This window comes from Scyliorhinus canicula, chromosome 13 (genome assembly GCF_902713615.1).
Source record: "Scyliorhinus canicula chromosome 13, sScyCan1.1, whole genome shotgun sequence".
Taxonomy (NCBI): domain Eukaryota; kingdom Metazoa; phylum Chordata; class Chondrichthyes; order Carcharhiniformes; family Scyliorhinidae; genus Scyliorhinus; species Scyliorhinus canicula.
This window is the reverse complement of record NC_052158.1, coordinates 146259159-147167728: the sequence shown is the minus strand read 5'-3', so window position 1 is coordinate 147167728 and position 908570 is coordinate 146259159. Positions and strand designations below refer to the sequence as shown.

Below are 908570 nucleotides of genomic sequence, written 5' to 3'. Positions count from 1 at the left end.
ATGCATGGGCATTGCTAGCTACCAACCATTCTCTCCATTCTATTGGTTTCATACGTGCGATGTCATGTAAAGCAGCCTTAACAAGCTTACAACTGATATATTTGAATATGTGACCAGTATCAACAGTTCAATCAACATGTTTTACTGTTAAGTCACCATATCTACACATCTGGAAGCAGTGGAAGAATTGCACCAATCTCATAGTGTCTTGGTATATGGAAGCACATAAAGGCAATCTTTACTGTTCGTTCTTGGTTATTCTGAGGAATTAAAACACAGTCATTTTGTGTGGGATTGGAGTCTCGTGTAGGCCTGACCAGGCAAGGGTGATGGATCACGTCCTTGAAGGACACCTATGAACCACTTGGAGTTTTACTAGATTTATTGAACTCATTTGCCCCAATTTGTTGGGTGGGATTATGAGCCCACAACATCTCATTTGCTCAAATTATAAATTAGCCACAGGTCTACCTCACCTCTTATGCCTGAATGTATGAAATAAACCTCTACAGTACAGGGTTCCATGATTCGCATGGGTACAATGATTCTATGTCTATAAGGTGGGATGATTCTATAGGGCGTCATGATTCTATAGGGTTCCATGTTTCTATATCTATGGGTGCATGATTCAATAGGGATCCAGGGTGCTTTGAATCACTTAATATTTCACGCTATATTTCACACAATGCTCAATTTTAAGTTTTAAATTAGATCTTCACTCAACCTCATCTTCGTCCTGTTTACTTGTTGACATTTGAAGCAACACAAATAATTTCCAAAGAACTGCAGGTTGTCATTATTGAATTATACTATGCTACGACGTTGAGCCTATTATGTACAGTACTGTCTTTTATATGGTGCGGTATTGAGTTATAGATTTATGTAGTATAGTATTCATTATTGTGATACATATTAAATGTTGTTGTTAATATAAAATCATTGTTCTCGTTATAGGGCAACAATCAAGCTAAAGCCAAACGTGGCAATAAATTGAGGTGTTTCCAAATGGCACACTGTCCATTCAGAAAATAAAGGTTCAGGACCGCCGGACAGTACCTCTGCACAGCCGCGAACCCACACGGCTCAGAACAACTTCTGTTACTCTGTCTGTGGTGTCTTACCCTTCCAAGATACTGGAGCCTCGAATGAAGGACATCACAGTCCATGCTGGTTACCCAGTGGAGATGAAGTGCCGATCTCAGGGAAGGCCAGCCCCAACGATCTCTTGGATCCTCTCCAACAGGACCATGGTGAGAAACAGCAGCCCATTTAAGGGAGAGTCTCGGTATCCGCTGATGGCACCCTCAGGATTTAAAGCAGTTAACTGTGTACGATCGAGGGAATTATAGGTGTGTGGCCCAGTAATCCAGCTGGGATTGACACAGTCACAGTGAGGATGCAGGTGGTCGCTCAGCCCCCAGCTATCCTGGAAGCAAGGCACCAGAGCATAAAAGGGCAAGTAGGGCAGAACATCAGAATGGCCTGCACTGCAATGGGGACACCTCCACCCACAGTCACTGGACGCTCTTTGACGGCACCGAAATCAAACCTTTGCAGTTCGTCAACACAAATTATTTGCCTTTACCAATGGAACTCTTTATGTCAAATCCTTAACTCCATCTGACAGCGGGAATTACGAATGTATAGCTACAAGTTCGACTGGATCGGAGAGGAGAGTTGTCAGCTTAGTGGTGGAACGTAAACAGGAGATCCCGAAGATTGTTTCCATTTCTTCGAGTAACATCAAAGTGAACTATGGAGATAAACTACAGCTTCACTGCTCAGCTACAGGCGAACCAAAACCCAAAATCATCTGGAGATTGCCTTCCAAGTTAGTCGTGGACCAATGGCACGGGTAAGATGTCCCTGTTTACTTTCCCTTATTGGCTGATTTCCTTTCAAGCTGCTCTTTGCAGCAATTTTAAACTCACTCGCCACGTAGGGAACTCAAATTGGATTGCAGATTTTACACCTCTGGCAGTTGGACCCTCCATTGAAATCCTTAGATGGCTGGAAAGTAAACATTTCAGGTTCTAGACGGTGGGCGAACTTTAAAAAACCACCCGTTCCTTAATTCCCGTTTGCACTTTGTTATGATCACAGCTGGTGTTACTACTGGAGGGGACGAATCCAGAATGGAACCCTAGCTCAACAGATCATGGGCTGGATTCTCCATCCCATGAAGCCCGGATCACATTCCCCAATGGGATGGCAAATTGGGTGGCGGGGGGGGGGGATCAGGATTGACGCCGGGCGCCGACCGAGTGCCAATGGGGGGATGTAAATGAATGACAATGGGTTTAGCGGGCCCGGTACCCTGTGCTCTGGCCCTCCGTGATTCTCCAGTCCCCTGCACCCAGAATCACTTGGGCGTGGATCACTTGTGGTCTCAACCAGCATGGCCCTGGCGTGAAGGACCTCGCAGTGGACCAAGGGGGCAACTCCCATAAGATATTACCCCCTTGGCACACCCCGAGGCCCACCATGCCCGGGCCACGCTGATAAAGACAGTCTGAGCCAATCTGAAGGCAACGCCAACCCCCACAATGCACTGCCTGCTCACCCCCTCCGCTATCAGACTCCACACCACCCGCAGGGAACCCTGTAATTGGGAGAGGGTCCCTGTAATAGTGGCAGGGGGATGGGAACCGATGCAGGAAGTTGGAAGGTAGTAAACAGGGACAGAAACAAAAGGCTGTAAGGAGGAAAGTGTAAGGCAGAGAAGCCATAGTCAAAAATCAAAAAGGGCGACAGTACAAGGTACAGTGACTGAGGAGAGCTCAGTGAATAGACCCAGTAATACTAATAGGAATAAAACAGGAAGTAAAAACATAAATGGTAAGCGATACGGCAGGTTGTTACACGAAGATATGGGTTCAACGACAAGGAAAATTAGGAGAAAAGTTAAGAGGAAAATAACTTAGGAGAGGTTACAGATCAAGGTGTTAAGATTCAAAACAGAGGTAAAAAAGCCAACATAAGTGTACTTTACTTGAATGCCCGTAGTATTCGGAATAAGGTAAATGAGTTGATGGCATAAATCATCGTGGATGACTATGATTTAGTGGCCATTACTGAAACATGGTTCAAGGATGGTCACGACTGGGAGTTAAATATCCAAGGGTATCAAACTATTCGGAAGGACAGAGTGGATGGTAAAGGAGGCGGTGTAGCTCTGTTATTTAAGGATGACATCCGGGCAATAGTAAGGGATGACAACAATGCATGGAGGATAAGGTTGAATGCATTTGGGTGGAAGTCAGGAATAGTAAGGTGAAAAAGTCACTGATAGGAGTAGCTAAGACCACCAAATAGTAATATTATGGCGGGGCAGGCAATAAACAAAGAAATAACTGATGCATGTAGAAATGGTACAGCAGTTATCATGGGGGATTTTAATCTACATGTCAATTGGTTTAATCAGGTTGGTCAAGGCAGCCTTGAGGAGGAGTTTATAGAATGTATCCGCGATAGTTTCCTAGAACAGTATATAATGGAACCTACGAGGGAACATGCGGTCCTAGATCTGGTCCTGTGTTATGAGACAGGATTGATTAATGATCTCATAGTTAGGGATCCTCTCGGAAGGAGCGATCACAATATGGTGGAATTTAAAATACAGATGGAGAGTGAAAAGGTAAAATCAAACACTAGTGTTTTGTGCTTCCCTCTTTCTCCTGTCCATCCTTTTTGTTGGTATAAACCTTTGCTGAGCACTGTGAAACATCGCTTGGAAGGTTCTCCACTGTTCCTCAACTGTTCCACCATAAAGTCTTTGCTCCCAGTCTACCTTAGCTAGTTCTTCTCTCATCCCATTGTAATCTCCTTTGTTTAAAGACAAAACACTAATGTTTCATTTTACCTTATCACCCTCCATCTGTATTTAAATTCCACCATAGTGTGATCACTCCGTCCAAGAGGAGCCCTAACTATGAGATCATGAATCAATCCTGTCTCATTACACAGGACAGATCTAGGAACCGCTTGTTCCCTCATAGGTTCATTACATACTGTTCTAAGACTGACTAAGATAGATTATGAGAGCAAACTTTGCTCAGAATATAAAAACAGATAGTAAATGTTTCTCCAAATATATAAACAAAAAGAGTGGCTGAGGTAATATTGGTCCTTTAGAGGATTAGATGGGAGATTTAATAATGGGAGATGAGGAAATGGCTGAGGAACTGAACAGATTTTTTGGGTCAGTCTTCACAGTGAAGACACAATTAACATGACAGCGACTGATAGAAAATGAGGGCTATGACAGGTGAGGACCTTGAGATGATTGTTGTTATCACTAAGGAGGGAGTGAGTGGGCAAGCTAATGGGGCTAAAGGTAGACAAGTCTCCTGGCCCTGATGGAATGCATCCCAGAGTGAACAGAAGAGATGGCTAGGGAAATTGCATCTGCCAGAACCCGAGCCCATTCACTTAACCTATCCAAATCCCTCTGCAGACTTCCAGTATCCTCTGCACTTTTTGCTTTACCACTCATCTTAGTCTCATCTGCAAACTTGGACACATTGCCCTTGGGTCCCCAACTCCAAATCATCTATGTAAATTGTGAACAATTGTAGGCCCAACACGGATCCCTGAGGGACACCACTAGCTACTGATTGCCAGCCAGAGAAACACCCATTAATCCCCACTCTTTGCTTTCTATTAATTAACCATCCTCTATCCATGCTACTACTTTACCCTTAATGCCATGCATCTTTATCTTATGCAGCAACCTTTTGTGTGGCACCTTGTCAAAGTCTTTCTGGAAATCCAGATATACCACATCCATTGGCTCCCCGTTATCTACTGCACTGGTAATGTCCTCAAAAAATTCCACTAAATTAGTTAGGCACCACCTGCCCTTTATGAACCCATGTTGCGTCTGCCCAATGGAACAATTTCCATTCAGATGCCTCCCTATTTCTTCCTTGATGATAGATTCCAGCATCTTCTCTACTACCGAAATTAAGCTCACTGGCCTATAATTACCCGCTTTCTGCCTACCTCCTTTTTTAAACAGTGGAGTCACGTTTGCTAATTTCCAATCCACCAGGACCACCCCAGAGTCGAGTGAATTTTGGTAAATTATCACTAGTGCATTTTCAATTTCCCTAGCCATCTCTTTTAGCACTCTGGGATGCATTCCATCAGGGCCAGGAGACTTCTCTACCTTTAGCCCCATTAACTTCACCATCACTACCTCCTTGGTGATAACAATCATCTCAAGGTCCTCACCTGTCATAGCCTCATTTCTATCAGTCACTGGCATGTTATTTGTGTCTTCCACTGTGAAGACCGACCCAAAAAACCTGTTCAGTTCCTCAGCCATTCCCTCATCTCCCATTATTAGATCTCCCTTCTCATCCTCTAAAGCACCAATATTTACCTTAGCCACTCTTTTTTATATATTTGTAGAAACTTTTACTATCTGTTTTTATATTCTGAGCAAGTTTACTCTCATAATCTATCTTACTCTTCTTTATAGCTTTTTTAGGAGCTTTCTGTTGCCCCCCTAAAGATTTCCCAGCCCTCTAGTCTCCCACTAATCTTTGCCACTTTGTATACTTTTTCCTTCAATTTGAACTCTCCCTTATTTCCTTAGATATCCATGGTCGATTTCCCTCTTTCTACCGTCCTTCCTTTTTGTTGGTATAAACCTTTGCTGAGCACTGTGAAACATTGCTTGGAAGGTTCTCCACTGTTCCTCAACTGTTCCACCATAAAAGTCTTTGCTCCCAGTCTACCTTAGCTAGTTCTTCTCTCATCCCATTGTAATCTCCTTTGTTTAAAGACAAAACACTAATGTTTCATTTTACCTTATCACCCTCCATCTGTATTTTAAATTCCACCATATTGTGATCACTCCTTCCAAGAGGATCCCTAACTATGAGATCATGAATCAATCCTGTCTCATTACACAGGACAAGATCTAGGACCGCTTGTTCTCTCATAGGTTCCATTACATACTGTTCTAAGACTGACTAAGATAGATTATGAGAGCAAACTTGCTCAGAATATAAAAACAGATAGTAAATGTTTCTCCAAATATATAAACAAAAAAGAGTGGCTGAGGTAAATATTGGTCCTTTAGAGGATGAGATGGGAGATTTAATAATGGGAGATGAGGAAATGGCTGAGGAACTGAACAGATTTTTTGGGTCGGTCTTCACAGTGGAAGACACAAGTAACATGCCAGCGACTGATAGAAATGAGGCTATGACAGGTGAGGACCTTGAGATGATTGTTGTTATCACTAAGGAGGGAGCGATGGGCAAGCTAATGGGGCTAAAGGTAGACAAGTCTCCTGGCCCTGATGGAATGCATCCCAGAGTGCCAGAAGAGATGGCTAGGGAAATTGCAAATGCATTAGTGATAATTTACCGAAATTCACTAGACTCTGGGGTGGTCCCGGTGGATTGGAAATTAGCAAATGTGACACCACTGTTTAAAAAAGGAGGTAGGCAGAAAGCGGGTAATTATAGGCCAGTGAGCTTAACTTCAGTAGTAGGGAAGATGCTGGAATCTATCATCAAGGAAGAAATAACGAGGCATCTGGATGGAAATTGTCCCATTGGGCAGACACAGCATGGGTTCATAAAGAGCAGGTTGTGTCTAACTAATTTAGTGGGATGTTTTGAGGACATTACCAGTGCAGTAGATAACGGGGAGCAAATTGATGTGGTATATCTGGATTTCAGAAAGCTTTTGACAAGGTGCCACACAAAATGTTGCTGCATAAGATAAAGATGCATGGCATTAAGGGTAAAGTAGTAGCATGGATAGAGGATTGGTTAATTAAAAGAAAGCAAAGAGTGGGGTTAATGGGTGTTTCTCTGGTTGGCAATCAGTAGCTAATGGTGTCCCTCAGGGATCAGTGTTGGGCCCACAATTGTTCACAATTTACATAGATGATTTGGAGTTGAGGACCAAATGCAATGTGTCCAAGTTTGCAGACGACACTAAGATGAGTGGTAAAGCGAAAAGTGCAGAGGATACCGGAAGTCTGCAGAGGGATTTGGATAGGTTAAGTGAATGGGCTAGGGTCTGGCAGATGGAATACGATGTTGACAAATGTGAGGTTATCCATTTTGGTAGGAATAACAGCAAAAGGAATGATTATTTAAATGATAAAATATTAAAACATGCTGCTGTGCAGAGAGACCTGGGTGTGCTGGTGCATGAGTCGCAAAAAGTTGGTTTACAGGTGCAACAGGTGATTAAGAAGGCAAATGGAATTTTGTCCTTCATTGCTAGAGGGATGGAGTTTAAGACTAGGGAGGTTATGCTACAATTGTATAAGGTGTTAGTGAGGCCACACCTGGAGTATTGTGTTTAGTTTTGGTCTCCTTACTTGAGAAAGGACGTACTGGCACTGGAGGGTGTGCAGAGGAGATTCACTAGGTTAATCCCAGAGCTGAAGGGGTTGGATTATGAGGAGAGGTTGAGTAGACTGGGACTGTACTTGTTGGAAATTAGAGGATGCGGGGGAGGGGGGGGGCTCTTGTAGAAATATATATAATTATGAAGGGAATAGATAGGATAGATGCGGGCAGGTTGTTTCCACTGGCGGGTGAAAGCAGAACTAGGGGGCATAGCCTCAAAATAAGGGGAAGTAGATTTAGGACTGAGCTTAGGAGGAACTTCTTCACCCAAAGGGTTGTGAATCTATGGAATTCCCTGCCCAATGAAGCAGTTGAGGCTCCTTCATTCAATGTTTTTAAGATAAAGATAGAAAGTTGTTTGACGAATAAATGGATTAAGGGTTATGGTGTTCAGGCCGGAAAGTGGAGCTGAGTCCACAAAAGATTAGCCATGATCTCATTGAATGACGGAGCAGGCTTGAGGGGCCAGACGGCCTAGCCCTGTTCCTCGTTCTTATGTTCTTTATGACCCCCCCACCCCTGTTATAGGGGTACCGTTCTCCTCCTCCTCAGGGGCCCATGTAATAAGGGGACCCCGCAAGGAACATCATGAATAGGGAGACCTGCCCCGGGATCCCCTAATGGAAGGAACACTCCCCAAGGACCCCCTAACTAGAGGGTCCCCTCCACAGGGACCTCCTAACTAAATGGATCCCCAAAGAGACCTCCTAATTGAAGCGCCCAGCCCACAGAGACCCCCTGACTAAAGGAACCCCCAAAGGCTCCCCCGGATGAGAGGCCCCCCCCCCCCCCCCCACCCACAGCTCCCCCCTCCCACAGCCCTCCTACCCCAGAAAACAGACCCCTGTCTGGAAGCTAGAGTGTTGTCCAGACAGGGGCAGTGCAAAGAATTACCATGCTAAATTGTTGCCTAGCGTCCAAACGTTAGATGGGGTTACCACAATAGGGTGGGGGTTGGGGGTGGCCTAGGTAGCAGAGGGTCAGTGCAGGCACCCAGGGCAAAATGGCCACCTTCTGTGTAGTTATTCTATGATTCTATGGAGGAATAGAGTCACTGGATTGCTAATTAGTCTCAACAACAGGAAAAAAAAAATACGCTTATGTGAAATGTTCGCTTATGATACAATACTTTTTTTTAATATTTAGAGCACCCAATTATTTTTTTTCCAATTAAGGGGAAATTTAGTGTGGCCAATCCACATACCCTCCACATCTTTGTGTTGTGGGGGTGAAACCCACGCAGACACAGGGAGAATGCATAAACCCCACATGGACAGTGACCCAGAGCCGGGATTCGAACCAGGGTCCTCAGCGCCGCAGTGCCAGTGCTAACCACTGCGCCTCATGCTGCCCCTATGATACAATCCTTTGTTACAAATGTACACAGTTTCAAGGCTAACACCCCATTCTGAAACCAATGGTCGATCAACCGATCTTCCGTGGATTTCTCTGCCAATCCCACCCAGATGGTTGTCACATGAGGGCTTCCCGAGCTCCACTTCCAAAAAGACACATTTTAAAACAATACTTCCAATCAGCTGTTTTGCATTAAAAATCCACTCCATGTTTTCCAACTACCTTTTCAAACAAAGCTTCCACGACACTTTTTAACAAGGAATCCATCTCCGGGTTTCCCACCTCTCCGTTCAGGTTTCCTTTATCTTTCTGCTTTTACTAAACCTGGGTACTCAGTACCAACAGGATTGTACTGCTTCAAACACTGGAAATGAGGACACCAAACCCTAGGATTGCTTTAGATAAATGGCTTGTCTGTAGCCAGCCTCATCAGCTCTTCTCTTCCAAGGCCTGAATTTGACTGCCATGAGCAGTATCCTGCTCCAAAGGCAGCTCCTCTCTGATCCTTTTTACTTCAAAATTCCTGGAGCTACATTTCCACTCCCTGGTTTCTAGAACTAACTGCCCTTTAGTTCCCCTGGAGCTTGTTTTCATACACCCTACTCCATCGTAAGGATTTTCTGCTTCTAGCAGGTGGTGAGAGCTGCCTTCTCTGTCACTCCCTCACCATCTGCTATAAATCCAGCAAAAACTACATTTAAAAAGCCTTCTGACCCTAAAGATAGGTTGCTGAGCAACTACGTTATACTTCTCCCAGCTTGCTTAGTTTTTACGCCGTAACCCTTTCTAAGGACAACGAAAGCAACAGTTTCATCTGAAATCAAAAGGCCCCCAAATTCCAACACCTTTGTATGGCATGAATCTAACTATAGGTTTAGCCTTCCTTACACAGAAACATTACATTACACCACTTAAACCTATATCTTATTTCTAATATTTGACAATACAAATAAAGCTCACCTAAAACTACCTCTGTGTTCCCGACAACTGGCCCGCTGCCATTACCCCTGCCGAAAGCTTGCCTGACCAGAAGTGAACGGAATGGATACACTATGCGGGATTGTACGTCAGCGGGATCCTCCGCTTGACCGGCAGCACACACACCCCTCCGGGTTTCCCAACAGTGTGGGATGGCCATAATGGTACGGAGGAACTTGCTGGGGGCGGAGGGGGCGCGGAGCTGGAAAACGGGGCTGGGGGATGGAGAATCTCGCCCAATAAGAATGATTTTGAAAGCTCTACATCAAATAGTGACTCCATGAACTATGACAAGATGAATGTGCTTTTGCTGAGAAATACTTCGAGTCGATGACAAATTTTAGGCACAGTTTCCTAAGAGAATCGTATTAATTATTTTTTAATATAAATTTTGAGCACCCAATTATATTTTTTCCAATCAAGGGGCAATTTAGCGTGGCCAATCTTCCTAACCTGCACCTGTTTGGGTTGTGGGTGTGAAACCCACACAGACACGGGGAGAATGTGCAAACTCCACACGGACAGTGACCCGGGGGCGGGATCGAACCCGGGTCCTCAGCGTCACAGGGACCAGTGCTAACCAGTGCTAAAATGAAAAATGTATCAAGATAAGAAAAATGAAAAGTTAAACAGCAAGTTCCCACAAACAGCAATGTGCTACTGACCAGCCAACCTGTTTTCATAATGTTGATTGAGAGAAAAATATTGGCCAGACATCAAGCAGTACTCTTTATCAAAACATCCTACAAGATCTTTCACAGAAGGCCAAAAGACGTAGGAGAAGGCCATTCAGCCCATCAAGTTAGCTCCACTATTCAATGAGATCATGACTGACCTGAAATAATAATCCTCAACTTCACTTTCCCGCCTTGTCCCCATAACCCTCGGTTCCCTTACTGATTAAAAATCTGTCTTTCTCAGCCTTGAACATACCTAACAACCCAGTCTCTACAGCTCTCTGCGGTAAAGAATTCCACAGATTCACCAATTTCTGAAAGGATTCCTCCTCATCTCTGTGTTAAATGGGCGATCTCTTACTGTGAGATTGTGCCCTCGCTTCCTAGATTCTCCCACAAGGGGACACAACCTCTCCGCATCAACCCTGTCAAGTCCCCTGAGAATCCTATATTTCACCATAAGGCTGCCTCTCACTCTTCTTAACTCGAATGAGTAGAGTCCCAACCTACTCAACCTCTCCTCATAAGACCCGAGATCAACTTAATGAACCTTTTGTGGACCTGCCTCCAATGTCAGTATATCTTTCCTTTGATAAGGAGACCAAACTCTTCACAGTATTCTTGATGCGAGGACAAATGACGTTCCAGGTTGTCCTCTTACATGAAAGATGGCACCTTCAATAGTGCTGCATTTATTGGCAAACTTGTAAATAGGGCGAGAGCCAATTGCTCACCATGCAATCCTAAAACTGAAATAGAATGCATCAAAGACATCCTGTGGGATAAAAGCTACCCCTGATCAGATCATCACTCACTGTATGTCATGAATGTGCCTAAGACTGTCTCTTTCAACTCTGAAAAGAGTCCAGTCTGCCTAAGATTATAATAATAATAATCTTTATTATTAGTAGAAGTAGGCTTACATTAACATTGCCATGAAGTTACTGTGATAATCCCCTAGTCGCCACACACCGACGCCTGCTCGGGTACACAGAGGGAGAATTCAAAATGTCCAATTCACCTAACAGCACGTCTTTCTGGACTTGTGGGAGGAAACCGGAGCACCCGGAGGAAACCCACACAGATACGGGGAGAACGTGCAGACTCCACACAGACAGTGACCCAAGTGGGAATCGAACCCGGGACCCTGGCACTATGAAGCAACAGTGCTAACCACTTTGCTACCATGCCACCGAGAAAAAACGCTTCATCCGTTGGTGTGACCGTACTTTGTCCCTGGGTGGAATCAAAACAGCAACATTTCGGTTAACAGCCGAACGTGCTAACCGATTGCGCCACAGAAATGACAACTGTTACCAATGCCAACAAATCAGCACCCTCTTCTGATATAGTATAAACGTTGTTCCCCCTGACATTGGTATTCTTGAGAATGGCCGGATGAGTGCGAGATGAAAAGCTTAGACAGACTGTCTGTTTTCAGCAATACTCAAGTTCTGCACGACCAAACGACTGAATGAACATTTGGTAAACTTAAACTCTGTGAGAATCTGTCTGTCACAGATGTTTAAATACTTACAAGTAAATACCATCAGAGCGCTCTCCTGAGCTGCAGTCAGATCTAACGCAGTGTCAAAGGTCTTGGCCGTTCACTGTCTGTGCTTTGCAAAGGACAGGAGACAGAACTGTTACTCCTGTGGGGAATTTCGGAAAATAGCTCATGGAGGCTTTGTGGATCCGGAGACAAACCGACAATGTTGGATATTAAATTTGAATTCAGTGATAATTAACAAATAACGGGACAATATTTATTTCAAATATATAGGCAATAGCTTCAAAGGACCCACAATCTGGTTTTCAATTCAAAAAAAAAATTACTGTTGCCAGAATGAGTTGGTGAACATTTAAGATGTTCATATATCATCCCTCGACTGCCAGTTTAATGCAAGTGTTTTTTTAAGCAGGTTAAGGTCACCAGTAAAATATCAGACAGAGCAGAGCCACGCAAGCACGTTGAGTGTCTGCCTGTTAATAAAGTCCAGAGGAATTCCTAGCTTCTGATGTAAATATACTGTCCACTTGGCAGCAGTTACAAGTCTATTACAATCTTTTCAAAACTACCACTTTTGAGTTTTAACTGTGATCGAAACACCCGCAGAGAAATGAATCAATTTTCATTGATCGGTGCGACACTTTAGTGTTACCAGGCGGTGTGCCAAGGTGTGGTAGTTTGCAGGTTGATCGCCGTGATGCCATACAAAGTATTATGACCCCTGACCAGACCCCAATGGTGGCTGGGATACTGAACCAATACCCCAATGTTTTAATTCATATGAATGTCTGTGCAGAAAGATTCGCTGCAGGAGTGATTGCATGAAGAAATAGGGCTTTGGTATTTTTCAAACAAAATTTTATTATGCATGCAACATTAAACTTTTTAACTTCACATCTGAAAAGAACAGCTTACAATTAAACCTTAAACATCACAACTCAATTACCCATTAAACAAAAAAAAAAGAAACAGACAGCTTTCAATCTATCTTACTATGGGAGAATTGTGGACTCAGCATCAGGCAGGTCAGAATGCACCTCCTCTCTCCAACATTTCTCCACAAACCAAAACTGCCCCTCTCAAGATTGTCACAATGTCTGTCTGCACTCCTTGGCTCCACCCACAATGACCTCATCTCCCCATGCTGAAAAGCAAATGATCTCTGTAGGCTGCAAAGCGCCGGGACTTTCCCATTCAAATCACAGTCCGTTAGCCCAGACTGAAAATCATATTCCTTTGTCAATTTTGCCCGCTGGCTGCGAAAAGCACCCAGGCCCTGCAAACAAGAATTATTTTAAACAAACATGACCACTGCAGTCAAACACACTTTAACCCCAGGCTTTTAACCCTTAAATTCCCCAATACTGAGAATCCAATATTCGTAATGTCATCTCGTCGTCACAAAAGCGAGTTTTTAATTGTTACTAGGCCATTCTCCCCTGTAGTCCCAGAATAGATATAGGGCGCGATTCTCTGCTGCCCACGACGGGTCAGAGAATAGTGGGAGGGCCTTCCCGACATTTTTCCCGACCTCCCGCTATTCTCCCCCCCCCCCCGCCCCCAACGGCTGCCCCACGACACGAATCGCTGCTCGTTTTTTTACGGCGAACAGCGGTTCTCCCCAGGCCGATGGGCCGAGTTCCCAGGCCTTTACGGCCATTTTCACGAACGCAAACACACCTGTTCTCACCGTTCGTGAAAACGGCCGCAAAGTGCCGTCCCAGACAACCATGGCACCGATTGGCACGGCCGCCAAGGGTGGCATGGGCCTGCGATCGGTGGGCACCGATCGTGGGCAGCGGGTCCAATACCCGCGCACTATTTGTTCTTCCGCCGCCCCGCAGGATCAGTCCGCGGGGCAGCTGAGGGGCATGACAGCCCGCGCATGCGCGGGTTTGACGCATATGCGTGATGACGTCATCCGCGCATGCGCGGGTTGGAGCCGTCCAACATGCACGGCTGACGTCATCGTGCACGTCAGCCACCATGACAGTCGCTAAGCCCGCGATGCCGTGCTTCACGGGGCCGCGCTGCTAGCCCCGCCCGGGGGGGAGAATCGGGTCCCGGGAGGGGGCGTGGAGGCTCCCGTGAAACACGGCCAGTTTCACGGCAGCCTTTACGACTCTCCGCATTTGCGGAGAATCGCGCCCATAGAATCCCTGCAGTGCAGAAGGAGGCCATTTGGCCCATCGAGTCTGCACTGACCCTCTAAAAGAGCACCCCACCTCGGCCCACTCCCCACCCTATCCCCGTAACCCCACCTACCCTGCCATCTTTGGACACTAAGCGGCAATTTTAACATGGCCTATCCACATATCCTGCACATCTTTGGACTGTGGGAGGAAACCAGAAAACACGCAGACGCGTGGAGAAAATGCAACCTCAACACAGACAGTCACTCAGGGCCAGAATTGAACCCAAGTCCCTGATGCTGTGAGGCAGCAGTGCTAAGAACCGTGCCACTGTGCTGCCCCGTAAGCTGGATATTTCTTCCAAAAGAGAGCGAGAGAGAGCAGAAAACACCAAAAAGAAAATGGCAAGCTCAGCCTGAACTTCAGCAAATCTAACAGCTGGATCAGAAATGACTGCCCACTCAAAGACGTGAATAGGTTACCTATTTGCCATCACATACTCCCACCTGCATTCACTGTGCATGTCTGAGAGCGGAGTGGGGGGGGGGAGCAGCCGTGTCTCTAAAAGCAGGAAAGAAACATTGCATTAAAACTGTTCACATCTCCTTTCTCCAGCGTCAGGTTCATACAACGTCGCAGAACCTCTTTGCCAAAGGCCTCCCAGTGTCAATGATTCTTGCAATGAATGTCAAAATGAAATAAATCGACAATGTCATAAAGTGTTAACTACAGAATGTACTTTTCTGCAATTAATCAGCGACAGCAACAAATGACTTTATTGTGCGAGGGCCTGTTAAGGACTTTGTAAAATATATGTGGCAGCATAAATTAGTCTTATGAATGGCAGCTATGGAATGGGCATGGTTACCACAGTGACTCATTCCAGCATTAGACGTACTGAAGTTTGCAAGTCGTAATGTCCGTGACAGGTTTGGCTCATTGGACTTATCTCCCCAGAGCACAATGTTCACCCCAGAACAACCCTAAAACACATTTTAAAACAAAGCTTAAGTGTGCCTCTAGTTGACTAACCTTGGCAGTGAAGTGAAACGGTGCTTTATGAATTTAGTGCAGTGTGATACTGAAACGTTGTTTAGTCTCCTTCACTGGTTTAGGAGCTCCACTGAGAATATTGGAGAGATTAGGGTGGCTAACCCAATTATTTTCATTTGAGCCTCCGCCAAAGCACAGGATGGCCCATCCATCTCATTTAGTAGTTTCAGAACTACACCATGTAGTCACACATGGCAGCTGCAATTTAATCCAAGTAAGTGTGATATGATGCGCTTGGAGGGATTGACGTAGAGAGGACGTATAATTAATGTTTTAAAGTATTTTTATTCAACATTTTCAATTTTATACATAACTGTGGAACAATAGCAAACACCCCAAAATCATCCCCGAAATGCCCCCATAACAAAAACAAATCCCAACATAAAAAGCCCCCCCCACCCAACCCCTCCTCCCCCCTACACCCCTCCCCCCTCCCTAGCAACCAACGGTGACCAGCTCCTTGAAGTACAGAATAAACGGCTGCCATCTCCGCTAGAACCCCTCCATTGCCCCCCTCACGGTGTACTTGACTTTCTCGAAGTATAAAAACTCCATATCAACCCCCAGTCACACTGAAAGCACTGGGCGGAGAAGCTGACCCCCATCCCATCAGCTCCCACCTTCGAGCAGTCAGTGAGGCAAAAGCCAGAACATCAGCCCCCAACCCCATCTGCAATTCCGGCAGGTCCACAAGAGGCAGTAGAATCTAAATGGTACATTTTAAAGAGCAGAGGGATCTAACAGTGGGTATTCACAGGTCGCTAAAGGATCTGCTGTAATATGCCTTAAGCATGGCATTGTGAGAAGGAAAGTGTGTCAAGCTGCCCAGAATTAGTTTCACTTTTGCTTTTGAGAAGAGCACAGCACGCACAGTTCTGCTGCTGTGTCTTCAATTCTCCTTTCCATTAATAAATGTTCTCCCGAGATTAGAGTTCATAAATTAATTCACAATGTGTTCACCCAATCCCTTATGAGTGACGGGTGCCTTTCTATCATTTTAAAAACACAACATGGTGAGCAGCAGTGGTCGAAGAGCCTGGCGGTAATATTACTTACAAGTGCAGCATGGCAAAAAACCTTAGATCGTGCCACACGACATGACGCAACTCTTAACGGCCTTGTCAAAGTGCAACAAGTTTGCAGTGTCGGAGATTATTGAAATCAAAGAGTGGGGACTGCACAGAAGAGATTTGAAGACCAGGATAATTCTCAAGTAGAGAGCTGGCGAGCAGATGGATCTGTCGTGATGAGATTTCAGTGCATGACCTGTTGGTTCCGTGAGTGGGACAGTGTGTTGAGACGATCAGCTTCGAGTAAGCTCAGGCAGGAAAGCCGAGCGACCAGGGTGTGGGTCGGGTCGGTGACAAGTGAGGGAGAGTGAAAAAAAAATCAAGACATCATGAAATTGGGCTGGAGAATGTTGTGATTATAACAGGTAGTTTCGGGAGTTGCTAAGCAATAAAGTAAATAAAACAAGCAGGAAGGCCAAAGATTCATTGTCAAAATGTCCACAAAATGCCCCAGCCTGAACTGAGATGCAGCTGACCCACTTCCAAAATTCCGATTGTTTAGACAGGGTACAGATTTATGATTTCTTGATTCAGAAGTGTCTGAACCAGACAAACGAGCGATAAAAATTTGGCAATCAATTGGGAATGAAGGTTTAAACAGGCGCAACATGTCATGATTAACAGTCGAAGAGCTAATGGATTCCAGAAAGAGATGGATGACATTGGAAGACTAGTTCAGAATCAGGTTAAACTTCTGTATTCATTGACAAGAGTTGATGGCACTTAAACAACAACCTCCAGAATCCAGAGAGCACTTCGTCATCAGATGCAGAGAAAAGGGTACATATTGATATTTCAAATGCAGAACTAGCATTGAGTTGGTCATTGTATCCACTAGCATAGACATATTTCAGAAAGATCTGCTCGACAAGCCCAAATATATAGCATCGAAGAGCTTCACAAGAGTGAACGTATGTAATAATAATCGTTATTGTCACAAGCAGGCTTATATTAACACTGCAATGAAGTTACTGTGAAAAGCCCCTAGTCGCCACACTCCGGTGCCTGTTCGGGTACACAGAAGGAGAATTCAGAATGTCCAAATTTCAGTACTTGTGGGAGGAAACCGGAGCACCTGAAGGAAACTCACGCAGACACAGGGAGAACGTGCTGATTCCGAACAGAGACCCAAGCCGGGAATTGAACCTGGGACCCTGGTGCTGTGCAGCAACAGTGCTAACCACTGTGCTGCCGTGCCGCCCGACAAAGTAATCCACGCAGGTCCAGGCAAATTCTTGGTGTACTCACCAGAGCACCTCCACCCAACTAGACATGGGGCAGGTGTGGGCTACTGAATGCACCAAGGAAATATCCAGCTTTCCAGCAATTATGCAAAGCATGCAGCAAAAAGGGCCATTGGCAACAACAGTGCACTAGAGCGAAGGCTGACGCAGCTACAAAGAGCTGTGCACTGATCCAAGCAGACCGCACACAACAAGTGTCTTCAAGCAGCAAGGACGACCATCTGGTATCCTGTCAGAAATATATACATGAGGTGATTGACAAACGAAAACATGACGGTGATGTGCACGATGAGATGAAGAGTGGTGGACACATGTCTCACACTGTCAATCTTGTGGAAAACGTATCGGTGCAGTCACACCATCCATGGCGTTTGCCAAGTTCAAATAACCTGGCCTAAGAAAGCTGGTGACCATTCATTATTGGCCAAGATTAGCAAAAGGGCCAATTTCGATGTCCTACCCCTGCGATTTCTCAAAGACATGTATTCACAGGCTTGGACGACCATGGCAAAACCTATTACTGAGCAAGTTTCAGCATGCAATGATTCACTCATTCCATGCACCGATCCTTGGTCCTGGTGTGCAAATCCAATCAATTCTGCTGGGTGCCAGAGATGTTCTACAGCATGGAGACTAAAGGCCCAGCAAGCGCAGGTCCACCAACATGCTGTGAACTCGCACAAGTGACAATCCACAGAATCAGCCAGGTACCACAAGGCAGATCAACCTCAGAAATGACTCCCATCACCTCAGTTCACGACCTAACATCAAAATATTCAGACTTGTTTTGCCGGAACTGGTAGTTTCAAGGGAGCTGCAACATTACGCCTGCAGGAGAGTGTACGTCTGTCAACTGATCTGGTATATTCTGCACAATAAACCAGTCAGCAGCTTCAAGAAGAAGCATAGATCCGACACTGCAAAAATTGTGGAAACCCACCATTGAAGGATGGCCTGATTCAGTTCAATGGCGGGGATTCTCCTGCAATCGGCGGGGCGGCCGTACCGGCGCCAAAGAGTGGCATGAACCACTCCGGCGTCGGGCCACCCGGAAGGTGTGGAATCCTCTGCACTTCCGGGGGCTAGGCCAGCGCTGGAGGAGTTGGCACCACGCCAACCGGTGGCGAAGGGCCTCCGCCGGCCGATGCGAGTTGACGCATCCGCAGGACCGCCAACGTGTTCTGGTGCATGCGCAGAACCGCTGCCGTGTTTCCTGCGCATGCGCAGGGGGTTTCTTCTCTGCCCCGGCCATCGTGGAGCCTTACAGAGGCCAACATGGAGGGCAAGAGTGCCCCCATGGCACAGGCCCGCCCGCCGATCGGTGGACCCCGATTGCGGGCCAGGCCACCATTTTAGCCTTACTGGGATGAAATAGGCCTTCACTGGCGAGTCACGTTTAACAGCAGGCAGGTCATCATACCGATATCTTTGTGACCTGATATTCTGCAATAAATTCATCACTCACACATGGGCATAAACCGGATGAAAAAGACTCACAAGGGAGACAATCAATTGACCAAATATGAACAATGACACGGAAGTTGTTGTCAAGAAGTATGAGGCATGTGAAGAGCAAATGTGAAGGCGACGCACTGATTCCACATTCCTGCCCATCTATGGTCCAAAATCACATTCAACCTCTTTCATGTCCCTGGCACTGACTTTATCGTCGACTACTTTCCCAACTACGCCATTTTTCAACAATCGCACAATACAAAGAGACATAGAAAATAGGAGTAGGAGGAGGCCATTCGGCCCTTTGAGCCTTCTTCGCCATTCATTATGATCATGGCTAATCATCCAACTTGATCGTCTGATCCTGCCTGTTGCGCAGTTTATTCTTATCATCAAGCACAATTGTCGCACACTGAGTAATATTTTCAATTTATTTGGTGTGCCTGGGGAGATCATTAAGAAACAGTCAGCAATTTATTGGTATGCCATGTCAGGCTATTTGTGAGAGGCGGAATATTGATCACACTACTTCTTCTCCTCAATACCATAGATTTAATGACCTAATTGAACTAATTACTCTCATGGTGGAATCCTTAATTCCCAAATATAGGCAGATGAAGCAGGATCTACACATTGCAATGTTACATCTGAGAAGGATACCTTTAAGTGCACTATTCCATCATCAGTGGAGCACATATCTGGCAGAGCAGAGCTAAAAGTTTGCCTGTTCTTACCCATTCTGCTCTCTCAGAAACGACACAACAACCTTTAAAACTGAGGGAGAGAAAATGGTCAAAGCGCATAAAAATGCGGGTACCATGTTGCCAAGTTGGGACAACAAGTTTGCATCCCGGATCCCACAGTAGCTACATGACAGCCAGCTGAGGTGAGAAGGATTTGTTCAGACCCAAGGTCCTATGAAGGCATTACACAAAAAGGTGTGCGGGGGAGCAGTAAACAAGGACCAATCAGGTCCATTCCAACTCCTCAACCACTGTACAGTCCGATGGCATCTGGGACAAAATCCCAAATGCAACCGGAAACAGCAGCCAAGAATAACACTCACAGCAATTCGAGAAACCTCCAGACAAAGTCACCATCACAAAACAGAAACAGGGAAATTGATAATGGGGAATAAAGAAATGGCTGGCCAATTAAGTACATACTTTGGTTCTGTCTTCACAAAGGAGGGCAAAAATAACATACCAGGAATGTTGAGGAACACAGGATTTACTGAGAGAGAGGAACTGAAGGAAATCAGTATTTGTAGGGAAATTATGTTGGGAAATTAATGGGATTGAAGGCCATTAAAGCCCCAGGGCCTGATAATCTACATCGCAGGGTACTTAAGGAAGTGGCCCTAGAAATAGTGGATGCATTGGTGGTCATCTTCCAGGATTCTATAGACTCTGGAACAGTTCATGCAGATTTGAGGTAGTTAATGTAACACCACTATTTAAAAAACGAAGCAGAGAGAAAACGGGGAATTATAGATCAGTCAGCCCAATGTTGGTAGTGGGGAAAATTGTAGAGTCCATTAAAAGATTGAATAGCCAAGCACATGGAAAACAATGGCAGGATCGGTCAGAGTCAGCATGGATATATGAAAAGGAAATCATGCTTGACAAATATACTGGAATTCTTTGAGACTGTAACTAGTGGAGTTAATGAGGGGGAGCCAGTGGATGTGGTATATTTGAACAAGGTCCCACACAAGAGGCAGCATGTAAAATTAAAGCACGTGGGATTGGGGGTAGTGTATCAATTGGAAAGATAACTGGTTTACAGACAGAAAACAAAGAGTAGGAATAAAGGGGTATTTTTCCAAATGACAGCCAGTGACTAATGGGTTACTGCATGGATCAGTGCTGGGACCCCAGCTATTCACAATATATGTTAATAATTTTGTTGAGGCAACTAAATGTAATGTCTCCAAATTTGCAGATGACACAAAGCTGGGTGGGAGGGTGAGCTGTGAGGAGGATGCAGAGATGCTTGAGTGAGTGGGCAAATATATGGCATATTCAGTGTAATGTGGATAAATGTGAGATTTTCCACTTTGGTAGCAAAAACAGGAAGGCAGATTATTATCTGAATGGCTATGAATTGAGAGAGGAATGTGCAATGAGACCTGGGTGTCCTCATACACCAGTCGCTAAAAGTAAGCTTTATAACCCAATAGTACCCTACGAGGTGGAAACATTAAACTTTCCGTGAAACTTGCAGGACACGAGTTCCCCCATTAAGGGGGCGGGAGACCTGTAAACAATGTATAGTTGTGTGGTTTATGAAGCCAGGTAGTTAGGCACTGGCGAGGCAGATCCATTTGGGATCGGCAGTGTAATATGTATAATAGTTATTGTGTATGAACTCTTATTCTTGGCCAGTCCCTCAGTATCAAGGTTATCTTGCTTCCAATCCGGGGACGTGGGTTCTCCGATGGCTGAATAGTCCGGTCCTGGATCCGCAGATCTGCCTCGGGTTGGGCAGGTGGTGCTTGATGAGGTGGGTGGGTGGGACGCTCTGGATTCTGTGCCCTCCTTCCGCTTGGCCTCTGCGTGCTCCATCCTACGATGCTCGAGGTGATTGGCACATTCACAGATGCTTTTTCTCCATCTCGGAGTAGATCACTTGTTTTTTTTTATTAGAACATGCAGTGCAGAAGGAGGCCATTCGGCCCATCGAGTCTGCACCGACCCACTTAAGCCCTCACTACCACCCTATCCCCGTAACCCAATAACCCCTCCTAAATTTTTTGGACACTAAGAGCAATTTTAGTGTGGCCAATCCACCTAACCTGCGCGGATTTGGACTGTGGGAGGAAACCGGAGAACGTGCAGACTCCGCACAGACAGTGACCCAGCAGGGAATCGAACCTGGGACCCTGGCGCTGTGAAGCCACAGTGCTAACCATTGCGCTACCATGCCGCCCAAAAGAGGTTTTGGGGATCTTGTGTCGGGTATGCGGGTAATGTGACCATAGCAGCTTTGGTCTCCTTTTCTGAGGAAGGATGTTCTTGCTACGGAGGGAGTGCAGCGAAGATTTACCATACTGATTCCTGGGATGGCAGGACTGACAGATGAGGAGAGTTTGAGTCAGATAGGAGGTTCTACCACCTCCCCAAAATTTACAAATAGGCGCGTCAGCCTCCTGAGTGTCTATCGCGAATCCGGCCCCGTTTCTCTTTCGAATCGACGATCGTGTTCTATGTGGCTCCGGTGCTAGTGTCCTCCAATGGTCACTGAATTGGACCGGATGTGGCACCAGTTTTGCTGGTAAAGGGTCCTGCCCTAACCGGGTATGTTTTATCGAAGCAGTTAGATGTAGCACGTAGGATATGGAGGGAAAGCAGGAATAGGCTATTGAGATGGATGATCAGCCATGATCATAATGAATGGTGGAGCAGGCTCGAAGGGCCGAATGGCCTCCTCCTGCTCTTATTTTCCATATTTTAGACCTCTAATCTCTAACTCAAATGAAATCACCATAGTCCCCCAACACCATAGGCTGTTCGCTGCTTTCAGAGAGAGAGAAAGAGAGAGCTGACTCGTGCTGATTTAACCTCAGGCGAATCACAAGGTTGAGGAAGCAGGGCCATCATGGTGAGCTCAGCCAGTATGGGAATCGAACCGGCCCTGTTGATGTCCCTCTGCATCATGAACTAGCCGGCCATCCATCTGAGCTAACCCACCTCCCAAAAATGATCGAACTATTCTGATATTGAAACCATTTAAAGAAGATATTTTACTGAATGAACTAGATTTTAAAAAATATTCTGTGAGGAAAACCATCGACATTCTTTGTTATTTTCAGGTCCAGTGCGTCAGATAAGATGGGCCAAAGGGGTGGGGGGGTGGGGGGGTGGGGGGGGGGGGCACAGTGCCTCACAGCGTCAGGGCCCCAGGTTCAATTCCAGCCTTGGGTCACTGTCTGTGCGGAGTCTGCAAGTTCTCCCCGTGTTTCTTGTGGGTTTCCTCCGGGTGCTCCGGTTTCCTCCCACAGTCCAAAGATGTGCAGGTTAGGTGGATTGGCCATGATAAATTACTCCTTAGGGTCCAGGGATGAGCAGGTTAAGATATGGGGTTACAGGGATAGGGGGGAGGGGGGGGGGGGGTGGGAGTGGACATGGGTAGCACTGTTGTGCTTCCTTGGTTGTAGCGTCAACATCTGTGGACCAGGACAGCTTGTTGGTGATGTGCACAGCTAGGAATTTGAAGCTGTCAACCATCTCCACCTTGGCACCATTGATGCCAACAGGGGTGTGTACGATACTTTGCTCCCTGAAGTCGATGGCCAGCTCCTTAGTTTGGCTGACATTGAGATTGTTGCCACTAGGTTCTCTATCTCCCTCCTGTACTCTGATCCATCGTTGTTTGAGATCCGATCCACTACAGTCACATCATGAGCAAACTTGTAGATGGAGTTGGAGCCAGGTTTTGCCATACAGTCGTGCCCCCTTAGTCGGGAGCTAAGTATGCAGCCATGCGGGGTCCCGGTATTGAGGACTATTGTGGAGGAGGTATTGTTTATCCTCACTGATTATTTTACTACCTGTAATTTAATGGCACTATGTAAATGCACCAGGTTTTTAATTTAAAGTTTATTTCAGCATTTTCCTTTCACAATTTCTCCCCTTCCCTGTTTGCTTGTCAGACTTTGATTGTGTCGTCTTCTTTTCAGGATGGCAAGCCGTGTGCTGGTGTTACCGAACGGGACCTTGTCGATTGAATCGATGACGGGGAGAGACGCCGGGGACTACCTGTGCATCGCCCGAAACGCGGCTGGAGGAGACGCGATGTCACTGCGGATCGATGTGTCCATGAAGCCGGCACTGATCGAGCACAAGCAGTCCACCCACCACCGGTACGTGTCGTACGGGGCGGATCTTCGGGTGGACTGCAAGGCCTCCGGCTCCCCCGAGCCCCGAGTTTCCTGGATGCTGCCCGACGGGACGCTAGTGGGAAAGGCGCTGCAGACCACCGGCGGCAGGACTCGCAGGTACGTCGTGTTTGGCAATGGGACCCTCTACTACAGCAAAGTGGGAATGGCCGAGGAGGGGGATTACACCTGTCACGCACAGAACACGCTGGGCAAGGACCAGATGAAAGTACACGTGACGGTGGTGACAGCGGCGCCGCGCATTGAGGGACCCCGCCAGAGATCCCTGAGGGTGGAGAGCGGAGACAGCGGCATGTTTCACTGCCAGGCCACGGGGCAGCCGCCACCGAGGATACTGTGGATGCTGCCAACAAACGAAATCCTCTCCTTCTCCAAAAACAGGTACAGCCTGCATCCCAATGGCTCGATGGCCATCAGGAACGCCCGCCTCTCCGACGCTGGCGAGTACAGGTGCATCGCCCGCAACCCGGGCGGGGACGATACCGACCTCTTCCACCTGGACGTGGCCGCGAAGCCGCCCCTCATCAACGGCCGGCGCGGGAACAGGACGGTGGTGCGGGACACCGCCATGAGGCACAGCAGGAAGCTGATCGACTGCCTGGCTGAGGGTAACCCCAGGCCGAGGGTGGCGTGGATCACTCCGGACAACAGCGTGCTGGACACCCCCTACCACGGCAGCAGGATCGCGGTCCACCCGAATGGCACGCTGGAGATCCGCAACGTCAGGGCGTCCGACGGGGCCCAGTTCATCTGCGTAGCCCGCAACCGAGGTGGGGAGGCCACCCTGGTGGTCATCCTGGAGGTGACCCGGAGGCCGAGGAGGCCCATGTTTGCCAACCCGCTCAACGAGAAAGTCATCGCTAGCGCAGCGGCCGCCGTTGCCACCCTGAACTGCTCGGCCGATGGCCACCCGCCCCCAGAGATGATATGGACCCTTCCCAATGGCACACGACTGACAGGCACGCTCAGGGCGGGCCGTTACCAAATAAACAACGACGGCACCTTTCGAATTCACAGCCCAACCGCGCAGGATGCAGGAAAATACCGATGTGCAGCTAAAAATGAAATGGGATATATAGAGAAACTCATCATCGTGGACATTGGAGAGAAGCCCACCATACACAACCGACCACTTGGGTTAATACGAAGTATGAGCGGGGATACACTGTACCTCCATTGCGCCGCTAGTGGCAGCCCAACGCCAAAAATCATTTGGACTGCACCGAGCGGTAAGGTGCTCGACCGACCTCAAATAAACGCAAAGTATATCCTGTTTGAAAATGGGACTTTGAACATTCGGGAAACAGGCTTACAGGACAGGGGCAACTACGTTTGCAAAGCGCACAACGTTGCTGGCGTGGCCTCGGTCTCGGTATCGGTGGCGGTCATTGCCTACCCGCCTCGGATAACCAATGGACCGCCCAAATCCGTGTACGCCATGGCCGGCTCTCCCGTCCAGCTCAACTGCATGGCAATCGGAATTCCCAGGCCGGAGATTGTGTGGGAGCTGCCCAACCACACGTTGCTTTCCACTTACAGCAAGGGGCGCCCCACCGGAAGCGAACTCTTGCACCCGCAGGGAACACTGGTGATCCAAAGGCTATCGGCAAAGGATTCTGGGACATTCAAGTGCACGGCCAAGAACAAACTTGGCAGTGACTCCCGAATAACATATATTCAGGTCATATGAAATGACTGCTCTTCATAAGATGAAGTCTTGTATTTGTCTATTCTTATATTCATTTTTGAATATATATATATATAATATATATATCTATATATTTTTTACAGAGATTATTATTATACTTGTGCGTTGAAGATTTCTGTGGACTGATTTATTTCAGACAAGAAGAAAATATTTTATTTCCCTGATGTTAAAAAGATCTCCGAGACTATGCTTCTATGATGGTTGGGGTCAAGGGTATTTCTTCGTTTTTATCTCACTCTGCTTTCAGGAAACTGATGGGACTTGAAGAAATGCTGGTTTTACAGCCTTTCCACTTCCAATCTCCACTGAAATCAGGTGAGAGCAATTCTACTTCCAAATTTGTTCGTTCACAGGATCTGGATGACGTTGGTCCTGCCGGATATGTTGCCTCAGACCGATTGATAAACTCAGCCATTTCGGTGTGCGGTTCAGAGTTAACCACATGGCTGTGGATCCAGCATCGCCATCACTGAGATTAGCTCAATCATCAAATTTAAATTCCGCCCCAGCTGCCGAGGTGAGATTTGAAACCGGGTCGCCCTTTGTGGGCCTCTGAATGACTGGTCCATGACAGTGCCATCAGCTTCCACCTAAATAATATTAGACAGGGTGTAAAACCAATGATACACGTGATCCCATTAGATTCTCAACAGAGAACTTAGATTAAAATTCACCCCACAGAGACCGCACAGAAGTGGGAACTCCCCACACTCTTAAATATAATAAGAATAATTTTTATTGTCACAAGTAGGCTTACATTAACACTGCAATGAAGTTACTGTGAAAAGCCCCTAGTCGCCACACTCCGCTGTTCTGGTACACTGAGGGAGAATTCAGAATGTCCCATTCACCTTACAAGCACGTCTTTCAGAACTTGTGGGAGGAAACCGGAGCACCCGGAGGAAACCCACACAGACATGGGGAGAACGTGCACACGCCGCACAGACAGTGACCCAAGCCGGGAATCGAACCTGAGACCCTGGTGCTGTGAAGCAACAGTGCTGACCACTTTGCAAGCGGTGCTACCTTTAATTCATTTTGTGAAGTTAATTCCTCTAATAAACACCAGGTTTCCAGGTTGTAGAGAGTGGTAATTTCGAATATACTGAAATATTTCATGTAATAATTTATTCTGTGCTTCTTTGACGTTTGACCCTGAATTCTCACCCTGTGATCAAGGCTTTGTCCCGTCGGTTTAAACGATAGGGCAAAGTTCGACATCAAGCGAATGTGTGAAATATTAACATCCTTCTCACATCTCACACAGGAAGACAAAATTCTCGCCGTGACACGCTGCCACAGTATTCAACTGCTTTGATTTCTTGCCGAGTTCATTTGCTTTTCTCCCACCATTTATCACACAACATGACAAATCAAGAATTGCCAAAGGTCGGGTGTAATATAATTGCTCATCTCTTGCTGCTTTTGAAAAACGGATAATAAAATATTTTGTAAGGAAAATATAGCTGACATTATCTGGTGCTGTGATTAAATGTCGGATACGTTCTGCACTGACTTTGAGCTTATGTTAACTGGTGAGCACCCGCTCCCTCTCTGGATTCTCTACAAATGTGCCCAATCTTAAAAGGTTTCTCTAAAGCAGACAGCTTTGCCGTCAAGGACAGAGGACAGATCAAGTATATCACAAGTGACTTTTAAAACATTGTTTTGGAGCTCCGAGCACTGTTAGCAAGGCATGTTTTAGTTGTTGCATTAAGTGGTGGTTGGTGTCCCAAGTCACACCGCAGTGCCCTAAGTTACAGCAAAGTGTGAAATACATTGTTGTTCTGGTGGTTTCAAAATGGCAACGCAAATCAAAATGATGGCACGCTCATGTTTTGATATGAGAGAGAAAGATTTATGGAGTGTGTATTAATTGATGCTATTCCCCCACCCCCCACAAGCAATATTCAGAAGGTTAGGTGGTTTGGCCACACTAAATTGCCCCTTAATTGGAATAAAAGTAATTGGATACTCTAAATTTATATTTAAAAAAGAAGTAACGGTCTGCCTGATCATGTATATTTAAAGGTGGAAAATACCTCATCCAATATATTTTCTGCTCCTTGACCCATAGCAATGCTAACAAAAGTGACACATGTGTGTTCATGGTATTGAGTGTTGCTGGGGCAGCATATGGTATAATATTACAGCATAGAAGAAGACCATTCTGCCCATTGTGCCTCTGCTAGCTCTTTGAGAAAGCGGTCGTGCTTAGTCCCACACAACACCTTTTGTCCATAACCCTGTAAATCCTTAATCCTGGCATTCCTGTCCAACTGCCTTTAAAATCATTCATGGAATCACCGGCACACGTTGAGTTGGTCAAATGGCCTGTTTTTATGTTGTCCTCTGTACAAGTTTCCACCAGCTTTTCAAGTAGGGTATTCCAAATCTCAACAATTCTCGGAGAGAAAAAAAAAACCTGGTACATTTTTTGACGATGACTTTAAATCTGTGACGTTTAGTTCTCACCGGTCACTGATCTCACAGGGTTGCAGTTTCTCAGGCACGGACTCTCATGGCCTACAGTGGGGAATATTAAAACATCACAGCTAAAGAGCACTCGAATACAGAGTGATCAATTGCACATGAACTATTTATCAATAGCTTCCCTGTTATTGGTGGGACTCTTTCGGACAGGACCCAAGAAAATGCCCAAAATATTTTTGAATGTGTAGAAATTGGGCGAATAACTGTGTCAGCTGTTTTTACCCTTAGCTCATCCTGTGCAATGGACTTTGTTTGCATTGTGTATGAATGTTCGATACTGCTGCTTTTTCTTTAATGCACCATCTATTCACTGCTTGGTCCGTACCTGGAGAACGCCACCACCTGGAATTTGCCCTCCAAGTCACTCACCACCCTGACGTGAAAATATATTGGCCGCTCGTTCACTGTCGCTGGGGCAACATCCTGGAACTCCCTTCCAAACAGCACTGTGGGTGTACCTACACCTTAGGGACTGCGGCGGTTCAAGAAGGCAACTCACCACCACCTTCTGAAGGGCCACTAGGGATGGGCAATAAATGCTGGCCTAACCAGCGATGCCCACATCCCATAAATGAATTAAAAATTAGGAATATTTTTCAATTCATTGGTATCATTTTGTTTCTGATTTTTGATCACTGGGATGGGCGGTGTTAATATTAATACAATAAGACGTGTATTAGACCTTATTAATGTACCAGGAATTATATCAGAATGTACAAAACAACACTGCAACCCATTTGGATACTTAGTGGTAACTTGTGAAATCATAGATTGAAACAGCGCACATTTTTCCACCATGCCGATGCCAAATCTTTGGAAGAGCTATCCAATTAGTTATTTCCCCCTAGCGCTACATATGTTTCTCCTGCAAGTATTTCGCCAAATCCCTTCTGAAAATTATTATTAAATTTGCTTCTACCACCCTTACAAGCAGTGCCATCCAGATCATAAAAAACCTTTTTGCCTCTGGTTCTTCATGATTTTTGAACACCTCTTTCAAACCTGCCCTGAGCCTTCTCTGCTCTCAGGAGAACAATCCCAGCCTCCCTTGTCTCTCCACATAGCTGAAGTGCTGCGTCACTGGTTGCATTTTGATGAATCTCCTCTGCACCGTCTCTAATTCCTTGACACCTTTCCTGAAGTCTGGTGCTCAGAATTAGATAATAATATTCCAGCTCTGTCATAATGACTGATGCAGACAGGTTTAGCATAGTGTCTGATCTTTTGTATCCTATGTACAAGCCAGGGATCCCAGAAGCTTTTTTTAACAGACTCCTCATCTTGTCATCTTCGAAGATATGTGAAAGAGCATAAACTCAGAAATTTGAGTTAAAGTACCATAGCCGGACATTTCCGCCTCTTCATGCCAGCGGGATGTTCCGTTCATGTCAATGCATGTCAATCACTGGTTTTCTTGTGGAAGGGGTACATAATAATAATGATAATAATAAGAATCTTTATTGTCACAAGTAGGCTTACATTAACACTGCAATGAAGTTACTGTGAAAAGCCCCCCAGTCGCCACATTCCGCCGCCTGTTTGGGTACACAGAGGGAGAATTCAGAATGTCCAAATTACCTAACAGCATGTCTTTTGGGACTTGTGGGAGGAAACCGGAGCACCCGGAGGAAACCCACGCAGACACGGGGAGAACGTGCAGACTCCACACAGACAGCGACCCAAGCCAGGAATCAAACCTGGGACCCTGGTGCTGTGAAGCAACATTGCTAACCACTGTGCTACCATGCCACTCACTGTGCTACCATACTGCCCACATATACAGATTTAATACTGAATTTTCCAGGTCAACTGCTCTTTAAGCAACATTAACGGAGCGACATGCAATTTGACCTATTAGGGAGGTGTTTGCTACTTATCAATACACTGACACCGTCATGTAGACATCAACAACCATGATGTCAGCGGACCTCTGGTGATATTGTGCAAGAGCAAGACAGATGAGAGGGGGCTTTGGAAGGGTCTTTATTTTTGATCCCTTTTACCCGCTTTCCCGAGGGATTTTGGTTTCCAAACCCAGTTAGTTGATTTGATGGACTTTCCCCCGACGGAGACTTGTCAAAAACATTGAGGAAGAAGCTCAATGCCAAGAAAGCCCAGAAGGGTAGCCCGTCAAAAAAACCTGAAGGAGGGAAGATGGTGGCCGCACCCATTACGTTAGACACACTGGCTGTCGTGCTGTCACAGGATTCAGAAAAATTCGGCAAACAGATGGACAGGCAGTTTGCGTGGCAGGGCAGGAAGATAAAGTAATCATTTAAAAGCACCGTTGAGGCTTTGGGCCCAATTCGTGAACAGCTCAGATAGGCTTCGAATGTGGTGAAAGCACAAGGTGAGACGTTGAACGGGTGTGGAGGAGGCCATGTCGCAGCAGGAGAGTGATTTGCCTGGTTGGAAACAGAGCTGCTGCTCAAGGTGGAGAGCAATAAAGGCCTGAGGTTAAAAGTGGAAGATATTGAGAACAGGTCGAGGTGGTTGAACCTCAGGTTGGTGGGGTTGCCGGAGGGAGTTGAGGGCCCGAATCTGACCGAGTGTTTCTCGGTGATGTTCTCACGGCTGGTGGGAGGGGATGATATCCGGAGTTGGATAGAGCTGATCAGGCCCTCTGGCATAAACCAAGGCTGAATGAGGCACCACGGGCGGTGAACATCTGCTACCAAAGGAAGGAGAGGGTCTTGGAGTGGACGGAAAGGAACTGTAATATTGACTGGTACAGGCACATGGTGCAGATATATCAGGGCTTTGGGACTGAGCTAGCGAAGAGGCTTCAACAAGGCGATCGTGGCGTTTTACAGCAAGAGTGTGTGATTCGGGGCGGCATACCCGGCACAACCGTGGGTTACAACAGACTCAAAAGATTAATTTTTTGACATGCCAGAGCTGGAGGAGGCCTTTATCAGAAAGAAGAAACTGGGACCAGCCCAAGGACTGTTTTGGACTCTGTGTATGCAGGGTGATGTTTTGCACAGTGTAATTCTGCTTCTTTTTATTACGTTTTGGGGTTCATGTCCACAGATCTCTGAAGGTTGCCACTCAAGTGGATAGAGCCGTGAAGAAGGCTTATAGTGTGTTAGCGCTTATTAACAGGGGGCTTGAGTTTAAGAGCCACGGGGTTATGCTGCAACTATACATGACCCTGGTGAGACCACATTTGGAGTATTGTGTACAGTTCTGGTCACCTCATTATAGGAAGGATGTGGAAAGGGTGCAAAGGAGATTTACCAGGATGCTGCCTGGTTTGCAGGATAGGTCTTATGAGGAAAGGTTGAGGGAGTTAAGGCTTTTCGCTTTGGAGCAGAGGAGGATAAGAGGCGACTTAATAGAGGTATATAAGATGATGAGGGGGATAGATAGAGTGGACGTTCAGAGACTATTTCCTCGGGTGGATGTAGCTGTTACAAGGGGGGCATAACTATAAGGTTCGGGGTGGGAGATATAGGAACGATGTCCGAGGTAGGTTCTTTATTCAGAGAGTGGTTAGGGTGTGGAATGGACTGCCTGCTGTGATAGTGGAGTCGGACACTTTAGGAACTTTCAAGAGGTTATTGGATAGGCACATGGAGCACACCGGAATGACAGGGAGTGGGATAGCTTGATCTTGGTTTCGGACAATGCTCGGCACAACATCGAGGGCTGAAGGACCTGTTCTGTGCTGTACTGTTCTATGTTTTGTTCTCTTGAATGATGAGCTATAAGATGGGGGGTTTGACATGTTTCTTGGAGGGGAGAGAAGCTTGTTAATGTTGGAGTTTGGGCATGTTAGCGTGGGGGGGCTGCGGGGAGAGTGGGTCAGGAGGAATTGGGTGATTGTTTTTAGGGGGGTATTGAAGAGGGCCCCTGGGTGGGGGAGCCATCTTTGCTAGCGGGAAGGAGAAGGGGTGGCTAGTGAACGGGTGTGGAGTGGAGGGAGAGGCTGTGTCCCGTTGGGTCAGATTAGGTGGGGCATAATGGTTTAGTTTGTTTGTTGGGTGGGGAGACAAGGTTGGTTGTGGTGGCAGGGTGTCTGGGAGCCTGGAAGGGGAGGGAGAGGACAAAGGACAGGGAAGGGAAGGGGGATGGGAGAACTAACAGTGACCAGGGGATTCTCTTTGTCTCACCCTAAAAGTGGGTCTGGAAGCTATTTTAGGTGAGTCTGGGACCCAGGAATTTGTTCAGGTGTATTACATCATGGTGGGGATGGCTGACACGAGGAGGAGGAGGGGTGAGAGACCCCCAGCAAGGTTAGTCACTTGGAACGTGCGGGGCCTGAGGGTGGGGCCTGTGATGAGGGCTTGTGAAGGGGGCCGATGTGTCGCTCCTACAAGAAACCCACCTGCGGGTGTGGGACCGGACCAGGTTGCACAAGGCCTGGGTGAGCCAGGTCATTCACTCAGGGTTTGCCAGAAGGCCCCAGGCGGGGGTGGGTGGAGAGGGGGGGGGGGCGATTCTGGTTAGCAAAAGGGTTCATTTCCAGACAGGGACGAGTTCTGGCCGATCAGTGAGATTGTTACATGATGATTACAGGTATACTGGAGGAGAAGGCCGTGGTCCTAGTGAACATGTAAGCCCTGATTTGGGACAATGTCAAGTTTATGGGGTGGTTGTTGGCTGCAATATCAGAGTTAGATACACACCAATTGATTTTAAGGGGGGATTTTAACTACGTGTTGGATCCGAAGTTGGACTGACCCAGGCCGAGGTCGCTGGCTCCTTCAGAGAAATGGTGAAGGTGTTAGCCACATTCATGGAGGAGACAGGAAGGGCGTGCCCTTGGCAGTTTACACACCCTGGGGGGGAGAGGGGTTTTCGCACTTTTCCCTGGTACATAAGGTGTACTCGAGGATTGAATTTTCTTCTCATGAGTAGTACCCTGCGCCCTGGGATAAAAAGAGCTGAGTATTCGGCGGTGGTTATTTCTGACCACCGGCCAGCCTGGATCCTCCTGGACATCCTCTTCATCCTGCTGGTCAGATGAGGTCTACTGTTCTTCCATCTCCTCCAGAATGTTGGCCCTCTGTTGCACAATACTGTGCATGATGCAGCACCACAATGCTCGAGACCCTCCTGGGGCTACATTGGAGACCTTTTTAGGATGCCGATGCATCGTTCGATGAGGCTCCAGATTGCTGAGTGAGCATTTGTATAACTCCTCTCTATTTCCTCTCTATCTCAGCCTGGGCCCCTGCACACACATATCATCGCCATGACTTCAGTGGTAACCCTTATCAGGAGCCAACCCCTCTTCCGAGGGAACACTTTGAAAGTGCCGGGAACCTCAGAATGCGCAGACGTGTACGATGTGCAGCTGGTGGTTGCACAGCAACTGCACATTCAGGAATTGGTTAATGGCATCCCCTGATGAACTGGTACTCAGAAAGTGACATGCCAACCATCAATCACACCCTGGACTTGGGACATGCCAGCGAAGGCAGCGAATCCTGCTTCCCAGGCTTCCTGGTGGGCCTGGTCCTGGTGAAGCTGATATAGGCCGCTACCCGGTCTCATGGAGCATCTGTTACAACACGGGTGCAGCTGTGTGCGGACGTTTGCAAAATCCCAGATAGGTCCTCCTTCACACCTCCTCCTCTGCCTATTGAACAGCCAATGCACACAGCTGGCCCCTGCTCTTCTGGGGAAGGCTCTTCTTGTGCAGGGTGCTCGCTGAGCTGGCCTTGCTCCTCCAGTGTCCGTGTGCCCACAACGGCAGCAGCGACCCGGTAGATAGCGAGCACAGCCGGCTATACTCTGAAACCCATGTCTCTGCGGAGGCGTGGGGGAGAGGTTCTGAGGGACAGGGATTGTTAGCAAGGTGACAATTCCCTTGACCATCCAAAGTCACCAGGTTACATGGTGACCCTGGGTTGTACTGCTGTGCCACTCTCGACATGTTCCCCACCCCCATTCTTCACATGGTCTTTTCAATATGTCCCCATCAGTGAGTGGCACCAGGCCTGTGATGTGGGGATTTTCTATCCTCAGTATCCTGGCTGGGAGATTTGCCAGTATGTTTCGGGTGGGTTTAAACTAATTTGCCAGGGGGGTGAGAATCAGGACAGTAAGCCAGCAAGTGTAGAGACTGGGGATGAGCATGGTACCAGGGCCAGGCTGGCTAAAAGGAAGGGCAGGCTGGGGGAGCTCGAACGCAGTGGGACTGGAGGTCTGGAGCACATCTGCTTCACTGCACGGAGTATAACAGGGAAGACAGATGAACTTAAAGCCTTGATTCACGCACGGAACTTGGGTGTGGTTGTTGTAATGGAGACTTGGTTAAAAAAGGGACAGGACTGGCAGCTAAATATTTCAGGATATAGGTGTTTTAGGTGAGACAAGGAGGAAGGTAAAAGAGGTGGGACTGTTGCAATACTGGTTAGAGAACATATTACAGCTGGACAGAGGGAGGACACCATGGAAGAATCAAGTAATGAGGCACTGTGGGTAGAACTGAGAAACAGGAAGGGGCAGTCACTATGATGGGGTGTACTACAGGCCTCCCATCAGCCCACGGGAAGTTGAAGAACAGGTATGTAAGCAGATTCTGGATAGATGTAGAAATAAGAGGGTTCTTGCAGTGGGAGATTTAAATTTTCCTCATGTTGACTGGAAATCCCTTAGGGCTAGGGGTCTGGATGGTGAGGAATTCGTTAAGTGTGTCCAAGAAGGTTTTTTTGGAACATGTGGATAGTCTGACTAGAGCGGGGGCTATATTGGATCCAGTACTATGGAACGAGTCCGGCCAGGACATCAGTGTGAGACCATGTAGCGAACAGTGACCACAATTCCATAAGCTTTCGGATATTCATGGGAAAGGACAAGTGTTGTCCTAAGTGTTGTGCTAAATTGGGGTAAGACTAACTACAATCAGATTAGGCAGGATTTGTAACTAGAGAAAGAGTCGGTCCACTCAAGGACAAAGGAGAGAAATTATCTGTAGAACGAAAGGAAGTAGGTGAGATCCTTAATGAGTCATTTGCATTGATATTCACAAAGAAGAGGGACACGTTGATTGGTGGTGTCTCAGAGGGATATGTAAACACTTTAGAACAGGTCGTTATTACGAGGGAGGAAGTGCTAGGTGTGTTAAAAAGTATTAAGGTAGACAAATCCCAAGGGCCAGATGGCATCAATCACAGATTACTGAGGGAGACAAGAGATGAAATTTATGGGCCTCTGACAGTAATCTTTGTGTCCTCATTGGCCACATGTGAGATCCCAGAGGATTGGAGGACAGCCAATGTTGTACTGTTATTTAAGAACAGCTGCAAGGATAATCCTGGTAATTATTGGCCAGTGGGCTGGACGTCAGTTTTAGTGAAATTGTTGGAAAAGATTCTCAGAGATAGAGGCTGGATTCTCCGATTCCGAGGCTATGTCGACACGCCGGCATGGGAACATTGGCGTTTTACAATGAAAACTTCAGCGTAAAACAGCCACCGATCCTCCGTTTGGCTGGGGGCTAGCAGCCAAGCAACGTGGACCACCCGGCTCTAGGTGCCGATACGGCTCGGAGAATTGCGGTGGCCGTGCACGCACACGGCGGCGGCCTGCAGCAGCGGCACCGTGCAACATGGCGCGCCGCTCGTGGACCCCAGCCTGCAAAATAGTGCCCCCCTTTGGCTGGCTTGCGTGCCCCAGGACCACCCCCCCTCCAACAGTGCCCCAGCCCCTGAAAAAGTCCCCCCTGCGACTGGAGAATCCCGACCAGGACCAATGCACATTTGCACGTGAATGGTGGTATTAGCGACAGACAGCATGGTTTTGTACGAGGGAGGTCATGTCTCACTAATTTAATTTGAGTTTTTTGAGGAGATTACAAAAATGATTGATGATGGAAGGCTTGTGGATGTTGTCTGCATGGACTTTAGTAAAGTATTTGATAAGGTCCAACATGGCAGGTTGATGCAAAAGATTAAATCACATGGGGTCAGGAGTGAACTAGCTGGATGGATCCAGAACTGGCTTGGCCATAGAAGACAGAGGGTAGCAGTGGAAGGGTGTTTTTCCGAATGGAGGTCTGTAACTAGTGGTGTTCCACAGGGACCTCTGCTCCTTATGTAGCTGGTCTGATTGGCAAGTTTGCAGGTGATACTAAGATTGCAGGAGTTGCGGATAGTGATGAAGATTGTCATCTGGCCCTTGGGATTTGTCTACCTTGATACATTTTAACACACCCAACACTTCATTCCTCGTAATAACGACCTGTTCTAAAGTGTTTACACATCCCTCTGAGACACCACAGGTGGAAATTGGTGGTAAAGAAAGCATATGGCATGCTTGCTTTCATAGGTCGCGGCATCGAGTATGTAAGCTCGAAAATTATTTTACAGTTATATAGAACGTTGGTTAGGCCACATTTGAAATACTGTGTCCAGAAACACTACCAGAAGGATGTGGTGGCTTTGGAGAGAGTACAGAAAAGGTTTACCAGGATGTTGCCTGGTATGGAGGGTATTAGCTATGAGGAGAGATTGAATAAACTGGTATTGTTCTCCCTTGAGAGACGGAGGCTGAGGGGCAACCTGATAGAAGTTTCTAAGATTATTCAGGGTATAGATAGGCTGAACAGTTGGAGACTATTTCCCAGGGCAGAATTGAAAACAATAAGGGGGAACAAGTTCAAGGTGAGGGGGGAAAAGTTCAGTGGAGATGTGCGGGGAAAGCTTTTTACACAGAGGGTGCTGATGACCTGGGATGCACTGCCAAGTGTGGTGATTGAGGCAGATACGTTAGCGACCTTTAAGATTTATCTGGATAGGCACATGAACAGACGGGGTATAGAAGGATACAGGAAGTTGATCTAGATAGGACACATGACTGGTGGAGGGCCGAAGGGCCTGTTCCTGTGCTGTATTGTACTTTGTTTGTTCTTTGTATCACCTGTCCCAGTCAACAGGGGTACCTTGGCTGCTACAACCCATGTCAGTGTTAAGCTCTGTGGCCCCTGTCCTATTTCATCCAGTGGGGTTTACTATGGGTCTCCTCACTGGGTGGGCTGTGTGTTATCCTGCCAGCAAGGTGGCAACTGGTGTGCGGTGGAGACGGTCAACGTGTGCTGCCAGCCACCTCAATGCTTAGAGGCTTGTGTGCGGACAGGTCTTACAGATGGGGGCGAGCGAGGCAAGTTTACGTCAGCTACAGTGTGCTGTGGAGCCTGGGTTTTACACACAGGTTGTAGCAGGGAGCAGGGCAGAATTCCTGGCCACGGGCAGGATGGATGGGAGACTTGCTCCCACCTCCCAAATGACTTTTGTTTTCTTATTATTATTTTGATGGGATGTGGGCACCCCTGGCAAGGTCGACATTTGTTGCCCATCACTAATTGCCCTCGAGCCGAGTGGTACGCTCGACCATTTCAGGGGGCAATTAAGAGTCAACCACATTGCTGTCAGTCTGGAGTCACATGTAGGCCAGAGGAAGGATGACAGATTTCCTTCCCTCAAGGACATTAATGAACCGTATGTTTTTTAAAAAATGATCCTTTCATGGTCACCGTTACTGAGACTAGTTTTAAGTTCCAGATTTTATTTACTGAGTTAGAATTCCACCATCTGCCATTTGAACTGAAGCTCCTAAAGCATTAGTCCTGGGTCTCTGATTTGCTAGTCCAGCAACATTAGCACTCCACCACCGTCTCTCCTGAACATTAGGACCAGGAGTTAAAGAAGGTAAGTAAAAGATGCTTTTTGTTCAGGGCGGGAAGAAACAAAGATAGACATTAGACTGTAAAATTAAACTTTCAAAAATCAAATTGATAGAGATTAGAAGAAAAATAGAGATGACGGCACAGGTTGAATTAATGTTTACTGTATATTGAGTTAAAATGGCATATTTAGTGTTTATGCCAGTAGTGTTATTATTACAGTAATAGCTGCTCCAAATGTTGAAGTCATCTTATTACCATAACATTATTGTTACAATATGTGAACTGCAAACAAACAGTCCAAGGAGCCAAGAATTTCCCCGGGGCTTTTTGAAGGTAGGGTGCCTAAAACAATGCATGGGGAAAAAAATGCTTGTTAAATGGGCGGTGGCCTGAGGGAATGCTGTTACATGGACTATGAGTAATCTTCCATTGCACTAAATAGGTAAATTGCTTACAGACAAAAGTCATTTTCCTGGCTCGCAATGCTTTTGAGAAATTTGACAGTTCCCCGATAGGTGACCAACCTTCGCGAAGAGCTGGCTGTGAGTGAGAAAGGGTAGTGTGAGTGAGAACACATCATAGTTATTGTATTAGTGTAGAGATTAGTGGTAGGTGAGCGTAGATTGTATATTTATGTCAATTGTTTATTATATAGAAGAGGTTGAAATCAATTAAGTAGTGTAAACAAATCTTTAGCTTTGTTTAATACAAAAGATAGTTGTGGTCTTTGTGAACATTACACCAACCATCCTAGAATCTGAACCACAAAGAACACCACATGGTACCAGGAGTCTGTTTCTAAAAATAAGCAATTAGTTTAGATAGTATAACTTTAAGAAAATCAGAAAAACTGTCATGCCGCCTACACCGATTGAAAAATCTGCACAAACAATGGATCGTAAGATGGAAGGTCTGAAAAAAACAGAAAACTTCAGGACGACTGGGTAAACTATGTCAAAATTGGAAATTTCTCAAACAACAGTTTAAAGTTTTTTTTTTATCTGCCTCCACGCTAGAAAATGCTTCCGATCAGAGCAAAATCGCGCTTCTTCTTAATTTGGCTGGACCTCAGGAATTAGAGCAGTTCAACTCATTTGAATTTGCAGAAGGTCAGGATAGAAAAAAGTATAATACGGTGCTGGAAAAATTTGATGCTCACTACAAAAAACAAGTGTGAATGAGACATACGAGCGCTATATATTTAAAATAAGAGCGTGGTTGTCTAACGTCTCCGTTGCTGATTCAGCACTTCGCAATCAAATCGTCTTTAGAATTAATGAACATTGCGAGAATAATCGCTGGGACAACTGATTTTTGCGCTAGATGAAGCAATTAACAGGTTGTAAAGCCAGTGAACAAGCAACCTTTGACTATGCGGAGTTCAGGGCAAACGAAAAGGCACAAAGTCAGGAAACGTGGCCGCGCCTTTAATGCTGTGGCACAGCACAGAAACTGTACACAACGGCTGGCGGCCATGTTGAAAGTGACATCACGAGCGTGATGACGTGCAGACGCTGCGGCCACACCCACAGTGAAAAGAAATGTCCGTCAAAAGGCAAACGATGTTCCAAAAGTTACAAATAAATCACATTGCAGCACATGCCGTTCTGAACAGCCTGAATAGCTAATAAATGTAAAAGATTGTACAATGATTAAAGGAAGATTCAGACACAAAATTACAAGAAACTCAAAAATACACACCAATTTCCCCCCTTCTTTTTCTTTTCTCCATTTTTTGGAACAAAACAGTCACAGAAACAAGTGCCCTTCATAACAATATCCAAAGTTTCTGTGAACTAGCCCCTCTTTTTGTGTGAAACAGTCTGACAATTGATAGCTACTGTTGACCCATTTAATTTTTGCTATTTCCCCCTCTGTCCAACATCTGCTTCAAACTTGCAACTTTTCATTGATACTTCTTGTCGAGTGCACATTTTCCAACAGAGAATTATGTGAATGTGACAGTCAATAGGTATATTACCCAAATCCCCTAATCCCCAAATTTGTCAATATCCGAGATATATAAAAGGCCATATCCACTGCCTCTACAAGGCTTAACATCTCAGCAGCCAAAGTGCTTTTGACCACTCTCCTCATTTTCTTTGTTTCCCACACAAGAGGGCAACATTTGCCATTGTTCCCCAAAAGGAAAATTATAAAACCTCCTGTGCCTGAAACCCCATCACATAAATCTGCATAGGACGCATCACTATAAACTATGAGTTTCAAGTGCCTAAGGTCACCTAAAACCTCAATCAATCAATTCTTCAAAATGTTGGTTATTTTGGGCCACGTTTGCCACATCTTCTGGAGTGCAGTTTTTAAAGTTAGAAGATTGTTTTTTCTTTCATAGCACTCTTCAAGGGTTAAGGTGTTTTGAAACCGAATAGAGGCAGGTGTCATTCAAGAAATCATCTCTGATATACCCATCAGCAGAAACATCTGGTCAAAAATTTGTGAACAAAGCAAAGTCTTTGGCAGAGTTCAGGAATGTCTCCCAATACGGGAGGCCATGTGTCAGCGCTCCAAGTTTGCTTCCTAAAAGTTATGGACCTGAAATTCCTGGAGGGCTGCTGCACAGTTGGACGTGCAAGGGAACAAGACGTGCAGCCTTTATCCCAACCAAAATACCAGTGATTGGGTTACTTGCTCGAAAGACCCAGCCATTGACGGTTCTTTATGTGCATTCATCCTGCAGAGGCCCAAAGCTTCAACTCTGCTACTTTGAGGGTGGTCTGATCTTGAGAAAGATGTAAGAAATGCTCACTGCCCATCACTACCACACCAGCTTCAGTGAGCCGAGACGACAGACCTGACATTGTTTAATTAATAGAGTATGCAGGCAATGTGACAGGATAAAGAGATGCAGAAATATCTTTGCTGCTCTGACACCGGGAAATGTACAATCATGGTGCAGAATTAACGCTCAGACTGGGCTATGTTACATGGCACTTAACACTGTCACATAGGGCGGCACGTGGCGTAGTGGTTAGCACTGCAGCCTACAGCACTGAGGGCCCGGGTTCGAATTCCAGCCCTGGGTCACTGTCCGTGTGGAGTTTGCACATTCTCCATGTGTCTGCGTGGGTTTCACCCCTACAACCCAAAGATGTTTAAGTTAGGTGGATTGGCCACACTAAATTGCCCCTTACTTGGAAAAAATAATAATTGTGTTCCCTAAATTAAAAAAAAACACTATCACATTATCATAAATGTAAGAACTCTTGGGGGGGGGGGGGGGTGCGGTTTCCCCCTCCCTCCCACGTTGTCCCTTTTAAGTCTCTCCGGCCTTTTCTTCTCTCCCCCCCCCCCTCCCCCGGGTTGCACATTCCTATGGTTCCCCCTCTGTCTTTATTTTTCTTTTTCCTCTCCTTTTTCTTTCTATCTTTCCCGTTTCCCAATCTTATTCGTTGTTGCTGACCTCGAACAGGTTTGAATGGTCGGGGTAAGAAAGAAAGGGGGGGGAGGAAGGGGAGAGAAAGGTGGGGAAACACTGCCCCAAAAAACGACCTGGGGGAGGGGGCAGGGAGGAAAGGGCTGGAGTATGTATGGGAGGGGCCACACGACGAGCCAGAGGGCGGCAGAATGTAAATACGGGAAATTAAGGGAAGGATAAGACAAACCTTTCTGTATAATATATTAAATAAACACGGCCAACAATGTACATAACTGTTTATAAATTTTGAAAATGCCAATGAAAAGATTTTAAAAAAAAATAAATGTAAGAACTACAAGGGTTAATGAAATATCTGAATTAGCCACTAGAGGGAGCTAGAGTTCCAAGTATATAAGACATTGATGATAAGCCTTGGGTGGGGAAGGGGGAAGAGAAGTGAAGGAGATAGCTAGAGTACAGACTAAAGGAAAGATAGTGCGAGTGCGAGCAGATCATAGTTTATAATTGTGTAGAGATTAGTAGTAGATGAGTGTAGATTACATGTTAATTATCAACTGTGTAATATTTAGGAGTAAGTGTAGAATCAAATTAAGTAATGTTAAGTAAATAAACTTATAGCTTTGTTCAAGTTCAACCTAATTTGTGGTCTGTGTGAACACTACGCCAACCATCATGAATTTAGCAACACAAAGAACAGCACAAACACCATATTGCAAAGTCATGGGGAAGCTTCCGTGTATCAGAACATACCCCTACCTGTATTATTCATGTAACATACGCAAGTAGGTTTTAGGCAGTTGGTGTTGCAGACAAACTGCCTGTTACAGAAACTGCAGGATTTGAATTTCCTTTGAATCAGTGTGAGGCAGACTCACAACAGCAGAGTTACATCTGGGCTGCAGCTGACTATCTTCCTCACATGGCCATGGTAAGCCCCTTTCAATCCAGTTGGTGTTTGTTTTCTTTCACCACTTACAGGCATCTGACATCCCACGTTAAACCATACGAATGGAATTAATGCTATCACATCATAAACTAAAGTCGATTTTGCTTTCAAGTTTATTGCAGAAAGAATATTAGGCTCAGTTTTTTAAATTAATTCAAGCGATGTGAGCATCGGTGGCTAAGCCAGCATTCATTGCCCATTGTTACGTACCCTTGAGAAGGGGTAGTTGGTGAGCCACTTTCTTGAACCACTGCAGACCATGTGGTGCAGGCACACCCACAGCGCGCCTCAGGATTCTAATTCTCCTTTTACCATTATGACACAACTATAATTGAGTGGTTGACTCACCACAGCAATCGATCTCCATCGATTAATCGACAATAAACCCAGATGCCAGGCGTTGAAAACACCGGGTGGTGGAGAGCTTTCTCTACTCCAAACACAGACCTACCTTATCTCCTGCCTCCTAAAAGGGTTAGACTTTCCAATCCCGCCTACCCAGGGACTAGATCTTCCTGCCCGAGGTCAACGGACCTTTTAATGGTCCAATAGGATGTCCGTCCCACCTGCGACAACTTCCATGGTGGGTGGGATCAGAACATTTACACCATACCCTCTGCTGGTATGGCGCGGCCAAAGATAAATGAACAAACATGTCAAACACAAGGCAAGAAACCATTTGCTCTGATGTTAATTGTTGGTTTATTAGATTTCAAGTTGCAATCATTATCTTTATCCGTCATTGTAGCTCATCAATCCGAACGTAACATATAAATACCAAACTCAACCACGCACAACAGAGCTGCTTCAGAGGTACCGTACAATAATATCATTATTATCATAGGGGAAAAATAGTTTTATTATTTAACAAACTTTTCTTCTTCTTCTTAAAAAGTGCTCATGTAAAATTACAAATCTAGGCAAAATTGACAGTTTAAATGAACAGCTTTGCCACAACTTCAAGAGGCACGCGCCACTGAAAAGCGCAAAGCGTCTGCGGCCACAGTTCTGTAGACAGCCTTTCATATCCTAGTCAAACTCATTCAAATAAACCATTATTTTGGTCCAGTGCATCATTAGGAAGTCTTTGCGAACAAATAAATAAATTCCATTTATAGTAGAACATCCCGTTGTTGTAGATCTGCTAAAAGCACCAAAATTGACTTTTAGCAAAAACCAAAAAAAAAGAAAAGAGAAATAAATTCCAGCAGCTTTTTACAGGACCTACAAGATCCAAAAAACACGTCTCATTGTAAAACTTCAATTCATTTTGCTTGTTAAATAAAATAATCTACTCTCACTTTACATTATTTATTCACATCAGCTACATCACAGGGCGGGGTGGGGGGGGAAGCATGTGTCAAAATAATGTTTTAAAAAACCCATAAAAATAATAACAAAAGAAAATAATGTTGGGACAAACAATTAACAAAAAACCCCCACAGGGAGCTTGGTCAGGTACATTGGTCTTCATTGTTCTCCAGGGACTATCTGGTCTGTGCTTCGTTCCAGGGTTCAGTAATGGGGTGGATGGCTGTATGGGTTCGAGGGCTGTTGCGGCTGATTACCTGGCAGAAGATCAAGGTCACACAAGCATCACAATTGGTAACGTACTTAAGAGAAAAGCACAGGAACGTCAGCAGTTTGTCGATGAGAGAGCTCAGCACAACAGTAAATGACATTTCTACTGGCGAGAGAGAGAACCTGGGAGAGTAGTTCCAAGACAATAACCTTATCAAGAGATTTGGACTGCAGTGCGATCTGCGATGAAGAAGGGGAAATCGCGGATCATGGGGACAAGGTGGGAAGTGGAGTTTAGGATTATGGGTCATGGTCTCACTGGATGGCGGAGCAGGGCCGGATGGCCTACTTCTGCTCCGACGTCTCATGGGAAAATAAATAAGAGGATGAAGAGGGTGGGGTGAGGAAGGGACAAAAGAAGGGAAGGCAGGGGAGGGGAAAAACAGAAGGCAATATTGCTTGAGGAACGCGAGGAGAAGATTGAAGTTGACTGGTTGGCTTTGTTTGATTGAAGCTGAATACATTTTGTTCAGGGTGTAGCGTACATTTAGAATTCAGTTTTCAACGTGGGTAATTGCTGCCCAGTCTCCCTTCTGGTCAGTGTCATGAATTGTGTTGGAAGGCAGGAGGATTGCTTTGATGCCAAATAAGTGTTGCATGTAATTTGGTTTCTTAATGATTTCTGGGTACTAATTGCAAAATGCTCCAGTATGCACTACCCACCTCTGCCGGCCACCCCAACACTGGCCCCTGCATTACAGCCGCAGTATTGATATGGCGAGTTCAGTTCAGTTTCCAAAAGTAGTTTTCTGGCCCAAGGTAACCCCCAAGGATATCTTCTCTTCACCTTCTCTACTTTAAAGAGAACAGTCCCAGGTTCTGCCTTCTCTATCTAACTGAAGTCCCTTATCCCTGGAACGATTCTCACAGAATCATAGAATCCCTACAGTGCACAAGGAGGCCATTCAGCCATCAAGTGTGAAAGAGCACCCTACCCAGAACCAACCCCCCTGCCCTGTCACCATAACCCCACTTAACCTCCACATATTTTGGATACCAAGGGGAAATTTATCATGGCTAATCCACCATCTGCACATCTTTGAACTGTGGGAAGAAAGCGGAGCACCCGGAGGAAACCCACGCAGACACGGGGAGAACGTGCAAACTCCACACAGACAAGGTCGGAATTGAACCTGGGTCCCTGACGCTGAGAGGCAACAGATTCTACGAAACCTTTTTGATATCTTCTTCAAAGTCTTGATATGCTTCCTAAAGTGTGGTGGCCAGAATTAAACAATATTCTCTCGCTGAGGCCTAAGCAGACATTTAGAAAATCTTGCCTTTATTTAGAAAGCCAAGAATCCCACCTGCATCTATTCTCAACTTGTCCTCTTCCCTTCAGCAATTTCTGTATGTCCTCTCGTTCCTGAACCTCTTTTAAAATGTAGGGGGAGATAGTGGTGCAGTGGTAATGTCATTGGACCTGTAATCTAGAGGCCCAGGTTAATGCCCTGGGGACATGGACATGAGTTCAAATCCCACCAAGATGGGATTTAAGTCACCAGTATGGCTGATGGAACTTAAATTCAATTAATTGATCAAATCTGGAATTGAAAGCTAGTCGAAGTAATGGTGACCATGAAACTATTGTTGATTGCTGTTAAAAAAAAAACATTTGCCGATTGCCCTTTAGGAGGGCAGCATGGTAGCATTGTGGATAGCACAATCGCTTCACAACTCCAGGATCCCAGGTTCGATTCCGGCTTGGGTCACTGTCTGTGCGGAGTCTGCACATCCTCCCGTGTGTGCGTGGGTTTCCTCCGGGTGCTCCGGTTTCCTCCCACAGTCCAAAGATGTGCAGGTTAGGTGGATTGGCCATGATAAATTGCCCTTAGTGTCCACAATTGCCCTTAGTGTTGGGTGGGGTTACTGGGTTATGGTGATAGGGTGGAGGTGTTGACCTTGGGTAGGGTGCTCTTTCCAAGAGCCGGTGCAGACTCAATGGGCTGAATGGCCTCCTTCTGCACTGTAAATTCTATGTTCTATGTTATCTAGTCTGGCCTGAAGGCTCTTAACTGGACTCTAAATGGCTTTGCAGACTATTCAGTTGCATCAAACCTTTACAGGCACAACCAACCTTGCAAAATCATCCTTACAAACATCTGGGGGCTTGTGCCAAAATTGGGAGAGCTGTCCCCCAGACTAGTCAAAGCAACAGCCTGACATAGTCATACTCACAGATTTGCACATTACTCACAGAATCACACCTTACAGACAATGTCCCAGACCTGTCCCCAAAAGCAGGAAAAATCTAACCTGGCCATTTACCACCTCATCAGTCCACTCCCAATCATCAACAAAGTGATGGAAGGTGGCACCGACAACGCTATCAAGCAGTGTTTACACAACAATAACTTGCTGATTTAAGCTCAGTTTGGTTTCTGCCACAGACACTCAGCTCCTGATCTAATTACATCCTTGGTCCAAAGGTAAAAGAACTGAACTCCAGAGGGCTGGTGAGAGTGACTGCCCCTTGACATCAAGGCAGCATTTGACTGAGTATGGCATCATGGAGCCCTAGCAAAACTGGAACTGGAGTCAATGGGAATCAGAAGTTAATTCCCTGCTTGGAGTCATACCTGGCACTCGTTGTGCTTATTGGTGGCTAATCAACTCAGTCCCAGGACATCACTGCAGGAGAGGCTGGGGGGAGGGGCTGGGGGGAGGGGCAGGGGGGGGGGGAGGGGCAGGGGGGGGGGAGGGGTAGGGGGGGGAGGGGCTGGGGGGAGGGGCTGGGGGGAGGGGTGGGGGGAGGGGAGGGGCGGGGGGGGGGGTCCTAAGCATCTTGAGCTGCTTAATCAATAACCTTCTTTCCAGAGGTCAGACGTGGGGCTATTTGCTGATGACTGCACAATGCTCAACACCATTTGCGACTCCTCAGATACTGAAGGAGTCCATGCCCAAAGACCTGGCCAACATTCAGGATTAGGCTGATAAGTGGTAAGTGACAATCGTGCCACATAAGTGCCAGGCAATGACCATCTCTAACAAGAGAGGTTCTGACAATCTCTCCTTGACATTCAATAGCTTTGACATCAGTATCAACCTGCGGAGAGGTGGAGGGGGGGCTTACCACTGACCAGAAACTGAACTGGACCAGACATATACATTCTGTGTCTACAAAAGCTGGTCAGATGTTGGGGATTTTGAGGAGAGTAACTCACCTCCTGACTCCCCAAAGCCTGTCAACTATCCACAAGGCACAAGGTAGGAGTGTGACGGAATACTTTGCACTTGCTTGGATGAGTTCAGCTCCAACAACACTCAAAACCATCTAGGACTAAGTAGCCCACTTGAGCGACATCCCTTCCACCACCTTCAACATCCACTTCCTCCACCACTGATGCACAGTAGCTGCAGTGTTACCATCTACAAGATGCACTGCAGCAACTCACCAAGGCTCTGTCAACAACATTTTCCAACCCTGTGACCTCTAACATCGAGAGGGGCACCAACCCTGTGACCTCTACCACCAAGAACGGCAGCAACCCTGTGCCCTCTACCACTGAGAATGGCACCAACCCTGTGACCTCTACCACCAAGAACAGCAGCAACCCTGTGCCCTCTACCACTGAGAATGGCACCAACCCTGTGACCTCTACCACCGAGAACGGCAGCAACCCTGTGCCCTCTACCACCAAGAACGGCAGCAACCCTGTGCCCTCTACCACTGAGAATGGCACCAACCCTGTGACCTCTACCACCAAGAACGGCAGCAACCCTGTGCCCTCTACCACTGAGAATGGCACCAACCCTGTGACCTCTACTACCAAGAACAGCACCAAATCTGTGACCTCTACCACTGAGAACGGCATCAACCCTGTGACCTCTACCACCAAGAACAGCAGCAACCCTGTGACCTCTACCACCGAGAACGGCAAGGGCAGCAGATGCATGGGGACACCACCACCTGCACATTCCCCTCCAAACCGCACACCATCCTGACTTGCAACTATGCCACTGACGCCTTTCTCAACATGTCTGCCTCCATCTACAATCTTGTGATTCCGACCCTCCGCCCATTTTGATCTTTCCCACGGCGCATCCTCTGCACTTTTACCTTCTTGGCTCAATTTGCCAGCATGATACTGGCTGCTTGAGTTCCTGCCCTATCTTTTACTCACTTCAATCCGTTTCCCCTCTTGAACTCCAGTGGTCCACTCTCTCAGTTCCAAAGCCCAGCAGAAACATAATCTGATCATGTGTCCCTGTTGTGAGGGTAACAATTAAGATGGGGATTGGCCCACTGGCCCTCTCCAACTACTTCCATTTCTGTTGCATGTTTTGTGTTTCTCTTTCTGACGAATACATTCACAATGCAGCCTGATGTTAGGGGGAACAATCATCCAGCATTTGAAATCTCACTTGAATTTGGTACCTACTGGAGAGCTGTTTTTGTAGCTGTCGAACCAGAGCCGCTGTCTGTTGTTGCTGTTGGGTCTGTTGCATACCCTGCCTGGAAAACTGGGATGAGGAAAAAGAAACACATTATCGGTACTTAATCTGTCCATTGCTCCAGTTCCCTCAACGGTTATGACTGTAATGGTCGGCCTGTAAGTGGGAGAGCTTACCCACCAGAGAGGTTCACTTTCATTGAGCGAAGGCGACGCACAAATGCCACTTTTATTTCCTAAGCACTGCGGGTGATTTTTCACCTCATTGCTCTTCATCTCCCCTCCCACAACGTTAAAGGCACTTTTGGGATATGCAGGCTGCGTCTGGGTGTATCCATCACATTTCTACCTCTTCCGCTCAGAGGAAGTCGAAACGTTAATGCTCATTTCTCTCCACAGACGCTGCCAGACCTGCTGAGTTTTTCTAGTATTGTAGTTTTATTTATTATTATTAATCTAGTCTGTCTGTTTTAATTTGCATAACACTGCAGCAACAGCTTGAATATATATAGTCCCCTCTGAAGATTCGAAAATCAACGCCCCCCCCACACCACAAAATGTAAAGTTTTAAATCTCTGCCAACAATGTTCTACCTGGGGGAATGGATCACCACAGCTACAACTGTTTCTTTCACAGCTCGAGAGTTCAAATGGCATTGCAAGAATAAAAATCTCCTCTGTTGAAAAGGTACTTACTTACGCTGTGACGTAGCAGCCCTAACTTTCAGCAATGAGCTTAATGGGTAATTACCACTTTAATGTAGCAATTTCTTGGGACACATGGGGAGGTTGAGAAGGGGCTGATGGGGATAACAAAAGAGTGACGCACATCATCCAGCAACTTGCAGCAATTTTCACCTTCTAGCCTTATCGCTAAGTTGACGATAAAGAAGGACATGAACTTTAAACTCAGCATTAATTTTGGCCAGCAGATTCTGGTCCAAAGCTTTGAACTTTGTCCAAATGTATGAAACGCACATTACAATATAAATAATAATAATTGCTTATTGTCACAAGTAGGCTTCAATGAAGTTACTGTAAGAAGTCTTACAACACCAGGTTAAATTCCAACAGGGTTATTTGGAATCACTAGCTTTCGGAGCGCAGCTCCTTCATCAGCTACGCTTCAAAGCTAGTGATTCCAAATAAACCCTGTTGGACGTTAAGCTGGTGTTGTAAGACTTCTTACTGTGCTCATCCCAGTCCAACGCCGGCATCTCCACATCAATATTATTACATGCTGGGGATAACATCTTCAACAGAACTGGCTACATTGAGCAGGAAAACATGCGCCTTTTTGTCTTATCTCAAACAAAAAGTCATGTTTCATCTGTCTTTTGAGAAGATTAAAAGGCGATTTGGAGAGAGATTTATATCTATTCTCGACTCCTCTCCTGTAATCTCGGTGCGGTGCAGCACAGTCTGTCACCCGGTGTGTGCAATGTGCATTCTGCAACTGTGAAGTGTTACGTGATCTACAAAGTCATAGTCATAGAGTTTTACAGCATAGTCTGAGGCCCTTTGGTCCATCATGTCTGTACCACCCATCAAGCACCTATCTCCCCCAATCCCATTCTCCAGAACTTGGTCTGTAGCCTTGTACGCTCTGACATTTCAAGTGCTCATCTAGATGCTTCTTAAATGCTGTGAGGGTTCCCACCTCTAACACCCTATCAGGCATTGAGTTCCAAATTCCAACCACCCTCTGGGTGAAAAGGACTTTCCTCACATCTCCTCTAAATCTCCTGCCCCTTACCTTAAATCTCTGCCCCCTGGTTATTGACCCCTCCGCGAAGGGGAAAAGTTCCTTCTTATCCTAATATACAAAGTCTGATGAAGGTAAAGGAAAATCACTTGAATGGAACAATCTGCAATCTTATTTGCTCAACTATCCAATTATACTTAATGCCTCAATGAAACAAGCTTCAGTAGCAACAAGGAGGCAGAGCCATGCTATCAAAGTGTAGAATATAATAGTAGAGAGAAGGCCATTCAGATTATTGTCTGGACTTGCTCTCGGAAAATAAAAAACCTCATTTAGGGTGACAACATCATAGCTGATGAGGCATGACCAAATACCAATCAGTCAAAGAGCAAGTAAATGCCTGGTCTGTTTTATTAGCACAAATGTCAAAGGGAGGAAGTGGAACATCTGACTGGACAGGATCATGAAACAAGTTCAACCAAATAACTCTCGAGTAACACTGAAAAAAATAAACATGCTGTCGAAGCTTTCACCTTGCACTCATCAGGACAGATAGAAGAATACCAAATTTTAAAGAGCAGAAACAATTCATATTGCATGAGAAAAAAGGGTGTTGATGGGTTGGCAAGTTGACTCTGATTGAAGGGCGGCATGCGGCGCAGTGGTTAGCACTGGGACCGCGGCACTGAGGACACGGGTTCGAATCCCGGCACTGGGTCACTGTCCGTGTGGAGTTTGTGCATTCTCCCCATGTCTGCATGGGTTTCACCCCCACAACCCAAAGATGTGCAGGTTAGGTGTATTGGCCATGCTAAATTGCCCCTTAATTGGGAAAAAAAAATAATTGGGTAGTCTAAATTTTTTTTTAAAAAGTTGACTGATTGGTCGAGGTGCTGCTGTTAAGAATGCACCGGAGAATTATTGTCCCCCCTGTTTTCGCTTAATTGAAAGAAAGTGAATGCCTGGACACGTTCAGTCAATTCTACTTTTTTCAGCAATACTCAAATTCAAGCAAATTCCAACAAACAAGGTACAGCTGAACAGAAGGCTGACTGTGAACGTTGTAATGTCAAGAATATTGCTGGCTACCACTGAACTGGTTCCAGCACTATATAATTGGCAAGGCTTTACAGCGGAAACCTTTCATTTTATGGTTGCAGGTCAGGTGAAGGAAACTATTGTCTTTCAGGCTCAAGATTGTTCAGCAAACTTCAATCAGCTGGTTATAGCACCGTTACTTTGAAAAAGAAGAGAGTGTGGATTAGCAATCCTTATCCAATTGATGAGCCAACCACTAGAAAGAGAGGGACTAGGGCACTGAACCAACCTAGAATGGTGAAGGAAAGCGGGAGGGAGGAGTGAAAGGAGATCCAGAGAGCCAAAGACAATGTTGATGCTCGGCAGGGTTGAGGGTTGAAGCTTGTGAGAGTTGGAGGGTGTTGGGAGCGGGCTGGAGGAAGAAATTGGAAGAAAAATAGTCTGGACGAAGATGGAGAAAGCTTGTTAATGAGCGAAAAAAAATACTGTGCTGGAATTTATTTAAAACTCTAGTTAAATTTTATCATATTCACTATTTACTGGAGAGATTAATAATTTGGGGTTCAGACTGTGAGATCTAAGCTGCCAATTGCAAGAAGGCCAAGGGCACAATCTACCAGGGGCTTGTTCTCAGGCAGGAACTCCACAAGTGTTATCTCTCAGGATCTGTAAAGACAATGTAAGATCTTCTACCACTTGTTCTGGTGCCAGCGTGTATGGAGATAACGGAAGGGAGGTGAGAATCACATAGAGCTGTTTGTCTATTGTAGCCTCCACACCTCGAAAGGAGCCATTAAATAGCAGGGGTACTCAACAGGGAGGGTGATTGATAGGCACAAGCCAAATAACGGACCACCGATACTTATAATTATAAGACAACATATACATGCCTTTGACTGATTGGATATTATAATTAAGTAAACGTTACTTGTAATTGGTTAATTGTTCTCATATACTGTGCATGCTGTAAACCTAATCGATAGCAATGATTGGACATAGATAACTAGTAACAAATGTTTTGTATGTGCTACTTTCTTGTAACTGAATCTGAAGCATAACTTTCTGCACAATCCTTCAATCAGAGCTCTCTGGCATACCAACTTGGAGTGCCATTAGCCGGTGCTATATCTCACAATAAAGGCCTCGTTTGTAACTCTTTATCTGGTTTCTCGTGAGCAGGAGAGTGAAGCACGCTACAGCCGAATAGCTATTATTCCCCCCCCCCCCCCCCAGCGCTGCCCTCCGGGTAAAGGGACACAATTCTTCCACCTTTCCCGCAACAGCAAAATGGTACTGTTTTCAATCAGGAACATTCTCTTCTTAATACCCAAATCAGCTTTTTCTCCACTGCTCATTGCCTCAGTGAGGGTGAGGAGAAAGGATTGTAGCAACATGGCAGCTCAATCACCAACACCAAGCTCTCCCTGCGTCCTTCAGTCACAACTCTGGCAATAACAATCCATGATGTGGAGATGCCAGCGTTGGACTGGGGGAGCACAGTAAGAAATCTTACAACACCAGGTTAAAGTCCAACAGATTTGGTTCAAATTACTAGCTTTCGGAGCGCACCTTCCTCACCTGGTGTTGTAAGACTTCTTACAATAACAATACAGACCACCTCAGATGGGGAGGGATGGGGTACAAACCAGAAGCATACAGATAATTCAATTGTTGTTTCAGGCAAAATTAATGTCTCACTGACTGTGATTCCAGCCTTATTGTTTCTCACTATTCAACCAACCAGGTCCCTTTTCCCCACCCAAGTGGAAGGAACTAATCTACGCAACACTATACATAAGCTTATGAAAGCTTTTATCCCCCGGTTTTATCCCCAGCCAGACCATCGAATGCGAGCCGATCTGTGCTGTAAATAATTAACTCAGCGTTTCCAGGACAGTAAAATAATAAGTGAATGCTGAAGGCAATCACAAGATGAAACAGAGCCAAGGAATCTTGCTGCAAAGGGTGGAAACTGTACAAGGCCCTCAGCACAATTACTGATGATGTTAGTCTTAGAACCACAGAATGATACAACTCAGGAGGCCACTCAGCCTATTTTGAAAGCTATCCAATTAATCCCATTGCACTATTCTTTCCCCAAAGCCTTGCAAATTTTAATCCTCGTCAAGTATTTTTCTGGTTCCCTTTCGAACCTACTCCATTGCCCTTTGATGTGTTGGGTACTCTGGATCCATGGGGACTGCGTTTACCTCAGCAGTAACACAGACAGGCTACCAACACTTGTAATAGTACAATACTATTTTATTAAGCTAGAAACTGTTCAACATACTTTCACTGTGGGTCGACACTATGTTAGATTAAACTAAAGACCTATACCTATCCTAACCAGTCTATGCACTCAGCACGGTAAAGATCTGTGCTGCAAGCTGTAAGCTCTGTCCTTCAAAGAGGCTGCATCCCGAATGAGCGGGAAAACTGATGACCTCTGTCTTTATAGTGAGTGTGCTCTAACTGGTGATTGGCTGCGGTGTTGTGTTGATTGGTCTTGCTGTGTGTCAATCAGTGTGTGTGTCTGCACCATGATATACTGGTGTATATTATGACAACCTTGTTCAACAATTAAAAAATAAAGGGGGGGGCATTTCCCAGCCGCTCTCGCCAGTGGTATTTTCCTGTCCCGCCAATGGTGAACCCCTGCCGTGGGTTTTCCGATGGCAGATGGGATGGATTCAATGGGCTACCCCACTGACCGCCAATGGCAGGCTGAGTCTCGCTGCTGAGAAACCCCCCCCCCCCTCCCCCCACTCCCCCACACCCAAGATCTTCACCTTGCGCAGGTTTTTTTGCCGTTAACCTTAAGTCATCGTCACCTCCTCTGTCATTAGAAACAGTCTCTCCTCATTTATTCCATCTGACTCTTCTAGATCTTGAATGCATCTCCCCTTAAACTTCGCTGTTCTAAGGGGAAGAGCCCACTTTCTCTCCACATAAACTTCTCTTCAAAAAACTTAAGAATCATGGAATCCCTACAGTCCAGAAGGCGGCCATTTGGCCATTGAGTCTGCACCGACCCTCCGAAAGAGCACCCTATCTAGGCCCACCGGTAACCCCACCTAACCTTTTGGACACTAAGCGGCAATTTAGCATGGCCAATTCACCTAATCACACTAAATCTGTGCTGAGCTAGCCCTGCTCAATAACTACACTCCCAAGGCTTTACATTGAAGTATTACATTACTCGGAGATCTATTTTTAAATTGAGTTTCAGTCAGAAGAGTACCAAACATTTAGAGACTGCATTAACATCATAAATCTTAAAAAAAAATATTTTTTTATAAAAATGAAGATTTTAACAGCGAAGTTTAAGGGGAGATGCATAGATCTAGAAGAGTATAGAACAGGGGAAGATAGAAATAGTAATGTTCATATCATAAAATCTTTGATGCCATTGTTTTCTGTCAACTATACATGTAGAAACCAAAATGTTCATTATAAACACTTAATCTTAAAACAAATGAAAATGTCATGCAAGTTCACAATTTCCATTCTATTTGATAATTGCATTTTGGTGGTGTCTGGAATTTACTGCCCAGGGTCATGGTGGAGGCAGAGACCCTAAACTTTTAAAAAGTACCTAGATCTGCACCTTCAAAATGCTGTCAGCTACAGGGCTATGGACTGGGTCTGGGTGCAGGAAGGTGGGATTGGGCACCTGGGCTTCCTTGGGCTGGCATGGAGAAGATGGGCCAAATGGCCTCCTTCTGTGCTGTAACCTTTCTATGGTGCTATGGTGTTCTTCAGCAGTGTCTGATGCTTCTTGACCACCAGTTTTAGCGAAGGGTCGGTCCAGAAAGAGGGTGATAGAGAATGAAGAACAAGGCTTAGCATGTGCTACATAGCGGAGGCTGGGGTTTTGCAGCCCCCACCCCAAACCCCTCGCCAAACTCCGGTAAGTTTCCCATGGCCAATGCAGCGAGCTATTGGCCGCTGGCATGATCTTGCTCTCCTGCCAAAATCTACAGGTTTTTACTTGGCTCACCTGCCCTGCTTTCGGGGAACCCGTCATGGTGGATTTGACTCTGGCAAAATGTGAAGGACCTACCGATGAGATGGACCAGAAAATCTCACCCATTGTCTGTGATTTAAGGGAACCCATGAGGGCTGCGATTCCATAATTAATAGAGGAAGAGCAGCTAGGCATGAGAAATATCACACAGACTGGACCTGGCTGTTCTTTTCCTGCTTTTATTTCCTCATGCTACCCCCTCCAGGGTAAACTTTGTATGCCACAGGTTTGTAAACTGGGATCCGTGAAATCCCAGGTTTACTTTCTGTTCATCTGGACGCAGACATGCCAGGGCATGTTCAGATTTCTGGCTCTGATGAAATAACAACACATTTTCTACTTCTGTAGAACTTACTTTGTGCAACAACATTTTCCATTGGGTATCTGACACCGTCCCAATCACAGAAGGTCTATGACAACTCGCAGGGCTTCTCCAACAGTGTCCAATGCTTCAAAGCGGGTACTGAGAAATGAGTTAATTATTTTCAGCAGGGGCCTCATGAGTAACGATTGACAACCTCTGTTTTCAACCACATTGTCAACTGACGACAAACCTGGTTTGGTACCTCTGCAGGGAGCTCAGAGTACCTGTGGAGGATGTAAAGCTCCACCCAGCAGAGGTTAAGCAATGGAAACAAGAGTTCTGCCCCGATCAAACCGGAAATGTAGCTGTTGGACTCAGGACATTAACTGCAGCCTAAATGCAGCTGAGGATAGACGTGACGAGAGATTTTCAGATAGAATGGGAAGGAAGACAGTGAAAACTGCACTTAAAAAGAAATTGGGCAGGATTTTCCCTGCTCCCTGTCGCATGTTCCACAACGGCGGACCAATTGTCGCGGGGTTTCCGTTATTTGCATCATTTGTTGCCGGGGGAACTCGTGACAGGTGGGGGAGGGGGGAGGGATTGCTGTCGGTGGGACCGAAATATCCTGCCACCGGGGATCACCGGAAAATCTCGCCCACGATCTCCTTCTGAAACATCCCAGGCTATAATCCAATTGGGAAAAACAACAACGCTCCAATGAAAGAGTTTCCTCAACTATTTTTTTCCAATAACTCTTCACACAATGGGCTTTGATAGTTGTTGGGAGTAAACATGCCACTAAAACATTCTGTCGAACATATCCAACGTTGTTAAAAGGGAATTTAAACTTCACACCAAGATTATCATAGAATTTACAGTGCAGAAGGAGGCCATTCGGCCCATCGAGTCTGCACCGGCTCTTGGAAAGAGCACCCTACCCAAGGTCAACACCTCCACCCTATCCCCATAACCCAGTAACCCCACCCAACACTAAGGGCAATTTTGGACACTAAGGGGCAATTTAGCATGGCCAATCCACCTAACCTGCACATCTTTGGACTGTGGGAGGAAACCGGAGCACCCGGAGGAAACCCACGCACACACGGGGAGGATGTGCAGACTCCGCACAGACAGTGACCCAAGCCGGAATCGAACCTGGGACCCTGGAGCTGTGAAGCAATTGTGCCATCCACAATGCTACCGATGCTATACTAATTTGGAGATGTCCCGTGGGAAAGTGGACCGGGTCATTTGCTTTGGATTTTTCTTGTGGGTCAGCCCTACCCGTGAATGGCAACCCTGCTCCACCCTCTTAAATTCCCTCAAAACCACCCATCTCACCACATTCAACTCCAGCTTGAAGGTTCTTCTTAAAATCCACCACTTGGTCAGCACATTCTAAGACTCAGCCTTCATTGCAACCTGGCCATGCCTCGGTAAAGCATCTTGGGAGATTCTTTGTTAATATGCCATTGTATGAATACATGTTGTTGTGGTTGTAATGAGTTAGGGTCGCAGTAGGCTGCCTCGTAAATAGAATAAAATCTTGCCAAATGTGTGGCTCATTAGAGCAAAAAAACATGTGGAGCACTGAGATGCGAATTAATACAATCACCTCATCTGGCCAGGCACATGATCAGACAGGACAAGGAGCTGGACACTCAGGCCCTGGAGCCATTCAGTTACATCACAGATAATCTATACCTCAATTGCAATCACCTGGCTTAACTCCATCTCTTTTAATATTCTGACTGAACAATCCTAGTCTTGAAAATTTGAACTGACGCTCGGTATCCACAGATGTTTGCGGCAGAAAACTCCATATTCCTTTGTGTGAAAACATATGCCGTGATTTTGATCCTGCTTTTGCCGTGAGCCCGAACGACGACGTGGGCGCAAAATATCAGGCGAGTCAGGCAACGAGAATCTCGCCGGCGAGATCTTTTTTTCCAATTCTCCCAGCCCCGCCCACCCCACCGCTGACGCACTGAGGTTCCCTCCCATAAAGGTCAGAGACCTCATTTAAATAAATTATCATCTAATTAAAGGCCGTATGTTCCCCCACTTTGGGATGTCCCCCCTCGCCGACGTGACATCACATGGGCGAGTTTTACAACAGGTTGTGAGCAAACTGGAACTGTGCAGAGGGAAGGCTCAGATTAATATAGCCCCAGGTGCGCGAGGGGTGGGGGGGGGGGGGGGGCGGGGGGGTGAAGGAATGAACAGGCAGTGCCTGGGGGCAGTGCCAAGTGGGCCCCTCTGGGGAACTCGGCTTGGGGGGAGGGGGGTTCCCCTTATCCATGGGGGCGGTTCCCCTTGTGCGTGTTGTGGGGGCTTTTTCTATCAGAGATCGGGGCGCCCTTTCAAAAATGTGCACCAGTCTTGGGGTTCCCGCCTCTGTAGTGACGGTGTGGGCTATGTCTGAAGATTTATTCTGCACAGTAGGCCTCACAATGTGGTGAGAGAATCCAGCTGTGCTCACCGGTTTTCTCGCCTCGGCCAGAACACGAAAATTTTGCCCGCGGTGTCTGATGTCACTGCTGAATGACGTTTCTTTAATTTTAAGATCATTCTTGTCCCCCCCCCTCCACCAGAGGAAATAATTTCTCTGTATTTACACCTGATTTTTTTAACATAGCTACTTTGATCTGATAACCCCTTAAATTTCTAAACTCAAAGGAATGCACCTGTCTTATAATTTTTGCATCTCAGCCCCTATATCATTCTTAAATCATTATGCAAATGCTATAATCGAGATCAACCATGTGCTTTGGGAAAAGTTAATTCTTCTTATTGTGCCATGCCCCTGGCAAAGTGGACTGAGCAGTATTCTGACAGAATGCTCATTGGTTTCTTGTCTGTTACATCATTAGGTTCCAAGACATGCCCATGTGACTTTGCCACGGGGATGAACAGCTAAGAAGCAAAGGATAAATAGAAAGCTAATTGCAGTGATGTTGGGTTTTAGCCTGTGTTTCGGATTGGCACTGAGAATTCATGTGAGAGGGAAACAAGCAAGCTTCTCTCCAAATGGAAGAGTTTTCGCTTTGACGTTTTCGAATATATCTTTGTGGTGAAGCAGTAAAACGGCCAGAGTCCACTCTCTCACCTCTGCCATCTGTAGCAGGATGGTTTGTAACGTCTTCACTTTAGAGAGCCGGAATGTGTCCCGTTATTGGATGATGTGATGGGACTAAAGAACGAGAGGGAAGAACAGCTACTTGAAGTGTCCACAACACTCGGCACACTTGCCACGGTGTAAGTTATTCCTTTGCAATTGATTCTTAGGATAGTGGCAAATTAATTCAGCATAGGCGGTTGTCCAGGATAAGATGGTGTAAGTGGTGGATGCTGCACAGAGTGACTGGTGTGAGTGGTGGCTATGACTCTGTGCAGAATGCAGTCCCTGAGTGTAGTGGACACAATCCCCACCATATCACCAAAGAATGTAGTGGCAATTGGTACATCAAATGGGATAACACAGCAAGTACATTTCCACCCTAGCCTTTATTTCACCCGAGGCAAAAATATTTAAGCATCCACTTACCAGTGCTTGCTGTGATTGTGCGGCCTGTATCCCAAGTGCCTGCTGACTTTGTTGTTGCTGTTGTTGTTCCTGCTGCTGCTGTATCTGCAACCAGAGAGGGCAGAATGTTGGATGCGACGGTGATGCAGAATTTTACACCACGGCCCATCTTGCTCTCCAGAAGAGTATCTTCCTAGTCCCACTTCCTTTACTCCAACAATCACAGAAACTCTCAAAGTTTCTTACTTTATTTCACAAACCTTTTCACAACTGTGTATGTATGGATTTGACACCAGATTAAACAGGTAGAATTACACTATTCAAAAAAATGTATTTATTTGTTGACAGGATGTGGAGGTCGCCGGCTTGACCAGAATTTATTGCCCTTCGCCTACAGCCTTTCAGAAGCTGGGGGTGAGCCGCCTTCTTGAACCGCTGCAGTCCATGTGGTGTATGTACACCCACAGTGCTGTTAGGGAGGGAGTTCCAGCATTTCTACCCAGCGACAGGAAGGAACAGCAATATATTTCCAAGTCAGGATGGTGAGTGACTTGCGGGGTGGGGGGGGGGGGGGGGGGGGACTTGCAGCTGATGGTGTTCCCAGGTGTCCTTCTAGGTGGTAGAGGTTATGGGTTTGGAAGGCACTGTTGAAGGAGCTTTGGTACCAATAGAGTGCACAGCATAAAAACAGGCCATTGAGCCCAACCAGACTGGAAATATAACAGTGTTTTATCATAGAATTTACAGTACAGAAGGAGGCCATTCAGCCCATCGAGTCTGCACCGGCTCTTGGAAAGAGCACCCTACCCAAGGTTAACACCTCCACCCTATCCCCATAATCCAGTAACCACACCCTACACGAAGAGCAATTTTGGACACTAAGGACAATTTATCATGGCCAATCCACCTAACCTGCACATCTTTGGACTGTGGGAGGAAACCGGAGCACCCGGAGGAAACCCACGCACACACGGGGAGGATGTGCAGACTCCGCACAGACAGTGACCCAAGCCGGAATCGAACCTGGGACCCTGGAGCTGTGAAGCGATTGTGCTATCCACAATGCTACCATGCATTTAAACCAGTGGGGAGGAACGGTAATTATAAAATAAACAAACAGCATAGAATTGAGTCACAATGTAACTGGGAAATTTAAAGAAAGTTAAAAGTGACAATAGAGTTAGCAAGAATTACATTGTCTAGAGAATGAATTGGACCAGTCATATAAATACTGTGGCTACAAGAACAGGTCAGAAGTTGGGAATCTTATAGCGAGTAACTCACCTTGTGACTCCCCAAAGCCTGTCCACCATCTACAAGGCACAAGTCAGGAGTCTGATGGAATACTCCCCACTTGCCTGGAAGAGTTCAGCTCCAACAACACTCAAGAAGCTCAACATCATCCAGGACGAAGCAGCACACTTGATATACATGCCATCCACCACCTTCAATATGCATTCCCTCACCCACCAACACACAGTGGCAGCAGAGTGTACCATCCATAAGTTGCAATGCAGCAAGTCATCAAGGCTCCTTCAACAGCACCTTCCAAAGCTGCAACCGCTACCATCGAGGAGGACAAGGGCAACAGATGCATTGGAACATCACCATGTTCAAATTCCCCTCCCCTTCCACTCGCCATTCTGATTTGGAATTATAATGCCGCTGGGTAAAAATCCTGGAGCCCCATCCCTAACATCTTTGCGGGCGTACTGACACAACGTGGCCTACAGCGGTTCAAGAAGATGGCTCACCATCTTAAGGGTGGCGTTAAATGATGGCCCAGCCAGCGACACCCTCATCCCATGAAAGAAATAAAAAAAGGAGACAATGCTAAAAACTTTGACAAAATGATAAGTGGTACGTAACACAAGAGTAAATGAAAGTGAATAACAATTAAGTTCTCAAAATACTGATGTTATTCTGGATATAAGTCCTGTGGGCAACTCAGGAACTAGTAATTCTCACTTTAGCTGCAACGTGGCCTTGTACACTATCCAAATAGTGGGCTGGTACTTACACAGTTCATGCAAACTGAATTGTGTCTTCCCCCTCCCATCGCAACCACTTAGCTGAGAGTAGGAATAAGTGAGAAGGTCATAACCTACTGCATGCTGCTGTATTCCCTCTGAAATATGACTCTAATTAAATAGGAGAACCTCTGCTCTTCCTCTCCTCAGTAAAATAAAGTAAAGTTAACTAAACGTGATGGAGAAAGAGACTGGATGCTCAGGTTTCACCATTGCAGAAAGGTGTCATTTCACTTGGTCCACCTGGGTCCTCTGACTGGCTCATGACCCTTTGTAGCTTCACAATCCTAACAGCTACTATACCTAATACTATCCTGCCCTTATCGCCAATCTTACAAACCTCTGACATCTCTGCATTCTTCCAATTCTGAAGGTTCACTAGGATGCTGCCAGGTCTGGAGGGGTTTAGCGATGAGGAGAGGTTGGATAAAGTCGGATTGTTTCTGTTGGAAAGACGGGGGCTGAGGGGAGACCTGATTGAGCTCTACACAATTACAAGAGGTATCGACATGGTGAATAGTCAGAAGCTCCCCCCCCCCCCCCCCCCCCCCCCCAGAGTGGGACTCAATTACAAGGGGGCACAGGTTCAAGGGGGAATGTTTAGGGGGGGATGTGTGGGGAATGTTTTTCACACAGAGGGTGGTGGGTGCCTGGAACGCGTTGCCAGTGGAGGTGGTGGAGGCAGGCAAGGTAGCAACATTTGAAATGAAAATAAAAATTGCTTATTGTCACGAGTAGGCTTCAATTAAGTTACTGTGAAAAGCCCCTAGTCGCCACATTCCGGCGCCTGTTCGGGGAGGCTGGTACAGGAATTGAACCGTGCTGCTGGCCTGCTTTAAAAGCCAGCAATTAAGCCCAGTGTGCTAAACCATGCACCTTGATAAACACATGAACAGGCGGGGAGTGAAGGGTACAGATCGTTTGGGCAATAAGTATTAGGTCAAAATAAGGAATCAGTATCAGCACAGGCTTGGTGGGCCGAAGGGCCTGTTCCTGTGCTGTCATGTTCTTTGGCCTCTTGTACATCCATGATTTCCTGTGCTCCATCACTGGAGGCTGTCCCTAAACTCTGGAACCCCCTCACTTAATCTCCCCTACTCACTGTCTTTAACTTTCCTCTTTAAAGCTTCCTTTTTGTCCAGGTTTTGGTCATCCGCCCGAATATAACTCATGTAGCTCAGTGTAAAATTTTGTTAGATATGGGATAGATGCTATCAGACAGTGCAAATCTAACGAGGATTGAATTTTGGCCCAAGCAGCAACGCTCGCATCCTGTGAAAGAATTAAAAATAAATTCAATCCTCGTCAGGTTTGCAACGATGGGCAGTACTGCTCTGCAAAGAACTGATTCTGGCGGTAAAGCAAAACCTACTGGCAGCCATACAATGGTGAACCTGGCTGAGTCGGGGACAGGTTCTCCACAGAATAGACAATGTGGTTATTCCCTTTAAAGCTGATTTTACCGGAGGAAAAGGTCAACTTCCTCCACATCATAGAGTTTACAGTGCAGGAGGCCATTCTGCCCATTGAGTCGGCACCGGGCCTTGAAAAGGGCATCCTACCCAAACCCACACCTCCACCCAATCCCCGTAATCTCACTAACCTTTTTGGAAACTAAGGGCAATTTAGCATGGCCAATCCACCCAACCTGCACATCTTTGGACTGTGGGAGGAAACCAGAGCACCCGGAGGAAACCCACGCAGACACGGGGAGAACGTGCAGACTCCGCACAGACAGTGTGAAGCAACAGAGTTGTGAAGCAACTGTGCTAACCACTGTGCTACCGTGCCGCCAATTTCACATGAGCAGGTAAAACAGTGCAGAATATTTTTCTTTCCAGTGCTTGGAACGTGACTGAGGGAAGAAGGTTTTTGGATTGAAAGGACTCCTTCTCCAAATAGTGTTTCCTAAAAAGTAACACAGCATGAATGAGCAACTCTAAGTGGAGTTGGCGGAAGACAACAGTTATCGCGGCTTGTTCGTCACTGCTTGGGATGTACACCTTTCAGGACTTGAGAAAATCCTGCAGCTACAATTTTAACTTCAGCTGCCTTGCACAATATGGCAGATGGTAGGTAAGCTTTTGAAATCAATGGAGAGTTTAATCATGTTTGAAAGTGAGCGAGTTTGATTAAATTGGGAGCATGTGGTGCTATATTGAACTGTACAAAATCATTTGCCAAACATATGTTAGTAATTACCCCTTCGGATGGTATGAACCTGTGAAATAAGATCACTCAAAGTAGAATGCACATTATGACATACAGGTATTTGGAGATGCTAAAAAATAATTTAGAAGAGGAAAAATACATAAGCGAATTGTCAGCGTGGATTTCAAAAATGAAAATCTGGCTTGGCCAAACTTACCGAACATTTTCATGAGATAACAGAGAGGGGGGAGGTTGTTTTGTGGCGCAGTGGGTCGCGTCCCTGCCTCTGAGCCAGAATCTCTGGGTTCAAATCCCACCCCAGGACTTGATGACCATGGAAGGTGTGTTCCTAACCCGGCCAAAACAGATTGAGTGGCAACCTGTAAACCCTTCTAACATGCCAATGCTTCGCAGTGTGAGTGGGAGAGACACCTGATCAGCCACGCTTGATGTGGAGTGCTGCCCCCTCTCTCATAGCCTTCTAAGACAGGCTGGTCACCTATACCAGGGATAATTAGAACAAAGAACAAAGAAAAGTACAGCACAGGAACAGGCCCTTCGGCCCTCCAAGCCTGCGTCGACCATGCTGCCCGTCTAAACTAAAACCTTCTACACTTCCGGGGTCCGTATCCCTCTGTTCCCATCCTATTCATGTAATTGTCAAGATGCCCCTTAAACGTCACTATCGTCCCTGCTTCCACCACCTCCTCCGGCAGCGAGTTCCAGGCACCCACTACCCTCTGTGTAAAAAAACTTGCCTTGTACATCTCCTCTAAACCTTGCCCCTCGCAGCTTAAACCTATGCCCCCTAGTAATTGACCCCTCTAGCCTGGGAAAAAGTCTCTGACTATCCACTCTGTCTATGCCCCTCATAATTTTGTAGACCTCTATCAGGTCGCCTGTCAACCTCCGTTGTTCCAGTGAGAACAAACCGAGTTCATTCAACCGCCCCTCATAGCTAATGCCCTCCATACCAGGCAACATCCTGGTAAATCTCTTCTGCACCCTCTCTAAAGCCTCCACATCCATCTGGTAATCTGGCAACCAGAATTGAACACTATACACCAAGTGTGGCCTAACTAAGGTTCTATACAGCTGCAGCATGACTTGCCAATTTTTATGCGCAATGCCCTGGCCAATTAGTGATGTAAACAGACTAAAGTCTGCCTTAGTGCACCCCTAGGGGCGGTAGGGGGATAGGAATTGGAACAGTGAGGGTAGGTACTGATAATGCAGTAGATGTAATTTATCTGGACTTTCAAAGGCCTTCCATAAGGTACCACTCAACTAAAGAATAAGATCAGAGAATGTTGAGTGAGGAAACATACGGCAGGACTGGGTCTTGAGCTGGCTTCAAGACCGAAAGCAGAATGTGAGAGTAAAGGGTAGTTCTTCAGAGTGTCAGAAGATGGAAAATGGTGTTCCACAAGGGTCAGTGCTGAGACCACTGTTTGTTTACAATTTGAATTCATGATTTGGCCTTTGGGAATCAGTAAAAAAAACAATTCTAACTTTGCGAGTGACACCAAATTTAGGGGGTGAGGGAGGAGTCAATACTGAGGAGGAGGGCAACAAATTACAGGAGAATATTCACAAACTTGCAGAGTGGGCAAATAATAGGCTAATGAAGTTTACCACAGGTAAATGCGAGGTAGTACAATTTGGTCGGACGAATAGGGAGGTCACTTATTAAGAGGATGGGGTAGAGGAATAAAGGGATCTCGGAGTACAAATACACCAATCACTAAAAGTGGCACTTTGGTTAGGAAGGCCATTTAAAAAAAAAGAAAACTAAGCAGTAGGCTTGATTCCGAGAGGGTTAGAATTGAAAAGTAAGGTTATTCTGAACCTCCAATTTACTCCTGTTAGAACAAAGAACAACAAAGAACAAAGAAAAGTACAGCACAGGAACCGGCCCTTCGGCCCTCCAAGCCCGTGCTGACCATGCTTCCCGACTAAACTACAATCTTCTACACTTCCTGGGTTCGTATCCCTCTATTCCCATCCTATTCATGTATTTATCAAGAAAAGAACAAAGAGTACACTCGCACATTAAAAGAGTAGGATGTGTGGTTCTGGTCGCCAGATTGTAAAAAGATCATAGCAGACGCTGCAGATAAACCTTACCGGGATGATGTGAGAAATGGCTGGGTGCACATATCAAGAAAGGAGTAATAGGCTGGGTCTCTTAAAGAAATGAAGGCTGAGGGGTAACCTAACAGAGGCCTTTAAACATTTAAAAAGGTTTTAATAGAATGGTTACAGGGGTAATGCTTCCTCTTATGGGGAACAGCATAACTTGAGACCATCAATATACGATAGTCACCAAGAAATCCAATAGGGAATTCAGAAAAAAACGCCTTCGCTTAAAGTGCGACGAGAATGTTGAACGCTATCACAGGGAATGGTTGAAGTGAACAGGGAATAGCGGGAAACAAGACAAGCTTACGAGGGAGAATTTAGAACAAGGGGTCATTTTATGCAAATAAGGGTTCACTCATTTAAGACAGAGGTGAGGATAATTCTTTTCCTCTCAGAGCGACACGAATCTCTGGAACTCTCTTCCTCAAAAGGCAGTGGAAGCAGAATCTGTGAATGTTTTTAAGGAAGTGTTAGATAGATTCTCGGGTGAATGGCTATTGGGGTGTGGGAAGAATGTGGGATTGAAGTTACATTCGGTTGAGCCACGATCTTATTGAATGGTGGAGCAGGCTCGAGGGGCCTAGTGGCCTATTCCTGCTCCTAATTTATACGTTCATATGCATACTATGCTGGTAGGTTTAGATGAGAGAAGGCTGGAATGAAGTCTAAACACCAAACATTGCTAGGTTGGACAGAATGGCCTGTTTCTGTCCCGCATAAGCTGCATGAAACAAAGTAAACTTTCTTCTGATGGTGGCAAGAGAAGCGGGTGGGTGGGAACAAATAAATGTACCCTAATTTTCCCATGTGTATCATTGTCATTTAATATCTGGAGGGAAATGAGTAAGTTAAATAGAGATTACAACAAAATGTGCACAGCCTGTCTGAAGAAAAGGGCCATGATGAGACCATCAATTCACGAGACACGTGCTTTAAGATATGAACAGTGGTTTTAATCTACTTATAACAGAGCCAGCCTGTAACACGATGAACCCTGGATGAACTGGTCGGCTGGCTCTGGGCATCGATCTTTATACAGCAGTCCAGGGGGAGGAGCCGTGGGCGGAGCCAAGGGTGGAGCCCTGTACAAACTCCTATGCATTCCCAGTGCTACTCCCCCTAGTGGTCGGGCAACGCAACTGCGCTTACAATAATATGGTATCATATATATTACAGTGTGAATTACATTCACCACAGGCCAGTTGGAAAAAGATGTTGTAGCTTTTACGATGAATGAATGGCTTTTGTTGCACCGGAACAGGCTGACAATCCTAACGCAGTAAGGACTTTCAAATCGCTTGCACGACTTGTGTTGGCAAGGCAGGATTGAACCTTACGCAAGACCAATTCCCACCTGTAGGAGACGCTGCTGTCGAAGTTGTTGCTGTCGTTGTCTCATCTGCTCCTGTGAAAGTTGGACTGAACCAAGGTTTGCATGCGGGCCTGGCGTCATATGATCAAGTCCAGCTGCCATCAAAGTGCTCTGCTGCAAAGGTTGGTGGGTGAGCCTACGCCAGAAAATAATGCAGATCTGATGATTAGTGCATGTATTGCAATAAATGATCGGAGCACAGACCTACTTGCTAGGTTCTGCCACAGTAAGCAGATCAGCGCAAAGAGATGAATGCACTGGAGGTCATGTTTGTGAATTACACAACAATTGGGTGCTACATGGGGTAATTTTAGCCTAACTCTGGGTAGGAAACCAGTGAGATTCTGTGGAACGCAAATACTTCACCCTGTACATTGACTTCAACAAAGAATAACAGTGGGCAGAAAGTCATGCTGGTGCTGTACCTTATCTCATTAGTTTTCTTAGCTTCCTCTACACAGAGACCAGAGGAATGGTCACCCTAATATTAGGGGTAACTACATTACAGAGTAATCCAGCATTGTCAAGCCAATCAGCATCAATTTATAACAAAACTGAGCATAAAAATAAAGCAGAATGTTCATCTGCAATGCTGTTCTCCGAAACGTAACTAAGGATGCATCAACCAGGATGACTATTTTCATCTCCCTTTAAATGGCAATTGTGTGTCTACCAAAAAAGTGCAATGCAGATGACGTGCAACTCACTAAAGTGGGGTGGATGGAGTTTTCTTCTGTCCACTGAAGCTCCACTTCAGTTGACAATTGAGTGCTACCTGTGATTGCCTGGTCTCAGTCACAAAGGTTTCCCCGTGTGAGAACGAAGGGACAGAAGGGAAAGAATAGTGACAGTCAGCATGAGCCATTGTCATGCACCTCCTCTTGATGGATTTTGTAGTTGAGTATTAAGGATGACAAAACCAAGGCGGGTAGAGGGAGTTAAGATACAGATCAGCCACGATTGAACTCAGAGCTGGATCAGCCTCGAGGGGCTGAATGGCCTCGTTTTATTCACATGTCAATTGCAATAACTTGTTTAAAAACAACATCAGCAAAATCCTGCAAGGTGAAGCTGAGATCAGATTCAAAACCAATTGTATGAAGCAAATGGGAGTTTTGGGGAGGTGGAAGAAAATTATGAAATAAATCACAAGAATGCTGATTAGCAATTAACTTCAGAAACATAACAGTCAGTCACAGATCTCACTTCCATATTGCTGTGGGGAAAGGTAGATTGTTCCTGAATCGATGGCACTAACTGATCATTTCTGGCCACTTACCGTTGAGTGCCCTGAAGGTTTGGTGGGTAGGGAGAGGCTTGCTGGTGAATATAACCACTCGGCTGCTGCTGCATTTGCCTGATCCGGTCGACGAGAGCTGGGTTAGAGTGAGCAGCCTGGTATGGCCTGGCACTGTAGCTGGGCGACAGCATGCCATTTCCAGCCTGCTGTTGCAAAGGCATCTGAGTACTGTACGCTGTGTATCCATGGGGCAGAGCCTACACAAAAGGACCAAGGGGAGACAAGAGTGTCACTCGCTCCAATACAAAGCCGAGACAATCCACTTGCGAAAGATAGAAGGGCAGTTTTTCATGTGGACAAACAAACTTGTTTTTCGTGCCTCAAATTCTCCCCCCCCCCCCCCCCCCTCCCCCCGCCACAACAGTCCTTCTCCTGTAACATTCTGTAGACGCAGGCCACTCCCAAGGTGGCAACTCACCCAATTAGCATTGCATCATGCGAGAGTCCAGGCAGTGAGTGAGTGAGTGAGTGAGTGGTGGGCACGAATCAACCAAACAGACCGCTGGGGCTTTGGCAGCAGTGTCGTTACTGGACTACAATCCAGAGGCTTGGACCAAATGATCCAGAGATGCAAGTTCAAAATCCAGCTTGGCAGCTGGGGGAATTGGAATTCAGTTAATTTAATAAAGTTGGAATTAAAAAAAAAAGCTAGACACAGTTTTGGTGACGATGAAACTACCAGATAACCCAAGTGATTTTGGCGAGGTCGACACTGGTGTCCCTGAAGAAGGTGATCTGCCATCATTATCCTGCCTGGCCTATCAGTGGCTCCAGACCCACAGCAATGTGGTATATGTCATGATATACACCAGTATATCATGGTGCAGACACACACATGGACCAATCAACATGTACAAACACCACAGCCAATCACCAGTTAGAATACACACACTATGAAGGCAGAGGGCACCACGGTTCCCGCTCATTCTGGGTGCTGCCTCTGAGTGCAACAAGAACTCATCCAGCCCAGCACAGACTCACACCATGTGCTGAGAGAATCAACTGGTTCAGACAAGGCTTAGGTCTCTAGTTTAAGTTTACATCATTTAGACCCACAGACATTGTGTGTTAGTTAGTTAGAAGTAGTTAATAAAATTGAGTTGAACCTTCATCAGTGTTGGAAGTGTCTGTTCGTCTCTCAAGTCTACACTAGCCAACACTTCAGTTGATTCTTGATTGTCTTCTAAAATGGCCTTGCGAGCCTTTGTTGCACAGGGAAGGGGCTGGTTTAGCTCACTCAGCTAAATCACTGGTTTTTAAAGCAGGCCAGCAGCACGGTTCGATTCCCGTACCAGCCTCCCCGGACAGGCGCCGGAATGTGGCGACTAGGGGCTTTTCACAGTAACTTCATTGAAGCCTACTCGTGACAATAAGCAATTTTCATTTCATTTTTCAAATAGGCAAAAATGACGGCCTAGCCAGCAACGTTCACACCCCATGAATGAATTTTAATAAAGGACGAACCAGGTTCACATATGCACGCTTCACAGCAGTGTTGGCTGGACAATTATCAGGACTGAGAATTCTGCCGGATTTTTTGAGTCATCCGAGTTTCTACAGCACAGAAAGAGGCCGTTCGGCCCAGTATGTCTGTGCTTCAAGCACCGATCTATTCTAATCCCATTTTCCAGCACTCGGTCTGTAGCCTTGTACGCTCTGGCATTTCAAATGCTCATCTAAATGCTTTTTAAATGTTGTGAGGGTTCCCACCTCCACCATCCTTTCAGGCAACGAGTTCCAGATTCCCACCATATTTTCCTTAATACCTCCTATTTTGTTTTCCTTAAAAGAACTTGAGGGATCAAAAACAAAGAAAGAGTGAAAAGGCATAAATAAATGAATGGGTTTTTTCAAACAAGCCGGACAGACTGGAGTTGTGGCTCCTCCAATCCCACTGGGGAGAGGGTGGCGGGGGGGCGAGGGATTGAGAATGCGAGACTAAAGCCAGACGGTTCTGTGGAGGCGGAGAGTCGAAGAAGGAAAGAAAGAAAGAGACAGTAAACAGGAGGAAAGAGCTGTTGTAATTCCTGACCTGTAACACTGACATGGAGTTATTAAAGATATATTCTGTTCTTTATGCCGAACATTGTTTGGAACAAGAAGCAGACCCCGGTATCTGGCTCGTGTGGGTTTTCACAGATATGCCAGACCCAGCAACCCGTAAAGTTTCCATTTCCTTTTATTAAAACGCTTGCTCAAAGTCAGTGTAAAATAATACAGTGCTATTCCCATCAGAATGGGAAATTTGACTTGTGTGCAGACTCAGAACCAGAAATAGCTTTTAAATTGCATAAAGATTGGTTGATAAATCACTGCTTCTCTGTAATAGTCTGCGAAATAAAACCCAGCATCGCTTTAGTTTATTGTTTTGCTAAGAGCACCGACGGTGATTGGGGCAAGTGGCGAACACAGTCCAAATACTTGTATTTGATTCATTCACGGGATGTGAGCGTTGCTGAGGAGATCAGCATTGACTGACCATCCCTAATCTACCCCGACAAGGTGGCTGTCTGCAGTGAACCGCTGCGGTCCGTCTGGTGTAGGTACACCCACAGTGCTGCTAGGGAGGGACTGCTAGGATTTCGAGCCTGTGACAGTGAATGAACGGCCGATATATTTTCAAGTTAAGATGGTTTGTGACCTGGTTTGGGGGGTGGGGGTGGGGGGGGGGGGGGGGGGGGGGGGGGGGGGGGGGAGGGGAGAGAGAGAGACTTGTTGGTGGGTGCCGCTCCCGTGCAGCTGCTGCCTTTATTTTTCTAGATGGTAGCATCGTGGGTTTGGAAGCGGCCGTCGAACAAGCCTTGGTGAGTTTCTGCCATGCTTCTTGTAGATGGTACACACTGCTGCCACTGAGCACCGGTGGTAGAGGACAGGGTGGATTGGGTGGCAATGAAGCAGGCTGTCTTCTCCCCAATTTCTGTGCATGGCGTAACCTTTGCCCAAACAGTGTAATTTTGCATGCAGAATTGCGGAAATAATGAAAATGTTGGCTTGAAAATGGATTTAATTTTTTTTTAAAATGCTTTCACTAACCTATATGGAGAGTTGGTGGCGGGGGCGGGGCGAGGGGGGGGGGGGGGGTGTTGGTATTGCAAAGATGCATAAACAGGTTCAGCATATAGATGAATAAAAATGACATCAATTCGGACAGAAAGAGAAAGTGTTTTCAATCTTCCACTAACTATTTTAGTGAAAGATTCTGGGGCCTGTAATACTTTTAAGGAAATTCTCCATTGATTTACAAAAAGCTTAAAAAGGTCCCAATACGTAACTGGCTAAAGTTATGGGGCTGGATTCTCCCAAGATGGGACTATGTCCCCACGCCGGCGGAAAAACGCTGACGGTTCACTCCCGAGTTTCCGATAAAAACGATCAGATAATTCACTCAGGAACCCAAAGCTGATTCGCGCAGCTTTAGCTGTGGATACGGGCCCCCGCACTTCTGGTTTCAAGTCCGTGCCATGGCGGACCCGGACCGCAGAGGCAGCTGCAGAAAGTAGGCCTTCCCCGATCGGCTGACCAGCCCGATCTGTTTCTCAGCCGCCGATAAGGCCAACTCCCCCGGTGCCTGATCCCCCCCCCCCTCACCAGGGTGGCCTTGGACTGAGCCGCAGCTGCCACACGACCTTCCCGAACGGCACTAAGTGGTTAGAACCACGCCGTCGGGAACTCGGCCGGTTGGGAGCGGAGGATCGCTCGGTGGGCTCTGGCAATGTCCTCCCAACCCCACAGAGTACTCCAGGAACACGCCGATTATCGGGTCCCGGAGAATTGCCGGACTGGCGCCGGGCCCGATTTTGGCGTGAAAATGTATTTTCCGCCCCCGCGCCAAACGTGATTTCGGCGCAGGGGTGCAGGGAATCCAGCTCACGCTATTCACTATATACCGACTCTTATGGGTAAATAGGTTACTCATTGTAGTAATCAAAGATGAAGGTTTAGACAGATTTATTCTAAACTCAAAAGTATAGCCGCACCCACGGTGCACAACACAAGCGCGGAACTAACGCGGCACCTCGTCCGGTTCTGGGACGGCATTTAAAGGGCTCGGTGTCGAGTCCCAGCTGGGTGGGCTTCTGCCCATTACCATGGGAACGCGTACCCTACAAGCCCCACGGGGCGATCGATGAGCTTTTCCCCATTCTCCTCAGGAGGGCTATCACACCTGGCTATGATAAAAATCATCCTGCACTGAAGTAGGCCAATCGACGCGCCATGTCTATGTTGGCTCTTTGAAGGAGTCCAATTAGTCCCACTGCTCCTTCCCCCTAGCCATGCAGAGTTTGTCCTTTTGCAAATATGTATCCAATTTTCTTTTGAAAGGAAGAGGTTGGGGCTACCTGGCCAACATTCCTGAGTTTCCATGTGGAAATTCACTGACATTACCACCACGTCACCGTCTCTCCGGATGGTGTGTGTTGAGTTAGGCGCTCGGAGCCAGGCAGCGGCTTAGGAACAACTGGATGGTCATAATCAATTTTAGGCACCATCCCCCCCACTGGTGTTTCAAAAGTCCACGTGTAAAGTAGGGCGCAATAATTTTCTGGCGGACAATGTCTACGAGTAATGATGTTTTATAGAAGAGCCTACAGAAGGGATGAATTAGGGCAGGATGTTTCAGCCAGGCCCATTCCTTCTACTATTGACTTTACCATGAAATTAATCAGCTGAGGAAATGTTCTATAGTCTTACTCTGTTTGTCCCCTTCAATGCTCTCGCCTCACGTAGATTGAGGGAAATTCCAGAATTCAGAACTGAGCTCACATCTAACAAGTTGAACGTATTTTAACAAAGCATCCAAAGATAGAGGATTGACTATCAAATTGTAATAGCTCCACTCTCCAACCCCACCACCATAACCCCCCACATTCCCTCCGACCTGCCGGTTAATGCACTGCCCCATTTTAGCTTTTATACAGAACAGATCAGAAGGCCCCATTTGATTCCTCGGGCTTATTTATTTTCTATCACGGAATGTGGGCGTCACTTTTGTTGCCCATCCCTAATTTCCCTTTAATTGAGTAGTTTGCTTGGCCATTTCAGAGGGCAGGTGAGAGTGAACCACATGGCTGTTATCTGACGTCTGGAGTAGGTCAGAATAGCAGATTTCCCTCCCTGAAGAGCATTATCGTGCTTATCACAATCGACAATAGTTGTCATGGTCACCATTACGGAGATTAGCTTTCAATTCCAGATTTATTAACTGAAGTTAAATTCCACCAGCTTCCGTGATGGGGTTTGAACACCCGTCCCCAAAACATTAGCCTGGTCTCTGGATTACATTGACATTACCACCGTGTCACCATCTGTGAGTTAGTTGCTTTGCCAGGTGGAAGCGAAAAAAATGGTCTCTTCATACCTGCATAAAAAGGATGGTCCTCCTCTGAATTGTTAGCCAAAGATTCTTGCTGCATATGGACGACTGGTAAGAGTAGGATTGGACAATTGGTGAGAGTAGCATTGGACTCAAGTGCAATGTCTTCTGCAAGGAATAGCCAACTATAACAAGACACGGTCAGCGGCGCAGTGGTGCACGCCAGTAATTTGGAAAAACCGTCCCGTCAGCATCTAGAAATCCCTGTGACATGGATTTCCCGTTTCACACCATTAGCTTGAATCTGGCGCCAAGTCAAGGGCGTCCAGAAACGGTGATGCCATTAAGCGGGGTAAGGACCCAATCAAATTTAAGTGTTCTCAGAGACAGCAAACCAGGATGAAAAATTAACTGATGATCACCCCTTTTAATTAAAGGGCAAAATAACTGATAGGGACAGAAGTTGAACTATCATAACAATTTGAAAAAAAATTAAAAAGTGATTTTTAAAAAACCATAATTAAGAAAATTGACATTCCAAGAATTATAAAATTAGTTTTACAGGGAACGCAAATTTGTTCAGCAATAATTTTGAGATTAGCATGCCATTAAAAAAAGTTACACCTCAAACATTGGACTTTTCAAAGTGTTTTTACTTTAAGACAAGTTCCCATCAGTTCAGTGATTGTAATTGATTGCATTCGGGGGGGAAGTCAACAGGACATGGCAAGAAGAAGTGTGGAATCACTCTCGGCAGCTTCTGAATTTCATGTTTAGCCACGCATGTGCGGACTCCAGGAGTCACTTTCAGAGCAGTAATGAGGGTGAACACTGACAGCTTTGCCGACAATTGCACTGCCAAACCTGGGCTGTGACTTGGTCTCAGACATGAAGAGTGGCCCTTCATCTAAAATACTGACGAACCGCATTCATGGACCTAGAAGTAATGGAATTTCACAGCACAGACAGACCATTTGGCCCAAAAGGTTCATTCTCCGCACCATCCGTCTCTCACCTATCGCACCCTTACAACAACCCACAATCCCAGCCAGACAGGCAGGATTAGAAACACTGGAAGTGGGGACTGGGACGATAGGGGACAGATTTTTAATATGGTCAGATAGACCAATGATTTTACAACAAAATTTGGACCACTCCTTAAGAATCACAGCAGGCACCAGAACATAGATCATACAGTGCAGAAGGAGGCCATTCGGCCCATCGGGTCTGCACCGACCCACTAACCACCACCTCTTTCCTTATCAGATTTATTTAATGTTCGATTTAAATGTAGAGAAGATACATTTGTTAAATTGCATTAAAAAGATAACTCTAACCCTTAACAGCTGGAACAAATGTGATGCTGGCTCTTGCTGGTAAACAGGTCATTTGGGCTCATTATTCTGTGAGCACTCTAATGAACACGAGAGCAGAATGTTTCCATCTAAAGTTAAGGCGGGACATTGGGGCAAATATTAATTCGCTCGAGAGCCGGCCGGATTCTCTTGCAGATAGAAGAAAGGATAGAGGGATAATGGTGAAAAAAGGGGGGGGTGGGGGGTGGGTGGGTTGGATCCATAGAGAATGGGCGGTTTTGACACTCTCTCGACAGTACTGCAACAATTCTGCTCCCTAAAATGCCTACCTGTGCTTGCTGCATACCCGGGTACTGGGGAAGCTGGGCAGGTCGGACCTGCTGGGCATAAAGACCGCTTTGGTCAACTGGCTGGCCCTGAAAAAGAACCAAATCAGAAGGTTAAAGGTCGATGGAGTGTGATCGGCTGGTCATCGCCTCACACTGAACAGGCTGGAATGCAACACTGCGCAGAAAATAAACATCCTACTCATTGATTTTTTTTTCTGGACTGCTAGCTCAGAGCAGTAATCTCTCTGGAGGAAAGGACATGCGGTAACAGAATTAAAACAAAGAGAAATGTCACAACCATTCCATATATGGGGAGGGGGGGGGGGGGGGAATAAGACAATTCCTTTGTCCCATTCATCTGCCAAGATGCTTTTGTCACAAACCTCCAACATTTGAAAAATGTTTAGTGATTAACAGATGGCCCAAATATCCTTGATTTACTTCCCTTCCGTGCACAGAGAAATCCAGGAGGCCATGTTTCCGGTTTGTATCCAGTCAGCTTTATAGAACCACTGGACTTCCAAGTATTTTATTTTTACGTTTTGTTGTCGGGAAAAGTTGAAGCTTCAATTAATAAAAATCAAATGCTTCATCCAAGTTTGACAAATATTTTTTCCTGCACCTCCCTGAGGAACAGTTATCTACAAACTTCTCCTCCCCCACAATCTGATCACTTCAGACAAGGTTTCTCCTCTTCTGCTGCCAACAAAAGAAGCACACTTTCTGAGGAAGACAACCTTTCAACTTGAAAACTTAGCAACCACTTAAAAAGAAGCATTTCGCACTGTGTAAATCTGTCGGGAGCAGAATATTATTTCCTGCAATTGGAGTCACTTTGGCGAGGCATTCTCTCCAAGGGTCAATATCAAAGACAGATCGACATGGTGTAACGTTCCTGAATGAGCCTAGCTGGGATACAATCTGGGATAAAGGGCTGTCGACAGGCCTACAGCGCCCTGCCCAATAGGCCATTCTTCCTCTTTGTGAGCACTGCCTATTATTATCATGGAAAGCATCACACTGATACTGTTCCCACCCAATGTGTCACCTGCACCCCCCACGGAGGCCATTTGTCGCCCCCATTACTTTGCCCCAAGATAAACTAACTATGCACAGATTGGGGATCCAATTGGAGGTTCGGCCAAGTTCACCAGTTACACAGCAGGAGAAACCTTTAATGGCTCGGATATTGAGAACCAAGGGCTGATTGTTGGGTAGGCTTGTGCAGGGGTCGTGTTGTGCGATTATTACGAACTCGAAGGGATTTCTTTTTGCCTGTATGCAAACTGCCTGGTTACCTACATGAATGCAGTGTGCAGCCAAGTGCTGAATGCATCACAGTGTGATGTCATGCTCGAGCAGTACTCCCGGTCCATGCTGGCCTGCACTTCTGAAAGGCAGCTTGCACTTGACAAACAGGAGGTGCATTGGGGGCAGCACGGTAGCATAGTGGTTAGCACAAATGCTTCACAGCTCCAGGGTCCCAGGTTCGATTCCCGGCTTGGATCACTGTCTGTGCGGAGTCTGCACGTTCTCCCCCCGTGTGTGTGTGGGTTTCCTCCGGGTGCTCCGGTGTCCTCCCACAGTCCAAAGATGTGTAGGTTAGGTGGATTGGCCATGCTAAATTGCCCTTAGTGTTGGGTGGGGTTGCTGGGTTATGGGGAGAGGGTGGCGGTGTGGACTTGGGTAGGGTGCTCTTTCCAAGAGCTGGTGCAGACTCGATGGGCTGAATGGCCTCCTTCTGCACTGTAAATTCTATGATTCTGGCAAAAGTAGAGGATGGAAGCGGACGTGAAAGAGTTTCTGAGCAGGAAGAGCAACGGGGCAGCAGAGCCTGAGAGCTGGTTCCCAGTGCTGGAGGCCTTTATGCAGGAGGGGGAAAGGAAGGAAAAGGTATTGGCCAGGAGAGCCTGGAACTAGCAATTCAAAGAGAATGGGAGCTGATTGCCAGCAGGTCAATGCTAGGAGTCTGGCTCTGAGGGCAATGCTGAAGAAAGCACAATGAACTCATGCTGGGGGTCAAGGTCACTTCAAATGCCACCAACACATTGCTCAATGCACCACACCCCTCGTCACTCACCCGTCGGCTATCTCGAGCATTCTTGACTCATGGCTAGCATTCATACACTCCACATCACCCTCACACACTTAGCAGTGCGGCAGCCTCTCACAGCCACCAAGCAACATCCTTCCCCAGCCTCCTGATATGGTGACTGAAGGCACAGCCCTCATGACCTCCAGATTAGGAAGGGTACAGCAGACCACCATGAACTTGGAAACACGCTCTGCCAAATACTGGAGGGTGTTATAAGCAATGGAAGCGTTGGAGCTCATAGTAGTCTATTCCGTGACGTTCCTGGTCACAGCACCGTTCTCTATGCCGGTGCATCAACTACATATGTTTAGGTGCTGGAAGGTGTCATTAGTTACGTATAGCAGGTATTCCTTGTTGTCAAGGACTGGTTCTATGAGGTGGCACAGGATGATGGCTGGGTGACCCTTGCCAAGAGATCAGGCACTCAGAAACACCGTGGTCAATTTCACACCATCTGCATGTTGAGGGAGTGGAAACTTTGCAGTTCTGGTACACCTCAGGGAGATGAGGTGCCCACACAACCACGTGTAAGCAGTCAAGTTTCCTGCACCACTGGGTAGCCCACTACAGTGGTACTACCACATTCCCCCTCCTCCTGATTCACTGTGCAAAGAGAGGAGATGGTAAAGCCCCATTTTCCTTGTGGTCAAGACCTTCATGACCTCGTGGATACAACGATGGATGGCGAACTGTTGGTGATGTTGCAAGTTGCAGCCTAGAAGGTTTGATGGGTGCATAAAATGAGGATCGTGGTGACGGGCAGCATCATGGGCACCCTGTTCTACTGCTGCAGGCCCGGCTTGAGCAGGTGGCAGGTTCAAGTGGCCACTTCCCTCGTGAAGTGTAATGTCCACAGACCACGGCTCCTGGCTGAGGTGGAGGGCTCTCTGAATTGCCTGGAACATTCAACTTTCTATCAAGAGTCCTCCTCCTCCCTCCTTTCTGAACCGTTTCCCTTCTGCTGCATCTGTTCCACCTCCCAGCCATGCCAGGACCAAAAGGGAACTGCAACTGTAGCCCCTAAGGCTGAGAGCAGGTATGCTACTCAGAGTCCTTTCAAATCCTTCTAAAGCTTCAGGAGCACTCCCTTCCGACTAAAAGGGCTTCTGCCCATTCCTCCAATAACAGTAATGATACTTCTTTGTAAACACAATTATTTGTCTGCTTATTTGACCCTATCATTAGCTGCTGGCAAGCACACAGAGTGCACAGTGGTTAAGAGATAGGAAATCTCTAACTGGTGGTTGCTTGTCTCAGTCTTATTGTCAGCTCTTTATAATTACAGAGAGCGACTTGCATGCAATGCTGAAATTTGAGCGAGGCAACTGTATTGATGACGAAAGAGCCAGGGTCGGAGGGGAGGGCAAGACGTTGTAAATGTTTGGTGCAGCAGGTTAGCCCGTTATTGCAGTTTCACCTTTGGGACTTTGGTTAGGCCACAGCTAGAGTACTGTGTGCAGTTCTGGAATTCACATTATAGGAATGATGTGACAGCCACTGGAAAGGATATCGAGGATATTTACCAAGTTGCTGCTTGGGCTGGAGGGTTTTAGTTGTCACGAGATTGGATAGACTGGGGTTGCTTTCCTTGGAGCACAGGACATGTTTGAGATGAATAAAATTATGAAGGGCATAGATAGAGTAGACAGGAAGAAACTTTTACCCTCGGTGAAGGGATCAATGACTTCAGGGGGAATAGACTTAAGGGAAGAGGCAAGAGATTCAGCGGGGATGTGAGGAAAACCCTTTTCACCCAGAGGGTGGTGGGAGTCTGGAACTCACTGCCTGAAACGGTAGTGGAAGCAGAGACCCTCATAACATTTAAGAAATATTTAAATGTGTACTTGTGATGTCAGGGCCTACAAGGTTATGGGCCAAGAGCTGGGAAATGGGATTAGAATACTTGTGGTTGTTTTTGACTGGCGCAGATGTGTTAGACCGAGGGACCTATTCTGTGCCGTAGATCGCTATGACTTTGTGACCTTGGCTGGTTTACCTGCTCATGGATCTACATTTACTGCTTCCTCAGTGCCAGCATGGAGGAATATCCTGGTAGGTTTAACATAGTTTTAATGAGAGCTAGTCCACAGCATAGAACTGCGGGAATTGAGGGGCTGTTTAGCACATGGCTAAATCGCTGGCTTTGAAAGCAGACCATGCAGGTCATCAGCACGGTTCGATTCCCGTAACAGCCTCCCCGAACAGGCGCCGGAATGTGGCGACTAGGGGCTTTTCACAGTAACTTCATTTGAAGCCTACTTGTGACAATAAGCGATTTTCATTTCATTTCATTCATGTAGTTCTACTCTAATGATAGGGAATAAAGGAATACAGGGAACAAACAGGAAAGTGGAGTTGAAGCCAAGATTATCCATGATCGTATTGAATGGTGACGCAGACTCGACAAGCAGTATGGTCGACTCCGGCTCCTATTTCTTCTGTTCTGTATTTGAACATCCTCAGAGATGACATTAGTATCCTATTGGAATGCATACCCTCACCCAATCTTTTTGGAGAGAGAATTCCTCCATGCTTTCACAAACTTTCATCTGATCCGATTTAATGCAAGTCAACATGGACTTGGTAATCATGTCTGGTTGTCGCTATGTGCCTTCGGTTTCCCCAATATGATTAACTAAATTCTTCAATAGAATGGATTCCGGAGCACAAAGAAGAATGCTTACCATCATTCTTTCCTCTGTAGTATGGCAATCCTTTCCATAACACCTGTGCTGGAGATTACATAGAATTTAGATTACATAGAATTTACAGTGCAGAAGGAGGCCATTCGGCCCATCGAGTCTGCACCGGCTCCTGGAAAGAGCACCATACCCAAGGTTAACACTTCCACCCTATCCCCATAACCCAGTAACCCCACCCAACACTAAGGGCAATTTTGGACACTAAGGGCAATTTATCATGGCCAATCCACCTAACTTGCACATCTTTGTACTGTGGGAGGAAACCGGAGCACCTGGAGGAAACCCACGCACAGACGGGGAGGAAACCCACGCACACACGGGGAGGATGTGCAGACTCCGCACAGACAGTGACCCAAGCCAGAATCGAACCTGGGACCCTGGAGCTGTGAAGCGATTGTGCTATCCACAATGCTACTGTGCTGCAGATGTATCTGCAAATACTATACAAACACTATACCCTGTATGCTTCACCCAATGTCTATGTTTTTGTATTTACATTGTGTATTTATCGTATGTCCTATGTTTTTCATGTATGGAACGATCTGCCTGGCCTGTACGCGGAACAATACTTTTCACTGTACCTCGGTACACGTGTCAATAAATCTAAATCTGAATACAAGAAGAGACGGCCTGTTTCCACTTGCCAGTAACACCAGTCTAGGCCCATCTTAGCATCAAGGAACATCTGATACTGAAGCCTCTAACGTAGCGTTTCCACCCATTTGGAGCTGTATGGGACAGTGTGGTTTTCAGCAGACCGAGTGGAAATTTTTTTAATGCAAAACAGGCAACAGACGTCTGTTCCATTTAAAAAGAACATGAATTCAGTTTTTCCCATTCAGGTTTTGGTTTCCTGGTGTGGAGACACTACTGAACATGCATCAGGAGCAAAGCAAACAAATATGCAAGAGGCATATGTTTTAGTTTGGACTTAATAATGGACTGAATCCCTTCTTTACACATTATGAAAGCAAGTGACAAGGGCATTCAGTAGAGTTCATACCTCTGCTACTCTCTATTCACTCAACATAATTACAATTGCGCAACTCTTCCTTGAGGATTTTCTCTGCCTGGCTGATGCTCTGTAATTACCAAGCTTGAAAAAAAAAAAATTATTAAGAGCTTCCATCTTGCTGAGGAGCTTTCAGGCCAATCCACATCCAACAACCTGCTCTGAAAACTCTGCTCACATTTTGACAGCTGCGACAAATTCTTCCGCGGCAGCTGAGACAATCCACCACATTCTAAAACACGCAACATTCTAAATAAAACAACCCACAACATTGCTTTTAAATAATTCAACGCACCCTATCTCCAAATTTAACAGATCCTTTAAAACAAAATTCCAGGATCCAGATCAAGTTCCGTATCTTCACCAAAAAATAATAAATTTCCTTCGGCCCCCATCCTCCAGACCACATTTTGTTGAAATCTGTGCAAACTAACAAACAGGGGGCAAATGTAGTGGTGAAGGGAACAAAGGGACAATTTTTGGCTTACACCCCCCCGCTGCCCGCCATCTGCACTGGTGCATAAAGGTGTCATCAGTGTCAGCCATGCCTTTAGATGGTATCGTTCTTGCCTAGGTCAAAGGTTTGTGGATTCCAGTTCCCACCCCAGGGACTAGGTTGATAATTCAATGTGTGACTGTGGGAGCACCATCCCTTGGTTGTGACGTTAAAACTGAAGCCCTTATCATCCTTTCAAGTGGACATTTAAAACCTCTGTGGGAAGGGGAGCTTAAATCGGTGTCCGAGTCAATATTCGGTCCACAAGAAATATCGCTAAAACAGATAATCTGGTCACGATGGCATTGTTGTTTGTGGGCTCTTGCTCTGCAGAAATTAGTTGCCGCACCTCTTTATTAGTAAAATACTTCGTTGACGTTACAATAGGACATCCTGAGGTCACAAAAGATACCATACAAATAGCCTCTTTCCTTTTATGGAGTGGTACCATCTCCGTTGGCTCTTCACTCCTTCGCTCAGACAAGATCACCATCATTGTTCTCCATTGCACATATAATATTTTTATTATAAGAGCATGGGGAAAATCTATCACCCGATGCTGTGCAAACACGGTGCATAAAGACTGTGGTAGAGTTGGGAGTAAATGGGTGAATGGCCAAGTCTTGCCTCTTTCACCCTACAATCTTCTTGCGCTTTTGTAAGTCAACTCCATTTGAACAGTCCAACTGTTTACGTCAAACCACAGACATCGTCACAGATTCATCCCCCAATGGTCGTGGACTGGCTGGAACAGGGTAATGATCTTCCAATGGAAATACTCAGCAGGTCAGGCAGCCTCTCTGGAGAGAAATAAAACTGTCATGTCAGGTCAATGACCTTTCAGCAGTTCTAAGAAAAATCATTGTCCAGAAAACATTAACTCTGTTTCTCTCTCCACAGATGCTGCCCGACCTTTTGAGTATTTGCAACACTGTTTTTATTTCAGATTTCCAGCATCCACAGTAATTATTTTTTTTTTAAAAAACATTTCAAAAATTTCACTGGATATTTTTTCAACAGGAAATATCCCCCTCCCGCCCAATTTGCGTCCTCTCTTTCCAGAGCCAATGCACCGTGTCATTTGCTTTACGCTGTTGCCCAAAGATTGGCCCCAATGAGTGAAGCAAGGATGTTTAAGTGCAAAATGGGACAATGGAATCAAGTATGCGACTTACCAAATGAAGACAGGCTGGGCTTCGTACAACACGCATATGTTGTCTTCAGCTCAGTCCTCTCAACACAAATGTCCAGCTAATACAGTGAGGAAGGTCTGGCAAGGGACTCAGCAGCAGAAGGACAGTTAGTCTTTAGATGCTCCAAAATGAATGGGTGAAAAATGTTTGCCCAGCATGCAACTTGCATTTTGGTCTCTCGGTGCAGTTAGTCAGTTGTGAACATAAAACAAGTGGTTACTTCCTGAACGGCAGGGTAGACAGACAAGACAAATCAGACGATCACCACTTACAGAAAACTTCAAACAAAAAGCTGCCACTATGGTTGGACCCGGACCACAAACATCTTGCGTGGCAGATAAGTGGTTAGAGCGCTACTACTGACTTGTCAGGGCTTTATTTTAAAGCGATAGTTTCTCAAAAAGTGCCTTTTTGCTTTAAGCTCCACCCAAGCAGGGAGCATCTTGTGTGCAAACAGCCAGAATGGAAATTGTTTGCATGCATCTAATTAATAAGTATATTTAATAATGCAACTCAGTTTATTAATCTACTTGAGAAGTGTGCGACATGAAAGGAAATTGTACATGCCCACAAAATTTCAGATTGGGACAATATCCATTGCAAAATTGTCCAAGAGGTACCCCAATCTTTAAAATGTCATTATTCATTGTTCCAAAGAGGAAATTCAGCAATTTTCTCCCCTCCTTTCCTAAAGGCACTGCCTTATTGTGGGGTACAGTCCCACATGTTCAGGTTACAACCCCCCGCCCCTCCCCGATATCCTACCGTCATGGTCAGTTTCATGTGTGTAGCCAGATAATTAGATAGATCTCATCTTCCTGCGCTGGTGTATAAAACTGGTGCTGGCAACTAGTTGCACATCTCTCTCAATTCCCCTTTTCATTGCTGACAAACCGCCAACTTGCCATGACCCATTTAGCATTGTCACACAAAGTCAAAATCGCTCGGGATTTGTTTGGGAACGGCTCATCACGGCCAAATTCAACCCTATAATAGCTGACATTTTCACGCATGCTCTTTTTCAGTTGGATCACCGGAAAGCAGTCAACCCCACCCAACAACCCCCCCCCCCCCCCCCCCCCCCCCCCCCCCCCCCATCCACCCGCCACATTAGGATATCAGTCAGGTTAGCCTAACCCTTTGAGTCCAAAACAAATTGTTAGCCAAATTGTTACTGATACTCAGACTCCAGGTAAGCCACAAGGCATCCAATGACTTAAAAACAAAGGGGCAAAGAACGGAGCAGTAACAGAAGATTTATTGCAGACTCCTTTTGTTTGTAATTCCCAGTTAATAACTTGTGAACATTTTTTTTCCAGTTGAACATAATAAATAATTCACTTTTTTCTGGCACAGGTTAGCATTCTAATATTAATGTGAGCATACTTCAGTCCTCCACGGTATTTCCCAGCCCATGGGATTGGAAAGCAGTAAGCTCCGACAAGCACAATTTACTCCAAACGTAATAAGATTTTCGCAAATTTTGCACATAACCAAATCATATCGGGCATTGAGAAAGCGGCGAGGGGGGCGACGCAAACAAAGCTTTCATTCCTCCAAGTCCTTTTCCTTTTGAGCCCAACGTAAAACAAAAAGGACAAAGATTTCTTTTTAAACTTTGGCAGGAATTCCCACTTTGAGAAAAGGTGGGTATTTTCATGCAGCTTTTGGTTTGAAGTTAAAAAAAATAAAACCTTTGCAACATTAAGAAAGGGATTAGATGTAAAGAGAGAGATAGACAAAGCAGGAAAGGGAAAGTCAGTTGTTGGGTTACCATAATGCTGAAATTGTTATAGCCTTCTTGGAGAGATACAGCAGGGTTACAGATCTCCTAAAGAGAAAAGGGAAGGGGCAAGAAATGGCAGAGAGATCAATGGGAGAGATTAAACAGAGAGAGCTATTTGTTCAGAGGGTTGGTTAACATCAAAAGCACAATCTGCATTCACATTTACCAGCAAAGTTACAGCAATTGTATACACAGCAAGAAATGGGAGAAACAATTGATTCATTGTATTTAATTCACACTCTGACAAGTTATGGCTTGTGAATTTTGCAACACCAATACTTATTTTAAAAGATCTCAATTGGACTGTGCAGTGAAATCTAATTTGCAACTGAACTAATCCCTGAAAGGAAATATACGTATTTGAGCCCGATACACAGTTGAGGAGCCCCTTTCTCTCTCTCCACCTTTGAAGCTGGATGTGCTGCCGTGCACCCCGGCAGTTTGCCTAAAGTTGCCATTACTTCTGTGGGAACTTGGACATTGAATGCCAGACGCTTGTAGGCTCTCCGGAGCTAAACCCCTGTTACAGTTTCATTTCCAGCAGAGACCATAGTTGACTATCGTGAGTGGAAACTTTATCGGCATTTTCCTCCCTGAGGCCACCAGTTGTGTTGAGGTGAGTCGGCGGTGGGGGCGGCATGGTAGCACAGTAGTTAGCTCTGTTGCTTCACAGCTCTAGGGACCCGGGTTCGAATCTCGGCTTGGGTCACTGTCTGTGTGGAGTCGGCACAGTCTCTTCATGTCTGCATGGGTTTCCTCCGGGCGCTCCAGTTTCCTCCCACAGTCCAAAGATGTGCGGGTTAGGTGAATTGGTCACGCTATATTGCCCCATAGTGTCCAAAGATTAGATGAATTTGGTGGGTTACGGGGATCGGTGGAGGTGTGGGCTTAGGTAGGGTGCTCTTTCAGGGACTGGTGTAGACCCGATTGGCTGAATTACTTCCTTCTGCACTGTAAATTCTATGTCTATGATAGTAGTGACCACCTGGAACCTTGCTGTTCTGCATGGACTCTGTAGGACAACAGGACAGTTGCCAGTGGTATTTAGGAATAACAGCAAATGGGATTATTATTTAAATGATAAAATATTAAAACAATCTCCTGTGCAGAGAGACCTGGGTGTGCTAGTGCATGAGTCGCAAAAAGTTGGTTTGCAGGTGCAACAGGTGATTAAGAAAGCAAATGGAATGTTGTCCTTCATTGCTAGAGGGATGGAGTTTAAGACTAGGGAGGTTATGCTGCAATTGTATAAGGTGTTAGTGAGGCCACACCTGGAGTATTGTGTTCAGTTTTGGTCTACTTACTTGAGAAAGGACGTACTGGCGTTGGAGGGTGTGTAGAGGAGATTCACTAGGTTAATCCCAGATCTGAAGGGGTTGGATTACGAGGAGAGGTTGAGTAGACTGGGACTGTACTCGTTGGAATTTAGAAGGATGAGGGGGGATCTTATAGAAACATATAAAATTATGAAGGGAATAGATAGGATAGATGCGGGCAGGTTGTTTCCACTGGCGGGTGAAAGCAGAACTAGGGGGCATAGCCTCAAAATAAGGGGAAGTAGATTTAGGACTGAGTTTAGGAGGAACTTCTTCACCCAAAGGGTTGTGAATCTATGGAATTCCTTGCCCAGTGAAGCAGTAGAGGCTCCCTCATTAAATGTTTTTAAGATAAAGATAGATAGTTTTTTGAAGAATAAAGGGATTAAGGGTTATGGTGTTCGGGCCGGAAAGTGGAGCCGAGTCCACAAAAGATCAGCCATGATCTCATTGAATGGTGGAGCAGGCTCGAGGGGCCAGATGGCCTACTCCTGCTCCTAGTTCTTATTCCAGGTCCAATTAAAAATTAATTTTACATGGTCTCTTACTTCTTCACGTAACATTTTTAATGCGTTAAACAAAACACCCAATAGTACGAACAATTTTCATTCGATCAGAAGTAGATCATTCCGCCTCCTGAGCCTGTTCCACTAATTAGATCACGACAGGTCCGCATCTCAACTCCATTTACCCACCTTGATCCCGTAACCTGCAATACGCTTTCTCAACAAAGAAAATCACCATTCTTTGTGTGAGGAAGTGCTTCCTGACATCACCACTGAATGGCCTGCTCTAATGTGCAGGTTAAGCTGCCTCCTCCAGCACAGGAAGTGACATCATATCCTCCCATGTCCCGCTCTATTTAATTATTTGAAGGAATTTGCAACTCCAAAAGAGGCGGGCACCCCGAGTACAAAGGCTTGTAGCCGAAGCCAGTTTGACCCACCCCATTGCTGCTCCCATTTCTTGCCATGTTTTATCAAAGCATGGATCAGTGATTTCATTCGTCCTTCAGGTATCTCAAGCTGGGTAAGGCTCCCAAGTGTTTCTGGACCCAAAATGTAACACATCCAAGAGGCAACAAGAGGAACACAAGAGCATGTAAACCCAGTACTTTGGCTGGAGGGCAACAATTCCCCAAAGTGTGGTGAAGGCGGCTTTGCGAACCCACAATATTTCAAGTTCCGGAAAATTCTGATGGATGATTTGCACTTTCAAACAGGATTTTAAAAAAATAATGTATTAAACTCGTCAAGAGTAGTTGCCGAGCTGCAACTGAAACGATTCGCAGTGAAAGCAATTTCAATGAGTAAAGCACCCCAAAAACACAAGACTTGCAATAGAAGCTAATTTGTGCCACCCACTGATTCTGTCACCTCAGTGTATAAATCATTCAAGTGTAAAGGCAAATTACTGCGGATGCTGGAAGCTGAAGCGAAAACAGAAAATGCTGGAAAGTCTCGGCAGGTCTGACAGCATCTGTGGAGAGGGAACGCAGCCAACGTTGCGAGACTGGATGACTGTTTGTCTCAGCTCCTCTGAAGTGGCATAAGGTTACAGATTCAATCATCCAACGTGACCTTTCACAGGTTTCACGTTAAGATTTTGGCTCAATGTTATTTTCCACTCATGATGGTGGCCTTGCCTTCCAGATGAGGTGTTAAACAAGGACTCTCTCACGTGCGCAGGAGAATGCAAAGGTTTGCTGGGCATCATATTAGGAGGAGCAGGGAACTTTCCTGGTATTCCAGCCAACATTGCATCCCTTAGCCAATACCAGCAAGAACAGATTTGCCCTTTTGTGGGTCAAGCAGAATCTTGTGGAGAGAAACAGGAGTTAACATTTCAGTCAACGGTTCCGATCAAAGGACTTTCACCTGAAATGTTGACTCCATTTCTCTCTCTGCAGCTTCCATTGGACCTGCTGACTACTTGCAGCATTTTCTGTTCCCATTTCAGACTTTCAGTATACGCAGTTACTTTGTTTTTCTATGCTGTTTGTGTAACCTTACTGTGCGAAGATTGACTGTTCAATTTGCCTACTTTACACAATTACATTTCAATAGGCATTTCATGGATTGTAAAACATTTAAGGCTATCCTTAGGATACGATGAAGTAGTATATGCATGGACATCTTTCCTTAAAGAGATATCACGGTGGTTAGCACTGCTGCCTCAAAACGCCACGGACCCGGGTTCAATTCCAGCCTATGTGTACAGTTTGCACTTTCTCCCCGTGTCTGCATGGGTTTTGTCCAGGTGCTCCGGTTTCCTCCCACAGTCCAAAGATATGCAGGTTTGGTGGATTGACCATGCCAAATTGCCCCTTAATGTCCAAAGATGTGCAGGTTAAGTGCAATTACGGGAGATAAAGCGGGGGAATGGGCCCAAGTAGACTGCTCTTTGGAATGGTCGGTGCAGACTCGATGGGCCAAAGGGCCTCCTTCTGCACTGTAGGGATTCCATAGATTTCTATCATGAACCAAGGCTGCAACTGACACAGCGGAGGAAAAGGATAACACAATTGTGCACAATGACACGTCGGCCTCAGTGAGAATATAGCAGAGAATAGCAAAAGAACACAGCCGGCTGCTGCATTAACACTGCATCTAAACACCGTTCTCTTGGATGAATGTAGACCTTTCAGGTGATCATCTCCAGTGGTAAAGCATGCCCAGTTCCATAGGGAAGAACCTGAACCATGGGCCAGCGTTCTGAGCCCCAATTCTCCCCAATGACAGGTTATGGTTTTGTTTTCCTTGCTTGCTGTATTTAGCTGGAAAGCATCACTGGGGTGAAGCAAAGCATTTGGCCACTAGCGCACTCCCATCGATTGTCTGTTAAATTATCCACATAATTGGACTGAATTCCCTTGCCACGTTGAGTCTAACGTAGCAGGGACAACAATCAGCTTTGCCAACTGAGATCTACAGCAAATGTAACTTGACGGTGCAAGGGTGTGGCACAAATAAATATTATTCCAAACAGATGATGACTAACACTCAACCTAGACCTTTGAAACTCTTTCAACATTTGTTTCAGAAAAAAAATCTCTGAAACAGTGGTTCCAAATTTAACTGTACTGCATCCCAACCATAAACTTTACAATCTGGTTATGGCAATAGTTTCAAAATGTTTATTTGTCTACAGAATCCATCTGGTTGTATTTTTACTTCATCACACATGCTAATATAATGTGGAACAGTCTTCACAAGACAGTGCAGATTGTGGCAATATTTTAGATGGACTAATGTGGAGGGTGCATCAGACCCTCCCCCCTCCTTTCCAAGTGACATGAGAGTTTTGGCGAAAGTGCTTGCTATAGATACCTCTCTTGCCTCAGTTGGGGCCGCTACATATTATCAGCATCTTTTGCCTGCACCCGAAACTTGATGTAGGTTCTTCTTTCCTTTCTGTAGCAGCCAACAATGAATGTTTAATCAAAAAACAGAGCCCATCAACTGATATTCAACACTCGCACCGAGTGGAAAAGACACTGGGTGGTTAAACCTGTGGCCAATCTGTAAAGCACGGATGATGCTACTCTCGAGATCAACCCAAATCTGTGGCCTGTCATCACATCTAGGCATCTTCATCTGCACCAACCAGCTTACAATAGAAGGACAGACTTGCGGACTTGCACCGTGGGGAAGAGCAAAACTAGAGTCCATCAATATTGGATAGTCACCAAGAGAATTCGGAAGAAACTATTTTTCCCTGAGTGGCAAGAATGTGGAATCACTTGTTACCACTGCGACTTGTTGAGGCAAGGATAATGGGTGGCAGCTAAAGGGAGCAGGAACAAGAGGGTTACGCTGATAGTTAGATTAGGAAAGGTAGGAGGAGACTTGAATTCTCCCCATGTCTGTGTGTTTCCTCTGGGTGCTCTGGTTTCCTCCCACAGTTCAAAGATGTGCAGGTTAGATGGATTGGCCAAGCTAAATTGCCCTTCAGTGTCCAAAGATTAGGTGGGGTTGGGGTTACAGGGATGGGGCAGGGCAGTGGGCCTGGGTAGTATGTTCTTTCGCAGGGTCGGTGCGGAGTCGAAGGGCCGAGTGGCCTCTTTTTGCACTGCAAGGATTCTATGATAAATTCTATGATTAAGACCAACATGGACTGATTGGGCCAAATGGCCTGTTTCTGTGTTGTATATTCCATAGTACATCCACACGTGAAGCCCAGCTTTAGCAGCAATGAAGGCTTCAGTATTAAATATCAACCTCCCTCCCATGATGGGCAAGAGGCTCGTTGCTGGAGGGTGGAGGCAGAAAGTTAAAAGTGACTACAAAATTGGGAGTGTCTTCCCAAACAGCTATGTACGTCCAAGTGCCTCACTGTGCAGAGGCTGTACACTCCATTTTTAAAATATTCATTCATGGGATGTGCGTGTTGCTGCATAGGCTAGCATTTATTACCCATCTCTAATTGCCCTAGAAAAGGAGGTGGTGAGCTGCCTTCTTGAACTGCTGCAGTGCCCGTATTGTAGGTACGCCCACACTGCTGTTAGGGAGGGAGTTCCAGGATTTTGACCCAGCGACAGTGAAGAAACGGCAATATATGAGTCAGGATGGTGAGCGACTTGGATGGGAACTTGTAGGTGATGGTGTTCCCAGGTATCTGCTGCCCTTGGCCACTGAAGTGGCAGAGTTTACAGTTTGGAAAGTGCTGTAGAAAGAAGTTGCTCGAGAAAGCGGGTGGCGGAAGACAGGGAGCCGGGAACCTCTGTAATTTGCTGCCTGATATACAGCTGCAGAGATAAGCCAGTACAGGAGGACGCAGCCAGAGATCATGGGGAAGGGGTGATTGGCATTCAATGGAGATAGACCACGATCGTGACAGGAATGAGAGCAAGGTCACCATCAGCAGAGGGTAGGCCAGGCCTATGGGTTGTTTTAGAATGAGAGAAGCAACTGGGAATCACTTGCTGGGAATGCTGGATAAGACACAATATGGAGCCAGAAGTTGCCGGCTTTCCTTCACCATTGCTGTGGATCTGGAGTCTCATGTAGGCCAGGCCAGGTGAGGACTGCCGATTTCCCTCACTTAAGGACATTAGTGAACCAGATGGCTCTTGTACGACAATCAACAATGGTTTCATGGTTATCGTTAGACTATTAATTCCAGGTATTTATTGGATACAATTTGCACCATCTGCCGTGGCAGGATTCGAACCCCAGAGTCTCTGGGTCACTGCCTCCACATACTGCAGGAAACCTGTATGTGCACAGTGCACTAAACTGTGCCCTCTCACTTTGTCACACAGTCAGAGGCCCGTAACTTCCTCAGAGTGGCAATCACAGGTAGCTTGCCACTCTGGAGGGACGTTCCCTTGTTGGGATGAATTGCATAGCCTTCGCCAATTTCTAGTCAGTTTGAGTCAAATCTATCGCTAATTGGCATTAATACCACATTAAGGCAGAAAATGTGGAGTCAGGTTGTGGTAAATTATTGAGGTTGGAACTGGGAAGAATGCGGCAGCCCTGTAACTAGGTGACCTCGGCTGAAGCCTGAAATGGAAACGGTTTCAATTCCCAATCACTAACATCTAACATATTTCACCTTGTTTTTACTGTTTGTGCTCCTCCATGTTCAAGAGCACATATGGAGAGAAAGGGGCCTTGTTCTTTCCCAGCCTTACTTCCCACCATCAAGGCTGATAGGATTAATCACCCCCAACCCCTACCATGTGTTAATTCACTATGGTACCTTGAGTACCTTGGTGAATTAGATCCAAATACAATGCAACAAATTTAAGCTGTAGTTTTATCTTCATATTGGGACTATTTGACTCTCATTAATCAAAATGGTCTCCCAATTGGCCTTTATGCACTATACTTTAATACAAGCCAAACGAAACATCACAAGAGGTTATAAGGAGGTCAGATGAACTATGGATCTTGTTCTTAGTTGTTTTTGACCACCAGAGATCCATAAACTAATATTCAAATCAAGAGGGAAATAACCAATTATTTTCAACAATGATTTCCCCTGGTCAGGCAGACGACGCAATTGGCAGAATGCAAAAGTAAAGTTAAAATGTAAACCCAAATTTAAGGTCAATACAACAATAAGAACTTAAACTTATACAGAACCTTAAAAGAGAATTGCAAGGTGGTTCACAGGAGCATAATCAAACTAAATATGACACCGAGTTCGTTGGGAGATATTGGAGACGATTGAACGGTCACGCTGAGCCCGAAAAGCAGCTCATGGTGACGTAATGTGGCCGGTAAATGATGGGAGACCCCCACCCCTGAGATCTACACAGCTCGCCACGCCTCGTGAGGTCTCACGCGGCCTCGCTAATTGTGGGTGGGATCGCTTTTTGGCAAATCTTCATATTAGAGGGAGACTGAGATGAGGAGGAATTTATTTTCTCAGAAAGTCTTTGGAACTCCTTTCCACAGGCAGCTCGGGGGGGGGGGGGGGGGGGGGGGGGGCAGAGACCTTGGGCTGAATTCTCCGTTTCTGAGGCTAAGTGGAGAGGATCTGCGATGTTTTACGTGTAAAAGATCGGTGCCGCCCCCTCACCGATCCTGTGACTGGTGAAGTGCCAGCAGTCACGCCGCGTAAAACTCCCGGCCGCCACAAAATAAACAGCCTGAGAATGACCGGGTCCATGACTGCACGTGGGCACGGCGATGACCTGTAGAAAGCGTGCCGTAAAACATGGCGCCGGCCATGCACGGATCCAACCTGTCAGATAGTGTCCCCCTGGCCACCCCCCCACCAGTCCTCACGGAAGCCCTCCGGCCAGCAGCACGGCTGTGGCACACTGGACACAGTACGCAGCCTCCACGCCGGGTTCCCGCAATACTGAGACCACACGTGTCCCGCGCTATCGGGAACTCGGCCCATCGGGGGCGAAACATTGGGGGGGGGGGGGCCTCAGGTGACGTGCAGAGGCCGTCCCAATGGTGTGCGGCACGTGCCATGAGGACCGTTTTGGAGGGGGCAGAGCATAGGAAACCTGCATCAAACAGGCGACGCCTCTGATTTCGGCGTGAAATGGGATTCTCCTCCCCATCGCCAATTACAAAACTGGCATCGTGGAACGGAGAATCCCACCCCTTGTGTGTATTTAAGGCTGAGATAGATTGATCAGTAAGAAAATCGAGGAAAGGGCAAGAAAGTGGACGGGAGGAATGTCGGATCAGCCATTATCCTATTGAATGGTGGAACAGGATTGAGAGGCCGAAAAGCCTACTCTTATTCCTTTTTCTTATGGTCTATATATAGCCCATCCCGCCAACAATTTTGGTTTTAAAAGATCCAGATACAAGAAATTAGAGAGAAAAATGACCCCGCCCCTCCATAGAACACCCCCCAGGGGGCCGTGCCTGTTATGACCCCCATTCCACTCTTTAATGATAGGGTAAAACAGGATTCATTCACAGCAGCTTGAGGGACTACATTGTGCAGCTGGTGTAAAAAAGTGAAATCTGGTCCAAACTGGTTCATTTTATACATTTGGAAGCTAATATGGATATCTCTTTGGTTTAAATTTGGGTATTAAGCCTCAGACATAGAACATAGAATAGTACAGGCCCTTCAGCCCACGATGTTTGCCGACCATTTACCCTAATCTAAGATCAACCTAACCTGCATCCCTTCAATTTACTGCTGTCCGTGTGCCTTTCCAAGAGTTGCTTAAATGTCCCAAATGACTCTGACTCCACCACCTCTGCTGGCTGTGCATTCCATGCACCCACCGCTCTCTGTAAAGAACCTACCTCTGAAATCTCCCCTATAAATTCCTCCAATCACCTTAAAATTATGTCCCCTCATGACAGCCATTTCCGACCTGGGGAAAAGTCTCTGGCTATCCAATCTACCCATGCCTCTCATCACCTTGTACCCCTCTATCAAGACACCTCTCTTCCTTCTTTGCTCCACTGAGAAATATGACACCGAGTGACGGAAGGAGAAGTTGAAGTCACCCATGATAACAACTCTGTTACTTCTGCACCTTTCCAAGATCTACCGCCCAGTCTTTTTCACTATCTCTCTGCTGCTATTAAGTGGGGGGGGTCTCTAGATAACTCCCAATAAAGTGACTGCTCCTTTCTTGTTTCTGACTTCCACCCAGAATGACCGGGTCCATGACTGCACGTGCGCACGGCGATGACCTGTAGAAAGCGTGCCGTAAAACATGGCGCCGGCCATGCACGGATCCAACCGGTCAGATAGTGTCCACTGACTCAGTAGACAAACCCTCCTCAACTCCCTCCTTTTCTGCAGCTGTGGTGCACTAATTAACAATGTCACTCCCCCTCCTCTTTTACCTCCCTCCCTATTCTTCTGAAAACACTTAAACTCCAGAACATCCTGCCCCTGTGAAATCCATGTGTCCGTAATGGCCACAACATCATTGTTCCAAGCACTGATCCATGCTCAAAGTTATTCTCCCTTATTCCTGGCACTCCTTGCATTGAAACAGACACACTTTAACCCATTCCACTGAGTGCAACTTTGCCCTATCAACTGTCTATCCTTCCTCACAGGCTCGCTGCATACTATTTCTGCCTGTTCAACAGCTACCCTATCCTCTGATCCATAGCTCTGGTTCCCATCCCCTGTCAAACTAGTTTAATCCCTCCCGAAGAGCTCTAGCCAACCTTCCACCCAGGATATTGGTGCCCCTCCAGTTTAAGTGCAATCTATCCTTCATGTACAGGTCCCACCTTCCCCAGAAGATATCCCAATGATCCACATATCTGAGGCCTTCCCTCCCACACCAGCCCTGTAGCCACGTGTTCAGCTGCACTCGCTCTTTGTTCCTTGCCTCACTTGCACGTGGCACCGGTAGCAATCCTGAGATTACTACTCTGCTTGTCCTGCTCTTTAGATTCCAACCTAACCTCTTAAAATCACTTTTTAGATCCTCATCCCTTTTCTTAGATATTTTGTTGGTGCCTATTCTCCTGGTTGCTCCCCCTCCCCCTAAGAATCCTGTAGACTCGATCTGAGACATCCCTGGCCCTGGCACCCGGGAGTAAGATATCTTCCTGGAGTCTCATTCACGACCACAGAATCTCCTATCCATTTGCCTAACCATTGAGCCTCCTATCACTATTGCTTTTCTATTCTCCCCCCTTCCCTTCTGAGCCGCAGAGCTAGACTCAGTGCCAGACCTGGCCGCTAGGACCTTTCCCCAGTAGGTCATCCCCACCAACAGTATCCAAAACGGTATGCTTTACAGTTCATTAGTGAGGAATTAAGTGATGATTTTACAGGTTCCTCAGAATATATATGGTGTGATGCTAAGATCCAGCATTCTTACAGCCATTCCACCATCACCTCCTGACCCCTGCTCCCCCCATCCCATATAATGTATCTAACCAGTTAGCAACTATGGATGTTGGATGGCACAGTGGTTAGCACTGTTGCCTTCTGGCGAGATCGAATTGTGCATGTGTAGTTTGCACACTCTCCTGTCTCACCCCTCAACCCAAAGATGTGCAGGGTACGTGGATTGGCCAGGCTAAATTGCTCCATAATTGGAAAAGTTTAAAAATACATCTCAGGATGTACTTTAAACGGGTTTAACAGAACTCTGTGTACAAAAGTGACCAAACTATCAGAAACAGTATCAGCGACATATATAGCTCAACAAACATCACATCGGATGTCAAATCACAAAATAATGGTACAGAGAGTAAGGTGGATGATTATAATGTGTTAATCAGTCACCTACACTCTGCATTTTCGCTCTTTAATAAGTCTTGTCCAGGCATCTATCCCAGGAAATAAATCCCATTGTCAGCAGGGAGGCACCAAACCACAATGTTCCTGGAAAGAGCCTGCCTGATTTATGGAGCAAAGGCAGACATGTGGTGAGACCTCTTTTCAGGTATGGTCTCTTTGAATGGCGCAACAGGCTCGAGGGGTTCAATGCCCTCCTCGTGTTCTTTGGCATTACAGCTGGACTTCATGGGCTTCATTTTTAAAAACAGGAGCATCACTCTGTTTTGCAAAAGTTTTTCTAAAGCTAGTCACTGATCCTGATGTTCCTGTGCCCCGAGGCAGGAAATTGTTAAGGACAGTCAACCCCTCCAGCCTGTCTCGCCATTCAGGTTGGCCTTTGCTGATCTCTATCTCAAATCCATTTACTCGCTTCGATCCGACAAATTTAGCAAACAAAAATCTAGTCACTTTGCGTTTTGCAGGTGCCTCCCACCATCGAGAGCATTTCAGTGGGAAGAGGGTTCCAGGTTTCCTCCTGGCCGAATTGACGATGGAGGGGGAAATCTGGGATTGTCAGTGTCTGCCTCTTGGATGTTTACACCTGGAGTCAGGATTTTTCAGTGACTGTGCCACTGGCATGGAAGCATTAGCGACAAAATTAGGAGCGTTCATAAGGCTAGAGCAGGAATCCGCTGAGCGCTGTCACCTCGCCCGCGACAGAGACGCACCTGTTGGAACGGCCGGGCCTGGGCCTGCTGGCGCAGGATCCGCTGCTGTTGTTGCTGCTGCAAGAGCTTCATCTGCAGCAACTGCTGCTGGGGAGAGATGGTGGGCATCGAGGGAGGCTGCATCATGGAGCCAGAGCGTCGCTGCAGCATATTCGTCAGGGCCTGCTTGGTGTTCGTCGGTGTGAACTGACCTGTCGGATCCAACCTGGGTCCTCCTGAAAACAGAGAAGAAGCAGGGAAGGGAACAATCAGCCTGGCCATTGTGTTTAAACATTCAGATTTCCATTCGGACCCCTTTTCACGCCCTTTCTGTTTGCCAGGATCAATGGTGGAGACAATTCTTTCTCCGAGGTCTCCTGGTTTTAAGCAACCATTTGCAGAGATGCAAATATAAAGGACCCTGTTTGAGGGGCTTCCTGCCCCCATGCTGGCAACATTCCAACATTACTTCTGGCTTTAACATTGGGCACCAAGATGGTTTCCTAACTGTTGCCTGGTACCTTATGTTCTGCTGTTATTGGAAGGCTAATTGAAATTTGTGCTCTAGTGCAAAGAAATGGGACTCAAAGTCACTGAGGGGCCACGGAGTCTCCGAGCCTCCAGGCCGAAATCGCTCTCGGTGAGGGGGCGGAGAATGGGCATCGAACCCAAGATCGGGTCCAACGCCCCTCCCGCGATTCTCCGGTCCACCAATCGCACGCGGTCGACGCAGCGCCGGTCTGGAGCTATTGAAAGAGGCCCCCACGGCGATTGACCAATTGCAGTTGGCCGAGTTCCCGCCGGCGTGGTCCTCTCATGGTTCCACCCGGCGGGCACTCGGCGTGAAGGCTGTGAACTCAGTCCACGGCCGCCCTGGTAGGGGAAGTGGGGGGGGGGAAATAATTCACCAGGGGGGGTGGGGAGGCCTCCAGGCTACCGATCGGTGGCCATTGATCGTCAAGCACGTGCGATCTGGGGTGGGGGCCTATCTTCTTGGTGCCGTCCCACGGTGGGGCGGCCGACACAGGCCACCGCCGTACGCGGACCCCCGACCGGAAGTGCAGGACCCCGTATCGGCAGCCGGAGCTACGAGGAGCACTCCGGGGCCTTGCTAACCCCCTGCAAATCGCAGAATCACCCTGCACTTTCTCCAGGTAAGTCCAAAGTGATTAATGCTCATTTTCCCGTGGGGACGTAGCCCCATTATTGGAGAATCCCGCCCAATATTTGAAAATTCACCCTCAGGTTTTGGGCAACACTACCAAGGCTGGTGTTTATTTGCCAGCCCTAGTTGCCCAGAGGTGGCAGTGCTGAGCTACCTTCTTGAACCCTTGCAGTACATGTCATGCTGTCATTTTACGTTTGTCGCTATTTCTCTCGATCTCATGAAATCTGCAAACTTTCTCAGCCACTCCACAGGACAGGAAGGGGGTCAAACAACGGGGTCAAGACAGCAAGTTTCCATCCCTCAAGGGCATTACTGAACCAGTTTTGTTTTTTACGGCAATCTAATACTATATATTTTAAACTCCCATTAATGCATACATAATTAATAACAATTAAAAACCTGGCGAAATTAATGATAATTTGACAGCTTCTTTGTCAGTGCTGGATTAGTAAAACCAGCTTTCTATCCCCAGATTTAACAAATAAATAAGAATCTGAAATTTTTAGTGTTGAAACATAAAGCTGAAGCACTGCGCTCCCTAGTTTGCCCTCAAATAACATTCACTTTATGTTATGCGTTCCTTTCCATTTGGAATAAATTTGTGTCAACGGAATTCCAAACCCTCAGCTGGGATCGTATTCCAGTCCGGATCTGAGAGACGAAAAGTCAAACTGGCATACGGATGGCTTGTTATTACAGCAGGCTGAAACAAATCTCTTTTATTTTGTTTTGTGCCAGGTTATGATGGCTGAACTATTTCATGCCCCATGAATATGTACTGGTATTAAGGGGGGGGGGAACCCATCTTTATAGCGTGTTTGTCAAACAGTGTGCAATCCGTTACTGATTCCCAGAATAAAATGACCATCGCTGACGTAAAGGGAGCATCTATTCCACATTGCAGTAGGGTAGTGTGGAACATGTTTGTCCTTGCTAACTTTCCAAACTTGTACAAGGATCTGATCCAGTGAATATTATCCCTGTTGATGAAGCGAAGGGGCTACCTGCTTACACGCCTCCACATTTCAAGGTAGGTTCATGTGAGGAACGTCAATTTAACTCAATTGACTCCAAAAACCTGCACTACTATATTGTGTATCTTTTAAGTGGAAGGTTTTTAATGTCTCCACAACACTAGCCAGAACCTGATGGGGGTTATTTTAGGGTACCCAATCTTCCAGCATTCCCCAGAAGTGAAAGATTAACCTCCTTGAGACTGCTACAAGCACCCCAGGACAGTGAGAGCGTCTAAAAAGTTAGTGGCTAAAGCTTGATCACTTAAAGGATGATATTCAGAATTAATAACAGGGAACAAGGAAATGGAAGAAACTTTGAACAAATATTTTGTACCTGCCTCCATAATGGAAGACAGTAAAGCACACAATAAACAATCTTTATAATATTAATCTTTATTAGTGTCACAAGTAGGCTCACATTAACACTGCAATGAAGTTAAGGGAGGGAGGAACTTAGAACTGCAGAAAAAGTACCAGGCAAACTAATGGGAATAAAGGTCTGATAGTCTTGAAAGTCTGCACTCTTGTGGCCATGGTGATAGTGGATGATAGTGGTTGCAATCTTCCAAGATTCCCTAGATTCTGGAAAGGTCTCAGCAATTTGGGAAACTGTAAATGCAACACCTCTATTCGAGAAAGGAGGGGGATAGTGTTACAATCCCAGTTGATGTTACACTGGACACGTCAGATCCCAGGATGGAACCTGGCTAAAAATCCTAACTTTTTTTTTGTTTAGAGATGTGGATAATGAGTCACAGGACTGCTGATTAACTTTTAACAAAAGAACAAAATATTTATTAAACAAGAAAAGACTAACTATAATACACTACTACTTCACTCCAGATAGGTACGGTATTGTAAGGATAACATAAGTTTAAAAATCTGCCTTTAAAACCAATGTTTTCATAAGTACACAGTTCATGTAAACTGATAAGCAAACTGTGGTCAGACACACCACACTCTGAAACCAAGCCAATGCAACTTCTGTTTTCCAAATCGCTGAGACCTTTCCAGAATCTAGGGAATCTTGGAAGGTTGCAGCCAATGCATCCAATGCCAACTAGTCTCGCTGGAACTCACATGAGGAACACACTTTGGAATCTTCTCCCACAGACTTTCTCCCACAGAAGGCTTTCTCTTGGACAGCTTCACCAAGAATCCAACTCCAGGAGTTCAACCTCTCCTTTTGGTACTCCTCTGCCCTGGATTACCACATGCATTCAAGCTTCCATGCAATCTTCCAGGTACCCAGCCATTCCAACAGTACACCACTGCTTCACAGGCTGTATTAAGATATCACCAAACGTTTGATCAATACAGATTTCTAGCTTCTCACCTTGCCAACTTTAAATATTGTTCCGATAATTTTCTCTTTATTTCAGAGCCCTTTCTCTGCTTTTTACTTTAACTTTGTTCTATAGGGAAATCTGCTCTCTGCAGTTCCCTTGTCCTTGTGTCCTGTGTCTGGCACTAGCTTATAACTAACTCAAAAGTTCTTTCTGGCCCAGGATAGCCCCTGGTTGCCAAGCAACAGTCTAGTTTTTCTGTAAACCCTATTTGAGTCCATGTTGTAAACCCTTAATGGCTTATTATCATTAACTCTTTCAAATACAGAAAGATTAAACTTACTTAAAACTATATCTTGTGCGGGATTCTCCGACCCCCCCGCCTGGTCGGAGAATCGTCGGGGTGCGGCGTGAATCCCGCCCCCGGCAGTCGCTGAATTCTCCGGCACCGGAGATTTGGCGGGGGCGGGAATCGCGCTGCGCCGGTTGGTGGACGTTCGCAGCTCCCCCACCCCCTGACGATTCTCCGAAGTCCCGCTGGTTCTCTGCCAGTCCCACCGACGTAGATTAGACTAGGTCCCTTACCGGCAGGACCTGGTGGTGCGGGCGGGCTCCGGGGTCCTGAGGGGGCCCCGGGGGGGGGTGCCTCCACGATGGCCTGGCCTGCGATCAGGGCACTCTGATCCGTGGGCGGGCCTGTACCGTGGGGGGGGGGCACTCTTTTCCTACGCGTCGGCGGTGTCAGCCTCCGCGATGGCCGACGGGTAGGTGAACCCCCCCCTGCGCATGATGACGTCAGCAGCCACTGACGCTCCCGCGCATGCTCAGACCCGTGCCAGCCAGCGGAGTCCCTTCGGACCCGGCTGGCGTGGCGCCAAAAGCCTTCCATGCCAGCCGGCGGTGCGTAAATCACTCCGGCGCCGGCCTAGCCCCTGAAGGTGCGGAGGATTCCGCACTTTTGGGGTGGGCCGACGCCAGAGTGGTTTACACCACTCCGTCCCGCCAGGTACGGGAAAATCCTGCCCCTTATTTCTAATGGTCACAAATACAGATTATTTAAAACTACCTCGGTTTCCTGACAGCAGAAAGCAACAAACTTTAGGCCAGTTACCCTGACATCTATTTTGGGAAAATTAAGGAATTCAATTCCGGATTCTCAAACTATAGGAGAGTCAAGACCAGGAATATGCAGGGAAGTAGAGACAGGGAGAGAGACAGAGAGAGAGTGAGAGAGACAGACAGGGAGCAAGAGACAGACATGAAGCGAGAGAGGAGACAGGGCGTGAAAGAGAGACAGGGAGCGAGAGAGAGAGAGACAGACAGACAGGGAACAAAAGAAGAGACAGGGTGTGAGAGAGAGACAGGGAGCGAGGGAGAGAGACAGACAGACAGACAGGGAGCGAAAGAAGAGACAGGGCACGAGAGAGAGAGACAGACAGACAGGGAGCGAAAGAAGAGACAGGGCGTGAGAGAGAGACAGGGAGCGAGGGAGAGAGACAGACAGACAGGGAGCGAAAGAAGAGACAGGGCATGAGAGAGAGACAGGGCGTGAGACAGAGACAGGGCACGAGAGAGAGAGACAGACAGACAGGGAGCGAAAGAAGAGACAGGGCGTGAGAGAGAGACAGGGAGCGAGGAAGAGGGAGAGAGAGAGACAGACAGAGAGTGAGTGACAGGGAGCAAGTGAGAGGGAAAGACATGAAGGCACCATCGGAGGATACTGCCAGGAATCCCTCTGGGAAGTTTCATTACGGGAGTTCCCCTTATCCATGTAGAGTGGGGGGTGGCCCTTCTGCACGTGGGGGGGGAGGTGGGGGTTTGGCGTTCTGCACGTGTGGGTATATTGTCCAAACGGGGGTTTCCCATGACCGTGGGGAGGTTTAGTGTCCATGAGGGGGTGGGGTGCCTTTTATTTAAATTGAAGATCGTTGTTCCATTTTAAGACGGTGCCCCGATCTTGAGATTCTCAGTGGCACCGGCTTTCTTAAGCCCCGCCCCTCCAGCTGATTGAGTGAATCTCGCTTCCCTTTGAAACCACAGAGCGCTGTCCAAAACACCGAGAAAAGCCGGCTGGGCAGTCTGAGTGTTTGGTACTGGTCTTCTCGTCTGAGCAAACACTGTGCATTTTTGAGACGATTCCTGTCAGAGACTGAGAGAGACAGAGGGGGGCATTTTACCCACCCCTGCGGTGTGTTTCTCGGTGGTCTGCTATTGGCCAGTGCAGGGTTCTTCTGATCCTACGGCTGTCAATGGGATTTTCCATTGAACTGACCGCCCCCCTCAGCCGTTGGGAAACCTGTGCGGGGGGTGGGCTAGAAGATCCCGCTGAGGAGAGTGGGCAGAACCCCCCCCCCCCCTCCCCCCCACCAAGAGTGTGAGACATTGAAAAACAGGGAGGAAGACAGATTATCCGGTCCTTCTCATGTTATTTGTGGGAGCTTGCTGTGTATAAATTGGCTGCCTCGTTTCCTACATTACCCCAGTGCCCATACCTCAAAAGTTCTTCACTAGCTGTGAAGAAGTCTGGAATGTCCTGTGACTCCATGAATGTAAACTTTATTTTCTTTGTATGAATGACCAACGGGGCACGTTTACAACACTGGGATTTCACATAGCCATTGCATTTGCAACAGTTGGTTTTGTTTATGACCAGCAGGACCGTTACATCAGAAACAGCCTGAGAGAAACTATTTCAATCTGTCATCAACAACCACAACTCACACTTATAGAGGTGCCCTGCACATTGCAAACCATCGCAAGCTGCTTAACATCAGCATCACCAACAAAAACATTCCTGGCACCGAGCCACAGAATGAGCTATCCGGGCAGGTGACCAAACGTCTGGTCAAAGCTGTAAGTTTTAAGGTGCATCGTAAAGGAAAAGGGAAAGGTAGAAAGGTTGAGGGAAGGATCCCAGCGTGCAAAGCCCACGCGGCCGCAAGCATGACTGCCAATGGTGAGGCAATTAAAGTCATGGATACGCAAGATGCCAGAATTGGAGGAGCGCGGAGATACTGGAGGATTGTTGGGGTGGATGAAGTGACTTAGATACATTAAAGTCCGTGCCTCTGCATTTACCTGGCGGAAGTGGCTGGTTTTGAAAATAGAATCCTGTCTGCTGTGGCTGGCCCATGAGACTGTAGCCCCACGAGGGTGAGGCCTGGGGATGGGGCATCATCTGTGAAGACATGGGCGTGTAATTTGGAGGCACTCTGTAAGCACTGTTTTGTTGATAGTCCTGTAATAAACAGAGATTCTCGAGTTAATAATGCTGACCACAAGATCACAGACCTGCCTGATGATGCACGATAAAATGGGTGGTCATGGATTTACAATACACAGCAAATTCCTGTTCTGATAAAACATAAAACATAAAAATGTAAGCGATCTGCAGTGAGCACATCATTTTTTTTTATTCGTTCATGATTTATTGCCCATCCCTAATTGCCATTGAGGGGCAGTTAAGAGTCACATTGTGGTGGGTCTGGAGTCACATATTGGCCAAACCAGGCAAGAACAGCAAATGTCGTTCCCTAAAGGACATTAGTGAACCAGATGTGTTCAATGGCAATGGTTTCATGGTCATCATTAGACTTTTAATTCCAGATTTATATTGAATTCAAATATCATCATCTGCAGTGACGGGATTTGAACCTGGGTCCCCAGATCATTATCCTAGGTTTCTGGTTTACTGATCCAGTGACAATACCACTATGCCACCACCTCACCTGTAGAAGACCAAACAGAAAACGCAATGTTGGATGAAGGAATAGAGAGTTGTTGTCGTTTGTTGATGGCACTAAGTTAGGAGGCACAGAGAGATGGGAGGATTAGGTAGATTAGGTAAATGGGAACAGACAGGTCCAAAGGGTAGTGAGTGGGAAAAATAGTAGCTGATAAAAACTCAAATTTGGGAAAGTATGAAGTCACGCACACTGGAATTGAGACAGAAAACAAATTGAATATTTTCTTAACGGTAGGAGACTACAAAATGTGGAGGAGCAAAGGAATTTGGGTGCCCAGGTACATGAATCACTAGCCCACAGGTACAAAATAAATATTTCAATGGAATGTTGGCCTTTACCTCAAGGGGGCTAGAATACAAAAGGGGAGAAGCCACACGTGGACTACTGTGTACAGTACTGTGTACTGAGAAGGGATGCACTGGAAGTGGTGCAGAAGAGATTCACTAGGTTAATTCCGGAGTTGAGAGGATTGGCTTATGAGGAGAGACTAAGGAGACTGGGACTATACTCATTGGAATTTCAGAAAATGAGGGAGGATCGGATAGAAACATGTAAAATTATGAAGGTTTAGTTAAGATAGAAGGAAGGTTGTTTTCACTGGAGGGTGCAACTAGAACTAAGAAGCCTAGCCTCAGAATAAGGGGGAGCAGATTTAGGACTGAGTTGAGGAAGAACTTCTTCACCCAATGGGTTGTGAATCTGTGGAATTCCCTGGCCAGTGATCCAGTTGAGGCTACCGTGTTGGATGTTTTTAAGGCAAAGATAGATCGATTGTTTGAACAGTAAAGGAATTCAGGGTTATAGTGAGCGGGCAGGTAAATGGAGCTGAGTCTACAAAAAGATCAGCCATGATCTTATTGAATGGCGGAGCAGGTCCGTGGGCCCAGATGGCCAACTCCTGCTCCTATTTCTTATGAGATATTTGGACAGAGCCTTGGACAGATCCTATCTGGAATTACATATTTGGGGACTGCACCTTAGAAAGGATGTACTCGTCTTGGAGAAGCTGCAACACATATTGGGTTGGTGGTTGGTGGGTTGGCGGGTTAGGTGGATTGGCCATGCTGAATTGCCCGTAGTGTCCGAAAAAGTAAGGTGGGGGTTGTTGGATTACGGGTATACAGTGGATACGTGGGTTTGAGTGGGGTGATCATTCCTCGGCACAACATCGAGGGCCGAAGGGCCTGTTCTGTGCTGCACTGTTCTATGTTCTATGTACATATACACTCCAACAGTACTGAGGTTTCACGGCTCAAGTTATGAAAACAGGTTGCATAAGCGTGGCTTTTATTCCCTTGAATTTGGAAAACCGGTGGTGATTTTACTGAGGTATTTACAATGGGCAGACACAGAGAAGCTTTATCCCCCTGATGGAGGAGTTCAAAGCAGGAGAGAGAGGATGATCGAAAAACTAGAGTTGGTCCAATCTGGAGTGACATTCGGAAAAAAGGCAGTTTTCCCACACAGAAGAAGAGTAGAAAATTGGAATTCTCGCCTCTAAAGGACTGCAGATTCTGGGTCAAATAAAACTTTCAAAATGGAATCATAGAATTTACACTGCAGGCGGCCATTCAGTCCATTGAGTCTGCACTGGCCCTTGGAAAGGGCACCCTAATTAAGCCCACACCTCCACCCTATCCCCATAACCTTTTTTGGACACGAAGGGCAATTTAACATGGTCAATCCACCTAACCTGCCCATCTTTGGGCTGTGGGAGGAAACCGGAGCACCTGCAGGAAACCCACGCAGACACGGGGAGAACGCGCAGGCTCCACACAGACAGTGACCCAAGCCGGGAATCGAACCTGCGACCCTGGAGCTGTGAAGCAACTGTGCTAACATGCCGCTAATGAATAAGGAACATTGGAATAGTAGAAGGCCATTCAAACACTTGAGCACAATCCGCCATGACGTTAGATCAATGGCATTTGTATCTCAACTCCATCTACCCACCTTGGCTCCACAGCCCTCAATTACCCTTACCAAACAAAAATCTGCATGATTAAGGGGATGCTGAGATTTATCTTAAAGCACCATATGCGCAGACCGAAAGGAATGGGTATGGATTTACAAACCCATCCTTACTTCTGTTCTTGACGCTGAAGATTTTGGCTTCCTTTTTCTGCTCTTGGTTTTTTTCTCCTCTTCCTGAGTGCTCTTGTTCTGATCAGCAATTTCAATCGGCTTCTTCTCAGAATCCAGAGAGACGGGTGTGGGGGGCTCCTCTTCATCTTCTGGAGGGAGTGGTAAAGGCTCCAGGTAGTAGCTTCTTGGCTTTGGTTTGGGATGCGTGTGATACAAGAGAAGATGATGTTGATCTTCATACTTGATGACCTTCCGATCCACACGCACTGTACCAAACCAGGCCCAGGAAAGGGGAGCTGGATTCTTGTGCCCCTCAAATAAATCCCAAGGGTTGACCTTCTGTTTTGTAGATACCTGGAGACCCTGGAACACAGAGCACGGGTTGCCATTTAGATTACGACATGAAGCAATATCAGTTAAAAGGCAACTGGACAATACTTATATAGACACAGTGAAAACATGCTCTGAAATGGTGGGATGTAGATTTGGAATTACTGTTACCAATATGTGGACATCTATTCTACAACCTGAAACGTCCTTATATACAAAGTTCTTCCTATAATAATAATTGCTTATTGTCACAAGTAGGCTTCAATGAAGTTACTGTGAAAAGACCCTAGTCGCCACATTCCGGCGCCTGTTTAGGGAGGTCGGTGCAGGAATTGAACCCGCGCTGCTGGCATTGTTCTGCATTACAAGCCAGCTATTTAGCCCAGTGTGCCAAACCAGCCCCTTCCTTGTGCCGTCACGGAGAGACACGAATCCAGAGTTTTGCATCAATGGTGAAGCCATTTACTTTTAATACCTTAGCAGGTTCACACATTGACCCATACAGGAAAATCTGTGGTTCAATCCTTGTGATTGATACGTTCGCAGACGTCAGCACAGATTCTACAATTAGCCTGTGCGTTCCTGGACTGAAAAGTGAAAAGAGGTCAGCCAAACTAGGAACTTGAGGTAAATGGAAAGCACTTTGAGATGTGATCAACTGAACTCTTGTGTGCCAGGAAACTTTTATTTGTTCCCTCGCAGGTGTGGTCGTCGCTGGCTGGGTCAGCGTTTATTGCCCATCCCTCATTGCCCATGAATTGATTGGCTTGCTAGGCTGTTTCAGAGAGCAGTTAAGAGTCAAGCACATTGCCGGGGGGGGGGGAGGGGGGGGAGTCTGGAGTCACATGTAGGCCAGACCTGGTGAGGATGGCGGATTTCTTTCCCCTGAAAGGGACCAAATGGGCTTTTGGGACAATCGTTTCATGGTCACCATTACGGAGACTAGCTTTTTGATTCCAGATTTTATTAATTTAATTTAAATTCCACCAGCTGCCATGGTGGGATTTGAACCCGTGTCACCGGAGCATTAGCCAGGGCCTCAGGATTACTCGCCCAGTGACAATCTCACAACACCACCACCTTCCCAAAATGCAGAGTCCAGTAGATATATCGTTTTTATTATTTGTAAACTGAAATTCCTAAGTGCTGTGCTCGGACTGCAAGTGTGGATCTTCAGGGAAGGATGATGGTAATACTCTCCCACAGTGAATTTCCCCACAATACTCACTATCAAGGCTCAAACATGGGTCAGGTACTGGAGGACGCCCGACCTCTAGCTAACTGTGCTGCTGGGCAAGGAACTAATACGAAATGCAGAATGCAGCAGACCATTAATTTTAACTCAATAACAAGGAGATATGCATATTGCAACCCATTGTAATTATTTGCATACTGAAATGTCCAGAATTGTGCAATCCTTTCATTATTTTATCCTTTAATTTTGGTTTAACCATTGTCAATAACTTGTCGCGAACTACGATTGCTTCTTTTATTTGTATCATCACAATTCAGCACCTGTCACCATGGTGAGTTTCAATAAACCAATTCTCTCACTCGATCAATCCTCAGAATATGAAGAAAGAAGAAAAGTAGAGTCAATAGACAGGAAAATCAATTTTAAAGACTCTTAGGTAGAGTATTTCGCCTTGCAATGTGTAGACGTTAAGTTGTACAGCTGGTCTTTATTTTATTGTGACTATGTCCTTACCCACAGTTTCTTCCTGCCCATGTTGCCAGAGAGGCAAGCTCAGAAGTTCTTTTCGGTGATACATGTCCAGTGCTGTAAATTTGGCACCACCAGGGCTGAGAATGTGCGAGATTTTGGGATTTTCCCAGATTCTGCATAACCGACCAGGCGTGCGGTTCAAAGTAACGTGTTTTGTTAACACGCACCAGGCTCACTCACAGAGTTCAATACATCAAGGCTTTCATCCAGTTCTCATGCAATCCCCGTCTCCAGTTCACAGCTTGTGTCTGATATTTTACATTTTTGAGGGTGTGCTTGTTGCCAATCAGAATCAGAGGGGGCAAGCAATGGTAGGATCCTCGTGCTCCCAGCTGGAACCAATCCAGAATGGGCCCAACCTGCACCACGTTACAAAACACGCCCGGTTACTCAACTTGATTGACTCAAATTAATTGATTATTAGCTTCTTCTGCACGAGCATTTTTCAAGCAGACAAAAACTAGCACACAAAGGCTCAAACAGTGAAGGTCTCAACTCTCAACATGTCCGGTTTGCGGGCAGTGCCAGTTTTCAGGTGGGCAGGTTTGAAGTGTCCTACCTGCGGCAGGGTAGGCCTTCCTGTGACTGCCCCTTTGATGTAGACATGAATCCAATTTAAAATAAACAAATTAAATAATGGAGTTAGGAATTCCACCTGAAGGGTAGGATTGTCCGGCTGACCTGGTCCTGCCGACGGCGATCCCCCCCCCCCCCCCCCCCCACCCCCCCCCCCCACTGTGGAGTCCCTGGTGGCAGAGAGTGCGAACAACGGGAGAATCCCGTAAACAGCGGCGGGTCTGGAAGATCCCACCACCGACCAATGGCAGGCCGACTCGGTTGCCACAAAGCACGCCGCCATGGGGAGGTATTCCCACCCATAGTGTTAGACCAATATCAATGTCATTGTGGCCAAGATACCAAGATAGGAAAGGAAGGCTATTGACGTGAAACATTGACTCCGTTTCTCACTCCGCAGATCCTGCCTGACCTGCCGAGTATTTCCAGCATTTACGTTTTCATTTATATAGTACCTTTCCCAAGGTCAGACCATCCCAATGATTTTCAGCCAATCACGTACTTTTTGATGTGTAGCCACGGTTGTAATGTGGAAGATGTGGCAGGAAATTTGGGCACACGAGATCCCACAAACAAGAATGTGATAATGACCAGAAAATCTGTTTTAGGCACATTCATTGAGGGCTAAGAGCTGGTCAGGACACTGGGGAAAAAAATCGACTGAGCTTTGAAAAATTGTGGCACGAGAAGAGAGGTTTCAGAGTGGAGATGCCATTGTATCAGTAGCATTCTTTAATACAGTAGTTCTCAAACTGGAATCCAGCAATTCCTGGGGGCACGGCAAAGACCTTCCAAGGGTCCACAACGTAGGTCCAGCTCACAGGGGACTATGGTCAAGAATGCTGCTTCTTCTCTCCCAGGTCTCCTGCTCTCTCTCTGGGCTCCTACTATCTACATGCCTCTGCTCTCTTGCTAGAGGACTTCCCAATGGCTCCTGATCCCCCACCGCTTTCTTCATGCTTTTCCGATGTTCCAGCTCTCTCTGTTCATACACCATAGGTAGTCTCTGTTAGGGGCAGGCACATCTCACTGATATCTCAAGGTAAATACCTGTTTCCCTTAAAATGAACTCTTAAATGTTATTTTAATGCAGCACTTCATTTCATAGGTATTATACAATATTATAATTTAGAGGGTCTGCAATTACTACTCCGTTTGAAAAGGTTTGAGAACCACGGTTTCAAAAAAGGTGAGAAAGAGCAGCATTATGTTGGGTCAAGCTCAGTGCTCAGCTCTTACCACACAATACCTGCCTGCTTTTTGTCTATCGAATCAAATCCTGCAATTTTGTTGCCTTTTGTGTCAATCAAAGATCCCATTGGCTCACAAGTAATGACGTCGCAGGTTTGCTTTGGTAACGGCAGCAGCTGACGCACTTTGTCGATGCTTTCTGAATGTTTATCACCAAGTTCTTTCTGACAGAAAAAGAAGAATAAACAAAATCGTATTAGGTGCCGTAATGTGTCACTCTGGGAACGATTGGGGAAGGTCTTTCACATAACTTTAACTGAGATGGGGAGGGGACGGGCTGACCAGCAGTCCCCTCAAAGTGCTGTTATTCTCCACAAAGACTTGAGAATTTTTTTTTAGAACGACCTTTAGCCTTTTGGCTAAGACCACGTATCAGCTCCAGCCCGAGATCAGGTGTATAATGCTGGTCCGTGTCAGCTTGGATCTAAGTAAGTCTCCTTTGTGGGAACCATGTCTTGGATTTGTTTGAATTTGAATTGGGTTTTTTTTGGAGCAAACAAGGAGATGGATTCAGGGCTTCCCCTGTCCACTCTGCACATTGGCTTTGTTGTAACTGAGAACGGAGTACATTTAAAAACAAACATCCTTAACCTGCAGTTCAGATCATGTCCGGTTCAAGGTTATGGAATGAGTGTGTATATGGAGGCAAACATATGATCTGCATCTTACTAATGGCAGAAGCTCGCTCTCAGATAGGGTTGAGCTGATATCAGGATATCTAGCTTGCCACCACAAGGAGACTTTCGTGTAACGTAACCTTTGAAGTAGACTGAGCCCGTAAAACATTAAACTTACAGGACAGAGGGACTGGTGAGATAGAAATCAAAATTCAAACATGGCGCCTTAAACCCGTGAGCTGAAAAGAAGATGGAAAGTTTAAACATTCTTTGCTGCTATAAGGGCTCCACACATCTGAATTCAGCACACAGTACAGTCACGCTAGGCGGTAGGTTCCGCTTTTGGGTTGGGATGGGTAGTCAGATGAAAGCGAACATCGAATGCAGGTTGGCTGGAAAACAAAGGGCGGCAGTGAGAAAGAAAGTTTTACATGGGGCTGAAGGTCAACATCCGGGGGTTTGATCAGTCTGAAACCACAAATAAGATCATCTACTAACATAAAACAGCATAGTTCATTATCTGATTGACGCACTCAAAATGAAGTTCGGGAAATAATTGAGTTTTGGTCAGAACGGTTTCTGTGAGGTGGTGGGTCACATGGAGTTCCAAGTTGCTACAGCGACATTCACTTTTACAAGCATGTTATAATCTGGAGCTATGGACAGGGATGGTAGAGCCTCCAACATTCTTTCCATCACATGGCTGACTAGAAATCTCTCCCACTCTCACTGCCTGCATTTGGCATGAGTTGGAAGAATTTGTCAATCTGTTTTAGCCGCATTATGAACATACTTTCCTGGCGGCATGTGGCACAGTGGTTAGCACTGGGATTGAGGCGCTGGGGACCCGGGTTCGAATCCCGCCCCTGGGTCACTGTCCATGTGGAGTTTGTACATTGTCCTCATGTCTGCGTGGGTTTTACCCCCACAACCCAAAGATGTGCTGGGCAGGTGAATTGACCATGCTAAATTGCCCCTTAGGTGGAAAAGAAAAATTGGGTACTCTAAATTTAGAAGAAAATGAACACACCTTCCTTGGCCATCATGTCCTGGAGTGGGACTCAAACTTGGAGCTTCTAGCATATAGCCAGGGATGACACCTACTGTTACTACAGGATCTTGCCATCTTCTCCTTACGTTCACCTCATTGACACATCAGAATATAGGCACATTTTATCAATCTGTCTTTGGAAAAACCGAAGCAACATGGGCAAAAGACTCGGGTGAAAAGGGAACATTACGTTGTTACGACATCCTGGATCAGTTCCAGTCCCACATGCCCTGGAGTCCCAGCATAAGTGAATTAACTAATAATTTGTAAATAGTTTCTGAGATCTTTGATCCTTGACTGCTCCAATGACTTACAGGCACCAGGTTTGGGAGTGAAATACAAAAAAACTATTAATTTATAACAAGAGTGATAAGACGTGCAATAATTATAACAGAATATCGGCCAGCTAACCTATTATTCCCATTTTTGTGCTGTCTCACCCTCTGCCCAAACACACACATAGTGGAAAGGGGCGCAACAATAGGGATTTAAATGGAAGAAAGGGAGATGAGTCCTAGTTGCTGATATTGAAGTTATTGTAGCCAGCTATCTTTCCTGGATGTGGAGTGTCGAAACCGCCAGTTGGGTTTCTTACAAAACTCTTCTGGCTGGAACATTCAGGCGGGACTCTCAGGCTGCGGGATCCCCTCTGGGAAGTCTCTTTCACTTTTCTTAACCTGGGCCTTCACACAGAAGATCGACCTCACGTCGCTCTAATTCTTATCTGTTTCCCATTCCAGCAGACTGACCAACAGCTTGTTTCAGATAAACAAAGGATCAGCAAAGCAGCTCCTTTTAAAAAATGAAAGTCCATCTTAAAGGTACAGGTCCCAATAATTATCCATGTACAAACACATAAAAGCCAAAATAACAGAAAATAAAGGAAACACACAAGAAAACCAATGTTGAAAGAAAACAAACCTTACAATGGTTCAGGACCCAGGTTTTACTCTGAAGCAAGTAAATGGATATAAGGCAGCATGAGTCACTTCACAAAAACCCAAGATGCTCAGACTGTTTGCAGGTGTGACTGACACCACGGAATGCTGTTTGTCTGAGTAATGAGATCACACAATTCAGGCCCTTAAATAATGCATCATGATAACTGAATTATTTTATACGGGCAATACGTGACTTTGGGATATTGGTTGGTTGACGTACAGATCTCCTGTCAATTTTCCTCCTGTCCATACTGCTCTTCTGCTTCTCAATGCTCAATCATGGTTCCCTTCAGCATATGGAGCATTTGTGAGCGATGAATGGTGATGTTATTAAATTGACAGAAATGAAAGGATAGTTGTCAAAATGATCATACACTTTTCATTCACGTCTTTGGCAAAATGCACCCTGGCTAAATAGAACTGGTGATCTGCACAGGATTTAAGTGTTTGCAAACCACTTGAACAAATCGGGATAAACACAAGAATATTTTGGAAACACTCAGCAAGCCAGGCAGTATCTGTGGGGAGGAGCAGTCAATATTTCAGATCGTGATGACCTCTCGCCATTCTGATCAAAGGTTATCTCTACCTGAAGTGTCAACCCTGCTTCTCTATCCAGGTGTTGCCTGACTCGCTGGGTACTTTTGTTTTTATTTCAGATCTCCAACACCCACGGTATTTTGCTTTTTCACGAGTGAAGCTTTGACAAATCAGTAACTTAAGGCAGTGCATTTGGAATGTGTAGGACAGGACAGGATGGTTGGCCGCACACCTACACTGTGGTAAGGCGGCAATCTCAGCACTGAACCAGCAAGTCAGAAGGCAGCAAGTGGAGAATGGGAAAGGCCGATCAAAGCCAGTCCTTCCAGATCAGAGACGCCAAGAACACGGTTCCAAAGAAGGCATCGGCAGCATCCAAGCAATGGGTCCCCGACACATGCGCAGCTGGAGTAGAGGGGGTTATGGCAAAAAAAGAAATGCCACATGTGCTTTCAAATGTCATATTTCCATTACTCAACTGTTGAAAATGTGAAACTGAATAAAAGTTTAAAGATCACTTAGCAACTTTAGAAATTACTGGAGTGTACACATGGTCTTTGTAGCCAGACACACATCTGGAAGAACCATATACAGACAACTGATGCTCATACAGTTACACTGAAATCAGGTACCTTGGGGGCAGTCCAAAAATGTGTTGAATAGGAATCTGTAAGCGCTGCCCAAAAGTTCTCTAAATGTTCCGCACTTTAATTTGGCCAGTGTAGTACATTTTGCGCCAATTTTGTGGAATGTTCTGTGCTTACTGGAAACTAGGCTGAAATGGCCAAATGTATTACATTCAGTATATTAACAGCTGCTAGAAATTGAAACTGTTGGTACTGAATCTTATCTATTTTGGATTTGAACTCTAAAGTTCTAGGACAGATTGATATGGTGGCACATTTTGCTGACAGTATTTGCTGGTGGGATTTATAACAACACAGTCAATGAGTGCTCTTCAACACAATGTGATGACCCACTGACTGGGAAAAGCTTATATTTTCTTTTGGGCGATGCACCTTTATCATAGAATCTTTGTCACGGAGACAGGTTCTTCGGCCCAAACTGGTCCATGCCAAACAAAAAGACTAACCCTATTTGCCTGCATTTAGCCCATATCCCTCTGAACCTTTCCTATCCATGTATCTGTCCAAATGCCTTTTAAATGGTGTCAATGTCCCTGCCTCAACCACTTCCTCTGGCATCTCATTCCACCTACCTACCACCCTCTGTGTAAAAAAAAGTTGCTTCTCGAGTTCCCATTAATTCTTTCCCTCTTAACTTAAACCTATGCCCTCTAGTTCTCGATTCCCCAACCCTGGGGATCACCTCTCAGTCTGCTATACTCCAAAGAAAAATGTCCCAGCCTGTCCAATCTCTCCCTATAACTCAGTCCCTCGAGTCTTGGCAATATCCTTGTAAATCTCTTCTGCACTCTCTCCAGTTTAATAACATCTTTCCTGGAGCAAGGCGACCAGAACTGAATGCAATACTCCAGGTGCGGCCTCACCAACGTCCTGTGCAACTGCAACATAACTTCCCAATCTCTATACTCAATGCCCTGACTGATGAAGGCCAGCATGCCAAAAGCCTTCTTCACTACCCTATCTACCTGTGACTCCACTTTTAGGGAACCGTGCACCTGAACGCCAAGGTTCCTCTGTTCCACAATACTCAACAAGGTCCTCCCATTCACCATTAAGATCCCATCTGGATTTGACTTTCCAAAATGCAACACCTTACATTTATCTGTATTGAACTCCATTTGCCTTTTCTCGGCCACTTCAACTGATCAAAATCCTCCTGCAATTTTTCAATAATCTTCCTCACTGTCTACAATACCACCTAGTTTAGTGTCATCTACAAACTTACTGATCATGCCTTGTACATTCTCATCCAAATCATTAATATAGATAACAAACAGCAATGGGCCCATCACTGACCCGAGACACACCACTTGTCACAGACCTCCAGTCCGACAAGTATCCGACCATTACCCTCTGCTTTCTACCATCAAGCCAATTGTATATCCAATTTGCCAGCTCTCCCTGGATTCCATGTAATCTAAATTTCCAGAGCATCCTACCATGTGGAATTTTGTCAAAGGCCTTACTGAAGTCCAAATAGACTATGGCTACCACTCTGCCCTCATCAACCTTCCTGGTCACTTCATCAAATAACTCTAACAACTTCGTAAGGCTTAATCTCCCATGCACAAAGCCGTGCTGATTACTCCGAAATCAAACCCTGTCTTTCCAAATGCCTGCATATCTTATCCCTCAGAATCCTCCCGAGTAACGTACCCAACACAGATGTTAGGCTTACCGGTCTATAATCCCCAGGTTTTTCTTTAGCAGCCCTTCTTAAATAAGGCACAACATTTGCTACCCTCCAGTCTCCTGATACCTCACCCATGGATAACGATGATGCAAATATCTCAGCCAGGCTCCCACAATTTCTTCTCTTGACTCGCAGTGTTCTTGAATATCCCTGGTCAGGGTGAGGAAATTTATCCACCTTCATATCTTTTAATACGCCATCACTTCCTCTACTTTAATGCAAACTATCCCAAATATATTGTCACTAACCTTCCCAGGTTCCCAAGTCTTCATGTCTTTCTCCACGGTAAACACAGAGGCGAAAAATTCATTGAGAACCTCGCCCAACCCCTGCGGTTGCACAGAGCTGTTTAGCACACTGGGCTAAATCGCTGGCTTTGAAGCAGACCAAGGCAGGCCAGCAGCACAGTTCGATTCCCGTAACAGCCTCCCCGAACAGGCGCCGGAATGTGGCGACTAGGGGCTTTTCACAGTAACTTCATAGAAGCCTACTCGTGACAATAAGCAATTTTCATTTCATTTTTCATATCTATGTCCACTTTGGTCGTTGAGGGGTTGTATTCTCTCCCAAGTTATTTGTTTTCCTTCAATAAAGAATCTTAAAGAATCCCTTTGGATTTACCTTAATCCTTTCGGTCAAAGCTACCTCATGTCCCCTTTTTGCCCTCCGAATTTCCTTCGAGTATATTCCTGTATCCTTGTACATCTCCAGGGAATCCTTTGATTCCAGCTGCTTGTACCTGAGCCTTGCTTCCTTCTTTTTCCTGGCCAAAATCCCAATATGTTTAGTCATCCAGGGTTCCCTACTCCTAACAGCCTTGCCCTTCGCCCTAACAGGAACATATTATTATTATTATTATATAGACCCTGAACTGCTATTTCATTTTTAAAGGCCTCCCACTTGCCGAAGGTCTCTTTGCTCTCAAACAAGCAACTCCAATCAGCCCTTGCAGGCTCCTGTCTCATTCCATCAAAACAAGCCTTGCCCCAATTTAGAACTTGCACCTGTGGACCAGTTTTGTCCCTTTCCATAATTATTTTAAAATTAATAGAACTAAAGTGGTCCCAAAGTGGTCCCTCACCATCACCTCAGTCACTTACCCTGCCCTATTTCCCAAGAGTGGGTCACATTTTGCCCTTTCCCGAATAGGACTCTCCGCATGAAATGAAAAATGAAAATCGCTTATTGTCACGAGTAGGCTTCAATGAAGTTACTGTGAAAATCCCCTAGTCGCCATATTCCGGAGCCTGTCAGGGGAGGCCGCTATGGGAACATACTGTTTGAGGAAACTTTCCTGAACACACGTAACAAATTCCACCTCATCTAAGCCCTTAACACTATGGCAGTCCCAGTCTATGTTGGAAAATTAAAATCCCCTATTATGACAACTGTGTTACTCCTGCAAGACTCCCCAATCTCCCTACATGTTTGTTCTTCTAATTCCCGTTGACTATTTGGGGGTCTATAGTGTGTTGTTCCTTGTGTCTTAATAAAGCTCGTAGTCTCAAAGTTGGAGTAGATGCTTTATTGTGAGTTTGTTCTGTCTTCAGTGCTTAACTTACAGCTACCTCAATGCTGCTTGTCTGTGTCTTGCTACCAGTTCTCCCTTCTGTGAAGTGTGTCCTCACTTCCTGTTCCTCTGTATTTATAGCTCTCCCGTGCTCTCTCTAGTGGTTGCTCAGTTGCATTGCATCTACACAGATCTACAATCACCACATCCCCCCTTTTTCTTTACATATTTTCTGTACATGGTTAAAGAAAATTGTACAGAACAGTTAGATTACTTACTATATGTGTATCTATACAAGTGATGGTGCTATTGCATATTTTACAAAGCCAATTTATATTTATGAGTCCAATTTTAATAACAACATTTATGAGTCCAAACTTGATGAATTTGTTAATTGAGTTTTTTCTTTTTCGTTGTTGACGTGGTGATATTGATATTGCAACTCCGTTGTGAATGTTGTCGGTGTTCTTGTTATTTTAAGTAACCAATACGTCATCCTGAGGTGTTTGAATGGTCGAACCACTGATGTTGACTGACATGGACTTTTTTCTGTGCTTGTGGTATCGATTTAGTGTGTCATCTGCCTTGAAAGCTGGTGTGCTTGCTTGTTCTGGAGCAGATGTGAGTTTGTGAGATTCGTTGTCATCCCATGGCATGTTTGTAGTCGTCATTGTTTTGCAGTGTGCTGTGGCATTGTCCTTCATGTGCGGAGTTGTACCATTTTGTACATGTCGTAGTTTAATTGTTGTTGTTTCTGTCTTTGTTGTTTTCATTGTCATTCTTGTTGCTGTTTTTGTCATTTCTGTCTTTGTTGTTTTCATTGTTGTTCTTGTTGTTTTTGTCGTTTCTGACTTGGTTCTTGTCATGCTTGTTGTTGTCTTTGTTATGCTTCTTGTTGTTTTTGTTGTTCTTCTTGTAGTTTTTGTGGTTGCTGTTATTCTTGTTTCTGCAGTGCTTCTTGTGATTTTTGTTGTTCTTGTCGCGCTTCATGTTGCTTTTGTTCTTGCTGTTGTTGTTCTTGTTTCTACTCTGCTTCTTGTGGTTGTTGTTTTTCTTATTGTGCTCAATGAGTGTCCCGTGTGGATAATTTGAGTCATTATCACAGTTATTGGTGCGAGTGTCCTTCGTGGAATCTGTTACATTGAACGTTTCGTCTAGAGAATGGTGAGAATGATCTGATGTTGCATTGATGCTGGTGACATCAGTCATTTGTTGTGGATTTGATTCCTCTTCTTTGCTTCCTTTGTACTCCTCTTCTGAGTCATTTGTGGTGGATTTAATTCCTTTTCTTTGCTTTCTTGGTGCTCCTCTTCTGGAGTCAAATTCTTCATGATTTCATTTTCTTGTTGGTCTTTGTACTCTTTTGGATTCATTTGTGGTGGATTTAATTCCTCTTCTTTTCTTTCTTGGTGCTCCTCTTCTGGAGTCAAATTCTTCACGATTTCAATTGACGTGGTCTCTCTGGACTCTTGGTGCTCCTCTTCTGGAGTCAGAATCTTCACGATTTCTATTGATGTGGTCTCTCTGGACTCTTGGTGCTCCTCTTCTGGAGTTAAAATCTTCATGGTTTCTATTGACGTGGTCTCTCTGGATTCTTGGGTGGTCCTACTCTGTGCTTCTGTACAGACGAGCTGGGAACTGTCAGTCTCGCTGTGATCCTGCACCTCCTGTATGTCGAGTGTGATCACTTTGTCACTGTTTTCGCATGCAGTGGGTAGATGTACATTGTCTTCTTCTTGATCATGTGAGCTTGGTAGACTTTCATAGTCTGCTTGCGGTTGCTCAGAGATGGTGGGTCGACGTTCATGGTCTTGTTCATGCATGGTGTTCGCCAGGGAGTGTTTGCTTGCTTCCATTTTGAGAGTCTTTCAACGAGCTGTCTGTGGAGGCTCGCATCACTCTCTTTGTGGAATCTTTCATCACTCTCACTGTGGAGTCTTTCTGTGCTCTCTGTGTGGCGTTGTCTTCGTCTTGGGTATTGCTGTCATCCAATGTATCGACGATCTGCCATGGCACCATGGTGTTGGATTCATCTACCACGAGTAGAGTCGTGTTGAGCTTTGCGACCGTGTTGCTGATGCTGTGATCAGCATATCCGAATAACTCAGCTATGTCTGAGTAGTATTGTTCGAAAAACAAATCATCTTTTTTTGTTTCAGATTTGGTATCGTTTTCTTCATCTTTTTTGTTTCAGAATTGTTTTTGTTCTCTTCACTTTGGGTGGTGCAAACTGCTTGTTCCAGGGTGTTGTGAGAGTTATTGTCAACTGCTGGTGTAAGATCAGGCGTTTTTCTGTCTTTCGAGGTAAAAAAAAAATGGGTTTTACAGCTTTAGGTATCTTGTTTTTAATTTGCGGGCATTTCCCTTTTAAGTGGGCGCGGTCCGGGTTCTCAGACGTCATGACGCTCGTGACGTCATGCGTAGGATACGCTTGCGCATGCGCACATCGGTCTTCCTTTACTGTGCGGTTTTGTGTCCACTGCGCATGCCGAATGGTGCACTCGTTCCTTTCAACTGGGAATGCGCGTAACGATCCGCGACCAAAACTTTTTTTAACTGCGCATGCGCGTCTTGCACATGCACAGAACGCAAAACGGCTGATTGTAACTGCGCACGCGCGGCTTCTGTTTCCTGCGCGGCTTCTGTTTCCTGCGCATGCGCAGACACAGATTTTTGTCCTTTGTTGGCCCAAGACTGTATAATTGCTCAGACGCCATTTTAAAGCGGATTTCAGCGTCTTTTCTTTCTGAAAAGTTTAAGTTACCTTTTCCTTTCGATCTGAACTGGATTTCAGCATTTTGGCTTTGTGAAAAATTCAAGTTACTTCTTCCTTTTGATCTCAACTGGATTTCAGCCTTTGGTCTATGTGAGAAGTTCAAGTTCCTTTTTCCTTTTGATCTGAACAGGATTTCAGCGTTTTGTCTTTGTGAAAAGTTCATGTTACTTTTTCCTTTCGATCTGGACTTTTCACTCGCGATTTCTAGACTGAACCCTTTCTGTTCTGATAGTGATTGGTTGAGTTTTGCATCACTCAGTCCCTGTGCAGTTTGGCCTCTGAGCATACAGTGCTGTTCAAATTCCATACAGTACTCTTCAAATTTTTTTACTATTATGACTGTTCTGGGGATCCAATTTGGTGAGTAGGCCATCTTCGAAATCGGGCAGTCAATCCGAGGGCACTGCGGCCGCTGTCCCAGTGCGCAGGCGACGGGGGAACCTCCGGGAGAGGGTGGGAAACGGTCCCGGTCAGGGGAGTTGGTCACCATCGGTGGGGGTGGGGAGGCACGTCTGGACTGAGCAGTGGGGGTGGGGGGGGAAAATCGGGTTGCCCACTGCCAGCAGGTCCAGGATGCCATCCCCCCAGATAACTTATACCCATAACAGAGGTGACTCCAGCTGCTGCCCGTCTGTCCCACTAAACACCTCGTGGCAGAACCCCATCCATGACAATATGGTGAAGATCACGTTAACTCCCACTGACCGTGGCGGCCGCTGGCTGTACAGATGAAGGCTATTGTTAATGGTGAATTGGCAAATAGCGTGAGCACCTCACAGCTCCCAAGTGGCTGCAGGTTTTGAGTGCTCTCCACTCCTTGCTTTGGGCTGCAAAACTGCTTGAAAACCTGCAGCGGAATTCTCCTCCAACAGGTTTCCTGACGGCGTGGGGTGGCCACAATGGGGAACCCCGTTGACCGGCTGCGGGAACAGAGAATCTCGCTGCCAGCTGGGGGGAGGGGGGAGGGGTCGGCGGACTGAAAAACAAGTCTGGCGGACCGGAGAATCTAGCCTTAGTGTTTTGTATGTTGCAGCCGTTTCTGCTTCTGAAGCCTGGAATAAGGAAAAGAAAAGCTGCGAACAAGCCTACTACCAGTGTGAAGAAGGGGAAGAGGCTGCTTTCTCACCCCTCTGCTACACTCTGTGTTAATATGGCTTTCAGGAGGGCTGCACGGTGGCACAGTGCTGCCTCACAGCGCTGAGGACCCGGGTTCGAATCCCAGCCCTGGGTCACTGTCCGTGTAGAGTTTGCACATTCTCCCTGTGTCTGCGTGGGTTTTGCCCCCAAAACCCAAATGATGTGCAGGTTAGGTGGATTGGCCACGCTAAATTGCCCCTTAATTGGAAAAAATAATTGGGTACTCTAAATTTATAATTAAAAAAAATGGCTTTCAGGCGTAGCCACCTAGGGTGGCCACGTCCCGATTACAAAATGGACACTTGCAGAGAATGAAGGGAAAATTGGACAATGCTAAGAAAGCAAGCAGGTGCATGGTTTGTCTGTGGATTGGAGTTTGCAGCTCCCAGACAAGGCCGATACTGCAAAGCCATTAGCATACTAATGAGCTATCTCCGGGGACAAAAGAGAAACATTTAAGCAAACGGTGAGTGGAGTCAGTGAGGTGCATGAATCATCATCAGAAAAGGTCAGCAAAGTGGGTGATTATTTGCTCATCAGTGACGCCTACATCCTGTGAAATAAGTTTTTAAAAATGCAAGCTTTCAGGGTGAAGAATCAATCTATATTCCCAACGTCAGAAAGAATAGATGAAAGGCAAGTAAAACGCAAGCAATTATGCAGATTGTACAGAATCTGTCTATCATTATGCCACCATCTAACACAAAAATTAAAGCATTAAATCTCTTCTTGTGCCATGCAGCATTGCTCACTACCTCCAGAATCTTTGCTGCCTCATTATGCCAGCCATCATTTGGCAAGTGGTATTGGCACCAATACGACCACAGTCAGAGAATGAGAGAGTACCATATATCTTCAAGTATAAGATAATCTCACCTACTTTCCAGACTAAAAAAGACAATGACCCATGCAGATGATGTTCTTCAAATCATGGCAACTTCCCCGAGATGGGGCACTGAATTCACCATTCTGGAGAGTTGACGCCGGCATCAAAACGGTATAGTTTAACTTCTGAAAATCCTGGATTAAAGGGACATGAATTCACAGCCCTGCAGGGGGCTAGCAGGGACCAGGAGTAAATCTCGCAGCTTTTGCTGCAGATATGGGCCCCCCCGCACGTCCGGGTCGGAGGCTGCGCATGCGCATCGCGCCGACCTCCAGCATCCGCGTCGTGCCTGCAGAGGTAGACCCACAAAGGAGACCCTCCCGATCGGCCGCGTGCCCGACCCTCAACCCCCACACAATCATTCCCCGGCCACCTATAAGGCCCCCCCCCCCCCCCCCCCCCGCCCCCGCCCCGGCCTGCCCCTGACCAGGGCAGCCGCGGACCGAGTCCCTAGCTGCCACGCTAGTATCCGGACTGGCAGGACCAGGTTAGGTCTATGCCGTCGGGGCTTTGGCTGGTGAGGGGCGGTGGATGTCGGAGTGGGCCTCTGGCAATGGCCCTAGGCGGCGCAGTGTACTCTCCGCCGACGCTAATTTTCAGTGCCCGGAGAATCGGCGAACCGGTGCAGGTCCCAATTTCTGTGTCAAACTGGATTCTCTGCCCCCACGCCGGTTGTGATTTCGGCGCTAGGGTGCGGAGAATCCAGCCCTAAAACTTTGAGTTTAAGGTAGACTGCGTGCTGCCACCACTACACACAAGGAAGAGAGCCTGGGAGTGGGAGGTGTAAATGCAGAAGAAAAGAAAGGTGAAAACAAGGAAAGAGAGCTGAAAAAAGGAAAGAGAGATGAAAAGAATGGAACAAAAGACTGATAACCTGCTGGTAAGCCGGGCATTTGCCATTCCAAGGATATGGTAGCTGTAGGATATTGAAAACCTTGTAAATCCTGCTTCCTTGCCTAGCTCAGGGTCTCTGAAGCAAATGAAACTGCACGATTTCCACCCTGATGTGAATACCCCACAAGTCAGGTATTGAAGTGGTCCAGGGCTGCTCTGGAGCTGCACTTATTTACTCAGTTACAGAGTGAACCTGCTTCCTATCACATCCACGCTACCTGGTCCGGAATGTCAAACAAAACCTCACTTCATCGTACTCGTGAGACATCCAGGATTGTGGTTTGTGGGCAAAGTCAAATTGCATCATGTTCCGATGTACATGAGCACTGATTGTACTAACCAAGTACTTCCTCAAATGGGGATTATTGAGAAGAACACCCAGGTCACTTAAGGAACCATCTTCCTGCTTCAAAGTCCAAGCAGTACTATGCATGCAGAAGAATATCTGTAAGGGATGGATCACACACCCCCCACCCAAGAGCTGCTTGCTATTTGACATCTGGTGAGGTACGATGGCCTGGCATTACTTCACCAACAAAGCTGTAGGTCTGCAGCACGCGAGGATGGCACCTCTGCCACCAGTTAGCCAGGAGCAGAGAATATCAAAGCTCAGCTCAGTCAGTTGGCCAAGAACCTAAAACAAAATCTTGCAGTTCTCTGGGAACACCCGTAAATCAAACGACACATTGATAAACCAACAAAGGACAAAATAAAAGAGCATACAGTAGACAATTATACTGGCATGTACTGTCCGGACCAAGTAAGTCTAAGGTGCTAAATGTTTATTGATTAGAAACATTCTTTCTGGTATGGTGGCGCAGTGGTTAGCTCTACTGCCTCATGGCACTGAGGACCCAGATTCGATCCTGGCCCCGGGTCACTTTCCGTGTGCAGTTTGCACATTCTCCCCGTGTCTGCATGGGTCTCACCCCCACAACCCAAGGATGCGCAGGATAGTTGGATTGGTCACGCTAAATTGCCCCTTAATTGGTAAAAAGAATTGATATTCTAAATTTAAAAAAAAATTCTTCATATATATTCATATTTACAGATATAAATTGAAAAGGTAAATAAGTAAAGTCACCATAGTCCTAGATGACCATAGGCTGCTTTCCCATTTGAGAGGGAGAGCTGAATGGTGGTGATTTAACCTGAGGATCACCACATTTGGGTTTCCTCCGGGTGCTCCGGTTTCCTCCCACAGTCCAAAGATGTGCAGGTTAGGTGGATTGGCCACGATAAATTGCCCTTAATTGTCCAAAAAAGGATGGGAGGGGTTACTGGGGATAGGGTGGAGGCATGGGCTTAAGTTGGATGCACTTTCCAAGAGCCGGTGCAGACTTGATGGGCCGAATGGCCTCCTTCTGCACTGTTGCTATGATTCTACGCTTCACCTCAGGCGAGGTGCAAGGTTGAAAAGGTGAGGCCTTCACGAATAACCTCGGGGCCGGTTTAGCTCAAAGCTAACAGCGCGGGTTCAATTCCCATACTGGCTGAGGTTATTCAGGTTGTTGGTGGCACACCATGGGTGGAATTCTCCGCTCCCACGATAAATCAGGAAGGCCGTCGTGAACTCGGCCGAGTTTCAGGACGGCCTCGGAGGCCGCTCCTCGCACCTTATTCACCCCCACCCGGGGGGCTAGGAGCGGCGCTCCGTAACTCTCGGCCACTGGGCCTTGACGCTTGCATCAAGGTGACGCGCCGAGAATGATGCGACGGCGGCGCCTAAGTGACGTCAGCCGTGCATGCGCAGGTTGGCCGGCTCCAACCCGCGCATGCGCGGCTGATGTCATGACGGCTGATGGCTCTAACCCACGCATGCGCAGTTGCCGTCTTCCCCTCCGCTGACCCGCAAGACGTGGCGGCTTGATCTCGTGGGGCGTCGGAGTGGAAAGAGTGCGTCACTTGGAGACGCCGGCCCAACAATCGGTGGGCACCGACTGCGTTCCAGTCTCCTCCCGAGCATGGCCGTGGTGCTCACTCCTCTCTCCGCCCCCCACAAGCTTCAAACGAGCATTTGGCGCCCATGTTCACGACGGCAGCGACCAGGTGCGGTTGCCGCCGTCGTGAACCGGTCGGGAACGGCAGGCCGCTTGGCCCATGCGGGCCGGAGAATCGCCGGTCACCATGAAAAACGGCGAGCGCCGATTCTTCCGAACGGGGGGGCGGCATGTCGTGAGTCGTCCGGCCCTCCCGCAATTCTCCCACCTGGCGTGGGGAGCAGAGAATCGCTCCCCATGCATCTGCTGCAATTAAAGGTGTTGAAACACAATCATTTCAGGCTCCTTCCCCTGGTCTGGGGAACTGGAAATTTACAAGCACCCACAAATAATAACATTGGTTAACTTATTGTGAACACCACCAATGGGTCAGGGGAGGTGGAGATGGGGGTTGGAGGGGTTGCAGGCAACCTTATCATAAAGATAAGCAAAACTGAAGATCAAATATTGCAGTAAAGAGTCACCAAGATGATGGAAGTATTTGAAATAAACCACCTTGAAACATTTCAATTACACAAGAACCCAGATGTTCTAACAGAGATCATTGACCTGAAACATCAATTTTGTTTCTCTCCGCACAAAGGCTGAATATTTTAGCATTTTCTGTTTTTGCTTCAGATTACCAGCTTCTGCTGTATTTTGCTTTAGGACCAAGAATAACCAAGTTTGACTCACCTTTAGTTTCTTCACTAAATTCATATAGGCTCGCTTGTTTTCTTCTGATCCTCCTTGGGAGGCACTGGATAGATCTGATGCCAGGGTCCCGTTGATTAAGACTCCCAGCATGTCTAGCACGGTGGTGAAGAGTTCACTGAGAAAACCAAAGAGAAATATCATATTGACTGTGAACAATTTTAACTGGACTGCGTCCATAACAAATATTGCTAATTCTTCACCGAAAATAAAAACTGCATCATTGCTCTTGACGGACTGATACTTAGTCTTGGGCTGCAGTATGGATTTTATTAGCTCCCATTGGCAAAATGCGACAGAGTCAAGGAAAAAGTCAGAAACCTTCATTCAGATAATCAATCTCAGTTTCACTTTTGGTACTGCAAAAATTAAAAGGCAACAGGGGAGGATGACACAAAGAATCCAAAGGGCTATAGACACGGGGGGGGGGGGGGGGGGGCATAGGCACAGAGGGGTATAGACACAGAGGGGTATAGACACAGAGGGGTATAGACACAGAGGGGTATAGACACAGAGGGGTATAGACACAGAGGGGTATAGACACAGAGGGGTATAGACACAGAGGGGTATAGACACAGAGGGGTATAGACACAGAGGGTATAGACACAGAGGGTATAGACACAGAGGGTATAGACACAGGGGTATAGACACAGAGGGTATAGACACAGAGGGTATAGACACAGAGGGTATAGACACAGAGGGTATAGACACAGAGGGGTATAGACACAGAGGGGTATAGACACAGAGGGTATAGACACAGAGGGTATAGACACAGAGGGTATAGACACAGAGGGTATAGACACAGGGGTATAGACACAGAGGGTATAGACACAGAGGGTATAGACACAGAGGGTATGACACAGAGGAGTATAGACACAGAGGGGTATAGACACAGAGGGGTATAGACACAGAGGGGTATAGACACAGAGGGTTATAGACACAGAGGGGTATAGACACAGAGGGGTATAGACACAGAGGGGTATAGACACAGAGGGGTATAGACACAGAGGGGTATAGACACAGAGGGGTATAGACACAGAGGGGTATAGACACAGAGGGATATAGACACAGAGGGATATAGACACAGAGGGATATAGACACAGAGGGATATAGACACAGAGGGGTATAGACACAGAGGGGTATAGACACAGGGGTATAGACACAGGGGTATAGACACAGGGGTATAGACACAGGGGTATAGACACAGGGGTATAGACACAGGGGTATAGACACAGGGGTATAGACACAGGGGGTATAGACACAGAGAGGTATAGACACAGCGAGTATAGACACAGAGAGTATAGACACAGAGAATATAGACACAAAGGGGTACAGACACAAAGGGGTACAGACACAGAGGGGAAGAGACTCAGAGGGGTATAGACACAGAGGGGTATAGACACAGAGGGGTATAGACACAGAGGGGTATAGACACAGAGGGGTATAGACACAGAGGGTATAGACACAGAGGGTATAGACACAGAGGGTATAGACACAGAGGGTATAGACACAGAGGGTATAGACACAGGGGTTGGTAGGAAGAATAAAGGAGCTGAAGATTATTTAAATGGGGGAAGACTGCAGAAAACTGCAGAAAACTTCAGGATTTAGGGGTTCATGTGCATAAATCAAAAAAGCTGGCATGCATGTTTTTCAGGCAATTGGGAACGGCAAATGTTGGCCTTTATTTCAAAGTAAATAAAGTATAAAAATAGGAAAGTCCTGCTAAAACTATACAAGACACTAGTTAGGCCACACCTGGAATATTGGGAATGGTTTTATCATAGAATTTACAGTACAGGAGGCCATTCGGCCCATCGAGTCTGCTCTTGGAAAGAGCGTCCTACCCAGGGTCAACACCTCCACCCTATCCCCATAACCCAGTAACCCCACCCAACACTAAGGGAAATTTTGGACACTAAGGGCAATTTATCATGGCCAATCCACCTAACCTGCAAATCTTTGGACTGTGGGAGGAAACCAAAGCACCCGGTGGAAACCCACGCACACACGGGGAGAACGTGCAGACTCCACACAGACAATGACCCAAGCCGGAATCGAACCTGGGACCCTGGAGCTGTGAAGCGATTGTGCTATCCACAATGCTACCCATTTGGTCCCCTTATCCAACTGTTATGGGCCAGGGTTTAGACAACCCCAAAGTGTATCATGAAATTCACCTGACCTACAACCCCTCTGTGTCTATGCCCCTCTGTGTCTATGCCCCTCTGTGTCCATACCCCTCTGTGCCTATGCCCCTCTGTGCCTATGCCCCTCTGTGGTATGGGGAGCACACGGCCCACTGTACAGGTGTGGTACAGCAGAAATGGAAAAGTATTTTTAAAGCAAAACAATGTTTATTCTATGAACTCAAGTTAAATTTTTAAAAACATAGTGAACATCTTAGCAACCATTAATTCAAATACAACCCCCAAAGAATACAACACGAAGTAAACCTTAAGCTGTCCTTTTAACATCTATAAGACTGTTTTAAAAAACCTTCAAACAGAAGCACATCAGGTTAAAGTCACTACTGAGAGCAGTTATTAGTTTTAAATCATGAAAGGATCGATTTACAGTTTTTAGATTAGAGTGAGAGAGAGAGAGAGAGAGAGACAAATACCCCTCCTGGCTGTGACTGCAGCTGTCCAGCTCTGAAAACGAAACTAAAACACACCCTGCAGCATTCAGCCTAAAACGAAAGTAAACACCTGACAGGCAGCACAGCTCCACCCACTCTCTGACACCACTGATAAACACCCATTTCTTAAAGGAACATTTCTTAAACACGAATTTCTTAAAGGTACTCTCACATGACACAACGAAAGATATACTGGTGTTGGAGTCAGTACAGAGAAGCTTCACAAGGTTGATCCCATGTGTGGGGGAAATTTTTCATGAGGACAGGTTGAGTAGGTTGGGCCTGTACTCATTGGAATTTAGAATAACGGGAGGTGGCCTTATTGAGACATAGAGGATTCTCGGCGGGCTTGAAAAGGTAGATACTGAGAGGATGTCTCCTCCTGTGGGAGTCTAAGACCAGAGGACATAATTTCAGAGAAAGGGGTCATACATTTAAGACAGAGATGAGGATGAATTTCTTCTCTCAGAGAGTAGTGACTCGGTGGAATTCTTTACTGGAGAAGGTTGTAGAGGTTGGGTCGTTCAGTAAGTTCAAGGCAGAGACAGACAGATTTATAATCAGTAAGTGAATTAATTTATGGGTTATGGGCATAAGGTGGAAAGTGGAGTTGAGGATTATATCAGGGCAGCCATGATCTTATTGAATGGTGGAGCAGAATTGATGGGTTGAATGGCCTACTTCTGCTCGTATGTCTTATGATTTTAAATTGTCAGTGAGAAGTGGGAGGTTTTTTTTCCCAAGCGTCAATGCAACTTTAATGCAAAACTTCTGTTTTTCCAGCGTTCCCAATGATTTTCCACTGATACAATGGCAGACCGTTGGACCAAGGACAGCTCTCCCGAAAATTCAACCCCAACGATTTATCACTAAACTTCAAATCTAGGTGCTCGTGTCTATGAAGAACCATGTTGTGAATTCATTAGCACCTCTTCATTATTCCGAAATATTGGTGAATCAAATAAATAATATGCAAAGAGAAATTTAATAATTTTGATTGGGGCAATTTATAACCTTTATTCCTTTTTAATCTACGGCCCTGCTACTGCACATTTCTCTGTTCTCAGTTTGTTCAGCTTCAGAACACTGGGCATCAATATAGCTCCTTCTCTTCTTCTATAGTCAACAGAACATTATCGGAATGGCCATAAGTTAGGAGAGAGGAATGTGCATCATCACTAAAGGCAAGCATGCAGTTACAGCAAGCAGAAAAGGCGGCAAATGGTATGCTGGGCTTCATAATGAGAGAATTCGAGTCTTGCTGCAATAATAATAATATTAATAATCGCTTATTGTCACAAGGAGGCTTCAATGAAGTTACTGTGAAAAGGCCCTAGTCGCCACATTCCGGCGCCTGCTCGGGGAGGCCGGTACGGGAATTGAACCCGCGTTGCTGACATTCTTCAACATTACAAGTCAGCATTTTAGCCCACTGTGCTAAACCAGCCCCTGTACAGGGCCTTGGTAAGGCCACACCTGGAATATTGTGTGCAGTTTTGGTCTCCTTATCTGAGGAAGGATGTTCTTGCTCTAGAGGAAGCGCAGCGAAGGTTTACCAGACTGATTGCTCGGATGACGGGACTGACATACGAAGATAGATTGAATCAGTTCAGATTGTATTCGCTCAGGCGGCATGGTTAGCACTGCTGCCTCACAGCACCGAGGACCCGGGGTCGATCCCGGCCCCGTGTCACTGTCGTGCGGAGTTTACACAGTCGTCCACTGTTTGCGTGGGTCTCACCCCCACAGCCCAAAGATGTGTACGGTAGCTGAATTGGCTACGCTAAATTGCCCCTTAATTGGAAAAAATAATTGCGCACTCGAAATTTTAAAAAAAGGATTGTATTCGCTGGAGTTCAGAAGAATGAGGGGCAATCTCATAGAAACTTATAAAATTCTGACAGGACTAGACAGGGTAGATGCAGGAAGGCTGTTCCCGATGGTGGGTGTTTACAGAGCCAGGGGTCACAGTCAGAGGGGTACACCATTTAGGACAGTGTTCAGGAGAAATTTCTTGACCCAGAGAGTGGTCGGCCTGTGGAATTTGTTACCACAGGAAGTAGTTGAGGCCAAAACATTGCGGGCTGGATTCTTCCACCCCATCCCCCGCAAGATCGCCACCGGCGAGACGCAGACAATGGAAAAGTCCATTGACCTTGGACGGGATTCGCCGGATGCTGGGCAGGCCGGAGAATCCCACACTGTATGTTTTCAAGAAGCAGTTAGATATCGCACTTAGGGCAACGGAGATCAAAGGTTATGGGGGGGGGGGAGAGCGGGATTAGGCTATTGAGTTGGATGATTGGCCATGATCATAATGAATGGCAGAGCAGGCTTGGAGGGCCGAATGGCCTCCCCGTGCTCCTATTTTCTGTGTTTTTATGAAAGCAAGAGATGTAGGATATAGGGTGAATACAAAATGCAAAGTGCTAAATTTTAAGATCTCCAACGAGACGACAGAAGCTAAAGTTTTAACTGTGGCTCCTCTTTTAATTTGCGTGATGCAGGCTGGCAAAGTCCAATCAACAAATTACTGCCCCAGCATTTTCCCTCATTACAGGTATAAGGTGGTCAGAGGGTCTGCCGAAAATGGTATATAAAAAGGAGGAAAATGGGAAAACAGTAAATAGTAGTATCATAGAGCTTGATGTAGAGCATACACACAAAGGCCCAAAATGTTTCCTTTGGTGCTGAAAAGTTCTCCGACCCGACACAATGCATGGGAATTTTGACTCCCTGCCCCCACCCCATGTTTTCCAGCGCGGAGCCGGCTAGTCATTGACTGCCAGAAGAATCTTCCTGTCTTGCTGCCGTCAATGGGTTTCCCCACTGTTCAAAGCCTCCGGGGGGGGGGGGGGGGGGGGGGGGGGGGTTTATATCATGCCCGTTATCTTCTTCAGGTTACACGACAGTGGACGTGTGAACATTTTTCAAAACTCAGCAAAACTTTCCTCAAAAATGTTCGACTTGTCTATACATTCAATCTCAATATAAATTCCCATGTGATTTATTCAGATTGTTCAGCACTTATCCTCTGCCTCATTATTAATTAAAAAAAATATTTACTTGTTCGTCTGCACGTCAACAGTTCCTGAGGTAATTATCTGAAGAAGTAATACAGCCCAATCTGTCGTCCATTGGGTGCTGCGCTGGACAGTGTCAAACATCCCACCAACCTGGAAAGGTAGATGCAAAAACAGTTACCCACAAGGACGAAATACATTATGTACAATCAATCCCATTAAATATCAATTCTTTCCAAAATGAAAAGTTAGCTGAGCAGGCCAACAAATTTTTATTTAAATATTTGAATGCAATGAGTCAAGGGACTATTTTAAAACCGTGATTGAACAGAAGAGGGTTGAGAAATTCTCTCGCGATCGAATTCCGTCAGATTTGGGGAGGCCTCTTGTACATTCACCAGAATCGATGTTACGAATGGGATGTCTGCCATCTTTGCCAGAGCACACACCGATTTGGCTCGGCATTGCCCAGGCCAGACCTTGCCTGCATAATATACCAGATTGCCAAATACAGAATAATTCCCCCTACAGAATTAGTGACATTTTGTTTTAACCCTTTTCAACCGGCCTGTGAAAGAGATTGGAAAATTAGTGCCAATTGGCAAAATATTTGCACGTTGTCACCAGTCTGCTAACTCCAGCAATGAAGAAGTAACAAAGTGGGGAAAGAAGCAAGCACCTGCTCTCATGAAGAAAACTCTTCCTCTTGAGTGGGGCCGACTTCCAGGAAGATTGTTAGGCAAAGAAAACAGAATATAAACTAGTGGTGCCATGGGAGGTCAAGCTTTATAATGTTTAGATGAAGCTCACTTTACATTTCAGAAGTTCAGTCATACTTTTGGGCTCTTTGCCCTGTTTATATTGTGCACCTCTTCCATAATACTGGAACAAGAGCTTTTAGCACGTTGTGGGTTAGATTTGACTCTTCACCCTAGACTATGTTTACAGAGGCCAAATCCAAGGAAACCGCACAATTGGCAGTATCTTTATTGGCCACCTGAGATGCAGCTATCTCCAGAAATACTCTCATAAAACGTAGGAACAGAAGTAGGCTATTCAGCCCATCGATTCTGTTCTGCCATTCAACGGGGCAGGACTGCTCTGATACAATAATCCTCAGCTCCACTTTCCCGCCTTATACTCCTAGCCCTTGATTCTGATTAAAAATCAGATTAAAATACTGATTAAAAATCTGTCTATCTCAGCCTTGAACATGCTTAACGACCCAGCCTCTACAGCCCTCTGCGGTAAAGAATCACACAGATTCACTCCCCTCTGAGAGAAGAAATTCTTCCTCATCTCTGTCTTAAATGGGCAACCCCTCGGAGATTGTGCCCTCTGCTCCTAGACTCTCTCACATGGGGAAACAACCTCAGCATCTACCCTGTCAAACCACCTGAGAATCCTATAATATACCTACACCTTCAACGTAATGACAAAAATTGAGTCAAACCCGGTGAAGCTTGTGTCCGATATCATGGTTTTTTGCCTTGGCGAAATCTCCCTCTTCAAACTAAAACACAAGCAGGAACATGATAGGAACAGGAAGAGGCCCTACAGTGGCTTGAGCTTGCTCCGTCATTCAATAAAATCAAGACTGACCTTCAGCCACAAGTCCACTCTCCCACCCGATCCTCATATCCTTTTATTCCCTTTGTGTTCAAAAATATCTGTTAACCTGTCTTGAATATACTCAATGACTGAGCGTGCACAGCCCTCTGGGGTAGAGAATTCCAAAGAACTTGAGTGAAGAAATTTCTCAACAGCTTCCTGAATGACGGAAGCTTGGCTCTGGGACTCTGTCCCTTGGTTCTAGACCCTCCAGCCAGGGTGGAGTCTCTCAGCATTAACCTCGTCCAGCCTATATTACGCTTTTCAATGAGGTCAGCCATCAGTCTGCTGAACGCTAGAGAAGATTAGCCCATTCTGCTCAATCCCAGAAAATAACTACTGAACCATCATTGCACACAGCTGAAGGGCATTAAAATTCAACAGGGTACTCCAGGCGTATTCTCACCAAAGCCGAATATAATTACAACAAGAATTCCTTTCCCCTATACTCCAACCCTTTGCTATAAAGGCTAACAGACTTGCCTTCCCGATGGCTGGCAGCTTGACAAACCTTCCACACTATTGCCGTACTTCCTTAACACGGCTGCTGGAAATGCAAGGTATCTCGCCCACTCCAGCTCTATAATTGAAAGGCTGTGAGACATTCGCTGCTTAGGTTCATTTTGTATCTGGGACACGGCAGGTGAGCACCTGGAGGTTGACATTAGCTCCCCTCTCCCATCTCTCAAGGTGCCAGAAACATCACACGTTGCGCTCTCTTAGAGTGGCAGAAGAGAGATGGCAAAATGCACAATTCCACCAACACCATGCAACGTGGGGCCAGGGTAACTGTGCACAGGGTTGACCACTGCTGCCCCATGCTTACTCACTTTGATGTGGAGGCCGGTAAAGACTTAATTATCTGTGAAGGCTCACATACAAAGTATCGCCTTGCGTCATTGACTTTGTCTATATATGTGGTTGTGGAACCCACCTCTTCATTCACCTTAGGGGAGGAGCTGCGCTCCAAAAGCTAGTGATTCGAAACAAACCTGTTGGACTTTAAACTTGGTGTTGTGAGACTTCTTACTGTCCTCACTTTGAGGAACAGCTTCCTGTTTTTAAAAGAAATATGTTTGAAGCGAGCCACGCCGCTCTCTCACCAGATTCAAACGCAGCTGCAGAGCTTCGTGCATCATCTGTCGGGCTTTTATGTCATCCTGGTAACGTTCTTCCCGCCAGTTACTCAAAATCTGGGAACATTGTGTGGAAGAGTGGGTTTTAACAGCTGACAAAAAAGCATTAACCTCAATCCATTCTCTTTTACCAATGATCTTGAGATTTGAAACCAGTCTGCGAACATAATTTGTTCCAGATTGTTCAAATCGGATAAAAATTGTCTTTCTCTAGTTTTACAGCAGAGGAAGTTTTAAGATACTATTTGCATATTTCTGTCAATCCAGAATACAGCAATGCTGACAATACAAGGTCATATCTACTGTAATATGTCCAGAACTTGAGAACATACCATTCAAACTGGGTGAAAATTCCACTTTTAGAATGTATTTTACTAAGGTCATTTCTCACCCTTTTGGCGAAGATTAAGTGTAGGATCAAGCCCAATATCAGGTGTAAATGTCTGTTGGATGTCATCTTGGATCTACTTTGGGTTGGATTCTCCATTTGGAAGACTTTGTTCTCCCGCCACAGCTAAATTGCTTCTGGTTTACACTGGCGCTACGAGCAAAACCCAGAAGTGATTCACCGTCCCTTGCCATGCAAATTTATGCATGGCGGAGACAGCGAGGGATTCGGTTGCGAATCCTGCTATCGGGCTGCCATTGTGAGCGGGCGGCCCAATACCTACCTAGGTTTCAAAAAAATCTTTTTTTAATTCATTCATGGGATGTGGACGTCACAGGCTATACCATCATTTATTTCCCCTCCCTAATTGCCCTTGATCTGCAAGGTTTCTGTTCATTTCAAAGAGAAATAACTTTTAGTAGGCTGTAATTGACAGCTTCCAGACAGCCAGATGTCAGGTTAAAGATTAAGTTAAATATTGGACTGGTTTGGGGTGTTAATCTATCAATTTCATCCACCAGAGGAAACAAGATCACCAACCGGCCAGTAGGACAATAGTCATTCAGTAAATTTGACAGTTCAAGGATTAGCTACATGGGTTTCATTGTATCATGTTGTAGATTACCAAACCTCCAGATTCAATAAAGAGAATTCAAAGCACACCCGTGCTCGCCCCCACAGGCAATATACTGGAATGCCTGTTGCATCATCAATGCCGCTAGCTTCGGCTGCTTGAATTTCATAAGCTGCACAGCTCAATCCCTCATTGGCAAATCAATTTAGAGTTCAATTCAATGAAGCCCACTGTCAAAGTATACTGCATAGTTTAGCTGGTTTAGCTCACTGGCCTGAACCATGGCTGGTTTAGCTCACTGGGCTAAATCGCTGGCTTTTAAAGCAGGCCAGCAGCACGGTTCGATTCCTGTGCCAGCCTCCCCGGACAGGCACCAGAATGTGGTGACTAGGGGCTTTTCACAGTAACTTCATTGAAGCCTACTTGTGACAATAAGCGATTTTCATAGTTCATGAACTATCCAACTTTCTTCATCCTCAAGAGCTACACTGGCCCCAGTGCCACGCCACGTATCTGCCGATTCCCTTTCCGAGATCTGATTACCTGGTTGATCTGATTTTGTAAGGAGGTCAGCAGGCCTTCTCTCTGCTCATCCTGCCCCTTTAGGCAAGTGAGGACCAAGGACAGGAATGGCTGTTGGCTCAACAGTGACATGCTGCAGACAAGAAAAAAAAGTGACAGATAGGGGGTTAATCACGATACAAACAGGCAGAAGAGAGATATATATCTGAGGTTGGGTGCAGCTCGTATAGTCTGACTTGTTTCAATTGTGTGAAATTTGGCGTTCTTGCATTAATCCTGACCAATGTAAGATAAAAATCTTCAGCAGCTTATCGCTCTTCTCAGCAACATTCAGGTTCTGTACTAACGAGTTACTACAAGACACAGACCTTATCACTGATTCAAACACAGTTCCCACTAAAATGCATAGTCCAGTTCACCATGTAAAGACTCACTGAAATGAAACATGGACCTGGGAGACAATGGGCTGAATTCTCCCGGTCCAGTGGAAGGGGTGTGGGAGGAAAATACTATCAACTCACGTCGGGTCAGCACTGCGACATGGCTGACGGCAGCAGGTATCCACTTAGGGCACACCGTGGGGCAATTAGTCCCTCTTGTGCAGCTGGGCTACAATTTTGCCCATCACATACAGCTCCCTCCGCCGTGGCAGGAGCCCAGTAATGCAGCAGAAGTGGCTGCACAACAGGAAGTCCAGACACGTGAGGCCTTTTGTTAATTTGCCTGCAGTCAATCACAATGCTCAGGTCTCCCCAAGCAGAAGGCCCGTCATTGAGGCCAATTCATGGTGATGGATGTCCCCCGCTGAGGTAGCTCTTGCTGCCATGGCAGCTGCTGCACTCATATTGAAGGGGTCGCCAGGGTGTCACTGCGGCACCTGTTGCTGGCCGCTCAGCAGTGAATTTGCCCAGCCGTGGGCCATGCTGAATCTAACCCCATCTGGGAGGTAGCTTCCCCAGCTGGATCAGGAACCAACTGGGAAATCCCAGCCTGATGAATCTCGAAAAGGAATCTCAAATATTGAAACTTCGATGGAATGTTGAGCAGCTGCTTTGGGGCGAAGGTTAGGTGTTCTGTGATAGCAATGAGCACAGTGTCTCGTGCATGCAACAGTCATGTAGCCTGAAATAATATAGCTTCAGATAATCAAGTGCATGTCCAGAAATAGCTTAGGGCTGCAGATTATAACAGAAACAGCAGAAGTCAAATGGTGTTAATTCCAGAATTATGAGACATTTCCTTTGTACGCTACTCTACATCCTCACCACATGGAACTCTGCAACATCCAAATTGTTGCTTTTAAGAACAATTTAAAAGATTTGTTTTTTTACACTTATTCCTGAAGTTAAGTCCCCCTTTGTGGCCTTGTACTCACTCTCCCTCTGTACCATTCTGCTGGACAGTGGGGGGAATCTATGTGTTGAGCCAGAGGAAATGGACGAGCTATTAAGTGAGTACTTTGCATCAGTGTTCACTAAAAAAAGAGACTTTGTGGATGATAATTCTTGGGTAGGGTGTGTGGACAGTCTGGATCATGTTAACTGGTTTAGCAGACTGGCCTAAATAGCTGGCTTGTAATGCAGAACAAGGCAGCAGCGCGGGTTCAATTCCCGTACCGGCCTCCCCGAACAGGCGCCGGAATGTGGCGGCTAGGGGCTTTTCATAGTAACATCATTGACAATAAGCGATTATTAAAAAAGTTATTAAAACATCGAAAAGGAGGAAGTATTGGGTCTTTTAAAATATATTAAGGTAGATAAATCTCCTGGGCCGGATAGGATTTACCCCAGGATACTGAGGGACGCAAGGGAGGAAATTACTGGGGACTTGACTGACATCTTTGTATCCTCATTGGCCACAGGTGAGATCCCAGAGGACTGGGGAATAGCTAATGTGGTACCGCTGTTTAAGAAAGCAGGGATAATCCTGGAATCTATAGGCTGGTGAGCCTCATGTGAGTTGCAGGTAAATTATTGGAGAGAATTCTCAGGGACAGGATTTATACCCATTTGGAAACAAATGGGACTCATAGACAGCATGGTTTTGTGAAGGGGAGGTTCTTGCCTCACTAACTTGATCGGGTTTTTTGAGGAGGTGACAAAGATGATTGATGAGGGGAGGGCGGTGGATGGTGTTTACATGGACCTCAGTAAAACCTTTGACAAGGTGCCTCGTGGTAGACTGGTACAAAAGGTGAAGTCACACGGGATCAGAGGTGATGTGGTAAGATGGATACATAACTGACTCGGTCACAGAAGGCAAAGGGTAGCAGTAGAGGGGTGTTTTTCTGAATGGAAGGTTGTGACTAGTGGTGTTCCACAGGGATCTGTGCTTGGGCCTCTGTTGTTTGTAGTGTACATAAACGATTTGGAGGAAAATGTAGCCGGTTTGATCAGTAAGTTTGCGGATGACACCAAGGTTGGTGGAGTGGCAGATAGTGTTGAGGATTGTAAGAAGATACAGCGGGACATAGATAGGTTGGAGACTTGGGCAGAGAAATGGCAAATGGAGTTTAACCCAGACAAATGTGAGGTAATGCATTTTGGTAGGTCTAACATAGAGGGGAAATATACCATAAATGGCAAAACTCTTAGAAATGTAGAAAGTCAGAGAGATCTGGGCGTGCATATCCACAGATCTTGAAGGTGGCAACACAAGTAGACAAGGTAGTCAAGAAAGCATACGGAATGCTTGCCTTCATTGGACGGGGCATTGAGGAGTATAAAAACTGGCAAGTCATGCCTCAGATGTATAGAACCTTGGTAAGGCCGAACTTGGAATATTGTGCCCAATTCTGGTCGCCACACTACCAGAAGGATGTGGAGGCTTTGGAGAGGGTGCAGAGGAGGTTTACCAGGATGTTGCCTGGTCTAGAAGGTGTTAGCTGTGTGGAGAGGCTGAATAGACTCGGACTGTTTTCATTCGAAAGACAGAGGCTGGGGGGGGTGACCTAATATAGGTCTACAAGATAATGGGGGGCATGGATAGAGCAGCAGGCACTCTTTCCCAGGGTGGAGGGATCAATCACCAGGGGGCATAAATTTAAGGTCCATGGGGCAATGTTTAGAGGAAACGTGCGAGGCAGGTTTTTTACAGAGAGGTGGTGAGTGCCTCGAGCGCATTGCCTGGGGAGGTTATGGGAGCGGACACAATAACGGCGTTGAAAAGGCATCTTGACAAACACATGGATAGAATGGGTATAGAGAGATACAGCACAAGGAAGTGCTGAAGTTTTTGGCAAAGGTTGGTATCATGACCGGTGCAGGTTTGGAGGGCCGAAGGGCCTGTTCCTGTGCTCTACTGTTCTTTGTTCTTTTGCCGTGGACCTCACCAAGTTCTGTGTTCCTGTTCTTTCAGCCTAGAGCTGCTTTGGATCCGTCCTCCGGAACTCCCTCCCTAAATCCCTTTACACACGGTGATCACCTGTTATCATAGAATTATTTTAATCATAGAATTTACAGTGCAGAAGGAGGCCATTCAGCCCATCGAGTCTGCACCAGCTCTTGGAAAGAGCACCCTACCCAAGGTCAACACCTCCACCCTATCCCCATAACCCAGTAACCCCACCCAACACTAAGGCCAATTTTGGACACTAAGGGCAATTTATCTTGGCCAATCCACCTAACCTGCAAATCTTTGGACTGTGGGAGGAATCCGGAGCACCCGGAGGAAACCCACGCACACACGGGGAGGATGTGCAGACTCCGCACAGACAGTGACCCAAGCCGGAATCGAACCGGGGATCCTGGAGCTGTGAAGCAATTGTGCTATCCACAATGCTACTGTGCTGCCCTATCAAGTCTGTTCGGCACATTGAAAGGAAACTGTTCAGACTGCTACACTATTTAGCCCTGTTTAACTCTCCCCCGCTGCAAGTCAAACTTGCCAGGCCACCAAACCCCTCTCACTTCCATTGGGATGGTGACTGAGACCATTTAGACAGAGGAGAAAGATTTATTCTGTGCTTTTAAACAATTTCTTGTGCATTGTGGCGGGTTGCACTGCAGCTGGGGCAGTTGCCTCAGCCGTCCCATTTGAGGTGCACAAATAAAGATAGAGGAACGAAACAGAGGACTTTCATGGTCTGTTCTTTTCTGAAATGATTAACAGTGTGGTCGAGTGTCTTGGGTTACAGGAAGATATAGATGGGATGGTCAAATGGACAGTTAACTGACAGATTACATTTAACCCTGAAAAGTGTGAGGTGATACACTTTGGAAGGAGAAATTTGACAAGGAAGAATTCAATGAATGGGGGATGACATGGTGGTTAGCACTGCTACCTCACAGTGCTCGGGACCCGGGCTCGATACCGGCTCTGGGTCACTGTCCATGTGGAGTTTGCACATTCTCCCTGTGTCAGCGTGGGTCTCACCCCCACAACCCAAAGATGTGCAGGCTAGGTGAATTGGCCAGGCTAAATTGCCCCTTAATTGTAAAGAAAATAATTGGATACTTAAATTTAAAAAAAAAAATTCAATAAATGGCCTGACACTGGGAAGTTCCGAGGAACAAAGGGACCTTGGCATGCTTGTCCATAAATTTCTGAATGCGGGAGGGCAGGTTAATAGGGTGGTGAAAAAGACATATGGGACATTTGCCTTTATCAATCGATGCATAGATTACAAAAGGAGGGAGGTTATGTTGGAGCTGTATAGAAGTTTGGTGAGGGTACAGCTGGAGTACTGTGTGCAGTTCTGGTCGCCACATTATAAGAAGGACGTGATTGCACTGGAGGGGGTGCAGAGGAGATTCACCAGGATGTTGCCTAGGATGGAACATTTAAGTTAGGAAGCAAGGTTGGTAAGGCTTGGGTTGCTTTCGTTGGAGCAGAGAAAATTGACATGCAACCTGATCAAGGTGTGAAAGATTATGAAGGGCATGGACAGGGTGGGTTGGAACAGCTGTTCCCTTAGTCGAAGGGTCAGTCACAAGGGAACACAAGTTCAATGTGAAGGCAAGAGGTTTAGGGGAGGTTTACCCAGAGGGTGGTGACAGTCTGGAATGCACTACCTGGGAGGATGGTCGAGGCGGGTTGTCTCACACCCTTTAAAAAGTAACTGGATGAGCACTGAAGGGCAACTAGGGATAGGCAATAAATGCTGTCCTAACCAGCGAGGCCCACAGCCCGTAAATGAATATTTAAAAAACTTGCCAAGTCATAACATTCAGGGTTATGGCAAATGGGATTATGTAGCTAGGCCAGGTGTTTTTCACATGTTTGGTGCAGACTCGATGGGCCGAAGGGCATCTTCTGCACCGTGTGATTCTGTGAACGAAACGGAGGATTTTCATGGTCTTTTCTTTATTTAAATGAAGTTTTGCTCAAAATATTTTTGATTACAATGGGAATAATGGCCTGTCTACTGTCCTGGTTCTCTTTGTTTAGTCCTGAGTGATGATTGCCTTACCTTTTCTGCTTTTGCCGGTCTCTTTCCTTTTTAGACGATGACCCCAAGTGTTGACCCTTCTCGAGCTCTTCCCCAGCTGCCTTCAGCACGCGACCCTGAACGGATGTGGGCAGTTTTGCAATCAGCGGTGCCACTAGCCAATCTCCTTTCCTCTCTGAACAGCTGAATGAAAGCCACACAAACACACACACACAAACAAACACACACGCACACACATAAAGAAACCCATCAAATGGCCATCGGAGCACATTCCAATTACCCTCTTGTTTATTGCAAACCTATTCAAGCGACGTTAATTCATTTCAGCTCAATTAAAATTGTGGCCTTTGGCAAGCCCAGTGTCCAAAAATGCAGAAGAGAATATTCATTATGCACCGGGGACTTCGAAGGAAGATTGACAAAGTGTTTGGGGGAGGGTAGCAGAGGGAAGAAAACAATTTGAAATACTAAACAGAAACCTTCTGGAAATACACAACAGGCCTATCAGTACCTGGAAAGAGGGAAGATAAGTTAATCAAGAGTAAGGAAGATGCAAGGTGCGCTATCGATTCAAACGCTAGCCTGACCCTACACTTTACCGTTGCTGAGAAACTGGGTCCTTTTAAATTCCTTTTCATTTTATGACACAACAGCCTCAGTTATGACAAATCTCTTCAAAGAAACACCACTTTTATTACAACCACAGACTGCAAAGAGTAGGAATAGCTGGCAGCGAAATGAGAGCTGTAAATTAGTCTCATGTGCCGGGTAATGCTGAGCAAACTACATGGGGTTCACAATGGTTTACTGTATAGTATAATGCATACCGAGCTCGACACCAGAGCTCCATCACTATAATCAGATCATTGCTAACCATGGCTGTGTTTGAATTGCCTCTCGTCAGGCAGAAATAAGGCGATACAATCTGCATTAGATCATCAGCTTGATAAATCCCAAAGTGCTTCACGCGGGTTACTTTGTGACTGGGGAACATAAAATCCAGCCATATGACACTATGTTCTACTACAACAGCTCCCACAGTCAAACACCCTGCCAACATTCTTGGTTAAGCTCACATAGCAAGAGTGGTCAGAGTCCGACTGGTGGCTGCAGAATTGATCCTGGGCGGAATTCTCCGCAAGGCCCGACGCCGTTGTGAAACCCCCCACCACCCCCGGGGGCTAGGAGGGTCGTGCCGTAAATCTCGGCCGTGGGGCCTTGTCACTGGCGTCAAGGCCCAGCGCGCCGAGAATGACGCGGCCGGCGCGCCTAATGACGTCAGCCGCGCATGCGCAGGTTGGCCGGCTCCAACCCGCGCAAGCGCGGCTGACGTCACGACGGCTGTTGGCTCAAACCCACACATGCGCAGTTGCCGTCTTCCCCTCCGCTGCCCCGCAAGACGTGGCGGCTTGATCTTGCGGGGCGGCGGGGGGGGGAAAGAGTGCGTCCCTTTGAGACGCCGGCCCGACGATCGGTGGGCACCGATTGCGGGCCAGTCCCCTCCCAAGCACGATCGTGGTGCTCACTCCCCTCTCACAGTGGTTAGTACTGCCGCTTCACAGTACCAGGTACCCGGGTTCAATTCTGGCCCCGGGTGACTGTATGTGTGGAGTTTGCACTTTCTCCTCGCATCTGGGTGGGTTTCCTCCGGGTGCGCCGGTTTCCTCCCACAGCCCATAGATGTGCAGGTTAGGTGGATTGGCCGTGCTAAATTGCCCCTTAGTCTCCGAAGGTTTGATGTGGTTATGGGGATACAGGGATGGGGCAGTGTGGTAGGGTGGGCTTTCAGAGGGTCAGTGTAAACTCAATGGGCCGAATGGCCTCCTTCTATGGGGATCTATGATTCTATTGAAATCTCTTTTAAGTGGCACCGCTACTCAAACTCTACCCTTTAGTCAGACAAGTTTAAATGAAGAGTTGAGCACTCACTTATCAAATGTGAGAGCATGAAGTACTGGAGTTGGCCAATACAGGAGTTGCTAAATGCCAACTTTCTACTGCCAGTTAGTCTCTCAAGCAATTTCTTCAAGTTCCTACCCTTCCAGTAACTACAGGTGTAGAATTTATAGTGCAGAAGGAGGCCATAGGGCCCATCGAGTCTGCACAGGCCCTTGGAAAGAGCATCCCACTTAAGCCCCACGCCTCTACCCCTATCCCCGTAACTGAGTAACCCCACCTAATCTTATTTTTTGGACTCTAAGGGCAATTTATCATGGCCAATCCACCTAACCTGCACATTTTTGGGCTGTGGGAGGAAACCGGAGCACCCAGAGGAAACCCACGCAGACACGGGAAGAATGTGCAGACTCGGCACAGGTAGTGACCCAAGCCGGGAATCGCACCTGGGACCCTGGCGGCTGTGAAGCAACCGTGCTAACCATTGTGCTACCGTGCTGCCCCTAGTCACTATCTTTCCATTGTATCGAGCTGCATCCTGGTATGTCATAGATACATACTGTTTACAGCATGGAAACAGGCCCTTCGGCCCAGCTTGTCCATGCCACCCAGTTTCTATCAGTAAGCTAGTCCCACTTGCCCGCATTTGGCCCATATCCCTCTATACCCACCCTGCCCGTGTAACTGTCTAACTGTTTTTAAAAGGAAAACATTGTACCCGCCTCTACCACTGCCTCTGGCAGCCTGTTACAGATGCTCACCACCCTGTGTGTGAAGAAATTTCCCCTCTGGTCTCTTTTGTATTCTCCCCTCTCACCTTAAATCTATGCCCTCTAGTTCTAGACTCCTCTACCTTTGGGAAAAGATCTCGACTATCTATCTCATCTATGCCCCTAATTATTTTATAGACCTCTATAAGATCATCCTTAAGTTATGTCATCATAACCAAAACACAGAACAATCGTCAGGTTCTTGACATGTATCATTAAGCATCTATCATTTAATTCTGTTCACAGTATAGACGAAGCCTTGCTTTACCTGAGGAATGTTTTCTTGCCATTCTGCCTTGGGTTGCTGTTTCCATTGTTGCAGTTATTGCTCGGGTTAAACAGCCCAATTCCCGCTGTCACAACACTGCTGTTCAGCTCAGCAGATTGCTGGAAGACCTCAATGGTGGCTTTGGCAATATTTTCCAACAACGTGTTCATCTCAGCAATCGACGCAGGGCCCTGACGAAAAGATCACCATTCAGGAGGGCAACAAGGCTGGAAAGACACACCTCAAGGACAATGTGGATCACCTTTCGGATGTCAAAACGCAATGGATGGCCCATGTAGGAAATGGATCGGCCGTGGGGGTTTAGGGGCTGGTTTAGCACACTGGGCTAAATCGTTGGCTTTGAAAGCAGACCATGCAGGCCAGCAGCACGGTTCGATTCCCGTAACAGCCTCCCCGAACAGGCGCCGGAATGTGGCGACTAGGGGCTTTTCACAGTAACTTCATTTGAAGCCTACTCGTGACAATAAGCGATTTTCATTTTTTTCATCTTTTTAACATAGGCAAATCCAAATGCATTTCCCTGTTAGAATGAAAGGTGTTTTGCCTTCCCCTTCTCCCACTGCAGAAGCAACCGGTGACCCTCACAGTAACATTTTACTGCACAGAGGAGGTAGAAACAGGGCAATTAGGGATAGGGAATAAGTGCTGGCCTAGCCAGTGACGGCCACATTCTACGAACAAATAAGAAACAGATCACCCAATTTCAATTTCTCCTGTTATTATAGGGGCTGGTTTAGCACAGGACAGGGCTAAATCGCTGGCTTTGAAAGCAGACCAAGGCAGGCCAGCAACACGGTTCAATTCCCGTACCAGCCTCACCGAACAGGCGCCGGAATGTGGCGACTAGGGACTTTTCACAGTAACTTCATTTGAAGCCTATTTGTGACAATAAGCGATTTTCATTTCATTTCAATTACCAAAATAATCTATAATATATTGAAAGCCTTACATACATTGCACATTTCTCATCAACTTTCATGTTTTAGCCATTAAACTCTGGCCTGTGCAGCGTCAGTTGTTCTCAAACTCTTTTCCAGAGAGCTCCACACTTCCACCGCATTTTGGGTACAGACGTGTTTCCCAACTTCTCTGCTGTGTGGGCTGACTATTTTCACTACCAAAACTTGGATAACCAGGTTGTGAAGGATAGAATACTGCAGCCTAATTTTTAATCACTTCCAACCTTTTATTTAGAGACAAACATTGCACATGGTGCACATTCCACAAGAACAGCCCCTTTCAGCCTGCTCATTTGGCTGCACCAGATATATATATATATTTAAATATATATGTTTATAAAATACATAATATAAAACACACGTATATCTATTTAGGCGAGATACCCTAAATTAATCCATGTCAGCTGAATAAAATTAGCACCCATAGAAATAGCATGGCCAATCCACCCTTCCTGCACATCTTTGGACTGTGGGGGAAAACGGAACACACAGAGAACAAACACAGGGAGAAAGCGCAAATTCCACACAGTCACCCAAGGCTGGATTTGAACCCGGGTCACTGGCCCAGTGAGGCAGCAGTGCTAACCACTGTGCCGCCCTAATGTACATACAATTATTGGTTATGTTCCCCTGTCCTAGGCAGCGATGTTCTGGCTCCGTCGCAGTGACTTTTCCCACTGCATGCCGTTCAAACGTCGAGTGACGTTGGCAGGATCTGAACTCTCGGCGGGAGTGGCCTTAAAACTCCGGACCGAGACTCCGCCCAGCAAAACAAGTTGCTCTCTATCTACCCTAGCAATTCCTTTCAAAATCCTACAAACCCCAATGAAATATCAAGATACGACTTATCTGTTCAAAACCCATCAGTCTGGAGGAGGAGGAGGTGTGTTATACTCACAGGCTCCTTCATACACTGCTTGATCATTAGCTGGAGCTCCAACCATGACTGTCTCAGTGTCCACTGGTCCAAATTCTAAACAGAATCAAAGGCAGGGATGAAAAACAGTTGCATGGATCAACTTTGTTTCTTTATTTTTATTCAATATCTTCAATAACGTTTCCCTCAAACATTGGTAAAAAAATACAGGAAACACTTGTAATTTTTTTTTTAAAGTGCTCTATAGTATGATAAATATATGGCTTGGTGTTGCGTTCAGCCCACAGTTGCCCTAAATTTATCTTCCATCTGCACTGAGTTAATTGTTCCTAGAGTAATTGGAATCATATTTAGCGTTGGTGCCCTTTCCATAGCACACACATTACAAATTGGTAGCTCCCCAATCATTTCAGAAACCTAACTTTCTTTTGAAATATGATTGTTTCTGTAAAATATTTTCACCACCAGGTGAACAGGATGAGCAGTCCTTTGACCCAGAATTTTTCAAATGTTACTTTGTACAAGCACAGATTTAAGACAAAGCTATATCATATTGAGCAATTCTCTGCAATAACTCATTTGTTCTGTCACACGTACGAATATTAGAAGAACAGATGATGACTTAACCCAAAGTGATTGGTTGACAAAGTAATCTTTCAATGTTAATTTTTCCAGACCTGCATATTAGAAATATATGGGGCGGGATTGTGTGATCCTGAGGAAAAGTGCTGACGGCATCAACATGGCCTCAGGATCAGCAATTCTGGCCCCTACAGTGGGCCAGCACGGCACTGGAGTGGACCACGCTGCGCAGTGGCACCGGCGCTAACGCGCGCATGTGCAGTGGCTCCCTTCTCCGCGCCGGCCCCGACGCAACATGGCGTAGTGCTACAGGGGCCAGCGCGGAACAAAGGAGGCCCCCAGCCAGAGAGGCCGGCCTGCCGATCGGTGGGCTCCGATCGCGGGCCAGGCCACATCAGAGGCCCCGACCCACAGTTGGACCCCTCCCTCCCCCCCTCCACAGGCTGCCCCCTGGACCGTTCCACGCCGATATCCCGCCGGTTCAGAGCAGGTGTGAACAGCGCCGGCGGGACTCGTTTTTTTACGATGGTCACTCAGCCCATCCCAGGCAGAGAATCGCTGGGGGGGGCGCGCCGATTTTCCACTCTGCGGAGAATCGCGCTTGGCGTCAGGATGGCATGGTGCGATTCGCGCCGGTCACAGGGATTCTCCGGCCCGGCCCTGGACTGAGAGAATCCTTCCCATGAATCCGGACATTCTACTTTCATTTCAGCCGGCCGGCGGGAATCTCTTTTCCCATCGGTAGCTTAAGGCCACACCTCCACCCTATCCCCATAACTCAGTAACCCCACTTCTTTGAGCATTGGATGCAGTGCCCCCAAGAGGTCTTGCTCTGGTTGGTCCATTTGATTTCTCCAACTATTTTTAAACTTTGCGCATTCGAACCGGTGTTTCCCAGTCATGTAGCAGCTGCCAGCTTTGTGGACCCCTGGAGAATCCCAGTTTGGTAGTCCCTGCTTTGTGTTATCAGTGAGCTGAACAACCCTATTAAAAAAACAAGTATGAAGCCATCTGACCCAAGAGGTAAATCTTGCCATGTGTTCGCCCCTCTTACCTGTAGGATGTGCTTGACATGTTGACGCTGAGGACTCTCTCCTTCCACACATTCTTTAAGGCCATGCGGATAACAGATAAGCTGCAGGAGTTGCCTTGCCTGTTTGTTAGAGAGTACTGGGTCTAGTATTAGATCTTTATCGGTACACAGTCTCTCAGGCTCCTTTAGGCAATGCTCCCCTACCCACTCCTGGCAAGAGTAGAATGAAAAACAGAATGTCAAACACAAATTGCATTAACTTGTAAAGAAAGAGAACACGAGTCCTACTGACCTATTCTCCATTTGGTATGATCCCAGCTGATGTTACTACTGGACGGGAAGGTCCCAGAATGGAACCCTGGCTCAAATGACCTAACATTTGCTTTTCTTTCAGAAAATATGAATGAATAGGACTGCCCATTAGCTTTTAGCAACAGGAAAAAAATGATTATTAAACATGAAAAGTTTGACCATAATAAAATATTCCTTTACTACCACTTATTTTCACAGATGCACGCAGATTTTGAGGATGACACAGATTACAAAATACATCTAACACTATAATGTTCTCAGCAAATACACAATCCCTGTAAACCAACAGGTTAACTGTGGTCAAACACACTCCACCCTGAAACAGATGCCACCAATCAATGATCTGTGGATTTCTCCTCAAATACCCCCCAGTTATCAAACAAATGTTTCCAAACACCACTCTAAAAAAGACCCGGCTTAGAATCTTCTTCCAAATGGTGCTTTCATTCAGCTGTTTTCAGGAAGGATCCTCTTCCAGGATTTCAAACTCTCCTTTTCAGTATTTCTTGTCATGAATTGTCACGTACAGTCACACTTTCACACGATCTCTCAGGCACGCCCATAAAACCCTATTGCTTCACAGGCTGGAGGTAACCAACCAGAGGATCACTTCGGATATCCGGCTTCTCACTAGCCAATCTCACCAGGTCTGCACTTTTCAGCTCCCTCTTTAACTTCAATGAGCAGTACCTTGTTCAAATTCCAGTTCCTTTCAAGCTTCTTGGGAGCTCTCTTTTAATTCCCTGTTTTTTAAAGAACTAGTTGTTCTTTTGTTTCTGGGGATTAGTTTTCTTCTTGGTCCTTCACTGTCCTGCTTCCGCTTCAGGCAGAGCTGCGAGGGCTGTTTCCTCTCTAGCCGCTAAGCTCAACCTGCCTTGGGCCCAGGTAAAACTAAACTCAGAAGGTCTTTCTAACTTAAAGGTAATCCGTGATTACTAAGTAACAGCTTTCTTCACACTTGTTTACTTTTCCTTTCGTAAATTGCCAAAGCATATTAAGCCAAATTAAACCAAAGCCCCCAAACATGCAAATATCTTTCTCTGACAATTTTAACCCTTTCTTAAACTGCAACACTAAATTAAACTCACTTGAATCCATACCAGATTTCTAATATCCAACAATACAAACATAGATTGGAAATGCTATCAAAAGGGCAGCACAGTGGCACAGTGGTTAGCATTGCTGCCTACGGTGCTGGGGACCCGGGTTCGATCCCAGCCCCAGGTCACTGTCCGTGTGAAGTTTGCACATTCTCCCTGCGTCTGCGTTGGTCTGAGCCCTGCAACCTAAAAAGATGTGCAGTGTAGGTGGATTGGCCATGCTAAATTGCCTCTCAATTGGAAAAAAATATAATTGGGCACTAATTGTGAGGCTTTCAAATATTTCTTTTTCCAGTTTTCTGCGGTTCAGTGTAGTGAGGTCCTTTATAATTCTGCCTCTATTCTGTTCATCAGGTTTTTGATCTGCATCACAAGTGGTTTCAACTATTGGTCTCGTGCCCACTTTAATTTTCAAAACATCGCTTGTGTGCTGAAAGACCCTCAGCGAGAAAGAGAGGCACATGTCACACAGCCAACCTATACCACTCCCCCATCACAGCCAAATTCTATTCCTGTCCCATCGCACAGCCAAACCCTATCTGACATGTCAGCATAGCCAATTCCTCCCTATCCCACAGCCAAGCTCTATCCCTCCCCATCACACAGCCAACCCCTACCCCTGACCTGTCACACAACCAAACCCTCCCCCTCCGCCAAAGTGCAACCAAGCTCTATTCCTGCTCCGTGCATGGTTAACCCGGACCCCGACCTGTCACACAGCCAAACCCTAACGCTGTTCTGTCACACAACAAACCTCCACCCCATCCTCATCACACAGCCAACCTCTTCCCCTGACCTGTCCCATATCCAAATCCTGCCCCTGCCTCATTACCCAGGCAACCCCTACCTTCTTTCTTCCACACCCTGTATCCTAGCGCCGGCTCTAAAACTACCAGGTTGGTGTCAAACCCATCTGGTTTAGTGGTGTCCTTGAGGAAAGGACGAGGTCTGGCCTTTTTGTGACTCCAGTCCCACACCAATGAGGTTGACTCATAACTACCCCACGAAAGGGAAGAGTAAGTTACTCAGTTGTCAAGGCTGCAGGTCTCAAGCATCATTCCAAAAAGCAAATTCAGAAAAATAACAAGGACAACAGACACATGGAAACACCCCCACCCCTAAATTCCCCTTCGAGCCAAACACTATCAGACTCGGAAACCTGTCTCCGTTCTTTCACTGTCAGTGGGTCAAAATCCAGGAACTACTTCCCTAACAGCACCATGGGTGTACCTACACCACACAGACTTCAGTGGTTTATGAAGGAAGCTCGCCACCAACTTCTCAAGGGATTAGGAATGGACAATAAATGCTGGTCAAGCCAGCGACCCCCTCATCCTCAGGAATTCAGTGAAAAAAGAACAGGTATGAGCAGAAAATTCCGGCTTTACATACGAATGCGAATAGTGCATCTCGCACATAATGAAATCTCCAATGGTACTTCTAAGGACCATCATAAATCAAAATATGACAGGGGATATTAGGTCAGATGACCAAAAGGCTGATCAAGGAGACAGGTGGAACCATTTCAACTGTGCATGCGCAAGGGGCCAGAATTGGAGAAGTGCAGTTCTCAGAGGGTGAAGCGGCTGGAGGAAATTACAGAGCTAGGGAGGGGCAATGCCATAGATGGAAAACGAGGATGAGAATTTTAATGGCAAGGGAATGCTTGATTGGGAAGGCACAGTAGCACAGTGGTTAGCACTGTTGCTTCACAACGCAGGGTTCGATTCCTGGCTTGGCTCACTGTCTGTGCAGAGTCTGCACGTTCTCCCGGTGTCTGCATGGGTTTCCTCTGGGTGCTCTGGTTTCCTTCCACAAGTCCCGAAAGACGTGCTGCTAGGTAATTTGGACATTCTGAATTCTCCCTATGTGTACCCGAACAGGCGCCGGAATGTGGCGACTAGGGGATTTTCACAGTAACTTCAGTGCAGTGTTAATGTCAGCCTACTTGTGACAATAAAGATTTCTATATCTATCTTACATCTTAAATGTAGTTTTTTTAAAAATTCCTATCCAACCCAGGAAAGGGTTTATAGGGGAATGGGACTAAGGGTGAATCAAGACACGAACAGCAGAGTTCTGATTACCTCAATCCAAGCTTGAGTGGATAAAAAAATTAATCAATGAACGTACACTCGAATCCACAGATTATTACTGCAAGTCTCTTGATTACTAATCTGCTGACATAACTACTATTGTACCCTGCCGTACCATGAGGGCAAATCAAATCTCAATGCAAAGCAGGAAAACAGATTTTTTTTTCAATGAAGGAACAGTTTATTTGAGCAAGGATTTTTCACAAATGAATTCAGGAACATTTCCAAAAAGATTAGGATTTGGTGGGGAACGATACCAGTGTTTGGAGTCTGTGGGAAGACAGGAATGGGAAAGTAAACAAATTCTGTCTCCAGACTGCTATTAAATCGACCGACACAGCAGCTTCCTGAACCAGATTATGCTCCAGGCCCCGGCAAGGGGTGCTGTGAAGGGTTGTTACGTTCTCAGTTGATGTTATAACTGGTCGGGAAGATCCCAGATTGGAACCCTGGCTCTAAAGTACCGTAACTTTTACTTTCCTTTCGAAAACGTGCAGGAACAGAGTCACAGGACCGCTAATTATTTTTAACAAGAAGAAAAAAAAACATGTAACATGAAAAGTTTGATTACGACCCACTACTCCTTTACTCCCCCTCCCACCCCGCGCTGTTGGACTCGGACCGCAGACCGACATCGACAATTTAGAGCCCCCCCCCCCCGGGATGGCGCGCGCACGCGGATCCGAGCCGCCCGATTGCTGCCCCGCTCACCATGAGGCCACCCCCGGTGCTCGATCCACCCACCACCCGAGGTTCCTGATTGGCAATTCGTGGTTAGAACCACGCCTCAGGAACAGCCAGTTTGGCCCGAAGAATCTCTGGGGGCGGGGCCTCTGTCAATGGCCCCCCAGCCACTCCGCGTAATCCTTGTGCGAGTGATTCTCCGGGAATCGCGGGTGCAGCACCGGCTCCCGCTTAAAGATTGATTTTGGCACGTGGCTGCGGAGAACTCCGCCCATTATCTTCCCAGTGTCCTATCTCCGACTGCAAATAAATTCAGCTAACTAAATTCAAAAACCCTTTCTACCTTTAAAGGGCCCCAGTTGCTGAGCAACAACTTAATGTTTCTTCCAGCCTTTAGTTACGCTTGGCGCCGTAACCTCTCTAAGCACAATAGAAGAACCTATAAACACCTTTGTCCTACATGGATCTAACTGTAGTTTTACCCTTCCTTACACAGGAACACTAAAGTAAACCCACTTAAAATTATACCTTATTTCTAATCTTTACCAATACAAATCCCTTAAAACTATAAGACCATAAGACATAGGAGCAGAATTAGGCCCCTCGAACCACTGAGTCTGTTCCACCATTCAATCAGGGCTGATATTTTTCTCATCCCCATTCTCCTGCCTTCTCCCCACATCCCCTGATGCCTGTATTAATTAAGACCCTATCTATCTCTGTCTTAAAGCCATTCAGTGATTTGGCCTCCACAACCTTATGCGCAAAGAGTTCCACAGATTCACCACCCTCTGGCTGAAGAAATTCCTCCTCATCTCTGTTTTAAAGGATCATCCCTTTAGTCTGAGATGGTATCCTCTGGTTCTAGTTTTTCCTACAAGTGGAAACATCCTCTCCACATCCCTCTATCTGTGCCTCGCAGTATCCTGTAAGTTTCAATAAGACCCCCCTTCATCCTTTTAAAATCCAACGTGTACAGACCCAGAGTCCTCAACCGTTCCTCATATGACAAGCTCTTAATTCCAGGGATCATTCTTGTGAACCTCCTCTGGATCCTCTCCAAGGCCAGCACACTCTTTCTTAGATACGGGGCCCAAAACTGCTCACAATGCTCCAAAAGGGGTTGCACCAGAATCTTATGCAGCCTCAGAAGTACTTCCCTGGTCTTGTCCTTCTGTTTGTACAAACTACCTTTGTTTGCTTAACAAAGGAAAGTCACAAATACGTCTGAGGTGGGAGAATGGTTGGGTTGGTGATGAGAGTGGGGGAATTGGATTAGGCTCACTTCCTAATTTCAGATTCAGACGTGGCATGAAAGGGAGCTTTCGGCCTAATTTATGTGGAATTACTGCAGGCTGGAGGGAGAGCTGAGCACGGAAAAGGAATTACAATTTGAGTGGGGCAAATAGAAAATACAGCCAAAGAGAAATTTTTAACTAGACCCTTGAAGGCATTAGAGCCTCAACTACTTAAAATACTGGCTTCCCACCACAGCAGGCTTGACACAGATTGCTGAACAATGCGGGAGCGTAGCACTTACGTGTAAAACACGGACCCGAACACCAGCTCCCACCACCACCCTATCATCCCTCCCATCCCCCTCCCTTTACATTACAGGCACCAGATTCAGGGGAATGAGGACAATCACAGTTCTAAAATTACACTAGTTTTGAAAGTTGAGAGTCAACAAGCATTGGCTTTATTCTTGACAGGCACAAAGCAAACCAAGTGAAGAATTTGTCGGTCTCCCAATCCCCTTCTGCTCAACCAGGTCAGCAAATTGCATCGGATGGGCAGGAGAGAAACTGACTAGCAATTTAATTGCAACTGTTGAAAAACGTAAGAAAATCCTAGAACCCCCCCCCCCCCCTCCTAAACAGCACAACAGAAGTGGCAACAGTTCGAGAAGGCGGCTCATCACCACCTTCTCAAGGGTTTCTACAGATGGACAATAAAGGGTGGCACAGTGGTTAGTGCTGTTGCTTCACAGCGCCAGGATCCTGTCACGTTATGCTTCTTTATGTAGCATAAGCTGCTTCCTTGATGTATGCTCTGACAAAGGAAGGTTCAGACTTGGAGATAGGTTTAACACATTTATTGAACAGTTAACAATTCTCCTACTTGAGATCGACTCTCCTGCTAATTTTGCTATAGTAGCTCAGTCTAACTAACCAGTCTGCTCTAAGTGTCGCCTATGGAAAAGAGAAAGAGCATGTGTGCCCTGTCCTTTTATATGGGTTGCCCCCTTGTGGTAGTGTCACCTCTGGGTGTCTTGACTGCCCATTGGTCATGTCCTATCTTACTGACCTATTGGTTGAATGTCTGTGTATCATGATGTCTCTGGTGCTCCCTCTAGTGTTTATTTAGTCCTAGTGTATCTACATTAACCCCTTGTTGTTGTGTTTGTTGTGGTTTTCGTAGGTTTTGTTGTTGTGTTTGTTGCGCTCAATGACCACACCGAGTGGAGAATTCGAGCCCTTCACAAAGTTACTTGTGTCAGTGCCCTTTGTGGCATCTGCTGTTTCATTGAGCATGCCGTCTCTGATTCCTCGATGCTCCCCGTCTGGAGTCATGTCCGGTTGACTTGAATCATCTTTGGCTTGTCGATGCTCCCCATCTGGAGTCAAAACTTACAGGAATGCATTTTCTTGTGGAGAGGCTCGAGTGGATGAGGTTTGAATTAACGTGGTGTCACTGGAGTCACTAGTAGCCTCACTTTGATTGTCGAGTGCCTCTGTACACACTAGCGGAGAACAGTCAGTCTCGCTGTCATGCCGCACACCTTGTATGGGAATTGTGAAGCCTTTGTCACTTGTCGCACATACAGTGGGTAGACCTTCAGTGTCTTCTTGTCAGTTAGATGAGCTGGGTAGACTGTCAGAGTGTTCTTCTTGCGGCGCAAATAATCTGGCTCGACTGTCATAGTCTTTGTGTTGTTCACGTGAGTGTGGTAGACTGTCATAGACATCTTGCTGTGCACTTGAGGGTGGCAGACTTGCATCGTCTGCTGCTGGTTGCTCAGATAAGGTTGCTAGTCCTTCATGGTCTTGTTCATGCAAGGACTGCGCTCTGGAGTCTTGTGTTGCTTCCATCGTGGAGTCTGTCAATGAGCTCGCTGTGGAGGCTTGTATTGCTCTCTCTGCAGAGTCTGGCATTGTTCCCTGTGTGGAGTAATGCTGTGGTCTCGCTGTGGAGTCCGCCATCGCTTTCTGTGCAGAGTCAGGGACTGTTTGTGGTGCGTGGACCACCCTCTGTGCGGAGTCGGGGTCTCTTCGTGGTGCGTGGACCACTGCTGTGGCGTCAGGCCACTCTCTGTGGGCTTGTACCGCTCTCTGTCTCTTGGTGTCAGACCGTTCTCCGTGGGCTTGTACCGCTCTCTGTCTCTTGGTGTCAGACCGTTCTCCGTGGGCTTGTACCGCTCTCTGTCTCTTGGTGTCAGACCGCTCTCCGTGGGCTTGTATCGCTCTCTGTCTCTTGGCGTCAGGCCGCAGCAGAATCCTGTACTTCTGGGTTAGGATGTCGTCCGTGCTGGGCTGAGGATCGTCAAATCCGAAGAACTCGTCCATGTCTGTGTCGGTTTCTTCACTGTGCAACACATCTCGTTGCGGTTCGGATTTGGGACCGAGGTCGCCACGTCCAATGATGAAATCATCTTCTGAGTTGCAGTCTTCACGGACCATATCATCACTTTTAGTGTCGGAGCTGTCATTGTGCTCGCGATGTCCAAAGAAATAATCAACGTCTGAGTCGTAGTCTTCAAGGACCAAATCATTTCTTTGGGCGGTGCTCACTGCTTGTTGCAGGATTCTGCGGAGGTTACTTCCAGCTACGGATCGATGTTCAGGCATTGTGCTATCGTTCCAGGTGAAAGAATTGTGTTTTCCTGGTTTATACTTTCGAATAGATCGATTTTCCTTTACTTTGCGCTCTTTGCGCAACTGTGCATGTGCAGCTCCTTTCGTTAGATGGCTGCCAATCAAAACTGCCGTTTTCTGCATTTGCAGGCCTATCTTAGCCTCGTGGTGAGTATTGGCGCCTCATTTACCGTTCTCGCTTGTGTCTTCCTCGCAGTATTCTTCAAACTTGTCCAGGACTGTCTGCAAGTCTCTGTTGTCTTGGCCTTTTGAGTATTTGAAGGTCTTGAAGATTTCTGCTGCACTTGCACCCGCAATGGTGAGCAGAAGCTTTATTTTCTCTGCATCCGCCACGCCATCTAGGTCGGACGCTACCAGGTAGATCTCGAATCTCTGCCTGAATGCACGCCAGTTTGCACTGAGATTGCCGTGGTACCTAAGCTGCTGAGCAACCGGAATCTCGAACATCTTGCCTCGGTGCTGTTGCTGGTAGTCACGGATCTTGAGTTGAACTATGTAGATTCAACAGGGTACTACTAGTACCATGATGTGTTATGCTTCCTCATGTAGCATGTGCTGCTTCCTTGATGTATGCTCTGACAAAGGAAGCTTCAGACTTGGAGATAGGTTCATCACATTTATTGAACAGTTAACAATTCTCCTACTTGAGTTCAACTCTCCTGCTAATCTTGCTGTAGTAACTCAGTCTAACTAACCAGTTTGCTCTAAGTGTCGCCTATGGAAAAGAGAAAGAGCATGTGTGCCCGGTCCTTTTATATGGGTTGCCCCCTTGTGATAGTGTCACTTCTGGGTGTCTTGACTGCCCATTGGTCATGTCCTATCTTACTGACCTATTGGTTGAATGTCTGTGTGTCATGATGTCTCTGGTGCGCCATCTAGTGTTTATTTAGTCCTAGTGTATCTACATTAACCCCTTGTGTATTTACAGTGATGCATATCATCACAGATCCCAGGTTCGATTCCCAGCTTGGGTCACTGTCTGTGCAGAGTCTGCATGTTCTCCCCTAGTCTGTTTGGGCTTCTTCCCACAAGAGCCGAAAGACATGCTGTTAGGTAATTTGGACATTCTGAATTCTCCCTCAGTGTACCCAAACCAGCGCCAGAGTGTTTGGGTACACTGTAACGTCATTGCAACGTTGATGTAAGCCTACTTGTGACAATAATGAAGATTATTAAGACTTCCTTCCGATTGACATCTATATCATAAGAGTAAGTAACAAAATATATAATCATTGCCAAAATCCAGGCGTGAAATTTAGGCCGCCAGATTTTATGGTCCTGTGTAAGTCACAGGGCATAACAGCGCAGAGAAAAAGGACCTTCGGCCATTAAGCACCTAACTATTCTAATGCCATTTTCCAGCACTTGGTCCGTAGTCATGCATGCTGTCGCATTTCAAGTGCTCATCGAAATGCTTCTCAAGGATTGTGAGCAACTTTTGACTTTTGAAGACTCCGCATGCGCCACAATGTTGCTGCAGAATTCCACCCCGGAGAGAGGCAAGACGGTAACAAATGTCTTTCTAATGCACCATATTTCTGAGTAAAGATTCTACTGCAAGGCAACTTTACCTAGTTCTATTCTGGAAGAGCCCAATGCTGGAAAAACTCAGGTTCATCGAAATGTAGTAACTACAAAAGGTAATATTCATGGTTTGGAAGCTGTTAGTTTCGAAAGCAATATTTCCAGGCATTAAATACATATTGCCAGTTTTTCTTGTATTCTGAAGACTTTGTCATCACAAGAGATCTTCAAAATGATGGTTAACACTTTATTGACTAGGTTTTATCACTTGTACAATAAATTATTTTCTCAGTGTCAATTCTTACCTGCTGACAGATGGTCCTAAGCACAAACCTGGCATATTCACTCAGGTTGGCCGTTTCTATGGAAACAGTGCGCTTGATTGATTTGGGGTTTTTGGTGGAAGTCAGAACATCGTCTTCAGTGATGTCATCGAGGATACTGATGGGAGCCAGCAGACTGGTCACAGTGAAGTCATCAGTGTTGGAGGAATTAACATTATTGCTGCCCAATTCAGCATCACCTAGACATGAGCACAACACAGTCATTTGTATTCAACCCCACCCTGTAAAACCTTTCGACAGGGTGAGATCCCTTCTGTCGTAATCTCTTCCTGAAGTTACCATCTGCGGCTGGGCTGCAGGTGCATAGGCCGCAAGCTCACTGATGCCTCACTCAAACAGCCACTCGCCAGATGGGGAAGGTTCGGCTGCAAGTGCTGGCAGAATGTGGCACTTGGATGGGCTCAATTCTGTGATTGCATGATCCATCCAAACACTTTCGTCCAAGAGCCATGGGAGAATGATGTGGAGCATAGACCCAGCTCAATTTATGACTCTTTATAGTGCTGGGGTGTTGAAGCATCTTAACTGCTGGTCTGGCCGAGTTAAGCTGAAGACCAGGGATAGAACCTGGAACCTCTGTTCTGTGTGCCAGCCAGGATCACAGTATTCAACATGTTGCCTTAGCCAATTAATCTTACTTGGTGTAAAACTCTTTCAATCTAAATCTTTTAAAATATTCTAGATTGATAAAGCTCCCTTCATTTGACGTATCTTACCTAGCATCAGAATTGCCTTCAGAACTGCAAACACAGCCCCCACTTCTATACTGGTATGTGCGGCAGCTAAAAGATGGCGGTCACAGGATGAGCGTATTCCAGGAGCAGATTTACCTGTTGTAAGAAATAAAGACCTTGAAGAAATGTTTTTTTTTAAAGAACTATTACTTTGCACGCTCTCTGAAAAATACATAAACAAGGCCCAGGAGCCAGGGATCAGACATGATAAATAGAAAGGTGACAAAGATTGGCAGCACTGCAGCATTGTGGATAGCACAATCGCTTCACAGCTCCAGGGTCCCAGGTTCGATTCCGGCTTGGGTCACTGTCTGTGCGGAGTCTGCACATCCTCCCCGTGTGTGCGTGGGTTTCCTCCGGGTGCTCCGGTTTCCTCCCACAGTCCGAAGATGTGCGGGTTAGGTGGATTGGCCATGATAAATTGCCCTTAGTCTCCAAAATTGGCCTTAGTGTTGGGTGGGGTTACTGGGTTATGGGGATAGGGTGGAGTTGTTGACCTTGGGTAGGGTGCTCTTTCCAAGAGCCGGTGCAGCCTCCTTCTGCACTGTAAATTCTATGATTCTATGATTGCACTCCCCACATTTAAGACTCCGCTAACATTCCTGAACTGATAGCAGGAAGTCTACTGGCATCCTGGGTACTACCTTTATCTCGCTAATGACCCTCAGCATGAGGCAAACTACAAAGTGACCTCGAGCTTGGCAATGGACAGCAGGGAGGTCTGGCATCTTGGCTGCCTGTCCTGTATAAGTCAGAAAGGTCCAAACAAATGACTGACATAGCGTCAACAACCAGCCCCCAGAAATAAATGATATTATCGAGTGCTCGGAGACAGTGGGCAGTTCTTCCCAAGGTGGCAATGCTAGTCAGGCAGCTGCCTTCTTCACAAGGAAGATAGAGCAGGAAAGATGGAGGAAGACTGAGGGAAGCGATGGCCAGCGTTTCGACTGGAGAGTAGAATTCTGCTATCACAAGCTACTGAGATCAATGCATTCTGTGCCAACCATCCGTTTGTTATCTGGGACCAGCGAACCACTCTCAGCTTTTCCTGTCTTTCACTATGTATGATATCTAAACTATATCATTTTCAATAAACCATCTTAAAATTACTTAAACATATTTGACCATCTAACTCAAGTATCATGGCTCCCAAACCCAAAACCTTACACTGTGAACAGCAAAAGGGTTTAATCGCACAATTCCAGTTACATTGAAGCAACGTTAAAATGTCACTCTCAAGTACGATGGTGCTTTAACAGTATCGTATACATTTTTAGTTGATGCGGCCCAATACTGAGACAAATAGAGAATTGTAAAGAGTATTAAACTCACTGGCCCCATCTTCATTTCACAGGAAGTTGTTAAGATTCGCAACGCACTGCCTAAAAGGCTGGTGGAATTCAGATTGAACTGCAACTTCCAAAAGGGAACTTGATAAATGCTTGAAGGGAAAATTTTGCCGGGCTATGGGGATAAACTAGAGGAATGGGACTGACTGCACAGCCCTTTCAAAGAGCTGGCGTCTATGAGATGAACTGCTGATGTTAATCGTACTGTTATGATGAAGCCTCTTCCCTACATAGAAAGAAAGGGAGTGAAGTTTAATCATCCTGAGCCATCCTTGCCCATCTTTTAGCGGATGCACATTGACAGAAGCAGGAAGCAATCACTAGGGTATTTACTATGAACAATGGACTAGGAGCAGGAGTAGGCCATTCGGCCCCTCAAGCCTGCTCCACTATTCAATAAGATCCTTCCTTAACTGAGCAACTAATATTGTACATAGTACTCCAGATGTGATCTTATCACCGGTGTCCTGTACAATTGAAGCATTACCTCCCTACCTTTGTATTAAATTCCCCGAGGAACTTAAACCGGGAGAATTATGTGCAGCCATACTTTAAAATATTTAAAGGTTCTGCTTCCACTACCTTTTGAAGAAGAGGATTCCAGAGACTCACAACCCTCAAGAGAGAAATATGCTCCTTATCTCGGTCTTAAATGAGTGACCCTTATTTTTAAACAGTGACCCCTGGTTTCAGATTCTCTGACAAAAGGAAACATCCTCGCCACATCCATCCTGTCAGTACCCCTCAGGATCTTAAAGATTTCGCTGAAATCACCTCTAGTGGATACAAACCTAACCTCTCCAACCTTTCTTCATAAGGCAACATTCTATTCCTCGTATCCTTCTCCGAACTGCTTCTAACGCATTCGCATCCTTCCTTAAATAAGGAGACCAACACTGTACACAATACTCCAGATGTGGTCTCACCAATGCCCTGTACAACGGAAGCATAACCTCCCTACTTTCGTGATCAATTCTCCTGACAATAAATGGAAATATTCTATTAGCTTTCCTGATTATCGCCGTACCGATATATTACCCCACATTGCTTATCATTCCATTCATCTGCCTTCCCCCATCACCTCAATAACTCAGCTTACCTTGAAGTTCAGTTCTGTGTGTGTGTGTGTGTGTGTGTGTGTGTGGGGGGGGGCGGGGGGGGGGGGGGGGGGGGGGGGGGGGGGGTTGTTCTGTTTATTATCAATGCTCAACATTGAATTTGAAATGTCGTGTGCACGATTCGCCAAAAAAAAAAATTCATTAATGTACACATACTTTACTGATGTTAGTCTATCCAACTGTGAAATTGGTCAATGGGTCAACCCTCTTAGTAATTTGGATAAAGACAGCTTTTTCCTCATACCAAAACTTAAAAAGGGGAACAAGGCCATCAGCAGAAACTTACCATTAGTCTGGGGGAAAGGGCTGACTTGTGGTGTTCTGAACAAGTGCAGCAAAAGTCTGCATGTCATCCTGGCTCCGGGTTCTGCATCTGGATCACCGCATGCTGCAGGAAACATAGACTCAAAGAGGTTATAAATATCTCACAGGAAAAATAATCAGCTTTCAACACCAAAGACAGCAGTTTTCCTCTGCCCCTCTTGCACAAACCTCCAAGTTGGAAAACATTTCTTGGCATACAAACTAAACAGACTTCAAACTCCCCTTGGTCAATGCAGCTTGTGCAAGCAATACATGAATAAGTTCATAAGAAAAATGAGTGGACATCGATACTCACCAACTATTTGAGTTTTAAATAGAATAATATTTTCACCAAAAATGTCTTCAATAGCCGATGGATAATAAAGTATCAAATGATAGCTCGGCAAGGGCGGCATGGTGGCGCAGTGGTTGGCACTGCTGCCTCACGGCGCCGAGTACCCAGCTTCGATCCCGGCTCTGGGTCACTGTCCATGTGGACTTTGTACATTCGCCCCATGTCTGCGTGGGTCCCACCCCCACAACCCAAAAAGATGTTGCAGGGTAGGTCGATTTGCCACGCTAAATTGGAACTTCATCGGAAAAAATATAATTGGGTACTCAAAAATTTGTTTTTTTAAAAATGATAGCTTGGTAGCTCTTTTCTGAGTCAGGAGGTTGTAGGTTATGCAGTTGACACTCCAATGCAACTCTGAGAGCCCACTGCTTTGGTACGAGATGGATAGAGAGATTTTTGGTCTCTCAGGGAATTAAGGAACACGGGGAATGAACATGGAAGTGGAGTTGAAGCCTTACATAGAACATACAGTGCAGAAGGAGGCCATTTGGCCCATCCAGTCTGCACCAACCCACTTAAGCCCTCTCTTCCACTCGATCCCCGTAACCCAATAACCCCTCCTAACCTTTTTGGTCACTCAGGGCAATTTATCATGGCCAATCCACCTAACCTGCACGTCTTTGGACTGTGGGAGGAAACCGGAACACCCGGAGGAAACACATGCAGACACGGGGAGAATGTGCAGACTCCGCACAGACAGTGGATCCAGCGGGGAATCGAACCTGGGACCCTGACGCTGTGAAGCCACAGTGCTATCCACTTGTGCTACCGCGTGCCCTTACATCATCCTTGAGCATATTGACAGGTCTCGACAGGTCTACCCCTCCACCTATTTCATGTGTGTCCTTTGAATAGGTCATGGAACAGATGCTTGGTTTGACATCTTAAGTGGATGTAAAAATTCCATAAAAGGGCAGGGAAGTCCCCCAGCAGGCTTCCTTCAATCTCACTTTACTGCTGCTTGTGGGATCTTCCTGTGTACAGATCAGATTTTGTGTTTTTCCAACATAACAAATCACTTCAGAACAATTCATTTTACTCTAATTCATTGAAACTCAGCAGTGTTTAAGATTGAAATGTTTAGGCAGATAGATGAATCCAAGTTGTTATTTGAGTACTGCAACAAGTGCTCGAGAGCAAGTTTGGACTAAGGCATGGCGAGAGTCATTAGAACCTACAAAAACCTAACGCAATGTGTGATTTCCCTTTTCAGTCCCATCATCAAGCTGTTAACGTTCCCATAGAATCTACAGCATCCTGTAGGTCCTGTTGACTACCAGGGAGAACCGTTGTGGTTTGCTCATCATGATGACCAGAACTCTCCCACATGTCATTTCTAACTCCCCCCAACATTATTAGTCCTCAACTTTCTTTGAAGGGAAGCACAGTGGCACAGTGGTTAGCATTGCAGCCTCACGGCGCCATGGTCCCAGGTTCGATCCCGGCTCTAGGTCACTGTCCATGTGGAGTTTGCAAATTCTCCCTGTGTTTGCGTGAGTTTCGCACCCACATCCCAAAGATGTGCAGGGTAGGTGGATTGGTCAGGTAAATTGCCCCTTAATTGGAAAAAAATGAATTGGGTACTCGAAATTTCTAAAAAAAAAAAAAAACTTTATTTGAAGGCCTCTTTTTCTTGACGTCAGGTTTTATTTTCTATCCCTCAATATTTCTACAAGGTTCTCTCTTATCCATTTCCTTTGCAGGGTGAAGAGTGCCTGTTTTTCTCAACAATCCTCACAATTCAGCTGTGCGACAACTATGAATCAGTCTTCTCCACCCTTCCCTTCCCCCTTACTCCCCCCACACACCACCCGCACCCCTACCCAAAAAAAAGCACATTTCTGTTTTCTTGATGATCAGAAGAGATCACGGGCGCGATTCTCCAAGCTACGCGCCAGTCCAAGAATCACCGCAACCGCGCCATGTCACCAGCGCACGATTCTCCGAGGTGCGGAGAATAGGCTCCATTTGCGCGGGCGCGTTTGACGCAGCACCGTCCGCGGGCTGCTGGAATCGGCAGTGCTGCTGATTCTCCGGCCCGGATGGGCCAAGCGGCCGCGCAGAAAAAGCAGAGTCCCGCCGGTGGCATTCACCCCTGGTCGTTGCCGGTGGGAACTCTGCGCGAACGGTTGGGGGGCTGCCTGTGGGTCAGGGAAAAGTGCTCCTTCACCGGGGGGGCCACCGATGGGTGGGTTGGCACGGTGCATGTTTGGTACCGGGAACGGAGGCTGGAGCGGGGTGAACCGCTCCAGCGCCGTGCTGGCCCCCTGTGGGAGCCAGAATCGGTCATCCCCGCACCCGTTTGCCGCCGTCGTGAAACATTACGGCGTTCACGACGGCGCGAACATTTAGTCTCCATTTCGGAGAATCGCGCCCTTAATCTCCAATTTGGAGAATCGCTCCCCCACCCCCCACAAAACTCAAGGTTAGCGGGTTCTTCTAATTTTGTACGGTCCGAGGAGCCTCTTAAAATCTGATTCAGTTAAAAGACTCATTTCATTTGAGACATGGGCTGGGATTCTCCCCTACCCGGCGGGTAGCTGCGGGTCAGTGGCTGCTGACGTCATACCGGCGCATGCGCAAGGGAGGGGGGTCTCTTCTGCTTCCGCCATGGTGAAGACCATGACGAAGGAGGAAGAAAAAGAGTGCCCCCACGGCACAGGCCCGCCCAGCGATCGGTGGGCCTCGATTGTGGGCCAGGCCACCGTGGGGGCACCCCCGGGGTCAAATCACCCCGCGACCCCCCCCCCCAGGACCCCGGCGCCCGCCCGCGCCGTCAATCCCGCCGGTCAGGTAGGTTGTTTGATTCACGCCGGCGGGAGAGCCTTGTCAGCGGCGTGACTGCGGCTCATCGCGTGCCGGAGAATCGCCGCGGGGGCCTCGCCGACTGGCGCGGCTCGATTCCCGCCCCTGCCGAATCTCGGGTGCCAGAGAATTCGGGACACAGCGGGGCGGGATTGAAGCCGGCCCTGGGCGATTCTCCGACCCGGCGGGGGGTCGGAGAATCCCGCCCATGGTTTTGAATCACGCCGAAATCAACGAGGCAGAAGTCTCCACTCTCTGGGCTGGTTTGGCACGCTGGGCTAAATCATTGGCTTTATTAAAGCAGACCAAGCTCTGCCCACAGCAGAGCTGCTAATTTAGTGGCTGTTGCAAATTTGGTGTGGTAAGTGGAAACGTGGCACTGGTGCAGTGTGGGGGAGGGGTTGCTTTTCGCAGTTTGGGTTGAGGCACATTCAGATGGCAATTTCTCTTGTTGCTATGCAGACTGTTACAAATGTGCGTGGTGAATATTTGGTGTGTTTGCAGTTCCAAACAAAGTTATAAAGGCTGCCGAAGCTAGCCAGAAACTACTAAACAATAGATGTCAAGCCCAGGTTCGGTCAAAGATGCATTTGAGGAAAGTCTTAAAGGAGGAGATGGAGGTGACGATTAAATTAGAGAGTAAGGGGTCTAGATGGTTGAAGCATAACCACCAAAAGTTGAATAAAGAGTAGGATTGGTGGGATTAGGGTGAGAGGAAGGGATAAAAGTCTGAGGAACGGGAAGATTGAGATGGGCGGGATGTGGTGAAATGATGACTATGGGGAGAGATTTTTAGATATCTAGCCATGGAAGAATTTAAACAAAAGGCCACGGCTCCAGGGATCCGGGTTCAATTCTGACCTCGGGTGACTGTCTATGTGGAGTTTGCACATTCTTCCTGTGTCGTCTGAGTTTCTTCCGGGTGCCCCGGTTTCCTCCCACAGTCTAAACATATGCAGGTAGGTGGATTGGCCATGCTAAATTTCGCTCAGCGTACAAAAGTTAGGTGGGGTTACTGGGTTGCGGGTATGGGGTGGTGGTGTGGGCTTGGGTGGGATGCTCTTTCCAAGGGCAGGTGCAGATTCGATGGGCTGAATAGCCTTCTTCGATACTATAAATTCTATGATTCTGTCATTTCAATTACAGATTTATTTGTCAAATTTAAATTCCGTGGTGGGATTTGAAACTGTGATCCCAGATCCTTAGCCTGAGCCTCTGGGTTAGGAGCCCAGTCATATCACCTCTGTGCCACCACCATCCCCAATGGAGTGTGGAGAATAGGAGGGCAGGCAGGAAAGCACTGGGATAATGGAAACGCAGAATACTGCAGATGCAGGAAATCTGAAATAAAAACAGGATACGCTGGCGATACTCAGCAGGTTGGACAGGTGGAGAGAGAAACTGAATTTCTGGTTTGTGACCTTTCATCAGAGGGTAAATAGGTTTAGAGTAAGGGGTGGGTCACAGTTAGGTGGAGGTAGAGGTGGTGGCAAGTGTTACGTTCCGGTGCTTAGCCCGTAGGAATCACGCACGAGAGAATGTCTAGTTCTTGACGCGTTAAATGTTGATTGTAAAACAATTACGTGGGTCAGATAAACATGAGAAAAATATCCAAAACTACTAACTAGAATAAATTATCCAAGAGCTAATACAAATACTTTTTTTTTTTTTTAAATTTAGACTACCCAATTCATTTTCTCCAATTAAGGGACAATTTAGTGTGGCCAATCCACCTACCCTGCACATCTTTGGGTTGTGGAGGTGAAACCCACGCAAACACGGGGAGAATGTGCAAACTCCACACGGACAGTGATCCAGAGCCGGGCTCGAACCTGGGACCTCAGCGCCGTGAAGCAACAATGCTAACCACTATGCAACCGTGCTGCCCTCAAGCTACTACAAATATGACTATCCACTACAGCGACTATCTCCAGATTGCCTGAGGTAACAGTGTCACGTGGTTGTTCTCTCCTGCCACCTGCTGGTTGGAGGTTGCATACATTACTATTTACATGATCACAGCAGGTCATGTTATGCCCATGGACGTTGGAAGTGAGGAAGATGATGTGGAGTCAGGAATTCCAGTCAGGATCAAACAGGAGACAGAGATTGCTGATTTGACAGATAAATGACTCAGGAAGGAGAAGCTATTGTTTGTTGTCGGTGGTGATTGTGCCCAGTGTGTAGCCAAAGAAAACCATAAACATCATCCAAGATGGGGCCCAGCAGCCTGGCAGCACTGAAGTCATTGTGAGGCGATTGTAGAGAGGTAGAGTCAGATGTCACCATGGGGCTGAACATGGATAAGCAAAGGGGGAGGGAGTGGGGGCATTGGCATGGGAGGCCAATGGTCCTTAGGGAACCACACACCATGGGCTTAAGAATGTTGGCCCCACTGTTGAGGCTGAGAAGAGGAAGCTGCACCACCTACCTGAGTGCACTCAAAATGGGGAAATGTTTTCCCCACTCCCTCACTTTGCGAAGCACAAAACATCATGAAACTGAGTCATAGAATTTACAGTGCAGAAGGAGGCCATTCGGCCCATTGAGTCGGCACCAGCTCCTGGAACGAGCACCCCATTGAAACCCACACCTCCACCCTATGCTTGTAAACCTGTAACCTTACCTAAGGGCAATTTAGCATGGCCAATCCACCTAATCTGCACATCTTTGGACTGTGGGACCCAGAGAACCCAGAGGAAACCCACACAGACACGCGGAGAACGTGCAGACTCCTCACAGACAGTGACCCAAGCCGGGAATCAAACCTGGGACCCTGAAGCTATGAAGCAGATGTGCTAACCACTGTGCTACCGTGCCGCCCCACATGTAGGGTGGGAAATGAAGAGTGGGGTGCAACGATACGGTCAGACCTCCTTACCTGCTGCTAGAAGCGAGGGGAGTGCCACGTGCTGAACCACATCCTCCAGCGAGAAACACTGACGTGCAATCAGGACGGCGATAAATGTAGCCAAAGAGTCATGGAAAGAGAGATCACTCACCTACCAGGAGATTAAAAAGGAAGTAAAACAGCAACCAGTGACTTGCAAAAATGAACACATACATTGTTAATGATAGGGCGTGTTTAGGTAAAGATCCCAACAACATTTCTTGATGACGGGAGGATGGAAAAGAGGGAGAGAATAACTCCTTTTTGCAAGCGGGTTTCCAAATGTGTCATGCTAATTTGTTAGGACTCCTCAGCTGTCCCATCGTCTACCTGCACTCGCACTGATGTCAACCACAACACATGTTAGGGTAGCTCAGTGTCTACACCTCCATTCTGGTTTGCTCCCCCTCCCTGACTTCTCTGCTCAGCATTTTCTCACAGCACCACCGTTGAATGAGAGAGAACCCGATGTATGAACAGTGGCAGACATCAAGACTTGTTCATCACTTCTTCGAAAATCGACTTCAGAATGCTAATAAAATTTCTGTAAGTCGCAAGGACCTAATTTACATTTTAAAAGAAACTTAAAAGTAAATTCACTCCTATTCTTTTACGGGAGGGGAGTGTCGCTGGCTGGGGCAGCATGTGTTGTCCATCTCGAATTGCCCTGGAGAAGGTAGCGGTGAGCTGCTTTCCTGAGCTGCTGGTGTAGGTACACCCACCGTGATGGTAGGAAGGGAGTTCCAGCTTTTTGACCCAGTGACAGTGAAGGAACAGTGACATGGTTCTCAGCCAGGATGGTGTGTGGCTTCGAGAGGAATTTCTAAGTGCGGTCGTTCCCACATGCCTTCTGCCCTTGCCCTGCTAGGCGCTGAAGGTGGCTGATTTGGGAGATGCCCGTCAGCACGGCACACACTGCTACCATTATGCACAGGTAGTGGACGCAGTGAGTGTTTAAGGTGATGGCTGAGGTGCTGATCACAAAATACGGAGGCTTTGTCCTTCCTAGAAATTGAATATGCAGAAATGAATAATAGTGTGACTCAATATCAGGAACATTGCTGTGGAAGCAAGTTCCACTATCACAGGGTCATTTCCTATTGTTTATTTATGTTCAATGAAAAAAGTCAGTGAGTGTAAAGTGCATTGTCACCCCTTGAATTTTTTGTTCCCATCATCGAATGGAAGTAAATATAGCCTTTGTGGGCAGCACGGTGGCCTAGTGGTTAGCACAACCGCCTCACGGCGCTGAGGTCCCAGGTTCGATCCCGGCTCTGGGTCACTGTCCGTGTGGAGTTTGCACATTCTCCCCGTGTCTGCGTGGGTTTCGCCCCCACAACCCAAAAATGTGCAGTGTAGGTGGATTGGCCACGCTAAATTGCCCCTTAATTGGAAAAAATAATTGGGTAATCTAAATTTATAAAAAAAAAAAAAAAAAATTATAGCCTTTGTGAATTGTTCAGAAATGCTGAAGATCAAATTAATTCCATATAATTAAATGTCAATGTTGGTTTTGAAGCAATCACTAAAGGGAAGGAGCTGATTTATTGGAAGAGATCCACAGTTCCTGATGCAGTTTCAACTATCCATAAAATCCATAGAATCCCGACATTGCAGAAGGAGGCCATTCACCTCATCGAGTCTGTACCAGCCCTCCGAAAGAGTACCCTACGTAGGCGCACTCCCCGCCCTATCCCCAGAAGCAGTCCTCACCTTCAAATCTTTGGGCTCTAATTTAGCATGGCCAATCCACCTAACCTGCATATCTTTGCAACTGTGGGAAGAAACCGAAGCATCCGGAGGAAACCCACGCACACAAGGGGAGAACGTGCAAACTCCACACAGACAGTCAACAAGGAACAAAGACAAAGAAAATTACAGCACAGGAACAGGCCCTTCGGCCCTCCCAGCCTGCGCCGATCCAGATCCTTTATCTAAACCTGTCGCCTATTTTCCAAGGATCTACTTCCCTCTGTTCCCCGCCCGTTCATATATCTGTCTAGATGCATCCAAAGCGGGAATAAATCCAGGTCCCTGGGGTTGTGAGGCAGCAATGCTAACCACTGTACCACCGTGCCACCCATAACTACCTTATGCACTGTGTGCTAATTGAGCTGCCTCAATTAACAGGACCCAGTGGCATCTGTTCTGCTAGAATGTCACCTGAAAACAGAGAGATTAACGCAATGTGAACTTACATCGACACTGCAGAGCAGATCATTGAATCCCCAGACATGGTTTGAGGAGCAGCAAAGAGCCTTCAGAACACCAAGCCATTCAGAACTTAGTACAGTGCAGCATGCTGTCAGCTCAGCACAGAGATTAGCTATATCATTGATTCTGTAAAACAGAAGACAGCAAAAAAACAGAAAAAGGATGTTAGAGTTATTTGGTACAGATATTTTTATTGAGATAGTTAGAAAATAATTTTCCCTTTTAAGATACTAAAATAACTCATTTTACATTTTAAATGATAAGGAAATTATCAATACCTTTACCTCAGGAACATTTATGGGCGTATCAGAATGCCATAAGATATAGGAGCAGAATTAGGCCATTCGGCCCATCGAGTCTGCTCTGACATTCGATCATGGCTGATATGTTCCTTCTCCCTGTAACCCCTGATCCCCTTATTAATCAGGATATCCCCTAATTAATCAAGAACACCAGTTCTATGTTTAGATGCACATAGAATCTCTACAGTGCAGAAGGGGGCCATTCGAGCCATCAAGCTTGAGGTGCTGTTACCTACAGGGCTGTAGACCAAGATGCTTTGTAGCACATAAGAACATACTAAATGGAGAGGAGAGCTAATAAGGCAAAGGATTATGCTCTGAATGATGGGACCCTGGAAGGTACTAAAGATCGGAGCAGTGAAGGTTGTGGTGAAACTTGGTAGTGATCTTCAAAATTATAAATTATCCGACAGGTAAATTAGAAGAAAATGTTTCGACTTGCAAGGGAATCACAAATCAGAGGACACTTAGGCATCAGGTAATTGGCAAAAGAACCACTGATGAGATGAGATGAGAAGTATTATTTCTATGCTACAAGTCAGCCTGAAAGCGTGGCGGAGCAGATTTATGAAAAACATGCAAAAGAAAATTACAGATGTACTTGGAAAGGAAAAAAATCCAGGGCTATGGGGAAAAATTAGGTGAGCAGGCCCAACTGGATAATTCTTTCAACCTACTGGCTGGCACAGGCATCATGGGCTGAATGGTCTCCTTCTCGCCTGTGCGCTTCTGCGATTATTAGGCTGAGTCAGTTTGAACATCAGCACATGCTGCTAATTTAATCTGGAGCATTAACGAGGTGGGACGATGGTGCATGGTTTTCAACAAGCTTTGCCGCCCAGAACCTGGGTTAACTGCTGTGTGATGTGGAACATTTATGCATCAGATTTTGCACCGATTACTAGTTCCAAAGTTAAGAAAAAAATCTTTACTCATTAAATATCCACTAACATGTCGCAAACAATCGCAGAGGTCTCAGAAGGCAGTGACAAACTGGCCCATCTTACTCCCGACAGGGCAATCCAAAGCCAATCCCACTGTCCCAGGTACTTTGCCCAAAGCACGTTAAACACTGTCAGCATGGTAACTGGTTTCAGAGCTTTCAAATCTACTGCATAGAAAAGGCATTTCCATTAGTCCGGTTTGAATCAAGGGCCCCGGCAACGGAAAGGGTGTGTGCGCTACGTAAATGCGCCATTCCGCTCCCCCTTTTATTAGGTTCTCACATCACCTTGGTGACCTCTACCTGTCAGTGTCCTGATGTCCCATGCACACGTTCATGAGTGCATTGCACACAAAGCTGTAGCGGTTGGCTGCATTATCGCTCAGGATCTTCCCCAGCATGGAGTAGTTGACGTTGTGAGCCGAAGGGTTCTCAATGAAATCCAACATGAAGTCTGGATCCCACAGCAGGTTGGAGTTGGAGGGCTGCACGTTGCTATAAATGGTCTGCTTAACCTTTGAACAGGCGCTACTGAGGATAAGAAAACACATCTCATTACATTAACGTTACACATGTGGATAGGTCGATATTCCAATACGAGCTACCGCCACGCACTGCCTGAAAATTGCTACAAGCATTTAGTACTGAAACCATACAGTAGGAAATGGGCAAAGAAAGAAAAAGTTGAGATTTTTAACGCCCTTTGGTGGAACTTAAATCCATGAACAAACAGAATGGCTTGTCATGGGGGGGAGGAAACAGAGCAGCAGCAAATAAACTTATTTTGAGGTGCTTAAAAGTTGAACAAATTACTCTTCCCCAATTGGACCTGGAGAGGCCTCAAGAGTGGTCCATGGCTTTGAATGGAACAAGAGAAAACTCTTTAGTTCATCCTCTCGATTGCTCACTCAATTCATATGGGCTTCAGTGTCAAATAGCAAAGCAAGGACCAAGCAAGAAAGTTATCTCACTGGGACGGCTGGGAGAGCGGATTCAAGGTTTTCAGCACAGGCTTGACTCTTGTGATGGCTGGCTCAGAGGTTTCCATTAAACGGCACTTTCACCAGCAGGATTCTCAGGAAACCCTGCAGCCCTAGATGGGAGAATTTAGTGATGCTGGTGCTACATGGAAACTATGACTGGTTGAGATGCTTTCTGGTACCAATTCAAATATATTTGAAATCGAGCTCCGACAAATCTCAAAGAAGGTGATCTTAACCCGGGTCTTGGTGTAAAACATTGAATTGGCTGCCCATTTTACACTCTCTTCAATGGAGGTCTTGGTCAAAAGGGGCATTAAATATCTTCTGCTTCAAACCATCACCCAAAAGTTAACATTAAGAACCCATGTGGACACTGTTTCTATACAGCATTCACTTGTGACTAGAAATTATGTTTTGGCATCCAATTATGCACAGCACATGGCCAAGGATCTGTCAGGTTATTTCCATTTGGGATCAGAATTTGTTTCTGATTAATTTTATTTCAGGTGGCTTTTTTTTGAACTATGAGCTTGTATAATCATGTCATTTAACTATTTAATTTTACCCACAATTTCAGGACAAATGCATTGCACGTGATTTCAAATTGCTGGCATCATTATGCATCTCTCACATATGTCAGACTGCACCTTAGCTTTAAATTTGTTCAACCTTTTACGAAACTGCATATCTCTCCCACTGACTTTAGTGTTCAACTTAGTACATGATGCATTAACATTTCATGCAAATTTATTGAAAGATTTTTGGCGTTGTTTGTTTGAATCACAAGACAGGCTTAAGGCAAACCCAATTTGCAATGTAGGGAGAGAAGGACATTGCTTTCTGTTATGCTTTGGCAGGCAGGCCACGTCAGCATCTTTCCTCCAGTTACTGGCCACCTCACTGGTTAATCTGCTCGGGGTTCTTCAAGGTTACCGGCAAGGCAACAACCCCAGAGTCCCTATTCAACTTTTCTTGGTGACCATCTTATATTGTCAGCCTAGTTATGCGCTTCCCCAAAACAGGCAACAATCGCTCTCTATCCACTCTATCAAAACATTTCATAATTTTGAAGGTCTATTAGGTCATCCCTCAGCCATCTTTTTCCCTGAGACGCAGCCTAACCACCTTTTCCTGATATGCGCACACACTCATTTCTGGTATCACCGGTCTTCTCTGCACCTTGTCCTGTATTCTAATATGGCAAGAACTGCACACTCTGGTCTAGACAAGGTTCAAAACAGGTTGAGCATAACTTCCCTGCTTTTCATTTCTACCCCTATTGAAATAAAACCTAGTGATTTATTTGTTTCTTTTGCCGTCTTGATAACTTCTGGTGCAAGTTTGAAATTGATGTATTTCTACTCCAAGATCACTTAGTTCCTCTATCCATCCTATTCTTTCAAGTAACAAGTGACACAAGTGACATAGCCTCAAAATAAGGGAAAGTAGATTTAGGACTGAGTTTAGGAGGAACTTCTTCACCCAAAAGGTTGTGAATCTATGGAATTCCTTGCCCAGTGAAGCAGTTGAGGCTCCTTCATTAAATGTTTTTAAGGTAAAGGTAGATAGTTTTTTGAAGAATAAAGGGATTAAGGGTTATGGTGTTCGGGCCGGAAAGTGGAGCTGAGTCCACAAAAGATCAGCCATGATCACATTGAATGGCGGAGCAGGCCCGAGGGGCCAGATGGCCTACTCCTGCTCCTAGTTCTTATGTTCTTATGTCCTCCCAAAATGTGCAACCTCAACCTCACATTTATCTGTGTTAAACTTCATCTGCCACTTATTTGCCCAATCTGAAAGTTTATTAATGTTGCCCCATAGTTTTTGCACACCTCCTCAGCATTGACAACACCATCATCGAGCAACCCCTATCCCCACAAATTTCATGTCATCCATAAATTTAGAAATAGTGTTTGTGATTCCAAATAGAAACAACAATCAGAAAAAAAAATCCTGCCGTAACCTTTATGTGTGCAACACCTAACGACCAGAGGAAATTGCTCCTAATCTCTGTGGCACAGATATGCCAAGGCATTCTTATGGGATGCTCATCATTCCCGATATTAGTGATATTACAGAGAATAACTTCACTTATGAACGCAGAAAATAATTTTGTCAATGTCAAATTATGTCACTGAAGGAGCAGGAACATGCCATTACCCTTACTTCATCTTACCTTGATCGTTTTAATCTCATGAAAACACTGCTGGTCTGGTTGCGGGCTGGGTCTCTCCACGCTGCGCCCAACAAGGGTCCCACCAAAGAGGGATTCCCACTCCCACTTGCTGGCACCAGACCTCTTGTGATTGTCACCTCCCTTCCTGGCTGCCTCGCGAGGTCTGTCTGACTGGCCCTGGTGAAACTGCCCTGACTCATCTTTGAACCTGGCCTCTATTGCTGCTCTTTGTTTGAGACTGCAGCAGTCCCAGTAGTGACCACAGCTCCCAGTAGCACTGCTGGAACTGGAGAGCTGCCGGACATTGATTGATTAGCAGCTCTCGGAGGCGGGGAATTTTCCGACATGGCGGAAGTCACAACAGCCAAGGGGCTACAAAAGTCACTTGTGTCCCTCGCGCGGGTTCACGGCCAACCATTCAGCCACAGATCGGGAACCACTGGCTCTTCAAAAACCTTTAGTCCATGTCTGCGGGGTAACAAACTACAGCTTCTCTTCTAAGTACTTTTTTTAAAAATGAGATATGGAAAGAGGGGGAATTATATTGAAACATCTGTATGATTGAACACAATGCTCAGTAAGCATCAGTTTATATTTACTCTGTTCAAGTCCTTATTCTTTTAATTAAATGTAAAATAAATAAAGTGACTTGAAAAATAAACTTTCAGGGCGGAACAGTGGCGCGGTGTTTAGCACTGCTGCCTCATGCCGCTGAGGATCCGGGTTTGATCCCAGCCCCGGGTCACTGTCCGTGTGGAGTTTGCACATTCTCCCCGTGTCTGAGCGGGTCTCACTCCCACAACCCAAAGATGTGCAGGATAGGTGGATTAGCCATGTTAAATTGCCCCTTAATTGGGGAAAAAATAGATACATTTTCAGTTCATTTGTTCAATCCCCTCCAGTAAGTGTTGTAAATTTTGAAATGCTCCTTAATTCAATATTGCAATTACAGCGGGTACAAAGCTAACTGTGACAAATCACGTCATAAAGTATCGCTAGTTTGACGAAAAAATTAGGAGATCCGTGTTACATTCTGTATGGTAATTAACGTCTACTAAATGTCTGAAATGCTGGTACTTTCACATAATAATACACGGCAAAAGTGGACACAGTACATGTGACAGGAGGTAACGTGCCAAAGTTAATATTTTCTTCTCAGCAAATAGGGCAATTTAAATCCCTACAGGGAGGAAGTGAGGCTCCGCTTCCTTTTTCTTTATCCCACTTTTAAATAAACACACATCCTTTTCCAGATGTATTATCCCGAGTGATTTTGTCTTTTGCTGCAAATGTGATCATGAGAAAAGGCAATTTATTGGTGGATGTTCCCAAAAGCAAAGGGAGTTTGAGGGAACAACTGGCGTATAACTACATTGAAACTACATTGCTTCTTTCTCTTCACTCTGGAATTTTGCTTCTCACGGCACAGCGGATGCTCGCCACACAGGCTGCAGCGGTTCGGGAAGACAGATCACCACCACCAACGTCTGAAGGGCAATCGGGGATGGCCCATAAGTGCTGGCCCAGCCAGCGACAGCCACAACATGTGAAAGAAAAATGTTTTTCTGCACGGACGTCACAGGGCTGCAAAGGAGTGAGGTAGCGGCAAACAGACCAGACTGAAAGGTCAGGGGAAATGAAAGCTCTCTCTCTCTCCCTTCCATTATTGTGCATCAAAACAATGGCAGGTTTGGGGTGACCCCAGAGGCGGGAAAGGTGGTGGGCGCCCCAGGGGCGAGAAAGGTGGTGGGCGCCCCAGGGGCGAGAAAGGTGGTGGGCGCCCACCCCACCTCAAAGATAAAACAAAACAGCAGAATAATAATCTTCAATATTTAATTATTAAAACTCAAACAAATTTCAAACGTAAGAAAGCTTGTGTTTTTAAAATGTGAACTATTTTGTGAAAGTGTCTTCTTACTCGCTGGGCCTAAGCTCTGCTTAAATAAAAATTGTCCATGGTGTGAGCTGCAAGTTGCCGCTAAATATCAAAGTTCCCCCTCAGCCTGTTCAGCCCCACAATAGAGGGGCAGTGCACCAATGTTCAGGAACATTCCTCCAATCGCTGGTATGACCTCCCTCCTCCACTAACTGATCTTCCAATTGTGATCCTGTACTGCATGGGGTCACTTGAAGGTGCACACCAGAGTTTCTGACCCATGGATTGGGAAGCCCTGCCTTGGGGTGTTGCAGAAGGTGGACAATAAGAGGTTAGAACTTTCTTACTTCACCGTGGTGAAAGGACTTGAGTGATCAGAAACCCTGCCTGCATCCAGGATCTTAAGATGTTCAAGCCCAACATAATTCAAAAAACTATAAGAAAAGTTGACCTCACAATGTGGAAGGCTGGTATCTCAATGAACTGTAACCTGGAGATATAGGCCAGAGATTCATATCTGGATTCCTTGATGCTGATCTCGGTGTGATTTCTCAGATGAAAGATGAATGCAAAATATGCTTGCCCCCACAATGGAAAAGGGCAGGGGAGAAGAAATGAGTGAGAGAGAGAGAGAAAAAATTATAGGGGTTAAAGAGTGAGCGGGGAGGGGGGGGGGGGGAGAGCAAGGTGGAAATGAGCAAGGGGAAAGAGCTTGGGAAGGAAAGGGCAAGGGGGGGAAACAGCGAGGGGAGGAAACAGCGAGGGGAGGAAACAGCGAGGGGAGGAAACAGCGATGTGGAAGAAACAGCGAGGGGAGGAAACAGCGAGGGGAGGAAACAGCGAGGCGAGGAAACAGCGAGGGGAGGAAACAGCGAGGCGAGGAAACAGCGAGGGGAGGAAACAGCGAGGGGAGGAAACAGCGAGGGGAGGAAACAGCGAGGGGAGGAAACAGCGAGGGGAGGAAACAGCGAGGGGAGGAAACAGCGAGGGGAGGAAACAGCGATGTGGAGGAAACAGCGAGGGGAGGAAACAGCGAGGGGAGGAAACAGCGAGGGGAGGAAACAGCGAGGGGAGGAAACAGCGAGGGGAGGAAACAGCGTGGGGAGGAAACAGCGTGGGGAGGAAACAGCGAGGGGAGGAAACAGCGAGGGGAGGAAACAGCGAGGGGACGAAACAGCGATGTGGAAGAAACAGCGCGGGGAGGAAACAGCGAGGGGAGGAAACAGCGAGGGGAGGAAACAGCGAGGGGAGGAAACAGCGAGGGGAGGAAACAGCGAGGGGAGGAAACAGCGAGGGGAGGAAACAGCGAGGGGACGAAACAGCGATGTGGAAGAAACAGCGCGGGGAGGAAACAGCGAGGGGAGGAAACAGCGAGGGGAGGAAACAGCGAGGGGAGGAAACAGCGAGGGGAGGAAACAGCGAGGGGAGGAAACAGCGAGGGGAGGAAACAGCGAGGGGACGAAACAGCGATGTGGAAGAAACAGCGCGGGGAGGAAACAGCGAGGGGAGGAAACAGCGAGGGGAGGAAACAGCGTGGGGAGGAAACAGCGAGGGGAGGAAAGAGCGAGGGGGGGAAACAGCAATGTGGAAGAAACAGCGCGGGGAGGAAACAGCGAGGGGAGGAAACAGCGAGGGGAGGAAACAGTGAGGGGAGAAAAGAGAGAATTGGGGGAAAGAGCGAATGAGGGAAAATACAAGTGGGGGAAAGGTGCGAGTGGGGGTAAAGAATGAATGGAGGCGAAAGAGTGTGTGGGGGGGGTAGGCAAGCAGAGGGAAAAAAACAAGAGAGGAAAAGAGCGAGAAAGGAAAAACAAGAATGAAAGTTAGAGGAGGTAACGTGACGGAGGGGAAAAGCGAGAGAGGTGGAAGTGAGAGAGGGGAGCATGAGAGAGGGGTCGTAAGAGAGGGAGGAGTAAGAGAAAGCAGTGGGGGGGGGGAGAGGGTCTAGAGGGAGATAGGAGGGGGATAGGGAATGTGGAGAGGGAGAGGGGAGGGATTGTGATCCTTAGCAGACAGTTCACCCTAGATCATTCCCCTAATCTTGTTTGTAGTAGTCAATTCCAAAATAGCAGAGGGAGATTTCTGGCTCCCTTCAGACAACATCTGGTGTGCAAATAACTAGATGGCGGTAACGTAAAAAAAGACTTAAAACAATCGGGATGCAAGCTTGCTTTCAAAGGCAGAACTAAAGGTCTTAGGAGAATGAGAAATATGACCTGTGGGAACAAGAGAACTGCAGAGCATTGTTTTGAAACTGTTTCGAAGTCACACTGTCCCGAGTTGTGCTGGCCTCATGTCTCCAATCCAAAATGTTAGACGGGAGTCCGCAGACTTGCATTAATACACACAGCTTGAAAATACACACTACCACAACACGAGAATATCACAGCTGCAACATGTTGCTTGAACATTTTCAGAAGATTCCCTAGAATTTCTGGGTCCACCAGAAAAGGAAAGATGGGAAATTTGGATGTCCCAATCAGAGCCGATGGAGAGAGGCTTCAATTAGCACATTAATGGTGATCAATTCATTGTGATTCTTCACAAAGGTGTGCCACAGACCAGGGACCCTTTTAAAATTAATCACAAAGGGTTATGATTAACTGTTTGTCGAAGGAGGGTTTTCTTTTAAGGGCAGCACGGTAGCACAGTGGTTAGCATTTTGGCTTCACAGCGCCAGGGTCCCAGGTTCGATTCCCTGCTGTGTCACTGTCTGTGCGGAGTCTGCACGTTCTTCCCGTGTCTGCGTGGGTTTCCTCCGGGTGCTCCGGTTTCCTCCCACAGTCCAAAGACGTGCAGGTTAGGTGGATTGGCCATGCTAAATTGCCCTTAGTGTCCAAAAAGGTTAGATGGGGTTATTGGGTTAAGGGGATAGGGGGGGAAATGAGGGCTTAAGTGGGTCAGTGCAGACTCAATGGGCCGAATGACCTCCTTCTGCACTGTATGTTCATACAGTGCAGAAGGACGTCATTCGGCCCATTGAGTCTGCGCCGACCCACTTAAGCCCTCACTTCCCCCCTATCCCCTTAACCCAATAACCCCTACTAACCTTTTAGGACACTAAGGGCAATTTAACATCTAACAGGTGGGAGAAAGAAAGCAAGGTTTGCATTGATATAGCATCCTCCACCATCTCAGGGTATCTGAAAGCTCTCTCTACAGTCAATGGGTAAAGGAAGTACCCATCTTTGGTTGATTGTGACCCAATGATGCACAACCAATAGAGGAATTCTGTACATATACAGATACTTGCTAACACAGGACTTGAATATTACTAAAAAGAGAGACGTGTTGGCCGTACCACCCAATGATTGGCTGACTGAATGAAATTGCATGTTTCCTTAGTTGTTTGTAATAGGTGGAGCACAGGCTGCACTCAGCCAGCTCGCACTTGCAAAATCCATTCCAAAACATCTATTGTTAGATATGATTCCACGATGGTGCAGCACACACTGAACAATCCTGAGTGCGCTAATAGCTATACTAACACCGAACATAAAAAGAATAAAGTTGAGATTTTAACATGGCTCATTTGTGCTTGCTGGAAGTGACAGACATTCGTACCCAGGGACATTTTCTCTGTAAACAAGGAATATGTTTAAGCGTTGAACCTTTGTTGAATTACTCGGAAGTTTGGGAACCCTGTAATTCTCCTTCAATTTCAATGATAGCGCCTCAGCCCATTAAAGTCAACTTGGCAACCACTCAGCATTCTTTTCTACTGTGGTATAAACTGTGGTGAGCGTTTGAGCAAGATGGCACTGGAGCATGGTGACTCTCTGCGAGCTTTCCCCCACAGATTCTCTTCCTAAACCTCTTATAACCGTATTAATCTTCCAAAATGTCTCCGTTTCTTCTCTATAGTTGTAGCACTATATTCCGTATGCTTTACCCGATGTCTGGGTCTGTGTCTATGTATTGTGTATTTATCGTAATTCCTGTATTTTTTCATGTATGGAACGATCTGCCTGGACTGTACGCAGAACAATACTTTTCACTCTTGTTTCAAGTCCAAAGGGCCATCTGGACTTGAAACGTTCGCTCTTTTCTCTCCCTACAGATGCTGCCAGGCCTGCTGAGATTTTCCTGCATTTTCTTTTTGTTTTCAGATTCCAGCATCCTCAGTAATTTGCTTTTATTTCAATACTTTTCACTGTACCTCGGTACACGTGACAAGAAATGGGAATGGAAATCAAATCAAATTTGACATCCTTGCATTTGTCCAGATGAGTGCATGCCGAAAAGCTTTGGCAACATGTCTCTCGATTCTCAGCAATATTCAAACTCGATACTTGGTGAAGTGGAGGTGAAAATCCTGTTACTGGCGCTCAATTCCTCCCAAATCCTTCACGAGATTCACTCTTTAAACAATCAGCACAGCTCAAATAAGGCAAGAGTTCTCAAGTTCCACTATTCTCAGGAAGGCAGACAGCATTGTCAGAGACCCCTCCCACCCAGGCGTTGCCTTCTTCCTGACCCGTCCATCAGGCAGAAGATACAGAAGTCTGAAGACCCGCACATCCAGACATAGGAACAGCTTCTTCCCCACAGCTACTAGACTCCTCAACGACTCCCCCTCGGACTGATCTGTCCCCTGTAAGAACACCATTCACGACGCCCTATGCTGCTCTGGTATTGCTTGTTTGGCCCTTGTTCCGCACTGTAAGCAATCACTATTTGTTGATGTATCATTTGTCAATGTACTGTGACGATTATTCTTTTGTCTAATATGTACGTACTGTGTACGTTCCCTTGGCTGCAGAAAAATACTTTTCACTGCACTGTGGTATATGTGACAATAAATATCAATCAATCAATCTTTAAATATATCAACACCCCTATTTATGTGCACATGCCTTCAATGAAAATCACTTCTATTAAGATTCCATTTGTATTAACTTTGGAACAGAAAACTCTATCAATTAAAAACAGCCATTATTTGGACATTACAACCAGGCTGCCATGCCTCTCTGTTTTGTTTATTCAGCGACTTGAGGCGATGCCTGGTTCTGTATAAGTATTGACTGAGGAAACGTTTTCTTACGTCTGAAGAGATCAGCCAGTTGCCCCAGAAAGGAAAGTTTTTGGGTTCTGGAGGTCAAGTACTCACCTGAAAAGATCACCAAACTTGCTTCTTAAGTGACTGCACGATACATAAAGATCATACAGGTAGGCCAGAATGCATCTTTCGGGAGAGGAGCATTCTGAAGGATTGACAACATGCTTTACTACCCCACATAGCCTGCAAGAGAGAGGATACAGAAAGGAAGTTGGGAGGATCAGACAGCAGAATGAAAGAAACAGACTGTTCAGGTATCCTGACTTTACCGAACAGCCAATAACTACAGACTTGAGGGCTTCAATCAGTGGCAGTTTTGCCCAGTATAATTGAATTTTCCAGTATAACTGGGGGCTGGTTTAGCTCACTTGGCTGGATAGCTAGTTTGTGATGCAGAGCAAGGCCAACAGTGTGGGTTCAATCCTGTACCGGCTGTGGTTATTCATGAAGGCCCCGCCTTCTCAACCTTGCCCCTCGCCTGAGGTGTGGCGACCCTCAGGTTAAATCACCAGCAGTCAGCGCTTTCCTTCAAAGGAGAAGCAGCCTATGGTCATCTAGGACTATGGCGATTTTATATATTAAAACTTGCTGACTGTTGTCCAGGAAACCCCCATCTGTATAGAACGCGGCCATCTATAAGAATAGACTCAAAGGCAAACAGTGAGTGACTTTGAACTTCATCGCAATGTCATACAAGGTGTCAGAAATGGTACCATACCCTGATCTGAAGTGTTCATGCACAAAATTGTATCTCCCACCATATGTATCAGTGACTGTCTTACAATTCCCAAGGCTGGGCTCTCAAACAGGCTGTTTCTACACTCAGCGTTGATTGTTTGGTGTGCTATACCACCAAGTAACATGACACCTTTGATTAATGAAACATCCAAATGCTCATCACTTTCAGGAGAAAACTGGGAAGAGATAGAAAACTGGGTAGCAATTGGGAGTAGGGTTAGTGGATGTGGCCAAAGGGGGTGGTCAAAGGGGTTGCATTCCGAGGAGATTTTGATGGAAAGGGGGGGGGGGGGCTAATCTTTTAGGGGAGAGAGGTTTAAGGAAGAGAATTCCAGAGCACAGGGGCATGAGGTAACTCAAGAAGTAGCCACCGAGAATGAGGGAAGACACATAAAATCTGAGAGTCAGAAGGGTGTGGAGTACGTGAGATGCAATGTAGGACCAGAGGAGGGCAGAGCGGGGCAGCGAAGAATTTGTAAATCGGGGTAAGATTCTTGAAATTGATGTGTTGGGAGACGGTGAAACTGATGATAACTAGTGAGGACAAATGAGCAGAGCTAGGGAAGCAAGACGTGAAAATAGTTCTGGACAAGTCAAGGCTTTTAGTATTGTCTGGAGGCCAGTGCAGAAGAATAGGTAATGCAGATTCTAACAATGAAGCAGAGACCGTTTGAGTGAGGAACCGGATTGTCGAGAACCAAAAAGGTCATGCCATTGTTTTAACTGTAAATAAGCTAGAATGTAATGCAACTAACAATCCACTGCTATACAAACAATACAGAAACAATTGAGGAGTCCAGAGTGATAGCATGGGTGTCAGAAGCATATAAATTAAGAACAGAATGGAAGAGTGTTTAGGGTACATCAGCCAAGCCACTGATGACAACTTTCACACAAAACCATGGGCGATGGGTGTCATGGAGGAGAACATTGAAGTAAGCTGGATTGGTGGGCTCTGTCAAAGGTCACAAAGAGCTAACGCACCATCGACAGAATCACATAGGATGTCATGTCGACCTGGCTGATCATCTTGATGTGGCCTGTGGTAGAAGCAAACGACTCAAACAGGATGTGGAAAGAGAGTTGCCAGGGAATCAGCAGGCAATGGCACATTGGAGGATTCAAAGCAGCAGGTTAGGAGTGCAGCAATCAGCAAGAACACAAAGGTCCAACAACTGTCTAAATTATGCACAGTTACATTTAATGGCATCAGAGGTTATATAAAGCATCGGGTAGATGTAATCCTAATGGAAGGCCTTGGAAATGTCCCAGTGTATGATGTACTGTGTTTGGGTGTTAATTCATGCTCAGTAATGGTCTGATCAGTAATGCACAAACCCAGTTATAATGAACTAAACCTCACCATGGCCGTGGATGTAACTTTACCGTGAGTCAGCAAAAGCTTGGAATTATCAAAGTTCAAGCACCACTCCTCACCCTTCAAACACTTGTGCCGTCTGGTCAGGGTTGAGCACGAGGCAAGAATGGTAGCGTCGTAGAACGGCCACAATGCACAGGCACAGTCCCGTGGTGTAGCTCCCAGCCAGGCTCGAGGATTTCAACAACAACTCTGCTTCCACCACACTTAATTCGTTGAGCAACTGAGGAGGTTGGATGAAACACACAAGATCAGGTCATTAGCACAGGCGAAAGGTTTGTCAATTCATTGGTTGGGCCTCGAGCTGGAGTACCGCGTCCAATTCTGGACATCACACTCCAGAAAGGGAAGCAGAGCGCCGGAGAGGGTGTGGAGGCAATTTACTAGAATGGAACCAGGGATGAGGGGCCCGGGTTATGTGGAGAGACGACAGAAGTTGGGATTGTTCTCCTGCAATCAGAGTAAGGAAAGGGAGGGATTCAGCGGAGAGGTTCAAATTCGTTAGGGGGGATTTTGATAGTGTAAATAAGGAGGAACTAGTTCCACCACCAGAAGGATCAGTAATCAGAGGACATTGATTTAAGATGATTAGCAAAAGCATCAGCCGGGGGGGGCAGATGAGGAGAATTTTTTTTATGCAACAGGGCACGATAATCTGGAATGTCCACAACCTCAAAAGGTGGCTAAAGCAGTTCCAGCAGTGACTGACTTGTACATGTACATGAAAAGGAGTACAATGCCCAGGGAGAGGGACTAATTGGGTAGCTCTTTCTTGAACCAGCACAGGGACGAAGGGCTGAATGGCCTCTTTCTGTGCACATGATTCTATAAACTGGATGCGAGAGAGTAGAAAGTAATTATTTCTGGTGATTTAATGATTTTTCATTGTTGACTGATATTCCAGCAATAGTTATTTGTGCCACTTATTCACACATGCCAAAGGGAGACAGATTTGATGGACAGTTCCACACATTTAAAGCGGATTTAAACCTCCGCAGCTGTGGTGACGGGACAATTGGCCTAGTTCGGGCAGAGAAAGGAATAAAACAGAATCCTTCAGGACTTTCACTACTTTCCGCTGCTCGGCAACCTGCTGGAAACTCCGTCGGTAGAAAAGCCTGACAGGGTCGGGATTTCGTTTGGTTGCTCTGTCCTGCGCTGTTGACACTGAACATCAAAGGCCCCCATATTTGCAAAGCCCACTTGATGCTGCAGGTCTGCTGGGGTGTGGGGGGCTGGTACCCAGAAAAAGTCACTTCCTTCAGGAGAGAAAAGGGGAATGAGGAAAGTGGAGGGAACCTAACGGAGAAAGATGTGATCTTGCTCCAAAGCGATAAGGTGACCAAAAACGAAAGGAAAGATTGAGATGAAAATGAGAACCTTATTGCCTCCAGCACCTACTCAGGTTTTCCCTCATCGACCCGCTTTACAAAGTGAAACAGCTGAGTCGTCAAAGATGTGCAGAAACTACAAATATATAAATAGACCCTGTTTAGGATATGAGCTCACAATAATATAAATCTTGAATTGGTATGTATCCATTAGGCGAGCCAGCAGTTCAGGAAAATTCAACATTCTGCCATCTGAACAACATGCTTTCTGCTTTCTGGGAAAGTAACATGGTGGTTACCCATTTACAATGGGGAGCAGCTCATTTTTAGTTGGATTGATAAGAATAAACCAATAAAGAAAAAAAGCATCAAGTGGGCTTTCATGACCTCAGCACATCCCAAAATGCTTTACAGCCAAGCAAGTAAATTAGAAGCGTTGTCACTGTTGTAATATGGGGGGATAAAGGGGCACTCAATTTGTACACAGCAAGCTCCCACAAACAGCAGCGTGACAATGACCAGAAAGCTTGCTTTCAGCGACACTGATTGAGGGATAATTATTGGCCAGGCCGTCTCTGCTCTTCTCTGATGCAGTACTGTGCGGTCTTTTCCATCTACCTGCGAGGGCAGATGGGGCCTCAGTTTAACGCCACACCCAAAGGATGATGCATCAGGGCTGTGGTGCGAAGGAAAGTATTGCACTGGGTTTCACGGGAGCGAATGGCAGCCACAACAGGGCGAACCTCCATTTTAGCGCCAGTATGTTCAGCTCTTCAGCTTAAATCACGAGAGATGTGCATGCCAAATTAACACCACTTCTCACTAAAAAACGTCTCACAGCTATAGTTGGAGAGAGCATTTCCAAATCCTGGGCCCTCTGAGCTGAAATAAAAGAGAGGAAAAGGGGAATCTACTGAGCCAGTAATTCTGTGAAGGCTAACAAGTGGCTGAGGGCATGTTTGATCACAGCTGTTCACAGTCTGGAGAGCTCATATCCTCAACCACCATGTTAAAGTTCAAGCATCTAATAACTTTGTCCCAAGCCCTTGGTTTATTGTTGGAGTGCTCCAGAACACAGCACATTATGACAGTCTTACCTGGATAGCAAAGTCAATAAGACCATTGAGATTAAGGGCGCACTCCATCATGTCAAAGATGAGCTGGATGTGGTGTGCCAAAGGCAGATGGTATGAAGTTCCTGAGGCAAAGCTGGTGATTTGTTCCAGGACATTACTGGAAATCTGGAAGGAGATTTAAAATGAATGCTTTTTTGTTCCTCCCACCAAGTGTAAAGTTGCATTTCCAGTACGTAAGATTAGTGGTACAGCTCAAAATCCTTCCAGATTGTTTATACAGCAGGGACCTCTGACTCCAACAGTAGGATGCACAAGAACTTTCTGACTGTAATCCAGCCATTGGAACACTACATGAAAGGTTTCTGCAAAACTGTTTTGAGTATAGACAGCAGCGATGGCCAACTGAAGGCTATTCAAAGAGGTCAAGCAGCCAAGCTTTCACTGGAGCCAGCTGCTTTATTTCATTTTAATAGCCACATATCAAATAAGTTACATCAGTATTAAATAAAAATGTTACATCTCCCATTATCTCATCTATATTACGTGGCTTCTGCTGCCAGAGCAGGGAGGAGTTTTGCTGTTCCCGCAGGCGCACATATCCATATGCATGCAGATCCGTGAAGTGATAGCTCAACCACAAGAACCAGAGTTACTTAAAGGAGCACCCATCTATTATTTTCACAAGAGTACTCTGAGGTAGGCGGTTAATGTGCCCATGATATCAGAAATAAAGAGACTGGGCAGCACGGTGGCGCAGTGGTTAGCACTGCTGCCCAGCGGCACCGGGGTCCCAGGTTCGATCCCGGCTCTGGGTTACTGTCCGTGTGGAGTTTGCACATTCTCCCCGTGTTTGCGTGGGTTTCGCCCCCACAACCCAAAGATATGCAGGGTAGGTGGGCCATGCTAAATTGCCCCTTAATTGGAAAAAATGAATTGGGTACTCTAAATTTATACAAAGATAAAAAAAAGAAATAAAGAGACAAATACACTGGGGAGCCCAATGACATCTCTCAAGATATAGTTTCATGTAAAGAGGCAAGTCCACACGAATACGTTTCCCTCCATCAGCAACTATGGCCACCATTATTAACAAATTTTCTGCAGAAACATGGGGTTGGATTCTTCTACCCCGCCCGCCGCAAGAACGCCACGGGCTAGACGCGGACAATGGAGAAGTCCATTGACCTCGGGCAAGATTCTCCAATCGTCGGGCGGACGCGGCCGGAGAATCCCGCCCTTAGAAGATTTGGATTTTGTTTCGGATTTGGATACATTTGTGTGCAACTGTGCCCAGTGCGTCAATGGAACTGTAACAAGGGCTTATACTAAAGCTTCTTTTGAAATAAAATACCATTTGGATTCCAAGATTGAAAAATATGTTCACAAACACAGATTGAAATGCTTTTAGCTGTCTACATTTAATCTGGACTTTTAAAGATTTTTCTGTGGGAATGCTGCATATTAGTATAATGTAAACAGCAATTCAAAAATTAAGTACAGGCACTGCGAAATGCAGTAGATGCAAATTCCTTCAGACTCACTTGTGTCCAGGAATTTAAAGAGATAAAAACAAAATAGTCAGGGCGGGACAAGGAACATTAAAAGGACTAGTCTTAAGATTTTTGTACCTGCACAGAAGGAGCATTCGAAATTAAAATGGATGAATTAGTTGCGCAGATAGATGTAAAGGGATATGACACGGGGGATTACGGTAACATGGCTCCAAGGTGACCAAGGATGGGAACTAAACATTGATGGCTATTCAGTTTTTAGGAAGGAAAAGATGGAAAGGAAAGATGGTGAAGTTGCATTGTTGATTAAACAAGATTTTGATACACTATTGAGGAAAGATATTAGCACAGATGATGTGGGATCAGTATGGGTTGAGTTAAGAAACAATAATGGGCAAAAATCATTCATAAGGGTGGGTATACAGACCACCAAACTGTAGTGGCAATGTCGGGTTGAGCATTAGACCCAAATTCAGTGATGCATGTGATAAAAGGACATCTGTGATTATGGGTGACTTAAATCTGCATAAAGATTGGCTGTGTCAAATTAGTCACAGTACAACAGAGGAGGGATTTCTGGAGTGTATGCGGGATGGTTCACTGGAACAATACTTTGAGGAACCAACAAGGGAACAGGCCATGTTGGAGTGGATGTTGTGTGATGACAAATAATTAGTTGGCAGTCTTGTTGTGAGAAACCCCTTGGGGATGAGTGACCATAATTTATAGAATTCTAAATCAAGGTGGATAGTGAGATAGTTGATTCTGAGTCCTGAATCTCAATGAAGGTAACAATGAAGGTATGAGGCATGAGCCGGCGATGACGGACTGGGAAACGTTATTGAAAGGAAGGACAATGGGAGGCAATGGTAGGCATTCAAGGAATGAATAGCTGAACTCCAAAAGTTGTTTATTCTTATTTGGCACAAGAGTAGAAAGAGAACTGTGGCCAAACCATGGCTTACAAGGGAAATTAGTAGTATAGGTAGTTTTAGGTAGTAGTATAGGTAGTATTCGAAGACGAGGCATACAAATTAGCAACAAAAAGCAATAAACCGGAGGATTGGGAACGATTTAAACTTCATTAAAGGCAGACCAAGGAATCGAGTAAGGGGAAAGTACAATATGAAAGTAAGTAACATAAAAACTGACTGTAAAAGTTTCTATTGGTATATAAAACCTAATATAGGCCTCTTACAGTCAGAAACGGAGGAATTCATAATGGGGTACACAGAAATGGCTGAGGAACTAAATTCATACTTTGCTTCTGTCTTCACAAAGGAAGACATGAATGATGTACTGGAAGTTCTGTGAAACATAAGTTTTAGTGAGAAACTGAAGGAAATTAGTATTAGTAGAGAAATAGTTTGGGGGTAATTAATGGGATTGAAGCCGGATAAATTTCCAGGGTCTGATCATCTTCATCCCAGAGTACTTAAGGAAGAGGCCCTAGAAATAGTATATCCATTGATGGTCATGCTCCAAAATTCTTTTGACTCTGGAATGGATCCTACAGATTGGAGAGTTGTTAATATAACCCCGCTATTCAAGGAGGGAGGCAGAGAGAAAACAGGGAACTATAGACGTCGGTAGCAAGGAAGATGCTAGAGCCCATTATCAAGGATTGCTTAGCACAGCATTTGGAAAGCAGTGGAATAATCAGAGAAAGTCAGCATGGATTTACAAAAGGGAAACCATGCTTGACAAATTGACGAGAATTTTTTGAAGATGCAACTAGTTGACCAGGGAGAACCGGTTCATGAGATTTATTTAGACTTTCAGAAAGCTTTCAACAAGGTCTCACAAAGCAGGTTACTATGTAAAGTTAAAGCACATGGGAGTGTGGGTAGTGTCTTGAGATGTCCTTATCCTTTTCTAGTTATAAAGTGGCAGGGACTGTTTGGGTTGCAGGATTGAAGGTTGGTTTGCAGGATTTGTTTCTTGGGGTCGGTTTGCAGGATTGAAGGAGCTGGGAGCGAAGTACGGGCTGGAGCAGGGGGAAATATTTAGATACATGCAGGTCAGGACTTTGCCAGAAGGGAGATACAGAGCTTCCCAGTAGAGCCGGCTTCCACATTGCTGGAGGAGGTGCTGACGACAGGGGGAATGGAGAAGGGGGTAAGTATTGGTGGTTTACGGGGCTATTTTAGAAGAGGAGAAGGCACCGCTGGAAGAGATAAAGGCAAAGCGGGAGGAAGAGTTGCGGAAGGGTATGGAGGAGGGATTCTGGTGTGAGGTGCTCCGGATGGTGAACACCTTCACCTCCTGTGTGAGGTTGGGGCTGATACAGCTGAAGGTGGTATGTAGAGCACACCTTACAAGGGCGAGGATGAGGCAGCTCTTTGAGGGGGTAGAAGATGTGTGTGAAGGTTGCGTGGTGGGCCCCGCAAACCATGTTCATATGATTTGGTCCTGTCCAAAGCTGGAGGATTACTGAAAGGAGGTTTTTAGGGTAATCTCTAAAATGGTGCATGTGAAACTGGCCCCGGGCCCTCGGGAGCCATATTCGGAGTGTCACCAGCTGGGGATGGAAACGGGCACGGAGGCAGATGTTGTAGCCTTCATCTCGTTGATCAGCCAAAGGCGGATCCTGTTAGGGTGGAGATCGACCTCTCCACCCTGTGTCCTGGCGTGGCGGGGGGGCCTGCTGGAAATTTTGAATTTTGAGAAGGTAAAATTTGAACTGAGGGGAAGGATGGAGGGATTCTACAATTCCTGGGCGTTAATCATTGTGCACTTTTGAGATTTGATTACATTGAATATTAGGGGGGGATTGGGAGATTAGGGGAGAGGGGAATGTATGTGTTCATGGTGACTATGGGTGATTCCTGATTCCTTTTGGTCATTTGTTTATGTTAATGTTTGGGGGCTAATGTTTGGGTGTTTGGTGGGAGGATGGGATTGTTGTTATTGATATGGGGATTGCCATTGCATTCGTTACTGATTATTGTTTATTGGTGTGGTGCAAATCTGGGAGAAAATGTGGAAAAGGAGAAGAATAAAGTGGCAGGGACTGTACTGCGAGAGTCAAAGCCATTCAAATGGAAACCTACATTGATCAATCTGCTTGAATTGGGTGATCCCACGTTTAGAAAATGGGGGCTAACTTCAGTTATTCTTCAAGCCGCGACAACTGATAAGGGCCGGTAGGCACTATTTAGAGGCATTTAGGCCAATAGTTATCAGCACTGAACCACATTTTAGAAAGATGCAAAAAGCATACCGAATCTCTCCGAAATAGCCAGCCTGCTAAATGTGTTCATAATCGTATTCAGTGCAAATAGCCAAATGGCTAAAGTGCCATTTGCCCAAAGAAAAGGTCATAGAATCTTATTGCACAGGGTGCCATTCAGCCCATTGTGCATGAAAGAGCTACTCAATTAGTCCCACTCTCCTGCCCCATCTCCAGAGACCTGCAATGTTATGCTGCGATATGAAATGAAAATCACTTATTGTCACAAGTAGGCTTCAAATTAAGTTACTGTGAAAAGCCCCTAGTCGCCACATTCCGGCGCCTGTTCGGGGAGGCTGGTATGGGAATTGAACCCGTGCTGCTGGCCTGCCTTGGTCCGCTTTCAAAGCCAGCGATTTAACCCAGTGTGCTAAACCAGCCCCTAGATATGTACCCAAAGATGTGCAGATTAGGTGAATTGGCCATGCTAAATTGTCCCTTAGTGCCCAAAGATGTGTAGGTTAGAGTGTTCTTTCGGAGGGTCTGTGCATACTCGGTGGGTTGAATTACCTCCTTCTGCAGTGTAAGGATTCTATAATTCTACCGAAGCAGCAGGGACTGTATTCCATATACACCTTCGACAAGATTGTGTGGATAGAGGAGATAAGGCTTTCAATAAAGTTATAATGAGCCAGGAATCCCAACTTCCTTATCCGTCAGTAAGTCCGGTCTTGGTAAAAGGCGACTGCAAATTTGTCGACTTGTAGTTTTGGTTTGTAACATTCAATTTGGATCCAGATTTTCTATTCCAGTGGCCCAGGACTGAAAGAACGATGGGGGGGTTTCCATCCGAATTATTGATGAGTGCTCCAAGAATAATCTAGGCCTACTTCACTAATTGTGCCAAATGGACCTCACGTGGGTGAAAATTCCAGAAATCAGAAATATTTTAAGGCTGACCAATACTCATTAAGAGATATTTGATGGAGATGTCAAAAATCATGAACTGGCAGGAGAAAGTTGATAGGGAGAAACTGTTCCCTCTCTTTAAAGGGGCGAGAATGAGAGGGCACAGGTTGAAAGTGATTTGCAAAAGAATTAAAAGCAATGCAAGAAAAAGCTTTTTCACACAGCGAGTGGTCTGGAATGCACTGGCTGGAAGTGTGGTGGAGGAAGGTATATTCGAGGCATTCAAGAGAGCATCAGATGATTACTTGAATGGCAATAATGTGCAGGGTTATGGGGAAAAGGCAGGGCAATAACACAAAGTCATAGTGCCCTTTTGCTGTCGCAAACACGATGGGCCGAATGGCCCCTTCCACATTGTAATGATTCTGAGAAGAGAACAAAATTATGACGCTGATTTAGCTCAGTGGGCTTGACAGTTGGTTTGTGATGCAGAACAAGGCCAGCAACATGGGTTCAATTCCTGTACCAGCTTACCCCAACAGGCGCTGGAATGTGGCGACTAGGGGCTTTTCACTTAATACTTGCGACAATAAACGGTTATTATTGAATAATGGGGCCTGTGTAAACAGAGTCAATGAAACCTTACTGGCGCTCTTGGCAAACCTGCTGCTGTTAATGGTACAGTATTAATGCATCAGTGAGAATGGAACAGCATCTCCGTACCTGGGACGTCACCTGATGTTGGTCGAAATAGGACAATTGTTGAAGTTTGGCAAAAATAGTCTCCAGGGTTAGGGGGGCTTCCTGTTTGGTCCTCTTCGATTTTTGTCCCTCATCACCAGCTGCACAAACAGGGGACAATGACAGCAAAACAGCACATTAATCAAACAAGTTCCTTAAACGCTGCAAGGTGCCATACAGAGGATGAAATTGACCGCTGCTAACATCAGTAAAACGGGACTCACTGGTTTCTGCTGTACTTTTCTTGTTCAGTATTTTCAGAATATCTTTGATAATCTTTTTCAGCTGGTGCCGGGCTTCGTCCCTCTGCTTCCCCACTCCGTACAGAAGAATCATTCGCTGATTGCATTCGTGACTTGAAGTCTCATCCTGTGATTAATAAGTACGGCTTGTTAACTAAATCCTTACAACATTGCTGGTAAGAAGTCTTACAACACCAGGTTAAAGTCCAACATGTTTGTTTCAAACACTAGCTTTCGGAGCACTGCTCCTTCCTCAGGAGAATTACATTGCTGGCAACTTAATGTTGGCAATAAACTTCCACTGCTTAGAATATTTCCATGAAAGTTTTTTTTCTGTGCAACAGTCAGTAATCCATCGACTGTAAACCAGTTAAGAAAGTGAGCAAATCGTTCTCCATGACTACAAAAGTCAATGTCTAAAAATGGGAGGATGCTGCTGGGATGTGATTGTTAACCAGACAGATTTGATGGCTGTAATAAGGTAGAATATTGGGGTTGGTCAGCAATCTCTCCCAATTTTCCCATGCACTGTAACACAGTAAGAACAACAAACACAGGTATATTTAAAATGAAGAGGGACCCATCTTTCCTCTGGCATATCAGAGGCCTCCCCTTTGCGTTTCAAGACTGAAGCCACTCTATCAAGGTTAGAGTTCAGTATGAAATGCCTTGAGGATAGGGTGCTCTGTGCCCACACTATCCCTGGATGTCGGGTCCTTAATTTCCGCTGTGTCCTTTATGAAGACAGAGAGTTGTGGCCAGATGGGTCAAGCAGGAAGGGAAAAGAACACAAAAAACTGTATCGTCTGAATTCACAACTATTAGCTCGAAGTCAGGCAATCTGGAAAAAAAGGGTCACATGCCCTATCTTCTTGCTCCATGAGAACTTTCCTTCACAGGAGCAAGGAAAAGATTATACAGGCTATGGAAAAAGAGGAGAGTGGAATTATTTGGATTGTTCTACCAAAGAGCTGGCAGAGGCACTGTGGGCCAAATGACCTCTTTCTGTGCTGTATCATTCTCTGATTCTACTACGAGGACTGGATAAAATACATCAAATTAAAGTTCCTACCTTTACAAGAGGAAAGAAGAGTTTTGACAATTTTATTTTAATCATGCTTTGTGATCTTTTCCTGTCATGTGGGTGTTGCTAGCACGGCCAGCACTGATTACCCAATTCTTAACTGATCTAGTGTCTTTAGGCCTTAATCTTGAACTGCTGTAGTCTGTATTTGACTGTATTGTGCAGTACAGTTTTGATTTTTTTAAAAAAGGATACCGCTTCTCTTCAACAAATCCCAGTTCACTTTGTGAAACAGACAGAAATAGAGTGAATAGGTCTCTGCGAATGCTGTGTCAACAAAATATCCAGCTGCACCAGTGTAGGATTCAGACAATTACCAGCAGGTTAAGCGAGAGTAAAAGCTGTCCTCCTCTGACATATCACCACTCCAAATTCTGAAGTTAACATTTCCAGTTGAGCTACCATTTGACTGGTGTTGAGCCCTAGGCCAAGGCCTTAGATACGTATACACAGTGAAGCCACTCAAAGATAAGCCCGCAATGTTCAGCTTTCAAAACCATAGAACCTACAGGGCGGAAGGAGGCCATTCGGCCCATCGAGTCTGCACCCGGCCCTTGGAAAGAGCAGCCCATGCCTCCACCAATCCCTGTAACCCAGTAACCCCACCTAACCTTTTGGACACTAAAGGGCAATTTAGCGTGGCCAATCCACCTAACCTGCACTTCTTTGGACAGTGTGGGGGGTGGGGGGGGGAGGAGAGAAACCGGAGCACCCGGAGGAAACCCACGCAGACACGGGGAGAAAGTGCAAACTCCACACAGACAGTCACCCGAGGCCCGAATTGAACCTGGGACCCTGGAGCTGTGAGGCTGCAGTGCTAAACACTGTGCCGCCAACAAAATGATCAGCAACAAAATGACGTGAGGTGGGATTTTCTGCCTCTCCCCCCCCCCCCCCCACCTTGCACCATGCTGTGTTTTGCGGTGAGTCCACCAGTCCCGCCAATGTCAACCTCCACTGCTGATGAATCTGGGGGGGTGGGGGAGGAGAGTTGCTGGTACCGGAAGATCCCGCTGGCAGGAATGCCCGGAAAATCGTGCCCATCATCTTTTGACATTATACAGATACTAAACTTCCCAGGGTATACAGAAGAGGGAGAAAATAGAAGCACTTTTCATTGATGCCACCCCAGCCTTTAGCAGTAAATCTACAACACGGAAACAGGCCATTCGGCCCAACTGATCCATGCGGGTATTTATACTGCAAATGAGCAGTCCCCTCCCAGCGCTCTTCATCTGGCCCTATCAGCACAACCTCGTATTTCTTTCTTCCTCACGTACTTTTCCCTTCAGTGCATCCATGATATTCACCTCAACTGCTCCTTGTGATAGTGTGTTCCGCATTCTAACCACTCTCTGGGTGGTGGAAGCAGGGACGATAGTGACATTTAAGGGGCATATTGACAAATATATGAATATGATGGGAATAGAGGGATACGGACCCAGGAAGTGTAGAAGATTTTAATTTGGACGGGCAGCATGGTCGGCACAGGCTTGGAGGACCGAAGGGCCTGTTCCTGTGCTGTACTTTTCTTTGTTCATATGCATAATTATATCCCCCTCCCCCCCCCACCAACCCATGTACAAAGATCTTCCCTGCGTCTATCCTATCAAACCCTATTTAAATGCCTCAATTCAGAGATGACACCAACACTCAGATCCTTCACGCTGGTGTTGTTGACAGTCAGACCCATCACACATTTTGGTCAATAGAAATAGCTTTTTGGCTATTTTGGGTGAGTTGAACTGCATTCTGATGAGCAAATATAAACAAAGATGACACTGTTGGTGGGCATGTTATCGCCTACTCATTTGCATGATGAATACTTGAACATGAAATGAAATGAAAATTGCTTATTGTCACGAGTTGGCTTCAATGAAGTTACTGTGAAAAGCCCCAAGTCGCCACATTCCGGCGCCTGTTCGGGAAGGCTGGTACGGGAATCGAACCGTGCTGCTGGCCTGCTTTAAAAGCCAGCGATTTAGCCCAGTGTGCTAAACTTTGGTGCTGTTAAAGAGTTGCATTCTATTTCCTTCGCCTTTTCACAGGACTGGGAAAATGAATTATGACCCTAGCAACTATAATCAAGAGGTATATGTAACTGTTTAAAAACTGTCATGAGGAATAACAAAAGCTGAAAAAGTTATCATGCGAGTCACAGCTGATATTACTGATATTGGGTGCGATCTAACAAATGTTTCTAAGTGTCATTTGTGGCGGGTTTTGCTGGGAGTTTCCCACCAGCTCTGCCAGCGAGTTCCCCACCCCTGTCTAACCACACTTGGATTGGAGTGGATTAGTTTATTGTCACGTGTACTGAGGTACAGTGAAAAGAATTTTTCTGCAAGCAGCTCAACAGGTCATTAAGTACATAGGAAGAAAAGGGATTAAAAGAAAATACATAATAGGGCCACATAAGGTACACAATGTAACTACATAAACACTGGCATCGGATGAAGCATACAGGGTGTAGTGTTAATGAGGTCAGTCAATAAGAGGGTCATTTAGGAGTCTGGTAACAGTGGGGAAGAAGCTGTTTTTGAGTCTGTTCGTGCGTGTTCTCAGACCGATGTATCTCCTGCCCGATGGAAAATGTTGGAAGAGTGAGTAAGCTGGGTGGGAGGCGTCTTTGATTATGCAATTAGTCACTTCTTTGGGATCTGGGGAGTTTCTCACTGGGTTTGACCACACATAGAATTATTTGCATCACTGGAGAGCTGAACTCACTGGCCAGACTGGTTCCCCAGAGATTGCCCCGCCATCTTTAAGTGAGCTTGTGCGTCCCCCACACATGGGCAATGTCAACTACCACACATATGGGCATTATTCCACACACCACTCCCAAGTGACAACGTCCTTGGGCCCCTCTCTCTTCAGACCACCTCCACACCCCTTTACAGGCCCTCCCACTTCCCAGCCCCCCACCCTTCAATACCTGGGCACCTGGGCACCCTTGCCACACTGCCAACCTAGCAATGCTCCTGTCGGCTTTGCAGTGTAACCTGAACACCTTTGCAGTGCCAGGATGGCAGTGCCAAGGTGCTAGCCTGGCAGTGCTGAGGTGCCACATTCCAGGGGAAGGGCCACGGGTCATCCTGTCCTGTGCCTGACCACCCAAGGGCCTGCGACCAATACTGAACAGCGTCCGGCTGGGGCCATCCTGGGGAGGCCGGTAGATTCCGGGTGAGCTCGCTTTAGTATGTTTAAAACTTTAATAGCTTTAAAAAGGCTTGTTCACAGCCACTGTGGGTGGGATCCTGATTTTGACACCTCGCGAGATCTGGTAGAGGATCTCGCCCAGAGTACTTGCTGCCAGGAAGGCTTCACCCGGCATCAACCGGCTGTGTCGCGCTTCCGGTCAAGCACAACGCGGTCGGTAGATTGCAGCCATTGTGAATTTGAAGAAGTGATTTTGTCATTCTGCACTGAACCTTCCGTAATTCTCCGGATGTATTTCCACGTGTGGTAGTGAGCGGGAGCTGTCGTGATCTTCCCAGTACTCGGCCCGGCGAGGCCGGCAATGCAATTCAACATTAATTGGTCCACTTAACGAAGCCTCACGTGCTTCTCGTAGCAAATGAAGACTCACCAGCTGATTCGTCGGGACCCCCACTAACAAGGTGGAGCGCACTTAAGCTGCACTTGCTCAGCCAACCCCAGCCAGCTCGCAATAATGGCGGCAAGGGGACCAGTCCCAACAAAGGAGATTACAAGGGGATGAGAGAAGAACTAGCTAAGGTAGACTGGGAGCTAAGACTTTATGGTGGAACAGTTGAGGAACAGTGGAGAACCTTCCAAGCGATTTTTCACAGTGCTCAGCAAAGGTTTATACCAACAAAAAGGAAGGATGGAAGAAAGAGGGAAAATCGACCGTGGATATCTAAGGAAATAAGGGAGAGTATCAAATTGAAGGAAAAAGCATATAAAGTGGCAAAGATTGCTGGGAGATTAGAGGACTGGGAAATCTTTAGGGGGCAACAGAAAGCTACTAAAAAAGCTATAAAGAAGAGTAAGATAGAGTATGAGAGTAAACTTGCTCAGAATATAAAAACAGACAGTAAAAGTTTTTACAAATATATAAGACAAAAAAGAGTGGCTAAGGTAAATATTGGTCCTTTAGAGGATGAGAAGGGAGTTTTAATAATGGGAAATGAGGAAATGGCTGAGGAACTGAACAGGTTTTTTGGGTCGGTCTTCACAGTGGAAGACACAAATAACATGCCAGCGACTGATAGAAATGAGGCTATGACAGGTGAGGACCTTGAGAGGATTGTTATCACTAAGGAGGGAGTGATGGGCAAGCTAATGGGGCTAAAGGTAGACAAGTCTCCTGGCCCTGATGGAATGCATCCCAGAGTGCTAAAAGAGATGGCTAGGGAAATTGCAGATGCACTAGTGATAATTTACCGAAATTCACTAGACTCTGGGGTGGTCCCGGTGGATTGGAAATTAGCAAACGTGACGCCACTGTTTAAAAAAGGAGGTAGGCAGAAAGCAGGAAATTATAGGCCAGTGAGTTTAACTTCGGTAATAGGGAAGATGCTGGAATCTATCATCAAGGAAGAAATTGCGAGGCATCTGGATAGAAATTGTCCCATTGGGCAGACGCAGCATGGGTTCGTTAAAGGCAGGTCATGCCTAACTAATTTAGTGGAATTTTTTGAGGACATTACCAGTGCAGTAGATAACGGGGAGCCGATGGATGTGGTATATCTGGATTTCCAGAAAGCCTTTGACAAGGTGCCACACAAAAGGTTGCTGCATAAGATAAAGATGCATGGCATTAAGGGTAAAGTAGTAGCATGGATAGAGGATTGGTTAATTAATAGAAAGCAAAGAGTTGGGATAAATGGGTGTTTCTCTGGTTGGCAATCAGTAGCTAGTGGTGTCCCTCAGGGATCCGTGTTGGGCCCACAATTGTTCACAATTTACATTGATGATTTGGAGTTGGGGACCAAGGGCAATGTGTCCAAGTTTGCAGATGACACTAAGATGAGTGGTAAAGCGAAAAGTGCAGAGGATACTGGAAGTCTGCAGAGGGATTTGGATAGGTTAAGTGAATGGGCTCGGGTCTGGCAGATGGAATACAATGTTGACAAATGTGAGGTTATCCATTTTGGTAGGAATAACAGCAAACGGGATTATTATTTAAACGATAAAATATTAAAGCATGCCGCTGTTCAGAGAGACTTGGGTGTGCTAGTGCATGAGTCACAGAAGGTTGGTTTACAAGTGCAACAGGTGATTAAGAAGGCAAATGGAATTTTGTCCTTCATTGCTAGAGGGATGGAGTTTAAGACTAGGGAGGTTATGTTGCAATTGTATAAGGTGTTAGTGCGGCCACACCTGGAGTATTGTGTTCAGTTTTGGTCTCCTTACTTGAGAAAGGACGTACTGGCGCTGGAGGGTGTGCAGAGGAGATTCACTAGGTTAATCCCAGAGCTGAAGGGGTTGGATTATGAGGAGAGGTTGAGTAGACTGGGACTGTACTCGTTGAAATTTAGAAGGATGAGGGGGGATCTTATAGAAACATTTAAAATTATGAAGGGAATAGATAGGATAGATGCGGGCAGGTTGTTTCCACTGGCGGGTGACAGCAGAACTAGAGGGCATAGCCTCAAAATAAGGGGAAGTAGATTTAGGACTGAGTTTAGGAGGAACTTCTTCACCCAAAGGGTTGTGAATCTATGGAATTCCTTGCCCAGTGAAGCAGTTGAGGCTCCTTCATTACATGTTTTTAAGGTAAAGATAGATAGTTTTTTGAAGAATAAAGGGATTAAGGGTTATGGTGTTCGGGCCGGAAAGTGGAGCTGAGTCCACAAAAGATCAGCCATGATCTAATTGAATGGCGGAGCAGGCTCGAGGGGCCAGATGGCCTACTCCTGCTCCTAGTTCTTATGTTCTTATGTTCTTATTCAGGGACGCTGACCTAGAGAGGCTCCTGGACGCAGTGGAGGCCAGGTGGGATGTCCTGTTCCCCCGAGGGTCTTGGATTGTCAGCTACAAGGCAGCCAGTGCTATCTGGGATGAGGTGGCGGCAGCTGTAAGCTCGGGGAGTGTGATAAGGAGGGACGACCTCCAGTGCCGGAAAAAGGTCAACGACCTGCACCGGGCAGCACAAGCAAGTAGACACCAGCCCACCTTCCCCCCCCCCCCATCTGCTGGGAGCATGCAGCCCCCAACGCCTCATGCGACCCCCAGCCCTTCATCAACCCCCCTTCAACCTCCCCCCCTGCCCCCACAATGCCTCCTTCACAACCTCTCTCCCTTCACTGTGAACCACGCGTGTGGCTAACGACTCCCTCTCTATATCTCCTCAGGAAAAGCTCTACCATCATCATCGGTAGAGGGCCCAGACTGGTGGAGCGATGCCGGACATAAGAATCCTCACCTCCTTTGAGGAGCGCACCCTGGAGGTAATTGAGGTGGCCAACGACAGATCGGTCAGCCATTCGGAGGCTGGTGGACGCCCCAGTGCTAAGGAACCACTGGGCTCCATCCGGAGGACCTGTCAAACGTGAGCTGTTATTGCCTTATTGACTGACCCATCCCTCCCACTGACCGCATGTCCATTCTCCCGCAGTTCCTCCAGCCGACGATGCCGGCCCATCGCGGGCGGCACCCTCTCCTGACTCCAGGGAGAACACCTCAGAGGAGAGCTCCGAGGATGCAGCTGTAGTTGTGGCACAGCTGTCATCTTCACTCTCCACCAGCACAGGTACACCCACCTTGGTGGGACATGTTTGTTGACATGTTGTGCTGGGGCGCAATCTGCTGAGCATCACATGGCTGGTGATGCACATCAGGTGGAGGCAGGAACCCCCTCGTGAGACAGCAGTCTGAGGTGTGCTGGAATCCAGGACCCAGCTGGGTCCCAACATGACGCTGAGTCTGTGGTACAGAGGGAGGTACCCGGAGCTGATGTAGACGATAGGAACCAACCTGGTCATTCAGGGGGAGATGTCAGCATCAGTCCAGCAGATCCATAGCCGAGGCCAACACTGCCAGGATGGCGGCCGCAGTGGAGAGTCTGGAGCACGATGTCGGCACCATAAGTGATGGTGTCCAAGGCGCCGCGCAGTCGGTGGCGGCCATGGCCGAGGGTCTCAGCAGAATGTCCGACTAGCTGGGGGATGTGACCCAGTACCAGACCGACATTGATGAGGTTCTGCAGGAGACTGCCCGCTCTCAGATGGGAATGGCAGAGGGGCTGCGGACCTGGTCCCAGTCGCAGGTGGGCATGGCTGAGGAACTGCGGAGCATATCCCAGTCACCGAGGAGCATCGACACGGTGGACGGCATTGTAGCACAGTGGTTAGCACAGTTGTTTCACAGCTCCAGGGTCCCAGTTTCGATTCCCGGCTTGCGTCGCTGTCTGTGTGGAGTGTGCATGTTCTTGCACAGTCCAAACACCTGCGGGTTAGGGAGATTGGCCATGCTAAATTGCCCTTAGTGTCCAAAAAGGATAGGTGGGATTACTGTGATAAGGGGGATGGGATGGAGGTGTGGGCTTTGGTGTGGTGCTCTTTCCAAGGGCCATGCAGATTCGATGGGCCGAATGGCCTCCTTCTGCACTGTAACTATGATTCTATGACACCATGGTGCAGACTATGGGGAACCGCCAGGGCTAGGAGAGCCAGATGATGCAGGGACAGCAGGGGCTCAAACCAGCTGCCCCTCCATTCCAAGGTGGACCCCAGAGCCCTAAGGGCACTGATTAGGAGAAGGGGGCGCAGGGTGCCAACCTGCACCCATCGCATGGAGCAGGGATATTGGCCACCAGCTGTTCCGATTCCCACCCCTTTGATGAGACAGAATCTCGGGTCAGCACACGGGACAGGGCAACACAGCTGTCCATGTGCCACTGACACGTGAGCCGGGGCCTCCGGCCCGAGAGCCCCCAGACGACGCCCGCCAGGGGCTCGGATGCCGTGGGATGAGGTAAGCAGCTGGCTTCCACATACACCCTGGCTCACTCTGTAGTTGTTCATCAGTGGAAAGAGGCGGAGTGTGAGTGCCTTGTGCCTTTTATAGTGAGATACCACCCCTGAGTGTCCTGCCTGCTTATTGGTCATGTCCTGGTCTCTATGTTCATTAACTGCCTGTCTGTATATCATTATCTGCATGTCTGCATATCATGACAGAAGTCATTGCCTCAATTTTAATTCGATAGTGTGTGTGGTTGGGGCTTGACTGACCAGTTTAAACTGATGTGTATCTGAAAGTTATTTATTCGTGGTACATCTGTCAGAGCACAGAGAGGCCTGGGCAAGTGAATTCCAGCAGAGTGAAAACGTTTAAAGTGGAATTGGAGGAGAGTGGGAGTGCAGTGTTAGATATTGGGTGAGTAGTATTGAAAGATCACTTTTTAATCCAACTGAAATGTAACCGTTTTGTTTCCACTTTAAAACAGCAAGCCCATTGGGAATTAACTTGTTAATCAACTGGATGGTCACTGAGTAAGTGCTAACTATATATTGGCTGGGAATTTGCTGCCAGAATGACAGACAGTTTAATGGTCCCTCTTCCCACCCTCCGGATAGTAAACAATGCTTGGCGAGGAAAAGAGATACCTGGTGAATTGCAAGGCACTTCAGGTTGCACAGTTTCAGGGTTAGCTTTGTGAAAACAGTAGATCACCCTCAAGCTCCCAATGAGTTTCATGAAGTCGAGGCATTTTCACCGATTAAATTTGCTGTAGAAAGTTAAGGCTGCGATTTGATGAAGTATATTTTAATGAGGAGATAGATGCACATTCTTACAATTCCAATCAACTTCCTCCAGGGTGGTGTGTTCAATTGTTCGATGTTCAATCACGTGCGTCTGTCCACTACTCCACTGTGGGTCAAGCCTGAGGGTGTGGTCATCATTAACTGAAACCAGGCTGAAAGCATTTAGGCTGCAGACATCTTCAAGCATTTTGATGAAAGCTCAAGTTGTGAGGGCCTGCCTCTTTGCACTGTCCCATGCCTGATGTGAAATGGTGCTCCTCATACTGTGCAAAATTGCCTCTGACCAAGGGAGTGAGGTGTCTATGGCCATTCGTAGACTCCAACTGACTGCCGCAGCATATTCACGCACAAACTGGCTTGAGTGCTGTCTCTCCATTTCTCCGAAGCACTGACGAGCAAAATGGTGAACAATATACCGGCTCCAATTGATATTTAAGTGCTCTTGAGAAATGCCTCGGGCCAAAGAAAAATGTGATGATCAAGCAATGCACATTTCACTGGAGATGCCAGGAAAATGGCAAGTCCATAAATCATAGGTGGCAGCAGTGTGCCCCTTGACTCTGCACCGACCCTCTGACAGAGCACCCCACCGAGGTCCACTCCCTCATCTTATCCCTGTAACCCCCGTGACTGTGGAAGGAAATCAGAACACCCAGAGGAAACCCACGCAGATACAGGGAGAACGTGCAAACTCCACACACACACCTCCAAGGCCGGAATTGAACATGGCGCTGTGAGGCAGCAGTGCCAACCACCATGCCACCATGGCAAATTGGATCCAAAATTGGATTAGTGGCAGGCCGCAGAGGGCGATTGTTGAAGGCTGTTTTTGTGATTGGAAGCCCAAGTCTAGTGGTATTGCGCAGGGATTCGGTGCTGGGTCCTGTGCTGTTTGTCGTGTATACAAATGATCTGGAAGTGAAAGTAAGTGGTATGATCGGTAAATTGGTGTGGTAAATAGTGAAAAAGAAAGCCTTAGGTTACAGCACGATACAGGCAGGCTGGTTAGATGGATGAACAGTGGCAAAGGGCAGCACGGTAGCACAGTGGGTAGCACTGTTGCTTCATAGCTCCAGGGTTCCAGGTTCGATTCCCGGCTTGGGTCACTGTCTGTGTGGAATCCGCATGTTCTACCCGTGTCTGCGTGGGTTTCCTCCGGGTGCTCCGGTTTCCTCCAAAAAGTCCCGGAAGACGTGCTGTTAGGTCATTTGGACATTCTGAATTCTCCCTCTGTGTACCCCGAACAGGCGCCGGAGTGTGGCGACTAGGGGATTTTCACAGTAACTTCATTGCAGTGTCAATGTAAGCCTACTTGTGACAATAATAAAGATTATTATTGTTAAATGGAATTTAACCCTGAAATGTGCGAGGTGATGCATTTTGGGAGGACTAACGTGGCAAGGGAATACACAATGAAAGGTAGATCATTGGGAAGTACAGAGGAACCTCGGGGTGAATGTCCAAAGATCCCTGAAGGCAGCAGGACAGTAGATAAGATTGTTACAAAGGCCTATGGGATACATGCCTTTATTAATCGAGGCACAGAAGACAAGAGCAAGAAGGTTATGCTGGAACTGCATAAGGAGCTGGTTACGTCACAGCTGGAGTACTGTGTGCAGTTCTGGTCACTATAGGGAGGAAGTGATTGTACTCAAGGGGGTGTAGAGGAGATTCATCAGGATGTTGCCTGGGCTGGAGCATTTCAGCTATGACCTGGGATTGGATAGTCTGGGGTTATTTTCTTGAATGTAGGGAAGGCTAAGAGGAATACTTGATTGAGATGTACAAGATCATGAGGGACATAGACAGGGTAGATAGGAATAAATCCTTCCGCTCAGTAGAGGGTGTTTTGTTATGCTCTTGATGTAGCATAAGCTGCTTCCTTGATGTACACTCTGACAAAGGAAGGTTCAGACTTGGAGATAGCTTTAACACGTTTATTAAACTGTTAACAATTCTCCTACTTGGATTCGACTCTCCTGTTAATCCTGCTATAGCTACTCAGACTGACGGACCAGTCTGCTACAATCCAGGTGGAGGGTGTGATGTGTTTCCCTGTGTACTCACTGAGAGTCTCCACTGGAAAGAGGAAGATCATGTGTGATGTGTCCTTTTATATGGGTTGGTGTAATGCCCTCCTGTGGTAGTGTCACCTCTGTGTGTATCGTGAATGCCCATTGGTCGTGTCCTATCTTACTGACCTTTTGGTTGACTGTCTGTGTGTCATGTCTCTGGTGCTCCCTCCAGTGTCTATCTAGTCTACGTGTATTTACATTAGCCCCTTGTGTATTTACAGTGATGCGTATCACCACAGAAGGGTCAATAACCAAGGGCCATAGATTTAATGTCAGAGGTAGAAGATTTAGGGGGGATTTGAGGAAATGTTGTTGCACCCAGAGGGCGGTGGGAATCTGGACCTCACTGCCTGAGAGGGTGGTAGAGGTGGGAACCCTCAACACATTTCTGCAGTGTTCAGATGAGCACTTGGAGTGCCGCAGCATCGCAGCAAGCAAGACTATGGACCAAATGCTGGAAAATGGGATTCGGTAGATAGGTGCTTGATGGACAGCATGGACACGATGGGATGAAGGGCCTCTTCCCGTGCTATAAAGCTCTGTGACTCTATAACAAACATCAGTGCTCACTCGTTAGAGATTCGATTTTCTCCAGTACAGAGTGACAGCAATCTACAGTAAAACTTTCACAAAACAATGTCAAAGCAATGCCCCCACTTCCTATCCTGTACAACATGATAGTATTGCCATCATTCTTTGGAACTAACAATCACAAATTTAACTTCAGGTACTTAGAGATGAGCTCCTGCAGAAAGATGCACATGGGTGTTGTGTTATGCTGCTTTGGATAACACCGGCTGCTACTTGATGCAGTCTTAACTAAAGGATGCTCCAGACTCTGAAATGAGTTCAACTGTTTATTGAATTATTAACACAGTTCTCAAATGAGTTTGACTCTCTGCTAATCTAACTGCAGTAACTCCATCTAACTGTACCAGCTTGCTCTAAGCCACGTGCTGGGGTGTGATGCTGCTGATCAACACTGTCTAACTCTCTAGATGTCTGTCTGTGGAAAGAGCTAGGGTGTGAGTGCCTCATCCCTTTTATAGTTTTTAGGTCATGCCCCCTTGTGGTGATGCCACCTCTGAGTGTCCTGACTGCCCATTGGCTTGTCCTATTCTGAGCGTTCATTGGTTGCATGTTTGCATATTATGACATCTCCCTCTCTTTTTTTTAGATGCATATACATGTGAATGTGTCTGTCTAATGTGACTGACTGAGGAATACAGAGCAGAACAAACAAAACAAATGCTCATAAGTCCAGTCTCTGAAGCTTGTGTCTGATCCTCGTCGACTGCTGGAGAGGTGGTGGAGGGGATGATGGTGTCTTGACAGGCGAGTGGGAGGCACGACTGGTGGCCTCGTGGTTCGAGGTGTCTGGAGGTGGCAATTAGACATGCGGAAATGGCGGGGAAAGTGATTGTGGGCAAGCAACTTATTGCAGTGCCCTTCAATTCCTTCGCGCAATGGAGCCATCAGCCATACGTGTGACATAGGATCTGGGCGCGGCCTGTCGAACAACGACAACCGGAGCAGACCACCCACCATCCGGTATCTTGATCCTGACCATATCTGCCGGGGATGGCACGTCCAGTCGGTGGCATGTGCAGCATAGCCCTGCTTCTGGCTGTCACGAAGCTGCTGCTTCTTCTGCAGCACAGGGAGGTGATCAAGGTTGGGCAGGTGTATGGCTGGAAGCATCGTCCGCAGGTCCCTGTTCATCAGCAGTTGAGCTGGCGACATGTCAGTGGACAAGGGAGTCGCCCGGTATGTAAGTAGTGCAAGGTGTATGTCGGAAGTGGAGTACGAGGCCTTGCGGATGAGCTGCTTAACGATATGCACCCCTTTTGCGACTTTGCCATTGGACTGCGGATAGTGTGGACTGGAGGTGACATGCCTGAAGTTGTAGCTCTTGGCAAACATGGACCATTCTTGACTGTGGAAGCACGGGCCCTTGTCGCTGATGACTGTGTTCGGGATGCCATGCTGTGAGAATGTTTCTTTACACGCTTTGATGACGGTCCGTGAGGTGAGGTCTGGCAGCTTCAGCACCTCAGGATAATTCGAAAAGTAATGATTAAGATATAGTCGCGACCAATCGCGTGGAATAGGTCAATGCCAACCTTGGACCACGGATAGGCCTCTCAGTCATCTGGTGGAAACATCTCCTTGCTCTGCGCTGGTTGGAACCTCTGACAGGTTTCGCAGTTCAGGAGCATGTCTGTGATGTCCTGGTTGATGCCGGGCCAGTAGACAGCTTGCCGGGCCCTGTGTCTGCACTTTTCTACGCCCAGGTGTCCCTCATGAATCTGCCGCAGCGCCATGCTCTGGAGACGTAGCGGGATGACTATCCTGTCCAGCTTGAGCAGGATGCCATCGATCAGCGTCAGGTCATCCTTGACATCGTAGAATTGAGGGCACTGCCCTTTCTGCCGGCCATTGTTGAGGTTGTGGATGACTCGCTGCAACAGGGGGTCTTTGGCCAAATCTTCTCGGATGAGAACGGTCTTCTCATCTGTTGCCGGGAGAGTGCTCGCACTCAGTTGTATCTGCAATTCAATGTGCAGGATGATCTCCAGTGGTTCACTGGGTGAGGTGACGGAGTGGGACAATGCATCGGCGATGATGAGCTCCTTGCCAGGTGTGTGCACCAAACTGAAATCATACCGCCGGAGTTTGAGCAGAATTCTCTGCAAACGAGGTGTCATGTCGTTCAGGTCCTTTTGGATGATGTGGACCAGAGGCCTATGATCCGTCTCAACAGTAAATGTTGACAAGCCGTAGACATAATCATGAAATTTGAGGATGCCGGTGAGAAGACCTAAACACTCCTTCTCAATCTGCGCATATTGGTCTCAGTGGGTGTCATTGCCCGTGATGCGTATGTGATTGGTACCCTGGATGACGTGTCGTCTCTTTGAAGCAACACCGCCCCAATACCATCCTGACTCTCATTTGTGGGTATCTTAGTCTCTCAGTCTAGGTCAAAGAATGGAAGGACAGGTGCAGTGGTGAGCTTGGCTTTCAGCTCCAGCTACTCTGTTTGATGCTCCGCCTTGTACTCAAAGGCGGTTGATTGTTTTCACCAGGTTGCGTAGGGCCATGGTGTGTGTGGCCAAATTCGGGATGAACTTGCAAGGAAATTGAGCATTCCCAGGAAGCGCAGTACTGCCTTCTTGTCCTCGGGGTCTTTCATTGCCTCGTTGGCGCACACCGTGTTGCGAAATCTGATCACCAGGAACTTCAGCGGGATGTCCCAAAACAGCACTTGGACCTGTTTAGCTTGAGGCCATGTTCTTGTATGCGTCAGAATACTTTCTTGAATCGTGACACATGTTCCTCTGGGGTTGTGGACCAGATTATGATATCGTCAACGTAGACACAAACCCCTTCTATTCCCTCCATCATCTGTTCCATGATGTGATGGAAAATCTCTGATGCCAAGATGATGCCAAATGGCATTCGGATGTAGCAGAATCTGCCAAAAGGCGTGTTGAAGGTGCAGAGCCTTCTGCTGGATTCTTCAAGTTGGATTTGCCAAAATCCTTGGGATGCGTCCAATTTTGTGAAGAAATGCGCATGTGTCGTCTCACTCGTGATTTCTTCCCTCTTCGGGATGGGGTAATGTTCCCACATAATGTTTTTGTGTAGATCCTTGGGGTCAATGCAGATGCGTAGGTCCCCGAAGGCTTCTTTACGCACACCATCGAGCTGACCCAGTCGGTTGGTTCAGTGACCTTGGAGATGATGCCTTTTTGTTGTAGACTCGTGAGGTCTGCCTTCAGGTGCTCTCTCAGTGGAGCAAGGACAAGTCGTGGTGCATGGACCACTGGCTTGGCATCAGGCCGCAGTGGAATCTTGTACTCGTACGGCAGCTTGCCCATCCCGCTAAATGCATCTGGGTACTCGGTTAGGATGTCGTCGATGTCATAATATCCACTCATGTATATAATGAGATGCAGACAGGCAGTGATTGACACATAGGATGACCAATGAACACATAACACAGAACAACCAATCACCAGACATGACACCACCGCTACAAAGCTCACGGGGCATTAAGACTCACGCTATTTTTGGGACCCAGACACAGTCAGAGTGCACAAGTCAGTGGACATTATTGCCATGTGGTAGCTAGTAGGTCTGATCGAGCCAGTAAGAGGTGGTCAGTAGGATTAGTAAAGTGTCAACCCACAGCTGAACATGTGCAGCCGTTCATAGTTTAAATAAAACCGTGTTGGATCATCTCCGGTGTTAGACGTTTGTTTCTAGCTTCCCTGCATCCAGTTGCAGTCAACGTCAAACCAACCTGCCTAACACATCAGTTGATGCTGGCCTGAAGATCCAAATGGGGCTACGTTATGGTGTAGACCCTTTGAATGAGGTTCAGTTGCTTGCAGGCATGCACCTAGCAGGGACGCCCTGTCTGGTTTAACAATCTCGAAGCGTAAGCTTGCTTGTGTGTGTAGGCTGGACACGTGCAGATGGCAGGACCCCAGTGCTTTGATTGTGTTTCCATTGTAGTCCAGGTGTGTACAGGCAGCTGGAAGGATTGTGGGGGGCTGCTTGATTCTCTTGAAGTCCACCTGCAAAATCAGATTGGCGGAGGCACCTGTGTCCAGTTTGAACTGGATGGGGCAGTGGTTGACCTTTATCACTGCATGCCATTCGTCGGCGGAATCCACGGCCAGGATTGATTAGACTCGCGATGTGCCCAGTGTGGCGAATTCGCACTTGGTAATAATGCCCACTCGGCAAGTGTTGTCCAGGTTTTCATCACCTGGATCTGTTGCACTGCCTGGATCAGAGTCCAGCATTCGGTGTTGCACACGTCTGATGCGCCGCTGTCGGAATTGGGAGCGCTGGCTCCTGACTGGTGGTGCAGATCTGCACAGGGCTGCATAATGGTTTGGTTTCCCACAGTTTAAACAGATTTGCCTCTTGCAGGGCAGTTTTTTAAAAAATGTGCGGTGCCGCAGTTCGCACACGCCATGACGTCGGCGTCATGACTCTCAGTGCATCGTTGCGTATGCGCGGTGCGGTTCGCGGACGTCTGCACCTGCGCAGTGCATTTTTCCGGCCGTTTCGTGTTCCGATCGCGTTTCACATGCTCGGACCCCGGGAAGAGCGCGCAAAATGGCCGCTTTCGTCTAACTGGAGGTGCTGCATCCGGGAGATGGCTTGAAGCCTCGTGGGAGGCTCGTTTTTTACTTTCTACTGTTTTGTACTGTGAATAGCAATTTTTAGAGTGCTCACGCACAGTACACATTTCAGTCGCGACTGGCAGGGTCATGTGCTTGATTTTCAACAATTGTTCTCGCAGAGGATCAGAGTGGACTCCAAAAATAATTTGGTCTCTGATCATGGAGTCAGTGAAATCACCGAAGTTGCAGGATTGCGCTAGCAGTCTGAGGTTAGTTAGATAGGAGTTGAAGAACAAAGAAAAGTACAGCACAGGAACAGGCCCTTCGGCCCTCCACGCCCATGCCGACCAAACTGCCCAACTAAACTACAATCTTCGACACTTCCTAGGTCCGTATCCCTCTATTCCCATCCTATTCATGTATTTGTCAAGATGCCCCTTAAATGTCACTATCGTCCCTGCTTCCACCACCTCCTCTGGCAGCGAGTTCCAGGCACCCACTACCCTCTGTGCAAAAAACTTGCCTCTAAACCTTGCCCCTCACACCTTAAACCTACGCCCCCTAGTAATTGACCCCTCTACCCTGGGGAAAAGCCTCTGACGATCCACTCCAAACAGCAACATGTATTGCATCTTCCTCATGAAGAACATCTATGTGTCGTTAAGATGAAAACAATGATCCAGTGAAGCAGTGCGGTGGTCAGCAATAGATCACCGCAAACATGAGTGGGCAGCACGATAGCACAAGTGGTTAGCACTGGGATAGGGTGGAAGTGAGGGCTTAAGTGGGTCAGTGCAGACTCGATGGGCCGAATGGCCTCCTTCTGCATTGTATTTTTTTTTTTAAATGACAAACTGTGTAGCTTGTGCACTCAGTGCAATATCTGCTAAACTGTGTACCGCAACTCGAGAACCAACCCCACGGCCAACAAAACCATGACAACAGCTCCAAATATATACTTTTGGATAAGTGCAAGCAGCCCTTGGCAATCAATGTTTTGTGTTTGTTGTTCACGATCTACATGGGAAATGGCTGGAAATCAACACAACAAATTCATCACGGCTGCTCTGATTGTTGATATTCCAGATGGGTGGTTTACAAAATGGGGTTTGGCAGGACTAACGATGGACAGCAGTTTGTTTCCAGTCAGTCCGAGCAAGTTACAGAATTGACCACCACCTGACACTGAGCAAGTAGGATCGAGCGATTTGACAGGGTGATCAAAGACAATCAGAGCTAGTATGCCAGAGGGGGAAACGTTTGAAAAATCTACTCGTGTCCTAATTTTCACATATCAACCCACCTCCCTCATGGAGACCCGAAAGACACTGGTCAATATGGTGGGTTGTAACATTGGCATGCCGCTGATCATCCTTAAGCCATCACCATCAAACAAGAAGAAATCGCGATACGACAGGGTAACGCAAAAGCATGCTTTGACAAGCAAATACACGCAAGTTGGACACTGGATTCACACCAAATGGTGAAATTGTGACCACAGACTTGCATCATCTGTATCAGAAGCAAAAGCAGATCCAGCAGTTGCTCCGTCCGACACTTATCTGTGGGCTAGCCACACAAAGTGTTGCAGGATGCTTGATTGCGAGTAGACCAGGATATTATGAGGACAGGGCTTATGAGAACACATTTCCTTTTCTGATGTGCAACCAGGATGTTCATCATCCAAACACAACCTCAAATGTGTCTGCCTGAACGCCATCGTTAGTGACCTTCATATCTCAAAGCCTATTTCTGGACGTAGAAAAAATGGGCACTCGGGGTTTTAAAAAAATTACCCAACGTACATTTGTTTGATGATTCTGATGGTTTAATTTAAAATAAGGCCCATCAGTTATGGTGCGAGGAGGGGAATTTGTGGGGGCAGGGAGGCAGGGGTAGATGTTATGTTCAGTGTTTCAGTCTGAGTGCGAAAAAAAAATGAAAATCGCTTATTGTCACGAGTAGACTTCAATGAAGTTACTGTGAAAAGCCCCTAGTCGCCACATTCCGGCGCCTGTTCGGGGAGGCTGTTACGGGAATCGAACCGTGCTGCTGGCCTGCTTGGTCTGCTTTCAAAGCCAGCGATTTAGCCCAGTGTGCTAAACAGCCCCTGAACAGTCGGCTGTTCCCAGTGTGCCATGTGCTATCAGTTAAACAGAAACCACGCCTTAAGCATGAAGCTTCAGAATATTTGAAGCATTTTCATAAACGTTCATGTAGCAACTGATGAGTGTCCTCGCTACACATCTCTGACCCATCAACCTATGATCCCGCCCTGCCACACTGCCTATCAATGAAAGGCAGCTTTGACCAATGCCGAGATAAGACGTCGTCACTCAGTAATTGAACAAATGTTCTGTTCCTAAGTCAATGTGCAGAGCGGACAGGGCATGCCCTTAATCCATCTCATTGCTTGCTCCAAAAAACAATTCGAATTGAATCCAATTCATTGTCCTCACAAAGAGGCATTCAAGATCCAAGCTGACAAGTACATGCATTACACCTGATCTCAGGCATGATCCCATGCTTGATCTTAGCCAAATAGCCAATTAATTTAGAGTGTTAAAACATATCGAGACCTTGAGAGACATGACGAGGTGCAGTATAAGTGGCACACATGTATTTTCCTGCATCTCACAGTATAGGTAATCGCACAGAAGACGTGCTAATATTTATGGCAGTGCGAGAAGTGGTCTTCTCACTCGAAGCCTGACCAACAACAAAATGGGTTTTTGTGGCAGGAAGCAATAGACAGCACAGAACAACACAGAAATATGTTTCACAGCCTGTTTAATATCGAGTACAACTGAAGAAAACCTCAGGCGTATTTTTGGATGTGATTTCGCAACAGAACGATGAAGTATCTGTGTTATACTTAATCAATTCCCAAATAATGGCACGAGCACGGCTCTGTGCAGGAAAACACACAAAAGTCATTTCTTGTGGTTTTTCAAATTTGCTTTAAATATATTTTGGTTAAGTGAAAGCATCTCCATTTCATGTGACAGCACCAGTGATGCATCGTTTGATGTGGGCTTCAGCAGTCCACCATTCACAATGTTCCAAAAATCTTCCCAGCGTCTTATGCCGAATCAGCATAATTCAATAATACATGTTGATGCCTTTGAAAGTCTCAAGGTGCAAATGCTGGTCAAATCTCAATGCAGAAGGCCAAATTAATTTATTTCGGACCATCTCAAATGCAATTAAGTTGGCACGATACTGCCTTATTTCATATTTTGAGATGCCACCTAATGTGATCAGTACGAGAATAGTATGTTGTCCATCTAATTTACCCTGTGACATTACTCCCCCCCGACCACCCCCCCTGACCTCCCACCTCCCCCCACCACCCCCCCCCCACCACCACCACACACCCACGAGACAGAAAGCTATAGCACGATCGAAGTGCAGTACTGAAGAAGTTGTCGGAGGCACTTTTTTCAAATGCAAAAGATATCGATAACAGAGGCAAGTAGAGACTAGCTGCTTTGCATCAGCATGCCACACCCTGAGCACACTATCACCTCCACCCATATGACCCCATTGGGTGACTGAGCTCTCAACGCACTTGCCTGACAACTTACTCGCTCTTTATTTGAGCATTGTCCCATCGCTGAGTCTTCGCTGCTTTTCTGCTCAGTCACCACGCTGAGATTTCAACACTTTGCGATGCTGTGGCTTTGTGGAGGACTGACCAAAACGGCATAGGTCTTATTTCTCACGCCATAGGACTGTTCGCCCTATTGTGCTGTATTGAACCTTGCTGCCAGGCTAAACATTCTGCTGTTTAGAAGGAACCACTGTTGTGCATTCTGTAGTCTGGGTTATAATATCAATGCACCATTCGTTTATAAGGGATTGTGCAAACACACTTTGGATTAATTTATTGAGCGGGTTTTTCCACCTGGCAGTGTGTTTTGCAGTGGTGGTGGCTGCCCGCCAATTGTTTTTAAATTTAGAATACCCAATTAATTTTTTTCCAATTAATGGGCAATTTAACGTGTCCAATCCACCTGCCCTGCACATCTTTGGGTTGTGGGGGCGGAACCCACGCAAACACGGGGAGAATGTGCAAACTCCATACGGACAGTGACCCAGAGCCGGGATCGAACCTGGGACCTCAGCGCCGTGAGGCTGCAGGGCGAACCCAATGTGCCACCGTGCTGCCCTGCTGCCCGCCATTGACCAGCGGCGCTACCGTCAACGGGATTTCCCGTTGTTCGGACATTCTACTGACTGCCAGGGCACCCATAGCGGGGGCCCACCATTGCCGGAACTGGGCAATCCTGCTGGTGGGAAAGCCCAGCAGATCCCACCTGTTTATTCTAAAATAACGTGAACATATACAGATGGATAGTAAGCTCGAGGACAGCAGGGCTGAGTCCTGCTCCAGGCTGAGGTGAACTGAGGCTCTCCTGACACACTTGCCTTAAAGTGACGGCATGCCGTCGCCACCCTTTAGAAGTTTAAAGACACACACTTGCACCCGCGACCAGTGCCCTGCCAACCATGCAATTTCTCAGTGCAAAATAAAAATGGGCCAAGTTAACAGAAAAAAAGCTCTTGGAAATTCGACAGTTGTCAAAATACATCTTTAATCCTCGCAGCTACATCTGGCTGCAATCTGTTTTCTTCATCTGAGCCCTTACACCCACACATAGCTTTGTATCATTTGTGAGCTTCCAGACACTTTCACATTTCATCCAAGTTATTGTGAAAGATGATAAACAGCAAGAGCCCGAACGCTGATCCCTGTAGAACGTGAATCCCCACACAGAATCGCTAACGTTAACAGCATTCTGCCTCTGAAAATGCAGCCAGTTCCAAAACTGCCGCTATCTGCTTGTTCATGGGGAGGTTAAAGGAACAACTGCACTACTTGAAGAGGAGCAGGTGAACATTCCTGTTCCCCTGAATAATAATACTGCATTTTCTCATTACCCGTTACCTGCTCCATCTGTCGCAAGACTGTTCCAGACAGGGTACAGACAGTAGAATGGTTCCTCTTTTTCCACCTCTCGTCTGACTGAAGCCAGACATGTTTTAAAATAAAAGTGCTGAGTGCTGAAACTCTCAGGAAGGGACAAATGAGGTTTCTTGCACATTTTTTAAAAAAGGGATCAATGTTTAATACTCAATACCTGAAATGCGTATGCAACAGCATTCACACTGTCTGATAAACACACAAGCATACACCTCTGTGAGTACACACATACACACTCACGTCACACAGTCTCACAGACACACACACTCAAGGGCACACTCTCATGGACACATACACACACTCTCACGGACACACTCACGGACACACACACTCACAGAGACACACTCACGGACACACACTCACAGAGACACACTCACGGACACACACACTCACAGAAACAGGCTCACGGACACACACTCACAGAGACACACTCACGGACACACACACTCACAGAGACACACTCACAGAGACACACACACTCACAGAAACAGGCTCACGGACACACACACTCACAGAGACATACTCACGGACACACACACTCACAGAGACACACTCACGGACACACACACTCTCAGGGACACACACTCTCAGGGACACACCCACTCTCATGGACACACCCACTCTCATGGACACAGGAGGAGGCGATTACAACACTGAAGGCTTTTGATTCCCTTTGTGGTTCACTGAACAAGTAGAGGTTAGTTAGAGGTTGAAGAAGGTGGAATTGCAGTGGCTCATCACGTGCAGTAGCAAGTTTCTCTGGCTTCACTTTAGTCAAGGTGTCGTCAAAAACATAAAGTAAAAGCCTGGTTTGGTTCCTGAAATAGGCGGATAAAAGCTAGCCTAAATTCTCTGCCTCTTGATGAATTTTAGACAGGTTCCAGATCCTTTGATGGTCTGGAATTCCTCTTCCTTCTTTCTGTCTCTCGCCTCAAAATGCTAGCAGCCTGGTTTCTGTCAGGTGACCATGGTATCTGTTTCTCATTGGCCTTACAAATGGTCTCTGATGCCTTTGTTAATGACATACAATGACGTTCAAGTTTCATTCATTTCCATATCTTTCTGTTAGAATAGACTCTTCCTGCATCCATTTTTAGGAATTCCACCCCAAAGACAAGAAATTTGCAAGCCCATTATGAAAGAGTTTCTGTAACTATTGGAAAATGGCTGCCCTTAGTCCACAGGAAGGATTTGTTGCATTTTAATGCCTTCTCAATGATATGCCCCAAAAGGTTGCTTGAATCGAAAGGTCAGCTATCTTCCAGCGCCTTACGCAGTTCCAAATATATTGAGAAGAGGAAAGGGCCGCCCAACTCATCAACTCCATTTTGTTTCAAAAGCAGTGTCCATCCTCCATTTTGTTTTACAAGAGTCCTCTCCACCCTTACATCCACCTTTGACACCCCCACTAACAGTCAAGTCTTATAATAATAAAAATCTTTCTTGTCACAAGTAGATTTACATTACACATCAATGAAGTTACTGTGAAAAACCGCCAGTCGCCACATTCCAGAGCATGTTCGGGTACACAGAGGGAGAATTCAAAATGTCCAAATTGCCTAACAGTACGTCTTTCGAGACTTGTGGGAGGAAACCGGAGCACCCGGAGGAAACCCACGCAGACACGGGGAGAACATGCAGACTCCGCATGGACAGTGAAACCAAGCCAGGAATCGAACATGGGACCCTAGAGCTGTGAAGCAGCAGTGCTACCCACTGTGCTACCATGCTGCCCTTTATTCCATTCCATCCTAGTCGATTCTGTCAGTAAGTCTGGGCCCTAATTTAGTTCCTTCAACTCAGAGGGCTCAGGTCTGAGAACATCTGCAAATGGTTTAGCCATCCTTCATTCGGTCTGCCCAGATCATATCAAATGTTATTGGCCCATGCTCTCCTTTGGCAAAATCAGAATCGCCCTGGAGAGCCGAACGAACCCGTTCAACTGCTTTCCTTCACTTTTTTGTGAATACCCAATTCCTGCCTATCCACCCTCATCGATCACCAACAAGTAGGAGGAGCTCACTTCTTTGTGAGGTCACAGCTGGGTTACATGCGCAGCACAGCACCCGATCAAGGTCGAGCTCTTTCACAATCCCGTTAGTGAGCTCGGCAACAATTCCGGTAAAACAGCAGCGTTTGCCGGGCATCCGGAAAAGTCTACAGCTTCGATTTCCCAACATCCAATCAGATGCTAGCTTTTTGGGGTCAGAGAGTTCAGGAGACAGTGGTACATCTTAAAATGAAAGCACTGCTTCCTGCTACTGCTACAAAGGCAGGGATTCATTCACTCACACATTAGATTCCTTTCCCCAAAGCACATAAATGTGAGCCAGTAGTTTATTTTTTAATTGCTAGGTTTTTGAAAATTTCACTAATGTGTGGAGGGATTTGGGCAGCACGGTAGCACAGTGGTCAGCACAGTTGCATCACAGCTCCAGGGTCCCAGGTTCGATTCCCAGCTTGGGTCATTGTCTGTGCGGAGTTTGCACTTTCTCCCCGTGTCTGCGTGGGTTTCCTCCGGGTGCTTCGGTTTCCTCCCACCGCCTAAAGACGTGCAGGGTAGGTGGACTGGCCATGCTAAATTGCCCTTAGTGTCCAAAAAGGTTAGGTGGGGTCACAGGGATAGGGTGGAGGCTTAAGTCGGGTGCTCTTTCCAAGGGCCGGTGCAGACTCGATGGGCCGAGTGGCCTCCTTCTGCACTATAAATTCTATGAAAGAGACAAGGGAATTGGAGGGGACAGGAGAGTCACAGAACGTAGTCTTAGTAATAATTTCAGAATTAAAAAGTAAAGATAGGAAACCTTTCTTCTGAGTTACACAATCGAAGTAAAAAAGCAGAACTGCAACTCATGAGGCAATAGGCCATTGCCTCCAAGTGACCAAAATAAAAAACAACTCCTCAGATGGATGAAGAACTGCTTCCCGAACAGTTCGAGTTAAAGAGACGCCACGCTTTGTTTTGCCACAAAAAGGTCAGACAGCCCGACACCTTGGACATCCTCATCAAACAGAAGCATCAGACTGGGGCAAGGCAGGTAACAAATTCAAATCTTTACCTTCAGAAACCCAAGAAATTATATGCAAGATTTAATCAAATGTGCACATTGATAGCATAGTTTTCTGGATTAAACAATGCAGACAGAGGGCAGCACGGTGGCACAGTGGTTAGCACTGCTGTTTCACGGTGCCAAGGTCCCAGGTTCGATCCCGGCTGTGGGTCACTGTCTGTGTGGAGTTTGCACATTCTCCCCGTGTTTGCATGGGTTTCACCCCCACAACCCAAAGATGTGGGGGATTGGCCACACTAAACTGCCACTTAATTGAAAAAAAAATGAATTGGGTACTCTAAATTTATTAAAAAAAACAATGCAGACAGTGGTAAAGGGGTGGTTAAAATGAGCAATCGCTAAGGTACCAATCATTAATTACAATAATTTTATATTGTTTTGATATACGGTTGAATACGTATCCTTCCTGCTTTTTGAACAAAGGTTATATATATTTGTAGAAGCCATTAACTTGAATTTCTACTGAGTTTCAGCAATGTACAAGAACAACCGGTAACCCTGAATTGAATAAACTTCAGAAATAATAAGATCCTTCAATATTGGTATAATTATTTTAGTAAAATTTCCATAAAGAAATGAAATGAAAATCACTTATTGTCACGAGTAGGCTTCAATGAAGTTACCTCCTGCCCACCTTCCCTACCAACAAACTGCTCTGGCATGTTTCCTGTACGAAAGGCAAACTTTATACTCAACGCAAGTTGTTTCAAAAAGGTTAGGACAGAAAACCACTGAGTAACAAAATAAATTCATCAAGGTTATAGGTTTACACTTTCTGTTATCATGTAATCCGAATGAAAATACGTAATGCAGTGTAACAACAAAATCATCACAATAGGGCAGCATGCTGGCACAGTGGTTATAATTGCTGCCTCACAGCACCAGGGACCCGGGTTCGATTCCGGTTTTGGGTGACTGTGTGGAATTTGTACATTCCCCCCGTCTCCGCGTTGGTTTCGTCAGGGGTGCTCCGGTTTCCTCCCACAGTCCAAAGATGCGCACGTCAGGTGGATCAGCTATGATAAATTACCCCTTAGTGTCCAGGGATGTGCAGGTTAGGGGGTTATGAGTTTAGGGCGGGGTGGATGGGTGAGTGGACCTGGGTAGAGTGCTCTTTTGGAGGGTCGGTACAAACTCGATTGGCCAAATGGTCTCCTTCTGCACTGTAAGGATTCTGTGATTACATCAGTCCGCTGATATTGTATAATAAAAGGCATAAAATTCCGTTTCCTCTCACTCCCATCTGCACTCTGGTGTGGATGTATAAGATTCCATGCCACTATTTTGAAGACGAGTAGGGAAGTGTTCCCAGTGTCTTTGTCAATATTAGTCCCACAACCAACATCACTAAAAATCAGATGATCAGGTTATTGTTATATTGTGGGTTGTGGGAGCTTGCTGTATATACATTGGCTGCTGTGTTTTTTGCATAAGAACAGTGACTCCGCTTCAAATACTACATCATTGGCTGTGGGGTGAACTGGGATGGTGAAAGGTGCAAATGAATGTTGTTTCTTTCTAAGACAAGAAGCAGGCACATTTTTCTGCCTGATGTCTGGGAAATTTGACCCAACCAAAACGCACATGGTTGCTATGCATATCTCACTGCTGTTATGTACTCCACTGAATCGTGCTACATAAATCTCACCAACACCTGTCAATCATCCAGGAGCGATCCAACTTAAACCCTGTCAAGACTGAAGGTGCAGGAGATCAACAAGTCTCAAGGACTGGCGAGAGGAAAGGGACACCACTTCATTATATTCCAAAGATCTAAAAAAATTACTATCGGACTTTTAATTTACCACGTCTGGAATCCGCTGTCGCTGTTCAGCCCCATCCTGCTTTTGGGCAGAAGGTACACATTTTGGTGCCCTTTCAAACCCTTTTGTTCAACTGTAAAGTCTACCAAATTAGTAAAGCAGGACATGTGTGTGCCGAAATTATCAAACGGTGCAGAATCTGCAGATGCGAAGCATGGTAGTGAGCACCTGAAAGCTTCCATAGACATTTCCTCTCGACACTTTTGACAATTCTGACAGCAGTTAATTTTGACAGGTCTGTCAACAATTCTCAGAGCTTGAGAGTTAATATGTTTATACCCTTTTCATGCACACTCATGCCTAATTTTAACAATTCCAAAGGGCACCTGACCTTCCACAAAGGTGTCCTCGGACTACATTCAAATCTCCTTGAGCATTCCTTGGGTATCCAAAAGACTGCACCAAGTTCAGACTTGCTCCTACCAGGTCTAAACTGCACAGTTTGTGTTTCCAGCAGCCAGGTGACCAAGATCACACAGGAGTTGAGACAGGTAAAGATATCGGCATGAGCGAATCCTAGCAACCCAATTCTACCCCCTTCCCCCAGCAGAATGGTAGGTGCCGTTTTCGGGGTGGGATTATTGGATTCAGGCCTATTTCGCCGTTCTTTTTCGTGGTAAAAATCAGGGCCAAAATGCTTGTTTTTAAGTGTCTAACTACCAATTTTGAAACTAGGAATAAAGGAAACGTTTCAGGGCACTGATTCAAACAGTTACTCAGAAGTTTCCACATTTTTCTTTGTCAGTCAACGGGACATATTAGTCAACCGTGCCCAGTTATGGGAAAAAATAGACGTTACAAATACCTAATCGCCAATGTTTCTTCAAGTTGGCGATTGTGAAAGAATACTGAAAAACAGGGATATCTCAATATAAGTCTGCATTAAAAAAGTTACCTGAATCTAAGCAAACTTGTACAATTTGTGGGAACTGTGCCTGTCCTTTCAAAATCAATGTCAGCATTAAGATTAGAAAAATACAGTCCCATGGCTCTCTTCATCATCAGAGCTAGCTGTCAGTTTGGTTAAATATATGTTGTGCCATAGCTATATAATAGTCGAACTCCATTTCTTCAGGTGGAATCCAGGACTGGTTGTAATCCAGGGCAGGATATGTTGAACATGAAACACTGCAGCTTAAATCCCTCACACTGCGTTTTCTTTTTAATTTTGCTGGTTTAGAAATGGCTTTGAACGAAACGGAGAGCTTCTCCAACTATTCGAACACCACAGTGGAAGGCAAGTGTGCGCCAGGCCGTGAAATTAGCCAGGTGATTTTCTCCGTGCTCTATACGGTCCTCTTCACTGCCGGCCTCCTGATGAACAGCCTAGCCAGCTGGGTGTTCTTTCAAATACCGAGCAAGTCAAATTTCATCGTGTACCTGAAGAACACAGTCATGGCTGACCTCCTGATGACGCTGACATTTCCGTTCAAAATAGCGATCGGGTCAAGCTTCAGAACGCCCGGACTTCAAGTCTTTGTGTGTCAAGTCACTTCGGTCGTGTTCTACTTGACAATGTACATCAACATCATATTTTTGGGGCTGATAAGCGCGGACCGCTACCAGAAAGCAGCCAAACCGTTTGGCCACTCTGGCACGTGCGGAACCAGGGCTGCAAAGATTCTCTCAGCGACTGTATGGCTGTGTATGTTTTTCCTGGTCCTGCCCAATATGGTACTGTACAAGGGGAACAGCATGTCAAAAAATGAGCGCAAATGCTCTTCTTTCAAGACTGAACTTGGCCTAAAGTGGCACGAAATGGTCAACTTTGTCTGCCAGATCATATTCTGGAGTAACCTGATATTAATAGTCGTGTGCTATTTCCTGATAACTAGAGAGCTTTATAAATCCTACCGGAAAACGAGGGGCAGCCCCAGGCAGGCCAGGAAAGTCAACTTCAATGTCTTCCTTGTGCTGGCTGTGTTCTTTATTTGCTTTGTCCCCTTTCACTTTGCCAGAATCCCATACACACTTAGTCAGACACGAGGCGCCTATCAGTGCTCTACTCGGGTTGCTCTTTACTACACAAAGGAAAGCACACTGAGCTTGTCAGCACTGAACGCATGTCTGGATCCATTGATTTATTTTTTTCTATGCAGGTCATTTAAGAACATGTTGTTTGCAAAGCTGAGCAATTGCACACGGCGACTGCCAAAAAAGCAGAATGTGAACTCGAGTGTGGACACTGCACTCTAAGTTGCAAATTAACAACACGCCAACCCAATACCAGGCATTCGATCTCCTCATTTCTTCACCCGGTATGGGTAATCTTACATGTATAAGATTTATAATTTTGTAAAGTTAGCTGTAAAATTTACACTCTACATGAACCCTACACCGTGTGGAGTTCTGCTGGGCTGGAGATATTTCATTATGTATTTTTAAAATTTTTATTTATAAATTTAGAGTGTCCAATTATTGTTTTGCCAATTAAAGGGCAATTCAGCATGACCAATCCACCTAACCTGCACATCTTTGGGCTTTTGGTGGGGGGGGTGAAACTCACGCAGACACGGGGAGAACGTGCAAACTCTATACAAACAGTGACCTGGGCCGGAATCAAACCCGGGTCCTCAGCGCCGTAGACAACAGTGCTAACCACTGCGCCATTGTGCCGCCCTTGCAGCTGAGAGATATAGGGGGCAATTTTAACTTAACCCTATTGTTGGGTAACTGAACTTATTCCCCTCTAAATTAAGATAAAGTGGAGCGTTAAACCAGCATACCACCCAAATCCATGAGATTGCTGCCCAGGGAGCGAGTTCAAAATGGCCCCCCATTGGCACGAGACTATGGTGATGATCACCAAACCATCTAGGCTGCACGATGGGTGAGCTGAATCTACTATAGAGCTCCCTTGCCAATTAGGAATCTTTCCATTTCATTGTTAGCTGTAGATGAATTGATGTCACTTTGACTCGGAAAGTGTCTTTAACAGTTAACAGTGGTAAATGGACAAGTACCAGATTTTCTGAAAGAGTGCAGCTTTGGAGCGGATGAATGGTGAACCTTACATGGAGGTGAGCTTTGCGCCTAGACAACAGAAATATGACATCAATGTGTATTTCTGCTTTACATTGGCCTAAGCGTGGAGGGGAATTGGCCCAGTCTTGAATGAGCAACGGCAATGCATGCCTATAATAAAAATAATAATAATAATAATCTTTATTATTGTCCCAAGTAGGCTTACATTAACACTGCAATGAAGTTACTGTGAAAATCCCCCAGTCGCCACACTCCGGCGCCTGTTCGGGTACAATGGGGGAGAATTCAGAATGTCCCATTCACCTAACAAGCACGTCTTTCAGGACTTGTGGGAGGAAACCGGAGCACCCGGAGGAAACCCACGCAGACAGGGCGAGAACGGGAATCGAACCTGGGACCCTGGTGCTGTGCAGAAACAGTGCTAACCACTGTGCTACCGCAGACTAGCAGAGAAAAATGAAGAAACATTTTAATACATCGAAAATTTTAAGTTAGACCAATAATCCCCTCAAGAAAATTCCACATTTTGCGACAAAATAGCTGCTGCACCGTTCAACAGGTCAGTAGAAAGAGTAAGTTAATATGCCCCCCAAAGGAAGCTACCTTTTGGCTCGAACACTGACACTTGATGGCACAATCTTCTCATTAATATGCCCTCAAAAGGAGCCTGAATAAAGACTGGGAGAGGCTTTGTATTTTGAGGGAAAAGATGGGGGGAAAATGGTCTACATCACGTTCGTCACCAGTTCTAGTGTCTATGGCTATGCGTACATAAATTAAATTTGAACACAATCTCACTTTAGCCAATTACCTTCATGTGAACTTCCTTTTCCAAACAGTTGATTAAGCATCAAGTTTACTTGAGGCTTACCATCAGCTGTGTAACAAAACTGAAAGTCTGATGAGTTGGAAATTCCCTGCAAAATGTACTTTCAACAACGAAGCAAGCTTTGAAAATTAAATTGCAGGCGCACAAGAAATTTCAATTTTGCTTATTTATGATGAGATACACAACATTTATGTCTTAATGAAATGAAAATTGCTTATTGTCACAAGTAGACTTCAATGAAGTTACTGTGAAAAGCCCCTAGTCGCTACATTCCGGCGCCTGTTCGGGGAGGCTGGTACGGGAATTGAACCGTGCTGCTGGCCTGCCTTGGTCTGCTTTCAAAGCCAATGATTTAGCCCAGTGTGCTAAACCAGCCCCTAAATCCCCAAAAAACAACCTTTTACTCCGCACTCTCTCAATCCACATTCTGCACACTTGGTCATAGAGAAATACAGCACAGAACAGGCCCTTCGGCCCACGATGTTGTGCCAAACTTTTGTCCTCGGTTAATCATAGATTATCATAGAATTTTGGACACTGAGGGCAATTTATCATGGCCAATCCACCCAACCTGCACATCTTTGGACTGTGGGAGGAAACCGGAGCACCCGGAGGAAACCCACGCACACAAGGGGAGGATGTGCAGACTCCACACAGACAGTGACCCAAGCCAGAATCGAACCTGGGACCTTGGTGCTGTGCAGAAACAGTGCTAACCACTGTGCTACCGCAGACTAGCAGGGAAAAATGAAGAAACATTCTAAGTACATCGAAAATTTTAAGTTAGACCAATAATCCCCTCAAGAAAATTCCACATTTTGCGACAGAATAGCTGCTGCACCGTTCAACAGGTCAGTAGAAAGAGTAAGTTAATATGCCCCCCAAAGGAAGCTACCTTTTGGCTCGAACACTGACACTTGATGGCACAATCTTCTCATTAATATGCTCTCAAAAGGAGCCTGAATAAAGACTGGGAGAGGCTTTGTATTTTGAGGGAAAAGATGGGGGGAAAATGGTCTACATCACGTTCGTCACCAGTTCTAGTGTCTATGGCTATGCGTACATAAATTAAATTTGAACACAATCTCACTTTAGCCAATTACCTTCATGTGAACTTCCTTTTCCAAACAGTTGATTAAGCATCAAGTTTACTTGAGGCTTACCATCAGCTGTGTAACAAAACTGAAAGTCTGATGAGTTGGAAATTCCCTGCAAAATGTACTTTCAACAACGAAGCAAGCTTTGAAAATTAAATTGCAGGCGCACAAGAAATTTCAATTTTGCTTATTTATGATGAGATACACAACATTTATGTCTTAATGAAATGAAAATTGCTTATTGTCACAAGTAGGCTTCAATGAAGTTACTGTGAAAAGCCCCTAGTCGCCACATTCCGGCGCCTGTTCGGGGAGGCTGGTACGGGAATTGAACCGTGCTGCTGGCCTGCCTTGGTCTGCTTTCAAAGCCAATGATTTAGCCCAGTATGCTAAACCAGCCCCTAAATCCCCAAAAAACAACCTTTTACTCCGCACTCTCTCAATCCACATTCTGCACACTTGGTTATAGAGAAATACAGCACAGAACAGGCCCTTCGGCCCACGATGTTGTGCCGAACTTTTGTCCTCGGTTAATCATAGATTATCATAGAAGTTTGGACACAGAGGGCAATTTATCATGGCCAATTCACCCAACCTGCACATCTTTGGACTGTGGGAGGAAACCGGAGAACCTGGAGGAAACCCACGCACACACGGGGAGGAAGTGCAGACTCCACACAGACAGTGACCCAAGCCGGAATCGAACCTGGGACCCTGGAGCTGTGAAGCAATTGTGCTATCCACAATGCTACCGTGCTGCCCTTAAGAACAAATTAATCAACACTCCATTATTCTACCATAATCTATGTACGTATCCAATAGCCGCTTGAAGGTCCCTAATGTTTCCGACTCAAATACCTCCACAGGCAGTGCATTCCATGCACCCACTACTCTCTGGGTAAAGAACCTAACTCTGACATCCCCCCTATATCTTCCATCATTCATCTTAAATTTATGTTCCCTTGTAATGGTTTGTTCCACCTGGGGAAAAAGTCTCTGACTGTCTACTCTATCTATTCCCCTGACCATCTTACAAGGTCAATTTGGGATAAGCCATTTCCTGATCTCTCAAGTCTGCAAATCGAGTTAGACTGTGTCTGGAAATTATTGGAATAGATTTGCCATCATTTCAGCCAGTCACACAATTATCATCCTGGTTACTTCATTGTATTATACAATGATACAGCACAAAGGAGGTCTTTCAGCCCATCGTGTTCGTGCCACTTCAGTGAAAGAGGTATACAACTAATCGTAAACTTATGGCACTGGGAACAAAAGACCTGTTGAACAGATATTTCCCAGCAATCGGCATTCTAAAGCACAGGCCCGAAGGGAGCCTTTCAAATCGATATAAAGAGTAAGAATGATCACTGATGATGGCCTGAGCTGTCCTCTTAACTGCGTTGTTGAATAAATTATCGAGTTGTGTCTGCTAACTCAGAGACCTCAAAATAAATATAGGGAACACCGACTCTTGGGGAATACTTTCCTCCAGTATGTTTACTCCAACTCTTTGCTTTCTGTCTCGGCCATTTGTTCTTTTTGCTGCCACTGACCCTATAACCCTAGAATGGCTAGATTTTTGCTGCCACATTTAGTAGTCAAACTGCACTCCTTTCTGAAAAAAATTATTCATGTGATTGTTCATCCCGAATTGCCCTTGAACAGAGTGGCTTGCTTGGCAGAGGTCAACCACATTTCATGTAGGCCAGACCAGGGTAAGGATGGTAGATTTCCTTACCCAAAGGGCGTTAGCAAACAAGATGGTTTTTTTTTTTATGAATCCACTGTCGTCATTAGACTTTTAATTTCAGGTTTTTTTTTTTATTGATTACATATTTCACCATCTGCCCTGGTGGGACTTGAACTCGGGTCCTCCCAGCATTACCCTGGGTCTCTGAATAATTAGTCCAGCGACAGTATCGGGGAACATATATGGGCCGGAACCTGAACTTCACAGACAAACCATGGTTCGCGATACACGCAAGCTTTGCGTCCTCTGGCAATTTATGAAACTACTCCCTGTACAACAAAGTGCAGGGCCACGAGCCGTGTGGCCCTAACCGCGATCCCGGGGGCATCCCATTCTGAACTCTCCTCCGATCCGTAAAACAACCATTCGCCCTTTGTTTCCTGTTGCTCAGCAAATTCCGTATCCGTGTTGGTTAGGTCACTTTTATTCCACAGGTTCCATCTTTGCTCACAAGTCTTGTGTGCGGCGCTTTACCAAATAATAATGATCAATAAAGGTCTCTCCTACCCCCCCCTCCAACCAAATCCCCCATAGTCTGTAAAAACACTGACAGTTGCAAAACACAGACGAATAAAAGACTCAATGTTCAGAGGTAAAATCATTGAAATGGACAACTGTGATGCACATCTGCTGTACAGAGACCTATTGTCCAACTCACAGCCAGCAACTGGAAAACCTTAATAAAATTATTCATGCTGCGGGTTCGGCAAGCATTAATACTGTGATACTCTAAATATGAGTGAGATACGCTCCCAGCTTTGCTATTTCAGCAGCGCTCTGATCTTTTGGGTCGAGGCACAGGGAATAAAGTTTGAAACAGGCCCAGGGACTAATCATAAGAAAGCTTCCAATATTTTGTTACTTTCTGCAGCTATGAGCACAGATCACACCTAGAGGGCAATCTAACCAGCATACACAGCCCCACAGGAGCACTCAACTGAGACAAGCACTTAGTGTGGATGCTGAGACCTGAAACAAAACACAGAAAATACTGGACAATCTCAGCAAGTCTGACAGCATCTGTGGAGAGAGAAGGGAGCTAACGTTTCGAGACTGGATAACTCCTTGTCAAAGCTGAAGGGAACCGGAAATGGGGTCAGATTTATACTGTTATAGGGGGGGCTGTGGAGCGGTGGGGCTGGACAGGGGGCCTGACTTCGAATTATAGAATCCCTACAGTGCAGAATGAGGCCATTCGGCCCAGCGAGTGTGCACCAACCCTCCGATAGAGCACCCACCTATGCCCATGCCCCCATCCTAACCCTGTGACTCCGGTTAATCTTTTGGACGCTAAGGGGCAATTTAGCATGGCCAATCCACCTAACCTGCACATCTTTAGACTGTGGGAGGAAACTGGAGCACCCGGAGGAAACCCACGCAGACACGGGGAGAATGTGCAAACTCCATACAGTCACCCAAGGTCGGAATTGAACCCAAGTCCCTGGAGAAACGTTAGCAGTGCTAACCACTGTGCTACTGTGCCACCCGTGCATTTATACAGCACGTTTCACCGCTGAGGATATCCCAAAGTCCTTCACATCCAATAATTTTTCCTTTTGTGAAGCATGGGCACTGTTTTAATGCAGGAAATGTGGCAGATAATCTCCAAACATGTTCCACAAACGGTAATGAAAGAGTGACAAACCGACTGAGAAATATCAGGGAGCATGCCCAATGCTCTTCTTCAAATATTGTCGACGGGACTTTTTCCATCTGTCCCCAGCTTTGGTCTCGCACCTCACCAGAAAGGCTGCACTTGTCAACAATGGAGCGTTCCGCCAGTACTACACTGAAGAGTTCAGATATTCTGTTCAGGTTTCTGGAGTGGGGCACTGATCCACAAACGTCCAACTCAGGTGAGAGCCTGTACAAAGAGCCACGATCGACGCCTCAGTAAGATAAAGCTGACCACAGGATGTAATCCATGATAACTGGAGGTAGTCAAACAAGCAGAACTGTCGCCAAACAATCACACAGAAACTGAGAGCAGCAGGATTATTTTCACAAGATCATATAAATATCACATCAGTGGTGATGCCAAAGACCATTTGTACCACAAGGGGGACCAATTAAAATACACTACGCCTTCATTATTAGACTCGGGGTAAAATCCAGTAATTCAATCTGACCTACCACTCCACTGCAAAGATACCACATGGTCCTTTACCTAATGGTCAACTTTGCTATAAAACACATCATCATGCACTCTTTGGAGAGTTTATTTGAAATGTAAACTGTTCTTAAAATTGGCGAAACCCAGTGTACAATTAGATTTGCGATTCTATGGCTTTACTGCTGCATTAAGTACTTTTATACTGGACACAATTAAATGTGACTGATTGGCATTTTTAATGTGACTCATAGATTTACTTTTTAAATATCCATTGTTGTGAAATTTCCTTTTTGAAACCAAGATCTTTGGATTCCAGCAATGTGACAGGATCCCATGGGGTCCGCAAGGTCATCAGATCTCAATAACTGCTGACTATGACACCAATAATAGTCCTACTAATAAACTTTTTCACTACGATAGTGTTGTTTTATTTTGGGTAGCTAATGCCATCCTAGAGAACTTAGGACAATTAATATCTATTACTGCTATTTACTGGAAATGTTATATTAAACAGCCAAAATCAGAAATCGGATATACAATAAAACATTTTAATCTAACCTGCGGAACAAAAATGCAATTCTTGTTTCTGGAAAAAATTGCCATGCAAGAAGTAGCTAAATGCTTAATCAGCCAACCTCATCCACATTGTATTTCTCCACTTTCACACCATTGGCAAGAAAATGTCCTTCTTGTGTCTCCTGAGCAATGCACCGTGGCACACTTGGTCACTGCGGGAGTAGACCATGGCAGGACAGAGGTCAGTCGTCAAGCAAACAACAAAGAACTATTGCCAGAAGAGACAATTCAATCTGCGCAAGCTTTTTTAAGGAGTTTTAGATACTCCTTGGCTCATTCACTATAGCTCTGCATTTTTTTTCTCTTTCAATTATTTAACCAATTCTCATCTTAAAGTTACGATCAAATCTGTTTCCACCAAGCCCGACTGGGCATTCCAGATTCCAGCCACGTGTTGCATGAAATACGCTTTTAATGTTGCCTCTCCTTCCTTGTGCCCTCTGATTTTAGAGCCAGTGGAAGCTATTTCTCTTCATTTAGTGTATCTAAATGTTCCACGATTTTCAACACCCTGATACCACCTGCTCTTAGCCTTCTGTCCTCGAAGGAGAACAGCACCTGCTTCTCTTAACTAGCCATAATAATAATAACTTTTATTCGTATAACAAGTAGGCTTACATTAACACTGCAATGAAGTTACTGTGAAAAGCCCCTGCTCCCCACATTCCGGCGCCTGTTCGGGTACACAGAGGGAGAATTCAGAATGTCCAATTCACCTAACAAGCACGTCTTTCGGGACTTGTGGGGGGAAACCGGAGCACCCGGAGGAAAACCACACAGACACAGGGGGAATGTGCAGACTCCGCACAAACAGTGACCCAAGCCGGGAATCGAACCCGGGTCCCTGATGCTGTGAAGCCACAGCGCTAACCACTGTGCTACAGTGCCGCTCTGTAAACCTTCAAGACTGTAAACCCTCGTCTCTGGAACCATTTCAGTGAATCCCTTCTGTGTCCACTCTGAAACCAATATATCCTTCCTAAAGTTCAAACTCCTGACTGGGACACCATACTCCGGGTGGGTTGAGCAGTGCTTTCTAAAGGTTCACTGTGACCCCCTACTTCAAATATACAGCCCAGAAATCCATATACTTTATTGATGCCTCATCAGTCTGTTCATCACCTTTAAGGAGTTGTGCACAATCGTCTCCCGATCTCTGTTCCAATGTACCATTGTACTTGCATTGCCCGACCTCACTTCAGTGATGAGGATAGACTGGAGAATTTCGGACTGTTTCCCTTAGAAAAAAAGGCAGCAGAGAGAAGTTTTGACACAAGTATTCAAAATCACAAGAGGGGTTGGGTGGAGCAGGTAGGAGAAACTGCTCCCACTCGAGATCGAGAGGGCATAGATTCTATAAGAAAAAGAGGCAACAGTGGTATGAGGAGAAACCTTTTAGACAGAGAGTGGTGAGGGCACTCGCTGGGAGTGTGGTGGAGGCAGAATCAATTGAAACTTTACAGAGGGAATTAGACTGTGAGCTGAAAAGGAAGAACGGGGAGAAGATGGGAGAACGGCGCTCAGTGAGTTGCTCATTCGGAAAAACAGTGTAGATACGCCGGGCCAAATGGCCTCCTTCTGCACCAGAAGAACTTTTAAATTCTCATTCTTCCTACAAAAAATGCATCAACTCTTGCTCTTCTGCATTGAGATTCATTTGCCCTGTGTCTGCCTATTCCCCCAGCCCAAATCCTCTTGAAGACTCTCATTACTTTCCTCACGGTATATTTCCAAGTTTTGTGTCAACTGCAAATCGAAAAGTTGTGCCCTGTACATCCAAGTCAAAAATCAAACTCAAAACATCCGTCGTCTGAGTACTGAACCAGATAAAAGTCAGATACACATCAACTCTACTGCCCTCATCACCCTCTCTGTTCCATCGTCAAATAACTCAATATAGTTGGTCAAACATGGTGGTGAAGGTAGTCAAGAAGGCATACGGCATGCTTGCCTTCATTGGCTGGGGAGTATAAGAATTGGCAAGTCATGTTGCAGCTGTATAGAACCTTAGTTAGGCCACACTTGGAGTATAGTGTTCAACTCTGGTCGCCGTACTACCAGAAGGATGTGGAGGCTTTAGAGATGGTGCAGAAGAGATTTACCATGATGTTGCCTGGTATGGAGGGCATTAGCTATGAGGAGAGGTTGAATAAACTCGGTTTATTCTCACTGGAGCGACGGAGGTTGAGGGCTGACCTGATAGAGGTCTACAAAATTATGAGGGGCATAGACAGAGTGGATAGTCAGAGGCTTTTTCCCAGGGTAGAGGAGTCAATTACTAGGGGGCACGGGTTTAAGGTGCGAGGGGCAAGGTTTAGGGGAGATGTACGAGGTAAGTCTTTTTACACAGAGGGTAGTGGGTGCCTGGAACTCGCTGCCGGAGGTGGTGGTGGAAGCAGGAACAACAGTGACATTTAAGGGGCATCTTGACAAATACATGAATAGGATGGGACTAGAGGGATACGGACCCCGGAAGTGGAGAAGATTTTAGTTGAGACGGGCAGCATGGTCGGTACAGGCTTGGAGGGCCGAAGGGCCTGCCCTGTGCTGTACTTTACTTTGTTCAACAAGTCAGGATGGTACTAATCTACACCTGTCTCTGCGGGTATTAAACTTTCTGCTGGATTACTGTTTCTGAAAGCGTCCCCATCACTGGCACTGAACAGACTGGCCTGTCACTGCCAGGCTTATCCCTTGGCTACCTGTTGAATCAGTAACACTTCTAATGTTCCAGGCCCTTAGCACCACCTTCTGTAACTCTGCAGGAGTGCAAAGCTGGGATCAGCAGCACCGTAATTCCTACCCTTACTTCCTTCAACCACTTAGGATGCATCCTGTTACGTGTCTTGGAATACATTCTTGCTGGTTATGCTTCACATGATGTCCAATGACATCAGCAGAGGGTTTTGCGCATGCTTTCAGCAAATCACCATCTTGACTTCTTGAGCCACACCCTTAATAAACCTCTCGCCCTGTTTTACAATAATCCAAGAGTGTGGGCACCTCCAAAGCTTTTCTCTTTGTAGCAACAAAGAAATGTAATGCATCCCCCATTCTGACAGGCGGTGCAAGATTCTTCCTATCGGCGGCAGAGTGCCCACCCCGTCGGAAATGCCGTCGTGTTTCACAACGGCATGAACAGGCCGCTCGGAGTACCGATTCTGGCCCCTACAAGGGGCCAGCACGGCGCTGGAGCGGTTCATGCCACTCCAGCCTCACTTCCTGGCACACACTTGGGGCAGTGCCATCCCGCGCATGCGCAGTTGGGTTCAGAGGCCGGCCACGTAATAAAATAGGGCTGGGACTGGAGAGGCAGGCCCGCCGATCGGTGGACCCCAATCGCAGACCAGGCACCATCGGAGGCCCCCCCGGTGAAGGAGTGCCTCTCTGCTCCCCCATCCCCCCCCCCCCCCCCATAGGCCGCTCCCCGACCCTATGCGCAGATTTCCCGCCGGCTGCGAACAGGTGTGAACGGCGGTGGCGGGACTCTGCCGTTTCCACGCGGCCGCTCAGCCCATCAAGGCCGGAGAATCGGCAGCCCGGCCGCAGACAGCGGCCCGTGACCGGTGCCACGCCAAACGCGACACGCAAATGCCACTGAGAATCGCCTGCCTGCGTCGGACCGGCGCCGCAGGAAAAAATGGCGCAAACGGCGATTCTCCCATACGGCGTGGCAGGGGAGAATCCTGCCCGGCATCTTTTAAGACTGCCAGACCTTTTTGCATGCCCTCTTTATCTACCTTTGTCTCATCCTATATCCCAACAACCTCCTTGTTTACCTCAGCTTTGACAAAGTCCTCACCCATGGTCAAGATAGAGTCACGTCTTCGGTCTCCACCAATGGATCATGTTGGGCCCTAATCAATAGACAACCCTCCCAGCCCCTCCACCCCCCACATCTTTTCTGTTAGCTGCCAATGTAATTTCGTACTGTCTCTTAGACATTCTTATTTCCTTTTTCACATCCCTACATTTTTATACTTAGCCTGATTCCCCATTGTACTATCAAGTCGACATCTGTCACCTGCCCAGATTTTCAACTTCATCCTATTCTTGGAATGGTAGGATCCTACAGTGCAGGAGGAGGGCATTTGGCCCATTGAGTCTGCACCGACCCTCCGAAAGAGCACACTAGCTAGATCGACGCCACCACCCTATCCCCGTAACCCCACCAAACAATTTATTATGCCCAGTCCACTTAACCCGCACATCCTTGGGACAGTGGGAAGAGACTGGAGCACCCGGAGAATGTGGGGAAAGTGGGATTCGCCTATTGAGTTGGATGATCATAATGAATGGAGGAGCAAGCTCAAAGGGCCTCTTGCACCTCATTTCCTATGATTTACATAAAAATGTAAGTTTAGCAACAGCCGCATAAACTATTCCTGGGTAATCAAGGTGTTTCAGACACTGGGCTGAAGATGGTTGTGGTGAGGGAGGGGTTAATTGCGTAACAGCCAGAATAACGGATGCCCCAAGTACACCTGCTGTGTGGCGGAAAGACCATCCCAAGGCAAGAATGAGACACGGCAGTTAGAGAGTGAGAGAGAGAGGGTGGAAGAGGGGGTCAAAAGGCCAAAAGACCAAAGCTGTGTCAGAAACCATTTTGTGTGCTCAGTGTCCAGACCTTGACATGGGTATATAATCGGTGATAAACTGTAAACCGCCAAAGTTGGTTGACAGAGCTTACCTGCAATTTAAAGGAAGTTGGGTAGAGCACTCGAGAAAGAAAGGAAAATAAGTCTATACTAATTGGGTTACATGAAGAGAAGGACGGCTTGAGTGGAGTTTAAACACTAGAATAGGCCAATGGGGCCGACTGGCTGTTTCTGTGCTGTTGTTCCGGTGTAGCCAACTGAACTGGGAAGTTGTGAGCATGGAACTCATTTTCCCGATATCAGTGCCACCCTCTGCTGAGCTTGCAACAAATACTGGCATTGCAATTCACAAGACGTCATCAGAAAAACCTGCAATTCTCTCCAAAAACAAAAGTGCATGCAATGCAGTTCTGAGAGATAAACTCAGGTCAAAGAACAGTTTCTGCAATGCTCATTGAGATTTCCCAGCCATTTGCTTGCGTTGCTGTGCAGAAAGGAACACAACCAAGAGAATAAAGCCGAGAATATTGTACAGATCAAAAATACCACTTTTGCTCACATCCATCAGTGAAATAGGCACTGGAACAAGGTATGCTTTAAAACTCCAATCCTGCCAGCTGATTGTCTTCTACTGAAGCAGATTACAAACATTTCAAAGTAAAATCTTACATCCTGCCAATGTCATACAGTTCAAGCCTCAAGGCTCCAACACAATGGGTGAGATTCTCCAACCCCCCACGCCGAATCAGAGAATCGCCGGGGGGGGGGGGGGGGCGGCGTGAATCCCGCCCAGCCGTTCCGATGCCGGCTGCCGAATTCTCCGGCGCCGTGCCGAGCAGCTGCCCGTTTTTGGCCAGTCCCACCGGTGTGAAATACACAGTATCCATATCGGCAGGACCTGGCTCTGAGGGCAGCCTGCGGAGTCCTCGGTGGGGGGGGGTGGGAGGGGGGGGGGGGGGGGAGAATCCAGCCCGGGGGGGGGACACGGTGGCCTGGCCCACGATCGGGGCGCACCGATCTGCGGGCGGGCCTGTGCCATGGGGGCACTCTTTCCCTCCGCGCCGGCCTCTGTAAAGCTCTGCCATGACCGGCGCGGAGAAGAAAGCCCCTGCGCATGCGCAGGGATCATGCCAGCGGTTCTGCACATGCGCCAGAATATGTTGGCGCTCCCGCTCATGTGCCAACTCGCGCCAGCCGGCAGAGGCTCTTCAGCGCCGGTCGGCGCAGCGCTAATCACTCCAGCGCCGGCCTAGCCCCCGGAAGTGCGGAGGATTCCGCAACTTCCAGGCGGCCCGACGCCGGAGTGGTTCACGCCGCTCTTTGGCGCTGGTACGGCACGCCTGCCGGTTGGCGGAGAATCCCGGCCAATGATCCTATATCATCGATTCATTGACGTGCACAGCACAGAAGGAGGCCATTTGGCATATCGTGTCCATGCTGGTCAAGAAAGAGCTGACTGCACTAATCCCATTATCCATCACTTGTCCCATAGCCCTGGAGGCTATAGCAGCGCAACTGAATTTCAAAATACTTCTAAAATGTTACGACAGTTTCTGGCTCAATCAGCCTTTCTGGCAGTAAGTATCAGACTTTCATCACCCTCTGGGTGAACAGGTTTCTCTTCACCTCCCCTCTCCACTTTCTAGCTTTTACCTTAAATCTGTGCCTCCTGGTTACTGATCCCTCGTCTAATGAAAAACGTGCCTTCCTATCCAGCCTATTGTAAGAGTCCTGCCTTTTTACTCCCTTTGTTCCCATAGATTTTAACTATTTTGGTCTGCGGACCCATAATTGGGATGCGCCTTTAAGCAGAAGATTCAAAGTTGCAACTGCTTGCCAGGACATTGTGGAAAGGAGAAGCCAGGCTCTTCGGCACCGAGTGGATCACGCTTCCAGCTTTGAAGGGAATCAGCTCGATTGGTTAACTGGCAACTGGTGAGTTGGCCAAGGGCAGTGACAATGGTCAGTGATTGGATCCTCTGTGACGCTTTCTGAGAGAACTTAGCAGAACTGTTTAGACCTTGGAATGAAAGGAACGCACGTTCTCTCTCTCTTGCTCTGAAAGAACTGCTCTATTGTTCTGAAAGCAGTGAGTGTCTGGCCCATCTTTTGCTGTGAACCTGAAATGATGCTGAGTCTGAAGAGAGAGTAGACAACTTTGCCAGAGAAAACCATCCCAAGCCTAGAAGGAAAAAGTACCAAAATGAAAGCCTGAACTTGAGAAAGACATTGACTGGAAGTCATCCCAGTACATCAAAGATCCTTATCCTTTTATTTTGATCAATATTTTATTTCCCTTTCCACCACCCTCTCCCCTCAATGTTGTTTGTCTGTATGTGTGAAAGAGAGGCAGGTTAGGAAGGGAAGATTTGGGAAAGGAGTATTGATAGTAAATTTCATTTTCTGTCCATTTAATTATAATATTGTACATAATAAAAGGCTATTTTTACAAACCTGGTGACTGTAGTTTATTGGGCTCAATCAAGGACCTCGGGTATAGGATCATAGAATTCCTGCAGTGCAGAAGGGGCTATTCCGCCTATTGAGTCTGCACTGACCCTTTGCCTAAGTACTCTACCCATGCCCACTTCTCCCCTATTCCCGTAGCCCCATAACGTAACCTGCACATCCCTGGACACCAAGGGGCAATTTTAACATGGCCAATCCACCTAGCATGCACATCCTCGGAATGTAGGAGGAAACCAGAGCACTCGGAGGATACCAACGTAAACACAGGGAGGACGTATAAACTCCACAGAGTGACCCAAGGCATGAATTGAACCCGGGTCCCTGGTACTGTGAGGCAGCAGTGCTAACCGCAATGCCACCTTACGGTCCAATCTTTCCACCTCGCTCAAACCTTCCAGCTCAGTTTCCTGGTAAATCTCCTCTGCACCCGATCCAAGGCAATCACATTCTTCCTTTAATGTGGTGACCAGAACTGCATGCAGTTTTCCAGCTGTGGCCAAACCAGCATTTTATACAGTCCCAGAATGACCTGCCTGCTTTTGTATTCTATGTCTTGATATAAAATGGACACTCGCAGAGCATACAGGAAAAAATGGACAATGCAAAGTAACAAGCAGGCACAGAGCCTGAATGTGTCTTTAAAAGACAGACTGCAGGCAGAACCAAAACGCTTGGCCGATTTGCACATTGATGGCCCATCTCCAATGAACAAAGACTGGTGCTCAGGTAGCCGATACTGTCCCAGACATTCCGGCACCACTACCCCAGCAAGAAGGCACAAACAAAGCAAGGCCAACGGCCACTTAGGACACGCCAGCCATCAAGGCACCCGCCCCTTTATTGGCTCAGATCAATGGCAGTGATCGAGAAGCAGCCCAATTAATTGGAGCCAAGTTTAAGGCCCGCCTAAAAGTGCGCAAAGCCCTCCGAGTATAAGAAGGAACCCCCGCCATGTGTTCAGCCTCTTGGATTCGGCTCTCAACTGGAGAGACCCTTCCATCTGCACCACCAGAAGCAAGTAAGTTCAAGTTCAACGCTCGCTACCAGACGGACGACCTTAGCTGTACTCCTGCTACTTCTTCAAACCCAACAGCCTCAGATCCGAACAACGGCCACTGTTCCTCTGACAGAAGTGGGCACCCAAAGTTAAGTATAGGTGTTAGTGATAGACATAGTTTAACCTGTAGTATTATTGTGCATGAGTAAATCATACTGTGTGTAAATATAGTAGTATTGACTTTGAACTAACTATGGTGTATTGGTTCTTTGATCGGTATTCGGTTGAACCTTGTGGCGGTATCAGGAGATACCTGGCGACTCCGAAAGCATATTAATAATTAGGATTAAGAAAGGTGACCTTATTAATCGCCATATTTATAGCCACTAAAAGATAGCAACAAGGACTGCAGCGTTTCAAGAAGGCAACTCACCACCAGCTTCTGAAGGACAACTAGGGATGGGCAATAAATGCTGGTCTAACCAGGATGCCCACATCCGGTAAATGAATTTTAAAAATTTAGGGTTGAATTCCATGTACCACTGCTCTTCTCACACAGAATCATAGAATTCCTATCGTGCATCGTCTGCACCAACCCTCCGAAATTCACCCTACCTAGGCCCACTCCCCTGCCTTGTTCCTGTCGCCCCCCACTTAAAGTTTGGACACTAAGGGGCAATTTAGCATGGCAAATCCACCTAATGCGGGAATGTGCAAACTCGTCACAGTCACCCACGGTTGAAATCAAACCTGGGTCCCTGGCACTGTGAGATAGCAGTGCTAAAAACTGTGTCACCGTGCCGCCCACCTGACCAGTCCATTGACATTTTCCTGCAGTCTATGGCTATCCTGCTCACTATTTACCAACCGACCAATTATTATTTCATCCGCAAACTTCTTGATCATACCCCCTTCATTTAAGTCTAAATCATGAATGTACATCACAAATAGCAAGTCCCTAGCACCGAGCCCTGTAGAACCCAAGTGGAAATAGATTTCCAGTCACAGACACATCCCTCTACCATCATCCTCCGCTTCCTGCCTATCAGCCAATTTGTCACTTGCCTTGGATCGCACGGGCCTTTATCTTCTTCACCTGTCTGCCATGAGGGACCTGATCAAAAGCCTTACTAAAGTCCACATATAGACCCAATCAAAATGCATTACCCTCGTCAACACTCCTGGTTACCTCCTCAAAATATTCTATTAAATTTGTCAATCACGGCATTCCAGTAACAAATCCATGCTGGCTATCCCTGATCAGTTTGTGTCTATCCAAGTGCAGATATATTCTGCCCCTCAGAATTCTTTCTAATAACTTCCCGATGACCGAGGTTAGACTGTCTGGCCTATAAGTTCCTGGTTTATTCCTACCTCTCCCTTTTTTTAATAAATGGGATAATCTATGCAGTCCTCCAGTCCCCTGGTACCTCACCTAATCAATGTGTTGAGAATTACAGTGCCAGTATAAGTTGCAAGCACAGCAGAGGATGGCACTGGCACCAGGAAAATTAGTTCTACACTCACGACCTCCCAGTTAAGTTGGCTACACCAAAATGATGGCACAGAAACAGGCCAATCAGCCCCATTGGCCTATTCTGATTTAAACTCCACTTGAGCCGTCTTTCTTTCCACGTCACCCAATTGGTATATATTTATTTCCCTTTCTTTCTTGAGTGCTTCTCCTCACTTCTGCTAAAGGGCACCTGTGTTATTTACCTATTGTGTTGTAAACACACAAATTGCTGGAAATGTTCAGCTTAACAGTCAGCTGATCCTCAGAAAGGACCATTGTTTCCCTCTGTCTCTTCATGGTAGTTACATTTATGTTTACCCATATAACAGTAACTGTACTTCCAACTGTACTAGTTGTGAAACATGGTGGGATATCTGAAGATAGGCTTCTCACTGGAACCAGAGCTTGGACGTGCCTTCTCCGATCATGACATACATGGACCCTACCCATCAACTGTCCTCCAGAATATCCATTACAACCATCACCCCAGACCTCACCAATGTCTACTGTCTCCCTGCATTTTAAAATCTTCATCCTTCTCTTAAAATACCAATACCACCTTCATCTACCCCAACTCTGATATCTTCACCAGCTCTACATTTCATCATGTACCTCTCTCTTCTGAATCTGGCTGACCTTAAAGCAGTTGTGGGCAACCTATGGCCCGCGATTCACATGTGACCCTCCTGCTTTCTGAGTGGGGCCCACAAGACTTTTTTGTTGAACCTTGTCAACGCGCAGGGTTAACACGTTCCGCTGATTCCATCCACATAATTTTTTTCCTACTGGTATGACTGAAGTGATCCACACGTAAAGCAAAGGCAATTGAAGTGAGGTGCGTGCCGATTGCTCACATTGACCATGAGAACAGTACACTCCCTCTGTGTTCAAAGTTAAATATTTCTATTATTTTTACCACATGAAGTTGATGATAGCTCTATCAATATATAAATGATTAAGCATTTTCTATAACTCATTATGAAATATTCGGTGTGCATTAAATGTATTTAATCTTATTCATGGGATCAAGATGTTGAATCCATATGGGTGGAAATAAAAAAGGGGGGAAAACTCCTGGTTGGAGTCATTTACAGGCCCCCAAGCAATACTTCCAAAGTGGGATATAGTCTAAACCAAGAAATAATGAGGGCTTGCGAGAAGGGCTCAACAGTAATCATAGGTGATTTTAATATGCATATTGACTGGATTAATCAAATTGGCCTCGAGGGAGATTTCATAGAGGGTATGAGGGATTGTTTCTTGGAACAATATGTTATGGAGCCAAACAGGGAGCAGGCTATCTTAGATTTAGTTTTCTGTAACAAAGAAGGATTGATAAATAGTCTTGTCATTAAGGATCCTCTTGGAAGGAGTGATCACAGGATGCCAGAATTTCAAATTCAGATTAAGTGAGAGAGGACAGAGTGCCACACTATAGTTTTAGCGTTGGGCAGGGGGAATCATACAGGCCTGAGGAGAGAGTTGGCCCAAGTAGACTGGGCACAAATAATTGAGGGTAGGACAGTTGAAGAACAATGGTGGATGTTCAGGAAGATATTAAACACCTCTCAATTAAAAGTATATTCCTGAGAGGAAGAGGAGGTGTTAAAGGGAGAAAAATGTTCTATGGCTAAACAAGTACATCAAGGAGGACATAAAGGCAAAAACTTTAGCATATCATACTGCAAAAGCCAGTGGTATGCTGGAGGATTGGGAAAGATTTAGGGGTCAGCAAAAGGCTATTAAAAATAGATTCAAAAAAAGCGAAGATGAACTACGAAAGGAAGCTAGAAAAGACACTGATATAATTTGTTCTACAAGTATATAAAGAGGAAGAGAATAGGTAAAGTAAATGTTGGCCCTTTAGAGGACGGTACTGGTGAGGTAATAATGGGGAACACAGAGAGGCAGAGGCACTGAACCAATATTTTCTCTCTCTTCATGGTAGAGGATAATAAAAAAATTCCAAGAACTGCAGTTAATGCAGAGGGACTTAGTGCAACAACCATCACGAGGGAGAAGGTATTGAATAAACTATTGGGACTAAAGGCAGAAAGTCTCTGGGACCTGATGGCCTGCACCCTAGGGTATTTATGATATTTCAAAATTCTCTGCATTCTGGAAAGGTCCCAGTTGATTGGAAACATGCTAATGTGACACACCTATTTAAAAAGGGAGAGAGGCAAAAAAGTAGGCAACTAGAGACGGGTTAGCTTGACCTCTGTGGTGGGGATGTTGCTGGAATCAATCATTAAGGAGGAGAATGCTGAACATTTGGAAGACAAAACTCAATCCACATTGTCAGCATGGTTTTGTGGAGTCATGGTTTTGTGGAGTCATGCTTGACACACTTGCTTGAGTTCTTTGAGGACGTAACCGGCAAGGTAGATAATGGGGAACCTGGGGACGTGGTATATCTAGACTTTCAGAAGACGCTTTACAAAGTGCTGCATAAAAGACTAATCCAGAAGGTGAGATCGCAGAGGGTTGGGTGTCGATTAGTAGGTTGGATTTAGGATTGGTTGACTGACAGAAAGCAGAGGGTCGGGTTAAATGGGTCCCTCTCTGGCTGGTGAACTGTAACCAGCGGGGTGCCCCAGGGTTCAGTCCTCGAACCTCAACTGTTTACAATCTATATAAATGATCTGCAAGCAGGGACAGAGTGTAACATAGCAAAATTGCAATGATACTAAAATAGGTGGGGAAGCCAGCAATGAAGAGGAGATACAGATTTTATAGATGCATATAGATAGACTAGGAGATTGGGCCAAAATTTGGCTGATGGAGTTTAATATTTGATAAGTATGAGGTTATCCAGTTTAGCTGCAAAAATAGTCAGGTAAATGATCTAAACGGAAAAGCAGATTCAAAATACACCTGGGCAGAGGGATCTGGGTGTCTTTATTCATGAATCACAGAAAGCCTGTAAGCAGGTACAAAATATAATAAGAAAGGCAAATGGAATGTTGACGTTTGTTGCAAAAGGACTGGAGTATAAAAATAGAGACGTATTGTTGCAATTGTATAGGGTGTTGTTGCAATTGTATAGGGTGTTGGTGAGGCCGCATCTGGAGTATTGAGTCCAGTTTTGGTCTCCTTATTGGAGGAAGGATGTGGTGGCATTGGAGGCAGTTCAGAGGAGGTTCACCAGATTTATTCCGGGGATGAAAGGTTTGACATATGAGGAGAGATTAAACAGTTTGGGCTCATACTCGCTAGAGTTTAGAAGGATGAATGGGGATCTGAAAGGTATATAAAATACTAAAAGGGATTGATAAAGTAAATGTAGAGCAAATGTTATCCCTTGTGGAGCAACCTACAATGAGAGGTCACAGATATAGGTTGAGAGGCAATAGATTTAAAACTGAGATGAGGAGACACTACTTCTTGCAAAGGGTGGTGAATTTGTGGAACTCGCTCTCCCATAGTACGGTGGGATCTGAGTCATTAAATGGTTTCAAGAGGGAGAAAGATACATTTCTGATTTTAGAAAATGGGCTAAAGGGATATGGGGAACAGGTAAGGAGGTGGATTTGAGACCAGGAAGAGATCAGCCATGATCTGATTGAATGGCGGAACAGGCTCCAATTGCTGAATTGCCTACTTCTTCTCCTAATTCCTATATACTTATGTCATGGTTAGTGAAGACGCCTGATTTCAATCTTGTGGCCCACTAAGATGAAGGGGGGGCCACTCATGTGGCCCATTCACTAGGTTGCCCATCACTGCCTTACAGTATCCACCATCGAAGCATCAGGTGTGATAGTGCCTTTAGCCACCTTGCTCTTCTACTCTCTTCCCAAAATATTCAAGTTAATTCACCCCTCTCCTTCAAAAACCCTTTACAAGATGGTTCTTTGGCCAGTAGGTCTCCAATCCCCATACTTCCTTCTCACAGCTGTTGCTATAAAGCACTTTGCGGATTTTAGTTGAATGCAGGAATTCATAAAAGAGTTAAACAGTTGTGGCCATAGTATTGCAAGTCTGCTGCTTACTTGGTCAATGCTGGATTAGGGCAGGAACTGACCCATGTATGGATCGAGTCACACCATGAACCTAACAAGGGTGAGGCTGGTCACCCAGCAGAAAGTCAATCACATTGAAGATATGACACTACAGCCCAGATAGATGAATGCGCCTCCTCCTGTAGCATTACTCCGCAGCACTCATCTCGACGTCACCTCACCTCTACATTTCTCTAATTAGTGCAAGTGAAATATAGAACGACCAATGTTGACCACAAGTACAACACTGGCAATCCTAACTCACACAAGAAGTTTGACTACTTGTCCAATGTAAGTAGAAAGTGACCATCTGGGGGCCCATAAAGGAGGAAGGAACAGTGCAAAGGAAAGGCACTCGTTACACTCGTTCAGAAACAGGCAATCAGCAAAGTGTGGGGCGGTGACACAGCACAATTGAGTTCCCAGTGGTAACTTCAGGTCAAAGAATTATCACTTCTGCAATCCAAAGATAATATTCAGTTATTTATCTAAGCTGCTATGCAGAAAGAAGCGAAAGATAGAGAATTAAGCACAGAATACATTTCCAGTTCAAAAATGCCCCCTTTGCTTATGCGGTGACTAAGAGTGGCAAATCGATCCAAAATGACGTGCAGCTATCCTGTCGTTGGTGCCACGGTTTGACAAGTAACACAAAGAAGAGGCAAGCACTTGGATTTGTATCGTTTTCGCATTGCCAGGCATCCCAAAGTGCTTCACAGCCACTGAGGCAGCTTTGCAGTAGAGCCTGTGTTGATACATAGGAAAGGGCAGCCAATTTTCAAGTGACGAGGTCTCACAAACAGAAATGGTTAGGTAACCCATTTATAATGTTGCTTGAGAGATAGATTTTAGCCAAGATACTATGAGCACTCGCCTGCTCCGCTTCCAACAATGCCCAATGGGATGTTTTACATCCACTTACATGGAAGGGACCCCAGTTTAACATCTCTGGGAAACAGCGCTATTAACAGTGCAGCATCCCTCAGTACTGCACTGATGCGCCAGTCTAGATTGTGTTCTCATGTCTCTAGAGTGGAGCTTCTACCCACAATCTGATTCTGGGTATAATCTTACATTCTACCAATGCTGTAGCAAAAACTCCATCCTTAAGGCTCCAACAAAATGTTTCCTTGCCCTCAGAAAGGACCATGGTTGAAATCTGACACTTCATGGGAGTTATATATACACACATATGTATGTTTTCCTACATCAGAATAATTGTACATAGAGAAATTGTTTCTAACTATGGAGCATGTGAAGGTAAGCTTCCACATAGAACTAGAACTTGGATTTCTATTGTGCCTTTCCTGACCACGAGCCGAAGCACTTCACAGCTGCTGTCGGAACAGAAAATGGAAACGGGTTCTTTCTTTATACTCATGTAACGGGTTTAAGTAGCAGGGGGGGACACACAAAACACTTGAATGAAAGTCAGGTTAATCTTGCATCTGTTGAGAGGTACGTAAAACCAATTTCGAGGATTCATAAATATGCCCACCAACAATTAACAGCTTGCATTTATGTAGCGCCATGAAGGTAGTTAAAAAGTTGAATGGGGTTTAATAAGAGTGTCATGAAGGAAGCAGAGCGAGAGATGGGGAGAGGCTTGGGGGAGGGAATTCCAGAGTGTGGAATTTAACAGCGGAAAGCACGGCCTGTGGTGGAGCAGTTAAAATAGGAGATGTGGAAGAGATCAGAATTAGAGGGGCGAATAAGAGATATCGGAGATTTGTCATGCTACCATGGGGCTACAGAAACAGGAAGGGGAGGGGAGCTGGAGTGCTTTTAAAACAAGGATGAGACTTTTGATGTCAAGGCATTGGCGGAGGACTGTGCTCAACATAAGAGTCAGCAAGCACCGGAGGGATGGGTAACTATCTCCCTTCCCTTCAACATCACTTCATGATAGCTAGAAAATAAGTGTGCAGTCAAACACATAGATGTATATAAAACATCACCAACAGCAAAAATTGCACCTACTCATCGTATCCCTGACCCCTTAGAAGTATATTTAGTTGACATTTGAACCCATTTATTTAATTAATCCCATTAGCTTATCTTCTCCCAGTCTTTCCGGGTTAGTTTGAAATCAACGCTTCAATGACACATTTCCAAGAGATACGAAGCACACCACCCCCTCACAAAATAATTCACTTAAATTCCATGTCTCACAGAAATCTGACTAAATTACCCGAAAGCTAAATTTAACAAATCATCTCTCTGGGTTAGTCACTGTACTTTTGCGACCTTCTCCATGTTATCCAATGACGTGACGATGAGAAGATTAAGAGATTTGATATCATGGGGAGTTCTGGACAGAGGAGATAGGGTGCAGCTGGTCTCATTGGCAGAAAGGTCAAGAACCAGAGGGCACCACCTGAAAGTCATTGGCAAAAGAAGCAATGGTGACATAGGGCACAACATTTTTCTGCAAATGGGTCAGGGTCTGGGATGCACTGCTGGACAGGGAGGTAGAGGTAGACTCAGTCGAGGCTTTAACAATAGAATTGGATCATGAATGGAAGAGGAAATGTTTGACAGGCTGCAGGGAAAGGGAGGGGAAGTGGGACTAGGCATTGACTGCTTGCAGAGAGCCAGCACAGGGTGTGATGGGCAAAATGGCCTCCTGTGCTCTCACCATTCTCCAATTCTACGTTACAAAGTTTGGAAGGTTGTGATCTGGAGGATCACTGGACATATGTGATGAGATCGGCATTTTAGAAATTTTGCTTGACTGCAAGCAAAAAAACAGATGATCACAAAGGGAAAGACGGTGGCATATTAGTAATAATAATAATAGCTTATTGTCACAAGTAGGCTTCAATGAAGTTACTGTGAAAAGCCCCTAGTCGCTGCATTCCGGCGCCTGTTCGGCGAGGCCGGTACGGGAATTGAACCCGCGTTGCTGCCTTGTTCAGCATTCCAAGCCAGCTATTAAAAGCCCCTCGTCGCCACATTCCGGCGCCTGTTTGGGGAGGCCGGTACGGGAATTGAACCCGCGTTGCTGCCTTGTTCTGCATCGCAAGCCAGCTATTTAGCCCACTGTGCTGGTTTCGCCAGCAGCGTCCACACCCATGAAAGCAGGAAAGAAAACTATGGGCGTTACAGCTATATAATCTGAAGTACATTTCTCTGAGGAACAAATGTTTCTCACAGAAGAACTTCCCCTGATGCAGATGGCTCCATCCTTCCCTGATGTTTCTCACTGATGTGGCTGCTGTTTCATGGCTAAGGGGGTAGACTGCAGACAGGGACCGCCATTAAGTACAAATTAAACAGTTGTTTAGAGAACTGTGTCGTAAAGAAAATTGTACTTGGCTTCAAATTAAAGGTCAGCCTAACAGGCAGAGTTTTACCAAAGCGTGATTTTCTCACTTGGTAGATAGTCAATGAGATCTTCAACTATCAGGTATGCTTATGTCAAGACAATTATACAACCGATAAATAAGGTTACAAAATTAAGGACACAAAACTCTTTCAATTTACTTTACGCTGTTAACATTGCAGCCAACAGGAAGATCAAAAAAACCACACGCCAACTTATCAAGTACAACAGGGCAAGGAGATAAATTTTGCTCTGAGAAGTAACTATACCATTTCAATGTCCGCGAAGCAAGGAGCATCTTCAAACTGTTTGAAGCGTAAGTACTTTTTATTTACAAGAGAGTTATCCTCAGAGGCTTATCCTCAGAGTTCCGGCTCTGAGTTATGAGGAACAGATGGAGAAATATAGACTTTTCAATCTGGAAAAGGGGGCGTGCAAGATGATAGAACACATTAATGTCAGACTGTTAAGGGAGTGGAAGTGTAAACTGGGCCATTTCTATAAATGATTTACAAAAGTTGAATACAGAGACATGGGTTAAAACTAGGTTTTAGTCTTATTAATATCCAGCAATTTATATTCACATGGTGAAATGTGCGAAAAATAAAAATGCGCGGGATAGTGGCTCACACTGAAGGCAAAAGGTTGTTCTTTCTGACGTACGTATTTAATGACCCAGGCTTGGATGTAAAGGACAGGGGAATGGCACTAAGTCACAATGCTCATTTGGAAAGCAGTTGCAGACAGGATGGGTCAAATGGCCTCCGGTGCCGTAACAATCCTGTGGTTCTGCGACAAGTTGAGAAGGCTGTAGAAAATAAAAAGGAATCCTTATCTTTACAAATAGAGGAACAGTGCACAAAAGCAAGAATGGTATGCCAAACCTTTACACATTAGTTTGGGCTCAGCTGGAGTATCGTGTTCAATTCCGAGCAGGATTCTTTCAGAAGGATAACAAGGCCTTGGAGAGAGTGACAAAGAGGTTTACTGGAATAGTACCTGAGATAAAGGGCTTTAGTTCCATGGAGAAACTGGAATAGCTGGGTTTCTTTGTCTTGGATTAGCAACGGTCAAGAAGAGATTTGATGGGGGTGTTCACAATTATGAATGGTTTCGATAGATAAATACAGAGAAACTGTTTCCAGTGTCACAATGATGAGTAAAGCTGACAAAAGTACAAGTGGCGCCATGCGGTAACGTTTTCTTTGACACTGTGAGTTTCTTTTAATCTGGAATACACTGACTGAAAGAGTGCTGGAAGCATTTTCAGAAAACACTAAGTGAAAAGCAAGCGACACAGCTAAGAGGAATGTGCAAGGATTTGGAAATTATCGGCTAGCCTTACAAAGAGATGGCAGAGGCATGAAGGGTTTTAGTTATAGTTTCCTACTCTGTCGTCTCATTCTCTAATTCAATGAAAAGAGGAAGGTTGTAGGATCTTTCTAGCTGGTTAGATTAAGAGGAGCTGAATCATCTTTCACATGCATAAATCGCTTGTGGTCCTGTGTGGCACAACCTGGTGTCGTAAATAAACATATGCAACTCCACGGTATGAGAACATTTTCAAAGCAGACTTTTATTGTTATTTGTTGAATGTCTGAATATTACACAAAAACACACGCAGACAACGCATTATTAAAATGAGATATGCCCAAAAAGGTATAATGCATTTGCCCTCATCATTTTCTGGAAAATGTCATTGGTCGTGTTGTGCACAAAAGAAATCATGTCCAGGGCAACCGCAATAATGCTGAGTCTCGGAATCAAACAGCTGACAAAGGGAAAAAGAAGCCGGAGCCAAGGCAGAAAAAAATGCCCCTTTGGTCGTGCTGTGCACATTCCCCCCAAAATATATTTCCAAAGTGGTGAAAAATGCAAGGCGGTATGTGGAAACAGCTAAAAGTAACAAACAAATTAGGAAATGTATTGTCATGTAGCACAGGATGAATTTATTGATTAACAGAAGGTTGATGAAGGGAATGCGGTGGATGTTATCTATATGAACTTTGAGAAAGTGTCTGGCAAGTTTCCACTTAGCAAGCTGGTTAATAAAATTAAGGTTCAGGGAACAGGAGGGTCAGTGTCCAATTGGATTCAATGGAGGCAGTGGCACAGTGATATTGTCACTGGACTAGTTAATCAAAGACTCAGAGTAATGCTCTGGGGATTCAGATGGTGAAATCTGAATACAATAAAAATGTGGAATTAAAAGTCTGACGATGATCATGAAACTATTGTCGATTGTCATCAAAACCCATCTGGTTCACCAATGTCCTTTTGGAAAGGAAACCTACCATCCTTACCTGGCTGATTCTCAACTGCCCCCTCAAGGGCAATTAGGGATGGGCAATAAATGCTGGCACAGCCTGCGACACCCACATCCCATGAACGCTAAAAACAAAATTGGCTTAAGGACAGAAAACAGTCATAGTAAACAGTTATCATTCAGACTGGAGGGTGGACAGACAGTCGCATTCGCAAAGGGCCAGTGCTACCACTGCTGTTTTCTGCTATATATAAATGACTTGGATCTTGGAATATGGTGTGAAATTTCAAAATGATGGTATCAAACTTGGTGGGGTGTCAAAAAGGGAGGATGATACCAATCGCCTGCAACCAGATCTAGATTGGCTTGAGGACCTAGCCGATGGAATTTAACATAGAAAAGTGTGGAGTCATGCATTTTAACAGAACGGAGAGCGAGAGGCAATATGAACTAAATTATGCAATTCTAAAGTGTGTTCAGGGACAGAGATATCTGTGGATTTATGTACACTGCTATCTTGGAAAAGCTAACAAGCCTCACCAAAAAAACAGTTAAGAGCTCATGCGTTGAGGGCAGTACACAAGGATGGACAGGATTTAGCTAACTAACAGGAGACAGAGAGATGGGATCAAATGGGTCATTTTCAAGTTGGTAAACTGTAACTAGTGGAGTGTCACATGCCTATGTACCCCTTCTGTGTCCATCCGTGTGCAAGGTTTTGCAGGCTCTCTTGATCCAAGCCAATTATTTCCTTCTCTTTGTCTTTGCCCTTCGATGCTCTCTCTTCCCCTGTCTGTCACCCAGTCATGCCACCCTTTCATTTATCTTCTCTAGGGTGCGTCTCTCCTTTTGCACAGCCAACATAGTCTCCTGTACTCTGCAGGCAGGCCAATAACCACCCCCTCTCCATCTTCTTCCAAAAGCCCCTTCGCTTGAACAAGGCCTGAACCTTTGGATTTTATTTTTGATTATTTGTGTAATGGTGACTGTTCCTAAGACGTTTAATCACTGGCAAGGTCAATACAAGCGTGGGCAGGACAGGCATTAGCACCAACTAAGAATAATCAGCCATAATGGTTCTTCAGTTTTTACCATTTCAGTGAATTCACATCTTTCCCACATTGTTGGATCCCAATTATCTTAACATTATTAAAACATAATCACACATAGACCACAATGATACTATCACTAAATTAACAACCTTTACAGATGAGAAAAAAGAAGAAAACCAAAATCACACCAAATTAATAGTTTGTTTCCTTTTTAAAATATGGCACTGATTGGTGAGATTACTCGTCAATCTACTCTTTCCCTTTTCACATCCATTTGATTGAATCTTATATGGCTGCTGTGGTGAACGTCAATTAAATGAATCCAAACAAGTGTTTCGATTGTCACTGCAGCAAGGGGTTTCCATTCTTGTTAAGAGGAGCACATGGCCATTTTCACAGGGAAACCACAGTACAAGAAACCCCTTTAAAGACAGGATGAAAATTTCAATCTTCACCAATTCACAGAATTGTTGCGGCACAAAAGGAGGCCATGCAGCAATCATGTCTACACCGTCTCCCCATCGAGCACCGTGACTTAGTACCAATTCCCTGCTGTTTCCCCGTACCCCTGCACATTGCTTCTGTTCAAATAATTAGCGAATGTCCTCTTGAATGCCCGATTGAGCCTTTTTCCACCTCCAGGCAGTGCAGTTCACATTTGCTTCTTTTACAAATCACTTTAGATCTGTGCTCTGTCGTTCATTCGATTTGTTTCCTAGCAGAAGTTTCTCCCTGTCTATTCTGTCCTGCCGCTTCATGATTTTGAACATCGCTATCAAATCTCCTCTCAGCCTTCTTCTCTCCAAGGAGAACAGTCATAACGTCTCCAATCCATCCTCATGACTGAAGTTTCTCATCCCTGGAACCAATCTTGTAAACTTCTTCTACACTCTCTCCAATGCGTTCACATCCTTCCCATAGTGTGACGCCCAGAACTGTACACGGGCAATGAAAACAAGACAGAATGTCATTAGATAGTGCTCAGAACGGCACTCTGTTTTGTTGGATGGATCGCACCCTGTGCCACTCCCACAACCCACTGTACCACTTCATAACATATCCTGCCCCATCTTTTTGTTTTATAAATTTAGAGTACCAAATTATTTTTTTTCCAATTAAGGGGCAATTTATTGTGGCCAATCCACCTAACCTGCACATAGAACATAGAACAGTACAGCACAGAACAGGCCCTTCAGCCTTCGATGTTGTGCCGAGCCATGATCACCCTACTCAAACCCACATATCCACCCTATACCCGTAACCCAACAACCCCCCACCCTTAACCTTACTTTTTAGGACACTACGGGCAATTTAGCATGGCCAATCCACCTAACCCGCACATTTTTGGACTGTGGGAGGAAACCGGAGCACCCGGAGGAAACCCACGCACACACGGGGAGGACGTGCAGACTCCGCACAGACAGTGACCCAGCCGGGATTCGAACCTGGGTCCTCAACGCAGCAGTCCCAGTGCTAACCACTGCGCTGCCCTATCCTGTCCCACCTGACTGGTTGATTGGCGACCCCAGATCCAGAGTCTAGACTCTAGGATGACTACAGATGATCCTCCTCTCAATTTGTTCCATCCCTCCCTCCCCTGTCATTACCAGAAGTCCTTTTAATATTATGGTCGAGAGATTCTATATATGTGGTTTGAGTAAAAATTCCCAAACTGTAATGACTTCCCCTTAAATATATCGATGTTAGTTGCTTTAACAACTTGGATGTAGCAACAAGTTCCACGTTCTGCACAGTTTCAACTGAATTTCCCATTGGGTTTATTGGTAACTGGATTGTATTTTTAGTCTCTATTTAACTTCACCCACCAGTGGTAACATCCCTATGTCTAATCAAATACTGATTGAAGTAATTTTGTTTTAAACTCAGGCCACATTCTGTTTACACTATTTTTCATAATTGCTGGGCAATTAATTTAGCATAATTTTCTTAACAAAGCTGGCAACTTAAGTAAAATGTTACCTATAAATGATGATACATGGTATTGTGTTTAGAATTTACTCATAGCTCATCTCAAAGTGCCGTTCTATGTTTAATATTGGCACGGTGGTGCAGTGGTTAGCACTGCTGCCTCACGGCGCCGAGGACGAGTTTGCACATTCTCCCCGAGTCTGTCTGGGTCTCACCAATGCGTTCACATCCTTCCTATAGCGTGACCCACAACCCAAAGATGCGCAGGGTAGGTGGATTGACCATGATAAAATAGCCCCTTAATTGGAAATTTTTTAAAATATATTCTTCGCCAATTACAGTAAGTCAGCCTCTGCTTCCGGTTGAGAGTTTCTCCTTCTTTGTGGTAACAGATCATGGGAGACTGATGAAAGAGGTCACATTTTCTGTTGTTTAAAGACACGTTAAATATTCTTGCAGGAAGTCTGTGAACGCCTTCAAAACAAGTATATCGATATACAGATCGGCTGTATTATATCATACATCAGTCAGCTGCTACTTGACAGCTGGAGGTGCCTATTCATGAACGGGCATCGTCACAATCTCCTCCTTCCCCGCCCCTCCCCCACAAATACATAGGTATGTTGACCTTGGTGATGAAAAATCCATGATCCATTTTATGTCAACTAAGACATCCTAATTAAAAGGCACTTGCGGGAATTTCTCTTTTAAAATACTGATTTGTCCCTTTTCGAAACATAGTGATAGTGAAGCGGAACTAAAAGGAGAAACTTATGTTGGCCCATCGGGGCTGTATTCACTCAGTGGTGAAACTTTGTAACTCTTGAAGTAGATGATTAGGCTTTATATATTACCCTGTTTCCTCTACAAATGAGAACAGTGCAGCATTGCATAAGCATTTTCTCTCATTCTTTCTCCTTAATTTAAATTGGTGACCTTCACTACACCCCATGATCAGTGGCGTCTCAAGCTTACTGATAAAAATGAAGAAGCAAAACACAGCAGCTTTCCTTCCTGTAAGGGAAGTAAAGAGACAAGTGGAAATGTTACTTAAACCTTCAGAATCTGTGAACACAGAATTGTATTTACTGGAGCATAACTTAACATCAGGTACAACCCCCCCCCCCCCCCCCCCCCCCCCCACCCCGAAGTATAAGATTAAGAGAGCTTTTAGCACAATCACAATGAAGTTTTTTCGAGGTGTAAAGAGGGAGGAAATTCAGGGGAGATTTGTTTCTGATCATCCTTACTCACATCTTGGGAAATCTTCTTCAGATCCCAGGACAAAGGGGTTTGCTGGATTGACACCCCGTACTCCACTCACTCACTAGTGGCACCAGTGTGTACCATCTGCAAGATGCACTGCAGCAGCTTCCCATTGGCTCATTCGACTGCACCTTTCTAAACTTGGACAAAATAAAAAAGATTCGGGACCTGGGCAGTAGTTAGTCAATCTGTCTGGTTGGGCAGGAACGTCCCATAGAATCATAGAATCCCAACAGTGCAGAAGGAGGCCATTTGGTCCATCGAGTCTGGACCAATCCTCCTCTCTGAAAGCATTCCACCCAGATCCAATCCCCAACCCCATCCCCGTAACCCCGCCCAACCTTTGGACACTTGGGGCAATTTAGCATGACCAATCCACCTAACCTGCACATCTTTGGACTCTGGGAAGAAACCGGAGCACCCGGAGAAAATCCACAAGGAGGATGCGAGAACTCCACACAGGCAGTCAGCCGAAGTCGGAATTGAACCTGGGGCCCTGGCACTGTGAGGTAGCAGTGCTAACCACTGTTTTGAAACATCACTGCATGCTGTTAGGCACAAGGTAAACACTTCACTTCTTTCAGGGAACAAGATCAAATTCTGCTTAATATGTGAAATACCAAATACATTGGCTAATGCTCACTCATAAATGAAATAAGCAAAAAATATCACCAAGGCTTTTGTACAGAACCGGGAACACGGCCTGGTAGTGAATGGAATTGGACGTTTACAGCAACTAACAGCACACACAGGTGATCAAATACCAGACAGAAAACTCAGCTAGGATCCCATTAAGAACTAGGGAAAGCCATCCATGGTATGTAGCTGGTCAGGGTTCAAGATGTATTTTATGGATGTCAAATTTATATCCCAAATTGTTTACCCAGTTGCCACTGGAGAGGTCGGGGAAGAATTTCACAGTTCTTTTTTTAATAAGCTGTGCAAAGATGACCAGAGCAAGTGGGACACAGCGTCATAAGGGAATGAGCTCAGAATACCAAACGCTTTGCAAATCAGACATGAAACCACAATTGCAAAACGCTTTGGCCAAAAATACTTACCATCCCAACATCCTGTTTCATTTAGATCAGACCCAAGTACAGAAGGACTTTGAGAAGCTTAACACAGAAACGAAAATATCAAAGCTCTGGGAGACATTCGATGTTGCTACCTCTGGGCGCAGTGCTTCCAACATAAATCAGGTATGAACAAATGCTTATTGGATATTTGACAGTAGTATAAAGCTAGGTCCTGTGAAGAAGTCAAACTACAAAAGGAAAGCTTGACTTATCATAAAGCTTCTATAGCTTCTATAGATCCTTCGAATGCATTTAAACCGGTAACTACCAAAGGAAGATATCAGGCCATCATTTGCTCTCACATGAAATCTATTCTTAGTTAGACTGAACCTTGCCCATCGGAGGTTCAAGATAAAAATGTGCAGCAAGGCAAACAGGACACCTGAAAGCTATGATGATCTAGCAGGCTCAAGGAGGTACGTGATCTGGACCTTTAGTTAAGCGGAAGGAAATGACCACTACGGCAGCATACAACAGGATGGGACTAATGGAAGTGCCGATCCCAGTTCAGGCCGCTGTTTAAAGTGTAAGGAAGCGAGCCCCAGCTGGGCAGCCCACTAGCGGGGAAGCTCACATTCTAATAGTCCCACGTGAAGAGCGATTGATGTACCCCCTTGGGCCTCGTCAGGGTTAATACACCCCCCCCCCCCCGCCCCAGTCCGAGCAAATTCCCTAATCGAGGTGGTCCACGGGCTTCAGTCCAGTCTTCTCCCTGGTTCTGACCTTGTATGAAACCGGCCTCATTTCCTCCATCACAACCCCTGGGACCCACTCAGCACCATCCTCAGAATTCTGTAACTGGTGGCGAGGGTGTCTCACACTAGTGGGAGTCGACTGAGGGCGTCAGTGTTTTCTATCTGTACTCCCGGGCGACACTCAAATGCATATTTGTGAGCCACTAAAAGCAACGGCCAATATTGGATTAGAGGTGAGGCAATCGGAAGAATCCCCTCATTCCCCTTGAAAAGGGCTGCCAGGGGCTTATGGTCAGTGATCATTTAAAAATGGCCCCTGTAGATACACTGTAGGAACTTTTTCACTGTGCACACCACAGACAATCCTTCTATCCCCATTTGGGCGTAGCAGTGCTCCACATTGGCCAGGGTCCTGGGTGCATATTGTTATGGGCCAGGGTTTAGAGAATCCCAAAGTGTATCATGGAGTTCGCCTGACCACAACTTTTAATAGATTGTGGCATGGGGAGCACATGGCCCACTCTACAGGTGTGGTACCGCAGAAATGGAAAAGTATTTTTTAAAGCAAAACAATGTTTATTCTATGAACTCAAGTGAACCTTTTTAAAACATACATTGAACATCTTAGCAACCATTAATTCAAATACAACCCCCAAAGAATACAACGCTAAGTAATCCTTTAAGCTTTCCTTTTAACATCCATAAGACTTAAAACACCTTTTACCAGAAGCACATCAGGTTAAAGTCACTACTGTTATTAGTTTTAAATCACCAGGATTGATTTACAGTCTTGAGATTACAGAGAGAGACTCTAATACACCTTCTGGTTGTGACTGCAGCTATCCAGCTCTGAAAATGAAACTAAAACACACCCTGCAGCAAACAGCCTAAAACGAAAGTAAAAAAGCTGACAGACAGCCCAGCTCGACCCACTCTCACTGCAGTAACAAACACCCATTTCTTAAAGATACTCTCACTACAGATACTTATATACACACCCATTTATAAATACCCATTTCTTAAAGGTACTCTTACATGACAATATGCTATAAATAGGTTAGGACATCACCCCACCAGTGGGTCAACGCTGCTCCAACGCCATAAGGGGAGGCATCGTATGTGTGGGACAAGCAGCCTTGTAGCGTCTTAAGTGTGTCAACAGCTGGGAGGATAATACATAGAATATAGACCATACAGTGCAGAAGGAGGCCATTCGGCCCATCGAGTCTGCACAGACCCACTTAAGCCCTCACTTCCACCCTATCCCCGTAAGCCAATAACCCCTCCTAACCTTTTTGGACACTACGGGCAATTTAGAATGGCCAATCCACTTAACCTGCACATCTTTGGACTGTGGGAGGAAACCAGAGCACCTGGAGGAAACCCACGCAAACATGGGGAGAACGTGCAGACTCCGCACAGACAGTGACCTAGCGGGGAATTGAACCTGTGACACCGGCGCTGTGAAGCCACAGTGCTAACCACTTGTGCTACCGTGCTGCCCACCAGTAACTCCATCTTTACTCTGGCAAACGCCTGTGGTGTTCCCCATGCATATGTTTGGTTCTTTTTCAGTGGTGCGTTGCAATGGAGTGGCCAGATTTTGGAAAAACTTCCAATTGTAATTCACAAGCCCCGAAACAACTTCAGCTCATTCGTGTTTTCAGGTGTCGGGGCTTCCTTTATGGCCTGGACCTTTCCCCGACGGGGTGCAATCCATCTTTATCGACGCTGTATCCCAGGTACCTAACCGCGTTCGCCTGAAACACGCGCTTGCCTCTTTTTAAGGTGAACGCCTGCTTTGGTGAACCATGTCCAAACTGTGCACGTTTTCTTACTTGGTGGCTCCTGAAATGAGCACATCGTCCAGCTACACCGTTACACTGGGCAGCTCTTGGAGGTTGCCTGCCATGATTCTTTGAAACATCGCACATGTGGATGAGACCTGAAGGGAAGCCATGTGTATTTGTACAAACCTCTGTGGGTATTGATGGTAAGAAGTCTTACAACACCAGGTTAAAGTCCAACAGGTTTGTTTCAAACACGAGCTTTCGGAGCACGGCTCCTTCTTCACCTGAAGAAGGAGCCGTGCTCCGAAAGCTCGTGTTTGAAACAAACCTGTTGGACTTTAACCTGGTGTTGTAAGACTTCTTACTGTGCTCACCCCAGTCCAACGCCGGCATCTCCACATCATGGCTGGTATTGATGGTAACATACTTCCGCAATAGATCATAAATTCATAAGCTATAGGACCAGAATCAGGCATTCAGCCCATCGAGTCTGCTCTGCCATTCGATCATGGCTGATACGTTCCTCATCTGCTACCTACAATGTTACAGACCAAGAGCTGGATTGCAAAATCAGCCAAAGCATCTCCTCCCTAGAACACTGACCTAGGTGCGGAAGTCGGCAATTTAGCCTCCCAAGCCTGACACACTCAATGTGATCATGGCTGATCCCAAGCTGGCTGGAACTTCACCCTTCTGCCCGTTGTCCAAAACCCTTCAACACATTACCAATTAAAAATCTGCCTAACTCATCCTTAAATTTACTCACTGTGCCAGCATCCACCGCACTCTGGGTAGCGAATTCCACAGATTCACAACCCTTTGGGAGAAGTAGTTTTTCCTCAAATCTGTTTTAAATTTGCTACCTCTTATTCTAAGATTATGACCTCTCGTTTTAGAATGCTCCACAGAGGAAGCATCAGATCCACGTCTACTTTATCCATACCTTTCAGCATCTTGTATATCTCAATTTGATCTCCCCCCATTCTTCTAAACTCTAGAGAGTATCGGCCTAAACTGTTCAATCTCGCCTCATATGACAAACCCCTCATCTCTGCAATCTAGTGAACCTCCTCTGAGCTGCCTCCAATGCCACTTCATCTTTTCTCAAATAAAGGGCAGCAAAGGACAGCACGGTAGCATAGTGGTTAGCACAATTGCTTCACAGCTCCAGGGTCCCAGGTTCGATTCCTGGCTTGGGTCACTGTCTGTGCGGAGTCTGCACGTTCTCCCCGTGTGTGCGTAGGTTTCTTCCGGGTGCTCTGGTTTTCTCCCACAGTCCAAAGATGTGCAGGTTAGGTGGATTGGCCATGCTAAATTTCCCTTAGTGTCCAAAATTGCCCTTAGTGTTGGGTGGGGTTACTGGGTTATGGGGATAGGGGTGGGGGTGTGGGCTTGGGTAGGGTGCTCTTTCCACGAGCCGGTGCAGACTCGATGGGCTGAATGAGCTCCTTCTGCACTGTAAATTCTATGATATGATTCTATGATAAGAGGACCAAAACTGTGCACCAAGACTCCAGGTGCAGTCTTACCAATACCTTGTATAGTTGCAACATTTCCTGAACTTTCTACTCAATTCCTTTTGCTATAAATGCCAACATTCCATTTGCTTTCCTTATTATCTGCTGTAGCTGCATGCTCGTTTTCTGTGAATCATGCATGAGGACACCCAGATCCCTCTGCATCGGGGCACTCCGAAGTCTCTCCCCATGTATTTATTCATTTATTTTATACATTTAGAGTACCCAATTCATTCTTTCCAATTAAGGGGCAATTTAGTATGGCCAATCCACCTACCCTGCACACCTTTGGGTTGTGGGGGCAAAACCCACAAAAACACAGGGAGAATGTGCAAACTCCACACGGACCGTGACCCAGGGCTGGGATCGAAACTGGGTCCTTAGCGCCATGAGGCAGCAGTGCTAACCACTGCACCGCCGTGCTGCTCGCCTCTCCCCATTTAGATCATAAGTTGGCTTTCCACTTTTTTCCACCAAAACGCATGACCGTACACTTATCCATGTTAAACTCCATCTGCCACATTTTGGCCCACTCTCCTAACCTATCTATATCCATTTGTAAGGTTCTTATTTCCTCACCGAAACTTACTGTCCCACCTATTTTTGGGTCACATGTGAATTTGGCTGTAGAACCTTTTATCCCTGTTGTTAATATAGATTGTAAATAGCTGGGGCCCAGGGACCGAACACTGTTGCACCCCACTTGTTACATCTTGCCATCCAGAAATTGCTATGTCTCGCAGTAAGTGTGGTTCATGTTGAGCTTTGTGAATGCATGGCCCCCAACTAGCTTTGTGTACAGGTCTTCCACACATGGCATGGGATACTGGTCAAAGGACTGTTCACTCCCAACTTGCAGTCACTGTAAAGGCGGACCGACTTATCCAGCTTCAACACCGGGACCACTGGTGCTGCCCATTCTGTGAATTGGACCAGGCAATGCCAAAGCATTCCAAACGTCGCAATTCAGTTCCTACCTTCACAGGGAGGCATAGTGGACCAGTTGTGCCCTGATGTATTTGAACTGGGCCTCTGGATCAATACAGGATTTTGCTCCAGCCCCTTTTATTTTTCCTAGGCTCTCCTGGAAAACCACTGGATATTTCCTCAGGACCTCGTACAGACCGGCGGTGCCCATTTGGAAGATTTGCTGCCAGTCGAGATGAAGGGTCTGTAGCCAATCGCGGTTGGGGCCCTTGCACCACTATTAGCGGAAGCCCGTATGTCTGTTGTCTGTGGCAACCGGTGTCACGGCGGCACCTATGATGTTCAACAGCTCCATGGTGTACTTTGCCAGTTGAGTCTTGGTAGCACACAAGCCCAAGGGCAGCATGCTCATTCGGAGCCGACAAAAGGGTTGTTGACCAACAGTGGAGGCCGCAGCCCCCATGTCAATCGGGTGACCGTTGACGTGGAGCCTGATCTGAATTGGGGCGACTTTAGGAGCTGTGATGCAATTCAGCTGCATCAGGTTGTCCTTCTTGGGTTGGGCAACGTGCAAGGCCCTGTAAATATCCAATGTCCTCAGGCGGGAATTTCCAGTCGTTGTGTGGGTGTGGCCAGAGAATCTTGCCTTGGGAATCAGTAGTAAGACTGAGAGCTTTTTTAAAATTCATTTATGGGATGTGAGCGTCACTATTGCCCATCCCTAATTGCCCATCAGGTGGCATTGATGAGCTGACTTCTTGAACCACTACAATCCATGTGGTGCAGATGCACCCACAGTGCTGTTGGGGAGGGAGTTCAGCGATTTTGATCCAGTGACATAGAAGCGACGGCGATACATCTCCAAGTCAGGATGGTGGATAGCTTGGAGGGGGACTTGCAGGTGGTGCTGTCGGGTGAATTCAATGTTAAATCAAGATCAAGAAAGATAAATAAAGAGAGGGAAATAAAGGTTGGATTGGACCGAGAGAAAAGGAAGACAAAGGAAAAGTTTGGGGTGGCACGGTGGCGCAGTGGTTAGCACTGCTACCTTACGGAGCCAAGGACCCAGGTTCGATCTTGGCCCTGGGTCACTGTCCCTGTGGAGTTTGCACATTCTCCCCGTGTCTGTGTGGGTCTCACCCCCACAACCTAAAGATGTGCAGAGTAGGTGAATTGGCCATGCTAAATTACCCCTTAACTGGGAAATAAAATCAAAAAGAAAAAGTTGTAGAAGTTTTAATTTTAAATTTGGAAGAACTGCAGCAACATCTAAAACCTGAAGCAATGAGATTTTTTTACATTTGTAGTTAATTTCCAGTGCACAAAGCTAATTGCAGTGCAGTGCACCTTCTGGATGTCTGTACTTATCGGTGTACCAGCTCCTTATCTTGCCTTACTATTCATACATAAATAGCTAGATAGCTTCACTGTTATTTTGAGAGATAAATTACAGCTACGAATGGCTTCCTCAGCTATTTTGCAACCAAGTGGCTGGCTGGTGGGTTCTAAAGTGTGAACTCTGCAACGTTGGGTCCTTCTGTGCCCACGTATTTCTGCATTTCTCTTCATTTGGTGATATACAGCTGCCAGCCTTGGCTTAGTGACAGCACACTTGCCTCTGAATCAGCAGATTTGAGGGTTCAATTCTCACTCGAGATTTGAGCATTAAATCCAGGCAGCAGTGGGGCCTCCAGTGCTCCCTGAGCTGGCCTTCCCCTTTAGACATTAAACTGAGGTTCTGTCTATCCTCTTATGTAAATATTAAAGATTCCAGACCAGCAGTTCGAAGAAGAGTAGTTAGTTCCCTGGCCAAAAATGATCCCTCCACCAAAACCAAAAACTCATTACTTGGTAAATTATCTCACTGCTGTATGTGGGACCATGCTGGGCACAAGTTGGTTGTCACATTTTAGACATTGCAACAGTGATGGTATTTTCAGAAAGTACTTTGGAACCCCCTGAAGTCACTCGTGAACTATATCACTGCAAGTTCTTGACCATCATATTAAATCCCCAACAAAAATAATTCCTGCGATAACAGCATCGCCTTCCTTTGCATAGAAGGCACTGGCTTGTGCAAGTCAGGATAAGTCGGTCCGCTGAATCCACAGAATCCCTACAGTGCATAAAGAGGCCATCGGGGCTATCAAGTCCGAACTGAGCCTGCGAAAGAGAACCCCACCACCCAGCCGCCGCCCCATCCCCGTGACCTCGCAACCTAACCTGCACATCCTTTGCACACTGGGGGACAACTTGAGCATCGCTGAGGGGTTTGCAGGGAAATGTTCAAAACAAACTTGGAAAAGTAAAAAAAAAAATTACTGACTGCGTTGTAAAAAAAAAGAAATGGCGATGATCGTAATTTTGAAAACGCTAACTTGGCAACTCGTGGTTATTTGTTCTGCAGCAAACAAGACTCAGCGTCGATCTTTAGAATTCTTCCGCCATGAACGTCACTTCTCACCCCCTGAACGTAACGTCACAAGGCAAGTGTCTTCGGAATGCCCAGGTTACCCAGGTGGTGTTCCCAGTGCTTTACACTGTCCTCTTCGTCATTGGTGCCATCCTCAACCTTCTGGCCGTCAAAATATTTTCACAGATCCCCAGCCATACTACCTTCACCGTCCTCCTGAAAAACATTCTCGTTGCTGATTTGCTCATGACCCTGACGTTTCCTTTCAAAATACTCAGCGCCAGTCAGCTGGCGCCCTGGCAGGTGAGGTGGTTTGTCTGCCGGTTCTCAGCTGTCATGTTCTACTCCACCATGTACATCAGCATTACCCTCCTTGGGCTGATAAGCTTCGACCGCTTCCTCAAAATCACCAGGCCCTTCAGTAAGTCGTGCTTGCGAAAGGCTAGAGTCAGCAAATTCTTGTGCGCGGCAGTCTGGGCTATCATTTTTCTCATATCCCTGCCCAACGTCATTTTGTCGAACAAAAAGGCCACCAAAGACTCAGTGAAAAAGTGCGTGGGGTTGAAGGGTCCAGCTGGATTGAAGTGGCACGTCATCTCAAATTACATCTGCCAGTTCATCTTCTGGGCCGTGTGCATACTGATGGTCGTGCTTTACACCACAATATCCAGGAAAGTCTATCAGTCTTACAAAAGGTCCAAAAGTACGGACAGCAAAACTCAGAGGAAGACAAAGGCCAAAGTGTTTGTCATCGTGTCGGTCTTCTTCGTCTGCTTTGCGCCGTACCATTTTGTGAGAGTGCCCTACACGCTCAGCCAAGTGGGACATGTGAAGGAATGCTGGAAGCAGAACATGCTGTATTATATTAAGGAGACAACACTCTGGTTGTGCTCTTCAAACATCTGCCTGGACCCATTGATTTACATTTACTTGTGCCACGCATTCAGACAGAAGTTAAGAAAACGTATCAAACATACAGGCACCACGACATTTTCAAGAACCACGCAGAGTATGACAAACGACAATGAAGTCACCGAGAGTGCCCTATAGACTGGATTTCATGTTTTTTTGTTGACGTCATTTCCAACTACGCAATGTTCCATAACTGAGCATTTTTTCCATTATTGAACATTTTAGATTCCAAAGGATTTTAACTGTTACATCTCCACAAAGTGAACTCTCAATACTCTGGAACATGGGAACGGTAGCAACTGATGATTATTATAAATTGTTACTTTTAGTGTTAGAAAATTGTCACTTTTAGTGTCAAATCTTAAAATGTGATATTGTTGCCAAAATGTGATATTTGTTGCCAATATATTTTTGGCACTTATTAATGTGTGCCCTTAACACGAATGGCCTTTATTCAACATATTTCAATTAATGAGTATAGCACACGTGGTAATTGTTAAATCGCAGCCTGCTTTGCGATGTTGGAGTACCTTTTGTAGTCAAAACAGCCACCAATAAATAATGCGAGAGGTAGCTCCGTCAGGAAATGGAGACATGTCCATCAGATTTGGAATTGACGAGGAATACATGAACCAAAAACTAATTACTCTTTTGAAAACCTGTGCAAAGGTTTGTCTTGTGCAATAATCTACAATCTTTCATCATATCCCAGAAAACTCAATGTTGTCAACGTTAAACACACAGTCACACTGCACAAAAGGGAGGCTGGTATCGCTCAGTTGACTGGACAGCTGGTTCGTGATGCAATGCAGAACAAGGCCAGCAGCATGGGGTGAATTCCTGTGCCGGCTGAGGTTATTCATGAAGGCCCCGCTTTCTCAACCTTGCCCCTCGCCTGAGGTGTGGTGATCCTCAGGTTAAATCGTCATCAGTCAGCTCACCCCCTATAGTCATCTGGGGCTACGGCCATTTTGCCGTTACTGCACAGGGGCAGCTCAACAGGCCTTTGCGCAGCTCTCACTTGGGAGTGATCGTACATAAAGCAATTTCTGAAACTGGAACATCGTACACAAACAATGTCATGTATCAAGACATCATGTGTATAAAACATCTGGAAAACAAATGAGCCCAACATCCCTGCCAGACTTCATAACAAATGAAAGATTGTCATTCCTGGCGCGACAGCACATGGCAGATATATGCACATAATCCAACCACAAGATTTACAATAGACCCAAAAATCCAACATTTTAATTTAATCCACAAACAAATCCTTTGGATCAGTGGCAGCTTTTATGTATTAATGCTCATGAATTGAGCAAAGGGTTCATTTGAGAGTCAACTGCTTTGTTGTGCATGTGGGGTCACATGTAGGCCAGACCAGGTAGAATAAAATCCCTCCAGTACCGAAAGAGGCCATTCAGCCCATCGTGTCTGCGCCGACCAATCCCCAACTCAGCCCCGTAACCCCACCTGGAAGCAGTTTACCATAGCCACTCTACCTAACCTGCACATCTTTGGACTGTGGGAGGAAACTGGAGCACCCGGAGGAAACCAATGCAGAAAAGGGGAGAACGTGCAGACTCCGCACAGTTACCCGAGGCCGGAATTGAACCGGGGCCCCAGGAGCTGTGAGGCAGCAGTGCTAACCACGGTGCCACCATGCCGTCGTACGGACGGCAGATGTCCTTCCCTAAAGGACATAAGTGAACCAGACCCGTTTTCTTTCTAACACTCGGCAACTTTTAATTCTAAATTTTTACTGAATTCAAATTCCACCATTTGAACGCAGATCTTGCCCTGGGTCTCTGGATTAATAGTCCTGTGACAATACCACTGTGCCACTGCCTCCTCATTCTGATGGTTCATTAAACCATCTAAGTGCCTTGTTAAGATCACAGCCTTTTCCAGCATCCATTCTCTATCCAAAACATCTGAACAGATTAGATGATTTGACTATGTTAAGCCTCACATCCCGAGCTCTGCAGCATGTAGCATCCACTTCATGACCAACCTCTCCCACCTGGAATTTTGATGCATGCCCTCGGAGTTGAATAACTATGATCAACAATCTTGGCTTTGATTTGGCAGCTTTATGCCAAGGGAACGTTTCGCACTGCGGTATTTACACAAGAATCACAATTGTTTTTATAGTGTTCACGAGATGATTAAACAAAATCCCTGATGGCTCGACTTTGAGGCTATTTTGCTACCTTAAGTTTAAACAAATGTTTTGAGGAAATTAGGGATTGCGTGCAATTCATGTGAAACTGTAGAATGTCAAGGAATGGCACACAATTTCATTGGTCAAATCATCTAATTCAATTGCAGCTCTGCAAGCAATCCTGGGCCATATGGTACAGAAGTTGTGTTTGCTTCTGCGATCTTCCTTTACAGGAGAAAATAATAAGAATAATCTTTATTAGTGTCACAAGTAGGCTGACATTAACATTGCAATCAAGTTACTGTGAAAATCCCCTAGTCACCACACTCCGGCGCCTGTGCGGGTACTCTGAGGGAGAATTCAGAATGCCCAATTCACCTAACAAGCACGTCTTTCGCGACTTTGTGGGAAGAAACCGGAGCACCCGGAGGAAACCCACGCAGACAGGGGGAGAACATGCAGACTCCGCACAGACAGTGACCCAAGCTGGGAATTGAACCTGGGTCCCTGGTGTGGTTAAGCAACAGTGCTAACCACTGTGCTACCGTGCCGCCCATGACAAGTAGGATTAACAATTCGTATTCAGATTAGTAGCCTTGTCACACGAGGCTCACTACATGATCAAACATATTGAGTCAACAGAATATCAAGCACAAATAAAGGTTTTTTTAAAAACAGGCTTGAAGATTGAAGTTGACAAGATCAATTCTAGAGATCCGGCCAACAATACTTAGCAATTTCCAGCTCAAATCTATGAACAGGTTCCTATTATTATGAAATAGCTTTCGATTAATATTCAACATTATTACATATTTGGCAAATACAACAGAGGCTGTAAATACTGCTCATCACCTTGATGCTGTCATTTGGATTTAAAGCAGTGACTTTAATCGCTGCATCATCGCCGGCCGCAGTTTCAGCAGCCTACTCCCTAAATCTCTGGAATTCCTTCCTCAAATCTCTCCAACTCTGCCTCTCTTTCTTCCATTAAGATTTTTCTTAAATCCTACCCCTTTGACCATCGGAGCACATTGTCAGCTGTGCGTACCACCGACAAGATGCACTGCAGGAACTCACCAAAGCACCTCAGTCAGCATCTTCCAAACCCACGACCACTACCAACAAGAGGTAGAAGAGCAGTCAATGCTTGGGAACGCCAACACCTGGAGGTGCCCCTCCAAGTCACTACCACCTTGAACTTGGAAATATATCGCCCACTCCTTGACTGTCGCTGAGGTCAAAACCCTGGATCGCTCTCACCAAAAGCTCCATGGATGTGCCTGCAGCACAGAGGCAGCAGCAGTTCAAGAAGGCAGCTCGCCGTCACCACCTCAATTAGGGATGGACAATAAATGTTGGCCTTGCCGATGATGTACACATCCCACGAATGAATAAAAAAAATTAAAGCTTTTAGCCATGTACAGTAATATTTGCTTGATGAGGCTCGGTGTCGAATTTGTTTTGTTATGCTCTTGTGAAAAACCTTGGGACAATGTAGTTCATTAAAGTTCCTATGTAAATGTAAGCTTTGGTTGTATTAAGCTCTGCAGGAACAAGGACACCTGACAAGGAATACACCGTTTACGCTGTGCACATTTGTAAACTCTCGTTATAGGTCATCTCAGGTCTTTATCCAAAGATATGTAACAAGCTTCCAGCAATATCAAAGAAATGATCAAATCTGACTGTATAATAGATGCAATTTTCATTTTATATTAGATGCAATATTTCAAGAAAACGTTGTGATTTTCATTTTAATTGTTATTATCTTTTGCAATCTCTTCTGCTGATAGCACACATTGTTTGAATACTATTTTAATAAAATAGAAGGGAAATCCTGATCAGTTTAATTTATTTTCAATTTTCTGTTCAACACAGTTGCTGGTCGAAAACAAAGCCTTCGGCCTTTCTTGTATTTAATGTTTTTTTTTAGTTTTAGAGTGCCCAATTCATTTTTACCAATTAAGGGGCAATTTAGCATGGCGAATCCACCTACCCTGCACATCTTTGGGTTGTGGGGGTGAAATCCACGCAAACACGGGGAGAGTGTGCAAACTCCACACGACAGTGACCCAGAGCCAGGATCGAACCTTGGATCTCGGCGCAGTGAGACAGCAGTGCTAACCGTGCCTTCTGCCTTTCTTAACTCTTAGGAGTCAATATTTTTTTCCCCTGCTTACAATGACTTGATACATCTTTTCTCACAAGGTACAAGTCAGTGGGATATCGCATCAACTGTGTGGTGAGATAACTCTTCATAACTATTCTAATTCCACAATGGTCATCCATGAAACTATTCAGTCAATGAAATAGCTTTAGATTTAAAACTTACACTTCAAATTGTTCTGAAGGGGTCTGGACATCAGAACACCAGAGCTGTGATACATATAGCTCAGTGGAAGAATGGAACATTATTCCTCATTTTTCCTTTTTCTTTTGTTTTATACATTTAGAGTGCACAATTTTTTTTTTCCCAATCGAGGGGAAAATTAGCATGGCCAATCCACCTACCCCATACATCTTTGGGTTGTGGGGGCGAGACCCACACAGACACCAGGAGAATGTGCAAACTCCACATGGACAGTGACCCGGGGCCGGGATGAAACCCGGGTCCTCGGCGCCGTGAGGCAGCAGTGCTAATCACCGTGCTGCCTATTCCTCATTATTCCTAACGTGGCAAAAGGAGGTTTTGAAAAGAGCTTTCCATTTTAATCATCACTGCAGTGCAAGCCAGGTGTTATTATCCAATGGGATTTTAGACTTGTCCATTGACATTAGCAACGCTGGATGGGGTTTAAATTAGTCGAGTTTAAATTATCCCCAGTTTCTGAGGAAGCATAAATAAGCATTCCAGTTTATGGATCTGGTTGGGTCCCGCGCTTGTGCCAAATGGATGAGGGTTGCAAAAAAAAACCCATCTTCAATCGTCACGTTTCAATCTGCAATAGCAACCCTACACAAAGAACTTTTATTTATACAGTATCTTTCACAACCTCGGAACATCCCACGGGGCTTTGCTGCCAATGAAGCACTTTCAATGCTGAGTCAGTGTTGCGAAATAGGGTAAAATGGCAGCCAATATGTGCACTGCAAGCTCCCCACAAACACCAGGCGAAAAATGCCACATAACCAGATTGCACCACACGAGGGATGCGTTGACCAGGACACTGGGAAACATGTTCGTCTTGGGAAAAAGCCAGGGGGCTTGTTTTTTTTTTACTTTCATCCAATACAGGGCATCCAATAAATTATCTGAAAGGCGATGCACCACTCCCTCAGCACAGCCCAGATAATGTGCTCACATCGCTGGCTCGAATCCACAAACTTCTGATTCGCAGAGCCAGGAGTGCAACCGCAAGACTGTAACAATGTGCATTTATAGAGCACCGTTAACATGGTAAAATTACTCATTGGAGCATTTCCAAACAGAATTTGACACCCGGCAATAGAAGGATGTTTGGAACATGTATCGGTTTTAATGACGATCTTAAAAGAGAGGCCCAGAAAACAACTGCACAGTTTGGGACCGAGACTTGCTGAAGGTGGAGACACACAATGGTGGAGTGATAAAAAGGAGGATGCAAAAGAAAGCAGAATTGGAATCTCAGAGGGTTGGAGGGTTACAGGGCTGGGGAAGTTGGGCAAAGACGCATAAGGACAAGGATGAGCTAATTAAGGCTAAACCCAGTGATTACTTTTTCAGCCAATTTTGCTCTATCTGGGAGTGTTAGTGCTCAGTTTCACCGCTACCAGTCATTGCCGGCTCACTGGGTCCAGTTTAGTTTAAAAACTGGCTTTTGCACTTACAGTAAGTTACTGCATCAACATGCCTGCACATCCCCATTTCATTCTGGCTCACTCGCTGAGTCATCTGGTGTGGCCATCTAAAATGGTCACCCGCAAAGGATAAATAAAGGCAGTTGTGGTCAAGCCAGGACACAGACAGTGCACAGCCCCTGTGTGTTGTGCAAAGGAAAACCAGACCGAATTGAAACTTGCACCTGTTAAAGGTCAATCACCGATTTCCCCAGGACAATAGTCTCAAATTAAAGAACAGCAACAGTAGCAGATTCCCGGCACCACCACCCCTTATTTAGAAAGGCATACGCACTTGGAACAATAAGGACTAGGACCCGCCCAGCCATCAAGGTACCCGCCCCTAATTGGCCGGTATCGATCAGAGTGATCGAGACCCTATCGATCCATTGGATCCTGAGTTAACCCCGCCCAAATGGGCGAGAAAGAGAAGAAGGATCAGAAGCCCTGCGCACTAGGGATCAGTCGCTTTTGGGACTGGCCTGTGCTCACACCAATTGCAGCATAACGATCAGCCAAGATCAAAATCGCAATCGCTGCCCGAGAGAGACGAGCCTCAGCTGAGACGAACCTGACGATTTCCAGCCAACACACGTGGGGACTCAGATAAAGGCCTTATCTACCCGCACAGAGCCGGTCATCCAGAAGTTACATAAAGGTCATCTTAGTTGATAGGTGTAGTTTAATAAGTAACCGTGTGTATCATCACAGAGAGATGTCTTGTGTTTAATAATAAACCGTCTTTTGAACGAACATACTGGTTGTATGCTCATTTGGTCAATACAGGAAACATACTCGCAGCTTGTGGTTTGTTAATAAAAGTAGCAACACTGGAATAGGGCAGCCTGCTGGGTGCAGGGGGCTTTGACGTTTGTTCAGTGAATTGGGGCTTGGATTTGAAGCAGCACAGAAACATACTCATCCCAAACAGCAGCTGGTGGCAGCAAAGCTGCAAACAAGAAACCCAAAGATTTAATTTCAATTAGAGTAATGGGCACATTGCACACATAAATTAAATTATGACCTTACAAGAAGGTTGAGAGTTCAGGTCCAATTTGAGTAACGCAAGTATGTAATCCAGGCTGACACGTATCATAGAATTTACAGTCCATTTGACCCATCGAGTCTGCATCGGCCCTTGGAAAGAGTTCCTTACTCAAACCCACACCGCCAACCTATCCCCATAACCCAGCAACCCCACCTAACGTTTTTTTTTGGACACTAAGGGGCAATTTTAGCACGGCCAATCTATCTAACCTGCACATCTTCTGACTGTGGGAGGAAACCCACGCAGACACGGGGAGAACATACAGACTCCACACAGACAGTCACCCAAACTGGGAATCAAACCAGGGTCCCTGGCACTGTGAAACAATAGTGCTAACCACTGTGCTACCGTGCCACTCCATACGTCACTGCAGCATGCAGCTTACTCGTGCTTTTTGGGTTCACTTGATTGAGTCATAACTGTCTTCATAGTCTGCATGCTGTTCCTTCACTGAAGGGATCAGAACATGTGATTTTTCACCTCGCTGTGTGCTATTTGGAATATCATAAAATCCCCACAGTGCAGAAAGAGGCCATTTGGCCCATCGAGTCTGCACCGACACTTCAAAAGAGCACCGTAACTAGGCCCAAACCCCCACCCTAAGGGGCAATTTATCATGGCCATACCACCGAACCTGCATGTCTTTGGACTGTGGGAGGAAACCGGAGCACCCGGAGGAAACCCATGCAGACACAGGGAGAAAGTGCAAACTCCACATGGTTACGCGAGGTCAGAATCGAACCCGGGTCCATAGCGCTGTGAGGCAGCTGGGCCAATCACTGTGCCATCGTGCCACTCCCAAATATATAGTAGAACCTCAGCCATCAAAAAGTTTCCTATCTTTAGCATCTAGCGAGATAGCTTTGACAGCCTTTCGTCTTGGTTTGTGCCTTAGTGATCAACTGTTAGACGTTGCCATGTGTGGCTCAGGTGCCTCACTCCAGCAGGGCAATCTCTGTATCAACAGTGAAATGAGAAGGTGCACGATTCACTGGCCTCTGCTTCCCTGAGACCTCTCAGCCAGCTGCATTTTCTATTTCGACTCGCAATACCCGTCGAAGACAGTCAGCCTCCAGACGTCGCAGCCGCCATCAACATTTTTACTTTGCATATAGAACATGGGAGTTCTGTTTGTCTTCCCTTCTATTGCGTCCCTCGCTTCCAAGCCGCTCACAGCCCCTGCCAATGTCATCTTATGGCCACTAGGAGGCATAAGTCTGTCTCACTGACAACTTTCTATCCAGTTTAGTGTGAAATGGGTTGCAAAATGAACATCCCATCTGCCTGTTTTGATGGGGCTAAAGGGTTAAAGATCCTATGACATTATTTAAAGAAAAATCAGGAATTCCACCAGGGGTCTAGTCAAAATTCCACTCTCAGCCAAGGTCAAAAACAGATCAACTAGTTATTACACTCACTGCTGTCCATGTAATCTTGACATCTGCAAAATTGCTGCCATGTTTAACTATCGCCGTGATCTACTGGCCGTGTTGTGCCCAAACAGGGGTGCGGCAAAGCCAATAGATGCCGGGAGATCTCTCTTCCTGGATCCCCCCAGCTCGCTATGCCTTGCAAGATTGAACGGCTCATCACGAGACGTCACAATCTGAATACTGCCCATGACAGGCAGATCTGCATATTACAGTGAGACAGCTAGTCTTACTCTAGAATATGATGTCTGTCTGCAGCTCAAACAGATCAGTGTCAGAGGGCACTTTGAGAGTCAGCCACATGGCTGTGGGTCTGGAGTCACATGTATTCCAAACAGGGCAAGGACGGCGGATGTCCTACCCAATTACTGAACCAGGTGGGTTTCTACAATCGATAATGATTTTCATGGTCACCATTACTGAGGCTACAAATGAATTTAAATCCCACCAGCTACACTGATGGGATTTGAACCCATGCCCCTGCAGCGTTAACTTGGCCCTTCAGGCCAGTGGCAATACCACTACGCCGCCATCTCCCCCAACCTGGTTAACCAGCCGATTAAAAAGGATGAATAGGTGTCGTTCTGTCTATCACAAATGGACATTTAATAGAAATGCGTATAAGACATTGGCCGGGCCACATGAGCAGTAGTGTGCATATTTGAGAATCTCACTTTAGCAAAGATAGCGGGGAAAAATGGTGAATGCGGCTTCATTAAGCTGGGACCAGGACTGGGAGACTTGAAAAACGAGAGTGCCGTTCATTGAAGATTAATAAAAATATTCAAAAGAGAAACCGTGTAGAAATATTTCCGCCGTTCAGTTACTTGGAAAGTTAACATTGGACGTCTCGAGGATGAGAAAACTGCTCCCGTACATATTCAGACTGAAAGTCATTCTCACAGAAAAGGAGCCGAAATGGAAAAGCTGGCAGAGCTGAAAAGCAGGGTCAAATGCAGGGATTGACGTCCATAATTATTTCTGCTCGCTGCCCCTAAGATTGAATTTTGTGTCTTGCTGGTAAATCTAAACATTACAAATGAGAAGAAACTGGCCTTTTGGCCCAACAGATCGATGTTGGTATGAATTTCCCTCCTGCGCCTCTCCCCTCAATATAGGAGTTACTCCTGAATTTGCTATCGGACTAATCGGGTCATTGTGGCTCAGGATCATAGTCACCATATTTTATTTACATCGCTGTTTTAGACTTCCCATGTTTACCTTAACAAATTTTCATAATCTTAAAGGCCTCTATTATACCTCCCCCCCCCCCACCCCCCCCCCCCCCCCCCCCACCCCCAACGCCCCCAACCCTCCCCTTTTCCAGAGATAAAACCTCCAACCTGTTCAGTTTTCTCTGACACTTATAACCTCTCAGTTCTGGTATCACCTCTACAAATCTTTTCTTGCAACTTCTGCAGTGCCATTACATCCTTTTTCTAAATAATAGACACATTTTGCCAGTCATTAGTGTGGTAATATGCCTGGAGATAATATTACATGTACTCTGCAGTGACCTCCCACCAGCAGGTAGCATCAGAGATCAGTCAGGTGACTTCCGGCTGCCAGCAGAAGGTTGTAAGGCGCACACGAGGACAGTCGCACGCAAGGATAGTTTCAGCAAGAGTCTACTGCAACTCTGTAATAACTTGGTCTGTATAAGATTCTGATCATTACCTTACCACGTGTACATTAATAAGTTATCGTTCTGGCTAAGTCACCAGCAGTTCTGTAGATTCATTGCAAGACAAGAACACAGAACACAGCAATTAGGTTGAGGTATTTCAATCTAGAAATAATAAATGCAAAAGCTTGGCATATTCCAGTCGAAGCTGAGGCCAGTGACCATCCTTCTCTGAATGGCTTCACCCAAAAGCCATTCAAATCATTTTTCCCTGACGCACATTGTACTCCAGTTGTACATCCCAGACTGTCGGGGTCAATCCTGATTCATCCTGGTATTTTTCAATTAGCAGCACAATGCTAGGTCAGCAGCAATTGTTGGCAGATTTAACTCAAAAGCCAGCACAGCACAGTTAGAAGGGCTCAGCTCTTTCACGCACTGATTACTTGGCACTGCCATTAGAAATAATTGTTGGAGTCTTTCTTCACTAAAGATTACTGCTGCCTGGCCAAATCGAAGCCCAGTTCACACAGTTTCAGTCCACTCCCATATATAAGGTTTTCAAGCCTTTTTAAAAATTCTTTCATAGGATGTGGGTGCCGCCGGCAAGGCCAGCATTTGTTGCCCATCCTCAATTGTTCCTGAACTCACTGGTTTTGCTAGGCCATTTCAGAGTCACAAATAGGCCAGGTAAGGATGGCAGATTCCCTTCCCTTCCTAACAATTGAAGATCGTTGCCATGGCCACCATCACTGAGACTAGCTTTATCATTCAAGATTTATTCATTGAATTTTCATTCTCCCAGTTGACGGGGTGGGTTTTGAACACATGACCCCAGAGTGTTATCCCTCTGTTCCCTCTGGATTACAATCCAGTGACATTACCAGTACACCATCGTTCCCCCCACTTACACAACACAACTGAATCACCAGTAATGCCCAGTACCTGAAGATAATTAAACTCCCAAATAATATACAATGAAACAGACCTGACAGTTTTCTTTGGAACTCCCAAATGGACAGTTGGAAAAATTTGTATATTTAAGTGCCCTGTCAGTGGTTGAAGAAGGCCCACCACCTTCTCAAGGGCAACCAGGGATGGTCAATGAATACCGTCCTCACAAGTGACGGCCATACCCTCAGAATGGATCGATTAAAACATCGACGAGCATCAAAGAACACGTCACAAAAAAGAAAAAGGACAGGATGGGAAGATTGATGGAGAAGAGAAAGGGAAAACGAAGAGGAGAGAAGTGGCAGGGCAAAGCAACCCTGAGGAAGGCTGGGGTGACTGGAATATTGATCTCCATGCTCAGGGTAGGGAAATGGGTTTTCCCAACATCAGGGAGAACAGACAAGACACTTATAGGAAGGAATGAATCAGTCAATCGGAGGACTATTTAATTTAATAGACCAGAGAAAACAGTCAACAGGCCTCTTCCGCCAACATCCATGGGGACAAAAAAAAACATTTATCGTTTCCAGACCTACAACACTCAGTTACCAGCACAATGCTGGCAATCATCTTCATTGCAGATCAAGGTAAGAAATCACAGCTCAGCCCTGGTGAAGGATTTTACAGCTGAAAGATCAACTATTTTCTATTTTATTGGCTGATGTTGTCTGGTCCACTCGGGTTCCTAGTGCTTTGGGTTCTAGATTTCCAGCATCAGCAGGTTTTTGAGCGCAACTTATATCTTATATAGTGCCATTAACGTGGTAGCATTTTAAAATACGACTTGAGTCACGTAAGGTGATAGCATGCCAGATGAGCAAAGGCTGAGCCAAAGAGACAGGTTTTAAAGAGTGTCACAAAGGAGGAAAGCGAGGTGGAGTGATGGAGGGAGGGTGACCCAGAAACTAGACCCTGAAGCCATGGTTCCAAGGATGAAGTAATTAAAATCGGGGATGTTCAAGATGCCAGAATCAGGTGAGCGTAGATATCTGGGTGGGTTCTGGGATTGAAGGAGATTATAAACATGGGGAGGGGGTTGAAAACAAAGATGTGAATGTTAAAATCAAGACATAGCTTTATTGGGAGCCATTGTAGAGCAGTGAGCACAGGGGTAATACTCGCATAGGACTCGGTGCAACTTAAGACATGGGCAGCAGTGTTTTGGATGACTTCAAGTTCACCAAATGTAGAATGTGGGATACCGGTTAGGAATGCAGTGGAATAGCCAAGTCTAGAGGTAACAAAGGCATGAATGAGGGTTTCAACAGCAGATGGGGTGAGAGAGGAGCTGAAGTTAGGCTATGTTGCGGAGTTGGAAATGTGCAGTCTCAGTGGTGGCACCAATGGATGGATGGATGGTCGGACGCTCATCTCGAGATCAAATGTAAAACAAACCTTGCAAACCGACTGGTTTAATCTTGGGCTGTTGCAAGGGAGAGAGATGGAGTCAGGGGCTAGGGAATGGATTTGGAGTGGGATCCTGAAAAAATGGCTCGATGCAATGGGGGGCGGGGGGGGGGGGGCGCCACTGGAAATGGGCGGAGCGGTCAACTGTTGTCAAATGTTACAGACAGGTCCAGAAGGATTGAGACGGAACAGTTTAACACGATCACAGTCACATGAGATGACATTTGTGACTTTGATAAAAGTTATTTGGACACGGGAGCAGGGGAGGAAACATGATAAGAGGATGAGAAGCTCAGGCCAGCGCAGGACCTTTGGGCTGCTTTAGGCAAACCTTCAGCCTTGAGACCTCACGCACCTTCCCCCACCCCTGGCCAACATTAACTTTCAAAAAATGAATATTGTGCATTAGAATGCATAAAAGTTCTGCATTTATAATTGTTTTTTTTAACACGAAGATGGAGAATATTACGATACTGATTGTACCATCTCATTGTGGTACACATTTCACAGCATATGCACGAGAAGAAATGCAGATTACAATGTGTAATGTGGCTCACATGATGCTATACTATGTGTTCCTGCAACAGTTGCGAGATGATTTGATGTGGAATTTGCACAATCAACAATCATTACGATTAGAGTGGACTGGATTCAATTCAGTTCTTCGTATTATTCACTGGTTCACAGTTTTGGATTAATCATGCAGGTGGATACATCTGTAAAACCGAGGTATAAATAAAATGAGGAATATCTGACATTTCGGGAAGGGCTGCACTGTAAATGCGTGGGAATCTATGTGTATGCCAGCGCATGTGGCTATCAGCCGATCAGGCTTCCCATTCCCACTGAGCTTACTTACACAGTTTCATGAATAGTTCATGCAGCTTCATTACCTGCCCTAAATTTTGCCACTCTAAACGGCCACCTCATTTACCTAGTGGCTGCCCACCGCCCTGGCGGAAATTACATCTTCGATTGCGGTGCATACGATCCTTCATCAATTCCACTCTCTGCTGAGAATTAGCTGATCGTACCTGCGCGAGGCGCTTCATTATGGCCCAGCTTTCCCATCTGGATAATTCATTATTCTTGGTCAAATCAATAGAATGTCCACGCCAAATGTAATCCACGTGAATCCTCGCCTCTGCAAAAACTAAAAGGCATAACTTTCCCCAGTGCCTACACACAAGAGCTTGGGGAAAACAGACTTTGCACTTTGATATATTTTGCTCATATCACCTTAAAATGGCCCAAATCAAAGCCGGCTCCCACTGTTGCACCAATAATCTGTCCTTATTTCAACCCCTGTCATTCAGAACAGTTATACTGCAAGAAAGAAAAATGAAAATTTGCATTTATATAGCACCATTCACAACCCCAAGCCATCCAAAGTGCTTTGCAGCCAATGACTTTCTTCTGAAATACGGCAGCCAATACGGCACAGCAACAGACATCAAGGTGATAATGACCAAATCATATGCTTCAGTGATGTTGGTTGAGGGACACAAATATTGTCCAGGGCACAAGAGAGAACGTTGTTGTTCTTCTTTGAATAATGCCTTGGAATTTTTTACACCCATCTCAGGCAGCGTGACTGAAAGCTTTGTCTGAAAGGTAGCATCTCTGATGAAGCGGCACTCCCTCAGTACTGGACTGGGAAAGTCAGCTTACATTTTGTGCTCAAGCGACGAGTGTGAGGCTTGAACCCACGACCTCCTAACTCCGAGGCAAGAGTGCTAGCCACTGAGCCACACCTAGACTTGAGTAACACAATAGTTTTTGAGCACCCGTTGAGCTGCGTAGTCTCAATGAACGCACGACACTAGGAAGTTCTGAGGAACAAAGGGACCTTGAGGTGATTGTCCACAGATCTCTGAAGGCAGATGGCAGGTTAGTAGAGTGGTGAAAAAGGCATATGGGACATTGGCCTTTATCAATCGAGGCAGAGATTACAAAAGTAGGGAGGTCATGTTGAGTTGTATAGAGGTTTGGTGAGGCCACAGCTGGAGTGCTGTGAGCAGTTCTGGTCACCACTTTATCGAAAGGATGTGATTGCACTAGAGGGGGTGCAGAGGAGCTTCACCAGGATGTTGCCTGGGTTGGAATATTTAAGTTAAGAAGAGAGGTTGGATAGGCTTAGATTGTTTTCGTGGAGCAGAGAAGACTGAGGGGTGACCTAATCGATGTGTACAAGATTGAGGGGCATGGACAGGGTGACCGGTGAACAGTGGTTCCCCTTCGTTGAAGGGTCAGTCACGTGGGGACACAAGGTGTGGTGATAACCACTGTAGATATGCATACTTGCAGTAGGGGGATGTATGGCTGTACCTGTAATACAGGTTCCTCCGGTAAGCCCCTGCCAGCTAGCTCCACCCACAGGGAGCTTGTGTATAAATATGCGTGTGAGTCACTCAGACTCTAGTCTTCAGTTGCAGCCGGAGGAATAGCATCACACAGCAATAAAGCCTCGATTGAACTTGTCTCGCGTCTTTGACTGTAATTGTTAGCGCCACACAAGGTAAGGAGCAGGACGTTTCGGGTGGGATTTGAGGAAAAACCTTTTGCCCAGAGGGTGGTGGTGGTCTGGAATGCACTACCTGAGAGGGTGGTAGAGACAGGTTGCCTCACATCCTTTACAAAATACCTGGATGAGCCCTTGGCACGTCGTAACAGTCAAGGCTATGGGTCAAGTGCTGGTAAATGGGATTATGTTGTTAGGTCAGGTGTTTTTCACGTGTCGGCGCAGACTCGATGGGCCGAAAGGCCTCTTCTGCACTTTGTGGTTGGGTGATTCCAATGCGTCAATATTTAGACATGTGGTTAGTCTAGTCTGGTCTGATGCAGATGATCTCAGTTCTTGATGAAACCTGCTTTTTGGCACGAGGTAACTAACCCTAACCATGCATTCGATCTCATGCCTTGAGGCAAACGCTGCTGTTTGACAGGAGCTGACTCGGTGAAAACTCGCAAAGAAACCTGTATTGTTTTCAGAATATGAGAGGAAGTGAAACAAAGCTATTGATTCAGCAGTGTCTACATGGAAGCAGGTAACAGCAGCCCATGGTCAGATTTATATCTCAACCAGAGCAATTTGATAATACTTTTTGCAACAGCGACATTGCTTAGTATTTCATGAGCACTTCTGTTCCCTACCTAAAGTGAAGAGTAGAAAAGAGCTGTAAGCACAATGTCCGACCCGCACAAGGGCCTCAACCCAACTATTCGTACAGCATAAGAGCAAAAACGTTTAAACACTGAAAATCTGAAATAAAGGCAGTCAATACTGGAAAACATTGAAAACACTCTGCAAGTCTGGCGGCATCTGCAGATAGGCAAGAAAGGGTTAACGTTTCGGGTCCTTGAGCGTTCAAAAAACTCCTGACAAAACAGACATCGAGTGTCTCCAGCATTGTCTGGTTTTGATCTGAGCATGTCTTGTTCACTTTAAGTGATTCACCAGCTTCCCTCGCCTCTGCCATCTCAGTGGAACAAGCAGAAACGCACCAAGGTTCTGCCTTTTCAGCTAAGAACAATCAAACCCTCGCATACCCCAGCGCGACAGTGCATTTCGCATTCAGCTGAGTAACTAAATATTTGGCGCAGGCTACAAATCTGAGCGCAGGGATCCAAAGGAAACCCAGCAACGTACATCAGAATATTTACACTGCCGGAACCTTCTGCAGGCTGGGGGTGAAAAAGTTTTGCACAGAATAGCAGTGACAGATTGTCTAAATGAAGGTACTGAAAAGACAACATCAAAGAATGCCATTATTTGGATGACCACCGTACCCATATTGTCCAGGAATTAAAGAATGATTATCGAGGTTTGGTCTCAAGTAACTCTTGTGTTTCCAAACATCACGAATTGTCCAGCAGTCTCCTTGAATTTCTTTTTCTTTATTATTTCATGGGATTTGGGTATCGTTGGCAAGACCACCACTTGCTGCCCATCCCTAATTGTTCTTGAACTGAGTGACTTGCTCAGCCATTTCAGAGGGCAGCAGACAGTCAACCAAATTACTATGGGTCTGGAGTCACATGTAGGTCTGATCATAAAAGAATGGCAGATTTCCTTCCCTAAAGGACATCAGTGAACCAACTGAGTTTTTACAACAATCGGTGATAGTTGGCATGGTCACTGTTACTGACGTTATGGATGCCTGGTCATGTCTCAACAGTGGCTAAGAGGCTGGACAGAACCATAACTTTTTTAAGTTTTAAGTGCGGAAAGATCAATTATTTCCAGGAGTGATAATATAAGAAATAGGACTTGGTTATTTTATAAACAAACCTTATTAAAAGAAAAGAAAACAATATTTAAACTTTTAAACTTTAACCCTAACAATACAGATTACAAGTAGTTTCTTAACCTTAACACTAGTTCCCATTAAATAGCATGTCAAATACATACATGCAGTTCTCATTCCATTTACATAGACGGACATTGTATTTACAAATCAAATTTTCTTCTGGTAGGGACATTCGTTTTGAACGCTTTTTCCCCTCAGCTTGACTTGGTGGCAACATTCATGACTTCTCGGTCCTTTCCAAAACTTTCTCTTGTACCTGTTCAACACAGCATTCTTTCTCTCGCTCTCTCTAAGCTCTGCCCAGCCCCTCAAACAAAGGTTTTCTGCTGGAGTTGCAAGGCTTGAAGCCATCAGCACTATTTTGGTTGTATGATTCCCACTTCTGTTTATACAAAAGAGCAGGGCCATGCTATTGTTAAACAACTAACCTCCCATTAACAGACAAAGAGGCTAGCAGGCTCCGTAATGGGCTAGTTGCCGGTCAGACAGGAGTGTCCCGAAGAACAATGGATCTGGAGTATCCTGTGTATTCCCACTAACGAGTTTAAGTCTGACTGGGACAATGCAACTCGGCCAGGTGTGGGGGTATCCCTCTGACTTTGTGCCAACATGATTTTTCCCCTCACTCTGTTTAACCCCGAAACTGCTTGCTACATCTTACATCTCATTTCTGGAACCAATTTCCTAATATCCCCCTTGCACGACATTGATACAAGCTTTATATTCCAGATTTATATTACAAACTTACATTCCAGGAACAGAGTATAAAAGTAGATGAGTGTTGCTGCAACTGTACAAGGCAATGGTGAGACCGCACCTGGAGTACCGTGTACAGTTTTGGTCCCCTTACTCGAGGAAGTTATAGTGGCATTGGGAGGCAGTTCAGAGGAGGTTCACTGAATTGATTCCAGAGATGAGGGGTTTGTGTTATAAAGAGAGATTGAGCAGTTTAGGCATAAACTCCCTTGAGTTCAGAAGATTAGGAGGAGATGTAATTAAGGTATTGACAAGGTGGACACAGAGCAGATATTTACTCTTGTGGGGCAATGAGAGATCACAGTTTTAGTATAAAGAGTAGCAGATTTAAAACAGAGATGAGCAGAAATTACTTCTCTCAAAGGGTCGTGAATCTGTGCAATTTACTATCCCAGAGTGCGGTAGATGCTGGGAGATTAAGTAATTTGGGGGAGATAGACAGACTTCTAACTAGTAATGAAGTGAAGTGTCATGGAGAATGGGCAAGAAAGTGGAGTGGAGGCCGAGAGGAGAACAGCCATGATTGCACTGAAGGCGAGTGGGGCTCGAGGGGCTGAACTGCCAATCCCTGCTCCTGGATCTGATGCTCATTCAGTGAATTTAAATTCCACCAGCTGGCGTGGTGGGATTTGAACCCTTGTCCCCAGAGCATTAGCCTCAATCTCTGGTTTATGTTTCTCTTATTCATCTGTGGGATGGTCCCACCTCCACAACCCAAAAGGATGTGCAGGGTAGGTGAATTGGCCACGCTAAATTGCTCCTTAATTGGGAAAAAAAAGAATCGAGTACTCTAAAAAAAAAAATTCTTAATTCATCGAATAAATTAATTCATGTGAACGTTGCTGGTTAGGCCATCATTTATTGCCCATCCCTAATTGCCCATGAGGGGGAGGCAGTGAGCTGCTTTCCTGAATCGCTGCAGTCCCATGTGGCGTTAGTACACCCACAGTGCTATTAGGGAGCGTGTTCCAGGGTTCTGAAACAGCAATAATGAAGGAGAGGCAATATATTTCCAAATCAGGATGGCAAGTAGCTTGGGGCAGAACGTCCAGATAGTGAGACACTCATCTGTCTGCTGCCCTTGCCTTTTTAGATGGGAGTGGTCATTGGTTTGGAAGGTGCTGTCTAAGGAGCCCTTGTGAGTTCCTGCAGTGCAACTTGTAGAAGATACACACGGCTGCTACTGTGCGTCGGTGGTGGAGGGAGTGAATATTTGCGGTGGGGTATCAATCAAGCGGGCTGCTTTACTCTGGATGATGTTGAGCTTCTTGAATAGTGGGGGGGGCCAACTTACGGCCCAGGGGCCACATGCGCCCCGTCTGAGCTCTGAGTGCAGCCCATGAGACATTTTGTAGACCATTACCCACACGCAGGGTTCGCTGATTTTCGTCCACGTAGTTTTTTTTCCTACCGGTATGACTGAAGTAATTTGCATGTAAAGCAAGAGAATGTGAAGTGGGGTGCGAGCTGATTGCTCACAACATTGACCATGAGAGCCGTGCGCTCCCTCTGCATCCAAAGTATAAAAGAGCACAATGACAAAAGCGGGCTCACCAAATCTAAAGCCTGACCAGAGGTGAGATAGATTCACAGCATATGTTAAGACACAAATAAAGGCGGTTGAAACAAGCTTTAAAACCAAATTCAAACTATATTTCTTGACAAAGGTCTGTTGCCTTAACAGGGTAGAAAAAAATGTCTACGTAACCATTGGAGCTACTCTGTTTTATTATGAAATTAAAGAGTTTGATGATGTGATAACGCTCTTTTTCCCCCAACTATTTGTTGAGCTTAAACAAGCTTTGGAATAAAATTCAGTCAACATGCCACCAGTGGATTACTAACTGTGCAGATGTCAACACAGAAAAATGAATCCAAGTGCATAGAAAATAAAACTGGACAAATGAAAGTTTTTTTGCTGAATAATGTGAACATCATTTGCGTCTTTAGCTAAATTCATCAAATCTTCTGAATTTAAGAGAACGATGCAAATTTCAAGAGAACATGCCGAAAGATGTGATAGGTCTTACAAAATCTTGCCTTTGCGATTGATAAAATGGTTACAGTGTACTTTTTCAAAAATTGGTATACTTCAACTATTCTGCTTTCGTAGAATCACAGAATGGTGGAAGTACAGGAGGAGGCATTCGGCCCGTCATGTTAAAATATATGATAAAAAATAATATGATACAAACTTGTCTACAGGGGCAATCCCCAGCTTGCCACGATAAATTTAGAAGCGAGAAAGTTAAGAAGAGCTTAGAAACTGGGCAAAGGCCGGAGATCGGGTCTTCAAGCTACTAGGAAAACATTCAACTCAAGTTGGCAAACTTAGCAACCGGGGAAAACCAAGGGGAGTTGGAAGCCCCAGATCTCACTTGCTCACTCAGTTCCCTCCTGCAAACTGGTGCGACAACTGAAGTGATGGCATAGCAACCTGGGGCAGTGCACTCAGGAACACACAGAGTATACCAGCCATGGATCAATCGAGAGGATGCGGCATCCATTTGGTGAGAGTTTAACTATTCACAGAATCCAATGGATACTTTTGTTACATTAATCCCAGGGGCTGCTTGTCCAGGATGTCAATTCCATATGTTCTATTCAAGAAAACCAAGGGTGAGGGATGACACTGGAATTGATCTTTATTCAGTCTTACATTTGTTAATAGAATGAAACATTACAAACATATACCTTAAATTGTACCAAATAAAGTCTACTGGCATATAAAACCACCCTATTTTTCCAGCCCCAAACACCATAATAATAATAGCTTCTTGTCACAAGTAGGCTTCAATGAAATTACTGTGAAAAGCCCGTAGTCGCCACATTCCGGCGCCTGTTCGGGGAGGCTGGTATGGGAATTGAACCCACCTTGTTCTGCATCACAAGCCAGTGTGCTAGTAGCACACTGAGCTAAACAAGCCCCCATGTGTAGGAGCCTAAGACATGCCCACTTTTTGCATCAGATGTACATGACATCTCAAAATGAGGACCATTTAGGGCCAGCAGGGTAGCATGGTGGTTAGCATAAATGCTTCACAGCTCCAGGGTCCCAGGTTCGATTCCCGGCTGGGTCACTGTCTGTGTGGAGTCTGCACGTCCTCCCCGTGTGCGCGTGGGTTTCCTCCGGGTGCTCCGGTTTCCTCCCACAGTCCAAAGATGTGCGGGTTAGGTGGATTGGCCATGCTAAATTGCCCGTAGTGTCCTAAAAAGTAAGGTTAAGGGGGGGTTTTTGGGTTACGGGTATAGGGTGGATACGTGGGTTTGAATAGGGTGATCATTGCTCGGCACAACATCGAGGGCCGAAGGGCCTGTTCTGTGCTGTACTGTTCTATAATTGGCGTACAAGTCGACCTCTGTTTTATGAGGGATTTTCCCAGGTTTCAAAGGTCAAATTATACTCAGACATCAAAAATCCCTCCCAACTCAAAACACCCACAGTCTCAGTGGGCGTCCCCTGATATGTGCACAAGCGAAACCCGATTTAATGCCCTCTGCCTGCATAGAATTCAACAGAATCGATATCCAATTATCATACTGTGCTCTGCTGAAGAGTCTGCAACAAAACCAGGGCTGAGAGCCCTTGAAATATCTGCTCAAGGAGTGTTGAAGATGGAAAAATTATATCAGGTCATGTTTGTAAAGTCAGGACGTTAATTAAACGTAGAGAATCCACGATTCATCGATTCTAAATGGCCTGTAGAAGCCGTAAACCCAAGGAACTGAAGGCTCATGAACCAAACCATCATATCTTCTGTCAACTGAAAAGAAGCGAGTCTATAAACAGCCATGATGAAGCAGGAAAGGGCATTTCCAGGGCAGCACGGTAGCACAAGTGGATAGCACTGTGGCTTCACAGCGCCAGGGTCCCAGGTTCGATTTCCTGCTGGGTTACTGTCTGTGCGGAGTCTGCACGTTCTCCCCGTGTCTGCGTGGGTTTCTTCCGGGCGCTCCGGTTTCCTCCAACAGTCCAAAGCCGTGCAGGTTAGGTGGATTGGCCATGATAAATTGCCCTTAGTGACCAAAAAAGGTTAGGAGGGGTTACTGGGATAGGGTGAAAGTGAGGGCTTAAGTGGTCAGTGCAGACTCGATGGGCCGAATGGCCTCCTTTTGCACTGTATGTTCTATGTTCTATGAAACCAGAGCAAGTTGTAGATGGCCTTTTCCATCTCCCTATGATTCCATTCCAAGATATTCTCCAGAAGCTGATGTAGAATTAGCTTGGCTCAGCACAATAGTGAGGACTAAAGATTAACCTTGCAGTGCAGTGCCTTTCACAGCCTCAGAATGTCTGAAAGTGTGTCACAGCCACAGGCATGACAAGCCAAATGGCCTTCTTTTGTGCTGTAACAATTCTTTGATTGAACAGTCACTCAAATGTCGGCTGAAAGAGTGTCTGTTCAACACTATATGAGTAGCATTAGAAATGACCATTTTGGCAAGTCAAACAATATGATCCGTGGGTTGGCACTTCTAGATTATTTTAGTAACAGATAAGATAATAAAATTTGCTATGTCCCCACAATCTCCCACTGTCAACATTAGAGGGTTTGGTTCCTCTACGGTTGACGATACAGTTTCTCAATGGTTGAGGATACGAGATGCTTGATAAGATTACTGTCATATTTCCTAATTTGTTAAAGTTACTTGCTCTGTAACCACATTGGTGAGTACAATACATTCCATGGCAAGGAGCATTCAGTGCAGGTTCTCATTCATCAGTTCAGATTCTTCTGTGCAAAATGTGACTTGCAGGTTGCGTCCTTCCAAAAGGTAAGAGAGGGGTAAATCAGGCAAGTCAATCAATGGCCATTTCAGACGTTAAAAATTGGTCGGTTGTGGAATGTAGAGACACCTCGTGCCTCAGACTAAGTAAACGTGCATCAAGCCTTGACAAATTGCTTGATCCTAAAGCTATAATTAGTTCCTCATGCCCTTGTCCGAGATTGGAATCTTCTACCTTTATAACATTGGCTTCTGCTCCCCACTGCCATCTACAGTCTATTACCACTGACTTCACTTGGTTCTCAGACCTTCATAAATTTACAACTTATCCAGTATGCCAAAGCCCCTGTATTGGCCCCAAGCCCCTCATTGTAGCCCTCTGTAGATTTGCCAAGAACTACTGGGACTGTGCTCCCGATGAATTTGTGGCTATTTTCATCTTTTTCTAAGAGCTTCATCACACCTGACCCATAACAGTCACTGAGCCTTACATCCAACCTAACCTCATGCTCGCATGACGATTCCAAGTTATTGCGATCCATTCTAATACCAGGATTGGTATTTATCCTCCTGCTCTGATGCTCTGGTTTGCTTCCTTCTTCCCCGCTTTCCAAACCTTCCTCCGGTGACCATGCTTTCTACCCTTCCCCCGTTGAGAATGCACGGCTCTTCCCCACCCCTCCTCTGACTGCCTCTTGTAGGTGAGGAGCACAGCAGTAATGTACGATATGTGGGATCATCTGCCATGCAATCAACCAGCCCCGACTCTCCACTGCCTCACATGCTGTCAGACTGCTCATCATAGGATAGGGCGTAATTACAGCGCAGAAAGTGGCTATTCGGTCCATTGATTCTCTGTTTGTTCCCTGTCGAGCAATCCAGTCAGTCCTATTTCCCCCCTACTCCACAGCCCACCAAGTTTATTTACCTCATGTGCCCATCCAATGTCCTTTTGAAATCACCATTTTAAATGAGCCACAATTTCTTCCAGTTAAAGATCTGGAAGGCCAAAGTCATTGTCTCCATTCACCCCACACGCATTTTGCCCTTGCCACTAATTTTCCGCTCGTCCTTAGCTGGTATGTTAGGCTGAACAATCCAAATGCAGTTTTGGTGTACTATCTGAGTCACAAGTGAGCTTCTGCCTCCATACTCTTGACCAGCACAAAGGTCACCCACTTTCAATTTTGTAACATTGTCTAGTACTCTGCCCATTTGGTGCTGGACCCCTCATACGTGCATTCCTCAACTACAGGCTTCACTATTCCGAATGACCTTCTGCTCAACCTTCCATCTGCCAGCTCTTGTAAACGTCAGCCCCTTCAAAGCAGCCCATTTCCCATAGGAAATGAAAAATGAAAATGAAATGAAAATCGCATATTGTCACGAATAGGCTTCAATGAAGTTACTGTGAAAAGCCCCTAGTCGTCACATTCCGGCGCCTGTCCGGGGAGGCTGGTACAGGAATCGAACCGTGCTGCTAGCCTGCCTTGATCTGCTTTAAAAGCCAGTGAGTTAGCCCTGTGAGCTAAACCAGCCCCTACTCAGTATCCCTACAGGATACTGAGTCCTGCTCATCCTTCACCCTTCTGTTTGCTGAACAGCGATTAACACTGGTGCCTCTAAGCGCCGAGGACCAGGGTTCGATCCCGGCCCCAGGTCACTGTCTGTGTGGGTTTTGTACACTCTCCCAGTGTCTGCGTAGGTCTCACCCCCACAACCCAAAGATGTGCAGGGTAGGTGAATTGGCCATTCTAGATTGCTCCTCAATTAGGAAAAAAAAATCCTGTCCATTGCATTCACTACTCCCAATGATGTCTATTCCACATTGGAGAGGCGACATGCAGACTGGGTGACCGCTTTTCAGAACACCTCCGGTCTGCCTGCAAGCAGGACCCAGACCGCCCTATCACTTGCCATTTCAACTCACCATCAGGTTCTCATGTCCACATACCTGTCCTTGGCCTGCTGCAATGTTCCAGTGAAGCCCAGCGCAAACTGGAGGAACTGCAACTCATCTTCTAATTTGGCACGGTACATCCTATCGGACTTAACATTGAGTTCATAGAATCCTTACTATGCAGTAGGAGGCCATTCGGCCCATCTAGCCAGCACCAACCCTCCGAAAGAGCACCCTATCTAAGCCCAATTTCCACCCTCTAACCCCGTAATCCCACCTAACCTTTAAACACTAAGGGGTAATTTAGCATGGCCAATCCACCCAACCTCAACAATTTCCAACTAGGAACTCTTTCCCCCACCTTCACCCCATTTTTATTTCTATCAATTCATTTTAGTTTCTTCCATCAATCTGTTTTCCCCTCACCATTGTTTCCCCCACCCCCCCCAGGCCATCTGTTCCTTGTTGCCCTTTGACACGTGCTTACCTTTGTTCTGCCATTAACACATTCTGATCTCAATGTGCCGCTATCAGCACCCTTCTTAGCCTTGATCACTCCATTTACATGTCCTTTGTCTTTCTGTCCATGACAACTTTGTCAATCTCCACCCATCGTTGGCCCTCTACCCAGCCCCACTGCTCCACACCCCCACCCCCTCACAGAACAGTATAAGTCTGACCCTATTTCCAGTTCTCCACAATCCTCTCTTTGACAAAGATTCAAAGATTCATCCAGACTCGAAACGTTAGCTCGCTTCTCTTGTCTTTCAGACTCCCCTCCCACTCAAACTCTCTGTTCCTCTCAATCTGGTCCTATGCATTCCCAATCATTAGCTCCACCATGGTGGCTGCGCTCTTGCCGGTCCATATCCCAAATTCCCGGCATGAACCATGCACTTTCTTTAAAGCCCTCCCTAAAACCCATGACTAACAAAGCTTTTGCTGACTCTTAATATCTGCCTCATTGGCTCGTGTATTTTTAACTGTGTTTCTGGGAAGCGTTTTTCCATAATATAGACTTTTTAAGCATGCAAGTTTCCTGCCAGTGTCAGTGATAGGTCGTAATCATGATTCCTCAGAAAATATGGTCATATGATCCATTCATGCTTTGTAATCACTCGCTGGTCAATCAGTACAGGTCAGAGAAAGCTAACTTATTTCCAAGTTGTCCATTATCAACAATAGCATCATGACCTCTATGACTTCATTCCAACATGCTCCTTCATTGAGCATGCATTGGGTAACGAGTCCAATTTGTGTCTCCCAAAATTTTCAATTGTTGTCACAAGACTACCAGAAGGGCGGCACAGTAGCACAGTGGTTAGCACCGTTGCATGACAGCTCCAGGGTCCCAGGTTCGATTCCCGGCTTTGGGTCACTGTCTGTGCTGAGTCTGCACATATCCTTCCCGTGTCTGCTCGAGTTTCCTCCGGGTGCTCCGGTTTCCGCCCACAAGTCCCAAAAGACGCGCTTGTTAGGTGAATTGGACATTGTGAATTCTCCCTCTGTGTACCCGAACAGGCGCCAGAGTGTGGCAACTAGGGGATTTTCACTAAATTCATTGCAGCGTTAATGTAAGCCTACTTGTGACACTAATAAAGATTTAAAATATTTCTGTTCTTTTATCCCCATTCATTTCACTCACCAGAGAAATTCAGCAAACTAATTAGCTAACTAATAAGTATAGACAGTGCTAGCATGGCAGCAGAAATCTTTTGACAGTCAGGAAACATACTGAGTGAGATTTCCAGCTGTTCTGCCAGCGAGATCTTCCGGTCCTGCCGACGTCGTACCCCTTCCACAAACATCCATTCCCTCCACCACTGACAAACAGTGGCAGCAGTGTGTACCAATAACAAGATGCACTGCAGTAACTCACCAAGGCTCCTTAGTCAGCACCTTTCAAACCCATGACACTACTAGCTTGAAGGACAAGGGCAGCAGATAACTGGGAACACCACCACTTGGAGTTTCCCCTCCATCCTGATTTAGGAATACATTGCTGTTCCTTCACTGTCGCTAGGTCAAAATCCGGGAACTCCCACTCTAACAGCACAGTGGGCGTACCTACACCACTTGGACTGCAGCAGATCAAAAAGGCAGCTCACCACCAACCACCTTCTCAAGGGCAATTAGGGAAGGTCAACGAATGCTGGCCTAGCCAGCGAAGCCCACATCCCATAAAAATTAATTTAATAAACCTTTAATCATTTGTTTTAATCCTTCCTTTGTTGACTCATTGTCAATTTTTGTCAGATTACCTGCCTGTAAAGCACCTTGCGAGATTACACCACATTCAAGGTTCTTTATAAATGAGAGTTATTGTCTCCTGCTAAAGAAATTGGTTAAGATGTAAAACTGCTTCGGATCTGCAATTGTCTGTTTCCTGCCAGGAGAGATAACTTAAAATGATTGACACCCACAGATGTTTCAGAACAGAAGGATTCAGCCAGTCAGACCTCCGCTGGCACAAAAGCAAAATACTACAGATCCTGCGTGTTTGAAATAATAACAGAAAATGCTGGAAATACTGAGCATCTGTGGAAAAAGAATCAGAGTTAACATTTTGGGCCCGTGAACCTTCGCCAGAGCTCTATTGGTCACATTATTATAAAAAGATATGGAAGAACTGGAGAGGGTACAGAGATGATTTACATGACAGGGTGGCATGGTGGCTCAATGGTTAGCACTGATGCCTCATGGCTCCAGGATCCCGGGTTCAATTCCGGCCTCAGGTGATTCTGTGTGGAGTTTCCTCTGGGTGCTCAGGTTTCCACCCACAGTCCAAAGATGCGTAGGTTATGTCAATTGGCCATGCTAAGTTGCCCCTTAGTGTCCAGAGTCGTGCAGGATATGTGGGGTTATGGAGTTTGGGGATCGGGCGGGGGAGTGAGCTTCGGTAGGGTGCTCTTTCAGAGGGTCGGCGCAGACTTGATGGGCTGAATGGCATCCTTCTGCACTGTAGGATGTCTATGGTTCTATGGACACCAAGAACGCATCTATAAACGGATGAAAGGATGAACAGTCTGGGTCTCTTTTCTCTTGAAGGTTGAGGAGGTGACCTGATAGAGGCCTTTAATAATAGGAAAGATTTTGATAGGGTACAAACAGAGAGAACATTTTCACTTGTGGGGAAGAGCATAATCAGAGGCCATCAATATAAGATAGCCACCAAGAAATCCAATCGGAAAATCCGAAAAGACTTCTTTACCCAAAGATTGGTGACTGTCGCAATGCGTTGTTGAAGCAAATAGTACAGACGCATTTAAGTGGAAACTTAACAACATTTGAGGGGAGGTAATAAGAGGGTTACAATGTTATCTTCAGATAGGAGGAGCCTCAAGTGGAGCTTAAACGCTGGCATGAGCTGATTCTGTCAAATGGCCTGTTTCTCTGCCATGTATTCCATGTAACCCTGTTGCTATGTAAACCAATCCAAAGTCAAGTGCTGTAGGTTTAAAGAACATGATATTCAAATTATAACCTTCCTTCAGAATATAATTTATCCAAACTCAAAAGTACCACTCGGCAGTGTATTCCTAATAATCAATTATCTTATTACCATAATATTTTATTCATTCAAAGCATGTGGGCATTGCTGGCTAGAACAACATGTATTCCCCATCTCTAATTGCCCTTGAGAAGGTGGTGGTGAGCTGCCTTCTTGTTCCCTTGCAATCATGTGGTGTAGGTGCACCCACTGTGCTGTTAGGGATGGAGTTCCAGGATTTTGACCAATTAACAGTGAAGGAATCATTTATTTTTTAATCAATTTTATATTTTTTATTTAGAGTACCCAATTCATTTTTTTCCAATTAAGGGGCAATTTAGCGTGACCAATCCACCTAACCTGCACATCTTTGGGTCGTGGGGGCGAAACCCACACAAACACGGGGAGAATGTGAAACTCCACACGGATAGTGACCCAGAGACGGGATCGAACCTGGGACCTCGGGGCCGTGAGGCAGCAGTGTTATCCACAGCGCCACCGTGATGCCCTACAGTGAAGGAATTACTGATAGAAATAAATTAGAAGTAATGGCGACCATGAAATTCAATGGCGCGATTCTCTGATCGCGGGACAGAGTGTGCGCGCCATCGTGAACGCTGTCGCGAAATGGGTGCAGGTACTAGTGATTCTGGCCCCCACAGGGGACCAGCATGGCACTGGAGCGGTTCACACCGCTCCAGCCTCATGTCCTCGCGTGCACTGGGGGCAGTGGCTTTACGGAACACGCCGCCCCAACCCCATCGGAGGCCCCCCCTCGGGCATGGAGCCCCCCCTCACTCTCCTTCCCCCCCCCGACCCTTCGCGCAGAGTTCCCGCCGGCAACGACTAGAACATAGAACATAGAACAGTACAGCACAGAACAGGCTCTTCGGCCCTCAATGTTGTGCCGAGCCATGATCACCCTACTCAAACCCACGTATCCACCCTATACCCGTAACCCAACAACATCCCCCTTAACCTTACTTTCATTAGGACACTACAGGCAATTTAGCATGGCCAATCCACCTAACCCGCACATCTCTGGACTGTGGGAGGAAACCGGAGCACCCGGAGGAAACCCACGCACACACGGGGAGAACGTGCAGACTCCGCACAGACAGTGACCCAGCCGGGAATCGAACCTGGGACCCTGGAGCTGTGAAGCATTTATGCTAACCACCATGCTACCCTACTGCCCCCGACTAGGTGTGCACGGCGCCGGCGGGCTCTGCTTTTTCCGCGCGGCCGCTCGGCCCATCCGGCCGGACAGACGGCGGCCCAGCCTTGTGCAGCGGCCCTCGACCGGCGCCATGTCAATCGCGCCCAATGTCTGCAAACTCGTTTCCTATTGAATGGATTGTCAAAGAACAGGAGATTTTCTTGTGCATTAAATTTCAGCAAACATAATGATAATCTTTATAACAATAACCTTTATCATTGTCACAGGTAGGCTTACATTAACACTGCAATGAAGTTACTGTGAAAAGCCCCATTCCGCCGCCGTTCGGGTACACTGAGGGAGAATTCAGAATGTCCAATTCGCCTAACAGGCACATCTTTCGGGACTGTGTGAAGAAACCGGAGCGCCCGGAGGAAACCCACGCAGACACGGGGAGAACGTGCAGACTCCGCACAGACAATGGCCTATGTGGGAATTGAACCCAGGACCCTGGCGCTGTGAAGTAACAGTGCTAACCACTGTGGTACCGTGCCGCCCATATGTACGCACATGCACACACGCACAAACATAAAGCAAATCAGCAGAAAAAAGACTCGAGTGGAAATATCGCAATAGGCTGGAAACCCAGCGCAACACGCCCTCAACCCACAAATAATTCATGTACTTTGCTGGGTACTTTTGTTGCGGCAGATTCAGTGTACATTCCTGGCAAGAAGTAAATTAGGTCAATGGTGTCAGACCAGAATCATTACTGGGAGAGTATAGCTAAACCTCACTTGTATTATTCGGCAGAAATAATAAACCCCCTCGATTTTGAAGAAGAACAGGAGGTTTTTTTGCAATCTCCTGGCCAATATTTTGCCCTCATCCAATATTAACACAAACGATCTGCTCAGTAACCTTACTTCTGTTTCTGGGATCTTCCTGATCACAAGTTGCTCCGTTGCAATTTTTAAAATACATAATTGGCTGTAAAGGGTTTTGAAATGTCCCAAGGTGACGAAAGATTATAAAGTAAAAATGCAAGTCTTCCCTTTGAACCGATTTTTAAAATTAAGTTCCAAAGTTCCGTTCCAAAACCCTTGGCAGCTAAGCGAGGCTGACAGTCCCAGTTTGGTGTGAAGGGAGTCAGTACTGGAGTCCTTTGGTTGAGAGTGAGATTTTGCCTGCCCACTCAGGTACAGTTTCAAAGAGGAGCAAGGGGGGTGGTCACACCGCCCGCCTGACACATCCTCCCAAACCGGATTGGGCACAAATTTCACTTGATTGGTACAAATGCAGTCAGCGTTACCCAAGCCTTGTGGCCTCGTGCATGTGCTGTTCCTTCCGCTGCCCCTGCAAAACACCGTCGAGAAGGGGGTCCCCTGCATGCACCAGTAGCTAGTGACAGCGCCATCATGACTTCAGAAGGACTTGATAATTTGGATCACCCAGCTCCAGATGACAAATTTGGCCATGCCTGTGCAAAGAGCAAGTTGCCAGATAGGCTCTCCAACAGGGTTAATTAAAGAGTCAAATGCTCAACCTGCAAAAAGGTGGTGCTGTCTATGACCTGCCTCTCCAGTAAGCTGGCAAATGGACCAACCTTTCCGTCTGGCTTGGCTGTCACACATTCAGGCCCAGTTACTCGCCACATTGTGACTTCAAATCTGTGCTATCCTCTAAGGTGCGTGCTGTGCCAGAGTCAGAGTCAGCAAGCGTCAGATCAAGTGGCACTTCATTAGTGCTGTGCTGCTGTGGTCTCTGTTCCTCCCCGGGTAGCTGTGGCCCGCAGGCATTAGCTCTCGTGTGTCTGAAAGCAGGCCACCGGAAGGGGGAAGGGAAGGGGGTCAAAAAGACTTGGCCACTGGTCATACCATCTGCAGCTAGCTCATCATTCCAGGTGGCAAGGTGAAGGTCTGCCGGGAGTTGAGAAGGGGCATTAGGTGGGAACATACCACCATTCTTCATGCCCTCGGTGATACTGGATGACATTCTGTTGTAGCCTACTGTGCCGGGACACATCTCCTTTGTGGGGCTCAGGAGGTGCATGGTCCTCTGTCTGCAGTCACTTCTGCTCTTCTCCCTATTAATGTGTGCCACCGCCATGGAGATATAGGGAGGCAACAAGAGATAAGTATGAGGCTGACAGCACTGGTAGGTTTGTGAGGCGAAAGGGGAATAACTGAATGAGTCCTGAGTGCCACTGGTTTGGCATTGGGAAGTGATGGTGCATTGAGCAGCGAGAGAGCTTGGTGGGTAAGAGATATAAATGTGGAAATGCAATCTCTGACCTTGATCACTCCCATAGCCTCATAAAACCTCTTGCGGCGCTGCTGCCAAGTCCTCAGGCTCAAAACCCATGAGTTGATAATAATAAGTAGGCTTGCATTAACACTGCAATGAAGCTACTGTGAAAATCCCCTAGTCGCCACATTCTAGCGCCTGTTCGTGTACACAGAGAGAGAATTCAGAATGTCCAATTCACCTAACAAGCACGTCTTTCGGGACTTGTGCGAGAAAATTCCGGAGCACATGGAGGAAACCCACGCAGACATGGGGAGAACGGGCAGCTCCATCTCTGCGGCCTCGTGATCCCACTCCTTTCTGTTGGTGGTCTTTAACCCCCACCCCCCTCTCCGAATCTGTGGAACCATGGTATCTTGTCTCCTGACCATCTCCACCATGAATGCCTCCAGCACCACATCTTTGTGCCCGATATTCCGTTTTTCACTTTTGAAATTCCAGCAACACTATTCAATGTGACTTCCTTTTTAAGAGGGATGTCCTTTGGGAGGTGCAGGCTGGCTGCACCATATGCAATCGACACAATGCTGATCAGTCCCCGACTACAATCCCACAACAAGGAAGACACTTGACTCCAAGATACAATTGTGGCAATGACTGCACCACATTTATGTGCAGTCCACCTTCAATAGGATTGACAGGAACAGGTCACAGGCCACAAACCTGCATGCCCATAAATTGGGGAGACCAATTTCTATCTCAGTATCACCTTATTGCTTCATTGCTGTTTGTTGGTTGGATCCTGCTAGGTGAAGATTGACTGCTAATATTACAGCCCGAAGTGTTTTAGGATGTGAAGTCATAAAAGACATTATAGAAAGGCAAATCTTTCTTTTCTTTCTTGTTGTAACTGATATGACGGGGGCGGGGGGGGGGGGGGGGGGGGGGGGGGGGGGGGTTGTTGGCATAGCGGTTACTGGACTAATACCACAATCTGATGGATTGACTAATGACCCAGAGACATGAGTTCAAATCCCACCACGGTAATGTTACGGATGCCTGGTCAGCCCTCAACAACAGCCAAGAGATTGAACCAGATGTATAATGTTTTTAAGTTTTAAGACTGTGCAGAAAGATCGATTCATTCCGGAAGTGATGATATAAGAAATAGGGCTTGGTCATTTTATAAACAAACTTTATTAAAACAAAAGAAAATAAAACAATATTAAAACTTTTAAACTTCCAATGAACACTAACACTAACAGATTACATGAAGTTTCTTAACCTTAACACTAGTTCCCATTAAACAAACATTTTCATGAAAGGTTCAGCCCTCATTCCACTAATGCATCCAGGCAAAGGCAACACTTTCATTTAGGAAGCAATCTTTCTTCTACTAGAGATATTTCTTCAGAACCCTTTTTCAATGCCCTGTGTGACAAGTAGTTCGAGACCAGAGCCTCTTTATAGAACATAGAACAGTGCAGCACAGAACACGTCCTTTGGCCCTTGATGTTGTGCTGAGCCTTCTCCGAAACCAAGATCAAGCTGTCCCATTCCCTGTCATTGTGGTGTGCTCCATGTGCCTATCCAATAACCGCTTGAAAGTTCCTAAAGTGTCCGACTCCACTATCACAGCAGGCAGTCCATTCCACACCCTAACCACTCTCTGAGTAAAGAACCTACCTCGGACATCCCTCCTATATCTCCCACCCTGAACCTTATAGTTATGCCCCCTTGTAACAGCTACATCCACCCGAGGAAATAGTCTCTGAACGTCCACTCTATCTATCCCCCTCATCATCTTATAAACCTCTATTAAGTCACCTCTCATCCTCCTCCACTACAAAGAGAAAAGCCCTAGCTCCCTCAACCTTTCCTCATAAGACCTATCCTGCAAACCAGGCAGCATCCTGGTAAATCTCCTTTGCACCCTTTCCAATGCTTCCACATCCTTCCTATAGTGAGGTGACCAGAACTGCACACAATACTCCAAATGTGGTCTCACCAGGGTCCTGAACAGTTGCAGCATAACCCCACGGCTCTTAAACTCAAGCCCCCTGTTAATAAACTCTAACACACTATAGGCCTTCTTCACGGCTCAATCCACTTGAGTGGCAACCTTCAGAGATCTGTGGACATGAACCCCAAGATCTCATTCTGTTGCTCCACATTCATCAGAACCCTGTCGTTGATCCTGTAATCCGCATTCAAATTTTTTCGATCAAAATGAATCACCTCACACATATCAGGGTTAAACTCCATCTGCCATTTTTCAGCCCAGCTCTGCACCTTATCAATGTTTCTTTGCAGCCTACAACAGCCCTCCACCTCATCGACTACTCCACCAATCTTGGTGTCATCAGCAAATTTACTGACCCACCCTTCAGCCCCCTCCTCAAAGTCATTGATAAAAATCACAAATAGCAGAGGACCCAGCACTGATCCCTGTGGTACACCGCTGGTAACTGGTCTCCAGTCTGAAAATTTTCCATCCACCACCACCCTCTGTCTTCTATGTGATAGCCAGTTACTTATCCAATTGGCCAAATTTCCCTCTATCCCACACCTCCTTACTTTCTTCATGAGCCGACCATGGGGAACCTTATCAAATGCCTTACTAAAATCCATGTATACAACATCAACTGCTCTACCTTCATCTACACACTTAGTTACCTCCTCAAAGAATTCAATCAAATTTGTGGGGCAAGACTTACCCTTCACGAATCCGTGTTGACTATCCCGGATTAAGCTGCATCTTTCCAAATGGTCATAAATCCTATCCTTCGGGAACTTTTCCATTAACTTACCAACCACCGAAGTAAGACTAACCCTAATTACCAGGGTCATTCCTATTCCCTTTCTTGAACAGAGGAACAACATTCGCCACTCTCCAGTCCTTTGGCACGATCCCCGTGGACATTGAGGACCCAAAGATAAAAGCCATAGGCTCTGCAATCTCATCCTAGGATATATCCCATCTGGCCCAGGGGACTTGCCGACCCCAAGGTTTTTCAAATTTGCTAATACATCCTTCCTCAGAACATCTACCTCCTCCAGCCTACCCGCCTGTATCACACTCTCATCCTCAAAAACATGGCCCCTCTCCTTGGTGAACACTGAAGAAAAGTATTCATTCAACACCTCTCCTATCTCTTCTGACTCCATGCACAAGTTCCCATGACTGTCCTTGACTGGCCCTAACCTCACCCTGGTCATTCTTTTATTTCTCACATAAGAGTAAAAAGCCTTGGGGTTTTCTTCTGCTCTCAGAAAATGAGGCAACTTCTCAATACTGCCATCAGTACCTGGTCTCGATCTTCTACCAATTTGTCTTCCACCCTGACAGCCAGGCCATCGGTCAGGCCATTGCCCAAATTTTGTGACAACGAATAATGCAATGGGGACCGATTCCATGACATATTGCATGTTATAGCTCCTGATCTCTCAGGCGAGGCACAATTAGTAGCAACATGGACATTCCAAATTCATTCTTACATTACAAACAGGAAATTAAGTCAATCGGGCTCTTCCAAGGCTCATTAACCTCGGACATTCTTTGACCACCAGATTACTTTTTATAATGAAGCATCGTTCCTCAGACCTGCAGGATTTAGAAATGTTACATGCGAGTCCTAGATGTATGCCAGCTATGTTTAAACATGTTTGATCACTCGGACAGGTAGCGAGGATGTGGTGTTCTCTGTAGATTTCTCGATTAACGTCTCTGCAGTTAGGTTCCACTTCCTGCACTGCTGTATGAGAGTCATTTCTACCCAACCCGATAGATCAGTCACACAGTTCTGACCCAACTACCAGTAAGCTGAGTGAAGGGTATTGCGTACAACACTGGTCTTACACGCCAACTAATGTTTCTTTCTCTTGAGGTCAGGCTTTAAAACCGATGCTCCACCTCAAAGAACAAAGTAAAGTACAGCACAGGAACAGGCTCTTCGAGCCTCCAAGCCTGTGCCGACCATGCTGCCCGTCTAACCTAAAGCCTTCGACACTTCCAGGGTCCGTATCCCGCTATTCCCACCCCATTCATTTATTTGTCATGCACCCCTTAATCGTCACACAGGTTCTTCCAGCACTCATAACCTGAAGCTTTATTGCCTTGAAATGGGCAAAAATGTACAGAGCCTAGCTTAACTACGTGGTTTCAATAAGCATCACGGGATTTTGGTCACGTGTAACACGTACAAGGACAACATGCCCACATGTGTACTATCCATCTCCGCTTAAACAAGTGTCCACTCATGTCATTAGCCTCACCCCAAATCACGGAGTGTCATATATATGTTTCTCTTAGTCGTGCTTGTTGTTACAATCATGGGGTTTAGAAGATTGTATCATCAACTGGGGGTAAAATGGAGGGGTTCACACGATCTGTTCCGATGTTTATGCCAGCAGAAAATGGTGAAAGCGGCTGTGATGCCAGTGGGCAGACGGGTAGTCTCTGAGTTCCAGGGAAGTGTTGACAATGTTGGGTTTATTTTTTTTTATTTGTTCATGGGATGTGGGCATCGCTGGTTGGGCCAGCATTTATTGCCCATCCCTTAGGGCATTTAAGAGTCAACCATATTGCTGTGGATCTGGAGTCACCTGCAGGTCAGACCAGGTAAGGATGACAGATTTCCTTCCCTAAAGGACATTAGTGAACCAGATGAGATTTTACGACAATCGACAATGATTTCCTGGTCACCTTTAAACTTTTAATTCCAGATTTTTAGTGAATTCAAATTTCACCATCTGCCCTGGCAGGATTCGAATCTGGGTCCCCAGAGCATGATTCTGGGTCTCTGGATTACTACTCCAGCGATAATACCACTATCCCACTGCCACCCCTAACCAGTGATGTTAACAGTGGTGCTGAAAAATGTCCACTTATTTGGAAGGTAAAAGAGAGTTGGTGTCTCGAGGCTAGCTTATCAAGATCTCTGCCTGGATACAAGGCCCACGTGATGCACATTGCCATTTTGATGGTGTTTGTAAGGGTACAGAGGAAGCCATTGTGCTACTGGTTGCCCAAAAAACGTCACAGTATATCCCAGACAGATTAGTCTGCCAGGGTCCAGGAGAGCTAGAGCAGCTAGTAGCTGAAATTTTTCATGGTTCACTGCACCAGGGTACATTTCTGTGTGAACGTTAAATGTAAAAATATCAAACCAAACCTGGAGAGACTAAGGGTGATGCTTTGGTGCACTTTTCAAGCAACAGGTGAAAAATGAGCGAATGCCCCCTATTCCCTGTCCATCTGGGTAGCAATAATAATGCACAGAGTGGTCACAGATGGGGGAAGGTACACTGACCATGAAATTCTTTACTCTAGAACAGGCATTCCCAAACTGGGGTCACGGAGACTTCCAGGATGTCCATGGCACATCAGGGAAAATTAGAAAAATGCTACAGAGCTCCTTCAAAAGCCAGCTTCTCATTGGATGACCATGGACACCAGACTGTTGAGCAGAATGGGCCTCAGAATGGAAGTTGGAGCATGTGCTGGTGTGAGACAGGGGAAGGGGGGGCAGAGCAGGTCTTGGAGCTGGGTCTGGGGGCCAGAGTGGGCCTCAGAACGGGGTCCAGAGCGGGCCTTGGGGCATGAGAAAGCGGGGTGAATGTATGTGTAAGATGGGGGTAGAGTGTGTGCGAAAGGGGGGGGGGCAGGGATGGTAGAGTGTGAGAGAGAGTGGGCTGAATGTGTGAGGGGGTTACTGTGAGAGAGGGTGGCTGAACATAAGAGAGGGGGGTCTAGTGTGAGAGATGGGGAGTATGTGTGAGAGAGGGGGGATGAGTGTAAGAGGGAGGTGAATGTAAGAGGGGGAGTGAGTGAGAGAGGGAGGTGAGGGTTAAGGAGAAGTGGAGATGAGTGTGTGGGAACAAGGGGGGCCGAGTGTGTGGGAACAAGGGGGGCCGAGTGTGTGAGATTGTGTGTGTGTGTGTGTGAGCGGGTGTATGTGTGTGAAAGGCGGAATGTGTGTGAATGAGTGAGTGAGTGAGTCAGTCAGTCAGTCCGTTTCACAACTTCTACCTTCTCAGAGTCTTGTTAGCTCACGTGTTGTGAATCATTTCTCTAAACAATCTCTTTGCAAAACACCGTCTGGTCTGCAAGAAGTCACTAAAATTGGTCTCGGATGGAAGGTGTCTGAAACGGTTGTCAAAGTGGAAAACAAAATCAAAACCATTTCACAAACATGGGGCATTTGGAAATTATTCCTCACACACAGTTGTGCAAACATCAGTCAGAATTACAACAATTGAATTGTACGGAAAGTCCCTGCCATTTATATTGCTCCTGTCGTGGCCTCAAGGTTTTCCCAACCAATTGAACAATCAATTAATTACTGTTCAAGTGTTGTCCCTGATGTAACGTGACAACCTATTTGGGCACAAGAAGGTGCTTTAAACTCGCTCTGACACATGGGGCAAAGTGTGCTACCACTGAGCCCAGGCTGCCACCTAGGGGTCTTATTTGCCAATGAGCAGGTTCATATTGAATTTGTACAGCTACGACAGAAACATTGAAAATATCCTTTTTCTGCCCCTGATAGCATTGTTTCCCTGTAATATATGTTTGAAAGTTTGTATATAAAGAACAAAGAAAAGTACAGCACAGGAACAGGCCCTTCGGCCCTCCCAAGGCTGTACCGACCATGCTGCCCATCTAACCTAAAACCTTATACACTTCCTGGGTCCGTATCCCTCTATTCCCATCCTATACATGTATTTGTGAAGATGCCCCTTAAACGTCACTATGGTACCTGCTTCCACCACCTCCTCCGGTAGCAGGTTCCAGGCACCCACTGCCCTCTGTGTAAAAAACCTCCCTCACACATCTCCTCTAAACTTTGCCCCTTGCACCTTAAACTGCTGTCCCCTAGTAATTGACTTTCCCACTCTGGGGAAAAGTTTCTTACCATCCACTCTGTCTATGCCCCTCATAATTTTGTAGACCTCTATCATGTCGCCCCTCAACCTCAGCCATTCCAGTGAGAACAAACCGAGGTTAGTCAACATCTCCTCATAGCTAATGCCCTCCATACCAGGCAACAGCCTGGTAAACCTCTTTTCTACCCTCTCCAAAGCCTTCACATCCTTCTGGTAGTGTGGTGACCAGAATTGAACACTATACTCCAAGTGTGGCTGAACTAAGGTTCTATACAGCCGCAGCAGGACTTGCCAATTTTTATACTCAATGCCCCGGCCGATGAAAGGAAGCATGCCGTATGCCTTCTTGACTATCTTCTCTTCCTGCGTTGCAACTTTCAGTGACCTGTGGACCTGCACAACCAGATCATAAGAGCATAAGAACTAGGAGCAGGAGTAGGCCATCTGGCCCCTCGGGCCTGCTCCGCCATTCAATGAGATCCTGGCTGATCTCTTGTGGACTCAGCTCCACTTTCCGGCCTAAACACCATAACCCTTATTCCCTTTAGTCTTCAAAAAAAAAATCCTTCAATAATATGTTCAATATTGCACAATCCACTCTAGTATCACCTTGGAACTTAAACTCTGAAATTAAGAGACGAAATAGGAGGAGTCGGTCATGTAGCCCCTACAGCCTACGCTGCCATTCAATATGACCATGGCTGATCAAATGGTGGCCTAAACGCCACAAGATTGTCACACATCTTAAAGGGAATGCTGTTTGTTCACGGACTGTTTGCTCCTTGCACTGTTGCGTATCTCTGAAGCTTGGACGGAAACCTCATCTTAAGTACAAGATAGTCGCCAGCCGGGAATTTAAGAGAGACTTCTTTACCCAGAGCAGCCGGAATGTGGAACTTGCTACCAGATGAAGTAACGGGGGCAATTAGCATTGATGCATTTAAGGGGAAGCTAGGGAGGTATTTGAGGGAGGGACGAATATGCAAAATAGGGTTAAATTAACAAGCGTGGAAGGAAGCTCATGTAAAGCATCAACGTAATCATAAAACATTTGGACCCAATAAATCGTTTCTGTGCTACGGCTTGTATATAATCTGACCAAATGAATGGGAGGGTGGTGATGGAGAAAGTGAAAGCGACTCAACTCTATCCCAAAATTCTATATCAGACAGGTGGCAAGTTGTAATACCACAGCAACAAATGAGACAGTTTTTCGCAGATAAAGGGGATTCCATCATTCAATTCAGATGTCAGTAACCCCTAGGTCTTTGATTGGCAGGTCCGGCCCTGTGAACGCCTAAGGTGATGATGAGACTTACCCTGTCGTAAGCCGTGCCTTGGCACAGCAGAGGCTGAGAGCCAAAAGGAATGGGGACAAACAAGAGACGCTATTTTAGTGAAGTGTGTGTCAAAAGTTCAGTTAACATGGAAGTTCCCCACTGGAGAAGTGGCCTTTGCCATTTTGCCATCATGCGTTAGTGAATCATTATGAATCAACTGTTACATACTAAGAAAGGGCCGCACGGTCGTACAAGTGGATAGCACTGTTGCTTCACAGCTCCAGGGTACCAGGTTCGATTCCCCACTGGGTCACTGTCTGTGCTGCGTCTCCACATTCTCCCCGTGTTTGCGGGGTTTCCACCGGGTGCTCCGGTTTCCTCCCACAGTCCAAAGCCGTGCAGGTTAGGTGGATTGGCCATGCTAAATTGCCCTCAGTGACCAAAAAAGGTTCGGAAGGGTTATTGGGTTACAGGATAGGGTGGAAGTGAGGGCTTAAGTGGGTCGGTGCAGACTCGATGGGCCTAATGGCCTCCTTCTGCACTGTACATTCTATGTTCTATGTAAAGCATCCGTCTGCTATTAAAAATAATTGATTCTTGGCTCATAGCCAAAATCATGATCGAGTGGAATATTTATTTTTGCACCTACAGAAGGCAGAGGTATCATGTGAGTCCTGTGGTATATTCAGCTGGATTATAATGATGAGCATTTTTTTCCCGAACCATTGGATGCACAAGAGCTACTTAAATATTGGCGAAGACACACTCCAGCAGCTAGAGGACGGTTTGTGGCACTAAACTCAAAGAAAATACCTGCCTTTCAACAAAAAACACAAACTGCAACCAAATATTAACTACAGCCTACTTCTCACAATAACAGAATGGCAAAAGCCACTTCCCCTGTGAGGAAGAGCTGATCAGTCAGATGCGGTATGGTGGATCAGCGGTTAGCACTGCTGCCTCACAGAGCCATGGACCCGGGTTCGATTCCAACCTTGGGTGACTGTCTGTGTGGAGTTTGCACTTTCTCCCTGTGTCTGCATGGCTTTCCTCCGGGTGCTCCAGTTTCCTCCCACAGTCCAAAGGTATGCAGGACAGGTGGGTTGGCCATGCTAAATTGGCCCTAGCTGGGGTTACGGGGGACAGTGTAGGGTTTGGGCCTAGATAGGGTGCTCTTTCAGAGGGTCAGTACAGATTTTGTGGGCCGAATAGCCTCCTTCTGCACTGTAGGGATTCTGTGTCTATATCAGGAAATTATTGGCCCGGATTTTGTACTGGTAGTGACAGTGAAACTGCCAACATACATTTGTTGTGTTACAATCCCTCTGGGATCTTTGTGGGGAAAACATAATCGAAAATAACCAGAATTATCAACTGACCCCAAAATAAAGAAATCATCAAAAGGATTTCATTTTTGTAACTTTTACTTTAACAGAGTCAGACCAAAGCAAATTAAGTAGGAATTAACAGACAAATAATCCTTCAAATAAAAAGGTAAATTTCATTTTAAACAATTGGCACATCAAAGACTATCTCACGCAAGCACTCACATCATCACCCCCGCCCCCCAACTGGCATGTGATCAATTTTTCCCTTGAGCCATGATGGCCGACATCTTACTCCATCCAAGGTCCCCAGAGATAGGTGTCACCACCATCAGCATACTCCTGCAGAACTTTCTTAGTTCGGTTCACGCCAGCCTTGAAATTCCCCAGAGACTCCCGTGTCCGCCTCCTACGACACTGGATAATTGATGCAGCAGCAGTAAAATTGTCCCAGTTCACAAACCCTGCTCAATCCACGTTTCAGCTTCCTGTTCTGTTTAAATGTCCTTTCTCTGTCCGTCGCCCCACTGCAGGTCGCCTTTGTATCTGACAACGTGGTTTTCATATGTTAGCTTCCTTCCAGTCCGTAGTGGTTCCAGGTCAGGGGTTGCCAGGTCACAAGGACCCAGTATTTCTTATTATTCAAGAAAATTACAACTGGTCCCTTTACAACTCAAGTAAAAACAAATTACAGATTCCGCAGACAACTTAAAGAAATTGCAGATTTTCCTCTGCAAGGTGACCCCAACCTCCGGTCACTTGCAAGTTCTTTTCACCATCTTGCTCTCATGTGGACATTTTTGTCCTCAACCTGTTACAATGTTCCAGTGAAGCCCAAGAGAAGCTGGAGGAACAGCAATTCATCTTCTGATAAGGCACTTTACAGCCTCCTGTACTCAACATAGGACTCAACACCTTGAGGCCATGATTCTCCCATGTGCCAGTCTGAATCATGTTCTCATGTCTTTTTTGCTTTCAGACAGTGCTGACCTCTATTCTGCTATTGACACCAACTCTGGATCAATGCCAATTGCCTGTTGTTCATAGTTCATAGAATTTACAGTGCAGAAGGAGGCCATTCGGCCCATCGTGTCTGCACCAGCTCCTAGAAAGAGTACCCTGCCCAAGGTTAACACCTCCACCCTATCCCCATAACCCAGTAACCCCACCCAACACTAAGGGCAATTTTGGACACTAAGGGCAATTTATCATGGCCAATCCACCTAACCTGCACATCTTTGGACTGTGGGAGGAAACCGGAGCACCCGGAGAAAACCCACGCACACACGGGGAGGATGTGCAGACTCCACAGAGACAGTGACCCAAGCCGGAATCGAACCTGGGACCCTGGAGCTGGGAAGCGATTGTGCTATCCACAATGCTACCGTACTTTTCACAATATACATTAATGATCTGGAAGAAGGAACTGAAGGCATTGTTGCTACGTTTGCAGATGAACAAAGATCTGTAGAGGGACAGGTAGTATTGGGGAAGCAGGGGGGCTGCAGATGGATTTGGGCAAGCTAGGAGAATGGGCAAATAAAGTGGCAGATGGAATACAATGTGGAAAAGTGTGCGGTTATGCACTTTGGAAGGAGGAATGGAGGCATAGACTATTGTCCAAATGGGGAAATACTTAGGAAATCAGAAGCACAAAGAGATTTGGGAGTCCTTGTTCACAATTCTCTAAAGGTTAACGTGCAGGTTCAGTCAGAAGTGAGGAAGGCAAATACAATGTTAGCATTCATGTCGAGAGGGCTAGAATACAAGACAAGGGATGTACTTCTGAGGCTGTATAAGGCTCTGGTCAGTCCCCTTTTGGAGTCTAGTGAGCAGTTTTGGGCCCCGTTTCTAAGGAAGGATGTGCTGGCCTTGGAAAGGGTCCAGAGGAGGTTCACAAGAATGATCCCTGGAATGAAGAGCTTGTCGTACGAGGAACGGTTGAGGACTCTGGGTCTGTACTCATTGGAGTTTAGAATGATGAGCGGGGGGATCTTATTGAAACTTACAAGATACTGCGAGGCCTAGATAGATTGGATGTGGAGAGGATGTTTCCACCTGTAGGAAAAACTGGAACCAGAGGACACCATCTCAGACTAAAGGGACCATCCTTTAAAACAAAGATGAGGAGGAACTCTTTGCCGCAGAAGGCTGTGGAGGCCAAATCGCTGAGTGTCTTTAAGACAGAGATAGATAGGTTCTTAATTAATACAGGCATCACGGAATGTGGGGAGAAGGCAGGAGAATGGGGATGAGAAAAATATCAGCCCTGATTGAATGGCGGAGCAGACTCGGTGGTCCGAGTGGCCTAATTCTGCTCCTATGTCTTATGGTCTTATAATTTTAAGGGATTTGTATTGGTAAAGATTAGAAATAAGGTACAATTTTAAGTGGGTTTACTTTAGTGTTCCTGTGTAAGGAAGGGTGAAACTATAGTTAGATCCATGTTGGACAAAGGTGTTTATAGGTGTGAGGGTTTGGTTTCAATGTCAACTATGCTTTTATTGTGCTTAGAGAGGTTATGGTGCCAAGAGTAACAAAAGACTGGAAGAAGCATTAGGTTGTTGCTTAGCGACTGGGGCCCTTTAAAGGTAGAAAGGCTTTTTTAATTTAGTTAGCTGAATTTAAGAGATAGATAGGTTCTTGATTAATAAGGGGATCAGGGGTTATAGGGAGAAGGCAGGAGAATGGGGATGAGAACAATATCAGCCATGATTGATTGGCGGAGCGGACCTAGTGGGCCGTCTAGCCATGTCTGATGGTGTTACTAATACTATCATTACCACTCCCATTATAATAATAACAATAATAGCTTATTGTCACAAGTAGGCTTCAATGAAGTTACTGTGAAAAGCCCCTAGTCGCCACATTCCGGCACCTGTTCAGGGATGCTGGTACGGGAATTGAACCCGCGCTGCTGGCCTTGTTCTGCATTACAAGCCAGCTGTTTAGCTGACTGTGCTAAACCAGCACATCGTGTTCCATAATATCTTTGTCATTTAATCTCCCCTTCCCTCTGAAGTATCCCGAGCCTTATATTTTGCACCACCTGCGCTCCCCTCTTTTTCAACGGTATAAAACTAATTTTCCTCGGTCTCAGCTCCGAAGTAGAGTCATATCGGAATCAAATTATTAACTCTGTTCCTCTCTGCAGAGATGCTACCAGATGGACCTAGTTTTTTTCCCGAATTGTGTTTTAATGACAGATTTTTCTTCCTTTCTTGCATCTGGGTCAAAGGTTAAATCAGCCACCATTACTCCACTGAAATTGGCAGCTTTGCAAGTCTGCGCAGGCACATGTTAATGCAAATATCCTGACATGGCTGCAAGTGAGCGACCACTCCTATAGAGGGAAGATCTGCTGCTGATGTTCCCCGATAGGGTACAATCCCGAAACAGAGTGAATTGTTGAAATCTCCCAATTTTGCCTCTTGCTGCAAAACCCTCAAGAAAGTTACACCTGATAATTACTGCTAAACATCCTCACCAGCCCCGAAAATCTAATTCTGTACTTGTGAAATGTCAGTTCCATAACAAATCAATTACATAGACACATACAAAGAAAATAGAAGCAGGAGGAGGCCATTCGGCCCTTTAAGCCTGCTCTGCCATTCATTATGATCATGGCTGATCAAGTCCGATACCCTGATCCCGCCTTTCCCCCATATTCCTTGATCCCTTTAGCCTCAAGAGTTATATATAATTCCTTCTTGAAATTACACAACGCTTTGTCTCAACTACTTTCTGTGGCAGTGAATTCCACAGATTCACCACTCTCTGGGTGAAGACATTTCTCCACACCTCAGTCCTAAAAGGTTTACCCTTTATGCTCAAAGTATGACTCCTAGATCTGGACTTCCCCCACCATTGGGAACATTGGGAATCTACCCTGTCTAATTCTGTTCGAATGTTAGAAGTTTCTACGAGATCCCCTCTCACTCTTCTAAACTCCAATGAATATAATCTAACCAACTTAGTCTCTCCTTGCAGGACCTTCCCGCCAGGAATCAGCCTGGTAGACCTTCCCTGCACTCCTTCCATAGCAAGAACATCCTTCCTCAGGTAAGGACACCAAAACTGCACACGATACATAAGGAGTGGCCTCACCAACGCTTTATATAATTACAATAAAACATCCCTATTCCTATACTCAAATCCTCTCACTATGAAGGCCAACAAACCATTTGCCTTCCACCTCTCTCAGTTTACACACATTCAAATAATAATCTGCCTTCCTATTTTTGCGACCGAAGTGGATAACCTCACATTTATACTACATCTGCCAGGAGTATACCCACTCACTCAGCCTGTCCAAATTACGCTGAAGCATCTCTGCATCCTCCTCACAGCTCATCCTCCCACGCAACTTTGTATCATCTGAAAATTCAGAGATAATACATATACTTCCCTCATGCAAATCATTTAATATATAATGTGAACAGTTGGGGTCCCAGCACAGATCAGCGCAGTACCCCACCAGTAATTGCCTACCAATCAGAAAAAGACCCATTTACTCTAATCTTTTGCTTCCTGTCTGTTAACTAGCTTTCGATCCATCTCAAAACATTACTCCTTCATCCCATGCGCTTTAACTTTACATAGTAATCTGCTATGTGGGGCCTTGTCGAATGCCTTCAGAAAGTCTCAACACACCACATCCCCCGGTTCTCCGTGGTCAACTCTACTAGCTCAATCTTCAAAGAATTCCAGTAGATCTGTCAAGCATGATTTCCTTTTCATAAATCCATGCTGGTCTTGATTATACGACTGCTTTCCAAATGCTGTGTTATGCAATCCTCGATTCTGGACTCTAGCAACTTCCCTACTACCGACGTTGGGCTCACTGGTCGATAGTTCCAGTTTTCTCTCTACCTCCCTTTTTGAAGTTTATATTAGCTACCATCCAATCTGCAGAACCATTCCAGAGTTCAAAAAATTTTGCAAAGGGACCACTAATGTATCTACTATTTCTAGGGCCACTACCCGAAGTACTCTGAGATGAAGATTATCCAGCCCTGGAGATTTATCCGTCTTCAATCCCAATAATTTCCCCTAAACAATTTCTCTGCTGATACTGGTTACCTTCAGCTCCTCACTAAAATTTGAGTTTCTGAGAACTTCCGGTACATTATTCATGTCTTTCTTTGTGAAGGCAGAAACAAAGTATGAGTTTAGTTCCCCCGCCACGTCTTTGTTCCCCATTATGAATTCTCCCGTTTTTGACTGTAAGTGGCCGACATTTTTTTCTGCAATCTTTTTCTGTTTGCATACTTATAAAAGTTTTTACAGTCCGTTTTTATGTTCCCTGCTAGCTTACTTTCATATGGTATACAGGGCAGCACGGTAGCATAATGGTTAGCACTATGGTTTCACAGCGCCAGGGTCCCAGGTTCGATTCCTAGCTTGGGTCACTGTCTGTGCGGAGTCTGCACGCTTTCCCGTGTCTGCGTGGGTTTCCTCCGGGTGCTCCGGTTTCCTCCCACAAGTCCCGAAAGATGTGCTGTTAGGTAATTTGGACGTTCTAAACTCTCCCTATGTGTACCGGAACAGGCGCCGGAATGTGGCGACTAGGGGCTTTTCACAGTAACTTCATTGTGGTGTTAATATAAGCCTACTTGGAACAATAAAGGTTATTATTACTATTTCCCCCATATTAATCAATCCATTGGTCCACCTTTGCTGAATTTTAAATTGTTCCCAATCCTCAGGTCCATTGCTTTCTCTTGCTAATTTGTATGCCTCTTCTTCAAATCTAATACTATCTCTAATTTCCCTTGTAAGCCATGGTTTGGTCACAATTACCTTTCTACTCTTGCACCAAATAGGAATGAACAACTTTTGGAGTTCATCTATTTGCTCCTTGAATGCCTGCCACTGCCTGCCCACTGTCCTTCCTTTCATTAATGTTTCCCAGTCCATCATGGCCAACACATGTCTCATATCATCATTGTTACATTTATTGAGATTCAGGACCCTGGTCTCAGGATGAACTACCTCACTATTCACCTTGATAAAGAATTATATCAAATCGTGGTCACCCATCCCAAGGGTTCTCTCACAACTGGATTGCCAACTAATCCTTTCTCATTGCACAACACCCAGTCTAGGATGGCCTGTTCCCTTGTTGGTTCCTCAACGTATTGGTCCAGAAAACCATTTCGCATACACTCCAGAAATTAATTTGACTCACCCAATCTATATGCAGATTAAAGTCACCCATAGTCACATATGGTCCTTTATCGCTTCTTTAATTTTGTTTGGTTTCTATCTTTTATATAAATCCAATCGGAACCATGTATTTCTCTATCTGAAAATTTATGTCAAAAGTGATGGATTCAGTGGTGTATATTTCCTGGGTTGCCACCTGTGAGAATACTTCAATGTGATTGGCTACTGACTCCACTCCTGACACCACTGTAGGTGGAAGCCCAGAGATCAACCTGACTTGGTATCACACTTAAACTGCCATCAGGAAAAGGAAATTCCGCACCGCAAACCACTCCCAAGATCAGCTGCGAATGTATTTGCTTCACTGCTGACCACAGCATTGTTCGTTGGATAAATGACTACAGTCCAAATGTAACTCCTCAGCTGAGAGTTAAATGGTTACACAAATCAGGCCGGCTCTACAGTGGGTGAGCATCAGGTAATCTCCCATGCGGCAAGGTTTATTGTCATCCCCGTTATAAAAGTTCCAATCGACATTCCAAGTTTGAAATGGTGCGTTCACCCTCTGGTCCATGGAAGATGGGCCAAGATGGCTCTCAAGTACTACTGGGTGACACTGAGCACCACTGCCACATCTTCTGATTGGCCAATTCATCAATCTGTGGAATTCCATTCATAATGGGCCGAAACGTATCTGTAGCTAGGCATCGAGCATCCCCTGTCTTGCAGTCTTACATTTTCTGCAGCAATGTGCTAAAGGTATGGGTCGGCAATGGCTCAGCCACTGAAACCAGCCATCTCGGTACCCAGTTGAAGAGAGTAAGAATCTGTGCGTCTCCTTAACCAATCAGGTTGCTAGGACTGAGAAATCTCTAGCACGAGGGCTGAGGAGAGGTGTAAATTAAAGTGGGTGAATCCAATGTCAAATCAGGTATAGAAAGAGAAGCAAAGGGAGGGAGAGAAAAGTTGGATTATGAAGGAGGGAAAAAAAGCATTAAAAAAACAAATTTTAAATTTGGCACTTTTAAAATCTCCAACAATTAAAACTTGAAGGACTTAACACTTGGAATGGCTATTTTGTTTTAGTGGCCGAGGGGTTGTTTAGCAGAAATCAGCACTTTTAAAAGAACATTGAAACTGGAATGAATAAGACGAAACCTTCTGTGACAACATTAGTTCACATTCATCACGCAATAACAGCACTTCACACCTAGTATTTCGACAGTGGTGTGGACGGTGAGATGTTACTTTACGAAACTAATGATGATGCAATTCAGACATCAACATTTGGATATTTGAGTTTGATCGCGACTTTGCCCCCCCTCACTTGGCATTACTCGACCATTTGCTCAAATATAATGGTGGGTGTTAATTGAAAAGTAAAACCTGAGTCATTGATTATGCTACAGGAATAAACGGAAAAGTGCAACTTCCTCAAAAATATCAGGGCTGTCTCATGAACCAATGGTGAAATTACAGTGCTGGTTTTCTTTTCAACACCGTTACTCGACATGCATGAAAATAAACGTAACACATTCAAACGAAGGGCTCAGATCTTCTATTGATGCGACAGGGTTCCAGCAGTCTTACATCGACTTACACTTTATAGAATTGAACACATAGAGGGCATAGAATGAAATAAAATGAAATAAAATGAAAATCACGTATTGTCACGAGTAGACTTCAAATGAAGTTACTGTGAAAAGCCCCTAGTCGCCACATTCCGGCACCTGTTCGGGGAGGCTGGCACGGGAATTGAACCGTGCTGCTGACCTGCCTTGGTTTGCTTTCGAAGCCAGCTCTTTAGCCCTGTGCTAAACCTGCCCCTGTTGTGAAAGGAGGTTGTAAAAGGATAATCAGGAAAGAACTGCGGAAAAGGACTGTGATCCGAAGGTGACTCCAGTAAGTGCTCACATTCAATTTTATTTAATGAGATGTTGAAACAGAGGATGTTCATTGCTGTGATTGCAATAGTGCACGGCCAACACTAGAAGAATAAGAGAGAATGTAAAACTACAATAATGTAGTTTTCTCAACTGGCTCGTAGCCCAAGCGAAATGGAAATGAAAATGAAACTGAAAATCTGTCCAACTGTGTTGGAACTATAAGGTCAGTTGGCTCCTAAACGTGCAGTTAGGAGTTGTGGTCGAGTCTGTCAGAGACAGTCATTAAAAACTACAAATTTTGGATCAGACAAGGACATCATCATACAGTTCTGATCTTGTGAAACATACCAACTGCGTGGCTAAAAACACTTCTTGTTGACATCAATTAGGATGTGTTGATAAAAACAAGTTTCAAAATCTGATAAGTAAACTGCCAGTTTGTTGAAATAACAGAGAAAATAAAGCTTTGCATAACCAGATAGGAGGCAAAGCATGAGGCAGCTCGAATCCGGACAGAAGATGCACTTGCAGGGTTTTTTTCTTACTGTGTTTGAAATATGTACAATTCAGGCTTATTTTGAGCTCTGCGTGCCTCTTAATTGCATGTATAAGGATGATGGTTAGGATGAGGCTGGTTCTCAACTGGTGCAATGTTATAGTTGTTTCAACTGACCTCGGGAAAAGGATGGAGGCTGTGAGGGGGGAGCAAGAGAAGTAGACAAGGTGCCAGGGAACATTCCGCAAGAACCAAAGAGGATGGAGATAGGGGCCAAACAGGCAAGTGGTGGTGGTGGGGGGGGGGGGGGGGGGGGGGGGGGGGGGGGAGGGAGGAGGAGGGGGGGGGGGGGGGGAGGAGGAGGAGAAAAAGCTGTTGCAAAACGTAATCCAGAGTCCGGCCAATGGGAGGTTCAAATGTTTCCTATAAGCAACCCACTGGTTGAACATGGCTGATCTCATCATGGCCTCAGTTGTACCCTCTTGCCCGCTTTCGTAACCCTTCAACCCGTTACTAATTAAATATCTGTCTAACCCCTCCTTAAATTTACTCACTGTCCCAGCACCCACCACACTCTGGGTTATGGGATTCCACAGATTCACAACCCTTTGGGAGAAGTAGTTTCTCCTCAACTCTGTTTTAAATTTGCTACCCCTTATTCTGAGACTGTGACCTCTCATTCTACATCCTCTTAACCATTCCTCTTATCATCTTATAGACCTCAATTTGATCTCCCCTCATTCTTCTAAGTTCTAGAGAGTACTGGCCTAAACCCCTCATCACTGGGATTAATCCAGTGAATCTCCTCCAAACTGCCTCCAATGTCACTACATATTTCCTCAAATAAGGCACATAATTAACCACAGACATGACTCAACAGACATGACTCAAGAACAGAAATGCAATGGTAGAGTTCTTTTGAACGACACGTTCACAGTCACCCTTTTCTCACAAGTAACACCTCTCGAGACATGTTTCAAATTAGTCAGACAGTACCAGAAAAATATCACTGATAGAAATGTGTGAGAATATTTCCTCTCGTGGGGAAGTGCACGATGAGTGCTGGCCAATTTAAAAGAGTCAACAATAAATCCAATAGGAAATTCAGGGGGATTCCTTTCCAAACAGTGGTATGAACTTGGAACTCGCAGCAATAGGGAGTGGTTGAAGTGAACAGTACAGATACAGGGTATGGGGAAGCTATACAAGCATTTGAGAGAGAAGGGATCAGACGGTTACGATGGAAAAGTTAGAAGAGAAATGATGGGTTCAGGTGGAGCGTCAACACCATCATGCACAGGGAGGCAGAATGGTCTGTTCAGGAGCCACATGTCCTCTGTAATCCTATGCAACCATGTGTCCAATTTCTAATCATTTTCCCCTCAAAAAATACAGAAATGAACACAAGCACAGATTCTTCCAACATCAGCAACTGCACAGACTTTCAGAACACCACAGTGATGAGCGTGATCTTTCTAGTTGCAGGAATCTTTGGTTTTTTTTGGAGGACGACTGCTGAACACGCTGGCCATCTGGATCCGTCAGATTCCGAATCACTCCAGCTTTGTGGTGTACCTCAAGAATATCGTCACCACTGATGTGATGATGCTCATCACACGTCCTTTTAAAATCCTGTCTCATTTTGAACTTGGACCCTGGGAGTTGAAAACAGTTGCGTGTCATAGAATTTCATAGAATTTACAGTGCAGAAGGCGGCCATTCGGCCCATCGGGTCTGCACTGGCACCCGAGAGCACCCTACCCTAGCCTACACCTCCACACTATCCCCATAACCCAGCAACCCCACCCAAAACTAAGGGCAATTTTGGACAGCAAGGACAATTTAGCATGGCCAGTCCACCTAACCTGCACATCTTTGGACAGTGGGAGGAAACCGGAGCACCCGGAGGAAACCCACGCACACAAGGGGAGAACGTGCAGACCAAGCCGGGAATCGAACCTGGGACCCTGGAGCTTTGAAGCAATTGTGTTAACCACAATGCTACCGTGCTGCCCTTACCATGCTGTCCTGACACTCCCGTGCTCTTCTGCAGCAACATGTACCTGAGCGTAATATTCCTCGGCCTGATCAGCTTCGATAGGTATCTGAAGATATTTCGGCCCATGAAAAACCTCATGGCTCAAAGGGACATCTTTGCCAAGGTCGTGTGTGCGGGTTGCTGGGTTGCCATGATGGCCTTTACGCTGCCGAACAGCATTTTGACAAACGAGACTCCCACAAAGGAAACTGCAGCGCAGTGTTATCAGCTGAAAAGCCAGCTGGGTAAAGATTGGCACAAATTTATCGTGCTAAAATGCCAAGTTATTTTCTGGATCACCTTTATCCTCCTCATCGTGTGTTATTCAGCAATCTTAAAAAGAATATACTGGTCCGATCAAAAATTCCAAAAGGAGCCCAGCAACGTGGCCACGGGTCACGTCGGCGTTGATCACTACTGGTATTTAACGGCGTCAACCAGTGCTGATGGTTGACGCCGTTCATCGTGGAGGTGGGTGACAGGTGGGGGGAGGGGGTGGAAGAAATAACAAATTGCGAGTGCCGGTGTGTTGGGGGGGAGAGAGAAAGATCACAGAGTGCGGGTGCCGGTGGGTTGGGGAGGGGGGAGAGAGAGAGAGATCACAGAGTGCGGATGCCGGTGGGTTGGGGGGGTTGGGGAGAGAGAGATCACAGAGTGCGGGTGCCGGTGGGTTGGGGAGGGGGGAGAGAGAGAGAGATCACAGAGTGCGGATGCCGGTGGGTTGGGGGGGTGGGGGAGAGAGAGATCACAGAGTGCGGATGCCGGTGGGTTGGGGGGGGGGGAGAGAGAGATCACAGAGTGCGGGTGCCGGTGGGTTGGGGGGGGTGGGGGAGAGAGATCACAGAGTGCGGGTGCCGGTGGGTGGGGGGGGGGGGAGAGAGAGAGATCACAGAGTGAGAGTGCGGGTGGGTTGGGGGGGGTGGGGGAGAGAGATCACAGAGTGCGGGTGCCGGTTGTTTGGGGGGTGGGGGGGGGGGGGAGAGATCACAGAGTAGGAGTGCCAGTGGGTTGGGGGGGGGGGGGAGAGAGAGATCACAGAGTAGGAGTGCCGGTGGGTTGGGGGGGTTGGGGAGGGGGGAGAGAGATCACAGAGTGCGGATGCCGGTGGGTTGGGGGGGGGTGGGGGAGAGAGAGATCACAGAGTGCGGGTGCCGGTGGGTTGGGGGAGGGGGGAGGGAGAGATCACAGAGTAGGAGTGCCGGTGGGTTGGGGGGGGTGGGGGAGAGAGAGATCACAGAGTGTGGGTGCCAGTGGGTAGGAGAGGGGGGAGAGAGAGAGAGATCACAGAGTGCGGATGCCGGTGGGTTGGGGGGGGGGGGAGGGGAAGAGAGAGAGAGAGAGAGATCACAGAGTGTGGGTGGGTTGGGGGTTTTGGGGGGGGGGGGGGAAGAGAGATCACAGAGTGCGGATGCCGGTGGGTTGGGGGGGGGGGGGGGGGGGGGGGGAGAGAGATCACAGAGTGCGGGTGGGTTGGGGTTTTGGGGGGGGGGAAGAGAGATCAGAGTGCGGATGCCGGTGGGTTGGGGGTGGGGTAGAGAGAGAGAGATCACAGAGTGAGAGTGCGGGTGGGTTGGGGGGGGGGGGGGTGGGGGTGAGAGAGATCACAGAGTGCGGGTGCCGGTGGGTTGGGGGGGGGGAGAGAGAGATCACAGAGTGCGGGTGCCGGTGGGTTGGGGGTGGGGTAGAGAGAGATCACAGAGTGTGGGTGCCGGTGGGTTGGGGGGGGGGGGGGGGGGGGAGAGAGATCACAGAGTGTGGGTGCCGGTGGGTTGGGGGGGGGGGGGAGAGATCACAGAGTGAGAGTGCGGGTGGGTTGGGGGGGGGGGGGGGGGAGAGAGATCACAGAGTGAGAGTGCGGGTGGGTTGGGGGGGGGGGGGAGAGAGATCACAGAGTGAGAGTGCCGGTGGGTTGGGGGGGGGGGGTGGGGGTGAGAGAGATCACAGAGTGCGGGTGCCGGTGGGTTGGGGGGGGGGGGGAGAGAGAGATCACAGAGTGCGGGTGCCGGTGGGTTGGGGGGGGGGGGGGGGTGGGGGAGAGAGAGATCACAGAGTGCGGGTGCCGGTGGGTTGGGGGGGGGGGGGGAGAGAGAGATCACAGAGTGCGGGTGCCGGTGGGTTGGGGGGGGGGGAGAGAGAGATCACAGAGTGCGGGTGCCGGTGGGTTGGGGGGGGAGGAGAGAGATCACAGAGTGTGGGTGCCGGTGGGTTGGGGGGGGGGGGGGGGGGGGAGAGAGATCACAGAGTGCGGGTGCCGGTGGGTTGGGGAGGGGGGAGAGAGATCACAGAGTAGGAGTGCCGGTGGGTTGGGGAGGGGGGAGAGAGAGATCACAGAGTAGGAGTGCCGGTGGGTTGGGGAGGGGGGGAGAGAGATCACAGAGTAGGGGTGCCGGTGGGTTGGGGGGGGGTGGGGGAGAGATCACAGAGTGCGGGTGCCGGTGGGTTGGGGGGGGGGGAGGGGAAGAGAGAGAGAGAGAGATCACAGAGTGCGGATGCCGGTGGGTTGGGGGGGGGGGGGGGGGGGGGGAGAGAGAGATCACAGAGTGTGGGTGCTGGTGGGTTGGGGAGGGGGGGGGGGAGAGATCACAGAGTGCGGATGCCGGTGGGTTGGGGGGGGGGGGGGGAGAGAGAGAGATCACAGAGTGCGGGTGGGTTGGGGGTTGTGGGGGGGGGGGGGGGGAAGAGAGATCACAGAGTGCGGATGCCGGTGGGTTGGGGGGGGGGGGGAGAAGAGAGAGAGATCACAGAGTGCGGGTGGGTTGGGGGTTTGGGGGGGGGGGGGGGAAAGAGAGATCACACAGTGCGAGTGCCGGTGAGTTCGGGGTGGTGGGGGTGAGAGAGATCACAGAGTGCGGGTGGGTTGGGGGTTTGGGGGGGGGGGGGGAAAGAGAGATCACAGAGTGCGAGTGCCGGTGAGTTCGGGGTGGTGGGGGAGAGAGAGATCACAGAGTGCGAGTGCCGGTGAGTTCGGGGTGGTGGGGGAGAGAGAGATCACAGAGTGCGAGTGCCGGTAGGTTCGGGGTGGGGGGCCTCTTTTGTGTAGTCACTCTGGGAGGTGTTGATTACGTCGCCCGACGTCGCCGGGTGAAACCAACGTCACTTGCGTAACGCCGCTGTTGGTCCATTCGGGCCCGGAGAATACGCGATGTTTTGCGGGGCCCGACACCGGAGTCATCAGCGTCGTTTCTGGTGCCGGGTCCCGGGCATCGCAACGGTCACCGGAGAATTCCGCCCCTGGTGTCTGTGATTATTGGACAGCCAAGGCCCAAAGACTTTGGGTATTTTTAGAAGAATTATTGGTTAATTGACTTGTGTTGTGACTCCGGGACACGTAGGGTTGGAATTGACCGCGCACTTGACCAGGGTAGAGTTACAATAAAAAGAAAATTCACCTCACATTCCAACCACCCCCGCCCTCTATCTCTTGTCCAAAACCATAAATAAACCCCGAGTCCTTGCACGATCAGCTAATGGAAACTGGTTTTCCTTTGCCTGCCCTATTCAAACCGGTTTTGTAATCGTCTATTAAACCTCTGCTCAGTTGTTCTAATGAGAACAGCCGCAGCCTTTTCAACCTAACCTTCGAACTAAAATCCCAATCTTTGTAACCATTCCAGTAAATCTCTTCTGCACCATCTCAAGAATTCTCACATCCTTCGGAAAGTATGATGACCAGAACTGGATTGCATGCAGATGGATCAGTAGGAAGATAAATTCAATTGAAATGATATAACAAGGATGTTAAATGTAAAGTTGATGATACCGAATAGGCGACTGCTGGCACTGCGGCACCCAAACTTGGGCAGTCAATAATGAGACCACTGTGGTAATGGAAAAGGTACATCAAAGAATAAGATTTTGAAATACAGAACAAAGGGGCTTTTTTAATTGCAACAGCAGTTTTTGGAGTAATAATCTTACACAAGAGTTTCAATATTCGCAATTTTTGCAGATGCACCAGAGAAAACATCCTATCGGGCTGCATCACAGTCTGATATGGCAAATACTCGGCCCAAGACCAGTCCATCACACAAATCTGCCTCCCATCCATTGACTCTGCACCTCCCGCTGCCTTGGGAAAGCGGGCAGTATAATCAAAGACCCCTCCCACCCGGGGTATTCTCTCTTCAAACCTCTCCCATCGGGCAGGAGATATGAAATTCTGAGAACACGCACCAATAGATTTTTAAAAATAGCTTCTTCTCCGCTGTCACAAGACTCTTGAACTGACCATCTTCTCTACTGTTGTTAGTACTATACTCCATATGTCTATGTTTGTGCATTTCTATTGTATACTTATCATATGTCCTATGTTTTTTCATGCATAGAGCAATCTGCCTGAACGGTAAGCAGAACGATACTTTTCACGATACTTCGGTACATGTGACAGTAAATCTATATCTAATCAAGATGATAAATACTAATACATTGGTACCCTTTTGGCACTGAAATAAGGATGGTAAGAGATTCCGTATTTTTTAAAAGTATTAATTTGAAAATATTTCCGAACCTTTAAGGCCAATGGATTGTGATTATGAGCAAGACAACTAAACAATTTTCTTTCCGTCACTTGCCTGGACATGAAAACTTTAGTGTCCCAAACACTGCCTTGACTCAGGATCGACTGGGTAAGTGAACGTGACGTGGTCCCGAAGGTCGGCCAGTTGGCAAAAGTAGGCCCTAGGAAAAAAACTTTGAATAAAATGGCCTAGACTGACAGCCGAAATCAACCACGCCTTATGAATGAAGAACAAAAAAGAGCTGGTCACCAACAGCAGGTGGTAATTAGAATTTGCTCCGTTTCCATTCTTCTAACTTTTGACAGCTTTCGTATTGTCCAACAGTCCCAGCTCCCACGTCAAGCCTCTCAGCTTTAGATAGAGGAGCCAGGAATAGACTTTTTCCCTTGGTGCAGTAATCAATGACCAGGGGAAATAGATCTAAGATAAGGGGCAGGATGTTTAGAAGCAGTGTGAGGAAAATCTTCTTCACCCAGAGGGTGGTGGGAGTTTAGAATTCGCTGCCTGAAAGGGTGGTGAAGGCCGAGACCCTCCTAACAATTAAAGAAATATTTAGATGTGTATTTGCAATCCCGAGGCATACAATACTATGGGCCAAGTGCTGGAAAATGGATTAAAATGGTTAAGTGGTTGCTTTTGACTGGCGCAGACGCGATGGGCCTTTTCGGTGCTGTATGATTCTATGACCCTATTCTCGTGCCTGTTTGGAGAGAGGGGGCAGTGCTGCACTGTCAGAGATGCAGCAATAAGAATGAGCTAGTTGCTAAGCCAAGCCACTGTCAACCCTTTTGGGCACTATTTGTTTGGAAATGGAGACGGGACTTATCCCCAATGTCTTGGTCAATATCTATCATGGAATCTACAGTGCAGAAGGAGGCCATTCAGCCCATCGAGTCTGCAGCGGCCCTTGGAAAGAGCACCCAACCTAAACCCACACCTCCACCCTATCCCTATAACCCAGTAACCCCGCCTAATCTTTTTTGGACACTCGGGGGCAATTTAGCATGGCCATTCCACCTAACCTGCCCATCTTTGGACTGTGGGAGGAAACCGGAGCACCCGGAGGAACCCACGCAGACACAAGTAGAACGTGCAAACTCCACATAGAAAGTGACCCGAGGCCGGAATTGAACCTTCAAACAATCCTTCAAAGAATATCTAAAAAAACAATATCTGGTCATTATCACGTTGTGCAAGTTTCCTGTGCAGAAACAAACTGCCACATTTTCTGCATTGCAACAGTGCAAAAGTATTTCTTTGGTGGTAAAGGACAATGGAGGCCATGAAAGATGCTGCCGGCTCCTTGATCTCATTTTTGTATTCAAGACCAGCCATGAGAAAAGGTGCACAAACAGGAATTTCTGGGTTACACTCTCTTACATTTATTGGCACATACGACAACAGGTGATAGGAACAGGAGTGGCCATTTGGCCCCTCCAGCCTGCTCCACCATTCAATCGGATCAGGGCTGATCCAACATTCCTCATGTCCACTTTTCCTGCCCTTTCTCCCCTGGCTGATCAATCTATCTCAGCCTGAAATGTACACCAGGATTCTGCCCCACAGCTCTCTGTGGCACCGAGTTCCAAAGACTCTCAGCCCTCTGAGAGAAGAAATTCTTCCTTATCTCAATATTAAATTAGCACCACTTCACTCTGAGACTGTGCCCTCTGATCCGAGACCCCCCCCCCCCCCATGAGGAGACACATCCTCTCAGCGTTTACCCTGTCAAGCCCCTTAAGAATCCGATATGTTTCAATGAGATCGCCTCTCACTCTTCTAAATTCCAATGAGTAGAGTCCCAACCTGATAAACGTTTGCTCACAAGCCAATCCCTGCATACCGGGGATCATCAGCGGGCAGCACGGTAGCACAGTTGTTAGCACAATTGCTTCACAGCTCCAGGGTCCCAGGTTCGATTCCGGCTTGGGTCACTGTCTGTGCGGAGTCTGCACGTTCTCCCCGTGTCTGCGTGGGTTTCCTCCGGGTGCTCCGGTTTCCTCCCGTAGTCCAAAGATGTGCAGGTTAGGTGGATTGGCCATGATGTAGTAGCATTGGAGGCCGCTCAGAGGAGGTTCACTAGGTTGATTTGTGAGATGAGGGGTTTGTCGTATAAAGAGAGATTGAGCAGTTTAAATTTAAGGAGGAGTTAGACAGAGTTTTAATTGGTAATGGGCTGAAGGGTTATGAGGAAGGGCAGGACGGTGGAGTTAAGACCAAGATGAGATCAGACATGATCGAATGGCAGAGCAGACTCGATGTGCCAAATGATGTAATTCTGCTCCTATATCTTATAAACTTATAAAAGCAGACAGGTACAGCAGACAGTAAACAAGGCAAATGTTATTTGGCCTTCATAGCGAGGGGATTTGAATATAGAAATAGAGATGTTTTACTGCAATTACATCGGGCATTGGTGAGGCCACACCTGGAGTAGTGTGTGCAGTTTTGGTCTCATTCTCTGAGGAAGGATGTTCTTGCTATGGAGGGATTGCAGCCAAGGTTTACCAGACTGATTCCTGGGATGGCAGGACTATCATATAAGGAGAGACTAAATCGGTTAGGATTATATTCATTGGAGTTGAATCTGTGGAATTCACAAACACAGAAAACAGTTGAGGTGAAAAACAGGTTGAGGTGATTTCAAGAAGGAGTTAGATTTCGCTCTTGGGGCTAAAGGGATCAAGGGATATGGGGGGAAAGGCAGGATTAGGGTATTGAGCTCAATGGTCGGCCATGATCATAATGAATCGTGGAACAGGCTCAAAGGGCTGAATGACCTCCTTCTGCTTCTATTTTCTATGTATGTTTCTATGTATGGGACATGCCGGGGGAAGCTTGGGGGATCGGAGGGTCCAGAGATAGAAGCCTTAACTGACTGCCACTCTCTCACCTTCTACAATTCCTTACAGATATAACAATATGGATGGCGTTATCGTCCCCACAGCCCTCGCGGTGTTGGTCGGCAGATGCCGGAGAATGCGGCAGCAGCATCGACGCAGGCTCGAGGCAGCACCCACGTGCGGGGGGCCTCCGCACAGCCTGCACAGCCAGCATTCCCACCATTCCGGGGAGGGACCCAGTGGGGGACATCGGCGATGACCCACGGGATACAGGCGTCATTGGCCGTTCGAAGAGATGACAGACAGCGTATGCCACGGGAGGCTCCATCTCAACAAGGAGACGGTGCGGCACCTTTGCCATGTCCTTGTGTACTGGGCACCTCGTGGAGGAGGAGGACACCAACTCCCGGTAGCCGTGAAGGTTTCCGCAACCCTGGAAGTCTATGCCGGGGATGGGTTGCGTTCCACCCCCGGCATAGACTTTCAGGGTTACGGAAACCTTCATGGCAGGGTCGAATTTCTGCTCGCTACGCCTATCAGTTGCGAACACAGAGTTTCCCAACAGCCGCATTCAGAAACCTGCAAGGAAAATCCCACCTAAAATGCCAATTCAATCCTCTCTTAAACAATTACAATGAGGACAGATTTGGCAGTTAGGAATTCTGTCTTATTGCACCAGATTCCTGTTTATCAATCTTGCTTCTTTAGTGATTTGAAAGTAGTAATCTCAGTGCATTGTGATTGGGTTCGGGGACATTAGAGCTGATGGACGTCCATTTATGAGGAAGATCATGCTGGAGTGAATGCAACTTGGGGGAAGTGACCGTGTGTCAAACAATTTAGGTGAGAACAGAATGGGGCTTCATATCTTAAACTTCATCCCTAATTATACCCAGAGATGTGAGAAAACCTTCTCTGATGAGTGAAGTTTGGGGGGGGGATGGGTAGCACAGTGGTTAACACTGTTGCTTCACAGCTCCAGAGTCTCAGGTTCGATATCCGGCTTGGGTCACTGTCTGTGCGGAGTTTGCACGTTCTCTGCATGACTGCGTGGGTTCCCTCCAGGTGCTCCGGTTTGCTCCCACAGTCCAAAGATGTGCAGGTTAGGTGGATTGGCCAAGATAAATTGCCCTTAGTGTCCAAAAGGTTGGCTGGGGTTGTTGGGTTACGGGGATGGGGTGGAGGTGCGGGCGTAGGTAGGGTGCTCTTTCTGGGGGCCGGTGCAGACCCGATAGGCTGAATGGCCTCCTTCAGCACTGTAAATCCTATGATTCTATGATTCTTGATTAACCTAGGTGCTGGGTTAGCACAGGGCTAAATAGCTGGATTTTAAAGCAGACCAAAGCAAGCCAGCAGCGCAAGTTCAATTCCCGTACCAGCCTCCCCGAACAGGCGCTGGAATGTGGCGACTAGGGGCATTTCACAGTAACTTCATTGAAGCCTGCTTGTGACAATAAACGATTTTCATTTTTCATTTTCATTTTTTCACCTACCAAATTTTTTAAGTGCGGGGTAAAACCTCTCTAAAGTTAATCGATTTATCTGTCTACTGATTAAGGGAGCGAGTCACCGACTCTCATTAAATGATCGAGGTCCCATCCGAAATTCAGTTCTAATTACCAAATATAATTGAGCATTGGAACGGTTTAGAAGAATCTGCAAATGTGATTCACACTGTTTTGCAACTCTGCACTTATTTGTTTTTCTCCTCTCCACATCACTGAACACGAAGACCGTCAGTCCCTTCTCTATTTTAATTAAATGCCTGCCCACTTGTGCTGATTTCAGGGGTTTGTGAATGTATTTGTATTCAATCCCACACACATTCAGTTAACATAACGTGCAGCGGTTTCAACGCTTGGAATATGGAAGATACCATGTCGCTGAGACGGGATGTCTGAACAAGGATACGCCTTTTACTTTCCCTAACCTTTCATTTTAGCTTTGAGTCCGGTTTCAAAGTTCATTGCTAAAAAATAAATGGCTAAACCTGTCAGGTCGATGGCCTTCCATCACAGCCGTCAAGTGCTGCCTGATCTGCTGACTATTTCCAGTATTGCCGGTTTTAAATTCAGGTATGTCTCATTCTGGGGGTCCGTTAGCTCCATTATTCTGTCCTCACACAATTCCGACATAAATTCAATACACCAGGGGCTACTGGATAGTGATTTGGAACAGGAAAACTGGATGATTTTCTTTCTCTCCTTTGCCTGGGGCAAGAAAACCTTAGTGTCCCAAACACTGCCTTGACTCAGGGAAGACTGGGGAAGCGAACGCGCTGTGGGTCGCGAATGTCGGCTAGTTGGCACAAGTGGGTCCCGGGAAAAAAAGTTTGAAAATTACTGCTCTGTGCCATCGGTTCATTCCAGGGTTCGAGAGGGCACTTGTGCAGCATTTTACAAGCTACAGAACCCAAGTGCATCCATGAAGTCACCGATGCCCTGCGTGCCATGCAGCTGACTATATTAACTTTGAGCTGGGAAACGCTTGGGCAGCACAGTGGCACAGTCATAAGCTCTGCTGCCTCACAGTTCCAGGGTCCCGAGTTCAATTCCGGCCCTCAGGTGACTGTCTGTGTGGAGTTTGCACTTTCTATCTGGGTGGGTTTCCTCTGGGTGCTCCGGTTTCCTCACACAGTCCAAAGATGCGCAGGTTAGGTGGATTGGCCATGCTAAATTGCACTTTAGTGTCCAAAAGGTTAGGTGGGGTTACTGGGTTGGAAGGATAGGGTGGAGGCGTGGGATTAAGTAGGGTGCTCTTTCCAAGGGCCGGTGGCCTCCTTCGGCTTCTATTGATTCTCAGCCCATCAAGATTCCCGAGCGGATGCCCCTAGTCCAAGGGGCAATTGATGGGATGCATGTCGCCTTGCATGCACTGGGGCATCACCAAGTGCCCTTCAATAACAGGAAGGGGTTCCACTCCCTGAAAGTTTAACTTGTGTGCGACCACTGCCTCCGGATCATGCATGACAGCTACATGGGACACTTGGAGATCCCAGTCGTCTTTGAGGACCGCCCCAAGGTGACAGGCTGGCTCTTGGGGGATAAAAGGTACCCGCTGAGCTCCTGGCTAAATACGAGGCAGGCGACCGATGCGGAGACCCGATAAAACAAAGGCCATGCTGCCTCACTTGCTGCCATTGAGCAATGCACTGGGCTCCTCAAAATCCCGTTCCGATGCCTGGAGCACTCAGGTGGTGCACAGCTCTGGCACAGGCGGGCACCGCTCCTGGACATGGTGGGATTGTGCTGCCAGCAGGGTGTCCTGGGTCACAAGTGTAGTGATATGCTGTGAGTGGGGGGCTGCGAGGTGCCAGCCACTAATTTGTTGGGGCGGTAGGGCAAGCAGAGGTGTCAGTGATGCCAGGGGGGACCGATGTCCGGGGGCAGGCGTTAGCTTCCCCTTGCAGCCTGGTGGAGGTCATTGGTCTTCTTCCTGCACTGGACGGAGGTCCTCTAGGTCATGCTGCCGCCAATGTTCACTTTGACCTCTCTCCTTTCTATATATATTTAAAGACGCTCTTATTGTCGGTTTTTATATTTCTCGTTGGTTTGCGCACTCAGTTTATTTTTTCCATCTCTTATATTTTCAGTCTTCCATTGCTGGATTCTGAATTTATCCCAATCTTCGGGGCTATCACTGGCTTTTGCCCCCTTATATGCTTTTCTTTCAAATTAATCCTCTCCTTAACTTCTTTGGTTAGCCATGGTTGGTCTATCCCACTCTTAGAAACTTTCCTCCTTACTGAGCTATATTTTTGCTGAGAGTCACAAATTACCTCCTCAAATGTCTGCCACTGCTTGTTTGCTGTCTTTCCTGTTCCCCTCTCTGCCCAGTCCACTTTACCCAACTCCATCCTAGTTTAATTGTAATTTCCTTTATTTAAGTTAAACACAGTTATTTCCAGCTCAGGTTTCTCACTCTCAAACTGAATACATGTTACGATCACTACTTCCGAGGTGATCTTTTACTCGGAGGTAATTTATTAAACCTGCCTCATTACTCACTACCAGATCCTGTTCCCGGGTTGGCTCCCTGACATTTTGCTCTAAGAAACTATCTCTAATTCACCATATTAATTTGTTGTCAGCTACTGTGTGGCCCTTCCTGTTGAATCCCTTATTTCCCATTTCTTTTATTTTGTTATCATTTTTGATCCATGGATATTTAATAGACATATACCTTTAAGTCTGGCAGAGGAAATGAGAAACTCAAAAGTTGCAAAATAATAGACGGTGCTATGGATATTAGATTTTGAACAGAAGAACTCAGACTTTGTGTCACCCAAGAGATCGGAGGGATTCGGTTCAATTAGTTGGCTGGTAGTCAATGGATTGGCTGAGGACCGTGTCCTGCCCAGTAACAGAGAGTGATCGTGTCCAGCTAGGTGGGGGTTTTCAGAGGGCCCACAAAGAGAACGCTCCTGGTTGTTGAGAGAAGAAGCTGTGAGTTGCTCTCTCTCTTTCTCCAAAAAAAAAAGCTTCCTGCCTGCGGTTTCTGAGATTAGGGAGAAATCTTGAGATCCTGTTGAATCTACGGTGAAAACCATTACTGACTGAAAACAAGAACGAGACGAAAATGTCCAGCTGAAACAGAGATTTTTATGTTTCGAATTATTCTTTTTTACATCCCTCTTTCCCCTCTTTTTATCTGTCTTGTATGCGTGTAGAGGGTGGGGCAAGTTAAAGAGGGAGAGTTAGGAATTAGTTAATAACTAGCTAGTTGTATTTGCTGCCTATTTAATTATTGTTATTGTTGCTAATAAAAAATAATTGTGTTTAACTTTACAAACCTGGTGACTATAGTTATTGGGCAGCCGAGGAACAAAGACTTTGGCTATTTTCTAAGAATTAATTGTTAATTTCAATTGTGCGACTCCAGGTTAAGTGGGATTGGAATTGACCGTGCACTAGCCCAGGGTGTCGTAAGACTACCCTCATCAACTTGATTAACCCAATCAACATAAAGAGTCAAGTCACCCATAACTGTTGCTCTGTATTTGTTACACGCTCCTACCCTTTCCTACAGCTTGGCTACTGTTTGGGGGTCTATAAACTCCTCCTACTAATGTCTTCTTTACCTTGCTGTTTTATACTTCCAAGATTGTTTCTCACAACTGTCCCCTTTTCATCTATAATCAAGAGTGCTACTCCGCCAACTGCTCCTTCCCTCCTGTCCTTCTGAAAGATCAAATACCCATGAATATCAAGTTCACAGTTTTGATCCCCTTGTAACCCTGTTTCCGTAATGGCTATGAGACGATATCCATTTACTCTGATGTGTGCCATCAGTCTATCTACCTTATTCCGAATGCTCCGTGTATTAAGATACATTGGGTGGGATTCACCGCTACCCGGCGGGCCGGGCCGTACCAGCAGCGAGGAGTGGCGTGAACCAATCCGGCATCGGGCCGCCTGGAAGGTGCGGAGTCCTCCGTACCTTCAGGGACTGGGCCGTGGCCGGTGGGGTTGGCACTGCGCCAATACCGTGTCAAAAGGCGCCAAAGGGCCTCCACCGCCGACGCGAGTTGGCGCATGCGCGAGAGCGCCCAGCGTGTGCTGGCGTCCTCCCAGCACATGCACGGGAGGGGGGAGGAGTTTTCTCCACGCCAGCCATGGCGGAGATTGACAGCAGCCGGCGCGTAGGAAAAGAATGCCCCCACGGCACAGGCCCGCCCGCGGATCGGTGGGCCCCGATCGCGGGTCAGGCCACTGTGGGGGCCCCACCGGGGCCAGATCCCCCTGAGCCCCACCCGCGGACTCTGCAGGCCGCCTGCAGAGCCAGGTCCCACCGGCACGGACCTGGGGCGGGATTCTCTGACACACCCCCCCCCCCCCCCGCCGGGTCGGAGAATCGCCGAGGGGGGGGGGGGACGACGGCGATTCCTGCCTCGTCACCCCGACGCTGGCTGCCGAATTCTCCGGCGTTGGGGTTTTAGCGAGGGCGGGAACCAGGCCAGTCAGCGGCCGCTGACAACGGACCCCCCGGCAATACTACGCGCCGCATTGGGCCGATCCCGCCAGCGTAAATCAAACCAGGTCCATACCGGTGGGACGTGGCTCTGCGGGCGGCCTGCAGAGTCCTCAGGAGGGCGCGGGGGGGGGGATCAGGCCCTGGGGGCTGCGATCGGGGCCCACCGATCCACGGGTGGGCCTGTGCCGTGGGGGCACTCCTTCCCTCCGCACCAACTGCTGTCAACCTCCGCCATGGCCGGCGCGGAGAAGAACCCCCCTGTGCAGGCGCTGGGGTGATGCCAGCACACGCTGGCGCCCCCGCGCATGCGCCAACTCGTGCCAGCGGTAAAGGCCCGTCGGCGCCGGTTGGCGTGGTGCCAACTCCGCCGGCGCTGGCTTTGCCCCTGAAGGTGCGGAGGATTCCGCACCTTCCAGGCGGCCCAACAGCGGAGTGATTCACGCCAGTCCTTGGCGCCGGTACGGCCCGCCCGCGAGGTACAGGAGAATTCCGCCCCTGGTTTGATTTACGCCGGCGGGAGCGGCCAGAAACGGGCGGCCGCTCGGCCCATCGCGGGGCGGAGAATTGCTGGGAAGGGTTGCTGCCATCGGCTGTCGACGGGCGTGATTCTGACCCCCACCAAAACCCCGGCACCGCAGTATTCGGCAGCCGGCGGCGAGGCAGGATTCATGCCACCCCCCCCCCCCCGGCAATTCTCCGATCCGGCGGGGGTCAGAGAATCCCGCCCAAAGCCTTTTTCCCATTTTTAATTGTCCTAACTTTTATTTGTACTGTTTGCCTCTAGCTCTTGATTACTCGTGTCTATTGTTTTTGCATTTTACTGTTCTTTGCTTTACTACTGTCCTTGCTTCTCTTTCCCCTGTCACCCTGCTTAGGCTCCCACTCCCCTGCCCTTCTAGATTAAACCCTTCCCAACCACACTAGCAAACACTCGCCCTAGGACATCAGTCCTGGTCCTGCCCAAGAGCAACCCATCCAGTTTGTACTGGTCCCACCTCCTCCCAGAACCAGTTCCAATGCCCCAGGAATCAGAAACCCTCCCATCATCCATCATTCCAGCCACATATTCATCCAATATATCCTGATATTTCTATTCTGACTAATGTGTAACACTGGTCGTAATCCTGAGATCACTACCATTGATCATCACCTTACATCCTAACTCCCTATATTCGGCTTTTAGGATCTCATCCTTTTTTTTTTTAAACCTCTTGTCATTGGTACCGTGTACCACAACCACTGGCTTTTCACCCTCCCCCTCCAGAATGTCCTGTAGCCGCTTGGAGACATCCTTTGATCCTAGCCCCAGGGAGGCACATACCATCCTGGAATCGCATTTACGGCAAAAGAAATGGTCATCTATTCCTTTTGCAATTGAATCCCCTACAACTATTGCATTCCCGTACTTTTTTAATCCTCCCCTGTCCAGCAGAGCTCGCCATGGTGAAACAAAAGTGGCTGTTGCAACTTTTCCCGGATAGGTCATTCCACAGTATCCAGAATGTTATATCTGTCTGGCAGGAGAATGGCCACAGGCCTGCATGGCCTGGCTCGCCCTCTTGCTCTGCCTGGCGGTGAAACAACATCTCTATACCTATTATCCATTATACTCTCAGCTGCGCGGATGCTCTACGGTGTCCCCAGCTGCCACTCCAGCTCCAAAACCCGGGCTGTAGCGGGGGACACTTCTTGCACACATGCCGACCCCGGGGATGGGAAATGTTTCCGGCTTCCCACATAGAGCAGGAGGAGGACAACCATGGCTTTGAGCTCTCCTGCCATGATGTACCCCTTTAAATTAAACCTTTGGAAGATACATATCATAAGAAACCGCCCTGTCTAAAGTAAAAAAGGAAGCTGTAACTTCCTGATACGTGTGACATCTGAGACACAGCAACCCAGCCCAACACACCAGTTTGTAGCCAGTGGTCATCGGCCGTCTGCTTATACTTTTCCAGTTCCTCCACAAACCAGCAAATCTATGCCACGGCTTTAGTCTGTGCAACTACCTTTCTTCCTTTCCTTTAAGTTTCAACTTCAGCAGCTTTGGCGTCACCTGGGGTTAGAACTGGTTGCTGAGAAAATTATCAAAGAGGGTCATCATCTTCAAAGGTTTACTGCAAACACCAGGATCTGTAGGTGATCCTAAGTAAGTTCTCTTTTTCATCTTGTTTTTTTCTATGTATAAATTGAGAAAACAAAGGATGTTGATTTGTACGGTTGCATAAGTACAACACCTCATTGAGGAGCAGGGGAAAGAAATTAGTAAATATAGCAGCCACACAACTTGCTGAAATTACGGAAATCAGTCAACACTTGAAAGATTTAGATATTTATCAATTTAGATTTGATATTGAGTAGAATCCTTCGCCCCAACTCCCGGCAACATGGTTAGTAAAAGCTTGAAGGACAGAATGGCAGTGTCAAGGGGGTTCCACGTTCTCAATGCAGCAACATGATTGAATAATGCCCTTGTGTGATTTGAAAAGCTGGTGGCAAAGTTGCATGTTCGGAAGCAGCTGTGCACAGTAAACTAAAACGTCAATGAGCTGGCAATCGAACTGCAGTTTCAGTCTGTGAGTAGAGAAGGCATAAGAGCAGACAAACTCTTAATGCGAAGAAACATGCGGGATTTTGACATTTAACTCTTATTTTGATTTTTGACTGGAGGGTAGACACACGCACTTCAAAGGGCATTCTGAAACAGCCTTTTGCAAATCCTGGATTTCCACGGCTCTTGGGCTCTCCTAGTTACGGAGGTGAACAGCTGAGAACACAGAAAAGGTTCAAAATGCAGGCGGCGTGAATTTCCCAACTGCAGCGAGCTACGGGTTGCATCGCTAGCCCTATATATCCCTAAACTAAGAGGGGGAGGCAAGAGCGGGCGAAGGGACCACCAGGGATACTGGGCAAAGGTTTTGAAGTGAGAATTGGACAAGAACAAGAGATTCGGAAGGAGTGAACAGGGAAAAAACTGATGGGGGTGGTGGGGGGGAACGAGTGCCAAAAGGTTACAGTAAGTTGGAATGTCAGTAAAGCACAAAGTCCCATTGCTCAGTCTCTTTGCTGAAGGCAGGCAGGAGGTTTTCTCGCGAGAGAGAGAACACGAAGGCACAGTGGCAGAGTTATCACATATTTGCCTGTTCTTAGAATCACCAGCCAATTTGCAACATTGCCTAATTCGCAATTGTAACATTTATTTGTATTGAAATAGATAGCCTTGGGTGTTGCACCAGATAAAATATATTTGGCCTCTTCCGATTTTCAGAATCTCTGCTTTATGTGCTTCAGTGGGTTTTCAGGGTCGACATTTTTGTGGCACGAGATCGGCACACGAGGGCTAAAAAGTGGTCAACACACGCAAAAACATCTTTTGCAATAACTTCAGCAATTTGAGACTTGCTCGTAGCTTTGAACGATAAGACGACAGTGCCCTCTGTAGGCGTCTGGAAGAACAGCACCAAAACCTAATCAAGGCTGTGATCCCAGCTGGGGGAAGCACTCTGATATCAAAGTGGAAAACTCAGGGCCAGAACCCAAGTATTTTTTTTAAAATGGCTTTCAATTTGAATTGGGAAATGGAGCCACCCTCAGGAGAAAACTTGCCTGCTACCTGTGGCACTTGAGGGACGATCGTGTAATGATTTCAGACCTCTCTGAGTGACGAGGATTCTCTTGGTGATGAAAGATAAAAATTTGTACTTATGTCACACCTCTGAAACTTCTCAAAGGGCTTAATCGACCATGTTGGAAGAGCACTGGCTATCATTTCAACTAACTTTATTACACAGCAGGATCCCAAAGTAATGGTGCATTGCTTTGCAGGTGACCAATCAAACAGACCCCATATTTTACTCTCATCGATGCAGCAGTAATTATGGAGCTTACTGCTGTATCAACAAGTTTCTCCTTTTTCAAGCAATAACTATTAACAATTGAAGTCCCTATAATTGAAGTGGGCAGCACTGGAGCACAAGTAGCTAGCACTGTGGCTTCACAACACCAGGGTCCCTGGTTCAATTCCCCGCTGGGTCACTGTCTGTGCAGAGTCTGCATGTTCTCCCCGTGTCTGCGTGGGTTTCCTCCGGGTGCTCCGGTTTCCTCCCACAGTCCAAAGATGTGCAGGTTAGGTGGACTGGCCATGCCCTTCGTGTCCAAAAAGGTTAGGAGGGATTATTGGGTTACGGGGATAGGGTGGAAGTGAGGGTTTAAGTGGGTCAGTGCAGACTCGATGGGCTGAATGGCCTCCTTCTGCACTGTATGCTCTATGTTCTAACAATCTGCCATGACCACAGAACATGCACCCACAGAGCTCTATGGTCTGGCTGCAATAAATGTCACTTTCTAAGGCATACTTATCAAGATGTGCAAAAATATTTGATGGGCCTTATTTTGCACTCGCAATGTTTTTGTCGTGTTCAACTGCCTTGCACATTGATCAACTGCTCAGAAACACCAGGAAACATTCTCTGAAACGTACAATGCTGAAACAATGCTTGGATTTAACAAATAGCTCCCAAAAGAACACAATATGAATGTGTAGAAATCTACAACAATAACTTTGCTTCAAAAAAAAAGCACTCCATTGCCTGCAAACCCCAAGGTCATGAAAGGCATCACATGAATGCAAGTCATTACTTTTCTTCCTCCAGGACCAAAAAAGCCTGACACGCATCCCGTCAAAAGTATAATTCTAACCTGCCTTCCAAAACACTTTTATCAATCTCTCTTTGGCCCAGACACCATGGGGGCGATTCTCCAATATGGAGCCCAAGTGTTCGCGCCATCGTGACGCCGTCGCGTTTCACGACGGCGCAAACCAGGCCCGGGTACGACCGATTTCTGGCTCCCACAGGCGCTGGAGCGGTTCACGCAGCTCGAGCCTCCTCAACGTGCAAGGCAGTTGAACACGTCAAAAACATTGAGAGTGCAAAATAAAGTCTATCAAATATTTTTGCACATCTTGATAAGTATGCCTTGGAAAGTGACTGGGCCGTGCTAACCTGTGCATGTGCGGGGGACTTCTTTAGCGCACCGGCCCCGACTCAACATGGCATCGGTGTTCAGGGGCCGACCGCGCCAGAAAGGAGGCCCAAGGGGTCGGGGGGTGGGGAAAGGGCAGCCCGCCGATTGGTGGGCCCCGATCGCGGGCCAGACCCCATTGGAGGGCCCCCTCCAGTGAAGGAGCCCCCCTCCCGCCCCCACAGGCCGCCCCCGACCGGTCGCGCAGAGTTCCCGCCGGCAGCGACCAGGGGTGAACGGCGCCAGCGGGACTCCGTCGTATCGGCACGGCCACTCGCCCCATCCGGGCCGGAGAGTCGGCGGCCCGCCGATTCCAGCGGCCGACGCCACGTCAAACGTGCCAGCGCAAATGGCGTCGATTCTCTGCACCTCGGGGAATCGCACGCCGGCGTCGTGGCGCGGTTGCGTCGATTCTCCGGCCCAGCGCGGGGCTCGGAGAATCGTCCCCCCCCATTTATTAATCTGGAGTCTGTTACTGGAACGTAGCTCATTTAAGGCTTTGGAAGTGCAATCCATAGAAGCAAAATTGATGACGCTTCAAGGTAGAAAGGTAATGCTCAATAGGTGACATGGAATTTATTCTTAAAATAAATCCTTGCATTCCATCATTCAACAATTAAGCAAGCAAACACACATTTAACACATTGGAGGAAACAGAAGACAGTCTTGTGTCATAAATTGGTGATAGACATGTCGTGTTAGTTACACTGGTCTAACACTGGTTGCAATTGGATGCAGTTTAGATCAGAAAGATACTTCAGACCTTGAAGTTAGTTCAATCAGGTTTATTGAACTAATAGTGCAGTTAGCACAGTTCTCTGTGAGTTCGACTCTCTGCTAACTTAAGTGTGGTTACTCTATCTGACTGAACCAGACTAGCTCTTAGCCACGTGGTGGAGGTGTGAGGTTGTAACAACACCCTTGACTGACTCTCTAGATGGTCATCAGTGGAAAGAGGCGGAGTGTGAGTGCCTCGTGTCTTTTATAGTCAGATCCCACCTGAGTGTCCTGCCTGCTTATTGGTCATGTCCTGTTCTCTGTGTCCATTAGCTGCTTGTCTGTATATCATTATGTGTGTGTGTGTGTGTGTGTGCGCGCGCGCGCGCCTGCATATCATGTGAAGACAGGCACAGAATAATGTAATTAGTATGTTCCTGGATAGAGCGAGGAGTGAGGGATATGAAGAGTAAGGGCATCAGGCCTTATTTCAGATCAGGCAGGCTTGTTGATCTAAATGAGATTTCTATTCCAAAACTTTCTGTGTTTTAAACATTAGAATGTGAACTATTGCAATTTCCCGTTAAACATTATTTCTAAAATGCTTGATCTAAATAATAATAAATGTTATTTTTCAGAGTAAAAGCACAGAAATAGACATGAGCAACTGCACAGACTTTCGGAACACCACAGTGCCAAAGGTGCTCCTTCCAGTTATGTACACCTTCGTTTTTATTGGAGGGCTCGTGCTGAACACACTGGCGGCCTGGATCTTCTGTCATATTCCGAATCATTCCAGCTTTGTGGTTTATCTGAAGAATATTGTCACTACTGATGTCATAATGGTGCTCACCCTCCCCTTTAAAATCCTGTCTGATTTAGAACTTGGACCGTGGGAGTTGAAAACAGTTGCGTGTCGTTACACTCTCGTGCTCTTCTACAGCAACATGTACCTGAGCATAATATTCCTCGGCCTGATCAGCTTCGACAGGTTTCTGAAGATAGTACGGCCCATGAAAAACCTCATGGCGCAAAGGGTCATCTTTGCCAAGGTCGTGTGTGCGGGTTGCTGGGTCGTCATGATGGGCTTTGCCCTGCCGAACATCATTTTGACAAACGGGACCCCCACAGAGGAAACTGCAGCGCAGTGTTATCAGCTGAAAAGCCAGCTGGGTAAAGATTGGCACAAATTTATCGTGCTAAAATGCCAAGTTATTTTCTGGATCACTTTTATCCTCCTCATCGTGTGTTATTCAGCCATCTTAAAAAGAATTTATTGGTCCGATCAAAAATTCAAAAAGGAGCCCAGCAACGTGAAAAAGAAAGCGAATCGGAACATATTCAGCATCATGGGTGTCTTCAGCGTCTGTTTTGTGCCGTATCAGGTTACCAGACTCGTATATGATAAAAACCGTGATCAGGATTACTGCACGACATTCACACTGTATTTGGCAAAGGAACTCACGCAGTTTCTGTGTGCATTTAATGTTTGCCTTGATCCGATCATCTACTTCCTCCTGTGCAAAATATTCACTAAGCTGCTGTTTAAAAAGATACGAGTAAAGCAAGACCTTGAAATGGAAATGTCTTAAGCGCGACACTGGAATTCACTGCCAAATGATACAAACCATTCAGCTCTAACAAAACAATCACCTTCAAGTTCCCACTGGTTCCCTCAGTCAATTCATTAGATTTGGGTACAAATGCTATGTCAAACCCTTGGCTGCTCTGTATTGGAGAGAGAGAGAAAGAGAGAGAGAGAGAGAGAGAGCCGGAGAAATTCCATCAAAACCCTACCCAGCTCCAAGCCTCCATGAATCAAATGTCGGAGCTACATCCATCAACAAGGAAGTTTGAGAAATTTGCAATTTTCAGTCTTCTCTCAATCCCTGAATTTCCACATAAATAACAGTGCACACCATTAACACACCGTTAATTTTCCTGCAAGATCCAACAACACACATTTCCCCGTTAATCTTTTCCCCAGTACATCCATAATCCAGGCGATGTACTGTGAAGTATGCGTCACAAAGGCCCCTATGACTGCCAGGTTGCAATATCAACGATTCCTTCGTTTATAAAGCTGGGGTATATCGAGAGAGCATTTATTGACATCTCAAGATCTGATGGAAGCAGTGAATCACATAGCTGGTGAATATTTCTCGTAAAGGTTCTTCCGCATTGAGACACTTTGGCCTGTATTTAAACACCCAGCTGTTAATGGAATAGCTCCTTCATTGATATTGAGACATTATCATTTTCCTTCTGTTTTATTCAACAGTCGCACTCTGCAGACCACTCCTTCCTAACCAGCCTCCAGAATCAAAACGGAGTGAAAGGGTGCGTTCATCGAGACAGAATATTGAACAATCTCCCATCCCGCTTCTTAGTTTGGACTCTGCGTGTCTCAGTTAGATTCTTCAATCGGATCTCTTGAGGGTTATTACCCTAAGCTGTTGCATTAACATCCCATTCAAGATCTGTGGGCAGTTGTAAGTGTGATGAATTGTGATTGGCATCCCTTGGCCACTAACTAAAAAACCCAGCTCAGTGCTAGTGTTTGACCCAGGAGCAGGTCCTCTTCATTTCTCCATGTCTCACGCTCTTGCACAGTCCTCTTCAGTTGCTTGCAAGAGTTTCCCATATTCACTCTTGTTTCTCCTTCTTGGTCTACATTCCTCCAACCGTTCTTCTGCCCCTATTATCAGCAGGTTCTCTAGCCTTAGATTAATGGCAATCCAAACACTATTACCTTTTTTTGATGTCCACTGATAACCTTTCCTCCTCTATCGCCCTGAGTATTTCTTCATTGTTCCTGCTCCTAATGCACCGCTCCATCCTTTGCCAGAGACACCTTTTACAATGTTCAAGTCTTTTGGATGACCACTTTGCTCACAGTTTGTGTTTCATCAAGGGAATTAAGACCTCTACTCATTCTTACACTGTGCAATTCTTTAATTCTTTGCTTGGGGAATGCATCCTTTGCTGTTGCTCTTCTATTCCTTATTTATTTCGGTTAGCAACCATCTTCTGACAGGATGTTGCCCAGATACTTAAATTGTAAAACATGTTCCAGCTGTTGATCAATTCTCTTGACCTCTGCTTTTCCAGCCTTACGGCCTGCTGGGATCACCTGGCCCTGCCGAAAATCACTGAACTTTTAAATGGGCTGCAGAATCTCCCATGGCCGGCCCTGCCGTGACAGGGCTGGGAAACCCTGGCTGTTATTTATTCCCGTTTTCAGAGCCTGTCTTTTTTTAATCTTAATTTCATCACTTCATGCATTCTATCCATCAGTATCTGTAAATGTTCGGCTGTGCTTCCCACTTGGACCTTATCGTCTGCAAATCTCCTATGATCACCCACTCGCCTCCTACTTTGACACCTTTCTGTACTTCATCTAGGGCTCCTTTTATCCTGGGATACTGTATAGTTTCTAAAGAACCAAGAAAATACAATTACCGAAAGATACAGTGCAGAAGAGGTCCTTTGGCCCATCGAGTCTGCACCGACACATGAAAACCAGCTGACCTGGCTACCTAACCCTATTTGCCAGCACTTGGCCCATAGCCTTGAATGTTATGATGGGCTAAGTGCTCATCCAAGTGCTTTTTAAAGGATGTCAGGCAACCCATGTCTATTACCCTCCCAGACCATCACCACCTTCTGGGTAAAAAGGCTTTTCCTCACACACCCACTAAGCCTACTGTCCCTCACCTTAAATTTGTGTCCACTCGTGACTGGCTCTTCAGCTAAGGGAACAGTTGCTCCCTGTCCATGCCCCTCAATCTTGTAAACCTCGATTAGATCGCTGCTCAGTCTTCCTGCTCCAGTGCAAAGAACCCAAGCCTCTCCAACCTCTCTTCATAACTTAGATATTCCATCCCAGGCAACATCCTGGTGAATCTCCTCTGCACCCCCTCCTGTGCAATCACATCCTTCCTGTAATGTGGCGACCCAGAATTGCACACAGTACTCCAACATGACCTCCCTGCTTTTGTAATTTATGCCTCAATGTCCCTAATGCCTTTTTCACCACCCTAGTAACCTGCCCTCCCGCCTTCAGAGACCTATGGACAACACTCCCTAGTTCCTTTGTCCCTCAGGACTATCATGCCGGTCATTGAGTATTTCTTGTCAAATTATTCCTTCAAAGTGTATCATCTCACACTTTTCAGGATTAAATTCCATCTGCCAATTGCCTGTCCAATTAACCATGCTATCTATATCCTCCCGTAATCCAAGACATACAACTTCACCGTTAACCACCTGGCCAATCTTTGTGTCATCCGCAAAACTACTGATCTTACCCCCCACATAGTCATCTATGTCGTTTATATAAATGACAAACAATAGGGGAGCCAGCACAGATCCCTGTGGTACGCCACTGGGCACTGGCATCCAGTCACTAAATCAACTGTCTGTCATCACCCTCTATCTCCTACAACGAAACCAATTTTGAATCCAACTCACCAAATTTCCCTGATCCAATGTGCATTTGCCTTCTTTATAAATCTCCCACATGGGACCTTGTTAAAAGCTTTGCTGAAATCTATATCAACTACAACAACTACCCTCATCTACACACCTGGTCACATGCTCAAACAATTCAATCAAATTTCTTAGGCATGACCTCCCTCTGACTATCCCAGCTTAAACCTTGCCTCTCCAAGTAGAGATGGATTCTCTCCTTCAGAATTTTCACCAATTGTTTCCCTAACACTGACGTGAGATTCATTGCTCTGTAGTTCCCTGGCTTATCGCTGCAGCCTTTCTTAAATACTGGGACCACATTAGCTGTTCTCCAGTCCTCTGGCACCTTTCCCGTGGACAGAGAGGAATTAAAAATTTGGTCAGAGACCCTGCAATTTCCTCCCTCGCCTCCCACAATTCATCCGGAACTGGAGATTTGTTCACACTTTTAAGCCTGCCAACACCTTCAATACCTTGTCGCTCCCTATATCAATTTGCTCAAGAACCTCACAGTCTCTCTCCCCGAGTTCCAAATCTACCTCTTTATTCTCTTGGGTGAAGACAGATATGAAGTATTCATTCAACACCTTACCAATGTCCTCTGGCTCCACCCATAGATTCCCCCCTTGGTCCCTAATGAGTCCTACTCTTTCTCTGGTTGTGCTCTTACCATTGATGTACTTATAGAATATCTTGGGATTTTCCGTACTTTTACCAGACAGAGCTTTCTCATATCTTTTCTGTCCTAATTTCTTTCTCAAGCTTCATCCTGCACTTTCAGTGCTCCACTGATGCCTCCGCTGATTTGTTCCCCTTGCACTTGCTAAAAGCCCCTCTTTTCCTTCTTATTGTATCCTGAATATCTCTGGTCATCCATGGTTCTCTGGACTTGTTACTCTTTCCTATCACCCTAGTGAGAACATGTTGGGCCTGTACCCTCCCCAAATCGCAGAGAACGGTCTCACACCGAATAAATAAGAGTTTCAACTTGGGTGATTGAATGTAAAATAGCAACACTGTACAGAAATAATCTTTAACCTCTCTGTAGCGAGTGAAAGTGCAAAGGTGTAATTTCCCTGTTGCTATATTGAGTAAAGTGCAAGGGCTGTACAGTTCAAAATTACCTCAGGGTCAAATATAGGGCTATAATGAGTTAACCTGTCTTATGGAAGTTTTTATAATTCTGGGCCAAGTATGGAAGCTGTCCCAAGTAACAGCCAGCTGGGACTGTTGTTCTCAATTGTAATACTGAGCCTCTGCTGGAAGACACGCGTGTGATACAGCAGCAATGTGTAGAATGAGGCCTTCTCTACCTTCCAGCCTCCCAAATGATAAAGCACCAGCAAGCTTCAGAACTCCATAGAATCTCATTCTAGTGAGACTCAGGAGAAATGTGACAACATTCAAATGATGAAGTGCCTGAGAAACTCCCACAGTTTCGTAAAATGTTTTAATTTTTTTCATGCTACTGCTAACATAGTGTTTCAACACTGTACTTAGAGATTCAAATTAAATGAAAATTTAAAAAATCAATTTATTGGATTATCATATCTCTCATTCTTGGGGTATCAGCGTCCACTAGCCAACATTTATTACCAGCTAATTGCTCTTGGTTTGCGAGGCCAATTCAGGGGGTAGTTAAGAGTCACCCACATTGCTGTGGGGCCTGGAGTCACATGTAGGCAAGACCAGTAAGGACGACAGATTCCCTTCCCTAAAGCACATTAGTGAACCAGATGGGTTTTTACGACAATCGACAATTGTTAGACTTTTAATTCCAGATATTTTGATTGGGCAGCACAAGTGGATAGCACTGCGGCTTCACAGCGCCAGGGTCCCAGGTTCGATTCCCCGCTGGGTCACTGTCTGTGCGGAGTCTGCACATTCTCCCTGTGTCTGCGTGGGTTTCCTCCGGGTGCTCCAATTTCCTCCCACAGTCCAAAGACGTGGTTAGGCGGATTGGCCATGATAAATTGCCCTTAGTGACCGAAAATGTTAGGAGGGGTCATTGGCTTACGGAGATAGAGTGGAAGTGAGGGCTTAAGTGGGTCGGTGCAGACTCGATGGGCCGAATGGCCTCCTTCTGCACTGTATGTTGCATGTTCCATGATTGAATTCAAATTTCACCATCTGCTATGACGGGAATTGAACCCGGATCCTCCTGGGAATTTCGCTGAGTCCGGTGACAATACCACAACGCCATCGCCTCCCTTTCCACCTCTGCTCCTGACTGTTGGGGTTTTTCATTCTTTCGTGGACCATGGGCATCATCAGCAAGGCCAACATTTATTGACTGTCCCTAGTTGTCCTTGAGGTAGTAGTGGTAAGAGATAGAGATAGAGATAGAGAAAGAGAAATACAGCACAGAACAGGCCCTTCGGCCCACGATGTTGCGCCGAACTTTTGTCCTAGGTTAATCATAGAATTTTGGACAATTTGTCATGGCCAATCCACCCAACCTGCACATCTTTGGACTGTGGGAGGAAACCGGAGCACCCGGAGGAAACCCACGCAGTCACGGGGAGGATGTGCAGACTCCACACAGACAGTGACCCAAGTCGAAATCGAACTTGGGACCCTGGAGCTGTGAAGCAATTGTGCTATCCACAATGCTACCGTGCTGCCCTTAAGAAGTTAACCTACACTCCCTTATTCTACCCTAATCCAAGTACCTATCCAATAGCCGTTTGAAGGTCCATAAATTTTCCGACTCAACTACTACCACAGGCAGTGCATTCCATGCCCCCACTACTCTCTGGGTAAAGAACCTACCTCTGACATCCCCTCTATATCTTCCACCATTTATCTTAAATTTATGTCCCCTTGTAATGGTGTGTTCCACCCGGGGAAAAAGTCTCTGACTATCTACTCTATCTATTCCCCTGATCATCTTATAAACCTCTATCAAGTCGCCCCTCATCCTTCTCCGTTCCAATGAGAAAAGGCCCAGCACCCTCAATCTTTCCTCGTATGACCTACTCTCCATTCCAGGCAACATCCTGGTAAATCTCCTCTGCACCTTTTCCAAAGCTTCCACATCCTTCCTAAAATGAGGTGACCAGAACTGCACACAGTACTCCAAATGTGGCCTGACCAAGGTTTTGTACAGCTGCATCATCACCTCACGGCTCTTAAATTCAATCCCTCTGCTAATGAACGCTAGCACACCATAGGCCTTCTTCACAGCTCTATCCACTTGAGTGGCAACTTTCAAAGAACAATGAACATAGACCCCAAGATCTCTCTGCTCCTCCACATTGCCAAGAACCCTACCATTAACCCTGTATTCCGCATTCAGATTTGTCCTTCCAAAATGGACAACCTCACACTTGTCAGGGTTAAACTCCATCTGCCACTTCTCAGCCCAGCTCTGCATTCTATCTATGTCTCTTTGAAGCCGACAACAGCCCTCCTCACTATCCACAACTCCACCAATCTTCGTATCATCTGCAAATTTACTGACCTACCCTTCAACTCCCTCATCCAAGTCGTTAATGAAAATCACAAACAGCAGAGGACCCAGAACTGATCCCTGCGGTACGCCACTGATAACTGGGTTCCAGGCTGAATATTTGCCATCCACCACAACTCTCTGTCTTCTATCGGTTAGCCAGTTTGTTATCCAACTGGCCAAATTTCCCACTATCCCATGCCTCCTTACTTTCTGCATAAGCCTACCATGGGGAACCTTATCAAATGCCTTACTAAAATCCATGTACACTACATCCACTGCTTTACCTTCATCCACATGCTTGGTCACCTCCTCAAAGAATTCAATAAGACTTGTAAGGCAAGACCTACCCCTCACAAATCCGTGCTGACTATCCCTAATCAAGCAATGCCTTTCCAGATGCTCAGAAATCCTATCCCTCAGTACCCTTTCCATTACTTTGCCTACCACCGAAGTAAGACTAACTGGCCTGTAATTCCCAGGGTTATCCCTATTCCCTTTTTTGAACAGGGGCACGACATTCGCCACTCTCCAATCCTCTGGTACCACCCCTGTTGACAGCGAGGACGAAAAGATCATTGCCAACGGCTCTGCAATTTCATTTCTTGCTTCCCATAGAATCCTTGGATATATCCCGTCAGGCCCGGGGGACTTGTCTATCCTCACGTTTTTCAAAACGCGCAACACATCTTCCTTCCTGACAAGTATCTCCTCAAGCTTATCAGTCTGCTTCACGCTGTCCTCTCCAACAATATGGCCCCTCTCATTTGTAAATACTGAAGAAAAATACTTGTTCAAGACCTCTCCTATCTCTTCAGACTCAATACACAATCTCCCGCTACTGTCCTTAATCGGACCTACTCTCACTCTAGTCATTCTCATATTTCTCACGTATGTGTAAAAGGCCTTGGGGTTTTCCTTGATCCTACCCGCCAAAGATTTTTCATGCCCTCTCTTAGCTCTCCTAATCCCTTTCTTCAGTTCCCTCCTGGCTATCTTGTATCCCTCCAGCGCCCTGTCTGAACCTTGTTTCTTCAGCCTTACATAAGTCTCCTTCTTCCTCTTAACAAGACATTCAACCTCTCTTGTCAACCATGGTTCCCTCACTCGACCATCTCTTCCCTGCCTGACAGGGACATACATATCAAAGACACGCAGTACCTGATCCTTGAACAAGTTCCACATTTCACTTGTGTCCTTCCCTGACAGCCTATGTTCCCAACTTCTGCACTTCAATTCTTGTCTGACAGCATTGTATTTACCCTTCCCCCAATTATAAACCTTGCCCTGTTGCTCGCACCTATCCCTCTCCATTACTAAAGTGAAAGTCACAGAATTGTGGTCACTACCTCCAAAATGCTCCCCCACTAACAAATCTATCACCTGCCCTGGTTCATTACCAAGTACTAAATCCAATATGGCCTCCCCTCTGGTCGGACAATCTACATACTGTGTTAGAAAAGCTTCCTGGACACACTGCACAAACACTACCCCATCCAAACTATTTGATCTAAAGAGTTTCCACTCAATGTTTGGGAAGTTGAAGTCGCCCATGACTACTACCCTGTGACTTCTGCACCTTTCCAGAATCTGTTTCCCAATCTGTTCCTCCACATCTCTGCTGCTATTGGGGGGCCTATAGAACACTCCCAACAAGGTGACTGCTCCTTTCCTATTTCTAACTTCAACCCATATTACCTCAGTAGGCAGATCCCCCTCGAACTCAAGCCATCACCTTGAACCGCTGCAGTCTATCTTGCACAATGTGTGCACTGTGATGTGCGCAAAGGGGTATTGATAGATATGGTGAATGGGAAAAACTGGGGCAGATGGCTTCCAATGTAAGCAAGTGTAAGGTTATCCATTTTGGATCGAAAAAGGCTAGATCACTGTCCTCTCTAGATGATATGAGGCAAAATTCCAAATGTCCAAAATGGCCTGGGTGTTCAGTGGCATAAATCTTTAATATGCTATGAACAAGTGCACAAAGTAATCAGGAAGGCTAATGAAATGTTGGCCTTTATATCTAGAGGACTGGACTATAAGGACGCAGCTTTACCAAAACGTGATTAGACCCCACTTGCAGTCACTGTGAGCAGATATGGGCACCACATAGAAAGCTGGTTAGCAGACAGGAATCAAAAAGTTGGAATAAATTGATCTTTTTCTGATTGGCAGGCAGTGACCAGTGGGGTACCTCAGGGATCTGTGCTCGGACACCGTTCACATTATATATGAATGATTTGGACGAGGGAACTAAATGCATTATCTCCAGATTTGTAGATTATACCATGTTGGATGTGAGTCTGAGCTGTGAAGAGGATGTGCAGAGATGCTTCAGGCTTTGGACAGGTTAAGTGAGTGGGCATATGCATGGCAGATGCAGTATAATGTCGATAAATGTGAAGTTATCTGCTTTGCAGAAAAAAATAGGAAGGTAGATTATTAATTGAATGGGTGTAAACCGAGAGAGGTGGATACTCAGTGAGACCTTGGTGTCCTCGAGAATCTGCCGCTGAAAGTAAGTGCGCAGTAGGGTCCAGGGTCAAGCCAGGCTGGGGACTCGCGATATTTGGGGTTGGGGTGGAGCCGGGAGTGCAGGAGGCGAAAGAGGCCGATGTTTTGGCCTTTGCGTCCCTAGTAGCCTGGCGGAGGATCTTGCTGCAGTGGAAAGATGCGAGACCTCCGAGCGTGGAGACCTGGATCAATGACATGGCGGGATTCATTAAGCTGGAGAGGGTCAAATTCGCCCTGAGGGGGTCGCACAAGGGTTCTTTAGGAGGTGGCAGCCTTTCCTCGACTTTCTGTCTCAACGATAAGGAACTAGGTCAGCAGGAGCAGCAACCCGGGGGGGGAGGGGGTGAAAGGGGGGGGGGGGTCTCAGGGGGGTATTGTTTAAGTAAATTTGCTTATTGTTAGTTTATTTTGTTGTTTATTGGGTTTGGGGGGGGTGGGGTGTTTGTTACATGCCTTGTTACAGGTGCCGGGGGTGTTTATTATTGTTATTGTTATTATTGTTCTGTTGATATATATTTTTCACAAAATTCCAATAAAAATTATTATAAAAAAAAGAAAGTAAGTGCGCAGGTACAGCAGGCAGTAAAAAAGGTAAATGGTATGTTGGCCTTCGTAGTGATAGGATTTGAGGGTAGGAATAGGGATGTTTTACTATAGGGATGTATAGTTGCACTGGTTGAGGCCACACCTGTGGTATTGTGTGTAGTTTTGGTGTCCTTATCTGAGGAAGGATGTTCTTGCTATGGAGAGAGTGCAGCAAAGTTTTACCAAACTGATTCCTGGGATGGCGGGACTGTCATATGAGGAGGGCAATAGGAAATGAAAAATGAAATGAAAATCGCTTTTTGTCACGAGTAGGCTTCAATGAAGTTACTGTGAAAAGCCCCTTGTCGCCACATTCCGGCGCCTGTCCGGGGAGGCTGGTACGGGAATCGAACCGTGCTGCTGGCCTGCTTGGTCTGCTTTAAAAGCCAGCGATTTAGCCCAGTGAGCTAAACCAGCCCCTCCAATATTCATTGGAGTGTAGAAAAGTGAGAGAGGATCTCATAGAAACTTATAAAATTCTAACAGGATTGGACAGGGTGGATTCAGAAAGAATGTTCCCAATGGTGGGGGAGTCCAGAACTAGGGGTCATAATTTGAGTCTAAGGGGTAAACCTTCCAGGACTGAGGTTTGGAGAACTTTCTTCACCCAGAGAGTGTTGCATTTGTGGAATTCACCACCACAGAAAGTAGTTGAGGCCAAAACTTTGTGTAATTTCAAGAAGGAATCAGATATATATATATATATAGAAATGTAGGAACATAGGAATTAGGAGCAGAAGTAGGCAATTCAGCCCTTCGAGTCATTCGATCAGATCATGGCTGATCTCTTCCTGGTCTCAAATCCACCTGTTCTCCGTATCCATTTTACCTGTTTTTAAAAAAATCATAAATATAACTATCTCCTTCTTGAAACCATTTCTGACTCATGCCACTGCACTATAGGTCAGCAAATTCTTGGGGCTAAAGTAATTAAGGGATATGGGGTGGGGGGGGAAGGGGAAACAGGGTATTGAACTTGGTGATCAGCCGTGATCATAATGAATGGCGGAGACGGCTTGAAGGGCCGAATGGCCACCTCCTGCTTCCATTTTCTATGTATGTTTCTATGCTATACTTTACTGGTGCACAAAGGCAGTAAACGTTATACTAATGGATGCAATCTCTCAGTGGCATTGTTATAACAGGTGTCACTGTCTGTGTGGAGTTTGCACATTCTCCCCGTGTCTGTGTGGGTTTCACCCCACAACGCAAAGATGCGCAGGGTAGGTGGATTGGCCATGCTAAATTGCCCCTTAATTGGAAAAAAAAATAATGGGGTACTTGAAAATTTTTTAAAAACAGGTCAAGAATAATATTGCAAAGCTGCACCAGGGAAGTCAGTGTTTGGTTACTTCGCACTTTATAATATCGAGTGTTCAGAACGATGAAGTTCAATGGGATGTGCAGACAGATATAAGATTCAGTTGCTCACTGGGAATATCATCAGTGTAAAACAGTCAAAATTGGAAAAAGTAAATACAAGCCTTTATCCGTCCATCCAAAATCCGAACACTACCAAATTCCAAACTGTTTTTAAACGGCTCTGCAATTAATTGGTATATCAATAAAACATTATATTGCAGATATAATAAATGTGATGAAACCAGAAGTAGGGTCCGAGAGGTTCAGCAAATGGAGAAATAATCTAGTATTTGTAGACTAGAACTAGCCTAGGCTTAGGCTCATGTCACGTAAATAAGCCCGGGTGTCTTCGACAGATCGGCAAACTGAAAATATCTGAATGCTGAAATGCAATTGGCCCCAAGGATTTCAGATAAAGGATATTCAACCTGGTGTAATATTGGACAGTCATTTTAATTTTTTTATTTATTTAAACATGTTTCCCTCTGATGTAAATTAGTTTGGGTGAATTGTAATTGGGCTGTGCAAGCAAATGGGGCATTCCCTTCTGCTACTTAACAGCCTCAAACTCAAGCTCAACTTATCCATGTTACTCCCATTCAATGGAACAGGGCAATTACAACACCTCCCATGGGGTGGCACTATACACAAACATATTCGCTGACAAGCTGCAGCCTGAAAACTGAATCAATTTTGCCAGCTGAAAAGATGAATTCCTGTTAATTTTTTTGATAATTGTTCAACAGATCTTTGGTTTTCTTCAGAGTTCAATCAGCACTGCAATGGAATGTCAGACTTGATCGCAAAAATCAAGGCTGACACTCGAGTGCTGTACCAAGGGAGTACTACACTGTCTGAGCTGCTGTGTTTCAGATGCGACCTTTAACCGAGATCCCGCCTTGCATGACATTTTTTAAAAGAAGAGCAAGTAGTCCTGGACACTATCTAACCTGCAATCAATATCAAATTATCTGGTCACACACTGCTGTTCGTAGAAGCTTGCTGTGCCTGTTACCTACATTACAACAAAGACTAAACCTCAAAAGTACCCCATCGGCTGTGCACTTTGAGGTATCCAATGGTTGTGAAAGGCACGATCTACAGAGTCATAGAATTTACAGTGCAGAAGGAGGCCATTCGGCCCATCGAGTCTGCACAGGCCCTTGGAAAGAGCACCCGGCCCAAGCCCACACCTCCACCCTATCCCCGTAACCCAGGAATCCCACCCCACCGTCTTGTTTTGGACCCCGAGGGCAATTTATCATGGCCAATCCACCTAACCTGCACATCTTTGGGCTGTGAGAAGAAACCGGAGCACCCGGAGGAAACCCACGCAGACACGGGGAGAACGTGCAGACTCTGCACAGACCAAGACGGGAATCGAACCTGGGACCCTGGAGCTGTGAAGCAACTGTGCTAACCACTGTGCATCCGTGCTGCCCATATCGAAATATCTTTTTTGTTAAAGAAAAGAGAGCATGGATGCCCCACCACAATGTGTTGTACGTTAATAAAACTCTGGTTTTTGGCTATTCTTTTATAACAGGGTGCTCTTATGTTCAGGGTAAATAACTTTAAACAAATGGAATCCCGACGTAGCCAACGAAAAGAAAACCAATGGACCAAGATTTTTCTTTTAAAACTATCACTGTAATCATCCAATTTAAATCAGCATAATTCAGATTAATAGGCAAACAATATTTTAAATAAAAACCAAGATTCACTTTGACTAACCGAGACAACAAACCTATACCCTATATCGGCGCTCAACCACGTGCATTGCTTCCCATACACATGTGGCACCACTTCCAATCACACAGTCTATCCAACTCAGTCTCTGTTAAGGCATGGCAGCTATCACCACAATTTAAAAATTGTATTTTGTTATGAGAAAGTATCTGCATTGAAGCCAATAGGAAAAATGTCAAACCGCTTTTGAAAATTTAAGTATTAAACTTAAACATTTATTTTTTTAAAAGTTAAACACACATGGTTATATTCGCACATTTAACAGTAGTTCAACAAACATTTCCCAAAATATTTCTGCTTAGTTAAGCTCAGTTCTAAACCTTTTTAGGCAATGGTCTTCAGATTTTCTCCATAGAAACTCCAGTTAGATTATTACAAACGTGCACTGCTGCTGCAGGGGGAAGTATTCACAAGCTTCTCCCCTGTCACTCGATCCTGGAAACCAAAGCTTGTATCAAAACCTTGCAGCCACAAGAAGCGAGGGTGGCTGAAAGCTGCTTTCTTCACAGGTCAGTTTCAGCTCACATTCTCTTCAGGATCTCATGTCCACACCTATCTATACGGCCTTCAACTTCTCATTAAATGTTTGCTTCCCTTTTATCTTTAACTCTTTTGGTTTTATATTCCTCTGCAAGTTTCCTTTCCCAAAATCTACATCTTTCATGTTATTTTTATGGCCAGTACTTTGTGTAAAAATAAACTTCATACTTTGTTTCATTCATTTACGATCTTATCCAATCACTCCCCTGATCTTCCTAAGCAGGCCAGCAGCACGGTTCGATTCCCGTACCAGCCTCCCCGGACAGGCGCCGGAATGTGGCGACTAGGGGCTTTTCACAGTAACTTAATTGAAGCCTACTCGTGACAATAAGCGATTTTCATGTTTTTCAATTTCTATTCAAGTTGGCCACAGTTCTCATCTTAGATCTGCTCATTTCCATTTCACACCAGGTGCTTTCACACTAAACCCACTTTGATGTTTTAACCTTGCAGTCTAGCGACAGACTATTACGATCCCGGACCAGACCCCACCATTTGCTAGGGTATCTGTCAGCCTTTTAGAAACTTATCCTGTACTGTTCACAGGCAAATCGTTAATTCACAAAAAGAAAATACAGGCTTTTCCAAAAGCACATATATTATTGCACTTGATCTTGGTTATGTCACCAAAGGCACTTCCTGCCAGTTTGCATGGTGGAGAAAGGCTGGGATACGGGAAGGACAAAGGTGAATAAATGAATCACTCTGGTCCAGTCTCTTCAGGGAGCTCATTTAAAAACAGCATGACACAGGGTGGCAGTTTTAAATATTCATTTACGGGATATGGGTGTCGCTGGTTGGGTCAGCGTTCATTGCCCATCCCTAACAGCCCTACAATTCAGAGGGTGTTTGAGAGTCAACCACATTGCCGTGGATCTGGAGTCACATGTACACCAGACTAGGTAAGGACGGCAGATTTCCTTTCTTAAAGAACATCAGCGAACCAGGTGGATTTTTACAACAATTGGCAATGGTTTTGTGGTCATCATGAGACTTTTAATTCCAGATTTTCTTTAATTGACATCGCACCATCTGTCATGCTGGGATTTGAACCCATGCACTCAGATCTTGCCCTGGGTCTCTGGATTGCTAGTCCAGTGACAATGAAATGAAAATGAAAATCGCTTATTGTCACAATTAGGCTTCAATGAGGTTACTTTGAAAAGCCCCTAGTCGCCACTTTCAGGCACCTGCCCGGGGAGGCTGGTACGGGAATCGAACCGTGCTGCTGGCCCGCTTGGTCTGCTTGAAAAGCCAGCGATTTAGCCTGGTGAGCTAAACCAGCCCCTAAACTACCCCCTAAACCAGAGCTAATACCACTACGCCAACATCTCCTCTCAATTTGATCAGCTGCTTACTTTGTGTCAAGAAGAATTTTGCAGTTTTGATGGGGAGAAGCAAAATGGAACAAAATACGGAACAAGCAATCTCTTTGAAACAGGAGCCAAAGCAAAGGGCACCAGGGGACAGCGGTCACTCTCTTCTCATTATACTTAGAACACAGACTAACAGGAGAGCATGAACTGAAGTAAAGGAGAACGCTGGAAACAGCGGTTCGGGAAGATAGAGTATAAGCCACAAAAAAATGTTAATTGGAAACAGGTTGAGCATCCTTTACGCAAAATTACGAAAAGCGAAATATTCCAAAATCCGCACTTTTGGCCGAGCGCTGATGTGATATCACGAGTCCCCAGGTGATGCACAGTTCCCAACGCGCACCGCATGTGCGCAGTTCCCAATGCGCGCCGCAAATGTGTAATTCCCAACGCGTCGCAGATTCACGCTATATTCCGAAATCCGAAAAATTCCGAAATCTGATATACACTCGGCCCCAAGTATTCCGAACAAGAGATGCTCAACCTGTAAAAGATTTTACATTGGGCGGGTTTAATGCTGCTTCACCCGATGAAAACTATTTTAGGATCAGAAGCCTGTCAATGGTATCTTCACTTATTTGGCACAAGATCAGGTTATTCATGAGGTTATTCCTGAAGGCCCCGCCTTCTCAACCTTGCCCCTCGCCTGAGGTGCGGTGATCCACAGGTTAAATCACCACCAGTCAGCCCTCCCCCCCTCAAAGGGGAAAGCAGCCGATGGTCATCTGGGACTATAGCCACTTCACCTTACCTTACATAATCATTTCAGAAAGAAGCATTTTCACCTGATGTGGTAAAACCTTATGAATGGGCAGGTTTAGCCTCTGTGTGGACCAAAATTCATTGCAAGTCACAGTACTGCATTTCAGTTGTGGGCTAGAGGAATTAACTGTTGCCATTGTAATATCTACGCTTCAGTGTTTGGGGAAAATTTCATGAAATATTGAAAAAATCTTCAAAATCTTTCCAGGTTGTTCTACAAAGTTGCTCAGCGGTTCCTCCCCACTACCCCCGCCACAACAGAAATAAGCCTTGTTTGAGCTGTAGTACAGCGATTACTTGTACACTGATATGGAGAAGGCAGGAGCAAATGCTTTTAATGGGGAATCAGCTGTTATTTATACAATTTGTTCAATTTTCCCTTCACATTGTACAATGGGTGATCACTACTCTCAGCTTCCTACCGCTGCTAAAAAAGAGTGAACATTACCTCCTCGATTTTCTTTTGAAAAGGATGAAATCGAGAAATTGGAGTTAAAGAGCACCTTTAACATAATAAAAATAGCCCAGGGTGCTTCACAGGTGCGTGTTCAAACCGATCCACGAAAGGTGACATTAGACCTGAAGAGTTAGGTTTGAAAAACGGAAGAGTGCAGGAGATGTTCAGGGGAAGAAATTCCACAGGAGAGGACCAAGAAAATACTGCCAGTGTCAATGGGAAAATAAATTAAAATTCCACAAGGCAATAGAACTGGGGGAGCGCAGACACCTGGACATGTTGCGCGGCTGGAGGAAGGTACAGAGAAACGGTGAGGCAAGATCATGGCAAGATTTGAAAACAAGGATGAGAATTTTAAATTCGAGGCGGGTCACCGGGCTGGAGTCAACGTGGGTCAGCGGTGAACAGTCAGTAGGATTTGGTCTAAATGAGGATAAGAACAGCCGAGCTTTGGGCCAGCTCGCGTTTATGGAGGGTGGAAGCTGGGAGGGTCAGCCAGCAGTGCACTGAAATAGTTAAGTCCAAAGGAAACAAAGTCAACAATTGGCTTGACTTTATAAAACAATAATAAAAGAAACTGAGCCAGAGATGTATCATTTTACCCATGGACCTGCTGACCAGTTACCCTCAAGAGCGCCGAAGTCAGATGAAAACTATGAGCTACAGCTGGCTCCATTTATACAAAAAATGCCCAAGTAACAAATTAACAAGAGTTAAGCACTTTCATTTTACCACGCTGCTGATTTCTGAACCTTGATCTCGCTCCACGTTTTCACTTTGTCATCGAGGCTATCTTCACTCAAGCTGCCCATTGATTCACCTTGTTGTACAGCTAGCAATTACCAGTTTGGATCTCCGAGTACAGCCTTCCACGCTGAAAGATTGAAGATAATCTACCCCATGGATCAGGATTACTAGTACATTTCTGCCAGCATTGATGATGAAGGCGCTACACTCCTCTCTTTCTGGCCAGTTCAAGCATCCTCGACCTTAATTGCTTGTTGGCCTTCAGCTGGGCAACGTTACGATCCCAGACCAGACCCCAACAGTGGCTCGGATACTGATCCAAAACCCCAATATTTTAGTCTATTTGTAAGACTGCTGCGGAAAGAACAATTCGCCCCAAGAGTGATTGCATGAAGAAATAGGGCTTGGGTATTGTTACAACAAAACTTTATTATGGCTACAATATTAAACTTTTTAACTTCAAACCCGAAAAGAACAGCTTACTATTACACATAAGCCCTACTACTCAATTTTCCACCAGGCAACAAGAAAAGGAACACGCAGCTCTCAATCTATCTAACTGTGGGAGACTTGTGGGCTCAGCGTCAGAAAGATCAGAATTCACCGCCTCTCTCCAAAACGTTCTCCAAAAGCTGCCCCTCTAAAGCTTTTCAAAATATCTCTCTGCATTCCTTGGCTCCAACCCGCAATAACCTCATCTCCCCAAACTGAAAAACTAATCATCTTTGCCAGCTGCAAAGCACATTAACTCCCCAGGGGCCTCTCCAGTCAAATAATAGTCCATTAGCCCAGACTGAAATTCCTTTGTCAATTTCACCTTCTGGCTGCGAAGAAAATGCTGCAGTCAAAACACTCTAATTTCAGGCATTTAACCCTTAAATTGACAACACTTGGAATCCAATATTCTTCCAGTCGTCGCACCCAAGCTCTGGAGATCCCTCCTTACGCATCACCCCTCGCCATCTCACTTTCCTCCTTTTGAACCACCTCTTGAAAACATATAGAACATAGAACATAGAACAGTACAGCACAGAACAGGCCCTTCGGCCCTCAATGTTGTGCCGAGCCATGATCACCCTACTCAAACCCACGTATCCACCCTATACCCGTAACCCAACAACCCCCCCCTTAACCTTACTTTTATTAGGACACGACGGGCAATTTAGCATGGCCAATCCACCTAACCCGCACATCTTTGGACTGTGGGAGGAAACCGGAGCACCCGGAGGAAACCCACGCACACAGGAGGAGGACGTGCAGACTCCACACAGACAGTGACCCAGCCGGGAATCGAACCTGGGACCCTGGAGCTGTGAAGCATTTATGCTAACCACCATGCTACCCTGCTGCCCCAAAACCTACCTCTTGAACCAAGCTTTGGTTTGACCCACTATCTCCTTATGCAGCATGTTATTATACTTCATTCATTAATGCTCTGCAATATGCCTTGGGGCGTTTTATTAAGTTTAGAGATGCTGCATAAATACAAGTCATTGCATTACAGGATATGGGCCACAGGTCTCTTTAAATAGTGAGGAACAGGCTTAAGGAAGTGGCCTACTTCCATTCCTAGGGAAGGATGCAATTGTTATGGGTCAGGGTTTAGAGAACGCCAAAGTGTATCATGGAGTTCCCCTGACCCACAACTTTTAATATATTGTGGTATGGGGAGCACATGACCCACTCTACAGGTGGAGTACAGCAGAAATGGAAAAGTATTTTTAAAACAAAACAATGTTTATTCTATGAACTCAAGTTAACCTTTTTAAAACATAGTGAACATCTTAGCAACCATTAATTCCAATACAACCCCCAAAGACTACAACACTAAGTAATCCTTTAAGCTTTCCTTTTAACACCCATACGACTTAAAACACCTTTTACCAGAAGCACATCATGTTAAAGTCACTACTGTTATTAGTTTTAAATCACAGAGAGATTCATACACCTTCTGGCTGTGACTGTAGCTATCCAGCTCTGAAAACGAAACTAAGACACACCCTACAGCAAACCGCCTAAAACGAAAGCAAAAAACTGACAGCCCAGCTCCACCCACTCTCTGACATCACTGCAGTAGTAAACACCCATTTCTTAAAGGTACTCTCACTTGACACAATGCCTTATTAAATAGTGAAGCAAGTTTAATAGATTAAATGGTCTGGTCATTTCTTAAATGTCCATACTCTGCACCCAAATAGAAATGGCTGGCATTTGTGTGAGGAGTCAAAGGATTATAGACTGCTTGCACTGTAAGTTATCAAGTAATCGTTTCTCCAATATGTTGTGCAAGGTGAAGACTGGCCTCTTGAACCAAGCTTTGGTTTGACCTACTATCTCATTGTGACTGGGAACCTTATGATAGCATAATAGCAGAGGTGACGAAACAGGTGTTTTGATTTCTCTCACTCTTATTCAGGCTTTTCCCCAGCTAGTGTTGAGAAATAAACAAAGGAACCTCAGGTGGCACAAAAATGCTGTTTTCTGATAAATGGTCAGTTGTTATTGAGCTGTGAAAATGAGGACATTTCTGCAACGAAATAGGAAACAGGAAACAGATAAACACTCAGAAATAAGACTAAATTTGGCACTTAATTATTATTCTTCAGCTGAACATTGCCAGTATCAGCTTTATAAAAAAATGCACCTTCTAATTAATATATTTCCAGTAAAGAAAAATAATAATTATTATTAATATTTGTCTCAAAAGAAGACTTACATTAACACTGCAATGAAGTTATTGTGAAAATCCCCTAGTCACCACACTACAGCACCTGTTCGGGACTTCCCCATGTTAAGAGGATGGAAGTCCTTAGAATTGGGGGGAAAGTAGCAGTATGGAAAATGGAGTGACTTAGCGACAGGAAGCAGGGGGTAATTGTGAATGAATGCTTTTCAGACTCAGAGGTTGTTTGAAACAGTATTCCCCAAGGATCAGTTTTGGTTGAATTATGCCAAGTAGACTCACTTGTATGGAGCAACATTATCGAGTTTGCGGAGAATACAAAACTTGACAACAGAGTGGATAATGATGAGGATAGTTGTAGACTTCAGGGTGGAGAAAAGGGCAGACGCATGGCAGATGGCGATCAATGTGCAGAAAAGCAAAGTGCTGCACTCGAGGAGGACAAATAAGAAAATTATACTGATAAAAGCAGGCTTTTTGAACTTGGTGCACATCTTTAAAGTTGGCACGTTAAGTTGATGAAGTGGTTACAAAGCATACTTTGGTTTCTAAATGGGGGCTCAAGGCTGGAACTCATTTTGGGGCACATGATCATGATTCCCAGATGAACACACGCGTGACCCTACAATACTCTCCCCAGTTGGGAAGAGGCCACACTGGGAATGGCCGGAAGCATGAGCCATTCCATTTTCTTGACTTGTCTATAGTGAAACCATGGAGAGAGGCCAAATTCACACCACTGGATAAAAAGCGAGGTGGTCGCGTTAGAAACTCTTAACTCACTGGGATAGGCCTCGGCTGGAGTATTGTGGACAAATCTAGGCACCACTCTTCAGCAAAGACGTAAAGGCCTTAAAAAGGGTTGTGATGAATGTAAGAAAAATGTATTTTATAGTTTATATTTTTGCAGTAATATTATTGAACTAGGGCTGGGATTGTGCCGGGTACTTGGCGTCATAACCACTGCACCACCATGTCACCAAACAAGGCAGAATTCTGCTAGAGCTGCGCCTAAAACTGAGGTAATCATCGGTTTTTGCAGGGGAAATGCTTGCTAACAGATATTAAAAGCCATTTTACCTGTTTGCTGATGGCGAGCTAATGCAATGTTTCAACAGTTTGAGTCTGGCTAAAAAAATGAAGCCACATCTTCTAACAAGAGGCAAAAGAATGCTGTGTGCTTTGAGTGCAGCTGGTGCAGCTAATGGGAGGGGCAAGTCTGTCTGGATAAAGGGGGTGCTTCCAGGGCTATATGCTGAACAGATCATTTTTAGCAAGGTCCTAAAAATGGTTTCTTTCTCCAAGGACTCTGCACCAAGAGAAGCATGTAAAACCTGGTTGTTAACTTTATAGATGAGTGGTATTTGAAATATATGAGTTGCGTAATTAGAATGTGTAACTGTTACCTATAAAGTTAGCACTTTGTTGCTAATGTGCTTATTTTGGTGTTCAAATTAAAGTTTGTTTTAACATAAAACCTGTCTATTGGTCAGTGTTATCACTCCTGTGGTGCAGCACCATTTCCTCACAGTTTCACTAAATGAAAAGAGTTGGGTTCTAGCCCAGGATGTTAACCAAAATTGGGGTTCTATTCCAGACCCATAACAGGGTAAAGAGGAGGTTTAACTGGGATCTTTGCGAGGATGAGGGATTTCACTTATGAGGAGAAATTGGAAAAGTCAGGACTGTTTCCCCTGTAACTGTGAAGATGGTGAGATGACTAAATGGAGGTTTTCAACAATACAAGAAGTTTCGATCGAGTCGATAAAGAAGAAATAATCCCCCTGGCGAGTGGGTCAGGACCCATAGGTCGTGGGTTTAAAATAATCGACAAAAGATCAAGAGGGGAGACAAAGAGAAATCTTTCCACTCAGTTATCGGGATTATGGTGGCTCCATAAATAATTTTCAAAGGGGATTTTGCCGGGACTTGAGGATGAGGGACTGCTCAGAACAACCCTTTCAAAAGGCTAGCTAAGGTATGAGAGGCAAAATGGCCTTGTTCTGTGTTTTGTGGTTCTGCAATTCCATCCCATTCACTGGATATGTATGATGTTAATTAGGGAAAAATGGTCCGAACCTCTCAACTGATATCACAGCAAAACAAGCCACTCGCCATCCTGACTTGGAAATATATCACAGTTCCTTCGCTTGTTACTAGGTCAAAACCCTGGAATTCCCTCCCTAACAGCACTGTGGGTGAACCTACACCTCAGGGACTGTAGCAGCTGAAGAAGGCAGCTCACCACCATCTTCTTAAGGGCAACCAGAGAGGGGCAATAAATGCTGGCCTAGCCAGCAACACCCACATCTCAAGCTAAAGCTTGAGATTTAGAATTGAATTCATAAATGGATTATAGCAAAAGGGAAGTCTCTGGTAAGACTGGGTGGGGAAATGATTATTATTGTGGTCTTTCACCTCAGAAACCTAGGTTTTATGTGCTCCATTCCGGAACAATCTATCATTATTTCTGTTGCACTTATAACTCAACTACTTTCTGCAAGTCTTTCGCCTTCTTGGACTCCAATTCTCTCTTTTCCCCAGACTCCTAAACTGACCATAATTATCCTTCCAATTTGCAAGATCTTTGCACCTTCTGCAAGCATTTGTTTAAAAATGCACTCTCTGTATAAACACATTACTGGACACAATTCTAATTCCCAATGGCAGAGCAGACAGCAACTCAATCCGAGCTGTGCAGGGAGTGTTCCTTTAATTCATTAACGGGATGTGGACGTCGCTGGCTAGGCCAGCATTTATTGCCCATCCCTAGTTTCCCATCAGAAGGTGGGGGTGAGTTGCTTTCTTGAACTACTACTGTCCTTGAGGTGTAGGTACACCCACTGTGCTGTTAGGGAGGGAGTTCCAGGAATTTTCCCCAGCGACAGTGAAGGAATGGCAATCTATTTCCAAGTTGGGGTGGTGAGTGACTTGTACCTTCTGTTCTTGTCCTTCTAGATGGCAGTGATTGTGGGTTTGGAAGCTACTGACTAAGGAACCTTGCTGAGTAACTGCAGTGCAGCTTGTGGATGGTACACACGGCTGCCACTGTCGTCGGTGGTGGAGGGTTTGAACGTTTGTGGAAAGGGGAGCAATCAAGCGAGCTGCTTTGTTCTGGATGGTGTCGAGCTTTTTGAGTGTTGTTGGAGCTGCACCCATCCAGGCAAGTAGAGAGTATTCCATTACACTCCTGACTGGCACCTACAACTACCATTTTGAAACCATCTGCGTTCCTACCAGGCAACCATTACAACAAACATGCAGTGGTTTTCATTCTGTGAAACACACCAACTGCTTAAAGACAGTTCTGATGAAAGAATATCGATCTGAAATATTCTCTATTTCTCTCTCCACAGGTGTTGCCAGACCCATGGAGTGTTCCCAGCGCACATTGTTTTCATTAAAAAGAGAGCTACTTTTCGAATCTACAAGGTGCTCGATATCTTTCCTTGAGGAAAAAGAAAATGCCTCTTCAGTAGTTAGTTAGCTGCCCAATGGACTGACGTACCAGACTTCAGGCTTTAAAGGAATTGGATAATTGTTGGGTGAACATTACAGTACAGTACAATCCAATTCCCCTTGGCACAAACCAAAAAAACATATAAATACCGAGAAGGCTTTTATTTTAATGACGCGGTATTTTTGCTCTCCTCACATCTAGACTTCCCTGTCATATTGATCTTCAAACGTGCAGGAAGCTCAAAGCCTCTATAAATATTATTTTGCCACTGCTAGAAGTGCAGAAGAACAACCGGAGGTTCTGCACTCTCGGAGGTTCCTCTATTTCCAATCGCAGTTGAGCGGTTATACACTCACCACCGAGTCAGAAGATTGGGGTTTCAGTTCCCATTCCTGGACTTGGCCAGGAGATTTTGTCTGACACTCTTAGGGTAGTACTGAGAGAATGCTGTGCTGTCAGAGGTGCCACCTTAATGTCAAGATGTTAAGCCACGGCATCACCTATCCTTCACAGACAGATGTAAAAGATTCGATGGGACCATTTTGAAGAACAACAGGGGAATTATCCCCAGTGTCCTGACCGATTCTGCCCCCACCCAATTCAATATCACTGAACAACTTATCTGGTCATTGTGACATTGCTCTGTGGGAGCCTGCTGCACATCCTCCGTTAATTAAGGACCCCACGCACCTCGGACATACTGTCTTCCACCTTCTTCCATCAGGAAAAAGATACAAAAGTCTGAGGTTGCGTACCAACCTATTCAAGAACAGCTTCTTCCCTGCTGCCATCAGACTTTTGAATGGATCAACCTCGTATTAAGTTGGTCTTTTCTCTACATCCTAGATATGATTATAACATTACAATCTGTCGTCTCTCCACCCTTTCCTATGTACGGTATGCGTTGTCTGTATAGCATAGAAACAATACTTTCACTGTATACTAATACATGTGACAATATCAAATCAAATCAGTGACTACATAGTCGGCTGGAAGGCATTTGAGATGGCTGGTGGTTGTAAAAGGCCCTGCGGTAAAATGTCTGTTATCCTGCATGTCGTGGGAATGCAAGGTGCCAGTAAATGAAACACGGCAGTTATTTACAACGCAAGGCGAGTTCCGTATCCTTCATCCCATCAGAAAGATACTGGCCGATCTTATGGTGATGCAGGTGTGGAGGTTGTCAGGGATGCGGTGAGCGTGCAAATCTAGTGAGCGGTGCTGAGGGAACAGTGGGAGGCAGAGACCAGAGCAAAGGCAGGGCAGCCGACAGCAGCGGTTTTGACAATTATTGCAGGTTGTGCCAGAATGTGGCTGATGGGGAACGAGTGTCAGCAACAATTTCTGAGGGATGAGACACATCTACAGTCACAGGAACAGACCTGACAGACCCCAAACCCTGAGTCCTGGTTACTACGGTGTGCTGGTTGGTAGAGTCTGGATAACAGGAATTGTATTGTATACAAACGGGGTCCTTCATTCTCCTTTTTCTCTCATGTAAGGCACGTATATAGACAGATCCATGGAAAATAGAAGCAGGAGGAGGCCATTCGGCCCTTCGAGGATGAAATCCATGAGGGTGAAAGGAATAAAAGGGTCGGAGTAGGTTCCTGTGGAGTGTAAGCACTGACATGTATGGGCAGAATGGCCGGTTCCTTTCTTATTACGCCTACTACTCTTAGTAGCTAGTTCCACATTCTATTTAAAGTCTGAGGAAGTCACTGCGTAATTGCCTGCTAGACTTATGATTCATAGTCCCTGGTTCTGGTCTTGCCTGAAATATCTGTTCGCAGCTACCCAATCAATCCCTTTAATAATCTCAAGCAGTCACGTCACCCCTCAGGCTTCCCTGTTCTACAGAAAAGAGCTCCAACCTGTTCAACACCTGGCATCCACTAAAGGGTATTGTGTGCAGTGTTGGATACCCAAACTGTGGATTAGCCAATGGGCAGAATTCTCCCATTTTGGGACTAAGTCCCACGGACGTGGGGTGTCTCTGGCTGCGAAAGCTGACGGGAAAACACACCGAATCTTCCTGTGCCGACCTCATTTATGTGCATTTGGGAGTTTGCGCCATATTCCGTGGAGGGGCAGGCCCGATTAACACATTGTAAGGGTGCTTCCTGCTGATTCCCTTATTTCCCCTTTCTTTATTTTTGCCATCATCACTTTTAATCCATGGATGCTACATGAACATGTATCTTTAAGTCAAGCAGCAGAGGAAATAAAGAATTCAAGAAGTTGCAACATCGACTCAGTTCGATTGGCCGAAGGGCTGTATTCTGCCTGGTAATAGGTGGTGATTGGATCCTGCCTGAGTACGTGTGTCTCTCTCGCTCATCCACACACGCACACCTATTTGAAACAAAGATTCTTCCCTTTTATCTATGATTTTCACCTCTCTCCTCCCCTCTGTTTGTCTGTCTTGTGTGTGTGTATTTCGAAGGTTGGGGGGGGGGGGGGGGGGGGGGGGTTGGGAGAGTGGGGGATTAGATGTTAGATAATAGCTAACCAGTTGTAGTTTCTGTATATTTCATTATATTTCTTTTATAAATAAACAATAATCCAAAGCTGGTACTGTAATTATTGGACAGGCATGAGCGAAAGACTTGGGTATTTTTTGAAGAATTATTACTTACTTCAAAGCAACTCGACTCTGGAATTGACTGCGCACTAACCCAGAGGGTCATAACGACATACTCTACCATACTATCCGAGCGCCATTTTGAAGAGGTGCCCAGCATCCCTGACCCACAATTGAAGAAAGAAGGTGGACCTCCGAAAATGAAATGGAAAGTATCTCAGGGAGTACTTTGAGGCCGGGACCTCCCAAAACAGAAGATGCATTTCAAGGAATATTCTGTGGCTGGAACATGGACACCCTTGCAGGACACTGAATCTGGATGGTCCACTTGCAGATTGAGCCCCGACCCACTGCTGTGGTGTTCCAAGGTCCAGGGTTGTGGGCGCCCTCTATCCGGATTCCAGAGGCAGCCCCAGGCATTGTTTAGGTGAGTCCTGACATCTGCACGCCATGTTAGTCCGAACCACCAGCGTCAAACCGATTTCAGGGCTTCCCGCCATGTTCCCCCCCACCCTCGCTCGCCATCAAACCCACCGACGTAATTCCACCCAATGTTTTTGTAATCAATTCATTGCCACTTTGTTACTTTTATTGTTGCAATATAACCTTGTATGAAAAATTTGAGACATTAGCCAACACGAGACGTTCCCGTTTCAGGACAATATCATGTGTCCTTTTCCACCAATTTTTAAGATATGGGGCCGGATTCTTCTGCCCCGCCAACGGCAAGATTTCCACGGGCGGGACGCAGACCATGTAAAGATCAATTGACCTTGGGCGGGAATTTCTGGTCACTGGGCGGGCACGGCCGGAGAATCATGCCCCATATTCTTCCATGCGATGTGAACAGCTTTGTTGAGACGAGCATTTCTAACCCATCCCTAATTTCCTTTGAGAAGCTGCATTCTTGAACCAGTACAGTCCATTCCGCAATGCTTTGGTACAACTGAGTGATTGGCCATGCCATTTCAGAGGGTGGTTCAGAGTCAACTGCATTGTTATGGGCCTCGAAACATATGTAGGCTGGACCAGGTACAGTTGGCAGATTTCCTTCCCTAACTAGCTGGGCTTTCTCGACCATCGATGGTAGCTTCACGGTCACCATTACCAAGGCCAGGATTTTCTCCAATACCGGGCAGGAAAAGCGTCGCTGAGGCCTTGGACGGCAATGTCGGTTTTTCCACCATATAGTCCAGGTCTTAATAAAATAAACTTTCAGTCACAGGTTCCACGATGTATCGCTGGTGGGCATCCTCTGATTCACCAACCCACCCCCCGCCATCAAATCAGACACTTGATGATCTGGACACCATTTGTAAATACCATCTCAGAGCACTGCCAACAAACCAGGAAACAAACTTCCCCCATGTGCTCCTCCGGCACCCCTCTAGCATCAAGCTTGCATGGCCCAGGTACGATCCTCTCGCCTCCCTGAGCGCTGCACTCACCTCTAAGCTCCGCTGGGAGTACTGCACACCAGGTGCGGCATGTCGTTCTGACATCACGCCGCCATGGATCGATTTTTTGACTTGGGGGGGGGGGCGCAAGAGAGATTCTAGCATATGGGCCTGACAATTATATATTAATTTATTGTAATGAGTTTCCCAATGTTCAATGTCGGGAAACGCAGCCCCCGTCACTGACAAGGACGGGGTGGGGGGGGAAGTAGCGTCTTGCTTTGACGTCATCGTCAAATGCGACTCTGGCCTTTACGCTAATTAACTGAATTTAAATTCAGGTCACGTTCACACCAGCTGCCATGATGGAATTTGAACCCATATTCCCGGAGCATTACCTCGGCCAGGGGTATCCGCGCTGTGGCACCACCTTCCCAAGAATGATCGAGTAAGATGAAGTTGCAATGTCTGACCACATGAACCGACTTCCTGTTCCTCACCATCAACAGGAAATCATGATCAGCTAACCTGAAAAGCAGAGTGACCAATAGGAACAGAGGCAATTTTTTTTTTCCTCGCACGCTCAACAATGAATTCAACAATGTGAACAAGGTGAAGGTGAAGCAGACTGGGTAAGTGCCACTTTGTGTAATATTCTGCTTATAACTACTACTGCTTTTGCCTCGGCACGTGCAAAACTAAAGTTGAACATTCGGTCTGAGCACAAGAAAGTAACGGTGTCCGTTTCAAACCATACTGGGAATCGGATTGGATGCAAACGCGGCTTAAGATTCAACGGCAAGTTTGGACTGTGTTCAGTCTGCTGCAGAACAGAAAGCTACTCTGCAGGTCTGTTGCCACAAAGCGAGGAGAGTGAAGTTAAAAGAGTTTGATCTAGATTAAAGACGCGGGGGCGGTTTGCATTTGTTAAATTTCTGCATGCCTTGGTACAGATACGGACGGCCACAAAACAAAGGGTTCCGTCCAAGAGGGAAAAATACGCCACCTATTTCCCCTTTTACAAAACAAACAAAAATCAGCTGAAGTTCCCCCCCCCCCACCCCCGATTCCTGCAGAAATCTGCTGATTATGTCCAGATGGGCCTGTTCTAAACAGAACCAGAAGGGAGAAAAATAAAAGATGTTCAATATTGAATATCTGGAGTCGAAACAAAAAAAGAAAATGTTGAGGATATACAACAGATTGACGAAGACTTGGCAAAAGGAAATCAATATTTAAAGCAGAGACCATCATGGAGAATAGAAGGAAGGTGCCGTTACCTCAATGTTAACCTGTCTTTCTGGTTAATGGGCATTAACCATTATGTTAATGATGTTGATGGGCATGCAGTGTACTCCCAATATTTGTTTCCTGTTATCACTCTTCTCCGACTGCTGGTGAAATGCTGAAACTTTCCAGAAAACTCAAACTGTTACAGAAAATTCCATTAAGTTTGAAGTTTAAACAAAGCCAGCAGACAGCAATGAACCATCGAAAGACAGCAACAATTTCAGAAATTCAACCATGCTTCTCCACTCTGCTACCTTAGTGCCTAATTATTTTTTTCTTCTAATTAAGGGGCAATTTAGCATGGCCAATCCACCCATCTTGCACATCTTTCAGTTGTGAGGGTGAGACCCACAGGCAAACTCGGAGAGAATGTGCAAACTCCACACGGACAGTGAACCCGGGCCGTCAGGGCCCTGAGGCAGCAGTGCTAACCACAGCGTCGCCGTGCCGCCCTATGCTATCTTAGTTTCAGGTTTAACGTGACAATGGACTGTGCTCAGGAAGTGAGGTTGCAGGCCGTTCATTATTCATTGAGGTGAATGTCAGGGTGTAATCTCCGCAAACACTTGGGATTTTAAAACAGGTTTCTCCCTTGGCTCTGGCTCAAAGATAGTCCTCAATTCTTGATCAAAACACATGACATTTGCCATTTGATAAACCTGCTGCTCTCCATTTTAAACCTCGAGAAGGGACGGCACAAGCCTTTCACGATTAAAAAGTAACCTTTGAAGAGGGAAGCCGAGCTTTGTGATTGAGCTGTGAAAAGTTTAGCCGTGGTCTACGTTCATCCACTCTCGTTAATCTAGCTGATATAAATTTGTGTACTCAAGTGATTGATCAGCTGACACCTGTGTAAGTGCGCTTTGAGTCTAGCTGGGGTTTATGCTGGCACTTTGCAATAATTAGCCGAGCTGAGAGTTGCGTTACTGTACTCTGCAATAAGTGCGTTGCTTAATAAGTCTCATGGAGAGGATCCACAAACTCACTCCCTTGGCTGAGGTACAGTGTACACATGTTCAGAAAAAAGGAGGATAAAGAACAGGAACACGCAAGAGAGTAAGAAACCAGGTGCTCAGGGTTGACAGCTTCTCATTTTCAATTCTTCTGGTTCACGATATGGGGCGAGGGGCCAGAAATTTGTAAAATGACAATCTGTTGCCCGAAGTTTGACTCTGATTTGAGTTGTTCACTTCTTCAGCCAGTGTCAAGGAGCCAGTAGTTATTAAGGTTGGCAGCAAAGCAAAGTTTAGTAAACAAGCTATAGAAGCGCTCCCTAACATTTGGCAGCACGGTAGCACAGTGGATAGCACTGTTGCCTCACAGCTCCAGGGTCCCAAGTTCGATTCCAAGCTTGGGTCACTGTCTATGCGGAGTCTACCTCTTCTCCCCCTGGTGAGCGTGGGTTTCCTCCGGTTTCCTCCCACAATCCAAGGAAGGGCAGGTTAGGTGGATTGGCCATGCTAAACTGCCCTTAGTGTTCAAAAAGGTTTAGACTGGGTTACCTGGGGATAGGGTGGAGCTGTGGGCTTAAGTTGGGTGTTATTTCCAAGGGCTGGTGCAGACTCGATGGGCCGAATGGCCTCCTTCTGCACTGTAAATTCTATGATCTATGTTTCTGGCTGCTGCCCAGATACAGATTTGTAAGGAAGGTGGATCAGAGAACGAGGACAACAATGTTATAGGGTCATGTGTCCACAGCACACTCATTGTGCGGTTCTCTGCTCAGTGCGAGATCTGCAATAAGAATAGAAGATATTTTCTCTTCTACAACTTCACCTCCGTGCTCAAAAGCAGAAAGAGGATGTTGGGGTGGGTGTGTGGGGAAGGGGGGGGGACATACTGTTTCTCAGCTACGCAAACTTTCTGAGAATCAGTAGATGGCTTTTCCCACAGCAGAGCACAGTTATGTTTCCCATGGTCTCAGCATCTTCGAGACAGGAGGAAACTGAGTCATAGAATCTTACAGCAGAGACGGTAGACATTTAACCCATTGTGTCAATCCTGCCTCTCCGCAAAAGCTATCCATTTAGTCACAATCCCCTTCTATTTCCGCACAGCCCGGCAATCTTTCCTCTGGTATTTTAAATCCAATTCCTTTTTAAAAAATGGTTCACGAATTCTCTGCCACCATTCTTTCAGTCTCTTGCGAGGGGTGGTTTGGTAGTTCAGGCGGCGATCCAATACCTCTTGAAAGTAGCAATTCTTCACACGAGGTTAAATAGTGAAGTTTGATAGTCTTGTCGACCATCAGGGCAAGCCTAATCGTGTCCTTACCCCACTTTCATCTTCTATGTTTTTCTTCCTCCCTAGCCCAAAGTCATCAAGACTTACTGTGGTGTCCAATTACACCCTGTGTGGGTCAATTTACTCAACACAGAGCAAACCCCAACTCTGGTCTGGGTAGCTCGACACCAAACAGGCAATCCACATCATTTGTTAATCGTAGAATCATGGAAATTTGCAACACGATTTGCGAGATCATTCAGCCCATGCACGCGTCAGCCAACCAATAGCTATTCAGCCTCTTGCTGGAAAGCTCTTGAACTGTAGCCTTGCAAGTTAGGGTGATTCAAGCCCGACTCCAAGTACTTTTTTCAAATGAGATGGGAAAAAAAAACATCCCCCTGAATTTGCTTTCTCCTGAAGAGCAGAAAATTATCATAATTTTAATATTTTTTTTTTAAATTGCCATCTTCAAGGTTTACTGCAGTAACTTGCCAAGGTTCCTTTGGCAGCACCTTCCAAACCCACGATCACTACCATCTACAAGGACTAGAGCAGCAGATACCTGGGAACCCCACCGCCCGGAGGTTCCCCTCCAAGTCACTCACCACCCTGACTTGGAAATATATCGCCATTCCTTCGCTGTCGCTGGGGCAACATTCTGGAACTCCCTCCCTAACAGCACAGTGGGCGTACCTACACCTCAAGGAGTGCAGCTGTTCAAGAAGGCAACTCATTACCACCGTCTGAAGAGCAACTAGGGATGTGAAATAAATGCTGGCCTAGCCAGCGACGCCCACATCTTGCAATTCTTTTACAAAAATCGCAATTACAGATTTGTCAAATAAACCGTGCTGTAAATAATAGTTGATTTTTTTTAAAAAATCTTTCACGGGGCATGAGCGTCATTGGCTAGACCAGAATTTGTGGCCCATCCCCAATTTTCCTTGTTAAAGTGGTGCTGAGTGACCTTCTTGAGCCGCTGCAGCCTATGTGGTGTAGGTACACCCACAGTGCTGTTAGGGAGGGAGTTCCAGGGTTTTGACCCAACGACAGTGAAGGAACGACAGTTTTGATCCAAGTCAGGATGGTGAGTGACTTGGAGGGGAACGTGGAGGTGGTGGCGTACTCAAACATCTGCCGCCCTGGGCTTTCGAAGCGGTAAGAGGTGGTGTCTCAAAACTGAAACCTCTTCCTATTTTAACATAAGAGTCATAATATCTGTCACTGTTCTCTGTCACTTTTGTTTTGGTTCTAGGACAGCAACGCAATCTGAAGAAAATAAACATACTGGGATTTAATTCAGCAAAAGCAAAGGCTGACCAAGTAACTTGGCTCTATCGCCAATGCTCAGATGCTTCCATGGCTACCTCAACAGAAATCTATGCAACTGGGAGTGGAACAAACTACACGAGTGCGGCAAGCCATCACAGTGACTCCCCTTGTGATTACTTTTCCAAAGGTTTCACACTATTTACTGCTACTGCCTATACATTAATTTGTATAACTGGTTTCATTCTCAACAGCCTCGCATTTTGGGTTTACTTCTGTCACACCCCCAGCAACAATTCCATCATAGTCTATTTGAAGAACCTGGTCATAGCTGATTTCCTCCTGGTCTTATCTCTACCGATAAAAATCCTCAGAGACAGCGCACTGAACGTCAGGCTAGACATGAACAGAATTTACTGCAATTTTGTAGCGTGCATCTTCTACCTGAACATCTACTCCAGTATTTTCTTTCTTGGATACATTGCAGCCATCAGATACCTGAAGATCGTCAGACCGCTCCAAGTACACGCATTTCAAAATCTGAAGAACGCCAAACGTCTTTCTCTGGCAACCTGGGGCACCCTCCTCCTCCTGGGAACCTTTTTTGTGCTTCTGATAAATATGGAAAAGCAGTCAATATCACAAAGCTCTCAGGTCTGCCTACAAGTCGGAACGCAGCAGGTTGTCTACATATTCTTCCACATTATTGGCGTGACCACATTTCTGATTGTGCTGGTTGGACTGTGTTTCTTTTACTTTCAGATTTCGAGACAGCTCCGCCGGTCTCCTTCGCCGCAGTCACTGAGGAAGCAAGTCAAGGCAAAGAACAACATTCTCATCCTGCTGGCTGTCTTCTTGGTTTGCTTTGTGCCCTACCACATCATAAGGCTTCCTTACGTTTTAAGTCAGACAAACCTCATTCCGGAGTGCCACTGGAAAAAGGTTTTGTACTTTGCCAAAGAATCTTCCCTCTTACTGTCAACGCTTAACGCGTGCTTCGATCCAGTGATTTACTTTCTGTTTTGCAAGGCATTTAGATCAAAATTAGGCTTGGAGAAAAAGGCAAAGGATTTACCCCTGAATTATATTTCTTTCCCTGCTAATGCATCACATATTGTACTCGATTAATCCATTATCAGCTCAGCGGGGAGAGGATGCGAGTTTAAGCCCCTGATAAAGGATGCAAATTCTCCCCGTGCGCAGGGCCCATAAGGCCATGTACAAATTGAACAACCGTAAGTCACACACAACCTTTGAACTCGAAAGTAGAAGTACGCCATTTAGCCCTCAAGCCTTTTCTGCCGTGCAATGAGATTATGGCTGACTTGTGATCTATATCCCATGTCCCATAATACCCTTGGTCAAAGTTTCAGATTTAAATTTAACAATTGATTTGAGCAACAATTACCATTGCTCAATCCCCTGACAGAGTCAATCAGCCATAGTTAAAACTTTCAACACGGTAATCAAGAAAAAGTTCAAGATATTAACCCAGCTGTGAGAAACAAAAACACAATTCGGACCATTTTGCTTTTTATTTTGTTTACAAATAGCTGAGCAAGGAGCAATTTAAAGACTCATTTTAATTTCTCATGGTGTATGAGTCATGATCAAAGACTCTTGTGCGTTCATCGAGAATTTAAATGCAAATTTGTTAATGTTATTTTACAAAAGGCAAACATTTTGAACGGCTTGTATATTCACACTTTGACAAGAGGTCACAGAGAGGCATCACCCAGGAGGTGGGAACTCGCTGCTGGATTCCGTAGGCAACCCAATGGATGCATCAGGATTACTGCGCCACTTCAAGTTTGATTCTGTCTCTCTCCCTTGCACACATGTTCCCATTATTACGCAGCCAATCGCAGAATTCCATGAAATTTGTCCACACAACAATAATGCATTTCTCTGTAAATTCACGTTCATGTCTCCAACCAAATGGGTAAACAACTTTCCTTCTGTCCTTTTACTGCCCGCTGAAGTTCTGCAATTCTCTGTTCAAATCATTCTGTTAACTCCACAATTAACAGCCTGCCAATAAAGCTTCATATTGTGAAAGCTCAACTGCACGTTTCAGGTTGCTCTGACATTTGACTGTAATTTACTTCCATTGGGTGAGAACCCATGCACGTTTGGTGTACATCCATCAACTGCAATGGGGAAAATGAAGCTATTTCCCCAATTGGTTCGACAAATCAAATAGCATGTTGGTCCATGCTTGTAATTTTGGATTTAATTCACTTGGTCCTCAGCCACATCCTTGGTTGTCAAACATCAGTTAGAAAATAAATGTGAAGTGATTCATTTTGATAGGAAGAACATGGAGAGGCAAAACAAAGGGCATAATTTTTAAGGGGATGCAGAAACAGGGAGTTGGATGTGTACATGCTTATGGGATCCTGGGCTTTACAGGTTGGGGCTCAGATATCAAAATCATAGAATTCCTGCAGTGCAGAAGGAGGCCATTCAGCCTATCGATTTTGCACCGACTCTCTGAAAGAGCACTCCGCCCAAATCCACGAGCGAAATAAATGATTGGTGCATAAAACCATGATTGGTTCAGGTAAAAGCTGAAGTATCGCATAAACCTTTAAACGGAAAGTAAGAAGTGTCGTTTCTTGTCGTACTGCAGAAGTGTGACATTTAACAATTTTAACAGGCAATGAGGCTGTTTGGCAGTGATTGTGAACTTAACAGGCCGATATTAACATGCACATTCAACAAGGTGTAAATGTTTCAAGGGTTTTACTGTGAGACTAAGATTACAAGAGTGGACGTTCTAGTCAGTTCAGTGATTTTTAATGGATTGTATTTTGGATGGATCAGAGCAATAAATTCTACGGAGAAGCACAGGATCATTGACAACTACTTCTGGATTTCTGCATTTGACTGTGTATTCACAGATTTAAGGAGTTGCTTCAGTTTCAGAGGAGTAATGATTGTGAATGCTGACTGCTCCCTCTTCATTCCCACTACAGGCATCATCTTCCTCCGTCAGACACTGGGCACACATCCTCATCCTTCCATGACACGGTTGTGTGTGAATAGTCTGTGTACCTTCTTCCTTTAACATTTGCTTTGGTATCACTTAAAGAATCATGGAATTACAGGAGGAGGCCATTAGGCCAATCATGCCTGTGCTAGCTCATTGAGAGAGTTATCCAATCAGTCCCATTTTCCGTCAAGCATGTATCCAATACCCTTTTAAAAGTTGCGATTAAATCTTTTCCAGCCACCTCTTCCGTCAGTGCATTCTGGATAATAACTCAATGCAACAAAAAGAAAATCCTCATTTCAGTCTGGCATTTTTGTCAGTTACCATAAATCTGAGTCCTCTGGTCAGCAATGCTTCAAATGCTGGAAACAAATTCTCTTTATTTACTCAAACAAAATTGCGGAGAACTGATGCTAGGAAGCACGGAGTGTCAAAAACTAACAAGAGCTTTATTGACAAGGTATGTCCACGACGGGCTGCTTCTTCACTCTGGCAGTTTCCTCCGCTCGTGTCCGGTGACGTCACTTCAATTGACGACATGCAAATATTAATACACAGTGTTTACGGCAGCCACTAAAACTCAATATAAATATCTAACATTTCCTCCCCCTTTAAATCGAACGTCCCCAACAATTTCAAAGTGCAATATGAACAATAAACAAATAACAATAATCAATAATTCTAATAGTTTGAAGGTCGGCGCTCTCAGAATAGTTGACTTAGAACCTCTGGCGTCTGTTTCCTGGCATTAGTTGTAACCTTTGATGTTTTCATCTTTGTACGAAAATCGTCACTGGTTGTTCTGACTGGTGGCGACGTTGTAACTGGAGGTTGACTCTGTGCTGGATGTGAAGGTGCGGCGTTGTCTTCCTCAATGGTGTCTGTCGGTTCAAGTCAGGACTTTGTACAGTTGAATCCGAATTTTCAGCCGGTTTCATTTCCAGCAGATCGGTTCTCCTGCCAAGGGTTGGCCTCCATGCCTCCTCCAGATGACACCATCTCTCGGCTGGACAGTATATGAGGCAGGTACAGTCTAGACAAGGATCGTGGCAAGAACCCATTTTTCCCCTGTGGAGTAATTCCTGGCCAACACTCCTTGTCCTTGGTGGAAGACACAATGTTTTGCTTTACTTCCCCCCTCCCCTCCCATTCTATCTATCCTTGTTGTTTCTGTTGAACAATTTATTTCATTTTCAGGAGGTTTCAACAAGCCGAATGCTGAACATAGTTGTTTCGTCACATTAATAATGCAGGAGAGATTTTAGGCATTGAATGAGGGCTATCAGCAGGAATTGATTAAAGCATTTGATCAGCGAACCTTGTTCCCTGGTTTCTCTCAATGTGTATTTCATAGTTTGAACGAGAAGTTCTGCTAGTCCATTCGTAGCAGGGTAGTACGGTGCAAACCTAATATACCGAATACTATTCTCTTTAAAGAAACTTTTGAATTCTTAGGAGACAAATTGAGGTCCATTATCACTTAGCAATTGCTCGGGAAATCCAAATCTACCAAAGACTTCTGCTAGCCTTTTCTGATTAAGTTGACTGCACCATGATGATTTCTGGCCCTTTTGAATGAGCACCGTGAAAGTCCATCTGCAGTACAATGGAGACTTGATTGTCGACACTTGTTAGTGTAATTATGTGCAGACTAAAGCAATGTCCATCTTTGCATTCAACTTACTGCAAGTGACTGAATTCCTGCGTGGTCCAATATCTGTCGTTAATGGATGATGGTCCATCAACAGTGTGAATTTTCTTCGATACAGGAATTGGTGGAATCTCTTTATTCCAAAGGTAATCCCTAAGGCTTTCCGTTTGATTTGTGCATAGTTAATTTTAGCTTTGCTCAATGTTCGAGATGCAAAGGCAATGGGTCTTCCTTCACCCGACAGCACACAAGTCATGAAAACCCATCTGGTTCACTAATGTCCTTTAGGGAAGGAAATCTGCTATCCTTACCTGTTCTGGCTAACCTGCCAAGTCTTCCTTACTAACATCTGGGGGCTTGTGCCAAAGTTGGGAGAGCTGTCTCACAGACTAGTCAAAGCAACAGCCTGACATAGTCATACACACAAAATCATATCTTACAGACAATATGCCAGACACCACTGTCGCCATTCATGGATATATCCTGTCTCACTGGCAGGACGGACCCAGTGGAGGTGGTGGCACAGGGGTGGGAGGTATTTGCTCTAGGAGACAGAATAAGCGATTCCACAATGAACACATCAGATCTAAACTCTGTAGTCCTGCCACATCCACCCGTGAATGGTGGTGGACAATTAAACCATTCACTGGAGGAGGAAGCTCCACAAATATCCCCATCCTCAATGATGGAGGAGCCCAGCACAGATGTGCAAAAGACAAGGCTAAGTCATTTGCAACCATCTTCAGCCTTGAGTGCCGAGTGGGTGATCCATCTCGGTCTCCTCCAGAAGACCCCAACATCACAGATGTCAGTCTTTAGCCAATACGATTCACTCCACGCGATATCAAGAAATGGCTGAAGGCATTGGATACCGCAAAGGCTACGGGCCTTGACAATATCCCAGCAATAATACTGAAGACTTGTGCTCCAGAACTGGCCGTACCCCTAGCCAAGCTATTCCAGCTACAACATTGGCATTGAGCCGGCGATGTGGAAAATTGACCAGGTGTGTCCTGTACACAAGAGACAGAACAAATCCAACCCAGCCAATGACTACCTGATCAGTCTACTCTCCATCATCAGTAAAGTGATGGAAGGAGTCATCAACGGTGCTATTAAGCGGCACTTACTCAGCAATAACCTGCTCACGGCCGCTCAGTTTGGGTTCCATCAGGTTCACTCAGCTCCTGATCTCATTACAGTCTTGGTTCAAACAGGGACAAAAGAGCTGAATGCCAGAGGTGAGGTGAGAGAGACTGCCCTTGACATCAAGGCAGCATTTGACGGAGTATGGCTAAACTGGAGTTAATGGTTGGTTGGAGCCATACCTCGCAACAACGAGAGATGGTTGTGGTGGTTGGAGGTCAATTATCTCAGCTCCAGGACATCACTGCAGGAGTTCTTCAAGATAGTGACCTAGGCCCATTCATCAATGATCTCCCTTCCATCATAAGGTCAGAAGTGGGGATGTTTGCGGATGACTGCACAATGTTCAGCACCATTCGCAACTCCTCAGATAATAAAGCAGTCCATGTAGGCAGCACCGTAGCACTGTTGCTTCACAGTGCCAGGGACCCGTTTTCGATTCCCTGTCATGAGTCACCGTCTGTGTGGAATCTGCACGTTCTGCCCGTGTCTGAGTGGGTTTCCTCCGGCTGCTCCAGTTTCCTCCCACAAGTCCCAAAAGACATGCTTGTTAGGTGAATTGGACATTTTGAATTCTCCCTCAGTGTACCCGAACAGGCGCCGGATTGTGGCGACTATGGGATTTCCACAGTAACTTCGTGCAGTGTTAATGTAAGCCTACTTGTGACATTATATCCAAATGCAGCAAGACCTGGACAATATCCAGGCTTGGGCTGACAAGTGGCGAGTTACATTCGCGCCACACAAGTGCCTGGCAATGACCATTTCCTACAGAGAGGATCTAGCCACCACCCTTGACATTCAATGGCATTACCATCGCTGAATCCCCCACTATCAACATTCTGGGGGTTGCCATTGAACAGAAAATGAACTGGACGAGCCATATTATTACTGTGGCTACGAGGGCAGGTCAAAGGCTAGGAATCCTAAGGTGAGTAGATCATAGAATTTACAATACAGAAGGAGGCCATTCGGCCCATCGAGTCTGCACCGGCTCCTGGAAAGAGCACCCTACCCAAGGTTAACATCTCCACCCTATCCCCATAACCCAGTAACCCCACCCAACATTAAGGGCAATTTTGGACACTAAGGGCAATTTATCAGGGCCAATCCACCTAACCTGCACATTTTTTTGGACTGTGGGAGGAAACTGGAGCACCCGGAGGAAACCCACGCACACACGGGGAGGATGTGCCATCTCCGCACAGACAGTGACCCAAGCCAGAATCGAACCTGGGACCCTGGAGCTGTGAAGCGATTGTGCTATCCACAATGCTGCCCCTCTAAGTAACTCACCTCCTGACTCTCCAAAGCCTGTCCACCATCTGCAAGGCACAAGTCAGGAGTGTAATGGAATATTTTCCACTTGCCTGGATGAGTGTAGCTCCAGCAACACTTAAAAAGCTCGACACCATCCAGGACAAAGTAACCTGCTTGATTGTTCCCCCTTCCACAAACATTCAAATCCTCCACCACCAACAAAAGTGGCAGCCATCCATATCATCTACAAGATGCACTGCAGCAATTCACCAAGGTTCCTTAGGTAGCACCTTCCAAACCCACGATCACTGCCATCTAGAAGGACAAGAGCAGCAGATACCTGGGAACCCCGTGACCTGGAGGTTCCCCTCTAAGTTACTCACCAACCCGATATAGAAATATATCCCAGCTCCTTCACTGTCATTGGGGCAACATCCTGGAATTCCCTCCCTCACAGCACTGTGGGTGCACCTACACCTGAACGACTGCAGAGGTTCAAGAGAGCAACTCACTGCCACCTTCTGATGGGCAATAAATGCTGGCCTAACCAGCAATGCCCACATCCTGTAAATGAATTTTTTTTTAATGTTTTTGTATTGACCCAACCACTTCCACTTCTTGTTTTGGCACAGCAGGTTATGCAATTGTAATAATCTTCTGACACCATATCCTTTTACTTACATAACAGACAAGGGGAGGAATTCTCCGACCCCCCGCAGGGTCGGGGAATCGCCCGGGACGGCGTAAATCCCGCCCCCGCCGTGGCCGGAATTCTCCGCCACACGGAATCACACCCCGCCGCTCGGCATGCCCCCCACGGCGATTCTCTGGCCCGCGATGGGCCGAAGTCCCACCGCTGACAGGCCTCTCCTGACGGCGGGAATTGGAGCACCTCTGGTTCCGGCGGGATTGGCGGCGCGAGCGGGCCCCCATGGTTCTGGGGGGGGCGCGGGGCGATCGGACCCCGGGAGGTGCCCCCACGGTGGCCTGGCCCCCAATCGGGGCCCACCGATCGGCGGGCGGGCCAGTGCTGTGGGGCACTCTTTTTCTTCCGCCGCCGCCACGGCCTCCGCCATGGCGGAGGCGGAAGAGACCCCCCTTCCGCGCATGCGCTGGTGGTGACGTCACCACCGGCGCATGCGCGAACCAGCAAAGGCCTGTCGGCCAGCCCCGACGCCGGGCGTCAAAGACCATTGGCGCCGGTTTTGGCGGCAGTCGGCGTGGCGGAAACCACTCCGGCGCGGGCCTAGCCCCTAAAGGTGCGGAGAATTTCGCACCTTTGGGGAGGCCCGACACCAGAGTGGTTGGCGCCACTCCACTAGGCCGGGACCCCCCCCCGCCCCGCCGGGTAGTGGAGAATCCCGGCCAAGGTTTCTGCAGCAGCTTACAGTGCAAAAGTCCAAACCCTGCACAATACTGACCGGGAGTGAAACAGCGGGTTTTAAACTCCCGCTGCTCGTTTTCCATGGGGTGACCTTCCGCCCACTCAATAGGGAAGTTCATATTCCACGAAACCCACGGAGAGATCTATTGATGATCTGACGTGTCCTTCGAGGCCACCATAACTTCCCTCCCCCCTTCAAGTCCGTTTCTAATAGGCTTTGTCTCGGACAAAGCCATTGTCCCACCAACAGTTCGGCTAGGGAAATTCCTGCGATTGTGCGAGCAGTGGTGCTAAAGTCGAATAAAAATCTGTCAATTTAGCTTGTTGTTTCTTCACGCCAGTTTTAAAAGTCGGCAGCGCGCAGTCCGCCAGCCCATTTGACGACGGGTAATAAGGTGTTGTTCTGATGTGTCCGAGGCCATTAGATAGCAAGGAGTTTTGGAACTCACTACAGGGGAAGGCAGTGCCATCTTCGGAAACCAGGACTTCTGATATTCCATGTGCGTAGAAACTCTGTCATAATTTATCGATTGTCGCCTGAGAGGTAGTGGAGCTCATGTGATGAATCTCAGACCATTTGGAGTACGCTTCTACAAGGATCAAAAACATGGAACCCATAAAAGGCCGGTAAAGACCTCATGCACCCATGGCCTGCCAGGCCACGCAATGAGGCTGAGGGGAGGTTTTGATTCTCCTGGCATAGATTGCACCGTCTCACCAAGTCCATGATGTCTGAGTCAAGGCCAGGCCACCAGATATAGCTCCTGATGAGCATTTTCATTTTTGACACTCAAGGGTGGTCATCATGGGTTTCAGAAGCCGCCTTGGGCAAGGGACAACTACTCGGGACCCGCCCCCAGAGAACATAGAACATATAGTGCAGAAGGAGGCCATTCGGACTATCGAATCTGCACCGACCCACTTAAGCCTTCACTTCCACCCTATCCCCATAATCCAATAACCTCTCCTAACCTTTTTGGTCATTAAGGGCAATTTATCATGGCCAATCCACCTAACCTGCACGTCTTTGGACTGTGGGAGGAAACTGGAGCACCCGGAGGAAACCCACGCAGACACAGGGAGAACGTGCAGACTCCGCAAAGACTGTGACCCAGCGGGGAATTGAACCTGGGACCTGGTGCTGGGAAGCCACAGTGCTATCCACTTGTGCTACCACACTGAGCGCGTCTTGAGTCAGATAGGGTTTCATTTCTTCTGAGGGCTGTCTTCGGAATCCACCATTCAGGATGATGTACTTTAGTTGAGGCAGAGTTTGATCTTTTTGCGTCCAGGCCTTAATTTGCCTTACAGACACCGGCACAATCATAAAGAAATTCAGGTTCACTGCGACCTCTTCCAATGCTAGTAAAGGAGCTGGGCTTGTGGGCAGAGGACTCAAGGCAACGGCGTTGGATATCTGGGTTCCAGAGCGGTGCTCTGATAGGTATTCAGAAGCTGCAAATAACAGGGCCAATGCTGTATCCGGGTGGAGGCTCTTGGGGGAATTGGCTTATCCTCTTTTAAACGTCCCAATAAGGGCTTGTGGTCATTACTGTTATGAAACGCCTACAGCAGACGCATTGGTTGAACTATTTTTACATCAAACACAACCTCCAAGGCTTCTTTCTCAATTTGAGAATGCCTGTACTTAGCATCCAAAAGGGTCCTTTTGCCACAGATCTTTCCTTTCCATATTTCCAGCGGTGTGAAAGTGCCGCCCCAACCCCGTAAAGGGAAGTGACACGTGTCAAAATGAGTTCCTTCTTCGGCTGAAAATAGGTCGGGTGACAGAAATTGTTGTTTGACTTTATTGAAAGTCTCCACCTGTGGTGCCGCCCATGACCATCCTTGGTACTTCTGTAGTAGAGTATGCAAGGGGGCCAAATTCAGGATTTTATTTCCTGTGATAATTTACTAATCCCAGGAAGGATTTTAACTTTGTGGTGTTTCTTGGGAGTTGGTGCTTCCTTGATGGCCTTCATTTTGTCCTCTACCAGATGTAAACCTCTCTTAATCCACCCGATAGCCCAAGTAGATCTCTTCATTTGATTGAAAAACACAATTTTCCCTCTTGAGGCGGACCCCAGCTCTCAAGAATCCCCGAAAGACCTCTCCCAGGTGCTCTCGTTCTGAAGTCCACGTGACCATGATGCCATCCAAGTACACCACCACTTTGGGTAACAATTGGAGTATGTTCTCCATGATCTGTTGGAATATGGCGCAAGCTCATGAGGCCCTGAAAGGCTAGCGAGTATCCTCATTTAGGCCCTTGCGTGTGTTGATTTTAACATTCTTCCGGGAAGGCTTGTCTAATTTAAATTGTAGATGTGGTTCATATGAAGCTTTGCAAACACCTGGCCGCCTGCTAACTTTTGTCTCCAGCTCTTCAATTCAACGTGTTTTCAGCAGCTACCTTGCATTTCCCGTTTGAACATGACAACAACCCGCGCTGGTTTCTGCGTGGGTTTCCACCAGGTGCTCCGGTTTCCTCCCACAGTCCAAAGCTGTGTAGGTTAGGTGGATTGGCCATGCCAAAATTGCCCCTTAGTGTCCAGTACTTCGATCAAGCTGTGATGACTAATACAAACATCAACACTTGGGTGGGGTTACCGGGTTACAGGGCTAGGGTGGAGATTTGGGCTTAGGTAGGGTTCTCTTTCCAAGGGCCGGTGCAGACTCGATGGGTCGAATGGCCTCCTTCTACACTGTAAATTCTATGATTCAGCCACTTTTTTTTTTTAAACTGTATAATTGCTCTGCAGAGGATCGCTAGTCACATCCACCTCACCCATTATGTCCAGAGCACATGCGAGAGCTTTTCTTCTAAGTCTTCTTTCCCAACTTTCGTTACTTAGGTTTTTCCCCCTGGGTGGCGAGCAAGCGGCGCTCAAATTCCTGGCCGCCAGTTCTTGTGTTGTGTATCGTGGAGAACTGACACTAGGAAGCACAAAAGGCCAAAAAACTAACTGAGCTTTATTTACAAGGTGTGTTCCCTACGGACTGCTTCTGCACTCCGGCAGTTTCCCCGCACCAGCGACCTGTGACGTCCCTTCTGGTAACGGCATGCATATATTAATATACAGTGCTTACTGCAGCTACCTAGACTCAATGTAAGTACTTATCAAAAACCATTCATGATACTGCACACCTCTATTGAATGTTCCCTTAACATTTTCTGTGCCAAGGAAAATAAATTCCGTGTCTCTAGTCTCCATGTGAGTAAAATGCATTTTAACTTTATTTCATAAAAAGATGCATACACAAAAAAACCTTATGCAATGAGATGGCTTAGGAGAACGTCAGTCCCGCTATTTGAATTATCCGATTAGTTTATTTAAATAAATGCACTTGTACCTGCACATTCCCACTAACACATGATTCTACGGAAACTCACACATGGTAACCATCATCCAAAAGCGACTTTGCCCTCTCCTTAATTGACCCTCCCTTCCGCCTGGACTTATTCTTTCGCTTTAGAAAGTGTTTATAAAGGTCTTGTCTATATTTTTATTCCTGCATTTCTACGTTTTTTCTATCATCATTTTCCCTCCTCTCCTTTATTGGCTTTTGCATTTTTAACCCAATCCTAATTTTCCTTTCTCCACTCGGTCAAGACAGGTCGCCTTTGACCATCCCCGTGTGGAACATGCCTAGGGTCTTGCTTAATCGTCGCGTGTCCGACCCTTTACATTGAACATGTACTTCTTACATTTCAAATCCGACTGCAGAAGGCGTAAAAGTCACTTCCTTACTTTCTGAACATATGGTACTATTCGAGTCCAATCCTGTAAAACTGCAGCTACTGTGAAAAGAGCAAAAGACAGCTGACTGAAAGTTCAACAAATGTCACGATAGTTCCCCACACTAGTCATACAAAGATTCCTCTTTCCTGGAAAGGAGGGACCATTGGGGGCATGTGAATCTATCTTGTGACTCAGCATATTCCTGTGACATCTCAAATAACCAACGCTGTACAATAACCGACGCCTTGAAGGAAAACACGGTCGCAAGGTTGGGTAAAACATCCCACCGTATTCAGACAAGATGAACGGCCAGTATTATCATCAAACTGGATGCCGGAAGCACGTTGGCCAAGATACTGCAAAGGACTGCCAGCTCCGCTTGGAATAGTCACACAGAGTCTGCTCTGTCCTCTAGAAAAAGCAGGATGGAGCTGATCATCAGAAATGTGGCAATGCAATAATGCAATATGCCCTAGGTACGGTAAAATTGCCCCAGTCCCAGATGACCATAGGCTGCTTTCCTCTTTGAGGGGGGAGAGCTGAGTGCTGGTGATTTAACCTGCAGATCACCACACCTCAGGCGAGGGGCAAGGTTGAGAAGGTGGGGCCTTCATGAATGACCTCAGCCCATATAGGAATTGAACTCACGATGCTGACCTCGCCCTGCATCATGGACCAGCTGTCTAGCCAACTGAGCTAAACCGGACCGCGGGTAGGCCCCAAGTACCACAGTGAAATGCCAATTTAGTTAATGGTACTCGTGTTCACAGAGGGGCTTGAACCTATAACGTTCTGATTCAGAGACCAAAGTCCCACCCATTGCGGAAAGCCACACTAACAGAATCTCAACTGAATACACTCACAAGCAGCTGCTGACAGTCGTATTTGCGACTGAAACAGGCGTTAACTGAGCCACTGAATTACCCCTGCTTCCATGCTTCCTGGTTAATGGGAATACAGGCAGGAGAATGCATCAAATCTGTCAAAGGAATAGTTTCTAGTGAAAGGGTCAGAATGATTGAAATGTATGTTTATTCCTGCGGCTTCAACAAGTCAGTACAGAGCTGGAAAGGAGACATGGGAAAGCTACCCCGGAAAGTCTTGGAATCGAACCTGAAGGGTCTGCAATTGCACCTGAGGGAGGAATTCTCTCCCGTTCTTGGGAAAGAAGAGGCCAACCGCTCCGAACAAACAGTGAATGGAAAGGCGAGGAAGTGCGCAGCAGGAGTGAGATCACTCGAGCCTGGAGACACAATCCTCTAAGAGGATCCAGGGCAACGTTTGGAGGGAGAGTAAATGGCAAAGCACTGTCAGGTGCCAAACCCCACACCCAGTATTACCCTACATACCCCTACTCAGACCAGCATACATCATTCTACCCAGATACCTTCACACATCCCATTTGACCAGCCAACACTTAGATCTTTGTTGTATCCCATTCCCATGTCTCACAGTCATCCTCCACAAGTATGGTCTTTCTCTATTGTCCACACCATCTACTTCTCACACTTCCACCACTCTGGTTTCTTACCTTACTGGATAAGAGAGTGCAGATGTCCAGGGAGGAGCCAAGAACCAAAGGCACGAGGGGTTCCAGTCCCATGTCACAATGAATAGGAAACATTCATTCAGTCTAGTTTTGCTCAGTTTTATAACATATGGACCTGCCAACTAATGAGTTATTTTCACTGTAAATTACGTAGTTAAACACCAACGTAACTTCCATAACGCATTGAACTAGTGCAAAAACATCAGCATTTTCCATTTATAATCTATGACACGCCCTTTAACAGGTTATTCTCAAGCTTTCTCTTTTTCAGAATCCGGCCTCTTCAGCCTGATTATTATACCCTCCCACTCACATGTTGAGCCACAACGATCACCTGCAACTGCAGTTGTTACAATGCACCAACCTCCATCGCCTGTCCTACCATTGAGGATTCTTTCGACCGCTCATCATTTAGCACCCCTCCCAACCTTGCAGCCACGGGTGGGCACTGCCAGATCAACTACACCAGCTCAGTCAAACTGCAGCAGCGAGTGTTTGATTGAAAAAAGATTCTGCAAATCAACAAAAGTCCAACAATCATCACCCCACATTTCTCTGTGACACATAAGAGTTCAGCAGCAATTCCATCAGCAATGCATCCGCCCGATTCACAGGCAGGATCATCGAACAAACGCTACTATCTTCCTCGGTGCCAGCTGCACAAGCAATTCGGCAAAACCCCCAGCGGAATTAACTTCCATGGAAAGCACAATTCGCCTGAAAGGTCAAAAAGGTGTCTCTCCTCTCCTCTCCCCCCCCCCCCCCCCCCCCCCCCAACCCTCTCCCCCATCCCTCTCCCCCATAGGTCCTGTTTTCCCCATCCCTCAAAGGCCAGGATTTCAGGAGAGGCTGAAGAAATTGCTTCAAACACACTCTAAAGCTCTCCTGGAACCACGGGTCGCACTGACACTAACGAGTGGGAGGAGCTTGCTCCCAATCGTTCAAAATGGCGACAATTCGTCCATCGAGCTGTGTCGTGCTTTGAGTCCAAACGCCTTAACGGTGAGGCAGCGCGACAGAAAAGAAGGAAAGAAAAAAAAGAAGAGAATCCTGCACTCCAGATGCCACTACCTGGTGGGACATCCCACACGTCACGTGCGCAAAAATCAGCCCATTGAGTGGCCTAAAGAGACACAACAGGAGCTTTCAACCCGGAGCAGACGTCATCCAATACGGAGAAGACGTCATCCTCGAATCAAGATGATGATAATCCTCTCTGGTATCATCCTTGGGAAACCTTACCAGTGCCTCATTATCATTGTTATCAAATAGAGACCAGAATTGCCAAGATCTTCACTCGCTGTCTATGTTTATGTATTTTCATTATGTACCCTCATGTATTTATACATGTTTACATATATGGAACGATCTGCCTGGACTGTACGCAGAACAATACTTTTCACTGTACCTTGGCACGAGTGACAATAGATCCAAATTTAACCAAGGTAACACAGATTGCTGTATCAAGGCAAATTCTCCACCCATCAGTGCAAAAGGGTTTTGTAAGCCAAAACTTAAATCAAGGTATAATATCAGGCCCACACACAATCATACAGGCACACACACCACACAAGGAAACCATACAATGTAAAGTTAATTCTTGAAAATATACACCCTACTTCCTGTTAGACATCTCTATTACTTAGTCATAATGCTGGTCTGAGCTGAACTTCCGACTGAACGTTGGACTGTTCATTTCACTACTTACTGCTTCTGGTTGAAGTAAATGCTGAACAGCACATATTCACCAGGAATATCATGAAGTTTAAAAGAAAAATTATGCAAACGTAAGTCAGTTCAGTATCGCTTCAAGGAGCAATTGATCGTCCAGACACAGTGCGGTACCACATCAAAAACCTCCAGTTAGGTAGGTGATTTTTATTTTGTCTTTGTGGGAAGGCACGGTAGCACAGTGGTTAGCTCTGCTGCTTCACAGCGCCGGGGAGCTGGGTTCGATTCCCAGCTTGGGTCACTGTTTGTGCAGAGTCTGCACGTTCTCCCCGTATCTGCGTGAGTTTCCTCCGGGTCTCCAGTTTCCTCCCACCATCCAAAGGTGTGCAGGTTAGGTGGACTGGCCATGCTAAATTGCCCCATAGTGTCCAAACGTTAGGTGGGGTCGCAGGCTTACGGGGGTGTGGTGGAGGGCCTAGGTAGGGTGCTCTTTCAGGGGCCTGTGCGGACTCGATGGGCCGAATAGCCTCCTTCTGCACTGTAAATTCTATGATTCTATTTATACAATGACCGTCAGTGTCCTGTTGAGACTGGTTATTCCTTCAGGACCTGTTACCAGCTTCTCCAGAAAGATTTTTCACATCCAGGTTTTTCTTTGCATTTGAAGACAGTTTGAGAAAATTAAATCAGATATGTTGAACTAAATCTAAACAAGAAGTGAACTCAAAGACGTGTACTTAAGCAATCATTTTAACCATGTCAGTGATCACTGCACTTGGTTTTGTTGCCATCCAGGCATTTAGGTTTGTTACTGTTCAAACACGGTGAGGGAAGTCTCAGTGTGGAGTAACTCTCTGAAACAGGGGTGGAATCGTGTCAGGTCTTTGCCATGAAAGAAATCTTCCCTCCGAAGTCGAAAGTCTACTGTTAGTTAGTTCTTCAGCAACAAGAAGTCCACTTTAGTTTAGTGGTCATGCTCTTGCATTAGAGACGGAAGGTCTGTATGGGGCACCCGTCCCATTGCAGGAGCTCAAGCTGATAACTACAGAACTGAAAGTCACCAGGAAAAAGCAAAATTCGGACTTTTGTTTAAACAAAAGTACGTTTTGGAGAAGAAATTTCAAGAAAGAAACTTTGTGCCAGAGTTTTTAAAGTGAATATCATTATGTGACTGTGACCAAAACCGAAACTTAATGTCTTTCCATCTTACTCTCTTGACTTTTCAATTATGAATCTAGCGCTTAGCACAGGAACCAGTGACCAGAACTGGAAAATTACACTCGCACAAAATTAGAAGAATCAATTGTGCAACTCCCTTCCTCAGTTTGGACATGTCTGTCTGGGTGTTTCACACACATCCCGAAAATACTCCTCCGTGAATCCCTGAATCCGTCGCATTGCGGCAAAACGTTTACGTGAATCGCAGGCAAATTCAACAGCATATAACGGGGAGGAAAAGACATTGTGCTGGAAAAACGCAGAAGGCTTATCAGCGCCTTGCGGATGCATTTACCTGCGACTCCTTTGATAGAGCTAGAAGGTAAACAGACTCCTTCAGAGGGTGGTTTAAATGAAATGGGAGAACGGCACTGGCCAAAGTTCACATATTGTTAGCATTTAAAGTTTCCAACACTCACTGTTATCTTTTAACAAACAGACCAGCATGTCGCAGGAAATAAACATTAGGACATGCATAAAGTTTCTCCGATGTGTTCTGTGACATTTACCGATTCACAATTAGTAATAAATTGTAATTACTAACTGTGATTCATTTACCAAAACACCAGACCCAGAGTGTTCAACTTTAATGTGTTGAATGCGTTAATATTTGTGGGACATATTTGTGGGACATTGCTCTCTTGTTTCTGACATCAGCACGGGCAGCAGGGTAGCACTGTGGCTTCACAGCGCCAGGGTCCCAGGTTCGATTCCCGACTGCGCGGAGTCTGCACGTTCTCCCCGTGTCTGCGTGGGTTTCCTCCGGGTGCTCCGGTTTCCTCCCAGAGTCCCAAGACGTGCAGGTTAGGTGGATTGGCCATGATAAATTGCCCTTAGCAACCAAAAAGGTTAGGAGGGGTTGCTGGGTTACGGGGATAGGGTGGAAGTGAGGGCTTAAGTGGGTCGGTGCAGACTCGATGGGCCGAATGCCCTCCTTCTGCACTGCATGTTCTATGTTCTATGTATTACAACAGTGACTACTCTTCAAAAGAACTTAATTTTCTGCAAAATCCTTTGGGACAAACTGAAGTTATGGTAGATGCTATATGAATGCAATTTCCTTCTTTCGAAAAGAACCAAGTCTCAAATGCTTTCAACATATTTTGTGATGTTGTTGCGAAATTTGTTCTATCAAAGGTTTCTTGTTAAATAGAGACAAAGTTAAAAAATCGTTCTCAGATAAACTATTGTTTGCTATAACACAATCACACATCAAGTCAGTTGTCATGAACTGCTGGAGTTGCATTTTTAACATTCAGATAGAACTCTATCACATAATAATTATTTGATTAAAAGACGGAATCCTCAACCCAGCACATTATGCTTTTCAAGGATTCAACCTTTAGCAAATACTTGTGTGAAATAATTCTGAAAAATGACATATTCTGCTTTAACTTGCAGAAGAATTGATGGCTGATCCCACAGAACGCATCAAGATCGTTACAAGCATAAACTCATTCGGCAACGCCACTTGCCACGTTTCCTCCTCTGGCTTGGCGATTTGTACGATTATCGCCTATTCATTAATTTGTGTCGTCGGAATCATTCTCAACAGCCTGGCTTTCTGGGTGTACTTCTGTCACGTCCCCAACAGCAATAGCATCAACATCTTTCTGAAGAACCTGGTCGTAGCTGATTTCTTGCTGGTCCTCTCGCTGCCGATAAGAATCGCCGGTGAGAACAAAATGGGCTCCGCAATGCTGAGAAAGATCTACTGCAATTTTACAACGTGCATCTTCTATTTGAACATGTATTCAAGCATTCTCTTCCTCGGATACATCGCGGCCATGAGATACCTGAAAATAGTCCGACCACTCAAAAACTATGCATTTCAGAATCTCAAGACTGCGAAAATTGTCTCCATCGGAACCTGGTTTGTTCTTCTCGGCCTCGGATGTTCGTACATGTTCCTGACAGGGAGAAAGCCGCCCCAGAATATTACAAAAGAAACATGCTTAGGAGTTAGAATTGGTACGGGGGTTCACTGGCACATAACCGTCCACGTTGGGGGCACATGTCTCTTTCTCTGCGTGCTGATAGGGCTTTGCTTCTTTTACTTTCAAACTGCGAAACGTCTCGACAAATCCCCATCTCCAAGGTCACTTAAAAAGCAAGTCAAGGCAAAGAACAACATTCTAATCCTCCTCACTGTCTTCGTGGTCTGTTTTGTTCCCTACCACATCGCAAGGCTTCCTTACATTTTAAGCCAGATAGATGTCATCACTGGATGTATTTGGAAAAAGACTCTCTACCACATTAAGGAATCGGCCATTGTCCTGTCCTCGCTTAACGCCTGTTTGGATCCAGTGATCTACTTTCTGTCTTGCAAAGCATTTCGGTCAAAGTTAGGCCTGGACAAACACTCAAAGGAAAATAATTCACGTAATGATGTGTCCTTGCATGCCAACGCTTCACAATCCATACTCGACGAGCGGACTGTCGGCATATCAACAGTGTGAAAGAACGTAACGTCAATCTTGCAAAATCACCTTGAATCTGGCTTTGCTCTCGATTACTCCAATTACTAAGAAAGAAACAGAAAATCCTGAAGAGATGGTAAAAAAAATTAAGACATTGAATTTACTGACCAACTACTGCAAAAATGCTTCAGGATGATGGAAACGCTTTTGAAATATAGGCGCATTTCTGTCATCTTGTCAAAAACAGTGACCAAACTTCACAAGGTGCAATTCTGCAAGCTGGCAATGAGATGAATTAAGTTAGTCAGTGACTGGTGATAACAACTGAGGAATTTGGCCAAGGAAGACGTTTAAGACCCGAATTTGAACTACACCCTAAAAGCTCTGACATTGTAACCAACAGCAACCACAGTATTGACCAAGATTCAACTTCATCAAAGTCACCATTAACAATGCCACGGACCGAGATCCACTCGCCTTTCAACATGGATTAATTGCATATCGACCAGCTCTCCACAGTTGATCGTGTGGCCAAGACTTTATACAGATATAGTTGATGCTGCTCTCATTTGGAAAATGGGAAACCTCTTTAACCTGCAGTTACAGCTTCAGGGTTTGTTTAAATTCATCAGCTCAATGCTCAGAAGTTTGCAGGAAGTGGAAAGCTTTAATGCATGATGGAACTAAACGCTTTGCACCACAGGGAAGATGAGCTGGTGGTCAGACACCCGAAACCATTTCGCAATCTTGCCTTTCTCATCAACCTTGGTAATTAATAATTAGTTTGTTCGGGTTGCAAGAGATTAGCATCTAAGTAATCAGCCTTGCACCAGATTTTGGCACCTGAAGCACACAATCTGGTAGCAAAACCGTACATACACAGAGAGGGAAGCAAGTAACGAGGCACCTCGTGGACAAACTACATCCGCAATTCCAATTAAACAATCAAAAAAGTAAACTGTCAAAACACCAATAGTTTATATTTTTCATAATTTGCTGTAAAAAAAAACGCAAAGGTGTAAGCATGAAGTGGAATTCTGAAACGGTGCGCAATATAGCACATTGCTTCATCTGATTTTGATATAAACTGAAGCATTCTTCATGCTTCATGGTGTCCACCGTTGAGGACAGCCTAACATATAATATTGCCCTGTTAGAGAAATATGGCAACATACATCCTCAGTGTTGGTTCCATAATCCGAATGAGACATTTTCTTAATACCGTGGAGAATGAAATAAACCATTTTAGGGCAATGTGCTCATTTAGGGATCAGAAGTTTGGGAAGGGGGGGAGGAGAGAGATGGGGCTACGGAGCCGCTAATGGAAGTGCCGGCTCTATTGCACCCACCCCTCCCACACAAGATCTGTACGGGGCTGGTTTTCAGGCTCTTCCCCCACCGCTCCCTTGAAATCATCCTGACAACCAGAAATATGATGATGGGAAGGAAATGCCCTTTAAATTGACAAAAATTGATTGCTAAGGGCCTCAATTCAGGCAATGGCAGGCGGGATTGCATGGGCCTCACTATCCAAAAGCAAAATTACGGAAAGGTCGGATGGGTCGCAGGCCAGTGGGAAGGCCGTCCGTGAAGATTTACAGTCGCCACCCCCACCACACCCCGCCCCGGAACCCCGGAGGGGGAATGCGAAACTCTGCCCTTGATCACGTTGGGCACCTGACTACTGCTCTGTGCATTTAGTGGAGATGGACATTGGTGTGAAAACTAAGTCAACACGTAGATGGACGAGGGAGTTTTAAGGCTGAATAGGATGATCCTCATCCAGGAATCCTGCAGCCATTTCCAATAAATAGAAAGTATTCAAATTAAAACAGGAGGGAGTTCTTATTTTAGAAAAGAATTCTGCATAAAGACAGCATAACCACCTACCTCACAAAGAATGTCAGCACTTTTGAATGTGAAACAAGAACCAAAATGGTCTCATATTTTCTCACTCGCTGTGAAGTGACCAGTGAAAAAAATAAATCAAATGCAATTAAATTTTAGTAAGCTTATGTAATATTATTTAAATGGAAAGGGTTGTTATTTATATTGCTCGTGGTGAACAATGGTATATGGTTCTTTTGTTATTTGCATTGCACATCTTTGCCGAGGGACGATGCGTGTTCGGGTTACAATCCTTGTCCAGACCGATATATTTTTTTAAAAGAGTCAAATTTCCCAAACGACCATCAGAAACAAGCCAGTACACGAGATTTCACTTTAATACGATGATGTTACTGTGGAACAAGTCAGATCCCAGAGTGAGACCTGTCTTGGCAGATCGTAACTTTGATTTTTTGGTTTACAAACGTGAAGAGCAGCTACTGAACATAGTCACAGGAGTCTGCTGATTAACTATAAAGAAATATTAAAGAATAAAACATTTATTAACCAAGAAAAGATCATCAACAATACACCGCAACTATACCTTTACAGAGATAAACCGTATCTTAAGGATAATACAACTTACACAGGCTATCTTATATTCTAATGTTCATGTGAACCAATGGACCAAATGTGGTCACACTCACCAGGCTGAAGCCAATTGACAGATTCCACCCAAAGCAACTTCTACAGATTTCCCATCAACTCTCCCCTACGCGTGTAACACTGTGAGACAACAGATCCCACTTAAATGTTTTCCCTCACACAAGTGTTTACAGTCTCTGCTCTCAAAAAACACTTTTGAATCATCTAACAAATTATGTTTTCTTCCACAATGATCCACCTCCAAGGTTTCGCTCCTCGCTAACACTACTTCCCCTGGATCGTCACATTTAAGCGTCACCTTCCAAACAATCGCTCACATATTCAGCCATAACACCACAGCGTCACAGCTCCTCACTCTTGACTTCACTGAAAAGGAGCTGTTTATTTCATTTTTTTTAAAGCTATTTTTATTCAACAAATTTTCAACATTTTTACAATACAAACCATCTCCACACAAAAAAACCCAGCCCACCCAAATCCCCCACATCACTCAACAGTCAACGGTAACCAACTCCCTAAAATGTATGACGAACAAACGATTGTAGAACCCATGACTATCCCCCCTCAGAGCAAACTTCACCTTTCCCAGGGTCAGAAACCCCAGCACATCCCCCACCACGCTGTGGCACAGGGTGGAGAAGCTGACCTCAACCCCAACAAGACCCGCCTACGAGCAATCAGTGAGGCAAAGGCTAAAACGTCTGCCCCGCACCCACCTGCAGTTCCGGCCAGTCCAATACGCCGAATATAGCTGCTAGATGACTAGGCTCCATGTCCATATGCAGAACGCCCAAAATGGTGCTGAACATAGTCCTCCAAAACCTTTCCAGATTCGGGCAGGATCAAAACATATGTACATGGTTCGCAGGGCCCCTCCCACATCGGTCACACACATCCGCCACCCCTTCAAAAAGCTGGCTCATCCTAGACTTTGAGGTGCGCTCTGTACACCACCATCTGGTTTAGCACAGTGGGCTAAACAGCTGGCTTGTAATGCAGAACAAGACCAGCAGAGCGGGTTCAATTCCTGCACCAGCCTCCCCGAACAGGCGCCGGAATGTGGCGACTAGGGGGTTTTCACAGTAACTTCATTGAAGTTATTATTATTATTATCAGTTGTATCAGCCCCAGCCTCACACACAAAATCGAGGCAACACCTCACACCACAGACTCTCCTCCAGCACCATCCCCAGCTCTTCCTCCCACTTCACCTTAACCCTCTCCATCGACATCGCATCCTCTTCCAAGATCCTCCTGTAAATTGATGAGACCACCCCGCTCTCCAAACCCCTCGCCGACTGCACTACCTCCATCAACGAGGAGGCAGGCATTATCGGGACTGTAGGGAAGATCCTCCTCACAAAGCCCCGCACCTGCAAGTACCTGAAACCTCCGCCGCACGCCAGCCCAAACTTCTCACCCAACTCCTCCAAACTCGCAAATTGCCCTCCCAGAAACAAATCCTTCTTTTCCTTAATCCTCCTCTCTTCCCAACCCCAAAACCTTATATCCATGCTCCCCAGCTCGAACCCATGATGCCCACTAATCGGCCTCCCCCCCGCCCCCAACCCAAAATGCTGTGTAACTACCTCCAGACTTTCAGCGTGGCCACCACCATCGGACACACCGAGTACCTCTCTGGGGCCACCGGGAGTGACGCCGTTGCCAACGCCCGCAACCCAACCCCCTGCAAGAGCCGGCCTCCTTCCTCACCCGAATTGCCCCCACCCCTCCCTGCTCCAACCCCTACTCTTCTACAGAGCCACGGGCTCTGTAGCCAATGCAAACAGAAGGGATGGGATATGGAGCATCCCTACCTCGTACCCTGGCGCAATGCAAAATACCGATGTCATCTGTATTTGATGCCCAATGCAACAAATGTGGGAGGCCTAACCCCCCCACCCTCTGCAGTACCACCTTCCTAATCCTGGCCATCATTCCTGCCCAAACAAATGAGGAAACCAGCCTGTCGACCTCCCTAAAAAAACATGTTGGGCAAAAAGACCGGCAGGCGTTGTAACAAGAACAGGAATCGTGGCAAAACATTCATCTGTATGGCCTGCAACAGAGAGAGACTGTCCCACCTTCACCCTCCCCACCAAGCTAGTGACGTTAAACTTTCAAAGCCCTGCCATCAAGATACCTAAAATGAGATGCTGCCAGGCAAAATGATACCGCCCCCCACCCCCCCCCCCCCCCCCCCCCCCCCCCCCCACCACCCCACCCTTTCCCCCGCCGCTCCCATTGGGAGGCCATAAAATACTCACTTTTCCCTAAATTCAATTTGTACCCTGAAAATGCCCCGAATCTCTGGCGCAAACCCATTCTGCTCCCAACTCAAGAGCTCAGCACCGGAATATACAGCGGCAAAGCATCTGCATGTAAGGACACCCTATGCTCCACCCCACCCCCCTCCCCCCTTCACTATCCCCTTCCGCAACCTCAAGCTCCTCAGCACAAGAGCCAAGGGCTCTGTAGCCAATGCAAACAGAAGGGATGGGATATGGAGCATCCCTACATCGCACCCTGGCGCAATGCAAAATACTGATGTCATATTATTTATGCGCACACTCGCCATCAATTCCATATATAGAAGCTGTCCCCACGCCACGAACTTCGGCCACATCCCAAATTTCTCCAATACCGCCATCAAATAACTGCACTCCACCTGACCAAATGTCTTCTCCACATCAAGCACTACCCACCACCTATCTCCCTCCCCACTTTCAACAACGTCCTCACATTCGAGAACAACTGTCTTCCCTTTACGAACCCCGTCTGATCCTCCCCGATCATCTTTGGGAGGCACCCCTCCAACCTTAACGGCAACACTTTTTGTCAGTACCTCAGCTCAGAATCTACATTCAGCAGAGATATGAGCCGAGACAACCCACACTCCGCTGGATCCTTGTCTTTCATAAACAACAGCGAGATAGAAGCCTGCTGCATTGTTTGCACCCCCTGCCCATCGCATCCTCAAACATTCCCACCACTAACGGCACCAACCTACCCGTACATTTTTCACAGAATTTGTCAGGAAACGCATCGGTCTCGCCCCTTCCCTGCCTCCTCCCACCCTGCCCTCTCCACCTCCACCAATTTCGGACACTCCAGCCCACCCAGAAACACCCTCTACTCCTGCTCCTCCTCCGACTGCTCCCACCTATACAGGTCCCTATAGAACTCCTCAAAAGACTTACTAATCTGTCCTGGAGCCACCACTAGCATACCTCCCATCCACCTCCAGAATCTCCTCCGTCAGTCATTGTTGTTCCTCCCTCTCTACCTTAGCCTTAAAACAAAATCACGTCCCTCGTCACCGCCACCTTCAGAGCCTCCCAAACCACCAATGATGAGACTTCCCCCGTGCAATTGAACCCCACATACTCCTCAATCATCTTCCCTATCTTGTCACAGAGTCTGCCAATAACCCCATATCCATCCTCCACCCCGGCTTCTGTGCAGCCCCCTTCTCCAAAACCACATCCATCTAATGCGGACCGTGATCCGAGTCACAATTGCCAAGTACTCTAACTTCTCGACGCCAGGCAACTGCCCCTTTCCCAAAACAAAATAGTCAGTCCTCAAATATACCTTGTGCACCGAGGAGAAAAACGAATACTCCCGATCCCTTGGGCGTGAAAATCTTTCTCCATCTCAAACCTCACCCTCTTGCGCCCTCCAATATTGCTACCCCCTGAGCCCTACTAGCAAACCCCGAATTAAACACTTGACTCATCCAACCCTTCCTAAGCTGCACCTGATCCTTCGCCCTCAAATGGATCTCCTGTATCACCATCACATCAGCTTTTAAACTCTTCAAGGTGCGCAAAAACTCTCGCTCTCTTCATGGATACCCCTACTCCCCTCATGTTCCACGTCACCAGCGGAGATACATTTCTCACCGCCAAGCCAGGTCGAAGCTACCAGTGTGTATCAATAATCACTCCACTCTCTACTCAGGTTTCCCAGTCTTGGTTGCCACCGACATGACACAATTAAGATGACTGAATAGCACTTAAATCTTCAAGAGCCAAATCTGTTCTATTCTCTTCCTTTTGAGCAGAAAACAACTCTCAAAAGCATCCTGCCTGGTTGTTAATTTGAAACAGTTCATGCTGATTTCTAACAGAAGCTGCTGCTCTATTTCAGCATCTCAAGCAGCAGGTGCCAATATCTGCGAGATAATGATAAAATGAGTAATGAGTAAAGGAGGTAAACATCCACCGGACATCAATGGATTTCTATTTTAGTTTCTCCCCCCCGCCCCCCAACCAAGACAACCGGATGCCATGGCATTTCTCCAGACTATATAGTTTATCAGGAATCGACCCTGACTCTGTAACCTACCTCCCCCTAATTGCAAAACGTTTTACCTCGAGGTTACAGGGAACCGTTTAAAACATAACTGTCTTGTAAAGTTTAGCATTCATAACAATAGGTATGCGAGTACCACACTCCACCGGAAGATCCAGATACTGATTCGGGATGCTTCAGCATTGAAAGAAATGGGAAGGGAACCAGGGAAGGCTTCCTCCCACCATCTTGGAATCTTATCCGGAGGTCCGGCTACAGGCCCGACGGAGTGCAATGAGGCATTCCCTCATGTCATTGGGAAAGTTGAGGCCAGCCTCTCCGACCAAGTAGGCGTGTATGAAAGAGGCTGGGGGAATTCTGCAGGAGGAGTGTGATCTCTTCAAAATGGAGACAATGCAGTGAAAGGATCCAGAAGGTCTGGTGGGTGACAAGGCAGCAGAACACTTTCAGCTGCCGCACCTCACTCTGCTTTCCTCAGCTTTCTCCTATTTAACACGACGCAGATCCACACACTTTGCAGCTTCACTCATTCCCCTCAGTCCAGAGATATCCGGACAACCCCCAACTTGACCAGCCAACCCTCACACACCCTTAAACTTTGTCCCATCTCACTCCCATGCCTTAGTCACCCTCCAGAAAATGGTGTCCATTCCACGCACAATCTATTCCCCACACTTTCAAACCTCTGCTTTCTCTCCGAACACGAGAGGAGATCGCGGGCATCTCCAGGGAAGGCAGAGGGTCAGGAGCATGGAGACTCCAGTCCCAAACACAAATATCATCAGGATCAGGTTACATTAATTCAGTACAGTTCTTCTGACTTCCAATGGACCTGATAATCATAGAATCATAAAATACCTACAGTGCAGGAGGCCATTCAGTCCATCGAGTCTGCACCGACCCTCCGAATGAGCACCCTACCTCAGCGCAATCCCCCACCCTATCCCCGTAATTCCACCTAGGGGCAATTTATCATGGCCAATGCACCTAACCTGCACATCTATGGACTGTGGGAGGGAACCAGAGCACCCGGAGGAAACCCACGCAGATGGGGGGAGAACGTGCAGACAGTGACCCGAGGTCGGAATCGAACCAGGGTCTCTGGCACTGTGAGGCAGCAGTGTTAATGTATGCGACAGTGATAATGTATGGGCTGACCGCCAACTGGGAGGAGTTTCTCGGTTTTGAACCTCAACCCAACTTTTGTAATGCTTTGGCTTGCGTACAAAAAGAAGCACTCACAGACAGGCGCGCACTCACAGACAGGCGCGCACTCACAGACAGGCGCGCACTCACAGACACGCGCGCACTCACAGACAGGCGCGCACTCACAGACAGGCGCGCACTCACAGACAGGCGCGCACTCACAGACAGCCGCGCACTCACAGACAGCCGCGCACTCAGACAGCCGCGCACTCACAGACAGCCGCGCACTCACAGACAGCCGCGCACTCACAGACAGCCGCGCACTCACAGACAGCCGCGCACTCACAGACAGCCGCGCAATCACAGACAGCCGCGCACTCACAGACAGCCGCGCACTCACAGACAGCCGCGCACTCACAGACAGCCGCGCACTCACAGACAGCCGCGCACTCACAGACAGCCGCGCACTCACAGACAGGCGCACACTCACAGACAGGCGCACACTCACAGACAGGCGCACACTCACAGACTGGCGCACACTCACAGACAACCACACACACACAGACACGCACTCCCACACGGACAGACACACGCACTCCCACACGGACAGACACACGCACTCCCACACGGACAGACACACGCACTCCCACATGGACAGACACACGCACTCCCACACGGACAGACACACGCACTCCCACACGGACAGACACACGCACTCCCACACGGACAGACAGACGCACTCACACGGACAGACACACGCACTCCCTCACAGACAGACACACGCACCCGACACACTCAGGCAGACACATGCACTCAGACACCGGCAGATACACGCACTCACCCTCAGGCAGACACAAGCACTCACACTCAGGCAGACACACGCGCTCACACTCAGGCAGACACACGCGCTCACACTCAGGCAGACACACTCGCTCACACTCAGGCAGACACACGCGCTCACACTCAGGCAGACACACGCACTCACCCTCAGGCAGACACACGCGCTCACACTCAGGCAGACACACGCGCTCACACTCAGGCCGACACACGCGCTCACACTCAGGCCGACACACGCGCTCACACTCAGGCTGTCACACGCACTCACACTCAGGCAGACACACGCGCTCACACTCAGGCCGACACACGCGCTCACACTCAGGCCGTCACACGTGCTCACACTCAGGCAGACACACGCGCTCACACTCAGGCAGACACACGCACTCACACTCAGGCAGACACACGCACTCACACTCAGGCAGACACACGCACTCACACTCTGGCAGACACACGCACTCACACTCTGGCAGACACACGCGCTCACACACAGGCAGACACACGCGCTCACACTCAGGCAGACACACGCACTCACACTCAGGCAGACACACGCACTCACACTCTGGCAGACACACGCGCTCACACACAGGCAGACACACGCGCTCACACTCAGGCAGACACACGCGCTCACATTCAGGCAGACACACGCGCTCACACTCAGGCAGACACACGCACTCACACTCAGGCAGACACACGCACTCACACTCAGGCAGACACACGCACTCACACTCAGGCAGACACACGGCTCACACTCAGGCAGACACGCGCACTCACACTCAGGCAGACACACGCACTCACACTCAGGCAGACACACGGCTCACACTCAGGCAGACACACGGACTCACACTCAGGCAGACACTAGCACTCATAGACAGGCAGACACACACTCAGGCAGACACACGCACTCACACACAGGCAGACTCACACTCAGGCAGACACGGACTCACACTCAGGCAGTCACAGGGACTCACACTCAAGCAGACACTAGCACTCATACACAGGCAGACACACGGACTCACACTCAGGCAGACTCACACTCAGGCAAACACATGGACTCACACTCAGGCAGACACTAGCACTCATAGACAGGCAGACACACACTCAGGCAGACACACGCACTCACACACAGGCAGACTCACACTCAGGCAGACACGGACTCACACTCAGGCAGTCACAGGGACTCACACTCAAGCAGACACTAGCACTCATACACAGGCAGACACACGGACTCACACTCAGGCAGACTCACACTCAGGCAAACACATGGACTCACACTCAGGCAGACACACGCACTCACTCACAGGCAGACACACGCACTCACTCACAGGCAGACTCACACTCAGGCAGACACGGACTCACATTCAGGCAGACACACGCACTCACACTCAGGCAGACACACGCACTCACTCACAGGCAGACACACGCACTCACTCACAGGCAGACTCACACTCAGGCAGACACGGACTCACACTCAGGCAGACACACGCACTCACACTCAGGCAGACACACGCACTCACACTCAGGCAGACACACGCACTCACACTCAGGCAGACACACGCACTCACACTCAGGCAGATACACGCACTCACACTCAGGCAGACACACGCACTCACACTCAGGCAGACACACGCACTCACACTCAGGCAGACACTCACAGACAGGCGCGCACTCACAAACAGGCGCGCACTCACAGACAGCCGCGCACTCACAGACAGCCGCGCACTCACAGACAGCCGCGCACTCACAGACAGCCGCGCACTCACAGACAGCCGCGCACTCACAGACAGCCGCGCACTCACAGACAGCCGCGCACTCACAGACAGCCGCGCACTCACAGACAGCCGCGCACTCACAGACAGCCGCGCACTCACAGACAGCCGCGCACTCACAGACAGCCGCGCACTCACAGACAGCCGCGCACTCACAGACAGCCGCGCACTCACAGACAGGCGCACACTCACAGACAGGCGCACACTCACAGACAGGCGCACACTCACAGACAGCCACACACTCACAGACATGCACTCACACACAAACAGGCACACACTCACACACTCGCAGACAGCCACGCACTCGCAGACAGCCACGCACTCGCAGACAGCCACGCACTCGCAGACAGGCACACACTCGCAGACAGGCACACACTCGCAGACAGGCACACACTCGCAGACAGGCACACACTCGCAGACAGGCACACACTCACAGACATGCACACACTCACAGACATGCACTCACACACAGACAGGCACACACTCACAGACAGGCACACACTCACAGACAGGCACACACTCACAGACAGGCACACACTCACAGACAGGCACACACTCACAGACAGGCACACACTCACAGACATAAACACAAACAGACAGAAATCACAAAATGCAGTAAGATCCTTAAATTAAATGCCCTATCTGCTGTTGTACACCACTACTACTTAAAGTTAACATGCTGATCTGAGTTGAACTTGTGACCAAATGTTGAACATTCGTGTCACAACTTCCCGATTCTGGTAAAAGAAAATGTTGAACACCTGATCTGAACAACAGCAATGCACACATTCCGTGAAGAAATCTCTTCATACACCCAATTTCCTGTTGTTCATCACTATTTCTCAAAGTCACAATGCTGGTCTGGGTTAAACTGTTTGTTTCACTACATTGCTACTTCTGGTGAAAGGAAATGCTGAACACCACAGATTGATCAATATCATCAAGGTAAAATACATTTTGCACACACAAGTTCAGTCCAGTATCGCTGCAAGAACTCTTGATCCTGCAGACTATAGATGCAGAGTAATAACCACATCAAACGCTTTCAATCAGGTAGGTGATTTTTCTGTTCTGCCTGTGGGATTATATATACAGCGTCCATCAGAACATTTTATCAGATTAAAGGCAGCACGGTAGCATTGTGGACAGCATAATTGCTTCACAGCTCCAGGGTCCCAGGTTCGATTCTGGCTTGGGTCACTGTCTGTGCGGAGTCTGCACATCCTCCCCGTATGTGCGTGGGTTTCCTCCGGGTGCTCCGGTTTCCTCCCACAGTCCAAAGGTGTGCAGGTTAGGAGGATTGGCCATTGCCCTTAGTGTCCAAAATTGCCCTTAGTGTTGGGTGGGGTTACTGGGTTATGGGGATAGGGTGGAGGTGTTGACCTTGGGCAGGGTGCTCTTTCCAGGAGCCGGTGCAGACTCAATGGGCCGAATAGCTTCCTTCTGCACTGTGAATTCTATGATATGTTGAAGTAAATCTACATAAGCAATGAGTTCAAAGACATGCACTGAATCAAAAAAGCGATTGATGCACTTAGTTCCGTCACGTTCTATGAATTTAGGCCCGTTACTGTTTAAACCCTGTGAGGGAAATCTCAGTGGAGTAATTCTCTTAAATGGGTGTGGAATCTGATCAGGTCTTTGCCATTAAAGAAATCTTCGCTCTGAAGCGGAGAAGTCTATAGTTGGTTTGTTCCACAGCAACAAGGAGTCCACACTTGGGTTTGTGACTGCACTCTCACATTGGAGACAGAAGGTCTGTCTGGGGAAGTTTCCACCCCAGAGACACAAGCTGATAATCTCCTGGTACAAAATGACGGACGTGAAAGTCACAAGATCAAATGAAAAATTCTCAATTTTGTTTCCCCAAATGTAGGTTTTGGTCAAGAATTTTTAAGAAGGAAAACTTTGGGCCATAGTTTTAAAGCAAATTTCGTGAAATAACTGTCACCAAATCCAAAACGCTACATCTTTCCATCGTTCTCACTGGACTTTTCAATTATGAATCTAGCACTCGGTGCAAGAACCAGCGGCCAGATGTGGAGAACGACAGTCACACAGAATTAGAAGAACCAGTTGTGCAACCCCCTTCCTCAGTTTGGACATGTCTGTCTGGCTGTGTCACATGACAACTGAAAGTGTTCTTCCACGAATCCCTGAATATGTTAGATTGCAGCGAAATGTTTTCGGTAAATCAGACAAATACAGCAGCAGATAACAGGGAGGAAAAGAGAGTGTGCTGGAAAAACACAGGTTCATCCGTGCCTTAAGAATGCATTTACCCATGAATTCTTTGATAGATAAACAGACTCCTTTATAAGGTGGATGGAACAAATTGGGAGAAAGAACCAGTATTGGCCAAAGTTCAGATAGTAGTAACATTTAGAGTTTCCATCACTTGATGCTTACTTTAAACAAAAAGACGAGCAGGGAAATAAGATAAGGTCATACTTGAAGATTCTCCCATGTATGTTGAGACATTTACAAATTCGCAATTAGTAATGCATTTTAATTACTATTGTTTTGAATGCAATAATATTTATGTGACATTGTTCTCGCCAGTCCTACATTACAACAGTGACTACACCTCAAACCTACTCCATTCGCTGCAAAATCCTTTGGGGAAGTCTAGGTTTGTGATAGGTGCTATATGAATGCAAGTTCCTTCTTTCAGCTCTTGAAAACTCCCGGACACACTTTGTCACGACGTCGCAGAATTTGTGACATCAAAGATTTCCGGCTGAATAGAGGCCGAGTTAAATACCTTTCCCCGAGTTAGTTTCAGCACAATAGGCACATCAAGGCAAGTTGCCATGATCTGCTCTGCCATTTCTAGCATTTCAAAATGCAGAACATACGAACATCATAATAATTCAATCAAAATACTGACACCCCCACGCCAGCACCTTCTGCATTTCAAGAATTGCCACTGATGTTGTGTAACATTGTTCGAGAAAAATAACATATTCTTCTTTAACTTGCAGAAGCATTGATGCGTAATCTGCCACAATGCATCGAGGTCGTTACAAGCATAAACTCCTCCACCAACGCCACTTGCCACGTTTCCTCCTCTGGCTTGGCGATTTGTACGATTATCGCCTATTCGTTAATTTGTGTCGTCGGAATCATTCTCAACAGCCTGGCTTTCTGGGTGTACTTCTGTCACGTCCCCAACAGCAATAGCATCAACATCTTTTTGAAGAACCTGGTCGTAGCTGATTTGTTGCTGGTCCTCTCACTGCCGATAAGAATCGCCGGTGAGAACAAAATGGGCTCCGCAATGCTGAGAAAGATCTACTGCAATTTTACAACTTGCATCTTCTATTTGAACATGTATTCAAGCATTCTCTTCCTCGGATACATCGCGGCCATGAGATACCTGAAAATAGTCCGACCACTCAAAAGCTATGCATTTCAGAATCTCAAGACTGCGAAAATTGTCTCCATCGGAACCTGGTTTGTTCTTCTCGGCCTCGGATGTTCGTACATGTTCCTGACAGGGAGAAAGCCGCCCCAGAATATTACAAATGAAACACGCTTAGGAGTTAGAAGTGGTACGGGGGTTTACTGGCACATAACCATCCACGCTGGGGGCACATGTCTCTTTCTCTGCGTGCTGATAGGGCTTTGCTTCTTTTACTTTCAAAGTGCAAAACGTCTCAACAAATCCCCATCTCCAAGGTCACTCAAAAAGCAAGCCAAGGCAAAGAACAACATTCTAATCCTCCTCGCTGTCTTCGTGGTCTGTTTTGTTCCCTACCACATCACAAGGCTTCCTTACACTTTAAGCCAGATAGGTGTCATCACTGGATGTTTTTGGAAAAAGACTCTCTACCACATTAAGGAATCGGCCATTGTCCTGTCCTCGCTTAACGCCTGTTTGGATCCAGTGATCTACTTTCTGTCTTGCAAAGCATTTCGGTCAAAGTTAGGCCTGGACAAACACTCAAAGGACAATCATTTATGGAACAATCTACCCTTGCATGCCAACGCTTCACAATCCATATTCGACGAGCGGACTGTCGGCATTTCAACAGTGTGAAAGAACGTAACGTCAATCTTGCAAAATCACCTTGAACCTGGCTTTGCTCTCGATTACTCCAATTACTAAGAAAGAAACAGGAAATCCTGAAGAAATGGTATAAAAAATTAAGACATGGGAAAAATGAAGGCATTGAATTTACCGAACTACCATGAATGTACAATTACTGCAAAAATGCTTTATGGTGATGGAAACGCTTTTGAAATATAGGCACATTTTTGTTATCTTGTCAAAAACAGTGAGGTCCCACAAGCTGGCAATGAGATGAATTAAGTTAGTCAGCCACCGGTGAGGGCAGCTGAGGAATACTGATTGGCCAAGGAAGACGTTACAACCCCAATTTGAACCACACCCCAGAAGCTCCGGCATCGTAACCAATAGAAACCACAGCATTGACCAAGATTCAACTTCATCAAAGTCACCAGTAACAATGCCACAGACCGAGATCCACTAGCCTTTCAACATGGATTTGTTGCAGCTCAACCAGCTCTCCACAGTTGATCGTGTGGCCAAGACATTATATAGATATAGTTGATGTTGGCTCTCATTTGGAAAATGGAAAATCTCTTTAACCAGCAGTTACAGCTTCAGGGTTTGTTTTTTAATTATCAATCAAATGCTCAGAAGAATTAATCACATTACTTCATCTGATTTTGATATATATTGAAGCAATCTGATCAGCAAAATTCATGCTTCATTGTGTCCACCGTTGAGGACTCCTAACATGTATTATGCTTTGACAAAGAGTCATTGGACTCAAAACGTTAGCTCTTTCTCTCCCTACAGATGCTGCCAGACTTGCTGAGATTTTCCAGCATTTTCTCTTTCGTAACATATAATATTGCCGTGTTAGAGAAATGTGGCAACATACATCAGCAGTGTTGGTTCAATAATATTAATGAGACTTTTTTTTATATGTTGGAGAACGAAAGAGACCATTTTCCATCATATGTTCAGTTAGGTGATCAGAAATTTGGGAGAGGAGGAGGTTATGTACAGCAAATATCAGGGACAGTCATCTGGGCCAATACCGCTCGGGTTCCTGCAGCGTCAAAAACTGAAGGAGACAAGGCTGGGGCTGAAAGCAGAACCCAGAGCCTCAGTCCCAGGAACGGGTACGGTTGCTGGTCTCGGGGTGAAGTTGGTAGGTGAGGCCTCGTAGTGGGGGTGGGGCTCGGATTGTTGCCGGAGAGGCCGACAGGGAGAGTGGAGCCTGCTAGAGCCAGACCATTTCATGGGGGATGGGGCAAGGAAGTTGCTAAGGGAGGCTCCCAACTCTATTTCACCCACCCCCTCCCACACAAGGCATGAACTGGGTTAGGGTTCAGGCTTCCACCCTACCCCTGAACTCATCCCAATAACCTGAAAATTGATGGTGGGAAGGAAATATCCTTTAACTGGTCAGAATTTGTCTACTAACGGGCAGGAGGGCTTGCATAAACCTCTCTGTCCCAGCGTAAAACTGCAGAGAGGGTCACAGCCAAGGGGGAAGGCCTCCAAGAAAATTTACAGGCACCCCCACCCACCCTTCTCTCCCCACCCCTCATCAAGTCAAGGGACCCCGGAAAGGGAATGTGAAATTCTGCCCTTACATTGGGCACCTGCAGTTTTGCCACCTGACTAATTTTCTGCACATTTAGCAGAAGTTGGGCATTGGCGTGAAAAGTTAGTCAACACTTAGATTGACAAGGGAGTTTTAAGGCCGAACAGGATGATCCTCATCCAGGATAAGTAGAAAGTATTCAAAATTAAAACAGGAGAGAGTTTTCATTTTAGAAAAGAATCCTGCATAAAGACAGCATAACCACCGACCTCACAAACAATGTCAGAATGCGCAACAAGAACCAAAATGGTCTCATATTTTCTCAATAGTTGTGAAGTGACCATTGACACAGATGGAAAGAAATAAATCAAATGCAATTAAAATTTGAATAAGCTTATGGTAACATTATTTAAATGGAAAGGGTTGTTATTTATATTGCTCTTGTGGTGAACAATGGTATAGGTTCTTTTGTTATTTGCATTGCATTTCACTCATTCTTTGCCGAGGGATGATGCGTGATAGGGTTATAATCCTCGTACAGACTGATAAATTTGATAAATTTTTTAAGAGTTAAATTTCCCAAACTACCATCAGAAACAAACCAATACACAAGATTTCATTTTAAACGATGATGTTACTATTGGACAAGTTAGATCCCAGGGCGAAATCTGGCTTGATAGGTCCGAACTTTTATTTTTTGGATTAGAAACGTGAAGGGCGGCGACTGAACAAAGTCACAGGAGTCTGCTGATCAACAATTTTTTTTTTTTTTTAATTTAGATTAGCCAATTATTTTTTCCAATTAAGGGGCAATTTAGCGTGGCCAATCCACCTACTCTGCACATTTTTGGGTTGTGGGGGCGAAACCCACGCAGACACGGGGAGAACGTGCAAACTCCACACGGACAGTGACCCAGAGCCGGGATCGAACCTGGGACCTCAGCGCCGTGAGGCTGTTGTGCTAACCACTAGGCCACCGTGCTGCCTGCTGATCAACTATTAACAAAAGAATAAAACAGTCAGTAATCAAGATAAGATTACCTACAATAAACTACACCTGCACCCCAACTGTACACACACATACACATTTGTAAGCATAACACAAGATACACAATTGATATCATCTATTCTTCTCAGTAACTACATAGTTCACGTGCACCAATGGGCAAAATGTGGTCAGAGACACCGTTCTGAAACCAAATGGCAGATGCAACACAAAACAACTTCTACAGGTTTCTCATCAACTCCCCGCAGATGCTTGTAACACTGTGAGCCAACAGGTCTCCCCGAAACATTGCCACTTATGTGCGGGTTTCCAATCTCTGCTCTTGGGCAACGCGCTTTGGAATTATCTAGCAAATTATGTTTTTTCTTGGACATCTTCCTGAAGGATCAACCTCCAGGGTCTCGAACCCTCCTTCTGATAATATACTCCCCTGGAGCGTCACGTGTATTTAAGCTTCACCTTCCAGACACTCACTCGAATATTCAGCCACACCAACATAACACCACAGCTTCACAGGCCCATTTCAATTTATGTCTACTTCCTGAAGTTCACTTTAAAACTGCAGTCTCCCATTCTTAACTTCACTGGAACGGAACTGTCCCTGTTCCTTGCCTGAGCTGTCATCTTGGGACACTTTCCTGTGCTCCCCCTTATATTTCAAACCATCATAGGAACATTAGAAATTAGGAGAAATAGGCAATTCAGCCCTTCGGGCCTGCTCTGCCATTCAATCAGATCATAGCTAATGTCTTCCTGGTCTCAAATCCACCTCCCTAATGTCTTCCTGGTCTCAAATCCATCTCCCTAATGTCTTCCTGGTCTCATATCCCTTTCACCGTTTTTATATCAGAAATATATGTTTCCTTCTTGAAGCCATTTAATGACTTAGATCCCACCGCACTATGGGGCAGCAAGTTCCACAAATTCATCACGAGAAGTAGTTCCTGCTCACCTCAATTCTAAACCTACCGTCTCTCTACCTATAACCATGACCTCTCGTTCTAGATTTCCCCACAAGGGGGAACATTTGTTCTACGTTTACTTTATCAATCCCTCTTAATATTTTGTGCACCTATATCAGTTCCTCGCCCATCCTTCTAAACTCCAGCGAGTAAAAGCCCAAACTGTTTAATCTATCCTCATATGTCAACCCTTTCATCCCCGGAATCAATTTGGTGAAGCTCCTCTGAACTGCCTCCAATTCCACCACATCCTTCCTCAAATAAGGAGACCAAAACTGGACACAATGCTCCAAAAAGCCCATATAGCAAATATACAAAAGCTGCAGCTCAGACTTATGCAGAAACTAACACAGGAGAAAGGCCATTAAAAGGTCATCCAGGGACAATGGGCTCCAGGTAGAAACTGACAATAAGTGGCAGACTCAGCGACGCCTGCTTTCATTATTTGGGAAGGCCGACGTGCCTTGGGCACTAACGACCATGGCCGACCGGGACTCATTCAACCATCATGGTGTCCGCCCCCAATTGGTCAGGATCGTCCAGGGTGATTGAGACCCGATCGGTCCATTGGACCTTCACCTGAGACAGCCCAAAACGGCGCGAAAGCTAGAGGGATAAACTGTGCTGCGCGGCCCACCGCTCACTCTCTCGACTGCAGTCTTCTCGACTACAGCTTTGGCAGCCAACAACAACGGTGAACCCTTCACCAGCCAAGAGGAAGACAATCCACGCCATGCATAGAGGGACCAGAACCAAGGACACAGAGGGCCAGCAACAAGAACTCCAGCACTGCCAGACTGCCAGATCACAGATAAAGCCATATCTGCTCTGTACTTGTCAGTCACCTGGAAGTTGGCAGCACGGTAGCATTGTGGATAGCACAATCGCTTCACAGCTCCAGGGTCCCAGGTTCAATTCCGGCTTGGGTCACTGTCTGTGCGGAGTCTGCACGTTCTCCCCAGTATCTGCGTGGGTTTCCTTCGGGTGCTCCGGTTTCCTCCCACAGTCCAAAGATGTGCAGGTTAGGTGGATTGGCCATGATAAATTGCCCTTAGTGTCCAAAATTGCCCTTAATGTTGGGTGGGGTTACTGGGTTATGGGGATAGGGTGGAGTGTTGACCTTGGGTAGGGTGCTCTTTCCAAGAGCCGGTGCAGACGCGATGGGCTGAATGGCCTCCTTCTGCACTGTAAATTCTATGATTAAATTCTATGATTAATAAGTTATGTTTAGGTCGTTTTAGTGTATTTTTGCATAATCCAATTTGCATGTACGTGTGATTGATTAGTATTAACCTTGCATGTGTATTAATAAACTATTATTATATTGAACAACTTGTGTGATCATTTGTCCACCGTATCACCGGAGTCAGTCGTGGCCGCACTGGTGGGGGGGTCCATCACCGGGGGGACACACCTCAGGGATGGCCAGGCTAGCGATCATGGGGCGACTGATCTGCAGGCACGCGTGATCTCGGGGGGGGGGACATATGTTTTCCGGGCCGCCATGTCGTGCGCAGCGGCTGCCGAAGGTGCGCATGCACAGACTACCGACCGGAAGTGCAGGGTCCGTATCCACAGCCAGAGCTGCAAGGAGTACTCCGCGACCCTGCTAGCCCCCTTCAGGTAGGAGAAACGCCTGCGCTTTGACGCTGGAGTGGGGTCAAAGCTCCATTATTGGAGAATCCCGCCCCTGGATTCCTGAGGCTTCAGCAATGAAAGAAATGGGAAGGAAACCAGGGAAGGCTTCCCCCACCACCTTGGAATCTTATCCGGAGGTCCTCAGGTCCGACGGAGTGCAATGAGGCATTCCCTCAAGTCATTGGGAAAGTTGAGGCCAATCACTCCGACTAAGTAGGCGTGTATGAAAGAGGCTGGGGGAATTCTGCAGGACGAGCATGATCTCTTCAAACTGTAGACAATGTTGAAAAGGGTCTAGAACAGTGCATCTCAAACTATCTGATGTGGCGTACCGGCAGTTTTCTTTTTCAATGTGCCAGGGACCGGTGAGCGAAACAAGCCAATCCAGGATTACTGTCTCTTTCTTTTCTGGAAACACTCCAAGTACCGGCAGATGATGGCTCGCGTACCGGCACCGGCACGCGTACCACACTTTGAGAATCACTGGTCTAGAACCTCCTCTGGTGAGTGACAAGGCAGCAGAACACTTTCAGCCGCTAAACCTCACTCTGCTTTCCTCAGCTTTCTCCTATTTAACACGAAGCACATACTTTGCAGCTTCACTCACTCCCCTCCGTCCAGAGGTGCTCACCAATTTGACCAGCCAACCCTCACACACCCTCAACTTTGTCCAATCTCACTCCAATGTCCCAGTCACGCTCCAGGAAATGGGGCCCACTTTCCCGCACAATGTATTCCCCACACTTTCAAACCTCTGCTTTCTCTCCGGACACAGGAGGATGCAGCAGAAGAATTTCAGGCAGGGGCAGAGGGCCAGGAGCACTGGGATTCCTGTCCCACCCACAGATATCATCAGGAACAGTTCTACTCAGTTCCAGCGGATGTGATAAAGCATGAGCCGGCCACCAAATCTGAGGGTTTTGTCTGGTTTACATCGTGTTGTTCAACCTCAACCCAACTTTCGTAACACTTTGGCTTGTGCACAAAAAGCAGAACTTTAATCCATTTTTAATTTGTCAAAGCTGTTTGGAATCTTAAAGTCCCTGAGCCATCAGGTTATTCCTCAGCCTTTTTTTTTTCCCCAGAGAGATATGTTCCAGTCTACAAAAGAGGCATCTGGGGCGCGCTTTAACTAAATGGGAACAAATTCCCACAGCGACGCATTCAGCCACCTGCTTCCCGGTGTGTGCAGCGCAAGAAACAACCCACTATTTAACACTATTTAACTTTCTTTGCACTCAAGAGCTCCACTCGCTGGAACTCCACAGTGTAGTGAGAGATCATGGCGTCCCGATCTCTGGAGCCCAGGTGCTATCCCCCAAAACTCACTATGAGGGGGTCCCCGGCCTCCCCCCCCTCCTCCCCCCGCACGCCTCTCCAAACCCCCACACCGCACCAAACTGCCACCAACGCCCAATTGCCACCGTGTGAAAATGCTAGCTTGGCACCTTGGCAGTACCAACCAGGCAGTGCCCCTGTTATCTGGGAACCTTGGGCAGTGGCAGCCTGGCACCCAATTAGCAATGCCAGAGTCCCGGCTGGCAGTGCCCATGTGCCCAGGTGGCACCAGCTGCGTCAGGGTGCCACTCTGCCCAGAGGGCAAGTATCTGGGGGCCTCCAGTCCCCTGGGAGACCCCACGAGTGCCAATCTGTCTGCGCTCCGTTTGTGGAGACCAGTACTGAACGGTGCTCGCCCGAGGTCTCCAAATCGAAGCAAATAGATCCCAATGCCGCGGGTGCTTCATGAACCTGTATATTAAAGTGCGACTGGCAGTCTTGCTCTAATATTTACATTTGCTAAAACGTGATCCTGCCCACAATGGGCAGGATTCACATTGCAACATTTCCTGAGATCGCATTAGATCTCGCAAGGCGTTGCGAGCTGGATTTATTCCAGGAGCGGGATCTCCCGGCTTCTATCAGCAACGTAGCACCGTGGCACGCTGGCTTTCAGGTGCGACATGGCCATTCGATCACGCCTGTGATATGTGAAGTGCACACACGCACACATGAAAAACGCACACACAGACACATGCGTGCGCACACAGATGCACATGCACGTACACAGGTGCGCATGCAGATACACAGATAAACGCACACATAGAAGCACACACACAGAGCGGGTTCTCACGGCTCCTATCGGCCACATTGTGGCGCGCTGCCTTTCAGGCGCAAGTAGCCGTTTGTTCGCACCCCTAATATGAGAAGTGCCCACGTGCACACATACAATAGCACCCGCAAACATAGATGCGCACACAAGGAAGCCATAAAATGCAGTTAGACCTTTGAATTAAATGCCCTGTCTGCTGCAGAACACCACTATTACTTCAATTCAACATGCTGATGTGAGTTGATCTTGTAATCGAACACTGAATATTCATGTCACAGGTTCCTAATTCTGTTAAAAGGAAATGTTAACACCTGGTCGTTTTCACATTTTTGAAAACTTTTTCAAAAACCATTTCCTGTTGTACATCACTATTTCTCAAAGTCACAATGCTGGTCTGAGTTAAACTATTCGTCTCACTACTTTGCCACTTCTGGTTAAAGGAAATGATGCACACCACAAATTGACCAATATCATAAGGAGAAAAAATATATTTTTCGCACACAAGTTCAGTCCAGTATTGCGACAAGACCGCTTGATCGTACAGACAAACAGCAATACCACATCAAACACTTTCAATCAGGTAGGTGATTTTTCTCTTCTGTCTGTGGGATTATATATACAGTGAGCATCATTTACTGAGATATTTTGAACTGAATCTAAACAAGCACATAAACAATCATTTTAACCATGAGCGTAATCAATGCACTCGGTTTTATTACGTTCCCAGCAGTTATGTTTTTAAACACTGCGAGGGAAGGCTCAGCCGAGAGTAACTCTCTAATATCATGAGATTAATAATAAGACATTTTGCACACAGAAGTTCAGCCCAGTATTGCTTTAAGAAACTTTTGATCCCACAGACACAGAGTAATACCATATCAAAAACCTCCAGTCAGATAGGTGATTTTTCTTTTGTATTTTGGAGATTGTATACACAGCGACCATTAGTGGCATGTTGAGAATGGTTATTCCTTCAGAACTTGATACCCGCACCTCCAGAAAGATTTTTCAAAACCAGATTTTTCTTTGCATTTGAAGATAGTTTGAGAACATTAAATCAGATATGTTGAACTAAATCTAAATAAGCAGTGAACTCGAAAGGGCACATAAGCAATCATTTTAACCATGTCCGTGATCAATGCACTTGGTTTTGTCACGTTCCAGGCACTTAGATCCGTTACTGTTGAAACACTGAGGGATGTCTGAGTGACGAATAACTCTCTTAAATGGCTGTGGAATCTAATCAGGTCTTTGCCATTTAAGAAATCTTCCCTTCCGAAGTGGAGCAGTCTATAGTTAGTTAGTTCTACAGCAACAGGGAGTTCACCTTGACTTCATGGTCATGCTCTCGGAGGGTCTGTATGGGGCACAAGTCCCTCTCCGGAAACGGAACCAGATTATCTTGGATGCTATCGTACACATGGTGCACAACTACAGAAGTGAAAGTTGCTCATTCTGACTTTTGTTTCAACAGAAGAGTTTGGGAACAGAAATTTCAGGACAGAAATTTTGGCCATGATTTTAAAGCAAACCTTGATTAAATAACTGCCACCAAAATTATCCACCTTTCCATCTTTCTCTCTTAACTTTTCAATTATGAATCTGGTGCTCAGCACAAGAACCAACGACCCAGATGTGGAGAATTACACTCGCACAGAGTTTGAAAACTCAGTTGGGTAACTCCCTTTCTCAGTTTGGACATGTCTGCCTGGTTGCGTCACACACATCCTGAAACGCTCCTCTGTGAATCCTTGAAACTGTCAAATAACGAGAAAATAATTTGCTTAAAACTCAGACGAACGCAACAACTGGTCACAGGGAGAAAAAGAGAACTCCCTGGAAAAACCCTCCCGTTTATAAACTTTATTAGTGTCACAAGTAGGCTTACATTAACACTGCAATGCAGTTACTGTGAAAAGACTTGATCCAGAGCATTCTCGTGAAAATGTTGAAAGTACGACTATTTGTGCAATATTGTTCCCAGGTTTCCTACATTACAATAGTGGCTATACTTCATTAGCTGCAAACGAATTTGGGACAGCCTGAATTTATAATAGGTGCTATTTTAATGCACGCTCCATCTTTCAAGAAGAACAAACATAAAATCTTCAAACTGTGGTTACATACTTTGTCGCAATGTTCTGGGGGAGGGTGGTGGCATAATGGTATTATCACTGGACTAGCAAATCAGAGACATAGAGTAATGCTCTGGGGATAAAAGCAAATTACTGTGGATGCTGGAATCTGAAACGAAAGAGAAAATGCTGGAAAATCTCAGCAGGTCTGGCAGCATCTGTAGCAAGAGAAAAGAGCTAACGTTTCGAGTCCGATAACGCTTTGTCAAAGCTAACAGACAGAGAAAGTGGGAAATATTTATACTGTGGAGTGAGAATGAAAGGGGAGTCATAGCCACAGAAAACCAGGGAAACCAGATGCTAATGCCACAGAAACCAAGGGGAAAGAGTGCTGATGGCAGTCCCCAGAGAGAACAAAAAATGTGAAAGGCCAAACAGCAGAGAAACGAACAAGAGAGGATGAACTGTAGATGTGGGGGGAGGTGAAAGGGGAAGCAAAGAGGAGAAAGGAGGGAAAGGTGAATAAAAATGGGGGGGGGGGTTAAATATATATTAAGAAAAAAATAAATTGTAAAAGACAGTTAAAATGAAATGGGGTGAATATAAATGGGTCAAGGTGGGGTAGAGCTGATCATCTGAAGTTGTCCAATGCTCTGGTGATGCAGATGCAAATCCTGCCACTGCAGATAACTAAATTCAATAAAAATCTGAATTAAAAGTGATGACCATGGAACCCTTGTTGATTGTCGTTAAAAACACATCTGACGTCCACTAATGTCCTTTAGGGAAGGACATCTGCCATCATTACCTGGTCTGGCCTAAATGTGACACCATATCCACAGCAATGTGTCGACTCTTAACTGCCCCCTCAAGGGCAATTAGAGATGGTCAATAAATGTTGGCCCAGCCTGCGATGCCAACATCTCATGAATGAATAATGATAAAAGTATTTGTTGTACCAAAGGGTTATGGTCAAATACGGGACTATCTTCCCCTGAGGAAATCATTTGTTTTCTCACAAAGCACATCAAGTCTGCTGCCATGATCTGCTCAGTTGCATTTCCAACTTCTAATAATCAAAATACTGAAACCCCACCACAGCACTTTCTGCTTTTCAAGGATTGTCTCTTCTGGTAGCTTGTTGTTTGGAGTGTTATTAGAAATATAACATATTCTACTTTAACTTTCAGAGGTGTTGATGGCAGAGTCGACAGAACGCATCGAGATCGCTACAAGCACAAACTCCTCCAGCAACGCCACTTGCCAGTTTTCTTCTGATGGCTTGGCCATTTTCACGATTATTGCCTATTCATTAGTATTTGCAGTTGGCATCATTCTCAACAGCCTGGCTTTCTGGGTGTATTTCTGTCACGTCCCCAACAGCAATAGCATCATCATCTATTTAAAGAACTTGGTAGCAGCCGATTTATTGCTGGTCCTCTCGCTGCCGGTAAGAATTGGCGCAGAGAAGAAAGTGGGTTCCACAGTACTGAGAAAAATCTACTGCAACTATACAACATGCATCTTCTACTTGAACTTGTATTCAAGCATTCTCTTCCTGGGATACATTGCGGCCACGAGATACCTGAAAATAGTTAAACCGTTTAAAATACATTCATTTCTAACTCTGAAGACAGCGAGAATCGTCTCCATTGGCACCTGGTGTGTTTTCCTCAGCCTTGGATTTTCATACATGTTCCTGACAGGGAGAAAGCCGCCCCAGAATAGTACAAAAGAAACATGCTTAGGATTTAGAAGTGGTTCGGGGGTTCACTGGCATATAATTATCCACGCTGGGGGCACATTTCTCTTTCTCTGCGTGCTGATAGGACTTTGCTTCTTTTACTTTCAAACTGCGAAACGTCTCGACAAATCCCCATCGCCAAGCTCACTCAAAAAGCAAGCCAAGGCCAAGAACAACATTCTAATCCTCCTCGCTGTCTTCGTGCTCTGTTTTGTTCCCTACCACATCGCAAGGCTTCCTTATATTTTAAGCCAGGTAAATGTCATCACTGGATGTTTTTGGAAAAATATTCTCTTCCACATTAAGGAATTGGCCATTGTGCTGTCCTCGCTTAACGCCTGTTTAGATCCAGTGATCTACTTTCTGTTTTGCAAAGCATTTCGGTCAAAGTTAGGCCTGGACAAAAACTCAAATGACGATGATTCAGGTAACGATCTGTCCTTGCACACTAACCCTTCACGATCTGTACTCAATCTAACAACCACCAGTCAATTGAACAGTGTGGACAAAGGTGACATCAATCCTGCAAAATCACCTTCGACCTCCTACTGCTCCCGATTATTCCAATTACTAAGAAGGAAATAGAAAATGCCTGAAGAAACGATTGGGAGATGGAATGAATGAAGGTATTGAATTTACATAACAACTGCTGCAAACTTACTTCAGAGTGGTTGAATTGCTTTTGAAATATATGCAGATTTTTATCATCTTGTCAAAAACAAATTAAACTCGGCGAGGTCCCACACGCCGACAATGAGGTGGATTAAGTTAGTCAGCCACTAGTCATGTCAGCTGGCGAATACAGGTTAGTCAAGGAACATTTACAGACCTCAACATGAATAAGACACCAGAACTCCTGGCATCGCAATCAAGAGCAACCATGGCATTTGCCAAAGTTCTTGCAGTTATCACCAGTAACAATGGCATTCACCAAGGTTCTAATTTACCATAATCACCTGTGTTGGAGGGCATTTTCTGACACTGGACTATGATATAAATTATAGGTGGCTCTGTAACTACATTTGTGCTCCTATATTACTTTTGAATGGTTCTGATGAGACAAAAGGTACTTATTGGCTTAGATGCCTGTTTAGAAGAAGCAATTTGTAGAAATAGATAGTGTATACACCATGATTGTTAATATCAGACAGTACACATAAAATGGCTGTTAGCTATTTTAGCAATACTAAAGACACAAAATGGCTGAACTAGCCACTTTCCTTTAACAATAAGTTACAAATTGTGTAAACTACCTCATGAGAACCTAGGGAGTATTTCAACAGCCGCTGATAACAGCTTCACAGAACAAGGAGTGCAATATATCCTTGATAAATCTCAAGGTCCACAGATGTAGACAGTACATTTCCTTGTGTTAGTTTTGAATGACGTATGTATGAAGCTAGGGGTGGGTAAGACAACACTCACTTTAACCATATATGTGATAACTGAGATGCTAAGAAAATTGATTGACTGCATGTAATGAATTGGAACGCGAATATAGTTGATTGATTGTATGTAAATGAGAATACAACTGATTCCGCCCCTTGAATCTGCATATTAACCCATGTGAGCCTTAGCTCAAGTGTGATGGGTGCTGTCAATAGGCTGCAGAGTCTCAGGCCTTTTCTCCCAGATCTAATAAAATAAACTGTTTCTTTACTCACCGAGGCCCCGTGTGAATTTTTTAACCTCTAAAAACCTGTAACAATGGCATTCACCGAGGCTTGCAATTATTAAAGTATTTTAGCATGAATTTCTTGCATCTAGCCCTGCTCTGCACAGTTGATCATTCAGCCAAGACTTTATGCAAAAAGTCGATTATAGCTCACAATAGGTAAACGGGGAACTTCTGCAACCTGCACCTGTTGTGAAAAGAGATGTTTTTTTTGTGAGATGATGTTGGTATGTTGCCATGGTAAGGAAAGCTGTGAACGAGTGCGTTTCCTGGGGTAATCAAACAGGGGGTGGGTTAACACAGATAGCTGGTCTGTAAGGTCAAAGAGATTAAAGGTTATGTTGATACATTTGGAGTGAGAGGGTATGATCATTTTGAATTACAAGTAAATAAATGGGATCTAAAATTTGATCATGAGAGAAGTGGGAAATGTGGTTTCTCAACTGTTGAATTTCAAAAGGGGGTGACGAGGAATATTTGCGTCTTACAGAGAGTCCGTGATTAGACGGGGTAATGTGAATTACATATTACTGGCCCAAGAATAATGGGAAAATAGAAACAAGAAAGGTTTTCATATTTTCAGGAGTTAAGTTGAGAGGGATGTTCGAGGAAATTGGATGATGAGGTGAAAGGGGAAAAATAAGTTTAAGAATGGCTGGTTAGTTCAGGGGGGAAAGAGACTGATGTCTTGACCATTGCCTCCCCAGTAGCCGGAGACGGATCCTACTAATATGGAGGGACTCGAAACCCTGAAATTAGAGACCTGGGTTAGTGACATGGCTGGGTTACCGAGTCTCGGGAATATAAAGTTCACCCTAAGCGGGTCAATGTTAGGGTTCGCCCAGAGGTGTCAGCCCTTCGTTGACTTTCTCGAAGACAATTAAAATGTCAGCAGAAGCAGAAATCCAAGGGGGGGGGACTATTGTTTTATTGGTGAGGTTGGTTGTGAAGAACGTGATGGGGATGGAAATGTTTATTGTACCATGTTCATGTTACTGTTATTATTATAAAAACTACAAATAACCCGAATAAATATATTTTTAAAAGACGAATGGTTGGTAAACCAGTTCGCGTGACTGTGCGGGAAAGCCCTGAAGACCAGCTCGTTTATGTGTGAGCTGCTGTGAAAATTTTGCCTTGGAGACAGCCAGTGCAAATTAAACCAGAAGTGTCTGTTTTGGGGAAGAACCGGCTTTTGCAATGTTACATCAGAGTGGAAGTGTTTGAAAAGTTGTGCGGTATACTTTTATTCAAGCCACAATTTCTTGACTTGTGTGGCATTACTGGATTTTAATGGTGAAAATCCCAGTATGTGGCTTGTTCCCAAGAAGCTACTTTACTTTCAAACAAGCAGATTTTTTTTTAAACCGTGCAACATTAATGTTGTATGCTTAAGTTCTGTTTCACCACAATAAATCTTTCCATTTTCAAAATCCCAGGCGTGTCACTGGAGTTCTATGCTTTTATGGTCAGGAGGTCTTCCTCCACATTTTCACAATTGAAAAATAAAGCTTGATGATCAGGGAGACAGAACTCACTCTGGGGTCTGGCTTGCCCAGGATCAACAGCTACTGCAATGATACAGCCACAGCATTGGTCGTGGAGCAAGGGCTAAGATCTTACATACACCCTTTTAACATGACTGAAGCCATATCTGGCTGTGACATCCGAAACATAAGAATCATTTGGCAAAGCACATGCCTCACTATCTCTGAAGAGGAACTAACAAGCCCCGTGGGTTTAAGGAGCCAAATTCGAGAAATATACAAAGGCCATCTACATTTCATAGGCCAGGGCTAGTTACCTGGTCTGCTGCAACAATGAATCTGCAACCATCATTCCAAATTCTTAACGGTCTGAACATTAACAATCTTTGGAGCCCAGGCAAAAAAAAACATCTACTTTCCATCAGTCAAACAGGAGAGGTGGAGGTCATGTGACTAGAAACCCTCCCAGCCTCCAAGATGGAGGATCTGGTTGTTGTAATGTCTCGCTGTACTCCAAATCAGTCTGCCATCTTCCATCTATCAAGCAGCAGCTCGGAAAAGGTTTTTTTTTCCCAGCTTTGAATGACTGGTCCCCATCTACTCCATTCGACTCGAGCGTCTGAACTGCTGCACCAGGGCCTCTTAGACCTATCCATCTCTCTGTGCCGAGCTCATCATGTGCGTCTTCTCTACTGGACAAATAAATTATGCAGCATCAGTTCAGCCTGCCAAGCTCCCTGAAGGAATTCACCGTTGGACATTTAATTCTGGACTCTTGGGAAACAATAATTCTTTGCTCTGTGGTCTTTCCCTTTGAATCTTTCTTCCCCCATTCCTCCAGTATTGTATGAATGAACGAGGGGTGGTGTAATGCACCCCCCCCCCCCACCCCCACCACTTATTGAGCGTGTGCGAATCACTATGTTGAGTTTCCTGTTGGGAAACATGGCACCATCCATAAAGGAGGAAATCAAAATCAAAATGGCTTTCTGTGTACGAACGAATGTTAAGAGGAGAATATCAGGGCTGTTTATGTTAAACCGTCCTCCATCCCCACCCATCCAAATTGTTCAATAGTCTGAATGAGGAATTTTCATAATCTCCTTGGAGAATGAGCGAGACTATTTTAGGTCCACATGTTTATTAAGACAATCAGAAAACTGACAGAGAGCGAGGGTTAAATACAGCAATGATCAGTGAAGTTCTTTTGGCGGGGCGGGGTCTCCATTCCCGCACAACCCCTGAACAGGGTTATCTTTGAGTTTCCATGATGCCCCTGTACTTGTTCTGCGCGCCTGACAGCTGAAGTTGGGCATCGAATGACTCTAAAGTGGTCAATAATTGGTCGCCCAAGGGGCACAATGGGGGCACGGGCAGGCAGGCCAGCCAAGCTCTTGTCCTTCAGAGCGACAAAATGCTTTTTGGTCAGGGCGAACGAGAGCAGAAGTTTCGATATTGGTGTGTGTCAGTGAGGGTTAAATGCAGCAATGATCAGTGAAGTTCTCTTGGGGTAACGACGTCTCCCTTCCAACACAGCCCCTGAACAGGATTACTTTTTGAGCTTCCATGATGCCCCTGTACTTGTTCTGTGCGCCTGAAAGCTGATGTTGCGCATCGAATGACCCAAAAGCAGTCAGCTGTCAGGCGTCCAGAACAGGTATAGGGAGTGGGACGATATTATCCTCCAATTATGTGTACATTTGTGAAGATTGGGAGAGTGAAGGAGCATTGTAATATAATCAAACATTTCATGTTTAATAGGTATTTTTTCTTGCTGTTCATAAATAATTGAAGGTCCTGTGACTCAGTTCTTCCACGTTTAATTTTTTTAAATAAATTTAGAACATCCAATTATTTATTTTTTCTCCAATTAAGGGTCAATTTAGCGCGGCTAATCCACCTAATCCGCACATCTTTGGGTTGTGCGGGTGAAATCCACGCAGACATGGGTATAATGTACAAACCCAACACGGACAGTGACCCAGGGCCGGGATAGGAACCCGGGTCCTCAGCGCCGCTGTCCCAGTGCTAACCACTGTGCCACGTGCCGCCCTTCTTCCATGTTTTGCAATAAAAAGTAAAAGTTCCGGGTTTTGAGCCAGGACGTCATTCAGGGATCTTCCTGCAAAGTTATAACATCAACTGAGATCGTAACATAAGGGTCTGGCACATACAGGGTTAATGGAGAATGGCATGCAGTGACGCCCACAGAGTGATGTAGGAAAGCACATGAACAAGACCCCCAAAGAGTCAATGAGAACTAGTGGAGCAGATATGGAGACAACCTACTGAAGCGTGTAAGAATAATAATCTGGACTTCAAATTCCCCAATATAAATTGGGATAGTCAGAGTATAAAGGGTCTGGAGGCGGCTGATTTCTTGTAATGCATTCAGGGGAGATTTTGTATAAATATGTAGACGGCCAACAAGAGATGGAGCAGTGCTGGATCTAGTTCTGGTGAACAAAGCCGGAAAGTGATCAATTTATGGGTATCCAGATCCAGGATGGCACCCAACGCTCTCTTCATAAACCCCAATTGGGGCTGTATATGCTTGCCAGTGCCATCAGCCTCCCCTCCAGCATAACCGTCACTATCACCTCTGGTGGGTGACAAGGCAGCAGAACACTTTCTGCTGCCAAACCTCACTCTGCTTTCCTCAGCTTTCTCCTATTTCACACGACGCAGACCCACATCCTTTGCAGCTTCACTCATTCCCCTCCGCCAACCCACACACACCCTTAACTTTGTCCCATCTCACTACCGTGTCCCAGTCACCCTCCAGAAAATGGTGTCCATTCCCCTTCCCCGCACAATCTATTCCCCACACTTTCAAACCTCTGCTTTCTCTCCTAACACAGGAGGAGGGTGCAGAATAATTTCAGGGAGGGGTAGAGGGCCAGGAGCACTGGGATTCCAGTCCCACCCACAGATATCATCAGGAACAGTTCTACTCAGTTCCGGCGGATGTGATAAAGTATGGGCCGGCCACCAAATGTGAGGGTTTTGTCTGTTTTAAATCACGTTGTTCAGCCTCAACCCAACATTCATAACGTTTTGGCCTGTGCACAAGAAGTAGCACTTTAATCCACTTTTAATCTATCAAAACCGTTTGGAATCTTAAAGTCCCTGAGCCACAAGTTTACTCCTCAGCCTTTTTTGTCCAGAGAGATGTTCCAGCCCACAAAACAGAGATCTGCGGCGCGATTTAACTAAATGGGAACAAAGTCCCATGGGGAGCGCATTCAGCCACCTACTTCCCGGTGCGTGCAGCGCAAGTGACAAGCTTTTTTACGAGGCCCCAGATAGATGAGGGGCCTCAGAGGGAAATGCACGGACGATGCTGCACATACCCCATTATCTACACTGAGGTGCTCCGCTCACGAGAATTCCACAGTGCAGTGAGCGATCATGGCGTCCCAATCTCTGGAACCCCAGACGCAACGCCCATATCCACCCTCTAAACTCACAATGACCACACCACCACCAACGCCCATGCAGGGCACCACTGGCCCGATTGCCACCATGTGAAAATGCCAGCTTGGCAGTGCCAACATGGCACCATGGCAGTGCCCCTGCTAGCTGGCAGTGCCAACATGGCACCCTGGCAGTGCCCCTGCTAGCTGGCAGTGCCAACATGGCACCCTGGCAGTGCCCATGCTAGCTGGCAGTCCCACCTGGGCACCTCGGCAGTGGCAGCCTGTCACCCAGGTGGCAATGTCAAGGTCACTGTCTGCAGTGCCCGTGTGTCCAGGTGGCACCAGCTGTGCCAAGGTGCCACTCTGCCCAGAGGGCAAGTATCTGGAGCCTTCCGATTCACCTCGAGACCCCACAAGTGCCATTCTGTCTGCTGCCAGTTTGTGGAGACCAGTAACCAGAACGGAAGGGGGCACTGAGGTCTCCGAGGCGAAGCAAATAGATCCCACTGCCACGGGTGCATGAGGAAATTATATATTAAAGTGGGACTAGCTGTCTTGCTCTAATATTTAGATTTGCCAAAAAAGTGATCCCACCCATTGTGGGCTGGGTTGCGAGCTGGATAGATACCAGGAGCGGAGGCTCCCAGCTTCTATCGGCCGCGTAGCACTGTGGCACACTGGCTTTCAGGTGCGGCATGGCCATTCGAAGAAGCCCATGATAAAAGAGCACATGCGCACACAGAGACACATACACAGACAAACATGTGTGCACACGCACACACAGACACACTGACCCATGTGTGTGTGCACACACAGACGAGCGCACACAGAGAAGAGCTATCCTGGCTCCTATCGGCCACGTTGTGACGCGCTGCCTTTCAGGCTCAAGTGGCCGTCCGATCACACGCCTGATACACGAGGTGCACACGTACACACATACAAGCGCACACACAGATACACGCGCAACCATAGATGCGCACACAAGGAAGTCATAAAATGCAGTTAGATCTTTAAATTAAACGCCCTCTCTGCTGTACATCACCACTATTACTTCAATTCAACATGCTGATATGAGCTGAAGTTGTAATCGAACACTGAATATCCCCGTCACAGCTTTTCGTGAAAACTTTTCAAAAACCATTTCCTGTTGTACATCACTATTTCTCAGTCACAATGCTGGTCAGAGTTAAACTATTCATCTCATTACTTTGTCACTACTGGTTAAAGGAAATGATGAACACCACAAATTGATCTATATCATCAGGCGAGAAAAGATATTTTGCGCACACAAGTTCAGTCCAGTATTGCTGCAAGACCACTTGATCGTACAGACAGTAAGTAATACCACATCAAACACTTTCAATCAGGTAGGTGATTTCTCTCTTCTGTCTGTGGGGTTATTTATACAGTGACCATCATAACTTTTAATAAAAAATTTTGAACTAAATCTAAACAAGCACATAAACAATCATTCTGACTATGAGTGATCAATGCACTCGGTTTTGTTGTGTTCTAGGCAGTTAGGTTCGTTACTGTTTTGTGAGGTAAGTCTCGGAACCAAATAATCCCGGGTGCTATTGTACACAAGGTGCACAACTACAGAAGCGAAAGTTGCTCATTCTGACTTTTTTTTCCAATAAAAGTATGTTTTTGAAGAGAAATTTAGGCCATGGCTTTAAAGCAAACCTTGATTTAATAGCTGCCACCAAAATTATCCACCTTTCCATCTTTCTCTCTTAACTTTTCAATTATGAATCTGGTGCTCAGCACAAGAACCAACGACCCAGATGTGGTGAATTACACTCACACAGAGTTTTAAAACTCAGTTGGGTAACTCCCTTTCTCAGTTTGGACATGTCTGTCTGGATGCATCACACACATCCTGAAACGCTCCTCTGTGAATCCTTGAAACTGTCAAATAACGAGAAAATAATTTGCTTAAAACTCAGAAAAACATAACAACAGGTCACAGGGAGAAAAAGAGAACTCCCCGGAAAAACACCCGTTTTATCAGTGCCTTAAAATGCAATAGTGTGAATCGTTTGTTCGGCCTAGAAGATAAACTCAGTTATCAGGAGAATGAAATGAAATGGGGGAAGAACAGTTAACGGTCACAGTTCACATAATACTCGTAGTTATAGCTTTGTTTAAAATATCCAACATTTCAAGTTTTGTTTTGAAACAAGACGACCGGCAGAGAGCAGGAAATGAGACAAAGTCATCACTTGATAAGCCAATCCCAATTGAGTCCCCCTCATCTATTTTGCAGCATTTTCTGATTCAAAATCATAAATTAATAATAATTCATAACTATGGTTCATTTGCCAGAATCCAAAACACTTGACTCAGAGCATTCTCGTGAAAATGTTGAAAGTACGACTATTTGTGCCACATTGTCCTCGGGTTTCCTACATTACAATAGTTTTTTTTCTTTTATACATTTAGAGTACCCAATTATTTTTTCCAATTAAGGGGCAATTTAGCGTGGCCAATCCACCTACCCTGCACATCTTGGGTTGTGGGGGTGAAACCCACGCAGACATGGGGAGAATGTGCAAACTCCACATGACAATGACCCAGGGCCGGGATTCGAACCCGGGTCCTCAGTACCATAGGCAGCAATGCTAACCACTGTGCCACCGTGCTGCCCTACCTACATTACAATAGTGGCTATACTTCATTAGCTGCAAACAAATTTGGGACAGCCTGAGTTTATAACAGGTGCTATTTTAATGCACGTTCCATCTTTCAAGAAGAACAAACAAAAAATCTTCAAACTGTGGTTACATACTTTGTCGCAATGTTCTGGGGGAGGGTGGTGGCATAATGGTATTATCACTGGACTAGTAAACCAGAGACACAGAGTAATGCTCTGGGGTCCCAGATTCAAATCCTGCACTGCAGACGACTAAATTCAATAAAAATCTGAATTAAAAGTTTAATGATGTCCATGGAATCGTTGCTGATTGTCGTAAAATCCCACCTGATGTCCACTAATGTCCTTTAGGGAAGGTTAGGTGGATTGGCCATGCTAAATTGCCCGTAGTGTCCTAATAAAAGTAGGGTTAAGGGGGAGGTTGTTGGGTTACGGATATAGGGTGGATACGTGGGTTTGAGTAGGGTGATCATGGCTCGGCACAACATTGAGGGCCGAAGGGCCTGTTCTGTGCTGTACTGTTCTATGTTCTATGAAATCTGCCGTCCTTACCTGGTCTGGCCTACATGTGACTCCAGATCCACCGCGGTGTGGTTGACTCTTAACTGCCCTCATAGACATAGAACATACAGTGCAGAAGGAGGCCATTAGGCCCATCAGGTCTGCACCGACCCACTCAAGCCTTCACCTCCACCCTATCCCCGTCACCCAATAACCCCATCTAACCCTTTTTTTGGTCACGAAGGGCAATTTAGCATGGCCAATCCACCTAACCTGCACGTCTTTGGACTGTGGGAGGAAACCGGAGCACCTGGAGGAGGCCCACGCAGACACGGGGAGAACGTTCAGATTCCACACAGACAGTGACCCAGCGGGGAATCAAACCTGGGACCCTGGAGCTGTGAAGCCACATTACTATCCACTTGTGCTACCGTGCTGCCTCCTCAATGGAATTAGGGATGGTCAATAAATGCTGGCCCAGTCTGCAAAACCCACATCCCATGAACGAATAATAAAAAAAGTATGTTATACCTGTTATATTACTTTGTGTAATATATGTTACTCATTTGCTTCTTACCAAGATGATCTTTAGCTCGATGTAGATTAAAACTCGTAGTCTTCCAATTAAAGCAAATGATTTATTGAGTAACGTTAACAAATAAACTGAGAGTTTGTTCTCTCTCCAACATGTATACTAGATATTAAATAAACAAGATTGAATAAGAATTAACTATGATTACACCTACACTCTGAGCTGTCTCTCTCTACCTCTGGTCACTAGTCACTACACACACGAAGAGGCGGGAATATGGCTTCAACTTGTCTGTTATACCCATCTCTAGTGCTGCCATCTAGTGATAACTTAGCTGTTATGTCTATACATTACCCCATTGCATACATACAGAGAAGCAGATCACTACAATACCAAAGGTTTCTGGTTAAATATGGGATAATATCATTCCCCGTGGAAATCATTTGCTTTCTCACAAAGCACACCAAGTCTGCTGCCGTGATCTGCTCAGTTGCATTTCCAACTTCCAATAATCAAAATACTGAAACCCCACCACAGCACTTTCTGCTTTTCAAGGATTGTCTCTTCTGGTAGCTCATTGTTTGGAGTGTTATTAGAAATATGACATATTCTACTTTAACTTTCAGAGGTGTTGATGGCTGAGTCGACAGAACGCATCGAGATCGCTACAAGCACAAACTCCTCCAGCAACGCCACTTGCCAGTTTTCTTCTGATGGCTTGGCCATTTTCACGATTATTGCCTATTCATTAGTATTTGCAGTTGGCATCATTCTCAACAGCCTGGCTTTCTGGGTGTATTTCTGTCACGTCCCCAACAGCAATAGCATCATCATCTATTTAAAGAACTTGGTAGCAGCCGATTTATTGCTGGTCCTCTCGCTGCCGGTAAGAATTGGCGCAGAGAAGAAAGTGGGTTCCACAGTACTGAGAAAAATCTACTGCAACTATACAGCATGTATATTCTACCTGAACATGTATTCAAGCATTCTCTTCCTGGGGCACATTGCGGCCACGAGATACATTAAAATAGTCAAACCATTTAAAATACACTCATTTCTAACTCAGAAGTCTGCGACAATTATCTCCATTGGGACCTGGTTTGTTCTCCTCAGCCTTGGAACTTCGTACGTTTTCCTGACAGCAGGGCGGCCACCCCAGAATAGTACAAAAGAAACGTGCTTAGGATTTAGAAGTGGTTCGGGGGTTCACTGGCATATAATTCTCCACGCTGGGGGCACATTTCTCTTTCTCTGCGTGGTGATAGAGCTTTGCTTCTTTTACTTTCAAACTGCAAAATGTCTTGGCACGTCCCCATTTCCAAGGTCACTCAAAAAGCAAGCCAAGGCAAAGAACAACATTCTAATCCTCCTCGCTGTCTTCGTGCTCTGTTTTGTTCCCTACCACATCGCAAGGCTCCCTTCCATTTTAAGCCAGATAGATGTCATCACTGGATGTTTTTGGAAAAAGACTCTCTACCACATTAAGGAATTGGCCATTGTGCTGTCCTCGCTTAACACCTGTTTGGATCCAGTGATCTACTTTCTGTTTTGCAAAGCATTTCGGTCAAAGTTAGGCCTGGACAAAAACTCAAATGACGATGATTCAGGTAACAATCTGGCGTTACACACTAACCCTTCACGATCTGTACTCAATGTAACAACCACCAGGCAATTGAACAGTGTGGAAGAATGTGACATCAATCTTGAACATAACCTTTGACTTCCCACTGCTCGTGATTATGCCAGTTACTAAGAAGGAAATAGAAAATCCCTGAAGAGATGGTAAAAAAAATGATTGGGGGATGGAATGAATATTGAATTTCCCAGGGTAGCATGGTGGTTAGCATAAATGCTTCACAGCTCCAGGGTCCCAGGTTCGATTCCCGGCTGGGTCACTGTCTGTGTGGAGTCTGCACATCCTCCCCCTGTGTGCATGGGTTTCCTCCGGGTACTCCGGTTTCCTCCCACAGTCCAAAGATGTGCGGGTTAGGTGGATTGGCCATGCTAAATTGCCCGTAGTGTCCTAATAAAAGTAAGGTTAAGGGGGGGGTTGTTGGGTTACGGGTATAGGGTGGATACGTGGGCTTGAGAGGGGTGATCATGGCTCGGCACAACATTGAGGGCCGAAGGGTCTGTTCTGTGCTGTACTGTTCTATGTTCTAACTCCTGCAAACTTATTTCAGAGTGGTTGAACTAATTTTGAAATATATGCAGATTTTTCTCATCTTGTCAAAAACAGTGACCAAATTAAACTCGGCGAGCTCCCACACACCGACAATGAGATGAATTAAGTTAGTCAGCCACTGGTCATGTCAGCTGACAAATACTGGTTAGTCAAGGAACATGTAAAGACCTCAACGTGAATAAGATCCTAGGACTGATGTGAGAAATAAGAGGATGATCAGAGTGAGGGTAGGGCCAATCAGGGATAGTGGAGGGAACTTGTGGCTCGGGTCTGAGGAGATGGGGAGGCCCGAAATGAATATTTTGCTTCAGTATTCACTAAAGAGAGGGACCTTGTTGCTCATGAGAACAGTGTGAACCAAGTTAATAGACTCGAACAGGTTGATATTAAGAAGGAGGATGTGTCGGAAATTTTGAAAAGCATCAGGATAGGTAAGTCTCCTGGGCCTGACAGGATATATCCAGGGTTACTACGGGAAGCGAGGGAGGAGATTGCTGCGCCGTTGGTGATTATCTTTGCGTCCTCACTCTCCACTGGAGTAGTACCGGATGATTGGAGGGAGGCGAATGTTGTTCCCCTGTTCAAGAAAGGGAATAGGGAAATCCCTGGGAATTACAGACCCATCAGTTTTACATCTGTGGTGAGCAAAATATAGGAAAAGATTCTGAGAGATAGGATTTATGATTATTTAGAAAAACATAGTTTGATTAAAGATAGTCAGCACGGCTTTGTGAGGGGCAGGTCATGCCTCACAAGCCTCATTGAATGCTTTGAGGATGTGATGGGACACATTGGTGAAGGACAGGCAGTAGATGCGGTGTATATGGATTTCAGTAAGGCATATGGCAAGGTTCCCCATGGTAGACCCATTCAGAAAGTTAGGGGGCATGCGATACAGGGAAATTTGGCTGCCTGGATACAGAATTGGCTGGCCGAAAGAAGACAGCGAGTGGTAGTGGATGGAAAGTATTCCGCTTGGAGGTCGGTGACCAGTGGTGTCCTGCAGGGATCTGCTCTGGGACCTCTGCTCTTTGTGGTTTTTCTTAATGACTTGGATGAGGAAGTGGAAGGGTGGGTTAGTACGTTTGCCGATGACACAAAGGTTGGGGCAGTTGTCGATTGTGTTGAGGGCTGTTGAAGGTTACAACAGGACATTGACAGGCTGTAGAGCTGGACTGAGAAGTGGCATGTGGAGTTCAACCTAGATAAATGTGATGTGATTCATTTTGGAAGGTCGAATTTGAATGCTGAATACAGGGGAAAGGCTGGATTCTTGGAAGTATGGGGGAACGGAGGGACCTTGGGGTCCACATACATAGATCCCTCAAAGTTGCCACCCAGGTTGATAGGGTTGTTAAGAAGGTGTATGGTGTGTTGGCTTTCATTAACAGGGGGATTGAGTTTAAGAGCTGTGAGGTTTTGCTGCAGCGTTATAAAACCCTAGTTAGACCACACTTGGAATACTGTGTCCAGTTCTGGTCGCCTCATTATAGGAAGGATGTGGATGCTTTGGAGAGGGTACAGAGGAGGTTTACCAGGATGCTGCCTGGAATGGAGAGCATGTCTTATGAAGAAAAATTGAAGGAGCTAGGGCTTTTCTCACTGGAGCGAAGAAGGAAGAGAGGTGACTTGATAGAGGTGTACAAGATGATGAGAGGCATGGATAGAGTGGATAGCCAGAGACTTTTCCCCAGGGCAGAAATGGCTTTCACGAGGGGACATAATTTTAAGGTGATTGGAGGGAGGTATTGGGGAAATGTCAGAGGTAGGTTCTTTACACAGGGAGTGATGGGTGCGTGGAATGCACTGCCAGCAGAGGTGGTGGAGTTTGAGTCATTGGGGACATTTAAAGCGACTCTTGGACAGGCACATGGACAGCAGTAAATTGAAGGGGTGTAGGTTAGGTTGACCTTAGATTAGGATAAATGGTTGGCACAACATGGTGGGCTGAAGGGCCTGTACTGTGCTGTGTACTGTTCTATGTTCTAAACACTGGCATCGCAATCAAGAGCAACCATGGCACTTACCAACGTTCTTACCATGTTCACCAGTAACAACGGCATTCATCAAGTCTTACAATTATTCCACTATATCAGCATGAATTTCTTGCATCTAGCCCTGCTCTCCACAGCTAATCATTTGGCCAAGACTTTATGCAGCCAGCGCAAATTAAACCAGAAGTGTCTTTGTTTTGGGACAAAGAGCATATTTGTGAATCTGCTTTTGGAATGCTACGTCAAAGTGGGCGTGTTTGAGAAATCATGCGGTGTACTTTTATTAAAGTTGCAACAATTTCTTGACTTGTGTAGCATTACTGGATTTTACTGGTCAAAAACCCATAAGTGGGTTGTTCCCAAGAAGCAAGTTTACTTGTGTATTTTCACCAAGAAGGTTTTTTGCGGGTTGGCCTTCAGACTGGTTTTAACCGTGTAACTTTAATCTTGTATGCTTAAATTCTGTGTCAATACAATATATCTTTCAATTTTCAAAATCCCAGGCGTGTCACTGGAGTTCTATGCTTTTATAGTCAGGAGGTCTTCCTCCACATTTTCACAACTGAAAAGTAAAGCTTGATGATCAGGGAGACAGACCTCACTCTGGGGTCTGGCTTACTCAACATAAACAGTTGCTGCGATGATAACATTAACAACAATTTCATTTTTTTTTTTTAAATTATCAAATGCACAAACCCTCTGGGACATGCAAAGATTTAGCACATGGTGTTGGGATGAAATAACTACTGCTTTGCACCAAACTCTAGACGAGCAGCGATCATAAACTGTACAAGCTCTCTTCCAATGTTGCCATTGTCACTAGCCTAAGCAGTAGTTGTTTCGTTAGGATTGCAGGACACTCATATCAAAGTAACCATCCATGCGCTAGCTAACCGTGCTCCACTCTCTTACGCAGGTGGTTCAATCAGCAGAGAGAGAAGGTGAAGTGGTGTGCACGTCAGTGGACTCTAATAGTCCAGAGCCGGTACCTAGAGGCCCAGCAAACGTTATAGGGACAAGGTTTCAGTGCGATCCAACAACAGCACCTGGTGGAATATAAAAATCAATTCATAATCTAGAATTGAAAGTTTAGTCTCAGTCATAGTGACCATGTCCTTCAGGGAAGGAAATCTCTCATCATTTCCTGGTCTGGTGTACATGTGACTCCGGGCACACAGCAATGTGGTCGACTCCTCACTGCCCTCTGAAATGGTGTTGTCAAGCCACTCAGTTCAATGGCAGCAAATGGTGGCCTTGCCAGTGATGCCAACATCCCATGAAAAGATAAAAGAAATAAAACATACATAAAAAGTAACAAGGCACCTTATAGGTAGGAATCGACTAATTTCAAATGAAATCATAGATCATGGGCTGGATTCTCCGCACCCCGACGCCGAAATGGCGGCTGGCACAGGGACGGATAATCCATTTTCCCGCACGGAATCAGGACCGGTACCAGTTCCCCGATTCTGCGGGCCTTGAAAAGAGGCATACTTGGATAGTACGCCGCGCCGCCAAGGACCTACCTGGGGCCACGGCTGGTAGCCCGCACTGCCATTCTCTGCCCCCGACCAGCCAAAGCCCCGACAGCATAGATCTAATGTGGTCCAGCCGGTCAGGAAACTCAGCCCGCTACCACCCTGGCCGCGGCGGGCCGATCGGAGGGCAGCGGGGGGCCTTATACGCGGCCGGGAAATGTTTGTGCGGGCGGACAGGGCCGGGCACGTGGCTGATCGGGGGGTTTATTTTCAGGTTCCAGCACCGCGGTCAGAGTTCGCTATGGAGCAGCCACTGGAGGCTGCCGCCTTGCGCACGTGCAGAGGTCCTGTATCTGCAGGAAAAGCTGCTAGATCTACGCCGGGTCCCTGCTAGCCCCCTGTAGGGCTAGGAATGTGTGTCCCTTTCACGCCAGTTTTTCTGCCATGAAAGTCCAGTTTTGACTCCGGCGTGTGGACATTGTCCCAATAACGGAGAATCCAGCCCCATAGAATTTACAGTGCAAAAAGAGGCCATTCGACCCATCAAGTCTGCGCCGGCCATTGGAATGAGCATCGTACTTCAGCCCACGCCTCCACCCTATCCCCGTCACCCAACCTAACCTTTTTGGACACAAAAGAGCAATTTAGCACGGCCAATTCACCTAACCTACACATCTTTGGACTGTGGGAGAAAACCTGAGCACCGGGAGGAAACCCACGCAGAAACGGGGAGCACGTGCAGACTCCGCACAGACAGTGACCCAAGCCGCAAATCGAACCTGGGACCCTGGAGCTCTGAAGCAACAGCGCCAGCAACTGTGCTACCGTGTTGCCCTTGCAAAATAAAGACAAAGGCAAATAAATAACTAATGAATGCCTAAAAACAGATAGCTTTAACGTTTCAAAATTTCCAGTAAAAAAACAAAACGTGGAATTTTGGAACATGTGCAATCAATCCTGTTGCTTAGTCGCACTTTGACATAAATTGACTGAAGCATTCTGATCAGGAAAATTCAAGCTTCAGTGTGTCCACTCTTGAAATCTGAATAACATAGCATTGCCATGTTACATACAAACATACGAATTAGGAGCAGGAGGCCACTCGGCCCTTCGAGCCTGCTACATCATTCAATAACAGAATGGTTGACGTGATTTTAACATAAACGCCACATTGCTGCCTACCCCGATGACCTATCCCCTTGATAACCAACAATCGAAAGACCTCTGCCTTAAACAGTTTCAAAGATTCTGCCTGCGTGTCACCTTTTGAGGAAAAGAGTTTCAAAGACTCTCAAACCCGTCAGAGAAACAATTTCTCATGATCTCGGTCTTAAACGAGCGGCCCCATATTTTTAAACGGAGACCCTTCATTCTGGATTCTCCCACAAATACAAAGCGCATTCTTTCCGTTTCCATCATGTCAAGCCCCTCAGGATCTTCCGTGTTTCATTCAAGCCACCTCTTACTCCCCGAAACTCAATGGATAGGTGCCTCGCTAGTCCAGTCTTTCCTCCTAAGATAACCTGCCCATTCCAAGTATTAGACCAGGAAACCTTTCCTGCACTGCTTTGAAAGCATTTACATCCTTCCTTAAATAAAGAAACCAATATAGTACATGGTCCTCCAGATTGGTCGCACAATGTCCTGTACAACTGGAGCATAACATCGCTTTTTTATATTCAATTCCCCTTGCAATAAGTGATAACCACATTCTATTAGCTTTCAGAGTTATTGCTGCAGCTGCATTCTAGTCTTTTGTGATTCATACACTTAGACAGTTGGGCCGCGTCATCCTGCGCATGCTTGGGGAACTTCTTACGTGCGCTGGTCCCTCACCAACATGGCGCCGGGGTTCTGGGGCCGGCCGCGAAAGGAAGTAGGCCCGGTGGGGGGGGGGGGGGGGGTTTAGAAGCCGGCCCGCCAATCAGTGGGCCCCGATCGCTAGTCCCACCCCGGTGAAGGAGCCCCCCAACAGGCCGCCCCCGCAGCGTCCCCGCACAGTTCCCGCCGGCAGCTACCAGGGGTGAACAGCGCCAGTGGGACTGTCATTTTTTTCACTGGCCGATCGCACCGAGCGGCCTGGCGCGATTCTCGAGGCACTGGTTTCGGGGGGGTGCGAGAATCGCGTGCGGGTGTCGGGGCGGCGTGGCACGACTCACGTGGTGCCCCGGCGATTCTCCCACCCGGTGTGGGGGGGGGGGAGAATACTGCCCTATATCTTGGTTTCGGACAATGCTCGACACAACATCGAAGGCCGAAGTGCCTGTTCTGTGCTGTGCTGTTATATGTTCAAACAGATCTGTAATCTCTTGCTTTCTGTCTCATTCCCTTTTTGAATACGGAAGTTAATTTAGCTGTTTTCTAATCTAATGGAACCTTCCTTCTCCAAATCTAATGAACTTTTAATAATTAAAACCAACACATCAGCTATCTAATTAGACACAGTGGCGAGAAACCAGCTACAAGCATTAGAGAAATAGAGCAACATTAGGCCACAACATTGGTCCTGTAACAAAGGCTAAGATCTTACATAGGCCCTTTTAACATGACTGAAGCCATATCTGGCTGTGACACTCAAAACATAAGAGTCATTTGGCAAAACACATGCCTCATTATCTCTGAAGAGGTACTAACAACCCCCGTGGGTTTAAGAGAAATATACAAAGGCCATCTACAGTTCATTGGCTAGGCCGAGCTTCCGGGTCCACTGGTCTGCTAGGACAAAGAATCTGCAACCTTCATTCCAACTTCTGACCATTAACAATCTTTGGAGCCCAGACAAAAATAAACATCACAGTCAAACAGGAGAGGTGGAGGTCATGTAAATAGAAACCCTCCCAGCCTCCAAGATGGAGGATCTGGTTGTTGTACTGTCTCGCTGTACTCCAAATCAGTCTGCCGCCTTCCAGCTATTAAGCAGCAGCTCGGAAAAGGGTTTTTTGTCCAGCTTTGAATGACTGGTCCCCATCTACTCCGTTTCGACTAGAGCGTCTGAACTGCTACACCAGGGCCTCTAAGACCAATCCATCTCCCTGTGCCTATCTCATCATGGAAGTCTCCTCTACTGGACAAATAAATTATGCAGCATCAGCTCAGCCTGCCAAGCTCCCTGAAGGAATTCACCATTGGACATTTAATTCTGGACTCTTGGGAAGCAATAATTCTTTGCTCTGTGGTCTTTGCCCTTTGCATTACAACAGCCCCCCCCCCCCCCCCCCCCCAACCACCACCACCATCCCACATTTTGAGTGTGTGCAAATCAACCAACCCTATGTTGAGTTTGCTGTGGGGCTGGGAAATACACCACCATCTTTATAGGAGGAAATCAAACTTAAAACGGCTCTCTGTGTACAGACAAGTTATGAGAGGGGAAAATCAGAGCAACCCCTCCTGCCCATCAAATGGTTCAATAGTCTTAATGAGTCATTTGTCAATCTCCTTGGAGAATGAGCGAGACTATTTTAGGTCTACATGTTTATTAAGACAGTCAGAAAACTGACAGAGAGCGAGGGTTAAATACAGCAATGATCAGTGAAGTTCTTTTGGCGAGGCGGGGTCTCCATTCCCGCACAACCCCTGAACAGGGTTATCTTTGAGTTTCCATGATGCCCCTGTACTTGTTCCGCATGCCTGACAGCTGAAGTTGGACATCAAATGACCCAAAAGTGGTCAATAATTAGTCACTTAAGGGGCACAATGGGGGCACGGGCAGGCTGGCCGGCCAAGTTCTTGTCCATCAGAGCGAAAAATTGCATCAAGGTCAGGGTGGGCGAAAGCCCGGTGAGAAGGCCATTCATGAAATTTTATTTCTGCCTTCCCTCACCCCCCTCGGAACCATCTATAGACTGACCCACGGGGCAACGTGAAATTCTGTCCTTGATTACACTGGGCACTTGTTGTTTTGTCACCACACTTGTCATTCTGTACAGCCAGCCGAAGGTTAGATATCGGGGTGTGTCAGCGCTTCCCTTGAAAGGGAATCAGTTTACGAGGGGGAAGAGGGTGGCCCTCATCCTGGAGCTCTGCACCCATTTCAAATAAATGGATAGCCTTCAAAGTTAAACAGGAAGGAGTTTTGATTTTAGAAAACAATCCTGCATAAATATAGCACAGCCACCTAGTTCCCAAAAAACATACCAGCAAATGTGTGTGTGAAACAAGAACTGAAATGCTCTAACATTTGCTCAATTGTTGTGAAGTGAGCATTGGACCAGATGGAAAGAAATAACTCAAATGCAGTCAAATCTTTTGTGTTTTTGAATCAAATTATGTAGCATCATTTAAAAGGAGAGGGTTGTTATTCATGCCACAGGAAAACAGAGGTGGTTCAAGTGAGCTTGTTGCCTGATGGGTATTTGCAAAGACACCATCAAAGCCTGATGTTTAGCAAAGGCTAATTGCATCAACAAGGTTGCGAGGGTCTGCAGTGAAGAAGAGGACGTGCAGACAGGGAATGTGCACAGAAGCTGATTGGACAGTGGCTGTCTCCATGCCTTGAATAATCAAATGTGTTCCTGAGAGAATTATGACTACTGAGCGAGTCACGACTCTTGAGCATTTGTGACCAGAAAAGACCGTGATTACTTAGTGCTGACCTGTGGGTATGTGACTGGAAGCATGAGCAAGATCTGTATCAAAAGGAGATACTAAGGAACTTCTGAAGTGATAACCACGCCCATATGTTTTGGGCATGCCCAGCGCTGGGGGAGTTTTGGAAGGGGGTAGCAAGGACGGTGTCGAGGGTGGTGGGCTCCAGGGTCAATCCAGGCTGGGGACTCGCAATTTTTGGGGTTGCAGTGGAGCCGGGAGTGCAGGAGGCGAAAGAGGCCAGTGTTCTGGCCTTTGCGTCCCTAGTAGCCCGGCGGAGGATCTTGCTCCAATGGAAGGATGCGAGGCCCCCAAGCGTGGAGGCCTGGATCAATGATATGGCAGGGTTCATCAAAGTGGAGAAGGTGAAATTTGCCCTGAGGGGATCAGTACAAGGGTTCTTTAGGCGGTGGCAGCCTTTCCTGGACTTCCTGGCGGAACGGTAGGGAAATAGGCCGGCAGCAGCAGCAACCCGGGGGGGGGGGGGGGGGGGGGGGGGGGGTTTGGTTCGATGGGAGGGAGAACTGTGTACATGGGTTTGTGGGATGTGGCGGGTGTTATCTCTTTCCCTTTTGTTGTTTGGGTTTTTTTTTGTTTTTTCTTTTGTTTGTTTGCAGTTGCTTTTGAAGTTGGGTGGGTGTTGTTATTGGGTTTTTACCGCGGTTGTTTTGTTAATATTGTTGTGTTGTTTATATTTTGTAAAAATCTTAATAAAAATTATTTTATTTTTTTAAAAAAGGAACTTCTGAAGTGATAATCTACAGGAACAACCACCACAAGAAAGCACACCCCGAGTCTGGGACCCACAGAGCACATTGGGATCCACCACGAGAGTGACTGAACACCTCGCCTCTTAATGGGTGGTATTTAGGTCCAAGTCTTGAGTTTTGATAGCTTTTGTAGAACAGTGTTGTGATATTGCGTGCAACAGAGCTTTGACCCTTTATAGTGGCGGGGTATTTTTGGGGTGACTTGGTATGGTATAATTAAGGAATTTGTTGTCCAATAATTTGAGAATTTGAGTGTTTTGTCCAGAACACTAGCCGACCCACATTTGAGGTGCAACAAGCTATCAAATAAGGTATGGACTTGAGTGGATTTAATTTAGTGGTTTTGTGTGGAACAGGGTAAAATTCTAGATGGGTTGATATTAAAACAAAGGTGTTTGTATGCATGAGGGTTTGGTTTCAGTTCAGTGCTTCTATTGTTCTAAGAGAGTTTAAGACGGGAAAAGTAAACAAGAGCATAGGGGAGGATTGAAATGTTGCTTAGTAACCGGGGCACTGAAAGGGAGAAGATCTTTTTTGGAGTTTAGTTTCAACTGGAAGCCAGAGTAGAAGGTGCATTTTAGGAAGAGTGGGATCATCTCTCACCGCTTTGTTAGAAGAAACGCCATACAACAGAGTAAGAGGAAAAGAAGGAAAGTGCCTGAAGGATAGACAACTGCGAATTAGAGAAATGAGAAGTTTCTAGGAAGTATAAAGTTAAAGGAACAGAGAAAATTCCCATTGAAGCAGAGTTATGGTCACTGAAGCTAATGGCAGAGCTGGAAGGGCAGACCTGGGAGAAGTTGACTGAGGAAAAGTCAGAAATCTGAAGTGATCATACATTTTGGTGTCCTTATTTCCAGCCTTTGAAAAAAAAAACAGTAGTCGGTGAGGACAGAGTATCTGCGTGTCTGTGTGGAAGTTTGGATGTTGTGGCAATGACAGTACTAAAAGGAAATACTGAAAGGGTAGTTGGAAAACCTGGATGCAGAACCTTGTTAGAACACTGGAGAGCAAGCCTCGTTTGAAAGGATTGTTGGAAAACCTTGATAAAAACAGCTGAGGGAAAACATTGTTTGAAAGAAGATTTTAATGCTTGTCTTTTGAGTGTAGATTTTGGGAATGCCTGTGAAAATCTCCTGGGGAGGCTTGAGGAGAAATCCAAGGAAATTCGACTGAGTTGTTTCAGCCGTTTGGTTTGAGTGTGATGCCATCCTTGAAATCTGTTTACAGTTGTGAAGATAAGGAAAAGTGAAGTAGTACTGTATTATAATCAAACATTTTGTGTTTAAGAAATGTTTTTATCATGTTGTTAAGTCTTGTTGTTTAATCGTAGTCTGGGTGCTAATGCAATGCAAGACAAAGCAAATGCTGAAAGTTGGAAAACCTGGATGCGAAACCTTAAAACAGTGGTGAGGAAACAATATAAGAAAGGATAGTGGGAAAACCTGGAGGTGAATACTCGATGAATACAGCTGAGGGAAAGCGTTGTTTGAAAGAAGATTTTAAAACATGTCTTTTTAAGAGTGAACTTTGGAAACACTCAGGTGACAATCATTTAGTGGGAATTGAGGAGAATTCCATGGATAATAGATTTCGTGGCATCAGCCATTTGGCTTCAGAGTGGGAGGATATTAGCCTTGAATTGTGTTTACATTTGTGAAGATAGGGGCGTGAAGGAGTATTGCATTATAATCAAACATTTCATGTGTAATAGATTGTTTTCTTGCTACTGAAAAATAATTGACAGTCCTGCAACTCTGTTCCTCCATGTCTTTTAATAAAAAGTAAACGTTCCGGGTTTTGAGCCAGGATATCATTCAGGGATCATCCCGCAAAGTTATAACATGAACTAGGATCGTAACATAAGGGTCTGGCACATACAGAGTTAATGGAGAATGGTGTGCAGTGATGTCCACAGAGTGATGTAGGAAAGCACATGATCGAGACCCCCAAAGAATCAGTGGGAACTAGTGGAGCAGATATGTAGACAATCTACTGAGGTATGTAAGAATAATGAAATGAAATTAAATGAAATGAAAATCGCTTATTGTCACGAGTAGGCTTCAATTAAGTTACTGTGAAAAGCCCCTAGTCGCCACATTCCGGCGCCTGTCCGGGGAGGCTGGTACGGGATCGAACCGTGCTGCTGGCCTGCTTGGTCTGCCTTAAAAGCCAGCGATTTAGCCCAGTGAGCTAAACCAGCCCCTAAGAATAATCCTGCAATTATACCAGGGGATTTCAACTTCCCCAACATAAATTGGGATAGTCATAGTGTAAAGGGTCTAGAGGGGGCGGATTTCTTGAAATTCATTCAGGGGAGTTTTTGTATCAATATGTAGACGGCCAACAAGAGATGGAGCAGTGCTGGATCAAGTTCTGGGGAACAAAGCCAGACAAGTGTTCAATGTGGCAGTGGGGGAGCATTATATTGATAGTGACCACAACACAGTACGGTTCAAGTTTTGTTATGGACAAGGAAAAAGATGACCTGCAAAAGACATTTTGGATTGGGGCAGGGCAGATTTTACTAAAAGAAGGCAGGATCAGACCAAATTTGACAGAGGATAGCTTCTTGCGGGAAAATCTATAACGGAGCAGTGGAGGACATTCAACAGAAAATAGGGACAGTATAGATCCAACATGGAAAATGCAGGAGCAATAAGTTCAAGAAACCTGGATGTCTAGGATATTCCCAGACAGGATAAGGAGGAAGATAAAGGCTTTTGGCAAGTCCAAAGGTAAAAATTAAACTGCAGCCCGAGAGGAATATCAAATGTGCAAGAAGGAACTTAAGAAAGCTAGAAGAGCAAAAAGGGGGCATGAAAAAGGACTTGCAAATAAAATTACAGAGAACCCCAAGGCATTATATAAATACATTAAGGGGAAGAGGTTAACCAGGGAAAGAGTAGGGCCCATTAGAGACCAAGGGGGAAATCTGTGTGTGAAGCCACAGGACATTGCTAAGGTGCTAAATGTATTCTTCTCATCGGTCTTCACTCAGGAGAAACAAAATTCAGGAAATGGGATTGTGAAGACCTTAAGCAGTTTGTTTTACAAAATGAGGAGGTTTTGGCGGCTTTAATGGGCTTAAAAATAGATAAATCCCCAGTCCCGGATGAATTGCATCCCAGGCTGCTGTGGGAGGTGAGGACGGAATTTGCAGGGACTCTGATGCAGGTTTTTAATTCCTCTCTCGCCAGAGGAGAAGTGCCAGAGGACTGGAGAGCAGCTAATGTTATTCCACTTTTTAGAAGGGTAGTAGAGATAAAACCAGGGAATTGTAGATCGATGAATCTCACGTCAGCGGTACAGAAACTATTGGAGAAATGGAGCTGTTAGCGGAATTTGGGGGCTTCTCGGGCTATAAGCTAAATTTAGGCAAGAGCGAGGTATTTGTAGTGCACCAGGGAGATCAAGAGGAGGGAATTGGGAGGCTCCCATTTAGGAGGGCAGTGAAGAGCTTCAGATACCTGGGGGTGCAGGTGGCCAGGAGTTGGGGGACTCTCCATAAGCTTAACTTCACCAGACTGGTGGAGCAGATGGAGGAGGAATTTAAAAGGTGGGACATGGTGCCGCTATCGTTGGCGGGTAGAGTGCAGTCCATCAATATGACGGTTCTCCCGAGGTTCTTGTTCCTCTTCCAGTGTTTGCCCATCTTCATCCCTAGGGCCTTTTTTAGAAGGGTGACCAGCAGCATCATGAGCTTTGTTTGGGCGCATGGCACCCCGAGGGTGAAGAGGGTCTTCTTGGAGCGGGGTAGAGATTGGGGGTGGGCTGGCGTTGCCCAATCTCTCGGGGTACTACTGGGCGGCCAATGTGTCGATGGTGCGCAAGTGGGTGATGGAGGGGGAGGGGGCAGCATGGAAACGGATGGAGAGAGCGTCCTGTGGGGATACAAGCCTGGGGGCCCTGGTAACGGCGTCGTGGCCGCTCCCTCCCATGAGGTATACCACGAGTCCGGTGGTGGCGGCTACCCTCAAGATTTGGGGGCAGTGGAGGCGACATAGGGGAGAAGTGGGGGGCTCGATGGAGGCTCCGTTAAGAGGGAATCATAGGTTCGTCCCGGGGAACATGGATGGGGGATTTCAGGGTTGGCACAGAGCTGGCATCAGACAGCTGAGGGACCTGTTTATCGACGGGAGTTGCGAGCCTGGGGGAGTTGGAGGAGAAATTTGTGCTCCCCCTGGGAAACATGTTCAGGTATCTGCAGGTAAAGGCATTTGCTAGACGGCAGGTGGAGGGATTCCCTGCACTTCCCGTGAGGGGGGTGAGGGACAGGGTGCTTTCAGGGGTCTGGGTCGGAGAGGGGAAGATATCCGATATCTACAAGGTTATGCAGGAGGTGGAGGAGGCGTCAGTAGAGGAGCTGAAAACTAAGTGGGAGGGGGAACTGGGGGAACAGATCGAAGACGGGACATGGGTTGATGCCCTGGAAAGGGTTCATTCTTCCTCCTCGTGTGCGCAGCTTAGCCTCATCCAATTCAAGGTGCTGCACCGGGCCCACATGACTGGGAAGAGGATGAGTAGGATGAAGACAGGTGTGTCAGGTGCTCGGGGAGTCTAGCAAACCATGCCTATATGTTCTGGGCATTCCCGGCACTGGAGGAGTTCTGGAAGGGGGTGGCGAGGACGGTGTCAAGGATGGTGGGATCCAGGGTCAAGCCAGGATGGGGACTCGCGATTTTTGGGGTTGGGGTGGAGCCGGGAATGCAGGAGGCAAAAGAGGCCGGTGTGCTGGCCTTTGCGTCCCTAGTAGCCCGGCGAAGGATCCTGCCACAATGGAAGGATGCGAGGCCCCCAAGCGTGGAGACCTGGATCAATGACATGGCGGGTTTTATTAAGCTAGAGAAGGTCAAATTCGCCCTGAGAGGATCGGTACAAGGGTTCTTCAGGCGGTGGCAACCTTTCCTCGACTTTCTGGCTCAACGATAGGGTACTGGGACAGTAGCAGCAGCAACCCGGGGGGGTGGGGACGATGCCTGTGTTTGTTCATTTTAGTTAATTTTGTTTATTTAATTTAAATTTATTGTTAAGTTCTCTTGTTGGGGTTGGGGGAGATCTGATACATGTGTGGATACGGTTTGGGGGGTGTTACGGTTGTTATGGGGTATTTTGTTGCATTTTATTGTTTGTTGTTATATTTTTATATTTTCTGTAAAAAAGTCCAATAAAAATTATTTTTAAAAAAAGAAACTATTGGAGAAAATTCTGAAAGAGAGAATTCATCTTCACGTGGAAAGGCATGGGGTTGATTGGGGAAAGTCAGCATGGTTTTGTCTGAAGGAGGTCATACCTAACAAATTTGAAATAAATTTTTGATTGAGTCAGTGTGGGGGTGAAGGAAACACAGTTGATGTAGTTTATATGGATTTTGGCAAAGTCATTGACAAGGTCCTCCATGGGAGACAGATGTGAGAAGTTTTGAAGCTATGTTGGTCGATGACACCAGGGGCGGCACGGTAACACAGTGGCTAGCACTGTTGCTTCACAACGCCCGACCCCTGGTCCGATTCTCGCTTGGGTCACTGTCTGTGCAGGGTCTTTACATTCTCCCCGTGTCTGCGTGGGTTTCTTCCGGGTGCTCCGGTATCCGAGAAGCGTGCTTGTGAGGTGAATTGGACATTCTGAATTCTCCCTCAGTGTACTCGAACAGGTGCCGGAATGTGGCGAGCAGAGAATTTTCACAGTACCCTCAGTGCAATGTAAGCCTACCTGTGACACTAATAAAGATTATTATTATGATTTGTCGGGTGGTTGTAGGTTACAGGAAGATATAGACGGGTTGGTCACGTGGTCAGAGCAATGGCAGATGATATTTAACCCTGATAAGTGTGAGGTGATGATGCACTTTGGAAGAAGACACAGGACAAGGGAGCATGTAATGAATGGCAGGACATCAGGAAGGTCAGAGGAATTGATGGATCTTGGGGTACTTGTTCACAGATTCCTTAAAGTAGCACATCAGATGATTAGGGTAGCTAAGAAGGCATATGGGGCACATGCCTTTATTAGTGGTGGCACAGAATATGAGCAAGGGGGTTATGCTGTAACTATACAGAACATTGGTTGGGCCACAGCTGGAGTACTGTGTGCAGTTCTGGTCACCTCACTATAGGAAGGAGGTGATTGTACTGGAGGTGGTCCCGAGTTGATTCACCAGAATGAAATGGAGCATCTGATCTATAAGGAGAGACTTGATAGGCTTGGATTGTTTTCTTTAGAGCAGATAAGGCTGAGGGGGATATGATTGAGGTTCATAAGATTATGAGGGGTTTGGACAGGGTAAATAGGAAGCAGCTGTTCCCAGTGGTTGAGAGGTCAAGGGTCAATCACAAGGGGGTATAGTTTTAGGGTTAGGGGCAGGAGATTCCAAGGGGAGTTGAGAAACAAATTTCACTCAAGCCGGTGGTGAGAATCTGGAATGCACTGCCTGAAAAGACAGTGGAGCTGGAAACCTCACAGCTCTTAAAGAGCACTTGGATGAGCACATGAAACACCACCACAATCAAGGATATGGGAGAAGCGCTGGTAAGTGGGATTAGCGCGAGTGCAATTATTGTTGGTGACGACTCGATGAGCCGAAGGGACAACTCTAAACCTGACTGTTTCAGTCAGAAATGAAACAGTGTCATTTTTTGTTTTGTTTTTTTTAAAACTTGACCCCATTGATTCAGTCCAGTTCTACTCTGTTCCAGTTGACGTGATAACGTATGGACCGACTGCCAAATGTGAGCGTTTTGTTACCTTCAAATCACACTGTTCAACCTCATCCCAACTTTCGGAACGCTTTAGGCTGTGCACAAAATTCAGCTTTTTATCCACTTTTAATCTTTCAAAATCATGGGTGGCATGGTAGCACAGTGGTTAGCATTGTTGCTTCACAGCGCCAGCGTCCCAGGTTCGATTCCCAGCCTGGGTCACTGTCTATGCGGAGTCTGTGCATCCTCCACGTGTCTGCATGGGTTTCCTCCTGGTGCTCCGGTTTCATCCCACAAGTCCTAGGTAATCTGGACATTCTGAATTCTCCCTTCATGTACCCGAACAGGCGCCAGCATGTGGCGACCAGGGACTTTTCACAGTAACTTCATTGCAGTGCTAATGCAAGCCTAATTGGGACAGTAAAGATTATTATTAAATGCTTTGGGAATCATAGAGACCCTGAGCTATCAGGTTATTCGTCAGTCTTCCCTTCTGCAGTGCAAGGTGCTCCCACTTCTTCAGTCTTTCCTGATCACTATACCCTCTCTAATGCATAGTTAGCTCCTTAGGTCATATGCCCTATGTTTTGTCGCTGTTGGGTCAGCACTGCTGCCTATGGCGCTGAGGACCCGGGTTCAATCCCGGCCCCGGGTCACTGTCCGTGTGGAGTTTGCACATTCTCCCCAGATCTGTGTGGATCTCACCCCAACAACCCAAAAAAATGTGCAGGGTCGCTGGATTATTTTTTTTAAAAATGCTCTGTCACGAATGTTGCTCTAAGCTGAACTCCACAAATTCATCAATACCATGAGGATAAAAAGGACACACAAGCTCAGTCTAGTATTGCAGCAAGAACCTCTTGATCCGACAGACACAGAGAGACACCACGTCAAAAACGTCCAGTCAGGTAGGTGATTTTTCTTTTGTCTTTGTGGGATTATATATACAGTGGCCATCAATTCATGTTGAGACTGGTAATTCCTTCAGGACCTGTTACCTGCTTCTGATTTTTCACAACCAGGTTTTACTTTGCATTTGATGATAGTTTGAGAAAATTAAGTCAGATACTTTGAAGTAAACCCACACGAGCAATGAACTCGAAAACGGGCACTTAAACAATCATTTTAACCATGTCAGTGATCACGGCGCTCGGTTTTGTTGCCATCCAGTCACTTATATCCATTACTGTTTAAACCCTGTGAGGAAAGTCTCAAACGGGTGTGGAATCGTATCAGGTCTTTCGATTAAATGAATCTTCTCTCCAAAGTGGAGTAGTCTATAGTTAGTTTTACAGCAATCAGAAGTCCACCTTAGTTTAGTGGTGGTGCTCTCGCATTAGAGACGGAAGGTCTGCTTGGGGCACAAGTCCCACACCAGAAACTGAAACTGATAATCTCGGTTGCTTTTGTACTGTTGGTGCAAGGCAGGGCTGAAAGTCACCAGAAAAATGCAAACTCTGAATTTTGTTGAAACAAAAGTAGGTTTTGGAAAATGAAAAGAAAATTTATGCCACAGTTTTAAAGCTAATTTCATTAAATAACTGCTATAGGGACCAGGACTTTCCCAACAAAAAAAAAACAGAAACGTTGGGGCCTGGGGAGTTTCTCATCGGTTTAACCCACTCAGTGTTTTGGCCTTAAATGCTTCCTGTGGTAGCGAATTCCACAGTCTCACCACTGTCTGGCTGAAGAAATATCTCCCCATATCAGTTCTAAAAGATTTATGCCATATCATTAGACTATGACACCTGGTTCTGGACACCCACACTATTGCGAATTCCAGTAGATTTGTCAAGCATAATTTCCCTTTCGTAAATCCATGCTGACTCTGTCCGAACCGGCCACTGTTTTTCAAGTGACTTGCTATTAAATCTTGGATAACTGGCCCTAGAAATTTCCCCACTACCGACATCCGGCTGACTGCTCTATAATTCCAAGTTTTCTCTTTGCCTTCCTTTATAAGTAGTGGAGTGTCATTAGCTATCCTTCAATCTGTAGGAAATGTTAGAGTCTTGGAAGATAACCACCAATGCATCCACTATTTCTCGAGCCACTTCCTTAAGTACTCTTGGATGTTGATTATTAGGCCCTGGAGATTTATCGGCCTTCAAGCCCATTCATTTCCCCAAAGCCATTTCTACTAACACTGATTTCCTTCAGTTCCTCCCTCTCACTGAACCTTGTGTTTCTGGTGTGTTACTTGTGTCCTCTTTTGTGAAGACGGAACAAAAGTATTTATTTAGTGGTCAGCCATTTCTTTGTTCCCTATTATAACTTCCCTGGTTACTGACTGTAATGGACCACATTTGTCTCACCAATCTTTTTATCTTCACAAACCTCCAGAAACATTTAAAGTCAGTTTTCATGTTCCCCTCAACCATACTCTTGTACTCTATTTTTTCCTTCTTAATTAATCCCTTGGTCTTCCTTTGCTGAATTCTAAACTGCTCCCAATCCTCAGGTCTGTTGCTTTTCTTGACCAATTTTTTTGCTAATACAATTTGGAGCTAATACTATCACTAATTTCCCTTGTAAGCCATGGTTTTGTCATCTTACCCGTTAAACCTTTGCGCGAGACAGGAAGTAAAAATTGTTGCAGTTCATCCACACGCTTTGAATGTTTGCCAACGCTTATCCACCATCATCCTTTTAAGTAACGTTTACCCAATCCAGCATAGCCAATTTGCGCCTCATATCATCGTAGTTCCCTTTTAGATTCAGGGCACTAGTCTATCATATTATGGTCGCTCATCTCCAAAGGGACTGGCACAGCTAGATTGCCAATTATTCTTTTCTCATTATGTAATACCCCAGTCTATGATGACCTGTTCTCTAGTTGGTTCCCACTCCAGGAATTCCTCCTCTACGGTATTGTGTCTACTTTGATTTGCCCAGTCCATATGCAGATTGAAATTATCAATGATTACAAATGTTCCTTTATCGCATGCATCTCTAATTTCCTGCTTAATGGCATTCCCAACTTCAACACGACAGTTTGGGGATCCATAGACAACCCCCACTAACATTTTTTGCCCCTTGATGTTTCATATCACAAACAGATTCCACATCGTCGGAGAAAATATCTCTCCTCACTACCTATACAGATTCCACATCGCAGAGAGAACATATCTCCTCACTATTACGTTAATTTGCTTTTTCAAGAGCAATGCAACTCCACCACCTTTTCCTTTTTGTCTGTCCTTCCTAATAATACCCCTGGAGGCTTGATTCGCATCCCTAGTCACTCTGCAGCCATATCTCCATAATCCCGACGATATCTGATATCCGTTTACATCTATTTACGTGATTAATTCATCCACTTTACTGCAAATGCTCCGCGCATTAAGACACAAAGCTTTGGCCCGCTTCACATTATTTCGCACTGTGACCCTTTTTCATTCCGGCCTTTGATTTCTCTGCATTTCACACATCTTACTCCTCTTTCTGTCTTTTGTTCTTGTCCTTGATTCCCATTACTCTGACTCCTTGGAGAGGTTCCCAACCCCTGCCACCTTAGTTTAAAATCTCCCCAGTCCCTCAAGCAAATACTCACCCAAGGACATCAGCCCCAGCCCTGACCAGAGGTAACCCATCCAGTTTGTACTGGTCCCACCTCCCGCAGAACAGGTCCCTATGTCCCAGAATCTGACTCCCCGTCCCCCTGCCCCAGCACCACCTTTTGAAAATTGTCACGAGTAGGCTTCAATGAAGTTACTGTGAAAAGCCCCTAGTCGCCACATTCCGGCGCCTGTCCGGGGAGGCTGGTACAGGAATCGAACCGTGCTGCTGGCCTGCTTGGTCTGCTTTAAAAGCCAGCGATTTAGCCCAGTGAACCAGCCCCACTTCCGCCACGCATTCATCCGATATATCTGGCTATTTCTACTCTGACCAGCACGTGGCACTAGTAGTAATCCTGAGGCCACTACCTTTGAGGTCCTACTTTTCAAATTGCTTCCTAACTCTCTATACTCTGCTTTTAGGACTTCATTCCATTTTTAACTATGTAATTTGTACCGAAGTGTATCACGACCATTGGCTGTTCATTCACACCCTCCAGAATTTCCTGTAACTGCTCCGAGATATCCCTGACTCTAGCACCAGTGAGGATATATAAAATCTTGCTTGTGGCTACAAAAATGCCTGTCTATTCCCTTTACAATTGAAACCCCAACAACTATTCCATTCCCAAACCTTATACCCCTGTCCTGTGCAGCAGAGCCAACCGTGGTGCAATTAATTTGGCTGATGTTGCTCCCACCTCCCCCAGCCCCGAGTGACCATTCTCCCCAACAGCATTGAAAGTGGTATAATTGTTTGCGGGGGAATGGCCACAGGAGATTCCTGCACTGCCTGCCTAGTCCCCTTGCTCTGCCTGGTGGTAACCCATTTCCTCCGTGACTGTGCACTCTTAGCCTGCAGTGTGACCACCTCTCCATATGTGGTGGCCACAATCCTCTCCACCTCGTGGATACTTCACATTGGAGTGGCTCCAGCTCTGAAATCCTGGCTTCCATGAGCTGCAGCTGGAGACACTTCCGGCACACATGCTGTCCCCAGGGCACTGCAGGTAAAATAAAGGAAAATCCACTGCTTTAAGTTATTACCCTGCCATGACTCACCTCAACAAATTAAACCTTTTGGAAGACAAATAATATCAGATAATATTGATTACGACCCTTCTTTCCTTGTCCTCGTTACTACAGAATAATAATAATATTTATTAGTGTCACAAGTATGCTTACATTAACACTGCAATGAAGTTACTGTGAGAAGCCCCTAGTCGCCACACTTCAATCTGCAATTAAAAGTTTAATAATGACCATTGTCGAAAAAACACTCATGTCCTTGAGAAGGGAATCTGTCGTCCTTACCCGGTCTGACCGACATGTGATTCCAGTTTTACAGCAATGTGGTTTACTCTTAACCACCCTCTGAAATGGATGGCAGTTAGCTGTGGGCAATAAATGCTGGCCTGACCAGCTAGGCCCACATCCTGGGACTGAACTCAAAATAACTAATTTCCCCCTATTCGTGGTCTTTTCATTGAAGAAAATTTTTCAAAAGTTGGAAATTATAAACAATGCTATAAATGTCAATAATTTGTCAACTTTGGCCTTTACCTCTTCTTCCCCCATTTAGTTTAATTTATAATGGAACCTATTTATCTCCTCGGTCTAACAATGCATTCACGCCAAGGTGCTGTTGCATTTTAAGGCTCTGATAAAACAGGAGTGTTTTTTTCAGCGCACTCTCTGTTCCTCACTGTTATCTCGTCTGGTATTTGGCTACGATGAAGAAAATTGTTTTGCAGTAATGTGACACATTAGGATTTGATGGTCGTTTTAGAATGAAATTCACTTTGAAACAATGTCTCAAACATGTTTAATTCTTAACATTTATTTTCCAAAGTCTACTCAATGTCAGACTTTGCATTTTTCTGGTGACTTTCACTTCTGTCATTTTGCACCAAGACTACAAAAGCATCTAATATTATCTACTTTAGCTTCTGGAGTGGGACTTGTGCCCAAAGAGACCTGGCGAGAGCGCGACCACGAAATCAAGGTGGACATCTTGTTGCTGTAGAATTAACTAACTATAGACTTCTCCACTTCCCAACCTGTGTAAGAGAGTTACTCCACACTGAGACTTGCCTCACACCTAACAAGCACATCTTTCTGGAGGAAACCGGAGCACATAGAGGAAACCCACCCAGACACGGGGAGAACATGCAGACTCCGCACAGTGACCCAAGCCGGGAATCGAACCTGGCGCTGTGAAGCAACAGTGCTAACCACTGTGAGAATATAGCCCTTACAAACTATAAGTGAAATAAATAGTCAGTTCTTACCCAACCTTACCAATCAGCTCTCTCCCTTGTAGACTCTAAAGCTGCAGCGGGGCAAGAGCACTCTCGGAATATTTAAAAAGTCAGAAAGCAAAGAAAAAAAAGCAAAAAGCACCACATTCCCCGATGCACCGAATTTCCACTGAACTCCATATTCCTGATACCCACACCGCCCTCTGGCTGTGCCTCACCTAATCAACACCTATTGAGGCCCCAATCAGGCTTCAAGTGATTGATACTTAGCTGTCACTGAGTCACTCAGCTATCTTATCAATCATTCAACTAGACTACTGACCTTGTGAAAATTAAAGAGAAAGACTTATCCATTCAATTTCCACGGTAATCCAAATTCCCTTAATTCTTGTAACTTTTCAATTATAATTCTCGCATTCAGTACAAAACCCAGGGATCAGATGTGGAGAATTACACTCACACAGAATTAGAAGAACCAGTTGTGTAACTCCCTTCCTCAGTTTGGGCATGTCTGTCTGGCTGTGTCACACACATTCTGAAAACATTCTTCCGTGAATACCTCCTCCGGCTCCACACCACAAATGACCACAGCGGTCCTTAAGGGCCCCTACTCTCTCCCTAGTTATCCTTATACCCTTCATGTACTTGTGAAATAACTTTATTTTACCTGCCTGTATCCTTCCATGTCCCCTTTTTGGTCTCCGAAATGTCCTTTTGAAGTTCCCTCTGTCGGGCTTCTGCTGTTTTGAGCTCTCGATATCTGACGTAAGCCTCCCTTTTTCTCCTTATACAATGCTTAATCTCCCTCCATATCCAGGATTCACTGGATTTGTTGGTCCAGCTCTTTTTTTTGATTGGAACATGTTGGCCCTGTACTCTCCCCTCCTTCCTTCTTGAATGTGTCCCACTGTGCTGCCACAGATTTACCGACAGGTGTCCGCTCCCCAGTCCACTCATCCTGGGGCCCTGCCACCATTTAAAATAAATGGATAGTCTTCAAATGAAAACAGGAAGGCCATCTTATTTTCGAAAACAGTCCTGCATATAGATAGCACAACCACCTACTTCCTAAACAATATATCAACAATTTTGAATGTGAAACGAGAACTGAAATGCTCTAACATTTGCTCAAACATTGTGAAGTGACCAATTGGAAAGAAATAAATCAAATGCAGTCAAATCTCTAAGTATCTTTGAATCAGATTATGGAGCAGCATTTAGAACAAAAGGGCGGTTATTCATGTTGTAGAAGTGACAGGAAAACAGAGCTAGTTCAAATGAGCTATAAAATAAGGTTTCGATTTAAGTGGGTTTAATTTAGTGGTTTTGTGGAGGAAAGGGAATCTAGTTAGATTCAGGTTGAACAAAGTTGTTTGCATGGATGGGGAATTTAGCTTCAGTTCAAGCCGTGTTCCTGTAGTGCTGAGAGTGTTTACGGTGAGAAAAATAAGCATTAGCTTAGAGGAGGATTGAGGCGTTGCTTAGCAACCTGGGCGCTTTTAGGGAGAAGACATCTTTGAGTTTAGTTTGAACTAGAAGCCAGAGTATATATAAGGAGCTTCGCAGGGAGAGGGGGGAAACTCTCTCGCTGCTATACCAGAAGCCACACAATGGAGCAAGGGGCAAAGAAGGCAAGTTTCGGAAACCTAGAGAACAGCTGATAAGGAAAGCAGAGAAATGAAGAGACGTTCCTGGAAATTCTAAAGTTACAGGAACAGAGGAAACTGCCATTAGAGAGGGGTTATGGTCACGGAAGCTAAAGACAGAGCGGGACGTGCAGACCTTAAAATGAAAAGATTCGCTTTGCGTTCCAGCAGAAGTTGCTGTTTTGTTGCAGCAAATCAACCATCAGCTGTCCTTTTCGGTCAGAATAAGAGTTAAAAGTGGCAGACTGCTTCAATGGGTTTCGATTTTTGTTTCTTTCCCTGAAAAAACTGGATCAAATAAAAATTTCTACAATCTGTGGTGTTTATCAGGAATCCACCCTGACACCCCCACACCCCGCCAACAATTTCAAAATGTTGTTTTACCTCAAGTTAAAGGGGGGGCATTTGAAAATATAATTGTATTGTAACGTTCAACATTCGTGACAACAGGTGCATATATGACACACTCCGCTGGGGATTCCTGATATTGGTTTGAGCAATCACAGAAACGGTTTTAGCAATCACAACACGGTAGCATAGTGGTTAGCACAGTTGCTTCACAGCTCCAGGGTCCCAGGTTCGATTCCCGGCTTGGGTCTGTGGGGAGTCTGCATGTTGTCAGTGTGTCTGCCTGGGTTTCCTCCGGTTACTCCCACAGCCCAAAGATATGCAGGTTGGGTGGATTGGCCATGATAAATTGGCCTTAGAATCCAAAACAAAAAGGTTAGATAGGGTTACTGGTTTACGGGGATAGGGTGGAGGTGTGGGCTTTGGTAGGGTGCTCTTTCCAAGAGCCGGTGGAGACTCGATGGGCCGAATAGCCTCGTTCTGCACTGTAAATTCTATGATTCTATGAATGGCTGGGAAGGCTGCTCCCCCCCCCCAACCCCCTCACCACCCCCCCCTCCCCTCCCCCCACCCCCCCCTTACCCCCAATCCACCCCCCCCCCCCCCACCGAGGAGGGCAATGAGGTATTTTTCTGCGGTCGCTGAAAAAGATGATGCCAACTTCTCTGACCAACTAACCATTTATTAAAGAGGCTGGGGCTGTCCAATTGAACCTGGAGACAATGTTGTAACAGCATCTTGGATCTCGGGGGGGGGGGGGGGGGGGTGTGAGAAAGCGGCTAAACACTTTCAGCTGCCAAACCTCACACAATGTCTCAGAATTGCCTAACATAACACAACTCAGACCAACCTTGTTTGAAGCTCCTCTCATTGCCCTCTCGCCAGACACAGACCTGACAATTCCCATCTGACCTGCCACCACTCACATACCCTCATATTTGTGCCCTCTCACTCCCCTATCTCAGCCACCCCCCCCCCCCCCCGCAAAATGGAGTCCATCCCTCTTCTTCAAACAATCTATTTCTCACACTTGCAAACACCATCTTTCTAAGCTAACATGAGAAGAGAGTACAGAGCAACTCCGCGGAGCGACAGAGAAACAGGAACGCAAGGGCTCTTGTCCCAGCCACAAATGTCATTATGAAGAAGACACATGAGATCAATCCAGTTCTAATCAGTTCCAGTTGATGGGAAAATGTATGGGCCTATCATCAGATGTGAGGGTTTTATTAGCTTTAAATCACAATGTTCAACCTCAAGGCTCATAACGCTTTGACTTATGCACAAAAAGCATTATTTTGTCCACATTTAATCGACCAAAACCTTTTGGAATCTTCAAGCCCCCTCGCTATCAGGCTATTCATCAGGCTTTTCCTTTCCAGAGAAAAGTGTTCCAACCTCTTCAACATTTCCTGATAATCATATCCTCTCAGTTCTGGTACTGTTCTTCTGAAGCCTTTTTGTACCTTCTCCAGTGTCTCAATATCATAGATAAGACAGGGAGATCAGAAATCCAAGTGTAGAATAACTAACGTGGCCCAGATTGCTGCACAAATTCAAATCTGGCAATTAAATGTTCAAAGCCAAGGTAATATAGAAAGAGTGCATATACACACACATATATGCAAGCAAATATGCATGTACATTCATGCACACATACGCACACATGTGCGCACAAAGGTATGTACACACACCATAAAATGCATAGTTAGCTCCAAAAGTTAAATGCCCTATTTTCTTTCACTATTACTTAAGGTCACAATGTTGCCCTGAGCTGAACGTTTGGCAGAATGTTGACTATTCATTTCACAGCTTCCTAATTCTGGTGACAGGAAATGCTGAACTCCACACAAATTCAGTCCAGTATCACAGCAAGAAACTCTTGATCCGATAGACACAGAGTGACACCACATCAAAAACGTCCAGTCAGGTAGGTGATTTTTCTTTTGTCTTTGTGGGATTAGATTATATATACAGTGACCATCAGTGCCATGTGGAGATCGGAAATTCCTGCAGAACCTGATCCCTGCCTCCCCCAGAACATCCAAGTGTTTCTTTGCATTTGAAGATAGTTTGAGAAAATTAAATCAGATATGTTGAACTAAATCTAAACAGGCAATGAACTCGATGATGTGCGCTTCAACAATCATTTTAAGCATGTCAGTGATCACGGCGCTCGGTTTTGTTGCCCTCCAGGCAATTAGTATTGTTACTGTTTAAACCCTGTGAGGCAAGTCTCAGTGTGGAGTAACTCTCTTACACAGGTTGGGAAGTGGAGAAGTCTATAGTTAGTTAATTCTACAGCAACAAGATGTCCACCTTGATTTCATGGTCACGCTCTCGCCAGGTCTCTTTGAGCACAAGTCCCCACTCCAGAAGCTAAAGTAGACAATATTGGATGCTTTTGTAGTCTTGGTGCAAAATGACAGAAGTGAAAGTCACCAGGAAAATGCAAAGTCTGACATTGAGTAGACTTTGGAAAATAAATGTTAAGAATTAAACATGTTTGAGACATTGTTTCAAAGTGAATTTCATTCTAAAACTACCATCAAATCCTTGCATCTTTCCATCTTTCTCTCTTGACTTTTCAATTATCAATCCAACGTTCAGTACAAGAACCAGTGACCAGATGCAGAGAACGGCACTCACACAGAATTAGAAGAATCAGTTGGGTTACTCCCTTCCTTAGTTTGGACATGTCTGTCAGGCTGTGTCACAACGCATCCTGCAAGTGCTCCTCTGTGAATACCTCAAAAGTGTCACATTACTGCAAAACAATTTTCTTCATCGTAGACAAATGCCAGACGAGATAACAGTGAGGAACAGAGAGTGCGCTGAAAAAAACACTCCTGTTTTATCAGAGCCTTAAAATGCAACAGCACCTTGACGTGAATGCATTGTTAGACCGAGGAGATAAATAGGTTCCATTATAAATTAAACTAAATGGGGGAAGAAGAGGTAATGGCCAAAGTTGACAAATTATTGACATTTATAGCATTGTTTATAATTTCCAACTTTTGAAAAATTTTCTTCAATGAAAAGACCACGAATAGGGGGAAATTAGTTCTTTTGAGTTCAGTCCCAGGATGTGGGCCTAGCTGGTCGGGCCAGCATTTATTGCCCACAGCTAATGCCCATCCATTTCAGAGGGTGGTTAAGAGTAAACCACATTGCTGTAAAACTGGAATCACATGTAGGTCAGACCGGGTAAGGACGACAGATTCCCTTCTCAAGGACATGAGTGTTTTTTCGACAATGGTCATCATTAAACCTTTAATTGCAGATTGAAGTTATTCATGAGGACCTCGCCTCCTCAAGCTCGCCCCTCGCCTGAGGTGTGGTGACCCTCAGGTTAAATCACCGCCAGTGAGCTCCGAAGCACTTTCGGAGCTCACTGGTGGCAACATTTACATTTGTTGACTTCGTCTTTCACCATCTGCTGATGTGGGATTTATAACCCGTGTCCTCAGATCTTGCCCTGACTCTCGTTATTGTCCAGCAACAACACCACTGGGCCACCATCTCTGCAAACCCAAGCCATCAGTTGAGAATCCAAATCAATGGAGATTCCCTCATGCATTATTTGACATTTCATGATTCAAACTAGGAAGTAATCAATAATAATTAACTATGATTCTTTTCCCAGAATCTAAAAGACCAGATCCAAAACATTCTCACAAAGATGTTGGAAACACTACTATTTGTCGAGCTCTTGCTCTCACATTTCCCACGTTACAAGTGACCACACTTCAAAATTACTTCATTCGCTGCAAAGCACTTTGGGATAACGTGAATGTATCATAGGTGCTCCAGAAATGCAAGTTCCTTCTTTCAAGTAGAACAAACACATACCGTAGTTTATACTTTATCACAAAGTTGTATAATTTGTTATATTGAGGGTTTCTAACTAAATATGGACAGTACTAAATACCTTTCCAAATGGGAGATCATTCGCTTTCTCACAGAGCACATCAGGTCCGTATCATGATCTGCTGGGGATACATTTCTTTATTTTTTAATTTTTCCAGTTAAGGGGCAATTTACCGTGGCCAATCCGCCTGCCCTGCACATCTTTGGGTTGTAGGGGTGACAATCACGCAGACGAGTGAGGGGCGATCTCATAGAGACTTATAAAATTCTATCAGTACTAGATAGGGTGGACGCAGGGAGGAAGTCCCTGATGCTGCGTGTGTCCAGAACCAGGGGTCACAGTCTGAGGATTCAGGGTAGACCATTTAGGACAGAGATAAGGAGCCATTTCTTCACCCAAAGAGTGGTGAGCCTGTGGAATTCATTACCATAGGAGGTAGTTGAGGCTAAGACATTGAATACATTTAAGAGTTGGCTAGATATAGCACTTGAGGCGAATGGGATCAAAGGTTATGGGGAGAAAACAGGATTAGGCTATTGAGTTGGACAATCAGCCATGATCGTGACGAATGGCGGAGCAGGCTTGAAGGGCCAAATGGCCTCCTCCTGCTCCTATCTTCTATGTTTCTATGTGCAGACTCCACACCGACAGTGACTTGGGGCCAGGGTCGATCCCGGGTCCTCAGCGCTGTAAGGCAGCAGTGCTAACCACTGCACCACCGTGCACTCCGATGCCAGGGATACATCTAAAATATATTGATAAATACCTATCAAACAATAATTATTCAATTAAATTACTGAATCCCCGACCCAGCCCCTTCTGCTTTTCAAGAATTGTCTCTTTGAGCAAACCGTTGTGGGAAACGTCTCTCGAAAAATAACATGTTCTAATTTAAATTCCAGACTCACTTTAACTTTCAGAGGTGTTGATGGCTGAGTCGACAGAACGCATCGAGATCGCTACAAGCACAAACTCCTCCAGCAATGCCACTTGCCAGTTTTCTTCTGATGGCTTGGCAATTTTTACAATTACCGCCTTTTCATTAATATTTGCAGTTGGCATCATTCTCAACAGCCTGGCTTTCTGGGTGTATTTCTGTCACGTCCCCAACAGCAATAGCATCATCATCTATTTAAAGAACTTGGTAGCAGCCGATTTATTGCTGGTCCTCTCGCTGCCGGTAAGAATTGGTGCAGAGAAGAAAGTGGGTTCCACAGTACTGAGAAAAATCTACTGCAACTATACAGCATGTATATTCTACCTGAACATGTATTCAAGCATTCTCTTCCTGGGGTCCCATTGCAGCAAACAGATACCTGAAAATAGTCAAACCATTTAAAATACATTCATTTCTAACTCTGAAGACTGCGAAAATCATCTCCATCGGGTCCTGGTTTGTTCTCCTCAGCCTCGGAATTTCGTACGTTTTCCTGACAGGGAGAAAGCCGCCCCAGAATAGTACAAAAGAAACATGCTTAGGATTTAGAAGTGGTTCGGGGGTTCACTGGCATATAATTCTCCACGCTGGGGGCACATTTCTCTTTCTCTGCGTGCTGATAGGGCTTTGCTTCTTTTACTTTCAAACCGCAAAACGCCTCGACAAATCCCCATCGCCAAGCTCGCTCAAAAAGCAAGCCACGGCCAAGAACAATATTCTAATCCTCCTCGCTGTCTTCGTGCTCTGTTTTGTTCCCTACCACATCGCAAGGCTTCCTTATATTTTAAGCCAGGTAAATGTCATCACTGGATGTTTTTGGAAAAAGACACTCTTCCACATTAAGGAATTGGCCGCTGTGCTGTCAACACTTAACGCCTGTCTAGATCCAGTGATCTACTTTCTGTTTTGCAAAGCATTTCGGTCAAAGTTAGGCCTGGACAAAAACTCAAATGACGATGATTCAGGTAACAATCTGGCGTTACACACTAACCCTTCACGATCTGTACTCAATGAAACATCTAGCAGTCAATTGAAAAGTGCGGAATAATGTGACATCAATCCTGCAAAATCACCTTGACCCTACCATCGCACTCGATTATTCCAATTACTAATAACAAAGTGGAAAATTCTTGAAGAAATATTCAAAAAATTATTACAAGATGGGAAGAATAAAAGCATCGAATTCACAAAATAACTATTGCAAAAATACCTTGGAGAAAATGAAATGCTTTTGAATTATAGGCACATTTTTGTCATCTTGTCAAAAATAGTGAAAAAATTATACACAGCGAGGCCCCACAAAATGGCAGTGAGATTAAATAAGTTAGCCAGCTATCGGTGACATCAGTTGACCAATAAATGTTAGTCAAGGAAGACCCTAATTTGAACCACGCCAGGGAAGCTGAAGCACTGGAATGACTTGCACAGCATTCACCGAGGTTCACAAGGACCTTTTGCATTCTGATCTGTTCTCCACATTTGGCCAAGATGTTACACAGATATAGTTGATGAATTCAGCTCACATTATATGACTGAGACGCTTCTCTAACTTGCAGCAATTGTGATGAGACACTTTTTTTTTTAATGTTGTGGGATTATGTTGGTATTCTGTGTTAGTAAAGAAAGCTGTGTATGGTGTCCAGGGTTAATTAAACAGAGGGATGGTTACTACAGACAGGTGGTATATGAGGACTAAGAGATGAAAGGTTTTATTTTTTTTTAAATTAATTTAGAGTACACAATTATTTTTTTTCCAATTAAGGGGCAATTTAGCCCGGCCAATCCACCTAACCAGCACATTTTTGGGTTGTGGGGGTGAAGCCCATGCAGACACAGGGAGAATGTGCAAACTCTACACGGACAGTGACCTAGGGCCGGCATTCGAATCCAGGTCCTCAGCGCTGTAGTCCCAGTGCTACCCACTGCGCCCCGTGCCGCCCGGATAAGTGTTAAGTTGATAGATTTGTAATGAGTGGGTATGGTGAGTTGCAAGTCAATAAATTGGATCTAAAAGTTGCACTTTGGGATAAGTGTGAAACTTGGTCCTTCAGCTGTTAAGTTTCAAAAGGAATTCAGAGGTGATGAGGAACATTTGCAGCTTAGAGGTTCTGTAAGTAAACAGGGGAAGATATAATACATTTCACTGGCCCTAAAGAGGCAAAATAGAAACATGACAGATTTTATTTGGGGAACTGTCCTGATGAAAGAGGAAGCAACTATTTAAGGAAGAGTGGGGGGCGGAATTCTCTGCTCCCGCGATAAATCGTGAAGGCCGTCGTGAACGCGGCCGAGTTTAACGACGGCCTCGGAGGCCACTCCTCTCACCTTATTCACCCCCACCCGGGGGCTAGGAGCGGCGCTCCGTTATTCTCGGCTGCCGGGCCTTGTCGCTAGCGTCAAGGCCCGGCGCGCCGAGAATGACGCGGCGGCGACGCCTAATGACGTCAGCCAGCGCATGCGCGGTTGACGTCTTCCCCTCCGCTGCCCCGCAAGACGTGGCGGCTTGATCTTGCAGGGCGGCGGAGTGCGTCCCTTTGAGATACCGGCCCGACGATCGGTGGGCACCGATCGCGGGCCAGTCCACTCCCGAGCACGGCCGTGGTGCTCACTCCCCACTCTGCCCCCCACAAGCTTCAAACCAGCTTTTGGTGCCATGTTCACGACGGCAGTGACCAGGTGTGGTTGCCGCCGTCGTGAAACGGTCGCGAACGGCAGGCCGCTCAGCCCATCCGGGTCGGAGAATCGCCGGTCGCCGTGAAAAACGGCAAGCGGCTATTCTTCCGAGCGGGGGGTGGGGGAATCGCGGGGGGCTCCGGGGGGGGCGTGTCGTGAGTCGCCCGGCCCTCCCGCGATTCTCCCACCCGGCGAGTGGAGCGGAGAATCGCGCCCGGTGTGTCTGAGCGAGAAGGTGCTGAAGACCAGCTCAGCTATTTGTGAGCTGCTGTTAAAATTTTGCATTCGAAGCAGCCGTCCAGAATTAAGCCAGTTTTCAAACAGCAGTTTGTTTCTGAACCTTCATTTGTAATTTCCTATCGGAGTGGTACCATTGGAGAAGTTGTGGGGAATACCTTTCTTAAAGTGACAACAGTTCAACGACTTGTGCAACATTACTGAATTTTAAGGTAAAAAAATCTATAAGGAGGTTGCCAAGAAGCAAGTTTATTTACATATTTTTAACCAAGGTGGATGTTTTGCAGGTTGTTGTGGAAAATTGCTTTAACCATGTAACTTTAAGCTTGTGTGCTCAAAATGTCTTCTTTTTTAATAAAGCTTAAAATTTTCAAAATTCTAAATGTGTTACTGGAGTTCTATGCTTTTCGGGTCAGGAACTCTTATCCCTTGTTTTCACAAAAACAATGTTATGCTCAGTGAGAAAGAACTCACTCTTAGGTCTGGTTTACTCAGCAGTATCTGCTGTGATCGTAACAAGTTGTTTTTTTTTAAAGTGATCGGTCAAATGCACATAACTCTGCTGGACGTGTAAAGATTTAGCACATTGTGTTTAGACAAAATAACTATTCGCTTTGCACCAAAAGGTCAATAAAGTATTGATCAAACACTCCGAACCCTCTTGCAATTTTGCCGCTGTCGCCAACCTTGGCAAATAATAATTGATTTGCTTGGATTGTGGAAGAATAGTATCCAAGTAACCATCCATGCGCCAGCTAACCATGTCCCACTCTTTTATCCTGCTGGTGGACTCTGGGAGTGCAGTGGTACCATCACTGGACAAGTAATCCAGAGGTCCAGACTAATGCTCCAAGGGCATCAGTTCAAATCCAACCACGGCGGAGTCAAATTCGAATAATCTGGAATTGAAAGGCTAGCCTCAGTAATGGTGACAATGTCTTTTAGGGAACGACATCTCTCATCCTGGCGTCCATGCGACTCCAGACCCACAGCAATGTGGTTAATTCTTACCTGTGTCATGAACCACGCTGATGGTATTTGCGAGCGTGTCCCCAGTTTGTGGAGGTGTACAGGTTTGTTTTTGAGCAGCCACGTGAAGCCCCAGTGAGAATAACTACCCCAGTCATCATGTAACAGTTATTAAAGACTATTGATTAAATTAAACAAAATAAGAATGCACACTAACAGGGCAACACTACTCTACAGCAATTAAGTAGATAAATCACTGAACACATAATTTATGTAGAACATGCCCTTTGTTGCAAAGTATATCTATGATCCCTTAAGACTTTTCCTTTCCCAAAACAACAACAAAATCTATAACTCAAAAATGTCAATTACAATAGTGACATTTAATACATGAATAGGATGGGAATAGAGGGATACGGACCCAGGAAGTGCAGAAGATTTTAGTTTAGAGGGGCAGCATGGTCGGCACAGGCTTGGAGGGCCGAAGGGCCTGTTCCTGTGCTGTACTTTTCTTTGTTCTTTATAAATCCAGCATACAGTTACCACACAATACAGGGCTGATAATGAAGTCTGGGAAAGGTCTTTTCCTGGTGCAGGGAACTTTGTAAACTGCCTTTACAAAGCTGTTTGCTGCGGACTCGCCTCCCAAGCTGTTAGACGTAAACTGGCCTCTCGACTTCTGAGAGTGCTGGCAATTATACCATTTCTCCCCTTTGATTTTGAATTCTGTATATTTGGCTGTCTGCCTCTCTCAAATTCCTACACTCTAGAAATTAGCATGTATATACCTCCGCTGCTCTCACAGGTGCCTAAGTTAGCTGTTTCTACTAATAGGTGATCTACACCTGATTCTATCTAGATGCCTGCTAATCTTGTTACCGGGAAAGTCGTGTCTCATCCTGCCTTTTGAATGCGAGCAACTGCTGTTGATAGGCAGATCTCTATCTGTTGCTGGGCAGATCACATCCTACCATGTCTGGTTAAATTAGTTTTACTGCTGGTACGAGGCAGATCCAATGACATCTGCCCTCTGAAATGGTGTGGCAAGCCACTAAGTTCAAAGACAACAAATGTTGGCTTTGCCAGTGATGCCCACATTCCATTAAAGAACAAATAATAAATCCAACAAAAAATAAATAACAAGTAAATGCCTAAATACAGACATTTTTATATTGCACAATTTGCAGTAAGAACAAAACAAGAAATGGAATCTTGGAACACTAATACAATCATGTTCATTTTGATATAAATCCACAGAAGCATTCGATCAGGAAAATTCAAGCTTCATTGTGTCTACTGGCGCAGCCTGAATCACATTCAACATTACCATGTTACATACAAACATATCAATTCGGATCTGTAGGCCACTCGGCCCTTCGAGCTTGCTCTGCCTTTCAATGAGATTGCGGTAGATCAGATTTTAATATCAACTCCACATTCCTGCCTACCCCCGACCTGATAATGCATTTCGTCTTTGAGAATCAAGAAAAAGCCTTTTCCAGCATGCAGGCGGGGCAAGGGTGAGCTTAAGGGCCTCAAGCTGACTTGAGGGCCTTTATTAAAGCTGAATTCTAACAGCAGAGGGAACAACTGTGAAAAGATCTCGTCACGGCCATTGAAGAAGCGGTGACGAGACTTCAGGTGGCGGCCATGGAGGAGTAAGTCGCACATTCGGCAGCTCCCGTCTGGAACCGACTCTCGGACCTTTCTCAGGTGTTTCCACAGACTTTTCGGGGCAGATTGGTGAAGCGAACACAGCCAAAAGGATTCCCTCTCTGTTGTATGGATAGCTGGACCAGGAGTGGCCGGGTGAAGCGTTTAAGTCCCAGCAGACAGAAGCGTGCGGAGCGAGCGCCAAGGCACGGCATGGTGGCCGGTATAGACCAGGGTCCATGGGCGCAGTGGGCACAGGAGCAACAGGAATTCCTTAGGGGCTGTTTTGCTGATCTGAAAAAGGGCATGCTGGCCCCGATGAAGGCATCAATAGACCAAATGATGGCAACTCGGGCAACACAAGGGAAAGCAATTAAAGAGATGGAGAAAAAGCTATCCGACCATGAGGATGAGTTGGTTGTATTGGCCCTTAAGGTGGAGGCACTGGATGACCTCCACAAGAAGTGGCAGGAGAGGCTGGAGGACCTAGAACACATGTCCAGGAGACAGAACTGAGAATTGTGGGCTTTGATAACAGCTCCTTTGCCGTTATCGCCGACCCGTTACTCCACAAGTCCGGTGGTGGTGGCGACACTGCGGATCTGGGGACAGTGGAGGAGGTACAAGAGGGTGGAGGGAGCGTCAGTCTGGACCCCGATATGCAACAATCACAGGTTTGTCCCGGGTTTGTCCAGAGCTGGCAGAGAGCAGGTATCAGAAGGATGGGAGATCTGCTCATAGATGGAAGCTTTCCCAGTTTGAAGGCACTAGAGGACAAGCATGGTAGCATTGTAGCATAGTGGTTAGCACAATTGCTTCACAGCTCCAGGGTCCCAGGTTCGATTCCGGCTTGGGTCACTGTCTGTGCGGAGTCGGCACATCCTCCCCGTGTGTGCGTGGGTTTCCTCCGGGTGCTCCGGTTTCCTCCCACAGTCCAAAGATGTGCAGGTTAGGTGTATTGGCCATGCTAAATTGCCCTTAGCGTCCAAAATTGTCCTTAGTGTTGGGTGGGGTTACTGGGTTATGGGGATAGGGTGGAGGTGTGGACCTTGGGTAGGGTGCTCTTTCCAAGAGTCGGTGCAGACTCAATCGGCCGAATGGCCTCCTTCAGCACTGTAAATTCTATGATCTATGATTAAATTTAATCTGCTGCCAGGAAACGCCTTTAAATATCTGCAAGTACAAGCCTCCTGAAACAGGACAGGGTGGTCTCTGGCACCTGGGTAGGGGAGGGGAGGGTGTCGGATATCTACCAGGGAGGACAGGAGGCAGAGGAAACCCCGGTAGAGGAGCTCAAGGGCAAGTGGGAGGAGGAGCTAGGTGAGGAGTTGGAAGCTGGTCTGTGGGCAGAGGTCCTGGGCAGGGTTAATTCCTTCTCATCATGTGCCAGGCTCAGTCTAATTCAATTTAAGGTGGTCCACTGGGCACACATGACGGCAGCGAGAATGAGCACATTTTTGGGGTAGAAGACAGTTGTATGAGGTGCAAGGGCAGCCCTGCAAACCATGTCCACATGTTTTGGGCATGCCCGGAGCTTAGAGAGCTCTGGCAGGAGTTCACGAGGGCAATGTCCAAGGCACTTAACACATGGGTGGTGCCGAGTCCAGAGATAGCAATCTTTGGAGTGTCAGAAGACCCGGGTGTTCAGGGGGCGAAAGAGGCCGACATCATGGCCTTTGCCTCCCTAGTAGCCCGGAGACGGATTTTATTAATGTGGAGGGACTTGAAGCCCCCGAGTGTAGAGACTTGGGTTACCGACATAGCTGGGTTTCTCAGCCTCAAGAAAATAAAGTTTGCCTTAAGAGGGTCTACACTAGGGTCCCCTTGGAGGTGGCAGCCGTTTGTCGACTTTCTCGGGGTAAATTAAAATGTCAGCAGCAGCAGCAATCCGTTGGGGGGGGGGGGGGGGGGGGTGTGAGTGCTTCATTGGGATGATGTGGGAAGACTGGGTCACGTGGGGTAATATCCATTTAATTGTTATTGTATATTCTCTTTTTGCACTATGTTAATGTTCACTCTAGTTTGTTTTGTTATTATGGTTACTGCTGTTTTATTATGAAAAATTCTGCAAAACCTTAATAAAAATACTTTTTTAAAAAAAAGAGTCAAACTACCTCTGCCTCAACATTATTCAAAGATCCTGCCTCCACCTCCTTTTGAGGAAAAGAGTTACAAAGACTCTCTCGCCCCACTGAGAGAAAAGGGACGAAATTCTCTGCAGACCGTCGTAACGCCGATTTCCGGCGAGCAAAATTGGTGTAGATGACTCCGGCGTGGGGGCCTTCTTTTAGGCGGCTATTCTCCATTCCCGGAGGGGCCAGCAGCTGACTGACGCAATACGCGTCAGTTTCACCAGCTGCGGAAGTGGTGAGAGCCGGCGTTTTGGGGGGGGGGGAGGAGGAGGAGGAGAGAGACAGACCCGGTGTTTTTGGGGGGGGGGGGGGGGGGGAGAGAGTCTGACCCGGCGTTGGGGGGGGGGGGGGGGGGGGGAGGAGAGAGACAGACCGGCATTTTGGGGGGGGGGAGGGGGGGGGGAAGAGAGAGACAGACCGGCATTTGGGGGGGGGAAAGAGAGAGACAGACCGGCATTTTGGGGGGGGGAGGGGGGGGGGAGAGAGAGACAGACCGGCATTTGGGGGGGGGAGAGAGAGAGACAGACCGGCATTTTTGGGGGGGGGGGGGGGGGGAGGAGAGAGACAGACCCGGCGTTGGGGGGTTTGCGGCGTTGAGTTGAGAGGAGATGGGGGGGGGGGGGTTTGCGGCGTTGAGGTGAGAGGGGGGGGGGCGGCGTTGGAGGGGGGGCGGCGTTGGAGGGGGGGCAGCGTTGGAGGGGGGTAGGGGTGGTGAAGGGGGTAGGGGTGGTGAAGGGGGTAGGGGTGGTGAAGGGGGTGGGGTGGTGAGGGGGGGTTGGGGTAGGGGCAGCGGCGTGCAGAGGAGGGGGGCGACGGATGCCCGGGGCTCCCCCTCTGCACGCAGCTGTCCCTACCCAAACCCCCTCCCCTCATCACCCCTACCCCCCTCCAACGCCGCACCCCCCCCCCCCCACTAACGGAGGAAGGAAGGGGGGAGGAGGAAGGAAGGGGGGGAGGAGGAAGGAAGGGGGGGGAGGAGGAAGGAAGGGGGGGAGGAGGAAAGAAGGGGGGGGAGGAGGAAGGAAGGGGGGGAGGAGGAAGGAAGGGGGGGAGGAGGAAGGAAGGGGGGGAGGAGGAAGGAAGGGGGGAGGAGGAAGGAAGGGGGGGAGGAGGAAGGAAGGGGGGGAGGAGGAAGGAACGGGGGGAAGAGGAAGGAAGGGGGGGGAAGAGGAAGGAAGTGGAAGAGGAAGGAAGGGGGGGAGGAGGAAGGAAGGGGGGGGAGGAGGAAGGAAGGGGGGGAGGAGGAAGGAAGGGGGGGAGGAGGAAGGAAGGGGGGAGGAGGAAGGAAGGGGGGGAGGAGGAAGGAAGGGGGGGAGGAGGAAGGAAGGGGGGGAGGAGGAAGGAAGGGGGGGAGGAGGAAGGAAGGGGGGGAGGAGGAAGGAAGGGGGGGAGGAGGAAGGAAGGGGGGGAGGAGGAAGGAAGGGGGGAGGAGGAAGGAAGGGGGGGAGGAGGAAGGAAGGGGGGGAGGAGGAAGGAAGGGGGGAAGAGGAAGGAAGGGGGGGGAAGAGGAAGGAAGTGGAAGAGGAAGGAAGGGGGGGAGGAGGAAGGAAGGGGGGGGAGGAGGAAGGAAGGGGGGGAGGAGGAAGGAAGGGGGGGAGGAGGAAGGAAGGGGGGGAGGAGGAAGGAAGGGGGGGAGGAGGAAGGAAGGGGGGGAGGAGGAAGGAAGGGGGGGGAGGAGGAAGGAAGGGGGGGAGGAGGAAGGAAGGGGGGGAGGAGGAAGGAAGGGGGGGAGGAGGAGAGAGGGGAGGGTGTGGGTACCGGCCTTCAGAGGGAGGGGGACGGGGTGTGGGTACCGGCGTTGAGGGGGAGGGGGGGGGGGGAGACCCGTCGTTGAGAGGGGGGGACCCGGCGTTGAAAGGGGGGGGTTGCGGCGTTGAGGGAGGGGGGTTGCGGCGTTGAGGGAGGGGGTGTTCCGGCGTTGAGGGAGGGGGGTAGGGGTGGTGGGGAGGGGGGTAGGCGTGGTGGGGTGGGGTGGTGGGGTGGGGTGGGGGGGTAGGGGTGGTGGGGGGTAGGGGTGGTGGGGTGGGGGGGTAGGGGTGGTGGGGTGGGGGGGTAGGGGTGGTGGGGTGGGGGGATAGGGGTGGTGGGGTGGGGGGATAGGGGTGGTGGGGGGGGGGGATAGGGGTGGTGGGGTGGGGGGGAGGGGTGGGGGGGTAGGGGTGGTGGGGTGGGGGGGTAGGGGTGGTTGGGTGGGGGGGTAGGGGTGGTGGGGTGGGGGGGTAGGGGTGGTGGGGAGGGGGGTAGGGGTGGTGGGGAGGGGGGTAGGGGTGGTGGGGAGAGGGGTAGGGGTGGGGAGAGGGGTAGGGGTGGGGAGGGGGGTAGGGGTGGGGAGGGGGGTAGGGGTGGGGAGGGGGGTAGGGGTGGGGAGGGGGGTAGGGGTGGGGAGGGGGGTAGGGGTGGGGAGGGGGGTAGGGGTGGGGAGGGGGGTAGGGGTGGGGAGGGGGGTAGGGGCGTTGGAGGGGGTAGGGGTGGTGAGGGGGGGTGGTTGGGGGGGGTGGTTGGGGTAGGGGGGGGTGGTTGGGGTAGGGGGGGTGGTTGGGGTAGGGGGGGTGGTTGGGGTAGGGGGGGGTGGTTGGGGTAGGGGGGGGTGGTTGGGGTAGGGGGGGTGGTTGGGGTAGGGGGGGTGGTTGGGGTAGGGGGCGACGGTGCGTTGGCCCCGGGCATCCGTCGCCCCCCCCTCTCTGCACGCCGCTGCCCCCAAACCCCCCCCATGCCGCAACCCCCCCCATGCCGCAACCCCCCCGATGCCGCAACACCCCCCCCGATGCCGCAACCCCCCCCGATGCCGCACCCCCCCCCGATGCCGCAACCCCCACCCGATGCCGCAACCCCCCCCCGATGCCGCAACCCCCCCCCGATGCCGCAACCCCCCCCGATGCCGCAACCCCCCCCCGATGCCGCAACCCCCCTCGATGCCGCAACCCCCCCCCCCCCCGATGCCGCAACCCCCCCCCCCCCCCCCCCCCCCCGATGCCGCAACCCCCCCCCCCCCCCCGACACTGAATGGCTGAATTGATGATGGTTGACGCCGTTTTAAAGCTACTGTGATTTTTGCCGACGTGACCCGTGGCCACGTCGGCGGGACTTCGGCCCATCCGGGCCGGAGATTTGTGGAAACAAAAATATAATGAAATCCCGCCGGCGCCAGCTGTTTTCAGAGGCTGCCGGCGGGATTTGCACAGCGCCGGTTTTTGGCCGGTCAGAGAATTAAAAACCCTGCGTGGGGTCGGAGAATTTCGCCCAAGATTTCTCACCATCCCTGCCATAATAAGGCCGACCCCTTATTTGAGAACAAGGGGTCCTTGTTCTAGATTCTCCCAGAACAGGAAACACATCCTTTCCAGATCCCCTCAGGATCTCATATGTTTCATGTCGTCTCCCTCAAGGTTAGGGGCAGCACGGTAGCATGGTGGTTAGCATAAATGCTTTACAGCTCCAGGGTCCCAGGTTCGATTCCCGGCTGGGTCACTGTATGTGCGTAGTCTGCACGTCCTCCCCGTGTGTGCGTGGGTTTCCTCCGGGTGCTCCCGTTTCCTCCCACAGTCCAAAGATGTGCGGGTTAGGTGGATTGGCCATGCTAAATTGCCCGTAGTGTCCTAAAAAGTAAGGTTAAGGGGAGCGGGGGTTGTTGGGTTACGGGTATAGGGTGGATACGTGGGTTTGGGTAGGGTGATCATTGCTCGGCACAACATCGAGGGCCGAAGGGCCTGTTCTGTGCTGTACTGTTCTGTGTTCTGTGTTATAAACTCCAGTGGATACAAACCTAGTCTGTCCAGAGTTTCTTCATAAGACTACCTGCCCGTTCCAACTGCTGCCAATGCAATTACATCCTTCCTTAAATAAGGAGGCCAATGCTGTACTTGGTACTCCAGATCTGATCTCACCAATGGCTTTACAACGGCAGCATAGCATCCCTACTTTTATATTCAATTTCTCTTGCAATAAATTATAATATTCCATTCGCTTTCCTCGTTACTTGCTGTACCTTTGGTGATTCATGCACTCTGGCACCCATGAAAACCAAAGTGGAGAGTTGGGAGTCATGTTACACGAGTATGCCAAACATCCCCTCCAGATGTTATACTGTCTCGCCGTGCTGCACATCAGGCTGCCGGCTTCCATCTATCAAGCAGCAGCTCAGTAATGCAGCTTCTCACCAGCTTCGAAAGCCTGGCCCTCATCTACGCCGTTTTTACTGGAACATCCTAACTTCCACACCATCGCCTGCAAGACTTATTCATCTGCGTGTGCCTATCTCATCACGGACGTCGTCTCGACTGGAGAAATGAATTATCCAGCATCAGTTCCACCTGCCGCACTCTGGACTCTTGTGAAACAATAATTCTTTACTATGTGACCTAAGCCCTTGAACATTTCTTTCTCAGTCCCTCCTTTATTGTGGGAATACACAAGAGGTGGCAAAATGACTCACCCTCCTGCATTTTGAGCATGTGCGAAACAACGAACCCTCTGAATTCACCCGACGTTGAGTTGGCTGTGGGGTAAATAACAGAAATTGGACCACACCAAAACGGAGGGATGGGAAAATATGCCGCTATTTATAAAGGGAGAAATCAAAATCAAAATCAAAATCACCTGCCTGTTTAGGGACAGATGGTGGGAGGAGAAATAAGAGTCTGGATTCTCCCCTACCCGGCGTGACGGAGGGTCCCGGCATAGGGGAGTGGCACCAACCACTATGAGGTCGGTCCTCCCCAAAGGTGGGGAATTCTCACCTTTGGGGGCCAGCCCCGCGCCAGAGCGGTTGGCACAAAAAACCGGCGCCCCCGGCAGCGGGGCTGGCCGAAAGGTTTTCGCCGGTCGGCGCATGCACCGGCAGTGACGTCAGCGGCCAGCTGCCGCTGACGTCACCACCGGCGCATACGCGATGTGGGTTTCTCTTCCGCTTCCGCCATGGCGGAGGCCGTGGCGGCCGCGGAAGGAGGAAGAGTGCACCCTGGGCACTGGCCCGGAATCTGAGCGGGGGCCCCGATCGCGGGCCAGGCCACCATGGGGGCACCCCCCGGGGTTCGATCGCCCCCCCCCCCCCCAGGACCCCGGGGCTCGCTCGCGCCGCTGATCCCGCAGAGGTGGTTCAAACCTCGGCGGCGGGAGAGGCCTCCCAGCGGCGGGACTTCGGCCCATCCGGGCAGGAGAATCACCGCAGGGGCATCACTGATCGGGGTGGCGGGATTCCCGCCGCCGCCACTTCCCGGGTGGTGGAGAATCTCTGCCATGGCGGGGGCCGGATTTTAGGTGGCCCCAGGCGATTCTCCGACCCTCCTGGGGGTCAGAGAATTTCACCCAAGGGCTGTTTGCATTAAATCCACCGCCTGTCCAAAAGAGTTCAATAATTTTAATGAAGCATTTGATTAATCTCTGGAGAATGAGAGAGACCATTTTAGGTGAATACTTTCATTTGAGCGATTGGAAAATTGGGTAGGAGGAAGGGTCAAATACAGCAATGATTGGGAAAATTATTTTGGGGTGGTGGGGACGCCTACCTGCAAGAGGTCTGAACGGGGTTACATTTTGAGCTTCCAGACCAGCCCTGAACTTGCCCTGCAGCCATTTCAAATAAATGGATAGTCTTCAAATTAAAACAGGAAGGAGTTCTTATTTTATAAAATTAATCCTCCATAAAGATAGCACAACCATCAACTTCCCAGAAAACATGTCAGCAATTCCGCGGTGTGAAACAAGAACTGAAATGCTCTCACATTTTGCTCAATCATTGTGAAGCAATCATTGGACCAGATGGAAAGAAACAAATCAAATGCAGTCAAATCTTTCAGCATCTTTGATTAAGATACTGTAACCATCATTTAAAAGGAAGGGATAGTTAATTATAAGGGTCTGGCACATACATGGTTGATGTGGAACTGAGCACAGTAATGCCTACACAGGATCATGGAACATGACCCTGATCTAAGAACATGACCTGGGTGTCAGCGTGATGTTGACCAGAGATGCAAAAAGTCATAAGCATGGAGATAGTTCCAAACCTGTAGCATTTACTTTACCTGTGTGAATAGTTTTATCTGTTAACAGAGCTGTACAGTTAACCCACTGAAGCCGATGAAAACCTATTTCAGGCTCTTCATCCTGTAACCAACAGCCTCCCAATATGGTGACGGATGGGAATCAAAAACCTTCAACAACTCTAAAGTGCCAAAACAGTCCAAGAAGATGGGACGAAGAAAAAACTTCTACAAAAATACTGACCTGAGAGAAGCTCCCGACAGAAGCTGAAGGTGCAGAGACAATTTGCCAGAGGATTCTCTAAAGAAAAGGCCTGGAAGCCGATTTCTACTACAGTGGGAGCCCCAACTAAATAGCTCTTGGAAGTCCAACTTCAGAGCCCAGAGGCCATGGAGGTTGCAAGGAAGACCTAAATCTTTTTAAATTCCAGGCTACAGACACCCCGAGAACCCTTTCCGCAATTCAGTATCAGTCATGCCATCGAAGGAAAGCCAGTCGCCAAAACCTAATTCCCCAATCGGAGCCCCAACTTGTGGTCTCGAAATGTTGTAACATGGGAAAAAAATTATTAAAAGCTCCTGGGAACAACACGACTATCCAGTTCGTAAAATGGCAAGCATAACTTTGAATTTTAATGCCTCATTACTCCTCATAGCAAACTACAGGACAAAATAACTCACACATAGCCAACCAGGTGGATCACGATTCAGCAGTTCCAATTCAATTTGAATAAACCCAAAGCCCAGGTCAGTCAATATATTGGGGTCTTTGGTGATAAAGATTTTTAAAATACAGCATAATTTTTGGTTTAAATAAAAAAGGAGTGCAGGTGAACACGCTGCTTTACTCTATAGGTCCTATTGCAGATGCCATCAATGACAAGGTAAATTAACAAGAGCCAGGCTCCAAACACAAAAGAGAGTTCCTGAATCTCTTCACACAACTGGTCCATCTGAAAAATGCAGCCAGGATCATACTGAGAGGCAAGGCTAAACCACTTCACCTTTTTACTCCATGACAAGCCCTCCGTCCCCTGATGAAAGTACAGCAGCAGCTGGCAGGGGTGGTCAACATGGATGACATCTCCCAAGTCACATAACCTACCAATGGTGTTCTGGGATGGTCCCGGTTCCAAATTCAAATTTGCATTTGCGGGTAACAAAGCCATATGTTGAGAGATTCCCCCCAATGTCCTCAGTGGATGAGAGCCTGACTAAACTCTCAAAGTGCAGGATCTCTTCCAAACTAGACATAAACAGAAGATTCTGGCAGCTTCCCTTCAGTGAGGGTTCCAGCCCCTAACCACCTCCTTCAGTAGATTCTGCTTCAGCCACTTGCCCTTCGGGATCAGGCCAGCACCACAGGTATTCCAACACACAATGGTCGACATTTTGCACGGCCTTCAGGAGATCATCTGCCACATGGACAATGTCTTGGTTCAAGGGGAGACAGTCGAAGAGCACAATAAAAGGCTCACGGCAGCCTTGGTGCGACAGCAGGGATCAAGGCCGATGCTGAAAGACAACGGAGAATATTCCCAAACACCCAGTGGGTTCCTAGGCCACATCTTCAGCAACAAAGGCATCAGGATGAATCCACAACAACCCAAGGAAATCATCGACTTCCCCACCCCTCCTCAGTCCCCAGCCTCCAGCTTCATCTGGGGGATGGTGAACCAGTTGACAAAACGTTTACTTAAAGTGGCTCATGACACAGAACCCTTGGGACATCTGCTCAAGAAAGACCAAACGTGGTACTGGAACCCGCAGCAAGAGCAAGCATTCAATAGCATCAAAGTGATGTTGCTTCCCACTGACATTCTGGCCCACTACCACTCAGCCATGGCCATTACCACTTTAGCAGATGCTACAAGTCCTTTGGGTGGTCCTCTCTCAGGAGTAACTGGGGGGGGGGGGGAAGTCACCCATCAGTGTTCCACACTCTCAAAGGGCTGTCAGACACAGAGACAAGACATCCCATCATAGGAAAAGAAGACCACTTGGTTACATGAGCATGCAGGATGTTTTCTGACTACATCTGTAGGCTCAAGCTCACAGTCAAGACAGACCATAAACACCAGTCTCTTTACTGGAAGAGTAAGATCTTGTAAAGACACCTTCCAGGATCCAGAGGTTTCACCAAGACCATTGTAATTTGCCAATAAGATTGCCGATGTCCCAGGAAAAAAAAATCAAGACGACAGTCGACACACTTTCATCGAACACAATGGGCTTCCCAAAAAAACTGTTGTCAACTTTGTTGCCAAACTAGAGGCCTACTCCCCATCAGCAAGCATACGTTTGCCAGTAAACACAAACAGATTCCCAACAGATCAACCAGGAGCAGCTGAATGATGGAAGACTGCACCTTTATCCACAGAAAACCCCACAAGGATGGCCCCAACAAAGAGCCGACAACACCACTTGACAGTTATAGATCAACTCCTCATCTATGACGAACAACTGATCATCTCAGCCTCCATGTGGCCTGGTGTCCTTCAAAGAATACATCAGGGTCACCTGGACATCACAAAATGCAGGACGCAGGCACAGTCTACCATCTGGTGGTCAGGCATCTCCAAGATGATTTCAGAGACGACTACCAATTGCCAGATTTATGCATCACAGAGGAAGGACCAAAGGACCCTAACAGACCTTGGAGCGTTAGTTGTAGATGTGTATGTCTACAACAGCAAATTCCTGATAAGGGTGGTGTACTTCTCCAGATAGGTGGAGCTAAAACAGTTTATAAGACTACCACAGAAACAAGTCATCAAAAGTGCTAGAGACGTTTGCAAGCCACAGCACCCTGGACAAGAGCGCAGGGCTGACCTGGCAGGTCAGGCCTTGGGGGGCAGGGGAGGCCGGGGGGGGAGAGAAGAGGGTTAGGGCCACGTTAGTTTAGTTGAATACGTGTGGCATGGGCAAACAGAACTGGCAGTGGAAGTGCCTTATTAACATGTTTATTCTTTCCCACTGTTCGTTTTCATTATGTTAAGGCTCTTTGCACAGGGCCATTTTTCTCTCTGTAACTGTTACAAATTTGTGTTAAATAAAAAACTTTAAAAATAAAAAATAAGTAAAAAAACAATTGCTCGCAATTCTTCAATGAATACTGTGCACACTTTGCAGCCACAACCAATTCCACTGCAGCAGCTCCTGAAGATATTATTAACAAAACCAAAATATGTTTTATGAAACACCTTTCCCATCTGCTTTATGACATTACGCATTACATCAACAATCCCAAATTCACTGCCAGCTCCCCAGTGGACATACATTCCTCCATGCCAGACAAAGATAAAATATCCAGCGTCCTTCAGCGATCACTCCACTCCGCATTCATGTTTTCTGTAGCCAATCATCACTCGCAAGGTACATTCAAAAACCAAGTCTGCTCTATTGTCTTTCTTTTAAACAAAAAACAAACTCTCACAAGCATCCTGCATGGTTGCCTTCATGAACCTTGCCGTCCCACAGAAGTAGCTGCTTTGTTTCAGCATCTAAAGAGGCAGCGGTCCTGTTCTCTGAGAAAAGCAGTTAAAACTGCCAGGCTGCTACACTGGATTTCGATTTTAGCTTCTCTCCCCAAGACAAGTGGATCACATTGGCATTTCTCCAAACTAAGGAACCCGCCCTGTCACCGCGCCCACATTTTCTGCCCCCAATAATTTCAGAGTGCTCTGTTTTACCTTAAGTCCCACAAGTCCCGAAAGACATGTTGTCAGGTGAATTGGACATTCTGAATTCTCCCTCTGTGTAGCCAAACAGGCGCCGGAATGTGGCGACTCGGGGCTTTTCACAGTAACTTCACTGCAGTGTTAATGTAAGCCTACTTGTGACAATAAAGATTACCCCATTTGAAAATATTATTGTCCTGTAACATTCAGCATTCAAGACAATAAGAAAAAAAATGCCACACAACACTGGGAAATCTTGATATTGGCTTCAGCAATGAGAGAAATGGAAAGAAGATCTGGGAACGCTGCACCGAGGGTGATGGAATCTTACCTGAGATCCTGCTGTAGCGTCCGAGGTGGTGAAATGAAGCATGCTTTCCAGTCACTGAAAAAGATGAGGCTGTCTCTCTGACCAAGTAGGCGTGGATGAAAGAGGCAGGGGATGCCTGCAGGAGGAGTGTGACCCCTTGAACCTGGAGGCAATGTCACAGGAGCATCCAGGACCTCAGGTGGGTGACAAGGCAGCAAAGCACGTACAGCTGCCAAATTTCACGCACTGGCTTCCTCACTCTAATGTGGGCAGCACGGTAGCATTGTGGTTAGCACAATTGCTTCACAGCTCCAGGGTCCCAGGTTCAATTCCGGCTTGGGTCACTGTCTGTGCGGAGTCTGCACATCCTCCCCGTGTGTGCGTGGGTTTCCTCCGGGTGCTCCGGTTTCCTTCCACAGTCCAAAGATGTGCAGGTTAGGTGGATTGGCCATGATAAATTACCCTTAGTGTCCAAAATTGCCCTTAGTGTTGGGTGGGGTTACTGGGTTATGGGGATAAGGTGGAGTTGTTGACCTTGGGTAGGGTGCTCTTTCCAAGAGCCGGTGCAGACTCGATGGGCTGAATGGCCTCCTTCTGCACTGTAAATTCTATAATTCTATAATAATGCAATAAAACTCAGATCAACACCTTTTGCAGCTCCACTCATTCCCCTCTACTCGGACACCTCCTGACAATGTCCATTTGACCAGCCAACACTCGCACATCTTTGTCCCATCTCACTCCCATCTTTCAGTCACTCTCCAGAAAATGTCCTTCATCCCCACAAAATCTATTTCCCACACTTGCAAACCTCTGCTTTTTCTCCCAACATGAGAAGAGAAGGCAGAACAACTCAAGGAAGGGGCAGAGAACCAGGGGCGGGGGGCTCCAGTCCCAGCCACAAGTATCATCAGAAACAGGACACAATAATTCAGTCTAGTTCTACCCGGTTCCAGTGGAAGCAGTAACGTATGGGCTGACCGCCAAATGTGAAGTTTTTTTGATTTATACCACATTGTTCAACTTCAATGCAACTTTCGTAATACTTTGACTTGTGCACAAAAAGCAGAATTTCATCCACTTTTAATCTATCAAAACCGTTTGGAGTCTTAGAAAGTTCCCGAGCTCAGGCGGCATGACGGCACAGTGGTTGGCACTGCTGCCTATGACGCTGAGAACAAGGGTTTGAATCCCGCACCTGGGTCACTGACCATGTAGAGTTTGCACATTCTCCCCGTGTCTGCATGGGTTTCACGCCAACAATCCAAAGATGTGTGGGGTAGGTGGATTGGCCACGCTAAATTACCCCTTAATTGGAAAATAAATAATTGGGTACTCTAAATTTATTTATTTTTTTTAAAAGAAAGTCCCTGAGCTATCAGGTTATTCTCAGCCATTTCTTTCACAGAGCGGGTTGTTCCCACCTTTTCTACCTGTCCTGATAATTATATCGTCTCAGTTCTGGTACCATCCTTCAGAAGCCTTTTTACACCTTCTCCATCTTCTCCTTATCATTAATATCACAGGGAGATGAGAACTCCAAGTGTAGCGTAACCAAGGTGGTCCAGATCGCTGCACAAATTCAAATTTGGCAATTAAATGTTCATACCGAGATGGTGATATAAGAAGTGCACACGCAAGCACACACGCGCGCGCAGATACACAAAAGCATAGTTAGATCTTTAAATTAAATGTCCTATTTGCTGTCACTATTACTTAAGGTCACATTGCTGATCTGAGCTGAGCTTTTGGCAGCTGGTTAACAGTTCATGTCACAGCCCCTAATTATGGGGAACCCCACAAACTCACCAATACCGTGAGGAGAAGAAAACAGCCTTTTTGCACGCACAAGTTCAGTCTAGTATCACAAAAGAAACTCTTGATCCGACAGACACAGTGTGATATCACATCAGAAACTTCCAGTCAGGGAGGTCATTTTCTCTTGTCTTTTTGGGATTATAAACACAGTGACCAGCAATGTCATGTTGTGACTGGTTAGTTCTTCAGGACTTGATCCCTGCCTCTCCAGAAAGATTTTTCACATCCAAGTGTTTCTTTACATTTGAAGATAATTTACGAACATTAAGTCAGGTATGTTGAACTAAATCTCAGCAAGCAATGAACTCAAAGACATGCACTTAAACAATCATTTTAACTATGTCAGTGATCACTGCACTCGGTTTTGTTGCCATCCAGACACAGTGAAGGAATCTCAGTGGAGAATAAATCTCTTAAACTGGTGGAGAATTGTATGAGGCCTTTGCCATTAAAGAAATTTTCCCTCCAAAGTGGAGAGGTCTATGGTCAGCTAGTTCTACAGCAACAAGGAGTCCACCTCGACTTAGTGGTAGTGCTCTTGTGGGTCTGTATGAAAGAGGCTGGGGGAAGTCTGCAGGAGAAGGGTGATCCCTTGATCCAGAGACAATGTCATAAGAAGATCTAGGACCTCGGGGAGGTGAGAAAGCAGCAAAACACTTTCAGCTGCCAAACCGCACACTCATCGTTTCTCAGCATTTTCCTATATAACACTACGCTTCCAGCTCCACTCATTCGCCTCCATCCAGACAACTCCTCAGAATCCCCATTTGACCAGCCGACACTAACACGCCCGGACCTTTGTCCCATCTCACTCCCATGTCTCAGTGAACCTCACATTTGCAATCCTCTACTTCCCCTCTTTACAGGAAAAAGAAAGTGTGCAGAGCAACTCCAGGGAACAGCAAAGACCCAGGGGCATTGGGGCTCCAGCCCCAACCACAAATGTCATTATGAACAGGACACATTAATTCAGTCCAGTTCTACTCTCTTTGCAAACAGTCATCCAGACTCGAAACAGTAGCTCCCTTCTCTCTCCACAGATGCTGTCAGAACTGCTGAAACTGTCCGGTATTTTCATTTATTGTTCGACTCAGTTCCAGAGGTCGCAATAATGTATGGGCCGACTGCCAAATGTGAGGGTTTTGTTTGTTTTAAATCATATCGCTCAACCTCAACCCAACTTTCGTAACACTTTTGACTCACTCATCCACGAAAACAGAATTTGATCCATTTTTAATCCAACAAACCCTTTTAGAATCTTAAAGCCCTTTAACTATCAGGCTTTTCTTTTTCCAGAGGAAGGTTCACCCGCTCTACAACCTTTCCAAATAATGATAGCATCTCAGTTCTGGTACCATCCTTCTGAAGCCTTTCAGTATCTTCTCAGAATCTCCTTATCATTGTTATCACACAGAGACCAGAGCTCCAAATGCAGACAAACCAACATGGTCCAGAGTGCTGTACAAATTTGGCAATTAAATGTTCAAAACCAAGATGCGATATGAAAAAACACACACACACACGCAGGCAGACAAACGCACGCACGCACATACACACTCACATGCATGTACAGATATACACAGACATGCATTGTGTGCATGCACACAAAGAAATCATAAAATGCATAGTTAGATCTGTAAATGAAATGACTTGTTTGTTATTGTACGTCACTGTTACTTAAGGTCACAGTGCTGGTCTGAACTGATCTACTGCTGCACATCACATGTTGCTTACCTTATTCTGGTGAAAAACCACAAAATGGCTACTATCATGAGAATAGAACAGACATTTTATGCGTACAAGTTCAGTCCCGTTATTGTTGCAAGAAACTCCTGATCCTACAGACACAGATTAATATCACATCAAAAACCCCCCGTCGGTAAGGTAATTTTCTTTTGTCTTTCTGAGATTATATATACAGTGACCATCACTTCATCGGGTCCAGTTACTCCTTCAGGACTTGACCCCTGCCTCCCCAGAAAGTTTTACACATCTATGTGTCCCTTTACATTTGAAGACAGTTTGAGAACATTAAATCGGGTATGCTGAACTAAATTTAAATACGCAGTGAGCTCAAAGACGTGGACATAAGCAATCATTTTAACTGTAAGTAGTCTTACAACACCAGGTTAAAGTCCAACAGGTTTGTTTCCTGTTGGACTTTAACCTGGTGTTGTAAGACTTCTTACTGTGCTCACGCCAGTCCAACGCCGGCATCTCCACATTTTAACTGTGTCAGTGATCACTGCACTCAGTTTTGATACGTTCCAGGCATTTCCTGACAGCATGGAAGCACAGTGGTTAACACTGTTGCTTCACTGCGCCAGGGTCCCCGGGTTCGATTCCCGCTTGGGTCACTGTCCGTGTGGAGTCTGCACGTTCTCCCCGTGTCTGCGTGGGTTTCCTCCGGGTGCTCCGGTTTCCTCCCACAAGTTCCGAAAAATGTGCTATTCGGTGAATTAGACATTCTGAGTTCTCCCTCAGTGTGACAGGATTTTCACAGTCACTGCGTTGCAATGTTAATGTAAGCCTATTTGTGACAATAATAAAGATTATTATTATTTAGGTTTGTTACTGTTTAAACACTGTGGGGAAAGTCTCTCTCTTAAACAGGTGTGGAATCATATCAGGTCTTTGCCATTAAAGAAATCTTCCCTCTGAAGTGGAGAAGTCAAAAATTAGTTTGTTCAACAGAAACAGGACGTCCACCTTGGTTTAGTGGTTGTGTCTCGCATTAGAGACAGAAGGACTCTATAGGGCACAGGTCCCACACCAGAAACAGAAGCAGATAATCTCGGATGTGTTAATACTCCTGGTGCAAAACTATAGCGGAGAAAATCACCAGAAAAATGCAAATTCTGACGTTGGTTTCAACACAACTAGGTTTTGGAAAATAAATTTTTAGAAAGAAAATTCATGCCATGGTTAAAGTCACGAGGTATGTCAAATTATGACATTTGCTTGAACAAAAGTAGGTTTTCGGAAAGGAAAAACTGAAAACTCAACCGGTCTCGCAGTGTCTGTGGAGAGAGAAACAGAGTTAACGTTTCGGACTGAAATGGCCCTTCTGCAATACTTAGAAAAGACATTTCTAGAAAGAAACTTTGATGCCATGGTTTCAAGGCGAATTTTATTAATTTATGAATCTAGTATTCAGCACAAGAACCAACGACCAGGTCTGGAGGATTGCCCTCACAAGGAATTAGAAGATTAGATTGGGTAATCCCCTTCCTCAGTTTCGACATGTCTGTCCGGCTGTGTCACACAGATATTGAAAGCACTTTCTGCGAATGCCTGAATCTGTCACCTTACTGTGAAATGTTTACGATAATCACAGACCAATGCGCAACAGCAGGTAACAGGGAAGAATAGAGAATGTTCTAGAAATGCATTCCTGTTTCACCAGTTCCTTGAAACGCAATCGCATTAAGATGTGAATCCTTTGTGACACCTTGAAGATTAACAGATTCCGTTATAAGGTAAACTAATTTCAACGGGGAAGAACAAGTAACGGATAAAGTTATTAGACCTGGAAGATAAACAGATCCCGCTATTTATTTATTTATTTTTTAAATTTCGAGGACCCAATTAATTTTTTCCCCCCCAATTAAGGTGCAATTTAGCGTGGCCAATCCACCTAACCTGCACATCTTTGGTTGTGGGAGTGAGACCCACACAGACACGGGGAGAATGTGCAAACTCCACACAGACCGTGACCCGGGATCGAACCAGATCCTCAGCGCCATAAGCAGCAGTGCTAACCACTGCGCCACAGTGCCGCCCAACCGGTTCCATTATAAGGTAAATTAAACTAAATGGGGGATGAACAGGTACTGGCCAATGTACCACATATTATTTATAGCTTTCTTTAAAACTTCCTACACAAAATTTTTTTGAAACAAACGACTAGCAGGATAGCAGGACATGAGTTTCTTTTTATTTATTCACAGGATGTGGGCATAGCTGGCTGGGCCGACATTTAATGTCCACCCCTAACAGCCTTCCATTTCAAAGGGGATTTAAGAGCAAGCTCCAGTTCTATGTATCTGGAGTCCACGTGGGACACACCAGGTAAGGAAGGCAGATTTCCTTCTGAAGGAACCAGATGGGTCGTTACGGCAATCCACAATTTCAGCATTAGCCTTTCAATTCAATTCAAATTTCATCATTTGCCAAGGTGGGATTTGAACCCAGGCCCCCAGATTATATCCTGGGTGTAGTTATTGTCCAGTGACAATACCACTATGCCCAGTCATCTTTTAATAATCCAAGTCAATGCAGATTCCCTCATAATTTTGCGACATTCACTGAATCAAATCAGTAATTAATAATAATGAACAACTATTACATAGAATTTACAGTGCAGAAGGAGGCCATTCGGCCCATCGAGTCTGCACCGGCTCCTGGAAAGAGCACCCTACCCAAGGTTAACACCTCCACCCTATCCCCATAACCCAGTAACCCCACCCAACACTAAGGGCAATTTTGGACACTAAGGGCAATTTACCATGGCCAATCCACCTAACCTGCACATTTTTGGACTGTGGGAGGAAACCGGAGCACCCGGAGGAAACCCACGCACACACTGGGAGGATGTGCAGACTCCGCACAGACAGTGACCCAAGCTGGAATCGAACCTGGGACCCTGGAGCTGTGAAGCGATTGTGCTATCCACAATGCTACCGTGCTGCCCGCTCATTAAACTATGATACACTTCCCAGAAATCGAAAACATTCTCATCAATACGTTTAAAGGACAACTATTTGCAGAACATTGTTCTTGGGTTTCCTATATTACAACACTGACTACACCTCAAAACGTGGATGTCGATGCTTTGGAGAGGGTACAGAAGCGGTTTACTAGGATGCTGCCTGGTATGGAGGGCATTAGCTATGAGCAGAGGTTAGATAAACTCAGTCTGTTCTCACTTGGAGTGACAGAGGTTGAGGGGTGACCTGATAGAGGTCAACCAGATTATGAGTGGCATGGACAGAGTGGATAGTCAGATGTGCCTTCCTAGGGTAGTCGAGTCAAGTACTAGGGGAAAAGTTTAGAACTGATGTGCGAGGCAAGATTAGTTACACAGAGGTTGGTAAATATATGGAATGCGCTGCCTGGGAGGTGGTGGGAGCAGGTACGATAGCGGCATTTAAGGGGCATCTAGACAAATATATGAATAGGGTGGAAATGGAAGGATACGGACTCCACAAGTGCTTACGGTTTTAGTTTAGGCAGGTACCATGGTCGGCGTAGGCTTGGAGGGCCGAAGGGCCTGTTCCTGTGCTGTATTGTTCTTTGTTCTTTCGCTATAAAGTGCTTTGGGAAAATCTGAATTTATGATAGGTGTTATAGAAATGCAAACTCCTTCTTTCGAGAAGAACGGCACAAACTCTTCAAGCAGTAGTTGCATGTTTTGTCACAATGTTGCAGAACTTGTTATATCAAAGGTTTCTATAGTTAAATATGAGCAGACGCTGAATGAGGAAGTTGTTCCTTTGTCACAAAGCACAGAGAGTCCATTGTCAAGATCCGTGGTTGCATTTTTACTATTCTAAAATAGATCAACAAACATCCATCAAGAAATAATGTTTCTGTTAAAATACTGAATCCCCACCCCAACACCTTCTGCTTTGCAACAATTGCCTCTTTTAGCAAATCGTTGTGTACAATGCTTCCAGAAAAATAACGTGTTCTAATTTAAGTTCCAGACCCGCTTTAACTTTCAGAGATGTTGATGGCTGATCCGACAGAACTCATCGAGATCGCTACAAGCACAAACTCCGGAAACGTCTTTTGCCAGTTTTCTTCTGCTGGCTTGGCAATCTTTACACTTGCTATCTTGTCGTTATTATTTGCAGCTGGCATCATTCTCAACAGCCTGGCTTTCTGGGTCTATTTCTGTCACGTTCCAACAGAAACAGTGTCACCAGCTACTTAAAGAATTTGGTAGCAGCCGATTTATTGCTGGCCCTCTCGCTGCCGGTAAGAATTGGCGCGGAGAAGAAAGTGGGCTCCACAATACTGAGAAAAATCTACTGCAACTATACAACTGAGGACCAAGGTTCCGTCCGGGCCCTGGGTCACTGTCCGTGTGGAGTTTGTACATTCTCCCCGTGTCTGCGTGGGTCTCACCCCCCACAACCCAAAAAGATGTGCCAATTAGGTGGGTTTCACCACGCTAAAAGTGCCCCTTAATTGGGAAGAAAAAAACAATTGGGTACTCTAAATTTATATTTTTTTAAAAAAGAAAAATAATCTTGCGTTTATAGAATTCAGAGAAAAGTTACTTCAGCGCAATTGGTTACCTCACAGTTATCCCTCAAAACCCTACTGACTCATGTGACCTCCTCTCCAAAAGAAACGGTGGCACTTAAAATTCCATAAATTGATAATTCTCAGTAATAATGACCATGAAACGATCATCAATTATCTTAAAAACCCACCTGATTTGCTAATTCCCTTTAGGGAAGGAAATCTGCCGCCCTTACCCGGTCTGGCCTACATGTGACTTCAGACCGACAGCAATGTGGTTGACACTTAACTGTCCTCCGAAATGGCACAACAAAGCCAGTCAGTTCAAGGAAAATTCAGCATCAGAAACCAAGGCATGTGTCACCAGCAACGCAAAAGAGGGAAAAAATTTTAAAACCCCTATTTTCTGATTTTCGTCACACTACTTGCTACTTCTGGTTCACGAAAATGCTGAACACCACAAATTGGCCAATATCATGAGGTTAAGAATAAGACATTTTGCCCACACAAGTTCAGTCCAGTATCGCTGCAGGAAACTCTTGATCCTACAGACACAGAGACACCAACAACAAAACTTACAGTCAGGTAGGTGATTTTTCTTTTGTCTTTGTGGGATTTTATATATATATATACACACACACAGTGACCATCAGTGTCCTGTTGACACTGGTGATTCTTTCAGGGACTTGATCCGTGCTTCTCCAGAAAGGTCTTTCACATCCAGGTTTTTCTTTGCATTTGAGGATAGTTTGAGAAAATTAAGTCAGATATTTTGAAGTAAACCCACACACGAGCAATGAACTCTAAGATGGGCACTTAAACAATCATTTTAAACATGTCAGTGATCACAGCGCTCGGTTTTGTTGCCATCCAGGCATTTAGGTTTGTCACTGTTTAAACCCTGTGAGGGAAGTCTCAGTGTGGAGTAGCTCTGTCAAACAGGTGTGAAATCTTATCAGGTCTTTGCCATTAAAGAAATCTTTCCTCGGACGTGGAGAGGTCTATAGTTAGTTTGTTCTACACAGCAACAAGGAGTCCTCCTTGGCTGAGTGGCAGCGCTTTCACATCACAGACAGGAGGTCACTTTAGGGCACTTTAGTCCCACTCCAGAAACCTCAAGCAGATAATATCGGTTGCCTTCTTACACACAGTGCAAAACTACAGAAGTGAAAGTCACGAGATAAAAGTAGGTTTTGGAAAATAAATTTTAAGAAAAAAACTTTATGCCATGGATTTTAAGTTAATTTTGTTCATTAACTACGACCAAAATCGCAGCCTTACATCTTTCGCTCTGAACTTTTCAATTATGACTCCGGTGCTCAGCACAAGAACCAGTGACCAGATCTGCAGAATTACACTCGCACAGAATTAGAAGAATCAGTTTGGCAATGTCTCTCTGGCTGTGTCACGCACATCCTCAAAACACTCTGCTGTGGTCACATAACTACAAAACAATTTGCTCAATCACAGACAAATACAGCAGCTAGCAAGGACAAAAAGACAGTGTGCTCGAGAAACACTCCTGGTTTATTCATAATAATAACAATAATCTTTATTATTGTCACAAGTAGGCTTACATTAACACTGCAATGAAGTTACTGTGAAAAGCCCCTAGTCACCACATTCCGGCGCCTGTTTGGGTACACAGAGGGAGAATTCAGAATGTCCAAATTACCTAACAGCACGTCTTTTGGGAGGAAACCAGAGCATACGGAGGAAACCCACGCAGAGTCGGGGTGAACGTGCGAACTGCGCACAGACAGTGACCCAAACCAGGAATCGAATCTCGAGCCCTGGTGCTGAGAAGCAACAGAGCTAACCACTGTACTACCGTGAATGCCTTAGAATAGAATGCAATAGCATTTACGTGCAAATCTTTCCTATCTATGTATCTGTCCACATGCCTTTCAAATGCTGTCAATGTTCCTGCCTCAACCTCTTCCTCCGGCAGCTCATTCCACCTACGTACCACCCTCTAGTGTAAAAAAAAGGTTGCGCCTCAGGTTCCCATTAATTCTTTCCCCTCTTAATTGAAACCTATGCCCTCTCGTTCTCGATTCCCCATTCCTGGGAAAAAGACTGAGCGCATTGACCCCATCTATGCCTCTCATGATCTTATATACCTCTATAAGATCATCCCTCAGCCTCCTGCACTCCGAAGAAAAAAGTCCCAGTCTGTCCAATCTCTCCCTCTAACTCAGTCCCTTGAGTCCTGCAACATCCTTATAAATCCGATGTTCCACACAACCCCCCTCTATCCCCCTCCACTCAATCAACGCTGTAAGTGCACCCCAATGGTTCAATCGCCAATGCAAAAAGCAGTGTGGAAAGTTGGCATCTCTACCTTGTTCCCGTGTAAATGAAAATACCCCAAACTTGTTGCATTAGTGCAAATACTAGCCATGGGGGCCCTGTACAATGAACCCCAGTGCAAAACCAAACCGCCCCAGTACCTCGAAACAGTACGTGCCCAATCCCCCCACTCAACCCGTTCAAACTCCTTCCCTGCATCCATGAATCCTATCACCTCCGTTTCGGGGCAACACGGTGGCACAGTGGTTAGCACTTCTGTCTCACTGCACCAGGGACCCAGGTTCAATTCCGGCCTTGGGTGACTGCCTTGGCGTTTGCACTTACTCCCCGTGTCTGCGTGGGTTTCCTACGGGTTCTCCGGTTTCCTCCCACAGTCCAAAGATGTACAGGTTAGGTGGATTGGCCATGATACAAAAATTACCCTAGTGTCCAAGGTTGTACAGGTTAGGTAGGGTTGGGGGAGGGGGGGGGGGGGGGGGGGGGGGGAGAGGAGAACAGTCCTAGATAGGGTGCTCTTTCAGAGGGTCGGTGCAGACTCAATGGGCCGAATGGCCTCCTTCTGCACTGTAGAGATTCTATGATTTTATGATTCCTAACCGTAGGGGGCGTCAGAACCACATTCGAATAGCCATCTAATACTGAACAACACTTGTCGCCCCTTCACGAACTCCGCATGGTCCTCAGCTATCACCCCCGGCCCACAATCCTCCAAGCCTGTTGCCAACATCTTTGCATCTGCATTTAGCAATGATATCAGTAGATTAGACCCACACCCCTCTGCGGGTATGTTTTTCATGCAGAGAGTGGTGGGTGCCTGGAACTGGCTGCCAGAGGATGTGGTGGAAGCGGGCACAGTAGCAACATTCAAGAGGCATCTGGGTGGGTACATGAATAGGGAGGAAATAGAGGGATAGACTGAGTAAGGGAAAAAGTGTTTTTCTTTTATTTAGATTGGTACAGGCTTTGTAGGCCCGAAAGGCCTGTTGCTATGTTGTACTTTTTTTTTATCCTTCTCCTTTTTCAAAATGAGAAAAACCAAAGCTTGAGCCAATGTGGGCGGAAGGTCTCCCGGCCAACAAATCATTGAACATTTCCATGAAATGAGGACCTAACACAGCCACAAATTTATTATAAAATTCCTCTGGGAATCCAGCCGTGCCGGAGCCTTCGCAGACTACATGGAACCAATGCACCTCATCATCTCCTCGGCCCGAGAGGAGCCTGCAGCCCCTGCACTTTCCCCTCCTCCACCACCGGGAAAACCAAACCCTCCCCTGGGACTCCCACCTGTACAGCCCTCGGTGGAAGGCCTCAAACACCCCATTCACCGTACCCGGGTCAAAGAACACCCTGCCCCCGTCGTCCTTTATTTGCACAATGTCCCGCGAAGCCACCCGCAGTCTCAGCTGCTGTGTCAACAACCTGCTGGCCTTCTCCTCAAGTTCATAAAACGCTCTCCAGACCCGGCGCAACTGAACCACCCCCTCGCCCGGTGACAACAGTTCAAACTCCAGCTGGAGCTTCTCCCTCTCCTTCTCTGGGGTGATCAAATACCGCCGGTCCACTACCAAACTACCGTTCCCGTACCAGTCTCCCCGGACAGGTGCCGGAATGTGGCGACCAGGGGCTTTTCACAGTAACTTCATTGAAGCCTACTCGTGACAATAAGCGATTTTCATTTTTCATTTTCATTTCATTTTCGAAATGGCCACCACCTACCTCTATCTTTCCATCCTCCCCACCTTCTCCCTATGCGCCTTGATCAGTGATTAGCTCCCCCTAATTTCCCAGAGCATGGAGGCAGAGACCTCCAGTTTTTACTGAACTCAATATATGTGCTTATAGCCGCCCCCAATCCTCTCACATGCCCCCTTATCCACAAAATGCCACAACCAGCCTCCACAGCAGTCAACTCGGTGTTCCCCCTTCTCCACGCACAGATCCACAAAGTACCAAGTGTGATCCGAAATAACAATTGCCGAGTTTTCAGATGCCACCACTCCTGGAAGCAATACCTGATCCATAATAAAAAAGTTGATATACATCGCTTGATTATGGGAGGGGGTTTGACATGCAAAAAGAAAGAAAACTCCTTCACCCTGGGTCGCCCAAACCTCCATGGATCCTCACACCCCCATCCACTCCATGAACCTTTCCCACCCGAGACCTTCAGGGACTTGGGGCACGACCGGTCCAGCCTAGGGTCAGACACAGACACAGAACATACAGTGCAGAAGGAGGCCATTCGGTCCATCGAGTCTGTACCGATCCACTCAAGCCCTCATTTCCACCCTATCCCCGTAACCCAATAACCCCTCCAAACCTTTTTTTTGGTCACTAAGGGCAATTTATCACAGCCAATCCACCTAACCTGCACGTCTTTGGACTGTGGGAGGAAGCCGGAGCACCGGGAGGAAACCCACGCAGACACGGGGAGAATGTGCAGACTCCGCACAGACAGTGACCCAAGCCGGGAATCGAACCTGGGATCCTGGCGCTGTGAAGACACAGTGCTATCCACTTGTGCTACCGTGCTGCCCACGAGCAGACAATTAAAACCCCCTCCCATAATCAAGCGATGTATATCCAAATCTGGACCCATCGCCAACACCTTCTTGATAAATTCCATGTCATCCAAGTTAGGAGTGTACACATTCACGGACACCACAGGAGCCCCTCCAACCTTCCAATCGCCATCACATGAAATGAAATATGAAAAATGAAAATCGCTTATTGTCACGAGTAAGCTTCAATGAAGTTACTGTGAAAAGCCCCTAGTCGCCACATTCCGGCGCCTGTTCGGGGAGGCTGTTACGGGAATTGAACCGTGCTGCTGGCCTGCTTGGTCTGCTTTCAAAGCCAGCGATTTAGCTCTGTGCTAAACAGCCCCCCCCCCGCCGGATCTCCCACGATATTACTTGCTGAAAAAGCCAGCCTTTTGTCGATAAGCACCGCAGACTCCCTCGTCTTCATATCCAACCCCGAATGGAACATATGTTCCACCCACCCTTGCCTCAACCTCATTTGGTCCTTAACCTTCGATTAGTCTCCTGCAGAAAGACCACATCTGCCTTCAAACATTTTAAATGAGTGAACATCCACGACCTTTTAATCGGCCCATTCAGACACATCGCATGCCAGGAGACCAGTCTGGGTGGGGGGGTAGCTCTAAATGCATTGCCCTTTCTCTCTTCCCCCCCCCCCCCCCCCCACCCCCACCCTGCTCAGCCATACCCAAATCCCAATGGACTCCTCCAGGTCCCAATCTCTCGGGCTTATCCAAGATGCTCACCGCCATCCCCCTCCATCCAATGGCACCATGAAGGAACCTTCATCGGCGGCAACCACCCACCCCATTCCTAACAAAGAAAGCCCCACCACCCCAAGGCTCACCATTCCAACCCACACAAAAAACTAAAAATTCTTAAGAAACAACCCATCCCCCACTTGTCGTCCGTTAACCAATATTTCTGCGAGCAGGGTGACCCCCACCAGAGGTTAAACACAAACGATACTTACAGAAGACCCACATACTCCCTCCTCTACCCCCCCCCCCTCCCCAAGTGCAATACCATAACTCAAGCGTGCAAGTGAACCCAGCCAGAATCTTCCAATATTCCCCAGTCCATGATGGTTAAAAAGCTGCTCAGCACCTCCGGCGAACCGAAATATGCATGACCCATAAGGAAGCCGGATACATCACACCAAATCGCACCTTGCTCCTGAACAGAGCAACCGTGGCCTTGTTGAACCCGGCCATTCTCTTTGCCAACTTGGCTCCCAAGTCCTGATAGATTCGGACAGTATGGCCTTCCCAGCTACATTCATGAGTTCCTTTGCCCACCTCAGGATCTTTTCCTTGTTCAAATATCACGGAGCCATATGATAATCACCCGTGACATTTCCCCAGCTCTCGGTTTCTTCCTCAATGAACGACGGGCCTGGTCCACTTCCGGAGGACAGTCGAAGACGTCCTCCTCCACCAACTGTTCGAACATCTTGGCCATATATTCCGTGGTTCTCGTCCCCTCAATGTCTTCGAGCAGCCCAACGATCTCAACACCTGCCTCGAGTGTTTCTCCAGACCATCGATCTAGTCTTCAGCTTATTTTACCCCTCCGACGTCATCAGCATCTCTGCCTTCAAAAAGCCAATCCGATCCTCCAGGTCAACTGCCATCTCCTCCAACATCTGGATCAATGTATTTGCATCTCCCGCCGCAGTTCACCCTCTCCAGGCAGCCCGAATTAGCTCTGCCACTCTCGCCGAGTCCTCAGTGACCGCAAACCCTTTGCTTTTTGAATTTGGTTGATAGGAACTCGACCAACTTCTCCATCGAACACTGTGCGGGAAACAACACCAGAGATCCCTCCACCATCTTTTCCCCTATTGTATGTTCTCCAGGTCCAAACAATGCCCCTTGCTTGACACACTCCTCGTCTGACAACTCTTTGGCATTGGCCATCGGAGAGAACTCCTAGTTCTTCGATATTCCAACTTTTCCACCTGCACCACCCCCGGTAAAACGGGCAAGTCCTCAAGCAGAAGCCTGTTCCTGTGCTGTAATTTTCTTTGTTCTTTGTTCTTATGTGCGGCCACTCACTCCATAGCTGCCACCAGAAGTCTGAGATCGTAAATAATATTAACGTATTTTATTAGAATTTACAATTTATATTTAGGATTTCCAACAAGTTTTTTCTGGATCAGCAAACAGCAGGAAATGAAGACGTCAGGAGTTAATAATCCAACCCAATAGAATTTCCCGCACATATTTTGTGATGTTTACTGATTCATTAGTAAGTAATAATAATTAATAATTATGATCAATTTACTAGAATCCAAAACACTAGATCAGAGCATTCTCATTGATGCTGGTTTAGCTCACCAGGCTAAATCGCTGGCTTTTAAAGCAGACCAAGCAGGCCAGCAGCACGGTTCGATTCCCGTACCAGCCTCCCCGGACAGGCGCCGGAATGTGGCGACTAGGGGCTTTTCACAGTAACTTCATTGAAGCCTACTCGTGACAATAAGCGATTTTCATTTCATTTCATGTGCTCAAAGCGCTCCTATTTGTAGAACATTGTTCTTGTGCCTCCTCCATTACAGCAGTGAATACACTTGAATACACTTCATCCACCATGAAAGGATTTGGGACAACCTGAATTTATGATGGGTGCTATAAGAATGCATGTTCTCTCTTTCAGGAATAACAAGTCCTGAAACAATGTCGCAGAATTTGTTACCTAATTACTGTCCCGTTAAAGAAAGGTAGTGTAAGATGGGTTTCCCTGAGGAAAGGTAATGCTCATTTTCTCACAAAGCACACCGGGTCCGTTTTCCTGATCTGCTATTGCATTTTAACATTCCATAATAATGTAAAACTTATTAAGAACATCCATCAAACAATAATTCTTTGATTAAATATTAGAATCCCTACCCCAGCACTTTCTTCTTTTCAAAGGTTGCCACTTTTAGCAAATTGTCATGTGACATCCTTCTAGAAAAGTAATATGTTCTACTTTAACTTGCAGGTGTATGGATGGCTGATCCGACAGAAACCATCGAGATTGTTACAAGCACAACCTCCTCTGACAACACCACTTGCCCATTTTCTTCTCATGGCTTTACAGTTTTTACAATCACTGCCTATTCGTTAATTTGTGCTGTCGGAATCATTCTCAACAGCCTGGCTTTCTGGGTGTACTTCTGTCACGTTCCCAGCAGCAATAGCGTCATCATCTTTTTAAAGAACCTGGTGATAGCCGATTTATTGCTGGTCCTCTCGCTGCCGATAAGAATCGTTGGCAGGAACAGGTTGAGCTCCACAACACTGAGAAAAATCTATTGCAATTTTGCAACATGCATCTTCTATTTGAACATGTATTCAAGCATTCTCTTCCTGGGATACATCGCGGCCACGAGATACCTGAAAATAGTCCGACCGTTTAAAATACATTTATTTGAATCTCTGAAGACAGCGAGAATCGTCTCCGTTGGCACCTGGTGTGCTCTCCTCAGCCTCGGATTTTCGTACATGTTCCTGACCGGGAAAAGTCCATCCCAGAATAAAACAAAAGAAACATGCTTAGAATTCAGAAGTGGTACGGGGGTTCACTGGCACGTAACCCTCCACGCTGGGGGCACATGTCTCTTTCTCTGCGTGCTGATAGGGCTTTGCTTCTTTTACTTTCAAACTGCAAAACGTCTCGACAAATCCCCATCGCCAAGCTCGCTCAAAAAGCAAGCCAAGGCAAAGAACAACATTCTAATCCTCCTCGCTGTCTTCGTGGTCTGTTTTGTTCCCTACCACATCGCAAGGCTTCCTTATATTTTAAGCCAGGTAAATGTCATCACTGGATGTTTTTGGAAAAAGACTCTCTACCACTTTAAGGAATCGGCCGTTGTCCTGTCCTCGCTTAACGCCTGTTTAGATCCAGTGATCTACTTTCTGTCTTGCAAAGCATTTCGGTCAAAGTTAGGCCTGGACAAACACTCAAAGGACAGTGATTCGCATAACGATCGGTCCTTGCATGCCAACGCTTCACAATCCATACTCGACGAAACGACAGCCGCCGCTTCAGTGGTGCCAAAGGATGTATCGTCGATATTGAACCTTGCACCTGCACTTGCGCTCAAAGAAAACATAAAAGCTGCTTAAAAAAAAAGATGGTTAATTGAAAAGAATGATGGCACTGGATCAAAAGTGCTTTCGAATTATAAACACTTTTTGTCATCTTATCAGAAACAGTCCCGAGAAGCTGCAGTGGGATGGAGCAAGTTAAATCTGTTAAGTTCGTTGCTTCACGTGCCTTTGATATAAACTGGCTGAAGAACTCTGATCATGTTCCACTATGTCCACTGTTGATGCCAGTATGTCGCAGAATATTAATCTGTTAGAGAAACGTAACCACATACAGACGCCATTGATTCATCAATCTCAATGAGACATTTTACCAATACCTGGAGAATGAAAAAAAAAAGAAAATCGCTTATTCATGTGATCTGTCATATGTTCAGTGTCCAAAGAATTGGGAGAGGTGAGGGACGAATATGCAAATAGATCGGGAATTATTTTGTTTACATTGGGTCCTGACGCTTCACTATCGTTCTGTACACTCAGCAGAAGTTAAAGACATGTTTTCTTATTCATTTATGGGATGTAGGCGTCATTGGCTGGGCCAGCATTCATTGCCCATCCATAATTTCCCTTGAACTGTGTGGCTTGCGAGGTCATTTCTCAAAGTAGTTATGAGTCAACCACACTGGAGTCACATGCAGGCCAGACCAGGCAAAGGCAGCAGATTTCCTTCCCTAAAGGACATCAGTGAACCAGATGGGTTTTGAACGACAATCAATCTAACTCCAAACTAATTTCATATCTTTTATCGAAATCAAACTTCCAGGTTGGGGGAGAGGCTGAGGTGTTGGCCTTTGCCTCCCTGATAGCCTGGGGACAGATCTTGCAAGGGTGGTGGACTCCGCAGCCGCTCAAAGCGGCGAGGTGGGTGGCGGAATTAGTGCACCTGGAGGAGATAAAGTTCACCAGGTGGTCGGAGGAAGGGTTCCTCACAAAGCAAAATTGTTTGTCTCTTACTATAAGTATCTGTGAACATCAGAAGGTGGGGGGGGGGGGGGGGGGGTTTGTTTATTGTTTTGTGTTATAGTCATTATTGTTTTATTGGCTAGCTATAAAACTGGACGTATACTGTGTTCAAGGGAGTGGGGTGGCGCGGTTTATGATGGTTGTGTATTGATCGCTGTGCATCTGCGTTTTATATAAAAATGAAAAACGCCTCGAATAAAAATATTTTTGAAAAAAGATTGCATTCAAATTTCACGAACTTCCGTGGTTGGATTCAAGCGCGGGACCCCAGGCCAATACGCTGGGTCCACGGTTTACTAATTAACCACTACGCTACTGCCTCCCGAGGAGTGTGTGTGAGAGCAATTACATTAGAAAATTAGTTGGTTTTGAGCGAGAACGGAATGATCATCGCCCAGAAGCCCTTCAGTCATTTAAAATAAATAGAGAGTCTTCAGATTAAAACAGGAAGGGGTTTTCATTTGAGAAAACAACCTTATATTCAGAGAGCAACCACATACTTCCTGTCAGCAAATGTAAATGTGAAACAAGAACCAAAAAGCTCTAACCTTTGTGAAGTGACCATTGAAAGAAAGAATCAAATGTGATGAAATCTTTCAGGGTCTTTGAATAAAGTTCTGTAGCATCATTTAAAAGGAAGGGGCTGTTACTGTCTGTTCGTGAACAATGGCAGATTTCCTTCATTGTCTGCATTGTATTTGCCTTACTTAAGGGCTGCACAGTGGTTAGCACTGCTGCCTCAGTTCCTAGGGCCCGGGTTCAATTCCGGCCTCGGGTGTGGAGTTTGCACTTTCTCCCCGTGACTGCGTGGGTTTCCTCCAGGTGCTCCGGTTTCTTCCCATAGTTCAAAGATGTGCAGGTTAGGTGGATTGGCCATGCTAAATTGCCCCTTAGTATCCAAAAAGGTTTGGTGAGGTTGCTGGGTTAGAGTGGAGGTATGGGAATAAGCGTGTCGCGTCTTTTCGTCCGACGTCATTTCGTCCAACGACACTTCGTCCACGTCTTTTGGTCCAACGTCTTTTGTCCGCCCGTCTTTTGGTCCAACGTCACTTCGTCCAATTAACCAATTACAAATCAACTCCGTATAAAAGCATTTAATTGATAGAAAGCAGGCACAATACAGCAAGTGAATTTAATTGCTAAAATGCAAGTAATTGATGAAATGCAAGTAAAATGCAAGCTGAAAAATGCAGTTAAAAAGTTAAAAAATCTAAAAATGCATTTAAAAGATCTAAAAGTTTACTAAGGATGAATTCCCGAAATTACTTAAAATTGATGTAAATTGTGAGCAACATTCCTCAAGAAATCAATTTTCGCTGTAGGAACATATTCAACGACCAATCTTTTGAGGCGTTCAGTTATTTTCTTGTATCGCGTACATGACGTCGACTGATCTCCCCGAAGAATTTGAGCCTTTTTGCCTATTATTAGCCCTTCCCTGAACTTTGCCATTTCTGGATGGGCGAATTCGGGATTAGGAAAGAGACCGATAATATCTATCCTTTAACGAGGCTCGTTAAAGGGGAGAGAACGATAATAACTATCCTTTAACGAGGCTCGTTAAAGGAAAGAGGCTGGTAATAAAGATCCTTTATTGTATATTATGTGCATTTGAGAAGATTTCTATTTACAAAAGTTAAAGTGGAGTGGAGTGCTACTAAGCAAGTTTGGTCATGCTAAATTACTATGCTACTAAAAAAGTCTTTGACAAAAAAAATCATCCGACAAAAACACGTAAAAAGTCACAAAAATTCTTTGACAAAAAAAATCATTCGACAAAAACACTCAAAAAGTCACAAAAATTATTTGACCAAGAAAATCATCCGACAAAAACACGTAAAAAGTCACAAAAATTCTTTGACGAAAAAAATCACCGGACAAAATGACGTTGGACCAAAAGACAAGCGGACAAAAAGACGTTGGACCAAAAGACGTGGACGAATTGTCGTTGGACGAAATGACGTCGGACGAAAAGACATAGCACCGGGAATAAGTAGGGTACTCTTTCCAAGGGTTGGTGCAGACTCGATGGGCCGAATGTCCACCTTCTGCATTGTACAATTCTATGATTTGAAATGTCTCCTTGAATTTCAGCCACTACATCTCTAGTGTCTGTCCTGCCTTATAACCTCGTTTCACTTCAGTCACTCTGTTTTCATACTTTTATAAGCCTTTATTTAGGCTTAAAACACAAGTCTTGGGCCCACATATTTCACCTTCAAAGCACAAGGCTCCTTTACTATGAGAATATTGATTAATCCTGTCTCATTGCACATTAACAGGTCTAGTTTAATCAGCTCTCTCACTGGTCCCAGAATGAACTGCTCTACGAAATTGTCCCAAATCACTTTTATGAACACATTTCCGAGTCTATCTTTGCATATTTGATTCGCCCAACCTACGTATGGATGAAAGTCTCCCATGATTACTGTAGTACTTTCCTTACATGCCCCATTTATTTCTTCCTGTATACTCTGTTCTACAGAGTAACTACTGTTGTTTCTGCACCTCAGACAATATTTACTTTTCCCATGAGATACAATGAAAAGCTGTTTCAACTGCCACCCCACTTCAAAGGGTTTCGCTCCCCATGGCGACCAGCTCATATGGGCCATCCTCCAAACTGAGGTACTTATCAGGAATCCACCCCTCCCCCTTTTACTGAACATTCTGCTTTGCCTTAAGTTAAAGAACACATTTTGAATCATAATTGTCTTGTAAAGTTCAGCATTCGTTATCAACCTTCATTGCTCATTGATATTTACTCCATTAATTATCAATTGTCTAGAATTTAACAATACACTTTACGTAGAAACACTGACAGCAGCTTATGGAGCATCATGTTTAGTTTCTCTCCATTGCAGAGTAACACTCTGGGTGTTAGCTGACCGGGTTGCTGCTGGTATGGTCAAGGGGGAGCTGGAGCGAGTAGAGGGGGTCGGGGCGGGGGTCTGCCGAGGAGGGGTTATGGCTAGTCGGCGGGGGAGGGGGGGGGGGGGGCAGCCCCCTGATCCGGCTGATAACCTGGAACGTAAGGGGACTGAATGGGCCGATTAAACGGGCCCGGGTGTTCGCGCACCTGGAGGGGCTGACGGCGGATGTGGTAATGCTCCAGGAGACACACCTGAAGGTGGCGGACCAGGTAAGATTGAGGAAGGGGTGGGTCGGCCAGGTGTTCCATTCAGGGATGGATGCCAAAAATCGGCGGGTGGCGATCTTGGTGGGAAAGAGGATGTCGTTCGAAACGTCGAGCATTGTGACAGACAATGGCGGTAGATACGTAATGGTGAGCGGTAAGCTGCAAGGGGAGAGGGTGATGCTGGTCAACGTGTACACCCCGAACTGGAATGATGCAGGTTTTATGCGGCGTATGTTGGGTCGGATCCCGAACTTGGGAGTGGGGGGCCTAATAATGGGGGGGGGGATTTTAACACGGTGTTGGATCCGGGACTGGATCGGTCCAGGTCTAGGACGGGTAGGAGGCCGGCGGCGGCTAAAGTGCTGAGGGGGTTCATGGACCAGATGGGAGGGGACCCTTGGAGATTTTCATTCTTCATGTTGAGCTTGTACCCTGAGGGGAAGATTTCGGCAACATACCAGGTGATGCAGGAGGAGGAGGAGGCCTCGGTGGAGGAGCTGAAAGGTAAGTGGGGGGAGGAGTTGGGGAAGGAGATTGAGGAGGGGACGTGGGCAGAGGCCCTCAGGAGGGTGAACTCTTCCTCTTCGTGCACAAGGCTCAGCCTCATAGTTTAAGGTACTGAACAAGGCACACATGACCGGGACCAGGATGAGTCGTTTTTTTAGAAGTGAGGACAGGTGTGTTAGATGCTCAGGGAGCCCAGCAAATCATACCCATATGTTCTGGGCATGCCCAGCGCTGGAGGAATTTTGGAAGGGCGTAGCGAGGACGGTGTCGAGGGTGGTAGGATCCAGGGTTAAACCGGGCTGGGGTTTTGCAATATTTGGGGTTGCAGAGGAGCCGGGAGTGCAGGAGGCGAAAGAGGCCGGTATTCTGGCCTTTGCGACCCTGGTAGCCCGGCTGAGGATTCTTCTTCAGTGTCTGTTGTTCAACACTGGGGGATCTGAGGGGGTGTACATATTTGCTATGTTTGCTTTGTGTTTTGACAGGTGCTAATTTATTATTTATGTACGGGGGGAGGGGGTACTGGGGTGTTTTGCTTTGTTTTGTATTTAATTCTATGGGGTTCTTTTTCCATTCTGTTGTTGATGTTTTGTGAAAACTTTAATAAAAAAATTTTTTTTTTTTTTTTTTAAATACCCTGCCTGAAGTAGTCTTCCAACATTTATTATCCTCCAAATAAAGTTCATAAATATCAGTTGCAAATTTAATTTATAGATACATGGGCTCTCAAATAAATTTTTTGTAACATTCAACTTTTTAATCTAATTGTTTCACACTTTGTGTCGACTTAAAAAGGAGTGATATTTGAAGGTCATCGCTGCCAATTTAATGCCTACTTATGATGTATATTTTTGCTGGGGGTTTAAGTAAAGAGCATTTAAATCGTATCTTCCAAACTCTCAGCATATCCATAGCATTTTTTCCGTTCATTGAGGGTATGTGGGTGTCTCAGGCTGGCCAGCATTTGTTGCCCGTCACTAATTGCCCTTGAGAAGGTGGTGGTGAGCTGCTTTCTTGATCTGCTGCAGTCCATGTAATGTAGATACACCCACAGCGCTGTTACGGAGGGAGTTCCAGATTTTTTAACCAGCAACAAGAGACGGCAACATATTTCCCAGTCAGGGTGGTGTGTGTCTTGGAGGGGAACTTAAAGGTAGTGGTGTTTCCATGTATCTGTTGCCCTTGTCCTTTGAGAGCAGGCATTGTCAAAGTCGGGGGCACGACCCGCAGGCGGGTCGGGGGCGGGTGTCGGGAGGGGTGCGGAGCCGTCCGTCATGGCGCTCCCGATCCCGCAAATCAGCACTCAACAGCCGCAGCAGCCAGCTTTTAATATCGCCGGCTGCGAGCGGCCTTCAAGATAGCCAACAACATATTAAAAAAATGCGGCCACACTGCGCAAGCGTGCCCACTCATCGGTGCACCTGCGCAGTTTATTCAGAGTCAACTACATTGGGTCTGGAGTCACGTGTAAACCAGACCACATATTCACTTCCCTAAAGGACATTAGGGAATCAGATGGGGTTTATGCCAGTTGAATATAGTTGCCATGGTCACCATGACCGAGGCAAGCTTTATATTCCAGATTTGTTTACTGAATTCAAATTTCCCCAGCTGCTGTTGTGGGATTTGAACCCATGCACCCAAAGCAGAGTATTAACCTGGGTCTCTGGAGTACTAGATCAGCAACATTATTACTATGCCATCACCTCCCATAAAAATCACCAATGATGAAGCATGGTCACTGATCTAATGTAGGAAACTCCTACACAGCAAGCACCCAGAAAACAACGATCTGTTAATAGCTGGGTAATCTGTTGTTGTGGTGTTCATTGGGAGATATTGGCTGGGTTTTTGCAAATCATCAGAAATTTACTTTGTGACTCTATTTCCTATTACCCAGAAATATGAGATAAACGAGTTGCGTGATGCACCAAAAAGAAAACGCGTTTTTATGAAGTACCACAACAACAATTTGGCTTATCTACAATATGGTGAATGTGAAGATTTCAAATCGGTCAGCAAATTTGCAGGAACAAGTGAATCTTAATTTTAAGTGGGTGCAAAACAGGAAGCAAATTAAAAACTAGCTGAGGTGCAGCAGAATCAGCTATCTTCTGTATTTATCATGTAGTTGTGGTGTGAATAATCTCGTATTCATGATGCTTCTGGAGATCTGAGGAATTTATATACAAGGCAGCTTTCCAGAGCGTTTTCTTTGCAATTTAAATTCACAGCAATATTTAGAAAATAGAAATTAAAACTTATTCTATTTGCGTATATTTTAATTGGCGAATGTTTTCCGATTCCATCTTTTGTTTCTCCCTTCCTGAATGCAAGTTTAGTCTCAACAGAGCTCAGCCACAGGAAAAGACCCTCAGGAGGACAGGGATGCCCTACGACCCAATGGATGTCTCTGGTTTGTGACCAATCAAAACGGAGGGCATCAAGCACATTCAGGATCATGCAGAGGCTTACGCAAGGCATCGGAGGGAGCGTAAAAAAAGCCCAAAACAACCCACCGAACCAACCCTTCGAGCACCACCTGCTGCCCAAGCGGCATTGTCTATGGACTGCTCATTGGATTTCAAACATTCCAGCACATCGAATAGGAGCGGAGGTTAATTATCCTCGATCCTCAGGGACCATCCAGGAAGAGAAGAGACTCACTGCAAAGAGTGACCAAATAAAATGTGCAGAAGGTGTCTTCCCAAGACCTTTCACACAATGGTCCTGAACTGGTTGCAAATGAGTGTAAAGGAATGGTTCATCTATCCATTGCCACACTCCCTCCTGCACCCCCCCCCCCCCCCCCCCCCCCCCTGCTCCCCCCCACCATCAACCCTTCGCTAATTGTAACACATTGATAAACACATACTTGCAAGATAGCAGCCACCACAATCTGATTCAGGGGTGAAAGCGCGACCCACTGATGACACACAGGAAGGCAATACATTTCCGGGGGAGAACATCTCAAGTTTTCGATAGTCAGTATTGGGCCACAATTATCATCTTTATTTTTTACTTTATGATCTGAAGGGGACTGTTCAGTACTGGAATGCAAGACTTGGGGAGTCCAAGGGCAAAAGTAGAAAAAAATTTATATTTTCAAACTCAATTTTAGCACGGCCCTTCGTTTTTCAGTTTTTAATGAATGAAAATGAAATGAAATGAAAATCGCTTATTGTCACGAGTAGGCTTCGAATGAAGCTACTGTGAAAAGCCCCTAGTCGCCACATTCCGGCGCCTGTTCGGGGAGGCTGTTACGGGAATCGAACCGTGCTGCTGGCTTGCCTGCTTTCAAAGCCAGCGATTTAGCCCAGTGAGCTAAACAGCCCCTCAAATTCTCCCCTTAAATGTTTTTAGGAGATCCTAACTAATCAACCTTCATAACGTCCATAAAAGGGCATTTTGTATACTCAAAGTATAACATCTAACTGGCACCAAAATATTTTGACATCATTATAATGAAGCAAAATAGAAACAAAGCGGAAACTGACATTAGCCATCAAATGTTAATCAAGAGTTTGATGCCACTTTATCACAAATTTAATGGCCATCATTTGCTGATTATCCTGTTTTTAATGAATAAAGTTAGAGTACCCAATTCATTTTTTTCCAATTAAGGAGCAATTTAGCGTGGGCAATCCACCTACCCTGCGCATCTTTTGGGTTCTGGGGGCGAAATCCACGCAAACACGGGGAGAATGTGCAAACTCCACACGGACAGTGACCCAGTGCCAGGATCGAACCTGGGACCTTGGCGTGAGGCAGCAGGGCTCAACACGGTGCCACCGCGCTGCCCTCGAAGATTATCTTGATGATTGAAAATGCGCTAACTGAGAAAGGATCCCCCAAAAGAATTCTGCAAAACAATCAGTATCATGCGTAGAACAAACCTTGAGTGATCAGTCAAAAACGCTCAATATCCTTGGACCAGAAGGAAAAGGTGATTTATTTTATGCCAATTAGATATCAAATGGTTCATTACGGAGGAATCCGCTGTGTCAAGGTGACTTGGCATTTTTCTGCTTCCTTCTGAAAAAGGATGTGTTTCTGAGTGGCTGTTTCACGTTGATGGTACTATGTTTACAACTTCCACACAGCAGTTCCACTTTACATTGGCTGTGCAGATTAAAGAGAAAAGTAATGTGATCGATGATCTCACAGCACTTCCAGATCGCAATACATTTGATAATGGGGAATATTATTCAAAAAATAAGAATAAAGAGTTAGCGGTCAAGATACATAAATCGAATAGCGCATCACTCCTAGTTACTCTTATATAGGGCGGGAATCCCTGGTCTGCCAGCCACATGTTTCTCGGCGACGCTCGTCAGTGGGATTTCCCATTGAAGCCATTCCACGCCATGGGGAAACCAAGGAGCAATCCAAAATCGTCATCCCAATTGATGTCATAATTGAACGGAAAGACCCCATAATGGAACCCTGGCTTAAAAAACGTAACTTTCTAATATAATATAAACATAACGAAACATAGTCACGGAGCCGCTAGTTAGCTTTAACAAGAAAAAAAAATTATTTAAAGCATGAAAAAATTGGTTTATGATATAATATGCCTTTACTCCCAGCCTTATCTTAAAAATTGCACACAAGTTTTAAGATTAAGACTGGTTACAAAATGCACATTAATCTACAATGGTCTCATTCAGAAAGTCCCTTTTTTTTAAATTTGGAGTACCCAATTATTTTTCTTTCCAATTAAGGGGCAATATAGCATGGCCAATCCACCTTAGCTGCACATCTTTGGGGCTGAGATCCACGCAGACACGAGGAGAATGTGCAAACTCCACACGGACAGTGACCCAGGGCCGGGATTCGAACCCGGGTTCTCAGCGCCGCAGTCTCAGTGCTAACCACTGCGCCGCATGCCGCCGTAGAAAGTCCCTTTTAACCGCAAATTATGATTGGCTTAATATATTCTCCACTCTGAACCCAAGTGAATATTTATGGGGGTCTGCTCAGAATCCCCCCCAGATGATTTATCATGAGAGAGCTTCCAACCTCCACTCCCAAAAACACACTTTAAAATCTTCTCTCATAATGATGCTTTCCCTTAGCGTTTTGCATTCCAAATCCAGACCAGGTTTACAAAATGACACTTCTGAACACACAATTACACCTTTAAAACATTCCACTTTCAACAGCGAATCCAGTTCAAGATTGTACACCAACCATTTTAGGATTTCTTTGTCTTGACTGCTGTGCAAATTGCTCACAATTCCTTTAGCCTCTCGATTCCCAGACTGTATTAAAATAGCATCAGATGTTTGTTTTATCTTTGAAGGCTGCTGTCCCACTTTAAATCTGGTTACTGTAATTATCTCTTTGACTCAGAACACTTTTTTACTCTTCCTTGAATTCTTCTGAACAGTACCTTGCTCCAGTCACCTTGAACACTTTTCTCTCCCAATTCCCTGATTATCTGGACTGCAACTTGCACTTGAAAGCCTGCCTTTTTTCAGCTCCCATCCTGTCGAGTTTTTCTTCTGGCAGAGTGGAGAGGTGCGCACTCCCCAATGTCCTATCTCCAACTGCACACAAATTCAGCTAAAACTAAAACTTTATGCTGCCTCACAGCGCCGAGGTCACAGGTTTGATCCCGGTTCTGGGTCACTATCCGTGTGGAGTTTGCACATTCTCCCGGTGTTTGCGTGGGTTTCACCCCCAAAGATGTGCAGGGTAGATAGATTGGCCACACTAAATTGCCCCATAATTGGAAAAGAAATGAATTGGGTACTCCAAATTTATTTTTAAAAATAAAATAAAATAAATAAATAAAACTTTAAAGATTGCCTACCTTCCACGACCCCAGTTGCTCAGTAACACCGCATACCTCTGCTGACTTATTTATTAACACTACACGCCGTAACCCTCTCTAAGCACAATAAAAAGTTAGAACTTAACCCACAGATTCAAACACCTTTGCCTACCATGAATCTTACTATAGGTTTTGCTCTTCCAGGCACAGACACATTAAATTGAACACACTAAAAACCATATCTCATTTCTAATGTTTACCAGTCCCTTAAAACCCTTTTGGGCAGCACGGTAGCACAGTGGTTAGCACTGTGGCTGCACAGCACCAGGTTTCCAGGTTCAATTCTCCACTGGGTCACTGTCTGTGCGGAGTCTACACATTCTCCGAGTCTGTGTGGGTTCCTTCCGGGTGCTCCGGTTTCCTCCCACAGTCTAGGTTAGGTGGATTTGACATGCTAAATTGCCCTTGGTGTCCAAAAAGGTTAGGAGGGGTTATTGGGTCACGGGGATAGGGTGGAAGTGAGGGCTTAAGTGGGTCAGTGTAGACTCGATGGGACAAATGGACTCCTCCTGCACTGTATGTGGCTGGTATATAGGGGCTGGTTTGCAGTGGGCTAAACAGCTGACTTGTAAGGCAGAACAAGGCCAGCAGCGCGGGTTCAATTCCCGTATTGGACTCCGAACAGGCGCCAGAATGTGGCGACTAGGGGCTTTTCACAGTAACTGAATTGAAGCCTATTTATGACAATAAGCGATTTTATATATATGTATGTTCTATATTCTAAAACTCTTAAAACTACCATTATTTCCTAACACCAAGCAGAGTGCATAATCCGAGAGAAAGTTGATGATATACCCACTTTCTCGCTCCTGCATTGCATCGAATCACTGCCAAAATTGTAATTAAAAGCAGCCAAATTAAATGTATTGATCAAGATACATTTAAAAGGAGGAAACAGGTTTAAGATCTAGAATGAGTGGCACAGTAGCACAGTGGTTAGCACTGTTGGCTCACAGGGCCAGGGCCCCAGGTTCGATTCCTGGCCTGGGTCACTATGAGTCTGCACGTTGTGCCTCTGTTTGTGTGGGTTTCCTGCGGTTGCTCTGATTTCCTCCCACAAGTCCCAATAGATGTGCTGTTGGATGAATTGGACATTCTGAATTCTCCCTCAATGTATCCGAACAGGCGCCGGAGTGTGGCAACTAGGAGATTTTCATAGTAACAGTAAGCCTATTTGTGACAATAATAAAGATTATTATTAAAAAGGCATATACTTTCCAAATGAACATCTTATAACCAAAGTATGGATTCATGTGAGTGTCCCTTTAAGAAAGGTTTTTGTCTCATCACATGGCTTCAGTGATGTCATTGTGTGGGTGGAGCTGAGCTGTGGCTCTGAGAGTTTTACTTTCGCTTTGAGTTTTGGGCTGGTTTGTACTTCACAGAATGAAAGAAGTGTCTTTCTCTATCTTCATTTTAAAAGATGTTTCAGACTGTTTGATAACTTAAAGGAGAGAATCACTTTCTGGAAGGAATTCAAATCTGCTGTTTGAAAAGGGGATAATAATATGACTTAAACCAGTGAGAATGCCATGTGCTGGGCCACACCTTTGAAAAGGGGTTTCTGGCTTTACTTGGATATTGTTATTGAATTGGAACAGTTAAGGCGGAATTCATTAAGGGTTATACTTAGATTACTGTAGCTGTGTAGGGTTTTTATGTTAGCAATTCATAAAAATTCTTGCTGTGTGTTTATACAAATGTTAACTAAATTCTTAGAATAAAGCTTGTTTTTTTGTTTGAAAGTGTCCACGGGGTCTGTTGAATCACACCTGAAGCGACGACGCTTATGCTCATCCTAGCCAAATTCAATATAAAAGTTATAGGTCAGGTGAACTCCGTAAAATACTTTGGAGTTTTCTAAACCCTGGCCCACAACAATAGGAACAGGAGGAGGCCATTTAGCCCCTTGTACTGATTCTGCCACTCAGTTAAATCGACCTATTCATTTGGGGTCATTAATGTTCTTGACTGACAAGGGAAAAAAATCAGTTAGACAATGCTGGCAAAAACATTAATGAGCACAGGAGGTTTAAGCTTGATTTAAAGTGGGGGCATGAAGAGAGGTTTAACCAACCGATGAAGCCCCACACCATTTGTCCCAACATATTCTGACCGCACTAAAGAAAAGGCGTCAAATTCGACAGGCTGAAACTGGAAGGAAACTGGAGCAGTCTCATCTCCACCTTGCATGATTAATCTGCTAACTTGTCAAAAATTATGATGCATGAAACAAGTTTATGTAAGTCGAGTCTGAATCATTCCCATGATCCAGGAGGCATTCTGCAGTGTTTGCCTGGGATTGCGTTGGTAGAAGGAGTACTGATAGGGGTGGTTCAAGATCACGAAACCCGAACAAAATAGTTCAGGAGAAACTGGTTAATTAATAGAAAGCAAAGAGTGGGGATAAATGGGTGTTTCTCTGGTTGGCAATCAGTAGCTAGTGGTGTCCCTCAGGGATCCGTGTTGGGCCCACAATTGTTCACAATCTACATAGATGATTTGGAGTTGGGGACCATGTGCAATGTGTCCAAGTTTGCAGACGACACTAAGATGAGTGGTAAAGCAAAAAGTGCAGAGGATACCGGAAGTCTGCAGGTGGATTTGGATAGGTTAAGTGAATGGGCTAGGGTCTGGCAGATGGAATACAATGTTGACAAATGTGAGGTTATCCATTTTGGTAGGAATAACAGCAAAAGGGATGATTATTTAAATGATAAAATATTAAAGCATGCTGCTGTGCAGAGACCTGGGTGTGCTGGTGCATGAATTGCAAAAAGTTGGTTTACAGGTGCAACAGGTGATTAAGACAACAAATTGAATTTTGTCCTTCATTGCTAGAGGGATGGAGTTTAAGACTAGGGAGGTTATGCTGCAATTGTACATGGTGTTAGTGAGGCCACACCTGGAGTATCGTGTTCAGTTTTGGTCTCCTTACTTGAGAAAGGATGTACTGGCGCTGGAGGGTGTGCAGAGGAGATTCACTAGGTTAATCCCAGAGCTGAAGGGGTTGAATTACGAGGAGAGGTCGAGTAGACTGGGACTGTACTCGTTGGAATTTAGAAGTAGAGGGGGAATCTTATAGAAACGTATAAAAATATGAAGAGAATAGATAGGATAGATGCAGGCAGATTGTTTCCACTGGCGGGTGAAAGCAAAACTAGGGGGCATAGCCTCAAAATAAGGGGCAGTAGATTTAGGACTGAGCTTCGGAGGAACTTCTTCATCCAAAGTGTTGTGAATCTATGGAATTCCTTGCCCAGTGAAGCAGTTGAGGCTCCTTCATTAAATGTTTTTAAGATAAAGATAGATAGTTATTTGAAGAATAAAGGGATTAAGGGTTATGGTGCTCAGGACGGAAAGTGGAGCTGAGTCCAAAAAAGATCAGCCGTGATCTCATTGAATGGCGGAGCAGACTCGAGGGGCCAGATGGCCTACTCCTGCTCTTGTTCTTATGTTCCCATGGGCGGAAGGATCAAGGACCAGAAGCCGTCAGTTTATGGTCTTCAGCAAACGAAGCAATGACGACATGAGGGGAAACGCAGCAAATGGTTCAGATCTTGAATGTGCTGAGTGAGTGATGGAAGCAGATTCAATCGAAACTTTCAAAAAGAATTATCTGAAGAGAAAGAAATTGTGGGGTTACATGGAAAAGGCAAGTGAGTGGGACGAGGTGAGTGCGGTAGTCACCACTGTTTGTATAATGCGTATATGAGAGGTAATACGGTCGGGTTCCTGTCCTGCAGGTACAGGGGTAGATCCCTGCCTGCTGGCTCCGCCCAGTAGGCGGAGTATAAATGTGTGTGCTCATTGAGCTGCAGCCATTTCGGCAGCAGCTGTAGGAGGGAACACATCTCTGCGTAATAAAGCCTCAACTACTCTCTACTCTCGTCTCGTCTTAATTGATAGTGCATCAATTTATTGAGCAAGATTTTACAGCAATGGAACTATGCATCAAGCCAGATCGCCTGGAGCTGCACCCTCAAGCAGACAACGCCATGTCGGCCTTCGACCATGGACTAGCTTGCTTTGAAGCCTACATCGGATCAGCTACAGAACAGCCCTCAGAAGCACAGAAACTCCAGATCCTGTACTCAATGGTGAGCTCCAATATTTTTCCCCTTATCCGGGAACTACATTTGAGACCATGGCGCTTCTGAAAGGGAACTACATCCGGCTGATCAACATACTCTATGCCAGGTACCTCCTGTCCACGCGGCAACAACTCCCCGGTGAGTCATTAGATGATTTCTGGCGAGCCCTGCACATCCTGGCAAGGAACTGCAATTGCCAGGCAGTTTCAGCCATGGAACACACACAACTCTTAATCAGGGACTCTTTCGTTACGGGCATGCAGTGAGCGTACATCCATCAGCGCCTATTAGAAGGGGGTACGCTTGACCTCGCGGCGACCTGGCAACTCGCAAATTCACTAACGGTAGCCTCCAGCAACGTACAGTCGTACACCCCCAACCGCACAGCGCTCTCATGGACATCGGGGCCCCACCAGCGGCCGCCCCCAGCCAACCTCAAGCCTGCGCCGCGCGGCAGCCAGCCAACCCTGGGTGGCCCCAAGTGCTATTTCTGCAGGCAGACAAAGCACCCCCGACAACGCTGCCCGTCACAGAGCGCAACCTGCAAGGCCTGCATTTCGCTGCCGTGTGCCAGACCCGGTCGATCGCCGCTGTACCCAGGCCCATTGTTCCTGCAGACCCACGTGCGATCCGTGGGTACCGCCATCTTCTTCCCAGCAGAACACGTGCGGCCCGTGGGCGCCGCCATCTTTAACGATGCCCGCCATGTGCGCCCCATGGGCGCCGCCATCTTTGGCACCATCTTGGACAGCACCTCAGGACCTCTACTCATCGGGAAATTCATCGGGCCGTTCATCACCTGCCACCGCTGCCGACCAGCCCGGGGCCCACCAACACCAACCGCAACTCGCCTCCATCACGCGCGACCAGTCCCGGCCGCACAACCTCGCAACTGCGACGATGACAGTAAAGGTCGATGGGCACAAGACATCCTGCCTTCTTGACTCCAGGAGCACGGAAAGCTTCATGCACCCCGCCATGGTAAGGTGCTGCTCCCTCACGGTACACCCCATTAACCAGAGAATCTCCCTGGCCTCCGGATCCCATTCCGTGGAAATCCGGGGGTACTACATCGCCACCCTCACCGTCCAGGACGTATAGTTCAGCAACTTCCGACTCTACGTCCTCCCCAACCTCTGCGCTGTCCTGTTACTCGGCCTGGACTTCCAGTGCAACCTCCAAAGCCTAACTCTAAAATTCGGCGGAGTCCTATCACCCCTCACCGTCTGCGACATCACGGCCCTTAAGGTCGACCCACCTTCCCTGTTTGCAAACCTCACCCCGGATTGCAAACCCGTCGCCACCAGGAGCAGACGGTACAGCGCCCAGGACAGAACCTTTAGCAGGTCTGAAGTCCAGCGGCTGCTGCGGGAAGGCATCATTGAGGCCAGCAACAGCCCCTGGAGAGCCCAAGTGGTAGTAGTAAAGACTGGGGAAAAACAGGATGGTCGTTGACTACAGTCAGACCATCAATCGGTACACACAGCTCGACATGTACCCCCTCCCACGCATATCTGATATGGTCAATCAGATTACACAGTACCGGGTCTTTTCGACAGTGGACCTGAAATCTGCCTACCACCAGCTCCCCATCCACAAGGTGGACCGCCAATACACTGCGTTCGCAGCAGACGGCCGCCTTTACCATTTCCTTAGGATCCCCTTCGGCTTCACTAACAGGGTCTCGGTCTTCCGACGTGAGATGTATCGAATGTTGACCGGTACAGGCTGCGGGCCACCTTCCCGTACCTAGATAACGTCACCATATGCGGCCACGACCAGCAGGGCCACGACGCTAACCTTTTCAAATTTCTCCAAACTGCCAAACTCCTGAACCTCACGTATAACAAGGAGAAGAGCGTGTTCAGCACCAACCGCTTAGCCATCCTTGGCTTTGTGGTGCAAAATGGAGTTCTAGGGCCAGACCCGACCGCATTCCCACTCTCCCACTGCCCCAAGGCCCTGAAACGATGCCTGGGGTTTTTCACCTATTATGCCCAGTGGGTCCCTAACTATGCGGACAAGGCCCGCCCACTCATTCAGTCCACAGTTTTTCCCCTGACGGCAGAGGCCCGCCAGGCCTTCAATCGCATCAAGGCCAACATCGCCAAGGCCAACATCGCCACGGCCAACATCGCCACGGCCAACATCGCCACGGCCACAATGCACGCGGTCGACGAGACCCTCCTTTTTCAGGTCGAGAGTGGTCACTCTGGCCGCCACCCTCAACCAGGCAGGCAGACCCGTGGCATTCTTTTCCTGCACCCTCCATGTCTTCGAAATTCGACACTCCTCTGTCGAAAAGGAGGCCCAAGCCATCGTAGAAGCTGTGCGGCACTGGAGGCATTGGAGGCATTACCTGGCCGGCAGAAGATTCACTCTCCTCACTGACCAACGGTCGGTTGCTTTCATGTTCAATAATACACAGCGGGGCAAGATCAAAACTGATAAAATTTTGAGGTGGAGGATCGAGCTCTCCACCTACAATTATGAGATTTTGTATCGCCCCGGAAAGTTCAACAAGCCCCCCGATGCACTATCCCAATGTACATGTTCCAGCGCACAAGTGGACCGACTCCGGGCCCTACACGATGGTTTTTATCACCCAGGGGTCACCCGGTCCTTTCAGTTCATAAAGGCCCGCAACCTGCCCTACTCCATTGATGAGGTCAGGGCGTTCACCAAGGACTGCCAGGTCTGCGCGGAGTGTAAACCGTACTTCTACCGGCCGGACCGAGCGCACCTGGTGAAGGCCCCGTCCCTTTGAACGCCTCAGCATGGATTTCAAACGGCCCCTCCCCTCCTCTGACCGAGACACGTACTTCCTGAACGTGGTTCGATGAATACTCCAGATTCCCCTTCGCCACAGTCATCAAAGCCCTCAATAGCATCTTCACCCTGTTCAGTTTCCCCGCTTACATCCACAGCGACCGGGTGCCTCCTTTGTGAGTGACGAGCTGCATCAGTTCCTGCTCAGCAAGGGCATTGCCTCGAGCAGGACAACCAGCTACAACCCCCGGGGAAACGGGCAGGCGGAGAGGGAGAATGGGACAGTCTGGAAGGCCGTCCTGCTGGCCCTATGGTCTAAAAATCTCCCCCTCTCCCGCTGGCATGAAGTCCTCCCCGATGCCCTCCACTCCATCTGATCGCTACTTTGCACTGCAACTAATGAAACCTCCCATGAACGTCTCCTTGCCTTCCCTGGGAAGTCCACCTCCAGGGTTTCACTCCCAACATGGCTGGCAGCTCCAGGATCCGTCCTCCTCCGCAAGCACGTGCGGCTCCACAAGGCGGACCCGTTGGTCAAAAGGGTACAGCTGCTGCATGCGAACCCGCAGTACGCCTACACGCCTCCACCTGCCTGATGGTCGCCAAGACACAGTCTCCCTCAGGGACCTGGCACCAGCTGGTTCCCCCCCCCCGTAATTGCCCCAGTGCCACCCATCCTCTCCCCAGCGCATCTCACCACAGCCCCCGCTCCAGAACGATCCGTCCTCCCATTGGTTCCACCCAGGGATGAAGATGAGGACTACACGTTCCTGGAGTCACAGGCGACCAAGCCGGCGCCTGCATCACCACCGGGACTGCGGCGCTCAGAACGGAGGATCAAGGCACCCGACCGGCTAAATTTGTGAACTTTCACCAAACTGTACACTTTAAACATGCTCACATACCATGTAAATAGTTTTTCCACCATCCCTGCTGGACTCTTTTTTAACAGGGGGTGAATGTGGTAGTCACCACTTTGTATAATACGTATACGAGAGGTAATGCGGTACGGCTCCTGTACTACAGGTAACGGGGTCGATCCCTGCCTGCTGGCTCCACCCAGTAGGCGGAGTATAAATGTGTGTGCTCACCGAGCTGCAGCCATTTCAGCAGCAGCTGCAGGAGGCTACACATCTCTGCTTAATAAAGCCTCGATTACTCTCTACTCTCGTCTCGTCGGAATTGACAGTGCATCAGTGAGCTACCCTTGCAGTGAGCCGGCATGGATGCAACGGGCTGAATGGCCAGTGTTGTGACCATTCTGTGATTAGAATTGACAGGAGCCCAACTAATGAATGGTAATGCATGAAAGCAACAGTTACTGGTGAAACATTTGCATTCAGATCACAAAACCTGGACCATGGGGTAAAGTGTGAAACAACTGTGACTCGTCAAATCAATCACGATCAAAGGGTAAATTGATAAGTTGGCAGACAGTCCATCTGGTGCCGGATCCCTCCTCCCTTGTTCCTCCACCTCCATCACAAGATTCTTGCAAGAGACATGACAACCGCATTACAGTATACAGCAGATCACCACAAATTTAGAGACATGCTCTGGCAAGTATTAGGGCTCCTCTTGAGTCGGACAGACAGCTGAACCTGTTGTTTTAGAACAATGGTTTGCTCCACACTATTTCTGGTGGGAGGATGACTCTCATCCCCACACGTGTTCAAGTAGCAAAGAGGGGTCCTGAGCCACAAGTTGAGCAGCTAACCCTCATTGTTAATTCCAACAGTTGTATATTGAGGAGGAATAAGTCTGAAGCCAGCCTGCACTTTAAAACAGGTGACAGCAAAACAAAGTCACAGGCTCTCCCAGATTGAGAAGGCGGGGCCTTCATGAATAACCTCAGCCGCTATGGGAATTGAACCCACGCTGCTGGAAAATCCAACATTGGCACTCAGCGGGTATTCCTCAACACTAAGCAGCCAGCCTCTGGTTCATTGTTGTGGCTCAAATACATGAGGAATAGCTGAGAGAATAGGGTGGAAGGCCGCAACAGTCAGCATTCTCCAACACGATGTTCTGCGCATAGTCGCATACCAACTGCACATCCTTAAAGTGTTGATTCCCTGCAGTTCCAGTACATCTCACATTAAGACGTGGCACCCTCAGAGCCACATGAGTGCAGTCGATGCCCCCCTGCACCATTCAAAATCACAACATCTGGCTCCTTCTGCTTAGGGAGAAATCAATGAAGTCCCCTCCCCTGTTGGCCAGGGCCACTGTTACCTCCAGAAGGCAGTAATGCACAGTGAACTTGGACAGACTGGCAATGCTGCCAGCGCCAGCCATGAAGAATTGAGGTATAGAAATTGAGGGTCTCAGTGACATTGGTAGCGACTGGCAGGGGCCGTCCTCGCCCTGCTCTACGGCTGTGGATCCTCTGATAGGAGGTGTCATAGTTCAATTATCACCTCCTTGGTGAATCACAGCCACTTACATCATTGCTCCTGTCTGAGGTGGTGTAAGTGCAGTGCTCCCTGAACACGCCAAGCTTTCTCTTGAGAGCCCTCCTCTTCCTCTGTAGCCTCCGTAAGTGAGAGCAGGCTCTCTGCTCAGTGGACTTCAAAAGCCAATCAACTCCTGGGCAAAGTCCAGAGTGACTCCTTCCCAACTCCCAAAAACATTTCCAAAATACACCAACGCAGTACACAGCACTTGCACTAACACTGTAGCAGCAAAAGAAAGTCAAAAGCACATGGACGCATTTAGATGAGCACTTGAAATGTGAATAGCCTGGTTTAGCACAGTGGGGCAACAAGGCAGAACAAGGCCAGCAGCGCGGGTTCAATTCCCGGACCGGCTACCCCGAACAGGCGCCGGAATGTGGCGACCAGGGGCTTTTCACAGTAACTTCATTGAAGCCTACTCGTGACAATAAGTGATTATTATAAGTGCCACGGCACACAAGGCTATGGGCCAAGTGCTGGAAACTGGGATTGGAATAGATAGGTGCTTGATGGCCAGTGCAGGCACTGTGAGCTGAAGAGCCTCTTTCTGTGCTGTAAAACTCTATGGCATCCCCTGAAAGCCCAATGCTGAACACATTAAACACATTGCTGTGGGTGTGTGTGGCAAGATGGAGGAGGAAACAGGGGCTCCCTCGCAAAGCTCAACACCTGTTCTGCTGTAATTGTTTGAGAGAAGGTATTATTAGGACAAGCGAGCTCCAAAATAGCAGTTCAGGCACCAAATTGCTGTTAAATGTTGATGATGCCCCAAATGCCTTCCCTGCTCGATTCTAGTGCACACTTGGCCAATCCACATTGGCCCCTTCTGAGCAAGACACGTCATGCCAGTAACAGATTGGCCATCATTCTTGGGGTCTCTGAGCTTCTTTGGCACTGATACCAGCAACGCTGTTAGACTGAATTTAGTAGCCCCTGTCTCTTCCCCCTGCTCTCCAACTGGACTGGTAACTGATAAAGAAAGATGAAAAATATACAATTTTGCATTCCTATAGTGTGCGGCACGTGAGGAAAACATCTCCTGCGAGTTTTATGGTTAGAGGATGAGCAAGACTAGGCACCAAGAAGGGTTAAAAATGGAAAGTTTAGGATGCACGGGTGTCCTTAAAACAAACTTTAAAATATACCACCTCAAGCTTAATTAATAAATTTAAATAGCAATGGTGTTGAAATTCACATTCTAATCCTTTGTCACAAGAAATGAAATCTAACATACACGCATGCAGATCTGCTTTGGTAGGCAAATATCATATTTGCCATCTAAAGCATATTACAATTTTTAATCAATCCAGATTGCATGACACAAAAACTCATCAGCACATGATTGCTGTACGCACGTCAATATCCAACATGAGTCACCTGCACCTCCAGAACATAACCACAAGATGATTTTGCAATCACTCACGCTGCTGAGTCTACAAGACAGCAAACACAGACATGGGGCGGGACGGGCCACTCCGGCGCCGAGGAGTGGCGTGAACCACTCCGGCTTTGGCCGCTCTGGAGGTGTGGAATCCTCTGCACCTTCAGGGGCCAGGCCGGCGCCGGTGGGGCTGGTGCCACGCCAACCGGCGCCAAAGGGCCTCTGCCGGCCGGAGCGAGTTGGCACATGCGCAGAGCGCCAGCGTGTGCTGGAGTCATCCCAGCGCAAGCGCAAGGGGGTTCTTTGCCGCACCAGCCATGTCGGAGGTTCACAGCGGCCGGTGCAGAGGGACAGAGTGCCCCCATGGCACAGGCCCGCCCGCAGATCGGTGGGCCCCGATCGTGGGCAAGGCCACCGTGGGGGCAACACCCGGGGCCAGATCCCCCCGCAACGCCCCCCCGCCCCAGGACTCTGCAGGCCGCCCATGGAGCCAGGTTCCGCCGGCAAGGACCTGTTGTGATTTACGCCTGCGGGACCCGCCAAAAACAGGTGGCCATTCGGCCCATCACAGGCCGGAGAATCGCTGTGGGGGGGGGGGGGGGGGGGGGGGGGGGGCGCTGCCAGCAGCCACCGACCGGTGCGCCGCGAGTCCTGCCCCCGCAAAAGCCCCGGCGCCGGAGAATTTGGCAGCCGGCAGGGGCGGGATTCACACTGCCCCCGGGGATTCTCTGACCCGGCAGGGGGTCGGAGAATCCCGCCCAATATGTCTGCTATTCACTCATTGAGTTGGGCAGCGCGGTGACATAATGGTTAGCACTGCAGCCTCACAGCACCAGGGACCTGGGTTCTATTCTGACTCTCGGTAATTGTCTGCGTGGAGTTTGCACGTTCTCCCCGTGTCTGTGTGGGTTTCCTCAAGCAGCCCCGGTTTCCTCCCACCGCCCAAAGCTGTGCGGTTAGGTGGATTGGCCATGCTAAATTGCCCTTTAGTGTCCAAAGTTAAGGTGGGGTAATAGGGTTATGGAGATGGGGTGGAGAGTGGGCTGAAGTAGGGTGCTCTTTCAAAGGATCAGCACAGAGTCGATGGGCCGAATGGCCTCCTTCTGCAGTGTGGAGATTCTATGATTTACTTTTTAGTATAAATATAACACAGATTTGCCATGGTATTGTTCAAGGTAAAGGAGAGAATTCACACTTTTACAACAGGAATATTACACGGTGCAATTGTTACGATCTCTGTAGAAATAGAAAGTCCAAGTACTAGTTATGAAATAACACATGAATTCATGTTTTTGAACAAAACTTCTACAGTACAAGAATTAAACATTAAACACGACTGAACTTACATTACATTTTGTAATTACTGGTGTTTAAACCCAAAATTCTCAAGAACATAAATAATTTAATTTAAACCCAGTTTTCATCCACCCAAGAGTTTCTCTAAAAACTTTGCAGGCCTTGAGGATCAATTCACTTTTCCCGGGACCAAACCAAGGTGTGTCACAGCACTCAGGAATTCACTTTGGTCGTCCTCGGTGTTCCCACTATTCTCTGAGGCATAAGATTTCTTGGGGTCTATCCACTAGTATTCGGCAGTGTGACCCTTCAACTCTCCTTCACTATCCAATAGGCAGCACGGTAGCACAATGGTCAAAACTGTTGCTTTATGGTGCCAGGGTCCCAAGGTTCGATTCCCGGTTTGGGTCACTGTCTGTGCGGAGTCTGCACATTCTTCCCGTGTCTGCGTTGGTTTCCTCAGGGTGCTCCGGTTTCCTCCCACAAGTCCCGAAAGGCATGCTTGTTAGGTGAATTGGGCATTCTGAATTCTCCCTCAGTGTACCCGAACAGGTGAAGTGGGGGATTTTCACAGTAACTTCATTGCAGTTTTAATGTAAGCCTACTTGTGACACTAATAAATATTATTATTATTACAACTCAATCAAGGGCCTCATACACATTCTTGCTTAATGGCTTTAAATCAGAAAACATCCTTGATCTCTGATAGCCCTCTGCTGGGGCTTCCACTGCTTTACATCTCCTGGTAGAATATCTGCCTTATCCAACCTGTAGCTTAATTTTCTGGAAGAAATCGTAGAGATAAAACCCAATAAAAGAGTATCTTCCTGCATAGCCTATCTCTATAGCAATTTGACACACCTGGGTTGCTCCAGACTGAAATTTGAATCATTATCATAAGCTTCCAAAACATCTCTTTGATTCTGAGACCCACGTGGCATGTTTATACGTATCTCTTATAGAACCAACTGCAATCTTAACAGGCTCACTGGCTCTATCAAGGAGCTCAGATAAGTCACACATTGTTTACACGTTGCTGTCAAAGCTTTCTTGATCTGGGGAGATAACATGAATAATTTAAACTTCCCCGGTGTACACCCCGACTTGAAATCATTGCCCGAGATGCCTCGAGACCAAAAGTCTCCTCCAAATAGATCCAGAAGCCACTCGATATAAGACAAGGTTGTGAATACACATAGAACATACAACATTACAGCACAGTACAGGCCCTTCGCCCCTCGAAGTGCTGCACCAACCACTGAAACCACTCTAAAGCCCATCTACACTATTCCCTTATCATCCATATGTTTATCCAATGACCATTTAAATGCCCTTAATGTTGGCGAGTCCACTACTGTTGCAGGCAGGGCATTCCATGCCCTTACTACTCTCTGAGTAAAGAACCTACCTCTGACATCTGTCCTATATCTATCTCCCCTCAATTTAAAGCTATGTCCCCTCGTGCTAGACATCACCATCCAAGGAAAAAGGCTCTCACTGTCTACCTATCTAATCCTCTGATCATTTTGTATGTCTCAACTAAGTCACCTCTTAACCTTCTTCTCTCTAACGAAGACAGCCTCAAGTCCCTCAACTTTTCCTCACAAGATCTTCCCTCCATACCAGATAACATCCTGGTAAATCTCCTCTGCACCCTTGCCAATGCTTCCACATCGTTCCTATAATGTGGCGACCAGAACTGCATGCAATACTCCAAATGCGGCCGCACCAGAGCTTTGTACAGCTGCAACATGACCTCATGGCTCCGAAACTCAATCCCTCTACCAATAGCTAACACACCATACGCCTTCTTAACGGTAGCACAAGTGGATAGCACTGTGTCTTTACAGCGCCAGGGTCCCAGGTTCGATTCCCCGCTGGGTCACTGTCTGTGCGGAGTCTTCACATTCTCCCAGTGTCTGCGTGGGTTTCCTCTGGGTGCTCCAGTTTCCTCTCTCAGTCCAAAGACGTGCAGGTTAGGTGGATTGGCCATGATAAATTGCCCTTATTGGGTTACGGGGATAGGGTGGAAGTGAGGGCTTAGTGGGTCGGTGCAGACTCGATGGGCCGAATGGCCTCCTTCTGCACTGTCTGTTCTCTGTAAGTTTCTATGTAACCCTATCAACCTGGAGGGCAACTTTCAGGGATCTATGTACATGGACACCAAGATCTCTCTGCTCATCCACACCATCCCAACAACATCACAGGATGATCTTTGTTCCGACATTACCCTGGTTCACCAAGTTTCACACATTATTTAAATATTCAATATATTTTATACAAAAACATTTCCAAGCAAAAGTCATTCCCCAGAAACAAATGAATTTGGAAAACAGAAAATATAATGCACAACCTATTATTCTGCTGCAATGGATCAGTGAAAATGAAGTAGTCTAAATATGTGTAGGTTAGGTGGATTTGCCATGCTAAATTGGATAGTAAAGGGTACTGTCCAAAGGTATGATTACGGGTAGGGGTGTGGGCCTAGGTCAGGTGCTCCTTTGGCGGGTTGGTATTGAAATATCTGAAATGGCTTTACGTACGGGAGCAACAGGAAAACAACTCAAACACCGAGCCACGTAAGGAGATATGGGGGCAAATGATGAAAAGCTGGGTCAGTATGGTAAGTTTAAATTAACAGCTTAACGGAGGATAAAGAAAATGAGTGGCTGATGACAGCATTTTCATTGGGCATATATATTTACATAGAATTTACAGTGCAGCAGGAGGCCATTCGGCCCATCGAATGGGCAGCCGGGTAGCACAGTGGTTAGCACTGTGGTTTCATAGTGCCAGGTGCGATTCCCGGCCTGGGTCACTGTCTGTGCGGACTCTGCACATTCGCCCCGTGTCTGCGTGGGTTTCCTCCAGGTGCTCCAGTTTCCTCCCACAAGTTCCGAAGGACGTGCTGTTAAGTGAATTAGACATTCTGAACTCCCTCTCCATGTACCCGAACAGGTGCCAGAGTGTGGCAACTCGTGGCTTTTCGCAGTAACGTCATTGCAGTGTTCATGTAAGCCTACTTGTGACAATAAAGATTATTATTATTATAATTTAGGAAGTAGGCGTCTGAAGGCATGACCACTGATAGGTTCATAAGTTCACAAACCTCTCATCTCTGGAATCAATCCAGTGAACCTCCTCTGAACTGCCTCCAATGTCACATCTTTCCCCAAATAAGGGGACCAAAACTGTGCACAATATTCTCGGTGCAGTCTCGCCAATGCCTTGTTTTGTTGCAATAACACTTTTGTACCTTTATACTCAATTCTTTTTGCTATAAATGCCAAAATTTGGAGTGATGGAAAATCGGCCGGGACTGTAGGAGCGCAGAGATCATCGGCGGGTTGGAGCATTGAAGGAAGCTATAGAGACATGGAGGACTGAGGAATATGAATGCAAGTGCATAAATTACGAATCTGAGGCAGGGTGGGACCAGCAGCCAACGGAGGTCAGCAAAAGACAGGGTCAATGAGTGAATGTGACTTGGTGTGGGTTGGGTTATAGATGAGCTGAAATTGATGACGGGTGGAAGGTGGAGGGAATGGCCACATGATGATTGGAATAGTCGCGTTTAGGAGGTAACAAAGACCAAAAGTTTCTAGGCTCCACCCCTGTGTGGAGTTCACTACTCTTAGGGTTGAAGAAAATCATGGCACTCCTCATAGCACTGTGTGGGCCTCGACTGAGAACATTATTGGACGCGGTTACGACCAAATAACTTCCTGAACAATATTCATTCATACAGAATGAACGACGGCTACACCTGTGAGATATTGCAGGATTGCTGGCGTCAAACTATGGAGTTCCATAGAATGCCGACAGTGCAGAAGGAGGCCATTCAGCCCATCGAGTCTGCCCTGACCCTCTGAAAGAGCACCCGATCTAGATCCACTCGCCCGCCTATCCCCTTGCATTGACCATGGCCAATCCACCTAACCTGCACATCTTCGGACTGGGAGAGGAAAGAGGAAACCGGAGCACAAGGAAAAAACCCCCGGGGCCAGGGGTAGAACGTGCAAACCCCACCCGGACAGTCCCCCCCCCCCCCCCCCCCCCCCGAGAGCGCAATCGAACCCGGGTCCCTGGCGGGGCGGTGAGGCAGCATTGCCAAGCGCTGTGCCACTGTGCCGCCCTTTGTACTTTGGGGGGTGGGGGCAAAGAGAATTGGAGAGAAGGAAGTTGGGGACACCTGCTTCAAGAAGACCACCATTATACCGGTACCAGAGAGGAACCAGGCAATGTGCCTCAATGACTACCACCCGGTGGCCCTGACGTCAGTTGTAATGAAGGGCTTCGAGAGGCTGATCATGATGCGCATCACCTCCATACTCCCGGAACACCTTGACCCACTTCAATTCGCATACCGTCGCAACCGGTCCACATCAGGCGCCATTTCCCTGGCCCTACACTCATCCCTAGAGCATCTCAAAAACAAGGATTCCTACATCAGACTCCTATTTATTGACTACAACAGTTCCGCCTTCTGTATCCCCTGCCCGATGGAAGAAGTTGGAAGAGTGAGTAAGCTGGGTGGGAGGGATCCTTGATTATGCTGCCCGCTTTCCCCAGGCAGCGGGAGGTGTAGATGGAGTCAATGGATGGGAGGCAGGTTCGTGTGATGGACTGAGCGGTATTCACAACTCTCTGAAGTTGCGCCTTCAACACCATAATCCCAGCCAAGCTCGTATCAATGCTCCAAAACCCAGGACTTGGCTCTCCACCTTGCAACTGGATCCTCGATTTTCTGACCAACAGACCACAATCAGTAAGAATGAACACCAACACCTCCTCCACAATAGCCCTCAATACCGGTGCCCACACAAGGCTGCGTACATAGCCCCCTACTCTACTCCCTGTACACACACGACTGCGTGGCAAAACTTGGTTCCAACTCCATCTACAAGTTTGCTGACGATACGACTATAGTGGGCCGGATTTCGAATAATAACGAGTCCGAATACAGGAGGGAGATAGAGAACCTGGTGGAGTGGTGTAACGACAACAATCTCTCCCTCAATGCCAGCAAAACTAAAGAGCTGGTCATTGACTTCAGGAAGCAAAATACTGTACACACCCCTGTCAGCATCAATGGGGCCGAGGTGGAGATGGTTAGCAGTTTCAAATTCCATGGGGTGCACATCACCAAAAATCTGTCCTGGTCCACTCACGTTGACGCTATCACCAAGAAAGCACAACAGCGCCTACACTTCCTCAGGAAACTAAGGAAATTTGGCATGTCCACATTAACCCTTACCAACTTTTAAAGATGCACCATAGAAAGCATCCTATCGGGCTGCATCACAGCCTGGTATGGCAACTGCTCGGCCCAGGACCACAAGGTACTTCAGAGAGTTGTGAATACCGCTCAGTCCATCACACGAACCTGCCTCCCATCCATTGACTCCATCTACACCTCCCGCTGCCTGGGGAAAACGGGCAGCATAATCAAGGATCCCTCCCACCCGGCTTACTCACTTTTCCAGCTTCTTCCATCGGGCAGGAGATACAGAAGTCTGAGAACACGCACGAACAGATTCAAAAACAGCTTCTTCCCAACTGTCACCAGACTCCTAAATGACCCTCTTATTGACTGACCTCATTAACACTACACACTTTGTGCTTCATCCGATGCCAATGCTTATGTAGTTACATTGTATATCTTGTGTTGCCCTATTATGTATTTTCTTGAATTTTGTTTAATTCCCTTTTCTTCCATGTACTGAATGATCTGTTGAGCTGCTTGCAGAAAAATACTTTTCACTGTACCTCGGTACACGTGACAATAAACAAATCCAATCCAATAAGGGACGTGGTGAATGAAAGGAAAATGAAAAAATGAAAATCGCTTATTGTCACGAGTAGGCTTCAATGAAGTTACTGTGAAAAGCCCCTAGTCGCCACATTCCGGCGCCTGTCCGGGGAGGCTGGTACGGGAATCGAACCATGCCGCTGGCCTGCTTGATCTGCTTTAAAAACCAGTAATTTAGCCAAGTGAGCTAAACCAGCCCCTGCTTCCCACGTTTCGCAAAAGGAGGAAAAAAAGGAGTTGCAATTCTTGTCTAGAGGTTACACATAGAATCTGTCCTGCAACATTTGTGAAATAACGGTTGGGGCACTGGATGCAACGTACAGGGAAGCATTTCGGGGGGGATGGGGTTGGGGGGGGGGGGGGGGGTGCTGTCAGCCTTTTTTTTAAACAGAAGACTCTGAAAGGATGTAGAAGAGCCAATCGTGCAGGAGGTGCTCGGGTGCAGAGTGCAATACCGCGCGCACACAGAGCACCAGCAGCTCAGTTTCATCGACGTCAATCAACTCATTCTCAAACAACCGCACATCCCACGGAAAACCATACTCTGAAAGAAGAGGAAAACATGAGCAAAGAGGAGGTTAGATTTCCGCACGACACCGCCGCTGTCGACAGCACAGTACTGGCGGCTGCTGCTCCACCGCCTGCACCGCAGCTCCTGAAGCTCATTCAGAAAAAAAATCCACTACGGTAAGGAGTCACTTTCCTTTTCTTGCTCTACCTGGGGGGGGGGGGGGGGGGGGCATCAAAGGGCTGCTGGATTGTCTAAAGCCATGGGAGGCCGGGGCCGCTTTTATTGTTTTGCAAAACTGCAAGCATGACTGGGCTATGCTCAAACGGTTGATGTTTATTTTTCCTTTTTTATACATTTATACATGGTGTTTTAAAGTTTAAGCAGCGCAGGATGGGAATGGTTTAACTTGCTCTGGACCGTGTCAGACTGGTTTGCGGTGACTTGAATCAAGTTTCCAAGCTTTTCCACCTTTCTGAAGTCTCATTCTGGATGGGTAGGGGAGTTGCAATTCTGGGAAGGATTGTATTTCTTGCCCGTCCACGAGGCTGCAAACTTGTCCCTTTCAAAGTGAACACACCCAGAGATTGAACAGAGCCAGCCTTCTCAATGCGTGGGGATTCCGGGATTTTAAGGGGTTTTTTTAAGGACCCTACGAAAATTAATCTTGCTTTTTTTTCTCTCTTTCTATCTTTTCTTTTATCTGCAAACATAAAAACGCAGCAATAACGTGAATTGATTTGCTCTCTCCATCATCATTAAATTGCAAAAAAAAATAATAATAGTTTGCTCCTTCTGAACGATTTGCGGCACTGGCGTGCTTTAATGTTGCTGCCACCACCTATCTCTGAAGCCTAACCTGTTTCACTTCCTCCTCCTCCACTGTGGTTGTGACATCAACGTTTCTTTCTGGCTTCCTCTTTGCAGAAGCGAATGTTTAAAAGGCTCCTCTGGTGTGTTTTTATTTTCTTGAGAGGGGATTGGGGGGGAGATTGGGGGACAGACAGAGGTTCTGAAATTCCGCTGCAAACTCAGTTTGCCCCTGAGTAATTGTGTCCCCTCCATCAGGAGGCTGAGCTCTGTGGGCAACATAACCGGGGGGGGGGGGGGCAGGAGGGGCTTCAAACTTGTGAGATGGAGCTTGGGGAGAAAGTAAAGGTTTGTCTTTGCAGTTGAGAGATTCTTGGTAGCAGGGCTGACCATCCACACGGTTCAAACTTCAGAAAGACAGCAACTCCACGCATTCTGGTAAACCGTAAAAGGGCGATTGGTGAACGAGAAGTGTGAGTAATCAGGGAAATTCAGGCAGGGAGCACAGCATAACTGGGAATGTACAGGGTGGTGGGCGTGTAAAAGTTACCCAGATGACGAGACAAGAGGTCAGATAACTGTGTCTGTCGATGTTTAACTTCAGAAAAGGTCACCGTGAGCCTTCCACTGCCGAGCAGGTGACCCATTTCCTGACTCAGCCAAGCATTTCCTACAAGCGGAGTTAAGACGGTGGGGTCGATTCTTCCTTTCTCAAACTCAGATGAGCAACGGAGGGAGATGGGGAGGGGGTAATCTGCCGATTTAACACACCCGTGTCCCCCCCCAACCACCCTCACTTACATGCTGGCAGCAACTCCAGGGTCAACAAGAATCAACCTTCATCTAACATTTCAACACGTTGTTTTATCAACACAGTAAGTCTGGTTTCCTTTCGTGGTTTATTTGCTGATGGTCTCTGAATGTATCTTATTTCGGTCTCGCTCACCCGTGACTGTGTAACCCCCCCCCCCCCCCCAACACTCAGAACCCACGTCCCATGTCAGAAATGCTTAAATAATTGATTGTCTTTGACTTGATTTACAACCGTTCCAAAAGTTATTTTTCAATCTAATTTTTCTCTCTCTCTCTCGTTTCAGCTCTTAGAACGTTAGGTTTCACTTTTTTTTGCTTGAAACTTCACACAATGAATTCGGAACCATCCAACAACTCCAGTGCACCTTGTGTAATCAATAACAATATGGAGGCTTTCACTTATTTTTATTACTTAATCTTCCTGATTGGCATCATTGGGAGTTGCATCGCACTTTGGGCGTTTATTAGCCAAAGGAAGGCCAGAAAATGCCTCAACATCTATCTGATTAACCTACTGACTGCCGACTTTCTGCTGAGTTTGGCCCTGCCTTTCAAAATAATTGTGGACTTGGGCATTGCTCCGTGGGGTTTGAAGATCTTCCACTGCCAGGTCACCGCATGCCTCATCTACATCAATATGTATTCGTCAATTATATTTCTGGGCTTTGTGAGTATTGATCGGTACATTCAACTCTCGGGGAACTCGAGGTTCCAGCGGATTCAGGAACCAGGTTTTGCAAAAATGATGTCTGTTGTGATATGGGGCATGGTTCTGTTGTTGATGGTGCCAAACATGGCGATCCCTATCAAAAGCATTGAACCGAAGCCTCTTCTGAAGTGTGCGGAGATAAAGATCACCCTGGGACTGCACTGGCACGTCCTCACCAATTTCATTTGCATTGTAATATTCATGAATGTCTCAGTGATGCTCCTAACCTCCAACTTCCTCGTGGTGAAAAAACTATACAAAAACAAGGACAGAGAGATTCAGAAAGACGTGCAGCAAACTCTGAGGCACGTTTTCATCCTGACCGGCATCTACATCATTTGCTTTGTCCCGTATCACATTGTTCGGACTCCGTACACACTAAGTCAATACAAACCAGTGAAGGACTGCAGCGTACAGCGATCCCTGTTTTACGCAAAGGAATCCACCTTCCTCCTGACTGTCCTCAATCTTTGCTTAGACCCCATTTTGTATTTCTACCTCTGCAAATCATTCCGGTCGAAAATTACAGAAACGTTTGGATCAACCAAAGAGACCAAACGCAAGAAGAAAAGCGAGGATGAAGAGGGAAGAAACGAGACCAACTTAACACTGTGCAGTTAAAACGGACGTGCTTCTGTATCCTCCACCCCCCCCCCCCCCCGACAAGAAGTTGTACAAAGTAGAAATCTCAAAACCCGTCGCTGTAATTTTAAAAGGAGTTTTTGAAGCTTTTAATGAGATGCCACAGTTTTCCTGACAAATAAGCTGCCAAAGAGGCTTGCTGAAAGAGGCTTTTCTGAGTCTCTCCGATGAAGCAAACTGAAATGAGAAAACTCATCGGAATGCAAGAAAAAATGCAAAATGCTGAAACTGTACTTGCTACAAAGGATATATATATATAGTTTTGGCCATCTTTGAAAGAATTCAGCTCATGCAATGTGTAGCTAACTGTTATTCATATACAAAGTGCTATGTGGGGTCTTATTTTGTATATATTATTTAATTAAACTTGAGTTTAATTAAGAGCTGATTGGATAAGTGATTATAACTGTGGTCAGGATATTGACGTGAAGAGCAAGTATCTCTTATCTTGTCTCCTATTTCATCTTTGAGCTTCAGTTATAATTTGCAAGTATTCAATTTGATACGTTGTGTGGTTGTGTAGGCTGGATTATTTATTGGGCAGATGGGGACATAGATGGCAGGTGGGCATAAGGGGTAAAAGCAACAAGCAAAAAGAGTCACTTTGCAAAAAATAAATTGGGGGGTGGTTTGGCTCAGGGTTGGTACTCTCGCTTCAGAGGCAGACTTGAACGTATTGTCTAAACCACTTGTGGACAACCTATGGCCCATCTGGCTTCTGAGTGCGGCCCACAAGCCATTTTGTTGACCGTTGTCCACACGCAGGGTTGCTACATTCCGCTGTTTTCCATCCTTGTAGTTTTATTCTTACTGAGCTGATTAGCACGTAAAGCGAGGGCAAGTGAAGGGAGGTGCATGCTGATTGCACAACACATCATGGGAAAGTAGTGGCATAGTGCATTGTCACTGCACCAGGATTCTGGGGAGCCAGGTTCGAATCCCACCATGGCAGATGGAGAAATTTGAATTTGATTTTAAAAATAACGTGGGACTAAAAAGTCTAATGGCGACCAACCGTTGTTGATCGTTGCCGAAACCCATCTGGTTCACCAATGTCCTTCAGGGAAGGAAAGCTGCCATTCTTATCCAGACTGGCTTACATTTGACTCCATTCCCACAGCATTGTGCTTGACTATTAAATGCCCATAAAACATGGTCAAATAGGGCTGGGCACTAAATGCTGGCCTATCTGATTGTGCTATGTGGATAGCACAATTGCTTCACAGCTCCAGGGTCCCAGGTTCGATTCCGGCTTGGGTCACTGTCTGTGCGGAGTCTGCACATCCTCTCCGTGTGTGCGTGGGTTTCCTCCGGGTGCTCCGGTTTCCTCCCACAGTCACAAAGATGTGCGGGTTAGGTGGATTGGCCATGATAAATTGCCCTTAGTGTCCAAAATTGTCCTTAGTGTTGGGTGGGGTTACTGGGTTATGGGGATAGGGTGGACGTGTTGACCTTGGGTAGGGTGCTCTTTACAAGAGCCGGTGCAGTCTCGATGGGCCGAATGGCCTCCTTCTGCACTGTAAATTCTATGATTCTATGATCTAGCGACCCACATCCCATGAACGCATTTTTAAAAACATTGACAGTGAAAGCCGTGCGTTCCCTCTGCGTCTAAAATGTAAATTCTTCTTTTGCTTTTACCATTTGAAGCTGATGATAGTTCTATTAATATATGAATGTTCAGCATTTTCTATAACTCATTATGAAATATTCGGCACGTATTAAATATATTTAATCTTATTCATGGGTCATGGTGAGTGAACAAGCCCAATTTCAGTCTTGTGGCCCACTGGGATGCAGGGGCCACTCATACAGCCCACTGACTAGCCGAAATGGCTGATCACTGATCTAATCAGACACTTCCTTCAGATCGGTCATTAAAATTAAGGTTCTGCTGCACCAGCTGCAAGTGGATGCCTGGAATTCCGACACTCAAATAAAGAAAAGGGAAGGGCAGCACGGTAGCACAGTGGTTAGCATTGCTGCTTACGGCGCTGAGGACCCGGGTTCGAATCCCGGCCCTGGGTCACTGTCCGTGTGGAGTTTGCACATTCTCCCCGTGTTTACGTGGGTTTCGCCCTCACAACCCAAAAGATGTGCAGGGTAGGTGGATTGGCCACGCTAAATTGCCCCTTAATTGGAAAAATAATTGGGTACTCTAAATTTATTTTTCTTTTAATAAAAAAATTTTAAAAATAAAGAAAAGGGAGCTCCTGAACTCAGTATCCTGAATAACACTGATCCCACGGTCAACAAAAAAAAAGATAGCCGGGTTGGCCATTTAGGAATGAGAGGAGAGACACCATTTTCACTCAGAGGGTGGTAAACCTGTAGAATTCGCTACCACAGAAGGCTGCGGAGGCCAATTCACCCACTATATTTAAGAAGCTCATTGTGCGCAATTTGGCTGATGAATTTACCTGCAAAACAGTGGCCGGACTTCAAAAATTAATTCATTGGATTGCAAAAACTTTTAGGGACAATCTCAGGACAGGAAAGAGTATTGCTGAAAAAAAGAGATGTGCCGTTGAAGTTTTTCATCTAGTAGTCATCAGGTCAGAATTGCAAGAATTCCAAATCTCAAGGGATCAACAATATATATTGCATGAGTGGAGGCTACTGATCAGTTGGCAAGTGGCAATCAGCACCCTCTTCTCATGCAGTGGAAATTTATATTCTTGAAATTCTGACCTGATGAGTGCAAGACGAATCACTAGCTTTCGGAGCAATGCTCCTTCCTCAGGTGAATGGCTTCTTACTGTGCTCACCCCAGTCCAACGCCGACATCTCCATATCATGGCTTCTTTTTTATGGGGGTGAGATTTGAGTAGGATGATTCAGACGTCATCTGATACCAGGAAGCCCTACCACAATGATGCAATTAACCATTCCAGTCAGGTACTGAAATGAACAATGTGTGTATAGTCTGGAATTTGTAAACTAGAAAGAACTACTAAATGTTCTTTTTTATTTGTTCGTAGATAAGGGGCCGGCATTTATTGCTCATCCAATGGGATGCGCGATAGCTCAGTGGTTTGCACTGTTGCTTCACAGCTCCAGGGTCCCAGGTTCGATTCCGACTTGGGTCACTTGTCTGTGCGGAGTCTGCCTGTGTCTGCGTGGGTTTGCTCTGGTTCCCTCCCGCAAGTCCCGAAAGACATGCTGTTAAACAATTTGGACATACTGAATTCTCCCTCCGTGTAACCGAACAGCCGCCAAATGTGGTGACTAGGGGTTTTTCACAGTAACTTCATTGCAGTGTTACTGTCAGCCTACTTGTGACAATAATAAAGATTATAATTTCGTTGAGAAGGTGGTGCTGAGCCGCCAACTTGAACCGCTGCAGTTCCAGGGTTTTGTCCCAGTGAAGGAACGCTAATATATTTTCAAGTCCGGATGCTGGGCGGCATGGAGGCAAACTTGCAGGTGGTGGTCTTCCCACGTGTCTGCTACTCTTCTACGTGGTCGTGGTTACAGTTTAGAGAGTGCGGTCACTAGAGGCTTGGTGAGTTGCAAAGGTGCATCTTGCATGTGGTGCATGCCCACTGCCACTGCTATCTTTAAAATCATGTTAAAACTTCATAAAACCAATATCTTCTTGAACATGCAATGCTTAATTAACAGAACCCTAGTATTAACAGAACCGAAAGCCAGCAATTTAATGTGCAATTCACATATGGCTCTTAACATTTTAGCCAATTTAACTAACAGTTTTATTTTCCAAGTTCGCACTTAATGGAGAATAAAACAGAAAAGCTGAATTTCTCCCTGACTAGATATTTTTCTTCATTCCCGCACATTTTCCATTTGTTTCATAATGTAACAGGTTGTATTTTTAAACATTGTTTCATGGGATGTGGGTGTTACTGGCTGGGCCCGCACTTATTGCCCTTCTCCGAGGGTATTTTAAGCGTCACATGTAGGCCAGACCAGGTAAGGATGGAAAATTTCCATTAGTGAACCAGATGGGTTTTTACAACAATCGACAATGGTTTCATGGTCATCCAGATTTTTACTGAATTCAGATTTCACCGTCCGCCATGGTGGGATCTGAAACTGGGTCTTTGGGCCATCATTACCCAGGCTCTCTGGATTACTAGTCCAGCGACGATACCACTACGCCACTGCCACCCCTCAACATGACTTTTACCATGATGTATGCAATTAGCGAATTTGAACGACTTAAATTGGAATTTGTTTCTGACAAGGCAGCATTAATCCTACCTCAGATGTGAACAGCCACATGGAGCAGATTTCAATCTTGCGACCCACTCACCAGCCTAGGTTACCCATCACTGGTTTAAACTCATGCCTTCCCCATAGCAGGCAACTCTACATCGTAAGAGACTGACCTTTCCATTGCCAAACGCAAAACGCATGACATTCTGACGTGGCTCGCTTCATTCAAGAACTTCCTGTTTATCAAATGTGGTGGGCAAACAGCAATTTATCACAGACTATTTGTAGAAAGACCACTGAGAGGTGCAGGAAATGGGTTTCTGCTACCTGACAATAACGTCTCTTCCAGTAACTGGTGCAATCCTTCCGTACTGAAAACCACAGCACTCCACTTTATATTGCGTCTCGTGAAATTCCTCTTTTAGCTACAGCTGTCACAACTCAATGCAAATATAATTTGGAAACATGCAAATGCTGATGGACTGGAAAAGTCCATCGTCAGTGTTTGCATGTTTCCAAAAAGTGTCAATCCTGGTTGGACCACTTCACTGTGATGGTTTGTGCATCATGATATGTAAACTTCCTACCCCAACCGAAGCCACCAGATCTTCTGGAAGAGGCAATAAAGACAGATGAAACCATGACAAACGTTGCACAAAATAGCGTGAACACTTCAGCACTGCGGCTCTGAATCCATGTCTGTGATAGAGCGAGTTTGTTCACAATGTAATCTGTTTCATTTTCCAAAGTCCAAGTTTCGTGTAAGGCACTGGTTGATTGAATATTGCTAATTGATCATCTTACGCATGTATACAATTCCAGCACTGGACTCATTCCCAAACAGGTTTGCAAATCACTCTGGGATCTCTGACCTGTAAACGAGCTTCAGCTTATTTAATTTCTGTTTTTTTCAACTCGGAAGCTGGATTTCAAAACAGCAGCGAAATTGCCAATCGAAACTTACAAAATACGATCGTGGATCAATAGACAGACTTTCCTGCAGCGGAAGTGGATTTTGTGCTTTTACAAACTAGAGGCGAGGAATTCAATTAGTACTCATATAGTGTGGGATAATTAAAAAGCAAAATACTGCGGATGCTGGGAATCTGAATTAAAAACAGAAAATGCTGGATAAACTCAGCAGGTCTGGCAGCATCCATGGAGAGGAACAGAGTTTGTGTTCAAGTCCAAATGTCCCTTCTCCACTTAAGAAAACATTCCAACCAAAGCATTATTCACCTGGACAGTGAATGAGAACACTGATCAATTTCAGAATATGTTAAATTCACTATAAAATGGGTCTACAAACCCTAATTTGGGACCCCAGAAGGATCGGTTGTTTTTGCGTCAAAATATTCACGTTCATAGCTACTGTAAATCTATGTTTCAAAGGGCACTTTCCAGTCGCTATAATGGTCAATGAATGTGTCTGTTGGTTCCTTGCTTGACCCACATTGAGTGTAGACCATCTTCCAGCTGCCAAAATGAAGGAAGTCACTCGACAGCATGTATTCCAGAATGCTGCCAATAGTTCCACATTGTAACCAGTGTCTCATCTGCATTTACCTGGATAATAGGCAGGACATCGTAGACTGCAGGAAACACAAACAGCAATGGATGCTCGATTAATTGTTCATTTAAATTCTGAATCGTTAGATTTCTCTAAGGTAAAGGTATTAAGCGGTCATGGGGGCAACAGTGGGGATATGAGATTAGGTCACAGATCAGCCATGATCTAATTGAATGTAGGAACAAGTTTGAGGGGTTAAAAGCCCATATCCTTTCCCCACTCTCCTGCGCCTCTTAGCAGTACGCCAAGAATGTCTAGCGGGCAGTCGCTAGACACAACCACCAGGACATCCACGCATGACGTATATGATGGATTCTCTTGCGCACCAGGTTCCTCAAAAAAAAAGCTGAAGCCAGGGAAATAAACAACACACCGATGACTATTAAATGATTCATAATCAGCCAGTTGCCAAACTGCTAGATGTGTCTTCAAATTATCGTGTCCCAAGTTGAAGGCGCACACAGAGAATCTTATCCACATGCACAACCTAAATGTGCTCATCGCACCAACAGAAATGCACACCAGACCCCTGCTGGTCAATTTCAAGCAATTACAACAGCTGTAGAAAGCAGCATCAGACAATTCTGTACACAATTTGTAGCTATCTAGCTGCCCAATCATAAGACAAGTATTCGTGCTAAAAGGTACTTTCCCTCACCTGAGAAAGCAAATGTGCAGTTTGTTACAGAAAATTAAAACAATAGCCAACAATCATGACCCTTTACTCTGTACCCCACAAGTTTAAAAACGTATCCTTTGAATATAAAATATTTCAATAAGGATTCCAAACTCAACGGATACATGTTACTTTCAGGGATTTCCCCAACTCCTGTCATGATTTCAGCAGACAGTCATAGAAATTCCAGTAAAAACAGTATAAACACCATTTACTCTGTTTTACTGGGGTGTATCCAGGGCACTTCCAGTTAAATTAAAAGTCATACAGACTCAAAGCGTCAACATTGTTTCTCTCTCCACAGATGTAGTGGGTATTGTCACTGACCTAGTAATCCAGGGACCCAGGGCAAGATCTAGGGACCCGGTTTCAAATCCCCACCGTGACAAGGGGGTGAAATTTGAATTCAAGGTAAAACAAAAATCTGGAAATGAAAGTCGAATGATGGCCATGAAATGATTGGCCCAGCCAGCGATACCCACATCCTGGAAATTAATTTTTTTAATCAAAAGGTCCTGCCAGACCTGCTGAATTTATTTCCAGCGCTTTCTGGTTTTATTTCACATTTCCAGCATATGCAGTATTTTGCTTTTATCCATCCAAACTATATTCACTGCCAATGATTATTGCACAACCTTGTCAGCAATGTTTGAAAGTGGCACAATTGCCCTTTCAAGGAGCATTTGCAACAAGACTCAATTTCTCAAACACCGGAGTCTGAAAAATCAGTTTTGAGGCACGAGGAAACTTTACTTGCAATACCTACAGTACAGTAGGAGTGTTTGCATAGAGCCATGCTGCTATTTCAAAATATGCATGAACATACACTTGGTACCAATGAATCATTCATTACACCTGAACCCCACTGATAAAAAGGTTACCCTTCTAAGAGGCTCACAAAAGATATGGTCAAATTTTATTTTTTCCCCCCCACCAGCTTTCAGGATAATAATCCTCCTTTAAATATAAGCAAAGTTGAACTGGCACAGCATCAGTCAAGGCAGCCATTCGAGTTGTCGAAGCAATACAGTGAAACACAGACTCAGACACCAGCTGTTCATTCTTCCATCTGACATTGCAAATATCACTGTGACTGGTGTGTCTAACTTTCAACAGCTGCTCCTTACCTGGGGGATGGGAAAGTGGGTGGCATATTGAAGATGTCGAGGGTGCTCGTAAGTGCATGGGAAGATCAGCTCCTTCTCTTTCCGGATCAGCTTTTCGTCTTTTGTGGCACTTTGTTCTAAGGAAGGGTTTGCATTGTGCTCACAGGTCAAAGAATCCCCAGGCATTGGAGAGAAAATCTGTAATTCGAACAGGCGAATAAGGGAATTAGGGCAGCTGAAGATTTATAATATGCGTAACTAACGTAAAGGATGCATTTTTCCATTTTTAACATTATTTTCTGCCCATCCCGAAAAGCATTGAACTGAGTCGCTTGTTCGGCCATTTCAGAGGGCAGTTGAGAGTCAACCACGCTCTGGGTCCGGAGTCACATGTAGGCTAGACTGGGTAAGGATGGCAGATTTCCTTCCCTAAAGGACATTAGTGAACCAGATGGGTTTTTTACAACAATTGATGACAGTTGCATTGGTCACCACTACCGTGATTAGCTTTACATTTCAGATTTATTAATTGAATTTAAATACCACCAGCTCCGTCGTGGGATTTGAACCCATGCCCCAGAACATTAGCATGGCTTTTGGATTGGGAGTCCACTGACAGTACCTCGCTGCCACCTTCCCCCCATGTCATACTTTATAGAGAATTGACAGGAACAATTTCACTTCATGCCTAATGCCTGGATTATTTGACAAATAATTATTGGTTGAGCGAAATAACCATACGTTCATGACAAAGCTAAAATACTGAGAAAATAAGTAAATTGGTTCTTGATCATCCAGAAACCAAAGTTCTCCAAGACAGCTCTGCAAACTTTAAATTTTTATTATTTTGTGGGATTTTGACATCACTCGCAAAGCTAGCATCTATTGGCCATCCCTAGTTGCCCTGGGAAGGTGGTCCCCATGTAGCAATGTTCATATCACTTCGTAGATCGCTAGGCTCAGTACAGAGCGGAACCACCTTGATGTAAAACTGGAGTCACATATAGGCCAAACCAGATAATTGCAGCAGGCTTCGTTCCCCAAGAGGCAAGAGGGCACACACTGGATTTGGGGGTTTTGAGGACAATCCAATCGCGTGTTGTCACTTGCATTGATACCAGCCTTTATCTCAAGATTAGAATATGCACACACAATATTCTTTGGGGATGACCCATTCAAGCGACAGGAAGGAAAATGTATTTTTAAACAAATAAACGCTGCCTTGAAAATCCCACATCATGGGAACAGGAGTAGAACTTTTAGTACCTCAAGCCTGTTTCCCTAATCACTGAAATCATTGCTAATATATCATCTTTGTCCCTTATACCTTTGGTCAATAAACCTCTATAAATGGTTGATTTAAAAATAATAATTTGTATTTGGCACCAAGTGCCATTTGCAACAACGCCCCCTTATCTTAAGACTCCCTAACCAATGAAACTATCTACTCTATCACTCTGCATACCCAATCAGCCTTTGTGAATATCTCTGAAGAGAAAACATTGATCAATTTGCCCCCTAAATTTCTAAACTTGCGGGCATAGGGTCCCAGTTCCTGTAATTTCTCCTTGGAATGTAACCCTTAAGAGTTCAGGTATCTTTCCGGCAAATCTATACTGCACACCCTCCAAGGCCAACATATCCTTCCAAACATGCCACTGGGCACAGTACTCCAGGTCTGGTTAAACCGTGGCCTCATATCGCCGAAGGGTGTCTTCCAGCCGCTAGGTATAAAGTGCCGCATTTCAGGAGCTTTTGGATTATTTCCTGTGCCTGTCCATGACATTTGAATGATCTATGTATATGGGGATGAAATTGAGGTTCTGCAAGTATTGGATCGAATCAAGGTTATACCAATCCTCTCTGCATCTTATTATTGGAAACGAACTAAAGGCCCCAAAGAAACCTTTATCAAAATATTAAATGCATGGAAATTGCTCCAAAATATTGGGACCCAGTACAATGGATGTTTTGCGATAACCAGTTAAAATGCACTGCAATTGTAATTTACGGACATCAAACTTGGCACGTTCTGTAAACCAACTTCACTGGTTCAAACTTCCTCCACGGGGGTTGTAACTAGATAACAATTCAAATATGGCAAAAAGAAAAAGCTGCTCCACAAGATAATTTGTAGATAATAAAAGACCAATAAAACCTGTAATTGTAAACTGTAAACTCTATCCCTGGGCAAGAGGAAGTCAGGGCGGATTAACATTCAAAAAAGCTTTCAAAACCTGTACAAGAAGAAAGTTCCAGAACATAGCAGCTGGCTGCGGTAAGCAGATACTTTTGTTTCCTTTAACAGGAGCCCATCTGTGCTCACAGTTATTGATGTGTCAATAGGTCAGCAACATCCGGCAACCAAACATGCATAGATAGGCAGGAAAATCAGGAAGTTTCTGCCTCATGTTGACCAGTTCTTCTGGAAGCTTCCATATGCCAACAACCGTCAAGAGATTAAGTTTTGAAAGACATAATGTACAGCTGCTGTCATGCTGAACCCGCCAGAAAAGTTTGGATTTGTCTTAGGTTAAGTACATTTTTAACAGTTGAGTGCTGTGTAGTTATACAGGATGTGGAGATGCCGGCGTTGGGCTGGAGTGAGCACAGTAAGAAGTCTTACAACACCAGGTTAAAGTCCAACATGTTTGTTTCAAACACTAGCTTTCGGAGCACTGCTCCATTCACCCGAGGAAGGAGCAGTGCTCCAAAAGCTAGTGTTTGAAACAAACATGTTGGACTTTAACCTGGTGTTGTAAGACTTCTTACTGTAGTTATACAGGGCCTTGGTGAGGCCACACCTTGAATATTGTGTGCAGTTTTCGTTTCCTAGTTTGAGGAAGGATATTCTTGCTATTGAGGGTGTCCAGCGAAGGTTCACCAGACTAATTCCCAGGATGGCAGGAGCGGCATATGAAAAGACTGGATCGACCGGGCTTGTACTCACTGGAGTTTAGAAGAATGAGATGGGATATCATAGAAACATTTAAAATCCTGATGGGACTGGACAGGCCAGATGCAGGAGGAATGTTCCCAAAATATTGGGGACGTCCAGAATTAGGGGTTCACAGCCTAAGAATAAGGGGTAAGCCATTCAGGACTGAGCTGAGGAAGAACTTCTTCTCTCACAGAGTTGTGAACTTGTGGAATTCTCTACCACAGATAGCTGTTGGGGCCGGTTCGCTGGATATAGTCAAGAGGGAGCTGGACGTGTCCCTTGTGGCTAAAGGGATAATGGGGTATGGAGTGAAAGTGGGAGTGGTACTAAACTTGCATGATCAGCCATGATCATATTGAATGGTGATGCAGGCTCGAAGGGCTGAATGGCCTACTCCTGCACCCATCTTCTATGTTTCGATGAGTCTTAATTGGCATTAAACAACTATTCTGGCACCACTGAAAATTCACTTTTGAGGGTGGCCTCTAATTCATTCACAATTTAACTATTGCTGTAGATTTTTTGGAAATTGATTTATTCCATTCTGTCTCAATCCCATTTTTCTTCCCCTTTCCTATTACACTTCCTGCACTTGATCTGACATCGGACCAAGTAGTCTAACTTACACTGGATAAAAGCAAATTACTGCAGGTGCTGGAATCTGAAACGAAAGAGAAACTGCTGGAAAATCTCCGCAGGTCTGGCAGCATCTTTAGAGAGAGAAAAGAGGCGAACTTCTCAAGTCCAATGACTCTTTGTCATTGTACAAAGAGTCATTGGACTCGAAACGTTAGCTCTTTTCCCTCCCTGCAGATGCTGCCAGACCTGCTGAGACTGTCCAGCAGTTTTTCTTTCAAGTCTAACTTACACTTCCTGGTTCAGACTTTACCTGCCATGAGAATGATTCTTCAGCCTGATTGGTTAAGGAGGTACACAGTCAACCATGTAATTCAGACCGATACCTGAAGCCCTGCGGAGAGCACGGAGCCAAAACGGATTGGGAATCACACCAAGTTCAAGTGAAAAATCCCATAGCAAGTCAATGGGCAATCGCATGGGTAACGAACACCCAAAATGGATTGGGCTACATGTAAAGTCTCAGTACCAGGAACTTTGTTCACTGTCTTTTGCAACCAGACGTGACAGAGTTCAGTAGTCCACAGTTAAACATTCTGATTAATATTCTTCTGCTTTCAGTTTGGTTGGTCTCATATTAAATAAATTCACAAGTCACAAGTTCAAATGACGTGCTTACTTCTTAATTTACTGGACTGAAAATTCAAATTGTGCAATGGTTACTAGGCTTAGGGAACACATCTCAAAATAACCATCAAGAGAAAATTTGCAGCTAAAATTCCGTACAGAACATAATTAGTGGTTGGAAAATTACCGTGTTCTCTTGGGGGGGAAATAAACTCCAATAGCTTAATGTTTAGCTCTTTTTTTTAAAAACTCAGACGTTTAAACACACTCATGATTCTGATTAGTGTTATTCCCTCACAACCTCAGTAAATCAGCCAAGCCAAGAGACAGCCCTCTCCCTCTGTGGCAACATTGGTATTTTCAGTTCCCTTTCCAACCAATTATAAGCTTTTTTTTGTTTCTCGGCATTTGGTGTAATTCAGATATCCCGAAACACATTCCAGATACTTCAGAGCGTGTGATAACTCTTCATCGCCCCATCTCACCCTCCAAAACCACTACGGTGGGGGAAAGAGAACAAGGGGGTTTCCGAACAAGAGTTTTCAACCTACGGCAAACTCGGGTCCAAAATCTCCTTTAAAATCATTCTTGTCCACTTCATCAAATAAATTCGCAGCTCCCGAATCCATGTCCATTGGCTCTCCAAGTCCCTGATCCTAAAATTAGAAAATTACTTTGGGTCAAAGCTCATACAGTCAAAAGTGCCACTTACAAAACAATTTGTATGAACAGTGTTGGTTTTAACTCCTGCTGCTGTCTTAGAAAGGTCTCTCTATGATATAAACGTAGCACGCGGAGGGTGATTATTACTTTACGCACACTCTGTTTCATTCCCCTTTCGCACACAGGATCGGGATTTTTTTTTCATCTCCCTGATTTACATTGTTTTTTATAAAGTTCACAAAGATTCACCACAATGCAAGAAACAACGTTGGTTTACTGACAGTATTGCCATATGATGGATTGAATTTGACACCCACTTCCCAACCCCCACTGGGAGGGGCCTGCCATGTGAGGAGCATAGAATCAGATGTCATGGCCTAGGCACTGCACCCAGCATCTACCCATTTCCACTGGCATTTTACCAGTCGCAAGGGTTGGGGGTTGGTTGGAGGTCCTTAAGTTAGCAAATAAATGCCTCCTCCTGTCACTGGTACTTTACATCAGTAAAGGGTGTTCTGGCCAAATAGAACTATCAAGTGAAACCAGACGGTCTTGGCGACAGCTTTTTGGGGGGTGTCTCTCCTTTTCAGGCACCCAGTCCGACAGAGGCTCCCACCCAAGGTAGTCACCCCCATTTGCCTACCGCTCCTCTTCCAACCCTCCAGAATCCTGCAGCCCCTCACCTGAGCCTTCTATCCTGGCCTCAGCGAAACCCTAGACCGAACAGGGCATCCTGAAACTAGTTCCCCTTCGTTGGGGGCTCTCTGTAGTCACAGCAGAGGCCACTGCACATGGTTGCATTGCTAGGACTAGAGAGCTATCGGCCATTTAATTGATCAGTGGTTCCTCGAGACAAGCCTTCCTCCCAGATGAAAATGATTAAAAAAAACGGAAAATGAAATTAAAATCCCTTGTTGTCACAAATAGGCTTCAAATAAAGTTACTGTGAAAAGCCCCTAGTCACCACATTCCGGCGCCTGTTCGGGGTGGCGTAACTCTCACTCTGATCAAATTGTGATGACTGGAAGACATCGAGAATATTGGGTTCCAAGTACTGGGCAATTTCAGGGTTAAAAGCCTGGGGTTAGAGTGTGTTTGACTGCAATGGTCATGTTATTTTGTTTTTTTAAGAATTTGGTTTTCAAGGCCTGGGTGTTTTTCACACCCATAAGGCGAAACTGTCAAAGAATGTGTTTTCAGTCTAGGCTAATAGGCTATGGTTTGACTGGGCATATCAGGGGAGTTAAAATGCTCTGCTGCCTGCAGAGATAATTTGTTTTTCAGCTTGGGACGATGAAGTAATTGCTGGTTGGAGCCAAGGAATGCAGAGAGATATTATTTGGAGAAAGCTGTGGAGGGAGGCAGTTTTTGGGAGAAAGCTCTGGAGAGAAGCAGTTTTTTGGATTAAGCCTTGAGAGAGGAGTTGCATTCTGATCTGCCTGATGCTGAGTCCACAATAGACTGAGAGCTGCATGTTTATTTTGTTGTTGTTTAAAGGGCAATTGAGTAGCGATGTTTAAGGTGTAACTTGTAAGCTGTTCTTTTCTGGTGTGAAGTTAACAAAGTTCAATATTGTATTCATACTGAAGTTTTGTTTTAAAAACGGCCAAGCCCTATTTCTTCATGCAATCACTCCTGGAGCAAATCCTTCTTTCTGCCCAGTCTTTCAAATAAAATGTTCAGTCTGGTTTGCGAGCCACTGTCGTGGTCTGGTCTGGGATTGTAATACAATTTCGGGCACCCTGTCCTAATGGCTGTAAAAACATTGCATGGCCACCCTGCCAAGCGGAGGCAGGCTCTCGCTCGACTTTTCACCCAGAGCTCTGGAGCACCACCACTGCATAGAATTCCCTCTAATGTTTTGCAGATGTCTTAAAATTATTACAATCCATCAAAGAATGATTTATGCCACATTTTCTCCAAAGAGGAAAACTTTCTTTTAAAAGAATGCCTCGGCTTTTTTTTTTCTTTTAAACTGATTAAATCTCCCCACCTGCCCCCAATCCCAACCAAATTGGTGATCATTCTACCCAAACGTCGGTGGTTCTATTTTATTCCTCTGGTCAAAACTTTTGACGCGTCAAAACGAGAAGTACTATTTTACACGTCATTCAATAGTGTTCCCCAGAGGTTGTACGTTATTTGATCGCTATCATGGTAAATGATTCATGATGATACAATAAGACACAGCACTCCCAGCCAGAATGACACTGTGCAGAAAAATCTGCACTAATGTGTTTTTTTTTTAAAAAGAAAGCAGTTCTGAAAATTCTGCAATGAATAAATTTTTTTTTTTTAAAATACGCAGCTGGCGGAAAGCCAAGCCGACCACACTGGAAACATCACCGATGGCATCATTGAACGCTCCTTGTTTCGAATGTTTCATAAGAGAATTATCATGGCCACATTCCAATCACCCAACAGGAGTTCACTTTTCAATAATGGCCCTTATTGATCATTAGTTAGCAATGTATGGAGGCTGTGAGGAATACATTTGGCTCAGCTGAATTCAATCGCCCCCCCCCCCCCCCATCCCTTTCCTGGTCTGCAACTTGCTCATTCTGGTTCGCCCATTAGATTAAATGTAATATCGCAGGCAAGCTACTCAAAGAGTGGCTGGGCATTTATATAGTGCTTCTCACGCCCTGAGCACTCTCACAAAGTGCTTTACAGCTAATCAATTACTTCTGAATTGTGCAGTGGCAGCTCGCAGTCCAAGTCAAAAGTTTCCGCCTCATAGGCTGGAGCACATAATCTAAGGGTGACCGAGGGGGGGCAACACTGTCAGAGGTCCTTTGTCTTTCAGATGAGACAAAGGCCCTGTGTACCTGCTTAGCTGGACGTAAAAAAAACTTTTGTGGCTCTTTTAGGGGAAGAGCCGGGGCATTTTGCCTGGTGTCCTGGTCACTGTTTACCCTTCAGCCAACATCACTAAAATCTAAAAGTAATTATCGCATTGCTGCTTGAGGGACCAGTGACAAATTCACTTTCCTGGCCCGAACATGGTGGGTCCTGCCACTGCAGTGAGCCAGCCAAACTTCCATTGACTTCCGCGGAAATGGAAAACCCCATCAGCAACAGGGTGCTGGAAAATCCCATCTCATAAATCACACCAAGGTTCATTCTACTCAGTATTTCCCAGCACAGAGAATTTAATAAATGCACACCTAATAAAATATTCAAAATATTTGATGGGTCCTAGCTGAAACACACAGACTGAATCATAAATACTTGGGTATCACTGGATGAAAAGGTAGCTAATACAAGAAAAGGGATCAAGAGCACAGCCACATGCCAAACAGGTTTTTGAAAAATGGGCATGTTACTGACATTATGACTCCCAACCAGCCCACCAAATACAAAGACTTTACCTCCAGCTTTGCACCATGAAGGCTGTCATCATGCTCCTTGGAGTAGTGTTCCTCTGAGTTGTCCACAGTTGGCGATCGAGGTCTTGCCGCGGTGGTGACTGAGGTGAGGTCTCCACGGGATATGAGTGTGCACATGTACGCATCATGCGAGAAGACATCATGGCGGATGAACTCACAAAACAGCAGCACGAGATTCACAAACTCTGCTTTCTCATTTTCGTTATTAAGATCAGCTAGTACATAGACAAACAGACACAAAGAAAGTGAGTCCTCAAACTCTCTGCATAATAGCAGATATGCAACTGAAACATCAGTAAAAATTCAACCAATAATCTTTATTATTGTCACAAGTAGGCTTACATTAACACTGCAATTAAGTTACTGTGAAAAGCCCCAAGTCGCCACTCTCCAGCGCCTGTTCGGGTATACTGAGGGAGAATTCAGAATGTCCAATTCACCTAACAAGCACATCTTTTGGGACTTGTGGGAGGAAACCGAGCACACGGAGGAAACCCACGCAGACACGGGGAGAAAGTACAGACGTACATGGAAAGTGACCCAAGCCGGGAATCGAACCTGGGACCCTGGCCCAATTGTCTCAAATGACCATAGGCTGCTTTCACCTTTGAGGGCGAGAGCTGACCGGTGGTGATTTAACCTGAGCATCCCCACACCTCAGGCGAGGGACAGGATTGAAAAGGCGGGGCCTTCATGAATAACCTCAGCCGGTACGGGAATTGAACTCGCGCTGCCGGCCTCGCTCTGCATCACGAACCAGCTGTCTAACCAACTGAGCTAAACCAGCCCCCCACATTCATGCACCCTGCGTACAGCAAACATGAATCGCACAAACTTGAATCTCACAAACTTTTACAACTTTGACGTTTTTCAACTTTTGTACTTTTGGAACGCCACTCATGCCCAAGTAAAACAGTTTAATAAAAGCAAAATAGCATGGAGGCTGGAAAACTGAAATAAGAAAATGTTGGAAAATACTCAGTCGATCAGAGGAACAGTATGTGTGGAGTGAGAAACAGAGTTAATGAAAATGAAAAATGAAATGAAAATCGCTTATTGTCACGAGTAGGCTTCAATGAAGTTACTGTGAAAAGCCCCTAGTCGCCACATTCCGGCGCCTGTCCGGGGAGGCTGGTACGGGAATCGAACCGTGCTGCTGGCCTGCTTTAAAAGCCAGCGATTTAGCCCAGTGAGCTAAACCAGCCCCTGTTTCAGGTCGATGACCTTTCATCAGAACTGGCAGCTGTTTGAGAATTAAAAGGATTTTAAGCAGGTACAGAGCCAGGGGAAAAGATGGGTAAGGAAGGAATGATAAGGGAAGGACTAAATTAGGGTGGAAGACAGGAGTGATTAAACGATAAAGAAGATGGTGATCGATCAAGGTCAATAAACAAAAGATGAGCCTCGAAGAGGTGTGAATGTCAACAACAGAACTACTACCAGCCACCTGATCAGAAAAAATGGAACCAGTGGCCATGGTCTAAAGTTGTTGAATTCAATATTGAGGTTGAGGAAGCTATAAGGAGCTTCATCGAGAGGCAGGGTGCTGTTCCTTAAGCTTGCATTGAGCTTCAATGGAAGAGTTTGGGAGGTCAAGGACATGGGTGGGCAGAGTGACAGTGGAAAGATGAATTTAAGGTTAATCTTTCCCAAACAGTAAAGAGCAACAGCAGAAACAAACACATTTCAAAATAAATCATAAATTAAATAACAAAACTCGAGTTGGAGTCCAATTGATGAAACTCGAAGACCTCTGTTCGGCAACGGTAGTCAGGCACAACGACCAAATTAACTCATGATTGCACCAATTAACATTGGGGGCACAGTTCCATATGTGACAACCCTCAAGTACCACTCCCAAGCATTAGGTGTAATTATACAGAAAATACTTGTAAGTGTGGACAAAAACAATATTAATATTTCACATTGGAAAATGAGTTTCCAGCATTTTCACATGCACGGTATTTTGTTTTCAGTATGAAAAAAGCAGATTTCCTAAAGGATGTGCGTGTTGTTCTCCTTCTGAAATTGTTAAAATTCTTCCATGGGATGTGGGTGTCATAGCTGGGCCAGCATATATTGCCCTGAGGGGCTCTCAAGGCCATTTAAGAGTCACCCATATTGATGTGGATCTGGAGTCATATGTAGGCCAGACTGGGCAAGGACGGCAGATTTCCTTCCTGACATTAATGGCCAGCTGGGTTTTTAATGACAGTCGTCAATCGTTTCATGGTCATCACTACACGTTTGGTTCTATGATTGGAATCAAAGCCAGATCCTCAAAGCATCTCCCTGGGTCTCTGAACTACTAGTCCAATGATAATACCATTACACCACCACCTCCCCTTGTTCAAACTAAACATACAATATTAAATCAAATCATATCTGCAATAGCTGGTATAGATCTATTCTTCAAAATCCAAACAGGAGATGAGAATGAACAGCTTCTGAACGAGGAGAAACCTGGCTGGCTCTTTCCCAAGAGGTGAAGTTACCGATGCTCCAGAAATTAATTCACAAGAAGCATCTACTTTGGGTGATGTTATATTTCCAGGAAGCTTGCATGGAGAATTGAAGCATTAACACAAAGAGCTACAAAATGGTGACAAGCAAAGATCACTGTCATGATTTTCCCCCATGTCAAATTCCTGATCCCACTGAGACTGCTGCCGAGTAGTGCTTGTCCAGGAAAAGACTGCAGCCCTGAATATGTTTCGGCTTTCTCAATCCCGAACTGTAACTTCAGCAGAAACAACGGATAAACAGAGTAAATGGCTGGGTTTTTTTTAAAAATTCAATTCCTCCAGGACTTCTGCCAATCTCCCACGAAAGAGAAATTCTAGGGGCTGGATTCTCCGCCCCGTCGCGCCACATTTCTGCCCCGACCCTCTGCCGGATTTTCCGTTATGCTGACCGGTTAATGGGGTTTCCCATTGTGGGGCAGCCCCACGCCGTCGGGAAATCCCCGGGCGCCGGCAAAACAGAGAATCCCACCAGCGGAGAATCCCGCCCCTGGCCTTTGCCCGCATGGAGGGAGAACCCAGGACATTCCACCTCTCCCAGCACTCTGTTCCAAGACAACTGTGTATGCAGTTGTGTAACCCGGCCGCACGGTAGCATTGTGAATAGCACAATCGCTTCCCAGCTCCAGGGTCCCAGGTTCGATTCCCCGCTGGGTCACTGTCTGTGCGGAGTCTGCACATCCACCCCGTGTGTGCGTGGGTTTCCTCCGGGTGCTCCGGTTTCCTCCCACAGTCCAAAGATGTGCAGGTTAGGTGGATTGGCCATGATAAATTGCCCTTAGTGTTCAAAATTGCCCTTAGTGTTGGGTGGGGTTACTGGGTTATGGGGATAGGGTGGAGGTGTTGATCTTGGGTAGGATGCTCTTTCCAGGAGCCGGTGCAGACTCGATGGGCCGAATGGCCTCCTTCTGCACTGTAAATTCTGTGAAACTCTATGTAAGGCGGTCCCAAATTGTCCCCTCCTCCAAGCTGCAGATGGTATCGAGACAAACAGGAATGAGAGAGAAAATAGCTAATAGTTAATAGCTAACAGCTAAAAGTTACGTACTTAATACAGGAGCTTGAGTATCCAGAAACCTAAGGAGGATGATCTGAAATACGGGAAGGCTTGAGCCGGTAAGTGACACAGAGGAAATCGACTCCTTCTCATCCAAGACTTCAGACTCTCCACATCGCTGCAAAGAAAACACATTAGTGACTGAACAGACAGGATTTAATAATAATAACCTTTATTAGCGTCACAAGTAGACTTACATTATCACCGCAATAAAGTTACTGTGAAAATCCCCTAGTCGCCATATTCCGGCGCCTGTTCGGGTACACAGAGGAGAATGTCCAATTCACCTAACAAGCACGTCTTTCGGGACTTGTGAGTGGAAGCCGGAGCACCCGGAGGAAACCCATGTAGACACGGGGAGAACTTGCAGACTCTGCACAGACGGTGACCCAAACCGGGAATCAAACCCGGGTCCCTGGCGCTGTGAAGCCATAGTGCTAACTAACCACTGTGCTACGGTGCCGCTCTAAATCAATGTCAGAAGTGGGATGTATACCGTATGTTGAAACTAACTTATCCACAAGTCGCATCAACTTTGTTTCACCAAGCAACTAGGTAAGTTGATATGAAACATGCTCTCCGGTACTCAGTTGCCATTCTACGTTCTGCATTCTCATTTAATGTTCTTCAGGGTTGATGGAAGGTGCAGAAAGTCTGTACGGATAGTTGGTGTGAAAAAGAAATGGGACTTGTGCTGATCCAGCAACTTTAGGGATCTGAGTCAAAGGCTGGTCTGCACCAATTTGGGAGTGTTTGATGTTAATGCTGGGTGTTCGAAATGAGAAACTGTACCATTCTCCAACATTCCAACCCCAGTTCAGAGGAAGAGTTATATTTGACTCAAAACGTTAATTCTGTTTCTCCACAGACACTGCCAGCGCTGTTGAGTATTTCCGGCACTTTCTATTTAATTTAGATATCTAATCAGTGGATAGCACTGTTACTTCATAGCTCCAGGGTCCCAGGTTCAATTCCCGGCTTGGGTCAATGTCTGTGTGGAGTCTGCACGTTCTCCCCGTGTCTGCGTGGGTTTCCTCCGGGTGCTCCGGTTTCCTCCCACAGTCCAAAGATGTCCAGGTTAGGTGGATTGGCCATGATAAATTGCCCCTTAGTGTCCAAAAAGGTTGGGTGGGGTCAGTGGGTTAGGTCCCCACACTGCCGGTGCAGACTCGATGGGCTGAATGGCCTCCTTCTGCACTGTAAATTCTATGATCTAGGAGTATTGGATATAAAACACTCCTATCCCTCACGTTCAGACGACAAGGAGACTGGCTCTGAAGGAACATACATTCCAACGAGGTTAAAAGAGGCTTGAAAGGTTCTCAAAAAGATTAGCAACAGTGAGGTAGAGAGGATTGACGATATTTAACTTTCCTTCTGCTCGTCTCCAGATTTCAGACTGGTTACTCACCTCGGCCTCGATTTCAGCCTGCCTCTTCTCCAGGAGTTTTGCCACTGCCATCGCTCTGTGTTTCCCACACCGTTTGCAGCTCACTGCCCACTCACACAGTAATGTCACGACTGCCTCGTCATTGGGTGCAATTTGCTGTGAGCAGAGTGGGGGTAAAGAAAAGAATGAGACATCTTGTTTGCATGAAACTTTGATGACACAAGTAGCTGGTGGGATGGGTGAGTTAGGAGAGGAAATAACGTTCAGATTGGGTTGGGGGTGGATGAAAGAGTTGGAGAGGAAAAGGTTAACAAATACCGATTAATGGAGCCAGAATAGCTAATAAACCTCGAGTCGTTTGTTCTCCAGATTACCAGCCACCGGTCTAATCATAGAACCGTTACAGTGCAGGAGACCATTTAGCCTGTCATGTCTGCGCCAGCTCTCCAAACGAGCACCATGCCTTGCTGTCTCATTCTCCTGTCTTTTCACCATTCCCCTGCACATTATCTCTATTCAAGTGGTGATCTAACGCCCTCTTGAATGCCTCGATCGAACCTGCCTCCACCACACTGCCAGGCAGCGCAGTCCACATCTCAACCACGCGCTGCGAGGGAACGTCTTTTGCCCCACATCACATTTGCTTCCTTTGCAAATCACTTTAAAACTGCGTCCTCTCCTTTTTGATCCTTCGACGAGTGGAAACTGGGAAATTTACGTCAAAACGGCACCTGAGCACTGCTGCTTGGATTCCAGCCACTTCAAGTTGGTGGTTGTATACCATATTAGTGAATATTAGTGAATCTCCGCCTGGGGTTCCCCGTGGAGTCAAGCAAATTAAGATGTGTGAACCTATGTCTTTCAATTATCCATATAAATCTATGATTGGGACACGGCATAGCCACAGAACAGAAAAGAGGAATTATTCGACCATCAAGTTTACATAAATGAAGAAATCGCGAGGCTGACGGGTAGAAAACAATTGTTGTTTGTTAGAGGATTTAATTCAGAATAGAGAGGCAAGTGTCCTGATCGGCTATGGTTGAAGTATTTGGAGGAAGTGCCTTGGAGTGTTGGGAGGTGCAAAACTGAAAGGAAGGCCCATAACCTCCAGTTGCCACAGCGTCGCATTTAGGGAGTACCCCAATGATGCGCTGGGGAATCCCTTTCAGGAGGTCCCACGCAAGGGTTTACTACCCACCAATTGACCAGAAATGCCAACTTCCTCTGGACTGGGAACCATCAATCACTAACCTCCACATTTAATTTTAAAAGTGTGGCGTCTCATTCCTTCCGAATTTAGTTTGTGTGGGGGTTTTAAGAAAATTAATCTTTTGTACTTTTGCTGTTGGTCTATTTTATCTCTCTGCATCACACCATTCTTCCACTCGCATGTTCAGTATATGAATTAAGTCCAATTTATACTTCCGGGTACGCACTAATTCTGCCCACAGCAGAATCTTCAAGAGCCCATGGAAGCAGAAGGCCTAATCCCATTGTAAAAGCTGCAGGAAATGACCCTGCCTCCGGTGGAATGGCTGCTGTGGGGTTCCAAGAAGATGGGTAGCAATCTTTGCTCCCAGGCAATGAGCCCAGCTGCCCCAGTGCTCGGCAAGGGTTGGGGGGGGGGGGGGGGGGGGGGGGGGGGCATGAGGAGCAGCCTCAGTCAATCTGGAGTGTGCTAATAGCTACACTAACAATAAATTTAACATAACCAGTCGAGCTCATAACGTGGCTCATTTACAATTGCTAGAAGCGGCGTACATTCATAAACAGTGGCCTGTTCTCTGCAAACAAAAGGAATATATTCAAGCCTTGCACCTATTTTAAATTAGCCAGGGACCTTTATGCTTTATCCATGACCACTCCTCAACCAATCAGAGTCTACTGGCCAATCAATCAGTAGCCCTTTTGTCCTGTTGTGATTATTTGCAATTTGGCATTCTTGCATTTGTCCTTTCATTTCAAAATGAAAACTCTTCTCAGCAATGTTCAGGGTCTATAAACGATTGTTTATATTACCTCCTAGAACCTCATCACATTTTTCTATCCCTGTACTCAAAAATAATCAAAAAGTACTTTTACGACTTTATCAATCAGTACTCGCACTTTCAGCGAATTAGGTATTTAATACGCAAGAGCTTTCTGTTTTTCCGCACCATTCGACGTCTTTGCAATGAGTGGATGTTAGGGGCTGTTTAGCACACTGGGCTAAATCGCTGGCTTTGAAAGCAGACCAAGGCAGGCCAGCAGCACAGTTCGATTCCCGTAACAGCCTCCCCGAACAGGCGCCGGAATGTGGCGACTAGGGGCTTTTCACAGTAACTTCATTGAAGCCTACTCGTGACAATAAGCGATTTTCATTCTCATGTTCGCATTTTCTTGTTTTCCTCCCAAAATTCATTACCTCAGCTTTTTCCACATCAAGTCGCAGTAATTACATTAAATCAGCAATGTCCTCAAACACCACACATACTCTTACATAAGGTGCATCAAACTACCACTCACCTCTTGGCTGTCCTTGCTCTGGCTTGACCCAAAGATCTTGTGGTACAGGCTATCTAGAGAGTTGCTGGAATCAGATCTGTCAAAGCAGTGACGATCCAGTACTTCCAACGTGTGCAAGACCTTGCTGATTGTGAAACCTTTAGTAAAGGCAGCAAGAAGGGAAAAATATACATTAGACGATACCTTGGCAAGAAATGTATCAATGACAATACTTGCTCACACGGTGTGCACTTCTTGCAAAACAAACATCCATGTGCATGTTACGAGATGGTTCTTAGAACAGATATTATTATTTTCACTATTTTGCTTTGAGTATTGTACCTGACCCAACCCAAGAAGGCGGAGTCACCTTTGTTAAAGGAACGAATGCTTTTAAACAAAATAAGAGCTGTAAAAGCAAAGGGAGGGGAGCCTCTCCCCATTAATCTGCACCATTCAATCGGATCGGGGCTGGTCCTCACTTTCCTGCACTTTCTCTGTAACCTTTTGATTCCCTTACTGATCAAAAATCTGTCCATCTCAGCCTTAAATAAGCACAAGGACTCTGCCCCCACAGCTCTCTGTGGAAAGGAGTTCCAAAGACGCACAACCCTTTGAGAGAGAAGAAATCCCTCCTCATCTCAGTATTAAATGGGCACCCCTAGACTCTCCCATGAGGAGAGACACCCTCTCAGCATTTACCCTGTCAACCCCCTTAAGAATCCTGTATGTTTCAATGAGATCACCTCTCATTCTTCTAAATTCTGGTGAGGAGCTAGCAGTGGAGCCAGGTAAAACTCCCGGCTCCCGTACCAAAAATAACCAGAGAATGGCCGGGTCCATGGCCGCGCACAGCGACGTACAACATGGCGCCGGCCGTGCGCAGACCCGACCTGCCAAATACGGCCACACAGGCCACCCCCTGGCCACTCACCACCAGTCCCCTCAGCCCTCAGGTAAGCCCCCCCCCACCTGCCAGTGACACGGCTTCCAGCTGGGTAGGGCGGCGCTGGACACTGTCCGCAACCGCCAGGTCGGGTTCCCGACCACTCAGACCACACGTCAACCGCGCAATCGGGAACTCGGCCCATCGGGGGCGGAGCATCAGGGGAGGGCCTTCAGGTGACACGCCAACACCGTTGCAATGACATGCGACGCGATGACGCCACTTTAGAGTGGCATAGACTCAAAACCGACGTCAAAGGGGATTCTCCGCCCAATCGCCGATTACAATATCATGTTGGGCGGCGGAGAATTCCACCCAATATCTTTCCTTAAATATGGCGAACAAAACTGCTCACAGTACTCCAGATGTGGTCTCACCAGTACCTTATACAGTTGCAGCAAGATTTCCCGATTCTTATACTCCAAACCCCTTGAAATAAGGGTCAACATTCCATTAGCTCCTGGTTACCTGCTGCAACTGTGTGCTAGCCTTCTGTGTTTCGTGGGCAAGTCTCTGTACATTGCAGTTTTCTGCATTGGGGCTGGTTTAGCACAGGGCTAAAGAGCTGACTTTGAAAGCAGACCACGGCAGGCCAGCAGCACAGTTCAATTCCCATATCAGCCTCCCCGAACAGGCGCCGGAATGTGGTGACTTGGGGCTTTTCACAGTAACTTCATTTGAAGCCTACTTGTGACAATAAGCGATTTTCATTTCATTTTCATTTTTCCTCCATTTAAACACACTGTTCTTTTGTTCTCCCTTCCAAAATGAACAATTTCACATTTTCACACATTATGCTGCATTCGCCAACTTTTTGCCCACTTACTTAACCTATCGATATCTTTTTGCAAACTGTTTGTATCCCTCACACATCTTGACTTTCCATCTATTTTCCAACCGGAAACCATCGGCAGATTGGCTCCCTACTGAAGGACAGGTCTGATGCGTTCAAGTCAGGCGACCCTGGTCGTGCACTCAGATCCTGCTCGAACCAGCTGGCAGAGGTGTTCGCGGACACCTGTCCCTACTCCGTTTTGAGGACCCCACCTGCTTCAAGAAGACCACCATCATACTGGTGTCAAAGAAGAACCAGGCAACGTGCCTCAATGACTACCATCCGGTGGCCCTGACTTCAGTCGTAATGAAGTGCTTCGAGAGGTTGGTCATGAAGCACATCAACTCTATACCTTCATCCGCTGCAATTCGCATTCCGCCGCAACAGGTCCACAGCAGACGCCATCTCCCTGACACTACACTCATCCCTGGAGCATCTCAACAACAAGGGCTCGTACATCAGACTCCTATTTATTGAATACAGCTCCACCTTCAACACCATAATCCCAGCCAAGCTCTTGGCTCCCCACCCTGCAATTGGATCCTCGATTTTCTGACCAACAGACCACAATCAGTAAGAATGAACAACAACACCTCCTCCACAATAGTCCTCAATACCGGGGCCCCGCAAAGCTGCGTACTTAAGCCCCTACTATACTCATTATACACACACGACTGCCTGCCAGAGATTGGTTCTAATTCCATCAACAAGCAATTAATCTTTGGAGAGCTGTGGAGGTTCGGTCATTGAATATATTCAAAGCCGAGTTCGATTTTTGATTGATGAGGGAGTCAAGGATTATGGGAGTGGCAGGCAGGAAAGTGGTGGTAAGGCCACAGTCTACTGGAATGGTGGAGCTGGCTCGCGGGGGCAAAAGGCCTATCCCGCTCCTACTTCTTATGATTTGTACATTTTTGAGAAACCCATTTTACAAGTGTCAAGTGTTGTGTTCCTATATTTAAAAAAGTGTGGTGAACGTGCAATTTGCCTGGGAGCAGTGAGATGTTAACCACCTCTTTCTCTCCACAAATGCTCTGCTTCAGCACTTTCTGTTGGAGCTGAGATTTCCAGCTGTGTGGAAAGTACTTTTGTACTGTAGCAATGGAATCATAGAACACCTACGGTGCAGGAGGCCATTCGGTCCATCGAGTCTTCGCCGCACCTCTGGAAAGGCACCCTACCCACGCCACCACCCTGTCCCCGTAACCCCACCTAACATTTTGGACACTAAGGGGCAATTTGCCATGGCCAATCCACCCAACCTGCACATCTTTGCACTGTGGGAGGAAATCGGAGCACCGCAGTATTTTGCTTTTATGCACTATTCAATTATGTCGCCTCTACTTGATGTTGAAAAGAGGCTTTTTTTTTTCTTTTTAAAAAGTGACCGGGACAAAGCGGACAGGAAAAGCTTTATTTTTTTAAAATAGAAAAGCCCAAAGCAGTGAAGATTAAGAGGAGGATTTAACAGCGAAGTTCAAAATTATCAAAGGTTTTGGTAGAGTAAATAAGGAGAAACTGTTTCCATTGGCAGGAAAATCGCTAACCAGTGGACACGGATTTAAAACAATTGACAAAATGGGAGACGCAATTTTTTTTGTTTTAGAAGAGGAGCAAGTTCTTATCGGAAAGGAAAGAATTTTAAAAGGGGAAGTGAATAAATACTAGAAAACAAACAAAATGGCAGAGTTATGTGGAAAGAAGAGGAGAGGTTTTTTTTATTCGTCCATGGGATGTGGGCCTCGCTGGCTGGGCCAGCATTTACTGCCAGCGCCAACATTGACTGCCCATCCCAGAGGGCATTTACGAGTCAACCACATTGCATTTTTTTTTAATTCATTTGCGGGATGTGGGTGGCGCTGGTTAGGCCAGCATTTCATGCCCATCCCTAGTTGCCCTTCAGAAGGTGCTGGTGAGTTGCCTTCTTGAACCACTGCAATCCCCGAGATGTACATACACACACTGTGCTGTTAGGAAGGGAGGTCCAGGATGTTGGCCCAGGGACAGTGAAGGAACAGCAATTATATTTCCAAGTCAGGGTGGAGGGGAACCTCCAGGTGGTGGATTTCTGCTGCTCTTGTCCTGGATGGTAGTGAGTGTGGGTTTGGAAGGTTCCGTCTCAGGAACCTTGGTGATTTGCTGCAGTGCATCTTGTAGATGGTACACACGGCTATCACTGTTCATCGGTGGTGGAGGGTTCAAATGTTTGTGGAAGGGGGAGCTATCAGGCAGGCTGCTTTCTCCTGTATGGTGTCGAGCTTCTTGAGTGTTGTTGGAGCTGCATTAATCCAGACTGTGGATCTGGAGTCACATGTAGGACAGATAACGTAAGGACGACAAATTTCCTTCCCTAAAGGACATTAGTGAACCAGATGGGTTTTTAAGACAATCGACAATGGGTTCATGGTCACCTTCTAGAATTTATAATTACAGGTTTTTATTGAATTCAAGTTTCCCCCTCTGCCGTGGCAGGATTCGAACCCGGGTCCTCATAGCACGACTCCGGATTTCTGGATTACGAGTCCAGTGACAACACCACTACTTCCCCCCCGAGTGGGCTATTTGGTTTCCCGTTCAAAGAACGGGCCACAGAAGGCCCAATGAATAAGCCAGGCGGTACAGATGCCCGTAGTGTCCTAAAAAGTAAGGTTGGGGGGGGGTTGTTGGGTTACGGGTATAGGGTGGATACGTGGGTTTGAGTAGGGTGATCATTGCTCGGCACAACATCGAGGGCCGAAGGGCCTGTTCTGTGCTGCACAGAACAGGCCCTTCGGCCCTCTATGTTCTATTACAGCAACATTGCAGTAGTTTGTCAGCAGCGAAGGCAGTGGTGGGGAAGTTGCTGCTCGGGGAGCACATGCGGCCCACAAGACATTTTGTTGACCGCTGCCCAAATGCAGGGTTGTCACATTCCACAAATTTCCATCCGCGTAGATTTTTTCCTATCGTTATGACTGAAGTGAGTCGCACGTAAAGCGAGGGCAAGTGAAGTGCGGTGCGTGCTGATTGCTCACAACATTGACTGTGAGAGCCGTGCACTCCCTCTGCATCGAAGTGTAAACATTTATTTTGTTTTTACCATTTGAATAATAATAATAATCGCTTATTGTCACAAGTAGGCTTCAATGAAGTTACTGTGAAAAGCCCCTAGTCGCCACATTCCGACACCTGTTCGGGGAGGCCGGTACGGGAATTGAACCCGCGCTGCTGGCCTTGTTCTGCATTACAACCCAGCTGTTTAGCCCACTGTGCTAAACCAGCCTCGGTTGATAGTTGATGTTGATAGTTCCATTAATATGTAAATGGTTAAACATTTTTCATAACTAATTATGAAATATTCGGCACGTATTAAATATATTTAATCTTATTCAAGGGGCCATGGTTAGTGAACAAGCACAATTTCAATCTTGCGGGTCACTGAGATGAAGGAGGCCACTCATATGGCCCACTCACTAGCCTAGGTTGCCCATCAGGGGCTGGTTTAGCACAGTGGGCTAAATAGCTGGCTTGTAATATAGAAAAATGCCAGCAGCGCGGGTTCAATTCCCGTACCGGCCTCCCCGAACAGGCGCCGGAATGTGGTGACTAGGGGCTTTTCATAGTAACTTCATTGAAGCCTACTTGTGACACTAAACGATTATTATTATTACTGAGTCATGGGGTTAAGACTGGGGTCAGGCAAACAAGAAGTATCGCTGAGGTCTTGGGAAGGGGGCCCTGGTGCTGCTGAGGCTCCCAGGGTCTGGCACAATAGGGTAGAAGGGTTCTAGGTTGTTGCCGTCCTGGGAGGAGAGAGAATCCACTAAACTGGCAATACAAGGGAAGCCAGGCAGGGAATTACTGGCCATCAAAGCTCTTTTGCATTTAATAACCTGAATCCCCCTTTACAATCCACCACTGTCAGGCTCCAGAAGGACTTCAAGTCTCATTCTCGTCAGTCAACAGCAGTGAGCAAGGTTAAAATCAGAGGGAAGACCAGGTGAAGGCAAAGAGATTAAACTTATTTTTAAATTAGGGAGGAGCTCTACCATGTATATTTTTGAACTGCAGAGTAAAATAAATTATATACATCTCCGCTGGTTCATTGGTATATATAATACTTAGAATGGAATAGTGCCACAAAAACTGAAAGTTACAAATATGCTTGCTCGTCTATGCTGAGATAATAATAATAATAATAGTTTATTGTCACAAGTAGGCTACAATGAAGTGACTGTGAAAAGCCCCTAGTCGCCACATTCCAGCGCCTGTACGGGGAGGCCGGTACAGGGATTGAACCCGCGGGCTGCTGGCCTTGTTCTGCATTACATAGGATTTACAGTGCAGAAGGAGGCCATTCGGCCCATCGAGTCTGCACCGGCTCCTGGAAAGAGCACCCTACCCAAGGTTAACACCTCCACCCTATCCCCATAACCCAGTAACCCCACCCAACCCAGGTATTTAGCCCACTGTCCTAAACCAGCCCCTGATGGCTCGTCTCAACTGGTGTAGCATTAGGCTTGCAAGGTAGGATGGAAAGAACAAGTTAAGTACGACTCCTACTTTTAATCACTGTTCAGTGATATTTCTGGGAAGGTTAAAACGCGAGTCAAGAAGGAATATGGCTCAACCTTTGTTATTCACTGCAGCAACGTGGACATTGCTGGCAAGGCCAGCATTTATTGCCCATACAAAGTTTCCCTGAGAAGGGCTTCTTCGTGAAGTGCAACAGTCCATGCTGTGAAGGGGATTTAATAGGCAGGATTCTCCATCTGGGAGGCTATTTTCTCCCACAGGAGCTGAATTGCACCTGACTCGCTCATACTGGGAGCACAAATCAGGAAGCGATTCCCAATCCTTAGCCATGCAAATTTTTGCATGGCGAGGATTGCAAGGGATTCGGTGGGGAATCTCGGCATCAGGCCGCCATTTTAAACGGGCTGCCCGATAGTGAGGTCTGGCAGCTGGGCCCCCTCCCACCCACGCAACACAATTCAGTCCTTCCCCCAGTGTTTGTTTTTGGGTCATCACTGCTCTGTGCCGCTCCCCTTGAGAATTGTTCTATTCATCACCCTTCATTCTGGAGTGGTTTTGAAGTGGTCAGCTGCAAAACTAACAGAAAGCATTGAACTCTCTTTGATGTGGTCCAGGAGCTGTCAATCACAGCTTGATATTTATAATGCAGACAACTGGATGGAAGCTGTCAATCACAGCCTAGTAAAATCAATATCAAAGAGAAATTAATGAATGGCTTGCAGGTCAAAGATTGGAGGGCATTTAAGTCCAGCTGACTAATTTTCTCTTTCCAGGAATTAACAGGTGCTGCTTCTTCTGCCTGAGCCAGCAGATGTATTGCAAAGCTGAATTTTAACGGTGTAATTTTTTTCACTGACTCTGCCTGGACTGCCCCCTAACTTCCAGGCAGAGGGTCTCTCTTCTGGTGGGGGCTGCCAGGCAGAAGGTCTCTCTTCTGGGGGGCTGCCAGACTGGGGGCTACCAGATCGAATGGAGACTCTTATGAGGGACTCTTTAATTATAGGGTATCTGGTGGGGGTCCTCTTAATTAAGGGGCCTCGGGGGGGGGAGGGGAAACTCTCTTTAATTAGAAGGTCTCTGGGGGGAGGTGGTCTATATGGTGGGGGTGGGGTGGGCAGGTCTTGCATTGTGGGGAAGGGGTGCGGGAGAGGGACGGTTGCCCTCCGATGGACTTTAGGGGCAACTCCCTTAGAGAGTTACCCCCTTGACCCACCATGAGGTCCGCCACGTCAGGTACACACTTGTCAGGACAAGCACTTAATCTCACCCACACGATTCCCAGCCCAGAGGACCAGCGAATAACACGAGCCCGGAGAATATGGTCCCCGGTCCGTTAAGTGGATGCAAAAGGGTCTTAATGAACTATTTTCAACCTCCCGCTAGCATGGGACGCAAACGTCGATCCCAAAGGCAGTGGGGGCTGGGCGCCGATCCCATTTTCTGCCTGACGCCGGATTCTCCGGTAGCGGAATTCCCGATGCAGTGGAGAATCCAGTCCAATATCTCAGTAACTTCAGAGTTGAGATTCAATTATGAGGATGTGCAACAGGCTTCATATGCAGTCCAGCCTTTGCCGAAGGATACTGGTGACGTTTTGAACGACAGTCCGACAGTTTTGCGGTTGTTGTTTTTTTAACGAAATTGTTACCGGCCTTTTATTTCCACAATTCTTCTTGAACCAAATTCCTATTTCCGAACCACCTTGGTGGGCTTTGGACCCAGCAACACCCCCTCCCCCACCCCCCAACCCCATCGCCCCAACACTGCCCTGCCGTGTCTCAACCTTCCCACCTCCACACATGAATACAATAACCTGTGAACGTTCATTGTGCGAGACGCGAAGCATGGCCAGCAGAGGGCGGTAACTGCACTGTCAGCAAAGTTCACTTTTACAACATTTGTGCCAGGCAGCCTTTGACAGGGCAGGAGAGGAGCTCAGAGCCTGCATTACAGCAACAAACTAAGATGTATTTCAGCGCCCACGGGGGAAGTAGGTTATCCCATCAGATGTGACACTTCTCCACAACGAAGGAAGAGTCTCACCCAATATTACAGCCAGTTATTTCCCTTCTGCAGTTCATACCATTTGCTGCTGCTGTTGTTTTCAAACCTTGATGGGCCTCCACAGAGAGTTTTCTATTCTATCCTCACAACGACAAACTCTCTTCATTTTTCTTTAAAAGTCCTATTAAGCACATCAAGAGCTAAAAGATGCGAGAGCTAAAAGATGCGAGAGCTAAAAGTAGTTTGTGGCTGTGCCTAGGTTCCTCACACTGTCAGCTTCAGTGACGATTCAGAACCAGTTTCCACTGACAGAAGCTGCACTCCTTATTTCAATAAACCTATTCGCAAGCCATCAGTTTGCTCCAGAGGTTTCGTTCTCGGCTTCATTGCCACGCTGTGAAGCGTCCTCTGGTGTTTGGGAAGCCTAAGTTGTGTCGCAAAGTCTCCCTCAAGATCAAGTGGAGACGATCTGCTGAAATCCCAACACAGTGTATCTGTTCAAACGGCAGTGTGAGCGTGTAGAAGCAGGACAGGGGAGATAAATAATCACTGAAGATTGTAATTCAGAAATAGGTTTTCCCAAATCCAATAGCAAATTAATTTGAGAACTTCATATGCTTTTACATTTCAACAAAAGCGCAATGCAAAAAGGAAACCACTTTGCGTCAATAAAAGTTTGAAGTGCAAACGTGAAGTAAAGGCACAGTCAAACCCCATTGCTGTTCTCTTACAACCTTTCTGCATCCTGCCTATACCTAGGTCAGACGTATCCCCGGACACACAAACACACACACACACACAAACTGAGGGGCAATCTGGCACAGCCAAACTACCTAACCTAGGGTGGCACGATGGCACATTGGTTAGCTCTGTTGCTTCACAGCACCAGGGACCCGGGTTCGATTCCCGGCTTGGGTCATTGTTTGTGCGGAATCTGCATGTTCTCCCCGTGTCTGCGTGAGTTTCCTCCACACGCTCCGGTTTCCTCCCACAAGTCCCTAAAGACATGCCTGTTAGGTGAATTGGACATTCTGAATTCTCCCTCTATGTACCCGAACAGGTGTCGGAGTGTGGCGACGAGGGGCTTTTCACAGTAACTTCATTGCAGTGTTGATGTAAGCCTACTTGTGACACTAATAAAGACTATTGTTATTGCATGTTTTTGGATTTTGGGAGGAAACCGGAGCACCTGGCAAAAACCCACGCTAATAAAGGAGAACAAACAGACTCTGCACAGACAGACCGCAGGTCAGAAATGAACCTGGGTACCTGGTACTGTGAGGCAGCAGTGCTAATCATTGTGCCACTGTGGTGAGATAACCACTGTAGTTATGTGTACTGCAGTAGGGGGATGTATGCCTGTACCTGTAATACAGGTTCCTCCGGTAAGCCCCTGCCGGCTAGCTCCGCCCACAGGGAGCTTATGTATAAATGTATGAGAGCTGCTCAGACCCTTAGTCTACTGTTGCAGATGGAGGGACAACATCGTACAACAATAAAGCCTCTATTGTACTGGTCTCTCGGCTTTGAGTATAATTGTTAGCGCTACAATTTATTGCTGTACGATTTCCCAGTCACCATGGACATCAGAATCAAGCCTGACCGTCTGCAGCTGGATCCGCATTCGCCTCACGCCAGAAAAGACTTTGATCACTGGCTCGCAGTCTTCGAGGCCTACATCTCTTCAGCACACCCTCCCCCGACAGAGGCTCAGAAAAAGCAACTCCTGTACTCCAGACTTAGCTCCAGCGTCTTTCCGCTCATTCGAGATGCGACCGACTACACCGCAGCTATGGAACTGCTCAAGGAGAACTATGCACCATCGGCAAACACCCTGTTTGCGAGGCATCAACTTTCTACTCGCGTCCAGCAGCCGGGTGAGTCGATTGAGGACTTCTGGAGGGCCCTTATACCTCTGGTACGAGACTGCGACTGCCGGGCCCTCACAGCCACGGAACATTCTGATTTACTCATGCGCGATGCCTTCGTTACAGGCATTGCTTCTGACCCCATCCGGCAACGACTGCTGGAAGGGGTCGCCCCCGACCTCGCGGCCGCAAAGGCCCTGGCGCTCTCCATGACGGCCGCCTCCCGTAGTGCGCAAACTTACTCCGCTAGCCACTCGGCCCACCCGTCCTACCCCTCGTGGACCCCGCAAACGGCTCCCCAGGCCCATCCGTCCTACCCCTCGTGGAACCCGCAAACGGCCCCCCCAGCAGCCACCCCCGCGCACTATGCCTGCGCTGCCCGCCGCACCGCACCCCCTGGGGGTCCCCATTGTTACTTCTGCGGCCAGCAGAAGCACCCTCGCCAACGCTGCCCGGCCCGCACAGCGACCTGCAAAGCTTGTGGCAAGAAAGGCCATTTTGCAGCGGTGTGTCAGTCCCGGATGGTCGCCGCTATCGCGCCGCCGGTCCCCACGCCTCAGCCGCTCCCTCAATGGGCCCCGCCGTCCGCTTCCCCCGACCCCACGTGCGATCAGTGGGCGCCACCATCCTTTGCCGCCCCCGCCACGTGCGCCCCATGGACGCCGCCATCTTCATCCACCACAGCCATGTGCGTTCCATGGGCGCCGCCATTTTGTTCCGACCCCATAACGTGCGCTCCATGGACGCCGCCATTTTACCCACAGGTACTGCGGATGCCGCCATCTCGTCTCCAGGGGCCGCCATCACGGGACACGGGTCGCTACCGCTCCTCGTCGGACTCATCTGACTCAACCGACGACCAACCACTGCTCGCCTCCGTTACGCTCGACCAGTCCCGTCCTCGCAACCTGGCACCCTCTTCCACATCGGTGCTGGTCAACGGCCATGTGACCTCCTCCCTCATCGACTCCGGGAGCACCGAGAGCTTCGTCCACCCGGACACGGTAAGGCGCTATTCCCTTGCAGTCCATCCCGCCGACCGGCAGATCTCCCTTGCCTCCGGTTCCCACTCTGTCCCGATCCGGGGTTTCTGCCTGGTTAAACTTACTGTACAGGGCGTGGAATTCGACCGTTTCCGTCTGTACATTCTCCCCGACCTCTGCACTTCACTCTTACTAGGCCTGGATTTCCAGTGCAATCTCCAGAGCCTCACCCTCAAATTCGGTGGACCCCTACCTCCCCTCACCGTTTGCGGCCTCGCGACCCTCAAGGTCGAGCCTCCCTCCCTCTTTGCCAATCTGACTGTGGATTGCAAGCCCGTCGCCAGCAGGAGCAGACGGTACAGCACCCAGGACAAGGCCTTCATCAGGTCCGAAGTCCAGCGGCTGCTTCGGGAGGGTATCACCGAGGCCAGCAACAGCCCTTGGAGAGCCCAGGTGGTAGTGGTTAAGACCGGGAAGAAGCACAGGATGGTCGTGGACTACAGCCAGACCATCAACCGGTACACGCAGCTCGACGCGTACCCCCTCCCCCGCATTTCTGATATGGTCAATCAGATTGCACAGTACCGGGTCTTCTCTACTATTGACCTGAAATCCGCCTACCACCAGCTCCTCATCCGTAAATCGGACCGTCCCTACACTGCGTTCGAGGCAGACGGTCGTCTGTACCAATTTCTGAGGGTTCCCTTCGGCGTCACGAATGGGGTCTCGGTCTTTCAGCGAGAAATGGACCGAATGGTTGACCGGTACGGACTGCAGGCCACCTTCCCGTACCTCAACAATGTCACCATCTGCGGCCATGACCAGCAGGACCATGATGCCAACCTTTATAAATTCCTCCACACCGCATCTCTCCTTAATCTCACGTACAACAAGGAGAAATGCGTGTTCCGCACAGACCGCTTAGCCATCCTTGGCTACGTAGTCCAAAACGGACTACTGGGGCCCGATCCCGACCGCATGCGCCCCCTCATGGAGCTCCCAATTCCCCACTGCCCCAAGGCCCTCAAACGCTGCCTTGGGTTTTTCTCTTATTACGCCCAGTGGGTCCCGCAATACGCAGACAAGGCCCGGCCACTTATCCAGTCCACACATTTTCCCCTCTCGGCCGAGGCACAACAGGCCTTCGCCCGCATTCGATCTGACATAGCCAGGGCGGGGATGCACGCCGTAGACGAGACTCTGCCTTTCCAAGTAGAGAGCGACGCTTCAGATGTCGCCCTTGCCGCCACGCTGAATCAGGCCGGCAGACCCGTGGCATTCTTTTCCCGCACCCTCCACGCCTCCGAAATTCGGCATTTCTCTGTCGAAAAGGAAGCCCAGGCAATCGTTGAAGCGGTGCGGCACTGGAGGCATTACCTGGCCGGCAGGAGATTCACTCTCCTCACTGACCAACGGTCGGTAACCTTCATGTTCAACAACACGCAGCGGGGCAAGATCAAGAATGACAAAATCTTGCGGTGGAGAATCGAGCTCTCCACCTTTAACTACGAGATCTTGTATCGCCCCGGCAAGCTCAACGAGCCCCCAGACGCCCTCTCCCGAGGTACATGTGCCAGTGCACAAGTGAACCAGCTCCGTGCCTTGCACGACAGCCTTTGCCATCCGGGGGTCACTCGCTTGTACCATCTGATCAAAGCCCGCAATCTGCCCTACTCCGTCGAGGAAGTACGGACAGTCACCAGAGACTGCCAGATCCGTGCGGAGTGCAAGCCGCACTTCTACCGGCCAGATCGCGCGCGCCTGGTGAAAGCATCCCGCCCCTTTGAACGCCTCAACGTGGACTTCAAAGGGCCCCTTCCCTCCACCGACCGCAACACCTACATCCTTAGTGTGGTCGATGAATTTTCTAGGTTCCCCTTTGCCATCCCATGCCCAGATATAACGTCTGCCACCGTCATCAAGGCCCTGGATTCCATTTTCGCCCTGTTCGGTTTCCCCGACTATATCCACAGCGACAGGGGATCCTCATTCATGAGTGATGAGCTGCGTCAATTCCTGCTCAGCAGGGGTATCGCCTCCAGCAGGACGACCAGCTACAACCCCCGGGGAAACGGGCAGGTAGAGAGGGAGAACGGGACGGTATGGAGGGCCGTCCAGCTGGCCCTACGGTCCAGGAACCTCCCAGCCGCTCGCTGGCAGCAGGTCCTCCCTGACGCGCTCCATTCCATTCGGTCGCTACTGTGCACCGCAACTAACAGTACACCCCATGAACGTGTTTTTGCCTTCCCTAGGAAGTCCATATCCGGAGTGTCGCTCCCGACTTGGCTCACGACTCCGGGCCCAGTCCTTCTCCGTCGGCATGTACGGCACCACAGGCAGAACCCCTGGTGGACAAAGTACGCCTTCTCCACGCCAATCCTCAGTATGCCTACGTGGAGTTCCCCGACGGCCGCCAGGACACAGTCTCGCTCCGGGACCTGGCTCCCTCAGGTGCCGATCCCATGCCCACACCCCTTCCCGCGCCAACCCCAGCGCCCCCCTATTCGTCCCCATCAGGTCCATCCCTCATCCCCCTGCCCACCCTGGAGGACACGGAAGATTTCGGCTTGCTCTCGGAGTCATCCCGCCAGCAGCCAGCACCAACACCGCCAACACCTGCACCATCGTTGCCATCACCGCCTGTGCCGACATCACCACCACAGCTACGCCGATCACAGCGGAACGTTCGACCACCGAGTCGGCTCAACCTGTAACCTGCTAACCGGATGGACTCTTGATTTTCCTTGTTGGACCCTCTTGTAAATAGCATCCTTTGTATTAGAGTTACATGTCACCCCCGCCGGACTCATTTTTACAGGGGGTGAATGTGGTGAGATAACCACTGTAGTTATGTGTACTGCAGTAGGGGGATGTATGCCTGTACCTGTAATACAGGTTCCTCCGGTAAGCCCCTGCCGGCTAGCTCCGCCCACAGGGAGCTTATGTATAAATGTATGAGAGCTGCTCAGACCCTTAGTCTACTGTTGCAGATGGAGGGACAACATCGTACAACAATAAAGCCTCTATTGTACTGGTCTCTCGGCTTTGAGTATAATTGTTAGCGCTACAGCCACCATGCCACCCCTGGAGTCCATTGTAAAGCAGAGAAAAAGATTTTAAAGATGGAGTCAGACTGTGAATCTAATATTGACTCAAGTCATGCCCAGTGGACTTTTGCTTCCTGGATATATTTTAAACTGATCGGCAATTAAACGTTTAGGCAAAGCAGACAAATGATCATGCTTCGTCTAAAGAGTTCAGCAGCTACTGCTGGAGGAGGACCTCATGTTTCCAGAGTTGCAAAATTTAGCATTTACCCAATCAGATTAAATAGTGTTTTGTTAGCTGAAACTCAACACAGCTCCTCATCACACTCTGATAAACATGTAACCAAAGATAGCCTCAACTTCCGCAGATTGACAATCAGAGTCCCATTGCCATTCCTTTCTTACCTGAACTGCTTTGATCCCACTCGACCTTCCGAACGCAGGTCGGGCACGATCTGTGCAGTGCAGCGCGCTCCCGAGGCCTTCAATCAAGCCCTTCAAAAGCGGATGAAAGGAGACCACACTCCCTTTCTTGCAGAACTGGCTGCCATAAGCCAGGTAAGTTAAAGGGTCAGGCAACTTTAAAGGTATTTAAACTATTATTCATGGGCGTGGGGGAGGAATCGTGTTGGGCCTCATTTGGGGGGGGGGGGGGGGGGGGGAAAGAGATGAGAGAGTCGGGTCTGACCTTGGGGGGGGGTTGAAATTCCAAGGGATCGAGGGAATTTGAGGGAATCCTATGGAGGATTGGGTATGGGAGGGGAAGGGGAAATTCCGTGGGAGGATAAAGGTGGAGTTTCCTGGGAGGTGAGCGGATTCCCGTGGGTGGAGGTCGTTGGGGAGTAGAGTAAGTTCCCTGGGGTTTAGTGGTGTGGGGGGACTCCCCTATAGGGGGGGGGGGGGGGGGGGGGGGGGGTGGTCAGTGTGGATCTGTATAATAATTACCCAAAAGGTTAAGGGTGGAATTCTCGGCTCCCGCGATAAATCGGGAAGGCCGTTGTGAACTCGGAGGCCGCTCCTCGCACCTTATTCTCCCCCACCCGGGGGGCTAGGAGCGGCTGACGTCACGACGGCTCCAACCCGCGCATGCGTGGTTGCCGTCTTCCCCTCCGCTGCCCCGCAAGACGTGGTGGCTTGATCTTGCGGGCGGCGGAGGGGAAAGAGTGCGTCGCTTTGAGACGCCGGCCCGACGATCGGTGGGCACCGATCGCAGGCCAGTCCCCTCCCGAGCACGGCCGTGGTGCTCACTCCCCTCTCAGCCCCCCACAAGTTTCAAACGAGCATTTGGCGGCCATGTTCACGACGGTAGCGGCCAGGTGTGGTTGCCGCCATCGTGAACCGGTCGGGAACGGCAGGCCGCTCGGCCCATCCGGGCCGGAGAATCGCCAGTCGCCGTGAAAAACGGCGAGCGGCGATTCTTCCGAGCAGGGGGTGGGAGAAACGCGGAGGGTGCCAGGGGGGCGTGTCGTGAGTCACCCGGCCCTCCCGCGATTCTCCCACCCAGCGTGGGGAGCGGAGAATCGTGCCTTAAGTGTTTCCTGTTCTAGCTTTTTCTGGGTAGCTATTGATGTAATACAGTTGAACCCGCTCTGCTGGCCTCTCCCTGCATCATAAACCAGCTATCTATCCAAGTGAGCTAAACCAGTCTCAACCTTGCCCCTCGCCCGAGGTGTGGTGATCCTCAAGTTAAACCACCAACAGTCAGCTCTCACACACTCTCTCCTCTCTCTTGGATCCAAAAGCAGTTTACAATTTCAAGCTCATTTTCAGATGGTTCTTGTCCAGGGCATTAGCCTAGGGGATGTTGGCACTTGCCAGGAAATTGCCGTAAAATCCTCATCTGAGAATTTCTGGGGCCATTCGTTACGCTCTCTCTCATCCCTTCTGTGGGGGTGGGGGAAGGGGTGAGTCACAGCGCATTTCACAGACACCTAGTCTTTGAGAAAAACATACACCTTTTCGTTCACTAATTTACAGGTAGTTCATTCTCAATGCCAAACTAGCTTGCTCCAAATCGCTCCGATTGGCAGCAGGCTCCCAAGAGGTAGCTCTCGTGCATTAGGCGGCAGCAAAGACCATTGAGCATGGCTCGCTCCGTATTTTCTCGGCTGATGGTCTTGGCAGACCTAGGGGGCTCGCCTTTGGCGTGGTTGACAGCTGTTCAAGACCCCCAAAATCTGTTCAGAGGTTAACGGTTCAAATGGAGCACAACCAGGGCAACTGAAGATTCAAAACAATCACTGGTACAGTGATCCAATTTACACTACAAGGTAAGAAGGGTCCTTTCAAATACTGTTACCCAGAATTCAGGAAATTTGTAGTGGAAAGAATAGTAGGGCTATGAGCATGTGGTAGAGAAGTGGGATTAACTTGAGGGGCACAGAAGTACAGATTCTGTTACTGGACTAATAATCTAGAGGCCTGGCCCACGACCTTAAGGCAGGAGTTCAACTAACACCACAGTAGGTGGGGAATGTAAATTAGTTACTTAGATAAATCTGGAAAAAACATAATGATCAATATCAGTGACCATGAAACTACCAGATTATCGTAAAAATTCAAATTGCTCACTAACACCCTGTCGGGAAGGAAATCTTCCAACATTACCTCGTCTGGCCTACAGATTCCAGACACAAGTCAACGTGGTTGACTCTTACCTGCCCTCTGAAATGGTCTCGCAAGTCCCTCAGTTGTACAGTGCGAGTTGATTAATGCCGGCTTTACCAGTGATGGCCACATCGCGTGAATAAAGGGGGGGGGGGGGGGGGAGAATTGGACAGGTCTTTCAAAAGAGCCAGCCAGCACATTTCTGGCTGCTCCTATGTCATACGGAAATCAAGCTAATTTGGGTGATCAAAGCACCTACAGAGGGGAACCCCATTCGTTTCTAGCTCATCTGGGATCCAAGAGAAGGGAATGGGGGAAGAAATGGACACAACCTCTTCAGTTCTCCAGGTTGCTGTTCTTTCCCACAGAGTAAAGCAGCTTACCTGCAGTAGATTCCTGACATTTGTCAAAGGACCACCGTACTTCCACTGCACGGCCCCGCTGCTTGATCTGCTGCTCCACTTCATAAATTTTGGCTCGGACCTAAAGCATGAAAACAAATTAATTCTGTGATGCCTGCTGAAATAAGGTGCTTCTGTGCACTCATCTCTCTCTGAGTCTCCCTTTCTCTCTGCCTCTCACTACGTGCATCTCTTTCTCTCTTTCTGACTATGCACGCTATATATTAAAAGTCTTTCCAAGATGGACATCCTGCAATCTGACAATTGTACTTCCTGCAACACTTTCATGTTGCACCCAGTATTGTTATACCTAGTCATGTCGCTCCTATTGTTATGAACAATGTACAATTTTAAGTTAAATTATACGTCTTAAGCACGGTATAAATGGTTTCAGTTTCATGTGCGTTTTGTTTATGAACCTTGGTGCCTCGATAGACTTGCACCTAAAGGTTTCAGGTATTTTTACATATATATCTTTTTAATGAGGTCTTACAACCCCTGAAGTTAAAGAGATGGATTAAAAGAGGTTGAAAATTCAGTGACTCTGGAAGGAAAACGCAAAGTAGAAAAGCTTTACTATTGCCTAGCGACAGTGATCCAGTGACACAGACACAAAAAAAAGGCAGGAGTTGGGTAGCACGGTAGCATGGTGGTTAGCACAATTGCTTCACAGCTCCAAGGTCCCAGGTTCGATTCCCGGCTTGGGTCACTGTCTGTGCGGAGGGTGCAGGTTCTCCCCGTGTGCGCGTGGGTTTCCTCCGGGTGCTCCGGTTTCCTCCCACAGTCCAAAGATGTGCAGGTTAGGTGGATTGGCCACGCTAAATTGCCCTTCGTGTCCAAAATTGCCCTTAGTGTTGGGTGGGGTTACTGGGTTATGGGGATAGGGTGGAGGTGTAGGCTTGGGTAGGGTGCTCTTTCAAAGAGCCGGTGCAGACTCGATGGGCCGAATGGCCTCCTTCTGCACTGTAAATTCTATGATTCTGTGTGTCAGAGAGAGAAGATATGGATTTAAAGCTCCCGAGAAGAAAACTGCAGGGCTAGTGTAACAGTAGTTAACCAAATAATCAATTTTGGGACTCAGTAAAGTGATCAGACTAGCTGAGGTGCTACTGGAAGATTGGCCTGAGGGAATTCATTTCTTTGCTCTGCTGTTGAAGAAACAATGAGTTTAGAGTGGGTATTTAAGTGCGTTGAGGAGATATACGAGCGGATGAGAAGTGTCAAGTGAATGCTCAGGAATTCACTGGAAGAAAACAGTGTGCAACTGTGCCACTCATAAGCGAGAGCCATTTGTGCCAAGTCTGTGGTATCTATTCACTGGTTTGTGAGTCTGTAAAGATATTGCTGAAGTAAAGGAATAGTGAGAATTTGAAACAAAAGAGAAAACGCGGGAAAATCTCAGCAGGTCTGGCAGCATCTGTAGGGAGAGAAAAGAGCGAATGTTTCGAGTCTGATGACTCTTTGTCAAAGCTTTTATCCAGTGAGAACTTGAATTGCTTTCTTCTGTTTGCATTGAGATTGTTCCAATCTTTTTGTTTGGTGTAATATAGTTCACATTTTTTTCTTTGTATTGAAAATTCATCAACAGACTCCTGTGATTTGTTCAATAAATTTCTTCCATGATTTCTTTAAAAGAAAGCTAGAATCTATCAAGCCATGTTTCACTCTGGGATCTGACCTGTCCAGTATTACCAGCAGTTGGGATCATAACACTACCTTTTTATGCAGCCATTTAACTTGCATTCAAAGGTTAGGGGCGCGATTCTCCGAAACGGAGAGAAACAGCCGACGCCAGAGTGAAACCCGGAGTGTTTCACTCCGGCGTCGGAGGCCGCTCCTCGCCCCCTATTCTCCCCCCCACCCAGGGGGCTAAGAGCGGCGGTGCGCGAATCTCGCGCGCCGGGCCTTGACGCTTGCATCAAAGCGGCGCGCCGAGAATGACACAACCGGCGGCGCCTAAGTGACATCAGCCGCGCATGCGCAGGTTGGCCGGCTCCAACCCGCGCATGCGCGGTTGCCGTCTTCCCCTCCGCTGCCCCGCAAGACATGGCGGCTTGATCTTGCGGGGCGGTGGAACGAAAAGAGTGCGTCTCTTAGAGACGCCGGCCCGACAATCTCCAGTCACCTCATGAGCACGCCCGCGGTGCTTGATCCTCTCTCCGCCCCCCACAGGCCCCACACTTATCTGTCGTGCGATGTTCACGTCGGCAGCAACCAGGTGTGGTTGACGCCGGCGTGAACCAGTCGGGTTCGTCAGGCCATTCGGCATATCCGGGCCGGAGAATCGCCAGTCGCCGTGAAAAACGGCGAGCGGCGATTCTCCGAGCGGCGTCACGCAAAACACGACACGCCACTTTGGGGGGGGGGGGGGGGGGGGAGAGAATCGCGGGGGGTGCCAGGCCGGCGTGTCGTGATTCACCCGGCCCTCCCGCGATTCTCCCACCCAGCGTGGGGAGCGGAGAAAGTTCCCAAGATGGATGGCATCCAATTGTTTCATAGAATCACAGAATTTACAGTGTAGAAGGAGGCCATACGGCACATCGAGTCGGCACCGGCCCTTGGAAAAAGCACCCGGCTTAGGCCCACACCTCCACCCTATCCCGTAACCCAGTAACTCCACCTAACCTTTTGGGCACTAAGGGGCAATTTAGCATGACCGACCCACTTTACCTGCACATCTTTGGACTGTGGGAGGAAACCGGAGCACCTGGAGGAAACCCCACGCACACACGAGGAGAATGTGCAAACTGCACACAGTCACCCAGGGGGGGAATTGAACTCGGGACCCTGGAGTTTGAGGCAGCAAAACTAGATGGGGGTTACTGGGTTATGGGGATAGGGTGGAGGTGTGGGTTTAGAACATTGAACATAGAACAGTACAGCACAGAACAGGCCCTTCGGCCCTCGATGTTGTGCCGAGCAATGATCACCCTACTCAAACCCACGTATCCACCCTATACCCGTAACCCAACAACCCCACCTTAACCTTACTTTTTAGGACACTACGGGCAATTTAGCATGGCCAATCCATCTAACCCGCACATCTTTGGACTGTGGGAGGAAACCGGAGCACCCTGAGCAAACCCACGCACACACGGGGAGGACGTGCAGACTCCGCACAGACAGTGATCCAGCCGGGAATCGAACCTGGGACCCTGGAGCTGTGAAGCATTTATGCTAACCACCATGCTACCGTGCTACCGTGTTTAGGTGGGGTGCTCTTTCCAAGGACCAGTGCAGACACGATGGGCCAAATAGCCTCCTTCTGCACTGTAAATTCTATGATTCTATGAATGTGCGTCATGGTAAACACTATTAATACCAACCATCTATGAACCAATCTCTGGTCCAATGCAGACAGGCCCACCTATAGACTGCTCTCTCAGCTGCCTTCCCCAGTGATAACTGGGCTGACCAATTGTTGCTTGCTGTTCTCCAGCACATCCATTATGCTGACAAGTGCAGAACCAGCTCAGAAATTCGTGAACATTTTTAAACCATTTTAATGAATCGACAAAATCAAGGGGTGTGCGCTAATGAAATTTTGAACGTACAAGTGAATGGGATGGGCAGAAAGAGGGTCAAGGATTGCCCAATTGGCTTCCCTCACACTAACCTGAGAAATGAACTCACACAGAATGAACTCACAGTGGGCAGCACGGTAGCATTGTGGATAGCACAATCGCTTCACAGCTCCAGGGTCCCAGGTTCGATTCCGGCTTGGGTCACTGTCTGCACATCCTCCCCGTGTGTGCGTGGGTTTCCTCCGGGTGCTCCGGTTTCCTCCCACAGTCCAAAGATGTGCAGGTTAGGTGGATTGGCCATGCTAAATTGCCCTCAGTGTTGGGTGGGGTTACTGGGTTATGGGAATAGGGTGGAGGTGTTGACCTTGGGTAGGGTGCTCTTTCCAGGAGCCGGTGCAGACTCGATGGGCCGAATGGCCTCCTTCTGCACTGTAAATTCTATACTGTTCAGATCAAGCACACACTCATCGCCCCCAGTCCCAAGAAATCACCATCTTTCTTGCTCTAGCAGCCACCCCAAAACCTTCTCAGTGCTTCCACCCCTCAGCTTTGCCAAGGCTTGATACCGCTTTCCAAACACTGTTACCCCCTTTACCAGGGCTCCTATACACCACAATCCCATCTCACACTGCCCCCGGATGCTGCCCTTCCAGTTCATCTCAAGCCCCCCCCCCCCCCCCCCCCCCAAGGAACCACCGCGCCATTACCCACTTTCCCCAACCCCTCATAAAACCCACGGCCACCTCCCCATTAGTGCCAACACATCGGTCACCATCAGAGCTACCGCTGCAGGCAATCGCTAGAACTTGTCTTGTGTCCAACTAGAATCTGAAACGTTACATTCCTTACATTCTCTCTCAGGTCCCTGGGAAGAGGTAAAGCTAAGGTAAACATTTAACACGTAATAGATTTGTGCCAGTATTCACATCATTCTTGGAATTCAAACTCCAGAACTCTAATAATTGTTAATTTCCCATGACATTGCACATGGGGGAAACAAGGCAAAGGCCAAGTGTAGTCAGGCACAGTGATAGAGTGGCAAACACATAATCTGAAGCAAAATTCCACACTGTATTCATTTTTTTATGCAACTATTTTATGTTGAGTGTTATGGGTCAGGATTTAGAGAATCCCAAAGTGTATCATGGAGTTCACCTGACCCACAACTTTTAATAGATTGGGTATGGGGAGCACACGGCCCACTCTACAGGTGTGGTACAGCAGAAATGGAAAAGTATTTTTTAAAGCAAAACAATGTTTATTCTATGAACTCAAGTTAACCTTTCTAAAACAAAGAGTGAACATCTTAGCGGAACCAGTAAATCAAATACACCCCCCAAAGAATACAGCACTAAGTAATCTGTATGCTGTCCTTTTCCACCCAAAAGACTTAACAAACCTTTAAACATAAGCACATCAGAGTTTACAGTCACTACTGAAAACATTTATAATTCTTCTGAATTCACCAAATGATCCATAGATAGTCTTTGGATGGCAGAGATCAACATCACAGCCCTTTGTTTTAACTCCAGATGCAACTCACTGAAAAACACAGACACACCCAAGCTTTTCTCAAACTAAAACTAAAAAGCAGAAGTAGAGCTCAGCTCCACCCACACTCTGACATCACTCCAGTAACGTGAGCAGCTCCATTTCTTAAAGGTACATTTCTTAAACACCCATTTCTTAAAGGTACTCTCACATGACATGAGAAACACTAGATTTATTGAGGGAAATAATTAAGATAGCCATTTTGTGCACAGTACAGTGCCCCAAGCAAGTATACCTGTTGATTGAAGGCGGAATTACCCCCTGGCATAGGTAAACAGGACGGGGCCACTTGGAGCAGGTCTAGAGGTGAGCCAGGATTACTGCTTTTGCTATCATTCATGGAATAACTCCACACCAAGGCACTAGGGCAACATAAGGTTATTGTCTGCGGGAAGAACAAAAACAGGGGTTAAGCTTGACTCATAGTATCATGTGAAATCAAACAACATCTCACGACCAAATTCCTGAAACGAGCACGGTAATACTGCGCAACTCAGAATCATTGAGTGCTTTCCCCGTACTCATGGCAACTCATTCAATGACATCTCGGGCGGCATTCTCTGGTTCCCCAGCCGTGTGTTTCTCAGCGGCGTGCCGTTCGCCGGCTGCTGGATTCTTCCTTCCCCGCGGCTCGTCAGCGGGATCTCCCAGTGAAGCAACCCCACGCCACCAGCGGGAACAGAGAATCCTGATGGTTGGGGAATTCTGGCCCTCTTCTCTTCAGCACCATTCCACTTCCCATTCCCACCAACATAACCTGCACAAACATTTTGCTTTCCATGCAAAAATGGATGGACCCATGAAGGGAGGTCATGTGGCGCAGCTGGTTAAAGTCCCAACTACCGAGCCAGAAACTCCGGGTTCGAGACCCGCAAAGGTACTTAATAGCTGCAGAAGATGCATTCACAACGCAGCCAAACAGATTGAGTGTCAACCTGCAAATCCTTCCAACTTGCCTGCCTATTATCTGGGACGGAAGATTGTGCAGGGCTAGGGGGAGTGGCACCCGGTAAATTGCTCCTTCGGAGAGCTATCGAAGACACAACAGGCCAATTGGCCTCCGTCCATCCTGTGATTCTGTGGGTCCATTGAATGGGTAAGTCTCAAAATTCAATCAAACAGAAATTCTCTTCTTCAGGCATCAAAAGGGATCATCAATCAGGCATCATGAATGCCAATGGGGCTGGTTTAGCAGAGTGGGCTAAACAGCTGGCTTGTAATGCAGAACAATGCTAGTAGCGCTGGTTCAATTCCCGTACCGGCCTCGCCGAACAGGCGCCGGAATGTGGCAACTAGGGGCTTTTCACAGTAACTTCACTGAAGCCTACTTGTGACAATAAGCAATTATTATTCTTATTAAAAACCGATGGCACCTAGGACTTCCGCTGACTGAGGGAATCTAAAACATGGGGGCCCAGTCTTAGGGGGCTAGGGGCTAATCATTTAGGACTGAGGTGAGGAGAAATTACTTCACTCGAAGGGTTATGTATCTTTGGAATTCAATGTCTCGGGGGTTGTGGATGTTCCACCTTTGAAGATAGTTAAGGATGAATTGTTTGACATTTGGTCTTTCGGGGAATGGGAAGAGGGTGGGAAAATGGAGTTGAGCAGATGATTGTAGTGAACGGCAAAACAGCCTCGAGGAGCAGTATTCTCTGCTCCTGCTCCTATTTGTTCTTATGAGGAACTGAAGCCCTTTTGCCCATTGTCGGTAAGGCTCCAACTTTCCAGTTTAATCGAAAAATAAATAAATGCAATAAAATTGAAATTAGTTTAAGTTCTGGAACGCAGTGTAATAAAGATTCAAATTCATATGCACAGTTATATTGGACACTGCCATGTTCCTGGACAGTCCTGTTGCTGGGACACCAGAGAGACTGATCCTGAATGTGGCCCGCATCAGCGGACATCAATGGGACAGAATCACCGATTGGTTATTGTCTAACATAGAAGCCTCTTCAAGGTTGGAAACTTGGCACAAACTCTCACACATCTAATTTCTCTTACCATGCCTCTTTGGGTCAAGCACTTGCACTACTGTCAATCAATCATGCCCTGATTTCTATCCAAGTATTTAATGATTGATCATTTTCTTTTTGTGCTCGTGTATGTGGTCATTTATTCCCCCCCCCACTCCCTCCACCAACCAATTTTCCTTTTTACTGTCCCCCTCTCCCACATAAGCTTGCCATCTGTAAAGTTGTCACCTGACAGAAAAATATTAACCTGTTTTCCATAACTCCACATAACTCCTCCATAACTGAGGAACAAAGGAACAGGGAGTAGCCATCCTCCACTCAATGCTATCCTGCCTGACCTGCCACCCAACTCCACTTGCCCCATATACGCTATGAATATTAAAAATCTCAGAATTAAAATTGACAATTGATCTTCCATCAATTGTAGTTTTGTGCAAGAGAATTGCAAAGTCCACCCACCCTTTGTGTTTAATGACGTACCTGACCGCCCACACTTGAAAGACCTCCCATTTTCACACGATGCCTCCTGGTCCTAAACTCCTCAACAGAAATAGTTTCTCTCTCTCCCTGTTCCTCTTAATACCATGAAAACTTTCTAAATGCCGGGGGCCTGCTTACTTGCGCATTCCCAGCAATTCTATTATTTTGTAAATTCTAAATTTCAAACATCTGGAGAACTTTGTTTTGCCTTTTCCTGCTCAAATCTGGTTTATCGGGAGCAGATACTCTAAAGTTCAAAAGATTGCACACTACGGGGTTATTCTGCCCCTGTTGCTGCTCTGGATATTTTAATGTTCTGCAGCAAAAGCCACACACTGCAGATACTGAAAATCGGAAAACCAAACAGAAAGTCCTGGAAAGACCGCCGCAGGTCTGACAGCATCTGTGCAGCGAGAAACTGAGTTAATGGGCGCGATTCACCCAAAAAATGACTGTGTCAATTTGGACGAGTTTGGCGGGGTGATTTGTGTCAGCTTTTTTTGGTGAGATCCAGATCGATATTCACCCACACTTAGTCATTTTTTGGAGCCTAGCACCCCTGGTACCTGGGCACCCCCCAACCTAGCACACGAGCACTCTGGCATTGCCAACTTGGCACCCAAACACCGTGCATGGCACCTTGTGAGAGTGCCAGGATTGGCAGTGCCAGAATGCCTAGGGGATGCCTGGGTCAGTGCCAGGGCACTTCACTGCCCTGTCCCCGACGAATCAGGGGGCTCCAATGACCTCTGAGACCCCCCCCCACACCTCTCCCTCGGTGCACCCTGTGCAATGGGATCGGAGCTGGGGGCAACGCGGTTAGAAAATCGGTCCCCATGTTTCAGGTCAGTGACCTTTTCACACAACCTTGTCTATTTGGGTGAAAGGTGACCCACCTGAACCATCAACTAGGTTTCACTCTGAAACTTGGAAGCTGCTTGACCAGCTGAGTATTTCCAGCATTCTCTGTTTTTATATCATATTAATGTTCTGCATCTATTTATAACATTATGTACACTGCAGTCCCGCTTTTAATGGAGTCAGCAGGTTCCGTACCTCAAGGTCGCATTGCGTGTGAGACCACATGCTAAGAATACAAGAAATAGGAGCAGGAGCGGACTGTACGCTCATCCATCCTGCTCCGCACGATCAATTTGTCTTCCTCCTTACTATCCCAGAGTTCCAAGTGACCTCAAATCTGTCCATCTCAGCCTCAACCATATGAAGCGCCCACAACCACCAGGATAGAGAATGACACAGATTCACAATCCTCTGAGCGAAGATATTTCTCCTCGCCTCAGTCCTAAATGATTGTACCCTGATCCTGAGACTTCACCCCACCCCCCCTCAATGTTCTGGACTTCCCAATCAAACAATCTCTTGACACCTACCCTATCAAGCCTGGGGTGTCAGCGTACTTTACAGCAGAAGCAGGATGGGCTGACTGGTCCTCTTCAATGCTTCTATACCCAAAGTAACATGGAAATGTATTTTTGTGTTCAGCATAGACTGCCATAGAATGGAACTATACCAGATGATAGAACTCATCCACCTCACACCAAGGGCCAATGAACTCTGTGCTTGCAACTCCAGCATAGTTGTTGTAATGCAAGATTCTGGCACATAGAGGATTAATGTGGGACTGAGTACAGTACTGTACACACATTAATGTAAGAGAGCACATGACCCGCACCGAGGGTTCAATCCAGTCCGGACAGAGTTGGGTGCACAGGCAAGCATGAAGACAGCTCCTAAGCTTGGACCCTCTACTGTATGTCTGAACATCATTTCTGTAGTTAATTAATGCATGCAGTTAACCTACTTAAGATAATGAAGACTTCACTGAGACCTACTGAACAGTATCCAACAGCGACTTGCTGTCATATTACTATTCATGCTGCTCTATTCTGAAGCAGAGGGCATGATCTCAGGACCGCGGCACATATTAACTCCCCAGTCCAAGTGCCTCTGGCCACACAAGAATTCTCAACATCTATCCATAGATTAAACGGCTTTAAAAACAAGACAGACATTTAACAGAGACATTCAAGAGAGAATTGGATTACTATTGGTAAAAGGGGAGAAGATGGAGGGGGGGGGGTGGCACTAGGTACATTGCTCCTTCGGAAAGACTGGGCTGACATGATGGGCCGAACGGCCTCCTTCTGTGCTGTAACCATTCTGTAATTCTGTGAAGAAACAGGTCGTACTTTACAACCGGCAAATTCAGCAGGCACGTGATTTATTCCCCTGAAAACCACCATTGCCCTCACTTGTGCTGTGTGACAGTTTTCCCAAGATAGAGGTGTTGAAAATGGTGCTCACACAATCCCAAATGACAGTTTCACAAGCGGTTCACGAAAATAGCGGAGATGTAAAAAAAACAAAAAATATTTAAATCTACGCAAGTAGTCTAAAAACTATCTTGGGGACTGAATGCTCTCCGATGCTGGCAGCTATCCCAATTAAATAGGTCAAAATGATTAGTCTTGTGTCCCGAAAACACAAGAACACCTGATATTTGAGTGTGGACTGCAGCAACTTCAATGAAGGGGCTTTCTGTTCAAAGCAAAAAGCAGCTGAAAATGCATTGTCTCCATTGCTCTGTACAGAGAAACAAAGTATATATGCATGTCTGGAACATCTACCACAACCTCACGGCTTCTGAGAACACGCCACAATTAACAAACTACTTTGAAAGTGTAGTCACTGTTATAATGTTAGGAAGGTGGCAGCCAATTCTCACACAGGAAGGTCTCACAAATTGCAATAAAATATTGACCAGGCGATCGGACTTCCATTAAGAATGTTGGTGAGGGATAGAAATTGGCGAAGAAGCCAGAGAGAGCTTCCCCTGGTCTCCTTCAAAGCAGTGACAAGCTCGACCTGACAATGCAGACGCAGCCTCACCTTAAAACAGCGATGGGCAACCTGCAGCCAAGAGAGCACATGCGACCCACGAGACATTTCATTGACTGTTGCCCACGCGCACAGTTCCCACATTCCACGGATTTCCATCCGCGCAGTTTTTTTCCCCACCGGTATGTCTGAAGTGATTCGCACGTAAAGCGAGGGAGAGTGAAGTGAGGTGCTTGCTGATTGCTCACAAGGTTAACCGTGAGAACCGTGCATATTCTCTGCATCCAATCAAAATGTAAAGACTTCTTTTGTTTTTACCATTTGAAGTTGATTATACTTCTATTAACATATGATTAAGCATTTTCTATAATTTGTTATGAAATATTTGGCGCTCAAGAGCGCCGAGAAACACCCGCGTATTTAACGCCCATCTGGGTAGATCAAGAGCCTGAGCGGCAACTCCTCAACAAGGCCACACTGAGCACCGTTTTCTGCACCGAGGAACCCAACTTGCCGGAACTCCTCAGTGCAGTGAGAGATCGCTACGGCATTTTTAAATGACGTCCTGACCTCTAACCCCCCCCCCCCCCCCCCCCCCCCGCCGATATGATCACCGAACCCCCAGCCCTCCAGCCGCAACTCACTAACAGGGACCCCTGCATCCACCCATCCCCTCCCTCACCCACGCAAGGTACCCCCCCCCCCCCCCCCCCCCCCCCCCCCCAACCCACCCGATCCCTGCCATGCACAAAATGCCAGCTGACACTTTGGCAGTGCCAACTGGGTATCTTGGCAGTGCCGGGCCACCATCCAAGTGACACTGCCAACACGCCAGGTTGACAGTGCCGGGTACCAGCCTGCCCAGAGGCCTTGCCCTGGGGGCCTCCAGTCCCCTGAGCGACCCCCACAAATGCCGATCCATCTGGTCCCCGTTTGTGGTGACCAGTACTGAACAGCGCTCGCCCGACATCTCCAAGACGAGCGAGATAGATCCCAACACCTTGGGTAGATCTCGGGAACGCATATTAGAGTGAGACTAGCTGACTATATGCAGATTTGCCAGGAAGTGATCCCGCCCACAGCGGACAGGATTCACATTGCGATGTCTCGCGAGATCTCATGAGGCGTGGCGAGCCGGGTAGATCCCGGAAGTGGGATTTCCCAGCATCTACCGGTCATGTTGCGCCGCGTAGCTTTTCGGGTGGAATTTCCGGGTCGATCCCGCCGAGCATCTCTGAAGAATTAGACAGTAAAACACCTGCCACCAAAAATGTTGCTATTCCATGAGAACGTCCCGCCCCAACATTCCAAAGATGTGCAGGTTAGGTGGACTGGGCATGCTAAATTTCCACTTTTGTGTCCAAAGATGTGCAGGGATAAGGTGGGGGAGTGGGCCCGAGTAAGGTGCTCTTTCCAAGGGTCGGTGCAGACTCAACGGGCTGAATGGCTGCCTTCTGCACTGCATACATTCTATGGTTCTGTTTGTTGTAAACTATGCCGTTAAAATATTGCTATGTATCCCGGACATATCAAAACAGAGCTATCTTATACCTTATATTTTTAATCAGCTTTGCATTCCTCATTGCCAACAGCGACAGCCAGATTTCAGTGACGGTCCTGTAAAGTGGGTGATGCAGCACTGCCTTCTCTAGGAAGCACAAATTCTTCGAAAAGTATCACACCTCCTCCCCGCAAGGTAGCTGGACCACCAGCAAAGCCCCTCCTTATTGCTCAGCAAAAGAGCACACAGTGAGAGCACAAGAACTCAAAGAAATGGTTTCTAATTCTCCATTTTTATTTTTCCCTCAGACTAAAAAGCGTAGCCTGGGCATCATCCGCCTGCCCTCTGGCCTTTTAAAAGTTCAGTAAATGGCATCTTTTTTCATGGCTTATAAGACCAGATCCTGATGGTAATTGTTGCTACAGGCAGCACAGTAGCAAGCGCAGTTGCTTCACAGCTCCAGGATCCCAGGTTCGATTCGCGGCTTGGGTCACTGTCTGTGCGGGGTCTGCACGTTCTCGTTGTGTGTGTGTGTGTGTGTGTGTGTGTGTGTGTGTGTGTGTGTGTTTTTCCTCCGGGTGCTCCAGTTTCCTCCCACAGTCCAAAGACGTGCATGTTAGGTGGACTGGCCATGATAAATTGCCCTTAGTGTCCAAAAGGGTTCGGTGGGGTTACTGAGTAGTGGGGATGGGATGGAGGCGTGATCTTAAGTGGGGTGCTCTTTCCAAGGGCCGGTACAGACTCAATGGGCCGAATGGCCTCCTTCTGCACTGCAAATTCTATGATTCTATAATTCTATGATACTTTTACACACTGTTAAAGACAATGTATATTGAAGCAACATTGCTGCAAATTGGTTCAAATAAACAGGGAGCGGGTAAATACCTATTGCGGAAAATAAAATGTATGGTTACACAGAGAAGGCATGGTAGCACAGAGGTTAGCACTGCTGCTTCACAGCTCCAGAGTCCCAAGTTCGATTCCCGGCTTGGATCACTGTCTGTGTGGAGTCTGCACATTCTCCCTGTGTTTGCGTGGGTTTCCTCCAGGTGTTCCGGTTTCCTCCCACAAGTCCCGAAAGACACACTTGTTAGGTGAATTGGACATTTTGAATTCTCCCTCCGTGTACCCGAGCAGGAGCTGGAGTGTGGCGACTAGGGGATTTTCACAGTAACTTAGTTGCAGTGTTAATGTAAGCCGACTGGTGACACTAATAAAGGTTACGATCATTATGAAGAAGGGACTGGGGAGTGGAACTGGATAAAGTTGCTCTTGCAGAGAACCAACACAGGCCCGATGGGCTGAACGTTTACAGCACACATTCAATTATAAAGATATGAAAAGGTACACACATTTATAATTGTTTTCAAAAGGCAACCACTGCATTGGTTAGTAACTTGGTCGCAAGGTGCTCCTTGTGGACCTGAATCATACCAATAACCTGTATTGATCTAGCACCATTAGTGTAGCAAAACATATCAAAGCGCTTCACAGGAGCATTGTCCACTAAAAAATTGACCCTGAGCCATTTGACAAGATATTACGACAGATGAACATGAGTTAGAATAAAGGGATAGGTTTAAAAAGCAAAATAAAAAGTAGGAAAGTGGGGGCAGAGAGGTGGAGTGTTTGTGGAGGGATGGGGCTGAGAGGAACTTTATCCAGTTCCAAAGTTTAGGGCCTGAGTAACTGAATGCTCGATCACAGATGACAGAGTGATTAAAACGGGGATGCGCGAGAGGCTAGAATTGATGCACCGCAAATATCTCGGAGGGTCGTGGGGCTGGAGGATGTTACAAAGATGGGGAGGGGTGAGGCCGTGGAGGTTATTAGAGAACAAGGGTGAGAATTTTAAAATCATAGCATAACTGGTTCAGGGGCCAGCGCAGCAGCGAGCACAGAGGTAATAGGTGAACAGGACTTGCTGCAAATTAGGATATCACACTGGTTCCATATTCAGTCCGTGGTGACTTTTGTGCTGTTCTTAGTTGGAGTCAGTTGCTCTCGAGATGCTTGGGTCAAGGTACCAAAGATCCCTCCACCAATTATTCTTCAGGGATATCTGATGGAACATTCATAGCATGACCATCACGGGAACACTGGATTACATTTGTCTTCACTGGGACACCATTCCAATGCATACATAAAAATGGCCATTTGGGCAAGTACTGGAAATGATTAGCGCCAATGGAATGTTACCTCGGCAAGAATCGATGCCTGGCCAGCAACAGGGCAAGGGAGAAGACAGAGGAACATAGGAGTAGTAGGACAATCAGACCATTGAACCTGGTCTGCCAATCAATTAGATCATGGTTGATCATTGACCTCAATGCTTTGATGTCATTCGTATCCAGAAAACTATCTATTTCTGTCTTGAACACACTCAATCAAATGATTGAGCTTCCACAGCCCCCTGGGGATAGAGAATGCTTCACCACCAACTGAATGAAGGTATTCTTCCTCATCTCCATCCCCTTATTCTGAGACTGTGTCCCCCGGTTCTCGGTTCACCAGCCAGGGGAAACATCCTACCTACATCTAACCTGTCACAGCCTGGAAGAATTTTATAAGTTTCAATGAGATCACCTCTCATTCTTCAAAACTCTAGAAAATACAGGCCTAGTTTTCTCAATCTCTTCTCAAAAGTCAATCCCACACATCCCAGGGATTAACCTGGTGAGCGTCTCTTACACTCCCTCTCTGGAAAGTATATCCTTCCTTAGATAAGGAGACCAAAACTGTACACAATACTCCAGGTAAAGCTTCACCAAGGCTCTATACAATTGCAGCAAGGCATCTTTACTCCGGTACTCAAATCCCCTTGCTATGAAGACCAACCTCCGAATTGCTTGCTGCACTTTCACGTTAGCTTTTAGCAACTAACGAACGACGTCACCCAGGTCCCTTGGGACATTCAACACTTCCCAACCTCTCAACATTTTAAAAATAAAATGCAGAGGAACAAAGTCACGGACCGCTAATTCATTTTAACAACAAGAAACAGAACATTTATTAAACATGAAAAAATTGGATTACGATACAGTACAACTTCACTCGCCCCTTAGTTTAACAACTATACAAAGGTTTTAGGAGTAACATAGATTACAAAATACATCTTAATCTACCATGGTCCCATTAATACAAAGTCCCATTTAAGCCCACAGATAACTCTGGTCAAATACACACACTCTGCTCTGAACTCAAGTTAGTGTCTGTGGAAATCTCCTTAGAAACCCCCCAGATGGGAGTTTCCAAACTCCACTTCTTAAAGCAAGCTTTAAAATCTTGTCTCTTAATAATATTCCCCTAGGAGTTTGCATTCCAAACTCTCTATCCACCGCCCCCCCAAGTAAAAGAAATGATACTTTTAAATAAAGCTCCTGCTCCACTTTTAAAAAGTGAATCAAGTCCAGGATTTTCCACCTTCCTCTTTCCGCATTTCCTTGTCTTGACAGCTGTGCACAATTGTTTCAACTGTCGATTCCCAGATTGTAATAAAAGTACATCAAATGTTTCATCTATTTCTGAAGTCTGCTGTCCCACTTTAAATCTAGTCACTGTGATTGTCTCTTTATTCATAGAATACCTACAGTGCAGAAGGAGGCCATTCAGCCCATGCAATAAGCACCGACCCTCAGAAAGAGCACTCCACCCAAACCCACTTCCCCACCGTATTCCTAAAACCCTTTAACCTAACAGTCACATCCCTGGACACTAAGGGGCAATTTGGCATGGTCAATCACCTAACCTGCACTTCTTTGGACTGTGGGAGGAAACTGGAGCACCTGGAGGAAACCCACGCAGACACGGGGAGAACGTTCAAACTCCACACAGTCACCCAAGGCCGGAAATGAACCCAGGTACCTGGCGTTGTGAGGGAGCTGTGCTAACCACTTATTCTTCCTTGAATTCTTCTGAACAATAAATTAGTCTCTGATCTTTAATCTCCAGTCATCTCAGACATTCTTTCTGCTCCATTCCCTGGTTATCTGGACTGTTACTTGTACTTTGGGAAGCCTGTCTCTTTGCAGCTCCCGTCCTGTCCAGTCTTTCTTCTGGCAGAGTTGAGAGATGTTCACACCCTGAGATCCTGTCTGCAACGTCCCACAAATTCAGCTAAAACTAACACTTAAAAGCATTTTTGTCTTACAAGGCCCCCAGTTGCTAAGCAACACCACATACCTCTGCTGCCGTCTTTATTTATACCTCACTGTAACTCTCTCTAAGCACAATAGAAACACAGATGGAGCTCAACCAACCCCTACACATACAAACAGCGTTTGTCCAACATGAATCTAACCATAGGTTCTTCCAAGCACAGAAATATTAAATTAAACACACTTAAAATATACCTTTTTTCTGATGTTTACCAATACAAATATAAATCCCATAAAACAACCTTTGCTTTTCTGACACCTCCCCCTTTGAAAGATATCTTCATAAACATCAAAGTGTCTTTACAGGGGTCCAACATTCACTTTGCACAAACCTAACACAAATATCTAACCAGATAACCTATTACAACATACAGTTTTCTTTGTTCACAATTACACGTCATATTATATAATTGGTGATTTAACCAAAACAGAGACAACAACCTCAACAGCATCATTTGAATCCATACATGGTAACATTATCATACTCAAGACTTGTGATTCGTTTTCTTTCAGTTTCCAGTTTTTAAACTCAGAAAATAATGTTTCATTCAAATCTCCAGTGCAATTGTTCTTTTCGTCACTTGTAGGCATAGTTCCACTCTCGAGCCACTTTTTAAATTCACAGATGGTAAATTTGCCTTTCGATTTAACGCCCAAAATGTAATTTTTGTGCATTAACATTTCATTTATTCTCTTGCGTAAATCTTTTAGCTGTTTCAAGAATGTTGTTAAGATGCTTCACCCAAAATCGTATCATATTCTCGCCTTGTCTGTTCTTTGAACTTTTTGTGATCTTGTTTCTCCCAGTCCCATTTCAAACACGTTCTTTTTCAATTCAGTTTGAGCCACGTCAATTATGTCCTCTCCCAGAAGTTTCATAGTTCGTTCTGATTCTTCAACACTTTTGCACAAGTTCTGAACTGTAAAGTTCCTAGTAGTTTGAATGCTTTTTTGGCAAACTGTTCACTTTCCTGTCTCCCACCTACTACATCTTCAGTAGTATCACCGACAAGCATTTTTAAATCAGTGTCTCTGGTCATTGACCCAGAAAGATTACTTTGCAATTTCACTCCTGCTAGCTGATGATTCATAACTTCCAATTTTGCAAGTACTTCAGTTGCTTTTTTATTGTCCATTACTGGCTTTGACCCATCAGTGATACTGCTTGCATCAGTTCTTTGCTCATCTGTATCAGTATTCCACAATGGTTTTTTATTCGCAGGAACAACTTTCAAATTGTGTCACTCCAGACCATCCATTTTGCTTTGAAGTTCACAAATCTCATTGTTCTTCAAGCGACTAAGTTCGAACAGTTCGTTTGTTTTGCTTTTTAATTCAGCATTCAGCCAATTATTCCTATTTACCAGAACCTCCTTTCTTTGTTCAAGACATTTTTCCACCATAGTTCATAAATACTTCTGATGCCTGAAGTTCACCCAGCTTTCACTGACGTTTTCTTTTTCAAGATTATCTTTCAGATAGTTCAAACCCTCAGTCAAACTCCTCTTGCAGGCAGTGAAAGTTGATTTTCTGTGTTGATCAGGTTTCCTGCAACAGCTTGAAATCCGCAATAAGTGTCTCATTTCTCTCCACAGTAGTTATCAAAAAATTGTTAAGATCACCATGATCAACTGTCTGTTGCAATACAGTTGTCATCACACTGCTGTCTCCACACGCCAAATCATTACCTGGGATGAAATCTATTCTTCCAATGGGTAATTGAGGAATAATTCCCATGGCAACAATTCGGTTTGCAAATTCACTTCTTAAATTAACTCTCCACAAAGAAATATGTTCATCCCTTCCTGGAATACAAATTGTATCATCATCTACCATCAATGATTGATCTGCTCATGAACCTCTAAAAGTTTGAATTTGTTTACCTGTTTTGTTAGTGTAAGGCCCTATTTCAAATTATCGTCTGATTCCGGTTTCCCTTTCAATGCCTGGCCTGCTGGTTGTTTTTAAAACTACAGACTTTTGGTTTTGAACTGAATCCCTTCTCCCCCTCCCCCCCCTTCCCTTCCACGGTGACTCACGGTGGGGATTGAACCCAGGTCCCCAGTGCTGTGAGGCAGCAGTGCTAACCACTGTGCCACCATGCAACCTGAGAATCCAAAAAGGTTTCTGACGTCCAGGCCCTTTTCTCTCTCTCTCTCTCTCTCTCTCTCTCTATACCACAGCCGTAAACCCTGCACAAAGAGCAGACAAGTGTTCCAGAGGCAAAGTGGATGGAAAACCTCTCCTTTAAACTCTCAGGTACAGAATTATAGTACTATCTCAGTGAGACTGAGTCAATCTGTTGGAGGCCTGTACAGGTGCAAGTAACTCTCCAGAGGAATTCATGCAGCCCGTGAAGTCTAATTGAAGGCAAATTCCAAAATATTCAAACTAACCAATGATTTCAAAATCGCCAGCTACAAGAACGACCACCTCAGCAGCGAAGATCCATCTCAGCCCTTTCAATCCCTGTTATTTTTAACCTTACCTTCCCATCCACCATGGGCTGGATTCTCCCATTCTGGGGCTATGTCCCCACGCTGGCGTTTTACGCCAGAAAAAAAATGGTGTAAACCGGCCACCGATTCCTCGTTTTTCTGGGGGCTAGGATGCCGGCAGAGTAGCGCAGCTGGTTCCTGCTGCCGATATAGCCCAGAGAATTGCCGGGTCCGTGGCCGTGCATGCGCACAGCGGCGACCATGCAGCAGCCGCACCGTGCTACATGGCGGAAGCCGCTCGCGGACCCGGCCCGCAAAATAGTGCCCCTTCCCCCCCCCCCCCTTTGACCGGCCTGCGCTCCCAAACTGCCACATCAGAGCAGCATTGAGGGAGTGCTACATTGTCGAAGATGCCGACTGCTCGTTGAGACATTAAAACAAGCCCTATCTGCCCACTCCAGCGGATATCAAAGGTTCCATGACATTGATTGTAAAAACAAAAAGCTGGGATGTTCCCCCAAGTGGGCCTGACCAATATTTAGCCCCATGTTCCCAAGTTCTTCATTCGTGGTGAAGCGTGTTGGCACATATTGGGGATGCATAAGGCACTATATAAATGTAATTTCTTCCTTTCTTCCAATTCCTGGATACAGCATCACGAGTAGAGCCGGGGTGATTGACGGCCCTTTGAAGGAAGGTGGAAAACGGGAGCGGGGACAAAGTGAAAGGCAGTGATTTCTTTTGATCAAAGAACCTTCATCAAAAACCTCAGCCTTTAAATTCACTGTCTGCAACGGGTCTCACGAGATGGTAACAAAAGAAATCAAATGCTGCGACGTTTGCTGCAGCAGTTTTTGATGCACTGGAGTCTCACATGAAAAATGAAATGAAATGAAATGAAATGAAAATCGCTTATTGTCACGAGGAGGCTTCAAATGAAGTTACTGTGAAAAGCCCCTAGTCGCCACAGTCTGGTGCCTGTTCGGGGAGGCTGTTACGGGAATTGAACCGTGCTGCTGGCCTGCTTGGTCTGCTTTCAAAGCCAGCGATTTAGCCCTGTGCTAAACAGCCCCAACAAATCAATCCTGCCATTTTCAGCACCTGCCTGTGACTCTCAGATCCAGCCCTACAAAATACAAAGTCGCCATCTGTTTCGACCATTGGACCCATGACAACAACTCGGCACTCGTGTTCATGCAGGCAAACCCCCAAAAAGTAAAACAACAATTGTGGAAAACAGCACTGACACCACAACAAGTGGTCACAGCACGGAAATAGAAAATGACGGAGCAAAAAAAGAAAAAACAGGCCAACATTTATTTTTATTTTTTTTTTAAAACCAAACGCCTTCTAGCAGGTGTTTCAAATTACTAGTCTGCACCAGATGCCTTCGACACACAGTGTAGAACTGAAAACGGAACCCAAGGCTTTGACAAAGACATTCTTGAAACGCTGCCCGGTTGGGTTGGGTGCATTTCAACTTCCAACACTTGGGAGGGCAAACACAAAAGGGCGTCCGCGGTATCTGCCCGACAAATCACAAAACCCCTTTCTCAGCAAGATGTCAAATCTACATCCAAGTACTGTAATTCCGAAAGCAATGGCATTCTGGCAGCCTGAGTAAACCTCGGCAGAATTACAAGTAGCCCACTCTGTCACAGCGGCGGTGGGTAGAGGCACAAGGGATGCAGAACTGCCCAAATTTGAGCTGAAGCACAAACAGGACTGGCATACGCCTTTCACAAATCCGGGGCAACTCAAGGCGTTTACGACTCAAGAAGTACTCTTGGGGCACGATTCTCCAGATAGATTTCCAAGTGTGGTAGGACTGCCGCGAGCTCCCCGGCGCTGGGCCCAGCGAGCCGGCAATGCTATTCAATGTTATTTGGCCCACTTAAGGAGGCTTCACGGGCTTCTTGCCGACAATGGAGGCTCGCCAGCTGATTCGCCGGGACCGTGCTCGCCAGCCCCCCTTTCCCCCCCCCCCCCCCCCCCCCCCCCCCCACTAACAAGGCCGAGCAGCATAGCATTTAAACAGCTCTTGCTCAGCCAGCCCCAGTCAGCTCGCAACCATGGCACTGAGAAGACTGGCTCAAAGATTTTGGCAATCGGGACCTGGCCAGGCTCCTGGATATGGTGGAGGCTAGGGGGGACGGCCTGTTTCCCCCAAGGGTTCCGGACGGTGGGCCACAGAGAAACCAGTGTTGCCTGGGACGAGGTGGTGGTGGCTGTGAGCGCAGGGAGCGTGATCAGGACTGGCCTCCAGTGCCGTAAAAAGGTCAATGAACTACACCGGGCAGCACGGGTGAGTAGACACCAACGCCCCATCCCTCATCCCCATCCCTCGAGACGTTTCCATCCCTTCGCAAGCATCTTCACCCCCCCCCACTCACCATCTGGCCCACAATCCTCCATTCACCCCCCCATCGCCCTTTAACCACTCTCCAACCCTTCCTTCACACACCCCCACCCAAATTCTCCCCCCCACTACCACTTTGAATCACGTGTGTGGCTAATGATGCCCTCTCTGCGTCTCCACAGAAGAAGCTCTTGGACAACCGTCAGGAGAGAGTCCAGACTGGCAGTGGGGTGCCGAATTTAAGAATCCTCACCACCTTTGTGGAATGTGCCCTGGAGGTGACTGGTGTGGCCGGGGACAGAGCGGTCACCCACACAAGAGGTTGTCAGAAGCCGCATAGGTGAGGAGCCACCGGATTCAACCCAAGGACCTGTCATTTGGGAGTTGTTATCGCCTTACTGACTGACCCATCCACCCCACTGACCACATGTCCATTCTCCCGCAGGTCGTCCAATCGACGGTCCATCCTGGGTCTTCCCCCCTCTGCTGATGTACATCAGGCGGAGGCAGGAACGCCCAGGTGAGACAGCAGTCGGAGGTCTGCTGGATCCCAGGACCGAATTGTGTCGAGGCCTCTGGTACTGGTGATGGGGAGGTTAGGGTGCAGTCAGGACATTCAGATGTAAGTAACACTCCAGCAGGTCCATAGCCGGTTAGAGGAGTCCCAGAGGCTACGGGCACATAAGGCGTCGCCAGCAATGCGTGGCACTGAGGCCAACACTGCTAGGGTGCCGATTGCAATGGGGAGCCTGGTGCACGACACCATTAGTGAAGGTGTCCGAGGCGTCACGCAGTCGGTAACGACCATGGCTGAGGGTCTCGGACAAATGTTCGACTCTCTGGGGGATGCGACCCAGTACGAGGCTGACCTTGATGAGGTGCTGTGGAACATGTCCCGCTCTCAGATGGGCATGGCCGAGGCACTGCAGAGCTTGTCCCAGTCGCGGGTGGATATTACCGGGTCACTGCAGGGCATGGCCCAATCACAGGGGAGCATCACTGAGGGTGTTGACTCCTTCAAGCAGTCATCGGGGAGTCGCAAGGACTGGCAGAGCCAGGTGATGCAGGGGCAGCTAGGGCTCGAAGGAGAAGCCCAGGGCCCTATGGGCATCAACCGGGAGGAGGTGACGCTGATCACCAACCTCCGGGGACCCATCCCATGGAGTGGTGAGGGTGGCCATCAGCTCCCCTGAGTTCCAGCAATCTGATGAGGCCACGTCTCGAGGTCAGCACACGGGACAGGGCGGCACGGCTGTGCATGTGCCGTCCACAAGTGTGTCAGGGCCTTCCAGCCCAAGTGTCCCCCAGTGGATGCCCACCAGGGGCATCGAAGGCATGGGGAGAAGTATGCAGCTGGCTGTCTCCAGCTCAGGTGTGCATCCTGAGGAGACACCCAGACGTAGCGGTAGAGCTAGGAAGTCTAAGAATGTTGTGGATCACGAAGAGCACCAGGGGAGGGGGCGGAGAATGGGGCTGCACCATTGGGAGTGGGGAACTGTACGACACCTGCAACATATTAAAAACATTTGTGCACAACCAGTATGACGCCTCTGTCACTTTCTTCCATGATGCGGGCTGACCTCCGAACCCTTTGCCCGTCTCTCCAGAAATCCCCCCTTGCCCCATAGAGCACTCACTCACTCTCCGGCCATGGACATGTCCCCGGAGCTGTGTCCCATCCCCTGGGAATTTTCTATTAGCAATAGCCTTCAGCCGCATGGCCAGAGGTCTCGGCAGCCTGTGGCGGTTATGGGTGGTCGGTGGAGCAGATGGGAAGGGGCTAGGGTTTCCTCCCCCCCCCCCCCCCCCCCCCCCCCCAGGCGAGCACTGGGATGGCACACCCAGCATCCCTAGGCTCTTTTCCCATGAGCAAAGATGGCTAGATGGCTACACACCAGAGACTTAACTCTCCATAGATGCTGCCTGACCAGCTCTGTTGGCTGAACAGCTGATTCATGATGCAGAGCAAGGCCAGCAGCGCGGGTTCAATTCCCGTACCGGTTGAGGTTATTCACGAAGCCTTCTCAACCTCACCTCTTGCCTGAGGTGTGGTGATCCTCAGGTTAAGTCGCCACCAGTCAGCTCTCCCCCTCATAGGGAAAAGTAGTCATCTGGGACTATGGTGACATTTCTTTACTTTACTAGCCTTACAAAGTAAATCATCTGGAGCATAGGAAAATAAGATTCCACACCAACTAAATTTCCACAAATTAATCTAGCTTCTCAATCAATTTTTGTGGCAAAAAAAATGCAACTCCAGCAAAGTGATGTAACTCTCCAGTAAGGCCTTCGGTTTTTCAATGATCTCTATCCTCCATACCATAAACATACAGCACACCTCAACAGTTTGCTCCTTTCCCTGTCTGATCTAGTCCTGGTCTTTCATCCATACCAGTTCTGAGAGTTGGCTGCACTGTGAACAATCTTTCTCCATCGATTTCTGTTCTCCGCTGTCCTCGCTGCCTGTCCTATAGACATGTTCTGATAGTATCCATCCATCCATGCCATCTTGAGTTTTCCTTGCGCCCATTTTCCAAGTGTTATTTCAAACACTCTTGTGTTGCAAACTTATTATGGTGCAGAAGGTGCCCATTCAACGCACCGCGTCTGCATCGGCTCTCCCAAGTGAGCAATTTATTTGCTACCATTCCGCCTTTGGGCGGCACACTGGCGCCGTGGTTGGCACCGTGGTTAGCACTGCTGCCTCACAGCGCCAGGGACCAGGGCTCGAATCCAGCCTCGGGTGACTGACTGTATGGAATTTGCACATTCTCCCCGTCTCCGCGTGGATTTCCTCCGGGTACTCCAGTTCCCTTCCACAGTCGAAAGATGTGGCGGTTAGGTGGATGGGTGGGGGAGGGGGGTCACGGGGGTAGAATGCTCCACCTGCCCCAGCACCTCTCTCTAACAGCATAAAATCCATTACATTTCCCCCACTCTTTAGCTCTGAAGGAGAACCTAATGGACTCGAAGCGTTAGCTCCGTTTCTCTCTCCACAGATGCTGCCAGACCCGTTGGGTTGAACCAGCATTTTCTGCTTTATTTACGTGTCAAGCATAAATGGATGAGCTACATGAAAGGCCAAAAGGAAAGAAAAGAGGGAGAGAATTAAAGAGGGATAGCATAGTTCCTATAAATCTGGAAAACCACATCAAAACTCATATCGAAGTTGGGAAACAGGGTACATGATAAACAAATGGAAAGCAAATGAAAACAAACGTTGACAAGAATTTATTTAGGTCAACATTTAGCTCTCTCAACAATCTACCAAAAAGAGTCAGTTGTGACAGGAGCAGAAGAGTCATTCAAAAGGCATTCGCCTGTTATTACAAAGGAACTGAAACAAAGATGAGCTCTAAAGGATCAAACGGTTCTTTATACGGGAGATTGACTCTTTCACACACCCCTCCCCCTGGTGGCCAGCCAGAGAGCTGCGGGACATTGCCCACTCAGCTGCGGAGCCCAACCTAAAGAGACAAAGAAGGTTGATTCTCTCGCCTATCCCAGCAGAGCCACTGCCGGAGGTTAAGCACGTGGAAGGAAAATGGATCTAAGGAGCACTTCCGGCGCAATTCCTCACTTCCCTGCTGGCACCTGCAGCACGGATTCAATAATAATAATAATCTTTATTAGTGTCACAAGTAGGCTTACATTAACACTCAAATGAAGTTACTGTGAAAATCCCCTATGCGCCTGTTCGGGTACAACGAATGTCCAAATTACCTAACAAATACATCTTTCGGAACTTGTGGGAGGAAACCGGTGTGCCCGGGGGAAACCCACGCAGACACGGGGAGAACGTGCAGACTCCGCACAGACAGTGACCCAGCAGGGAATCGAACCTGGGACCCTGCCACTGTGGAGCAACAGTGCTAACCACTGTGCCATCGTGCCGCCACCAGCAACAATTTTCATTCATGTAGTGCAAACCATTGCAACGTGCTTCACAGAAGAAAAGGGGAGGGAATTACAATTGGAGAAGGAAAGAAAAAGGGAATTTTCAAGGCATTTTGAAATGGGCATTTATCAATTTGGCACAAGGGAGGATTAGAGTTTTAGAGGATAGAATTGCAATCGCCGGCTGACATTGGATGCCTCTTTTTCTTCTTTTTGGTTGAGGAAAGTTGAAAATTATGCGAATACAAATCACTTCAGCACCGTTAATCATTCCTCCTCCCACCTCCACTTTCTTTACAGTGCTGAACTCTTCCAAGAGTTTTTGTCTTGCTGATCGGAGAGGATACATTTCCTCCCGTTAAAACAATCAAAAATCTTACAACTTCTACTGATTCTGCGCAATCTTCCATCTACCTGTGGCTACCAGGGCAGGTCAAAGACTAGGAATCCTACGACAAGTAACTCACCCAGGTTCCTTAGAGAGTACATTCCAAACCCATGGCCGCTACCATGTGGCAGGACAAGGGCAGCAGATACCTGGGAACCCCACTACTTGGAGGTTCCCCTCCAAGTCACTCACCATCCTGACTTGGAAATATATTGCTGTTTCTTCACTGTCGCTGGGGCAACATCCTGGAACGTCCTCCCTAACAGCACGGTGGGTGTACCTACACCTCAGGGGCTGCAGCAGTTCGAGAAGGCAACTCACCACCTTCTGAAGGGCAACTAGGGATGGGCAATAAATGCTGACCTAGCCAGCAATGCCCACATCCCATTAATGAATCATTAAAAAATAACCATCACTACAATGGGTTTAGACACAGTACCTTCCACTCCAACTCAACCTGGATCCTGGCCTCAGAGGCAACACTCTTGCCTCTGAGAGAGAGAGAGAGAGAGAGAGAGGAGTCCTGGGTTTGAGACTCACTCCAGGGATCTGATCACACTCTCCAGGCTGACACTTTTATGCAATGCTTCGGGGAATGCTGCACTTTTGAAAGTACCAACTTTCTGATGAGACATTAAATGAGATCCTGCCTGACCGCTCAGATTAATGCAAATGGCCCCTTGGCACAAGTGTGAGGGACACGTAATTCCCTCAGTATCCTGGCCAACATCACAGGGAGACAGTGGCATAGTGGTAATGTCACTGAACAAGCAATTCAGAGTCCCTGGGCTAATGCCCTGGAGACATGGGTTCAAATCCCACCCACGGCAGCTGTTAAAATTTAAATTCAATTCATAAAATCTGGAATTGAAAGCTCGTCTCAATAATGGTGGCCAGGAAACTATCATCAATTGCGGCAAAAACCCATCTGGGTCACTAATGACCTTTAGGGAAGCAAATCGGCCATCCTCACCTGGTCTGCCTACATGTGACTCCAGCCCCTCAACAATGTGGTCGACTCTGAAATGGCCTCGCAAACCACTCAATTCTAGGGCAATTAGGGATGGGCAACAAATGCTGGCCCAGCCAGCGATGCCCACATCCCATCAAAAAAGAGAGATTTATTTCACCTTGGTTTGCACAGTTGCTCGACAATATAACAGTGATTACTCTTTCAAAGTGCTTCAGTGACTGCGATGCATCTGGAACATCTTGAAGCTATGAAAGTTAAGCAGCGTTCTTCCCATCATCTTCAGGCTTTTAAAACTGAACCTTTACATTGTTAGGTTATTACATCTTGATTTATTACACTCTTGGTGGTGTGGTGACCTATGAACTTTGGCTCTTCACTTGCTTTCCCCGACAGAACAATTTGTTGGTGACTCTGCGCCCATTCCGGTTCCATTCCGGACTACCTCATTCCAGGGAGCCATGTTAATTTTGGGGTACTTTGATCAAAGCTTTATTCAGACATGCTCCCACTTCCTAATTGTTTTGTGCTCTGGGTTTGCCCTGAGGGTTTCAAAAAGATCTCTCGACAGTAACCAAAAGCCCCTTTAGACCACAAAACATTTTGGAGTTCTACTGCACAAGTCTATCCATTGCATTTACATTCAGCATCCCTGATTCATGTCCTTCATGTTTCTGGCTCTTCCAATGCACCAGCTATCACATTTCTTCACCGAATCGCTATGGTGCAGGAGGTGAGCATTCGGCCCATCGTGTCTGCACCGGCTCTCCATACTAGCATTATGGCTTTGTGCCGCTCCCCTGCCTTTTCCCCGCAACCCTGTGAATTGTTGCGCGACGGGTAATCATCTGATGTCCTCTTCAATGCCCCGATTGACCCTGCCTCCACCACACTTCCAGGCAGTGCATTTCAGACCCAAATTATTCATTGTGCGAGAGATTTTTCTCACATCACATTTGCTTCTTTTGCAAGTCACTTTAAATCTGTGCCCTCTCGCACTCATCCTTTTACAAGGGAGAATCTTTTCTCCCTGTAAACTGCAGTAAACAAAAACCCTGCTGTCCATAGCCTATCTGACATCAAACCCCACTCACCCTTCACCCCTGTGCCTACTTTTGCTCCCAATCGCGCAACACGTTGATTTTAAAATACTCATCCTCCTTTCCAAATCCATCCTTGGCCCCCATCTCACTGTTCTCTTCTCCAGCTCTCCATGATCATTGCACTCCTCCAATTCTGACCGCTTGCGCATCCTGACACTGGTGATATTTTGGAAATAGTCAGGCCAAATCCAAAGCACAAGAAAATTAGAAAGTGGGACCATGTCTTTTTTATTTATTCATTTTTACGGGATGTGGGTAACGTTGGCTAGGCCAGCATTTGTTGCCCATCTCTAGTTGCCCTTCAGAAAACGGTGGTGAGCTGCCTTCTTGAACCACTGCAATTCATGTGGTGTTGGTACATACACAGTGTTGTTAGGGGGGGGGGTGTTCCTGGATTTGGACCCAGCGACAGTGAAGAAACGGCAATGCATTTCCAAGTCACGATGGTGAGTGACTTGGAGGGGAGCTTCCAGGTGGTGGTGTTTCCATGTATCTGTTGCCCTTGTCCTTCTGGATGGTACTGTTGTGGGTTCGGAAGGTGCTGTCTAAGGAACTTTGGTGAGTTCCTGCAGTGCATCTTGCAGATGGTACACACGGCTGCTATTGTGCGTTGGTGGTGGAGGGAGTGAATGTTTGTGGAAGGGGTGCTAATCAAGCAGAGCTGCTTGGTCCTGGATGGGTCGAGCTTCTTGAGTGTTGCTGGAGCTGCACTCATCCAGGCAAGTGGAGAGTATTCCATTACACTCCTGACTTGGTGGTGGACAGGCTTTGGGGAGTCAGGGGGTGAGTTACTCACCACAGGATTTCTAGCCTCTGACTTGCTCTTGTAGCTACAATGTTTATATGGCTAGTCCAGTTCAGTTTCTGGTCAATGGCAACCCCCAGGATGTTGATAGTGGGGGATTCAGTGATGGTAATGCCATTGAATGTCAAGGAGCAATGATTTGATTCTCTCTTATTGAAGCTGATCATTGCCTGGCGCTTGTGTGCCACGACTGTTACTTGCCATTTGTCAGCCCAAGCCTGGATACTATCCAGGTCTTGCTGCATTTGTGCATGGACTGCTTCATTATCTGAGGAGTTGTGAATGGTGCTGAACATTGTGCAGTCATCCGCAAACATCCCCACATCTGACCTCATGTCATTGATGAAGCAGCTGAAGATGGTTGGGCTGAGGGCACTACCCGGAGGAACTCAGACAGTGATGTCCAGGCACGGAGATGACTGACCTCCAACAGCCACAACCATCTTCCTTAGTGCCAAATATGACTCCAACCAGTGATGACATTTTGACGAAGGTGGGAAGCCAAAATTTATTTGACTCCCTGGAATAAGGGGATCCGGACATTGCTCCTGCATTGGGAGCTGTGCCTTCAGCTGAGAGGGACCTAAGCTCTCAAATTCCCTCCCTTAATTTTCTGCTTCTTGTCTCTCCTATTTTTATGATGCCTCTTAACATCTTCCTATTTGATCAAACCTGGGTTACTATCTCCTCTTTTTGATAATGCTCTTGGTGAAGTGCCTTGGATGTTTTGTTTCATTCAATTCCAACTCTCCTCCTGCACCTAGTGGTGCACCAAGGCAAACTTTTGTCTGTTTCCGTTGATAGTAATTCCCAGAACAAGTTGTTCATCTGTCACCAGAGTCTTATAGCTTGAGGGGCGCCACTCCACATCAAGCATGGGCTGACCAGGAGTCTCCCCCACTCTTACCGTCAGCCACTGGCGTGTTTGGAAGGATTTGCAGGTTGACACAATGGGCGCGTTATGAACACACCTTTCCCTTGGCCGTCAAGTCCTGGGGTGGGACTCAAACCCGCAGCTTCAGGCTCAGAAGCAGGGACACTACCCACAGCGCCACAGGACCTCCTTGCTACATTAAAGGTGCGATATAAGTGCAAGTTGTCCTAATTACCGTAGTTGCTGTCAGTATGTTTGCAGAAGGTTACAATCGCCACATGGGACAGGGATGTAATACATTTTCTTTGTTTTAAAAGAGCAGCTAGTTGTATCTTGCCTCCACCGCTTCATGCACCATCGTTCACTGCATTCAACAACTTCATTGCTACTCTGAGTAGGAGATGTGGCCAAGCAACCAAGCTGACTAACCCTCCAACAACATCCCTCAAAGTCCTGTTACATGGAGGAAGCAGCTGGCCTCGATCTATTGCTTCACCGATTTGGGACTGTTGAGAGTGGCTCTTCACCGTGACAGACTCCAGATGGTAGAAATTTGGAATTGGAAGCTTATCGGGTAACGATGACCATGGAAACTCTCATCGATTGCTACGAAAACCCATCTGGTTCACTAATGCCCTTTAGGGAAGGAAATCTGCCATCCTAACCTGGGCTGGCCTACATGTGACTCCAGATCCACAGCCATGTTGTTGGCTTTTAACCGCCCTCCAAAATGGCCCAGCGAGGCACTCAGCTGAAGGGCAATTAGGGATGTGGGCCTTGCCAAATGACACCCACATCCCACGAAATAATTTCTTTTTAAGTCACACTTGGGCAGCATGGTAGCATGGTGGTTAGCATCAATGCTTCACAGCTCCAGGGTCCCAGGTTCGATTCCCGGCTGGGGCACTGTCTGTGTGGAGTCTGCACGTCCTCCCCGTGTGTGCGTGGGTTTCCTCCGGGTGCTCCGGTTTCCTCCCACAGTCCAAAGATGTGCGGGTTAGGTGGATTGGCCAGGCTAAATTGCCCTTAGTGTCCTAAAAAATAATGTTAATGGGGGTTGTTGGGTTACTGGTATAGGGTGGATGCGTGGGCTTGGGTAGGGTGATCATTGCTCGGCACAACATTGAGGGCCGAAGGGCCTGTTCTGTGCTGTACTGTTCTAATTCTAATTCTAAAAAACTTGTTGAAAAAACTTTGCTGCACATTTCAAAATATATGCTTGAGGCCACATTTGTAAACAAAACGCAGGAGCAATGCCCTGTTAAACTGGCGCAAGTCGAAACCAGACCCAAGCGACACTAAGCCAAACTCCTGCCATATCAAGTTATCACTGTCAAAGCAACTAAATATTTGCTTAAACAAAAAAAAGCTGACATCCGACCTTGAACGTGGCCGCCAAACACTTTAAAACAGACCCAGGATAAAACAAAGTTAGGAGATGCGTAAATATTTAATTTGCCAATGGGACCACGGCTCCACACTTCTGAAATTCCTTCCATATCTCAAATCACAACAACAGCTTGCTTGAAAGAGAGAGCATGCTGGAAATTCGTGACTGATCAAGGTGCAAGAACAGAAAATAAAGGACCTGGACTGATAATCACACTTTACACAAGCTCAGGGCATCACAAAGCACATGACAACTAATTAGTTCCTCTCGAAGTACAGTCTGTGGGGAGGTGATGGCGTAGTGGTAACGTCACAAGATTAATAATCCATGGACCTAGGCAAATGCCCTGAGACATGGTTCAAATCCTACCATTGCAGCTGGTAGAATTTAAAATCAATATAAATAAAAACTCTGGAATGTATAGTTTATCTCAGTAAAGATGCCATGAAACTATTATCGATTGTCGCAAAAATACATCTGGTTCACTAATGTCCTTTGGGAAGGACATCGGCCGTCTTTACCTGGTCTGGATCTGCCATGTGGTTGGCTGAAAACTGCCTCTGAAATAGCCGAGCAAGCCACTCAGTTCAAGGGCAATTAGGGATGGACAACAAATGTTGGCCCACATCCCATGGAAGAGTTTTTCAAAATAATGTGGGAAATGCAACAGGAATTTATACACATCAAGGTCCCACAAATAGCAACTTGCTAACAGCCAGAAAATCTTTTTTTTTTTTTTAAACTGCAGCTGGGTGAGGAATAAATATAGGCCCGGACGATGGGTGCTCGGCAGCCAAGAGGAGGTTCGGGACCTCGTTTGAAGCTCGCCTCCTGAAAGGCTCCTTCAGTTGAGAGTCAAGATTTTATGCTCAGTCTCTGAAGTGGGGTTTGCACCTGAAACTTTCTGGTGCTACTACCCATCGAGCAACGTCCAACACTCTAAAAAGGAGGCTGATAGGCAAAACATTTAAAACACAACCTGTCCCTCGTGCCCAAAACATTAAGCTGCCTTTCTCATCTGCCTACTACTGTCCTTGCACACGTTCTATCTCATTTCCTTCGCCCAACATTCCCGCATCTTAGTCACATGCCGTATACTCAACGTGTGCAAGACCTCTCTCAGGGAATAGAAAATTTATTTTTCGGGTTATCCTCTACGTGTTTCCTTACAGGTCTACATTGGATTTATGTCATAATTCCTCCCCAACAGGATCCCAGAATGGAGGCCTTCAAGTTTCTTCATTTCAGGTACAAACAACGCACTCCTCTAAACTTTGCGATAACCTTTGAAAGCACAAACAGCAAACCAATTTGCTGATAAGTCAACAAACATGGACAAGAAAAAGATATAGAAATCTAATAACATTGGAGATTTCTCTACTAAACTGGAGAAGCTTAATTTTTGAACACAATTAATAATAATAATAATAATAATGATAATAATCTTTTATTGTCACAAAGTATGAAGTTACTGTGAAAAGTGCCGAGTCGCCTCATTCTGGTGCCTGTTCGGGTAAGCTGGTGCGGGAATTGAACGCCGTGCTGCTGGCCTTGTTCTGTATTACAAACCAGCTGTCTAGCCCACTGAGCTAAACCAATTATCATAACTCTAAAACGTAGCACAGGCTTGTTGCATCGGCAGATCATTTCCTTTCATTGCAGTTCTGGGGCGAAATTCTCCGACCCCCAGCAGGGTCGGAGAATTGCCCGGGGCCGCCGAGGCAGAAATTCTCCGCCACCCGGGAATTGGCGGGGGCGGGAATCACACCCCGCCGATCGGCGTGACGTCCGCGCCGATCGGCGAGGCCCCTGCGGCGATTTTCCGGCCCATCCCGCCGCTGGGAGGCTTCTCCCGCCGCCGAGGTTTGAACCACGTCTGGTGGCTGCGGGATCGGCGGCGCGAGCAGGGCCCCCGGGTCCTGGGGGAGGGGGGGGGGAGGGGGCGCGGGGTGATCGGACCCCGGGGGGTGCCCCACAGTGGCCAGGCCCACGATCGGTGCCCTCCTATTGGAGGGCGGGCCAGTGCCGTGGGGGCACTCTTTCTCTTCCGCCGCCGCCACGGCCTCCGCCATGGCGGAGGCAGAAGAGAATCCCCCAGCGAACCGGCGAAGGCTTTTCGGCCAGCCCCGGCGCCGGGCCTGAAAGGCCGCTGGTGCCGGTTTTGGTGCCAGTCGGCGTGGTGCTCCAGCCGCTCCGGCGCGGGCCTAGCCCCCAAAGGTGCGGAGAATTCCGGACCTTTGGGGAGGCCCGACGCTGGAGTGGTTGGCGCCACTCCCCTACGCCGGGACCCGCCGCCCCACCGGGTAGGGGAGAATGCCGCCCCTGATAACTACATGTTGCATCAGATTATAACTTCTTTTAAAAAACTTTGCAAAAAAGGAAAGTTTGAAGCTTCTTTAGAGTTGAAGCAAGTACTCAGAGTTAAAGTTGAGTTTTATTATTCATCAAACTCTTTCATCGGATGCGGGCATCACAGGCAAAGCCAGCATTTGTTGTCCATCCCTAATAGCCCTCGAACTGAGTGGCTTATACAAGATGGTTGACTGCAAACTATCAAGTGTGATGCAAGTCCAGTCAACCACATTGCTGCGGATCTGAAGTCACATGTAGGCCAGCCCAGGTAAGGGCGGCAGATCTCCTTCCCCAAAGGAAACTACCCAACCCAGGTGGGATTTTACGACAATTGGCAATGGTTTCATGGTCATCATGACACTTTACAAAGAGCTACTGAATCAGAGCTCGCTAACTCTGTGCCTGTTTTACAGGCCTGTTTCACACTTCAGGCATCTAAATGGCCTCTTGGAAGTTAAATGCTCAACTGCGGGCAGTTTGTCGACCTGTGCCTTTAAGAAGCCAGCTGAGAATGGGTCAGTCCTTTCAGAGAGAGGAAAGGAAGGAGGAGGAGAGGAGGTAAATTTGAGAGTGACAGAAAGACAGAGCAGGAATGCGCATATAAATGAGAGAAAGGGAAAGAAACTGCCTGAAAACTGAACCAACCTTCCAACAACTAGCAACTCACATATTGACAATTCTCTTGTATAATTATATATTACACAGTATTCACCAACTTCTATGGATTCATGAGGCTGCAGTTGTGCCGCCACTCAGTATCCTGTATAGCCCAGAATCCAGTCCTACCACAGCCTGAAGCCCTTGAGAGAGAAAGTCTCACACTTCCTCAGTTTGGTACAAATATTGAATTCCTCCTCGAGGACAGGACGCTTCCAATTTTCTCACTAAGACCCCCAAAACCCCCAGAGAAATAAAAATCGCTTCACAATATTTCAGGACGTTGAAATGTAACTACTATTGCCTCACTGTGTATGTGGTGCTCTGGAGGGTGAATGTTCCATCTCGTGTGCGAGGTTGGAGCTGATACAGCTGAAGGTTTCGTATAGAGCGCATCTTACAAAGGCCAAGATGAGCCGGCTCTTTGAGGGGGTAGATGATGTATGTGAACGTTACGCAGTGGGGTTCATATGTTTTGGGCCTGTCCAAAGCTGGAGGATTACTGGAAGGAGGTGTTTAGGGTAATTGCCAAGGTGGTGCACTTGAAACTGGACTTGGGCCCTCGGGAGGCCATATTCGTGGTGTTGGACCAGCCGGGGTTGGAAACGGGCGCGGAGGCAGATGTTGTAGCCTTCGCCTTACTGATCGCCTGAAGGCGGATCCTGTTAAGGTGGGGATCAACCTCTCCACCCTGTGCCCTGGCGCGGCGGGGGGACCTGCTGGAATTCTTGACGCTTGAAAAGGTCAAATTTGAACTGAGGGAAAGGATGGAGGGATTCTACAATTCATGGGTGTTATTCATAAAACACTTTTGAGAATTGGATCACACCAAACATTAGGGGGGTTAGGGGCTGGGAGGGATGGGGGAGGGCGACTGTATGGGTTAACGGTGAGTATGGGTGATTCAGGATTCCTCTTTCTCATTTGATTATGTTAACATGCGGGCTAATGTTTGGGAGGAGGCTGGGATTGTTGTTATTGATATGGGGATTGCCATTACATTCGTTACTGATTATTGTTTATTGTTGGGTGTAAATTTGGGAGAAAATGTGAAAAAGGAGGAGAATAAAAATATATATTAAAAGACGATTGCCTCACTGCAAATTTCAGCAAGGGAGCATTCAGGAGTTCACTGGGCCCCTTCAGTAAAACCTAACAAGTAGGGTATTTAATAACAGCACCAGAAAAGCAACCAGGATTTGAGAGTTCAATTTCCATTACGCCATGGAATAAAACTGAATTCAATAAATCCGATCATTAATAGGTTAACATCAGGAAAAGGATAAAAACTGTTGCATAAAAATCCAATGATTAATTAGTAGCCTTCAGGGAAAGGATACCTTGCCAGGTCTGTACATGACTCCAATCGTTCAATATGTAGTTAGCATAAAGTCCCCTGAAGTAGTCTAGGTAGCCACTCCGTATGAAAGCAATTGTTGCCCACCAAAAAGACTACAAAAGTTCAAGACGAAGACTTTCCACTGGCCGAAGCAATAGCTATAACCTTGTCAGTGTCGGCCACGTGCACAGATCAAATCTGACCAAAAATCGTTAAATAGTTACTGTGTGACTATTCTGACACAATCAAAACAGGTTTACCCAATAGGATTTGCACAGAACTCTTTCCTGGCTGGGAGGATTAGATATCCATCTAATTGAGATGTGGCCATCTGCAAACTAGCATTACAGCCTCTGAATTCCCTCCCTGACAGCACTGAATGTACCTTCACCACACATGGAGCAACAGCTCAAAGTGGCTCATTGCCACCTTTCCAAAAGCCAACGAGGGATGGCCAATAAATGCTTCGCCATTGGCGCCCACATCCTTTGGAAAAAAAAACACCTTGCGTTGGCAGCAAAAACTTAACCACAGCTTCAATGCAATTTCCCCTTTCCATTCACCAGTTGTCCTCAACAGATGTAATTATTTGTCTCAAAAGCAATTTTTTTTTAAAGAAATAACATTGGCAACAGTCGTGAGATTTCGACACGGCCTGCTAACTACAAAGGAATCACTCACCTGCAACATGCAGCTCAGGCCATAAACTAAAGGACGATGCTGAGGACACGAATGGAAATCCGAGAAGGCCGACTGCACCGGACTCATCACCACAGCAGGAGCAGCAGGGCTGGGAGCAGCCAGAGGAGCGTTATTTGGTCCAATGATCATGTGAGGTGAATGTGCAGGAACCATGTTGGAAGTATTTTCACTCAGTAGAACAGAAAGCCTCCTGGCGCAGAAATAAGCAAGGCGACGGGACAGATAGGCCGACTGCACAAACTCTTCAGAGTACTGCAAGAAAGAAATAAAGGGAGGACCGATCATTGGGCAGGTCATGACTACAATGACCCACAAGAGGTTTGGCGAGTTTTATTAGTTTAGACCAATCTTTCTGCCTTGGATCGAGCTCTAGCCAAGAATCAAGTGAGACAATCAAGTAAAAAAAACAAAATTTAAAAAGGCTCAGCCCTACTTTGTACTCAAATCTACACATAGAAAGTATGTTGTCAAGGTTATAATAATAATAATAATCTTTATTGTCATAAGTAGGCTTACATTAACACTGCAATGAAGTTACTGTGAAAAGCCCCGAATCGCCACACTCCGGCGCCTGTTCGGGTACACAGAGGGAGGATTCAGAATGCCCAATTCACCTCACAAACACGTCTTTCGGGACTTGCGGGAGGAAACCAGAGCACCCAGAGGAAACCCACGCAGACACGGGGAGGATGTGCAGACTCCACACAGACAGTGACCCAAGCCGGGAATCGAACCTGGGACCCTGCAGCTGTGAAGCAACAGCGCTATCCACCGTGCTAACGTGCCACCCATGTTACCAGGAGTAGAAATATGGAGGCTTACAATAATAATTCAGAGAATGCTAGTGCAAATCCCATCACAGTAGTTTTGTTAATTGAAACTGTTTAAAACTCAAATGTGGAAATAAAGTTCTGGGGTCGGTAAACGGGTCTACAAAGTTGTGGGATTGTCAGAAAAACACAAGTGGATCGTTCATATCTTTTAGGGACAGGGACATGCCATTCTTACCCATGCTGGCCCGTGTGTGATTCCAGTTCCACCCCAGAATGATTGGCTCTTAACTGCCTTCTGAAGGAATCCAGAGAGACACTCAGTTACATCGGTCCAGCTGCTCAAGAAGGCAATCCACCACCATCTCCTCAGGACAACTAAGGATGGGGAATGCTGGTCGAGTGACGCGCACATCTCAAGAATGATTATTTTCTTAAAATATACAGCAGATTAGAATCAGTCAATGTTATCCTCTATGGCAAGGGCATGTTCTGGTACTGGGTCTATCCAACAGTTTAATAATCTACGGACCCATCCCTGGAGTAACACTGGGTCCTAAACACATTCTAGCAGTTTCATGATAATTGTGACATCTCAGCCTTTTCATATTTTTTGTTTCATATAAAAAGGAGAAAATCCAATTGGCAATTGCAGCAACAAACAAGCACAAAGTTGACCGTTTCCACACTGCAATTTATACAGGCAATGGGACAAGTGCCCATGAGTTCTCATAACTGTGACTGATGCGTGGCGGCCTGCTAGAAATACACCGCTTGATCGCTATACAAAAGCTATCAACTAATTGCAGCCTATTCCACAAATCCAAAAGGTCATACCCACCTAGGAAGCTGTAATGAGTTTGCCTGCTATAATTATACCATGTGGAGGTTCGCGGAGGAGCAGGTGATAATGCTTGCAAAAGGAAAAAAATAGATCTCCTGTGGCTCTGCTCAGACTGAGATCTGGAGTGCAATTACAGACTATCATCGTGATTAACATGGTCAATTCTGAGGCAGCATCGAGGAGCAGGGGTTCAAAGACTTCAATCTCAGAAGGGGTGTACGAATTTTAAATTCAGAATTGGCAACTTTTGAGAAAGGGAAATGCTCAATAATAGCATTAGGGAAGGGTGAACTTTGAAACCACCACCCATGTTGCCATAGTTGGGAGATCAAAAGGCAATGTGACCTGAAAATGCATTTATCCAATCAGTGAATTAGAATTTGGCTTTAAGTACTAATTTCTTTTTTTTTTAAATAACTGGCATCACTACTGGCAGCTTACAGAGCATCCCACAGCTTCCCTGTTGCAAAACCTACACTCACTGTACAATGTTGCATTAGACTGTGAAAGAGGTCAACCTCGTATTTCCTTTTTGGAGTTTTAGACCATCAGACTGATAAAGGTCCTTGGCTCAGAATGTACTTTTAAGCAAACAGAGGCCAATAGTGTTCACCATCATTTATTCGCAGATTGTACAACAACTTCTGGCGAGCACAGATGCACAGTTAATTGCAAAGCTCTGGAAGTTGCTGTCGAAGAGACACACAGGTGCTTGCCCTGTTTCCAGACACCCTGTCGAAGGCAGCGCACCATTTCCATATCCTGCTTGCAGCAACTTGCCGTGGTCCACGGAAATGTAGCAGACCCGGCCTGCTCTAACCAACAGCATGCACCGTTCATTAGTTGTTTGCAGCACGTTCTGGCACATTCATGTTTAAACATTGTGGAGGCTGAAGTCCACGTGTGCAACAATAATAGTAATACGGCTACATCGAGTGGCAACTCGATTCAATCTCGTTACTCAAAATTCAACTCTGCTCCTGTCTAGTGCCTTGGGACATTAATTATATCAAACACACTAGATAAATGTAACTTGTTCATTCTTGCTCGAGATTGAAAAGATAATTTAAATGTCATTTTTTTGTACTTTTTCTTTGCGTCTCTTTCTATTGCACCCTGAATCCCATCATTCTTTCATCTCGGTTTTTCTTTATGAACCAATTTGATATTGAGTTTGGCATTCTGGTTACAATTCCTGGTTAAGATCCTGCACTGCTCATTAACAATTCTTCCACCTGATTATTGGTAGCCCTGTTTGCACAGTTCCCGGGCTTTGGTAGTAGAGACAAACTTCCTATCGGAACCACACAAAGGTGACTCTGGGTAAGTCTGATGATGATCTTCCTTCTGTGATGTGCTCAATAACATTAGAAACCTTGTCTTTAGTACGATGTCATCTGGCTACTGAAAAGAAGCCGGAAGCAGAAGCGACTATTCAAGAAATGATCAGAGCAATTTAATTGGTTCCGGTCCTATGCCTCTCTAGCTAGTGGCAGCTGTTTACTGCCTTGCATTTCTTCATAACTTTGTTCGTACTTATTTGTCCATCAGTTACTTCCCCTCATGCCCAACTGTGAGTTGTAGCAGTTCAACGCATGATATTTCAGTCAATCATGCGCAGAGTGACACCGGCTCTACAAATGTCTGATGGACCCGTGTGTCAATATATAGATTTTTAAATCAAGTATGCAGATACTCAAAGAATTTTAAGTGACTTATTTAAAACAGGAGAGGTAAAAAAAATTGAATTCTAAATTTAGGATTCTTTTTTTCTGTTTGTTGCAGTGACGATCGGCAGTACTGAGAAGTCGGCATTGAGTTCCATTTCCATTGTCACCACTGGATTTTTGATCAGTTCAAGACAGGCAATTGTTTGAAAAATGAGGGACAGATTGGCGATGAGTTCCCAAACTGGAACTTGAACTGAACTCCCAAACTCGGTTAGACACAGAACTAATAGCTCCGAGTGGAGAGGGGCCTTTCAACCTGATACACCGAACTGGATTCAAACCCAGCCCTGAAGTGCTTGTAATCAGCCCACGACAGGACATCACAATTCTGCAAACTGCCATGGAGGCTTGCTAGAAATATTTTGCAACGTTTTTGATGTGGGACGGGAGCACATGCTTCAGCAACACGCAGCCTGGTGAAATTTACCATCGCCCATTCTCTGAATGGAGTTGACATTGCTTTTGACGCACCACACAAAAAGCCTGGCCCCACTCGAATGTAAGTAGTGCAGCTGTCTATAGATCGCAGCATGGGAGGCACGACTGAAGTTATATTCGATTTTGCAGAAAACCCTCTGACTGATTGGCAAAATGTTATCCTTCTACTGCAAAAAAGCATAACTATGTATTTCTGTCATTTTAAACTGAAATTTAACACAACCAGAGAACATTTTATCTCAAAACTTTACTCTTCAGTTTCTATGCAATGCTCAAACAACAACTATTGTTGGGGGATTCGTTACAAAAGCAATTGAGGTAGGCAGGTAATTTGGAGCAAAGAATCCCCAACTCCAAACTGGTTGGGCCACACATTCTTCCTTTATTCTACTTTCTTTATTTCTATCTACCTATATGTTATGTCTGTATAAAAATGATTTAAAAAAAAAAGGATAAATACTCAAGTTGCTTACCTGGAGCATGAGCGGCAACAGCAACTTAAGGACTTCATCGTCTGTTGGTCTGACCTTTTCTAGGACATCAAGGATCCAGGTCAAATACTCATGTCTCTCCAACATCCCGTCCTGCAACATGACATGCATGCAAGTTAAAATAAGCTTCTGTTTTCTCCTCCTTGTGCTTAGCAAATCAATGCCGCCGTTTTATTACAGCGATGGCAAGCCACCGCAATCCTAACATTGCTACCACCTGCAAGGATGTCCAATGCATGCACTTATGGAGGATACCGCTCAAGGCTTGTAGACACGTGCAACATGCAAAGTGGGGCGGGAGCTCAGTCACTGCCATTTGTGATGTACTGATCTCTGAAGGAAAGAGGAATAAACCTAAACATTGTGGAACTGGAAACGTATCATCAATATCAATGACTGCCTAAAACCAAACCTTCCCATCGACACAGTTAATAAATGTTACTGCTTATGATGATTGTGTAGGGGGGAAAATTATGCAACTCAAGATGTTGAATTTAACCAACTGCCTTGGCATAACAACATGAAGGCAGATGGGTCATTTGATGCAAACGCACGCAGGGTTATCAGTGCAGCTTCACACGTCGCTCAGTTACACAGTTATCTTGAGATGGGCCCCTCTCGAGCTGGCTACATTGACAATGAGAAAGAATTGTTAAAACAAGCGGGGCTTTCAGCAGACTTCAAACATCAGTCTGGTAATGAACAGTAGTAAATCTCCCCATCAAACGGAAAGTCTGTAGCGCATTAGCCCTGCTCACTGTGCCCGATGTATGCCGGACTTGGACTGTGTGCCAGCGCCATACCAAGGTGCTAAACCATTTTCACTTGCGGGTCTACTGAAGCTTCTGGAGAACAGGTGACAGATCAAAATGCCAGGCATTGAGGTGCTCGCCGGAGCTGGCACGTCATGCATCCACACTATGTTGAGACAGTCACAGCTGAATTGGGCTGGTTCGGAGGGGGGGGGGGTAAAAAAGGAGGCCCCCTTCAAAAGCAAGTGCATATTAGAGGCAGAGAGAAAACGCAAGAAATTCCGAGCCACCAACTCATCCAAAACTCAATCGCCTGCGGCATCCTGGCCTATGAGCAGCAGAACCTTCCGGATGTTGATCTGCCAGAGCAATCACCTATGTACCCACTGGAACCCGACTGGACACCTCAGACACATCTTCACTTCAAAGGATGAACAAGGGAAGATCCAAACAAATTATAGGTGAATGCATTCTAAACTGAGATGGGGAAGGAGATTTGAGGCATTTAAATGGTGGAGAACTTGACAATGCAATTTAGATTTGAAACTGGGTCATTATGAACATAATCAGGCAGTTGTATGACATTTCTGTACAAAATGAAGACACAATAGTAGAACATAAAATTAGGGGGTGGCATGGTGGCGCAGTGGTTAGCACTGCTGCCTCAGGGCACCAAAGTCCTGTTTTCGCTCCTGGCCCCAAGTCACTGTCCGTGCGGAGTTTGCATATTCTCCCCATGTCTGCGTGGGTCTCACCCCCACAACCCAAAAGATGTGTAGGGAAGACGGATTGGCCACGCTAAATTGTCCCTTAATTGGAATTTTTTTTAATGTAAATAAAATGCGGTTCATGCAGTGCATGGATCCATGTGCTGACAATATTACATTGCTGGTAAATTGCGGGGCAAGCGTGAGGATCAAAGAGAGGAAAGTTGAAACTAGAATGCCAAAAATGGAAAAATCAATTTAAATAGCAGATTTAGCACAGTAAGGTGCCCAGATAGAGTATGAAAAGTCAGTCACAAAATGTTTTCCAAATGTTGAAAACTTCAATGAATTTCAAGAGGATTGTTGAATCAGGGGAAAGGATATTCACAAGTGTTGGCATTAAAGATTAAGCTCGTGCCAACTACTAGACCGAGGTCTGTCTCGTGGCACGCCCTATTAACAGAGCTGAAATGAAAATTCACATTTGAAATGAGGACAGAAATGTTGACATTATATTATAGCAACTACCTATAACAATGTTATAGAATCATAGAATCCCTACAGTGCAGAAGGAGGCCATTTGGCCCATCAGGACTGTATCGCTCCTCTGAAAGTGGTCCATCCGCTCGTCCTATTCCCATAACACCACTTAACCTGCACATCTTGGGGCACGGAGGGCAATTCAGCATGGCCAATACACTTAGCCTGCTCATCTCCGGATTGTGGAAGGAAATTGGAGCACCCGAAGGAAACCCGCGCAGAAATGGGGAGAACGTGCAAACTCCACACAGACACTGACCCAAGGCCGGAATTGAACCCAGGTCCCTGGTGCTGTGAGGCCTCTGTGCGTGTGTGTATATTTATGCATTATATATGAAAAGTCATACATATTGCACACAGCTTTATCACACTGCAGAATTACTATGCATGCCTGTTATACCTTTCAGCCTTCCAGAAACCAGATGGGCACCCAATTGTACTTTGTTTCACTGTTTCGCGGCACCTTGTCAAAGGCCTTCTGGAAATCTAAATAAATCACGTCCACTGGTTCTCCTTTGTCTAACTTCCTTGTTACCTCCTCAAAGAACTCTAACAGATTTATCAGACACGATCTCCTTTGACAAAGCCGTGCTGACTCAGCCTATTTTACCATGCACTTCCGAGTACTTCGCGATCTCATCTTTAATAACAGACTCTAAAATCTTACCAGTGACAGAAGTCAGGCTAACCAGCCTATAATTTCCCATCTTCTGTCTCCCTCCCTTCTTAAACATTGGTGTTACATTAGCCACCTTCCAGTCCTCTGGGACCCTTCCTGCCTCCAGTGATTCCTGAAAGATCACCAATAATGCCTCCACAATTTCCTCACCTATCTCTTTTAGGACCCTGGGGTGTAGAGATAGCATATACATGATTATGGAGTCAAAGGACGGGTGCTAGAAGAAAGTCCACATTTGTGCAGATGGAAGGGTATTGGGACTGACAAACGAGTCATGATGGGGAGAAAAAAAGTAGAAAACCGGAATGAAATGTATCGATATTTATATATAATCTTTCTCATCTTAATTATTCTTTCTGTGCCGCCACGTGTGGGGTCTGGGATGATACTGAAACAGACTGCTGTGGAGCAACTCAACACAAGCAGCAACTACACGCATCTTAAAATATTAATCTGGCCAGATGTGGATTTTACAAAAAAAAACCATCAGGAGACTCAAGGAGGAGTCAGTAACTATCCCTCGGAGCTTATTTATACTCTCTGAAAATGAATCTGATGGAGCCCAGAACACGAGGGGATAGTCTGTTACTTTCCTAATTTTCACTTCACTGAGTCAATACATTACAGATCAACCTCTAATATTGAATTAGGTCATGTTCTATGCTGGCATGATTATAAGCTCAAATAGTGACACGTGTCGCATCTGGCTCACAGCCAAGGGCATCAGAGGGACAAAAGCAACCCGCATGTTGCCTCAAAAACAAAAACTTAGAGTATTCATGTTCTTCCTTTCCAGGAGTTGTCGGGTTTGGGGGGGGGGGTGAACCAGATAGGTTTTTAAGACAACCCCAGTCACCATTACTGAGGCTAGTTTTCATTTTTCAGATTTTAGCAAATGAATTTAAATTTCACCAGCTTCCGTGGTCGGATTTAAACCCGGTGTCCCCAGAGCATTAGCCGAGGGTTCTGCATTACCAAGTCCATGACCGTTATACGACCATTCTCCCTACCCCCGCCACCCCACCTACCCATCTTACCCACGCGTTTAATGCAGATGCCACTAATGCTGCAAAGCACAACTACATCCAAAGGAACTAAGAAACCGTCAATTCCATTACTCGCTTTTGAATGGTTTTGTTTAAAGCGGTGAGTGGGTAAGGATGGGAAATGGAATAAAAGTCCCAATACTGAATCAATTTAATCAAGAGTGCGACAATCCGACTGGCAGTATCACTGGGAGATCTTAATGCTTTATGGTTCGGCAGAGTGAAAGTTCAGCAAATCTATCCAGCAAGTCACCCTCCCCCCTCGCTCTAAGTTAACAAAACACTGTTTAAACAAACATATTCCACTAAAGGTAAAGAGAGAGAGAGAGAGAGAGAGGAGCAGAAAGTGAGTTAATAATAATTCTTTGTTAACGGTTCAGTTTCAAAAGGAGGAACTGAAGCCAACGCTCCTTCTTCAAGTCCCATTTGCTCGACAGCTGTGAGTTTCCAACCGATTTGCACTGACATCCCCCTTCATATTGTTCAACAGCCTCTCCATGAAGCAGCTCTGTAATGTGACAGGGCTCCTGCTGTTACTTAATCCATCCCATTTACATAGCTTTGACAAACGCCCCGGCATTAACAAGAAAGGAAGGAGCGATCATACGTCGAAAGTCACAACCGTAACTTTCAGCTTTGACCACAGATGCTCTTTGCCAGCGGAAGGAGGGGAGTGGTGCGAGGATTGTACTGCCATTTACTGCGGTATCGCCAGGCACCTACCTTTCCAGCAGAGCAAAAGAAGCAGCAGCTATTTCATGCTGTGAACATCACTCATGCTTCTAGAAGCATAGAATGTGCCTCTGAGCTAGATCCGTGCTCTTCCATGACATTAATGTCCCTCATTTAAAATTGCCGTGCCAGAGTCAGGATTGCAATGTAACAGGGTTATAAATTTCTTTATATCATTTCTGGGAATATGAACATAGTTAAGAAAACCTACATTTACTGCCCATCCAGGTTGTTCTGGAGAAGAAGCTGCTTTTCCCTGAACTTCTGCAGTCGACGTAGTGAATGTGTTCCTACAGTGCTGGTACTTAGGGAGGGTTGGGGAATTGACTCAATGGCTTGGAGGGGAATCCGAATCTGGAAGAGATGGTGCTCCCTTAAACAGTTGCTTCTCGGTGGCAGAGGATATGCATTTTGGAAGCACTGCCAAATAAATGGCCAGATTGAGCCTCCATAGTTATCTGCGCCTATCATGTTGCAGATGCATCAGGACTCCCCATCAGGGCTTGATATTTTTTGCGTCATCTCCATTTTAAACTGCCAACCTTTTATTTCTAAACAGTGACTCCCGAGTTCCAACAAGAGGAGGCATTCTCTCCAGATCCACCTCGTCAAGCTCCTTCTGAATCTTAGATGTTCCATCAGGTCACGTCTTACTCTTTGAAACTCGAGCGGATACAAGCCTCGTCTGTCCAACCTTCCCTTACAAGACAACCCACCCATTCCAGATATTTGTCAGGTAAAACGTCTATAACTTGATAGTCAAAGACTTTCGGAGGCTGTCTAATCAGACCCCTGCCCTTCGCGTGCAGAAAGAGGCTGGAATGTTCCAGCTTTTTCTGATCAACATGGCCGTGTTTACCTACAGGGTTTGCAACTTCCAGGCTTGTCCTGGAGTTTCCAGGAATTTAAGATTAATCTCCAGGACAGTAATTAGAGTATCCCAGGAAAAAAAAAAATCAGAGGAAAGTGAAGGGGGGGGGGGGGGGGGGGGGGGGGGGGGGGGGGGGGTTGGAGAGAAAATGCTCTTTGACCGAGCGGGGCAAACGGAGGCCATCAGTCATGTAATGAAGCCGGCAGGAACGTGCATAGGAGGTGGAAACACTAGTTACCTGGAACATATAAAACGCTAGCTTCTCATTGTACTCCCACTGTTTTATTGCTTGTTCCACCTCCGGAGGCACTGTTGTTGTAGATGGAGGACCTTGACCAGAAGGCCCATGATGATATTCTGCAATTTTAGCCAGCTGTTCGCGAAGGTACCTTGTCAAAATCTGAGTCCATTCTGTAGAGGGAGGAGGGAGAAACAGAGTTAATCAAGGTACAACGTCAAAAGGAGTAATAATAATAATAATAATCGCTTATTGTCACGAGTAGGCTTCAATGAAGTTACTGTGAAAAGCCCCCAGTCACCACATTCCGGCACCTGTTTGGGGAGGCCAGTACGGGAATTGAACCCCGCTGCTGGTCTTGTTCTGCATTACAAGCCAGCTGTTTAGCCCACTCTGCTGAACCAGCCCCCACTGCAACTCAAAGTGGAGAAGGTCATAATAGCTTGCACCCGAGAAGTCTTAGGGAAGCCCGAGATAAGACAACCGAGGCTCTGATCAAAGTCTTTCTAAACATCCTCGGATATGAAAGTTGTGCCAGATGTTGCCAATGTAATAAACTTTGTTTAAAAAGGGTAGACCAGCCAAATACAGACCAGTCAATCCCACACAGGTAGCGAATAAGCCTATAGGTGCCATGACAATGATAAAATTAACTCTCATCCAGAGAAACACATATTGATGACAAACGAAACGATTTGGCAAAAGGCAAGTTACATCTATCACATTGTTCTAAACTTGAGCAGGTTTAAACCATGAAGAGAATTTCAAGCAACAGCAACTCAGGCATTCACAAGCAGAATCAAATGCAGCCGCATTATTGACCATTAACATCTACATCAACATCAATGCTGCTTTGCCTGCCCAGAGGCAGTCAATGAAATCACAAAGTGATGCACTGTGCCTCCAAAGGTTATGCATGTTGCCTTGTTTCTTCTGTACTACAACTAGCGACAACTAAATAGTGCCAGCAAAGTGGGATACTCTCTTTTCAGACAGCAAAGTTATTCATTCCCACAGGTGGGCACCAACCATTCAAAAAGAGTAAGTTCAGTAGCTGAGACGATTCCCTTAACTAGCCGAAAGCCGAAGCCATTCATCTCATTCGCATTTTTGGGCAGTTTGCTGACTTCATCATCGCCACACTCCGTTGTGCAAAGGCGTCGCCGAGTCATTTGGAGATCAGCATTTCATTAATTGAAGTGCAATGTTGTATTACTGTATCACAAACCAGCTTACCTTGTCACATAAAAATCAATTGATACATCCAAATGCCTACCTTTAATGAGATAACCAATTGCAAGATCAAAAACAGTGTAAAAATTGTAAATTGTTTATGTGGTGTTGTTAAGGAAAGAGAAGGAGAGTCTATTGCAACAGTAGCACTGAAGTTTAGGAAGTTCTCAAAGGTCTGATCTACATTATTGTCTCCACAGCGTAGTGAATTAGCAGAACACACATTTTTAGTGATGTATCCTAAAATGCACTCTTAATAAAGTGGACTCATATATATATATGTTCTGCAGAGATTGCAGTGTGCAATGGACGACTGTTAGCATTTGCACAATTTGCATCTCGCAAAAGCACGTAGAAAAATCAGAGATCCTCACTCAGGGTTATCTTTTTAAGTGGTCTAGCATATTAAAATGAAAAAATAAATAAATACTAGTGTAATGATATGTCGACAGACATGTAACTAAAGTATGAATCACAACACCTAGCTGTAACACTACCACTAGAGGGCATTACTAGAGCCACAAAATAACTGAGTTCCCAGAAGCTCTAGCTCTCTTTCTATGCAGGAGTTACCAGAGACCAGCAGTAAAGCAGAGAGGATCTCAGCCTAGATACCACTTGTAGCTTAGATACAGTTTGTACAGTTATTCATTCTTACTTTATTGCTCGAGTTAGTTCAGTGAAGTATCAAACTCATTTGTTAGTTTTGGCATTACTTAATAAATTCTTTCAGTTTACTTCGAAGACTCGAGTGTTCTTTAACATCATCTACATTTAGTAACGATATATATTACTTAAACCCAGTAATATACCAACTCGCATCGGTTGAGCCCCTCGAATAGCCTCAGCACATCAAGCACTTTGCAACCAAGGAAGTACTTTTGAAATGTTGTACTGCGGGAAGTCCCGCTGCCGATGCATACAGCACAGTCTCACAACAGACCAGATGATCTGTTACTCATGTTGGGAGTTGAATATCGTCCAGGTCACTCAGGACATGTTCTGCCCGGCAACGTACGGTCACTGACTGATTCCTGCCTGAATGCTTTCTGTGAGCACTGGGCAGAAACGTGGAGACTTGGAAGTGAAAGGAACTCTCTCTCTCTTGCTTGCTTCGGTGAAAGAACTGCTGTATTGTTCTGAAAGCAACGAGCACCTTGGCTGTGAACCTGAAACTGCTGAGTCTGCAGAGACGGTGGACAACCTTGTCAAAGAAAACCATCTCCAGCCGAGAAGGAAGAAGTATCAAAACAAAAGCCTGAACTTCAGAAAGATGGTTCTGAAATCGTGTGTATGGGGGGGGGGGGGGGGGAGAGAAGAGAGGGGGGGTTGTGAAGAAACTACCAGAACCCAATAAAACTGGGCCCGGACTCAATTCCGACCTCGGATGACTGTGCGGAGACTGCACGTTCTCCCCGTGTTCTGCGTGGGTTTCCTCCGAGTGTTCCGGTTTCCTCCCAGAGTCTAAAGATGTGCAGGTGGGGTAGGTTGCTCATGATATATTGTCCCTTATATCCAAAGGTCAGGTGGGTTACAGGAATGTGATGGGGCGTGGGCCTGGGTAGGGTGCTCTCGCGGAGGGTAGGTGCAGAGTCGATGGGCTGAGTGTCCCCCTTCCTTCACTGCAGGGATTCTAGAATTGCAATGAATATTCATGCATTACTGCATTATTTGTTTAAAACTTGGTTGAGTCACGTTTCTGGATTGCCTTTAAACCTGCGATGACAACATGAAACTTAAAACAAACACCAAGGGAATCAGCCACATCAACAAAGCTCAACTTAACAGAAGTTATCTGGAAATCACTTGGAGCCTCATACCAATTTAGTCACTCTGGGATTCACAGAGATTGTAATGGAAGCTCTCAAGTAGAATAAGAATGATTCCAAGAGTAAAACGGATAGTCCATGACCAAAAAAGAATGCAAAATTTGCTTAACAGATGTACGGATGTTTTGATATCCATCAAGATAACATTAGTGAATTCAAATGTACATACACGACTGGGATGTATTTGTCAAAATGATAAATGATTTGAATTCCTGGTCCTATAATTGACAACGTTACAGAGATACGCAAAGTGCAACTGAGTGAAACACAGACCGAGTCTTGGGGAGATGAGCTTCAACGCACGGAATTATTTTTTCTCCTCCAGCTCTTTTGAAGTTAAACAAGAACATTTGATGACATGAACGGGTAGCGTTGTTGTCTTGGATAGATGTTGATACATTACAATTTCTGGTTAACTTTCCAAATTGATTTGAACCTCCCCCCCCCCCCCCCCCCTCCCCCTCCCCCCCCCCCCCCACCCCCGGCCCCCAACAGTGTCAATTCAGGTGCATTTTGCAATTGTGGTTTTCATTTTCCACACAGGCTGCATTTAATTACACAGCGATTACCAGCTCCCTCTGTGGCATTAATAAAATGAACCAATCAGTAAAGGCCAGCTCAGAACAAAGACCTAAATATAGGCTCCCCCAGGGGTAATGCATGTATTTTGCAAAATGTTTCTGACCAAAAAGGGAGGGGAGGGGGTCTCTGAACTGATCAAAAAATATGGTCAATTATCCACACCACTGTTCTGATGCAAAACTGTGCATGTGCAAAAAAATTAATTTAATTTTGCTTATGTTCGCGCATGAAAGGTTTGCCTGTCACTGCCAAGATTAAATACATTATTCATGGCATATTAGTCAATGACAGTAACCTTTCATGTAAATAGTACACCATTTGAATCATAAAGGACACAAGCGTTTTTAGGTATAGTTAAAGATCACAAGACACAACAAGGCTGCCCCTTCGGGTCAGCCCCATGTATGTCAATTACCTGCTCACAACCCTTTACCCATCTACCCTGGTCTCTCACATCATTATAGCTGGCTGCTCCAATTCCTTTTACCACTGAATGCTTTACCTTCTGCCTGGAAGGGATGTCGAAGCAGAGCCAATGGTAATCTTTGGGACACTGGATAAATATTCAAAATGGAAACATCTGCAGGGCTATTGGGGAAGAGCAGAGGAGTAGGACTAACTGGACACTCTCAGTTACGGTTACGATTGACCAATAACTCCCCTTATCTTGTACAATTTGATTCGGCAATGTCTTCGAATTTGGGCGAGGATGTTTTTGCCTGGATTTTGTTTTTGGATTTGTTTATTGTCACGTGTACCAAGGTATCGTGAAAAGTATTTTTCTGCGAGCAGCTCAATAGATGATTAAGTACATGAAAAGAAAAGGAAATAAAAGAAAATACATAATAGGGCAACACAAGGTACACAACGTAACTACATAAGCACCGGCATCGGATGAAGCATATGGGGTGTAGTGTTAATGAGGTCAGTCCATAAGAGGGTCGTTTAGCGGGGAAGAAGTTGTTTTTGAGTCTGTTCGTGTGTGTTCTCAGACTTCTGTGTCTCCTGCCCGATGGAAGAAGTTGGAAGAGTGAGTAAGCCGGGTGAGAGGGGTCTTTGATTATGCTGCCCGCTTTCCCCAGGCAGCGGGAGGTGTAGATGGAATCAATGGATGAGAGGCAGGTTTGTGTGATGGACTGGGCGGTGCTCACAACTCTCTGAAGTTTCTTACAGTCCTGGGCCGAGCAGTTGCCATACCAGGCTGTGATGCAGCCCGATAGGATGCTTCCTATGGTGCATCTGTAAAAGTTGGTAAAATCCTGATTTTTAAATTCAGGTTTCTTGCAAAGCGCAGGCCAACTTGTCACTGTGCCATGTTGGTTCATATTTAGGGCGGCATAGTAGCACACTGGTTAGCACTGTTAATTCACAGCGCCAGGGCCTCAGGTTCGATTCCCAGCTTGGGTCACTGTCTGTGCGGAGTCTGCACGTTCTCCCCGTGTCTGCCTGGGTTTCCACCGGGCGCTTCATTTTCCTCCCACAAGTCCTGAAAGACGTGCTTGTTAGGTGAATTGCACATTCTGAATTTGCCTTCTGTGTACCCGAATAGGCATTGGAGTGTGGCAACTGGGGGATTTTCATATGAACTCCATTGCAGTGTGTTAATGTAAGCCTAATTGTGACAATAATAAAGATTATTATTATTTCATGCCCAGCCTGTTACGAGGCCGTGGGTACAAGACCAGCATTTCTGGGCCTTTTCCAATCGAATAGATGAAAGCAGCTCCACTAGAAATAAAGTACACACAAAATTACACAGAACACGCAGGCAAGTCTGTGCACTGCACAAGCCTCCGCCATTAAACCCAATCTCCACATCTTTCTTAAACAAAGGTAGAGCATGTTGGAAAAAAACTCAGCACGTCAGACAGCATCTGCGGAGAGGTTCAACTTTCAGGCCAATGACCCTTCATCTTTGACCTTTCATGCTTCTACCTCACGCCCTCGTCTAATATCCTCTTAAATGCCTCCATGCTATTCTTCCTTAACTACTCCTTGTGAAAGCAAGTTCCATGTTCTAATTCCTGGAGAAAAATCCATATTGGATTTCTTTGTGACTATCTGATATTCGTGGCCGCTAGTTTTTGGAATTCTCTAATGAGTGGAAACATCTTCTCCATGTCCGTCAAAATCTTTTCATGTTTTCAAAAGGCCTCTTGAAAACCCGTCAGCCTTTTCTGATGCAGAGAAAAGAACTGGAACTGCTCATTCAGCCCCAAGTTTTCACCTCTGGCATTTCTAAAAGCCGGGATGGGTGGGTGAAGAAACAGATTCAACATGAAATACTAGGGTTCCATCATTTGGTTTTCTAACTCAGCTGTAATCAAATGGATCTCTTTACTGGCAATAAATATGTTGGGACTGTCAACACCATTTCGTGGTCAATATAATGAGTGGATATTGGGTCGTGATAAAAGAACAGCCGTGATCTAACTGAATGGAGAAGCAAGCTCAAAGGGCCGAAAGGGACAATTTCTGATTTTCTCCAGTTCTCACATTTATAGCAGTGATGCGGATTTAACAACAAATAGGAGAACTTTCATGACACAAAAAGGTCTTCAGTAAATAGGGGTACAAGGAGTGACGCAAGGAGTGATTTATAATATCAGAAGCACAGTCTCTACAAAAGTACTTCTTGCACCAGTGCAGAGGGTTAAATTAAAACATTGATGCAGCAGGTGACGGACTAAACGGATGCACTCAAAATGGTGAGCGGCGGCACCAGAAATCAACGTGCAAAAGAAGGATGCACTCGGGAATAGGGCGTACCGCGGACTAACAGAATGTTGCGTGTCACTTGAAGGCAGTTTCAACACCATGGCACGAAACCGAGAAGTCTCAGCTTTGGCGTTTTTAATCATGGGGATCTCCGCAGAGTGCATCTGCTCTCAGACTTTTTTTATTTTCACAGTGGGAGGGCAAAGAACGGAGATTGAAAAGAAAAACCAACAAAAACAGAATGTTACCACTGGTACGAAACAAATGGACGCCCAGGGAACTCCCCTGACTTGGATCGCTCCGCTACATCTGTTTGTGTGGTTGGTTACAAGTAGAAAAGATATTTATGGGTTTTCACAAAGGATGCCTGTAAATGGGGCACACAAAATGAGGTGGGGGGAGGGGGGGGGAAAAGAGAGAAGAGGGGCGGGGGGAGAAAAGTTATTGTTGTCGGCTGCAATAGGAATAAAAAGTCGAATATATTAAGTTACAAAAGCTGTGAAGTAAACAAACGAGGACTTGCATTTATATAGCATCATTCATAAATATTATAAAGCAGCTGAAGTACTTCTTAAAATATGGTTATTACTATGAATGTTGAGGCAGGCAATCATAGTATTAACAATGCAGAAGGAGGCCATTCGGCCCATCGGGTCTGCACCTGCCCTTGGAAAATGCACCCTACCCAAGCCCAAACCTCCACCCTCCCGTAACCCAGTAACCCCACCCAACCTTTTTGAACACCAAGGGCAATTTATCATGGCCAATCCACCTAACCTGCATAGCTTTGGACTGTGGGAGGAAACCGGAGCACCCGGAGGAAACCCACGTAGACACAGCGAGAACGTGCAGACTCCGCACAGACAGTGACCCAAGCCGGGAATCGAACCTGGGAGCTGTGAAGCAACTGTGCTACCGTGCTGCCCTCAATAGCACAGTCCAAGATCCCGCAAACAGCAACATGATAAGTGACCACGTGATTTTTTTTTTTTAAATGCACTGCTGGTCAACGTTTAAATATTGGCCACAACTCGAGATCACACTGTAAATTCACACCAGTGCGTGAAACCAATTTCTGGACCTCCTGCCATATTCTCCCGCCATCGAACATGCCGGGGAGGGCTGTGGAGAATTCCACCCAAGGATTTGGGGGGAAAGGAAAAAAACTGGTTTTGAAATAGGTTGAGGGTTGGTCACCTGCGACTATTTCTTATGTCCCAGGGAACCAGGAAGAATTCCTCTCTTCTTTTTTCTGACATCTACCCAAGAAAACCAACCAAGTCACAGATCACTCCGTGTACATCAGCCTGAAAGAATCCAAATTGATCAGGGGGCCAGCCACGATGTGTCACACTCGAGGAGGAATGAACCTCAATGCCGGTCAGCAATTTTGCATTCAGATAGGTTCGGAACTGTATCAATCTGAGGCAACTCATCTAAGCTACTGGACCAGAGAGAAAGAACCAAAAGGACACTCCGATCAGTGAGAGCTACTGATTGACGAGCGGCAGATTTGTTCCACTCCTAACGCTGAGAAAATACTGAAAAGAAAGCATTTCAAAAAAAATAATTTTTCAATATCTGAAGATGCACATTTTCAAAGACTTAATAAAGGCGTCTGGGGTGGCAGAAGAGAAGCGGAGGCCTGGACCGCGAAGCAAGAGAATCAAGCGCTCAGGAGCAGAGCCAGCGGGGCCAACGAGCAGAAGACAGAGAGAGACCCCCCCCACCACCACGGACCGGCAGCAACCACATGGTGAGCAGCGTGACAAAGAGGGACTCCGGTCCGCACCAGGAGACATCTCTCCCAAACCCTCCTGACCCAGTGAGAAGGAAGGGAAGAAAAAAAAAAGAGAGGGGGGGGGGGGGGGGGGGGGAGAGAAAAGAGAGAGAGAGAGAGAGAGAGAGAGAGAGAAAGAGAGAAGAGAGAAGAGAGAGAGAGAGAAAACGCAGCGACCAGCATAAAGGAGGCTCTCTGGTCGGAGCTCCAAGCAATGATGAAGGCGACGACGCACGAAATGCAGCAGACCATCGAAGGCCTGGAAAGGGAAGTGAAGGAGGAGGAAAAAAACGATGCTGGAGTTCGGGAGGGCCGCCTCGGACCAGAGCAATAGGGTGATAACCCTAAAAGCCGAGGTCTAAAGGTTAGTAACTGCCCAGGGGAGCCCAAGAGGGAAAGTGGAGGACCAGGAAAATAGGTCCAGGGGGCAGAACATTAAAATAGTGGGTCTGCCAGAGGGGGTAGAGGACAGAGACCCAACAGGCTACATCACCCAAATGATGGGCAAGCTAGTGGGAAAGGAGTATTCCCAAACCCACCGGAAATAGAACCACAGGTCACTCCAACCCAAGCCCAAAGCCGGGGACCAGCCCAGAGCAATTGTTGCGAAGCTGCAGCGGTTCCAAGACCGGGAGAGAATCCTAAAGTGGGCCCGGCAAACAAAACAGAGCACGTGGGAAGGAAAGACCATAAGGGTGTATCAGGACATTGGGGCGGACCTGGCCAAAAAAAGGGCTGAATTCAACAAGGCGAAATCAGCACTGCACAAAAGCAAGGTAAAATTTGGGATGTTATTTGCGGCCAAACTCTGGGTAACATTTGAGGGGAAAGAGATGTATTTTAACACCCCAGTGGCGGCTGATGAATTTGTTAGAGCGAACAAACTGGGGGAGGAGCACACACAACCGCAATGAAAGACATGGGGACGGAAAAGGAAGGGAAAACCAGAACAAAGAGCGGAGGACAGACCGCAAACAAGGAGAGAGGACTCATGAACTGTGCACGTGTGTGTTATGCCTGGCGCAGAACTGTGCTGCCTTGTCTCAGAGCTCGTCTCCTCCCTCAATGCAATGGGGGAGAGTGGAGCGAGGGAAATGAGGGTGAGGAACGCAAACAGGAGGGCGAGACAAGGGCCAGTAGGAGAAAGGTTAAACAGGGCCAGAACTGGGAGGAGGGCCACTGTACTAGCGAGGATGGCCAGCACGGGAGAGCAGGAAGGAAGGAGGGCCGCGGCGCCCCTCTCAGGGGAAGGGGAGCATCTGGCACAAGGAGGGGAGGGGGGCAAAAAACAGGGGCTTGGGGGAGGGGAAAAGGAGTCTGGGGGAGAACGCAGAACAAAAAAGAGAAGCAAAGAGAAGGGTGAGATAGTGAGGTGAGATTGCTGCAGGGAGCAGAGCGAGGAACCAAGAGGGCATCGCAAACAGCCACTCGAGAGGGCATCAGGGCGGAGGGAGACCCCGGAGCGCAGGGACGCACCCGTATGGCGTACACACAGCTGGTGGCCACATTGGGTTCCCCCTGGGCAAAGGGAAACCCCTGAGCGCTGGGGCGCGTCCACCAGGTAAATATGGGTGATCCTACAGGACCCGGGGGTCAGACACCCCCCACCAGGATTGTTACCTGGAATGTAAGGGGACTCAATGGCCTAGTGAAAAGATCCAGAGTGTTCACCCACCTAAGAAGCCTGAAAACCGATATAATCTACCTACAAGAGACGCACCCGAGGGAGCAGGACCGACTGCTGGTAAGGAAGGGCTGGGATTCACCGCCTGGGTGAGGCTCCTGTACAACGCTCCCAAAGCGAGTATCCGAACTAACACCACCAGCTCTGAATACTTCCAGCTACAGAGAGGAACAAGACAGGGCTGCACCGTCCCCACTGTTGTTCGCGCTAGCGATCGAACCCCTGGCGATAGCCCTGCGGGACGCAAAAAGCTGGAAGGGAATCCGGAGAGGAGAAAAAGAGCAGAACCTCACTCTATGCAGATGCCCTGATCCTCTATGTCTCGAAGACACAGGAGGGACTGACGGCAATACTGCAAATACTGAAAGAGTTTGGAACCTTCTCATGCTACAAAATTAACCAGGGCAAAAGCGAGACATTCCCAGTGAACCCAAAAAGGGGGAAGGACAGAGCTGAAGGGGCTCCTGTTCAAAACGGCCCAGAACAGATTCCGTTACCTGGGGATCCAAATAGCCAGAGACTGGACACAGATCCACAAGTGGAACCTGACCAGCCTGCTGGAGGAAGTAAGAAAAGACCTTCAACGGTCCCTGGTGGGAAGAGTGCAGACGATCAAGATGAACATACTACCAAGGGTCCTCTTCCTGTTTAGATCCATCCCGACCTTCATCCCAAAGGCCTTTTTACAATACGACCACTGGGCAGCAACGGCAGAAAAAGTGAGGGGATGGGTAACATAACCCGACACAGATCGAGTACAAATGGAGGAGGCATCCTGTAAAGGAATAACCCTCCGGGCCCTGGCCGCAGCAGCACGCCCATCCTCCTCAACAAGATACACAACGAGCCCAGTGGTAACGGCCACGCTGAGAACATGGACCCAGTTGAGACAGCACTTCGGGATAACCAAAATGTCCCATATGGCCCCCATCTGCGCCAATCACAGATTTCCTCCCCCCCCCAGCCATGCTAGGTACCACCTTCAAAAGATGGAGGCGGACGGGGGCACACTGACGGTCGGGGGTTTCTACGTAGGGAGTAGGCTGGCGACACTGGACGAACTGACGAGGAAGTGGAAACTATCAAGAGGACAGGAATTGAGACACCTCCAAATAAAGCACTTCCTCCGCAAAGAGATAGTAGGGTACCCCAGGGCCCCAAAAAGCACACTACTAGAGGATCTGATAGGCACAAGCAGTGAGGGGGGGGGGGGGGGGGGGGGGGGGGGGGGGGGGGGGGGGGGGGGCTATGTGGGAAAATACACGGACAGCTACTGGACAGAGCCCGAACATCACTGGACGAGACCAGACAAAAAGGGGAGGACAAACTGGGGACAGAGGTAGGATGGGGGCTCTGGAGCGCAGCACTGAGCAGGGTGAACTCCACCTCCTCCTGCACAAGGCTAAGCCTAATGAGATCAAAGTGGTGCACAGAGCGCACCTGACCAGAACCCGAATGAGCAGGTTCTTCCCGGAGGTGGAGGACAAATGTGAACGGTGCCAGAGGGGCCCGGCCAACCACACCCACATGTTTTGGGCTTGCTGGGTTCTGGACAGCCTTCTCCGAGGCAATGTCCAAGGTTGTGGGGGTGAGGGTGAAGCCATGCCCAATAGTGGCAATCTTCAGGGTATCGGAGCAGCCAGAGCTACACATGGGGAAGGAGGCCAACACCCTTGCTTTCGCTTCCCTAATCGCATGCCGGTGAATCCTGCTCGGCCGGCGATCGGCAGCACCACCTACAGCTGCAGACTGGCTCGCTGACCTCTCAGAATATGTCCACCTGGAGAAGATTAAGTCCGCCATCAGAGGGTCAGAGGGAGGCTTCCTGGATACTTGGGGGCAGTTCGTCGGCCTGTTCAAAAACCTGTTCGAGGCCAGCAACGAGGAGTAAGCCAGGGGCAACGAGGAGGGGGGGGGGGGTAACCACAAGAGTAGAGGGAGGGTGCTGAAACCAATGGGGGGGGGGTGAAAACGAGGATGGGGGGGGGATATCATAGACCGATCCAGAGGGCAGCAAACGTACAGTTAGTCAAATGAAGGACAAAACAAACCTCTCGGTAAAATAAAGCTAACTAGCGTGGGCAAGAAAAATGCAATGTACATGAGTAACAACTGTTTATGAATGAGAAAAGCCAATAAAAAGATTTTCCAAAAAAAAAATTAAGGCATCTAACAAAGCAAATAATTTCCAGTCAACTTAGATGAGTCATGGTGTACCATTGGTTATACACTGGATCCATGGTGTATCCATTGCAATTCGCATACTGCTACAACCGGTCGACAGCAAACGCCATCTCCCTGACCCTACACTCATCCCTGGAGCATCTCAACAAGAAGGACTCCTACATCAGACTCCGATTCATTGACTACAGCTCTGCATTCAATACCATAACCCCAGCCAAGTTCATAGCAAAACTCCAACACCTAGGTCTTTGCTCCTCCCTCTGCAACTGGATCCTCGATTTCCTGACCCATAGACCACAATCAATAAGGATAAACACCACTATCTCCTTCACGATAGTCTTCAATGCAGGAGCCCCACAAGGCTGTGTATTTAGCCCCCTTCTATATTCCCCGTACACACACGACTGTGTGGAAAAGTTTGGCTCCAACTCCATCTGCAAGTTTGATGAGACAACCATAGTGGGTCAGATCTCAAACAACGATGAGTCAGAATACAGGAGGGAGATGGAGTACCTAGTGGAGTGGTGTAACGACAATCTCTCCCTCAACATCTGCAAAACCAAGAAGCTGGGTATTGACTTCAGGAAGCGAAGTATCGGGGACACACCTATCTGTTTCAATGGTGCCGAGGTGGAGATGGTTGACAGCTTCAAATTCCGCAGTGTGCACATCACCAACAATCTGTCCTGGTCCACCCACGGCGATGCTACGACCAAGAAAGTACAACAGCGCCTATACTTTCTCAGCAAACTTAAGGAAATTCGGCATGTCCACATTGAGTCTTACTAATTTTTACAGATGCATCACAGAAAGCATTCTACCTGGCTGCATCATCGGCCCAAGACAATAAGAAACTACAGTTGTGAACACAGCTCAGTCCATCACATGAACCTGCCTCCCATTCATCGACTCATAGTTATCATAGAATTTACAGTGCAGGAGGATATTCAGCCCATCGAGTCTGCACCGGCTCTTGGAAAGAGCACCCTACCCAAGGTCAACAACTCCACCCTATCCCCATAATCCAGCAACCCCACCCAACACTAAGGGCAATTTTGGACACTAGGGGCAATTTATCATGGCCAATCCACCTAACCTGCACATCTTTGGACTGTGGGAGGAAACCGGAGCACCCGGAGGAAACCCACGCACACACGGGGAGGATGTGCAGACTCCGCACAGACAGTGACCCAAGCCGGAATCGAACCTGGGACCCTGGAGCTGTGAAGCGATTGTGCTATCCATCTACACCTCCCGCTGCCTGGGGAAAGTGGGCAACATAATCAAAGACCCTCCCACCCGTGTTATTCTCTCTTCCAAACTCTTCCATCCGGCAGGAGATACAAAAGTCTGAGGACACGAACTAACCGATTCAAAATCAGCTTCTGCCCGCTGTTACAGAGTCCTGGATTATCTTCTTTTGGACTGAACTGATCTGTCCACGCATCTTCTCTACTGTGTAGTACTACACTCCGCATGTTTCACCCAATGTCAGTGACAATGTATTTACTTTGTGTACTTATGTATGTCCAATGTTTTTCATGTGTGGAACGATCTGTCTGGACTGTATGCAGTACAATAATTTTCACAGCAGCAGTGACGATAACCCCCAATCCAAATAATTTCAATCATATTGCAGAATTTGGCCCATCACGACTGTATCACCTCTTAAAAAGCTATCCAATGAGTTCCGCTCCCCTGCTCTTATCAAACTTCACCAAAATAACAAATATTAGCGGAACAACAACCACAAGTTATCTGTAGAACAGGATCTGAAAAGCCAGATCAGATGTACTGGCTAACTTTACTATTGACATCCCTTTGGTTTCGAGCAGAAGTCAGAAGGTCACGAGCATGCCTTTCTCTACACCTGGCAAAACAAAATTGAATCTTGGAGAATATATTTACACAAAATGTCTTGTTTTTTTAAACTTCAGAAAGACAGGAACACAAACAACTGTAAAAGAGGAACGCTGTAACCAAGGCAAGGCCTGTGAACACCTTTCACAGAATCTTCAGCTATTTCTTTTTTTAAAAAATTTAGAGCCAATTATTTTTTTTTCCAAACGATGGGCAATTTAGAGTGGCCAATCCACCTACCCTACATATCTTTCGGTTGTGGGGGTGAAACCCACGCAGACACGGGAGAAAGTGCAAACTCCACACGGACAGTGACCCAGGGCCGGGATTCGAACCCAGGTCCTCAGTACCGCAGACCCAGTGCTAACCACGTGCCGCCCCCATCTTCAGCTATTGCAACTGACTGTATCCCAACCCCAATTGTCCAATGAGCTTTGCCTCCTTCATTCACGTTCCAAATGATAAGAGCCCTCTTTGATCTTTAGTCATGGGTGTCAAGTAATCACATGATGCACCATGTCAGAAATCGTCTACCACTAGATCTGCAGATATGCAGAGCTGGACTTGTTGAGGAGAAAGGGGTTGCTTTCGTGAAGAGTTTTCTTCACGGCAACACCACAACCATCTTGTCCTATTTCATACAGCAAGCCAGGCCAGAAAATAAACATGGATTAAAAGGAGTTAGTTAAAGTTAACAGCAAGATCAGGATTTCAGTCCCTCCCAATGTCTTAACAAAGTCTAAAAGGGGCAGAACAATCGAAATGGGGTCGTGGAGCACAATGACCTGAAGGTACAAGTCATTAGAAGGAGTAATGAGGGTTAACAAGGCCATGGATAATGCAAACAAGGAACTGGGGTCCATTTCTCGATGGCCAGAATTGAAAAGCAGAAACATTCTATTAAACTTTTGTATAACCTTGGTCAGACCACAGTTTTGATTTGCTAGGACTATTGTACAGAACACGTTTCCATTTCTGGGAGAGCCCAAAATCGGACGTCCTAAGTAAAAAAAACTGTTAATCGCAGTGGATAGTTCAGCCCAGCATTTTTCCAGCCACAAAAATCATGTTTTTGCTTATCCCCAGTGTATAAGGTGACCTCCGCTTTGCAGCCACATCAGCCCCGTTCTTCACATTCGTAATCAGCCTCAATTTTTCACCCCACAAATACATGTTTTACCGTATTACTGGGTACAAAGAATCCAACAGGTTCGACAGGCTGTCCTGTAAAGATGCATGGGAGCTCAAGACACGGCGACTCGTTGCGTCGGACCCTGATGACATTTCAAAATGGCGACCACCCACACAGGCGATTCACTTATACACTCGGCTTATAGGTCAACGTCCCCTATATTGGAGGGACCCTTCCAGGCCTTGCTTATACCTCGACATTCACCGGAGTCAAAATTATATCCAGTAAGGAATTCAGGAATCCATCTTTACCCAGAGAGCGCTCAGGATGTGAGACATGCTATCACAAAGATTTTGAGTCCGCCTTCACAGTGTAAGACACAAGCTAAACATGTCAGAAAGAGAGAGTAACCAAGGGGCTAAAAAGAACGAGGAACATAAGATAATAAATACAAGCAGAGAATAAGCATTAGAGAAACTTTAGGGACTAAAATGTGACAAATCCCCAGGATCTGATGGTCGACATCCAAGGGTTCTGAAAAAGGTAGAGGTAGGTGCAGAGGCAGTAGATTAAGTAAATAGTGGACGAGTGACAAACTCCTTCAGATTTCCACTCTTCAGAAGATTTAGCCCACGACCCTATAAAGGCTAATATATTGCATCACAGGTGCATGATAAGCCTCTGCACACAAGTTTGCATCACTTGATTTGTGATTGATATTTTTGAATAGGTTGAATTGGTTTCTCCTTAATGCATCTATACTATTCGCCTGCACTTCGTAACAACTGGAGAGGGAGGCGCAGGCTCCAAGAATTTTATATTCGATCTTTCTCAGCTCCAAAAAAAATCCCAACTGTGTGAAGTATCTTGTTTGTACAAATAGATTAAAAATAGAAAATGGTGATACCGAAAATCCTGAGCTCTCTCAATGCCATCCCGCTGTAATTTTGGTGCTGGGGCGGGGGCAATGATCAGGTGCTAATGTACCACTTAGATGAAGCGAGGGGGAGTAATGTACCTCAGTTTGCTTATATCAAGCTTGGTAGGAACTCAGGACAGAGGCTACAAAGAGATATGGACAGGTTAAGTGAGCAGGCAAGAGGGTGGCAGGAGGAGTGAGGGAGCGTGAAGTTGTTCGCTTTGCTGGACGGATCTGGGGTCTCCCAGAATCTTAAGGGATCGGCTGAACAGGTGGGAAAATGGAGTGGAGGCAGATCAGTCATGGTCGCGTAGAACGGCAGAGCTAGCTCAAGGGGCCTTATGGTTTACACCTGCTCCTGCCCCTCAAGTTGTTATGTAGTGAAGGTGAATGTGAATATTATTGATGCATTTAAGGAGAAACCAGCTGAATACATGAGCAAAAGGATCAGATGTAAATGCTGACAGGATTAGATGACGTAGGGTGGAGAGGTCTCTTGTAGACCATGGACCAATTGGATCAATGGCCTTTTCCATGCTGGATTTCTCTGCAAATAATTCGACAAAGTAAAACGAGCTAGATATCAGCAGCTGGCGAAAATCATATTTCTCCCCCTCCCATTCTCTGGCCCAGAGAGCCAAACTTTCTCCGAGGACCCCACCATCCTACTCCTATACTTACATCTTTCTCTAGCTCCCCTCCCATCTCCCCCTCATGCCCTTTCCAACGTGATTGTGTCCAAACAAGCCAGCTTCCTGCAGTGGCGTGCAGAGGGGGGGGCCGACGGTGCGCTGGCCCCGGGCATCGATTGAATGGGGGCAGCAGCGTGAAGAGAACGGAGCGCGCACCGTGGTCGGCCAGAGCGCGCCTGCGCACCGCGGGCGGCCGGAGCGCGCCTGCGCACCGCGGTCGGCCGGAGCGCGCCTGCGCACCGCGGTCGGCCGGAGCGCTCCTGCGCACCGCGGTCGGCCGGAGCGCGCCTGCTCACCGCGGTCGGCCGGAGCGCGCCTGCGCACCGCGGTCGGCCGGAGCGCGCCTGCTCACCGCGGTCGGCCGGAGCGCGCCTGCTCACCGCGGTCGGCCGGAGCGCGCCTGCGCACCGCGGTCGGCCGGAGCGCGCCTGCTCACCGCGGTCGGCCGGAGCGCGCCTGCGCACCGCGGTCGCCGCTGGTGAAGAGGCGGCTTTGCACTCGGCGGCTGGAGCGTGAACAAAAAGGGTGTGAATTCTCCCGAATCAATGCCACCATGGGTGAGTTTTATTTATTCTTTATCTTTATCTTTTGATCCATTTTTAAACTCTTCTCTGCACCCTCTCTATAGTTGTCAACTTACTAAACTGTCGTGCCCAGAATTTGACATTTGGGCCAGGGGCACCCATTTGGGACAGAACCAGTATTTTATGAAGATTCATCATGGCCTCTTAACTTTTGCCCTCTTACCCTTTATACTTAAAGCCCAGGGTCCTATAAATGGGAGATTCTCAGAGACAGGGGCAGCACGGTAGCATGGTGGTTAGCATAAATGCTTCACAACTCCAGGGTCCCAGGTTCGGTTCCCGGCTGGGTCACTGTCTGTGCGGAGTCTGCACGTCCTCCCCGTGTGTGCGTGGGTTTCCTCCGGGTGCTCCGGTTTCCTCCCACAGTCCAAACATGTGCGGGTTAGGTGGATTGGCCATGCTAAATTGCCTGTAGTGTCCTAAAAAGTAAGGTTAGGGGGGGGGGGGGGGGGGGGGGGGGTTGTTGGGTTACGGGTATAGGGTGGGTACGTGGGTTTGAGTAGGGTGATCATTGCTCGGCACAACATCGAGGGCTGAAGGGCCTGTTCTGTGCTGTACTGGTCTATGTTCTATGTTCTATGTTCTATGTTCTACTTGACTGCAAGCTGCTGGAGCTCGGATCTTGAACAGAGCTTTATATCTGGATTTGGGGACCCTTTATGCACTGGCATAGTGCACAAACAGGCCCCACATGACCAGGGTTTTGTGAAGAAGAAGGGATCTGGAAATGTGTCGACTGTGAAAATTATATTTGTGGAAATTGGGTGAAGTAATGCCGGTGTTTGATGAGACTTGGTGCTAAAGCTTTAGAGAAATGAAGATGGAATTTGATTTGAAGAAGTTCAACGTTTTGAAGGATATTGTGGCTGAAATGAATGCAGTACGTGCTGAATGAGCTGACCGAAATGTGTGAGATATGTCTTTGTATCTGCTATGTGTAATTTATCGGTCATATTATTGCAATTTTCCTGTTAATTCATGTTTAATTTACGTTGATTTTGGTGTGATTGCTAATATAAAAGTGAAGTCTTGTATATTGGTCTTAGTTGGGTTGTTTGTAGTTTGTTTCCACAAGGGTCATAACAGTATTTCCATGACGTTGCTGCTCTTATCCTTCTCAATGGGGGTTGCAGAGGAGGGAGGCACAACTTTCGAGACATAACATCTCACCCATTGCTGCAAAGCAAAATGACTGAAGAGGAGAACAATATCCCTAGAATCCCAGCGCTAAGGGGAAATTGACTAACTCTTGCAGCGCAATTTAACCTCAGGCAGCCGTCCTATACCTTAGAGATGACCTAGAGGCAGCTTGGGGCCTGTCGTGAAGGTGAGTGAGTGCCTTTAAATTTGGTTACCTTTCACTGGGAGCAGGGTTTGAGGGAATATCAGGTAAGCTTTTCGTTTCTTTTTCTTCTTCTTGTTTTTTTTTTAAATCTAGAGGTGATGTCAGGGAAGGCAGTACAATGCTCCTCCTGCAGAATGTTTGAGGTGAGGGACGCCGTCAGTGTCCCTGCTGATTTCATCTGTGGGAAGTGCACCCAACTCCAGCTCCTCAAAAACCGTGTTAGGGACCTGGAGCTTGAGCTGGATGAACTTCGGATCATTCGGGACGCAGAGGGGGGTCATAGATAGGAGCTTCAGGGAAGTAGTTACACCAAAGACTGGAGATAGATGGGTAACTGTAAGAGGGACTGGGAAGAAGCAGTCAGTGCAGGGATCCCCTGCGGTCGTTCCCCTGAGTAACAAGTATACCGTTTTGGATACTTGTGGGGGGGGGGGACTTACCAGGGGTAAGCCATGGGGTACGGGCCTCTGGCACGGAGTCTGTCCCTGTTGCTCAGAAGGGAAGGGGGGAAAGGAGTAGAACATTAGTAATTGGGGACTCAATAGTCAGGGGCACAGATAGGAGATTTTGTGGGAGCGAGAGAGACTCACGTTTGGTATGTTGCCTCCCAGGTGCAAGGGTACGTGATGTCTCGGATCGTGTTTTCCGGGTCCTTAAGGGGGAGGGGGAGCAGCCCCAAGTCGTAGTCCACATTGGCACTAACGACATAGGTAGGAAAGGGGACAAGGATGTCAGGCAGGCCTTTAGGGAGCTAGGATGGAAGCTCAGAGCGAAAACAAACAGAGCTGTTATCTCTGGGTTGTTGCCCGTGCCACGTGATAGTGAGATGAGGAATAGGGAGAGAGAGCAATTAAACACGTGGCTACAGGGATGGTGCAGGCGGGAGGGATTCAGATTTCTGGATAACTGGGGCTCTTTCTGGGGAAGGTGGGACCTCTATAGACAGGATGGTCTACATCTGAACCTGAGGGGCACCAATATCCTGGGGGGGAGATTTGTTAGTGCTCTTTGGGGGGGTTTAAACTAATTCAGCAGGGGCATGGGAACCTGGATTGTAGTTTTGGGGTACGGGAGATTGAGAGTATAGAGGTCAGGAGCACAGATTTGACTTCGCAGGAGGGTGCCACTGTTCAGGGAGGTGGTTTGAAGTGTGTCTAGTTCAATGCCAGGAGTATACAAAATAAGGTAGGGGAACTGGCAGCATGGGTTGGTACCTGGGACTTCGATGTTGTGGCCATTTCAGAGACATGGATAGAGCAGGGACAGGAATGGTTGTTGCAGGTTCCGGGGTTTAGGTGTTTTAGTAAGCTCAGAGAAGGGGGCAAAAGAGGGGGAGGTGTGGCGCTGCTTGTCAAGGACAGTATTACAGTGGCGGAAAGGATGCTAGATGGGGGCTCTTCTTCCGAGGTAATATGGGCTAACGTTAGAAACAGGAAAGGAGAGGTCACCCTGTTGGGAGTTTTCTATAGGCCACCTAATAGTTCTAGGGATGTAGAGGAAAGGATGGCGAAGATGATTCTGGAAAAGAGCGAAAGTATCAGGGTAGTTGTTATGGGAGACTTTAACTTTCCAAATATTGACTGGAAAAGATATAGTTCGAGTACATTAGATGGGTCGTTCTTTGTACAATGTGTGCAGGAGGGTTTCCTGACACAATATGTTGACAGGCCAACAAGAGGCGAGGCCACATTGGATTTGGTTTTGCGTAATGAACCAGGCCAGGTGTTAGATCTGGAGGTAGGTGAGCACTTTGGAAACAGTGACCACAATTCGGTGACCTTTACGTTAGTGATGGAAAGGGATAAGTATACCCCGCAGGGCAAGAGTTATAGCTGGGGGAAGGGCAATTATGATGCCATTAGACATGACTTAGGATGTGTTGGTTGGAGAAGTAGGCTGCAAGGGTTGGGCACACTGGATATGTGGAGCTTGTTCAAGGAACAGCTATTGCATGTTCTTGATAAGTACGTACCAGTCAGGCAGGGAGGAAGGGGTCGAGCGAGGGAACCGTGGTTTACCAAGGAAGTGGAATCTCTTGTTAAGAGGAAGAAGGAGGCCTATGTGAAGATGAGGCGTGAAGTTTCAGTTGGGGCGCTTGATAGTTACAAGGAAGCGAGGAAGGATCTAAAGAGAGAGCTAAGACGAGCAAGGAGGGGACATGAGAAGTCTTTGGCAGGTAGGATCAAGGAAAACCCAAAAGCTTTCTATAGGTATGTCAGGAATAAAAGAATGACTAGGGTAAGAGTAGGGCCAGTCAAGGACAGTGGTGGGAAGTTGTGTGTGGAGGCTGAGGAGATAAGCGAGATACTAAATGAATACTTTTCGTCAGTATTCACTCAGGAATAAGATAATATTGTGGAGGAGAATGCTGAGACCCAGGCTATTAGAATAGATGGCATTGAGGTGCGTAGGGAAGAAGTGTTGGCAATTCTGGACAAGGTGAAAATAGATAAGTCCCCGGGGCCTGATGGGATTTATCCTAGGATTCTCTGGGAAGCCAGGGAAGAGATTGCTGAGCCTTTGGCTTTGATTTTTAGGTCATCATTGGCTACAGGAATAGTGCCAGAGGACTGGAGGATAGCAAATGTGGTCCCGTTGTTCAAGAAGGGGAGTAGAGATAACCCCGGTAACTATAGGCCGGTGAGCCTAACGTCTGTGGTGGGTAAAGTCTTGGAGAGGATTATAAAAGATGCAATTTATAATCATCTAGATAGGAATAATATGATTAGGGATAGTCAACATGGTTTTGTGAAGGGTAGGTCATGCCTCACAAACCTTATCGAGTTCTTTGAGAAGGTGACTGCACAGGTAGACGAGGGTAGAGCAGTTGATGTGGTGTATATGGATTTCAGTAAAGCGTTTGATAAGGTTCCCCACGGTCGGCTATTGCAGAAAATACGGAGGCTGGGGATTGAGGGTGATTTAGAGATGTGGATCAGAAATTGGCTAGTTGAAAGAAGACAGAGAGTGGTAGTTGATGGGAAATGTTCAGAATGGAGTTCAGTTACGAGTGGCGTACCACAAGGATCTGTTCTGGGGCCGTTGCTGTTTGTCATTTTTATAAATGACCTAGAGGAGGGCGCAGAAGGATGGGTGAGTAAATTTGCAGACGACACTAAAGTCGGTGGAGTTGTAGACAGTGCGGAAGGATATTGCAGGTTACAGAGGGACATAGATAAGCTGCAGAGCTGGGCTGAGAGGTGGCAAATGGAGTTTAATGTGGAGAAGCGTGAGGTGATTCACTTTGGAAAGAATAACAGGAATGCGGAATATTTGGCTAATGGTAAAATTCTTGGTAGTGTGGATGAGCAGAGGGATCTCGGTGTCCATGTACATAGATCCCTGAAAGTTGCCACCCAGGTTGATAGGGTTGTGAAGAAGGCCTATGGTGTGTTGGCCTTTATTGGTAGAGGGATTGAGTTCCGGAGCCATGAGGTCATGTTGCAGTTGTACAAAACTCTAGTACGGCCGCATTTGGAGTATTGCGCACAGTTCTGGTCGCCTCATTATAGGAAGGACGTGGAAGCTTTGGAACGGGTGCAGAGGAGATTTACCAGGATGTTGCCTGGTATGGATGGAAAATCTTATGAGGAAAGGCTGATGGACTTGAGGTTGTTTTTGTTAGAGAGAAGAAGGTTAAGAGGTGACTTAATAGAGGCATACAAAATGATCAGAGGGTTAGATAGGGTGGACAGTGAGAACCTTCTCCCGCGGATGGAGGTGGCTAGCACGAGGGGACATAGCCTTTAATTGAGGGGTAATAGATATAGGACAGAGGTCAGAGGTGGGTTTTTTACGCAAAGAGTGGTGAGGCCGTGGAATGCCCTACCTGCAACAGTAGTGAACTTGCCAACATTGAGGGCATTTAAAAGTTTATTGGATAAGCATATGGATGATAAGGGCATAGTGTAGGTTAGATGGCCTTTAGTTTTTTTCCATGTCGGTGCAACATCGAGGGCCGAAGGGCCTGTACTGCGCTGTATCGTTCTATGTTCTAAAGATAAAGAGGTCAGTGAATAGCTCTAGAATGGGTGCAACTACGTTTTCTATTGGTTTTTTGGTGATATTTAATGAAATATTTACGTGGGGCTTTGGGGCATACAATCAAGATTTGCCCCGGGCGTCACCAGACCTCTGCACGCCACTGGCTTCCTGCTCCCTCAAACCCATTTCCTCTCCCAGCAAAATGCACTTCCTGGATCTCACGTTAGGTAGTGTTGTTAACGGTTCTCTCTCCTCAGGTACCCCGCCTCCCCCTCCTTCATCACCTCGCTCTTAAAAAAAATCTCTTGATTGCACTGTCTTTGCAAGCTACTGTCTCATTTCCAACATCCTTTTCCTCTCCAAAGTCCTCGCCTCCCTATTCGATGACCATCTTTCCCCGGAACAATAATCCCTCCAAACAGGGTTACTCTTGTCACAGCTCGAAAAACCGCTCTCAGCAAAGTTACAAAAGACATCCTGTGCAATTGTGAGAAAGGCAGACTTTCACTCCTCACCCGTCTCAATTGGACTGCGGTCTTTGGCTTGGTTGACCACACCATCCTCCTCCAACGCCTCGCCAATGACATCCAGCTGGGATTGGACTGTTCTCACCTGGTTCCATGTTTATCCAGTTGTTGCCAGGATATCACTTGCAACATGTTTCTCTTCTTGGTCCTCACCTCTGATGTTCCCCCAAGGATCTAATCCTCGCGATAAACCACCCCCCCCCCCCCTCCTAATCCCCATCGACGTGAAGCCGCTCGGTGACATCATCTGTCTCCAGGTGCATGCTGACAACACCCAGTTCTACCTCACCACCAATGTTCCCTCTAAGCTGCACAAATCTACCACCGGCAGCAACTTGGAAGTTACTGCACAGCTGCACGCGCATGGTCCCCTTTCAGATATAGGGTAAAATAATTTTTATACTGCATAATTACATGCATAGGCCACGCTCAACCTTAAAGCTCCAGGGGGCATGTCTCACCAACACCCCTCCTGATCCTTCGACTGCCTCCAACTTAAAAAAGGAAAAAGACAAAAGGGAAGAGAAAGATATACAAGCAAGCTTCTGCAAACAGCACAGTGATAATGACGAGTTCATTTATGTTGAATGAGGGAGACCGCTTGGCCGCCATCCAGTAAGCTGGATAAGCAGAAATTACTTCCACTAAATATTGAGAAGATCAACGCCAGTTTTTCCATTTCTTACATACCGACACCAGCCTTCTCCCTGGCATCTGTCCGAGACCATTTGCAATCTTGATTTCGCATTTGGCCCCAAGCCACGTTTTCAAGTACCTATCCATGGCATTGCCAAGACCACATCTTCTCACCTTCATTTCTTCATCTGATTTCACCCCTACCTCGGCACATCTGCTGTTGAAAACCTCACTCGTGCCTTTGTGACCTCACGAGTTGACCATTCCACTGCAGCCCTGGCTGGCATCTCAAATCCTCCTGCCCGTGAACGTGGAAGTCACCCAAAACGCTGCAGTCCATATCCTAACTTGCAGCCAAGTCCCATTCGCCCATCGGCCTTGTGCTCATTGACCTACACCAGCTTCCAGTCAAGCAAATCCTTCGTTTTACAAGTCCCGGTCTTGTTTTCAAATCCCTCCATGACCTTGGCCCTCCCTATCTCCGTAAATTAATTCTCTCAAATTAATCCTCTAATTCTGGCCTCCATGACCATCCCTATTTTATAAACCGCTCCATCGCTGGTGGCTGTACCTTCAGCTACCTAGGCCCGAAGCGCTGCAATCGCCTCCCCATGCCTCTCCTCTGCTCTACCTTATTTTCCTCCATCAAGGCACTCCTTAGGTCCTACCTCTTTGATCAATCTTTTGACCTATTATCTGTTGATGCTGCTCAGTGTTAAATATTGTCTGATGACACCCCTGTGAAGCACGATGGAACATTTTACTTTATTAAGGGCGCGACAAAATCAAACACTGTTTCTCTTGTTCCCTAAGACACTATTAGCCGTCATTAGGACGTCCAGTGAGCCTCTTTTCCCGAATTAATTAAATTACTGGTCCTTTACAGGGATGTGGGTGTTTAATATGCCGATTCCACTTCAACCGCACTGACCAGGTTCGTTTACTGTGGACTCAAGAGAGGCAAAAAAAATCGAGGTTGTTCTGAGGCTTCAGGTTACACCCTGTCAACCTAAATGTTCATGGAGGAAAATAAAGTAGAGCGGAGGAGAAGCATAGGAAGGCTTCGGGCCTAGGTTTAACAAATGCTTATCCAGTTCCAACAAAAAGTATCAGGGGCTGAATTCTCCACTGTCGGGATTCTCCGTGGAGCCAGCAGTGCACCCACGCCTGGGGATTTCCCGGCAGAATGGGGCTTCCCATAATGGGCAACCCCATTGGCCGGCTGGTGGGACGGAGAATCCCGCTCCAGACCTTAAAAGGAAAAGATCCCCTTTATAGTGAGGGGCCTCCTCAGAATCTTCACTTTCCAAGTAGTTTCACCACTTTGTCGGCCAATATAGGGTGCGCGAAGAATGGATCCCGCAAAATTTACAACCAGAAACTATCTGGAGAAAATGAGTATTCGTGGAGTTTATCTCAGTCCGAAAGCTTTATATCGTACAAGTTTGTTTAATCTTAACTCGCGAATGTACGGAGATCATCTCCCATCCCATTGCCGTATCTTTCAGGGGAAACTCCATTCATGCGCAAAAAAAACAGGTGCTCGGATGACGCGGTCACTAAAACGAAGGGCTGAATTGTCGACTTCTGCTTCGAGTTCCTATGTTCCTAAAACCTTGGCATGTTTTGCGATCCACTATGGTAATCATTGTGGCCGGGCTTCTCTCACTTTTCTTCGGAAATATTAACTCGTCCACAGATGCTGACCGGACTGCCCTGCAGAGCTTTTCCACCAGTTTCTGCTTTTGTCTCTCCCCCATTTCCCATTCTTAGGCGTGGGGCTAATAAATGGGGGCAGGTTTGTGCTGACCGGCCTGCTCCCACGACAGCCAGAATAGAAACTGTTCATTTCACAAGATTTCACAAGAAGACAAGAAATGGGAGCAGGAAAAGAGAAATGGGGGCAACATTACACCCTATGGCCAGTCGAGCCTGCCCCCATTCATGGCTGATCTTGGGGCTCATCTACATTTTACCGCCCGCTCCCTCACTCCTCACACCGTTCGGGGGGGGGGGGGGGGCAATGTAGCCCATGGGGTTTCTGAGTGCGTTCCACAGACATCTTGTCAACCATTGCCCAGTGCAGGGTTGCCATTCCATTGGTTTCCATCCAAAAAAAAGAGTTTTCCCACCTCACATTTGCTTTCAAAAGTGATTAGCATGGGCAGCACGGTGGCACAGTGGTTAGCATTGCTGCCTCACGGCGCTGAGGACCCGGGTTCGAATCCCGGCCCTGGGTCACTGTCCGTGTGGAGTTTGCACATTCTCCCCATGTTTGCGTGGTTTTCACCCCACAACCCAAAGATGTGCAGGGTAGGCGGATTGGCCACGCTAAATTGCCCGTTAATTGGAAAAAATAATTGGGTACTCTAAAAAAAATTTTAAAAAGTGATTTGCATTTGTATTTCACCTACATTTGTCTCAGGAAGGCAGACAGCTTGTCAGAGACCCCTCCCACCCAGACTTTGCCCTCTTCCAGACCCTTCCATCAGGCAGAAGATACAGAACATAGAACATACAGTGCAGAAGGAGGCCATTCACCCATCGAGTCTGCACCGACCCACTTAAGCTCTCACTTCCACCCTATGCCCGTAACCCAATAACTCCTGCTTATGCTCACCTTTTTGCTCACTAAGGGCAATTTATCATGGCCAATCCACCTAACCTGCACGTCTTTGGATTGTGGGAGGAAACCGGAGCACCCGGAGGAAACCCACGTACACACGGGGAGAATGCGCAAACTCTGCACAGGCAGTGACCCAGCGGGGATTCGAACCTGGGACCCTGGTGCTGTGGGAGAAGTCTGAAGACCTGCACATCCAGACAGAGGAACAACATCTTCCCCACAACGACTAGATTCCTCAACGACTCTCCCTTGGACTGACCCATTCCCTGTAAGAGCACTATTCATGACGCCCTATGCTGCTCTTGCTCATGTATTTGATTTGTTTGGCCCCTTGTACCGCAATGTAACCAATCACCATTTGTCGATGTACTCTGTCGATTATTCTTTCTGTCTGTGTACGTATTGTGTGCGTTTCCTTGGCCGCAGAAAAATACTTTTCACTGTACTTCGGTACATGTGACAATAAATCAAATCAATCAATCAAAAGGAAGGCAATTGAAGAGCTGTGGGGAAAGAGAAGGGGAAATAAGACGCAACGTAGAGCATCTTCACAGAGCCGGCAGAAGCAAGATGGGGTGAGTGGCTTCTGTCTGTGTGCTATGATTTCCGTTCATAAGAGACTTGTTCTGCTGAAGGAAACTATCATTTCTCACAGGAACAAGTCATGAGAGGAGCCTGAACCATAATACTCATCATTACAGTCAAGTGATCAGTGAACAATCAATGGCAGAGGGATAAAAAACAGGCACGTCTGCATTATTACCAAGGTTGGGATCCGTGGCCTGTCGCTTCTTAATCTTGGCTTCAGAAATAGCAGCATAATAAGCGCAGGTCATCTTTATCAGCCACGCTCCCCTCAACATCGGCACAGAATATTTAGCCAGATAAGCAAAGGCTTCTTCCTTCTTGCTAAGGATTGGGACCTGCGCAGAAGAAAAACAAAACAAATGTTTATTTGCAATGCGGTCGGTCAAAACTGACCACTGCTGCTCTGAAATACAAGGCCTGTGGAGAAAGGCAGAAACATTGTTTATCAATCAAGCCCTGCTGGTGTTTAGGGTGAAGGCAAAATAGGAGTCCTGAAGAACCTGCCGATGCTCATTGTTAATGTTCACAATCAGGGTGGTTTTCCCGACTTATTCCGACAAGCAACCAAGGAGCAGCCCTGATCTAGAGTGGAGGGGGGTCCTTGAGGGAGAGGAGGAGAAGGGCCCCTCGGTGAGACAGGAGGGGGCGAGGTCCTGAGCGAGAGAGGAGGGGGAGCCCTGAGCGAGAAAGGAGTGGGGAAGGGGATCTGCCATGAGAGGGACTGGAAGGGGGGGAACCCCAAACGAGAGAAGGTGGGGTGGGGGCCCTGAGCGAGAGAGGAGTGGGGTTGGGCCATGAAAAAGAGAGAGAAGGGGGAGGGGCGCTGAGCAAGAGTAGAGGGAGAGGGGCTTTGAGCATAGAGGAGAGGGCAATTCCCAAACAAAAGAGGCAGCGAAGGGGGGCCCCAAGCGAGACAGAAAGCAAGGGTAGGCTGTAAACAAGAAAGAAGAGGAGACGGCCCCATAACAAGAGAGAAGGTGAGGGGGTCCCGTAACAAGAGAGCAGGCAAGGAGGTCCCAAATAAGAGAGCAGATGAGTGGGGCACCCTAACAATAGAGATGGTTAAGGGGGATGCCCCAAATGAGAAAGGTGAGAGAAACAAGGACAGCACATTTGCACAGTGGTTAGCACTGCTGCCCCACAGTGCCAGGGACCCAGGGTCGATTCCGACCTTGGTTGACTGTCTGTGAGGTGTTTGCATGTTCTCCCCGTGCCTGGGTTTCCTCCGGGTGCTCTGGTTTCCTCCCACAGTCTAAAGATGTGCAGTTGAGGTGGATTGGCCATGCTAACATTGAATGAGTCCAAAGACGTGTAGTTTAGAGGGGATTACGGGGTTGAGGGGTTAGGGTGGGGTGTGCCTAGGTAAGGTGCTGTGGCAGTGTCGATGGGCTGAATGGCCTCCTACTGCACTGTAGGGATCCAATGAAATTTGTTCCTCTAAGACAGGGGTGGGCAAACTACGGCCCGCCAAAGGTCTTTATGCGGCCCACCAAGATCAAGTCATAAAAAAAAAAAAAAAAAAATTTAATTTTAAGGTTAAAAAGGTTACTGGTATAGGGTGGATACGTTGACTTGAGTAGGGTGATCATTGCTCGGCACAACATGTGTTTCATGTGAAGTTTCTACTTTAAAATATTAATTAATAAAAATTAATTGCTTTTTTTTTCTTTAAAAAGCTTTTATTTTGGCTATTTTAAATATTAATTATTTTACTCAATATACTATGCGGCCCTTTAAAATTGTGAATTTCTGAATGTGGCCCTTGCACAGAAAAGTTTGCCCACCCCTGCTCTAAGAGAAGGCAAGGGATCCAAACGAGAGAGGTGGTGAGGGGGCCAAATGAGAGAGATAGTGCAAGAAGAGGACGGAGCAGAGAGGAGAAGGGAGATGTAATCCAAATTAGCAGAGTTCCGCTTAAAAAAGAAAGTAATTTTCTCAATTTTAAGATATCCATTGTTGGCCTAAGCATACTTTACTTCGAAACAAAAATCTTAAAATAATTGTAAACCACATATGGCAATATTTGCCAGCTCCAATTTAGATTTATACACACACACACACGATATGCAAAAGTTAAGCAACATTTTGGAATCCTACCTTTTTGGCTAAAACCGTCAAAGGTTTATTTCCTGCAAGATCCGTGAACCAGATGTGAATTGCACTCTGGGAGCGGGCAGTCACAAGCCAGTAATTATCTTTGGCATTCACCTGAGGTTTCTTCTTCCCTGTGTCTTGAAAAGTGTTGAGTTTAAGTTTCTCCGCCAAGATGCTGCTAAAATAGGCCCCTATCTGTTAAGATAAAGCCAAGAAGGAAGTTAGAGTCGGATGGGAGGGGACGGTGCAGATGATCGTGTGTCATCGATTTGGACAGCGTCCCATTTGAGACATCTTCCACCACTGGACTGAACCTCACATCAAGAAGGGGGAGATGGGCTGGAAATTATGCTGAAACCACAGTAACCCATGTATTGTTCAACCCTCACAAGTGCAATCTACTTGGATAATCAGTAAGAGTATAAAAGACAAGAAGTGGAAAAGTATAGTTCTGCACTTGGCCCCTGGTGAACGTACCTTCCTCAAACATCTGACTAATTGGCCACTTACTTCATTCATGGTTTATGGGATCTTGGGATGCACAAACTGACATGGCCTACTTGCCACTCGCTGCACTACAAAATAGTTAATCACATGTGAAAGGCGTGCAAGGCGGTTATGAGAGACAATGTTACAAATGCATGGCTTTCGCTGAAATGTCAATGGGATCCTATGGCAGAGGTACAAGAACGTGGACCTAGAGGGGGGAGGAATGGAAAGACACTGGACATGTATCGCAAACAGCTGTATTACACGCTAAGCACCCTTCATTACACTGCTTCTCATTTTGGAAGGAATGGAGCAAGATGTCCAACTCCATTTCTCCGACATGTGAGAATATGAACTGGATTGATTCCCTTTTGCATCCTTTCAAAAGAGCTGTGGGAAGGAGGGAATGCTGCCCGTTCAACTGACCAGGGATCTGATCTCAGTTAATCTTTTCAACTTCAGCTTCATATTTTAGTCGGGCTGCTCGGGAACTGTGGGTGTAAGGGAGACAGCACTGCTGTACCAGGATTCGGACGCAAGAAGGAGCTTTAAAAAAATTCATTCCTGCCGATCATGAAGAGGTTTTTATTAATTCAACAAACAGAACTTCTGTATTCCTCTTCCTAGTGACATGCCTGCTGTGGCAATTCACGCTGCTCATCTCAAACCCTTTAAATTCATCTGAGCAAACAGGCAGCATGCACCCAGTTTAATGTCTTATCTGAGGCACGTGAACGTGTCAGCCTCGGTCATGTGCTCAAGTCCTTAGTGCGACTTCAGACTCCATCCCAACTCGGAAGAGACAAGAGCCACCCACTCGCACAAATCGACTGCAGAATACTCGGTCACAAGCTGAAAATTGTCATTCAGCAAATTACGGTGTCAAAACAAATTGGCACCAATACGGGTCGATGCACTTCCAAAGAGATTCGCGACTGAAAGCACAAACATTTTGATGCGAAAGGAGTGATATAAATGAAGGCATTAGAAAAACCAAAAGGGAAACAATTTTCTGATTATAAAGCTGCAACTTAATTTTGGCAGTGCCTGGGCTAAATAGAAATGGTGAACCGTGACAACAAACAAGGGCTCAAACTGTTGAAAGACCAATGAAGGATTGATTTCAAACCTTGCGAGGGACTTTCCAAGATGGGAGATGGAAGTAAGAATGTTGGTAGCATACCAGACAGCCAGGTCCCAGTGAATTAGGATGTTGAGTTCAGGGGGCAGATGGTCTTTTTTCTGGACCGAAGACCCAAGGTCGATTAAAAATGAACAACTTCTCTATCTGAGAATCAGAGTTCCCTCAGGACATACTTATGCCGTGTTTCCGACGCCAAATGTCTTTCCCCCTCCACTCGCCCGCACCCCCACCAAATTTCCCACCAGGACTGGGTCATCAGCCCAGAGGGAGCACTGGCTTGAACATTTCTTCCAGTTTTGGCAGCCTCCCAAAACGGACGTCTGCTTCAAATCTTTTTTTTTTTAAATGCAAAACAAAATAAAACAGATTCCAGAGAGTCTACCATGTTGATGATACCAAAACGGCAAACATTTAACGGCAAGCGATTTATCCGCCTGCCGGAGCTTTAAGGATCTTTAGGGCACCGTTCCTGACACCTGTTTCAAGATGGTGGCTCACGCTGAAAGTGGATTAAAGTGGAATTGCAACTCAAGAAGCCCCCCATCTTGACCATATTAGAGGCTCTCCAGCATCTTAACGTCGCCGAGGAAGTACATCCCCTTGTTGTCACGGTGTCGTTTCTGTGAGGAAATATGGGTAGAACAAAGAACAATGCAGCACAGGAACAGGCTCTTCGGCCCTCCAAGCCTGTACCAGTCATGATACCACCCTTGGCCAAAACCCTCAGCACTTCCTTGGGCCGTATCCCTCTATACCCATCCTATCGATGCATTTGTCGAGATGCCTATTGAACGCCGTTAATGTATCTGCTTCCACAACCTCCCCTGGCAGCATGTACAAGGCACTCGCCACCCTCTGTGTAAAAGGCCTGCCTCACACATCTCCTCTAAACTATGCCCCAAGGACCTTAAATCTATGCTCCCTCGTGACTGACCCCTCCACCCTGGGAAAGAGTGCCTGCCCATCCACTCTATCAATGCCCCTCAACTTTGGAAATAACAAATTTAAAATATTGCCCCGCTGAAGGCTGAAGGGGGCGGGGGAACGCGGGATTTTTCCCGGCTCAGGATGGATGGGGGAAGGGGATAGCCTGCTGGTGGGTAATGGGGGGGGGGGGGAACCAGGTTGCTGCTGGTATGGTCAAGGGGGAGCTGGAGCGAGTAGAGGGGGTCGGGACGGGGGTCTGCCGCCATGGGGAACGGGCAAGGCGTGGGGTGTGGCCGCGTGGCTGGCCGAGGAGGGGTTATGGCTAGTCGGCGGGGGAGGGGGGTGGGCAGCCCCCTGATCTGGCTGATAACCTGGAACGTAAGGGGACTGAATGGGCCGATTAAAGGGGCCCGGATGTTCGCGCACCTGAAGGGGCTGAAGGCGGATGTGGCAATGTTCCAGGAGACACACCTGAAGGTGGCGGACCAGGTAAGATTGAGGAAGGGGTGGGTCGGCCAGATGTTCCATTCAGGGATGGATGCCAAAAATCAGGGAGTGGCGATCTTGGTGGGAAAGAGGGTGTCATTCGAGGCATCGAGCATTGTGACCGACAATGGCAGCAGGTACGTAATGGTGAGCGGTAAGCTGCAAGGGGAGAGGGTGGTGCTGGTCAAGGTGTACGCCCCGAACTGGGACGATGCGGGTTTTATGCGGCGTATGTTGGGTCGGATCCCGGACTTGGAAGTGGGGGGCCTAATAATGGGGGGGGGGATTTTAACACGGTGTTGTACCCGGCACTGGATCGCTCCAGGTCTAGGACGGGTAGGAGGCCGGCGGCGGCTAAAATGCTGAGGGGTTCATGGACCAGATGGGAGGGGTGGACCCTTGGAGATTTGCAAGGCCGGGGGCTAGGGAATTTTCATTCTTCTCGCACGTTCATAAGGCCAATTCCCGGATCGACTTCTTTTTCATGAGTAGGGCGCTGATTGAGAGAGTAGAGGATACAGAGTACTCAGCGATAGCCATTTCGGATCACGCCCCGCATTGGGTAGACTTGGAGCTGGGGAAGGAGAGGGACCAGCGCCCGTTGTGGCGCTTGGAGGTGGGGCAGTTGGCAGATGAGGAGGTGAGCGAGCGGGTCCGAGGAAGCATAGAACGATACCTGGAGGCCAACGATAACGGGGAGGTTCGAGTGGGGACGGTCTGGGAGGCGCTGAAGGCGGCGGTTAGGGGAGAGCTGATCTCCATTAGGGCCCACAAGGAGAAGAGAGAACAGAGGGAGAGGGAGAGGGTGGTGGGGGCGGTGAGGGTAGACAGGAGATACAATGAGGTGCCGGAGGAGGGACTGTCGAGGGAGAGGTGCAGCCTCCGGGCAAAATTCGACCTGTTGACCACCAGGAAGGCGGAGGCACAGAGGAGGAAGGCCCAGGGGGTGATTTATGAATACGGGGGAAAAGGCAAGCCGGATGCTGGCGCAACAGCTTCGGAAGCAGGACCCAGCTAGGGAGATCGGGAGTTAAGGATAGGGGAGGGAGTGTGGTGCGGAGTGGGGTTGGCATCAACGGGGTCTTCAGGGACTTTTATGAGGAATTGTATCGGTCCGAGCCCCCAGTGGAGGAGGGAGGGATGGGCCGCTTTCTGGACCACCTGAGGTTCCCGAAGGTGGAGGAGGGACTGGGGGTGGGATTAGGGGCCCCGATTGTGCTGGAGGAGCTAGTCAAAAGGATAGGGAGCATGCAGGCGGGGAAGGCGCCGGGGCCGGACAGTTTCCCGGTCGAGTTTTACAAAAGAATATGTGGACCTATTTGGCCCGTGACCGGTTAGGACCTTCAATGAGGCAAGGAAGGAGGGGGGGGGTTTGCCCCTGACAATGTCCCGGGCACTGATCTCCTTGATCTTTAAGCGGGACTTAGATCCCCTGCAGTGTGGGTCTTACAGGCCGATCTCACTGTTAAATGTAGATGCCAAGGTGCTGGCAAAGGTCTTAGCCATGAGAATTGAGGATTGTGTGCCGCAGGTCATCCATGAGGACCAGACGGGGTTCGTGAAGGGGAGGCAGTTGAACGCGAATGTGCGGAGGCTCCTGAATATTATTATGATGCCGGCGAGGGAGGAGGAGGCTGAGATAGTGGTGGCGATGGATGTTGAGAAGGCCTTCGATAGGGTAGAGTGGGAGTACTTGTGGGAGGTGCTTAAGAGGTTCGGGTTTGGGGAGGGGTTCATCAGGTGGGTTAGGCTGTTGTATGAGACCCCGTTGGCGAGTGTGGCCACAAACAACAGGAGGTCTGACTACTTTCGGCTGCATCGAGGGACGAGGCAGGGGTGTCCCTTGTCCCCCTTGCTCTTTGCATTGGCGATTGAACCCCTGGCTATGGCACTGAGGGAGCCGAGGAAATGGAGGGGGCTGGTGCGGGGTGGGGAGGAGCATAAGGTGTCGCTCTATGCGGACGACTTGTTGCTATATGTGGCGGACTCAGTGGGGGGATTCCGGAGGTAATGAGGATCCTAAGGGAGTTTGGGGATTTCTCAGGGTACAAGCTCAACATGGGGAAGAGCGAGTTGTTCGTGGTTCACCCAGGGGACCAGGGGAGAGGGATTGGCAAGCTCCCACTAAAAAGGGCGGAGAGGAGCTTCAGATACTTGGGGGTCCAGGTGGCCAGGATCTGGGGGGCCCTGCATAGACTTAACTTCACGAGATGGAGGAGGAGTTTAAGAGGTGGGATGCGTTGCCGCTGTCCCTGGCGGGTAGGGTGCAGTCAGTCAAGATGACGGTGCTCCCAAGGATTTTGTTCCTGTTCCAGTGCCTCCCAATTCTAATCCCGAAGGCCTTCTTTAGACGGGTCAACAGGAGCATTACTGGGTTTGTGTGGGCGCGAGGGACTCCGAGAGTGAGAAGGGTGTTCCTGGAGCGGAGCAGGGTTTTGGGGGGGGGGGGGGGGGGGGGGGGGGCGCCTGGCGCTACCCAACCTCTGTGGGCACTACTGGGCCGCTAATGTGGCGCTGGTGCGCAAGTGGGTGATGGAGGGGGAGGGGCGGCATGGAAGAGGCTGGAGACGGCGTCTTGTGGGGGTACGAGTCTGGAGGCGCTGGCAACGGCGCCGCTGCCGCTCCCTCCACCGAGGTATACCACGAGCCCGGTGGTGGCGGCTATCCTCAAAATTTGGGGGCAATGGAGGCGGCACAGGGGGGAAGTGGGGGCCTCGGTGTGGACCCAGTTACGGAGGAACCATCGGTTTGTCCCAGGGAGAATGGAGAGAGGGTTTGAGTCAGAGCGGGGATTGAAAAAGAGCGGGAGTTGAGAGTCAGGGTAGGGATTTAAAAAGAGCGGGAGCTGAGAGTCAGAGCAGAGATTTAAAAAGAGCGGGAGCTGAGAGTCAGAGAAGAGATTTAAGAAGTACGGGAGCTAAGAGTCAGAGCAGATATTTAAAAAGAGTGGGAGTTGAGAGTCAGAGCAGAGATTTAAAAAGAGCGGGAGCAGGGGCTGCCAATGACGCCTCTAGGCAATGAGCTGGGTTTGATAATCATTCCAGAAGTGATTTCACATGAAAATGCAAAGTTCATTGGCTGGGAAGTAACTGTGCATTTGCATTCCCTATTCCAAATTGCTTTCCGATTAAAAGTGAAAAAAGAAATATATTATGGATTTGAAAAACTAAAAAACAGCTTTAAATTTCAAAAGAAAACACATTAAAAACAAATTAAATTAAATAGAGGTGCAGGTGTGTTTGTCCTGCATGATGTGGGAGCTGGGGGCCACATTGTGGCTCCCAATCAACACACCTGTAGCAAGTGTTGGTTGCTTGAGGAACTTTGGCTCAGAGTTCATGAGCTGGAGTCTGAGTTTTATTTTTTTAATATATAAATTTAGTGTACCCAATTCATTTTATCCAATTAAGGGGCAATTTAGCGTGGCCAATCCACCTATTCTGCACATCTTTGGATTGTGGGAACGAAACCCACGCAAACACGGGGAGAATGTGCAAACACCACACGGCCAGTGACCCAGAGCTGGGATCGAACCTGGGACCTCAGCGCCGTGAGGCAGCAATGCTAACCACCGTGCCACATGCTGCCCCGGAGTCTGAGTTTTAGACACTGCAACACATCAAGGAGGGGGAGAGTTACCTGAACGTTGTGTGTCAAGAGGCAGTCACACACCTTACATGAACTACCTTGAACTTGGTCAGTGACAGGAGGGTGTAACTATGAGTGAGGTAGGTAGAGGGATCCAGGGGGTAGGGATGCAGGAGCCTCATCCCTTGTCCAACAGGTTGGAGATTCTTGCTCCCCACTTGAGAGTTGGGAATGTAGGGAGAATTATCAAACTGACCACAGCACCGTGGTACAAGGAGCCATTCAAGTCAGGGGAGAGAAATGAAATGTAGTCATAATCGGGGATAGTATAGTTAGGGGCTTACACACTGTTCTCTGTGACCAGGATTGAGAATCCCGAAGGCTGTGTTGACTACCTGGTGTTTGGATTGCGGATATCCCACCTGAGTTAGAGGAATTTGGAATGGGAGGGTAAAGAACCGGTTGCCATGGTCCATGTAGGTACCAACGGCAAAGGTAGAACAAGGATAGAGGTTCTGCTGAAGGAATATGAGCAGCTAAACTAAAAAGCAAAACGAAAAGGTAATGATCTCCGGATTACTACCTGAGCCACGAGCTAATTGGCGCACGGTCAACAAGATTAAATAGGTAAATAGAACATAGAACATAGAACGATACAGCGCAGTACAGGCCCTTCGGCCCTCGATGTTGCACCGACATGGTAAAAAAAACTAAAGGCCATCTAACCTATACTATGCCCTTATCATCCATATGCTTATCCAACAAATTTTTAAATACCCTCAATGTTGGCGAGTTCACTACTGTCGCAGGTAGGGCATTCCACGGCCTCACCACTCTTTGCGTAAAAAACCCACCTCTGACCTCTGTCCTATATCTATTACCCCTCAATTTAAGGCTATGTCCCCTCGTGCTAGCCACCTCCATCCGCGGGAGAAAGCTCTCGCTGTCCACCCTATCTAACCCTCTGATCATTTTGTATGCCTCTATTAAGTCACCTCTTAACCTTCTTCTCTCTAACGAAAACAACCTCAAGTCCATCAGCCTTTCCACATAAGATTTTCCCTCCATACCAGGCAACATCCTGGTAAATCTCCTCTGCACCCGTTCCAAAGCTTCCACGTCCTTCCTATAATGAGGCGACCAGAACTGTACGCAATACTCCAAATGCGGCCGTACTAGAGTTTTGTACAACTGCAACATGACCTCATGGCTCCGGAACTCAATCCCTCTACCAATAAAGGCCAACACACCATAGGCCTTCTTCACAACCCTATCAACCTGGGTGGCAACTTTCAGGGATCTATTTACATGGACACCAAGATCCCTCTGCTCATCCACACTACCAAGAATTTTACCATTAGCCAAATATTCCGCATTCCTGTTATTCTTTCCAAAGTGAATCACCTCGCACTTCTCCACATTAAACTCCATTTGCCACCTCTCAGCCCAGCTCTGCAGCTTATCTATGTCCCTCTGTAACCTGCAACATCCTTCCGCACTGTCTACAACTCCACCGACTTTAGTGTCGTCTGCAAATTTACTCACCCATCCTTCTGCGCCCTCCTCTAGGTCATTTATAAAAATGACAAACAGCAACGGCCCCCAGAACAGATCCTTGTGGTACGCCACTCGTAACTGAACTCCATTCTGAACATTTCCCATCAACTACCACTCTCTGTCTTCTTTCAACTAGCCAATTTCTGATCCACATCTCTAAATCACCCTCAATCCCCAGCCTCCGTATTTTCTGCAATAGCCGACCGTGGGGAACCTTATCAAACGCTTTACTGAAATCCATATACACCACATCAACTGCTCTACCCTCGTCTACCTGTTCAGTCACCTTCTCAAAGAACTCGATAAGGTTTGTGAGGCATGACCTACCCTTCACAAAACCATGCTGACTGTCCCTAATCATATTATTCCTATCTAGATGATTATAAATCGTATCTTTTATAATCCTCTCCAAGACTTTACCCACCACAGACGTTAGGCTCACCGGCCTATAGTTACCGGGGTTATCTCTACTCCCCTTCTTGAACAAAGGGACCACATTTGCTATCCTCCAGTCCTCTGGCACTATTCCTGTAGCCAATGATGACCTAAAAATCAAAGCCAAAGGCTCAGCAATCTCTTCCCTGGCTTCCCAGAGAATCCTAGGATAAATCCCATCCGGCCCCGGGGACTTATCTATTTTCACCTTGTCCAGAATTGCCAACACTTCTTCCCTACGCACCTCAATGCCATCTATTCTAATAGCCTGGGTCTCAGCATTCTCCTCCACAATATTATCTTTTTCTTGAGTGAATACTGACGAAAAGTATTCATTTAGTATCTCGCTTATCTCCTCAGCCTCCACACACAACTTCCCACCACTGTCCTTGACTGGCCCTACTCTTACCCTAGTCATTCTTTTATAGAAAGCTTTTGGGTTTTCCTTGATCCTACCTGCCAAAGACTTCTCATGTCTCCTCCTTGCTCGTCTCAGCTCTCTCTTTAGATCCTTCCTCGCTTCCTTGTAACTATCAAGCGCCCCAACTGAAACTTCATGCCTCATCTTCACATAGGCCTCCTTCTTCCTCTTAACAAGAGATTCCACTTCTTTGGTAAACCACGGTTCCCTCGCTCGACCCCTTCCTCCCTGCCTGACTGGTACGTACTTATCAAGAACATGCAATAGCTGTTCCTTGAACAAGCTCCACATATCCAGTGTGCCCAACCCTTGCAGCCTACTTCTCCAACCAACACATCCTAAGTCATGTCTAATGGCATCATAATTGCCCTTCCCCCAGCTATAACTCTTGCCCTGCGGGGTATACTTATCCCTTTCCATCACTAACGTAAAGGTCACCGAATTGTGGTCACTGTTTCCAAAGTGCTCACCTACCTCCAGATCTAACACCTGGCCTGGTTCATTACCCAAAACCAAATCCAATGTGGCCTCGCCTCTTGTTGGCCTGTCAACATATTGTGTCAGGAAACCCTCCTGCACACATTGTACAAAGAATGACCCATCTAATGTACTCGAACTATATCTTTTCCTGTCAATATTTGGAAAGTTAAAGTCTCCCATAACAACTACCCTGTTACTTTCGCTCTTTTCCAGAATCATCTTCGCCATCCTTTCCTCTACATCCCTAGAACTATTAGGTGGCCTATAGAAAACTCCCAACAGGGTGACCTCTCCTTTCCTGTTTCTAACCTCAGCCCATACTACCTCAGAAGAAGAGTCCCCATCTAGCATCCTTTCCGCCACCGTAATACTGTCCTTGACTAGCAGCGCCACACCTCCCCCTCTTTTGCCCCCTTCTCTGAGCTTACTAAAACACCTAAACCCCGGAACCTGCAACAACCATTCCCGTCCCTGCTCTATCCATGTCTCTGAAATGGCCACAACGTCGAAGTCCCAGGTACCAACCCATGCTGCCAGTTCCCCTACCTTATTTCGTATACTCCTGGCATTGAAGTAGACACACTTCAAACCACCTACCTGAACACTGGCACCCTCCTGCGAAGTCAAATCTGTGCTCCTGACCTCTATACTCTCAATCTCCCGTACCCCAATACTACAATCCAGGTTCCCATGCCCCTGCTGAATTAGTTTAAACCCCCCAAAGAGCAATGCATGGCTCAAAGGTCGGTGTGGGAGAAATGGGTTTGAATTCATGGGATATTGGCACCAGTACTGGGGAAGGAATGAGCTGTTCCAATGGGACAGTCTTGACCTGAATCATGCTGTGACCAGACTCCTGGCAAATCACATAACTAGGGCTGTAAATAGGGCTTTAGATAAATAGTAGGGAGGGGAGGGTTCAGTTGTATGGAAAATTAGAAAATCAAGGTTACAAGAGAAGATAGGAGTGCAGGTTAGTGATGAGGTGGATTATTACCAGAAAATGAAAGGAAGGGAAAACATGTGAAGCTACTATTGCACAAGGAATCAGACATGATTAGGGAAATTTTATCATAGAAGAAAAGTTAAAGGCTTTGTGTCTGAATGCACGAAGCAATCGGAACAATATTAATGAGTTAACAGTGCAGTTAGAGACAAGTAGGTGTGATATGATGGCCATTACTAAGACATGGTTACAAGAAGACCAGGTCTGGGAATTGAATATCCAAGGGTACTCGGTATTTTGGAAGGATAGACAAAAAGGTAAAGGAGGTGGTGTTGATTTGTTGGTAAAAGAAGGGATCACTACTACAGAGAGCAATTCTGTAGGCACTGGAGTTCAAGACATGGGGAGGCAGTGGCGTAGTGACATTGTCGCTGGACTCGTAATCCCAAAGACCAGGGTTCGAATCCCACCCCGGCAGATGGTGAAATTTTAAGTTTTAAAAAAATTGAAAATCTGGGATTATAAATCTAAAAATGACCATAAAACCATTGGCGATTATCATAAAAACCCATCTAGTTCATTAATGTCCTTTAGGAAAGTCAATCAGTCACCCTTACTTGGTCTGGCCTACATGATACTCCGGACCCACAGCAATGTGGTTGACTCTTAAATGCCCAGGGATGGGCAATAAATACTGACCCAGCCAGCGACGCCCACATCCCATGAAGAATTTTTTTTAAACATGGAATAATTTCTGGGTAGAAATCAGAAATAGCAAAGGAAAGAAGTCCCTGGTAGGAGTAATCTATAGATCCCGAAACACTATGCACAGTGGGGCACAGTATAAGCCGGAAATAGTGGAGGGTTGTAAGAAAGATACAATAATCGTGGGTGATTTTAATATGCATATAGACTGGTTTAATCAAATTGGCACAGGTAGCCTCTTTGAATGTGTTGGAGATTGTTTCTTGGAGCAATATGTTGTGGAACCAACCAGGGAGCAGGTTATTCTGTATTTGGTATTTTGCAATGAGGGGGGATTAATTAATGACCTCATAGCTAAGGATCCTCTAGGGAAGAGTGATCATAGCATGATGGAATTTCAAATTCAGTTTGAGGGTGTGAAACTGGAGTCCCACATTCAAATTCTGGAATTAAACAAAGGTAATTACATTCGCATGAGGACAGATTTGGCCCTCGTGGACTGGGCAGAAAGTCAACAAGTTGATGGGCTGTTGTTTAAGGAGATATTCAATTTAACCCATTGAATATATATTCAAAATATATTCCAGAGAGGAAGAAAGTTTGTAAGGGGGGAAAAAAACATCCATGGCTGAGCAAGGAAGTTAAACACAACGAATAAAACAAAGGCATACCATATTGCAAAGCCCAGTGGCAGACTGGAAGATTCAAAAACTTTGAATACCATCCCAATAGTAACAGGTAATGCAGAAGTAAAAAAAAAGGGAGGAATTTAGAAAAATCATCATCGATAGGAAAAAAATACTAAACAAACTATTGGGATAGAAGGCAGACAAGACCCAGGGCCTGATGACCTACATATTTGGGTCTGAAAGGAATGGCATGGAGATAGTGGATCCTTTGGTTATAATATTCGAAAAGTCCCTTGATGTGGAAACATCATACTCCCAGAATGCCTTGATCCACTGCAATTTGCATTCCTCCATAACTGGTCCACAGCAGACACCAACTCCCTGGCTCAACAACCATCCCTGGAGCATTTCAAAAACAAGGACTCCTATGTCAGAGTCCTATTCATTGACTACAGCTCCGCCTTCAAGGATAAACAACACCTCCTCCGTGATAGCCCTCTTCCCCGCTGTTACCAGACTCTCGAATAACCCTCTTATGGACTGAACTGATCTCTCCATGTATCTTCTCTACTAAGTAGTACTACATCATGAATGCTTCACCCGATGTTTATGTATTTACGTTGTGTACTTATCATATGTCCTATGTTTGTCATGTATTGCACAATCTGCCTGGACGGTACATAAAACAATACTTTTTACTGTGTCTCTATACACATGACAATAAATCAAAAAAATCTAGAGGGCGCAATTCTCCCAAAGGGAGGCAAAGTGCCGACTCCGGAGTGAAAACCGGAGTGTTTCACTCCGGCGTCGGAGACCGCTCCTCGCCCCCTATTCTCCCACCCCCAGGGGGCTAGGAGCAGCATCGGGCCTTGGCGCCCGCGTCAAAGCGGCGCCGTGTAAATGTGGCGGCCGGCCGCGCTTAAATGACTTCACCCGCACTTGCGCAGGTTGGCCGGTGCCAACCCACGCATGCGCGGTTGCCGTCCTCCCCGAGGGCAATTGTGGGGCAATCTGGAACTGGAGGTCATAGCTTTAGGATAGGGGTAGCAGATATAAAACAGAGTTGAGGAGAAATTACTTCTCCCAAAGGTTCGTGAATCTATAGCATTCACTACCCCAGAGTGGGGTAATTGAGTAAATTTGAGGAGGAGTTAGGCAGATTTTTAATTAGTGAAGGGTTGAAGAGTTATGGAGAACGGGCAGGAAAGTGTAGTTGAGGCTGAGAGGAGATCAGCCGTGATCGTATTGAATGGCGTAGCAGGCTAGAGTGGCTGAATGACTTACAACATAAGTACTAGGACAGGTGTAAGATATTCCAGATGCCTGCTTTGATGTAAGTAAAAAAAAAAAAAATCAAAGCAGACACTGGAATCTAGAACTCACAACTGTTCCCATTCCGAGCAGCTTTGTTAGTGTCGGCAGAGAATCATTTTCTCACTGGCAAGTCACCAGGAGATAGGGATTGAAGATAATTGGCCAAACAGCCAGGGAGGAGATGAGGGGGAATATTTTAGAACATGGAACATACAGTGCAGAAAGGAGACCATTCAGCCCATCAAGTCTGCACCGACCCATTTAAGCCCTCACTTCCACCCTATCCCCATAACCCAATAACCCCTCTTAACCTTTTTGGTCACTAAGGGCAATTTATCATGGCCAATCTGCTTAACCTCCACGTCCATGGACTGTGGGAGGAAACGGGGGGAAACCCACGCAGACACGGGGAGAATGTACAGACTCCGCATAGACAGTGACCCAGTGGGGAATCGAACCTGGGACCCTGGCGCTGTGAAGCCACAGTGCTATCCACTTGTGCTACCATGCTTTCCATATTTTCAGAGTTATAGGCTGGGTATGAATGGGTGGTGGAAGCAGATTCACCTCCCACAGTTGCCGCAGACACAGGAATGAGTCGGGATGTGAAACTATTTGGATAGCTCATCGATACAGCACAATGGGTCAAATAGCCTCGTATTGTGCTGCCTGACCCGGTCGCCCAAATTTTATTGATCCCCACCACTGTGGGGAAGAGCGACAGAGCCTTGCGAGCCATTGAAATCACCGTTCACCTTGGCAGGACCTGAAGATCCTGCCCGTGCAAAGGGCTTCAAAGTTTGGGTCTGTGATTTGCTTGTCTGTTCACCCCACACAGGTGACTGATTTGTTGGGCACTTGCAGCATTTTCTGTTATTTCCATATATAGTTTGGAATTTCAGCAATGTCACCATCTTTGCATTCTACTATTCCCCCAAACGCTATTGTGGACGGGATTCTCTGACCTCCCAGAGGACAGGCTTCCCTATTTCATCTCATCTACATCTTTATAAGGATAGTGAAGAAGAGAGAACAGCACATTAGCATCTCTGGAACGACTTTGCACCAGTCTAAACAATGGTGATGAGGACATGCCAGTCACACCCAAGTACAAATGTGGAAAGGTATCCCAATAAACTCACAAAAAAAAAGGTGCAGGGTGTCAAAGAATAGGAAGCCAAGAGGGAGAAAAAGTGGTCAGTTTCAGACAAAGAAACATCAAATCATGAAACCTTGCTGCGGTACAGTAACCCAGCCTTTATTGCTTTCGCATAAGAGGTGTAAAATTTTAATTAATTTCTCTCCCCCAACCAGCAAATGCGGACGAACATCCAATAGTGTCGAGACCAAAAAATATTTTGCAGCTTCTTTAATTATTCTCTTATGTTTCTTTTGTCATGTGAGAATACCTTTAAGAAATGGGTGTGTATATAAATTTCTGTAGTGAGAGCACCTTTAAGAAAAGGGTGTGTATTACTGCAGTGATTTTTACTTGTCAGCTTTTTACTTTCCTTTTAGGCTGTTTGCTGCAGGGTGTGTTTTAATTTTGTTTTCAGTGGTGGAGCTGAAGCCAGACAGAGCAGGTGTACTGTTGATCTCTCTGCCATGAAAAGACTATCTCTTGATCATTTGGTGAATTCAAAATTATAAATGTTCTCAGTCGTGAATGTAAGCCTGATGTCTTTCTGAACAAAGGTGTTTTTAAGTCTTATGGATGTTAAAAGGAAAGCTCAAAGGATTACTCAGTGTTGTAGTCTTTGGGGGTTGTATTTGAATTGATGGTTGCTAAGATGTTCACTGTACGTTTTAAAAAGGTTAACTTGAGTTCATAGAATAAACATTGTTTTGTTTTAAACAAATACTTTTCCATTTCTGCTGCACCACACCTGTTGAGTGGGCCGTGTGCTCCCCATACCACAATCTAGGAAAGGTTGTGGGTCAGGTGAACTCCATGATACACTTAGGGGTTCTCTAAGCCCTGGCCCATAACACTTTGGAGTCTACAGTATTTAAGACACGCATTATTCATAAGAAAATTCACCCAAGGCAGCAACAACCCATTAAGTGCCTTTGGCACAGCATTCCACACATTTATGTCTTTAATGTTTTCTCCAGACTGCTAGCCAGCTAGTAGAGCACAACTACCAATCACAGGCTTAAAGGATCCCCTCAATGCCGCTATAAGTTAATTCAGTGAGTACCCATGCCAAGGTTCCCGCAATAATAAAAACAAAATCTATTTCTGACAGGATGCCCATTTGACAACTTAACTAAAATTTGTCCCTGGTTATAAGGCAAAGGTTTAAACATTATGGGTGTGAGAAATAAAACACAGAAGGGAAAATAAATCCATTCAGACCGTTAGGCCCAATCCATCCCCAGATACCAAGTCAATTTGTCTTGACCAGGAAAAACCCTTACCTTAGCTGGGTTGATGACAATGTTCCTCGCGGAGCCGTGTTCATCTCCAGAGAAAGCAGGCTGATTATTAAAACCCTGCTTCACATTCACTGCCGTCAACTCATCCTGCAACATAAGAGACAATGGATCAGCTCAACCAACTCGCTGATCGTGACAAAAAGGGGCCTTTCCATCTATCGCTGGTCAAAGCACATCTGACTAAAAATGCAGTGGTCACCTTCACGCATTCACACGGCTATTTCTTCAGCAGCGGCTGAAAGTCAAAGTGGCGCAGAATGCAAAGATTTGGTAGGCCCTTTCAAAAAAAGCGTCAGAATTACTCAATTTTTGCTCGTTAAGAACCCTACTGATCGAGTCAGATTTACGCCCAAAAATTGTGAAACACCAAAAATAATAAACACAAAAACCTTAGATTTGGACCAATAATTCCAAAATACCCCATGGATATCAGTGTCGCTCCACAGGAAGAGCATTGGGCTACAATAGTATTGCTCTGTGCACACATCCCATTATTATGAAATTTGCAAAGCCGCACATATGTGTTTTTTGTTCCCATATATGTTCTTTGATTTTTTTTGGGCCTTGAGGGATTAGTTGGTGGGTTGTACTGATCTAAACTCGGGACAACAAATCAAATCCATCTTAATACCATTGCCTTTGAAACATTGTGCAGCCAATGTAGATTATCATTGCATTTTTAACAAAAGGAGAAGTTGCATGCCCGTTTGACAAGGGTAGATAGCACATCTCCACACTGCCAAGTGGTTGCCAAACTCAGCCACAGTATGCAATCCAAATAACTGCAGGAAGGTTCTGCCACAGGTTCGTCGCACACCACAGAGGATTGCTTCTTTGAATCTTAACACTGGCGATACTCAGTTGCTTCTTTTGATGAAGGGGTTATGCTGCACTTAGCTGTCCAACACAAGCGCACAATAATCATCGTCAACGGAAGGTGCTCCCTGGAGTTGGATAAACCCCTTGCGCTCTTTCATTAGTCTGAAGAGATATGAGCTTCACTTGAGAATTCAGAATGCAGTTTTTAAAAAACAGCACAAATTATTCAGCGACGCAACAAAACAGGGTATTTTAGGCAAGTCTATTTGAGCAACGCATAATCACGTACAGCACCTCGTTCCCCTTTATTTATCTTTGCAGACAAGACCTTCATGGGGGCCACACACCTCACTCTGTATCCTACCAAGGTGTTTTCCAATATCAACACAAGATTTGCCCTCCACTCTGGAGATCAGTACTCCACTAAAGGATGGAAAAATCCAATATCATAAGCACCAGGAAAGTTTCTGAGTGGGAATAATAAGGAATTTGATAACTTCTTTCCCTAATCATATTATTATTCATATTGAACGTGGGAATCCTAGTTTCCCGTACCAGCCTCCCCGAACAGGTGTGCCGTAATGTGGCGACTGGGGGCTTTTCACAGTAACTTCATTGAAGCCTACTCGCGACAATAAGCGATTTTCATTTCATTTCATAGTTTGTTGGGCATGGCGGACATCTTTCAAAGTTGGTAACACACACCGCACACCTTGGTTTGATTTCCCCAGCACCAAATTATGTCCGGGGGCGGGGGGGGGGGGGGGGGGGGGGGGGGAGTCAACGTCACATATTTGGTCACCATTTAGACATGGCTTAATAATTTGCGTGTTGTTTTTAAAATCTGCACTGTGAACCTTTAAAGCACTTTGAAAGTGCTCTAGACCCACACAGCTATGATAGAGAACCAACTAAAATATTTGTTCCTTAACTCAAACACGTACTACTGCCCCCATAACCCAGAAAAATGAAATATTCTGGGTAGCATGTGTAGAATGTACCATGTAGAATCAGGCACATGGGCCCCAACTGTCTATACCGGTGTTGATGTTGCACACAAGCATTCTCCCACTGTACTTTATCTAAACACATCAGTATCCCCTTCTCCTTCACATCTCATCTAATTTCCCCTTAAACACACTTATGCTATACTCCCCATACCAGTTCCGCATTTAACCATTCTCTAGGTAAAGACATTTTTCCTGCACTCCTTACTGGATTTATTTATGCCTATTTTATATTTTCAACACTTAGTTTTGGATACCCCCACCCCAGCAGAAATATTTTCTCCCAAGTCCATCCTATCAAACCTTTGAAGACCAGTCCTGTCACCCACTCACAAGCTTCTCTTACTCCCACATCACAGCAGCGACTATGCTTCGAATGTACTTCATCGACAGGAACCCACTTTCGGCTCTCCTGTGTGAAATAATGAGACATAATTGCTCATCTCTCCGATCTCTTTTCTCTTATTTGATACAGATTCGGTTTCCAGTCTGAAGACATTGAAAAGTGTTTTGTAGCCAGTGAACTGCAGTCACTCAAAATCAAAACACTGCGGGTTGTCGACAGGACTCTCTACCGTGTCCGGCCCATCTCTCGCACCTCTGCCCTCACCCCTTCTCCTCCCTCCCAGAACCGGGACTTGTTCTCATTTTTCACGCCACCAACCTCCACATTCAAAGGACTATCCTCTGCCAATTCCAGCATGATGCCATCATTGAACACATCTTCTCTTCACCCCGTCAGCATTCCACTGGGACCACTCCCACTGCGACCCCCCCCCCCACCCAGTAGACTCCAGGATTGACCCCAACCCTTCGGCCCCATCCCGCGGCACCTTCCCATGCAATCGCAAAAGTTACAACACTTGCCTCTTCACCTTCTCTCTCCTCACTGGTCAAGGTCCCAGAGAGTAAATGCAAACTGGGTGACTGCTCTGTGGAATGCCTTCGCTCTGTCCACAAGCATGGCCCCCAACCTTACGGTCACTTGCTATTTTAACTCAGCATCTTGTTCTCGTGCCCACATGTCTGTCCTTGGCCTGCTGCAAAGCACCAATGAAGTCCAGCACAAACTGGAAGAACAACACCTCATCTTCCCATTCGGCATGTTACAGCTTTCTGGACTCAATAATGATCTTTATTGTCACAAGTATGCTTACATTAACACTACAATGAAATCCCCTAGTTGCCACACTCCGGCACCTGTTCAGGTACACAGAGGGAGAATGCAGAATGTCCGATTCATCAAACAAACACATCTTTTGGGACTTGGTGGGAGGAAACCGGAGGAAGCCCACGCAGGCACAGGGAGAACGTGCTGACTCCGCATAGACAGTGACCCAAGCTGGGAATCGAACCTGGGACCCCGGGACTGTGAAGCAACAATGCTAACCACTGTGCTACCGTGCCGCTAATAGAAGACAACATCCTCATCTGGGATTTGAACCCGCATGATCCTGGACTCAAACACCCAAAGTGCGAATCATACCCCAAAACCAAAGAGCGGGCACCTCAACACTCAACATAATACTCAACACGGAGTTGAGCAACTTTAGACTGTGAACTTTACTCTCCATCTTGACACCCCCTTTTGTTTTCAGACCGTGAGGAAAAGATACTTCTCTCCAGGAGCGATTTCTCGCACAAATAGGGAAATGGCATATTAAACAAATTTTATTACTAACACAGTATTACTAACTTTATCAGAAAGACAAGTAGCTTTCAATTACCAGTTAAACAATGCTCAATAATACAATGAAAGAATCCAAACTACTATCTTTATCTCCACTCAAACAACACCCATTTCCAGTCGCAATCCATTTTTAAATACAGTTAGCAGGCTCAGGAAAACGTGCTGTCAAGAGATGCCCTTGGATAAACCACTTTGAGAAAGTGATATCCGTCAGGACCCAGCCTGCAGATCCTTGCCTATCTCAATCTGTTGTTTTAACTGCCACCCTTTGAAATTGCTTCTCTCCTGTTCACAGGCAAATCTTTAACTCACTATCTTGAGATCAGCTGCTTCTGGTCTGTCAAATGTTTAGCTGAACTGTTTTGAAAGAATCTGCAAGTCTGTCCACAGACAGAACTATCCGCACTGTGCTGAGAGCACTGTTTCTGGTCTGTTCACATCCCAATTTAAAAAACTAAACGCAAACTCCAGGAACTGCTTCTGCCCTGGGTCCTCCCATTAACTCCATCAGGGTTTTTCAAAGTGTGGGTCGCAAGAGGGTGTTGGATCGATTGGTGACAGTGTTCCTGATCGTGGGAGAAGTAGCCAATGACCGCTATCAGCATTTTTATTTAGAATTATTTATTTATGTGTCCAGGGAAATATTGAGGATATGGACTGGGGCTGGGGACGTGGTGTCAGAGCTGCGGGAGCTAAATGAGGCGTTATGGGAGTATTACCCAGGGATTGTACAATGCGGACCCGGGAGGAGACGAGGGCAACATGGGATGGTTTCTGGATGAGCTGGAGTTTCTCCAGTTGGAGGAAGCAAAGAGGCAGGCGTTGGAGGAGCCCCTGGGGCTGAGGGAGGTACTGAGTAATATCAGAGGTATGAAATCGGGGAAAGCCTCAGGGCCGGATGGGTATCCAGCAGTATTCAGGAGTTCACAACGGACTTTGCACCACACCTTTTGGGGGTATTTAGTGAAGCATTGGAGAAGGGAGAGCTGCCGGAGACGATGGCGCAGGCAGTGATTACGGTAACCTTGAAAAAGGGAAGGACCCGGTGGAATGTGGGTCGTATAGGCCTATGTCACTTTTGCACACGGATGTGAAAGTATTGGCTTTTGCCTCCCTGGGGTAGCCCGGAGATGGATCTTGTTAGCACGGAGGGTTAGTGACATGGCTGGGTTTCTCAGGCTTGAGAAGATCAAGTTCGCCCCGAGGGGATCAATGCTAGGGTTTGTCCAGAGGTGGCAGCCATGTATCGATCTCTTTGGGAAAATGTTCAACTGTCGGGGGGTCCGGTACTGGACTGGGTAGTGGTGTTCATGGACGCGGAGAAGGCATTTGACCGGGTGGAGTGGCGGTACTTGTTCGAGAGTCTGGGAAGGTTTGGGCCGAGATTTGGGGAGTATGGAGTCAGGCACTGCAGAGGGTAAATAGGACCTCCACATGCGCAAGATTGAGCCTGACGTCCTCGTCCCAAAGAGAAGCTTTGAATTACACATGGGTATGAGGCAGGGATGCCTGCTGTGGCCATTGTTGTTTGCGCTGGCCATAGGGCCTTTGGCGATGGCTCTTAGGGGGTTGGCGGAGTGGTGGGGGATAATGGGGGGACAGAGTGAGCATTGGGTGCCGTTCTATGCCAACGACCTACTGTTGTATGTTTCGGACCCGCTGGAGAGTATGAGAAGGATCATGGGCCTGTTGGGGAGGTTTGACGGGTTCTCGGGGCATAAGTTGGATGTAGGGAAAAGCGTGGTTTTCCCGGTGAATGAGCTGGGATGGCGAGCCAATTTAGGGGGGGATGCCATTTAAGGTGGCGAGGGATAGGTTCAGATATTTGGTGATTCAAGTAGCGAGGGAATGGACGGGGCACCATAAGTGGAACTTAATGAAGCTGGTGGAGGAGGCCAGAGGGACTCTTAGGAGGTGGGATACACTGCACATTATGATGGCGGGGAGGGTCCAAGTGGTAAAAATTAATATTCTGCCAAGTTCCTGTTTATTTTACAGACACTACCGATCTTCATACCAAGGGCCATTTTTACAGAAACTGGACATGATTATTTCGGACTTCGTATGGGTGGGGAAGGTACTGAGGGTCAGGAGAACCCTGCTACAGAGGCAGCAGAGAGGTTTGTCGTTGCCGAATATGCTTCATTATTACTGGACGGCGACTGTGGAAAAGGTGTGGCAATGGTGGGAAGAGAAGGGGTAGAGTGGGTTAGGATGGAGGAGGAATCTTGTAAGGGGTCCAGCTTAAGGGCTATGGTGACGGCAGTGTTGCCAATGGCATTGAGTAGATATTCAGGGACCTCGGTTGTGCAGCCAACGGTGAAGATTTGGAATCAGTTGAGGAGGCATTTTAGGGTGGAGGGTTGTCGGCATTAACGCCGCTGGTATTAACGCAGTCTTGAGGAGCTAAGGGAGAGGGTAGAGCTGCCGAGGGGGAGTGAGTTCAGGTATCGGCAGGTTAGGGATTTTGCGCGAAAGTTTTGGAAGGAGTTCCTTCGGTTGCCAGGGCACATCCTGCTGAAGTGACTGTTGCTCCCGGATGTGGAAGGGGAGGCGAGTGGGTGGTGAAGATCAAGGAGAAATGGGAAGGGGAGATCAATTGGGGAGTATGGAGTCAGGCACTGTGTACGGTAAATGGGACCTCCTCGTGCGCAAGATTGAGCCTGACAAAGAACATACAGCACAGGAAGAGGTCCTTCAGCCCCCCAAGCCCGCACCGACTATGATACCTGCTGAAACGAAAACTATATGCACTTAGAGAGTCCATATCCTTCCATTCCCACCCTATTCATATATTTGTCCAGATGCCCCTTAAATGCCACTATTGTACCTGCACCCACCACCTCCCCAGGCAGTGTGTTCCATATATTTGCCACCCACTTTGTAAAAAACTTGCCTCGCACACCAGTTCTAAACTTTTCCCCACGCACTTTAAATCTATGTCCCCTAGTACTTGACTCTACTACCCTAGGAAAGAGCATCTGACTATCCACTCTGTCCATGCCACTCATAATCTTGTAGACCTCTATCAGGTCGCCTCTCAACCTCCGAGGTTCCAGTGAGAACAGACCAAGTTTAGCTAACCTCTCCTCATAGCTAATGCCCTCCAGGCAACATCCTAATAAACCGCTTCTGTACCCTCTCCAAAGCATCCGCATCCTTCTGGTAGTGTGGCGACCAGAATTGTACACAATATTCCAAATGAGGCCTAACCCAAGGTCCTGTACAGCTGCAACATGACTTGCCAATTTTTATATTCAATGCCCCGACCGATGAAGGCCAGCATGCCTTGTGCCTTCTTGACCACCTTATCCATATGCATTGCCACTTTCAGTGATCGGTGGGCATGCACGCCCAGATCTCTCTGCCTGTCAATACTCGCAAGAGATCTGCCATTTATTGTGTACTTCCTACATGCGTTGGGCCTTCCAAAGTGCATTACCTCTCACTTGTCCGGATTAAACACCATCCACCAAAGACTCCAACCAGTTTATATCCTGCTGTACCCTCTGACAATCCTCTTCACTATCCGCAACTCCGCCAATTGTTGTGTCGTCTGCGAACTTACTAATCAGACCAGCCACATTTTCTTCCAAATCACTTTTTATACACCACGAACAACAAAGGCCCCAGAACTGATCCCTATCCCTGTGTAATGCCACTAGTCACAACCTTCTATTCAGAAAAGCACCCTTCTACTGCTATCCTCTGTCTTATGCCCAAGCTAATTCTGTATCCAACTTGCCAGCTCTCCTCTGATACCATGTGATTTCACCTTTTGTACCAGTCTACCATGAGGTACCCTGTCAAAGGCTTTACTGAAGTCCATGTATACAACATCTACTGTCTTTCCCTCATCTATCATCTTTTTCACTTCCTCAAAAGCCCAATCAAATTAGTGATACACGACCTCCCCTTCACAAAACCATGCTGCCCATCACTAATAGATCCATTTGTTTCCAAATGTAAGTAAATCCTATCTCTAAGTATCTTTTTCAATAATTTCCCTACCACTGACGTAAGGCTCACCAGCCAATAATTTCCTGGATTAGCCCCGCTGCCCTTCTTAAACAATGGAACAACATTGGCTACTATCCAGTCCTGTGGAACTTCACCTGCAGCCAATGAGGATACAAAGATTACTGTCAAGGTCCCAGCAATTTCTTCCCTTGCATCCCTCAGCATTCTGGGGTAGATGCGACTTTAATGCTTTTTAAGATGCCCAATATCTCCTCTTTATTAATATCAACACAACGTAGACCATCTACTCACTCTACCCTATACATCTCATCCACCGAGTCCTTCTCTTTGAGGCAACCTTTTCATTTAGTATCTCTCCCATTTCCTCTGGTTCCATACATAGATTCTCTCCAATATCCTTGAATGGACCAACCCTTTCTCTGGCTACCCTCTTGCTCTTTACATATGGATAAAACGCCTTCGGATTTTCCTTAATCCGGTTTGCCAATTACATTTCACGCCCTCCTTTAGCCTTCCTAACTCCTTCCTTAAGTTCCTTCCTACTTCTTTATATTCTTCAAGGACTTCATCTGTCCTAAGCCTTTTGGACCTTATGAATGTTTCCTTTTTCTAAAGTTTAAGGTTGTACACAAGGTACATATGACTCAGGCACAAATGAGTGGATTCTTCCAAAGGGTGGCAGATGAGTGAGAGGTGTGGACAAGGCCAAAGTATCACACTGACATGTTCCAGGGTGGTGAAAAATTGGAGAGATTCTGGGTGGAAGTGTTTGCGGTCCCAGCAAGGAAAGTGGGGGAGGAGGTGGATCCGGACCCTTTGGTGGCGATATTTGGCGTTTTGGAGAAGCCAGAGCTCATGGAGAGGAGGAAGGCCGATGCCGTGGCCTTCGCCTCCCTGATTGCACAGCGGCAAATTTTACTTGAGTGGCGGTCGACATCGCCACCGGCGGTAGCGGCTTGGTTGGGTGACCTGTACGACTTCCTGAGGTTGAAAAGATAAAGTATGAGTTAAGGGGCTCATCAGATGGGTTTCAGAAAAGGTGGGGGATGTTTGTGACCGTGTTCGAGGGGTTGTTCGTCATGGGGGGGGGGGGGGGGGGAGAAAGGGAGTGAAAAAGAGGAAAACGTTGTATAAACTGTATAGTTGATTATTGGGAAGTATGTTTACCGGGGTATTTATGTGCTGTAACCTGTTTTGATACACGTTTGTATAAAATACATTTTTTAAAAAGAGAATGCCGGCCTTTTAAGCGAGAATGAAACGAAGCTGTGAGCGGTCTTCCGCGTCACACGTCCTGCACGTACACTTGACGTCAAACACCCTGTATGTACGTGCTTTTGGCACCAGATCAGAAGCTTCTTCCATTTTCACTCTGCTAGCATTCAAGGCAAGAGGACTGTGAAGATGGATCATTTTGTTATAAGGAAGAGACAGGCAGAAACACAAATATGCAGTGTACCTAGTCGTCAGGATCTCACAACTGAATCTGCTGGAAAGAGCTTCACAGAAGAGCAGGACAGAGCGGTGCTAGAGTTAGCTTTGTACAGAGCTACAGTGTCTCTGGTTAACAGCCTACGAAGAAGAAACTTAACTTGGGAACAAAGCAGTATAAAGATGATCGAATTTTGGTTGTGTCAATTGTGCCAATGTAAATAAGCATGCAAAGCCCATGGGCTTCCGCCCCATCTGCATGGAGAAATCCATTGACCTCAGGCGGGATTCCATGGTCCCCGGGCGGATGTGGCCGGAGAATCTCAGCCCAATGTGTTATATGCAGGGAAGTGCTGGCAGATGAGAGACGTTTCAGATTTTAAGAGAAGTGGTGTGAAAAATTTATTTTAAGGTTGAAACCCCAGAGTCAGAAATTAACTTACAGCTGATTCCAAACTAAAAGACTACACTGCTATACCTGAACTGCGATACCACATTAAAAACATGCTAAAAGTTCATGAGGCTGTCAGCATTCTGGATCAGCATCTCCCAGGAGTATGCAGTGCTGAGTAAAACAAGCGTTTTGTTGTTCTTGCCCTTCACAACGACCCACATTTGTGAGGATGGATTATCCGTTCCCACAAAGGTGAAGGCAGGGAGAGCTGAAGTCTGCACATTGATGAGTGCATTGCCCTCTCCTCCTGTGAAGCTGATAGGAGTGAGATTATGAGGAGCAAGCAGGCTCCCCTTTCGTATTAAAGGTCAGCGAACGTGGTGGGTGTCATGAAGGTCGGCTGGCGTGGGTCCCGAAGGCCGGCCGGCGTGGGTCGCAAAGGTCGGCCAGTTGGCAATAGTGAGTCCCGGGTAAAACAAAAGTTTGAAAAACACTGAACTACATCATCTTACTAAACTAGACACAAGGGGCTGGATTCTCCACACACCGACGCCAAAATTGTGGCCGGTGCTGGAGCGGAGAATCCAGTTTGACGGCGAAAACGGGCCCAACACCGGTTCAGCAATTCTTCGGGCACCGAAAAGCGCCGTCACCAGGAGTACAGTGCGCCACCAGGGGCCTTTGCCAGAGGCCGGCCAAGTTCCCGATGGTGTGGAACTAACCTGGTATTGCCGGTCAGGATACCCGCGTGGTGCTGCGGACTCAGTCCGCGGCCGCCCTGGTCCAGGAGGGGGGGCAATCGGAGGCCAGGGGCAGCCTTATAGGCGGCCGGGGAATGATTGTGCGGGGTTTAAGGGTCGGGGGAGTGGCCGATCGGGGATCTCTTTCTTGGGTCTGGCTCCACAGTCTCGAGTACGCCATGGAGCACGGCGCAGCCGCTGGAGGCCGCCGCCGTGCGCATGTGTGGCCTCTGACCCAGAAGTGCGGGGGACCTGTATCTGCAGCAAAAGCTGGGAGATTTACTCCAGGTCTTTGCTTTCATTTTACTGTTTTTAATCATGTTTGGTTGAGGGGTAAATATTGGCAGGCACTGGGGAAACGTCTTCTGTTCGGTTTCAAAATAACTGCACGGGATCATTAACGTCAGGCGAGGGAGGAAGGGTTTATCTGAAAGAGGGCACTTCCTGACAACGCAGCATTCCCTCAGTACAGCACCTAGAATTGGTGCTCAGAGCCCCAGAGTGGGATCTGAACCCACAGCTTTCTCATTCAGCTGGGGAGAGCTCAATAACTGAACAGTGGTTCACACTTTTACATCCACCCGAGAAGCGGTCAGCAGTCTGGAGCAGCGTCTCCCAAGAGTATCCAGTAAGAAGTCTTATAACAACAGGTTAAAGTCCAACAGGTTTGTTTCAAACACGAGCTTTCGGAGCACTGCTCCTTCCTCAGGTGAATGGAGAGGTATGTTCCAGAAATATTTATATAGACAAAGTCAGAGATGCCAGACAATGCTTAGAATGCGAGCATTAGCAGGTAATCAAATCATTACAGATCCAGAGATAGGGGGTAATCCCAGGTTAAAGAGGTGTGAATTGTCTCAAGCCAGGACAGTTGGTAGGATTTTGCAAGTCCAGGCCAGATGGTGGGGGGTGAATGTAATGCGACATGAATCCAAGATCCCGATTGAGGCTGCACTCATGCGTGCGGAACGTAGCTATTCTGCTCGGCAATTCTGGAGTTGTCACGTGTCCTGAAGACTGCCTTGGAGAACGCTTACCCGGAGATCAGAGGCTCAATGCCCTGGACTGCTGAAGTGTTCCCCGACTGGAAGGGAACATTCCTGCCTGGTGATTGTCACACGATGCCCGTTCATTCGTTGTCGCAGTGTCTACATGGTCTCGCCAATGTATCACGCTTCGGGACATCTTTTCCTGCAGCGTATGAGGTAGACTACATTGGTCAAGTCGCACGAGTATGTGCCGCGTACCTGGTGGGTGGTGTTTCCACGTGTAATGGTGGTATCCATGTCGATGATCTGGCATGTCTTGCAGAGATTGCCCTGGCAGAGTTGTGTGGTGTCGTGGTCGCTGTTCTGAAGGCTGGGTAATTTGCTGCAAACAATGGTTTGTTTGAGGTTGCGTGGTTGTTTGAAGGCAAGTAGTGGGGGTGTGGGGATGACCTTGGCAAGATGTTCATCTTCATTGATGATGTGTTGAAGGCTGCGAAGAAGATGTCATAGTTTCTCCGCCCCAGGAAAGTACTGGACGACGAAGGGTACTCTGTCAGTTGTGTCCCATGTTTGTCTTCTGAGGAGGTCGGTGCGGTTTTTTGCTGCGGCATGTTGGAACTGTCGATCGATGAGTCGAGCACCATATCCCATTCGTACAAGGGCATCTTTCAGCATCTATAGGTGTCTGTTATGCTCCTCCTCATTTGAGCAGATCCTGTGTACACGGAGGGCTTGTCCATAGGGGATGGCTTCTTTAATGTGTTTCGGGTGAAAGCTGGAGAAGTGGAGCATCGTGAGGTTATCTGTGGGCTTGCGGTAAAGCGAAGTGCTGAGGTGACCGTCTTTGATGGAGATGAGTGTGTCCGAGAATGCAACTGAATTTGGAGAATAGTCCATAGTGAGTCTGATGGTGGAATGGAACTTATTGATCTCATTGTGTAGTCGTTTCAGTGATTCTTCGCTGTGGGTCCAAAGGAAAAAAAGTGTAATCGATGTATCTGGTTTATAACGTCGGTTGAAGGTCCTGTGCGGTGAGGAAGTCTTGTTCAAACTTGTGCATGAAGATGTTGGCATATTGAGATGCGAATTTAGTCCCCATGGCTGTTCCGTGCGTCTGGATGAAGAATTTGTTGTTGAAGGTGAAGAGTATCCAGTGCTGAGTAAAACAAGTGTTTTGTTGCTATTGCCCTTCAAAGGGGCTTTGATTTAACTTCTCATTGGAAAGGTGCAATCTCTGGGGTTGCCGTATTCCACAGGGAACACGGGCAAAGGCAGCAAGGGATGGGTTGGGTGCATTTGGGAGGAAATGAGAGCAGCAGTTGAGAGAGACGCAGCTGGAGAATGATTATGTAGGTGTCGCAACGCCACAGGGTAAAGTTTGACTGTGCAGTGCTGTCAAACAGTCTGCCAACATTCAATGTTTTGACTCCCAGGTGAAGGTGATGGCCAGGAGGCAGTGGAAGGACCCAGACAAAACTTGCCACAATACACATCTGGGTTATATTCAGGGGCAGAGTAGGAAGAGAGCTAGGGCCAACCACACCGACAAAATCCCAAAACATGTCCACCAGGGCAGATTAGGGGGAAAAAGTTAGCATCGATCATTTTTCAAAAAAGTGACCCTTCAGCATGTAAAAATGTGATTCAATAAAACATTCATTAAAGGGGATGGGCTAGGAGAGAGTTAATTCCTTAGCTAACAGTAGCTGCTGACCTAATGATTTGATGGCTGATAGCACTGCTGTGGCATACAAACCAGACAGGCTCCATTTCCATGATTTTGTGGATAGCCAATTTCAGGTAGGGTTATCCTCAACATCCTCAAGCTAAGACTGGGGTCTCCGCCTCCAGCCGCCCCGCGGATGTAAGTGCCCGTTTGGACATCTGGGAATGAAAGGCCGGGCTTGGTCGCGGGAGCGTCGGATGTCCAAAAGCCCCTCAACGCTGACAATCTAGCCTCACCTGTGAATGATGGCCAATCGATGAGAGGGCCTGAACGCCCAGCTCTTTGGACCAAGCTTGGTGCCACTCCTCCCATTCTCTCAGCATCCATTGTTGCCTGAATAAACGGTGGAGATTTATTTTCTCCCCACATTGAAGGCGCTATGTAAATGCAAGCTGTCGTGGTGATGATACTAATAGAGGAAAGCCAGCCCCCACTGAATCAAGCAGGAACCACCCCCCTAGCCTCAAGTGAACTGGGACCAAGTTAGGAAGATAGAAAATAAATAATCAGGTTACTTTGGGAATAAAGCACTTGGTGACATACAAATTTAATAAATCTGTATACATTATCTTGAGATATTCTGCACATATCAAATATAATTGAAAGAAAAAACCGGTCAGACACGTTCAGTGAATTTTTTAAAACTCTACAAAACAATAATAATTTATCTCGAAATGCAACTTTGAAGATGATCATTTTATCATTAAATAATCTTCTTAGGAGACATTAAACACAAAGTCACAGGTCAAAAAGGCTGCAGTGGACTCCCAGAACACATTTCGGAATTCAGTGGATGATTAGGTTTGGAAATTAGTAGCTTTCTTTTAGGGTTCCACTAATTCAGGGCCATGTGAGCAGATACTTTTGCCTCGGTAGAATTCTGCTCCTTTCTGCAAATGATGGCGCACACCTCTTTTTTTTTTAAAACCTGCTCTTCTCCACAACTCCACCCAATACAGAAAGGTCCAAAGAATTTGATCTTACATAGCAACTTTTCAGGACTCATAAAAGAAGCACGTTTACATTAGTTTGAAGTTGCAATTTGCTATAAACCAGTCCCACATTTCACGACAAGTGATTCATCGGCCCCTTCCTTGAACAACCTTTGCATCTATCCTCCACCCCAGGAAAGAGCCCCCTCATGCGTGCCCTAAGTCATGTGTTCTGTCACTTTAAACTGGATCATCCTCAGTATTGGACTTTTACCCTATGCAAAGCCTCACTCCACATCTCTCCCCACCCCCAAATGCACCACCCAACTCTTCCTCCCTTTTTCTCTTTATCTCCTCCAGCAAAACCCCTTCTCTCTCCATCAAATGCCCATCAATATCAGAAATTCTGCTTTCCTCAATATCATCCAAATTAGAATAACTAACACCACACACTGCTGTGGACATTTACTGCTGTGGTCTGTGGGATCATTTTGCTGCTGTAGCTCTATCTCTATGTAACCTCTGAAGTCAAATATTTGCGACTTAGATTTTCCTACCTATTGGGGGAAAAAAACCCAGTAGATTTCCAGACTGCAGACAAGGGAGTGAAGCGGTGAGAATTAAATGCTAAAAATACACGGCCACCTACTGGTTTGTAAATCACTGAAAACAGAACAAATGCACAAAGCCTCCTGGGCAAGATGGATTCAATGTATTAGCACCAAGGGCTGGTCTTAAATAACTCCATGGCGCAAGATGGCGCAAGGGCAGCACGGTAGCATTGTGGATAGCACAATCTCTTCACAGCTCCAGAGTCCCAGGTTTGATTCCGGCTTGGGTCACTGTGTGGAGTCTGCACATCCTCCCCGTGTGTGCGTGGGTTTCCTCCGGGTGCTCCGGTTTCCTCCCACAGTCACAAAGATGTGCAGGTTAGGGTGGATTGGCCACGATAAATTGCCCTTAGTGTCCAAAATTGCCCTTAGTGTTGCGTGGGGTTACTGGGTTATGGGGATAGGGTGGAGGTGTTGACCTTGGGTAGGGTGCTCTTTCCAAGAGCCGGTGCAGACTCGATGGGCCGAATGACCTCCTTCTGCACTGTAAATTCTATGATTCTATGGAGGCCGCGGGCTATTCATGCGGTATTTCTGTTGGCGAGTGGGTGGGTGTGCATCGTGTCAACTTCTGCCAATAAAAAAAAGAGACTTTTTTGGAATACACAAGAACATTTCATGGCCACAGTTTGCCCCAAAGCATTCATATATCCAGCCAATCACTTTTGCACTGAAGAGAAACAAAGCAACCAATTAGCACAAAGCAAGCCCCGACAAATGGCAAGAGAGGGAGGCACAGTGAGAAGAGAGAGAAGGTGGGCAGGTGGAAGAAAGATAGGGGGGTGGGACAGAAGGAGAGAGAGTTAGGGGGGTCAGAAGGAGAGAGAAAGAGAGGGGTGGGTATGAAGGAGAGAGAGAAGGGGGGTGACAGAAGGAGAGAGAGTGGGGACCGAGGAAGAGAGAAGGGTGACAGAAGGAGAGAGAGTGGGGACCGAGGAAGAAAAAGAGGGGGTACAGAGGGAGAGAGCGCGAGCGACACACAGATAGACACAGAGAGGGGGGGGGCGTGATCCAACCAACATCGCTCCGTGTGGCCGAGAGCAGGAAATACTGGGTGATTCCCGACAGCCGGCCCGACGAGGCCGTCACTGGTATCTAAAGTTAATTGGTCCACTTAACAAGGCCCCACAGCTTCATGCCGCAAATGATTTTCCGGCAGCTACCTGCTGACAATGGAGAGCAGCTCTTAACCCGATCCCGTAGAGCAGACCCCAGACAGCACGCAGCCATGCCGAGTAAACCAGTGTCGCAATCCGGGGTTGCCAACTTGACCAGACAGTTTTTTTTTAACTAAACATTTTATTGAGGTATTTTTGGTATTGTAACAACAACAAAATAAACAATGTACATGAAACTATAAACATAGTGCAAAAGCCGTCTCCCTTCCTTACACGCCCCACCTTTATTAACCCCCTACTCCAGGGGTGTCAAACTCAAATACACCGTGGGCCAAAATTTAAAAATCGGGACAAGTCGAGGGCCGGACTGGTCCAATGTTTTTTTGCAAAACTTATTGAAATGAACTTATTGAACCTGGAACTAATAAAGCTTAGGTTATTGCCTATAAAAACAACATTAAATATTAAATAAATTAAAAAATTAGTTGCATTTATTTCTTATTGCTTTATCTGGAGCTTTTCCAGAGTAATTTCTAATGAAAACATTTTTCCACAGGCCAACACTTTGTGATTCACACTATACCTGAATAAACTCGGCATCAGCCATATCATACGCCATAGGCGCTTCAATTGCTGGGGCCAGCTTTAATAGTAATTAGATATTATTAGGGCAGCACGGTGGCCTAGTGGTTAGCACAACCGCCTCACGGCGCTGAGGTCCCAGGTTCGATCCCGGCTCTGGGTCACTGTCCCTGTGGAGTTTGCACATTCTCCCTGTGTCTGCGTGGGTTTCGCCCCCACAACCCAAAAATGTGCAGAGTAGGTGGATTGGCCACGCTAAGTTGCCCCTTAATTGGAAAAAATAATTGGCTAATCTAAATTTTTTTTAAAAAGTAATTAGATATTATCTCGCGGGCCAAAGATAATTCCACCGCGGGCCGGATTTGGCCCGCGGGCCTTGAGTTTGACATATATGCCCTACTCTAAGCTAAACTAACCCTCCCGCTTCTGCTGACGATTAATTTTCCGCAAAGAAGTCGACGAATGGTTGCCGCCTCCGGGCGAACCCTAACAGTGACCCTCTCAAGGCGAACTTGAATTTCTCCAAACAGAGAAAGCTAGCCATGTCCGATAGCCAGGTCTCCGACTTCGGGGGCTTTGAGTCCCTCCAAGCTAATAGTATCCGTCTCCGGGCTACCAGGGAATTAAAGGCTAGAACGTCTGCCTCTTTCTCCTCCTGGATTCCCGGGTCTTCCGACACCCCGAAAATCGCCACCTCTGGACTCAGTGCCACCCTTATTCTTAACACCGTAGACATGACATTTGCAAACCCCTGCCAGAATCCCCGAAGCATCGGACATGTCCAGAGCATGTAGACATGCTTCGCTGGTCCTCCCGCACATTTTGCGCACCTGTCCTCCACCCCAAAGAATCTGCTCATCCAGGCCACTGTCATGTGAGCCCAATGAACTGAATTGTATCAGGCTGAGCCTGGCACATGTTGCAGACGCGTTGACACTACTCAATGCGTCCGCCCATAGACCATCCTCTATCGCTCATCACAGCTCCTCCTCCCACTTTCGCTTCAGCTCCTCGGTCTGCGTCTCCTCTGACCCAATAAGTTCCTTGTAAGTGTCAGAGACGCTCCCTTCTCCCACCCACCCTCTGGAAACTACCCTGTCCTGAAACCCCCTCAGCGGTAGGAGCGGGAAGGTTGACACCTGTTTGCGTAGGAAGTCCCGCACCTGCAGATACCTGAATTTGTTGTCCCTCGCCAACCCAAACTTCTCCTCCTGCGCCCTCATACTCTGAAAGCTCCCCTCTATAAACATGTCCCCCCATCTTCTCAATCCCTGCTCTCCGCCATATCCGGAACCCCCCATCCATACTTCCCGGGGCAAACCGGTGGTTATTACAGATTGGGGACCAGACCAGTGCTCCCTCTGCTCCCACATGACTCCTCCACTGCCCCCAGACTCTCAGGGCCGCCACCAGCACAGGGCTGGTGGAGTACCGTGCCGGCGGGAAACTTGACCAGACAGTTGGACACAAATGGCTGCCGTCGCCAGACCGTAGAGGCGCTCTGGGTTGGCATTCAGCGCACCTCCTCCCCCGCAGGGTCCTGGGGGTCACCTTGGGATGAAGGGGCCGCTGACCTGAGATCCAGATGCCTCGTCATCAGGCTCTGCCAGTTGTCTGCTCCCCCCCGCCCCCGATGTCTGTACCATAGTGTTGATGCCCTCAGCTATACCCCCCCCAGTGATCAGGACATGCTCTGAAGTGCCCCAACAATGCCCACCATGGCTGTAACATGCTCTGCCGCACCCCAGCAAGGTCCACCCGAGACTGGGACACATCTCCCAGCGGCAGAATGCCCGGGTTTCCCCGAGGGGCTTGGAGGGTCAGCCAGTGCTGCCTGGGAGGCAAGTGCTAGCGGCCGTCAGCGTGAGGGGTATGACTGCACAAAGCTAAAACCCTCTACCAGGCTGCTGGGGTGAGTTGGCATTGGTCCCATGGCATCAGTGGAGCCCCTGAACCCCGCACCCCCCCCCTTCCACAACAACGACCATGCACCTGGCACCTCCCCCACCCCCGCTCAGCACCATGCTGTGCCCCAGTCGACCCATGCCAGCAGTGGTGCACACGCTTGTGCCCCTTCCTCACTCGCTATCATGGCACGTTTGGCTCATTATGCCCTCTGTGCCCCGCAGGAGAAGCTGGCCCACAACAAATAAGACATAGCCCAGACCGGCGACAGGATTTCTGACATCAGAGTCTTCACTCGCTATGGGGAACAGGCCCTGGAAGTCGCGTGGATGGCCGCGGACATATCAGTTACTGATGTCAAGATTGGCCTACACCGCAGAAGTGAGTATCCAATGGCCCCCAACCAGATGACCTGTCCCCCCCACCTCCCATCAGAACACCTCGGAGGAGAGCTGCGAGGATGCCAACATAATAGCATCACGGCCGTCATCCTCACCCTGCACCAGCGCGGAGACACACCGCGGTGCACCAAGGTAGCAGGCAGGCTTCTGGGGCACAATCTGGTCAACACCACAGTTGCTGATGCACATCAGGTGGAGACAGGAAAGTCCAGGGGAGACAGCCGGAGGTCTGCTGGATCCCAGAACCCAGCTCAGTCAGATTCTGAGCCTCTGGACCAGGTCAACTCGAAGCTGATGCAATCGATAGGGAGCGGCCATGAGATTCAGAGGGGGATGTCAGCGACACTTCAACGGGTCCACATTCAAATGGAGGAATCCCAAAAGCTGCGGGCGCAGGAGATTCATGACACTGAGGCCAAAACTGCTGGGGTGGCGACCACACGATGTCCGCACCATGTGTGGTGGTGTTCAAGGCGTAGCTCAGTCAGTGACGGCCATGGCCGAGTGCCTGGGCAACATGTCTGAGACGCTTGGGTGGAGGGGGGGTGGGAACGGGCGACGCAGGTGAACCTTACAGAGGTGCTTTGGAGCATGACCCAGTCACTGGTGAACGATTGCCGAGGTGCTCCAGAGCATGTCCCGGTTGTTGAGGACCATGTCCCAGACACAGGTGAAAGGTGACGAGGTGCTGCAGAACATGGCCTGCTCACAGAGAGGTATCGCAGAGGACATCGAAGCCAATTGTGCTGTCATGGAATTGAGGAGCAGCAGCTCACAGCGGGTTATCATCACCCTCCTACCTTCAACAGTGACCCGCTGACGGTGCCAACACAGGCCCATCACCCTGGAGAGATGTAACACAGACCTTGGCAGGGTGGGGAATGGGGGCACAGGTGTGGTGGAATGGTAAAGGTGAGTGGGGGGGGGGGGGGGGAAGAGAAGCGAGACGGAAGATGGAAGACTTAGTTAAGCCCTACATGAAGCAGTCGAGGATGACTGCCTCCCTGGCCCTTCGGGCATGCCAGACCTTCGCCATTGCCGCCTGTCCTCCATCCTCCAGCTGCTCCCACGTGTCCTCCCCGGGCTCGTCCTCCGCCTGTGCCAAGTTGTGGAGGGCACAGCAGACCAACACAAATCGGGCGACCTTCCAGGGGGCGTACTGCATCGCAACACCAGAGTGGTGAAGCATCGGAACCGTGTTTTCAGCAATCCGATGCACCACTCAATGACGGCCCGGGTGGACTCTGCCTCGGTCTCCGCCGTGACCTCATTAGCCAGGTCCTCAGTGGGTACCCCCCCATCCCCCAAAAGCCAATCGGTCATCCTGGGGTGAACCTCATGGTGCTAGGGATCTCCGACTGCCCCAGGATGTAGCAGTCGTGCACACACTCCCTGGGAACCGTACACACACGTGCATGATCTTCAAGTAGTGGTCGCACACAAGATGGAAGTTCAGGGAGTGGAACCTTCCCATTGATGAAAGAGGGCACTCCTTGACACCCTGGTGAGCGCAAGGTGACATACATGCCATCTATTATCTCGCTGAGGGATCCCTGCGAATAATCCTGCTGCCCGGGCATCCTGGTGGACTTGATCCAGCTCCCAAATTTATATAGTCAGCTGCACGATAACAGGGCACCCGTGACTTACGGATGCCCTTGTGGGCTGTTGGTTGGGATATGCCGCACAAGTGCGTGCTTGAGCCCTGAAATTACCCCCAAGCGTAAAAGGTTCAGGTCTGCGGTGACCTTGGACGGCCACCGGGAGCAGGTAGTCACCTCCTCCACGTGGTGCCAGTTCCGCAAGGACACGGCACAGGTATCGCACCATTCCCTTGTTGAGACGGAGCCTCCTGCGACATGCGTTGTCCGTCATCTAGTCAAACAATCAGGGACACCCGTACAGCTTAGGCTGTCGCTGGCCTCCCCCCCCCGGAGTCCCTCGCTGGACAGCCGAGTCCTCAGGGTGTGGGACAGACGTCTACACATGGGCCGCCGTCTTGAGCCTCTGTCGACTCAGCTGTCCCCACCTTCTCCGGTATCTGGCCTCCTGGCCTGCGTCTCCACCGCGATGGCAGCTCTGCGGATTCCAAGATGTCATCCACCTCGTGTAATATCTGTAAGGGATGGACGAGGGTGAGGGAAAGTCAATCAGCTATGGCTTCCAGGCCAGTACCTTCCGGCCCCCTGTGTCTACCCCCATCGCCCTTTCACATCCACTGCCATTCTTCAGGGTGCCATCCAACATGCCCTACACATGAGCCTCCGGCCGCAGCACCAACACCCCTGGGCACTGGACCCCAGACTTTGTGCCCGGACACCCGCTGTAACGTTACCTGTACCAGGCGCTGGTTCCCTAGCCGGTCCACACACCCAGTCTCTGGTTGCGGGGATGTCCCCAGTGCTGATGCCCATCGCTTGGGTGTTTGGATGCTGGCTTCTGCTTCTGTGATGTTGAAGCCGGCACTGTCCAGGCAAGGTGTCCGGCCGCACAGTCTGGTTGGAATGCTAGGCAGAACCTTTCACCTGTGACACGGCACTGCCCACAGGAACCCACTATTAGCAACAGCCTCCAGCTGTGCACCCGGAGGCTGCCACAGTCAGTGGGGGTTATGGGTGATCGATGGGACTGTTAGGCAGTTGTCGGTGCTGCCCCCGTTTTGGGTACAGACGATCCAAGAGGTGGCATGGCAGACCTGTGGGCTCCCCAACACCCCTGCCCTGCCCTGGGACATCAGCCAGCATCCCCCCCACCAAGAGCACTGGCCCAGAAACTCCAGTGTCTCCAGGCTCGGTGATGTCTACCCACCTCCTTGAATCCCCACAATAGCTAATCCGCCAGCTTCACGTATTTAAAAAGGTGCACGCATCAGCCCCACGTGACCACTTGCTGGGGAGGCGGTTAGATCAAGGGAGGCTGTTCGATAGGGAATCATTGCCATTAATGGTATGGAGATTGGCTTTAACTGGCAACTATTTGTTTCTCGCCACACTATGGCGGGATCCTCATCTCGCCAACGGGTGCGGATCGGCCAGCTTGCAAACCGGCGTGGTTCCTGATTTTGGCCTCTCGCGCAATCTCGCAGCCGTGGCATCTGGACCGTAGACCGTGCCCATAGAGATGCAGAGAGAGAGAGAGAGAGATGCAGAGAGAGAGAGAGAGATGCAGAGAGAGAGAGATGCAGAGAGATGCAGAGAGAGAGAGAGAGATGCAGAGAGAGAGAGAGAGATGCAGAGAGAGAGAGAGATGCAGAGAGAGAGAGAGATGCAGAGAGAGAGAGATGCAGAGAGAGAGAGAGATGCAGGGAGAGAGAGAGAGATGCAGAGAGAGAGAGAGAGAGAGAGATGCAGAGAGAGAGAGAGATGCAGAGAGAGAGAGATGCAGAGAGAGAGAGAGATAGCAGAGAGAGAGAGAGAGATGCAGAGAGATGCAGAGAGAGAGATGCAGAGAGAGAGAGAGAGATGCAGAGAGATGCAGAGAGAGAGATGCAGAGAGAGAGAGATGTAGAGAGAGAGAGAGAGATGAAGAGAGAGATGCAGAGAGAGAGAGATGCAGCGAGAGAGAGAGATGCAGCGAGAGAGAGAGAGAGATGCAGAGAGATGCAGAGAGAGAGATGCAGAGAGAGAGATGCAGAGAGAGAGATGCAGAGAGAGAGATGCAGAGAGAGAGATGCAGAGAGAGAGATGCAGAGAGAGAGATGCAGAGAGAGAGATGCAGAGAGAGAGAGAGATGCAGAGAGAGATGCAGAGAGATGCAGAGAGAGAGAGAGATGCAGCGAGAGAGAGAGAGAGAGATGCAGCGAGAGAGAGAGAGAGAGATGCAGCGAGAGAGAGAGAGAGAGATGCAGCGAGAGAGAGTGAGAGAGAGAGATGCAGAGAGAGAGATGCAGAGAGAGAGAGAGATGCAGAGAGAGAGAGATGCAGAGAGAGAGAGAGAGATGCAGACAGAGAGAGAGAGATGCAGAGAGAGAGAGATGCAGAGAGAGAGAGATGCAGAGAGAGAGAGAGAGAGATGCAGAGAGAGAGAGATGCAGAGAGAGAGAGATGCAGAGAGAGAGAGAGATGCAGAGAGAGAGCGATGCAGAGAGAGAGAGCGATGCAGAGAGAGAGAGAGAGATGCAGAGAGAGAGAGATGCAGAGAGAGAGAGAGAGATGCAGAGAGAGAGAGAGAGAGATGCAGAGAGAGAGAGAGATGCAGAGAGAGAGAGAGAGAGAGATGCAGAGAGAGAAAGATGCAGAGAGAGAAAGATGCAGAGAGAAAGATGCAGAGAGAGAAAGATGCAGAGAGAGAAAGATGCAGAGAGAGAAAGATGCAGAGAGAGAAAGATGCAGAGAGAGATGCAAAGGAGAGAGAGAGAGATGCAAAGAGAGAGAGAGAGATGCAAAGAGAGAGAGAGATGCAAAGAGAGAGAGAGATGCAGAGAGAGAGAGATGTAGAGAGAGAGAGAGAGATGCAGAGAGAGAGAGAGATGCAGAGAGAGAGAGAGATGCAGAGAGAGAGAGAGAGAGAGATGCAGAGAGAGAGCGTTGCAGAGAGAGAGAGAGAGAGAGATGCAGAGAGAGAGAGATGCAGAGAGAGAGAGAGAGATGCAGACAGAGAGAGAGAGATGCAGACAGAGAGAGATGCAGAGAGAGAGAGAGAGAGATGCAGAGAGAGAGAGATGCAGAGAGAGAGAGATTGCAGAGAGAGAGAGAGAGAGATGCAGAGAGAGAGAGAGAGAGATGCAGAGAGAGAGCGATGCAGAGAGAGAGAGCGATGCAGAGAGAGAGAGCGATGCAGAGAGAGAGAGCGATGCAGAGAGAGAGAGAGAGATGCAGAGAGAGAGAGAGAGAGAGATGCAGAGAGAGAGAGAGAGAGATGCAGAGAGAGAGAGAGATGCAGAGAGAGAGAGAGAGAGAGAGATGCAGAGAGAAAGATGCAGAGAGAGAAAGATGCAGAGAGAGAAAGATGCAGAGAGAGAAAGATGCAGAGAGAGAAAGATGCAGAGAGAGATGCAAAGGAGAGAGAGAGAGATGCAAAGAGAGAGAGAGAGAGATGCAAAGAGAGAGAGAGATGCAAAGAGAGAGAGAGAGAGATGCAGAGAGAGAGAGATGTAGAGAGAGAGAGAGATGCAGAGAGAGAGAGAGAGATGCAGAGAGAGAGAGAGAGATGCAGAGAGAGAGCGTTGCAGAGAGAGAGAGAGAGAGAGATGCAGAGAGAGAGCGATGCAGAGAGAGAGAGAACGACGCAGAGAGAGAGAGCGATGCAGAGAGAGAGAGCGATGCAGAGAGAGAGAGCGATGCAGAGAGAGAGAGCGATGCAGAGAGAGAGAGCGATGCAGAGAGAGAGAGAGAGAGATGCAGAGAGAGAGATAGAGATGCAGAGAGAAAGATGCAGAGAGAGAAAGATGCAGAGAGAGAAAGATGCAGAGAGAGAAAGATGCAGAGAGAGAAAGATGCAGAGAGAGAAAGATGCAGAGAGAGAGAGAGAGATGCAAAGAGAGAGAGAGAGATGCAAAGAGAGAGAGAGAGATGCAAAGAGAGAGATGCAAAGAGAGAGATGCAAAGAGAGAGAGAAATACAGAGAGAGAGATATGCTGAGAAAGAGAGAGAGATGCAGAGAGAGAGAGAGAGATGCAGAGAGAGAGATGCAGAGAAAGAGAGAGAGACATTTAATGAGATCATGGGTGATCTGTGACCTGACGCCATATACCTGTTTTTGGCCCACATGGTTTAATATTTTTGCACGCCTGTCTGCGGTGGGGAGCATAAACCCACCACATTTTGACGCCGAAGTGAGAGTGCAGACGAGAACTACAGCTGACACTAATAATGCCATAATGACCCTGAAATCAGAGCAGCTGCCAGAATCCTGGTTTTCCAATCAGCAGAGCACCGAGATAAAGCTCTGAGTACTTCACACAAGAGGCAGCCCTTCAAATTCACCTGCTGCAGTCAGATGCATTCTGCGGCTTTCCAAATAGGACAACTGGCTGAAAACGTAGCGGGAACATGTGACACTTTATAACTCGGCCAAACAAGTAGCAGAAATAGCACAGACCATGAAGAGAAATAATTTGTGGTATTTTTAAAGGATAGTGTTAGATCCGAGGTAAACAGCCACGCATAAATGGTAGTTTTGAGCACAAAGAGGTTTATTACTAGTTACAGTCAATCATCAACGCTCCCCGGAGCCGGGGTCTCCTTCCCCGACCTGGACCCAGGTCGGGTTTTTATATGAGAGGGTCTACACCTGTAAAGGGGAAGACCCACCTCCCATTACAGGGGAAGTTCATAACATCCCATGTCCTTCAAAACCAGTCCTGGACCTTTTAATCGGGGTTGACTGGCACGGGACTGTGTTGGCCTGGGGCGTGTACCGGACAGAAAATGACACATGCGTGATGGCCGCTGATGCGCAGGTGCCTTGGACAAGGCAGCCTATCCATCTCGTTCTCTGACAATATCGCCTGCATCCTCACCACTTCCAGCCACTCAAGAAGAGGAGGAACATGGCATCCTGAAGGGACCAGCAAAGTCGACATGATCCCGGGCCCAAGGCTGGAGCGGGTCTGCCGCGGGTAATCGTTGGACATTTTGATTTGATTTATTATTGTCACATGTATTAGTATACAGCGAAAAGCATTGTTTCTTGCATGCTGTTCTGTACCAGCCTCCCCGAACAGGCGCCGGAATGTGACAACTAGGGGCTTTTCACAGTAACTTCATTGAAGCCTACTCGTGACAATAAGCGATTTTCATTTTTCATTTCATTTTCATGCTGTACAAACAATGCATACCGTACATAGGGAAGGAAGGAGAGACTGCAGAATATAATGTTACAGTTATCGCAAGGTGTAGAGAAAAGATCAACTTAATTCGAGGTAGGTCCATTCAAAAGTCTGATGGCGTGGCAGAAGGGAAGCAGCTGTTCTTGAGTCGGTTGGTACGTGACCTCAAACTTTGGTATCTTTTTCCTGACGGAAGAAGGTGGAAGAGAGTATGTCCGGGGTGCGTGGGGTCCTTAATTATGCTGGCTGCCTTTCCGAGGCAGCGGGAATTATAGACAGAGTCAATGGATGGGAGGCTGGTTTGCGTGATGGACTGGGCTACATTCACAACCTGACATGCCAAATTTCCTTAGTCTTCTGAGAAAGTAGAGTCGTTGGTGGGCATTCTTAACTACAGAGTCGATATGGGGGGACCAGGACAGGCTATTGGTGATCTGTACACCAAAAAACTTGAAGCTCTCGACCCTTTCTACTTCGTTCCCATTGATGTAGACAGGGGCATGTTCTCCGCTACGCTTCATGAAGCCGATTGCAATCTCCTAAGTTTTGTTGACACTGAGGGAGAGATTATTGTCTTTGCGCCAGTTCACCAGATTCTCTATCTCATTCCTGTACTCTGTCTCGTCGTTGTTTGAAATCCAACCCACTACCGTGGTGTCAGCAAATTTGAAAATAGAGTTGGAGGGGAATTTGGCCACACAGTCATAGGTGTATAAGGAGTATAGTAGGGGACATTGGGGACATCATTGGGCTACTCATTCAAGGTCCAAGTGAGACACCTTAAAACAAACTTCTGACTCGTCACTAGAGAGAGCTTATGAATTGCATCAAAACCCAAGTCGGTGCAAGCAGGTAAACATGACATGCAAGCATGCACACATTGGCACTCAGCTTCAGAGGAAATATAATCATGGAATCCCAACAGTGCAGAAGGAGGCCATTCAGCCCATCAGGTTTGCACGACCTCTGAAAGAGCAATCCTCGAGGCCCACTGCCCCGCCCTATCCCCGCAACCTCCACCAACCTACACATCCTTGGACACTAAAGGGCAATTTAGCATGGCCAATTCACCCAAACCTGCACATCTATGGACTGTGGAAGGAAACTGGAGCAAGCAGAGAAAACCCAGGCAGACACGGGGAGAACATGCAAACTTCACACAGAGTCACCCAAGGCCGGAACTGAACCCAAGTCCCTGGCGCTGTGAGGCAGCAGTGCTAACCACTGTGAAATGAGTAGCTGTCAGTCTCATACCAAAAAGAGGTGGAGCACTGTCACACTGTATCATTCCTATGATTCCAGAGCCTGTCCTGGTTTGAGGCATTACCCCTCTCAGACTGAAAGTAATTTTACAACCACCACAATGATGATCTACCACTGCAGTAGCTCCAGTTTGCGCGGTACTGGAACATCCGCATTGCTCTGACTGGGCTAAACCCCAGCACAAAAAACCCTCATTAAAAAGCACAAGTGATCTGTGTTAACAAAGGTTGGATCTGAATCATCAGTGGATATTTGGTAGGGAGGAGAAAGGAGGCAAATGGATCGAGTCCGTCAGTGCTGAAAGATTGAGGTAAGAGAGTGTTCAGACACAATTATTTTCCAGAATACAACGCAATATACAGCACTTTCCATTGAGCTGAAATAAAACTAATACACTGGAATAATCTGGCATCACATCATTGCAGTTTAGCACATGGTGGAACCTCTTGTTCCTCAGCCAAAGCTCAGTTCCATCCCCACTGATCAGCCCCATGTTTATCATTTATCCTCAACAGAAATATTCATTAAAGCCATCCAAAAAAATCTCCTCGTGCATTACGCGGAGGCAATCGATTCAGAAAAACTGATTTCCAAAACCAGAGCTCAAGAGCAAAAAAGGTATTCTGCATCTTCCCCCCCCCCCCCCTCCTCCCCCTATGCCTAGCCCTGCCCGCCGGCCCCCAAAGAAAAGGGCCTTCTCGGTGGTTCCATTTTACACTTCTCTCCAGAACCACATCCAAGTGCATTGTGAATGGCAGCCACCTAAAGAACTCCCTCCAGGTGACAAGATGTTCTGGACCACTTTGACCTTCAGTCTCATGGCTCCTGGCACAACGCATCATTGCCTTGCAGTGCACTCCAACCTTCCCAGGTGCCAAAGATAACAAACGACGTTCAATCCATCCTTACAGCCAGTTGGTTAGTATGTGACGGTTAGGAAAGACAGCATTTCAAATGAAGGTTCTAATGAATCCGCCAAGTGGATGGGAGTATTGATGATTAGAATGAGCGATGCCTGCCCATCTGTGCTCAGAGACACGTGTCCAGCGGACAGGATCCGATAACGATCATCGTAAACATCGGATCCTCGATCACTGGGAAAATGAACATCCAAAATGCAAATTGTCAACTGCGAACCCAACGCTATTAGTGGAAATTTGTTTAGTGAGGATGCAGGGTATCATATGTGCATTTAGACAAGGCGAACAACGTAAAAGGTTCAGTTGTCATCAGTTTCTGTCTCGGAGTAACTTCACAGCCACTTCATCAAGTCCACCTCAAGTGTCAGGTCAATTTTCCCAATGAAGGGGCAGCGTGGTGGCGCAGCGGTTAGCACTGCTGCCTCAAGGCGTTGAGGACCCGGGTTCAATCCCGGCCCTGGGTCATTGTCCATGTGGACTTTGCACATTCTCCCCGTATTTGTGTGGGTCTGACCCCCACAGCCCAAAGATGTGCAGGATAGGTGGATTGGCCACGCTAAATTGCCCCTTAATTGGAAAAAATTAATTGAGTACTCAAATTTTTTTTTTTTTTAATTAAAAATTTTACCAATGAAGGGTGACGCACCGAGGCGGTCGCCGAGATGAACGACACTGACCATCAGAACAAGGAAGTTCATGACAAACCATTTGCTCCTACGCAAGCAAATGATTGTCCATTTCCTCCATCCTGAAAGAGCCATGGTTCCCAAGACAGGGAAAAGTTGGCAAAATGTACAACACAACACCGGATGCCGTGTTTGTTTGGCTTCAGGACACAATTACGCAATGGCAAAACAACGGGATTTGCCATGGTCTACGGTTCCTTGGATCACGCCAAGAAGAATGAGCCTAAACACAGGCCGGAAAGGCAAAGGTCTGTTGGAGAGAAAGAAGGTGTCCAGGAATCAGCGAAAGGAACGCAAGAATGAAGAAAGTTCGGGGCACGGCAAACAAACGTTGCTGCCGGCAAAAATAAACATAGAAAGGCGTTAAAAGGCTCCTTGAAATGCTGAGTCGTCCTCGGATCGCCTCCTGTAATTGTTTGGCTGCGTCCTCAAATAAATTCTAGTAAATTGAAAAACAAAATGAAGGGGGTCAGTGTGGCACAGCTTTACCGACCAGCAGGATCCCGGGTTGATCTTTCACTTTCTGTGGCAGATGGGTTGACAGGGACACAAGTGGAAGCCCCACAGACCATCTCAACTTGCCTCAGCTTGGAAAAGAGTGAAATACAGATCAACCAGGGTTCTGACTTCACATTACCATCACAGAACTCCATCGCGCTCACCCTCCGTTTCTTAAAAAATTCATTCTGGTTGTCACTGGCTGGGCCAGCATTTGTTGCCCATCCTTAATTGCCCTTGAACTCAGTGGCTTGCTTGGCCATTTCAGAGGGCAATTAAGAGTCAACCACACACATTGCTGTGGGTCTGGAGCCACACGTAGGGCCAGGCGGGGTCAGGTCGGCAGATTTCCTTCCCTGAAGGACGTTAGTGAAGCAGGCGGGGGTTATTTTATTTTAAAACGATAATCAACATTGGTCATCAGAAGACTTTAAATTGACTTTTACCAAGTTCAAATTTCACCATCTGGGGTGGATTCCAAACCCGCAACCTCGAGTCCCTGAATTACCTAACCAGTAAAAATACCACAGCGCAATCGCCCCCCCCCCCCCCCCCCCCCGCCCCCCCCCCCCCCCCCTCCCCCCCCCGACCCCCACAACCCTCTCCACCCAGCGAACATCATGACCAGCTCGACGAGGTGCCAGCAGGTCGCCAGAACCTTTGCCATCTCGTTTGTAACACTCATTTGGCAGGAATAGGGGGAAATCGGTGGAACAACGCCTTTCAAATTCAATTGTCACGTCCAAAAGCACAGTGGGCTTGAGTCATCAACCATTGTTTATGCTTTAACTCACAATTGAGTATTCCAGTTGTAAAAATTAAGCTATTACTTCAAGTATAATTTACACTGACTGCACCAACGCACTTCAAAGTTCTAAAGCAATTAAGCAATAAAGTACCAGTACACACAAGTGGAAACCAATACAGTACAGATAATTATTTAATTTAAAATATTTCTGTTGCAGGATTACACTGCACTTTAACCCACTTCCCCTTTAATAATGTGACAAAAATGCTCTCTCTCTCTCTCTCTCTCTCTCTCTCTCCCTCCCCTCCCCCCCCGCCCCAACCTTGTGCATGTACAAAATATAACATATATCAACAGTTATTGTATGTCTGTCTGCTCGACCTCTCAAGTTATCAAAATAATGGCAGGCTTTGAGGTGCTGTGAAGCCAGCATCGAGTAGGCCTTTCAGCCCTTCGTGCCTGCTCTGCCATTCAATAAGATCACCGAGCTGACTGGATGTGTTTCAACTCCACTTTCCTGCCGGTCCCCCAAAACCCTGGACTCCTTTAACCATCACAAATACATCGAACTCTGCCTTGGAACATATTCAATGCCCCAGCCACCACTGCTTTCTGGGAGGGAGAGAAAGAGAGAGAGTTCCACAGACAAATGATTCTCTGAGAAATAAAATTCTCCCCTTAATAATAATAATAATAATAATAATCTTTAATCACAAGTGGGCTTACATTAACACTGCAATGACGGAGGGCAGCACAGTGGCGCAGTTGTTAGCATTGCTGCCTCACGGCACTGAGGTCCCAGGTTCGATGCCGGCTCTGGGTCAGTGTGTGGAGTTTGCACATTCTCCCGATATTTGCGTGGGTTTCGCCCCCACAACCCGAAGCCGTGCAGGCTAGGTCGATTGGCCACGCTAAATTGCCGCTTATTAGAAAAAATGAATTGGGTACTCTAAATAGTTTTTTTTTTAAAAACACTGCAATGAAGTTACTGTGAAAAGCCCCTAGTCGCCACATTCCGGCACCTGTTCGGCTACACAGAGGGAGAATTCAGAATGTCCAAATTACCCAACAGCACGTCTTTCGGGACTTGTGGGAGCACCCGGAGGAAACCCACGCAGACACGGGGAGAACGTGCAGATTCCGCACAGACAGTGACCCAAGCGGGAATCGAAACTGGAACCCTGGAGCTGTGAAGCAACAGTGCTAACCACTGAGCAACTCTTAAAAAGACCTCTTATTCTTAAACAGTGTCTCCTAGTTCCAGTCTCCCACACAAGAGGAAACATCCTCTGGGCAGCCACCCTATCAAGTCCCCTCCGAATCTTATAAGTTTCAATAATAAGGGGCAGTACGGTAGCACAAGTGGATAGCACTGTGGCTTCACAGCGTCAGAGTCCCAGGTTCGATTCCCTGCTGGGTCACTGTCTGTGCGGAGTCTGCACGTTCTCCCCGTGTCTGTGTGGGTTTCCTCCGGGTGCTCCGGTTTCCTCCCACAGTCCAAAGACGGGCAAGTTAGGTGGATTGACCACCCTAAATTGTCCTTAGTGTCTAAAAAGGTTAAGAGAAGTTATTGGGTTACGGGGATAGGGTGGAAGTGAGGGCTTAAGTGGGTCGGTGCAAACTCGCTGAGCCAAATGGCCTCCTTCTGCACTGCATGTTCTATGTTCTAATATCACCTCAAATGGATAAAGGCCCAACCTGTCTTCATGAGGTATGTCCTTCATTCCAGGGATGAGTCGAATGAACCTTCCCTGAACTCTTCCTAACCCAATTATATCCTTCTTCAAAACAGAGACACCAAAGCTGTCTACGGTATTCCAGATGTGGCCTCACTGTACAGCCCTCTACAGCTGCAGTAATACTCCCCTATGTTTAAAACTCCAGCAGAGAATTGGTAGGTATTCAAAAAGGAAATGGGGGGAGCACAGGCCCAACATGTTCCCTTTAAGGTGGAATGTAGGAGCAACATGTCTAGAGAACCCTGGATGTCTAGGAATATTCCAGACTGGAGAAGAAAGAAAAGAGAAGCTCTCTGCAGGTCCAAAAAGGAAGAAATCAGATTCTTTTGTGGAGTACAGAAAGTGCAGGGGGGAACTTAAGAAAGCAATTAGGGGAGCACAAAGACGGGGTATGAAAAAGCACTGGCAGGTAAGATTAGGGAGAATCCAGAGTTATTCTGTGATAATTAGGGAAAGGATAGGGCCCATTAGGGACCGAGGGGGAAATCTATGCGTGGAGCCAGAGGACATTGGTAAGGTGTTAAACAAGTATTTCATAGGAGGTGTCTTCACTCAGGAGGTGGAGGATGTCGGTACATCATTCAAGGAGAGAGACTGAGAGGTTCTTGAGCAGTTTGACAAAGGGAGTGAGGTGGTACTGGAGGTTTTGTCAGGCTTAAAAGTGGACAAATCCCCGGGTCCGGATGAGTTATATTCCAGGCTGCTGTGGGGAGACAAAGGGGAGGTGCCAGAGGTTTGGACGACAGCTGATGTGGTTCCACTTTTCAAGAAGGGTGGTAGGGATAAACCCTTCCTAATCATTTGCAGACTAACTTTTATGATTGACGTTGCAGGGCACCCCAAGTCCCTCTGCAATCTCAATCCATTTAAGTAGTACGCGTTTTTTCTCTTCCTCCCACCAAAGAGGCTCACATTATCCCACATTATATTCTTTCTGCTAGATTTTTGCTCCTCCCATTAATCTATCTATATCCTATTGTCAGCCACATTCCGCCTCTTGACAACTTAATGCTGTCCCTATCTTGGTGTCATTGGCAAATCGAGTGACCATACATTCAGTATGGCTTTGTACGCTTCTTCCTCGTCATTGATACAGATTGGAAATGGTTAGGGATCCAGCTCTGAACCGTGTGGCAATCCACGAGCGCAATCTGAACAAGACCCATTTATTCCGACTCTCTGCGTCCCATTAGCAGACCAATCCTCTACCCCGTGCCAATATGTTACTCCCTATGCCACGCACTCTTATCTTATACAATAAGCTTTGATGCGAAAGCTTATCAAATGTTTTATAGTCAGAAGGGACATCTCAGCTTGTGCAATAGCATGCAAGGAGTCAGAAACTGAATTTCCATTGCACCTACCAACACTTTTGTAATGTGACAAGTATTTATTACTCAAGTAAAAAAACGTATAAATAACCCAGTCAGATTTTAAGGCTTCCAGAGGTAGAAATGACAGCCTCAACAGAACATGACAATGTCTGAGTGCTTCTCTCCCAGGCATGAATGTTCTAATAAATAGGGGGGCCTGGAATTGAAATAAAAAGCTGACAATAACTGTGCACTCGAGCTGAACAGTGGCATATGTTACTGCAAGGACATCTCAACTAGTCAAGGGAGGGAGGGTCATAGAATTCTGTGGGGGGGGGGGGAGAACAGGCGGGAGGGGTAGGCGGGAGTGTCATGGGGGCAGGCGGGAAGGGCACAGGGGCAGGCGGGAGGGGGTAAGGCTGGGGTCGGGGGTAAGGCTGGGGTCGGGGGTAAGGCTGGGGTCGGGGGTAAGGCTGGGGTCGGGGGTAAGGCTGGGGTCGGGGGTAAGGCTGGGGTCGGGGGTAAGGCTGGGGTCGGGGGTAAGGCTGGGGTCGGGGGTAAGGCTGGGGTCGGGGGTAAGGCTGGGGTCGGGGGTAAGGCTGGGGTCGGGGGTAAGGCTGGGGTCGGGGGTAAGGCTGGGGTCGGGGGTAAGGCTGGGGTCGGGGGTAAGGCTGGGGTCGGGGGTAAGGCTGGGGTCGGGGGTAAGGCTGGGGTCGGGGGTAAGGCTGGGGTCGGGGGTAAGGCTGGGGTCGGGGGTAAGGCTGGGGTCGGGGGTAAGGCTGGGGTCGGGGGTAAGGCTGGGGTCGGGGGTAAGGCTGGGGTCGGGGGTAAGGCTGGGGTCGGGGGTAAGGCTGGGGTCGGGGGTAAGGCTGGGGTCGGGGGTAAGGCTGGGGGCGGGGGTAAGGCTGGGGTCGGGGGTAAGGCTGGGGTCGGGGGTAAGGCTGGGGTCGGGGGTAAGGCTGGGGTCGGGGGTAAGGCTGGGGTCGGGGGTAAGGCTGGGGGGCAGGGCATGGGGGCGCGAGGAAGCTGTATGTGGGGAATTGGGGGGTATATACTGGATAATAGAATCTTTATTGTCACAAGTAGGCTTACATTAACACTGCAATGAAGTTACTGTGAAAATCCCCTAGTCGCCAAGTTCCGGCACCTGTTCGGGTACACGGAGGGAGAATTCAGAATGTCCAATTCACCAAACAGCACGTCTTTCGTGACTTGTGGGAGGAAATCGGAGCACCCGGAGGAAACCACCGCAGACACAGGGAGATCGTGCAGACTCCACAGTGACCCAAGCTGGGAATCAAACACGGGATCATGGCACTAAGAAGCAACAGTGCCAACCACTGTGCTACCGTATGCTGGAGAATGGCGGGCAAATGCTGAGGGGAGGGGGGTCATATGTCCTGTGGGGGGTGGGGGGGGAACGAAGAAGGTCATGTCTGGTGGGGGGGCGCGGGTCGGCATGTCCGGTGGGGTGGGAGGGGGTCATGCCCGGTGGGGTGGCGCGGGTCGGCCGTGTCCTGTGGGGTGGGGGGGTGGGGGGAGGGGGGCCGTGTACTGGGGGGTGGGAGGGGCCGTGTCCTGGGGGGTGGGGGGGCGTGTCCTGGGGGGGGGGAGGGGGGCGTGCCCACAGGGGTGAGGGTGGGGGAGGCCACGCCCTGGGGGGTGGTGGGGGAGGCCACGCCCTGGGGGGGGGTGGGGGGGGCCACGCCCGGGGGGGGGTGGTGGGGGAGGCCACGCCCGGGGGGGGGTGGTGGGGGAGGCCACGCCCGGGGGGGGTGGTGGGGGAGGCCACGCCCGGGGGGGTGGTGGGGGAGGCCACGCCCGGGGGGGTGGTGGGGGAGGCCACGCCCGGGGGGTGGTGGGGGAGGCCACGCCCGGGGGGGTGGTGGGGGAGGCCACGCCCGGGGGGGGGGGGGGGGAGGCCACGCCCGGGGGGGTGGTGGGGGAGGCCACGCCCGGGGGGGTGGTGGGGGAGGCCACGCCCGGGGGGGGTGGTGGGGGAGGCCACGCCGGGGGGGTGGTGGGGGAGGCCACGCCCGGGGGGGTGGTGGGCGAGGCCACGCCCGGGGGGGTGGTGGGCGAGGCCACGCCCGGGGGGGTGGTGGGGGAGGCCACGCCCGGGGGGGTGGTGGGGGAGGCCACGCCCGGGGGGGGTGGTGGGGGAGGCCACGCCCGGGGGGGGTGGTGGGGGAGGCCACGCCCTGGGGGGGTGGTGGGGGAGGCCACGCCCTGGGGGGGTGGTGGGGAGGCCACACCCTGGGGGGGTGGTGGGAGAGGCCACACGCTGGGGGGGTGGGGGGGTTTGGGGGGGACGCCACACCCTGGGGGGGGTGGGGGGGAGGCCACGCCCTGGGGGGGTGGGGGGAGGCACGCCCTGGGGGGGAGGCCAACGCCCTGGGGGGGGAGGCCACGCCGGGGGGGGGGGCCACGCCATGGGGGGGGGGGGGGAGGCCACGCCTGGGGGGGGGGGAGGCCACGCCTAGGGGGGGGGAGGCACGCCATGGGGGGGGGAGGCCACGCCCTGGGGGGGGGAGGCCACGCCCTGGGGGGGGGGCCACCCTGGGGGGGGGCCACGCCTGGGGGGGGGGAGGCCACGCGCCGGGGGGGGGGAGGCCACACCTGGGGGGGAGGCCACGCCCTGGGGGGAGGCGGAACGCCCTGGGGGGGGAGGCCACGCCTGGGGGTGGGGATGACAGGGCCCTGGGGTGGGGATGGCCACGCCTGGGGGTGGGGAGGCCACGCCCTGGGGGGTGGGGAGGCCACGCCTGGGGGTGGGGAGGCCACGCCCTGGGGGTGGGGAGGCCACGCCCTGGGGTGGGGGAGGCCACGCCCTGGGGGGGGGAGGCCACGCCCTGTGGGGTGGGGGGCCACGCCCTGGGGGTGGGGAGGCCACGCCCTGGGGGTGGGGAGCCCAGCCCTGGGGTGGGGAGGCCACGCCTGGGGTGGGGAGGCCACGCCCTGGGGGGGGGAGAGGCCACGCCCTGGGGGGGGGGAGGCCACGCCCTGGGGGGGGGGGAGGCCACGCCCTGGGGGGGGGGGGGCCACGCCCTGGGGGGGGGGGGGCCACGCCTGGGGGGGGAGGCCACGCCCTGGTGGTGGGGGTGGGGGGGGTGGGGGAGGCCACGCCTGGGGGGTGGGGAGGCCACGCCCTGGGGGGGGGGGTGGGGGAGGCCACGCCTGGGGGGGGGGGTGGTGTGGGGGAGGCCACGCACTGGGGGGGGGGTGGGGGAGGCCACGCCCTGGGGGGGGGGGTGGTGGGGCAGGCCACGCCGGGGGGGGGGGGGGGAGGCCACGCGGGGGGCGGCCACGCCGGGGGGGGGAGGGAGGCCACGCCGGGGGGGGGGGTGGGGAGGCCACGCCGGGGGGGGGGGTGGGGAGGCCACGCTACGGGGGGTGGGGTGGGGGGGGGGGGTGGGGGAGGCCACGGCCCGGGGGGGGTGGGGGAGGCCACGCCCGGGGGGGGTGGGGGAGGCCACGCCCTGGGTGGGTGGGGGAGGCCACGCCCTGGGGGTTGGGGAAGCCACGCCCTGGGGGGTTGGGGAAGCCACGCCATGGGGGGTTGGGGAAGCCACGCCCTGGGGGGTTGGGAAGCCACGCCCTGGGGGTCTTGGGCAAGGCCACGCCCTGGGGGGTTGGGGAAGCCACGCCCTGGGGGGTTGGTGAAGCCACGCCCTGGGGGGGGGGGGGAAGCCACGCCTGGGGGTGTTGGGGGAGGCCACGCCCTGGGGGGTGTTGGGGGAGGCCACGCCCTGGGGGGTCAAGCTGTTCTCAGGGTGGGATCATTTGTTCAGGCTGCGGGGGTCTTTTTGGTCAAGCGGATTCACGGTGGGGGTGGCCTTGTTCACGGTGGGGGGGCCTTGTTCACGGTGGGGGTGGCGGTTGTTCGCAGCGGGCGGGGGGGCCTTGTTCGCGGTGGGGGGCCTTGTTCACGGTGGGGGGGGCCTTGTTCACAGTGGGGGGGCCTTGTTCACGGTGGGGGGGGCCTTGTTCACGGTGGGGGGGGCCTTGTTCACGGTGGGGGGGGCCTTGTTCACGGTGGGGGGGGCCTTGTTCACGGGGGGGGGGGGCCTTGTCACGGTGGGGGGGGGCCTGTTCACGGTGGGGGGGGCCTTGTTCACGGTGGGGGGGGCCTTGTTCACGGTGGGGGGGCCTTGTTCACGGTTGGGGGGGGGCCTTGTTCACGGTGGGGGGGGCCTTGTTCACGGTGGGGGGTTGCTTGTTCACGGTGGGGGGGTGCTTGTTCACGGTGGGGGGCGCCTTGTTCACGGTGGGGGGCGCTTTGTTCACGGTGGGGGGGCCTTGTTCACGGTGGGGGGCCTTGTTCACGGTGGGGGGCGCCTTGTTCACGGTGGGGGGCGCCTTGTTCACGGTGGGGGGCGCCTTGTTCACGGTGTGGGGCGCCTTGTTCACGGTGGGGGGGGCCTTGTTCACGGTGGGGGGGGCCTTGTTCACGGTGGGGGGCGCCTTGTTCACGGTGGGGGGACCTTGGTCACGGTGGGGGGACCTTGGTCACGGTGGGGGGACCTTGGTCACGGTGGGGGGACCTTGTTCACGGTGGGGGACCTTGTTCACGGTGGGGACCTTGTTCACGGTGGGGGGGGGAAGATATGGTTGTTCACAATAGGGGGGTTGTTCACGGTGGGGGGTTGGTTCACCGTGGTGGGGGTGGTTGTTCACAGTGGGGGGATGGTTGTTCACAGTGGGGGGGGGGTTGTTCATGGTGGGTGGGGTTGGTTCACGGTGGGGGGGTGGTTCAGGGTGGGGGTGTGGTGTTCAAAGTGGGGGGGTGGTGTTCAGGGTGGTGGGGGTGGTGTTCAGGGTGGTGGGGTTGTGTTCAGGGTGGGGGATTGTGTTCATTGTGGGGGGGGCTGTTTGCTGAGGGTGGGGAGTGGTGACGGTGGGGGTGCTCTCAGTGCCATGGGGGGTAGTGCCCCCCTCTCTCAGTGCCATGGGGGAGGTGCGCCTTCATCTGTGCCATGGGGGGTGGGGAGGTGCCCCACTCTGTGTCATGGAGAGGTGCCCCCCCCCCCGTGTCATGGGGAGTGCCCCCCTCTCTCTGTGCCATGGGGGAGGTGCTCCTTCATCTGTGCCATGGGGGGGGGAGGGAGGTGCCCCACTCTGTCATGGGGAGTGCCCCCCTCTCTGTGCCATGGGGGGAGGTGCCCCCCCTCTCTGTGCCATGGGGGGAGGTGCCCCCCCCTCTCTGTGCCATGGGGGGAGGTGCCCCCCTCTCTGTGCCATGAGGGGAGGTGCCCCCCCTCTCTGTGCCATGGGGGGAGGTGCCCCCCCTCTCTGTGCCATGGGGGGAGGTGCCCCCCCTCTCTGTGCCATGGGGGGGAGGTGCCCCCCTCTCTGTGCCATGGGGGGGAGGTGCCCCCCTCTCTGTGCCATGGGGGGAGGTGCCCCCCCCCTCTCTGTGCCATGGGGGGGAGGTGCCCCCCCTCTCTGTGCCATGGGGGGAGGTGCCCCCCCCTCTCTGTGCCATGGGGGGAGGTGCCCCCCCCTCTCTGTGCCATGGGGGGGAGGTGCCCCCCCTCTCTGTGCCATGGGGGGAGGTGCCCCCCTCTCTGTGCCATGGGGGAGGTGCCCCCCCTCTCTGTGCCATGGGGGGAGGTGCCCCCCCCCTCTCTGTGCCATGGGGGGAGGTGCCCCCCCCTCTCTGTGCCATGGGGGAGGTGCCCCCCCCTCTCTGTGCCATGGGGGGAGGTGCCCCCCCCTCTCTGTGCCATGGGGGGAGGTGCCCCCACTCTCTGTGCCATGGGGGGAGGTGCCCCCCCCTCCTGCTGCCATGGGGGAGGTGCCCCCCCTCTCTGTGCCATGGGGGGAGGTGCCCCGCCCCCCTCTCTGTGCCATGGGGGGAGGTGCCCCCCCTCTCTGTGCCATGGGGGGAGGTGCCCCCCCTCTGTGCCATGGGGGGAGGTGCCCCCCCTCTCTGTGCCATGGGGGGAGGTGCCCCCCCTCTCTGTGCCATGGGGGGGGTGCCCCCCTCTCTGTGCCATGGGGGGGTGCCCCCCCCCTCTCTGTGCCATGGGGGGAGGGGAGCTGCCCCCCTCTCTGTGCCATGGGGGAGGTGCCCCCCTCTCTCTCCCCGCCCTCTGGTTACCTCTTTCTGTTTGGGATCCTGCGGGTAGACATCCGGGGGGCCCAGCCGGGGCCGCTTGAGCGGCCGCTGTTCGTAACTGAGGAAGCCGAACGCCGCCATCTGATATCCCGGGCAGAGGAGCAGAGTTTGGAGTCGACTTCCCACAATCCTTTAGCTGGCTGTCTCTCAGCTTTTTAAAGAAAGAATGAGAGAGAGAGAGAATGTAAAATAAAAGACAAAATCACCACAAGACACACACAAGCACTGTCCTCAAATCAAAACTTTACAACGCCAGGAAAATTCACACAAAATAAATCCAGACAGGAAAAAAAAATCACCCAGCCCTGACTGAGCTACTCTACACAGGTGCACGCTGTTTATTGAAAAATAGGTGATAAATTCCCAAATGTTAGACTTTATCTGGGATTCATTGTGTCCAAACTGCGGATCTCCCTGCAATTGCAAAGATGTCTTGTCCCCTCAGAAGATCAAAATGCTACAATCTATCCCTCAGCCAGTATCTCTTTGCGATTATTGTCACCAATTAAGTCAGCTCCCCTTCTCTGATTTCTGATTATAAATTGTCAGCAGACAACATTTGTGCAGAGGATAACAAAGCTCAGCCATACCATGCAACTCTGGTGTTTGCCTCTCTCTCTCTCTCTCTCCTTCCCTCTCGATGGAGGTGACATTTTTTATTCATCTTTCATAATATTTTAAATCAAGATGCCTTGCATTTTATTTTTCTCCGCCCCCATTCGCAGGGGAAACATGTTGGTTGGACGTGTCCTTATCTTTTCAAAAATCAATCTTATCACCGTCGCCAGCACCCAACTTGCTGCCCGTGGAGAGCAGCAACAAGATAGAAAATGCCCCTGTTTTTTTTTTTACCCCTCTCTCTCCTCTCTCTCCCTCCTCTCTGGTCTGGATTGTTCACTCCCTACCCTTACCTTTCCAGAGGCTTATTCCTGTTTCATGTGTCCGAACCTGATCACAGCTGAGCATGATCCAGCTCGGTAACAGTCCATTTAGCTCTGTCACCACATCCAACCCCACTTTCCCAGTAATTAGACAGATAATGTATTTCCAGGATTCCTTCCTGTCCCTCCTCCTCCAGTTATGAGATAGATTCTCTCTCTCTCTGTGCTGGGCTGCAGCGCGCTTCACTGTCCTCTGGACTGACGCAGCGACACCTAACCAGCCGCTCAGTCGGCAAGCCCCCAGTTAAAGGGGAAGGGGAATTTTTTTCAAACACACACACACACACATCGGGTCGGCCGATAAATATTTCAGAGATCCTCCCCCAAGCAGGGATCTCCAAAGGAGAGCAGGGCTCCCGCGTCCCGCCCCAACGCATTTCCATTCATTTCAGATGGGGTCCATGTAAACTGGTCCGCATCCTTGCGCCCCTCTGGAAGTCAAAAAGGGTGTCTGGCTTCAGGTCCTCCCACTCCTCACCTCGCCCCAATCCTGCATGGCAGAGGTGTCTCTCGGGGGGGGGGGGGGTGTCAAACTGAGGCCCCTCCCCCTCAGCTGGGTAGAAAAGATTCCACATTTTAGATAAATTGTCTTTCCCCCCCCCCCCCCCCCCCCCCCCCACCCCGGGTGCCCTCCTGGCCAGTGATAAATGGTCCCTGGACCAACATCGCAGAGACAGGAAGAATGACAGATCGTCTAGTCACTGGTCGAGCGTCGCTGTTTGTGGGATCTTACTGTGCACAAATATTGACCGCCATATTTCCTACCTCACAGCGCCAGGGTCCCGGGTTCGGTTCCCGGCTTGGGTCACTGTCTGCGCAGAGTCTGCACAGTCTCCCCATGTCTGTGTGGGGTTTCCTCCGGATGCTCCGGTTTCCTCCCACAAGTCCCAAAAGCTTGTTAGGTGAACTGGACATTCTGAATTCTCCCTCAGTGTACCCGAACAGGTGCAGGAGTGTGGCGACTAGGGGATTTTGGGGGAATCATCGCGAGCGGGACGGAATGATTGACGGGCCAGCTTAAGGACTGTCGACTTTGGGGGCGGGAATTTGCCCTCCCACAGCGGGCGGGATTGGAAAATCTTGCCCTTTGTTTCTGGCTGCGTCATATCTCAGCGCCTCCTGCAGGTGCTGGTCTGGTCAGGGCGGCTAGCCACGGTTCGGGGGGAAAAAACTGCACAGCACAAGTGCCACCCAGAAAATACAAGCAGCTGTCACCGGACTACCTCAACTCTGATACTGCACTAGCAGAGCTGTCAGCACTAACTGCAGGCAACAGTGAGGAAGGCATTCGAGCCTTAGGTATACAAAGTGCAGGAAGGTTGGAACAGCAGTGGACCATTCTGCCCCTCCAGCTTTTCCGGGGCATGGTAGCACAGTGATTAGCATTGTTGCTTCTCAGCATTACGGTCCCATGTTTGATTCCTGGCTTGGGTCACTGGCTGTGCGGAATCTGCACGTTCTCCCCGGGCGCGATTCTCCGAGCCATGTGCCCTGACGCTGACGCGCGATTCTCCAAGGTGCAGAGAACCGGTGCCATTTGCGCCAGTGCGTTTGGCGCAGCACCGGTCGCATGCCGCTGTCCGCGGCCGGGCTGCCGATTCTCCAGCCCGGATGGGCCAAGCGGCCGCGCGGGAAACGGCAGAGTTCCTGCCAGCGCCTTCACCCCTGGTTGCTGCCGGCAGGAACTCTGCGTGACGGGTCGGGAGTGGCCTGTGGGGGGGGGGGGAGAGGGGTTCTCTGTCCCTGGGGGGGGGGGGGGCCTCCGATGGGGTCTGGCCCACGATAGGGGCCCACTGATCGTCGGGCCTACTTTGTTGCGTGGCCGGCCCCTGAACCCCCATGCCATGTTGCGTTGGGGCCGGCGTGCTGAAGAAGTCCCCCGTGCGGCCCAACTGCACATGCGCGGGTTGGCGCGGCGCCCATTTGGCGCCGGGAAGGGAGACTGGAGCAACATGAACCACTCCAGCACCATGCTGGCCCCCTGTGGGAGGTTGTGCCCATGCCCGTTTCGCGCCATCGTGAAACGCGACGGCGCAAACACTTATAGAAGTTCATAGAATTTACAGTGCAGAAGGAGGCCATTCGGCCTATCGAGTCTGCACCGGCTCTTGGAAAGAGCACCCTACCCAAGCCCATACCTCCACCCTATCGCCATAACCCCGTAACCCAGTAACCCCACCTAACACTAAGGGCAATTTGGACCCTAGGGGCAATTTATCATGGCCAATCCACCTAACCTGCACATCTTTGGACTGTTGAGGAAACCGGAGCACCCGGAGGAAACCCACGCACACACGGGGAGGACGTGCAGACTCCGCACAGACAGTGACCCAGCCGGGATTCGAACCTGGGACCCTGGAGCTGTGAAGCATTTGTGCTATCCACAATGCTACCGTGCTGCCCCATTCAGGAGAATCGTGCCCCCGTGTCAGCGTGGGTTTCCTCTGGGTGCTCTGGTTTCCTCCCACAAGTCCCGAAAGACAGACTGTTAGGTAATTTCGACATTCTGAATTCTCCCTCGGTGTACCCGAACAGGCACTAGGGTGCGGTGACTAGGGTATTTTCACAGTAACTAAATTGTAGTGTTAATGTAAGCTTACTTGTTACAATAATAAAGATTATTATTATTAATACTAGATCATGCTTGATGTCATTTTTAACTCCATCGACCCACCTTGATTCGAGAACCCTTAATACCCTTGCTAAATGAAATTACATCAATGTCAGTCCTGAACTTTTTAATTACTCCACCCCATACACCCCCAAAGCTCAACAGTCTTTTGAAGGGTAAAGTTCCTGATTTTCCCTCCCCTTGTGTGAACAGTCGATCCTGCCATTATCTCTGGATAGCCTCGTTGTAATTTTAAGGTAATGACGCTTTGTTCTGGACTTTCCCAACCAAAGGAAATAATTTCTCGCTATCCAAATCCGCTAATCGTTGCAAACCCCTCACTTAGACCCATAATCAATGCAGGAAAAAAAAGCATCAAGGGGCAGATTTTACAAACATGCAACTCCACATCTCATGTGATCAGAGCACGTATTGGAAATTCAAACACAGAGACTAGCATAACATCAGAGTGCAACCTTCTGCAAAACCGCCAAATGTTTATGTTTAACGTGATCAGAGGCATTTACAACCAGGTAGAGTGATATATCTTGCAAAGGCATTAAAATAAATCATAAGTGACAATTCTTTAAGAAAAAGAATGACCTCTATCAAATTGGATGGCAAATTCGTCCAATGCCCATTTGTATGAGTGGCACCTGTCAAGTCTGGCTTTATTTTCACAACCACCAGACATTTCAATGTGCTTCACAGTCAATTAAACGTTTTTAGACGTGTCGTCACTATTGTAATGAAGGAAACGAGGTGACCAATTTGCACGCAGCAAACTTCCATAAACAGCACTAGGATTAAGACCATAAAATCCCTACAGTACAGTAGGAGTGAATTCCACCCAATGAGTCTGCAGCGACCCTCCGAAAGAGCACACTATCTGGGCCCACTCGCCTGCCCTAGCCCCTTAACCCACTCATTGATCATCACCAATCCACCTAACCTGCACGCATTTGGAATGTGGGAGGAAACCGGAAGACCAAGAGGAAACCCACACAGATACGGGGAGTACATTGATGCTCCACACAGTCACCCTGGTCCCTGGCACTGTGAGGCATCAGTGCTACACTGTGCTACCGTGTTGTCTGTTTTTGCAACATTCATTGAAGGATAAATATTGTCCAGGACATTAGGAATAACCCCCTTGCTCTTCTTTGAAACAGTGCAATATGGGGGGCGATTCTCCGCTCCGCGGACCAAGTGCCCGCGCCGTCGTGAACAGCGTCGCGTAGGGCACGACCTACCAGCATGGCGCTGGAGCGGTTCACGCCACTCCAGGGTCCTTATGCGACACCAAATGGGCGCCGCGCCAACCCGCGCATGCGCAGTTGGGGCAGCTCAATCCTGCGCATGCGCAGTTGGGCCGAGTCATCCTGCGCATGCGTGGGGAACTTCTTACGCGTACCGACCCCGATGCAATATGGCGTGGGTGTTCAGGGGCCGGCCGCGGCGGAATGTAGGCCCGGGAGGGGGGGGGAGAGACCGGCCCGCTGATCGGGGTGGGCCCCGATTGCAGGCCAGACCCCTTCGGAGGACCCCCCCCCCCCCCCCCCGCCCCCTCCCGGTGAAGGAGCCCCCCTCCACCCCCACAGGCCGCCCCCCTAAGCATTCCTGCAGAGTACCTGCCGGCAGCGACCAGGGGTGGATGGCGCTGTGGGACTCTGTTGTGTCGCAGTGGCCGCTCGGCCCATCCGGGCCTGAGAATCGCAGCTCGCCATTTGCGGCGATTCTCCGAGCGGCCTGGCGCGATTCGCGCGCCGCTGTTTCGGGGGGGGGGGTGGGAGAATCGCGTACAGGGATTGGCGCGGCATGGCGCAATTTGCGTGGTGCCCCGGCGATTCTCCCACCCGGCTGGGAGGGGTGGGGGGTGGGGGGGAGAGTACCCATGATCTTTTATAGCAGGCAAATGCGGCTTTGGTTTTATATTTCATCCAAACGACAAAACTTCCAACAGTGCAGTACAGCCTGAATATTCCATTGGATTGTCAGCCTTTGCTTTTGTATTTATTCTTCATGCGATGTGGACATTTATTGCCCTTGAGAAGGCGACGGTGAGCTGTCTTCCTGAGCCGCTGCTCTCCATTTTATGCTCAAATCAAATTTTGCTCTCAAATTGCGAATTTTGGGAATTCTCTACCGCACATGCGGATGCTCAATCTTTGGGTGTATTTATAATAATCTTTATTATTGTCACAAGTAGACTTACATTAACACTGCAATGATGTTACTGTGAAAATCCCCTAGTCGCTACACTCCAGCACCAGTGCGGTACACTGAGGGAGAATTCAGAATGTCCAATTCACCTAACAGCACGTCTTTTGGGACTCATGGGAGGAAACCGGAGCATCCAGAGGAAACCCATGGAGACACAGGGAGAACATGCAGACTGTGCACAGAGAGTGACCCAAGCCAGGAATACGAACCTGGGACCGTGGTGCTGTGAAGCAACGGTGCTAACCACTGTGCTACTGTGCAAGACAGAGGGCAATCAAATTTTGGTTACTGAGGGAACTAAGGGATATGGGGATAGTGTGGGAAGGTGGAGTTGAGGTCGAAGATCAGCCATGATTTGTTGAATGGCTGAGCAAACTCGAAGGGTCAAACGATCTACTCCAGCTCTGACTTCTTATGGCCTGGTGTTCAAAACAATAACACCCAGAAACATTTTTAAAAAATCTTCCCTCCTTTGATTTTCCTCACCCAATGGCATCCACGGTCACAGACAATATGTGACCCGAGTGCGACTATTAATGCAGAATTATATAGCGTTCTTCATATGCGAAGCGAGAAGTAAATAACATGTTTGAAAATATAAAGTGTATGATTCCATGAATCACCAGATTGAACAAAATGCACCACGATTGAATTGTCAATATTTACCTTGTTTGAATTAAATATTTGTCGTGTTAATCGGTTTGTCAATGATTTGGCCTTTTTTTTGTGATAGCACAAGTCATTTCACAATGCTGGTTACAATTTCATAACTGTCTTGTTTTCTTTGTGATTGATTACAAGTGCATTGCTCAGTGTTTGTCTTTGAAGGTTTTAATAACTTCAATCGGGCAAATAAGAACGAGGAAAGGGCACATTGTGCATGATTGAAACTACTTTCTACATCTCGTTCGAGATGGAATGCATCTTGATACTTCCCCAATGCCCATCTCAGTTCATTTCACTGCCTCCCTAATCAGAAAAGTATTTTTTAAATGCCTTTTGTGTGCTGCCGGTAGAAGAATGCTAACTTACTTAATTTGTTGAGTTGGGAGGAAGGGTGGGGGAGGTCTATGGATCCCCTGGCATCTGTCGGGTGGGGAAAGTTGATGAGGCATGAGTTAGACAACTAATCCACAGCCAATCACCTCATAATCCTAATAGTCTTTAGGGTGTCTCTGTCTAATAATTCTGCAAGCCAGTTTAGCTCACAGGGCTAAATCGCTGGCTTTGAAAGCAAGGCAAGCCAGCAGCACGGTTCGATTCCCGTAACAGCCTCCCTGAACAGGCGCCGGAATGTGGCGACTAGGGGCTTTTCACAGTAACTTCATTTGAAGCCTACTTGTGACAATAAGCGATTTTCATTTTCAACAGAAAGGAACTGGCTGACACCAGCAGTGGAAAACTTACCAGTGCTCTGAGGTACACAGCCCAACTTGGTTTGAAGCACTGGGTTTCCTCGAGTGCCAGTTCATTCAACAAGCAGCCTGTTGACATTCAGGCTTATCGCTTAGGCCTGAAGAATGATCAAACCAATTTTCAGAAATCGGCCTGAGACCCGTAGAACTGTGCCCCACTCAAGTGAAAGCCTCTACCACAGAACTACCAAGAAATTCAGTGCCGGCAGAACAGAACTACCATTCAATTCTGTTCCTACAGAACAGAGCCACCAAGCAAGTCAGTGCCGGCAAGAGAACAGAAAAGAAAACGTTCAAAGGTACCATTTCAGAAATGCAGTCATTAATTGCAGTTGAGAACTGCAGCAATAAACTGTTAACCTAAAAGACTAATAACATGACATAGATTATGGAATTACATAATGCATCATTTTATGATTTTTGACTGGGACCACTAAAGGATAAAGATGGAGCTCAATATTTATTTTGCAATGCCCTTGAGTTAAATAAAAGGCTGAAGTAAGGAATAATTGATCTTCTTTATACAGGTATCTCTTGTCCCTTGTAATCTCAGTTGACAATAGGCTCTTTTCTGTTGCCTGGTGATACCCTTCACTTAAGAATCTTTTCTGCTGTGGCCAGTTGACAGAAAAACATTCAGAAATTTTACCCGCACTTAACTTCTCTTCAGATACTCATGCTTTGTTCTTGATCCAAGAGCATAATAACTTTCACTAATTGAAGGTGAGAAATATGGCTTTGCAAGTTCAGCAGAAACTGGGAGATAAAATAGCCATTTCAAACAATAACTTGCAATTATATAGCACTCTGCACATTAAGAAAAACCTCTTAGTTGTGCCTTAATGGTTAAACGTCGAAGACGCAGCAAGGAATGATTCTGGGGGAGAGTGGAATAGATGAGATTGAATTCAAGATTAAAGGTATGGCTTTTGAAGGGACTTTTGCACTCAAGGTGGGAGGTCACAAGGCAAGCGGGAGGGGCATAATACCCAAACGATTTATCTTTGACGGTGGAGCAGGAGGAACAACAGTACCACAACATCATAGAGCAGGGGACACACCAGCAAGTCAATGGGAGAGCTTCCTTCAGATGAAGTCAAGCGAGACGTTTGAGGAATTGGAATATTGGGATGAGGGTCTTGAAGTGAATTGGGTGGGCACAAGGAGCACAGCAGGACTGTCCGGGGCAGAGGAGTGGGGAGGGTGCAATGGGCCATTCGTGGAGTGTTTTTTGGAATTTTGTGCGACAGAATGTGGCTGGGGAATTCCAGCTGCAATTACTCCTTCATGTTTAAGCCCAGAGGGTGGAGAGAACTTGCACAATATTGGCCTAGTCCATTAAACGCCCTTCTCAATCTTAGTTTCTCTTGAAGTCAACTGAGAGAGATGTTTACCAGAGTGAACATTGGCCTGGTATTTTAACTGCAGACCTAATTTAGCACAGCCCAGATTAGTTCCGTTCTCATTTCAAAGGGAGAGATTGTCACAATGTCTGTTGACATGTTTTCCTTCATACCACACATATAATGCAGAGAGGAAGCTGTTCCCTATACTCACAGAGTGTACTGATGATAATCATACTCCTGACCTGCCCCTTCTCAGTGGTAGACAGACTTTAAAGAGACAGGAAGTGAGTTACTCATCACAAAATTCCCAAGTTTCTGGTGAATGGTAAGCCCCAGGTTATTGATGGTGGGTGAATTAATCAATGGCAATGCCATTGAATGTCAAGGGGAAATTGTTTAATTCTGTTTTGTTGGAGATTGTCATTGACTGGCACTTGTGAGGCACTAATCGGACGAAATATGCTAATTTGCTTCATAGAATCCCTACAGTGCCGAAGGAGGCCATTCGGCCCATTGGGTCTGCACCGACCCTTTGAAAGAGCATCCGACATAGGCCCACATCCTCGCCCAATCCCCGTAACCCCACCTAACGTTTGGACACTAAAGAGCAAGTTAGCATGACCAATCCGGCTAACCTACACAACTTTGGACTGTGGGGGGAAATTGAAGCAACCGAAGGAAACCCACACAGACACGGGGAGAAGGTCCAAACTCCACATAGACAATCACCCATGGTCAGAATCGAACCCGGGTCTCTGCCTCTTTGAGGCAGCAGTGCTAGCCACTGTGCCACCGAGCCACCTGAGTCTGCTGGGGATAGGGGCCATCTGTTGTGCTCCCATTGCCTCCAGATGTGTGACATGGATCAGACAACGTGCAATTTTGTGTTGGCTGTAACCATTCCAGCATTCCTCAGGGAAGCGCAACATGACTTTGAACTGACCCATTCATATTCAGCTGTAAAGATGTGGAGTTGAGAATAAAGATGTGAATTTTCCCATTGTTCCACTCCTGCAGGCTGAGAACCTAATTCTTCGGCCCAGGACTTCCCAAGGTTTTCCATACTTCCATGCTCTCTATCACATGGAGGATCACTTGTGCCCGAAATTGGAAATTGGAAGGGCTGCAGGGATGGAAACGTTGCTCTGAGGGGGTTGGGAGGGGACGGGTGCATAGATTACCTGTTTTTTCAAACACAGTTTTGTGAACAGTATCCCACTGTCATTTAATTATGACACCTACAAGCTGTGGAAGCTGACATTGTCAGCCACATTCTTAGAAAATCGAGCCTTTATAGTTTTCCTCTTTGTATTCTGGAACTGGCATTATTCAGAATAACTCTCATTGGTAATAAAAGGATATGTTGCAAACGTGAATAAAAACTCGAATTCATGTAACACCTTATCACATCACTCGGAAACAAAGTTAAATGCTCCACAGGCAATTTTGAAGTGCAATGATTATTGTCATCTATGCATTTGCAGCTGCCATTTGCACACAAGCAGTTTTAAGATCAATAGACACAGGAGCAGAATTAGGCCATTCGCCCCATCGAGTCTGCTCTGCCATTCAATCATGGCTGATATGCTTCTCATCCCCAATATCCTGCCTTCTCCCGTTACCCCTGATCTCCTTATTGATCAAGAACCTATCTATCTCTATCTTAAAGGCACTCAGTGACTTGGCCTCCACAGCCTTCTGCGGCAAAGATTTCCAGAGATTCACCACCCTCTTGCTGAAGAAATTCCTCCTTATCTCTGTTATGAAGGATCATCCCTTCAGTCTGAGGCTGTTCCTTCGGGTTCTAGTTTCTCCTGCTAAGTGGAAGCATCCTCTCCACGTTCACTCCATCCTGGCCTCTCAATGGTCTGTTAGTTTGAATGAGAACCCCCACATCCTTCTAAACTCCATCGAGTACAGACCCAGAGTCCTCAATCGTTCCTCATATGACAAATCTTTCATTCTGGGGAGGATCATTCTTGTGAAGCTCCTCTGCACATTCTCCAAGGTCAGCACTTCCTTCTTTAGATATGGGGCCCAAAACTGCTCACAATGTTCCAAATGAGGTCTGGTCAGAACTTTATACAGCCTCAGAAGTACATACCTGCTCTTGTGTTCTAGCCCTCTTGACATGAATGCATTTGCTTTCCTAACTGCCGACTGAACCTGCACGTTAACCTTATGTAAATCCTGAACTAGGACTCCGAAGTCCTTTTGTGCTTCTGGTTTCCGAAGCCTCCTCCTATTTAGAAAATAATTTATGCCTCTATTCTTCCAACCAAAGTGCATAAGCTCACACTTTTCCATATTGTTTTTCATCTGCTATTTCTTTGCCCACTCTCCTAGCCTGTCCGGGTCCTTCTGCAGCCTCCCTGCCTCCTCAACACTACCTGTCCCTCTACGAATCTTTGTATCATCTCATAGCCATTTGGCAAGTTGCTGGGGTGCATCTTGTAGATGGTGCACACTGCTGCCTGTAAGGGGCAGTGGGAGCGGATGGTATAGGTGGTAGGCTGCTTTGTCCTGAAATTGATATCAGTGAGATACAGAGAGGAGAAAATAGGAATGGAAGTTGAGGAGGAAACAACAGACGGATTCCCAGAGGAACAATAACTATAGAGATACAGAAAAAATGTCAAGAAAGGCTCAGGGTGTGAGAGAGAGAAAGTTGTTTGAGAGATATTGAATCTTTACAATATTTCTATCCTTACTTGCACAATAACTGTTTTATTCCCAGTGGGTGCCGATTACAGTATTTGAGTATCTGCTCCCCTTTGAAATTAACCAATAGATGCGTCAGGAATGAAATTAGGGAACTGTTGTACATGCAAAGGTTGGTAGAAGATTGGAACTCTGTTCTGCAAATAGTGATTGATATTAGATCAATTGTTAATTGTAAAACTGAGATGGCTAGATTTTTGTTAACTATGATTAGATAAATTGGGCAATGGTGTTTATACAGAGCTGGTTGCAGGTCAGCCATGAACTCATTGAACGGTGGTGGATTAGAACCCAAAGGAGTAAATGGCCTGTTCCTATTTCTATGACCTAGATTTTATATTTGTATTTTACTTTAAGTGAAAAAAATCCTCTGTTATTTTCAGACATATTGCTGGTCTGAGTGATTGGATTGGCAATTTTCAAACAGGCAGTTCTGAATCAATACCTGCAGTTTTCTTTCCCCTCCCCCATCCCCTGACGTGACCCTGACCCAACGCCAGCTCACTTCACCAACATTCCAAGGGTTGGTAAAATCAAAATGTGACAAAAACCCTCCCCGACTAACTCGCCCTTCACACAAAGTCCACTAACCAAATTGATACTGGATCTCCTCCCAACAAACACAACAACAAACTCCTAACCCAGTCTTGAGAGGAATGAGAAAGCTCACCCCTAAATGTAGCACCCTCAGCACACAGCCTGTCCTCATAGGAAAATATAACAAAATAAGATTTGATTATCACAACGCATGGGTGATTTTTCACCAGGAAAGCACAAGTGCCTCGACTTCCTCAGGAAACTAAGGAAATTCGGCATGTCCACATTGACTCCAATTTCTGCAGGTGCACCGTAGAAAGCATCCTGTCTGGCTATATCACAGCCTGGTATGCAACTGCTCGACCCTAGACCGTAAGAAACAGCAGAGTCAGCCCTGTCTATCACATGAACTCACCTCCCATCCATTGACTCTGTCTACACCTCCCACTGCCTTGGGAAAGCGGGCAGCAGAATCAAAGACAACCCCACCCGGCTTACTCACTCTTCCAACTTTTTTCATCGGGCAGGAGATACAAAAGTCTGAGAACACGCACTAAAACGTTCAAAAGTAGTTTCTTCCCCGCTGTTACCAGACTCCTGAATGGCTCTCTTATGGACTGAACTGATCTCTTCACACATCTTCTCTACTCCGTATGCTCACCCGATTCTTGTGTCTATGTATTTACATTGTGAATTTATGTTTGTCCGATGTTTTTTCATGTATGCAGTACAGTCTTTTTGGACTGTACGCAGAACAATACTTTTCATCATACCTCGGTATATGTGACAATAAAACAAATCCAATCCAATCTTTTAAAAAAACGTAACCATGGCAAAATCTCAGCTTTAAGCAGAAACAAAGAGATGGTTCGGTCCGTTTGAGCAATTGTTTTGTCTCCATTAAAGGGTGATTACCTCTGTAATGTTGGGCTTAACATTGCTCGTCTTAAAAGACCTTTGGCAGAATGTTGTCGAGGACTAGTCCAGATTCCAGTACATTATTTCCTATTGACATGCCTCACTGATGACATTAGGAAGCCAACTACCTGCAGGAAGCAGACACTTGAAATGACTGATCTCTATGACAAAGTGAAAGCTCCAGTTGAAGCTAATCCCACACAGGAGAAAGGTATGTTTGTGATATTCTCTTCAAACCGCGACGGGGTGCGGGCAAGGTTCTGGAGGTACATTGGGCGATATTCTCTAATATCGGGACTATGTTCCCACACCGGCGTGAAAACCGGCAGCAACGACTCCGTCGTCAACAGCCCCCAAAAGTGAGGAATTCTCACCTTTCTAGGGGGCTAGGTTGGCACTGGAGAGGTCCCCACAGCTCCAGCCGCCGCGGAACTGCCCGCGCGAGTTCGCGCATGCGCGGAACAGCCGGCGTATTTCCACGCATGCGTGGAACAGCCAGCGTATGTCCGCGCAAGCGCGGGAGTTCCCTTCTCCGCGCCGGCCCCCGGGCAATATGGCGGAGCCCTACAGGGGTTCAGCGAGGAGTAAAGTCGGCCCCCACGGAACCAGCCCGCCCGCCGATTGGTCGGCACCTTTCACCTTCCCGATCCCGCCGTGTGGGAGGTGAGTAATCCACGCCGGCGGGACTCGGCCAAACCCGGCTCTTCAGGGCCTGGAGAATCGCCGGGGGGGGGGGGGTGTCCGGAAAACGGCGCCGGAGAATGGGGAAGCCGACTTCGGGGCGGCGAATCCCGACCATTATGTAAGAAGCATGCCTCCCTTTTGTCACTTACTCTTTTAATATCTTCAGTAGGTGATTAGAATGGTAGGTTGTACTGTCGGCTATGCAGATTTATAGCATTTTCGCAATTTTTCGAATGCTAATTATTTCATTGTTCACATAGGCAAGCTCATGAAACTCCTCCTTATTCACTTACCAGAGTCTAGCCTGTGTAATCTTTGTACTTTTCCACCACCGATATGTTAATTACCATTAATAATAACATATAAGAGGAGTAGTTATATCATGGAATCCTATAATTCTGTGTTTATGGACAGGGGCTTTATAGCGAGTATAAAATTTGCATTCAGCCCACACACACACATAAAAGTGTTCCTGCGTGCGTTTCTGAAATAAAATAAATACTTATATTGCTTCAAGAAGTGGTTCTGAAATAGTGCTTAAGCTCCGTGTGGAAGCAGTGCCAGTTGTGTTCAAGGGTAATTTTTACAGTGGCCAGGCTAGTATTAAAATAAGTGCATGTATAAATATGTTGCATTTTGGCATTGCAGTTAGATATTTGTGCAGAAAGGTGCTGTCTTTCTATTTGTTTGCCTTCTGTTTTACTGAGGTTCTGATCTATTTAAAATAGTTTGGTTGATATCTCCATTCAAAGACACAGCAAAGCAATTTCATGTAATCCTGTCAGGCTTTTTTTTAGTATTCATATTGAAAAGGCCCAATTTTGAGGACGGGTGGGGGGGGGGGGGGGGGGGGGGGTGGTGGTTCTGGTTATTTAACTTCGTGAACTAATTGGGACCGTTCGTGCAGGCTGATGACCGACAACTGCTCAACTTCCATATGTGGTCGAGCTTACTCAGCCCTCCTAATAGCTCTCCAAGACAACACCAGCAACTTGTATTGAGGTAGCACCTTTAATGCAGCGGAACACCACAAGGCCCTTCCCAGGTGCAATTATGAAGCAGAGTTTGGCACTGGGCCACAACTTACCAAGATCCTGATCAGAGGTAGGTTATAAGGAGTACCTCATAAGAGGGGTGAGAAGGAGAGAGGTGGCGGGGTTTAGAATTATGAAGCTTAGGACCTACGCAGCTGAACATATGGGGCTGGATTCTCCGAGCCTCCACGCCGAAATCGTGATCGGCGCGTGGGCAGAGAATGGGCATCAACGACGAAATCAGGTCCGACACCGCCCCCACGATTCTCCGGTCCCTGGAGAATCGCCGCGAATCGCCCACGTGCGGTCTACGCGGCACGGGTAAGAGGCAATGGACAGAGGCCCCCGCGGCACAATTCTCCCAGGAAAACTGGCCGAGTTCCCGATGATGTGGTTCTAACCATGTTTTGCCTGTTGGGAACAGCCGGTGGCGGCTGCAAACTCAGTCCGCGGCCGCCCTGGTGGGGGGCAGGGCGATCCTTCATCGGGGGCGGGGGGGGGGGCCTCACAGACGACTAGGCAAGCGATCGTGCGCCACCGATCCGCAGGCGCACGCGATCTCTGGGGGACCTACTTCATTCATCATGGCCCGCGGTATGAGTCTGCCATGTCGCACGGATTGGCCGCCATAGGCTGCCGCCGTGGGGATGCGCGGACTTCCGACCGGAAGTGCAGGGCCCCGTACCCGCAGCCAGAGCTGCGAGGAGCATGCCGGAGCCCTGCTAACCCCCTGCAGGTAGGAGAATCACTCTGGACTTTATTAAGGAAAGTCCAGAGTGAAACACCCACATTTTGATGCTAGCTTGGGGACATAGCCCCATTATTGGAGAATCCCGCCCATGATCAACTGGGGCGGAGTAGGGTGAAACATATCAGGCATGCGTAAGGTGGTGGAACTGGAGGAGTGCAGAGATCCCAGAGGGTTGGAGAGCTGGAGGGGCTGACAGAGATAGGGAGGGGTGGGGCCTTGATTTGAAAAACAAGGATGAGGATTTTTAACTCAAGGCTTTTTTGGACTGGGAGCCAATGGAAGGCAGCGAGCATCAGGGTGATGGGGTGCAAGTTAGGATACAGGCAAACAGAGATTTGGAAAAGCTCAAGTTAGCGGAGGGTAGGAGGTTGAAGCACTTAATCCTGCAAAAGTTTGCAAATATAGCAAAAGACAATATAAAAGACAACATAATGCCTCAACCATAGGCTTCAGATTAACACAATATCAATTAGACCACATATTGTCAAACCAAAAAAAAAAGTGTCCAAAAATCTTGGTTGCTACTATGAGAATGAAGATGCTGTATCAGAGACAAACACCATCGTCCCTTCTTAGCGGTCAATTTGCTACCTGCCCTACAATGGCTCCCAGTTCTGAAAATCCACGACTAAAAGGTTTTCCTCCTTGTTTTTCAAATTCAACCATGGCCTCGTCCTTCCCTATCTCCGTGAGCCTCTTCAGCTCTCCAAGCCTCAGAAATATCTGCTCTTCTCCAATTCCTTATTCTTATACATCCCTGATTTTTGTCAGTCCACCATTGATCCTACCTTCAGCTGTGTAGGTCGTAAGCTCCGACCTCTCTACTTCTCTCTCCTCCTCTAATAAGCTCTTTAAAATCTACCTTTCTAAGCTGTCAGTAAGATGTGTAATATCAGTGCCGAATTCAGTGCCTGAATGTATAAAACACATTTCTATCAGGTATGAAATGCAAATGGCCATTGCCATCCCGAATTATGTCAAGTTATGTGTGTTCATAAATGAGAAATGACTGGATTCAGTGCCTGTATAAGATATAACTATAAAATCCAAAAGACTTTCCTGGCTGCCACAGGTATTTTCTCTTTTCACATTTTGTGACGTTGGTTATAAGTTCATAAGATATAGGAGCAGAATTAGGCCATCCAGCCCATCGAGTCTGCTCTGCCATTCTATCATGGCTGATATGTTCCTCAACTTTTATAGATGCACCACAGAAAGCATCCTATCTGGCTGCATCACAGCCCGGTATGGCAACTGCATAATCAAAGACCACTCCCACCCCCCTTAGTCACTCTTCCAACTTCTTCCATCGGGCAGGAGATACAAAAGTCTGAGAACACGCACGAACAGATTCAAAAACAGCTTCTTCCCTGTGGTTACCAGACTCCTAAACTATCCTCTTATAGACTGACCTCATTAACACTTCTTCACCCGATGCCGATGTTATGTAGCTACATTGTGTACCTTGTATGTTCCTATTTTGTATTTTCTTTTATTTCCTTTTCTTTTCATGTACGTAATGATCCGTGGAGCTGCTCGCAGAAAAATACTTTTCACTATACCTCGATACACGTGACAATAAACAAATCAAAATCCAAATCTGCTACCTACAATGTTACAGACCAAGACCTGTCTGAATGTTTATCGTCAATATCTGATCTGTATTGCTTTGAACCACACTAATATTAGTAATAATAATAATCTTTATCAGTGTCACAAGTAGGCTTACATTAACACATATAATTAGCATCAAATCCTCGCAACAACTCAGTGAATCACAATTACTGTTAAATTCTACTGTGGTCCATCTTTCATTTCTACTGCTTCCTACTTACTTTTCAACTGAGGAACATAGGAACAGGAGGGGGCCCTTCAACCCATCGAGCCTGCTCTGTCATTCAATACAATCTTGGCTTGTTGGATATTTCAATGCCTTTTGCACCAATTACTCCCCATAATCCTTCACCTTATTGTTAATCAAAAATCTATTAACCTCTGCTTTAAACAAACTCAATGACTGAGCTTCTACAGCCCTCTGGGACACCCCCCTTATTTTGAAATTGTGCCCACTGGGTTCTGGAGTCCCTAATCAAGGGAAACATCATACCTGCATCTACCCTCTCTATTCCTTCAAGTATTTTGTAGGTTTCAACAAGATGACCTCTTATTCTTTAAAAATCCAGAGAATACAGGCCCAGTTTGCCCAATCTCTCCTCATAGGGCAGTCCCACCATCCCCAGAACAAGTCTAATGAACTTTTGCTGTACTCCCTCAATGTCAATGCTATCCTTTCTGAGGTATGGGGCCGAAAACTGCACAGAGTACTCCAGGTGCAGTTTAACTAAGCTCATACAATTGAAGCAAGGCTTCACTGCTCCCATACTCAAAACCTCTTGCGATAAAAGCTAACATTGCACTTGCCTTCCTAATAACTTGTGTACGTGGGTGGTTGAGTTTTTCATTGATCCTCTTTATGATCTGGAACACACTTTGGGAGTGCTGGTAGGTCTCATTCTACAAGAAGTTCTCTATCCAGTAAAAGCTCCAACAATAATTGACATTCGTACAGCGCCTTTACCATAGAAAGGCCTCTGAAAGCAGCCTATACTGAGACACGAGAGAAATGGATATCAAGTCAGGGGAGGAAGGTGCGCAAAGGTGACAAAATGTTTAGTAACAGAAGCAGGCTGTAAGGAAGATCTTTAATGGGAAAAGTATAGAAGCAGAAATTTTTAGAAAGGGAATTTCTGGGTGTGCGACCATTGGTGGCTGAAGGTATGGGATTGCCAATTGTTATGGGCCAGGGTTTAGAGAACCCCAAAGTGTATCATGGAGTTCACCTGACCCACAACTTTTAATAGATTTTGGTATGGGGAGCACACGGCCCACTCTGCAGGTGTGGTACAGCAGAAATGGAAAATTATTTTTTAAAGCAAAGCAATGTTTATTCTATGAACTCAAGTTAACCTTTTTTTAAAACATACAGTGAACATCTTAGCAACCATTAATTCAAATACAACCCCCAAAGAATACAGCACTAAGTAATCCTTAAGCTGTCCTTTTAACATCCATAAGACTTAAAAAAGAAATTTGAACAGAAGCACATCTGGTTAAAGTCACCACTGAGAGCAGTTATTAGTTTTAAATCACCAAAGGATCGATTTACAGTTTTTAGATTACAGGGAGAGAGACTCATACACCTTCTGGCTGTGACTGCAGCTATCCAGCTTTGAAAATTAAACTAAAACACACCCTGCAGCAAACAGCCAAAAACGAAAGTAAAAAGCTGACAGACAGCTGACAGACACACCCTGACATCACTGCAATAATAAACACCCATTTCTTAAATGTACTCTCACATGACACCTCCCCCCAAGAAACAAAAATAAATCATCAACTTCAAGATGGTTTCATTTTTCACCTTTTTACTATCCTTTGAGAAATGCACACAGTAAATATACTTTTTTGTTTAAAAACAAAACACATGCAAACAGGTACAACAATATAGTCCAGTTTTTTCATTCTTCTTCCTCTAACTGAAATCCTTCTCAATTGACAGTCTCTTTGAACAAGAAGGTTCTTGCACGATCCGTCCATTTCTCCACGCCTCGGCATTTCTCTTTAAAGCCAGACACTTTAGTTCAACCTGATCACAGAGTCCCTTGCAATTCTCCAACACAAGAGCATTGGTTATCACAGCTTTTAGGCAGTCAAATGCCTGTTGAAAGTCTGCCGTCCACTGAAATTTTCGACGTTTCTTCAGCAAGTCCATCAGTGGAGCAACCACGCTACAAAACGTTTGCACAAATGTTCGATCAAATCCACTCATGCCAAGAAATCGCATTATTTCCCTTCGTCTTGAGGGTATCGGAAACTCCTCAAGGAAAGGGACTTGGGCTTTTCCAAATTCACTTTTGGCTAGGTTTACCACCAAACCGTCCTCCTGAAGTCGATCGAATAATTCCATCAGATGTTTTAAATGTTCTTTCCATGTCTTGTCGAAAATTACCAGATCATCAATGAATACCCCACAATTGGGTAATCCTGAAACGACTTTGTTAGTTAACCGTTGAAATGTGGCTGGAGCACTTTTCATGCCAAATGGCATAACTTTGAATTGGTATATACCATCTGGAGTCACAAAAGCTGAAATCTCTTTCGCCCTTTTGGATAGGGGCTGGTTTAGCACACTGGGCTATATCGCTGGCTTTTAAAGCAGACCAAAGCAGGCCAGCAGCACGGTTCAATTCCTGAACCAGTCTTCCCGAACAGGCGCCGGAATGTGGCGACTAGGGGCTTTTCACAGTAACTTCATTGAAGCCTACTCGTGACAATAAGCGATTTTCATTTCATAAAGGTACCTGCCAGTAACCTTTAAGTAAATCCAATTTGGAAATAAAAGCTGATTGTCCCACTTTCTCAATGCAATCCTGCAAATGTGAGATAGGATAAGAGTTCATTCTTGTAACTGCATTAACCATTCTATAGTCTACACACAACCGTTGGGTACCGTCCGGTTTAGGTACCATCACTATGGGTGAGCTCCATTGGCTGCAATCGACTTCAATTATGCTATTTTTAAGCATACTCTCAATCTCTTTGTTAACCTGTCCCAATTTTAAAGGGTTGAGTCTATCTGAATGCTGCTTGATTGGAACAGTATTTCCCACATCTACATTAGTACTTCCCACTTTATCTCAATAAACTTGCCCATGTGATATCAATAACTCTTTCAGGTCTGTCTGTTTTTCCTCTGGAAGGTAACTCAACAATTTATCCCAATTTTTAAGACCATCCCCGTTATCCAATTTAATTTGAGGTATGTCAAATACACAGTTATCTGGATTTGCTTTGTCACTTTAGTTAGAATCATTAAAACCTTATTTTTCTCGCCTTCCCTTTCAAAGTACCTTTTAAGCATATTCACATGACACACTTGGTGAGTTTCCCTTCTAGCTGGCGTTTTTACCACATAATTCAACTCACTTAATTTCCTTTCAATCTGATAAGGTCCACAAAACCTAGCTTGTAAAGGCTCACCTACAACTGGTAACAGTGCTAAAACTTTATCTCCACTGGCAAAACTACAAACTTTGGATTTCTTGTCCGCGACCCGTTTCATCACATTTTGTGCAACTTTCAAATGTTGTCTAGCCGATTCACCTTCTCTATCTAATAGTTCCGTAAAATTTGACACGTAACCCAATAATGTAATCTCCGATTTCTCACTCATCAATTTTTCCTTAATCAATTTAAGTGGTCCGCTTACCTCATGACCAAAAATTAGTTCAAAAGGACTAGATTTGGTTGACTCATTAGGTGCATCCCTAATTCCAAACAGTACGAATGGAATTCCTTTATCCCAATCCTCTGGATAATCTTGACAATAAGCTCTCAACATTGTCTTAAATGTCTGATGCCACCTTTCTAACGCTCCCTGCAATTCTGGATGGTACACAGTTGATTTAAAGTGTTTTATTCCTAAGCTATCCATAATTTCTTTGAATACCCTCGAGGTAAAATTTGAGCCTTGATCCAATTGTATTTCTGTGGGTAGTCCATATCTAGTAACGAATTTCAGTAACTCCTCCACAATCTTTTTAGCTGTAATATTACATACTGGAATGGCCTCTGGAAACCTAGTAGACACATCCATTATCATCAAAAGATATTGATTCCAAATTTTTGTTTCAAGAAGCGGTCCTACGCAATCAATTAGGACCCTTGTAAAAGGTTCCTCAAATGCTGGAATGGGTATTAAGGGTTTTATCACTGCTTGAGATTTTCCTATCACTTGACATTTGTGACATGATTGACAAAATGTAACTACATATTGATGTAGTCCAGGGTAATAAAAATGTTTCTGGATTTTAACTTGAGTTTTCCTTATTCCCAAATGACCTCCCACTGGTACCTCATGTGCATCTCACAACACCTCCTGTCTATACCATACCGCCAATACTACTTGATGAACTTCTGCCCACTTTTCATTCGCCTGCATATGTAAAGGTCTCCATTTTCTCATGAAGACATTACTTTTATGATAATAACACTCTGGTATACTCTCAGATTCCTCTTCCATGTATACTTTCTGATTAATTTTACATCTTTCTGTTGTAACTCCGCCAATTTTCCTGGACTAAAAATATCCGCCTCATCCTCCACCTGTTCTTGTTCTTTTTCAACCATCTATCAAAAATCGTTTTTGATAATTGCGCTTCAACTTCATCTTCACTCTTTGATTTCTCCTCTTGTCTTAACCTGTGACTTTGCGACCTTGTTACTACACAATCCGGAAAAATCCCAGGATATTCGTCATTCAACACTTCAGTTGTCTGATTTTCTACTGGCTTATCAACCACAGTAGGCATCACTCCCACCTGCGATCCAGCTATATCATTACCCAAGATAAACTGTATTCCTGGACAAGATCGTTTCTCTATTACTCCTACTACCACTTCACCACGCTTCACTGGACTTTTCAACTTTACCTTACATAATGGAACACTACTCCTCTCACCCTGAATTCCACATATTACCACCTTTTCTGGCAACGTTCTTCCCAAACTACATAACTCCTATCTCTTACCATTAAATATTGACTAGCTCCCGTATCTCTTAAAATTGTGACTTCTTTACCTGCTCCTCCTAATACACATGAGTAAACTTTACCCACACAAGTAAACTCTTTAAAGAGATCTGGCATCTTCTTATCAATCACCTCTTGATCAGGCTGCACAATCTTTTGCACCTCCTTCGCTTCACTTGGGCTTTCCTTTACCACTTTAACAAACCACAGTTTTACCACATCAGCCTTCCCAGTGCTTTTCTTCCACCACCAACACTGTGACTTTACATGGCCAACTTTATTACAGTGAAAACATTTGAAATTTTTCATGTCTCTGCCACCCTCCTGGATTTCTTTTTTAATCTGAGGTACACTCTCCTTATTATCTCCCATCAGATCACCTTTACTTTAACCACTTGAGTATTTCTCATGTCCCCAGTTTCTATCCCTCACAGGCTGAAACTGATGTCGGAAACCAAGCTTTGATTTATGAACTAATTCATAATCACCTGTCATTTCTGCTGCTAATCTCGCAGTTTTAACCCTCTGTTCTTCCACATGAGTTCTCACTACACCAGGAATTGAACTTTTAAACTCCTCCAAAAGTATAATTTCTCTGAGAGCTTCATACGTTTGGTCTATTTTCAAAGCCCTTATCCACCTATCAAAATGACTCTGTTTGATCCTTTCAAACTCCATGTATGTTTGACCAAATTCTTTCCTTAAATTTCTAAACCTTTGTCTGTAGGCTTCAGGCACTAGTTCATATGCACCTAAGATGGATTTTTTCACCTCCTCATACGTCCCAGATACCTCCTCCGGTAGTGATGCAAACAATTCACTAGCCCTACCTACTAGTTTTGTTTGAATCAGTAATACCCACATGTCCTGTGGCCATTTCATTTGTTTAGCTACCTTCTCAAATGAAATGAAAAAGGCTCCTAGCTCCTTCTCATCAAACCTTGGCAATGCTTGGACATATTTAAATAGATCCTCATCAAGCTTTCGACTATGATGCTCTTTCTCACTATCCTCATCACCATCATCCAACTGTAGGTTTCCCTTTATGCCTGACAATTTTAACTGACTGTTATGTTTCACGGCCATTTTCTGAAGTTCAAATTCTCTCTTTTTATCTTTTTCCCTGATCTGTATCTTCCTTTCTCTTTCTTTTTCCTCTCTTCGTTTGTTTTCAAGCTGCTTTAATTCTTTCTCATGTTCCATTTGTTTAATTTGTAACTGAATTTTTAGCATTTTCAATGAGTCAAACTGTATCTCAGGCAACTTTAAATGTTTAGCCACCACCACAATTACTTTATCTTTTTGCATTTGTCAGGTAATGTTAACTGCAATGTTTTTGCCAGATCTAACAGTCTGCTTTTAGTCTCTGTTCGTAAGGTACTGCGTGTGACCGTCTCCACCCCCAAAAACCTCTGAGAGCCTCTGAAAGAGCCATTGTCCACAACACACTCCCCACTTAAACTAGAATACCACACGTGAAAAGCCACCACAATATGCTTACCCCTCACTGTCTTTAAGTTCACTAAGCCAATCCAATAGATAGACTTTTATCCCCTTCGAGCCCCCAATTTATTATGGGCCAGGCTTTAGAGAACCCCAAAATGTATCATGGAGTTCACCTGACCCACAACTTTTAATAGATTGTGGTATGGGGAGCACACGCCCCACTCGACAGGTGTGGTACAGCAGAAATGGAAAAGTATTTTTTAAAGCAAAACAATGGGCGCGATTCTCCGCCCCCCACGCCGGGTGGGAGAATAGCGGGAGGGCCTCCCGACATTTTTCACGCCCTCCCGCTATTCTCTCCCCCCCCCCACGCCCGAAACACGCCACGAATCGCCGCTCGCCATTTTTTACGAAGAGCGGCGATTCTCCGAGGCCGATGGGCCGAGTGGCCGGGCCTTCACACCCGTTTCAACACGGCAGCAACACACCTGCTCGTGCCGTCGTGAAACGGGCGCCAGATGCCCGTTTGGGGCATCTAGCGGCCCGATTGGCACGGGAGCACCACGACTGTGCTCGGGAGGGGACAGGCCTGCGATCGGTGCCCACCGATCGTCGGGCCAGCGTCCAAAACAGACGCACACTTTCCCCTCTGCCGCCCGGCAAGATCAAGCCGCCACGTCTTGCCAGGCGGCTGAGGAGAAAGACGCCAACTGCGCGTGCGTGGGTTGGCGTTGTCCAACCTGTGCATGCGCAGCTGACGTCATCGGCCGTGTCAGCCGCAGTAACGCTTGACGACCGTCGTCAAGGCCGCGCCGCCGTGACGCACGGGGCCGCGCTCCTAGCCCCGCCCGGGGGGGAGAATCGGCCCTGGAAGGCTGCCGTGAAGGCTGCCGTGGGTCACGGCCTGTCCCACGGCAGCCTTTACGATTCTCCACATTTGCGGAAAATCTCGCCCAATGTTTATTCTATTAACTCAAGTTAACCATTTAAAACATACAGTGAACATCTTGCCAACCATTAATTCAAATACAACCCCCAAAGAATACAACACTAAGTAATCCTTAAGCTGTCCTTTTAACATCCATAAGACTTTTTAAAAAACCTTTAAACAGAAGCACATCAGGTTAAAGTCACTACTGAGAGCAGTTATTAGTTTTAAATCACCAATTGATCGATTTTAGATTTTCAGTTTTTAGATTACAGAGAGAGAGACTCATACATCTTCTGGCTGTGACTGCAGCTATCCAGCTCTGAAAACGAAACTAAAACACACCCTGCAGCAAACAGCCTAAAATGAAAGTAAAAGCTGACAGACAGCCCAGCTCCACCCACACACTGACGTCACTGCAGTAATAAACACTCATTTCTTAAAGGTACTCTCAGTACAGATGTTTATATACACACCCATTAATAAACACTCATTTCTTAAAGGTACTCTCACATGGCACAACGTCTACGGGGCTTGGCTTGCCCCACCCCCCCCCCCCAACCCTCCGCCACCGGGGAACACACCGCCAGGGTGAGGGGGCACCATCGAGGGGACCGGAAGATCCCACCGCCGGGAAGGGCCGGAAGGCTTCAGCTATTAACTCTGCCCGTTTCTGTCCAGACACGGCTTGATCTTCTGAGTATTTCCAATATTTTCCGTTTTTATTATGAGAGAGTTCAAGGTGCCGGGGGAGCAGTAACAGAACGAGAAAGAGAGTCTCCACTTCTCAGTCGTAGTCTTTGAAGTTCTCTTACTCAAAGACTCGCTTCCCATCATCAGCGAGTCCAGGATGCTTTGTTGGACGAGCAGACATTGCATCGCAACCATCTTTTTGACTTTCACACTGTTCCTTGGAAAGAATCACACCTTGCCACCTCTTCCACGCCATAATGTTGCGAGGGTAGTGCTCCATTAAACACTTCTTTCTCTTGGCAACAAAATAGTGGAATAGGTGTTGCTTCCACTGAAAAGAAAAAGTCATTGCTGCTTCAAAATCATTTCTTAAATCTATTTGACAGCTGTGCATATTTTTAATATCTTCAAATGTATTTTCCATGCAACAGGCATAAACTATTTTGTGAACTCGCAGGGTTTCAATTTCAACCCATTTTTATTCATCTTCTTTCAAATCAATTTTTAATTTGTTCTGATGTTTCGTTTTGTTTCACTTCAGTTCATTTTATGATTATTTCCTTTCATACTGCTTATTTCCCTCAGACAAAATCATTATCTGCAAACCCTTTGGAGCCAGGCAGTGGAGGCCGAAGCCATTTAGCCCATCCTGACTATAATAGAGCTAATTGCACTGGAGCGGCACAGGGGGCACGGTGGTTAGCACTGCTGCTTCACAGCTCCAGGGTCCTGGGTTCAATTCTGGCCTCGGGTGACTGCCTGTGTGGAGTTTGTGGGAGATTGCTGTGCATAAATTGGCTGTCATGTAATACTAATAATAATAACTTTATTTGTGTCACAAGTAGGCTTACATCAACACTGCAATGAAATAAAGGGGCTGTTTAGCACAGGGCTAAATCGCTGGCTTTGGAAGCAGACCAAGCAGGCTAGCGGCACGGTTCGATTCCCGTAACAGCCTCCCCGAACAGGCGCTGGAATGTGGCGACTAGGGGCTTTTCACGGTAACTTCATTTGAAGCCTACTCATGACAATAAGCGATTTTCATTTCATTTCAAGTTACTGTGAAAATCCCCTAGTCGCCAGATTCCGGTGCCTGCTCGGGTACACTGAGCGAGAATTCAGAATGTCCAATTCACCTAACAAGCACATCATTCAGGACTTGTGGGAGGAAACCGGAGCACCCGGAGGAAACCCACGCAGACACGGTGAGAACTAGCGGACTCTGCACAGACAGTGACCCAAGTCGGGAATTGGATCTGGGACTCTGGCGCTGTGAAGCAACAGTGATAACCACTGTTCTACCCTGCTGCCCAGTGCATCACAACAGTGACTACCCTTCAAAAGTACCTCATTGGCTGTTAAGTGTTTTGGGATGTTCTGAGGTTGTGGAAGTATATAAATGGAAGTATGTCTTTCAATTCTTTCCCTTTCAAGTATGTATCCAAATTTCTAATGAAAACGACCATTTTATCTGCTTCCATCAACCTTTAAGGGAGCACATTTAAGATCATGACAACCTATTGCATGAAAATAAATGTTCATCTTCTTGCACCTGGCCAATCATATGAATGCAACTGCGGGGAGCAGGAGGAATGTTTCAAAGTAGAAGAAAAGAGCACAACATGGGACTATAATGTGGAGATGCCGGCATTGGGCTGTAAAGATTTAATTACCTGCAAATGCTGGCATTCTAAGCATTGTCTAGCATCTTTGAATTTGTCTGTATGTATGTTTCTGGAACATGCCTCTTCATTCACCTGAGGAAGGAGCAGTGCTCCGAAAGCTAGTGTTTGAAACAAACATGTTGGACTTTAACCTGGTGTTGTAAGACTTCTTAACATGGGACTAGGCGGGGAGCTCTTTCAGAGAACGGGTGCATGCAGACTAGACTCACTCATGGCTGGCTCTGTGAGAGGAAATGTTTTCACACATCGAATGTTGGGGTCTGGAATGCACGGCCTGGAAGTGTGGTGGAGGCAGATTCACTCGGGGCGTTCAGGAGGACATCAGCTGATTACTTGAATAGAAACAATGCGCAGGGGCCAAGGGGAAAAGGGCAGGGCAATGGCACCAAGCCACGGCGCTCGTTTTGGAGAGCCAGTACTGACACAATGGGCCGAATGGCCTCGTTCTGCACCGCTACAATTCTGCGATTCTCTGACGCAAGATGATTTTGAAACCAGGAGCCAAACTTTAGCGCCTCGATGTGAGGTTGGCCATTCAGGAACTGTTGGCGAATGGACCATTTTGTTGGCCGTTGAATGTGCAAGACTCAAAGGAGTTCGAACTAAACCACGGTCAAGATCCAAGATCCTTGCAGCCGTCAGGAAGCGAAACGTTTCATCCAACCAGCCACATGCGTGTGAAACCCCTAGGCGAAAGGTATACAGCTTTAACCCACGGCATCGCCCAATTCTTTTAATATAAAAGGAGATTTTTGAAGAAAATAAATCTGCATTTAAAATTTGTTATGCAGCAGATGCTACATGTAAAAGTGTGAAAGTTCGCTGGCAGCACCCAAGCAAGAGAAATCTCACAGCAGGTTCTTCCTGGCTGTTCCAGAAACAAAATCTGCTGGAAAACGCCTCAGTAAGGTGATATCCTCCTTTAAATGCAAATATGGCTGAAGTAATCTACATCGAAAAGACCGATTGCCACTTCATAAGGTTCCAATGTTCCAGTCGCTCACCGTCTAGTTTCAATTTTCCGTCCCTGAAGATGCTGAAACCTGCTGAGATGTCATCCTATCGGTGATGGCGGGGATTAGCAAGGTTTGCGCATGGAGGTTACTAATCTCCATTTGAACAACGTCCCCTCCCAGGAACCCTGAACACGATGTATAAGTGTGTCCGGAAATGGTTCTCTATCCAGCAGCAAGTTTGGAACACAGGAGCAGGAGTAGGCCGCTCGCCCCATGGAGTCACAGGATGGCTGTGGCACAGAAGGCAGCCATTCAGGCTGTCACGTCTGAGCTGGCTCGCCTAGTGCCACTCGTCGCCCTTTCCCCTGCAATACTGAATGTTCTTCCTTTTCAAATAATAATCCCTCTAGAATGCCTCAATTGAATCTGCCTCCACCAGAGTCTCAGACAGTGCATTCCAAATCGCCAACAGTCACTGTGTGAAAAGACTTTCCTCATGTCACTGTTGCTTCTTTTGCCAATTAGCTCAAAGGGCGCCTTGTTAGAAAACAAAGGTCGTTTTCAGGGATTTCGATTTGTATTTGGCAAACATTAGGAATAGTTTTAAGTGGGTCAAATTTAATGTTTCTGTGCCTGGAAGGGTAAAACCTATAGTTAGGTTCATGCTGGACAAAGTATGTGTGGGGGTTAGTTAAGTTCCAGCTGTGTTTCTATTGTGCTTCATGAGGGCTACAGCATGGAGAATTAATAAGCCAGCAGTGGTTGCTTAGCAACTGGGACCTTGTAAGGCAGAGAAGCTTTTAAGTTTTAGTTTAGCTAATGTGACTGCAGTTGGAGATCGGTAGTGAGAGAGAAGGCAGCACTCACATGTCCACGAGAAGCAGTTGGTTCAAACGGTTAGAGGGTGAACATTGTTGCTAGAAGAAAACCCATACCAGAGAGCAATGTTATGGGTTTTCTTTCAAACAAGTGCAGAGATCTGAAGAGCATATAATTAACAAATTAAGAGAAGTGTCCAAGAAGTCTGGAGTTAAGGGAACAGAGACCAAGGTTTGGTCCAGAAGAATTCAGGGAAGAGTAGACAAAGTGCTCTGAGTTAAAGAAACAATGCAGTAACCGGATTTAAAGTGGGGCAACAGCCTTCAAAGGTAAATCAAAAGTCTGATGCCATTTTAATACAGTCTGGGAATTGAGAGTTAAAGCAATTGTGAGCATTTTCACAGCAGTCAAGACAGATAAATCCTAAGGATGGTAATGTAAAATCCTGGACTGGATTCACTGTTAAAAGTGGAGCAAAGGCCTTGTTTGAAAGTGCCATTTGGAAAACCTAGTCTTGATTTCGGAATGCAAGCCGCTAAGGGAACATATACTTATGAGAGAAGATTTTAAAGTGTGTTTTTGGGAGTGGAGTTTGGAAACTCTCACGTGACACTCAACTTGGGGGGGATTCTGAGCAGACATCGACAAACATTCACTTGGGGTTCAGAGTGGAGAGTGTATCTGCCCTCAGTCATCTTTTGGGCTCAGAAAGGATTTTGTGCTAATGAGACCATTACAGATTAAGATGCACTTTGTAATCCCTGTTAATCCAAAAACCTGTGTGTAATTGTTAAGATAAGGGGGAGTAAAGACGTATTGTGCCATAGTTCCAAGATTTTCATATTTAATAAATGTGTTTTGCTTGTTGTTAAAACTAATTCGCGGTCTGGTGACTCTGTTCTTCCACGTGTTGTGAAGAAAATAAAAGTTACGGTCTTTTGAGCCAGGGTTCCGTTCTGGGATCTTCCCGTCCAGTTACAACATCAACTGGGTTGTAAATAAAGTGGGAGCACTTGCGGGATTTCAAAACGTAGAGAAAGGTTAATTTGTTGGGATATTTTGAAATGTGGAAAGCAAGTGACTGGACGCTGAATGGTAAGACTTGGTCTGGGATCGACCGTAAAATGGTGGGATCTGTAAATCCCCTTCAAAGGTGGGTATGGGATACTGAGGTCCTGGACAAAATAATTGGAGTTACTGTGAGGGATGCTTTACAGGTTAGAATCCAAAGTGACATTGGAAATTGCTGAGACCTTCCGAAAAGTGGAAGATGTAACTCCGACTGGTTTGCAGAAAGTAACCAAGGATGTGATTCTCCGGCCTTGTTACATTCTCGCTGAAGGCCGGTGCATAGAGGGAGAGGCCAAAAGCGAGATCCTCGCCAGGGGCCAAACAGTTTGCTTTGCAACCAGCTTGTTCCTTTAGGCGAAATCGGGATCTTGGTGTAGTGTGGCGAGAAACTAATTATCACCGCTTAAGCCCAATTTCCATACAATCAACGGGAGCGATCCCATATCCAACGGCCTCCCGTTATTCAGCAGCCTCCCCAGCAAGTGGTCACGCTGGCGCCGATTAGTACTCCTTTCGAAAAACGTGAACCTGGCGGATGGGCTTCTGTGGGGAGCCAAGGAGGTGAGTAGCCATCTTTACTCACAGGCAAAGAGCCCAGGGGCGCTGGGCTTGCCACCCCAGTGCTTGGTGAGGGGTGAGGGCATCTCGGCTGGGGATGGTGCATCCTCCTCAGGGGTGGGCCGCCATGGGAGGGTGCGAGGGAGGCATTGGGGGGCAACTGAGGGGTAACCACGCGCGGCACCACCATACCAACCCCTGGATTGTGTGTACCCGTTCCTGGGCCAACCCTAACCCTGCCCTTCTGCCCCAACAACCACCCAGAATCCCCAACGACTGCTAAGGCCTCTGGCTGCGCAGCTGAAGGCTATTGCTAATAGGAAATTGACAATCGTGATTGTGAGCACTTCACACATGCCAAGTGGATTCCCGTGTGGGTGGGCCATGTAGCATGTGGGAGTCATTGCTTGGCATCACAATCAAACCTTGATGCCTGGACACTGTGCATGAACACTGTGGGAGGCAACACCACACACGCAGCAGCCAACATGCGAACACCCAGGAGATGGGACAAGGCTCCAGGGACATGCCCAAGGCCGGAGGGTCGATGTGTGCCACGGGGAAGGGGTGATGCCTGGAGAGATGGGCAAAGGGTCCAGGGGTCAGCCCGCACTGCGGAAGAAAGTAATAGAGGCATCATACTGGTTGTGCGAAAAGGTGTTTAATGTGTTGTACAATGCCCTACTCCCGATGGCTCCGCCCCCCCACCCTGCCACACGCCATCGGCAACACCTACATCCCCCCCCCCCCCCCCCCCCCCGGTGCCCTCAGTGATCCTCAACGTGCTTTTCCCTCCCAGCTCCACCATTACATCCAGTTGCTCCCCTGGATGCACATCTGAGGTGGAGGCAGCCAGCTGCTTACTTCGTTCCGTGGCCTTTGATGCCCCGGCGGGCATCCTCTGGGGGCTCCAGGGACAGAGGGTCCCGGCTCACCTGCGAGAAACACATGCACAGCCCTGTCCCATGTGCTGACCTTGGGATGCAGCCTCACCAGAGGGGTGGAACTCGGGGGGAGCTGGTGGCCACCGTAGCCCCCCTATGGGACGGGTCTGGGTGGGCACTCAGCAACCCATCCTCCCGGTTCAGTGTTCCTGGGGCCCTTAGCATTCACCTTGGGACGGAGTGATAGCTGGTTTGAGCCCCGGCTGCCTCTGCATCATCTGGCTCTGCCAGCCCTGGTGGGTTCCCATGGTCCGTACCATGGTGGTGCCACCCTCAGTGATGCTCCTCAGTGACTGGGGCACACTCTGCAGTGCCTCAGCCATGCCCAACTGTGACTAGGACAAGCTTCGCAATGCCTCGGTCATGCCCACCTGAGAGCGGGACATGTCCCGCAGAACCTCATCAAGGGGTACTGGATCACATCCCCCAGCAAGTCGGATATTCTGCCGAGACCCTCAGCCATGGCCGCCACTGACTGCGCGACACCTTGGACACCTTCACTCATGGTGTCGACATCGTGCACCAGGCTCGCTACTGTGATCGCCACCCAAGCAATGTTGGCCTTGGTGCCACGCATTGCCAGCGCCATCTCATGCGCCCGTGGCCTCTGGGACTCCTCCAAGCGGCTATGGGTCTGCTGGAGTGACAATGACATCTCCCTCTGAATATCCCAGTCACTCCCCATCACTGCTGTCGCCTGGGGGTTCCTGCCTCCACCTGATGTGCATCATCAGTGGTGTGGTGCTCACCAGATTGTGACCCCGGTGCCTGACCGCTAGTATGCCCCACCGAGGGGTGTGTATCTGTGCTGGTGGAGGGTGGGGATGACAGCTGTGCCGCAACTATAAGAGTTACATCCTTCGAGCTCTCCTCCGAGGTGTTCTCCTCGGCGTTAGGAGAGGGGACTGCCCAGGATGGGCTGGCACCGTCGGCTGAAGGACCTGCGGGGAATGGACATGTGGTCAGTGGGTGGGATGGGTCCATCTGTAAGGCAAGAACAACTCACGTTTAACAAGTCCACCAGGTGGACCCTGCGGCACCTCTGCGGCGTCTGCCAGCCTCCTTGTGGGTGACCAATCTGTCCTCGGGTACCCCAGTCATCTCCAGGGTATGGTTCTCGAAGGGGGTGAGGGCTTTTAAGTCTGGCAACGCTCCGCCAGTCTAGGCCTTCTCCCGACACTTATGGGAGAGCTTTTCCTGAGGAGACACAGAGAGGGGATCGTTAGCCACACCCGTGGTTCACAGTGGTGGGGGGGAGGGGTGAAAGACGGGTTGGGGGGTTTGAAGGGGGAGGGGTGGAGGAAGGACTGTGGGTCGCATGGAGAGTTAAGGGTGAATGCTCCCTTGGGGAGGGGGGAGGCAGGGGAGGGGTGCTAGGGAGCATTGGTGGCTACTCAATCATGCTGCCCGGTGTAGGTCGTTGACCTTTTTCCGGCACTAAAGGTCCAGTCCTCATGGCCACATTCCCTGAGCTCACAACAGCCGCCATCACGTCCAGGCAGCACCTATGGCTGACTCTTCTGGACCCTCGGGGGAACAGGCCGTCCCTCCTGGCCTCCAAGGCGTCTAGCAGCCTCTCCAGGTCAACATCCCCAAATCTTGGGGCCGGTCTCCTCGGTGCCATTATTGCGAGCTGGCTGGGGTTGGCTAAGCAAGTGAGGCCTAAGTTAGGCTCAACCTCGTTAGTGGAGGGCTGGCGAACGCGGTCCCGGCAAATCAGTTGGCGAGCCTTCATGTACCACAAGAGGCCCGTGAGGCCTCGTTAAGTGGTCCAATTAACGTTGAATTGCATTGCCGGCCTCGCTGGGCCGAGCGGCGGGTAGCTCGTGGCAATTCCTGCACGCTCCCACCCTTCGAAATCTTTCTGGAGAATTGCGCCCCAAGAGCAAGTTAAGTGAATTAGCAGGTAGATTGGAGCTGAGGTTCCCTGCAGGCGTAAAGAAAGCTGAGATTATTGTAAGCATACTGAAGCATTTAACAGCACGAGTCGTCAGATAGACCAAGTTTCTGAAAAGTGAGGCAATTGAATTGGCTAAAATTCAATTACAAAAATAAATAGAAATTTAAAAAACTTGAACTCGAGATGCAGCAAAAGCAAACAAAAAGGGAAAGGGGGACTTCCAGTTGTGTGATGTTTGGGAAACGCACACATGGTGTTTCTCTCAACAATTCTTTTTACAATTTATTTTTTAATGCCCCAGTATACTGTTATTTGCCGCCGCTAAATTTAGTTTCAACACTCAAGGAACAAGCTTTTAAAAATATGCCCAATAATTTAAAACATAGGTCTGAAAATATTAAATGATACTCATGAAAAATTCATTGGAAGAATCCCCCAAAGTCACTGTCGTCTGGTTTCATCGCCACAAAGATAAGGAACTTGTTTTTTCATAGAATTTACAGTGCAGAAGGAGGCCACTCGGCCCATCGAGTCTGCACCGGCTCCCGGAAAGAGCACCCTACCTGAGGTCAACACCTCCACCCTATCCCCATAACCCAGTAACCTCACCCAAGACTAAGGGCAATTTTGGATACTAAGGGCAATTTATCATGGCCAATCCACCTAACCTGCGCATCTTTGGACTGTGGGAGGAAACCGGAGCACCCGGTGGAAACCCACGCACACACGGGGAGGATGTGCAGACTCCGCACAGACAGTGACCCAAGCCGGAATCGAACCTGGGACCCTGGAGCTGTGAAGCAATTGTGCTATCCACAATGCTACCGTGCTGCCATTTTTGGTGGACAAAGGGGCTCTGTAAAGTTACTTACCAGGTCACTCAATCGGGATCTACTGGGACATGAGGGCAGAACTGGAAAGAAGGTCCATGTAGTACAAGGAAGGAATTTGCTTCGGGCTGATACACCTTGTTGGAACCAACAATTCTACGGACACATGCGTGTAGGATTAGAATAGCGGTTTTAATATACTCACAACAGACGCAGCCGGTCAGCCATTGAACTTACAGTGAACTGGCCGGCTGACCATGTGGCAGTGACATTTATACAGCAGCTTGCGGGGGAGGAGTCCTGGGCAGAGCCAAGGGATAAGCCCCCATAGAACTCGAGCATTCCCAGAGCTACTCCCCGTGGAGGACAGGTAGTGTAACTGCACTTACAATACAGACATGTATGTATAGATTACAATCCGGTGTGAATCACATTCACCACACACCTTGTCCGGCTCCACATCCCATTTAATGGAGAAGATCACTTCTTTGATGCACCAAACTCTTCCCTTCAGTGCCACATACTTAATCCTTGATGGGCTTATTAAGTTTTTGGTTTTGTTTTTGGATATATGTGTCTGAAGACCTGTATCGGCCATTTAATATTCTCAAAATTAAAGTTCGACTGTCAGTTTATACGAGAGCTTTTACCGCGTGGTTAGAAGAAGCAAATTTCCAATGGCGTATTATACATAACGTAACTCATATGTCAGGGGTATGCCCCATTAACAAGGTTGGTTAGTCAACAGATGTCACATAAGACAGAATACTACTGCTTGTCTTGTTTAGAATGGTGAGCATAGGATTTGATTCATGATTTTATTTAGTTAAAGGTTTATTATCACGCTGTTTGGCTTTTGTTCTAGTAGTTTGGGAGTGTGATAATTGTTCGGGGATGGAATGGGGTGGGAGGGATTTCCTGCGTTGACAAAAATCAAACACTTTTTTGTATTTGACCATTTTCATTATGTAATGGATCCTCTTGGCTTTGCTTTTTTTCAGTCAATTTACTCACCCTTTTATGAAGTCTTCCTATATGTATGATAGCTCAGGCAGTCAGGGTGGTACGGGGCTCCCGATCAGATTAGTTACATGGCATGTTAATGGGCCAAATGGTCCAGTAAAACGTTCCAAAGTGCTTTCACATCTCAAGTGCCTTCAGACTGATGTTGCATTCCTTCAAGAAATGCATCTACATGTCAGCGATCATGCCAGATCGCGTAAAGCATACATTGGCCAGAAGTTACACTCCAGCTTTGACAGCAGAGCTAGGGGAACAACAACTTTGATTAAGAAAAAAACACTGTTCTCTCCCTTGAATGTAATCTCAGACGCTGGTGGACGTTCTACAATAGTTAGTGGCACGCTTTTTCAAATCCCTCCAGTCTTGGTGAACATCTGTGCCCCTAACTGGGGAAATACGAATTTTATCACATCGCTTCCATCTTCCCTTCCTATTCTGGACATCCAAGACCTTATTTTTGGAGGGGATCTAAACTGTGTTATAAATCCAAAGCTGGATCACTCAAATCCGCCATTTCAAAGGCCCTGTCTGTGGTGATTGTAGATCGGTGTAGATGCAATACAACTGAGCAAGCACTAAAGGGAGCATGGGAGAGCTATAAATACAAAGGAACAGGAAGTGAGGGCACACTTCACAGAAGGGAGAACTGGTAGCAAGACACAGGCAGGCAGCATTGAGGTAGCTGTAAGTTGAGCACTGAAGACAGAACGAACACACAATAAACCATCTACTCCAACTTTGAGACTACGAGCTTTATTAAGACACAAGGAACAACACACTGTCCACCTTTTTGACTCAAATGGGTTATGTAGATCCTTGGTGTTTCCTCCACCCTGTCACAAGCGACTTTTCCTACTTCCCTCATGTCCACCATGCTTACTCACGCATTGACTATTTTTTTTTTGGAACAAACTCTTCTCCACACAGTTAAACTGCTGAGTATTGCACCATAGTTATGTCAGACCACGCGCCCCATTCCTTCGACCTGGCTCTTACGTCCAAAGCTAATGGTTGGCCTCCATGGAGATTTGGCACAACCCTACTATCTGACAAGGATTTTTGTAAATCAGTAGCACCAAGTATAGATGCTTTTATTAAAACAAACAAGTCTGATTCCACCACCACATCAGTATTATGGGAGATCTTCAAGATGATTCTCCAGGGAAATGTAATTTCTTACGATGCATATATTAACAAACGAAGAAAATTAAAACAAGAATTGGTGGAGTCAGTTTTAGAAATAGACCGTCAACATTCCATTATTACCCCCACCCCTGAATTTTATGCGCACAGGCTAAAGCGCCAGACTCAATTTATTATAATAATAATAATCTTTATTGTCACAAGTAGGCTTACATTAACACTGCAATGACGTTACTGTGAAAATCCCCTAGTCGCCACATTCTGGTACCTCTTCAGGTACACTGAGGGAGAAGTCAGAAAGTCCAAATTATCTAAAAGTATGTCTTTGGACTGTGGGAGGAAACCGGAGCATCGGAGGAAACCCACGCAGACACGGGGAGAACATGCAGACACCACACAGACAGTGGCCCAAGCCGGGAATCGAACCTGGGACCCTTCAGCTGTGAAGCAACAGTGCTAACTACTGTGCTAATGTGCCGCCCACAATTTGACTGATGTTCCACAGATAAAGCTGAACATGGTGACAAAGCTGGTCATCTAGTAGGCCACCGGCTCAGGTGCCAGTCTGCTTCTCGGTTTATGACCTTTGACTCCTTCCATAATCTTAATCCTCTGATATTAATTTGACCTTTGTTTCTTTTCATCGGAATCTCTATAAATCTGATCTCCTATTGGATAGCACGGTCGTGCCTGACTTCCTAAATAATTTGGATGTCCCACCTGTAGATGTGGACAGGAAGAGAGACTTAGACGGCCCTTTGAGCCTGAATGGGATAATAAACTGCATTAAGTTGATGCAGAGCGGTAAGGCCCGGGGCCCTGACAGTTTCCCTACTGACCTTTATAAAAGTTTCTCTGCTCAACTTACTACTTCCTATTACTATTATATCTTATTACTAAATATGTTTAATGACTCATTACCTCATGGCTCTCTGCCACCTACATTGACTCGAACTTCCACTTCGATTACACTCAAAACAGGCAGGGATCCAGGGGAACCCGTCAAGGGTCCCTACTGCTCTTTGCCCTGGTGATAGAACCCCTGTCAACACGCGTATTTGCGACTCTTCATAGAACAAATCTTCCGAAGCTGGTCACCAAAATTAAAGCGGATTTGCAGCGCTGGGATATTTTACCTCTTTCCTCAGCTGGGAGAATTCAATCCATAAAATAGAATATTCTTCCCAGATCCTTGTTTCTTTTCCAATATCTCCCTACTTTTCTACCGAAACCATTCGCCGTGATTTAATGGCCACGAAAAGCAGCTCCAGGGATCTACCCAGGTCGCAATGCCTCGCAAAATCTAACGCAGTCTCATGAGACGTTGCGATGTGAAACCTGCCCATTGTGGGCGGGATGACTTTTTAGCAAATCTGCATATTAGAGGGAGACTGCCAGTCTCACTTTAACGTGCAGATCCCTGAGTTACCCAAGGTGTGGGATTTATCACCTATGCCTCGGAGACCTCAGGCGAGTGCCGTTCAGAAGCACTGGTTGACAGAAATGGGGCCCAAACGGAACAGCACTCGTGGGGGTCTCCCAAGGGATTGGATGCCCCTGGTGCAAGCCCTTTGCATAGATTTGCATAGAATTTACAGTACAGTACAGTACAGGGCCATTTGGCCTATCGCGTCTGCACCGGCTCTTGGAAAGAGCACCCTACCCCCTACCCAAGGTCAACACCTCCACCCTATCCCCATAACTCAATAACCCCACCCAACACTAAGGGCAATTTTGGACACTAAGGGCAATTTATCATGGCCAATCCACCTAACCCGCACATCTTTGGACTGTGGGAGGAAACTGGAGCACCCGGAGGAAACCCACGCAGACACGGGGAGGATGTGCAGACTCCGCACAGACAGTGACCCAAGCCGGAATCGAACCTGGGACCCTAGAGCTGTGAAGCCATTGTGCTATCCACAATGCTACCGTGCTGCCCTTTGGGCAGGGTGTCACTGGCACTGTTGGTGCCACCTGGGCACTCTTGAAATTGCTGGCATCGGTCAATCAAGAGACTTTGACAAGGCAATGGTCTGTGAAATACAATGTATACAATGCAATTCAAGACGTTTAACTTTTGGACAGGCATACAGGCTGAAAAAAAGTGAAGGACAGTGAAATTGGCTGAAAAAAACATATCAAAAGTTTCCACCACATTAAATAGAAGTCTTTTACCTTTTTGTCACAGATCCTTTATTTTGTAATGCTGATAGACAGTCTAAAGGATTTAAGGCTGCAGAGGGGAAAGCCTGCCAAACCACCCCAGTACCAGGGAAGGACCCCTGATCTGCACCCCTCCAGACCATGCCCGAGACCCCCAAACTCCACCTCCCCTGAAGAACCTCCCCTCAGCATTCTGGAGGCAAATGTAGAGAGGATACTCATCCACTTGCTCCCCCTCACAGCCCATGGTGCCAGATCCCCGTTTTTAAAGTTCCGCGCTGAATTACGTCCTCGTGGCTCCTGACAGTGGGGTGGGGGGGGGGGGGGGGGGGGGGGGGGGGGGGGACGAGGGGTGGTGGGAGCATCACAGGAGGCTGGAATTGGGCTGTTTACCCGAGTAAAATGAATGCAGATGGAGACTTTGCATTTTCCTACCAGGTGTGGGCGGGAAACCAGTCAGGTCTGGCAAAGCGGGCCTGAAAACCCGCAAAGGGTTTGGTGCCTGGCACCTATGGGCCGCCGTGAAGCCTGCTGCTAGCTAGCAGACCCAGAGAATCGGCCTCATTTTCATCGAATCCCTAAAGTGCTGAAGCAGGCCATTCAGCCCATCGAGTCGGCACCCACCGTCCGAAAGAGCGCCCAATCCCCCGCCCCATCCCTGCAACCCCACCCAACCTTTGGACACTTAGGGGTAATTTAGCATGGCCAATTAACCTCACCTGCACATCTTTGGACTGTGGGACGAAACCGGAGCACCCAGAGGAAACCCACGCACACACGGGGAGAACGTGCAGACTCCACGCAGACAGTTACTCAAGGTTGGAATTGAACTCAGGTCCCTGGTGCTATGAGGCAGCAGTGCTAACCAGTGTGTCACCTTGTTAACAGAAACAGTTAACAGTTAACAGAAACCTTTGAAGCCTCCTTACACTAGGGTCCAGGGTGCGATTTTCAGGGTGTTCGGATCTTGCCGGTTTGAGCCATGGGAGGTTGGGGTCAAACCGGACAGGGTGGGGTCAAGGGGCACTTGGAGCGCAGGAATGGATCAGCGCGCAAGCAGAGAAAGGGATACATGCTAAATTGTCCAGGAAAGACATTTTATTTTTATTTAACTCAATTAGAATGGAAGCATGCACATTTTTAAAATGTCTGGTTTTCGGACAATTGTGGTTTTTGGAAGGCCACATTTGAGACACTGCACTGTAATCGTCCTGCAAGGGAATTGTTAAATATAGGTACAGTTTTTTCAAGGCTGTGGGAGCAAGCAGGGGAATGGACAGCTCTTCCAAAGTGCCAGCACCAGCACAAAATGCAACCAAGTGGCTTCCTACGATCCTATCAGGGTGGCATGGTAGCACAGTGTTGCTTCACAGCGTCATGGTCCCAGGTTCAATTCCCGGCTTGGGTCACTGTCTGTGCGGAGTCTGCACATTCTCCCAGTGTCTGCGTGAGGTTCCTCTGGGTGCCCCGGCCTCCTCCCATGAAAGACGTGCTGTTAGGTCATTTCGACATTCTGAATTCTCCCTCTATGTACCCGAACAGGCGCCTGAGTGTGGCGACGGAGGGATTTTCACACTAACTTCATTGCCGTGTTAATGTAAGCATACTTGTGACAATAAGAAAGATTATTATTATGTTTCTAATTGTCTGTTCAAAATAATATCACTGCTCCTTTAGGTAAATGGCAAAAGTTATGCATTTATTGTCTTGCAATGAAGTACGTGGCATCTAATTACGTGGTAAGGCATCAGTTAAAGTTTTGCCTTTAGATTGTTTAAAGAACGATGAATTATTTATTTTCCCCGCTGATCAAGAGATTTTTCTCCGGAGCAGGCAACTGGAAAAGAAAGCTCTGCAAATTTCAAAGAAGATAATCAGATTGGAATGATTTGAAAATGATTTGACAATGTCTCGATATAAGAACTCAAAAAGTCCAATACAGTATTTCATTGCTTCTAAAATGAACAAAGAGCTACTCTGGGATTGTCAGTAATGCTAAGAAATTGCAGAAAGATCTTCCCCATGATATCTTTGAATGCAATCACTGGCTGTCACCAGGGAGATTCAAAGAATCCCCAAGAACTCAATTATGTGTAGCAGCCTCTGAAGGGAATAACAAGGTCACTGAGTTGTAACACAGAGCAAGATTTCAGATAGATGATCGCCTGGCTGTATATTTTGTGAATTTGCAACACAGTTGCTGAAATTGGGGCAGCGTATGAAATGATCAGGATTCATTCTAACACCAGTAGGTATCGTAGACCAAATTTTTTTTTAATGCTGAGCCTACTCCTGTGAAACAAGTGGATCGAATCAGGGCAGTTAAATGTTCCATCTAAACTGCAAATTAAATGTCAGCGGATGCACTGGCTAAGTGAAATTCATCAATAAAGCTCAGAGTTGCCCCCTCTATAAATTCCATTGAATTGCATTCAATTTGGGTCAACTTGACCAATTCTGAAAGCAATCTCTTCACGGTTCATTGTAGAAAATGAGTCAAGCACAAAGTGCAGCCGAGATAGAAGGTACATTACCTGCTCTCAGTCCTCATATCGATACTGTTTTCAGCCGTTAGTTCACTGACAGTGACTTATTCTGTCCTTGCCTCTCCCTCCCCATGGGGAGCTGCCTGATATTTGTATGCCGCCTCTCGACAACATAACTGAGATTGGGATTTCATAAAATGGTGGGTCGTAGCCAAAGGAAAATGATGTCCTGCGCTCCACGGTACCAACTTTAGCTTCCGGGTCGATGTCCTACTCCAGAGACTTGAGCACATGACCCCGGCTGACATTTTAGCGCTTTACTGAGGGAGTGCCGCACTGTCAGCTGTGCCGTCTTTCAAATAAAATGTTAAATTGGAACCCAAGCCGCTCTCTCAAGTGGTTGCGAAATAAACCATGGCGCTTTTCAAAGGAGACCTCTGCCCTGTGTCCTGGCCAACATGTATCATTTATAATGTTACAAATGTTATAAAGGTGGGGCAGCACAGTAGCACAGTGGTTAGCAATGTTGCCTCACAGCACCAGGGTCCCGGGTACTATTCCCGGCTTGGGTCACTGTCTGTGCAGAGTCTGCACGTTCTCCCCGTGTCTGTGTGGGGGTCCTCTGGGTGCTCCGGTTTCCTCCCACTGGCCCCAAAGGATGTGCTTGTTCGGTGAATTAGATATTCTGAATTCTCCCTCAGTGTACCCGAACAGGCGGCCGAGTGTGGCGGACGAGGGGATTTTCACAGTAACTTCATTGCAGTGCTAATGTAAGCCTACTTTTGACAGTAATAAAGATTATTATTATTTTTAACAAGGGCGGCACTGTGGCACAGTGGTGAGCACTGCTGCCTCACAGCTCGAGGGTCCCATGTTCAATTCCAGCCTCGGGTGACAGTGCGGAGTCTAAACGTTCTCCCCGTGTCTGCGTGGGTTTCGTCCGGGTGCTCCAGTTTCCTCCCCGCAGTCCAAAGATGTGCAGGTTAGGTGGATTGGCCATGATAAATTGCCCCTTAGGTTAGGTGGCGCTACTGGGTTACAGGGATAGGATGGAGGTGTGGGCCTAAGCAGTGTCCTCTTTCCATGTGCCAGTGCAGTACTGATGGGCCGGGTGGCCTCCTTCTGCACTGTAAATTATATGGTCTATCCCTCAACTGACCTGGCAAAACCAGATTTACTAGTCATCATCACAATCCCATTTGTCAGACCTGTTGTGCAGGAAAATAGCTGCCATCATGTGACCATACTTCTGAGGGTGAAGAGCACAATTCTTTTCATTTATTGTACTGAGTGGTTTGCTTGGCCATTTGAGAGAGGGGCAGTTAAGAGTCAACCACATTGCTGTGGGTCTGGAGTCACTCGTAGGCCAGACCAGGTAAGGAAGGCAGATTTCCTTCCTTGAAGGGAACATTAGAGAACCAGGTACATTTTTATGCCAATCAGCAATAACTTTTTTTTTTTAATAAATGTTTTTATTCAGTTTTCATATTTTATATTGAACAAATTACAAATTGTTAGGAGAAAGAAAAAAGAAAAAAAACAAACACGCAAAAATTAACATACATATTTACAGGTAAGCATCTTCGTAGTAGTAACTGCGCCCCCCCCCCCCCCCCCCTCAACATGTTTATTTAGTTTGGTTTTGGGCCTTAGCTAGCCATCGAACCCCCGTAACGAACCTGTAGCCCCCCCCCCCTCCCGCTACCTTCCCCCGACTATTCTTCCTCTTGTACATTGGCCACAAATAGGTCCCGGAACAGTTGCATGAATGGCTCCCACGTTCTGTGGAAGCCGTCGTCCGACCCTCGGATGGCAAATTTGATTTTCTCCATTTGGAGAGATTCCGAGACGTCGGACAGCCAGTCCGCAGCTCTGGGCGGTGCTGCTGACCGCCAGCCAAACAGGATTCTACGGCGGGCAATCAGGGAGGCAAAGGCAAGGGCGTCCGCCCTCCACCCCAGGAATAGATCTGGCTGTTCTGAAACCCCGAAGACCGCCACTATCGGGCATGGCTCCACCCTCACTCCCACCACTTTGGACATTACCTCGAAGAAGGCTGTCCAGTACTCCACGAGTCTGGGGCAAGACCAGAACATGTGGGCGTGGTTGGCCGGGCCTCTTTGGCACCGTTCACATCTGTCTTCCACCTCCGGGAAGAACCTACTCATACGGGTTCTTGTTAAGTGGGCTCTATGTACCACTTTTAGTTGCGTCAGGCTGAGCCTTGCGCACGTGGAGGTGGAGTTGACCCTATGCAGTGCTTCGCTCCAGAGTCCCCACCCGATCTCCATCCCAGGTCGTCCTCCCATTTCCTCCTTGTTGCGTCCAGTACGGTGTCGTCCCTATCTACCAGTCGGTCATACATGTCACTACAGTTCCCTTTCTCTAGGATACTTGCGTCCAGTAGGTCTTCCAGTAGTGTCTGTCGTGGCGGTTGTGGGTACGTCCTTGTCTCCTTTCGTAGGAAGTTTTTGAGCTGCAGGTACCGTAGCTCGTTCCCCCCAGCTAGCTGAAATTTCTCTGTCAGTTCGTCCAGTGTTGCGATCCTGTCGTCCGTGTATAGGTCCCTGACTGTCAGTGTCCCCCCGTCCTGCCTCCACCTTTTGAAGGTGGCGTCGGTCAGTGCTGGTTTGAACCTATGGTTGTTGCAGATGGGAGCCCTGTTCGACATTTTGGTCAGGCTAAGTTGCTGCCGCAGTTGGTTCCAGGATTGGAGGGTGGCTGTCACCACTGGGCTGCTGGAGTGTTTTTTGGGTGGGGATGGGAGTGCTGCCGTGGCGAGGGCCCGGAGGGAGGTTCCCATGCAGGAGGCCTCCTCCGCACGCACCCACTCAGCTTCTGGCTCCTGGATCCATCCCCTTACTCGCTCGGCTGTTGCTGCCCAGTGGTAGAATTGTAGATTCGGGAGGGCTAACCCTACCCTGGTTTTTGTTTTTTGTAAGACCTTCTTTGGGATCCTAGCATTTTTATCCCCCCATACGAACGCCATGATGAGTTTGTCCAGCGCTTTGAAAAAGGCCTTGGGGATGTAGATCGGAATGGATCTAAACAGGAAGAGGAACCTGGGCAGTACGTTCATTTTGATCGTCTGAACTCTCCCCGCGAGGGAGAGCGGGAGTGTGTTCCATCTTTGCAGGTCCTTTTTAACTTCCTCCGTCAGGCTGGTGAGGTTCCATTTGTGGATCCCTTTCCAGTCATGGGCTATTTGGATCCCCAGGTAGCGGAATTTATGTCGGGCTTGTTTGAACGGCAGCCCCTTTAGTGCTGCCCCCCCCCCTTGCGGGTGTACTGGGAAGATCTCACTTTTGCTCATGTTGCGTTTGTAGCCCGAGAAGGCTCCAAACTCTTTCAGGAGCGCGATGATTCCGTCCATGCTGCTTTGTGGGTCCGAGATATAGAGGAGCAGATCATCCGCATAGAGTGAGACTCTGTGCTCTCTACCTCCCCTTCGGATCCTCCTCCAATTTTTTGCTGCCCTGAGCGCGATTGCTAGCGGTTCAATTGCTAGTGCGAACAGCAGCGGGGACAGTGGGCATCCTTGTCTGGTGCCCCTGTGCAGCTGGAAGTATTGGGAGTTGGTATTGTTGGTCTGTACACTCGCCATGGGAGCGTTGTACAGGAGCTTTACCCAAGCGGTGAACCCTGTTCCAAGCCCGAACCGCTCCAGTACCTCTATGAGGTATTTCCACTCGACTCTGTCGAAGGCCTTTTCTGCGTCCAGGGAGACGATCACCTCTTGTGTTCTCTCCCCGGAGGGGGTCATTATCACGTTCAGCAGGCGCCTGATGTTCGCGGTCAGCTGTCTACCTTTGACAAAGCCCGTCTGGTCCTCTGTGACCACCTCAGGTACACAGTCTTCTAGCCTTTTGGCTAGGATTTTGGCCAGTATTTTGGCGTCTGCATTCAGCAGAGATATGGGTCTGTATGACCCACATTCCGTTGGGTCTTTGTCTTTCTTAGGTATCAGCGAGATTGAGGCCTGTGCTAACGTGGGTGGCAACGTGCCCCTAGCTAGCGAGTCTGTGAACATCTCCCGCAGGTGCGGGGCCAGCGCTGCCGCAAATTTTTTGTAGAAGTCCGCCGGGAATCCGTCCGGTCCCGGCGCCTTCCCCGCCTGCATGGAGCTAATGCTGTCCATGATCTCTCCCAGTGCTAGTGGTGCTTCCAGATCCCGTTTTCTGCCCTCTCCCACAACTGGTATGTTCAGTCCGTCAAGAAACCGGTTCATCCCAGCCTTCCCCGTTGGGGGCTCTGAGGTGTACAGCTCTTGGTAGAAGGCCTTGAAGGTTTTGTTAATCCTCTCTGGTTCTGTTTCCAACGTGCCTCTGGTATCTCTGATTTGCGCAATTTCTCTGCTGGCTGCCTGCTTTCTCAGCTGGTGGGCCAACAGGCGGCTGGCTTTGTCTCCGTGTTCGTATAGGGCCCCGCGTGCCTGGCGGAGTTGGTGTACTGCTTTCCTGGTGGAGAGCAGGTCAAAGTTCCTTTGTAATTCTTTTCTTTCCGCCAGGAGTTCTACAGTCGGGGCCTCGGAGTATTTATGGTCTACCTCCAGTATGGAGTTGACCAGCTTCTGCCTAGCCACCCTTTCCTCCCTATCTCTTTGCGCTTTGTAGGCTATGATTTCCCCTCTTAGTACGGCCTTAAGCGCTTCCCAGAACGTGGAGGATGAGACCTCCCCGTTTTGGTTGATCTCAGTGTACTCCGCTATGGCCTGCGCTATCCTTTCGCTGAAGGCCTTGTCAGCTAGTAAGGCACCGTCCAACCTCCATTTGGGGCGCTGGGCCCTTCCCGTCTCTAGCCGCACATCCATGTAGTGTGGAGCGTGGTCTGATATCACAATTGCGGAGTATTCCACCTTGTCTATCTCTGGAAGCACCGTTTTCCCCACCACAAAGAAGTCAATTCTGGTGTACACGTTGTGTACTGGGGAGAAGAAAGAGAATTCTTTCTCCCCCGGGTGGGCGAATCTCCAGGGGTCTACTGCTCCCATCTGCTCCATATAGTGGCTGAGTTCCCTTGCCATGTTTGAGGTTCTCCCCGTTCTGGGGTTTGATCTGTCCGTCGTTGGGTCCTGTACACAGTTGAAGTCCCCCCCCATGATTAGTCGGTGCGTCGCTATGTCCGGGATTTCTGCCATGGTCTTTTGGATGAAGCTCGTGTCGTCCCAGTTGGGCGCGTACACGTTAACTAGAACTACCGGCGCCCCATCCAGGGCCCCGCTGACCATGACATACCGTCCCCCTGGGTCCGTAACCGTCTTTGTCGCCCTAAACATTGTCCTCTTGCCAATCAGGATCGCCACCCCCCTGGCCCTTGCCCCATAACAGGAATGATAGGTTTGTCCCACCCAGCCCTTTCTTACCCGCAGTTGGTCCTGCTCCCTCAAGTGCGTCTCTTGGAGGAAGACTATGTCGGCCCTCATGTTTCTAAGGTGGGTGAGGACTCTAGATCTCTTCACTGGGCCGTTAAGTCCCCTTACGTTCCAGGTGACTATTCTGGTGGGGGGCTTCTGCCCCCTTGCTCCTGTGGGGTTAACCATATTTGTCCGGTGGACGCGCCCCTGCCCTCTGGGGTTTCCCTTTGTTAGGGGGCCGTCCAGGATGTCCACTATCACTGCTCTCCCCATGCGGTCGGGTCCCTGCGCTCCGGGGTTCCCCCTTGTCCCGGGGACACCCGCCATGGCCGTCCACTGTGTGTCCGCCACGCGGGTAGTCCCCTGCACTCCGGGGGGCCCCTTCACCCACAGACCGTACTGGGTGGGTGCTTGCAGCAGTTCCCTGTTTCGAGCCCTTGTCTGTGGCACTTTGTGGCCCTATTCCCTTACTGGCCTCCTTTGTCCCTTCGTCCCTGCATTTCCCCTCCCTGGTCTCTCGCCCCCCGAGTGCCCCCCCCCCCGCTCTATCCCTTTCGGGGATACCCCTGTATACCCCTCCATTGCCCCTCTCTCCCCCATTCCTGTCCCCATTTGCTCTCCCACCTTTGATGGGTGATCCCCCCCCTCCCCTGCCTGGCGCCTTCCCCCCTGTTGGGGGTGCGCTGCGGCCCTGCTCTGTTGCGCGCCCCCTTCGCTAGCTTTCCTGCTAGCACGGTGGCTCCCCTCTCGGAGGTTGCTGTCCCGCTTCCCCTCTCCCCTCTCCAGTACTCCCGTTCCCTCGTGCCGGGGCCTGGCCTCCCACCTGGAGCGGGCCCTTGGGCATTGGGTTGTTTTTCGTTCTAGGTGTTCCTGCCAGGGGGGAGGGGGCTGGCTTTGCCTCGCCCCTCCCCACCCCCCCGTTGGCATGACGTATCTCCTTGCCATGGGCCCCTCGTCCCTACTTCCCATTTATTTTTTCCAGCCCGTGCTCCTCGACGAATCTATTCGCCTCGGCAGGGGCTGTAAAGAAATATTCCTTGTGTTGGTATGTGACCCAGAGTTTTGCTGGGTACAGCATACCAAAATGTACTTTGTTCTTATAGAGAGCTGCTTTCGCTCTGTTGAACTCCGCCCGTCTCTTAGCTATGTCCGCTCCAAAATCCTCGTAGATTCGGATGGCGTGCCCGTCCCAATTGCAGGCTCTATTCTCCTTGGCCCAGCGCAGGATTGTCTCCCTATCCTGGTACCGGTGCAGTCTGGCTATAACTGCTCTCGGTTTTTCCCCTTCCTTGGGCTTCGGGCGCAGTGACCGATGAGCTCTGTCCATTTCCGGTGGGGTGGGAAAAGTTTCCCGCCCCACTAAGGAGCCCAGCATCGCAGCCACGAATGTTGTGGGATTTCTACCCTCTATCCCCTCTGGCAGGCCCACTATCTTAATATTTTGCCTTCTCGAGCTGATCTCCTGGTTGTCTACCCTGCCCTTCAGGCTCCCCTGTGTTGCCCTCAGTTTCACCATTCCCCTCTCCAGGGATATGCTCCGGTCGCTCGCGTCAGTCGCTGCCTTCTCCAGCTCTTTAATGGTTGCCCCCTGGGCTTCCAGTATCTTCCCTTGGGCATCCACTTTCTTCTCCAGTCTGGTCAGAACCTGCTGCACCCCTGACATGGCCCTGGTCACTGCTGCCTGTGCGTCTGCTTTTAACTCTGCCTTGATTGCCTGCAGCTGCTCCCTCACCACCTCGGCAAAGGCTTCCTTCCAATTCACGCCCCCCTCTAACCTCAGGGGAGAGGTTGCCCGCCCGTCCAGCTCTTCTGGATGCGGCGAAACATTCTTCCCGCCGCTTCGCGTGTTGACTCGTTCGCCCGAGCTGGCTTGCCCTTTGCCCCGTCTACTTCCGGTGCCCCCTTTCTCTTGGTTCCCTTCTGGCATTTTTTTCTCCCCCTTCCCCTTCATCTTTTCTTCTCTCCTTGTTCTTCTTTTCCCCCTTTTCCGCACCCTATTTTTATTTTATTTATTATTATATATCTATATATATATATATATATATATTTTTTTTTTTATTTTTTTTTTTTAAAATTTATTTCCCCTACCCCTTTTCTCTTTATCAGTTTTCTTTTGGGTTGAACAGAAATACAAGTCTCTTTTTTTCTTTTGTCTTCTCTCCCCACTCAACCAGGAGAGAGAGAGAGAGAGTCCCTTTGTCTCTTTGTCCTTGCCACGTGGTGGTCACTGCAGTTGGGGGGGGGGGGGGGGGGGCGGGTGGGCCGGGGGTCGCTGCCGGTTGGGGGGGGGGGGTGTCCCCGCTGCTGGCTTGGGGGGGGGGGTGTCCCCGCTGCTTTGGGGGGGGGGGTGTCCCCGCTGCTTTGGGGGGGGGTGTCCCCGCTGCTTGTGGGGGGGGGGGGTGTCCCCGCTGCTTGTGGGAGGGGTGTCCCCGCTGCTTGTGGGGGGGGGGTGTCCCCGCTGCTTGTGGGGGGGGGGGGGCCCCGCTGCTTGTGGGGGGGGGTGTCCCCTCTGCTTGTGGGGGGGGGGGTGCCCCGCTGCTGGCTGGGGGGGGGGGGTGTCCCCGCTGCTGGCTGGGGGGGGGGGAGAGAGAAGAGGGGCCGCCGCCGCCGCACCGCTCCTGGCCCGCGTGGGGGGGGGGGGGGAGAGAAGAGGGGCCGCCGCCGCCGCACCGCTCCTGGCCCGCGTGGGGGGGGGGGGAGGGAGAGAGAGAAGAGGGGCCGCCGCCGCCGCACCGCTCCTGGCCCGCGTGGGGGGGGGGGGGGGAAGAGAAGAGGGGCCGCCGCCGCTGCACCGCTCTTGGCCCGCGTGGGGGGGGGGGGGGGAAGAGAAGAGGGGCCGCCGCCGCCGCACCGCTCCTGGCCCGCGTGGAGGGAGGAGGGGGGGGGGGAGGGAGAGGGATTGGACCTGCTGCTGTTGGACCCCCCAGTCGCTGCCTCTCCTCAGCCGTCGCCGCTCCGCTGCCGCTCCTCCGCTCCGGCTCCTGCGCTCCGGCTCCTCCGCTGCCGCGCTCCGGCTCCTCCGGCTCCTCCGGCTCCTCCGCTGCCGTCCTCCGGCTCCTCCGCTGCCGCGCTCCGGCTCCTCCGGCTCCTCCGCTGCCGCGCTCCGGCTCCTCCGGCTCCTCCGGCTCCTCCGCTGCCGCGCTCCGGCTCCTCCGGCTCCTCCGCTGCCGCGCTCCGGCTCCTCCGCTGCCGCGCTCCGGCTCCTCTTCCGCCGTCCGGCCTGTCGGGGGGGGGGGGGGGGGGGGGGTGTTCTCCTTGTTTGGCGCTTGCGGGAGCCCCTCTCCCTGCGACCTCCTTGCTCGCCGCCCGGAAGTCGAATCTCAATCAGCAATAGTTTTGTGGCTAACGTTTGACTTGTAATTCCAGAGCCATTAAAAGGGCTGGTTTAACTCACTTGGCTGGACAGCCGGATCATGATGCACAGCCAGCAACTGTGGGTTCAATTCTTCCATCAGCTGAGGCATCGCCTTCTCAACCTTGCCTGAGGTGTGGTGATCTTCAGGTTAAATCACCACCTGTCAGCTCTCCCCCTCAAAGGGGAAAGCAGCCTATGGTCATCTTCACAGAATGCTTCACAGCTCCAGGGTCCCAGGTTCGATTCCGGCTTGGGTCACTGTCTGTGCGGAGTCTGCACATCCTCCCCGTGTGTGCGTGGGTTTCCTCCGGGAGCTCCGGTTTCCCCCCACAGTCCAAAGATGTGCAGGTTAGGTGGATTGGCCATGATAAATTGCCCTTAGTGTCCAAAATTGCCCTTAGTGTTGGGTGGGGTTACTGGGTTATGGGGATAGGGTGGAGGTGTTGATCTTGGGTAGGCTGCTCTTTCCAAGAGCCGGTGCAGACTCGATGGGCTGAATGGCCTCCTTCTGCACTGTAAATTCTATGACTATGACATCTGGGACTATGGTGAATTTCCTTTTTTTAATTCCAGATTTTGATTGAACGTAAATTTCGTCCTTTTCCTTGGTGGGATTCAGACCCTGGGCTGCAGAGCGTTATCCTGGGCCTCTGGATTATGGGGACAGTGACAGTACCATTCTGCCACTGCCTCCCCGTGGCCATAAAAGTTGCTGTGTAATTGCCAATTCTACCTTTTGTTTTAATAGCACTGCCGCAATGCAAATTATCCCACTGATTTCAGAAAGCAAATCTACATCAGTAGCAAATGGAAAAATCATTCCATCCAAGAGAAATTGTTTACGATCTTATTCATCCTTGGAAGGACTTTCAGTCTCCATTGTAATGTTAGGCCCCATGAAACCAGGCACTCTAATCAAAATTGGATGTGAGTGAAAATATTGTCAGATAAATGGAAAATTATCAGTACCCTTGGGCATTTGGGCACCTGCACAATAAAAACACAATTGCTCGTGTTCTCTAGCTGCTCACCAAGGCAAATGCCCTATTTGCTGCACCAATGCAAATCGGGGCGGTAACCTCTCTCTCTGCAGACCATAGGAAGCCCCGTCTCCCCCCTGGTCTTTCTGTCCAATTAAACTTCTGTTTCAGGAACCAATATCTCCCGCTCAAATATCATTCCGGGTGGCGCTGTTCCTGGAATTGTACTTGGGCTGTTTGGAAAGGTAGAGCTTGAGGCCCAGGCAGCCACCCTTGAAAATCCCAGAAGGGCGAAATAAGGGAGAGTGACACAATGGCACACATTAAAAACATTTGTGACAACCTGCCTCGGAAACTGACAGAGACTTTGACGGTCTCATCGCAACACCCCCTCCTCGCAAATCCCAGGGTTCCACAAACGCGGCTGTTGTTTTGGGTGACGGGACACCCGGTTTTGCTGGGACAAACCCGGTTTTCCATTAAATGTCCCGACCGTTCCCTGAAATAAAAGTCCAAATGTACTAGTTTTCTTTTTTTTTTGCCTTTTTATCAAATATAAACTGGGTCTGGGGTGGGGGGGGAGAAAAATCTGTGAAATGTTGTCCTTAATTTTGCCCTCCTTTCTGTAAACGCCTATCACATTGCATTTGCATTGCATGTAGCGGACCTGCACCCCGCTTGCCCTCTCCCCCTCCCTCCCCACAATGCCCCCTTGACACCTTCTTGACGCTGGCATTTCCACGGCGAATGGCACCTTTCAAACGATCTACAGGATGGGGTCGCCAACTCTGACTGGACACATTCCAAGAGAAGTAGCCACATGACCGCCACATTCAAGTGCCCCTTGCCCAGGCTCCTGCCGTTGGTCATCCAACATTTCAATCATCATAGAACCCTGCCTTCTGAAGGCTTTCCGACGAGACCCGCTTTTGACCTTTGGAGGTCCAGTCACTCTCCTCATTCTGTCTATGGGGGAGGTAATGTGTTCGTTAATGGGGCCTGTCCTGAGGCAAATATGTTAAGGATGGGCATATTTCTCACCATCCTGGGATACTAAATACCATTTTGACTTGACAGTGCCCAGTTACTATTGGTTGGGATAGTTGGCAGTGGTTGGGGGTAGTGTTGGGAGGTAGATTTGTCAAAGTTTCACCTGCCCATGATTAGATTTTGACACGCAGGCTTGTCAACTGTAAGAGGCACTGGACTGTAACAGCCATCTTTGCAGCTAGCTGCTAGCTGGGGAGGGGAGGAGTTTGAAGGGGGTGCAAAAATAGCAGCAGAGATTATTTTTTTAAAAATTCAATCCAGGACAGTTAAAACTCTCAGCAAGATAGAAATATCTCCTTTGGACTTTCAGACACTGTGGGCACAATTGAACAACCTCATCGCGCCGGATTCGCTGACGGGACGAGGCCATTGAATCCGGCCTCTCACAAGCTTTGCGACACTTCGAATGCCTCGCGGGATCTAACACGATCCCACAAGATGTCGCAATCTGGATCTCGCCAAGTGGTATCCAGATTTACATAGTTAAGTGAGCAGTTAGGCTCATTTAAATATGTCGGCGCCCGATTGTCCCATGGCCAAGGAACAAACGGCCAAGCCTGGGAGACCATGGCACCGTTTAGCACGGGTCCACACACGGGCAGAGTGCCTGGGTGGCACTGCCAGGCTGGCACGGACACTTCCAGGGCGTCAGGCTGGCAGTGCCGAAGTGCCAAGGCGTCAAGCTGCCCGTGCCAGAGATCGGGCCCTGGGTGCCCTGCCCTTGTGAGGCAAGACGAGGAGGGGCTCGAGAACCCCTGATAGGTAAGTTGTAGAGTTGAGAGGGTTCGGAGGCTGTGGTAGGTGTGGTGGGGGGGGGGGGGGGGGGGGGGGGTGGAGAGATCGGGGCGCCCAGAATTCGGGGCGCCATTTTTAAATGCCGTCCTGATTTCTTCCTGCATTGACGAGCTCAGCTCAATAAATGAGGTGACTACGGCCTTGATGGGACTTCCTCACTGAGACCCCCCCCAAAAAAATCAGCGGCACATTTAATAGCGGGGCCGTTCTCGGTTCTGCAGGCGTCGAGAAACACCCCGCTCTTCGTTCCCAAAACAGGACTGTCTTTTGGAAGTTAAATCGTGTCCTGTATTTCTGATGGGACATTTGCAGGTAGTTCAGGACACTTGAGATACCTGGCGGGGGGGGGGGGGGAATGTTGCTGTTGTACAGTTTCCTCACTTAGTTTGATGAATTGCATGGCAACTGTAATATCCTCTTGCGGTTCTGAAAATATTTGCATCTATCAAGGGTCTAGAGTAAATTATTTTGACAAAGTAAAGCGCGCGAGTATTAAAAATAAATAAATGAAAGACTAACGAACAGAAGTTATGTTTTTAGTGCAACACAACCAAACAATGTTATTTATTCATCCATCTGTGGTTACTTATGGTTTAAGAGCGTAATACCAGAGACGACTTAAAAATCCCCAGTGTGGCTGTGAATGGGAAGGTTCGTGTGAGCTTTGTTTCAGTGTCAAACAGAAATGTGTGCCAACCGAATCATTAATTGATTGTGATTCTTGGTTTGCATTCTGGGACAGTCTGGTTGGATAATAAAGCAGGATTGTATGGTGCTGCTATTAATCTACATGTCCCAGTTTCTTTAGCAGGCCGCCCCACCATTGGAGTTGGAAGTACAGGGGACGAGCAACTTTCAAAAACGTAGTTGCCTGGTTCCCTCCATTGAAGACTAAAATGCTTGCAGCTTAGACCGTAAACTATGAATAGCTACCTTCAAACCCATTCACTCGCCATTGACTCCATCCCGCTCCCGGGCCATTGCCTGAGGCTGAACCAAACTGGTGGCAACCTTGGCATCCTATGACCTTGGGATGAGCTTCCAAACTCTCTCCATCACTAAAACTGCCTCTTTCCACCTCTGTGGCATTGCGCGTCCCTGCCCCTGCATCAACTTAACAGCTGCTGAATTCCTCATCCATGTCCTTGTTACCGCTTGCTGCCGCTATTTCCTGGCCAGCGACCCGCCGAGCACCACCTGGAGATGTGAATTTATCTAACACTCGGCCGCACCTCCCTATGTCGCCCATCACCCCTCTGTCCCCTGATCTACATTGACGCCCAGAGTGTTAAATTCCTCCATAGCTTTGCCCACTCCCTGTCTCTGTAACCTCCTCCAGCCCCACAAAGATACAAAGATTGTGAGATCTCTGCACTCCTCCAATTCCGGGCCTCTTATGTGTCACTAATTTTCCTTCAGGGGATGTTGGCCTCGCTGGCTAGGCCCGAATTTATTGCCCATCCCTAATTGCCTTTGAACTGAGTGGCTTGCTTGGACAATTTCAGAGGGCAATTAAACGTCAACTGTGGGTCTGGGGTCACATGTAGGCCAGACCGCATGAAAGACAGCAGATTTCCTTCGCCAAAAATCTTTAGTGACTCAGGTGGAGTTTTAATCACAATCGATGATAATTTCATGGTCACCTTTACTGATACTAGGGGTGGGATTCTCCAGTCCCCCTGCCGCATATTTCTCAGCGGCTCTGATTCTGTCTTCCCGCTGCTTGCCAATGAGATTTCCCATTGAAGCCATCCCACGCAACCGGTAAACCCGCGGACAGGGGTGCGCTGCCAGTGGGAAAAGAGAATCCCAACGGCTGGAGAATTCCGGCCTAGCTTTTCAATTCCAGAATGGCAGCACGGTAGCATAATGGTTAGCACTATGGCTTCACAGCGCCAGGGTCCCAGGTTCGATTCCCGGCTTGGGTCACTGTCTGTGCGGAGTCGGCATGTTCTCCCCGTGTCTGCTTGGGTTTCCTCCGGGTGCTCCGGTTTCCTCCCCAGTCCAAAGTTCTGCAGGTTAGGTGGATTGGCCATGCTAAATTGCCCTTAGGTTAGATGGGCTGCAGGGTTACGGGGATAGGGTGGAGGTGTGGGGTTAAGTAGGGTGCTCTTTCCAAGGGCCGGTGCAGACTTGATGGGCCGAATAGCCTCCTTCTGCACTGTAAATTCTATGATTCTATGATTTCTTAATTGAATTGCCGTGCGGTCTTCTCTCCAGAGCACAAGCCTGGGCCTTCGGATTATTCGTGCAGCAACATTACCGTGACGCCAGCATTCAGGAATAAACCCTGAGACTCCAGAATTCCTTTCCTGAGCCTCCCGGCCTCTTCACCGCTATGCTTCAAATCGACCTCTTTGATCAGGCGTCTGGTCACCTGTCCTAATATTTCCTTATATGACTCAGAATGAAACATAGCTCAATAATGGTCGTGCGGAATACCTGAATATATTTGACTACTGAAAAGCTGCTATGCAAATGCAAGTCTTTTTGTTGCTGAGGAACTGTGGATTTTGCAAGCAGCTTCTGTTTTTGCGTCAGGTAGATTTTCTTTTTTAACAGGGCCGTGTTCAATGATGTGTATCGTCACAGCGCACGAACAAAATCAGGTTAGTTTTTTTTCCCAGGGAAAAAAGAGCAAGGTTTTGCAGGCAGGGTGGGAGGGAGGGAGGGAAGGAGGTTAGGAGGGTGGCATGTTCCATGTGCAGATGGCAGCAGAGAGTGTGAGTACTTCTGGCACAACTTCACACATCTGCTTGTCAGGTCAGCTGGAACTAACTAATTGTATCCCCGGGGAGCCATCTGAGCGAAGTGAACCAAGAAAACCAACCATTTTGATGGTATAAATACTGGGATCCAAATAACCTAATTCCTGCTCATACACGCCGAGACAGCACTTGACCCAAATAACACAGAATGTTTCTGCGGGTTCTTTTTTGTTTTGCTTTCCACAACGTGCCCCTCTTCCCCATTATTTCATGCTCGAGTGCACACCAAAAGCAAATAAATCGAACCTGTTTAAGTAAAAAAAATGCCTTCCTTTGCCATCTGTTATCACTCACTGCAAGAACAGAACCCAGGGGATAAAGTGTGGAGGTCGAAGTGAGAATACGCAACCTTCATGTGTCTGATCTCGCTCTCTCTTTGCTGAAAAATCAAGGTAGTGTGGGAATGGGTGATGCCAGGGGGCGGGGTGTTATGAGGTGGGGGGGGGGATGCGGGAAAGAGCGCTCCTCCTGTGCTTCTTCCGACATTCCATTCCTAGTCCTGAATGCCTCCGAACTTTCCAGTATTGCTGGAGTAGGGTTGCCAACTGTGATCAAATGTATTCCTGGAGGTTTCATCACGTGACTTGCCTTCACGCTCCAGCCATTAGTCGGCCAACACCATCCCTCCTTGAGGCACGGTGTCATCCTCCGACAATTGGAAAGCAAAGAGGCTCATTACCCCGTTGGGTCATGGTGTGGAGACAGTGGCAAAGCGGTATTATCACCGGACTGGTAAACCAGAGACCCAGAGAGATGCTCAAGATTCAAATCCTGCCACTGCAGATGGTGAAATTTGAAGTCAATAAAAATCTGGCATTAAAAGCCCAATGATGACCGTGAATCGATTGTCGCAAAACCCCACCTGGTTCACTAATGTCCTTTAAGGAAGGAAATCTGCCGCCCTTACCTGGTCTGGCCTACACGTGACTCCAGACCCACACCAATGTGGTTGCCTTTTAACTGCCCCCTCATGGGCAATCAGGGATGGGCAATAAGTGCTGGCCCAGTCTGCAATGCCCATGTGCCATGAGCGAAGACAAAAAAATGCCCCCCCCCCCCAACCCGGTTGCATTTTCAATGCTTTTATATCTGATAAAGGTAAATGTTCAAAGGAAATGTAAAGAAAAAAACAATCTTTTTAAATGTCCCAACAATTTTTCTCCAGTGCTGCACAAAGCAAGAGTCTTCAATCCCTAGAGACTCCAGACCAATAGTGTTGGCAACTCTATGCTGGAGCACTGAGATTGAATGCCAGGACTGAGGAGAACGTTAAATTGCCCGCAGTGGCTGAGAGGGAAATCCAACATAGATCAATAAAATATATCCAGCATCCAGAAAAACAACTTGGCTGCTCTGATCCACTGCATGTTTCAGCTTTTCGAACAGATAATTGAAATTAAAAATGATTCATTTACCTCAGTGTTTTCCTCGCTTTCCTGGTAAGATCTGGTTCACTCTGGGTTACGACCTCAAGAGCTGTCCCCTGGCATCCTTCCTAGCTGGCGATCATGCTTCATATAAGATCATAGGAAATAGGAGAGGGAGTCTGTCTTTTATACCCATCAAGCCTGCTTCTCGATTCAATAAGATGATAGCTGATTTTGTCACATAAGGTGTTTAATCCGGATAAATGCGAAGGTGATGCATTTTGGAAGGTCAAGTTGATGTGTGAATTTTACTGTAAATGGTAGAACCCTTAGGGGCATTGACATACAGAGGGATCTCAGCCTTTAGGTCCATAGTTCCATGAACGTGGCAATGCAGGTGGATACGGTGGTCAAGAATGCTTAAGGCTTGCTTGCCTTCATCGGGTGGGGCATTGAGTACAAGAGTTGGCAGGTCATGTTACAGTTCTATAAAACCTTAGTGAGGCCACATTTGGAATATTGTGTGCCGTTCTGGTCACCACACTACCAGAAGGACGTGGATGCTTTGGAGAGAGTGCAAAGAATGTTTACCAGGATGTTGCCTGGTCTGGAGGGTGTTGGCTATGAGGAGGGGTTGAATAAACCCAGATTGTTTTCATTGGAATGATGGAGGCTGAGGGGAGACCTGATTGAGGTCTACAACATTTTGAGAGGTATAGACAGGATGAATAGTCAGAAGCTTTTTCCCAGGGTGGAAAACTCAATGACAGGGGGTACAGGTTCAAGGTGAGAGTGGGAAAGTTTTGGGGAGATGTGCGGGGAAAGATTTTCACGCAGAGGATGGTGGATGCCCGGAACGTGTTGCCAATGGCGGTGGTGGAGCAGGCATGATAGCAACTTTTAAGATGTATCTTGATAGACACATGAACGGGTGGGGAATGGAGGATACAGATCATTTCGGCAGTAGAACTAAATAAGGAATCTGGATCGTGGTAGGCTTGGTGGGTCGAAGGGCCTGTTCCTGTGCTGTAATGTTTTTGCTCTTTGTAATTCTAACGACATGATATGCTTATGGGACATAGTGTGTACCATATTAGGAGGTGACACAATGTCTCATGGTCTTGCTCTCACTTGTAGACCTCATGGTGAGGAAGCCAGGATAAGCTGTTTCTTAATAGGACACGTTTGCTGCCAACGTCGCAGCCAATGCTGGGAATACGCAGTCACTTCTGTTGCTCCCTTAGGTCACAGTGTATGATAGCGTTGGCAGTGGCCAGGACCAAAAATGGCACCGCCCAAATAATCACAGCTGTGTTTACTACCCTGTTGCAGCAACAGTCAAAGCCATCCCCTTTTTTAAAGATGTTACAATTCACAGTTCAGATCTTGAACCTTGGTGATTTTATGGCTTCACCCATATTTCAAGAAGAAGGGTGGAATTTCCAAATGGTATCCTCATTATTTTAAACCTGGCGTCAATATTAACCGTACCGCACAAACATGTGCAATGCATCATGGTTTGTAGAGACACCATAAAATGCTGTATTTAATGTATTTTAACGTTGGCCTGGGGAGTTTGAATTTGGGGGGAGACTATCGGATGTGTACAGACACAAACCTAAAAATACCCGACTGTAATTTGCATAACTGCAGCACAGGCAAGCTGCAACTGAATACGAGTACAGCCCTGTGATGCTATTTCCTAAACTCACCTATTAAAGGTCGTCTAACATGACTATCCATTGAGCTTTAGGGGCAGAAGATTTATGTTCAGCTACCACTCTGACAAAGACTCGACATCTGGAACTTGGCCTTCCCTTTTCAGATACCAGCACACCAACGTACGGCTTTTTTTGGCTTTACTTTAGATTTCTTGTATTTGCAGTTTTTCGTACTTGAGTTAGCGGTGGACCGATGAAGTGGTCAGAAAAAAGATTGGCTACTTTTGTTTCACACGAGCTTTCGGAGCACTGCTCATTCCTCAGGTGAAAGGAGCAGAGCTCCAAAAGCTCGTGTTTGAAACAAACATGTTGGACTTTAACCTGGTGTTGTAAGACTTCTTACTGTGCTCACCCCAGTCCAACGCCGGCATCTCCACATCATGACTTTTGTTTCAGTAGTTTGTTTTTAATCTGGGAATATAGAGTCATAGAATTTACATAGAATTTACAGTGCAGAAGGAGGCCATTTGGCCCATCGAGTCTGCACCGGCTCTTTGAAAGACCACCCTACCCAAGCCCACACCTCCACCCTATCCCCATAACCCAGTAACCCCACCCAACACTAAGGGCAATTTTGGACACTAAGGACAATTTAGCTTGGCCAATCCACCTACCCTGCACATCTTTGGACTGTGGGAGGAAACCGGAGCACCCGGAGGAAACCCACGCACACACGGGGAGAACGTGCAGACAGTGAACCAAGCCAGTAATCGAACCTGGGACCCTGGAGCTGTGAAGCAATTGTGCTAACTATCATGCTACCGTGCTGCCCCATGGGTGCATGGAAGTGTAATTTGAGCACAACAGGTGGCCCCATTCACTGTACTTGGGCGCAGGTGGCAGATGCGGTCAGAGTCATGGGCAACATCGCCCAGACTGGCATGCAGTGCAGGAGTAAGCTGCAGAACCTCCTCAGGACGGCAGTACTGTGTCCCTAGCACTAACCCCGCAGCCCCCCAGATACCGAACCTGGCCCTCCCTCCGGGGGAAGACCGAACCCCCACCCTGCCCCCTATGCCAGCACCCATGCCAACCTCAATGGCCGGGTGTCCTGGCCACTGATGCCACCATCCTCCCATCCCTGGACTGCATGCGTTGGAACATCTAACAGTGTTGTTGTTTGTGTTTGCCGCCCACCCTTGGAGAAGGCCGTGCACAACCGCCGGGAGCGGGAAAAAGACGGGAGGGGGCCCACCAGGCTTGCGGCCCATCGCTGTGCTCGATCAGACGGCACTGGATGTGGTCAGCCGCCCAGAGGAGAGGGAGGTCAGCGAGGTGGAGGTCGGCGGCGGGAGAGTAAATGAGACCCCGCTTAGTTGCGGAACTCGGCCCACCAATCGCGGAGGCCCCGGAGCATAGGGTGTAAGGTCCGCTATTGCTATGCCTCCTGGTATTTTTACTCCGCATGGCCAGTGACACATTTACACCATTTTCGGCGTGCTGGAACATCCCGATTTGGCCTCAAACCGGCACCTACCCCGATTTCGGCGTCGGAAGCTATTCTCCACCCAATCGCGTTTTGCGATTTTGCCGTCGGCAAAGGGAGAATCCCGCCCAGAGTGTTTCACACAAAGTGATCAGCTAAACAATCTTCAAAGTCCTCCATGTGTTATTATTGCTTGATTTGGGTTCTTGTGGTTTCCTGAAACCTCTGTTCAAGCAGTGTCTCCTTCAGGCTGAGTTTAGACCAGGTGTTCACCCTATTCTCTCTGGCAAACTCAACGGTTTAATAGACAAGCCAGTGTACCACGGCACTCTACTGGTACTGAGCCTGGCTGCCTCAGCTTTGGAATTTGGAAGAATTCCTGTCCCTAATTAATGAATAGCCAGCTTTACTGTTCTTTAGGCTAAGCCGAAACTTCCAACTGTATTGATTACAGGCCCATGCTCGGCCAGTGTTCTTAATAAAGTTAACATTGGCCTTACCTTAGCAGACTCTGTAAATATTCGCTGTTAGCACAATAAGACTGAGAATATTATAGATCGGATTGTGGCCTTACCTCCATTTTCTTGCCTGTCCCCCATATCCTTGACTCCCTTGTCGCGCAAACCTCTGTCTGACTCAGCCCTTGAACATATCCAATCCACCTAACCTGCACATCTTTGGACTTGAAACTGAGTCCTCCAGTTCTTGATTTCCCCACAAGAGGGAACATCAGGCTGGATTTTATGTTTTTCAGTGGCATGTGGGAGGTGGAATGTTGGGTTGTCAACTCTGGCTGGGTATATTCCAGGAGACATCGATGGAAGCGACGCCACAGAAAGACAGCGGTGGTGGTCCATGTGCTGGACCCTGCCCTACATCCTGAGGACCCGGCCGCACATCAGGCCAGGGAGGGGCCCAGAGGGCGAGTCCCACGATGGCTCAGGGTGTACAGGCATCGCTGGCCTTTCAAACAGATGACGGACAGAACGTGCCGCCTCAACAAGGAAAAGGTGCGACACCTGTGCCATGTTCTCGTGGACTTGGCATCACATGTTTACACCTCGGGATCATTCCAGGGCTCGAGTGGGGACCTGTGTGGTATCTCACAGGCCACAGCCTACAGGTGCATCCAACAGGTCATGGATGCCCTCTATGAACAACGAAGGAAACACGGTATCGGTGGTGTCACGGGCAAGGCCTGCCCGAGGACACTGCCAGAAACGACAAGATGGTCTGGCGGCCGGTTCGTCGGCGGGGGGGGGGGGGGGGGCGGGGGGGGCGCGCGGGTAGGGGGTGGGGGTGATTTTTGTTAAGTAGGGGGGTTTGACTTTGTTTTGATATAACTCACATGTGGGGGGGGTTAAAATGTTTGTACTCTGAAAAATTTCTTCAATAAAAAGTATTTAAAAAAAAAAAAATGGATGCCCTCTATGTCCGGGCAGAAAACTACATCATATTTGACATGGACCAAGCCCAACAAGATATCTGGGCAGCAGGTTTCTCTGCCATCGTTGGGATGCTCCAGGTCCAGGGGGTCACGCATATTGCCTTTGCTTACCGCACCATCTGGAGTACCCTATATAAACTGAAAGGGTTCCACTCCCTCAACATGCAGCTCGTGTGCGACCACCAGATGAAGATAATGCACGTGTGTGCATGCTCCCAGGGGAATGTGCACAACAACTACCTCCTGGGGCAGTCTGTCATCCCAGCCTCTTCGAGGAGCACCCCAGGAGGGCAGCAGGCTCTTGGGGGAAAGGGATACACGCAGAGGACCTGGCTAATGATGTCAGTACGGAGGCCGGTGACCAAAGTGGAGACCTGGTACAACGAGGCCCATGTGGCCACCGGAGCTCTCATTGAACAGTGCACCCGTTCTCCTCAAGATGCCGATCTGATGCCTCGACCGCTCCAGTGGTGCACTCCAGTGCCCCGCAGGGGGGATGCTGCATTGTGGTGGTCTGCTGTGCCCTCCACAACCTCACCCAGCAGCGGGGCAATGCGCTGGAGCTTGGTGATGAGGAACATACGGCCACCTCCGAGGAGGAGGAGGATGAGGAGGCGCCTGAACATTAGGGGCTGGCGGACGAGGCCGGGGAGGAACCTGAGGGCCAGCCGGAGGCTGCAGGACAGGAGGCCCTCATACTCTCCCAATTCACTCAGGATGTGGCCTGGCCCATCACCCCCCCCACTCCCATTTCCCACCCTCCCAGGGTCTGTGTCACATTACCTCAGGGTGGTGGGACTATGTCGGCACCATCAGTGGGCCACTGTCGAGGGAAGGGGGTGATGATATCCAGCAGAGAGCTGGACGCTGGTGCTCCTCAATCTATGCCATCGTCTGACTCCTACCTGTCTGTTGGCGCAGTGTGCCCGGGGACTGGGGGATGCCTGGATGTGGGCCAAGGATTCGGAGGTCAGCCCGCAGAGTCTTATACTGGTTTCGCACAAGGTTGTTTAATGTGTAATACAATTCCCCATATTTTCCTATGAATGCCCCGGCCGCTCCCTAACAGCTCCAGGTAATCCTGTTCCCCAGGCTCCGCATCAGGCTGGGATCCAGCTGGGTACTGGGATCCAGCAGAACTCTGATCGCTGTCTCGCCTGGGAGTTCCTGCCTCCACATGATGTGCATCAGCAGCAGTGTGGTGCTCACCAGATTGTGCTCCAGAAGCCTGACCACGAGCATTTCCCACCGAGGTGTGTATATCGGCATCGGTGGAGGGTGGGGATGACCGCTGTTCCGCCGCTATTGTGTTGGCTCTCCTCCGAGGTGGTCTCCTCGAAGGCTGGAGAGGGAGCCATCTGGGATGGGCTGGAGCCGTCGGCTGGAGGACCTGTGGGAGAATGGTCAGCGGAAGGAACGGGTCGGTCAGTAAGCAATAACAACTCGCGTTTGACAGGTCCCCAGGTGGTGCCCGGTGGTTCCCACCTCTGTGGCGTCCGCCAGCCTCCACGTGGGTGACCGCTCTGTCCTTGGCCACGTCGGTCACCTCCAGGACATGCTCCTCAAAGGTGGTGAGGATTCTGATGTCTGCCATCTTACCACCAGCCTGGGCCCTCATCCGGCAATTGTGGGAGAGCTGTTCCTGAGGAGACACAGAGAGGACATCATTTGCCACAAGTGTGGTTCACAGTGGTGGGAGCGGGGTGTGAAGGGAGGGTTGGGGGAGGGGATGGAGGAAGGATTGGGTGTCGCATAGAGATTTGTGGGGTGGATGCTCCCGTGGGGGGAAAGGGTGGGCATTAGTGTCTACTCACTCGTGCTGCCGGTATAGGTCATTGACCTTCTTCCTGCATTGGAGGCCAGTCCTACTGGTCAAACTCCGGGCGCTCACAGCTGCCACCACCTCATCCCAGGCAGCACTGGCTGCCCTATGGCTAACCCTCCTGGACCCTGGATGGAACAGGACATCTCTCCTGGCCTCCTGGCCTCTTGGGGCTGGTCTCCTTGGCACCATTGTTGCGAGCTGGCCTGCGTTGGCTAAGCAAGTGCGGCTTAAGTGTTGCTCGACCGTCTTAGTGCAATACCGGCGAATCAGCTGGCGAACCTTCATTTGCAGCAAGAAGCCCATGAGGCCTCATTAATCCAACCAATTAACGTTAAATAGCTTTGCCGGCCTCACTGGGCCGAGCATCAGGAAGCTCCTGGCACTTCTCGCTCACGACTACACTTAGAAATCTTTCCAGAGAATCGTGCCCATAGGATCCTTTTTTTTTCAGGGTGGTGACCTTCACAGGATATATTGAGCGGGATTATCCAAAAATGGGGCTATGTCCCCACGCCGGCGTGAAAAGCGGCGCCAACCACTCCGGCGTCAATGGTCCCCGATAATGGGGAATGCTCTCCTTCCTAGGGGGCTAGATTGGCACCGTAGTGGTCCCCGCAGCGACAGCTGGCGCAGAACGGCCCGCGGGTGTTCGCGCATGCGCGGAACGGCCGGCCTATTGACGCGCATGCGCGCTACGGCCGGAGTATTTCCACGCGTGTGCGTGGGTTCCCTTCTCCGCGCCGGCCCCTGGGCAATATGGCGGAGCCCTACAGGAGCCCGGCATGGAATCATATAGGCCCCACGGAACCAGCCCGCCTGCCGATCGGTAGGCCCCGATCGCGGGCCAGGTCACCGTGGGGGCCAGCATCGCCCCCCCCCCCCCCGCCCCCCCAAGGACGGCCCCCACACACTCACCTTCCAGGTACCGTCGTGTGGGACCTGAGTAGCCCACGCTGGCGGGACTTGGCCAAACTCATCGGCCACTCGGCCCATCGGTGCCCGGAGAATCGCCGGAGCACCGCTGTCAACGGAACCCGACTGGCGCGACTGGAATCCTGCGGGTACCCGAGAGAATGGGGAAGCCAGTGTCGGGCAGCGGGGCACGATTCTCGCAGCCCCCCCCCGGGGATTCTTCGACCCCGCGTCGGGTCGGAGAATCCCGGCTATTATCTCTGTGTTTAATTGCTATGCTGGTGTCAATACATCTTGAAATATGCCTAGGCTAATAGGTTCATGCACCATGTTATCTCTGAGGACCTCTTGCTTAAGCTTTTACTAATGATGTTAAGAAGAATTTTATGTTTATCAATTCAAGATGCTGGAGTACAATTTATTCTCTTTGTTACATTTGTTGCTTCGGGTAGTTTGAACTATTTAAGTCTTATTCATAATTTTATTTGTTATGTTTCTATCCCAAAGGGTATTAGGGATTCTGAAAGACACTCGTATTATATTAATTTAACTTTACTTGTGTTACACACGGTGTGCGTCAGTTTCAACTCCTGGCCATGAGTTTGATTCTTACAAAAGCTTTTCATATTACCTGACTCTGTGATTAACCTGCATATCTTTGGACTGTGGGAGGAAACCGGAGCACCCGGAGGAAACCCACGCAGACACAGGGGGAAAGGTGCCAACTCCACACAGAAAGTCACCCAAGGCCGGAATCGAACACAGGTCCCTGGTGCTTTGAGGCAGCAGTGCTAACCACTGTGCCACCGTGCCGCCCTGTAAATGTGGAGTTGACGCTACAATCAGATCAGTCAGGATTTTATTGAACGGCGCGGCATGCTTGAGGGGCCGAGTGGCCTACTCCTGTTCCTAATTATTTATGCGTGTAAGTAGTCTTTATTTTGTAGGTACTCATTTTACAATACATGCGTTCTCACATTCACTGAACCATACATCAGCTCTGGTCCATCTATTACTCAGTATCGACAAAGAATCAAAGCTTTCTGGTTGATAGAGCTCAGCTTCACATCTACACCAACTGAAATACCCGCTTAGTTAACATTTTTTTCCAGGAGTGCTTAATAGATATCAATCTTAAAGTGAAAATATTTTGCTGTGCTATACAGTCCACCTTCAAATGTGCAGAATTTACCAATTCTGAACAAACTGTTTATTGACTACCTTTCTAAAGAAAGTAAAACATAACAACAGATGAATAGGAGCATGAGTAGATCATAGCTGATCTTGAGCTTCAATTCCCTTTCTTATCTTCTCCCTCCATCTTATGATTGCCGGAGACACCAAAATCTGACTGTTCCAGCCTTAAACATATTCAATGATGGCGTATCCCCATCAGAGCAGTGGGAGCCATTCCAAAAGTAAATAGAGATAGTGCAGGGCCATCATATTCCACATAGAGGTAAAGGGTGGGTCCAAAAAGTCCAGAAAACCCTGGATGTGAAGGCACCCTACAGTGCAGAAGGAGACCATTCGGTCCATCGAGTCTGCACCGACCCCACGAAAGAGTACCCCACTCTCCCATCTAACCTGTACGTCTTTGAGCTGTGGGAGGAAACGGGAGCCCCCGGGGGAAACCCACACAGACACGGGGCGAACGTGCAAACAATAACCCAAGGCCGGAATTGAACCCAAATCCCTGGTGCTGTGAGACGGCAGTGTTAACCACTGTGCCACTGTGCCGGTCTAGACATGAAAGTAAGAGGTGTGATCAGTAAGTTCACAGATGACTCGGAAATTGGTGGTGTGGGAAATAATGAGGAGAAAGCCTTAGATTACAGGGCCATATAGATGGGCTGATCAGATGGATAGGACAGTGTCAAATGGAATTTATCCGTGAAAAGCGTGCGGTGATGCATTTGGGGAGGACTGTCATGGGAATGTCACTTTAAGAAATGTTTGGCTTCTCAAGTGGCTGCAGTGATGTCAGTGTGTGGGTGGAGCTGGGCTCTGGCTCTGCTTTTTACTTTCATTTTGAGATGGAAGCGGTATTTGGCTCTGAGTTTTCGTTTCGTTTTCAGTTGGAGAGCTGCATTCAAACCAATGAGGTGTATTTTGGTCTCTCTCTCTCTCTCTCTCTCTCTGCATGCTAAAGAATGTCACCAGATCACTTGATGATTTCAAAGTAATACCTGTTTCTGTAAGGAATGCAAACCTACTGTCTTTGTTAAAAAGGGTCTTTGACTTATGGATGTTGTTAGGCAAGTTACTGAGGGTTACCTATAGAGTACTGTATCTGGAGCGGGGTATCAGTGTTGGCATTTGATAGGATGTTTACTGTGTGTTTATAAAATGTTAACTGAATTCATAGAATAAACATTGTTTTTGTTTAAATATACTTGAGTTCTCTGTTGCATCACACCTGTAGAGTGGGCCCTTGTGCTCCCCATAAGCAAAATCTATTAAAAGTTGTGGGTCAGGTGAACTCCATGATATACTTTGGTGTTCTCTAAACCCTGGCCCATAAAAGGACTAACAAAGCAAGGGAATATATAATGACACTAACCCTCTAGGGTAGAGAATTCCAAAGAAACGCAATCCTTTCAATGAAGAAATGTCTCCTCATCTCAGTCCTAAATTAAATTTCTCGCCCGCACAGGTATATATTCCGCAAAGAAACCAGACACGTTGCTTTATTTGGCTTCAAATACCATTCATTATCGGCACTGGTATTTTGCACCATCCTTCAGGAGTATGAATGACACACGGGAATAGTGAAGCATCAAAGTGAGTGCTCACTTGTTAAAATGCACAGTCAGACGTAGTGCGCATGGCACAAGTTGGAGAGATTTGCTTATTTCCTTGACTGTGGGCTGTTTATCATTCGGCTGTGAAGCTTCATTTATCAAACATGGCAGCTTGCACTTCACAGAGGGGTGAGTGGACACTCCATTAATTACTCGCCCGTAGGAGTGATACTCAGTCATGCAGAATCTGTGACACTGTGCTTTAAAAATGTCTATCCGGTCTCTTTTTTTTTGGAGCACCGCTCATGTCTCACTAATTCTCAATAATCTGAATGCAGGCAAACATCAGCAGTTCAAGAGACCACGGAAGCGGTGCACAGAAACCTTTTATCAGTTCATCTTCCTCTGGGATTGATTCTGGCTCAGATCAATGGAGTGAAAGCCTCATCTCTCTGCTGGGTGTGGCGGGAGGGTGGGGGGGGGGGGGGTAGCTGGAAGAACCCTATTTGAAATGAAGATTGGTATGCAGCACACTTAGTGCGGCAGTTAGGTGATCAGTCTCAGGAAAATACAGTTTGCTTCATTGTGGCCCACCTTTGCTCATTGACCCTGTGTTCTTCCTGATTGCTGCATCGCGAAAGGAGGGGAACAGAAGATTTGCAGTAAGACTGATGTTAACAAAAAGACTGCGTTGAACTGCACGGGGATCAGCATGGTTAGCCACCAATCTGGCTGGTCGGAGGTGTTTAGGCACCTTCTCAGAGTGAGCATTACTAGCTCCCCAAGGCATTCAATGGCTGCAGCATCCCATGGGTCACTATAGGCCAAAAACTGAACCGGATCTGCCACATAAATGCCTTGACTGCCAGAGAAGATCAGAGGCTGAGTATTCTTCTGCGGGTGGCTCACCTGACTCCCAGAATCACTCCACCATTGATAAGGTACAAGTCGGGAGTGCGATGGAACATCCTCTATTTGCCTGGACTGGGTGAAGATCACTCAAGACGCACAATGTTACCCAGGACCCGGGGGGGAGGGGGCACGTGGTGCAGCGGTTAGCACTGGGACCACAGCGCTGAGGACCTGGGTTCGAATCCCGGTCCTGGGTCACTGCCCGTGTGAAGTTTGCACATTCTCTCCGTGTCTGTGTGGGTTTCACCCCCACAACCCAAAGATGTGCAGGGTAGGTGGATTCGCCACGCTAAATTGACCCTTAATTGTGAAAAAAAAATTGGGTACTCTGAATTAATTTAAAAAAATATATATTACCCAGGTCAAGGCTGGATTGGCATCCCATCCACCAGCTTGAACCCGCACTCTCTCCATCACCCGGGTACCGTAGCTTGTGGATACCACATACAGGTTCTCACCGAAGCCTCATGGGCAGCACTTGCCGGACCTGTGACCTCCACCACAAGTTGTTTGTAAGACTCAGGAGGTGTTATTTTCCACCACTTTGGTTCTGGAATGGTCGAAGCCTAGTTTAAAACAGGATCTCGCTGCCCAAAGCTCCTGTCATTGAATCCAGCTGAAGAGGGGGAGGTAATTCGGTCCATCGTTTCTTTTCTTTTAAAATAATTTTTATTGGAATTTTTTGAAAAATATATATCAACAAAACAACAATAACAATAATAATAATAAACACCCCCTGGCACCCGTAACAACGCATATAACAACCCCCCCCCCCCACCCCAATAAACAACAGAATAAATTAACAATAAGCAAATTAACTTAAACACTATCCCCCTAAACCCCCCCCCCTTTCCACCCCTCCCCCCCGGGTTGCTGCTGCTGCTGACCTAGTACCTTATCGTTGAGCCAGAAAGTCGAGGAAAGGCTGCCACCTCCTGAAGAACCCTTGTACCGACCCCTTCAGGGCGAACTTAACCCTCTCCAACTTAATGAATCCCGCCATATCATTAACTCAGATCTCCACACTCGGAGGTCTCGCATCTTTCCACTGCAGCAAGATCCTCCGCCAGGCTACTAGAGACGCAAAGGCCAAGACATCGGCCTCTTTCGCCTCCTGCACTCCCGGCTCCACCCCAACCCCAAATATCGCGAATCCCCAGCCTGGCTTGACTCTGGATCCCACCACCCTCGACACCATCCCCGCCACCCCCTGCCAGAACTCCTCCAGTGTCGGGCATGCCCAGAACATATGGGCATGGTTCGCTGGACTCCCCGAGCACCTGACGCACCTGTCTTCACCCCCAAAGAACCTACTCATCCTAGATCCGGACATGTGGGCCCGGTGCAGCACCTTGAACTGGATGAGACTAAGCCTCGCACATGAAGAGAAGGAGTTCACCCTCTCCAGGGCGTCCGCCCATGTCCCCTCCTCAATCTGCTCCCCCAGCTCCACCTCCCACTTAGCCTTCAGCTCCTCTACCGACGCCTCCCCCACCTCCTGCATTACTCCTAAAAAAGGCCCTCGGAACGAAAATGGGGAGGTACTGAAACAAAAACAAAAATCTCGGGAGCACCGTCATTTTAACGGACTGTACTCTACCTGCCAACGACAACGGCAGCATGTCCCACCTTTTAAATTCCTCCTCCATCTGTTCCACCAACCTAGTAAAATTGAGCTTGTGGAGAGTCCCCAAGCTCCTAGCCACCTGAACCCCCAGGTACCTAAAACTCCTCACTGCCCTCTTTAGCGGAGCCTACCAATCCCCTCCTCCTGATCTCCCGGGTGTACGACAAACAGCTCACTCTTACCCAGGTTCAATTTATATCCCGAGAAACTCCCGAACTCAGCAAGAATCTCCATCACCTCCGGCATTCCCCCCACCGGGTCTGCTACATACAACAGCAAGTCATCAAGGCCCATCGTTTCTATGCAGACTCCTTCAAAGACCTTTTCCTTCCCAACAAGACCTGCAGATTTGCTCTTTTACAAAGTACGTCACCGAATTCCGTTTGCAAAGTTCCTGTGAAATTAGCTCCCTCGGTCTTTCCAGGCAGTGCATTCCAAAACATCGCAATTCGCTGGGTCAAATGAAGGGAAACACTTGGAAACTCTTCGCTTTTGGGTCACAATGTCAGGGGTTCCCTTTGTGACCATTTGTAATTTGCGCATGTTTATATCTCCAGGATCCTTTTGGGATCCTTCCTTTTGGGGAAACTTTGCTGAAAATGTGCCATCAGCCCCACCTTTCGAAGCTTATTTGAAACAGATTCACTTTCAATCTGCTCGGGAGATGTGGATTTCTTTGCAACTTTTAAGCGTTGTGTGAAATTGGCTTGAAACCCTCAGCAGGTGTGACTGGAGATCAAAATTAATTCCACGCGTGGAATTCAGCATAATATTTGAAAAGAGTGCTGTTATTTGGGTTTTTGACAAAATCCCGCGTCAGACACTGGTCAAGAAGGTGAGAGCCCCTTGGGATCCAGGGTAATTTGGCAAATTGGATCCGAAATTGATTTATTGGCAGGAGGCAGAGGGTGATGCATCCAAGGCTATTTTTGGGAGTTAAAGCCTGTGTCCTGTGGTATTCCACAGGGATTTGGTGCTGGGTCCTGTGCTGGTTGTAGTGTACACTAATGATCTGAATGTCAATGCAATAGGTATGATCAATAAGTTTGCAGATGACACAGAAAATTGTCATGTGGTGAATAGTCAGGAGGAAAGCCTTAGATTGCAGGACGATATAGACGGGCTGGTTAGATGGGCAGAAGAGTGGCAAATGGAATTTAGCCCTGAAAAATGTGAGATGATGCATTTTGGGAGGACTAACAAGGCAAGGAGAATATACAATGAATGATAGGATCCTAGGAGGTACAGAGGGCCAGAAGGATCTTGGAGTTCAGGTCCATAGATCCCTGAAGACAGTAGGACAGGTAGATTAGGTGGTTAAGAAGGCCTATGGAATACTTGCCTTTAATAGAAATAGAATACAAGAATAGGAAGGTTATGATGGAGCTGTAAAAACGCTTGTTCGGCTGATCTGGTCACCACACTGTAGGAAGGATGTGATTGTACAAGAACGGATGCAGAGGAGATGCATCAGGATGCTACCTGGCTGGAGCATTTCAGCTATGAAGAGCCGCTGCATAGAACATAGAACATAAGTGCAGAAGGAGGCCATTCGGCCCATCGAGTCTGCACCAACCCACTTAAGCCCTCACTTCCACTCTATCCCCGTAACCTAACCTTTTTGGTCACTAAGGGCAATTTATCATGGCCAATCCACCTAACCTGCATGTCTTTGGGCTGTGGGAGGAAACTGGAGCACCCGGAGGAAACCCACGCACACACGGGGTTGAATGTGCAGACTCCGCACAGACAGTGACCCAGCAGGGAATCGAACCTGGGACCCTGGCGCTGTGAAGCCACAGTGCTAACCACTGTGCTACCGTGCCTAGGCTGGGTTTTTTTTCCTTAGAGCAGAAAAGGCTGAGGGGGGACCTGGCTGAGGTGTACAAAATTATGAGGGACATAGATAGGGTGGATAGGAAGAAACTTTTCCCCTTAGTAGAGGGGTCAATAACCAACGGGCTTAGATTTTAGGTCAGGGGTAAGACATTTGGAGGGATTCGGCGGGAAAATGCCTCTATCCAGGGGGTGGTGGGAATCTGGACTTCACTGCCTGAAAGTGTGGCGAAGACGGGAATCCTCACAGATTTAAGAAGCATTTAGATAAGCATTTGAAACGCCATGCTGGCCAAATGCTGGAAAATTGAATTAGAAAAAATAGGTGCTTGATGGCCTTTGTAAGCACGATGGGCCAATGGGCTTCTTTCTGTACTGCAAAAACTCTGTGACTCTGTGTGTTCAAGGAGGCCATTCGGCCCATCGAGTCTGCACCGACCCTCCGAAAGAGCACCCTAACCTAGACCACCTCACCCACCCTATCACCTAACGTTTGGACACTAAAGCACAATTTAGCACGGCCAGTCCGCCTAACCGGCAAATCTTTGGACTCTGGTAGGAAACTGGAGGACCCGGAGGAAACCCATATGGAGACCGGGAGAACGTGCAAACTCCACACATTCAGTCACGCAAGGTCGGAATTGAGCCCGGCTCCCTGACGCTGTGAGGCAGCAGCGCTAACCGCAGTTGCCCAGATGGGCCTGGGGGAAGGGGGTTGTTCCTGGGAACACACATTGTAAATCAGACCTGTCTCCAGTGCCTGTGTGTGTGTGGATGAGGACAGCTCCTTACTCTGGGTTCACTGGTCCAATCAGTCTGAGGACAGGGCTGGGAGGAGGCGAGAGGAATAAAGCGGCCTTATCACATTACTCAGGGAGACAGAGAGAGAGAGAGAGAGACAGAGAGGATGTAACTTAAGACTCTTGTAACTCGGTGACGGGTGGGAAGAACGAGGATCACACCGAGCAACTCGATTTGGGAACTCGAGCTAAACTCCTGGAGCGTTCCTGTATTGTGACTGGAGTTTCGAAGCTTTCCTACCCCCTCTCACCCCACATCCTGAAGAAAAAAAGAGAGGAAGATTTGCGATTGGAAGTTGCTACTTTGTGCTGCCAGAACGAGATGTTGCTGTAGGAGAGAGACTGTGTTAAAATATTGAAGTGCAGAGTGCAGTGTCCTGGCACAGGGAGGGGAATACCAGTGGCCCCGGGCCCAGGTTAAGATGCCGAGCCTGCAGAAGAGGGTGACTTTCTGCGGAGCCGGCCTGTTGAGTTTGCTGTCTGCCCTGACGGCGGCCGTGGCCCTGGGCACCCAGCGCTGGGTCCGGGGCTCCCTCCTGTGCAAGACCGGAGCCCAGCTGGTCAACGCGTCCGGGACAGAGCTGGAGAAATTCATCGGGCAGATAACATATGGGATTTTCCAGGGACAGCGGCTGCGGGAATGTGGCCTGGGAGGAAGGAGCTTTCACATCACATGTGGGTACATCGAACTGTATTAAGATTAACCTGTTACTCAGCACAAGGCACCCCAGAGGGTGCACACAGTGTGAATTGCTTTAGCCACCCCCCTCTGCCAGGTTTTCCTGACCTGAATGGGGAGAGCTGTGGGATGCAATTCCCGAAAGTGCAATAAACAGAAAAAAATGGGGATTGGTACTTGTCCCCAAATGTTGGGACCATTTTGTCCATTTGGGAAGTGTGCCTGAGTCCTGATGTAGTTTTCACCCAGGTGAGATGATTTTTTTTGATTGATTTTGACTTGATTTATTGTCACATGTACCGAAGTACAAGTGAAAAGTATTTTTCTGCGGCCGTGGAACGTACACAGTACGTACATAGTAGGCACAAGAGTAGTCAACAGATAACATTGTCTTGAGATTTCTTCCAGGTTCAATGCACGATTTCATAGGACAGAGTCCAACATGAAAGGGTTAAAGTAAATCAGGGGGTTCTGAGTTGCCTCACTGTCAGCGAGGTGGACATATGGTGCAGTGTCATGTGGTCCATATAGGGCAGGGGAGACATAGATTCTCACAGGGACCTCACACTCTCCTATTGCTCTTGGCCTCCACAAGAGAAAGTATCAGAACTACCTGGAGGGCCTTGTCAACTTTCCAAACCACCTCACGTTGGTTTTCACCTGAAGGTAAAATTGTAATGGTTCCAATCTGGCCTGCGATCAGACACCAATTAACCTGCATCAATTAGGACCTGGCTGCCTTTGGATGGGCGACTTGACCAGCAGTCCAGGAGTGCCCGTTAACATTGGAAATGGTGGGGAAAAGTGGGATCCGGGTGATCTTCCTGCGAGCGAGTAGCTTGAGGGAATTTTAACTGACCACCCACTGGGTTTCTGCCGGGCTGGTAGGGTTTATGTCACCCACCCCATCTCCCCATCCAGAGCATGTGGGCGGCATGGGAGCACAGTGGTTAGCATCGCTGTTTCACAGCACCAGGGTCCCTGGTTTGAATCCCGCTTGGGTCACTGTCTGTGCAGAGTATGCATGTTCTCCCTGTGGGTTTCCTCCCGGTGCTCCGGTTTCCTCCCACAAGTCCCTAAAGACGTGTTTGTTAGGTGAATCGAAGATTCTGAATTCTCTGTGTACCCGAACAGGCACCAGAATGTGGCGACTAGGGGATTTTCACAGTAACTTCACTGCGGTATTAACGTAAGCCTACTTGTAATAATAAAGATTATCTATTTAAATTCAATCACCCCCTCCTCATCCCACAGGTATAGCATTTCCGATTCTCTAACCAATCATATCCATGTGACCTCAGTGCAGAGTTTTGAGCAGGTTTGTGGTGTGCACTTGTCTCCAACAACACCCCCGCGCCCCCCCCCCCCCCCCCCCCCCCCCCCACCCCTCCCACACACACACACAAAACCTCCTACTGGCCCTACAAAGTGAAGTGGCTCTGAATAAACCCCAGTCAGAGAGAATTGGCATTTCTCTCACAAGGGCAGCACGGTAGCCTTGTGGATAGCAGAATTGCTTCACAGCTCCAGGGTCCCAGGTTCGATTCCAGCTTGGGTCACTGTCTGTGCGGAGTCTGCACATCCTCCCCGTGTGTGTGTGGGTTTCCTCCGGGTGCTCCGGTTTCCCCCCACAGTCCAAAGATGTGCAGGTTAGGTGGATTGGCCATGATAAATTGCCCTTAGTGTCCAAAATTGCCCTTAGTGTTATAGAACATAGAACAGTACAGCACAGAACAGGCCCTTCGGCCCTCAATGTTGTGCCGAGCCATGATCACCCTACTCAAACCCACGTATCCACCCTATACCCGTAACCCAACAACCCCCCCCTTAACCTTACTTTTATTAGGACACTACGGGCAATTTAGCATGGCCAATCCCCCTTGTTGGGTGGGGTTACTGGGTTATGGGGATAAGGTGGAGGTGTTGACCTTGGGTAGGGTGCTCTTTCCAAGAGCCGGTGCAGACTTGATGGGCCGAATGGCCTCCTTCTCCACTGCAAATTCTATGAAATCTGGGCTGATATCAAATACAATTTCCCACAGTATCTATTGTACTTTTCACTGTTGCATTCATCTTAATTGATTTCCTAAAAAACATTTTTTTTTAGAAAAGCAATTTTCCTTTGCCACTTCATCTGTAGCAAGCTAGCAGTTCTACGAGCAGCAATGTCAAGGCATTCCATTCCCTTGGATGAAAATATCCTTTTATTTAAATACTTCACTGGCATGTGCCTGAGTGCATGCTTTAAGTTGGAATAAAGGTTACAGCAGTGTTGTAACAGAGTACTTAATTCAGTATACTGAGGTCACCAAATTGACATTAGAATTGCCTTGGAAATGCCAAGCAGATGTTCACAGGTCATCAAAATTCATATCACTCAGGGAAGCTCGTCCCTTTGGAGTAATTTAGTGCTCGAGGCAATACAGACCATAAGACTGGGAGGCCGAGGAACATGATGCAGAATTGGCAGCTCGCGGTCAATAATCCCTTGGCTTTGGTTTTCAGTGAAGGGAAAGCTCCCCTTGAAACGTATGAACCGGTTAACTAAAGTCTCAGAGGAAATCAGAGGGGTCACTGAGTCCATGTTCTGGTGATCCCTCCGGCTTGGTCAGGTCACTGTCAGCCAATGTTGATCGGGTGTTGTTGCATTCTCCTGAAAAAGCAAATCAACAGCCCCAGCATCAGCAATCACTCTTTCTAAACGTGGTGGTATATTCAGAAAGGAGAGTTATCTATGAGAACAAACTTGCATTTATGTAGCTCTGTAATTATATCCCTTGAGTCGTTTTGAGTTGCAGTCAATGGAGGCAACTATGATGCCTGTTTTGCGCACAGCCACGCCACTTAAGCAGTAACAGAATGGATGACTGGAGACCGGGGTTCAATTCCCCATCTGGGAGTTTGTACCTCTCCAGAAAAACAGAAAAAGGTTGGTTTAGCACACTGGGCTAAATCGCTGGCTTTTAAAGCAGACCAAGGCAGGCCAGCAGCACGGTTCAATTCCCGTTCCAGCCTCCCTGAACAGGCGCCGGAATGTGGCGACTAGGGGCTTTTCACAGTAACTTCATTTGAAGCCTACTTGTGACAATAAGCGATTTTCAAATCTGTTTATAATGGGAGGACAGTTGACCAGAATAACTCTCTTATCTTCTTCAAACAGTAATTGTATCTTAAATATCCAAGGCAACATATTTGCTAAAGTCTTGATTAGCATCTCATCCAAAAGAATAGCACCTTTGACAATGCTTCAGAATATAAATGGTGCTCTCATTCATAATGGGGCTGGTTTAGCACAGTGGGCTAAACAGCTGGTTTGTATTGCAGAGCAAGGCCAACCGCGTGGGTTCAATTCCCATACCGGCCCTCCCCGAACAGGCGCCGGAATGTGGCGACACAGTAACTTCATTGAAGCCTACTTGTGACAATAAGCGATTATTATTAACGTTCTGATTCAGGAGCAAGAGAGCTAAGAGAAGAACCAAACCTGCATTCAAACCAACCAATCCCACTGCTCCAGGACCCTGACCCTCCATCAGGGCATCCAGCTGGAGGAATACTCCATGGGGTGGACTCTCTGATTTTCAGACTAAATGCTGATGCCGTCGGAAATGATGTGGGGCGGATTCTCTGATAATGGGGCTATTATCCCGGGTACGTGAGAAAATGTGCGCAAATCACTCTGGACTTTTTTTCCCGAAAGTCCCGAGTGATTCTCTGTTTTGAAGGGGGCTAGCAGAGCCCCGGAATAGTCCACGCAGCTCTGGCTGCCTGTACGGGGACCTGCACTTCTGGCTGCACGTTGGCGGAGCCACACAGCGGGCCGACCCCGTAAATATAGGCCCCACCCAGATCGCGGGCGCCTACATATCGGTGGCCCCCCCATCCACCGCGAGCCTGGCCGTCCTAAAGGTCCCCCTGGGTAATGGATCCCCCGCCCCCCACAAGGACGGCCGCTGAGTGTCACTCCGAGCTCCTGGGTGGCACCATGTGTGAAACACGCCGGAGGGAACTCGGCCAGTTGCCGGCAGAGAATCACGAGTCTGACGCCCATGCTGAACACGATTTCGGCTCGGAGAATCCTGCCCGAGGTCTTTTACGCCAGGAAAACCGGTGTCAAAAGGCGACCGATTCCCCATTTTACTGGGGGCTAGTAGGGAGCCGTTGTGGAGCTCACAGCTCTAGCTGCCAATACGCCCCCCCCCCCCACTTTCAGGTCAGAGGCTGCGCATGCGCACGGCGGCGACCAGCAGCGGCGGCGCCATGCTCCATGGCGGACTCAGCCCATGGACCTGGACCGCCTAAGTAGTGTCCTGCATCGGCTGCTCGTGCGCCTCTGACCACCCACCCACAGTGCCCCCAGCCGCGAATGAAGCCCTCCCACCAGCCGATCGGCCCTCCCCCGACTGTGGCGACCCCGGACTGAGTCTGCAGCCACCGTGCGAGGATCCCAGATGGTGTGAGCACACGTATGCCACGCCATCGGGAATTTGGTCGGTCAGCAACGGAGCATCGCAGGGCAGGCAATGGCCTGAGGTGGTGGATACACGGCATGGCGTACTCCTTGAGTATGCCAATTTTCAGGAGGTAAAGAATTGAAAAACCGGCGCCGCTCCCGATTTCGGCACCAAAACAGATTCTCCGCCCCACCGCCGAACGCGATTTCGGCGTCGGGGAGTGGAGTATCCAGCCCCATATATTCACCATCCTTTAAAGCAAGCCCTTTGAAATGTCATTTTTAAATTGATATATAACTGATTTAAAGTTATGCCAACATTGACATTGTGGGTGGCACGGTGGTTAACACTGCTGCCTCATTGCGCCAGAGACCATGTTTGATTCTGGCCTGTTGGGTGACTGTCTGTGTGGAGTTTGCACTTTCTCTCCGTGTCTGTGTGGGTTGCCTCCAGACGCTCCAGTTTCCTCCTACAGTGTAAAGATGTGCAGGTTAGGTGGATTGGCCGTGCTAAATTGCCCTTAGTGTCCAGGGATGTGCAGGTTAGGTTATGGCGATGGTGAAGGTAGGGTGGGGTTGGCGAAGAGTGCACCTAGCTAGAATGCCCTTTCGGTGGGTCAGTGCATGTTCGATGGGCAAATAGGCTTCTTCTGCACTGTAGGGAATCAATTATTCTTCTGTTTGAAGATGAAGCCAAGACTTGGTGATTTTAATTGAAATATTGTTCCATCGCATTCCTCGTATGAATCATATTTCATGTGTGGAAAAATTATTTCCCAAACATCAACTATTTCTCAGTTCAAAAAATAAATAAATTCTGCATCAACGAATCAGGAATACATATTTTGGCTCCTGTATATAACATTTTTATCCTAAATTAAAATGCAGGGACAGCAGAACAATGAGTATAAGTTCTGAATGTCTGACATAATTTGCTGAACTTTAGTCAGTAGACATATCAGACCCAGATAACAATCTATTGGGATCACCACACTAGAAAACTCATACACACATCATGTGTGTATGAAGGGGCAGTGGCACAGTGGTATTGTCACTAAACCACTAATCCAGAGACCCAGGATATTGCTCTGGGGTCCTGGGTTCGAATCCTCCCATAGCAGATACAGAAATTTGAATTCAATAGAAATCTGGAATTAAAAGTCTAACAATGATCATGAAAACATCGCTGATTGTCGTAAAAACCCATCTGGTTCACTAATGTCCTTCAGGAAACTGCCATCCTTACATGGTCTGGCTACATGTGACTCCAGATCCACACACTGATGCGATTGACTCTTAACTGCACCCCCCCCCCACTCCAGAAATGGCAGTTAGGGATGGGCAACAAATGCTGGCCCAACCCACATCCCAAGATTCGCTACTCAATGAGACCATTGTTGCTTGGCGAGGTTACTCTATTTTGCGCCTTTGGTTGACAAAAATCTGTAGATCACAGATTTCAAATTAATTGAGTGAGTCAAATTAGTCACAGTAAAACAGAGGAGGAATTTCTGGAGTGTATACGGGATGATTTTCTGGACCAATACATTGAGGAACCAACAAGGGAACAGACCACCTTGGACTGGGTGTTGTGCAATGAGAAAGGATTAGTTGGCAATCTAATTGTGAGAGAACCCTTGGGGATGGGTGACCATAATATGACAGAATTCTTAATTAGGGTGGATAGTGAGGTAGTTGATTCTGTGACCAGGGTCCTGAATCTGAATAAAGGAGGTAACTGATGGTATGAGTTGGCTATGATGGACCGGGAAACATTACTGAACGGAATAGCAGTGGACTGGCAATTGGCAGGCAGTCAAGGAACGAATAGGTAAATTCCAAAATTTGTTTATTCCTATGTTGTGCAAGAATAGAAAGGGAACCGTGGCCAAACCATGCTTTACAAAGGAAATTAGAGATAGTTTTAGATTCAAAGAAGAGACATACAAATTATCAACAAAAAGCAATAGACTGAGAGTTGGGAACAGTTTAAAATTCAGCAAAGGCGGACCAAGGCATTGATTAAGAAGGGGAAAATATAATATGAAAATAAGCTAGCGGGGAACACAAATACTGACTGTAAAAGTTTCTATAGAATAGAATAGACAAAAACCTTTATAGGCCCTTATATTCAGAAATGGGGGGATTCATAACGGGGAACAAAGGAATGGCTGAGGAACTAAATTCGTATTTTGCTTCTGTCTTCACAAAGGAAGACTTGAATAATGTACAGGAGGTTCCGAGCAACACAAGTTTTAGTAAGGAGCTGAAGTAAATCAGTATTAGTTGAGAGATGGTTTTGGGGATTTCATGAGATTGAATGCGGATAAATCTCCAGGGGCTGATAATCTTTATCCCAGAGTACTTAAGGAAGTGGCGCAAGAAATAGTAAATCCATTGTTGTTTTTTTCCCAAAATTCTTTGGAATCTGGAGTGGTTCCTGCAGATTGGAGGGTAGCTAATATAACGTCGTTATTCAAAAAGGGAGGCAGAGAGAAAACAGGAAACTGCAGACCGGTGAGCCTAATGTTGGTCTCAGGGAAGTTGCTAGAGTCCATTATCAGGGATTTCATGGCACAGCATTTGGAAAGCAGTGGCATAATCAGACAACATCAGCATGGATTTATGAACGGGAAATCATTCTTGATAAATCTACTGGAAATCCTTGAAGATATAACCAGTAGAGTTGACCAGGGAGAACCAGTGGATGTGGCTTATTTAGACTTTCAGAAGGCTTTTGACAAGGTCTCACAAAGCAGGTTACTATGTAAAGTTAAAGCGCATGGGATTGCGGGTAGTGCTTGAGATGGATCGAAAATTGTTTAGCAGACAGGAAGCAAAGAGTTGGAATAAATGGGTCTTTTTCTGATTGGCAGGCAGTGACGTGTGGGTACTGCAGTGCTGGGACCCCAACTGTACACATTATATATTAATGATTTGGGTGATAGAGCTACATGTATTATCTCCAAATTTGTACATTATACCATGTTGGATGGGAGGGTGAACTGTGTGGGGGATGCAGAGATGTTTCAGTGTGATTTGGACAGGCTGAGTGAATGGACATATGCACGGCAGATGTAGTATAATGTGGATAAATGTGAGATTACCCCCTTGAGTAACAAAAATAGGAAGGCATATTATTATTTGAATGGGTGTAAATTGAGAGAGGGAGACACTCAGTGAGACCTCTGTGTCCTCGTGCACCAGTCGCCGGTACAACTGGCATTAAAGAATGCAAATGCTATGTTGGCCATCATAGCGAGAGAATTTGAGTATAGGAATAGAGATGTTTACTCCATTTGTGTCGGGCATTGGTGAGGCCTGACTTAACTTCCAAATGACCGGCTCGGTGCAGGGAAGGCCTTTATCTGTTTCCTCACATGTGGTGACTGGAGGTCGAGTGGGGGGGGGGGGGGGGGGCGGCTGGGGGGCGCTGGGGGGGAGGGGGGGCTGGCAGGGAGGGGACAGGTCCTCTGCTGGTCTCTGGTCTCATTGATTGTAACGTGGCCTCACAATGAGAGGAGTGAGAGGAGTGGTCATCTTTCGGTAGATGTCGCGGGTCCTTGAACTTGGCTGATGTCAGGAGCTGTGCAGCAGTTAGTGGTCAGGTGCCTGGCCGGTCCAACTGAGACAGAAAAGATGGTTCCACTGCCTTTTAACTGGCTTGAGTTTTCCACACCCCTGTTGTGGGTGGTTTCTGGGTCACTGTCAATCAATTAATCAGGGCTCCACCCTCTGATCGGTCACATCCAATCAGGGGCTGCCACATCACTTTGGGGGTAGGCACTCAGTGGCCAATCCTAGGAGGGCTCCGAGCAAGATCTCGGTGCCGTTTAGTCTGGAAGGCGATGTGATGGACCTGATAGTCCTGTCATGTGAGAGTGCCTTTAAGAATTGGATGTTTAAGAAATGTACCGTTAAGAAAATGAGCTGATTATATTACTGAAGTGATGACACGGGGTGGGGGGGGGGAGCTGAGCTCACTTCTGCTTTTTGGGAGTTTTAGTTTCAGTTTGAAGAAAGCTTGGGTGTAGCTGTGAGCTGCATTGCTGGTGATCTCGGCCATGAAGGACTATCTCTTAACCCTTTGGTGAAATCGGAATTGTAAAAAGGTCTCAGTATTGAATATAAATCTAATGTGCTTCTGTTTGAAGGATTTGTTAAGTCTTTTGGATGTGTAAAGGAACAGTTTGCAGGATTGGGTAATGTTGTATTATTTGCGGGGTTATCTTTGAAGTAAGGGGTGTTAAGAGATCCAATGTTTATTTAAAAGGTTAATTTGAGTTAATTGAATAAACATTGTTTTGTTTTAAAAACCACGTGTCCACAATTGTAATACTACACCTGGGGAACAAGCCGTGTGCTTCAAAAGCAACAATCCATTAAAGGTGGGGGTTGGTTGAACTCCATGATACATTTTGGGGTTCTGAAAACACCTCTCCCATAACAGTCATATTGTTACTTTAATCGCCTTTAAATGGCCCATTTGCAGGTGTGAATTCCTGCATATATGCCTGGACTGCCGTTTGCAAATATACAAGCTGCAGCTTGACTGTGTCCCAGGCCTGACCACATTTCCCATCATTCTTTGCGGGCAGCCATTTTAGATGGCCACACTATGTAGACACCAGTCAAGTTGGCATGGGTGCAGCGCATTGATTAGAGGTAGGGGTCAGGGCATATACAGGGCACCCCCTGTGTGCGTGGGTTTCCTCCGGGTGCTCCGGTTTCCTCCCACAGTCCAAAGATGTGCGGGTTAGGTGGATTGGCCATGCTAAATTGCCCGTAGTGTCCTAATAAAAGTAAGGTTAAGGGGGGGTTGTTGGGTTACGGGTATAGGGTGGATATGTGGGTTTGAGTAGGGTGATCATGGCTCGGCACAACATTGAGGGCAGAAGGGCCTGTTCTGTGCTGTACTGTTCTATGTTCTATGTTCTATATCAATGTTTATAGTCATGATTAAACACCTTTTCACCAACATTCTGACCTTCCTCAATGCTCTGTCCGAAGGGTGTGAGGAATGGGCTGGGCTGGGTGTAGAGGGTGTGCCGGGTGAGGGATGTGGCATGTTGGTGGTGTGGGTGTGGGTGTTGGAGGATGGCACGGGGCAACACCCCCAAGAAAATTGAACGTTCCACCTCAGAAGTGGCAGAGAATGGGGCCAGAGATGTGAGGCTGCTGAGTAGGACAGCGTACCCAGTAAGTGACCCCTCACCGCTCACCATCTCCATAACCGCCCCCCCCCCTCCCCCCTAAAGGATATAAGGGCCTGTGAGATGGAATGGCCAGCACACATGCAGGGATCACCCAGGCGGACAGTGGAATATGATCCTGAAGGCAGGAGTCAGACCTTGTCAAACGATGAGGAGCCAGAGTTTATCTGACAGCGATTCATCAACATCCTCTGTGGGCAAGGCCCGCTGATACTGCCTGCCCAGGGCCACCACCCTGCAGTGATGCTGGTAGGACCCTCGGAGAGGGGCGGAGCATTACGGAAGCACAGCGCATACTGGGTCCAACCTGGTAAGTGCATGTAAATACATGTAAATGGTGGCTTTGCACGCCCCCACCAGGAAGGGGCTGAAACCTCATCGCCAGGAAGGGACCCAAATCTGCGCAGGGCACGGACCCCGGTTCTGGCTGGATGCCCGATTCTCCGCCTGATCGTGATTCGCATTTTCTGCATCGTGGGGTGGAGAATCCAGCCTAATGTGTCGTGCATTTGTGTGAGTTTACAGAGTTTCACTGAGGGAATATTACTTACTGCAAAGCCCATTGTTATAGACCAGGGAAGAGAGGCAAACCTAAACTCCTGTATTTTCTCACTGTCTGTCTGTAAGGAGAGGTATTGTAATTTATGTATCGGCTGTGGCATTTTCCCCCAAAGCCTCAGTTTGTGAGGTCAATTTTTAAAGTAACTTGCAGCAAATTCTCTTTGGAGATGAATCTGAAGTATAGTTTACTCACATATTCAAACCTGGGCGTTGGTCACAACCTCATACGTACACAAGAACACAATAAAAAAAATAGGAAAGAGGAGTTTTTGCAATGATCAATAACTTAAAAGAAAAGGAACCATAGATATGCATATCAGTCCAGAAAGTCAGTGTCCAGTGAGGGTTCCTTCACAGTGGAGTTACAGCTCAGGTAGGTTCAGAATTCCTTTAAAGTTGGTAGTGACAAGTCAAGATGAGGTTGGTAGACAGAGACTTGGTCTGCTCAGCAGGCAATGGTAGAAATCTTCCAGAGAAACAGACTTCGAGGGGGCTTGGACTTGATGTGGGAGGGGACAGATCCTCTGCTGGTCTCTGGTCTCATTGATTGTAACGTGGCCTCACAATGAGAGGAGTGAGATTTCACAGGGTTGAACGTTCATCCAGTAATAACTGTTGGAAATTTCCAGAAACAGTAGCCAACTTGTGAATCATTTGACCTGTAACAGCCATCTTTTGGTTCAGCAAAGTCCACTTTTGAGATGAACAAAAAGGTAAGGTTTGAATTAAGCAGTTTCTGATCACTTTGCCGTCTTAGGGATATGACAGTATCCCTGCACAATCTCCATTATTGAGTATCAAAATGCTCCAATGGGCCCCATGTGATAGAAAATAGCCCTTCAGATGTTTGCAAAAAATTATTTTTAATCTTTGAATCACATACAGTGAATCACTTTAACAGAGCTTGGGTTCAAACTGTCACAAATAATAAAAGAAACTGGTATAGGGTAATTTTAACTCTGGCGTTTGTGTAAACTGGGCAACGTCTGATTGGTCACTTGTTAAATGTCCCATCTCTATTCCATTCCCTTGACTTCAACGGAGAAAAAAATGTATGTTGTGTATAATGGCCGACCATTTCTATATGGCCCAACTTACACCTTAGTCCAATGTTAAAACTACCACCAACTTACAACCAAAGAACAGTTACAACACGGAATGTGGCCATTCAGACCATCATATCCGTGTTGGCTCCCTCCTCTAGTTCCACTGCCCAACCTTTCCCCCGTAGCTCTGCAATTGTTTTCTCTGCAGATAATTATCCTCCCCCAAAACCTCCTTAAACGTTGACTGAAATGCTTAATGAGCTTGTGATCATAAAGAACTTAAATGATTTCCGAGGAAATCCGAAGAGTTGTTTCTCTCTCTCCACAGATGCTGTCGGACCTGCTGAGTTTTTCTGTTTCTAGTCTATATTCAATGGTCTTACAGTTGGTGTCATCCTCAATTCCTCCACCGGCTTCCCACTGAAGAACGAGCTTGTTGCCTTTCAGCTTAACGTAGCCAAATGCATCCCCCACAGAAAAGCAAAGAATGAATGTGTTTGTTGACAACTTTTGATGTGGCATTTTGGGGTTTATGTCTATGACTGTGTACCTGGTGATCCCTGTGACCAGATTTCAAAATCAGGGTCAGGAGCCCGACACCCGAATTAGTTCCAGATGTATGGAAACTATAGGTAGTTTTAAGGGATTTATATTGAATGGGTAAATATAAGAAATAAGGTATGGTTTTACGTGGGTTTAATTTCTTGTTTCTCTGCCTGGAAGGGACCTGTAGTTAGATTCATGGTGGACAGAGGATTTTGTGTGTGTGGGGGAGTTGGTTTCAATTCCAGCTGGGATTCTGTTGCCATGGAGAGAGCTTTGGCATGAAAAGTCAATAGGCCAGCAGAAGTATGCAGGCGTTGCTTAGCAACTAACAGCCCTTATAAGGTAAAACAAAAAGCTTTCCTTTGTTGTTCTTTTTAACTGAAAAGCCAAGGCAGTTGCAGCTAGACAGCTGAAGAGGAACCATCTCTCAGCTCTGCTCAAGGCAAGAGAGCTGTACAGTGGGGTAATGTGCAAGAAAACAAGCTTGGGAAACAAAAGGACGGTTGGTTCTCGAAACCTGGAAATAGACAGAATACTGGGCGGGATTCTGTGATCCTGAGGCTAAGTGTTGACACCGTCGTAAACGCCGTTGTGTTTCTCAATGGTTTCAGGAGCAGCGATTCTGACCCCGACGGGGGCCAGCACAGCACTGGAGTGACCCAGGTCGCTCCAACTGCCGATCCCTGGCATCAGATGGGCGCCACAAGTCTGCGCATGCGCGGTGGGACCAGCGCCAATGCGTGCATGCGCAGTGGCTCCCTTTTCCGTGTTGGCCCTGATGCAACATAGCGTGGGGCTGCGGGGCCAGCTCAGAACAAAAGAGGCCCCCAGCCCGGTGGGACTGGGCTTTTTTTGGGTGGCTGCTTGGCCCATCCCAATGTTGCCAATTAATAATGATGCTCTTTAGAGTCGCCAGGTATCAAATGATACCACTAGAAGACTTTACCGGATATCGATCAAAGGACCATACAACCAGTTAGTCAGTTCAAGTTCAAAGATGGTTTATTTACACACAAGGATTACTTCGACATGCAACACAAAACACTACAAATTAAACTACACCTAACAACTACAATAACCTATACTTAACTTCAGGGCAACCGGCTCTATGCAGATGGACAAGGCCTTTGTCCGGATCTTGCGTGGTTGGGTGGAAGAAGTGGCTCTGTTTCTGCTGGGCTCAACCGTCTGGTAGCGATCGTTGGTCTTGAACCTGTCTGTCTGGTCCTTATGCTGCACTTGGGTTGGCATAGGCCGGATCCAAGAGAGACCGAGCACGTGGCTGTGTCTCTTCTTGTCCCTCTAGGATTTCGCACTCTTTGGGGCAGTCCTTAACTTGGACCCAATAATTCAACAGGCTTCGATCAATGCCTTCGATTTTGGCCAATAAAGGGGCGGGTGCCTTGATGGCTGGGCGTGTCCTTAGCGGTCATTGACCTTGGCTGTTTGGGCTCCCTGAGTAAAGGGAGTGCCGCCGATTAGTCGATTTATCGGTTACCTGAGTACAGTTTTTTTGTTCTGGGGAAATGGGCCATTAGAATGCAAACGAGCGCGTCCAGCTATCTGGGTTGCAAATACACACACAAGCTCTGGGTCTGTCTGAGTCCTGGGTTGGCCATAATTCCCATGGTCCTTTGCAGGTGGCCATCTGAGTTGGCTACACCGGGCAGAGAATCGCCGGGGGGTCCACTGGCGTCGCGCCGGCGCAAATGGCGCCGATTCTTGGCTCTCCGGGACGGCGTGGCACGATTCGCGCCCGGCCCGGCGATTCTCCGGCCCGGCCTGGGCTGAGAGAATTCCACCTACTGTTCGTGGGCACTGCAGATAAAGTTGAGAAGGCATAAACTGGTGAGAAGCTTGGTTTCTGAAAGTTTCTTAAGTAATCCTAAAGGTTCTTAAGGTAATACTAAGCTTAAAATGACATACTAGAGTCTGGGAAACACATTTAAAGTCATTGGTAAGGCAGTATTGAAATGAAAAATGAAATGAAAATCGCTTATTGTCACGAGTAGGCTTCAATGAAGTTACTGTGAAAAGCCCCTAGTCGCCACGTTCCGGCGCCTGTCCGGGGAGGCTGGTACGGGAATTGAACCGTGCTGCTGGCCTGCTTGGTCTGCTTTAAAAGCCAGCGATTTAGCCCAGTGAGCTAAACCAGCCCCGTGGCTGGATATCAGAGTGTATATTGTAACAGTGGAAGTCAGTCAAGTCAAAGGAATCCTGAAGGGGGTTGGTGGAAAATTCTGGACTGGATTCACTGGTAAAAGTGCAGCTGGAGCTCTGTTCATAACAGTCTTTTGGAAAACATGAATAGGATTTTGGAATGCAAACCGTTAATGGAAAGAAGGATTACGAGAAAAGATTTTTAAGCGTGTCTTGGAGTGGAGTTTGGAAACTCTGATATGACAATCCCCGGGTGGGGGGTTCTGAGGAGGCATCCACAGATATTCACGTGGGGTTTCAGATTGGAGTGTGTATTCGACCACAGGCATTTTATTTACATCAATGGGACTTTGTGTTCCAATCAGACCATTGTAGCTTCAAATGTGCTTTGTCATCTGTGTTAATCGTAAAATATGTGAGTAATTGTTCAGCTTATTGGCGGAGTAAAGGGGTATTGTGTTATAAACTGATTTTTCCATGTGTAATAAATGATACAACTAATTAGCGGCCCTGTGACTCTGCTCCTCCACATTTGATTAAAGAAAAGGTTACAGTCCTTTGAGCTGGGATCTATTCTGGGATCTTCCCGTCCAGTTGTAACATCAACTAGGATCGGAACACAGGTCCCAACCCCAAAACTGCCTGAGATGTGTTGTGCTTGCAATGGTATTTTTAAAAACTATAAATGGCCTAATTGACCAGGAGATGAGCTCAGTGCCCAACATGAGACCTTGAAGAAGAGAGCAAGCACGGAATGGAAAGTGGAAAAAAGCAGACGCGCAGTCTTTAGCAATAAGGTCGGACCAGCACTCGTGCTGGTTTTGGGAGGCCCAAAACCAATAAAGCTACTTGGGCCCCAAGGTGAACCCAACAGCTGTGCGCTGAAGTGTACAAGAAGGCCGGTTGAACCTGTCCAAGAAACCTTTGCAACTTCCTGCTCTGGTCCACACCAGCCCCTCAACAAGCTTCCCAAGGAGCTTATGGGGACGGTTATTGGTGCTGGGTGCCTTCCTCCCATTCCTCCCCCCCCACCTCCACCAATCCAGTGCAAAATCCAAAACGGTCCCAGAGGCGTTAAGATGCCAGCACGTCCTTTAGAGACTGTGGCGGGATTCTCCGTGTTCGGCGATTGGCGGAGAATGGGCTCTGACGCCGAAATCGGGGTCGGCGCCGGTTTGACAGAGGTCGGCCATGTTCCTCTGAAATGGCGTCTTTGAGACACGTGCCGTGCGCAGTCGCAATGCACGTTGCCGTCTCATTGGCTAGCCCACCCACGATGCTCCGTCCCCGATGGGCCGAGTTCCCGACGGCGCGGACCCGGCGTGGTCCCACAAATCGTGAACCCGGCGTGCCGGCTGCGGAGTGGGTCCAGCGCCACCACGCTCGGCCGGGATCCGTGCCGCTCGACGGGGGGAGGGGGTACTGGTAGGGGGTGGGTTGTGGGATTGTGGATGGCGGGTTGGGTCCACACATGGCCGGTGCGTGTTGTACGGCGCGACCGCTTGCAGGTCATCAGCCGTGAGCATGCGCGGCCTGAGACCCGGCGATTCTCCGGCCGATTGTGGAGCGGGAGGCGGGTGTTTCAGTCGGCGTCGGTGCTAGGAATCGGTGAGGGGTCGCCGGCGATTTCTGTACCTCCTGCAGATTCTCCATTTGAGCCGGCACTTAGGAAAGGAGAAGCCAGCCCTGTGTTTTTCAATGCCCCACCCACACGGCATTTGCAAATCCAGCCTTCACGCCCCGGATCTCCGATGGCTGCCTGAGGGGACCAATGAGCTGAAAAGAGCTGGTTTCACACAACGGATTGGGGGAAACGGGTGGGAATTCCCCAACACAGTGGGCTAAATAACTGGCTTGTAATGCAGGACTAGGCCAGCAGCGCGGGTTCAATTCCCGTACTGGCCTCTCTGAACAGGTGCCGGAATGTGGTGACTAGGGGATTTTCACAGTAACTTCATTGCAGCCTACTTATGACAATGAGCAATTATTATTATTATATTATTATTACAATCCCCGCGGGCTTTGTGATGGCAAATTGCAGAACAGAATGGCCCTCGGATCAAGCCACTTGGCTGCCATCCCCTTTAGGGCAACACGGTAGCATAGTGGTTAGCACAATGGCTTCACAGCGCCATGGTCCCAAGTTCGATTCCCGGCTTGGGTCACTGTCTGTGCGGAGTCTGCACGTTCTCCCCGTGTCTGCCTGGGTTTCCTCCGGTTTCCTCCCACAGTCCAAAGACGTGCAGGTTAGGTGGTTTGGCCATGATAAATTGCCCTTAGTGACCAAAATGGTGAGGTGGGGTTACTGGATTACGGGGATAGGATGGAAGTGTGGGTTTAAATGGTGCACTCTTTCCAAGGGCCGGTGCAGTCTCGATGGGCCGAACGGCCTCCTTCTGCACTGTAAATTCTGTGATTCTATGAAAACCGGGAGAAATAACTCAATCAGACATGAAGTTAAATTGAAAGCGGTCTATGATATGCTTTCACTTGGAAAAAATGTCATTAAAGAAAAGCTAACAGTTTGTATCAGTTTCTGGGTCATTGGTTCATCACAAAAGGGCAGCAGCTATCAAGGGAAAGGCTGCAGTTATCGCTAAACTGGTAGGTTGCAGATTTATATTGACAAATAAATTAAGGACATACAGTGACATTTAAATTCCTGCATGCGGTCAGATTGATTTTTATTATTTTGAGGCAGAAGCAATTTGACAGATGTTGCTCAGACTTTACACATGTGTTGTGTCTGTTTGTTTCATGTTGTGTCAGTGTTCCTGCAGTTCAGGAAAAGTCTGAATCAATTACAGAAATAAAATTCCGACAATTGTATAAAGCAGCAAACAGACCAGGAAAGCCAGAAATGAACTCAGCAGGTCTGGTAGCATCTGCGGAGAGAGAGAAACAAGAGTTAACGGGCGGGATTTTGCCGTTTTCTTTGTGCAAAGTGTTATCCCAGGCGGGAACAGCGGGAGGTTAGCCTGTTGGCTGTGCTGCCGGCTTTTCCCATCGTAGTTTTAGACACTTTGCCCAAAGAAATCCAGGAGGGAGAGATAGGGGATAGCCCGGAGATGGATTTTGTTGGATTGGCGGGACTCGGAGCCGCCGTGGCCAGTGCTGTGGGCGAGAGACCTGGCAGAATTCCTGAGGTTGCAGAAGGCCACGTCTGCTCTATAAGGGTGGGTTTAGAATTTACAGAATTTACAGTGCAGAAGGAGGCCATAGAGTCTGCACCGGCTCTTGGAAAGAGCACCCTACCCAAGGTCAACACCTCCACCCTATCCTCCCATAACCCAGTAACCCCACCCAACACTAAGGGCAATTTTGGACACTAAGGGCAATTTATCATGGCCAATCCACCTAACCAGCACATCTTTGGAATGTGGGAGGAAACCGGAGCACCTGGAGGAAACCCACGCACACACGGGGAGGATGTGCAGACTCCGCACAGACAGCGACCCAAGCCGGAATGGAACCTGGGACCCTGGAGCTGTGAAGCAATTGTGCTAACCACCATGCTACCGTGCTGCCCTTAAGGGTTGAGGGAGATGGAAACCGTTCACTGATTTCTTCATGGAGAATTGAGGGGTCAGTAAGAGAGAGGGGAGGTTTGTGGGAGGGGGTAAGGGGGTTAACGTGAGGAAGGTGGAATGTGGTGGCTTGTTGGTATCGGAGACCCCTGGTTGTTTGTTTGGTTGATGTGTTGTTCTGCTGATAGTCTGTGTATATATGTAAAAAGCCTTGATTAAAAATATTAAAAAAAAATAAATCCAGTGACATCACAGTGGTGGGACAGCAACATTCGAGTGGAGAATTCCCTTTAACTATGCGGAGAAGTTGAATGAACTTGGTTTGTTCTCACTGGAACAAAGGAGGTTGAGGGACGACCTGATAAGAGGTCTACAAAATTATGAGGGGCATAGACAGGGTGGATAGTCAGAGACTTTTTCCCAGGGTAGAGGAGTCAATTACTAGGGGGCATAGGTTTAAGGTGCGAGGGGAAAGATTTAGAGGAGATGTACAAGGCAAGTTTTTTACACAGAGGGTAGTGGGTGCCTGGAACTCGCTGCCAGAGGAGGTGGTGGAAGCAGGGACAATAGTGACGTTTAAGGGGCATCTTGACAAATACATGAATAGGATGGGAATAGAGGGGTACGGACCCAGGAAGTGCAGAAGATTTTAGTTTAGACGGGCAGCATGGTCGGCACGGGCTTGGAGGACCGAAGGGCCTGTTCCTGTGCTGTACTTTTCTTTGTTCTTTGTAATTCCCGCCGGTGTAAAAGCCATTTTTGGGATTCCCACTCAATTCTCCGCCCTATCCCCCCCTCCCCGGTAATATTTCAATGCTCATTGACCGGAAACATTAAATCTGTTTCTCACTTCACATTTGCTGCCTGACCACTTGTGTATTTCCGGCACTTTGTGTTTTTGTTTCAGATTTTCAGCATCCTCCGTATTTTGCATTTGTCGCAGAAAAGCACAGGTTTGATTCCCAGCTTGAGCTAGATTTGCTAAGGATTATCCATGCAGGAATGCAAGAGCTACACTTAACACTGTTGACCCTGGGCTAGGGAGAAGGACCATTTCCATGCAGTAGTGCTCATCCTGCTGCCAAGTATGTCTTTAGGTACATCAGGGGCGAAATTCTCCGACCCCCCCGCAGGGTCGGAGAATCGCCCGGGGCCGGCGAAAATCCCGCCCCCGCCGTGGCAGAAATTCTCCGCCACCCGGGAATTGGCGGGGTCGGGAATCATGCCACCCCCCGAATCAGCGTGCCCTCCGCGCCGATCAGCGTGCCCCCTGCGGCGATTCTCCGGCCGAAGTCCCGCCGCTGAGAGGCCAATCCCGCCGCCGTGGTTTGAACCACCTCTGGTAACGGCGGCGCGAGCGGGCCCCCGGGGTCCTGGGGGGGGGGGGGGCGCGGGGCGATCGGACCCTGGGGGTTGCCCCCACGGTGGCCAGGCCCCCGATCGGGGCCCACCGGTCGGCCGGCGGGCCAGTGCCGTGGGGCATTCTTTCTCTTCCGCCGCCGCCACGGCCTCCGCCATGGCAGAGGCGGAAGAGAATCCCCCAGCGCGCATGCGCCGGTGGTGACGTCAGCGGCAGCTGACGCACCGGCGCATGCGCGAAATGGCGAAGGTCTTTCGGCCAGCCCTGGCGCCGGGTGTCAAAGGCCGTTGGCGCCGGTTTTGGTGCCAGTCGGTGTGGTGCCAACCACTCCGGCGCGGGCCTAGCCCCTCAATGTGAGGGCTTGGCCCCTAAAGGTACGGAGAATTCCGCACCTTTGGGGAGGCCCGACGCCAGAGTGGTTGGCGCCACTCCGCTACGCCGGGACCCCCTGCCCCGCCGGGTAGGGGAGAATCTCCTTTGAGAGATCATAGGCTTCAAATCCATATCTGCGAGGTTTTGACTAAGTTACATATTTCGTTGCACAGTATATTGTTTGTTATTCATTTACGGGACGTGGGCGTCGCTGTTTAGGCCAGCATTTATTGCCCATCGCGAGTTGGCCTTCATAAAGTGGTGGTGAGTTGCCTTCTTGAACAGCTGCAGTCCTTGAGGTTTAGATACACCCACTGTGCTGTTAGGGAGGGAGTTCCAAACAGCACTGTTGCCCCAGCGACACTGAAGGAGTGGGGATATATTTCCAAGTCAGGGTGGTGAATGACTCGAAGATGGGAGGGTTCCCAGCTTCTAAATGGTATTGGTCATGGGTTTGGAAGGTGCTGTCTAAGGAACCTTGGTGAGTTACTTTAGACGGTACACACGGCTGCCACTGTTTGTCGGTGGTGGAGTGCTTTGGATGTTTGTGGAAGGCAGAGCAATCAAGCGGGCTGCTTTGTCCTGGACGGTGTCACGATTCATGAGTGTTGTTGGAGCTGCACTCATCCAGGCAGGTAGAGAGTATTCCTTTACACTCCTGACTTATGTATGAAGAAAGGATCAGGAGACGGGCTCACACAATTTGCCAGTCAGCAACTCCACCCCAAATTGTGCCCTAAATTGTGACAGTTCTGAAGTCTTTTCTTCCCCTTATTTTCTGCTCAAACTCATTTGCTCGTCTTGAAATCTGCCGTGAACTGGTGTAATCGAGCAGCGCTTTGAAGTCATTTTTCCCAAGATTTTTGCTTTGAAAACTATCCTTTGATACATTTAAGAATGGCAGCTTGGTAAATGTTGATTTATGCAACTGAAATTGGTGCTATCGCATTTTAAATCACACTGTTCATCCAGCACCTGCCAGTATCCTGAATTAAATGACTGAAAATCACTTTTAAATAATATACAGAACCATTTGCTAATGCAGATTGGGGAGCAGTAGTCACACGTTCGTAATTTAAAAATAAAATTTAAAAATTCTTTCAAAACTTGCGCCAGGTCCAGTATCCTTTATGTAAGGCCCTCGGGGCCGATTGCATTTTGGATTTCAGAGAATTTTGCTTCTCAAATGCTTGATATAATCTGACATTACAATAGCCTAAGCTGAGTCAAGAAAGAGTCTAAAGTAAGTAAAATGGCTGGAATAGACAGATGAACCACTGAATAATATGTTCACCAGAGACGTGCAAGGGAAACAGTGCAGCCGAATAACGAGATTTCCCACGCTAAAGGTCGATGAGGTTCAAAAGAAGTCGGGTTTTTGGATGTGTTCAGCTTTTTGGATTGACAGATAAAGGATACATGACCTGTCTTAGTGTCTTTGTTCCAGCTTAATTTCTGGAGCTTCCTCAACGGCCTACAAAGGAGAAGAATTAGTGCAAACTCACACTAATGCTTCATTCGTCCTGGCCCATGTCATGGACCAGGCTAGTTTCCAGCACAATGGGCAGAGTTCCCCTATCATGGTTACTAGGTCCCGTGTTGGGGGCAGGAATGGGAAATGTTTTCCGGCTGGCGGAAAACCAGGCCACATCTTCCGGCCCCGATCTCATTAATGATACACCCGGGACATTAACGCCATGCCGAGGCGAGGATGATGGTGTGGAGCCCGCCATCATATCTGGGTGCCATGTTAAAAGGCGACCGACATCAATGACCCACCATTGAAGAGAGAAGGTGGATTTCCAGGAACACGATGTGGCTGGAAGATGAAAATCCTCGATGACACTGAATCTGGGGAAGATCCACCTGATAGATGCCGCTCCCCCCTACCAACTGCTGTGATGTTCAGGGGTCCACGTGTGTTGGCGGCCTCCATCCCAGACACCGGAGGCAGCCCCTGGCACGTTTCAGCTGAGTCCCAACTTTGCCAGGTTGTTCCCGACATGTTCTGGACTGGCGTGTGTTACCGCTGGCATGGCGGAGAACCGGGCGTGGGTGGAAGGTTCCGGTCGGGCGGTCAACTGCAACCCATTCGCTGGATGCAAATCATTCTCACCCCAGCCTCCAGCGGGTTTCCAACTTGCCACGACGGGCACCTGCGGAGGATCATCAGTGAAATTCATGCCCGCATGAAGCCACTTTTTGGGCGCCCATCGAATTCTACTCTTCCCCCACCCTGCCAGTGAACCCGCCAGTGGGCCCATGGGAGAATTCCATCCAATGCGTTTAAAAGATCGCCGGAAGCTCAAGTTACGCAGGACTCAACTTGCACTTAAAGCTGCCATCTCGGGGGGGAGGGGGCGGTTATTATGTGTTATTGATTGGTTTTTGTAAACTCTGCATAAAAATTGTCAAAATGACATTAAAAATATTTCAAAAAGAAATTCCTCCATCCTTCGCACCAGTTACACCACCCACCAGAGAAATGTACCAGGCAAAAGAATTGGTTCCCCCCCCCCCCCCAAGAGGAAGGTGAGCGACAGTGCTCGAGTTTCACATACAAAGTGTGCCTTCAGTAGAGCTGCAAAGCAGAGTTGAGGAAAGTGACGGAGGCAGGAAGTTGAGAAATTCCAAGACTTTGGGCGCGATGTAACAGATTTTCAAAGTGTCATTTCAGGCAGGTTTGGCTGGGAGGTTTCTCCCCGGCTCTGCTGGCAGGCTTCGCCATCACTTTCTAGCCACGCGTGGTCACTGTTCGGGCCCTGGGCAGTGTCTCTCTGGGCTTGTCTACACGCATCATTTTTTCCATGACTGGGGAGCCAAACCCGCCGGCCACACTGGCTCCTCGGAGATCAGGCCACCGTTCTGAAGGTGTGCACCAATCTCTCAGTGAGGTTGAGGGTGCCCCAAAGCCCCCGACCATGGTCAATGTCACTTCCACACATGGGCATTACCCCACATCCCCTCAGGTGAGGACACCCTGCTATGGGGACGCTGAGGGGCCCCCCCTCTTTTCCAACGCCCCGTTTTGGACCTCCCCTTCCAGGAACCTAGCCTTCAACCCCACCCCCTACCAAGCCTTCTGAGGTCCCTTCCTACAGCCGCCCTTTACACCTCACTCATCACTTCTTTCATGGGCATGGCCCCCTCGGGCCCTGCTCCTTGGCAGTGCCACTCTGACACTGGCACCCCATCAGTGCTCCTGCCAGTGCCACCCAAGCACCTTGGCGCTGTCAGGGTGGCTGCGCCAAGGTGCCAGCCTGGCAGTGCCCAGGTGCCGGGAGAGAGCCATGCTGCCCTGTCCCTTGACCACCCAGGGGCCTCAGTTGGCCTGGGAGACCCCTAGGTGCCGAGTACTAAACGGTGCCCTCCCTGGAGAGGCTGGTAGATGCCGGGAGCCGGTTAGGTCCAGCGTCAGCACGGTTAAGAGGGTTGCCGCGTCAGATCTGGTAGATGAGGGAGCCGGTTTAGCTCAGTTGGCTGGGCAGCTGGTTGGTGACTCAGATCGAGGCCAGCAGTGTGGGTTCAATCCCCGTACCAGCTGAGGTTATTCAAGAAGGCCACGCCTTCTCAACCTTGCTCCCCACCTGAAGTGTGGTGATCCTCAGGTTACATCATCACCGGTCAGTTCTTCCCCCTTCAAAGGGGACAGCAGCCTAATGGTCATCTGAGACTATGGCAACTTCATTTACTTACATGTGACTCCAGGCCCAGTCTTCTTAACTGTCCTCTGACCTAGCAAGCCTTCCAGTTCAAGGGTAATTAGGGATGGAGAACAAATGCTGGCTTTGCCAGTGACATCCACATAGCGTGAAAGAACAGCAGTTTGGGCTGGAGCTCAGATGGCTGATAAACCCTGACAAGGCCTGGTTTGGACTAAATGGCCTGCCTCTGTGTTGCAATTTCTATATTTGCAACAATCATTCAGGCCTATGGATTATAGCAATCTTCAAATTCCTCCATGTCATTTTATTAATTGCACCATATGCTACTTCAGTTTCCACATCTAGGATCAGGATGTTTATTCCTCTATAGATCCCATTCTTCTGCTCATAACAAATATGCCCGTTGTCAGGATTGGATTGGATTGGATTTGTTTATTGTCATGTGTACCGAGGTACAGTGAAAAGTATTTTCCTGCAAGCAGCTCAACAGATCATTCAGTACATGGGAAGAAAAGGGAATTGAACCGAATTCAAGAAAATACATGAGAATACATAATAGGGCAACACAAGATATACAACATAAGCATTGGCATCGGATGAAGCAGACAGGGTGTAGTGTTAATGAGGACAGTCCATAAAAGGGTCATTTAGGAGTCTGGTGACAGTGGGGAAGAAGCTGTTTTTGAGTCTGTTCGTCCGTGTTCTCAGACTTCTGAATCTCCTGCCCGATGGAAGAAGTTGGAAAAGTGAGTAAACCGGGTGGGAGGGATCCTTGATTATGCTGCCTGCTTTCCCCCGGCAGCGGGAGGTGTAGATGGAATCAATGGATGGGAGGCAGGTTCGTGTGATGGACTGGGCGGTATTCACGACTCTCTGAAGTTCCTTGCGGTCCTGGGCCGAGCAGTTGCCATACCAGGCTGTGATGCAGCCCGAGAGGATGCTCTCCATAGTGCATCTGTAAAAGTTGGTAAGGGTTAATGTGGACATGCCAAATTTCCTTAGTTTCCTGAGGAAGTAAAGGCGCTGTTGTGCTTTCTTGGTGATAGCGTCGACATGAGTGGACCAGGATAGATTTTTGGTGATGTGCACCCCTAGGAATTTGAAACTGGTCACAGCTGAAACAAACTTAATTTTTATTACCAAGTCTTTCAAGTCCCAAGAAATTGCTGATTAGTTTTCACACGGGTCGGGAAGTTGCATGGCGATGATTTTAGTAATGCCAATGAGCATTTGTTTCTTATTCCATCTCAAATACTTTCCTGTTCCATCCATCTCATTCATTGAAACATGATGGCCTCCACAGTGAAAATTAAATCGCTTGATGAGGGACTTCAGTTCTGTGGCAAGACTGGAGAAACTGGGGTTGATCTCCTTGGAGCAGAGGGGATAATGGGGAACTCTAATCGAGGGCTTTGTTCAAGGAAGTAAAGAGAAACTTTCAACTGGCAGGAGGGTCAATTACCCAAGGATACAGATTATTTCCAAATTCATTCATTGGAGCTGGAATCGGGTTTGGGAAAGGGAATGGGAGGTGTGATGGGGAATGGGAGTTGGTTGATGGAATGGGAGTTGGGTGGGGGAATGGGAGTTGGACGGGGGAAATCAGAGGTTTGAGGCGGATTCAGGGTTGGGAGTGGGAAGCAGAGTTTGGGAGAAGGAATTGAGGTCGGAGGATGAATCGGTGTTTGGGGTGAATCAGTGTTTGGGGGTGAATCAGTGTTAGGGGTGAATCAGTGTTAGGGGTGAATCGGTTTTGGGGGTGAATCAATGTTGGGGATGAATGGGTGTTTGGCATGAATCGGAGTCTGGGGGCAAACCGGTGTTTGAGGGTGAATCAATGTTAGGGGTGAATCTGTGTTTGGAGTGAATTGGTTTTGGGGGTGAATCGATGTTGGGGATGAATGGGTGTTTGGCGTGATTCGGAGTCTGGGGGTGAATCGGTGTTTGGGGGTGAATCAGTGTTTGGGGGTGAATCGGTGTTTGGGGTGAATCGGTGTTTGGGGTGAATCGGTGTTTGGGGTGAATCGGTGTTTGGGGTGAATCGGTGTTGGGGGTGAATCGGTGTTGGGGGTGAATTGGTGTGGGGGGGGTGAATCGGTGTTTGGGGGTGACTCGGTGTTGGGGGTGACTCGGTGTTGGGGGTGAATCGGTGTTTGGGGTGAATCGGTGTGGGGGGGTGAATCGGTGTTTGGGGGTGAATCGGTGTTGGGGGTGAATCGGTGTTTGAGGGTGAATCGGTGTTTGGGGTGAATCGGTGTGGGGGGGTGAATCGGTGTTTGGGGGTGAATCGGTGTTGGGGGTGACTCGATGTGGGGGGTGAATCGGTGTTTGGGGGTGACTCTGTGGGGGGGGGTGACTCGATGTGGGGGGTGAATCAGTGTTTGGGGGTGAATCGGTGTTGGGGGGGTGAATTGATGTTTGGGGTGACTCGATGTGGGGGGGTGAATCGGTGTTTGGGGGTGAATCGGTGTTTGGGGGTGAATCGGTGTTTGGGGTGAATCGGTGTTTGGGGGTGACTCGATGTGGGGGGGTGAACCGGTGTTGGGGGTGAATCGGTGTTTGGGGGTGAATCGGTGTTTGGGGGTGAATCGGTGTTTGGGGGTGAATCAGTGTGTGGGAGATAAATCGGTGTTTGGGGTGAATCGGTATTTGGGGGTGACTCGATGTTGGGGGGGTGAATCGGTGTTTGGGGTGAATCGATGTTGGGGGCGAATCGGTGTTTGGGGGCGAATCGGTATTTGGGGGTGAATCGATGTTGGGGGTGAATCGGTGTTTGGGGTGAATCGGTGTTTGGGGGTGAATCGGTGTTGGGGGTGAATCGATGTTGGGGGTGAATCGGTGTTTGGGGTGAATCGGTGTTTGGGGTGAATCGGTATTGGGGGTGACTTGATGTTGGGGGCGAATCCCTGTTTGTGGTGAATTGATGTTGGGACGAATCGGTGTTTGGGGACGAATCGGTGTTGGGGGTGAATCGATGTTGGGGGTGAATCGGTGTTTGGGGGTGAATCGGTGTTTGGGGGTGAATCGGTGTTGGGGGTGAATCGATGTTGGGGGTGAATCGGTGTTTGGGGTGAATCGGTGTTTGGGGTGAATCGGTATTGGGGGTGACTTGATGTTGGGGGCGAATCCCTGTTTGTGGTGAATCGATGTTGGGGCGAATCGGTGTTTGGGGGCGAATCGGTGTTGGGGATGAATCGATGTTGGGGGTGAATCGGTGTTTGGGGTGAATCGGTATTGGGGGTGACTTGATGTCGGGGGGTGAATCGGTGTTTCAGGAATAAATCGGTGTGTGGGGGGTGTGAATTGTTTGTGGGGTTAATTGGAGTTTGAGGGATGCTAATGTTGACTGTGGAACACCACACCTCCTCCCAAACACATTTCTAAAGTACGGACACACATAAACAAAGCCCTTGCTTTGTGGAGTTAGGCATTCTAATTGAGGTTATGGTTTATTCGTTCTGTACTATGCATGTCACGTCTTCAGTGGCCAAGCAGAAATCTGATTCTGCCTGACAGATGCTCTGCGGAAGCAAAATGTGCAACGCTGCCCTTATGGTGCAGGGTAACAAACTGTGAGCCGCCAGGCTGCAGCTTTAAATGAAAGCAAATTGCTCTATCTGTCTAGAATTGCTACAATCATACCTCACCCGACAACCTCGGGATCAGTAGTAATCTCAGTGTAAAATGTCAGTGACAGGGAAAACAGCTAATGCCGGACATGTTGAAAGCATTTAGAAGGGGTACATGTTTACCCATTCACCCAACAGTTTTTTCAACATAAAGGAAATCAAATGTGTTGGGGTTAATTGCTTGGTATTAATCTTAAGGGTGAAGTGTCCAGTTGAACATACTTTGTGTCATGTAGCAATAGTCCCTCCTCCAGGTTGAACCGCCCACTCTGATAACAATTGGACCATTACTTCCTTTCCTGTAATCCATCTGTATTCCCTTTTGCTTGTTCCCATCTCCATGTACTTATTGATTTTTGTGAATTATTAGTTCCATAGATTCAACTTGTCTGCGGTCACAGGTATCATTAATTAGTGTGCCGAGGTCTCTGTGGGGATCGTTTGGCCCCGATATTTAGTGGAGGCGGCTTTCTCAGCTGCATGGACAAGTTCTGCTCTGAATGCTCCGAAATTCCTGGCTTGGTCCTTTGTGTCACACCCCCATTAAAACCAAGGGTGAATGGGTTTAATACAGGTTTGGTTGCATGGGTCTGAACCCTGTGGTGTTCTTTGTGTTGCTTGTTTCAGGATGGTTGGCGTAAGGTTCACAAGGATCACAAAATAGCTTGAACTTAAACAAAGTTATAAATTTATTAACTTGGATTAGCTACTAACTTGGATTCGACACGTACCCCTAAAGAATACACAGTTGATTAATAACATTGAAACTACACTCATCTACAGCTAATCTCACTACTGATATAAACTATGATCTGCTCTCTCTTACACTATCTATACTTCTGACTCTCTCTAGCTAACTCCTGCACACTCTCCCCCACAAGGCTTAGCATCACTGCCTTATATAGTTGTAACTGTAGCTCCCTCTAGTGGCTACTCTCAACATTTCATCTGTGCTGTACTGTTCTATTTTCTATGTAACCCTTGCAGATCTTATAGTTATGATAATACCACAACCCAAAGATGTGCAGGCTAGGTGGATGCCCTTTAATTGGAAAAAAAATAATTGGGTACTCTAATTTTTTTTTAAATGTCGGTTTGGTTGAGTTTGAGATGTTTTAAATCATTCCCCCCCCCCCCCCCCCCCCCCCCCCCCACTCCCCCCACCTGGTTTTGTCGATTGAAACTATACCCAATGTCGCACAGTCAAGGAAACACATTCCTCAATGAGTTGGTTGGTTAAGGGGTCGTTCCTTGTGGAATCGAGGAAGATCCCAAATTTGATTCCCAGACAGTGTTGAGTCCCAGCTGATTTCCATCACAATTGCCTTCACCATCGGGGCATGAAGGAGCAACGCGAGAAGATCTCACAGCTCCCACAACTGATTGCCATCAAAGAACCCCTGCTTTCATTTGACTTTGTGCAAATTGGGCCTGCCCCGATTTAATTCCCCTTGAAGTCAATGGAAATAAAAGTGAAGAGAGATGTAACACCAGTTGCCAATTTCGATGACCTGTTTTACACTAGCATCTAAAGTCATAATTACCTTCCTTATGCATGGGTTTTGGGTGAGGACAGGCTTAGGCTGGGCTGTTATCTAGCATTTTGGTGGTCAGCCCTGTGTTAAGCATCGCCTGTTGTGGCTCAGGAACCTCACTGTGGCATGGCAGCCTCTGCTACTTTCTGCTACTGAGAGAGACAGTGGGATGAGAAGGTGAGTGATTTTCTGGCCTCTATTTTCTCCGAACCCTCTTCTCTTACAGCCGAACCTTCCATTTCTGCTTGCATCTTCCAATGCCCCTCCAACCACACAGCCACCGGAGGGCACGGCTGTGGTCGACTGTCTCAAAGTTGTTAGTGCCAATATCCGTCCCCTTCATATCTCACTCACAGGGCACAGCCCAATGGCCAGTTCAGAGTACAGTATACTCTGGGTATACTGCCATCAAGATTCTGAGGGTCGTTGTTGAGTCATTGGAGCATATGCTGATAAAGCTAGTACACGCCAGGGCCTCTGAGTTGATGACCTTGTCCTGCGAGGAGATACTGAGGATGTCAGAGATCATGAAGATGCCCAGTGTATTGTATACAGATCTCACTGCTGGAGAGGAGTGCGCTGGGGATGCAGGCTTGGCGGACTCACAGTTGGGTGTCTCAGTCAGGTCACTGTTCTCGCAAGGAGCTTCCTCTGTGGAGCAGGTTTCTCTCAGGACAGAGGATGAACTTTCCTTCAGGTGTGGAGGGGCAATTTTAAAAAATCCACAAGCACGGTAGCCTTGTGGATAGCACAATTGCTTCACAGCTCCAGGGTCCCAGGTTCGATTCCGGCTTGGGTCACTGTCTGTGCGGAGTCTGCACATCCTCCCCGTGTGTGCGTGGGTTTCCTCCGGGTGCTCCGGTTTCTTCCCACAGTCTAAAGATGTGCAAGTTAGGTGGATTGGCCATGCTAAATTGCCCTTAGTGTCCAAAATTGCCCTTAGTGTTGGGTCGGGTTACTGGGTTATGGGGATAAGGTGGAGGTGTTGACCGTGGGTAGGGTGCTCTTTCCAAGAGCCGGTACAGACTCGATGGGCCGAATGGCCTCCTTCTGCACTGTAAATTCTATGATATCTATGATTAATCACTCTTGAGAAGATGGTGGTGAGCCATCTTTACGAATCGCTGTAAAACCGTTGTACTTTTAGGAAGGTGCTGTTGAAGGAGCTTATGGCGAGTTGCAGTGCATCTTGTAGATCAGTGTTTTACAAACTTTTTTTTGAGCGACCCATGTTTGTAGAATGGCCGACTCCCACGACCCACGCCGATTAACAACAGATTATCCATAATTACTGCTAAAAATCCACACTCATTGTTGGCACTTCTGTATTATTGAATGTTAATTTGTAAATTGAGCTGCTGTTTCACCTTAAACGACAGCTCCACCCTGACACCTTGCGAAAGGGTGTAACTCAGGATTATTTGATTATTTTATATCTTCACATCCATTGTTAGCATTTGGAGAATTGCCTGGAAGCGCTGGAAAGATTAATAGGCTGAGTATTGCACAGTTTTAACAACGTTATGTTCACGCGTTCAAAACCTAACACGACCTCGGATAGGAAATTAAACGTCAAACTTCAACTTCAGAAACAGGAGCCCTAACTGTTGAACGAAAAGCACGGTCAGACAGAATGTCACTGGACGCCGGTCAGTACTGTTTCCCAGGTAATTATGTAGCAGACTGAAAGCATGCTTAAATAAACAATGCTGGGCACAGCTCAGCTGATGAATATGCAAAACGTGCAGACAGGTTCCATTCCATACACCTGCAACATTCTACCGGCTCCTGTATACACAAGCGTAGCTTAGTCGCCAGCTAATGCCATCTTTGGTGAACAATTCAAAGCCCGATAAAGGTAGATGCAAAAGTCCTTGCTGTAGAGGAGCCGATTCAGCTGACCGAGTCCATGTAGCCACACGGCAGAGACGGATGCTTGGGGTGAGTACTTGGCAAGAGGGGGTGGATAGTGGCGGGGGCGGTGATGGAAAAAAAAGAAGCGCCCGTGAAGGACAAGAGCCCTCGGTGTGGAGAGACAATTCTGAAGTGCAAGGAGTGGAAATAGGGGCTTGGAGGACTGGACGAGGCTGTATGTCCAGCTTAACTGAGAGAATGATAAAAGACGCACGGGGTTTATTCATGACACACTGAACTCGAGAAATAATACGGATCCTGGCGCTGAGCACAGTAGCAGCACATGCCACACAAAGAGGATTTTACACATCTCTGACTGCAAACTGCCCAACTACACTCTGGCCCAGGCAGGCAAAGAAGTCTTCTACATCAGCCTCTCGCGGTCATACACTGTACTGCAGTGAGAATTTACCTAGAAAGAAAACGGTAAACATGTTCAGCCGAACAAACCATTTCAAGGGGACAGAAATTTAAGGTAAATGGTGGAAGATATAGGGGGGATGTCAGAGGGAGGTTCTTTACCCAGAGAGCAGTGGGGGCATGGAATGCACTGCCTGTGGAAGTAGTTGAGTCGGAAACGTTAGGGACCTTCAAGCGGCTATTGGATAGGTACATGGATTAGGGTAGAATAATGGAGTGTAGATTAATTTGTTCTTAAGGGCAGCATGGTAGCATAGTGGTTAACACAATTGCTTCACAGCTCCAGGGTCCCAGGTTCGATTTCGGCTTGGGTCACTGTCTGCGTGGAGTCTGCATATCATAGAACATAGAACGATACAGCGCAGTACAGGCCCTTCGGCCCACGATGTTGCACCGACATGGGAAGTCAAAAACTAAAGGCCATCTAACCTACACTATGCCATTATCATCCATATGCTTATCCAATAAACTTTTAAATGCCCTCAATGTTGGCGAGTTCACTACTGTTGCAGGTAGGGCATTCCACGGCCTCACCACTCTTTGCGTAAAAAACCTACCTGACGTCTGTCCTATATCTATTACCCCTCAATTTAAGGCTATGTCCCCTCGTGCTAGCCACATCCATCCGCGGGAGAAGGCTCTCACTGTCCACCCTATCTAACCTTCTGATCATTTTGTATGCCTCTATTAAGTCACCTCTTAACCTTCTTCTCTCTAACGAAAACAACCTCAAGTCCATCAGCCTTTCCTCATAAGATTTTCCCTCCATACCAGGCAACATCCTGGTAAATCTCCTCTGCACCCGTTCCAAAGCTTCCACGTCCTTCCTATAATGAGGCGACCAGAACTGTACGCAATACTCCAAATGCGGCCGTACCAGAGTTTTGTACAGCTGCAACATGACCTCATGGCTCCGGAACTCAATCCCTCTACCAATAAAGGCCAACACACCATAGGCCTTCTTCACAACCCTATCAACCTGGGTGGCAACTTTCAGGGATCTATGTACATGGACACCGAGATCCCTCTGCTCATCCACACTGCTAAGAATTTTACCATTAGCCAAATATTCCGCATTCCTGTTATTCTTTCCAAAGTGAATCACCTCATACTTCTCCACATTAAACTCCATTTGCCACCTCTCAGCCCAGCTCTGCAGCTTATCTATGTCCCTCTGTAACCTGCAACATCCTTCCACACTGTCTACAACTCCACCGACTTTAGTGTCGTCTGCAAATTTACTCACCCAACCTTCTGTGCCCTCCTCTAGGTCATTTATAAAAATGACAAACAGCAACGGCCCCAGAACAGATCCTTGTGGTACGCCACTCGTAACTGAACTCCATTATGAACATTTCCCATCAACTACCACTCTCTGTCTTCTTTCAACTAGCCAATTTCTGATCCACATCTCTAAATCACCCTCAATCCCCAGCCTCCGTATTTTCTGCAATAGCCGACCGTGGGGAACCTTATCAAACGCTTTACTGAAATCCATATACACCACATCAACTGCTCTACCCTCGTCTACCTGTTCAGTCACTTTCTCAAAGAACTCGATAAGGTTTGTGAGGCATGACCTACCCTTCACAAAACCATGCTGACTATCCCTAATCATATTATTCCTATCTAGATGATTATAAATCGTATCTCTTATAATCCTCTCCAAGACTTTACCCACAACAGATGTGAGGCTCACCGGCCTATAGTTACCGGGGTTATCTCTACTCCCCTTCTTGAACAAAGGGACCACATTTGCTATCCTCCAGTCCTCTGGCACTATTTCTGTAGCCAATGATGACATAAAAATCAAAGCCAAAGGCTCAGCAATCTCTTCCCTGGCTTCCCAGAGAATCCTAGGATAAATCCCATCAGGCCTCGGGGACTTATCTATTTTCACCTTGTCCAGAATTGCCAATACTTCTTCCCTACGCACCTCAATGCCATCTATTCTAATAGCCTGGGTCTCAGCATTCTCCTCCACAACATTATCTTTTTCCTGAGTGAATACTGACGAAAAGTATTCATTTAGTATCTCGCTTATCTCCTCAGCCTCCACACACAACTTCCCACCACTGTCCTTGACTGGCCCTACTCTTACCCTAGTCATTCTTTTATTCCTGACATACCTATAGAAAGCTTTTGGGTTTTCCTTGATCCTACCTGCCAAAGACTTCTCATGTCCCCTCCTTGCTCGTCTTAGCTCTCTCTTTAGATCCTTCCTCGCTTCCTTGTAACTATCAAGCGCCCCAACTGAAACTTCATGCCTCATCTTCACATAGGCCTCCTTCTTCCTCTTAACAAGAGATTCCACTTCTTTGGTAAACCACGGTTCCTTCGCTCGACCCCTTCCTCCCTGCCTGACTGGTACGTACTTATCAAGAACATGCAATAGCTGTTCCTTGAACAAGCTCCACATATCCAGTGTGCCCAACCCTTGCAGCCTACTTCTCCAACCTACACATCCTAAGTCATGTCTAATGGCATCATAATTGCCCTTCCCCCAGCTATAACTCTATAACATCTATAACATCCTCCCCGTGTGTGCGTGGGTTTCCTCCGGGTGCTCCAGTTTCCTCCGACAGTCCAACGATGTGCAGGTTGGGTGGATTGGCCATGATAAATTGCCCTTAGAACATAGAACATAGAACAGTACAGCACAGAACAGGCCCTTCGGCCCTCGATGTTGTGCCGAACAATGATCACCCTACTTAAACCCACGTAACCCGTATACCCATAACCCAACAATCCCCCCATTAACCTTACACTACGGGCAATTTAGCATGGCCAATCCACCTAACCCGCACATCTTTGGACTGTGGGAGGAAACCGGAGCACCCGGAGGAAACCCACGCACACACGGGGAGGACGTGCAGACTCCACACAGACAGTGATCCAGCCGGGAATCGAACCTGGGACCCTGGAGCTGTGAAGCATTGATGCTAACCACCATGCTACCGTGAGGCCCCTAATGCTACCGTGAGGCCCCTTAGTGTCCAAAATTCTATGATCTATGATTAACCTAGGACAAAAGTTCGGCACTACATCGTGGGCCGCAGGGCCTGTTCTGTGCTGTATTTCTCTATATTAACACTATATATTTGGGGATCATTTTGGTGACCTTTTGCCGATCCATGCAACACCATCCGGCGGCACATCCGCGGGTCGCGACCCCAATTTTGAAAATCGCTGTTGTAGATGGTACACACTGCTGCCTCTGTGCGTCGGTGGTGGAGGGAATGAACATTCATGGGGTGGATGGGGCAGTGATCAGACGAGTTGCTTTGTCCTGGATGGTATTTTGCTTCTGGATTGTTGTTGGGGGTTGCACCATCCAGGCGAATGGAAGCTAAATCTGGAGAAATGAGAAAAATAAACACCGCCCTGCAGATGTCCCATCACAATCAGGATAACCATCTCTTAATAATTGCTATTTCTTTTTCAGTTTTTCCAACCCTCTTAGACGCGATACCTGCAAGCCTTCATGTCAGTATAATACTATTTTCTGCAGCGGTAATTGTGTTTGCTCTGGTCGCTGCTGGATTCTTCATGTTCAATGCCTTTGGACGACCTTACGAAACGCTCCATGGTCCCAATGGGCTGTACCTTTGGAATACCATTGCCTGTAAGTATCCTCAGGATTTGCTTGGAATTGCGCTCTTTGTCAAGCTCAAAGTTTGACCAGGGGAGGGATGCAGGGGGAATAGTGGCTAGAGTTTTGATTATTCACCTTAGTTCTATTTAGATTGGAATTAGTTGAAAACAATAAAATCTTGACAAATAAGTCTAAATACAAGACTCCAAATAAACAAGGGGAAAATACTGTGCTGGATTCTGGTGTGGCCCGCCCCCACCAGCAGCAGGAACCTCCGTCCCGGCAGCCGGCCCATGGGGTTTCCTGGGAAATCCACGGGGGGGGGGGGGCGCGTTGCCGGCGAAGCGGACGATCCCGCCGACAGAGAATCCCGCCCATTTGAAAGGAATAGAGAATTCTGGAATGTGTTCACAATTGTGCACACCCTACTCAAAAATCAGACAGTATGAAAGAGAGTGTGTGTGTGTGAGAGAGAGGGGAAGAGCGAGAAAGAGAGAGTGAGGAAGAGAGAGAGAAAGATAAAGTAAGAAAGAGAGAGAGAAGAAAAAAAGAATGAAAGAACGAAAAACGAGGGTGGAAAGATATTCAAAGGATGTCCCAAAACGCTACACAACGAATACAGTATTTTTGAGGTGTAATCACTGTTGCGTTGCTAACAAAATTATTCTGTCCTTGCAAATATTCTCCTGACAAGATCCTTATTTGTTCTTTCCACAATAGGTTCCTGTGGCTTTATGGCGATGATACTGTTTACCTCAGAAGTGAAAATTCACCATCTGTCTGAGAAAATAGCAAACTACAAGGAAGCAAACTTTGTCTTCAAGACTCACACTGAAATTTTTGGATATTCCTTCTGGCTTCTCTTTGTTTGCACAATGATGCATTGTATCAACATCCTGCTCATTCGATTAGCTGGAATCCAATTTCCTTTCTCCAAATCAAAAAACACAGATTCGGGTGACAGGGGAGTTGACCTTATGTACTAACTGTGTTAGTGCCGACATACCCTGAACCTGTAGCACGGTAGCACAAGTGGTTAGCACTGTGGCTTCACAGCGCCAGGGTCCCAGGTTCGATTCCCTGCTGGGTCACTGTCTGCGTGGAGTCTGCAAATTCTCCCCGTGTCTGCGTGGGTTTTCTCCGGGTGCTCCAGTTTCCTCCCACAGTCCAACGACGTGCAGGTTAGGTGGATTGGCCATGCTAAATTGCCTTTACTGTCCAAAAAGGGTTATTAGGTTACGGGGATAGGGTGGAAGTGAGGGCTTTAGTGGGTCGGTGCAGACTCGATGGACCGAATGTCCTCCTTCTGCACTGTATATTCTATGTAAGTCAACTTGTGGCTAACGTTCCTTTAAAGTTGCACTGGGGGCTCTTACAATACACAATTCTGAGCATATAAACTGTTGTCTAAGTGATGCCTACTGCGTTTTGCCCACCCAAATGATATACGGTTCAAGGAGATAACACGCAATAGGAGGCTGAAATCAAATATGTGGCATTATTATCGGATCATTGAAAATTGTGGAAATAGCATCGAGTTGACAAGAGAACAGAACATCCAACCGGAGGGCTTGACGACCAGTTGAATATTGGAAGCGGCGACCATGAATGATTTCAAAAGGATGTTGGATGGGCACTTGAGGCAAACAAACCTGCAGGACTACAGGGATTGAGTGGGGAAGTGGGACTGACTGGATTGCTCTTCCAGAGAGCCAACATGGGCTTAATGGGGGTGAATGGCCTCCGTCACAGCTATAATGACTCTACGATGACTACTGCCTTTAAATTATTGTGGTGCAATATTAGCAACAAACTTGCTGAGATGTTTGTATGAAAAGTCTCTGACCCTTAGTTTAAGGAATGCAGTATCATATTTACTATCAGTGGTATGGCTTCTTTGATCAGACAGAGGAATTTCATGCGAATGAATACGTAAGGACAGGATCTTCCAGTCCCCCTTGAAATCAACCCCCACCACACTCCACCCCCGACCATGGCGGTTTCACCTAAGACAGAGCCCGTGAGCCACGCAAATGCCTATTGACTTGAATGGAACTGGAAGATCCCACCGATGGCCAATACCTCACCACCTCCACCATGGGAAGCCCGTCGCAGTAGGAATGAAAATTCCTGGCCAGAGGAGTAGGCCATTCAGACCGTCTGCCATTCAATTAGATCAGGGTCAAATGTCCATTAGACTTGATGTCCTTCCGATCCCAGTCCTGACAGCTCTAATTAACCCACCAACAAGCACAAACTGTTGGGGTCAGGAATTATGGATTGCTGCTGCACAGTGGTTAGCACAGTTGCATCACAGCTCCAGGGACCCAGGTTCGATTCCCGGCTTCGGTCACTGCCTGTGCGGAGTCTGCAAGTTCTCCCCGTGTCCGCGTGAGTTTCCTCCAGGTGCTCCAGTTTCCTCCCACAGTCCAAAGATGTGCAGGTGAGGGTGGATTGGTCATGCTAAATTGCCCTTGGTGTCCAAAAAGCTTAGGTGGAGTTACGGCAGTGTTCTTCAAATTTTTTTCCGGGAACCCATTTTTACCAACCGGCCAACCTTCGTGACCCACGCCGGCCGACCTTCGCAACCCACGCCGGCCGACCTGCGCGACCCACCATTTTCTCTTACCTTGTTTGCTGCTGACAAAAATGGAGGAAATGGTTTTGGTTCCTTTGGCCCTGGTACACGCTCCTCCAATGGAACCTTTTGAGTGAAGGTGAAGCCTTGCGGTGTCGGAAAGTATGGAGTCTCCATCTGTCCAAAGTTCTGAATTTATTTCCTGTAAAATTTTATCAAATAAACACCCCCCCCCGAACTTGTAAAGAATAAATAAAAACTAAAATGAATAAAATAAATGAAAAAAATAAATAAAACCCCCCCAAACTTGTAAAAAAAATAAAATAAATGAAAAAAATGAATACAGCCCCCCCCCCGAACTTGTAAAAAAAATAAAATGAATAAAATAAATGAAAATAATAAAAATTAAATGAATAAAATAAATGAAGAAAAACCAAATAAAAGCTGCAACCGTTTTTAAAAAATAGCGGCCACGGCATGCGCACCGATCATCGTGCGCCCATGTGCAATGCGGCCAAATTTGTTTTACATGTTCGCGGAATGCGCATGCACGCCGATGATCGTGCGCACATGCGCAATGCGGCCGAATATTTTTATTCCACATGTTCGCGGGCGTTATGAAAAGCCGGCAGCTGCGTCAGGATTTGAGCGATTGGGAGCACCGCGGACACGGCTCCGCGACCCTCCCGACACCCGCCCGCGACCCACCCGTGGGTCGTGCCCCCGACTTTGAAGAACACTGGGTTACGGGATAGGGTGGAGGCATGGGCTTAAGTAGGGTGCTCGTTCCAAGAGCCAGTGCAGACTCGATGGGCTGAATGGCCTGCATCTGCACTGTAAATTCTGTGATTCTATAAGTGTATTTCTGAATTTGCTCCGAAATACCCTGGCTCTAACTTTAAGAACATGTCCATTTGTTCTTCAGTCAGTATTAATAACACACAAGACAATATCAAGCCCTGTAACATTTAGAAGGAATTCATTTTTGCTGAAGCATTATAAGAGGTTATTCTTAGCTTTAAAAGACTTCAGTGTTAAAAGAGTTGTAATATCTATTAGGTTGCATTTTCAACAAGAACTGTTTCAGTGAATTTACACAGTGCCGAGATTGCCTACATTCCATTCTGTAGCATTCTGCCTTTATTCAACATGATGAACCATTAAATTTGTTTCTGATGTGAGGTTATAACAATTGTTTATGTATCTATTGGCGATTGGTGAGTCTGCAACTAGTTAGATCTCTTGAGGTGGACACGGTTGGAAATTCCTGCCCATGGTCCACAGCTCTTAAAGGAGATGCGCCCCATGGGGCAACCCCAAGTCCCAGTTGGGGAAATAAAGACAAGTGACCAGCTCCTGGGCTTCTGCCATTGGTGGGCTTTGGAATACAAAAACGTTGTTCTTTCCATTTCAATAACCAGATGCTGTGTTGGAGGTTAGATATTTTTTCACTGTAGTGGTCAGGATCTCCAGTGTAATAACCTGAAGTGATTTGAATGCACAAATCCCGCAGAAAATGAAATAAACCTTCAGCATCTTTCACTGTGGAAGGAATGCCGCCACTCGCCCATGCCCTCGCTCCTGCACTGCTTCGGTTCATTGCACATGTGGGCGGAGATTTCCACGCAGTTTTGGGAAAATGTGACTTGCGCATTTTTCTGCCTTCTGAACTGCACACCCACCCAGGATTTCTGTCTTCTCACGCAGAGTTTGGTTTGCAGTGCATTTTGTGATGGACTGTAAGAGGAATGAGGTTGCAGAGGCGAACGGTTTAGAAGGCTGGCCTTGGCACTCAGACACAGTAACTCAGCTCTCAACATTATATATACATAAATGCGGCACGGTGGCACAGAGGTTAGCACTGCTGCCTCACAGCACCAGAGACCCGGGTTCAATTCCGACCTTGGGTGACTGTGTGGAGTTTGCACATCTTCCCCATGTTGCCGTGGGTTTCCTCTGGGCGCTCCAGTTTCCTCCCACAGTCCAAAGATGTGCAGGTAAGGGGGATTGGTCATGCTAAATTGCCCCTTAGAGTTCAAACATGTGCAGGTTAGATGGGGGTGACAGGGATAGGGCAGTGGGGGGGGGGGGGGGGGGGGGGCTGGTTGGATGTTCTTTCAGAGGTTGGTGCAGACCCGATGGGCTGAATTGCCTCCTTCTGTACTATAGGAATCCTAACCACTCATTCCCCACCCACCGCAATGCCACCCCTTACACCCTCGGATTGCCAGACCACCCCTATGCATCCTCAGATCACCATGCCCAGCCCATGTTCCTACATGCATTCTCCAAAGCCACTCACCCAGTATCCACTAAGTACACTCCTCGGGCACCATGTATTCTGAGAAGACATAAAAGGCAGAGGATGATATTGCAACCTTGTAAAAACAGTCATTCCCCTGAATGGCTGTGTTAACAGAACTGATGACTCCACTTGTTGTTGGACCTCAGCCAAGCATTCATAATGATCACTACTAATAAAATCTTATTGCAACTACATGAGTCCAAAATTGAAAGAACAAAGGGTGCCTCCATTTCTCAACAGATTGCAATTTATGGAAGGGAGCAGGTGTTTAGAATTTTGTTAACCTTTCAAAAGCACAGGATGGTTTTTTCACAGCCCGAACTTCCCGTGCATTTGAATCTCAGTATTAATAATATGATGACAAGGAAAGTGTATCAACATGTTTTCTACATTGTTGAATGCATTATAGCTCTTTCGCCAATGGAGAAAATACTGTAATGCTTGTCAACACTTAGAAAATGGTGGTTGATATAATGGTTAACTTAACTTTGCAGGACAGGTTTCCATGATGAATCACTGCATTTACATGACAATACAACATCTAATAGTGATATTTGATGGTGTCAAAAGATTTACACTTACCGTTTGGAATGTTCCCAACTCCTCAGCAGGCTTTCCCCAGTCATTATAAACTCATCAAGGAGGAGCGGCCTCCGGGCTTCCAAAACCCACAACAACACACACAAATCGTGTACAGGAAGAAACACGTTTGTTCTGTGATCCTCGCAATGCAAGGGGTATGTGTGGTTTTGCACCCAAAACCATTCTCAACTACAAAAAGGTGACATAAAACGGGATGGGATCGAGGAAAATAGTTTCTCCCGAGTTAACCCGATTCCCAATTCCACTGGGAGATGAAAATCCAGCTCCTGGTGTATCTTCGAGAAAGGACATACCTGCGTTTTCAGTTATAATAGACTGCATTGTTTCCATTTTCCAGAATTTCTTATTATGGCTGATCCCATTATGATTGTTTGATCAGATTAAAATGGTCCAGAACCGCTCATCTCAACAGGGGTCTGGGAACACAATTTGATTGAGTTGATTAGCTGTCTTTGATGTGGTTAATGAAATTCATTATTGTTGGTTTTTACAACAAACTGACCATTTGAGGCAATTTAGTGTTTTGGGAATTTTTTAAGGGTAGTTTTTTTTTCGGAATGGTATATTTAGGAATGCGATGAAATTGTTAGACTTTTTTTTAAGTGTCCATTTTAAAGACCTTCTGAGGGCTGTCAGCTGATGCTGGGTGAGTGGCTATGGAGGAGCATGGGGTGCTATGAAAGTATGGGGGGGCGTGGAGGGGATTTGAGGGGACATGGGAGCTTGGGGGCGTGAGATGGCATGGAGACATGAGGGAGTTTGTGGGTGGGTGGGATAAGGATTTGAGTAGCTCACATTCTTCTATAAAAGTGGCCAACGCCTCAGTAAATGGAGGCAAACATTTTCGCCTGCCAGCCTTAGCATCCGCTTGCCTTTGTTGCCGCCTAGGGGCCTCCACTCGGAATGAAAATACAGTGAGCAGCAGGATTCCCCTGTGATCATAAATCATTTTACTTAAATGTAAGTGTAAACATTTCAATCTGTACAATGTAATAAAAGTCTCATTCAGAAAGTCTGTTGTTGATAGTGGAAAAAAAACTACCTGCTTCAAGTCGGCAAGTTTCCCAACTCGTCCTCACCACCTTCTCTCTGGAACGCCAGCCCGTAGGGAGCATTCTATACGCCATCATATTGAACCACCATCGGATTTCCCGTTCCTGTACAATATCTCGCCAACCGTCTCATTTCAACACTTCTGTGTTCTGTACTTTGCATGTTTTCGAATGGTACCCAGCTGCACAGTTGCTGAAGGTTCCAGGTCTGACAACACCTCAATTATAAAATTCTCATTCTTGTTTTCAAATGTCTTTTCTTGCTTTCCTCTCCCTGCAACTTTCTCCAGCTTTACAACCCTCCAAGATCTCTCTGTACTCATCCAATTCTGCTCTATTATACACAGCCCAATATTGATCCACCATTGGCAGCCTTGTTTACAGGTGGAGGCAGTGGGGCCGTGGTATTGTTGTTGGACTGGTAATCCGGAGACCCCGGATAATGATCTGGGAACTGGGTTCAAATCCCACCAGTTGAAATTTGAATTCAGTACAAATCTGGGGCGGGATTCTCCGGCTGCGCCTGCCTGGTGACTGGAAATTCCCGTCCAAGGTCAATGGTCCACGTCCTACCTGTGGCGATCTTACGACGGGCAGGGCGGAAGAATCCAGCCCCTGGAATTTAAAGTCTAATGATGGCCATAACATCATTGTTGTGAGCCCATCTGATGCACTGCTGTCCTTATCTTGTCTGGCCTACATGTGACTCTTAAATGCCATATGAATTAGTCTAGCAAGCCACTCTGTTCAAGGGCAATTAGGGATGGAAAATAAATGCTAGTCCAGGATGAATGAATTTTTAAAAAGTTGCCTCAACCCCCAAGCACTGGAATAGCCTTGCTGTAGGTGTATAGAATTATGAGGGGAAGAGGTACAATGGACAGGATAAAATTGTCTCCCTTGGTGGAGAATTCTAGAACCAGGGGACATAGATTCAAGATAAGTAGCTGAGGAGATATGAGGAAAAACGTTTTACGCTGAGGGTAGTGGGTGGTCTAGAATTCACTGCCCGAGTTGGTGGCGAAGGCAGACACCTTAAACTCTTTTAAAAAGTACCTGGATCTGCGCCTTAAGTGCTGTAAGCTACAGGGCTGTAGACCAAATGCAGGAAGGTGGAATTAGAAAGTGCACCCAGGTGTCCTCAGGCTGGACAAGATGGGCCGAATGGCCTCCTGTGTTGTAACGTTTCTATGGTTCCAACTTTCCATCTCTCACCTGCTCTCATTTAAGGTGCTACTGAAAACCTACCTTGGTGCCTGAAATTATTTTACAATGCACCGTATGAAGCTCTTTGAAACCCTTTGCAAGATAAATGCATGTTACTACCGTGACATCATGCTGGTGAAAGAAATGGTGCTGAACTGGGCTCGATCAGAAATGTAGGATGCCTTGGAGGCAGGAAAGCTTCAAAGAGTGGAAGGAAAAGTAATTCCCAGAAGGTGGATTTTTTTATATATATAAAACTGCTGCAAACTGCAAGTGAAAAGATTAACCAACTTTTGATCGAGGCAGGGAAACATTGCTTTGTGCCATTCATCTCCAAAGAATAAAGATTTGGAAGCGCTGAGGCAAATTAATTAATTCACAATATTAACATAACAAATGAAAATTAACAAGCATAAATAACGGAGGCATACCAGCAGAAGCATCCAGAATATCCGTTACCATGGTGCTGCATTGTATTCTATCTTCATGGTTTTGCATCAATCCTGGCTACACATAGGAAATACAGTTTTGGCAGGAGTTTGGAACAGGTTGCCAGTGATTGCCGATGGCTTAATGTATCGTTAAAAGCAATAGATGGACTTGAAAAACTTTGAAAATATGTCATTAGGATGGAGGATTCAGGAAATGGGTTATTTGCTCCGCATTAAATTCCTGCATTAATCAAAGCAAGGTTTAACACGGCACTGTTCGTACAAAACGAACAATGCATTTTAAGAAGTCTTTCCTCCGATCAATTTAGTGATAGGATCATCCGGGGCAGAAGGTGGCTATTGAGCCCATCATCTCTGTGCTGGCTCTTTGAAAGAGCTGTACAATTCATAGAATCATAGAACTTACAGTGCAGAAGGAAGCCATTCGGCCCATTGAGTCTTGGAAAGAGCACCTCATTTAAGCTCTCACCTCCAACCTATCCCCGTAACCCAGTAAACCCACCTAACCTTTTTGGACACTAAGGGCAATTTATCATGGCCAATCCACCTAACCTGCACATCTTCGGACTGTGGGAGGAAACCGGAGCATCCAGAGGAAACCCACGCAGACACGGGGAGAATGTGCAGATTCCGCACAGACAGTGACCCAAGCTGAGAATCGAACCTGGGACCCTGGAGCTGTGAAGCAACAGTGCTAACGACTGTGCTACCGTGCTGCCCAATTGGTTGCATTTCCCCCTTTTCCCGTTATTCTTTCCCCACAGTCCTGTGATAAAATTAATGCCAGCAAAATTGTCAAATCTTTTTTACCAATGAGAGTAACAAATTAGAATGGTCTGATGGAGACTTCGGTGATATCCAATTGTATCAGATCAGGGTATCGAAGTCTGGGCAATAAATAAGAGCCTTGTCGGTGACACTCGCTCCCTGAAGATGAATGGAGAACATTTTTTTAAATCACTAGGCAGAGAGTGAGATCATTAACATGCTCGAACAGATTGCTGAGGTCTGCTGTTTCAGCACTGAAATTAACATTAATAGTCAGACAGTCACAAGCTTAGGGATGATTCAACATCGATACTAGCTGTTAGAACAGCTCCCTTGTACAGTCTCTATAACCCTCCAAACTTGCACCCCATCACCTTTCTCTTACCAAGTCATCAGGAAGCTCCAAACGATCTTGGCAAATTCCTTTGGCAGCGCAGTCACCGTTATTGTGTACTCAAATGCGACTGTCAATTTAATTTTAATTCATTTTACGGGACGTGACCGGTATTTACTGCCCTTCCTCTGGGCGGCATGGTAGCACAGTGGTCAGCACTGTTGTTTCACAGCTCAAGGGTTCCAGGTTTGATTCCGGCTTGGGTTACTGTCTGTGCAGAGTCTGCACGTTCTCCCCGTGTCTGCGAGAGTTTCCTCCAAGTGCTCTGGTTTCCTCCTACAAATCCCAAAAGATGTGCTATTAGGTGAATTGGACATTCTGAATTCTCCCTCTGTGACCCGAAGAGGTGCCGGAGTGTGGTGACTAGGTGCTTTTCACAGTAACTTCATTGCAGTGTTAACGTATACCTACTTGTGACACTAATAAAGATTATTATTAATTGACCTTGAGGTGGTGGGTCATCTCCTTGAATAAAACTGAGTGGCTTGTTCGGCCCATTTCAAGGGAGACGTTAAGCGTCAAACATGTTGCTGTGGGTCTGGTATCACATGTGGAACAGACCGGATTGGGTAAGAACAGCAAATTTCCTTCGCCTACTGGACTGATGGTTTTCTATTGCAATCCAGTAGTTTTCACGGTTACTATTACCAGGGTTGGCTTTTCCTTCCAAATTTACTTAATTCATTAATTGGATTTAACATCCCCAGTGGCCAGGGCGGGATTGGAACTCTTTCTTCCTGATCACTGGTCCAGTCACCAGCATTACTCAATCAGTTACACTGTGGTAGTAACCACTGCTGTATATATTAGGGTATGTATGGTAAGGCCCTGTACTACAGGTACGGGGGTAGTCCCTGCCTGCTGGCTCCGCCCAGTAGGCGGAGTATAAATATGTGTGCTCCCCGTATAGCAGCCATTTCGCCAGCTGCTGTAGGAGGCCACACATCTTAGTGTAATAAAGCCTCTGTTGTATTCAACTCTCGTCCGGCTGAGGACTTTTGTCTTGAGCTGGCTGTTACAGGCCCCTTTCATATTCAGTTACAGTCAAGTGGTTTCTATTATGGGTGGCCAATCCACAAAGCCCAGGTAGCTAGTTGAAAATGTGCCTCCATATGGTATTGATGAGGCAAATACAAAATCTAAGGATTGGATTGGATTGGATTTGTTTATTGTCACGTGTACTGAGGTACAGTGAAAAGTATTTTCTGCAAGCAGCTCAACAGATCATTCAGTACATGGAAGAAAAGGGAATTAAACACAATTCAAGAAAATACAAGAAAATACATAATAGGGTAACACAAGATATACAATGTAACGACATAAGCATTGGCATCGGATGAAGAATACAGGGTGTAGTGTTAATGAGGTCAGTCAATAAGAGTGTCATTTAGGAGTCTGGTGACAGTGGGGAAGAAGCTGTTTCTGAGTCTGTTCGTGCGTGTTCTCAGACTTCTGTATCTCCTGCCCGATGGAAGAAGTCGGAAGAGTGAGTAAGCCGGGTGGGAGGGATCCTTGATTATGCTGCCCGCTTTCCCCCGGCAGCGGGAGGTGTAGATGGAGTCCATGGATGGGAGGCAGGTTTGTGTGATGGACTGGGCGGTATTCACGACCCTCTGAAGTTCCTTGCGGTCCTGGGCCGATCAGTTGCTATACTGTGATGCAGCCCGATAGGATGCAATCTATGGTGCATCTGTAAAAGTTGGTAAGGGTTAATGTGGACATGCCGAATTTCCTTAGTTTCCTGAGGAAGTATAGGCGCTGTTGTGCTTTCTTGGTGATAGCGTTGACGTGAGTGGACCAGGACAGATTTTTGGTGATGTGCACCCCTAGGAATTTGAAACTGCTAACCATCTTATTTATAGTGGGGAATTCAAACCAAATATCAGATAAACTCTGGCCAATGACTCGGAAATTTGACAGTGAGTAGCCTAAGGCGATACTGAGACAAATGAGGAAAAAGCTTGATGGAAAGGTAGGTTTTATGGAAGATCCAGCAGGAGGAGGGAGAGAGTAAGGGATTTGGGAGCGAATTCCTGAGCTTTGGGCTCAGGCAGCTGAAGACAATGGTGGAGCGGTTTCGAGGTGCACAGAGAACTCAGGAGGAGGTTTAAGGAGATAAGGGGGGGTTGAGGCCATGGAAAACAAGGTGCCAAACTGCAACCATGAGGGCATTTCACAACAGGAACATTACATACTTCCCTGGTGCAGATACCTTTCAACTGGGCATTCCCAAGCAGACCTAGATGTCAAAAAGCAGAGGCAGGGACCTGGGATTATGGAGCCCTGTGGAATGCATGCTGAGATTTTGTAACAATCTTTTCTCTTTCACCTTGGGCAGCCATATGAAATCATAAATCTAACTGGGGAGGCGGTGGTGTAGTGGTATTGTCACAGGACCAGTAATCTCGAGACCCAGGGTAATGTTCTGGGGTTTGGGGTTTGAATCCCACCATGGTAGAATTTGAATTCAACAAAAACATAGAACATAGAACAGTACAGCACAGAACAGGCCCTTCGGCCCTCGATGTTGTGCCGAGCAATGATCACCCTACTCAAACCCACGTATCCACCCTATACCCGCAACCCAACAACTCCCCCCCTTAACCTTACTATTAGGACACTATGGGCAATTTAGCATGGCCAATCCACCTAACCCGCACATCTTTGGACTGTGGGAGGAAACCGGAGCACCCGGAGGAAACCCACGCACACACGGGGAGGACGTGCAGACTCCGCACAGACAGTGACCCAGCCGGGAATCGAACCTGGGACCCTGGAGCTGTGAAGCATTTATGCTAACCACCATGCTACCGTGCTGCCCTCCTGGAATTAAAAGTCGAATGGTGACCATGAAACCATTGTTGGAAAAATCCATCGGGTTCACTAATACCCTTTTAGGGAAAAAATCTATCACCCTTACCTGGTCTGGTTCTGATCTACATGTGACTCCACATCCACAGCAATGCGGTTGACTCTTAAATACCCTCAGGGATGGGCAATACATCCCATGAACAAATCATTTAAAAAAAAAATCTAAAGTGGAAAAACTCAAACAGCGTGCTCTCATTATGTCTTGACTGGCCCCAGAAATACCCGGACAGATTCGTTCCAACCTTTAAGATGGTAAACATCCTGATAGGTCTCAATCTCTGAGGAATGAGAGACGCCAAATGCCAGATGGCCGTAACAAACACAAAGCTCGCTGCAAGAGCTAATGGATCCACTTTCACTGACTGTCAGATTATATTTCAGGACGAGGCAGGTCACATTTATTATCGTTAATCTGTGCTCCCTTAGCTATTAATTAAGCAGAAACAAAAGGTGGACAAGGAGTACCGTGAACCAGTGCCCCAACAGCACAGGTAAGATTGTAACTGCATTAGAACATGATATAAACTGCACCAACTACATTTTGCCGCATACCACTCGGATATACGAGTTGCAGTTGTTAACTGTAGATGGTATTTAATGCAGGCAATAGGGGTCTCACCCGCCAGCTGAAATTCGCATATTGTCACAAGTAGGCTTCAAATGAAGTTAGTGTGAAAAGCTGGGAGCCAGTGAGAGCCCTGCGTTGGGTCCTTTGGGGAAGGCCTGTTGAATTAAGCTCATCTCAGGCATTTAAATGGCCAGGAACAGGCCTCCCTCAGGATCAAGGACCCTGGGGATGAGGTGGGGGGTAGAGAGGGGGGGGGGGGGGGGGGGGGGAATCCCAGCCCCGAGAGCTGTAGGTCAATCAGAGGCAAACAAGCAAACTGTGGTCAAACACACCACACCTCACACAAAATGGGAGGTACGGCCAAGACAGCCCCTATGGATTTCTCAGGAGCCCACCCAGACACCAGTAACCACTGTGGGTCACAAAATCTCATCACATCTCTTATCTCCGCCACAAGAGATTACAGCTCTTCCCTTTTGAAAATCTCGGAATTTCCTCAAAAGCTATCCCAACTTGAGCTGCCTCATCTCCTGATGATTTACTCTGTCCTCCTGACATTTCATTTCACAAAACTTCACTCGCGCCTCTAATCACCAGCACTCTGAAATGAAATGAAAAATGAACTGAAAATCGCTTATTGTGAAAAGCCCCTAGTCGCCACATTCCGGCACCTGTTCAGGGAGGCTGCAGACCACTAACTTCACTGGCACTGTCTCTGGGTTTCTTTGAACTCCAGTCTCCAGACTGAACTGAGCTATAAATGGATACCAGGGGCTGGATTCTCCGCCGGCGGGGTGCTCCATATTGCCGGCAGCCCGGGGGTTTCCCAACGGCGTAAGGCTGCCCCATAATGGGAAACCTCATTGACCAGCCGACGTAACGGAGCATCCCGCTGGTGGGGCGAAACAGAAATGTGGCGTGGCAGAGCGGAGAATCCAGCCCCAGGGCTTCTCTGAGCCCTAACTGCACCGAGCAGCTGCCAGAGCTTCTCAATGAGCTGCAAACCACTTGAGGTGCAAGCTGCAACCTACCCCCTCTTCCAGCAAGCACACAGATAAATCAAAACCAGAGTACTTTATTAAACTTTATTAAATGGGGCTGTTTAGCACAGGGCTAAATCGCTGGCTTTGAAAGCAGACCAAGGCAGGCCAGCAGCACGGTTCAATTCCCGTACCAGCCTCCCCGAAAAGACGCCGGAATGTGGCAGCTAGGGGCTTTTCACAGTAACTTCATTGAAGCCTACTCGTGACAATAAGCGATTTTCATTTTCAAACCGCACCCATCTCCATGACAACATAGCCTTCAGGGTTCACTGAATGTTTTTTAAACTAATTCAGCTCTAACTCCCAAAACAAAACATCTCTCTGGGCTGCACTTCTTTGCAAGCCGTGTAGGCAGCATCATGTCTCCAGTTCCCCAGCTAAAGTAAGCCCACCTAATGTTAGATTTTATATTTTGACTCAATTAAACAAACGTGAGTAAACTTTCGAACTGCCATTTTCTTTTCGATGTTCTAGGAATCGCTACATCCTGGATTTTAGTTACCTCCACAACAACAATCTTCCCAGAACTAAACATTACCTCTGAACCGTGAACTCGATATTCATCATAAGCACCTTTCATGACCTTACGCTGCCTCGAAATGGTAGCATGGTGGTTAGCATCAATGCTTCACAGCTCCAGGGTCCCAGGTTCGGTTCCCGGCTGGGTCACTGTCTGTGCGGAGTCTGCACGTCCTCCCCGTGTGTGCGTGGGTTTCCTCCGGGTGCTCCGGTTTCCTCCCACAGTCCAAAGATGTGCGAGTTAGGTGGATTGGCCATGCTAAATTGCCCGTAGTGTCCTAAAAAAAAAGTAAGGTTAAGGGGGAGTTGTTGGGTTACGGGTATAGGGTGGATTTGAGTAGGGTGATCATTGCTCGGCACAACATCGAGGGCCGAAGGGCCTGTTCTGTTCTATGTTCTATGTTCTATGAAACGTGCGACAGCCAATGACGTACTTTTGATTTGCGGTCACTGTTGCAAATTAGGAAAGGCAGCTGCCCATTTGCATACAGTAAGGTCCCAAAAACAGCCATGTGATAAAGGCCAGACAACCAGCATGTTTTAGTCATGTTATTTTCATGAGAGAGACATTCCATAGGATGGAGTGTCCAAAAGCACCTATAATACTGGGGGCAGTTTCAATCTTAGCAGTTAGCAGTCCTTACTGAGGGTGGTGGTAGAGCACTGCGACCTTTGAGAAAAGAAAGAACAGCTGGGAGGGGGGGGGGGGGGGGGGGGGGCGGGGGGGAGGGGGGTTGGGGTTGCCCCGTCTAATCCCCAGCAGCCTCAGCTGCTGAGTATGTGTATGATCATTTCAGATGTGCTTTGCAGGTAGCGCCAGCAGTGGCAGCTGCCGGTAATGCACCCACCAGAGGCACAGGTTCACTGAGGGATCCAGGTTGCAGGTGAGTGAGGGTGGTATAGAGATGATGGGGTGGAGGTTGCCGTGGGTGGGGGGTGGAGGGGTGGGGGGGAGGGGGGGTTACGCAGCAAGGCTCTCTGTGGGCTCCCCCTCCCTGTTGCTGAGCCCCTAGATCAGGCACTGAGTGCTTTTAAATGAGGGAACCCCAATCTCCTCCCTGGGAAGCCCATGAGCAAACTCATAAGGTTTCCTATTCAATTTGTGCGCGACTGCCCATTTACCATTGGTCAGCAGTGGCTATTAAATTGCCCTTTAAGGTCCTCAATTGGCAGCGTGGGGAAGGGGGTGTCCAGAAGCCTTCCTGCCCAGACTCAACGGGGGGCGGGGGAGGGGGCTGGATTCCCTACCTGACACACTCCCTCCCAATGAGATGCCCACCCCCACCCCACCTGCACGCTCACCGCAGGGAAGGCCATTACATTCCACCCCAATTGCGCTAATATGTTAATGCTATTTTCAGTCTGTGACTCAAGCTAAACTCACTTGGCCCCTGAGGAACTATTTTTCTGATGCCCAGAGGAATGAGCCTTCTGCCTGGGTCGCGCTGCTCTCAGATCCGATCTTCAGAACCAAATTTCCTCACTGGGATAATGTTTATGCCACGGCGAACACAGAGACCTCCTATTGGGTACACTCTCGCGGGGACATTGTTACATATTGTTACAATCTGTGGCATGTAAAGATGCTAAAAAAAGTCTCAGGACCTGTAGGAAAGCAAGACTTGCATTTACATAGCAGCCTTCATGAATGTCAGACATCTCAAAGTGCTTTACAACTAATGGGGTACCTTTGAAGTGTAGTCACTGTTGTAATGTGGAAAAAGCAGCAGACAAGCTGCGCATAGCAAGCTCCCGCATACCGCAATACGAGAACGACCGGATAATGTTTTTCTGAATGAAGGGATACATGTTGGCTAGGATTCTGAGGATAGTAATGGCAGACAGGGCCTCAGTTTGAAGGCAGTATCTGGAAGTTGGCACCTCCAACACAGCAGTCATCCCTCAGTACTGCACTGGCAGCTTTGATTTTTGTGCTCAAGTACTAGGGTGATTTTATCCCAAAACCTTTTAATTCAGAGGGAAAAATGTTCCCAACCGAGCCACAGAAAGTGCAAACAACACCAAGCTTTCCCCATTTTCCCCAGATTGGAAACCGCACTGTGGTCCATACTGCACCTCCTGATCATCGGTGTTCAAGATTTTGGTTACGAAGAAAGGATAAAGTTGGGGGAAACTTGGGCCTTTCAGCCATGAAATGGAGAGACACAGTGGGAACCTACCACAAGTGAAAAAAAAAATGAATTAGGAGCAGGAGTAGGCCACTCGGCCCCTCGATCCTGCCCTGTTTCCATAAAATCATGGCTGATCCGATTGTACCCTCAACCCCACCGCCTACCCCTGATAACCTTTCACCCCTTTGTTAACCTTTCACCCCTCTGTTAATCAAGAAACTATCAGGCTCAGCCTTAAAAATATTCAAAGACTCCACTTCCACTGCCTTTTGAGGAAGAGAGTTCAAGACACTTAGCGCCCTCTGAGATAAAAGATTTCTCCTCATCTCCATCTTAAATGAGCGACCCTATATTTTTAAACAGTTCAAAAGATAAATCCAGAAAATTGCTTTTAATGCAATGTAACTCACATTCAAATATGCAAAAAGCAAATGTAAAAGCGATATTAATATATGGAAAAAAAATCCAGGTAGAGTAAAGGAGGCAAAAGCCGTTTCATGAATTTTTAAAAAATGTTTGTACGTAAAATGGATTAAAAGCCTCCACTGAAATACTTGTTCCTAAAATGTATTCCCTTCCACATTGTATGGACAGTGTTTAGCAACCTCATCTCTCCTGGAGTCTGTCTCCCTTGACCGTCTCTTATCGAAAATACTGTACCATGAGAACAGAACGTAGTCCGTTGTGCTAAATCTGAAAAGCCTTATACTTTAGAATCTTGCTAAATGGTTGACTGTGTATAAAATATTTGAGTGACTGAAAGGTTCTGTTGAATTTTCAGCAAGCAGTGAACAGAGGGACAGGTACCAAAAAACCTGGGTAAATCTACCTAGAGTCCGATTTGAGATCACTATCTCTGTGGCATTGTGCAGTTTCACTGTGACAGCAAGTTATGGGCAGCACGGTAGCTCAGTGGTTAGCTCTGCTGCTTCACAGCGCCAGGGACCCGGGTTCGTTTCCCGGCTTGGGCTCACTGACTGTGGAGTTTGCATGTTCTCCCCCTGTCCGCGTGGGTTTCCTCCGGGTGCTCCGGTTTCCTCCCACAAAATCACGAAAGACGTGCTTGTTAGGTGAATTGGACATTCTGAATTCTCCTTCTGTGTACCCGGACAGGCGCCGGAATGTGGCAACTAGAGGCTTTTCACAGTAACTTCATTGCAGTGTTAATGTAAGCCTACTTGTGACAATAGTAAAGATTATTATTGTTAAGTGCATTCTGAATAAAGTTTTCTTCCACACATTAAGTGTGTATTGGAGTGTGTAAACAACTTAATACATGACATGATGTCACTGTATATTTTGCTAATAATTGTGACTGCTCTGTGAGAATGGATAAATTAGTTTTAGAAAAAGCAGCCAGTTACAGTTCTGAGCATCTACAACCTGCTAACCATAGACAGTTAATAAGCAAGTTGCACCTCAGCAACTTACCAAGGCTCCTTCGACAGCACCTTCCAAATTAGTGGCAACCTTTACCGTGACCCCAATCGCCTGGAAAGCCCAGAGCAGCAAGGACACCCCCAGCTGTAAGTTCCCTTCCAGGACTCATACCATCCTGGCTTGGAAATACGGCTCCGTTCCCTCACTGCCATTGGGTCAAAATCCTGGAACTCCCTCCCTAACAGCATCATGGATGCACCTACGCCAGAGGGACTGCAGCGGAAGGCGGCTCACCCACCGCCTTCTCAAGGGAAATTGCAATAAACACCAGCGATATTCACATCACATGAACGAATTACAAAATGGTGAACGTAATTCCACGGTCATACTTTGAAGAAGAGCGGGACAATCCACCTGGTTTCTGGGCCAATGTTTATCCTTCAATCACCATCATGAAAAGAGATTGTAAGAAAATGAACAGCTGAGAGAAAAATGGCAACATTTCTGTAAATGACCTGTAATTTGCTGACTGGCCACATGATGGCGACTGTAATCCAACTCTTCAAGTGAACACACATCCTTTGGTTGAAGGATAATTTCAGGTATCACGGGCGCGATTCTCCCGAGTTACGAAAACACGGGAAGCTGGCGTCAAAAACGGGTGCGTTTGACGCCATCCTCCGCCACCCCGACCGGGAACCGATTCATCTCGGGGCAGCAGGGTAGCATGGTGGTTAGCATAAATGCTTCACAGCTCCAGGGTCCCAGGTTCGATTCCCGGCTGGGTCACTGTCTGTGTGGAGTCTGCACGTCCTCCCCCTGTGTGCGTGGGTTTCCTCCTGGTGCTCCGGTTTCCTCCCACAGTCCAAAGATGTGCGGGTTAGGTGGATTGGCCATGCTAAATTGCCCGTAGTGTCCTAATAAAATGTAAGGTTAAGGGGGGGGTTGTTGGGTTAGGGGTATAGGGTGGATACGTGGGTTTGAGTAGGGTGATCATGGCTCGGCACAACATTGAGGGCCGAAGGGCCTGTTCTGTGCTGTACTGTTCTATGTTCTATGTTCTATCTCCCCGGTCGGGGCTAGCATCGCGCGGCCGTGAACTCCGGCATCGCGGGCTTAACGAATTTCGTTAAGCCCGCTAGCCAGGGTTAGCGACGGCTGACGCGTCAGATGACGTCAGCCGCGCCTGCGTGGATTGGATGCCTCCAACCCGCGTATGCGCGGATGACGTCATCACGCTTGTGCGTGAAACCCACGCATGCGCGGGCCGTTATGCCCCGCAGAAGACCCGCGGATGGATCCATCGGGGCGGCGGAGGGAGAAAGAGTGCGCGGGGTAAGTACCCGCTGCCCGCGATCGGGGCCCATGGCACCCTTGGCATGGTCGTGGTACGGCCGTGCCAATCGGTGCCATGGTTCCCGAGAACGGGACTTTTCGGCCGTTTTTACGAACGGTCAGAGCAGGTGTGTTTTACGCTTGTAAAAACGGCCGTAAAGGCCTTGGAAATCGGCCCATCGGTCAGGAGAGAATCGCTGCTCGCCGTAAAAAAACGGCGGGCAGCGATTCGTGTCGGGAGGCGGGCGTGGGGGGGGGGAGGGAGAATAGCGGGAGGGCGTCGGACCAGCGTGTCCGTAAAAATTTACGCCACCCGCTATTCTCCGAATTTTCGTGAGAGCAGAAAATTGCGCCCCACATGTCACGCATCTCACGCTGAAATGACACGGGAAATAAGATTCGCATTTCTGTCGCAACTTCCACAACAAGCAGGCCGCCTCAAAAGCACTGAAGAACTTTAGGATTGCAGTCACTGTTTTAATGTCTGAAACCCTACAGCCAATTTGTGCACAGCAAGCTCCCACAAACAGCATCGTGATAATAACCAGATCATTTGCTTTTGTGAAACATTTCCGATTTCCAGCGTCTGTCGTGTTTTGCTGTTATTTTAGTGTTTAATTCAAGGCCACTTCTTTTCCCAGCAAGGCCCACCTTCAAGAAGTTCTGCTGTTGACTCCAACGGGACTTCGCCTTCACGTTACTTTCCATTTCCCTCTTGGTTCAGCAAACCTCGCTTCCACATCCACGCTGCTGATTTCCTTCATCTGTCCGGTATATTTTTTAAATAAAGTTAGAGTACCCAATTATTAATTTTTTATCCAATTAAGGGCAGTTTAGCGTGGCCAATCCACCAAACCTGCACATCTTTGGGTTGTGGGGGCGAAACCCACGCAGACAGGGGGCAAATGTGCAAACCCCACACGGACAGTGACCCAGAGCCGGGATCGAACCTGGGACCTCGGCGCCGTGAGGCAGCAGGGCTAACCCACTGCGCCACCGTGCTGCCTTTTTGTTTTGATCCTTTCACCAGGATTTACTTTTGGTGGGGTGGTGGATTTTTCCCGGATTTTTTTATCCCTTGTTTTCCCTTTATCCCTTTGAAACATAGTATGTGTTGACGTATCCTGTGCACAATCCTGAGGGCACACTATTGATATAACCTTATCAGCATAACAGTCCAGATCGTGTCTGACGTGGGCAAGGAGTGACTGGGGCAGTGTGTAACACGGACAGTGACCCAGAGCCGGGATTCGAACCCGGGTCCTCAGTGCCGTCGTCCCAGTGCTAACCACTGCGCCACATGCCGCCCTATCCACGTGGTATTTTGCTCACATGTCTTGGAGTGGGACTTGAACCCACAAACACTGACTCAGAGAGGAGACTGTTACCAGCTGAGAACCGCTGACTGCCGGATTAGTGCGATGATTACAAGAACAGACACCAGTAAACACGTTTCTAGGTGTCAGCTGTACACGGCGACGATACTTTTACTTCTGAGTTAGGGATTCAAGGCCTTTTCCAGAGAAGGTAACCCATGCTGACACCACAGTGTGGTGCTGAGGCAGTATGGGAGGTGCTGTCTTTGGCAGGGGACAGAATTATCCTGAAAATCAGCAAAGGCCGATGTCAGGCGGGAAGGGCGGAATTGAACCCGCCGACAGCAACGGCGGTAGTCCCACACACAAAAGAGTAAAACACTTTTATAACCTGCCCGTATCCTATTGGCTGGGGACAATTGGTTATACCATAATGTATTATAAGGCCAATCAACTAAATAGAAGAACAGAAATTACCTGAGGGATACATTAAAAGGGGCCACTCCTAGTAAGAAGCACATCCTTCCCGTATTCCTGTACCAGCCTCCCCGAACAGGTGCCGGAATGTGGCGACTAGGGGCTTTTCACAGTAACTTCATTTGAAGCCTACTTGTGACAATAAGTGATTTTCATTTCATTTAATTTTTCATCCCAAAAAGAACAAAGAGGAACAGAAACTTAAAAACATTAAATCAAAATGTGAAAACTGGGGTCGATAAAGCAATCTAACCCCTTTGGTGCCCACCGAGCACGGAAGGTGTTACCCCATGACTCGCTTGAAGTATGAGCTCGCCCAATGAGGGGGGGAACGGGGAAATCACTCGTAGTTACAGCTGTATAAATAGAACTGGACAGTGTGGTGTGGTGATATGATTTGCATAGCTGTCTGCCATTGGTGCAGAACACCAGCTTACCATTGGCCCTGGTCGGTCATGTGCCTCCTGACCGATTGGTTGAGACCAGTCATGTGACTGCTGTCCGATTGGTTGAGAGGCTGAGTTAACCACGCCTCCTTACCAAAGTATAAATAGTCGAAGCGCCCGGCGGTCGTCCATTTTATTGTAGACAACCGCAGGGCTAAGTTCTAGCTTATTAAAGCCTAACTTTTGATTAGCAACTCGTCTCTCGTGCAATTGATGGCTCATCAATTTAATAAGCTAGATTTTTGAAGATGGAGTTCCGGATCAAGCCCGAATGCCTCCGCATCAGCCCGCAAACTCCGAACTCTGCAGAACTTTTTCAACATTGGCTGGCATGTCTCGAAGGATACCTGGAGTCTGCAACCAGCCCCCCCACCATGGCACAGAAGCTTTACATCCTCCACTCCAGCGTGGGTATAGCAGAATACGCGATAATCAAGGGGGAGAAGGATTACGATGCCGCCATGCTAAAGCTGAATGGACAATTCCTTAAGCCAGTCAACAGAGTATTCGCCCAACATCTGCTGGCCACCAGACAACAGCTCCCCGGTGAGTCATTAGACCAATTTCACCAGGCCCTCGCCATCCTGGGGAGGGACTGCTCCTGCCTCGCAGTTTCAGCTACGGAGCACATGGACCTGCTGATCAGAGATGCTTACGTGGCTGGGATGCAGTTCCCCGCTATCCGCCAGCGGATGCTGGAGAAAGACGACCTCAGCTTAACTGAGGCACAGACGCTCTCCACCTCCCTGGAGGTCGCCGATCTAAACGCTCGCGCCTATGTCCCCAGCACCATCCTGGGCCTCCTGGCACGCGTCCCCACCGCCATCCGCCGCTCCCGACCTCCCGCAGGCCTGCGCCGCGGGACGCCCCACCAAGTCCACGGGGCCCCGCTGCTACTTTTGCGGGTTCGCGAAACACCCTCGCCCGCGCTGCCCAGCCCGCTCCGCCCTCTGTAAGAGCTGCGGGAAGAAGGGCCACTTCTCCACTGTCTGCCAGGCCAAAACGGTCGCTGCGGTTCCTCTGGATGCCTCGCAACACTCTCCCCCCCGCCCCCGGGCCCCTGCGCCCGGCCTGTGCACATCTCTCTCTCCTCCGGGCCCTCTCGGTCCCCTCCTAGACGCCGCACAACACTCTCCCCCCCGCCCCCGGGCCCCTGCGCCCGACCTGTGCGCCTCTCTCTCTCCTCCGGGCCCTCTCGGTCCCCTCCTGAGCGCCGCACATCCCCCCCCCCCCCCGCCCCTGGGCCCCTGCGCCCGGCCTGCGCGCCTCTCTCTCTCCTCCGGGCCCTCTCGGTCCCCTCCTGGACGCCGCACAACACTCTCCCCCCCGCCCCCGGGCCCCTGCGCCCGGCCTGTGCACCTCTCTCTCTCCTCCGGGCCCTCTCGGTCCCCTCCTGGACGCCGCACAACACTCTCCCCCCCGCCCCCGGGCCCCTGCGCCCGACCTGTGCGCCTCTCTCTCTCCTCCGTGCCCTCTCGGTCCCCTCCTGAGCGCCGCACATCTCCCCCCCCCCCCCCCCCCCCCCCCCGCCCCTGGGCCCCTGCGCCCGGCCTGCGCGCCTCTCTCTCTCCTCCGGGCCCTCTCGGTCCCCTCCCGAGCGCCGCACAACTCCCCCCCCCCCCCCCCCCCGCCCCCGGGCCCCTGCGCCCAACCTGCGCACCTCTCTCTCTCCTCCGGGGCCCCTCCAGCGCACTGCGCTCCTCTCAGCTCGCTGCCCCCAGGCCGCCGCACCTGGCCTGCGCGCCTCGCTGCCCCCGCTCCCAGCCGCTCCAATCGGCCACTCGGCACCGCTAACCCCGCCCCCAGCAACCACAATGGCCCCACGGATGCCGCCATCTTTGGGTGCCGACTCCACGTGCGGATCCTGGCCACCACCTTCCGGGACTGGCACGCAAGGTTCTTCCAGCATCTCCTCGGACGACGACGACGAATATGGATTTTCTCCACGGATCGCAGCCATTCAGCTCAACCAGTCACGTCCACGCACGCTCGCCAAAACGACAACGCTCATCTACCTCAACGGCCACAAGACGGACTGCCTGCTGGACTCCGGGAGCACGGAAAGCTTTGTTCACCCTGCCACGGTAAGACGCTGCGCGCTCCCTGTCCATCCTGTAAAACACAAAATCGGGTTAGCCTCAGGTTCGCACTCCATCCACATCACCAGGTGTTGCATCGCGGACCTCACGGTCCAAGGGAAGGTTTTTTTAAATTATAAACTCCTTGTCCTCCCTGACCTTTGCGCACCGGCACTCCTAGGACTGGACTTCCAATGCAACCTGCAGAGCTTGACCTTCCAATTCGGCGGCCCTATACCCCCCCCTCACTCTCTGCAGCCTCGCGTCCCTCAAAGTGGACCCCCCCCTTCTTGTTTGCTAATCTCACCCCCGATTGCAAACCCGTCGCGACACGGAGCAGACGGTACAGTGCCCAGGACCGGTCCTTCATCAGGTCCGAGGTCCAGAGGTTGCTGACGGAAGGGGTCATCGAGGGCAGCAACAGTCCCTGGCGAGCCCAAGTGCTGGTGGTCCGGACTGGGGAGAAAAACGACTATAGTCAGACCATCAACCGGTTTACGCAACTGGACGCGTATCCTCTCCCCTGTATTTCCGCCATGGTAAACGATATCGCAAAATACAAGGTCTTCTCCACAGTGGACCTTAAGTCCGCTTCCCACCAGCTCCCCCTCCGCGCGAGTGACTGCAAATACAACGCGTTTGAGGCAGATGGGCGCCTCTACCACTTCCTTAGGGTTCCATTTGGTGTCACAAATGGGATCTCGGTCTTCCAACGGGAGATGGACCGAATGGTCGACAAGTACGGATTACAGGCTACCTTCCCGTATCTTGATAATGTCACCATCTGCGACCATGATCAGCAGGACCATGACGCCAACCTCCAGAAATTCCTCCAAACCGCAAAACTCCTTAACCTCGCATACAATAAGGATAAGTACGTGTTTAGCACCGACCGTCTAGCCATCCTCGGCTACGTAGTGCGTAAAGGAGTGATAGGCCCCGACCCCGAAAGCATGCGCCCCCTCTCCCCAATACCCTCAAATCCCTCAAACGCTGCCTGGGTTTCTTCGCACACTACGCCCAATGGGTTCCCAACTACGCTGACAAGACCCATCCCCTCATTCAAACCACGACCTTCCCGCCGTCGACAGAGTCCTGCCAGGCCTTTAGCCGCATCAAAGCGGACATCGCAAAGGCCACGATGCGTGCCATCGACGAGTCCCTCCCCTTCCAGGTCGAGAGCGACGCATCAGAAGTTGCTCTGGCGGCCACCCTGAACCAAGCGGGCAGACCCGTGGCCTTCTTCTCCAGAACTCTCCAGGCTTCCGAACTCCGCCACCCCTCTGTGGAAAAGGAAGCCCAGGCCATAGTTGAAGCGGTGCGACATTAGAGGCACTATTTGGCCGGCAGGAGGTTTACCCTCCTCACAGACCAACGGTCAGTAGCCTTCATGTTTGATAATGCACAAAGGGGTAAGATCAAGAATGACAAGATCTTACGGTGGCGGATCGAGTTGTCCACGTACAACTATGAGATCTTGTATTGTCCTGGGAAGCTCAATGAGCCTCCTGATGCCCTGTCCCGCGGTACCTGCGCCAGCGCGCAGATAGACCACCTCCGCTCCCTCCACGCAGACCTCTGCCATCCAGGGGTGACCTGTCTCTACCACTTCATTAAGGCCCGCAACCTGCCTTTCTCCATCGCGGAAGTCAGGACAGTAACCCGTGACTGCCACATCTGCGCCGAGTGCAAACCGCACTTCTACCGCCCCGAGCGCGCTCACCTGATCAAAGCATCCCGCCCCTTCGAACGTCTCAGCATTGACTTCAAGGGGCCCCTTCCCTCTAACAACCGCAACATTTACTTCCTGGCGGTAATTGACGAATTCTCCCGCTTCCCCTTCGCCATTCCCTACCCCGACATGACCACATCGACCGTCATTAAGGCCCTCCTCTCCATCTTCTCCCTGTTCGGCTTCCCCGCATACATACACAGCGATCGGGTGTCCTCCTTTATGAGCGACGAGCTGCGTCAATTTCTGCTCAACAGGGGCATCGCCTCTAGCAGGACGACCAGCTATAACCCCCGAGGTAACGGACAGGTCGAGCGGGAGAATGGTACCATCTGGAAGACCATACTACTGGCCCTCCGGTCCAGAGATCTCCCTATTTCCCGATGGCAAGAGGTGATCCCCGATGTCCTACATTCTATCCGCTCCCTCCTCTGTACAACAACGAATCAAACACCTCATGAACGTCTTCTTGTCTTCCCCAGGAAATCGTCCTCCGGATCCCCTCTCCCAACGTGGCTGGTCACCCCCGGACCCATCTTGCTCCGGAAGCATGTGCGGGTGCACAAGTCCGACCCGTTGGTGGAACAAGTCCAGTTACTCCACGCTAACCCGCAGTACGCGTACGTGGAGTACCCCGACGGTCGGCAGGACACGGTCTCCCTCCGGGACCTGGCACCCACCGGCGTGCGGCCTTCCCCCCCTTCACCACAGACCCCCCTGTTTTTTTTCCCCCAGCGCCCTACTCAGGTCACCCGTTCCCCATCCATGGCGTCTCCACAGCCAGCTCGGGTGACGGAGACTATTCAAGGACCATCGCTCCCGGACTCCAGGACATCAGCGGAACCACCACCATCGGCTGAACCGACGTCACCTACTCCACTGCGGCGGTCTGCCAGAACGTCACGGGCCACGAAAAGACTGATCGAATCGATCTAAATTTCAACAGCTCCATGGACTTTGTTGGGACTTTGTGTAATATTGCTTATTGTCTGGGCCAGTGGGAAGCCCCCAAATTTAATAAAAGAAAGGAGAGAAAATTTTTGTCCTCCCGGCTGCTACTCATATCACCAGTTCTCTCCCCCCCCCCCCCCCCGGCTCTCGTTGATAACCCCCCCCCCCCCCCCCCCGGCTTCTTTCTCCGCAAGGGTGAATATGGTGATATGATTTGCATAGCTGTCTGCCATTGGTGCAGAACACCGGCTTACCATCGGCCCTGGTCGGTCATGTGCCTCCTGACCGATTGGTTGAGACCAGTCATGTGACTGCTCTCCGATTGGTTGAGAGGCTGAGTTAACCACGCCTCCTTACCAAAGTATAAATAGTCGAAGCGCCCGGCGGTCGTCCATTTTATTGTAGACAACCGCAGGGCTAAGTTCTAGCTTATTAAAGCCTAACTTTTGTAAAGCAACTCGTCTCTCGTGCAATTGGTGGCTCATCATGTGGTACCAGCGAGAGAAGGAGGCAGTGGTGAACTACTGCTGCTGTGTATATATTGTTGTAAATAAAGTCACTTTCTGTTTTACTCTACAAGCATTTGCTGGATTCTTCGTGGCCCTCACAAAAAACATCGACAGCGTCGGGGTCTCGCGAGGTAATGCTGCCGGGGCGACGACCTCTGATTCGCCCGCAGCACCAGCAACTTCGTCCCTTGAAGATAAGGGCGCCATTCTTAAAGGCCACCGCAGTGCAAAGGAACGTCGGGAATCGTGCCCCATCACTGACGGAGGGGGGGGGGGTTGGGGGAGGACAGTCGCGTCACATGTCCACGTCAGTGTGAAACATGATTTGGGACTCCTCGTGAGATTTCCCACTCGCGCTATCGAACCCGCCCAACGGAAACAGGAGCGTAAGGTCCCCGCAATTGACTCCGTCTCATCTCTTGGGGGGGAGACAGAAGGTCACATTGGAGATATTTGAAAGGAGAACCCAAGTGAAGATCTCCCGCAGTATCCTGGTCAATGTTTATCCCTCAACCAATGTCCCCAGAATCAGATTACCTGGTCATTGATCTCATTGCTGTTGGTGGGAGCGTGCTATTTGGCTGCTAACTTTTCAGACATTATAACAGGGCATTGCAACCTGTCAAGACAAGGGACTGTCACCGACGTGGAGGAATTGGAAAGCTCCAACAGCTCTGTGGGCATTAGGACCCAGAAGAATTGAGAAAGTCAGAAGGGTGTGGCAAGATTCATGCTCTGATTGTTTAGGCACCAGATTCTGAATCCAGAGCAGCAGATTCAGTTGATCGCTGCTGAGGGTGTACTAGTTGTCTATATAGTCCCTCTCCAACCCTTCGAGGCATCTTGATTGTAAGTATACCTCTTTGAATGCTTACTGGGCTACTGTTGCTATGTTGGCTTCTGCTTAATAAACCTTCTCACATATTTGTCGATCTCGTCTCCTGGTGTTTGTTTAAGTCACACAAGTAATCTTGAAAATTCCTACCAAGTGCAGTGTGATCCCACAAACTTTAAACACATCTGTAAAGAATCACAGAACAGTTCAAAAGGAGGCCATTCAGCCCCTTGTGTCTGCCTGGTGGCTCTTTGAAAGAGGCAATGTGTCCCACTCGACAGCTTTCCCTGTATAGCTATGGGAAATATTTTCCGTTTCAAGTATTTATGTCCAATTCCCTTTTGAAAATTACTGTTGCATTTGCTAATTGCCACACAAAGCTTCTGGGAGTAATAGTGATTTAATTTTCGTTGGGTTTGATGTTGCTTGACGGTGTGATGTTTACATACTAGACAGTTTGCGATGCAGTAATCTAAATAAACCTCGCAGCTGAAGCTGTAAACCTTCCCACCCTAACAGGGTCTCCAGAACAGGTTGGAAAAATGGAGTATCAAAACACAGGGAACTGAGAGAAGGACTGGATTGGATTAATGGCCAAGGGAAGTTCAATCCTGCCTCTTCAAAGTCTTCCGATGTGTTGTCGCTTTCAAACCATGTGCTCATCTTTCCAGTCACACCCTGTTTGAATCTCTTTCAGTCCCAATTCTGCCCTTGTTAAAGCAGTGAGCCAGCCTAAACCAAAGTCACAAAATGGATCTGACTGCGATCAGGGTGTACTCGCCCTCCTCATCTTCATTTCCCACTCTTCAACCTCGACTCCAGGCTGCACTATCGTCTGGTATCCCTCCCCTCCATTCGCCTACTCAGAGGGAATACGAGGGAAAGTGTTGGTTCTCCTCTCCATTCCCTGTCCCCCATATAAAATCCACCTCCTTGGCACTTGATCAAAATCCCTAATGCCTCCATTGGCCTGGTCTGCCGACATCCTTGTGAAAGGCTTTCCTCTGTTCAATGCACAATATACCTGGTAACCGCTCTTTACTGATTGCTCTTCCCTTCTCCAGTTGCTAGGTACCATAGCAACAGATCAAAGGATTGATATCAAAGCAGTAAGCCGAATATCAGTTGTCCAGTGTACATTATAAACAGATCAACTGAACCCTAAATTAGATCTGATCCTTGAAATCACGCCCATCCATCCATTATCCTGTCAGTTAAGCATGAAACCACAGCGAGCACTTAACACAAGAAAATTCCTTCTTCAGTCAAAGAATCTTATCGATAGGGTGACAGGTCGTCAGCTCTCTTTTGTAATGAAAATGCAACGACAATCGATGGAATTTGAATTAGTGTGTTTCCATCAGATTTTGTTCCACATAATTCCAGCAGTGGCTTGTAGCTATGTGACGTTTACACATAACGATTGTAAGACTGGTGCCCTTTGTGGACAGGCCTATGGGAGATAGGTCCCAGTCCTCACCAGGGTTACACAGCAAGAGTTAAAAACCAGTGGAGACCAGTTGAATTTGCAGCAGTTTATTGTCCCTCTCTTTCCCTCTAACTGTTACCTCAGGTAGGCATGTGCTGGTGCATGGGGACAGTTTACAAACAATATCATATCTGATTACTTTTCTTCCCAACAGTCAAGTTGTCTTGCTTTTTTTTTTCATGGATTGGAGCAGAAAGGGAGGGGCAGGGGTGAAATGTTAAGAGCTTTGCTTTCTCAGCTTTCATGGCATATGTGCTCCAGTATTTCCTGTCCATCTCTAATTGCCATTGAACCTGGTAAGCCATTTCAGAGGACAGTTAAGAGTCAGCCGCATTGCTGTGGGCCCGGGAGAGTCACATGTAGGCCAGACCGGGTAAGGACGGCAGATTTCCTTCACTAAAGGACATTAGTGAACCAAATGGGTTTTTACAACAATCAGTTCGAATCAGATTTCTGGGAAACAGAGAGAGAGAGAGAAGAGGGGTGTTAAGGGCTTAGATGGAGAGGAGTTCCTACAATGTATACAGGAGAACCTTTTAGCTCAATATGTCCAACAAGGGTCACTGCAGCGCTGGACCTAATTCTGGGGAATGAAGCCGGACAGGTGGTTGAGGTGGTGGTGGGGGAGCATTTTAGTGATAGCGACCACAACATGGTACAATTGAAGCTTGTTATGGACAATGAAATAGACAATAAATCTCTGAAGGCGGGGTTGGGACAGGTTAATAGGGTGGTGAAAAGGGGCATATGGGACACTTGCCTTCTCAATTGAGGCATAGATGACAAAAGCAGGGCGGTCATAGAGTCATAGATATTTACAGCATGAAATAGGCCCTTCGGCCCAGCTAGTCCATGCCGCCCAGTTTCTATCACTAAGCTAGTCCCACTAGCCCACATTCATCCCATATCCCGCTATACCCACTCTGCCCATGTAACTGTCTAACTGCTTTTTAAAAGACAAAATTGTACCCGCCTCTCCCACTGCCTCTGGCAGCCTGTTCCAGATGCTCACCACCCTCTGTGAGAAGAAATGTTCCCTCTGGTCTCTTTTGTATCTCTCCCCTCTCACCTTATACCTATGCCCTCGAGTTCCAAACTCCTCTACCTTTGGGGAAAGATGTTGACTATCTACCTTATCTATGCTCCCATTATTTTACAGACCTCTATAAGACCACCCGTAAGCCTCCTACGCTCCAGGGAAAAAAGTCCCAGCCTATCCAGCCTCTCCTTATAACTCAAACCATCAAGTCCTGGTAGCATCCTCGTAAATCTCTTCTGCACTCTTTCTAGTTTAACAATATCCTTCCTATAATGGGGTGACCAGAGCTGAACACAGTATCCCATGTGTGGTCTTACCACATATTAGAGTTATAGAAAAGTTTGGTGAAGCCATAGCTGGAGTACTGTGTGCAATTCTGGTCGCCATAATCTTTATTAGTGTCACAAGTAGGCTTACATTAACACAGCAATGAGGTTACTGTGAAAAGCCTCTAGTTGCCACACTCCGGCGCCTCTTCGGGTACACAGAGGGAGCATTCAGAATGTCCAATTCACCTAACAAGCACGTCTTTCGGGACTTGTGGAAGGGAACCGGAGCACCTGGAGGAAACCCAAGCAGGCACGGGGAGAACGTACAAATTCCGCACAGACAGCGACCCAAGACGGGAATCGAACCCGGGTGCCTAGAGCTGTGAAGCAGCAGTGCTAGCCACTGTGTTACCGTGGAATGTGATTGCACAGGAGCGGGTGCAGAGGAGATTCACCAGGATGTTGCCTGGGATGGAACATTTCAGTTATGAAGAGAGGTTGGATCGGCTTGGGTTGTTTTCATTGGAGCAGAGAAGACTGAGGGGGCGACCTGATAGTGGTGAACAGGATTATGTGGGCATGGACAGGGTGAATAGGGAGCAGCTGTTCCCCTTAGTTGAAGGGTCAGTCACGAGAGGACACAAGTTCAGGATGAGGGGCAGGAGATTGAGGAGTGATTTGAGGAAGCACTTATTTACCCAGAGGGTGGTGACGGTCTGGAATGCACGGCCTGGGAGGGGGGTAGAGGCGGATTGCCTCACATCCTTTAAAAAGTACCTGGATGAGCAATTGGCACATCATAATATTCAAGGCTATGGGCCAAGTGCTGGCAAATGGGATTAGGTAGGTAGGTCAGGGAATTTTCTTGTGTCGGTGCAGACTCGATGGGCCGAAGGGCCTCTTCTGCGCTGTATCGTTCTGTGATTCTGAGATAAATTAAACCAAATCCAGCTAAATGCCAGATTGAGAATCATAGACCGATACACCACAGGGTATTCGGTCTGTGCCCGTCCTGGCTCTTTGAAAGAGTTAGTCAAATTAGTCGAGTTCCACTGTTCTTTCCACATGTACTGGGTCATTACAACATATTCCCTGAATAAGATCACCATTTAGTTTAAATGGGCATGAAGGAATCTTTGCAGAAGTATCAACAGAACTAGCCTTGATTTTCAACACAACTATATCAACCGCAACTGACTTTGTTTTACCTTAGTTTGGTCTGGTGACTAGCCTTGGGATCATTGAACAACGCGTTTATAAAATCAACCACACAATTCTGTTTGGTGACAGTACCCCATACAGAGTGTCTTTTTCAAATCAGATTGTTTTACATGTTATTGTGATTGTACATTTTGTTGACATACCATTCACAGGAGAACTGATTGTCACTTTGACCGATAGAATCAGTTTACATATGGGTTTGACCCACCTCTTAAGCATCAAGCCGGAAGCAAGGCACTCAGCCAGATTGTCCGATTCTGAGGCTAGCTCCGGAGGATCCGTGGCATTTTACTTGGACAAAAACAGCGTTGCCCCTCTCACCGATGCTGCGACCGGTGAGGGGACAGCAGCCGCGCCACGCAAATCTCCCGGCCTCCATGAAATAAACGGCCGGAGAATTGCTGGGTCCGTGGCCGCGCGCGCGCACGGCGACGACCTGCGCCGTACAACATGGCGCTGGCCGTGCGTGGACCTGACCTGCCAGATAGTGCCCGCCTGGCCACCCTCTGGCCAGCCCTCACCAGTCCCTCCAGCCCACGCGGAAGCCCCCCCCCCCTCCCCCCCAGCCAGCAGCATGGCTCCCGGCCGACTGTGGTGGCACTGGACACAGTGCGCAGCCGCCACATCGAGTTCCTGCACACGGCTGGGCCAAAGGTGAACCATGCCATCATGAACTTGGCCCACCAGAGGCGTAGCATCGGAGAAGCACCTTCAGTTTCGCTTTCAGTTACAGAGCTGCATGTGAACCAAGCAGATGTGTGTATTGATCTATCTCTCTACAAGCTAAAAAATATCTTCAGCTCATTTGATGATTTCATAGTAATACCTGTTTCTGTAGAGAATGCAAACCCACTGTCTTTGTTAAAAAGTGTTTTGGCTTATGGATGTTGTTAGGAAAGTTACTAAGGGTTACCTATAGAATATTGTATTTGGGAAAGAATCAGTGATTGTAGTTAATACGATGTTTACTGTGTGTTTATAAAGTGTTAACTGAATTCATAGAATAAACATTGTTTTGTTTTTAAAATACTTTAGATTTCTGGTGCTTCACACCTGTAAAATGGGCCCTTGTGCTCCCCATAAGCAAAATCTATTAAAAGTTCTGGGTCGCATGCACGCCATGATATACTTTGGAGTTTTCTAAACCCTGGCCCATAACAGAACAAAGAACAATACAGCACAGGAACAGGCCCTTCGGCCCTCCAAGCCTCTACCGGTCATGATACCAACCTTGGCCAAAACCCTCGACATTTCCTTGTGCTGTATCCCTCTATATCCATCCTATCCATGTATTTGTCAAGATGCCTTTTGAATGCCATTAATGTATCTGCTTTCACAACCTCCCCTGGCAACGCGTTCCAGGCACTCACCACCCTCTGTGTAAAAAAACCTGCCTCACACATCTCCTCTAAACAACTCACTTGTTCAATGGGATAAGCTGCCGACACAGAGGAAATGCCCAGGAAGACCAAGGGGAAAGGCTTGAAAGCAGAAGTTTGTCGACTCAATCAGAGGCATCTCGGGCTTCATTGGTGGAGGCAGTGAAAACTTCCCATTTAACCCCCGGGAAGGGGAATCCATCTGGGGATGTTTCATTTTCGCTTTGCCAGATCTAGCTTTCGTTATCTGGGTATCCTGGTGGCTCATGATTGGGCCTTTCTTCATAAATTCAATGATGCTTGTCTGGTCAAATCTGACTTGTAGAAGTGGGATAAGCTCCCCCTGTCCTTGGCGGGCAGGGTTCAGACTACTGACATGAGTGTCCTCTCCAGATTTTTATCACGGGTTCCGTATGGGGGCATATATATGTTTCTGGAACCTACCTCTTCATTCACCTGAGGAAGGAGCAGTGCTCCGAAAGCTAGTGATTCAAAACAAAACTGTTGGACTTTAACCTGGTGTTGTAAGACTTCTTACCGTCTTTACGACAGCACAGCAGGGTGGATCACCAAGCTTGGGGGACCAATGGGGACTGAGTGCAGATGATTACCCCAGAGAGTGGAGTCCCCTCTTCGGCAGAATACATCTGAAGTCATGTCAGAAACATGTGCAAGGACTGGAGCAGCCCAGAGCTGCAGCCCCAAGGCAGCTTGGGTCAGCCGTCCTCTGTACCGTTTCTCCATGTATCAATAAACTCCGTTTGGTTGTACAAAGAACCTCCGCTGTATGGCTGCCAGACACTACAGTGAGGAATTTCAGTGAGGAGTGAAATTCGGAATTTCTTACCCCAGAGGGCTGTGGAGAGTCAATCATTGATTATGGTCAAGGTGGAAATGGACAGATGTCTGGTTATTAAAGATACCAGGAATATGAGGATAGTGTGAGAAAATGGCACTGAGGTCGAAGATAGTCATGATCCAGCTGAATGGTGGAGCAGGCTCGAGGGGCTGAATGGCCTACTCCTGCTCCTATTTCCAATGTTCTTCTGTAACCTGAGACCATGAAGATCTATTCTGGCTCACCTTTTATTGGGTTAACTCATTGAGCTCACAAGGGAAGGGTAGGTATGTGGAATCTGTTCGATAGTACACAGGGGTTATTTGCAATTGCACCAATGGCCCCAGTTTATTCAGATGTTATACAGCCATGCTATTGTGAAGCTCCTTGTTCAAACGTGCTGTATTTCGGAAATATTTTGGCCGTAAGAAGGACGTATAAATCTATCTGAAAAAGCAATAACCAAATGGTAAAATGGAAGAGTTGCCATCGTGATTATCATTGAAAACAGTCAATGGAACTTTTTATGTGCCATAAACAGACTGTCTCCAGGTTACAAAACAAGAAGCTTATTCCTTGTTAAGTGGAGAGTGAATTGCAGGCAGACAGATGACTGATTTATACGTGGTATAAGTGGCTCCTTTAAAATGCAGTAAATTGACTCTTTAATCACGGAAATATAATAGGTCAAACGCTTCTGGGAGCTATCTCCCATTTTCTTTTAGAAAAGTGAATGAATAAATGTAGAAGCAGAGGGCATCAATGCAAAGCTGCTGAGCATAAATTAGATTTAGCATTTAGTGAAACGTTTAAAATGACGCACATTTACTGAAAGGTACTAGCTTTCATCTTTACTGTATTTCATGTGGTTCAACCCAGTTTGTTGCATTTCTCTCCAGAGATGCCAGTCCAAAGATGTACAGGTTAGGTGGATTGGCCATGCTGAATTGTCCCTTAGTGTAAAAAAAAGCAAGATGTGTAGGTTAGGTTAAGGGGTAGCATACTTAGATACATAGAAGATAAGAGCAGGAGGAGACCTTTTGGCCCTTCAAGCCTGCTCCGCCATTTATCACGATCATGGCTGATCATCCAACTCAATAGCCTAATCCTGCTTTCTCCCCATTCTCCCCAAGTGCTATATCCAGGCGGCTCTTGAATATATTCAATGTTTTAGCATCAACTGCTTCCTGTGGTAATGAATTCCACAGGCTCACGACTCTTTGGGCGAAGAAATGTCTCCTCATCTCTGTCTGAAATGGTTTACCCTGAATCCTCAGACTGTGACCCCTGGTTCTGGACACAACCATTATTGGTAACGTCTTCCCTGCATCTACCCTGTCTAGTCCTGTTAGAATTTTCAACGTCCCTATGAGATACCCCCTCATTCTTCTGAACTCTAGCGAGAACAATCCCAAACTAGTCAATCTCTCCTCATATGACAGTCCCGCCATCCCTGGAATCAGTCTGGTAAACCTTCGCTGCTTTCCCTCGAGAGCAAGAACATCCTTCCTCAGAAAAGGAGACAAAAACGGCACACATTATTCAAGGTGTGGCCTCACCAAGACCCTGTATAATTGCAGCAACACATCCCTGCTCTGTACTCAAAACCTCTCGCAATGAAGGCCAACATACCATTAGCCTTTTCTACCGCCTGCTGCACCTGCATGCGTATCTTAAGCGACTGGTGCACAGGATACACATGTCCCGCTGCACACTCCCCTCTCCCAATTTACAACCATTCAGGAAGTAATCTGCCTTCCTGTTTTTACTTCCAAAGCAAATAACCTCACACATATCCAAATTATACTGCATCTGCCATTGATTTGCCCACTCGCCCAACCTGTCCAGATCTTGCTGTAGGATCCCTGCATCCTCGTCACAGTTCACCCTCCCACCCAACTTGGTATCATCTGCAAACTTTGAGATGTTACATTTTGTTCCCTCATCAAAATCATTAATATATATTTTGAATAGCTGGGGTCCCAGCACAGATCCCTGTGGCACCCCACTAGTTACTGCCTGCCACTTTGAAAAGGACCCATTAATTCCTACTCTTTGTTTCCTCTCTGCCAACCAGTTTTCTATCCACCTCAATACATTTCCCCCAATCCCATGCGCTTTAATTTTGCACAATAATCTCTTATGCGGGACTTTGTCAAACACCTGCTGAAAGTCCAAATATACCACATCGATTGGCTCTCCCTTGTCAACTGTACTGGTTACATCTTCAAAGAATTCCAACAGATTTGTCAAGCATGATTTCCCCTTCATAAATCCCCATGCTGACTCTGACTGATCCTGCCACTGCTTTCTAAATGTTCCGCTATAAAGTCCTTGATAATGGATTCAAGACTTTTCCCCACTACTGATGTTAGGCTTACTGGTCTATAATTCCCTGCTTTCTCTCTGCCTCCCTTTTTGAATATTGGGGTAGGGCGGGGTACTAAGCTTGGGTGGATACTCTTTCAGAGAGTTGGCGCAGACCCGATAGGCTGAATAGTCTTCTCCACTATATGGGTTCTATGATTCTATTCTATGATCCTGTGCATTTTTGACTGTTAAAAAAAATGCATTGGTTTCCTCCACTGGTTCAGTGAGGAGTAATTTAGACTAATTAAGGGCATTAAAAATCCACTTGACCAGGATTTACTTTTTCTGCTGTGTTTAGTAGGTATTGGTAGGTAAATATGGTCAACTTCACACCCTCCATGTGTTTCAATGTTGAGTCTCTATGAGATGGTTAGGGAGAAGCAGGGCAACTCATGACTACACATTCCAGATTTCCGTGTTTGACTGCTTCCAGAAAATTCCATCCAATTTACTCCATAGCAACAGTGAGCACTGATAGACTTACCGTTTTCCCGATCACAAAACCAGCCCAATGTGGGTTGTGCTCTCTGCATCAGAGTCCTGACATTAGAAGAGTCCCATGGGATGAAGTAGTAGCTCCTCGCCATCGTGATCAATAATATGGCCGAAGGTAGGAGGGTGGAGGGTGTATGTGGGAAACAATTTTTATGTTTGCTGATGACACCAAAGTGTGGACACATGAGTTAGAGCTTTGGGTGAAATGAATGGACACCGGACTGATCTCGATGGAGTGGAAGATGAGACACTGTGTGGAAAATGTCCTTCAATGTGATGCTGGGAAATCTTCCTTCATACAAAGAAAAGTAGTCAACTTGTGGGCAGCACGGTAGCACAGTGGTTAGCACTGTTGCTTCACAGCTCCAGGGTCCCAGGTTCGATCCCTGCTTGGGTCACTGTCTGTGTGGAGTCTGCACGTTCTCCCCGTGTCTGCGTGGGTTTCCTTTGGATGCTCCGGTTTCCTCCCACAATTCCCGAAAGACGTGCCGTTAGGTAATTTGGACGTTCTGAATCCTGCCTCAGTGTACCCAAACAGGAGCTGGAATGTGGCGACTAGGGGATTTTCACAGTAACTTTGTTGTGGTAAAGTAAGCCTACTTGTGACAATAAAGATTATTATTATTAAGCCTTCCAGTAGGTTGAAACCCTGCAGGTTTTTCACAAACAACAAGATGTTGCAGTGAGAGAGCTCCAGAACCTTCCTCAATTACACAGTTGCGTAGCATTTGGGAGCATTGGGTCATTACTGCCCAACAATGTTTATGTTCCGCAGGAGTTTCTTCCCACTCTACTTCATCTAAACCCATTGATATATCCCTCTTTTTCAGTCTCCCTCATGTACCTATCTAGCTCCCCATTAAACACATCCGTGCTTTTCACCTTAACTATTCCGCATAGTTCCAAATTCCACATTCTAACCACTCTCTGGTTGAAGACGTTTCTCTGAAATTTTTTATTGGATTCATTCGTGATTTTTATTAGTTATGGTTTCTTATGTTTACGGCTTCCATCTCCGCTGCAAGTAAAGCATCTTCTCTGCATCTACCCTACCAAGCCCCTTCATTATCTTCAAGACCTCTTTTTTTGTTTTGTTTTTTTTGATTAGAAATGTGGAGGGTAGATACTGAGCAGAGTCACCAGAGCCTGCTGATGAACTTTTAGCAAAAGAGTAAACGTTTATTAAGCAAGAAGAGATAAACTATGTTACACTACTCCTTCACCCCAACTCTCCATTGGCAGACATATGCAGATTCATAAGGGTAACATGAGTTACAAGGTCTGCCTTATACTCTAATGTGTCAGCCACACCACGGTCTGAAATCATGTGGCAGACGCCACCCAAAACAACGTCAGTAGATCTGAGCCAACTGGTCTCACTGATGCACTGGGGTGAATTCTCCGCCTCCTCACCCGTTTGCTCCTCAGCGGCACACCGTTGCTGGGCAGCGTGGTTCCCTGTTCCCCCTGCTGACCAATTGGATTCCCCATTGTAGCCACCCCACACCGCAGTGTGGTATTGTGTGAAGCAAATAATGGCATGATGGGAAACCTAGTCAAGTTTCTTGGTACAATTAAATTTAAACTGACTTCGCATAACCTAAGGCACAAATACAAGCAGGCCAAGGTCAACTTGACTCGAGAACTGGCTGACTCTAAACTCGGATAAAGCTCTTCGTCATAAGACTAGAGCAGTCTAAATACATACGATAAGCTAAAAACTTGTCTCTGTCGGTACATAAACAAGTTTGCTCCATTTCTTAAAACATGCACCAAAAGACAAGATAATGATATGAGACCCCAAGTCCTCTAAAGGTCAGCAAGGTGACGCCATTGTAATGATTATTACTTATGTTTTACTTTTGATCAAATTCCTGACCAAGCTGTATTCATGTTATCTTGATCCTATAATGTATAAAAATCGTCTTATTCTTTTGTGATATCGCAGACTTGGAAGGGAACCAGCAGTTTGTACTTGACTGCCTTCCGACTTCAAGTCTCAGCCATACTGCTAGCAGTTGTAGTCCGTAAATAAAGCTTAGTTTTGCTTACCTAACAATCATGTTTGAATCTTTCTATCACAGTCCAGAAGCGGGGAAAATATTGACTACGACAGCAGGGAAACCCGGTGGGCGGGGCTCTGTTGCCAGTGGAACGGAGAATGCCGCAGAGAATTCACCCCTCTGTCTTTCACACAAGGGTTTCCAATCTCCACTCTGGAATAACTCACCTTGACAGCATCCTCCCAAACTGTGCTTGCTCTTGGACATCTTCAACAAGGGTCCACCTCCAAGAATTCAACGTCTTCTTCTAATGTTTCTCTCCCCTGGATTACCACATACATTCAAGTTTAGCCTTCCACATACACTCTTGGATACACTGCCAACAGAACGCTACTATTTCACAGACCATAATAAGTAGTCACCAACCTTTGGCTGTCTCGTACGATCTTCTGGCTTCGCGCAAGTCCACTTTGCCTTGATTCTACTACCAGCTGCATTTTCTCTTTAATTCGGAGCCTTTTCCTCTGCTCATTACATTAACTTCACTGAACAGGACCTTATTCCGATTCCTGTTCTTGTTCCTTAAGTTTAGTGTCTTCCTCGGACCTTCTTTCTTGTCCCGCCCCCTGCTTTCAGGGACCTTCTGCTGTTCTTTTGGGAAATCTGCTTTCTGCAATTGGCTCTCCTGCCCAGCTCCCCCTGGCACCTGCTTCCAGGTTTCCCCGATTTTGTGGGCCTCCTGTTGCTCGGCAGCAGCACAGTTTTTTTTTTCTACTTTGTGTTTTCTTTAACTTCCCACATCAAAGGTCATAAATCCTCATTAAAATGTGGGTATACAACAAACCTCCACCAGACTTACAGCAACTTTTAAAAATAAAATCAAGTTTCAGTTTTCCCCCTTTCTTAAAACACAAATACAGAAATATAATGGGCTGGATTCGCCGTTTCAGCGGCTAAGAGCCTGCTCGAACGGAGAATTTGCGGGTGTTTGACGATGCCCAAATCGGCAGCAAACCCACACTGATTCCGGGACCGGTAAGGGGCTGGCAGCGGCACGGGGCGAAACACCCGGTTACCACGATGAAAACGGCCGGTAATAGCGGGGTCTCTGGTCACAGAGCGATGACCTGCATGGTGGACCCAACCCGCCATCCACGACGCCACAGGCCACCTCCTGGCCACCTCCCACTTGTCCCCCCAGCCCTCACAGCTTACCCCCCCACCCCCCCAACATGCTAACGGCTGAGTGTGGCAGTGCTGGACACAGTCCGCAGCCGCCACACCACGTTCCCAACTGCTGAGACCACACGTGTCCCGGGGGAGGGCCTTTTGATTTCACGGCAATGCCATTGCAACGGCGCGCGGCACGTGACGTGATGATCCGTTTTCGGAGGGGGGGCGGATCATGGCTGACCTGCGTCAACCTTCCGTCGGCCCCGATTTTGGCGTTGGCGCCCATTCTCTGCCCGATTACAATATCGGCATCAGGCAACGGAGAATCCCGCCCAATGTTTTTTCCTCACCATTGTTGCCCCACCCCTCCACACGAGCCATCTGTTCCCTGTTCCTAGTTGCCCTTTGACACACTGCTTACCTTTGTTCTGCCATTAACACATTCTAATCTCTTTCTGTGCCACCATCAGCACCCTTCTTAGCCTTAATCACCTTCATTTACATTCCCTTAGTCTTTCTGTCCATGACATCTTTATCAATCTCCACCTATCGCTTGCCCCCAACCCAACCCCACTGCTCCACAAATGCCTCCTCCCCTCCCCACCAACAGCAGTAAAAATCTGACCCTATTTCCGGTTCCCTCCAGCTTTGGCAAGGAGCTATCCAGACTCGAAACGTTAGCTCCCTTCTCTCTCCACAGCTGCTGTCAGAACTGCTGCGATCGTCCCGTATTTTCTGTTTTTTTTCACAGAATTATAAATTGAACTTAAACTTAAAACTTAAAATATAGCGTATCCCTAGTGACCACAAATATAAATACAACTATCGCGATTTCGTAACACAATCATTTAAATGGTACTCTGCAGTGATCGAAAGAGATTTGATTGTGATTTCTTCACGATGGTGTGGTAAATTTGCCAACAAGTTTGAAAAACTAGGTGTTAAGGTTTTGCAGATGGGAAAGACAGCTTGTGTTTACGCAAGTCAACAAGTCAACACCAGCCAGTCACTAAATTAATCACCGACTTTTCCTTGCGGAAGATTTTAATTGTTTAATGGCTCTATGTGTGCTCCAGATGTTGGTTAGTTTCATAATGACTTGATGCTCTGCGAATTTGTTGAGGCAACACTAATTGAGAAAGTATCACCTGTCTCGGAATAATCATTTTCCCAAACCATCAAGTAGTCTTATAATAACTGATGCTCACATGGTATGCTGTCACATTAGATCGCAGAGAGTTACTGTGATGCCAGATGAACTTTGCAGCTAATTCTTACCTAGCAGTGTCTAACAAACAGGAATGGGCCGCTAATGCATTTTGTTTGTGGTGTTTGTCAAGGAGGAAAGTTGCTTGAAATACAGGAGCGCGCTTCCTTGAATAATATCAGGGGATCTTTAACATCCACATTAATGTCAACATCTCTGAAAAACAGAAGACAGAGCTTTTCAAATACTGACAGGTTTCCAAAAGATAAGGTCAGAGAAATTACCTCTGGTTATGAGAAAATCGAAAATTAGGGTCATTAGTATGAGATACGCACAAATAAATACAATTAAAAATTCAAGATTAACCACTTTTTTTTAAAATTCAGAGTACCCAATTTATTTTTTCCGGTTAAGGGGCAACTTAGCATGGCCAATCCACCTACCCTGCACATCTTTGGGTTGTGGGGGCAAAACCCACCCACGCAAACAAGGGGAGAATGTGCAAACTCCACATGGTGAGTGACCCAGAGCCGGGATCAAACCTGCGACCTCGGCACCATGAGATAGCAGTGCTAACCACTGAGTCACCGTGCTGCCCAAGATGAACCACTTTACACAGAGACTAGATAGAACATGGAAGCTGCTATCACAAGGAGTCATTGATCCTCCTTAAGGCCTACCTCTCTGACCAAGCCTTCGCTTACCTATCCGAACAACTCCTATATAGCTCTTATATAGAAAGTGAGAGGGATCTGGGCGTGCAGGTCCAGAGATCTTTGAAGGTGGCAACACAAGTGGACAAGGTAGTCAAGAAAGCATACGGAATGCTTGCCTTCATTGGACAGGGCATCGAGTATAAAAATCTGGCAAGTCATGCTACAGTTGTGTAGAACCTTGGTAAGGCTGTACTTGGAATATTGTGCATAATTCTGGTCGTCACACTACCAGAAGGATGTGGAGGCTTTGGAGAGGGTGCAGAGCAGGTTTACCAGGATGTTGCCTGGTCTGGAGGGTGTTAGCTATGTGGAGAGGCTGAATAGACTCGGACTGTTTTCATTAGAAAGATGGAGGTTGAGGGGTAACCTGATAGAGGTCTACAAGATTATGAGGGGCATGGATAGAATGGATGGGCAGGCACTCTTTCCCAGGGTGGACAGGTCAGTCACCAGGGGGCATAGGTTTGAGGTCCATGGGGCAAAGTTTAGAGGAGATGTGTGAGGCAGGTTTTTTACGCAGCGGGTGGTGAGTGCCTGGAACGCGTTGCCTGGGGAGGTTATGGAAGCAGATACATTAACGGTGTTCAAAAGGCATCTTGACAAACACATGGATAGGATGAGTATAGAGGGATACGGCACTAGGAAGTGCTGAGGGTTTTGGCAAAGGTTAGTATCATGACCGGTACAGGCTTGAAGGGCCGAAAGGCCTGTTCCTGTGCTGCATTGTTCTTTGTTCTTCTTCTCTTTGTTCTTATAGGACTCAGTATCAAATTTTGTTTGATAATTCTTCTGTGAAGCAGTTTGAAACATTGTATGATTGATGTGTCTCCTCCAAACTCTCTTGTCATTGGTTTGCACCGCATAAGAAATAGGCCCCGTCTTTTAGATCCAAAAAGACAAGGTGTTGGGCGTCTTGAAAAATATTAAGGTAGATAAGTCCCCAGGGCCTGATGGGATCTACCCCAGAATACTGAAGGAGGCTAGAGAGGAAACTGCTGAGGCCTTGACAAAAATCTTTGGATCCTCACTGTCTTCAGGTGATGTCCTGGAGGACTGGAGAATAGCCAATGTTGTTCCTTTGTTTAAGAAGGGTAGCAAGGATAATCCAGGGAACTACAGACTGGTGAGCCTTATGTCAGTGGTAGGGAAATTACTGGAGAGAATTCTTCGAGACAGGATCTACTCCCGTTTGAAAATGTAACCGGTTTGATTAGTAAGTTTGCAGATGACACAAAGGTTGGTGGAATTGCGGATAGCGATGAGGACTGTCAGAGGATACAGCAGGATTTAGATTGTTTGGAGACTTGGGCGGAGAGATGGCAGATGGAGTTTAATCCGGACATATGGACATATTAGTGAGAGGCAGCATGGTTTTGTGAAGGGGAGGTCATGTCTCACTAACTTGATAGAGTTTTTTGAGGAGGTCACAAAAATGATTGATGCAGGTAGGGCAGTAGATGTTGTCTATATGGACTTCAGTAAGGCCTTTGACAAGGTCCCTCATGACAGACTGGTAGAAAAGGTGAAGTCACACAGGATCAGGGGTGAGCTGGCAAGATTGATACAGAACTGGCTAGGTCATAGAAGGCAGTGAGTAGCAATGGAAGGGTGCTTTTCTGAGGGCTGTGACTAGTGGTGTTCCGCAGGGATCAGTGCTGGGACCTTTGCTGTTCGTAGTATATATAAATGATCTGGTAGGGCAGCACGGTGGCCTAGTGGTTAGCACAACCACCTCACAGCGCTGAGGTCCCAGGTTCGATCCTGGCTCTGGGTTACTGTCTGTGTGGAATTTGCACATTCTCCCCGTGTCTGCGTGGGTTTCGCCCCCACAACCCAAAAATGTGCAGAATAGGTGGATTGACCACGCTAAATTGCCCCTTAATTGGAAAAAATAATTGGGTAATCTAAATTTATAAAAAAATTTAAAAATGATTTGGAGGAAAATGTAACCGGTTTGATTAGTAAGTTTGCAGACGACACAAAGGTTGGTGGAATTGCGGATAGCGATGAGGACTGTGAGAGGATACAGCAGGATTTAGATTGTTTGGAGACTTGGGCAGAGAGATGGCAGATGGAGTTTAATCCGGACAAATGTGAGGTAATGCATTTTGGAAGGTCTAATGCAGGTAGGGAATATACAGTGAATGGTAGAACCCTCAATAGTATTGACAGTCAGAGAGATCTAGGTGTACAGGTCCACAGGTCACTGAAAGGGGCAACACAGGTGGAAAAGGTAGTCAAGAAGGCTTACGGCTTGCTTGCCTTCATTAGCCGAGGCATTGAGTATAAAAATTGGCAAGTCATGTTGCAGCTGAATAGAACCTTAGTTTGGCCACACTTGGAGTATAGGGTTCAATTCTGGTCGCCACACTGCCAGAAGGATGTGGAGGCTTTAGAGAGGGTGCAGAAGAGATTTACCAGGATGTTGCCTGGTATGGAGAGCATTAGCTATGAGGAGAGGTTGAATAAACTTGGTTTGTTCTCACTGGGACGACGGAGGTTGAGGGGCGACCTGATAGATGAAGGGCATGGACAGAGTGGATAGTCAGAGGCTTTTTCCCAGGGTAGAGCAGTCAATTACGAGGGAGGATAGGTTTAAGGTGCGAGGGGCAAGGTTTAGAGGAGAAGTACGAGGCACGTTTCTTACACAGAGGGTAGTGGGTGCCACGAACTTGCTGCCGGAGGAGGTGGTGGAAGCTGGGATGATAAGGGCAACTTGACAAATAGATGAATATGATGGGAATAGAGGGATATGGACCCCGGAAGTGCAGAAGATTTTAGTTTAGACAGGCAGCATGGTCGACACAGGCGTGGAGGGCCAAAGGGCCTGTTCCTGTGCTGTACTTTTCTTTGTTCTTTGTTCTTTGTTCATTGTTCTTTGTTCTTTGTTCTTTGTTCTTTGTTCTTTGCTCTTTGTTCTTTGTTCTTTGTTCTTTGTTCTTTGTGAGTGTTGCGGCAGGTCCGACTTCTCACTTGAAGAGTAGTCTCTTGTTAAAACTCTTTCTTGTTGCTCTAAACGTCTTGGCGACACGGAGTTGCACAGACACAAAACATTAGGGTATACAGTGCAGAAGGAGGCCATTCGGCCCATCGAGTTTGCAGCGACCCACTTAAGCCATCATTTCCACCCTATCACCGTAACCCAATAACCCCTCCGAAACGTTTTTAGTCACTAAGGGCAATTTATCACGGCCAATCCACCTAACCTGCGCGTCTTTGGACTGTGGGACGAAACCGGAGCACCCGGAGGAAACCCACGCAGACACGGGGAGAACGTGCAGACTCCGCACAGGCAGTGACCCAGCGGGGAATCGAACCTGGGACCGAGGCACTGTGAAGCCACAGTGCTAATCACTTACGCTACTGTGTTGCCCATGAAATTTGGTGAAATAAGTGAGAGTCACTTTTGAAAATACATCCTGTGCTCATGGTGCCTTAAACTTACACTTGTGAGTGCTATGTCTTGGTGTAACCACCACACCCCACCCCAACACCCTTCCACACACACACACACACACATACTAGTCACTGACAACAGTATTGGAGGCAGATCACAGACTCTGTTGCCCTGTTGGCCCGGATGACCTAGGTGGTCCTCCTCTGACAGGGCCTGAGCGGCTGAGCAGGCTCTGCTCTGGGAGGGTGTGGTCGCCGACATGACTAGGCCCCCCCTCAGCCATCACAGCCACGGTCACTGGCAGAGGGGCAGAGGAGTTGCTCCCCTCATCCGGAAAACCGTGAGAAGAGCACCCAGAGACAATAGGGTTCTGTCGTTGGGTCAAATGGACTGAAAATGTTAACTCTGTCTCTCACTCCACAAATGCTGTCAGTCCTGCTGAGTATTTTCAGCATTCTCTTGTTTTTATTCTGGAAATCGGGGTCGGGCGCAAAGATTAAGGATTAAAGACAAAGAGGAGGACAGAGAGCAGTTGAATTTATTCAAGGCAAAGTTTTGGACTGATGTTTGACAGACAAGGGGGGTGAAGGATTGAGGGAAGGGTGAGTGGAGTTGAGATTACATCCAGAGCAGCCAGGACTTCGTTGAATAACGGGGCAGACTTGAAGGGACTAATGGTTTACCCCTGTCCCTGCCTTCTATGTTCCTATAAATAAATGCATTTTCAATTTTGCCAGGAATATAACCACAGAGGAAAATTTTCTCCTTATTCATTGTTTTACCTTACCCATTATTTTCGCTTTTTGCAATGCAATTTTCTGTTTGCTTTCCATCCCACTGAACCTACCCTGCCTCCATCCAAATAGTATGTGCTCTTCCTCTCTTTCAGCACGGTAGCACAAGTGGATAGCACTGTGGCTTCACAGCGCCAGGGTCCCAGGTTCGATTCCCCGCTGGGTCACTGTCTGTGCGGAGTCTGCACGTTCTCCCCCTGTCTGTGTGTTAACATGCTGTAGAAATCTTCCAAAAACTCCCCAATCAGATATATCACCATGGAGATTCAATGAGCATGTAACTGTAACATTCTTTTACAAGACTCATTGCTCAAACACAATAAATTATTTATCCGTTTGAGACCAGATACCTCTTTGTGAATGAAAAAAAATCTCTGGCCTTCTCTTCGCTGTTTATTAAGTGACTGAAGGGGAGAGGAGCAATGTTCTGGCATGTAGTGAATTATTTAGAGTAATCTGAGAGTGGGACTGGGATCCAAGGGCTATCTTGATGACAGTCTAAGGTTCGTAGTTCAGCTGATCAGTGATAGTGTCGTTGCGTTAAATAAGCAGTCACGCTGACTGACACTAGGACAAGTCCTGGGAGCTGCAGCAGTCTCACTAAGAACAAAGCTTGACTCGCTATGTGCAATTCACAGATGGACAAGGAGCTGGGAAATAATGACCATCACTTCAGTGAGCAAGATTTAGATGTGATCACCAACAAGATCAGTGACCTGGGCAAATGGAGAGATATCTTCAGTCAACAAGGGTAAAGCAACCTTTTATTTTCACTTTCACAACCAATTTTCTCCAATTTCTGGAAAATACCTTGAGTGACCACAGGCGAGTCCAAGGCGAGCGGATGAGAGAAAATAGTTTTATTGTGAAGTCATTGTATGTGCAAACTCTTCAGATCCCAGCCAGATCTGAGGTGTCAATTCCAAACTTGGCTGACTTTTTTTATTACAGGTTATTGGAGCACCATGGGCTCCCTGCCTCGCAGCGGGGGGAGCTCATACTCAACGAGGAGCACAAGGAGGCTAATTGTTTCTACCCCGTAGGTCTCATGTGGATGATAACAATACCTATCACTCTGAAGTATTCCCATTTTATTGTTTTCCTCTTTTTTATTTGCGTTCTGCTACTCAGCCACAGCATTCACAGTTTGGGGGTTAATTTTCCGACGTAAAATATTAACGCTCAACTCTAATTCACCCTCCATGTCTTCAGTTCCCCAACCACCTCTTGTTTTATCAGAACATCCAGTCATGGGTGAACAAAAATTTCCTCCAAGTAAACATTTGGAAGACCAAAGACATTCTATTTGGCTGCTGCCATCAGTCCTCACCTTTGCCCTTGGCTCCTTCCTCTTCAAGTGGTTCTTCACTCGAGTTTAACCATGTATCGGACCAAGGTCCGATACATGGTTAAACTCAACCCCAATCACTGCTCAACCCCAATCTATGCATTACCTGGACCATCTCCCTGCCTGTTCTCTTACTGAACACCAACCCTCTTCACTAGGGAATCTCCTACCCTCACTATTGCCCGTTTCATACTTGATCTTCATCAAATCCCCCATCTATAATCACAAAGCTCTATCCTTCTTAATTTTCCAAAATGTAATTGTTTGTGACCTGTTCTATGTTAAATACCATCTGCCCATTCTTGCCACCTTCCATTAGATTCCCAACACTCTTCAAAATCTTCATCCTTATTTACAAGTCGTTCAAATACCTCACCCAAATTTCTTCTGTGACTTTGCGGCCTGCCCTCTGACTTTCTGTGAATGCCCCCAACCCCACCTCACCCCATTCAAAGACCCTTCAGTTGTCTCAGACCCACTCCCTGGAAGTCCCTTTCTAACCGACATGGTCACATTTCTCACCCAATTTTAAAAGCCTCCTCAGGATTTGTCTTCATACCAGCTTTCTGGCCACCTCCCCTAATTACCCCACTGCTGCCTGATGTAGCTTCACCTCCGTGAAATGTTTTGCAATGTTTACTGTGTTAAAAGAGGTCGCGGGAACGCTGACTGTGGAAGATTTCGGCCACCTCAGTCAACTGAAGAAATGTCATCATCGATAATGGAAGATGACAATTCCCTAATTTAATAACTCTTAATATTTTGTAAAGCCTTTCGGCAAATATCGCTCCAATATCTTGGAGGCTATCCAGCACTGCTCTTAAACTTCTGTTTAGGATACAATAAAAGGCTTAGTCATCTGGCAAATGATTTTTTTCTCAACTCTAGTCTCCTTTTTAGTCTTTATCCACATTAGGGTCATAATGATTATCCCCTTGTGTTCTTTTGAGGACATTTAATACAGCATCCTCATCAAACGGGTAGCAGGGTAGCATGGTGGTTAGCATAAATGCTTCACAGCTCCAGGGTCCCAGGTTCGATTCCCGGCTGGGTCACTGTCTGTGTGGAGTCTGCACGTCCTCCCCCTGTGTGCGTGGGTTTCCTCCGGGTGCTCCGGTTTCCTCCCACAGTCCAAAGATGTGCGGGTTAGGTGGATTGGCCATGCTAAATTGCCCGTAGTGTCCTAATAAAAGTAAGGTTAAGGGGGGGGTTGTTGGGTTACGGGTATAGGGTGGATACGTGGGTTTGAGTGGGGTGATCATGGCCTGGCACAACATTGAGGGCCGAAGGGCCTGTTCTGTTCTGTACTGTTCTATGTTCTATGTTCTAAATCATAGAAAAGTTACAGCACAGAAGGAGGCCATTTGGCCCATCTGGTTCGTGCCATCCTCTGAGCTGTTACTCACTGAGCTCTTTGTCCAGTGAGCTCTTCATCCGCAGAGCTATTACTCAATGTGCTCTTCATCCGCTGAGCTCTTCCTCGCTGAGCTCTTCTCACTGATTGCATCCTCACTGCATCTTCATTCATAGATGATTGACCTGGGTTGGTGGGAAAGAACCTCCTCCTCCCACTGCTTAGATTGGGGGTTAAGAAACTCCTCTAATTAGAAATAATTGCTTTTGCCTGAGTCAGGGAGAGTGTGCTAGCCGCCACTTCCTCCACTCCACCATTGGTACACATGCCTTCAGCTGTCCAGACCTGAAGCGCTGGAACTTCATCCCTAAACCTCTCCAACGTCTCTCTCTCTCCTCTTTAAGACCCCCTTTAAAACCAACATCTTTGAACAACCATTTAGTCACTTTCCTAATGTTACCTTCTGAGGCTCAATGTGATATTTTGTTAGATAACATTCTGTGAAGAATCTTGGGGTGTGTTGAAGGTGCGATATAAATTATAGGGCTGGTTTAGCTCAGTGGGCTAGACAGCTGGTTGTGATGCAGAACAAGGCCAGCACGGGTTCAATTCCTATACCAGCTTACCCGAACAGGCACTGTAATGTGGTGACTAGTGGCTTTTCACAGTAACTTCATACTTGTGACAATTTTTTTAAAGTTATTACGTTGTCTTGATATTTACTGGGGGGGGGGGGGGGGGGGGGGGGGGTTAATTTTCTCTCCCTACAGATGCTGCCAGACATGCTGAGATTTTCCAGCATTTTCTCTTTTGTTTCAGATTCCAGCATCCGCAGTAATTTGCTTTTATCCAGGGTTAATGTTGGGAACTCTGAAATCCATGAAGCTTTAACTCCATGGGCATACATGAGTTTTTTGAATAGGCTCCCCACCAGGAAGCCAGTCTGATTCACAGACTTCACTGCCCGTCTGGCGAGGACTGCTCCAGAAATGACTGCAGCCACCATGGCCGCTCTAGCAGAAGCTTCTTCAACAGCACCTCCCAAAAGTGACCTTTGCTGCCTGGAAGAAGGGCAACTGGCTGTGTACATTTTTTAATTTCCTGCAGGATAGCCTGGTTTTATATGGAGAGCAACCCAGGTTTATTAGACTGATCCCCCCGGGATGAGTGGATGCTCTATGACAAGAGATTGAGCAGGCCATCAACGTTCCTTGGTATTTCTTCAGGGCAGCACGGTAGCACAGTGGTTGGCACTGTGACTTCACACCGCCAGGGTCCAGGTTCGATACTCGGCTTGGGTCACTGTCTGTGCGGAGTCTGCACGTTCTCCCTGTGTCTGTGTGTGTGTTTCCCCCCGGTGCCCCGGTTTCCACCCACAGTCCAAAGAAAAGCAGGTTAGGTGGATTGGCCATGCTAAATTGCCCCTTAGTGTCCAAAAAAAAAGGTTAGGTGGGGTTACTGGGATCGGGTGGAGGTATGGGTGCTCTTTCCGAGAACAGGTGCAGACTCGATTGGCCGAATGGCCTCCTTCTGCACTGTGAGTTCTATGATTCTATAATTTCTTGTGTTCTATATTAAGAGGTTAAATTCAGCTGTTAGATAGTCAGGGACCGCCTCAAGAATTGGGCATAATGAGAAGATCTGGGGCATCAATGCATCTTTCATCCCTGTGCTGGTTGAGCCTGGACTGGGTATGCCAGCAGGAGAGAAAAATTGGGAGGGTTTATTGGGCCCTGTTTCCTGCCATCGCAGGCTGAACTCAGGCGAGAGGGAAGATTAGTATTTGCAAGGTGAGGGATATAGCAGTAAGCCTCCTCGGCTCAATTTGCTTCTATTTTCCATGTTTCTGGAACAGTACAGTGCAGCAAAATCCATGCTGTAGTGCCACGTTTTATATTCCTCGTCCTCATACCTGCATCCACTGAAGTATTCCAGTGACAATATCTTTACATCAATCGCCATGACTGTGCCCATGAGTGAGTGCATTAACACAATGGAGTCTCGTGGCTGAAATGAAATGCACACACTTGAAATGAAATGAAAATAAAAAAGTACTTCTGAGTACTTCTGAGTATACTAGTGGAGAGATTGTGTTACTGGAGCGGTAATCCAGTGACCTGGAGTAGCTGAGGAATTAAAATTCAGTTAATTAAATAAATCATGAAGTAAAAAGCCAATGTCAGTAATGGTGACCATGAAGCTAACTGGGTTGATGTAAAAACCCATCTGGAAATTTGTCCTCCTTACCCCATCTGACTTAATCCACAGCACTGCGGCTCACTCTGAACTAACCTCTGAAACCGCCACTTTCTCAAGGTCATTTATGGATGGGCAGTAAACACTGGCCGTGACAACGCCACCCACGTCTTGTGACTGAATTTTTCTTTAAGAAACTTCTTGAAGAGTTTCTGAAATGTTCCCCAAGGTGGTGAGAAATCCTTTGGCATGATTCAGTTTGTAGCTCCCATTGGAGTCATAGAGTTATACAGCACAGAAAAGGCCCATTGCGTCTGTGCCAGTCAAAAACAACCACCTAACCGTTCTAATCCTATTTTCCCGCACTTGGCCCATAGCTTTGAGATTGTAAGTGCACGTCTAAATTGTTCGGAGTTAGAAGGCTGCACTTTCAAGCCCCACTAAAGTTGAGCGATATTTCAATGCAGCACTTGGGAAGTACGGCATTGTCACGAGCGCTGACTTTCAACTGGGATATTCAACCAAGGTCCATGGCCGGTTGGAAAAGATCCATGCACCAATTTGCGGAAAAGCCGGGAGTTCCCGCCGAACAACATTCCTGACTCACCTAACAGCACCGCAAATGACGAATGATAATATGTTCTTAAATTAAAGAGGAGCTTTGATTCTGCTGTCTTACTGCTGCCAATCGGGTGACAACAGTTTGGGAGAAATCAGAGAAGAAATATTGCACTTTCCTGCTAAATTGTAATATTTATTTTGATTTGCAGATTACAGTTCAAGGACACTGTGGTCAAGGTAAGTGATTGAAGTAATCTGAATTGAAACATAAAAGATGGATAAAAAGCACTGAAGGAGGTAATTTGGTTCATTCTGACCTTGTTGTCTAAATAAGATCCCACCTGCCTAATCCCACTTTTCAGCTCATTGTACACAGCCTCAAGTACATGTGCAATATTTTAAAAATGTGATGAGGGGTTCTGTTCCTACGACTTGAGGCGCAGAGTTCCAGATCCCAACCACGCTGTGGGTGAACAAATGTTTCATCCACACCCCTCTGATCCTTCTCCCAAATTACTTGAAATGTATTCCCCTTAGTTTACTGACCTCTCTGCCATGGGAAATAGGTCTTTCCTCTCCAATCTGCCTTGGCCCCTTATAATCTATGAATATCAAATAAAACTCCAAACAGCCTCCCTCCATTCCAAAGGAAAGAACCCCCTCCTATTTAATCTTTCCTCATTCCTGGGAACATCCTCTTAAATTTCCTCGGTGTCCTTTCCAGTGCGATCACGTCTGCCTGAGATGCTGTGATCATTGTCTATAACGGGGCTGGATTTTATGGCCCATCGCAAATGTGTTTTTAGCAGGGGCGGTGGGGGGATGGGAGGGGGGGGGCACATGAAATATGTTGGGTGCCCAGCCCAGCTCCTTCTCACCTCACCCCAGCCTGTTTTTATTTTGACCCTTAATTCTCTTGCTGTGCAGAAGTCTTCACGTGGCAATTGCCCACAATGGTATGGAAACGAAGAACTTACGATCTGAGGAATCATGAGCATATAAACGTACAAACTAGGAGTAGGCCACTCAGCCCCTCAAACCTGCTGCACCATTCAATAAGAGCATGGATGGATCTGATTATAACCTCAACTCCGCATTCCTGCCTACCCCCGATAACCTTTCCCTCCTTTTCATATCAAGAATCTATCCAGCTTGAAAACATTCAAAGACTTTGCTTCCACTGCCTTTTGAGGGAGAGAGTTCCAGAAACTCAGTACCCTCAGCAAGAGAAAACATTTCTTCGTCTTAAGTGGGTGACCCCTTATTTTAGTTTTTTGAAAATATTTTTATTGAACATTTTTTTATATATGTACAAATCAAAAAATCACCCCAAAAGAAAAAATGCCTCAACCCCCCTCCCCCTCACCCCACCCCCAACATCTGCCCGTGACCAGTTCCCTGAAATACATGACAAATGGCTGCCACCTCATATAAAACCTTCCAATCGAGCCTCTCAATTTTCTCAAGGTACAAAAACTCCATGGGATCCCCCAGCCACGCCGCGACACTGGGGGGTGAAACTGACCTCCATTTCAATATAACCCGCAGAGAGCAAACAGCAAGGCAAAGGCGACATCTGCCCCCAGCTCCGGCTGATCCGACACCCCAAAAATGGCCTCTAGGGGATCGGGCTCCAATTCCATTTGTAAGATCGCCGACATAATGTTGAAGAAGGAACCCCAGATGCTCGCCAGCTCAAGAAATGCCCAGAACGTATGCACATTCTCCGCTGGGCCCCTCCCACATCGCTCGCACTTATCATAGAATCATAGAATTTACAGTGCAGAAGGAGGCCATTCGGCCCATCGGGTCTGCACCGGCTCTTGGAAAGAGCACCCTACCCAAGGGCAACACCTCCACCCTATCCCCGTAATCCAGTAACCCCACCCAACACTAAGGGCAATTTTGGACACTAAGGGCAATTTATCATGGCCAATCCACCTAACCTGCACATCTTTGGACTGTGTGAGGAAACCGGAGCACCCGGAGGAAACCCACGTAGACATGGGGAGAACGTGCAGACTCCGCACAGGCAGTGACCCAAGCCGGGTCTCGAACTTGGGACCCTGGAGCTGTGAAGCAATTGTGCTAACCACTATGGTACCGCACTGCCCACTTATACTCTATCCCCTCAAACAACCGACTCATCCTAGCCCTTGTTAAGTATGCCCGATGAACCACTTTTTTTCTATAAATTTAGAGTTCCAACTCATTTTTGCCAATTAAGGGGCACTTTAGTGTGGCCACTCCACCTACCCTGCCCATCTTTCGTTTGTGGGGGCGAAACCCACGCAGACATGGGGAGAATGTGCAAACTCCACATGGACAGTGACCCAGAGCCGGGATCGAATCTGGGACCTCGGTGCCGTGAGGAAGCAGTGCTAACCACTGCACCACCGTGATGCCCTTGATGTATCACTTCAACTGTTTGAACGCGAGCCTTACACAGGACAACGTGACACTTACCTCCGTAAGGCTTCATGCTACATCCCCCCCTCCACCTTCCCACCCAACTCTTCCTCCCATTTGACCTTGTGACCCCTTACCTTTAAATGGTGACCCCGGATTCTAGATTCTCCCACAAGGGGAAACATCCACCCTGTCAATACCCCTCAGGGTCTGATATGTTTCAATCAAGTCTCCTCTGACTCTGCAAAACTCCAGCAGTTATAAGCCTAGCTTGTCCAGCCTTTCCTCAGAAGACAATCTGTCATCAATGATGTTCATCCAGTAAATCTTCACTGAACTTCTTCCAATGCATTTAAATTCTTCCTTAAATAAGGAGACTTCCCAAACCTTCAGAGCTGCAGAACCCCAAGTAACCTACCAAGAGGATAGGGAACTTCAATCATTCTCATAATGTCGATGCCCGATTTTCTGCTGCAAAATAGGTGCCAACACAAATAAACGCAGACAAGATTGTTCGCGCAAAATCTATGCATATATTTGTGTATAAAGGCGGCATGGTAGCATAGTGGTTAGCACTGTTGCTTCACAGCTCCAGGGCTCCAGTTTCGATTCCCGGCTTGGGTCACTGTCAGTGCTGAGTCTGTACGTTCTCCCAGTGTCTGCGTGAGTTTCCTCCGGGTGCTCCGGTTTCCTCCCACACATCCAGAAAGGTTAGGTGAATTGGACATTCTGAATTCTCCCTCTGTGTACCCGAACAGGCGCCGGAGTGTGGCAACTAGGGGATTTTCACTGTAATTTAATTGCAATGTTAATGTAAGCCTGCTTGTGACACTAATTAAGATTATTACTATTATTAATCTGGTCATATCGAAGTTATCTGATTTAAAATATATAAATCTCACCCTTTGCTATTGTTAATGGGAGGAATGATGCTGGGAAGCTGATTCTAATATTGACACACATCTCTTTCCCTCACACATACCCACTCATATATCTGTCTCACACTCACCCACACAAGCACACTCACCACACATCCTCACGCGTAAACACACTCACACTCACATCCTCACACACTCACCACACACACCCTCACACGTAAACACACTCACACTCACATCCTCACACACTCACCGCACACCCCACACACCCAAACACACTCACCACAAACACACTCACCACAAACACACTCACCACACTCACCACAAACACACTCACCACACATCCTCACACACAAACACACTCACCACAAACACACTCACCACACATCCTCACACACAAACACAAACACACATTTACATCCTCACACACTCACCACACACCCCACACACCCTCACACGCAAACACACTCACCACAAACACACTCACCACACATCCTCACACACAAACACAAACACACATTTACATCCTCATACACTCACCACACACCCTCACACACAAACACACTCACCACACACCCTCACCACAAACACACTCACCACACACCCTCACCACAAACACACTCACCACACACCCTCACCACAAACACACTCACCACACACCCTCACACACAAACACACTCACCACACACCCTCACACACAAACACACATTTACATCCTCATACACTCACCACACACCCTCACCACAAGAACACTCACCACACACCCTCACCACAAACACACTCACCACACACCCTCACCACAAACACACTCACCACACACCCTCACCACAAACACACTCACCACACACCCTCACACACAAACACACATTTACATCCTCATACACTCACCACACACCCCACACACCCTCACACACAAACACACTCACCACAAACACACTCACCACACATCCACACACACAAACACAAACACACATTTACATCCTCATACACTCACCACACATCCTCACACAAACACTCACCACACACCCTCACCACAAACACACTCACCACACACCCTCACACATGATGTACCATCAATTCGACTCAAGGCACATTTAGGATCCGAACTGTGGCTTTAATCAGCTAGTTGTTAGCCTGGTGGTCGACTACAGAGAATGGCTGACCGCCGGGAACTCTGGGTACACTATGACACATCCTCACACACAAACACAAACACACATTTACATCCTCATACACTCACCACACACCCTCACACACAAACACACTCACAACACACCCTCACCACAAACACACTCACCACACATCCTCACCACAAACACACTCACCACACATCCTCACCACAAACACACTCACCACACATCCTCACCACAAACACACTCACCACACACCCTCACCACAAACACACTCACCACACATCCTCACCACAAACACACTCACCACACATCCTCACCACAAACACAAACACACATTTACACCCTCATACACTCACCACACACCCTCACACAAACACACTCACCACACATCCTCACCACAAACACAAACACACATTTACACCCTCATACACTCACCACACACCCTCACACACAAACACACTCACCACACATCCTCACCACAAACACACTCACCACACATCCTCACACAAACACACTCACCACACATCCTCACCACAAACACACTCACCACACATCCTCACCACAAACACACTCACCACACATCCTCACACAAACACACTCACCACACATCCTCACCACAAACACACTCACCACACATCCTCACCACAAACACAAACACACATTTACACCCTCATACACTCACCACACACCCTCACACACAAACACAAACACACATTTACATCCTCATACACTCACCACACACCCTCACACACAAACACAAACACACATTTACATCCTCATACACTCACCACACACCCTCACACACAAACACACTCACAACACACCCTCACCACAAACACACTCACCACACACCCTTACACAAACACACTCACCACACACCCTTACACACAAACACACTCACCACACACCCTCACCACAAACACACTCACCACACACCCTCACCACAAACACACTCACCACACACCCTCACCACAAACACACTCACCACACACCCTCACCACAAACACACTCACCACACACCCTTACACACAAACACACTCACCACACACCCTCACCACAAACACACTCACCACACATCCTCACACACAAACACACTCACCACACACCCTTACACACAAACACACTCACCACACACCCTCACCACAAACACACTCACCACACACCCTCACCACAAACACACTCACCACACATCCTCACCACAAACACACTCACCACACATCCTCACCACAAACACACTCACCACACACCCTCACCACAAACACACTCACCACACACCCTCACCACAAACACACTCACCACACATCCTCACCACAAACACACTCACCACACACCCTCACACACAAACACACTCACCACACACCCTCACACACAAACACACTCACCACACACCTTACCACAAACACACTCACCACACATCCTCACACACAAACACACTCACCACACACCTTACCACAAACACACTCACCACACATCCTCACACACAAACACACTCACCACACACCCTCACCACAAACACACTCACCACACATCCTCACACACAAACACACTCACCACACACCCTTACACACAAACACACTCACCACACACCCTCACACACAAACACAGTCACACTCACATCCTCACCACAAACACAGACACACTTACACACAAATACATTCATCACACAAGCACACTAACCACACATCCTTACACAACCACACTCACATCCTTGCATGCACAAACACACTCATAGCCTCACACACAAACTCACACTTCCTCGCACACACAATCACATTCACTTGCTCACACTCACACTCACTTCCTCAGACACACAAACACACTCACGTCCTCGCACACACAAACACATTTGTGAAGACCGATGTAAAATGCCATCTGCTGTCTCTTTATTTTTCCTTAGTAATTCTGCAGACTCGCTCTCCACAGGGATCACGCTCACTTTATTAACTCTTTCCTTTTTAAAATATCTATACTACAAACTCTTATTTATTGTCTGTTTCTATATGTTTCGCTAACTTTCTCTTGTACTCTGGCTTTTCCCTCCTTATCATTCTTTTCCGTCTTTTATATTCTGTCCCATCTTCCGCCCTGCCACACACCTTAGCACAATCACATACCATTATGTGCAGTGCGCTGTGCTGTAACTCTGCAAAGGACCACGTGCATTTTGTTCTGGCCTAGTTCATGGCACAGGTCCTAACCTCAAACTTTCAGGTTCCTGAGCCACTCACCAGGGAAAAGAATCAGATTTGGTTTCCTGTGACCTGCCTCACGGTTTTCAACCTCAGCCGTTGTCACCTGGGTGAGCATAAACGACGGGTATTCAATTGCCCTTTATGTTTGGGTGGTGAAAGAGGAGGGTGGGGGAGAGGGGTTGAGAAGCAGGGGCGGGGGGAGGGGGGTGTTGCGGGGAGGGCCTTCCCGGGAGGGCCTTCCCACCCATCAGACACAAGTATCCCTGTCGGGGTTCTCAGTATTCAGACTTCGGCATTCCGTCCATCACTGGGACGGGACCCGGACCCAAACACCTGAGTCCGAGTCCCACTATTAAGATTGAAAACGCTGGAAAAGCTCAGCGGGCCTAGCAGCATCTGTGGAGAGAGAAACAGAGTTAATGTTATGAGTCTGTATGACTCTTCTCCAGAGCTAAGGCGAGGGAGAAATGTGATGGGTGGTATAAGAGTTTAAGAGTGGGTGGGGCCAAGTGGGAGGTCTGGGGTAGGTGTGAGCGAGGAGAGATTGGTAAACGCATGTTTAATCTCCGCACATGCTGCCAGACCCTGCTGAGTTTCCCCAGCATCTCTGTTTCTATTTCCGGTTTCCAGCAACCCCGGCATTTTGCTTTTATTCGAGTGTCCACTTGCTGGCTCTGTGCAACGCTGGGCTCAAACACGTCCGCTTCTGTCCTCAGAGGCTGGAATGCTTTCACAAAGCCTGAGGAACACTCCCGAGGAAGTGTAGCCCTCTGTAACAATTTAGTAAGTAACTGGGCTAGAGGCTTTTCCCTCTAAATTGGGAGGCAATTAGCACTGGCAGACATTGTGAAGTGAAGTAGGTCGAAATGAAGCTCCTGAGGGACAGAGACCATTTGGGCGGGGGGCTGGGGGGGGCGAGGGGTGAGGGGGGGGGAGAGGGGGGGGGGGGGGGGGGCGAGGGGAGAGGGGGAGCGAGGGGAGGGGGGGTGAGGGGAGGGGGGGGCGAGGGGAGAGGGGGGCAAGGGGAGGGGGGGCAAGGGGAGGGGGGGGGGCGAGGGGGGGCGAGGGGAGAGGGGGGGGCGAGGGGAGGGGGGGCAAGGGGAGAGGGGGGGCGAGGGGAGGGGGGGGGCGAGGGGGGGGGGCGAGGGGAGGGGGGGTGAGGGGAGGGGGGGCCGAGGGGAGGGGGGGGCAAGGGGAGGGGGGGCAGCGTACGACAAAAGTAAATAATGTGAACGTTTTTTTTCAATTAAAGAGGACAGGACAGTCTCTTTGAAAGAGAACAGACAAAGCATTCTGAATGTTAAGTATCAGCGATAAAGGAGCTGATGAGTTTCTTGCTGATTTTGGAAGGCTGAGCAAAATGTAAGGTATTTTGGATTGCAAACGCCTTGCGACATCCGGCATTCTTTTTCTCTCCGTGGACTGTCATTAAAAATTCAGATCTAAGGTTTCCCACCAGTGGAGATGATGGATGATGAGAGTGGCTGCAGCTCCGACACTTTGAGCTTGGGGGCTGATACCTTCACACGGAACACTGTGCGAGGGGAGAGTCAAAGAATAAAGCATCAGTTTGAGGTTTCACCTATCAGGCTGGAGCCCTTCATTCCCCGAGCTGAGATCCCCTTTCACCCTGGCTCCATGGAATTGTGTAATGGTGCGTTGCAAGCCAAAATAACAGCAGGTGTTTCAACACAGAATTACATTGAGTTATTACAGGAGGAAGTTACAAAGAGCCAGAGTGTAAGTACGACTCTTATTTCGTACGACTATTAACAATTAATTTCCTTTCTCTTGTAATCACTGTTGGAACCCACGTTAGGTTGTGTTCTGTAAAACCTGCTATTATCAAGTGTGACTTAGTAGGGCAGCAGGGTGGCGCAGTGGTTAGCACTGCTGCCTCACGGCGCCGAGGTCCCAGGTTGGATCCCAACTCTGGGTCACTATCCGTGTGGAGTTTGCACATTCTCCCCGTGTTTGTGTGTGCTTCGCTCCCACAATGCAAAGATGTGCAGGGTAGGTGGATTGGCCACACTAAATTGCCCCTTAATTGGAAAAAGTGAATTGGGCACTCTAAATTTATGTTTTTTAAAGTACGACTTAAACGAGATATACCTGAATAAGTTCCATTTTTATTCTCCTCTTACACAGAAGTATCAGGACAGCCGCAAGGTTGAAGGTGATAGTGAAGATGGAGTCGTGACACCTCAGTCTAGCAGCATCAAGTCTCGTAGCCATTTCTCCACGCTCAATGTTCCCTACTCTGTCCCAAAAGAATGTGCGCTACCTTCAAACCTCGACGGTCTACCCATCACACTGGAGACAGCGGTGGTAAGCCTATCCATTCTGCCCAATTTTATTCAGCTGTGCTGAAACTGTATCGCATTTTAACAAAGGAATGATGAAATGCAATCTCTGTCTCTGTGAGACATCACAGCCGACAATAAGTGCTGCCAGACAAAAGAGGAGCAAGAGCTCATTGTATTCATGTTTCCCTTTAAGAATACAGTACGTCAACCTAAGCATTGGTTAATTGTCCCTGACTTGCGTTTCTCGAGGAAAAGCCTACGTAAGGAGCTAAAATGTAATTTTAATGACCATCTCTTAACAATGACAATGTTATGACAATTGGACGTGCTTGTAGGTGAGTGAGCAAGAGGACAAACACAGTGTGGAACTGCGCCACAGAGAAAAAGAAGGGGGTAAAATAATCTGAAGATTTCTGTTCTTAGCCTTGGACAGTCAAACAGGTTGCCATGTTCACCACCCAGGGCTAGGTGTGGAGCATAGTCTCCTGAATGAGGCAGCTCTCATAACCCTTGACCCTCAGCCTCGAGTGTATTCAATGGGTCTTCCAGGCGTTGACATCCTATGTTGCATTTCATGAGGTAAACCTTCAGGGTGTCTTTGAAGCATTTCCTTTGTTGTCCTCTTGTTCAGGAGTCCAAAGACTTGCAGGTTAGGTGGATTGACCATGGACATGGATTGGCCGTGCTAAATTACCCCTCAGTGTCCATAGGTGTGCAGGTTAGGTGGGTTTATGGGGATAAGGTGGGGCAGTGAACCTCGGTAGGGTGCTCATTCGGAGGGTCGGTGTAGACTCCATGGGCTGAATTGTCTCCTTCTACCCTGTAGGAATTCTATGGTTCTGTGGTTCCTTGAACTGGGAAAAGAAGATTTCCTTTGGCAATCAGGACTCTGACATCCTAAACACATGGCCGGCCCAGCGGAGTTGGTTTCGGATGATCATGGCCTCGATGCTGCTGCTCTTGGTTCCTTGAAGGATGCTGATGTTAGTGCGACTGTCTTCCCAGCTGATGCAGAGAATCTGTCTCCGACAGCATTAATGGTACCTCGCCAGGGCCTCCAGGTGGCATCTGTATGTAGTCCAAGTTTCTGATCTGTATAGAAGAGTTGGAAGGACGACTGCCGTATACATGAGGATCTTGGTGTCAGTATGGATGTCACGGTCATCAAAGACTCTCGTCCTTGACATCTAAAGGAGGTGCTCACGGATTGGATAAGATGTTGGATCTTCACATCAATGTCAGCCTGAGTGGAGAGGTGGCTCCCCAGATATGGAAAATGTCCCACATTTGTAAGGTTTCTCCACTGAGGGAGGAAGAGACCGGATCTTGCCCTGGGGCAGGTTGTTAAAGGACTTAAATCTTCTTGAGGTGGAGGTTGAGACCAATTCTTTGGTATGCTTCCATCAAGGAGTCAAGCTTGGCTTGGAGATTCTCTTCTGAGAGAGTAGAGATGGCGATGTCACCCACACACTGAAGGTGCACGATTGATGTCAGTGTCATGTTCTTGTTGCATTTCAAATGGTTGAGGTTGAAATGTTTTCCATCCATTCCGTAGATGTTGTGCACTGGGAAGCTTATTCTTGGCAAGGTGAAGGATGGTGGAATGAAGGTGGAGAAAAGGGTGGGGGTGATAAATTATCCCTGCTTGACTCCAGTCTTGACCTCAAATGTTTCTGTCTTATTTCCATCGGTAAGGACTGCCACCAGCATCTTGTCATGGGGGAATCGGAGAATGTTGATGAATTTCTCTGGGCAGCCGGCCTTTGACAGGGTCTTCCATAGCATTTCCCAATAGACTGAGTCGAAAGCCTTGGTCAGATCAATGAAGATCAAGTAAAGTGGTTAATGTTGCTCCTGAAGTTGCCGAGCAGTGAAAATCAGGCTCGCTGTTCTACAGTTTGGTCAGAAGCCACACTGACTTTCCGGAATGATTTCTTCAGAGGCTGGAAGAAGGCAGCGAGCAAGGATTCGGACAATGATCTTCCTGGTGATGCAGAGTACGGAGATTCCTCGGCCCACTTCGGTCTCCTTTCTTGAAGATCGGGGCAATGACGGCATCCCTGAGGTCGGTAGGAATTTCCTCTCTGTCCCAGATGTTCAGGAACAGCTGATGGAGATAATCTTCTCCTCCAAGTTTGAAAATCTCCATTGGGATCCCCTCCACTCCTGTGACTTTTCCATTATTCACGTGGTTAATGCCGGCTTCAACTTCATCCACACTTGGTGGGAATCCAAGATCATCTTTGATGGGGAGTTGGGGGATTTCCTCAAACACGTCCTCATCTATGATTGTATCATAGTTTAGGAGTTCTTTGAAGTATTCTCTTCATTGGAGGCTGATGTTTTCTCTGTATCTCAAGAGGGTTCCACCCTTACTCCACACTAGTTTGAGGTGTAGGATATTTGACCCATTTGGCCTTGGTGGAACTGAAGATACTCCAGGTGTCATGCTTGTCGGCGAACAGTGCAGCTCCTTAGCTTTCTCAGACCACCATTGGTTCGAGATTTTCCCACTTCTTCTTTGTACCTGATATAATCATAGTTGAGGACGTGTTTCAGGAAATCCCCCAACTCTGTACCTGCACCTTGGCTGATTGAGCTCTCCTCTTTGCCTTGCTGGTTATGCTGCTTTACCAGAGGCAGAGAGCTTTCCTCTTCTTGTCGATGATTAATGAGGGGAATGGTAAACAGAGCGTGACTGGAAGGGACAGGGAGTACAGGGAGTACAAAACTAAGAGTAAATCAGCAGATAAGGCTAAATGTTCGAAAAAACAAAAGGACAAAACTTTGCGTCTAATCCAAAGCAAAGCAAATGAACTGAAAGCTCAAATAGAAATAAATAAGTACAATCTGATAGCCAATACAGTGACATGGTTGCAGGATGACTTGGATTGACATCTGATTATCTAAGGGTACATTACATTTAGGATGGGCAGGAAGCCAGGTAAAGGCGGAGGGGTGGCTCTGTTAATTAATGATGGTATTAGCATGTCAGAAAGGGTGACCTCAGGTCAGGGAACGAGGATGTAGAAACAGTTTGCATGGAGTTTGCTCCCCGTGACTGCGTAGGTTTTCTCCGGGTGCTCCGGTTTCCTCCCACACTCCAAAGACGTGCAGGTTCAATGGATTGGCCCTGCTACATTGCCACTTAGTGCCCAAAAGATTAGATGAGGTTACTGGGTTACAAGGATGGCATGGGCCTAGGTAGGGTGCTCTTTCAGAGAATCGGGCAAACTTGATGGGCCGAATGGCCTCCTGCACTGTAGTGATTCTATGAGTCTATATGTTTGTGGGAATGATGTACAGGCCACCTGAAAGTACCCGCAGGGTTTGATGGGGTATAAAGGAAGAAATAATGGCAAGTTGTCAGAAGGATAATGGGGGAGATTCTCCGACCCCCCCCTGCCAGGTCGGAGAATCGCCGGGGGGGGGGGGGGCAGCGTGAATCCCGCCCCCGTCAGCTGCCAAATTCTCTGGCACCACGGATTTAGCGGGGGCAGGAATCGCGCCGTGCCGGTTGGCGGCCGATGGCAGAGGCCCCCATGGCGATTCTCCGGCCCGCAATGGACCGAGTGGCCGCCCGTTTTCGGTCGGTCCCGCTGGCGTATGTTATACCTGGTATTTGCCGGCAGCACCTGGCTGTGCCGGCGGCCTCCGGGATCTGGCCCCGGGAGGTGCTCCCACGGTGGCCTGGCCCGCGATCGGGGCCCACCGATCAGCGGGCGGGCCTGTGCCGTGGGGGCACTGTATTCTTCTGCACCTGTGGCTGTACCGATCTGCCATTGCCGGTGCAGAGACTAACCCCTCTGCTCATGCCCTGGGATGATGCCAGCACCCGCTGGCGCTCTCCCGCATACTGCAACTCGCACCGGCCGGCGGAATCCCTTTGGTGCCGGTTGGCGTGGCGCCAAGCCCCTTCCCCGCCGGCCGGCACGGCGCAAAAAACTCCGGGGCCAACCTAGCCCCTGAAGGTGCGGAGGATTTCGCACCTTTGGGGCGGCCCGACACCGGAGTGGTTCATGCCATTCCTCGACGCCAGAACCCCCCCCCGCCCTACCGGGTAGGGGAGAATCCCGCCCATTGTGATTGAATTTTACATTCAGTTTGAGGGAGAGAAGAGTGTGTCCAAGACTAGTCTTTTAATCTTAAATGAAGACAATTATGAGAGCATGTAAACCCAACTAGTTAAAGTGAACAGGAAAATTAGGTGAAGAGATAGGTCAATAGAGATGCATTGGAGGTAGTTAAGGGTATCATTTAGAGCACTGGGGCTTTTTGGCATACACAGAGCAAATACATGCCAGAAAGGAAAATTCCAATGAGAGACTGAGAGACTCCACCATCGGTGGCTAACTAAAGCAATTAAAATAGTATCAAACTTAAAGAAAAGGTAAATAATTGCACAAAGGGGAATGGCAGGTCAGTATGTTAGCCAGAATGTAAAAAAAAAGCAAAGAATGTTGATGAGGGAAAAATTAGACTCCAATAGAAAGATAGCTGGGAGTATAAAAATTAGAAAGTAAGAGTTGCAATAGATTTTTTTTTAAGTTAACAAAGAAAGTGTTGGTTCTATAGAAAGTGAGTCTGGAGAAAGCATAAGGGAAAATAAGGAGCTGGCAGATTAAATGAACCAATATTTCACATCAGCCTTCAATATAGAGGATGCAGGTTACATCCCAGAAAAAGCTGTAAATCAGGAAATGGAAAGGAGGAAGAAACTCGGGAAATTTACAATCACCAGGGAGGTGGGTACTAAAAAGTTTGTTGGAGCTGTGGGCTGACAAATCCCGGGGTCCGGATGGACTTTGTCCAAGGGTCTGAAAAATAGTGGCTGGTAAGATAGTTGCTGTGTTGGTTTTAATTTTCCATAATTCCCTTGATTAAGGGGAAGGTTCCGTTAGACTGGAAAATAGTAAATGCAACACCTTCATTCAAAAAGGGATCAAGGCAGAAAGCAGAAGACAGGACAGTTCGCTTTACATCTGTCTGAGGGAAAATGTTAGACGCTATTATTAAAGATGTTATCGCAAGGCATTTGGGAAAATCCAGGGTAATCAGGCAGAGTCTACACGATTTTTTGAAAGGGCAACCATGTTTACCCAATTTATTTGGAGTTCTTTGAAGAAGTAACATATGCTGTGAATAACGGGAAACCAGTGGATATACTGTACTTAGATTTCCAGAAGGCATCTGATATGGTGCCACATCAAAGGTTATCGTGGAAAATACAAGCTCATGTGTAGGGGATACATAATTGCAGAAGATTGGCTAAATAACTGGAAACAGAGAGTAGGCATAAATGGGTCTATTTCTGGTTGACAAGATGAAATCAGTCGTGTACTACAGGGATCAGTGCTGGGGCCTCAACATTTTACCATTTAGATAAAAGACTTAGATGAAGAGACCAAAATATGGTTGCTAAATTTGCTGATGACACAAAGATATGGTAGGACTGTAGATGCAAAGAGGAACCAAGGAGGCTGCAAAGGGATAGAGATAAGTTAATTGAGGAGGCAACGACCAGAAAACAAAGATGACCAGAACTGCATTTATTAAGATTCTGTACAGTTTGACATAACTTCCCTCCTTTTTCATTCTATCCCTTGAAAAATAAAACCACGGTTCATTTTTTTTATGACCTTGCCAACCTATGGCTCAACTTGCAGTGATTTATGTTTTTGTACTCCAATATCCCTCTGATCCTTTACCTCATCTAGACTTGCACCTTTCAAGTGCCCTCCTTATTCTTTCTACCAAAGTGTACTACCTCCCGTTTACCTGTGTTGAACTTTGTTTGCCAATAATTTGGCCATTCTGCAAGTTTATTCATGTGTTCCTGTAACTTGTGGCAGTCCTCATCAGCATTGGCCACCCACCCAATTGGCTCTCATCCACAAATTTAGAAAGTGTGGTTGATTGTTAGATCCAACTAATAATAATCATCATCTTTATTGGCACAAGTCGGCTTACATTAACATAGGAATGAAGTTACTGTGAAAATCCCCTCGTCGCCACATTCTGGTGCCTGTTCGGGTACACAGAGGGAGAATTCAGAGTATCCAATCCACCCAACAGCACATCTTTCGGGACTTACATATTGGTACATATTGATAAGCTGTTTTACTGTGATTGGACTCATTTAAGTCAAACTGTATGACTTGCCTTCAAGAAACAATGTAAAATAAAGAACATGCCATGCTGACCCACAACAATGGGTCATCAAACTTGGCTCAAACATGAAATTATCGCACCATTCTCGTTTGCTGTCAGATTGCGTCGCATCATTCCCTTTTCAAAATATCCCCTTTCCTGTTGTATCTATCTGACTTGCCACTGGTTATCCACAGCCTGGAAAGGAAGGTTGGCTGGAGAGCAATATTGCACGGTACAAAGTATTACGTGCACAGTCAATACTGGTCCTTCTGCTGCATACAAGCCTCCTCCCACCGCTTCTACCCCATCAACATATCCTATCATTTCTGTCTCCTCCATTGGCTTATCTGGCTTCACTTTAAATGCATCTACGCTCTTCACCCCAACGACTCTTGTGGCAGAGAGTTCCACATTCAAACCACTCTCTGACTAAAGACGTTTCTCCTGAATTCTTGACTTGATTATAATAATAATCTTTATTGTCACAAGTAGGCTTACATCAACACTGCAATGAAGTTACTGTGAAAAGCCCCTAGTCGCCACATTCCGGCGCCTGCTCGGGTACACAGGGACAATGCAGAATGTTGCCTCGAGTTCTGGCCTTTCCCACAAGTGGAAACATCTTCTCGACATCTTGGGTGGCACGGTAGCACAGTGATCAGCTCAGATGCCTCACAACACCAGAGACCCGGGTTCGATTCCAACCTCGGGTAACTGTCTGTGTGGGCAGTTACAAAGATTCAATTGGATGATGTTTGACTGTTAGCGAAACAGCTTTTTCTTCTCCTACTTCTAATGCTTTTATCATAGAATCATAGAATTTACAATGCAAAAGGAAGCCATTCGGCCCATCGAGTCTGCACCGGCCCTTACAAAGACACCCTACTCAAGCCCACATCTCTACCCTATCCCCGTACCCCAGTAACCCTCACTTAATCTTTCTGGACACTAAAGGCAATTTATCATGGCCAATCCATCTAACCCTCACATCTTTGGACTGTGGGAGGAAACTGGAGCACCCGGAGGAAACCCACGCACACACGGGGAGAACGTGCAGACAGTGGCCCAAGCCGAGAATCGAACCTGGGACCCTGGAGCTGTGAAGCAAGTGTGCTAACAACTATGCTACCGTGCTGCCCCTTTTTTAGAACTTTCAAACATTTTTAGAACTTTATATCTGGGGAAATTTTTTAAAATTAATTTATGGAAGGTGGGCATCGCTGGCTAGACCAGCATTTATCGCCCCGTAAAAGAGAAATGTTCAGAGAAAATAACAAAAAATGGAAATGGATCTTCGATTCCTGGAGTCTCCAGGTCAATCCTGGCAGGTTGGTAACTTTACTCACCTGCAGTCTGGGTCCTTTTCCGATGCTAGGCCTTCACCAGCAGCAGCTGATTTAGCAAGGGGCTGGTTTAGCACACTAGGCTAAATCGCTGGCTTTTAAAGCAGATCAAGGCAGGCCAGCAGCACGGTTCAATTCCCGTACCAGCCTCCCCGAACAGGCGCCGGAATGTGGTGACTAGGGGCTTTTCACAGTAACTTCATTGAAGCCTACTTGTGACAATAATCGATTTTCATTTTTTCATTTCAGCTACCACCTCCCAGTAGTGTGGCTGAACAATGAACCCTCTGATTGGCCAGCAGCTCTTGGTTGGCATGACCTCCGCCCTGGGACCAGGGATCCCGGGGATGGGCCCCCGCCACTCAGCAGTTGAGTTTCTGATTGGCCCTTATTGCAAGGTGCCGTGGATCTCTCACAGGATCTCCAGCCACTGGGGAGGGCCCCCATCGCCTACATTAAATTGTGCCCACTATTCTCATTGTCACTCATCTACCGCCAAGTACCTTTTGTTTTTGATTTGCCTCTTCGCCATCTTTGGACATGAGTCCCCACCACTCGACCACTTCCATATCTGCCCCACTGTAAACACGCGATATTTTAAGGTAAATTTTCTGAAGAGGCTTTCCAGGTCTCCTGACGTAACTTCAGTGCAAATCCCAGAGAAAGGATGTATATTAGCACAGGACTTCCAGCAAACCTGTAGACTATCGAAAGACTACGGTGCATTTATATAGCATCTTTCACAACCGTGGGATATCTCAAAGTGCTTCACAGCCAATGAAGTACTTTTGAAGAGTAGTCAGTGTTGTAATTTAGGAAATGCAGCAGGCAATATGTACAGAAAGCTCCCACAAAAAGCAATGTGATAATAATGACCAGTTGATCTATTTCCATAATGTTCACTGAGGGAACAAACATTAGGCAGGCCACCTGGGAAGCTCCCCTGCTCTTCTTCAAAATAATGCTATCTATTGTAACCACCTGACAGCTCGGGCAGGCTGGTCTGGATAGCTCATCTGTAGGGCAGCACCTCTGACAGTGCAGCACTCCCTTGGGACTGCACTGCAAGCTCAGACTACATTTTGGGCTCAAGTCTCTGGAGTGGCAATTGAACCCACAGCATTCCGACTTCAGGAAGAATCCTGCCCACTGAGACCATGCAGCTGAATTTTGGCTAAAGCCACAGAGAGACCAAAAGAACCCTTTCAGGTCACCTGCTAAAGTAGACAGCTTTAGGAGGCATTTTCCGATCTGTTCCAAGTACTTTATTGACAGTATCAACAACAGTGCCCCTCGCACTGAACCCTGGCATTCGTTACTGGCTCTTTGCCATGCTGGCACGCCTTCTGTCACAACCACTTGTTACGTTCCCTGACTGAGCCAATGTTCAGTCGACCTCAGAGCCTCTATTCAGTTTATTCAGTTCCCTGTCTATTAAACCCCTTCTCATTGAACTACAGACAGGAATATTTATCGTCATTTCAAGAGCCCTTTTGTGTTGGGGAGTGTGCAGAGAATGGCAAACCTCGCAAGATAATATCTTAGTGCTGTTAGTGTAGCAATTTCCATAACCCATGTATAATATAGTCATCTTGAAATGACTGCCGCTATTGTGTTACACCATTGTGTACTTTACAGTCGATTAGAAATGTTATAACATCAGGTTCCTAACCCCACGCACTCACCTCAAAGCGCAGAGAGGCGTTGCTGTCCAGTTAAGTGTTTCTCTGCGTTTCTGCACTGTACGTTCTATGTTCTAAGCACTTGGATTGACAATTATGACAATTGACAATGAACAAGACCTTTTATGACTAACCACTTCTTAAAACTAAAGGCCTGAAGTGGAGAGATGAGAAGCTTTTTTTAAACTTTAATCTGTTATGTTATTGTTTCGTTGGGATGTCGCTACCTGTAGCGGGAATTGCTTCAACACCATTAAGCAGCTCTGTAGAAGTTACCAAGACGTCTTTGTTGACATCACTGAACTTTTCACATATTTACAGTGGAGGGTCCAGGTATGGAGATGACTCCACAGCATGTCCCTGAATGTTGCTACCTAGCTCTACACTTCTGACTAGGTCAGATCCCTTTTTACATCACTAGAGGGCAGTACTGTACTCAGTCCCGGATTAACACTTAATGCACCAGATGCTCCTACTACAGTTAGGATCTGAAATGCATTGCCCTAAAGGTCGCTGAAGCATGATCAATGGTAACTTTCAGGAGTTATATGTACTTGGAAAGGAGAAAAGTAGAGTTACGGGGGGAAGAGTCGGGAAGTGACAGTAATTGGAGAGCTCATTCAAAGAGCTAACACGGGCAATGGGCCGAATGGCCATTGTCTGTGCTGTAATAGTCTGTGAAATGTTTAGTGGCCACAGAGGAGTCCAAAACGAGAGGCGTGAAGAAATATAATTAATTACAAAGTAAACTGTATACACAGGATCCCAGCTGGGACTACTCATACTCGGCTCCCATCTGGGCAGGTGTTTATGACAGAGTCTTTTACCCGGCTGATGGGCCCCTACCCCCTCAACAGGGAGGCTCGTATGCTACGAGCTAATTGGTCCGTCCCCATAGACCTCGTGTGGGTTACAGCAAAGTGATTCCACAAGATGCCAACATGCTTTGTTTTTGAGTTTCACCCATTTAAATTGTGCGATGAATCTTAATGCTTGGCCGCAACATTTAAAGTCTGCATTCGTTCAAAAGCAGCAACTGGGGCTTCAGAACAACTGTGCATGCGCAATCCTGCTCCTGGTCAAACAGCTTTTCTCCTTTCAGAGGACACCGTATCTGGGCTAACAAAGTGGAAATACATGAGGGGAGAAAAGAGGAGAAGAATATACTGATAGGGTTTCATAAAGTCAGGTGGGAGGAAGCTTGTGGCGCTAACAATTGCACTCAAAGACGGGAGACATGTACAATCGAGGCTTTATTGCTGTGTGATGCTATTCCTCCGGCTGCAACTGTAGACTAGGGACTGAGTGACTCACACGCATATTTATACACAAGCTCCCTGTGGGCAGAGCTAGCCGGGGTAACCTGTATTACAGGTACAGCCCTACATCCCCCTACTGCAAGTATGCATATCTACAGTGGTTATCACCACAAAGCTTATGGGGACGATAAATACAAGTAGAGACCAATTGTGCCAAATGATCTGTTTCTGTCCTCTGAATTATTTATATTATTCAATTTATATCAAAGACTTATCTCCAAAGGTTATGACAGAAACAATACAGATTCATTTAAAAAAAGACTTGCATTTATAAAGAACTGTTGGATGGTGTAATGAACTCCAATTGGCTTTATTGGTTGGCCAATTGGAGTATGAGCTCCCTCAATGATAGCTCATTGAGGGGGCCCATATAATCAGCTGTGTAGGCTTTGTGAGCAGTCTTAAGTTGACTGGACTGCTAGCAGCACTGTTTGTAGCTGCTCCTGTAATATCGTTATTGTAAATAAATATTGGTGTGGTGACGGAACTCCTGCTTCCCGTGGATTACTACAGATGGCCAAAGGACATCCCAAAATGCTTTACAGCCAATTAACCACTTTTGTTCTGAAGTACAGTCACTGTCGTATGAGGAACGTTTGAGGAATCTGGGCCTGTACTCGTTGGAGTTTAGAAGGGTGAGAGGGGATCTTATTGAAACGTACAAGATACTGCGAGGCCTGGATAGAGTGAACGTGGAGAGGATGTTTCCGCTTGTAGGAAAAACTAGAACCAGAGGACACCATCTCAGACTAAAGGGACGATCCTTTAAAACAGAGATGAGGAGGAATTTCTTCAGCCAGAGGGTGGTGAATCTGTGGAACTCTTTGCCACAGAAGGCTGTGGAGGCCAAATCACTGAGTGTCTTTAAGACAGAGATAGATAGGTTCTTGATTAATAAGGGGATCAGGGGTTATGGGGAGAAGGCAGGAGAATGGGGATGAGAAAATATCAGCCATGATTGAATGGCGGAGCAGACTTGATTCCTGATTCCTTTTTGTCATTTGTTTATGTTATATGCAGGCTAATGTTTGGGGGTTTGGTGGGAGGATGGGTTCGTGGTTATTGATATGGGGATTGACATTACATTCGTTACTGATTATTGTTGGGTGTAAATTTGGGAGAATATGTGAAAAAGGAGGAGAATCAAAATATATATATTTTTTAAATGAATGCCTTGTGTATCTTTAACGATTGCTTTGTGATGGCTTGTGATTTCCTTTCCATGAAGGCGTTACGGAAGGTTCTGTTTGGAACGGCATTTCAAGTTTTCAATTATGAATGGAAGAAATCCCACTTCAAGTTCCGGGACCCTTTTACAGATTTGGCATATGCACTGGAGGCAGAAAGGGTCAGTCTTCGTAAAAACTGTACAAAATATATTTTTGGTTTGGGCTTGTCCATGGGTCACATCCAGAAACCCGTCACCATGCTTGAAGTCACCAAACTAAATTACTGAGAAATCCACTGATGATTCTTGATATGGGTAGGGATTCTCTGACCCCGCGCCGGGTTGGAGAATTGCCGGGGGTCGGCGTGAATCCCACCCCCCCCCCCCAAAAAACTGGCCCGGTGTGAGTCGCACAGCCCGCCTCAGAGAATGGTGGTGTCCAGCGCGACTCAATGGGCTCTGGGGCCGCCCGAATTCTCCGGCCCGCAGTGGGCCGAAGTCCCGCCCGTCTGTAGCCAGTCCCGCCGGCGTAAATCAGAGTAGGTCCCTTACCGGCAGGACCTGGCGGCGCGGGCGGGCTCCAGGGTTCCTGGGGGGTTGCGGGGGGATCTGGCCCTGGTAGGTGCCTCGACGGTGGCCTGGCCCGCGTTCAGGGCCCACCGATCCGTGGGCGGGCCTGTGCCGTGGGGGCACTCTATTGCTCCACACCAGAGGCCGTGGTCCTCCGCCATTCCCAGTGCGGAACAGATTCCCTCTGCGCATGCGCGTGGATGATGCCAGCACGCGCTGGCGTGCACGCGCTGGCGTTCCCGCACATGCGTCAACTCACGCCGGCCGGCGGGGGCCCTTCAACGCCAGTTGGCATGGCGCCAAGCCCCTATCCCGTAGGCCGGCGGGGTGCCAACCACTCCGGGGCGGGCCTAGCCCCTGAAGGTGCGGAGGACCCCCCTCCCCGCCGGGTACAGGAGAATCCCGCCCATGGAGTGTAGGCTTTGGGATAACAACTGCTTGATGGAAATACTTTCTCCACATTAACTGCGAAAGTTCAAGATGCTACCAACTTCTCAAGGGCAGCTAGGCAGGGCAATAAATGCTGGCCTTAACAGCAATACTCACACCACAAGAACGAACAGTTAAAGGAAAAGAATCCCATTTAATTGGCCTGCTCAATTTAAAAAGTAAGTCATTGTGCGAAACATTTCATTCTGACGGTTCGATACAAATGAAAATATCAGCTATTATGCTAAACGTTATGTTTTTGTAAAATCTTTTGATATACTGAACTATTATTCTCATTGTCTGCTCTGGGCTAATATACATAGAAACATACATCAAAAATAGAAGCATGAGGAGGCCATTCGACCCTTCCAGCCTGCTCCGCCATTCATTATGATCATGGTTGATCATCAAATTCAATACCCTGATCCTGCCTTCCATCCATAACCTTTAATCCCTTTGCTTCCCCTTCTTAATCAATCCCTTTGCCCATCTTTGCTGAATTTTAAACTGCTCTCAATCCTCAGGTCCATTGATTTTTCTTGCTCATTTGTATGCTTCTTCTTTGAATCTAATACTATCTCTAATTTCTCTTGTAAGCCATAGTTTGCCACAGTTCCCTTTCTACTCTTGCACCAAATAGGAATAAACAACTTTTGGAGTTTATCTATTCATTCCTACCACTGCCTGCCCACTGTCCTTCCTTTCAGTAATGCTTCCCAGTCCATCATGGCCAACTCATGTCTCATATCATCATCGTTACCTTCATTGAGATTCAGGACTCTGGTCTCAGAATGAACTACCTCACTATTCACCTTGATAAAGAATTCTAACATATTATGGTCACTCATCCCCAAGGGTTCTCTCACAACTGGATTGCCAACTAATCCTTTCTCATTGCACAACACCCAGTCCAGGATGGTTGTTCCCTTGTTGGTTCCTCAACGTATTGGTCCAGAAAACCATCTCGTATGCACTCCAGAAATCCCTACTCTATTGTACTGTGACTAATTTGACTCACCCAATCTATACACAGATTGAAATCACCCATATTCACAAATATCCCTTTATCACACGCATCTCTGTTTTCTTGTCTAATGCTATTTCCAACATCACCAGTAGAGTTTGGTGGTCTGTACACAACCCCCATGAATATTTTTTGCCCCTTGGTATTTCTGAACTCGACCCCTACAGATTCCACACCGTCTGTGCTAATATCTTTCCTCAATATTGTATCAATATCTTCTTTAATCAACAAAGCAACTCCACCACCTTTTCCTTGCTGTCAGTCCTTCCCAAACATTGAATAACCCTCAATGTTTAGTTCCCATTCTTGGTTACGTTGGAGTCATGTCTCCGTAATCCCAACTATATGATGCCCCTTCACATCTATCTGCGCAACTAATTCATCATAGATCATAGAATTTACAGTGCAGGAGGAGGCCATTCGGCCCATTGAGTCTGCACCGGCTCCTGGAAAGAGCACCCTACCCAAGCCCACACCTCCACCCTATCCCCATAACCCAGTAACCCCACCCAACACTAAGTGCAATTTTGGACACTAAGGGCAATTTATCATGGCCAATCCACCTAACCTGCACATCTTTGGACTGTGGGAGGAAACCGGAGCACCCGGAGGAAACCCACGCACACACGGGGAGGATGTGCAGACTCCGCACAGACAGTGACCCAAGCTGGAATCGAACCTGGGACCCTGGAACTGTGAAGCAATTATGCTATCCACAAGGCTACCGTGCTGCCCTAAATTCATCCATTTCATTTTGAATGCTCCGAGCACTCAGGTACAAAACTTTAAGGCTAGTCCTTTTAACATTCTTGTCCCGATCTTACTAGTTTTACCGTGTTCTTATTTGATTCTGACCTTTGGTTTCTCTGCCTATTACTTTTCTTATTCTCCTTGCTGTCTTTTTCTCTAGTTCCTGATTTCCTTACAGAGGTTTCCCCCCTCTCCCCTCCCCCCTCCCCCCCTCCCCCCCATCCCACCCTCCCCTCCCCCCCATCCCACCCTCCCCTCCCCCCTCCCCCTCCCCCCTCTCCCCCTCTCCCCCCTCTCCCCCTCCCCCCCTCTCTCCCTCTGGGCTTCACTGGAACATTGCAGCAGGCCAAGGACGGACATGTGGACGTGAGAGAAGGTACTGAGTTAAAATGGGAAACGATAGGAAAGTTGGGGTCATGGCTTGCAGGCTGAGCGAAGGTATGTCCCAAAGCGGTGACCTGGTCTTACTTTTGAAATTGAGGCAGACCAGAATGATTCTTTTCATTTTACTGTTCATTCTTGGATAATGAGCGTTGCTGTTAAGGCCAGCATTTATTGCCCATGCTTAGTTCCCCTGGAGGATGTGGTAGTAAGCCACTTCATCTTGAGCTTCTGCAGTTAATGTGGAGAAGGTACTTTCCGCCACACAGTTGGGCGGGAGTTCCAGGCGATCAATATGCCTCCAAGTCGGGATGATGTGTGGCTTGGAGTGAAGTAAAGTACCTGGTTCCATGGTCCTTAACATATAGCACAGAAACAGGCCATTCAGCCCAATCAATCCATGCTGTTCTATATGCCCCACTCAAGCCTCCTCCCATCTGTCCTTGACTAAATTTACTATTCCCTCTATTCCCTCGAATGGTTGCCTAGCTTCCCTTTAGCTGCATCAATAAAATTTGCTTCAACTCCCCCTGCAATAGCACATTCCCCATTCTTTTTTAAAATAAATTTAGAGTTCCAATTAAGGGGCAATTTAGCATGGCCAATTCGCCTAGCCTGCACATCGTTTTGGGTTGTGGGTGTGAGACCCACGCAGACACGGGGAGGACGTGCAAACTTGACATGGACAGTGACCTGGGGCCGGGATCAATCCCGTACCCTCAGCACCGTGAGGCAGCAGTGCTAACCACTGTGCCAAATTCCACATTCTAACCACACTTTTTGGGTAAAGACGTTTCCTCTGAATTCCCGATTAAATTTATTTATCCTTGTGATCCAGGTTTTGGTTTTCTGGTACATTGTCTAGGCGCAACCATTTATTTATTTAACTACTTTGTGCTCAGTCTGCCACAGTAGACGAATAGGATTGTAATAAATAGTACCAACACTATTTTAGAAATGTGTATCAAAAAATATTTATTCTTTCTTCAGGGTGGTGCAAGATCTATTCAGATGGCAGTACAGGCGTATGTCGTCAAGTACTTACTGTTCACCAGAAATAGTGACGTTGAGAGCAACAACATTAAACGGTAAAACAAGACTCTCCCCTTGGCCTATTAAGTAAACACTTGACAATAATTGTGAGATTTTATTGATTGTTTTCAATGAGTGTTTAGATCAGGGGTGGGCAAACTACGGCCCGTGGGCCGCATGCGGCCCGCCAAAGGTCTTTATGCGGCCCACCAAGTCATTTAAAAAAAAATTTTTTTTTTAAGGTTAATTGGGGGGGGGGGGGGGGGGGGGGGAGGGGGCTGTTGCGTTACTTCCTGGTATAGGGTGGATACGTTGACTTGAGTAGGGTGATCATTGCTCGGCACAACGTCGAGGGCCGAAGGGCCTGTTCTGTGCTGTACTGTTCTATGTCCTATATGAGGCGCCCAGAATCATAACCGGGTGAAGTAATTATTTTACTTAATATACTATGCAGCCCTTTAAAATTGTGAATTTCTGAATGTGGCCCTTGCACGGAAAAGTTTGTCCACCCCTGGTTTAGATGGTTCCAACCTACCTGGGACAGGGGTCTTTGGTTAAGATCCAAAAGAAGAATGTGAGGTTGATTGGAAGGGTTACTAACAGGCTTGCAACTACCTTGGCACACAGGGGACTAGATCTTAAGCAAGCATTAAATCCCCTCTTTATATATCTTAGACATAAAGAGCGGAATGCTCCCAATGAATTTCTATGCGTGGTCTCCGGCAAGAAACTAGGTGTGATTCCCCCTTAGTGGATCGGCACGATCCATATTGCAATCCACCCACGCTTCAAATTTTTGTTGGGGTCAGGTGTGATTCGCTCCATGAGACCCGAAGAAGCCGACAAAACTGTACCCTCAGAGATCAAGGGTGTCCCGATCTCAGAATAACAATCTCTTCTCCGAATTGCTGGCAAGACACCACCACCACCAATCGCTGGCAAAGCCCGCCTCTTCGGGGCCCCCCGTTCAGGCCCCTCTCTCATTCAGCCCCCTCTCAGTCCCTTGGCAGTGGCAACCTGGCACTGCCCCGGCACCTTGGCAGGGCAGCTGTCTAGCAGAACACCTTGATTTTCTTGGAAGGACTTCAGAACAGAGGAAACACCAGCAGAACACAAAACTGTGGTTAGAAATAACACCTGTTCAAAGGAGGGAGTACTGCAGGGTTAATGGACTGTGAAGAACTATAAAAACAAACAAAGCTAATCCCTCCTCTGAAATAGCTTGGACTTGTCAAACGAGAGGTTTGTAGAGAGCAATGAACCATGAAATTGAATGTAAATGATGCTGTTCAAAGCTTTAGGGATTCTCAACAAGCCCAGGGACTTGAAAAGGTTAATGGGGAATAAAATTGAACGTGAAAAAAAGACTTCAAAGGTTTCCAACACAGATCTTTGAACTTGGCATGCTGGGAGCGACATCAAAGGTTTTCAAGGCTACAGAGGGAAGAACTTCAACATCATCTGACAGATCATTGACAATGACATGCTGAAAGTGAGTTTAAAGGTTTTCAAGGCTACAGAAGGAAGACTTGCAACACAACCCCCTCCTGGGAAAGAACCCAATCTTAGCCCCTTAGCTATGAGGAGCGGTTGAATAAACTTGGTTTGTTCTCACTGGAACAACGGATGTTGAGGGGCGACCTGATAGAGGTCTACAAAATTATGAGGGGCATAGACAGACTGGATAGTCAGAGGCTTTTTCCCAGGGTTGAGGGGTCAATTACTAGGGGGCATAGGTTTAAGGTGCGAGGGGCAAGGTTTAGAGGAGATGTACGAGGCAAGCTTTTTACACAGAGGGTACTGGATGCCTAGAACTTGCTGCAGGAGGAGGTGGTGGAAGCAGGGACGATAGTGACATTTAAGGGGCATCTTGATAAATACATGAATAGGATGGGAATAGAGGGATACAGACCCCGGAAGTGTAGAAGATTTTAGTTTAGACGGGCAGCATGGTCGACACAGGCTTGGAGGGCCGAAGGGCCTGTTCCTGTGCTGTACTTTTCTTTGTTCTTTGTTCCAGCCTAGCCCCAGTCTCCCTGACCCCCACCTACACTGAAGGACCCCCCCCCCCCCCCTTGACACCCTGGAGCTGAGTGTAAATAAGGTGCTCAGCCCTCTCGCTTCACCTCAGTGTCCCTGGTGCCTGATCCCTGCTTTTAGGCACCAGTAGCGATTTGCGCTCGGGAAGGTTCCCGCTGTGTGTGTGTGTGTGTGTGTGTGTGTGTGTATGTAAGAGGGGAGGGGGGGAAATGTGAGTACTGGGAAGCCACTGGATTCAACTTTAATCTCGCTGATGAGATTTAAATGAATACAAATGAGTTGTGACCAGGTTCTTGCTCTTTCTGGGAAAGATCTTGATCATGCCTCGAGGATGGAGACTCGGGATCAGAAATGGAGTCTGCAATGACTGACCCTCAGCTGGAGGTCAGCTGGAGCCCCTCCAGTGGCCCTTCAATGCTCTGCCAGGAGGTCACGACCCCCTATCCGCTTCATGCTCCCCAACAGTTGACCCGAGGCCGTGCGCCAAGAGACAAAGGAGGCCTCATCATTGTGGGAGTGGGGGGATGATTTGGACTTGGGGGGGTGGGGGCAGGGAAATAATAACACTCACAAGGACCATGGGAAATCACTAATCAAGTTCTACTTGGGGCTCACTGAGTACGAGTTTCCATGGTAGCAGGCAGGGTCCCACCCATGTAGCCCTGCAAATGCTGCCTTGGGGGTTCCGATAATAGTGTTGCACATCCTGATAGCGGCTTTATCTTTTGAGTTACAATAAACCTGTTTATCCATCTTCTTTGTATCTCCTGGATTACTGCAGTGAGTGGCGGCACTGAAATGAAAATGGCTTATTGTCACGAGTAGGCTTCAATGAAGTTACTGTGAAAAGCCCCTAGTCGCCACATTCCGGCGCCTGTCCGGGGAGGCTGGTACGGGAATCGAACCGTGCTGCTGGCCTGCTTGGTCTGCTTTAAAAGCCAGCGGTTTAGCTCAGTGTGCTAAACCAGCCCCAGATAAAATCAATCAATGACATGAAATGAAATGAAAATTGCTTATTGTCACGAGTAGGCTTCAATGAAGTTACTGTGAAAAGCCCCTAGTCGCCACATTCCAGCGCCTGTCCGGGGAGGCTGGTACGGGAATCGAACCGTGCTGCTGGCCTGCTTGGTAAGCCAGCGATTTAGCCCAGTGAGCTAAACCAGCCCCTCCTCCCGCTTTCCTCCCGACACCTTCTGCCAGCATTGCTGAGGCTTCCCATCTTCCAGCCCGTCTCCAACTGGCTGGTAAGATCCGCCTCAGCAGAAGTTGCATTGTGCCAAATAATGATTGGTCTTGGCGGTGTCGGATGGCACTAAAACATCAAAGTGGGCCCTCAGTTTCCATCCACCTTTTGGCTCTGAGGTTGGCCACAGATGGAGTGAATCTACAACAGTGCCTCATATTTTCGACATTCTCTTGCAGCCTGCTTCGTGCCAGCGCTAAAGAACAAGAAAATGCGTTGGCAGCAGCGCTCTCTGACATTCTGTGGACAGCAGGGGAAGGAGCCAAGAGCGTTGTGTGTTTGGTGACCACCGACTGCTATTTCGCCCCTACAATTGACTACAAATCGGACAGCTACACCGAGAGAGTAAGGCCAAGTCCCACACATACATCACATGAAGTTTAAATGTTATTCAATTTGAATCGCATATAATTTACACCTTGTAAAGATTGCAAAGTTTGCTGGTCTTTAAATGAGATACCAGACCAATATTCCTCTTCTGACGGCCATTAGGTATGACGAGCATTGTTGCAGAAATGCATGGAATTATGTCCCTTAACTTTGCATCAAACTTTGCATCACTGCAACCTGCCTTTCTCTGCAACAGGAACATTACCTGCACCATATCTTCTGTGCAACACAGTTTAAAAATTGTTACATCGCCTGGGGATTTTGTTCAATACATTCATAGCAAATTCAACATTTATTACCTATCCGTAATTGCCCTTGAGAAGCTGGCGGTGAGCCACTTTCTTGAACACCCCCAGTCTGTATGGTGGATCCAAGTTCTTTTAAAGAATAAAGAAAATTTCAGCACAGGAACAGGCCCTTCGGCCCTCCCAGCCTGCACTGATCCAGATCCTTTATCTAAACCTGTCGTCTATTTTCCAAGGATCTACTGCCCCCTGTTCCCCACCCGTTCATATATCTGTCTAGATGCATCTTAAATGATGCTATTGTGCCCGCCTTTACCACCTCTGCTGGCAAAGCATTCCAGGCACCCACCACCCTCTGCGTAAAAATCTTTCCACGCATATCTCCCTTAAACTTTCCCCCTCTCACCTTGAAATCGTGACCCCTTGTAATTGACACCCCCACTCTTGGAAAAAGTTTGTTGCTATTCACCCTGTCCATACCTCTCAGAATTTTGTAGACCTCAATCAGGTACCCCCTCAACCTCCGTCTTCCCAACGAAAACAATCCTAATCTACTCAACCTTTCTTCATAGCTAGCACACTCCATACCAAGCAACATCCTGGTGAACCTCCTCTGCACCCTCTCTAAAGCATCCACATCCTTCTGGTAATGTGGCGACCAGAACTGCACGCAGTATTCCAAATGTGGCCTAACCAAAGTCCTATACAACTGTAACATGACCTGCCGACTCTTGTACTCAATACCCCTTCCGATGAAGGAAAGCATGCCGTATGCCTTCTTGACCACTCTATCGACCTGCGTTGCCACCTTCAGGGTACAATGGACCTGAACTCCCAGATCTCTCTGCACATCAATTTTCCCCAGGACTCTTCCATTGACCTTGTAGTCCGCTCTTGAATTGGATCTTCCCTTTTGGAAGGGAGTTCCAGGATAACAGTCCATCAACAGTGAAGAAATGGTGATATTTTTCTCAATCAGGATGGCATGTGACTTGGAGGGGGATTGCAGGTGACTGTGTTCCTATGCGTCTGTTGTCCTTTCTTTCTTCTAGGTAATTACGTTTGCCGGTTTGGATGGTGCTGGCAAAGGACCCTCGCGAGTTGCTGCTGTGTATTTTGTAGATGGTACACACCAGAGCCAAACGTGCAAACTTACTAAAATAAATGTGATTTATTTATAAGCCACATAAAAGCTGTGATGTTTCGCGGGGTCGAACTTGTTTCTCTGTTTAGCTGGACGTCGCTGAAACCCTGTCGTGGGCCGCAATTCTCCGGCAGTGGGATTCTCTGGACCCGTTGGCAGGGCTTTCCTGGCAACGTGAGTTGGTTACAATGGGAATGCCCATTGTCAGCGTCAGGAACAAAGAATCCCGCTACCAGCGAAAGACGTACTGCCTCCCACTGCCAAATAACACACGGCTGGGAGGCCAGAGAATCCTACCCCATCTTCATACTCCAGAGAGCAGAATGGAAAACACTGTCAGAACATAGGAGAGGTTTATTAAAAGTAACAGACAACCAGTAACAAGAGACATGACGCAGCTTGAATTTTTATTTTACCAATTATTTGAACCACATTGTCTGTTCGAATGAAATGAAATGAAATGAAAATTGCTTATTGTCACGAGTAGGCTTCAATGAAGTTACTGTGAAAAGCCCCTAGTCGCCACATTCTGGCGCCTGTTTGGGGAGGCTGGTACTGGAATTGAACCGTGCTGCTGGCCTGCTTGGTCTGCTTTAAAAGCCAGCGATTTAGCCCAGTGTGCTAAACCAGCCCCTGCTGGTATATACACACACATACATATACACACACACACATATACATATGTACACACATATACACACACACACATACATATATACACGCACACATATACATATATATACACACATACATATACACACACACATACATATACACACACACACATACACACACATATACACCCACACACACACACACAAACATACATATATATATACACACATAATATATACACACAAACATACATACATATATACACACACACATACATACATATATACACACATACATATATACACATATACATACATATATATATACATATACACCCACACACACACACAAACATACATATATATATACACACACACACATAATATATACACACAAACATACATACATATATACACACACACATACATACATATACACACATACATATATATACACATATACATACATATATATATATACACATATATACACACACGTATGTACAGTATATATGTACAGTAAATGTGACACTTCACTCTTTAAAAGCCTAAACAACTCTGTATGCCTCAGTTGCCAAGTACCAGAATCTTGAGACACACCCTCCACTTGGGCTGTAGAATAGATAAACCTGCCAAACGAGGAACACAGTGACTGCGATTTATCGCTCCCACCATTAAAAATTTTAAAATTGAACTGCAGAACGACAAAATCGCTCTGACCCGAAGTCAAATTAAATTTAATCAAATTAGTATAATAGTTTCAAAGATACTGTCCAATACCAATACAAAATCCAGGGTATTTGCCTGTGTAGCCTACAGTGCTTGACTTTGATAGATTTCAGGACAATGATGTATGGCTTAAGCCAGTGTTTTTCAAACGTTTTTTCCGGGGATCCATTTTTACCCAACCGGCCAACCTTTGGGACCCACGCCGGCCAACCTTCGCGAGCCTAGCCGGCTGAGCTTTGCGACCCTCGCAGGCCGACCTTTGCCACCATCGCCGGCCGACCTTTGGGACCCACACCAGGCGACCGTTGCGACCCTCGCCACCCGACCTTTGCGACCCTCACCGGCCGACCTTTGGGACCCACGCTGGCCGACCTTCGTGACCCTCACCAGCCGACCGTTGCGTCCCTCGCCACCCGACCTTTGCGACCCTCACCGGCCGACCTTTGGGACCCACACCAGCCGACCGTTGCGACCCTCGCCACCCGACCTTTGCGACCCTCGCCACCCGAACTTCGCGACCCACCATTTTCTCTTACCATTATTGCAAGAGGTGAGCCTGCTTGCTCTTCACAATCTCACTCCAATCAGGTTCACAGGAGAGGTAAGCAAACGAATCAGCCAGAGAGGAAAATTTCTCAAGGGGGAAAGGGTAGATTTTGTACCTCAGTTCGTAAACTCTGAGTTGCTCCTCTGTTAACTGATCATTGCAGTAACACTTCAAGCGGATGAAGTTCACCGTCATAGGGGTCGTCTGGTCACTGTTTCGATTCAATGCTTTAATGAAGTCTAAGAGGTCAGCAAAAAACGTACAGCCATGCTTCAGTACACAGAGGGCAATGATCTGATGATTTCCCATGTCTTTCATTATATCCCTTGCTCAATGTTCAGTTCTGTCCATGATTAAGTTTCAAAAATATATGCTCTCTCCAGATCATTTGAATAATGTTTAATGATGCAAAACAGATCGAGGTTATAGCCTTGTTCATCATCGGTGATCACTACACAGTCAGCTGCCGCCATGTCGCTATCGCACTTTGACCCCGGGTTCAGTTCCAACACTCCCGGGCCCCATGCGCACTGATGAGCGGGGACGCATATGCAGTGCACCCTCATTTTTTTAGCTGGCTGCCGCCGCCGTTATTATAGCCGCTCGCAGCCAGCATTGTTAAAAGCCAGCTGCTGCGGCTGTTGCGCTCGTGTTAGGCAGGGCGCCCAAATTGCCATGGCAACAAGCACTTTTACATGCACTTTCTAGTCTGGAGCTATGGCAAAGGCTCCAACCTTCTTTCCATCACGTAGCTGACCAGGAATCCCTGTCCAATCTACCATTGGCATATGTTGCAAGGATCTGCAGGTTGACACATTCAACCTGTTTGGCCAAATCATGAATCACCTTCCTTGGCCATCAAGTCCTGGAGTGGGACTCAAATCCAGAGCTTCTGGATTAGAGGCAGCGACGCTACCCAATGTGCCATAGGGCCTCAAAAAGCCAGATAGCAGTAAGCACATCTATGAAATGTTTAAAATACTTTCTGATGATTTTAATTGGGGAAGTTCCCCTGTTGAAGCTGCAATGCTATATTACCCAGCACTCAAGAGGTTAAATTCACAGGACAATGGAGCTGAGATTAGATTTCAAGCAAGGAATCTGAGCTAGTATTCGGAAATCAATTAAAGGTTGTTACAGACAGAGATGATGGAGAGAGAGACTGGAATCCCAATTCTCTTCCCTTACTGTCCACAGTCAGCGTGTTTTGATTCTGTGCCCTTTAAACCCGAATGTGTAATCAAGTGGAACTAGCAGCAAGCTTTTGTGGGTTTAAATTAAGAGGATTATTTATTCACACATGTACCCTGAAAGTCTAAAGGCTATGCCACACACACGCACACCGTACAATCTATTTCTTGTGAAAGATACAGTTCAAGAAGATAGTGCACTTTTACAAATCACAAACATAGGAACATTTTGTAAAAGATATTCTGGTTTATTTTAGGAAGGATCATGTTGCAGGCCAGTTGAAGAAGACATGTCACTCATGAAGGAGGTAGTCTAGATGGACTGAATAACCAGATTTAGTGTACTTATAGAGCAGTGTGAGAGAGTTCCCATGAAAGTAAGATGCTCAGGCTGCTTAAGTGAATGGCTGACATCACTTAAACTGAGATGCTATCTGGAGTTCTGTTGATTGCAGATCCTATTTCCTCAAGGTTCCTCAACCTCTCAACACAGGTTCTAGGGAGGTCACAGGGCCATTGTGAGAAGTCCACTCCCAGATGCTTCTGAAAACTTACCCCTAAATCTCTGACGGGAAATTCAGAATCAGTCAGATCTCTTTGGAGGGCCCATGCTGCTGCCTCACTCTTTACTCATTTCTCCTCAGCTCCAGCTCTTTACATTCACAGACAAGGGAAAGCTGCAGGATTTCATCACTGAATACATACACTGTGTAAGTACTGAAACGTGCACTTATAGCGGCTCTTCAAGAATTATGCTCTATAGTGGCAGTCAGGCAGTCATCGGACCTACAACTCAATTGGCTCCTGGGAACCGCGTCGTAAATCGAAATGTCGAGATTCAGAAACGATTTTTCCACTGGAACAATGGCAAAAACAGGGGATTGGCTCCCTCAGCAGAGCAAGCTGTGGTTATACCAGCAAATTCTGACCTCTTTTCCCATGGGTTTTCAACATTTGTCCTGATGCGTTCAGACCTCTGCCATCAGGCCACAGCGACCGTTTTCTGTAGTGCCCTTCTGGCCCATGGTTAAGGCCGGGTGAGTGTAGGATGTAGGGGGCCCAATGTTTCAGCATTGAGGTTTCCCAACTTCCCCGGGTTCATTCAAACCATATCAATTTATAAATCAAATTTATAAAGGTATAAAAGACGGGCTAGCGTGGCAGTGTAAAGTCAAAACGACATCGTAAATTTGAAACAGGGTTTCAATTTTTGGAAGTCATAACGGCAGTCGTTGTAAGTCAAACCTCGTAAAGTCGAGGACCAACTGTATTGGCTCAGTTTAATGATGGAACAAAACTTTATACAGGCTGCTACGTTTGGATGAAGGCTATTGAATGTCTACAAATTGTAATAACATAGAACCATAGAATTCCTACAGTGCAGAAGGAGGCCATTTCGGCCCATCAGGTCTGCACTGACCCTCTGAAAGAGTATCCGACCAAGGCTAACTCCCCCGCCCTATCTCCGTAACCCCATTTAACCTGCACATCCTTGGATACTAAGGGACAATTCCGCATGGTCAATCCAACTAACCTCCACATCTTCGGATTGTGGGAGGAAACCGGAGCACCCAGAGGAACAAACAACAAAGAAAAGTACAGCACAGGAACAGGCCCTTTAGCCCTCCAAGCCTGCGCCAACCATGCTGCCCGTCTAAACTAAAATCTTCTAACTTCCGGGGCCCGTATCCCTCGATTCCCATCCGATTCATGTATTTGTCAAACACCCACACTGGCACGGGAAAAACATACAGGCTCTGCACAAGGCCGGAATCAAACCCGGGTCTCTGGAGCTGTGAGGCAACAGTGCTAACCACTGTGCCACTGTGCTACCCCCCGGTATAGTGTCTTTAATGTAGCAAAAACTCGCAAGGTGTCTAATCCCCAGGAGTATAGGCAAATTCCTCGGTGTAAACATCGCCAACAATCTGTTGCGGTCCACCCACGTAATAGTAATAATAATAATAATAATCTTTATTAGTGTCACAAGTAGGCTTACATTAACACTGGAATGAAGTTACTGTGAAAATCCCCTAGTCCCCTAATCGCTCCGGCACCTGTTCGGGTACACTGAGGGAGAATTCAGAATGTCCAATTCACCTAACAAGCAAATCTTTCGGGACTTGTGGGAGGAAACCGGAGCACCCGGAGGAGACCCACGCAGACATAGCGAGAACGTTCAGACTCCGCACAGACAGTGACCCAAGCCGGGAATCGAACCTGGATCCCTGGCGCTCTGAAACAACAATGCTAACCACTGTGCTACCGCGGCGCTAAAAGCACGAAATTCTAAAATCAAGACATTGGTTAATTTAAGAGCCAATGCAGCTCAGGAGTATAACCCGGGAAAAAGAGTGGAATAAAAAGGGAGATTTTACGCTTGAGCAGACGGCATACTCAGAGGTGATATAATAAAACTGTTGAGGTCATTGTTGGTCAATGACAGCAAAAGCAGCATCGGATGTTAACAAAAACTTAACAAAACCACTTAGCCGGTGACAGAGTCAGCTGACAAAGGAGAGGGGTTTATGAAATGTTAAATCTGTTTATATTGCCATGTTTTGTAAAATGTATTGTCATAGCTCACAGTAGTTCCTGGTGCCACTTGTGACCCACATGTATTTCACGTCTAGTTCTTAGATGATCACCTGCCCCATGTATCCCATTGTAACTCACCTGGGGTTGTTAGAACTGAGATACTGTCGCCCCCTTTCTCACTCTGACAAGGGGAATTTAAAACATAAGAGCAAGAAAAAAGTGTGATTAAAGAAAGACCTGCTTTTATATAGCACCTCTCAAAACGACTGGAAATCATCAAAGTGCTTTTGAGACAATGATGTGTTTTTGCAGTGTAGAGATTGTTGTAATGTGGGAAATGCAGCAGTCAATTTGTGCACAGCAAGGTAATGATAGTCAGCTATTCTGTTTTTGTGATAATCGATCACAGGATAAATATTGACCTGGTCACTGGGGTTAACTCCCCTGCTCTTCCTGGGACTTGAACACACGACCTTTTAACCCAGGCAAGAGTTCTATGGCATGATTCAGGCATCGCCCGCATAAGGAAAGAAATCCTAACAAAGCTGTATCGAGTCTCAGGTTTTTAACAAGACTCTTCATGCTGTGGTGTTTGATCCTCCATTTACAAACTTCCTGACCTGTAACTGGTAACCACCACTGGCGACATGTTTGGATCCAAGGAATGCATCATTGATGGAATTGTCAGTGCTGGTTTACTTTTAACTCATTCATTCTTGGGATGGGAAGGTCACTGGAAGGACATCTTTGATCACCTCTTCTTCACTGCCCTTGATAAATTGCGAGATTGGGATTGGTGGAGGTGGGCTAGCGGGGGAGGGGGGGGGCCTTCTTTTTGAACCGCTGCAGTCGACATGCTGAAGATGCTGTTGCTGGAAATTCCAGGGTTTTTGTCCTCGTGACGTCGAAGGAACTGTTGGATTTACATTCCTCGGTCTCGGCATATCTGAGAGTGCGACAAGACACAGATAGAAGGTCAACTTTCTCCACAAAGTCAAGAGTGAAGGAAGCTGACTCAACTATTTCCTGATTATTAAACCTTTGTGGCACCATCGTTACAAATTATTAAAGACATTATTCTCACAGGGTATCAATAAGGTGGAGTGCACTATTCATTGGGTCAAATGCTGTTAGCAAAGAAGTTGTCCTTAAATCTCAAAGCATTATTACGTGAACTGCCATATTGATGAACTGCACTTTAAGGTTTTGGCCGTGAATTGCGCTCTCGCATCTGAATCAGCACACTGGGCTAAATCGCTGGCTTTGAAAGCAGACCAAGGCAGGCCAGCAATTCCCGTACTAGCCTCCCCGAACAGGCGCCGGAATGTGGTGACTAGGGGCTTTTCACAGTAACTTCATTGAAGCCTACTCGTGACAATAAGTGATTTTCATTTTCATTTCATCAGGAGGTTGTGATTCCAAATCCCAGTGCAAAGACTTGAACATAAAATCTAGGCTGAAACTCCAATGCTGTACTGACAGAGCCCTGAAGCTTTAGGGTGCGATTCTCCGGTTTCCGAGCCGTGTGTTTCCCGGCAGCAGGAGGCAGCGTGCGGATTGCTGGTTGAAGGACTCTCTGCTCCCATCGCTGTCAATGGTAATTCTCACCCCACACTGCTGGGAAACCCTTGGGCAGGTGTGCACTGCCAACAGGACCAGAGAATTCCACCACCAGCGAACGGGCAGAGATTTCTGGCCTTTGTCTTTCGTGTGTGACATAAACTGAGACTCTGCATGCCCTCTGGGCATAAAAGATCCCACGCCGGTATTTCAAAGAAGGGCAAGGAAGTTCTCCTCGTTGTCTTACTTATCCCTTGGCCAACACCTCAATGATAGATTATCTGGTCGTCAGCTTATTGCTGTTTGTGGGAGTTTGTTGTGCTCAAATTTGTTGCTGCGTTTTCCTTTTTAAAATAAATTTAGAGTACCCAATTCTTTTTTTCCAATTAAGGAGAAATTTAACGTGGCCAATCCACGTACCTCGCACATCTTTGGGTTGTGAGGGGCGAAGTCCACGCAAACACGGGGAGAATGTGGAAACTCCACACGGACAGTGATCCAGTGGTGGGATCGAACCCGGGACCTCGGTGCCGTGAGGCTGCAGTGCTAACCACTGCGCCATCGTGCCACCCCTTTTGCTGCGCTTTCTACCATACAACAGCGATTTATAAAAGCATCCTTGTCTGCAAAGCACTTTGATTTGTCCTGAATTTGTGAAACGTGTGATATAAACGCAAATCTTTCTTTTTGATGCTTTAAGGAGCGATCCAGGCCATTCAGGGTATCTGCTGTCCTTTCTGAAGTGGAGATGCCGGCGCTGGACTGGGGTGAGCACAGGAAGAAGTCTTACAACGCCAGGTTAAAGTCCAACAGGTTTGTTTCAAACACTTGCTTTCGGAGCACTGCTCCTTCCTCAGGTGAAGGAGCAGTGCTCCGAAAGCTAGTGTTTGAAGCAAACCTGTTGGACTTTAACCTGGTGTTGTAAGACTTCTTACTGTCCTTTATGAAGTTGAATTCCAGGCTGTGGAATAGCCAAAGAAGGCAAGGGACTCCAATAAGATTTCTCTGTTACTTTAACGGAGGCAGAAATCCATTCAAGATCATTAAAACCTTTGTTAAAATAGCAGACAAAGGAAGTTTCTATAAACACATCAAAACTGTTGTTATAGCAACGACCAGGCTTCAATACAGGTGCGACAGCATAATTATATCCTGGTTGTATAAAACTGTGATGTTAATTCATAAACACTCTGAACTTGCATTTGCTCTCCAATCAGTTTAAAGGTGAAGGAAGCCACGCAGTCATTATTTTTCTGTACAGTTTGCTCCTGTCAAGAACTCTGGAAAGGTAAGCGAGTTCAGATGCTTACAGTACTGTGGGATTGAAATCTTTCCAAAGTGCCATTCTGTTTCTGCAGAAAAGTTTTAATTTATCTGAAGTTGCCCAGAGGATTGTGCAAGGTAAGATTCATTCAAGGCAAGAAGAGAAAACCTCAATCTTCTCATCCACTCACTGAATATTAATTTTGTTTGAGACTTCAACCATTCAGGCAATAGGAGACAATCTAGTTATGTCACTCGACAACATTGATTAAGCAACAGAAGTAATTCTTAACAAACAATCGGCTTGAGGTGGTTCTTGCTTCCCGATTCAACCTATTAGGGTGTGGGGTATCTCGTCTTTTCTCACTCTCTCTCTTTCTCTCGTGATCTCTGGGGCGGGATTCTCCAGTCGCTAACGCCGAAATTGCGTTCGGAAATCGGCCGGAGAATCCCCATTCACGACCGAATCGCCGGCCCGCTTTCACGATACCCCGCCCACTCCAAAGCAGCATACTCGGAGAGTATGGCGCATGCAGAATCGAGGGCCTTGGGACATTGCTGAGGCCCCCCCCCCCCGATGCTCCGACTCCGACCGGCCGAGTTCCCGACGGCGTCGGTCGCGTGTGGTCTCAGCAATTGGGAACTCGGTGTGGCGGCTGCGGACTCAGTCCAGGGCCGCCACAGTCGGGGGGAGGGCCGATCCACGGGCAGTGGGGACTTTGCCAGGGGCTGCGGGCACTGTCGGGGGGTGGTCCGGGGGGGCGTGAGCCGGCCAAAGTGGGGGACACTTTTTCGCAGGCCGGGTCTGCAAGCGGTCGGCGCCATGTTGCACCACGTGGCCGCTGCAGGCCGCTGCCCTGCGCATGTGCGGCCACAGACCCGGCAATTCTCCGGGCCGTATCGGCAGCTAGATCCAGGTGCCTTGATGCTAGCCCCCAACCAAACGGAGGATCGGTGGCCGTTTCACGCCATTTCTTCTGTCGTAAAACGCCACTGTTCCCACACCAAAATTGGAGAATCCAGCCCGTGGTCTTCTGCTTCCAGCTGCAACACAGACTTCAGTTCAGTCTTCAAATTCAGCGCACCTGATAACTCAGAGCTGGTGCTTTTTTATCTCTTTCCAGACTACAAACCATGTGCATAATTTGTCCTGTTTTTGGATTCGGGTTGGTTCGGTCACTGCACGATCAATCTCTGATTGGCTGAGGTGGTGCATGATCAGCTGCTGTGTTAACGACTCATAGGACCATCTCTCTCATTGCAGCCTTTCCTGTTGCCTTATTACTGTGGTGATATGCCTATGAGCCACATCATAGTTGGATGATATGAGACCTCCAACCAGCAGGTGGCAGTACAGACACCCCATGCGGTCTCAAGACCAAGGTCACGTGACCTGGAACCGGTATATAAAGAGAGGCTCATCTGGCCATCTGGGGAACGTGAGATAGAGGGTAATAAGATGCAAGTGTAACAGGTCAGCAGTAAGTTCCAGAGGAGTAGCAAGACTCCATGATAACATTCTCCATATCAGATTTCCATCCTACTGCACGAGACACAATAAAAGGATTTTGGTTTGGACAAATCAAAGTGTTTGGTGAGTTCATCATAAAGTCCAAGGGACCAAACACAACAATTACATTTTGTGACTTCCCAATGAGATAACAAGTCCCAAGGTAGTTCCAGTGTCCGGTTTTAGGTTGCTTTTTCGAGATAAGAGAGTGTGGTGTCCAGCACTGCTGATGACAGTTGCCACCCTAGCAGACAGACAGGAGTCAGACTAAGGCTTTGATTGAGGAGCCTACCAGAGCTTTCCTCACTGCGAGCTATCATCACCCTCCTGCCTTGTATATTGACTCGCTGACAGGGCCGACACAGGCCCATCAACCTAGAGTTATGTTACACAGGGGAGGGTCGAGTGGGGAAGGGAATGAATGGCAGCTGGAGGAAGGGTTGGGGGGGGGTGGGCAAAGCGACACAGGAGGGGGGAGCAAGTGGGGGATGGGAAGCTGCGTGGGAAGGGGAGAGGGGGTGAGATAACATACAAACCTCGTCCTATGAAAAATGGGCGAGGATGAGGGTCTCCCTGGTCCTCCAGGCGTGACGGACCCTCGCTGGTCCGGTCCCTCTTCATCCTCCTTCTCAGAAAGAAAGTGCATGTCCCTCTTCCTCCACCTCCTGCACATCGCCCCATTGCTGTTCCAGGTTGTGTAGGGCACAATGCGGGCAACCCTCCAGGTGGTATACTCCACGGCACCACCAGAGCGTTCGAGGCATCAGAACCGCATTTTGAGCAATCCGGCGCACCACTCAATGACAGGCCAGGGGGCCACAAGGGCCTCCTTATCTCCGGCCTCCACATTGGTCGTCTGTCTCCGTACCGGCATCATTAGCCAGGACCTCAGCGAATACCCCTTATTCCCCCAAGAGTCAACCCATCATCCAGGGGTGGTCCTCCAAGATGCTGGGGACCTCTGACTGCCCCCAGTATGTACCTGTCGGGCACACTCCCTGGAAAGGGGTGCACATAAGTGCATGATCTCGAGATGGTGGTCGCACTGAGTTGAACATTCAGGGAGTGGAGCCCCTACTGTTGATGAAGGACATTCTCGGGCCGCCCGGCGCACACAAGGCGACGTGGGTGCCATCGATTACCCTCCGGACCTGGAGCATCCCGGCAATGGAATAGAATCCTGCAGCCTGGGCATCTTGGTGAACATGGTCTTGTTCCAAGTTGATATAGTCAGCTGCCCAGGCAAACAGGGCATCCGTGATTTCATGCACGCACTTGTGGGCTGTAGGTCATGAAATGCTGCGCAAGTCCCCGCTCGAAGCCTTGAATCAACATGCAAGGTAGATGTTCAGGGCTGCGGTGACCTTCTGAGCCATCGGGAGCGGGTAGCCTCCTCCTTCACAGGGTGCCAAGTCCACCAGGGCATGGATCAGGTGCAGCACCATCCCCTTGTTGAGGCGGAACGTGCCATGCACACCCCCCCCCCCCCCCCCCCCCCCACCCCCTCACAAGATTCACCAAGCTCCTCGTCGAAGCATATTTAATAATGAGGTGAGATTGCGTGTGGTCAGCTGTTCCACACACACACAACCCCCCCCCCCACACACACACACACACACACAGAAATCATCCTCACTTCCATTCCCCACACCAAACTCCAGAATGGAAACTTTTGGCCAATATTTCTGTTGTAGTTCAGTTTGATACCGTATTGAAATACATCCACAGATTCTCAGGGGTTCATGCACATAATACTCCAGGTGCCCTGGGGTCAGACTTTCCTTGGAAAGCACTGATTGCAAGCACTAGAAGAGGACATTTTTACTTTTAAGTTACCCCATTTGCCCTTCTTTCATTAACCCTCTTTCTCTGTCCCCATGATATGCTCTTGTGTCGTTCAAGTGCTTCCCTCATTCGTTTAATAAAGTAATAAATGATGACAGAGCTCATTGCAACGTTAACCGTCTCCCAGTCTCAACACACCTCTGATGCATTTCTGTCAATTTCTCAAACGTGAATCTGTTGGACTTGGCGTTGAAGGAGCATTGTGGATGCTTTCTGATAAATCGTCTTTTGTTACAGGCTCCATAATGATATGGACAACACAACTTCACATCTCTTGCAGTTAAGCCTGGGAAATTTCATCTGCAAACAAGTAAGTAATAATATCTTAAAATACATGTTCCTTAAAAATAGAAATCTGGTGGGGTGTCACCATTCTAACTCTTACTGTATAGCCAGCATCCATGTGCTCACCTACCTAAATTAGCTCGTACTCTGGCAACACTTCCGTTTTCAAATTCACAACCTTGTGTTTAAATTCATCCTTGGTCTCACCCTTCCCTACCTCTGTAACCTCCGTCGGCCTTACAACCCTCCGAGAAGTCTGCCCTCCTTCAACACTGGCCTCTTGCGCATACTTTGATTTCCTTCGCTCCACCATTGGCAGCCGTATCTTCAACTGCCTCGACCCTAAGTTCCGGAATTCTCTCCCGAAAACTATCTTTTTCCTACTTTAAGAGAAATGTTCCCGATGGTGGGCGGAGTCCAGAACTAGGGGTCATGATTCGAGGAGAAGGTGTAACCCATTTCGGACTGAGGTGAGGAGAAATTTCTTCACCCAAAGAGTGGTGAATCTGTGGAGTTCACTATCACCGAAACTGGTTGAGGCCAAAATGTTGTGAGATTTCGATAAGGAATTAGATATAGCTCCTGGGGTTAAAGGGGTCAAGGGACATGGGGGAAGAAAGGAGCAGGATGGAACCATCAATTCACGAGACATGTGTTTTAAGATATGAACAGTGGTTTTAATCTACTTACTGCAGAGCCAGCCTGTTACCCGTTGAACTCTCGATGAACTGCAGGCTGGCCCTGGACACGGTTATTTATACAGCAGTCAAGGGGGAGGAGTCGTGGGCGGAGCCAAGGGTGGAGCCCTGTACAAATCCCAGAGCATTCCCAGAGCTATTCCCCCTAGTGGTCGGATAACACTACTGCGCTTACAATAGTATTGGTAAATACACTGTGAATTACTACGTTACATTCACCACAGAGCAGTATATTGGATTTGATGGTCAGCCATCACCATGGTGATAATGAACAGGCTCGAAGGGCCGAATGGCCTGCTGCTGCTTCTATTTTCTACATATGTTTCCATGTATTCTAAAAAGCCTACCTCTTTGGCCTGTCCTAAAAAACTACTTAAGCTGGTTTGAAACATTGTTCAATAACATACACTCCTGTGAAGCACCATTGGAATATTTTATAAAGTTAAAGGCTATACGAAGGTGTTCCTGTTGTTTGTGGCCCTGATGCTACAACTGACCACGAGCACACCACAGCTGGAGAGTGGACCATTTACCCAGGGGTTCCTGCTGGTCAACTCTGTCCAATTATCTGAATGGATGTGGTGTTAACAGCAATTGTCGACAGTAATTTTCCAGATTCAGGCATTAATAAAAGCAAATTACTGCAGATGTTGGAAATCTGAAATAAAAACATAAAATGTTGCACAAACTGAGTTTTTTTAAAACTTCATTTTTACGGGATGTGGGCTTCATTGGCTAGGCCACCATTCCTTTTTTTTCCATAAATTTAGAGTACCCAATTATTATTTTTTTCCAATTGAGGGGCAATTTAGCGTGGCCGATCCACCTAGCCTGCACACCTTTGGGTTGTGGGGGTGAAACCCACGCAGGTATGGGGAGAATGTGCAAACTCCACACAGGGCCGGGATTCGAACCCGGGTCCTCAGCGCCACAGTCCCAGTGCTATCCACTGTGCCAATATATGCCAGAAGCCACCATTCCTGATTGTCCTTGAGAAGATGGTGGTGTCAACTTGCCTTCTTGAACCACTGCAGTCCGTGTGGTGTAGGTACACCCATAATGCTGTAGTGAGAGAGTTCCAGTGTTTTGACCCAGTGACAGGGAAGGAATGGCAATATATTTTCAAGTCAGGATGGTGAGTGACTGGAGGGGAACCTCCAGGTGGTGGGGTTCCCAGCTATCTGTTGCCTTTGTCCTTCTGGATGGTCGTGGGTTTGCAATATGCTGCCTAAAGAACCTTAGCGAATTCCTGCAATGCATCTGGTAAATGGCACACACGGCTGCCACTGTTCGTCGGTGGTGTAGGGATTGAATGTTTGTGGAAGTGGTGCCAATCAGGCAGGCTGCTTTGTCCTCGATGGTGACAAGCTTATCAAGTGTTGCTGGAGCTGCACTCATCCAGGCAAGTGGTGAGTATTCCATTACACTCCTGCTCTGTAGATGGTGACAAGCTTTGGGGAGTCAGGAGGTAGGTCGCTCGCCATAGGTTTCCTAGCCTCTGATCTGTTCTTGTAGCCACAGTATTTATATGGCTAGTCCAGTTTGGTTTCTGGTCCATGGTAACCCACAGGGTGTTGATAGTGGGGGATTCAGTGATGGTAATGCCATTGAATCTCAAAGGACGATGGTTTTATTCTCTCTTATTGGAGATGGTCATTGCCTGGCATTTGTGTGACATCAATGTTACTTGCCACTTGTCAGCCCAAGCCTGGATTGTCCAGGCCTTGCTGCATTTGGACATGGACTGCTTCATTATCTGAGGAGTCGTGAATGGTGCTGAACATTGTGCAATTATCAGTGAACATCCCTACGTCTGATCTTATGTTGGAAGGGAGGTCATTGATGAAGCAGCTGAAGATGGTTGGGCCGAGGACACTATCCTGAGGAACTCCTGCAGTGATGTCCTGGAGCTGAGATGATTGACCTCCACCAACCACAACCTTCTTCCTTTGTGCCAGGTATGACTCCAACCAGCAGAGAGTTTTCCTTCTGATCCCCATCGGCTCCAGTTTAGCTGGGCTCTTTGATGCCATACTTGGTCAAATGCTGCCTTGATGTCAAGGGTAGTCACTCTCACCTCACCACTGGCATTCAGCTATCTTGTCCACGTTTGAACCAAGGCTATAATGAGGTCAGGAGCCGAGTGACCCTGGCGGAACCCAAACTGAGCGTCCGTGAGCAGGTTATTGCTAAGTAAGTTCCGCTTGATAGCACTGTTGATGACCCCTTCCATCACGTCACTGATAGGGTGGGAATTAGCCGGGTTGGATTTGTCCTGCTTTTTGTGTACAGGACATACCTGTGTTGCAGCTGTACTGGAACAGCTTGGCTGGGGGTGCAGCAAGTTCTGGAGCACAAACTTTCAGTACTATTGCTGGGGTACTGTCACAGCCCATAGCTTTTGCAGAACCCAGTGCCTTCAACCGTTTCTTGATATCACCTCGGGTGAATCTAATTGGCTGAAGGATGACGTCTGTGATGCTGGGAACATCTGGAGGAAACCGAGATGAATCATCCACTCGGCACTTCTAGCTGAAGAATTTTGCGAATGCTTCAGCCTTGTCTTTTGCATATATGTGCTGGGCTCCTCCATGATTGAGGATGGGGATATTAGTGGAGCCTCCTCCTCCAGTGAGTTGTTTCATTGTCCACCACCATTCACGGCTGGATGTGACAGGACTGCAGAGCTTGGATATGATCCGTTGGTTGTGGAATCGCTTAGCTATCTATCACTTGCTGCTTATGTTGCTTGGCATGCAAGTTGTCCCGTGTTGCTGTGTTGTAGCTTAACCAGATTGACACAACATTTTTCGGTAGCCTGGTGTTGCTCCTGGGATGCTTTCCTGCACTCTTCATTGAACCAGGGTTAATCCCCTGGTTTGGCGGTAATGGCAGAGTGGGGGAATATGCTGGGCTATGAGGTTGAAGATTGTGGTTGAATACAATTCTGCTGCTGCTGATGACCCACAGCGCCTCATGGATGCCCAGTCTTGAGTTGCTAGATCTGTTCTGAATCTATTCCATTTAGAACGGTGGTAGTGCCATACAACATGATTGGGGAGGTGGGGTATGCTCAATTCGAAGACGGGACTTTGTCTCCACAAGGACTGTGCAGTGGTCATTTCTACCGATACTGTCTTGGACAGATACATCTGCAGCAGGCTGGGTGGTGAGGATGAGGTCAAGTATGTTTTTCCCTCTTGTTGGTTCCGTCACCACCTGTTGCAGACCCAGTCTCACGGTTATGTCCTTTCGGACTCAGACAGGTGGGTCAGTAGTGGTGCTACCGAGCCACTCTTGGTGATAGACATTGAAGCCCCCTACCCAGAGACAATCTCTGCCAGTGCAGCATTCTCTCAGGGTAGACTGGAGTATCAGCCTGGATTATGTCCTCCAGTCTCAGGAGTGGGGCTTGAAACCGTGGACTTCTGAATCGCAGGCAATCAGCATCAGACCTTTCACCCAACAGCCTTAGGAATTTTCACCTCATTGGTCTAGTCAGGATTTGAACTTCGTCCCAGAAATCTTTGAAATGTATTAGTTCCAAGTTTGCAGATGATACAAAGCTGGGCAGGAATGTGTGTTGTAAGAAAGATGTGAAGCAACAGGAGGATTTTGAAAGATTTACTGAGTGGGTAAGAAAATGGCAATGGGGCAGCATGGTAGCACAAGTGGATAGCACTGTGGCTTCCCAGCGCCAGGGTCCCAGGTTCGATTCCTCACTGGGTCACTACCTGTGCAGAGTCCGCATGTTCTCCCCGTGTCTGCGTGGGTTTCCTCCGGGTGCTCCGGTTTCCTCCCACAGTCAAAGGACGTGCAGGTTAGGTGGATTGGCCATGATAAATTGCCCTTAGTGACCAAAAAGGGGTTGGTTTAGCTCACTGGGCTAAATTGCTGGCTTTTAAAGCAGACCAAGCAGGCCAGCAGCGCGGTTCGATTCCCGTACCCGCCTCCCCGAACAGTCACCGGAATGTGGCGACTAGGGGCTTTTCACAGTAACTTCATTTGAAGCCTACTTGTGACAATAAGCAGTTTTCATTTCATTTTGCATTTACATTACAAATTTCAAGCTCGCTGGATGACCCAAATGCTTTCAAGCCAATGAAGATCTTCTGAATTACAGTCATTGCAGTAATGTAGGAAACACAGCAATCATTTGGCACTCAACCCCAGGAGGAAGAGAGCAACACCACAGCAGAGACAAAGAGGTTTTGCCACATGAGCTGACATTCGCACCATCAACTCAGACACTGGCGTTGCACTTGGAGGCTGGTGAAGAGTTGAGATTGTGTTGCATTATTGGGCGAGCTCTCATGTTAATTCACATGCCAACGCGTCAGCTGATGGGCTTGCAGAAGGGTTCTGCTAAAGGGGATTCAGATGATGACTTTGATGTGCTGCCATGCAGGAGAATGCTGATGGACATGTACATAAGATGTTGGGTGTATTGGCTGACCTGGAGTACTGTGTGCAGTTTTGGTCTCCTTAGGAGATATAGAATTGACATAGAATTTACAGTGCAGAAGGAGGCCATTCGGCCCATCGAGTCTGCACCGGCTCTTGGAAAGAGCACCCTACCCAAAGTCAACACCTCCACCCTATCCCCATAACCCAGTAACCCCACCCAACACTAAGGGCAACTTTTGGACACTAAGGGCAATTTATCATGGCCAATCCACCTAACCTGCACATCTTTGGACTGTGGGAGGAAACCGGAGCACCCGGAGGAAACCCACGCACACACGGGGAGGATGTGCAGACACCGCACAGACAGTGACCCAACAAGGAATCAAACCTGGGACCCTGGAGCTGTGAAGCAATTGTGCTATCCACAATTCTACCGTGCTGCCCCGCAATATAATAAAGGATATTTTTGCAAGCGAGTGAGTGCAACAAAGGTTCACCAGACTTGTTCTGGGGATCCTATGAGGAGGGATTGTGCAAAGTGGACCCGGACTTTCGAGAATTTCGAAGAATGAGAGGTCAACTCAGTGAAAACTACAAATTTCTTAAAGGAATAGACAGGGTAGATACAGGTAAGATGTTTCGCTTGATTAGGGAGTCTAGAACCAGGGGGAAATATTTCAAAATAAGGGGGGGTGCCACTTAACAAAATGAGCAGAGATTTCTTTACACAGAGGCTTGTGAACCTTTGAAATTCCCGATCCCAGAGGGCTGTGGAAGCTCAGTCATTGAATATGTTTCAGGTAGAGATTGATAGATTTCTGATTAACAATAATGTAAAGGGTGATGGGGATCGTGGGTGTAAAAGGTATCGAAATGTCCAATCAGCCATGATCATATTAAATGGCGAAGCAGGTTCGATGGGCTAAACTCCTGTGTCCATGTTCCTAAATAAAGGCCCAGTGTCCAACTCACAATGACATCAGGTCCTTCATAAAATCACCTTTTTTTCAACCAATACCTCAGGAAGTATACTGGTTTCTGATGATTCCTGTGTTCAGAATCGGGAGAATGACTTTTGATTTTTTTTTATCCTCCTCCACAGGCCCTTATAAACCTAATGCTCACCGGGAGAGCCAGCCCAAATGTTTTCAATGGAGACCTTCAGTATGATGACCAAGGTGCCCAGCTTAAAGAACCACGGCGTGGAGTCCTTGCTCGAAGTGATGTGGGCTATCTCTATTGGAACAGACATGAGTTGGAGCACGACAAGCTCCCAATGGTATTTTATTATTTTTATTTCTCTGGTGCTGCGGAGCTGGGACCGTGTGTAATTTGTGTTAAAGGGGAGGTTTTTGGTGAGGTTTTCTGTCCCAGTGCAGAATTGGGCTTTCCACGAAATCCAACAACAATCTTTCACAAGACCAAGAAAAGGAGAAACCTTCTTTCAGAGCTCTTTTTCTTAGATTCATAGAAATACAGCACAGAGACAGGCCGTGCAGTCTGTGCTGGTGTCTACTTTAAGCCTCCTCCCATCCTGCTTCATCTAACCCTACAAAGCATATTCTTCATATTTATTCTTTCACGGGATGTCAGCGTCACTGGCAAGGCCAGCACTTGTTGCCCAACCCTAATTGCCCTTAGGAAGACGGTGATTGTAGTACAAAGGGTTAATGTTCAACACGTAAATATCAGCCGGAATTCTCCATCCGTTCACATGATGACAGTGCATGGATAGTTCTGTGTAGATCCTAGTGTAGAGACTACCTTGTAAATAGTTGGTATAATGTTCAATAAAAGTTAGAATTCACTAACTGTATCGCATCCGGCCTTACCTGAAAGTCCAGGACCATACTATCACAAACCAGACCAGAGACAGCAATAACAGATGGTGAATCACTGTCTTGAACCACCTACAGTCCGTTTGGTGCAAGTACACCCACGGTGATATTTTTAAAAATATTTTTATTCAACCAAAATTTTCATTATAACGCAAACAGCAATACAACAACCACCCAATCCCCTCCAAACCCTTTCTCCCCCCCCTCCCCCTCATGAAACAAGGTAAACCTTAAACAAAATTCAGAGACAACCCTACCCCTTCTCTAACAGCTGATGGTAACCAGCTCCCTGAAAAAGGAGCTGAAGGTTGCCACCTCAAACAGAACCCTTCCCCCGACCCCCTCAGGGTATACTTAATCTTCTCAAGGTGCACAAATTCCGTCAAGTTCCCCCAACCACGCTGAGGCCTTGGGCGGCACCGGGGTCCTCCACACAGGCAGAACTCGCCTTCGGGCTATTAGCGAGGCGAAGGCGCGAACATCTGCCCAGCTGCAGCACCGGCGAGTCCAATACTCCAAACATGGCCACCAATGACAACGGCTCCAGCTGAACAGCCAAAATCCCTGATATTGCATTAAAAACGGAGACACAGAAACTAATGAGCTTGGGGCAAGACCACAACATGTGCGTGCCATTCGCTGCCCCCCTAGAGCACCGCTCACACATGTCCTCCACCCCCCCCCCCCCCCCAGGAGAACCCACTCAAACGCACCTTGGTCAGGTGCGCCCTGTGCACCATCTTGGACTGGATCAGGCTTAACCTTGCACATGAGGTGAAGGTGACCCTGTGAAGAGCCTCACTCCACACTCCCCCTTCAAAGACCAAACCCAGCTTACCCTCCCACTTCCTCCAACGATGCCTGCTCCGTCGCCAACTGCCCGCAGACATCCAAAATCGTAGTCACCCCTAACTCGGCCAAGGACAGGACCCTGTCCGTAAGTGAAGACACCGGTACCAGGGGGAAATTAAGGGAGCTCCTTGCGCCAAGATGTGCCTGCCTGAAAATATCTGAATACATTTCCTCCAGGGAGCTGGAACTTCTCTAACAACTCGTCTAGGCTGGCGAGCCCTCCTTCCAGAAACATGTCCCAATACCTCTCCAATCCCTCCCTCTCCCATGGTCTAACCGATGAATTTAAGCCAGATGGCACAAACCTATGGGGCGGGATTCTCTGTCGGTGGGATCCTCTGCTTCGCTAACAGCGCACTCAAGCCCGTGGATTTCCCAATGGAGTGGAGGGGGGCGGCAACAATGGGAAACTCCATTGGCCGGCTGCCGGGATGAAGTATCCCACTGCCAGCAGGCAGTTTATGACACCACACATTAGGGACCAATTTCTGAAATGATTCGCTGAAGTTAATCAGCTAAAGAGGAGTTAAAGATCTGTGCTTAATGATGCATAACATTCCTTTTGTGGATCAGGTCCAGTACAGCTAGAGACTCCTTGAATGTAGTTAACGGCATATTTATGTTGTGAGCTGGAAAGATAGCATGTATACAGTTTACTAAGGTCACAATCACAATGCTACAGTGTGGTGCAAACGCAGTTATTCAATGTGCCCTGGCAGCTCTGGTAAGTTCCTTAATGCAGGCTTTATCATACAAGGTCATAAACATAGGTACTTCACTGTTGACCTTTCTCAGTCGGAATTAACGGGCACTTAAGGGCCACCTACTGAACCTACCACAATTTAGCAACTGGCAGGAGGTGGTCGGGGGCGTGGGGGTGAGGGAAGAGGAGGGGGAGGGGGAGGGGAAAGGGGGAGGGGTGGGGGGTGAGGGAAGAGGAGGGGGGTGAGGGAAGAGGGGGGAAGGGGAAGGGCAGGGGGGGTGAGGGAAAAAGAGGGGGAGGGAAGGGGGAAGGGGGAGGGGTTGGGGGTGAGGGAAGAGGAGGGGGAGGGGAAAGGGGGAGGGGTGGGAGGTGAGGGAAGAGGATGGGGAGGGGGAGGGGAAGAGGAGGGGAGGGGGAGGGGAAAGGGGGAGGGGTGGGGGGTGAGGGAAGAGGAGGGGGTGAGGGAAGAGGGGGGAAGGGGAAGAGGGGGGAAGGGGAAGAGGGGGGAAGGGGAAGGGCAGGGGGGTGAGGGAAAAAGAGGGGGAGGGAAGGGGGAAGGGGGAGGAGTTGGGGGTGAGGGAAGAGGAGGGGGAGGGGAAAGGGGGACGGGTGGGAGGTGAGGGAAGAGGAGGGGGTGAGGGAAGAGGGGGGAAGGGGGAAGGGCAGGGGGAGTGAGGGAAAAAGAGGGGGAGGGAAGGCGGGAAAGGGAAGGGCAGGGGGGTGAGGGAAGAGGAGGGCGAGGAGTGGAGGGAAGGGCAGGTGGGGTGAAGGAAGAGGAGGGGGAGGGAGGGGGAAGGCGGGGGGGGGGGAGAGAGGGAAGGAGTGGGTGCCCGCCCGGCAAGGTAGCCTGCTCCTGGCCTTTGCAACCTATCACACAATGCCATACCACCCTCACCACCCACCCCCCCCCCCCCCTGCCAAGAGATCCCCAAACTTACCTTGCATCCGATTCCTGGCTCTTCCTTGTTGGGCCGGAATGCAGCCCCAGCAGTGGCCACCTCTTCCAGTGACACTGCTGGGGCCAGGGAACTGCCGGCCAATCTGGTTGGTGGATCTCCCCAAGATGGGGGCAGAAGTAACAGCCCTCTGAATGTTAACTGGTTGGGCGGCACGTGGCGCAGTGGGTTAGCCCTGCTGCCTCACGGCGCTGAGGTCCCAGGTTCGATCCCGGCTCTGGGCCACTGTCCTTGTGGAGTTTGAACATTCTCCCCGTGTTTGCGTGGGTTTCACGCCCACAACCCAAAGATGTGCAGGGTAGGTGAATTGGCCACGCTAAATTGCCTCTTAATTGCAAAAAAATCATTAACTGGTTGAAGGGCTGCCATTGGGAGTGGGGGTGGGATCCCCTCCCACTTTTTCAGTGCTGTCTGGGAAACCCTGTCAGCCATTACATTGTGCCCAGGGGTTGGGACTATTTGGGAGTAGATCTTTCAGAGAACTGAAATTGGCAGAATGGGTCAAATAGTCTCCTTGCATGAGTTTATGAAGACATCTCTCACTTGCTTTTCCTGCATCTGCTTACCACGTGCCAGGGGAGGTAGTGGAACCCGAGGAGATGTCCAACCATCCCCGATCAACCTTAGGTTTCCTGTAACATTGGCAGGGACCCGGTGGCTGTGAGATGCTCTTTAACCATCTCGGTGATCGTTGCTACAGAGGGCAGGGAATGTAATGAAAGCGAATCCAACAAAAAAAAAGATAATAGGCGCGAACTATAGGCTGTGTGCTGCTGAAATCGGGGTGAGACCTGGCCGATAGATCCCAGGAGAGGCGTCCCCCACAATTCACGATGGTTGTTATACCTCGTGAGATCGAACCAGATCTCGCGTGATGCCGTGATCTGGGTTCCGCCCATTGTGGGCAGTCTCGCACGATTAAGTGAGTTTAAAAACCCACCAAGCGGTGCTGACATCGGCCACCCAGCATCTTATCACCTTCACCAAGGAGACCTCAGCCAGGATCCGTTCAGTACTGGTCCCCACAAACGAAGACCAGGCGGAACGGTACCTGGGTGGGTCCCCCAGGTGATCGGCGCCCCCCCCCCCCCCCCCCCCCCCGTGGTTGGTCTATGGTCAGGGTGGCACCCTGGCAATGCCACCCAGGTGCCAGCCTTGAACTACGAAGGTGCCCAGGTGGCAGTGCCAGACTGGCATTGTGCCTGCACTGGGGATCGGGTCTGGGAATATCCTGTCAGCATGTGGTGGGGTCCCAGGGTTACGTCATTTCAAAAAGGCGCCCCGATCTCTTCCTGCACTGTTGGCTTCCGCTCATCAGTGCTCTTCAGTGCTACAGAGGGCAGGAAATGGCATGAAGGGCTGCATCGGGGTGCATTCACATGCCAGGGTACAAAAGCAAGACAGAGTGCCATTCGATTGCGCCGGGAACGACCCCGCTAACCCTGCCCAGATGGGACTCTGTTTTATTTTGCTTAGATCGTGCCCAATACCGTTGACCTTCAACATGATATCTGATTAGAATGGTTGCTGTTGCTGATCTTGCTCATTTCCTTGTCCCAGGTTGGAAGCATGTTGAAAACTCCCAAACTCCCCATATGGCTGTGCAACATCAATGACACTTTCAGCGTGCTGTTCAACACAAATCGACTACTCTTGGCTGACTGGAAAATGGAGCACCTCTTCGATCTGTATTTTTACAATGGGCAGCTTTCCCAGACAAAGACAGTCAGGCTCACAATAGGTACAAATGTTGAAATTTAACGCAAAAACTATTGTTGCCTTTGATTGGGTGCTTGCAGTCTTGGTGAGATGGCGTGTCCCACTCGAGAAACCTTCAGCATATAATCCAGGCCGACACTCCAATGCTGCTGGCCTGTTGCTCAGTCTCTTGGAGGACCAGTTGAAACAAGGCCCACAGCTTCTCTCGCAAGTGGATGGAGAGCATCCCACTATTTTTAAGAAGTAGTCCTGGCTGGTGTTTATACTTCAACCGACACCGCCAGAACAGGTTAGCTCAGCATTATCTGCGCTACCTGTGAAATCCTGCTGTGTGCATATCGACAACTGAATTTCCTACATTACTGCAGATTTAAGAAGGCAGCACCACCTCCTGAAGGGCAGCTAGGGATGGGCATTAAATGCTGGCCGAACCAGTGACGCCCACAATCGGAAATTATTATTTTTTTAAAATCACAGCAATTACAGACAATGCAAAGATATCTGTTTTGCGTGAAGTGCTGTGGGATGTCCTGCGAGCATGAGGGGCAGCATGGTGGCACAGTGGTTAGCACCGGGTTTGATTCCAACCTCAGGTGACTGTCTGTGTAGAGTTTACACGTTCTCCCCGTGTCTGCGTGGGTTTCCTCTCACAGTCCAAAGATGTTCAGGTTAGGTGGATTGGCCATGCTAAATTGCCTCCAAGTGTCCAAAGGTTAGCTGGGGTCACAGGGATAGGGTGGGGCTTGGGTCTGTGTCGGGTGGTGTTTCAAATGGTCGGTGCAGACGCGATGGGCCAAAAGGCCTCCTTCTGCATTGTAGGGATTCTCTGATTTTATGATTCATTAGAGGCACTAAACAAACACATGGCGGGGGGGGGGGGGGGTTTCTCCATCGGCGGGATACTCCGCTCACCGGCAGCGTACGCATGCGGATTTCCCGATGGGGGTGTCCACAATGGGAAACCCAATTGGCCGCCTGCTGGGCACTCCACGCCAGAAAACGGGTCTGGGGGATCGGAGAATCCCACCCACGTTCTTTCTTATTAGTTGTTAATACAGCATGCCAGTTTCTTGCTTATGAAATCAATCACGATGCCAGACCAGACCCCAACAGCAGCTCGGATACTGGACCGAAACCTCAATATTTTATTTTCATTCTGTAAGACTGTGAGGAAAGGATACTTTGCTCCAGTAGTGATTGCACAAAGAAATAGGGATATGGTATATTAAACCAAACCTTGTTACTAACACAGTATTAAAATCGTTAACATCATACCTGAAAATAGCTTACAATTAATTACTCCTTAAACAATACTACCCAACACAGTGACTACAATACCCTTACTTACTAGGTTTATTCCCACTTAAACAACAAGGAAATAGACCATCTCAGCTCTCATCCACCCTAAATACCAATGGCACAGACTCATGCATGCTTCACAGAGTTATTCTTTGAGAAGGATCGCTTAACACTGCTTTACAAAACAGATCTGACTCTAGTCCGAACCTCTGCAAAAACTCTGGCTGGATGTCTTCAAACCAGCTTTTTTCAGCTTCCCCTTGTCCTCAGATAAGTCTGCACTGCTTTAGATACAGTTAATCTCTTTCAAGTCACTTACAGTGAGAGCAGGACTGTTTCATTGTGCATACCTTCAGCCAGATCAGAGCTGAAACTCAAAAAAAATGATGCCCTAGCTCCACCCAGCAATCTCGTCATCTCACCAAGCTGAAAACTAATTAACTTACCAGGGAACCCCCTTAATCAAACCAAAATTGCATTAGCCCAAGCTTCTACGATGGTTAATTGCACCTCAGGCTCCTAAAAACGTTGTTGTCTTTCAAACCAAGATTCTTTTAAAAACATGACTCCGGCATTGAAACACACCCCAATCCAGGTTTTTACCCCTTACTTCACCAAATACTGATAACCCAATATCCTACATTCGTCACAATCTTACACAATGACGTGCCACAGGCATAACAGATGGTAACCTGATTGTCCGTCCTGCTTGGTGAAGAATGACAAAGGAAATCCAAGCAAGAGGATGATGGGAGAATACCTGAGCAACACTTCAGGGAGGATATTCCATTGCAACTTTGGCAGGCAACTGACAAAAACACTGTAGAAACCGCACCTAGGGATTGGGACATTGTTTCTCTGGGTACACAGGAGAGCTTCCAATGATTTTCCAACAAGGAACTGGCAGAGCAATTCCATACCATTGTTTTACCTTCCCTTTCGAGGATATTTTGTTGCCTTCTAAGCTTCATCAATCCGGCTGTGTTATTTCTGCTTGGCTCTGGTTCTGTCCATTTTTCTTCTTCCGAATTATCTGTTTCAAACACTCCTGCATTTTGCCTTCCAGAGTTTGTGCTAATCGCTCACCACTTAGACCTCACGTCCCTCAGTCTTCCTTCCCTCCCTCTCAATGTTTGCAGATTTCTCAAATGTTAATTTTTACCCTCCTCTCTTGCAGCCACTCACTCCCATCACTGGGAAGAAGGAATGCACGAGAAGGGAGGAGACTCTGAGAAAAGGTTCCCGTCAGTGGAAATGACCGTCCGCACCAAGTGGGAAGGAGCTGCTATTGACTGGAATGGGACTGTGCCGTTTTTCTGAAGGGAAATAGCAGGGGTTTGGCAGAAGGCTGTTAAACGACACCAGATGACCGACCAACCGTGTTGTATTGGGAACTCAGGACCTGCAGCCCAAATCCTTCATTGCCTCTCCACCCTCAGTTCCTTGGTAGCGCATGGGGAAAGTCACAATGCTGTTCGATCAGTTTCCACTGGCGTTTGAGCCATTCCTGAGTTATTGGCATCCTTTCCAGCTATTTCATCTGAAACCTAAATGGACAATTCTCTGTTGCTGCTAATCCCAACAAAGAGTTTGATTTATCAACGTCCCTTGTTTAGCACAAGTGGGTCAGATAGTGGGTAGCAGAGCATCTATCGGCTGTTGGTTAGACTTGCCCTTGCACCCTTCTGCTTAAAAATATGTGCCCACAAATTTGTTGAACATGTGCCAGGGTAAAGGCACAACCAGGGCAACGGGGCATGAGTGAACAAGACAACCAAGAGGGTATCTCCTAATCAATCAGATTGAAGGATTGGGAAATCAATATAGGAAGGACTCAGAAGGGGGGGAATTAAATGATGGGAGTGATTTCAGTGTCAAATCGGGTACAGTAAGAGAAATAAATATCAATCAAAAGATTGGAGTAAGAGAAAGAGAAAAAAAGACAGAGGAAAAGTAGAGGAAACAAATTACATTTAAAATTTGACATCGTTTAAATTCAAAACCTGAAGGGATGAGATTCAACACTTGTTAATTTTCAGAGCCAGAGCCTCTGGCAGTAATAAACATTCATCATGCTGTTAAAAGATAATTTAAGAACATATGATGTTAGACGTATTAGATGCTGTGGTTGAAGAGGCAAAAGTTCTGCTCCTTTTTCACCAACACACTTTTATTTCTTCCAACTGACTCGGCACAAAACTTTATACATCACCAGCCCTAGAGGCCACCTGAAGCCCCTTTACATCTCAGTGTCAATCATTGGACACTTAACATAAATGAGACAACTAATTGCAATGTCTCTTAACCCATTACTTAACATATGAGAGTAAGAAATGGCGGCAGGGCGGCCTGCCCCTTCAACCAGCTCCACCTTTCAATAAAATCATGACAGATTTTCAACTTTAATTCCACTTTCCCATCTGATCCCTCAATTGTGCTTGGAGTCCAACATTTATATGTAATAGTCTTAAGTATACTCAAGAACTGAGTAGCCACTGCCTTCTGGGGTAGAGGATTTCAGAGATTCACAATCACCTGAATGTGGGCATTTCTCCTCTTTGCTGCCCTAAATGGCCGACCCTTTATCCCGAGAACCTACCCCTGGTCCTCGACTTTCCAACCAATGGAAATAGCCTCTCAGCATCCACCCAGTCAAGCCCTCTCCGACATGTTTCAATGAGATCATCCCTCATTCTTCCAAACTTCCAGAAAGCATAGACCCATTCAACTCAATCGCTTCTCGTAGGAAAACCCTCCCATCCTAGGAATCAATCCTCGGCAAATATACTTATCCTTTGATAAGAAGGCCCAAACTGTGCACAATACTCTAGGTATGATCTGACCAAAGCCCTGTATAAATGGAGAAATTCCCCCTTTTGGACTCCAAACCCTTTGCAATAAAGGCCAACCTCACACTTGTTGCAGTTAAAGACAACATATCATTATTACCCTTGCAATTATAAGACTTAACTTTCTGTGGCAGGTTTAATAAGCAAGTTCAGCAAGTTCCTAAAAACAGAACAGACAGGTTAAGGGCGAGGTGCTGTTTTGTGAAGCTGTTGTTTTGACAGCAAATCTTAGCCTGTGTTTTTTTAATGGTAGCTAATCCAGTTGGGCCTGACTGCCCTCCATTGAGATTGAACGTAGATATCGTAGGATAACCAAAATACTGGCTCAGAGTTTTTCTATGATGGAGAGCTTCTCTGCCATGGTAATATGATGGAATTGGGCCAAAATTGTACGTCCTGTCCTTGTGGGATTTTGGGAGGACAGAAATGTGAAACCTGAAGTATGCAAATTAGAGCAGGTACGAACGTGTGGGTGCATTTGGATAGCACTTAGGAGAGGTAAGGTATCCCTTTGGATATTGTTCTGGGACAGCTTTGGTGGAGGTGAAGTGCCCTTTAGGGTAGATCAGATGCACTTTAGTTTGTTAAAAGTTTGCATAATTGTGCACAAAAAGTGGATAAAGGTGATTACTGTCAAGTTCATTGGAACTGTCAAAAGGCATGTCAAAATCGGCTGTCAAAACTATCTGAAACAACTGACAAAGAGACCTGTCAAGATATCAAGGCCTTTAAAAGACCTGCCCTTTAAATATTTGAAAGAATATGTCTGGGGTGGTGAAAGAAAATCATTGCTATTTCACTCTGTTTTGGGGCAGCACGGTAGCACAAGCAGATAGCACTATGGCTTCACAGCGCCAGGATCCCAAGTTCGATTCCCGGCTGGGGCACTGTCTGTGCAGAGTCTGCACGTTCTCCCCGTGTTTGCCTGGGTTTCCTCCGGGTGCTCCGGTTTCCTCCCACAATCCAAAGACATGCAGGTTAGGTGGATTGGCCATGCTATATTGCCCTTAGTATCCAAAAAGGATAGGAGGGGTTATTGGATTATGTGGATAGGGTGGAAGTGAGGGCTTACGTGGGTCGGTGCAGACTCGATGGGCCAAATGGCCTCCTTCTGCACTGTATGTTCTAGGCTCTATGTTCTATGTTAACATAAGCCTGAGGATTTCCATTTTGGGATTCCGACTGAATTACTGATTTCACAATCATCTGTTATCACAGTAGGGTGCCTGCCATTTCACAGTTTGATTGACAGGTACAAGTGATTGTAGACTATTTGGTGTGGTACTCTGAATTCCAGTGCTTGTTGTCATAAGGGATGTGAACTTGAATGAAATGTTTGTTGTTATAAAGCCTTATGTAGTTGAAGGAATGTAAATGTGCATGTACATTTTTGCCCACTTCCGTCATTTTTGCCACAAATATAAATTATGAATGAATGTTTTGTTTCATTATTGTGAAGTCAGCACGTGACACTCAGAACTTTATTTTATGGAACTTTATTGTACCTCATTTCTGCATAGGTCTTGAGATCTGCCCATGGTGGTTACAGGGTGAGTTGACACAGCCAGTGTGAAGAGAATGGGTGGTGAGTGGAGGCACGGGTTGGAATGAATTGGCACGACGTCAGTATAGGGGTTATAACGGAGCATGGGGGTGGGTGGATGATATAGGCTTGCATGGAGGGTATGAGGACCATGGGGGTTAAGTGGGACATGAGGTGGCATGGACGGGGCATAGGGAGTACGTGGGCGGTTGAGGCCTGGAGGAATGTTTCATATTAACCTTTAGTTTGAAACCTTGGACACAGTGCTGGATCCCAGAGATGGACCTTCCGCCCAGCCTGTCTCGCACCTAACATCCTCCTCAGTTATCTCCAGGTCGCCTGCCCTGACTTCTAATCTAGCCCTTCCTACCTGTATTGTTTAGAAAATTTGATCTCTGCTCACCCGAAAATCTGGGCCGCTGAATAGTCAAAGAACACAGTCTAACACAGTAAACACTGAGACTCCATTGCTGAAAACTGTTTCGAAAGAAAAAGAGAATTATGATCTACAAAAACCACAGAAAAATACATGACTAGAAATGAGCTGCAAATTGGATTTAATCCAGTTGAGAAATATTACCAAAATTAATTTTCAGAACAACAGATGCTAAAGCAGCAGAGTGGTTAGCACTGCTGCCTCACAGCACCAGGAACCCGGATTCAATTCCGACTCGGGTCACTGTCTGTGCGGAGTCTGCATGTTCTCCCCGCGTCTGCGTGGGTTTCCTCCGGGTGCTCCGGTTTCCTCCCACAGTCCAAAGATGTGCAGGTTTGGTGGATTAGCCGTGATAAATTGCCCCTTAACGGTCAGGGATGTGCTGCCTAGGTTATGGGGGCCAATGGGTACAGGAGTGCTCATTTGAAGGGTTGGTGCTGACTGGAAGGGCCAAATGGCCTCCTTCTGCGCTGTAGGCATTTTATGATTCTATTAATTTCTATGTGATATCAATGGATTTTTAAAAAAATTTACACTTTCGAGGGATTTGGGCAACGCCCTTGTACCGAGTGGCTTGAGAGGCCTTTTCAGGGGAGGGACTTAGGAGTCAACCACATTGCTGTGGGTCTCGAGTCACATGTAGACCAGACCAAGTGAGGATGGCAGATATCCTTCCCTAAAGGGCATTAGTGAACCAGATGGGAGTTTCATCATCACCTTTACTGAGGCTAGTTTTTCGATTGCGGATTTATTAATTGAATTTAAATGTTGTGGTGGAATGTGAGCCCGTGTCCCCAGAGAATTAGCCTTGGCTTCTGGATTACTCGCCCAGTGACATGACCACAACCTCACTGCCTCCCCTGTAACATCTTGGGATATGTTTAGTGTGTTCATTACAAAAGCAGGCAAAGATATTTTTCTTCTTCCTCAAAGGTTAGTGTTAATGAAGAAAGTGAGACGGTATACTCTGAAAGAATTAATCCCTGCTGCCCTGGTAGCAGAGTAAGATAGGACAACAGGAGGTAGTCATCTTCTCCTGGGGAAGGGGCAGCCAGTGGCGTGCATCATTGACATCCACCCCCACCTCCAACCTCGCCTGGTCCTCCTAATACCATCTCTTGGCAACAGGTTATAAAAGAACCTGATGCTAATTTAGAAAAGGCACCGGTAAATAATCCTCCAGCTCCTCAAAGCATTGAGCTGGATCAGTCCCAGGCAGTGAAAGCTGCCCGGGGTATGATTGTGGGAATAAGTGTCTTGCTGCTCAGTGGCACTGCTTTAATAAGCTGATTACTTAACGTGGGAAATAAAAACTGGCACTCAACTCTGTCAGATGCTTTTAATTTTACAAAGGCTTGCAAAATATGAGGTAACATATGTGCAACACAAGGAGGTCCAAAAGCCATTTAGATTATCGGCATAGTAACTGCTCGATCCAATAGTCAATCCAGTTTGGTCAAACTTTACCAGCTGAAGTACTAAAAGCTGGCAAGCCTTTGAAACGAGGGTTATGGCCAACCCTTGATTAGCAGATATTGCAGGCCGGGATTTTGAGCACTCAGTTTGTACAATCTCTACCTTCCTTTTGCATTTCAGGTACCTTTGCTTCTCCCATAGATGGCAGTAAACAGCTATTATGTGAAGCCTTGCTAAACAGTTACTGCAGTGTTGACAATAAACCTTCCTGTGGCAATACTGCATCAGAATTACCAAATTCTGCAGCGTTGGGTGGGAAATAATGTATCTTATTGTTGTTACAATCACGTAACCTTTGGCCAAATTGACATTTAAAACGTCTACATATTTCCAAAGGCATTCAACAAAGTGCCACACTGATTCTGACCCCGCCTGCTTCTGGGACCATTCGGATCTCTTGCACCTATCAGCAGGCAAGACGGAAACAACATCAGGCACTGATTGGTGGACTCCCCTTCAGAGCGGGAAAACAGTTTGCCAGATGGTTGGGAGTTGGTGGAGACTTAGAGCAGTTCAGATCTCCCAAATTGGTGTCATGTTTCTGAACTTGCTTTGAGTAAAGGTGCAAAGCAGCAGCCAGGTTTCTGGCATTTGGTCTGCCAGGGCAGCCGGAGGCAAAAGTGAGGTCACCGGCCGCATGGGCACCGAGGGAAACATCCTTTGACATCCAGGTCAGGGCAGAGGAGGGCGGGCAACCCAAAAGAACAGAGGCCACCAGGCCGGATAGCCAGCAGCCGCCAGGTGCACATGCGGTGCTTTGAGGCGTCGAAGACCAAATACCGGAATAAACTTAACATTGAACCGGATCCCCGATTGAGACGGTTATCCCTGACATCCAGTGTTTGACGTCTGCGAAATAACATCAGCCTTCTCAGGAAGGGATAAGCGTTATCTTTTTCTCCTGGTCGGCCTACTTCAGGTAAATGATCTGTGACGAGTGCAATATATTTGTGAGTGTGCATCATAACTATTAGAAATAGCTGCCAATGCGGCTATGCGGAGCTAAGCCACACGTTCGGCAGCTCCCGCTTTAATAGGACTTGTGGGCTCTTTTAAGGGCCCCAAACGGCGCTGATTCGACGATTCCCGGTGGATAAAGGGGTCTGGAGCAAAACTCCCCGGGATTTATGGTGCGGACTCGGAGTGGGGCGAGGAGAAAAACGGCAGCAGCTCCCCTGGAAAAGCGGGGGAAGGTGGACAAAATGGCAGCCGGTGGAGCCCCTGAGGAGTGGAGGCAGTGGGCGGAGGAGCAGCAGGCGGCCCTTCTGCGCTATTTCATGGAGCTGAAAGGGGAGTTGTTGGAATCCCTGAAGGTGACGACTAGTAAGCTGCTGGAGACCCAGACAACCCAGGGTGCAGCGATCCTTGAGTTGCAGCAGCAGGCCTCTGAGCGCGAGGATGAGGTTTTGGCCCTCGTGGGGAAGGTGGTGGAGATACACGAGGCGCTCCATAAAAAGTGGCAAGATCGGTTCGAGGAGATGGAGTTTCGGTCACGGAGGAAGAACCTGCGGATCCTGGGCCTCGAGGAGGGGCTGGAGGGGTCGGACCTGCCGGCCTATGTGGCCGTGATGCTGAACTCGCTGGTGGGGGCAGGATCCTTCCATCTGCCCCTGGAGCTGGAGGGGGCCCACAGAGTACTGGCCAGGCGGCCTAAAGCGAATGAACCCCCGCGTGCGGTGCTGGTGCGGTTCCATCGGTTCAGTGATCGGAGTGTGTTCTGCGATGGGCCAAGAAGGTGAGGAGTAGCAAGTGGGAGAATTCGGTCGTGCGTATCTACCAGGACTGGAGTGCGGAGGTGGCCAAGCGGAGAGCCGGGTTTAACCGGACGACGGCGGTGCTCCACGGAAAGCAGGTGAAGTTCGGCATGTTGCCGCCTGCACGCCTGTGGGTCACCTTCAAGGACCGGCATCACTACTTTGAGTCCCCGGAGGAAGCGTGGGCCTTTGTGCAGGCTGAAAAGTGAGTCGGGAGGGTGGAGGGGTTTGGTGCGAGGTGGGGAGGAGCACCAAGTGTTGCTATATGTGGACGACCTGCTGTTGTATGTAGCAGACCCGGTGGGGGGAATGCCGGAGGTGATGGAGATTCTTGCGGAGTTTGGGAGTTTCTCGTGATATAAATTGAACCTGGGCAAGAGTGAGCTGTTTGTTGTACACCCGGGAGACCAGGAGGAGGGGATTAGTAGGCTCCCGCTAAAGAGGGCATGAGGAGTTTTAGGTACCTGGGGTTCAGGTGGCTAGGAGCTGGGGGACTCTGCACAGGCTCAATTTTACTAGGTTGGTGGAGCAGATGGAGGAGGAATTTAAACGGTGGGACATGCTGCCGCTGTCGTTGGCGGGTAGAGTACAGTCCGTTAAAATGACGGTGCTCCCGAGGTTCTTGTTTTTGTTTCAGTGCCTCCCCATTTTCATTCCGAGGGCCTTTTTTAGGAGGGTGAACAGCAGCATTCTGGGATTTGTTTGGGCGCACGGGACTCTGAGGGTAAGGAGGGTCTTTTTGGAGCGGGGCAGGGATAGAGGGGGGCTGGCACTGCCCAACCTCTCTGGGTACTATTGGGCGGCTAACGTCTCGATGGTACGTAAGTGGGTAATGGATGGGGAGGGGGCAGCATGGAAACGGATGGAGATGGCGTCCTGTGGAGGCGCGAGCCTGAAGGCACTGGTAACGGCGCCGCTGCCGCTCCCTCCAACGAGGTACACTACGAGCCCGGTGGTGGCAGCTACCCTCAAAATCTTGGGGCAGTGGAGGAAACACAGGGAGGAAGTGGGGGGCTCGGTGGAGACCCCGCTGCGGGGGAACCACCGGTTTGTCCCAGGGAACATGGATGGCGGGTTCCTGGGATGGCACAGGGCGGGCATTAGCAAGTTGGGAGACCTGTTCATTGACGGGAGGTTTGCGAGCCTTGGTGAATTGGAGAAGTTGGAGCTCCCCCGGGGAATATGTTCAGGTACCTTCAGGTCAAGGCCAGCGCCGGCCCTAGGGTTGCTGGCGCCCCGGGCAAGCTGAACTTCGGCGCCCTTGGGGGGGGGCCGAGCGGGGGGCGGGGCCGAGCGGGGGGCGGGGCCGAGGAGGGACGGGGGGCCGAGGAGGGACGGGGGGCAGGGCCGAGGAGGGATGGGGGGCGGGGGCAAGGAGGGACGGGGGGGCGGACCCGAGGGGGGAGCGGGGGGGCGGACCCGAGGGCGGGGCGGGGGGGCGGAACCGAGGGCGGGGGGGCGGACCCGAGGGCGGGGCGGGGAGGGCGGACCCGAGGGCGGGGGGGGCGGACCCGAGGGGGGGACTAAGGGGGGTGGGCGGGGGGAGCGGACCGAGCGGGGGGGCGGACCGGGGGGGCCGCCCTGGGGGGGGGGCGGACCGGGGGGGCCGCCCTGGGGGAGGGCGGCCACCGCGCATGCGCTGGTTGGCACCGGCCCAACTGCGCATGCGCGGGACCCGAGTCTCTGGCGCCCCCTAGCACATGGCGCCCCGGGCGACTGCCCGAGTTGCCGGTGCCTTGAGCCGGCCCTGGTCAAGGCGTTTGCTAGGCGGCAGGTGGAGGGGTTCCCTTTGCTGACCCCGTGGGGGGGTAAGGGATAGGGTGCTTTCGGGGGTGTGGGTCGGGGATGGGAAGGTGTCTGACATCTATCAGGTAATGCAGGAGGTGGGGGAGGCGTCAGTAGAGGAGCTGAAGGCTAAGTGGGAGGTGGAGCTGGGGGAGCAGATTGAGGAAGGGACATGGGCGGATGCCCTGGAGAGAGTGAACTCTTCCTCTTCATGTGCGAGGCTTGGCCTCATCCAGTTTAAGGTGCTGCACCGGGCCCACATGTCCGGGTCTAGGATAAGTAGGTTCTTTGGGGGCGAAGACAGGTGTGTCAGGTGTTCGGGGAGTCCAGCAAACCATGCCCACATGTTCTGGGCACGCCCGGCACTGGAGGAGTTCTGGAAGGGGGTGGCGAGGACGGTGTCGAGGGTGGTAGGATCCAGGGTCAAGCCAGGCTGGGGACTCGCGATATTTGGTGTTGGGGTGGAGCCGGGAGTGCAGGAGGCGAAAGAGGCCGATGTTTTGGCCTTTGCATCCCTGTAGCCCGGCGGAGGATCTTGCTGCAGTGGAAAGATGCGAGACCTCCGAGTGTGGAAACCTGGATTAATGACATGGCGGGATTTATTAGGCTGGAGAGGGTCAAGTTCGCCCTGAGGGGGTCGGTACAAGGGTTCTTTAGGAGGTGGCAGCCTTTCCTCGACTTTCTAGCTCAACGTTAAGAAACTAGGTCAGCAGCAGCAGCAACCCGGGGGGGAGGGTGGGGGCGGGTTTAGGGGGATAGTGTTTAAGTTGATTTGCTTATTGTTAATTTATTTTGTTGTCTATTGGGCTTGGGGGTGGGGGGGGGGGGTTTGTTAAATGCGTTGTTACGGGTGCCGGGGGGTGTTTATTATTGTTATTGCTATTATTGTTCTGTTGATACTTATTTTTCAAAAATTCCAATAACAATTATTTACAAAAAAAGAAATAGCTGCCAATTTAATATCCCTCTTGATATAGTATGTAAGTTCAAACCCGCCAGCCATAGGTTACCTAAAAAATATTGTTTAAATTTTTTGGTTACCAAATATTGGACATTCAAAACAGCGCGAGAGGAGAGACAGCCAGGACATTGAAAGGAGCGCGAGAGGAGAGACAGCCAGGACATTGAAAACAGCGCGAGAGGAGAGACAGCCGGGACATTGAAAAGAGCGCGAGAGGTAAGACAGCCAGGACATTGAAAACAGCGCGGGAGGAGAGACAGCCAGGACATTGAAAAGAGCGCGAGAGGTAAGACAGCCGGGACATTGAAAAGAGCGCAAGAGGTAAGACAGCCGGGACATTGAAAACAGCGCGAGAGGAGAGACAGTCGGGACATTGAAAAGAGCGCGAGAGGCAAGACAGCCGGGACATTCAAAACAGCGCGAGAGGAGAGACAGCCAGGACATTGAAAGGAGCGCGAGAGGAGAGACAGCCAGGACATTGAAAACAGCGCGAGAGGAGAGACAGCCGGGACATTGAAAAGAGCGCGAGAGGTAAGACAGCCGGGACATTGAAAACAGCGCGGGAGGAGAGACAGCCAGGACATTGAAAAGAGCGCGAGAGGTAAGACAGCCGGGACATTGAAAAGAGCGGGAGGGGACACATTGAGAGCGGCGGGGTGCCAGTGGGAGCAAAGATAATATAAGGCGGGAACCGGAAGTACGACCCGCGGACTTCTGGGAAGGATTTTCTCCTAGCCAATAAATTGTGGTGGAGAGGATACCCGAGACACTACACGTGTAGTGTCTCCCACCCGCCCTCCTCCTCTAACCTAATAATAAGACCCATTGGGGTGAGCAGGTAAGTGCTATATTATATTATTATTTTTTTATTTGTTTTATATTTGTTTACCAGAACTTGGTTGAAATTAAGTGGGATGGCAGGGAAGGTAGTGCAATGTTCCTCCTGCAGGATGTTTGAGGTGAGGGATGCTGTTAGTGTCCCTGCTGATTTTACCTGCAGGAAGTGCAGCCAGCTCCAGCTCCTACAAGACCGAGTTATGGTACTGGAGCTGGAGTTGGATGAACTTCGGATCATTCGGGAGGCAGAGGTGGTCATAGATAGGAGCTTCAGGGAAGTAGTTACACCAAAGACTGGAGATAGATGGGTAACTGTAAGAGGGACTGGGAAGAAGCAGACAGTGCAGGGACCCCCTGCGGTCGTTCCCCTGAGTAACAAGTATACCGTTTTGGATACTTGTGGGGGGGACGACTTACCAGGGGTAAGCCATGGGGTGCGGAACTCTAGCACGGAGTCTGTCCCTGTTGCTCAGAAGGGAAGGGGGGAGAGGAGCAGAGCATTAGTAATTGGGGACTCAATAGTCAGGGGCACAGATAGGAGATTTTGTGGGAGCGAGAGAGACTCACGTTTGGTATGTTGCCTCCCAGGTGCAAGGGTAAGTGATGTCTCGGATCGTGTTTTTCGGGTCCTTAAGGGGGAGGGGGAGCAGCCCCAAGTCGTAGTCCACATTGGCACTAACGACATAGGTAGGAAAGGGGACAAGGATGTCAGGCAGGCCTTTAGGGAGCTAGGATGGAAGCTCAGAGCGAGAACAAACAGAGTTGTTATCTCTGGGTTGTTGCCCGTGCCACGTGATAGTGAGACGAGGAATAGGGAGAGAGAGCAATTAAACACGTGGCTACAGGGATGGTGCAGGCGGGAGGGATTCAGATTTCTGGATAACTGGGGCTCTTTCTGGGGAAGGTGGGACCTCTATAGACAGGATGGTCTACATCTGAACCCAAGGGGCACCAATATCCTGGGGGGGAGATTTGTTAGTACTCTTTGGGGGGGTTTAAACTAATTCAGCAGGGGCATGGGAACCTGGATTGTAGTTTTGGGGTGCGAGAGATTGAGAGTAGAGAGGTCAGGAGCACAGATTTGACTTCGCAGGAAAGCGGCAGTGTTCAGGTAGGTGGTTTGAAGTGTGTCTATTTCAATGCCAGGAGTATACGAAATAAGGTAGGGGAACTGGCAGCATGGGTTGGTACCTGGGACTTCGATGTTGTGGCCATTTCAGAGACATGGATAGAGCAGGGACAGGAATGGTTGTTGCAGGTTCCGGGGTTTAGGTGCTTTAGTAAAGTCAGAGAAGGGGGCAAAAGAGGGGGAGGTGTGGCGCTGCTAGTCAAGGACAGTATTATGGTGGCAGAAAGGGTGCAAGATGGGGACTCTTCTTCCGAGGTAGTATGGGCTGAGGTTAGAAACAGGAAAGGAGAGGTCACCCTGCTGGGAGTTTTCTATAGGCCACCTAATAGTTCTAGAGATGTAGAGGAAAGGATGGCGAAGATGATTCTGGAAAAGAGCGAAAGTAACAGGGTAGTTGTTATGGGAGACTTTAACTTTCCTAATATTGACTGGAAAAGATATAGTTCGAGTACATTGGATGGGTCGTTCTTTGTACAATGTGTGCAGGAGGGTTTTCTGACACAATATGTTGACAGGCCAACAAGAGGTGAGGCCACTTTGGATTTGGTTTTGGGTAATGAACCAGGCCAGGTGTTAGATCTGGAGGTAAGTGAACACTTTGGAGACAGTGACCACAATTCGGTGACCTTTACATTAGTGATGGAAAGGGATAAGTATACCCCGCAGGGCAAGAGTTATAGCTGGGGGAAGGGCAATTATGATGCCATTAGACATGACTTAGGATGTGTAGGTTGGAGAAGTAGGCTGCAAGGGTTGGGCACACTGGATATGTGGAGCTTGTTCAAGGGACAGCTATTGCGTGTTCTTGATCAGTACGTACCAGTCAGACAGGGAGGAAAGGGTAGAGCGAGGGAACCGTGGTTTACCAAAGAAGTGGAATCTCTTGTTAAGAGGAAAAAGGAGGCCTATGTGAATATGAGGCGTGAAGTTTCAGTTGGGGCGCTTGATAGTTACAGGGAAGCGAGGAAGGATCTAAAGAGAGAGCTAAGACGAGCAAGGAGGGGACATGAGAAGTCTTTGGCAGGTAGGATCGAGGAAAACCCAAAAGCTTTCTATAGGTATGTCAGGAATAAAAGAATGACTAGGGTAAGAGTAGGGCCAGTCAAGGACAGTGGTGGGAAGTTGTGTGTGGAGGCTGAGGAGATAAGCGAGATACTAAATGAATACTTTTTGTCAGTATTCACTCAGGAAAAAGATAATATTGTGGAGGAGAATGCTGAGACCCAGGCTATTAGAATAGATGGCATTGAGGTGAGTAGGGAAGAAGTGTTGGCAATTCTGGACAAGGTGAAAATAGATAAGTCCCCGGGGCCTGATGGGATTTATCCTAGGATTCTCTGGGAAGCCAGGGAAGAGATTGCTGAGCCTTTGGCTTTGATTTTTAGGTCATCATTGGCTACAGGAATAGTGCCAGAGGACTGGAGGATAGCAAATGTGGTCCCTTTGTTCAAGAAGGGGAGTAGAGATAACCCCGGTAACTATAGGCCGGTGAGCCTAACATCTGTGGTGGGTAAAGTCTTGGAGAGGATTATAAAAGGTACGATTTATAATCATCTAGATAGGAATAATATGATTAGGGATAGTCAGCATGGTTTTGTGAAGGGTAGGTCATGCCTCACAAATCTTATCGAGTTCTTTGAGAAGGTGACTGAACAGGTGGACGAGGGTAAAGCAGTTGATGTGGTGTATATGGATTTCAGTAAAGCGTTTGATAAGGTTCCCCACGGTCGGCTATTGCAGAAAATACGGAGGCTGGGGATTGAGGGTGATTTAGAGATGTGGATCAGAAATTGGCTAGTTGAA

General features: G+C 47.3%; 13 protein-coding genes across 25 annotated transcripts; 12 read left to right on the top strand and 1 right to left on the bottom strand.

Moving 5' to 3' along the window:
• The first annotated feature begins 1534 nt into the window (after window positions 1–1534).
• Window positions 1535–26970, top strand: LOC119976359 (immunoglobulin superfamily member 10-like). The gene is made up of 2 exons (XM_038816843.1): window positions 1535–1855; window positions 23539–26970. The coding sequence occupies exon 2, from the start codon at window positions 23540–23542 to the stop codon at window positions 25445–25447; it is 1908 nt and encodes a 635-aa protein (XP_038672771.1). The 5' UTR covers window positions 1535–1855; window position 23539; the 3' UTR covers window positions 25448–26970.
• A 15651-nt stretch (window positions 26971–42621) lies between these two features.
• On the bottom strand, window positions 42622–683327 carry LOC119975763 (mediator of RNA polymerase II transcription subunit 12-like protein). 3 transcript variants are annotated; one of them, XM_038815591.1, is made up of 46 exons: window positions 683115–683327; window positions 682186–682354; window positions 643803–643907; window positions 628261–628452; window positions 626339–626498; window positions 599261–599433; window positions 593678–593788; window positions 589402–589674; window positions 559408–559557; window positions 554080–554179; window positions 536913–537049; window positions 534426–534560; window positions 533006–533132; window positions 529418–529650; window positions 525935–526039; window positions 521261–521437; window positions 189845–189989; window positions 189603–189721; window positions 183309–183452; window positions 180940–181103; window positions 178816–178947; window positions 168974–169201; window positions 167410–167551; window positions 165203–165323; window positions 159145–159246; window positions 156374–156487; window positions 155619–155836; window positions 145744–145932; window positions 144129–144203; window positions 142251–142441; window positions 139338–139499; window positions 133949–134060; window positions 132411–132500; window positions 129740–129849; window positions 124015–124150; window positions 108650–108811; window positions 104765–105127; window positions 102012–102171; window positions 95485–95699; window positions 83742–83798; window positions 74470–74556; window positions 67490–67707; window positions 66193–66346; window positions 58537–58620; window positions 47902–47983; window positions 42622–43506 (listed from the first exon to the last, which is right to left on the bottom strand). In XM_038815591.1, the coding sequence occupies exons 2-46, from the start codon at window positions 682282–682284 to the stop codon at window positions 43454–43456; spliced, it is 6606 nt and encodes a 2201-aa protein (XP_038671519.1). In that variant the 5' UTR covers window positions 682285–682354; window positions 683115–683327; the 3' UTR covers window positions 42622–43453. The 3 variants fall into 3 exon arrangements, with proteins under 3 accessions (XP_038671519.1, XP_038671520.1, XP_038671521.1); XM_038815592.1 differs by having other exon boundaries at window positions 168974–169198; XM_038815593.1 differs by lacking the exon at window positions 83742–83798.
• Window positions 214660–219230, top strand: p2ry12 (purinergic receptor P2Y12). Of its 3 annotated transcripts, XM_038815605.1 has the most exons (3): window positions 214662–214919; window positions 216622–216810; window positions 217956–219230. In XM_038815605.1, exon 3 carries the CDS (start codon window positions 217958–217960, stop codon window positions 218969–218971), a length of 1014 nt encoding a protein of 337 aa, XP_038671533.1. In that variant the 5' UTR covers window positions 214662–214919; window positions 216622–216810; window positions 217956–217957; the 3' UTR covers window positions 218972–219230. The 3 variants fall into 3 exon arrangements, with proteins under 3 accessions (XP_038671535.1, XP_038671533.1, XP_038671534.1); XM_038815607.1 differs by lacking the exon at window positions 216622–216810 and having other exon boundaries at window positions 214660–214915; XM_038815606.1 differs by lacking the exon at window positions 216622–216810.
• Window positions 242903–259474, top strand: LOC119975768 (P2Y purinoceptor 13-like). 5 transcript variants are annotated; one of them, XM_038815602.1, is made up of 4 exons: window positions 242903–243353; window positions 250637–250752; window positions 255710–255800; window positions 257966–259474. In XM_038815602.1, the coding sequence occupies exon 4, from the start codon at window positions 258005–258007 to the stop codon at window positions 259019–259021; it is 1017 nt and encodes a 338-aa protein (XP_038671530.1). In that variant the 5' UTR covers window positions 242903–243353; window positions 250637–250752; window positions 255710–255800; window positions 257966–258004; the 3' UTR covers window positions 259022–259474. The 5 variants fall into 5 exon arrangements, with proteins under 5 accessions (XP_038671530.1, XP_038671528.1, XP_038671531.1 ...); XM_038815600.1 differs by lacking the exon at window positions 255710–255800; XM_038815603.1 differs by lacking the exons at window positions 250637–250752; window positions 255710–255800.
• Window positions 325264–332726, top strand: LOC119975771 (P2Y purinoceptor 14-like). Its single transcript, XM_038815612.1, has 2 exons — window positions 325264–325479; window positions 329708–332726. The coding sequence occupies exon 2, from the start codon at window positions 329729–329731 to the stop codon at window positions 330659–330661; it is 933 nt and encodes a 310-aa protein (XP_038671540.1). The 5' UTR covers window positions 325264–325479; window positions 329708–329728; the 3' UTR covers window positions 330662–332726.
• On the top strand, window positions 357754–364852 carry LOC119975767 (P2Y purinoceptor 14-like). Its single transcript, XM_038815599.1, has 2 exons — window positions 357754–357844; window positions 361984–364852. Exon 2 carries the CDS (start codon window positions 362088–362090, stop codon window positions 363123–363125), a length of 1038 nt encoding a protein of 345 aa, XP_038671527.1. The 5' UTR covers window positions 357754–357844; window positions 361984–362087; the 3' UTR covers window positions 363126–364852.
• LOC119975766 (P2Y purinoceptor 14-like) lies at window positions 377447–382245 on the top strand. Its single transcript, XM_038815597.1, is given in 4 exon segments — window positions 377447–377592; window positions 378635–378936; window positions 380016–381041; window positions 381044–382245. Coding segments are annotated over 3 exon segments (1128 nt in total). The 5' UTR covers window positions 377447–377592; window positions 378635–378899; the 3' UTR covers window positions 381109–382245.
• LOC119975765 (P2Y purinoceptor 14-like) lies at window positions 403277–408376 on the top strand. Its single transcript, XM_038815596.1, has 2 exons — window positions 403277–403474; window positions 406160–408376. The coding sequence occupies exon 2, from the start codon at window positions 406168–406170 to the stop codon at window positions 407296–407298; it is 1131 nt and encodes a 376-aa protein (XP_038671524.1). The 5' UTR covers window positions 403277–403474; window positions 406160–406167; the 3' UTR covers window positions 407299–408376.
• On the top strand, window positions 447197–447839 carry LOC119975772 (G-protein coupled receptor 87-like). The gene has a single exon (XM_038815613.1). It carries the CDS (start codon window positions 447307–447309, stop codon window positions 447715–447717), a length of 411 nt encoding a protein of 136 aa, XP_038671541.1. The 5' UTR covers window positions 447197–447306; the 3' UTR covers window positions 447718–447839.
• LOC119975764 (P2Y purinoceptor 14-like) lies at window positions 473456–482313 on the top strand. Of its 2 annotated transcripts, XM_038815595.1 has the most exons (3): window positions 473545–473605; window positions 480538–480631; window positions 480865–482313. In XM_038815595.1, exon 3 carries the CDS (start codon window positions 480873–480875, stop codon window positions 481989–481991), a length of 1119 nt encoding a protein of 372 aa, XP_038671523.1. In that variant the 5' UTR covers window positions 473545–473605; window positions 480538–480631; window positions 480865–480872; the 3' UTR covers window positions 481992–482313. The 2 variants fall into 2 exon arrangements, with proteins under 2 accessions (XP_038671522.1, XP_038671523.1); XM_038815594.1 differs by lacking the exon at window positions 480538–480631 and having other exon boundaries at window positions 473456–473605.
• gpr171 (G protein-coupled receptor 171) lies at window positions 510648–514091 on the top strand. Of its 3 annotated transcripts, XM_038815610.1 has the most exons (3): window positions 510648–510913; window positions 512149–512419; window positions 512642–514091. In XM_038815610.1, the coding sequence occupies exon 3, from the start codon at window positions 512689–512691 to the stop codon at window positions 513685–513687; it is 999 nt and encodes a 332-aa protein (XP_038671538.1). In that variant the 5' UTR covers window positions 510648–510913; window positions 512149–512419; window positions 512642–512688; the 3' UTR covers window positions 513688–514091. The 3 variants fall into 3 exon arrangements, with proteins under 3 accessions (XP_038671538.1, XP_038671539.1, XP_038671537.1); XM_038815611.1 differs by lacking the exon at window positions 512149–512419; XM_038815609.1 differs by lacking the exon at window positions 510648–510913 and having other exon boundaries at window positions 511878–512419.
• Window positions 683328–753550: 70223 nt separating the features above from the next.
• Window positions 753551–789347, top strand: clrn1 (clarin 1). The gene is made up of 3 exons (XM_038816949.1): window positions 753551–754214; window positions 788065–788244; window positions 788935–789347. Exons 1-3 carry the CDS (start codon window positions 753962–753964, stop codon window positions 789198–789200), a joined length of 699 nt encoding a protein of 232 aa, XP_038672877.1. The 5' UTR covers window positions 753551–753961; the 3' UTR covers window positions 789201–789347.
• A 26369-nt stretch (window positions 789348–815716) lies between these two features.
• On the top strand, window positions 815717–895928 carry mindy4b (MINDY family member 4B). 2 transcript variants are annotated; one of them, XM_038817205.1, is made up of 13 exons: window positions 815717–815778; window positions 834793–834905; window positions 839823–839850; window positions 848374–848553; window positions 860257–860376; window positions 864341–864438; window positions 867845–868010; window positions 873169–873234; window positions 877840–877910; window positions 881478–881550; window positions 887733–887909; window positions 892540–892720; window positions 895175–895928. In XM_038817205.1, exons 2-13 carry the CDS (start codon window positions 834793–834795, stop codon window positions 895315–895317), a joined length of 1416 nt encoding a protein of 471 aa, XP_038673133.1. In that variant the 5' UTR covers window positions 815717–815778; the 3' UTR covers window positions 895318–895928. The 2 variants fall into 2 exon arrangements, with proteins under 2 accessions (XP_038673133.1, XP_038673134.1); XM_038817206.1 differs by lacking the exons at window positions 815717–815778; window positions 834793–834905; window positions 839823–839850 and adding an exon at window positions 847746–847965.
• The last annotated feature ends 12642 nt before the right edge of the window (window positions 895929–908570 follow it).

Excerpts from the sequence above, each read along its gene's own strand:
- LOC119976359 (XM_038816843.1), top strand. The coding sequence starts at position 23,540 with ATGGCAAGCCGTGTGCTGGTGTTACCGAACGGGACCTTGTCGATTGAA.
- p2ry12 (XM_038815607.1), top strand. The coding sequence starts at position 217,958 with ATGGCTTTGAACGAAACGGAGAGCTTCTCCAACTATTCGAACACCACA.
- LOC119975768 (XM_038815603.1), top strand. The coding sequence starts at position 258,005 with ATGAACGTCACTTCTCACCCCCTGAACGTAACGTCACAAGGCAAGTGT.
- LOC119975771 (XM_038815612.1), top strand. The coding sequence starts at position 329,729 with ATGAGCAACTGCACAGACTTTCGGAACACCACAGTGCCAAAGGTGCTC.
- LOC119975767 (XM_038815599.1), top strand. The coding sequence starts at position 362,088 with ATGGCTACCTCAACAGAAATCTATGCAACTGGGAGTGGAACAAACTAC.
- LOC119975765 (XM_038815596.1), top strand. The coding sequence starts at position 406,168 with ATGGCAGAGTCGACAGAACGCATCGAGATCGCTACAAGCACAAACTCC.
- LOC119975772 (XM_038815613.1), top strand. The coding sequence starts at position 447,307 with ATGGCTGAGTCGACAGAACGCATCGAGATCGCTACAAGCACAAACTCC.
- LOC119975764 (XM_038815594.1), top strand. The coding sequence starts at position 473,497 with ATGAGGTTAAGAATAAGACATTTTGCCCACACAAGTTCAGTCCAGTAT. Across the intron at positions 473,606-480,864 it reads ACAACAAAACTTACAGTCAG|GTGTATGGATGGCTGATCCG; the intron begins GTAGGTGATTTT and ends TTTAACTTGCAG.
- gpr171 (XM_038815611.1), top strand. The coding sequence starts at position 512,689 with ATGAATTCGGAACCATCCAACAACTCCAGTGCACCTTGTGTAATCAAT.
- LOC119975763 (XM_038815591.1), bottom strand. The coding sequence starts at position 682,284 with ATGGCGGCGTTCGGCTTCCTCAGTTACGAACAGCGGCCGCTCAAGCGG. Across the intron at positions 554,180-559,407 it reads ATTCCGCCTTCAATCAACAG|GTCCGAGCCAAAATTTATGA; the intron begins GTATACTTGCTT and ends TTCATGCTTTAG. Across the intron at positions 189,990-521,260 it reads CCCACTTTCCCATCCCCCAG|GATGAGACTTCAAGTCACGA; the intron begins GTAAGGAGCAGC and ends TATTAATCACAG.
- clrn1 (XM_038816949.1), top strand. The coding sequence starts at position 753,962 with ATGCCGAGCCTGCAGAAGAGGGTGACTTTCTGCGGAGCCGGCCTGTTG. Across the intron at positions 754,215-788,064 it reads AAGGAGCTTTCACATCACAT|TTTTTCCAACCCTCTTAGAC; the intron begins GTGGGTACATCG and ends TTTCTTTTTCAG. Across the intron at positions 788,245-788,934 it reads CCTTTGGAATACCATTGCCT|GTTCCTGTGGCTTTATGGCG; the intron begins GTAAGTATCCTC and ends TTTCCACAATAG.
- mindy4b (XM_038817205.1), top strand. The coding sequence starts at position 834,793 with ATGGACAAGGAGCTGGGAAATAATGACCATCACTTCAGTGAGCAAGAT. Across the intron at positions 873,235-877,839 it reads TCACTGAATACATACACTGT|TTTAAAGGTGAAGGAAGCCA; the intron begins GTAAGTACTGAA and ends CTCTCCAATCAG. Across the intron at positions 881,551-887,732 it reads GAAATTTCATCTGCAAACAA|GCCCTTATAAACCTAATGCT; the intron begins GTAAGTAATAAT and ends CCTCCTCCACAG.